This window comes from Typopeltis vanoorti, chromosome 17 (genome assembly GCF_054136105.1).
Source record: "Typopeltis vanoorti isolate ZY-2024b chromosome 17, IOZ_Tvanoo_1.0, whole genome shotgun sequence".
Taxonomy (NCBI): Eukaryota; Metazoa; Arthropoda; class Arachnida; order Uropygi; family Thelyphonidae; genus Typopeltis; species Typopeltis vanoorti.
Genome location: NC_143565.1, coordinates 32,336,911 through 33,312,085, shown reverse-complemented (window position 1 = coordinate 33,312,085; position 975,175 = coordinate 32,336,911). Strand labels below are relative to the sequence as shown.

The 975,175-nt window shown below is 36.3% G+C and overlaps 1 protein-coding gene and 1 non-coding gene across 2 annotated transcripts; both read right to left on the bottom strand.

Annotated features, from left to right (window-relative positions):
- Positions 1-8,536: 8,536 nt before the first annotated feature.
- On the bottom strand, positions 8,537-542,512 carry LOC150097276 (BAI1-associated protein 3-like). Its single transcript, XM_090407633.1, is given in 33 exon segments — positions 8,537-8,741; positions 33,786-33,909; positions 45,180-45,218; positions 64,353-64,417; positions 88,962-88,987; positions 101,238-101,321; positions 119,115-119,231; positions 132,808-132,954; positions 138,044-138,112; positions 142,482-142,697; positions 159,712-159,807; positions 166,396-166,470; positions 176,997-177,065; positions 191,055-191,178; positions 225,145-225,221; positions 238,836-238,868; positions 277,850-277,901; positions 286,352-286,449; positions 308,098-308,154; positions 322,900-322,990; positions 349,046-349,170; positions 380,936-381,059; positions 396,679-396,782; positions 405,623-405,829; positions 427,470-427,557; positions 443,287-443,364; positions 454,055-454,099; positions 466,851-467,109; positions 471,945-472,011; positions 476,261-476,428; positions 486,602-486,685; positions 526,900-526,987; positions 542,400-542,512. Coding segments are annotated over 33 exon segments (3,414 nt in total).
- TRNAS-AGA (transfer RNA serine (anticodon AGA)) lies at positions 249,466-249,546 on the bottom strand. The gene has a single exon. It is a non-coding gene; the product is annotated as a tRNA-Ser (tRNA).
- Positions 542,513-975,175: the final 432,663 nt, after the last annotated feature.

The following is a 975,175-nucleotide window of genomic DNA, read 5'->3' as shown; positions in this document are numbered from 1 at the left end:
TGACAAAGAAATACATAACAGCATCAATGTGTGAATGTATTCTGAAGGCCAAAAGGCTGAATAAGGCAGGTGTAAAATGGATGAATGTGGAGCTTAAGCATGAAATCTGAAAAAAAGAAAGTACTTCGGAGGAAGTACAAGATGAATAATGGTAATAATCAGTTACATGAAAGTATAAAGAACCAGCGAGGAGAGTGACTCAATTAGGAAAACAAAGGTAGAATATGAGAGAAATTGGCAAATCAGGCAAAGAAAAACACTAGAGAGTTTTTTTTAGATATTTAGACATGCCACAGCAGAGTGGCATGCCATTCAGCTTACACTTGTGCATATAAAAGAAAACCACTACCAAAAGTGTGTACTTTATACAAACTCACTGAATTCTTTGGGAGCCTCCGTAGCTCAGTCAGTATAGATGAAGCCCTTTGGTCAGAAAGACCTGGGTTCGATTCCTGTCCATGATGTCATGAACCTTTATCTGGTCTCTTTTGACTAAAGGTGAGTTAGCTGGTCTCATATGGAAGCAGAGGATTTTTCGTCTCTCAGAACAGGCAAACTGGCCCGTGAACACATATGGATCTACAGTCATAAAATACATACATAATCCTCACTAGGAAGGCTCGACCAGTCCTAAGGAGGATCGAGGAACAGGGGAATAAATAAATAAATTGAGCTCTTTACAGGCTATCACCTCTCCCATGTATCCATATATCTGCTTTATGAGGTGTTACACCTGTTGTACAAAACAAAACCATTAATTTTGATGTTCAGTTGTGCTGGATTCCTAGCCATATTGGAATTAAGGGAAATGAGACTGCAGCTGCTAGATCAGTTCATACTTTCTCCAAGTGCTGTTTGACAGCACAATGTACAGACTACAGACAGTTTATAAGATGAAAGCTAATTGTTCAATGGCAGTTATCATAGCAGGAAGATTATATGAAAATTATATGATATTATGCCTGAAATTAAGCATTGTGATTCTAGTCCACTTAGAGAAAAGAGGAAGTTGTTCTTGCTAGGCTCCACATAGGTCATGGTCATCTTACACATTTTATTATTATTATTATTACCCCAAGACCTCATGGAGTCAAAGACTCATGTGGGAGGTCCTTTTATTACACACACACATCTCATCATACCATGTCTTAAACACACTCAAACTCCTTGCAGACTCCACACTCTCAGGCAAGGCATTCCAATCATTCACAACTCTGCACGAAAAAAACCTGCCTCTCACTCCCCTACTCACACCCTCTTTATACAGTTTCCAGGGATGACCTCTGGTTCTCCCCTGATCTCCCACTATTCTCTGTAGAACTTCTCCACCATTGATCCTATAACAACCCCTTAACAACTTGTAGGTCTCTATCATATCTCCCCTCTACCTCCTGTCCACCAGACTCTGCAAATTACATCTTCTCAATCTTTCCTCATACTCGACATTCCAGAGGTCAGAAACTACCTTAGTCAATCACGTTTGGACCCTTTCCAACATCTCTTCATCTTTCTGAAAACCTAGTGAGCAAATCTGGGAAGAATAGTCATGTGTGGCCTAATCAAAGCCTTATACAACGGAACAAGAATCTCCCTACTTCTACATGTCAGTGTCCTCCGCATTATTCACAGAAGCCTTTGTGTTGTCTTCACAATTTTGGCGATGTGTCCCCTAAATTTTAGATCCTTATCCACTATCAACCCCAGATGTCTTATTTCCTCTACCTCCAACAATATATTCTAACCAAGCATAAATTCTGCATCCCATCTTTGTTTTCCAAATTTAAAACCTTACATTCTGTAAGGTTTTAAAATTTCTCAATGGGTAATCATTATCAATGATTTTAATTATGGAATACTGACTGACATGAAGAATCAGGGAATAAGGAGAATGAATTTCTTGAATCCTCAAGAGGCAATTATCTTAGGCAATATGTAATAAAGGGAAAATGAGGATTGAGAGTCTTAGTTCTGATCGTATATTTAGAGAATGTGATTGTCAATGGAGTGTGTAATCCTCCAGCTAGTAAGTAGTTAGTCACAAGGATTGTAGCCACTCATATGAGAACCTCTGTAAGGAAAAGGTATATGTGCTACAACAAGACTGATGACTATGAAACACTTAGAAGACAAATTGGTGTTATAGTATGGAAAAAAGAGTTCAGCGAAAAGAAGATGAATGAGACTTGGGCTCTGATCAAGAGAAATTTAACAGCACCGTCTGAATGTGCTCCAAAGATGAGAAGGTTGAATCAAGAAGTAAAAGGGAAGAATAAAGAGATTAAGCTTGCATTTGTTCATCCAAAGATTCTCGAATAAGTGAGACATGGTAGGAAGAGGACGACATCCTGACAGGAATAGAGATGGAAGGATATGATGTGTTTCGTGAGGATAGAAGCGGTAAAAAGGGAGGGGGAGTGCTATTGATGATAGAGAAATAGTTATGTCCATACAAAGTAGAGATGCAAGATAGAAATAGTGCCAGTGGTTTTGAGGCAGTATGGTGTGAGATAGAGGTGAATGGAATCAAATACTTGGTGGGATGTTGTTATAGACCTGGTAATGTGGATGGTGGTGACAGTGAAATGTATAGTCAAATTAGCCAAGCAAATAAGAAAAGGATGATCATTATGGATGATTTTAATTATGGCAATATAGACTTGAATGATGAGATAGCAACTGGAAGTAAAGAAAATGAGTTTCTTGAGTTTTTGAGGGATAACTACCTCAGACAGTATGTAACAGAGGGCACACAAGGATTAAGGGTCTTGGATTTGGTCATTTAATCAGGGGATGTAATTATAAATGAGGTGTCAAATCATCCACCAATTGGTGAGAGAGTGACCATGAGGTGATTACCTGGATGGTTGCCAGCAGTGTGAGGATCCCTGTGAGAAAAGGGTATATGTGGAACTACAAGGGGTGGAGGGGGTGATTATGAAGAGCTCAGGAGGCAGCTTGCGGGTGTAGCATGGAATGAGGAGTTAGCTGAAAAAGAGATCAATGCAGCTTGGGGGATTTTCAAAAACTATCTAGTAGATGCAATGTCTAAATGTATTCCAAGGGTGAGAAGGTTAAATAAGGTAGGTGTGAGATGGATGAATAAAGAGATTAAGCATGCGATACAGAGAAAAAGGGCATTGTGGAGGCAGCATAAGAGAAGTGGAAATAACCAATTTCATGAGGTCTACAAAGACCAGGCAAGGAGGGTGACTTGGTTGGTGAGAGTAGCTGAAGGGAGGTATGAACACAGTTAGCTAATGAAGCCAAAAAGAATCCTAGGGAGTTCTTTCGATATGTAGCCAGCAAAAGAAAGAATGATTATGGAAGGATGACATTGATTGGAGAAAATGATATAAAGACAGCTGTTGCAGAATGTGTGGTGGAGATACTTAATGAGCAGTTCATAAAGATCTTTCAATCTTGTGAATGTGACTTCATGGAGAGATTGAGAGCAGTTGATGAGGAGGAGGAGAGACTGACTGTAAGTGAGCAAGAGGTGTTTGGGGAGTTGAGTAAACTAGATGTAAATAAGGCTGTGGGACTTGATAATATATCACCGCGTATTCTGAAGGAATTTGCCAGGGAGTTGACACCTGCCTTGACATATTTTTTTAATACAAGTCTTGCACTTGGTCAAGTTCCTAAGGAGTGGAAGGAGGGCAAGATTGTGCCACTTCATAAAGGAGGTGATCGAACTCAAGCATGAAACTATAGGCCTATCTGTGTGTTAGGTGTTGTGGTTAAGTTGTTGGAGAAGCTTGTGAGAACTAGGATCCAGAGTTGGGTTGACAACAATGGTATTATCTTTGATGGACAGCATGGATTTGCTAAAGGGAGGTCATGTTTTAGTAATCAACTTACTTATTACACTAAAATGACTGCTTCCTTGGACAGAGGAGAAGGATACACAGTCATATACTTGGATTTCACAAAGGCTTTTGATAGAGTATCTCATGATAAGTTGACAGTCAAACTAGAGCAGATGGGGTTGGATATTAGATTAGTGCATTGGATTGGAGACTGGCTATCTGATAGGTATCAACAAGTTGGGCATGGGGCTGCAATATCCCAGAAGAGGAAAGTCACTAGTGGTGTGTCTCTGGAGTCTATTTTAGGGCCATTACTGTTTAACTTGTATATTAATGATATTGGCGAAGATTTGGATGGAGATATTCAGTTGTTTGCAGATGATGTAAAGTTGGGACGGACCATAAAGAGTAGTGAAGATGTTGTTGCCTTACAAGAAGACTTGAATAAATTCAGTGATTGGGCACGTAAATGGGGATGTGAGTTCAATGTTGCAAAATGTAAGGTTTTAAAATTTGGAAAACAAAGATGGGATGCAGAATTTATGCTTGGTTAGAATATATCGTTGGAGGTAGAGGAAATAAGAGATCTGGGGTTGATAGTGGATAAGGATCTAAAATTTAGGAGACACATTGCCAAAATTGTGAAGACAACACAAAGGCTTCTGGGAATAATGCGGAGGACACTGACGTGTAGAAGTAGGGAGATTCTTGTTCCGTTGTATAAGGCTTTGATTAGGCCACACATGACTATTCTTCCCAGATTTGCTCACTAGGTTTTCAGAAGGATGAAGAGATGTTGGAAAGGGTCCAAAGGTGATTGACTAAGGTAGTTTCTGACCTCTGGAATGTCGAGTATGAGGAAAGATTGAGAAGATGTAATTTGCAGAGTCTGGTGGACAGGAGGAAGAGGGGGAAATATGATAGAGACCTACAAGTTATTAAGGGGTTGTTATAGGATCAATGGTAGAGAGGTTCTACAGAGAATAGTGGGAGATCAGGGGAGAACCAGAGGTCATCCCTGGAAACTGTATAAAGAGGGTGTGAGTAGGGGAGTGAGAGGCAGGTTTTTTTCGTGCAGAGTTGTGAATGATTGGAATGCCTTGCCTGAGAGTGTGGTTCTGCAAGGAGTTTGAGTGTGTTTAAGACATAGTATGATGAGATGTGTGTGTGTTAAAAGGACCTCCTAGATGAGTCTTTGACTCCATGAGGTCTTGGGGTAATAATAATAATAATAATAATAATAATACATGGCTTTATGGGGGGGAAGTACAGGATGAAGGGAATCAGTTATATGAGGAGTGCAGAGATGAGGCTAGGAAGGTTATTACTTTATTGGTAAGGACAACAAAAGTGAGGTACAAGCAGAAATTAGCCAATTAAGAAAAGAAAAATCCTAAAGAATTCTTTTGCTAAGTGGCAAGTAGAAGAAAGAATGATTATGGAGGTGGCGGGATGTGATTGTTAGTGGATAAAAATGGTAGATTCGAAACTGAATGCAGAGGATACGAGGTATTTAATAAGCACTTTATCGGGTTATTTCATCCTCAAATGTGACATCATGAGGAGCTTGAGTGTATGGTGGAAATGAGCTTGACAGTGAGTAAGTAGGAAGTGTATAAGGATTTAAGTAAACTTGATGTGAATAATACAGTAGGACTTGACAACATATCACTGTTATATGAACGAACACACACACACACACACACACACACACACACACACACACACACACACACACACACACACACACACACACACACACACACACACACACACACCTTCTAAGAGCATTCAATAATTTAACTATTTCATCTACTTCTGTCATCTGTTTACCATCAGTAGTCATAAAATTTTTCATTCTAAAATAATTCTGTGTTTGCTCACCATCTAGGAAAAGAAGTCTTTATGAAGTCTTCCTTTGGCCTGTTCAGCAAATTTTCTCTCATAAACTAATTTTACCTTCCTCACCATTATAGTTTTTGGCTGTGCTGTGAGCCTGTTTGCCTTCCATGTATACAGGTAATTCCCCACTTAATGAGTTAATTCATTCCTAGCTTGCACAGTGGTAAAGTGAAAACTTGTAAAGCAAGAATTTATTTACCATAGATGTAATAGATGTTAAGAATGGAGTTTATGTTCTCAATTGAATCCTTTGTATTTCTTAAAGTAACAATGATTTTTTAAGTGTGTACAACAGTACATAGTTAAGGTGCTTAGGTAATGTTTTACACAAAGATGTTTAATAGTCATTTCAACCACATGTTTACTTATGAACTCTTATTTTGTTTCCAATATTATTCGTCTTTGCCCTCTTTTTATGTTATTATTATTATTATTATTATTCAGGCCTAAATGAAGTCAAAAGACTCATTGCGGGAGGTCTCTCATAGGAAACACAAAGTCTATCATATCACTCCTTGAACTCATTGACCATTCTCGCTCTCACCACTCTATCAGGCAATGCATTCCATGGTTCAACCACCCTCCATGCCAAGAAACCACTCCTCACCCTCTTGCTCACAGTTTCCTTTCATAACTTCCAGGGATGGCCCCTTGTCATCACTCCTTTCCACAGTTCAATCAAGCACAAAAGAACTCCTCAGTGTCAACCCTGTAACCACCTCTCAACAGTTTAAATCTCAATCATATCACCTTTCCTTCTTCTATCTACCAAACTCTGCAGTCCACATTCCCTCGGCTGATCCTCATAACTAACAGAGGTGGATAACAAAGATGGTCCTGAAACCATCTTTGTTATCCACCTCTGTACCCTTTCCACAGTTAATTTATCCCCTTCAAATCCTGGGGACCAAATTTGAGAACAATAGTCTAAGAGTGGTCTGATGAGGGTCTTATACAATGGAATGATAAAGCTTTTATCTCTGTAGGTCAGCGTCCTTCTCAGTATTGCAGCAATCCTCTGTGTTACCTTCACCACCTTTTGCAATATGTATCCCCTGAATTTCAGGTTTCTATCAATCATCAACCCCAGATCTCTTGTCTCCCCTACTTCCTCCAGTGCAACTTCTCCAATAGAGTATGAAATGTCCGAAACCTCAAGACCTTAAATTTTGCTGCAATAAAAAAAATATCATTTTTTTTAATGTTTTTTTTTATTAACATCACTCTGTAGGATTACTATGTTTTGGAATACTGCACATTGCTGTATTGATATGGAGAATAAATTTGAAATAAGATAGTGAAATGAAGGACAACACAGCCACTCGTTAACATAAACATGGTAACTGCTTTATGTTATACGAACAGAAAGTTTTTCCACTTGGTTTCAAAGTAAATTATACTTCTCAAGAAATTATAATGTTTAATCTTTTATTCAAGCATAGGCAAACAAAGTTTGTGTGTGAAGTCTTTTTATTACTAGGCTACTTGTATATAGAAGCTAATGACTTCAAATCAATTGCTTTAGTACCTCATAATGCAAAGCATACCTCCCATAATGCTTTGCATTACATTATGGGGTCACTACCCAGACCAGTTTCAACCTTTATTGAGGTTTCATCAGTGGGAGACAGACCCAAGAAGATACCAAGGATGAATTAATGCAGAAATCATATATTTCCTATATACAAGTAGAAATGTGTATCACTTTATTATTAAAATACTCTGGATCAGAGATAGATGCAAAAGTTTTGTGTCAGTAATAAATATTTTCATAACATGTAATTAAAGTCCATTTTTATTACTAGCATATTAAAATAGTGTTTGTTTCATTCAACCTTTAAACACTAAAACATTAAACATGCAAGATGTTCTGCATTTGTTAATTAAACAAATAATTACTTAGTTGTTAACTTTATCATTTTTATATGAAGCTGCATAATCAGCCTAATCCAGTGTTTCTCAACCTTTTTTGGATCATGCCCCACCTCAACGTCTCAAAGATTTTGATGTCCCCCTCTAGCATAATAGTCAGCCAAGTCCTGAAAAAGTATAACATAAATATTTAAAATATTCAAATTGTCCCCCTGTGGGACGTACACCCCACGTTGAGAAACACTGGCCTAATCTAAAAAGATCTAGGAAAAGTTAATATCATTGACCAGATTCAAACCTAAGTATTTAAATCCAATGATATCTGCATGTCTGAAAAGAAGTGTGCTTTGCCTTAGTATCCCATAATGCAAGCACACCTCTTTTTGGACATGCAGGTCTCTTCTTAAACTAGTAGCCTAGATATGAAGACTTCATAAACAAAACTTTATTTCATTACTTCTACCTTAGTATCACCACCTCTGGGTTTGGTTCCCACTGATGAGACCTCAATAAAGGTTGAAAAAGGTCTAGGTAGTGACCCTTCCCTTAATGCATAGCATTATAAATGTCCGCAAGGAGATGTGCTTTGCATTATGGTATACTAACTCAAGTGATGAGAAGTTATACCACCTTTGCCATGAGTTGCCCCAGTCCTGAAAATACTTCAGGTGCAAACTTTGTTTGCTTACACTTGGATAAAGGATTAAACCAAATATATAACTGGTAGCATAGCCAAGTGAAAAAACTTCCATAAACAAACTTTCTTTGCTTACACTCAGATAAAAGTTGTTTGAGGCATTCATTTTTCAATAAAACTTAATTTGAACATGTGTTTTATATTCATTTACAAATAGTCTATCTTGAAGAAACTAAATATTTAAATGAAGTTTAAACAAATATTGATAACATGGTTTAGTCCAACCAAAGGAGTAGCTACTTTCCACTGTAAGCATCTACAACATACTTTTGTTATTTGGGTGCATCAACACCAGGTCAATGTGCTTCGTACTGGTTGTGTCCTCACCATTTAGGCCTGGAACTGAACATAAAGGAAGATAAACTTCACCTTCAAAGTCATTCTTAGTTACCATATCATGGTCCATCACACTAAAACATAATGCAGCACCTTCACGTTGGCAGAGTTCAGCAGTGACAGAGCTATCAAGACAAAAAGAAGAAAACCAATTTTTTTTTTTAAGTAACAAACAAATAAATTATTTATTATATAACAAAGCTCAATAGTGTGAAGTATTTTAGAACAAAGACAAATTAAAATATTTCCTCTTATAATAACTATTTCTTCAGAAGGATAGATTTTCATATGAACATATGATGTTCAGTATTTATACATTTGTAAAATCAAAATGTTTAACATAAATTAAAGTCTCTGTCACATATAACTGTTACAAAATTGGCAAGCAAGAGTAGGTAATTTGCAGAGAGAGAGAGAGAAAAAGAGAGAGAGAGAGAGAGAAATGGGCTGAAAGAGGAAATGGAATGAATCGAGAAGTGTGAAAGAAGAGATTGAGTGGAAAAGACAAATGCAAAGAAAATCAGAGAAGAAGTGAGAGAGAGTTATTGGAATGATGGAATAGGAGAACAGTAAAAGAGAGAGAATGAGAAAAATGTGAGAGAGTGCTGGAACCAGGAATGGAGAGATGCCAGAACAAAAGGTAAGTAGGGGAACAAAGAAAGAAAGTATTAGAGGAGAAAGAGAGTGAGGGATGCAGGTGAGCAAGGAAAAAACAGAGTGATGAGGAGTGATGTATTTTATTATTATTATTATTATTCAGGCCTCCATGGAGTCAAAAGACTCATCGTGGGAGGTCCTTCCTAAGAACATAAAGTCTTTCAAGACTCATCGAGGGGAGGTCCCCCCCCCTAAGAAACACAAAGTCTATCATACCACTCCTTAAACTCATTGACCATTCTCGCTCTCACCACTCCATCAGGCAATGCAGTCCATGGTTCAACCACCCTCCATGCAAAGAAACCACTCCTCACCCTCTTGCTCACAGTTTCCTTTCGTAACTTCCAGGGATGGCCTCTTGTCATCACTCCTTCCTGCTATTCTACCAAGTGAAAGAACTCCCTAGCGTCAACCCTGTAACCACCTCTCAACAGTTTAAAAGTCTCAATCATATCACCTCTCCTTCTTCTATCCACCAAACTCTGCAGTCCACATTCCTTCAGCCGATCCTCATAACTATCCTTGTACAGTCCTGAAACCATCTTTGTCATCCGTCTTTGTATCCTTTCCACAGTTAATTTATCCCCTTCAAATCCTGGGGACCAAATCTGAGAACAATAGTCCAAGTGTGGTCTGATCAGAGACTTATACAACGGAATGATAACCCTCTTATCTCTGCAGGTCAGTGTCTTTCTCATAATTGCAGCAATCCTCTGTGTTACCATCACCACCTTTGCAATATGTCCCCTAAACTTCAGGTTTCTAGCAATCATCAACCACAGATCTCTTGTCTCCTCTACTTCCTCCAGTATAACTCCTCCCATAGAGTATGCCGCATTCCATCGATGTTTCCCAAACCTCAAGACCTTACATTTTGCTGCATTAAACTGATATCCCCATTCATTTGCCCATCTATCTAGCTTATTTAAATCCCCTTGCAGGGCTACCACATCTGCACTATTACTAATAATCCTTCCCAGCTTAGCATCATCTGCAAACAACTGAATATCCCCTTGCAATCCATTGGCAATGTCATTGATATAAAGGTTAAACAATATCGATCTTAGTACTGAGCCCTGTGGGACCCCACTTGTAACCCTCTGTCTCCTTGAAACTGCTCCACCATACACAACTCTCTGATACCTATCAGACAGCCAATCCTGAATCCAGTTGACCAATCTGACATCCAGACCCATGTGCTGCAACTTAAATATCAGCTTATCATGTGGCACCCTGTCAAATGCCTTCGCCAAGTCTAAGAAAATTGCAGTATATGCCTTTCCCTCATCTAATGTTCTTGTAACTTTATTATAAAAGGCTAGCATATTGCTAAAACAAGAGCACCCTTTCACAAATCCATGTTGACTCTCACAGATAACATTACCCTCATCTGCCCAATGCTGTATACGGTCCCTCACTACTTTCTCCAAGATCTTAACAACTACTGATGAAACACAGATCGGCCTATAATTAGACACTTCCAGTCTGTTACCACCCTTATGCAATGGCACTATCTTACCTTCCTTCCATTCCCTGGGCACCTTTGCTGAAGCCAGACTTTCATTGAAAAGCCAGGTTAAAGGCACTGTCAGTTCCCTAGCACATTCTCTCAAAACTCGTGGTGAAATAGAGACAGCTTGCATTTGAATGAAGAAGGATGTTCTTCATTCAAATGCAAGTCAGTTTGTCAATGCAGAGAAACAAGAATTATCAGAGTGGATGGTAGTGGGGAGGGAGCTCTTGTGGGAGTAGGTGCTTGTAAGAAAGGGGAACGCACCAGGATGCTGAATCCAGTGGATTCTGGAGGAGATAATGATAGGTATAGAAACAGTGATAATACTTTGATTCTTAATACTAATGCTGAGAAAATCCAGAATAAAGGAGATGAATTGGTAGTGTTGATAACATCAGCCTATCCAGAGATTATTGGGATCTCTGAGACATGGTTGATGGAAGAACTAACAGGAATAGAAGTAGCCAGGTACAGCGTTTTTAGACGGATAGGAAGGGAAAATGCAGTGGTGGAGTATGGCTAATGATCAGTGACCTCTCAGAGTGGGAGATTTCAAGGGCAATGGCACTAATGGTTTTCAAAGCATATGGTGTGTGAGGTAAAAGTGAGCAGGACAGGATATTTGGTAGGATTCTGCTACAAGCCAGGAAGCATAGAAGGTGACGAGCAGGAAATGTTTAGGCAGTTGTGCCGTCAGTGCAAGAAAAATGATTGTTATGGGAGATTTTAACTACAGCAGTATAAATTAGGAAGAGGAAACTGCATGTAGTAATAAGGGATTGAAAGTTATGGATTTTTCATCACCATCATCATCATCATCAAATTCCTGCCATGTACCCTCAAGGGATGTACAGGATATGATAGTACTACATGAAAAATTTACATCATTGCTAACTTCCTATCTACAATTTTCCTCCAAATCAGTCTGTTACTTGTCAAGACTCCAACATTACCAGATCTTATATTTCTCTCGTCTAAGGCACTTTGTACTGTATCAATCCACCTATATCTTGGTCTTCCTCTGGGTCGTTTTCCTGCCAACTTGGCAGGGAGCACTTGTTTTGCTAATCTTTCCTCGCCCATTCTGTTTAAGTGACCATACCACCTGAGATTAGCTCTGCTAATGCATTCCTGGATGCTGATAATGTCAAGTTCTTTCCTAATATCCTCGTTTTTAATATGATATTGCTATTGATGCCATCTGTTCACGCCTCTAATCTTTCTCAGGACTCTCATATCTGCGGTCTCTAGTCTTTGGTCAAGCGTTTTACTTCTAACCCAGCTCTCAGATCCATAAGTTAAAACTGGTTTGAACACTGTCTTGTATACAGCTAATTTAGTGTTTTGGCTAATTTCTCTCTTATTTGATATAAATTTATTCAGTTGACTTCCTACCATACCAGCTTTGTTGATTCTGTTGTCTATTTCCATATTTAATTTACAATCTTCGCTAAAAATCGTACCTAAGTAGCTGAAATGTTTTACTTGTTCCACAGGTTCTCCATTCACAACACAGTTGACATTTTCAATGATTCTGCCTATTTTCATTGTCTTTGTCTTTTTATTGCTGACCTTCATACCATATTATATTATATTATAACAGTTATTCAATTTAGTCAGAGAATCTTGCAGACTTGTAGTGGATTTATTTAGAAGTATAACATCGTCTGCATAAAGCAAAGAGCTGACATTAACATCTCCAATTTTGATATCATGTTTAATGCCACTTTCTTCATAATGTGATCCATATAGATAATGAATAACAGAGGGGATAATGTACATCCTTGTCTCACACCAGATTTAACATTAAACCATCCTCCTGTACTTCCTTCAATTCTAACTGGTGACTTACAACTCAAATAAAAACTAAGTATTGCTTGATATAATGCGCCATTGACACCATATAATAACTGTAGCGTATTGAATAGCTTCTCTCTTGGCACCTTATCATATGCCTTTTCCAAATCGACAAAACTTAAATACAGATCTTTGTTTAAGTTAAGGGATATTATATCCCATATTGTTTCTTAGCCGAATAAGAAACTCAAAGAGTTTCATGCCAAATATATAGAAACTATATAAAGTTTGGTGATTCCAACGTAAACAAATACCTAGATATTGCAGCACCTGACCCTTGAAGGTAGTGCAAGCTGAGGCAACTCATAGAAAGGGTAGAGCAAGCTCTGATCACTATTCTTGATATTTACCCATAATGTGAACTTAACTCCTAAGAGCTGTATTATTGCTGAACATTATGAGAGAAGGTCACTACCAAGACCGGTTTCGACCTTTTTTGAGGTCTCATCAGTGAGTAGGTAGACCTAGTTAATACCAAGTTTGTAGCGAACAGAACTTACATCCCTTCTATGAGAACTGTCAAGAGGTGTCCTAATAAATTACTAATTATATGAAGAGCCAAAGGCTTCAATTCGGCAACATGAACTTATTTAAGTTAAGGGATATTATGGGTCAGGGGTCAGGTGCTGCACTATCCAGGTATTTGCTTATGCTTGGAATCGGCGAACTTTATATAGTTTCTATATTCGGCATGAAACTCTTTGAGTTTCTTATTCGGCTAAGTAACAATATGGGATATAATATCCCTTAACTTAAATAAGTTCATGTCGCTGAATTGAAGCCTTTGGCTCTTCATATAAACATATCTTCGTTATATTCATATGATTTCTCCACTATTTGTCGTAAAGTGAAGATCTGATCCTGACAGCTTCTATCTGACCTGAATCCAGCTTGTTCTTCACCAAGCTTTTTTCCACAATTCTTCTCAACTGTTTCTCAAGTATAATTGCATATATCTTATCAGGAACACTCAATAGGGATATACCTCTGTAATTCTCACATTCAGTTTTATTTCCCTTTTTATATATGGGTACTATGAGAGCTCTACTCCAATCATCGGGAATTTGTCCCTCTGTCCAGGCATTCTGAATTATGCAGTGCAGCCACTGCAAGACTTTTATACCACCATACTTCAGCATTTCTGGTCGAATATCATCTACTCCTGCTGCCTTTCCACATTTCAAGCCTTTGATGGCTTTTTCTGTTTCGAGTATGGATATGTATTCTTGACTGTATGCCTGGTCAGTGTTTTTTACCACTGTGTTGTCATCACTGCTTGTTTCATTTAGCAAATTTTCAAAGTAATTACTCCATACTTCAAGGATATCTTTTTCTCCCATTTTCATTTCACCTTTATCATTTCTAACTCCTTTTACAGCACTCCTTCCTCCATTCCAAAGCTTCTTCAACAACCTCCAGAATATTTTGCGACCATCTTGATATTTATTTTCTATGTTCTTGTCAAAGTCCTCCCATGACTTTTGTTTAGCTAGTTTTACACACTGTTTAGCTTTCTTACATTTGTCTCTGTATTCTCTAAGAGCACAAGCTGACTTATTTGCCAGGAACTTTTGATATGCTTTCTTCTTTTCCTTCACTGCCTCTTTAACTTCCTGTGTCCACCATGGAGGTCTAATTTTTCTATCCTTGCAGACAACTTTCACAACATGCCTCTCTAGTTGAATCAATCAGGGTTTTCTTCAAGGCTTGCCACTGAATCTCCAAGGTTTAGTTTCTGTTCTCAAACTCTTTCATTTTTCCTTCAATAATCTTTGTGTATTTTAGTCTACAGTTCACATCTGAGAGCTGTTCAACTTTTATTCACTTTAAAACTTTCTTACATATCATTCTTTTCAATATGAAATTCAATTTTATCCTGCTGAAAACTAAATAGTGATCGCTTCCAATTTCAAATTCTCTGTACACTCTGGTGTCCTGCACAAGGGAGAAAACATCACTATCAACAATAACATAGTCAATGAGACTTTTCTTATTCCTTGCCTCTTCTCTCCATGTGAATTTGTGCACATTTTTATGTTGGAACATGGTGTTAGTAATAACCAGTCCATGTCCTGAGCAGAAATCCAACAGATATTTGCCATTATTATTAGCTTTGCTCTTTTCTCCAAATTTTCCCAAAATATTTTTGTATGTCTCACAATCATTTCCTACTCTGCTATTTAGATCCCCAACAAGGCCCAACTTTTCCTTTTTCATTGTGTCAGTTGCTTTTTCTAAAGCGTCAAAAAATTCCTCCACTTCTACCTTAGTAGAACCTTCACAAATAAGTCTCATTGTCCAGTTCCCCATTCTGATATTTGCCCAAATCACTCTACTTGACACTGCCTGCCATTCAAGAAGATTAGACTCGTATTTTGTGTTGAATACTATGGCTACTCCTTCTTTTCCTTGATTGTTATTGCCTGAATATAACATTTTGTATTTATTGCTCAGAAAGATCTCACCAGTTTTTGTCTTTTTTGTTTCAGTCACCCCTATTATGTCGATCTGGTACTTATCTGATTCCTCAGCTAGTTCCATTTCTTTGCCATTCAGGCTTCTTATGTTGATAGTACCGATCTTTAACTCTGGTGATGTTGAGTTGGGGTGTGTTTTCAGATTTGTTCCAGTAGCTGACTTTTCGCTGTTGCCCTGGTTTCCTGGCGAAAGCAACAGGGGCCTTGTTTAACCAGGTGACGCCCCAGCCGGCATGAAATTTTGTCATGTTGTACCATCATTTTGTATTTTGGTTTAACCAATAGGAATACAATTTGGTCGGCTAAATCCCAAATTGCCAGCCCATCCTCGTTTGTTCAGTATCCAGGTAGATACCGAACAGGGTGCACCACGAGAAGGTGAGGATTGGACGTTAGGTCAGAAGCCCTGGTCGGTTTTCTGCATTGCATCTGAAGAGCTGATTATAACTGAGATGGTGTCTCTGCCCCTAGCTAGAAAGAATGATCATGTGTTTTCAACTTGGAAGATGAATAGACATGTAGGCATATCAAAGAGAAAGGAATGTATGTGTAATTATAAGACAGGTGATTATAATAGTCTTAGATATCAACTTGGGAGAGTTCCATGGATGGAGGAATTGGAAGGGTAAGATATCATTAGTGCTTGGAAACTTGCAAAGGAATATTTATTAGCAGCAATAGCAAGCTGTATACAATGAGTGAAGAAGAGAATCCCATTTTGTGTAAAGGGGATGAGAATATCAAACAGGAACTGCAGGTGAAAAAAGAAGTTATAAAAGGGATATAAGGAGAAGGGGTGGGGAGCAGATGCATGAAGGATATAAGACTCAGGCCAGGACAGTGACTAATATGGCAAGGAAGACAAAAACTGGAATATGAGGAGAGATTGGTCCTGAGATCCAAAGAAAATCTTAAGGAACTTTTTAGCCATGTGGCCAGTAGGAGGAGAAATGATTATGGAAGAATGAACATTGTTGATAAAAATGGGAATAGAGTGACTCATGCAAAAGACATAGTAGAGTTGTTCAATTAACACTTTATTTAGACCTGGAGAAGTAGGTTTTAATACTAGAGGAACAGGGCAGGTTTGAGGTCTAGAGGTGTAAGAAGAGAGTGTGTTTCAAATACTGAATACTTTGGATGGCAATTAAGCACTGAGGCTGGATGGAATTCTACCATGGATCTTGAAAGAATGCGCTAAAGAAATGATCCATTGACCTGGCTTCCCAAGGAGTGGAAGGAGGGTAAGATAGTGCCATTGCATAAGGGTGGTGTCCACATGGTTAGCCTAGTGGCTTTGGGCTTAGCAACCATATGCCTGGGGAAGGAGTTCGATTCAATTCAATTCTTGTAGATGACATGAGGAGCTTAAGGATCTTCCTCAGCCATAGCCAAGTTAGCTGGTCTTGGGCATGGACAGCAGGTTTTTTCCCACCAGTATATCTGGGGTTTTTCATCCTGCAAGCAGGCAAACTGGTACCATGAACACATGTGGATTACAAGGTATAGTGACCCAGACATAGGCCTGATTCATCAGCTATGCCGGTTCTGAGCCTGGATAAAATTTGGGGGACTGAGATGGTGCCATACCTCCTCCATAAAGGGGACTCATGGCTGTTCTATCATCATATGATAATTATTATTAATAAAGGTGGAAATGGCAAATTATAGACCAGTTTGTATTTCATCAGTAGTTGTTAAGTTCTTGGAGAAATTAGTGAGGTACCATATACAACATTGGACATTGAGGGTAATGTTATCTGTGAGAATCAATATGGATTTGTTAAGGGCTGCTCTTGCTTTAGTAATATGATTGCCTCTTATAATAAAGTGATAAGAGCGGTTGGTGAGAGAAAGGCATATTCTGCCATTTTTTGTTTTTGGATTTTACAAAGGCATTTGACAGGATACCACAAGGTAACAAGTGGGGTCCCACAAAGCTCAGTACTGGGACATGTATTGTTTAACCTTTATATCAATGACATTGTCAATGAATTGCAGAGGGATATTCAGTTGTTTGCAGAAGATGTGAAGCTTGGAAGGGTTATTAATAATAATGCAAATGTGGTAGTCCTTCAAGAGGATTTGAGCAAACTGGACAGATGGGTAAATTAATGGGTGTATCAGTTTTGTTCATCTAAATTTGATGAACCACGATGAGATTTAAAGTCTTAAAGTTTGAGATACATTGATTTGAGGCTGCATACTCTGTTGGAGCAATTGTACTGGAGGATGTGGCAGAGGCAAGGATCTGGGGGTGATGATGATGATCGATAGAAACTGAAATTCAGGGAATATATTGCTGGTGAAGGTAACCGAGAGGATTGTTGCAATATTGTTGCAGGTTCTTTGCATGGAGAGCAGTTGGTGAGTGGAATGCATTACCTGAGAGTGTTGTGCATGTAGACACATTGAATCAGTTTAAAGCACAGTTGAATGAGCATTGTGTGTAAGAGTATGTACCTCCCACAATGAGTCTTTGACTCTACGGAAGTCAGATGTTAATAATAATAATAATAATAATATTGAGAGACACGCTCACCTGTAGAGATAAAAGAGTTGTCATTCCATTGTATAAAGCCCTGATCACACTACACTTGGACTACTGTTCTCAAATTTGGTCCCCAGGATTTGAAGGTGACAAATTAACTATGAAAAGAGTGGAGAGGTGGATAACAAAGATGGCATCAGGACTATACAATTGTTATGAAATAGGCTGAGGGAATGTGAACTCCAGAGTTTGATAGGAAGAAGAAGGAGAGGTGATATGATTGAGACTTTTAAACTGTTGAGAGGTAGTTACAGAGTTGACATTGGGGAATTCTTTTGTTTGGTGGAACGGGGGAAGGACAAGGGGCCATTCCTGGAAATTATGAAAGGAAGCTGTGGGCAAGAAGGAGAAGAGTAATTTCTTTGCATGGAGGGTGGTTGAACCATGGAATGCATTACCTGATACAATTATGAGGGCACAAAGGTCAGTGAGTTCAAGGAGTGGCATGATAGGCTTTGTGTTTTCTAGAATGGGCCTCTCACGATAAGTCTTGTAACTACATGTAAGCCTAAATCATCATCATAATAATAAAATAACTAAAAGTATGTGAAAAATTATGGGAAAAGAATCAAGAGGTAAAAAATGAAGGACATGGCTTGAAGATATAAGATCATGGACAGGATCGCATGGCTATGCAGAAACAAAAAGGAAAGCCACCAATTGAGAGAACTGGAAGGACATGGTACTGCACCCTCTCACTAAGGAAGCTACACGAAGAAGAAGAAAAAGATGTATAGCACATCCTAATATAAATTCCTTGCACGGTTCCCATTCTCTCTTGTGTTTCCTCAGTGGCCTGTCACAGCCCAGTGACTTATCTTCCTTGAAATTTAATTAATGCTCTAATAGGACAATTAATATTAACTGCATAGTGTATTATGGCTATTAATTGTATGTGTTCTTCAGGCCAATCTGCCTTTTGTGGGATCAAAATCTTGAGTTTCAGGAGGAAAACATCCTGCCACCTCCAACTCACCTGCAGTTGACAATCCCTGATAAATTCTTTGAACCATTTGGGATTTTAAGCTAGGGCTTTTCCTTCCATCCAAAGGGCACTGTTGAAACTGAATTAGGTATAGAAGGCTGTGCTAACAAACTTTATAAATAGGGAATACATGAGCAATAAATTCTGGACACCTTATTAATGTTTCCAATTTTTTTAATAAATAAATCTTCACACAAGAGACTGCAAAACCTACAGAATATTAGTGATCCATGTGGACAAGAAGTTAAGAAGGGAGAAAAAACCTACTAATATTGTTCTTGAATAGCTATAGGTTGCAGTTCTTGAATAACACAATGTGAAATAGAATGTTCCAAAAGACAAAGGTGCAGAGAAAATGAAAAGGGATGCTAGTTTGGTGGTTTGAAGTCAAACAGTGAACAGATGTTAATTAGCAGCCTCAATATCATCTAAAAATAAAATTGATCTCTCGGCATCATTCTTTTCATTGAACTCCTGTATAGAAATTGATAGATATCATCCTGGTTTTACCTGGAACACTGCACTGTATTGAATGCCTCTTCTGTTTCTCTGCCAGAAAGATATCAGATGAATCTTTAAAAACCTGGATACCAAAAAGGGTTTGGTACTCAGAGTATCTCACTGATTATGACCAAGAGATATGCTCCTCAACTAACACCTGTCCTTTATTATTATTATTATTACGGGTATATCCATAGAGTCAGTAGATTCATCGCAGAGACCCAAACTATCAAAACAATATCTATCATATCTCTTCTGACGAAAAACTCAAAACTGAGTCAGGCAATGCATTCCACTCATTCACCACCCTCCAGGCAAAAAATCTCGTTCTCATGTCCTTGTTAACCACACTTTTCCTTAATTTCCAGGGATGACCTCTTGTTCTTCCATCACTATCACACAGCTGAAACATTACCCCTGCATCAATCTTATAAAAACCTTTTAGTAATTTAAATGTTTCTATCATATCCCCCTCTTGTCTGCCTATCAACCAACCTCTGCAATCCACAAGCTCTCAATCTATCAATGTAGGGAGTATTTTTTACATCACTCACCAACTTAGTCACTCTCTTCTGAACCCTTTCCACAGCCTCCTTATCTCCAAGGAATCCAGGTGACCAGACCTGAGCACAGTAATCCAAATGTGGAAGTATCAATGCTTTATAAAGGGGAATAATAAATTCTTTATCTCTGGATGTTAATGTATTCCTCAATAACCAATTAATCCTATGTGCAATCTTGGACACCTTAGCAATGTGTCCCCTGAACTTCATCTCCCTATCTACCAACACCTCTAAGTCCCTAGCCTCATTAATCTCTTGGAGTACCGTTCCATCAATGTAGTACACAGTTGGTAATCTCTTAATCCCAAAATGCATAACTTTACACTTTTCTACATTGAACTGACATCCATTTCCTTTCGCCCATCTTACCAGCTTATTTAAATCATTCTGCAAACTCTCAACATCAGTTTGATTTTTTTTGTGCTACCCAGCTTTGCATCATCAGCAAATAACTGAATATTTCCCTTTAAGCCATTTCCTATAGCATTTATGTACGAATTAAAAACAATGGCCCAAGCACAGAGCCCTGAGGCACACCATTGGTCACCTGCCTCATCCTGAACTCAGCTCCTCCATACACCACTTTCTGGTATCTCTCCCTGAGCCATTTTCCTATCCATATCACCAGTTTAGTATCCATCCCCATCTGCTCCAATTTGCACAACAGTATTCCATGGGGTATCCTGTCAAAAGCCTTAGCAAAATCCAGAAGTACCACTGTGTAGTCATTTTCTTTATCCAACTCAGATGTCATTATATTATATAAAGCTAATAAATTGCTAAGGCAGGATGGTCCTTTAACAAAACCATGTATAAAGTATCATATCCTGATTCACCCATTCTTGAATTTTGTCTTTAACCAACTTTTCCAATACTTTTACCACCACTCACGAGATGGTGATTGGTCTGTAATTAACTACCGCAGTTTTAGAGCCACTTTTATGCAAAGGAACTACTTTCCCTTCCTTCCACTCCCTAGGGACTATACCAGAGTTCAAACTTAAGTTAAATAACCAAGTAAGAAGTGTTGACAATTCCTTTGCACATTCATGCAACGCCCGAGCTGATATTCCATCTAAATCTACAGCACTGTTTGCATTTAAATCTTGCAATATACTAAGCACCTCTGATTTCTTAACTTCAGTTCTCACATTAGTTATTGCTAGAGGTACAGAAATATTCTCACTTGGGTGATAGACTTTTGAAAAGTGATCACTCAGTAACTCTACTATTACATCTGAATTGGTCACCTCGATACCATCAGCACACACTAAGGTTATCTTTCCGAAGTCATTCTTCCTTTTACTTGCCACATAGCAAAAGAACACTTTGATATTACCCTTGATTTCCTTGGCTAAGGTCTTCTCATAATCTGATTTAGCTTTCCTTACTATGCTATTAACTTCCTAGCTTGAGTCTCGTACTGCTCATTGGTGTACTGATCACCTTTCTCCTTGTAAATTCTCCATAACATTTTCTTATTTTGCAGATCAAGCTTGATACTACTACTACTCATCCATCTAACACCTACCTTGTTTGTCTTCCTGACCATGGGGACACAATCTGATATTGCCTTCCTCAGATACCCACTGATTTTACCTTACTTATGTATATATCCTCTGAACCAATGACCAGGTCCAATATTCTCACACCACGTGTCCCCTCAGTTATGTGCTGTTTCAAGTAATTATCTCGTAGAAGATGTATGAATTCCATTTCCTTTTTGCCACGTGATATTTCCTCTTTCCAATTGATATCACCATAATTAAAATCCTCCATAATAATCACTAACCCTGCACTAGTTGCACTAATTTGCTGATGCATGAATTCAATATCACCCCCAGTACCCCCTGGCCTATAGCAGCAACCAACTATATATTTGATTGCGTTGGTCACTATTTCACACAAGACCGCCTCAAATGTACTATCATTCACATGTCTATTATCTTGATATACTACTTCCTTTGGCTGCAACTCATCAGCTATCATCAACAGTACCTCTCCCCCCATTCTATCTTCTCTATCCTCCCTGAAAATACTGTACCCATCGCATTCAATTCCAGTGACCACATCTACTGCTGATAGCCAAGTTTCACTAATGCCTATAACTTTTGATGAGATTGCAATGACCAATGCCAAAAATTCTTCCCTCTTATTTCAAATGTTTCTTGCATTTGTATACCAAAATTGTAGATTCCCTTTAGTTCTTGTACCAGCTTTAGAACTGATATATATACCATTAATTTCAGTAGTCCCTTGCCGATATTTATTCCTTCTATTCTGCAATTTATTCCGCGAATAAGGATCAACAATTATACAATCACTGCTTAAGTTTCTCCCTCTTACACTCAACCTTTTCAATTTTAGTTTCCCTACCCATGTACTTCAACTTGTTCAGAAAACAGTAACTTCTTCAATCACTTATGACCTTCCATGTTCAGATGCAATCCATCTCTTGCATACAGCTGTATTTTTCCTTCAAACATACTCCAGACATCAACAAATTCCACACCTCTTTTTTTACATTCTTGCAATCATATCATTCATTATCCTCGTCTACTTAACTCATGATTGTCAAAACAAGGCAGCACACACTAACCTCCCATTGACACTTTTCTTCTTCATGATATCTAACAATGTTCTTAAATCTTTTGTTACTTTATCACCTCTAAACTACATATACTTGGCTGTCACCTACCCAACAGTATGGAAACAAGTTCATATTAAGGCATTTTCAAAAAAGAAGGCGAACAGTGTTTCAGCTAACTTGCAACCTGTTGCTCTCCCCCTCCATGTTCTCCAAAGTAATAATGGAGAAAAACATCAGCAGTCCTGGTTGATAGGCGAAAAGGGGAGATATGATTGAGACATTTAAATTGCTAAAAGGATTCTATAAGATTAATTCAGAGGATATTTTTGAGATCAGGACTGGTGGTGGGAGAACTAGGGGACATCTATGGAAGCTGGGCAAGAGTATGGTTAACAAGGGTGTTAGAGATGGGTTCATTACTTTTAGAGTAGTAATGGAGTGGAATAAGCTGCCTGAGTCTGTTGTGGGTGCTATGACAGTGAGCGAGTTCAAGGCAAGGTATGATAGATACTGTGAGAATGTCGTATAGTTGTGTGGACATGATGTTTAGGGCCTCCCTCGATGAGTCTAAGGACTCCCTGGAGTAGCCCGAAATAATAATAATAATAATAATAATAATACTTGGAGAACTGTCAACTAAACAGTGACCACCAATATGGATTCCACCAATCAAGATCTATAACAGATCTTGCCTACATCACCCACTTCTGGATATATGCCATGGAGAGGTTTGGAAAAACCTATGTTTTAACACTCAATCTTTTCAAGATATTTCATAAGGTTTGGCACTGGGACTGAAAGCATCTCAGCAAATTGCTGAGAAGTTCTCGAATCCACCCTCTCCCTTTTATACATAAATGACATTATTTCACTGAAAGCATGTCATTTATGTATATTATTATTATTAGTAGTAGTAGTAGTATATGTAGAATAGTAGTATAGTAGTGGTAATAATAGTATATATTTCATGCCGGCTGGGGAGTCGCCCGGTTAAACAAGGCCCCCTCCCCTGTTGTTTTCACCAGGGAACCAGGGTGAACAGTGAAAAGTCAGCTACTGAAACAAATCTGAAAAAATACCCCAACTCAACATCACCAGAGTTAAAGATCAGTACTAACAACATAAAAAGCCTGAATGGCAAAGAAATGGAGCTAGCTGAGGAATTAGATAAGTACCAGATCGACATAATGGGGGTGACTAAAACAAAAAAGACAAAAACAGGTGAGATCTTTCTGAGCAATAAATACAAAATGTTATATTCAGGCAATGACAATCAAGGAAAAGGAGTAGCCATTGTATTCAACACTAAATACGAGGCTAATCTCCTTGAATGGCAGACAGTCTCAAGATAGAGTGATGTGGGCAATTATCAGAATGGCGAACTGGACAATGAGATTTATTTGTGCCAATGGTCTAACAGAAGGTTCTACTAAGGTAGAAGTGGAGGAAATTTTTGAGGATTTAGAGAAAGCATCTGACACAACAAAAAAGGAAAAGTTGGTCCTTGTTGGGGATCTAAATAGCAGAGTAGGAAATGATTGTCAGACATATAAAAATATATTGGGAAAATTTGGAGAAAAGAGCAAAGCTAATAATAATAATGGAAAATATTTGTTGGATTTCTGCTCAGGACATGGGCTAGTTATTACTAACTAGCCCATGTTCCAACATAAAAAGTGTGCACAAATTCACATGGAAAGAAGAGGCAAGAAATAAGAAAAGTCTCATTGACTATGTTATTGTTGATAGCGATGTTTTCTCCCTTGTGCAGGACACCAGAGTGTACAGAGGATTTGAAATTGGAAGTGATCACTATTTAGTCTTGAGCAGAGTAAAATTGAATTTCATATTGAAAAGAATAACATGTAAGAAAGTTTTAAAGCGAATAAAAGTTGAGCAGCTCTCAGATGTAAACTGTAGACGAAAATACACAAAGATTATTGAAGAAAAAATTAAAGAGTTTGAGAACAGAAACCAAACCTTGGAGATTCAGTGGCAAGCCTTGAAGAAAACACTGATTGATTCAGCCAGAGAGGCATGTGGTGAGGTTGTCTGCAAGGATAGAAAAATCAGAACTCCATGGTGTTCACAGGAAGTTAGAGAGGTAGTGAAGGAAAAGAAGAAAGCATATCAAAAGTTCCTGGCAAATAAGTCAGCTTGTGCTCTTAGAGAATACACAGACAAATGTAAGAAAGCTAAACAGTGTGTAAAACTAGCTAAACAAAAGTCATGGGAGGACTTTGACAAGAACATAGAAATAAATATCAAGATGGTCACAAAATATTCTGGAGGTTGTTGAGAAGCTTAGGAATGGAGGAAAGAGTATACTGTAAAAAAGGAGTTAGAGATGATAAAGGTGACATGAAAATGAGAGAAAAAAGATATGCTTGAAGTATGGAGTACTTTGAGAAATTGCTAAATGAAACAAGCAGTGATAGCACAGTGGTAAAAAACACTCAACAGGCATACAGACAGGAATACATATCCATACTAGAATTAGAAAAAGTCATCAAAGGCTTAAAATGTGGAAAGGCAGAAAGAATAGATGATATTCGACCAGAAATGCTGAAGTATGGTGGTATAAAAGTCTTGCAGTGGCTGCACTGCATAGTTCAGAAGGCCTGGACAGAGGGACGAATTCCAGATGATTGGAATAGAGCTCTCATAGTACCCATATATAAAAAGGGAAATAAAACTGAATGTGAGAATTACAGAGGTATTTCCCTACTTGAAGAACAAGCTGGATTCAGGCCAAATAGAGGCTGTCAGATCTTCACTTTGTGACAAACAGTGGAGAAATCATGGGAATATAACAAAGATCTCTATTTGAGTTTTGTAGATCTGGAAAAGGCATATGACAAGGTGCCAAGAGAGAAGCTATTCAATACGCTACAGTTATATGGTGTCAATGGAGCATTATATCAAGCAATACTTAGTCTTCATTTTAGTTGTAAGTCAGCAGTTAGAATTGAAGGAAGTACAGGAAGATGGTTTAATATTAAATCTGGTGTGAGACAAGGATGTACATTATCCCCTCTGTTATTCATTATCTACATGGATCACATTATGAAGGAAAGTGGTATTAAACATGATATCAAAATTGGAGATATTAATGTCAGCTCTTTGCTTTATGCGGATGATGTTATACTTGTAAATAAATCCGCTAGAAGTCTGCAAGATTCTCTGACTAAATTGAATAGCTGTTGTAATAGATATGGTATGAAGGTCAGCAATAAAAAGACAAAGAAAATGAAAATAGGCAGAATCATTGAAAATGTCAACTGCGTTGTGAATGGAGAACCTGTGGAACAAGTAAAACATTTCAGCTACTTAGGCATGATTTTTAGTGAAGATGGTAAATTAAATATGGAAATAGACAACAGAATCAACAAAGTTGGTATGGTAGGAAGTCAATTGAATAAATTTATATGGAATAAGAGAGAAATTAGTCGGAACATTAAATTAGCTGTATACAAGACTGTTCAAACCAGTTTTAACTTATGGATCTGAGAGCTGGGTTAGAAGTAAAACGCTTGACCAAAGACTAGAGACCGCAGATACGAGAGTCCTGAGAAAGATTAGAGGCATGAACAGATGGCATCAATAGCAATATCATATTAAAAACGAGGATATTAGGAAAGAACTTGACATTGTCAGCATCCAGGAATGCATTAGCAGAGCTAATCTCAGGTGGTATGGTCATTTAAACAGAATGGGCAAACAATTTAAACAGAATGAAAGATTGGCAAAACAAGTGTTCTCTGCCAAGTAGGCAGGAAAACTGACCCAGAGGAAGAACAAGATATAGGTGGATTGATACAGTAAAAAGTGCCTTAGACGACATAAATATAAGATCTGATAATATTGGAGTCTTGACAAGTAACAAACTGATCTGGAGGAAAATTGTAGATAGGAAGTTAGTAATGATGTAAATTTTTCATATAGTACTATCATAATCCTGTACACCCCTTGAGGGTACATGGCAGGAATTTGATGATGATGATGATGATGATGCTGTAGTAGTATATGAATGTCGTTTCACTCTATCCACAGTTTTGCTGATTATACCACTCCCCATTTCTACTACTCATACAACACCTGCAATGCTCAACTATTTCAAGCTTCAAGATCATGTATAATTAGTGCTCTAAAGAGATATACTCCTCAACTAACACCTGTCCTTTATCATCTCTAAACTATATATACTTGGCTAGCACCTACACACCTAGTCACCTTTAATGCTTCTAAAACTTAAGTTTGTCTTTTTTCTTGCAAAAAGGACTTAAATTCTTCTCTCACCCCCTATTTCTAATAGGGGTGGGAGAACAGACTGATGAGGGTGGGAAAATAGACTGATATTTTCCCCTAGCCTTTCCTGGCAAAACACATCACTTCTAGAGCATCTTTAGATTTTGAAAAACTTGGCATCCTTTTGTGTTACTCAAGACATTACTTTTCATCTGTTTGCTACTAACTCTACAAATCCTAAATCTATCCAACTTTTGGATTCTGCACTTATATTTGCGATGGGGCACCAAAAATCTCTCTAAAAATTCTTGATGCAATTCAACATAGGGTACATCAGCTAATACTGATAATCTCTCTCTCTCTCTCTCTCACTCACAGATGACTATCTCTGGACACTGTCTCACAAAGCATCAATTACTGCATTGTGTCTCTCCTATACATATTTCTATTGGCACTATTCAGCAGAACGGGCATCCATTATACCCACATGTTTACCAATCCACCTAAACCTAAAATAATATGGGCAACAGCTGCCCAGCCCCCCTTTTACAGTTGAATTACTGACTTACAGAATTTGTTACCTCCATTCATCTTTCATTCTATCTACCTAGGTTCTGTGAAAAACAGCCTTACCCATGCAGTATTCTCCAAAGACTATACTCTCTAGCTCTTTAAAAAGAATATCAACAGATTACTTTTCTCTTGACCTATGCTATGCCCATACACAGCATTGATTTACTGTAGACTTTGTAACCTCTTGAATGAGTGAGTGATACATGTTAAAAAAAAAAAAAAAAAAATTCAGATGTTCTATATCTGGATAATTGGCTCCCACTGATGAGACCGCAAAAAAGGTCGAAACCGGTCTGGGTAGTGACCCCCTATAATGTATAACATCATACATGTCCGCTAGGAGATGTGTTTTGCATTATGGGAAATACTAAGGATAGTGATCGGCTCTTGCTCCACCTTTACTACGAGTTGCCCCTGTCATGAAAGGTTTGCTTATGCTTGGATCCGCCGAAACTTTTATAGTTTCTCTATTCGGCTTCGAAATAATGTTGGATTCAATATCCACTTAATTTGAATAAAAATTCAGGTTCTCATATTCACTCACCTTATAAGTTCCTGCATATATCTACCCCCCCTCCCCTACCTTCTTTAAATAGCACTTTTTGTCATGATTCTTCACTTCTGTTCTTTCCCTAAACAATACTTAGGGAAAGAACAGAAGTGAAGAATCATGACAAAATGACAATTCTATAGACAGCTAATTTCAGATCCATTCAAGTGTATCAAGCCATATAAAAAAAGGATTTATATGTACATAGCAGATAAAAATCCTTTTTTCTCCATTAAATTCACTCTATATATCTACAAGCTGCACAATATTCATTCCTTCTACAATTCCTCTTCTTGTTTTTCTTATTGGCCTTTATTTCTAATGATTTCTATTGATGTGTATTCTTTGTACCATTTATGATTGTCTTCAGGCTTCATCCATCTGTTCTATTCATTCTCAATGCCAGTTCTATTTAAATACTATTGCTGATTTTTTTTTGGTCAACCATATGACTTGCATATTTCTTTTGAATGTAGCAGGTGATGAATAGGTCATTAACATGAAGAATAATAACTATTCTTTTTTCTACTGGAAGAAAATTCCAGGAGAAGAAAGGTTTGTTCATGAATTTTACCTTTCAAGAGATTATTGAATTTCTCTTTTTAATGAAATCATTGTTTATTAGCCAAATATTCCAATTAAATTGCAGTTAGTCTATTAAATTCCATTGGTCATTTTGAAAACTTTGTGCTAAAAATCTTAAACATGATAACTTAAAATGATATTCATATAATTCTTTTTCTATTTCTGATTAAAAAAAAAAAAATCAGATGTTTGAAACACTGCCTAGAGCAGAGGTCAGCAACCTTTTCACTAAAAAGGGCACTACAAATGGCTGGCTTATGACAAAGGGCACTTTACCTTAATTTTGCTGGAGGGGAAGTTGTAAGCTTAAAGTAAATTCATTACATGTTTATTTTAAATTAATTTATTAATACAAAATTCCACTTACAAACTTAAGTATGTACTTAAAAAAAACAAAAAAAAAGATTAATGTGATACATCGCATTGCAGATATTTAATGCGATTCAATGCAATTTCAAAAAAAACAAAAAAAAGATTAATGTGATACATCACATTGCAGATATTCAGCAAACTTATTATAATCTGGCACGTAACTGATATTTCTGGTTCTTGGTCTAAATGAGAATTGTTGAGCCGTGATCGATACTTGGATTTCAAATACTTCATATTTGAAAAAAGAGATTCACATGAATATGTCAAAGCACAGTAAGAACATATTTTAAGAGCACATTTTCTTAATAAGTGATAGCTATTTTTATCAATTAAATTCGAGAATGTTTCATCATTCTGATGTGATCTTAACATCATATCATTTTTTATATTTATCATTTCTAATTCCAGGTCTTCCACATGATTAATTTGGAAATAAGCTGCTATTTTAACAGACACATCCTCATCTTTAGAAGTGAAAGGATGTACAAAAAATATTATAAATTAATCCAATTCAGAAAATTCCTGAAATCTAGCACTAAAACTCTTCCAGGAGTATGTCAAAATGCCATGCAAGAACAGTAGAAACACTACTGTCAGTAAAATTTTCAACAATAATTTTCGAATTTGGAAAATGTGCTAAATTAGTTTTCAGTAGATGTGATTTCCAAAGTGCCAATTTTGCTTTGCATGAATTCATTGCACTTATCATTTGAGCAATATGATGATTTCTGCCTTGCAATCTCAAATTTATTTATTCATTAAATTTTCCTGTGAAATCAGTAAGAACTCAAAGATCAAGTAACCATATTTTGTCTTCTAACTGTAAGCAGGATTCATTCCTCAAAATTATAAAGTCCTTCACTTGAAGCAATAAATTTAAATCTCAAGGATTTTTCCTCTACTAAGCCATCACACTTCTGTATGAGTCAGAAGATTGTCAAATTTCATATCCTCTTCTTGTAAAAGTAATTTAAATAATTGGTGTTGCATTGACGCAGCTCTTATCGAATTTATAATTTTCATCACTGTTTGTATTACACATTGAAAAGGTATTACTTTTGCACATAGCATTTCTTGGTGGATGATGCAATGATATGATGTAAATTTTGGGAATGAATGGTCTTGTTTACATAACTCAATAAATCCATGTTTTGTTGCTTTCATTGCCAGAGCCACATTGGTTGTAATTGCAGTCAATTTTTCTAATGGCAAATTATTTTCCTCCATATCCTTTTTGAATATTAAAATAATATCCTCTCCCATTGTTCATCCTTTTCAAGGTAGAATTCTGATTTGAGAAATTCTTCCTTTGTAGAAAAGTTGTCAAAAACCATCTTCACAAGAGTAGCCAATATATTAGTAGCAAAGAAAAGTAAATGCATTTTTCTAAATCCTTTTTCAACTCTGATTCAATGTGAATAGCAATAATTTTGATTCTTCATGTTACTGTTCATGTTGATAGTTGGATTGTATTTATTGCTGTTATTTTATTTTTATTTTTATATTCATCATAGCAGGACTCAGATGCCAACAGCATGCTTCTTTTAATAACTCACCCTCTAGAAATGGTTTCTTTTTCTTTGCTAACAAATGAGCAATTTTAAAAGAGGAAACCATTGGTTTCTTTGACTGTGAAGTTGGCTTGGTAAAAATGCTTTGCTGTTTAGTTAAGTTCAGTTCACAAATCCTTTTTTTTTTCTAATTATATAATTTATAGGAAAGTTTATATTAAAGTTTTTATGAACAGTGTTAAAATGTCTCTCTAAGTTAGATTTCTTAGGAACCGCAACTCTTGCATTGCATAACAAGCATACACATTTTCCCTTAAAATAAATAAAACCAAATCATTCTTCCCACTCTATGTTAAAGTTATAAATCTTTTTCTTTTTATTTATGTTATCCATCTGTGGACGATGAAAACACTGTCCACCTATCTCAGAGGAATCTCTTCAAAACTTCAATGCTTTCCTAAATGATTTAAACTGCAAAGTCCAATTTACATAAGAGGCAGAAAAAAGTAGACTGAATGCAGTAGGTGATGAATAAGTGATAAATCATCCTTAATTATTGCAGAGGGTGATTAAAAACCAATAATAAGTTTACTTCTATCAGTAAGTCTATCTCTGTTTTTTTTCTTTTTTCAATTAACTGAATTTTTTATTATTATTACATGACACCTCCAAGAAGTCCAAAGACTCATGGAGGGAGGGCACCTACTTCTACAACTCTTCATCTCCATCAGCTACCACAACTACCATCATTATCTACATCAGCTACCACAACTACCATCATCATCTACACCAATGCTCTGCTGCCCACCACCACCACTAATATTTTTACGACAATCACAAACATCCATGCCCACATTGGGATTCGAACCCACAGCCTTTGGGTTGGAGAACGGATACGCTAACCACTCAGCCAATTAGGCTGGCAATCAGCAGATATGGTTTTTTATGAATACCAAATAATCAATAGCTTTCAAATCAACAATCAGATTGAAATTCATCACTCTCCTCACTTCAGGATATAATGACATTGAAGATATAAGAAATCATCAAGAGCATCTCCATAGCACAGTTGGAAGAATGATGGGACAATGCAAATTGCATTGGGAAAAGACCCAAGTTCAGTTCAAGGCCTTATATAATGGAACCAGAGTCTCTTTATTTCTACAAGTCAAGTTCCTCTGGATCATTGTCATAATCTGATGTGATGTCTTCATATTTGTGCAATATGTTGGTTGATAACAGTGGTATTCCTTGTGCTCCAATACCTTACTGGAGAAACCAACCTCTCCAATACCTTAATTACAACTCCAGATATACAGATTGGCCTATAATTTGTTGCCACCACTTTTGTGAAGTGGAATAATTTTGTCTTCCTTCCACTCTTTTAGGATTTGAGCTGTTGCAAGACACTTGCTGCACTCATGAGGGTTTTTCTTAGCCTGATTTGCTCATTTCTGCTCATATCATTATTTGCTGACTAAAAAGTGCCTTCTTCCAGATTTCATGCATAATCCCCTCATGCATCCATTTTAAACCTGTCTTATTCAGCTTTTTAATCTTTGGAAAAAATTCACACATTGGTGCTGTTATGTAGTTCTTTGTCAGCTACTAAGCAGAATTTTCTTCCTTACCACTCAACTATTCATTCCATACTATAGTTTCAATCAGTCTCCTAAGCTTGCCATAATCACCAGGCTTATAATTCCACATATATTCTTTCCTCACAAAAGTCTGCATATGGCTAGCCACAACCCAGGTGATCACTTCATGATCACTCTCACCAACTGGAGGGAAGTGTAAAATTCTACTCACAACTGCATCCTCTGATGAAATGATCAGATATAAAACTCTCGATCCTCATGTTCCCTTCTTTACTTACTGCCTGAGATAGCTGTCTCTCAATAAATCGAAAGTTCATTTTCCTTATTCCCAAATGCTAGCACTTCATTCCAATCTATACAACCACAATTAACATCACCCATAATAATCATCCTTCCCTTGTTCACTAACTAAAATTGCTTATGCATTTCTTCATCACCATCCTTCCCATTTTCTGGCCTATCACAGTATCTAACTAAATATTACTTCTTGTCAACCTCAATCTCACACCAACCTGCCTCACCACCCTTGCCCTTATTTCCCTCTTCCATGTCTACCTTATGCAGACATAATTCCCCTGCTATCATCAGCTACACTCTCTCTCTCTCCCTTCTTGTCCTTTCTACCCTCATGAAAAACATTGCACCTTTCCATATCTATTCCCATTAGGATATCATCTTCATTCTTCCATGTTTCACTTATTTCAAGAATTCTGGGTGAATAAACTTAACCAGTGAAACAATTTTGTCTCCCTTATTTCTGATACTCCTGGAATTTGTAAATAAATAAATACAGCAGTTCACTTTTAGGACTATAACCAGTCCTACCTAAGCTACTTGCTGGTTGTAATTTCCCCAGTACAGTACACCTGCCCTTGGCCAATCACCTTTATCACTGCTTACTGCATATATCCATTCAATCTCAACTACCCTACTCTTGTCCCAACCTATTCCATTTCTATGTTGAGCATCCCCATATATACATTCACTATAACTTCTAACATACCATTCACTCTCCCTATGTCATGTCTCCCTGTCTGTCCAGGCTTTCTTCCCATTTCTCTGTTCCTTTTGCATTCCCATTCTCCCATCATCATTCACACTATTACTGTTTCCATGGTCAAGCACTTTAGTCTTTGTTGTATCATTCTCCTGATCTTTCTCTTCACCTTTTTCTTCTTCTGATCTCTTGCTTGCATCACACACACTGCACTTCCTTCTAGCAACAGTTTTTCCAGTTCACTCACCCTAAAGCCATTCAAGTGCAATCCCTCATTTTTTGCAATTCCATTCTTCCCTCAAAAAAATGGCACAAATCTACAAACTGTATTTGCTTCTCCTCACACAGCTCTGCCAGCATATCATTCAGGATTTTCGGTCTTCATCTTAACTCATCATTTTGATACCTAGGCAACACACTGACAACCTTTCCCATATACTATACTGTTATCTTTCACTCTTCTCAATAACCTCATGATTCTATCCTTACATTTTCCTCATGTACAACTAAATCATTTGTTTCCACAACCACCACTAACTCTTTTGCTCATTTCCTTCTCATATCCAAAGCATAAATTCACTTGCTCCTGGAAAGTAGACCTTATGGACTCTCTCATTAACCATACCTGTAATAATGGAATCTCCTTAGATTGCTTTCTCAAGTCATTTTCTTTCATTTCTCACTGCATTTTTCATTTTGAATAGCTCTTTCTTCAAATCTTGCATTTTGACAATTTCACTTTCTGTTGCTCCTGTAGTCTCACTATCTGTTGTTCAGCTAAACCTTACTTCTGTTTCCTCATTCCTAATTAACAGACAAAAATGCAAAGAGTAGGTGACAGGTGGCATAGTTTGTAGATGTGGATTGTGTAGTGATTATGGTGTTGTAGATTACCTTTTAGTGCTATGTGTATATAGAGTATACAGTCCTTAGAGTCTGTAAAGGTGTCACACAAAATCATGAATAATATATGATAAAAAGTATAAATAATAAAAGCATGATTCTAAATTAGAACGCTTTATGAATTTCAGTACTCACAACTCAAAACTTTCATCAAATAGTGGAAATAAAGTCTTCTTCTGTACTTTAGTTCTTTGCTTAGTACATTCCAGAAAAAAATGTCGGGGCACCAGTTCTATTATAACAAAAGGATCACTGAATCCTAAGAATATAAAAAACCTCAGATTTAATTAAAATTTGTATCAGGGGAAATAATTTTGGAAATGGGTAATTCAAGCATACAAGTTCAGTGCATTCTGAATACAAAATTAATAATGTGATATATTAACAAAAAATGTTTCTGTTTAGGTAACTGGATCTTATCTCTTAATAATAAGTAATTAAAAACAATTTATAACATTAAGTAGTTTAAAACCTCCAAGAGTTTTAAGCTACCTTAGTGAACTAAACCATTCAACATCAGATGGGATTAAAATCCTTTGTTTTTTTTAAGCTAAAGATAAACAGTTAATAAATATGGTTGTTGAAGGAAGCTTTTTTGCTTGGTTAGAAAGTAAATCCTACTTGCAAAGAAATTATATTCTTGTTTCGTCCTTTATCTAGGTGTAAGCAAACAAAGTTTGCATGTGAAGCATCTGACTAGGTTATTTGTATATAGAAGCTGATGTCTTCACATCAATTACCTTAGTATCCCATAATGCAAAGCACGCTTCCTTTCGGATCTACATAATGCTATGCATTAATGGAGGGGGGGGGAATGATCTTCAATGCTATTTTCCCATTCATCACAAATATAGTTGTAGTAGTAGTTCCATGACACTATTTTGAATAATGGCAGCAGCGGCAGCTCCAATTGCAAATGGTGTATCACCAAGTCCTCCCCCATTTAAGGACTCCATTTTGCATGACATATTAAGGGATTTTGTGGCATGTGGGACTTGTGGAATGTATGCGTCCCGGCAGTTGTATATGTGGCAAGTGAGAGAAGGGGAAATACGTATATGCACAAAATGCAGGCAATGAGAGGAACTTGGTGGGTTAGAGATGACTATAACTGACCTCGTTGAGTTAGAGGCAGGAGATTCTCCATGTAGAGAGATGAGTGGTATGATAGAGGGTGAGAATAGCGACAGAAATATGAATGAAAAAATGAAAGTGTGGAGTGTGGAAAGGTTGAATGATTGTGAAGTTTTCAGAAATGGTCTCAATTGGGAGGATGAATGGCTGACTTGAAGAGAGAGAGAGAGAGAGAGAGAGAGAGATGAACTGAAAGAGCAAAAGAGTAGGTGGAATGTCTCAGGAATGTGATGAGAAGTGTGAAGATGAGATTAGGCAAATGGAAGAGATGAATGCAAGGCGAATCAGAGTAGGAGTGAGAGAGTGTTATGGGAATGATAGAAGAGGAGAGAATAGAAACAGTAGAAGAGAGGGAATGAGACAGAGTTATGGGAATGGTAGAAGAGGAGAGAATAGGAACAGTAGAAGAGGAGAGAATAGGAACAGTAGAAGAGAGGGAATGAGAGAGAGTTATGGGAATGATAGAAGAGGAGAGAATAGGATCAGTGGAAGAGAGGGAATGAGAGAGAGTTATGGGAATGATAGAAGAGGAGAGAATGGAAACAGTAGGAGAGAGGGAATGAAAAGAATGTGAGGAAGCACTGGAACCAGGGATGGAGTGATATCAGGAAGGTAGGTAAGTAGGGGAACAGAGAGAGAGAAAGTGTTAGAGGAGAGAGAGAGTGTAGGATGCAGGTGAGCAATCAAGGAACAGGGTGATAAGAGGTGTGATGTATGGGGACTCAATGATCCGTGGTGTGCAAGACAGGATGCGTGAGGAGTGTTTGCCTCCAGGAACGATAAAAAGAGTGGCCATGGCAATTAAGAGGGGTGAAAGGGTGGATGAGATGATTGTGATGGTAGGAACAAATGACTTGAGAGGTAATGTAAATTGGGCAGCAAGAGATATGAGATTCTTGCTTGAGACTGTGCAAAAGAAGACATAGAGAGGAAAGATAGTGTGCATGTTGCCTAGGTATGATAGTGATGAGCTGAATGTGTCAGAAGAGAGGATTGGAATATGTGGATGCTTGGAGGGTGTTTGAGGACAGAGAGGAATTGTTGCGATGCGAGAGAACGCTTGCATTTGAATGAGGAGGAACATAGACATCTGGAGAGATTGCTGTTCTGAATTAGTCGGTGTGTCAATGCAGGGAAACTAGAATGCCCAAGGTGGATGGTAACAGGGGTGGCCTCTTGTGGGAAACCAGACAGATTATGAAATGGAAGGTGATATGGATAAGAAGACAAAGGAGGTTGTGAAAGAGCATAACAGTGCAAGGAAGGAGACAGTATAGTCTTATGGACTAATGATTTAATGATTAGAGATGTGCATGACAAATGTATAATGAAAGTTTTCCAAGAGCAAAAAGTAAAGATATGACTGATATGAGGGGGTGGGGGGAGAATGAAACAGATGATAGTTGAAGCAGATATGAATAGATTGAAAGGTTATGAATATGGGTTGCAAAAGGATATGAATACAACCAGAAGAATTGAAGAGAGCTTCATTTAGCAACTCTTAACAAAAAAAATCCTACATTTGAATAGTGGGTTAAGATCTGGAGGGATGGTTGGCCAGTAAGAAAATGGATGAGAAGTGTCAGTGAAACAAAATATTATGACAGGAACAGGAGAATGTGTGTGTGCGTGTGTGTGTGTGTGTGTGTGTGTGTGTGTGTGTGTGTGTGTGTGTGTGTGTGTGTGTGTGTGTGTGTGTGTGTGTGTGTGTGTACGTGCACAGAATAATCTCTTAGATCATTTACATTTGCTATAGAAGCGAAGGGGGATAAATACAGAACTGCAAATTACTAATCTGGACCAAACACATGAAATGCAGCTTGCCTTGGTATTAGAGATGGCAGTATTTTATACAGTTAATCTTGGGAAAAGCAAATAACAGTTAGCCTCCAAGCGTTTTTACTAATACCAGCTGTATAAAAATCATAGTGTGTTTATTGCCTAAGTATGCTGATTGAAAATTATTGGCATTAGCAAAACTTGCATGGTGCATGCATACCAACAGGATATAAGAGACAAAACTAACAAAATAGCACAGCTAGTAAAATAATGCCAAAGTAATGTCAAATGTAAACAAAACTATCCAATAGCATATTGAATCATCTGGGAACCCAGACATCAACAGAATAATCCATATCCTTTCAAGATATTCTTTGCATTTAAATAGGATAAAAAAAAATAAACAACTTAATTCCTCTCTCTCTCTCTTGGATCTCCTCATGTCTGAGGACTCGTGACCTTACTGATGATGCTTCGTCATTTCTTTCTCCCCTGTGCTTCTGTTATTGCTTGTTCTAGTTTAAGTCTAGTGATTCTTGATATTTAGTCAATCCACCTGTGTGGGGGGGGGGGGGATCGCTCTTTTTCTTTTCCTACATGGTTTACCCTGGATGATTATTTTTTCTAGGCAGTTGCCTTCCCTTCTACATATGTGTCCAAAATATTGCACTATTCTCTTGTCAGTTATGTTTATCCAGTCTTGTGTGGATATTCAGTTCTTCTAGGATACTTTGATTTGTTCGTTTTTCTGTCCAAGACACTCTTAACAATCTTCTCCAGCACCAAAGCTTGAATGCCTCAATTCTTCTGTCATATATTGTCATTGTCCAGAGCATAGAGAATGATCGAAAAAACTAAGGTTTCTACAAGCTTAATTTTGGTCTTTTTGGAGATGTGCCTGTCTTTCTAGATCTTAGTTAATCAGTCATTGCTTTCTTAGCTAGTGCTATTCTTCTTATCTCTTTTTTACATCCATCTTTTTTGTTATTATCACTTCAAGGTAACTGAAATTGTCAACAATTTCAATTCCATCCATACCTATCTCTTCTGCATTGTTTAAAACATTATTTTAGTTTTGTATTGATTTATTTGCAAACCTTAAGCTTTCCCATTCTAATTGATTTAGGATGGATTTTAATTCCTGTTCATTTGTTGCTATTATCACTGTGTCATCTGCATATCGTAGGTTAGTGATTGTTTGGCCACATAATTTAATGACTCCATTCCACTTTTCTAGAGATCTTTTCATTATAGTTTCGCTGTAAAGGTTGAATAGTAATGGTGAGAGTATGCATCCTTGTCTTGATCCTTTTTCAAATTGGAATGCAGGGGACACTGAGTTTTCAATTCTTACTGTTGCTTGATTTTGTTCATATAAGTTCTTTATGAGGGTTACTAGATGGTTTGATATTCCTGATTCTTGCATGATATTCCATAAAATATCCCACCTCATACAGTCAAAGGCTTGGAGTAATCTATAAAGCATAGATAAAGGCTTAAATTGAATTCACTTCCTTTTTCGATTATTTGTCTAATGTTAGATATATGATCTCTAGTTCCTTGACCTTTTCTGAATCCTGCTTGTTCTTCTGAGATCTGATGGTCTATGAAACTTTGTAATCTTTCCTTAATAATGTGTAGTAAAATCTTGCTGGTATGTGAGATAAGGGCAATAGTGCGGTAGTTTTCGCATCTGTTGTGATTGCCTTTTTTTGTAGATTGGGATAATGGTGACACCAGTCTAGTCATCTTCCAGTCTTCCAGATTTTGTTGCATAAATCACGTATCCAGTTGACTGCATTCTCTCCAAGATTTTTCAGCATTTTAGCTAGTATTGAATCATGACCCGGGGCTTTGTTATTCCTTAATTTTTTGATTGCTTGTTCTACTTCACTTTTGAGGATCCCTGGTTCCATTTCCATGTTTTCCATAGTCCCATTGTTTTCTTGTTGTTGAATAGCTGGGTCCTTGTAAATCTCACAATACTCTTTCCATCTTCTGGCTATGTCATTAGTGTCATTTAAGATCTTGCCATTTTCCTCTGCAATTATGTTAAGTTTTGGTTTGAATTTTTTGGTTATATCCTTAACCTTCCTGAATAAATCTGTTGTTTCATTAGAGTTGGAGTGTCTTTCTTTTTCTTTACAGATGTTTTGGATAGAGCTCATTTTATCTTTCTGAAGATTTCTTAATAGCTTTATTCAGGTTCAGGTAGTTTGGGTTTTGCCAATCTGTTGTTTTAATTTGTTTTCTTTTTTCAATTAGTTCTAGGTTTTTTTTGTAATCCATGGACTATAATTCTTCTTTTTTATTGGGATGTTTTTAGCTGCAGATTTTACAATGTTTGTTTTAGGTGCATCCAATGTGATTCAATGCTTTGTTCCTGAGGAGTGCTTTTTTGTTTCTTGAGCTCTGCTTCAGTGTCCATCATAAATTTGTTGTCCATTTGTGAAAAGTCGTATCTTTTGTTGCTGTTATTCTTGTTTGATTTCAGATGGATCTTTAAATTAGAGATTAATAATTGATGGTCTGATCCACAGTCTGCACCTGGCAGTGTTTTGGTATTATTGATTAGTGTCCTCCATATTCTGTCAATTAAAATGTAGTCAATTTGATGCTTACATCGATTCCCAAGCGTGCTGCCCATGTGTATTGTGCTGTTTGTACATAGTGTTAGTGATTGCTAATTCCTTTTCAATGCAGAACTCCCAATAGTTTTTCTCCTTGTTCATTTCTAATTCCCAGTCCATATTTTCCAATGATTCTATTTAAGTGATCACCACGAACATTGAATCCCACCTTAGCATTGAAGTTTCCTAGAACTATTCAAATATCCTTTCTTCCCACTTCGCCTCTACCAACCATAATATTGAATGGGATATGAGTCATATGCCCTACATAGAAGAGAACTACCATTCCAGAACATTCAAAGAAGTGCTGCTACAATCGCCCATTCAACAGGTAATGTAAATAAGAATCACGGCCTAATCCTACCAGATATATGGAAAACTCTTATTAGATCATTTAACCAAAAAGAAATCAACTTTCATGAAAATTACAACAAATATCTCAACAAATAAAATGTTGTACTTGCGGCACATGCATTGTGTTACGCACAGTGATAACTTTATATAATTTTTAGAATTGTTGGTTAGTTTCCTAGTTTTTGTTACTTTCCATTGCTTACCAGTGTATCCCTGAAAATGCTGACAGATATTAGTCAGTGAAACATGCTGGATATTAAACAATTATTTACTTGACTAACATACTGAATTAAGTCTTTAATTTATTAATCCTTTCTTGATATTGAATCCATAATTTCATTTAGGTCTTTGTAAAAATTCTCACTTACTTTCATCTTCTGCATTTGATGTGGGTGCATAAACTTATATTAGTGTTGTTGGAATTGGGTTGGTATTTAATCTTACTGTTATGATTCTGTCACTGACTGGGTTGTATCCTTTTAATGCTTTACTTATGTTTTTATTAACAATGAGGGAAACTCCCTTTTCACTGTTATTGTCTGGGCCAGAGAAAAACACCTTGTTTCCCTTACATGTTGTAAAATGACCACATTCTTTCCAGTGAGTTTCAGCCAACCTAAGAATATATATATATATATATATATATGTACAAACATTAATAAACAATTTATTAAAAACAACAACTGAATTATCCCGAAACGTCTGTTTATCTCTACGCTCTCTCCATCCGTTAATTCCTCGCATATATGGTGTTCCTAAAATCCATAAAGAGAACACCCCATTACGCCCAATTGTAGAAGGTATCGATTCTCCTACATACAATCTTTCAAAATACCTTGCCAAATACCTCAAAAGTTTTTCAGGGAAATCACCTTCCTTTATCAAGAACACTACAGAATTTGTTACATACATCAAGGATATTACAGTTGATGAAAATGACATCATGGCTAGCTTGGACATAACTTCTTTGTTCACTAATGTCCCAACAAATGAAGTCCTAACATTACTCAAGGACAAGTTATCCAAAAAAATGTTAGCCTTGCTTACACATTGCATCAGGTCCGGTTACTTCAAATTTCAAGATAATATATACAAACAAAATCATGGACTGGCTATGGGTAATCTCCTGTTCTTGCAAATATTTACTTAGAAGATTTTGAAACCAAGGCTATCTCTTCCTTTATTTTAACACCTAAAGTTTGGAAACGTTATGTGGATGATGTCTTCATTGTTTGGAGCCATGGACATGAATCCCTTATGGTTTTCCTCGAACATCTCAATAGCCGACATCAAAGTATTAAGTTTACTGCTGAGCTTGAAACGGATAATTCCTTGCCTTTTCTTGATGTCAAACTGACTCGCTCTTCTGCTGGTAAACTAAAAATATCGATATATAGAAAACCCACACATACCAACAGATATCTGCACAGTCAATCCCATCATTTCCCTCCTCATAAGCTTGGAATAATTTCCACCTTAGGACATAGAGCCCGTTCTCTTCTTGATGATCCAAATGAACTGCTTACAGAAATAAACCATCTGAAAACTTCTTTCGAAGTTAATGGATATTCCAAGAAAATCATTAACAAATTCCTTCTTAATCCTCCCAGACATCACTCAGAAGAAACAAATAGATTCAAAAGCAATATATCTATTCCTTACATAAGTACTGTTTCACATAAATTAGCAAAAGTTCTAAAAAAATACAATATCAGAACCTTGTTCACTCCACTTCCAAAGATCCGTTCCTTAATTAGCCACCCAAAACCTTGTCATCATCAACTCAAATACCCTGGCATATATAAAATATTATGTGACTGCGATATTCCTTATTTCGGGCAGACAGACAAATCTGTCGAAATGCGTATGGAAGAACACGTGAGAGACATTACTTACAAGAGACAGCGAGCAAGTGCATTATCAAGTCATATCCTCTTCTCGGCTAATCCTAATGATGAGAACCAAAGTCACAAAGTCTGCTGGGAAAAATCTACAAACATCTTCCGTTGCAGTGACGAAATAGAGAGAAAAATTGTGGAATCGAGAGAAATCATCTTCAATCCTGTTCATCTAAATAACAATTTAAGCTACAACCTCCCGGATAGTCATTCAGCTGTAATCATGTACTGGCGTTCACGTGATGCAGCAAGCACGCACTCTCCCAACAATGCAACAAATGAAAGAACAGCTTCAAATACAACTACAACGTTTTAATGCTAATTATGTATAAAGACTGTCTATGTTGTTCACAGTCTTTTAACCCTCAATGTTTAGTGTTTTTTCTTTTATAATGTCACCTGAAGAAGGCTGTTACAGGCCGAAACTAGTAGTGTGTTTATATTAAAACCTTTTTAATTAAATCTCGGTTCTAGTCATTCAATTTTTTTTCATAAAACTATGTATGTTAACCGAGTCAATGATCATTCTGTCATATATATGTATGTATATATATATGTATGTATATATATATATATATATATACATATACACATATATATCACATAGTATGCTATAGAGACAATGATTTGATCAAGGGTTATTCTACTGGTCTGACCTCTAGTGAAAGAAAAATATATATAAAAATAAAAATAAAAAATGAAATAAAAATAAAATAAATAAATGAAATAAAATAAAATAAATAAATGAAATTAAAAAAAAAGGGTGAATTAGCTGGTCTCATACGGATATAGGAGTTTTTTTCACACAGAAACTTGGGTTTTTCAAAGCTATATTCTGTTAATGACAACATCAGAGAAATTTTTTTCCTATAGATAATTTTATTATTACAGCAAAAGTGATGTCCTAATTTAATATGAGAATTGTTATATTAGATTTAAGATCTTGGAGTACCTATAGTCCTATTTATAATTAACTCTTAGGAAGAAAGGTTATGTGGGTAGAATATGTGCCTTCCACATTCTTGAGATTTTTAGACCATCATTATGATAAGAATTTCACAGGCCTCCTTAAATTTACCATACCATCTTTTGGTGTGATGTAAACAGCAGATGTTTTTCCAGTCAATTCTATGTAAAGTATTCAGAGCATGATCAGAAAGGCCAGCTTTACCATAGTTATTAAATTTAATGTGCTGTTTATGTTCTGAATCTCTGTAGCTCAGTCAGTATAGACGAAGCCCTTTGGTCAGAAAGACCTGGGTTCGATTCCCATCAGTTGGCATGGGGAACCTTTATTTGGTCTCTTTTGAATAAAGGTGAGTTAGCTGGTCTCATACTGAGATAGGAGTTTTTTCACACAGAAACTTGGGTTTTTCTTTCCCCCCCCCCCCAGAACAGGTAAACTGGCCAGGTGAACACACATGGATTACAGTCATGAATATGTCCCAGCCACATGCCAGTCCCAAGTCCAGATAAAATAGGGGGGGTTGGGGAAAGTAATGGTGAACTACCCTGTAAAAATCTTACCAGGAATACTTTGTGGGCAAAGCCTATAAAGTCACTTACAGGCAGAAATGACTGAAAGGTAAAATCAGTTCAGTTTATGTTCCTTTTTTCCGATAGGAATTGTGCCTCCTGTTTCCCCTATATAGGGAAAATTACAGATGCAATGAATATGGATCCACTTCCTCCACAGGGTGGGCCAGTGGAGGAAGTGGATCCTTGGATGAGTTGAGTAAGTTCTTTAACACGTTCATTGCCAAGCTGAAAATTGGAATTTCGTGTGGTGGCCAAATTTTTTAAATTTTTTTATTTAGTTAGTGATGTCCACGCGATAACACGTGATCAGCCGTTCGGTGAGAACTCGCAACACGTGATATCGTGTGATTGGCAATGAACGTGTTAACTTTGCAGGAAGTTAAAAGGTGGCTTTAAGTTTGCATTTTTGTAGTATTCTGTTTATTTTGTATGATATTCCTTTAATGTATGGGATGGTTATAGTTTTATTGTAGTCTAGTTTATTTTTGTTTTTAAGTAAGGTTTTATACAGAATTTTGTTGATAATGTTCTGGCTGTAATCATTTTTTTAGGAAGGTATTGCTGATAACTTTTAATTCATCTTTAAGTGCTTGTTCATTGGAGCAAATCTTCAAAGCCCTGTTTTTTAGTGTATTAATGGCACCCCCTAGTTTTTGTATTGTGGTAGGAGTTTATGTACATATTGGCCAGTATGTGTAGGTTTCCAGTAAACAGCGAAGGAAAGGAAGACGTGTGACAAGTTTATCTACAGTGTGTTCTGCTTTTCAATATATATATAGGGGAAACAGGACGCACATAAATGGTACATTAAATTTAATAACTATGATAAAGCTAGCGTTTCTGATCAAGCCCTGAATACTTTATATAGAATTGACTGGAAAAGCATCTGCTGTTTACAGATGCTGTTCACACCCAAACATGGTATGGTAACATAAGAAAGATTCTGGTAATTGGACCACATGTTTATTAAGATAAATGAGAATAAACTTGAACAGAATGTGACAGCATCCAGCATTGCACTAAATTGAATATCTGAATGTAGATTCAGTGCAATGCTAAGCTTGAACAACAATGCTGGATGCTGTCACGTTCTGTTGTTCATGTTCACATTGTCAAAGGTCTGACTGGTATATTTTTTATCAATGCTGACCAAACTTGATGTAGAATTAGGCCCTGATTTTTGTTGCATTGCACTGGAATTCTAAGCATGTTTGCAGCTTCTTTAAATTTCCTAATGTAACAATTTTTTTCAATGTAAGACATGTTTGTTTTTGCCAGAGTACATTATGACTGGTGGAAGTTGTATGGTATGCTAGGTCTGATTTGTGCTCTCTTCTTTTTTGCACGTCTTTTTGGTGTTTGTTCATACGAATTTCCCCTGATTTTCCCGTCTGGCCTACATAGCAGATGCCACAGGAACAACGAAAGATTTGATTAGGGTTTTCCATATTTCTGGGAGTATTAGGCCTTGATATCTGTTAAGGATGACAGTAGAACGGGCGACTGTGGCTACTGTTCTACCGTTCTACTGTCAACCTTAACAGAAATCAAGGCCTAATACTCCCAGAAATATGGAAAACCCTAATCAAATCTTTAAAAACAAAAGAAATGAACTTTAATACAAACTACAGAAAGTTCCTTAGCAACAGCTAGCTAATGTTGTACATGCGATATGTGTTTCATGCACGTTCGATACTATTTTATTTGTAATTATTCTAGTAAGTTTTTTATTCTTGTCAGTTTTTTACAGTTATTCTTGTCAGTTTTATAGTTACACATAATTGTGAGATTGTTTCAGCCTATATGTAAGTGTGCTCTGAAGATGCCAACAGTTAAAGTTTGGCGAAACTAGTTGGTTAAGTTAATAAAATTGATCAACACTTGATCAATTTTATTAACTTTGAACAAAAATATTATTCAAAAATATTATTTATAAGATATTTATATGCAACAATATTAAATTCTTAGTATTTAAAATATTAAATTCTTAATATTTTTGGTTTATAGATCAAGTGTTTAAACCAAAAATAATTCAATGGTGTCTACACTGAACTTGTTGTATTTCAGTGTAAGGGAGCTTCTTTGCAAACCAAAAATATTATTACTAATTCTCAAGATCAAGAAAATAAACCTTCATTATGAATATTAAATTCTACTGATCTCAAAATTATTAAAAATATATATGTATTATTCACCTGTTGGATCAAGAGGTAGGAGATCACGTGCATTCAACACTAAAAAGAAAAAAAAATGAATGGTTAATATACTAAAATACAAAATGAAAATTAGGCCTTTAATACAGTGATTAATGATTATAGCATGGATTACAAAGTGTTTTAATGTGTGTGTATGTGCACGCACGCGCACACACACACACACACACACACACACACACACACACACACACACACACACACACACACACACACACACACACACACACACACACATACATACATACATATGAAAGTTATTATATGGTGCTATTAAAAATAATGCTTTCTGGTTGGAACAATGTTTTTGGTGTTATAGCATCTTAGAATAGTGGGAATTAATCATATGAGAGTATGCAGAAGTTAAGCTGATTAAAAAATGACCTGTTTTGGAGTATATTGCTCATTATGGAAATCATGTGAGCAGTTGCACAAGATTACAAATACTTATACATAATAAATAACAAATCTTAAGAAGTTAATTGTATGACATACAAGGTATGACCAAAAATATCTGGATTGCATATTTCTTCTAAGATTATTAGCATTTTTCTGCTGTTCCATGCTTTTGTGTGCAAAGAAGCTCCCTTACACTGAAATACAGCAAATTCAGTGTAGACACTATTGTTGAAAACATTTGCAGACATTCTTTTTTTTTTTTTTCTTTTTTTTTTGAACTTGACAAAGATGCAGTTTTTTTCTGAATCATGTTATCATCATCAAATTTTCTTCCCTTCGGTGCCAATTTAATTCCAAAGGGGGAAAAAAGTAAAAAGAGAGTGTGAAATAATGGTTATGCCATTTTTCGGTTGATAGAACAAGATCAGCAGAATCATTATCATGGTGTAGGAAACTTTAATTGACAACACTGATTTTTATATAAAAGCTAAAAAAAAAAAAGAAAAAAAACTGATAGATGTCACGCTTATCTCTGAATATAGAAACTAATCAAATTTGAGTGTTCTACTCCATTTTTCTCTTAGAAGGTAAGCTACTTTTAGCATCTTAGGTGTTTCTTTGACAGCTTTTCCCAGTTGGAAGAACTTGATGAAGCTAAAATCACATTTAATGCAATATCTCAATTTTGTATTATTTTTATTTATAGCTTGTATTATATTTCAATAATAAACCATTTTTGATTCATATGAAATGAAGCATTAGACTGAATAAATAAATAAATAAATAAATTTCAAGTAGGGTGCTCAAAGAGCTTGCAAACACAAACTCTTGGCATGTGGTGATGTCACTAATCAATGAACAGTGAGTTTATTTTTTCATGTTCCTGAGTTTTGGCAGTTTAGTGTCAAGATCCTGCTATGAAATGTAAGAAAAAAGCAAATGCTAATTTTAGACACAGGTTACACTACTTGAAACTGTGTGCGATAAAGTCTCATGACTGTGCAACCTAAATAATATGCTGATGAAGTCTAGGACTATATAATTCTAAATTACTGAATGCAGGAGCATGCATGAAGTGATCAATCAAATTCCTTTAACACTTATTAAAGGAATTTCGTGGATAAAGATGACTGAAACTGTGTTTTTTCATCAGAAAGTTAGAGTATTATAGTGTATTAATGTAGATTTTCATGTTTTTAGAGTATTAGTATATTTATAACATTTTTATTGTAATATTTATTGCAATATTGTCAGCATGGCATGAACACAATGAACAATGGTGGTGGCAAAGACCACGTTGTCTGGCGATTTGAATTTGCAGGATATTATTCAGTGCAGTATATGCAAAATGTATGCGTCTAGAAAATTAAACGACATGTGGAAGGAAATTGAAACTGGAGAGAGAATATGTATTAAGTGTTTTAAAAGTGAGTGCCTGTTAGGTAACAAGAATGCACTTTGAACCTGTTTGAACTTTTGCAGTTAATTCTAAAATACAGTCTCGAGAACTCAGTTCCAAATATTGTAATACTACTGTGAATTTTCCTCATAATTGTGAGGGGAGTTTTTCTAAATAAAATTTGATTAAGAATTACCTACATTGCTATGAAATAGACTTCGCCAATGTCGATTTTGCTAACAGAAAAGCAAGAAAAATAACATTTTAGAATGTCGAAATTAAAGTTTTACTTCAAAAATAAACATAGTGTTTTATTTCCCTATACGTCATTTTGACTTTTTGTAATATTTTTGGTGTGTATTGAGAGGGGTGGCAAACTCAGGGACCGCTCTGGGCAGCAACAGCTCTAGCTACACTGCTGTATGGAATCATAAAATCTTTAACTTTAACACACCCTGTTAAAGGTGTGTTAAAGTTAAAGATTTAACACACAACACACCTTTAACACACCCTGCATTAACAACATATTCCAGTAATGTGTTCCACTCACCCTCAATTCTCCATGTGAAAAATCTACTACTGAAATCCATCCTCACCACACTTTTACACAATTTCCATGGATGGCCTCTGGTTCTTCCCCTTTTGTGTTTCCATATCACAATACAAACCAGTTGACCAAATCTAACAAAATGGTTCAAGTATGGTCAGTGCTTTATAAAGTAGTGCAACCACCTCCTTATCCCCACATTCAGCATGTCTTCATAGCAGCAATACAATATGCAATCACTGCAGCACTTGCAATATGCTCTCTAAACTTCTGCCTACAGTCAACAATGACTCCATTTAGTCTTTTTAGAAAGTTTTCCTGAAAGTGAATACATACAGTGGTGGCCAAAATTGCGGAAACCTTTTGGAAAAAGTGCATTTTTGAGGTTTGATGGCTCATAACACCACTTTTTTTTTATAATATCATAAAATTATATATCAATAGAAAGATAATTTAATCAAGAATGTAATGCAATAACTTTTATGAAGGATTTTTTTTATTAGAACAGCAGTTATAAAGAAGAAAAGTGAAACACATAGAAAAAATGAGATATACGAAAATTCTCACAATGTGAGTTAATACTTAGTTGGGTAACCTTTAGCATTAATTATGGCCTTACAGCACCTTCCCATGGAGTGAACCAAGTTTTTTAGTTCTGCAGCTGTTATAATGTGAAACCAAGATTGAATTATTGCTTCTATTAATTGGGTTTTATTGGTGGGTTGCTTCTGACTAACAAGTTTCTTTAGTCGGCTCCATAGATTTTCGATTGGATTAAGGTCTGGGCTATTCCCAGGCCATTTCAGCAGTGGAATATGATTATCTTGAAACTACTTTTTGCACACAGAAGCAACATGACATGGAGCTGAATCCTGTTGAAATATAAATGCTTCGTTATCTTGGAAAAGATCACATGCGGAAGGCTCAAGTATTTCATTTATGTATTTTTGGGCATTTATATTCCCATTAATCATGCAAATTCTCCCCACACCTTTTGATGTCATACAACCCCAGATCATAACATTAAGTGGGTGTTTCACGGTAGGTGTAATGCAATCTGGATGCAAATCTTCTCCGATTCTTCTCCTTACATATTTTATGCCATCACTACCAAACAGGGAGATTTTGGTCTCATCACTCCAAATAACACTGTCCCATTGTTCCGTTGTCCAGTTAACATGGGTTTTAGCCCAGTTTAATCTTTTCAACCTTTATTTGAGAGATAAAAATGTCTTTTTTTGTGGAATTCTAGCATTTAGACCAAATTCCTGCAGTCTGCGCCAAACAGTCCTTGCACTCAACTTCACATTGTATTGCGCCATTTCATCTCGTATACACCCAGATGATTTTCTTCTGTCACGTAGACAGAGTCTCTCAATTCTTCTATCATCACTTACTGTTGTGCACCTTTTCCTGCCCTTATCAGTCTGGTTTTTTAGTGACTGAGTCTCCTTATACCTCTTCAAAAATTTAGAAATGCCACTTTTGGATAAGTTTCCACCAATTTTTCTTGTAATTTCTTCATAACTATAGCCTTATTCACTTAATAGTAATATTTTACATTGTTTTCTGGGTGACCAGTCAACTCTAATTTTATTATGTTTTACAAGCTCACTAAATGAAAGAACACAAAAAAACCCAACCAACTTGATAGCAATCACATAACACACTGACAAATGTCCTCCTCTCAGCTCCAATGCATGACATCAATAGCTGAATACTACTGTGACCTTATTGGCTCATTGCCAAAACAAGATGACACCTGATTAGCTCTCTAAACACTCATGCTCATTGGCTACATTCAAATGAAGGAAAGCTACTTCATATCAACCTAAGCAAGTTGTGCTTCTTTTTTTCTGGTTATTTGGCTATAACTTTTCATAGAATGCAGATAATTGAACAATCTTTGTTGCATTATATTCTTGATTAAATTATCTTTCCATTGATATATAATTTTATGGTATTACACCAAAAAATGTGGTGTTATGAGCCATCAAATGTCAAAAATAAACTTTTTCCAAAAGGTTTCCACAATTTTGGCCACTAGTGTGTATCATTATCACATGCAAGAATTAACCAAATATTCTCTGTTCTGAAGTATAACACTAATTTAATTTGAAACTATTTCTTTCATTTTTATTCAAAATTTTATGAATACTTATTTCATAAATTTTATGACTTGTTTAATATGAGCCTTTCATTGGATCCATTTTTAAAGGAGTGAAAAGGAGGCAAAATTGTACTGTTTCATAAGGGAGATGACAGAACTCAAACTTCAAATTATAGGCCAATCAGGGTGTCAGGTGTTGTGGTTAAAGTGATGGAGAATTTAGTGAGAATCAGGATCCAGAATTGGATTGACAACAGAGGTATTGTCTTTGATGGACAGCATGGATTTGCTAAAAGGAGCTCATGTTTTAGTAATCTAGTTACTTATTAACTTATTAATAAGGTAACAGCTGCATTGGATGAGGGAGATGAATACACAGTGGTATACTTAAAAATTTACAAAGGCTTATTTACAAAGATTATCACATGATAAGTTGATAGGTAAACTAAAGTGAATAGTTTGGATATTAGATCAGAGTGCAGTGGATTGGAGACTGGCTGTCTAATAGATATCAGCAAGTTGTGTATAGAGGATCAATATCCCAGAAGAGGAAAGTCACTAGTGGTATGCCTCAGGGTCTGTATTAGGGCCACTTGTTTAGCCTGTATATTAATGATATCTGAGGAGATTTGAATGGGAATATTCAGCTGTTTTGCAGATTATGTAAAGTTGGGAACAACTATGAGAAGTAGAGCATATGTTGTGGCCTTGCAGGAAGACTTGAATAGGCTGACTTGAATAGAATTCAATATTGCAAAATGTAAGATTTTAAAATTTGGAAAACAAAGATGGGATATAGAATTTACTCTTGATTGGGATATATGTTGAAAGGGTAGAAAATAAGAAATCTTGGAGTGATGGTGGATAAGAATCTGATATTGTGAGGACAACATAACAAATTCTCTCAATGATGCTGAAGACACCACTAACTTGTAGAAGTAAGAAAATTCCAGTTCCATTGTATAATGCCTTAATTAGGCTACATATGGAAGACTGTGTACAGATTTGGTCCTCTGGTTTTCAAAAGGATCTAGAGGTTATTATCTAAGGTGTTTTCTAGTCTCTAGCATGTTTGAAGAAAGTTGAGAAGAATGCTATTTACAGACTCTAGTGGATAGGAGGAGGAAGAGGGGGCAATATGATAGAGACATATAAGTTCATAAGGGGGTTGTTATAGGATTAATTCTGAAGAGGTTTTTCATAGAATGGTGGGAGAACAAGGGATCATTCCTGGAAGCTGTATAATGAGGGTGTGAGCAAAGGAGTGTGAAGCTGATTTTTTTCATGGACAGTGGTGAATGATTGGAATTCATTGCCTGAGAGTGTGGTGTCTGCAGTTAATGCATTTAAGACATGGTATGATGAGCTGTGTGTGTGTGTTCAGAAAGTTTTCCGGAAAGTGAATACATACAGTGGTGGCCAAAATTGCGGAAACCTTTTGGAAAAAGTGCATTTTTGAGGTTTGATGGCTCATAACACCACTTTTTTTTTAGAGGTATAAGGAAACTCAGTCACTAAAAAACCAGACTGGTAAGGGCAGGAAAAGGCACACAACAGCAAGTGATGATAGAAGAACTGAGAGACTCTGTCTACGTGACAGAAGAAAATCATCTGGGTGTATACGAGATGAAATGGCGCAATACAATGTGTGTGTGTGTGTGTGTGTGTGTGTGTGTGTGTGTGTGTGTGTGTGTGTGTTACAGGGAGACTTCCTGCAATGAATCTTTGACTCCATGGAGGTCTTGGGATAATAATAATAATAAGAAGAAGACCACACGCATGTGTAAATAGACGTTAAAATATAATATTGAGACTAAGTATGCAGTTTTATTAGCATAAAAACATATGCTCTTAAAAATGATACATACTGCAATAACAAGTTTATTATGCACTATACAAAAAAAAGCAAACTTATGTATCTTAAAAAATTTTAACAAATGCACTTCACAATGCAAATTCATTCATGGTTTACCAAACAATCCTCTGTAGCACAGCCATGATGTTCAATATTATTCATTTTCAATGAAAAGATCTGGCTTCAAATCCTACAGGATATAAAGAACCTTTAAAATAGATTTCCAACTGAGAAAAGTTGGTCAGTTTCATATGGAAGTGACAGAGTCTTTGGTATTTGCACAGTTGGAATACATACAATAGCTGTAATTCAAAATTTGCAAATAACAATTCATCGAACAACAATTAACATAAAGCCTAATCATAAACATTAATTAATGAACTGGAAAAAAAAATGGAAAATAATATAAAAAACTCAGAGGACAGCTTGTAGCTATATCATGGCATGAGGAATTGAATGGAAAGGAGATCAATGCTGCTTAGGCTCTACTCAGTAACTATCTATCTAACTAGCTTAGGAAATCCCGTCCTCAACTTTCTTACCAAGCCATAACCCTGACAGTATGCTGATGATGTTACAGTTATAGCCCACAAAGAAATGGATTTATATAACATACAAACAGCATACCGATAGTACCAAGCAGCCTCAGGAGCCAAACTAAATGCGCATAAAACCACAGGACTATGGTGATAAATGGAAAAACCAAACCCATTCCCCAATGTATGGTCACTGGTCTACAGAGGGGTAACAAATACCTGGGAATTTACCTAGGAAACACGCCCTCTTATATGGATAAGAACTGAGAAATGCTAATTAAACATTTCAAATAAGTACAAGGAAAGTGTGCAGCAATACAATCCCCCTGTCTCCAAAAGAGGGAGAGCAATACTTGTTTAACAAAAATAGTTACCAGTGTCCTTTGGCATATGCTAAAGATTCTCATGCCACCAGTGCAATTTATCATATGAATGCAGTCAACCATCTATCGATTCATAAGGAACCGAACAAACTAAGTACTTCCTTCAAAGAGGAAGAACAAAACTTGACATCCATCGACCACAGGATAACAACATTCTGCACTCACTTTTTCCTTAATACCCTAAAACAGGAAATGGCACACAGATGCACCACTGAATATATTTTCAGTTCTGCCACTAGAGGTTTCTCCACAACCTAAAGAATGACAAGAGTGCATGTGCTGGTGAATCTAACAAATTTCTACAAAGATGTCCTTCAAAGATGGAAGAAGTTAAACCTCCAGAACACAGTGAAGACAGCATCCTTTCCTGAAATCCTCATGGAACTCATCTTCCACAACACAATGGTAAGGAACCCCATCACTCAATTAGAGGTTTTCTTTCCTCCATGGAGCTGGTGAGGCACGAGGGTCTTGGGTGACATTATTTCTCGAAGACTCACCTCCCAAAGAAAGGGGGAAGAAAGATATTTTTGTGCTTAACAGTGAGAATAATGATCATCTGTTACTTTCATGTAAATATGTAATATAGCCTTATAGCAACTGTTATTTTCTTATAAGATCATGTCAAAATAACTGTTAATGGTATGAAAAGTGTAATATCATCTTATAACAACTGTTATTCCTATGTAATTTATCTCAACTATCAAAGGGCATGTAACCGCTCTGCCTGACTGCAGAGAACCAAAACCAGTTAATCCTATACATAGGATTGCTTTTTTTAAATAAAAAAAAAATAGCTATCTGTCTATCTATAGATCTACACTCAAAAGGGAATACAGAACCATTGAAAACATGGTGGCCCACATAAAATCACAAATAAAATCCTTTACAGATCTACAGTCACCAGAAAAAAATCAACAGAGGAACATCAGCATTGACAACTTGAAGAACAGCTTTAGAATCTCCCAGAAGAAAACCCTAAATATCATTCAGCCCTCCAAGCCATGCAAAGACACTTAGCATTATCTGCAAATGGTACTCTACTTAGATCATGCCATACACATATAAATTTTTCAGATGCATCCACAAAATATTTTTTCTCTTTGGGGAAAAAAAAATACCAAGCAGCAAACTGCATGTTTGTTATTAGACTACAAGATGGCAGCATCACAGAAGATCCAAATAAAATCACTTCTGAAATTCTACAATGCTACAAGAACATGTACAGCTCTACAGGAACATCCCTTCATGCCATTCACAAAATACTGAAAGAAACAAAAAGCATCTCTGCAACAGATTGGAACCACTTAGAAAACCCAATCACTCTAGATGAACCGAAGACTGGCACATCCTTGTCAAAGAACAAATCTCCTGGCCTTGATGGTCTCACAACAGAATTTTTCCAAGTCTTCTGAAATCAACTCGGACCACTTTTCCTTAAAACACTGCAAGAAGCTTACTCCAATGGGCTCCCACAATCTGTCACAACCTCAGTAGCATGATTGATACCAAAGAAGGGAGACCACACAGACATCCAATCTCACTAATCAATACAAATTGCAAAATCATTTTCAAAGTTATTGCAAACCAACTAAAGCTAACACTGTTTGAAATTATTGGCCAACATCAAACTTACCCTGTTCCAGGAAGATCAATACATGATGACCTCCATCTAATAAGAGATCTCATCCACATTGCAAACAGCCAAAATGAAAACTTGGCACTCGTCAACCATGATTAGGAGAAGGCTTTCGACAGAGTAGAGCACGAGTACCTTTATGAAATCCTAAAGGCATTCAGCTATGGTTTCTCTCATTATTGAAACAGTTCAATTGCTATACAGAGATGCACTCTTCTGTTTAAAAATCAACAACAGGCTCACCTGCACTTTGCCATACTCTCGAGGGATCAAGTAAGGATGCTATTTCTCTGGACAATTATACACACCAACCATAGATCCTTTCTTAAAAAAGAGTACACAGCACCATGATCTCCAAATAAACCAGCATAATAGAACCCCACATCAAAAAATAAGCCTATCAGCATATGTGGATGATGTCACCATAATAATTTGTAATAATGAAGAAATGATAGTAACTGATGAAGCACACAGATTATATGAACAAGCCACAGGGACCAAATTAAACTCTGTGAAAACCACTGGCTTGTAGTCAAGCAGATGGAAGGCTAGAACTGATTCTCTGATTGAATGTACCTGGTTAAATAAAGGACAAACATACTTAGGTGTGCACCTTGACAACACCAAAATATATAATACACTGAACTGGACACAGCTGCACAACCAATTTAAACAGGTGCTAGGAAAATGGAACAGCATTCATTCAATGTCTTCACTTACAGGAAGAATCCTAATAAACAACCAGATGGCTGCAAGTGTGCTATGGTATATCCTAAAAGTACTGACACCCCCCAGAAGACTTTCTTCATCACATTTAAAAGACAATCAAATGTTTCATCTGGAACAATACTAACTGTACAACTTACTCTGCACTCTGCAAGCTTCTCAATAAGGGAGATTAAGGCCTGATTTCCCTTGAAAACAAGATTAGATCCTTCAGGATAATCTTTCTCCTAAAGATACTTCAGTCCAATCATACTTATGTAACCACCTTCGATTACATTATGAAATCATCCATCAGAGGACTAACACTTTCCACAACCCTCAAATGCCTAGTTCTGCTCCATTACCTCCTAAACTACCTCATTTTTATAGAGATGCTGTACCCAGTGGAAAAATACAGAACTTCATCACACTGTGACAGGATCAACAAAGCCAGCTGTACTTCTGTTCGAAAACCACTGTTTTCAAACAGAAACATAACAAGTCTTACAACTATCCAGCCCTTTCTTTTCCTTAAATGAAACTGGCCAGTAATAAGAATCACAGGGGACCTCCTGACCCAGACCCTAAAATGGAAAACATTCACATGCCTACCATTGAAAAACCCAAAAAATTGAAAACATTCACATGCCTACCATTGAAAAACCCAAAAAATGAAAAACAATACCACCAGATGCAAGCTGCTATTATAAAAGCCTTTCCAGATATTGCTACACCTTAGGGAATCTATATTCCTTCTAGAAACCGTGGGAGTCCACCTTTCATCTTGTATCATCCAAAGCCTCACTTCCAATTCTTCCTTCCAACTACAAGAAAATATACCGCTTCTTCATGTCAGTACCTCCAACTTCACCCTTCGTATATTCATCCTTATCCCTCTCATCTACAAAGCTGCACATGCCACCCAGTTTTCAGTGGGATCTTCCATATAAATCGAAGTGTGCCAAACCAGATTCCAACATACAGTGGAGGCTGTGACATAACATCTTGCTAACTCCTAATAAGCTCTACAAATTTCAACTTAGAGAATCAGATCTGTGTCTTTTCTGTGAAGTTTCAGGTACCTTGGAACATACATATCTAACCTGTCCTGCAAACAAAGTAATGATCACCTATGATCTGAATAATGTCTCTAGCACTTATAACTACATACAGCTGAGAAGATTACTGGAATTTAGTCCATACAGAAGAGAGCAGACACAGAATATGCAATTTCCTCTTCATCTGAGCTAAGGCCATCATCTATAGCCTCTACCTTAAGCACACAAGAAATAATCAGCACCCATCCATCACTGAATTGGAACAAATCCTCATGTGTAGCCTATATCAGAAACTACAAAAGCAGGCTTTCACTGGAATTTGATTATTACAACGAAAAAAGAACTGTAGTGAAATTCATCTGATCTGATTTTCCCTTTCAGTCATTTCCAACCGTAGGTGGCTCTGTAGGCATTGCCCACAAAGTATTCCTGGTGAGATTTTTACAGGGTAGTTCACCATTGCTTTCTCCAACCCCCCAATTTTATCCAGGCTCGGGGACTGGCACATGGCTAGGACGTATTCATGTGTAATCCATGTGTGTTCACAGGGCCGGTTTGCCTGTTCTGGGGACAAAAAACACAAGTTTCCGGGTGAAAAAAAACCCTACCTCTGTATGAGACTGACTAACTCACCTTTAGTCAAAAGAGACCAGATTAAGTTCCTCACGTCACTGACAGGAATCGAACCCAGGTCTTTCTGACCAAAAAAGGCTTCATCTATACTGACTGAGCTATGGAGGCTCGTGAAATTCATAGAGGAGTGGAATCCAACTGGTATCCTGTTCTGGATTGCCGATGATGACACACTTCAACTGAAAGATAACTAAGAGTGATACTGAACTGTAATATTGACTCTTTTACTAAAAAGAGTAATCCTCTCTACCACTCATGTATCTTTTGTCTCCTTTCTATTGTATAGTCTTTTTGTTGCCTATCTTCCAATGTATATTTTATCAAGTTAAATAAAAAAAAAATCAATAGATCTATATCTATCTATCTAGCAGAGGCAGTGTCTGATTGTTTCAACCTCCTGACATATGTTCCAAATGTCAGGAGGTTGAATAAGGTATGTGTGAAGTGGATGGAGGTGAAGGTTAGGCATTTGATATGGAAGAAGATATTACTGAGATAGCATAAGATGAGTAGCAAAAATCATATAAATGAGAAGAATAGAGAGCAGTGAGGAAGGAAACTCACCTGATAAAGATAAAAAAATTGCTGTATGAGCAGCAGTTAGCTAATGAGGCCAAAAAAATCTCAGGGAGTTCTTTTGATATGCAGCTAGCAGAGGAACCAAAGGTGGAAGGATGATAATGATTGGTGAAAACAGTAGAATGATAACTACTGCAGAGGATATGGTTAATACATTAAATCAGCATTTCCCAACATGTGGTACATGTAGTCCTGGTATGTGAAAAAGTCATTAGGGGATACAAGGCACTTTTTAAAAAAAAATTATTAAATGATTTTTTATATTGCTGTTACATATAAGTTCAGGTATAGTTTATAGTTAATTTTTCAACAACTAAAAAATTCTAAAGGAAGCTTTAAACAAAATGTGGTTCTTGGCATGTATCGCATTACTTCCGTTAGGGCCACATCTGGTTAATGGTACTATGTTCCAACTGCATGGTTCGAAAGTTTAAATTCAAACAATTAGATCATGTTGGAGGCTTAATGGATTTTTTACAACACTCAAAAAGGATTAAAATAGAATTTACTACTTCCTATATTTCATCCTAGTCACTATGACAACAGGGATTACAAAAACAACTAATGTAACATGCACACAAATATCATACAATACTAAGCCCAACCACATGGGTGACACTAAAGTCCTATCTAGGTGGAGCGCCCTCTAAGGGCGGTAGTAGGTGGCTTGGAATGTAAGATGGGACCTCTGGTGATGAGTGTTTCCCAAATCTTCGGAAGCATAATGCAACCATATTTATTAAGATTTGATTGGCTTCTGAGAGCTGCTGCTGCTTCTAAGAAAAGTCTCTCTTTCTTGAATTTGCTGTGGTGGAGCATGGTGGTTTTCTTCCATGATACCCAGTGGGTGATGTCCAAAACATGGTCAGCCAAGCCTGAATGACCATAGTTGTGTTTACAGATGTAAGACGTGTTCCTCCAGGTGGATGGATGCTGATCTGCCTGTCTGTCCAAAGTACGCCAGCTTACAGGAACAGGGTACTTTGTAAACTCCAGGCAGAGAGAGAGGAGAGAGCTGATCTTTCGTAGAACGGATAAGGGTAGCAAGTTTACAGTGGGACTTATATGCTGTGTGTGTAGGTTGTACTTTTTTAGAATCTTGGCTATTTTTTCGGATGTGCCACGGATGTAGGATATGGTGATGGCATTTTTAAAATCTTGTTGACGAGAAGGATGGGGAATGGGGGAGGAACTGATTATTTTTTTGATACTGTGATCGCTGTAGCCATTGGAGAGGAAAGTGCTGTGTATGTGGTTAAGCTCAGTAGTGAGGATGGTTCCACTGGAACAAAGATTGTGGGCTCTCTTGGTAAGAGTTTTAATAATGCCATATTGTTGAGAGGGGTGGTGGTGGGAGAGTTTGTGAATGTATCTGCCTGTGTGTGTGTGAGTTTTCTTAGAAGCAGCAGTATCTCTCAGAAACCAACCAAATCTTAATAAACACCTACAACTGTCTCAACCACTACTACGAATCATCTCCATCAACGCCATCTACCGCCCACCTCCACCACTAGTATTCTATGTCTGTAAATTGCATGTGTTCTGAAGGGCCGATTTGTCTGTATGCGGGATGAAAAACCCAAGTTTCTGGGAGAAAAACCCTGTTACCTCTGTATGAGATCGGTTAACTCACCTTCGATTGAAGATCGTCCAGATAAAGATTCCTCCCATCGCGACGAGAATCGAACTTAGGCCTATTCCAATAGAAGGGCGCAATGTACCATCGTTCTTCCAATTGGGCTATGGAGGCACATCATTGTTGAAGTTAGTTTTAACCCTTTTAATGATTTTACAAGTGTTGGACAACTGTGTAGACTGTGAAGGAAACTGGTGTTTTGCTCTCAAGCTACTTGTAATAGACTGTTGCTTTTCTTGGATTGCTCTGGTACACTAACTAGGTCAGTGAAATTCAAACAAGTGAGCCAATGGTACATGGCTGGCTGCCATGTACCATTGAACATGGCAGCCAGCCTACAGATCTGATTTACTGCTGTACCATTGAACATTTATTCACTATTTAGAAATTTTAACTAAATGAAATCAAGTTTTGAAGATAAGAAGTCAAAGAGATTGGAGTGATTTTCAGAACTGGGAGAAAGGTAAAGGCAGCAGATGAATGAAACAATATGTGCCAAAGAAATTTTAAGCCACAGGAGGCCAAAAAGATGAGATTCTAGGTGAGATGTCCATTGTCAAGGAAGATCAGAATGCATAAATAAAAACATGAGCACCTCCTTCATGGTGGAAGGAATCATACAAGGTGTAATTTGGACAGTTCACATGGGCAAAAGTTGATGTAGCAAAAATTTAGTTTCAGTCAGAAAGAGAACATTAAGTTTGGATGATTGAAGGTGATGATGCAGATAATATTAGTTATACATAAATGACCTATTCTCAATCACTATGAACGTGTGCTATTATAGGCAAAGCTATATATAGGATTTATAGTGATTGAGAGTAGGTCATTTATGTATAACTTATATTATGTGCATCATCACCTGCAATCATCCTACTTCTTCGACAGAACCACGTAGTTCCCAGACATCCTTTACATCAAGATCATCTGCAACCAGTGCCTTAAATACTGATCTCTATTCCATCCTTCAATAGGTAAGGATAACCTGGTCACCTTCAATGCAGCCAAAGCACCCTGCCTTTTCTCTTGCAAAAGGGATCTTGGTTCACCTTCCCTTATCCTCAGTAATACACACGCATCACCAAATAGGATCAGATCTCTCTCCCCAAATTGATATTTACCTCCACCCTCTCCTGGCAAAAACACATCATATAAATGGCTTCCTCAGTTTCTAAAAAATCTAGGCATTCTTTTCTGCTCAAGAAGGTATTTTACACCCACCCAGCTACTAACTCTATATAAATCCCAAATCTGCCCATCCTTAGAATACTGTTCACACATTTGGGATGGTGCACCTAGTTTCTCTTAAAAATTCTTGAGGCTATCCAGAGGAGAGCAATTCGTCTCATAGATAATATGCTTCCTACAGCCTCACTTCAACCCCCATCTCACAGATGCAATTTCCACTCTGTGTCTCTTCTATAGGTACTTCCATAGTCACTGCTCCAGTGAATTGGCAAACACCATTGCTCCACTTGCTGTTTGGGTCTGTTAAAAACAGGAGCAGCAGCTGTCCAATGTAAATCTGTAAAAATAAAAGACTGTAAATCCTTTTACAGTCAATTTATCAATTGCATACTCACCAAACGCTTCTCCTCTTCCTTATTTATTTCATCTACCTCTGTCCTCTGGAATGGCCTTCCCCATAATGTTTTTCCCAACAACTTCAACCTCCATCTCTTTGAGAAAAATGCATCATACACACAGCACTGATGTGCTATATGTCTTTGTACCTCTCATGTGTGGGATAAATATAATAATAATCAAAAAAAAGTACTAAACCTACTTCATTGACCCAACCTTAATTGTATTGACCGCTTACCATGCCCTAAAGTTTGGAAAACTGTTATCTTCAACTGTATTAAATAGGTTGTATTGTAATATTTTATTTATATTATCATTTCAGCCCATAGTAAAGACATAAATTTATGTCAACTTTGAATTTGACAAAAAAAGAAATTGGGAAGGTTGTTAAGGGACTGCAAATCACCTGCTTGCAAAATCCTTCTCAAATTTTTTTTTCATGTACTGATATAAATATATATATATATATATATATTTACTTCACTGATCAAAGGGTTAATTTCTGTTATTAGAATGACTTCATCTATACTGACTGAGCCTACGTTGCTCAGTCAGTATAGATGAAGCCCTTTGATTGGAAAGACCTGGGTTCAATTCTTATCCAAGACATGAGGAACCTTTATCTGGTTCCTCTTTTATCTTTTGACTAAAGCTGATTTAGCCGGTCCCCTGTGGGGGTTTTTGCAAGGGGGTTTTTTTAACTGGAACTAATCTTTTTCATCCACCATGATTGAAGTCTTCTAATGAACAAATGGAAGAAGGTTGTTTACAATTTTGCTACATAAAAAAAGATAATAATAATAATGATTATTATTATAATCATTATTATTAACTGAGCATAATCCATGGAGGTGAATCACTCATTGTAAGAGACCACACTAACCATTATTCACAGGAAAACTGGCCCTGTGAACATGATGCATCTCGAGACATAAATATTGTTCTCCCCCCCCCCCCCCAAATGTCAGACTCCATGATAAGCCAGTTGGGATTTGGGATTTCCCAGTTGCATAATCATAGCGGATCTTGCACCAAGAGGGATAAAAGCACTATAAAGAGGAAGAAGAGGATTAGAATGGCCCTTTATATTACACATATTCATCTGTTTCCTTAAAGTTAAAAAAAAGTTTAGAAAACTATTTTTTTTTTTTTATTAAATAAAATATATCCTATTTTGTTCAGTCTGTGGCTACTCACTAGCTGACAAAATCTACACACCATGAGAGAACAGATAAGTATATATCTTCCCCCTCATTCAAGTCATATTGCTGAATGAGGGGGGAAGAATCAATGATAACAGGATCATCTCTGAAAGTTGCAAAAGAAAGGGGTAACTAAGTAAGTAAGTAAGTAAAAGGGTAAGAATTAAGATTTTTACATGGAGAGTGGTAGAAGCATGGAATACACTTTCTGAGAGGGTGAAAGTGCAAATGATGGATGAATTTATGGAGTGATATGATAGATTTTGTGTTATTTAAGGTGAACATCCCATAATGAGTCTTATGACTCTTGGAGGTCAGGACTTCTACTACTACTACTACTAATAATAATAAGATAAATCTCATGACAGAAAAGAACATTCTGGAAACTATTAACAACCTTTCCTGGATTTTCAAGGTTTTTTTTTTTATCTGATGTGGGGAAAAATGCAATGAAACTGCCTGCAAGGATAGAAACACAGAACATAATCATGGACTCAGGAACTTAAAAAAGCAATCTGAAAAAGAGGAAATCAAACTTAAAGTTTCTGCAAGTAAGCATGTGTCTTTAGACAATACATAAAAGGATGCAAAAAAAAAAAAAGATGTGTAAAAACAGCAAAACAGAAGTCATGGGAAGGCAATGCGAAGAATATGGAAAATAAATATCATGAAGTAAGCAAAAATATTCTGGAGACTATTGAAAAACCTTAGAAATGGAGGAAGTGTAAAAGGGTTCAGTGAATGATGAAAGCAATATAGAAACTAGAGATAAGGATCTTCAAAAATAGTGGTTGAAAGTATTTGCGAGTAATGTGTACATGAGAAGAAAGAGCTGTCAGTTATCCAAAATGTAGAAAGGGCAGCTGGAAAATGATACTGAAGTAAAATGATTCAAGTCTGCTAATGAACAAATGGAAGAAGGTTGTTTACAATTTTGCTACATAAAAAGACAATAATAATAATAATTATTATTATTATTATATGGGTATATCCACGGAGGTGAATCACTCAGTGTAGAAGACCCACCCAATCCACCATATCTTAAACTCATTCACTGTCAGTGCACTCAACTATTTTTGGCAATTCATTTCAGTCATTCACCACTTTCCAAGCAAAAAATCTAGATCACATATCCTTACTAACCACATGAGTTTCTATTATGTCCTCTCTCGTCTCTCTATCAAATAAGCTTTGCAACCTAATTTTTTACTGTTCTCACAGGGAGGAATCACAGACCTGTTATCATGTTGGTCACTCATCTGTGAATCCTATACAACATCCACTCATCTAAGAAACAAAGGTGACCAAATCTGTGCAGAGTAGTGTACACAAGATGTAGCCTTATAAAGAGGGATATTAACCTCCCTATCTCTGCTGGCTAATATATTTTCTTCAATCTCAAAGTAATCCTTGGAGTTATTTTGCCAACTTTTGAAATATGCACTTAACGCTGACTCTCTGTCTGCCATCACCCACAAATCCCTAGCCTCATCAACATTCTGTGATCCAGTACAATCAGTATGTACGTACTATGCAAGTAAGTACAATCAGCATGTGAGTACTCACATTGCATGTGAAAATAGAGAGGGGATTTCTCGTGGATCTCTAGTTGGTCAGAAAACAAACAGTTGATCAAAGACTAGAAACTCACAGATATGAGAATTCTCAGAAAAATTAGGAAAGTGAAGAGATGACATCAATTGCTTAAAAATTAAAATTAAAACAGAAACCAATATAAGACCTGACAATATTAGAGATCTGACTCATAACAGATTAATTTGAAAACAAAAAAAAAAATTAATATCAAGCTGTAATGATGTAATTGTTGAAAAGAACATGAAACAAAAGATACAAGTGGATGGAATTGATATAGAAAATGTAGAACAATTCATATATTTGGGAAGTAAAATGACATATGACTTGGACTGTAAAAAAGGAAATAAAGATCAGGATTGTAAAGGGAAGAACAAATCTGAAGTCAATGGATAACATCTGGAAAAGTAAAGTGATCAGCCTGCAAATGAAATTAAGAGTACTAGAAACATGCATCTTTAGCAGTGTACTGTATGGATCTGAAATGTGGGTAATAAATAAGGAATCAACAAAAATAAATTTTAGCATTTTAAAGAATTTGTTACAGAAAGATTCTAAGAATAGGATGGGTAAGAAAATTACAAACGAAGAGCTCTATCGGAAGATACACTAAAGGAAATTTAATGCAGAAGATTATACGACGGAAGCTGCAATTATTTGAACACATCTGGCAGAATGAGTGAGGACTGGAAGATCAAGACATTTATGTTCAGTATTATGGATGGTGTAAACAGAAGAGGTAGATCATACAGAGAATGGTTAGACGACATACAGGACTGGTGTGGAATGGGTTTACAGAAGTACGACACTGTGCACTGGACAAAGAAAGGTGAAAGCATCAGACACCGATGGGCAGTGTGCCCATAGTTCATGGTGATGATGATGATGTAATAATGTTAACTTAACTATGTAATACTATTGCAGTATCCTGTACATCCTTGCAAATGCACAGAAGAAATTGACATGTGATGAAACGAGAATGCTATCAGTTTATAGATCATTAGCACTGGAAAAGATATGCAGGCATAAACTCATCTGAAAAACCTTGAATATGCAATATTAAATATTTTAATATTACATAAGTTATATACACGTTTAATGTGTGCAACATTATACACTTAATGTGTAAATGGTTATTACGGTATACCGTTAAATAAAAAAAACAATTATTTCTATATAACAAAAGCTGCTTTGAACAGAAAAACATTTATTTTTTTTGAGAATGATAATTAAAATTCATACAAGAATAATTTTAAAAATTAGTATATAATTTTTTATTGAAATCAAAATTTCTTACCATCAACACACAGGCTTTCAACTGCATGGTTGTAGAAAGCTTTAACTGTCAGGAATCCAAAATCACTTTTTTCCAGTTTTTGCTGGTAAGAACAACATATCTCAATCATACCATTAAAGGGATTCATTCCATCATCTGATTTGTTACTTATAAAAATATATTTACTATATATCACCAGTAATTATATTTACATAATATTGCTCACTAATTACCACTATACCTTCCTTAAACTTAATTTCTTCTTCTTCTTATTATTATTATTTATGACTTCTATGGAGTCATAAGACTCATCCTGGGAAGTCAACCTTAGATAACACAAAGTCTATTGTATTTTCACTCCTTACGCCCATTCAGCATTTGCACTTTCCACACTCTCTCTCAGGCAATGCATTCCATACTCCTACCACACTTTGTTGAAAGTTTATTTTTTCACTTGGTTAGAGTATAATAAAATTAGTTTAATCCTTTATCCAAGTGTGAGCAAACAAAGTTTGTGCCTGAAGTATCTTCAGGACTAGGGTAAGGTGATACAACACCAGGGCAACTCGTTGCAAAGGTGGAGAAAGCTACCAACACTCCTATCTCAGTATCTCCTATAATGCAAAACACATCTCCTTGCGGATATGTCTAATGTTATGCATTAAAGGAAGGGCCACTACCCAGACTAGTTTCGACCTTTATTGAGGTCTCTTCAGTGGGAGCCAGGCCCTAGTGGAAATACCAGGCAGAAGCATTAGCAGGTCATCTCCACCTATAGGAGTTGCCAAATGGTGTGCCACCCTTTTTTAATAAATTACTCTGGATTTAGAGAAAGATGTTGAAAGTTTATTTTTTTTTTTTATATTTTATATTTTATATTTTATTATTATACCACACTTTATGTCAAAAAAACAACAACTTATCTCTTGCTACTTCCTTTTGCAACTTCTAGGGATGACTCACTGTCTTTGTTCCTTCCTATCATTATGCCATATGAAAAATTTCCCTAGTATCAATCCAGTAAATACCTTTCAGCAGATTAAATATCTCAATCATCTTCCATTCACCAAACTATGCAGTTTGCATGTTTTCAGTCTATTTTCATAAATTATTTGCTTCTGCAACCTCTGCAAAAATATTTGATTCCCTTCAAATCTGGTGACCAGATATGAGCACAGTAATACAGATGTAGTCCAATTACAGCATCATACAAAAGAACCACTATGCTTTTATCTCTGCTGATTGTTTACAGGGCTTTTTAAACTGAGGGTAAGTCACTAGCATCATGTGTAGGTGGCAGGGTTTTTCTCTCAAATTTTTAATTCTGAGAAACAGGCAAACTGGCCAGAAGAACACAACTGGCCTCATATCTTAGAAGCATCATAATTCCAATTAACTAACTAATCTCAATATTGCAGCAGTTCTTTAAATTGTGTTCACAACCTTTGCAACATGCCCTCTGAACTTCAAATCACCCCAAAATCCTCCACTTATTCCAGTGTAACTCCTCCGATAGGTCAGTATGAAGCATCCATGGATCCCAAATTTCAAAACCTTATTTAGCATCATTAAACTTATGTCCCCATTCATTTGCTCTTTTCCAGCTTATTCAGATCCTTTTGAAAAGCCAAAGCATTAGCACTGTTAATTATTATTATTATTATTATTATTATTATTATTATTATTTCAAGGACATCTCCATGGAGTCAAAGGCACTTTGTAGGAGGCCTACTCTAACCACTGTTCACACAAAACCACACCTTTCCTTGAACTCATTCACTGACAAAGCTCATAACCATCTTTAGCAAACCATTCCACTCATTCACCACCCTCCAAGCAAAAAAAAAACTACTGCTAACACCCTTGCTAACCTAACCACACTCTTATTCTCTCCCTTCCAGACATTTAGTGAAAAAAAGCCTTTGTTATGAATTCTATAAAACCCCTTTAATAACTTTTATACATCTATCGGGCTGTTTTTTCTTTGCCCATCAGATAGTTTTTTAAGCCTACAGATCTTCCATCTACTCTCATTGCGAGAATTCCACTGACCTGCCACAATCTGGATCCTCTCTACAGCTTCTTTGGCCCTGCAGAATCTAGGTGACAAGATTTGTACACAGTGGTGTCCATAAATGGCTGTATTAAAGCTTCATAAAGAGGAAATAATGACTCCTATCCATGCCTGTCAGTTGTTCTTCCACAGCCGTATTTAAGTACTATTTTGGCCACCTTTGCAATATGTGTGCCGAATTCAACTCAATGTCCACAATAACTTCAAAATCCTTGGCTTCATCAGTTTCCTGCAGTTCAATTCTATCAATGTGTACACAGCTTGTGATCTCTTCATCCCAAAGTGCATGACATTACACTTGGAAACATTAAACTGAGCCATTTACCTTCGATGATATTGCCAGTCTATTCAAGTTATCATGCAGGATCTTTATACCATCTTCACTGAATATTGCTCTTCCTAGCTTTGCATCATTAGCAAAAATAACCCCATATTTCCCCTCAAATAATTTCTTATATCACTGATGTACAAATTAAATAGCACAGCACCAAGTGCTGAGCTTTGTACTGCTACACTAGTCACCTAACTTTTAACTCCTGAATATACCATTTGATATCTGTCATCATTCATCTTCTTATCCAAATTACCAAAAATGAGGACAATGGGTCAGTAGTCCAATAAACTTTTATTCTGTTTCTTGAAATAACTATTATTATTATTGTCCAGCACATCTATAGAGTCCAGAGAATAATTGCAGACGACCCAAAGACAGTATCTACTACACTTCTCCTTGAATCCATGAACAGACAAAGCACTCACAACTGACTCTGGCAATCCATTCCATTCATTCACAACTCTCCAAGCAAAAATGCAGTCCTCACACTCCTACTAACTATACTCTTATTCAACTTCAAGGGATGACCTCTTGTTCTTCCCCTCTAGCCAAGTGCTGAACCAATCTCCCCCTGCATCAATCCTATAAAACCCTTTATGTAGCATAATTTTTTCTGTTAAATCCTCTCTTTTTCATCCATCAACCAACTTCTGCAACCCATAATCTTACAATCTATGCTCATAGGAAGCATTCTCAGGATGATCAACTCTGGATATTCTCCACTACTAGACCATCTCAAAGAAACACAAGTGACCAGACCTGAACACAGTTGGATGTATCAAGGCTTTATAAAGAGGAATAACAACTTACTTATCTCTACTTGTTAGGCTGTTCTTCAATAGCCAAGTAATCCTATGAGCTACCTCAGCAATATGTCTTCTAAACTTCAACTCTCTACCTTCTACTCCTTAAATCCCTAGCTTTACATATTTCCTGGAATAAAGTTCCATCAATGTGGTACACAGTTTGTTATCTTTTTATCCAAAAATGCATAATCTTATACTTCTCCACATTAAACTGATAACCATTATTTTTTGTCCATACTGAGAGCCTATTTAAATCATCCTGCAAGCTCTCCACATTATTCTCCACATTGCCTTGATTAACTCTACCCATTGCATTATCAGCAAACAACTGAATATTTCCATTCAGATTATTTCCTATATAACTATCATATAAGGACAAATTAAACAGTAGTAGTCTTAGCACAGAACCTTGTGGCAATCCATCCACTTCACCTGCTTTTTTCCTGGATTCTGCTCCTCCATAAACCAATTTTGGATCTCTCTGTCCATCACCCACCCTCATATCTATATAACCATCTATCCCCATTAGTTCTAATTTGCATAACAGAGTTCCATGTGGTATTCTGTCAAATGCCTTTTCAAAATCCAGCAGAATGATTGTGCAATCATTTGATTTATCCAACTCAGTTCTCACTCTATTATATCAACTTTTCTAGTAGTTTTGCCCTCATTTCTAATATACTGATTGGTCTATAATTTCTACTGTGTTTTAGAATCTTTCTTATGCAAAGGAATTATTTTACCCTCTTTCTACTTACTTGGGACTCTGCAGAGGTGAGACTTAAATTAACCCCCAACCAGCCATGATGTCTATAGAAGTCCAGTTGAATCTGGATACGATTCTGTAACACCTGTTGAATAACATGGATAAGAAGAGAGACTGACTGTGAGTGAGCAAGAGGTGTATGGGGAGTTGAGCAAACCTGATGTTAATAAGGCTGTGGGAATTGATAATATATCACCACGTATTCTGAAGGAATGTGCCAGGGAGTTGACATCTGCCTTGACATATTTTTTTAATATGAACTTGCACTGGGTCAAGTTCCAAAGGAGTGGAAAGAGGGCAAGATTGTGCCACTTCACGAGGGTGGTGATCGAACTCAAGCATCAAACTATAGGCCAATATGTGTGTCAGGTGTTGTGGTTAAGTTGTTAGAGAAGTTTGTGAGAACCAGGATCCAGAATTAGATTGACAACAATGGTATTATCTTTGGTGGACAGCATGGATTTGCTAAAGGCAGGTCATGTTTTAGTAATCTACTTACTTACTACAATAAGGTGACAGCTTCCTTGGACAGAGGAGAGGGATACACAGCAAAGTACTTAGATTTTGCAAAGGCTTTTGATAGATTACCATATGATAAGTTGACAGTCAAGCTAGAGCAGATGGGGTTAGATATTAGAATAGTGCATTGGATTGGAGATGGACTATCTGATAGGTATCATCAAATTGTGTATTGGGAAGCAATATCCTGGAAGAGGTCACTAGGGGTTCTCTTTTAGGGCCATTACTGTTTAACTTGTATGTTAATGACATTGGCGAAGATTTGAATTTGTTTGCAGATGATGTAAAGTTGGGATGAACCATGAAGAATAGGAAAGATGTTGTGGCCTTACAAGAACACTTGAATAAATTGAGTGAATGGGCATGGGAATGGGGATACGAGTTCAATGTTGCAAAATGTAAGGTTTTATTATTTGGGAAACAAAGATGGGATGTAGAATTTATGCTTGGTGGAGATATATTGTTGGAGATAGAGGAAATAAGAGATCTTGGGGTGATAGTGGATAAGGATCTGAAATTTAGGGGACACATTGCCAAAATTGTGAAGACAACACATAGACTTCTGGGAATAATGTGGACACTGACTTGCAGAAGCAGAGAGATTCTTGTTCCATTGTATAAGGCTTTAATTAGGCCACACATGGATTACTGTGCACAGATTTGGTCACTTGCTTTCAAAAAGACAAAGAGAAGTTGGCAAGGATCCAGAGGAGACTGACTAAGGTAGTTTAGACCTCTGGAATTTCGAATATGAGGAAAGGTTGAGAAGATGCAATTTACTGCATCTAGTAGATAGGAGGAAGAAGAGAGATATGACACAGACCTAAAGTTAGTAAGGGGTTGTTATAGGATCAATGTTTGGGAAGTTCTACAGAAAACAGTATGAGATCATGGGAGAACCAGAGGTCATTCCTGGAAGCTGTATAAGGAGGGTGTGAGCAGGGGAGTAAGAAGCAGGTTTTTTTGCATGCAGAGTTGTGAATGATTGGAATGCCTTGCTTGAGAGTGTGGTGTCTGCTGCAGAGAATTTGAGTGTGTTTAAGATGTGGTATGATGAGCTGTGTGTATGATAAAAGAGCCTTCTAGATGAATCTTTGACTCCATGGGGTCTTGGGATAATAATACTAATAATAATAAATAAAAAGAGGCATAAGGGAAGGGTGCATACACTTCCCTACAATCTTCTTAACAGTAATAGACTGGGTGATGAGAAATACAAGCGATGAAAGCATTAATATATAAAATAGGGATAGATACATAAATTAAATGTGTTAGAGTTTGATGATGACATATGTTTGCTATCTCAAAAGCACCATCATATGCAAAGTAAAATATATAATTTCAACCTGGAAGCCTCAAAGTGTGGTTTAAAAATAAACCAAGAAAACCAAAATAATGAAGATTAATTCCAAACAAAATCTAACATTCCAACTTATAGAAGAACTGCTAGAATGGGTAGATACTTTTGTTTATCTAGGATCAGTGGTGAGTGCCGATGAGAACATAAAAATTGGAGTACAAAAAGCCCAAATTTCTTCAGTACAATGAAAAATATAAGTAAAGAAATAAATCTCAAGACCAAAATAAGACTTTTCAACACAAATGTAAAAACTATTATGCTATATGGATCTGAAACCTGGTGATTAACAAAAAGGAATTTAAATAAACTGTTGTCTTAGAAAGATATTGGAATATACTAGCCAAACAGAATTTCAAACAAGATTATGAGACAAAGCAAATCAATCTGACATAATAACAGAAATAATAAAAAGAAAATGAAAACAGATAGACCATACGATTAGAAACCCAGATAAGGATATAGCAAAAACATCCATGGAATGGAATCCACATGGAAGCAGAAGAAGGAAATGCCTCAAGATGATCTGGAGGAGAGAAATAGATAGGAAAATCCTGGAATGAGATCAAGAAAGAAGGAATGAACAGGAAGTTCAATGGAAGGCAACAATTGAGATCCTATGCTTCACAGGGAGTGAAGAGGATAAGTAAGATATATTAAAGTTCATTTTCTTCCTGCTCTATATTCTCCTGTCCTTCAAATCTATACCTCCATAATTGAAATACCCCCCCCCCCCCATAATAATTATTTGACCTGCATTTCTTCTTCTCTTCAAGGTTTAGGCATTTGTCTGTTCTGGCTTCACTGGTCTTCCTCTCTCTCTCTCTCTCTCTCTTTGGTTTATATTTATCTCTCTCTTTTGGTAGCTGATGTTTTTCCATCCTAAATAAATGCTCTTTCCATTTCTCTCTATATTTCGTGATCTTTTCATTTACACTGTTACCATGTAGCTCTCTTCTGATGTCTTCATTTTTTATATGGCCCAATTTTGTGCATCCTTTAACTGCTTTTAAAAATTTCATTCCTTCTGCTTGTATTTTACTTTCATCTTTTGTTTTTTAAAAGTCCATGTTCGTGAGATATATAATAGACTGGGAGTAGTCATTTTATAAAATGCTCCCATTATAATTTATAAAAAATGACTAGTCCCATTATATTTTATAAAATTTGAGTTTCTCATCTTGATGAGGCAATTAAAAGGACACTATTCAGTGTCCTTTTAATTGTTCCACAGATTTTCTGAAATTTCTTTATTTTTTCATCTATATCTTTATCTTTTAGATATGTTATCATACAGCCTAAATAATTAAACTGTGTGACTGTTCTATTATTTTATTTTCTGACTATTTTTAATCTTATGTGATCTCAATCTTTAATGCCATGACTTTTGTTTTCTTTTGTGAAATTTTTAAATTGTTTTGTTGGCTTATTTTATTTAATTCATAAACTGATTTTTGAAGGTAATCTTCATTGTCTTGTAATGCAATGTGATCATCTTGAATACACTATTGTATTGATAACAGTTCTTCAGGTTAACCAGATACCTTGTTTTATTGTTGTTTTCCATATTTTAATAATCAGATCAATATATATATATATATATATATATATATATATTGAATAGAGTTGGAGATAAGCTACATCCCTTTCTAACATCTTGATTAATTTCAATCTCTTCTGTTAATTTATTCCCTAACTGTATTTTTTTTTTACTTTTGTATCTTTATATAAACTTTGTATAGCTTGCCAAATGTAATGGATATAATTGATTTTTCATTATATTCCATAATTTTTCTGTGTATTTTATCAAAAGATTTCTCATAATCCATAAAGGCCAGATGAGTCTCTAAATTAAATTCTTGTTTTTTTTCCAATAATTTGTTTTAACACATAAATATTGTCTGTACACAATCTTCCATGTCTGAAACCAGTTTGTTCTTCTGAGAATGGATTGTTTGCAATATTTCTAAGTCTTTTATTCAGGATTTTACTGAAAATGATGTAATCTGTATTTAATAGCGGCCTGGTTGGCTGAGTGTTTAGCATATCCACTTTCCAGCCAAAAGGCTGCGGGTTCAAATCCCGCTGTGGGCATGGATGTTTGTGATTGTCTGTGAAAGCACCAGTGGTGGTAGGCGGCGGTAGATAGTGTTGGTGTTAGATGAAGGTAGTGAGATGAGGAGTCGATACCCTCCTTCGATGAGTCTTTGGACTCCTTGGAGGTGTGATATAATAATAATAATAATAATAATAATAGACCGATTCCTCTGTAATTTCCATCATCTCTGATGGAAATTACAGAGGAATCGGTCTATTATTAGCTTTTGACCAGTCTGATGGTACTGCAGATTTCCTACAACAGTGATTTATTAAATTTGAGAATCTGTGATGTAAATAATAATAATAATATTATTATTATTTGTCTGTGATTTGTCTTAATAATAATAATCGTCTGTGAAAATACTAGTGGTGATGGTCAGCAGTAGATGGCGTTGATGTAGATGAAGGTAGTTGCGGTTGGTGGAGTGGTGGAGATGGAGAGGTGTAGAGTTGGTGCCCTCCCTCGATGAGTCTTTGAACTTCCTAGAGGTGTTCCATAATAATAATAATAATTATTATTATTACGCAACACCTCAAGGGAGTCCAAAGATTCATCAAGGGAGGACACCTACTCTATAAATCTCCACCACTCAATCCACCAACTACAACGAACTGCAACTACATCAATTCCAACTGCTGCCCACTAGTATTTCTACAGACAATCACAAACATCCATGCCCACAACAGGATTCGAACAAACCTGCAGCCTTTTGGCTGGAAAGCTAACCACTCAGCCAACCAAGCTGGCAAATATAATCTCCACAATATTTCCAAGATCTGTATATATGCCATCTAATCTGATTGATTTTCTATTTTTTGATACCTTTATTGCTTCTTTTAGTTCTTTTAATCTAATTAGTTCTAGATCAGTACTGATTTCTTCATTGTTGTTTTCTGTTATTAAATTTGGATCATACCATAAATTATTATAATGTTTTATCCATTGTTTCCCTTGTATTATGTGGATTTGTGATGTATCTCTTTCTTCATTGTTTAATTTCCTTAATATTTTGTAACTTTATTTATTTTTTTATTTATGATTATATTGTGACCCCTCCAAGGAGTCCAAAGACTCATCGAGGGAGGACACCTAATCTACAACTCTTCATCTCCATCATCTACACCAGGACTGTCCAAAGCACTGCCCGTAGGCTGCATCCGGCCCGTCGTGTGATTTTGTGTGGCCCACTTGTGGATTTTGATTTTCACGAGCAAAAAAATACTCGTAAAATACTCTGAATCAAATGCATATCAGATATTTTAATTCTATTACTAATCGATAATCTCGATGTTGGTAATATATTGTGGGTAACATCACTATATTACCCACATGTTTTTCAAATATTAGATGTGTCAAAGAAGCATTCTTATACTGTTTTGTTCCAATGTGCATTCATGCTTCGGGTGCTTGCGAGGAACGTGAGCGCATGATTAGTGTTGTTCATCTGTTCTATCGAGGTTGTGTCACTGCTGCTCACCAAATTACTAGATGCATTGTGATGCGGGCCTCGGATAAATTTTTTTGTAATGCGGCCCTCAGATTACCTAAGGTTGGACAGTCCTGATCTACACCAATGCAATCTACTGCTCACAACCACCACTAGTATTTTTTGTCTGTAAATTGCGTGTGTCCTAAATGAAAAACCTGAGTTTCCAGGAGGGAAAAAACCTGCTACCTCTGTATAAGATCGGCTAACTCACCTTCGATTGATAAAAAACTATATAAAGATTCTTCCCATCAAGACAAGAATCGACCTTAGGTCTTTTCCAATCGAAGGGTGCAACATACATCATTCTTCCAATTGCACTATGGAGGTGCTAGTACAATGAGTGCAGGTCATATAAAGCAGCTTCTGATATACTTAGAAAGAAAATAAAATATTAAAAAGAAAAACATTAAAAATTTGGAACACAGATATAGAATATGCAATAAAAGAAAAACAAATGGCATACAAATCATTCCTTCAAAAACATACAAAGGAAACAGAAGATATATACAAAACAAAGCAAAATAGGCTAAAACCATAGTACAGAAAACTCAACAAGATTCTCGGGACAGATTTATTAATAATGTTGTAACTATGTTTTGTCTTCCATGTATTTCTTCTAATATTTTATTAATACATCTGTCCCAAGAATAAGTACAACCTTTGCTGCATTCAAACCTCATCTGAAGCTGGCTGTTCTCATCCACTCTCCCAAGGATTCTCTACCTCCTCTCTCTCTCTCTCTCTCTGTTCCATGTATTTACAAAGTTCCTTTTTCTTGCAACTTATCACATTATAGTCAAACTGGGAGATCTGCAAACATCTGCCTAGAAGAACATATAAGAAATACATCTGCAATCATAAGTATAGTCAGTCAGGTCTAGCTGACCATACCTTAGATGGAAATGGAACAAAAAAAATCAAATGGAACAAAAAAAAAAAAAAAACCTACTAAGCTTCACCACGACAAATACAAACTTGAAAGATTTTTTTTTAGAATTAGCAGAAGATTGAAAAAAAATCTCAATAAATGTGGTTGTATTAAACTTCCCAAGATTTGGGGAACTTTTAATTCTTAGGCCTCCCACCCAACAGCTAATGCCAACAGTAACTTATAGAGGATGCCTCTCATAGGACTTTAGGCTTTCAGTCTAAATTTTTCCACTTATTGTATGCATATTTTTGTGTGTTTTTTGCAATTTTAATATTGTTTCCATGATGATGTCTCAGTGACTGAGACAAAATACAGGATTGATTAAACTTGTGTTTAATATTCACATGTGCTGCATCATTCCATTAAACCTTATATAATTATCCTTGGAATTTTATTAAGTTATTAATCAGTGTCCATGTTAGTACCCAACTGTGTAAGTTCATAGCAGAAGAGATTAAATATTTCCTTATAGCAAGTTCTGTTGGTATTAATGGCAGTCTCAAAATTAAGCACAAAACCTGTAGTATTCAGGAACAATCTCTGTTCTTGGGTCATTATAATCAATTATTCCAAAAACTGGGAGATGATTAAAGATACCAAGAAATTATATACTTGGTTTAATCCCTCATCTAAGTGTAAGCAAACAAGTTTGCACCTGAACTATTTTCAGGACTGAGGGACAACTCGTATAAAGAGGCTTCAACCTTGGTATCACATCTGGGTCTGGTTCCCACTAAAGAGATCTCAATAAATATCGAAACTGGTCTGAGTAGTGACCCTTTCCATAATGCATAGCATTATACATACCCCTAAGGATATGTGTTTTGCATTATGGGATACTAAAGCAAGTGATGTGAAGTCTTAGCTTCTTTATACAAGTTGCCCCAGTCTCCTGAAAATAGTTCAGGTGTAAACTTGTGTGCTTCGTTTAATCCTTGGATGAGAGATTAAATGAAGTATATAATTTCTTGGTATCTTTAATTTGTAGTATAACCAAGAGTGGAAAAACTTCCAAAGTGGGAGATGAGAATGACAGAGAAGGTCTGCACCTATGTTAATGGTCTGTAGTACTTTAGAGATTTTTTGAAGATGTATTGCTTAAATAGCAGAATTTTAATACAAGAAGCCCTAAGACTCCACGTATCTTTGATAGTTGAAGAAATTTCTTTTTCACTTCTTTGAAACAAATGGATTTCTTTGAATAAAATTTTATAGGTTTACCATATACCTGTTTTCTTTGAGTTCTGTAATATGTGTAATATTTATTATGTGCAGTTAAGCTGGAAAGATGATGGTTTTAAGCATAATGGTTTTAGAAGAAAGAGAAAGAGAATTGATTTTCCAGTCTTCTAAAAGTTTTAATGTTTCAATGTGAAAGTTCTCAAATGGGTAGTATTGGAGAGGTGGAAAAAGGAACTGAAATATAGCAAGAGGAGTTAGTGTATCTCAGGGGTTAATCCACAGGAATACCTTGAAGATTCCATTTTCCAAAAACTTTTCAATTTCATCTTGTCCACATTGGCAGTCGGTCAACTTACTTTACTGAGTTCTTCTGAAATATCAAAAAAGTTGTATATTAAACCATTATTTCTTAAAGTACCTACTACATCATTTCCATGTACTAGGTTTCTGAACCAATGCAAAGAGCAAGGATTGAAATGGCAACTTTGCTTGCATTGGTTCTAAAAACCTTAGTACATGCAGAGAGGGGATATAGTGGGCACTTTGAGGAATAATGATTTAATATACATCTTTTTTTTTGTGTTCTGGAAAAATTCACCTCCTAGTTAACTAGGTTTGTTAGGAACTCTGACCTGAAGGTGGCATTTGTGTTAGAATAGTCTTCTCTAGTGATGGATAGCAGCCTTTTGTCCACCCAAATGTGCTGAAAGATGTGGAACAGAAAGAAATTCCAGATATTGATGGAACTGTGTTTCAGGAAGTGGATTTAATTCAAGATCTGGGGTAATGGTTGATAGTGAACTGAAGTTTAGACACATTATTATTATTATTATTCAGGCGTCCAGGGAGTCAAAAGACTCTTCATGGGAAGTCCTTCCTAAGAAACACAAAGTCTATCAAGACTCATCGTGGGAGGTCCCTCCTAGGAAACACAAAGTCTATCATACCACTGCTTAAACTCATTGACCATTCTCGCTCTCACCACTCAATCAGGCAATGCATTCCATGGTTCAACCACCCCTCCATGCAAAGAAACCACTCCTCACCCTCTTGCTCACAGTTTCCTTTTGTAACTTCCAGGGATGGCCCTTGTCATCACTCCTTCCAGCTGTTAAACCAAGCAAAAGAATTCCCCAGGTCAACCCTGTAACTATCTCTCAACAGTGTAAAAGTCTCAATCATATCTGCTCTCCTTCTATCTACCAAACTCTGCAGTCCATATTCCCTCAGCCGATCCTCATAACTAACATTGTACAGTCCTGAAACCATCTTTGTTATCTGCCTTTGTACCCTTTCCACAGTTAATTTATCCCCTTCAAATCCTGGGGACCAAATCTGAGAACAATAGTCTAAGTGTTGTTTGATCAGAGTCTTATACAATGGAATGATAATTCCTTTATCTCTGCAACTGTTGCAAAGATTACACATTGCATTGCTACTATTACAAGGAGTACACCAACATGTAGGATAAGGAGGTAGTTGCATGCTACTATAAAGCACTAGTCAGATCACGCTTGACCACTGTGTTCAGATTTGGTCACCTAGTTAACATTGAAAAATACCCAGAGACTAAGTGGCAATATCAGGACTCTTATATGTTAGTTATGGCGAAAGGTTAAAGGAATGTAAATTATAGAATTTGGTGGCCAGGTCGATAGAGACATTTAAGTTAGTAGGGGGGGATTTTATCAGATTAATACAGGGTGGATTATATAGGGCAATCACCAGATTAGATCGTGCCCTGAGGTAAACAATTAAATATCACCCCAATGGATTATGAGACAAAAATATAAGAAAATCTCCAATTGCTATTTTGTTTTTATTACAAGAGAAACATTAATTCAAAATGATTTACATAATAATATTAATTAAATGTTTGCTCTATGGGGATATCGCACAATAAAACTGTTTATAAGCTCTTCTAAATTTAAATTATAATCTATGTCTGCCTATATCAATATACCACAGCAATGACCCAAGAAAGACCAACCAATCTTTCTTGGGTCATTGCTGTTCGCAAATAATTTTTAATCAGTTTAAGATTGGAAAAACTTCTTTCTGCACTTGATATGCTAACAGGAATTGTTAGTGTAGCGACAGCACCTACTGCAATATGGCTGAAAGAGCACCCTTATTAAGCCACACCGTGAGGCAGACTGCCTCTATGCTATACCCTGTCGACGGTACTGGGATTATAAAAAGAGCAAAACATGAGAGATGAAGAACAAGAGGTTATCTCTGGAAGTTGTATAAGGATGTGATGAAGAATTATGAGGAGTAAATTTTTTAGATTGAGAATTGTGGGTGAATGGAAACCTTTACCAGAATTTATTATGAATGCAGTGAGAGTTAAGGATTTTTAAGGTTCAACATAATAGATATGTTGTTGGTGGGGTGAACCTCCCATGATGAGTCTGCTAACTCCATGGATTTTGATGTAATAATAATAATAATACAGTAAAATATTTTGAGCAATATTCACTGAGAGAACTGCCACTAGATGCATCTTCATATTAACTAGGTGGAGTAGATCAAGCAGCAGGAACAAATAAATTCTGCTGCTTGGCTTGGAATTCCACATACCAGTGTACTTTCTGATTATCTACCTCATTTCTGCTTTGAGTCAGTTGTTCATAATATGAAAAATGATCTTTATTGAGGTCTCATCAGTAAGAGCTAGACCAAGGAAGATAATAAGGTTAAATCAATGCATAAAATCATACAATGTTCATATAAAAGTAGTAGAATTATGTATTACCATATTATTAAAATACTCCAGATCAGAGACGGTTGTAGAAAGGTCTTTCACTTGGTTACAAAGTATATTACGCTCCTTGTTTTAATTCTTTTCACATACTTTTCTTTCTTGTCAAACATAATATATTTTTCTACCAATGGGAAAACTTCAGCAGTTATCTCTGATCAAGAGTATTTTAATAATATGGTGACACACCATTTTATTATTTGTATATAGAAAATATACATAAGTTAGCTTTGCATTAGGAACACGTACCTTTCTGTGCAATCGCAGCTCACAGATGCTTAGGAACAGATTCCACAAGGGATCAAACATCCTCCATATGTAACTCAACCCATGGCCACTGCAGCAACTCCATTAATTCAGGCTTATTTTGTGGAGGAGGATCGGCAGTTTCTCACATCCCATTCTGTCATATCCCACACATGTTCAAGTGGGTTAGAGTTAGGAGAGTCAGCAGTCCAAGGCAATGTGGCGAATTCGTTGTCATGTTCCTCCAATACCACTCAGTAGTTGTATGAGCCCAATGATAAGGTGCATTCTCCTGTTGAAAGATGGCACTGTGGTCAGAGTAGACATCCTCCTAACATGGATGAAGATGGTTGGGTAACAGGTCAGTAACTTTTGCGCTCAGCATTCAGTTTCAATAAGGAAATACTGTGATTAGGCATATTTAAATAAATCAATACTGGAATAAACTCACATAAAATATTATTTTACTATTATAATTTTCTCCTAAGTATCAAAGGCATCTTCAGTACAATGCTAATTGAACAGTAACTGAAAATTCCAAAAGGCTCCCTACGTAGCTAATGTAAGATAACTAAAAAAGGTAATTACATTTCCCAACTTATTAAAAAAATAAAAATAACAATAATAAATAAAATAAAATAAAAATATCAATAAATGAATAAATAAATAAAATAAAAATAAAATAAAATAAATAGATAATTAAATTAAAAAATATATATATACACACACAATTAAAAAAAATAAATAAAAAGTAAAATAAAATAAAGTTAGGAAAGATTAGCTGATTTAAAAAGTACTATCTTCCACAAAGGAGATAGAAAACACTAGTTCATCGGGCCCACTCCTTATGTTCTTCACACGAACTATTACAGAAAGAATTACAACATGTTACAACATATCGGCCTGGTTGGCTAAGTGGCTAGTGTATCTGCTCTCCAACCAAAAGGCTGTGGGTTCAAATCCCGCCATGGGCATGGATGTTTGTGATTGTCTGTGGAAATACTAGTGGTAGTGGTGGTGAGCGGTAGATGGCGTTGATGTAGTTGCAGTAGTTGTAGTTGTTGGATTGAGTGGTGGAGACAGAGTTGTAGAGTAGTTGCCCTCCTTTGATGAGTCACTGGACTTCCTGGAGGTGTCACGTAATAATAATAATAATAATTATTATTATTACTTGACACCTCCAGGGAGTCCCAGACTCACCGAGGAGGGGCACCTACTCTACAACTCTCTACCAACTACAGCGAATCGCATCATCGCCCACCTGGGCGTGCTTAATATTTATCTCCCTCGATGAGTCTTTGGACTCCCTGGAGGTGTCAAATAATAATAATATTCTACACCAATGCAATCTACTGACCACCACTAGTATTTTCACAGACAATCACAAACATCCATGCCTATGGTGGGATTTGAAACCACAGCCCTTTGGATGGAGAGCGGATATGCTAACCACTCGAGCAACTAGCCAGCTGGTTGGTCGAGTAATAGTAATAATAATAATAATAATAATAATAATAATATTATTATTATTATTATTATTATTATTATTTCCACTTTTTTTATCTAATGGCTATAAGAATTCTTTCATCAAAAGAGCGCTGAGAAGTTTTTGTATCTCTGCCTCTTCAAATACAGAAGAAACAACTCATATTCTTATCCCTTATGTGCACGGCATTAGTGAATGCATAGTGAATCAGCTAATCTTTCCTAACCTTATTTTATTTTTTGGTTATTTATTTTTTAAATGATATATATATATATATATATAATATAATTAATTAATTATTTATTTATTTTATTTTACTTATTTATTTTTAATAAGTTAGGAAATTTAATGACCTTTTTTAGTTATCTCACATTAACTACTTAGGTGGTGCCTTTTGGACCTGTCAGTTATCGTTCAATCAGCTTTGTACTGAAGATACCTTTGATACTTAGGCGAAAATTATACTAATTAAATAATATTTTACGCGAGTTTATTCCTGTATTATAATTTATTCACTATTCAGTGTTTGTGGGATGATAACCATTGGACCTAGGGCGTGCCAGGAAAAAACTCCCCAGACCATAACGCCACTTTCACTGACCTGTTGAACCCCCAACTGTGCAACCAGGGATTCCTGCTGTTTATGCCAAATGAAAACCCAGCAATCAGCATGGTACAACAGTAAACAGGACTTATGACTCCATATGGCCTTCTTTCATCTGTCAAGGGTCCATTGCCAATGTTCCTTGGTCCATGTGAGGCATTGTTTGTTAGGCCTGGCTGTTATCATAGGTACCCTTGTTGGTCTTTGGCTGTCCCAGGCAAAACAAGGTATGGTGCATGTGGAAATGGGTCGAACTGCCCCACTGTTGTACTGGTGGGTGAGCTGTGTGATTGTTGCATGTCATTGCTGAGATACCAGTCATGACACCTGATGCTCACCTCTAGAATCAACACATGTGGCTGACACGTGTCTGTCCTTCTGCTGGATGTCTGTTTGTTGTTAATCCGGTCCTGGTACACTCTCAATACAGTAATACAGGAACAACCAGCAAATGCAGCTGTTTACGAAATACTGGCATCTACCCATGATCAAATTGGCTTACATTCCCACATTTCCCCATTACTGGCAAATGTTTAATGATTACATACAGAGGATAGGTGTGCCCATTTATAATAGCTGCAAATGATGTTGATATCATGTGGTATTCCATTATCATTCTGAATATGTAAATTGTGGGGAGGTCCTAATATAAAGCTGACTCAGTGTATGGCTTCTGCACTGATTTAACCATACTATCTTTCTGAGTCTCAAAAAATTTAGGTCAAAAGTGGTCTGTGTAATGATCCTTTCCATAATGCATAATAATGTACATGAAAAGAGTATGCTGTGCATTATGGGATACGGAGGTAAATTATGTGAAATCAACAGTCTCTATTTTACAAGTAGACTGGTTGTGAAGTTTCTTTAAGTACAAACTTTTGCTTGCTTACACTTAGGTAAAGGATTAAAACAAGAATATATTTCCTGTCAAGTATGTTATGATGACAAACAATGTTTTTCATTTAACACGATCTTGCATTATTTATACTAATCAGTGGATAATGTGCTTTCACAGAACTTAGGAGATAACCATTTTATAAGTAAAGAAATTGATTTATTCTTCAACATTTCAAAATATGTATCCAAATCATCATTAGGAGAATATATATAAAAAAGACAAAGACATAGCTAACACAGTGAAGATAAGCTACAGTACTTTTCATTAGGTGTTACCAAGCCTGACACCCTGAATTAAAAATAAAATAAAATAAAAAAATAATTGTTAAAAATAAAACAGGTACTATTTCCGTACTAACCTGAAATGCAGGCCTGTCTACCTGTATTAGATATTTCATGTTATAACAGTACAATTCCATCAAACAGGACTCTAGGCCTTGCCAAATATTGTTTAACCTAGATGGAATGATTAAGTTATTAGTACACACACACACACACAGATGTTATATGTTCAAATGTAACAATTTTATTTAATTTCATCTTGCTATCCAATGCATTTTTTTTAACACCAGGTGTCAGGCCTTAAAACGGTTAGTAAAAATCTGAATACTAGCTTACCATCATTATGTGTTAGCAGCATCTTGTCTTTTGTATAATCATTCTTATAATGATAATTATAGCCTCACTGAAATATTAATTTACTAAAGTTAATTTTTTTCTACAATATGGTTATCCCATCCACTAACATAGCAAAAAAAATAAAACAGAAAGGCTCATTACTTATAACTACACTCTAAGGATTTTTTTGAGGAGAAATCCTCAGAGTAGAATGGAAGAAATTGAGAGTTTTGTCATGTCGATGAAAGCGAGCCAACAACTGAGACAACACACATGCACACACACCCATGGGCATGGCAGCTGTGTGTGCAATCTCTGTTGGCTCACTTACTGGATGAGCCAATAGGTGAATCAACAGAGTCATGTAACATATGGTACACTGCATAACATTACAAACATTTCAAAGGACATAAAACAGGTTGTGAGTCACCTGGAGGGGACCATGAAAGCAATATATACAAATAACGCACAGAGTTGAGAGAACAATGGGGTATCACGAGTCTGTAGTAGTGAGCACTTTCAACAGGTTACTTGGATTGCTGGGGTAACTGCTCTGACAGTGAATGAGTTTAAGGAGAGGTATGTTAGGTATTGTGTGAATAATGGTTAGCGTGGGCCTTTCATGATGAATCTTCTGATTCCATGCAGGTGCCTGTATTAATAATAATGATAAATGTCTGTGGTAACAATTCATTTTATCAGAAACTTATTTGTGAAAATAAAAAATATGCTATAAATGTACCATTAGATAACTGAACTAATTAAGCATATTCACTGAGTAAATATTTACCAGACTGTTATAATGGATCCATGGATAATAGTATGTTTTTAATTGGCATGATGTATATTTCATTTGTGATGTTGATTATGGGAGAGTTTATTGTAACTTATGTGTTCTATACTGAAATATTGTTTCATAAACTGACAACGTAGATTCACTAGCATTAGGCACACAGAAAGAAAAACACAAAGAGTGTGTGTGTGGGGGAGGGGGGTCTGCTCTTACAAGAGATCGATTTATCATAAATCCAACTCTCTCTATAACAAACTCTCTTAAGGACCAAAAGAGCAATTTGTTATAATTAAAGATTTGTTATAGCAAATTTTCTTTAAAATGTGGGATATGCTATGGGAATGATGGAACTTTTATTATTATTATTATTATTATTATTATTATTAAGGGTATCTCCATAGACTCATTGCAGGAGATCCAAACTATCAAAACAATATCTATTATATCTGTTGTTTATTATTTTAACGGTATAATAGAACACAGAAACTAAGTAAATAATTAATTTATTAACTTGATGCTGATATTTCGCTGGTGTTATAACCAGCATCTTCAGAGCACAAAAACACTGTTTGTCACAATACGCGAGACTAAAACAACATGGTGTACTTAAACAAAATTGTAGCAGCAACACAAAGACTAGAGTCCTGATTTTGGCGCCCTCTATCTGAAAAAAAAAAGCTATCATACATTACTAGAGTCCTCCTAGAAAAGTGCTAGTTTTTTCTTAATATGACTGTCTCCCAGATCTTCGGCAAGTTAATACAGCCATATTTGTTGAGATTTGGAGTGTGTTTTAGGGCTTCTGTCGCCTCTAAGAACAATCTCTCTGATTTATACAGATTTCTGTGTAGTACTTTTGTGTTTTTCCAGTTGATCCTGTGTGCAGGGGTATCCAGAGCATGGTCTGCTAGGCCCGACTTCCCATAATGATAATTCCGGACGTATCTTTTATGTTCGCTGATGCAGATGTTCACAGTTCTTCCTGTTTGACCGTAGTAGGCTTGATTGCTTGAGCAGGGTACTTGGTAGACTCCTGGATGTGATAAAGGAGGAATGCTGTCCTTGGGTGAGCGAATGAGGGTGGCTAGTTTGCTACATGGTCTGAATGTAGTGCGTAGTTTATGTTTATTGAGAATTCTTGAGATCTTTTCGGATGTGCCTTTAATGTAAGGGATGGTGACTGTTTTGTTGTAGTTCTCTGTGGTGGATGGTGGGAGGGGTTTCTTAGGAGTGTTTAGTATTTTGTTTATTTTATGTGGATTGTAGCCGTTGGCCAAGAAGGTGTGGCATAAGTGAGTCAGTTCAGCAGTAAGAGCCTTGTCATTGGAACAGATTGCTCTCACTCTATGGGTTAGCATTTTTAATATGCCATATTGTTGAGAAGGATGATGGTGTGATTGTTTGTGTAAGTATCTGCCTGTATGTGTGGGTTTTCTAAAAACTGAAAATGATAAGGAACCATCTGGGAGACGTGTGATGAGTGTATCCAAGAAGGGCAGACAGTTGTTGGTTTCCAGTTCCATAGTAAAGTGGATTTTTGGATGTTGGCTATTTAAATGTGCTAAGAATGTTTTCAATGTCTCAGGGCCATGTGGCCAAATAGCAAGCACATCATCAACATAGCGTAGCCAAAGTGTTGGTTTGAGAGTGGCTGTATTGATTGCTTGTTTTTCCAGCTGTTCTATGTAAAAGTTGGCTGGGGGGGGGAGCCCATGGCTGTCCCATCAATTTGTTTGTATATTTTCCCTTTCCATGTGAAATATCCTGCATGTATTGTGAATTTGAATAGTTCAAATATATCAGGGGGGAAGTGTGACTTCAGTAGATTGAGGGTTTCTATTAGTGGTACATTTGTGAATAGTGAAGTGATGTCAAAGCTTACTATTAAGTCTGTGCTTTTTAGGGTAAGGTGTTGTAAGATGCTTTTTAGGTGTGCTGAATTTTTGACAAAGGAGGGAGAATTGTTTGTGAGAGTGGCTAGTAGCTTAGCTAAATGTCTAGCCAGTTTGTATGTGGGACTATTTATACTGTCCACAATTGGGCGTAGGGTGGTGCCTTGTTTGTGAATTTTTGGTGCTCCATAGATCCTCGGTGTTTTAACATGGAAGGGTTTGAGTTTGTTAACCGTGTCTTTGGGCCAGGAAGTGACTTTTTTCAATAATTTTCATGCCTTATTCTTTTGTGTGTTGGTGGGATTGCGATCTATAATTTTGTATGTTGACTGATCTTGTAATAGTGTGTGCATTTTGTTTTCATATTCAGTTGTGTCCATCACCACGGTTGCATTTCCTTAGTCTGCTTTTGTTATGGTAATCTGGCTGTTGTTGTGTAGCTCTTTTATAGCAATGAATTCCTTATGTGGGATATTATTTTTGGGTGGCTTGGACTTGATTAGGATGTTGGCCACATCTAAACGTATGTTGTTAGCTATTGTTGGAGGCAGGTCGTATATTCCTCGTTCGATGGACGCCATTATTTCAGCTTTTGGAACTTGCTTGGGGGTTATGGCAAAGTTGTGCCCTCGACTTAAAGCAGTCATGGCTTCTTTGCTTAAGGTGAGTGACGATAGATTCACGACGACGAGGTCTTGTTGTAATTGCGGTCGTTGTATGGTGGTTCCTTATCATTTTCATTTTTTGGAAACCCACACATACAGGCAGATACTTACACAAACAATCACACCATCATCCTTCTCAACAATATGGCATATTAAAAACGCTAACCCATAGAGCGAGAGCAATCTGTTCCAATGACAAGGCTCTTACTGCTGAACTGACTCAATTACGCCACACCTTCTTGACCAACGGCTGCAATCCACATAAAATAAACAAAATACTAAACACTCCTAAGAAACCCCTCCCACCATCCACCACAGAGAACTACAACAAAACAGTCACCATCCCTTACATTAAAGGCACATCCGAGAAGATCTCAAGAATTCTCAATAAACATAAACTACGCACTACATTCAGACCATGTAGCAAACTAGCCACCTTCATTCGCTCACCCAAGGACAGCATTCCTCCTTTATCACATCCAGGAGTCTACCAAGTACCCTGCTCATGCAATCAAGCCTACTACGGTCAAACAGGAAGAACTGTGAACATCCGCATCAGTGAACATAAAAGATACGTCCGGAATTATCATTATGGGAAGTCGGGCCTAGCAGACCATGCTCTGGATACCCCTGCACACAGGATCAACTGGAAAAACACAAAAGTACTACACAGAAATCCGTATAAATCAGAGAGATTGTTCTTAGAGGCGACAGAAGCCCTAAAACACACTCCAAATCTCAACAAATATGGCTGTATTAACTTGTCGAAGATCTGGGAGACAGTCATATTAAGAAAAAACTAGCACTTTTCTAGGACTCTAGTAATATATGATAGCTTTTTTTTTTTTTTCCAGATAGAGGCGCCAAAATCAGGACTCTAGTCTTTGTGTTGCTGCTACAATTTTGTTTAAGAACACCATGTTGTTTTAGTCTCGCGTATTGTGACAAACAGTGTTTTTGTGCTCTGAAGATGCTGGTTATAACACCAGTGAAATATCAGCATCAAGTTAATAAATTAATTATTTACTTAGTTTCTGTGTTCTATTATATCGTTAAAATAATAAACAACATGTTCGACGAACACATAAGTCTGTCCACACATCTATTATATCTATTCTTGAATTCATTTACAGATGAAGAACTCACAACTGAGTCAGGCAATGCATTCCACTCATTCACCACCCTAAAAGTGAAAAACCTCGTTCTCACACCCTTGTTAACCACACTTTTCCTTAATTTCCAGGTATGACCTCTTGTTCTTCCATCATTATCACACAGCTGAAACATTTCCCCTGTATCAATCAATCTTATAAAAATCTTTTAGTAATTTAAACGTTTCTATCATATCCCCCTCTTCTCTGCCTATCAACCAACCTCTACAATCCACAAGCTCTCAATCTATCAATGTAGGGAGCATTTTTCACATCACTCACCAACCTAGTCACTCTCCTCTGAACCCTTTCCACAACCTCTTCATCTCCAAGGAATCCAGGTGACCAGACCTGAGCACAGTAATTCAAATATGGAAGTATCAACGCTTTATAAAGGGGAATAATAACCTCTTTATCTCTGGATGTTAGTGTGTTCCTCAATAACCAAGTAATCCTATGTGCAATCTTGGACACCTTAGCAATATGTCCCCTGAACTTTATCTCCCTATCTACCAACACCCCTAAGTTCCTAGCCTCATCAATCTCTTGGAGTACAGTTACATCAATGTAGAACACAGCTGGTAATCTTTTAATCCAAAAATACATAACTTTACACTTTTCCACATTGAACTGATATCCATTTCCTTTTGCCCATTTTACCAGCTTATTTAAATCATCCTGCAAACTCTCAACATTAGCTTGATTTTTTATTGCACTACCCAACTTTGCATCATCAGCAAACAACTGAAGATCTCCCTTTAAGTCATTTCCTATATCATTTATGTACAAATTAAAAACAATGGCCCAAGCACGGAGTCCTGAGGCACACCAGTAGTCACCTGCCTCATCCTGGACTCTGCTTCTTCATACACCAACTTCTGTGGTATCTCTCCCTGAGCCATTCTCCTCTCCATATCACCAGTTTAGTATCCATCTCCATCTGCTCCAATTTGCACAACAGTATTCCATGGGGTATCCTGTCAAAAGCCTTAGCAAAATCCAGAAGTGCCACTGTGTAGTCATTTCCTTTATCCAACTCAGATGTCATTCTATTAGAAAAAGCTAATAAATTTCTAAGGCAGGATCGACCTTTAACAAAACCATGTTGGCCCCTATAGAGTGTCATATCCTGATCCACCCATTCTTGAATTTTGTCTTTAACCAACTTTTCCAATACTTTTACCACCACTCCTTAGATAGTGATTGGTCTGTATTTAACTACCGCAGTTTTAGAGCCACCTTTATGCAAAGGAACTACTTTGCCTCCCTTCCACTCCCTAGGGACCACACCAGAATTCAAACTTAAGTTAAATAACCAAGTAAGCGGCGTTGACAATTCCTTTGCACATTCACACCACACCCAAGCTGACATTCCATCTAAACCTACAGCAGTGTTCGCATTTAAATCTTGCAATATACTAAGCACCTCTGATTTCTTAACTTCAAATCTCACATTAGTTATTGCTACAGGTACTGAGATATTCTCACTTGGGTGATAGACTTTTGAAAAGTGATCACTCAGTAACTCTAGTATTACATCTGAATTGGTCACCTCGATACCATCAGCACCCACTAAGGTTATCCTTCCGAAGTCATTCTACCTTTCACTTGCCACACAGAAGAAGAACTCTTTGAGATTGCCCTTGATCTCCTTGGCTAAGGTCTTCTCTTAATCTGATTTAGCTTTCCTTACTATGCTGGTAACTTTCCTAGCTTGAGCCTTGTATTGCTCATGGGTGTAGTGATCTCCTCGTTGATTCTCCATAACATTTTCTTATTTTGCAGATCAAGCTTGATACTACTACTCATCCATCTAACACCTACCTTGTTTGTCTTCCTGACCATGGGGACACAATCTGATATTGCCTTCCTCAGATACCCGCTGATTTTATCCCATGCACTGCAAACATCTTTCCGCTGCAATATGTTCTGCCATGGGACTGCTGCAAACTCACGCTGAAGCCTGTTATAATTGCCTAACCTATAGTTCTGTATATAAGTTCTGTAATATTCCCTTCTTAAGAGAAATCCACAAATTTTGCAACCTCCCAAGTCAATACCACATGATTGCTCTCACCAATTGGAGTTAATGAGGACACCTTACTTATGCACATATCCTCTGAACCAATGACTAGGTCCAACACTCTCACACCACGTGTCCCTTCAGTTATGTGCTGTTTCAAGTAATTATCTCATAGAAGATGTATGAATTCCATTTCCTTTTTGCCATGTGATATTTCCTCCTTCCAATTTATATCACCATAATTAAAATCCCCATAATAATCACTAACCCTGTACTCATTGCACTAATTTGCTGATGCATGAATTCAATATCACCCCCTATACCCCCTGCCCAAGTACTTCAACTTGTTCAGAAAACAGTAACTTCTTCAATCGCTTATGACCTTCCATGTTCAGATGCAACCCATCTCTTGCATACAGCTGTCTTTTTTCCTTCAAACACACTCCAGACATCAACAAATTCCAGACCTCTTTTTTTTTGCACATTCTTGCAATCATATCATTCATTATCATCAGTCGTCTACCTAACTCATAATTGTTAAAACGAGGCAGCACACACACTATCCTCCCATTGACACTTCTCTTCTTCACGATATCTAACAATGTTCTTAAATCTTTTGCTACCCAATTTATACTACCACTCAGGTCATTTGTGCCCACCATAACTATCATCTTTTCTGCATCATGTCCTCTCTTTATTGCTAAACCCACTCTCTCTATTGTTCCACCAGCCAAGCACTCCTCAGGCAAACCACTCTCCATACCCTTAATCATAGAATCACCATATATTTTACCACTCATAACTTCATTCGAGTCCAAACAAGAGTCACTCATGGCCTCATTTTCTATGCTATTCAGCATGACTCTCCCAGTTTCATTACTCAACTCTCTTTTACTTACTCCCTCACTCTCACGACATCTCGTTTCTTCTAGACCTCTTGTGCTTTCATTCTGTTGACTCCCAATCACTCCCATACTATTTATTTCTTCATCGATCTCCAAAGACTCTCTCTCCCATACTTAATCCTGTTCTAGTTACTTCAGCTAGAGTAATCTCCAATAGTCCTAGTTTCTCTATTCAATCCATTTAACTCGGATTTCATTTTGAGAACCTCCTCACTGAGCACTTCCAATTCCTCTTGCAAAAGATGAAGTTCACTTTTCATTTTCCCAAACTCCTGCTGAAGTTCATCCGCTACAGTCCCAATGTCTGCTTACATGCCTAATCGCTCCAGCCTATCCCGACACTTCTCACATATGTCGACGTTTTCATTCTTCTCATTTAGCCAAACAGTCCACAGATCCTTCACATTCCTCAGCACATACATATAACAGTTTCCGCAATGCATCAACTGCGAAAAATCCAACACAGAGCCAGACTTTCATAGAGAAGTTCTGCGAGCCGCTGACACATACGTTTCTTGTTGGATGCCATCTTTAGTCGCTGAAGTCAAACAATGCTTAGTAAAAGTTCCTCTAGTAGGTGACTAGAATTGAACTTACAGTGTTCTTTCTTCAGGCAGTCTAGAGCAGAGGATGACACATGACACTTCCACTGCATTACACAGGTGATTTATTGGAAGTTTACTACTCAGGTGAGTTCACTACAAGGTTGTTTGCTATAGTGAGAGCTGAATGTATTTGTTTTAGACATATCAACATGTTCTTAAGTGAAACTATTATTTATAATATTTTCACTTAAAAAATCAACTGCAATGTTTCTTAACTAGGTTCCAACCCAAACCTGAGTCACTATGCTATTTTTGAGCAGGCTGCCAACATCTTCAATAATGTTGAAGTTTCCTATCCAAGCAGTTTTTTAGTTGATAGTGGAAGGGAGTATGTAACAGAGATAAAAGTATATATCAACTTTGAACAGTAGGTAGCATTAAATTCTGAAAGTACAACTTTCAAAACATTAATGTATTTTGAAAGTTCAGTACTCAGCATTAATGAAAGTCACTGACATGTTTTTGAATAATGCTTTGATGCTCATATTAATAGATTATTGCATTCTTCTTCTTCCTATGGTGCTATCTTCTATCTTCTATCAGTGACCATCTCAGTGAACAAACTGCGTACTTGAGTTAATCTGAGCATCTGTATGCTGCTCTTTCTTGTCCATTATTGCATTAATCACAGCATTTTAATTTATAGGCTCATATTAATATATTATTTTAATTATTGTTTTCAGGTTTACATTAATATCATCATCATCATCATGTAAGCTGCAAAAAGATAAGTAAATTTTATATTTCATGTTTATCGATATTGTCTAATTTGTAGATTGAGTGTGAGATATTTAAAATGCTGTGAGATATTTGAGAGTGAAATGCTGTTTTGTCAAATTTCGAAGGCAGGAGTACTTTAAATTCATTGTTTTTTGTTAGTACTCTGATACAATATGACAGTGAAAGATAGATTACTGAGAAGGTCAGAGTGAAAGACAAGTAAAGCAAACGACATGGATTTTTCAAAAATAGTATGATTCCGTGAATGTATTATGTATGCATGGGAAATTTTTGTGGGTGTTTATGTGGAGAGGCTGAATAAGAGAAAGGAGAAGGTGTGATGCAAGATTTGAAAGCTAAGTAGGTGAAGATGAGACAAGAGATGAATTGAATGCAGAGTGAAATAAAGAGAATTGTAATTATGTATGGAAGAGTGAAAAAGATGGATAAGAATGATGTTGGTAAGAAAGAGGAATGAAAGACTCGTGAGTGGCACTATATGGTGATTCAATTATTAAAGGTGTGATAAACAAGAAGATGCACAAGGTTTGTTTTCCAAGAGGTAAAAATGGAGATGCAGAAAGTGAGATATTCTGATGGACCATGAGGCTTGTTTAATATCAGTAAGGAGCATGGTGTCATAACTGAAACAGTAATTGAGAAAGACTGTGCCAATGTTCAGAAAGTGCGTGGAAATGATTATTATTATTATCATGTGATACCACCAGGGAGTTAAAAGACTCATCGAGGGAGGGCACCTACTCTACAACTCTCTGTCGCCACCACTCAATCCACCAACGACAGCGAACCGCATCATCTATACCAATGCTATCTACTGCCCACCACCACCACTAGTATATTCACAGACAATTATAAACATCCATGCCCACGGTGGGATTTGACCCTGCAGCCTTTTGGCTGGAGAGCAGATATGCTAACCACTCAGTCAACCAGGCTGGCAAAAAAATCCTCTGCAGTCCCCACACAGGATTCGAACCTGTGTGGGAAGACCCCAACGGATTTCTAGTCTTAACCACTTGGCCACGACTGAAATGATAGCAAGAAAAAGAGTTTGATTGCTGATAATGATGTTGAAAATCACAGTGCAATTAACAGTAAGATGGAGAGTGAGGTTGATGGCAAACAAACTTATGTACTGATGATAAGCAAGCAAGAGTGAATGATAGTGAGAGTATGATGCAAGATTTGAAAGCAAAGTTGGTAAAGATGAGACAAGAGATGAAGTGAATGCAGAGTGAAATAAAGAGAATTGTAATTATGTATGGAAGAGTGAAGAAGATAGGAAAGAATGATGTCGATAAGAAAGAGGCAATGAAAGACTCATGAGTGGCACTGTATGGAGGATTCAATTATTAAAGATGTGGTAAAAGAGAAGATGCACAAGGTTTGTTTTCCAATATGTAATATGGAGATATGAGGAGTAAGCGAGTAAAAGAAATGAGGAGAATGTAGAGAAAGAAATGTAGTAGGAAAAAATGACTTGACTGGGAACAAGGAGAATGTAAGATTGGATATCAGGGGGTTGTTGAGAAAGATAAAAGATAATAGTGTGGTAGGAAGGGTAGTCAGTGTGTGATGAGATGAGGGGAGAGCAAGGATTATGAATAATACTTATATTGATGGACATAGCATTCTTTATGATGGTGGCATGGATTTGTAAAGGGTAGGTCTTGTTTTAGAAATTTACTTGCATTTTATGATAAGGTAACAAGTGTGTTAGATAAGGGAGAATCATATACAGTGAAATTCTTGCATTCTTCAATATGGTGGACTTTGCAAAAGCATTTTTGATAGATTTCCACATGATATCTTGGTGTACAAACTGCAGAGGATAGGAATAGATAGTATATTGGTTAGATGGATCAGAGATTGGATCTCTGAACGATACCACCAAGTTGTGTATTATTGTGTATAATTATAATAATAAAAGTGACTACACTACATAATTCAGAAGGCCTTGTTACAGGCTTGAATTCCAATTGATTGACTGGAGTAGAGCTCTCATAATACCTATCTATAAAAAGAGATATAAAACTGAATGCGAGAATTATTGAGATTTATGAGATATGGTTAGGAAAAATTGTGGGAGGAAAGCTTGGAGAAGAACAAGCAGGGTTCAGGTCAAATACAGATTATCAGAACCAGATTTTCATTTCATGACAATTAGTGGAGAAATCATGGGAATATAACAATGATCTGTATTTAAGTTTTCTAGTTCTAGAAAAGAGAAAATCTGTTCAAAATGCTACAATTGTAAGGTGTAAATGGGACATTTTATTGAGCAATATGTAGCCTAAAGCTGAGTTGTAAGTCAGCAGTTAGAATTGAAGGAGAGGAGATACAGGAAGATGATTTGGCATTAAATAAGGTGTGACGTGGGTAAACATTCATATCTCCAATGTTATTCATCATCTACATCTATCATATTATGAAAAGTGTATTGAATCTGATACCAAAATTGGAGATGTTAATCTCAGATCTTTACTTTATGAAAATGATGTTCTACTCCAAAATAAATCCAGTATAATTCTGCAGGATTCCCTAACTAAATTGAATAACAGCTGTAATAAATTTTATATGAAAATGAGTAATAAAAAAAAAGCAGAATTATTGAATCAATCAACTGCATCCTAAATGGAGAACCAAAATAAGAAGTACAATATTTTCACTATTTAGGTACAATATTTAGTGAAAGTGACATGGCAAAAGACCATATATGGTGGGAGTCAATTGAATAAATTTATATGAATACGAAAAAAAAAAAAAAACAACTAAACTACTGCATACAAGAAAATGTTCAAACCAACATTTTAACTTATAGATTTGAGAACTTGTTTAGAAATAAAACTCTTGATCAAAGACATGCGACCACAGACATGCAAGTCCTGAGAAAGATTAGGGGACTGAACACATGTCATCAATGGCAGTATCATAGAGAAAATGAGCATATTAGGAAAGAACTTGACATTGTCTGCAGAGCTAATCTTAAGTCTGCTGACAATGTCATACCACTTAAACAGAATGGGAGAGGAAAGATTAGCTAAACAAGCATTCTTTGCCAGGATGGCAGGAAAAAGGTCCAGAGAAAGATCAAGCTTCAGGTGGATTAATACAGTAAAAAGTGCCTTAGTAGACTGCTATATAAGATCTGATAATACTGGTGTTTTGACAGATAACAGATTAATTATTTATGAATGCATGGTTGAATGAATCTGCTAGTTCCTCTTGGTTTATATCCTGACAGAAGCTTTTTGCAATAAAATCTTGTGCTGAAGTTTTCTTTTGGTTAGCCGAATGGTTAGCGTATCCCCTCAGGTTCGAATCCCGCAGTGGGCATGGATGTTTGTGATTGTCTGTGAAAATAAGAGTAGTGGTGGCTGGCGGTAGATGGCATTGGTGTAGATGATGAAGGTAGTTTCAGTTGGTGGATTGGTGGAGAGAGACGGAGAGTTGTAGAGCAGATGCCCTCCCTCGATGAGTCTTTGAACTCCCTGCAGGTGTTATAGAATAATAATAATGATAATAATAATAATTTGGAGGAAGACTGTCTATAAAACAGTTGTTAATGATGTGACCTTTTCATGTAGTACTATCATAATATCCTTTACACCTGCTGAGTATATATGTCAGGAATTTGATGATGATGATGATGAAGTTGCTAAAATGAAATAACAACAATATTGTTATCACTAATGCTGACAAAGACAACACAGTGGTTGATTTGGAGATCTAAAGCTTTCAATTAGAAAATGAATTTGCTTCTTCAGGATCAAAATACTTATTCTGTATTAACAGGATCGTATCACAGTCAGTGAAATACACTAAAAAAGTCATCAGATAAGACATGTCCATTGATCAAGGTAAACTATAAAATTCAGAACATACCATGCAAGGAATACAAGAATTTATGTGCAATAAACTACATGAAAATAACTGTTTTCTTGGACCTATTGTTGTTTCCAGTGACAGTTCTATGTCCCTAAGTATAAATTTTCTAAATCTTTGTTTATCCCTTTCTCTTCTGTAATTGGTCACTCTGTGTTTTCAATAAAAAAAATTCTGCAAAATTTCTCTCAAAAATTAAAGACATAGGACTTGAATCTTCAGATGTTATGATGAGTTTCAAGAACAATTTCTCATACTGAGACATCAGAATTTCCACCTGACAGTACAGATCTATTCAAATATACAATCATTTCTGAATATGTCACCTAGAAAGATAAACTTTATAAACGCTGAAGGAACTGCCATAGGTTCATTCCTATCACTGAATTTGGCTAATTTTCATTTGAAATGCCTCAGAGAGAAAATCTTAACCTAAACCTTCTCATTGGCTATGCTACATAGATAATGCTTTCGCTATATGACATACCACTAAAAAGGAGCTACTTTCTTTTCAACATAAAATTAATAATTTACACTTTCAAATCCAGTTTACTTCAGAGTATCAGATTCAACTTCTGTATATCATAAACCAACTTTTATGGGTTGTTATATTCCTAATATATTTGCACACCATCCATCTCGAAAACATAGAATTATAAAACCCTTGATATCTATAACAAAACATTTGCTCCTCTGAAATATCTCTTCAACAGGAATTGGAAAGTATAAAAAAGAGAAAATCCAATTAAATGATTATAATCAAACAATTGCACACAAAATTATTAAGAGTTTTCCTCACCATAACCTGCAAAACCCATTAAACCAAATCTGAAAACTCTTCTTTTCTACAAAAAACTCAACTGTCACTATTACTAATAAATGGTGTTGTTCCATGTTCTTGCAGCTTGTCTTGTTTTGGTCAAACAGGAGATTCAGTCAAAAAATGTATTTCAGAACACCAGAGTCATATTCAGTTTATTAATCTTCAAAAATACAGTTTTGCTCAACATGTTACTGACAACACTAGCCACAGGATAGAATGGTATAATACCAAACTTTAGAATAACTGTACTTTTAATTAAATTTGAATGTTTATTCAAAGCAAGTGCTAAAGGCTTACTCCATCAGACTAACTTAAATTGTAATGACCTCTTTTCTATTACAAAATTTTGGGAAAGATATATGTACATATATATATATATATATCCTATTATGTAAATTCATGTTTCGAAGGACTCTTATAATGCAAGAATTTTTATATTCTTTTGTATTTAAATTTTTATCGTTGTCCTTAAACTCACACTGATGATGTTTTCCAATATGTAAAATGAACTATTATTATTATTATTATTATCATCTCTCTACGTAGTCAGCAGACTCATCGTGGAAGTTTCATTCAACTGATAACATATAAATTAAAGATACCAAGAAATTATATACTTGGTTTAATCCTTTATCCAAGTGTAAGCAAACCAAGTTTGTGCCTGAAGTACTTCCAGGACTGGGGAAACTCGAATATAGAAGCTAATGACTTAACATCACTTGCCTTAGTATCCCATAATGTAAAGCACATAATCCTTGTAGACATGTATAATGCTATGCATTATGAGAAGGGTCACTATCCAAACTGGTTTCACTATACAAGTGAAGGGAAGTCTCAAAAAACTCAGACGATCCCCTAAGCTTACCGAGCGATCCGAAGAATCATTTTATACAGCGGTGGTTCCACTCAGTGACAGGCCCAACCTGCAATGGAAAAGAACCCATAGCGTTGGCTCTGTGCAATGGCAGGCTCATCCCCATCACCAAGCTGAGCCATCCACTCAGACACAGGAAAAGGCCTGGCTCAGTGACAGGTTCACTCTACCACTGAGCAGAACCACTCATATTATAGGGAAAAGCATTCACCGACACGATCCTGATAGAGGCCCTGCAGGAAAACACCAATCCCCAGAGATTCATATTGCTCTCTCAAGACAAAACTCTAACAGGCTCTTAAGCTCCCCTGCCCTCAGCAGGAGCCAGACCCAGAAGACTCTTTAAGAGAAGAAAAGCTCATATCCCAGGGAAAGCAACCACTTTTGCATAAAAGTGCATCAAAGTTTGCACTTGAAAGTATCTTCAGGACTGGGGTAAGGTAGTACAACACCGGAAAACTCATTGCAAAGGTGGATAAAGCTCTCATCACTCCTATCTCAGTATCTCCCATATGCAAAACACATCTCCTTGAGGATATCTGTAATGCTATGCATTACGGCAAGGGCCACTACCCATACCGGTTTCGACCTTTATTGAGGTCTCGTCAGTGGGAGCCAGGCCCAGTAGTGGAGACACCAAGGCAGAAGCAATGAGAGGTCATCCTAACGTATAGGAGTTGCCAAAGGGTGTACAACCTTATTATTAAATTACTCCGGATTCAGAGAACGATGTTGAGACTTTATTTTTCACTTGATTTGATTATAATAAGTTTAGTTTAATCTTTGCACCTGAAAGTATCTTCAGGACTGGGGTAAGGTAGCACAACACCGGCCAACTCGTTGAAAAGGTGGATAAAGTTCTCATCACTCCTATCTCAGTATCTCCCATAATGCAAAGCACATCTCCTTGCAGATATGTGTAATTCTATGCATTACAGCAAGGGCCATAATGCATAGGAGTGAAGAGAACTTTATCCACCTTTGCAACGAGTTTCCCGGTGTTGTACTACCTTACCCCAGTCCTGAAGATACTTTCAGGTGCAAACTTTGTTTGCCCACACTTGGATAAAGGATTAAACTAAATTTATTATAGTCAAACCAAGTGAAAAATAAACTCTCAACATCTTTCTCTGAATCTGGAGTAATTTAATAATAAGGTTGTACACCCTTTGGCAACTCCTATAGGTTGGGAGGACCTCTCATTGCTTCTGCCTTGGTGTCTCCACTACTGGGACTGGCTCCCACTGATGAGACCTCAATAAAGGTCGAAACCGGTATGGGTAGTGGCTCCTGCCGTAATGCATAGCATTACACATATCCGCAAGGAGATGTGCTTTGCATTATGGGAGATACTGAGATAGGAGTGATGAGAGCTTTCTCCACCTTTGCAACGAGTTTCTCGGTGTTGTACTACCTTACCCTAGTCCTGAAGATACTTTCAGGTGCAAACTTTGTTTGCTCACACTTGTATAAAGGTTTAAACTAAACTTATTATAACAAGATATACAAGTAGCCAAAAACCACCTTATTATTAAAATACTCTAGATTATAGATAGTTGTTGGAGGTTTTTCAACTTGGTTATAATATAAATTAAAGATACCAAGAAATTATATACTTGGATTAATCCTTTATCCAAGTGTAAGCAAACAAAGTTTGCACCTGAGTTATTTGCAGGACTCAGGCAACTCATAGAAGCTAATGACTTCACATCACTTCCTTTAGTATCCCATGATGCAAAGCGCATATCCTTACAGATATGTATAATGCAATGCATTATGGGAAGGATCAGTATCCAGACTGGTTTCGACCTTTATTGAGGTCTCATCAGCTCCCACTGATGAGACCTCAATAGCCACGGAGGTGATACTAAGGTTGAAGTAATGCAGAAGTCATACTTTCATAAACAAGTAGCCAAAAGGTAAGTGAAGTGAAGTAAATCGTTAGCTTCTAATTCTTTATCCAAGATAATCTTTAGATGTCTGTTGTGAAAGACTAGGAATAAAGAGCACAAGCATTAAATGGTAGTATAATGGTTCAGGTATGCTCAGAATCATTAACATTTTGTATATTATTATTATCCCAAGACCCCATGGAATCAAAGATTCATCCTTTGGATCCCTTTTGTCATAAACACAGCTCATCATACTGTGCCTTAAAGACATTCAAATCTCTGCAGACATCACACTCTCAGGCAATGCATTCCAATCATCCACAACTCTACATGCAAAAAACCTGCTTCTCACTCACCTGCTCACACCCTCATTATACAGCTGACAGGGATGTCCTCTGTTTTTTCCCCTGATCTCCCACCGGTTGCTGTAAAACTTCTCCAACATTGATCTTATAACAACAATTTACTAACTTGTAGGTCTCCATTATATCACTCCTCTTCCTCCTATCCACTAGACTCTGTAAATTGCACCTTCTCAACCTTTCCTCATATTCAACATTCCAGTGATCAGAAACTACCTTAGTAAGTCGTCTCTGGACTCTTTCCAACATCTTTTTCTCCTTTTGAAAACCAGGTGACCAAATCTGCACAGAAGTCAATTTGTGGCCCAATCAAAGCCTTATACAATGCAACAAGAATCTCCTTACTTCTACAAATCAGTGTCTTCTGCATCATTCTCAGAATTTTTTGTGTTGTCCTCACAATTTTGGCAATGTATCGCCTAAAACCTTACATTTTGCAACATTAAACTTGCATCCCCATTTCCATGCCCATTCAGTCAATTTATTCAAGTCTTCTTATAACGGTACAACATCTCTACTCTTCATAGTTTGTCCCAACTTTGCATCATCTGCAAACAACTGAATATCTCCAGTCAAATCTTCCCCAATATAATTAGCATAACAAGTTAAAAAGCGATAGCCCTAAAACAGACCCTGAGGCACATCATTAGTGACTTTCCTCTTCTAGGATATTGCTCCCCATACATGAGTTGCAGATACCTATCAGATAGCCAGTCTCCGATCCAATGCACTAATCTAATATCCAACTGCATCTGCTCTAGTTTGACAATCAACTTATCATGGGGTAATCTATCAAAAGCCTTTGTGAAATCTAAGTATACTACTGTGTATTCCTCTCCTCTGTCCAAGGATGTTACCTTATTGTAATAAGGTAAGCAGATTACTAAAACATGACCTCCGTTTAGCAAATCCATTGTTTTCAACCCAATTCTAGATCATAGTTCTCTCCAGCTTCTCCAAAAACTTAACCACAACACCTGACACACAGATAGGACTATAATTTGATGCCTGAGTTCTATCACCTTCCTTATGAAGTGGCACAATCTTGCTCTCCTTCCACTCCTTTGGAACTCAACCCAGTGCAAACTCATATTAAAAAAAGATGTGAAGGCAGATGTCAACTCCCTGGCACATCCCTTCAGAATACATGGTGATATATTATCAAGTTCTTAGCCTTATTAACATCAACTTTGCTCAATTCCACATACATGTCTTGCTTACTTACAGTTAGTCTCTCCTCCACATCATCAACTGCTGTCAATCTCTCCATAATGTCACAATCACAAAAATAAAGACGTTTATGAACTGCTCATTAAGTATCTCCAATATATCTTCTGTAGTAGTTGTCCTGGTGCCATTTTCTCCAATCAGTGTCATCTTTCCATAATCATTCTTTTTTTTTTTGCTGGCTAGATATCAAAAGAACTCTCTAGGATTCTTTTAGGCTTCATTAGCTAACTGCTGCTCATACTTCACTCTTGCTATCCTTAGCAGGTATGTCACCCTCCTTGCCCAGCCTTTGTAATCCTCATGGAATTGGTTATCACCACTTCTCTTATGATGCCCCCATAATTCCTTTTTCTCTATATTGCATGCTTAATCTCTTCATCCATTTCACACCTACCTTATTTAATCTTCTGACTCTAGAAATACATTTAGACATTGCTTCTACTAGAGAGCTCTTGAATATCCCCCAAGCTATACTGATCTCTTTTCCAACTAACTCCTCATTCCATGCTACACCTGCAAGCTGTCTCCTGAGCTCTTCATATTCTGTTTACTAATCTCATCTATTGTAATAACTGCATCTACATGGAATTTTTTTTTTTAAAATCAGTGAAGCATCAGTTATATTAACTATTGTTATTATAATATCTCTTTTACAATTATACCTAGGATGCTTGTCACTTTTACCATTAATCTCAAAACAAAGGAAGTGAATACCTAGGCCAAAATAGGAGATTATAAATAAAGAATTAACAAAACCATAAGCGATTTTTGACTGAAATTAAGCAAGCAGCATTAACAACATTGGACAACTAGTAGATGAGTATGGATTAGAAGAATAAATGCATTCAATAAGCAAAAACTAGGTTGCATATTTGGCAAACCAAAGCTTACCTGCTCTTCTAATCGCTGTAGGCAATAGAGTTCAATAAGATGAAAGGTGTCTGCTTTGTTTAACTTCAGTAGGTGATCCAAATCCTATATGAATTAATTATTATGATGAAATGCATAATTCAGTTTTAAATTGAACTTTTCTTATTTTATTTTTATAGAAAAATGTAAGTCCTCTCCAATTCAAATATAATTTATGATATAAATTAAAGATACCAAGAAATTAGATACTTGGTTTAATCCCTTATCCAAGTGTAAGCAAATAGGTTTGCGCCTGAACTATTTTCAGGACTGGGGCAACTCGTATAAAGAAGCTAATGACTTCACATCACTTGCCTTAGTATCTCATAATGCAAAGCACATCTCCTTGTGGGCATGTATAATGCTATGCATTATAGAAAGAGTCACTACTCACTATACTATCATAATGCATATCACTACTCACTATACTATCACTATACTATGATAGTGATTTGCATTATGGCAAGTGATGTGAAGTCATTAGCTTCTATATATGAGTTGCCTGAGACATGCAAATAATTCGGATGCAAACCTTGTTTGCTTACACTTGGATAAAGGATTAAACCAAGTATATAATTTTTTAATTTATAGTATAACCAAGTGGAAAAACTTCCAATAATTTATGATACTCTTAAAAAGTGCAGTAAACAGTTTGAAATTTGTCAACACGATGGTTCGTATAACTTGCTTCTTAGAGATAATACACTGTTTAGCAAAACTTACATTATTATTATTATTGTTATAATTATTATTAACATCTGATCCTCATGGAGTCAGAGACTCATCATAGATAGTACACACTATCACACACAAAGCTCATCAAACCATACCTTAAACTGATTCGATGTATCCACATTCACAACACACTCGGGCAATGAATTTCACTCACCAACTACTATCCAATAGTAGTTGGTGAGTGGAACCAGCACCTTCCAAGAATGGCCTCTTGTTCTACCCCACCCCTTTCATTCTATGGAAAATTTCTTTTATCTTAACCTGGTAACAATCTCACTAAACTGATTAATATAGAGAGGGCTATAACATGCCTAGTGCTAGTAAAGAGCTCTGGAAAAGATAAATGTATTTTGCATGCTAATTGGCAATATTGCTTGAATTTTAGTATGCTTGAATTTTAGTATGCTATATTTTATTTTTGATAACTTAGTGTGTCTGTATGATTTCTGACCTTGGGGAATTGTTACTATCTTTATTAATTGAAATTTTCAATTTTGTCTTTTTTGAATGGAACACAAAGGTGGCACACACACACACGCACACACAAGGTCAACCACAAGAGTGTCGACCAGTGTTCCAGGCAAGCATCATGAAAATGAAGTGCAGTTAACAAAGATTTTTCAAAAATGGTTCGATGTCATAAGTGTAATATGTATGCAAGGTGAAATTTTAGAGATGTCCAGTCTCTCCACAAACATATCTATGTGTTTGTGGAAAGACTGAACAGGAGATGAAAGTATGGATTTGTAGGAGGTGCAATATTTTGTTAGACTATGAGTTAACAAATGCAAAACAGACTGAAGGAATGAAAGATAGCATAAATGAAAAAAATAGAAATGGAACAAAAACTAGTGAGACTGAGGGAATGAAAACACAAGAATATGGAAGTGAGAGTAAGTGATAAGGGAGTACAAGGAAGTATTAAATGAGGAAACAGGTGTAAGGTGCAGAAGAACGAGAGGCAGTGAGACTATGAGAGTGACAGAATGAAATGGCTATGAGAGTGTCAGAATGCAAGATGTGATGAAACAGCTATTCAAAATGAAACGAGGAATACATGGAATGATCTCAGACATTTAGTTGAAACAAATGAAAGTGTGCAAAAGAAAAAATGACAGAAAAAAGGGTAAAAGAAGTGATGAGTAATTCAAGAATAGCAGTGTATGCAAATTCCATTGGTAGAGGATTGGTTAATGAGAGAGTCCATAAGGTCTGCTATTCAGGAGGGAGAATGAGCAAGATAATTCATTCTTTGGATGTAATGAGGAAACAAGCTTGAGAATTTAGTGGTGGTTGTGGGGACAAATGATTTAAGTGGATATAAGGAGAATGCAAGGGCGAATATCAGGAGGTTATTGAGGAGAATGGAAGATAAGAGTATAGTGGGAAAAGCTGGCAGTGTGTTGTCTAAGTATGGCAATGATGAGTTGAGATGGAGAGCCAGAATCATGAAAGGTATGCTGGCATAGCTGTATGAGGAGAAGGAATTGCAGTTTGTAGATATTATTATTATTATTCAGTCCTCCATGGAGTCAAAAGACTCATCGTGGGAGGACCTTCCTAAGAAACACAAAGTCTATAAAGACTCATTGAGGAAAGGTTCTTCCCCCCCCCCTAGAAACACAAAGTCTATCACCACTCCTTAAACTCATTGAAAGTTTAAAGTCTAAAGAAAGGATTAAACTAAATTTATTAAACTCATTGACCATTCTTGCCACTCCATCAGGCAATGCATTCCATGGTTCAACCACCCTCCACGCAAAGAAACCACTCCTCACCCTCTTGCAAACAGTTTCCTTTCGTAACTTCCAGGAATGGCCTCTTGTCATCACTCCTTCCCGCTGTTCAACCAAGCGAAAGAAATATACAGCATGTATTTGAGGGAAGAATGCAATTATGCAGACATGATGGAATGAGTGAACTGGAGAAACTGTTGCTTCATGAAAGTGCAGTGTGAGATGCAAGCAAGAGATCAGTAATAAGAGATAATGTGAAAGATCAGGAAAATGGTATTAAAGAGACAGAAGTGCTTGGCAATGAAAACCATAGTAGTGTGAAATATGAAGAACAGAGAGAGAGAGAATGGGAATACAAGAGGAATAGGGAATATGTGGGATCCCAGGTGGACAGGAAGACATGAATAGGGAGAGTACAGATTAGATGAAGTAGTGAAAGTATGTATGGGGATGATCAGCATAATAATGGAATAGACTGGAATGTGAGGGGAAGTTGAGACTGAGTGGATATTTGTGGTAAGGGTGATAAAGATGACTGGGCGAAGGCAAGGGTAGGTGTGGTGGGGAAATCACAACCAACAAGTGGCTTGGGTAGCACTGGTTATACCCCTAAAAGTGAACTACTGTGTTTATTTACAAATGGCAAGGATATCAGAAATAAAGGAAATAAAATTGTTTCACTGACTGAGTTTATTCACTCCACAACTGTTGGAATAAATGAAACATGGTAGAATGAAGATGATATCTTAATGGGATATCATCTTCATAGACACTGAACAGGGAAATAGTGGCAACGATTATGAGACAGTGTGATGTGAGGTGGTAGTTGACAGGAAGCCATATTTAGTTGGATGTTGCTATAGGCTAGAGAATGTGGAGGGTGGTGATGAAGAAATGTATAAAAAACTTGGGTTAGTGAAAGATGAAGAACAGAGAGAGAGAGAGAGAGAGAGAGAGAATGGGAATATAAGAGGAATAGGGAATATGTGGGATCCCAGGTGGACAGGGAAACATTATTCAGTGAGTTTATTATGGGTGATTTTAATCATGGAAGTATAGATTGGAATAAAGAGATGACATTTCAGAATAAGGAAAATGAATTTCTTAAGTTCTTGAGAGACAACTATCTCATGCAGCATTTAAAGGAGAGCACACGAGGATTGAGAGTTTTAAATCTGATAATTTCATCAGAGAAGTAATTGTGAGTGGGGTGTCACACTTTCCTCCAGCTGACGAGAGTGATCATGAAGTGATCATCTGGGTTGTGGCTAGCCATACACAGATTTCTGTGAGGAAAGGATATATATGCAATTATAAGGCTGATGATCATGACAATCTTAGGAGACAGCTTAGAGCTAGAGCATGAAATGAAGATCTCAGTAAAAAGAAAATAAATGCTGTTTGGGAACTGTAAAGAAATACATAACTGCATCAATGTATGAATGTAATCCATAAGTTAAAAAGCTAAATAAGTTAGGTGTAAAATAAATGAATGAGGGAATTAAGCATGAAGTCCGGAAGAAGAAGAAGGAAGCACTTTGGAGGCAGTGCAAGATGAATAATGGTAATAATCAGTTAAGAGTAAAAAGATCAAGATAGGAGAGTTATTCGATTAGTAAAGACAACAAAAGGGAATGTGGACTGCAGAGTTTGGTGGATAGAAGAAGGAGAGGTGATATGATTGAGACTTTTAAACTGTTGAGAGGTGGTTACAGGGTTGACATTGGGGAGTTCTTTCGCTTGGTTGAACATCGGGAGGGAGTGATGACAAGAGGCCATCCCTGGAAGTTACGAAAGGAAACTGTGAGCAAGAGGGTGCAGAGTGGTTTCTATGCATGGCAGGTGGTTGAGCCATGGAATGCATTGCCTGAAGGAGTGGTGAGAGCGAGAACGGTCAATGAGTTTAAGGAGGGGTATGATAGACTTTGTGTTTCTTGGGGGGGGCCTCCCCTCGATGAGTCTTGATAGACTTTGTGTTTCTTAGGAAGGACCTCCCACGATGAGTCTTTCGACTCCATGGAGGCCTGAATAATAATAATAATAATAATAATAATAAGTGCAAAATGAACAGAAATTATCAAATCAGGTGAATAAAAACCATAGAGAGTTTTTTTTTTTTAGATATGTGGCAGTTAGAAGGAAGGAAGGATGATTATGGTAACATGATGGTAATGGATGAAAATGGTAGAATAGGAACTGCTACAGAAGGCATTGTTGAGTTATTCAGTGATTCATTTATAAGAATGTTTCATTCTCATCAGGGAGAAATTATGAGAAACTGAAATGTAGAGGACACATGAGAGGATGGTTGAATTCTGAGTGAGCAGAAGGTATATAAGTAAATAAATAAACTTGATGTCAGATTTGATGAAATATCATCAGGCATCTTCAGGGAATATTCCAGAGAATTGGCAGTGGTGTTGGCATGCCTTTTAATAAGAAATGAATAGTCAAGCAGATGTTATGGCTTTACAGGATGACTTGAATAGATTGCATGAAAGGGCAGGTAAGTGTATCAGTACAATTTGGAACAGTGGAAGGTTTTTTTTTTTTTGGAAGTTTTTTCCCATTTGGGTATACTATTAATTATAGATGCCAAGAAATTATATTCTTGGTTTAATCCTTTATGAAAGCCTCCATAGTTCACTCGGTATAGACGAAGCCCTTTGGTTAGAAAGACCTGGGTTCGATTCCTGTCAGTGACGTGAGGAACCTTTATATAGTCTCTCTTTATATTTTGAAGCGTATTATTCCCCAGAACTGGCAAACACACATGGGTTAGAGTCAGGAATATGTCCCAGACATATGCTGGGCCCCAGCCCAGATAAAATTGGGGGGTTGGGGAAAGTAATGGTGAACTACCCTGTAAAAATCTCACCAGGAGTATTTTGTGGGCAATGCCTACAAAGTCACCTACAGTCAGAAATGACTGAAAGGGAAAATCAGATCAGATCATAATCCTTTATCCAAGTATAAGCAAACAAAGTTTGTGCTTGAAATAATTTCAGGACTGGGCAACTCGTATATAGAAGCTAATGACTTTATCCCTTGTCTTAGTATCCCATAATGCATCATTACAGACATGTATAATGCTATGCATTATGGGAAGGGTCACTACCCAGACTGGTTTTGACTTTTATTTAGGTCTCATCAGTGGGAACCAGACCCAGAAGATACCAAGTTTAAAGTAATGCAGAAGGCCAAGTCCTGAAATTACTTCAGGTGCAAACTTTGTTTGCTTACACTTGGATAAAGGATTAAACCAAGAATATAATTTCTTAGCATCTTTAATTTATAATATAAGCAAGTGGAAAAAACTTCCAACACCTATCTCTAATCCAGAATATTTTAGTAATATGGTGTGAGACCTTTTGGCTACTCGTGTATGGAAATATGACTTCTGCATTACTTCAACTTGGAATTACTTCTGGGTCTGGCTTCCACTGATGAGATCTCAATAAAGGTTGACATTGGTCTGGGTACTGACCCTTCCCATAATGCATAGCATTATACATGTCTGTAAGGATGTATGCTTTGCAGTATGGGATAATAAGGCAAGGGATGTGAAGTCATTAGCTTCTATACATGAGTTGCTGTGCAACTCATGTATAGAAGCTAATGACTTCACCTAAAAATCCAAGTGTAAGCAAACTTTGTTTGCTTACACTTGGATAAAGGATTAAACCACGAATATAATTGATTGGCATCTTTAATTTATACTTGGGAGAGATCTGGGAGTGGTGGTAGACAAGAAACTGAAATTCATGGGCTACATTGCACAAGTTGTGAAGATGTCACATCGAATAATGGCAGTGATGTGGAGGGCCCTAATGTCCACTAACCCAAGGTTATGATGCCATTGTATAATGCTATCATATGAATTACTGTGCACAGATCTGGTCAATGGGTTTTCATGGTGGTGAGGATATGTTAGAAAGGGTCCAGAGAAAATTCAGGAAGGTGGTCAGTGGTCTTTAGAATGTGGAGTATGAGGAAAGATTGAGAAAACGTAAATTAAAAAGCGTCATGAATAGGAGGAAGAGAGGAGATATGACTGAGAAATACAAGCTAGTCAGGGGTTGTTATCAGGTTGACACGGAAGAGATTTTTCATAGAATGGGAGACGGGGTAGAAGAGGAAGAGGAATTGATTGGAAACTGTATAAGGAAGGTGTAAACAGAAGAGTGAGGAACAAGTTATTCACATGGAAAGTGATTGGTGGGGGGAATGCATTGCCTGAGTCTGTTGTGAATGCAGACACAATGAATCAGACTCAGGCAATGCATTCCACTCACCAACCACAGCAGGATGAGCTTTGAGTGTCATAGTATCTCCTACAATGAACCTCTGACTCCATGGAGGTCAAATGTTAATAATAATAATAATAATAATAATAATAACATATATGTCCCCCCCTTCCTTCTCCTCCTATTCATAAGGTTTGCAAATTACATTCTTTCAATTTGTCTTCATACATGAACACAACAACACTAAAGGCTAATAAGTTAAAAAAAATTGATAAAGAGACATACCTGAATATAATTAAGAACAAGAAATGATTTTATAGAATTTTCTAAATTATTTTGGTAGATCTACAATCAGCAGAATAATGCAAATATAGAAATATATTATGTATTATTATTATTATTATTATTATTATTAATTTTATTATTATGTGACACCTCCAGGGAGTCCAAAGATTCATCGAGGGAGGGTCCCTACTATCTACCAAGTACAATGAACTGCAACTACCTTCATTGCAGCTACACCAATGGCATCTACCACACTCCACCACAACTAGTATTATTACATAAAATCAAAAACATCCATGCCCATGGCAGGATTCAAACCTGCAGCCTTTTGACTGGAAAACGGATACTAACCACTCGGCCAACCATGCTGGCAGGAAACACAGGATGTGAAAAGCAAAAAACTCTAAAAATAGGTTCCTAACCTATTTTTTTATCAGGGATAAAAAATAGGTTAGGAACATAGAAAGATATGAATATTATTATGATTCATTCAATTATGATTATTATTAGTAGTAGTAGTATACTGCAATAGAGTTAAAGGACTCACCAGAAAGTCCTCTTTACACACAGAGTTCATCAAATGATGCTTAAAGGCACTTAACTTTTTTTTTTTTTTTTGCAATCACCACAGTTTTTTTCAGGAAATGCATTCTGCTCTCCAACTACTCTCTATTTAAAGAAATTGCAACTTTCCCTTCTTGCTTATGCCATTTCCAGGCCTTTTGTTTTATCCCATCTCCATCCACTCTATGAAAAATCTCTTACACCTTAACCTGGCAACAACCATTTACCAATTTATATCTCAATCATATTAATCATATCACCCCTCCTATTTACAAGGGTCTGCAAATGATACTCCCTGAATCCATCATAATAGCCCATGTTCCACAGACCAGAAAACAGCTTTGCCAATCTTCTCTTGACTGTTTTCAATGTTCCTCATATAATGTAAACCTGGCCAAATCTGCTCATCATGATCCATATAAGTCTTGATTAATGCCTTATACAATGGTTCCATTGTATAACGCATTAATCAGGACTTGCATGAATAACCACCTTACTTCTGCATGTCAAGGTTATTAACAACAGACCTCAATCGAGTGAAATGACTCATTATGGTAAGTCCCCACAGTATAGTATTGCCATAATATGATGTGATGATTTCACAACTTCAGAAATATGATTCTTAAGCTTCAGATCTATATCAAATTCTGATTTCAAATGCTGAACTTTGCCACACTGAACTCCCCCCCCCCCCAATACACTTCTTATTAGACCTTCCTATTGGAATGACACCTGACTGAATCTTCATTAGATGAATTTTCAGTGGCACTTGTGGCATAATAATGTTTATTAGACTTTGTATCATCTGCAAACGGCTGCATATTTCCAGTTAAATCTGACCCAAATCATTACTTTACAAGTAAAACAAATTTAATGAACCTCAAAACAAAACTTTGCAGCACACCACTGGTGAACTTTTCTTTCTGGTGATATTGCACCTTCCCATACAACACCTGCAAATACATATCCATCTGTCAATCACCTACACAACTCATTATATAATATCTAACCTCAAATGTTCTCATTATCGACTTGTCATGTGGAAGTTTATCAAAGGCCTTTGCAAAATCTAAGTATACTACATGTATTTCCCTCATTCAATGCATTCATCTTCTTGTAGTTGATAAATAAATAAACTAGTAAAATATGACTTGCCTTTAACAACTCGCTGTCCATCACACTGCTATTAACAACTCAAGTCAGTATCCTAAATCTCATCAACCTTTCTAACATCTTAACCACAACTCCCAACACACAATGGATTAGCCTTTAATTCATAGCCTATTTTTCATAGCTTATAATTTTATCCTATTTCTATTGCTTTGGTACCTGCCTTGTTTCAAGATTCTTGATAAACTGGTAAGTCAGGGGGCTATGGTTAACTCCTATAGTTTACCACTATACATTTCTATAAGGACATATGCATTGCATTATGGGATACTAAGGCATCGGCCTTTATACAGTAGCCCCGTCATGAAGTGACTTCAAATGCTTTGTTTGCTGACATTTGGATAAAGGATGAAACCAAGAATATAATTTCTTGGTTTCTTTAATTCATAGTATAACCAAGTGAAAAAACTTTCAACATCTGTCTCTAATCCAGAGTATTTTAGTATCACCATCACCAGAAAGTATCAATATCACCAGAAAGTATTTACTTTCTGTATTTATTTAAAAGTATTTTAGTATCAATATCACCAGAAAGAATTTGTATATGAAAATATGACTTCTGCATTACTCCAACCTTGGTATTACTTCTGGGTCTGGCTCTCACTGATGTGTCCCAAATCTAAATTCCTCTGAATAAGAAGACAACCAGCAACATCCTACAAAGGTATGTCCAAAATTATTCTTCCTATATATTCTTCATGTATCTTTAAAACATCAATAATGTTTTAAAAATCTGTCTTTAAAATATTAAATAATGCCCTAAAAGTTGAGTAAAAAGCCAATGACATTATAATAAAGGGATACTCCTAAACAAAAATAGGCAAAAATGGCCATAAAAATTAGTATTTATTTAGAGGAGTAAAATGAAATGTTTTTTCAGAAATAATTCCCCAATTCTAAATATTTGAACTGCATGGAGATTAGACATACTGCTAATCAGTGTTTCAAACCCTGTCAGAAATACGAAAGTTCTGAACACTGCATTAACAACTGTCCTTTCAGAACTTTCGCTGAAAGAGTGGGAGCACCAGTAGAGTCAATTAGAACAGTATATATATATATATATATATATATATATATATATATATCAGAGAGCCATAAAGAAGAGTTCCCAGATCTTCTAATTCAGTCAGGTAAATACTGTGCTTTTAAACAAACTATACTTAGTAAAATCGCAAAAGGTCAGGGCTACGGTTAACTCCTATAACATGAAATTATACATGTCTGTAAGGATATATGCATTGCATTATGGGATACTAAGGCATTGGTCTCTATGTAGTAGCCCAGTCATGAAGTGACTTCAAGTGCAAACTTTGTTTCCTGACATTTGGATAAAGGATGAAACCAAGAATATAATTTCTTGGCATCTTTAATCAAATTAACCAAAAATTAGTCCCAAAATTCCAGAACTGCAGGAGTCACTTTCACAAATATGGATGGAACAACATCAGTTGAAATTACCAATAATGAACCTAGTATAACAACTGGACAGATTCAAGATGCCAACACATGAAGCTGTTCTACAAGGAGAAACTGGAGAAGAAACAGAAAAGCAAGTAAGACAAATGAAAAAACTTAATATGCAGACAAGATCAACGAAAAGAAAAGATAAATTAATAAAAAAAAAACTGAAGACAAAGCAAAAAAATTAAAACATGTTAAAAAAAATGAACTAAATCTAAAAGAAGAAGAAATAATAAAAAATGTAAAGATGGAACAGGTTGCAGATCATCAGATGAGGACTCTTCAGGCTTAGAAGAATTTATGGACTATGAAGAACCATCTCATGCTAATAAAGGGAAAGCAAAAGATATATAGTTAAAAAAAAATAACAGAGTTTACTGATTCAAAGTTTTCTCTGTATGATTATCGTTTACATGAAAAGAAAATAACTAGCTTCCAAATCAAGAATGATAGGCATGAAATTGATTATAATAAATTTAGTTTAATCCTTTATCCAAGTGTGAGCAAACAAAGTTTGCGCCTGAAAGTATCTTCAGGACTGGGTTAAGGTGGTACACACCAGGGCAACTCATTGCAAAGGTGGAGCAAGCTACCAACACTCCTATCCTAGTATCTCCTATAATGCAAAACACATCTCCTTGCGGATATGTCTATTGTTATGCATTAAGGGAAGGGCCACTACCCAGACCGGTTTCGACCTTTATTGAGGTCTCTTCAGTGGGAGCCAGGCCCAAGTCGAGATATCAATAAAGACCATATATACCAATAAAGAACAATAAGACCTCAATAAAGGTCGAAACCGGTCTGGGTAGTGGCCCTTCCCTTAATGCATAACAATAGACATATCCGCAAGGAGATGTGTTTTGCATTATAGGAGATACTAGGATAGGAGTGTTGGTAGCTTGCTCCACCTTTGCAATGAGTTGCCCTGGTGTGTACCACCTTAACCCAGTCCTGAAGATACTTTCAGGCGCAAACTTTGTTTGCTCACACTTGGATAAAGGATTAAACTAAATTTATTATACTCTAACCAAGTGGAAAATAAACTTTCAACATCTTTCTCTAAATCCAGAGTAATTTATTAAAAAAGGGTGGCACACCAATTGGCAATTCCTATAGGTGGAGATGACCTGCTAATGCTTCTGCCTGATATCTTGACTTGGGCCTGGCTCCCACTGAAGAGACCTCAATAAAGGTCGAAACTGGTCTGGGTAGTGGCCCTTCCCTTAATGCATAACAATAGACATATCCGCAAGGAGATGTGTTTTGCATTATATAGGAGATACTAGGATAGGAGTGTTGGTAGCTTGCTCCACCTTTGCAATGAGTTGCCCTGGTGTGTACCACCTTAACCCAGTCCTGAAGATACTTTCAGGCGCAAACTTTGTTTGCTCACACTTGGATAAAGGATTAAACTAAATTTATTATACTCTAACCAAGTGGAAAATAAACTTTCGGCATGAAATTGAAATAATGGAAAGCAACTGTAAAAAACTAGAAAAGTTTACAAGCAGGCTATAATTGCTCCTTAACAGATTGAAGACCTCATTACATTCATCCAAAATCTAGAAGTCAAAGACTTACCAGTGACACTTCACTATTTATAGAATCTCCTTATTCATTTGGATGTACGAGGATTCCATAGGTAAGTTATACAGCTATATGGAAACTTATACTATACCATATCAGGTTTTGTTTCTCCAAAAAATATACTTCTGCAGATATAAAGATATAACAACTTTAACAGATAGATATCCACTTCTTTCTTATTGGAGCTTTGGAAGATTTAACAGGGCTGGAGAGGAGTTCTTATTCTGTGATATCCAAAGTGATGCAGAAGGGAGAATCTTGACAATAGATGGGAAATACTATGGAGGTATAATAAGATTTATAAATCTTTATACTCCATCCAATGGAACAGTTAGATAAAAATTCTTCTGGGAATTGCAGCCATATTTATATGGTGCCCACTACATCATAGCAGCTGGAGACTGGAATTGTATTGAAAATTCCACATTAGACAAAATAGAAGGATACCCCCAGGAGTGGAAAAGTGGGATATGCACAGTTAAAAAAACATGTCTTGACAACGTTCAACTAGTAGACATATGGAGGATTCACAATCCTAATCTTCAGGCTTACACGTGTACAAATCAAGATAATGGTACCCATCTTGATCGAATTTATATCTCTTCTTTCCTTATAAATAGGATGATTCAGATAAAACTTGACATCGACATGTCAGATCATAATTCAGTTCTCCTTAAATTCCACTGCATGGAATAAGTAGAGATCAGTTCTGGACCGTGTGGACTTCCACCAAATTTTCTATTGATCTTTTCAACAAAATTCCAGTCCCTCTGTTCAAATTGGAATAATTTTACCTGGAACTAGGATATGCAGTTAAAATTCAAACAATCAGAAAATCAGAACATGATTGAATTGGGAAATTAACAGGCTTTCCTCAAAAGAAAAAAGTTGAAAGACCTGTAATAAAGACAGACGCTGGTTCATAGCAAATGAACGCAGTGGTATAGAATGTAGTGACATCATTAGAAACATTAACATGGATATAGACGTGGAAAGGCAGAAACAAGTAGAAGAAAGAAATTTCAGAATAAGAATACAGCAGAACTTAGCAGTTAGTCCTTCAGCTGCAATCTTCAATACACAATTCACTAAACTCTGTGAAGAAAGGACTATCACTCAAATCTGCATTGATGCTGAAGACATCCACCACTCAAGACATCCTTGACTCCCTTCAAAACACTACAAAAATCTGTTTGAAGACAACAGTACTGTGGGAAATTATAACTTTTGGAACATTAAGTTAAGTCAACTTAGTTAATACAAAAAAGCAGTCAATGGCAGTACTATCAGTAGGCCTTACTCAAGCATTTGATAATGCCCAGAATTCCTTTCTGTTCCGCATCCTCCAGCAAATTGGTGTGAGTAAAAAGCTGCTGTCTGCTTAATTGTAGATAGCTTTTATTAATTTGTGGAAGTCTCCATAGCACAATTGGAAGAACAAAGATGTTGCATCCTTCAAATGAAAAAGGCCTGAGTTTGATTGTCATCGTGATGAGAAAAACCTCTATATATTTTTTCAGTTGAAGGTGAGTTAGCCAATCTCATGCGGAGTAGCAGGGTTTTTACTCCTGGAAACTTGGGTTTTTCCTGCATGTAGACAAATCGGCTTTGAGAACACATGCAATTTGCAGACAAAAATTACTGGTGGTGGACAGTAGATGGCATTGGTGTATATAATGCTGCACAGTTTAGTATGTTTGGTGGAGATGGAGAGTTGTAGAAGAAGTTGCCCTCTCTTGATGAGTCTCTGGACTCCTTGGAGGTGTCGCATAATAATAATAATAATAATAATAATAATTAATGGCTTTCCTGGTCATATCCAAGGTGGGCTTGACAGACCCATTACAACATCTGAAGTTACCACAGCCTGTAAAGAATGCCAGAGAAGAAAATCCCCAGGAACTGATGGTCTAGGGATAGAACTTTACCACGAGGCATGGGATTTTATTCTTCCCATTCAAGCTATACTGTTTAATTCTTTTCTCTCATCAGAACACATACCAAGTGAATTTGTAGCAAGCCATATACCTTCCTCATTCCAAAACCCAACAGAGATCACACATTAACACATTCACTGCCAAATATGAGATAACTCGTAGGCGGCAGTCTGTATTAGGACGTCAACTACACGTCTGTATTAGGATGTCAATCACACCTCAGCAGTCAACATTTGATGTTCTAGTTAAACATTTCCCCACCGCCAAGCAAACTATCTAGTCCTAACACTCTTCCTAACTACACTCATACACAACTTCCACTGGTGACCCCTTGTTCTTTCCCTACCTGCCCTGTACTGAAAAGATTCAGTCTTCAGTGTTAATCCTATAAAACTTCTTTAATAATTTATATGTTGTATTATGTCTATAATGATCATAAATTCTTCTATTATGATATTAAAAAAAATGAAAGAACATACAAAACATAACAAACTTAGAAAACTCAAGCCAAGTACTGTACACTTAGTCTCAACTATTATCAAAAAATGAAATTCAACCTGAATACACATAATATTTTCACTTATTAATCATAATGTAACATTTTCTCTTAGAAATATGGGAGTTGTAGAAGAAGTTGTAGAAGAATACCTTTTTTCATGACAAAACAAACAAATATAGAAATAAAAATTGTAAACAATATTCATTTATATATTCATGCTGAAATAAATATATAAATAAATATTGGCAGTGACCACTTTATGACTCTCATTTTATAATGTTGAAAGTTTATTTTTCACTTGGTTAGAGTATAATAAATTTAGTTTAATCCTTTTAAAAAAAGGGTGGCACACCAATTGGCAATTCCTATAGGTAGAGATGACCTGCTAATGCTTCTGCCTGATATCTCCACTTGGGCCTGGCTCCCACTGAAGAGACCTCAATAAAGGTCGAAACTAGTCTGGGTAGTGGCCCTTCCCTTAATGCATAACATTAGACATATCCGCAAGGAGATGTGTTTTGCATTATAGGAGATACTGAGATAGGAGTGTTGGTAGCTTGCTCCACCTTTGCAACGAGTTGCCCTGGTATGTACCACCTTAACCCAGTCCTGAAGATACTTTCAGGCGCAAACTTTGTTTGCTCACACTTGGATAAAGGATTAAACTAAATTTATTATATCTCATTTTATAAGTTCCTGGATTGAGTTCTTTTTTTCAAGTATCAACAAAAATTGAAAAGATGAACATTAATTGTAATAAATGAATGCTGCAAGCATTCATAAAATACAGCATTTCAAAGAACATGCATAGCTATTCAATACTCAAAAAATAAAATAAATAATTACCATGCTAATGTTCCAAAGATTGGCTGCATTGCTCACCAAATGCTTACCTGTTGATAATTTGCCTTCACTGTCTTTTCTTATTTCACATTTATCTATAAGCCAAAATGAATTAATACTACAGAGTTATGTTAATAAAAAGAAACAGCAAAGGCAATTAATCATCAATGGGTGAGAATTCGATGATGATCAAGAATAAACATTCTTTAACATTTGTGCAACATAAGCCCTTAGATAAAAGAAAAATCCTAGGGAATTTTTTAGTTATGTGGCCAGTAGGAGGAGAAATGACTGTGGAAGAATGACGTTGTGGGATAAAAATGGGAATAGAGTGACTGATGCAGAGGACATAGTGGAATTGTTCAATGAACACTTTATTGGAGTATTTCATCCTGGAGGAGTAAATTTGAATACTAGAGAGAGAGAGAGAGAGAGAGCAGGTTCGAGGTTTTTAGAGGTGCAGGAGGAGAGTGTGTTCACATACTGAGTACTCTGGATGTTAGTAAAGCTGTGGGACTGGAATGTATTTCACCACGAGTTTTGAGAGAATGTGCTAAGGAACTGACAGTGCCCTTGACCTAGCTTTTCAATGAAAGTCTGGCTGCAGGAAAGGTGCCCCTGGAATGGAGGGAAAGTAAGATAGTGCCATTGCATAAGGGTGGTAGCAGACTGGAAGTGTCTAATTATAGGCCAGTTCATGTGTCATCAGTAGTTAGTAAGATCGTGGAGAAAGTAGTGAAGGACCATATACAGCATTGGGCAGATGAGGGAAATGTTATCAGTGAGGGTCAACATGGATTTGTGAAGGGGGTGCTCTTGTTTTAGCAATATGCTAGCCTTTTATGATAACGTTACAAGAGCATTAGATGAGGGAAAGTCATATACTGCCATTTTCCTAGAATTAGCAAAGGCATTGGACAGGGTGCCACATGATGAGCTGATATTCAAGTTACAGCACATGGGTCTGGATGTCAGACTGGTCACTGGAGTCAGGATTGGCTGTACGATAAGTATCAGAGAGTTGTGTATGGTGGAGCAATATCAAAGAAGCAGAAGGTTACAAGTGGTCCACAGGGCTCAGTACTGAGACCTATATTGTTTAACCTTTATATCAATGACATTGTCCGTGGATTGCAAGGGGATATTCAGTTGTTTATGGATGATGCGAAGCTGGGAAGGGTTATCAGTAATAGTGCAGATATGGTAGCCCTGCAAGAGGATTTGAATAACTTAGATACATGGGCAAATGAATGGCAGTATCGGTTTAATGCAGCAAAATGTAAGGTCTTGAGGTTTAGGAAACATCGATGGTATACACTGCATACTCTATCGGAGGAGCTATACTGGAGGAAGTAGGGTAGACAAGAGATCTGAGGTTGATGATTGATAGAAATCTGAAATTCAGGGGACATATTGCAAAGGTGGTAAAGGTAACACAGAGGATTGCTGCAATAATGAGAAAGACGCTGACCTGCAGAGATAAAACAGTTATCATTCTGTTGTATAAGACTCTGATCAGACCACACTTAGACTATTGTTCTCAGATCTGGTCCACAGGATTTGAAGGGTATAAATTAACTGTGGAAAGAGTACAAAGGCGGATAACAAAGATGGTGTCAGGACTGTACAATGTTAGTAATGAGGTTCGGCTGAGGGAGTGTGGACTGCAGAGTGTGGTGGATAGAAGAAGGAGGGGTGATATGATTGAAACTTTTAAACTGTTGAGAAGTAGTTAGAGGGTTGACACTGGGGAATTCTTTCGCTTGGTCAAACAGCAGGAAGGACTCATGACAAGGGGCCATCCCTGGAAGTTACGAAAGGAAACTGTGAGAAAGAGGGTGAGGAGTGGTTTCTTTGCATAGAGGGTGGTTGAACCATGGAATGCATTGCCTGATGGAGTGGTGAGAGTGAGAACAGTCAATGCATTTAAGGAGTGGTATGATAGACTTTGTGTTTCCTTGGAGGGACCTCCCTTGATGAGTCTTGACAGACTTGTGTTTCTTAGAAAGGACCTCCCACGGTGAGTCTTTTGACTCCATGGAGGCCTGAATAATAATAATAATAATAAATAATTTCTTTATTATTATAATTTCTTAGTTTTTAAAGGTTATGTTTTCATTTCTTTGAATACATAAATTATTGCTTAAGCTTAAACTAGTGTTTTGTTTGCCTTTATTTAGCATTAACATTATTATGCTCAAATAATAATAATAAATATAGAATATAGAAATTATAATAAAGAAATTATAATAATAATTTCTTTATTATTATAATTTCTTAGTTTTTAAAGGTTATGTTTTCATTTCTTTGAATACATAAATTATTGCTTAAGCTTAAACTAGTGTTTGGTTTGCCTTTATTTAGCATTAACATTATTATGCTCAAATTTCACTGTGCTGAGAAAAAGTATCCCTGTTTTTGATATTAAGTCTATGGGAAATAGATTCCCACTTTATGAGGTTTTGCATTATAAGATCACACTAGGAACATACTAACTCATAAAGTTGGGAGCTACCTGTTATAAAGCAATATTCACATATATTTGCTTCTGCTATCATAGGACTCATCCTCTTTAAACTTTTTATAAATGTTACAAACAGAAAAATTTGCCTTCTGCATAATTTTTTCTTTATATATATATATATATATATATATATATATATATTTCTAAATACACATTAAGAAATATATATTTCTTTATATATTTGTTTTGCTGTGAAAAATTAAGCATTTAAAACGACTTAGGTTCTGTTTCTTTACTTGATAATAAATTAAATTGACAGATGTACCTGATAAGCAGCATTATGAATACACTCTAAAGGAAGTCCTTTACCACCTCCATGGAATAGGTCTACTAAGATGTTAAGAGATGATGATAGTCGACTAAAAAATGATAACTTCTCCTTCTGCAACAGAACAATAATTTAAATAATAAGTTCATTAATTATCACGGTCTACCCTAATAAAATAATTAATGTGTCTAAGCAAATTTGTAAAATCCACTTAATGAGTAAAGCTCAATAAATATTAAAATACAAGTCCACTGGTGTTGTAAAATCACCAATAAAAGTAGATGACTATTTTTTCTCTCTCTCTCTCTCTCTCTCTCTCTCTCTCTCTCTCTATATATATATATATATATATATATATATATATATACACACACACTGCTTGAAAAGAAGTCGATAGGCACAACAGTGTGAGGAACAAACAGCCTTTGATGACCGCAGAACTACAGAGTTATACTTGCCATAAGGGTATGATTCTGATCAATCGGAATTTTGGAGCATTCTTCTCGTAGACATGTAATGAAGTCCTGGACTGTTGTGGGGAGGAGATGTACCTTAACCTAAATTGATGCGCTAGTTCATCATACAAATGTTCAAGAGGGTTGAGATCAGGCCAGTCATGTGTGGTGATGTTCATGTCCATAAACCATGCAGTTATAGCAGAAGCAGCCTATACACTGTGTACTGTTTGCTGAAAGAGACACCTCTTAGAGGCTTCCTTTGAATTTCATAGTTGGGGTTATGCAATCTGCTAAGAGACATTCATCAAGCATCTGCCACACCTGCTCATCTGCTCAGTAGAGGGTGCAGCATGATTCTTCACTCCATAGCATAGCTTTCCAAGCTTCTGCATCCCACTGTACACACTCTTTACACTGAAGATGATGCTACATGTTCATTTGGGTAATCTGGGATTTTCATATAGCAGTCCTGCCATAGAAACCCATGTTGTGAGCCTCAGTTCTGAATGATTTTGTGCAGATTTGTGTTCCAGCCAATGCTTGGAACTCTGCATTCAATGCATCAACTGACAAATCGCGGTTTTATCCTTTGTAGCACCTAGGGTCATGTTCAATGACTGTGGTGGGTCATCCACTGCAGGCAGCACTTGCAGTTGACTTCTTGGACTTCCATTCTCAGTATGGTATTACTGACTGTCGACCTGGGATGGCCTAATTTGTCAACAATTTGCCGAACAGATAAGCCTGCAATATGGTATCCTATCACAATGCCTCTTTCAAATTCTGTCAGCTGCCTTCTACATTTCTTGGCCTACAGCAGCTTCTGACTAAATATCTCTTCCTGCCAACTTCTACCTCACACCATACTAACTCAAACCCATTGCCACTATTTACAGCTTACGTCTTCACGTTGTGCAGACATAATTTGCCTGCTCTCATCAACACCACTCCTCCCTCTTTGTCATTTCTATCCTTACGTATAGAAATGATTACAGAAGAAATCATTCCCTTCCATCTCTGTTCTCATCAGGGTATTATCCTTATCCAACCATGTGTAACTTATTCCAATAATTTTGTGGCGTATAAGCTTAATCAACAAACTCATTTCATATCCCTTATTTCTTATGCTCCTGGCATTTATAAATAAACACAGCATTTCACTTTTAGGTTTATAACCAGTCCTGCCCATGGCACTAGTAGATTATCATTGCCTAACTAGTCCTAGTTGGTTGCTTTTATCACAACCTTATTGTATCTATCTCTTCAGACTCAACTACATCCTGTACATTCCAGGCCATCCCATTCTGACAATCCTCATACTCACATTTTCTACTACTACTTCCAACATCCACTCTCCTTATACTGTGTCTCCCTGTCCACCCTGACTGCTCCTGTTTCCTTGTCCATTTTGTATTCTCATTCTATCATTTATCACTCACAGCACTTTTATTCTCATTTACAATCACTTCAGTCTTGCCAGTTCCTCTCTCCTGATCTCTTGCTTCACCGCTTACTTCTGCTTTCTTCACATCACTCATTGTTCCTCCTTGCAGCAATAGTCTCTAACTGACTCACACCAAATCCATTCAAATGCAACCAATCACGTTTGTATATTTTTGCCTTTCATTCAAATGCATACCATATATCACAAACTGTAACTCTTTTCTCCTCACACAGTGCTGCCAATATATCATTCATAATCCCTGCTCTTTCTCTCAACTCACCATTATCATATCTAAGCAACACTCCAACTACACTATTATCTTTCACTCTTCGCAGCAATCTACTAATCCTATAGTGCACTATGGAATTTCTTTTGGCTGCAATCAATCATGGCCATAATTTCATTATAGCTGAGCTGCAGTATTGATGGAGTTGTATAACAAATCAAATTGTGGAGATAAATATGGTGAAAATAAATATTTAGTTGTAATTAAAGATGTGGAAACAAGGAAGAAACTGTTACATTTTACATTCCAAGGTAGCACAATAATTTCTGTAATGGTAGTAAGCTGGGTTAGTATGTATATAGAAAGTAATGGAATTATACAGAAAGTAGTGAGGAAATCTTTATGCAGACATTCTCAAAATGGAATAAAAATTGGTAACATAAAAAAGAGTATCTCAAGTAAAGATCTGAATTGGTTTTCTGGTAAGTTCACAATGGACTCAAACATGACATACCAAATTTTACTGCTCAAATTATGGTGAACTATCCAGGTATGCAGATACAGTTCCTAGATAAAGTTCATATGATCACTTGGTAACAACTGCCCTAAATGTTTTAACTATATAAAGACCAGACATATATATATATATCACCCCAATCAGCCAGGGGGAAGAAGTCTGACCACACCTCATCGTGGTTCCCCCCCCCCGGACCCTTGAAGCTTTTGACCATATTTCTTATGGTCCGATCTCAAGGTGACTAACATGGCAACAACATACAATTTTTATTATTACATAACACCTCCAGGGAGTCCAAAGATTCATCGAGGGAGGGTACCTGCTCTACAAATCTCCATCTCCACCACCCGCAAATACCTTCATCTACACCAACGACCACCACTAGTATTTTCACAAACAAACATCCATGTCCACAGTGGAATTCGAACCCGCAGCCTTTAGGCTGGAGGGCAGATACGCTAACCACTCAGCCGATCAGCACAGCAATAAAAATTAGGCAATCCCGTGGATGAGTAACCTAAAGAGTAACCTACGAGTAACCTAAAGGTTGTCCAACTCTGCATTGGTTCCACTTAGTGACAGGCTCACCCTACCAATGAGCAGAACCATTCATATTCCAGGGAAAAGCACAGGCCATGTTGGAAAAACACTTTCCCCAGAAACTTATGCTCTCTCAGGGCAAACCCCCCTGAAATCTTAACCCTCCCCCCTCACTGGGAGCCAGACTCGGAAGAAACCTAGAGAGCAAAAACTCTCTTCATAGTCTTCCTGTGCTTCATTTTCCAATGAAGCACAGGAAGAAACCAACCAATGCTACTGCGTCCAGGACAGCTGACGCATCTGGGGCCGCAGTCCAGGCTCCGGATGGAAAATATGTCAAGGACTCAGATTAACATTTTGCAACTCAATATCAATGGCACTCAGAGAAAAATGGATGAACTTAAATACATACTTTACGAAAACAATATCCATATTGCTTGCCTACAAGAAACAAAACTAAACAAAAATATGAAATTCAGCATCAAAGGATACACAATTCTCATGAAAGACAGAGAGGGAAGAACTGGTGGAGGGCTTGCTATCCTTTTGAAGACTCCAGAAATCAAATTCAAAGAAATTACTTGAAATCAATATTTAAATAATAGCAGTTCAACGGAAGCTCGAGCTATTGAATACCTAACAAACCATCTATTTCAATTACAAATGTCTACCATCCTGATAATACAAACATTGACACAGGTATCATTGAAAAGTTAAGCGAAGCTCTAACTATACAACAATCATGCTTGGTGACCTAAATGCAAAAAACCCAATGTGGAACTACCCTGATTTAGACCATAAAGGTCAATGATTGGAAGACCTCTTTACAGATTTGGAACTCACAACAATTAACAACAGACAGAGTACTTATCTCTCTAAAATTATGGGAACTGAATCTGCTATCAACACCACAGCTATTAATTATAGCATTGCATCAAAGGCATAATGGAAAATTTTGGAAAACCACAGACCCATAATAACAACACTAAACTTCAAGACTGATCAAGAACAGCAAATCAGGAGGGGAACTTTAGAAAAGCTGAATGGATAAGGTTTACCCAAATCTTGGAGGACCTTTGTCAAGATAAACCTGCCTCTGGAAACCTTGATAGAAAATTACAAATCCTTACTTTACACATCAATAAAGCTGCCAAAGTAACAATTCCAATAAGCAAATGAAAAAATACCTGGAAAGCATACCAGAAAGATCACAATATTGATTTGATGATAATAGAAAGAGATAATATCAACAAACAATTTAGAATTAATAAAACTGAAGAGTTTAGAAAGAAATTAATAGATATAACATACAAACATTCCTTGGAGATCACAACTAAGGAAAAGGCCCAAATGGAACATAAATAGCCAGAAAACAGAGGAAAACCATAGAAACTATAAACAGCAAACCGATGAAAGCATTAAAACTGGAGAGAGAGAGAAAAGAAAAACATAGAGGAAAAATGGACTCATTTGAAGGATACAATCAACCTTGACTGCATAGGACTAAGGAACAAGCAAATAAAAAAGCCATGGATCACCCAGGATATTCTAGATCTAATAGATGAAAGAAGGAAATACAAAACCTCCTTAAGGAAGAAAGCAAAGACAAATATAAACATATAAAAATATGATAAATAGAAAGTGTAAAGAAGCAAAAGAACAATGGTATACAGAGAAATGTAAAGAAATAGAAGATCTAACAAAGACTGGAAGAATCGATAAAGTTTATAACATTATAAAAGAAATAAGCCAACAAAACAAGACAAGAAGTACAATTATCAAAAATAAACAGGGGAACATACTTATAGATAAGGAAGAAATTTTGGAAAGATGGAAGGAGTACTTAGAAGATCTATATAGTGAAAAGATCTAGATGCCAAGGCTATAGAAGATGAAACAAGACCTGATGCAGAAGAAATTGGTCCAACTATATTAAAAGATGAATTTGAATGGGCACTGAATGAATTGTCAACCAACAAGGCACCAGGCATTGATAACATCCCTTCAGAATTAATAAATTACTCAGGAAACATAACTAAGTCATACCTTTTCAAGATCATAAAGGATGTTTATGAAATGTGGGTCATCCCCCAAAGATTTTACACAGTGCGTGCTCTATCTTACCCATTCCTAAAGTAAATAATGCAAACAAGTGTGAAAATCATTGAACAATAAGCTTAATATCACATGCTTTGAAAATGCTACTCAAAATTATACAAAAAAGACTAACAAAGAAGGTTCAAGAATATGTTGGCAATGACTAGTTTGGATTCAGGAAACAGCAAGGGACAAGAGAAGCAATCCTAGCTCTAAGAACAGTTATCGAAGGAAGATTTGAGAAGAATCAAAATACTCTGATAGTCTTTCTTGACATGGAGAAAGCCTTTGATAGTATTGAATGGAACCAAATGTTTCACCTTCTAAAAACAATAAAGGTAGATTGGAGAGATAGAAGGCTCATATTTAATCTTTCCAAGAAGCCCTAACAGAAACAGCCAGCAATAAAACAAAAAGCACAATAGCAAAAATAAGTAGAGGTGTAAGACAGGGGTGCTCTCTTTCACCCATATTGTTTAATCTATACATTGAAAATGCAATAAATATATTGAAAGAACTGATAGAAACAGGAATTAAGATAAATGGAATGGATATTAACTGGCTACGGTTCGTAGATGATATAGCAGTTATAGTTGATAACAAAAATAAACTGAAAGTCACTCTGACAAAGATGGAAGAAATTTTTACACAGTACAACCTAAAAATTAATTATAAGAAAATAAAACTCTTATTTACAAGTAAAGCAAATCCAATGAAAATTAACCTGGAAATAAATAATAACCCAATACAACAGGTATCCTCTTTTAAATATCTTGGAAGTCTTATCACAGAAGATGGAAGAAACCAATCAGATATTAAAGCACAAATAATCTTAGCCAAAAAAGCATTCTATAACAGAAGAAACATTTTTATCAGTAAAGGACTTAGCATCCAGCTCAAAAAAAGGCTAGTGAAAACATACATATGGAGCACTGCATTATATGATTGTGAGGCCTGGACCTTAAAAAAACAAGGCATCAAAAAGTTGGAAGCATTTGAACTTTGGTGCTGGAGAAAGATGATGAAAATTAGTTAGACAGAAAGGAAAAGTAATGAAGAGGTTCTAAATATAGTTCATGAAGAGCAGTCATTAATGAAACACATCAATAAGAGAAGAAAACACCTAATTGGACACCATTTAAGGCATGTGGGACTGATTACTGAAATAATGGAAGGGACTGTAGAAGGAAGAGGCCATGAGGCAGACCAAGAATTTCATATATAAATAACATAATGATGCTGTCTGGCGCTAAGAGTTATGAAGAGATAAAAAGGAGGTCACTAGACAGGATGTTCTGATGTGCTGCTATAATTACGAATCTTCAGATTGATGCACCAAAGAAGAAAGAAGAGAACATACAAAATACAGCAGGAAATTTGGAAGTGAAAGCAAGAGAAATGGGCAGAGCTTTGCAGCAACTTGGATCCAAGAAAAGACAACCAACACTGGAGTATTATTAGAATCTTAGACAACAATATCAAAGAAGAGAATCAACAGAAAACAAACTTCATCATAAATGCTGGGAAAAAAGCTATAACAGATCAAGAAATAGCAAACACACTGGCAAAAAATTATGCAAACAATTCCAAACTTCAGTATAACAGAGAGGACAAGACTCTCAATAAACTCACAAAGTAAGATAATAAAAAAGCAAGAGCATACCAATCTAATGATATCTTCTCTGAAGAACTTACACTAAGTGAACTAAATTCATCAATCGAAAAAACTGCACTTATTAATTCTTTCTTTTTCCAAAAGACGGAAAAAAATCAATCATTGCACCAATCCAAAAACCAGACAAAAATGCTGCAGAATGCCTATCGCAATAACTAGTACACTCTGTAAAATAACTGAAAGAATCACACACTACAGACTCATGCACTGGTTCATAAAAAAACAAGAAAATTAACTTCTATCAAACTGCCTATAGAGCCCGTCATTCGACGACAGATCAATTATTCTACTTCTGCCAAACAATAATAGATTTATTTCAGGAAAAACCAACAAAAAAGACAAATGCCATATTCCTTGATATAACCTTTGATCGTGTTTGGATCAAAATAGTAATACAAATAGTACATGATATCAGAATTAGTACATTATTATTATTATTATTGAAGAAATAGAAATACAATTTTATTAATACAGACCAGTTTACAATAAAACTTATATTAAAACCTACCAGTTTCACCAGCAAATTGTCTGGCTTTTTCAAGGCGTTTACGGAGACATGAAAACTAGTAAATGCAAATTGAAAGGAACATAAAAAACGTTGTAAACAACTAATAGCTAAGGTTACATGTTCGCATGACAGAGAGGACTCATTGTTCTTATTCATTATCACGCATGCGTGTTTGTTGTAAATGTGTAATGTAATTACTGGCTAGCTGTAGTTCAGATTGATTGAGAGAGAGGATCAGGTTTTTCCATGAACTGTTTAGAATTACACCATGATTTCTGTTGAGGTTTCTGCTGGTTATTGACACTATTGTGGCTTCCTTAAATAAACGATGCCTGTAGTCGTCATCGAGATATAGCATGGAGCTGTTTTGCCAATCTATCGTCTTCTGTTTACATCACCAACATGTTCTTTTTGTCTAATTTCTAAACTTCGTGAAGTTTGTCCGATGTAGGTAAGACCACAGGAACAGGGAATGTAATATACTCCTGGATATTTGTAGAACGGCACTTTATCTTTTGGGGATCCTAAAACTTGTCTGATGTTGGTGGTTGGTTTGAAGACCACTCTGATGTTGTGGGCTCTTAGTATTCTTGCTATTTGACAAGAAATTGACTTGATGAAAGGTATCACTACAGTAGAAATGTGCTGACAGTGGGATTCTTCTTGTCTGGGGTTGTCATTGTATAGATATTTTTTTATGATGTTTTGAGGATATCCATTTGTAATAATGTGTTGGCTATTAGTGAGAGTTCAGTCTGTGTATCCTCCTCTTCTGATATAAACTTTTTGCTCTATGTTTCAACATGTGGATAATGCTCAGTTTGTGTGTCTTGTGATGGTTTGAAGTATAATGAATACATCTTCCAGTATCTGTGGGCTTTCTGTATATGGATAATTTGACACTGTTTGGTTGTTTTTTTTATCAAGATATCTAAAAAATGCAGTTGGTTGTTATTTTCCACTTCCTGAGTGAATTTTATCTTGCTATGTATTGAGTTGATTTTATCCACAAACGACACCATTATCCCGACACCATCTTTGTTATCCACCTTTGTACCCTTTCCACAGTTAATTTATCCCCTTCAAATCCTGGGGTCCAGAACTCAGAACAATAGTCTAAGTGTGGTCTGATCAGTCTTATACAATGGAATGATAACCTTTTTATCTCTGCAGGTCAGTGTCCTTCTCATTATTGCACCAATCCTCTACGTTACCTTCACTACCTTTGCAATATGTTCCCTAAATTTCAGGTTTCTATCAATCATCAAACACAGATCTCTCGTTTCTCCTACTTCCTCCAGTTTAACTCCTCCCATAGAGTATGCAGCGTCCCATGAATGTGTCCCAAACCTCAAGACCTTACATTTTGCTGCATGAAACTGACACCTCCATTCATTTGCCCATCTATCTAGCTTATTCAAATCCTCTTGCAGGGCTACCACATCTGCACTATTACTACTAATAACCCTTCCCAGCTTTGCATCATCTGCAAACAACCGAATATCCCCTTGTAATCCATGGATAATGTCATTGATATAAAGTTTAAACAATATAGGTCCCAGTAATGAGCCCTGTGGAACCCTGCTTGTAACCTTCTGCCTCTTTGATATTGCTCCACCCTACACAACTCTCTGATACCTATCAGACAGCCGATCCTGAATCCAGTTAACCAATCTGACATCCGGACCCATGTGCTGCAACTTGGATATCAGCTTATCATGTGGCACCCTGTCAAATAATATCCTGTCACATGATATTGAAATTAGAAGAAATGTCTAAGAAATGTTGCAATATCCAATGCACTGCATCAATGCAGCAATATCCAAAAGAGCAGAGAACCTGGACTGGTATTCCCGGGGATTCAGTACTCAGTTCCTTTTATATGTCAATAACATTCATCCTCCTTACAGAAGACACAAAAGTAGCTTGCTATGTAGACAATATAGCCATCTGGCACACTAGCGACAAAATCAAAGAATCTGAAGAGACTCTAAAAAAATCCTTGAGAGGATTAGAAAAATGGTCAGATCAACCCAGATAAAACAAAACTGAGCACCTTTAGTACAGACAGGAAAAATAAACATTCCTACAATCTGAAAGTCACGATCACCAACAGGCTAAATGAAAAAGTCGCAAATCCAAAATACCTTGGTATTACACTTGATGATGAATTAGGTTTTGCTCAACACATCTCCTACATCTTCAATAGCTCTGTCAAAAAATTAAATATATTTAAAAGGCTTTGTAGTTCAAACTGGGGGTGCAAAGCCAAAAATTCTCAAAACTGCTTACACTACACTAATAAGACCAATAATGGAATATGCAGCACCTATCTGGTCACCTTATGCTTCATCGGTAAAAGAAAAATTAGACAAAGTACAAGCAAAAGCATGTACTTTGTCTAATTGACCCACCCTACACAAATTTGCCACCATAAAATTCATTAATAATATCAGAAGCTACCAAAGTGATCATATTTCCCTAAAAACTTATGAATATTGGAATCAAAAATGCAGACTTCACAGATCATCAACTTTATAATATGATGATACTATCAGGAAGGAAATAGGTCTCAATTATCTAAATGTCCACATAAGCAAAGAACCTTAATTTTCCAAACCTTTACCTTCAAATACCTCCATAAATCTAAATCTTACCGAACCCCATACAAAAAAAGAATCAAAAGAAATGCTCAAAGAAAAAGGCTTAATTATCAATCTTCTTTCATCCTCCAAACAAGTTACTTGTTATACCGATGGATCATAAGACACCAATATGATTAATGGAGGAGTTGGTGCTGTAGACTGTAGGAGTTGTAGATTGGCTGTCTGATAGGAATCAACAAGATGTGTATGGGGGGAGCAATATCTCAGAAGAGGAACGTTACTAGTGGTGTGCAAAGGATTCTGTTTTAGGACCAATGCTGTTTAACCTGTATGTTAATGATATTTAGGAAAATTTGAATGAGGATATGCAGCTGTTTGCAGATGATGTAAAGTTGGGATGAACTCTGATGACAGATGTCTGAAGAGCAGAGCGAATGTTGTGGCCTTATAAGAAGACGAATAGATTGAATGACTAGGCATGGGAGTGGGAATAAAAGTTCAATGTTGCAAAATATAAGATTTTAAAATTTGGAAAACAAAGATGGGAAGTAGAATTTCCTCTTGGTGAGGATATATTGTTGGAGGTAAAGGAAATAAGAGATTTTGGGGTGATGGTGGATAAGGATCTAAAATTTAGACGATACATTGCCAAAATTGTGAGAAAAACACAATGAATTCTGGCAATAATGTAGAGAATACCGACTTGTAGAAACAAGGAGATTCTGGTAGTATAAGGGCTTGATTAGGCCACATATGGACTAACTACTGTGCAAGATTTGGTGACATAGTTTTCAAAAGAATGAAGAGTATTGGAAAGAGTCCAGAGGTGATTAACTAAAGTAGTTTCTGGTCTTGGGAATGTTGAGAAAATGCAATTTGCAAAGTATAGTGGATAGGAGGAAGAAGGGTGATAGAGACATACAAGTTGGTAAGGGATTGCTATATAATTAACATTGAAAAGGTATTTCATAAAATTATGTGGGGGATTAGGGAGAACAAGGAGTCATCCCTGGAAGCTGTATAAGGAGTGTATGAGCATGGATATGAGAAGCAGGTTTTCTGTATGGAGAGTTGTGAATGATTGGAATGCACTGTCTGAGAGTGTGATGTCTGTGGAGAATTTGAACGTGCTTAAGGCACATTCAAATATGTATGACAAAAGGGACCTCCTGGATGAGTCTGACTCCATGGTCTTAGAATAATAATAATAATAGTACATTAGTGCTGGGTGATAATTAAATAGCTGTAGGCTGAAATTGATGAGAAACACGTCATAGGGACACCTCTTCTAGAGGACAAGCAGATGTGATAAGTTTGCAGTTGTATTTTAAAGGGCTGTTGGACAGCTGTTATTCTTGTTTTTAACAAGCCTAACAGCAAGGGTGATAAGGAACAACATTACCAATTCCCTGGACCAGAGACCATGGAAGCATGGTCACTGCTCCAGGATTTTTAAGGGGGTTTAAGGTGCACTATCCCAAATATGTGAACAGTATTCTAGGTATGAGCAGATTTGGGATTTGTATAGGTTAGTAGATGGGTGAGTGTAAAATAGCTTCTTGAGCAGAAAATATTGCCTAGTTTTTAGAAGCTGAGAAAGCTAATGATGTAATGTTTTTGTGCCAAGAAAGGTTGGAGGTAGATGTCAGTCCAGGGAGAAACAGTTCATCTGTCTGGTGATGAGTCTATTGAGGATGAGGCAAGGTGAGCTGGTATGATTCTTTTTTGTGAGAGAAAGCACAGGTTGCATTTTGGAAGCATTGAAGAAAACTAGGTTATCCTTACCTCACTGAAGGATGGTATGGATATCAGTGTTTAAAGTACTGTTGCAGATAATCTTGATGAAAGGGATGCCCAGGAACTACATGTTTTGTCAAAAGGAGTAGAATGAATTGGGAATGCTATCATTAGCAAAGCTGTGGATAGGACTGGTGGTGATTAAGAGTAGGTCATTTATGTATAAGAGAAAGAGGATAAGTGAGAGATCAGAGCCATGAGGCATTCCTGCATTGGTGGTAAAGCTTGAAGACAATGTGCTGCCTACGATGACACACAGTGAATGACCAGAGAAAACTGTAGCTATCCAGTTATAAAGGGTGGCAGGTAGAACAAAAGAATGCAGTTTGCAAAGCAGGCCATAATAGCAAACACAACTCATAGCCCTGGAAATGTTAAGGGCAAAAGCACACATTTCTCCAAAAATTTCCATGGCAAGTATTTAGAGGTAAGTGAGGTAGGCTAAGATAATTATGGATGTGGATTGGAGGAATCCATACTGGTTGTTGCTGATTAACTGGTGAGCTTGTAGGTAGTGAAGAAAATGACCATTGATAATTTTTGCCATTATTTTGGAATGATGAATGGGGTAATGGCAAATGGTCAGGCTTTTGTCTCCCTTTTTTGGAATGGCTAGATATATGTTATTTCCATGAGATGGGATAGGTGCCAACTGAGTAAAGATGATTGAAGAGGCAATAGAGGCCAGATGTTAGCTTTGGAGCACAAAGTTTGAATACAATAAGAGAGATGCCATTGGGTCCAGATGACTTTACAGTGTTCAGGTTGTTTAATCTTCTTCTTATGTCTTTCTGTCGATAGGCCACATGAGGCATATGGTGCTCAGATGCTGGTATGAAAGGACATGATTTGCCTTCACTGTCTATGGCTTTTGTGAGGGACCAGAAGGCACAGCTATCATTTGGACAAGAGATGAGTTTTCTGTTATTGGCCTGTATGAAGTTGGATTTGGATTGATGATAGTTGATTTACATTATTGAGTGCTTTTTTTATAGGCTGAGTATGAAGCTTAGGTTCCTGATGCAAGCGACCTGCAGTAAGCTGAGTTTTTTTCTTCGATTGCTTTAATATCTGTTGAACCAGGGCTTGGAAAGTGGATGGGCATATTGGATGGAATGAGGGATGAATGCCTTCATGCCACTGGATGATTTCTGTGACTCATCAGTGCAGGTGTGAGATGCCATAATCTCTGGAAGTGACAGTCAGGCCATGGTAAAGAAGGGTAGTAGTAATAGTTCCAGAGATTATCTCACTTTGTATCTTTATAGTGCCAGAGGACATGAGGTTGGATGGTAAGAGGAGGGGTGTTCTGAGAGGTTGCTGAGAGGAGAGGAAACCTCCACAGCATGTCTGGAAGGAGAATAGTTGAAGAAAGATCAAGGGTATTGGGAAAGTGGAGAGGATTATCCAGAATTCAGGTAAGTAGGTCTACAATTTGCATTACATTATTACTTACAGCAAAAACTTCTGCATCACATCCAACTTGATTGGTAGCATTGCAGAAGAGGAGTGAGTTGGAGTTATGGACATTCAGGTCACCTAGAACAAAGGCTTTGCTGTTTGGATAGCTCGACTGTAGATAGTCAAGTTTCATGAAAAGGAAGGTGAAGAGGTCTTTGTGGTAAAATGAATCATGAAGATTATAATTTGGCCATTGAATGTGAACTGTGATTTGATGTAGTATAAAATATTATAAAAATACAAATGAAAAGAAACACATTTTTTTTTAAATTTTCATAATAAATATATCTTAAATTACTTTCAATTAGAGCTAATATTCAAAAGATAAAACAGCTCAGAGATGCACTAACTCTGCACATACACCAATGTTGGTGCTGGATGTCTCAGTCAATTCCTGAAGAACAATAGTCCAGAGAACTTCCAGCAGCCTGTCAAAGTTTGCATCAAGTAGATTTTCATAAAGAGCTTTCAGATTTGCATTCAGGTATTCTAGCAATGGACGAATAGCCTAAGATAAGTAAATTAAATATTTTAAATAATAATTTATATTCAAACACATATTTTGTATCCATAAAAAAACTGTACAAATATTATATGGGTAATGTTCTAAACTCAAAGTTCCGAATAACTTTATAATGAATCCAGTATAACCACATTATAAATATAAAAGTAAAAATTATTTATTCAACTAGTTTCTTTTGCACTACTGTATACTTCACCAGAAATAAAATTAAATATAAATTCAAAAAATATAAATTGCTCAATATAAATATAAAATAAATATAAAATCAATAAACATCAATATAAGCATGGCTGATAACAGAATGATTTTTTAAAGGTATAAAGTGATGGGTAATGGAATCATTGCTAAAGTGTTTTATTATTATTATTATGATGATGATCATGGTTCAGGCCTCCATGGAGTCAGAAGACTCATGACAGGCCCACCCTAGAAAACATAAAGTCTACCATACCACTCCTTGAACCCATTGACTATTCGTATTCTCACCACTCACTGAGGCAATGCACTTCATGGTTCAACTACCTTCCATGCAAAGAAACTACTCCTTGTCCTCTTGCTCACAACTTCCTTTTGTAATTCCAGAGATGTCCCCCTTGTCGACACTCCTTCCCCCTGTCGGAAGTTTTTCCCCACTTGGTTAGACTATAATAAATTTAGTTTAATCCCCTATCCAAGTGTAAGCAAACAAAGTTTGTGTCTGAAGTATCTTCAGGACTGAGGCAACTCGTGGTAAAGGTGGACCAAGTTCTCATCACTCCTTGTCTTAATATCTCTCATAATGCAAAGCACATCTCCTTGCGGACATGTATAATGCTATATATTAAGGGAAGGGCCACTACCCAGACCGGTTTCGACCTTTATTGAGTATTGAGGTCTCATCAGTGGGAGCCAGATCCAGAAGTGGTGATACTAAGGCAGAAGCAATGGAGAAGTCATATTTACCTATACGAGTTGCCAAAAGGTGTACCACCTTATTATTAAATTACTCTAGATTTAGAGAAAGATGTTGAAAGTTTATTTTTATTTATTTTTTTTTTCCTACTTGGTTAGACTATAATAAATTTAGTTTAGTCCTTTATCCAAGTGTAAGAAACCAAAGTTTGTGCCTGAAGTATCTTCAGGACTAAGGCAACTTGTGGTAAAGGTGGACCAAGCTCTCATCACTCCTTGTCTTAATATCTCCCATAATGCAAAGCACATCTCCTTGCAGACATGTATAATGCTATGCATTAAGAAAAGGGCCACTATCCAGACCGGTTTTGACCTTTATTGAGGTCTCATCAGTGGGAGCCTGTTCCACCAAATGAAAGAACTCCCCACTGTCAATGCTGTAACTACCTCTCAAGGTAAGTTTAAAAGTCTCCATCATATCCCCCCTCTCATCTACCAACCAAACTCTGTGGTCCACATTCCCCTCAGCCAATCTTCATAACTAACATTGTACAGTCCTGATACTATCTTTGTTATCCATCTCTGCACTCTTTCCATGGTCAATTTATCCCATTCAAATCCTGTGGACCAATCTGAGTACAATAGCCTAGGTGTAGTCTGGCTTTATAGAATGGAATTACAATTCTTTTATCTAAACAGGTCAGCATCCTTCTCAGTATTGCAGCAATCCACTTGGTTACCTTCACCATCTTTGCATTTTTCTTCCCTGAATTTCAGGTTTCCAACAATCATCACCCCCAGATTCCTTGCTTCTGTCACTTCTTCCAGTACAGTTCTTCCAACAGAGTACACAGCCTCCCATCGATGTATCCCAGACTTCAAGACTTTACATTTAGCTGAATGAAACTGACACACCGATTCATTTGCCAATATCTGTCCAGTTTATTCAAATCCTCTTGCAGGGTTACCACATCTGAACTATTACTAATAATCCTTCCCAGCTTAACATCATCTGAAAACAACTGAATATCCCCCTGCAATCCATTGACAATGTCATTGATATAAAGGTTAAACAACACAGGTCACAGTAATGAGCCATGAGGGATCCCACTTGTAACCTTCTGCTCTCCTTGGTACTGCTCTCACATAAACAACTCTCTGATACCTATCAGATAGCCAATCCCAAATCCAGTGTACTAACCTGACATCTAAACTCATGCTACAACTTAAATATCATCCTGTCAAATGACTTTGTAAAATCCAAAAAAATGGCAGAATATTCCTCACCCTAATCAACTGCTCTTGTCACTTTATTATAAAAGGCAATCATATTACTAAAACAAGAGTGCCCCTTAACAAATCCATGCTGACTCTCACAGATAACAATACCATCATCTGCTCAATGCTGTAAATGATCCCTCACTAATTTCTCCAAGATCTTAACAATTACTGATGAAATACACACTGGTCTACAGTTTGACACTTGTAGTCTGCTACCACCCTTATGCAATTGCATGATCTTACCCTTCTTCCACTTCTTGGGTACCTTTCCGATGGCCAGACTTTTAATGAAAAGTCAAGTCAATAGACTGTCAGTTCTTTAGCACATTCTCTAGCCATGGGATTTTGCCACGGGTTTCTTTCAAAACCCATGACAAAATTTCATCTAGTCCCTTGCACTATCGACATCCAGAGAACTCAGTATTTGAAACACACTCTCTTCTTGCACTTCTAAACTTCCAACCTGCCCTATCCTTCTAGTATTAAAACCTACTACTTCAGGATGAAATACCCCAATAAAGTGGTCATTGAACAACTCCACTATGTTGTCCCTTGCATCAGTCACTCTATTCTCATTTTTATCCAACACTGTCATTCTTCCACAATCATTACTCCTCCTACTAACATTCTTCCACAATCATTACTCCTCATACTTGCCACATAGTGAAAAATCCCTTAGGATTTTCTTTGGGTCTCAGGGCCAATCTCTTCTCATATTCCAGTTTTATGCTGCTGTAGTTAAAATCTCCCATAATAATCATTCTTCTTAAACTTCCCAAGCTCAACTGCCTATACATTTCCTGCTCTTCATCCTCTATTCTCCCTGGCTTGTAACAAACCCCACTAAATATCCCATCCTGCTCACCTCTACCTCATACCATATGCTTTCAAAACCATTAGTGTCATTGCCTTCCAAATCCTCCACTCTGAGAGAACATAAGTCATCACTTATCATAAGAAGTACTCCACCACTGCATTTTCTCTTCCTATCCTGTTGAAAAATGCTATACTGTGCTACTTCTATTCCTGTCAATATACCATCTTCTGTCAACCTCATCTCAGAGATCTCAATACTCTTTGGACAGGCTGTTGCTATCATTGCCATCAATTCATCTCCTTTATTTTGGATACTCCTGGCATTAGTATATAGAATGAAGGCATTGTCACTGTTTCTATACCTATGATTATTCCCTTCAAACTCCATAGGATTTTTGTTCATTTTAGGTGTGCCTTATATTTAGCCAGTTTGCCTTTTGCACAATGAAACCCAAATTTCAGGGAGGAAAATAGTTAACACTGTCATATGAGACTAGCAATTCATCTTCAGCTGAAAATTCTTTATAAACGTTCTTCACATCCAATATGAGATTGATCAGAACCCAGGTCTTTCCATCCAAATGGCATCATCATTACTGAATGAGCTATGGGGACTATTGGAATAAGATGATGCCTATGTATAAGGCATCAATCAGGTCATTACATCTAGACTAATATACATCTTCTAATAGATAAGAAAATGCTGAGTAGGGTCCAAAAGCAATTAAAAGGGTATAAAAAGGAGGTCTGTGTGTGTGTGTGTGTGCTTTGTAGATTTTCCAGATAATAGAAGAGGAGTTATGACTGGTATATTAGTTGAAATTATGGGCAAAGTAACTATGGCTAGGAAACCAGTGCGTTTCTCATATCCTAGACAAGATTTGAACTCAGGCCTTTTCTGATGAAAGGCAAATATTGAGATATCCCAATATTTGCCTTTCATCAGAAAAGCCTATAGTGTTGTGAGATATCACAACACTATAGAGAAACTGATAGCAACAATTGAGATTCATGTTGGTAAAATGAGCTTACAAATTAGATGTAGGGAAGAAATTATACAGGCATAATTTCTCCCCTACTTTTATACAGCTTTAACAGTAAAAGCTAACCTCCATGGAAGCTGTACAGATTTTTTGTATGGGGAGGTACATGTAATTAGTTGTCAAGTAGTGAATACACTAACAGAGGGTCAAGGTTATTGCTCTATGCTCCACAGTTACTATCCTATGATAGAAATTGTGGAGCACAATTCATCATGCCTGATGAATCCAGTGATTTCATGAATCCTGGAAATAATACTAAATGAGGAAGTACTGCATGGGTAACAATGAATTTTTATAATTCAAATGCATTCTACATATAAGAATTGAGGATAATGGAATCATTTTCAGATATTTTGTAATAAAAGTATTGTGTAGTTCATGAAAGTAATGTACTACAAAGTAATTTGTACCAATTACATTTCTTTTTATGGTTGTACAATTTTTTGAGGTTATTATTAGTTTGCTGAAGTGAGCATTTCAAAAATATAAAACATGTTGTTGGTTGCTAGTTATTTAGATAATGGCAAAAAAACTGAATTTATAATGTATGTAAGCATATTAAATCTGTAAATTACATGCATTTGTGGTTATCTCTTTTAAAATTAGAGGTAAAACCCCAAGTTCTTTCAGAGGGGAACAAACCAACCCCTCATCAGATTGGTTGACTTCATATTAGGGCCACTGCTGTTTAACCTGTAAGTTAATGATATTGGCAAAAGTTTGGACGGGGATATTCAGTTGTTTGCAGATGATGCAAAGTTGAGATGAACCATGAAGAGTAGAGAAGATGTTGTGGCCTTACAAGAAAACTTGAATAAATTGAGTGAATGGGCATGAAAATGGGGATACAAGTTCAATATTGCAAAATGCTCCATATGGAATTTTTCTCATCTTTTATTAAAATAACTGATTGCAATAGTTAAGATTCAAGTTATTTCAGGCCTTTCTCAACATTATTTTTTTATTATATTTGCTATTTGAAAATATACTAAAAACAAATTAAAAAAAAAAAAAGAGAGAGATAAGATTATAACTATACATACATTTTCTGCATCAACTTTTTCTGGAGACCAGGCCAAATGGAACACAAATTTTTTAACATCTGGGCGCATCTAAAAGAAAAATACATATAACATAAATGAAGCTATTATGTTATAAATATTTCAATAAAATGTACAAATTTTCCACATAGGTTATTTATATAATTTTTTAAGCTAATGTTAATTTAGTGCCACAGCTATATAATGATTGTTATTGCATGTTATGCAAAAAAGGCATAATAAATATTCCTTTGGTACCTCACACTTATGACTTTCTCCAGTATTCTCCCAAATTGGTGTTTTGATAGTGTCCACTGAGAAATGATCACAAAGGCTTAAGAAAAGGATTGACATGCAGAAATAAAGAGGTTATGATTCCAATGTATAAGGCCTTGATCAAGGCTTATATGGATTATTGTGCACAAATTTGGTCACTGGGTTTTCATGGTGATGAGGATATGTTAGAAAGGGTCTAGAGAAGATTCAAAAAGGTGGTAAGTGGGCTTTTGAATGTGGAGTATGAAGACAGGTTGAAGGAATGTAAAATGCAAAGCATCATCAACAGAAGGAGAAGGGGAATATGACTGAGACATAAGTTAACATGGAAGAAATTTTTCATAGAACGGGAAGGGGGTAGAACAAGAGGCCATCCCTGAAAATTCTATAAGGAGAGGTGTGGAGAAGGTTCTTTGCATGGAGAGTTGTCGGCGAGTGTGATGAATTGTCCAAGACACATCAGATCAGTTTAAGATGCAGTTAGATGAGTTTTGTATGTGGTAGTCTGAATCTCTCATGATGAGTCTCTAACTCCTTGGAGGTCAGATGTTAATAATAATAATAATAAACCTATCCAAACAATGATAATGAAATAATAATCTAAATATGACAATGATATAACATCATCACCTTGACAGTGATGTAATTCTGAATAATATGAAAAGGAAAATTATCATTTTGGAATTATATTTGCATTCCCTCAAAGGGAATAAAAGAACTTAACAAGAAGAGGCTTCAATTTGTTTGAGAAAGAGATTGCAAGATTACATAATGAATTCTGTGATAAATCATGAACATTTTTGTTACACCTGTGTGCTGTTTTCATTGAGAAAGAATAAAAATATAATTCCAAAATGGTAATGTTTCTTTCACATCATTTAAAATGGCATCATTGTCAAGAAGATAAGTCTATCACCTCCACAAAGTCCATGATGTATCACATGAGGCCACTTCCCTTATATGTAAATTTTTGTTTAGTTTTCCATATTATTATTATTGTTGTTGTTCTGCATCTTCATGGAGTCACAAGACTTATCAATCTTAGACAATGTAGTGTATCACACTCATTCACTGTGTACTCACCACCTGTGTTCGCAATCTATACTGATAGGATTTTAACAGTATAGATTGCGAACACAGATAGATAAGAAAATAACTGTTTATTAACTTACATGATAATATTTCAGAGCACACAAACAAAGTGTGTTACAGTAGCGAGAGAACTGCAATCTGGTGTAACAGTGGGACTAGTATGAGTAATTGTAGCATGCAACACAAAGACTAAAGTCCTAATTAGGTGCCATCTAAGTTTAAAAAAAAAAAAAAAAAAAACATATTCATTTGGTCTTAGGATGACTGTCTCCCAAATCTTTGGTAGATTTATACAGCCATACTTGTTGAGGTTTGGAGTATGTTTTAAGGCTTCTGTTGATTCCAGGAACAACCTCTTTGACTTGTAAAAGCTTCTGTGCAGTACTTTTGTTTTTTTCCAATTAATCCTGTGTGCAGGGTTATCCAAAGCATGGTCTGCCAGACCCAACTTGCCATAGCGAAAGTGCCGGATATGTTTTTTGTGTTCATTGAGGCGAATGTCCACAGTTTTTCCTGTCTGTCCATAGTAGGCTCAATGACATGAACAGGGCACTTCATAGACTCCTAGATGTGATAAAGGTGAGAATCTGTCCTTAGGTGAATGGATGAGAGTTGCTAATTTCACATAAGGTTTAAATACAGTGCATAGTTGGTGTTTGTTAAGCACCCTAGATATCTTTTCAGATGTGCCTTTAATGTATGGGATGGTGATAGTTTTGTTGTAGTCTTCTGTGGTAGATAGTGGGGGGGGGATTTTTGGGGAGAATTTAGTATTTTATCTATCTTATGGGGATTATAGCCATTGGTCAGGAAGGTGTTATACAGGTGAGAAAGTTCAGCAGTGAGAGCAATGTCATTGGAACAAATTGCTCTAGCTCTATGGGTTAGGTTTTTAAGATACCATATTGTTGAGAAGGGTGATGGTGGGATTGTTTGTGTAAATATCTCCCTGTATGTGTGGGTTTTCTATAAACCAAGAATGATAAGGAACCTTCTGGATGACGTGTGATTAGTGTGTCCAGGAAGGGCAGAGACAGTCATTGGCTTCTAGTTCCATTGTAAAGTAGATTTTAGGGTGCTGGCTATTTAGATGCACTAAAATGTGTTCAATGTGTCTGGGCCATGTGGCTAAATAGCAAACACATCATCAACATAGCATAGCCAGAGACTAGGTTTGAAAGTGGCTGTGTTGATAGCTAGCTTTTCCATAAGTTCTATGTAGAAGTTGGCTAGGGGGGGGGGGAGATCCCATAGCTGTCCCATCTAATTGTTTGTATATTTTCCCTTTCCATGTAAAACAACCTGCCCTGTACTGTGAATTTAAATAGTTGTATAAATATATCAGGGGGAAATTGAGAATTTAGTAAGTTAAGAATTTCAGTTAATGGTACGTTCATGAATAATGAGGTGATATCAAAACTCACCATTAAGTCTGAACTTTTTAAAGTGTGGTTTTCTAAAATACTTTTTAGGTGGGTAGAATTTTTAACAAAAGAGGGAGAATTGTTTGTGCAAATGGCTAATAGGCTAAATGTTTAGCAAGTTTATATGTGGGACTGTTTATACTATCTACAATAGGACATAAAAGTGTACCTTGTTTGTGAATTTTTGGAGCTCCATATATCCTGGAAGGGTATATATGGAGGAAGGCCTGGTTGGCCAAGTGGTTAGCATATCTGCTCTCCAGCCAAAAGGCTGCGGGTTCGAATCCCGCCGTGGGTATGGATGTTTGTGATTATCTGTGAAAATACTAGTGGTGGTCGGCGGTAGATGGCGTTGGTGTAGATGATGAAGGTAGTTGTGGTTGGGCAGGGTGGAGACGGAGAGTTGTAGTGCAGATTCCCTCCCTCGATGAGTCTTTGGACTGCCTGGAGGTGTTACATAATAATAATAATAATGGAGGGGTATATATACCATGTTTTAAATTGGAAGGATTTCAGTTTGTTGACTTCTTTTGGCCAGGAAGTGGCTGTTCAGTAACTTGCACACCTTATTCTTTTGTGAGTTGGTGGGATCTCGATCTATAATTTGATATGTTGACTAGTCTTGGAGAAGTGCGTGCGTTTTGCTTTCATATTCTGTTGTATCCATCACTACAGTTGTGTTTTCTTTGTCTGATTTGGTTATGGTAATGTGGTTATTATTGCGTATCCCTTTTAGAGCCATGCTTTCTTTTTGTGGGATATTATTTTTGGGAGGCTTAGAATGGATTAGGATGCTAGCTACGTCTAACCGAATATTACTGGCTTTCGCTGGAGGCAGGTCATATATCCCACATTCAACGGAAGCCACTATTTTGGCTTTTGGAACTTCTTTAGGAGTAATGGCAAAATTGTGTCCCCGACTTAAACTTTTTTTTTTTTAAACTTAGATGGCCCCTAATTAGGACTTTAGTCTTTGTGTTGCACGCTCCAATTACTCATATTAGTCCCACTGTTACACTGGATTGTGGTTGTCTCGTTACTGTAACAAACTTTGTTTGTATGCTCTGAAGATGTTGGATATAATATAATATCAGCGAAATATTAACATTTAAGTTAATAAATAGTTATTTTCTTATCAATCTGTGTTCGCATCTATACCGTTAAAATCCTATCGACATGTGCGACAAACACATAAGACTTTCCAAATGGTTAATACATTCCATAGTCCAATTATCCTATATGCAAAAAAAAAAAAAAAAAAAAATCACTCTCTTGGGATCCTTCTTGTTGTTCTGTCATACAAAAGATCTCCCTAGTGTCAATACTGTAACTACCTCTCAACAGTTTAAATGTCTCAATTATTACATTTCTTCATCTTATATCCATCAAACTCTACAATCCCATGCTCTCAGTATATCATTACAACTAACACTATAGTTCTGATTTTTTCTTTTTTATGCAATATACGTTAATATTAAATGACAAGGTTATTAACAGGCTACATAAAAAGTAGGTCATTGAGAAGCTGTGATAAATATCTAAAATTCATATCTATCCAGCCCATATAATGTATATAATTTTTAAATATATATAGTTATAATATATAATAACATCTAATAGAAATAAACATATAACTATACTATACTTACTTTCTCAACAACTCCCAGTATAATGCCAAATATCTTGGATGTCACTTCATCTTCTGTACGATTTGTTAATTCATATACTGTTGACCGACACTGATTAGCTGTTGAGCAGCCTTGACTTAAGTCTAGTGCTTGCATTATATTATCTACTTGTAAATCTTGGTCCAAGGGTCTTACAAGTTCCAACACATATTCCATATTGTTAACTGTGATGCACAACTAGAGTAGGATGGTAGGATATGTATTATCTACATAATTAAAATTTCATTTATCATTCTTATTTATCTTAAGTATATATATGCAAAATAAAATGATTAACATAATACACAAATTTTAATTTAAACTTGATATCAAAAAGAAAATAGTTGCAAAACATCAAATAAATAAATGTATAATGATTATTCTAGAAATTTCCAAATGTAACTACTTTTTAACCAGCAGACTGTTTTTTTTTTTTTTTTTCGTAGTCTTTAGGTGGAAAATAAATTTCATTGGCCAGTGCAATACCCCTAACTTGCCTACTGGGAAAATGAACTGGCTCAAAAAATGTTCCATACTTGGACTCTAGATCTGGATTTCTGGATTATTAATTCTTATCCTATACTAACACTAATGTATTATAGGGTAAAAGCCTTTCATGGTTAGGATTCATATAACACTGCTTAACTTGAAACAATGCTGTTTAAGTTCTCAGAAATATATCAGTGTACCTTCAAAGAAAAAAAAAAGTTTCAGAAGCACTGGTATAAGATGTCATCATAGTGACATTTCTGATTTGACAATGAACAAACATAGCTATATCTATTTTGCTTATCATATTTCTGATGCTTTGCCAATGCACTCTAATATGGTACTTATATGAATAAATCCATCTCATTTAGTCAGAAGGATACCTGGCGACATTATAAATTAGTAGATTATAATACTGCAGAAAAATATCTCAAGCCTGTAATTTTGAAGAAGCAGAAGAAGAATTTAATTCAGTAAGGATGTTATTGTTGGCCATGATGAATTTCTTAATATATATAATCCACAAAACTTTAAACTAAATCTTTGCCTTGATTATTATTATTATTAAGAAGTTGGTTATGGTGTCAGGGACAAATGACTTGACTTGGAACAAGGAGAATGTAAGACAGAATATCAGGAGGGTGTTGAGAAGGATAAAAGATAATAGTGTAATAGGAAAGGTAGTCAGTGTGTTGCACAGGTATGACAGTGATGAGGTAGAGAATAAGAATGATGAATGATATGTTAGCAGATATGTGTGAAGAGAAAGGAGTGCAGTTTAAGTGCAAATGAAAAGTTATGTTTGTATATGAATGCCAGAAGTATCAGAAACAAGAGAAATGAAATGATAGAATTGATTGAGTTTGCTTACCCAAAAATTGGTGGATTAAGTGACAAATGGTTGGATGAGGATAACATCTTGAGAGGAATAGAGATGGAAGGGTACAATATATTTTGTGAAGATAGAAAGGATAAAAAGACATGTGAAATGCTACTGATGATAGAAAAAGTGTTATGTCCATAGAAGGTAGGGATGCAAGGGAGGGGGGGGAATAGTGGTACTAGTTTTGAGACAGTATGGTGTGAGAGAGAGAGAGGTGAATAGAATGATATACTTTGTTCAATGTTGCTATAGACTTGATGATGTGGAGAGTAGTGAAATGACAATTATGCATTATAGACTGGGATGACGAGACAGCAACTGGAAGTAAAGAAAATGAGTTTGTTGTGTTTTTGAGAAACAACTATCTGAGGTAGTATGTAACAGAGAGAATATGAAGATTGAAGTATTTGGATTAGATCATCTCATCAGAGGATGTTATTATAAATGAGATGTGAAATTTCCCTTAAGTTGGTGAGAGTGACCAAGAAGTGATTACCTAGGTGGTTTGACAGCCATGTGAGGACTTCTGTGACGAACGGGTGTATGTGGAACTACAAGAATGGTGATTATGAGCAGCTCATGGGATAGCTTGCAGGTGTAAAATGGAATGAGGAGTTAGCTGGAAAAGAAATCAATGAAGCTTGGGGATATTCAAGAATTATCTAGTAGAAGCAATGTCTAAATATATTCCAAAACTCAGAAGGTTAAATAAGGTAGGTGTAAAACAGATGCATGAAGAGAATAAACAACACAAAGAAAAAAGGCATTATGCAGGCAACATAAGCGGAGCGGTAATAATCAATTCCATGAGGAATACAAAGAACAGGCAAGGAAGGTGATTCAGTTTGTAAGAGTAGCAAAAGTTCAGTATGAGCAGTAGTTAGCTAATAAAGCGAAAAAAAAAAAAAATCCTAGGAAGTCTATTTGATATGTAGCCAAGAAAAAAATAATGATTATGATAGGATGGCACTGATTGGAGAAAATGGTATAAGGATAACTATGACAGAGGATATAACTGGGATATTTAATGAGCAGTTCATAAGTCTTTCATCCTTGTGAATGCCACATCATGGAGAATTTGAGAGCAGTAGATGAGGAGAAAGAGACTCTGACTGTATATCAGAAGTATATCAGAGGTAGAAGCTGAGCAAACTAGATATTAATAAGAATGTGGGACTTGCTGATATCATCATCATCATCATCGAATTCCTGATATATACCTTCAAGGGGAGTACAGGATATGATAGTACTACATGAAAAACTTGATGATATATCACCACATATTTTGAAGGAATGTGCCAGGGAGTTGACATCCACGTTGCCATATTTATTTAACATGGATCTTACATTGGGTCAAGTTCCGAAGGAGTGGAAGGCAGACAAGACTATACTGCTTAATAAAGAAGTTGTCAGAATTCAAGCATAAAATTATAGGCTAATCCATGTATCAGATGTTGTGGCTAAAGTGTTGGAAAGGCGGGTGAAAATCAGGATCCAGAATTGGGGTTGACAACAATGGTATTAACTTGGATGGACAGCATGGATTTGCTAAAGGGATGTCATATTTTAGTAATGTATTTACTTATTACAATTCGGTGAGTGACAGCGGTATTGGATGTTGGATATGGATATACAGCAGTACTTAGACTTTGCAAAGGCTTCTGGAGGAAGAATGAGTAGAGTGATTGAGGCATTGGATATGAAAAGGAAGCAAGCAAAAGAGTTGATAGTTTTAATAGGCACAAATAACTTGACTGAGAACAAAAAGCACATCAGATTGGATATCAGGAAGTTGCTTAAATGGATAAAAGAGAATAGTGTGAGAGGAAAGGTAGTAAGTGTGTTACCTAGGTATGACAGGGTGAGATGAGGTGGAGAGCAACGATTATGAGTGATATGTTAGCTGAAATGTGCGAGGAGAAATTAGTGCAGTTTGTTAATGTGTGGAATGAGACTGAAGGATGAAGTGAACTGTATAAGAGTGATGGACTGCTTTTGAGCAGTTTTGATGTTAGTCACTTGGAGAGAAGGCTGCTGGAAGGTAGAGAAAAGAAATGAGTACAGAGAATGAATCTGACCAAGTGAGAAGTGATGTGGAAGGGTAGGAGAGTAAGATAGGAGAGATTGAAGAGGTGGTTATGAATGAGGATGTGAGTGGCATAAGTATAGAAAATGAGAGAATGAGTGTGTGCAATACGGACAGGGAAACGAGGAGGCTCAGGGTGGACAGGAGAACACAGGGTGAGAAAGGTGGATGCTCCAAGAGGATGTGAATGCATATGTAGACAGGAAAGGAATGGGGTGATCTGGGATCAAGAGGAAACAGTTGGATTTGAAGAGGGGTATAAAAAGAATAAGCAGAAAGGAAAATAGCTTCAGTTGTGCAAGGAGAAATCACATCGAATGAGTGGTAACAGTGGAACTGGATGTAGATCCAGGAATGAGCTGCTATGTTTGTATACAAATGCAAAAAGAGTAAGAAACAAAGTAGATGAAATGGTTGCATTAATTGAGTCTGTTAACCTAAAAATTCTTGGAATAAGTGAGACATGGTTGGATGAGGACAACATCCTCACAGAAATAGAGATGGAAGTGATGTATTTTGTGAGGATAGAAGGGGTAAAAAGAGAGAGGAAGTGCTACTGATGATAGAGAAAGAGTTATGTCCATACAAAGTAGAGATGCAAAAGGGAAATAGTGCCAGTGGTTTTGAGGCAGTATGGTGTGAGATAGAGGTGAATAGAATGAAATACTTGTTTGGATGTTGTTATAGACCTAGTAATGTTGATGTAGTGACTATGAAATGCATAATGAAATTAGCTAATCAAATAACAAAAGGGTGATCATTATGAGCAATTTTAATTGTGCCAATAGCAACTGAAATTAAAGAAAATGAGTTTATTGAGTTTTTGAGGGACAACACAACTACCTCAGACAGTATGTAACGGAGGGTATATGAGGACTGAGGGTCTTGGATTTGATCACCTCATCAGGAGATGTAATAAATGAGGTGTCCAATCACCCACCAATTGGTGAGAGTGACCATGAAATGATTACCTGGGTGGTTGCTAGCAGTGATAGGACCTCTGTGAGAAAAGGGTATATACGGAACTACACGGGAGATAATTATGAAAAGCTCAGGAGACAGCTTGCAGGTGTAGCATGGAATGAGGAAGCTGGAAAAGATATCAATGCAGCTTGGAGGATTTTAAAGAACTATCTAGTAGAAGCACTGTCTAAATGTATTCCATGGGTCAGAAGGTTAAATAAGGTAGGTGTTAAATGGATCAATAAAGAGATTAAGCATGCAATACAGAGAAAAAAAAAAGGGCATTATGGAGGCAGCATAAGAGAAGTGGAAATTACCAATTCCATGAGGATTACAAAGACCAGGCAAGGCAGGTGACTTGGTTCGTAAGAGTAGCAAAAATGAGGTATGAACAGCAGTTATCTAATGAAGCCAAAAAGAATCCTAAGGAGTTCTTTTGATATGTAGCCAGCAAAAGAAAGAATGATTATGGGAGGATGACACTGATTAGAAAAAATGGTATAAAGACAGCTGTTGTGAAAGATGTGGTGGAGATACTTAATGAGCAGTTCATAAAGGTCTTTCAATCTTGTGAATGTGACTTCATGGAGAGATTGAGAGCAGCTGATGATGGGAGAGGAGAGACTGACTGTAAGTGAGCAAGAGGCGAGGTGTGTGGGGAGTTGAGCAAACCAGATGTCAATAAGGCTGTGGGATTTGATAATATATCATCACATATTCTAAAGGAATGTGCCAGGGAGTTGACATCTGCCTTGACATATTTTTCAATATGAGTCTTACACTGGGTCAATTCCTAATAGTGGAAGGAGGGCAAGATTGTGCCACTTCATAAAGGAGGCGATAGAACTCAAGTATCAAACTATAGGCCTATCTGTGTGTCAGATATTGTGGTTAAGTTGTTGGAGAAGCTTGTGAGAACCAGGATCCACAATTAGGTTGACAACAATGGTATTATCTTTGATGGACAGCATGGATTTGCTAAAGGCAAGTCGTGTTTTAGTAATCTACTTACTTACTATAATAAGGTGACAGCTTCCTTGGACAGAGGAGAAGGATACACAGTAAAGTACTTAGATTTTGCAAAGGCTTTTGATAAATTACCAGATGATAAGTTGATAGTCAAACTAGAGTGGATGGGGTTAGATATTAGAATAGTGCATTGGATTGGAGACGGACTATCTGATAGGTATCAGCAAGTTGTGTATTGGGGAACAATTTCTTGGAAGAGGAATGTCACTAGTGGTGTACCTCAGGGGGGGGGTCTCTTTTAAGACCATTACTGTTTTTAACTTGTTAATGATACTGGTGAAGATTTGGATAGAGACATTCAGTTGTTTGCAGATTATGCAAAGTTGGAATGAACGATGAAGAGTAGGAAAGATGTTGTGGCCTTACAAGAAGACATCAATAAATTGAGTGAATCAGCACGGGAATAGGGATGCGAGTTCAATGTTGCAAAATTTAAGGTTTTAATATTTGGGAAACAAAGATGGGATGTAGATTTATGCTTGGTGGAGATATATTTTTTGACATAGAGGAAATAAGCAATCTTAGGGTGATAGTGGATAAGGATCTGAAATTTAGGGGACACATTGCCAAAATTGTGAAGATAACACATAGACTTCTGGAAATGATGTAAAGGACACTGACTTGTAGAAGTAGAGAGATTCTTGTTCCATTGTATAAGGTTTTGATTAGGCCATACATGGACTATTGTGTCTAGATTTGGTCACCTGTTTTTCAGAAGGACAAAGAGATGTTGGAAAGGGTCCAGTGGAGATGACTAAGGTAGTTTCTAATCTCTGGAATGTCGAGTATAAGGAAAGATTGAAAAGATGCAATTTGCAGAGTCTGGCAGACAGGATATGGAAGAGGGGATATGACAGGCCTACAAGTTAGTAAAAGGTTGTTATAGGATCAATGTTCGAGAAGTTCTATAGAAAACAGTGGGAGATCAGGGGAGAACCAGAGGTCATCCCTGGAAACTGTATAAAGAGAATGTGAGTAGGGGAGTGAGAAGCAGGTTTTTTTCATGTAGAGTTGAGAATGATTGGAATGCCTTGCCCGAGAGTGTGGTGTCTGCAGAAAATTTGAGTGTGTTTAAAGCACGGTATGATGAGCTGTGTGTGTGTGTGTATGATAAAAGTACCTCCCAGATGAGTCTTTGACTTCATGGGGTCTTGGGTGGTAATAATAATAATAATAATAACATACCATGCCCAAGAGTATTCAACCTGAAATCTCCCAATTTTTTGACCTCCTTTGGCAAAAAATCACCCTACCTCATTCTACCAAATTCATATGCTGAATCTACTGCTCTCCTAATTTCTCCAAACAACCACTTTAAACTCTTCAATCACCTTTCCTTAAATGTTGATTTTCTTCAATCCAGATCTCCAAACAACAATCACATCCTCCTGAAAGATTTCAATGTCTACGGCACCAGGTGGCTGCCATTCCAATTGCACAGATCAAGCACGTAGAGAGGCTGACACGTTTGCATTCACAACCGAGCTCACTCAAGTTGTCTACAGGCTCACCAGAATACCAGACAATCCCGACCACTCCACAAACACCTTGGATCTCTTCCTCACCAGTGAATGATCTAAATATGCCATGAATGTTGCTTGCCCTCTAGGCAGACCACAATGTAATGCAGATCTCTTCCCCCATGGAGCAACACATATACAGTCACTCACATCCAAGCATCATATGTGGCATTTCCAGAAAGTCAATTGAGATGATCTTCACAACTTCTGCACCTCATTTCCTCAGTCTGATTACTGTTTCCAGTCACTTCATCCAAATCTATGTGCAGAAGGAATCACCAAAATAATTCCCATTGGCATAGAAGCATTTCTTCCCTGCTCCACTCTAAATTCTTGTTCCCTATTTAAGCCTTGGTTCTCCCACAATTGTGCAAAATTGGCTGTACAAAAGAAGAGTCAGCATACTGCAACTAGTTTGCATCCAAAACGTCATCTTCCTATACAGTCTACACCAAAGCATAAAACAGCTGCAAGAAAATTATCAGCACATTGAAAACTGATTTTGAGTGAGCTGAAAGAAGGAAATTTGCATCCTACTCAAATGGCAGTTATGCCCGTCTGGGCTCCTCCAGCAAAAGCCATTGGCCATAACTTCTGCCTAATATTCCTACCATTATTACACCCAGATGGCACTATTGCCCAAAGAAAAAGCCAGTCTCCCAGCTTCCTCTTTTCCTCCAGTTCTGCATAGCTGATCATAATAAATATCCCCCCCCCCCTACCGTTTTGATCAGCGGTGATCAAAAAGGGATCTACTAATCTATGTCACTCATATCTGGATTAACACTATGGAAAGGTTTGGCAAATAACCACCACCATTTCAAACACTCAATGTTGCAGTTGACTTATCACCAGAAAGAGATTAAAAAAATGTTGTTCAAAGTGGATACCAAAACATCTCCTGGCCCTGATGGCATCTCTCTAATTGTACTAAAGGCTTGTGGACTCCACTTCTTGCCACCTATTCACACTTTCTTATTCCATTAGGATATCTCTTGCAGTCTGGAAACTAGCCCATAAACAGCCTATTCCTAAGACGGGTGACAAATATTTACCTTCAAACTACTGTCTAATTTCTCTCACCTCAATTATTTCTAAAGTTCTGAAAAAAACCATCAACAGCCAACTCATATGCTGCCTTGAAGACTCTCATCTAATACATGACTGTCAGTATGGATCACCGTTGATCAAAAAGGGATCTACTAACCTATGTCACTCATATCTGGATTAACACTATGGAAAGGTTTGGCAAATCTCAAATGGTAGCTCTTGATATCTCTAAGGCTTTTGACCAAGTTTGGCACAAAGATCTATTAAGAAAAACTCCTATCATTTGGTCTTTCCCCTGACTTCTGCAATTGGGCAGCCAGCTTTCTGTAAGCTCATTTCTAGTGATGGTGGATGGCTCCTTATCTTCTATTTAAGCAACTATAAACAACTGGAGTGTAACGTGTGGACTGCCGCCATGTGGTGAACCCTAGGTAATGCCAAATAGTCTACAGCAAAGATGCTGCCAAACTTCCCCTCTAGGGCTCCCGGGCAAAAAAAAGCAAGAAGGATTTATTTCATTCTGCCAGAAAAATAGGATGCTCACTTCAGATATGGCAACTCAATATTGAAGGCTTGAGTACAGCAAAATGTGATTTTCTATCCAAAATGCTATCATCCCACTCAGTGGATGTTCTAACTATTCAAGAAATCCACACTGAAAATGCTGAACAATTGCAGTCTAGAAGAAAAATATGAGGATTCAGATTAATTACTTCAGTTAACCATCCTAAATATGGAATTGAAGCTACATAAAAGAAGATATTGAGAGTTGTAAACTCATGACAATGAATAGCAATAACAGCATATTCTCAGCAACTATCTAAATAGCTGACACCATAGTCATGAACATCTATAAATCCAAGAATGGCATTTGGCCTGATCCTCCTTTAACCAATCTACAACACTCGTGTATGATACTTCAGTAGCCATCACAATTTATGGGGTTATAATGAAAGTGATAGCAATGGCGAAAATCTGGTGGAATGGATGGAAGACCAAGACCTTAACTTAATATACAATGCTAAAGATACCCCTACCTTTTTTTTTTTTTTTTTTTCCAGTTAGATAGCATACAGGATACACTCCAGATCTTTGCTTTGTAACCAAGGATCATCATCATCATCAAAGTCTCAGCATAAATAGAAATGTTCTTGGGCCTTTTCCAAGTAGTCAGCACAGACCAATCTACAACTGAGTAGGCCATTTATGAACAGGAGGAGGAGAGCAGATGAAAGTATAGAGTCCTAAGGCACTCCTACATTAGGTCATCTATACTTTCTGTCCCCTCTGGGATTTCTCCAGGAGAGTTGTCCCCTCTCCTGGAGAAATTCGAGGAGAGAGGACAACTTACCATGATATATGGTGTGCAACCAGAGACGTTGGTTCACTTTTGAATGAATATAAAGTTAACTCACCTATAGTTGAAAATCCTGTAAAAAGGTTCTTCACATTCTGGAGAGGATTTGAATCCAGAGCTATCCATCTATAATAAGTTATTGTTATGGACAGTGCTATGGAGGTTCAACAAGCATGATAAGGAAGATAAAATCAGATTATGAGAGAAAATTAGCTGAAACAGACCAAAGAAAAAATTTTCCCTATGTAACAACTAAAAGGAAGAGCATTTATGGAAGGATGGCTTTAATGATAAATGGTAGGAAGATGATGGAAAAAACAGTTGAATTACTGAGTAATAACTTTGCAAGAATGTATTATCCAGGTAGAAATAATGCAGGAGATTATGTGAGAAGAGATATAGATGATCTAAAGGTGCTTAAGATATAACAGGCTCTCCACATGAACACAGCAATAGCAGCGAATATGATATTGGCTTCTGTGTTACAAGAAGGCATAAAAGAATTAACAGTGTCCATTAACAGGTATAGACTGCTTAATTTAAGTCTCAGCACTAGCAGGATCCCTGGGATCCTGCCAGTGCTGAGACTTAAGTTACAAGAAGACATAAAAGAATTAACAGTGTCCATTAACAGGCAGATTGCTTAAAGTCTCAGTGGGATCCTGCCAGTGCCAAGACTTATGCATAAAGTAAGCTTATGCCACCAGTAAATTATAGACTACCAGTATCTAAGGAGTTCTGGGTAAGACTATTTGAAAAAACCATAGGTAGAATTCAGTAATGAGCAGATCAGAATATGATTCTCTATACGAGGAAAATGTGGTTTTGTGAAATGTAGGAATTGCATTAGTAATTTAATCACACCTTATTATTATATGACAACTGAATAAGGAAATGGCAAAGCTGCAATATTATTGGACTTTGCAAAGGCATTTGAGAGTATCAGTATTACTTCCAAGCCTCCATGGAATCCAAAGACTCACTGCAGGAGGTTGATCACTCAGAGACCACAATAACTATCGTACCATGCCCTTAACACATTCAATGTGAAGCACTCACCACCCATTCTGGAAATGCATTCCATTCATTCACCACCCAAGCAAAAAAATCTCCTTTTCACTTCTTTACACATGATCTTTGCACAGTTTCAATGGAAGCACCTCTTGTTCTCAAATCACCCATTATCCTATGCAATAATTTCCTGTATCTATCTGAGAGGAGCCTATCAAAAACTCTCACAAACTCATATCACCTCTTCCCCTAATATCTGACAAGCTATGAAGACTACATCTCTTCAGTCTGTCCTCATACTCAATATTCCAGAGTCCTGAGACAGCGTTAGTTATTTATCTCGACATTCTCTCTAATGTTTTCTTATCATCAATTTAGTCAGATCACCAGATCTGTGCACAGAAATCAAAATGAGGCCTAATTAGTGCCTACACATTGGGGGAACTATCACCCCCCTATCATCTTCTTTGCATTATAGCAAGAATTTTTTGAGTAACCCTTACAACTTTCAAGATCTGTCCCCTGAACTTAAGTTCCCTATCCAACAAGATCAATCACCTATTCCACCTCCTGCAACAAAATTGCTCCAATATGGTAAATTTTATTCCGTCTTCTATGGCAAAAATGCATTACTTTACACTTAGCAACATCTGACATCCTCATACTTCAGCCCAAAGCATCAACCTATTAAAATTCTCCTGTAACAACAACACATCAGAACTTCCTGACATTGCTCTTCCTAATATAGCATTATCAGCAAAGAACTGAATATCTTCTTTTGCATCATAAACTTCCTTGATATATACATATACAGGGTGTTCGGGATAAATTTGACAGTTTCGTAAGGAAAAAGAAAATCTTCTTTGTATCTATTAAATTTAATGAATTGACAAAAAAACATTACAGGCAGAGTTAATTACAATACTATCAACAAGATTTACTCAAAATAACCACCATTAGCATCGATCAGCTTCAATTCTGCTTCGGAACCTCAAACAAGCTGATGCTACAGTCTCCCTGGGAAGGGCCGCAAAAACTGTTTTAATTTTATCCATTAACTGGGCTTTTGTATTACTGGAAGTGCGATTGGTGTCTTTTTCAACTGCGCCCCATACAAAATAATCCATGGGGTTAAGGTCTGGGGAGTTTGGAGGCCAAACATTTGGACTGGTGAAGTCGTAGAAATTTTCAGACAACCATTTTTGACTTTTCCCAGAGGTGTGGCAAGGGGCCGAATCCTGCTGCCATACATACGGCCTACCATTGGCTACCCTTGTTATCCAGGGCTTGACTACAGTTAGCAACTCCACGAACAAAGCCCGAATTCCAATGCCAGGGTTCTTCAACACCTGTTCCTGCAGATTTGCGAGGAATTCTGCTGTACGAACGCAATCAGATCGTCTGCTAGGGATCTTTCTTCTTGCTACATCCTCGTAGTCACCATTGCAAGTCTCTAGTTCATGCCTGATTGTTTTTACTGTATTCAGGGAGCATTGGGCAGCAGTCGTAATATCCTTATTTTGATGGCGGGCACGAATCATCATGATACAAGTTATTCTCTTCCATGATTCAGGTGGGTTCCAGCTATCCATCCTTTCTGACATCTTGTATATGAATGAAGAAGGGTCCAAACTTTTAAATGAAGAGAAGTGTGTGTTAATACATGTAACTTACGGAAAAATATAATTAATTATAAATATGTCAAATTTATCCCGAACACCCTGTATATGTTAAACAACAGTGGTCAAAATCCTCTGGTACATCAATTTCACCTTCCTTTTTTAGGTACACTTTTTTGGGACACTTCCATGCACAACTCCCTGGCTCCTATCAGTCAATGTAATCAAGCCACCAAGTAAATATCCATTCCCATCCTGCTCAATACTGACAGTAGTTTATCATGCAGAACTCAATTAAATGCTTTAGTTAAATCAAAAACATCACTGTATAAGCTCTTCATCCATCCAATACAGTAGTCAAGAATATTAAAAAATGTAATCATGTTACTAACAGATGGCTTCTCCTTAATAAACTCATGCTGCTCTCTTGAAAGACTGCCATTCTTATTAATCCAGGTTCGTATTCTGTCTCTAACCATCGTCTCTAGCTTCACCACTACATTTGGCCTATAATTTGACACTAATGACTTGGATTTGCCCTTATGCAGTGGCATAAGTCCATTATCTCACACCAGTTTTGGTATCTTGCGCTGGCAGTCCCACCATCTAGTTTTCATTTCCCTGACTTATTAAACACTCTCCTCCTCAAATCAACAATCTACACTGCTTCGCACTGCCATTCTCATAAGTGCAGACATCTGTAGCAAACAGCTCTCTCCCACCTTCAAATTTATCCCCCCCACACACCCACAAACTCAAGTACTCTTTTCTTGTGCATTCTAGTTATCATGCCATTCTCATCATTGCTCTTTCCTTCATTTCCACTATCATACCTTGTCAACACACAATTCTTCCTTCCTTGCAATTTTGTTTCCTTGTCTCTAGCAACAATTGCAAATGATGACCACATTCACACTTCCTCACAAATCATGAAGAAAGTGCTGAAGCCTTACTTCATAGACCTAATTTTAATTGAAATGACTGTCTCACTATTCCAAAAGTTTGGGAAATTGTTATCTTCAATTGTATTCAATAATTTATCTGCTATACTTTAATTTAGCAGTTAATTTAATTTAAGTAATGCTACGATCGAACTCAAGCATCAAACTAGAGGCCTATCTGTGTGTCAGGTGTTGTGGTTAAGTTGTTGGAGAAGCTTGTGAGAACTAGGATCCAGAGTTGGGTTGACAGCAATGGTATTATCTTTGATGGACAGCATGATTTGCTAAAGGGAGGTCATGTTTTAGTAATCTCCTTACTTATTAAAATAAAGTGACTGCTTCCTTGGACAGAGGAGAAGGATACACAGTAATATACTCGGATTTCACAAAGGCTTTTGATAGAGTACATCATGATAAGTTTACAGTCAAACTAGAGCACATGGGGTTGGATATGAGATTAGTGCATTGGATTGGAGACTGGCTATCTGATAGGTATCAACAAGTTATGTATGGGCTGCAATATCCAGGAAAAGGAAAGTCACTAGTGGAGTGCCTCTGGGGTCTGTTTTAGGGCCATTACTGTTTGACTTGTATATTAATGATATTGGCAAAGATTTGGATGGAGATATTAAGTTGTTTGCAGATGATGCAAAGTTGGGATGAACCATGAAGAGTAGTGAAGATGTTGTGGTCTTACAAGAAGACTTGAATAAATTGAGTGATTGGGCATGGAAATGGTGATGTGAGTTCAATGTTGCAAAATGTAAGGTTTTAAAATTTGGAAAACTAAGATTGGATGCAGAATTTATGCTTGGTGAGAATATATTGTTGGAGGTAGAGGAAATATGAGATCTGGGGGTGATAGCGGATAAAGATCTAAAATTTAGGGGACACATCGCCAAAATTGTGAGGACAACACAAAGGCTTCTGGGAATGATGCAGAGGGCACTGACGTGTAGAAGTAGGGAGATATAAGGCTTTGATTAGGCCACACATGGACTATTGTGTCTAGATTTGGTCACCGGGTTTTCAGAAGGATGAAGAGATGTTGGAAAGGATCCAAAGGTGACTAAGGTAGTTTCTGACCTCTGGAATGTCAGGTATGTGGAAAGATTGAGAAGATGCAATTTGCACAGTCTGGTGGACAGGAGGAAGAGGAGAGATATGATAGAGACCTAAAAGTTGGTAAGGGGTTGTTATAGGATCAATGGTGGAGAAGTTCTAGAGAGAATAGTGGGAGACAAGGAAGAACCAGAGGTCATCCCTAGAAACTGTATAAAGAGGGTGTGAGTAGGGGAGTGAGAGGCAGGTTTTTTCGTGCAGGGTTGTGAATGATTGGAATGCCTTGCCTGAGAGTGTGGTGTCTGCAAGGAGTTTGAGTGTGTTCAAGACACGGTATGATGAGATGTGTGTGTGTGTGATAAAAGGACCTCCCAGATGAGTCTTTGACTCTATGAGGTCTTGGGGTAATAATAATAATAATAATAATAATTAGTTCAGTGCCCATGAACATGTGACTGTATACAGAGGGATTCCTACAGGACTGTAGAAAATCCAGTAATGTAAATCAAAAATAAGAATTGTAATACTAAAAATAGGACACCAATTGTTTAAAGAAAACCATCTTTATTCCTGTCATTGTAAAAATAGAATTTAGCTTGATGTAAAAATTTATTTTTTATTTTATTTTATTTTATTTATTTATTTTTTATTTATTTATTTTTTATTTATTTTATTTATTTATTTATTGTATTTTTCCACCAGAGGTCACGCCAGTAGAATAACATGTGATCAAATCATTGTTTTTCTAGCTTACAGTTAATGATGTAACTCTTGTTCTGTATACTTATGTATGCTCCAGATGATGATCTTGATGTGAAGATCGAAATGTCGGGACAATAAAAAAAGTTTTTTAACACAGTTGTAAATTCCATAAAATTTTTAAAATGAATGCTGATCACCGTGTAACCCTAAAAGAAAGGATAGAGGGATTCCAATTTAAGCATGTGCACTACTTTTGAATTCAATTGCTAATGTTGTTCGTTAGTTGTACTGATGATGTCTTGTAATACATAAGATGAAATATTGACATAATAAAAAAGTTATTTACTGTGGCATATATGTTATTCTATAGTTATGGATATCCCATAGGATTCACTATGCAAAAAAAAATATATATATATAATATTTTAAATTAAGGGGATATAAAATCCACATTGTTTTCAAACCGAATAAGAAACTCAAAGATTGGAATCAGAGAGTTTCATGCCGAATATAGTAAACTATAAAGTATCGGCGATCACTAGCATGAGCTAATGCAAGGGACCCTATACGTAGTACAATATAGGACAACAAATCTGAACTTTCCCCACCTTTGCAACGAGTTGTCCGATATTGTACTACGTACTAGGGTCACTTGCATTAGCTCACACTAGTGATCGCCGATACTTTATAGTTTACTATATTCGGCATGAAACTCTCTGATTCCAATCTTTGAGTTTCTTATTCGGTTTTAAAACAATGTGGATTTTATATCCCCTTAATTTAAAATATTGTTTATATCGCCGAAATGAAGCTTATTAGCTCTTTATATTTAAGTAACTTAATGGTTGCGCCTCTTTGGAAACTCGTATAGCAGAATATATAAGTTCTTTTCGCTATACACTTTGGTATTATGGTCTAGCTACTCACTGATGAAGCCTCAAAAAAGGCTGAAACCGGTCCGGGTTGTGACCTCCCTCCATAATGTAATAACAGTATACATTTCCTAGGAAATGTGTTTTTACATTATGGAAAATACCTAAGAATAGCGATCTGAACTTTCCCCACCTTTGCAACGAGTTGTCCGATATTGTACTACGTACTAGGGTCACTTGCATTAGCTCACACTAGTGATCACCGATACTTTATAGTTTACTATATTCGGCATGAAACTCTCCGATTCCAATCTTTGAGTTTCTTATTCAGTTTTAAAACAATGTGGATTTTATATCCCCTTAATTTAACATATTGTTTATATCGCCGAAATGAAGCTTATTAGCTCTTTATATTTAAATATATATATATATTCCAACAATTTTTTGGTAAATGGAGTAGATCAGTGCAATAATTACATTCCCCTAAATTCAGATACTCCTGGCATTCATGAACAAACATAACAGCTCATTTATAGTGCTATTATAAGCCTTAATGACACTACTTCTCAGATGTGACTCCTCATACCTCTCCCTACTCATTTCTCTCTCTCTACACCACTGATTGCACAACCTTTCCCAGACCTATACGCTTCCTGCACACATCCCAGGTCATTCCAATCCTTTCTTGTATACTCACAAATTCACTTCTGTATTCAATCCACTTCTCATGGAGTATCTTTATTTTTCCCTTTCTCACCCACCATGTAGCAAAAGAAATGTCTACAATTTCCTTTGCCTATTAATTCCATTTACTACAACCCATGTTTTCCTTCCTACCAAGTAAAATCACTTACAAACTACATGTTATATATATACTGCCTACTTGTCCAACATGCATGATGAACGGTCTGCAGTCTAAGCATGAATGTGATATGACTATGTGTGATGATTTCAGTATGGGTCCTTTTCTTTATAGTTTTATTTTATTTTATTTTTTTTTTTTTGTTTTTCTCAAAGTTTCACAATACTGCTTGTTCTTTGTATAGTGTCACCCACACTTAAAAAATCTGTCAAAGTAACACTTTCACAATTTTAGAAGATGGTAACTAACAAGAGTTATATATGATAACTTAAAAATCTGACTCTTAAGAGTCAGATATATAAGTTATCACATATATTCTCCTGCTTTTATTCTTGGAATGGTCTGTTGTTTATACATATCATATAGATGGTTTGTTGTCAAAAACTGCAGCAGAAATATTTATGCTGCAGTTTATAGAAAAATAAAAATTTTTCTATAAAATTTTTTTATAGAAAAAAATGTTCAAAAATTTTACAGTAAAAAACTAGCTGCACTATTGATGATTTTATAAAGCATTACTTTTCCATCTACTATATGTGTATACACATTCATGCACATAAGTGATTATGAAAACAAATTTGCCAGCAAAGAAAGAAAGAAAGAAAGAAAGAGAGAGAGAGAGAGAGAGAGAGAGAGAGAGAGAGAGAGAGAGAGAGAGCATTAGATTATCTAGAACTTGAATAATAATTTCTATGATATACAGTATTTCTAGTATACATGAAAAAGCAAATATAAAACTGTATCTTCAAGATGCTAGCACACAAACCTGTTCAGAATTATCTGTAGTTTCACTCTGAGACTGAAGTTTGGTAAGTTTCTGATGGCAATGAGTTGCATAGTAAATAGCACCATCACAAATAATCTGACAAAAAATTGATACATTTTTATGAACTGAAAGCAAAAAAAAAACATCTAATTTTATTGTTTGCTGCATAAATTTTAAAACCTCCCTTCAATAGATTTTTAAATTAATATTAATGGTTATAGTGGCGAATTGACAGAACATCTAAAATAAGCATAAGATTCTAAATAAACTATAATACACAATAAACATTTTTCATAAAGTTATGACATTTAAATTACTTAATAACATTGAAACCAAGAAGTGGCAGTGATAAATTTTATAACTAAGGTTAAGCAATCAGCAAAGAGCAATACTAATGCTACCAATAACAGTGATTCTAATAATGATTTAATGTTACACGTGACAGTTAAATTAAAGAAATAAGTGAATTTTGTATTTACCAAATCACAGTTAGAATGCAGATGAAACAAACAGGAGGATGAAAGAGCAGGATAATTCATGTTTTTGATATGAAAAGGACATGAGGAAGACAGTTAGTGGTGGTTGTGGGAAAGAATGATTTCACTGGACATAAGTAAAATGTAAAGGTGGATATTAGACGATTATTAAGGAGAGTGAAAGATAGCAGGATAGTAGGAAAGGTTGTCAGTGTCTTGTTGAGGTATGGCAATGACAACTTGAGCAGAAACAAGAACCAGGAATGATATGCTGGCAGAGCTGTGTGAGGAAAAGGTAGTGCAGTTTTGTAGATGTGTGGTATGTATTTGAGAAAAGAACAGATTTATACAAAAGGGATGGACTGTATTTGAGTGGCTATGGTCTGAGGGAAATGGAGAAACTGTTGATGGAAGGAAGATCACTGAGTGATGCCAGCATAACAAGATGATGCAAGAGGTGAAACTGAGTAGTAGTGTGAGAGATGAAGCAAGAACAGGAATGCAAGAGGAAAAGAGAACCATAGGGAAGGGAAGTCAAGGTGTACAGGGAAACATGGCATAGAAGAGTGGATGGTGGAAGTCGTAGCAGTAGTGAATATGAGTACAGGAATGAGCAGCATAAGAATAGAGTGGATTGGGATGTGATGGGAGTAACAGAGTGTGAGGGGGATATATGGGGTAAGTAGAGATAAAAGTGAGTGTGCAAGGGCAAGTGTGGTAGTGAAATCACAATTAACAGTAACTTGGGTGGGACTGGGTGTAGACCTAAAAGTGAAGTATTGTGTTTATTTACATATACCAGTAATATTAGAAATAAGGAACATGAAATTGTTTCTCTGACTGAGTATATTCATCCAAAAATGGTAGAATAAGTGAAACATGCTTGAATGAGGATGATAATCTAACAGGAACAGAAACAGAAGGATGCAATGTTTTTTTGTGAGAACAGAAAGGACGAGAGGAGAAGTGTTGCTGATGATGGCAGGAGAATTATGTCCATATAAGGTAGACATGAAAAATTAGATATTTTAAGGATGCTTGTGACATAAAGATTGAATAATATAAGCACGTAAACACAAGAAAGATATTTAATTAGCCAAATATTTTGGTCTGAAAATTGCAGACCATCTTCAGCGGCACTACAAGAACAGTTTTAAAAAACACAAGGTGGAATACAAACAATAGATCGTTTAAAAATAGAACAAGCCACGTGATGTTATATCACTAAGTATTAAAGGGAATATTATTAAGCAGAGACATGATTGAAATAAAGATATTAATTAATAATAATAATAATATTATTATTATTCAGGCCTCCATGGAGTCAAAAGACTCATCGTGGTCCTTCCTAAGAACATAAAGTCTGTCAAGACTCATCGAGGGGAGGTCCCCCCTAAGAAACAAAAGTCTATCATACCACTCCTTAAATTAATTGACCATTCTCGCTCTCACCACTCCATCAGGCAATGCATTCCATGGTTCAATCACCCTCCATGCAAAGAAACCACTCCTCACCCTGTTGCGCACAGTTTCCTTTTGTAACTTCCAGGGATGACCACTTGTCATCATTCCTTCCTGTTATTCAACCAAGCGAAAGAACTCCCTCATGAAACTACCTCTCCACAGTTTAAAAGTCTCTATCATATCACCTCTCCTTCTATCCACCAAACTCTGCAGTCCACATTCCCTCAGCCGATCCCCATAACTATCCTTGTACAGTCCTGAAACCATCTTTGTCATCCGTCTTTGTATCCTTTCCACAGTTAATTTATCCCCTTCAAATCCTGTGGACCAAATCTGAGAACAATAGTTGAAGTGTGATCTGATCAGAGACTTATACAACAGAATGATAACCCTTTTATCTCTGCAGGTCAGTGTGCTTCCCATAATTGCATCAATCTTCTGTGCTACCTTCGCCACCTTTGCAATATATCCTCCCCTAAATTTCAGGTTTCTATCAATCATCAACCCCAGATCTCCTGTCTCCCCTACTTTCTCCAGTATAACTCCTCCTGTAGAGTATACAGCATCCCATCGATGTTTCCCAAACCTCAAGACCTTACATTTTGCTGCATTAAACTGACATCCCCATTCATTTGCCCATCTATCTAGCTTATTCAAATCCTCTTGCAGGGCTACCACTGCATTATTACTAATAATCCTTCAGAGCTTAGCATCATCCGCAAACAACTAAATATCCCCTTGCAATCCACTGGCAATATCATTGATATAAAGGTGAAACAATATAGGTCCTAGTACTGAGCCCTGTGGGGACCCCACTTGTAACCTTCTGTCCCCTTGAAACTGATCCACCATACACAACTCTCTGATACCTATCAGACAGCCAATCCTAAATCCAGTTGACCAATCTGACATCCAGACCCATGTGCTCCAACTTAGATATCAGCTTATCATGTGGGACCCTGTCAAATGCCTTCGCTAAGTCTAAGAAAATCGCAGTATATGCCTTTTTCTCATCTAATGTTCTTGTAACTTTATTATAAAAGGCTAGCATATTGCTGAAACAAGAGCGCCCTTTCACAAATCCATGTTGACTCTCACAGATAACATTACCCTCATCTGCCCAATGCTGTATATGGTCTCACACTACTTTCTTCAAGATTTTAACAACTACTGATGACATACAGACTGGCCTATAATTAGACACTTCCAGTCTGTTACCACCCATATACAATGACACTATCTAACCTTCCTTCCATTCCCTGGGCACCTTTGCTGAAGTCAGACTTTCATTGAAAAGCAAGGTTAAAGGCACTGTCAGTTCCCTAGCACATTCTCTCAAAATTTATGGTGAAATACCATCCAGTCCCAAAGCTTTACTGACATCCAGAGTACTCAGTATCTGAAATACACTCTCCTCCTGGACCTCTAAATCTCGAACCAGCCCTATCCCTCTAGCATTAAAACTGACTCCTCCAGATGAAATACTCCAATAAAGTGTTCATTGAACAATTCCACTATGTCTTCTGCATCAGTCACTTTATTCCCATTTTTATCCCACAATATCATTCTTCCACAGTCATTTCTCCTCTTACTGGCCACATAGCTAAAAAATTCCCTAGGATTTTCTTTGGATCTTAGGACCAATCTCCTCTCATATTCCAGTTTCGCTTTCCTTACCACACTAGTCACTCTTCTGGCCTGTGTCTTATATTCTTCATGCATCTTCTCTTCACCTGTCTCCTTATATCTCTTCCTTGGCTTCCTTTTCACATACAATTACTGCTTAGTATTGTTTATCATCCACTTTACTCCAGATTGTGTCCTCTTCTTTACTCGTGGTATACAACTTACCATTGCTACTAGCAAATATTCTTTCACAATTTCCGACGCACTAATGATATCCCGGCCTTCCAATTCCTCCCTCCATGAAACTTCCCAAAGTTGACGTCTAAGACTATTATAATCACCTGCTTTATAATTCCATATAAGTTCCCGTCTCTTTGATACTCCTGCATGTCTATTCATTTTCCAATTCAAAACCACATGGTAATTCTCTCCAACTGGTGGGAGAGATGTCATCTCAGTTATTATCAACTCTTCTGATGCTATAACCAAATCCAAAACTCTTGAACCTCTTGTTCCCTCTGTTACATGTTGCCTAAGACATTTGTCCCTCAAGAATTCTAGAAATTCCATTCCCCTATTGCTACATGCATCTTCCTCTCTCCAATTTATACTACGGTAGTTAAAATCTCCCATAACAATCATTCTTCTTGCACTTGCCAAACTCAACTGTCTAAACATTTCCTGGTCCCCATCCTCTGTGCTCCTAGGTCTGTGGCAACACCCTACTAAATATCCTGTCTTGCCCACCTTTACCTCACACTATATGCTCTCAAAATCATTTGTCTCACTGCCTTCCAAAGCCTCCAGTCTTAGAGGACATAGGTCGTTACTTATCATAAGCAGTACCCCACCACCACGTTTTACCCTCCTATCCTGACGAAAATGTCCCCCTTCAAATCTTCTGCTATATCATTAATGCTAAATTAAAGTATAGTCATCCTCATTTGAATTGATTCCATCCCTCCATAACCATTGTCTGATGTCTATCTATCAGCCACCCCCCCCCCCATATCCATACCATCAGCTTCACATCCATTCCCATTTGCTTCAACTTATGTAATAGTTTTCCATGTGGTATTCTGTCAAATGCTTTTGCGAGGTCCACCAGTATCATGGTGTAGCCATTTCCTTTATCCAATTCTGCTGTCACCTTATTATAAAACATGAATAAATTACTGAGGCAGGGGCTATCTTTTACAAAGCTATGCTTCCCCCTATAAAGTATCATATTCCTATCTACCCATTCCCGAATTTTTCTTTTAACCAACTTTTCCAATACTTTAACCACAATTTTAGAGATCCTAGTTGGTCTGTAATTTGCTACTTCTGTCTTGAAGCCACCTTTATGTAATAGAAGTATCTTATCATGCAAAATATATCATGCAAAATCTTTTTCCACTTGCTTGGAACTTTGCCAGAGCTGAAACTTAGATTAAACAACTCTGTCAGCAGCACTGCCAGTCCACTTGCACATTCTTGTAGCACACAAGCAGACATATTGTCCAGGTCTATTGCTGTATTCACATTGATGTTCTTCAATATACTGAGTACCTTCAGTTCATCTACCTTAATGCTCACACGGTATGCAAGTAGTGCAGTCACACTGTCACCTCAGTAACTACCAAGTCACCACCTGGATGATATATCTTTGCAAAGTGATCACTTAGTAACTGAACTATTTCTTTTGCTTATCTCATTTTCCTACCATCAGCACCGAGTAAAGTTATCTTTCATAATCATTCTTTCTCTTACTTGCAATACTGTGTAAAAACTCTTTTGATTTATTGTGGTCTGCTTAGCTAATTTTCTCTCAAAATCTGATTGAGCCTTCCTTAACATACTAGTTACCCTTCTTGCTTGTACTTTATACTGCTAATGGACATGTTGATCATCTTGTTGTTTATATTCCTTCCATAATGCTTCTTCCTTTTTTTGCAGCTCCTACTTTATATTGCTAGTCATCCACTTAATCCCTACTCAGTTTATCCTCCTGACCCTGGGTATGCAGTCTGATAATGCATCACTCAAACAATCCTTGGCTACTTTCATTCACTAATGACATTCATTCCATGTAGTTTCTTATGTCATAGCACTACTCCAAGTTGCCTCCCAATATGATTCTTATTCAATCATGTTTCAGTTATTCCAATAATTTTTGGGCAATAAACTCAGTGAAACAATTTCATCTCCCTTATTTCTGATGATCCTGACATTTACTTAAGTATTATCAAAGTGATATACAGTATGTAATCTTTTCAACCTGAAGTGCATAACCTTACATTTTACAACATTAAATTGGCAATCATTATCCTTTGCACACAACATCAATTTATTTAAATCATCGTGCAGGATATCTATCACCATACTAAGAGAGAACTTTAATTGCTATTTTATTAAATTAAATGAAAGACAAATTAAATGAAATAGGCTAAAGGGTTTGTCACATCACAAGAGTTAACTGATTGCTCAGTACATTTCAAATATTTTTTCATGTGTGTATAATTAGTAGGTCTTTTGATTTCACCACATTTGACCATGACCATTCCAACTGCAGAACAGGTATTTCTTCAAGGATTTGAGAAAGGCTGTTTTCATTTCCAGTGGTATTACACCTCCTCTCTATTGAATGATGACAAAGTATTATCTATTTATCTTTTATCTTTATTTAAATTTTCTTATTGGTTCTACCAAGTCAGTTTAGAAATCACTGCTTGTAAGATCAGAATTGTGTAAGAGGTTGTCCAGGATTGATTTGGCAGCCAGTATGCAATAAACGTTTCTTGTTCAAGATGGTCATGAACAATGTGATGCGTTAAGCTTTTTTGCATTATGCCTCTCAGTTTAATATATCTTGACTCTGATCAAAGTATGGTTGCAGTAAACATTGTGTACCTCAACATATGAGCATGCTTCCTGTCATCTCGCAACTGATAAGTGCAGTCATCTCATAGTCATCTGAGGAAACAGCAGGGTATAACCTAAAGAACTCCTTAACTTCTAATAATTCATAGTTTCTCATCATGAACTTAATTAGCTCAATCTTATCATATATATATATATATTTGCTTGAAGTTATATAGTACACACATTATTTTTTTACATTTATATAATAACTTACCTCTACAATTTTTAGAACAAATGCATATGAACCTGCAGAATCAGGCCATGCTAACTGCCTCCAAAATTCTTTAATCTGAAAAAGACTACAGCTAAATTCAAGAAAAAAAGTATTATTTTAAAGTAAAATAATTATCATAATACAATGAAATGAACATTCTGATGGTCAGTCCATGCAGTATTTATCATATTAATTTTAGTGGCACTAAACATTAAGAACTTTATGCTCTGTTTAATCTTTAGTCGTAAATTAAACTATACTTTGAAACTTTTGCTCTGTTTAACAACATGTATGCTTTTTATTTATAAAACTAGCATAGTCCTCCTCTGCCATTTAAGAACTCTATTATAAGTAATATAATAAGGGACTTTGTGGCATGTATGCGTCTCGGGAGTTGGATATGTGGCTGGTGAGAGAGGGGGAGAATGCGTATATGTGCAAAATACAGGCAGTGGGAGGAAATAAATGAATTAGATATATCGATAACTGACCTAGTTGCTCCAGGAACAGGAAATGAATATCAGAAGATGAGTAGTGTGATAGGAGAGAATGAAGAAAATAATAGTTGATAGTGTGGAAGGCGTGAGTGACTGTGAAAGTTTCGGAGATGGTTTTGTTTGGGAGAATGAATTTCGATTAAGGGTGACTGACATGCAGAGAGAGATAGATGAGCTGAAAGAGGAGATAGAATGTCTTGTGAATGAGATGAGAAGTATGAAAGATGAGATTAGGAGAATGGAAGAGATAAATACAAGATGAATCAGAGTAGGGAAGAGAGAGAAAGAGAGTTTTGGGAATGATAGAAGAGGAGAGAATGGAAACAGTAGGAGAGAGGGAAGGAGAAAGAGGCATGGAAATGCTAGAAGAGAGAATGGAAACAGTAGGAGAGAGGTATGGGAATGATAGAAGAGGAGAGAATGGAAACAGTCAGAGTGAGGAAATGAGAAGAATGCGAGGGAGTGCTGGAACCAGGGACAGAGTGATGCAAGGACAGCAAGTAAGTAGGGAAACACAGAAAGAAAGGGTTAGAGGAGAGAGAGAGAGAGAGAGTGAAGGATACAGGTGAGCAATCAAGGAACAGAGTGGTTAGAGGTGTGATGTATGGAGACTCGATGATCTCTGGTGTGCAAGATAGGATGCCAGAGGTGTGTTTGCCTGGAGGGATGATAGAAAATGTGGCTATTGCAATTAAGAGGGGAGAAAGGATGGATGAAATGATTGTGATGGTGGACACGAATGACTTGAGAGGCAGTGTAAATAGGGCGGCAAGAGATCTGAGATTCTTGCTTGAAGTTGTGCAAAATAAAACGCAGAGAGGGATGATTGTGTGTGTGTGTGCATTGCTCAGGTATGATAGTGGCGAGCTGAGCAGAAGAGCAGCAATACTGAATCGCATAATAGCCAGAATGTGTGAGAAGAAAGGATTGGAATATGTGGATGCTTGGAGGGCATTTGAGGACACAAGGGAACTGTATGCTAGAGACTGCTTGCATTTGAATGACCAAGGCATCTGGAAAGATTGCTGTCTTCTGAACGAGTCAGTGTGTCAAGGCAGGGAAACTAGAATTCCCAGGGTGGATGGTAGCAGGTAACATTGTGCCCAGGGGGGGGGTCGATAGGGGGACAATGATAGGTATAGAAGCAGTGACATTTCTATGCTCTATATTAATGCCAGGAGTATCCGAAATAAAAGAGAAGAATTGGTGGCACTGATAGCATCAACCTGGCCAAAGATTATTGGTATCTCTGAGACATGATTGACGGAGGATGATATAATAACCGGAATTGAAGTGGCAGGGTACAGTATTTTTCAGCAGGATAGGAAAGGAAAATGTGGTGGTGGAGTACTGCTTATGATAAGTGATGACTTATGTCCTCTAAGAGTGGAGGCTTTGGAAGGCAGTGACACAAATGGTTTTGAAAGCATATGGTGTGAGGTAGAAGTGGCCAAGACAGAATATTTAGTGGGGTGTTGCTATAAACCAGGAAGCACAGAGGGTGGGGAAAGGCAGTTGAGCTTAGCAAGTGCAAGAAGAAAGATTTTAACTACAGCAGTATAAGCTGGGAAGAGGAAAATGCAAGTAGTAAGAAGGGGATAGAATTTCTGGAATTAATTCTTGAGGGACAAATGTCTTTGGCAGCATGTAATAGAGGGAACAAGAGGTTCAAGAGTTTTGGATTTGGTCATAGCATCAGAAGAGCTGATAATAAGTGAGATGACATATCTCCCACCAGTTGGAGAGAGTGACGATGTGGTTTTGACTTGGAAGATGAACAGAAATGCAAGTGTATCAAAGAAAAGAGAACGTATGTGGAATTATAAGGCGATTGTAATGGTATTAGGTATCACCGAGGGGCAGTTCCATGGAGGGCAGAATTGGAAGGCCAGGATACCATTAGTGCTTGGGAAATTGTAAAAGGTTATTTGTTAGCAGCAATAGTAAGTTGCATTCCACGGGTGAAGAAGTGGACACAATTTAATGTAAAGTGGATGACAAATGATATCAAACAGGAACTGCAGTTGAAAAAGAGATTGTGGAAGAGATATAAGGAGCGGGTGGGGACAGATACACAAAGAATATAAGATGCAGGCCAGGAGAGTGACCAGAATGGTGAGGAAGGCAAAACTGAAATATGAGAAGAGATTGGAACTAAGATCCAAAGAAAATCCTAGGGAATGGCTTAGCCAACTGTGGTGCACATTCCTTAAGAATACATGGTGATATGTATTCATTCTCACAACCTTATTAACATCCAACCCAGCCAATACCTGATACACCTCTGATTCTTTCATTTCCAGTTTTCCTAATACTTGTCTCTCTTCTACATATTGCACGGCGTCATTTACACCAGTATGATATACACTGATAAACTATGCATTCAGTAATCTGCCATGATTATTCTTCCTCTTGCTCGCGATACAACAGAAAAATTCACTTGAGTTAACCTTGGCATAACCAGCCAATCTCCTATCATACTACACCTTTTCTTTCTTTACCATGCTTATCATCTTTCTAGTCTACTCTTTATTCTCTTCATGGATTCGATCACCACCAACTGTCTTGTACCTCCTACAAAACATTTTCTTTTCCAGCACAACTTGCTTGATTTCACTATTCAACCATTTCACTCCTGCTCTATTTACTCACTTAGCCCTTGGTATGCAGACATACATTGCTTTTTTCAGATACTGCCTTGTGAGTTTCCATGCATTGTCAACATCTTTTCTATTCAGCTCATCTACTCAATGTACTGATGCTAACTGTCTACAGAGCTTTGTATAATCACCTGCTTTATACTTCCACATGTATCCATTTTTGTCAGTAACAACACTACTAAAAATGTGCTCTACAACGAGTTGTGGATAAAGGGATACAGACTACAGGCCTTCGGGCATATAAGCCTACTTGTCGCAGAAGTCTTGCTATAGTTTCTCAAGATATTGATATTCACATACCTGTGTTTGAATAGAGCCACCTTGCAAGCTGACCTGATATGGTGTGGCAATTACATTTTCCTGTTATAACCAAAAGTGTATTCTTCATGATCTATAGTAGAGTGAGGGTAACATCATCATCATCAAATTCCTGCAATGTACCCACAAGGGGTGTACAGGATATGATAGTACTACATGAAAAAATTATATCATTACTAACTTCCAATCTACAATTTTCCTTCAAATCAGTCTGTTACTTGTCAAGACTCCAACATTATCACATCTTATATTTCTATCGTCTAAGGCACTTTGTACCGTATCAATCCACCTATATCTTGGTCTTCCTCTGGGTCGTTTAACTTCCAACCTGGAAGAGAACACTTGTTTTGCTAATCTTTCCTCGTCCATTCTGTTTAGGTGACCATACCACCTGAGATTAGCTCTGGTAACGCATTCCTCGATGCAGACAATGTCAAGTTCTTTCCTAATATCCTCATTTTTAATATGATATTGCCATTCATGCCACCTGTTCGCGCCTCTAATCTTTCTCAGGACTCTCATATCTGCGGTCTCTAGTCTTTGGTGAAGTGTTTTACTTCTGACCCAGCTCTCAGATCCATAAGTTAAAATTGGTTTGAACACAGTCTTGTATACAGCTAATTTAGTATTCTGACTAATTTCTCTCTTATTCCATATGAATTTATTCAATTGACTTCCCACCATACCAGCTTTGCTGATTCTGTTGTCTATTTCTATATTTAATTTACCATCTTCACTAAAAATCATGCCTAAGTAGCTGAAATGTTTTACTTGTTCCACAGGTTCTCCATTCACAACACAGTTGACATTTTCAATGATTCTGACTATTTTCATTGTCTTTGTCTTTTTATTGCTGACCTTCATACCATATCTATTACAACAGCTATTCAATTTAGTCAGAGAATCTTGCAGACTTGTAGCGGATTTATTTACAAGTATAACATCATCCGCATAAAGCAAAGAGCTGACATTAATATCTCCAATTTTGATATCATGTTTAATACCACTTTCCTTCATAATGTGATCCATATAGATAATGAATAACAGAGGGGATAATGTACATCCTTGTCTCACACCAGATTTAATATTAAACCATCTTCCTGTACTTCCTACAATTCTAACTGCTGACTTACAACTCAAATAAAGACTAAGTATTGCTTGATATAATGCCCCATTGACACCATATAACTGCAGCGTATTGAATAGCTTCTCTCTTGGCACCTTATCATATGCCTTTTCCAAATCGACAAAACTTAAATACAGATCTTTGTTATATTCCAATGCTTTCTCGACGATTTGTCGTAAAGTGAAGATCTGATCCTAACAGCCTCTGTTTGGCCTGAATCCAGCTTGTTCTTCACCAAGCTTTTCTTCCACAATTCTTCTCAACCGTTTCTCAAGTATACTTGCATAGATTTTGCCAGGAACACTCAGTAGGGAAATACCTCTGTAATTCTCACATTCAGTTTTATTTCCCTTTTTATATATGGCTACTATGAGAGCTCTACTCCAATCATCGGGAATTCGTCCCTCTGTCCAGGCTTTCTGAACTATGCAGTGCAGCCACTGTAAGACTCTTATACCACCATACTTCAGCATTTCTTTTCGAATATCATCTATTCCAGCTGCCTTTCCACATTTCAAGCCTTTGATGGCTTTTTCTACTTCAAGTAGAAAAAGCCATCATTTGCAGCCACTGTAAGACTCTTATACCACCATACTTCAGCATTTCTTTTCGAATATCATCTATTCCAGCTGCCTTTCCACATTTCAAGCCTTTGATGGCTTTTTCTACTTCAAGTATGGATATGTATTCCTGCCTGCATGCTGGTCAGTGTTTTCTACCACTGTGCTGTCATCACTGCTTGCTTCATTTAGCAGTTTTTCAAAGTAATTACTCCATACTTCAAGGATATCTTTTATTCCAGTTTTCATGTCACCTTTATCACCTCTAACTCCTTTTACAGCACTCTTTCCTCCATTCCAAAGCTTCTTCAACAACCTCCAGAATATTTTGCCACCTTCTTGATATTTATTGTCCTCCCATAACTTATGTTTAGCTACTTTTACACAGTGTTTAGCATTCTTGCATTTGTCTCTATATTCTCTAAGAGCACAAGCTGACTTATTTAACAGGAACTTTTGATATGCTTTCTTCTTTTCCTTCACTGCTGCCTCTTTAACTTCCTGTGTCCACCAGGGAGTTCTAATTTTTCTATCCTTGCAGACAACCTCACCACATGCCTCTCTGGCTGAATCAATTAGTGTTTTCTTGAAGGCTTGCCACTGAATCTCCAAGGTTTGGTTCCTGTTCTCAAACTCTTTCATTTTTTCTTCAATAATCTTTGTGTATTTTAGTCTACAGTTCACATCTGAGAGCTGCTCAACTTTTATTCATTTTAAAACTTTCTTACATGTTATTCTTTTCAATATGAAATTCAATTTTATCCTGCTCAAGACTAAATAGTGATCACTTCCAATTTCAAATCCTCTGTACACTCTGGTGTCCTGCACCAGGAAGAAAACATCACTGTCAGCAATGACATAGTCAATGAGACTTTTCTTATTCCTAGCCTCTTCTCTCCATGTGAATTTGTGCACATTTTTATGTTGGAACATGGTGTTAGTAATAACCAGTCCATGTCCTGAGCAGAAATCCAACAGATATTTGCCATTATTATTAGCTCTGCTCTTTTCTCCAAATTTGCCCAAAATATTTTTGTGTCTCACAATCATTTCCTACTCTGCTATTTAGAACCCCAACAAGGATCAACTTTTCATTTTTCATTGTGTCAGTTGCTATTTCTAAAGTCTCAAAAAATCCTCCTCTTCTACCTTAGTAGAACCTTCTGTGGGACCATAGGCACAAATAAGTCTCATTGTCCAGTTCCCCATTCTCATATTTGCCCACATTACTCTACTTGAGACTGACTGCCATTCAAGAAGATTAGCCTCGTATTTTGTGTTGAATACTATGGCTGCTCCTTCTTTTCCTTGATTGTCTTTGCCTGAATATAACGTTTTGTATTTATTGCTCAGAAAGATCTCACCAGTTTTTGTCTTTTTTGTTTCAGTCACCCCTATTATGTCGATCTGGTAATTATCTAATTCCTCAGCTAGCTCCATTTCTTTGTCATTCAGGCTTCTTATGTTGATAGTACCGATCTTTAACTCTGGTGATGTTGGGTTGGGGTTTGTTTTTAGATTTGTTCCAGTAGCTGACTTTTCGCTGTTTGCCCTGGTTCCCTGGCGAAAACAACGGGGGCCTTGTTTAATCGGGCGACCCCCCAGCCAGCATGAAATTTTGTCATGTTGTACCATCATTTTTTTTTATTTTGGTTTAACCAATAAGAATACAATTTGGTCGGCTAAATCCCAAATTGCCAGCCCATCCTCATTCGTTCAGTATCCAAGTAGATACCCAACAGGGTGCACCATGAGAAGGTGAGGATTGGACATTAGGTCAGAAGCCCTGGTCGGTTCTCCGCATTCCTTTAAAGGCTATGTGGAGGTCTCCTCTCAGTTATACAGCTTTGACCTTTAAGCACCCAAGTGAGGGTAACCTCTTAGCAAATGTCTCGAGCACATTCCATTGGTTTGAAATGCTGCCCAGAACCTGGATACAACACTATGCACTGCGATTCCAAACAGTCTGGCAATATCAGTAATTCTGCAAGCTTTCCAATAATTTTTCCCCATATGAAAAATCATCTAGATGATGTCTTTGAGACATTAGAAGATATCCTAGTTTGAACCTTTATTCCTTCATATAAAATCTTCCTTCAAACACAATTTGTTTAGCACAGCCTTTTATCCTGTTGTGTGGTACCATGTGATCCCTTTGTGCAGGATTCAAACATCTGAATGTGTACCTGCTTTCTACTCTAAATTGTTTGGTTATACAAACTGCCACAAGCTGTAATAAATTTAGTTTAATCCTTTATCCAAGTTTAAGCAAACAAAGTTTGTGCCTAAAAATATCTTCAGGACTGAGGTAAGGTGGTGCAACACCAGGTAACTCTGAGCAAAGGCGGACCAAGCACTCATTGTCTCAGTATCTCCCATAATGCAAAGCACATCTCCTTGCAGACATGTATACTGCTATGCATTAAGGAAAGGGCCACTACCCAGACCGGTTTCGACTTTTATTGAGGTCTCGTCGGTGGGGAGGCAGACCCAAACGTTTCTCTAAATCCAGAGTAATTCAATAATAAGGTGGTACACCTGTTGGCAACTTGTATAGGTAAATATGATCTCTCCTATTGCTTCTGCCTTAGTATCTCCAAGTTTGGGTCTGCCTCCCACTGACCTTGTACTGCTCAAGCCCATGAGCAGTACAAGGTCCATGCAATGAGCATGATGTGAATGGTAAGAATGACCAAAGCTAAATATCAGATGAGGGTATCTATTGAGGCCAAAATAAATTTTAGCTAAATAGTATTGGGGAATCGGCTGAGGGAATGTGGACTGCAGGGTTTGGCGGATAGAAGTTGGAGAGGTGATATGATTGAGACTTTGAAACTGTTGAGAGGTGGTTACAGGGTTGACACTGGGGAATTCTTTCACTTGGTTGAACAGCGGGAAGGAGTGATAAACAAGAGGCCATCTCCCTGGAAGTTACGAAAGGAAACTGTGAGCAAGAGGGTGAGTGGTATCTTTGCATGGAAGGTGGTTGAGCCGTGGAATGCATTGCCTGATAGAGTGGTGTGGGCAAGAACGGTCAATGAGTTTAAGGAGTGGTATGATAGATTTTGTGTTTCTTAGGGGGGGAACCTCCCCTTGATGAGTCTTGACAGACTTTATGTTCTTAGGAAGGACCTCCCACGATGAGTCTTTTGACTCCATGGAGGCCTGAATAATAATAATAATAATAATAATAATATGGTCACTCTCTCCAACTGATGGAAGAGATGTCATCTCAGTTATTACAACTCTTCTGATGCTATAACCAAATCCAAAACTCTTGAACCTCTTGTTCCCTCTGTTACATGTTGCCTAAGACATTTGTCCCTCAAGAATTCTAGAAATTCCATTCCCTGCTATATGCATCTTCCTCTCTCCAATTTATACTACTGTAGTTAAAATCTCCCATAACAATCATTCTTCTTGCACTTGCCAAACTTAACTGTCTAAACATCTCCTGGTCCTCATCCTCTGTGCTCCTGGGTCTGTAGCAACACTCCACTGAATATCCTGTCTTGCCCACCTTTACCTCACACTATATGCTCTCAAAATCATTTGTCTCACTGCCTTCCAAAGCCTCCAGTCTTAGAGGACATAAGTCGTTACTTATCATAAGCAGTACCCCACCACCAAGTTTTCCCCTCCTATCCTGACGAAAAATGCTATACCCAGCGACTTCTATTCCTGTTATTATATCCTCTTCTGTCAACCACGTCTCAGTGATCCCAATAATGTTTGGCCAGGCTGATGCTATCTGCACCACCAATTCCTCTCCCTTATTCCGGATACTCCTGGCATTAGTATAAAGCATATAAATGCCATTGTTTCTATACCCAGCATTATCCCCTCTAGAATCCACTGGGCTCAGTGTTACCTGACGTTGTCTCCCTTCTCCCAAGTATCCATTCCCACAAGAGGCCACCCCTGTTATCATCCTCCCTGGGACACACTGACTCGTTCAGAACAGCCATCTCTCCAGATGCCTATGTCCTTCCTCATTCAAATGTAAGCGGTCTCTCGCATACAATTCCTCTCTTTCCTCAAACACACTCTAAGCATCCACATATACCAGTCCTCTCTTGTCACACATTCTAGCTATTATGTCATTCAATATTACTGCTCTTCTGCTCAGGTCATCATTATCATACCTAGGCAACACGCGCACTATTTTTCCTCTCTCTCTCTGTCTTCTTCCGTACAGCCTCAAGCAAAAAGAAAGAAAACATGAACTGACAATACATCAGTCTTTGTAGGCCTGCTAGAAGAAAAAAAATTGAGCCGTGATTCGAACACACAACCTTCTGATCTGGAGTCAGACGTGCTATCATTGTGCCACCAACTTACTACGGGCATAGGATACCCACTATACCCACTAAGGGTATAGGCATAGGATAATGTCTGCCAGTGTAGCAAGACAAAGTATAAGGTCACTTTTATATATGAAAAGATCACAAGCTGTGTACCATATTTATGGAAATAAACTACACTAAATTAATGAAGCCTGGGATTTGGGGGAATTGTAAACAGGAAATTGCAGTTTTAGAAGGTACTTTGCAATGGTGGCCAAAACAGCACATTGGATTATTTGGATGTTGAAGAAAATACTGACAGACATAGATAGAAAGTTTATTCTTTTTTCTTTAAAATACTTTAATAAGGTCATATCTGGACCTCTTTGCTACTTCTTAATTCTTGGAGGATGCAGGAGTAGCCAAGAGGATTTAGATGTTAGTGATCGAATTCTGACAGGTTTGGGAAATGCTCTCTGTGAGGAGAGATTGAAAGTCTGTAGATTACAAAGGCTAGCTGATAGATGAAAAAGAGGGATTATGACAAAAACACTGACACAGAAGGTTTTTTCTAAATACATGGCAGGAAAAGAGAAAACAAGGGATCATCCCTGAAAATTGTGAAAAGTGTGATTAGCAAGGGTGAGGACTAGGTTTTTTGTTTGGAGGGTGGTGAAAAGGTGGAATGGGTTGCCAGATGCAGTTTTTAGTGGTTTGTCAGTGAATAAATTCAAACAGGATAACAGATATTGTCCAAATAATGGTCAGTATGGGCAGTCCCATAACTAGCATTTCATGGGCCCTGTGCAAAATTTTATTTTTGGCCCTCCCTTTTTTTTTTTGAAAAATAAAATATAAAAATAAATATGACAGAAATAGATCGTTAATTTTTACCTTTAACCAAAAATGCTATGGAATCAGTCCTCACGGCAGCAAAATTTAAAATTTTGAAAATAAAAATATAATACTGATTATTTTTTTGATACCCCATTTCAGGCCCCCTTTGTCCTGGGTCCTGTGCCTGTGCACCCATTGCAGCTGCCTGGTTATGGCACTATGAAACTCTTGTGATGAGTCTGACTCAATGAAGATGCCCTAGAAAATAATAATAATAAAAATAATAATCACATTTAGCTGTTATAGAAATTACATACCTGCACAAAGCAAGTTACGATGTCAACGGCTGAGCTGCTGTATTTAACACCAGGATCCATAAATCTTACCTTAATAAAAGTTAAACAGTTGCAATATTAATTGAATTACTAAAAAAAATAAAAAAATTAAAAAAAAATTACAGTTTCAAATGTTTTACAAATATCAATAGCAGCTCCTCAGAAGAAAGAGAAGCATTACTATATTTAAAAAAAAAAAAAAAAAAAAAAAAAATATATATATATATATATATATATATATATATATATATATATATATATATATATATATATATATATATATATATATATATATATATATAAGGCAATTTAATATTTTTGTATTACATCATAAATTTCTTTGTATTAAATTTATAATTATCCATCTTTTATAATTCCTTGAACAGTAAACATTAATACTACAACACTACCTACCAGCTAATTTGCTTACTTCAATTCAAAGTACTGCAACTGAATGTTGACTTCCCTATTTTTACACACACACACACACACACGTTTCTTTCTTTCTTCTTTCTACATTTCTACAAAAGAATGCTGGTATTTTAAATGTGGGAGAGTTTACAGGTAGTGTTGATATGTTTATTTAACAAGAGTTTTGTGAAACACCGATCTTATTAAACTGGGACAGTCTGAAGGGAATGGGAAGAGGATAAACTTGTACCACTGAACAAATGAATTTAGAATGGAGCTTTAATTTAGAAGCTAGTCTGTGTCTTTGGAGTGATCAGTGACGTAACGAGGGTATGAAGCGTCTGTGGCAAGTGTCTAAATTGCCCCCCCAATCCAAGAATGACAAAAATGTTACACATTTTGCACCTCAAACCTAGTTGTGCCCATAGTTGGTGCCTCTTTCGCCATGCCCTCGTTACAGCACTGGGAGTGATTAATGTACCACAGAGATTGGAAAGTGCTGGTATCCAGAACTGAGTTAGTTGATAACAGCAGGACTCTCTGCAAATGTGGATGTAAAAAAGCAGTTTTGTTTTAGTAATTTACTTGCACAAAACAACACCAGATGTATTTCATTGAGTGGTTCATACAGTAGTGAATTTAGGGTTTTCCCCTTTGATAGTCTGCCATATAATAAATTAGTATATATGTATGTACTTAAATTGAGACAGATGGGTTAAATAACAGTTATATGAGCTTTCTGAGAGGTGTTAGTAAGTTGTGTGATGGAGAGGAGGAAAGTCACTAGTGGTGTGCATAGTGGTCTGTTTTAAGGCATTAATGGTTAGCTTTCTTTTTTTAATTTTTAAAGATTTTTCAAATGTTTATATTATTTATATTTGGGTGAGGTTGAAATGAATATATGCAGCTTATTTACAGATGATGCAAGTTTGAGAGAGAGCTCTGAAGAGTGAAACAGATGTTGATTTTCAGAAAAATTTAGCATATTGCTTGCACATGGGAAAATGAGTGGACTACCAGTTCACCAGGATGGCACTGGAATAGGTGAAAGAGATAAAGAATGTGGGGATGATAGCAAACAAGGAGCTAGAAACAATAACAAGAATCAGGATATTCATATGCAGAAAAAGATAGTATACACTGTACAAGGTCATGATGTTGTTGTTGTTGTTGTCTTGTCCTTTGAAGAGTCTTAGATGTTTCCGTGTGCTCCTTATACTGCTTTGGCCATGTCTGTGATTTTATTTGTATAGAGCTGTTGTTCAAGATTAGGATCTATTTCTTGCAAGGCTACTGTAATTGCTGGATAAGTGAAGATGTGAGTGGGTGTCAGTTCGGTATTGGGGCAGTTCTTGCAGTTTCTATATGTTTTGGTATCATCTGTATTGATCTTCATTCCTCTATAAGGTCCTGTTCGTAGTCTTGCTATCGTGGTGGAGGTCCTTCTGTCAGCACTGATTTCGGGAATTTGATGTTGTATCACTGATTTCAGTGGAATTAGTTTAGCTTTTGCTAGTGCATCGGCATCAGCAAGAGTTATCATATGAGTTTCTTGGTTGAGTTCTCTGGCCTCGTTTGCTAATTTATCAGCTGCTTCATTGTAATCAATGGGGGGAGAGAAGTCTGACCACACCTCCCCCCTCAGACCCTTGAAGCTCTTGACCAAATTTCTTATCGTCCTATTTCAAGGTGACTAACATGGCAACGGCACCCATTTTCTAATGAAGAGTCATAAAAAGTTATCAACCAATGCCACTGCATCTGGGGCAGCCGACGCGTCTGGGGCTGCAGTCCGGGCTCCTGATGATAAATATGCTAAGAGAACTCATATTAACATTTTGCAACTCAATATCAAAGGTACTCAGAGAAAAATGGGTGAACTCAAATACACATAATGGACAACACACATAATGGACTGCGGTCCATTATGTGTATTGATATTTTTAATAATATTAACAGCACCAAATGAACTATTTTATAAAAAAAAAATGTTTTATTAACTTGCTTTTATTTAGCTGAATTTCAAATCAGCATCATCAGAACACAACACAGTACTGCAATTTTAGATTGCGTAACACAGTATGCATGATAGATAAATATAAGCTATAAATATTTCAGCTAAATATAAGCAATTTATTAAAACATCTTTTTTTTAATATAAAATAGTTCATTTGGTGTTGTTAATACTGTTAAAAATAAGTCATGAATAACCTTCAACACCTAAGCTTATCTGTTAGACCAGTGGTTCTCAAACTGGGTGCCGCAAGTATGCCACAAGGGCGCCGCGAAATTTTGAATTGTTTATTTGAAAAAAGCAAAATATCCAATTGCCACAAATAACTACATCAAAAACAAAAAAATTATATATTTTGATTTTAATGGATGAAGAGTATATAAAAATTATCATTTTTTGTATCACTCTTATATTATATCCTGGGATTTCATTAGATCACCGCGTGTCGTAGTAACTAGATATATGACGGCACATAAATACTGGGGAAAATGAACTAATGAATGGTTAGTTGTTCTGCTGTCTGTTTTAGTATTTCTTTGTTCAGTGTGACAAGTATTATACATGATCATTTCCCCTAAACAAAAATCATGAGTCTTTTGTCATCGGTGAGAATAAATGGAGTACAATATTAAAGTCGTTAAATTCAGTGAGTAGAGGTTTTTCTTATTGTTATATATTACAACTATAACGAGAGACATCGTAAACAAATGTTTTTCCTTTTTCCATCTGGAAAAAAAATTATTTACTTGAAATAAATTTTAAAATAAAATATTAAAGTTACATATACCCTTCAAAATCATGAATAATTTTTTCCTTAAAAAAAGAATTGAAGATTCTGACAATCAAGAAATATCTACTTGTAGCAAACCTCACGAACACCAATTTGCACTAATAAATTATCAAAAACTGATACTTGCATTAATGAAGATTTGACTATTTTTAACGTTCAGCAACAAAAAAAGCACTAGTGAAACAACATTAGTGAACAGAAAAAATAAGTTCATGTAAAAAGGGAACAATGAAAAAGAATGTAAAAACTCGTTTATATCAAGAGAGAGCTATCTAAAAATGGGATGTACGTGGTGTGGTGATAAATTAATTCCCAGACCTAAGTGTATTTTGTGTGGTCTGGTTCTATCAAATGAGGCTATGGTTCCTAGCAAATTATTGCGACATTTCTCCACAAAACATGACAACTTGTTGAATAAAAATCCTGAATATTTCAAAGAGTTAATAAGATTACAAGAAAAACAAAGTAAAAGTTTTGTAAGAAAGTTTACAATTTCTGACCGAGTTCAAGAAGCGAGTTATTTAGTCGCTGAAATAATTGTGAAGGAAATGAAGCCTCATACTATCGGCGAAACTTTGATTCGTCCAGCCTGTTCAGCAATTGGGAGAACAATTTTTGGTACTGAGGTAGAAGAAGAAATAAAGAAGATTCCATTATCAAATGATACTATGAGTAGACATATTAATGATCTGTCAGTCGATATTGAAAAGTCAGTTATAACCGAAATAATCAAATCAAAAATTTTCAGTTTGCAGTTAGATGAGTCAACTGATATCGGTGGTAAAGCACACTTACTTGTTTTTACTCGATTCATTCAAGATGATAATATTATCGAAGAATTTCTATGCTGAAAGGAATTCGAAAAAACTGCGATGGGAAAAGATGTTTTTGATATAATGACCACATATTTTAATACAAATGGTCTATCTTGGAAAACTTGTGTGGGTATATGTACAGATGGTGCACCTTCTATGGTTGGAATTACAAAAGGGTTTGTTTCCTGCTAGAAAAGAAAATGAGAACATTATAACGACTTATTGCTTCATTCATCACGAATCATTGGTGGCAAAGACAATAGGCTTGGAATTAAAAAGTGTATTAGAAGAAATCATTCAGATTGTTAATTATATGAAGGCCAGACCATTAAAATCTAGAATATTTGCAGGATTATGTGAAGAGATGCAATCTCATTACAAGAATCTTTTTCTTCATACAGAAGTAAGATGGCTTTCAAAAGGTCGCATATTGGATCGTTTTTTTGAACTTAAAGAAGAAATATTAATGTTTTTCCAAAATGAAGACAAACCAGAATTCTATAAATTATTACAAGATGATTTTTGGTGTTCCAAACTAGCCTATTTAACAGACATATTTGATCATCTGAACAAGCTGAACTCCAACATGCAAGGAAGAAATGAGAATATTTTGACATCTACAGATAAAATTAAAGCTTTTAAAGATAAAATAAAAATGTGGAAGAGAAAATTAAGCACTAACAATGTAGAAATGTTCCTTAAAGTTGCCTCCAGAAAATGTAAGAACACTGAAAGTTTATTTACAGTCATTTAACATCGTTAGAAGAAAAAATTGACCATTATTTTCCAGACATTTCAGTCAATTTATACAATTGGATTCGAAATCCATTTGTAGAGTCAACATCAGCAATGAGTGAATTAAGTCTTATAGAAGCCGAAGAATTAATTGATATAAGTAACGATCGTTTGTTGAGATTGAAGCATTCAGAAATGTGTCTGAATTCATTATGGATAACAACTATGAAGGAGTACCTCAATATAGGATTCAAAGCACTTAACATCTTATTGCAATTTTCTGCATCTTATTTGTGTGAACTGGGTTTTTCTGCACTCATAAATATTAAAACAAAGAAGAGAGAAAGACTAAAGGCCCTTGAAAATGAGATGAGAATATGTCTTTCAAAAACAAGGTCTAATATCAAAGAAATATGCAAACAACACCAGGCACATATTTCACATTAAGTTCATATTTTATTATCTGAACCTTTATAATAGCTTTTGTTTTGTATGTTTTTGGGTTGTTTGAAAATAAACCAATTTAGTTTAAATAAAATCTGTTTTCTTTTAAACACGCTTTCCTTCATATCTTTAGTATCTGTAATATCAATTTATTTATGGGTTATAAATGCGAGTCTTTCAGAATCAATAAATCGGCACTTTACTCTCTATAAAAAGCAAATAATACTAGGGGTGCCATGAAATTTATTTATTGATTTTAGTGTGCCACCAGACAAAAAAGTTTGAGAACCACTGTGTTAGACCATTGTGTAGATGTGGTTATACTTAGTTTTAGCGAAATTGATAATATTTTAGAAAGAGTCCCAAGAAGGCAAAGTTTTTGAACAGGCTCATGGATAAAAATGTGGTATTTTCAATTAAGAAGGAGAGAGAGAGGGGAATATGAGAAATTACAGAGCTGGTGATTATGACAAGCTTCAGAGACTACAAGCAAGGATGTTAGCAGCACATGCAAAATGGTCAGTGGGTGTTTGAGAGAAGCAGTATCTACCTATACTTAGAATTTGCTACATAAATCAGGTGGAGATTAAATAAGTAGCATCATTAAGCATGAGCAAAAAAAAAAAAAATTATTATTATTTTTTATATAATGCTGTAGAAGGAATACATACAGAGAATGATGAATCAGGAAAGTCGCGAGCAGTATAAATGGGAGAGAGAAAACAAGAGGCCATTGCTGGAAATTGTACAAGGTGGGTGTGAGCAGAGGCATGAGGAGAAAGTTCTTTGAATGGAGAGTGGTTGGTGAGTGGAATGCATGGCTCAAGTGTGTTGTGAATGTAGACACATTGAATCAGTTTAAAGCATAGTTGTATGGGCATTGCGTGCAATAGTGTGTACCTCCCACGATGAGTCTCTGACTCCATGGAGGTCAGATGTTAATAGTAATAATAATAATAATAATAATAATAATAATAATAATAATAAAAGCATAGGTGAGAAGGATGACTAATGTGGCAAGGAAGGCAAAATCAGATTACTTGAGGAAAATAGTTGAATAGGCTAGGCTAGAGAGCTCTTTTAATGACAAGTTCAGGATGAATATAGAAGAATAAATTTAATGCAAGTAGATACTCAGAAGGTGATAGTAGCAGAAGAAATTGTTAAATTAGTCAGTGTTCACTTTGTGAGTGTGGAGATACTGAAAGTGAGAGATGTGATAAGGATTAATATGGGAACAGAGATAGATGAATTGAGTACTCAGGATACTAAAAAATTTCGGGATTAGATATAGATGTTGAAAGTTTTAACACTTGGTTATATTATAAATTAAAGATGCCAAGAAATTATATTCTTGGTTTCATTCTTTATCCAAGTGTAAGTAAACAAAGTTTGCACATGAATTAACTTCATGACAGGGCAACTCGTATATAGAGACTAATGATTTTATATCAATTGCCTTAGTACCTCACAATGCAAAGCTTTTAGACATGTATATTGCTGTGCATTATGGGACAACACCAGCCAGACTTAATAGAGCCCTGTGGCATACTGCTGATCTTGTCTTAGTAACTTACTCACTTTTCGAATAAAGTGCAGCTAAGATGGATAACAGAAACTGTTACACTATGATATGATCAACTTTGGAAAGGAATATGACAGGATACCATATAAAACTGAATATGTAAACTGGATCCAACAGGATGAATATGGTCTCACATAGATAGAAGGATGGTTGAAGGAGAGAACTCAAGAGGAGACAGGTGATCAGCAGTATGCCACAGGGCTCTATACTTGGGTGTTATTATTTATTTTGTATTAATGATGATGATGTGATATTGGAGAGGGCAATAGTTAATATCAGTGAAAAACTGATCATACAAGGTAATTTAAATAAACTGACAGTGTGGACAAACAATAATGGTTGCCAATTTAATGTGGTAAGGTGTAAAGTTATATATTTTGGGATAAAAAGATTACGTCATCATGCATTTTCTGATAAGTACCCTCAATGGGTGTTCAGGCTACTATGACCACATTGCATGATTAAGTCTACATTATTGAAAAGATTACAAGATGTGTATTACATGGATGGAATTGGACTGTAAGAAATTTTGAAGGAAGGCATTTGGGAGTGATCATAGACAGAGAATTTGCAAAACTGGCAAAAGTTTCAAGGATCCTACTGACAAATAGAGATAACATTTTTATTCCTCTGTATAACACTTTGATATGACTATATCTGGTCTATTATGCAGAGATTTTGTCATTTGGGTTTATTGGGGATTTGGCAATGTTCAAGAGGATACAGAGGCATTGGTTAATAGTCTGTGGGTTATTTCTATGAGGATTGCCTGAAAGCTTGTAGATTCAAAGTTAGAAACAAAGGGATATAATAGAAACATTCAAGTTACATTACTAAAGAGGTTTTTATAGAGTAGATGATGAAGAAATATCATGTATATGATAAGACAGGAGAATGTAAGAGCTCATTCTGGAAGTCGTGCAAAATTGTAGTTAACAAAAGTATGAGGACTAAATTTTTTTTTTTTTTGCTTAGAAAGTTGTGAATGATTAGAACAGACTGGACTTTTGGATTAGGGCCAAACAATTAACTATAAAGTCAGACCACTTTGATTTGAAACAGAATATGTTTTTCTGGCCATTCTGCCAGTTTTTCAGGATAAAAAATTACTGTTTCCAGGAGATGAAATTCTGCCACTTCTCTATGAAACCACCAGTGGTGGCCTGTGAAGTTTTAAGTGGGGGCAGATTTATTTATTAATAAATTGGTTACTGATTAGGAAAAAAGAATTTTTTAAAAATCATTTTGTATAGGCAGCACCCCCATTTAAAACTTCACAGGCCGCCACTGGAAACCACTTAACTCACCTTGATCGAAAAAAATTTATGGAGATTCTCTTTCTTGACAGGATTCAAATGCAGGTCTTTCCAACAAAGGGCACTATTATTAGTAAATTAGCTATGAAGGCTAGAATGGATTGTCAGAGGTAGTCATGATTACTTCATCAATGAAAGAGGGATACCATAGGTACTGTGTCAATAATTGTTAGTGTATGGCCTCCTAAAATCAGTCTATACTCAATGGACATTATCTAGTAATAACTATGGTAAAGAAAGGCCTAGTTATCGTTCATTATTCATAATTATTATTATTAATATTATTATCCAGGCTTCCATGGAGTCAAAAGACTCATCGTGGGAGGTCGTTCTTAGGAAACACAAAGTTTATCATACCACTCCTTGACCGATCTTGTTCTAACCACTCTCTCAGGCAATGCATTCCACAATTCAACCACCCTCCATGCAAAGAAACCACTCCTCAACCTCTTGCTTACAGCTTCCTTTCATAACTTCCAGGGATCCCCTTGTCATCACTCCACCGTTCCACCAAGTGAAAGAACTCCCCAATGTGTACTCTGTAACTGCCTCTCAACAGTTTAAAAGTCTCGATCATATCAACTCTCCTTCTTCTATCCACCAAACTCTGCAGACCACATTCCCTCAGCCGATCCTCAATAACATTGTACAGTCCTGAAACCATCTTTGTTATCCGCCTCTGTACCCTTTCAATAGTTAATTTATTCCCTTCAAATCCTGGGGACCAAATATGAGAACAATAGTCTAAGTGTGGTCTGATCAGGGTCTTATAGAACGGAATGATAACTCTTTTATCTCTGCAGGTCAGCGTCCTTCTCAGTATTGTACCTTTGGTTACCTTCACCATCTTTTCAATATACTCAATGAATTTCAGTTTTCTATCAATCATCACCCCCCCCCCCAGATCCTTTGTTTCTTCTACTCCTCCAATCGAGTATGCATCCTCCCATCGATGGATCCCAAAGTTCAAGATTTTACATTTTGCAGCATTAACCCGACATCCCCATTCATTTGCCTACCTGTCTAGTTTATCCAAATCCTCTTTAAATCTTTTACCCTTTTAATAAAACGTAAGCTATTCTTCACATGTGATTCTGTCTTTCCTATGTGTGGAGCTACTAGGCTTGTATATGGATACTTTGCCAAGTTTGAGGTCAGGGAATCTCTCCAATCTACAATTGGCTGTCACGAAATATCTTTTTTGTACATTTTTGATGCTATGCTCCATAAATTCTTGGGACTAATGGATGTTTTGATGATAAAGAATGTTTAATTAATTAACTAATTAATTATTAGTTAACTTTTTTGATTAAGTCATTAGTTGTTATAATGTGCATGCTATGTGGGATCCTGGTCTAAGGATAAGTGGGTGTTAGAATCTACTAATAGGATGTTAATTTTCTTACATATTCATCTGTGTTCATAACCAGTGCTGCCTTTCCTCTGCCTTAACTATTACTAAGTTTTTCCAACTTCTGTTATTTATCTTAAAATATGTGGAAGCTGTCTACAGAACTGCTAAACTACAAAAAACTTAAGTATTCATTTAGAAGGGCAAACTAGTTCAGTTGCATAAAGGAGGTTCCAAGACTGCTAGCAAATTACATACCAATCATTACCTTGGGAGCAGTGGTAAAAGTTTTGGAAAAGTTGATAAAAGATCGAATCCAGGAAATGGATAGATAAGAATAATATATATCCTTTAAAGCAGGGGTCTTCAACCTTTCAGATAGTGTGGGCCGCATTAAAAATTTCAATGAAGCCTGCAGGCCACTAAGCTATACTGCGGTATTTAGAATTGTAAGATGCTTTCCAGATTCAGAAGGAATGCTGTGCATTTGATATTTAAATATAAACAAACTCAGCTTTAAGAGCATAGGTAGGAGTGGGGTTCATGATAAGTAAATACAATCAATACTTGAAAAAAGATAATTTAATGAAGAAAAAATTCATTTTTTACAATGTCAATGGGCAATGTTTTTCCTTGACCAGCTTGTCGATGTTGGCATCAATGTTGGAAGGCGCTATGCACAGAGACCAATATTCTCAAGATATTGGTCCATAATCTGAGTTCTTGTCTTGGACTTCACATGTTTCATTCTAGAGAAGAACTGTTCACATAAGTATGTGCTTCCTAACAAAGCATGCCGCGAAGATTAGGGAATGCATCCTCAGAAATGTAGTCTTTGTAAATTGTAAGCAAGGGCACATTAAATAATTTTTCTCTCAAAGAAGATTGTTTTGGAGTTCAAGCAATTCCATTTGTACTGAGCCTGGCATTTTGGCAGCATTGACACTGAATGGCATTGAAAATAAATCTAAAGATGACTGTTGGTTACAAAAATCACTAAATCTCTTCGATCTCAATTCGCAACATGGCTAATTTTGTAGCATATTCATCAAGAGACGAACAGTTGGACTCAGTGAGAAACCTGTGCGAGTTTTTGTGCGAATTTTTTTGCGAGTTGTGCCTCCCAAAGTTTGAGCTTGGCCACAAAAGCTTTGATGTGATCAAACAGAGTGTGCACCAGTTGATCTTTGGATTTTAGCCGAGTATTTAGGTCATTCAAATGCAACGAGATGTCGGTCACAAAGGCAAAGTCTGTCATCCACTTCGAATAGTTATATACCACAATTGGATTCCTCTTGGTTTGGATGAACTGCTGTATTTCGCTTCATAAGTCAAAGACTCTTTTAAGAACCTTCCCTCTGCTGAACCAACACGCATCACTATAATAAACCACATTGCATTGATCCGCTTCACACTCTTGCATCAAAAACTCTTCAAATTGATGATGATTCAGTCCTCTTGACCTAATAATGTTGATGACATTCTTAAATCCAATAGTTTTCGTGCACAAATTCTCCTGGTGGATTAAACAGTGATAATGAATGAAATCTTTTCTTCTAGTTCCGGCTCTTTCCATAGCAGCACAACAAACCCTTCGTGCTTTCACCATAGCAAGGGCACCATCATTTACCACACCCTCAAGGTTGGTTAAGCTGAGGTCGAAACGCTGGAGCATTTTGATGGCGGCTTCAAGAATATCAGTGCCTTTCACTGTTTCCTTCACAGGTACAAGTGCTAGCAATTCTTCTGTCACAATGAATTGTCGATCAATGCCACGGACAGAGATAGTCAGTTATGCTGTATCCTTCACATTTGTGCTCTCATCTAAAGCAAGTGAATATGATGTAAATTCAGATGACCATTTTTTAAAGTTCCTTCAATGTCATTGGCAAGTCCTTCGACACGTCATGCTACAGTTAGCCCAGACAAACTCGGTTTTTTAAACACTTCCTTATTATTTGGGCACAGAATATCCCCAGCAGCGATGAGACACTCTTTCATAAACTCGCCGTCCAAGAAGGTTTTTGATTTTTTACAATTTTTTCAGCTATTACATAACTTACTTTGATGCACACTTCGCTCTCTTCCCTCTGTCTTTTAAACGTACCCTATTGGCATTTTAATTCAATTTGGAGGTGGTTCACTTTGTCCACACAAAGCCGCCCTTGAAGGTGATCAAAATTGGACGCATGCTTTGTCTCATAGGGTCATTTTATATTGTATTCTTTTGATACTGACACTGACTCACGACATATTAAACACACTGCTTATCATCAATCGGCACAAAAAAAGTACAGATTAGCCCACTTTTCATTGAAAACCCGATAAGAATCACTTGATTTACGCTTTTTACTTGTAGATGCCATAGTAATGGAAGGTGAATCCAAAAAATGATCTAAAATGATCATGTGACAGTTATTATCCACTGAATGTGTCTCACACTAATGAAAAAAGTCTGGCAATATAAAACCATAATAGGCTATGGCTAACATGATGAGCCTGCATGAGCTTATGCACAAATATCATACTGTTCATGACTGACTGACTGACTGTGGATGAAATCCTCTTGTATTTATATGAAAATAACAAAGTATCAAGAACCTTCGAGATGTATCTGGAAGGCACTAAACAGCGCACTCAAACGAACTACTGCTTCAGCCATCTACCTGCGATGTTAGTACTAGTACTTAAGTACCACTTGGCACTGGTAGATGGCTGAAGAAGCATGTCTATTTAATATTTATTTTTATAGGATTTTATATAAAGTATCAAATGCACAGCATTCCTTGTGAATTTGGAAAGCATCTTACAATTCTAAATAATGCAGTATAGCTTAGTGGCCCAAAGGCTTCATCGAAATTATATTTTATTTAATCGCATTTTAATGTTAAGTAGTTATTTTTTCAAAATGGCTGGCAGGCCATGTATTGACGACTTCTGCCTTAGAGGATAGTGTGGCTCTGTGAACGATAGGTTATGCCTTAGCAATTTATTCACTTTTCAAAATAAGAATCATGCTGTATTATCAGCCAGTCTTGTATACATATTAACAACTTTGTATCCACCCTGATTTATATCAATTTGTGTTACAGAGCTCTAAGTGGTATCTTATCAAATGTTTTTGCAAAATCAAGCAGTGTCATTATGCAGTCATTTCCTTTATACAACTCAGCTACTGATGGCTTTTGCAAAAGCATTTCGTAAGATACCAAGCAGAGCTCTGTAACACAAACTGGAACAAATCAGGATGGATATAAAGCTTGCTGTTCTCCAAGAAATTGATGAAGATATGGTTATATCTAGATTACTGTGCTCAGGTCTGCTCACCTGGGTTTCTTAATGACGAGAACTGGAAGAGAGGATTCAGAAGTGAGTAACCAAAATGGTGAGTATAATAAAATTAGTTTAATCCTTTTTCCAAGTGTGAGCAAACAAAGTTTGTGCCTGAAAGTATCTTCAGGCACAAACTTTGGACTAGGGTAAGGTGGTACAACACCAGGGCAACTCATTGCAAAGGTGGAGCAAGCTACCAACACTCCTATCTCAGTATCTCCTATAATGCAAGACACATCTCCTTGCAGATATGTCTAATGTTATGTTATGCATTAAGGGAAGGGCCACTACCCAGACTAGTTTCGGCCTTTATTGAGGTCTCTTCAGTAGGAGCCAGGCCCAAGTGGAGATACCAGGCAGAAGCATTAGCAGGTCATCTCTACCTATAGGAGTTGCCAAATGGTGTGCAACCTTTTTTTTAATAAATTACTCTGGATTTAGAGAAAGATGTTGAAAGTTTATTTTTCACTTGGTTAGAGTATAATAAAATTAGTTTAATATTTTTTCCAAGTGTGAGCAAACAAAGTTTGTGCCTGAAAGTATCTTCAGGACTGGGGTAAGCCTGGTGTTGTACCACCTTACCCCAGTCCTGAAGATACTTTCAGGTGCAAACTTTGTTTGCTCACACTTGGAAAAAGGATTAAACTAATTTTATTATACTCTAACTAAGTGAAAAATAAACTTTCAACAACTTTCAACAAGATGGTGAGTGGTTAAGGGTTGGAAAAGTTGGTTGACAGGCAGAAAGGAGGAGATGTGATAAAACATTAAGTTACTAATAGGGTTTTATAGGATTGATGTTCCTCCCCCCTACTAGTGCTTGGCTAAGGGAAGGAACAAGTCACCACCCAGGAAATTTAAGTAACAATGTGGTTAGAAAAGGTGTGAAGACATTTTTTGCTTGGAGAGTGAGATTTTTGTTTCATTCAAATGCTGCCTTATGCAGTTTGTGATTGTTCTTCATACCATATACATACAAATATACACTCTTCCAAAATGGACTAGGTCACCACAGGAGATGGAAACCCAAATCTTCCTCATTGAGAGATGTCTTCACCCATCAATGGAGATCCATATACTGTGGTTTCCTTTCCAACTTTTCTTTTTACTGGCATAGCAAACCAAAAATGAATAGAAACTGTCTAATATATATATATATATATATATATATATAAAACATATTGCTATGTAAAAAAGGAGATATGAAGGGAAAAAAAAAAATATATATATATATATAATGCTTTACCTTATCCAAATCTACAGCTTTCTTTATCCTTTGATTAGCTTTAATTCTGGCAACAGTAAACCACTGGCGAACAGCTTCAGCAAACCATATGTGAAAATTAGTGATTGTCAAATGTTTTCTTTCTCTAGAGGAAGTGAGAAAAAAAGCATCAATATTTTAGCACTTCATGATGTGGTTGATTGCAATGTTCTTTTTCATAAATGATTATAAAAGATTTATGAAAGTATGAAGTAATGCATATATCATTCTGTCCATTATTATCATTATTACTAGTATGACACCTAGCTGTATTACCAGAATTGAGAGTAAAGACAAACATTTATTTTATGTGAATGTGTAACTGAAAACAATACTTAGCCAGAAAGATGTTACTTTTTTTTTTTTTTTAATTTTTCCTCCAGCTTAATTTTTCCTCACACAATACCACCATTTTGCTTAACATGCAATATGATTTTGACTTCATCCTATTATAGAAGATCATTATTACAAAATTTCTTTGTATGTTATTGAAGGCGGAGGAAATAAGAGATCATGGGTAATGGTGGATAAGGATCTAAAATTTAGAGGGCATGTTGCCAAAATTGTGAGGACAACAGAACGAATTCTGGGAATGATGTGGAGGACACTGACTTCTGGAAGTAAGAAGATTCTTGTTCCATTGCATAAGTCTCTGATTAGGTTGCACATAAACTATTGTGCACAGATTTGGTCACTTGGTTTTCAAAAGGATGAAGAGATATTGGAAAGGGTCCAGATGTGATTGACTAAGGTAGTTTCTGATCTCTGGAATATTGAATATGAGAAAAGGTTGATAAGATACATTCTACAGAGTCTAGCTGATACAAGGAAGAGGGATGATATGATAAAGACATACAAGTTAGTAAGAGGTTGTTATAGGATCAACACTGAAGAGGTTTTACAGAAAACAGTGGGAGATCAGGGGAGAACAAGAGGTCATCTCTGGAAGCTGTATAAGGATGGCATGAACAAGGGAGTAAGAAGAAGTAGATTTTTGCATGCAAAGTTGTGAATATTTGGAATGCCTTGCCTGAGAGTGTGGTGTCTGCAGTGAATTTAAGTGTGTTTAAACCAAGGTATGATGAGCTCATCATCATTGTGTGTATGACAAAAGAACCTCCTATCTTAAGATCCCATGGAGTCTCTGACTCCATGGATATTAAGATAATAATCATCATAATAATAATAATATAGTGAGGATTACTTAATGCAGCATTTTCCACAGCCTTGATGCAAAAAAGCAAATAACATGAGACTATTTTTCAGTGGGCATAAATTAGTGGGGCCATCTGAATTTAAAGGGTTGTTCTGCTTTTCTATATGATTTTGGCGAAAACATTATTATTTGCATGATGAACACACTTTATTAGCATATTTGGACTCAATACTTGGTCCTGAGTTGTTTACATCAATGATACAGAAAATTATTTGATGGGAATATTCAGTTTTGCTGATAATGCAAAACTGAGAAGGGTGATAGTATGGGCAAAGGTAAATAGTTACCACTTTAATGTGGCTAAATGTAAGGTGATAAACTTTGTGAAGAAGAAAAAAATCAACAACTAGCGTACTATATTGATGGAAGTGAACTACAGAAAACGGATGTGGCCAAGGACTTGAAAATGGAGAAGTTCAAGTTCAGATGGTATATTGCAAAGGCAGCCAAAACAGTACATCAAATTACAAGGTTATTCAAGAACAATCTCCACCACTCAATTCACCAACTTTACAATCATCATCTACACCAATGCCATCTACTGTCCACCACCACCACCACTAGTATTTTCACAGACAATTACAAACATCCATGCCCACAGCGGGATTCAAACCCAAAGCTAAAAGGCTGTGGGTTCGAATCCAGAATAGTTTAGTAATAAGGTGCGACACCTTTTTTCTTCTTGTATATGGAAATATGACTTCTGCATTACTTCAACCTTGGTATGAATTGTGGGCCTGGCTCTCACTGATGAGACCTCAACTGAAGTCAAAACTAGTTTGGGTAGTGACTCTTCCCACAATTCATAGCATTATACATGCATTATGGGATACTAAGGCAAGTGATGTGAAATCATTAGCCTCTATATACAAGCTGCCCAGTCGTGTGCAACTTTGTTTGCTTATACTTAAATAAAGGATTAAATCATGAATATAATTTCTTGCCATCTTTATTTAATAGTAATGCTAATATTTCTTTGTATACAAGGATGATCAATTTGGAATTTTAATTTTTTTTTACTTTATTAATCATAATAGCAAATGCAAATACAGGGTGTTTCAAAAAGAATGTCGCGATTTGAAAATTGTATATCTCTGCAACCACGAACCACAAATGAATACGACATTGAGCATTTGTAATTGTGGCGAGTGAAACTTTAGGCATTACTTCATACTTGGAAATTTATTTTGTAACTGTATCACATTTTCATTATTAAATATAATTACTTGAAATCGTGTCATTCTTTTTGAAACACCCTGTATAATTGGGAACTGTGACTTTAACACAAAATGCAGATGAATTGCACAAAGTATGAGATTATATTATTATTATTAGCATCACACCTTCATAGAATGAAAAGATTTATAATGGGAGGTCACTACTGTCACACACACACAAAATTGATCAAATTTTGTCTGTGTGAGTGTGATTGTTCAGGCTATGCAACCACTCTCTACAAAGAACTTACTCTTCACTTCCTTGTTCATACCCTCCTTATAGTAGTTTTCAGGGATGGCCTCTTGTAAAGTCAAGGATACATCTCTCCAAAAATGCCAAGTGATCTTTAAGATCACTTCAAATCACACTGAGTGGCTCAAAATATCAGTAAACTCATCATTTCTGATCTGAATCATCACAGGGCAAGACACTCAGCAGTACCACCTTCATAGAGACCACTTCAACACAAAGGTGCATCAGTGGGAGCCAGACTCAGAAGAGATATCACAATTGATTTAATGCTGAAACCATATATTTCCCAAATAGAAGTAGTAAAATAAAGTAGTAAAAGTAGTAAAAAAAAACGTTTTTCACTTGGTTACAAATTAAATTAAACTTGCCAAGACATTATATTCTTGTCTTATCCTTTATCCAAGTATTATTATTATTATTATTATTATATTATTATATAATAATAATTATATTATTATTTTATTATTATTATTATTATTATTATTTTGACTCCAAGGAGTCAAAAGACTCATTGCGGGAGGTCCTTCCTAGAAAACATAAGTCTATCAAGACTGATTGTGGGAGGTCCCTCCTAGGAAATACAAAGTCTATCATACCATTTCTTAAACTCATTGACCGTTCTCGCTCTCACCACTCTATCAGGCAATGCATTCCTCGGTTCAACCACCCTCCATGCAAAGAAATCACTCCTCACCCTCTTGCTCACAGTTTCCTTTAGTAACTTCCAGAGATGGCCCCTTGTCATCACTCGTTCCTGCTGTTCAACCAAGCGAAAGAACTTCTCGGTGTCAACCCTGTAACCACCTGTCAACAGTTTATAAGTCTCAATCATATCACCTCTCCTTCTTTTATTCACCAAACTCTACAGTCCACATTCCCTCAGCCGATCCTCAAAACTAACATTGTACAGTCCTGAAACTGTCTTTGTTATCTGCCTTTGCACCCTTTCCACAGTTAATTTATCCTCTTCAAATCTTAGGGACCAAATCTGAGAACAATACTCTAAGTGTGGTCTGATCTGGGTCTTATACAACGGAATGATAACTTTTTTAGCTCTGCAGGTCAGCGTCCTTCTCATTATTGCAGCAATCCTCTGTGTTACCTTTACCACCTTGCAATATGCTCCCTGAATTTCAGTTTTCTATCAATCATCACCCTCAGATCTCGTCTCAGCTACCTCCTCCAATAAAGCTCCTCCAATCGAGTATGCATCCTCCCATCGATGGATCCCAAACCTCAAGACTTTACATTTTGCTGCATTGAACCGACACCACCCCCATTCATTTGCCCATCTGTCTAGCTTATTCAAATCCTCTTGTAGGACTACCACATCTGCATTATTACTTATAACCCTTCCCAGCTTCACCTCATCTGCAAACAACTGAATAGTCCCCTACAATCCACTGACAACGTCATTGATATAAAGGTCAAACAATATAGGTCCCAGTACTGAGCCCTGTGGGACCCCACTTGTAATCCTCTGCCTCCTTGAAACTGCCTTACCATACACAACTCTCTGATAAGACATTTAATAATGTTTGTCTTTGAGTTTGCTTATTTCCTTAGAAGTAGTGCCGTTATGCTTAGTAGTGGGTTTTTGCCTCTGATTAAGTAGAGCACAAAACCCACCACTAAGCCTAATGGCACTACTTGTAAGGAAATAAGCAAACTCAAAGACAAACATTATTAAATGTCTTATACTTGGATAAAGGATAAGACAAGAATATAATGTTTTTCCAAGGTTAATTTAATTTGTAACCAAGTGAAAAACATTCTACTTCTATCTCGAAACCAGATAATTTTAATAATAAGGTGATACACCTTTTTACTACTTCTATATGGGAAATACATGGGTCAGCATTAAATCAATTGCGATATCTCTTCTGAGTCTGGCTCCCACTTATGTGCCTTTGTGCTGAAGAGAGAAATTTGCTGATGTGGATGCTTTTCCCTGAGATATGAGCAGCTCGGCTCTGTAGTGAGATGAGCCTGCCATTAAGCAAAGCCACTGTTGAGGGTTTTTCCATTGGTTATTTCACTGAAATTAGAGTTTAGAGTGATCTAGCAGATTGCCTGAGTTTTAGGAGAATTCCCTGTGGGCGGTATGTTTCTGCCTATCACTGGGTGGAGCCACCACTGAGTTTCCTGACCTGGAGTAATTCAGGTCAAGACTGACGAGTTTAGTAGTGATCTTTTTGGGTCATTCAATGAGATTCAGAGTGATTATGCCGATACCTCAGAGTTTTTGGAAAACCCCTCCCCCTGCCTCCCAACGTGTAAACAGGGCTTGCTTACTGGGGAGGAGAGTGGTTCTGATTTTGTGGTAGGTATTTACCAGTCACTGGATAGAGCCACTGTTGAGTTTCCTGCCAGAGAGTAATTCAGGTCAGGAGAGATTAGTAATGGTCCTCTTGGATCACTGTTTTATTTCGGTTGATTTTGTAGATCACTCAGTTTTTGGAGAGGTATTCATATATTGATATAAAGTCACCAGCTTCTATATTCAAGTAGCCCAAATGAAGATGCTTCATGTGCAATCTTTGTCTGCTTACACTTGGATAATGGATTAGACAAGAACATAGAACATAATTTCTTGGCAAATTTAATTTAATTTGTAACCAAGTGAAAAGAACTTTCTACATTTATGTAGAAAATTATTTTACATTTATTTATTTTATTTTAGATTTGAGCTGTGCTAAAAAAATGTTTTTAATTAGTGTATAGTGTGACTTTTTGTTGCAAATTCTGCAGAATTTTTTTAAGTTTGGATACAAGTGTTCTTCAGTGGTGTTGTTGTTGTTGCAATTTTTTGTTGTTTATATTCTGTTTTGCAATTTGCTCGTTGTATTGCTTCAGCTTCTAAAGACGGCATCTCCATACAGAAATGTACATCAGCAGCACAGAAGGCTTCTGTACAAAAGTCTGGCTGTAAAAAGTGTCTGGATAGATTAGAGCGATTAGAAATGGGAACAAATGTCGGAACCGTAGTAGGAGCTTAGGCAGGAGTTAGTGAAAATGAAAAGCGAAATGAAACATCTGGAAAAGGATAATAAACAACTAAAGGAGAGATTGGCTGATGATAAGGAGAAGGAGGAAGTTAATCTTATAAAGAAAGTATCAAAGGATAGACGTTTATCAGTGTATGGGAACTCGATCATTAGAGGTGTGATTACTAATAAAGTGCACAAAACATGCTTTCCTGGTGGAACAATGAAGCAAGTAACTGATGTGTTGCATTAAAGGAAATGCCTAGCTTCAAAATTAGTGGTAGTTGTGGGCACAAATGACTTAGTTGGGAAGAAAAAGAATGTTGATAGAAACTTGAGGGACTTGTTGCAGCAGGTAAAGAATAGTGTTGTTGGAAAAGTCGTAGTCAACACTTGTCCAGATATGATAACAGTGAACTAAGAAGGAGAGTGGAGATAATGAATAGTAAGATGGCTGAGTTGTGTGAGGCAAAGGGGGGGGTTCAATTTGTAAATCAGTGGAGTGAATTTGAAGGGAAGTTAGAATGGTATAAAGCTGATGGATTACATTTGAATCAGTTTAGTGCTGGGCAATTAGAAAGGCTATTGTTTTCTGAGAAGGTACAGAGTTAAGAAGTTAATGTAGCAAATGATCAGTCTACATGTGAAACAGGATAGCACAAATCAACAGATTGTAAAGCAGGAGGAAGATGGATATGAAGTTGAAGATGTCATTACAGATTCACAAGGTGATGGAAATCACTTGTGAATCTGCAAACAGAAGAGAGAGAGATGTAGTATAACAGTGGTAAACCAGAAGAGAGAGGTGTAGTATAGCAGCTAGAATAGAAAATGTTGCTGGTAGAATGGCCACAAACGCACAGCAATTGTTATATTTATACACAAATGTAAGGAGTATTTGAAACAAGAGAGCTGAGTTTGATGCATTGATTAAAATGGTATGTCCAAAACAGGGAAACGCCAGTAGTGTCTGGTGCCTGTATGCAAAACTTTAGTTGGCGCCCCTATCCCCCCCCCCAATAAAAAAATCACTTTAAAAAAATGTTTTTTTAAAGTATTTCCTTCTCTTTGACGCCTTTACTCCTGGTGCCTGTGTGCATCACACACATTTCACATATGGTCGGTGCACCCCTGGTCCAAAAGTAATTGGAATAAGTGAAATTTGGTTGTTTGAGGAGGATGTGATGCCGGGAATAGAATTAGAATGATATATAATTTTCCGGAAGGATACACATATGAAAAGAGGAAGGGGGGGGTGCTGTTAAAGAATGCAGAGGGATTGTGTGTGCAAAGTGTCATCATCATCATTAAATTCCTGCCATGTACTCTCAAGGAGTGTACAGGATGTGATAGTACTACATGAAAAATTTACATCATTACTAACTTCCTATCTACAATTTTCCTCCAAATTAGCCTGTTACCTGTCAAGACTCCAACATTATCAGATCTTATATTTCTATCGGCTAACGCACTTCGTGCAGTATCAATCCACCTATATCTTGGTCTTTCTCTGGATCGTTTTACTGCCAACCTGGCAGAGAACACTTGTTTTGCTAATCTTTCCTTGCCCATTCTGTTCAAGTGACCATACCACCTTAGATTAGCTCTGGTAATGAATTCCTGGATGCTGACAATGTCAAGTTCTTTCCTAATATCCTCATTTTTAATATGATATTGCTATTGATGCCATCTGTTTACGGCTCTAATCTTTCTCAAGACTCTCATATCTGTGGTCTCTAGTCTTTGGTCAAGTGTTTTACTTCTGACCCAGCTCTCAGATCAATAAGTTAAAATTGGTTTGAATACTGTCTTGTATACAGCTAATTTAGTGTACAGACTAATTTCTCTCTTATTCCATATGAATTTATTCAATTGACTGCCTACCATACCAGCTTTATTGATTCTGTTGTCAATTTCCATATTTAATTTACCATTTTCAGTAAAAATCGTGCCTAAGTAGCTGAAATGTTTTACTTGTTCCACAGGTTCTCCATTCACAATGCAATTGACATTTTCAACGATTCTGACTATTTTCATTGTATTTGTCTTTTTATTGCTTACCTTCATACCATATCTATTACAACAGTTATTCAATTTAGTCAGAGAATCTTGCAGATTCGTAGTGGATTTATTGATAAGTATACCATCGTCCGCATAAAGTAAAGAGCTGACATTAATATCTCCAATTTTGATATCATGTTTAATACCACTTTCCTTCATAATGTGATCCATATAGATAATGAATAACAGAGGGGATAATGTACATTCTTGTTTCACACCAGATTTAACATTAAATCATCTTCCTGTACTTCCATCAATTCTAACCACTGACTTACAACTCAAATAAAGACGAAGTATTGCTCGATATAATGCCACATGGACACCATAACTGTAACATATTGAAAAGCTTCTCTCTTGGAACCTGGTCATATGCCTTTTCCAGATCGACAAAACTTAAATATAGATCTTTGTTATATTCCCATGCTTTCTCAATTATTTGTCGTAAAGTGAAGATCTGATCCTGACAGCCTCTATTTGGCCTGAATCCAGCTTGTTCTTCACCAAGCTTTTCTTCCACAATTCTTCTCAACCATTTCTCAAAAATACTTGCATAAATTTTGCCAGGAACACTCAGCAGGGAAATACCTCTGTAATTCTCACATTCAGTTTTATTTCCCTTTTTATATATGGGTACTATGATAGCTCTACTCCAATCATCGGGAATTCGTCCATCTGTCCAGGCTTCCTGAACTATGCAGTGCAGCCACTGTAAGACTTTTATCCCACCATACTTCAGCATTTCTGGTTGAATCTACTCCTGCTACCCTTTCACTTTTCAAGCCTTTGATGGCTTTTTCTACTTCAAGTATGGATATGTATTCCTAATTGTATGCCTGTTGAGTGTTTTTTACCACTGTGTTATCACTTTTTGTTTCATTTAGCAATTTTTCGAAGTAATTACACCATACTTCAAGGATATCTTTTTCTGCTGTTTTGATATCACCTTTATCATCTCTAACTCCTTTTACAGCACTCTTTCCTCCATTTCTAAGCTTCTTCAGCAACCTCAAGAACATTTTACCACCTTCTTGATATTTATTTTCTTGATATATATTTATTTTATGTTCTTCCCAAATTCCTCCCATGACTTTTGTTTAGCTAGTTTTACACAGTGTTTAGCTTTCTTACATTTGTCTCTGTATTCTCTCAGAGCACAAGCTGACTTATTTGCCAGGAACATTTGATATGCTTTCTTCTTTTCCTTCACTGCCTCTCTAACTTCCTATGAACACCACAGAGTTCTGATTTTTCTATCCTTGCAGACAACCTCACCGCATGCCTCTCTGGCTGAATCAAGCAGTGTTTTCTTCAAGTCTTGCCACTGAATCTCCAAGGTTTGGTTTCTGTTCTCAAACTCTTTCATTTTTTCTTCAATAATCTTTGTGTATTTTAGTTCACTGTTCACATCTGAGAGCTGCTCAACTTTTATTCGCTTTAAAACTTTCTTACATGTTATTCTTTTCAATATGAAATTCAATTTTATTCTGCTCAAGACTAAATAGTGATCACTTCCAATTTCAAATCCTCTGTACACTCTGGTGTCCTGCACAAGGGAGAAAACATCGCTATCAACAATAACATAGTCAATGAGACTTTTCTTATTTCTTGCCTCTTCTTTCCATGTGAATTTGTGCACATTTTTATGTTGGAACATGGGCTAGTTAGTAATAACTAGCCCATGTCCTGAGCAGAAATCCAACAAATATTTTCCATTATTATTATTAGCTTTGCTCTTTTCTCCAAATTATCCCAAAATATTTTTGTATGTCTAACAATCATTTCAATGTCTAACAATGGAACATGGTGTTAGTAATAACCAGTCCATGTCCTGAGCAGAAATCCAACAGGTATTCGCCATTATTATTAGCTTTGCTCTTTTCTCCAAATTATCCCAAAATATTTTTGTATGTCTAACAATCATTTCCCTCTGCTATTTAGATCCCCAACAAGGACCAACTTTTCCTTTTTCATTGTGTCAGTTGCTTTCTCTAAAGTCTCAAAAAATTCCTGCACTTTTATCTTAGTAGAACCTTCCGTTGGACCATAGGTACAAATAAGTCTCATTGTCCAGTTCCCACTTTCATATTTGCCCACATCACTCTACTTGACACTGCCTGCTATTCAAGAAGATTAGCCTTGTATTTAGTGTTGAATATTGGCTACTCCTTCTTTTCATTGATTGTCATTGCCTGAATATAATATTTTGTATTTATTGCTCAGAAAGATCTCACCTGTTTTTGGCTTTTTTGTTTCAGTCACCCCTATTATATCGATCTGGTACTTATCTCATTCCTCAGCTAGCTCCATTTCTTTGCCATTCATGCTGCTTATGTTGATAGAACCAATCTTCAACTCTGGTGATGTTGAGTTGGGTTGTGTTTTCAGATTTGTTCCAGTAGCTGACTTTTCGCTGTTCACCCTGGTTTCCTGGCGAAAACAACGGGTGACGCCCCAGTCGGCATGAAATTTTGTCATGTTGTACCATCGTTTTGTATTTTGGTTTAAGCCAATAAGAATACAATTTGGTCTGCAAAATCCCAAATTGCCAGTCCATCCTCGTTCGTTCAGTATCCAATAGATACCTAACAGGGTGCACCACGAGAAGGTCAGGATTGGACATTAGGTCAGAAACCCTGGTGGGTTCTCCACATTCCTTTAAAGGCTATGTGGAGATCTCAGTTATATAGCTTTGACCCTTAAGCACCCTGTGTGTGGAAGTTGATAATGCATGCACAGATTTTGAATGAGTGGTGTGAAGTCGAAATAAACAGGTTAGTATATCTGATAGGATGCTGTTATAGGCCAGGGAATGCAGAGAATATTTATTGTGAAATGTTTAGACAAATTAGTTGGGCATGTAAAATGACGGTGATATGGGAGACTTTAATTATATGAATACAGACTGGAAGAAGGAGATAGTGTATGGAAACAAGGAGAGTGAGTTTGTGGAATTTCTGAGAGATAATTATCTTAAGCAGCACATGATTGAAACAACTAGGGGCTTCAATGTTTTGAATTTTGTGATAACTTTGCAAAATGTAGTTAATGAGGTGTTGACACTGCCACCAGTTTGTGAAAGTGATCATGAGGTACTTGTTTGGGAAGTGATGAAACAAGAAAAGGTCACTGCCAAAAATGTATACATGTGGAAGTATAAAACAGGTGATTATAGGAAGCTCTATAGTCAGTTAGCATCAGTATGTTGGGTCATCATCAGTATAGATGATCTGAGCTGAAAAGATGTTGACAATGAATGGAAAGTCATAAGGAACTATTTGAAAAAAACAATATATGACTGCATACCGAGGGTTAAGCAAGTAAATATAGTAGGAGTGAAATAGATGAACTGTGAAATCAAACAAACAGTGCTTGAAAAGAAATGTTATGGAAAATGTACAAGACAGTTTGTGGTGATCAGATGCATGTAGAGTATAAAGTGTAGGCGATAAGCATGGTAAAGAAAGAAAAGGTGCAGGATGAGAGGAGATTGGCCAAAGTTAACTCAAGGAAATTTTTCTGTTACATGGCAAGCAAAAGGAAGAATAATTATGTCAGATTAACATTGGTAGATGGTCATGGCAGCAGACTAACAAAGCAAAGGATATAGCGGAATTATTGTATGAGCATTTTATCAACGTATATCATATTAGTATAAATGATCCGGTGCAATATATAGAAGAGAGGCAAGTATTAGGAGAATTGGAAGTGAAAGAAACAGAGGAGTTATAATAAATTTAGTTTAATCCTTTATAAAATATCTTCAGGACTGAGCTAAGGTGGTGCAACACCAGGCAACTCGTTGCAAAGCTGAATGACACTATCATCACTACTATCTCAGTATCGCCCATAATGCAAAGCACATCTCCTTGTGGACATGCATGCTGCTATGCATTAGGGTAAGGGCCACTACCCAGACCGGTTTCAACCTTTATTGAGGTCTCATCAGTGGGAGCCAGCCCCAGAAGTGGAGATACCAAGGCAGAAGCAATGGAGGTCATCCTTACCTATAGGAGTTGCCAAAAGGTGTACCACCTTATTATTAAATTACTCTGGATTCAGAGAAAGATGTTGAAAGTTTATTTTTCACTTCGTTAGACTATAATAAATTTAGTTTAATCCTTTATCCAAGTGTGAGCAAACAAAGTTTGCGCTTGAAAATTCTTAGCTCACTCCTGAAGATATTTTCAGGTGCAAACTTTTTTTGCTCACACTTGGATAAAGGATTAAACTAAATTTATTATAGTCTAACGAAGTGAAAAATAAACTTTCAACATCTTTCTCTGAATCCAGAGTAATTTAATAATAAGGTGGTACACCTTTTGGCAACTCCATTGCTTTTGATGAGACCTCAATAAAGGTTGAAACCGATCTGGGTAGTAGCCCTTATGCATAGCAGCATACATGTCCACAAGGAGATGTGCTTTGCATTATGGGAGATACTGAGATAGTAGCGATGATATCTTCATCCACCTTTGCAACGAGTTGCCTAATGTTGCACCACCTTAGCTTAGTCCTGAAGATATTTTCAGGCGCAAACTTTGTTTGCTCACACTTGGATAAAGGATTAAACTAAATTTATTATAGTCTAACCAAGTGAAAAATAAACTTTCAAGAAACAGAGGAGTATCAGATGTCGGTTGGGTTAGATGTGAATAAGAGTGTGGGAATCGATGACATATCACTACGTATTCTTAAGGAATGTGCACCCCAGTTGGTTATGCCCTTGACCTGGTTATTTAATGAAAGTCTTGAAGTGGGTAGAATTCCTAAGGAGTGGAAAGAAGGCAAACTATAAATTAAAGATACCAAGAAATTATATATAGGCAGCCCTCGGTTTATGACAGTTCAATTTACACCAATTCACAATAACGGCGGATGCATGCACGTGCTTTCTTACTGTAGTGTGGTCTGACTGAGAAATGAAGCTAGCAGCCAAGAGCTACTATGACCGAGCTACTATGACGTAAATGTATGAAACCTAAAAAAGAAGATGGAGGTGAGTTGAAGAATGGAAGATGGGCAGACAGGGTACTAATGTCTGTAGAAGTATGAACTTACCTCCATCGACTGTTACTACAATTATGAAAAATGCAGATAGAATAAAATAGTCTGTGCAAGAATCTACAGCAATACTAAATGCAAAACGTGTAGGTTATAGCAGGGGTAAACTTCATGAAAAAATGGAAAAATTATTATCATTATGGGTGGATGACTTGAATCAGAAAAGCATTCTTCTGACGCAGGCTGTTATAACTGAGAAAGTAAAAACAATTTTTGAGGATCTTAAAAAGACAGATGGAGGCGAAGAAACATTTTTAGGAAGCAAAGGGTTGTTCATGAGATTTAAGTCTCGAAGTAAGTGCCATAGTGTCAAATTATGTGGTGCGGCAGCAAGTGCAGATGTTGCAGCAGCGGCTGCTTTTCCTAAAGAATTTCAAGACTGTGTAGAACAAGGAAGTAATCCTCCTGATCTCATTTTTAATGTTGATGAGACTGGGCTCTACTGGAAAAAATTGCCATCATGCACCTTCATTTCCTGTGAAGAAAGTTCCGCTCCAAGTTTTAAAGCTGCAAAAGATAGACTTATGCTTTTGTTGGGTGCAAATGTCTCTGGAATTTTGAAGTTTAAACCAATGTTGGTGTAACATTCATAGACACCATGCACCTTCAAGGGTCTAAAAGCCATGCTGCCAGTCTATTGGAAATGGAACAAGAAAGCTTGGGTTATACAAGACGTTTTTATTGATTGGTACACAAATTATTTTTGTCCTGCCGTGCTTCACTTCTGTAAAGAAAATGTTTTTCCAGCCAAGGCATTGCTTCTCTTGGATAATGCCCCTGGACATCCTCAAAATCTTGCTGAAGTAAGAACACCATTGGATGTCACGGTTGTTGACATGCCCCCAAACACAACATTGCTTTTGCAACTGATGGATCAGGGGATTATATCGATCAAAGCCTATTACCTCCATATAACATTTATGGAAATGGTAAGAGTCTTGGATACTTCAGGGAACTTATTAAAGACTATTGTGGTCATTCAATATTTTGAAGGGCATTAACAATATCAAGGCAGCTTGGAACAAAGTGTCAGCAAAGTGTTTAAAAGGAGCATGACGAAAACTTCTTCCAGCATTTATGCACAACTTTGAGGAATTAGAGCGAGAGATATGTTATTGAAGACATTACCAAGCTTGTGCGAGAGGTGGGATTGGATGATATTACAGCTGAAGATGTGACAGAAGTCTTAGAGAGCCATGATAAACCGCTTTCCAATGAAGACTTAAAAGAATTAGTCGAACAATTAAGTCAACATCCAAAGGAGGAGAAAGAAAATGAAGAAAGTCCTCTGAGAGATATAAAAATGGTCGATTTACAGTGTATCCTTGCAAGCATAGAGACATTGACTGATGAACTCTGTGAAATGGACCACGATTGGGAACGGAATGTGAATATAAAAAGGAGCATAATCGCATCTATTCGGCCTTACACTGAATTCCTTAAAGAAAGAAAAAAAGCAAATCTAGGCAGTTAACACTGGATACTTTTTTCAAAAAAAATGCAGGTGATCCAAAACCAGGAACTTCAACATAGAAATATGTAATTTCTTTTTGAAGTTTCATATTTTTTGTATATAATTTTGTTTTGTTTTCGTTATTAAAAATTTTATTTTAACAAATATACATATGTATTATCAAAGCTTTAAATATAATAATATTATACATACTTCATGTGCATATTTTTTGACTGATCAGAACATAACTTTGTACCTCCCAGTAAAATTCGTTTTGTTTTACACCAATTCGGTTTATGCTAGTTTTTTCAGGAACAGAAGTGAGGCATAAACCGAGAGCTGCCTGTACTTGGTGTCATCCTTTATTCAAGTGTAAGCAAACAAAGTTTGTGCCTGAAGTATTTTCAGGACTGAGGCAACTTGAACATAGAAGCTAATGACTTCACATTACTTGCCTTAGTATCCCATAATACAATGCAGATATCCATACAGACATGTATAATGCTATGCATTATGGGAAGGATCACTACCCAGACCAGTTTTGACCTTTACTGAGGACTCATCAGTGGGAGCCAAACCCAGAGGTGATACTAATGTTGAAGAAATGAGGAAGTCATATTTTCATATACAAGTAGCCAAAAGGTGTCACACTCTAATCCAAATATTTTAATAATAAAGTGTGACCCCTTTTGGCTACTTGTATATGAAAATATGACTTCTGCATTTCTTCAACCTTAGGATCACCTCTGGGTTTGGCTCCCACTGATGAGACCTCAATAAAGGTCGAAACCAATCTGGATAGTGACCCTTCCATAATGCATAGCATTATACGTGTCCGTAAGGATATGTGCTTTGCATTATGGGATACTAAGGCAAGTGATGTGAAATCATTAGCTTCTATACACGAGTTTTCCAAGTTGTGAAAATATTTCAGGTGAAAACTTTGTTTGCTTACACAGATAAAGGATTAAACAAAACATATAATTTCTTGGTATCTTTAATTTATAGTATAACCAAGTGGAAAAATTTCCAAAAGGCAAAATAGTACAACTCCAATAGCATGGTTTAAAGACAGGTCTCCAACTATAGGCAAGATGTATATCTGCGGTTGTGGTCAAGATGTTGGAGAGATTGGTAAGGAATAGAATACAGAATTGGGTTGATGGACATAGCATTTTTATGATAGTTAGCATGGATTTGTAAATGATAGATCCTATTTTAGTAATTTACTTGAATTTTATGATAAGGTGACAAGTGTGTTAGATCATATTCAGTGATATTCTTAGACTTTGCAAAAGCGTTTGATAGATTACCACATGATAAGTTGGTGTACAAGCTACAGAGGATGGGAATAGATAGTATATTGGTTAGGTGGATCAGAGATTGGCTCTCCGAACGATACCAGCAGGTTGTATATGATGGAGCAGGGTCTCAAAAAAGAAGGGTATCCAGCGGCATGCCCCAGGATTCTGTTCTTGAGCACCAGCTGTTTAACTTGTTTGTAAACGATATATCATATTTACTGACTGGGGGATCATCAGTTATTTGCTGATGATGCAAAGTTGGGAAGAATGATAAGTAGCACTGCTAATGTTGAATCCCTTCAGGAAGATTTGAATAGACTTTTTACTTGGACAGGAAGTGGACGAGATTAGAGATTTGTGGGAGTGATGGTTGACAGTAAACTAAAGTTTAGAGGCATATTCCTAGTGTTGCAAAGGCTGCACATCGTAGTGCTGCTATGATAAGAAGTACTCTAACATGCAAGGATAAGGAAGTGGTTGATAAGGCATTGGTCAGACCACACTTGGATTATTTTGCTCAGATCTGGTCATCTGTTATTCAATGTGATGTGGAGACATTTTAGAGGGTCCAGAGATGAGTGACTAACACAATATCAGGACTTTGGAATGCTGACTATGGAGAGAAGTTGAAGAAATGTGGATAGCAGAGATTGGTGAATAGGAGAAAGAGGGATGATATGATAGAGACATTTAAGTTAATGACAGGATTTTATTAGATTAATCTAGAGAGGAATATAAAAAGAGTAGAAGATGAGAGAGGAAGAACTAGAAGTCATTCCTAGAAGTTATATAAAAGTATGGTGAAGAATGGTGTGACGAGTAGATTTTTCACATGAAGAATTGTCAGTGAATGGAATGCATTACCAGAATGTGTTGTTAATGCAAATGGTGTTAAAGATTTTAAGATTCTATATGATAAATATGTTGTCAGTTGAATGAACCTCCCACGATGAGTCTGTCGACTCCTTGGAGGGTGTAATAAATTATGATAATAATATATTAATAATAATAATACTAACAATAATTTATGTAAAACATTTATGTAAAACATTTATGTATTAGTACTCCTGATGACGTAAGTCTTACGACTTACAAAACCTGTCAGGTTTTAACTGCTTATTTTTATTAAACTCTTTATTTACATAATCATGTGGTCTCAATACTGAAAATTTCTCATAGCACTGCTGAACTACAAAAATATTTGTTTGGAAATTTTCTATATGTTAGACTAGAAGTCCAAAGCCCTGAAAGGGGACTTTATAGGTGGTGGTAGCTAGCTTTGGCTGTTGGCATCTAAAAAAAAATATTTCACAAATCTCAGGAAAGAGCCTCCATAGCTCAGTCGGTGTAATGAAGCATTTTGGTCAGAAAGACCTAGGTTCGATTGCCGTCAGTGATGAGAGGAATCTTTATATGGTCTCTTTCGATGAAAGGTGAGTTAGCCAGAGATATATATACAAATGTAGGAGGGAAGGGTTACCCGGAAATTTGTGTTTTTCATCCCCGAGAAGAGGCTAACTAGCACACACAGATTGCCATCATGAATATTGTCCTTAGGGGATGCAGCAAGTGACAAACAGCCTGCATTATATTCGCTAGGAACCTCTCATTAGGAGACTCTACCCATCCTAAAGGGATGGATGAGATGAATCAATCAAATCTCAAGAAGTTCAACACAATCCTATTCAATTAGATTAGATTAGGATTTTAAATATGCTGCTCATTTAAAAAAAAAGTCTTTCAAGTTTGTATTTGTAGCCACAACACATAGAGTTTTTATCATTTATTTCTGTGCAAGGTATCCATGGAATGGTTAGCAAGATATGACTGACCATAGTTGTGTTTGTGGTGCTGGATGTATTTCTTGAGTCCTTCAAGGTGGATGTTGAAGATTCATCAACATCCATAGTTGTATTATTCAAGATGATTACAGATTCACTAGGGGGGCTGGACCCAGTACCAGGGCTCCCAGATAGTGACAGCATAAGAGATGGGCATGGCTCTGTCAATGGCACTTCCCTTTGTGAATCTTACAAGGTGTCCCCTCAACATCAGTGGATTAGGGATGGTACCAGACTACTACCATGATATGGATATGTAGACCTTATTAAGAGTAGAATTAATGCCCTGCCCACGAGAGTCCATACAGCTCATTGAGGTAGAGATGACATTAACTGTAGGGCTGGCTGCTGCTACAGTGAAACTCTATCTCAAATCTCTCAGCACTGTTTTAGAACACATTGAATCTGTGTACGGAGGCATGATGCCATGGTCTCCATAGTAAATAACCGTTTAAGAAATAAAGGTTGGGAGACCATGTTAGAACCTCACTTCCATACAGCCGTAGGCATAAGGAAACCAGATTTGATAATAAAGAAAGAAAAAGATGTATGGTTATTGATGTCCAGGTAGTGAGTACTGGGAGCCCACTCACCTCTAGCCATCTTAACAAGGTGCAATACTATAAGCAGATCTAAGACCTTAAGGCTAATACAAGAGGAGTTTGGGGCAACTCCTCACTTTACCAGTGCTACTATTTATTTTTGTGGAGTTTGGTGTGCTGCTAGTTATAGAGATCTCTCTTTATTGGGACTGTCATATAGAGACTTTAAAATTCTGTCTCTGCATGCTCTGCAGGGCACACTGATGGCTTGGCGTTATTACCATCAGCATATGACCGTTAGGCTGCCTCGTTACGAATTCAGGTGATCTCTTGTAAAGACTTTGGCCTAGTTAGATTTGTAAGCATAATATTGCACTCTCAGTATGAAGTCTAATAAATAAATAAATAAATCCATGAAATTATGAAATACTAAATTCACCACAGTTCTAATGCACCTATTTTGAAACAGTTGTCAATTACACAGAATTTACTCAGAACATCATGCAACTCTTGTAGAGGATATGAAAGAAGCAAGAAAAAAGAGTGAGAGAGTGCAAATTGTTAGTTTATTAACAAAATATGATACTAATGAGTTAAAAAGGAGGCTATGAGACAGCAAATGAAAAATGTAAAAAATAAATAAAACACACACAAAATATATAAAATTAATAAGAAATAGAATAAAAATCCCAGCCACTTATATTGCAAATGTACTATAGGTTTACACATAACCTTTTATGGGTGGCAGTCATAAAATAATAATAGTTCGATACACAGGCTATGTAGAAAAAATGAGTGAATTTTTGAACATGCAGAGTGAGTATAACAGTAGTAAATGCTCATATAAGGGCTTGCACTTGAATGGATTTGACATCAGGAACCTGGAGAAATTATTTACTGGGGTAAGACCAAATATGGACTCAGGGAAGCGAAATCACATGTGAGGAATGGTGAAAATGTGTAAGCTTAGATAAGGTATGCAACCTAATAATGACATGAATTTCAATGAGCATGTCTTAGCCCACATTATGAATCTAGTGAATGGGTGGATCTTAAGTATGTGGGAGAGGGGGAACAAGGAAGCAAAAGCTGCTCAACTGGAGGCCAGCCGGGTGGGTCGAGTGGTTACGCATCCACTCTCCAATCAGAAGGCTGCAGGTGTGAATCACTCCACAGGCATGGATGTTCACAGTGATGCAATATCCCAAAAAAAAGGAAAGTCACTACTGGTGTGTAACAGGGATCTGTACTGCAGCCATTATTGTTCATTTTATATTAATGATATTGGGATTGGTTTAACTGGTGATATGCAACTGTTTGCAGATGATACAAAATTGTGGAGAGCAATGCAGAGTCAAGTAGATGTTTTAGCCTTACAGGAGGACTTGAATGGATTGTATGAATAGAGAGGTAAGTGAAACTATCAGTTCAATGTCAAAGTATAAGGTTTTGAAATTTGGTAAGCAACAATGGGATGCAAAGTATACAATTGGCAGGCAACTTTAAATGAAGTAGAGGAGATGGGAGATCTTTGAGTGGTGGTAGACAAGGACTGAAATTCAGGGGCCACATTACACAAGTTGTGAAGTAATCGCATTGGATAATGGCAATGATGAGGAAAGTCCTTGATGTGCAGAAAGAAAGAAGTTACGATTCAATTGTATAAAGCCTTGATCAGGCCTCATATAGTTTACTATGCACGGAGTTGGTCACCAGGGTTTTCACAGTGACAAGGATATGTTAGAAAGGGTCAAGAGAGTTTTAGCATACCCACTCTCCAACAAAAGGCTGCAAGTTCGAATCTCGCAATGGGCATGAATGTTTGTGACTGGCTTTAGGTTGGTTGCTGATGATGCAAAGATAAGCAGAGCAGTCAGGAATGCTACTAATATAGCACTTACAGAATGATTTGAATAGGCTGGAAGTGTTGAGAAATAATAATAGCTATCAATTCATGTTGGTAAGTGTAAATTTATGCACTCTGATGTGATGAGATTTCCAATGGCATATTACACTGGTGGGATTATGCTTGGAGAAACTAATGCAGCTAGAGATCTTGGAGTTATAGTAAATAAGAAGTTGAAGTTCAAAGGTCACATAACAAAAACTGAAAATACAACTCAGAGGATAATCGCAATGCTGAAATGAACATTGCTGGGTAGGGATAAGAAGTCATTTTGTCCCTTTATAAGATCTTGATACGACCATACTTTGATAACTGTAAGTAGGTTTGGTCTCCTAGTTTTTAAGGGGATAAAGAAGGTGTTGAAAGGTGCAAAGAAGAGTTTCAAGGATGATACCAGATTTACGGAATGTAAATTATGAAAAAAGATTGAAGATATACTGGTAAATAAAAGAAAGAGGGATTACATGATAGAGGCCTATAACTTTTGAAATGGTTTTATAGGATATTGGATGACAAAATATTTTATTACATGGAAGGTTAGGGAACAAGGAGGCATCCACAGAACTAGATTTTTCTCTCACAGAGCAGTGAATGAGTGAAGCAGTTTGCCTTTTAAAGTGGTGAGTGCATCTGGTGTGAAGAGGATTAAGAGAAGACATTGCACTAGTGTCAATGAAGTATGGCCTTTCTTGATGAATCTGTGACTACCTGGATGCCTCTGATGACGATGATGATAGGGTGAACCAATTACATCTAGTTAGGACTAGGTAATAAAAAGTCAAATATTCTAATCTTACAGTAACTATTACTGTTATTATCTGTTTACTCTGTTTATTGCATATAATTTATAATAAGCATAATATTTTTTTCATATAACAAATTTTTTTTTCTTTTTCTTTTTTTTTTGCACTGTTTTCTGACCTTGGTGTTAAAATCACTTGTTACATGAAAACATACCACTGTTTTCTACTACAGTAAGAATTAAGGGAGAGGACTTTTTTTTCTTTATGAAAAAAAAATTTCTTCTATGTGCTAATCAGCAGATTAGCCTACTCTGATCAGATTCTGAATTCAATTATTATTATTACTTTTTTTGGTAATAAACATTCCATATTCAAATCTGATTGTCCTTGAAGAATTGATTTGCTTTATCTCATTCATTTCTCTATGTACAGAAATAACTACAGTTTTACTACATCTCATTAATATATGGGCTCATTAACAGCTAGTGATCATGCAATACATAACCTCTCCCAGCCAATTCATCCTCACCTTGCTTGCCATGGCATGGTCTTTTTCCACAAGTGGGAGTCTGATGAAGCAAGTAATGGTGCCTCAAAAGCATTCTTTCTTCAGTTGAAGGAGATTCCAACCAGACTTCTAGGTGGTAGATGTCTTTCACTGCCTTGTAAAATGCTACCACCCTGATTTTTGGAGGCATGATGTGTGGATTTGTGTTTCATCAATAGACTAGGGTTTCTGGTTTGTCATTCATGCTCTCTATATCCTAACCTTCAGCTAGGGAGTATCACCTACATTTCAGGACAAAGCTGTAAAGCAGTTTACACAAGCCAGCCACCAAATCGTACACAGGGCTGAACCTGTTGGTAACTCTTTGGGAGGCTTCTCAATCAACTTGCAAATAATCCTGCTGCTGGTTATTTGGCCAGGTTGTGCCTAGAGGGCGTCTTAAGTATAGCAGCAGGGGGGGGGACACCGTCCTCGCTCCTTTCTCTTGTTCCACCATATGAAAACTCTTCTCAGTGTTAATACAATAATGAAACTTTCAACAGCTTAAATGTCTTGATCACATCCCTCACTTTGCCTTCTATCCACCAAACTCTGCAGTCTGCAGACCCCTCAGTCTATCTTCATAATCAATGTTTTACAGTCCTGATATTTTTGTTATCTGTCTCTACACCCTATGCAAGGTTACTTCATCCCTTCAAATTCCAGTGACCAGATCTGAGAAGAGAAATCCAGATGTGGTCTGATCAAAGCTTTATATAATGGAACCAGCACACTTTCTCTCATGGTCAATGTTCTCCTCAACATTGCAGCAATTCTTTGAAATATGTCCTCATAACTTGAAATCTCTATCCATAATCACCCGCAAGATCCCTTGCTTTCTCCACTTCTTCCTATATAACTCCACCAAGTGAGTATGAACATCCCATCCCATTAGTTGCATTAAACTGACATCCACATTTATATGCTCTTTTATTCAAATCCTCTTGAAACGTCACAACATCAGCACTGTTAACTACAATTAACTTTTGTAATGTTCACACCATGTTTTGGTGTGATGTAAACAACTGGTGTTTTTACAGTCAATGGAGAGTGGTGGTGGATGATTAGAATGCATTGTCATCTGAGAGTGTGACATCTACAGAGAATGCAAATGTATTATTATCATTATTATTATTATTCTAAGAGTCACTTTACATAAAATTGACTGGAAAAGCACAAATTGTTTACATCACACGAAAACATGGTATGAACGCAAATTTAAGGAAGCCTGTGAGATTCTTATTAACCACCCCAATCTGAAAAATAATGATGGTCTAAAAATCCCAAGCATATGGATGGCACATATTCTGCCCACAGAACCTTTCACCCTAAGAGTTAACTATAAACAGGACTGTAGATAACTGCAGAATCCTAAATCATATAACAATTGTAATGTTAAAAATAGGACATCATTGTTACTGTAAGAAAACTATCTATAAGAAAGAATGTTTCTCTCATGTTATCTTAAATAGAATTTAGCTTTGATGTAGTTTCTAAATAATTAATTAATCTGTAATTTTATCTGCATTTTTATTTTTATTTATTTATTTTTTTTTCACTAGAAGTCATGCCAGTAAAATAACCAGTGATCAAATCATTGTTTCTTTAGCTTACTGTGTGAAATGTAACTCAGCTTGTCCTTGTATATACTCCAGATGATGACCTTAATATGAAGGTCTAAATGTTCGGAAATTAAAATAGTTATTTATAACACAGTTGTAAAGTCCATAATTTCTAAAATGAGAACTCATCTAGGAGGTCCCTTTGTCATATACATAGCTCATCATATCACACCTTAAATATATTCAAAATGTGAATGTATTTAAGGCACAATATGATATGCTGTGTGTGCGTGGCATAGATACCCACCATGATAAGTCTCTGACTCCATGGAGGTCAGAAATAATAATAATAATAATTAAGAAATAAAGAATCCATTATTTTATGTTATACCAAATTTGAACTCAAACAACCAGAATGAAAAGTCAAGCAAAGAGAACTTTATCCAGATTACATGTGGATAAAGGAAAACCTTCCAGTCTTCCAGAATCACTTCAGATATACATGGTTGTGGTAGCAATCCAAAATGCATTCATTCTGATTTCCAATTTTCAAAACCGTATTTAATATTTCTAATAGAACCCCAAATTCCAGCTTCTTTAAGCATAACTTATCTCAGTTTTTATAACATGATTCTTTTCAATTCAAAGGTGGAGCTTGTGCATATGTTAGCAATATATCATGTAAGAGAGTTTTCCAATTTAGAATCTGCTCTTTCTGATTACTCTGCTGTATTCTATCATTTTTTTTTTTGCTATCTTTTTAGCTCTCCTAATGTCACTAATTTCTTAATTTTTCTTAATTAAGAAAAATTTTTAATTCTTAATTTTCTTAATTAATACCATTCTTAATTTTTCATATTTTTTGGAAATGTTTAATTTCACTAATCCAATTTTCCATACAATGAAGTCATCTTCCTTGGAGATCTTAATGCCATAACTTTGTCTATCCTTTTTCCAACTACACTAAGCAAGCAAAAAAATGTGGAGGCATTGCTATCACCAACAATAATATTATAAAAATGCCAAGTGAAATAATCTTTGTAATTTCTATGCCTTATTTCCATGGTTAGATTATTATTATTATTATTATTATTATTATTATTATTATTATTCAGGCCTCCATGGAGTCAAAAGACTCATCATGGGAGGTCCTTCCAAGAAAATACAAAGTCTATCATACCACTCCTTGAACATATTGACCATTTGTGCTGTCACCACTATTAGGCAAAGCCTTTCACGGTTCAACCACACTACATGTAAAGAAACCACTCCTCACCCTCTTCGTCACAGCTTCCTTTCAAAACTTCCAGGGATTGCCCCTTGTCCTCACTCCTTCCCCCTGTTCCACCAAGTGAAAGAACTCCCCAGTGTCAACCCTGTAACTACCTTTCACCAGTTTAACAGTCTCGATCATATCACCTCTCCTTCTTCTATCTACCAAACTCTGCAGTCCATATTCCCTCAGCTGATTCTCATAACCAACACTGTATAGTCCTGAAACTATCTTTATTATCCACCTCTGTACCCTTTCACACAGTTAATTTATCTGCCTCCAATCCTGGTGACCAAATTTTAGAACAATAGTGCAAGTGTAGTCTGATTAGAGCATTATACAATGGAATGACAACTCTTATCTCTGCATGCCAGCATCCTTCTCAGTATTGCAGCAATACTCTGGGTTCACTTCACTGCCTTTGCATTATTTTCCTTGAATTTCGGGTTTCAATTACTCATCACCCCCAGATCCCTTGTCTCTCTTACTTCCTCCAGTACAGCTCCTCAAACAGAGTATACTGCCTCCCATTGATATATCCCAAACTTCAAGACTTTACATTTTGCTGCATTAAATCAAAACCCCCATTCATTTTTCCATCTGTCCAGTTTATTCAAATCCTCTTGCAGGGCTGCCACATCTGCACTATTACTAATAACCCTTCCTAGCTTCACACCATCTGCAGACAACTGAATAAATTCTTGCAATCCACTGACAATGTCATTGATATAAATGTTAAACAATATAGGTCCCAGTACTGAGCTCTGTAGGATCCCACTTGTAACCTTGATACTGCAGAACCATACACAACTCTCTGATACCTCCTGAATCAGACAGCCAATCCTGAATCCAGTTGACTAACCTGACATCTAAACCCATGTGCTGCAACTTCAATATCAGCTTATCATGTGGCACCCTGTCAAATGCCTTTTCAAAATAAAAAAAAATGGCAGAATATGCCTTTCCCCTCATCAACTGCACTTGTCACATTATTATAAAAGGCAAGCATATTACTAAAGCAAGAGTGTCCCTTAACAAATCCACGTTGACTCTCACAGATAACATCACCCTCATCTGCCCAATGCTGTATACAGTCCCTCACTAATTTCTCCAAGATCTTAACAACTACTGATGACACACAAACTGGCCTATAATTAGACACTTCCAGTCTGCTACCACCCTTATGCAATGGCACTATCTTACCTTCCTTCCATTCCTTGGATACCTTTCCCATAGCAAGACTTTCATTGAAAAGCCAGGTCAATGGAGCTTTTAGTTTTTTAGCATATTTTCTCAAAACATGTGGCAAAATTCCATCCGGTCCCACTGCTTTATTGATATCCAGAGTACTCAGCATTTGAAACGCACTCTCCTTTTGCACCTCTAAACCTCAAATCTACCTTATCCCTCTAGTATTAAAACCTACTTCTCCAGGATGAAATATTCCAATAAAGTGTTCATTGAACAACCCACTATGTCCTCTGCATCAGTCACTCTACGAGGGTGGTCTGAAAAGTTCTTGGCCTCGAACACAGATGACAACACTATAGGCAAGAGATTTTTTTCTGAGTTGGTACATCTGTCATAATCATCCATGTAAAATTGCAAGTCATTCTATCAAGTAGTTTGTTTTATATAGCTGTCTGAAGCAAAAGTGTTGTTGTCTATATCCCTTGAAATGGATAAAATTGAGTATTGTGTGGTTATAAAATTCTTTGTAAAAGGTTCAATGGCAAAAGAAATTCATTCGACATCATAAAAGTTTACGAGCTCTTCTCCTTCATTTTTGACAATTAAGAAATGGGCTGCCAAGTTTAAATGTGGCCGTACCAGCCTTGAAGTTGATCCATGTGAAGGATGTCCAAAAAGTGTAACAACACCAGAAATCATTGATCAAGTGCACGATGTGGTACTGGATGACTGGTGAGTCAAAGTGCATGAAATTGCTGAGACTACAGGCATTTCAAAAGAACGTGTAGGATATATTTTGCATGAAGAATTGCATATGAAAAAGTGTTGCGCAAGATGGGTGCCGCGCTTGCTCACAGCAGATCAAAAATGCATTAGCATGAAAATCTCTGAACAGTGCTTGGAGTATTTTAACAAGAATAAAACTGATTTTGTACATCGATTCATTACTATGGATGAGATTTGGATTCACCATTACACACCAAAATCCAAACAGCAATTAACAACAGTGGACAGAAGCCAGTTGTTCAGTGCCAAGAAGACAAAGTCCTTTCCATCAGCAGGAAAGCTCATGGCACTGGTGTTCTGGGATGCTAAAGGCGTTTTGTTTATTAATTATCTTGAAAAGAGTAAAACAATAACCAGGGAATATTATTCCATTCTTTTAACCAGACTAGATGAAAATATTCGTAAGAAAAGACCCAGTTTGCAGAAGGAAAAAATCATCTTTCACCTGCCCACGAAAGTGTTTTGGCAATGGAAAAATTAAGGGATCTGCAAAATCTAGGGAATAGGGTGGACATTCCAACAATTCATAGTTGGAATGTCCACCCTATTCCCTAAATTTTACTCCCTCTGACTTCTATCTCTTCCCAAAACTAAAACTCTTCCTTGCCGGTCACCATTTTTCTTCGAATCAATCACCTCTTGATTTAAATAAAAACAGCTGTAGAGGGATATTTTTCAGATTTTACTGAGAACCACTTCAGGGACGGGATAATGGCACTGGAGCATTGCTGGAATAAATGTATTAGTCTTATGGGAGATTATGTTGAAAAATAAAAATAATTTTGAAATTATAAATTTGTTTTTTGATTGTTAGGCCGAAAACTTTTCAGACCACCCTTGTATTCCCATTTTTATTCAACAATGTCATTCTTCCACAATCAATTCTTCCCCTACTGGCCACATAGGTAAAAGTTTCCTTAGGATTTTCTTTGGATCTTAGGTCCAATCTCTTCTCATATTCCAGTTTTGCCTTCTTTACCATTCTAGTTACTCTCCTGGCCTGAGTCTTATATTCTTCATGCATCTGCTCTCAACACCCCTCTCCTTATATCTCTTCCACAATCTCTTTTTCACCTGCAGTTCCTGTTTGATATTGTTTGTCATCCCCTTTACACCAAATTGTGTCCGCTTCTTCACTCATGGAATACAGCTTACTATTGCTGCTAACAAATATTCCTTAATAATTTCCCAAGCATTAATGATATCTTGCCCTTCCAATTCCTCCCTTCATCTGCCCCAAGTTGATATCTAAGACTGTTATCATCACCCGCCTTATAATTCCACATATATTCTCTTCTTTTTGATTATCCTGCATGTCTATTCATCTTCCAGGTTAAAACCACATAGTCACTCTCTCCAACTGTGGGAAGAGGTGCCATCTCAGTTACAATCAGCTCTTCTGATGCTATGACAAATCCCAAATTCTTAAACCTTGTGTTCCTTCCATTACATGTTGCCTAAGACACTTATCCCTCAAGAATTCTGGAAATTCCATTCCCATATTACTACATGGATTTTCCTCTTCCCAATTTACACTGCCATAGTTAAAATCTCCCATAACAATCATTCTTCTTGCAGTTGTCAAGATCAACTGCCTAAACATCTCCCGCTCCTCACCCTCTGTGCTCCTTGGCTTGTAGCAACACCCCACTAAATATCCTGTCTTGCCCACCTCTATCTTAAACCATATTCTTTCAAAACCATTAGTGTCAATGCCCTCCAAAAATTCTTTCAGTCTTTTGATCAAAACTTTTGTATTGAATGCATCAATGAAATCATTCTAGTTGATATAGAAACATTCCCTCCCACCATTTCACTTTAAATTCTCATTTCTTATTAAAGCTCAAAATGTGCACAAAGGCTGTTCAAGAAAAGAATCAATATATCTCAACTAATCGTTTATAAATATATCAAAACTGATTATGAAAGTACCAAAAACAGGAAACTTGAATTATGTTCAAGAATTCATTTCTCTGGTCTCTTGCTAAAGCTGGTTACAACTTTCATCTAATTGTATTCTTCTTGCCTCTTTTGCATTTAGATGGAAAAAGAGCTGGGAAGATGATCACCAAAATACACCTTTTTCATTCTTTTAACATTTTTAGCCAAAGATTTAAATTCTTCATTGAATACAAAGAAAATAACTCTTTTTTTTCAGGTTACACGGTAATCAGCATTCATATTTACGAATTTAGGGACACAAAACACACATGTTGAAATGATTATTTTACTTATTATTAATAAAATAACACTTGACATTTTGACCCCTGTATTGAGGTCATCATCAGAAAGATACATGTGTATAGGAAACCAAGCTACATGCTCTTGCACTCTATAAAGGTAAATTAAATCTATGCTGTTAATTAATCTTTTTCTTAGCATGACCTCTAGTGATTAATAAATAAATAAATAAATAAATAAATAAATAAATAAAATAAAATAAAAAAATTAAATAAATAAATAAATAAATAAAATAAAATAAAAAAATTAAATAAATAAATAAATAAATAAAAAGAAAAAAATTAATAAATAAAATAAATAAAAAACTACAATAAACTCTACTAAAGTCCTCCTGTACTAAGATTCTTCTGAATTTGTACAGTTCAGATTGTTATACTACGATTTTCTAGTATAACAATCTGAACTGTACAAATCCAGAAGAATCTTAGTACAGGAGGACTTTAGCAGAGTCTATTGTAGTTTTTTTATTTATTTTATTTATTAATTATTATTATTATTATTTTTAATCACTAGAGGTCAGGCTAAGAAAAAGATTAATTAACAGCGTAGATTTAATTTATCTTTATAGAGTGCAAGAGCACATAGCTTGGTTTCCTATACACATGTATCTTTCTGATAATGACCTCAATACAGGGGTTGAAACATCAAGTGTTATTTTATTAATAATAAGTAAAGTAATCATTTCAACATGTGTTCTGTGTCCCTAAATTCATAAATAGGAACAAAGAAAATAAATTTATAAACTTTTTAAATTTGACCCCTCATTAGATTTCATTATCATATCAGCACCAAAGTATACCACAAACTTACTAACATTAGAAATGCATTTCACCTCCTATCACCCTTATTGCATTAAAAAAAAAAATCTGTCATATTAACACAATTAATTAATGCCTACAGACACTCATCTTTTGTCATAGCTTTAAACTAAAAAATTACTCTTCTGAGAGAGATCTTTCAATCTCATCGGCTCATAGCCCAAACAACTCACAGATTACGCTATTCACTCCGCCCAAAATCATGTATCTTCTTCTCAAAGTCACATATCAAAATCGCATATAATCTTAAAATTTCCATATATCCACAACATCTATAACAGGCGTTTTTGCTATTTGTAGAATTTATGCTTGGTGGAGATATATTGTTGGAGGTGGAAGAAATAAGAGATTTTGGGGTGATGGCGGATAAGGATCTAAAATTTAAAGTTCACATTGTCAAAATTGTAAGGACAACACAAAGAATTCTGGAAATGATGGGGAGGACACGGACTCGTAGAAGTAAGGAGATTCTTGTTCAATCGTATAAGGCTCTGATTAGATGGCACATGAACTACTGCACAAAGATTTGGTCATCTGGTTTTTCAAAAGGATGAAGAGATGTTGGAAAATATCTAGAGGCATCTGACTAAGTTGGTTTCTGATCTCTGGAATGTCAAATACAGTCACAGACCTTTGCTACTGATAGAGACCTACAAGTTAGTATGGGGGTTGTTATAGGATCAACAATGAAGAGGTTTTGCAGAAAACGGTGGGAGATCAGGGGTGAGAAGCAGTTTTTTGCATGGAGAGTTGTGAATGATTGGAATGCCTTACCTGAAAGTGTTGTGTCTGTAGAGAATTTGAGTGTGTTTAAGGCTATGTATGACATAAGGACCTCCTAGATGAGTCTTTAATAATACTAATACAAATCTGATAAAGTCCTCTCACTAACTTAAATATCTCTATCATATCAATTATTTTCCTCCTATCCACCAAAATCTGCAATCGACATTTCTTCAACCACTCACCATAACCATCATTCAAGAGTCCTAATTTTGTCATAATTACTTTTCTCTGAATCCTCTCAAATGTTTCCACATCACATTGAAAACCAGGTGACCAGTTATGAGCACAATAGTCCAAGTGTGGTCTCACCAGTACTTTAACTATAAATTATATATTGTTGCAGTTCTGATTAAGTCATGTACTAAATAATTTACCATTTTCCATTTTAATGCTCAAAAAATGGACACAGGGATGTCAAATTAATAATTCTTTCTTAATGAAATGATTCTCGTTTAATTATATCTCTTTCAGCCTAGCGATGATAAGGGGACTGCTCCACTACCAAAACAGTTTCGTTTTTTAATTTAATTGCAATTGTATATTTTTCTTTATGGTAGTACTCCCAAATTACAGTATCTCATAATATGATTTTATCAACGCTTTTTCTCAGTGGAAAGAAAAAATATAGATTTATTATATTTTACTGCTTGACAATTATTTGTTTCATAACAAATATACAATAAATAATCATCCTTAGAGGATTCATCTAATACAATATAATTGTAGTGATTCTAATTGTTCTTTGCAAGAAAATTTATTCCTTGATCACTTCTTATTTCTTATTTTACAATTTTGAGATTACCAATTATTATTATTTTCAGGACCATTATCGAGCCACAAGACTCATTGAGATTACTGATTCAACATCAAATTACTGGGAGGTAGTATGAAGAGGTATTATTATTATTATTTATTATTTTATTCTAAAACCTCATGGACTCAGAGACTCATCTAGGAGGTACCTTTTGTCATACACACACACACACAGCTCATCATACTGTGCCTAAAATATATTCAAATTCTCAGCGACACCATGCTCTCAGGCAATGCATTCCAATCATTCACAGATCTCCATGCAAAAAACCTGCTTCTCACTCTCTTGCTCACACCCTCCTTATACAGCTTCCAGGGATGACCTCCCCCAATCATCTCCCACCATTTTATGAAAAACCACTTGAACATTAACCCTATAATAACCCTTTACTAACTTTTATGTCTCTCTATCATGTCACCCCTCTTCCTCCTATCCATTAGGCTCTGAAAATTGCATTGTCTGAACCTTTCTTCATATTCAACATTCCAGAGAACAGAAACTATTTTGGTCAATCACCTCTGGACCTTCTCCAAAATCACTTCATTGTTTTGAAAACCAGGTGACCAAAATCTGTGCACAGTAGTCCATATGTGGTCTAATCAGATATAATGGAACCAGAATCTCCTTACTTTTTGCCAGAATTCATTGTGTTGTCCTCACAATTTTGGCAATATATCCTCTAAATTTTAGATTGTTATACTCCATCACCCCAAGGGCTCTTATTTCCTCCACTTGCAACAATATGTACTCACCAAGAGTAAATTCTACATCCCATCTTTGTTTTCCAAATTTTAAAACCTTACATTTTGCATATTGAACTGGCATCCCCACTTCCGCAGCCATTCACTCAGTCTATTCAAGTCTTCTGGTAAGGCCACAACATCTGCTCTACTCCTCATGGTTTGTCCCAACTTTACATTATCTGCAAACAGCTGTATATCCCCAATATCATTAACGCATGAAGGTGGTTCCATAAGTTTCCAGCCTGACTAACTTTTAGAGGTAATATAAAGAAAGCAACTGTGTCACTTTTCAACATTATCTCCCTTTATTTCAACACACTTTTCACATCTTTGAATTAGCATTTCTATGCCCTTGAAAAAATAGTCTGTACTTTTGTCTGCAAAATGAAGAAAATCCATTGTCATCTGTGAATTTTCTTCCTTGTAGGTCTTGCTTCAGTTTTGAGAAGAGGTATAGTCACTGGGTGCTAGATCTGGGCTGTAGGGTGGGTGTTCAATCTCCTGGAACGCACAGTCCTTTACTGCAGCCTTTGCAACAACAGCAGTATGAACTGGAGCATTGTCATGAAGCAGGCAGACACCATGACTCAGCATTCCTCATCTCTTCTCTTTTATGGCATTGCCCAGTTTGTGCAGGAGTGAAGCATTATATCCTACATTTGTAGTGGTAATCCTTCCCTTGAAGTCAATCAAGTGAATTCCTTGGGAATCTCAAAAGATTGTTTACATGATCTTCTTGGTGGACTTAGAGATCTTGGCTTTTCTTGGTGTTGCTTTGCCTGGATTATGCTACCTCCATGGATTCCCTTTTGGAAAGCAGATCATAATAAAAGACCATGGTTTTATCCCCAGTGACAATGGATTCCAGCACTTCTCTCCAATTCCCTTCGCAAAGCTCTGAAAACTTGCGGGAAGGAACAGATCACACGATACTCCTTCTGAATGATACAAAATATGGTTGTTATAGAAAGCCCTAACCTGTTATCTAATTGACCCTAATGCAATCCCAATTACTGATTTTATTAATTTATTATTTATTTAAATTTTTTCTGTATTTTCTATTGTCTTCTCTTCTGTTCCTTATTCCTCTTCACCTTCATTTAGTTAGGAAAATTATTATTATTGTTATTATTATTCAGGATCTCCACAGCGTTACAACTCTCACCATAGTCCACTTTGACAATGCAAAGGCTATCACACTATCTTAAACTCACTCATTATTTATGCTCTAACCATCAAGTAATGCATTTCAGAATCCAGCCATCATCCATGCAAAGAAGTCACTTCTCATCCTTCTACTCACCATTATCCATTTGCAAATTCAAGGTATTGGACCTGATTCTTGCTTTTTCCCCTTGTTTTACCACATGAAAGATCTCCAGTGTAAAATCTGTATCTATCTTTCAACAGTTCAAATGTCTCAATCATGTAACCTTTTTTCTTTGATCTAAAAATTTTACAGTTTGCATACTCTCAGTACATCCTGACATTAATTTTGTTATTTGCCTTTGTACCTTCTCCAAGGTTAATTATCCTCTTCAAATCCTGGTGATTAGATCTAAGTACAATAATCCAGAAGTGGTCCAATCAGTGCTTTATAAAATGAAACTACTATCATTTACTTCTGCTAATCAACATCCTTTTCAGTGTTGTAACAATCCTCTGGGTTATCTTCACCCAGAGGATTGCTACAACCTTCAAGATCTCTTGCCTCCACTACTTCTTTAAGTACAGTTACACCGAAGCAAACACCTTTCCATCTCTCACCTGTCAGCTTATTAAAATATCCCTGAAGTGCCACAATGTCAGCACTTTCACAAGAAACTCTTCCTAGCACATCATCATCATCATCATCTACAAACAACTGAATTAATCTAGTAAAATCTCAGTAATCTTGTAATCCCTGTAATCTAGCAAAATCTCAGTGACATAAAAGGCTAAACAATAGAGGTCTCAGTACTGGACTTTGTGACATTCTTCCTTGATGCCTATTCTGTTATACATATCTCCCTCATATCTAATAGACAGCCAATCTCCAAGCCAGTTCACTATCCTGATATCTTTTTTTTTATTATTATGTGACACCAGGGAGTCCAAAGACTCATTGAGGGAGGAATCTACTCCACAACTCTCTGTCTCCACTATTCAATTCACCAACTACAATGAACCACAACTAACATCATCATCATCATCTACACCCATGCCATCTACTGCCCACCACAACTAGTATTTTCACAGCCAATCACAAACATCCATGCCCATGGTGGGATTCAAACCCACAGACTTTTGGCTGGAGAGAGGATATGCTAATCACTCGGGCCACACCCAATCTACATCCAAATATGTCAGGCTATTTTATCAAATGCTCCCTTGGATAAGTTTCTGGCATTTGTCTCTTTATCTCCATGCACAGCTATGATTTTAACCAAATAAACAGACATCTTAGTAAATACCTCATTAAAGAATGTACAGTGCAGACATATCCTACATTCATATTTGGATCACAAAGGAAATAAGGAAATTTTCAATTCATTTCAGTTATTTATCTGTTAAACCTGTGATATTTTGACAGAGACAATCATGTCCTAAAACTGAATTCGGCCAGCTCATATATAATTATTATGGGATCCTACTAAGTTTTTACAGGTATCTTTTATCAGCTACTATTGATGATAATGATTTAATTAGTGAAGCATCATATTACACAAAAAACAAAGATCAACTTACTCTGGAGGAAGATTATCTCTAAAACGCACAAATTCTTGAAGTGCCATATACAATTCAAACATTGCTGTTCCCACACTCTCACAGCCTGATTTAGACTCTGAATTAGAAATTGTTTTGGTGCTTACATTTTCTACTCTACTGCCTAAATAATCACCTACCTAAAAGGATAAAGCATTTAAATGTAATGTTAAATATAATATAATGATATATGATTTATAGATGTAACAAGTGAAGCAAAGTAGAAAAGAAAATATGACTTATTTATTAATAACCAGAGTAATTTACAATGAAATGCAAACCTTAATAGTATTTATACATTTTTTACAATTTTTTTACAAATTAAAATTAAGCATCGTTAAACAGAAAAAATAAAATGTTTTGAAGAGAATATTGGCTAAAAATGTGGAACTTTCAGTCAAGATGGGAGTATATGTGAACTTACAAAGCTGTAATTATAACAAACTCAGCAGACTGCTGAAACATAACTTAGGAGATGAGCAGTATCAATAAGCAGAAGCTACAAAAAAGAAAAATTTGTGCAATGAATTTTGTGGAGTTATATTAAGATAGACAAAATCAGAGTATGAAAGGAAATTAGCTGTGATAGCCAAAGGTAATACCAAAAAGTTATTTTGGATGAATAACAAAAAGGAAGAATGAATGTGAAGTATCTTAACAACTGGGCTACTTGTATATAGAGGCTAATGACTTCACATCAGTTGCTTTAGTATATCATAATGTAGAGCACATACACTCATTCAGTCATTAGCCTCTATATACAAATAGTCCAGTCATGAAGATACTTCGCATACAAATATTGTTTGTTTACAATTGGATAAAGAATTAAACTATGAATATAATTTCTTGGCATCTGTAATTTATGAGTGGAGAAGTGGGTAGCATAGAGAATGAGAGAACAAGTGTGCAAAATAAACAGAGAAATGGGGATGGAATTCAGGGTGGAGAGGGGAACACAAAGTGAGAAAAGGAAATGCTCAAAGAGGAAGTGAAACTGTGAGTACAAAAGTGAAACATGTTATAGATTCAGTAATGAGCTGTTATGTCTTTATACAAATATTATTGTAGAAGTATCAGAAACAGGGTTGAGTTCATTCACTAAAACATTGTTGGAATAAGTGAGATGGTTGGATGAGGATGACTTCCTGAAAAACTAAAAATGGAAGGGTGTGATGCTTTTTTTTGTGAAGATAGAAAGGATAAAAAGGGAGTGTAGTGCTGTGAATGATACAAAAGGAGTTATGTCCATACAAGGCAGAGATGCAAGAGAGTGGGGGAAGGAATAGTGGCAGTGGTTTTGAGGTAGATAGTGGTAAATAGAAAGAAATGTTTAGCTGGATATTGCTATAGACCTGGTAATGTGGAAGGCAGTGACCGTGAAATGTATAAACAAATTAGCCAAGCAAATAGGAAAAGGTTGATCATTATGGGCAATTTTAATTAAGGCGATATAGACTGTGATGACAAGGCAACAACCAGAAGCAAAGAAAATGAATTTTTTGAATTTCTGAAGGACAACCACCTCAGACAGCATGTAACAGAAGGCACGTGAGGATTGATGATCTTGGATTTGATCATCTTATCAGAGGACGTCATTATAAATGAGGTGCCAAATCTCACTCTCTAGTTGGTGAAAATGACCATGAAGTGATTACTTGGGTGGTTGCCAGCCATGTGAGAACTTCTGTGAAGAAAGGGTATATGAGGAACTACAAGGCTGGTGATTATGAGAAGCCCAGGAGACAGCTTGCAGATGGAGCATGTGATGAAGAATTGGGTAGAAATGAGATCAATGCTGCTTGAGTGCTATTCAAGAACTATCTAGAGGAAAAACTGCTAAATGTATTTCAAAGATCAGGAGGTTAAATAATGTAGGTGTGAAACAGATGAATAAAGAGAACGCATATGCAATACAGAGAAAGACGGTATTATGGAGGCAACATAAGATGACTGCTAATAAATAGTTCGATGAGGGGTACAAGAACAGGCAAGTAGGGTGACTAAGTTGATAGGGTAGCAAAAGCAAAGTATGGATAGAAGAAAATACAACTAGTGAGTTATTTTGATATTATTATTATTGCATCCTCCACAGAGTTGGCAGACTCATAGCAGGAGTTTCGTTCAGCTGACAATATATATAGCATACTGAATCTTAAAATAATTAACAGATGTTAATTCATCCTCGTATTAATAACACATTCTGGTAATGCGTTCCATTCACTGATGATTTGCCATGTAAAAAATCTACTCTTCACATTCCTCTTCACCACAGTCTTACATAACTTCGAGGGATGGTCTCTGGTTTTTCCCTCTCACCTTCTACTCTTTTTATAATCCCATCTGGATTAATCCAATAAAATACACACACTAATTTAAATGTCTCTATCATATCACCTCTTTTCCTCCTATCCAATGAACTATGCAATCCAGATTTCTTTAACCTCTCTCCATAGCCAGCACTCCAAAGTCCCGACATTGTCTTAATCACTTGTCTCTGGACTCTCTCCAATGTCTCCTCATCACACTGAAAACCAGGTGACCAGATCTGAGCACAACAGTTCAAGTGTGGTCTGACCAGTGTCTTATACAGTGGCCCAACCACTTCCTTATCCCTACATGTTAGAGTACTTTTTATTATAGCAGCACTACGGGGTGCAGTCTTTGCAACACTTGCAGTATTCCTTCTAAATTTCAGTCTACTGTCAACCATGACTTTCAAATCTTGAATCTCAAGATTTGAAATCTTACTTCCTGCAGTACAGGCTACATCAATCCAGTAAGCAACCTTATATTTCTGCACTCTAAAATGCAACACTTTGCACTTTTAATAGTAAAATTTCCACTCCACTCCTTTGTCTAAGTCAAAGTCTATTCTGATGGGAATTAACATCAGCAGTGCTACTTATAATTCTCTCCAACTTTACATCATTAGCAAACAACTGAATATCCACAGTCAGTTCATATGATAATAACATTTGTAAACAAATTAACACCAGAGTCCAAGAACAGAACCCTTCGGCATGTCACTGGTTACCCTCCTTTTTTGAGAACTATTCTATCATACACAACTTGCTGGTATCATTCAGAGAGATAATTTCTGATCTATTTAACCAATCTAGTATCTATTGTGACTTCTACTTTGTTGGCTGCAAATCATCTGCTATCATCAGCAGTGCCCCACTCTCTGTCCTGTCTACTCTATCCTCCCTGAAAATACTAAATTCCTCACATACTATCCCTGTAAATACATCATCTGCTGTTACCCAAGTCTCATTAATGCCTATAACTTTTGGTGATGTTATGATGGTTCCTGATGCTTCTAGCTACAGAAACTGTAGCATTCCCTTAGGTCTCAAATTATCTTAATATCCTGAATTGGCTACCCCCATTCGATATTGTTGCATGAGAGACTAGATTCTGCATTTTTTTGTTCATCCATACATTTATTCGTTTCATGGGTGCCACACACACACACACACACACACACACACACACACACACACACACACACACACATTTGCATCCTCCATCCATAATTTCTTTAGTCTTTTTGACTTTGTGCTTCCACACTATCAGCGAAGAAAGCTTTCTCTAGAAACATAACTCTGAATCCATTTAAGTGCAGTCCATCAGCATTGTAAAAATCTTTCTGTCTATTCAAGCCAAGTGGAGTCTTGAGGGAATAATGCTGAGCATAGAAACAATGGCATTTATATGCTTTATACTAATGCCAGGAGTATCCAGAATAAAGGAGAGGAATTGGTGGCGCAGATAGCACCAGCCTGGCCAAAAATTACTGGGATCACTGAGACGTGCTTGACAGAAGAGGATATAATGACAGGAATAGAAGTCGCTGGGTACAGCATTTTTTGACAGGATAGGAAGGGAAAGCATGGTGGTGGTGGAGTACTGCTTATGATAACTGATGACCTATGCCCTCTAAGAGTGGAGACTTTGGAAGGCAGTGGCACAAATGATTTTGAGAGCATATGGTGTTAGGTAGAAGTGGGGAAGACAGGATATTTAGTGGGGTGTTGCTACAGACCCAGGAGCACAGAGGATGGGGACCAGGAGATGTTTAGACAGTTAAGTTTGGCAAGTGCAAGAAGAATGATTGTTATGGGAGATTTTAACTACAGTAGTATAAATTGGAGAGAGGAAGATGCATATAGCAATAAGGGAATGGAATTTCTAGAATTCTTGAGGGACAAATGTCTTAGGCAACATGTAATAGAGGGAACAAGAGGTTCAAGAGTTTTGGATTTGGTTATAGCATCAGAAGAGTTGATAATAACTGAGATAACATCTCTTCCACCAGTTGGAGAGAGTGACCATATGGTTTGACTTGGAAAATGAATAGGCAAGCAGGAGTATCAAAGAGAAGGGAACTTATGTGGAATTATAAGACAGGTGATTATAATAGCCTAAGACGTCAACTTGGGGAAGTTTCATGGAGGGAGGAATTGGAAGGCCAGGATATCATTAGTGCATGAGAAATTATGAAATAATATTTGTTAGCAGCAATGGTAAGTTGTATACCACGAGTGAAAAAGAGGACACAATTTGGAGTAAAGTGGATGACAAACAATATTAAACAGGAATTGCATGCAAAACAGAGAGGCTGAGATATATGGAGACAGGTGAAGAGAAGATGCATGAAAAGTATAAGACACAGTCCAGAAGAGTGACTAGTATGGTAAGGAAGATGAAACTGGAATATGAGAGGAGATTGACCCTAAGATCCAAAGAAAATCCTAGGGAATTTTTTTAGATATGTGGCCAGTAGGAGGAGAAATGACTGTGGAAGAATGATATTGTGGGATCAAAATGGGAATAGCATGACTGATGCAGAGGACATAGTGGAATTATTCAATGAACACTTTATTGGAGTATTTCATCCTGGAGGAGTCAGTTTTAATGCTAGAGGGATTAGGCAGGTTCAAGGTTAAGAAGTACAGGAGGAGAGTGTGTTTCAAATACTGAGTACTCTGGATGTCAGTAAAGCTGTGGGACTGGATGGTATTTCACCACAAGTTTTGAGAGAATGTGCTAGGGAACTGACAGTGCCTTTGACCTGGCTTTTCAATGAAAGTCTGACTGTGGGAAAGGTACCCATGGAATGGAAGGAAGGTAAGATAGTGCCATTGCATAAGGGCGGTAGCAGACTGGAAGTGTCTAATTATAGGCAAGTTTGTGTGTCATCAGTAGTTAGTAAGATCGTGGAGAAAGTAGTGAAGGACCGTATACAGCATTGGGCAGATGAGGGTAATGTTATCTGTGAGAGTCAACATGGATTTGTGAAGGGCTGCTCTTGTTTTACCAATATGCTAGTTTTTTATGATAAAGTTACATGATCATTAGATGAGGGAAAGGAATATACTGCCATTTTCTTAGACTTAGCGAAGGCATTTGACAGGGTGGCACATGATAAGCTGATATTCAAGTTGCAGCACATGGGTCTGGATGTCAGATTGGTCAACTGGATTCAGGATTGGCTGTCTGATAGGTATCAGAGAGTTGTGTATGGTGGAGCAATTTCAAGGAGACAGAGAGTTACAAGTGGGGTTCCACAGGGCTCAGTACTGGGACCTATATTTTTTAACCTTTATATCAATGACATTCAGCAGCCTGGAAGAGGATTTGTATAAGCTAGATATATGGGCAAATGAATGGGGGTTTCAGTTTAATGCAGCAAAATGTAAGGTCTTGGGGTTTGGGAAACAGATGGGAAGCTGCATACTCTATGGGAGGAGTAATACTTGAGGAAGTAGGGCAGACAAGAGATCTGAGATTGATGATTGTTAGAAATCTGAAATTCAGGGGACATATTGCAAAGGTGGTAAAGGTAACACAGAGGATTGCTGCAATAATGAGAAGGACGCTGACCTGCAGAGGTAAAACAGTTATCATTCCGTTGTATAAGACCCTGATCAGACCACACTTAGACTATTGTTCTCAGATTTGGTCTCCAGGATTTGAAGGGGATAAATTAACTGTGGAAAGGGTACAAAGGCGGAACAAAGATGTTTCAGGACTGTACAATGATAGTTATGAGGATTGGCTGAGGGAATGTGGACTGCAGAGTTTCGCAGATAGAAGAAGGAGAGGTGATATGATTGAGACTTTTAAACTGTCGAGAGGTGGTTACAGTGTTGACACTGGGGAGTTCTTTCGCTTGGTTGAACAGCGGGAAGGAGTGATGACAAGAGGCCATGCCTGGAAGTTACGAAAGGAATCTGTGAGCAAGAGGGTGAGGTGTGGTTTCTTTGCACGGAGGGTGGTTGAACCATGGAATGCATTGCCTGATGGAGTAGTGAGAGCGAGAACGGTCAATGAGTTTAAGAGGTTGTATGATAGACTTTGTGTTTCTTAGGAAGGACCACCCATGATGAATCTTTTGACTCCATGGAGGCCTGAGTAATAATAATTAAACTCAATCTATAGCTCTACAAACTCTACAGCTTTCCTTCTGCACAACCTGTGTATTGATTTATTAGCTATCATTGCCCTCCTTCTCTATCATAATGTGGCAGAAGACTCACAAACTTCAGCTTCTCACTCTTCTTTTATGCTTCTTCCAATAACTTTTTCACATCACCTCATACAATTTATTAGCTATCGTGTAGCAGTTTGCTGCTATCATAGCTTAGTAATATTTACATTTTCTGCTACTATCAATATTCTCTTCTCTACTATCATGTCATTTGTTTTCTCTGTATTCACTATCAAAACATTTATTACACACCTACTGTCCATCCACAGATATGAGAACCTCAGCTGGCAATGTGCCGAGAAGAGTCAATAAGGCGATGTACAAATTCATCACCAACACGCGGAATCACGTGCTGTATAAGTAAAATTTTTCAACAGTTGCACAAGCAAAATAGTTACCACCACTTTTAAAAACTAGAATTTTCATAAAAGAAAAGACATATTCTGACATATAATAATAAACACTCATCCCACGAAATGCATTGATTACCCTATTATCAGAATGGATTCGCCTTCTTCTGTCATGCGCAGAAGCGCATGACAGAAGAGGGGAGATCTCGCATCTGTGGTTGCACAGTACTTCGCAGCTTTGCTATCCTTCCATGTGTTTCCACAACACAACTCAGTTTGTGTTTTTTTCATATATTATCATGATGAAGAGTGAATTAATATAAATTATCCATGAACAATAATTTAGCAGGGAAGGAAAATAATAAAAGTCATAAAAACAAGAGGAAGTAGGTAGCACTCAATGTGGAGTTAGACCTTGATAATTAATACACATTCAGTCTCAGTATCACTAATTAAATACATTTGTAGTGAAATGCATGAAATTCTTCAAAAATATTAAAAAAAAAAAGAAGTTATCTTTGCTCCAGTAACACTACTGACTCTTGTTGTTAAGTGACAAAGTCCCCAGAGTGGGTTGAGGAAAGAAGTCGACTGATATTTTTCTTCAAGAATTGGGGTTTGTAATTGTTTGGGGAATACTTTATGAGGAAAACTGCTCCTGAAGACAGAGGCAGATGGAATAAAAGAGGAAGAGGAGGAGAAGATTTAGTGTGTTTGCAGTTGTACTGAAAAGGGATGTTGGACACTTTCTATTGGACTATTTCTAAGTAATCCTTTGATTACTTAGAAATTGAAATCAAAGTTATTTTATCAATAACTTTGATTACTTTGAGTTATTTTATCAACTTTTGCAATATGTCCACTGAACTTCAACTCTCTATCCATCATTATCTCCAAGTCCCTAGCCCCATCAATTTCCTGCAATCCAGTACATCACTATGATACACCGTATGCAACTGTTTTAACCTGAAGTGCATAACCGTACATTTTACAAGATTAAATTGACCATCATCATTATCCTTTGCCCACAATACCAATTTATATAAATCATCCTGCAGGATATTTACATAACCTTTATCATGGCTCAGATGACCTTTATCAGACTTTGCTCTCCCCAGTTTTGCATCATTAGCAAAGAACTCACTATCCCCTCTTAAATCTTTCCCTATATCATTGATACACAAATTAAAGAGTGGCCCTAGTACATAAACCTTCAAGTACTCCACAAGGTACCAGCAGTTTTAGCTTAAAATTGCCGGTACCTTGTCTTCACAAACAGGCTTCTGCCAATCACTAGCCTTTGTTAACTCTGTCGATTGCCGTCATTAACGGGTGATTCTGAATAAACCAATCAGAACTCTGAAAGCATTCATACATCTGCAACTCATTACTCATTGGTGGATAAGTTAATGCATTAACAATATCATTTTATGGGAATTAAATCATAAAAATGTATAAAAATAAAAGAACGATATGCCTGGAACTGAGAGTTGCTGCATAATTTCTTAGTACATATCTTAAAAATATTACCTAATTACAAAATATACTTTGAATATTTAAAAAAATATCAAATGCATTCTGTTTTAGATATAAATATTGATTTCTTAATTTGTTCAAAAAAGTAGGGTCCGTTTTATACATAGGGCCTCTCATACACAGAAATATGTCTGTCAATCACCCCACCTATCCATGCGACTAGTTTCATATCCATGCCCGTTTGCTCCAACTTTTGTAATAGTTTTCCATGTGATATTCTGTCAAATGCTTTTGTAAAGTCCAGCAATATAATGGTGTAGATATTTCCTTTATCCAATTTCATTGCCACTTTATTATAAAATGTGAATGGGATGATAATAAATTTAGTTTAATCCTTTATCCAAGTGTGAGCAAACAAAGTTTGCGCCTGAAAGTATCTTCAGGACTGGGGTAAGGTGGTACAACACCAGGCACTCCTTGCAAAGGTGGAGCAAGCTACCAACACTCTTATCTCAGTATCTCCCATAATGCAAAACACATCTCCTTACGGATATGCCCAATGTTATGCATTAAGGGAAGGACCACAACCCAGACTACTTTCGACCTTTATTGAGGTCTTGTCAGTGGGAGCCAGGCCCTAGTCGAGATGCCAGGCAGAAGCATTAGCAGGTCATCTCTACCTATAGGAGTTGCCAAATAGTGTGCCACCCTTTTTTAATAAATTACTCTGAATTTAGAGAAAGATGTTGAAAGTTTATTTTTCACTAGGTTAGAGTATAATAAATTTAGTTTAATCCTTTATCCAAGTGTGAGCAAACAAAGTTTGCACCTGAAAGCATCTTCAGGACTGGGGTAAGGTGGTACAACACCACGGCACTCCTTGCAAAGGTGTAGCAAGCTACCAACACTCCTATCTCAGTATCTCCCATAATGCAAAACACATCTCCTTATGGATATGTCTAATGTTATGCATTAAGGGAAGGACCACAACCCAGAATAGTTTCGACCTTTATTGAGGTAGAATGGGAGTTCATGTCTTTCATCACTGGCCTCTTTAGATTTAAAAAAAGTTGTGCTGAGAGTCAGCTTGATAGTGAGAGAGGAGAAGAAAGATAGAGTGGATAGTAGTAGGTAGTTAAAAGAGGCCTCAGTCAATCCACCTGGCCTGACTGAAATGCCAGCACCAAGCAGATCTCCGACATTATCTCCCTCGATCCGTTCTCCTCCGCGTTCTCCGGCCAGCCACCTCTTCAGATGTCTGGCCGATGAAAGAAGTGAAAAAACAAATGCAGGAAGACACACATAAATTGAAAATCAAAAGAAATAGGACACACATAAACAGAAACAACAAAGGAGCTAGAACATGCATAAACAGAACAACAAAAGTCGGTGCAAGAACGGGGGAAGAGCCTGGCCCGAGTGATGCAGCCCGCAAGGAGCTGCACCGCCTCGCTGTAAGCCTTCGCCGCTCGGGTTCTCAGGTCTGTCCGCTCCTATGTGGATTAAGTGTGAACATACAGAAACAGAGCCAAGAAACTTAGAAGGGGCTTTTTTTTTTTTTTTTATGTCATATTTGCCCTGCTATTTCTTACCGCTTCCTCATAATCTTTTACCACGTTTTCCATCACTGTGAGTATGTGTACTGACTCTTCATCATTAAATTGCCATATTCTCTTCAAGCATTCATTCCATTCCGCTCGGTCGTAAGTGACTTTCCCAAACTTGAGCCATATTCTAAGACTCTCTAGCTCACCTTCACATTGCAAAGCCACTCTCCCTTTTCCTGTACAGCTGTGTGGACTTTGTTTTTTATCTCGGGTTTATTCCTAAGATAGAATAGGATTCGTTTTGTTACATTCGAATATTCATATAGGGGTTCTTTTCTTTTTACCGGTTTTGTAATGGGGTGAGAAGAACCGGTGTTTGTATCTACTGGTAAAGTTCTTTTTTCAAATTCCTTCATCATCCCTGGGTATCTCTTTTCCAGATCTACTCGTGTCAGCGACTTCAATGTGTCGCATAGGTGTTGTTTTTCTTCCTCTGTTAAGTCTAGGTGACCGTCCAGTTGCTGGGGCTCAATGTTGGTTATATCCTTTACATAGAGTTCTCCCCATATGAGTCTATTGCTCCTTTTAAAGAACAAGAAAGCTGGCTCTCCTTTTGTGGTCATTATCTGAAATAGTTTTTCTGCCGTTTTAGGAGATCCCTTAAAGTTCTTCAGAATGACAGAGCAGTTTGGAGTATTGCTTTTAACAAAGTCTGTTCCTTCCTTAGTTTCTGGATTATTTCCTTGCTCTCTGTCTTCTTCTTCTGATGAGGTTTCTTCCTCATTTTCTGTGTCGTTTCGCGATATTATCTCATTTCCTTCCTCATCCTCATCTGAACTTGAGGCTTCTATTTGGCTTTCAGTGTCCTGTTTATTTTGTTTCATTTCTCCTTCTTCTTCCGGCGTGATGGATCATTTAGTTGTACTGGTGTTGATTTCCATTTCCTCTGTTTCTGTGCTGTCATTGTTGCCTTCTGATTTCTTAGTGATCTGTTTCTTTTTCTTCCTAATTCTCCCTTCTGCATTCCTCCCAGTTATTGCCCGATTTCCTAATGTAGTCGTTGCGGTAGCTGGTGGTTGGAGGGCTGGAAACTCTTCTGGTTCAGTTGTTTGTGGTTCGTTTACTGTTTGGCCGGTAGCTCGAGAGTCCTGTGTTGTGAGCTTAGGAATGGCTACTGCCGCAGGTGTTATGGCGCCTCCTGCTCTTTCTGCAAGGGTCCTATTAGGACAAATGTCTATTTTATGGGATATGTTCCCACATTTACGGCATGGTGACTCACATTGATTCAATGTGTGTTCTGTCAATAAGCAGTTGCGGCATGTGTTGTTTTTCAGGCAGTGAGCGCTAAGGTGACCCAAAGCGGTGCACCGAAAACATTGTTTTCTTACGCCTGGATAATTGACTATTACTCTTGCTGAGCCTAAAAAAATCAAGTTGGGAACCTCGGTTTTCATCTTGATTGAAATGCTCACTTCCCCTGATTTCCACTCTGGGATATCCGCGTCTTGTCCGATTGTTACGTTTCGGACAGTCCGCCATTTGGAGAAAATGGTTTTAATGATTTCTTCCCCTTTCTCTAGATATTCGAATGGAAACCTGTCAATTTTTACGGATTTTAAAATACTCCCGACTAGGAAGGGTAGGTATTTTTTCCCTTCACATTCTACGCCTTTAAGGAGCATTTCTCTTGTTTCTATGTTGTTTGTTACTATTTGGAATCTACCCCCCCCATAAGAGGTAAGCCCGTAAATACTTTCTGCTTTGACTACTTTGAGAAGAGCTCTCACAAACATCGCTTTGTTGATGTTTGGGTCAATTTTGATCCCGAGAGTACGAACTCTTGGCAAGAATTTCGACATTGTTTAAAAGCAAATACCTTACCAACGGAATAGCAAATTTCAGTCGCCGAAAGGAAATACCCTAAAACGGACCTGCACCGATTGGAACGAGGCCGCAAAAAATAAAAACCAACAAAAGAAAACTAGAAGAGTTCTTACCAAACAATACTGGAATAGGAGCTCTCTCTCGGGATCTGGTAACTAGCAACTGGAATCCAAAAGAAGACTGGAACATGGAGCTTTCTCTCGGGGCCGCTTTATTGAGGTCTCTTCAGTGGGAGCTAGGCCCAAGTGGAGATACCAGGCAGAAGCATTAGCAGGTCATCTCTACCTATAGGAGTTGCCAAATGGTGTGCCACCCTTTTTTAATAAATTACTCTGGATTTAGAGAAAGATGTTGAAAGTTTATTTTTCACTTGGTTAGAGTATAATAAATTTAGTTTAATCCTTTATCCAAGTGTGAGCAAACAAAGTTTGCGCCTGAAAGTATCTTCAGGACTGGGGTAAGGTGATACAACACCACGGCACTCCTTGCAAAAGTGGAGCAAGATACCAACACTCCTATCTCAGTATCTCCCATAATGCAAAGCTTCCAGTCCTAAAGATACTTTCAGGCGCAAACTTTGTTTGCTCACACTTGGATAAAGGATTAAACTAAATTTATTATACTCTAACCAAGTGAAAAATAAACTTTCAACATCTTTCTCTAAATCCAGAGTAATTTATTAAAAAAGGGTGGCACACCATTTGGCAACTCCTATAGGTAGAGATGACCTGCTAATGCTTCTGCCTGGTATCTCCACTTGGGCCTGGCTCCCACTGAAGAGACCTCAATAAAGGTCGAAAGTAGTCTGGATTGTGGTCCTTCCCTTAATGCATAACATTAGACATATCCGTAAGGAGATGTGCTTTGCATTATGGGAGATACTGAGATAAGAGTGTTGGTAGCTTGCTCCACCTTTGCAAGGAGTGCCTGGTGTTGTACCACCTTACCCCAGTCCTGAAGATACTTTCAGGCGCAAACTTTGTTTGCTCACACTTGGATAAAGGATTAAACTAAATTTATTATACTCTAACCAAGTGAAAAATAAACTTTGAATGGGATGATAAAGTTGTGATGCCTACTGTAGAGTATCGCATTGATATATACCCGTCGTTGGATTTTACCTCTAACCAACTTTTACAATACTTTAACCACATTCCACAGATACTAAGTGGTCTGTAATTTGCTACTTCTGTCTTGGAACTACCTTTGTGTAATGGAAATATCTTATCCTCTTTCCACTCCCTTGGAACCTTACCAGAGCTGTGACTTAGATTGAAAAACTTCACCAGAGACAATGCCAGTTCTCTTGTACCTACACATAGCACATGGATTAACTTGCCATCCAGTTCTGCTGATGTGTTCAAATTCATATTTTTGAATATGCTGAACACCTCCTGTTCATCTACCTGAATTTTGATATGTATCTTTTCACATAAGCAACTGCAATGTCTTCACCTATACTCTTTTTCAGGTTATCTTGGAAGTAAAGAAATATATAATTCTAGCATCAGCAAGTAAGGAAGTAGTAAAATAATTACTGTATTTTTCCGTGTATTAAGACGATACTTTTTTCTAAAATGTTTAGACCAAACATTGGGGGTCGTCATACACACTGGGAGGTAACCGCTTGAGAAACCTACGGTTGCTGTGGCAAAACTGCCAGTACCTTGTCTCCATGAACAGGCTTCTGCCAATCACTAGCCTTTGTTAACTCTGTCGATTGCCATCATTAACGGCTGATTCTGAATAAACCAATTAGAACTCTGAAAGCATTCCTACATCTGCAACTCATTGAAGGGATGTTATATTATGGGACAATATTAGGATATGGGACAATAATAGGACAATATTATGCATTGTTAATGCATTAACAATAATATTTTATGGGTATTAAACAATAAAAATGTCCTAAAATAAAAAAACGATATGCTCGGAACTGAGAGTGATGCATAATTTCTTAGCACGTATCTTAAAAATATTACCTAATTACTAAATATACTTTATTTAGTAATTAGGTAATATTTAAAATTAATATTGAATATTTAAAAAAAATATCAAATGTGTTCTGTTTTAGATATAAATATTGATTTCTTAATTTGTTCGAAAAAGTAGGGTTCGTTTTATACATGAGGGTCTCTTATACACGAAAAATATGGTATATACAATGTACCACACGATATGATAACGTAAAAAAATTTAAGGAACTAAAGTACGTTTAAGCCTATAGTACGAATGTAAGAAAAGCTGGAAATGTAGTTTTTCCAGCTTTTCCAAGATAACGTGAAAAAGAGTATAGATGATACACTTTTGCAAAATGATCACTCAGAAACTCAACTATTTCTTTTGGCTCTGCCAACTTCCTACCATGAGCACTGTTTAAAGCCATCAGCAGAGTAATTTTCCTTATAAATTTCTACATAACGAATAAACTCTTTTGGGTTTACTTTTACATGCTTAGCTAATTTTCTCTTATAATCTGATTTGGCCTTTCTTACCAAACTAGTCAGCCTTTTTGTTTTCACTTTGCACTGCTCACGAGTATGCTGATCACCTTTTTCTTTATATTCTCTCCACAGTGTTTTCTTTTTTTTAATAGCGCTTGCTTTATATCTCTACTTGTCCACTTAACACCCACTTGGTTCATTTTCCTGACCATTGTTATGTGGTCTGCCAGTGCTTCTCTCAAACAATCTCTGACCACTTTCCATGCACTACAGACATTCTGACTTTGTAGATTCTCAAGCCATGGCACTGCTCCAAGATGACTTCTAAGTCTTCAAGACTGCATGGTCACTTTCCACAACTGTAGGCAGAGTGTCTACCTTGGTTATGGATATATCTTCTGATGCTATAATGAGATCCAACACTCTCACACCTCTAATCCCCTCTATGACATGCATTTTTAAATTTATAAATTCCACTTCCATCTTGCCATGCTCTCTTTCCTCCTGACAATCTATAACCCCATAGTTAAAGTCTCCCATAATAATTGTTCAGCCTGCACTCATTGTGCTAATTAAAACATGGCATCTATACTTTCCGGTGAACCCAATAGTCTGTAGAAGCACCCAACAATATATTTTGTCCTACTAGCTTCTATCTCACACCAGACAGCATGAAATGAACCATCTCCACCAGAGCTAAATTCCTATTTATCTTCTAATTTTGTTGGTTATAATTCTTCAGCAATCATCGGCAATACCCTAACCCACAGTGAAAATACAATACCATTTACATTTTATCCTTTTAACAATATCATTTTCTGTTGACTAGGTTTCACTGATGCCTATAACTTTTGATCAAATCAAGCTGACCAATGCCAAAAACTCTTCTCCCTTATTGCTGATTATTATTATTAAACTTGCAACCTCCAGAAGGTCAGAGACTCACTGTGGGAGGTACACACTATTGCACAAAATGCTTATCCAACCGTGCCTTAAACTGATTCAATGTGTCTAAATTCACAACACACTTAGGCAATGCATTCCACTCACCAAATACTTTCCATGCAAAGAACCTGATCCTCACTCCTCTGCTCACACCCTCCTTATATAGTTTCCAGCAATGGCCTCTTGTTCTACCCCTTCTCCGATGATATGAAAAATCTCTTTCATGGCAACCTGATAACAACCCCTGACTAACTTATATGTCTCAATCATATCCAACCTCCTCTTCCTCCTATTCACAAGGCTTGGTAATTTACATTCTCTCAATCTGTCCTCATCGTCCACATTCCAAAGACCACTGACAACATTTCTGAATCTTCTATGGAGTCTTTCTAATATATCCTTGTCGCCATGAAAACCCAATGAACAGATCTGTGCACAACAATCCATATGAGGCCTGATCAAGGCCTTATACAATGGCATGATAACCTCTTTATTTCTGCATGTCAGGGCCATCTGCATCACTGCCATTATCCGAATGTGATATCTTCACTCTTCACAACTTGTGCAATGTGGTCCCTGAATTTCAGGTCCTTGTCCACCACCACCACCACCATTCCCAAATCTCTCATCTTCTCTACCTGCTTTAAAGTTGCACCACCAAATGTTCCATCATTGCTTACCAAATTTCAAAACCTTACACTTTGCAACATTGAACTGACAGTAATTCATGCAATCTATTCTGGTTCTCCAGTAAGGCCATAACATCTAATTGACTCTGCATTTCTTCCCAATTTTGCATCAACTGCAGACAGCTGAATATCACTAGTTAAACCCATCCCAATATCATGAATATACAGGTATCCCTCGTTATACGCGATCTCGCTTTACATGTTTTTGCTATAATGCAATTTTAAAAAGTTAATTAAAAAAATCACAACGGTAGCAATTTCGCAGTCACCCTGTGCATGGTCATGTGACTTTGTAGATGGGCTGTTTTGACAAGGCAGCATTATGCTGCATGTCAGTCTCACAGAAGGTGACACTGACATGTAAGATCCATTATTGGAGTCTTCTGCAATGCAAACATTATGGAAAAAAAAGAGGTAATTGTGATCAAAATACTTCCAAGACTAAAAAACAGAGAAAAGCTTAACACTGGAGGGAAAATTAGAAGTTATAAAGCAGTATGAATGTAATGAGTGCACAGTCGACACAGTCAGAGCTACAGGAATTTCAGAATCAACTTTAAGAGCAATAAGAAATCAAGTAGAGAAAATAAAATAAAGTTGTAAAAGTGCGATGAGAATGTCAACAACTAATATAACACAGATAAGGGCACCAATTATGGAGAAATTGGAAAGGATGTTGGTCCAGTGGATCGAACATGAAAATCAAAGTGCTGTTCTGTTATCCACCTTGATTATCCAGCCTAAAGTGAGAAGCTTGTTTGATGATTTGAATGCTATAGATCCTGATCCTAATGTGCAATCTTTTGCTGCAAGTGCTGGGTGGTTTGAACATTTCAGGGTGCGACATGGATTCCATAATCTCAAGCTGACTGGCGAGGCTGCGGGAGCTGATGTTGTTGCTGTGAGAACTTTCCAGCAAAATTTGTAACTGTTCAGGAACATGGTTATTTGCCTTAGCAAGTGTTCAATCTTGACAAAACGGGGCCTAGTAGAACATTTCTATCAGTGCTAGAAAAGAGGGTCCCAGGTTTTAAAGCTTCTAATGATCCTAATGAGACTAGAAGTGATGGGATGCAGAGTATACATTTGGTGGGAAACTTTAAAGGTAGTAGAGGAGATGAGAGATCTAGGAGTGATGGTCTAAGAGATCTAGAACCTGAAATTCAGGGTCCACATTGCACAAGTTGTGAAGATCACATTGGATAATGCTGATGATGCGAAGGACCCTGAAATGCAGAAATAGAGAGGTTATTATGCCATTGCATAGGGCAACCATATCTGTGCACAATAATCCATATGAGGCCTTGATCAGGCCTGATATGGATTATTTTGCACAGATTTGGCTGCTCGGTTTTTATGGTGATGAGGATATGTTGAAAAGGATCCAGAGAAGATTCATAAAGGTGGTCAGTAGTCTTTGGAATGTTGAGTACGAGGACAGATTGAGATTGAGAGAATGTTGAATACCTCGTGAATAGGAGGAAGGGGGAGGGGGTTATGATTGAGACATTATTATTATTATTATTATTATTCACTTCAGTAGTATAAATTGGAGAGAGGAAGATGCATGTAGCAATAGGGGAATGGAATTTCTAGAATTCTTGAGGGACAAATATCTTAGGCAACATGTAACAGAGGGAACAAGAGGTTCAAAAATTTTGGATTTGGTTATAGCATCAGAAGAGTTGATAATAACTGAGTTGACGTCTCTCCCACCAGTTGGAGAGAGTGACCATATGGTGTTGACTTGTAAAATGAATAGACATGCAGGAGTATCAAAGAGACGGGAGCTTATGTGGAATTATAAGGCAGGTGATTATAATAGTCTTAGACGTCAACTTCGGGAAGTTTCATGGAGGGAGGAATTGGAAGGCCGGGATATCACCAGTGCGTGGGAAATTGTGAAAGAATATTTGTTATCAGCAATGGTAAGTTGTATACCACGAGTGAAGAAGAGGACGCAATTTGGAGTAAAGTGGATGACAAACAATATTAAACAGGAATTGCATGCGAAAAAGAGGCTATGGAAGAGATATAAGGAGATAGGTGAAGAGATGCATGAGGAATATAAGACACAGGCCAGAAGAGTGACTAGTGTGGTAAGGAAAGCGAAACTGGAATATGAGAGGAGATTGGCCCTAAGATGCAAAGAAAATCCTAAGGAATTTTTTAGCTATGTGGCCAGTAGGAGGAGAAATGACTGTGGAAGAATGATATTGTGGGATAAAAATGGGAATAGAGTGACTGATGATGCAGAGGACATAGTGGAATTGTTCAATGAACACTTTATTGGAGTATTTCATCTTAGAGGAGTCAGTTTTAATGCTAGAGGGATAGAACTGGTACGAGGTCTGGAGGTACAGGAGGAGAGTGTGTTTCAGATACTGAGTACTCTGGATGTCAGTAAAGCTGTGGGACTGGATGGTATTTCGCCACGAGTTTTGAGAGAATGTGCTAAGGAATTGACAGTACCTTTAACGTGGCTTTTCAATGAAAGTCTGGCTTTGGCAAAGGTGCCCAGGGAATGGAAGGAAGGTAAGATAGTGCCATTGCATAAGGGTGGTAACAGACTGGAAGTGTCTAATTATAGGCCAGTCTGTGTGTCATCAGTAGTTGTTAAGATCTTGGAGAAAGTAGTGAGGGACCGTGTACAGCATTGGGCAGATGAGGGTAATGTTATCTGTGAGAATCAACATGGATTTGTGAAAGGACGCTCTTGTTTTAGCAATATGCTAGCCTTTTATAATAAAGTTACAAGAACATTAGATGAGGGAAAGGCATATACTGCAATTTTCTTAGACTTGGCGAAGGCATTTGACAGGGTGCCACATGATAAGCTGATATTTAAGTTGCAGCACATGGGTCTGGATGTCAGATTGGTCAACTGGATTCAGGATTGGCTGTCGGATAGGTATCAGAGAGTTGTGTATGGTGGAGCAGTTTCCAGGAGGCAGAGGGTTACAAGTAGGGTCCCACAGGGCTCAGTACTAGGACCTATATTGTTTAACCTTTATATCAATGACATAGCCAGTGGATTGCAGGGGGATATTCAGTTGTTTGCAGATGATGCGAAGCTGGGAAGGATTATTAGTAATAGTGCAGATGTGGTAGCCCTTCAAGAGGATTTAAATAAGCTAGATAGATGGGCAAATGAATGGGGGTGTCAGTTTAATGCAGCAAAATGTAAGGTCTTGAGGTTTGGGAAACATAGATGGGATGCTGCATACTCTATGGGAGGAGTTATACTGGAGGAAGTAGGGGAGACAAGAGATCTGGGGTTGATGATTGATAGAAACCTGCAGTTTAGGGGACATATTGCAAAGGTGGTGAAGGTAACACAGAGGATTGCTGCTATTATGAGAAGGACACTGACCTGCAGAGATAAGAGGGTTATCATTCCGTTGTATAAGTCTCTGATCAGACCACACTTGGACTATTGTTCTCAGATTTGGTCCCCAGGATTTGAAGGGGATAAATTAACTGTGGAAAGGATTCAAAGACGGATGACAAAGATGGTTTCAGGACTGTACAAGGATAGTTATGAGGATTGGCTGAGAGAATGTGGACTGCAGAGTTTGGTGGATTGAAGAAGGAGAGGTGATATGATTGAGACTTTTAAACTGTTGAGAGGTGGTTACAGGGTTGACACTGGGGAGTTCTTCCGCTTGGTTGATCAGTGGGAAGGAGTGATGACAAGAGGCCATCCCTGGAAGTTACGAAAGGAAACTGTGAGCAAGAGGGTAAGGAGTGGTTTCTTTGTGTGGAGGGTGGTTGAGCCGTGGAATGCATTGCCTGATGGAGTGGTGGGAGCGAGAACGGTCAGTGAGTTTAAAGAGTGGTATGATAGACTTTGTGTTTCTCATGGGGGGACCTCCCCTCAGTGAGTCTTGACAGACTTTATGTCTTAGGAAGGACCTCCCTCGACGAGTCTTTTGACTCCTTGGAGGCCTGAATAATAATAATAATAATATTATTATTATTACCCAAGACCCCATGGAGTCAAAGACTCATCTAGGAGGTCCTTTTATCATACACACACAGCTCATCATAACTGTGCTTTAAACACACTCAAATTCTCTGCAGACACCACATTCTCAGGCAAGGCATTCCAATCATTTGCACATATAAACTAGTCAGGGGTTGTTATCAGGTTGACATGGAAGAGACTTTCATAGAATGGGAGGGGGGGGGTAGAACAAGAGGCCATCACTGGAAACAGTATAAGGAGGGGTGTGAGCAGAGAAGTGAGGATCAGGTTCTTTGCATGGAGAGTGTTGTGAATGTAGACACATTGAATTAGTTTAAGGCATGGTTGGATGAGTACTGTGTACGATAGTGTGTACCTCCCACAATGAGTCTCTGATTCTGTGGAGGTCAGATGCTAATAATAATAAATCAAGGAGTTGAGTTTAATATCTCAAGTTTTTAGCAAATTTGCTGACACTTTCCTTCATAATGCACTCCATACAAAATATGGTGGCAATACTATATACCCTTGACTGTGAAGTCTTATCTTCATGACTAAGCTATTGTGTATAGAGGCTCATGACATCACATTAATTGTCTTGGAATCCCATAATGCAAAACACACACCTTTTCCACTGTGTATAATACTAGGCATTATGGAAAGGGCTAATACCTAGATTACATCTATTTTTATAATCTTTCTATGCAACCCCATCCTTCAGTATTAAATGCTGACTCACAACTTAATTATAAACTATATATTGTTTACATGATGTTTAGCTTACAGTATAACTTTTTAGAATTTTAAAGAGCTTCTTTCTTAACATTTATCGTATGTCTTTCAGATTTGCAAAACTCAATATAGATCTGTGATTGATGTGTTCCTATAATTTCTTGTCTACTGATTAAAGTAAAGATCTGATTCTCACAGCCACTGAACTTAGTTTGTTCATCACCAAGTTTTTCTACCATATATTTAATTAACCATTCTCAAAAATGATTAAATCTTATTTGAAATGCTCATCAGGAAAATCCTTGTCTAATTATCACATTCGGTTTTACTTCCTTTTCTATAGATGGGTATAATGTAATCTCTATTTCTATTATACAGAATTTGATATGACCATGCCTTTTAAATTATGTAAGCTTTAGTACCCTTAAAAATTCTGGAGTAGATGGTCATGTATCTGTACTCCACTGTCTTTACACATTTCAGGTTTTGCAAGGCTTTCCCCACTTCAAAGCATTCACTCCTGAAAGTGAGTTATTATAAAGTGATTACCCTTGGTGGGTGCCAGCCATGTGAAGAAAGCACATACAGACTGGTCTTCAAAAGTTAAGGATGAAGTACATGTTTACCTGTATATGAAAAAATTTTCATGACTACAGCCAAATGTGGACATAAATTTATTGCTAGTATGCTAATAAATTATATTACAAAAAAACAATGTTTTATAAATTTCAGAAATTAAACTGCAATACAATTTTGGCAAAAGTTACAAATTTCCTAAGGATATGTTAAGGAATTAATGCATAGTGCTTACAGAAAGCTATGTGGAGAGACATTTTGGTATGTAATATGTCCACTCTGAGCTGTGATGCAGCTCTCACAATGTCATACCATGTTTAGCACCAAGTGATTCAGGAGTTCTTGAAGCAAACTGGCCCACTCCTCCTTCAAAGCAAGGATAAAGCATTATTTGTTTCTGCAGAGAATGTCAATATTATTATTACCCAAGACCCCATGGAGTCAAAGACTCATCTGGGAGGTTCTTTTATCTTACACACAGCTCATCATACTGTGCTTTAAACACACTCAAATTCTCTGTAGACACCACACTCTCAGGCAAGGCATTCCAATCATTTATAGCTCTGCATGAAAAAAACCTGCTTCTCACTCCCCTACTCACACCCTCTTTATACAGTTTCCAGGGATGACCTCTGGTTCTCCCCTGATCTCCCTTTATTTTCTGCAGAACCTCTCCAGCACTGATCCTACAACAACCCTTTTAACCTGTAGGTCTCTATCATATCTCCCCTCTTCATCCTGTCTACCAGACTCTGCAAATTGCATCTTCTCAATCTTTCTTCATACTCAACATTCCAGAGGTTAGAAACTACCTTAGTCAGTCACCTCTGGACTCTTTCCAACATTTCTTTGTCCTTCTGAAAACCAGGACCAAATCTGGACACAAAGTCCATGTATGGCCTAATCAAAGCCTTATACAATGGAACAAGAATCTCCCTACTTCTTCTACGCATCAGTGTCCTCTGCATCATTCCCAGAAGCCTTTGTGTTGTCTTCACAATTTTGGCAATGTGTCCCCTAAATTTCAGATCCTTATCCACTATCACCCCCAGATCACTTATTCATGTCCCCTGTATATTCTTATATTCTAAGGCAGTATAAAGATATCTCTATAAACCACAACAGACACTGATTTTTTGACCTCATGTCTTTGCTTTATGTGAATTTTTGCTCATTTTTATGTTGGAAAGTGATATCAGTAACGATCATTTCTTGCTTTGACCACAGACACTAATAGGACTCCTTGTTCAATTTTCAATTTGGAAATTTTCCCACATCTTGTACTTGCTTGCCATTCAAGAAAATTATCTTCAGCACTGATTATCACCACTGCCTGCTTCCTTTCCCTGATTGCAATTGCCAATTGCTGAGTATAATATTTTATATTTGTTATTTAGCAGTACTGCACCTATATTATTCATTATTCTTCTTTGTCTCAGTATTACCAAGACAAATCTTCTATATAATGATACTTTTTATATTACCTATATAAGAAGATATTACCTATATATAAGAAGTAAAATATTACCTATCTTAAATTCTACTGAGTTTGTTTCAGTAGCTGCCTTTTTGTCAAGAAAACAGGGCATTGCTTTTTTCTTGTTTTCTTCACAAAAGCAGTAGTGACTTGTTTAAACTGTGCAATGTCCCAGGTAGTAAGATATTTCTTCATGTTATACCATCCTCTTTTGCTTGTAGTTTAAGCCAATATATACTCTTAACATCACTCATAATCCAGATCTGAACCTTCTCCTACTTCTCTCCTGGAGCTGGAAGAAAATGTCATTTGAAGCTTGGTGGCAATAGCCACTGCTGAATCTGAATGCAAAAAGAAACTGACAGTTGCACCAACTTTCTTCTTTATATATTAGATTAATAAAAAAAAATCACAATATGGAGCATACATAAATTAAAAAAAATTTATCCAACCTGAGATTGAAGTCTTCTTGCTAGTTCATCAGCCAGCTAAATAATGACAGAGAGAGAGGAAAAAATTATTAAAAACAAACAGATGAAGAACTAGTTACAAAAAAGAGATGAATAATTGAAACATTAATAACATGTTAGTCATTGAGATTGTCAGCACTTTTAAGAACACCATCACTCTACAAAACTTTATGATAGCTAGCTACCAGTTGGTATTTTGTCCCACTTCTTCTCCTTCAAAAATGGTCAGCACAGCAACTTCAGAATTCAGAGAGAAAAATAAGACAGGTTTACCTTTTTATTTAAGGATCTAATGGGGTGGAAACCAGCTATCTCCATATATAAGAGTAGCTAACTCAACTTCATTTCTTTCATGAACCTAGGTCTTTCCAACCAAAGGGTTGGAAAGACCTAGTATAGTCAGAATAGACTTTGTCTATATGACTTAGATATGGAGGCTGTCATTGTAATTATAAATAATAATTATTATTTCACTCTACTACTTTTCTTCAGTTTGCATTTTGTAAAAAATATGGACTTGTACTGAGATTAACTAAATTAAATAAGTAAACAAACTGGAAAAACATAGGCCAAGAATGAAACCAATGATCCATCACAAATTGCATTCCAAGAGAAATTCAAGAAATTTCAATGCTGTCTATTCTTGATAAACTAAGTAGAAGGGAACAATTTATTATATCACTTCCTGTATCGAATTATCTGTTTAAAGTTCATTCTTAGATATTCAATTTTTCCTCCCTTTCAACAAGAGAGAGAGAGAGAGAATTCATTATCATTATTATTTCATTAACCTCCATGGAGTCAATGGATTCATTGTGAGAGGCCCACTCAACTAGCAACATGTCTATCATAATGAACTTTCAAGGTATTTACACTCTGCATTCATAATTCACTCCAGCAATGCATTCCACTCACCAACAACTCCCCATGAAAAAAATATATCCCTCACACCCTTCTTCAACACATCTTTATACAACTTCCAGGGATGGCCTATCATCCTTAGCATCTTATTATTATTATTGCATGACACCTCCAAAGAATCCAAAGACTCATCGAGAGAGGGCACCTACTCTACAACTCTTCGTCTCCACCACTCAATCCACCAACACCATCTACTGTTCACCTCCACCACTAGTATTTTCACAGACAATCACAAACATCCATACCCACAGCGGGATTCAAACCCACAGCCTTTTGGCTGGAGAGTGGATACACTAACCACTTGACCTACCAGGCTGGCAAAACTTTTGTTCTGCAGCCGACAGGATTCAAACCTGTGCGGGGAAACCCAACGGATTTCTAGTTCGTCACCTTAACCACTGGGTCACGACTGCTAAGGTCCACTCTTTTTATAATTCCTTCTGTATTAATCTGATAGAATCTCTTAACTAACTTAAATGTCTCTATCATATCTTCTCTTTTCCTCCTATCCACCAAACTCTGTAATCCATATTCCCTCACATGCTCTTCATAACCAACACTCCAAAGTCCTGTTATCACTTTGGTCATTCATCTTCAGACCCTCTCTAGTGTTTCCAAATCACAATGAAAACCAGGCAGCCAAATTTCACCACAATAGTCCACGTGTGGTCAGACCAATGCCTTACATAGCAAGATTACCACCTCCTTATCCCTACATGTCAATGTACGTTTTTTATCATAGTGGCAATACAATGTGCATCTTTGCAACACTTGCAATGTGACCTCAGAACTTCAGTCCACTGTCAACCACCACCCCAAGATCCCAAATCTCATCCACTTGCTGAAGTAAAGCACCATCAATACAGTATATAGTCTTGTAATAATATGTAGGCTTGTTGACGCTATACACTGCTTGCAAAGAAGTCAAACAGATGCCACAGTGTGAGGAACAAATAGCCTTGGTAACCACAATAAGATGTAGGACTAAAATAAGATGCTGCAATGACTGCAGCAGTCCCATGAGGCATACTTTCCACAGGAAAATGATAGCGATCACTGGGAATGTTGTACCATTCTTCCTGTCGGCATGTAATGAGGTCCTGAACTTCTGTGGAGCAGATGTTCCTTGACCTCACCCAATGCTCCAGTTCATCCCACAGATATTTAATAGGGTTGAGATATGGGCTATGTGGAGGCCAGTCAGTTGGTGATGTTCATGTCCACAAACCATGCAACAGCAGCCTTATGACATTGTACATTGTCTTGTTAAACATTGTCTTGTCAAAGTAGGAAATATTGCATTGTCCAGAATGTTCAGACAACTCTTGGAGTTCAGTGTTTGTGGCACCACAAACAGAGGTCTGAGGTTTAACCATGATAAACAGGACCATACCATCACACTACCACCTCCAATTTCATGGTTGGGATTACACATGCTGGTAAGAGATGTTCACTGGGCATCTGCCACACCCACACTTGTCCATCTGCTCAGTAGAGGATGCAGCATGATTCATCGTTCCATAACACAGCTTTCCAAGCTTCCTTGTCCCACTGTAGATATTCTTTGCACCACTGAAGGTGGTGTAAAGAATAATGTGGGGGCTTGCATATTGCAGTCCTACTAAGGAAATCAATGTCTTGAGCCTCAGTTCTGAATATTTTTTGTACAGATTCATGTTCCAGTCAATGCCCAAAACTCCATATTGAACAAGTTGGCTGACAAAATGGTGGTTTTTGCATATTATCCTTCATAGTCCCTATGGTCATGTTCAGTGAGTGTAGTGGGTTATCCATTTCAGATAACACTTGCAGTTGATTCCCTGTGCTTCCATCTCAGTATGGTATCGCTTATTATTGACCTGGGATGGCCCAATTCATTGGTGCACCCAAGGAGGGGACCATGGGCTCCCACCCCCCACCCCCCAAAAAAAGAGAAAAAGACTAGAAAATTTTCCAAAAATATTTTCCTAATTAAAATTCTTTTTTTTTTTTTCATTTATGTTGTGTCGTGTCTGCTATTACTATACTACTTATGAATTAGCATTCACATAAGGTGGGAATACCCTCTGGCTCTTGGGAATCACGGCCATTGTGAACACAAGGAGAACGAAGTAGTGCTCGAGTGATACTTTGTTTGCCTGAGCCGGCCAGAGATTACGGGTATCATGTATTGGCAATCACCGCAGATGCTCAGTCATAGGTCATATGCAATGCGTAGTGTGTATTCTCAAATTGTCTACTCAACTCACCCCCCACAAGATTAAATCATGAGTGCTCGTCCCCCACCCAAGACTAAATCTTGAGTACTCGGCCCCCTCCAAGAGTAAATCCTGAGTGCTCCACTGGCCCAATTTGTTAACAATTTGCCAAACAGATGGACCCACAACATTGCGTCCTGTTACAGTGCCTCTTTCAAACTGTCAGTTCCCTTCTTACAGCAATTTCACCTAGACACAGTTGCACTCACTTGTGAGCATAACATTCCTCCAATTTATACCAGTTACAAACATGTGACCCATTATATGACACAATGCACTTGCCTATGGGGTGTCTGTTGACTTATTTCCAAGCAGTGTATCTCTGTATCCCAAAGTGTAACACCTTGCATATATTAATATTAAAACTACAACCCTACTTATCTGTCCAAGTTAAAAGTCTATTCAAATCTTCCTGTAGAGAATTAACATTAGCAATTCTCAAGACAATTCTACCTAACTTTGCATAGCAAACATTTAAAGATCCCCAGTCAACTCACATGAAATATCATTAACGAATATGTTAACAGTAGGGCTCAAGCAGAGAACCCTGAGGCAATGCCAATGGTCACCTTCCTTTTGTGAGATACTACTCCATCATACACATCTTGCTGAAAACTTTCAGAAAGCCAATCTTCAATCCACCTAACCAATCTGTCATGTGGTAATCTATCAAATGCCTTTGCAAAGTATAAGAAAATCAATGTATATGAATCTCTGTTATCCAACAGTGTCAATCTGCCATAATTATTTTTCCTCTTGCTTGCTGCATAACAGAAAAAGTCTCTTAGATTAGCTTTGACCTGACTGTCCCCTCTATCTCTCTCATATTCTACTCTTTCTTTTTTAACCATGCTCGTCACATTTATGACCTACAGTTTATACTCTTCATGCATCTGTTCGCTATAAACCGTCTTGTACCTCCTTCATAACAAGTTCTTTTGTAACACTACTTGTTTGCTTTCACTGTTCATCCATTGCATTCCTCCTGTATTTATTCACTTAATTCTTGTATGCAGTTATGTATTGCCTTTTCATTTCCCATGCACTGTCAGCATATTTTCTTCACAATTCATCAATCCAATGCACTGATACTAGTTTATGGAGCTTCTCATAATCACCCACCTTACAGTTCAACATAAAGACCTTCTTGTCAACAATTTTTTCCTGTTTGACTATTTCACATTTCACATTCAGCATAAAACATTTCACAATCAGCATTCCATGGCCTATAACACCATTCTATTAGATATACTATTCTATTGATCTCAGCTTCATCCCAAATAACTTCAAAATTATCACATGTACTGCTATTTTCCACTTCCACTCTGAGGAACACAATTCTTCTGCTATCCTTAACAGTATCCCCTCCTCTCTTCATCTTCCTATTCTTTTGGAAAATTCTATATCCTACCATTTCTAGTCTTGACAATATATCACCCGCAGTCAACCAAGTTTCACTTATACCAATAGTCTTTGAACATATACTGTGTTAGTGTTAGAGCTAGGTTTTTTACTTTTAGAGTGGTGAATGAGTGGAATAAGCTGCCTGACACAATTCGGCAATCATGTCATTGAGTATCATTGCTCTCATTCTCAGTTCACTACTGTCATATCTGGGCAACAAACTAACCACGTTCCCAATGACAATTTAACTGAAGAAACAAAATATCCAGCAGTAGAGTGAATATTCACTAATGAACGCTTACTGCATCCTTGTAATATGAAGAATATGTGCTTGTATTACACAAGATATGTAAAAATAGTATATTTTAGTTCAGTCACTAAAGATAGGAAATTTCAACAGTCACTTTGCTTTCCAGAATTAGACAACAACAACAACAAAAAAAATATATGAGGTATTTTCAAAAATAGCAGCATAGGAATTGTTCTTCACAGACTGTATGTCCAAATACCTCTTAACAAAACTTCCATTTTATTTCCTAATTTACAGAAAGTCTCAATCCATATTATTCCATAATAACATTTAAATTCACTTTCCTGACTTGAGTCTTTATATTTTCAATGCAAATGCTCTTCACTTCTTTCTCTCTCTCTCTCTCTCTTTTATAACTTTACTATAACTCTTTTTTCATCTGGAGAGCCTGTGTAGCTCAGTGGATGTGGTGTTTGCACACCACCGCGCTAGGCCGCACGAAGGAAGTCTTGGTTTCGAGTCTAGTCAGCGACTAGAGGAAATTTTTCTAAGCCTTTTTTCGACCGGTTCCCGAGTTAGTCGATCTCTGGCACGGGCAAGCAGGTTTTTCCTCCCGGAAACTCGGGTTTTTCGTCCTGTAAACTCAGAAAATCGACCGTAGAACCCACATTATTTCAGACATTAAATATATTGTGTTAGGGTTAGAGACCACGAGATGGCGGCACATTTGAGCCGTCTCTCTTCACTGCGTACCGCTTAATTAGTGATAGCCTTGGGCCATCTGTCTCTGATTGGGTACCAGTGGAGATTGAACTGCCCACTCAGTCTCCAAAAGTTAGATAGGGCTAAATGGCCTCGCCTACTCCCGTATATACGGGAATAAAAAGGCATTAGCTGATTTTTTTTTTTTTTTTTTTTTCCCATCTGGTTCTTGTTTGATTTTATTAGTTATCGACTTTACACTAAAATGTGTTATTTTTCTCACTTGTGGTATGTGCCTTGACATTGCTACTGCTAATTATTTCTTCAGCTCTCATTTGCTGCTATCGCTCACTTCCAATTCTTGCATCCATGAAGGTGTCGTAAGCTGATTTCTAAGAGTATTTTAATCACCTGCATTATAATTCCACATAAATTCCTTTTTCCTTGACATTTTTGCATTGAAATCATACTCCCGCCAAGTCAAGACTACATGGCCACTCTTGCCAACTGGGAACATGGATGACATCTCAGTTGCCATAAAATCCCCTAATTGTTCTTCTTTTCTGCAGCTTTTTCCACTTAAGTAGGGTCACTGTTTGTAGCGAGTCTCCTCCACAACCTCCTGTCTTGGGCTGTAGCCACATCAAAGATCTTCATCCTCAAGTCCTCCTCCACATCTCTTCTTTGGCCACCCAAGCTTCCTCCTCCTCCCCTGCACATCCATCTGCATGACCTTTCTTCAGACATACTCTTCCTCCCTCCTCATCACATGACAAAACCATCTCAACCTTGCTTCCTGTATCTTTGCTCCTAAGTTCGTAACTTTCACCATTCCTCTTACATAATCTATGTCGGAAGTCGCCGCTAGATGAATTCGTAATGAGTAGTGTTCGTACAAGCTCCAGATAAGGTTACAGATAAATATGGCACCTGTGCGTAGGAAAATGGCGGCCAGTAATGAAGGTTCACCATCGTTATCAAAGAACGGTAGCATAAAAGAAATGAGTCAGTGTACTAGCTGTGAAATGTACGCTTTGCGGAGTGCGGTCAGAGTGTGGTTAGATGATGATAAAGGATTGAATGTGTGTAGAAAATGTAGGGAGAATGCGGAATTGAAGTGTATTTCGGATCGTGAGTGTGATATTTTTGTCAACCTTCAAAATGAAGGAAATAAGGATATGACAAGAAACGGCAAAGTTGTACATGAAAATTGTGAGAGTGTGAATGTAGAAAGTGTGAATGATAGTATAAATGGTTTCTCAGAGAACAAAAAAGATGAGATAGATGCATTGAGTGAGATCGCGTTGTTGAATAGTGCGATAGAAAGAGCAAAACAGCAGCTAGAGTGCATGAACATAAGTAGACTGAATGAACCAACCAATAATAAAAGGTATGACAGGAAAAATAGACGTATGAATGTGAACATGAACAAAATGAAGGATAGAGTGCTGTATGGAGACTCGTTAGTACGAGGTGTGTTAGTAGAGGATTTGACAAAATCGTACCAACCTGGTGCGACCATAAAGGACGTAACTGCGTCTATTAGAGAGCAAAAGGAAAGGGTGAAAGAAATGATTGTTGTGGCAGGTACGAATGATTTGAAAGGAGATAAAATGGAAATGATAGAAGACCTGAATGAATTGTTTGAGGTAGCAAAAGAAAAGAGTGAGAGAGTTAGAATGATTAGTCTTTTGCCACGGTATGACAGTGAAATGTTTAAAAGGAGGGCTATAATTGCAAATGACTTTATGCGTGGGTTATGTATGAAGAGTGGTGTGGAATTTGTGGATGTGTGGAGTGAGTTTGATGGGCGAAAGGATCTATATAAGATGGATGGCTTGCATTTGAATGGTTACGGTGTAAGAAGACTTGAGAAAGTGTTGCTGAATGTAGTGGATGTGCAAATTCAGGGAAACTAGATTTGTTAGGGGGGGGTGGGTAGAGATACAGTCCTTATGGAGGCAGTTGAATATAAGAATGAATATAATATGCCAGAGCAAATAAGGACAACAAATCAGAGTGGGATAGTTAATATAAGGCATCAAGGTAGGGTTGGGGCTAATGGGGGTCTTAAATTCATGTACACTAATACTAGGAGTATTAGGAACAAGAAGGAAGAGTTTTTGGCCATGGTTGGCACTTCCAGACCACAGGTTATAGGTATTAGTGAAACATGGCTGACTGTAGATGATATAACTAGTGGGATTGAATGTGATGGGTATAGTGTGTTCAGGAATGACAGAGAGAATAAAATGGGGGGAGGAGTATTGTTGATGATAGCTGATGAGCTCCAGCCAAGGAGAATAGAAGCTGAATTGCAGGATAGAGAAAAGAGCACATTTGAGGACATTTGGTGTGAGATTGTGGCTAGCAGAACTAAATATACAATTGGGTGCTGCTATAGACCAGGTGATGGAAAAGATGGTGGTGACAGTATGCACAAGCAAATAGAAGAAATGGGTGGAAGGAGGGTGATTATTATGGGAGATTTCAACTATGGTCGCATTGATTGGAGTGAGGAGAGGACACACGGGAGGAGAGAACTGGATTTTATGCGGTTATTAAGGGATAACTATCTGCGACAGCATGTAATGGAAAATACTAGGGGTCAGAGAGTGCTTGACCTAGTAATTACATCTGAGGATTTGGCTGTAACAAATATGACCACATTGCCACCAATCGGTGAGAGTGATCATAGGGTCTTAACTTGGGAGGTGGTTAAAGGTGTAGAATTTTCAATTAAGACAGGGTACATGTGGAATTATCGGGCGGGAAAGTATGACAAGCTTAGGAGTTTGATTGGTTCAGTGCCATGGCATGTACAACTGCAAGGACTAGAAGTTGATAGTGCATGGGAGGTAGTTAAGAAGTGCTTGCATGAAGCAATGGCTAACTGTATACCTAGAGTCCGAATAATAAATCAAGTAGGGGTTAAATGGATGAATAACACTTGAGTTGCAAAAAAACAATTAAGCTTGAGTTGCAAAAAAAGAAACAACTATGGAGGGAATGTAAGGAGAAGGGTGACCGGCAGCACATGAACGGTATAAAGCGCAGGCCAGAAGGGTGACGAGTGTGGTAAGAAAAGCAAAAAAGGATTACGAAAGAACATTGGCCAAGCAGGCTAAAGAGAATCCTAAACAGTTTTTTAGATATGTAGCAAGTAAAAGGAAAAATGTACATGGCAGATTGATTTTAAAGAATGCCGATGGTAGGGAGGTAACTGAATCAGTTGAGATAGTTGAGTTACCGAGTGAGCACTTTGCAAAAGTATATCATCCAGGTGGTGACATTGCAGAAATGAATAAACCAGTAGATTATACGGGAATTGTGGTTAATGAAGTGGAGGTGAGTAGTCTATTGCATAACCTCAATGTCAATACATCTGTGGGATTGGATGGTATACCAGCTCGTGTTGTACGAGAAGCAGCTAAAGAATTGTCAGTATCCTTGACCATTTTGTTTAATTTGAGTCTCGGGTCTGGGTTAGTCCCGAGCGGGTGGAAAGAGGGGAAAATAGTTCCACTGCATAAAGGTGGTTCCAAGACTGCTGTTGTAAATTACCGACCGATTAGCATATCAGGAATCATTGTCAAGGTCTTAGAGAAAATAGTCAAAAGGAAAATACAAGATTGGATTGAAGAAAATGGGATACTGTATCGGGGACAGCATGGTTTTGTGAAGGGTAGGTCATGCCTCAGTAACTTGCTCACGTATTATAACACAGTGACGGCTGAATTGGATAAGGGTAATGGGTTTACGGTGATTCTACTGGACCTTGCCAAGGCCTTTGACAGGATTCCACATGGAATTCTAATCAGTAAATTGCAGCATATGGGAATGGACATAGGGTTGGTGAGATGGATAGGAGGGTGGTTGACGGAGAGATATCAGAGAGTGGTTTACTCGGGAGTAGAGTCCACAAGACGGCCTGTGACTAGTGGTGTGCCACAAGGATCTGTTCTTGGACCACTGCTGTTTAATTTGTTCATAAATGATATAGGAAATGAGCTGAGAGGAACAGTTCATTTGTTTGCGGATGATGCGAAGTTGGGTAGGGCAATAGTGAATGCAGATGACGTCAAAATTTTGCAGGATGATTTGGATAGATTGGAGGTCTGGGCTAAGGAGAATGGATGTCAGTTTAATGTGGCAAAATGTAAGGTTATGCATTTTGGGGTGAAAAGATTGGTGGCAGTTTACTGCATTCGTGGAACCCTGCTCCAGGAAATTGATGAGGCACGAGATTTAGGAGTGTTGGTGGATAAGGAATTGAAATTTAGGGGACACATTGCAAAAGTGACCAAAACAGCTCATCAAATCACTTGGTTACTGAAGAATACGTTGACAAGCAGAGACAAGCAGGTTATTGTTCCTCTCTATCGAGCCTTGATATGACCCCATCTAGACTACTGTGCTCAGATTTGGTCACCTAGGTTTCTTCTTGATGGGGAGGATGTGGAGAGGATCCAGAGGCGAGTGACCAAGATGATAGCAGGTCTGTGGAATGAACCGTATGAGAACAGGTTGAGGATTTGTGGGTTGCAAAAATTGGTTGATAGGCAGAGGAGAGGAGATATGATTGAGACATTCAAATTACTGAAGGGTTTCTATAAAATTAATTCAGAAGATATTTTTGAGAACAGGGCTGGTTGTGGGAGGACTAGGGGACATCCATGGAAACTGGGCAAAAGTGTGGTTAGTAAAGGTGTTAGAGCTGGGTTCTTTACTTTTAGAGTAGTGAATGAGTGGAATGCGCTCCCTGAGTCTGTAGTGGAAGCTGTGACAGTGAATGAGTTTAAGGCGAGGTATGATAGATACTGTATGAATGTCAGATAGTTGTGATGAATATGATTTGGGGCCTCCCTCGATGAGTCTAATGACTCCCTGGAGTTGCCCGTAATAATAGTAATAATAATAATAATCATTTTTCAGACGATCCTTTCTAGTCACACCGCACATCCACCTAAACATTCTCATCTCCACTACCTCCATCCCGCTGATGTTATTTTTCCTCAGGGCCACAGTTTCCATAGCATATGTCACAGCTGGTCTCACTACTGTCCTGTAGATTTTGCCTTTTAGATTGATCGGCACCCTCTTATCACATAGCACTCCAGCCATCTCTCTCCAGTTCCTCCATCCTGCTTCTCACTTACTTCTCAGCCTGACCATCCTCTTTCATTGCTGAACCTAAGTGTCTAAAGTCACTGACCTTCCTGATGACATTTCCTTCCAGCTCCAGTTCAGTCTCCTGGCTGCCATCCACTTTGCAACACATATACTCTGTCTTACTTCTGCTCAGTCTCATATCTCTCTCTTCCAGTACTTTCCTCCAACTTTCCAGTTTAGCTGCCACTTCTCTTGATTCTGCACACAGCACAATGTCATCTGCATACAACATAGTCCAAGGCACATCTTCTCTCACCTCCAGGACAATATTAAATAGGAATGGACTTAATGCTGACCCTTGATGCAAGCCAACTGTCACTGGAAAACTTCTGTCTCTCCCAGGTAGGTCCGAACTCTTATCTTCACATTTCTGTATATCTTCTGCACCAGCCTGACATATTTCTCTGGTACCTTCTTCTCCCTCAGACACCTCCAGACTTCATGCCTTGGCACTCTATTGCAGCTTTCTCCAGATCAATAAATACCAGATGTAGATCCCGTTGCTTCTCTCAAAACTTTTCCATCATCTGCCATAACCCAAAGATAGCATCTGTCATTGATCGACCAGGCATGAAGCCTAATTGCTTCTTTGCAATCTCCACTTCCTTCCTAAGTCGTCCATCAAGAGCCCTCTCTAGGATTTTCATTGTGTAGGACACCAACTTTATTCCTCTGGAATTCTTACAGTCTTGTGCATCCCCTTTACTCTTGTAGATGGGGACAAGAGTACTTTCCCCCCATTCCTTGGGTATATTTTCCTGTTGACAAACTTTTATTAACAGGTCCCACAGTGGGTCAAATCCCTCTTCCCCCAGTGCTTTCCATGCCTCCACTGGAATCCTGTCAGGGTCCATCAATTTTCCATTCTTCATCCTCTTTGTGGCCTCCATAAAATCCCCAAATGCCAAGACCAAATCCAAAATGCTTAAACTTCATATGTCAATGTAACAATGATGAGTTCAGATGGAGAACAAGAATCAAGAATGGTATGCCTAGTAGAGTTGTTTGAGGAGAAGGCAGTGAGGTTTGCAGACATGTGACATTCATTTAAGGGAAGAATGGATTTGTACAAAAGTAATGGATTACATTTAAATGGGTTTGTTGAGAGTTAACTAGAGAAATTATTGCAGAAAACTGTAATGAGTGATGTAATGAGCAAGAGATCACAGAATGTAAGTATTCTGTGATCTCATGAAAGATTAGGAGAATAGAATGGGTGAGACTGACATGCTTGTTAATAGAAGTAGCAGCAGTTGGAGAAATGAAGATGAATAGGAATTCAAGAGGGTGGGACACAGAAACAGAGAGAGGCAGGGTGAGTAGGGAGAACACAGCATAAGGAAAGTGGATGTTAGAAGTAGTTATTATTATTATTATTATTCAGGCCTCCATGGAGTCAAAAGACTAATCATGGGAGGTCCTTCCTAGGAAACACAAAATCTATCATACTACTCCTTGAACTCATTGACTGTTCTTGCTCTCACCACTCTTTCAGGCAATGCATTCCATGGTTCAATCACCCTCCATGCAAAGAAACCACTCTTCACCCTCTTGCAAACAGTTTCCTTTTGTAATTTCCAAGTATGGCCCCTTGTTATCACTCCTTCCTGCTGTTCCACCAAGTGAAAGAACTCCCCAGTGTCAAACCTGTAACCACCTCTCAACAGTTTAAAAGTCTCAATCATATCACCTCTCCTTCTTCTATCCACCAAACTCTGCGGTACACATTCCCTCAGCCGATCTTCATAACTAACATTGCACAGTTCTGAAACCATCTTTGTTATCCGACTCTATACCCTTTCCACAGTTAATTTATCCCCTTCAAATCATGGTGACCAAATTTGAGAATAATAGTCAAAGTGAGGTCTGATTAGGGTCTTATTACAATGAAATGATAACTGTTTTATTTCTGCAGGTCAGCATCCTTCTCAGTATTGCAGCAATCCCCTGGGTTACCTTCACCACCTTTGCAATATGGTCCCTGAATTTCAGTTTTCTATCAATCATCAACCCCAGATCTCTTTTCTACCCTACTTCCTCCAGTATGGCTCCTCCAATCGAGTATGCAACCTCCCATTGATGTATCCCAACCTTCAAGTACACTTTTGCTTACATTTTGCTGCATTGAACTGACCCCCCCCCATTCACTTGCCCATCTGTCTAGTTTATTCAAATCTTCTTGCCGGGCTCCCACATCTGCATAGTTGGAAGAAATGGAAAAAAAAAAATCCTTAAATACCTATGGTACAAATATGCTATAAGTTTACAAATAAACCTTTCTTGGATGGGAAATAACAGATGAGAAAGAAGATGATATAGACATTATTATTCTTGGAGGTAACATATTACTTCCAAGAGTTCAAAGGACTCATTGTAAGATCTCCACACTTATAGAAGAAAAGATCAAACTGTACCTCAACCCAAGTCAGAATTTCTTCACTCACCAAAATCTCCAGCAATTCATTCAGCTCATTAATGACTCTCCATGCAAAGAATAACTTGATCATCACTCCAAAACTTACACCCATGTTATAAAGCTCCCAGAGATGGCCTCTTCTTCTATTCAGTCTCTCTCAACTGTGAAAATTAAACTGTCACATCATTAACCTGTAACAATTCCACAGCAACTTATGTCTCAATCAGGATAAAACAGGTTATCCTATGAAACAGGATAGCACAAATCAACAGATTGTACAGCAGGAGGAAGATAGATATGAGGTTGAACATGTGGTTGTAGCAGCATAAGGTGATGGAATGCATAAAGATGAGGATGAGGCAGGTAAGAATAGAAATCACAGTCAGGATCAGGGAAACGGGAGTGGTCAAACCGAAGAGAGAGGTATAGTATAGCAGCTAGAATAGAGAATGTTGGTGCTGGTAGGATGTCCTCAAACATGCAGCAATTATGTTTATACACAAATGTAAGGAGTATTCGAAACAAGAGAGCTGAGCTTGTGGCATTGATTGATTTCACTTATTCCCAAAAGTAATTGGAATAAGTGAAACTAGTTTGTCTGAAGAGGATGTGATTTCAGGAATAGAATTAGAAGGATATATATAATTTTCTGGAAAAGAAGAGAGGGAAGAGAGAGGAGGGAGAGTGCTGTTAATGACTGCAGAGGAATAGGAATTGTGTCTGCAAAGTGTAAGGAAGTTAATCGTGCATGCACAGATTTTGAATCTGTGTGGTGCAAAGTTGAAATAACAGGTTAGTATCTGATGGGATGCTGTTATTGGCCAGAGAATGAAGAAAATACTGATTGCAAAATGTTTAGGCAAATTAGTTGGGCATGTAAAAAGAAAGTGATCTTGATGGGAGACTTTAATTACAGGGATATAGACTGGAAGGAGGAGATAGTGTATGGGAACAAGGAGAGCAAGTTTATGGAATTTCTGAGAGACAAGTATCTTAAGTATCACATGACTGAAGCAACTAGAGGCTTTGATGTTTTGGATATGGTGATAACTTCACAAGATGTTTTTGTTAATAAGGTGTTGACACTGCTGCCAGTTGGTGAGAGTGATCATGAGGTACTTGTTTGGGAAGTGATAAAACAAGAAAAGGTCACTGCCAAAAATGGATACATGTGGAATTATAAAGCAGGTGATTATAGCAAGCTCTATAGTCTGTTAGCATCAGTGCATTGGATAGATGAGATGAGCGGAAAAGATGTTGAAAATGAATGGAAATTCACAAGGCACTATCTGAAAAAGCAATGTATGAATGCATACCGAGGGTTAAGCGAGTAAATAGATTGGGAGTGAAATGGATGAACAGCAAAATCAAGGAAGCTGTGCTGGAAAAGAAAATGTATGGAGGAGGTACAAGACAGTTGGTGGTGATCAGATCCATGAAGAGTGGCTAGAAAGATGACGAGCATGGTAAAGAAACAAAAGGTGCAGTATGAGAGAAGATTGGCTGGTCAGGCCAAGGTTAACTCAAGGGAATTTTTCTGCTACATCTCAAGCCAGAGGAAGAATAATTATGGCAGACTATCGGTGGATAGTCATGGCAGCAGACTAATAGCTGCAAAGAATATACTGGAATTATTGAACAAGCACTTTATCAGTATGTATCATACTGGTATAAATTATCCAGTTCAATATATAGAAGAGAGGCAAGTATTGGGAGAATTGGAAGTGAAAGAAACAGAGATGTATCAGCTGTTGGTTGAGTTAGATGTGAATAAAGCTGTGAGAATGGATAAAATATCACCACATATTCTTAAGGAATGTGTACCACAGTTGGTTATGCCCTTGGCCTGGTTATTTAATGAAAGTCTTGCAATGGGTAGGGTTCCTGAGGAGTGGAAAGAAGGTAAAATAGTACCACTCCACAAGCATTGTTTTAAGACAGAAGTCTCCAACTATAGACTAGTCTGAATAACTGCAGTTGTGGTCAAGGTGTTAGAGAGATTGGTAAGGAATATAATACAGAATTAATTGGAAGTGAATTCACTTGGTTATGCTATAAATTAAAGATACCAGGAAATTCTATACTTGGTTTAATCCTTTATCCAAGTGTAATCAAACAGTTGGTCAGTTGGTGGATTGAGTTGTGGAGACATTTGTAGAGCAGGTGCCCTCCCTCAATGAGTCTTTGGACTCCATGGAGGTGTCAAATAATAATAAGGCTCTATACTATATTGATGGTTCCATACTGCAGGAAATGCATGAGATTAGCGATTTACTTGTACATTGTACTTCTGCTGTGATAAGAAGTACTCTAACATACAAGGATAAGTAAATGGTTGTGCCACTGTATAAGGCACTGGTCAGATCACATTTGGACAATTGTGCTCAGATCTGGTCACCTGGTTTTCAATGTGATGTGGAGACATTGGAGAAGGTCCAGAGATGAGTGACTAAGACAATATCAGGAGTTTGAAATGCTGGCTATGGAGAGAGGTTGAAGAGATGTGGGTTGCAGAGTTTGGTGGATAGGAGGAAGAGGAGTGATAAGATAGAGACGTTTAAGTTAGTGAGAGGATTTTATCAGATTAATCCAGAGGGGATTATAAAAAGAGTAGAAGGTAAGAGAGGAAGAATCTGAGGTCATTCCTGGAAGTTATGTAAAAGTGTGGTGAAGAAGGGTGTGAGAAGTAGATTTTTTACATGGAGAATTGTCAGTGAATGGAATGCATTACCAGAATGTTTTGTTAATGCAAGGAGTGTTAATGACTTTAAGATTCTATATGATAAATATGTCGTCAGTTGAATGAACCTTCCACGATGAGTCTGTCAACTCCATGGAGGGTGTAATAATAATAATAATAATAATATATCCACTCTCCTTCTCCTGTATGCAAGGCTTAGCTAACTACATTCCCTCAATCTGTCTTCATATTCTAGTTTCCAAATACCCAAGATCAACACTGTGGACCCTCTCTAAGATATCCTCATCCCAGTTGAAAACCAGGTAAACAGATCTGACCACAGTAGTCCATATGTTGCATGATCAAGGTTTTATATGAGAAACCATCCCCTCTTTGATCTGTTTACCTGGTTTTCAACTGGGATGAGGATATCTTAGAGAGGGTCCACAGTGTTGATCTTGGGTATTATATCATACTGCTAAAATTGTGAGGATATCACAACAGTTGTAAACTGTTGTGATATCCTCACAATTTTAGCAGTATGATTACTAATTTCCAAATTTTTGTCTGTTAGCATTCCACCATTTCTTCTTTTTTCACCTCCTTCAAACTTTCCTCCATTAATGTATACATTGCATCTCATCCTTGTCAACAAATTTCAAGACTTTGCACTTACAGATTGCAACATTAAAATGGTAGCTCCACTTACTTGTCCAGTTACACAATCTATTCAGTTCCTCCTATAAGGCCACAACATCTGCTCTATTCTCCAAGGTTTTTCTCAATTTTGCAGATGATGCAAAATTGAGAAAATCATTAATCTGTTCGAATATCATTAATGCTAGTTAAACAATAGTGAACCCAAACAGCTCACACTATTGGCCTTTCTCTTTTGTGATACCACTTCCCCATGCTGATACCTAATGGTCAATCACATATCCAGCTCACAAATATATTAACCAATCCCATCTTCTCCAAATTAGGTTACTAGCTTATCATGTGGCAATCCATCAAAGTATTCAAAAATTGAAGTATACCTTGATATATGCATCTTTTTGTACAAGGAATATGTCACCTTATTGTAGTACATGAAGAGATTGCTAACATGATCCCCCTTTAACAAACCTATGCAAATCATCACAGAGATTACTGTTATTATCAAACCAATTGTGAATTATAATGAATACAACCCAAGACACAGAGACTGGACTATAATTTGTAGCTTGGTCTTATCACCCTTTGTGAAGTGGTGCATTTTATCCACTCTGTTTTTTTTATTGATTCGCCAACCAACAACCACATGGTTAAAATCACCCATAATGATAACATTCTCCTGATCACAATCCAATTTACCTATGCATTTTTTTGCCTTTATTCTTCACATTCCCAGCAAAAATCAACTAAATATCTCATCATGTCAACCTCCACCTCACACCATACTGTATCAAAACCATTTCCACTATTTCTATCTTATATCTCAATCTTGTGCAAACATAATTCACCTGCTATCATCCCCAGTCTGCCCTTTGCTTCTAGCTCATCCTATTATTATTACCAGAGATCTCCAGGGAGTCCAGACCTCACAGAGGCAGGCTACATATCACTCACACCAGCAGTCATACCTTATCTTGAATTCATACAAACTACCTGCTCTCACCATCTATAGAGGTAAGACATCCCAATCTCACACTGTATTATGAGAGAAAATCTAGCTTTCACCTCTTTCTTAACATTCTTTCTTTTCTTAGCACAGAAGAGCTCTCATTCTCTCCCAATCCTCCATTAAATTAAAAATTCCATCTACTGCTATCTTCTATAAACTGTTCAAAATGATAAGATAGGTCTCTATCATTTCTAGGGATATGCTGTTTTGCTTTGGATATTTGTCCAATATTTGGTTTTGTTTTGGTATTTGTCCAATTCAGCTTTTTTTTTCAGATATTAGGCTTTAGCTAAATCACAAGAAAGATTCATTTTAAAAAAAATTAGGGAAACAACTATTATGTTACAAAACTTCAGTTTAATATAATAATGTTTTCATTATCTGGCCATATGGCCACTAAACTTTAAACACTTTCCTCAGCACCTAAATAAAAAAAAAAAAACGAGTGCATACAATTTATAATTTTATAATGATTTTACATTATATAATTATATCATTTTAATATAATATAAATATAATTATATGATTTTATAATGAGTGCATACAGACAAATTGGCCTTGAGAACACATGCAATTTACATATACTAGTGGTGGTGGGCAGCAGATGGGGGTTGGTGTAGGTGATGATTTGCTGTGGTTGGTGGTTTAAGTAATAGAAACAAAGTGTTCCAGAGTAGGCAACCTTTTTCAATGAGTCTTTGGACTCCTTGGAGGTGTCATATAATAGTAATAATAATTTACCACTGAAATTGAAAATCAAAACTCACTTCCTTTCCTTCATGCATTGGTCATATGTTTTCCTTCAGGTTACATGTATCAGCCAATATATAAATGCCAACTCTTATCACCACCCTTCACAAAAACATGGAGCCATTAATACCCTCAAAAACAGAGCTATAACAATTTGCTTTAAAGAACAAGCTCTTACACAAGAATTGCAAATTAGCAACACAAACAATGGCTATAGCAAAAATACCATCAATAAAATTCTTCATAAAACTTCACAAAAAAAATCACAATATAGATTGAAGTAACCCATAGCTATCCCATATATTAAAGACTTATTAGATAAAATAAATAAAATTCTACACCATTAAAATCTCAATACTACTTTTAGATCACCTATAAATTTAAAATTAGAAAGCATATTAAACACCTCCAAGGATCCCCCCCCCCCAGCAAACCTAGAGATACACTGAATCCATTGCATCTGTAACTTATCTTATAAGATAAGTTACAGATGCACAATTCTAATCCATAAACATAAAAAAAAAGAACAAAAATGATATATACAATTTCACAATTTTGATAAACCTCTTAATACCTTACATTAAATTGATTGGAAAGGTACTTGTTCTTTGCATCATACAAAAACCTGGTATGAATGTAAATTCAAGAAAGCCTGTTAAATTTTGATCAACCATCCTAATCTAAACAATAATGGTGGTATAAAAAAAGCTTAAGATTTGGACTGCACACATTCAGCCCACATAAGTTCTTTCCAAGTTATTATTATTATTACAAGCAACTCCAAGGAGTCCTTAGAATCATCGAGGTAGGCCCTAAACATCATGTCAAGAACTATCCAACATTTGAGCAGTAGCTATCATATTTTGCTTTGAACTCATTCACAGTCATGGCACCCACAACAGATATCCTTATCATCACCAAGATATCCTCATCATCACTACTATCCAAGTAAAAAACCTAGTTCTAACACCCTTGCTAACTACACTCTTACTCAGTTTCCATGGATCGCCCCTAGTTCTCCCACCACCACCAGACCTGTTATGAAAAATGTCCACTGAATTAATCTTGTAAAAACCCTTCAGTAATTTGTATGTTATGTCTCAATCATATCACTCATTTTCTGCCTATCAACCAATTTCTGTAACCTACAAATCTTCAACCCGTTCTTGTAAGGTTCATTCCATAGCCTTGCTACCATCTTGGTCTCTCACTTCTGAATCATCTTCACCTCCTCCTCATCACCAAGAAACCCTGGTGCCCAGATATGTGTGTATTAGTCAAGATAGGGGTCTTATCAAACTCTATAACCTTCTTGTCTCTGCCCATCAAAGTATTCTTCAGTAACCAAGTGATCTGATGAGCTGCTTTAGCCACTTCTGTTATGTACCCTCTAAACTTTAACTCCCTCTCCACTTCCAAGTCTCTGGCTTCATCAATTTCCCAGAGTACAGTTCCACCAATGTGGTATACAGCTGTAATCTTTTAACCCCAAAATGAATAACCTCACACTTTGCAGCATTAAACTGACATCCATTTTCCTTTGCCCAGTCTGCCAATCTGTCCAAATCATCCTGCCAAATTTTGGATATCATCTATATTAACTATTGCTCTACTCAACTATGCATCATTGGCAAATAACGGAACAGTTCCTCTCAGATACTTTCTTATATCGTTAATGAACAAATTAAACAGTAGTAGTCCAATAACAGAACCCTGCAGCACACCACTAGTCACACGCCTTCTTTTGGACTCTACTCCAAATTTGTGAATAAACTACTCTCTGATATCTCTCCATCAATCGCCCTCCTATCCATCTCACCAACCATATATCTATCCCCATGTGCTGCAGTTTACTGATAAGAATTCCATGTGGTATCCTGTTAAAGGCCTTTGCAAAGTCCAGCAGCATTACCAATCCATTACCTTTATCCAACTCAGCTGTCACTGAATTATAAAATGTGAGCAAGTTACTGAAGCATGAACTACCCTTCACAAAACCATGCTGAACAACAATGAACCTACCAGAAATATGATGCTGCCTTGGGGTTTTTATTGCATTGGGTAGGTGAGTGTAGCATTTCTGAAGATTCCATGAATTTTCTAACAAAACAGTTAAAATCAATGTAAGGCATTTCTGTTGTGTATTAGTACAAGATGATCTTTATTGGTTGGTTGCGAGACGTAATTCCAAATTTGTGTTTTCTCTTCTTTTTCTATATCATCAATATGTTCTGATATGCAGATCTCCTAAATCATCCTGTTTGTTTCATATTGCATATGACACATGGACAGTGGATTTTATAAACTCCTGATTTTTTAATAAGTGGATGGAGAAGTAATTTAGGAATATGTAAAAATCTTTTCATCTTGCATAGAAAGATGAAGGCTACTATTATGTGATGTTGTCAGAGTATTTTAGATATTTTTTCTGTTGCAAACTCAATATAAGGAAGAACTACTCTACCTCTGTATTCTTGATTTTCATTGTTATTTGCCATTATCCTCGGGGAGGTTATAGGATACTGTTGATCATCTTGTTCTTAATAACTTTTCAGATAGGATGTGGCTGAAATATTTAAGTTCTTGATTCTCATCACTATGTTTCTGGAGGTGTCGTATGATCCGTCCTCAACATTTTAATTATTAATAACTTTTGCATGGGATGTTTATGGGAATCAGCATAGAGGTAACTTCTAATTGGTGGATTTTCCTGTAAAATAAATAAATTGCTTTGGTCTCTTTGGAGACCTCTATATACATCAAAAAATAATAGAGTCCTGTTCTTTTCAACTTCAGCAGTATATGTAGCACAGTTCAGATTGCATGAGAATTCTTCTAGTTGCTTTTGAAGCTGGCCAGAAGATGAATATATTATATACATAGAATAGCCTTATTTTAGATGTTTGATGGCAGTTATCTGGAATTCTCTTTTCAAATTACTTCATAAATAAATAAACTAGAAGCAGAGAAAGAAGTGAGCTCATTGTAAGATCCTCTTTTTGTTCATAGTCATAATAAAAAATATGTGATTTGTTCATAGTATTTTTCTTGAAACTGAAAGAAAGTTTTTTTCCATGCAAAGTCTGAACAGTAAGATGGTAGTTGGTTGTAAGGATTTTCTTCCTTGTGAATTTTCATAAATAGATTCATGACATCTAAGCTTGCCAGAAGGTCCAATGGTCCTATTACTACCTTTTTAGTTTTTCAATGAAATGTGAACTTTTTTTTATTTTTTTTATTTTTACATAGGACTCTGTTTTTCCTATATGCAGTACTACTAGCCATCAAAGATATTTAGAGATATTGGTAAAATAGAAATTGGTAATCTCTAGCATCTACAATAGGTTTCACAGGCCACTCTGTTTTGTGCATCTTTAGAATCCATGAATTCTAGGAACTAATGGTGTTTGGAAGAGTGGCAATTCTCAACTTCCTCAGACCAGTTGATAAGGCTTTGATCACATTTCTGGTATTTTTGTGTGTCTTGTTGTCTGTCCAAGATTAGAGAACAATAATACCTATTACTAAGTTCATCAAGAGTACGTATTATCATCCTCCAGTAAAACCAAAAATATTTTCGAATATGCATATCAAATTTACTGAGCTGGGATATGTATTTTTCACTCCTAACTACTGTGGCATTACCTTTGTCCTCTTTTATTAGCATGATATTGATAATGTAAAGTAATTTCTGGAGGGATGTAAACTTATATTTGAATAAAGGTCTTGGACTAGCTTTGATACTCTAATTCATCTACTTCTACTTTTTGTTCAGTTCCCTCAGAGCATTCAGAAATCTAATCAGTCTGCCAAGAATGTATACCTTACCAAATACAAAAATAAAAAAATAAAATAAAAAATAAAAAAAGTAAATGCTGAATAACTTAGGTCTAGTGCAGCACTTCCCAAACTGTGGGCTGCGGCCCCCTTGGGGGGCCATAGGTTTTGTTGAGGGGGTCTGTGAAATAATGAAAACAAACTTAAAATGTTTTAAGACTAAGTTGATTTTTTTTTATTTAAAAAAAAACGTATTTAACTTTTATTATTTATTATTTTTTTTTTGTTATTTTTTATATTTTAATGGAAAAATTCACACATTGGTGTTGGTTCACAAAATTCATATGTTTCATTTCAAATGTTCATATGTTTCATATGTTTCATTTCAAAGCAGTGGTTAATTGTATTTACTTTGAATGCTCTCCAGGGAAGCTCTATATCTTCCTGTCCCTTTCATCATGCATTCGTAATCAGGGACTGTTGATATTGACTTTACATACACATCAAAACTTGTTTTATATTATCACTGTCATCCAAGCTAGTTTTCTGTTACCAATAAAAGTTTCGCATATACTTCACACATGCAAAAAAGCTTAAGCAAGTTCATGTGAGGAGATAGTAACTCGCTTGCAGTGGTAAACAACACGCCCTCCCTAACAGCCACTATACTGCAGAGGCAATAAAAACAAGTACTTTTATTATGCCAGTGAATAAGGTATGAGCAGTCTGTGTAATATATTTCTCAAGAAATAGTGCAATTAGAGGCAACAGGGATAAAAACACACTAATTAATGAATCACATGTCCCCTCATACAGAAACTATGCTATATAGACTGAACCAAAACCATATGTTGCATAGGCAAACACAGTATCTAACTAAAAACTATTGTTATTAATTAGACATGTGTGAGTTCGCTTTCCCAAGGCAGCAATAAAATTCAACCGAACGTGTTAAAATTGTAAACGTGTTAAAATTCGTAAAAGATTTAAAACTAAGTAATATATATATAATGAATGTTATGGCAGTTTCACATATGGAATTCGGTTGAAGAGAGTTAGCATTTCAACTTAATTGTCAGCTATGCTTTTATCTTTTGGTTGCGTGATCTTTTGTTAATACCGCACCAATCATATGCACTTCTTGATAATCTGTCATTGCTGTCTGTTTCGCATTAGGCTTAATTACTGTAAAGAGAGAAAAGTCACAAAAGAGAAAAATGTTCCTGGTCCAGGGATTCCCTTATTCAGGTAATATTCACTAATTTCATGTTGTTAGTCTGTGGTGTGCCAGTATCGGTAAGTGGTGCTATTATTTGATCTATTCTACGTTAAAAAATTTAACCCTGAGATGGATAAGTGGCTGATAAAAAAAAAAAATCCCGCAAACAATCAGAAGAAGCAGAAATAGACTCAAAAAAAAAAAAAGGACAGTGTTTCATATTTTACCAAAACAGCCTGCATCATCTTCAGAACCAAACGGTAAGAGGTAAAAAATGTAATATGTGCATTTGATTTTTGCAATATTCGCTGCTTATGTTTTGTATTGAATATAAATACAATAAATATTATAATAATATATATGTCTCTATTATGATTTTTTTTTGAGGGGGAGCTGTGAAATATTTTAATTTTTGCAAAGGGGGCCCTGATATCCAGAAGTTTGGGAAGCACTGGTCTAGTGCATCTGACACCCTGCTAATATCTGGATTCAACAAGCTTTTTTTTTATTTTATAGATATTCTTATTGGCAGCAAAGTGAAGCAGTAATTCTCTAGAATGTCTTTTAATTGCTTAGCTAATTATTTCTCAATCCAATTCTGCTTTCCCTACCATCTCACTTGTCTAGTTTGTGCATTTTATACTGCTCAGGTAATTATTATTATTATATAACACCTTCAGGGAGTCCAAAGACTCGTTGAAGGAAGGCACCTGCAATACAACTTTACGTCTCCACCACTGCACTAACCACAACTACCTTCATCATCTACACCAAAGCCATCTACTGCCGACCACTACTATTTTCACAGACAATCACAAACATCCATGCCCACAGCGGGATTCAAGCCTGCAGCCTTTTGGCTGGAGAGCAGATACGCTAACCACTCGGCAAATTTCATCGTTTCTTTACTGACTCGGTGAAGCTCTCTGCTTCACCGAGTCAGTAAAGAAATCCTCTGAGTCCATGATTCTAGCCCTAAGTGCCGGGACTTCGCTGCTTGGTGCAATCTGCTCCGAGAACAGTGTCAGATGGGGAATTTGACTGGGACAGTACATCTGTCAAAAGGTAACGCAGGCGTCCTAAGATGAGCTCAGTGAGGACAGAAACCTCGCATAGAGTAAAATGGCAAAAGCTGGCTTGATCTTGATTTTCAGTACGAATACGGACCATGAAAGCGGGGCCTATCGATCCTCTTGATTGTAATTACTTATCCCGTGTTATCTGGTAAGGTGGAAATTAATTTGTGAAAAGGATGTGGCTAATCTGCACATACATGGATGACATTATTAACATGGTTCAGTTAAAAATATTTTTTATATGTATGTATCAATGCAGTTTTTCATTTTAAAAAAAAAGCAGCCTTCTTCCCCTAGTTAACTTTTAATTATGAAAGAAAATATGAAATAAATAAAACCAAAAATATTTTCAAATATGCATATCAAATTTACTGAGCTGGCCTGGTTGGCCGAGTGATTAGCGTGTCCACTTTCCAGCCAAGAGGCCATGGGTTCGAATCCCACCTCTTCCTGTGGCCTGTAGGACACTTCCGAATCCCACGGCCTGTTGGACAATCACGGTTTGTGATTGTCCTACAATCACAAACAAATCCCTTTGTTTCCCTTTCCAAACTTTGTGTGGAAAGGGAATCAGCGACCCTACCACTTATTCTAGCAGAAGACATCATTGCCGAAACCATGTGAGGTACGGCAGTGACCATACGGCATCTACGGACGTCAAATGTGAAAAAAAAAAATATTTATCACTATCATAATTTGTTATTTATTATATTACAAAGGTATAAAGTACACTAAGAATACAAAGTCTGGAATCCTATTCTATAAATTTAGGCAAATAGGGTTGGATGTGAAACTGGTAATGTGGATAAGCGGATGGCTGATGAATACATATAAAAAAAATAGCATATATAGAAGAATCTAGGAAAATATAGGCAAGCCATAGTATATTACAAGGTTTTACACTTAGTCTGCTGATATTTAATTGGTTAATTATATAGATTCATAACACTCTGCATGATTTGAAAGGGGAATATCCAGTTCTGTGCTGACAATGCAAAACTGGGAGGGGGAGTTCTATAAAGTTGGTGTAGAATTACACTAGACGATTAATAGATTAAGATATAGACAAAGGATAATAGTTGTTCAGTTTAATGTGCAAAGTGTAAAGTTATGTACTTCAGAATGAAAAAAAATTACAAGTTGCATATTACAACGATGGAACCGGACTGCAGAAATTGATGAGGGTAGGAATTTGAGTGGAGAGGCACAATAAAAGGGCCAATTACAAAAGCAGGCAAAAATAGCTTGAATGATCACTTGTAAGTTGAAGAGCACACTGAGAATCAGAGATAGTGAGGTTATTATGAGATTATGGAGTAGTATTCTTTATGATGGTCAGCATGGATTCGTAAAGGATAGGTCGTGTTTTAGTAATTTACTTGCATTTTATGATAAGGTAACAAGTGTGTTAGAAAAGGGAGAATCATATACAATGATTAAGGACAATGATATCTTGGACTCTAAAAAAGCGTTTGAGAGAATACTGCATGATAAGTTGGTGTATAAGTACAAGCTGCAAAGGATGGTAATAAATAGTATATTGGTCAGATGGTCTATGATTATCCATAATAAAGCTCAATGTAACTGTGAGAGCCCAAAAAGTCACTAGATCTACTAACAAAGTCACTAAATTGGCAATACTGATTAATTTCAGAGCTGAGTGACGAAGCACAGCACAGTAGTTCATGTTTATACAAGTTTGTTAAATTGTAAAATTGTTTATGTCACTCTGTGTTTATCGATATATGTAATTCATGAATACAATATTTAATGCATATATATATATATATATATATATATGTTTTATTTTATTCCCATTGTTATACTATAACTATAGTTTTATCTATCTGTACAAGGGTATGCCAGTTACATACATATTTCCAGGGGGGGGTAAGTAAAGCATAAAAGGTTGAGAACCACTGGTACAACTCATAAAAAGAGGAAAATTCATTAAATGCATTAATATTTTACTAGTTTCATACCCAGCATCATCATCAGAGCACAATGATAACTGTGACAAGCACATAACAAGAAACCAAGTAATTGTAGACACAATTTAAATTATAACTGACATCTAATGTCCTTATGTGGTACCCTCTATTGGTCAGATAACTACAAAGTTAATTTGGAGGAGAAGTATGGATATTAGGTCTTAAAATTATAGTCTCCCAGATCTTTGATGCCATATAAGGACATGAGATGTCAGTTACAATTTAAATTGTTTCTACAACTATTTGGTTTAGTGCTGTGCTGTGCTCTTGTCACAGTTATCACTGTACTCTGATGATGCTGGGTAGAAAACCAGCAAAATGAATGATATAATCACGTAATCACAAGAAAGATATTTATTTAACCAAATATTTCGGTCTGGAAATAGCAGACCATCGTCGGTGGTATTACAAGAACAGTTTAAAAAAAAAAATATATATACAAGCTAGAATACTAACAATAGATCGTTGAAATTAGAACATGCCGCGTGATGTTATATCACTAAGTATGAAACGAAATATTTTGAAGTAGAAACATGATTGAATTTGCTATAAAAAAAAAAAAAAAAAAAAAAAAAAAAAAAAAAAAAAAAATTAATGAGTAATCTTGATTAGGCTTTCCCAGATTTTTGATATAGATATGCAGTCATTACGATTCAGGTTGGGATGATGGAGCAAGGCCTCCACGCTTTCCTTGAACAAACGTTCGAACCTATAACGGGATCTATGTAAGAGGCGAGTTTTGGACCAAAGGATGCTGTGGTCAGTTTCAATCCCGTGTTGAGCCAAACCAGACTTTTCAGGTTTATTGTGAAGAATGGATGATTGATGTTCTTGGATTCTTTTTTCAAGAGAACGTCCAGTCTGTCCAAAGTAAGAGAGATCACAGTTGCAAGGAATTTGATAAACTCCAGGAAGAGATAAAGTTGAGCGTTTGTCTTTAGGAGAAGGAAAATGAGAAGACAATTTGTTAATAGGAGAATACGTAGCTGTTAAATCATATTTCTTCAAAATTCTTGCGATAGGTTCTGAAATACCGGAGATATAAGGAATAGGTACTCGACGTATTGAATCTTTGTTGTTTTGTGGAGGATTATAAGATGTAAGAAGACGTTGAATACTTTTTTCAGAAAAGCCATTGAGTTTCATGTGTTGCTGGATAGTAGAAAGTTCTTTCTGTAGATAATCAAAAGTAGAACAATTAGTTTTGGCTCTTTTGATGAGACATTTTATAATTCCTGTTTTTTGACATGGATGATGGGCTGATTCTTTCAGAATATAACGACCTGTGAATGTTGGTTTCCTGTATACTGTAGTTTAACTCCTCAGATTTCTTAGAAAAATTAAAAGATGTCTCATTACAACCTACAGATCTTATGGTTAGTTTTGATATAGAATCTTTATACACCAATGTACCTCTTAAGGAAACTTTAAAACTACTTGCTGACATCTTTCCTCAAGATATTATAAAACTATTCGATTTCGTTATACATTCTGGTTATTTCATATGTCAAAACAAATTTTATAGCCAAGTAGAAGGAACAGCCATGGGAAGTCCTCTTTCTCCAGCTTTAGCCAACTTTTATTTAGAACATTTAGAAAAAGTCCTCTTCACATCTAGTTTCCCTCTACCATCTTTTTGGGTAAGATATATAGATGACATATTTGCTATTTGGCCTCACAGTAAAAACACTTTATCGTCCTTTTTAAACAGTATTAATTCCTTACATCATCGCATAAAGTTTACTATGGAATTAGAAGAAAACAACCAGTTATCTTTTTTAGACGTTCTCCTCATCCGATCATCTTCAAATATTCTTACAACTACAGTATACAGGAAACCAACATTCACAGGTCGTTATATTCTGAAAGAATCAGCCCATCATCCATGTCAAAAAACAGGAATTATAAAATGTCTCATCAAAAGAGCCAAAACTAATTGTTCTACTTTTGATTATCTACAGAAAGAACTTTCTACTATCCAGCAACACATGAAACTCAATGGCTTTTCTGAAAAAAGTATTCAACGTCTTCTTACATCTTATAATCCTCCACAAAACAACAAAGATTCAATACGTCGAGTACCTATTCCTTATATCTCCGGTATTTCAGAACCTATCGCAAGAATTTTGAAGAAATATGATTTAACAGCTACGTATTCTCCTATTAACAAATTGTCTTCTCATTTTCCTTCTCCTAAAGACAAACGCTCAACTTTATCTCTTCCTGGAGTTTATCAAATTCCTTGCAACTGTGATCTCTCTTACTTTGGACAGACTGGACGTTCTCTTGAAAAAAGAATCCAAGAACATCAATCATCCATTCTTCACAATAAACCTGAAAAGTCTGGTTTGGCTCAACACGGGATTGAAACTGACCACAGCATCCTTTGGTCCAAAACTCGCCTCTTACATAGATCCCGTTATAGGTTCGAACGTTTGTTCAAGGAAAGCGTGGAGGCCTTGCTCCATCATCCCAACCTGAATCGTAATGACTGCATATCTATATCAAAAATCTGGGAAAGCCTAATCAAGATTACTCATTAATTTTTTTTTTTTTTTTTTTTTTTTTTTTTTTTTTTTTTTATAGCAAATTCAATCATGTTTCTACTTCAAAATATTTCGTTTCATACTTAGTGATATAACATCACGCGGCATGTTCTAATTTCAACGATCTATTGTTAGTATTCTAGCTTGTATATATTTTTTTTTTTAAACTGTTCTTGTAATACCACCGACGATGGTCTGCTATTTCCAGACCGAAATATTTGGTTAAATAAATATCTTTCTTGTGATTACGTGATTATATCATTCAGTCTTATGTCGCAAGTATCCTTAAAACAACAAACCAGCAAAATATTAGTGGGTTTAATACATGTATTTTTTCCTCTTGATGTTAGTTATACCATTAAGCTTTATTATGGATAATGAGAGAGTCTGCATAGCTAATTATGTAAGTGTGGTGAAGAGGGGTGTGAGAAGTAGATTTTTTACATGAAGAATTGTCAGTAAATGAAGCACATTACCAAATTATGTACTTAATTCAGGGAATATCAAGGATTTTAAAATTCATTATGATAAATATGTTGTCATTTGAATGACCCTCCCATAATGAGTCTGCCAACTCCATGTAGGGTGTAATAATAATAATAATAAGAAGAAGAAGACTTTTGAAATGATTCTCCTACTTCACAAAAATAACAATACAATAATAAATATAACCCACATACATGAAACATGGATATAGGATAATAATGATACATAATGTAATTATTTAAAGATTTAAATATTCTGAACACTAAAAAATGTTCAGAATACTAAAATAAACAAACAAATTTATTTGGATAATGTATAGTACTTACCAATTTTTCTAACTGTTTATATATAACAACAGAGTAGTTTACTCCAACATAACTAAAACGAAAAAAATATATATATATATTGTTCAATATACAGAATATTGATAAATTAATATCAACAGAGTAATTGATAAATTTACTAACGAACTGATAAGTATACTGTGTATATAGTATATTTAAACATACATAATGTGAATATAAATTTTGATTATTATGAAGACTATGGAGAGCTTCAATGGATTTTAAGCACTTTGGGTGGCTACAGATACAGTATAGATATTTAATGTATTCCAAAGGTCAGAAGGTTAAATAAGGTAGGTGTGAAATGGATGAATGAAGAGATTAAGCATGCAATGCAGAGGAAAAAAGCGGAAGCATAAGAGAAGGTAATAACCAATTCCATGATGATTACAAAGACCAGGCAAGAAGGGTGACTTGGTTGGTAAGGATAGCAAAAAGTAAAGTATGAGCATCAGTTAGCTAATGAAGCCCAAAAGAATCCTAGGGAGTTCTTTCAATATGTTGCCAGCAAAAAAAAAAAAAAATATATTATAGAAGGATGACATTGATTGGAGAAAATGGTGTAAGAATAACAGCTGCAGAAGATAGTGGAGATGCCAAATGAGCAGTTCATAAAGGTCTTTCATTCTTGTGAATGTGATATCATGGAGGGTTTGAGAGTAGTTGATGATGGGCAGGAGAGACTGACTGTAAGTGAGCAAGAGGCATATAGAGAAATGAGCAAACTTGATGTTAATAAGGCTGCGGGACTTATAATATATCACCCACATATTCTGAAGGAATGTGCCAGGGAGTTGGCATCTCCCTTGACATATTTTTTTTAATATGAGTCTTGCACTGGGTCGAGTTCCAAAGGAGTGGAAATGAGGGCAAGATTCTGCTGCTTCATAATGGAAGTATTAAACTCAAGCATCAAATTATATGCCAATCTCTGTGTCAGGTATTGTGGTTAAGTTGTTGGAAAAGCTGGTGAGAACTAGGATCCAGAATTGGGTCTTAGTTCAACAATGGTATTATCTTTGATGGACAGCATGGATTTGCTAAAGGAAAGTCATGTTTAATAATGTACTTACTCATCGCAATAAGGTGAGCTTCCTTGGACAGAGAGAGGGATATACAGTAGTATACTTAGATTTTGCAAAGTTTGATAGCTTACCGCATGATAAGTTGATAGTCAAATTACAGCGGATAGGGTTGGATATTAGATTAGTGCATTGGATCAGAGACTGGCTATCTGAAAGATATCAGCAAGGTTTGGGTAGGGAAGCAATATCCTGCAAGAGGAAAGCCACTAGTGGTGTGGCTGACGGGTCTGTTTTAGGGCCATTGCTATTTAACCTGTATGTTAATTATATTGGGGAGGATTTGGATGGGGATATTCAGTTGTTTGTAGATGATGCAAAGTTGGGATGAACTATGAGCAGTAGAAAAGATGTTTTGGCCTTACAAGAAGACTTGAATAGATTGAGTGAATGGCAATGGGAGTGGGGGATACCAGATCAATGTTGCAAAATGTAAGGTTTTAAAATCCGAAAAGAAAGATGGGATGTATAATTTATGCTTGGTGGGGATATATGGTTGGAGGTGGAGGAAATAAAAGATCTTGGGATAATAGTGGATAAGGATCTGAAATTTAGGGGACACATTGCCAAAATTGTGAGGGCAGCACAAAGAATTCTGGGAATGATGCAGACGACACAGACTTGTAGAGTAAGGAGATTCTTGTTCCATTGTATAAGACTCTGATTAGGCCACACATGAACTTCTGTGCACAGATTTGGTCATTTGGTTTTCAAAAGGATGAAAGGATGTTGGAAAGGGTCCAGAGGCAACTGGGGAGTGAGAAGTAAGTTTTTTGCATGCAGAGTTGTGAATGATTGGACTGCCTTGCCTGAAAGGGTGGTGTCTGCAGAGAATTTGAGTGTTTTTAAGATGGGGTATGATGAGCTCTGTGTATGATAAAAGGATGTCCTATGAGGTCTTGGGATAATAATAATAATAATAACAATAGAGTGCGTGTGTTATGTGTGTGTGTTGTAATTATTTGTCTTAATTAAGAATTGTTACTTATTTAGCTTGTTTAAATGATTTAATTAATTCTTACAAAGTTAGCCATTACATAAATTATGTACAATCATTATTAATTTGTTTGCTGTTACATATAACTGAGTCATTTCTGAAATCTACAATCACACTCCAAACACTTTTGTTTAGAGAAGTCGTAATCCTCTTTTATAATAATCAAGAGATGAACTTGTTTCCTATCAGATCGCAAGTGAATTTATGGCCAAATGCATTGTACAATACAGTACATGCATATGAAAATGTAGAATAACAAAAATAATCATAGAGTTAGTGAACACATTTATAATAAGAAAAGAAACAAGTTCATCTCTTGATTATTATTTTTCTTTCAATATAGAGTTTTGAATTTTTTTTGAAAATGTAAGAAATAATTACCAGTAAACCAATATTAATGAAAATTTTTACCAAATTACCAGTAACAGAAAAAGTAAATTTGCCAACCTAGTTCCATTGTCAATAACTGCAATTTTAAAATTTCGTTGGAAGAATGAGGAACTATTTGCATTTCACATAATGTAGTCTGAAAGTAATGCCATTTAAAATATCTTGCAGAACTTGCATCATCAGTGCCCATGATTATATTGTTTAATCTAAGTCTCAACTCTTGGTTAGACCCGAGGGGGATGGAAAGAGGGAAAATAGTTCCATTGCATAAAGGATGCTCCAAGACTGGTGTAGAACTTTACTGATGCCAGCAGTATCCGGAATAAGGGAGAGCAATTGGTGGCACAGATAGCATCAGCCTGGCCAAACATTATTGGGATCACTGAGATGTGGTTGACAGAAGAGGATATAATAACAGGAAGAATAGAAGTTGCTGGGTACAGCATTTTTCGGCAAGATAGGAGGAGAGAGCGTGGTGGTGGGATACTGCTTATGAGAAGTGACAACCTATGCCTTCTAAGAGTGGAGGCTTTGGAAGGCAGTGAGACAAATTATTTTCAGAGCATATGGTGTGAGCTAGAGGTGGGCAAGACAGGATATTTAGTGGGGTGTTGCTCAGACCCAGGAGCACAGAGGATGGGGACCAGGAGATGTTTAGACAGTTAAGTTTGGCAAGTGCAAGAAGAATGATTGTTATGGGAGATTTTAACTACAGTAGTATAAACTGGGGAGAGGAAGATGCATGTAGCAATAAGGAAATGGAATTTCTAGAATTCTTGAGAGACAAATGTCTTAGGCAACATGTAATAGAGAGAACAAGAGGTTCAAGAGTTTTGGATTTGGTTATAGCATCAGAAGAGTTGATAATAACTGAGATGACATCTCTTCCACCAGTTTGAGGGAGGAACCGTATGGTTTTCACTTGGAAAATGAATAGACAAGCAGGAGCATCAAAGAGAAGGGAACTTATGTGGAATTATAAGACAGGTAATTATAAGAGCCTAAGACGTCAACTTGGGGAAGTTTCATGGAGGGAGGAATTGGAAGGCCGGGATATCATTAGTGCATGAGAAATTATGAAATAATATTTGTTAGCAGCAATGGTAAGTTGTATACCATGAGTGAACAAGAGGACACAATTTGAAATAAAGCAGATAACAAACAATATTAAACAGGAATTCTATGCAAAAAAGAGGCTGAGATATAAGGAGACAGGTGAAGAGAAGATGCATGAAAAGTATAAGACACAGGCCAGAAGAGTGACTAGTATGGTAAGGAAGATGAAACTGGAATATGAGAGGAGATTGACCCTAAGATCCAAAGAAAATCCTAGGGAATTTTTTTAGATATGTGGCCAGTAGGAGGAGAAATGACTGTGGAATGATATTGTGGGATCAAAATGGGAATAGAGTGACTGATGCAGAGGACATAGTGGAATTGTTCAATGAACACTTTATTGGAGTATTTCATCCTGGAGGAGTCAGTTTTAATGCTAGAGGGATTGGGCAGGTTCAAGGTTTAGAGGTACAGGAGGAGAGTGTGTTTCAAATACTGAGTACTCTGGATGTCAGTAAAGCTTTGGGACTGGATGGTATTTCACTACGAGTTTTGAGAGAATGTGCTAGGGAACTGGCATTGCCTTTAAATTGGCTTTTCAATGAAAGTCTGGCTGCGGGAAAGGTGCCTAGGGAATGGAAAGAAGGTAAGATAGTGCCATTGCATAAGGGTAACAGACTGGAAGTGCCTAATTATAGGCCAGTTTGTGTGTCATCAGTAGTTGTTAAGATCTTGGAGAAAGTAGTGAGGGACCGCATACAGCATTGGGCATATGAGGGTAATGTTATCTGTGAGAGTCAACATGGATTTGTGAAGGGGCGCTCTTGTTTTAGCAAAATGCTAGCCTTTTATAATAAAGTTACAAGAACATTAGATGAGGGAAAGGCATATACTGCAATTTTCTTAGACTTAGTGAAGGCATTTGACAGGGTGCCACATGATAAGCTGATATTCAAGTTGCACATGGGTCTGCATGTCAGATTGGTCAACTGGATTCAGGATTGGCTGTCTGATAGGTATCAGAGAGTTGTGTATAGTGGAGCAATTTCAAGGAGGCAGAGGGTTACAAGTGGGGTCCCACAGGGCTCAGTACTAGGACCTATATTATTTAACCTTTATATCAATGACATTGCCAGTGGATTGCAAGGGGATATTCAGTTGTTTGCAGATGATGCAAAGCTGGGAAGGATTATTAGTAATAGTGCAGATGTGGTAGCCCTGCAAGAGGATTTGAATAAGCTAGATAGATGGGCAAATGAATGGGGGTGTCAGTTTAATGCAGCAAAATGTAAGGTCTTGAGGTTTGGGAAACATAGATGGGATGCTGCATACTCTATGGGAGGAGTTAAACTGGAGGAAGTTGGGGAGACAAGAGATCTGGGGTTGATGATTGATAGAAACCTGAAATTTAGGGGACATATTGCAAAGGTGGTGAAGGTAACACAGAGGATTGCTGCAATTATGAGAAGGACACTGACCTGCAGAGATAAGAGGGTTATCATTCCATTGTATAAGTCTCTGATAAGACCACACTTGGACTATTGTTTTCAGATTTGTTCCCCAGGATTTGAAGGGGATAAATTAACTGTGGAAGGGGTACAGAGACAGATGACAAAGGGTACAGAGACAGATGGTTTCAGGACTGTACAATTTTGGTTATGAGGATCAGCTGAGGGAATGTGGACTGCAGAGTTTGGTGGATAGAAGAAGGAGAGGTGATATGATTGAGACTTTTAAACTGTTGAGAGGTGGTTACAGGGTTGACACTGTTGAGTTCTTTCGCTTGGTTGAACAGCAGAAAGGAGTGATGACAAGAGGCCATCCTTGGAAGTTATGAAAGGAAACTGTGAGGAAGAGGGTGAGCAGTGGTTTCTTTGCATGGAAGGTGGTTGAACCATAGAAAGCATTGCCTGATGGAGTGGTGAGAGCAAGAACGGTCAATGTGTTTAAGGAGTGGTATGATAGACTTTGTGTTTCTTAGGGGGGGGACCTCCCCTCGATGAGTCTTGACAGGCTTTATTTCTTAGGATCTTAGGAAGGACATCCACAATGAATCTTTTGACTCCATGGAGGCCTAAGTAATAATAATAATAATATCAGAAGTTTTTGTCAAAGTACTGGAGAAACTGGTGAAAACCCAAATACAGGAATGGATAAATGAAATGGAATGATGTATGGGGGGCAGCATGGTTTTGTGAATGGTAGATCATGCCTCAGTAACTTGCTCACGTTTTATAATACAGTAAAAGCTCAGTTGGATAAAAGTAATGGGTTTACAGTGATAATGCTGGACTTTGCAGAGGCCTTTGAAATGATACCACATGGAATTCTAATCAGTAAACTGCATCACATTGGCATGGATATAGGGTTGTGAGATAGGTTGATATCAGAGAATAGTTTATTCAGGAGTAGAGTTCAAAAGATAGCCTGTGGCTAGTGACTTGCCACAGAGTTCTGTTCTTGGACTGCTACTTTTAATTTGTTCATTAACGATATAAGAAAGGATCTTAGAGGAACTATTCAGTTATTTGCCGATGATGCATAGTCAGGTTGAGCAACAGTTCATACAGATGATGTCAAAATTTTGCAGGATGATTTGGATAGATACTCTGAGCAAAGCAGAATGGATGTCAGTTTAATGTGACATAGTGTAAGGTTATGCATTTTGGGGTGAAAAGATTACCAGCTGTATACCACATTGGTGGAACTGTACTCCAGGAGATTGACGAAGCCAGAAACTTGGGAGTGTTAGTGGATAGGGAGTTAAAGTTTAGAGGGCACATAGCAAAAATGGCTAAAGCAGTTCATCAGATCACTTGGTTACTGAAGACTACTTTGATGAGCAGACACAATCAAGCTACTATTTCTCTTTATCGAGCCTTGATAAGACCCCAACTTGACTACTGCATTTCTTGGTGATGGGGAGAAGGAGGAGGTAGAAAGGATCCAGAGGCGAGTGACCAAGATGGTAGCAGGTCTATGGAATGAAGCCAGAAACTTGGGAGGGTTAGTGGATAGGGAGTTAAAGTTTAGAAGACACACAGAAAAAGTGGCTAACAGCTCATCAGATCACCTTAAGAGAATGGTTGAAGATTTGTGGGTTACAGAAACTGGTTGAGAGACAGAAAAGGGATGATATGATTGAGACATACAAATTACTGAAAGGTTTTTACAAGATTAATTCAGAGGAAATTTGTTAGAACAGGTGTGGAGAACTAGGGGCCACCCATGGAAACTGAGTAACAGTGTAGTTAGCAAGAGTGTTAGAACTAGGTTTTTTTGCTTAGAGGTTAGTGAATGAGTGGAATAGGTTGCTACTGTCTGTTGTGGGTGCCATGACTGTGAATGTCTTGAAAGCAAAGTATGATAATCCTATGCATATGTTGGATGGTTCTTGACATGTTTAGGGCCTCCCTCAATGAGGGAGGTTGCCCGTAATAATAATAATAATAATAATAATAATAATAATAATAATCTTTACATACCAACAACTTATATCTCTTGGTCATTTCATCCCTATTTACTTTTCCTACCAAAAGTCAGTAGATAACATTCTCTTCTCTCAGTTATATACAGACACACACACACACACACACACACTGAGGCGATTTTCCAAAGGATATCTGGACTATTGTTGGTTGGTAATGAGAATGATAGTGAGTAGTTATTTTGTAAATAATAGATGTAAATACTGAAGTATTTACATGAAGTATTTACATCTAGGTCTACCTACTCATTGACTAGACCTCAAAAAAGGTCCAAGCGTAAGCCAACAGGTGATACATGCTGGGGCAACTAGTAGTAAAGGTGGAGTAAGCTCTGATCACTGTCCTTAGTATTTTCCCATAATGTATAACATTATGGGAAAATACTAATATTTAATACTGGGTGGTGACCTTTTCCCATATTGTATAACAGCATACGTCTCCTAGGTCATGTGTTTTACATTATGGGAAAATACTAAGGACAGTGATCAGAGCTTACTCCACCTTTACTACTAGTTGCCCCAGCATGTATCACCTGTTGGCTTACGCTTGGACTCGCCGAATTTTTATAGTTTTCTATATTCAGCATGAAACTCTTAGATAGACTTTCTACCTTTGAGTTTCTTATTCGGCTAAGATATAATGTCGGATTCAATATCCACTTAATTTGAATATTATTACTATTATTATTAATTGACACCTCCAGGGAGTCCAAGGACTCATCATGGGGGGGCACCTTCTCTACTTCACTAAATACATCTCATTCTTTCTGCTACTGCTTAATTCTCCTACTATGACACTACTACTACAACTGTCAATGCCATCTACCACCGATCATCACCAACAACAGTACTTTTTGTCTATAAATCGCATGTGTTTTGAAGGCCGCTTTGTCTGTATGCAGGATGAAAAACCAGTTTCCAGGAGAAAAAATCCTGCTACCTCTATACGAGATTGGCTAACTCACCTTGCATTGAAGAAAAGCCCATATAAGGGTTTCCCTCTTCATAACAAGAATCAAACCCAGATATTTTCCAATCAAAGGGCATGTTATTTCTGTTATATTTCCAATCCAATTGTGCTATCTAGGCAAATCATATTACCTAATTAATTTTGATTTTTATAATAAAAACTAAATACTTGTGTATGAACATTTATAAGTCTTTTTTTAGAAAATGGATTAGCTGATCAAACTGAATGCTATTAAAGTTCTGCTGTCAGAAGCTCTGGATTCTGTCCTCAAAACACATACAAACCAGCCAGAATTAACATATCTTGAAAGACATGACAAACTATGAAGGCACCATTAACAGCTATATATTACCAAACTTAAAACAAGAAGCAAAGTTCCTTAGTCATAACAGTCCATTGAATCTAAGGTAAATGAAGTTAATTCATGCAGTATTTATATTAGTAGCATTCAACAATGTAGCTATTCCTTAAACATGATGCAAATATTTAAAAGTTAAAGTACCTTTCAAATTCTTTATTATAATACATTATTCCTTTCTGTATATCCAAATTAATGGCATTGGTTACTTCTATTAAACTTCTAAGCACATTTATATCTGACTGGAAAGGTAAGATTACATATAATTAATTCAAATTAACACTAGAATTTACAAACATTTTTCATACCACAACCAAATAATAATAATAACAAAAAAATCTAATTTCATCTCATCACAATAAATTTAATTTGCACATTGTAAAGCTTAATTAATAAAGCATTCTATTTTGTATAAATTATGAAATATTAAAAACAAAAATACCTACATTTTACTTTTAAACAATTAACAAAAAACAACTGATATAAAAATATCTTTTCAGAAGTTATTTCATTAAATTAAATTACACCACCATGAAAATCATCAAACATCCACATTATTTTGTTGTACAGGTAAAAACGTTCTGAATATAATTTCTCAAAAAACTGCCATTGTCAAAAAAATAGCACTACTTACCCACTATTGAAATAACAATAATAGACAAAATCCAAGAAAGAAGACTGCAATGGTTTGACCATGTGACCAGAATGGGAACAGAAAGACTGCCATCTAAAGCCCTGAATATAACGATAGAAGGTAAAAGATCCAAAGGACGGCCCAGAATTAGATGGATAGACAAAATAAAAGAGGACCTGAAAACCAAATCACAACAAGCAACACCAAACTGGACAGAATTGTTCGGACTCTCCCGGGACAGACAGAAGTGGAAAGAGTTCATTCAGCCTCATCATCATCATCCACATAGATGATGGAAGAGAGAAGAAGAAGAAGACTTACCCACTTGCCTATGAACAAAACTATAACTTAGCTCTTTTGAATATCAGAAATGACTGTTTCCTTACTTAATAAAATTACTAGCCTCATATTATCTTAAAATAATGGAACAAAAATCTAACTTTTTATCTTTCTGCAGGTATGAAAACACCAATAATAATAATAATAAGAATATTACTACTACTAACAACCAGACCTCCATAGAATCAAAGAATACCTTGCAGGAGTTACACACAAAACTTGAGAGTGATCATGAAGTGATTACCTGGTTGACTGCTAGCAGTATGAGGACCTTTGTGAAGAAAGGGTATATGTGGAACTACAAGGACGGTGATTAAGAAAAGCTCAGGAGACAGCTTGCAGGTGTAGCACAGAAAGAGGAGTTGGCTGGAGAGAAGATCAATATTGCTTGCATGATATTCAAGAACTATCTAGTAGAAGGTTAGAAGGTTAAATAGGGTAGGTGTGAAATGAATGAATTAATAATGATGAAGAGATTAAGCATGCAATACAGAGGAAAAAGGCATTATGGAGACAACATAAGAGGAGTGGTAATAATCAATTCCATGAGGATCACAAGGAACAAGTAAGGAGGGTGACTGGTTGGTGAGGGTAGCAAAAGTGAAGTATGAGCAGGAATTAGCTAATGAAGCCAAAAAGAATCCTAGGGAGTTCTTTCAGTATGTAGCCAGCCTGATTGGCATAGTGGTTAGCATATCCACTCTCCAGCCAAGGCTGCGGGTTTGAATCCTGCTGTGGGCGTGGATGTTTGTGATTGTCTGTGGAAATACTAGTGGTGGTGGTAGATGTGGTGGGCGGTAGATGGCACTGGTATGTAGTTGTGGTTAGTTGTAGTTGGTGGAATGAGTTGTAGAGTTAGGCGGAGTTGTAGAGTAAGTACCCTCCCTTGATGAGTCTCTGAACTCCCTGGAGGTGTCATATAATAATAATAATAATAATTATGGAAGAATGACATTGATTGGAGAAAATGGTATAATAACAACTGCTGCAGAGTATACTTGAGATACTTAATGAGCAGTTCATAAAGATCTTTCATTCTTGTGACATCATGGAGAGTTTGACAGCAGTTGATGATGAAGAGGAGAGACTGAAAGTAATTGAGCAAGAGGTATATGGAAATTAAGAAAATTTCAATTTAATAAAGCTGTGGGACTTCATAATATATCATCATGTATTTTGAAGGAATGTTCCAGGGAGTTGGCATTTGCCTTGACATGTTTGTTTAATATGCGTCTTTCACTGGATCAGATCCAATGGAAGGAAGGCAAGATTGTACTGCTTCCTAAGTCATGTGACAGAACTCAAGAATCAAATTATAGGCTTATCTGTGTGTCAATTGTTGTGGTTAAAGTGTCGGAGAGGCTGGTGAGAACCAGGATCCAGAATTGTGTTGACAAGTGGTGTTATCTTTGATGGATCACATGAATTTGCTAAAGGGAGCTCATGTTTTAGTAATCTACTTACTTCATTGGACAAAGGAGATGGATACACAGTAATATACTTAAATTTTGCAAAGGTTTGATAGATTACTGAATGATAACTTGATAGTCAAACTAGAGTGGATGAGGTTGGATATTAGACTAGTGCATTGGATTAGAGACTGGCTGTCTGACAGGTATCAACAAGTTGTGTATGGAGGAACGGTATCCTGGAAGAGGAAAATCACTAGTGGAGTGCCTCAGGGTTCTGTTTTAGGGCGATTGCTGTTTAACCTGTATGATACTGGGGAAGATTTGAATGGGGATATTCAGTTGTCTGCATTTGATGGAAAGTTGGGATGAATTATGAGGAGTAAAGCAGATGGTCTGGCCTCACAAGAAGACTTGAATAGATTGAGTGAATGGGAGTGGGGATACCAGATCAATGTTCCAAATGTAAGGTTTTAAAATTTGGAAAGAAAGATGGGATGTAGAATTTATGCTTTGTGAGGATATATAGTTGGAGGTGGAGGAAATAAAAGATCTTGGGGTGATGGTGGATAAGGATCGAAAATTTAGAGGACACATTGCCAAAATTGTGAGGACAATGCAAAAAGTTTTGGGAATGATGCAGACTTACTTGTTATGTGTAATGGAACAAGAATCTCTTACTTGTGGAAGCAAGAGATTTTTGTTCCATTGATTAAGACACATGGACTACTGTGCACAGATTTGGTCACTTGGTTTTTCAAAAGGACGAAGAGATATTGGAAAGGATCCTGAGGTGATTGCCTAAAGTACTTTCTGATTTCTGGAATGTTGAATACGAGGATAGGTTGAGAAGATGCAATTTACAAAGTCTAATGGATAGTAGGAAGAGGAGTGACATGATAGAACCCTCTATCATATCACTAATAAATGTGAAGAAATAGAGTTCTAGATGAGGAGGCTCAATTATAAAAGATGTTTTATTTAGTTCGTGGCTTAAAGCATAAGTTTAAGCCTAAATCGAATGTCATCAAAGACAGGAATGGAGCATTCCTAACAGAAGAACTGGAAATCAAAAACAGATGGAAAGAATACTGTGAGGAACTGTACAATAGAGTGGATAAAGAAAATGTGAAGGAGCCCTCTCACCAGGAAAATTTTGATTTGGAACCTCCTCCACTTAGGCATGAAGTTGAAAGGGCAGTTAACAGCTTAACAGCAATAAGGCAACAGGTGCAGATAAAATCTCAGTAAAGTTAATTAAGGCCACAGGGGATGGAGGAATAAGAGCATTTCATAGATCGATTACAAGGATATGGGAGACAGGATCATGGCCTAGAGACTGGAAGAAGTCTGTTTTCATACCACTACATAAGAAAGAAAATATGAAAGCTTGTAAGAACTATAGAACTATTAGTTTAATGCAAGTAAAATTTTATTGAAGATCATGCTAAATAGGATTGAGGCCAAAGTTGAGGAGAGATGCCCAAGGAACAAGCAGGTTTTAGGAAAGGTAAGGGCACCAGAGATCAGATCCTTTGCCTTAGACAGATCACAGAAAAATATAAAGAATTCAGACTCACTCCGGTAATGTGTTTCTTAAACTACTCTAAAGCTTTTGATATGTTGAGCAAGTGAAACTGTGGGAAGTAATGAAAAGAATGGGTTTTCCTCAACACACTATCAGATTGATAGCCAACTTGTACAGGGAGCAAGAAGCCACGGTAAGAACAGGTGTTGGATTGACTGATTGGCTTCAGGTTGGAAAAGGAGTTAGGCAAGGATGTTTACTTTCTACTCACTTGTTTAGTATATATATGGAGGACATCATGCATGAGGCATTGGATAAGCTCAAGACAGGAATTAGGATAAGAGGTAGATTGATTAGTAATCTTAGGTATGCTGATGATACAGTACTCCTCTGTAATGACATGGAAGAACTAGAACAAATTCTTGACAAAGTTAACAAAATCAGTAATAACAGAGGACTTCAACTCAATCCTAGAAAGACAAAAATTCTGGTTTTCAAAGGAAATACAAACAGGGAAGCTCCTGAGAAACAAGTGTATCTTAATGGAGAAAGAAATGAGGAAGTCAGCAAGTTTGAGTACCTGAGATCCATTATTAAGGTTAGGTTAGGAATGGCTAAAACAACAGTTCAGAGATTTGTCTAAAATCTATCTACATGGGAACAGAGTTGAGGATTTTGGATGCAGTTGTTTTTCCAACAGCAACTTATGGATGTGAGACTTGGAACCTAAAGAAGTCAGATAGGAAAAGGATAGCTGTTTTTGAGATGTGGTGCTACAGAAGGCTGTTGAGGATATCATATACTGAAAGGCGTACATATGAATGGGTGTTATAAAAGATCAGGTAGAATTTTAAGGCTCCTTAAGGATATTGACAAAAGAAAGTTAAAATATTTTGGACACATTGAAAGGATGGAAGGAGGACTTCTCAGAAGAGTAATGGAAGGTAAAGTTCCTGCAAGGGTAGACCATCAATGAGATGGATGGATGGTGTGTGGAGAGACTAATCTTCAGAGTTGAAGTCTCCATAAAAGTAAACAACAGGACTACATGGCAAGGCCTGGTGTGGTACATTGCCGAGCATCGGAGTGACCATACGGCATCTGTGAATGCCCAGTGAACATAAATATAGATGGTGGATAGGAGGAAGAGGAGTGATATGATGGAGGGTTCTAGGAAAATTTGGCATAAACATTTTTGGCGTAACACATTTTGCATTAATTCTTGTAAACAATCAATGGATGATAAAGAGTATTATAAAATCATTAAAAAGGCAAATCTTTATTAAGGTGAATGTCAGTGATACATAACATAATGAAATCATTTAAAAATTGTGTAAATTAAAAGAGATGCTGCTTAAATATTTAACTTTTTGCTACAGATCATCATTTCAACAAATCCAGCAGTAACATTGCTCATTGGAAGAAATGCTAATGCTGTGAAGCATTTAATTTTTGTTTTGAATTCAGCATCTGTTTGACAATGTAATTTCAAACCAATGGCAACAATTTTGCGATAAAGATTTTGTGCCATATGAAATAAACAACCTGTTATAGTTGTTGTTGATGTGAATATGTTAGAAAAACATGCTGGCTCAGATGTCGCCTAGATCAACAAGGTCTGATGCCAATCTAGTGACTGGGGTTGGATCGAAAAGTGGGATACTGAAAGGAAACAGAAACTGACCTTACAGAACTATTATCAGTAGGAACATGGAATGTATTGACACTTTGGATGTCAGGAAAACTAGAATTACTTCGTGAGGAAATGAAGAGATATCAGTGTGATAAAAGTACAGTGATGTGGCGGAGATATGATGAACATCATCAGGAGAGATAAATGGATGTGAAGTCATATGGTCAGGGCATGACACCAAGCACGAACCAGGAGTTGGCTTCCTTCTTAGCAAAAGAGCTAGAGAGGCACTGTTAGGCTATAAACCAGTCAATGGACAAATCATAGCAGCAAGATTTTAAGCAAAATCGTTTAATATATTAATAGTCGAGATATATGCACCCACACCTGACAGCACAGATGAGGATATTGACTTATTTTAAATGATCTATAGAAATAATACCAAAGCAGGATTTACTAATTATTGAAGGAGGTTGAAAGCCAAAGTCGGAATAGATAATAATGGTTGGGAAAGAGTTATGGCAAAACATGGTTTTGGAGAAAGAAATGAACGAGATGAAAAAAAGGTTACAATTTGCTGTGGACCACGAGATGATGATCTGTAACACAAGATTCCAGTAAATGGAGTATAGAAAACAGATGTGGCGATCAAATGATGGGAAAACCAAGAACATGATTGATGTGATTATGATTAAAAGAAGATGGATAACATCAGTACAGTGTCGAACTTTTCAAGGAGCGGATATAGACTCGAATCATAGTTTAGTGATTGCAAACATCAAGTTGAAATTAAAAAGAAAATATAAACCCCATCATCAGAAATGATATACAGCAAGAATAAGTGAAGCAGAAAAGGAAGAAAGTACAGAACAGTGTTAGAGGAGAAACTTAAAAGTGTGAACAAAGAAAATAATTTGAATCTAAGAGTGAAAGGAGTAATGCAAGTGATAGAAGATGCAGTTGAAGAAAAAACAGTATCAGAAGAAGAGAAGATCAAGAAGAAGAAGAAGAAGTGGATTAGAAAAGAAACACTGAAGTTAGTACAGGAGAAAAAAATGTTGAAGATAAGAAGAGATACATCAAAACAAATAGAGGAGCAAAATAGAAGAAAGTATAATTAGGTGAAAAAACAGTCGGAATGGATAAGATGAAATGGTTAGAAGCCCAATACAATAATACAGAACAGTACTATGGAAAGCATAAAACTAGGGAGGTGTACAAAATGATTAGAACCATTAATAGAAGTTGGCAACCAAAACATACCACAGTTAAAGATGAAAAAGGCAAAGTTGATGAATAAAGATAAAACTGTACAGCAATGGACAATATACTGTAGTGAGTTATATAAAGAAAAACTAGATTTAGATAGCATTTGGAAACTGACTGATATGGACATGATATGTGTGATATGGACATTTTAAGAGGCGAGGTAGAAAAAGCAATAGGATGGCTAAAACACAACAAGAGTCCTGGTAACGATAACATCACTGAAGAAATGATTAAATATAGTGGTGAAAGTATGGTTACAGAAATACACCAACTATGTAATAAGACATGGAAAGAAGGGAAAATGCCAGAGTAGTGGGTGAAATTGATATTAGTGACATTATACAAGAAAAGAAATAAGCTAAAATGTAAAAATTATAGAACAATTGCCTTGACAAGTCACCTTGGTAAAGTGATGATGATGATATTGACAGAAAGACTGAGAAAACAATTGTAAACATACCTTGCAGATGATCAAGCAGGATTTATGAAAGAACTACAATTCAACAGATTTTGACAATGCAGTTAATAGCAGAGAAATCTAGGAGGAAAAAACAAAAACAGATATACTTACTTTGTTGATTTTCAGAAGGCTTTTGACAGTATCGACCAGAAAGTGACATTAGCAGTGCTAGAATCCTATAGAATTGATAGAAAACTAATAGCTCTATATTAAAAGATGTCTAATCAGAAAGCAGTTGCAGCAGTTAGAATAGATGATGATTTGGGGAAATGGTTTAGAACAAGCAGAGGAATTAGACAGGGGGACCCAATATCACCAAGATTTTCATCGCACATTTAGAAAGAGCAATGGATAAAATGAAGGAAAGTGCAAGAGGAATATCAGTGCTCTTCTTCTTCTTCGTTGGTGCATCAATCCAAAAATTGGTAAATATAGCACAACATCCTGTCTTCCATTGTGACTTCCTTTTTATCTCTTCATAACTCTTAGTGCCAGTTAGCATCATTATGTTATTTATATATGAAATTCTTGGTCTGCCACATGGCCTCTTTCCTTCTACAGTCCCCTCCATTATTTCCATTATTTCTGTAATCAGTCCCCCATGCCTCAAATGGTGTCCAATTAGGCTTTTTCTTCTCTTATTGATGTGTTTCACTAACGACCGCTCTTCGTGAACTATATTCAGAACTTCTTCATTACTTGTCTTTTCTTTCCAACTAATTTTCACCATCTTTCTCCAGCACCAAATTTCAAATGCCTCCAACTTTTTCATGTCTTGTTTTGTTAGAGTTCAGGCCTCACAACCATGTGCATGGGATGAGAATTAACAAGCTGAGGTTTGCAGATGACATGGTTATTACTGAAGAAGATAAAAGAGAACTACCATAAACACTGAAACTGTTAAATGATGAAGGGAAGAGATTTGGACCTTGTTATGAACTTGGAAAAAACAAAGACAATGGTATTTGGTGAGAAGAACATGAAACAAAAGATACAAGTGGATGGAATTGATATAAAAAATGTAGAACAATTCACATATTTGGGAAGTAAAATGACATATGATTTGGACTGCAAAAAAGAAATAAAGATCAGGATTGCAAAGGGAAGAACAAATCCATGGCCATGGATAACATCTGGAAAAGTAAAGTGATCAGCCTGCAAACAAAACTAAGCATACTGGAAACATGCATCTTTAGAAGTGTACTGTATGGATCTGAAAATGAGTAATAAATAAGGAATCAAGAAAAAGAATTTTGGCATTTGGAAGAACTTGTTACAGGAAGATTCTAAGAATAGGATGGGTACAGAAAATCACAAATGAAGAGCTCTATTGGAAGATACAACCAAAAGAGAATCTAATGCAGAAGATTATAAAACGGAAGCTGCAATTATTTGGACAGATCCATAGAATGAGTGAGGACTGGAAGATAAAGACATTCATGTTTGGTATTATGGATGGTGTAAAAAGAAGTAGACCATACAGAGAATGGATAGATGACATAAAGTACTGGTGTGGAATGGGTGTACAGAAACTGTGACACTGTGCACTGGACAAAGAAAGGTGGAAGAAGATAGTGAAGGAGGCATTGGACACCAATGGGCAGTCAGCCCATGGTTTGTGATGATGATGAAAGCAAAACGATGTGAAATGCTAACGCTTCCTATTACTATATGTAGCCTGAATAACTGATAATATATAGGTGTTTCTGGGAAAATTCCCATGTTACTCCTCTAAAAATAAACTATTATTTTAAGGACTAATATAGCCTACTTTCGTTTAGGAGTGCCCATTTTTTTTTACTATGTCATTAGCTCTTTACCCCAAAATCTTGAGCATTACTGAAGTGTTATAAAACTTAGGCCCCGTTAGTTTTATAACACTTCAGTAATGCCCTAGATTTTTCGGTAAAGAGCCAATTACATAGTAAAAAAATCCTTATTATTTTCAAAGTCATCTAATCCAGCTTGTGTACCAAACATTGAAATTCTCTCTTCATCATAATCACCACTATCGTATAATAAAAACTCTTCACCATTTTATAGAAATTTATACTATTTAGAATTATATATCCACTTCTTTTCAGTTGGGATATGTGATGCTTGGCCTTTCTTTTGCCTCCATCTAATATTATGCCACAAATTTGCTAAAGATCACATCAGAGATGAAGTGTTGTTATCTAAATTTGATGAAATATCTGCAATCAAAGACCAAACAGAGATTTGTGAACTAGTAGCTGATGATTTTAAGTTTGCCACTGCTTGATAAACTTTAGATTTCTAGGGTTGAAAAGGATAATAATGCTCACGGAATGTTTTACATAATGAAGTTAGTGCATAGAAATATTTATCAAAGGAAGCACACAAGCTGACTGTCAGTAAGAAAGCTTAATTTTAAAGAAATTACCTTCCTCTAACCAGTTGGTAGATAAGGTCACCAGATTGTTAGTTTAAACTTTTATAGCAAAAACGACTTACGGCAAAAATGTTTACTGCGAATTTTCCTATGCAGAAAATGTTTATGCCAAATTTTCTGGCCACAATGATAGAGACATAGAAGTTGGTAAGAGGTTGTTATAGGATCAATATTGAAGAGGTTTTTTATAAAATGGTGGGAGATCAGGGAAGAACAAGAGGTCATTCCTAGAACTGGTATAAGGAGAGTGTGAACAAGGGAGTGAGAAGGAGGTTTTTGCATGTAGAGTTGTGAATGATTGAAATGCCTTGCCTGAGAGTGAGTGGTGTCTGCAGAGAATTTGAATATGTTTTAGGCCCTGTATGATGAACTGTGTGTGTGTGTGTGTGTGTGTGTGTGTGTGTGTGTGTGTGAGAGAGAGAGAGAGAGAGAGAGAGAGAGAGAGAGAGAGACAAAGAGACCTCCTAGATGAGTCTTTGATCCCATGGGATCTCAGCTTATTAAACTGTGCTTTAAACAGTTTGTAAGATTTGCTAACACCCTTTTTTTTTGTATAGTTTCCAGTAATGATCCCTTTCCCTACACCTTATCCCATTTTAAGAAATATTTCTTGCATATTAACCCAGTAACAATCCCTTACCAACTTAAATGTCTCGATCATATCCCCTCTCCTCTTCATATTTACTAGGCTTTGCAAATTACATTCTCTCAATCTGTCGTCATATCCCGCATTCCAAAGACAACTTATCAGTGGTAAGTAGTCTCTGGACCCTTTCTAATATATATACTCATCACAATTAAAACTACATAGGACCAAATCTGTGTACAATAACCAATATGAGGCCAAAAATTAAGGTTTTATATAATGGAACCATAACCTCTTTTCTTCTGCATGTTAAGGACCTCCACATCATAACCATAATGGTGTGGAGTACCTTGACCACCATCAAGTATATACTTTCATCCCATTCTTGTCTACCAAATTTCAGAATGTTAAAATTTGTAACAGTGACCTGACAGTTCTATTCTCTAGCCCACTTATTACACAATATATTCACGTCCTCCTATAAGGCCTGTAACATCTGTTTGATTCCCACCATAATCTCTAGTTCTGCTTCATCAGCAGACAGTTGTATATCCCCAGTTAAATCCATCCTAATATCATTAAAGTACAAGTTAAATAATGATATCCTCAAAACAAACCCCATGCAGCACATCGGTAGTGACTTTGCACTAGATAAAGGTTTGTGGGTAACACTTAGGTCTGGAGAGAGAGAGGACTAATATGAGTGATGATAGAGTGTAATATGAGTGATGACAATAAATGGGAGCGGTCAGGGTGGATAAGGATACACTGCATGAGATGACTTTGTCATGCAGTGTATCCATGTCAACTAAAGGCAAATAAAGTCAGGCCAGAGTCCTGAATGGCACTCCCTAGTGGGCCTAGATTTGGTGGTCTTGGCTGCTAGGCTGAAGATCTGAGATGAGTGCTTTCCGAATTTGGGGTAGTTTCATGCACCCAAATTTGTTTAGATTTGGAAAGTTTCTCAGAGCTGAGGCAGAATCAGGGAACAGCCTCTCATATTTGTATTTGCTGCAGTGTAATAGAGTGGCCTTTTCCAGTGTATCCTGTGGCAGGTGTCCACCTAAAATTTAGTTGAAGGAATCAACAGCCTCCATTATCATTCAGCTAAGAAACTAGCAGCTACATTTAAGGATGACAGGCCATTCTCCATAAAACTTACACAACACTTCATAGACAAAATGAAAAACATCACACATTTAACAATGAAGACAGTCAGCTTTGATGTGCTACCTGTCCTTTTCATGAATGTCACAATCAATGACATAATTTTTCTCAAACAGAACAAATTTCTGTCTGATATCATGGTCCTTTAGGCCCATTCACTTTATTCTAGATATTTCTTGTAGCAAAATAATTCCTACCTATGTAAGGAATGCGTGGGCATAGGTTCACCTCCCCTTCCCCGCCACCTGTAGCTAACTTTTACATGGAAGACTTCAAGCAACCAGCTCTAGATGCAGCAAGTCTAAAGCTCAAAGTTTGGCTCAAAATATGTTGAAGATATTTTGCCATTTGGTGTCAAGGCCACCAAACATTAAATTCATTCCAAAGCCACCTGAACAAACAATACTAATGTATTCAATTTATCATCAAGAGTGAAAATAATAACTTTCTTCCTTTTCTAGATACACTTGACAATCCTTGGATTGTCTTCCTTTCATGGTCTACTGTAATCCTACACATACACACAGCCAATACATACACAAAGATTCATACCACCATCCAACACAAAAACTAGGGGTCATTGGCACCCTCAAACAAAGAGCCATAATAATCTGCTCTGATGAGCAGGTGCTGAAGAAGGAATGGAATATGAAATTATTAGCCAAACCATTATAAAAAATGGATACAATAAAAAAATCAGTTCATATGATCTTCCAGAATAATGCCATGAAAGGTAAAAAAGTTACAAAATGCCATAGCCATATCATACATTAGAGGAATATGAGAAAAAAAATTGATAGAATACTACTTAAATAAAATACTAAGGAATCTTTCAAACCTCTTGAAAATTAAAAAGTATGCTCAGCTCAACAAGCCTCCTGATCACTGTCTTATACAATGGAACCAGAACTTTTTTATTTTTACAAGTTAAACTCTTCAGCATCATTGCCATAACCTTATATAATGTTTTCATAACTTGTGCAATATGTGTGACTTCTGAACTTTAGAACCTCATATACCTCTTGCTCACTGGCCATTAAGTCTTCCCTCATTTTATTCTCTACACGTGTGCTTCTGATTTGACACTAAGGATGAAACAGCCTGATGAACTGCTCATTGAATACCTCAACTATGTCCTCCGCAGTAGTCACCAATCTCCCACTTTCATCCATTAACAGCATCTTCCCATAGCCATTCTTCCTTCTATTGGCCACATATTGAAAAAACTTACAAGGGTTTTTTCCTTATTAACTGAATCACTCACCTGGACTGCTCTTTGTACTCTTCATGCAACTGATTTTTATCATTATTCATCTTGTGCTGCCTTCAAAGTGCCATCTTCTTCCAGGTTTCATTTTAATCCCCTCGTTCATCCATTTTACACCTACTTTATTCAGCCTTTTGATATCTGGAATACATTCGCACATTGATGCAGTTCTGAATTTCTTCAACAGTCCTAAGCAACATTTATTTCTTTACTGCTCAACTCCTCATTCTATGCTATAGCCCCAACCTATCTCCTAAGTTTGTCATAATCACCAGTCTCATACTTCCACACATATATCCTTTCCTCACAGAAGTCTTTATATGGCTAACTACACTCATGTGTTCACTTCATGATCTCTCTCATCAACAGGAGGGAAGTATGAAACCACACTCACAATTACACCCGCTGATGAAATGATCAGATTGAAAACTCTTGATCCTCATCTGCCCTCCTCCATATAATGCCTAAGAATAGTTGTCTCTCAAGAATTCAAGAAATTAATTTTCCTTGTTCTCAAATGCTCTCTTTTCATTCCAATCTATACCCATAATTAGAATCTCCTTGTTCACTACCTTTTTAATTTTTCGTCACCACCTTCCACATTCACTGGCCTATAGCAACATCCAACTAAATATCTCTTACTGTCAACTTCCACCTCACACCACACTGCCTCAAAACAACTGCCACTACTTCTCTCTATCATGTCTAGCTCTATCATGTGGATATAATTCTCCTACTATCATTAGTAGCACTCCCCCCTCCCTTCTTGTCCTTTCTATACTTGTAAAAAAAGACTATACCCTTCCATTTCTATTCTCGTTAGGATATCATCTTTATTCAACTATATTCACTTACTTCAATGATTTTGAGGTGAATAAACTCCATCTCCCTTATTTCTGATACTCCTGGCATTTGTAAATAGCAGTTCACTTTTACATCTATAACCGGTCCTATCCAAGTCAATTGTTGGTGGTCATTTTCCCACCACACCTGACTATGCTGTCCATTTCCATGCTGATCATCCCCATACATTCACTACTACTCCCGATAGCCACTTTTCCTATGCCATGTCTCCTGCCCACCCTAGCTCCCGCAAATTTCCCTGTTCCTCTTGCATTCCCATTCGCTCTTCATCTCTCACTTTCATCTTCAGATCTCTTGCTTTCATCACACATACTGCACTTCTATCTGACAATAATTTCTCCTTTTTGCTCACTCTGAAGCCATCCAAATGCAATCCATCATGTCTATAATTTCATTCTTTCATCAAATACATGCCATACATCCACAAACTGCACTTTCTTCTCCTCACACAGCCCTACCAGCATAACATTCATGATTCTGGCTCTCTGTCTCAATTCATCATCATTGTCGTACCTTGGCAACACATCGACAAGCTGTTTGATTATACTGTTATCTTTCACTTTCCTCAGGTCCAAAGTATGAACTATCTTGCACATTCTCCCTTCCAGATTGCAGACCTTATGAACCCTCTCATTAACCAATCCTCTAACAATGAAATCTTTATACACTGCTATTCTCAAATCACTCGTCACCCCTCTTTTACCCTTTTTAATTTTAACTCCATTATTTTGCACACTTTTATTTGTTTTCACTAAATGTCTAATATCATTCCACACATTTCTCATTTCATTTTTCATTTTGAATAACTCTTTCTTCGAATCTTGCATTCTGGCAATTTCACTCTGCCACTTGTGCAGTCTTGCTACCTCTCATTATTATTATTATTATTATTATTATTATTATTAAACAAGACCTCATGGAGTCAAAGACTCATCTAGGAGGTCCTTTTATCTCACACACATCTCATCATACCGGGTCTTAAACACATTCAAACTCCTTGCAGACACCACACTCTCAGGCAAGGCATTCCAATCATTCACAACTCTGCACGAAAAAAACCTGCCTCTCACTCCCCTACTCACACCCTCTTTATACAGTTTCCAGGGATGACCTCTGGTTCTCCCCTGATCTCCCACTATTCTCTGTAGAACTTCTCCACCATTGATCCTATAACAACCCCTTACCAACTTGTAGGTCTCTATCATATCTCCCCTCTTCCTTCTCTCCACTAGACTCTGCAAATTACACCTTTTCAATCTTTCCTCATACTCGACATTCCAGAGGGCTAGAAACTACCTTAGTCAGTCGCCTTTGGACCCTTTCCAACATCTCTTCATCCTTCTGAAAACCAGGTGACCAAATCTGGGCACAATAGTTCATGTGTGGCCTAATCAAAGCCTTATACAATGGAACAAGAATCTCCCTACTTCTACACGTCAGTGTCCTCCTCATCATTCCCAGAAGTCTTTGTGTTGCCTTCACAATTTTGGCAATGTGTCCCCTAAATTTTAGATCCTTATCCACTATCACTCCCAGATCTCTTATTTCCTCTACTTCCAACAATATATTCTCACCAAGCATAAATTCTGCATCCCATCTTTGTTTTCCAAATTTTAAAACCTTACATTTTGCAACATTGAACTCACATCCCCATTTGCTTGCCCAATCACTCAATTTATTCACGTCTTCTTGCAAGGCCACAACATCTTCACTACTCTTTATGGTTCGTCCCAACTTTGCATCATCTGCAAACAACTGAATATCTCCATTCAAATCTTCGCCAATATCATTAATATACAAGTTAAATAGTAATGGCCCTAAAACAGATCCCTGAGGCACTCCACTAGTGACTTTCCTTTTCCTGGATATTGCAGCCCATACATAACTTGTTGATACCTATCAGATAGCCGGTCTCCAATCCAATGCACTAATCTCATATCCAACCCCATGTGCTCTAGTTTGACTGTAAACTTATCATGAGGTACTCTATCAAAAGCTTTTGCAAAATCCAAGTATATTACTGTGTATCCTTCTCCTCTGTCCAAGGAAGCAGTCACTTTATTGTAATAAGTAAGTAGATTACTAAAACACGACCTCCCTTTAGCAAATCCATGCTGTCCATCAAAGATTATACCATTGTTGTCAACCCAACTCTGGATCCTAGTTCTCACAAGCTTCTCCAACAACTTAACCACAACACCTGACACACAGATAGGCCTATAGTTTGATGCTTGAGTTCGATCACCACCTTTATGAAGTGGCACAATCATGCCCTCCTTCCACTCTTTAGGGACTTGACCAAGTGCAAGACTCGTATTAAAAAAATATGTCAATGGAGGTGTCAACTCTCTGGCACATTCCTTCAGAATACGCGGTGATATATTATCAAGTCCCACAGCCTTATTTACATCTAGTTTACTCAACTCCCCAAACACCTCTTGCTCACTTACATGCTCAGTCTCTCCTCCCCATCATCAACTGCTCTTAATCTCTCCATGAAGTCACATTCACAAGATTGAAAGATCTTTATGAACTGCTCATTAAGTATCTCCACCACACATTCTGCAACAGCTGTCTTTATACCATTTCCTCCAATCAATGTCATCCTTCCATAATCATTCTTTCTTTTGCTGGCTACATATCGAAAGAACTCCCTAGGATTCTTTTTAGCTTCATTAGCTAACTGCTGTTCATACCTCTCTTTAGCTACTCTCACCAACCAAGTCACTCTCCTTGCCTGGTCTTTGTAGAACTCATGAAATTGGTTACTTCCACTTCTCTTAAGCTGCCTCCACAATGCCCTTTTTCTCTGTATTGCATGCTTAATCTCTTTATTCATCCATCTCACACCTAACTTATTTAACCTTCTCACCCGTAGTATACATTTAGACATTGCATCCACTAAATATTTTTTGAAAATCCCCCAAGCTGCATTGATCTCTTTTCCAGCTAACTCCTCATTCCATGCTACACCTGCAAGCTGTCTCCTGAGCTCTTCATAATCACCCCCCTTGTAGTTCCACATATACCCTTTTTTCACAGGGGTCCTTGCACTGCTGGCAACCACCCAAGTAATCACCTCATGGTCACTTTCACCAATTGGTGGATGATTTGATACCTCATTGATAATTACATCCTCCGATGAGATGACCAAATCCAAGACCCTTAATCCTCTTGTGCCCTCTGTTACATACTGTCTGAGGTAGTTATCCCTCAAAAACTCAAGAAACTCATTTTCTTTACTTCCAGTTGCTATCTCTTCATTCCAGTCTATATTGCCATAATTAAAATCACCCATAATGATCACCCTTTTCTTATTTGCTTGGCTTATTTGACTATACATTTCACTATCACCACCATCCACATTACCAGGTCTATAACAACATCCCACCAAGTATTTGATTCTATTCACCTCTATCTCACACCATACTGCCTCAAAACCACTGGCCCCATTTCCCTCTTGCATCTCTACCTTGTATGGACATAACTCTTTCTCTATCATCAATAGCACTCCCCCTCCCTTTTAACCCCTTCTATCCTCACGAAACACATCATACCTTTCCATCTCTATTCCTGTCAGGATGTCATCCTCATCTAACCATGTCTCACTTATTCCGACAATCTCTGGGTGCACAGACGCAATTAGTGCAACCATTTCATCCACCTTGTTCCTTATACTTCTAGCATTGGTATACAAACACAACAACTCATTTCTGGATCTACAGCTAGTTCCACTGATACCACTCACTCGATGTGATCTCTCCATGCTGGACTGGGGCCATTTCCCTTTCTGCTTCTTCATTTTAGAACCCTTTGCAATTCCATCTGTTTCCTTTTGATCCCTGATCATCCCATTACTTTCCTGCCTACACATTCTCTCACCTCCTCTTGGAGCATCCACCTTTCTCACGCTGTGTATCCCTGTCTGCCCTGAGCCTCCCCGTTTCCCTGCTCCTCTTGCACACCCATTCTCTCATTTTCTATACTCATACCACTCACTTCCACATTCATTTCCACTCCTTCAATCTCTCCTGTCTTACTCTCCTGCTCTTCCACATCACTCCCCTCTCGATCTGATTCATTCTCTCTATTCACTTCTCTACCTTCCAGCAGCAGTCTCTCCAGGCGACTCACACCATAACCACTCAAATGCAGTCCATCGCTCCCATACAGCTCACTTCGTCCCTCAAACTCATTCCACACATTAACAAACTGTACTCCCATCTCCTCACACATTTCAGCCAGAATATCATTCATAATCCTTGCTCTCCGCCTCATTTCACCACAATCATACCTAGGCAACACACTGACCACCCTTCCTGTCACACTATTCTCCTTTATCTTTCCAAGCAGTCTCCTGACATTCATTTTGACATGCTCTTTGTTCTCTCTCAAATCATTCGTACCAATTAATACAATTAACTCTTTTGCTCGTTCCCGCCTCATATTCAATGCCTCAATCACTCTACTCATTTTACCGCCTGGAAAACATACCTTGTGCATTTTATCCTCTAGCACACCTTTAATAATGGAGTCGCCATACAACGCCACTCGCTCATCTTTTGTTAACTCTTTCATGCCATCATGATTTATTTTAATAGTTTTGACCTGAATTCTCTTAATTTCATTCCGCATCCATTTCATTTCTTGCTTCATCCAATCCAATTCACCTTCTGAACCTCGCGACACATTCACTCTATCATTAAATATTTCTAACTTTCTAACTCTCGACCCCCTCTTCTCACTTTCCCTCTCATTCATCCTTCTTTGTTTCCGTACTTTCGGTCCAACATACGTCCAACTTTCACTATCATTCTTCTCACTTTCACTCTCACATATCTTTCTTTGTTTCCGTACTTTCGGACTAACATGCGTCCAACTTTCGCTATCATTCTTCTCACTTTTACTGTTATTCATCTTTCTTTGGTTCAGTACTTTCGTTCCAACATGCATCCAACTTTCGCCATCAGTCATTCTTTTTTCGTTATCATTCATTGTTTCGATTTTTTTTACTTGCGATTTCTGCACCACGCCATTTCTACTTTCATTCGTTTTCTCAATTTCGTTTCTTTCTGCCTCACTTTCGTCCCTTTTAACATCCGTTACAGTTGTCAAATCGCTCTTTTTCTTTTTTCCTGATTTTTTAACATTTTTTCGCCTGTCTTTCTCGCCATCCTTCTCTTTCAAACGTGCACTCGCGACACAATCGGTACTAGCACTTTCTGTCATCAACTTCATATTCGCATTCATCAATTCCTCGTTCAGGTCACATTTCGCACACACCCTTCTTCCATCCACACTAAACATCCACAAATCATTTATATAATCAAAGGAATACATATAACAGACCTCACACTTAACGAACCGACTGAAATCCAAATTAAAATCATGGAATGACAATGCCGCCGCCATTTTTTTTTTTTTTTCTCTGCAGGTTACTAGGTCTAATATTAACGTTTTCGTATTTAGTTTAAGCAAGAAAAAAACTCCACACTAATAATATCGGTAGCGTACAACGTTTACAGCCACTCTTACTTAAACAATTACGCATATATACTTAATTATTCCTAGTAAAACTTATCTGAATCAGGAGCTCTTCAAAACACGTTCGTAGCGCTTGACCCACTAGCGCCCTCATGCTGCACCATACTTCCATTTTCACATTTATACTTCATTTTTGCTCCCTTTGTGCTTATTTCTGCTTCTTCTTTCCTGCATTCTTTCACTCCCTCAATCTCACTAGCTTTTGTTCTGTTAATTTTATTTATACTAACTTTCATTCTTTCAGTCTGTTTTCACATTTGTTAACTTGTAGTCTAATAAAATATCGCACTTCCTACTAACCCATACTTTCTCCTGCCTTCTGTTCCAGACTGCTAAATCCAGCATCACAATATTTTCTTAATCTACAACAACATTCAGTCTTTTCTGAATCCAGGTCACTATATCTTAGATTACCACTCAAGCTGCTCACAAGCCCAGTATATGTCCCAATGCTCATGATTGAATTTTGTTGTATGTTTTCAGACCACTTTGTCTGTTTGCAGGATGACAACTTGCAAACCTCCATATGAGACCAGCTAACTTAAATTTCAGTTAAAATAAAGCCCTTTTATTTTAAAGAAATGTTCCACACATCAAACATGAAATCAAATCCATGTCATTTCCATCCAGTGCATGTCGCATCATCCTTCCATCCACTACAAAGATGCTCAGAACTAACAGATGGGACAGATGGTAGAATGCATTGGAGAGTACTATGAGTGCAGAGAGCAAAAATGAGAGATGCTTTACTGGTAGTGATCTGCCTGTAATAAGACTATTCACTCCACACAATTCTGTTAATGATATCTATGAGTAGTTTCACATTTTACATTCCTACTTTCTGTAAACTAGGAATGTAAGTTGAATATGTTGAAATGTGGGAAGATGCACTTTAATCAACACAGAAGCAGCAATTCATTACTTTATAAGAGGAAAGAACACAAAGTATATGAGGATGAAGGCAAATGTAGAGGAGATTTCAGGAAGAAGTAAGAGATTTAAAGTTTAAAGGTAACCTGCCAGAAACTGTTAAGTGTACACCCAGAATATTTTGACTTTTTGGTGAAGATAATGAATAAAGATAAAAATGTTCATTTTCTATATATTTATTTGGATTGCATATCCAGTTTTGTTTTTGGTATAATTTGTTTGTTGCAAACAGAAAAGAGGCTTTATATACACACTATCTGATCAAAAGTATCTGGACACCTACTCGAAACTGTAATCAGACTTTCCCTGTGACACACTTTCCAGTAGTGGACATTAATACGGGATGGGTCCACCGTTTGCTTCTATGAAAGCTTTAACTCTGCCGGGGAGACATTTTACCAGGTGTTGGAACATCTCTGGAGGAATGGCAGCCCATGCTTTCTGAAGAGTGTAGCCAGAGCAGTTTGTGATGTGGGTCATTGGGGACAGGAGCGAAGTCGGTGTTCTAATTCATAAACCATTCCGCACAGACCTTGCTTAGGTAGCATTGTCATGCTGATACAGACAACAGTCATCACCAAATTGATCTTCTACCATAGACAGTATGCAATGGGCCAAAATGTCCTTGTACCCTTCTGCATTTAGATTTCTGTGTAGTGTTATGAGAGGGCCAAGTCCATTCCATGAAAAACACCCCCACACTGTAATGCTGCCTCTTCGAAATTTCACTGTTGGCACTACACACTTGCAGGAATCGTTCTCCATGCAATTGTGACACCCAGATCCTCCCTTCGGATTGCCACCTGGTAAAGTGTGATTCATCACTCCAAATCACATGCTTCCAGTTGTCCACTATCCAGTGGCGTCGCTCTTTACACCACTGAAGGTGGTGCTTAGCGTTCACAGGAGAAATGTTTGGTTAATGGGCAGCTGCTCAACCATGGAACGGCATTCCTCTTAACTCTCGATGCACAGTCATGGTGCTGACTGAACAGTTAGTAGCACTGCAGACTCCTGGGTGATTGTTTCACTCTATGTCTGGCAATTTCCACGAACCACCTTCTTCGATGCTCGACGGTCCCTGTCTGTCATTAAACACAGCCTACCCAACCATGGTTTTGTTGTGGTTGTGTTTTCATGCTTCCACTTCACAATTACGTCACCAACTTGAGGAGGGTTGAAATGTCTAGGACAGATTTCTTACTGATGTGGCAACCAATAACTAGTCCACGTTCAAAGTCACTGAGCTCCCTAGACCTACCCATTCTGCTTATCACTGAACAACACACACAGCTCCTTGCCTCCTTTTATACTGGTAAGTGAGGTCGTCATGACGTCTAGACATCAGTTTACAAATTACAGAGCGGTGTCCGGATACTTTTTGATCAGATAGTTTATATAATAGGATTGTCTGCTTCACTGAGACTGTTTTCTTACAATGACGTGAGAGCATTTATGGAACTGTGCAGAGAGGAGAAAATAAAATAGAAACTGGAATGTATCTCCATAAGAGAAACATGAATATATCCATCAACTTCTTGGTGAAGAACTAAGAAATCTTCACAAAGTTAGACTGGATCTCCAAATGGTAAGTCATGGAGATTATATATGATAATGATGATAACAATAGATATCTTCCTCTATGTATCCTCTGACACTAGGTAGAAAGGACAAGTTATAATAATAAAGATTATAACAATAAGGCATACTTCAATTTCTTTTCATTCAACAACAAGCAATTTTAATAGCATAAACACACATTGTATATAAACACATAAACACACAAAGAAATTGCAAAAATATAAAGCAATATCTTAAGATAAAATATTTCTGAACCACTTACATACCTTATTCTCAGGATAAGTGCTTGAAATAACACTATTATACCACTCAAGCGTTCCACGCTAGGAAAAAAAATGAAAAATAAAATTAACTTATTTCATTGCTAATTTAATATATATGTATATATTATGCTATATCTTTCACTTATGAAAGGTATAGAAAACTAGTACATCAGTACCATGGGTAAGCTATGGGTTAGATAATCTAGGAATCCTATTCTAGAGACAAAACATCGAACTTTTTCTTGCCGACTTTAACAAGCAGAGTGGTATTCTTACACCAGGCAATGAAATTCATCTATCATCTAAATAGTTTCCCAGACAACTATGAAAATGGTGGGATTCAACCTACAGCCTTTGTGTTGGAGAGCAGACACACTATCTGCTCAGACAATAAGTCTGGCAAAGTTGTTAGTCATATTCTATGTAGAAGATTAAAAACAGTAAGGCTACTTATTGATTGAAGTTAATTCAGAGAAAATTTGTAGTCTGTATACCTGTCTACGTTATAAATAGTCTGTCAAGTCCATGTGATTATGCAAATAATACAATAAGTGATCCTCTTATGAAATGCTGTAATGTTTTTATAATAGCAATTTCTCCTAACATTTCAAGTAATAAAAGCCCAAATGATGTATAATGGTGCAAGTGGTGCACTTCTTGTGTACCTAATACAAGAAACATACAAAAAATTAGCTCATTACAATAGCCAGAGGGATAGATACCTGTGACTTTGCAGGCAGCAATATAACATTGGCAACTCCTATAGGTAGAGATGACCTTGCTAATGCTTCTGCCTGGTATCTCTACTTGGGCCTGGCTCCCACTGAAGAGACCTCAATAAAGGTCGAAACTAGTCTGGGTAGTGGCCCTTCCCTTAATGCATAACATTAGACATATCTGCAAGGAGATGTGTTTTGCATTATGGGAGATACTGAGATAGGAGTGATGTTAGCTTGCTCCACCTTTGCAACGAGTTTCCCAGTGTTGTACTACCCCAGTCCTGAAGATACTTTCAGGGGCAAACTTTGTTTGCTCACATTTGGATAAAGGATTAAACTAAATTTATTATAGCAATATAACATGTTTATAGAGCAAGAATCTGTGGTCGTCACAAGAGTCTAATCAAGAAACCTGATTCTTTGGCAGTTTGTATAATATGATCATAGTAAGACAAACTAGGTACTGAGCAAAGATATAATTAACATTCTTAAGAGATTTATACTTTCACTACTGCTCCAACAACCCATAAAAAACTTAAAGTAAAAATCATCTTAAAGAAAGCCCTACACAAATTCTGAACATTATGGAAAGGGTAGGAGCGCTTCTCATAATGCATAGTATTATATATGTCCAAAAGGGCATGTGCTTTGCATTATGAGATACTAAGGCAATTGATGTGAAGTCATTAGCCTCTATATACAACTAGCCCAGTCATGAGGATATTTCAGACACAAACTTTGCTTACACTTGGATAAAGAATTAAATCAAGAATATAATTTCTTGACATCTTTAATTTATAGTCTACCCAAGTGGGAAAAACTTTCAACATCAATGCTTATATTCTACTTATGTCTAACCAATCATTTTCTCCACAACTACCACTAACTCTCTCTTCTGCATTTTCTTTTCATATCCAAAGCATCAATTATTCTGCTTGTCTTCTTTTCTGGAAAAGAGGCCTTGTGAACCTTCTCATTTACCATACCTGTAATAATTGAATCTTCATACATCACTATTCTTGAGTTATATTATTCATCACTTCTTTTTCTTTCCTTCTTACTATCCTTTTGCACTCTTTCATTCTTATCCACCAAACTTTTCCCTGTGCATATTCTTCATCTCATTTCTCATTCTGATCAACTCATTCTTCAAATCTCACATTCTGGCAATTCCACTATCTGTCACTCCTGTGGTGTTGCTCTTTCTCAGTCAGTCATTCATTTCTTTTGTTTCCTTATTCCAACTTTCCTTCACTTCCACAGTGTCACTTGTTTGCGTTTCTTCATCTGTGCTTTTTTTTTCACTTTCGTTCCATTATTCATGGTCTTTTGCTCTTGCAATGGCACATCCTTCCTACTCTCACTCTGACATTAGTGTTCTGGACAAATTATCTTCTTTGATTTCAAAATAATGGAATTCTATGTTACACTTGATTTTCTCAGACACACACATATTAGAGAAATATTAGCTGGTCTCAATACCGAATACACTATATTGTGTCCTTCAATACGAAAGAAATTTGTTTCATTCTCATCATAACAAGAGGAGTCGTCATATGGGCTTTTCAACTGAAGGTGAGTTAGCTTATCTCATACAGAGGTTAGCAGGTTCTTTCTCCTAGAAATTCAGGTTTGTCACCAAGCATACGGGAAAATCAGCCATGAGAACATACACAATTTACAGACAATATATTCTGGTGGTGGTGATGGGCAGTAACTGGTGCTGTTCATAGTAGTGTCATGTAGCTGGAGGATAAAGGAACATGGTAAGTTGTAGTATGAGTCACATAGCATTTTTTTTTAATGTGGCTCCCAACCATGGAAGGTTTATTTATGAACATATAGTGCATTCATATCCGTGGATGGATTAAGGATGTTTTTTTTTATTGATTTTAAACTTTATTTTGGTACTTTATTAATTTTTTTACCTAATCCAGAAACCCTTCTCTAGACACAAAATATTGAACATTTTAAAGCAACTACAGGCCTCCAATAAGCAAGAAGGTAGTCTCACACCAGTTGCAATTCATCTCCCACCCTAAAGACATTCACAAATTTCTATGCCCATGGCAGGATTCAAACCCATGAACTGTTGGTTGGAGAGCAGATACACTAACCACTCAGTCAACCACACTGGCATGTGCTTACTAGCTCGTCTTCTGTCACAGCTGAGTTGAAAGGAGAATGTGCTATTAGTGTTCAAAAAAGGAACAAGTTAATAATTTCGGTAACTAATAATTAAATATAACTTAATCAATATTTAAAAAAAATTAACAGTTAATGGCAATCACTTCACAGAAATTTGAAATTGGTATACAATCAGAGAAGTTAAGATCAGAACGATGTTTCAAGGAAAAGATGATCAAATTTGAATCAAATTTGAATCTGTTGGAATGAAATATCTTGGTTGACGAGAAGACTCTGTATCTAGTGTCAATTATTATTATTATTATTATGATTCAGGCCTCCATGGCATCACAAGACTCGGCGTGGGAGACCCACCCTAGAAAACATAAAGTCTATCACACCACTCCTTGAACTCATTGACTGTTTGTGCTCCCACCACATTCAACCACCCTCCATACAAAGAAACCAATCCTCACCCTGTTGCTCACAACTTCTTTCATAACTTCCAGGGATGTTCCTGTCCTCACTCCTTCTCCCCTGTTAAACCAAATGAAAGAACTCAGCACTGCCAACCCTGTAACTACCACTCAACAGTTGTCCCTATCATATCCCCTCTCCTTCTACTATCTACCAAACTTTGCAGTCTACATTCCCTCAGCCTATCTTCATAACTAACATTGTACAGTAATGATACCATCTTTGTTATCTGCCTCTGCACTTCCATGGTTAATTCCCCTTTTCAAATCCTGGGGACCATATTTGGTCTAATAGTATATTTTGGTATAAAGCCCTCATCAGACCTTCCATGGTCTGATGAGGGCTTTATACAATGGAATGACAACTCATTTATCTCTGCAGGTCAGTGTCCTTCTCAGTATTGCAGCAATCCTCTGGGTTACATTCACCACCTTTGTAATATGTTCCCTGAATTTCACCCTCAAATTCCACACTTCCTCTAGTACAGTTCTCCAACAGAGTATGGCCTCCCATCAATGCATCCCAAACTTCAAGACTTTACCTTTAGCTGCTTTAAACTGACACACCCATTCATTTGCTGATCTATCCAGTTTATTCAAATCCTCTTTCAAGACTACCACATCTGTACTATTACTAATAACCCTTCTTAGCTTCACATCATCTGCAAACAACTGAATATCCCCTTGCAATCCACTGACAATGTCATTGATATAAAGGTTAAACAATACAGGTCCCAGTACTGAGCCCTGTGGGTCCCACTTGTAACCTTCTGCCTCCTTGATCCTGCTCCCCTATACACAACTCTCTGATATTAGACAGTCAAAGTTGAATCCAGTTCACCAACCTGACATCTAAACCTATGTGCTGAAACTTAAATATCAGCTTCTTGGTACCTTGTCAAATGCCTTTGTAAAATCCAAAAAAATGGCAGAATATTTCTTTCCCTTTATTAAGTGCTCTTGTCAATTTATTATAAAAGGCATCATATTACTAAAACAAGAGTACTCCTTAACAACTCCATGCTGCCTCTCACAGATAGCATTACCCTCATCTGCCCAACTTTGTAAATGATCTATCACTAATTTCTCCAAGATCTTAGCAGCTACTGATGAAATACAAACTGGCCTATAGTTCAACACTTCAGCCTGTTACAACTCCTATACAATGGCACTATCTTATCCTTCTTCTAAAGTAAGGCTAGACTTGTCAAATTCTAAAAATGTAATGAAGTCGTGATGGGCTTTGATTCTAATCTTAGCATCAAAGCCTTACACTTTGCAAAGTGTAAGGTAGTTTGTCCAAAGAAACATCTCAAATAGCATGGATTAACAAATAGCATGGATTATTCATAAGTGCAATCTACACATTTTCTATAAACTGGCTTAGAAGTATCTTCTTTACTACAATTTACCACGGACAAATTACCACCTCTCACCCAGCCAGGTTTCTATCAAGTGCACTGTTCATGCTGACTTTGTTATTGTTCTGCTAAGATTAGAATCCAAGAACAATCAGCACTACGTTAAATTTTTAAAATTTGACAATTCTGACTTTTTTTCCATGCCATTAACACTAAATACAGATATCTTTGAAACCAAACCAAGATTCTTCATTTCAACAGATTTAAATTTGATTGTCTTTTCCTTGAAACATGTGTAACCGTACAACAACCATCTCAACCTTGACCACTCTGATTGTATGCCAATTTCAAATTTTTGTGAAGTGATTGCCATTAACTGTTCATATATCTTTTTCTAAATATTGGTGAGGTATATTTAATTTTCAGTTACAGAAATTATCCAATTTGTTTCATTGAACTCTAATAGTGCATTCTCCTATCAACTCAGTTGTTACCAAGACATGAGCTGCTAAGCATATGTTACATAACTCATATCTTGAGATTCATGTTTTGAATATGGCTAACTGATCTTCTAATTTCTCCCTCATGATAATCATGAAATAATGGATGAAATATATTGGTGTTTTAAGAAATTTTATTTTATTTTTTTAAACAAGTGTTAATTGTATAGAAATTGAAATATCATAAGACACTCCAGAATGGGTGGGCAAGTGGGACTATCATGTTCAATGCTGCAGAGTGTAAGGTTTTGAGATTTGGTAAGCAACGATGGGATGCAAAGCATACAAGAGGAGATGAGAATTCTAGGAGTGATGGTGGACAAGGAGACCTGAAATTCAGGGGCCACATTGTACAAGTTGTGAAGATGTTATATCGGATAATGGCAATGATGCAGAGGACCCTGACATGCAGAAATAAAGAGGTTATGATAACACTATAAGGCCTTGTTCAGGCCTCATATGGTTTATTGTACACAGATTTGGTCACCAGGTTTTCATCTTGATGAGGATATGCTGGAAATGGTCCAGAGAAGATTCACAAAGGTGGTCAGTGGTCTTTGGAATGTGGAGTACGAGGACAGATTTGGAGAAAGTAAGTTGCTAAGCCTAATGAACAGGAGGAAGAGGGGATATGATTGAGACATATAAGCTGGTTAGGGGTTGTTATCAGGTTGTCATGGAAGAGATTTTTCATAGAATGGGAGAGTGGGATGGAACAAGAGGCCATCGCTGGAAACTGCATAAGGAGGATATGAGTACAGGAGTGTGGAGCAGGTTCTTTTCATGGAGAGTGGTTGGTTTGTGGAATGCATTACCTGAGTGTGTTGTGAATGTAGACATATTGAATCAGCTTAAAGCAAGGTTGGATGAGAATTGTGTGCAATTGTGTGTACCTGCCACGATGAGTCTGCCTCTATGGAAGTTCAGATGTTAATAATAATAATAATAATAAGTGACAGCTGAGATGGATAAAGATAATGGCTGCATGGTGATATTACTCACCTTTGCAATGGGATTTCACAAAGTCCTGTATGGAATTATGTTACATAAATTGCAGGAAATGGGAATAGATTTGAAGTTGATGAGGTGAATAAGAGGAAAAGGTTAGTTGATGGGGAGATATAGTGTTTAGGAGTGTAGTTCAGAAGAGTGCCTGTGCCAAATGGCTCTGAATTTGAGCAACTCATATTTAATTTGTACATTAACAATACAGAAAATGATTTGAGAATATTTCCACATCAAAATGAAAGCTGACCAGAGATCTGAGCACAACAACGTAAGTGTGATCTGACCACTGCTTTATACAATGGCATAAATAACCACCTCATTATCCCTACATGTTAGTGTACTTCTTATCATAGCAGCAATATTATTATTATTATTATTATTAGCATCATTATTATCACACATACGAACGGGCGCACGGTGATATCGCTGCTCCAGTTTTTTATAGTTTTAAAGTGGTTCCAACTCCTGTTTTAAGTTGAAAGTGTTCCCAAGTAACCCTACTTATCATGCCGAAGACAGTGATATAAAATTCAACGAGATCGGCTAAGAAGAAACCAATTTTTTGAAGTGTTGTAAAGTGAACAGAGAGGACCGTGGTCAACAACGAGCGAAGAACAAAGAACGTCGTCATCTTTAAAATCATGCCATACTGCCTAAGGGAAGAAAGGTGAGTCATGAAGTGTATCAAATGCCTGGAGGAGTTATCGTCCAACGGAAATAATATAACTTGTACAAAATGCAGTAGGATTCTACACTTAAAATGTGCCGGCTTTTCAGAAACAACCCGGCAACATAAATATAAATCCGATGTAACATGCGAGGAATGGAAGTGCGTACTCTGTAGGAAGAACAAAGAAATGCACCTAAAGCAGCCACCTACGACGCAGCCGATTATACCGGAGGCAAAATCACATGACGAACTGAACAGACAAAAAAATGCAGGTGAGTCCTATAATTTCAACTCTTTAAATATACTAATAGGAAACGGTCTAGAGACCATAAAAGCCAGCTTAGTAGACCTTGTGCAAGAACTCTTTAATAAACAGAACGAACAAATAACAAAAAAATCTAGCGAATATGAAGATTTGGTAAAACATAATAATTTAGCAGTGATAGAAGTGCTTTAAAAGACATTAAAATGAGCATTAACGCACTAAATGACAGGCAACACAATTTGATGAAAGAGACATCCGAAATCCATCAAGAACTCCATTCTCTACAACTACAATATGAATGTTTAAAGCAGCAACAACATAAAGAAGATTTTGTCATAAACGGTCTTCCTGAAACTGCACCTACAGAAAACCTCAGAGACGTGGTTTTAAAATTAGGCCATGCAATTGATATCTCCCTACAGCTTAACGACATTCAAACCATAAATCGGATTCCTAGGAAGAGCAAAAACCAAGGCTTGCCATGAACTGCACCAGTCATAATTTGTCTTACGAGCAAGTCCACAAGAGACAATCTCATAAAAGCCAGCAGGAAGAAAAAACCAGTTGCCAAAGACTTGAATGCACAGCAAGACAATACAATCTTCCTATCCAAATATTTAACAACATTCAACCAGAATTATTATGTGACACCTCCATGGAGTCCAAAGACTCATCGAGGGAGGACATCTACTCTACAACTCTCCATCTCTACCACTCAATCTACCAAATACAGCGAACTGCATCATTCACACCAGTGCCATCTACTACCCACCACCACTACCACCACACTAGTATTTTCACAGACAATCACAAACATCCATGCCCATGGCAGGATTTAAACCTACAGCTTTTTGGATGAAGAACGGATAGCTAACCACTCAGCCAACCAGACCAGCATATGATGTGCAGTTTTTGCAACACTTGCAAGATGCACTCTAAACTCCAGTCTACTGTGAACCATCACTGATGGAACTTGATGAAACACATGCACTTCCTGAAGGCAGCACAGTGTGTTATATTTCTGCACTCCAAAATACAACACTTCACACTTATTGAAACTACAACCACACTCCTTTGAATAGCCAAAAGTCTATTTAAAGTCTCATTCTCAACTTTGCATCATCAGCAAAGAACTGAAGATCCCAGTTCAATTTGCATTCTTCTTCTTTATGTAGCTTCCTCAGTGAGATGGTGCAGCACCATGTCCTTCCAGTTCTCTCTGTTGGTGGCTTTCCTTTTTGTTTCTGCATAGCAATGTGATCCTGTCCATGATCTTATATCATTATTATTATTACGGACAACTCCAAGGAGTCCATAGACTCATCGAGGGAGGCCCTAACATCATGTCAAGAACAACTATTCGACATTCACACAGTATCTATCATACTTCACCTTGAACGCATTTATAGTCATGGCACCCACAACAGACTCTGGCAGCTTATTCCACTTATTCACCACTCTCCAAGTAAAAAACCTAGCTCTAACACCTTTGCTAACCACACTCTTGCCCAGCTTCCATGCATGGCCATTAGTCCTCCCACCACCAGTCCTATTCTCAAAAATACCTTCTGAATTAATCTTATAGAAACCCTTCAGTAATTTGAATGTCTCAATCATATCACCCCTTTTCCGCCTATCAACCAATTTCTGCAACCCACAAATCTTCAACCTGTTCTCATAAGGTTCATTCCATAGACCTGCTATCATTCGTCATTCGTCTCTGGATCCTCTCCACCTCCTCCTCATCCAGAAGAAACCCTGGCACCCATATCTGGGCACAGTAGTTTAGATGGAGTCTTATCAAGACTCGATACAGAGTAACAATAACCTGTTTGTCTCTGCTTGTTAAAGTATTTTTCAGCAACCAAGTGATTTGATGAGCTGATTTAGCCACTTTTGTGATGTGCCCCCCTAAACTTCAACTCCCTATTCACCAACACTCCCAAATCCCTGGCCTCGTCAATCTCCTGGAGTACAGTTCCACCAATGTGATATACTGCTGCTAATCTTTTCACCCCAAAATGCATAACCTTACATTTTGCCACATTAAATTGACATACATTCTCCTTCGCCCAGTCATCAAAACTATCCAAATCATCCTGCAAAATTTTGACATCCTGTGCACTCACTATTGCTCTACCCAACTTTGCATCATCAGCAAATAAATGAACAGTTCCTCTCGGATCCTTTCCTATATCGTTAATGAACAAATTGAACAGTAGTGGTCCAAGAACAGAACCCTGCAGCACACCATTAGTCACAGGCCGTCTTTTGGACTCTACTCCTGAATAAACCACTCTCTGATATCTCTCCATCAAGCCATGTCCTTCGTTTTCTGCCTCTTGATTCTTTTCCCATAATTTTTCCTTCTAAAACTGTTAGTATCCTCTGTGCTGCTGAACCTCTCAGTACATGTCCTGCCAATCTCATCTTTCTCTGGATCATTTCCTGTAATAGAGATCTCTGTGTTCTCATTCTCTGTAGGACATCGGTATTTGTCACATGTTCTGTCCATGAGATTTTCAGAGCTCTTCTATAGCACTACATTTCAAAGGCCATTGTTGTCTTACTATCTTCTTGAATATCCAGGTCTCACTTCCATATGTGAAAACTGGCTACACTAATGTTCTTATCATTCTTTTCTTTGTCTCGATATCTACAAAACTTCTGAACAGATCTTTATTTTTCCAGAAGACATCTTTAGCTATGGCTGTTCTTATTTTTATTTCTTTATCTTGCTTTCCATCTGCAGCAAAGTAGGTGACTAAATATTTGTATTCTGTTTATGTTCAATTTTCATACTGTTTATGAATATATCTGGCTTGGATCTGTTTTCTTTTAAGATTTTCATAAATTTGGTCTTTTTTTGCATTTATATCTAATCCAAATTCTTTACCTTCTTCAATTAGTAGCTGCAGTAATTTGATTAATTTATTTCAGTTTTCTGCTATTAGAATGGTATCATCAGCATATCTAAGATTGTTATATTTTATACCATTGATACTAATTCCTATTTTTTGTTTTTCAATCTTTTTCATCACTGTCTCACTATAGATATTAAATAGATTTGGTGAAAGGATACAACCTTGTCTAACTCCTCTTTTTATTTTCACTACAGAAGCCTCAGAGTTAAACTGCTGCATTTTCTGTTTGGTGTAAATCATTTTTATAATCTTAAGTACATGCTCTTCTATGTCAAATTTATCTCATATATTGAACATTTCATTATGTTTTACCTGGTCAAAGGCCTTCTGAAAGTCTATGAAGCATATGTAAATGTTCCTATTTCTTTCAAGTAATCTTTCTATAAGTATTTTTAGGCATTAATGGTTCCGATTCCTCTTCTGAAGCCTCTGTGTTGTTCACTCAATTCATTGATTAAGGGTCTTTCAGTTTGTTTGTTAACAATGGTTAAAATAATTTTAGATGCACGGGATATTAGGCTCACAGTTCTGTAATCCTCATAATTTTGTATATTATTTTTTTTTGGAATTGGTATGCAGATAGATGTTGTAAAAACTTCAGGTAATTCTATTCTTTTATAGATGTCCTGAATGGATTCCACTAAATCGTTGTTATTATTGCCAGTCAAAGCTTTCAGCAGCTCAGTCGGGATATTATCACACCTAGGGGATTTATTATTAGGGAGATTCTTAATTACACATTCTATCTCCTTTCTTGTTGGTAGAGTGATATCTGTTGTTATGTTTAACTTAAGGTGTCATGAATCATCTATCATGTTACCATTATCATCATGATAAAGATCTGATAAGTAATTCACCCATCTTCCATTTATCTTTTCCGTATCGATGATTATGTTTCCATCTTTGTCCTTGATGTTATTACATTGTGTACATTTTGCTTTTCCATTCAGTTCTTTCACTTTCAGGAATGCTTCTCTGGTTTTGTTCCTATTTTGTAATTCTTCTATTTCGATGCACTGCCTATTTATCCAGTTTTCTTTCAATCTTCTGCATAACTGTTTGATTCTTTTATCCAATGTTTTATATCTTAATCTTACTTCTTCATTTGCTCCTCTTTCCCATGTTCTTCTTTCATCGATAAGGTGGATTACTTCTTGTGCTATCCATGGTTTTGCTTTCTTTCTTCTTGTTTACTGATGTGGTTTATAGCAGATGTTATGATAGCTGCTTGTAGTCTATTCCACTGAGAGGATTCATTTTTGTTTTGCAACTGTGCAAACAACAGTTCTGAAACATTTTCATTAAATTTTGATTTTACTATTGGATTTTGTACCATTTGCAGATCCCATTTTAGGGGTTGAATTCTTTTTAAATTTTATTGTTTTCAGGAAAATATTAATCTTTATTAAGACCAGTCTATGATCAGATCCACAGTCAGCACTTGGCATCCCTTTGAGTTCCGTATTCCATTGAAGTAACGTTTACTGACCATAATATAGTCTAATTGATTTTTGAGTCTTCCAATCTGGACTTTCTTATGTATATCTTGCTGTGGGTTTTTGCTCAAAATAAGTGTTAGTTATGATGAGACTGTGCTTGTTACAGAAATCAATCAGTATTTGTTCTCTCTTATTCTGAATTTCAAGTCCAAATGGGCCCACGTGTGTAGATGTTCTATCAGCATGAACAAGACAATAGCTGACTGGCAGATATCAAAAAGTGGTATGTGGGGATGTAAGTCTGCAAGATTTAAGGTAAGAAGTGGTGTACCACAAGGATCAGTCCTTGGTCCTCATTAATGACATTGGGAAGGATTTGACAGGCGACTTACAGCTATCTGATGATGAAAAGATAAGTAGGGTAATCAGGAATGCTGCTGATATGCAGTACTTGTGGAATAATTTGAATAGGCTGGAATTGTGGGCATGGAAAAATGGGTATCAGTTCATTCAATGTCAGTAAATGTAAAGTCATTCACTTTGGTGTGATTAGATATCCAATGTTGTATTATATTGGTGGGATTATGCTGGAAGAAACTGATGGGGCTATGGATTTTGGAGTGTTAGTAGATAGGAAGTTGAAGTTCAGGGGCCATGTAGCAAAGATTGCAAATACAACTCAAAAGATAATTGCTATGCTGAAACAAACATTCATATGTAAAGATAAGGATGTCATTTTGCCTCTAGACCTCACTTGAACTATTGTGGTAGCAAGGCTTATAAGTTGGTCATACATAACTGGTAATTAGTTTACGGAATTAACAACGCATATAAAGTATATTAATTAAAGGTAACTTTAACGAATAACTTCTATATTTCGGCAACGTCACGTTGCCATCTTCAGGAACATAAAAATATGGTATGTGCACACAGGCACTAACAAAAGCAAATGAGGAAGAAAGCAAGAAACTAATATTGTTCCTAAAGTCCTAATGGTGCCCTCTGGCGGGCTAATTTGATTGTCTTGGCAGTTGGGCTGAAGTTCTCATAATGTAAGTCTCCCAAATTTGAGGTAGTTTCATGCACCCAAATTTGTTGAGGTTAGGAACGTTTTTTAGAGCTGCTGAAGATTCCTTGAATAATCTTTCGTATTTAAACTTGCTGCGGTGTATTATTTTTGTTTTCTTCCAATGAATTCTATGGTGGGTATCTAAGGCATGGTCTGCCAGCCTAGAGGCTGTACTGGTGAAACTGGATGTAGTCTTGGTGTTCTGAAATCCTGATATTTGTTGTTCTGCCTGTTTGGCCAAAGTAGGACAATTTGCAGCTGCAAGGGACCTTTTATTATTTTCTCAGAGGTGCTCTGGATGTAGGGGATGGTGTAGATTTGGTGTAATCTTTCTTGTGGAGGGGGGGGGTTGTGGTTTACTGGTTTTAGTATTTTTTGGATTTTTTCATTAAGAAGTTATTCATTAAAGTTACCTTTAATTAATATACTTTATATGCATTGTTAATTCCATAAACTAATTACCAGTTTTGAACTATTGTGTGCAAGTCTGGTCTCCTGTTTTCCATTGTGATTCTGATATGTTGAAGAGAGTAAAAGGAGATTGTGGAATACTGATTATGAATCAGCCTTGGCAAGCCTGGTTGGCCGAGTGGTTAGCGTATCTGCTCTCAGGCCAAAAGGCTGTGGGTTCGAATCCCACCCTGGACATGGAGGTTTGTGTTGTCTGTGGAAATACTAGTGGTGGTGGTTGGCAGTAGATGGCATTGGTGTAGTTGCGGTCAGTTGGTGGATTGAGTGATTGAGACAGAGTTGTAGAGCAGGTGCCCTCCCTCGATGAGTCTTTGAACTCCCTGGAGGTGTCAAATAATAATAATGCCGAGTAAGGAGACTGAAGACAGATTGAGAATTAGTAGACCACAGACACTAGTAAACAGTAGAAAGAGGGGTGATATGATTGAGATTTTGAAATATCTGAAAGGGTCATACAGGATTTCAGTTGACAGAATTTTTCATTTTATGGAGGGTGGAGAAAGGACAAGAGGGCATCCTTGGAAGCTGAGAATGAATGCAACTAAGAGGGGGTGAATGCTAGATTTTTCTCTCATAGAGTGGTGCATGATTTTAATGGATTGCCATTGAATGTTGTGGGTGCAAGTAGTGGGAATGAATTCTAGAACAAGTATGATAGCTGGTGAGTGTGTAGTGTGTGGCTTCTCTCAATGAGGCCCGGACTCCCTGTAGGTCTCTCTTAATAATAATAATAATACTTCCTTTTGCTCCCTTATCACTTACTTTCACTTCTACATTCCTGCATTCTTTCCTCTCAGTCTCTCTAGCTTTCATTCCATTTCCGTTTCTTTACTTTATGCTATGTTTCATTTCTTCAGTTTGTTTGGCATTCGTTAACTAATAATGATAACTTTGAGATAAAAATATTAGCATCTATGTACTGCATGGATATATATACTCTAGGAAATTGCCGAAGCTAAGGATTTAGGGATACTGGAGGATAGAGAATTCATATTCACAGGGAATATTGCAAAAGTGGCTAAAACAGCTCATAGGATGAAGTGGTAATTGAAGATCACCCTGACAAACAGATATATGAAAACTATTATACCTCTTTATAAAGCCCCATCTTTTAGTAACCAAGATGGTGGTAGGTCTATGGAATTCTCCTTATAAAAATAGGTTAAGTCTTATGAGTTACAGAAAATTGGATGATAGACTGAAAAGAGGAGATATGATGGATATTCAAGTTACAAATTTTTTTATACGATTGATACAGAGGAAATTTTTATGGCACTGCTTCAGAAGGGAAGAGCTATTCTGGGAATCAGCAACAAAATAACTGTAAGCAAAATATCTGTAATAAAATATCTGCTTCTTTTACCTGTTTTGTAAAATTGTTGTTTGTTTGTTAGTTTTCTTGTTTGTTTGTTTAGCTGATAACCAAAGATTATTTGTTTTATAAATTCACATTTTTTTATAAGCTATGTTTAATTAATTTAAATTTATTCCTATCAGTGTAATACCAAGTGGGTTTCTCCTCAAGTTTCTTATTCAAAGCAATTCTATCAGTACTGTGTAATATCATTATTATAACTGGTTTAGTCCTATACTGGAGCTCTCAAAATAAGTTTTTTAAAATTTTAAGAATGTCTAATTTTGTCTTTATATGTTAATAATTTAGCACTAAGTGAATGAGAAGATTGATTTATTCATGCTTGCTAAATTTTATTTTACATAATTCAGTATCTAAAAACTGAAGAAAAGATAATACTTATGTTACTGTTATTATCTCACTTTGAGTGAATTTGTTACTTCCACATGAAGATCATGCCTAAACGGACAACACCACTTAAAAGCTTGTAAATTATGGATTAAAGAAAGACACCTGTTGGGAAACAACACAATAATCATTAGTTTAGTCATTATTTAATTAACTAGATTATCATTCATAAAATAATTAACTGAGATTCACTCAAGGATCATGACTCAAATACTTGGGATAGGAGTATGAATCATACCAATGAAAGTTTTATTTTACTGCCTCATTTACAGTAATCAGAAAGGCACAAAACAGGATAAATATAGGGACTAACAAAGCTGCTGATAACAGGCTAGTGGGGTGATTAGAAATTGGGTATCCAACAGATATCAAAGAGTTGTGTATTGAGGAGCAACCTAATATATGTATATAGATAGTTACTTGTTGTTGCTCCCAATGTATTTCTACAACCAACAGCTAACACTAATAATAGGACTCTAGCGTTGCATTGATATATAAATTTTTTTTTTTTTTTTTTTTTTACCTGAGGTCAGGCCAACAATTGTTGTAGCGGTTGGTCAGTATCTTTAACAAACCAGTTTGATTGTAGTGTAGCTTGTTTCTGTGTATAGTGTATGCTCCAGAAGATGACCTTGACATAAAGGTCTAAACATCGAATGTAGATTTTAGTTATATTAAACTAAAGTTTTTATTCAAACACAGTAGTTGTCTCCATAATTTTCAAAAAACGCATTCGGATCACCGTGTAAGCTTAAAAGAAAGGATTCAGATCATCCATGGAAATGATACCCACAAGCGCTGCAATCGCTATGGTAAGTCAAAGATTCGTATTTCCCTCTTGATCAATCGTCTGGCCTTTTTAAAGAGATGCAGAGACAATAACCTTATTCCTATCTGCATCAGGCTAAAAAAGAAATTTACGTCCGCTAAGGCACTCCATATTTATGACTGCACAGAAAAAGCAATGCTCAGAGAACAGATTCAAACAGCCTGCCAAAACCTAGCTAAAACACAGAATCTGGTTTCAAAAATGCAATCCGAACTATCGAACTATATTAATCCAGACATTCTACAAGTACTTGAAAGAATAAAGAAAAATTCAAGACCAAATTCCACAGTTTGAAACAACAGCAAAATATGGTGGCCAATCACAGGAATCCATCCAATCAGAACACCAACAATGAACAACAAACAAGGGAGACAAGGAGCGACCAACCACCAGCAAGTAAGAACGATGTGATCAGCCTATCAAGCCACACCCTGAACAACAGCAAACTTACGCTACTGAATAAAGGACTAAACTACGCAATAGTACCTAAAAAGGTAAACAAATTGGATTTTATCTACCACATAGAAAGAGGCATTAGGTCCCTACCTAACAATATAGCAGATAAAATTAGAAACTAGTAATGTCCTAAACACTAAGAAAACCATACAGAACAATCTCACAAAAACAGAACTAGCAGCAATTAAGTCATTAAAAGCCAAACAAAACATAATAGTAACAAAATCGGATAAAGGCAATGCCACTGTCGTCCTTGACAGGCTAACATACATACTTCAAATGAATCAACTAGTAGCCGATAACAACACATATAAGCTGGTAAATTATAACCCAATAAAAAGGATAAAGGATAAAACAGAGAACTACTCAAGTGTCACTTCTTGGCCACCAGACATGGTTAAAAAACTCAAACCCCACTACGCCCCACTCCCCAGAATATATGGGGTCCCGAAAATACACAAACAAAATGTTCCCCTTCAACCAATCGTGGAAGGAATAGACAGTCCCAATTACCACTTAGCCAAGAAATTAGCAGCAACACTCAAGGACTTGTTAGGTCATTCCCCCTCCTACATAAAAAACACACGACACTTTATAAACAAAATTAAAAACATAACACTCGACAAAGACGACTAATTAGTCAGTTTCAACGTTTCTGCCCTTTTCACTAATGTCCCCATCAATGACACAATTCTCCTACTACAGAACAAATTTCCGTCAAACATTATGGCCCTCTTTGCCCATGTACTAAAGTCCATTTACTTCATGTGGCAAAACAAATTTTACCTACAGAAAGAAGGTACAGCCATGGGCTCACCACTATCCCCCCCCCCAATTGCTAACTTCTACATGGAAACCTTTGAGCAAAGGGCTCTTGATTCTGCCACGCTAAGACCGACAGTCTGGCTTAGATACGTTGACGACATGTTCGCGATCTGGCCGCATGGTCGACAAACGCTAAACACATTCCTTAGCCACTTGAACAAACAACACGAACGCATACAATTTACCATTGAAATCAAAAATCAAAATTCGCTCCCATTCCTAGACACACTAGTCACATGTCTTCCTTCAGGCAGTCTATCTTTCACGGTCTACTGAAAACCGACACACACTGGCCAATACATACATGCTAATTCATACCACCACCCATCACAAAAATATGGAGTCATTAACACCCTTAAAAACAGAGCTACAATTTGCTCTAACCAGCAAGCCCTGAAACAAGAACTAAAAATCATCAGTTCATTAATAATGGCTATAACAAAAATACCATTAATAAAATACTCCATAAAACAACAACAAAAATGAATCTAGATTATAGTAAAACCATAGCCATCCCATACATTAAAGGGTTATCAGAAAAAATCAAGAATCCTACAACATTATAAACTCAATGCCACCTTTAAACCACCCACTAAACTTCAAACCATATTCAACTCCTCTAAGGATCCTCTCCTCCCATTAGCACATCCTAGAGTCTATTGCATCCGCTGCACCTGTAACTTACCATACATTGGTGAAACAGGACGGACAATACCTATGCAAGAAAGGACACATTAAATATAACCATTATGGTGAAGCAGGCCTCTCAGATCACGTGCTCAACACCTTACACCAAATCAACTGGAAAAGCACCCGCTCTTTACACCACACAAAAACCTGGTATGAAAGGAAATTCAAGGAAGCCTGCGAAATCTTGATAAACCATCCAAATATAAACAACAAAGATGGCATGAAAATTCCAAGGATCTGGATGGCACACATTCAGCCTAACTAATATATAAGATCCAGCATAAGTCAGGACTCTAGCCAATCTTCAACTAGTATTAGAAACCATTCCATACCAATTGGCTGGAATGTACAGGTATAATCATGATGTTCATATATGTATATAGATAGTTACTTGTTGTTGTGCCCAATATATTTCTACAACCAACAGATAACACTAATAATAGGACTCTAGCGTTGATATATATATATATATATATATATATTTATTTATTTTTTTACCAGAGGTCAGGCCAACAATTGTTGTAGCGGTTGGTCAGTATCTTTAACACGTTCGCTGCCAACTACGAGGTATACTCGTAGTGGGTAAACCAGCTTCACAAGCCAGCTACGAGTATACTCGTAGGACGCTTACCGCCGGGAACGAGATTATTGTAGTGACCTTGAAGAAGTGAAAATGCTTGGCTTGTGGGGCTAGCTTCAAAACTGTGTATTCTCATAGACCATATATGCTCTGTACAAGCCAACTACGAGTATACTCGTAGGACGTTTACCTCCGGTAACGAGATTATCGTACTGACCTTGAAGAAGTAAAACTGCTCGGCGTAGGGGAACAGACCATGCCAAACTAGCGTGGCAGCGAACGTGTTAACAAACCAGTTTGATTGTAGTGTAGCTTGTTTCTGTGTATAGTGTATGCTCCAGAAGATGACCTTGACATAAAGGTCGAAATGTCGAATGTAGATTTTAGTTATATTAAACTAAAGTTTTTATTCAAACACGGTAGTTGTCTCCATAATTTTCAAAATTACAGAAGGATGAAATAGGAATGTCAATGTAATGTAGCTAAGTAAGGTTCAAAATTGCAGGATCTACAGATGGGAGGCTATGCCCTCTATTGATGGAACCATACTGAAGGAAGTAGAGGAAGAAAGAATTTTGGAGATGGTGGTGGCGTTGGAGAAAAATTTGAAGTTGTATGCTGCAAAGATAGTGAATACAACTTGGACGATTGCTGTAACACTGAGAAAGATACAGATCAGAAGAGATATGAGATGTGATGGTTCTACTGCATAAAGCCCTAATCAGGCTATATCTGGTTTATTTTTTGCTCGGACCTGTTCACCAGAACAAGAAGAAATTAAGAAACCTTAGAGAATGCACAAAGATAGGTAATACAAATTATAACAGGACTGGGCACACCAGTTGTGTGAATAGATCAAGGGCATGAGATTAGAGAGTTTGGTGGATAGAATACAAAGAGGTGATATGATTGAGATATTTAAACTACTGAGTAGTATTTATTAGAAACACACTGGGGAGATACCATAGAGGATACTCCACCTATACAGGACACTAGTGTTATTTCCACATATTTCATTTAGTACTATGTGTGTGATGAAATACTGAAAGAATTAAAATAGATTTTTAATCCTTTCCAGTGTTGTAAATACTCCATTAAACCACCAACATGAGGGCTATAAATATAATGATTGAGGTAGTGATCGGTTTTACATTAGATAGTGCAACTGCTGGAGATTTGGAAGTTCTAATGAGTGAACAGCAAACAAAAATAGGAAGCTGAGAGAGAGAGAGAGAGAGAGAGAGAGAGAGAGAGAGAGAGAAAGAGACATGGAAAGAAAGGAAATTGACAGAGAGTACAGAAACAGTATGTGTGTGTGTGCATGCATGTTTGTGATGAAATACTGAAAGAATTAAAATAGATTTTTAATCCTTTCCAGTGTTGTATATACTCCGTCCGTCCGTCCGTCTGTCTGTGCGTGCGTGTGATGAAATACTGAAAGAATTAAAATAGATTTGTAATCCTTTCCAGTGTTGGAAAGGATTAAAAATACTCCATTAAACCACCAACATGAGGGCTATAAGTATAATGATTGAGGTGGTGATGGGTTTTACATTAGATAGGGCAATTGGAGATCTGGCAGTTCTAATGGGTGAACAGCAAACAAAAATAGGAGGCTGAGAGAGAGAGAGAGAGAGAAATATGGAAAGAAAGGAAATGACAGGAAGTTGACAGACAGTACAGAAACAATGAATAAGAGATGAAAGGAAGCCAGATAAGTGAAAGAACAAAACAGAAGCATGTCAGAAGTGAAGAGAGAGAGAGAGACAGATACAGAGTAAGAGATGCAGGTGAAAAAGGAACAATTTAGATATGAGGGACATCCTGTATGGAGATTCAATGATTCATAACATGAAGAACAGAATGTTAGATTGTTAGCTGGATAATAGAGAGTATGACTGTGGCAATGAAGGAAGTGATAATCTGGACAAGACAATAGAGACAGGTTGATACAAATGATATCAGAGGCAGCATGAAACAGGTAGGAAGAAATATGAGGTCAATGTTAGAGATTGTGCAGCAGAAAAGTGTGAAAGAGAAGATACTAAACATATTTCAAAGATGTGATAATGAAGACGTAAAAAGAAGAGTAGCAATAAGGTAGCAATAAGCAAGAATGTGCAGGAAGCAAGATCTAGAATATGTGAATGCTTGAAGTGCATTTTATGACAGAAAAGATTGGCTATATTTCAACATGGATGGGAGGATGCATTCGGAGAGACTGCTGTCCTCTGAGGAAGTGAATGTTAGGACAGGAAAACTAAAGTTGCCAAGATTAATGGATATAACTGGAATGGCAGCTTGTTAGGTAGTTGCTTGAGTCAAGTAAAGGCTGAGGGAAATAATAATAGGTATAGGAACACTGATAATGAAGTGATCTTCTTCTATAAATTCAGGATATCAGGGATCAAAGGATTTATATTTATATATATATATATATACACACACACACATATATATATATATATATATATATATATATATTTTATTTTTTTTTTTTTTTTTCCAAATGTATATATACAGGGTGTTCGGGATAAATTTGACAGTTTCGTAAGGAAAAAGAAAATCTTCTTTGTATCTATTAAATTTAATGAATTGACAAAAAAACATTACAGGCAGAGTTAATTACAATACTATCAACAAGATTTACTCAAAATAACCACCATTAGCATCGATCACAGCTTCAATTCTGCTTCGGAACCTCGAACAAGCTGATGCTACAGTCTCCCTGGGAAGGGCCGCAAAAACTGTTTTAATTTTATCCATTAACTGGGCTTTTGTATTACTGGAAGTGCGATTGGTGTCTTTTTCAACTGCGCCCCATACAAAATAATCCATGGGGTTAAGGTCTGGGGAGTTTGGAGGCCAAACATTTGGACTGGTGAAGTCGTAGAAATTTTCAGACAACCATTTTTGACTTTTCCCAGAGGTGTGGCAAGGGGCCGAATCCTGCTGCCATACATACGGCCTACCATTGCCTACCCTTGTTATCCAGGGCTTGATTACAGTTAGCAACTCCACGAACAAAGCCCGAATTCCAATGCCAGGGTTCTTCAACACCTGTTCCTGCAGATTTGCGAGGAATTCTGCTGTACGAACGCAATCAGATCGTCTGCTAGGGATCTTTCTTCTTGCTACATCCTCGTAGTCACCATTGCAAGTCTCTAGTTCATGCCTGATTGTTTTTACTGTATTCAGGGAGCATTGGGCAGCAGTCGTAATATCCTTATTTTGATGGCGGGCACGAATCATCATGATACAAGTTATTCTCTTCCATGATTCAGGTGGGTTCCAGCTATCCATCCTTTCTGACATCTTGTATGTGAATGAAGAAGGGTCCAAACTTTTAAATGAAGAGAAGTGTGTGTTAATACATGTAACTTACGGAAAAATATAATTAATTATAAATATGTCAAATTTATCCCGAACACCCTGTATATATATATATTTATAAAGAATTGAATGACTAGAGCCGAGATTTAAGTAAAAAGGTTTTAATATAAAAACACGACTAATTTCGGCTTGTAACAGCCTTCATCAAGTGACATAATAAAAGAAAGAAAAAAAAACACTAAAACACTGAAGCTTAAATAAACTATGAACATCATAGAGAGTCTCTATACATAATTGACATTAAATTGTTGTGGTTGTATTTAAAGCTGTTCTTTCATTAGTTGTATTGTTGGGAAAGTGCTTGCTAGTAGCATCTCGTGAATGCCAGTACATGACTACAGCTGAATGACAATCTGGGAGGTTGTAGCTCAAGTTATTATTTAGATGAACAGGATTGAAGATTAGATTCCATGATTTTTCTCTCTAGTTCATCATTGCAATGGAAGATGTTAGTAGATTTTTTCCCAGCAGACTTTGTAACTTTGGTTTTCATCATTAGGATTAGCCGAGAAAAGGATATGACTAGATAATGCACTGGCTCGCTGTCTCTTGTAAGTAATGTCCCGCATGTGTTCTTCCATACGCAATTCGACAGATTTGTCTGTCTGCCCAAAATAAGGAATATTACAATCACATAATATTTTATATCCACCAGGGTATTTGAATTGATGATGACAAGGTTTTGGGTGGCTTATTAAGAAACGGATCTTTGGAAGTGGAGTGAACAAGGTTCTGATATTGTATTTTCTTAGAACTTTTGCTAATTTATGTGAAACTGTACTTATGTAAGGAATAGATATATTGCCTTTGAATCTATTTGTTTCTTCTGAGTGATGTCTAGAAGGATTAAGAAGGAATCTTTCAACGATTCTCTTGGAATATCCATTAACTTCGAAAGAAGTTTTGAGATGGTTTATTTCTGTAAGAAGTTCATTTGGGTCATCCAGAAGAGAATGGGCTCTATGTCCCAAGGTGGAAATTATTCCAAGCTCATGAGGAGGGAAGTAATGGGACTGACTATGTAGATATCTGTTGGTATGTGTGGGCTTTCTATATATCGATATTTTGAGTTTACCAGAAGAGCTCTTCTGGTAAACTCAAAATAACTTGAGCTACAACCTTCCAGATTGTTATTCAGCTGTAATCATGTACTGGTGTTCACGAGCATGCACATTCCCAACAATACAACTAACGAAAGAACAGCTTTAAATACAACCACAATGATTTAATGTCAATTATGTATAGAGACGCTCTATGATGTTCACAGTTTATTTAAGCGTCAGTGTTTTAGTGTTTTTTCTTTTTTATTTCTTTTATAATGTCACCTGATGAAGGCTGTTACAAGCCGAAACTAGTCGTGTTTTTATATTAAAACCTTTTTACTTAAATCTCAGTTCTAGTCATTCAATTCTTTATAAAAATATGTATGTTAACTGAGTTAATGATCATTCATTCATTCATATATATATATATATGTATATATATATATATATATATATATATATATATATATATATATATATATACACATTATTAGAATGTTGGTTTACTCGGTTTGTTATCATATTGTTAAATATTTAATGACTGAACACCGAGGATTTTAAAAACAAAACTTTAATAGATCACATGACTAGTTTCGCCAGAATGCCAACTTCATCAGGTGTAACAGCATAAAAGTATATAAATCAGAAAGATCGCAAAAAGCATTGCATTTCTAATGACAATTAACTGTAAATAAAGTTTAAATGGGAAACTGAGTTCTAGCTGAAGCGTCACTCACATGTGCGTGTGCACCGATATTGAATGGCAGAACTGTGAGAATCTGCAAACTATAACTTAGGTTGCTATTCATGTGGGAGGCATCAAGAACTATTTCTTTCAATTCCAGAATTTGTCTCTCTAGTTCGTCATAACATCTAGGAATATTGATTGTTAAATCCCAGTGTATATGATGCTGGAAACCTTCATCACTGGTGTTTGCAGAAAACAATACATGGCTGGACAGGGCACTAGCCCAAATTCTGCTGTAAGATTATATCTCTCTGATGTTCCTCTAAGCAGAGAAGGATCGATATTTCAGTCTGGCCATAATATGGTTTACTGCAATCACACACACACAATTCTGTAGACACCAGGAAACTGAAGATTGTGATGTTTCTCTTTCAAACTTAAAATTGACCAAAGTTTGGGTAAAGTTGTGAAAAAAGTCTTGATGTTGTATTTCTTTAAGATTTTTGCCAATTTTGGGGAGAGAGAACTAATATAAGGTAAGGAGATGCAGGCTTTGAAATTAGACGTATCCTCATGAGGTGGTTGATGGTAACAGTGAAAACGAATTCTGTTTATACTTTTCTCAGAGTATCCATTTTGTTTGAAGGTACTTTAGAGGTGTTTTAGTTCATCGTCTAATAACAAGGATCTGGCCTGATGAGCAAGAGTAGAGATGATGCCAAATTTCTGTGTGGGATAGTGGTGAGAGTACGCATGTAGATACCTGTCGGTATGCATAGGTTTTCTAAAGATGGCGAATTCAATGTTTTCAGTTGTCCTGGTTAATTTAATATCTAAAAAAGAAAGGGAACTGTCCACTTCTAACTCTGAGGTAAATTTGATATAGGATGTATGGCATTTAGGTGATTAAGAAATATTTGAAGGTTATCTCGGCCATGTTGCCAGATCAGGAAAACATCATCTATATATCGTAGCCAAATCTTTGGTTTGGCTTCTGGTTTCTTCTCTATTTCTTCTGGTTTCAACGAAGCAGAAGAAATAGCCTTTTCTTCAAAATCTTCACGAAAGATTTTCTAGCACTGGAGGTAACGGGCTACCCATGGCTAATCCGATATTTTGTTTGTAAATCATGCTTTCAAATTTAAAATAGCCTGAATTGACACACACACACACAGTGAGATACCAATGCGAAGATCTTTTTTGAAATCTTGTTTTTTAAAAGAATGAAAACATCTTGGGTGGTATCTCTCTTTACATTAGTAAAGAGAGATACAACATCGAAACTGATTATAATTTTGTTTTTAAAATTTTTGGTGTTCAGTCATTATAAATATGTAACAATATATATATATATCAATAACGGCACACACACACACACAAGAAATTTACTGACCTTTATCACAACAATGCTAGGCCTGGGAAAATGGTTAGAAAGAGAAAAAAAGGAATCTATTAAATGTGCTTCATCCAGAGTTGGAGGTTGTATGAATTAGAGAAAATTATAGGGGAAGAAGACTGATCCCTACAGATGAGAAAGAGGATGAGAAGTTGGTTCAGTGAGCATGAAGCTGAATGGTATGAATGTTAACCAACAGATGTACATACTTGATCAGAGGGAAGTGGAGGATCAGTGGTGGCCAGTTCAATGGAGCAGCTGAAAACACTTACAGAAAAGACATAATTAATAAACAGAGCATCTATGGGAGGGCAAATCGAGGGAGTCAATGAGAGAAAGGTCATTTATTTCAGCAAATAGTTTTCTTCTGAATAGAATCTAGCATTCTGAAGGATTATGAAACCAGTCCAGATGTGAGAGCAATATTCTTTAATTAGAGAGAAACTTTAACTAGAGGACAATATTCAATAAGTTTAAATGTTAGGAAGTGGGCTGAAAAGAAGTAATGCTAACATTGAAAAAGAATATCAAACTTTCTGGAAGCTGAAGAGGCTATGGATGTGATGTGTTTATACCATGATAGGCTAGATGTGAAAGTTAGCTCAAGAAGAGAAAACGGAAAACAGAATGATATCATTCTACTTGTCAAACAGAATGTGGTCTTACTTCCAGGAGATAAGACAGAATTATGTTTTGGAAGCATTAAAATTTATTTATTTATCCTTGCTCCACTTAAGAATAGAGAGAAGTTTGCTGTTCGAGGCAGTGGCCATAGAATATCTTGAAGTTGGTAGTTGAGTACTACAAGACTTTGTGATTAACAAAGAGGAATAGAGCATAATATTTGTTTGCTCACACTTGGATAAAGGATTAAACTAAATTTATTATAGTCTAACCAAATGAAAAATAAACTCTCAACATCTTTATCTAAATCCAGAGTAATTTAATAATAAGGTGGCACACCTTTTAGCAACTCCTATAGGTAAAGATGACCTCTCCATTGCTTCTGCCTTGGTATCTCCACTTCTGGATCTGGCTCCCACTGAAGAGACCTCAATAAAGTCAAAGCAGGTCTGGATAGTGGCCCTTCCTGTAATGCATAACATTATACATATCCGCAAGGAGATGTGTTTTGCATTATGGAAGATACTGAGATAGGAGTGGTGTTAGCTTGGTCCACTTTTGCTCCGAGTTGCCCAGTGTTGTACCACCTTACCTCAGTGCTGAAGATATTTTCAGGTGCAAACTTTGTTCACACTTGGATAAAGGATTAAACTAAATTTATTATAGTCTAACCAAGTGAAAAATAAACTTTCAAGGAATAGAGCATACTGATATCAGGAAAGCTATCAATAGGATTGGACAATGGTGAGAGAAGATTGTTATACGAGAAAGAGTGTAGACATAAGCAAAGAACCTTAGGTACTACTCCAGCATCGGCAGAAAAATTCAGATGAGAAGGAACCATCAACATGCAATTGGCAATGAGAGAGGGTACTGGCAATCCACTCACAAAGGGTTGGAAGGAGAACACGAGATGGCAGCTTGTAAAGAAGGCAGCTATGCCAGACCCAAACAAATATGTAGAAATATTAAGAGTGAACAGATGAGATTCTCCAAATCTTTCCATAGCTTGTGTTCAAAGGTAGGTAAAGTTAACAAGGCAGACTTCTGCAGAACAAGAATGCATATTGTTGATCACTAATTAAGTAACGGATCTGAAGGTAATGAAGGAGCAAATTATTAATTACCTTCTTCATCACTTTTGAGGGGTACGCAGCAGCTAGGTTCTCTTTGCTGCACCCTGTTAGTACATATTTGGAGATGCTAAAGCTGCTATCAACCAAACACAAGTAATCGAACTAATATGTTCCCAAATTTCAGTCCTAAAGGATCCTACCTGGGGCCAGTCCTAAAAATAATATCATTTAATATTGAAGGTTTCTCCAGTGTCACGCAAGATCTCATTGCAAATAATAATAATAATAATTATTATTATTATTACGGGTAACTCCAAGGAGTCGACAGACTCATCGAGGGAGGCCCTAACATCATGCCAAGAACAACTATTCGACATTCACACAGTATCTATCATACTTCGCCTTGAACTCATTCACAGTCATGGCACCCACAACAGACTCTGGCAGCTTATTCCACTCATTCACCACTGTCCAAGTTAAAAACCTAGGCTCTAACACCTTTGCTAACCACACTCTTCCCCAGTGTCCATGTACGTCCCCTAGTCCTCTCGCCACCAGTCCTATTTTCAAAAATATCTTCTGAATTATCTTATAGAACCCTTCAGTAATTTGAATGTCTCAATCATATCACCAATTTTCTGCCTATCAACCAATTTCTGCAACCCACAAATCTTCAACCTGTTCTCATAAGGTTCATTCCATAGACCTGCTATCATTCGTCATTGGATCCTCTCCACCTCCTCCTCATCCAGAAAAAACCCTGGCACCCATATCTGGGCACAGTAGTTTAGATGGAGTCTTATCAAGACTCGATACAGAGTAACAATAACCTGTTTGTCTCTGCTTGTTAAAGTATTTTTCAGCAACCAAGTGATTTGATGAGCTGATTTAGCCACTTTTGCGATGTGCCCCCTAAACTTCACCTCCTTATCCACCAACACTTACAAATCCCTGGCCTTGTCAATCTCCTGGAGTACGGTTCCACCAATGTGATACTGCTGCTAATCTTTTCACCCCAAAATGCATAATCTTACACTTTGTCACATTAAACTGACATACATTCTCCTTAGCCCAGTCCTATAAATCATACAAATCAACCTGCTAAATTTTGACATCCTGTGCACTCATGAGCAAACAAATGAACCGTTCCTCTCAGATCCTTTCCTATATGGTTAATGAACAAATTAAAAAGTAGTGGTCCAAGAACAGAACCCTGTGACACACCACTAGTCACAGGCTCTCTTTTGGACTCTACCCATTACCATTACCAGTTCAGCCATCACTGTGTTATAAAACGTGAGCAAGTTACTGAGGCATGATCTACCCTTCACAAACCAATGCAGTATCCCATTTTCATCTATCCAATCCTGTATTTTCCTCTTGACTATTTTCTCCAAGACCTTGACAATGATTCCTGATATGCTGATCAGTCGGTTATTGACAACAGCAATCTTGGAACCTCCTTTATGCAGTGGAACCATTTACTCCTCGAAGGGGGGGGAGATAATGGAACCATTATCTCCCCCCCTCGGGACTAACCCAGATCCAAGACTCAAATTAAACAAAATGGTCAAGGCACTGACAATTCTTTAGCCACTTCACATATGACATGACCTGGTATACCATCCAATCTGACAGATGTATTGACATTGAGGTTTTGTAATAGACTATTCACCTTCACTTCATTCACCACAATTCCCATATAATCTACTGGTACATTCAATGTCACCACCTGGATGATATACTCTTGAAAAATGCTCGCTCAGTAATTCCACTATATCAAATGATTTGGTTACCTCCCTACCATCGGCATTCTTTAAAATCATTCTGCCATATACATTTTTTCTTTTACTTGCAACATATCAAAAAACCTGTTTGGGATTGTCTTTAGCCTGCAAGGCTAATGTTCTTTCATAATCCGCTTTTGCTTTTCTTACCACACTCGTTACCCTTCTGGCCTGCACTTTATACCGTTCATGAGCCTGCCGGTCCCCTCTCTCCTTAAATTCCCTCCACAGTTGTTTCTTTTTTTGCAGCTCAAGCTTAATGGTGTAATTCATCCGTTTAACCCTTACTTGATTTATTATTTGGACTCTAGGTATATCTGCCGTTGCCTTGTACAAACACTTCTTAACCGCCTCCAATGTGCTATCAACATCTAGCCCTTGCAGTTTTACATGCCATGGCACTGAACCAATCAAACTCCTAAGCTTGTCATACTTAACAGCCCGACAATTCCACATGCATCCGGTTTTAATTGCAAATTAGACACCTTTAGCCACCTCCCAAGTCAACCCTAAGATCACTCTCACCAATTGCTGGCAACGTGATCATATTCGTTACAGCCAAATTCTCAGATGTAATTACTAGGTCAAGCACTCTCTGACCCCTAGTATAGAGACTAGCAGAACAAAATATACAGTTGGACGCTGCTATAGACTTATGCATCTATCTCCACCATCTATTCCATCATTCAGGTGATGGAATAGATGGTAGAGATAGATGCATAAGTCTATAGCAGCGCCCAACTGTATATTTTGTTCTGCTAGTCTCTATCTCACACCAAATAGCCTCAAACGTGTTCTTTTCTGTATCCTGCAGTTCCACTTCTATTCTCCTTGGCTGCAGCTCATCAGCTATCACTAATAACACTCCTCCCCCCATTTTATTCTATTATTATTATTATTCAGGCCTCCATGCAGTCAAAAGACTCATCTTGGGAGTCCTTCCTAAGAAACACAAAGTTTCTTAAGACTCATCGAGTTGAGGCCCACCCCCCGAGAAACACAAAGTCTGTCATACTACTCCTTAAACTCATTTACCTTTTCTCACTCTCACCATTCCATCAGGCAATGCATTCCATGGTTCAACCACCCTCCATGCAAAGAAACCACTTCTCACCCTCTTGCAAACAGTTTCCTTTCGTAACTTCCAGGATGGCCTCTTGTCATCACTCCTTCCTGCTGTTCAACCAAGTGAAAGAATCCCCCAGTGTCAAACTTATAACCACCTCTCAACAGTTTAAAAGTCTCAATCATATCACCTCTCCTTCTTCTATCCACCAAACTCTGCAGTCCACATTCCCTCAACAGATCCTTATAACTAACATGGTACAGTCCTGAAACCATCTTTGTTATCTGCCTTTGTACCTTTTCCACAGTTAATTTATCCCCTTTAAATCCTGGGGACCAAATCTAAGAACAATAGTCTAAGTGTGGTCTGATCAGAGACTGATACAACGGAATGATAACCTTTTATCTCTGCAGGTCAGTGTCCTTCTCATTATTGCAGTAATCCTCTGTGTTTCCTTCACCACCTTTGCAATATGTCCTCTAAATTTCAGGTTTCTATCAATCATCAACCCCAGATCTCTTATCTCCCTTACTTCATCCAGTATAACTCCTCCCATAGAGTATGCAGTGTCCCATCGATGTTTCTCAAACCTCGAGGCCTTACATTTTGCTGCATTAAACTGACATCCCCATTCATTTGCCCATCTATCTAGCTTATTTAAATCCTCTTGCAGGGCTACCACATCTGCACTATTACTAATAATCCTTCCCAGCTTCGCATCATCCGCAAGCAACTGAATATCCCCTTGCAATCCACTGACAATGTCATTGATATAAAGGTTAAACAATATAGGTCCCAGTACTGAACACTGCAGGACCCATCACTCCTGAACACACCATACCCCTTACATTCAATCCCACGAGCTATATTATCTTCTGTCAGCCATGTTTCACTAATGCCAATAACCTGTGTCCTGGAAGTGCCAACCAAGGTCAAAAATTCTTCCTTCTTGTTCCTAATACTTCTGGTATTAGCATACATGAATTTCAGAAGACCATTTGTCCCATCCCTATTTTGATTCCATATACTAACTATCCCATTCTGATTTGTTGTCCTTTGTACTCGCTCAGGCATATTACACACATTCATACACTCTACTGTCTCCCTAAAGTCTGTATATCTACTCCCCCCCCCCCTTAGTAACTCTAGTTTCCCTGATTCTGCACATCCACTCCCGCTTCATTCAACAACACCTTTTCAAGTCTCCGTACACCAAATCCATGCAAATGTAAACCATCCATCTTATATAAATCCTTTTGCCCATCGAACTCACTCCACACATGTACAAATTCCACAACACTCATCATGCATAATCTGTGCATAAAGTCATTAGCAATTTTGGCCCTCCTTCAATACTCTTCACTGTCATACCGCAGCAACAGACTCACCATCCAAACTCTCTCACTCTTCTCTTTTGCTACCTCAAGTAATTCCTTCAAGTCCTCTCTCATAGCCATTTTGTCTCCTTTCTAATCATTTGTTCCTGCTACTACTATCAATTCCTTCACCTTCTGCTTTTGCATTCTAATTGACTTGCTTACATCCTTAACATTCGCACCAGGTTGGTATGATTTTGTCAAACTCTCATCTATCACACCTCTTACTAAAGAATCTCTGTACAACACTCGCTCTTTCATTTTGTTTACACTCACTATCATACTCTTATTTTTCTTATCATACTTTGGCGTTTATTAGTTGGTACACTTGGTAAACATTTTTGCCAACGCCCCAACTGCTGATTTGCCCTATGTATCGCTCCACGTAACCGTGCGATCTCACTCGTTGCATCTTTCTCATCATTTTTATTATCCATTAATTCATTCATTTGTCCTGTATTTATACCTTCGTTCTCACTTTCAACGCCACTCTCACAGCTATCTGGTATTACCTCGCAAATATTACTCTTCATACCTCGCATATCACTATTTTCTACATTCTCACATTTGAAAATGATATCACGATCTGAAACACACTTTAAATCCTCACATTCCTTACACTTTCTGCACACATTCACTCCACTATGATTGTCTAACCAGACTCTAACAGCTCTCCTCAAAACATTCATTTCACAAACAGTACACTGAATAAAATCCTTTATATTAAAATTTAAAAAATTAAAATTTTTTTTTTTTAATTTGCAGAGATAATGCCTGCGATGTGCTCTGCCTACAAGAAACTCACAGAGGAGAAGGTGCTGCAAGACCTTACATCCATGGCATGATACTCATCAAAGAAATACCCCACGATAAATATTTTAGTGCAATATTTACAGAAGAAAACTTTTTTTCTTTTATGTTGGGCCCATATACAAGAGGTTGGCTGATCAACCTATAGTACATTAGTACCATATATGGGTGATGGGTTGTGAAAGGAGAAACTTGTTTACATTTGATTTGAATGCCTGTATATTGCATTCCTTGGGAAATAATCGGGGGGGGGGGGGGAGAGACTGTTCCACAGTACTGCAGTAGCAGGGATGAATGAGGAGGAGAAGAAACTTGTTCTGTGGGTTTCAAGGTGTACTGTAAAAAGATGTTGGGCGGCAGCTGTAAGTGTTCCAATGGGCTTGGTACAGGGTGGGGGAATTATTGATGCTGTTTCAAATGAACCATTTCCATTTAAGTATTTATAGAATATACAGATTGCAGAGACCAAGCATCTATGAGAAAGTGGGGGGGAGCGAGTTGGTGAGGGATGGGTCATTTATTAGTCTAATTGCTCTCCTCTGTATTGAGTCAGGCATTTTAAGGGAGCTTTTTGGAGCTCCACTCCAGATGTTAGAGAGGTATTCGAGAGCTGGGCGGATTTATGACTTGTATAGTGTTAACAGCTGTTTAGCGGTGAAGTAGCGTCTTGAGCGAAAGAGGAAGCCTAGTTTTTTGGAAGCTGAGGATGCAATGGTTGTGATGTGTTTATGCCAGAAGAGGCTTGATGTCAAGGTAATTCAGAGAAGAGAAATTTCATCTTGTCTGTGAATTTGAGTGTTATCGAAAACAATGCTGGGGGGAAAATGGTTCTTTTTTGTGAGAAATAAGACAGAACTGGGTTTTACTAGCGTTAAAGTTGACAAGGTTGTCTGAGCCGCATCAGAGGATGGATTACAGGTTGGAATTAAGGGCAGTGGTGGTTGATGTTCTGTGGGTTGAAGTGAGTTGTGTAGGGTAGGGTTTGTCAAATGAAAGGGAGGAATGTAGTGTACTGTCATCTGCAAAACTGTGTATTGGGTTAGAGGTCAACTGAAGCAGGTCATTGATATACAGAAGGAAGAGGGTCGATGAGAGAACTGAGCCTTGAGGAACCCCGGCATTAGTTGGATGGCGAGAGGATAGGGAGCCGTCTACAATCACACATAGTGTGCATCCAGACAGGAAGCTGGCAATCCATCTGCAGAAGTCCTGAGCAGTCCAAATGATGGGAGTTTGCTTAGTAAGCCTTTGTGCCAGACTCAGTCAAAGGATTTGGAAATATCGGTCAAATTTCTCCATAGCACTTGTCCAGTGATGGATGATATATGAGAGTAGATCTCCTGTTGAACGGCTTTGGCGGAATCCGTACTGGCGGTCGCTTAATAGCCGGGTACCTTCAGGGTAGATTAGGATTTGAGAGTTGATGATTTTCTCCATTACTTTAGATAGGACTGAAGTGAGTGAGATAGGGTGGTAGTTAGATGGTAGTGATTTGTCACCCTTTTTAGGAATGGGTTGAATATAGGCCAGTTTCCAGGTTTTGGGATATATACCAGTGGAGTAAGAGAGTGTGTACAAGTGACATAGGATAGGAGTTAGTTCAGATGCACAGACCTTCAGAATAATTGGAGGAATTCCGTCTGCGCCAGCAGACTTTTTTGTGTCTAATTTAAACAGTAGGTTTGTGATGACTTTTTGGCAAAAGGATATAGGGTGCATTGTATGTTGGGCAGTTTGAATGACTGGAGGGCATTTGCCATTGTCAGTTATGTGTGCATTGGAGCCAAAATGTGATGTCAGGAGGTTAGCTTTTTCTATGGGTGATGTTGCAAATGAGTCATCTGGGTATGATAGAGGTGGGAATAGTGTAGGGTAAAACTTATGGCCAATTGCCTTGGTAAGAGACCAAAAGGCACGGCTTCCGTTTGGACAGGCTGCAAGTTTCCTCCTTTTTGCCCATTCAAAATCTGTTTTGGAAGTATTGATAAATATGGTAGTGCAATATTTACAGAAGAATTTACAGAATTATCCATTGACTCAACAAACAACAGAAACATTGAGATTATTACAATCACATTTAAAAATATATCAATCACCTCAGTCCATAAACCAGCAGAAGAAGCTTTTTCCTTCCCTGAGATCCTCCTCAATAATAATGCATACATGATTAATGTTGTATTAGGTGACTTTAACAGCCATAGATGTAAACTGGGGTTGCACAAAGTCCAACGAAGATGGAGAACATGTTGAAAAATGGGCTGAAAATCTTTCTCTAAACCTGATACATAATCCAAAACTCTCTGCATCTTTCAACAGCGGCAAATGAAAGAGAGGCTATAATCCTGACCTCATATTGCTTAGCTCAAAAATAGCCAACATTTGTGTTAAAAAGGTTTTAAATCCCATTCTATATGCTCAACATAAATCTATAATGCTTCAATTCAACCCAGCAATTATGCCTAACACAGTCCCTCACAGACAATGATTTAATATCCAAAAAAGCTAATTGGAAAAGTTTTATGGAAGATCTCGACCGCTCCATAGAACAAGTCCCTCCAAACCTATCCTGAATTCATAAAAATACTGAGGAAAATCTCCACCAAACACATCCCCTGAGGATGCCAAACAAAAACTACATTCTAGGCCTTTCCAGTGACATACAAGCCCAGTATGCTGATTACTTACAACTTTACAACACCAACCCCCTTCTCAGAAGAGACTATCCAAGCAGGAGAAAAATTAAATTATGCTCCAAGATGGCAGAGGAAAGGCGTTCCTCATGGAAAAAAGAAATAGAAGCCCTTGATATGACCCATAGTAGCAGAAAGGCATAGAACTTTATCAACAGAAATAGGAAGGATTTCATTAAACCATATGAGCATCTGAATCTCCAAGGTTTGAGATTCAGAAAAAAAAAAAATGAAAAAGTTTGAGAACAGGAATCAAACCTTGGAGATTCAGTGGCAAATTCTGAAGAAAACATTGATTGATTCTGCCAGAGAGGCATGTGGTGAGGTTGTCTGTAAGGATAAAAAAAATCAGAACTCCCTGGTGGACACAGGAAGTTAAAGAAGCAGTGAAGGAAAAGAAGAAAGCATATCAAAAGTTTCTGTCAAATAAGTCAGCTTGTGCTCTTAGAGAATACAGAGACAAATGCAACAATTCTAAACACTGTGTAAAACAAGCTAAATAAAAGTAATGGGAGGACTTTGGCAAGAATATAGAAAATAAATATCAAGAAGGTGATAAAATATTCTGGAGACTGTTGAAGAAGCTTAGGAATGGATGAAAGAGTGCTGTAAAAGGAGTTAGAGATGAATAAAGGTGACATGAAAATGGGAGAAAAAAATATCCTTGAAATATGGAGTAATTACTTTGAAAAACTGCTAAATGAAATAAAGCAGTGATGACAGCACAGTGGTAAAAAACACTGACCAGGTACGCAGTCAGGAATACATATCCATACTTGAAGTATAAAAAGCCATCAAAGGCTTGAAATGTGGAAAGGCAGCTGGAGTAGATGATATTCGACAGAAATGCTGAAGTATGGTGGTATAAGAGTCTTACAGTGGCTGCACTGCATAGTTCAGAAAGCCTGGACAGAGGGTACAAATTCCCGATGAGTGGAGTAGAGCTCTCATAGTACCCATATATAAAAAGGGAAATAAAACTGAATGTGAGAATTACAGAGGTATTTCCCTACCGAGTGTTCCTGGCAAGATCTATGCAAGTATACTTGAGAAATGGTTGAGAAGAATTGTGGAAGAAAAGCTTGGTGAAGAACAAGCTGGATTCAGGCCAAATAGAGGCTGTCAGGATCAGATCTTCACTTTACGACAAATAGTTGAGAAAGCATGGGAATATAACAAAGATCTGTATTTAAGTTTCGTTGATTTGGAAAAGGCATATGACAAGGTGCCAAGAGAGAAGCTATTCAATATGCTACAGTTATATGGTGTCAATAGGGCATTATATCAAGCAATACTTAGTCTTCATTTGAGTTGTAAGTCAGCAGTTAGAATTGAAGGAAGTACAGGAAGATGGTTTAATGTTAAATCTGGTGTGAGACAAGGATGTAAATTATCCCCTCTGTTATTCATTATCTACATGGATCACATTATGAAGGAAAGTGGTATTAAACATGATATCAAAATTGGAGATGTTCATGTCAGCTCTTTGCTTTATGCGGATGATGTTACACTTGTAAATAAATCCGCTACAAGTCTGCAAGATTCTCTGACTAAATTGAATAGCTGTTGTAATAGATATGGTATGAAGGTCAGCAATAAAAAGACAAACACAATGAAAATAGGCAGAATCATTGAAAATGTCAACTGTGTTGTGAATGGAGAACCTGTGGAACAAGTAAAACATATCAGCTACTTAGGCATGATTTTTAGTGAAGATGGTAAATTAAATATAGAAATAGACAATAGAATCAGTAAAGCTGGTATGGTAGGAAGTCAATTGAATAAATTCATATGGAATAAGAGAGAAATTAGTCGGAACACTAAATTAGTTGTATACAAGACAGTGTACAAACCAGTTTTAACTTATGGATCTGAGAGCTGGGTCAGAAGTAAAACACTTGACCAAAGACTAGAGACCACAGATATGAGAGTCCTGAGAAAGATCAGAGGCATGAACAGATGGCATCAATGACAATATCATATTAAAAAAGGAGGATATTAGGAAAGAACTTGACATTGTCAACATCCAGGAATGCGTTAGCAGAGCTAATCTCAGGTGGTATGGTCACTTAAACAGAATGGGCGAAGAAAGATTAGCAAAACAAGTGTTCTCTGCCAGGTTGGCAGCAAAATGACCCAGAGGAAGACCAAGATATAGGTGGATTGATACAGTACAAAGTGCCTTAGACGATAGAAATATAAGATCTGATAATGTTGAAGCCTTGACAAGTAATAGACTGATTTGGAGGAAAATTGTAGATAGGAAGTTAGTAATGATGTAATTTTTTTCACGTAGTACTATGATATCCTGTACACCCCTTGAGGGTACATGGCAGGAATTTGATGATGATGATGATGATGATGATGATGATATGAGCATCTGCAGGTAACAGCTAATCAAATTACTCACCAGCTGCTGCTGAATGGAAAATTCTCTAAAAAAGCACACAAAAAATAAGATACTTAGAATCCCAAGTGAGGAACAAAATGTGATTAACACGTTCACTGCCACGCTACTTCGGCATAGTCTGTTCCCATACGCCGAGCAATTTCACTTCTTCAAGGTCAGTACAGTAATCTCGTTGCCGGTGGTAAGCATCATACGAGTATACTCGTAGCTGGCTTGTGTGGCTGGTTTACCAACTACGAGCATACTCGTAGTTGGCAGCGAACATGTTAACTCAGATTTCACCATCACTGAACTCAATGCTGCCATAAACCTATTAAAACCAATAAAATCTGCAGGCCTTGATGATGTCTGTAATGAACAGATTAAACATTTGAACCAGTATTAAAGAGTGGTTATTAAACCTATACAACACTTGTCTCAGAACCCAACCATCTGGAGGCATGCCAAAGTGGTGACCTTTCTGAAACCAAGAAAAACTCCAACAGAAGCAAAAAATCACAGACCTATATCACTACTCAGCAACCTCTTTAAACTTTATGAACGATTATTTTTGAATAGGCTATAATCCCTAATCAAACCCCATCTTATTACTGAGCAGGCTGGTTTTAGACCAGGCAAATCCTGCACATCACAAATTCTCAACCTCACTCAATATATAGAAAATGGTTGTGAGCAAAAACTAGCCACAGGAGCAGTCTTTGTAGACCTAACTGCAGCATATGATACCATAAACCATCTCACACTAAGAAATAAAATATACAGAATAACTAGAGACTATCGCCTTGTCCTTCTGATCCAATCACTCTTGGAAAACAGACGCTTTTACCTGGACCTCGGGGAGGGGGGGGTAGGAAGAGCAGCTAGCACCTCCAAAAAACTGGCCTTCCCCAGGGAAGTGTGTTATCACCATTACTTTTCAACATTTACTTCAATGATCTTCCCATCTTTCCAAGAACTAGAAATTTTATCTATGCTGATGACCTTGCCATAGCTACTCAATCAAAAAATTTCAAGTCCATTGAAACTACTCTATCATTTGGGCCTTTTCCACCTTAACAATAAGGAAACCAACAGGAAGCTACAAATTTCTTGGGAAGGCTCTAATATAGAACAATCCTGGAACCCAATCTACCTCAGTGTGACCCTCGATCGCACCCTCTCATATAAAACACACATAGAAAAAACAAAGGCAAAAGTGAATGCAAGAAACAATATACTAAGAAATCTTACCTCCTCCAAATGGGATACAGACCCTAGCACACTGAGATCTTCTGGCTTGGCCCTTTTCTATTCTTTTGATGAATATGCCTGCCCAGTATGGTACAGATCTTGCCATTCTGAAAAACTTGGTCTAGCATTGAATGAAAGCTGCTGCTTAATTACAGGATGCCTGAAACCAACACCACTAAATGACCTGCATACTTTGGCTGGTATTGCACCCTCTTCAATTCGAAGATCTGCATTCTCAGCTGATGAAAGAAGCAGACAAATGAATGACGAATGCCAAACACTATTCGACCCAGACCACAGTGCCCCAAAGACTAAGATCCCGACATAGCTTCTTGGCAACTGTTGAACCAGTTAAAAACCTCCCAGAGACAAGACTTCAACAATGGCTTGCACTATATCCTGAAAATAATACTGATATTCCAACAACCGAACATCTTCCAAGTGTTGCCTACTTGGACTGGAATACTTGGAAAAGCCTCAACAGACTTCGAATGACAGGACGCTGCAAACAAAACCCTCATCAAATGGGGCTACCTCACTGATCTAGACAATTGTGAATATGGGACAACCCAGTCCATGGAACACCTTCTTTCTTGTCCCTTTATTCCATCACCTTGCACAAAAGAGGACCTTATATCCTGCACAACAAGAGCAGTTGATTGTGCAAGATACTGGAGGAACATCTGACCATATTCATTGTATATAAGTTATGTATAGTTTCCTTTTTTTCATATTTAATTATTATTCCCTGTATAATTCACCTACCAAATCTAATTGTAATGTATCCTAATTTGCTGTAAATCATGTTATTATTATTATTATTATTCGTGACACCTCCAAGGAGTCCGAAGACTCATCGCGAGAGAAAACCAACTGTACAACTCTTCGTCTCCACTACACAGAACCTCTACTACCAATCACCTACATCAATGCCATCCATTGCCCACAACCACCATCACCACTAGTATCTTTTGTCTGTAAATTGCGTGTGTTCTGAATGGCCGATTTGTCTGTATGCGGGATGAAAAACCCGAGTTTCTGGGAGAAAAAACCCTGCTACTTCCATATGAGATCGATTAACTCACCTTCAATTGAAAAAGTACACATAAAAATTCCTCCCATCATGACGAGAATCGAACTTAGGCTTTTTCCAATCGAAGGGTGCAAAGACCTGTATAACTTTGGCTGGTATTGCCCCCCCCCCCCTTCAATTCGAAGATCTGCATTCTCACCTTATGAAAGAAGCAGACAAATGAATGATGAACGCCAAACACTATTCGGCCAGACCACAGTGCCTACTTACTACTGTACCACTTGTGTTTGGATACAAAATAAAAATAAATCACTTTTGAGAGTACTGGGATATAGGAAATGTGACAATTGTTTGATAGCTGCATTTTACTTCATTTTAGGAACATGCTGGGTAAAAGCTGCTGTTCTACAGATACTAGATGAATAGGATAGCTTGTAAAGGCAACACAGGATGGATGTTAATTCTGAAGCATAAGCTTTTACTATAAGTGGAGAGATACCATCTGGGTCAGAGCCCTTATTAGTATCAAGACTGTTCAGTATTTTTCCTAATGCTCTTCTGACAAAAGATAACAGAAGACATACAGAGAGTGGTTTGTGGAATGGTAAGGGAAGATTTGACTTTTTAAAATCTTTCCTTACTATTCCATATTTCTTCCATCAAGATGAAAGAGAGACGGAAATACAGGGGTACATATGACCTCCCTAGTTTCAAAAAACGGTAAAAAATTGAAATGCAGAAATATGTAAGATTTGGGTTGTTCACACATTCCAGAGACTACAAGTTTCATACAGATTTTTTTTTACAAAAACTTGGTGATTTCGACACCATGATCCATACACGTAAGTAAGCAGTAACACACTGAAACTAGGGAGGTCCAATGCAGACGTTTTGCCCAACATATCCCTGGGAAGAGACTCAGAAAGCCCAACTACCATTTGAAGAGGAGGCATGCTTAAGTGTATCTGATTCATTCAAAGTCAGCTTTGGATTTATTTATTTATTTTTATTTTTTTTAATTTTTTTGTTGTGGTTAAGGATTGTAGTGTCAGTTGAGTGAGTGGCTAGGATTACAGTGTGAGCCACTGAGTGTACACTGCACTGTTTCTGCAACCATCTAATGGATGACTGTGCCTTACTATTGTAATTTGTGCTTTGGAGATTCTGGGTTGCAATCCAGTGAAATATTAGTAATTTCATAAATTATTTTTTTATTTTACCCTTCCAGTGATGTTTATACTGTGAAGCACTAATATGAGTAACCAACAGCACCTGAAGCTATAATTGTATTCAAGTTAGATTCAAATCTAACTTGAATACAATTGATGATGTATTCAAGTTAGATGAGGAAGACGTAAAGAACTGGCTTTTTCCACGAGTAACTATGGAAATGTAAAAGAGGCAGGAGGGCTGTGCAAAATTGTGGCCAATAACGTTTGCTTGAGAAAGAGTCCAAAAACATGACAATCGCTTGCGCATGATGAGAGTTTCCTTCTTTTGATAATTTCAAAATGAATACTGGATATGCTGATAATCTGCTGGCAAGAACTCAGCTTGCCAGATTACCAGCAGCCATATAGGTAATGAAATATTGATAAAGCCAGTTATGGTTTTATTAATATATTCATTCAGTCTTCATTTGAGCAGTCTTGGCATATGTTTTTGTAGAAACAAAAGATAGATGGGGGGAAAAAATTCAAAGTAGAATGTGAAATACAAATAAGTATTGTTTTAGTGATGCTTCAGTGCAATGTTTGGATCAGAAGACTAATGACTAATCCAAACATTTTTATTAAAAGCAATAATCCAACAAAGGAAATAAGACACAGGAAGCATGAAATCATTGCACTTTAGCATTCTTATAATGAGAAGCAATACATGGATGAGAGTGAACGTTTGACCATAGAAGAAATCATTAGACTGTGGCCTGAATTATTTAGAAGATAAACTACATCTACAACATGTTTAGAAGAGTCACTAGTGAGAAAGGGATCAACAATAATTCAAGAGTGTCTAGGATATATTTGATATTCTAGTAAGCAGGTGAACAATTTGTGTTTATGTACTTCATAAAACTTATTTATTTATGCTTGTGACAACTCAAACAAAAAACAACTTTTCAATTAACTACAATGAGAGTTCTTTAATATTTTCTTACTTGAGCAAATGGATTAATTTGTGCTCAGCTTGCTGATTGCCAAAAGGAAATAACTCTCTGTGTTTCTGAATTAATCCAAGGCAGTAGTCCAAAAATAAGTTAAAACATTCAGCAAGAGCAGCCTCCTAAGATGATAAAAATTGGTATTTATATTATTTGCTACATTATATAATTTGAAAGTTAATATAATTTTTTTCATAATCCTCTAAAAGTAATATATATATATATATATAAACCTATATATATATATATATAGGTTTTTTGGCTCATTATCTGAACCATATCGCATATTTTTGTGATTTCTGCAGAATCATTAGCACTCATTGCTGGAATAAGTTTAACCTTGTCAATTCAGGTTTCATATATGATATTACTACTTTAACACAATTATAGAAGATTCATATTGAATATACATTGAACATACACTCATCTTCATTAAAGAAATTAGTTTCTTTGAAATAAAAAACAGTGTTTCGAAACACTTTCTTGAAACAACTGAAAAGATCTATTCTTTAATCCTATATTGTATACATGTTTTGCTTTAAACATACAGTCAAATATAAAATTTCTTGATATCTTTAATATATATATATATATATATATATATATATATATACTAGCCCCCCCCTCCCCGAGTTCCGGACTGGTAGGCCAGTTCTCCTTGAATTCTAATGATTCAAATTTTGAAGACTCGAAAGTCCCCCCCCCAGCACCTGAGGTGCCCAACCCCCTGAGCTGCAGACTGGTAGGCCAGTTTTCCTTGAATTCAGATGACCCGAGTTTTGAAGACTCAACACTCAGGGTAGCCTCTGAGTCTCATCAAAACGTTTCAAATAACTTTACAAAAAACGTTACAAAAAACAGGCTTATCATTTTATATTATAGAGTAGATATATATATATATATAGAGTGGTTCAAAATTCCACATACAAACTTTGAGGGGAGGTAGAGAACATCAAAATCAACTATATTCACATATGAAAGCATGACCGGAAACGCCACTGGAAGGTACTAACAGGGACACAAAGATACAAAAATAACACAAGACAGTAAGTAGTGTAAAAAACTTTATTAGGCATAACTGAACAGTTCAATAGTAGTTGGATACATAATATGGTTTCACATCAGGTGCTCAAAGTTACAACCATTAGCACTGATGCATGCCTGACACTGACAATGCATTGATTGCCGTACATTTTCGAAAATACCTGGAGTTTCCCGGATATTAGCCGCGGCGATGGCGATTCTTGCCACGCGGTCCATGTCAGAGGCAACAGGCATTTCATACACTTTAAGGGTCCCCCACAGAAAGAAATCAATGCTTGATAAATCAGGTGAGCATAGGGGCCATGCGATGGGTCCACCATGCCCAATCCATTGAACCCCCAAAGGACCTGTCCAAATACTGATGCACAGAAATGCCAAAATGGGCTGGAGCCCCACTGTGTTGGAACCACATCTGCCGATGCACAGTCATTGGAGCATTGTTCAGTAAATCAGGCAGAACTTCCAGAAAGGTCCAATACTTCTGGGAGTCCAGTCAGGGTGGTAACAGGTATGGGCCTACTAAACAGTCAGCAACAATACCTGCCCATACATTAATGGTGAAGCGTTGTTGTGCAGCATGTGATTGCACAGCATGTGGGTTCTCATGGGCCCACACATGAGCATTGTGGTGATTGAAGACCCCTTTACGGGTAAATGAAACTTTATCCGTGAACAAAATACAACTTGGAAAATCCAGGTCTACAGCACTTTTCTGCAGAAACCACTGTGGGAATTCCACACGTCGAGGATAATCTTCAGCCATCAGCAACTGGACTCGTTGCAGATGAAATGGATGTAAGGAGACTCAGAGTGCAAAACATGCAATCACTGGATTGAGATACTCCCATAACAGAGGCAACGGCACATGTGCTTGTCTCTGGATTATTGTCCATTGCATGCAACACCTCCTCTTCCATTGTGGGATTTCACATCGATCGTGGCCACCCACTATCATGCCTGCAATCCTTGAAATGATCCATAGTCACACAAATTCTGATGCAAATGCACAAACATTTGGTGATGCGGTATACGTCTGTTTGGGTACCTTTCGCGATATATTCGTACAGCGGCTCGTCCATTACTGTCAGCTAACCCGTAAACAAGGTGCATGTCTACCATCTCAGTGTTCATAAAATGACACGTTATTCACACAATGTCGAAAGCTTGAATGAGGAAGTCCCAATTGCTCACCTGGAATGCTGGCCAACATCGCCACCTATCACTTTTGGGTGGTGTTTCTGGTCATGTTTCCTTATGTGAATATGGTTGATTTTGATGTTCTCTACCTCCCATCAAAGTTTGTACACAGAATTTTGAACCACCCTGTATATATGCAGTGATTCCACCCTGATCATAAACTTTAAAGGTGTATTTTATACCTCAAAAATAACAAAATAGCCTAATAAATATAATTTCAGCAACCTCACATTTCTGAAACACAGCCTTTATAGTTGCAGCATGACTGCCAACAACCTGAAATTCAGATACAAGGCAAAATGTCAAGACCAAACATAAATCTGTTGGTAACTGGCAAAAGAAACATTGGTAAGATGAACATACTTCACAGCCAGTGTTCAAAATTATCTGTTTTGCCAGCCATGTAGCAAAAGAGAGATGTCTCAAAATTGGTAGTGACACTGAAATGTCTCAACTTTGACAGCCTCATGTACTCAAAAGTTCCTAGCAAAAATCTGATAGCAACTCAGGCATGAGTGCATGCATATTCAACACATTTCTGCAGTTTATCAAAGTTCTCCCCCCTAACAGGGAAAAAGTACACCGATGACTTCAAGTGGACCCACAAATCCACAGGATTTAGATCACATGACAGAGAAAACCATGTAATTATTTCACCTCAACCAAGGCAATAGTCCAACCTTTCAGAAAAAAATTGATCAACATGGATCTCATTAAAGAAAAGTGACAGAGCTCCATCATGCATGACAATCAGATTCACCTTTACCATTTTCAGAGGTTCAAGTACTTTTACCAAATGATCATCATCAACAATTGGTATTTGGTCAGTGGTTTCAACAGTAGCATGAATTCACAGATCAGGAGATGTTCACTCTAAAGGTGTATTTGGTATATCCAAATATATATATCTAAAGGTATATTATATTTGGAATTATCATAACAATCATCCTGATCACATGTAGCCAATCAAAATTCACATGCAGTTATTATTATTATTATTATTATTATTATTATTATTATTATTATTATTATTATCTGACCTGCATGAAGTCAAAGGACTTATCTCAGGAGGTCTATACCTTCTTATACCAAAAATTCATAGAACTGTGTCTTGAACCCATTCCCAGTTTCTGCACTCACCACATTTTCAGGAAATACCAATCACTTTCCATGCATAGAACCTGGTTCTCACTCCCCTGATCACACCCTCCTAATCCAGCTCCCATGGATGGCATCTAGTTCTACCCTTGCTTTTCTCTACTCTACAAAATATCTTCTCCACAATAATCTGGTAACAACCCCTCACAACTTTTATGTCTCAGTCATATCTCCTCTTCTTCTTCTATTCACAAGACAACATACGTTTCATTCCCTCAATTTCTAATCATATCTGACATTCCATAGACCTAACACTAACTTAGTAAACTTTCTCTGGATCTTCTCCAATGCATTCTCATCCTCCTGAAAAAAAGTGACCAAACATGTGTGGCCTGATCAAAGCCTTATACAGGGGAATCATAACCTCTTTAGTTAAGCCAGTACTAAATTATTAATATACAAGTTAAACAATTTGTTCCAAAACAGATCACTATGGCATTCCACTAGTGACCTTCCTCTTTTTGGGATACTACTCCTTCATATACAATCTGCTGATACCTGTCTGACAGTTTAATCAGCTATCAAACTTACTGGTCTGTTATCTAACCCCATCTGTTTCAGTTTAGCTACCAGCTTGTTATGTGGCAGGTTATCAAAGGCCTTTGAAAAATCCAAGTATACCACCATATATACATATATATATATATACATCTTTTTATCGAGTGAGTTTGTCACTGTGTTGTAATGTGTAAGCAGATTAATGAAACATGAACCTTCCCCTAACAAACACATGCTGAAGATCATAAAGAATATTGATATTATCAACAGCCATCTGAATCCTAGTCCTCACCAACAATCATAGACATACAGATTGACCTATAATTTGTAGCCTTAGTCTTGTACCCCCTTTTTTAGGTGGAATAATTTTTCTCACCTTCCATTCCTTTGAGTTGAAAAAAGAGACTCTCCCTGTTGCAAGATTCATGATAAATAATTGTGCCAAGTGTGCCATTAATTCCATAGGGCATCCCCCTCAAGATAAGTGGTGATATACTGTCAAATGCTACTGCCTTATTAACATAAAGTTTACTTAGTTCCTCATCCTGCTCATTCACAATAAGTCCCTCCTCCGCCATACATTTTACCCTCCAGCTTCTCCAAATGTTGCCTTCATGAGGATGAAATACATTAATAAACTGATTATGGAATAATTCAACTATATCCTCCACATTGGTTACCAATCTGCCAGTGTCATCAACTAGCATCATCCTACCATAGTCATTGTTCTTTCTACTTGCCACATATCGAAAGAACTCACTAGGATTTTTTTTGGCTTGATTGGTTAATTTCTTCTCATACTTCACTTTTGCTGCCTTTACAAACCAAGTCACCTTCCTTGCCTGCTCTTTGTACTATTCATGCAACAGATCATTATCAACATTCATCTTGTGTTGTCTCCACATGCTTTCTTATTTCAGATTTCATACTTAATCTCTTCATTCATCCATTTCACTCCTACCTTATTTAGCATTTTCACCTTTGGAATACACTCAGACATCACTGCTGTTAAATTTCTCTTGATCACTGCCCAAGCAGCATCTGTCTCCTTTCCATTGAACTCCTCTTTCCATGCTATAGTTTCCAGTTGTCTCCTAAGCTTTCCTAATCACCAGCCTTGTAGTTCCACAAATATCCCTTCTTTATAGAAGTTCTCATGTAACTGGCTGCAACCCATGTGATCCCTTCATGGTCACTCTCTCCAACCCAGAGAAGATTAGACACTCTATTCACAATCACATCCTCTGATGATATAATGATATAACCAGATCTAACTCTTAACCCTCTGTGTGCCCTCTGTTAAGCACTGCCTGAGATTGTTGTCCCTTAAGAACTCAAGAAATGCATTCTCGTTATTCCTTGATGCTATCTCTTTGTTCTAATCAATATTGCTGTAGTTCAAATCACCCATAACGATCACCCTTTGCTTGCTCACTAAGCCAAGTTGCATATACATTTCTTTGTCCTCACCTTCTACATTCCCTGGTCTGTAGTAATGCCCCCCCCCACCAAATATCTCATTCTATCAACATCCACTTCACACCATACTGTTTCAAAACCACTGCAACTTTTTTCTCCTTGTATCTCAACCTTGTGTGGACATAATTCCCCCTGCTATCATCAGCAGCACTCTCCTTCCATTCTTACCTTTCCTATCTTTACAAAAAAACATCATATCCCTCCATTGTTAATCCTGTGAAGATGTTATTCTCTTCAAACCTTATTTCACTTGTTCCAACTAGTTTCAGGCACATAAGTTCAATCAATGCAACAATTTCATCTCCCTTATTTCTGACACTTCTGACATTCATAAATAAACATAAGTCATTTCTTGGTCTTTATCCAGTCCTACTCATGCTGATCCAAGACTTCACCTGCTCCTGTCTGTTCATCTTTTGTCCCCCAAGGTCAATTCCCCATGTCATTCCATTCCTACACTGACCATTCATATATGTGCATTCTTCACCACTTCCAGAATCCATTCTCCTTACACTGTATCCCCCTGACTTCTCTGATCCCCCCCATTTCCTTGTCCAACTTGCTTTCTTGTTGTCACATTCTCTTCTCCATTCACAATCACATCCATCACACCTAGTCCACTCTCCTGCTCATTCACATCATCTTTGACTTTCACTGATACCTTGTTTGCATCACTTCCCTCCACCAGCAACTTTCCCAAATGACTCACTCGAAAACTATTCAGATGCAGTCTATCACTCTTATACAGCTCCATTAGTCCCACATGTTCACAAACTGCACTTCTTTTTCTTCACACTGCTAACTTTCCATTCAAGATCTTTGCTCTCCACTACAACTCATCATTGTTACACCTGGGCAACACACAAACTACCCTTCCTACCACACTGTTGTCTTTCACTCTCTTCAATAATCTGCTGATGTCTAATCACATGGCCTTCCAATGCCCAACCAAATCATTCGTCCCAACTACATCCACCAACTCCCTCAAGCGCTTACTTGTTATATCTCATGCCTCAATCAGCCTGTTCATTCTCCATTTAGAAAACAAACCTTGAGTGCCCTCTCATCCACCACACCTTTTATCTCATGCCAAATTATTCTTGAGTAATTCTCTACTTCTTTCTCTCCACTATTTTTCTTTTTATTCTTTCACACTCTTCTGTTTGTATCCACTACATGTCTAATTTCATTCCTCATCTTAACCATTTCATTCTTCAACTCTTGCATTCCAACAATTGCTCCTGCTATTGCTTCACCAGTCTGACTTTCTTCTGTTTTCACATTCACACCAGCTCTTGCTTTGTCAGTGAGGCACACTTCTGCTTCTGTAATTATGCCTGGTTTTTCTTTTTTAATTATTTCTGTATTCACAATCACATTCTCCATGCTCATATTCTCACACTCACTCTTCTGGCTATCAATCTTAGTCTTATATTCACTTATAAAATATGAAATCACTGCAATCTATTAACTAACATATTACACTTTCTATAGGCCCACACTCTCTTGCTTCTCTTGTTTAATCTCTCAACAAAAACATCTGCCCCATTCACCCACACATACATATAACATTTCCAGTAATGAACCATATTGATAAAACCCACTCCACTCAACAAATTCAACTTTTGCATCATGCATCTGGATGACCTTGTTCTTACCACCATTAACTATTATTCTGAAAAAGTGCTTCAAATTAATTAACTACAAAATGCACATGCCACATTCAATCACACTTATTCAAAATCTTAGCCTATATGCTGATGGACAGGCATCTTTGGAGACAAATTGACTGGACCATATGTATTGTTATATAAGCTAAAAGGACCTTTGTACCATTACTTCTTGTGGCACTTGGTAGAAAGCATCATCCATGATGTACTTGCTGGCATTCTATTGGGTATAGGAGAACCATGCCAAGAAGCAATGGTACAAACTTCATAAAACTGCATGTGGATTTTTAATAGGCTATTTCCTTGATGGACCTGTGATTTCAGTCAGGATTTCTCCATGACTGAAGGTTGTAAAGAGTCCAGCTATTCCCGTCTTGGGCCTTTCTTTTCCATTTTCTTCTGACTTTTTTAATCATTGGGTCTTTCCACCTTAAGGCTGGTCTTCCAGGTTTTCTTTTGGTACCACTCAGATACCAATTTGTTGCTCTGACTGTCCGTCTGTTGTCTCTTATTCTGGCGAGATGTCCTACCCATCTACTTTTGCTGTTGTAGATTGCTTTTTATAACATCTTTGAGTCAAGACTTCTTCGTGATTTCTGTGTGTTTTATGTGGTCTATTTTATATATATTGCACATTCACATTCTTCTTTCTATTACACATTGAGTTATTATTAAGCTTTGTTCTTCTTTTAAAGTTGTGTTCCATGTTTCATGCCATAAGTTAATGCTGGTAGGATGTGACTATTGAAAAGATGGGCTCTTATTTCTATATCTATGTTTTTGTTGGTCATTGTTGATTTTATTTTGTTGGTCCAAGCAGCTGTTTTTCTCTTTGCTATTTCAGATAGGTTATATGTGATGGCAATGATTGTGTCAAGATGATATTGTAAATATCATCTTGAGTGAATATTGCCTGATCTGTGAGAGCATACAAAGAGAAAAATCATGATTACAGGAAAATTCATCGAAAAGCAAATTCATCGAAAGAAAATTCATCGAATGAACAATTCATCGAAAGACAATTCGTCGAAAATGCAATTCATCGAAAAACAATTCACCGAAAATTTTACATTTTGGATAATGTTATGGTAAAAGTAATCAATTTAGAACAAAAACTGAACTATGCAGACAGCTTCTTGTACCAACAACTTCTACTAAGTCATTTAAGTCAGAGAGTTTTTGTAATACAGTACATAATTTGGACACATTATTTCATTGTCTCCCCGAATATAGCTCAACTGAAAACTGGAACGGTTCGACATTTTCTTGTAAAAGTTTCAAATAGCGAATCTGAGTAAAATTCATCCCATAATAATTGCTGTATTGAAGTCGCATATTACTACTAGCAACAACAATAATAATACATTTTTGGAAATTATGGAGACAACTACCGTGTTTCAATAAAAACTTTAGTTTACTATTACTAAAATTTTTTACAATTCGACGTTTCGACCTTTATGTCAAGGTCATCTTCTGGAGCATACAAATATACACAGGAAACAAGCTATGCTACAATCATACTGGTTCGTTAAAGACACTGACTAACCGCTACCACAATTGTTGGCCTGACCTCTGGTGAAAAAAAAAATAAATAAATAAAAAATAAAAATAAAAATTATACATCAACGCTAGAGTCCTATTATTTGTGTTGTCTACTATATACATATATTAACATCATTCCAGCCAGTTGGAGTGGAATGGTTTCTAATAATAGCAGATTGGCTAGAGTCCTGACTTATGTTGAATCTTTCAAATCAGGTTGGCTGAATGTGTGCCATCCAGATCCTTGGAATTTTCATACCATCTTTATTGTTGATATTTGGGTGGTTTATCAGGATTTTGCAGGATTCTTTAAATTTTCTTTCGTACCATGTTTTTGTGTGGTGTAAGGAGCAGGTGCTTTTCCAGTTGATTTGGTGTAAGGTGTTGAGTGCGTGGTCTGAGAGGCCTGCTTCACAATAATGGTTATATTTAATGTGTCTAATGTGTTCTTTTTTGCGTATAGGGATTGTCCGTCCTGTTTCACCAATGTACGGTAAGTTACAGGTGCAGCGGATGCAATAGACTCCAGGATGTGCTGATGGGAGGAGAGGATCTTTAGAGGAGTTGACGACATGTTCGCGATCTGGCCGCACGGTCGACAAACGCTAAACACATTCCTCAGCCACCTAAACAAACAACACGAACGCATACAATTTACCATCGAAATCGAAAACCAACATTCGCTCCCGTTCCTAGACACACTAGTTACACGTCTTCCTTCAGGCAATCTATCCTTCACGGTCTACCGAAAACCGACACACACGGGCCAATACATACATGCGAATTCATATCACCACCCAGCACAAAAATATGGAGTCATAAACACCCTTAAAAACAGAGCCACAACTATTTGCTCTAACCAGCAAGCCCTGAAACAAGAACTAAAAATCATTAGTGACACATTCATAAACAATGGCTATAACAAAAATACTGTCAATAAAATACTCTATAAAACCACAACAAAAACGAATCTAGATTACAGTAAAACCATAGCCATCCCATACATTAAAGGGTTATCAGAAAAAATCAACAGAATCCTACAACATTATAACCTCAATGCCACCTTTAAGCCACCCACTACATTTAAAACCATATTCAGCTCCTCTAAGGATCCTCTCCTCCCATTAGCACATCCTGGAGTCTATTGCATCCGCTGCACCTGTAACTTACCGTACATTGGTGAAACAGGACAGACAATCCCTATACGCAAAAAAGAACACATTAGACACATTAAATATAACCATTATGGTGAAGCAGGCCTCTCAGACCACGCACTCAACACCTTACACCAAATCAACTGGAAAAGCACCTGCTCCTTACACCGCACAAAAACATGGTACGAAAGAAAATTTAAAGAATCCTGCGAAATCCTGATAAACCACCCAAATATCAACAATAAAGATGGTATGAAAATTCCAAGGATCTGGATGGCACACATTCAGCCAACCTGATTTGAAAGATTCAACATAAGTCAGGACTCTAGCCAATCTGCTATTATTAGAAACCATTCCACTCCAACTGGCTGCAATGATGTTAATATATGTATATAGTAGACAACACAAATAATAGGACTCTAGCGTTGATGTATAATTTTTATTTTTATTTTTTATTTATTTATTTATTTTTTTTTTTTTCACCAGAGGTCAGGCCAAAAATTGTGGTAGCAGTTAGTCAGTGTCTTTAACGAACCAGTATGATTGTAGTATAGCTTGTTTCCTGTGTATATTTGTACGCTCCAGAAGATGACCTTGACATAAAGGTCGAAACGTCGAATTGTAAAAAATTTTAGTAATAGTAAACTAAAGTTTTTATTCAAACACGGTAGTTGTCTCCATAATTTCCAAAAATGCATTCGGATCACCGTGCAAGCCTAAAAGAAAGAATAATAATAATAATGAAGCCCTCATAGTTTAGTCGGTAAAAATGAAGCTGTTTAGTTAGAAAGACCTGTGTAGTTGGTCCCATTTACGCATAATTTTTATCAGTCCTGTTCTGCTAAAGGTAAGTTAGCAAGCATAATATAGATACGGCTGGGCTTTTCTTCTGGAAACAGGCAAATCAGTCCCATGAACAGACATGAAACAGTTATCGGACAAGAAAGACTATAAGAACCATATTGTTCTATAATTTTTCCCTATGAGAGTAGCATTGTGATCTACTTATTCATGTTTCAAGGTTTGTTCAAAATGGATCAAATTTTCTCATAACTGAGAAAAAAAGATGAACTGTTTTTTCGATGAATGAATTGTCATTCGATGAATTGTTCATTCGATGAATTGCCTTTTTGATGAACTCTCCGGATACCGGCAATGATTGTGTCAAGATGATATTGCAAATATCATCTTGAGTGAATATTACCTGATCTGTGAAAGCATACAAAGAGAAAAATCATTGGTCCTGCTTATACTGCTGCATAAACCACTGACAAAATATGAATTGGCGAGTATGATAATGATGATCATTTGGTAAAAGTGCTTGTGCCTGTTGAAAATGGTACAGGTGAAGCTGATTTTCATGTAAGATTTTTGCTAGTGCATGGTTTCATTTGCGTTTACATTTCAATTGTGCTAGTGCATGGTTTTCATATTAAAAAAAGTATGCTTTCCTCAGTTGCCAATATTCTCATGATTCTTCTTTGTCCTTTCATTTTGTGGTGAAGAAGCTATCCCACAGTCACATAGGAGTGATGTAGATGAGTGAAAATTGGAGAGCTTGAATTCTATGAGAAAGCATATTGATAAATATTGATAAAGCTGATATGTTTCATCATCATCATCTGCACTTCTGCAATGCATCCACAATAAAAGTACACATCAGCAAATTCAATAAACATGAACTCACCTTATTACACTTTTTTTTATAATCTTTGTCAAGTAGCTTTATTTTATCCTCCTACATGTTTCACCAATCTTTTTCTATTGGCATCCTCAGGGAATACAAACTAGTAAGCTAAAATGAAGGTTACAGACTAGGTATTTTAGCTTACTAGTTTGTATTCCCTGAGGATGCCAATAGAAAAAGATTGGCGAAACATGTAGGAGGATAAAATAAAGCTACTTGACAAAGATTATAAAAAAAGTGTAATAGTCTTATGAATAATTGTCAAGAAAAAAATTCAACATACATGAACTCACCTTACTGAAATACTTATATGACTTAGAAGCACTAAAACAAATAGCAACAGCCACTTGCTCAGGGCAAATATTTTAGACTGAATAAAACTCCATTATATTTGATTTTGATTTACGATCATGCAATTCACTGAGTTGCTTCTCTCCGCTTTGCATGTTGTGGCATTTGTGCTATGACTATAAAGGGTATCTGAAAAATGCAAGGTTTCCTGACATATGTTTATAGGGATATTTTCATTGGTTTTGAGGTGTAGAATATGCCATTCAAGTTTATGAAATAACCTTGTAATGAGATTTCGTTGTACTAAGAGTTTTTGTTTTTCATTATTAATTTCGCACAAAATGAACAAAAATTTAACTTTTCAAGCAAAGAAACAGCAATGTTTTCACCATTCCCATGGCTACCCATTCAAACTTCATATATTACTTAATTAAAGTTCTTACAGATAACAGTATCAACTTTTACTAGCCAGCTCTATTTATATGTATCTCATTACTCTACCATGACTGAGACCACCACCAATTACTGTAAGAGGGAGGCTGAATTATGCAAGCCAAGTTGTTCATCACTTGTGCCTTTCACCAACATGTAATTAATTTCACATTGGCAGGCTAACTTATAACTGGCTTAGATGTCCATCACGTGTACTCCCATCTTGCATTATCAAGACCACCAATAGCAAGACTGGCTGCTCAACTGAGTAGCAGCAATAGGATAGGATAGGATACGAGAGGAGAGGAGAGGAAAAGATTTTATTCAACAATTACAACGTAAATACAATTTTGTATTTTATTAATGATTAGGTTTATAGAAAGTATTTTTAACTTGGGTATAATTATGTTAAAGATACCAAGCAATGTTAAACCTGGTTTTACTCCATTTTTCCCAAGTAAGCAAACAGACAAAAGTGGCCCCTTGCCTTTAATACAAAACATCATACATCCCCTTCTTGGAGATGTGTTTTGGCGTTAAGGGTAAATATTAAGATTAGTGATCAGAGCTTGCTCCACCTTTACCACGAGTTGCCTTAGTCTTGCACTACCTGTGGGATCAGCTAGTCTTGCATCAATTGCAGGTGCAAACTTGACATTTTGTCTGTTTGCTTACTTGGGAAAAATGGAGTAAAACCAGGTTTAACATTGCTTGGTATCTTTAACATAATGATTAGGTTTGTTGATTTTTTATGAGAGAGATTGAATATTAGTTATTTAGTTCAATATGAAGATTTCAGGTAAGTGACATTACCTTAAACTACTGTAACATTTTGAAACTTATATATCAATTCTTCTGGATTTTCATTTCTATAATTCATACTCTTCTTTCTTTCTTCTTTTTCTTCGTATACTGCCCTGTATAATGGTTCCTGGTTCATGCTATGCTGTGACCTCAACATACCATTTCCCAAGAGTTTCTTTGTATATTGTTCTCAATGTATAGATCCTATTTTTTTAACACATATTTATTATTATTTTTTTTTTTTTTTGCCAACCATACACAATAATATGATTGACACAATAGGTGGAGAGATATCAGACAGTAGTTTATTCAGGAGTAGGGTTTAAAACACAGCCTGTGACTAGTGGTGTGCCACAGGGTTCTGTTCTTGGACCTCTACTTTTCAATTTGTTCATTAACGATATAAGAAAGGATCTGAGAGGAACTGTTCATTTGTTTGCTGATGATGCAAAGTTGGGTAGAGCAATAGTGAATGCACATGATGTCAAAATTTTGCAGGATGATTTAGATAGATTGGAGGACTGGGCTAAGGAGAATGGATGTCAATTTAATGTGGCAAAGTGTAAGGTTATGCATTTTGGGGTGAAAAGATTAGCAGCAGTATATCACATTGGTGGAACTGTACTCCAGGAGATTGACAAGGCCAGGGATTTGGAAGTGTTGGTGAATAGGGAGTTGAAGTTTAGGGTACATAGCAAAAGTGGCTAAATCAGCTCATCTTGGTTGCTGTAAAATACTTTAACAAGCAGAGACAAACAGGTTATTGTTCCTCTGTATCGAGTCTTGATAAGACTCCATCTAGACTACTGTGCCCAGATTTGGACACCAGGGTTTCTTCTTGATGGGGAGGAGGTGGAGAGGATCCAGAAACGAGTGAGCGAGATGATAGCAGGTCTGTGGAATGAACCTTATGAGAACAGGTTGAAGATTTGTGGGTTGCAGAAATTGGTTGATAGGCGGAAAAGGGGTGATATGATTGAGACATTCAAATTACTGAAGGGTTTCTATAAGATTAATTCAGAAGATATTTTTGAGAATAGGACTGGTGATGGGAGGACTAAGGCCATCCATGGAAACTGGACAAGAGTGTGGTTGGCAAGGGTGTTAGAACAAGGTTTTTTACTTGGAGAGTGGTGAATGAGTGGAATAAGCTGCCAGAATCTGTTGTGGGTGCCATGACTGTGAATGAGTTCAAGGCAAAGCATGATAGATACTGTGTGGATGTTGACTAGATATTCTTGATATGATGTTTAGGGCCTCCCTCGATGAGTCTACGGACTCCTTGGAGTTGCCCATAATAATAATAATAATAATAATAATAATAATTTACAGTATCTTGAATTGATTCATGAACTACAGTATCTAATTACCACTATTTTTCTCTCTTACTGATAACTAACTAGGTTTGATGTTCTCATGTATGTCTTAAAGTTGATCCACAGTATGAATTATCTTCACACATTTATAAATATAAAAGTCTAAAACGAAGATCAGTACTGTTCTTAAGCTAATCTTTAACTTTTTTTTTTCCTTTGACATAAATAATATTAACTATTAAATTATGTGAAATTAGTTAAATCCTTACTTATAAGATTAAAATGCTATAGGCATGACTACTAACTATTATTAGTACAAGACGTTCATGGAGTCAAAAGATGTATCGGGGAGGTATACACACACAAAGCTCATCAAAATGCCTTAAACTCAATTCGTGCTTGCATTCAGCATATTCTCAAGAAATACATTCCATTCACTAATTAATCTCCATGCAAAGAACTCGCTCCTTATTCCCTTGCTCACACCCTCCTTATACAGTTTCCAGTTATGGCCTCTCGGTCTCCACCCACTCCCTCTTCTATTCTGTGAAAAATTTCTTCCACATTAACCCAGTAACAATTCCTTACCAACGTAAATGTCTCAATCATATCCCCCTCTCTTCACTTGTTCACAAGGCTTTGCAAATGAGCTCAATATGTCTTCTTACCCCACACTGCTAAAACCTGTTACCACATTAGTGAACCTTCTCTGGAACATTTCTAATATATCATCGCTATAAAAACCAATTGAACAAATCTGTGCACAATAGTCCATCTGAGATCTGAATCAAGGCTTTATACAATGGAATCTCTTCTTCTTCTTCCTTTTACATATAGGCATTGGCCCATTATGGATGTATTAGGCCCAGTGGCCTGTTATGTTCGAAACCAGAAATCTCACGGAATAGGTCGGTCAATCCTTATTCCCAGAGCGTCCTATGTCTGTAGATGCGTGTGTTCACAGGGATGGTTTTTCTTGGGGATGAAAAACCAGTTTCCAGTATCCCATAACAAAAACATAATAAAAACAAATTATCAACATGCTCTGTAGTTTAACATATAAGGAATAAACATTATGTAGGTTTATATGTAATTTTCAGGTAAAGGAGTTGGTTAAATGAAATCACTAGTCACTGTTTACTAAGCAATATAGTGAACACAAATTTCAGATTATAAACACAGCATAATATCTTTTCTTTCTGTTTTCAGTCTAATTTACTTAGTAGTTTTGTCTTGACATTTATCCATCTAAGATCTGATCAAGGCTTTATACAATGGAATCATCTTTATTCTCTCTTTATTCTGCATGTTAAGGTCATTGCCATAATTTGATGTGATGATTTTGCAACTTCTGCAATGCGACCCCTGAACTTTGAGTCCTGGTCCAATACTACTCACAGGTCTCTTGATCACCATAAAATCTCCCCAAATTTCAGAACCTCACACTTTGCACTGAACTAACAGTTCCACTCACTTGCCAACTCATATAGTCTATCGATCCTCCTTTAAGGTCACAATAGCTGCTTAACTACTCATTCTTTACCTCAGTTTTCCATCATTTGCAAATAGCTGCATATCTCTACTTAAACCTATCTCAATATCATAAATATACAAGTTGAGAAACAATGGCAACTAAAATAAACCCGATGGCACACCACTAGACACTTTCCTCTTTTAAAATACTGCACCTGAATGTATAATTTGATGATATCTATCTACCTGACAGCCATTAATTTATACAATAATCCCTTTCAATTTAGTTACTAGATTGTTGTGTGGCAATGTATCAAAAGCTTTTTGCCAAATCTAAATATACCATAAATATACACATCTCCACTGTCCAATGCATTCATTACCCTTTATTGTACATAAGGAAATTTATAAATATGACTTCCCTTTAACAGACCCATGATGACAATCACAGAGAATACTGCAGTTATCAACCCATTTCTGCATATTAACTCTCATTACTCTTAAATAGCTTAACCACATCTCTAGATATATAGACTGGTCAATAATTTGTAGCTAGCCACAGACATCACAACTTTCATGAAATGGAATAATTTCATATGCTTTCTGCTCTCTTCGGACCTGTGCTATTGCAAGACTCTTATTAAATAAGTAAGTCAAATCTACTGCCAACTCCCTGAAGCATTCCTTCATGACACATGATGATATATCATGTGTCATGAGTCCATCATCATGACATTATCTCTTAATGACATCAAGATTACTTATGTGGTTTTGCATGGATGTGGGAAAATTCATTGAAGTGTTTTTTATGGAGGTGGATCCAATGAAGTGGATGCTTTTCCCTGGGATACGAGTACCTCTGCTTGATGGTTGGGTGGAGCCACCATTGAAGGTTCTGCTCAGTGACAATGCATTGGTGAGTAGAACCACCACTGAGTAATAAGTAAAATTATCCTTCGAGTCACTCACTGGGTGATCTGAGGGTTTGAACACGTTTTGGAGAGATATTCCAAAACTTAAACATTATTATTATTATTATTATTATTACCTTGAGACCTCATGGAGTCAAAGACTCATCTGGGAGGTCCTTTTATCACACACACACAGCTCATCATACTGTGCCTCGAACACATTCCAACTCCTTGCAGACACCACACTCTCAGGCAAGGCATTCACAACTCTGCACGAAAAAACCTGCCTCTCACTCCCCTACTCACACCCTCTTTATACAGTTTCCATGGATGACCTCTGGTTCTCCCCTGATCTCCCACTATTCTCTGTAGAACATCTCTAGCATTGATCCTATAACAACCGCTTACCAACTTGTAGGTCTCCATCATATCTCCCCTCCTCCTCCTGTCCACCAGACTCTGCAAAATACATCTTCTCAATCTTTCCTCATACTCGCCATTCCAGAGGTCAGAAATTACCTTAGTCAGTTGCCTCTGGACCCTTTCCAACATCTCTTCATCCTTCTGAAAACCAGGTGACCAAATCTGGGCAAATAGTCCATGGGTGGCCAAATCAAAGCCTTATACAATGGAACAAGAATCTCCCTACTTCTACACATCTGTGTCCTCCACATCATTCCCTGAAGCCTTTGTGTTGTCTTCACAATTTTGGCGATGTGTTCACTAAATTTCAGATCCTTATCAATTATCACCCTCAGATCAGTTATTTCTTCAACCTACAACAATATATCCTCACCAAGCATAAATTCTGCATCCCATCTTTGTTTTCCAAATTTTAAAACCTTATATTTTGCAAACATTGAACTCACATCTCCATTTCCATGCCCAATCACTCAATTTATTCAAGTTTTCTTGTAAGACCATAACATCTTCACTACTCTTCATGGTTCATCCCAACTTTGCATCATCTGCAAACAACTGAATATCTCCATCCAAAGCTTCACCTATATCATTAATATACAAGTTAAACAGTAATGGCCCCAAAACAGACCCCTGAGGCACTCCATTAGTGACTTTCCTTTTCCTGGATATCACTCCCCCATACACAACGTGTTGATACCTATCAGATAGCCAGTCTCCAATCCAATGCACTAATCTCATATCCAACCCCATCTGCTCTAGTTTGACTATCAATTTATCATGAGGTACTCTATCAAAAGCCTTTGAGAAATCTAAGTATATCACAGCGTATCCTTCTCCTCTGTCCAAGGAAGCAGTCACTTTATTGTAATAAGTAAGAAGATTACTAAAACATGACTTCCCTGCAAATCCATGCTAAATCAAAGCCCAACTTCATCAAAGATAATGCCATTGTTGTCAACCCAACTCTGGATCCTAGTTATTATTATTATTATTATTATGGGCAACTCCAAGGAGTCCTTAGACTCATCGAGGGAGGCCCTAAACATCATATCAAGAACATATAGTCAACATCCACACAGTATCTATCATGCTTTGCCTTGAACTCATTCACAGTCATGGCACCCACAACAGACTCTGGCAGCTTATTCCACTCATTCACCACTCTCCAAGTAAAAAACCTAGTTCACCCTTGCTAATCACACTCTTGCCCAGCTTTCATGGATGGCCTTAGTCCTCCCATCACCAGTCCTATTCTCAAAAATATCTTCTGAATTAATCTTATAGAAACCCTTCAGTAATTTGAATGTCTCAATCATATCACCCCTTTTCCGCCTATCAAACAATTTCTGCAACCCACAAATCTTCAACCTGTTCTCATAAGGTTCATTCCATAGACCTGCTATCATATTGATCGCTCGTCTCTAGATCCTCTATGGAGGTGGATTACAGTATCCCCATACAGTATCCCATTTTTACTTCCCCCCCATCAAGAAGAAACCATGGCGCCTAAATCTGGGCACAATAGTCTAGTGGGGTCTTATCAAGGCTCGATACAGACATCCTGTTTGTCTCTGTTTATTAAAGTATTTTTCAGCAACCAAGTGATTTGATGAGCTGATTTAGTAACTTTTGCTATGTGCTCCCTAAACTTCAACTCCCTATCCACCAACACTCACAAATCTCTGGCCTCGTCAATCTTCTGGAGTACGGTTCCACCAGTGTGATATACTGCTGCTAATCTTTTCACCCCACAATGTACAACCTTACACTTTACCACATTAAATTACCATCCATTCTCCTTAGTCCAGTACTCCAAGCTATCCAAATCATCTTGTAAAATTTGGACATCCTGTGCACTCACTATTGCTCTACCCAACTTTGCATCATCAGCAAACAAATGAACACTTCTTCTCAGATCCTTTCTTATATCGTTAATGAACAAATTGAAAAGTAGTGGTCCAAAAACAGAACCCTGCGGCACACCTCTAGTCACAGGTCGTCTTTTGGACTCTACTCCTGAATAAACCACTATCTGATATCTCTCCATCAACCACCCTCCTATCCATCTCACCAACCCTATATCCCTCCTCATATGCTGCAGTTTACTGATTAGAATTCCATGCGGTATCCTGTCGAAGGCCTTAGCAAGGTCCAGTAGAATCACTGTAAACCCATTACCCTTATCCAGTTCAGCCGTCGCTGCGTTATAAAACGTGAGCAAGTTACTGAGGCGTGATCTACCCTTCACAAAACCATGCTCTCTCCCATACATTATCCCATTTTCATCTTTCCAATCCTGTATTTTTCTCTTGACTATTTTCTCCAAGATCTTAACAACGATTCCTGATATGCTGATCAGTCGGTAATTTACAACAGCAGTCTTGGAACCTCCTTTATGCAGTGGAACTATTTTCTCTAATTCAACTATATCAACTCTTTCCACCCCCTCGGACTAACCCAGACCCAAGACTTAAATTAAACAAAATGGTCAAGAGCACTGACAATTCTTTAGCCACTTCACGTATGACAAGACCTGGTATACCATCCAATCCCACAGATGTATTGACATTGAGGTTTTGTAATAGACTATTCACCTCCACTTCACTCACCACAATTCCATTATAAGCTATTGGTTCATTCAATGTCACCACCTGGATGATATACTCTTGCAAAGTGCTCACTCAGTAATTCAACTATATCAAATGATTCGGTTACCTCCCTACCATCAACATTCTTTAAAATCATTTTGCCATATACATTTTTTTCTTTTAATTGCAACATATCGAAAAAATTGTTTGGGATTTTCTTTAGCCTGCATGGCTATTGTTCTTTCATAATACGCTTTTGCTTTTCTTACCACCCTCGTTACCCTTCTGGCCTGTGCTTTATACCGTTCATGTGCCCGCCGGTCACGTTTCTCCTTAAATTCCCTCCACAGTTGTTTCTTTTTTTGCAGCTCAAGCTTAATGGTGTTATTCATCCATTTAACCTCTACTTGATTTATTATTCGGACTCTAGATATACAGTCAGCCACTGCCTCATGCAAAGACTTCTTAACCGCCTCTCATGCACTATCAACATCCAGCCCTTGCAATTTTACATGCCATGGCATTGAACCAATCAAACTCCTAAGCTTGTCATACTTATCAGCCTGATAATTCCACATGTACCCTGTCTTAATTGTAAATTAGACACCTTTAGCCACCTCTCAAGTCAAGACCCTATGATCACTCTCACCAATTGGTGGCAACGTGGTCATATTCGTTATAGCCAAATTCTCAGATGCAATTACTAGGTCAAGTACTCTCTAACCCCTAGCATTTTCCATTACGTGCTGTCAAAGATAGTTATCCCCTAATAACCCCATAAAATCCAATTTCTTCCTCCCGTGTGTCCTCTCCTACTTCCAATCAATATTACCATAGTTGAAATCTCCCATAATAATTACCCTCCTTCCACTCATTTCTTCTATTTGCTTATGCATACTATCTCCACCATCTATTCCATCACCTGGTCTATAACAGCACCAAACTGTATATTTTGTTCTGCTAGCCTCAATCTCACACCAAATAGCTTCAAATGTGCTCTTTTCTTTATCCTACAGTTCCACTTCTATTCTCCTTGGTTGTAGCTCATCTGCTATCATCAATAACACTCTTCCCCCCATTTTATTCTCCCTCTCATTCCTGAACACACCATACCCCTCATAATCAATCCCACTAGCTATATCATCTTCTGTCACCCATGTTTCACTAATGCCAATAACCTGTGGCCTAGAAGCGCCAATCAAGGCCAAAAATTCTCCCTTCTTGTTCCTAATACTTCTGTCATTAGTATACATGAATTTTTGGAAGTCCATTTGTCCCATCCTATTTTGATGCCTTATACTAACTTTCCAATTCTGATTTGTTGTCCTTCGAACTCACTTGAGCATATTACACACATTCATACACCCCCCCCCCCCCCTTAATAACTCTAGTTTCCCTGATTCTGCACATCTACTTCCATTTCATTCAACAATACCTTTTGAAGTCTCTGTGCACCAAATCCATTCAAATGAAAACCATCCATCTTATATAAATCCTTTCGCCCATCAAACTCACTCCACACATCCACAAGTACCCACAAGCATCTCCAACAACTTAACATACCTGAATAAAGGTTGAAACTGGTCTGGGTAGTGGCCCTTCCCATAATGCATAGCATTATACTTGTCTGTAAGGATATCTGTTTTACATTATGGAATACTAAAGCAATTGATGTGAAGTCATTAGCCTCTATATACAAGTAGTCCAGTTGTGAAGTCACTTCACAAGCAAACTTTTCTTATACTTGGATAAAGGATGAAACCATGAATATAATTTCTTGGCATCTTTAATTTATTTTCTCTGTTGATCCTCTTAACCACCCATGATGTGTGTACACATCAAAGTTTCCACGGACATGAAGTGCATATTAAAATTGTAATACCATTAATATTACACTGAAATATATGACAGATACAAAGTGTATGAGGAGTGATGTATTTTATCCATATTGACGTCGATGTGGTTAATATGTGTCCACCTTGCACTTTCTCTTTATAAGGTCACCCATGAATGCTCTTTTAGTTCCCATTAACTTCAATATCTCTTCATTCATTTTTTACTTATTTCAAAAATCTTCATTGATCTCGTATAGCACCACATTCAAAGCCTGCAATTTTCTGATTATGGATTTTGGGTTGACTGAGTCACTTGTAAGTGCTTTCTTTGTTAATGGCTTGAAAGACAGGTATGATAGATATTGTGTTGACAGTTTGGGATTCCCAAGATGAGTGTAAGAACTCCATGGAGGTGACAGTGTAATAATAATAATAATATAGATTCACTAACTCCTATAATTCTTATATCTTTTTTTCTTGCTTGTTCTTTCAGTTCTTTTAATTTTCCTACTTTCAACTTTCTTCACACATTCCAACTTCCAATCTGCATTAGTATTTCTTTATATTTGTGATATACTTTTCCTCTCCTAGGAATTCACTGTATTTCTTTTACTGTTTCTGTGTAGCACTTTTATAAGTCATTATAAAGTCATATGTCAGAGAGATTGTTTTAGAAGTTTATTTTGCACATGGTTAGACTATAATAAATTTAGTTTAATCCTTTATCCAAGTGTAAGCAAACAAAATTTGCACCTGAAAATATCTTCAGCACTGAGGTAAGGTGGTACATCCCCTGGCAACTTGCAGCAAAGGTGGACCAAGCTCTGATCACTCTTTGTCTCAGTATCTCCCATAATGCAAAGCACGTCTCCTTGCAGACATGTATACTGCTATGCATTAAGGGAAGGGTCACTACCCAGACCAGTTTTGACCTTTATTGAAGTCTTGTCAGTGGGAGGCAGACCCAGAGTGGTGATACTAAGGCAGAAGCAATGGAGAGGCCATATTGTTGAAAGTTTATTTTGCACTTGGTTAGACTATAATAAACTTAATCCTTTATCCAAGTGTGAGCAAACAAAGTTTGTGCCTGAAAATATCTTCAGGACTGAGGTAAGGTGGTACAACACCGGCAACTTGTAGCAAAGGTGGACCAAGCTAACATCACTCCTATCTCAGTATCTCCCATAATGCAAAACACATCTCCTTGTGAATATGTATAATGTTATGCATTAAGGGAAGGGCCATTACCCAGACCGGTTTCGACCTTTATTGAGGTCTTGTCAGTGGGAGCCAGGCCCAGAAGTGGAGATACCTATAGGAGTTGCCAAACGGTGTGCCACCTTATTATTAAATTACTCTGGATTTAGAGAAAGATGTTGAAAGTTTATTTTGCACTTGGTTAGACTATAATAAATTTAGTTTAATCCTTTATCCAAGTGTGAAAATATCTTCAGGACAGAGGTAAGGTAGTACAAGATCTTTCTCTAAATCCAGAGTAATTTTATAATAAGGTGGCACACCGTTTGGCAGCTCCTATAGGTAAAGATGACCTCTCATTGCTTCTGCCTTGGTATCTCCACTTCTGGGCCTGGCTCCTACTGACGAGACCTCAATAACTGTCGAAACCGGTCTGGGTAGTGCCCCTTTCCTTAATGCATAATATTATACATATCCACAAGGAGATGTGTTTTGCATTATGGGAGATGCTGAGATAGGAGCGATGTTAGTTTGGTCCACCTTTGCTATGAGTTACCCGGTGTTGTACTACCTTACCTCAGTCCTGGAGATATTTTCAGGCGCAAACTTTGTTTGCTCACACTTGGATAAAGGATTAAACTAAATTTATTAAGGTCATATTGTCATATAATGGAGAGATAAATATGACCTCTTCATTGCTTCTGCTTTAGTATTACTACTCTGGGTATGCCTCTCACTGATGAGACCTCAATAAAGGTCGAAACTGGTCTGGGTAGTGGCCCTTCCCTTAATCCACAGCAGTATACATGTCCGCAAGGAGATGTGCTTTGCATTATGGGAGATACTGAGACAAGAAGTGATGAGAACTTGGTCCACCTTTGCTGCAAGTTTCTAAGGGATGTACCACCTTACTTCAGTCCTGAAGATATTTTCAGGTGCAAACTTTGTTTGCTTACACTTGGATAAAGGATTAAACTAAATTTATTAGAGATTGTTTTAGGAATCGACAAAAGCTTTAAAACATACTCCAAACCCCAACATTTACGGCTGTATAAATTTACCAAAAATCTGAGAGACAGCTATTTTAAAATCTAATTAATATTTGTTTTCTCTCTTTTTCAAACACAGATGAAGCCTAATTAGGACTTTAGTTCCTTGTGTTCTCTGTTACAATTTTTTTAAACTAGTCTGTCTGTTATACTAAATTGTTGTTGTTTCGCATACCGTAACAAACTGTTTTTGTGCTCTGAAGATACTGGATATAATACCAGTGAATATCAGCAAATAAATATTACTGTTATTATTATTACGTCACACCTCCAAGCAGTCCGAAGACTCATCGAGGAAGGGCACCACTTTACAACTCTCTATCTCCACCAACTACAACTACACCAATGGCATCTACCGCCCACCACCACTAGCATTTCCACAGACAATCACAAGCATCTATGCCCACGGTAGGATTTGAATCCGCAGCCTTTTGGCTGAGCGGATACACTAACAACTTGGCTAACCAGGCTAGCATTATTGTTATTATTATTATCATCCTAAGACCCCATGGAGTCAAAGACTCGTCTAGGAGGTCCTTTTGTCATACACAGAGCTCATCATGCCTTAAACACACTCAAATTCTCTGTAGACAGCACACTCTCAGGCAAGGCATTCCAATCATTCAGAACTCTGCATGCAAAAAACCTGCTTCTCACATCCTCCTTACACAGCTCCAGGGATCACCTCTGGTTCTCCCCTGATCTCCTACCATTTGCTGTAAAACCTCTCCGACATTGATCCTATAACAACTCCTTACTAACTTCTAGATCTCTATCATATCACTCCTCTTCTTCCTATCCACTGGACTATGTAAATTGCATCTTCTCAACATTTCCTCATATTTGACATTCTAGAAATCAGAAACTATCTTGGTAAGTTGTCTCTGGAACTTTTCCAACATCTCCTTGTTTTTTTGAAAACCAATGACCAAATCTGTGCACAGAAGTCCATGTGTGGCCTAATCAAAGCCTGTCATGGAACAAGAATCTCCTTACTTCTAAAAGTCAGTGTCCTCCACATCATTCCCAGAATTCTTTGTGTTGTCCTCACAATTTTGGCAATGTGTCCCCTAAATTTCAGATCCTTATTCACTATCTCTTATTTCCTCCGCCTCCAACAATATATTCGCATCAAGCACAAATTCTACATCACATCTTTGTTTGCAAAATTTAAAACCTTACATTTTGCAACATTGAACTCGCATCCCATTTCCGTGCGCATTCACTCAGTTTATTCAAATCGTCTTGTAACGCCACAACATCTTCTCTACCCTACATAGTTCATTCCAACTTTGCATCATCTGCAAACAACTGAATATCTCCATCCAAATCTTCGCCAATATCATAAACAGCAATGGCACTAAAATAGACCCCTGAGACACACCACTAGTGATCTTTCCTGTTCCTGAATCAGATAGCCGGTCTCTGATCCAATGCACTAATCTAATATCCAACCTCATCTGCTTTAGTTTGACTATCAACATATCATGCGGTAATCTATCAAAAGTCTTTGCAAAATCTAAGTATACTACTGTGTATCCCTCTCCTCTGTCCAAGGAAGCTGTCACTTTATTGTAATAAGTAAGTAGATTACTAAAACATGACCTCCCTTTAGCAAAGCCATGCTGTTCAACAAAGATAATACCATTGTTGTCAACCCAATTCTGGATCCTAATTCTCACCAGCTTCTCCAACAACTTAACCAAACACCTGATACACAGATAAGTGTATAATTTGATGCCTGAGTTCTATCACCTCCCTTATGAAGTGGTTGATAAATATTATTTTCCTATGACTCTGTTTTTTCATCAATGCCATGAAAATAAATAATATGATCTATAATGTTTTGCTTTTTTTAACTTATGTTCACCTCACTTTTTAAATTTTCCTTCATTTGTTACTTGACTTCATATCAATCTAATCAATATTATGACAGGACAGTTAATTCAATCTACACAGTTTGCCATGTCTGTCCAAGAATATAATACTCAGTTTTCAGGCAAATTTTCCTGAGTTTTTCAGGTAAATTTTCCAAATTTTCATCCTGTAAAACATGATGAAAATCTGGAATTTGTAATTAGAAAAATCATGAGACCAATTCATTCAACTTCAGCTGATAAGTCTTATAAACATTTGCACATCACAGATGGGATTCAAACTCAGGTATTTTTAACCACATGAAGTTTACAAATTAATGGCAATTAATTTATATTTCTCCAATCTGTCATTGCTATGACAAACTAAAGAAATATTATTATTGTTGTTGTTGTTGCTGTATGGCTACCTCCATGGAGTCCAATGACTCATCACAGGAGACCCGAACTACTGAAACCATATCTACCACACTTTTCCTTGAACCCATTAACAAAGCACTCACAACTGACTCTGGCAACCTATTCCATTCATTCACCACTCTCCAAGCAAAATATCTAGTCCCCACATCCCTACCTACTAACAACACTCTTACTCAACTTCCAGGGATGACCTCTTGTTCTGCTCCCACTTGGCAATAGGCAGCAGACCTCTTATTCTGCTCCCTCTAGCCAAGTGCTGAAACATTTACAATGCATTAATCCTATAAAATCCTTTAATTAACTTAAAAATGTTTCTATCGTATTCTTCTTTTTCACTTAGATTGAGCACCTGTTGGTCCTCAATCTATTTTCAGTGGGAGTTTTCCACAGACTACTCTCCATCTTATTGACTTGCCTCTGGATCCTCTCTAATACTTCATCATCTCCAAGAAACCTAGGCCTGACCTGACTAGATCTGAGCACAGTAACCTGGATGTGAATGTATGTGAATGGAAGGTGGCGCTAGTGTCCTTGGTGAATGTGGCAGTCATGTTTAGTTAGTTTAGAAAACGTGTTTTTAAATTTAAATATAGTGTGGCTTTTTGTGAATGTGGTGGTCATGTTTAGTTAGTCTAGAACACGTGTTTTTAAATTTAAATATAGTGTGGATTTTTGTCTCAAATTGTGCTGCAGTTGTGCATCGGTTAAATACAAGTGTCCTTCAGTGGTGTTATTGTTTGGAACTGTGTTGTATATATTGTGTTTTCACTGCTGTTTGTTTCACTACTTCAGCGTGTAAAGATGGTGTCCAACAAGAAACGTACGTCAGCAGCATGCAGGACTTCTACTTCTACACGAAAGGCTGGCTCAGCGTTAGATTTTTCGCAATGGATGCGTTGCGGAATGTATGCGCCAAAGAATGTGAAGGATCTGTGGTCGGTGTGGCTAAATGAGAAGAACAAAAATGTCGACATATGGGAGAAGTGTCAGGATAGGCTGGAGCATTTAGGAATGGAAGCTGATATTGGGACTGTAGCGGAAGAACTTTGGCGGGAGTTCATGAAAATGAAAAATGACCTTCATCTTCTGCATGAGGAATTGGACGTGCTTAGTAAGGCGATACCGGAAGGTGTTAAACAGAGAAATTAGGACTATAGAGATTACTTTAGCTGAAGTAACTAGAACAGGATTACGTATGCGTGAGTCTTTGGTGAATGATGCAGTAATAAATAGTATGGGAATCATTGGGATTCAACAAAATAAAACCACAAGTGGCATAGAAGAAATGAGATGTTGCGAGAGTAGGAGAGTAAGTAATAGAGCATTGTGTAATGAAACTGGGAGAGTCATGCTGAATAGCATAGAAAATGAGTCCATGAGTGACGCTTGTGTTGTGGACTAGAATGAAGTTAAGAGTGGTAGAATATATGGTGATTCTATGATTAAGGGTATGGAGAGTGGCTTGAGGAGTGCTTGGCTGGTGGGACAATAGAAAGAGTGGCTTTAGCAATAAAGAGAGGGCATGAAGTAGACAAGATGATAGTTTTGGTGGGTACAAATGACCTGAGTGGTGGTATAAATTGGGTCAGAAAAGATTTAAGAACATTGTTAGATATCATGAAGAAGAGAAGTGTCAATGGGAGGATGGTGTGTGTGTGCTGCCTCGTTTTGACAATTATGAGTTAGGTAAACGAGCAATGATAATGAATGATATGATTGCAAGAATGAGCAAAAAAAGAGGTCTGGAATTTGTTGATGTTTGGAGTGTGTTTGAAGGAAAAAGACAGTTGTATGCTAGAGATGGACTGCATCTGAACATGGAAGGACATAAGCGATTGAAGAAGTTACTGTTTTTTGAACAAGTTGAAGTAACTGGGCAGGGAAACTAATATTGAAAAGGTTGAATGTAAGAAAGAGAAACTTTAACACTGATTGTATATTTATTGATCCTTATACACAGAATAAATTGCAGAAGAGAGGGGATAAAAATCGACATGGGACTACTGAAATTAGTGACTTATATATCAGTTCTAAAGCCGGTACAAGATCTAGAGGGAATCTGCAATTTTTGTATACCAATGCAAGAAGCATTCGAAATAAGAGAGAAGAATTTTTGGCATTAGTCAGTGCAATCTCACCAAAAGTTGTAGGCATTAGTGAAGCTTGGCTGTCAGCAAAAGATGTGGTCACGGGAATTGAATGTGATGGGTACAGTATTTTCAGGGAGGATAGAGAAGATAGAACAGGGGGAGGAGTACTGTTGATGATGGCTGATGTATTGCAGCCAAAAAAAGTAGTATATCAAGATGATAAACATGTGAATGAGAGTTCATTTGAGGTGGTCTGGTGTGAAATAGTGACCAATTCAACCAAATATATATACAGTTGGATGCTGCTATAGGTCAGGGAGTACAGGGGGGGATATTGAATTCATGCATCAGCAAATTAGTGCAATGAGTGCAGATTTAGTGATTATTATGGGGGATTTTAATTACGGTGATATCAATTGGAAGGAGGAAATATCACATAGCAAAAAGGAAATGGAGTTCATACATCTTCTACGAGATAATTACTTGAAGCAGCACATAACTGAAGGGACACGTGGTGTGAGAGTGTTGGAGCTGGTTATTGGTTCAGAGGTTATATGCATAAGGTATCCTCGTTACCTCCAATTGGTGAAAGCAATCAAGTGGCATTGACTTGGAGGTTGCAAAATCTGTGGATTTTTCTGTTAAGAAGGGGTATATATGGAACTACAGGTTAGGCAATTATAACAAGCTTCGGAGTGAGCTTGCAGCCATCCCATGGCAGAACATATTGCAGGGGAAAGATGTTAGCAGTGCATGGGATAAAATTAGCGGGTATCTGAGGAAAGCAATATCAGAGTCCCCATGGTCAGGAAATCAAACAAGGCAGGCATTAGATGGATGAGCAGTAGTATCAAGCTTGATCTGCAAAAAAAGAAAATGTTATGGAGAATTTACAAGGAGAAAGGCGATCGGTACAACCATGAGCAGTACAAGGCTCAGGCTAAGAAGGTTACCAGCATAATAAGAAAGCTAAATCAAATTATGAGAAGACCTTAGCCAAAGAGATCAAGGGTAATCCCAAAGAGTTCTTCCGCTATGTAGCAAGTAAAAGGAAGAATGACTTTGGAAGGATAACTTTAGTGGGTGCTGATGGTACTGAGGTGACAAAATCAGATGTAATAGTCGAGTTACTGAGTGATCACTTTTCAAAAGTCTATCACCCAAGTGAGGATATCTCTGTAGCTGTAGCAATAACTAATGTGAGAATTGAAGCTAAAGAATCAGAGGTTTTAATATATTGCAAAATTTAAATGCAAACACTGCTGTAGGCTTAGATGGAATATCAGCTTGGGTGCTGCGTGAATGTGCAAATAAATTGTCAACCCCTCTTACTTGGATATTTAATTTAAGTTTGAACTCTGGTATCGTCCCTAGGGAGTGGAAGTTAGGCAAAGTGGGTCCTTTGCATAAGGGTGGCTCTAAAGCTGCGTTTTAGAGTTAATTACAGTTAATTGCAGACCATTTCAGGAGTAGTGGTAAAAGTATTGGAAAAGTTGGTTAAAGACAAAATTCAAGAATGGGTGGATCAGGATATGATACTCTATAGAGGCCAACATGGTTTTGTTAAAGGTAGATCCTGCCTTAGCAATCTATTAACTTTTCATAATAGAATGATATCTGAGTTGGACAAAGGAACTTGCTACACAGTGGTACTTCTGGATTTTGCTAAAGCTTTTGACAGGATACCCCATGGAACACTGTTATGCAAATTGGAGCAGATGGAAATGGATACTAAATTGGTGATATGGATAGGAGAATGGCTCAGGGAGAGATACCAGAAGGTGGTGTATGGAGGAGCCGAGTCCAGGATGAGGCAGGTGACCAGTGGTGTGCCTCAGGGCTCTGTGCTTGGGCCATTGTTGTTTAATTTGTATATAAATGATATAGGAAATGACTTACAGGGAGATATTCAGTTGTTTGCTGATGATGCAATGTTGGGTAGTGCAATAAAAAAAAAATCAAGCTGATATTGAAAGTTTGCAGGATGATTTAAATAAGCTGGTAGAATGGGCAAAAGATAATGGATGTCAGTTCAATGTGGAAAAGTGTAAAGTCATGCATTTTGGGATTAAAAGATTACCAGCTATGTACTACATTGATGGAACAGTACTCCAAGAGATTGATATGGCTAGGGACTTAGGGGTGTTGGTAGATGAAGTTCAGAGGACACATTGCTAAGGTGTCCAAGATTGCGCATAGGATTACTTCGTTGTTCAGGAACACACTGACATCCAGAGATAAAGAGGTTATTATTCCCCTTTATAAAGTGGTGATACTTCCACATTTGGATTACTGTGCTTAGGTATGGTCACCTGGATTCCTTGGAAATGAGGAGGCTGTGGAGCAGGTTCAGAGAAGAGTGACCAAGTTGGTGAGTGATGTAAAAAATGCTCGCTACATTGATAGATTGAGAGCTTGTGGATTGCAGAGGTTGGTTGATAGGTGGAGAAGAGGGGATATGATAGAAACATTTAAATTACTGAAAGGTTTTTATATGATTGATGCAGGGGAAATGTTTCAGCTGTGTGATAGTGAATGAAGAACAAGAGGTCATCCCTGGAAATTAAAGAAGAGTGTGGTTAACAAGGGTGTCAGAACAAGGTTTTTGGCCTGGAGGGTGGTGAATGAGTGGAATTCATTGCCTGACTTAGTTGTGAGCTCTTCATCTGTAAAATGAATTTAAGAAGAGATATGACAGATATTGTTTTGCTAGTTTCGGTCTCCTGCGAATAGTCTACTGACTCCATGGAGATACCGTAATAATAATAATAATAATAATGTATTAAGCCCTTATAAAGAGAAATAACCTTCCTTATCTCTACTTGTTAGTGTGTTCTTCAATAACCAAGTAATCTTAAGAGCTACCTAGGCAACCTTAGCAATATATCCTCTAATCTTCACCTCTCTATCTATTACCATTGCCAAATTCTCAGCTTCATCTATTTTGGAGGACACTCCCATCAATGTGATATGCAGCTTGTAATCTATTTACCCCAAAATGCAAACTTCTCATTTCTCCATATTAAATTGACACCCATTAACCTTTTCCTATACTGACAACCTACTTAAATAATCTTGCAAGCTTCCACATTGACAAAGATAGACTACCACTCTATCCAATTTTGTATTAGCAGCAAACAACTGAATATTTCCCTTCAGATGATTTCCTATATTCTTTATGTACAAATTAAACAGTAGTGATCCTAGCACAGAACTTTGCAGCATAGCACTGCTCACCTGCATTTTCCTGGATTCTGATCTTGCATATACTACTTTTTGGTATCTGTATATCAGCCACCTTTGTATCCATATAACTACTGTCATATCCATTCTCATTTGTTCTAATTTGTGCAACAGAGTTCCCTGTGGCAGTCTATCAAATATCTTTGCAAAATTCATCATAATCATTGTGTAGCCATTACTTTTATCTAATTAAGCTGTCACTCCATTATAAAAAGTTAGTCAATTATTAAGGTGTGATAGACCCTTCACAAAGCTGTGCTGTCCCTCATAGAGTATCATATTCATTTACTCAGTCATTCTCATCCACTGAGAATGACTGAGTAAATGATTGAGATTTTTAGTTAACGGCAGGAGCTTGCTGGATAATCCCACTGGAATAGCAATGTGGGATACCTAAACAAAAGCCATTCCTGGAAATTGCATAAAGTTATTGTAAACAAAACAAAATATTTTGCCTGAATGAGGACAATAACATCTAATTTTACGTCTAATGAAAGACATAAAATTTTTACCTCATCTCTCGAAAGAGGATTTTCCTGCTCTCCAAATATCCTATTGAGGTCATCTAGAAGTTGATATAATAAGGCATAATCCAGAGGCACTTCCATGTGTTTTCTGCTATACATAATCCAACGGCTAAGTGGAAAAGAACAACGAATTACTTAAAATTGCAATTATTTAGTAATAAATATTTCAACAATGGCACAAAACATACTGATGCATCAAACATGAGCAATTCTAGAATCAGCATTTAAGAAGCATTTAAGATACATAAAACATAGAAGTATCTTCAATAAACAAATGTCTTAAACAGGAAAATTCTTCATTTCTAGACAAAACAGAAGAAGCTTCATATAATCAACTACATTAACTCAAATATATTTTGATTTAATATAGCATGGTATCTTCAAAAATTAGCTGTAATTTATAAGCAGCAGCAGCAGCTGTACTGGTAAGCAACTTTTTAATAATAATGGTGGTATCATTATGACTGCTGTTATGGTACTACTCAAATTCTAAAAGAAATGCATTTTCAACAATTTAAACAATATCAGTCAAGTACTTCATTCAGTTTTTCACATATTCAATATTTTTTGTAAAATATCAGTTATTTTCTTAAATAAAATGAGTAAGCAGTTTAAATAAATTGTCAAAATCATTTGAAAGATACGACTTGTAGCAGTTTTTCAACACTTTACTTTCTTATAAAAGATAGTGCTAGTGAGTTTTTTCCACTTCATGAGAAAATAAATTATGCTTAACAAGAAATGATATCCTTTACTCAAGTTTACCCATTAAGTAAATATCATAAAGCATCTGCCTCAAGTAGCCAAGTAATAATCAAAGTAATTAGCGTGCCCATGAGCAGTATAAAGCACAAACAAGAAGGATGACTAGTATGGTAAGGAAGGATAAATCAGATTATGAGAGGAAATCAGCTAAGCAGGCCAAATTAAATCCAAAAGAGTTTTATTGCTACATAGCAAGTAAGAGAAAGAATGATTATGGAATGATACCTTTACTTATTGCTAATGGCAGGAAAGTGACATGAGCAGAAGAAATAGTTCAATAAGTTCAGAAATAGTTCAGTAAGATCACTTAGTAAGTTCATCCTTACTAAGTGATCACTTTGCAAGGCCTTTTCATCCAAATGGTGACTTTCTGACTACTGAAGTGACAGAGAGACTGATGTGAGCATTAAGGCAGATGAGCTAGAGATACTCAATATATGGTATTGAAAAATATCAATGTGAATACAGCAGTGGGCCTGGACAGTACATCAGCTGTGTGCTATGAGAATGTGCAAGTGAACTGGCAGTGTCCATGACAAAGTTGATCAATCTAAGTCTCAGCTCTAGTAAGGTTTCAAGGGAGTGGAAAGAGGTTAAGATATTCCATTAAATAAAGGTGGCCCAAGATGGGAGTAGCAAATTGCAGACCACTTATTATCTCTGAAGTGGTGGTTAAAGTAATGGAAAAGTTGGTTAAAAGTAAAATTCAGAAATGGGTACATAGGAATATGATACTCTATAGGGGAAAGCATGGCTTTGTAAAAGGTAGGTCCTGCCTCAGTCATTTATTCACATTTTATAATAACATGACAGCGGAATTGGATAAAGGAAATTGCCACACCATGATACTGCTGGACTTTGAAAAGGCATTTCACAGAATACCGCATGGTAAACTAGTACATAAGTTGGAGCAAATAGAAATGGATATGAAGCTGATGGCATGGAGAGGATGTAGCAGAATCAAAGTATGATGGAGTGGAATCAAAGCGAATGATAGTGACTACTACTACTAGGACCACTACTAACTCTATAATTTGTACATTGATGATATAGTGGATGATTTGAAGGGGAATATTCAGCTGTTTGCGATGGTGCAAAAACTAGGGAGGGCAATAGCTGATAAAAGTGATGTAAATATCTAACAGGATGATATAAATAAATTGGAAGTGCAGAAAAAGGACAATAGTTTCAATACAATGTTGTAAAATGTGAGGTAAAGCTTTTTTGGATGAAAAGATTAAATACTTCATATCATATGTATCTTCATATCTTAAGCAAGATATTCATAAGAAAGGATAACATGGAAGGAATACCGTGTGCACAAGGTTGATGTCCGTTATGAAAATTATAAGCAGCAGGCTAGAATAGTCACAACTATTGCAAGGAAAGCAAAGTCTGAATATGAAAAGAAACTGGCTCCGCATGCTAAAGACAATCCAACAATTCTATCGATATACTGCAAGTAGAAGAAAGAATGAATATGAAAGAATAACTTTTCTAAATGCAGATAGCATGAGGGTAACAGATGTGGAAGAGATGTTGCATAAATTGGAGAACATGGGTTTGGATTATAAAATGTTAGCATAGATAAGAGGATGGCTGACTGACAGATATCAAAAAGTGGTATACGGGGGATGTGAGTCTGCAAGATTTAAAGTAACCAGTGGTATACACCACAAAGATTAGTGCATGGCCTACTGTTATTCAATCTGTACATTAATGATATTGGGAAGGATTTGACAAGCAACATACAGCTATTTGCTGATGATGCAAAGATAGGTAGGGTAATCAAGAATGATGCTGATATGCAGTACTTGCAGAATGATTTTAATAGGCTGGAATTGTGGGCATGGGAAAATGGATGTCAATTCAATGTCAGTAAATGTAAAGTCATTCACTTTGGTGTGATTAGATATCCAATGTTGTATTATATTTGTGGGATTATGTTGAAGAAACTGATGAGGCTAGGGATCTTGGATTGTTAGTAAATAGTAAGTTGAAGTTCAGTAGCCATGTAGCAAAATTGCAAATACAACTCAAAAGATAATTGCAATGCTGAAACGAATGTTCACATGTAAAGATAAGGATGTCATTTTGTCTCTTTACAAGGCCTTGATAAAACCTCACTAGGACTACTGTGCACGGATCTGGTCTTCTGGTTTCAATTGCGATTCTGATATAGTGGAGAGAATACAAAGCGAAAAAATGATATCAGGATTGTAGAATACTGATTATGAAGACAGATTGAGAATTTGTAAACTGAAGACACTAGCAAACAGGAGAAAGAGGGGTGATATGATGGAGATTACAACATTTTAGGGTGACAGAGTTTGTCACCCTGAAATGTTGATATACAGACCAGAGGGTGACAGAGTTTTTCAGTTGATGGAATTTTTCAATTTATGGAGGGTGGGGAAAGGACAAGAGGGCATCCTTGGAAGCCAAGGATGAATGCCGCTAAGAAGGGGATGAGAGTGAGATTTTTCTCTCACATGGTAGAGCGTGATTGGAATGGATTGCCATTGGATGTTATGAGTGCAAGCAGTGTGAATGAATTAAAGAATAAGTATGATAACTGGTGTGTCTAGTATGTGGCCCCCCTCAATGAGTCCCTAACTCCCTGGAGGTCTCTCTTAATAATAATAATAATAATAATAATAATAATACTGATGATGATACAAGTTTACAGAAAATTTATGAGGCTAGGGATCTAGACGGTGGATAGAGATTTGAAATTTAGAGAACGTATTAACAGTTGGAAAAATAGTTCAGAGGGTTACTTGTATGATGAGGAACACATTGACAAGTAAAGAATGGGAGGTTATTATCTCTCTTTATAAGACTATGATTCAGTCGCATGTTGACTACTGTTCATAGATTTGGTCACCTACATTTCTTGGGGATCGGGAGATGGTGAAGATGATTCAGGGATGATCAAGATGGTGACAAGTCTGTGAGATGTTACCTATGAGGATGGACTGAAGGTGTGTGAGTTACAGAGTTTAGTTGACAAGCAGAGGAAAGAAGATATGATAGAAACTTATAAGTTACTAAAGGGATTCTATAAGATTGACAGAAAAGAAATTTTTCAAAACATGGGGAGTAGTTACTTAAGTATAAAGAGCTAATAAGCTTCATTTCAGCAATGAAAACATTACTTAAATTAAGGGGATATTAAATCCTACATAGTTTTAAAACCGAATAAGAAACTCAAAGATTGGAATCAGAGAGTTTCTTGCCAAATATAGTAAACTATAAAGTATCGGCGAACACTTAGCGTGAGCTAATGCAAGTGACCCTGGTACGTAGTACAATACCGGACGACTCATTGCAAAGGTGGGGAAAGTTCAGATTATTGTTCTTATTCATTATCACGCATGCGTGATAATGAATAAGAACAATAAGCCATCTTTGTCACGCGAAACATGTAACCATAGATACTAGTTTGGTTTACAACGTTTTTTATGTTCCTTTTAATTTGCATTTACTTTCATATCTCCGTAATACCTTGAAAAAGCCAGACAGTTTGCTGGCGAAACTGGTAGGTTTTAATAAATGTTTATTTGTAAAATACTGGTCTGTATTAATAAAAGTGTATTTCTATCTATAAAAACGACCAAAAATGTATACCTTGAATAAGAAATGGGCTGCTGAGTTTAAACGTGGCCGTACCAGCCTTGAAGATGATCCACGTGAAGGACGTCCAAAAAGTGTAACAACACCAGAAATCATTGATCAAGTGCACGATATGGTATTGGATGACAGGCGAGTCAAAGTGCGTGAAATTGCTGAGACTATAGGCATTTCAAAAGAACGTGTAGGATATATTTTGCATGAAGAATTGCAAATGAAAAAACTTTGCGCAAGATGGGTGCCGCACTTGCTCACAGTAGATCAAAAACGCACTCACATGAAAATCTCTGAACAGTGCTTGGAGTGTTCTAACAAGAATAAAATTCATTTTGTGCATCGATTTATTACAATGGATGAGACTTGGATTCACCATTACACACCAGAATCCAAACAGCAGTCAAAAGTGGATAGAAGCCAGTTGTCTAGCACCCAAAAAGACAAAGTCAGTTCCATCAGCAGGAAAGGTCATGGCATTGGTGTTTTGGGATGCTAAAGGTATTTTGTTTATTAATTATCGTGAAAAGGGTAAACGTTAACCGGGGAATATTATTCCGATCTTTTAACCAGAAAAGATGAAAATCTGAGAAAAGACCTGGTTTGCAGAAGAAAAAAATCATCTTTCATAAGGGTTTTGCACTATGAATTATTGGAGCATCCCCAGATTTGGCTCCCTCTCACTTCTATCTCTTCCTAAAACTAAAACTCTTCCTTGCTGATCAGCATTTTTCTTCGAATAAAGAGATGATTGCAGCTGTAGAGGGATAATTTGCAGATCTTACTGACAACCACCACAGGGACGGGATAATGGCACTGGAGCATCGCTGTAATAAATGTAAAGGGCGATTATGTTGAAAAATAAAAATAATTTAGAAATTATAAATTTGTTTTTTTGTTATTAGGCTGAGAATTTTTCAGACCACCCTCATATATGGCAACACACACACACACACACATCTAAAAGAAAATGTGCTGTACATTAGGGAATAGAGAAATATGATGTCATCTACCAGTATATACAAGTAGTCATACTTGTAATATTACTTTGTATGCAAGCATTTTTTTTTTTTTTAATGTAGCTCAAACCCACGAAACATTGTAAACTGATAGCAGAATAGAACCATAGGTGGGATAGGAATGTTTTTGTTAATTTTTATATATATTTTTGTATTTTTATTTATTTTTCACATAATCCAGAAACCCTACTCTAGAGACTAAACATGGAACTTTTTCAAGCTGCTTCATATCTCAAATAAGTGGGGCAGTGGTTTCACACTGGGAGATAAAATTCATCTCACACCCAAAGATGATCTCAAAGATCCATGGCAGGATTCAAACCTGCAGCCAGTTGGTTGGAGAGCACACATGCTAAACACTCTGTCAACTATGCCAGCAAATCTGTTCACTCAAAACTGAATAAAAGGATAAAAACAAAGATATAATTTCTTGCCTAGATTAATATACTTGACTTTCTTCTCCATTCTTCACAGCTTTGTTCTCAGTCTACTTCAACTGACTGTGTGAAGCTGTCAGAGAGGGATGAGGGAAATTAAATAATATATGAAACAAGTATATTCCAATTTTGTTGAAAGTGATTGAATAATTATCATCATCATTATTATGAGTAATTCCATAGACTCCAGAGCCTCATTCTGGGAAACAAATACTAACTTTTATACACACAAGCCCTATCATACTTCTCCTTAAACTCTTTAACTGTCAGAGCACCCACAACTTATTCTGACTATCCATTCCACTCAGTCATAACTTTCCAACCAAAAAATCTAGTCCACACAAACTTACTAACCATTATTACTCAAAATAGTTTATTTTACCCGGAGCTGTTTTCCAACACTACACACCTTATGGCCCTCTAGTGGCTATCCAACGTGGTATAAAACATGGAGGTTGACAGAAAGACATATTTCGTTAAATGTTACTATAGGACAGGGAATCTGGAGAGTGGTGATGAAGAAATATATAAACAACTCGGACTAGTTAACAAAGGAAGGGTAATTATTATGGGTGATTTTAATTATGGTGGTATAAACTGGAATGAAGAGATAGTATTTGTAAATAAGGAAAATTAATTTCTTGACTTCTTAAGAGATAGCTATCTCAGGCAGCATGTAAAGGAGGGGCATACAAGGATTGAGAGTTTTAGACGTGATCATTTCATCAGAGGATATACTTCTAAGTGGAATTTCAAACTTTCCTCCAGTTGGTGAGAGTGATCATGAAGTGATCACCTGGGTTGCAGCTAGCCATATGTAGACTTCTGTGAGGAAAGGATATATGTGCAATTATAAGGTTGGTGATTATGACAAGCTTAGGAGACAGCTTGGAGCTAAAGCATGGAATAAGGAGTTGAGCAGCAAGGAAATAAATAAAGCAGCAAGGAACTGACAAAGAAATACATAACAGCATAATATGCAAATGTATTCTGAAAGCCAAAAGGCTGAATAAGGTAGGGGTAAAATGGATGAATGAGAGGCTCAGCATGAAATATGAATGAAGAAGGTACTTTGGAGAAAGTACAGGACAAATAATGGTAATAATCAGTTACATGAAGAGAATAAAGAACAAGCCAGGGGAGTGACTCAGTTAATAAGGAAAACAAAAGTGCAGTATGAGCAGAAATTGGCAAATCAGACAAAGAAAAACTCTAGAGAGTTTGTTTTTAGATATGTGGCAAGTAGAAGGAAGAATGATCATGGTAAGATGATGTTAATGGATGAAAATGGTAGAATAGTAACTGCTGCAGAAAACATTGTTGAGGTATTCAGTGATCAATTGATAAGAGTGTTTCATCCTGATCAGGGTGGAATCATGAGGAACTTAAGTGTAGAGGACATTGGAGAGTATGGCTTAATTGCCAGTGAGTAGGAGATATTAGAGGAAATAAACACCCTTGATGTCAATAAGATGATAGGATTTGATTATATATCACCATGCATCTTAAGGGAATGTTCCAGGGAATTGGCAGCAGCATTAGCATGCCTGTTTAATAACGGTCTTGCAACAGCATAGGTTCCAAGGAGTAAAATTGTTCCACTGCATAAAGGTGGTGATAAGGCAATATTTTCAAATTATAGGCCAATATGTATATCTGGAGGTTTGATGAAGGTACTGGAGAGATTGGTGAGAAGTAGGATACATAAATGGGTTTATAAGAGCAGTATTTTCTGTGGTTATCAGCAAGTTTGTTAAGGGGAGATCATGTTTTGCTAACTTAATTATGTACTATAACAATTTGACAAATATCTTGAACAGGGGAGATGCATATACAGTGGTGTACTTGAATTTTGAAAAAGCTCTTGATAGACTGCTATAATAGACTTCTGGGTTGAATCAGTGACTGGCTGTCAGATAGGTATCAGAAAGTTGTATATGGTGGTGCGGTATCCCGAAAGAGGAAAGTCACTAGATGTGTAGTGCAGGAGTCAGTTTTGGGACCATTGTTGTTCAATTTGCATGTTAATGATATTGGGATGGGTTTAACTAGTGATGTGCAGCTGTTTGTAGATGATGTAAAATTAGGGAAAGCAATGCAGAGTCAAGCAGATGCTATGACCTTACAGAGGAACTTGAATGATTGCATGAATGGGCAGGTAAGTGGAACTGTTCAGTTCAATGTTGCAAAGTGTAAAGTTTGAGATTTGGTAAGCAATGATGAGATGCAAAGTATTATACACTTGGTGCAGAAACTTTAAGGAAGTACAGGGGTTGAGAGATCTGGGGGTGTGGTGGACAAGGACCTCAAATTCAGGGGCCACATTGCACAAGTTATGAAGAAGTCACATCATATAATCACAATGATGCAGAGGACCATGACATGCAGAAATAAAGAGGTTATTATGTCATTGTATAAGGCCTCATGTAGATTATTGTGCAGATTTGGTTGCAGGTTTTCATGGTGAGGAGGATATGTTGAGAATGTTCCAGAAAAGATTCACAAAGGTGGTCAGTGGTCTTTGGAATGTGGAGTATGAGGACAGATTGAGAGAATATAAGATGCAAAGCCTCATGAATAGGAGGAAGAGGGCATATAAGCTAGTCAGGGGTTGTTAGCTGGAAGAAATTTTTCATAGAATGGGGCTGAGGGCTAGAACAGGAGGCCATCACTGGAAACTGTATAAGGTGTGTGTGTGTGTGTGTGTGTGTGTGTGTGTGTGTGTGTGTGTGTGTGTGTGTGTGTGCGCGCGCGCGTGTGCTTGTATGCATGCAGAGGAGTAAGGAGCAGGTTCTTTGCATAGAAAGTGGTTGGTGAGTGGAATGCATTGCTTTTGTGATGAATGTAGACATATTGAATCAGTTTACGGCATGAGTGGATGAGCATTGTGTGCAATACTAATACTGTGAATCTCACATGATGGGTCTCTGACTCCATGGAGGTCAGATATTATTAATAATAATAATAATAACCACACTCTTACATAACTTCCCAGCATGACTCCTAGTTCTTTCTCTATTTGCAATGAACTAAAAACATTTCTTGTGTATCAATCTTATTGAACTATTTTAATATTTATCAACTATTTTCCTCCCCAGTTTTACATCATTATCAGCAAACAACTGAATATCCATCCTTAAATCTTTCCCTGTATCATTAATATACAAGTTAAAGAGTAGTGACCCTAGTATAAAACCCTCAGGAACTCTACCAATTACTCTTTCATTTTCCTAGATTCCACTCCACCATATACTACTCTCTGGTGTCTGTTTGTCAACCATCTACCATCCATGGTACCTGTTTCAATACAACCTGTGGATGAAGTAACCTGAAATAATAAGTAAGCATATTGAGACTACCTGTAAAGTCTCCAGCATTTAAAATACCAGCATTCTTTTGCAGAAATGTAGAAAGAAACTGTGTGTGTGTGTGTGTGTGTGTGTGTGTGTGTGTGTGTGTGTGTGTGTGTGTGTGTGTGTGTGTGTGTGTGTGCGCACGAACATGTGTGCATGATTACTAAAACATGACCTATTTTAAGCAAATTCGTGTTTGTACATCAAAGCTAATATCAGTGTTGTCAACCCAATTCTGGATCCCAATTCTCACTAACCTCTCCAACACTTAATAATTACAACACCTGACACACAGACTAGCCTATAATTTAATGCTGGAGTTCTGTCACCTGCTTTATGAAGCAGTACAATCTTCCCTTCCATCCATTCCTTTGGAACTTGACCCAATGTAAGACTAATATTAAACAATAATAAATTTAATGATATAATCACGTAATCACAAGAAAGATATTTATTTAACCAAATATTTCGGTCTGGAAATAGCAGACCATCGTCAGTGGTAATACAAGAACAGTTTAAAAAATACAAGCTAGAATACTAACAATAGATCGTTAAAATTATAACACGGCGCGTGACGTTAAATCACTAAGTATGAAACGGAATATTTTGAAGTACAAACATGATTGAATTTGCTATTAAAAAAAAAAAAAAAAAATTAATTAATGAGTAATCTTGATTAGACTTTCCCAGATTTTTGATATAGATATACATATTAAAAATCTGGGAAAGTCTAATCAAGATTACTCATTAATTAATTTTTTTTTTTTTTTTTTTTTTTTTTTTTTTTTTTTTTAATAGCAAATTCAATCATGTTTGTACTTCAAAATATTCCGTTTCATACTTAGTGATTTAACATCATGCGGCGTGTTATAATTTTAACGATCTATTTTAGTATCCTAGCTTGTATTTTTTAAACTGTTCTTGTATTACCACTGACGATGGTCTGCTATTTCCAGACCGAAATATTTGGTTAAATAAATATCTTTCTTGTGATTACGTGATTATATCATTCAGCCTTATGTCGCAAGTACCCTTGAAACAACAAATAATAAATTTAGTTCAATCCTTTATCCATGTGTGTGCAAACAAAGTTTGTGCCGGAAAGTATCTTCAGGACTGGGATAAAGTGGTACAACACCGGGCAACTCCTTGCAAAGGTGGAGCAAGCTACCAACACTCCTATCTCAGTATCTCCCATAATGCAAAACACATCTCCTTGCGAATATGTCTAATGTTATGCATTAAGGGAAGGGCCACTACCCAGACTAGTTTCGACCTTTATTGAGGTCTCTTCAGTGGGAGACAGGCCCAAGTAGAGATACCAGGCAGAAGCATTAGCAAGGTCATCTCTTCCTATAGGAGCTGCCAAACGGTGTGCCACCTTTTTATTAAATTACTCTGGATTTAGAGAAAGATGTTGAAAGTTTATTTTTCACTTGGTCAGACTATAATAAATTTAGTTTAATCCTTTATCCAAGTGTGTGCAAACAAAGTTTGCACCTGAAAGTATCTTCAGGACTGGGGTAAAGTGGTACATTAACCCTAATTTAGTTGGTACATTAACCCTAATTTAGTTGGTACATTACCCCAATCTCTAGCTATATAAAGTATATAGTAATAAAGCCTCTAGTTGCTTTAATTCTAAAGCAACTAGAGGCTTTAGAATGTTGATGGGAGAGGGTTTGCCAAATCTTGGGAGGATTTGGCAAACTTACCAAGATGTAGTGGTTAATGAGGTATTAACACTGCCAACAGTTGGTGATCATGAGGTATTTGTTTGGGAAGTAGAGAAATAACAAACTGTTATTGTCAAAAAAAAGGATATATGTGGAATTATAAGGTGCGTGATAATGGGGAGCTCCATTATCAACTAGCATCAAAACATCATTGGACAGATGAGCTGTGTGGAATAGATTTTAAAAGTGCATGGAAATTTATAAGGCAGTATCTGGCATAAGCGATGTATAAGTGCACACCAAGATTTATGAGAGTAAATAGAGTAGGAGTGAAATGGATGAACAGTGAAATGAGGCAAGCTGTGTTTAAAAAGAAAATGTCATGTAGGAGGTACAAGACAGTTGCAGCAATCAGATTTAGGAGGAGTATATTGTGCAGGCTAGGAAGGTGATTAGCATGGTAAAGAAAGAAAAGGCACAGTATGAGGGGAGACTAGCTGGTCAGGCCAAAGTTATTTCAACGGAATTCTTCCACTATATGGCAAGCAAGAGGAAGAATGATTATGCAGGTTGTCAATGGTGAATAGTTACATCAGCAAGGTGACTGTTGCAAAGGATATGGTCAAATTATTGAATGAGCCCTTCACCAGTGTATATCATATTGGTGTAAATGATGTTGTGCAATATGTAGAAGAGACAGGCAAGTATTACGAGAATTGGAAGTGAAGAATCAGAGGTATATTACATGTTCATTAGGCTTGATGTTAATAAGACTGTGGAAATGGATGATATATCATGACATATTTTTCAAGACTGTGCGCAACAGTTAGCTATGCCCTCGACCTGGTTATTTAATGAAAATCTTACCATGGATAAGGTTTCTAAGGAATGGAAAAAAGGCAAAATAGTACCACTTCAACATGCATGGTTCTAGGATAGAAGTTTCCAATTATAACTGCAGTTGTAGTCAAGGTGTTAGATTGGTTAAGAATAGAATACAAGATTGGGTTGATGGACATAGTATTCTTTATGATGGTCAGCGTGGATTTATAAAGGGTGTCTTGTTTCAGCAATTTACTTGCATTTTATGATAAGGAAATAAGTGTGTTAGATAAGGGAGAAGATACATATACAGTGATATGCTTGCAATTTTCAAAAGCATTACTACATGATAAGTTAATGTACATGCTGCAGAGGATGAGAATGGGCAGTAAATTGATTAGATGGATCGGATATTTGGCTGTCTGAACAATACCAGCAAGTTTAGTACAATGAAGGATCATCTCAAAAAAAAAGGAAGGTAATCAGTGGCATGCCCCAGTATTCTGTTCTTGGGTCCCTGTAATTTATAAATAATATATCATGTGAATTGAATGGGGATTTTCAATTCTTTACAGATCCATGCAATGTTAGGGAGAATTGTAAGGAGCAGTGTCAATGTTCATTTCATTCAGGAAGATTTGATAGTTTTTTGGATTGGACAAATGAGTAGGGTTCTAGTGTAAATATTAATAAGTGCAAGTATTGAATTTTGGAGTGCAGAAATATAAGGATGTATACTGTATTGATAATACTGTACTGTATGAAGTGGATGAGATTCAAGTTCTGGGTGTTCTGGGTGTGCAGACTGAAGTTTAGAGGGCATATTGCAAGTGTTACAAAGACTGCACAAAATATTGCCACTCTGATAAGAGTTACACTAACATGTTGGGATAAGAAGGTGGTTGTGACACTGTTTAAAGCAATGGTCACACCACACTTCGACTACTGAGTTCAGATATGGTCATCTGGCTTTCATTTTGATGTGGAAACAATGGAGAGGTTCAGAGACAAGTGACTAAAATAATATCAGAGGCTGAAGGAATGTGGATTGCAGAATTTAGTGGATAGGAGGAAAATAAGTGATATGATAGAGATGTTTCAGTTAGTGAAGGGATTTTATCCAAATAATCCAGAAGGGATAATAAAAAGAATAAAGGTCAAATGAGGAATAAGAGGTGTTTGAAGCAGATTTTTAACATGGAGAATTGTGGGTGAATGGAATGCATTACCAGAATATGTTATTATTGCAGGAAGTGTCAAGGATTTTGAGATTTGGTACGATAAATATGTTGTCAGTTGAATGAACCTCCCACGGTGAGACTACTAACTCCACGGAGGGTGTGATAATAATAATTATTATTATTATTTCATTTTTAATATTTGTCTTCCATTTTTTTCATTATGCCAGTTATGTTTTTTTTTCTTTTTTCTGTACTGCGCAAAATTTAACAGCTCTGAATGTTTACCAGCTCGAAAAATTTCCATTCACAAACCACATGTACTGCAATGCCATTAAACTGTATGGATTCTTAAAAAAAAAAAATTAAAAAAAACAAAAAAGAAAAGGAATGCTTACAGTTAAATGTAAGGTTAAAGGGAAACTGATATGTTTTTGGCTGTCTACCATATTACATAAAATAACAATTTCTTGTCCATCCTTTTGCCTATATATAACGGATCTTGAATCAATTTATCAGACCAAAATATTTGCAATTATAAAAGTATTATTATTAATTATTGTAAATGTTGTTGTCATATCTCATAGTTTCATAGTGGAATTGTTCAATGAACACTTTATTGGAGTATTTCATCCTGGAGGAGTAAATTTTAATACTAGAGGGAAAGGAGTAGGTCAGGTTCGAGGTTTAGAGGTGCAGGAGGAGAGTGTGTTTCAAATACTGAGTACTATGGATGTCAGTAAAGCTGGGACTGGATGGTATCTCACCACGAGTTTTGAGAGAATGTTCTAAAGAACTGACTGCTCTGTTGAACTGGCTTTTCAATGAAAGTTTGACTATGGGAAAGGTGCCCAGGGAATGGAAGGAAGGTAAGATAGTGCCATTGCATAAGGGCAGTAGCAGACTGGAAGTATCTAATTATAGGCCAGTTTGTGTGTCATCAGTAGTTGTTAAGATCTTGGAGAAATTAGTTAGGGACCGTATACAGCATTGGGCAGATGAAGGTAATGTTATCTGTGAGAGTCAACATGGATTTGTGAAGGGGCATTCTTGTTTTAGTGATATGCTAGCCTTTTTATAATAAAGTTACAAGAGCAGTAGATGAGGGAAAGGCATATACTCTCATTTTCTTGGATTTAGCAAAGGCATTTGACAGGGTGCCACATGATAAGCTGATATTTAAGTTTCAGCACATGGGTTTGGATATCAGGTTGGTCAACTGGATTCAGGATTGGCTGTCTGATAGGTATTAGAGAGTTGTGTATGGTGGAGCAATTACAAGGAGGCAGAGGGTTACAAGTGGGGTCCCACAGGGCTCAGTACTGGAAACAATATTGTTTAACCTTTATATCAATGAAATTGTCAGTAGATTGCAGGGGGATATACGTTTTCAGATGATGTGAAGCTGGGAAGAGTTATTAGTAATAGTGCAGATGTGGTAGCTCTGCAAGAGGATTTGAATAAGCTAGACAGATGGACAAATGAATGGGGATGTCAGTTTAATGCAGCAAAATGAATGGGGATGTCAGTTTAATGCAGCAAAATGTAAGGTCTTGAGGTTTGGGACACATCGATGGGACGCTGCATACTCTATTGGAGGAGCTATACTGGAGGAAGTAGGGGAGACGAGATCTGGGGTTGAAGATTGATAGAAACCTGAAATTTAGGGGACATATTGCAAAGGTAGGTGGTGAAGGTAACACAGAGGATTGCTATAATAATGAGAAGGATGCTGACCTGCGGAGGTAAAAGGGTTATCCTTCCGTTGTATAAGACCTTGATCAGACCATACTTAGACTATTGTTCTCAGATTTGGTCCCCAGGATTTGAAGGGGGTAAATGAACTGTGGATAGCGTACAAAGGCAGATAATAAAGATGGTTTCAGGACTGTACCATGTTAGTTATGAGGATCAGCTGAGGGAATGTGGACTGCAGAGTTTGGTGGATAGAAGAAGGAGAGGTGATATATTTGAGACTTTTAAACTGTTGAGAGGTGGTACAGGGTTGACACTGGGGAGTTCTTTCACTTGGTTGAACAGTAGGAAGGTGTGATGAAAAGGGGCCATCCTTGGAAGTTACGAAAGGAAACTGTGAGCAAGACGGTGAGAAGTGGTTTCTTTGCATGGAGGGTAGATGAACTATGAAATGCATTGCCTGATAGAGTGGTGAGAGCGAGAACGGTCAATGAGTTTAAAGAGTAGTATGATAGACTTTGTGTTTCCTAGGAAGGACCCTCCCGCAATGAGTCTTTTGCCTCCATGGAGGCCTGAATAATAATAATAATAATAATAATAACAATAATAATCTCCATGTGCCCCGAGGGCACAGAGGTCTGACATACGTCAGTTTACAAGCCGAAGTTAGACTGGCCAGTCCTCAGCAGAGTGCCAGCAGCATCAAACAGCTGAAAACCGTTCCAACTACTAATCGTGATCAGACTTGCTTAACTTTTTTGTGTAAGCCATTAGTAGCAGAGATGCTAGCAATCGACCAACCTTTGCTGTCAATTATTGTAAATACATGTTTGTAATAATTTAATGATGGTAGTCATTTACTACATTTTATCTTATCTGAAAAGAGTTTATAAAAAAAAAATTCATGCCATGGTTGTTACTTTCACTGTTAATATTTTTTTAGGATGAAAATACACCTAATTAACATTGTTCTGAGACTACACCATCCATACAAACTAGTGGAGAAAAATTGAAGTCTCGGTATAATTTATTGCATTTAAATCCCACATCATATTATAGATTTTCTTTATAATTTCTTTTGTCTTAATTTGTGCCTCAAAGTATTTAATTAATTTTTACTTTGTGACAAAAAAGATGCATTTAAAATCATACATACCATAAAGTTTGTTGTAATTCAGTGATATCTCCCTGAATTGCATGCTGATGTAAGATTGTCAATGCTGACTGGGGCAAATCTCCAGCCCATTCATAGCTTGGACCCTAAACATAAGGCAGAGAAAATAATTATTTTACAAGGGTTAAGAATTATACAATGTAATAACTTCACAAAGTTTAAAAACCTCTTATGTCAATATTTTCTTCATATATAAAGATAACTAGCAATTTTAGTTTTAGTTCAGTGCTATTCCAAGCTACTCCAGCTTGGAGCAGTGCAATGGATGAAAGAATTTAAATGAAGAGGAGTTGTTAGTGCATGGGATATATTTAAGAAAAATTTATTGACAGCAATGACAGATTGTATGCATACCTCGAGTGAAGAAGATAAAGCAATCTGGAGTCAAATGGATGACAAAAGGAATAAAAGGGGAATTGCAGAAGAAAAAGAGATTATGGAAATCATATAAAGAGAGAGGCGGAGAGCAGCTGCATGAGGAATATAAGGCTCGGGTTAGGAAAATGACTAGTATTGTAAGGAGAGAAAAATTAGAATATGAGAGGAGAATGGCACTGCAATCCAAGGAGAATTGTAGGGGTTTTTTTTTTTTTTTTTGCTATTTGACAAATAGGAGAAAAATTAGAGTAGATAAATTATCTTGCAGGGTGGAGATGGGAATCAGGTGACCAAAGCAGATGACATAGTTAAGCTATTTAATGATCACTTTATTAGAATGTTCCATCCTGGTACCACAGACTTTATTCCTAGAAGGATAATGAGTGGCAAAGTGTTAGAAGTTAATGAAGACAATGTATTCCGAATATTGAATACACTATATGTTAATAAGACAGGAGGACTAGATGTAATTTCCCGATGTGTTTTAAGGAAAGGTGATATGGAACTGACTGTACTATTAACTTGGCTGTTTAATGAAAGTTTTTGCAATGGAGCAAGTTCCTGGAGAGTGAAAGGAGGATAAGATAGTACCATTGTAAAAGGATGGTGGTAAAATGGAAGTATCAAACTATAGGCCTGTTTGTATTTCTTCTGTAGTTGTTAAGATTTTGGAGAAATTGGTAACAACTCATATACAGAACGGAACAGATAAGGGGGAATATTATTTATGCAAGCTAACATGGATTTGTTAAACGGTGCTCTTGTTTTAGTAATATGATTACCCTTTACAACGGCATAACAAGAGCAGTGGATGAAGGTAAGGCATACAATGTCATTTTTTTTGGATTTTTCCAAGGCATTTGACAGGGTGCCACATGACGAACTGACTTTTAAGGACAATCATATGGGTTTGGATATCAGGTTAGTGGATTGGATTAGTGATTGGCTCTCTGATAGATATCAGATTGACCATTGCTGTTCAATCTTGATGTCAATGATATTGTCACAGGACTACAGGGAGATGTTTAGTTGTTAGCAGATGATGTAAAGCTTGTGAGGGTTATTGGTAATAGCGCTGATGTTTTGGCTCTTCAAGAGGATTTGAATAAGCTGGAAGGATGAGGATATCAGTTTAATGCAACTAAAATGTAAGGTTTAAAAATTTGGGAGATCCACAGAAGAGATGTTTGATACTCACTTGGCAGATTTATACTGGAAGAAGTGAAGGAAGCAATGGATCATGGAGTGATTGTGGATAGAGATTTAAAGTTGCAGGGACATATCTCAGAGAGAACTGCAGCAATGTTGAGAACATTGACCACAAAATATAAAAGTGTGCTGGTGCCATTGTTACAGGCATACAGTTGATGTAATTTTAATTACATGAAAGGTGGGAAGAAGAAAGTGAGGTATCTGTAAAAGTTGAGTGTGTGTGCAGTTAGGGGGTATTGTCCTCACCTTCTTCCTGATATCAAGGATTAGACATTTGTCCCTTCCTGCCATTTTGCAAATGGTATTCCTCTCTCACTTTTTCATTTTTTCTGTTTAACCATTTTTTGGGGAGAAATCGTCGACCTCTCATCCTATGTAAATGCTCTCTCTCTCTGTCTTTCTATATAAACACACACACACACACACACACACACACACACACACACACACACACACACACACACACACACACACACACACACACACACACACACACAGTATGTATTCCTTGATATTTTCATTTAAACTATACATAACAGCACTCCATGGTATAAGCAACAACAGAAGAAAATAATTAATTTATTGAAGTTACCATTATTTTTGAACTTATAATATTGAACTTGATAATATGTTTTTATTTAGGATCAGCTCCATCCTCTTGCAATACCTGCACTGTATAAAGTTTCTTATACAGTGTAGGTATAAGACCAGTATCCTATAACACCCTTTGGGAAGTTCACAGCCATCGATCGTAACATTCCTCTTTCTCCAGTTTACCAGTGTCTGCAGCCCACATCCTCTCGATCTTCATCATAACCTACATTCTTAATCCTAATATCACCTTTGTAACTCTTCTTTTTACCCTTTCTACAGCTTCTTCATTCCCTTGGAACTCAGGAGAATCTGTGCACAGTTATGCAAGTGCAGTCATATCAAAAACTTGTAAAGCAGAAAAATGATTTCCTTAACTTTACACATCAGTGTTTATTTCAGCATTTCACAGTACCCTCTGGGTGGCACTTACAATTTCTGCCATGTGACCCTCAAACTTCAACTTTCCATCTACCATGATTCCAAGACTACTATCCTTATTAATTTTTCCAAGCATAATCCCACCAATAAATATGTTGTCGACATCTGATTGGAGATCTCACTTTACACTTAAACAAACAATGGACTGATAGTCATTATCATTTGCCCACAGTCCAGTGTATTCAAGTCATTCTTTAATTGCTGTATATCACTAGCAGCCCTGATTTTCCTGCTTATCTTTGTTTAATCAGCAAACAATTGAACGTCTGAGGTCGTCCTTCCTAATATCCTTAATGTATAGATATAACAACAATAGTGCAAGGATTGATCCCTTGGGCAACCTACTGGTCACCTTAAATCTGGGAGATTCATATTCTCTATACGCCACTTTCTGATACTTGCCCATCAGCCACCTATATATCCAAGTCTATAGTTTATATTTCAATCCTAAATTCTCCAATTTATGGAACATCCTTTCATGTTGTATCCTGTCCAAATGCATTAGCAAAGTCCAACAGTATCACAGTGTATCCATTCTCTTTATCCAATCAGTAACATTATTATAAAATATAAACAATTGGTAGTGGTGGTGGTGGTGGTTGTGGGTGGTAGATGGCGAAGACTCATCGCGGGAGGACACCCACTGTACAACTCTCCATCTCCACCACTACACAGAACCTCTACTACCAATCACCTGCGATGAGTCTTCGAACTCCTTGGAGGTGTCATGATAATAATAATAATAACAATTGATCAGGCATAATCTCCTTTTAGTAAATCTCTACTGTTCCTTCCAGAGTACAGTTCATCTCTCAAATCATTTCTGTGTGAGCGTTTTTACCAACTTCTCTAAAATCTTTAGCATGACTTCAGATATACTGATTTAGTAGTTTAGATCAAAAAAATACTGTAGTTTTTTGATAACCTTGTACAATGGGATTATCATCACTTTTGTCCATTACTGTGGAATCTTTCCTGACTCAGACTCAAATTATACAATCATGACAAGGGCCTAATTAATTGCTGAACATTCTTTAGCATAAGCTGATATTTCAGCTGTGTATAAGGAGGTTCAAAAACTGTTGCACAATCTGGATAGGAACTTGGAGGTTAGAACCTCCTTCTCTTCCCAAGTTGTGTTAGCATAGCCAGCACATTAAGCCAAGAAAGATTTCAGAATGATTATGAAAAAATGATAGCAAGTTCCATCACATATGAAAGAAAGAAATGAAAGAAAGAGTGAATAGGAAAAGCAAAAAAGTGTGAGAAACTGGGAGAAAAGATATAGTATTGTATGGTGATTTGATAATAACAAGTATACTTAATGAGAAAGTGACGAAAGCATGTTTTCAAGGAGCAAAGATATAAAGGATGTTAATGAAAGTTTAAGTTTGCAGAAGAAAGAAGTGAACGAATTAATTTTTTGACAGGCACAGAGGATTTGAAAAGTGAGAAATATGCAATAAGGCAAGATATGAAAGAGTTGTTAGAGAAGAAGAAAAACTGAATAGTAAGAAAGTAAAGATTGTGAATCTGCTTGCTCAGTATGATACAATAGAATTGAGAATCAATTCTATTGTATCATACCAAGAATTACTGTATCATAATTCTATTGTATCATACTATTTCAATGAGAAGATTGAGCAGAAGGAATGCACAATATTATAGATGTTTGTGCAGTGAATTTGATGGATGTAAGGACCTATATATGCCTGATGGACTGTACTTAAATGGTTTTGGAGGTAAGTGCTTGGAGAAGGTGTAGTTCGGTGAGCGTAGTTCAGTGAGCATTTGGAAGTGCAAAAATAAGGAAATTAGAGTTATTGGGGGGGGGACAATAAAGCTTGTGTCTAGTCACCCCCCAGGATAGATAAGTATGAGTCAGGAATGATTATGAAGAACTGGTGTGACACCTTTTGGCTACTCGCATATGGAAATATCTGGCTCCCACTGATGAGACCTCAATAAAGGTCAAAATTGGTCTCGGTAGTGATCCTTCCTATAATGCATAGGATTATACATGTCCATAAGGATATGTGCTTTGCATTACGGGATACTAAGGCAAGAGATGTGAAGTTATTAGCTTCTATATATGAGTTTCCCTTTCCTGAAAATATTTCAGGTGCAAACTTTGTTTGCTTACACTTGGATAAAGTTGAGAAGGAGGGGATAATAGCAAATGACTTGATGCATAGGTTATTATTATTATGTGACACCTCCAGGGAGTCCAAAGACTAATTGAGGGTGAGTGTGCCAACAGCATCGAACGATTGATCCCTTCCGAGTAGTGGTGTGGAGTGACTTTTTTTAAAGACAAAAGGACTTATACAAGAAGGATGATTTACATCTGAATAGATTTGGTGTTCGGAGACTGGAAAAATTGTTGTTGAATGAAGTGAAAGTGGATGTGCAGAATCAGGGAAATTAAAGCTTTCGTGGGTAGGGGGGGGGGAAGCTGTTGAGTGGATATGGAGACATCAGTGAGGCAGTTGGGTGTAAGAATGTGTATAATATTCCTGAGTTAGTACCAATGGTAACAAAACAGAATGGGATAGTTAGTATAAGGCATCAAGAAGGGGTGGGACAAGGGGGCTTTTACACTTTATGTACATTAACGCCAGTAGCATTAGGAACAAGCAGGAGGAATTTTTGGCCTTGGTTGGCTCATCCCAGACAAAGGTTATTGGCATTAGTGAGACATAGCTAACAGAAGATGATATAGTTAGTGGGATAGAATGTGAAGGGTATAGTGTGTTCAGGAAGGATAGAAAGAAAAGAATGGACGGAGGAATGTTTTTGATGATAGCCAATAAACTGTAGCCAAAGAGAATAGAAGTTAGAATGCAGGGCAATGAAAATAGCACATTTGAAGCTATCTGGTGTGAGATTGAGGCCAGCAGAAGAAAATATACAGTTGAGTTCTGCCATAGACCAGGGGATGGAATAGATGACGGAGATAGTATGCATTGGCAAATAGACTCAATGAGTGGAGGACAGGTAATTATTATGAAGGATTTCAACTATGCAAGGAGGAGGGAAATGGATTTTATGCAGTTACTAAGGGATAATTACCTGAGACAGAATGTAATGGAATATACTAGGGGATTGAGAGTGCTCGATCTAGTAATTGCCTCTGAGAATTTGTCTATAACAAATATGACCACTTTGCCACCAACTGGTGAGAGTGATCATATGGTCTTGACCTGGGAGGTGGCTAAATGTGTGGAATTATCAGTTAAGACAGGGTATATGTGGAATTATCAGACTGGTGAGTATGACAAGCTTTGGAGATTGCTTGGATCAGTGGCATGCCATGTAAAACTGCATGGACTGGATGTTGATAGTGCATGGGAAGTGGTAAAGGAGTGTTTGAGGTAGGTAATGGCTGACTGCATACCCAGAGTCAGGAGAGTAAAAAGGTGGCAAACCTTTTGGCAACTCCTATAGGAGGTAAAGATGACCTTGCTACTGCTTCTGCCTGGTATCTCCAACTCTGGGCCTTGCTCAAACCACTGAAGAGACCTCAATAAAGGTCGAAACTAGTCTGGGTAGTGGCCAATCCCTTAATGCATAACAGTATACATATCCACAAGGAGATGTGTTTTGCATTATGGAAGATACTGGGATAGGAGTGTTGGTAGCTTGCTCCACCTTTGCTACAAGTTGTCTGGTGTTGTACTACTTACCCAGGTAAGATAGTACAACACGTCGGAAGATATTTTCAGGCGCAAACTTTGTTTGCTCTCACTGGGATAAAGGATTAAACTAAATTTATTATTATTATCATCAAGTGGGAGTTAAATGAATGAATAACACCATTCAGCTGGAGCTGCGAAAAAAGAAACAATAGTGGAGAGAAGATAAGCAGAAAGGTGACCTGCAGACACACAAACATTACAAGTCACAGGCCAGAAGGGCAACTAGTGTGGTAAGAAAAGTAAAAGCAGATTATGAAAGGAAGTTAGCAACACAGGCTAAAGAGAATCCCAAACAGTTCTTTCGATATGCTACAAGTAAAAGAAAAAATGTATATGGCAGAATGATTTTAAGAACAGGTTTTGTGGTGGGAGAACTAGGGGCACTCCATGGAAACTGAGAAAGAGTGTAGTCAGCAAGGGTTTTTAGAACTAGGAACAAGCAGGAGGTTTAGGTTTTTTAATTGGAGAATGGTGAATGAGTGGAATAAACTGCCAGAGTCTGTTATGGGTGACATGACTGTAACTAAGTTTAAAGCAAAGTATGATAGATAGTATAAATGCTGAATAGTTCTTGATGTGATGTTTAGGGCCTCCCTCACTGAGTCTAAGGACTCCTTGGAGTTGCCCATAATAATAATAATAATAATAATAATAATAATAATAATAATAATAATAATAAAGAATTTAAACAAGAATATAATTTCTTGGCATCTTTAATTTATAATGAAATGCACGTACACGAATGCCCAATGTATCAGAAATAAAGGAGAGAAGTTTTTAGCATTGGTCAGTTTAACTTGGCCAAAAATTACTGGCATCAGTGAGACCTGGCTGTCAGAAAATGATGTAGTTACAGGGATACAACAGAATGTAATGAATATTGTATTTTCAGAGAAGACAGAAGAAATAGGGCAGGAAGAGAGAGGATAGCATTAATGATAGCTGAAGAACTTCAACTAACAAAAATCAACGTTAAGGAAGATTGTAAATCTGATGGAAATGGTTCATTTGAGGCTGTCTTGTGTGAAATAGAGGCCAATAGGACAAAATATATTGTTGGTTGCTGCTATAGACCTAGGGATCTATGTGGATGACAGAAGAAAATGTGGATGACATACATCAGCAGCTTAGCCCAATGAATGCAGGCTGAACAGTTATCATGAGAAACTTCAACTATGGTGACATAGATCAGAAGGAGAAAAGGGCACATGGCAAAGTAGAAATAGAATTTATACAGTTACTAAGAGATAATTACCTGAAACAGAACATGATGAAAATGACCAGGGGTTTGAAAACATTGTGTCTGGTAATAGCGTTAGAACATCCATCTATAACTGCAGTGTCAACCCCACTTCCAATCGACAAAAGCAACCATGCAGTCTTGTCCCAGGAGATTAAGCAACATGTCAAAATTTATTGAAGTATTTCATTCTGGATAGGTTTTAATACTAGAAGGATAGGATAGGTTCAAGTTTAGAAGTGCAAGAAGAGAGAATGCTTCAAATATTGAATACTCTGAATGTCAATAAAGCAATGGGACTCGATGGGATTTTGCCATGAATTTTGAAAGAATGTGCCAAAGAACTGATAGCTCTGTTGACCTCGCTTTTCAATGAAAGCCTGGCCATGAGAATGGTATCCAAGGAGTGGAAGGAGGGTAAGATCGTGCCACTACATTAGGGCGGTAGCAGACTGAAAGAGTCAAACTATAGACCAGTTTATATTTCATCAGTAGTTGTTAAGATCTTGGAGAAATTATTCAGGAATCATTTACAGCATTGGGTGGTTGAGGGTAATGTTATCTGCGAGAATCAGCATGGATTTGTTAAGGGGCACTCTTGATTCAGTAATATAATTGCCTTTTATAATAAAGTGACAAGAGCGTTATGAGGGAAAGGCATATTTCTGTCATTTTTTTGATTTTACAAAGACATTTGACAAGGTACCACATAAGCTGATATTTAAGTAGCAGTACATGGCTTTAGATGTCAGGTTAGTGAAATGGATTCGGGATTGGCTATCTGATCAGAGAGTTGTGTATGGGGGATCAGTATCAAGAAGGCAGATGGTAACAAGTGGTGGTCCCACAGGACTCAGTACTGGCACTCATATTGTTTAACCTTTATATCAATTACATTGTCAATGGATTGCCAGAGGATATTCAGTTGTTTGCAGATGATGTGAAGCTGGGAAGGATAATTAGTAATAGTGCAGATGTGGTAGCCCTGCATGAGGATTTGCATAAACTGGACAAATACGCAAATGAATGGGGATTTCAGTTTAATGCAGCTAAATGTAAAAGTCTTGAAGTGTGATGATTAACAGAAGTGTGATGAAGAACAGAAGTGCTGCCAACCAGGATAGTATTTGAATTGAAGTCTTTACAAGTAGCATATGACAAAAACATTTTACTAGAGTAATAATAATAATATTAAATTAATTTACTTTTATAATTTAATTTATAATTTGATTTGCCTGTCACAAAAAAACTGTGAAATCTCTAATATACAATTAAAAATAAGTTATCATTTGTCAGTATCTGTAATTTTAAACTATTACAAGTCTAAGGAGTCCCTGTAGGTGTCATGTAAAAATAATAACTATACCTGATGTTGGGAGAGTTCATGTTCTATAAATATCCATAACAATTCCTGATGCTCAACAACCTCCTTCCAGTTGTCTTCATCAACTTCCATGCCTCGATCTTCCCTTGTTCCAAGATTTAACTTCAGTCTTATCTGTCCCTGAACACTTGATCTTTCAGTTCTGCCTTCCAATGCAAACCATTTATCAGTACCACAAGAAGGAATATCCTAAAAAAGCATATATTTCATATTTAACAGAATAGATGGAACAAAATCTGATTCTAAATTACTTTTAGAAAACATATTATTATTATTAAGAGAGACCTTCAGGGAGCCAGAGACTCATCAAGCGAGGCCACATAATACACGCACAAGTTATCATACTTATTATTGAATTCATTCACACTGCTTGCACACACAAAATCCAATGGCAATCCATTCCATGCACCACCCATTGAGAGAAAAATCTCAATTCTTAGTGGCATTCATTCTGAGCTTTTAAGGATGCCTTCTTCAACTGAAATCCTGTAAGACCTTTCAGAAGTTTGTAAGTCATATTACCCCCTCTTTCTTCTGTTTTTTAGTATCTGCAGTCTGCAATTCATCATAAAATATAAATACCAGAATTACTTAAGTTTAATATTTTCATTTGTAAAATTTTTGGCTATGTTTCATAGCCATTGTCAATACAATTATAGGAAAACTCTAAAAAGAACAACAATTTAATTGAAAGGACATGATATTATGTGCACTATAGGCTGCAGGAGAATAGCTCCATCTCCATTAACAGATATTTAAAATAAATTACAATAAATTAATTTAGTTAATTATTTTTAAATATAAGCAAAATTTAAATACAATTAAGAAACACATAAATGGTGAGTATTAGCTAATAAAACTTCACAAAATTGAGAAAGTTTTAGGCAATCATGTTTGTTCAGGTTTGGGTTGTGAATGTGTGTTCACAGCTTTCCTTGTAGAGTCTTTCCAGAAGAAAGTAACTTTTGTATAACATTTTGATTTTGATCTGCTGAATCCTGTGTTTTGTAGATAAAGCATGGCTTGCTAAATCAGATTTGATGGGTTCTTTAAGAGAAATGTATTCCTGATGTTCTTCAAGATGAATTTGTGCAGATCAACCAGTTTATCCATAATATCATAAGCCACAGGAGCAGGGGATTCTGTAATCTCCAGGATAAGACAGAGGATGATATTTGTCTTTTGGTGAGAAAAGGAATGTATTAAGTTGTGAAAAAAGATATGTTTGCATTTCAAACAACATATTCTGGAGGTTTTTATAGTTTTTACAAACTTGCAAATTTACAAATGAAAATTTTACAAATAAAAATATTAAATGTAAGTGATTCTGGTATTATATTTCATGATGAATTCTTCTGCTTATGCTTCGATTTCTAGATAAATCTGCAGTCTACAAATTCTCAATTTGTCTTCAGTAATCAACATGCCTCAATCCTTATATAATTTTTAACACTCCTTTGCACTCTCTCCACTGTATCAGAATTGCAGTGGAAACCAGAAGACCAGACCTGTGCACAATAGTCCAAGTAAGGTCTTATCAAAGCCATGTAAAGAGGCAAAATGACATCTTTATCTTTACATGTGAAAGTCTGTTTCTGCATTGCAATTATCTCTTGAGTTGTATTTGCAATCTTTGCCACATGGCCCTTGAACTTCAACTTCCTATCTACTAACACTCCAAGATCCCTAGCCTCATCAGTTTCTTCTAGCATAATTCCAACAATATAATACAACATTGGATATCTAATCACATGAAAATGCATGACTTTACATTTACTGACGTTGAACTGACATCCATTTTCCTATGCCCACAATTCCAGCCTATTAAAATCATTCTGCAAGTACGGCATATCAGCAGCATTCTTGATTACCCTATCTATCTTTTCATCATCAGAAACAGCTGTAAGTCGTCAAATCCTTCCCATTATCATTAATATACAGATTGAATAACAGTAGACCAAACACTGATCCTTGTGGTAATAAATCTTGCAGACTCATCCGTCGTATACCATTTTTTGATATCTATCAGTCAGCCATCCTCTTATCAACACTAACATTTATAATCCGAACCCATATTCTCCAATTTATGCAACAGTCTTCCATGATGCATTCAGCCAAAAGCCTTAGGAAAATCCTAAAGTATCATAGTGTATCCATTCCCCTTGTCTAACTTAATGGTATAATTGTTATAGAATGTGAGCAAGTTGTTAAAAATACCCTTAGTAAACCCATGCTGTTCACTGCAAAGTAGAGATTCACTGTCAACCATTTCTGGATGTGAGCTCTAATCAATTTTTTAAAAATCTTCACCACTATTCCTGAGATATTGATTGGTCAAGAGTTGGATACATCAGTCTTTGCTGACAATGAAATTATACATTCTTGTGCAATGAAATCATACATTCTTTCCACTCCTGCAGAATCGTCCCTGTTCTGAGACTCAAATTATATAATCTGGCCAAAGCAATAGCCTGTGCAACTGAACACTTTTAGCACCTGTACTGATATCCCATCACTCCCTATTGCTAATTCTTATTCAGTTTGTGCAACAGTTCTAATACTTCCTCTTCATCCACCTGAGTTTCTTCATTCAGTGAAGAGGCAGCAGTGAACTCAATGTTGCATATACCAGGTTGATAGCTTTTAGTAAAAATCACTCATTGGTTGAACAACTTCTTCTGCATCTTCTCCTTCACATCATCTGCATTCAGAAGAATTATTCTTTCATATTCATTCTTTCTTTTACTTGCAGCATATCAACAGAATTCTTGTGGGTTGCATTTAGTTTGCAGAATGAGTTTCTTTCATACTCATGCCTAGCTTTCTGGACAACAGTTGTCACTATTCTAGCCTGCTGCTTATAATTTTCATAACAGATATCATTCTTATGCATATGGTATTCCTTCTGCATCATCTGTTTCTTATGCTTAATAAGATTACACATTCATTTCACTTCTACTCTATTTATTCTTTATACTCTTGAGACACATTCTGATATTGCATCATTGAAGAAGTGAGCGGCATGAGTATAGAGAAACAGAGAATGGGTAAGAGAGACAGGAAAATGGGTAGGCTCAGGGTGGACAGAGGAACACAGTGTGAGAAAGGTAGATGGTTCAAGAGGATATGAATGCATGTGTAGACAAAAAGGGAAGGGGATGACCTGGTATCAAGGAAAAACAGTTGGATCTGAAAAAGGTTCGAAGATGAATACGTAGAAAAAGAAATGGCACGAACTAAGCATGGAGAAGTCAAATCAGATAAGTGGTGTCACTGGAACTAGCTGTGAATCAGGAATAAGCTGCTGTATTTGTATACAAATGCTAGAATTATAAGAAACAATGCAAATGAAATGGTTGCATTAATTGAGGTGCAAGAGGGAAATAGGAAAGAGGCAGTATAGTGTGAAGAGAGGTGAATAGAATGAAATACTTAATTGGATGTGGTTATAGACCTGGTAATGTGGATGATAGTGACCATGAAATGTATAATCAAATTAGCCAAGCAAATAAGAAAAGGGTGATTTTAACCATGCAATATAGACTGGGATGATGAGGTAGCAAATGGAGGCAAAGAAAATAAGTTTCTTGAGTTTCTGAGGGACAACTACCGCAGACAGTATGTAACAGAGGGCACACAAGGATTGAGGGTCATGGATTTGGTCATCTCATCAGAGGATGTAATTATAAATGAGGTGTCAAATCATCCACCAATTGGTGAGAGTGACCATGAAGTGATTACCTGGGTGGTTGCCAGCAGTGAGAGGACCTCTGTGAGAAAAGGGTATATGTGGAACTACAAGACTGGTGATAATAAAGAGCTCAGAAAACTGCTTGCAGGTGTATCATGGAATTATGAGTTAGCTGGTGAAGAGATCAATGCAGCTTGGTGGATATTCAAGAACTATCTAGTAGAAGCAATGTCTAAATGTATTCCAAGGTTCAGAAGGTTAAATAAGGTAGATGTGAAATGGTTGAATGAAGAGATTAAGCATGCGATACAGAGAAAAAGGCATTATGGAGGCAGCATAAGAGAAGTGGTAATAACCAATTCCATGAGGATTGCGAAGACCAGGAAAGGAGAGTGACTTGAGTGGTAACAGTAGAAAAAGTGAAGTATGAGTAGCAGTTAGCTAATGAAGCCAAAAAGAATCCTAGAGAGTTCTTTTGATATGTAGCAAGAAAAATAAAGAATTATTACAGAAAGATGACACTGACTGGAGAAAATGGTATAAGGAACTACTGCAGAGGATATAGTGGAAATACTTAATGAGCATTTCATCAAGGTCTTTCATTCCTGTGAATGTGACATCATAGAGAGACTGACTATAAGTGAAGAAGAGGTGTATGGGAAATTGAGCAAACTTGATGTTAATAAGGCTGTGGGACTTGATAACATATCACCATGTATTCTGATGGAATGTGCCAGGAAGTTGACATCTGCCTCGACATATTTTTTTAATATGAGCTTTGTACTGGGTCAAGTTTTAAAAGAGTGGAAGGAGGGCAAGATTGTGCCACTTCATAAGGAAGGTGATAGAACTCAGGCATCAAATTACAGACCTATCTGCGTGTCAGGTGTTGTGGATATGTTTTTGGAGAAGCTGATGATGTAGGATTCAGAAGAGGGGTCGACAACAATGGTATTATCTTTGATAGACAGCATGGATTTGCTAAAGGAAGGTCATGTTTTAGTAATCTACTTATTAAAATAAGGTGACAGTTTCCTTGGACAGAGGAGAGGGATACACAGTAGTACACTTCGATTTTGCAAAGGATTTTGATAGATTACCAAGATAGACTAAAGGGAGTTTGTGAGGAAAGGGTCATATATTAGGTGGATTGCCCTCTTCTAAATATCATCAAGAATTCTTAGAGAGTTCTTGGGTGCTTAACCCCAAATGTGGGAATAGTATTGCAAAGATGGATGGATATGAGACTCAAAGTGTTAGGAGTTGAGAGGAAGAGAAGTAATGTTTAGAATAGAAAAAGAACACAAAGTCGGTGCATCTATTGCCCACAGATGCACCACCTTGCCTCAGTCCCGAAGATATTTTCAGGTGCAAACTTTGTTTACTCACACTTGGATAAAGGATTAAACTAAATTTATTATAGTCTACACAAGTGCAAAATAAACTTCTAACATCCTTCTCTAAATCCAGAGTAATTTAATAATAAGATGGTACACCGGTCGGCAACTCATATAGGTAAATATGACCTCTCCATTGCTTCTCTCTTAGTGTCACCAGTCTGGGTCTGCCTCCCGCTGACAAGACCTCAATAAAGGTCGAAACCAGTCTGGATAGTGGCCCTTCCCTTAATGCATAGCATTATACATGTCTGCAAGGAGATGTGCTTTGCATGGTGGGAGATACTCAGACAAGGAGTGATGAGAGCTTGGTCCACCTTTCCTATGCGTTGCCCACAGATGCACCACCTTGCCTCAGTCCTGAAGATATTTTCAGGTGCAAACTTTGTTTGCTCACACTTGAATAACAGATTAAACTAAATTTATTATAGTCCCAAATGCAAAATAAACTTCCAAAATCATTTAGCACTTCACGCCATTACTCAACACTCACTTATTGAACCTCTCATGCTTCGATCCAGTATAAATGGTTATTTTTTTTTCTGTTAGCACATAATATTTATTTTATTTGTAGTTTTAAAGTTTGTTAGTTAAATTTGAGATGTATGAGAGTGGTCTGAAAAGTTCTTGGCCTAACAATGAAAAAAAGAACTTATAATTTCAAAATTATTTTTATTTTTTAACATAATCTCCCTTAAGACTAATACATTTTATTCTAGCTATGCTCCAGTGCCATTATCCTGTCGATGTAGTGGTTCTCAGTAAGATCTGCAAAATACCCTCTATGGCTGCAATCACCTCTTGATTTAAAGAAAAATGCTGATTAGTGAGGAAGAGTTTTAGTTTTGGGAAGAGATAGAAGTCAGAGGGAGCCAAATCTGGGGAATAGGGTGGATGTTCCAACAATTCATAGTGCAGATTCCTTAATTTTCCCATTGCCAAAACACTTTTGTGGGCAGGTTCATTGTCCTGATGAAAGACGATTTTTTTCTTCCGCAAACCAGGTCTTTTCTCACGAATTTTTTCATCTAATCTTGTTAAAAGATCGGAATCGCATTCCCCAGTTATTGTTTTACCCTTTTCAAAATAATTAATAAACAAAATGCCTTTAGCATCCAAAAATACTGATGCCATTATCTTTCCTGCTGATGGATCTGACTTTGTCTTCTTTGGAGCTGAACAACTGGCTTCTGTCTACTGTTTTGACTGCTGTTTGGATTCTGGTGTGTGATGGTGAATCCAAGTGACATCAATAGTAAAAAATTGATGCACAAAATCAGTTTTATTCTTGTTAAAATGCTCCAAGCACTGTTCAGAGATTTTCATGTTTGAGTTTTTGACATGCTGTTAGCAAGTGCAGCACCCATCTTGCACAAATCTTTTTCATATGCAATTATTCATGCAAGATATATCCTATATGTTCTTTTAAAATGCCTATAGTCTCAGCAATTTCACGCGCTTTGACTCGCCATCATCCAATACCATATCATGCACTTGATGAATGATTTCTGGTGTTGCTACACTTTTTGGACGTTCTTCACGTGGATCATCTTCAAGGCTGGTAGTACAGCCACATTTAAACTCGGCAGCCCATTTTCTAATTGTCAAAAACGAAAGAGAACGTGCCCATAAACTTTTATGAACTTGGAATGAATTTCTTTTGCCTTCTTTAACAAAGAATTTTGTAAAAGAAGGTTTTACCAACTGAGAAAAATTAAATTTTGCTGATAGTGTTTTCATCTATGGTCAAGGCCGAACACTTTTCAGACCACCCTCGTATCTCCTGAAAGATTACTCTCTATCAGCTATTATGGAGAAGTATCTGGTATGTAGTAGAGAATTTAAGAAGTGAGTGTGAAGAGTATGAATGAGAGAAAAAGGGGTGATAACGAGAGTGTATCGAATTGTGCTTCTAAGATAAGAGCTTCTCTTGAAGTTCTTATCTTATTCCCGAGAGTTCAAAGAATAAATAGAGTAGGAGTCAAATGGATGTATAATCTTATTAAGCAAGAGATTCGTAAGAAAAGGACAATGTGGAAGGAATACAATGTGCATAAGGATGACGTCCATTATGAACATTATAAGCAGCAGGCTAGAATAGTCACAACTGTTGTACAGAAAGCAAAGTCTGAGTATGAGAAGAAAGTGGCTCTGTGTGCTAAAGACAACCCACAAGAATTCCATCATTATGCTACAAGTAAAAGAAAGAATGAATATGAAAGGATAACTCTTCTAAATCCAGATGGCGTGACGGTTACAGATGCAGAAGAGGTTGTTCAGTTAAGGAGTACCCATTTTGTTAAAAGCCATCAACCTGGTGAACGCAACATTGAGCTCACTGTTACCTCTTCACTAGGTGAAGAAATGCAGGTGTGTGAGGCTGAGGTATTAGAGCTGTTGCAAAAACTGAATAAGAATTCAGCAATAGGGACTGATGGAATATCAGCACATGTGCTAAAAGAGTATTCAGCTGAACTGGGCATTCCTTTGACCAGGCTGTTTAATATGAGTCTCTAAAGAGGGAAGATTCTGCAGGAATGGAAGGAATGTATGGTAATTCCACTGCACAAGGATGGTGCAAAGACCAATGTATCCAACTATCAACCAATTAGTATCTCAGGAGTGGTGGTGAAGATTTTGGAAAAATTAGGGCCCGCATTCAGAAATGGGTTGACAGTAAATCTTTACTTTGCAATGATCAACATTGGTTTACTAAGGGAAGGTCATGTTTTAGCAACTTGCTCACATTCTATAACAACGTTACCATTGAACTAGACAAGAGGAATGGATACACCATGATACTTTTGGATTTTGCTAAGGCTTTTGACAGAATACAGCATAGTAGACTTTTGCATAATTTGGAGAAAATGGGTTTGGGTTATACAATATTACCAGCGCCACCATCTCTTTACATGGCGTATGGAATGCAGATGGTTATAAGGACTCAAAACAGCTTGGGCTTATGGAAAAGGATATAAAAGTTCTTTCCTTGAGGGACCTACAGGGCACACAGGTGGCATGGCGTTGCCACCAGAGAATGACTACAATGATAACTCAAACAGGCATAGGGTAAAACACTTGCAAAGGCTTAGGCCTATATCAAGTCTGGACGTGATGTAAGGGTAGTACTGCCCATAACCAGTACAAAGATTAAAAAATAAAACAAAATAAAATAACAAGTGGTGTACCACATGGTCCACTGTTATTCAATCTGTACATTAATGATATTGGGAGGGATTCGACAAGCAACATACATGGATGCTTTGCATCATCAGTTATTTACTGATGATGCAAAGATAGATAGGGTAATCAGGAATGCTGCTGATATGAAGTACTTACAGAATGATTTGAATAGGCTGGAACTGTGGGCATAGGAAAATGGATATCAGTTCAACATGAGTAAATGTAAAGTCATTCACTTTTGCATGATTAGATATCCAATGTCATATTGGGGATTAGTCTAGAAGAAACTGATGAAGCTAGGGCTCTTGGGGTGTTAATAGATAGGAAGTTGAAGTTCAGGGGTCATGTGGCAAAGATTGCAAATACAACTCAAATGATAATTGCAATGCTGAAATGAATGTTCATGTAAAGATAAGGACGTTATTTTGCCTCTTTACAAGGCCTTGATAAGGCCTCACTTGGACTATTGTGTGCAGGTCTGATCTCCTGGTTTCCATTGTGATTCTGATATTGGAGAGAGTACAAAGGAGAGTTAAAAATGATATCAGGATTATGGAATACTGATTATGAAGACAGATTGAGAATTTGTAGACTGCAGACACTAACAAACAGGAGAAAGAGGGGGTGATATGATTGAGACTTACAAACTTCTGAAAGGATCATACAGGATTTTAACTGATGGAATTTTTCAATTAATGGAGGGTGGGGAAAGAACAAGAGAGCATCCTTGGAAGCTGAGAATGAATGTAGTCAAGAAGAGTGAGGGCTAGATTTTTCTCTCAGATGGTAGTATGTAATTGGAATGGATTGCAACTGGATGGTGTGAGTGCAAGCAGTGTGAATGAATTCAAGAATAAATATGATAGCTGATGTGTGTAGTATGTGGCCTCCCTTGATGATTCTCTAACTCCCTGGAGGTGTCTCTTAATAATAATAATAATAATAATAATATGAGTACAATATCAAGGATGTTAGCAAAGCTATTAAAGCACAAAGATGGGAAAGTGAAATAGATTGTTTTGACAGGTATGATGAATTAGAAAGTATGGAATGAGAAAAGAGTTAAAAATGATATCAGGATTATGGAATACTGATTATGAAGACAGATTGAGAATTTGTAGACTGCAGACACTAACAAACAGGAGAAAGAGGGGGTGATATGATTGAGACTTACAAACTTCTGAAAGGATCATACAGGATTTTAACTGATGGAATTTTTCAATTAATGGAGGGTGGGGAAAGAACAAGAGAGCATCCTTGGAAGCTGAGAATGAACGTAGTCAAGAAGAGTGAGGGCTAGATTTTTCTCTCAGAGGGTAGTATGTAATTGGAATGGATTGCAACTGGATGGTGTGAGTGCAAGCAGTGTGAATGAATTCAAGAATAAATATGATAGCTGATGTGTGTAGTATGTGGCCTCCCTTGATGATTCTCTAACTCCCTGGAGGTGTCTCTTAATAATAATAATAATAATAATAATAATAATATGAGTACAATATCAAGGATGTTAGCAAAGCTATTAAAGCACAAAGATGGGAAAGTGAAATAGATTGTTTTGACAGGTATGAATGAATTAGAAAGTATGGAATGAGAAAAGATATGAAAGAATAACTAGAAGAAGCACAAAGAAGAAAAAGAGTAATGACTCTGAGTCTGCTGCTATAGCATGACAGAAGTGAATTTGGGAAAAAGGCCATGAGTGCAAATGTGTTAATGAGAAGAGTATGCAGGAGAAATGGCGTGCAGTTTGTAGAAGTTTTGAGTGATTTTGATAAACGAAAAAAATTTATGACTGATGGATTGCATTCGAATGATTTTGTAAAAATCATTCGAATGCAATTCCATACACTTACATTGCAGATGCAGGTGTATTGAAAATGTGTTGTTCAGCTAAAGACTGGAAGCACAAAAAAAAAGGCAAACTAGAACTTCAGATATCTCCATCTCTGGAATGAATGGGTCTGAGAATGGAACGATCAAGTGATGTTGAATGCAGTTTATGCAGTCTTGAATTTGAAACTGTCAGTCATTATAATATGCAAGTGTAACTGTTGGCCCAAGGGGATATTGCAATTCGTGCACATGAATGCCAGGAGCATCTAGAGTAAGAGTGAGCAATTTCTGCATTGGTCAGCTTGACCTATCAAAAAATTATCAGCATTAGTGAGAGACTTAGTTTGACAGAAGATAATATAGTTATACTGAGTCGTAATACTGATGATAGCAGAATTGGAACCAATTATATAGCCTGGATAGTTAACACCACAAGAAAATGTATCCGAAAATGTATCCTAAGGTTGCTAGTTAGGATACATTTTCGGAGCTATGAATGGGGAGATGACCCACAGATGACTTACAGATCAATCTTGTAATGGAAAGTTACTAAACATATGGCTGTTTTACTTAGAAAGAGCTTAGAATAGAGCCATAGCATAAAAAAAAATCAAGAAACTGAAAGGGAAGGTGGGAAGAATGTCAGTAGTGCATTAGAAATTGTCAGAGAGCATTCTAAGTAAGCAGAATCAGATTGCATACTCAGCATCATGGAGATAAATCATGTGGGAATTAAATGGAAGCTTAGCATGATTAAACAGAAACAGCAAAAAAAACAAAATGATGTGAAGGAAAAAGGAAAAGATTATCAGCATGCTTATCAGCAATACCAAGCACAAGCAAGAAAGAAAAGTGATTCCTAGTAAGATAAGCAAAATCAAATTATGAGAGAAAATTAAATAAACAGGCCAAAGAAAATTCCAGAGTGTTTTCTTTCTCTTACATAGTGAGTAAGAGAAAGAATGATAATGGAATAATAACTTTAAGGAGTACTAATATTAGAAACAAATGAAATAATTCAGTTACTGACAGATCATTCTGAAGAGATGTATCATTCAGATGCTTGATGTAAAAGAGAAGGTGCTTAGCATATTTTAGAATATCAGTTTGAATATAGCTCTGGGAATAGATGAGATATTGGCCTATGTGTTAGGAGATTATGTAAAAGCGTTGGCAATATCTCTAACCGATGTGTTTGATATACATCTCAGAGTTCTGGCAAAGCCCCTTGAGAATAGTAGAACTATTCTTGAAGATAAGTTATCAAAGAAGGTACCTCTACCCTCCCCCCCATCTCCTGGAAGTAAGATAGCTTACTATATAGAAGAGGTGTCAAGAGTTCTTTTGCAAGTAGACGTAGCAACTTACAGATCAATTAGTATCGCAAGAGTAGTTGGTATGGTATTGAGAAGGCAGTTACAGACAAAATTAAGGAATGGGTGGATAGGAATACAAAGAAATATGATATTCTATAAGGAGAGCATTGCTTTTAGAAAGGCCTTATAACAATATTTCACAAACAAGACTAATTATTAATTACAATAAGTTTAATTAATGAGTAAGAGTAAGCAGTTTCTGAACTGGTAAGTTTGATTTGTCAAAAAATTACAACCCATATGAAAACATGTGGGTCAAAGTCTGGCTAATAGATGGAAAAAGGGGACAGGATAAAAACATAAGGTAGTATGGAGTTCTATAAAGACTGATGTAAAGGAAATCTTTTGATACATAACATGTAGGGAGAGAATAATATGTCGCCCTTTGAGGTTGTGCATGAGTCAGGGAAAAAAGTACATAATGGAACGTTCGTGCAGGCATGAGGCTGAATCATGGCAACCAAAGGTAAGTTTAAATTTTAATAGTGTCCCTATTGGGCTAGAATGGGTGTTCTTGTCTGGTGGGCTGAAGTTCAGAGGATGAGTGTTTCCCAAATTTGAGACTCATCTTTGGTTGTCATGTGTCAGTCTCACTTTCAATGTAGTGCCTGCATGCGAAATATCAGTTGTACACTGTTTCCTGATGATGATGGCAATTTGACTCTGTCAAACTGTTAGAATTATTAAAGAAATTTATTGGAATTAATAATTAGTCTACACTGCAATTTTTGAACAGCCAAATTTGGCTGTTCAAAAATGCTCTTATGAACAGCCAAAGTATAAGTTTTACCACTAATCCCACCTTAGTAACTACTAACTTTCTTTTATACCATAACATTCAAGTTGGATAAAGGAAATGGTTACACCACAATGCAAAGCTGCAGTTTACAAAGTTGATAGACAGGTCAAACTGACCAATTCAGAAACTACTTACTCTTACTCATTAATTAAACTTATTGTAATATTAAATTTTTGCCACATTAAATTAATAATTGGTATCCTCCCACACTATCCTTACTGTTTAAATCATCCAGCAGATGGCATAATATTGATTAACTATATCTTTCTGCAGTTTTGTATCATCATCAACTAGATATTCCCCTCAGTATATCATTAATGTACAAAATCTACAGCAATGGCCTGATACCGCACTCTGCCATACTCCACTGGTCAACCAAATTTTTCCTGGATTCTACTCAACCATATACTACTCTGAAGCAGGTGGCATGGATAAGAGAATGGCTGACAGACAGATATCAGAGTAGTATATGGTTGAGTAGAATCCAGGAAAAATTTGGTTGACCAGTGGAGTGTGGCAGAGTGCTGTATCAGGCCATTGCTATAGATTTTGTATATTAATGATATACTGAGAGGAATATCTAGTCGATGATGATACAAAACTGCAGAAAGTTATAATTAATCAAGATTATGCCATCTGCTGGATGATTTAAACGGCCAGGATAGTGTGGGAGGATAACATTTATTAATTTAATGTGGCAAAAATTTAATGTTATGTACATTGGGGTGAAGAGATTATATGTTAGTGCATTATACTGATGGAAATGGACTGCAGGAAACTAATGAGGAGAATAGAAATTTTGGAATGATGGTGGGGTTTAGCATATTGCAAAACTGGTCATAATAGCTCAGAGGATTACTTGGATGTTAAAAACATATTGACAAGTAAAGATAGGGAGGGTATTATCCCTCTTTATAAAGTCTGATACTGCTGCTTTTGACAATACATCACTCTTGTCAAATGGCTTTCTTGGGGATGAGGAGATGGTGGAAAGGATCCAAAAGTTAGTGATGACCAAAATATGACAGTCTTTGGAGTGCTTCCTATAAGAACAGATTGAAGACATCTGCAAAGTCTGCTATGGAGACTTGACAGAAACATAAGATAGTAATGGGTTCTATAAAACCTGATGTAAAGGAAATTTTTCAAAACATGACATGTAGGGAGTCACCCCCTGAAGGTTGTGTGCAAGAGTGTGGTTAGTAATGATATGAGGACTAAATTTTGTGTGTGTGTGTGTGTGTGTGTGTGTGTGTGTGTGTGTGTGTGTGTGTGTGTGTGTGTGTGTGTGTGTGAGAGAGAGAGAAAGAGAGAGAGAGAGAGAGAGAGAGAGAGAGAGAGAGACTCCCACCAACAAAATCTTGTATTGTAAACCAATATGTTAAATAATGAGTTGGATATTTTTTTTGTATTTTTGTATTTATTTTTTTACATTATCCAGAAACTCTGTTATGCTCTAGAGACAAGCATATAATGATTTCAAGCCACTTGAGATCTCCAATAAGCAGATCAGTGGTCTCACACCAAGCAATGACATTAATCTCCAACCTAAAGACAATCACAAACATATGTGCCTATGATATGACAACACCTGGAGATTCTATCAATGCATTAAAAGACTACTGTTAGCAGATTTGATTATCTGGATTTCTTAGGGATGCAGAAGTGGCAGAGAAGATTCAGAAGTGAGCAACTATTATGGAACAACTATAATGAAAGTATGTAAGTTATAAAAGTTCAGCTGAAAAGCCAAAAAGAGGGGATATAATTATTATTAGAATGGGCAACTCCAAGAAGTCCAAAGACTCATCGAGGGAGGCCCTAACATCATGTCAAGAACAACTATTCGACATTCACACAGTATCTATCACACTTCGCCTTGAACTCATTTACAGTCATGGCACCCATAACAGATTCTAGCAGCTTATTCCACTCATTCACCACTCTCCAAGTAAAAAACCTAGCTCTAACACCCTTGCTAACCACACTCTTGCCTGGCTTCCATGTATGGCCCTTAGTCCTCCCATCACCAGTCCCATTCTAAAAAATATCTTCTGAATTAATCTTATAGAAACCCTTCAGTAATTTGAATGTCTCAATCATATCACCCCTTTTCTGTCTATCAACCAATTTCTGCAACCCACAAATCTTCAACCTATTCTCATAAGGTTCATTCCATAGACCTGCCATCATCTTGGTCACTCGTCTCTGGATCCTCTCCACCTCCTCCCCCATCCAGAAGAAATCCTGGCACCCATATCTGGACACAGTAGCCTAGATGGGGTCTTATCAAGGCTCGATACAGAGGAACAATAACCTGTTTGTCTCTGCTTGTTAAAGTATATTTTCAGCAACCAAGTGATTTAATGGACTGATTTAGCCATTTTTGCGATGTGTCCTCTAAAATTCAACTCCCTATCCACCAACACTCCCAAATCCCTGGCCTCGTCAATCTCCTGAAGTACAGTTCCACCAATGCGATATACTGTTGATAATCTTTTCACCCCAAAATGTATAACCTTACATTTTGCTACATTAAATTGACATCCATTCTCCTTAGCACAGTCCTCCAAACTATCCAAATCATCCTGCAAAATTTTGACATCCTGTGCACTCACTATTGCTCTACCCAAGTTTGCATCATCAGCAAACAAATGAACACTTCCTCTCAGATCCTTTCCTATATCGTTAATGAACAAATTGAACAGTAGTGGTCCAAGAACAGAACCCAGCAGCACACCACTAGTCACAGGCCGTCTTTTGGACTCTACTGCTGAATAAACCACTCTCCAATATCTCTCCATCAGCCATCCTCCTATCCATCTCACCAACCCTATATCCATCTCCATATGCTGCAGTTTACTGATTAGAATTCCATGTGGTATCCTGTCAAAGGCCTTAGCAAGGTCTGGTAGAATCACTGTAAACCCATTACCCTTATCCAGTTCAGACGTCACTGTGTTATAAAACGTGAGCAAGTTACTGAGGCATGATCTACCTTTCACAAAACCATGCTGTCCCCCATACAGATCCCATTTTCATAATAACCAGTTGCTAAAGAGATTTAGAGAATAATGCTAAAGATATATTTCAATATGTGACTAGATGAGATAGAGAGAGAGAATAACTAAAGGTCATCCCTGAAAGTTTTATTAGGGTGTGGTTAGCAAGAGCATAAGGACTAGATATTTTGCTTGGAGAGTAATGAATCAGTGGAATGGGTTGCTAGAGGTAGGTGTAAGTGGACTGTTAGTGAATGAGTTTAATATGATATTCATTGTGTGACTAATAGTTAGTGTGGGAATTCTATGATGAGTCTTCGCACTACATGGAAATACTCATGTCATAATAACAATAATAATGAGAGAAAATAAAATACAATCCAGAAACTTTGGATTATATCTCATATTTCTCAACAAAAATAGTGTTTATATAAGTGTTACTGAGAAGGGAGAACTATTATCAGATGGAAGAAAAGGAGCGAAATGTATTCTAGCCTTCAATCATTTTAAAAATCAGATTACACACACAAAAATGAAAACTATATTTTTTTACGATAAAACTTTTGAAAATCACTTCATGAATATCTTAAGAACAACATTCCTTTAAATAATGAAACAATATAGAAGCATATTTTTGAGAACAGGGCTGGTTGTGGGAGGACTAGGGGACATCCATGGAAACTGGGCAAAAGTGTGGTTAGTAAAGGTGTTAGAGCTGGGTTCTTTACTTTTAGAGTAGTGAATGAGTGGAATGCGCTCCCTGAGTCTGTGGTGGATGCTGTGACAGTGAATGAGTTTAAGGCAAGGTATGATAGATACTGTATGAATGTCAAATAGTTGTGATGAATATGATTTGGGGCCTCCCTCGATGAGTCTAATGACTCCCTGGAGTTGCTCGTGATAATAATAATAATAATAATAATAATAATAATAATAATAATAATAAATTACATAAGAATCACACTGCAGATGTGACATAGTATGTGATACAGCAGCACAGTCCTAATCATATCTTAGTTTTACTGCAGTTGAGTAACCAAAACTTTGACTCAAGATTGATAGCACAAGCATAAATGACAGAAGGAACAAATCCTGGCAAGAATAATAACAAAAACTTCCAATTAATAATTTGAATTAATTTTTCATTGGAAAAATTCTCATCATGACAAGAGGAATCTTTATGTTTTTTTTCAATTGAAGATGAGTTAGTCGATCGCATATGTGGGTAACAGGGCTTTTCTCCTGGAAACTTGGCTTTTTCATCTTGCATACAGTCAAATTGGCCTTGAGAACACAGACAAAAACTACTAACTGTGATGGTAGTGGTGGTGGGCAGTATATGCCATTGGTGGAGATGGAGATTTGTAGAGTAGGTTTCCTCCTTTGATGAGTCTTTGGACTCCTTTGAGGTGTCACATAATTATAATAATAATGATGAAAAGGAGTGTTAAGCGATACTATTTCCAATAATTGGATTAGTGTACAATTATTATTATTTTTAAAAACAAAACCAATGAGCAAAAGTGATAGCATGCTCCTCAGGTCCAGAGTTCTGGCATGGACATCCACCTAGACCATAGCCCTCTCAAGTTCATAAACAAGGCACTTCATTGATACTTGAAGCAGATAGCATTGCATTAGTTATCTAAGAAATAAGCTAGCTATGCGAATTATTTATATTATTATTTATTTTTATAGATAAATCTCCAAATTATATTCATTATTATCAACAACCATGGGTCCAATACCTGTAGGTGTCTGCTGCCATCTTGATATGATTCTTCCATTGCATTCTATTTTGTGCAAGATGACTCAGTTTGTGTATAGAGTTTCCAAACCATTTGACGATGTCATCGCCCCATTCTCTGTTTGGTCTTCCTCTTTTGTTCTTGCCTTCAATAATTCCAAACAGCAATGCTTTTACTTTTCTCTCATCATTCATTCTACATATATGGCCAAATAGATGTAGTTTCCTTTTGATTATTTTCTGGATCAGGTTTTCTTTTGGTTGTATTCACCTGTAGATTTCCTCATTGTTCACTTTCTGTATCCAGCTTATTCTCAAGATCTTTCTATAGCACTTACTCTCAAATGCCAATATCCTCCTTTCAGATTCACCCAGGCCTCGCATCCATAGAGCATGCTGCTGAGGATACAGGTTTCTACAACGCGCAGTTTAGTTTGCATCTTTATAGCTCGGCTCTTCCATATTTTGTCCATGACTTTTAAAATAGCTGCTCTGGCTATTCTAATTTTTATCTCTTTTTTGGGATCCAAGTCATGCGTCATGTGGCATCCAAGATATGTGAAGTGTTTTCCACATTTTCCAGCTGAAGTCTGTCTATCGTAACTCTGTTTAGTAATGCCTGTTGTCCGAATATCATTGTTTTAGTATTTTCAAAGTTGACATTTAGTCCATAACTTTTTCCTTCTGTGTATAGTGTTTGCAATGTTTGTTCCAGCCTTGCTGGGTCTTCTTCAATCAGGACGATGTCATCTGCAAAGCAGAGGTAGTTTATTCTCATGCCATTTATTGAAATGCCTCCATCTTCTTCTTTAATCTTATCTAGTGTTCTTCCCAGATGTGTGATGAAGATGATTGGTGATATTGGGTCCCCTTGTCTTGTGCCTTGACTAGTGGCAAACCAATCTCCAGTCTCACCTGCTATCCTGATTTTTGCTTGTGCTTGGCTGTTTATATCTTTCAGCAGGCGGATCAGTTTATTGTCCACACCATAGGATTCCAAGACAGCCCATGTTATATTTTGGTCAATATTATCAAATGCTTTTTGGAAGTCCACGAAACAGCAATATATCATTTTGTTCTTTCTTCGAGCTTTCTCTGCTATTAGTCTTAGTGCAAGTATTTGTTGCACTGTACTTCGATCTTGTCAAAATCCAGCTTGCTCATCCGGAAGATGTGCCTCCATATGCCCCTTCAGGTGTTCTGTTAGTATTTTCATCAGCACTTTTGCCAAGATGACTCATTAATGCAATAGTTCTGTAATTGGTGCATTCTAAAGCACTGCCTTTCTTATGAACAACCAAGACCGATTTTTTCCACTCTTCGGGGGCATATCCTGATCTCCATATTTCATTACATAGCTGATGTATTTCTTTTACAGCCGATTCTCCCCCATATTTTAGCATCTCGCCTATTATGTTGTCATTTCCAGGACTCTTGTTGTTCTTGAGATGTTTTAGAGCCTTATTCACCTCCTCTTCTAAGATGTCATTTTCAAAGATCTCTGCTGGTGGAGAGATTGCTTTTAGTACTTTGATTACTTCTGTTGCAGTATCATTTACAGGGTGTTCGGGATAAATTTGACAGTTTCGTAAGGAAAAAGAAAATCTTCTTTGTATCTATTAAATTTAATGAATTGACAAAAAAACATTACAGGCAGAGTTAATTACAATACTATCAACAAGATTTACTCAAAATAACCACCATTAGCATCGATCACAGCTTCAATTCTGCTTCGGAACCTCGAACAAGCTGATGCTACAGTCTCCCTGGGAAGGGCCGCAAAAACTGTTTTAATTTTATCCATTAACTGGGCTTTTGTATTACTGGAAGTGCGATTGGTGTCTTTTTCAACTGCGCCCCATACAAAATAATCCATGGGGTTAAGGTCTGGGGAGTTTGGAGGCCAAACATTTGGACTGGTGAAGTCGTAGAAATTTTCAGACAACCATTTTTGACTTTTCCCAGAGGTGTGGCAAGGGGCCGAATCCTGCTGCCATACATACGGCCTACCATTGGCTACCCTTGTTATCCAGGGCTTGACTACAGTTAGCAACTCCACGAACAAAGCCCGAATTCCAATGCCAGGGTTCTTCAACACCTGTTCCTGCAGATTTGCGAGGAATTCTGCTGTACGAATGCAATCAGATCGTCTGCTAGGGATCTTTCTTCTTGCTACATCCTCATAGTCACCATTGCAAGTCTCTAGTTCATGCCTGATTGTTTTTACTGTATTCAGGGAGCATTGGGCAGCAGTCGTAATATCCTTATTTTGATGGCGGGCACGAATCATCATGATACAAGTTATTCTCTTCCATGATTCAGGTGGGTTCCAGCTATCCATCCTTTCTGACATCTTGTATGTGAATGAAGAAGGGTCCAAACTTTTAAATGAAGAGAAGTGTGTGTTAATACATGTAACTTACGGAAAAATATAATTAATTATAAATATGTCAAATTTATCCCGAACACCCTGTAGTTGATTTTTATATAGTTCACTCTGCAATATCTTGTCCATCTATGTATGATTTCTGTCTTGTCCATCAATACTTTACCATTTTCATCTTTGACTGCTACTGATCTTGTTTGCCACTTCCTATTGACATTTCTTATAACTTTCTAGACCTCACTAGTTTTGTGTTCTCCATAGTACTGTTCAATGTCTTTGCACTGGTCCTCCAACCATTTAGCTTTATCAGATCTTGCTGCTTTCCGTACTTCATTGCTTTTTTGATGGTATAACTCATCTGCTACCTCTGAATTATCTCTTTTAAGTTTCAGTTCTCTTTTCTCTTGTATCAATTTTAGGGTTTCCTGAGTTATCCATTTCTTGTTGATCTTTTCTCTTTCAGGAATTACTTCCTCTACTGCTTTTTTTGGTACTGTAGTCAGTCATTCTGCTGTTGAATTTATATTTTGTTTTTCACTTGCGGTCTTAAGCTTAGTTTCCAATATGTTCTGATATGCTGTTCTTAGCCTGTCTTCATTTAGTTTTAAGATGTCTCTAGCTTTTTGGAACTTTCCTTTGTACTTCTGTTTCAGTTTTAGTCTTATATTCGCAATCACTAAACTGTGGTTCCGAATCAATATCAGCTCCTTGGAATGATCTGCACTCCATTTCTGGTCTATTAATATCAGGTCAATCATATTCTCCTGTAAATCAATGATCTTTCCTCACTAACATCCAAACCTATTCACAGTTTTGCTAATGACAGTCCACTCCTTTCTCTTTGTCATTCATAAAACCTTGTAGTAGAGCCTCCATAGCTCATTCGGTATAGACCAAGGCCTTTGGCCGGAAGGACCTTGGTTCAATTCTCGTGAGGATCCTTATCTGGTCTCTTTCAACTAAAGGTGAGTTAGCCGGTCTGGAGGTATAAGGTTTTTCTTCTCGGATACTCGGGTTTTCATCCCTCAGAACAGGCAAACCGGCCCCTTTAACACATGCTGCTACCGTCAAAAAAAAATGTGCCCCCCCCCTTCCAGCGGCAGACTTGCCAACAGGTCAATTGGGGGTTGTACTAACAAAGTTGCATCAAATGTAACCCACAGACCTTGCATTAGAAGGGGGATAAACACATGCAGAGGAAGAGAGAAGATTCACAAAACCTTGTAGTACTACAATGGCTTAAGCTTCAAGATCTTCTAAGGCCAACACCTTAAACACTGGCCTTTTGTAATTCTCAAGTGGAGTGAAGATAATTTAATGAATTTTAATGCTACCAAAACACAATTCTGCCTTATACCCTGGAAGCAACACTAAGCCTCACTCTCCCTCGAACTTTATTATTATTATTCAGCTCAAATACTGTTCGGCTCAAAATTATTATTCAGGCCTCAACGGAGTCAAAAGACTCATCGTGAGAGGTCCCTCCTAGGAAACACAAAGTCTATCATACCACTCCTTAAACTCATTGACCGTTCTCGCTCTCACCACTCTATCAGGCAATGCATTCCATGGTTCAACCACCTTCCATGCAAAGAAACCACTCCTCCCTCTTGCTCACAGCTGCTCACAATCAAATCAGTTTTTTGATTTTCTTGGGTTTATCTAGTTTTTCTAGTTTATCCTGACATAAATGCATGATATCCACCTCTTCAGACTCCAAAAAAGCTGGGTATCTATTTTCTTCTAAACATCACTTCTCCTCTGCTGTACTCTCAACACTTTATAAATCCCAAATCTGCTAAATCTTAGAATATTGCTCTCACATCTGGAAGTGCACAAAAAACCTCTCTTAAAATGCTAGACTGTATCCAGAAGAGAGCTATCCACTTAATGACCCTTTTCTCACCGACTCTCTCTAATTGCTTTCCCATAGATACTATGATTCTGATTAATGTCTTTCTCTAGATATTTCCATAGATGCTGCTCACACTGAGCTGGCCACCACTATTCCTCCACTTTCATCTAATCATGCAGGAACATAGACAGTGGCTAGTCAACATCCATATACTGTTTGGCTCAAAATGCTGTGAACCAATTTCTCGTTCTTTCCATCATTCCATACACCTCATCCTTTGAAACAGTTCCTGTTTTCACCAACACTACAACCTCTATTTTTTTTCAGGAAACATATTACCAATTCCTTTCTTTTATCTTTACAAAGTAGAGATATTATCCACTCAATAATGCAGACCATCATACTTAATGTTTAATCACTGTCCTATTAAAGATCAAACAATTAATTTTAATTGTTTGATCTTTAAATTAAAATTAATTTAACTTTAATCAATGATAATTCACTACAAAGAAATGAGATTCAAGGAAATTGAGAAATTCAATAAATTTAATGAAACATACATCAAGAGGAATATTTACACAACCCAAGAAATCGTCAATATTTTCTCCGGTACTTGCTCTTGCCGATTGAGCTATCTGTTTGAAGTATCTGAAAACAAAAACAAAAATAAAAAAACATTTTATGTTTCTGAAATATGTGATCACCTTTTCATTTATATAAATTTATTAACAAGGATTAGAAAAGTAAAAATTTAATTTTTTACTTTTACTTTTTGAAATTTACTTTTACTAAAAAAAAAAAGTAAATTTCTTTTCTATTCATCTATCAATCGCATTGGACTAACAGTATCTGGCATTCTCAATCTGACTTTTACTAGAAAAGGGTGGTTAATCCTTTCTCATAAAGTACCATATATGTTTGCATGTATTAGCATACCTGGAAGGTATGCTAATACATGCAATTCTTATACAGTGATATCTCGCTAATCTGAACCTCTTTAGTCCGAACCCTCCAGTAATCCAAACTGCAGTTTGAAAAAAAAGTTTTATTTATTGCGTATTATTATTTTGTGTGCTATTATTTTTATTTAATAATTAATATTTTAACTATTATTATTTATTTTATTATTATTACAGTACAGTATTTTTTTCATACTGTCGACTGTACCGTTATACTGGAGGCCTATTTTGATTTATTGTATGTTCACGTTTGCTTTTTTATACTGTACAGTATGTAACTGTATTGTCGGCATGAATCACAAATACAGTATACACAAAAAGAGGAAATTCAAAATGGCATAATTTGGTTAAAAATATAAATTCAGATGTTGAAATTTCACAAACAGACGTTACGGAATGGGTTACAGGTAGAACCGAAAGTGAATTCAAAATCAAATCAAATGCTGAAATTATAAATATGATACTACAGAATGAATTAGAAGACGATGATGAAGAACTCGAAGAAAAAAAAGTAAAACATGAAGAGGTAGTTGACAGTTTTAATATGTGTATAGAATGTGCTAAGCAGAATGATACACCATTCCACAAAATTTTATTGCTAATGCAGCTCCGAGAAGAAGCATTCGAAAAACGTTTAGCTTCCAAGAAGCAAAAGAAAATCGGTGACTTTTTTTACAAAGAAATAAACTATTTTTGTGTTATTTTGTAAAACTGTTTTTTGTGTTGTGTACAAGAAATTGATATTTTTTATGCAAATTAAGTTACATACTAAACTATGCAATTTTATTAAATCAGAATCCTCAACAATAAGGTACATACAAATTAAATTTTTTTACTAAAATAAACTTGTGTACTGTATTATTTTATTTGTTTTACATTACAGTACAGTAGCTTTTGTTCTATCAGTTACTTCATTTATTTACAGAATTAAATTCATGTACCATTAGAATCTGATTATTTTTGTCTTAAACACTAGTTATTGTTGCCTCTTGGAGGAAAATTCACTAATCGGAACTTTTCGATAATCCGAACGTGCATGGTTTTTATTAGTTCAGATTAGCGAAATACCACTACAATAATTAATTGCACTCTTATACAAGTACATGTATATACTATATATATATATATATTTTTTTTTTATAAAGAATTGAATGACTAGAACCGAGATTTAAGTAAAAAGGTTTTAATAAAAAAACACGACTAGTTTCGGCTTGTAACAGCCTTTATTTTGGGCAGACAGACAAATCTGTCGAATTGCATATGGAAGAACACATGAGGGACATTACTTACAAGAGACAGCGAGCCAGTGCATTATCAAGTCATATTCTTTTCTCGGCTAATCCTAATGATGAAAACCAAAGTCACAAAGTCTGCTGGGGAAAATCTACTAATATCTTCCGTTGCAATGAACCAGAGAGAAAAATCGTGGAATCTAGAGAAATCATCTTCAATCCTGTTCATCTAAATAATAACTTGAGCTACAAGCTCCCAGATTGTCATTCAGCTGTAATCATGTACTGGTGTTCACGAGATGCTACTAGCACGCACTTTCCCAACAATACACCTAATGAAAGAACAGCTTTAAATACAACCACAATGATTATGTATAGAGACTCTCTATGATGTTCATAGTTTATTTAAGCTTCAGTGTTTTAGTGTTTTTTCTTTTTTCTTTCTTTTATAATGTCACCTGATGAAGGCTATTACAAGCCGAAACTAGTCGTGTTTTTATATAAAAATCTTTTTACTTAAATCTCGGTTCTAGTCATTCAATTCTTTATAAAAATATGTATGTTAACCAAGTTAATAATCATTCTTTCATATACATATATATATATATATATATATTTTTATGAAAAAAATTGAATGACTAGAACCGAGATTTAATTAAAAAGGTTTTAATATAAAAACATTACTAGTTTCGTCCTTAACAGCATTCTTCAGGTGACATTATAAAAGAAAAAACACTAAACATTGAGGGTTAAAAGACTATGAACAACATAGACAGTCTTTATACATAATTAGTACGAAAACATTGTAGTTGTATTTGAAGCTGTTCTTTCATTTGTTGCATTGTTGGGAGAGTGCGTGCTTGCTGCATCACGTGAATGCCAGTACATGATTACAGCTGAATGACTATCTGGGAGGTTGTAGCTTAAGTTGTTATTTAGATGAACAGGATTGAAGATGATTTCTCTCGATTCCACAATTTTTCTCTCTATTTCGTCACTGCAACGGAAGATGTTTGTAGATTTTTCCCAGCAGACTTTGTGACTTTGGTTATCATCATTAGGATTAGCCGAGAAGAGGATATGACTTGATAATGCACTTGCTCGCTGTCTCTTGTAAGTAATGTCTCTCATGTGTTCTTCCATACGCATTTCGACAGATTTGTCTGTCTGCCCGAAATAAGGAATATCGCGGTCACATAATATTTTATATACGCCAGGGTATTTGAGTTGATGATGACAAGGTTTTGGGTGGCAAATTAAGGAATGGATCTTTGGAAGTGGAGTGAACAAGGTTCTGATATTGTATTTTTTTAGAACTTTTGCTAATTTATGTGAAACAGTACTTATGTAAGGAATAGATATATTGCTTTTGAATCTATTTGTTTCTTCTGAGTGATGTCTGGGAGGATTAAGAAGACATCACTCGTTCCTTAATTTGCCACCCAAAACCTTGTCATCATCAACTCAAATACCCTGGCGTATATAAAATATTATGTGACCGCGATATTCCTTATTTCGGGCAGACAGACAAATCTGTCGAAATACGTATGGAAGAACACATGAGAGACATTACTTACAAGAGACAGCGAGCAAGTGCATTATCAAGTCATATCCTCTTCTCGGCTAATCCTAATGATGATAACCAAAGTCACAAAGTCTGCTGGGAAAAATCTACAAACATCTTCCGTTGCAGTGACGAAATAGAGAGAAAAATTGTGGAATCGAGAGAAATCATCTTCAATCCTGTTCATCTAAATAACAACTTAAGCTACAACCTCCCAGATAGTCATTCAGCTGTAATCATGTACTGGTGTTCACGTGATGCAGCAAGCATGCACTCTCCCAACAATGCAACAAATGAAAGAACAGCTTCAAATACAACTACAACGTTTTCATACTAATTATGTATAAAGACTGTCTATGTTGTTCATAGTCTTTTAACCCTCAATGTTTAGTGTTTTTTCTTTTATAATGTCACCTGAAGAAGGCTGTTACAGGCCGAAACTAGTAGTGTGTTTATATTAAAACCTTTTTAATTAAATCTCGGTTCTAGTCATTCAATTTTTTTCATAAAACTATGTATGTTAACCGAGTCAATGATCATTCTGTCATATATATATATATATATATATATATATATAATAAATATTAATATGGTATGAATGACTATAACACCGAGATTAAAAAGAATAAGGTTTAATCGTGAGACACTACTAGTTTCATTGAGAAATTAACTTCTTCAGGTGTCCATTACAAAGAATTATATAAAAAATAACAGAAGCATTGTAAAATAACAACAACAGATCTAATGTAAAAAACTGAAGTACAGTTTAAAAAAGAATATGTGCTGAAATTCCAATTGAAGTAAGCTATGTACATGAGCTGTCGCGAGTGCACCAATATTGGACAGTAGAGATGTGCGCATCAGATAAATTGTAGCTGAGGCTGTTATTCATATGGGTTGAATCGAGTGATATTTCTTCAGATTCAAGTATCCTTCTCTTGAGTTCATCATAACAAGTATGTATATTGGATGTTTGAGACCAGTCTATGAGATGTTGGCAGCCTTTGTCAGAGTTTATATAGAAAAGGACGTGGCTTGAGAGAGCGCTGGCTCGGGTCCTATTGTAGAAAATGTCTCTTTTGTGTTCTTCAATATGTAAAAGCACAAATTTAGTAGTCTGACCATAGTATGGTTTGCCATGTTCACAAATGATCTTGTAAACTCCTGGATTCTGAAGAGGGAGATGTCTTACTTTAGGTCTACTAAGTATGGAGTGAAGTTTAGGCAACACAGTGAAATAACGCAGTCTGGCAGTAGTGACCATACTCAGGTCAGACTGCTAAATCTGTGCTTTTATGTATCGAAGAACACAAAAGAGACATTTCCTACGATAGGACCTGAGCCAGCGCTCTCTCAAGCCATGTCCTTTTCTCTATAAACTCTGATGAAGGCCGCCAACATCTCATAGACTGGTCTCAAACGTCCAATATACATACTTGTTATGATGAACTCGAGAGAAGGATACTTGAATCTAAAGAAATATCACTTGATTCAACCCATATGAATAACAGCCTCAGCTACAATTTATCTGATGCACACATCTCTACTGTCCAATATTGGCACAATCGCAATAGCTCATGTACGTAACTCACTTCAACTGGAATTTCAGCATATTCTTTTTAAAACTGTACTTCAGTTTTTAAATTAGATCTGTTGTTGTTATTTTACAATGTTTCTGTTATTTTTTATATAATTCTTTGTATTGGACACCTGAAGAAGTTGATTTTCTCAACAAAACTAGTATGGTAGTGTCTCACGATTAAACCTTATTCTTTTTAATCTCGGTGTTATAGTCATTCAAACCATATTAATATTCATAACATTATTAACCGAGTAAATATGAACTCCAATATATATATATATATATATATATATATATATATATATATATATATGGAAGACATAATTTTCCTTCACGTAAGGAAAAGTGTTTCCATGAAGAAAACTCCTATCTTTGATTAACTGAGTCAGAACTATCAGATCTGATAAAATCAGATCTTATTGACAGACAAGTAGCTAAATTAGACATCTAATTCCAGAGTTTGAGTTCTAGAGATCTAATATTCTTGATATTCTTATTTTGATTTCACTATCTCTCAGTTAATTGCCTTAAATGCCAAAACGTTTTAAAGTACTTTTTCACATTAAGTGGCATTTTTATAATCAGTAAGAAGATGGTGAGAAGGTTGAGAAGCTTGTACAGAAGAATAGTGTGCAGTTTAGAGATGTATGAAATGAATTTGATGGATGAAAGGACTTTTTTTTTATGCCTGATGGACTGTATTTGAATGGGTTTAGGTATTGTTTGGTGGAAGTGTAAAACCAGGGGAAGCTAGAGATACTGGGAGAGAGATCCATCAAGCAGGTGTCCAGCCACTGCTGGAAAAATTGGTGTGAGTGCAGAAATGATCATGAAATGCCTAGTGCTACAGTTTCCTGCATTTGGAAAGTGAATGAATTTCCAATTACATTACTTTTGGTCAAAAATTTTTGTTTTGTCTCTATAATTTGTCTCCATAGCGCAATTGGAAGAACCACGGTACACTCTGCCCTTCAATTAGAAAAGGCCTAAGTTCAATTCTTGTTGTGATGAGAGGAATCTTTATATGGTTTTTTTTTTTTCAATTGAAGGCAAGCTAGTCAATCTCATATGGAGGTAGTAGGGTTTTTTCTCCTAGAAACTTGGGTTTTTTTTCATCTTGCATACAGACAAATTGGCCTTCGGGACACACACAATTTACAAACAAAAAATATTAATACTAGTGGTGGTGGTGATGAGCAGTAGATGCCATTAGTGTAGATGATGGTGATGGATGGAAGTGGTGGAGATGGAGAGTTGTAGAGTAGATGCCCTCCCTCGATGAGTCTTTGGACTTCTTGGAGGTGTCACAAAATAATAATAATAATACAGTTATAGAGACAAAGCATAAGGTATATTATATTTTCAGGGAGAACAGAAGGAATAGGACAGAAGGACAATTTATTAAAGATAGCTGAAGTAATAAAAGCATTCATTTGAGACTATCTGATGTGAGACAGAACCCGAGAAGATAAAATACTGTCAGTTACTGCTATCGAATGGGTGTGTGGGGGGGGGATACAGAAAAATGTGGAATTCGTGCACTGGCAGATTAGCACAATAAGTGTAGGCTGAAATTATTATGGAGGATTTCAATTATGGAGGCACAGACTGGAGAAGAAAAAGGGCATATGAAAAGATATAAATAAAATTTATACAATTACTAAGGGATAATTACCTGAAGCAGAATGTGATGGAGGAGACCAAGGATGGTTTGAGAGGGCTGGATTTGGTAAAAGCATTATCAGATTTGGCAGGTTGCTAAACATGTAGAATTCTCTGTTGGGAAAGAGTATATGTGGAACTACAAAGTTGGTGATTATACTAAGGACGCAGCTTGGAACAGTGCCATGGCATAAAAAGCTGCAGGGGAAGAATGTGAATAGCACAGGAAAATGGTCAGAGATTGTTTTTGGAAAGCAGTATCAGATTGCATACCCAGGGTCAGATGGATAAACCAGATAGTCTACATACTGATGATCGGTACAAAGTTCAGAGGAAAGATGACTAATATGATAAAGAAAGGCTAAATAAGTGAAAATTAGATAGCAGGCTAAAGTAAATCAAAAAGTTTTTTCTTTTTTTTTTTGTTATATAGCAAGTAAAAAGAAGAATGATTATGGAATAATAATCAATGCTGATGGTAGAAAAGTGAAAAAAGCTGAAAAATAGTTGAGTTACTAAGTGATCATTTCGCAAGGATGTATCATCCAAGTGAAAATTTTGCAGTTGTTGATGTCATAGAAACTAATGTGAGAATTAAATTAGATGAAATAGAGGTGCTTAGCAAATTGAACCCACATGTTATAAGAATATACAAGAGAAAGTGAGGTAGGGCCTCTGATGAAATTGTTTAATTCTCAGCATTGGCAAAGTTCCAAGGGAATCAAAGGAGGGTAAGATAGCTCCATTAGATAAAGGTTGCTTCAAGTAGCAAATTACAGAATAATTACTATCTCAGTAATGGAGGTTAAAGTATTATTGGAAAAGTTGGTTAAAGATAGAATTCAGGAATGGGTGGACAGGAATATGATGCGCTATGGTAGGCAACACAACTTTGTAAAAGGTAGATCCTGCTTTAGTAATTTACTTACATTTTATAACAGAGTGACAGCAGAGTTAGATGTAGAAAATGAAATAGCTACACCATGATACTGTTGGATTTTGCACAAGCATTTGATAGAATACCCCATCAAAAACTATTAGATAAGTTGGAGCAAATCAGAACAGATATGAAGCTGGTTGTGTAGATAGTGAGGTGGCTATCAAATAGGACACCAGAGAATAGTGTATGGTGGAGTGGAATCGAGGAGAATAAGGTGTCTAATGAAGTTCCTCAAAGCTTTGTACTAGGGCCACTATTACTTAATTTGTTTATTAATAATATAGAGAATGATTTTTGTATGTGGGATGGAGTATTCAGTTGGCTGATGATGCAAAATTCAGGTGAGCAATAGTGATAAAGGCGATGCGACATCATGCAGGATGATTTAAATATACTGGCAGTATGGACAAGGAAAATGGTTGTCAGTTTAATGTGGCAAAGTATAAGTAAGGTTAGAGATTTTGCAAGAAATAAAGCTATGGATTTGGGAATGATAGTAAACAGCTACATGAAGTTCAGCACCCATACTATAGAACACCCTGACAGGTAGGGATAAGATTACTATCCTTCTATATAAAGCTATTATACAGCTGTATCTTGACTACTGCACAGATTTGGTCATCTGAGGATGTAGTGAAGAGGATCTGAAGAAGTATTTTGATCTCTGTTTCAGGAACTTCAGTTGCCTATCCACCAAGATCCCCAAATTCCTTGCCTTTTCCACCAAAAGACTAAATCAGAGTTTCAGTTGAGTTGAGAGTTGAGTGAGCGAATCTCCTGCAATGAGACTTGACTTCATGGTGGTTTGGTGTTAATAATAATAATAATGAATAGGATATTACACAGAGCAATATATACAGAAGAGACTTAATTAACGGAGGCCAATGGTTATATGGAGAGAATGCAAGGGCCATAACATTTTCTGTAAGTATAGAAGGCATAGGATGGGAAAGAGTTTTGCTAATGATAACAGAAAAATTGAAGCTAAAAAGAGTAGTAGCAGAGGGATACAGAGAGTTTATTTGAGGTTATGTGGGGTGAGATGGATTTCAGCAGGATGAAACTGTAATAGACCAGGAGATACAAGGGAAAACATGAGTGACGTGTTCCATGTTCATTAATAAATTGGAATAATGAGTGCAGAGTGAGTAATTATTATGGGAGAATTCAACTATGTAGACACAGAATGGAAGGAGAAATGGTCACAGTGAGGAAAAAAAATAGAATTTATATTGTTGCTAAGAAATAATTACCTGAGACAGCTACTGTAATGAAGGGGACTCAGGGTTTAATAGTGTTGGATCTAAAGATAGCATCCGAGACTTGGCAATAACAAAGACAGCCACTTTGCATCCAAACAGGGAGACAGTGATCATGAAGTTTTGACCTAGAAGATTGCCAGATATGGAATTTTTGGTTAAGAAGTATATGTGGAATGACAAAGCAGATAATTATCACTCACTGAGGAAGCAGCTTAAGGCAGTGTCATGGCATAAAGAAGTTAGAAGCAAGATGTTAGTAGTGCATGGGAGATGGTTAAGGGGTGTTTGAGGAGAGCAGTATCAAATTGTTTACCTAGAGTCAGGAAGATAAATCAGAAAAGAGTAAGATGAATGAATATCATCATTAAGTTGGAGTTGCAGAATATGTTGTGCAGGATTGAGAAGCACAAAGCACAGATAAGAAAGGGTGACCAATATGGTAAGGAAGGCAAAAGAAGATTAAGAGAAGAAGTCAGCCAAAGCCAAAGAAAATCCTAAAGAGTTATTTTGTTATGTGGCAAATAAATGGCAGAATGGTTATGGAAGAATAATATTAATGAGTGCTGATGTAGGGAAGTAACAGATGCAGAAAAAATAGTTCAGTTACTGAGAGATCATTTTTCTTCATTATCTTCAGGTGAAGATCATGGAGTATCGCATGTTACATTAATGATAAGAGAATAGAAGTAGATGAAATGGAGGTGCTTAGGATACTGCAGAACCTAAATGCACATATGTCCACGGGATTAGATGGGATATCAACCCATCTACTCCCATGTATTAAGAGAATGTGAAAGAAACTGGCAGCTCCTCTCACCAAGTTGTTTAATTTAAATCTCATCTCTGGGAGGTGCGAAGGAAGTGAAAAAAAGGCAAAATATTTAAAGGAAGCTACAAGACAGGGGATAGCAAACCAACACTTCTGACATATTGACTCAAGAGTAGAGGCTAAGGTATTGAAAAAGTTGAAAAGGGCAGAATTCATGATGGGTGGGCAGAAATATTGGGACAGCATGGTTTTGTGAAGAGCAGGTCTAACCTGCCCACCTTTTATAATAAAGTGACAAGTGAGTTAGTTAAAAGAAATAGCTACACAATGACATTTCTGGACTTTGCAAAGGCATTCAACAGGATACGTGGAAATCTGTGACATGAACTGACGTGAATAGGGATTGGTATGAAGCTGAGGATATGAATAAGAGGGTGGCTGACAGACAGACAGACATCAAAGAAAAGGTTAGGGGAAGTGACTTCAGAAAAGAAAGCTAGTAGTGTACTGCAGGGCTCTCTACTTAGGCCACTGCACTTTACTTTGTATATCAATGATAAATGAAATTATTTAAAGGGAAATATCTTGTAGTGTGCCAATAATGCTGACACTGAAAAAGTTGTGAAGGTGTCAAATCGGATAATAACAATGGTGTTGAGGACCTTGACATGCAGAAATAAAGTGGTTATCAAGTCATTGTATAAGGCCTTCATCAGACCTCATATGGATTAATGTGCACAGATTTGGTCACAGTGTTTCATGGTAACAAGGATATGTTAGAAAAGGACAAGAGAAGATTCACAAAGGTGATCAGTTGTCTTTGGAATCTGGAGTATGAGGAGGATAGATTGAGAGAATGTAAACTGCAAAGCCTCATGAATAGGAGGAGGAGGAGGGATATGATTAGGACATATAAGCTAGTCATGGGTTGACATGGAAGAGATTTTTCATAGAATGGGAGACTGGGTAGAACAAAAGGCCATCACTGGAAGCTGTATAAGAAGGGTGTGAGTAGGAGTGGGGAGTGGTTCTTTACACAGAGAGTAATTGGTGAGTGGAATGCACTGGCTAGTATGTTGTAAATGTAGACATGTTGAATCAGTTTAAGGCACAGTTGGATAAGCTTTGTGTGTGATATTGTGTACCTCACATGATGAGTCTCTGACTCCATGGAGGTCAGATGTTAATAATAATGCCAGGAGTATCCAGAATAAGGGAGAGGAATTGGTGGCGCAGATAACATCAGCCTGGCCAAAAATTATTGCGATCACTGAGACGTGGTTGACAGAAGGAGATATAACAACAGGAATAGAAGTTGCTGGGTATAGCATTTTTCGTCAGGATAGGAGGGGAAAGCGTGGTGGTGGGGTGCTGCTTATGATAAGTGATGACCTATGTCCTCTAAGAGTGGAGAATTTGGAAGGAAGTGAGACAAATGATTTTGAGAGTGTATGGTGTGAGGTAGAGGTAGGCAAGACAGGATATTTAGTGGGGTGTAGCTACAGACCCAGGAGCACAGAGGATGGGGACCAGGAGATGTTTAGACAGCTAAGTTTGGCAAGGTGCAAGAAGAATGATTGTTATGGGAGATTTTAACTTCAGTAGTATAAATTGGAGAGAGGAAGATGCATGTAGCAATAGGGGAATGGAATTTCTAGAATTCTTGAGGGACAAATGTCTTAGGCAACATGTAACAGAGGGAACAAGAGGTTCAAAAGTTTTGGATTTGGTTATAGCATCAGAAGAGTTGATAATAACTGAGTTGACGTCTCTCCCACCAGTTGGAAAGAGTGACCATATGGTGTTGACTTGGAAAATGAATAGACATGCAGGAGTATCAAAGAGACGGGAACTTATGTGGAATTATAAGGCAGATGATTATAATAGTCTTAGACGTCAACTTCGGGAAGTTTCATGGAGGGAGGAATTGGAAGGCTGGGATATCACCAGTGCGTGGGAAATTGTGAAAGAATATTTGTTATCAGCAATGGTAAGTTGTATACCACGAGTGAAGAAGAGGACGCAATTTGGAGTAAAGTGGATGACAAACAATATTAAACAGGAATTGCATGCAAAAAAGAGGCTATGGAAGAGATATAAGGAGACAGGTGAAGAGATGCATGAGGAATATAAGACATAGGCCAGAAGAGTGACTAGTGTGGTAAGGAAAGCGAAACTGGAATATGAGAGGAGATTGGCCCTAAGATCCAAAGAAAATCCTAGGGAATTTTTTAGCTATGTGGCCAGTAGGAGGAGAAATGACTGTGGAAGAATGATATTGTGGGATAAAAATGGGAATAGAGTGACTGATGCAGAGGACATAGTGGAATTGTTCAATGAACACTTTATTGGAGTATTTCATCCTGGAGGAGTCAGTTTTAATGCTAGATGGATAGGACTGGTTCGAGGTCTGGAGGTACAGGAGGAGAGTGTGTTTCAGATACTGAGTACTCTGGATGTCAGTAAAGCTGTGGGACTGGATGGTATTTTGCCACGAGTTTTGAGAGAATGTGCTAGGGAATTGACAGTACCTTTAACGTGGCTTTTCAATGAAAGTCTGGCTTTGGCAAAGGTGCCCAGGGAATGGAAGGAAGGTAAGATAGTGCCATTGCATAAGGGTGGTAACAGACTGGAAGTGTCTAATTATAGGCAAGTCTGTGTGTCATCAGTAGTTGTTAAGATCTTGGAGAAAGTAGTGAGGGACCGTATACAGCATTGGGCAGATGAGGGTAATGTTATCTGTGAGAATCAACATGGATTTGTGAAAAGATGCTCTTGTTTTAGCAATATGCTAGCCTTTTATAATAAAGTTACAAGAACATTAGATGAGGGAAAGGCATATACTGCAATTTTCTTAGACTTGGCGAAGGCATTTGACAGGGTGCCACATGATAAGCTGATATTTAAGTTGCAGCACATGGGTCTGGATGTCAGATTGGTCAACTGGATTCAGGATTGGCTGTCTGATAGGTATCAGAGAGTTGTGTATGGTGGAGCAGTTTCCAGGAGGCAGAGGGTTACAAGTGGGGTTCCACAGGGCTCAGTACTAGGACCTATATTGTTTAACATTTATATCAACGACATAGCCAGTGGATTGCAGGGGGATATTCAGTTGTTTGCGGATGATGCGAAGCTGGGAAGGATTATTAGTAATAGTGCAGATGTGGTAGCCCTGCAAGAGGATTTAAATAAGCTAGATAGATGGGCAAGTGAATGGGGGTGTCAGTTTAATGCAGCAAAATGTAAGGTCTTGAGGTTTGGGAAACATCGATGGGATGCTGCATACTCTATGGGAGGAGTTATACTGGAGGAAGTAGGGGAGACAAGAGATCTGGGGTTGATGATTGATAGAAACCTGAAGTTTAGGGGACATATTGCAAAGGTGGTGAGGGTAACACAGAGGATTGCTGCTATTATGAGAAGGACACTGACCTGCAGAGATAAGAGACTTATACATTCCGTTGTATAAGTCTCTGATCAGACCACACTTGGACTATTGTTTTCAGATTTGGTCCCCAGGATTTGAAGGGGATAAATTAACTGTGGAAAGGATACAAAGACAGATGACAAAGATGGTTTCAGGACTGTACAAGGATAGTTATGAGGATCGGCTGAGAGAATGTGGACTGCAGAGTTTGGTGGATAGAAGAAGGAGAGGTGATACGATTGAGACTTTTAAACTGTTGAGAGGTGGTTACAGGGTTGACACTGGGGAGCTCTTTCGCTTGGTTGATCAGCAGGAAGGAGTGATGACAAGAGGCCATCCCTGGAAGTTACGAAAGGAAACTGTGAGCAACAGGGTAAGGAGTGGTTTCTTTGTGTGGAGGGTGGTTGAGCCGTGGAATGCATTGCCTGATGGAGTGGTGGGAGCGAGAACGGTCAGTGAGTTTAAAGAGTGGTATGATAGACTTTGTGTTTCTCAGGGGGGGACCTCCCTCGATGAGTCTTGACAGACTTTATGTCTTAGGAAGGACCTCCCTCAATGAGTCTTTTGACTCCTTGGAGGCCTGAATAATAATAATAATAATAATAATATGCAAGGACAGATTTTATATAATTAAGGAATTTAATATGTCATTTGTGTTCTTTCCTTATTGGAATAGTATGTCCTGTTTCACATGTTATGATTATTATGACTGGCAACTCCAAGTAGTCCTTAGACTCATCAAGGGAGGCCCAAAACATCATGTCAAGAACTATCTAACATTTGCACAGTATCTATCATACTTTTCTCTGAACTCATTCACAGTCATGGCACCATAACAAACTCTGACAACATATTCCTCTCATTCACTACTCTCCAAGCAAAAACCTAGTTCTGACACCCTTGCCAACTACACCCTTACTCAGTTTCAATGGATGCACCTAGTTCTCCCAAGTTTCTGGCTTCGGCAACAATCCTGAAGTACAGTTCAACCAATGTGGTATATAGCTGGTAATCTTTTCACCCCAAAATGCATAACCTTACACTTTGCCACATTAAACTGACATCCATTCTCCTTTGTCCAGTCTGCTAATCTCCTAAAGATCAGCTACAATCTCTAAATGTGCCTGGTATCTAACAAGTACCATGCTATCCAAATCATCCTGCAAAATTTTGACATCATCTGTATTAACTATTGCTCTACCCATCTTTGCATCATTGGCAAATAACTGAACAGTTCCTCTCAGATCTTTTTCTATATCATTAATGAACAAATTAAACAATAGTGGTCAAAGAACATAACCCTGTGGCACACCTCTGGTCACAGGCCTTCTTTTGGGCTCTACTCCTGAATAAACTACTCTTTGACATCTCTCCATCAACTACCCTCCTATCCATCTCACCAACCCTATATCAGTCCCCATATGCTGCAGTTCACTGATTACAATTCCATGTGGTATCCTGTCAAAGGCCTTTGCAAAGTCCAGCAGTATCACTCTAAACCCATTATTCAACTCAGCTGTCATTGTATTATAAAACAGGAGCAAGTTACTAAGGCATGACCTACCCTTCACAAAACCATGCTATGTAAGGTGATTTATAGGTGCACTCGATTAGGTATACCTTTGGGTGAGCAAGGGGAAGAAAGAGATCTTTAGAGGAGCTCAGTAAACTTTTTAATTTAGTAGTGGTTTGAATATAGCTTTAATGTTGCATTTTTAGCAGTGTTCTTCAGATATTGCCTCTAATGTTTTTCATTAAGGAAGTATATGAGTTTATCTCCATAATTCTATACAGTGAAAGAGATTTTCTGTGTTAGTTACACAGAAAACTTTTTTCCCACATAGAGTGAACCAAATTCTCAACTGCCTTTGTTTCATCTACCTCTCTTCTCTGGAACAGACTTCCCATACTGTTTTTACTGAATGAATGCCATCCCCCCCCCCAAGTTTTCAAGAATCTTTATTCATTCCTTCTTTATTTCTTAATCACTTGCCCATGCACATCACTGTTGTGTTACATGCTTTGTGACCTTCCCTGTGTGAGGATGATATAATAAAAATGGCATGAAGGGAGGGTGAGTGAGAGAGAGAGAGAGAGAGAGAATAAGAGAAAGAATATATAAAAGGTACATTGCGCCCTTCGATTGGAATAGGCCTAAGTTCGATTCTCGTTGTGACGGGAGGAATCTTTATCTGAACGATTTCAATCGAAGGTGAGTTTGCCGATCTCATACGGAGGTAGCAAGGTTTTTTCTCCCGGAAACTCGGGTTTTTCATCCTGCATACAGACAAATCGGCCCTTCAGAACACACGCAATTTACAGACATAGAATACCAATTGTGATAGAGGTGGGTGGTAGATGGCGTTGATGGAGATGATTCATAGTAGAGGTTCGGTGTAGTGGTTGAGACAGTATCAGTTGAGAAAGTTGTAGGTGTCCTCCCGCGATGAGTCTTCGGACTCCTTGGAGGTGTCAGGAATAATAATAATAATAAGGGGTTACCTCTAAAATTTATGCAACAGTATAGTTAGTAAGGCTGTGAAGTTCAGAGCATTAACTTGGAGTGATGAATGGATGAAATGGGTTTTCAGAGGCAGCTGTAAGTACTTCACTGGTGATGGAGTTCAAGCAAAAGTATGATAAGCATTATATCAATAATGATTAGTGCAGCCTCCCAATGCTAAATAGGAAAATATTATAGATATGATAAATAATTGAATAAATTGAATAATAAGAGGAAAAAAAACTGACAGGAAGCTTGTAGTAAGGCAAACATAATTAAATAGTTCTATGAACAGTATCCTGATATCTTCAGAGTAGATAATATCGGAAAATGATGATTTATTCATTACATGACAATCTCATTATGTACGATTTTTATTCATCTTAAAAGCATTATGAATGTGTTTTTAACAACAAACAAATACACATCCAGTGTGAATTCTATTCTAAAGAAAAAGACACTAAATTATAAACTTGCCGTCCTAAGCCTTTCAAACTGGAAACTTCATTCAGTTTGCGTGCTGCATCAAAAACTGATGATTCATCATCATGGTCCCTAAAAAATTAAAACAAGTTTAAATATAATGATTTGATATTGCATGCAGCATATATCGATAACAATACCCAACTACAAACTACTTTACAGTTAGAAAACACTAAGCAAAAATTGTTTAATTTTTATTTAATTGTTTATAAATAATAACAATGCTTATAACATTATATAAATGCAGTACAACATGTTAAAGGTTACAGCTTATATTTTGACGTTGATTGAATAGTTAATAAATGGAATTGTTCAATTAACGCTTTAGATTATGAAACAAATGCACTGCGATCTAATGCCGATATTCGTTTGCTCTTGTCATTGCATGTTACATCATTCCCAACTGTAACTGCTCAAACAGCAGTGTATTTTTAGTAAGCTTACGAACCTTATTTCTGTGAGATATGAAACGTTTATTATTGGTGCATGTGTCTGGTGAACTATTTTTTGTAAATCTTATTTTATTTTGTAAAAATAGCATATAATTATTTATTTATTATAGATACAAGGCTGAATTATGATGAGTGTCACTGTTGAAAATATGAAAAGAATAATATTTTTTCAATTATCGTTACACGAAACAAATGCACTGCGATCTAATGCCAATATTTGTTTGCTGTCATTGCATGTTATGTCATTAGATACACTTGGGCAGTGTATCTTATGCCTGCGTTCGTTATTTCTGTGAGATATGAAACGTTTATTGTTGGCGCATGTTTGTGGTGAACTATTTTTTTGTAAATCTTATTTTATTTTGTTAAAATAACACATAATTATTTATTTATTATATATTCAAGGCTGAATTATGATGAGTGTCACTGTTGAAAATATGAAAAGAATTATATTTTTTCAATTATCGTTACACGAATGCACTGTGATCTAAAGCCGATATTCATTTGCACTTGTCATTGCTATTGATACAAAACTTTTATTATTGGTGTTTGTTCGTGGTGAGGATGAAATATTTTTAATAAAGTAATTTTTAATATGTAAATTTATTTATTAATAAATTCGTTACTGATTAGGAAAAAAAAGTGTTTTTTTTTTTTTTTCTGTATATGCAGCACCCCCCACTTAAAATTTTCACCGGCCGCCACTGGAACCTACACAATTTACAGTAAAGAAATACTAGTGGTGGTGGTTGGAAATAGAGCATTGTACGTAGATGATGATGGTAGTAGTGGTTCTATGTAGTTGGTGGAATAAATGGTGGAGATGAAGAGTAGAGTGCCCTCCATCAATAAGTCCTTGGAGGTGTCACATAATAATAATAATAATTCATTGGTATGCAATTTATTTTTGACATTTGTTTTATGTAAGATAAAGAACCTGCACCTTTGTAGCCTACATTTTCTTGTATATGTGCCAAAACATTTAATGGCTTTTGTAAAAATGTTATTCTTAAGATTATAGCCATTCTTTAGGAGTACTTTGCTGAGGTAATAATTTCTTGTTCCCTTTTGTTGTCGCCTGATATGATGTATGCTCTATCTTTGAGTGCCTTTTATACCCTTGCTTTTGGACAGAATAAAAGAATATAATTTCCTGGCATCTTTACTTTATAGTGAAAAAGAAGTGAAAAACACTTTCAATATCTATCTCTAATCCAGAGTATTTTAATAATAAGGTGTGACACCTTTTGACTACTTGTATATGGAAATATGACTTCTGCATTACTTCAACCTTGGTATTACTTTTGGGTCTGCTACCGATGAGACCTCAATAAAGGTTGAAATAGGTCTGAGTAGTGGTCCTTCGCATAATACATAGCATTATACATTTGGAAGGATATGTACATTGCATTATAGGATACTAAGGCAATTGATGTGAAATACTTTTGGGTCTGGTTCCTAACAATGAGACCTCAATAAAGGTTTGAAAATAGGTCTGAGTAGTGGTCCTTCCCATAATACATAGCATTATACATTTGGAAGGATATGTACATTGCATTATAGGATACTAAGGCAATTCATGTGAAATCAAGGGGGATATTCAGTTGTTTGCAGATGATGCGAAGCTGGGAAGGATTATTAGTAATAGTGCAGATGTGGTAGCCCTGCAAGAGGATTTAAATAAGCTAGATAGATGTGCAAGTGAATGGGGGTGTCAGTTTAATGCAGCAAAATGTAAGGTCTTGAGGTTTGGGAAACATCGATGGGATGCTGCATACTCTATGGGAGGAGTTATACTGGAGGAAGTAGGGGAGACAAGAGATCTGGGGTTGATGATTGATAGAAACCTGAAGTTTAGGGGACATATTGCAAAGGTGGTGAGGGTAACACAGAGGATTGCTACTATTATGAGAAGGACACTGACCTGCAGAGATAAGAGGGTTATCATTCTGTTGTATAAGTCTCTGATCAGACCACACTTGGACTATTGTTCTCAGATTTGGTCCCCAGGATTTGAAGGGGATAAATTAACTGTGGAAAGGATACAAAGACGGATGACAAAGATGGTTTCAGGACTGTACAAGGATAGTTATGAGGATCGGCTGAGAGAATGTGGACTGCAGAGTTTGGTGGATAGAAGAAGGAGAGGTGATATGATTGAGACTTTTAAACTGTTGAGAGGTGGTTACAGGGTTGACACTGGGGAGTTCTTTCACTTGGTTGATCAGCGGGAAGGAATGATGACAAGAGGCCATCCCTGGAAGTTACGAAAGGAAACTGTGAGCAACAGGGTAAGGAGTGGTTTCTTTGTGTGGATGGTGGTTGAGCCGTGGAATGCATTGCCTGATGGAGTGGTGGGAGCGAGATCGGTCAGTGAGTTTAAAGAGTGGTATGATAGACTTTGTGTTTCTCAGGGGGGGACCTCCCCTCGATGAGTCTTGACAGACTTTATGTCTTAGGAAGGACCTCCCTCGATGAGTCTTTTGACTCCTTGGAGGCCTGAATAATAATAATAATAATATATACAAGTAGCCCAGTTGTGAAGTGACTTCATACACAAACTATTTGCTTTCACTTAAGAATAAAGGATTAAAGCAGAGAATATAATTTCTTGGCATCTTTTAATTTATAGTATAACCAAGTGAAAAAAATGTTCAATAGTCTGGTTTGATCAGTATTGAAATTAGTATATCTAGAAAAGAAAATGTCCTATTTTCTTCAACTTCCATTGTGAAATGTATTTTGTGGAATGTATTTTAAGCTACTCAAGAGATTATTAAAACTATAAAGTGTTTCTTTGGAACTTGGCCAGATAAGGAAAATATCAACATACCTTAGCCATATTTTGGATTTCGTGTAGTATTTATCAATGGCTATTGTCTCAAAGGATTCCACATACAGCAATCCCTTGATTAATGCGTTCTTTAAAACAGGCGCATTAATCGAAAACGCACTATTCAAATATAATAATCTATGGGAAAATGTATAATTTGTTCCTCAGATTTCTTTTTTGACCCTTAATTTTTTTTATAAAATAATTAGGGTATGTCTCAGGGCTTAGTTAAAGGAAAACCATGAAGCTGAAAGACAATAAAACATATTCAGAATATAAATTTATTATTCTGCTTCTTAACAAAGAATTGAGCTAACGTAGTTTGGCAGGCATTCTGTTTCTTTTTTTTTATACAACTGACGGTATGGCCTGATTGCCACTTCTGCAAATTTTACTAGTTCTCTCTTCACCAGGGTCGGTCTCTAAGCATTGCTGCTTGAAACCTTCGATTGTACGAAAACTATTTTCAAATTGTCTCTGTGAAACCTCTTTGGGCTTGTCAGTGATTAAATTTTCTTCATATTCTTCAGGATCTTCCAGCTGTGCATCTAAATTTAGCAGGTCGGAATCACTCAACTTCTCAGAATGAGATTTAATTAACTTAGATTCATTTGAAAAGCCTCTAAAATCATTAGCACAATGTGAAAGAATGTGCTTCCAAATGGCTCGTATATTGCTAGCAGTAATTTCATTCGAGTTTGCGACTTTATAACCAGGCTGAGATTGCTCTGATTTGGCTAGAAAAGTCTTGGAAGGCATTCGCTTCCAAAAAAAGACTGGTTTCATCGACATTAAATATTTGTTGATCACAATAGTCCCCTTCTTACACAATTTTCTTCAAAATCTCTGGATATCTCCTTACCTGCACTGCAACTTTGCCTGTGATTAGAACATTATGAAGGCTATTTCTTGTTTTGAAATGCTCAAATCACCCAGCACTAATGTGGAATTCTTCTTCTTTTCAATCATTGATAGCCCTTTCTTTCCAGTTATAAAGAGACAATGCTTTTTGATTTAATTAGACCAGTGTTTAGCGGGATCCGTTTTTGATTACAATCTTCGATCCATGTAAAAAGACATCTCTGTAATTCAATCATTATAATACTTTGATTTCAAGTGCATGCATGATGAACTTGAAGCAGCCTTACCTTTCTCTTTGTATTCAGCAGTTGATTCACCCATTTTTGTGTTCTTGTCCTATCTTTGCTCTGGACTCTTTCTTTTTTTATTATTTCAAGTTTTTCTTCCAATCAGATTACATTTTGAATCATTTTCACATTTCTATTTTTTTTGCTCACTAATTCTTTTACTCATGATTAAAGGTTAGGAAAATAATTTAAAATAAAAAAGTAAGGAAAACAATTGCACGAGATATGATCAGCAAAATGCTATGTAAAGCAGACAACATAAATTTTGCCCTGTAAATTTGGAACATAGTGTACACGGAAATAGTGTAGTATGCCATTAAAAAATAACTTTGTAAAATGTTTCAAATCGGTAACTAAATTATTTCATCCTAGTGAGTGATTTTTTAAAATAGTTAGCCATAAAAAATGTATAGATTGAAAATTTTTAAAATCTGTAACATTTATTTTTAAGATGCATGTAGGCACACTAATCAAATTTTAAAAGCATACTAATTGAATTTGGGTATTGAAAAAAAATGATGCACTAATTGAAAACGCACTAATCGGGGGTGCATTAATCAAGGGATTGATGTACATATTTGCTAAGTAGAGAGAAATTAAAGCTCAGATTGATAGCTCCTCATTCTGTTTATAGTAAAGTATTCAAATAGAAAGAAAGTGTTGTCTGGAGAAAATCTGAATAATGTGATGGTGTGTCTAGTGGAAAAAGTTCTTATAGCCACTATATTATGTGTTCTCTGAGAATGCTGGAAAAAGAGTTGTTATGTCAAAGCTCACTAAAATATCTGTCATATGTAAAATGAAATCTTTAATTTTGTTCATGAAAATCCTTCAAAATTGTTAATGTACTAAGATGTTTTCGATTATAGAGTTAAGTTTTACTAAATATTTGGATAGATAGTATGGTGGAGAATGTCTGGCATGAATTTACTTATTATCTTTTTTGATAATAAGTAAATTCATGCAATTAACTTATTATCAAAAAAGATAATAAGTAAATTCATGCAAAAAACTGGAGGAACAGATGATGATTAACTTCATTTTTCTTTTTTCTTTTCATCATTTTTAATGACCCTGGAAACTCAATTTTTAGCTTTTGTTGAGAGTAACGAAAGAAGCCAAATTGGAAATATCTTCACCTATATCTGCTATTCTTTCTGTATTGGTTGGCTTCCTGGCTGGGTGGTTAGCGTATCCACTCTCCAGAAAAAAGGCTGTGGGTTCGAATGAGCATGGATGTTTGTGATTGTCTGTGAAAATACTAATGGTGGGCAGTAGATGGCCTGTAGATGATGCATTCGCTGTAGTTGGTGGACTGAGTGGCAGAGATGGAGAGTTGTAGAGTATGTACCCAACCTCGATGAGTCTTTGAACTCCCTGGAGGTGTCACATAATAATAATTATGATTCAGGCCTACATGGAGTCAAAATCACGGGAGGCACATCCTAGAAAACACAAAGTCTATCATACCATTCCTTGAACTCATTGACTGTTCATGCTCTCACCACTCCATCAGACAATGCATTCAATGGTTCACCCACATTCCATGTAAAGAAACCACTCCTCACCCTCTTGCTCACAACTTTCTTCTTTAACTTCCAGGGATGGCCCCTTATCTTCTCTCTCCTTCCTTCTGTTCCACCAAGCAAAAGAACTCCCCAGGGTCAACCCTGTAACCAGCTCTCAACAGTTTTTTAAAAGTCTCAATCATATCACCTCTACTTCTTCTATCCACAAAATTCTGTGGTCCACATTTCCTCAGCCTGTCTTCATAACTAACATTGTACAGTCCTGATACCATCTTTGTTTTGCCTCTGCACCCTTTCCACAGTTAATTTATCCTTTTCAAATCCTGGAGACAAATTTGAGTAAAATATTCCAAGTATGGTCTGATCAGGACGTTATATGATGGAATGACAACTCTTTTATCTCTGCAGGTCAGCATTCTTCTTAGTATAGCAGCAATCCTCTGGGTAACCTTCACGACCTTTGCAATATGTTCCCTGATCAGATTTCTATCAATCACCACTCCAGATACCTTGCCTCATCTACCTCTTCCAGTACAATTCCTCCAACAGAGTATGCAGCCTGCTATCGATGTATCCCAAACTTCAAGACTTAACATTCTCTGAAATAAACTAAAATCTCATTCATTTACACATTTGGCCAGTCTATTTAAATCCTCTTGCAGAGCTACTCATCTCCACTATTACTAATAACACTACCCAGCTTCACATCATCTGCAAACAACTGATTATCCTCCTGAAATCCATTGACAATGCCATTGATATAAAGGTTAAACAATACAGGCCCCAGTACTGATCTCTGTGGGACTTCCACTTGGAACTTTCTGCCTCTTTGATACTGCTTCCCCCATACACAACATTCTGATACCTATCAGATAGACAATCCTGAATCGAGTTCACTAACCTGACATCTAAACCCAAGTGCTGCAATTTAAATATCAGCTAAACATGTCGTATCCTGACAAATGCCTTTGAAAAATCCAAAAAAAATGGCAGAATATGCCTTGACCTCATCAACCACTCTTGTCACTTTATTATAAAAGGCAATCATATTACAAAAGCAAGAGCACCACTTAACAAAGACCCTCATCTGCCCAAAGCTGTATATGGTGATGAAACACAAACTGGTCTATAATTTGACACTTCCAGTCTGCTACCACCCCTTATGAAATGGCACTATCTTCCCCTCCTTCCACTCCTTAGGTACCTTTCCCTTGGTCAAACTTTCATTGAAACGGAGCTGTCAGTTCTTTAGCACATTCTCTCAAAACTGTGGCAAAATTCTCTAAAGTCCCACTGCTTTATTGACATTCAGAGTACTTATTACTTGAAACATACTCTCCTCTTTCACTTCTAAACCTTGAACCTGCCTTATCCCTCTAGTATTAAAACTTACTTCTCCAGGATGAAATACCCCAATAAAGTGTTCATTGAGTCACTCCACTATGTCATTTGCATCAGTCACTCTATTCCCATATTTATCCAACAATGTCATTCTTCCACAATCATTTCTCCTCCTGCTGGCCAGCCACATAGCTAAAAAATTCCTTAGGATTTTCTTTGGATCTCAGGGCCGATCCCTTCACATATTCCAGTTTTGTTTTCCTTACCATACTAGTCACTCTCCTGGCCTGAATCTTATATTCTTCATGCATCTGCTCTTCACCCCTATGCTTATATGTCTTCCATAACCTTTTTTTTTAACGTGCAGTTCCAGTTTGATATGGTTTGTCATCCACTTTACACCAAATGGTTTTCTCTTCTTCACTCTTGGCATACAGCTTACTATTGCATCTAATAAATATTCTTTCACAATTTCCGAAGTACTAATGATCTCTTGCCCTTCCAATTCCTCCCTTCATGGAACTGTCCCAAGTTGATATCTAAGACTATTATAATCACCTACCTTATAATTCCACATTTATTCCCTTCTCTTTGATACTCCTGCATGTGTATTCGTCTTCCAAGTCAAAACCACATGGTCATTCTCTCCAACTGGGGGAGGTGATGCCATCTCAGTTTATTATCAGCTCTTCTGTTGCTATGACCAAATCCAAAATTCTTGAACCTTGTGTTCCTTCTACTACATGTTGTGTGAGACTATGGAAGTTTTTTCACTTGGTTATGCTACTAATTATATATTGGGTTTTATCCTTTATCCAAGTGTAAGCAAACAAAGTTTGCACCTGAAGTAGTTTCAGAACTGGGGCAACTCGTGGTAAAGATGGTATAAGTTCTCATCACGTGCCTTAGAGATGTGCTTTGCATTATCTCCCATAATGCAAAGCACATCTCCTTGCAGACATGTATACTGCTATGCATTAAGGGAAGGGCCACTACTCAGACCGGTTTCGACCTTTATTGACGTGCTGTTTAAGTAAAGACTTCTATAAAAATTAGGCAGTCCCCCAGAAACACTCCCTACGAGTGTCCAACTCAATGATGGCTCCACTCAGAGACAGGCTCACCCCACCACCAAGCAGTGCCATAATCTCAGTAGTGGCCCCACTCAGAAATAGGCAAAAACCTACCCTCAAGCAGAGCTTCTCATATCTCAGGGAAAGCAACCACTTCTGCACAAAAGCACATCAGTGGGAGCCAGACCCAGAGGAGGTGATACTAAGGTGGAAGTAATGGAAAAGTCATCTTTATCTATACGAGTTGCCAAAGGGTGTCACACCCTATTATTAAAATTCTCTCGATTAGAGATAAGTTTATGAAAGTTTTTTCACTTGGCTATGCTGCTAATTATATATTGGGTTTTATCCTTCATCCAAGTGTAAGCAAACTTTCATTTTTATTAAAAGAATTTTAATAATAGGGTGTGACTTCTCTTCAGCTCTTCATTATCATACCTGGGCAACACACACACACAATCTTTCCTCTCTGAGTCTTCTTCCATACAACCTCAAGCATGAACTTCAGATCTTTTGCTAGCCGATTCACACTACTCTCAGGTCATTCGTGCCCACCATCACAATCATCTCATCCACCCTTTCACCCCTTAATTGCCATAGCCACACTTTCTATGTTCCACCGGGCAAACACTCCTCAGCCATTCTATCTTGCATCCTCATCATTTTTTTTTTTTTTTTCTATTAGAATACCCAGAAATTGGAAGCCTGTTCTCCTTTTCAGTTTCCAATGTGAATTTCATTTTAGGATGATGATTGTTAAGGAAACAAATGTCTCTAAAACACTGCTTACTAGTATTTTAGAATATTTTTTAAAACATTTTCTTTCAGCACTAATGGCATTAAGTTACTTTCCAATATTTTAATTTTTCACACAATTTCATCTCTGATGCCATCTGTTCTGTTTTCTAATTTTCCACAGAACTTTATTTATTTATTTGTATTTTATTTTATTTTTTTGGGTCTCCAGTATTCCTCTCAAATGAATTGTTTATAGGAAACTAATAATGATATAAATTTAATTATGAATTTTTAGTTACTAATATTCAGAAATATTATTGCAATAAACTGATGAATCTTTTTGAAAAAAGCATGGGATAAACATTTTCCCATCATTTTCACACCAATAAAATCATCTTCCTGTAAAAATAAGTTCTTAGCCTGAATTCTGGATCCCAAAACTTTTGTAGAATTTTTTGGAAGAAAATTCCTTAAAAAAATGATTAATTTCACTTTGTGTGAAAATTTGAGACTAACAAAATCTTTCAGAATTGAAATTCACATAATCATTTTTATTAATATTAGATTCAAAATGGTTGGTAGCTTTCACTAAAGCCACCAACTCAGCCATTAACAATAATGCCCTTTGGTTCGAAAGACCTGGGTTCAAATCTTGTCTAAAATGTGAAGAAGCTGGTGTTATATGGCAAAAGGATTTTACCTTCTGGAAGTTTTTTTTTTTTTTTTTTTTTTTATCTCATAAGACTAGCCACAGAATACCTATGACTGATAGACATATCAGACTATTACATAGGATTAACCACTCTATCACAGCATTAATTTCCTATAAAGACAAGTAACTTGACCATGATAGGACCACTTGGCCTAAAAAACATAACAAAATGATGATGATTCAAAATCAGATGAATTCCTTCTTCCTCTATTGCATCAGTCTTATGACTGGTAGCTCAGCAGCACATTTCCTTCCATTCTTCTCTTCTGCTTGCTTTTCTCTTTATTTCGTAGTATGCTTTTAGTCCAGTGCTTTGTTTTATTTGATCAAAGTATCTTTTCCTTTTCCTGGTCTTCCTCTTTCTGAATTCCAGATCAATGGAATTCCCAAAAGATAAAGATCTTTCTTCCTTACAGAGCCTTAAGTCAGCAATAACATTTATATACAGCCAACTGTTGCTATAGTGAAGTCACTTACTCAATGAAAAGTCCTGAGTAAAGTCCATCGCACCATGATATACTAAAGAAAATTTACTGTAACAACTGAAAGACACCAGCAACTGATAACAACAGCAACCAACTATTTTCTTTGATTGCTACGTATGCACTTTAGTGAAAGTCAACTATATATGACTAGACAAATCCACAAACACAAATAATACCTGCCCCAATCAGTACATGATTTCGGTATTACTGTAAATGATTCAGTTTTGTAGAAATGCAAAATTCATATTTTACAAAAAGACCATATTTTTATAAAATATACAAATATTTTACAATGTATAAGTTTACAAAAATATAAGAATTATTATAGTACAGGTAATTATTTTCAGAATTAAATTTTATGTAAATCAATAAAAGGTAAATTATTTTATAAGATTCCTATAATATTAGACTAAACAAAAAAAAAAAATAAAAAAAATAAAACAAAACTTACCATATGTCCAGATGGAGTTTATCAGAATGTATGTCATCTATATCACTATTCACAAAAAAAATAAAAGTTTATTAGAACATCATCTATACCACTATTCAAAATCAAAAAAAAAGAAAAAAATATTTAAAAAATGAAGATTAAAGTATCATAATCTAACTGCTGATATGAATTATCATGGAAATACAGGATCCAAGAATCATAGCTAGATAACTGGGAGGAGAACTACACATAACTTTTAAGGAATATGCACAAGCAAATGCAGCTTCAGATACTGAATGCCCAATCTTTACCTTCCTGCAGTATCTACCTAGATACTGCACACCTGAGTATGGGATGGCAATTTGTGATTAGCTACTAAAATCAAAATGATAAGAAAATAGTATGAAAGATTAAAGCAATGTAAAAATATATGAATATTATATTTATACATATACAGTGCACTAGAGCACTAACCCTCACCACTTTTAACACACAATGGATCACACTTCATATATACATATTATTATTATGATTATGATTCAGGCCTTCATGGAGTTACAAGACTCACAGTGGGAGGCCCATTCTAGAAAACACAGTCTATCATATCACCCTCTGAACCCATTGACCGTTTCAGCTTTCACCACTGTCAAGCAATGCATTCCATGGTTCAACTACCCTCCATGCAAAGAAACCAATCCTCACCTTCTTGCTCACAACTTCCTTTCATAACTACTAGGGATGGCCCATTGTCCTTGGTCCTTCCCCTGTTAAACCAAATGAAAGAATTCCCCAGTGTCAATCTTGTAACCACCTCTAAACAGATTAAAAATCTCAGTCACATCATCTCTCCTTCTTCTGTCTATCAAACTCTGCAGTCCACTTCTCTCAGCCTATCCCCTTAACTAATATTGTAGAGTCCTAATAACATCTTTGTTATCGACTCTGCACTCTTTCCATAGTTAATTTATCTCCTTTTCAAATCTTGGGGACAATATTTGAGCACAACAGTCCAAGTGTGGTCTGATTAGGGTTTTATACAATGGAATGGCAACTCTTTTATCTGCAGGTCAGTGTTCTTCTTAGTATTGCAACAATCCTCTGGGTTACCTTCACCACCTTTGCAGTATGTCCCCTGAATTTCAGGTTTCTATCAATCATCACTCAAGATCCCTTGCCTCCAGTATAGTTCCTCCAATACAGTATGCAGCCTCCCATCAATGTATCCTAGACTTCAAGACTTGACATTTAACTGCATTATTCATCTGCTCATTCATTTGCTCACATGTCCAGCTTATTCAAATCCTCTTGCAGGGCTACCACATCTGCACTATTACTAATAACCCTTCCCAGCTTCACATCATTTGCAAACAACTGAACATCCCCACCCCCCTTGCAATCAACTGACAAATATTATTGATATAAAGTTAAACAATACAGGTATCATTCTCAGCAGTACTGAGCCCTGTATGTAGCCCTGTATGATTAGATAGCCAATCCCTGTTAGATGGCCAATCCATGTGCTGCAACTTAAATATCAGCTTATTATGTGGTACCCTGTTATATGCCTTTGTAAAATCCAAAAAAATGGTAGAATATGCCTTTCCTTCATCAACCACTCTTGTCACTTTATTATAAAAGACAATAATATTATTAAAAAAAGAGTGCCCCTTTACAAATCCATGCTGACTCTCATAGATAACATTCAACTGCCTAATGCTGTCAATGATCCTTGACTAATTTCTTCAAATTCTTAACGACTACTGATGAAATACAATCTGGTCTATAGTTTGACATTTTCAGTCTGCTACTACCCTTATACAATTGTCCTATCTTATCCTCCTTCCACTCCTTGGGAAGCTTTCCTATGGCTAGACGTTCATTGTAAAGTCAGCTCAACAGAGCTGTCAGTTCTTTAGTACATTCTCTCAAAACCTGAGGTAAAATTCCATAAAGTCCTACTGGTTTATTATCATCCAGAGTATTTGAAACACATTCTCCTCTTGCACTTCTAAACTTCGAACTTGTCCTATCCCTCTAGTATGAAAAAGTACTTCTCCAGGATGAAATACCCCAATAAAGTGTTCATTGAACAACTCCTCTATGTCCTTTGCATTAGTCACTCTATTTCCATTTTTATCCAACAATGTCATTCTTCCACAATCATGTCTTCTCCGACTGGCATCATAACAAAAGAGAATTCCTCAGGATTTCTTAGCCAATCCACGGTACCAATATACGATAGGTCTACAATTCATGGGTTGCATCACACAAACATATAGATTTACAGGTTTTCTAGTTTCATAGAATAATACCAATCCCATTGGTTGGAGTAAATGCATTAAACTCAAAAAGATATTATTAAAATAATAATAAATGTGTGGTCTCTATTCAGATTTGCAGTATCGCTTTATATCTTGAGTAGATGGGACATCATTGTTAATATTTTGTTCAGGTCAGCATCATTGCAGTTCCTTCCTTACAATACTAGTCATTCTCCTGGCCTGAGCCATATTCTTCATGCATTTGCTCGATATACCTCTCCTTGTAACTCTTCCATAACTTCTTTTTTACTTACACTTCCTGTTTGATATTGTTTGTCATTCGCTTTACACCAAATTATATTTGTGTTCTCTTCTTCATTCATAGTACACAACTTTGTATTACTCCTAATAAATAATCCTTTGCAAGTTCCCAAGAACTGATGATATCTCACACTTCCAATTCCTCCATATATGGAACTACCCAAGCTGATATCTAAGATTATTATAATCCCCTGCCTTATAATTCTGCATACACTCCTTTCTCTTTGATACTCCTGCATGTCCGGCGAATGTTGGTCGATTGGTAGAGCCTCTGCTACTAATGGCTCAGTTAAGTAAGTTTGAGCGCGGTTAGTAGTTGGAAGGGGACCAATCGTTCGATGCTGTCGGCACACTCTCCCTCGATGAGTCTTTGGACTCCCTGGAGGTGTCAAAATAATAATAATAATAATAATAATGTCTATTTATCTTCTAAGTGAAAATCACATGGTAACTCTCTCCAACTGGGAGCAGAGATGCCATCTCAGTTATAATCAGATCTTCTGATGCCATGATCAAATCTAAAACTCCTAAACTGTGTGCTTCTTCTACTACATGTTGTCTAAGACCTGTGTCTCTCAAGAATTCCAGAAATTCCATTTCCTTACCACTACATGCAGTTTCCTCTTCCCAATTTATACTGCTGTAGTTAAAATCTCTCAAAACAAGAATTCTTCTTGCACTCGCAAAGCTCAACTGCCTAAACATCTGCTCTTCATCCTCTATGCAACCTAGCTTATAGCAAAACCCCACTACATATCCTGGCCCACCACCTCATACCATATGCTTTCAAAATCTATTGGTGCCACTGTCCTTCAATCCTCCACGCTGACAAGATGTAGGTCATCATTTATCATAAGTAGTACTCCACCACTGCATTTTTCCTTTCTATCCTATCGAAAAATACTATGCCCTACTACTTCTATTCCTGTCAGTATATCATCTTCCATAGACCATGTCTCAGAGATCCCAATAATCTTTGGACAGGCTGATGCTATAAGTACACCAATTCATCTCCTTCATTCCATAAACTCCTGGCATTAATATAAAGAATCAAGGCATTATCACTGTTTCTATACTTATCATTATCCCCTCCAGACTGCACTGGTTTCAGCATTATCCAATGTATCCCCCCCCTTCTCCCTTGCTCCTATTCCCACAAGAGACCATCCCTGCTACCATCCACCCTGATAATTCTAGTTTCCCTAGAATGAAACACTGACTTGTTCAGAGAAGAACATTTTCTCCAGATGCCCACATCCTTCCTCATTCAAATATAAGCCATCTCTCTCTCTCTCTCTCACATACAGTTCTTTATTCTCCTGAAATGCCCTCTAAGCATCCCCATAATTCATGCTTTTCTTTCTACACATTGTGGCTATTAAACTATTCATTATGGGCAGTGAGAGGATGTACATAAATGACATCCTCTCACTGCCCATAAATTCCATATGTGGAATTATAAGTGTAGATGATTATGAGGTCATCAATCTCACGGATTGATGACCTGTGGAGAAATCTTCTTTCAGTCTTCTTCTGTAGAACCTCAAGCATGAACCGCAGATCTCTTGCCATCCAATTCACACTGCCTCCCAAGTTGTTCATTCCCACCATCACAATCATCTCATCCATCCTTTCATCTCAATTGCTATAGCTACACTATCTATCATTCCTCCAGGAAAACACTCCTCTAGCATTCTATCTTGTACACCATGGTTCATCAAGACTTCAAAGATCATATCTCTTACTACTTTGTTTCTTCCTTGCTCACTTGCATCTCTCACTCTCTCCTCTAACACTTTCTTTCTTTGTTCCCCCACTTACCTGTTGTCCTGTCTTCTCTCCATCCCTGGTTCCAGCAATGTGTAGAAAGAAAAGCAGTTATGGATAATTCTAGGGAAACTAGAATTATCCATAACTCTTTCTCACTCCTACTCTGATTTGCTTTGCATTTGTTTAAGTTTAATTTTTATTTCTAACCTTTAGTTTCAACTACAGCACCAGTGTAATGCATTGTAATGCATGAATTCCATCTGTTTGTGGAAGGAATATTTGACAATAGCACAGTAAGATAAAGGAATATACCAATTTCAAATATGTTTTATTTAGATTAAAATGGGAAAAATTACAAGTTTTGCAATAAATTATCTGGCATTAGAATGAAAACTAGTGTATTTTAAAAATCTTGCAGAAATGTTTTTTTTTTAAAAACAGTTCATGAGTTAAGAACAACCTCATATACATGAAGCATATCCTACTGTTTGCCAACATGCAGTTCATTATTTTTCACTAGTTTCCTATTGGTATAGGAAAGATCTAACATACTATGAGAACTGATGAGTGATTCCAAGTATCAAGCAGAATGAAAGCAGACAGAATGAGCAAACAACTTCACTAGAGTCTTGAAAAAGTGAGATAGGAGGTGATTTTAAGATAAGGTATTGAAGATAATAACCAATTCAATTGATGGTGTTTGAAGACATGAGCATTAAGTCCTAGCTAATTGCTTCATTTTTGAGAACAGCTAGGTGTTCATCTAGTAAAGAACAATAACTTTTTGAGATAGTGAAAGGCTTTGAAGTTCTGAACTGGTAAAGAAGGACACTCTAGTAGTTGTTTGTGATTGCTGATGTGAAGATAAGTTTTTTTTTTTTTAATTTATTACTGTATGCATGTTTTTAATTAATAATTCACTGAATATTTTAATTATTATTATACACTGGTATTCAAAAACTTTGGGAAAAATGCTACATTTCTAAAGATTACAACTGCAAATTCAGATGAATCAGCTTGTAGCAATTTGTATAACTGACGATTTCAAGTAGAAAGTGGATACACATTCAAATTTTCAAATCGCATGCAAAGGGATCATGTGGTAGGACTCAACAGAATAAAAGGCAAAAAGCTGCAGTAAGCAAATTATGTTTGAAGGAAGCTCTTTTCATAAAGAAATCAAGTTGCAAACTTGGATATCTTGTAATATCTCAAAAACATCATCTAGATGATTTCATATAGGGAAGAATTATTGGAAAGCTTGAAGAAGACCGCAGATTTACTGATATTGCCAGAGAATTTGGAATCTCAAACAATGGGATGTGTTCCAGACATTTGCTGAAAGACATTTGGTTATAACAGCAATGTATTAACATATAATAACAATATAATAGCAATATAATAACAGCATGGTAGGTCAGCTTGCAAGTCGGCTCCGTTCAAGCACAAGTACATGGATATCTCAAGAAACTGTGGCAAGACATCTGTGACAAGTGGGTTTATACTCCCAAAAAACTGTAGCCTGCATCCCTTTATCCACAGTTCGTCATGGTGCATGTTTTCAGTGGTATTGTATCCATAAAAAATTGGAACAGACACCAATATGCTAATGTATACCTAAGACAGATGAGAGTCATTTTAGTCTTTTCGCTATTTGATCTCTTGTGAAAGTGGAATGGCTTGCTATCATGAGAATGGTCTTGAAATGGACAGATGCAGTAGTGCTGGAGTCATGGTGTGGGGAGGGATTATGCTTATTGGATGCACCGAGCTCAAGTGCTTGAAAAGGAACTAGGACTGGTGAACGATATTGCAACAAAGTTCTTCAACATCATGACTGATTGTTCTGTGACTGTAGATGAAGAATTCATTTTTATGGATGACAATGCCATACATCATTCACAAGTATTGAAGATCCTTCTGGAGATTAAGGATATTAATCAAATCGAGTGGCCAGCACAATCCCCAGATCTCAACCCCATAGAACATTTGGGATGCAACATGGAGAAGCATTGCTGCTCACAATTCCCCTTGCTCTGAAGGAGAAGTGGGCCAGTATGCTTCAAGAATTCCTGAATCACTTTGTGCTTAGCATGGTACAATGTTGTGAGAGCTGCATTGCAGTTCAGGGTGGACATGTTCCACACTAAGATGTCTCTCCACGTAGTTTTCTGTACGCACTGTACATTAATTCCTTAACTATTCTTAGGAAATTTGTAACTTTTGCTAAAAATGTATATTGTAATTTAATTTGTATGAAATTTATACAAAAAAACACATTTTTTGTATATTATAATTTATTAGTATGCTGGAAAGAAATTTATGTCCACATTTGGCTGTAGTCATGAAAATTTGTCCATGTAGGCAAAAATGTAGTTCATCTTTAACTTTGACAGTACATTACATCACCAAAGAGTCCAAAAACCCATCACAGGAGGGCAGTTCATGAAACTTAAAACTCCCAATTACACATAATGCACAATCTATCACACACACACACACACACACACACAGCACCATCTACTGTCACTAATAGTCTTTTTTCTTTCTTTTTTTTTTTTTGTAAATGTTGATCCCATCCACAAGAAGTTGGCTAGTAAATGTATAGTACATGTGAATAGGTACAGAGTCATGAAAGGAGAAACTTGTCCACGTTTGATATGAACACCTGTGCACTGTATTCTTTGGGAAACACATAAGAGGGAAGACTGTTTCAGGATACAGCAGGAGAAGGAATGAAAAAGGAGGAAGTGAAACACTATAAATTTGGAGTTGAGTGGCAACAGCACATGTTTCAATTGATTTAGCAGAGAATGGAAGAATTAATGATGCTAGCTGCTATGAACAACTACCATGGAAGTATTTGTAGAAGATGCATGCTGCAGAAACCAAACACCTGTGTGAAAGTGGATAGAGTGAACTGGTAAAAGATGGGTCATTAATCAACCTAATTACCCTCTTCTGTTTTGAGTGAAGTATTTTTTGGCATCTCATAAGCACACCATCCCAATTATGAGACTAATATTCGATAGATGGGATTGATTTGTATAAGGTTAATAACTTTTCAGAAGTATTGTCTTGAGTGAAAGAGGAATCCTAGTTTTTTTTTGATGCAAAGTAGAGTCTATCGGACTGTAATGTGCTTATACCAAGAGAGGCCTTATGTCAGGGTAACGCCAAAAAAAAAAAATTGTCTAAGGATTTAAGTGTTGTTTAAGGTAATACTAGAAGAAAATAGTTCTTTTGTTGTGGGAAATAAGGAGAACTACATTTTGCTAGCAGAAATGGACAAGGTTATCTGAGCTCCATTGAAGAATGACAATGGGTTGGCAGTGTTCACTGCTATCCAGAGTATTTCACTGCTGGATAAAAAGAGGGTGGTTGAGAGAACACAGACATGGGAAGCTCCAATTATCTGAATAGCTAGACAATAAAGAACCATCCACCATCCCCACATAGTGTGCATCCTGTCAGAAAGCTAGCAACCTACTTGCAAAAGTCATGGAATGGACCAGACAATAGGTGCTTATTTAATAGGCCTTTGTGACAGATCTAGTCAAAGGCTATAATAAATTTAGTTTAATCCTTTATCCAAGTGTAAGCAAACAAAGTTTGCTCCTGAAGTATCTTCAGGACAGAGGCAACTCATGGTAAAGGTGGACCAAGTTCTCATTATCCCTTGTCCGCAAGGAGATGTGCTTTGCATTATGAGAGATACTAAGACAATAAGTGATGAGTGCTTGGTCCACATTTACCACGAGTTGCCTTAGTCCTGAAGATGCTTCAGGAGCAAACTCTGTTTGCTTACACTTGGATAAAGGATTAAACTAAATTTATTATAGTCTAACCAAGTGATAAAAACTTCCAACATCTTTTTCTAAATCCAGAGTAATTTAATAATAAGGTGAGACACCTTTTGGCAACTTGTATAGGTAAAATGACTTCTCCAGTGCTTCCACCTTTGTATCACCACCTCTGGGTCTGGCTCCAACTGACGAAACCTCAATAAAGGTTGAAACCAGTTGGAAGCTTTGGTGATGAATGGCAATGCTGTAGCCCAAGAAGTTTTAACTAAGGCTCAGCTGTTGCTGTCACCCACGTCCTGGGTGTGTGTGTGGGGGGGGGGGTAATGAATGGCAATGCTGTAGCCTGTGAAGTTAACTGAGGCACGGCTGTTGCTGTTACCCTTCAGATGAGATATGAGCAAATGAGTAGCTCTGCTCGGTTGTGAGTGAGCCTTCCACGGTGTAGAGCCAAACAGTTCTGAGATTTCTTCTCATTGGCAGGGTGAGCATGTTACTGAGGGGAACAATGCTGAGTTTTTAGAGTTTGATCCATACTTGAACATTCAATAAAGGTCGAAATCGGTCTAGGTAGTGGCCCTTCCCTTAATGCATAGCATTATACATGTCCGCAAGGAGATGTGCTTTGCATTATGGGAGTTACTAAGACAAGGGGTGATGAGAGCTTGGTCCACCTTTACCACGAGTTGCCTCAGTCCTGAAGATACTTCAGGAACAAACTTTATGTGCTTACAGTTGGATAAAGGATTAAACTAAATTTATTATAGTTTAGCCAAGTAGAAAAAACTTCCAACATCTAATCAAAGGCTTTGGACATGTCAAGTGCAACAACTTGAGATTCACCAAATGTTTCCATGGTATCAGTGTAGAGATGAGTGACATATATAAGCAAATCACCCTGTTGATCAACAGCTGTGGAATCCATACTGGTGTCCATTTATTAGTTGGGAGCCTTCAAGATAGCATAGGAATTGGGTGTTGATGGTTCTCTTCATATTATTGGCAAATAATGGCAAATATTTGTTGGATTTCTGCTCAGGACATGAACTGGATATTACTAACACCATGTTCCAACATAAAGATGTCCACAAATTCATGGAGAGAAGAGGCAAGAAATAAGAAAAGTCTCATTGACTATGTTATTGTTGATAGTGATGTTTTCTCCATTGTGTAGGACACCAGAGTGTACAGAAGATTTGAAATTGGAAGTGATCACTATTTAGTCTTGAGCAGGATAAAATTGAATTTCGAAAAGAATAACATGTAAGAAAGGTTTAAAGTGAATTAAAGTTGAGCAGCTCTCAGATATGAACTGTAGACTAAAATACACAAAGATTATTGAAGAAAAAATGAAAGAGTTTGAGAACAGGAACCAAACTTTAGAGATTCAGTGGCAAGCCTTGAAGAAAACCTTGATTGATTCAGCCAGAGAGGCATGTGGTGAGGTTGTCTGCAAAGATAGAAAAATCAGAACTCCATGGTGGACACAAGAAGTTAAAGAGACAGTGAAGGAAAAGAAGAAAGCATATCAAAAGTTCCTGGCAAATAAGTCAGCTTGTGCTCTTAGAGAATACAGAGACAAATGTAAGAAAGCTAAACACTGTGTAAAACTAGCTAAACAAAAGTCATGGGAGGACTTTGGCAAGAACATAAAAAATAAATATTAAGAAGGTGACAAAATATTTTGGAGGTTGTTGAAGAAGCTTAGAAATGGAGGAAAGAGTATTGTAAAAGGAGTTAGAGATGATAAAGGTGAAATGAAAACGGGAGAAAAAGATATCCTGGAACTATGGAGTAATTACATTGAGAAATTGCTAAATGAAACAAGCAGTGATAGCACAGTGGTAAAAAACACTCAACAGGCATACAGTCAGGAATACATATCCATTCTTGAAGTAGAAAAAGCCATCAAAGGCTTGAAATGTGGAAAGGCAGCAGGAGTAGATGATATTCGACCAGAAATGCTGAAGTATGGTGGTATAAGTCTTGCAGTGGCTGCACTGCATAGTTCAGAAGGCCTGGACAGAGGGGCGAATTCCCGATGATTGGAGTAGAGCTCTCATAGTACCCATATATAAAAAGGGAAATAAAACTGAATGTGAGAATTACAGAGGTATTTCCCTACTGAGTGTTCCTGGTAAGATATATGCAAGTATATTTGAGAAACGGTTGAAAAGAATTGTAGAAGAAAAGCTTGGTGAAGAACAAGCTGGATTCCAGCCAAATAGAGGTTGTCAGGATCAGATCTTCACTTTACGACAAATAATTGAGAAAGCATGGGAATATAACAAAGATCTGTATTTAAGTTTCGTTGATTTGGAAAAGGCATATGACAAGGTGCCAAGAGAGAAGCTATTCAATATGCTACAGTTATACGGTGTCAATAGGGCATTATATCAAGCAATACTTTGTCTTTATTTGAGTTGTAAGTCAGCAGTTAGAATTGAAGGAAGTACAGGAAGATGGTTTAATGTTAAATCTGGTGTGAAACAAGGATGTACATTATCCCCTCTGTTATTCATTATCTATATGGACACATTATGAAGACAAGTGGTATTAAACATGATATCAAAATTGGAGATGTTAATGTCAGCTCTTTGCTTTATGCGGATGATGTTATACTTCTAAATAAATCCACTACGAATCTGCAAGATTCCTTAACTAAATTGAATAACTGTTGTAATAGATATGGTATGAAGGTAAGCAATAAAAAGACAAATACAATGAAAATAGGCAGAATCATTGAAAATGTCAACTGCATTGTGAACGGAGAACCTGTGGAACAAGTAAAACATTTCAGCTACTTAGGCACGATTTTTAGTGAAGATGGCAAATTCAATATAGAAATAGACAACAGAATCAGCAAAGCTGGTATGGTAGGAAGTCAATTGAATAAATTCATATGGAATAAGAGAGAAATTAGTTGGAACACTAAATTAGCTGTATACAAGACGGTGTTCAAACTAGTTTTAACTTATGGATCTGAGAGCTGGGTCAGAAGTAAAACACTTGACCAAAGACTAGAGACCATAGATATGAGAATCCTGAGAAAGATTATAGGCATGAACAGATGGCATCAATGGCAATATCATATTAAAAATGAGGATATTAGGAAAGAACTTGACATTGTCAGCATCCAGGAATGCGTTAGCAGAACTAATCTCAGGTGGTATGGTCATTTAAACAGAATGGGCGAGGAAAGATTGGCAAAACAAGTGTTCTCTGTCAGGTTGGAAGTTAAACGACCCAGAGGATGACCAAGATATAAGTGGATTGATACGGTACAAAGTGCCTTAGAAGACAGAAATATAACATCTGATAATATTGGAGTCATGACAAGTAACAGACTGATCTGGAGGAAAATTGTAGATAGGAAGTTAGTAATGATGTAAATTTTTCATGTAGTACTATCATATCCTGTACATCCCAAGGGTACATGGCAGAAATTTGATGATGATGATGATGATAGGTCTCTTCATTACTTGGGAGAGGACTCAGGTGAGAGAGATTGGCAATAATTTTACAAGACCTTGATAAGATCATACATGGACTACTGTGCACAGATATGGTCTCCTGGATTTCAAAGGGATAAAGAAATTGGTGAAAGGCTACAAAGAATCGTTACATTATATCAGGATTGTAGAATTTAGATTATGAGGAGAGATTGCAAGCCTAGGGACTATAGATTCTGGTTAAAGGAGAAAGAGGGATGATATAATAGAGATCTATAAACTTTTGATAGACTGTTATAGGACATTAGATGATAAAAGTTTGCATTATATGGAAGGCAGGGAAAAGACAAGGGGACATACAAGGAATATTTTTCTGTCATAGAACTGTGTGAACACAGAACTAGTGAGTGGAACAGTTTGTGTGTTGAAGGAGTGAGTGAATCTAGTGTGAATGAGTTTAAGAGATGGTATGACAGCTAGTGTGGGTAATGTATGGCCTCCCTCAATGAGTCCTTGGCTCCCTGGAGGTCTAATAATAATAAGAACAACAACAATATATTGTTATTTTTTCCCAGTTCCACCTGAAATGCAGAACCAGAAAATAGCAGAATCCTTTACATAACTAGATGTCTTAATCTCAAAGAAGCTAATATATGCAGTATACAGGAAAAAAAACTAACCTTGACTGAAAACTACACAAAACAAATTGCTTAATATCTGAATAATTATTCATCTTGCACCGATTTTAAGTGTCTTCATCCACAAATACTGTTAGGTTAGTTGACACTTCTAAGTTCTATGAACATTCTTGGCTCTGTACAGAACAGAACAATTAGATTGATTAATCATCACACTCTCACCAGCTCATTCAAATCCCTATGACACAAATATGCAGTCTCTGCATTTATTATTTTTTTAAAAGATATTTTCACAGATGGTAACTTGTTATTATTGAACATGTCCAAATGGATTTCCAGGAAAAGTGTAGAAACTGCTGATGATATGATGCTAATTCTGAACTTTGGCCATAAAATAATGAAATAATTAATAGTAATATAAACTTAAAAAAATATATTAAGGAAGAATGATTTCATAATATTATAAAGAAATGGCAGCCATTTAAGCAGCACTAGTATCCATCTTTGTAATAAAAAAAATAAGCATCAAATTTTGAAGTTTTATAAATAATAATAGGTTTGCATAAACATACAGGCGATATTTTTCATTCCATGTTGGATTTAATGTATGTGGCTTGACAGTAGTTGTCCTAATAAATTTTGCTGGTAAAGTGTCAGCAATAATACTGTTGCTCCTTGCCCGATCACGTCGTTTTAACGAAGCTCCAAGTTTTTTTAAACCTTGCCGACGTGGACTGCCCTTTCCTCCATATTCATCATCAGAACTATTTCTACGGGAATCATGTAAACTACCAGGCAAGATTCCTAACATACAATATGGATCACTGAAACCTAATAAACAAAACAAAAATAAAGTTACAGTACTTGCTAGTCTAGACAAATTATTTTAAAAGGATAGTTAAAATCTGACCCAGAATTTTCATCACAGCATAAAAAAAATCATTTTATGAATTCATCATCTTGCATCCACAAATAGATACTGCAAATATACAGATGCATGTTTGTTGGGGTATGAAATTAGTGTGTATAATGGTGCACAATGCACATCAATGTCCACAAGAAACAACTGAAATTCTGGGTCAAATCAAAACCATCTTTGTATCAATGATGTAAATTATACATTTAATTTATTATCAGTAGAAACTGATTGTCATAAATTTATTAATGATGTAACTTAAATTTAAGGAATTCTACTTAAAGTCATGAAATAATAATAGGGCATTCTGCATGACAATAACTTGTCATGCAGAATGCCCTTACTTGTCATGTGTATGTATTCTGCATACATGACAAGTTATTTGTGAAATACAAATTATGGCAGTTATATAAAGAGTCAAATATAAATAAAAGCTCTGAAAAAATTGTTAACATTAATACCAAAACTTTAGCTAAAGCAGAATGATATGGACTAAAGTAGTAATTTTTTAAGTGGAAGATTTACATACTCTGTGGAAGTCAAATGATAAACCACATTAGGTAATGACTTTCACTTGCTCACACACACACACACACACAAAGCTGATTGAACTGTCTTAAAACTCATTCTGTGTTTCTGTTTTATTATTATTATTATTATTACCCCAAGACCTCATGGAGTCAAAGACTCATCTGGGAGGTCCTTTTATCACATACACAGCTCTTCATATACCGTGTCTTAAACACACTCAAATTCCTTGCAGACACCATTCTCTCAGGCAAAGCATTCCAATCATTTACAACTCTGCACGAAAAAACCTGCTTCTCACTCCCTCTTTATAATACAGTTTCCAGGGATGACTTCTGGTTCTACCCACAATCTCCCACTATTTTCTGTAGAACTTCTCCAGCATTGATCTTATAACAACCCCTTACTAACTTGTAGATCTCTATCATATCTCCCCTCTTCCTCCTGCCCACCAGACTTTGCAACTTACATCTTCTATCTTTCCTCATACTCGACATTCCAGAGGTTAGAAACTACCTTAGTCAGTCGCCTTTGGCCCCTTTCCAACATCTCTTCGTACTTCTGAAAACCAGGTAACTAAATCTGGGCACAATAGTCCGTGTGTGGCCTAATCAAAGCCTTATACAATGGAACAAGAATCTCCCTACTTCTACAAATCAGTGTCCTCCACATCATTCCCTGAAGCCTTTGTGTTGTCTTCACAATTTTGGCCATGTGTTCACTAAATTTCAGATCCTTATCAATTATTACCCTCAGATCAGTTATTTCTTCAACCTACAACAATATATCCTCACCAAGCATAAAGTCTGCATCCCATCTTTGTTTTTCAAATTTTAAAACCTTATATTTTGAAAACATTGAACTCACATCCCCATTTCTGTGCCCAACCACTCAATTTATTCAAGTTTTCTTGTAAGGTCACAATATCTTCTCTACTCTTCATGGTTCGTCCCAACTTTGCATCATCCGCAAACAACTGAATATCTCCATACAAATCTTCACCAATATCATTAATATACAAGTTAAATAGTAATGGTACTAAAACAGACCCCTGAGGCACTCCACTAGTGACTTTCCTTTTCCTGGATATCGCTCCCCCATACACAGTTTGTTGATACCTATCAGATAGCCAGTCTCCAATCCAATGCACTAATTTAATATCCAACCCCATCTGCGCTAGTTTGAATATCAACTTATCATGAGGTAATCTATCAAAAGCCTTTGCGAAATCCAAGTATATTACTGTGTATCCTTCTCCTCTGTCCAAGGAAGCAGTTATTTTATTGTAATACTTAAGTAGATTACTAAAACATGACCTCCCTTTAGCAAATCCATGCTGTCCATCAAAGATAATACCATTGCTGTCAACTCAATTCTGGATCCTAGTTCTCACAGGCTTCTCCAACAACTTAACCACAACACCTGACACACAGATAGGCCTATAGCTTGTGCTTGAGTTCGATCACCTCCTTTATGAAGTGGCACAATGACAGAGTGCAAGACTCGTATTAAAAAAAATATGTCAAGGCAGGTGTCAACTCCCTGGCACATTCCTCCAGAATACGTGGTGATATATTATAAAGTCCCACAGCCTTATTAACATCTAGTTTGCTCAATTCCCCTTACACCTCTTGCTCACTTACCGTCAGTCTCTCCTCCCTATCATCAACTGCTCTCAATCTCTCCATGGAGTCACATTCACAAGATCGAAAGACCTTTATGAACTGCTCATTAAGTATCTCCACCACACATTTTGCAACAGCTGTCTTTATACTATTTTCTCCAATCAATGCCATCCTTCTGTAATCATTCTTTCTTTTGCTGGCTACATATCGAAGGAACTTTTTAGGATTCTTTTTGGCTTCATTAGCTAACTGCTGTTCATACCTCACTTTAGCTACCCTCACCAACCAAGTCACCCTCCTTGCTTGGTTTTTGTAGACTTCATGAAATGGGTTATTTCCATTCTTTTATGCTGCCTCCATAATGTCCTTTTTCTCTGTATCGCTTGCTTAATCTCTTTATTCATCCATCTCACACCTACCTTATTTAACCTTCTCACTCTTGGAATATATTTAGACATTGCATCTACTAGATAGTTTTTGAAAATCCCCCAAGCTGCATAGATCTCTTTTCCAGCTAACTCCTCATTCCATGCTACACCCACAAGCTGTCTGCTGAGCTCTTCATAATCCCTCCCCCCTTGTAGTTCCACATATACCCTTTTCTCACAGAGGTCCTCACACTGCTGGCAACAACCCAGGTAATCACCTCATGGTCACTCTCATCAATTGGTGGATGATTTGACACCTCATTTATAATTACATCCTCTGATGAGATGACGAAATCCAAGACCCTCAATCCTCACGTGCCCTCTGTTACATACTGTCTGAGGTAGTTATCCCTCAAAAATTCAAGAAACTCATTTTCATTACTTCCAGTTGCTATCTCATTGTTCCCGTCTATATTACCATAATTAAAATCACCCATAATGATTACTCTTTTCTTATTAGCTTTTCTAATTTGATCATACATTTCATTATCACCCCATCATCTACATTGTTGTTGTCTTGTCCTTTGAAGAGTCTTAGATGTTTCCATGTGCTCCTTGTACTGTTTTGGATATGTCGATGATTTTGTTTGTATAGAGCTGTTGTTCAGGATTAGGATCTATTTCTTGCAAGGCTGCTGCAATTGCTGGACAGGTAAAGATGTGAGTGGGTGTCAGTTCAGTATTGGGGCAGTTGTTGCAGTTTCTATATGTTCTCGTATCATCCATATTGATCTTCATTCCTCTATAATGTCCTGTTCGTAGTCTTGCTATCATGGTGGAGGTCCTTCTGTCAGCACTGAATTCGGGAATTTGATGTTGCAAAAGAGGCCAGAGAACTCAACTGTAATCCATGCCTACATGAGCAGGAATCCATTGTAAAATGCAACTTTTTCCTAAACACTTTAGTTGATTTAAGAGTTTATGGATGTCTTGTGTGAGCTTGGTATTGCCATTTTTGATTGCCTCCATAGCTGATCTTGAGTCACTGTAAATTATAATTCCTTCAGATTGTTGAGATGATGATTGTTTTAAGTAGGCTTCTAGTGCTTTATTTATTGCGTAGAGTTCACTGGTAAAATTTGAAGCGATTCTCCCAGATCCAACTTTTATTGAAAATTTTTCACCTTTCGGGAGTAGAAGGAGAACACCAGTGCCTCAATTAATCATATTGGTGTCTGATGATCCGTTGGTATAACAAATAACCTGTTTGGAGGATGAAAGAAAGTTGGTAGTATTTAGGCCTTTTTCTTTGAGCATTTCTTTTGGTTCTTTTTTTGTACAGAGTTTGGTAACAAGAATGTGGGCTTGACCTGCTGGAGGACAGACAAAAATTTGCAACCATAAAATTCATAATTAATATCGGAAGCTACCAAAGTGATCATATCTCTCTAAAAACTTATAAACATTGGAACCAAAAATGCAGACTTCACAGATCATCAACTTTACAATATGAAGACACTATCAGGAAAGAAGTACGTCTTGATCAGCTAAATGCCCACATAAATAAAGAACCTCTATTTTCCAGTCCTTTACCTTCAAATACCTCCATAAATCTAAACCTTATCATCTACATTAACCTGGTCTATAACAACATCCAACCAAGTATTTGATTCCATTCACCTCTATCTCACACCATACTGCTTCTAAACCACTGGCACTATTTCCCTCTTGCATCTCTACTTTGTATGGACATAACTCTTTCTCTATCATCAATAGCACTCCCCCTCCCTTTTTACCCCTTCTATCCCCAAGAAACACATCATACTCTTCCATCTCTATTCTTGTCAGGATGTCGTCCTCTTCCAACCATGTCTCACTTATTCCAACAATCTTTGGGTGAACAGACGCAATTAGTGCAACCATTTCATCTTACTTCTAGCATTTGTATACAAACACAACAGCTCATTTCTGGATCTACAGCTAGTTCCACTGATGCCACTCATTCAATGTGATCTCTCCATGCTCAACTGAGGGTATTTCCCTTTCTGCTTTAATAGTAATAGCAATAAGTAGTAATAATAGTAAAAATAATAGTAAATAGTAAAAACAGTAATTTTGTGAAAGGGTTGTTGACTATAACAAATGACATGAAAATTTCATTCTGTAATTTGTTATTAATGAAGTAAAGGTGACTTAATATGTAAAATAATTAATGCAAAAATGTATTACCATTTGGATCTTTTGCTTCTAGATCCTGAGCTTCCACAACCACTGCATTTAAGACAAGTATAGGAGGCTGAAAATACAAAACATGTTATTACCGTAATATAAGCAACAACTACAAGTCAGTGAATTTTGCTGTGTTACAATAATTAAAAAAAACAAAAAAACTTATTGCTATAAACAAATTAGAGCCTTTCCGAATCTTGATATTTATTATTATTATTATTAATAGTAATAGTAGTATACAGGTATATGCATTTTGGGATAAATAGAATACAAGCCATGTATCACATCGATGGCACCTATACCCCAGGAAATAGATGAAGCTAGATTTAGGAGTGGTGGTAGACAGAGAGTTAAAGTTTAGAGGAAATATTGCTAAGGTAGCACATAAGATTACTTGAAGTCAGAAGACTCATTGTGGGAGACTTACACTAACCTTTATACACACAATACCTATCACACCTCTCCTTAAACTCATTCACTCACAACTACTTCCACTCATTCACTACTCTCAAGCAAAAAATCTAGTCTGCACACCCTTATCCACCACATTATTACGTAATACCTCCAGGGAGTCCTATGTAGCACTAGCATCATGCACACAAGTAACTGCTGTATGTGGCAATATAAATAACTCTTAATTTTAATAAATATTAGTAATTTTTGTAATTATTATTGCTAGTATTTCACTTTTGTAGACTGTGTAGTTGAGCGTGCTTGTTTGTTTGTGAACTTTAATATGAATCTTTTAAAAATTGTTTTGCATGACACTGATTCATAAGAGAATAATGGAGGCCCAAGGCTTCCTTATTCAATTAGTTGAACATGAACCAGAGATTGTTGAGTGTGTTCAATGCATTCATTTCCAAGACTGAATGATTTATGATATGAAAGCAAAAGTGGAGAGAGAGAGAGAGAGAGGGTATGTCAGAAATGTTTGTGCATTGAAAGAATTGTGCATGTGAAAAGCAGGAAAATTAAGTAATTAATATTAATTGGTGTAGAGAATTATTATTATTATTATTATTATCATCTGACCTCCATGGAGTCAGAAACTCATTGTGGGAAGTACACACTATCACACCCAAAGCTCATTCAACCATGCCTTAAATTGATTCAATATGTCTATATTCACAACACATTCAGGCAATGTATAAATGTATATCACTCACCAACCACTTTCCATGTAAAGAACCTTCTCCTCAATACTCTGCCCACACCCTCCTTATACAGTTTTCAGGGATGTCCTGTTGTTCTATCCCTCTTCCCATTCTATGAAAAATCTCTTCCATGTCAACCTGATAACAACCCCTGACTAACTTATGTGTCTCATTCATATTCCCTCTCCTCCTCCTATTCATGAGGCTTTGCAATTGACATTCTCTCAATCTGTCCTCATACTCCACATTCAAAAGAACACTGACCACCTTTGTGAATCTTCTCTGTACCCTTTCTAACATATCCCCATCACCATGAAAACCTGGTGACCAAATCTATGAGGTCTGATCAAGGCCTTATATAATAGCATCATGCTCTTTATTTCTGCATATCAGGGTCCTCTGCATCATTGTCATTATCCAATTTGATGATGTGCGAATGGTGGAAGTAATCAGTGACAGTGGACAGAATATGAGTGAGAATATGAAAGAAATGGCAGAAGGTAATGTGGATGATGAGGTGACAGCAAGCAGAGAAATAGCATGCTTACATGGATCTCTTCAGACAAAATGCAAGCTTGGGCAACTCAAGAAACAATTGGCATGTAGTACAGTAGGATGGAGAATGAAAGAGAAAAGTATGAAAGACAGAAACTAGGAGTAAGAAGAAAGTATTCCAAGGGTGAAAGCAAGGATGTTAGAGAAATTAGTTTCCAGAAGAGAAAAGCGAAAGAGATAACTGTTTTGGCAAGCATGAATGATTTTAAAGGTAAGAAATATGCACTGAGAGAATATATGAAAGAGTTGCTGATGATAGAAGTGAAAAAGCAGAGTGAGAAAGTAAAAGCTAGGAGCCTGTTGTATTGATATGATAGAAATGAACAGAGAACTGCCACAATTGCAAATGAATCAATGGGGAGATTGTGCACAAGGAATGGCATGCAGTTTATAGATGTATGAAGTGAAGTGGATGGATGAAAGGACTTATACAAGTCCTTTCAATCATCCTTGGAGTTAGATGTTTAGAGAGAAAGAGAGAGCGAGGTTAGAAATGTAAAATCTAACTCCAAGACTTGAGGGGGGGGATACAGTCAAGAGTGGGTTGAGCCACTGCTGGGACAAATGAGTATGTGTACAGAAAGGATTATACAATGCCAAATGCAGTTTCAAAGGTGTCAACAAACAGATTGGTAATGACATTATGTAAGGGGATGCTAAAATATATGTACACAAAAGCAAGATGTATCAGAAATAAAGGAGAAGACTTTTGGGCATTGGTCAGCTGCACGGCCAAACATTGTTGGCACTAGCAAGACTTGGTTGAGAGAAAATGATATACTTGTAGTTAAAGGGATAGAATGTAAGGGATATTACATATAAAAGAAGAGAGCAGGAGGGGTACGTACTGCCAATGATAGCTGACAAACTTCAATTAACAAAAGCAGAAGTTCAGGAGCAATTTAGATCTCAGGGAGATGGTTCATTTGAGACTATCTGATATAAAATAGAGACCAAGAGGACAAAATATATTGTTGGTTGCTGCTATAGACCAATAGGATTAGTATAATTAGTGCAAGCAAAGCAATTATTATGGGATCTTTTACTATCAAGATATAGATTAGAAGAACAAAAGGGCACATGGCAAATGGAATTGAAATTTGTACAGTTACTAAGGGATAATTACCTGAAACAGCATGTTTTGGAGGAGACTGGAGATGGTGTGAGAGTGCTGGATCTGGTAATAACATCAGAAGATGTATTCATAACCACAGTAGAAACTCTGTCTCCAACTGGAGAAAGTGACCATGCAGTTGTGTTTGGAAGGTTTCTAAAAATGTAGAATAATCCAAAGTTAAGAAAGGGTTTAGGTGGAACTACAAAGTTGGCAATTAGAACACAGCTCCAAACAGTGCCACAGCTTAAGAAACTATAAAGAATTAATGTTAGTAGGGCACGGAAAGTTGTCAGGGATTGTTTGAGAGAAGCATGATCAGACTGCATACCAAGAACAGAAAGATAAACCAAGTGGGAGTTAAGTGGATGAATGATACAAAGCACCAGTAAGATTTTATAAATTTTATAAGATTTTATAAGATTCTGATTTTTTCAGATCTTGACCACTGCTCAGAAACAAGTGACCAAGCTGGTGATAAGTCTCTGGAATGCTATGTTGACGATATAAGGTTGTCATATCAACCTTATATTCTATAAGATTGACTCAAAAGAAAGGTTTATATTCAATACATGATGAATATAAAGAGAGAGAAAACTATGAGTTATCCCTGGTAGTTGTTTAAGAGTGTGAAGACTGACTAGATTTTTTTCTTGGAGAGTAGTCAGGGGTGCGCCAGCCATATGTGCAATGTGTGCAACGCAGACAGGTGCCAGGATAGTAAAGGTGCCAAAGAGGAGGAAATACTTAAAAAAAAACGTTTTTTTAAAGTGATTTTTTTATTGGAGGAGGGGGGGGATAGGGATGGCAACTAAAGTTTTGCACACAGGCACCGGACACTAATGGCGTGCTACTGGGTATAGGGGTGCCAACTAAAGTTTTGCACACAGGTGCTGGACACTACTGGCACACCCCTGAGAGTAGTGCATGAACAGAATGGATTGCCAGAAGTAGTTGTGAATGCCCTGAAAGTGAATGAGTTTAATAAGAAGTATGAGGTATTGTGTGTACAAAGGTTAGTTAGTGTAGGTCTTCTGTGATGGGCCATGTTGGAGATACTCATATAATACAATTTAATCTGCCTCAACAGAAAAATTTTTTGCCGGCCTGGTTGACCGAGTGGTTAGAGTATCCGCTCTCCAGCCAAAAGGCTGCGGGTTTGAATCCCGCCATGGGCATGGATGTTTGTGATTGTCTCTGAAAATAATAGTGGTGATGGTGGGCAGTAGATGGTGTTGGTGTAGATGAGGAAGTTTGTGGATGAGGTTGAGTGGTGGAGACAGAGAGTTGTAGAGTAGGTGCCCTCCCTCGATGAGTCTTACGCCTCCCTGGAAGTGTCAAATAATAATAATAATAATAACAATAATAATAATAATAATAAATTAAGTCTAAGATCCACATAGTCATATGTTGATCACTAATAAATTATTAGTAATTATAATACCACTATAAAATGGAATAAATAAATATTTTAAAACAATAAACAATACCTTTTCTTCTTGAGCTATAGTAAAAAGACGGCGATGATTATCGTTAGATATGCAAAATGCTTCTTGGGCATATTCATAGAGATCTTCTGCATATACTAAATAGCCACTACTATTTGCTCCCAGTTTATGCTTAATTGTATATAAAACCTCAATATAGAGTTCTTCCCACTAGAAATGAAAAATGGTTAAAACCATGAAAGCGCTTAGCTTCAATTCAATATGGTAAATCTGATAAATCTAATAGGGAATCAATAGGATAACACACAAACTAAGAAAGAAAATTAAATAGCATATTAAATGTCATTGTCAGATCACATCGCTTACACTCGAAAGTGATTTTTTTTCCTTCATAGTTTCAAGTGTTATTAATTTAAAAACTCTTTAGGCCTATGATGTATTTGAAAGTGTGGTGCCTATATCTGCCATTGTTTAACGATGCTATACTCAACACATATAATATCAGAAATAAAATTTTGTTGCAAATAACATAATATTGGTTAATGGATTCATTTAAAATACAAGTATAGAAGACCTGCCATTTATTCAGATAATAGTCGCTTGCGTATATTAATATATACTTATCTACTGTGCATATCAGGCTTTTTCCTATATTTCAATGCAGAAAAATCATGAATTCAATGCGGAAATATTACTAATATTCCTGACTTTTCCTCCTTTTGGTGGTTACCATATATCATTTTAAAATGTCTCTTTTATTCAAATTAATAATCAATTAAATTTAAATTTATAAATTTTGAATGTTTATATAAGCTACTGATCAGATCCTGATGCCAATAAACTGTTGATTGTGCAATAGATTAAAATATCCAAAATCATAAGTATCTTATGCATTGTTGAAAGTGTTTCCACTTGGTTATACTATAAATTAAAGATACCAAGAAATTATATACTTAGTTTAATCCTTTATCCAAGTGTAAGCAAACAAGTTTGCGCCTGAACTATTTTCAGGACTGGGGCAACTCGTGGTAAAGGTTTATGAGTTCACATCACTTGCCTTGGTATAATAATAAGGTGTAACACCTTTTGGCTACTCGTATATAAAAATATGACTTCTGTATTACTTCAACCTTGGTATCACCTCTGGGTCTGGCTCCCACTGATGAGACTTCAATAAAGGTTGAAACCAGTCTGAGTAGTGGCCCCATAATGCACAGTATTATACATACCTGTAAGGATATGTGCTTTGCATTATGGGATACTAAAGCAAGTGATGTGAAGTCATACACCTTTACCATGAGTTGCCCCAGTCCTGAAAATAGTTCAGGCACAAACTTGTTTGCTTACACTTGGATAAAGGATTAAACCAAGTATATGTTTAATCTGCCTGGTTGGCCGAGTGGTTAGCGTATCCGCTTACCAGCCAAAAGGCTGTGGGTTCGAATCCCACCGTGGGCAGGGATGTTTGTGATTGTTCCTGAAATTACTAGTGGTGATGGTCAGTGGTAGATGGTGTTAGTGTAGATGATGAAGGTAGTTGCAGTTGGGGGAGTGGTGGAGATGGAGTGTTGTAGAGTAAGTGTCCTCCCTTGATGAGTCTTTGGATTCCCTGGAGGTGTTATGTAATAATAATAATAATTTCTTAGTATCTTTAATTTATCTTATGCATTATTTTAATGTATAAATGGCTCTATCCATTCTTCTAATGTAGCTTATAATGTGATTGCTGTGTGGAATTCTTGTTTGTTCTAATGATCTTCAAAAAGAAATGTCAAGAAAAACAAATTATTATTATTATTATTATTAAATATATCTAGTGATCCAACAACTTCTCTCTCTTTGTTTCTCTTCCAACAACTTTCTCTAATCCAGAGTATTTTAATAATAAGGTGTGCCACCTTTTGGCTACTTGTATATGAAAATGTGACTTCTGCATTACTTCAACCTTAGTATCACCTCTGGGTCTGGCTCCCACTGATGAGACTACAATAAAGGTCAAAACCAGTCTGGGTAGTGACCCTTCCCATAATGCATTGCATTATACATGTCCACAAGGAGATATGCTTTGCATTATGGGATACTAAGGCAAGTGATGTGAAGTCATTAGCTTCTTTATACGAGTTGGCCCAATCCTGAAAATAGTTCAGGTGCAAACTTGCTTGCTTACACTTGGATAAAGGATTAAACTAAGTATATAATTTCTTGGCATCTTTAATTTATAGTATAACCAAGTGGAAAGATGGTACAACACCAGGGCACTCCTTGCAAAGGTGGAGCGAGCTACCAACACTCCTATCTCAGTATCATATCTCCCATAATGCAAAACACATCTCCTGTTTTGCATTATGAAAGATACTGAGATAGGAATCTTGGTAGCTTGCTCCACCTTTGCAAGGAGTGTCCTGGTGTTGTACCACCTTATCCCAGTCCTGAAGATACTTTCAGGCGCAAACTTTGTTTGCTCACACTTGGATAAAGGATTAAACTAAATTTATTATACTCTAACCAAGTGAAAAATAAACTTTCAACAAGTGGAAAGACTTCCAACATATCTAGTGATCTCTGAAATGACAAAAGCAGTCCTATAAAGTATTCTGCACTTATACTATAAAATCTGCTCAGAAAGTTATACAGATACTGGCCATTGAATTAGAAACTTTTATTTAATATCATGTTGGATCTCCTTTAGTCTGAATTATAGCACATATGCAGTTTGCCATAGATTCCACAAGGTGAGGGATTGCATCTATATCTACGACATACCAAGCATTCACTAGACAGTCTTTTAACTGCCTCAGATTTGATGGAAGAGGACTTTTCTCCCAGATCTGTTTTTCTAACATGTCCCATACATTCTCAATGGGCAGATCTGGGCTTCATGGTGGCCAGGGAAGATGGTGAAAGTTGCTGTCTCACTTGCTGAACCACTTTTGGACAATTCTTGTGCAATGGACAGTAGTATTGCCATCCATGAAACAATCATCACTGCTGGATAAAAAGTCAACATTGCAAGATGGACGTGATTGGCAATAATGTTCAGATATTCCTTGGAGGACATACCTGACCTTTCAGCGACATCACAGGACCTGTTCCGTCCCAAGAGAACATGCCCCTCACCATGACACCACCTCCATAACCTTAAGTTGTGTTTACAAGGAAAGTGAGGTGCATTACTTCATGGGACTTGTGCCAAACTTTCTGGCTACCATTAGTATAGAACAAGGTGTACCATGACTCATCAGACCACATGCCTTTTTTTCCAGTCTTCCAGTATCCAATCATGGTATTGCTGACACCACCGTAGACAAACTTTCCAGTTCCTTGCAAAAATTAGTTTCCACATAAGCATGCAACTGCCAGTACTGATCCTCTTCAATTCCACTGAACTGTGCATAGTTCAGTGAGATATGGGTTGGGAACAGCCTTCATTAAATGTGTCAGTCAACTGCTGCACACAGGAAGTTCTCTATGAAGTAGTTTGTTTTATACAGCTGTCTGAAGCAAAAGTATTGTCTGTATCCTTGAAATGAATAAAATTGAGTATCATGAGATTATAAAATTCTTTGTAAAAGAAGGTTTAATGCCAAAAGAAATTCATTCGACATTCATAAAAGTTTATGGGCATTCTTCTCCTTCGTTTTGACAATTAAGAAATGGACTGCCGAGTTTAGACATGGCCATACCAGCCTTCAAAATGATCCAGGGGAAGGACATCCAAAAAGTGTAACACCAGAAATCATTGATCAAGTGCACGATATGGTACTGGATGGCCGGCGAGTCAAAGCGCGTGAAATTCCTGAGATTATAGACATTTCAAAAGAACATGTAGGATATATTTTGCATGAAGAATTGCAAATGAAAAAGCTTTGCGCAAGATGGGTGCTGCTCTTGCTCTCAGCAGATCAAAAATGCACTCGCATGAAAAATTCTGAACAGTGCTTGGAGCATTTTAACAAAAATGAAACTGATTTTGCATATAGATTTTTTACTATGGATGAGACTTGGATTCACCATTACACACCAGAATCCAAACAGTAGTCAAAACAGTGGACAGTGGCCAGTTGTTCAGCACCAAAGAAGACAAAGTCAGTTCCATCAGCAGGAAAGGTCATGCATTGGTATTTTGGGATGCTAAAGGCATTTTGTTTATTAATTATCTTGAAATGGGTAAAACAATAACTGGAGAATATTATTCTGATCTTTTAACCAGACCAGATGAAAAAATTCGTGAGAAAAGATCCGGTTTCGAGAAGAAAAAAATCATCTTTCATTAGAACAATGCACCTGCCCACAAAGGTGTTTTGGCAATGGGAAAATTAAGGGATGTGCACTATGAATTGCTGGAACATCCACCTTGTTCTCAAGATTTGGCTTCCTCTGAATTCTATCTCTTCCCAAAACTAGAACTCTTCCTCTATCTGGTCAACATTTTTCTTTGAATCAAGAGGTGATTGCAGCTGTAGAGAGGTATTTTGCAGCTCTTACTGAGAACCAGTGGAGTAGCTAGGGGAGGCGGTGGGGGGCAGTCCGCCCTGGAGGGCATTTTTTGGGAGTTTTCACGTGAAACACAATTTTTTGACGATTCTTTTATTTATGTTGACTTAGTAATTTTTATTACTTAATTAATAATTGTTTTTAACAACTATACTTACAACTAAAATAAATAAAATATAAATATAACAAAACTGTTACATTTCCCTATCATACTATAATTCAAATTCTTAAAAATAAAACAATAAAACTCATGACAAGGCAATTGAGAACTATTCAGAATGAGTTTATAGAAATTTTGGATAAAAGTAAGAAGAAAAGTATTTTTCTATGATATTTGACAGCACCCCTGATATTTCTCATAAGGATCAAAGCGAGCCAAGTTTTACACTATGTTATGATCGATGGAAATAAAGTAAAGGTTGCGGAATGATTTGTTGATTTCATTGAAACAAAAGGTAAAAACCACCGAGAATATTTCAACTATGATTTTGCAAAAATTAGAAAATGATGGGATTGATATTCAAAATTGTAGAGGACAAGCATATGATAATGCTGCTGTGATGGCTGGTCAACATACTGACTTTCAGAGATACATCAAGGAAATTAATGGAAAAGCAGAATTTGTCGCATGTGCAAATCACTCGCTGAATTTGGCAGGTGCACATGCAGCTTCTGTTACTGTGAATTCTGTTACCGTGGAGCGTTTGTTCACGTTTTTTAATTCCTCAACCCATCGCTGGGATATTCTGACTTCAGTCACTGGTAAAAGTGTCAAGCGAGTAGCAGAAACTTGGTGGAGTGCACAGGGAGATGCTGGGAGTGTTGTAAAAGAATTACTCAACAATCTTAAGTACTGTAGAACATTTAACTGGTGAAGAAGGAAATAGAGTTACCAGGTCAGATGCTGGCATGCTGCTTGTTGCATTACAATTGTTTTCCTTCCTGTGCTTTCTTGGGCTGTGGGAATCCATTCTTCTAGAAATTAATGACACACAAGTCTACCTCCAAACCAAAGGATTGAATATACAACAATGTGACATAAAACTTGAGGCTTTAAAAGCATGTTTAACTGAAAATAGGGATGAATTAGTTAACAATTCAGTAACTTAAGCCAAAAAAATTTGTGATGATCTGGGAATAGTCATGGATCATCGGTGTAGAAAGAAGAAACTGATGGCAGGTGAAGAATCATGAGATGCTGAATTGTCATACGAAACTGAGTTGAGGAGAGAAATGTTTTTTCACTGGACAGACTGATCCAAGAAATCACCACATCATTTCAACAGCTTCATGTTCTTGCTGAAAAATATGTCTTCCTTACTCCATCGAATCTTTTGAATGATAAATACGAATGTCAACTAAATCATGATCATGATGACATTAATAAAGAAGAGTTCCTCGTTGAGAGAAAAAGACTTCAGAGTTTTATTTTTGTTGCTGCTACGCAAGACGAAACAGAGACATGGAAGGACAGTCCCCTTGATCTTTTGCAGTTTATTCTAAAATACAGTCTCAAGAACTCAGTTCCAAATATTGTAATACTACTGCTAATTTTCCTCACAATTTCTGTAAGTGTTGCTAATTGTGAGAGGAGTTTTTCTAAATTAAAACTGATTAAGAATTACCTAAGATCTACAATGGGTCCCTTATGTTTAAGAAATTTTGCCATACTGTCTACAGTACAGGAACTGAGTGATAAAATAGACTACAACAATGTCATCGAGATTTTGCTAACAGAAAAGCAAGAAAAATAACATTTTAGAACGTTGGAATTAAAGTTTTACTCCAAAAATAAACATAGTGTTTTAATTTATTTCCCTATACATCGTTTTGACTTTCTGTAATATTTTTGGTGTGTATTGAGAGGTGGCAGCAAACTCAGGGACTGCCCCAGGCAGCAAAAGCTCTAGCTACGCCACTGCTGAGAACCACTACAGGGACAGGATAATGGCACTAGAGCATCACTGGAATAAATGTATTAGTCTTAAGGGAGATCATGTTGAAAAATAAAAACAATTTTGAAATTATAAACTGGTTTTTTCATTGTTAGGCCGAGAACTTTTCAGACCACCCCTCATATAACCAAGTGGAAAAACTTTCAACATTAATCTCTAATCCAGTGTATTTTAGTGATAAGGTGTGACACCTTTTGGCTACTTGTATATGGAAATATGACTTCTGCATTACTTCAACCTTAGTATCACTTCTGAGTACGGCTCCCACTGATGAGACCTCAATAAAGATCAGAACCAATCTGGGCAGTGGCCCTTCCCATAATACACAGCATTATACATGTCTGTAAGGATATGTGCTTTGCATTATGGAATACTAAGGCAATTGATGTGAAGTCATTAGCCTCTATATACAAGTTTCCCAGTCGTGAAGTTACTTCATGCGTGTTCAAGGTTTTGTGGCCATTTAGCCAAATAAAATAAAAACACATATTACTACATTTTGTAGTTGTATGATAACATTTATTTACTAAATCAATAATTTGTATAGTAGTTTAACTAATTTTAATTAAAAACATTAAAAGCATTATTAATTTATAAAAAAATACTCATATATATTAATATCACACAAAAGTATTTGTAAAAATTAACTGTTCTCTTATTGTGCTTGTCACATCACAAGATCATCTTCAATAAATCTGGGCAGTCTTTTAAAAATGTATGAAATTCCAAGCATGATAAATGGAAATCAGATTTGAGAACAAGCATTGATTTCAGAGTCGATACTGATAGTTGTGTTTTCTGCCATCTGCAATTTATTCATGACAAAGAGAAAAAAATTCAGAAAAACTATCAATGTTTATTGCTAACCAGCAATAATATATTACTAATCATGAGTAGGACTGTGCATTTCAGTATGCTACTGTGCATGTGCATGCATGCATGCCATGCATGCATATTTGCATAGTTATGATGGCAATAATTTGATTAATAATCTAAGTGACTGAGCTCAAAAGAGGGTACATTTTGGTGTCCAACCAGATTTTCTGAGAAAAACAAGGCCACAACCATAAAAATCAGGATGTATGGTCACCATAGCTATACCTCATGTCAAACTTCTGTGACTCACACAATGCAAGTGGAAAGCAATGTCATTGAGATGCCCATGACCCTTAAACAGGGGAGGGAGAGAGAGAGAGGAATAGCCATAGACTGGTAACATACAAAATGTATAACACAATTTATAATGCAAAAAACTTCCACATAACCAAGAACAGTCCCACTCCAGTTGTAATTTTCATTAAATAGGCATTTTATTTTTATCCCCTCCTCCCCTTTTTTTTTTTTTTTAGATGGCATTGTTGAACAAATCATGGATCACATGAAACGTTTAAAAAGAGAGGTTTTAGAGTTTTCAGTCTGTCCTGTTTTTTTGTGAATCATGCAATATTTGTGGAGAAAGGGGGGGAGAGAGAAAAACAAAATGGGCATGTTTGTTCAAATAACTTCTTACAATGAAGAAATTATTATTATTATTATTATTATTCAGGCCTCCAAGGAGTCAAAAGACTCATCGAGGGAGGTCCTTTCTAAGACATAAAGTCTGTCAAGACTCATCGAGGGGAGGTCCCCCCCTGAGAAACACAAAGTTTATCATACCACTCCTTAAACCCACTGACCGTTCTCGCTCCCACCACTCCATCAGGCAATGCATTCCACGGCTCAACCACCCTCCACACAAAGAAACCACTCCTTACCCTCTTGCTCACAGTTTCCTTTCGTAACTTCCAGGGATGGCCTCTTGTCATCACTCCTTCCCGCTGATCAACCAAGCGAAAGAACTCCCCAGTGTCAACCCTGTAACCACCTCTCAACAGTTTAAAAGTCTCAATCATATCACCTCTCCTTCTTCTATCCACCAAACTCTGCAGTCCACATTCTCTCAGCCGATCCTCATAACTATCCTTGTACAGTCCTGAAACCATCTTTGTCATCCGTCTTTGTATCCTTTCCACAGTTAATTTATCCCCTTCAAATCCTGGGGACCAAATCTGAGAACAATAGTCCAAGTGTGGTCTGATCAGAGACTTATACAATGGAATGATAACCCTCTTATCTCTGCAGGTCAGTGTCCTTCTCATAATAGCAGCAATCCTCTGTGTTACCTTCACCACCTTTGCAATATGTCCCCTAAACTTCAGGTTTCTATCAATCATCAACCCCAGATCTCTTGTCTCCCCTACTTCCTCCAGTATAACTCCTCCCATAGAGTATGCAGCATCCCATCGATGTTTCCCAAACCTCAAGACCTTACATTTTGCTGCATTAAACTGACACCCCCATTCATTTGCCCATCTATCTAGCTTATTTAAATCCTCTTGCAGGGTTACCACATCTGCACTATTACTAATAATCCTTCCAAGCTTCGCATCATCCGCAAACAACTGAATATCCCCCTGCAATCCACTGGCTATGTCATTGATATAAAGGTTAAACAATATATGTCCTAGTACTGAGCCCTGTGGGACCCCACTTGTAACCCTCTGCCTCCTGGAAACTGCTCCACCATACACAACTCTCTGATACCTATCAGACAGCCAATCCTGAATCCAGTTGACCAATCTGACATCCAGACCCATGTGCTGCAACTTAAATATCAGCTTATCACGTGGCACCCTGTCAAATGCCTTCGCCAAGTCTAAGAAAATTGCAGTATATGCCTTTCCCTCATCTAATGCTCTTGTAACTTTATTATAAAAGGCTAGCATATTGCTAAAACAAGAGCGTCCTTTCACAAATCCATGTTGATTCTCACAGATAATATTACCCTCATCTGCCCAATGCTGTACACGGTCCCTCACTACTTTCTCCAAGATCTTAACAACTACTGATGACACACAGACTGGCCTATAATTAGACACTTCCAGTCTGTTACCACCCTTATGCAATGGCACTATCTTACCTTCCTTCCATTCCCTGGGCACCTTTGCCAAAGCCAGACTTTCATTGAAAAGCCACGTTAAAGGTATTGTCAATTCCCTAGCACATTCTCTCAAAACTCGTGGCGAAATACCATCCAGTCCCACAGCTTTACTGACATCCAGAGTACTCAGTATCTGAAACACACTCTCCTCCTGTACATTATTATGATGTACAGGAGGAGAGTGTGTTTATTATGAAATTATGACATAGCACTTGTCCTGCACTTTATACCTAAGAAGAAAAAGTAGAAAAACTATCTAACTTAGTGCAGTCAAATATACTTTTCTTTTGTTTTGGTCATAACTAAGTGTAAAACATCCAGGAATTGTGCAACAATAACAATTGCCTAACATAAGAAATTGATTTCCACAGTTAATAACAATAATGAATTAGAGTAAAAAACATGAAGAAAATTAAATTCTGACACTGCGTAAATCCCACTTACATGTATTAATGGCTAATTGGGGGATAGAGACAAAATAAACACATTTCATCTCTGGACTCTGACTCTCCCTATGCAGTCCAGATAACAAGTAACTTATTACATAATAGTAACAAAAGCATTAAAAAAAAAACCATAGCAAAGTTGTAAAACAAATTCACTAGAAAATGCTCTATTTAGTTTGGTAACTATTGCTGCTAACTATGAACCATATAAAGTGTCTAGAGGGTATCAAATTATAATAAACATTTTTTATAATAAGCTATAATTTATAGTTAAATTATATAACTACTTTATGCCATACAAAAATAAAAAAATAACTCAACTGCATTATCTAAAATTTCTTTTAGCAGCCCTTTCATTATCATTATTATTTATGACCTCCATGGAGTCATGAGACTCATTTTGGAGGTCAGCTTTAAACAACATAAAGTGTATCATACCATTCAAACTCACTGCACTCACCACTCTCTCTCAGGTAATGCATTCCATACAAATTCATAAGTAACTTACTTCTTTCTTTCCTATCTTATATGGATTAATTTTTATTCCAACATCTTTTTCTGTTGGTTGTGGCTTGTCCTTCTCTGATTCTATCTAAAAGTAAGATTTTTGGCTATGAGTAATGTTTCATTTAAAAAAAAAAAAAAGTAGTTCTTTAAAACAGATTTCACATAAATATTATTATAATGCTCACAAGCAGTTAAATATCTGAAATAATAAGAATTGCTTCCAGAATCACAGAGAAAATGGGTCTTAAAATAGTTATTCCACAATAACGAAATAGTACATTTATCTTATGACAACTTACATGTGATTCACATAAGAAATATGTGTCAATGAATTTTTTATCATAGCAGCAATAGGATGTGCTGCCTTTGCAACATGTGCGATGTTTCCCTTGAACTTCAGTCTACTGTCTACCATCACTTCAAGATCTCGAATCTCATCCACTTCCTAAGTACAGCTCCACCAATACAGCACATAGCCTTACATCTCTGTATCCCAAAGTGTAACACCTTGCATTTATTAATATTAAGACTGCAACCCCACTCATTTGTCCAAGCTAAAAATCTATTCAAATCTTCCTGTAGAGAATTAACATCAGCATTTCACCTGATAATTCTACCCAACTTTGCATCATCACTGACAAACATTTGAAGATCCCCAGTCAATCCACAGGAAATATCATTAACAAATAAGTTAAACAGTAGGGGCCCAAGAACAGAACTCTGAGGAATGCCACTGGTTACCTTCCTTTTCTGAGACATGGCTCCATCATACACAACTTACTGGTATTGTTCAGAGCCAATCTTCGATCCTTCTGCATTACTTCAACCTTAATGTCTCTGCTGGGTATGGATCCCACTGACAAGATCTCAATAAAAGTTGAAACTTTTCGCTGAGTTCATGGCTCTGCTCTGTGGTGGGGGTGAGCCTGCCATTGGGCAGAGCCAATACTGAGGGTTCCTCTCCATGGCAGGGTGGGCCAGTCACCAAGTGAAACCACCACTGAGTAAAATGATCCTTGAATCACTCGCACTTGCTGAGTTTAGAGTGATCTGGGGGGATTGCCTGAGTTTTTGTGTCACTTCTATGCTTCACTATATAAGTGAAAGAGACTTTCCTTCACTTATATAGTGAAACTTGTCTGGGTAGTGGCTCTTCCCATAATGCATAGCATTATATATGTCCTTAAGGATATGTGCTTTGCATTATGGGATACTAAGGCAAGTGATGTGAAGTCATTATCTTCTATATACGAGTTTCCCCAGTCCTGAAAATACTTCAGGTGCAAACTTTGTTTGCTTATGCCTGGATAAAGGATTAAACCAAGTATATAATTTCTTGGTATCTTTAATTTATAGTATAACCAAGTGAGAGCCAACTATATAAGTGAAAGAGACTTTCCTTCACTTATATAGTGAAACTTGTCTGGGTAATGGCTCTTCCCATTATGCATAGCATTATATGTCTAACTTATGTAATGTAGCTTTACTGAAGTTTTCATAGATTTTTATAATTTTCTTCTTTAGAGAGATATAAATAAAGAAGCCAGTTTGGCAATTTTTATTCATATCTTGATTCAATAATAGAATGCAGTTTATAAACAACCAAAATACTTGGAGGACGTATTTATTTTATTGGTGTTGAGAGATGTTGGGATCTGTCTTTATAGAGACCAGGAACAAGAAAGTATTGGATACTGTATAATAGTTCTGTAATAACATTTTTTAAAGGAATAAAGAAATATATAAGCATTAAAAATATTTCTTAAAAAATACTCCAAGTTTATAACAGTGAGTCAAAACACTTTGAATCAATAGAATGGAAGATTAGTGAAAGTGTCAGTTTCATTTCTGTGAATCAAAATAAAAGTTTTACTGCTTTTGTCTGTCAGTTATTGATCATCGCATGATCGCAACCATCCCTTTTATGATTAACTTTCTGTCCATTAATGGCACTAGAACGCACATAATATATAATGTAATATATAATGTATGCTATTATATATACAGGGCCGTCGGCAGATTAGATCGCGCCCTGAGGCAAACAATTAAATATCGCCCTTAATGGATTATAAGACAAAAATATAAGAAAATCTCCAATTGCTATTTTGTTTTTATTACAAGAGAAACATTAATGCAAAACAATTACATAATAATATTAATTAAAAGTTTGCTCTTCGGGGATATCGCACAATAAAACTGTTTATAAGTTCTTCTAAATTTAAATTATAAGCTATGTCCGCATCTATCGATAATAGTTGCTAGACCACCCAATTTTTCTTGGGTCATTGCTGTTCGCAAATAATTTTTAATCAGTTTAAACTTGGAAAAACTTCTTTCCGCACTTGCTACGCTAAAAGGAATGTAGCGACGGCGCCAACCGCAATATGGTCTGAACGGGCGCCCTTATTAAACCGCACCGTGAGGCAGGCTGCCTCTATGCTACACCCAGTCGACGGCACTGTGTATATATATAGCATACATTGTGTGTGTGTTATAATCATATGTGATATATGATTATATATAGCGAGAGAGTTGGTAAGCGGTGCATATATAAAATACTGTACAGAATTTCCAAATTGTGAGGGAGACGTGTATTACGTACTGATTCAGTTAAATATCACATCACAATCTATTTGGGCAATGCCGAGATTCTGTGCAAAGCTTTCGCCGTACAACGTAGCATTTACTTAACATCAAAATTAAAATGCGTATAATCGGAAAAAGAAGAACAAATCGCGAGATGTTTGCACAAAAAAATAAACCTTAAGGAGAAAAAAAAAATAATTCGAAATGTTATATGCTCTGTAATCCACAATAATACTATTCTTTGCTTTCAACATTTCCGAAATGAGAATAACATAGTACTTGCTGCTATTAAGGTTTCTAGCTAATTCTGAAATAAACTTTCTTTCAACTTTATCGTCTTAAAGGGTGAAGCAGATGCTTTTCATATTCCCCGCTGTTTGATGAGGAAAACTGTGAGAGGGAAAATATTAATGCGCCTGTGGCTCGCCCAGAGTGGGCCTCAGGATTAATCATTGAGGTTGCAGTTTAAAATAGTTTTTGGTCTTTTGTACTTGGTGTAATCTGTTGCGACGTAATTTGCAGCTAGTTGAATTAGATTATTAGGATGCATAGATGCTATTGAAAAGAACTTAGTTGCTATAGTCTGCATGAAGGTATAAATATATGGGACTTCTGTGTCCCGGTGAAATTGCACAGTGTGTATGAACCATGGTGCGCTCAGGATTATTCTGAGACATTTATTCTGCACACGTTGTAGTTTGAGGATGTTAGTATTAGCAGTATGACTCCAAACCGGAGAAGCATAGATGAGTATAGGACGAATCATCAATTTATATACAGGGTGTCCCAAAATTCACGCAAGATTTAAATTTAGCGCCATTTATGCGGTAAAGTGTTGCCAACGAGAAAAAAAAAGACAGCGTGACAGCTGACAGTTCAGGGTTATTAAAAATGGAGCGCTACACGAAAGAACAACGCATTTTCATTGTTGAGCAATATTTTAAAAATAATGAAGGTTTGGCAGCTACAGTTCGCAATTTTCGTACAAAATATGGTCGGAATAGTGATTTAACTTCATCAACTGTGAAAAGATTAATTTAAAAATTCAAGGAAACTGGATCAATTAGTGATCTTATACACTCTGGCCGTCCTTCAACAAGTCGTTCAACAGAAAACATCGAAGCAGTTCGTGAGAGTGTTGCTGAGAGTCCAGGAACATCAATTCGGCACCGTTGTCTTGAATTGGGCATTTCGAGATTCTCTCTACAGCATATTCTCACGAAAGATTTCCATCTTTATGCTTACAAAGTTCAATTGACTCAAGAACTGAAGCCTACTGACCACACACAGCGAAGAGAGTTCGTTGAATGGATTATGGAACAACAACAAGTGGATGTTTATTTTTCGAACAAAATCATCTTCAGCGATGAGGCTCATTTTCATCTTGATGGCTTCGTTAATCGACAAAATTGTCGCATTTCGGGTTCAGAAAATCCACGAGTGATTGTTGAGAAACAAATGCATCCACAACGTATCACTGTTTGGTGCGGATTGTGGGCTGGAGGCATCATCGGTCCATTCTTCTTCGAAAATGCGGCTGGTAAGTCAATAACAGTTAATGGTGCTCGCTATCGCGACATGATAATCCAGTTTTTTGTGCCTAAATTGCAAGATATTGATGTGGGCGACATGTGGTTTCAACAAGACAGTGCCAGATCCATACAGCCCGAGAAACAATTCAATTACTGCATGAGTCATTTCCTGGTCGCGTAATTTCCCGTTTTGGTGATCAGAATTGGCCGCCCAGATCATGTGACTTAACGCCGTTGGATTTTTTTCTTTGGGGTTTTTTGAAGTCTAAGGTTTATGCCAACAAGCCTACGACCACCCACGCCTTGCAGGAGGAAATTGAGCGCTGTACCAACGAAATTCAGCCACATTTATGCAAAACGGTCATGGAAAATTTCGACAAAAGAGTGCGTATGTGCCAGCAAAGCCGTGGAGGCCATTTATCCGATATGCTATTCCATTCATAACCCTATACTGTATACTTTATGAATCAATAAGAAATTACAATTTTTAATTAAAAACCTGTGTTTTATATCAAAATTACTTCTTGCATGAATTTTGGGAAACCCTGTATAAGTAGTTTGATTCTAGTACTCAATTTGCTGTTTCGTGATTTTTGATGTCTTTAAACATTGAGATTTGATATGGGAGCTGAAAGTCAATTTTCTGTCAAACAATATGCCAAGATATTTGATCTCGGACTACCAAGGGATTTCTGTGTTAAACAGGAGAACGTGTCCAGTAGGAAGCATTGATCTTCTGGTGAACAGTATGGCTACGCTTTTCTGAGGATTTATTTTGAGTCGCCATTTGGTGAAATATTGTTCAATTATCAATAGATTTTCCTACAGTCTTTTGATTGCTAGGTACGGTTTTAAAGATCTGGCTAGTATCGCTGTATCATCCGCATACAAAGCTTTGATAGAAAATAGTGAGTTGTGCGGAATATCATACATATAAATGGAGAAAAGAGTTGGTGCAGTAGTGATCCTTGTGGGACACCAGCCAAGATGCGTTTTTGTATGGAGAGTGTGCCCTTTAACTTAACTTGCATGTGCCTATCATAGAGGTATGATCTGATCAGGTGAACTACTTCCAATGGTATTCCAGATGTTATCATTTTATATTGCATGCCGTAGTGCCAGACTTTGTCGAATTCAAGGAAAACAGCCCCAGTGCATTGACGCCAGTTAAATCCCGTGGTAACATAATCTACCAATCTGTATACTTGTTGTGTAGTATTGTAAAATTGTCGGAATCCAAATTGCTCCTCAGGAAGAATGTTTAATTTGTGCACTAGTTCTTAGAGTTTAGTGAGAATGACTTTCTTGGCAATTTTGCCTAGGTTGGAGATGCGGTTAATTGGTAGTTTTGAGGTGATCGCAGGTCTTTTCCAGGTTTATGGATTGGATTACATCTGCTGGTTTCCAGTGGGAAGAAAAATATTTGTAGCATAAGATGGAGTTTATAATGTTAGCCAGATGCACAATAGCTGTGGGGGATAGTACTTTTATCACCCTGTTTGTGATTCCATCAGGTCCAGGAGCCTTTTTGTTTTTAAGCTTCTTGATTATGTCGTATAATTCTACAGGCGATGTGGGTGCAATTTGACTAGAGCATGTGACAGAAAGTTTGAGCGAAGATCTGACATGTCGATGAACCTTGTATGTGTGATTGAAGTCGAGATGGTCATATGAGGGTTTGCATTGCTTTTCTAGAGATGTTACTATTGCCTCGGCTTTGTCTGCATCAGTATGGATAAGGCCAGTGTCTGTTTGGAGAGGAGGAAGAGGTTTGTTTTTATTCTTGATGTTTTTGATAAGATTCCATATGGAGTGATTGTCAGGAGAGATGGAATTCAATTTTCCTTCCCAAATTTGATTTCTGTGTACTGTGAGGACATCTCTAACTGCAGAGTGGAATGTGTTCAAGATTCTTTTATGTGAGGTGCTCGCGTGTTGTGATATCTTTTTCTTGCTCTGTTCTTTTCTCTGATCAAGTTTATAATGTCTTCTGGCAAGTGGTTAGATCTGGGGTAGTTCTGGAAATAGTTACTGCTGCAGCAACGGCAGTGTTGATTTGTTTAGTTAGATCCTTTATAGCTGTTTCAATTTCCTCTGTGGATTTAATCAATGGTACAGGACCAATATATTTTGGGAATACTTTGGATAGCTTATCCCAAGGTATATATGAGTAGGGGGAGGAGACAGGTTATCCTGGTTTTCCAGCTTTAATAGAATGGGATTGTGGTCAGATGAAAGATCATTTAGAGTCATTATACTGCACTGGAGTCGTACATTCTGTAGGATAGTTATGTCTAGTACATCAGCCCGAACGTATGTGTTGTGATGGGTAGGCGTTGTGGGGCCTGCCACAACCACATTGTTGGATCCAGAGTAGTTAGTGAGGATGTGACCATTTTTATTTGTGGAATGACTATTCCAGATAGGATGCTTGGCATTTAAGTCGCAAGCCATGATGACAGGCTCTCTGTTGATCAGTACAGCGTTCAGATCTGAAAACAGTAATGCTTTTTTGCGGAGGATTATATGTTGCGAAAATCCTTAGTTTGCCCACCATGCATGTTGGAATTTCTATGCCTGTAATCTCAAGATTAATGGTGGATGGAATATTTATACAGTGGTGATTGATGTAATCTTTAATGTTAATAGCAGTGCCGCCTCCTCTGTAGGATAATCTGCAAGTTCTGTACATCTGGTATCCATTTATTTTGGGATGATCTGATGGTCGGAGATGGGTTTCATTTATCAAGAGAATATCTGGCTGATGCCCTTGGGCCAACTCCTGGAGCTCCAAGATTCTAACTCTTAATCCGTACGCATTCCATGCTATGATCTGTAAAGAATTTGGTTTTATTTCTGTTCATGAGTGAGCACTAAGATAATGATAAGATAATGACTTGTGTGTCCTTTAGAAATCTATTTGTAGAACATGGTGAGGGATTGGCTTTGCTAAAATCCAACAGCATATTTGCCAAGGAAGAGGTAATGATAGCTGTCAGATTTGGATGTGATGTTGGCTGTTCCAGGGATGTCTGTTTAGGGCGAGTTACATCTGCATATGTCCTAGACTGTTGTTTCTGAGTTGTTCTTTTAGGGCCTCTGACTTCAGCAGATGGGCTTCTGCACCTTTATGTTGATCTTTAGGAGGCTGTGAAGTAGTTTCTGACGTAGATGTGTTAAGAGAGGAAGAGCATGTTTCTTCTTCTGGTTTTCTATTTCTTGGATTGTGCGCACATCATTTGTAGTTGGCAGTGTGAGGACCGCCACAGTTGGCACATTTAGCCTTGGTGGATTTTGGCTTAGAGCATGTATTTGTTGGGTGGACCCCACATTTTAAGCATTTAAATTCAGCCTTGCACATTTTCTGGGTGTGACCAAACTTCTGACATCTGTGGCATTGCCCTGTTGAAGCCCTTTTCCTTAATGGTTCTATAGTGACGTTGTAGGTGCTTGTAGGTTTGACTGATCGCTACTAATACCAGTGGCATTGGAGTCCTGTCTCTCCTGGACATTCTGCTGACCTTTACGGGTGATAAATCTTGCTGGTGTGGATCTGCATTGATTTCCTCTGTGGAAACATCTTCAGATACACCTCTAATCACTACCTTGAGGTTTTTTTCTGATCCTAGTGAAAACGTGTGGTACTGAATACCTTTGGTATTCAATTCAGAGATTAACCATCGATAATCCATCACTGTCCTGGGTTGGATTTTAATACCATCTGTGACATTCTTCGCTTGGCTGTATGATATCTGTAAGTTGTACATCGTAGTCCTTAGCGATATCCATTTATTCTTTTCACGCAGAATAATCGGGGGTATATTTTCCCTTGAGGAGGTAGGAGAGTTTGGGACAGGGCCATCTTCTTCCATTTCATCCGCATTGGGTGGTTCAGAGGCTGCAGTTTTGCGTGTTTGCGAGCGCGAACATCCTGATAATCGGTGTGGTCAGTAAGGGGATTATCCTCAGCAGTTGTTGCTATTTCGCTAGCGCTGTCTTGAAGAAGTTCCAAGAGTTGAGAGTCATCTCTATCAATTTCTTTTATTTCATGAACTACAACTTTTTCCTGGCCATTTTGTGTGAAGCAGATTGACTAGGTGTTTAAATATTACCAGAAGCTGTTTAAAATTAAGTTCTTTACGGTGCATCCATGAGCAAGACATGACTTTCCCTTTCCACAATAATAAGTAGACAGTTTCTAATGAAGTTAATGAAGCAATGAAACAATGGTGATACTAATGGCAGTAGGCCTAGCGTATCGCCCTTGTTTTGAAATTTGTTGACTTACCTACTTTGTTGATTCTTTGGACCTGTTTGAAAAATAAACCGATTGATTATAGTAGTAAATAGTAGTAAAATTATTTACTACTAGTAAATTTACTAGTCAAAATTCCTTGAATCACATTTTATATCAACTATCAAAATCCCGCACGTCAGACATAATCGCTTTAACACTCCGTGTCAAAATTGTTGTCTCCTGAAATAAACTTCCACATACCGATTTTTTTAAAGTAAACATCGGTTCTACTGACCAAGTATCTTCGAGTAACCTTACTATAGAAAACTGGAAACACAGTTACAATACACAGACCGTCGTTTCATATTCAATTAAACAATACACACACATTAAACATACACTCCTACCAGGGCCCTCATAATCCCAAGCAATTAAGACAATACCTCGGTCCGAAAAATTTGGAGGGCTGCGAAATTGTATCTCAGCCATAAAAAGTCTTGTTTTTTTTGTTTGTTTGTTTTAAATTATACATGTTTTCTTGAATTTAGGGTATGCTAGATAGCGCTTGCATTGGGGCGGCATATAGCATAGTGATTCTGCTTCCATTCAGTAAGATTAAAAACATTTTCAGCAAGTAAAATATTCCAGGGGTAGCTCGTGCATAGGCACTACGGAACTGTAGCACCCCTATTTTTTTTCATATATAAATATATTTATTCATTTATTTATATTTGTTTGTAATATTTAATTTTATTATCAACAATCCTATACAATTCTCTTATTTTGTATAAAAAATAATAAAAATCCATCTTGTAGAACCTAGGAGGGTGGAGGACGCTACCGGCACTGTGTTTTCAATATTTTTGAAAACACAGTGAAAACAACATTCAAGCATTATGCACGTCATAGTGAGATGCGAGCTATTAACGTAATGCGGCACTGTCCGTCGAGGAAGCAGAACGCAGGACATATATGGCTCAGAGGGTGAAGCTTGGCGCTTTTTATTTCCCTGTTGTTTGTTTCGGGAGTAGTGATGGGAGAGGTTTGTGAGCTATTTTAGCGCGCCCTGAGTGGGCAGAAGTGGTTATATGTCGTCGTTGGGTATTAGGATGGATTTTGGTCTTTTGTGTTTCCAGTGGTCATTACCGTCATAGTTTCCGGCTTGCTGTATTAGTTGGTTTGGATGCATAGATGTCTTTATAAAGAATTTTTCTGCTAGGGAGCATAGTAGAGGATAGATGTAGGGGATGTTTATGTCACGGTGGATCTGGGCGTTCCTGACAAACCACGGGACATCCAGGATCATTAGGCACTTGCCACAAGCTACAAAGACTACAGGCACTTGTTCTGTAGTCTTTGTAGCTTGATGATGTTTGTCTTGGAGGTATGGCTCCAAGCTGCGGAGGCCTATATAATTGTGGGACAGATCACTGTCTTGTAGAGCAGAATTTTGTGTTCTTGTGTTTAGTTTGCTGTATCTGTTAATCAAGGGGTACAGCTGGGCAATAACTTTTGAAGGTTTGGTGCATGTGCTCTTGATATGGCTGTTGAAGCATAATCGTTTGTCGAGAAGAGTATTCCGAAATATTTAGTTTTAGTTTTCCAGGGAATTTTTGAGTTGAACAGGGTGATATCCCCCTTTGGGGGATGCTCGTCTTCTTGTGAAGAGTATCGTTGTGCTTTTCTGCGGGTTTAATTGTAGCCGCCGGTCCGCAAACCATTTTTCTAGATTCAGGATGATGTCTTGTAGTTGTTTGGTTACGAGATGTGGTTGGCGGGATCTGGCTAGTACAGCCATGTCATCTGCAGAGAGGGGGATGGTGGATGTGACGGGATTTTGAGGGATGTCAACATCTACATGGCTAGCAGTGATCCTTGGGGAACTCTGGGAAGGATTTTTCATTGGATTGAGACTGCATCATTATTTTCACTTGCATCTTCCTGTTTGTGAGGTATGACTTAATCAGATGTATCATGTTTAGTGGAAGGTTTCTAATGATAAGTTTGTAAAGGAGGCCTTGGTGCCAGCTCTTATCGGAGGCCTTTGAGATGTCTAGGGAGACAGCTCTGGTGTGCTGATTCCAGTTGAATCCTGTGGTAATGTGTTCTACCAGCCTATGGATCTGATGGGTGGTACTGTGGTTTTGCCAAAAGCCAAATTGTTCTTGTGGAGTGATGTTTAGTTGGTTGACATGATCTTGGAGCCTGATGAAAATTTTCTCTGCTATATTTTCCTAAATTGGATAGTAGGCTGATGGGACAGTAATTTTCTGGTAGGTGTGGGTCTTTTCCTGAATTGGGATGATGTCAGCTGTTTTCCATGACTGAGGGAAGTGCTGCCATTTGAAGATGGAGTTTATGATGTTTGCCAGATGTACTGTCTGCTTGGTAGTGCCCTGATGAATTTGTTAGTGATGCCGTCGGGACCTGGGACTTTTTGGTTCCTAGGCGGTTGATGATGCTGATTATTTCGATAGGTGAGGTAGGTTTAATATGGTTTGGATTTTCGTCGGGACGATTTAGTGTGAGCCTGACTTTACGATGATCTTGTATAATTCGCTGATGCTTAGGTTCTCATATGCAGGACTGCAGTGTTTTTCTAGGTTTTTTCTTGCTATGGCTTCAGCTTTGTCATCATCTGTGTACGCTAGATGTTGTTCTGCTTGGAAAGGGGGAAGGGATTTGCGTTTGTACCTGAGGTTGTTTAGGAATTTCCATATGGAATGATATATTGTGGAGATGGAGGTGCACTTATTTTCCCATTGTTGATTCATGTGGTTCTGGAGAGCTTCTCGGACAGATTTGTTTGGTCTGTTGAAAACTGTAAACTGTTTTTTTTTTTTTTCGTATTAAGTCCATGATTTTTTCCTGGAGACGATTTTGTTTGTGGGTAATCATAGTTACTGTGGCTGCTGTTATGGCTTTATTGATTTGATTAGTGAGGTTCTTTATTGCTGTGTCTATTTCTTCCTTGGCTTTTATGTGGGGAACCGGACCAATATGTTCTGATAGCACTTTCCTAAGTTTCTCCCAGGCTATGGAGGATTGTGGGGGGGAGGTGGCTGGTCTTTGTTCCCTAAGTAAAGTAGGATTGGGTTGTGATCTGATGATAATTCGTTCAATGCTTGAAGGCTGTACTGGTATTTGATGTTGTGTAGGACAGCGATATCTAGAATGTCGGATGTGCCAGTTGGGCTGATGTAGTTTTTAATGAACATGGCTGTTCCGCCACCTCTGTAGTCCAGTCTGTAATTTCTATACAGTGTGTAGTCTCTCAGTTTTGGTTTGTCTGCAGGTCTTAGATGAGCTTCGTTGATTAAGATGATGTTGGGGTTGTGTCTGTGAGAGAATTCTTGAATCTCCAGTGTCTTGTTTTTTAGGCCATTGGAGTTCCAATCGACGATCTGTAGTGAGTCTAGGAGTAGTCTAGTTTTGTTCAGATAAAATGAGCATTGATAAGATGATCTGAGTTTCCTGCAGGAATTTTTTTGTGGAGTTTGGTGAAGGGTTTGACTTACTGAAGTCTTGAAGCATGTCTGCCAATGAGGCTGTGATGACTGTTGTCATGTTTGGATAATGTTGGTCCTGTTGGATATCTTTGGATGGGCGGGCTACTTCGGCATATGTCCTGCTTCGACAGTGGCTTTCCAGACTGTTGATGTTTTCCATTTGTGGAAGCTGGTGTTTTGTTGTCTTTTGTTGGGTGTCAGGCAACTGGGGAGCCGTCGTCTCTGATGCCTGTGGGTAGGGTTGAGAGATCTGTTTCCTTTTGTTGTCTGTTTTGTTTTTAGGGTAGTGACTGCAGCCTCTGTAGTTTTCTAGGTGGGGCCCCCCCACAGTTTGCGCATTTGGTTAGTGAGGTTCTTGGTTTTGAGCAGGTTCCTGTGGACTGTCCGTCGAGCAGTTCCACTTTTGTTTACATGCAGTTTGCGTCAGTAGTAGAGTATTCATAGCGCTTATTGCGTTTACTCCGTCTCTTTAAATATTTGGACATTACAATTAAAGACATAACATTTGTTATAGTACTTTTCAAGTAATTTTGAATTATGCTAAACTGTATAATTTTATCGATAATAAACAATATTTTTTCATGTTTAATTTTTTTAAAATTTTTACCATAATTTTGATATTTTATCCAAACACGTATACACTGTACTTAGAGTGTGTATGTGTGTATATATTTCGAAAGTTGCAGCACCCGTACGATTTCAAGCCACGAGCCGCCACTGCTTAATTCAAAGAAACGTGTGACAAAAACAATCCCAAGTCAATGACAATGCGAAATATGATAGGATAAACATCCTATATCTTTAAGTTACTTAAGTATAAAGAGCTAATAAGCTTCATTTCGGCAATGAAAACATTACTTAAATTAAGGGAATATTAAATCCCACATAGTTTTAAAACCGAAAAAGAAACTCAAAGATTGGAATCAGAGAGTTTCTTGCCGAATATAGTAAACTATAAAGTATCGGCGACACTAGCGTTAGCCAATGCAAGTGATCCTAGTACGTAGTACAATACCGGGCAACTCGTTGCAAAGGTGGGGGGAGTTCAGATCGCTATTTGGAAAACTCGTTCGCAGAGTACATAAGTTCTTTTCGCTATACACTTTGGTAGTAGGTCTAGCAACTCACTGATGAAGCCTCAAAAAAGGCTGAAACCGGTCTGGGTAGTGACCTCCCTCCATAATGTAATAACAGCATACATTTCCTAGGAAATGTATTTTTACATTATGGAAAATACCTAAGAATAGCAATCTGAACTCCCCCCACCTTTGCAACGAGTTGCCCGGTATTGTACTACGTACTAGGATCACTTGCATTGGCTAACGCTAGTGTCGCCGATACTTTATAGTTTACTATATTCGGCAAGAAACTCTCTGATTCCAATCTTTGAGTTTCTTTTTCGGTTTTAAAACTATGTGGGATTTAATATCCCCTTAATTTAAGTAATCCTATATCTTTTACTTTTACCTTTTATTCTAACGTCGGGCTTAAAGTGCATGTGACGTAAGTTGTACAACAGAAACTGAGTCGCCGCATCTTAGTCAGTACGTATCCTTTCTCTTTCGTGGGGAAGATCCGGGGGAAAAAAGTTCCTCTTTCGTTCGTGGGATAATGTCGTTTTTTTTTTTTTTTTTTTTTCTGAAAACAAACAAACCTAAAGCCTCCGTGGCGCAGTTGGAGAACGAGGGAACATTTCGCCCTACAATTGGAAAAGAACTGAGTTCTACTCTCTGAATTAAGACTCTTTATATAGCGTTTTCAATTGAAAGTGGGATAACCGACATAGTGGAGAGGTAGTTTTTTCCCTCCCGGAAACGTTCATTTTTATATTAGGTTCAATGGACTAACAGAAACAAACAACTTGGCTTCTATATCTTCTCTGAAACCTAATTAATGGCCAAGATGAGCAGTCGCAAAAGAAGAAAAGATTTATCATTTTTGTTATTATATTACAAAGTAATTTTTACTATAGCAGTTAATAATAAAAATTAATTTTCTTGTTAATTTATGCACCTATTCATCTTTTTTTTTTCTTCAAAAAAAAAAAAAAAAACTGATTGCGAGTATACTGCAGACTCAATTATTCATTCTTGTCTCCAGTGCCGTAACTAGGCGGGTGCACAGGCATAGGGCCCAGGATAAAGGGCCCTGAAATAGGGTATCAAAAAATAACCAGTATTATATTTTCATTTTCAAATTTTAAATTTTGCCGTCCTTGAGGACCGATTCATAAACATATATTATAATATTTATAAACAAAATTTCTATTTCTGTCTTATTTGCTTTATTTATTTATTTTTTTTTTCCAAAAAAGGGGGGCCAAAAATAAAATCATGTACAGGGCCCATGAAAAGCTAGTTATGGCACTGCTTGTCTGTCTACCGCAAAAATAGCTATTGTTGGCTCCGGTGTACACCGTGATTTGTATTGATTAGGGTGCGCTACCGCGATGAGTTGGACACCGTGAAAGTGTCACTTAATAATAATAATATCATTTACTGAAATCCAGACGAAACAATTTTACTTGTGTTGTTATTTATATTATTTTACTTTCTTATAGACGACTTGTTATTGTCAATTCTTACATATCCTATTTCATAAAAATCGAGCATATAGATTAGATGACACTTTAACCAATAGAAAGACCTTCAAAACAATATTAATCAACCAGGAGATTGCAAATTGAGTAGTCATTCTAAATATGACTCACCTGCTAGAACTTCTCTTAGGAGAGGAAGATTTCTGTACGGAATCGAATACAAGAAACTTGGACTTTCGATGATACCGACTTAAAGATGAAATATCTTCCCTCTCAATGAGCAATACTCGCGCACATGCGCTTGCACAAACACACACGCACACACCGTTCATGTTTCTCGATGCATTTTAAGAGTGCCCATTTCGTGTAACACTTGTGAGCTAAATGACATTTTTAAAACTGAATATTTTATTCTAAACAAAACTTGCAACGTTTGGAATTCTTTAGTGTGCATTCATAATGAGCTTTTTAAAAACAGATACTTTTGTTATAACATTCATGCGAGATTTCAAAACAAAAAGAAGAGAGGGAAATCCGGCCTACGTTATAAGTGGAAACATTGTTTACATTTCCGCTTGTCTTGTTTGCTTTTCCTCAAAACTTTGGATAGTTTGTGCTAAGTGCGCTGTGTTAGCATTTGCAATATTTCTTTGACTAAGATTACAAAAAAAAAAAAGAAAGAAAAAAAAAAGACAATTTGTATGACAAACGGAAACATCGCATGAGTTGTTACAATTTTTATTTCTTCATTTGCTTTTGACAGAAATGGCTAGCAATTCGTATTACTACATTAAATCATTTCTTTGTTATGATAATTGGTCAGTATGAGGTGTTTGATGAGTAGCCGTATCACCAGAAGCATGCAATAGAAAGGTTACATACTTTTAGATTTATAAAACAAACGAAATGGAAAATATGATGCTTTCATCTAATACGTTTAGACGCAAACATCTTAGATTGTCTGACCCTAAGCTTGTCGATGGTACGCATGTGCTATTTGTTACAGCTTCTCGCGGATAGGATTTTCATTAAAATTAAAAATAAAATGAAGAAATTACAATTCAACTTCTTGCTTCGTCGTGACAAAGATAAAGGAAATCTGGAAATGTTCAACCTTTTCAAGTTGTTCATCAATGAGGTCAACATAACACGTTCGTCTATCTGTCACTAGTGGGTGTTGCTTCCACTTGACAACGCTCTACTTCTATTATCCGCAAAAGAATAAAGGAAACATAGCAACAATGCCAAAATCCTATTATCCGGAAGCAGTGACCTTAACTTCCCCCAACTCAGTACAAAATAACGTTCACACACTCCTTAATCGATACAAGCAATTGCGATGGACGGGAAAGCTCCATTCTATGGTAAATTTGCAACGAGAATGCATAAAATAATCCCTTAGAAAATCGTTAAGAAAAGGAAAAGTATTCTACTTGTGGTTCCGTGCATCTCTGATTTTTCTCTTGCGATCACAAAGAAAACCCTGCTAGCGCCATGCCCAATAACGACTCATTCCCAGGAGCGGCTGCTGCATAGGCACTACGGAACTGCAGCACCCCCAATTTTTCTCGATATATAAATATATTTATTCATTTATTTATATTTGCTTGTAATATTTAATTTTATCATCAACAATCCTATACAATCCTCTTATTTTGCATAAAAAATGATAAAAATCCATCTTGTAGCACTTAGGAGGACGAAGGACGCTAGCAGCACTGTGTTTACCACAGTGTCATATTACTACGCGCGCAAGCATATGCAAGTCATAGTGAGATGCCAGCCATTAGCGTAATGCGGCACTGTCCATCGTGCAGTTCCACTGTTGTTTAAATGCAGTTTGCGCCAGTAGTAGAGTGTTCGTAGTGCTTATCGTGTTTGCTCCCTCTCTTTAAATATTTGGACATTACCATTAAAGGATTTAATGGTAATGTCCCAAAATTGTAAATCAATTCCTTTAATTACAATTAAAGGAATGGATTTTATTTTTAAGTAATTTTGGATTATGCCAAACTGTATAATTTTATCGATAATAATAATATTTTTCATGTTTAATTTTTTTTTAAATTTTTACCATAATTTTGATATTTAATCCAAACACGTATACACTGTACTTACAGTGTGTATGTATATTTCGAAAGACACACACACACACACACACACACACATACACACAGCTCTCTACAAAATATATAAGAACACATAACGAGAAACAATCTTATTTTCCTGCAACAATCTAAGAATGCAAAAAACTTTGCAGAAAAAACAAAAAAGTGATAGCCTAAGAAGGAATCCAGTGAAAAGTCACCAAACTTAAAAACAAAAAAATCTTCTTTAAACCATAAAAAAACAAAGAAATTAAGGAGAGAATGATCAGATCCACAGCACTGGTGTGTGTGTGTTGACGTTCTCATACCTATGACGTCATCGAGTGCTCATTCTCAAGAAGGGAAAAAGAAAACACGCCACAAACAGAATTAGACCATCGCTCCTTATTTTTAGCGAGATAAAGAAGAATATTCTTATTTACAAAATAAATTAAAGAGAAAGAATGAATTATCCCCATATTTTTTAACAGAAAGTTATAAATCATCGCAAGTCTATTTTGCCACTGCAAAAATAGAATTTGTCGTTTTTTTTTTTTTTTTTTTTTTTTTACACAGTTCCACTACAGTAGCTTGGCTATAATTTGTTGTTCTCCCATCTCCCCGTAAGAGGGCACACTCGCTAACTCTCCTCCCTTCACATTGGTTTTGTTTTGAGGATGTATTAGGTCATAACTACTAGTATGTAATCACAGAAGGCTAGTGCCGCCTATATGGAAAGAGATGATCATGACAAAAATTTTTTTGTTTAAAGAGAACAAGTGGATAGATTTGCAGCAATATACAATTCATAGGTTTGATGAGAGGAGCTATTGCACTCCAAATAAACTAAACAACCAAACCATTTCTTTCTTAGACACGAAAATGCACTATTCACATACCGAGAGCAATAGCATTGGACAACCTTTCCCATGATATGAATGAGTGTGCGTGGAGTGGGGACAGTTTTTCTTGGTTTCCCAACCAACTGCAGCAGTATTGGATTATGATCAGATGACAGATCATTTAGTGTCATTAAACTGTACTGGAGTCTCACATTCTGTATTATGACTATGTCCAAGACATCAGCACTGCCATACATATTACGATGGATAGGTTCAGTGGGACCTGCCACAACCACATTGTTGGATCCTGTATAGTTAGCAAGTATGTGGTCGTTTTTATGGGTAGTTCGACTGTTCCAGGCAGAATGCTTGGCGTTTAAGTCACCGGCAATGATGACAGGCTCTCTGATGCCCAAGATGGCGTCCAAATCCGAGGACAGTAACGATTTTAATGGAGGATTGTATGCTGCATAGATTTTTAGTCTACCAGCCGAGTTCGTGAGAACCTCTACACCTGTAACCTCAAGATTAGTGGTAGGTGGAATGTTTACAGAGTGATGACTAACGTAATTCTTGATGAAAATGGCAGTGCTGCCTCTGTGGGTCAGCCTGTCAGTTCTGTGCAGATGATGTCCCCTGATTTTGTGGTTGTCCGATGATCTCATATGCGTTTCACTTATCAAAATTACATCCGGCTGATGTCTTTGGATGAACTCTTGGGCATACTCCCTGCAGATTATCAAGTAGAACGCCGTTCGCGTTCCAGGTGATAATCTGCAGAGAGTCTCGATCTAGTTGATTCCTGTTCAGGAATGTGTGCTGTGAGGATGATTTGTGTATCCTTTAGGAATCTTTTATAGAGGATGGTGGAGGGTTGGATCTGCTGAAGTCTAGCACATTTGCCAGAGAAAAGGTGATGATAACTGTCAGGTTTGTGTGTGGTACTGGCCTACATCCGCATATGTCCTTGTTTGTCGTTGTTGAGTTGTTCTTTTAAAGGCCTCTGACTGTGACAGATGGGCTTCTGACAATTTTTGCTGGTCATTGAGCGGCTGTGGAGCTGAGGCCTCTGGCCTAGATCTACTGGGGGAGGAAGAGTGTCTGTCTGTCTCCGTTCTATTTTTTGAGTTTTGAATTCGTCCTCTGTAGTTGGTTGTGTGTGTGTGTGTGTGTGTGTGTGTGTGTGTGTGTGTGTGTGTGTGTGTGTGTGTGTGTGTGTGTGTGTGTGTGTGTGTGTGTGTGTGTGTGTGTGTGTGTGTGTGTGTGTGTGGTCACATTTGGCACATTTAGCTGGGGTGGTTTTCGGCTTTGTACAGATATTGGTTGGGTGGCTGTCCCTGCATTTTAGACATTTAAACTCAGCCTTACACATTTTCTGGGCGTGGGCAAATTTTTGACATCTGTGGCACTGATCTGTTGATGCCCTTTTTCTTAAGGGTTCTGGGCTGACTTTAAGTCCACAGATTGACGTCAGGTCATAAATCTATTTGTAAGATTGATGGATCTCAACTAATACTAGTGGCATCGGAGTCTTATCTTTTTTGGTCATTCTGTTGACCTTAATGGGTGGCAGGTCCTGATGGCGTAGATCAACAGCCACTTCTTCTGTGGATACGTCTTCAGACACACCTCTGAGCGCCACCTTCAGATTTTTCTCTGAGCCGAGCAAGAAGGTGTGATACTGAATGCCTCTGGCATTCATTTCTCCTATCAGTTTTTGGTAGTCCATCACTGTAGTGGGCTGTATCTTGATGCCGTCGGTGACATTTTTGGCAGTGATATAAGAGATCTTCAGATTGGACATGGTGGCCCTAAGAGACATCCATCTTTGTTTTTAGCAGAGTATGATCGGAGGTACCTATTTATTCTCTAGGCCATCTTCTTCCGTTCCATCTTCTTTTGGTGGTTCAGAGGCAGTGGATTTTCGCTTACACATTCAGACCTCTGTGAAGTCTGAGGGGGCGGAAAGCACCAAGTCCAGCTTCTCTTCTGTTGGAGCATTGTCATCACCCTCTTCGTCGTCCCCCGACATAGAGTAAAAATTGATTTCAAATTTTTTAAGAATCTTTTTAAGTATGTTTATGGCTAACCCTCTGTTAAGTGACTCTACCGGCGTCAGCTCAACTTCACTCATTTTATGAAAATGAGGTGTAAAAGCACTGTTTAAGCATAAGTTCGCGTAAAAGTCCCGTAGACCCAATCAGTGATCTACTCACAGAGAGAATCCCGCAGCCGCAAAGGCCTGCCAGCAAAATCGAGAGTTGGCAAAACGCTCGAAGTAGCAGCAATAATTTAAATTAAATCAATCCGTGATTTAATGGAGCTGTGTGATTCAGGACCTGCCTTGTCCCTTCTTTCCACCAAGTGTAGACCGGCAGTCGAAATCTCCTACTAGAGGCGGAAGACTACTGATGGGCACAGGACAGGGAACAGGAGAGGGCCTGGGAAGGTTGCATTAAAGCCGGAACCTTACCTTGCGCTGAACGAATCCAATCGGCAAAATCCTTCCAGTCAAATCCGTCACCTAACCATCGTGAAAACTAAGTGAAAGAAAAACTTCTCCCTCATTTACAATACAATGACTACGTACCACAGTTTATGAATGCATAAAACCCACCAGGGTGACCACTCAGCAAAAATATTTAGTACCAACTTATGCAGCAAAAAAGGTACTAGATCTCAAAAAAGGTACTAAATTTTTATTTGCTTTCGTTTCATTCACTCTATTTAGGGCATTTTACGGTATTACTACCTTATTATCATAGATGAACTCAATGTAAAACCGCTAAATTAACACATGTACGACAAATATGGAAAAAAAAATGACGTCAAAATTCACCTCACTGTAGTCATCTATGAGTCTAATAGCTGCAGTTGTCAATCATCACAACAGAAGCCCCAGTTGTAACTCTAGCAGCACTTAACGTGTATTAATTTACTATATAATTTTTAGTCTCATTTTAGTGTTTAAAATAATGTAACATTAAATTTTCAGTTATTTAATATGCTATTTACATATATACGGGGATTCCCAGTCACAAGAGAAATACTGTATGTATTCATTATTTTTAACAGCTTTTGCTAAATTAATTAACTCTTCAGAAATAGTAAAATCTGTAGCTGATAAATGTTTCAATTTTTCTTTTGTCAAAAGGAGTCCATTCATCAAGGGGGACTGTAGTTAATTTCTAATTTTATTCTTATTTATTTTCTCTGCTGAAAATATTCTTTCAGTTGCTGCTGACGAATGAGGAAGACACAGTACAGCTTTAACTGATGTTGTTAAATTAGGAAAAAATTGTTCTCCTACAGGATTTTTCATTTCAAAAACTTTATTCCAAAAAAAACATGAATTCTTGACCTTTTTTTCAATGCTTTTACAGTCTTCAAAGTTGCCATTCTTTATATACATTTTCTATGTCTAAAAACTGACCATTGTCGGCTGGATTTCTTTTCAATGGGGTCCGAATTACGCCGTGCATCAATAAAAAGTGGTTACTCGTATTAAAATATTTAATTTTTCCACTTGTTTTCATTGTTGTAATGATCTTTTAACGCCGAGAAATATTTGAATAGCAAAGAATATATTTTCATTGGCTAATACTAGTTGGACTGCGTGAGTATGGAATTAGGGGGAAGAGAAGATTAGCGAACAGTGAGAAGGGGAGGAAAAAAAAAAAAGAGAAATCATGCTTGTGTCACTGAATGTGACATATGGGGAAGTGGGAAAATAGAAAAAAATTAAACTCGTATATCTAACTCTCATATTGTTATTTTAATTATTATTATTATTCGAAAGGAAGAAAGTACTAGATCTGTTGGTGAACGTACTAGAACACTAAACATTTATAAAAAGTACTAGATCTAGTACCTAGTACTTTCGTACTAGATCTAGTACGAAAGTACTAGTAGTGGTCACCCTGAAACCCACTCACCGATAAATTTGACAATTGATTGACATTTATTCTTTTTTGTCCTTATAAGGACTGGCTTAAAGGGGCGAAGCAAGAATGCTTTTCATATTCCCCGTTATCTGTAGAGGACAGTGTAGGGATAAGGTGTTATTAAGCAATTATTAAAGCTCTGATCATGGCAGGAGGGTAACAGCAATAGCCGAGCCTCAGTTAGAACTTCATTGGCTACAGCATTGCTATCCATTACCCTCCAAGAGTATTGGATTGAATGAATCAATCACCGCATCTCACGGTCGATTGATTCTTTTTATCCTTTATTCTTTTTGAATTAATGCAGATTTCTTATTTTTTTTATAAACAAATAACAAAAAGGTGTGTTCTTTGATTATTAAAAGTCTCTGGATTAAAAACAAAAAAAAAATTGCTTTTTAATTTCATTGCAAATTAAATTAAATTTGCCAAAAATTATATTATTTTATTCTTTTTCTGAGTATAAGCAAACAAAGTTTGCGCGTGAAACATATTCACGACTAAAGAAATAGTTTTGTTGAAATAGAGTAACTATAAAAGAATAAAACTTCTATTTAAAAACACTGTGTTTTTAAAGTTTCGATGTATTCTATTTCGAAGAATCCCATTTGTTATTTTCTAACATTAATACAAAAGTTTGCATTCGCGCGTCATTATAGTTAAATGGTATTCGATGATAAACTTTTTTTTTCTTTTTCTTTTATTATTTCACTAATTAGTTCTACACTAGTAATATTATAATAACCGTTCTTTAGCGATCTAGAATATCGAATTTATGGTACACGTTATTGCATTAGTGTTTTCGTGAACTATTTTGTACGACACAGTTCTACATCGTCTGCTTTTATGTACCAAAACATGTAGTTGATTCGATGTATTTTGTATGCAGAGTGATTATAATCTCCAGTTCCATTAGCTGTGCAACATAATGGATTGTATATTTACGCATGCATAAACAATGGGATGTTTTAGATTCTTATTAAATTATGCTTATTTCTCCAAAACATTAGAGAATTCAGGAAGAGGACAGTAAAAGATCGATTGAATAAGTGGACAAATATAGCAAAAGATCACAAGAATGCACTTTGCCAATAGCTTCGTAATAGATTTTCAAAAGTGTCTTTCATCGCATGTCTCTTTTTACTTTGTCGGAATATGAAACAGAAGGATTACACGCGCTAAATAACTGAAGCTAACAACTGGGTGGACTGGATGGAATAATAACCTGAAAGAACTTAAATAGATTCTAAGTGCTTTGCTAAAGAGATAATGCATTTTCGTCGACAAGGAAAAGAACGTGTTTGGATTTCTCCTTCAAATCGATACGTTAGAAAAGGAAGGATACCACAGCGGTCTTTATAAATGACAAGTGTGTATTTTTAGTAATCAATACATTTATTTTTATTTATTTTTTGTGGTTTATAAAAAAAGTAAATAAATACCGACCATCCTGAGGTAGAGAGAGCTGAGAGGGGAATTTAAAAAAAAAACAAAGAAAAATGATAACTTGCTAAACGAAAAAAAACAACAACAACTAATTCGTGTTAACTATTAAATGAAAGATGCGGTGAATAGAGAGATTTCGGTGTTTTAGTTGAGAGGGAATTTAAATTCAGGAATCATAGAGGGAAAAAATACGGTAAAGCTGACAGACGTTGCCCAAAGAACGTTTATGACTCATAAGTTTCTCATCAGACCGATAGTGGATTATGATTCACAACTTTGGTCGCCCAGAGGTTTTATTGCTATCAAGAGAATCGAATGTCAATCATTTCCTTCGTACTGACCTCAGTCGGGCGTCCGGAGCGCGCTTCATCTTCGATGGACTTACAACCACGTTTAGACTCATTTATACAAAAATAAATTGTCTTTAATGATGGTGCAGAGTCCCCATGAACTGAATCTAACTCGGCTTTGATTTACGGGGCCGTCCACTTCTTCAAAGAAAAGTGTTTTATCACTACGCGAAACTCGTTTTTTACGAAAAATTCGAAACGATCATTTTAAATGTTTGTCAAACGAGTACTACGCGTCACACGTAACTAAAATTTTGCCAGGGGTCATGAAAAAGATCATACATGACGACGCTGGTATGAATGAACGAATTGTGTCGCCGTTTATTGGAAATTTACCAAACTTTTCAAACAACTCTTGTACTACAAGATATTTAAAATGACAGAGCTGTGGAGATACTTCTGGAGATTGAAGATATTAATCGAATCGAGTGGCAGCACGTTCTCCAGATCTCAACCCCATAGAACACGTTTCGGATGCAATAGGGAGAAGCACTGCTGCTCGAAATTCCCCTCCATAAAACAAACGAGGCCTTATCCTTGCTCTGAAGGAGGAGTGGACCAGTTTGTTCCTCGAGAACTCCTGAATCACTTGGTGTTAAGCATGGCTCGACGTTGTGAGAGCTGCATCGCAGTTCGGGTGTGAACATATTCCATACTGAAATGCCTGTTGTACGCAAGGTTTTTCTGTAAGCACTGTATATCAATTCCTTTAAGAAATTTGTAACTTGTGCCAAAAATGAATTTCGAACATATTTTTGTATAATATAATTTATTAGTATGCGGCCAATAAATTTATGTCCACATTTGGCTGTAGTCATGAAATTTTTTTCATATACAGGTAAAAATGTAGTTCGTTCTTAGCTTTTGGACACCAGTGTACTTCTCGTACTTCCCTGTCATATTACGAACAGAATTCATTACACTGTTTTGCAAACTCTAGTATGCGAGATGGCTACGATATGCTTATTACTTGATTTATTAAAATAAACACATAAAAATGAAATCTGTGGCATCGCTGATCCCGAAACGTTTGATTTCGTTTCATAATTTTAGGAACTGATTCCACATATGCTTATCAAATAACTTTGCTCTAGTGATAGAATTTTTTAATAATTCGCGAGAGACTGAAGCAACAGCAAGAACTGATATTTACATTCATAAAACCCGCAATTAACTTTAAATTTGATTAAACCTTAAATAAAATATAATATTTATTAAAATACAAACTTGAAATAATTACTAAGGAGTTTATAACGCAGTCTTTCGTAGTAGATGAATACTTTGTCTAAGGCAAATATTAAGGCAGAGTCATTCACTAAGCCAAATTTCCATACTACATTTATACTCACTTATAACAGTTTTGATTAAACAGAAATAAAAACAGAAGTTCTCAGCAATTAAGTCAAAGCAAACGATGATTGCAAAATATCCTTGAATTTGTTTATTACATAAGCATTTTATTTTCTATGGCAGACGAAATTTCACAACTAAATTCAAGCGGTTATTCTCAACATTACCTGAACTATTATTTTATTTTGCATGTAATATGAGATTGTTGTTTGTAAACTTTGAAGTTGGAATGCTTAATTTTCAAAGTTGTGCCGATACGAAATTTAGCATTAACTAGCTTGGTGCAAAATGAAGAGAAATGAAACATTACACTATGCGTGACAATAGCGCTCAGTATTGATGGAGGCAACAGATGGCGCCTGCCATCGGTTATTTACGCAACTATATTAGCTGCGTGTCGTTTATCATTGTACCTGCAGCTGGTTCGCTTATTTAGCTAGCGATTTTCCATATCAATCATAAGTGATGTTTGCCTGTTCAAATATGACGCGGTTTAACGTAAGGAAGAATCTAGTACTTGAAAGAGTTCGGTGCAATAAGCACGGAACTCTTTCAAGCAAGAATGGGGAAAAAATAATAAAATAATACAAGAATCACTTTATTTATTACGGTTTTAAACATCAAGCAATAAAGAATCTTAAAGTATTATAGAGTTCAAAATGTTGAGTTTTCGATCGCAAAGCAAAACTATTCCTATTGAATTGTATTTCTCTTGTTGCAAATAAGACAGTATATATTCTGGGAGTGAGGAGTGATTTATTTACCACGATTCTCAATATTTTCAGTTATGTAGGTTACGTCCGAAATTAAATGAAATACAGTAAACAAATACTTTTTAACAACAACAACAAAAAAAAAAAGCTGCGCTTATATTAAAAATTAAACATGAAGAATTTTAAAATAACTTTTTTTTTTTTCAATAATTGCAACATAATGCGAAGAAAAACCAGAAGAAAATATCTGTTGGTTGATACTTTCATTTTATTTTTATCAACGCTTAGCAAATGTTTATAATTTTCTGCTTTTCAAAGCAGCAGCTCTTAAATATTTTCACAAGCTTCTTAATGATATTATTATTATTATTATTCGTGACACCTCCAAGGAATTCGAAGACTCATCGCGGGAGGACACCTATTGTACAACTCTCCTCTCCACCACTACATCGAACCTCTACTACCAATTATCAACATCAGCGCCATCTACTGGCCACTGCCACCACCACAGCTAGTATGTTTTTGTCTGTAAATTGGGTGTGTTCTAAACGGCCGATTTGTCTGTATGCGGGATGAAAAACCCGAGTTTCCGGGAGAAAAAAACCCTCCTAGATGAGGTAGCCGTATGAGATCAGCTACCTCATCTTCGATTGAAAACGTCCATATAAAGATTCCTCCCGTCATGACGAGAATCGAACTTAGGCTTTTTCCAATCGAAGGGCGCAACGTACCGTCCTCCTTCCCATTGCGCTACGGAGGCGCTTAATATCTGGGAAGAATGATTCTTTAGCCAAATTATCCCGTTTTTTTTTTACTTTGACAGATGTGAAAAATGGTATTTTAAGAGAACTAATACTGTAATAATTATCTAGGGTAATTTCCCTGTTGTCAGTATATTTGAGTAAAAAAATTTAAAAAAAAATTCAAATACCCTTGAATTGAAGGTCAGCCCTTCAAGGTTGGATTGAGCGGTTAGCATATTCGCTTCATAACCAACAGTGTGACGGTTTGAATCCGGAGTGGATGCTTTATAATTGTCTTTAGGGTGACAGGTGAATATTATTGTCCAGTGCGAGACCACGTCCACGGTTATTGAAATTAGAAAAAGTTCTGTATTTGGTCTGTAGACAAGTTAGCGGGATTATGAAAAAATAAATTAAAAATACTGTGTGTGTGTGTGTGTGTGTGTGTGTGTGTGTGTGTGTGTGTGTGTGTGTGTGTGTGTGTGTGTGTGTGTGTGTGTGTGTGTGTGTGTGTGTGTGTGTGTGTGTGTGTGTGTGTGATTGATTAAAATCGGATAAAAAAATTCGTATCCCACCCACAGTACAAATTGCAAACAACTTTTCGTGAGTGGTAGCAATATATATATAAACCTGATTCAATAGTTGCATTAGATGAGTATTGCCGTGATGCAAAAGAACACCTTCCAACAGTCCTCTGAGTTTATCGTGAATAGCAAGTTTAACTTCCTCTGTTGAACATCTCCCTTAATTCGTATACTTTTGGAGACATTCACACTTTTCACTCTATAGTCGAAGTTTCTGGAACAAAACTTTTTTCTTTCTTTCTTAGATTAATTATTTAAACGCGATTATTTATAAGGTTTTGCAAATGATTACTTTGAGCCAGTAAATTCTTTATTTGAATTCCATTTTTATGTAGTTTCTATTCCAGAAACTTCGATAAAAATCATTGAAGGTAACGTGTTTTATCTCTCAATTGTACAAAACGCAGCAATGAGTTCCAACAGTGAAGAATGTATTTTCAACTTGTTTAGATATGTAGTAAGTATAGGTGTGCTTGTTGTTCTTGCGTCTGCAGTATGGTTGTTGGAGATGGCGTCTTGTTTACGGTGGCGAGCGAGTACTATCGCCCTGATGTGAACGTGTTTAAACTTTTATCGCGTGCGAGGTATATAGGAAACTTTTTAATTTCTTTTTTCGTAAAGTAAAATTAGGGGTGCGAGTAAATACGGTAGATCAATTCAGTCTATAACAAAAATATCCTTCGGCTGGAACGACCTGAATTCGAATTTCGTCTGGAGCATAAAGAATCTTTATAAGAGCTTTTCAAATCGAGGTGCATTAGGTCGTGCCATACGGACGTGGCAAATTTTTTCCCTTCCGTATGTTTGTGTCTCGCAAAACAGATCAGAAACAGATCAAGTCAATCAGAATAACGCACCCAATTAATAAACATAAATTACCTGCCTCACGGGCTTCAAATAGGAAGATCGGTGAGCTATTTTATGCAGATATCTGAATCGAATTGTTCTAGAACTCTTTAACAGGACTAAGCAGGTAAGCGTGACTTATTTGAGGAGTTGCGCGTATGCCATTATTAGACAGTAAAGATTAATCAACTCGACACTCGATTAATCACAGGAGTGCTGCCCTATCAGAGTCTCAAGAACCTCGGAAGTATTTCAAGGATGTTGTAACTATCTGCTATGTAATGTTTATATCGACGTTGGTCATGCGGGCATTGCTAATGGACAAGACATCGATGAGTGCCACGATCTTTTTTTTTTAATCCTAAAGGCATCGTTAGCATTTATGAACGCATTAATTTCTTTAGTTTCATACACGGTGTATCAGTACTACATCATTTAGCACCTCCGAGCAGTTGAGAGGACGACGCCGCATTTGACCATCGCTTGGAAATCCCTGAGTTCGAATTTCACGGGATTAGTCGGTCTCACGTGAAAGCAGTAGAAGTTTTCTTCCCGAAATACATAAGCTTTTCATTCTACAAAATAAGTAAACTAAATTCACAGACAAAATCTGCTGGCTTGGTAGCCTTCGTTGCTTCGGCTGTAATGCTAACCACCATATTTGCATTGATAGTGGAATGAAGAAGAAAAAAAAATTAAAAAATCTAGAACTGTATTACCATCTGCACCAATTGCAATTTAGCAAACAGCTAAGACTCAGAATATCACTAATGCAATTGGAGGAATATGATTCCCCCAAGTCAGTGTAACTGTCCGGGTGAAATGGCTGCGAGAGGGGAACTGACAGAGTATGAAAGAGGCGTTGTGATAGGATGCCATGTTGCAGGCCTATCTGTTTGGCAAATTGTCGACAAATTAGGCTATTTCGGGTCAACAATCACTGATACCATACTGAGATGGAAGTCATCTGCAAGTGCTACCTGCAGTGAACGACTCAGCACGCTTACCGAACGCTACCGTAGGGTGCAACGAAGGATAATATGAAAAAAATCGTTATTCATCGGTCACCCGTTGAATGGGGAGTTCCCCGCATCGACTGGAATATGCACAAAAACATTCGGAACCGAGACTTACAACATTGGTTTTCATGGTAGGATCGCAATATGCCAGCCCCACATTACCCGAACCAAAATGCAGCGTCGTCTTCAGTGATCCAAATAGTTTACAGTGAGACGTGAAAGCTTGGTAAGCTGTCTTATGGAGCGACGAATCACGCTATACCCACTACCGAGCAGATGGATGGGTGTGAGTGTGGCAGATGCCTGGTGAACGTCTCTTAGCATAGTGCATAACCCCAACTATGAAATTCGGAAGTCGCAGTGTGATAGTATGGTTTTTCTTTCTTTCTTTTTTCTAAACAACTGACCATTGTCTTGCTAAATTCACCGTCATAAAGCTGCTGCTGCTGCTGTAGCTGCGTGGTTTGCAGGCATGAACATCACCACACTTGACTGGCGTCCACACAGACTTGATCTAACCCTTATTAAACATCTGTGCGATGAACAGGAGCGTCTGGTGGGTCAAGGGACGTCCACCAATAACAGTCTAGGACCTCATTACATGCCTACAGGAAGAATGGTTCAAAATTCCCGTTGATCGTTTTCGTACGCTCGTGGAAAGTATACCCCGCTGGATTGCTGCAGTCATCGCAGCGAAAGGAGGTCCTACATCTTATTAAGGTGGGCACCATGGGCGTTTGTTTCTCGCACTATAGTGTCCGTTGACTTCTTACCAAGTAGTGTACATAAAATTCAGAATTCAGACTTTCTTTGCATATCCTACTCTTTTCAACTACGTTATGTTTTGGCTACGAATTGGCATGCGCTTCTAATTTTCCAGGGCAGATATATGCGATTATTCTGTCGTCAATCCCAAGAAAAAGTTATCGTGATATCCCACTGTTTTGTCACAGTTAAGCAATTTAATCATTTCTAAAAATTATAATTAACTTACTAATGTTAATAAGTTTAAAACAAGATTAATACTAACGAAATTAAATCTGACACAAATATTGGATTATTTTTCACTCGTTAAAACCACCTTTTGTTATTTGCAATATTATTTTTTTCAAAATTGTATAAATGGCTAAAGATCACGATACATCACTGTCTCCCTCGTGTAGGTTAGCTGTTTGTGTAAGAAAGGCAAAGGAGTTGGAGAAAGCAAAAGTAAAATAGAATCCAAAAGTTTTCTTCCATTCTTCTTTTCCCATGGAATCGTGCTGGCTCGTAGCACTCATCTCAGTGATATATATAGCGTGGTGGCGTGAGTGTGAAAGCAAGTGCTCTGATCTCGTAAGTTTTGATTGATTACTTAAACTTGACTATATTATGCTGTATTGTAGAAATTATTCAAATTGGACAAATTACACATACAGCATAATTCGTTTAGAGCAAGTTGTGGTTGGCAAGTAGTTTTTAAGTAGTGTTTTATTTATATTAGGATTAGAGTGTGTAATTTCGTATTTATTTTATTTTGTTTATATTTTGTTATAGGTAGAAAACCTACGGAAAATATGGAGGCAGTTAATTCTGAAGAAATATAATTTTAAACACTTCTGGCCACATATAAAGTGGCAAGAACTGTTTCAGCTAGTTTTAAGCACTGCTTACAAATATTGAATTAAAACAAATACTAAGTACAGACTTTGGAGAAGATAAAATACCTTAGGTTATCCGAGTATCAGATTATTGATGTCATATTATTTAAATGAGAAAACTGGTTAAAGTTAAAAGAACGTACGAGTGCAGACAAACTACTAATTTCCCATAACTCAGATGGCAACAAAACCACACGACGTTAATTCATATTACCGAACTGACGCCTCAAGAACGCCACCTATCATTATTCAGCAGAGAAAAAAAAATTAATTTTAAAAAATAACACACGCAATAAAAAACCATCAAATTTAGTAAAATAATAATAATAGTAACAACAATAACTCTACTAACAAAATAAATAAAATATATAGGAAAATCTAAACACATTAAAACGAGTCCAAAAATACACAATAACACTACAATAATCAAAATACTGATTTCCTACTAATTTCCTATAACTCAGATGGCAACAAAACCACATGGCGTTAATTCATATCATCGAACTGACGCCTCAAGGACGCCACCTATCATTATTCAGCAGAGAAAAAAAATTAATTTTAAAAAATAACACGCACAATAAAAAAAATACCAAATTTACTAAAATTATAATAATTATAACAATAACAACAATAACTCTACTAACAAAATAAATAAAATATATAGGCAAATATAAACACATTAGAAAGAATCCAAAAATATATAATAACACTACAATAATCAAAATCCCGTCTTCTAAAAAAAGAACGCAACCATCCTAGATTAAAATTTCTATATATACATATACAAAAAAATACTTAAATAACACAGATTATTACGAAATTTATTAACAAAATCCATTACTAACACAGTTCTACAGCACCTCTGTTCTTCGGCGCTCGATGCAAAACATAATCTTCAAAAGTCAATAAAATGAAAATACTACTATTTTTACTCAAAGACTCACAGGAGCACCACCAATTTTGGTCTCAACAACACCTGCTACACCATCCTGCAGCGCCTCTGGCCTGTGGTCTTCAATAAGTCAACCCCGATCTTTTAAATTTAGTAAACATCAACGCATTGCTACTTCTAACATAATTCAAAGTAATGATACCTTCCATTTTGCATCCGCTCAAGACAGTTGCGTCTCTTTATTAGGGGATTTAGACTATTTAATGCACCGGCTTGCCATTCCATTGAATAAAATACTTATCCTCGTTAAGGGTATTTTATGTCTGTAGGGCGGTGTTCACCATGCCGGTTTGCCTGTTCTGAGGGACCAAAAATCCGAGTTGCGAGCAGAAAAAATTTCTCTACCTTCATATGAGACTAGCTAACTCACTATTTGATTGAAAGAACCTGATAAAGATTCTTCATGTCGTAGATGGGATGCGAACCCAGGTCTTTTCAACTTACCAACGGGTTTGTCTATACCATATGAGTCCGAGTCATCGTGAGAGAGCACACTACACAACAGCTCATCGTCTCCTCTACTTAATCCTCCGACTACACACTACGACTACCATCAATACACAACACCATCTGCCGCTCACCACGGATACATAGTATTTTTTCCTGTAAACTGCATGTGTCCAGTTGGCTAATATTCCTGTATATGGGATGAAAAAATCCTAGTTTCCAGGAGAGAAAACCCTCAACATGAGATTGGCCAACTAACCTTCATTTGAAAAATTGCCCATTTAAATATTTCTGCGTCACGACAAGAATCGACCTCAGATCTTTTCCAATTGAAGGGTGCAATGTCCAGTTGTTCTTCCAATAAGGAAAAGTTACAGAAATTCTAAGATGGTCATACTTGACGGAAGGAATGAAGTAAAAATAAGGTTATTTAAAAGATTTTTGGCACTTATATGAAATCAGGAATTTAAAAAAAAAAAATCGAGGAATTTACAGTCTCAGCAGCAGCAGCTAATTGGATTTTCAGTTATTCGCTTTATATGGCAATGACTTTATTAATTTATGTGATCATTTGGGTTAATAATTCGGAATGGTCTAGTTACGACAGTATCTATCTAAATAATGGTGGATTCGTCTGGATTGGTAACATTAGGAAGTCTGTAATGATTTTTAAAAGAATCAGAAACGACAACATAGAAAATTTATGACGCCTGCTATAGAGATGAAAGTAGTATTCTAAGTAGTAATAAGAGGAATATTCACATTAAGGAGCAAGTCGACATTAAAGTATACATTGAATGAATTGGGGTTGTTTTGAATTATGGCTTGTGCAACTAAAGCTATGAGAGCAGCTTATGTTGTCTGTTAATAGCGTGTGTTCTCCTGGCCAGTTTGTTTGTTTTAAGGAACCAACTCTCCGAGATAAGAGTTTACTCTCACTAAAGAATTCTTCGCTTCTTAGAAGAGGGAGGAAGAGAGGAGTTTCGAACCTTGGCCTTTTCCAAGGACGTCGTTGTTACTTATTGAGCCACGTAACTTTGTATAGCATCATGTTCTTATATAATAATGCGAGACCCTTAAAGAATAAGCTCGTGTGGTTTAAATTATTAAGTGGTCAAATAATAAGTCAGCCTAAGAAGGACATTCTGGATATCGAAGTGCATAATGGTAATTATAATTTGTCAGATGACATTATTTTGGGAAAGAAGGGAGGCGTGCTATTTATCACGAAAGATTTCGACCAAGTGATCGATGATACATTGAATTCCTATTCGAGGCAGGAGTCGGAGACAGTGTGGTGCATAATAAGCGGAGAGTCTGGAAGTGCGTTACTATAGTGGAGGAAGTACTGGTAATATTAGGGTATATCATTTAAAGAGATAAGAAAAAAGCAAGGTATTATTAATGAGGATGTTTTTAATATAGGAGTATTGACTGGGAGAATGAATGAACTGGCATTAAAGTTTTAGAACGGTAATTATATGAAGTAACATACTCGTGAATTCGAGAAGGGAGAGTTTGGGTTTCATAACAGCGACTGGGGAATTAGTGAGGAACTATATTAATTACCTAGAATTCCTCTGTGACTGTAATGATTTGATCTTGCAAGGGAAAATTAAAATTAAGGAATAATAAATAATTCGAAAGTGTCAAGGTGGAAATTAAAAAAAAAAAAAAAAGAGGAGAGGGAGAGAATATTTGGGATATGATAAGATAATTAAAATGTATTAATTAGGAAACATTGTTTAATGAAAGTGACCCTAATACAAAATGGGTAACACGTCACTGACAGCAAATTTCATAATAAATATAGAGTCGGCTGAATGAAAATGAAATGGCAGAATTATTATTATTATTATTATTATTATTATTATTATTATTATTATTATTATTATTATTATTATTATTATCTGAGACCTCCAGGGAGTCAAAGACTCATCGGGAAAGGCTATAATTCATCCAGACCAGCTGTCATACCTTCCCTTAAATTCATTCACACTAGATGCACTCGCTACCCCTAAAGGCAAACTATTCCACTCACTTCACTGCTCTGTGAGTGAAAAACTTAGCTCTTACCCCTTTCTTGACTGAAAACAACTTTTTTGTTTATATAATAATAATTATTATTATTATTCATGACACCTCTAAGGAGTCTGTAGACTCATTGCTGGGAGGACACCTGCAACTCTCCATCTTCACCACTACACCAAACTTCTACCACCAATCATCGACGCCATCTACTGTCCACCACCACAACAAATAGTATTTTTGTCTGTAATTGCGTGTGTTCTGAAGGGCCGATTTGTCTATATGCGGGACGAAAAACCCGAATTTCTGGGAGAAAAAACCCTGCTACCTCCGTATATAATAATAATAATAATAATAATAATAATAATAATAATAATAATAATAATAATAATAATTAAACAACAACAACAATAAAAAAAATATAATAAAATTTCATAACTGCTGAGAGTATAGCTTTAGAAGTCAACGTCAGTTAAATTTTCTGACAAATTACGGCTGCATTTGCATAAAGCTGGCGTACTATAGTTTTAACTGCTCCACCAGAGATCTCACACTATCAGCATAACACACTGCACTAATTTGTGTGTTTATTTATACCGTAGTGTACGATTATTGTAAACGCTAAACTGCATGAAGTTTCTCTTTTAAACTATCGATCCAACCCGTACTACTCTATTTACAAGATAACAACTGCATATTTCGGTGTTAATTTCTATGTTGGGGATTCTGATAACCATTTGCAATAAATGTTACTGTGATATTACTAATGTATGATGTTTCTTCATTCCTGGAAAGCAATGTTGACAACCAGTGGTCTAAAGTGGCGAAGAGCAATATAGTAAACAATATCACAAAAGTAAACCACATTCATCAACCTTTGCTTACGGACTCGTGTAATTGATGATTGAATTGCTATCATTAACACGACTCTATAAGCAAGGTTTCATGGTTCTGATTAACTTTTGTGATGTTTATTATATCTACATACTTTACCCCACACAAAATGTTATCGTCAAGAAAAACGCACACCACATTAAACAAAATATGTGTCACTTTGTGCTACTTAAGATATCTTCTAAATACTGTACTGATATTCTGTGTTATTTGAACGGAAGAAAATAATAGTTTACAAAACTACAAGAGATGCGACTCTAAGTAAAACAGTAGTGATTCTTGAAAACCAGTATTACCACCATGCGAAAAGAAATCTCTCCCTTTTTTTTTTAATGTAATATGGATAAGATCGATTTTTCTTTCATTTTGCTTATCTGACAAAAACTATCCCTGAAAGAAGAAAGCATGCGACGATAAAATAAATACTAAGTGATATTAATCTCAAAGCCTCGTTGCATGTAATCGGTAAGCCCACAAAGCAGATGGGTTTCAAGACCGCGAAGACAGCGCAAATATTTTATCTTGGATAAAATAAAATAAAAAAGCGAAGACGAGATGTAGAGATGTATAAGCGCATGGAACAGAAGACTAATGGCCAATTATAATAAAATATATAAAAGAAAACACATAAAAGTTAAATTATACATCTTGTAAAGAAGATGCTATGATAAATAACAGAATTACTAACTAAACACAACTTACGAACCTACATCGAAGTTCCAAGGATTTAAATCAAAATAAAGAAATTGACATCAATGAAGAAATGAAAACCAGCAGGTGGAGCCACAGTTTTAACGAACATATTAAATGAAAATTAAGTAGAGACAAATAAAAATATAATATTCTATTTATTGAAACAAAATGCGCAATTAGTTTCATTTTAGTGAAAAAATATTCAGAGATACACAATAAACATTAAAAAAAAATACACATAATAACTACATTAACTCCAGCTGGTTCACCGAATGGTTGGCGTATGTCTGTATGTCTGTAATCAACATGATACGGATTAGAATTTCGCCTTGAGGATGGATGTTTGTGATGGTCTTCAGGTTGAAAGTGTGAAAGAAACATGTTTGATCTTTACAGCAGGATTCGAGATTATGTTACAAAATTACAAAAATTACAAACAAAAAATCCTTAGTCCATATACGGTGCCAATGTACTATACACTCACGACCTTTGGTGAGTAGGTGTCGCACTGAAAATGGATTGCTCGTTTCAAACTATTCTAGACCTAATGATATTATTGAATGTGTGGGCATAGTGGTTACGAGTTTGTCATAGCTGAAGTTGCAGAAAAACAGTATGATAAGTTGTAGCTGAAATTTATATTTAGATAGGGTCGAGGGTTATTTTCATTCTCATCATCCTCATCGTATGTTACGCTTTAGCGCAGGCCTATACATTTTACCGCATAAGCTGCTGTAACCGATAATCCCCCGGAAGAGGTTGGTTGCTCCTTATTTCCATTATTTTCATAGATTCTATTATTTTTCTTTCAATCTCATGATAGCATCGATGAAAGATTCCTGGTTTGTCCCATTTTACTAAGTATTTAGTAAACTGTTATTAGCTGTATTAGCGAGAAACTTAACATCTTATTCCCTAATATCAATTTCGTGGATGGACGAAATGTCTAGTAATAATTCTTTAACCATTCTCCAGTCTACGATCTAGACTAGAGATCGTAATGTCGATATGATCCCTAGTTTTTAGGATGCGTTTTCGTAACTCTTTCATCGAATATTTCCATATAGATATTTCCTAGCACTGGAGATAGAGGATTCCTCTATTGCCAGGTCTGAGTTCTGTTTTGTATTTATACGATGTTTTAGAAGTTTTGGAGAGTTTATCTTCCAGCAGTGTTGACTACTTCTTCAGTGCGAACATTTGTGAAGAATGGAAGTGACGTCAAAGCTTGCCATGATTTCTTCGTTTTCAAGGTTTATGTTCTTTATCATAGAAACAAAATGTTTCGTGATATTCTTGATCTAATAATTATTAGATCAGAGATTGTAATCTGTGCAACCCATCGAGCTTTTTAATAATTTTGCTAAATACTTTGAGACCAATTGTGGAAAGTATTGATTTTTTACAATTGGTATCAAAGGAATGTTTTCTTTGTGTAGTTTTGGCACCGCCAAATAAAAGAATACTTAGTGGACGAATTGATCGTAATGATAATCTCTCTCTCTCTCTCTCTCTCTCTCTCTCTCTCTCTCTCTCTCTCTCTCTCTCTCTCTCTCACCCTAGTGAATTCTACCTGTTCTAAGTAAATTATTGGCATTACTTTGGGGATCTCTTAATTCCACATATTTGGTATTCAGGATTTCCATTTCATCGGAATATTTTGTCTGTATTGAAATCTTAAAATCAACTACATTGAAAAAGACCTTACTGGTTCCAACAAATACGCAAGACGCAAGACGTTGCTGACTGTAAGGGTAGAGCAAAATGCTTTTATAATCCCTACTATCTGATAAGGTTGCTGTGTAAGGAAACGTTTATGAGCTAAGTGCTCTGCCTGAGTGGGAGCGATTTAAAGATCTTCATTTGGAAGTAGGATGGCCTTGGGTCTCCTGTATTTGGAGAAGTCTGTTTCATCATAATTTGCTGCTTGTTGCACTAATTCATTTGGATGTGAATAGGATGCTGAGAAGAACTTTACTGCTGAAGACTGCAGGAAAGAGTAGATGTAGGGGATATTTGTATCCCGGTGGAGTTGGACATTTCTGATATACCATGGTGCGTTTAAGATCATGCGGAGACATTTGTTTTGCACTCTCTGTAGTTTGAGGATATTTGTACTTGAGGTGTGGCTCCAGGCTGGGGATGCATAAATAATAATGGGTCGAATCATCAACTGATAAAAGAACAGTTTTATTTTGGTATCCAGCTTGCTATTTCTATTGATAAGAGGGTAAAGCTGTGCAATGACTCTTGATGTTTTTGTACATGAGGCTTTTATATGTGGACTGAAGGTTAGTTTTCTGTCCAGCAGTACACCCAGATCTTTGGCTTCTGCTTTCCAGGGAATCTTGATATTAAATAGGAAGATGTCATCTTTGGGAGATATTGAGTTTTTAGTGAAGAGCATGGCGATACTCTTGAGGGTTTACTTGCAATCTAGATTCCGAGAACCGATGCTCTAATCTCTGCAGGTTTTCTTGCAGTTTCTTGGTGACAAGGTGCGGTTTAATAGATCTGGTTAGTATAGCTATGTCGTCTGCGTATAGGGCAATGGTAGATGACATTGGATTGTGCGGAATGTCCGCCATGTAAATCATGAAAATTGTCGGTGCCAGTAGAAACTCTTGAGGCACTCCTGCCAAGATTCGTCGCTGGGAAGATAATATATCATTTAGTTTGACTTGCATTAGTCGGCCACTAAGAAATGACTTTATAATTTGGACTAGATCTAATGGAATGCCAGCTAAAATCAACTTGTATAGTAGTCCAAAGTGCCATAATTTGTCGAACGCCTTTTCTAAGTCAAGAAAAACTGCTCTGGTGTATTGGTGGCGATTGTAACTTGTGGTAATGAATTCGAGTAGTCTATGAAGAATGTGGGGTGGTACTGTGAAACTGCCGAAAACCAAACTGTTCTGAAGGAAGGATGTTTAGTTTTTTTACTGAAAGTTGAATTCTGGAGAGGATAGCTTTTTCTGCTATTTTGCCCAAATTAGAAATCAGATTTATGGGACGATAACTTTCAGGCTGCTGAGGATCCTTGCCAGGCTTGTATATAGGAACTACGTCTGCCAACTTCCATGCAGAGGGAAAGTACTTAAACCTGAACATAGCATTTATTATTGTTGTAAGATGTACGATGGCCTTTCGGGGTAGCAGTTTAATAACTTTGTTGGATATGCCGTCAGGCCCTGGAGCTTTTTTATTCTTTAAGTTCTTATAATGTCATAAATTTCAGCTGGAGAAGTAGGTGTGAGTTGGCTGGTACAGGTATCAGGCCGTTTTAACACGTGTCTGACATGGCGGTGAATTTTATAAATATGATTGAAGTTTAGGTTATCGTATGAAGGGCTACACTGTTTTTCTAAATTTTTAGCTATAGTTTCGGTTTTTTCTGCATCTGTGTAAACAATGTTCAGGTCAGATTTGAGAGGAGGAAGAGATTTGTTTTTGTTTTTGATGTTTCTCAGGAACTTCCAGACGGTTTGATCACCAGGTGATATGGAGGCTAATTTGTCTTCCCATAGTTTGTTTCTGTGGGCTTTAAGTGCATCTCTCACTGCACTATTCATTTTGTTGAGATATGTTTTGTCTTGGGGTGCTCTGGTATCTTTTTCTTGCTTTTGTTTCCCTGATTAAGTTCATTATGTCATCTGGTAGTCGTTTAGGCTTAAAAGCAATTGAATTTGAAGTGATAGATGCTATGGCTGTGTTGATTTGATCAGTAAATTTATTGGCTGAAGAATCACCTTCTTCCTTGGAATTAATATGAGGGACGGGATCAATGTAGTTTGGAAGCATTTCGGATAGTTTTTCCCAGGAAATAAAGGTGTGAGGAGAAGGGGGAAGTCCCCTCTGACAACCCAGTTGGAGCAGAATAGGATTGTAGTCTGATGATAATTCATTCAATGATTCTAGGGTGTACTGTAGGTTGACATTCTGAAGGACAGCTATATCTAAGACGTCGGATGGGCCAGTCGGACTGTGGTGAGTTGGCATTGAGGGGCCAGCCACAGCTGCGCAATTTGAGCTTGTGTAGTTAAAGAGGATGCGGTCATTCCTATTTATAGACCTACTGCTTCAGGCGTGATATTTTGCGTTTGAATCTCCGGCGATAATAACAGATAGTTTAACTCAGAGGATAGCATCCAGATCTGTGGTCAGCAATGTTTTTGATGGTGGGTTATAAGCAGCATAGATGTTTATGTTTCCGCCAGAGTCTGTGATGACATTGATACCTGTGACTTCGAGATTAGTGGTTGTAGGAATGGCTACAGCATGATGGTTGATGTGATTTTTGATGAGGATGGCTGTACCACTACCTCTATAATCCAGCCTATCATTCCTGTAAAGTTGATATCCTTTAAATTTAGGATTGTCAGCAGGTCTCAGGTGAGCTTCATTAATTAATAATATATCCGGATTATAACTGTCATTGAATGTCATTGAACTGTCAATGAGAAGATGTTCCCAATTGTAATAGTATGGCTTATGATGTTTTCACATAATATCTTAAGAGGTTTTTTATGTAAACGCAGCTGGTTTTATCAATTCTAATTTTGATCAGCGTACAGGTGAAATCAATTTTATGTTGTATTAAACCATCGTATTCGTAATTTTAATAGAGTTTTTATCATGTGCACAGGAGGAGGGATGACGTACAGCTGCTTAGTTTTGATGGGTTGGCTGCTGTATGGGTTCTGAATAATATTAATGCATGTTTTCATAGGCTGTGTGTGGACGTATTGTCTGTATAGGGATGATATGGAATATTTCTCTATATGTGGAGAATTGTAGCATTTCAGTTATGAGGCCTACATTAGTGGTATCGTTAAACTAATAAACTATAGATTAATAATAAAAAGAAAAAAGAAGACAATATCTGTGGGGTCTCTTCAGTGCTTTCATGATGCTATGTGTACAGAAGAAAGGCCATTCTTGGTTCGCATCTTGTTGCCAGCTAGTGGAACGTTTTTAAAAAACTGATTTCGATGTTGTTGATCTTTTGATGTGGCAGGTAGCGTTGGATCATTTTGGGGAACGAAGGTGTTAGCCGATATATTTTCATTTTATAGATATTTCTGTAGTAGGTAGTTCGGATAAATAATAATACTTGAAAATAAGTAGAGAGACAGAAGTTTACACAATAAAGCACATCCTTTCATATCAGTTGAATCTATGGCTGTGACTTACATTTCTAAAAATGTCTAAAATTAGGGGAGGATGTTAAGGATACAAATGAATAAGCTAATCTATGCGCCATCAAAATAGACCCCCCCCTCCTCCCGCAGTGAAAAAAAAAAGTATAAATCACCTACCTCTCTCGTTGCTTGGAGGCGTCGGTTTTCTTGCTTCCACGAGAGGGCGGTATAATTCTCGAAGAAATTCCCATCAGCGTCTTGCAGCCTATTGGAGATGACACAAATTAATGAAACGAGTACAAATACTAATCATATTATTCTGATTAGAAACAATTTCATAATAAGATTTTTTTTTTTTTTCAAATCGGAGGTTAATTTAATTTCTTTGAAGAAAGCTATTAACAACTGAGATAATCAACTATAAGCAGAAATGGTTTCACCAGTATATAAAACAAGGGCCAAAGTACACTGCATATCGATTATTTTTAATGTCTAGTATAGTTAGTCCAATGGATGCTAATGTTAAATTCACTTTTAGGTTTACCAACTGCAAGGGAAATAGCAATTCAATTTTACTGTTATCTCAAATTGAAAAGAAAAAAGAAAGAAAAGAAAAAACCCGAAAAACTCCACTGCGGTGTGTTAACTGTTCGAGTGTTTTAAAAAACGAAAACGTAACACATTGCTATCCCAATAACATTAATTATCTTTGCGATAAGAATGATATTATTATTAGCATCAAGTTAAACAAAAATAATGAAATTAAAATTATAGTTTTTTATATACTTTGAAATTTTAAATAATTTAATGTTTTTCGTCAAAATATAGGATAACTTAATACACCAATTTGATTTTTGTATAGTTACATTAAAATTAACGGATTAATTGTTTCATAGCGTACTGAATCAGATCAGATTTTTGATTACGATTATTGTTTCTGCTTATAACTCGAAAATGACAGAACGATTTTATGATTCGATATCGAGATAATTAAAGATGTTATCGTTTGTCTATTCAGAACTTTCCGGTTATTCTATCATATTTGATCCCTATTTTGTTTTACTACCAGAAGTTGTGCAAGGTTGACTACAAATATATGAAATGTGGCGAACATCCAACTCCAGTGGCAATTTTAAATGGTGTAATTTTTATCCAAATAACCGATCTACGGGGTGAAATAGAGACTACCTCTCAAACTTCTCAAACTACCTTTCAAACTTGTTCTTCCGGTAAACAAGCTGATCATACACTCATTCAATTAAAACCGAATAAACAAAGAGAAAATCTACAATCAAATAAAGCTTATGCAAATGTGACATGTTCAACGGAAACATCGCGCTTTGAACAAACTAATCACAACTTGATTGCAGTCATAACTGTTTCATTAGCAATCATGTTACATGACTTCAATAAATCGAGTCCGACCCTGGAATAATAATAAAAAAAAATTCTCAAAAAGACTCACTCCATTCTAATCGCAATACACAGAAAGACAATCTTACCAAGTTCACTTCTGATCGCCTCTTGGAATGCAAACCGCTTCACCAACAAAATTCTTGAACTGCAATAATTCGCCATCCGATATAATCCAGAAATAATACTAATTAGTGAGACACATTTTAGGCCAGCAAACAATCCAAAATTAAGAGGCTATACTACATACAGAAACGATAGCTTTGATGCCAGAGATGGTGGAACTGTCATTTATGTTAAAAACTACCTCAAACATAATGCTACAGCAAACCCCCAAACCAAAAACATAGAAATCACACGAATTGAAGTTCATACCAACAACCTGGAAAGCTTAAAATTTAAGCAGCCTACAATTCACCCAGTAAAACTCTATTGATTACAGTTATAGACACCATTCTAGGCACCAAACACTCTACTATCATAGCAGGTGATTTAAATGCCAAACATCCAGCATGGAACCGCAAAATGACAAATAGAAATGGACGTATAGTAAACACATATATGATTTCCAGTTACACTGTAGTAGCCGGTCCGACTAAACCTACCTAGTATGGTCCTTTTGAAAGTCCAAATGTTTTGAATATAGCTATCCTACAAAATATCAGTATTAGTTACAAATCATTAATGAACTATCATCAGACCATAATCCATCTTACTCAAATTAGTCACTCAGGAACAATTTACCCCATCTCATTCCTTAATAGCTTGGGGGAAATTATCCAAATATCCCCAAAGTATCTTATGGTCCAGTGCCCACCATATGATAAAACGAAAAGATAGATGAAGCAATAACCAATTTCACAAATCAAATCAACAAAGCATTAGCATCGGTCACCATGACTAAATCTCCTTATAAGCCCAACTAACTCCCAGACGACATCATGAATTTAATCGGAGAAAATAATCAAGCCCCGAAACGATATCACAATACACGAGCTCCACAAGATCGAAAAATCCTAAAAAAACTTAACAACCAAGTTAGAGAATCTTAAAACACCAAAGAAATCAAGAGTGGGAAAACAAGCTCACATCTTTCAGACCTGAAGACAACGCAATATGGAAATTTCTTAAAATTTTTCGTAAACACATATCTCTCCCCTCAATACAGGCCGAAGAGGGCATTGCATTTACTGATGCAGGTAAAGCTGAAGCTTTTGTGAGCAATCTTGAAAGGCGGTACAGTCCAGTATATGAAAACATAAATATCAACCTTGTTTACAAGGTTCATTAATATGTCAGACACAACTTAAGACAACCCCAAACAACTTGGAAGCGATTAGCCCTGCTTCTCCAAAAGAAATAACTAGTATAATGAAACATCTTAAGAACAAAAAAGCACAGTCACAAACAAAATAATCAAACTGCTTCCTCACAAAGCTGCACCTCGTCAATGTCATAAATGCAATAATAAGATTGCAGTATTTTCTTCTACCCCGGAAAATTGCAGATATTATTCCGATAAATAAGCCAGGAAAAGATCTACAATTTCCTCAAAAGTACCGGCCCATCACTTTACTGTCCAATTTTTGGGAAAATTGCAGAAAAAAGTATCCTATCCAGATGGCAAGAAATAACAGATAAATTATACATCATACCAAATAAACAATTCGGTTTCCAATGCAACCACAGCAAGTTCAGCAAATTCATAGACTTGTCGAATATATTACTACGGGATACAACTGGAAACAGCAGGTAGGTGCCGTATTCCTGGATATCACAAAGGCTTTGACAAAATCTGGCGTCAAGGTCTTCTTTATAAGCTTATTAGAGCAAATATCCCAACAAACATAACACGATTAATTAAATCATATTTCAACGATAGAAAAATGCTATAAATTTCCACCCAACTTCAAAATAGCAGCTGGAGTTCTATAAAGCTCCTTATTGGCTTTGCTTTGATTCTCAATCTACATGGCTGATATCTCACAAAATCCTACGACGACCATCTCAACATTATATGCAGATGACACTGCAATACTAACAAAATCTCTTCGTCCTTGCATGATAACTAAAAGACTTCATCCCCCACTTTGAAAATAAAAAAAGGTTCTCTAATTGGAGACTTCAAGTAAACCCACAATAAATTTCAGTCATACTCTTCACGAGAAGACCAGCATCCCACAAAGGAGATATTCAATTGTCCAATGCTAAAATCCCAGGCAAAAACAGAAAAAAAAAATACCTAGGCATGCAAATGGACAAAGGACTGCGACTTACTACCATATCAATTACTAACCAAATAAACTCATCTACACGAAAGTATCGAAAACTATCGCTCAATTTTACCCTAGGATTAACCGAAGCAATAAACTAAAGGCAAGAAATACGCTATTACTATATAATTACTTACGCATCCCTAGCTTTGAGCCATACATCCAAATCTAACATCCCAAGAATACAAAAAAGCTCAAAACAAATGTTTACGTATGATACTAGATACTCTATGGTTCATCAGAAATGAATAGATTCACCATGATGCCAATATCTCATATATCTCTTCTTTACTTTATTCGCTAGTAGTAAAGTATTTCTCAAATGCTGCCACGCACTCGAATTAACTGATCTAACAATCTACAGGTTACAAAGAATATGATCATTACAAGCATAAAAGACCTAAAACCATTCTACTCATTCTACTGTCCACTGATTGCACTTACTCTCACAGTTCCCATATGCTTCACCCATCATGACAGTGGCATTGGAGTGTACATTGATAAAATGTGAATGAAGTCAGAATGTCTACGTTAATATTTTTAACATATTCTTTGTATTTCTATTTTTTTATTTTGATTTATTTTTCACATAATATGGTTAATAATTCTATTGCCACTCCCAGCCTGCAGTAAAGTGGGCAAGTTGGTATTATTAGTGATAGTGCCTGATAAGCTATAAGACAATGTTTTATGCCTATTAAATGGCTTGGTCTCTGTCCTATTAGTCTTGGTCTTGCTTATTCCCTTTTACTAGATGAAAAATCTAACTTTCCCGAAGGGAAAAATTTTTTTCAACCTTCTCAAAACTGGACAGAAAGATAGAAAATTTTATTACAAACGACAATAAATAAACTCTACAGTACATTAGCCAAAACTGCTGTAGGTGCAGTTGCTATGATAATGAGTATCATCAATATACAATAAAGCTATTGCAAAGCAAATATTTTTATTACTTAGTTCATTTCTGTACTTGCTTGGTATACACGAAAAAGGACATTTCATATACATACAGAATCATATGGTCTACTCTGATTTGAGGCGATGCTAACGGAACCAAATAAAAAAAAATAATTTTAATACATTAATTTATCCATCCATCCATCAGTGGCTTTAACAGGCACTTAGCGCCCATGGCCTTCCAAGTGTCCTTGGCCTTCCTAACCGTAATACGAGGATTAAGGCGGTTACCCTTATGCCACATTAATTTATAGAGGATCAAAATCCAACATTAAAATTATTTTTAGGAACAAGAGCAAACGCATGACAATTATTTTAAAATTATGTATAATTATTTCTATTGGAAGTGAAAAAAAGTATAAATTATTAAGTTTAAGTTTTCAAAATACCTTTAAATTAATTAATTTTTATTATCATTATTTTAAAAAAAATTATGATTTATTTATTTATTGAAGAATGATATTTAGAATCGGACCATTTTAGTGTCAAATGGTCAAACCAGTTCAAAACCATACAGAGATATTAGTTACCATGGCAACGCAAATTGCTACAAGAATGGCTGGCATCGATACACTAGAAAATATGATGTGATGACCACTTTATCATAGTTTCAAATCATTTCAGTACTTGTTTCAACCTATTGGGTTGAGATTATTTACCCTCTGTACAGGCTAATGTTGAGTTTTTCCAGATGACATTTTTTAAACCACAATAACACCTGTAGTATGACATGATGCAGTGCTGTATTGAGAAAAAAAATATTAAGGATATGACAAAAGATTTATTATTATATGTTATATTTGACATTTAGAGATATTCATACAATTTAGTAAATGCATTTTCGATGCTTCCTCGATGTTACAGATTTTGCAGATGGGGAAGACTTTGATGCCATTGCTAAACTTGGTTGGTCTTATGTGGCCGCTCTTGAGACGAGAGATCGTGATAGAGGCACAGCGATTAAACTTGGAGTTGATGGTAGCTCCTGGTTTTTCTGCTGAATACCAGTGGTGAGTCACGTCCTGGAGAATCGATCTTTTTATGTTTTATTTTAGAGTGATTTTAAAAAGATTGAAATCTGTGGTATCACTTGATGTTGCAGCCATTTTGCTACTTTATCTGCAGTTTCGTTTCCCTTTAATCCCACATAGGATGGGATCCATTGGAAAATGATTTCGGAATGCTTATGTAGTTTGTTTATGTCATTGCTATGTCTCTAAGTATTTCTTGATGGATAGTGTAGCAGTTTCTTAATAGCTTGAAAGGCTGCTAAGGAATCTGTGAAAAAAAATAAACTCCTTTGGGTTTTGTTTATCTAAATGTTGCAGTGCCTTGTTAATGGCTATTAATTCTGCATGGTATGAGTTGCATCCAATACTGTTAGTTGTTTTTAGTTCTATATTTTGAGGGCCATAGATAAGTATGCCACTTCCAGAATTGCCATTTGGATTTTTGGAGCCATCTGTGTAGATCTTTATTGAGTCAGGTCCATATTCCATTATTTTTGAAAGGGCTAATGATCTCAAGATTTCAAGGTTTTCTAAGATTTTTTTTCTCATCTTTCCCTATTTCAAAGTTGATAACTATATTTTTCCTGTCTTGATTTGGAGAAAATACTGGGTAGTTGGCTATTTTATTTGGACAATCCAAGGAAATTTTATTTTCCATGATTTCATGCATCGTTGATTTTTTTCTTTATTCTATTTGTTGGTTGCCAATATTTAAAAAGTTCACTTGTTTTATGATGCGCAAGGTTGATTCTTTTTTCTACAAATTTAGCAAGATTTTCTTGCCACCTAATTTTGAAAGGAACAAGGTTGGATTCGAATTTTGCTATTTTCCCAGGAGTTGTATTCCTTAGTCCACATATGATTCTAGCTGCATTTTTTTATTTTATTTTATTTTTATTTTTTGAGGGCAAAGTCTGACTGGTACCTCTTTGTGGTGCCATCTGGATGATCTAACGACAGCAGCATTTCTTTTTTTTTCCGTCATGGAGACAAATTTCAGTGATTATGACAAAAGATACCGTGTAAAAGTTAGCTTCATTTCAGAAGTTTATTTTGCAAAGTCTCAACTACTAAAGCTATTGTTTTAACACGTTCATTGCCAATCACGTGATATAGCGCGATGGAAGTTCTCACCAAACGGCCGATCACGCGTTATCGCGTGGACGTCGTTAACTAAATAAACAAAATAAAAAAAAGTTGCCCACCACACGAAATTCCAATTTTCAGCTTGGCAATGAAAGTGTTAACCATAAAAATGCGTCGAAATTACATGCCTATTAGAAATTATACGTAGAATCTATGTTCGTAATACCTAAAAATATACAACTAGAAATTATATGCTTAAAATATTTTTTAAAAAAATATAATTCGATAAATAAGCAGAGAATGTTGCTATTTACAACTATGAGTAGTTAAAAGTTTTTGCACATCATCGTGAAGCCTGTCAACTCATAACTCATGTATTCATTCACATGTCAGAAGCACTGGATGGGATTTTTGAGTCTTCAGAATCCGAAGTATTTACAACAAAATAAACTTTTTTGATAGCTTTATAGATTAACTGAAACATCCTTACTGCAATACACTTCGCTCAGTAGGAACTTTCAAAGAAAGATGCGATCTACAGAGCTTGGATTGACATTCCAGTAATACAAAACCAGTTAAGTTGCAGCAGCTTTTTTAGACCAAAATATTTTTAGACATTTTAGGAATTCTTTTCCTCAATTGTGAGTATTGACGATGCACGAAATGGAACTTTCCTAAACAAACTTAAAGAATGTCTTACTGTTACGATGACTTAATTTTTGAAAGTGTCAGCTGCGGGCTCTTATAGACATAAAAATTTTGCCGCTTCTGTTTTTTTTTTTTTGTTTTTTTTTTCCGGTCGGTTATTATTTTCGCAAATAATGCGAACACATTATATTATTATTTTAACATAACAATTGATGAAATTATTATTGCATATTAGTTATTATATTAAATTATATATTATGTTTATATTATATTAATATAATAATTAAAATATATTACATTTTATTACTGTTATGCTTTCTATATATTTTTTCAATAATTTATTCGTTTCTTTCCCTTTTTTTCTTCTTATTTCTTATTATTTTAATTTTTTTAGAACTCATTTTAGCAACTTCTGGAAGACAATGTGCAAGTATCATTGTTTCCGAATATTTTTCTTCTCATCTCTGTCATGGGATTTACTACATTATTTATTAATTCTTTTCAACTGATTATTTTTTACATTATTTCAGTTGAGGTGAGGTCGCATTGTAAATTCGCTCAACTGGAAAATGCCAAGAGCAGAAGTAATTTTTTACACGCGACACATGGTTACCTACCCTTGTAGTGCTTGTGAGGCAGAGTAAATCCATTTTTGTGGAGAACACGATGAAAAGGTGACAGAGTAATGAAAAATAATGACCTTCTGGGATTATTATAAGTCTGATAATATCAAAGTGGAAAAACTTGGCATTGTCTGCCACAGGCAGTAGAAGCAGGGAAGTTCTACTCGCTTCTAAAAGCAACTGGCGCGATAAAGTCAGTAATCAGAAATGGAAGAGAATTTCCTTTTTTTGAATTAATCTGTTGCGTTAAATGACTAGTGGGAGAAGATGAATTAATTAAAAACGATCTTCGGAATGGCACCATCATCGCAAATGCTACTTAGAAATGCACTCAATAAAGAAACAAAGCAGTGAAATGCATATGAAGCCGGAAAAAATAATTTTTGTAAATGCAGTGTTTTATTAACTCTGTAGAAATGCTTTTTGTTAATATTAATGCCTCAAAAACGTTTTAAAAAAAATATTTTTCCCTCTTCTGCACTTAAAAAATGGTGTTAATCATTCATTTATTTAGCTAATGATGCATTTAGCTTAATTTCAATGGCAAATGTCGGTTTTTCAAGTTAATATAAAATTCTTATTAATAAGCTCCGGAATCCGACGTCGAATATGCATGAACTTTCAGGCCTGCCTACTGGCAATGTAAATTTCGTACTAAAACCATACTTCAAAGCAGGAAATTGGAAGAATGGAAATATGGCCACGCTGTTTTACTGTGTGACATTGTTCGCGTCCTCATTTCACTTTTTACTTGAGACTTATTTCTTCCTCAAAATAAAGTGCTATGTTAAGAACTACGGGATCAGTAGTTCTTGTTTGACATGAGGCTTCCAATAAGGAAAATGGCAGTTCACGATGGATGATAAAAATCACCTCCAAAATATGATTAACAGATGAATGATGTGGTGAACAGAAAATAACAACTTTAAATAAAAAGGTAGTTTTCTAATTGTTTAATCCAACATTCATTTAAAACGCGATATAAATCATTTGTGTAGTAAAACTGCTTATGTTATGCTTTTAAGGCCGATGAGATGCTTATTCACAAATGTTTTATTACTGGATTTTTCAGAATACAAGATTTAAATCAATTACAGTACGAATAACAGTTACATCAACTTCAGTACGCAGTACAAAAACCAAAAGCTTCAAACCGTGACTTACGCTGTATAAACAATGTTGCAAGATAATCTATTTTCATTGAAAATAAAAAGGTTGGGATGGATCAACTCCGCCATTTTTTAAACCATTCATTTGCAGCTTATTGCTGTAAGATATGTGAGGCATCTGGACTGCTTTCAGAAAGCATTGTAATTCACTTTGATAACATGAAAACTAGCAAAATTGTCTATTAATTTGTTTTTCACAACTTTTTCAGGTTCTTTTTTCCTTATATCTACCGACCATCCTGTTTGTCCGATGACTTCGTTTCATAATAACAGTAGATTTCGAATATGTCCAAAAAGTATGGAGGAAATTCTGTCAGTGACATCTGTAGATGTAAAGAGGCAACTGCACCTTTGCACGAACGAATATCCTATTGTGATACAAAGTAGTCGTACCTTGTTTTATCAGTCTTCGTATGGATCATGATAATAGTTTGATGATAAGGTGTTGAAAGGCTGCTTTGGATTAAATGGCAGTGGTAATATTTATCGAGAGAATATTTATCGCAGTTACTAATAATAAGCGTAATATTAATAGCAGTGATAAATATTTTGAGTTCTCATAACTCTGACAGCATCTCGTCTACTAACGATTAGTGATCACATAATTTATTCTTAGCTGCTTATATGAAGTCATTTTATTATTACAACTAAACCCAGAGCTGTTTTGGCTTCCATAACTGTAGACAGTTTATTTACCGTCATTTGTAACACATACTAGTATATCTTTTCGAGTACTTTTTCGACTAGCATATTTACATATAAACAAAAAAAAAAAATAAAAAATGACAAATTTTTGTAGAGTTCTGAAGTTTTCAATTTCATTCTCATTTCCATTCAGTCAGAGCAAGTGTTATTTTGCATAATGTTTATTTTTTCCCTGATTTTGCCGATTAAATTTTATTTAATCCGAAAAATTAAATTTTACATCAGATGAGTTAAACGGACTTGACTTTGTAACGTATTTTAGTCAAAATTCTAAACTCCAAATTTCATCAAAATCAGTCAAGTCAGAGAGCACACTTATTATATTATATGCGTATCAATAAACGAATCTAATAGGAGTTGGTCTATTTTGTGCTATTTTGAAACTAAACAGCAGATTCTGGACAGCGTCAGTGATGTCTTTCTCTGTTTTTTCTGTCTTTAAGAGGAGGAAAATATACCAGACGCTAAATAAATAACATTTCGACGAACTTAGGCGCCTCTGTAGTACATTCGGTATGAACGATGCCCTTCGATTGGAAAGATCTGGGTTCGAATCCTATCTAGGACACAAAGAACTTTCATCAGGACTTTTCAGGTGAAGGTGAGGTAGCCTGTTTTATATGAAGGTGGTAGAGTTTTGCCTCCAGAAAAGTGGGGTTTTTCATACCCCATACCGCAAAACAGGCAGACTTACCAGAAGAAAGCATAGCCTCATAGCTTTATTTCTTTCGGTCGTGAATCCAAAACAAACACAACTTTGGTAATGATTCCAGTGGCGCCACCTGGAGGGGTTTTGTAGAACTGTATTGACATGTCGTGTTCTTGCTGCAAAAGAAGAAAACAAAACAGCTAAAAGAAAAAAAATGTAGCACTGGAATTCAGAACTAATGAATAGTCGATTAGTAAGAAGGGCCGTATTTTTTCCGTTAAAAACATTGGTTGCCAAATACAGAAGATTTCGAGACATTATAATAAATTTCGGTTTTCTATTGAAGCGAAAGAAATTGTGTTTGTAATATTTCGATCTAGAAATAAAAAAAAAAACACTTAACGTTTTTAAACGTCCTTATTATGATAAAATATCGTAACAGATTTGTAGCAATTACAATGCGTCTTATAGACTGTGCAATTTTTTTTTTTTTTAATTATGCTTGTTTCCGTTTCATTAACTAAAAACCAAATCCTTTCTTGATAATGCTTTTTTTTAAAAGATAATTAATAATCAGATCAAGCATTTGATCTTTCTTTCATTGGTATTTTTTATATCATGTAAGCAACAATAAGATAGATAAAAACACAACATAGCTAGAAGCATGTTACTGAAGAATACAGAAAAAAAAAAATCCATCGAAAAGATATAATGTTAGATGAAAAAAAAAAGATAAAATGTAGTTAATAACAAAGGCATATAACAAGTCGAGGATAAGACAAATACGCAGAGATAAATCTAATACACAAACGACGAGAACACGTAGAAAAAAACGTAATTGAGTCGAAAGAAGAAAAAAATCATTGAAAAAAATAACTGGCGAAGAAAAAAATTAATCCCTTTACTTCTTCGCTTCTTACATTTAATTCCGAAATATTTTTTTAACATTTAATTCAGATGGTTGTATTAGAGTGCATAAAACTGTGGTGGCCATAGTTGCTATGATTATTGGAATCATGCATAAAACATGGATATTGAAATTGAATATGTTTTAAAAATAAAGATAAGCTTTTGTTAAGAATAGAATAAGCAGGATAGATTTTTTGGGATAAATAATCACAATTTAATCTTTTGGTCGGAAAGACCTGGGTTCGATTCCCGTCTATGAGGTGAGGAACCTTTATCTGGTCTCTTTCGACTAAAGGTGAGTCAACCGGTCATCATACGGATGTAGAGGGATTCTTTCTTCACCTGGAAACTCTGGGTGTTTGTCCCCGAACAGGTAAACCAGCCCCGTAAACACACACGGGTTTACAGTCATAAAATATGTGTACCTAATCTCTCATTATGGGCTCAACCCGCTCTACTAAAGAGACGGGGGGGACCCCATACGAATAAATAAATGTATAATGGCTAGTGTTTTAGTTTTAGAAGTTTCGTTTTTTTTTTTTTTTTTTTTTTTTTTTTTGTAACGCTGATGTAAAGAGTAAGCATCTACATCTACAGACCTCTCAAATTAAAAAAAAAAATGCAGTTATATTCCATCGTCTAATTTAGTGTGAGGACACTTAAATGCGTTTGCAATTATACAATTGTCTGACAGACATCACTGATTTGCTTCGAAAGTTCGTCTTCAATAAATATTGAAGTAGTAGCGTTTCCTGTTTAGTCAAATAAATATCACTTATAGGGTTATTTCGGAATTCAGACCCTTACACAAAGATGACAATTGACACAATCACCAGTAAACAGTAAAGATATAAGCATTTGAATGAAAACCGGATTTTCTCTGTGCCCCTGTCTTTGTTAGAACGAGGCTCGCTGTATTCATCTTGCGGTCGTAGTCATTAAAATAAGAGTGGATGTCAGCTGAGCGTGACGTACTATGATTAAAACACTTCAACAAAGATTAAGCGTCAACTCCTATTTGCAAGTAGTAATTTGTCGCTAGAGTGGCGTTTTCGAATATTAAAGAAAGATAACGACACGCTAAAAAAAAAAAGATGACAGAAAGAATGTGGAGATAAGAAGGGAGCAGAGCTATATTTCTATAAGTAAAATAGTTTTTGCAGCTGCATTACCTCTTCCAAGTCAATAAATATTATTCCCTTATTTACAGAACTTGAAGAGAACTGTTAATAACGCGATCTTAATGGTTGGCTACGAACTGCATGCTGAAGAAAAATACCCCATAGTCAACGACAAAGATAAGCCTATTTTCCAATGCTTGATTGTTACAAGAATTTTTTTTTTATTTTTTTATTTTAATCATATCAATTCTTAATATTGCGTCCCCGTTTCTAGTTTGCCAGACTAAGTTTATCTAATCTTATGTTGCATCATTATCTAATGATGCAATATAATAAAGTATTATCATCTTCTTTTCAATGGCAACAGTCAACTTTGGCGAACACATTATCTGTTAGTTACCAGATGTCGCTAGGCAACACAGTTACGTCATCATACTACTGATTCTGTCTACGTAGCGCATGCGCAGTAGTTAGCGTCAGCACTAGTGAGTTATGAAATATGACATCGGAACACAGGGTCCAAATGATTCGAATTTAAAATGATTTTATAGAAAGAACCAAATGTAAGCAAAAAAAAAGAAAAGAAAAAAATCTTCAACCCAATTAACGTATAAATCTATGGTTTTAAAACATTTCAATTGTCCTCTTCCAAATAATAAGAAAACAACAAATTAAATGAAAAATGGGTGACTTCATTTTGTTGTCGGCTGTAGTCCATCTATGATAGCAACGAATTGCTCAAATTTCTACTTTATATTTAACTTACATATCAACTATTACCGAATCTGTTAATGAATATACGCTACCTGATATTTGATAGTGATCGTTTGCTGTAACCAGAGAAAAGCACATTTCATTAAAGTCATTTGAAGTGTAAACTAAAGCCAAGTTTCCACCTTGCTAATAATAGCAATAATTTTATTTTCTCATTTTACTTTTTTTTTTTTTTTTTGTGAAAAACGAGGCTTGATCTTATTTGATTTATTCTTCTTCCGTGTGAGATAAAGTAATTAAATTTCTTTATTCAAGTTTTCTTTTTAAACCCTAACATTAATTAAAACTCATTTTAAAAGTAATTGACTGCATAATGACACTCCCATAAGGAAAATAAAATCATAAGAAAACGAAATCAGATTACTAATGGGAACATAACTGTTTCCTCTTGGGAAATTATTTCTTTTAAAAATTAATGTTTCCTCATTGTTTTCAAAGAAATGATTATAAAAGACTAGAGGAGATAGCACACTGCGATTACAAAATTTAAGACAGAAGAGACGATTTATTTATTATCCCTGGTATAACATGAATACTGTGAAAAAAAGTAAGAAAGTATAATCTGTTTAGTATTATTAAGACAACCATAAAGTAGTATACATATTCCTATGTATCTGTAAAGTCTTAAGAGCAATAAATTATACTTTAAAAAAATTACTTTATAAAGCAAAGATCGTGCTAATTATTGCCATAAATTATACAAAGAGCTTATCAAAAATTTTAGACTTTTTTTTTGAAATATAAATTAGATCATTTCTGCACATGGCGCCAGTGATCAATTTCAGACCAGCAAATCCCTCGAATCGTTGCTAAAATGCCATCTTTTTTGTTGTCAATACTGATTATATTTTTCACAGCGCCATCTACTTACAGTAATTACCCAAAAACATTTATTGAAGACAAATATTCATTTATCATTATAATCTCATCGAATTCTCTTTGAAATATCAGTTTCGCAACATTTTTGTTGTGACGGGTGTGACGTAAAGGACCATCTAATGACGTAAGATACTCGGAATAAATTACGTGCTAATACAGAAGACTGCACATACATACAAACAAAACTAATTTTACATTAAGACTTACTGCAAGGTCTATTAGAAAAAAAAAAACTTAATAAACTTAATAACAAGTCACCGTATACTCACAAATGTTTCTTATTTTCCAACTAGAGTTAAATATTTTGCAATAGTTCTAAATAGGATGCTGCTCGCTAAAGTGGAAGAATCAGACATTTCTTTTGATTTGTTTTTATTCCTCCTGTTTAGTTAACTACTTCCACAAGGTACATTAAATGAATAAATAAAACCACCACGAAATTCGGATAGAGACGTTAATATATATGTTAATTTGCGTGTGAACGTTTCATTTGTGAAAACATTTCAAGACATTTCTGATGAAATGTCTGACTTAGATGAACTAATTTATTATTTAACAAGCAGATGGTTTGCTTCTCAGGTAGTTTTTAGATAGGATATGTCTTTGCAATGATACGAAAACGTTAGTTTACGGATAAGGTATCGGATAATGACAACGACATTTGTACGATAGATTTTGAACATCTTTTAAAAATAAAAGCGATAAGCAATTGTAGGAACTATATTTTTTAGTATGAATAAAATCTGAGATTCATCTTCTAACAAAACGAAATCCTAACAATAAGGTTACCATAGAAATGTTTGTCATGAAAACCAGCGCCATCTAGGACAGCAAAGACATGCATGTAATATTTTCATATCGATTTCTAATGAGAATATTTTATTAAAATGTTATAATGTGTTATTTATTAAAGAAGTACCTGTTATCCCTCGTCCCCCCCCCAATATTTTTTTTAGATCAAATTAAAATTTTTTTCGTATCAAATCAAAATTTTTTTCGTATCAAATCAAAATTCCGCAGAGTAGAATTTTGATTTACTTGTAATCATATAAAAATAATGGTAGAATTTAACAAATTGGTGTCAATGAAAGAAACCTAACTATACTTTTCAGTGTTATTAATTTTTAGAATTTTATTAATTTTTTCAACTTCAAGGTCAAAATCGAGTGTATTTGAATCTCACACTGCTCGACAAGCAACCCAGAGGTAAGCGACACGCCATGTTGGAAAATGCAGTGAAAAATTCTGCCAAAAGTTGTGGATTATTCTCTGAATGCAGGAAAATAGATAGTCGTATGCACTTTAAAGGAGATCAACAGTTCCTTCAGAAGTTATTTCTGAAAGAACCGGAGCGAAATTCTTCTATGGATTCAAGCAATTAAATGCTTTCTCAGATTAACATTTGGCATCGTGCTGAGGAAATCGAAGTCCCCAGTTGACACCACGTCTTAAGATACAAACCATGTAAGCCTAATATGTGCAATGACAAGAGCAGATGCTGCTTCATTCCATCCTTTCCAAGTTAATCTGTGTTTGAGAGGCGAACATTCACAAGCCATCCCATATTTTGTCATGTCACTCAAAGAATAGAATAGAATGTGATGAATTTTAATGGCAGTGTTATTCCCCAACAACAAAAACAAGTAGATATTATCGATCTACTTGGATCGATAATATCTACTTGTCCAGGTAGATCGATCACGCCACATGCTCATCCATTCAAATGGCTTTTTTTTATATGTAAATGCCAGTAAAATGTTTTTTGCTAGAGAATGCTGTCGCAAAAATAAAAGGGTGGGGTAGTATGGTGGTGGTAATGTAATGATGAGGGGTTTATTCTCATGGTATGGATTATTCTATTAAAACAAAGAAAAGAAAACGTTTTCATATTTACTATAACTTTTCTATAAGTTATTGAAATAATATTTCATTTTAATTTTTGAATACGTCCGCGCAGTTAGCCGAGTGGCTATGCGCTTCGCAATCATATGCCTGGGAAAGAAGTGTCCTGGGTTCGATTCTCGTCGCCGAGGAGCTTAAGGATAGGTTGCCTTCCCTGAGAGATGTGAACGGCTCTGCTCAGTGGTGGCGTGAGCCAGCCATTGGACAGAGCCACCGCTGAGCGCTCTTCTCGGTGGTGAGCTGGTAATTGAGTGGAATTAACGCAGTTAAATGATTCTTTGGGTGACTCATTGTTGGATAATCTGCACGTAAACATACCTCAATAAAGGTAGAAACTGGTCTGGATAGTGATCCTTGCATAGCGTTATATATGTCCGTAAGAATATGTGCTTTGCATTATGGGATACTAAAGCAAGTGATGAGAAGTTATTAACCTCTATATACGAGTTGCCCAGTCTTGAAGTTACTTCATGCGCAAACTTTGTTTGCTTCCACTTGGATAAAGGATTAAACCAAGTATATAATCTCTTGTCATCTTTAATTTATTTTATGGATACAACACCACTGAAAACGTGCTCTACGATGACCTGCGGATAGAGGGACGCAGACCACAGGCCTTCGGGCATATAAGCCTACTTGTCGCATACGTCTTGCCACAGTTTGTTGAGGTATCCGCGTACCTGTGCTTAAATGCAGCCGGTTTGCAAGCTGACCTGCCGCCGTGGTGCGTTGATACGTTTTGCTTCATAACCAAAAATCTGGTTTTGCACTCCGTGGTACAGCGAGTGAGACAATGGAAAACATTCCATTGATTTGAATCGCTGCCCAGAACCTGGATGCAATGCTAAGTGAGATTCCATACTCTCTCTCTGGCAATGAGTAATTCTGCGGCCTTCTTCAAAATTTACGATAATTTTTTCACGTATGAAATCATCTAAATGATGTCTTTGAGATATTACAAGACATCAAAATTTGCAATTTTATTCCTTCACGAAAAGAGCTTCCTATAAACACAATTCGCGTAGTGCAGCCGTTTGGCTTTTATCCTGTTGAGTGCTACCACGTGACCCCTTTGCTCGCGATTCAAAAATTTGAATGGGTATCCGCTTTTTAATTCGTCTGAATTTGCGTTGTAATCTTCAGAAATAATGTTCTTCCTTAAATTTTGGATATCAGTGTACAAAAAATAAATCCGAGGTTTAGGTACTGAAATGTATATTTTGCATCAAAAGTATCGCAACGAAATTTATATATAATTATTTTTCTATAAAATACCCGTACTCTTTTTCTTCACTACTTTTTAGATTTTGATATTATTTCTAATGTCATTCTTTTTTTCTTTTCTTAGTAAACAAAGTGCTTTGATGGAGATAAGAAAGCTAAACAAGTACCTATTTTGATTTTATTAATGTTAACCAGTCACATTCATATTATTGGAATTCGTTAAGAATAGGAACAATATCCTTTTAATTGACACTATTCGATGCCATTTCTGCAAGCAAGCATACGTACAAAAAATAATAAAACGTGTTTCTAATTTCGTAATTGTGAAGGCCAACATCGAGGTGGTCCCAAGCCCTTTTCAGGGCGGGGTCTTCCGGGCCAGGTCATCTCCCTTCTTTTCCTGGTTATACTGTTCTGGGTTTGCTCGGCAAACTCATTCCTCTATAGAATTGTCTTCCACATAGTCTTTAGATTTATTTACACTTGTTAAATTTGCTTAGTCCCTCCTTTTTTTTCCTTTTCAGGATTTTTCCTTTTTTAAAGTGAAAAATCAACGACCATTTTAGAAGAACCCCTGGGGGATCAACAGCTAAAACAGGTCAGCTGAGGCCTCTTTCATCTACTCTACTACTATGCACTCTATCTTTATTTCCTCTCCTACTATCTGCTGAATCTCAGCCTATCTTACTCCACAGGCCAATGATGAGATACGTTGAACTCACAAATTATTTTTTATTTATTATATGTTTTTTGAGATTATTTGCTTGCATCAAATGTATTAATTAATTTGGTCTAGCTACTCATTGATGAAGCCTCAAAAAAGGCTGAAACCGGTGAGATGAGATACTAATATGAGTTCGCTCTCTTAAGGTTTTTGCCTTAAGGAAACAATTTGAGTCTCCGGGGAAAGTGTTTTCCGGCACGGCCCGGTGAGGGGCTTTGTCGGTGAATGCTTTTCTTCGGAATATGAGCGGTTCTGCTCGGTGGTGGTGGAGAGTCGAAGGCCATCACTGAGTGGAGCCAACGCTGAGATGGACAGTCTTTCGCCCACAATTGAGTGACCTAGGGATCGTCCGAATTTTTAGAGACGGATTTACTTATTCATAATTAATTTGGTCTAGCTATTCACTGATGAAGCCTCAAAAAAGGCTGAAAGCTGTGAGGCTCTGCTTGGGGATAGGTTTTTGCCTGTCTCTGAGTGGGGCCACCGTTGAGATTATGGCTCTGCTTGGTGGTGGGGTGAGCCTGCCACTGGGTAGAGCCAATACTGAGAAGTTCTTCTCGGTGATGGGGTGAGCCTGTCATTGAGTAGAACAACGCAGAGTTGGCGATCTTTCGGGATCGTCTTATTTTTAGAGCCCGTTTCACTTTTACATTCAAATATCTACATGATATACAAACGAATCTATTAATAATTATTATAGTAATATATATTTTTATTTTTTTCACGTGATTTGTAAATTTTGGGTCTACTGCATTATGAAGCCTTCACCTAGGCCAACAGTAAGAGACGCAGTGTAGTCTTCAAGAGTCAGGTCCTCTCTAAATTACATGACAAAAGGCGTTAGAGGGTTTATTTTTAAAATAAAAAAGAAATCCTCTAACGCCGTTTATTTCCCAAAGGAAATAGGAAGAGCTTCTAAAGCTCTGATTAACTTTGTGAAGAAAAGTGGGCACTTGGTCTTCAACTTCCCCCATCTCGTGGCCCTAAATGCTAACACTCGTATTATTGTATGTAATAGAGTCCTACGAATCAATATTTTTAGATGCGGGATAAAATCCTAGTTTCTGGGAGAAGGGGAAAAAAATAATTGCTTGCCACTTCTATATACTGACTATATCAGGAACCAAAAGCCTAAAAATGTTTCTCTAGACTGCCGATTAGAATAGAACCCATAACGATTTTTTTCAAGGGATCTGTTGCTGTGAGGCAAACGCCATTTCCTAGGGCCACACTCACTTCTGCTGTTTTCATAATATTCTACTAAAAACGTGCTTGATTTTTTTCATAAAATTAAAACGTTTATAAAAATACTTTGAATCTAAAATGTTACAATGCATCACATTTAATTTTTTTACACTAAAACTAATAAACATGTTAATTAGGTTGTTCACTATTGTTTAAATTTGTGGATTTGTTTGGTATTTTAGATCCAAAAAGTTTTCAGAGAATAAACAAATAACTAATAAATATAGGATCCGTAGGTGAGAATCCAATTTTAACCCTCGGGAGCTCGCAGCGGTAATTTTGCAGGGTAGGTTGCAGTATATCTGAGAGATACATTCATTACTAGTATGTGCTAAAATGCAAAAAAAAAAAAATAATAATAATAAAAATAATAAAAATAAAATAAAGAACAAACACTGCAAATATAATACATGATGGTACAAATTAAATGGATATTGAATCAAACATTATTTCATAGCCGAATATAGAAACTACAAGAGTTTCGTGCCGAATATATAGAAACTAAAAGTTTTTTCGGCGGATGAAAGCATAAGCAACCTTATGGGCAACTCGTAGTAAAGGTGGTAAGCTCCAGATCACTTTCCTTAGTATTTTCCATAAATGTAAAGCACATCTAGAGCAGCGCTTCCCAAACTGTGGTCCACGGCCCCCTTGGGGGCCGTAGGTTTTGTTGACGGGGTGGGCCATGAAATAATGAAATCCAATTTAAAATGTTTTAAAACTTAAGTAGATTTTTTTTATCTTAAAAGAAACGTATTTAATTTTTATTTATTATTTATTTTTTGTTATTTTTTATATTTTAATGGAAAAAATCACAGCTTGATGTTGGTTCGCAAATTTTGCTTCCTGCGTATTTCGGCGCTTAATGAATATTAGTAAATATATGCTTATTCGTATAAGTTTCATTTCAATGTAGAAATCTAAGAATTGCAGTTTCAAATATTTCACCTGATATTGAGTTTTTGTGTAGCAGTATTGAAACACATCCATCACATTAAATTGTTATTAAACTTCTTTTATGTTTTTAATTCTTTCTTTATTACTAATCGTTTTACTCTTCATGTGCTTGTACTGCAAATGTACAATAACAATATATCTATCTATATAAAAATATGAGATCATGTACCATGTCAAATACGTATGTAAGATGCTAAAAACGTAATATTTGTATTTGATTTTTGCAATATTCGCTGTGTATGTTTTGTATTGAATATAAATACAATAAATATTATAATAATATATGTCTATATTACGATTTTTTCCGAGGGAGGCCGTGTAATATTTTAATTTTTCCAAAGGGGGCCCTGGCATCCAGAAGTTTGGGAAGCACTGTTCTAGAGGACATCTATGATACATATTGAATCAAACATTATTTCATAGCCGAATATAGAAACCACAAGAGTTTCATGCCGAGTATGTAGAAACTAAAAGTTTCGAAACTTTTAGACGGATGCAAGCATAATCAACCTTCTGGGCAACTCGTAGTAAAGGTGGAGTAAGCTCCAGCTCACTTTCCTTAGTATTTTCCATAATGTAAAGCACATCTCCTAGAGGATATGTATGATAAATAAGGCTTTCTATTTCAGTAATACATGATGGTTTATTTATTTTCAATTAGAATCTAGAAATTATTGGACAAAGAAAAAAACAACTAAACCATACCAACTGATATCGGAGGTCGCGGTATCTCTCAGATACAATTTATTGTCAAATATCACTAACCTTTACATAACATGTGTAAAACCAAACTGAGAGCAAAAACAGTACGAATATCACTCGTAACGTATGAATGCACAGGTACTCATGACCTCCAAGCTATACACTGAATTGTGTAAAATGATTTATATTAAACATTTTGCATGTATCTGTCAGATCAGCTGCGAGCCCCCAAGGATTAAGAAAGAAAACGTCATGTACCACATACCTGCCACTAAATTAGAAATCTTTATGTAGATATACGCAAACGTCACTTACTTACGTAGAATACATGCGAAGTACTTAGTCACGTGCATCGCCACATCTTCCGGGCAACTATTTAAGAATCCTGCTGGTCAGGAGTTGATTCCAAGGAAAAACAAAGGATCTTTCGGAGTTTGATAAAGGGCTTGTTGTGAGTTGCCCGTCTGGCTGGAGCCACGATTTTTGAAAATAGCAGAACTGACTGGGTTCTCAAAAGGTGAGATATCCGAGTGTTTAATCAGTGGAAAAATAACCCACTTTTGTTGTCTAAGAGGCGTAACTGCTGTCCTAAAACTGTCAGAAACGAGATCACCGTCATCAGAGAAGGCTTATCAGTGCCTATTCGCAAGTGTGCACAAAAGAAATTTCATTTAAATACTATTAACAGGGAGCCCAAATATTAATTATGTTTAACTTATTCTGCCATGCCAAGTTTCACATCCGCTACAATATATTTGACTATTTACGAGAATAAGCTTCATTAATAAATAAAAGAGTTCTCAGATGCAATAATCTCATCAGTATTATTCCACTTTATTGAGACTGCCTAATATGCGCCCATTCCTTTTCAATTTTTTAATAATAATAATTTTACCGACATCATCCTGTTATTACAAAATGCCAGCACAGTATTCTTAAAGTGGCCCATACTAAAACGGGCTTAAGAAACTTCGCATGAGATTCGCGTTAACGAAATAAATTTTAAAAATCAAATCAGAGACGATTTTGCCATTCTACTCGAGGAATTACAGCAGTTAGGTTTTAAAATAAGTAGACATCGGTTGATTTTACCGCTGAAGCTTTTATTTATTTTTATTTTAAGATTTTAATTTTTTTTAATGCTATTTTGTGGAGACAGTTCAATGTCTCTTTAACTCTGGCGACATAGGTTGTCTGAAATTATGCTAAATGGTATTATACGAATTATTAATTTGTCATTAAAACTTTGATAACAAACTAGAGACACTTAAGAAGTTGTCTTTCTTAAAAATGAAAATAACTAAATAATTTATTATACAAAATAATACGCTGTGCAAATTTAAGCAATATCTTTATAGTCATTGTAAAAAAATACTATTTTTAAAAGGTCTTTAAGTACACCATTTTGTTTTATATATAGTTTTATATATTTAGTTTTGTGCCAACGGCGATGATCTCCACCCTGCCAACTACAAGGGATGCATTTCAGCACCCAAAAAATAGACGGATGGAAACAACCAAACAGTCCTCTATCTCTAATACAAAAACACCAGAGGACCCTGCACCACAGCCAGAGGTTCAGCGTTCGCAGTTAGGGACCTTCAAAGATAGAGTGAACCAAAAGCAAACAAGAAGTTATGCTGATGTGGCCCGTAGAAACAAATCAGCACCTACAAATCTAACAGCTGTTATTATAGCCTCTCTAGCCAACATGCTACAAGACTTAAGCTTGTCAAACCCTTTAGCAACCTCCACCAAAAGATTTCACCGTGAAACACAGGTCATCCTCACAGCGCTAATTGATGAGTAGAAACAAACTTATTCCAGCCTCTTTGCAGATCATTGCATGGAATGCAAATTGCCTAAGAAACAAAATTATGGAGCTGCACGAATTCATTAACAGATATCAACTAGATGTTATATTAATAAGGGGTTATCGCCTATATAGAAATAACAGATTACAGAGGTGGTGGCACTGCCATCTTCATTAAAAACTACATCAAGCACAATTCTGGGAACAACCCTCCAACCACTAATCTTGAGATCACGGGCGTGGAGGTGTTCACCAGCTCGGCTGGCAGACTGAAAATCTACTCTGCTTACAACTCACCACTAAAAACTCTATTACACTCTGACCAAAATGCCATCTTATGCGGCAGAGACCCCACCATTATAGCCCGGGATCTGAACTCCAAGCACCGTGCATGGAATTGCAGATCCACCAACAAGAACGGTTGCATCCTTTCTGACTTCACAGGCTCACACAATGCTGTTGTGGCAGACCCCACCGAACCAACTCAACTTAGTACGTTTGGAACTGCGGACATCCTGGATATAGCTATCCTGCGGGACATTAATCTTCAATACAGCCCAAGATCATTAAATGAATTGTCATCTGATCACAACCCAATACTACTTCAGATGGGAAGACAAGAATACTTGTCTCCTTCCCCCTCACTCTTATATATCGTGGATTGTCGGAAGTGCTCAGGGATAGTATTGGCCCAGTTCCTCACATTCGTACAAAAGAAGACATAGAATCTGCAGTTACAAGCCTCTCCCATCTAATTAACTCCGCCATAACGGTAGCCACCTTCTACAAATCTGTCCACAAGCCTGGTCGTCTGCCTGAAGACATTATGAACTTGATCAGGAAAAAAAAAACAGAGCCAGGAAAATATTTCGTAACACTCGTGCTCCACAAGATAAAATAAATCTAAATAGACTTACTGGGACTTTGAGAGATGCACTTAAGGCTCACAGAGACCATCTATGGGAAGAAAAGTTAGCTTCTATCTCACCTACTGATCACTTTGTCTGGAAATTACTAAGAAATATCAAAAACAAAGGCAAATCTCTTCCCTCAATATTCTCTGACCAGGGCCTTGTACACTCTGATGTGGACAAGGCGCAGGCCATGGCAAGAAATTTGGAAGAGCAGTGCAAACCTGTATATGGAAATCCAGACTGCAATCACATATACAAAATTCACAGACAGGTCAGACACTCACTCAAACTTCCTGATACCAGTACTGACCACATTGTACCATCACCTGTTGAAATATATAATATTATTAAAAACATAAAGAACATAAATGCTCCTGGATCAGACGGTATCTCAAACAGGGTGATCAAGCTGTTGCCTCGAAAAGCTGTAGTGCACTTGACCATTATAATAAATGCAATCTTAAGATTTCACTATTTTCCTTCCACCTGGAAACTGGCTGATGTAATCCCTATACATAAGCCAGGCAAGGACCCACTCCTACTGCAAAATTATCGTCCAATTAGTCTTATCTCCTACCTGGGTAAGGTTGCGGAGAAGGTCATCCTCTCACGACTCCAAACCTCAGCAAATGACCTAAACATCCTCCCTAAAGAACAGTTTGGTTTACAGCAACACCATAATACTACCCAGCAAATCCACAGAATTGTCAAATAGCTCACCACCAGTTACAACTGGCACCAGTGCACAGGCGCTGTTTTCCTAGACCTATCCAAAGCATTTGACAAATTCCGGCATTTCGGACTCCTACACAAACTTATCTCAGCCGGTATTTCACTAAAATGGTTTACCTAATCCATTCATATCTTCAGAATAGATCAATACACGTCAAAATCAACCGTTCTACCTCATCCAGCGCTATATCTTTGCTGGATGCCACAGGGATCCCTACTAGCTCCATTGCTGTTTTCCATATATATGTCAGACATTCCGCACAATCCGATGTCTTCATCTAGGCCCTGTATGCGGACGATACAGCAATACGACCCCATTTCATTACCAGAAAGCTTCAAGAAAACTTCCTAAAGCTGGAGGGTTGGTTCTCCAAATGGAGATTGGAAGTGAACCCCCAAAAAAGCTCAGCAATTCTTTTCTCGAAAAGGCCAATATCTCCTGCAGGAGATGTATTACTATTCAATGCTAAAATTCCCTGGTAGATAGAAACAAATTACCTGGGTGTAATTCTCGACAAAAAGTTATCTTTCAACCAACACATCAAGTCTACGTGCGCACAGGCATCTAAAGCCATCGCTCAGATCTATCCGCTAATTAATAGAAATAGCAAGCTCAGCAATAGATTCAAATTGCAACTATACCAGATGACGATTCGTCCTATCATCACTTATGCCTCTCCAGCCTGGAGCCACACCTCTCATACTAACATTATCAAAATACAATGAGTACAGAACAAGTGCATGAGAATGATTCTGATCGCCCCATGGTACCTTAGAAACAATTCAACTTCAACAACTATACACCCCAACGATTTGGTTCAGCAAGCTGCAGCATACGAGGCAACGGACATATTCAAACATAGAATACCAAAAGCTATTTTAGTCTCCTATAGCGATGCATAATCTTCATGCCCAATCGGGGAGAGCAAACTGCTCATAAATTCTACCCTCACTGTAGCCGTAACAGATAGCGGGGAATATGAAAAGCATCTTGCTCCACCATCTTGCTTCCATGATAATTGATATTAAGACATTTATGTCAATTGTCATGGAAGTGTGTATTGCTACATTGTTAGTTAAATATCGATTTTGTAGACTTGCTGGAAATTTTTTGTATAGTAAAATTTTCGCTTTTCAGAAGTAAAAGATCCTAAAAATTAGGGAAACAACAATGTCATTTTAATTTATTGCTGTCTTCTGGAAGCATATTGAAAAATTTCCTTATAATGCTGTAAACTCTTCATAGTTCCAGTTTAGTCAGCCATGCGTATTTTGTAGGCACACTGAAATTTTTCTCCAAACAAGCAGGTTAACGTGAGACATATTTCTGCAGATTTATTTTCATTCAATTTTTAAATATACTTCAGTCACATAAGCAATTATTTTATGCAACAGTATAAATAATTAAGCCAAGAACTTAATTTTTATATCCATTTGGACAAGCCTATGAGGCTTTTGCTGTCTAAAATCCGCTTTAAAAGTGTTTCTCTTTCCAACACTCCCACTTGCGTCTAGAGATAGTTTTTCATCGGAATGTGTAATTTACGACCCAACTAACTGGAATGTTTCATTTGTTTTCGGAATGACGAACAAATGAAAAATCTTTTAGCATTCCTTCTGCGTTACCTTATTAGTTCTGCTGTTCTTCAGTTGATGACGTCAATCTTTTATTTGCTTCGAATGTCTGTTTTGAATTTTTGCGATATTGATCCACTGTTTCCATTGGTAACTGGCACGACGAAGAAGGCAGTGAATATACAAGTGAAATATATCCGTTAAAAATAAATGTAGACTCTTTCGGTGGCATCAGTATATCAATAATATCATTTATTTTTTCTCATTACATTCTTTTCCATATACTCTCGCTTATTTTCTTTTTCTTGCTTGTGTCATTATTTTGCTCTCTGTAGCTTCGTTCTTTTATCTATTTTTCTTCTCTGTGTTATAATCTTTATCCTGTCGCTCTCTCTCTCTCTCTCTCTCTCTCTCTCTCTCTCTCTCTCGGACTAGTACAATATTTCTTAGATGAGGACCATTTCAACAGGTGGAAGAAAGCAAAGCTAACACACATCTCAAGCTCTACAGAACTTGAGTCGCTTCCATGAACTTCTCAGTTAACTGAAATAAAACAGATGGTGGAATCTACACAAATTTTGGTGCACAGTCCTATCCTTCCATCAGCAGTAATCATAGATCACTACAAAGAGCAGAACTTCGCCCTTCCTGCACATTTTCATCCTGATTTTCGAGGCCGCTTCTTCTCAGTCTTTACTGAGCATGTATCTTGCATGTATCCCGAGTTAAGTGTCTTTTATAATACTAGCTTGAGCTAGTATTACCGAATCTTATGATTAAGACAAGTACATTCAAGCGAAGACACATATCCAATTGAACAAATAATACTTTATGTCTCTGTTTAAAGACTTTTGTACAGAAAGGGAAAATTAGACTGAAGCACACAAAACAGTTTAAAATTTCTGAAATGTTTCCAAATAATCTTCCTCATTTATTGTTTGTTTTAAATAAACTGTGACACAGCATTGCAGATAAGTTGGTCATGAGTTCACTTCATCCCAGAATTGATTGGTTTGATTCAAAGACAGCTCATTAAACTCCACCTCACAACTGTCACTCATCATATTCATGCAACGATAGAATCAAATCTGGTAAGTGTCGCTGTCCATTACGGCAATTACAAACTCCCAACTCACGGCTTGATGTTCCCGCATGATGTATTGGTTCAAGTAAACATCATGCTGGTGGTCAAAGTGAAGCATCAATGGATATTATTAATTACTTCACGTGTTACTGTGATAATCACCAAAGCTTCTTGCTTTAGCCATCGTCTGTTTACCAATAATTTTCATCATGTATGTTTCCTGGTAATAGTAGTTATGGAATATTCAGTAAACCTGGAAGAAAATTTAGGAAAGTCCTGATAATGTTTCTTCGCTCATCAAAGGTCATCACTCATCTGCTATCGTTCCACAGCATTCATTAACTTTCTATTTATAGCTTTAATATTGTTATGTACTATATAACCAAAATGCAGGTTATTTAGACGCAGGTAAAATTGTGAATCTGATATTTATTTATATTATTAAATTAATTATTATAAACTTATTTATGTTCTATCTGTGCAATCTGTTACGTTTCTTAAGTTGATGTATTTTACATAATCGATGAATGTTATGTGTGTTTCAATATTGTATTCTGTATGTTTTTCTATAATTATTTTTAAAATAAAAGCTGAGTCTATACATGATCTTCCCTTACGAAATCAGTTCTGTTCTTCTCTCAGCTGTGATTCTATATAGATTTAGATTTCCCGGGCGAAAATCTCTATCACACTCGTATTAGATGGGTTACTTCACTTGATTTGAGAATCTCTTTTAAAGAATTCCTCACATGTTAGTTAGGATTCCAACCCAGGGCGTTTAAACGAGAGTATCACGTCTACTTATAACACTGCTAAGGCGCTGTGATACAAAATGTATGAAACAGAGGGGGGAAAACTGTAAAAGAATTTTTAAAAATATAAATAATATAAGTGAATAACAAGCACTGAGGCTAAGCCAAAAAACGTTGCATTGTGACTAAAAACAAAAATATTATCTAAGCAAATTTATTTTAAAAATGTAATGTAAGAAATCTATTATATTAACGGAAACAAAAAACGCAAACAGAAACCACTGTATTTTGAAAATAATCTAATATTTCTTATAAAATCTTAAATATCTTAATATTTTATTTCTTTATTTAGTTTAATATATTTATAAATTCTAAATTAATATATAAAATATTGATGTAATACATACACCTTTTTAAAAATAAAATACGGATATTACAAATTTCTTATTATAATTCTTTATTCTGTAGTAAAACTGATAGTATTTTAATTCTTTATTATGTATTTTCTTATTGTTATAGATACTATTTAAAAGCTAAATGAAATTGAAATATTTTACTTATTGTTTTAAATACTTTTTTCCCATTGGCATGACGCCACACAGGATAAATTGATATAGCACTATCGTCTAACCTTGTTATACCACGTCTCTGTAGTGTTCTATTGCATTGCCAGTAATCGTCTTGCCCGTATTCTTAATTTAAAACTGGTACCATTGATTCACCTCTTCTTATATTCTTAATTTAAAACTGGTAACATTAATTCACCTCTTCTTATATCGTAGCAGAGGATAATTAATCTTAGGCTGTCGACGCAAAAAATAGGCAAGAAACTGTTTTCGATTTTTTGTAGCATTCCAAGGAACACGCGAATTTGTCAAATGTAAATGCTGAGCTAAGAAAAAACGTGGAATTTTTAGCATAAATAAATTACATGCTGATTAGTAGGCTGCTTATCTCTAGTTTGGCACCGGCCGAGGTGGATGAAATAGTGAGACCAAATTGTACTTCTTATCCATGCTATTCAATAAGTGTTATAGAATCGTGTCCAGATTTAGCTAGACGTCATTGCCGGTTGGGGAGGTTAAAAAAGAGTAGGAAGGTCATCTTTACTGATCTAACACACTGGGTTTTCTTCAGAGGTGTTTCATTCAGATGGTTAAAGAGGAAGAATGCATCTTTTTAAATTGATTAACTAGTATAGCAACGATAACCGTTCTTGTAAGTCCTTCTGGGACTTGGTTATTTTTATTTTTTTTTTGGCTTTCCATGAAAGTTAAAGATGTTAATGATAAATTATATCCATAGCGTGAGCAGTTGATAAAAAGCATTAACTTCTTCATGGTGAGCAAAGCGTTTTCAGTAGTTGTATCAAATGACAAGAGTTTTAGTAATCATTACATATTGCACCAAATTATTTCAATGCTTATATCAATTCCCCCGTTCGTTTCGAACTTGTCGTCATGGTTACTAATACAAGTTTCCAATAACTATTTGTTGCATTTTCAAATAGAGACACAATTAGAAGGATTGTTTAGAATAGCAGGAACTCATACCAGGAAATGTTCTGAATAAAAATTTCTTATGAAGAAAAACTGAAAAAAGCTAGAATATTTTTTCAGTTTGAATTTAAAAAGCAATCTCTGGACAATTTTCGAAGCCAAAAATAAGAATAAACAGAAATGGGTATGCTTCTGAATTTCTGGTAATGTTCCCTCTTCCATAACGCTAGACCGATAGAAGAATGTTATAGGTTCGATTTGGTCGACAAAACTAAAGAACATTTTTTTTAGGCTTTTTTTCCCAGTTTCTCTGTTTACTAGGACTCTGAAAGAGGCAAGTAAGTTTTTTTTTTTTTTTTTTTTTTTTGTTTGGTACAGAAACTCAATGCGAAAGATGTGGCTACGAGCGACATCTACCTAGCAATTTCCATAAGCTAGTTAAGCCTAAATGAGTCCGTTTACTCTAAAAGAAAATGAAATTAGGTAAGTTATTTTATTGTTTAAGTTCAGACGTATTAATAAACTGTTTATTCAAAGATTTACAATAGTTTCAAATACAGCCTACCTATGACACATTGTGATGTCCACCATTTCAGTAGGAATGAAGCGCATAAGCTCTATTATGTATTCCCACAAATAAAAAAATAAATAAATAAAAATAAAATAGACTTCGGAGTCTTAGGGAGAAATTTTGGAACTATCATAACTAGTTTACAAAATGGAAAATGATAATCAGGACGCATTTTGAGGGAAATTTTTTTCCCTTTCAAAAATAATAAAACTAATGGATAGAGCATGCTGTGAGACACAACAATAAGCTTCAATGGTTGGTTATGGAGAACAAAATTTTATTTTTTATTTATTGACTGTATTAAGATGAGAAAATCTGGATTTTTTTTTTTTTTTTTTTTTTTTACATTTCATAATAATTGTAGTTCTCGAATGAATTGAAAGTGACCAAGAACTCTTCATGAACTTTTTTTAAAAAAACAATGTTTCGTTCCTTCTATTTTTTTTTTTTAATTCTAATTAATTTACGATTCGATCTTTCATCATGATTTCAGCTTATTCTTGTTTTACTATGGAAAAATAAGCAATTCATTTTACAAAACAATCTAGCTATCCATTAATGCCTTAACCGTTCACTTATTTGATTTTTTAACTGAAAAAAAAAAAAAATTTTGCCTTCTCCAAGCTGTCTACATTCCAACTAAATGTGCCTAGCTTGATTAATGTCACGTCTCCTCAGAGCAGTGACGCGGAAGATAAATTTGCTCTTTGCTTGAAAAGACCTTCGCTAGGATCTGAAGCAGAGTTTCTCTTCCCTGAAAGAGAATAAGAATACATGCATTTAACTGAATTAGAGAGCGTTTGTTCCTACTGTCGTAATTTCAAATAATCAGCAAAAATTAATCGACTCTAATGAAGAATTCATAGTATCAGTTGTCCTCGACAGTAGTCATTTTCAAGAATCCAAGAAAGACTATTTGATTCTTAAAAAATGTAAACATTTTTAACATTTCTGGCTAGATGGGTGAAGCAAAATTGCTTTTCATATTCCCCTTTGTCTTGTAATGGTAGGACTTTAAATGGAATGTTTGTGAGCTTTATGCTAGCCCATTGAGGGCAGTGAAGTTAGTTTTGTTCAGTTGAACTTAATATAGACTTTGGTCTTTTATATTTGTAGATTTCTTCTTCATTATATTCCGAGGCTTCCTTGATTAAAGGGTTTGGGTGGTTACTTGTCTTGGTAAAGAACTTCTCAGCTAGATTTTTGAGAAGGGAAGAGATATAAGGGATATTAACTTCTCTATGGATCTGGGTGTTTCTTATGTACCAGGGGGCATCCAGAATCATCCTCAGGCTCTTATTCTGTAATCTCTGAAGTTTTAGAATGTTTGAATTTGCGGTGTGGCTCCAAGCTGGGGATGCGTAAGTGATAACCGGTCTAATTGCCATCTTGTAGATTGTTAATTTTGTTTGCATATCCAGTTTACTTTTTCTGTTGATCATAGGGAAGAGCTGTGCTAAGACGTTGGATGTCTTAGAGGTAATGTAACTAATATGTTTGCTGAATAGGAGTTTACTATCAAGAATCACTCCAAGATATTTAACTTCAGTCTGCCATGGAATCTTTACTCCCAATAAATAAATATCCTCCATGGTGTGAATTTTCTTTCTAGTGAACAGTATGGCTGAGCTTTTCTGGGGGTTAACTTGGATCCTCCGGTCTGCCATCCATTTTTCTAAGGTGTGTATGCTATTTTGTAATCTTTTAGTTGCCAGTTTTGGGCTCAGTGATCTTGCCATCAGTGCAGTATCATCTGCATATAATGCAGTGAATATTGTTCTTGGGTTCAGAGGGATGTCTATGTAAAATATTTATTTGATTTTATTATATATTAAGAAAATAGAAAAGCAAAGGGTGTTTAATGATTTTTTAAGATTATCTTTTAAATATGCATTTAAATAAAAAAAAATAAAGAAATTAGTTAAAATTATTAATTTAATATTCATTTCTATAGAAAAATATTAATAATTTAAAAAACAAATGATTTATTTAATAATGTGATTTACAAAACAATTCAATATATTTCGGTCTTAATCAATGTCTGCTATTAAAATATATTAAAGAAATAAAAATAATATTTTTTAAAATATTTTCAATTAATTTAAAAAAAACTCTAGGAATTTAAATAATTCTATTAATTTAATATTACGACCAATGCAAAAATAGTAATACTAATTTTAAAATATTTATTTTACTGAGATTTATAGGACAACAAATATATAATAGTGCATTGCAGTGGGACCAAAGTAAGATAACAACGTGCTCATTTTGGTGCAGTGTACAACTCTCATTTTCTCCCAGTTTTGTTTATAATATTTACTTACTAAGGTTCTTTCTCCTCTACAGCTCATTATAGTAGAAATTAGAAACAGATCTTTAATAAATAAATAAAATCCTGCATCCACGATTTGGCTAGAACATTAATTTGTAGTAGTAGTTCGATGTTGTTATTGCATATTCAAAGAGATTTATCGAATTTCTAAGGGGATGTTTTAAAATAAATAAATATATAAATAGCTTTCAATGTTAAAAATTTAATTAATTTACAATTCTATTTTAATAACTTGCTTTAGAAGGATGAACAACATGAGTAAATGCAACAAACATGTTTTCGAAAGTCATAATTAAATTTTTATAAGTATATTTTTATTTTATAAAACACGCTACTAGTACATTGCTAGAAAATAATGTGCTATTTATTTCCCATTTTCAAAAAAATATTCTCAAAATGATTACGATTCACTGCAATAGTGCTGCCATCTCGGGACAACATTGGATAAGTCAACACACTTCAGACATTGTGAATAATTGAAGTGGTAAGTGTGTTTCCTCCGTTAATTTCTATATGCTGTACTTGGAAGTATGAAATGAGAAATATTTTAACTTGGCATTAAATGTAATCCTGCTCAAATGAATAGAATTGCATTACCACCTAGTATATGACATATGGAAGAAATGCCTAAAAACTTATAAATGATTGTTATTAATCAAACATTGTAATTTTCTATTAATTACATTGATCTTTTTCGTTTATTTAAATAAAAACAATATAATTATTTAATACATTATTACTTTTTACTTTATTTATAAAAATATTAATAATATTGAACAAAATGTCATGTTTTAAAAGAAATATATTATACACCTAACAAAAAATTCTATCCATCCATTATACTAAAGCTGAAAACAGCCCATGAACACCTGATTCCCAGAAAAGTCCTTTTTAGGACTTCCAGGGTGACAAATGGCAATGCTATAGCCAATGAAGTTCTAACTGAGGCTCGGCTATTGCCGTTACCCAGCTATGACTAGAGCTTTTTAGCTCAATAACACTCTATCCATACAGATTTACTTCATTCAGATGACGGGATAAAGAGTCAAGGACTCAGTCCATCGCCCAGTTCTTTTAAGAACTTTAAGGTGTAATTTCGAGGGCGATGCATTGATCGACCGTGAAATGTGGTGAACAATACCCTTGGAGGGTAATGGATGGCAATCTTAGGATCGGCTATTGCTGTTACCTTCCTGCCATGATGAGCTTTAATAGTTCAATAACACCTTTTTTTCTGTTCACAATTCTTCTACTCATCATCCATCTCAGAAATCTGGCATTATTAAATCACTAGTTTCCAGAGCACACAAATTCTGCTCCTATGAAGAATCTTTAAACCAGGAATTAGAAGTAATCAAAAATACAGCCATCCTAAATGGATATAATCCTAAAACAACTTAAAAAATCATCAGTAGTCACTTCTCCACACATCAAACCAGACAGGAAGAAGTCCATAGGATTCCCATACCTTACGTTAAAGGCATCTCAGAACGTCTTTCTAAAATTATGAAGAAATACAATTTTGCCACTACTTACAAACCTATCAACCAAATTTACAACTTGTTACCTTCTCCTAAGGACAAACTCTCACCTTTCATGTTGCCTGGCGTTTATGAGATTCCAGGCTCATGCAAATTGTCTTACTTTGGACAGACAAGTAGGTCTGTTCAGAAACGCATCTCGGAACATCAAGACTGCATTCGTCTTTTTAAACCGCAGAAATCTGGCCTCTCTCAACACGGAATTGAAAATCCAAACCATAGGATCCATTGGGGAAAAGTGTAAACTTTTACATAGATCTTTATATAAACATGAACGTTTATACAAAGAAAGTTCTGAAGCCCTACTACACAGACCAAACTTAAATCGCAATGACGTTCTTACTATTCCTAAAGTATGGGAAATTGTCATACAAAATTGTGTTAAATAATTAATCTTTTTTTTTTTTTTTGGTACTACTGTAGCACGTTATGCACGTTTAATGAGATTCTATTGTAATCATGCGCCCTAACTGTATGTTATTCCCATAATTGTTTAAAACTACTGTACTGATGATGTCCTAAGATACTTAGGATGAAATATTTACAATTAAATAATTTTCACTGTGGTTAATACGTGTGTTTCTTTTAATTAATAACACCTTATCCCTACACTGTTCTCTACAGATAACGGGGAAGATGAAAAGCATTCTTGCTTCGCCCCTTTAAGCCAGTCCTTATAAGGTGTAACATTTCTTAGATAAAATTGTTCTTCTGAACATCGAGTAAAGACGTCAAGATTTATTTTTTACGGACGATCACGTTAGATGAAATCAAGCTTAGAAGATGAAATGAAAGAGCACGTATGCTTATAAGTTAGTTTTTAAGGATATACTGATCCTCTAGAGTAGGAGAAAAGATTTCTTATCACTGGTGATTAGAATACATATAAAACGTATATTATCGTTTACCAAGCTCAGTGTAATTACCTACGCCTTAATTCTAGTCTTGTGCATAAAGATTCCAATTTATTGCGTTATCTTTTTATGATATTCTGGCCTATCGATAGTTGGTAAACGTAGCCCTTTAGTAGCCTAGGATAGGAATAATGATAATAATAAAATCTGGACCTACCTGGAGACATTCGCGTCGTATTCTGCACAACCATAGGGCTGTGCTACTTAACAAGATAATAATTTTGTAATTTAAATTTAGGCGATCCTTGCGAAGCGATATAATTAGCACAGTCAATTGGAATTACGATATTTAGTTTAGAAAAATCATGTCAAAAACTTTTGCAAGTAGGGGGCTCTGCTGCTCTCTATTTAGAAATGATAAAGCTGTTTATAATTAATTTAATTTTATTATTACATACTTTTATTTTGCTTTTATATAAGTTCACTTATACAACTTTTTTTTCTTTTAAATGTATGTATATTTAAAATTTAAATCGCAAAAAGCTCCATCATTCGACTAGAGAAGTTTTGATGATAGAATTGGGATTGTGATGGTTTTATAAATTTCCAATCCGAGATTGCAATCAATTACAATGATTACTTCTTTCTTTTCACTACCGTCACACTATTACTGCTATACCCCCCCCCCCCCCACAATACATATATATTGTTCTTTCGCATGTGATGCGGTATCATCGCGGAGATTCAATGCGAATCTGCATTATGTCCGTGACCATTCATTTTCTTCGAATTACTCCCTTCCCATTATTTCGATCAACTATCTCTGCACCATTTTTTTCTATGTGTAATATCTTTATTTCGTGCACGTTCATTGATTCCTGGCAAGAAATTTGCTTCTATGAAACATCCCTCAAGATTGTTTTATTTGAAATGTTTACGACATCCATTCGAAACAGATCTTTATTCCACTCCACGCAGACATTGATTATAAATTTGAGAGTAGCTACGATTACCAAGAACGTATTTCTCTATATTCAAATGGGATTCGTGTAATGGAAAAAGATTCGTGTAATATGAAAAAGAGATAATCTTTTACCTAACTCAATATGTCTGTTAGGTTTTGTTCATTATGGATGTTGCACTTTTGAATATTTTTATCTTTTTCATTTGCAAATCTAAACAGCAAGGTCGTACAATTTTTGCCCCATTGTCTTTACATCTTAGTCGAACACCTGGTGAAGTCGTATGGCATTTTGTACCTTAATTACACCTTTTCTTATGCGGTATTGTACTTCTTCGCATGGACAGATGCTAAACTATTCGAGTATTTTAAATCTTAACTATTTTCAATGGAATGTTGCAAAAAACAATGGCAATACAGGCATGTGACTCCAGACAGTGCAATTGTCTAGAGCAGCGCTTCCTAAACTGTGGGCCGCGGCTCCCTTGGGGGCCCTAGGTTTTGTTGAGGAGGATCGTGAAATAATGAAAACAAATTGAAAGCGTTTTAACACTAAGTCGATTTTTTTATCTTAAAAGAAACGTATTTAATTTTTATTAATTATTATTTCTTTTTTTTGTTATTTTTTATATTTTAATTGAAAAAAAATCACGCATTTGCTTCCTGCGTATTTCGGCGCTTAATGAAGATTAGTAAATATATGCTTATACATATAAGTTTAAATTCAAACCAGAAATCTAACAATTGCAGTTTTTCAAATATTTCACCTGATATTGACTTTTTTGTGTAGCAGTATTGAAACACATCCATCACATTCAATTGTTATTAAACTTCTTTTATGTTTTTAATTCTTTCTTTATTACTAATCGTTTTACGTTTCATGTGCTTGTACTGCAAATGTACAATAACAATTACGTATATCTATCTACTGAAAAAAGAGAGCCAAAAGGCTTCACTTCGGCGATACAAAATTATTCAAATTAAGTGGATATTGAAAGTTTCTGCGGATCCAAAGCAAACCTTTCATGACAGGGGAAACTCGTAGTAAAGGTGGATAAGCTCTGATCGCTATCCTTAGTATTTCCCCATAATGTAAAACACATCTCCTAGCGGACATGTATGATGTTAGTGTAGGACCCCCCACCATTTGTCCGCTAGGAGATGTGTTTTACATTATGGGAAATACTAAGGAAAGGTTTGCTTACGCTTGGATCCGCCGAAACTTTTATAGTTTCTCTATTCGGCTTTGAAATAATGTTGGATTCAATATCCACTTAATTTGAATATCTATCTATATAAAAATATGAGATAATGGGCCATGTCAAATGTGTATGTAAGATGCTAAAAATGTAATATTTGCACTTGATTTTAGCAATATTAGCTGTGTATACTTTGTATTGAATATAAATAAATATTATAATAATATATGTGTGTATTACCAATGTTTTTCGATGGGGGCCGTGAAATTTTAATTTTAATTTTTTCAAAGGGGGCCCTGACATCCCGAAGTTTGGGAAGACTGGTCTAGAGTCACATGCTGTGACTCTAGACAACTGCATTAAAAAGATCCGCTAACGCCTTTTATTTCCTTATCGAACAAGCGAGGCCGTTTTAGCCCTATCTAACGTCAATCTCCATTGGTAGCCAATCAGAGATAGCTGGCCCAAGGCTATCACTAATTAAGCGGTACTCAGTGAAGAGATGGCTAACAAGTACCACCATCTCATTGTACCTAACCCTAACACAATATTTTTAATGTCTGATAATAGTGTGGGTTCTACAGTCAGTTATCTTGAGTTTGCGAGAAGAAAACCCCGAGTTTCCGGGAGGAAAAAACCCGTTTGCCAGTGCCAGAGATCGACTAACTCTGGAACAGGTCGAAAAAAGACTTAGAAAAAGCTCCTCCCGTCGGCGAATAGAATCGTACTGGCGACGCTCTTTCCTCGGTTTAGGAAAGGGCGGTTTAGCGCTGAGGAGTGCAACCACCACTTCCACTGAGCTACACAGGCTCCCACAAAAAAGTAGAAATAATTGAAAATCATGATTACCAAAAGCAATCTATTATTACAATTTTTTGTAATGAATAAAATTTTATTTGGTATTTGGGAAGAATGCCTTTTACGTATTACAAATATCTACTCTCATTGAAAATAAACACACTTCGATACATCTTCAATGTAAGAGATTGCACAATGAACAAATATGTATAAAAGTTAGGGGAAAAGTATAACCTGGTTTATGGTACAGAGCACTTGATCTTGGGAAACGAGTCTTGTGGAAGACAAGATGATAACATAAGCAGACTTAATTATAGCTTTTGGTGAGTGCTGATCGCTACACGGAGTTTATTCCTCAACTTTATCAAGCCTTGGAGGGAGAAATCGCTAGTAACATTCTCTCTCTCTCTCTCTCTCTTTCTCTCTCTCTCTCTCTCTCTCTCTCTCTCTCTCTCTCTCTTAGTGTAGGATTTATTGATTTCCATGAGAGATGATTCTTCCTTCTCTATCCAACCTCCTTCGCCTCTTGGGTAAATCGATCGCAACCTCCCTTTCCTCAGTCCTAACAGAGGAAGCCACAGAGCAGGAAACCGCATTTAATGCCACACTGTTAGCGCTTTCCTAGCAGAGGGGAGACTCAACTGTAAATGTGATACTTCGGGGAGCTTTAAACAACATAAGTTGACAGTACCATATTCTAGTGCTGTTATCAGCGAGACAACTCATCCGAAAAAAAAAAGATAAAAAATATCAGGAGGAGGAGATGATTGTTGGCGAATATCAGACAGGATTGAAACTATACTCGATACAAAGTACATGCGTACTTGCTTTAGAGACCAATCAGTGGCATTAGAAATGTGGTTTCCTTTTTTATGTTTCGAAGATGAAGAGATTTTGGGTTTCGTGTTCTATTCCTAGCGGTGCGTCCGTAAATAAAAGTTACGTAATTGAGTGTGCCGTAGTGGCGATAGACGAAAACTGGTTGAGGACTTTATCTGCACTTCAAACGACTGGCTTAGATTGATTGCCTTTTCATTGAAGCCCAAAATCGATACGCCCTTTCTTTTATGGTGATCATCACCTGACTGCCGAACCATTTACGGACCTTGTTAAGAACGACAAGTATGTCCGGGGGAGATAAGCGCGTTCGAGGAAATGTGAAGTCGACTATAAAAAACGATTAGTGGAGGAAACACGTGTAATGTGGAGGATGTGGGAAAGGAAGGATATTTCAACACACTAAAACAACATACGAAGTGCCACATTTATCCGGTATCAGTAAGCTATTAAAACGGTCATAAGCTTTATAAAATAAAACAAAGCCAAACTTTGTCAAATTTTATTAATTTACATTTTAGGAACTTCAATTTTTTTTTTTTTTTTTTTTTGGCATCTGACTGATGATCATCGCTACAAATACATTTCGCGCTGAACTGCCCATCAGTCAACGCCAGATTACTTTCTACATTTTTTAGTTTATTACTATTTTTCTCGCTTGCTAATGTGCACCAGGACATTAGCAAGCGTGCATCTCATTTCAATGATTTCATATGATGCTACAACTTTTATATGCATTTGTAATTCAATCGACAGGCATGCGTGTGTTGTTACTAAGAGACTATTGGGGAGATGACTGATGCATGATCCAACTTATTGTGTATTTAAACCGAGAACAGTATAGAGTTTAAGCAATCATAAAATATATTTCTTATTGACAGCCAACTAATTCTTCAGACATCTGTTAACCACAAAAAGGATGACCGCTCTTCTGAACTCCAACGACAGAGTGGCTTTTCATAGTTTTAAGTAAGCTGTCATCTTTTATCGGTTCTCTCAACCACTGGTATATGTTTAGACATTATGATATGTACATCCACAACCATCGGTGGAATCTTGGTCGAATAAAGCATTAACGACGGTGATCACGTGCTCAAAATGGGCACCTTGTCTTTCAAGACAGGTTTTGTAGAATTCTCTGTCAAGATGACAGAGAACCTTCGCATGAAAAACAAAGGTTGGGGCATCTGCTGGTTGTATCGTGTAATTTTATCCTTTAATTCATCAAGGTTTGAAGGCGGGTTGCATACCCCAAACGAAGATATCAAGTGATGTGAGATCAGGAGAAGGTGAAGGGTACGGGAATTCTGTGAACCTCGAAATGAGCCTCCCGGGGAAGTGTTAGGATAAATAGGCTCTAGAACCACGTGATGTACGATGACAGGCTGTTCCGTGCTGTTGGAATACCTGTTCACGAAATGGAATGTTTTTTGTACGACTCTTCCTATGCAATTCCTGAGTGAACGGAACCAACACATTCTTTCGCTATTCAAGAAATGCGTTTCCTCCAAGAACCAGGCATTATGGAGGAAGGACGAATCTTCATAGACACTGGCCAGCACGCGTGCACAGTATGCTTGCCGTGATCCTTTGCTGTTAAACACTGACCTACCGGAATGACGTACGAAAACGCACCCAGCTCTGTAGCGACCGCCTCAGTTATCCCAAGTTTTACCGCTGTTCGGCGTTGACTGCGTTTTGGAGACTGTAACACTTGCTCCGGCACATGCCCGTGATTCTCATTTGTGTTATCAGTTCGTGGTGTCCCCGAATGCCCTTTACATTGCGGCAGAACACTCACAATACGTCGCAACCTCTCGACTAAGGCAATGATGACGCTATAGCTTGGGGCACGTTTACGGAAACGACGAACAAACTGCTTACAATCATGTCATAATCTTGGACTATTTGCTCGAACAACTCCGTATGGACGAAAATAATGCTCAGCAATAAACTTCTTTTCTTCTAACGTCACCCACTGCTACCGCTAAATGTGCATGTAGTCGAACGGCATACCTCACAGCGCGTGTATTGAAGGGGGTATCGAAGTTAATTACTTTTTTTCTTTTTTCTTTTTTTTGCATCATACCGTATTACGTGAGACCTCCAAGGAGGTCAAAGATTCATCGTGGGAGGGCACTTTACTCCACTACACACAACTCACCATCAGCTCTGCTTAATTCTCCAATTACACACAACGCCATCTACTGTGCACTATCACCAATAGTTTTTTTTTTTTTTTTGTCTATAAAATGAGTATGTTCTGGTCGATTTGCCTGTATGAGGAATGATAAACCTCGAGTTTCCGACAGAAAAACTCGGATGTGAGATCAGTTAACTCACCTTATTGAAGGCATCTCTGCAACTGTTGCTTAAAGTGTAGGATTTACTTAGATTTTTTTTTTTCCCGTTATACTACTGGCAAGTCCCGTGGTATGAATTTTCAGTTTTGTATTAGAACTGAGCGACAGTATTAGATACCATAAATTTTATAAGAATATGAATGCCATTCCTTTAACAACTATTTCGATTTCAATGAAATAATAATAAAACACCGGTAATAAAATATGGTGTAAGGCTTCGCCTTTCAAGAGCGTTCAACTTGTAAACTTATTTTGCAAACAACTTTAAACATATTTTCAGTGTTCAATATTAATTCTATTCTGAATTTTTGTTTTCTCTGGGCGGCATTTAAAAAAAAAAAAAAAATATATATATATATATATATATATATATATAGATAGATAGAAAGTTCGACCTTTACTGCGAGTTGCCTAAAACTTGCACTACTTGCAGGCGCAAAATTGACTTATAGAGGACAGTGTAGGGATAAGGTGTGATTGAGCTATTGAAGCTCTGATCATGTCATGGCAGGAGGGTAACAGCAATATCCGAGCCTCAGTTCCAAGTTTATATTTATATACACATAAAATAAAATATGGTGTAAGGCTTCGCCTTTCAAGAGCGTTCTCTCTCTCTCTCTCTCTCTCTCTCTCTCTCTCTCTCTCTCTCTCTCTCTATATATATATATATATATATATATATATATATATATATATATATATATATATATATATATATATATATATATTTCACGCATTTTACAGTATGAAAGAAAGTAGTGCTTTTTTTGGTTTGTTTTTTCCCTCCAAGTCTCTAACGATTTAGAAAGATGCTTTAAAAGTGCATAATATTGATTGCACCATTAGAGCCGAGTGAAAAAAAAAAAATTACAGGATTTAAATATGGATAACGCGTTTTTTTTAAATTAATATTTAAATTCATGCAACCAGGCTGAATAGCAATGGTTTACTATAAAATGTTCTTTACAATGTAAATTGGTTTATTAAAAACGTACCCTTTAATTTCTTCGAGAAAACACGAAAATTGCCATAAATTTTACTATACGGACGTGAAAAATAAATGCAGATCGTCATTTATTTTTATTCCATTGTTTTTATTAAATTTTCGACAAAGAAGGCGAATCTTCATCTTCATCTGGATCTTCATCATACTTTGTCCTTATAAGGACTAGCTTGAAGGGGCGAAGCAAGAATGCTTTTACTCTTCCCCGTTATCTGAAGAAGACAGTGTAGGGATAAGGTGTTATTGAGCTATTAAAGCTTTAATCATGGCAGGAGGGTAACAGCAATAGCCGAGCCACAGTGAGAACTTCATTGGCTACAGCATTGCCATCCATTACCCTCCAAGGGTATTATTAATCATTAATCACCGCATCTCACGGTGGATTCATGCCTCCTACCCCTCCGCCACTTTATAAGGACTGGCTTAAAGGGGTGAAGCAAGAATGCTTTTCATCTTCCCCGTTATCTGTAGAGGACAGTGTAGGGATAAGGTGTTATTGAGCTATTAAATAGGGATATAGGGATAAGGTATTATTGAGCTATTAAAGCTCTGATCATGGCAGGAGGATAACAGCAATAGCAGAGCCTCAGTTAGAACTTCAACTATAAACTACAGCAGTGCCATTCATCACCCTCAAAGAGTATTAATCATCGCATCTCACGGTCAACTTAATATACTTAATTCATTTTAAAATTGAAATGGTGTATTATCAAATTTAAAAAGACTGTTAAAATTCTTTAACAGTCCTTTTCAGGATCGTTAAAATTTTAAAAATATTGAATGGGATATTTTAATGTATAATAGATTTTATTATATAATTGCTAATATTTTTAGAAATAACCCTTAGGATATGTTTCAACTTTTCTCTAACTGCATGCAAATTCTAGAAATAATCTATTTCAGTCTTAAATAAGTATATAAATCAAAAACTGGTATGATTTTGTAATTAATGTGGTTTAACATTTAATAACAATCGGAGAAGAACTTTCGACGTCATATTTATTTCTTTACGCCAGCCGGGAAGTGTTAATTATGACTGTATTGCAAGTTTATTGGATTGTGCACAACTATTGTAAAATTCCGCTCGCACGGTGTTAGTAGTTGTATCAGCGCCCGCGTTAAAAGTAGTTCGTCGAGATTATTATCATTATTATCTCTATTTTAATTTTTTTTTATATTTGCTTAAGTACATTTTATTTTCTCTTCAAACAGCTTTGAAAAAGAGGACATTTGTTAATTTTGATCCAATGATAATATTGATATTAAATGACAGAATATTCAAAATAGTTTATCTTTGGTCATCAAGATGATATTTAAATCCATCCTAGTTTTAAAAACAAGCACTCAGAAAACTATTTTGAGGAAAAAAAAAATTTTTTTCAGTACGTTCGCTTTTGTTTATTATTATTTTCTTCAGAGTCACTGTAGTATCATGATATTACTTTATTCATAAAAGAAAAAGTTGTATTAATTTTTCACGAAGTTTGAATATTTTAAAAGATCTAATAGAGTAAACAAAAATATTTACTACTCATTCACTTGAGTTTAGCAACCCCGTGGTGCGATAAATCTCAAATTATAGTGTGAATATAAGAAGATTCAAACAGGAACTCAAGGCGTGACGAAATTTTATGCGTCAGCGACATCAGAGTTGATTTTGCCTTGGCTTTTATTCCTAGTTTCTCTTAGGAGGAAATCAAGTACGGTAACAGAATAACTAATAAATATCCTTTACCTCGCTTAGCGTGGAGGGCGACTGTCCAATTGCCACACTATATCCTAATGGATTAGATATTCATAATATTGCTTTCCTAAAGAGCGCCATCTATGGAGCGTCAATTGTACTATATATAATTTTTTTAGAAAATTCCCCAAGAGAGCATCGTAACTTTTGTGGACATTAATCTTGTCAGATTTTATTCCCTTAGGCGACCGAATGGATATTGAGTAGAAGGAAGTCAAGCGATATCAAATATTTGCCTTTTTCACTTAAATTTCTTTTACGGTTCTTCAACATCTGCTGATTCTTGTGCTAAGAAACTACTTCTATAAGAAAGCCCCCAGGGCGTCAAGTGAAGAGGAAACAGGAAGTGTACATGTTGCAAGAAAATGATGATGGTGCAGCATCGAACTTCGTACCCCCCATACAGGTGTGGGTCAAGGGGGAGGGAAGGGGAAAAGAAGGAAGAGAGCAGGAAAGTGTCAGGCGAAAGCAGTAACTCGACACGTCTCATCTCATGGGAGGTGAATCCTGCGGAGAGGAAGGTCGCTTGGATATTATAGAGATTGCGGGAGTCATTACCTTCAAGACTATCTTAGCTGGGAGATAGACGGAGTGTTTTGCACAGGAAACCCGAATGTAGCGGCAAACTCTTTTTTTTTGGGTAGAATTAAGGAAATGAATCCATTCTCAAGATATGAAGGTTGCTCATTGATTTAAATCGCCATCGAAGAAGCGCCCAGTATCTTCGACACTACTGGATATCGATTGAAATGAGATTCCTCCGGGAAGACCAAGCAAACGTTTTAATCTATTGACTGAAAGTATTATCAGCTTAGAGATATTACATTTTAGTTCGTCTTTCTTCATGCACATCTATTAGAGCGATTGTTTTAAGCAAGCAAACACTGGAATCCATTTGATGGTCAATTTTGGCTAGTTTTGGCAATAAGATTTCATTTGCATTCTCAGGCCTTAATATTGTAATTCGGATATTTCTCGGACGCTGATCCCATATGCTCACAACGTTCATTATGAAGTTTATAATTTCCCATTCACATCTTTCTCGATAAAGAGTTATGAAATATATAAAGCTCAGGACACAAAAGTAAAGAATATTTTGCAGAAAGCTAAATCGAAGTATATGAAAAGAAATTGGCTATGCAGTCCAAAGGAAATCCAAAAGAATATCATCGTTTCGTCTCAAGTAAAAGAAAGAATGAATGTAAAAGAATAACTTCATTGAATGCAGAAGGTACTCTAGTGTTGAAGTTAATGAGATTGTTCAGTTAATGAGTGCTCACTTTGCTAAGATATATCAACCAGGTGTATGCAAGATGATGCACAGTGCTACTGCTACATTGGATGAAGAGTTAGAGATGCATGAGGTTGAAGAGCTGTTGCATAATCTGGATAAGAATTTGTCTATAGGGACAGATGGAATGGCATCCCGTTTGCTAAAGGAATGTTCAACCGAATTGGCTAGGCCTTTCATATGTTTGTATAACTTGAGTCTCAGCTCAGGAATGGTACTACAGGAATGGAAGGAATGTATGATAGTTCCATTGCACAAGGATGGTACAAAAACTGATGTGTCTAACACCGACCTATCTGTGTCTGTGGTGCATTCGTGAAGATTTTAGGGAAGTTGGTAAGAAGTCGCATACAGAAATGGATAAACAAACATACTACACCCTGCAAGGGGGCAACATGGGTTTACTAAAGGAAGGTCATGTTTTAGCAATTTGCTCATATTTTATAACAATGTTACGGCCGAGTTGGATAAAGGGAATGGATACACTATGATAATGTTGGATTTTACTGAAGCATTTGGGAGGATGCCATAAACTGGAGAATATGGGATTGGAATACAAACTCTTGACTTGGATCAGTGGATGGGTGACAGATAGATATCAAAAAGTGGCATACAGTGGGTATGAATCTGCCAGATTTAAGGTAACTAGTGATGTACCTCAGATTTCAGTTCTTGAACCATTATTGTTCAGTCTATACATTAATGACATTAGTAAATGTCTAACAGACGGTAATTAATTGTTTGCTGATGATGCAAAGAAAGGCAGGGCAATCAGGGATGCTACCGATATGCAGCACTCCTAGAATGATTTCAATGGCCTGCAGATTTGTGGCTGTCCGTTCAATGTTAATTAGTGTGAAGTTATACACTTTTTGGCGTGGTGAGATTTCCAACCACATATTTTATTAGCGGGGTTATGCTAGAAGAAATTAGAGACTAGGGATTTTACAATATTGGCGGATAGGAATTTGAAATTCAAAGGTCACATAGTAAAAATTGCAAATGCAATTTAGATGATCATTGCGATTTTCATGCGAACCTTTACATGTAAGGATAAGAAAGTCATTCTGCATCTTTATAAGGCCTTGTAAGACCACACCGGGATTATTGTGCGCAGATTTAATTTCCCCGGGCTCCAAGGGGATTAGGAAGCTGTGGAAAGGGTGCAAAGAAGAGTTAAAGATTATATCCGGATTATGGGATTTAGATTTAGAATGAATTTAAGGAAGGTATGACAGCTGGTTTCGGTGATTTATTGCCTCCTTCAATGAGTCCTTGAGTCCCTGGAGGTCTCAGATAATAATGATAATAATAATATAAAATCGTAAGTTGAAACTGCATCGATATCTACGAGTGTGGTCTGAAACGTTCTCGGCCTACCAATGAAAAAACGAATTTATAATTTCAAAATTATTTTTATTTTTCAAAATAATCTCCCTTAAGACTAATACATTTATTCCAGCGATGCTCCAGCGCCATTATCCCGTCCCTGTAGTGGTTCTCAGTAAGATCTGCAAAATACCCCTCTACAGCTGCAATCACCTCTTGATTCGAAGAAAAAGGCTGACCAGCGAGGAAGAGTTTTAGTTTTTTAGGAATCGATAAAAGTCAGGAGGAGCCAAATCTGAGGAATAGGGTGAATGTTCCAACAATTCATTGTGCAGATCCCTTAATTTTCTCATTGCCAAAACACCTTTGTGGTAGGTGCATTGTCCTGATGAAAGATGATTTTTTTCTTCTGCAAACCGGATCTTTTCTTACGAATTTTTTCGTCTAGTCTGGTTAAAAGATCGGAATAATATTCCCCAGTTATTGTTTTTCAAGATAATTAATAAACAAAATGCCTTTAGCATCCCAAAACACCGATGCCATGACCTTTCCTGCTGATGGAACCGACTTTGTCTTCTTCGGCGCAGAACAATCAGTTTCTGTCCACTGTTTTGACTGCGGCGAAACCAAGTCTCATCCATAGTAATAAATCGAGGCAAAAATCAGTTTTATTCTTGTTAAAACGCCCCAAGCACTGTTCAGAGATTTTCATGCGAGTGCGTTTTTGATCTGCTGTGAGCAAGTGCGGCACCCATCTTGAGCAAAGCTTTTTCACATGCAATTCTTCATGCAAAATATATCCTACACGTTCTTTTGAAATGCCTATGGTCTCAGCATCTCACACACTTTGACTCGCCAGTCATCCAATACCATATCGTGCACTTGATCAATGATTTCTGGTGTTGTTATACTTTTTGGACGTCCTTTACTCGGATCACCTTCGGGGCTGGTATGGCCACGTTTAAACTCGGCAGCCCATTTCTTAATTGTCTGAAATGAAGGCGAAGAGTGCCCCTAAATTTTTATGAACTTCGAATGAATTTTTTTTTTTTTTTTGCGTTAACCTTCTTTTTCAAAGAATTTTATAACCACACGATACTCAATGAAGTTATTTTAATTTTTTAGAACATCATGTCTCGTATCTAATGTCATATTCTTTATAGGGATATTTACTTACCATTTCCGACCTTTCTCTCTATCTTTCTATCTTTTTTTTTTTTCACGTCTGTCCATTTTATTTCTTCCCATTGCAATTCAACAACCTCACTTGTAAACTTCAGATATTCCAGATCTTGTAGCACTGCCGCTAAAATACATTCCTTATTTAATAGCTAACCACCATTGAAAGTTGGTTCTTACTCAAAATTCCTAGATTTAGTCGACTTTCGTGAAACACTTCTATAATCTTGAACACTTAAAGTAATTTGTGACTACTCTATTTATTGTATAATATTGTGTATATTACATATTTTCAACAATGAGACGAATACAACTCTAGCCATAAAAACGCTCTCGTGCAACTATCAGAAAAGGCAATCTCACCACTTTTTGTGCAATCTACTCCCTCTCATGCTACAAGTTAATAAAGCTTTTTCTCATAACTAGCGTCTAGAAAATCGGTCATCGTTCTTAATGGCCACCATTTTCTCAGAAGAGAAACGAACTATGAAAGAATAATTCTCTAGAAAATCAAAATTGACCCAAGAGGCCTCAGACCTATATAAATTTCCTATAAAAAAATCTATCTCGATATATAAATCAAATGAATATTGGAAAAGAATGTTGCTAATAATAAAAACAAAAAGAATTTTAATACACCATAATAAATAAATAATAAAGTTATTACATATAATATCGTACCTCGTAAGGGGGAATCAATCGACCGTGAGATGCGGTGATTGATTCATTCAATCCAATACCCTTGAAGGGTAATGGATGGCAATGCTGTAGCCAATGAGGTTCTAACTGAGGCTCGGCTATTGCTGTTACCCTCCTAACATGATCAGAGCTTTAATAGCTCAATAACACCCTATCCCTACACTGTCCTCTACAGATAACGGAGAAGATGAAAAGCATTCTTCCTTCGCTCCTTTAAGCTTATCCTTATAAGGACTATAACTACAAGTGGGTTTTGAGGAAGGTTAAATAGGCATGAAACCCTGGGAGGGTAATGGATGGCAATGCTGTAGCCAATGAAGTTCTAACTGAGGGTCGGCTATTGCTGTTACCCTCCTGCCATGATCAAAGCTTTAATAGCTCAATAACACCTTATCCATACACTGTCCTCTACACATAACGGGGAAGATGAAAAGCATTCTTCCTTCGCCCCTTTAAGCCAGTCCTTATAAGGATAAGGACTATAAATATATAAATACAAGTATGTAAGGGGTATTTACATATATTAATGACTGTCATAAATACGAAATAACTATTGTGTTTGTTAAACCACTAATTTAAAGATTAAAATGAATATATTAATGACTCATAAATACGAAATGACTTTTGTGTTTATTAAACCTTTAATACTAGTTTAAAGATTAAAATGAATATATAAAGTCGTGTATGTTTATCAGTGTTCTTATGTAAAATGACATTTATCTGAATACTAATGGGAATCATTTTCTTTGTCATTTAACGAATGTAACAGGCGAGAAGTACAATAAACTGGAAGGATATTTTTATAGAATTACACTTAGTTTGAGGTGATTCTTCCCGTATTAATTACTTGAAATGCGTGCTCCCCTGATAAAGAGCTTCCAAACGAGACTTTAACGATTATAGTCATCTAATCGCCTCTTCACTTAAATACCTTTGAACCTAAAGAGATTTTAATTAGACTTAGCTCCGTTAATGCTGAGGTATTTTTCTGAAGAATATCTTGAAGAATGGTCGTAAAGAGAAAATAATAATAATTATTATATTTATTGGGACGGTAATAGCAAAACAATTACCACACACTGTAATTTATTATTCTTAAGGTTATTATTATATGGCATTATTTAATAATAAATATTATTACTCCATCAGTTAATCAGATGATTGATTATCCATCGTAAAACTAATGCGTTTTACATTTCAGAATTCAGTGAGCTGAGTTACTTCCAGAAATCGCCTTAGCTTAACTGAAACCGTTTTTTTTTTTTTTTTTTTTTTTTTTTTTTTTTTTTTTTATTTGTGGAAGAGTTGCAGATTGTAGTTTAGAAATACTTCGTGAGGAAGGCTATTACAGAGGACAGAGGTGGACGGAATAAATGAGGATGAATAGAAGCAGGTTTGGTGTGTTTGCAGTTCCACAGTAAAGGGATGGTGGGCAGCTACTGCTGTTTTATTAACAGTTACAACAGAAAGTGGAGGAATGATGGCTGCCAATTCACTAGAGCAGTGACCATGGAAGTACCTGTAGAATAGACAAGTGCTGAACACACCGCGTCTGTGAGATAAAGATTGAAGTGAATCTGTAAGAGAAGAGAGGGGGGGGGGAATCATCTATGAGCCTATTTACTCGCCAAAGGATAGCATCAAGGATTTTAAGGGAAATTGTAGGTGCAACCATCCCGAACTTGCGACCAGTTTTCTAAGCATAGAAGGATTTTTGATTTGTATTTAGTGAAGAGTTGGTTGAGTGCGTGTGAAATAAGCTCTTGAATGAAAGAGAATGTCAAGTTCCTCGGATGCTAAGAAGGCTATTTATGTGATGTATTTATGACAGGAAAGAATGGAGGTAAACGTGTATTAGTGAGGGTAGGTTAGCTGGGATCTCTTTTGCTCAAGAAAGGGCAAGATTGTTTATTGGTGGCATTGACCCCGACAAGATGGTTGTTGTCCCATTGAAGGATAGTATGTAGATCGATCTTCAAGGCACTGGTCGTAGATGATCTTGTGATCTGGGATGTTACAGTACTGCATGGTTTGTTCAATGAGTAGGATTAGCGGAGAGTACTATCGTCTGCAAAATTGTGGATAGGATTAGTTGTGATTGTGAGTAGGTCATTTATATAGAGAGGAAAAGAATAGCCGATAGGACAGCGCAGTGAGGCACTCCAGCATTGATGTAAAACTGGAAGAGAGGAAGCCATCTACCATGGCTCTCAGAGAACCACCAGAGAGAAAGCTGACTACCAAATTACAGAGGGTGGCAAGGAGACCAAAGGATGGCAATTTGTTTAACAGGTCCCGATGGCAGACAGATATGGGTCAAAAGCTCTGGAAATGTCAATGATGAAACCCCAAGCTTATCCGAACTTTTTCATGACGCGTGACCTCCTGTTTTTTTTTTTTTTTTTTTTTTTTTTTTGGAATAGGATGGATATGAAATTGCTTCCACACATTGCTGCGATAGTACATACGATGCAGGAACAGGTGTTAGCTCAGAAGCGCAATGTATTTTTGTCGAAAACTACAGTAGATATACGGTGTTTGGATCCGGTATAGCAGGAGATGATTTCTCTTGATTATCTACACAGGAATTCGAGGAGAGCAATGATGCCAGGAGGTCAGCTTTATCTATGGGAGAAGTAACAGTGGTGCTATCAGGATTGTGTGTGTGTGTGTGTGTGTGTGTGAGAGAGAGAGAGAGAGAGAGAGAGAGAGAGAGAGAGAGAGAGAGAGAGAGAGAGAGAGAGAGAGAGAGAGAGAGAGAGAAGTAGTGCAGGCAGGCAGAAGTTGCGTCTGATGGCCTTAAGAATGGACCAGGACGCACGGCTTCCATTTGGGCAGAGGCAAGTTTTCTGCTACTGGCATTTATAAACTGTGATTTGGATTGCGCTTTGATATAAGTGAAGTATGATATATTGATGCTAGAGATCTTGATGCGAGCCACTTGCGGAAAGCTGAATTATTTTTTCTTCAAGTGCTTTGATATACATTCGTTTAAACCAGGGCTTAGAAAAGCTGGCGGGTGTTTTTGGTTTGAATGGGGGAGGGGTGAAGGCTTTTATTCCAGTGAGGATAATTTCTGTGATGCATTCAGAGGAGATGTTGTAGAAGGAAGAGCAAAAGCACATCACAATCAACAGTCAGATCAAGCAAAAGAAGGAATGGAAATTCTGAAGGTTATCCCAAGCAATTTTAGTGCCAGAGAAGGCGAGGTTAGGAGTGGTTGGAGAAAGGGCGTTCTGTGAAAGAGAAGTACAAGATTATGGTCTCATTTGCAAGAGGACAGGTGACTTCTACAATGGGGATACCATGATAATGCTACGCGAAGAGTTTGCATTATTACTAACTTCTTATCAAGAATATTCCTCCAAATTAGTCTATTATTTGTGAGGACCCCATTATATTTCGGTGTTCTAAGGCACTTCTAATTAGATCAAACTAGACTTCGGTCTTCCTGTGCGTCTTCTTCTTACCACGCTCGCATAAAACACCTGTGTTGGTAGATTGTTCTACATTTTTAAAAATAAATCCCGAACTAGTTCTGTCGGTATTTTTCTTAATAAATTATTACTACTGAATTTTGTATGACTTTTAAGCAGATTAAGTGATTAAAATATTGGCGATAAATATATCCTGTTATAAAAAGAAATATATAATGCCTACGATACCATTATCTTAGGCATAGTTCCAACTACTAGACCGAACTCGAACCCAGGTGTTTTCAGTTGAAGTGCAAATGCATCGTCCTGACGACTATGATAATTAGCAGTCAACACTTTATCTCTCCCCCCCCCCCCCAACATCACGATAATGAGTTTGTAAAAAATGAACTATGAGAACTCGGACATTTGCTCAAACACTCTCAATACAGACCATAAGTTAATGATAATTTAGAGAAAATCAACAGCCGCACAACATTCTTCTGCCATTGTTTGTTTCGAAGACATAGTTGTCTCAATATATATTATATTAATACAATATGGGAGAGAGAACAATAGTTTGGAGTACGTTTAGTGGGTATGCTCTTTATCCTTTCATAGAGACGAAGCTAAAGCGTATCAAGTCCATCGCAATTATAAGTTTCACCCAAGAGCCACTTCCTTATTTGTTTAATGTATAGTCGTTCTTTAAAAAAGCTCTAATCCTTAGAATGGCATTAGAAGCCTTAGAATGCCATTAAATACACTATTTAAGTACAGTTAGATTGAATTACGCTGAAAAGAACCGACCGTAGCCCATGAATAATCCTAGATACTTAATACATTTGTTCATTAACAACACTTTCTTTGTTAAATTTTGTTTTCTGAATAAAATAAAGAAATGCAAGAGATAATATCTATATTAAATGTCCAAACAGAACTTAAATAACGATATATTGCACAAAAGGAAAGCTCTGGAACTAAAGTGAAGCTAGCCACACAAACAACAAACACTGCTTGTATTAGTAGAATTTAATATTTAACAAATGTTGACGCTTTTTTTTTTTTTTTTTTTTGCGAGAATGCTGAGAGAGCGCTGTGGTAATTTTGCGAAGTTGTGGTTGTCTAGGCAACCGTGTCAAAATTAACTGCTTGCCAACAAACCACCGCTAGGGGCAGACAGTAAACATTAAACAATGCAGCTGTAATTTTTATTCTTTCGATGGCACTAAAAGCAATATTGCAACAGGGCGTACATGTTAATAACATTGATAAATTAAAACAAACAATAATTAAAGAAACATTTCGTTATTAATATGAACAATAAAGCCTTAATCCTAAAGTATATGCATTGTATGTCGTTATAAAGGCTTTCGAGATAGTTAAATTAATTGCATGGTTTTGCTACGTTATGATAAAAATGTAAGCAGATTATTAAGAAAGCATTTCCCATAACAAAAATATATTCTTTTTTCACTCCAATCATTTGACTGAATTCTGGTTCTGAATCAGATCCTTAGCTACGTTCCAGGAATAAACACCATTTCAGAAATACTCACTGGCCCGTAATTTGCTGCCTTCTTGTGCACTGGACCCATGTTAGTCTCTTTTTCCTTGTTTGGCAGTTTTACTTGGAGTTTTAACGATTTGCAATCGTTCAAACTCAAAGTAAATGTCCAAGATACTGCAGTGCCATTTTCTTTGAACATTTCTTCATTCCGTTAGATTCCATCCAATATAATTTTTGCCTTTCAATCAAGATATTTCAATTTCTTTAACACTTGCAAATAATCTCTCTCTCTCTCTCTCTCTCTCTCTCTCTCTCTCTCTCTCTCTCTCTCTCTCTCTCTCTCTCTCCCTCTCTCTCTCTCTCTCTCTCCAGTATTAGCTATTCTAACATTTCAACTTGGAACAGTGGTTGGTTATTCGGTAATTCAACTGCTTACGTTGCGGCAGTCTGTTTCTTTCCACATGCATTCCCCAACATCAGACCAACATAATCATTTTTACCTTTTACTTGCGAAATAAATGAAACCTTCTACGATTTCCTTTAACTTGCTCAGTTAGTTTTTCTCTATCATTCCAATTTTGCTTTCCTCTACGTTTATCATTCAATTTTCCAGCATCTCTCAAACGCTCAATCACTCTTTTTTGCCTGTCGCAATATCATTGTATACATTAAAATAAAAGTACGACGGGTCGTACTTATTTAAGTGATTCTAATCTACAAAAGTTTGTAAGCCTCTATCACATCAATTTGGGTGGGATAAGTATTTTTTTTTATTATTATTATTTTGTTCCTGTTGTTTACATATTTTCCATTTTTATCTGGTCCGAAAAAAAAACCTTCATCTAAGACCAAACAAGGAACTCTTTCTAGCCACTTCAGGGCTCCAAAAGTGAAGCAATTAGTCTCACACTAGAAGATGTACTTATGCCGCCTAAAGACAATCACAAACATCCATGCCTATGGCGGAATTCTAACCCACAATCTGTTGGTTGGAGAGAGGATACGTTAACCACTCAGCCAACCAGTCCAACTAGAACTGACGTACTTAATAATAATAATAATGAAAATGATGACAAAACAAATCACAGACCATATCATATGCCCCGTAAGGTGCACATGATATGGTAATATTCAGAAGGAGAGAAATACCTGTGTAGCTCAGTGGATGTGGCGTTTGCACACCACCACCACAGCGCTTGACCGCACGAAGGAAAACTTTGTTTCGAATCTAGTCGGCGACTAGAAGAAATTTTTATAAGCATATTTTCGACCGGTTCCCGAGTTAGTCGATCTCTGGCACGGGCGAGAGGGATTTTTATCCCGGAAACTAGGGTTTTTCGTCCCGTAAACTCAAAGAAATCGACCGTAGAACCCACATTATTTCAGACATTAAATATATTGTGATAGGGTTAGGGACCACGAGATGGCTGCACATGTTGAGCCATCTCTCTTCACTGCGTGCAGCTTAATCAGTGATAGCCTTCGGCCAGCTATCTCTGATTGAACTGCCCACTCGGTCTCCAAAAGTTAGATAGGGCTGAAATGGCCTTGCCTACTCCCTATACGGGAATAAAAAAAGGCGTTAGCTGATAAAAAAAAAAAGAGAGAATAAAATCACGGCACTCAATAAAATTCATAACGCCTACTACCGTACCCAAGATGGGTCGCATTATTATTATTTACTACATATTTATTATTTACTCTCACTATGATTGAAGTCGGATTTTTCCCCTTGGAATTTTTTTTTTAATGAAGTTCTTAACTATTCTGTCAAATACACTGTTGCAGTTGATGGGAATAAATAAATAATGATTTTTAGAAAAACAAAACAAAACACCGATTTGTTGTTTACAACTACATCTGAAATTATGAATATGAAACTTTCTAAAACAAAACAAATAGCAATAAGAGTTCTATTATTTTTAATACAATAATATCATGTATATTTTAGTTTTGATTTAAATAATCAATATGACAGTAGAAGGATCTGTACCATTCAAGAACATTTTATACTCAAAATGCAACAAGTTTGGCTCTACGTATATCAATGCATGTTCTTATAATAAATACTTTACACGACCTTCGTCAATGTAAATAATCTGGTTAAATTAATATTTTTATAATAGAATATGGGGTGCTTAAGGGTCAAAGCTGTATAACTGAGAGGAGACCTCCACATAGCCTTTAAAGGAATGCGGAGAACCGACCAGGGCTTCTGACCTAATGTCCGATCCTCACCTTCTCGTGGTGCACCCTGTTGGGTATCTACTTTGATACTGAACGAACGAGGATGGGCTGGCAATTTGGGATTTAGCCGACCAAATTGTATTCTTATTGGTTAAACCAAAATAAAAAATGATGGTTCAACATGACAAAATTTCATGCCGGCTGGGGCGTCGCCCGGTTAAACAAGGCCCCCGTTGTTTTCGCCAGGGAACCAGGGCAAACAGCGAAAAGTCAGCTACTGGAACAAATCTGAAAACAAACCCCAACTCAACATCACCAGAGTTAAAGATCGCTACTATCAACGTAAGAAGCCTGAATGGCAAAGAAATGGAGCTAGCTGAGGAATTAGATAAGTACCAGATCGACATAATAGGGGTGATTGAAACAAAAAAGACCAAAACTGGTGAGATCTTTCTGAGCAATAAATACAAAATGTTATATTCAGGCAATGACAATCAAGGAAAAGAAGGGGTAGCCATAGTATTCAACACAAAATACGAGGCTAATCTTCTTGAATGGCAGTCAGTCTCAAGTAGAGTAATGTGGGCAAATATGAGAATGAGGAACTGGACAATGAGACTTATTTGTGCCTATGGTCCCACAGAACGTTCTACTAAGGTAGAAGTGGAGGAATTTTTTGAGGCTTTAGAAAAAGCAACTGACACAATGAAAAAGGAAAATTTGGTCCTTGTTGGGGATCTAAATAGCAGAGTAGGAAATGATTGTGAGACATATAAAAATATTTTGGGAAAATTTGGGGAAAAGAGCAAAGCTAATAATAATGGCAAATATCTGTTTGATTTCTGCTCAGGACATGGACTGGTTATTACTAACACCATGTTCCAACATAAAAATGTGCACAAATTCACATGGAGAGAAGAGGCTAGGAATAAGAAAAGTCTCATTGACTATGTTATTGTTGATAGTGATGTTTTCTCCCTGGTTCAGGACACCAGAGTGTATAGAGGATTTGAAATTGGATGTGATCACTATTTAGTCTTGAGTAGAATAAAATTGATTTTCATATTGAAAAGAATAACATGTAAAAAAGTTTTAAAGCGAATAAAAGTTGAGCAGTTCTCAGATGTGAACTGTAGACTAAAATACACAAAGATTATTGAAGAAAAAATGAAAGAGTTGAGAACAGGAATCAAACCTTGGAGATTCAGTGGCAAACTCTGAAGGAAACATTGATTGATTCTGCCAGAGAGGCATGTGGTGAGGTTGTGTGCAAGGATAAAAAAATCAGAACTCCCTGGTGGACACAGGAAGTTAAAGAGGCAGTGAAGGAAAAGAAGAAAGCATATCAAAAGTTCCTGGCAAATAAGTCAGCTTTTACTCTTACAGAATACAGAGACAAATGTAAGAAAGCTAAACAGTGTGTAAAACTAGCTAAACAAAAGTCATGGGAGGACTTTGGCAAGAATATAGAAAATAAATATCAAGAAGGTGGCAAAATATTCTGGAGGTTGTTGAAGAAGCTTAGGAATGGAGGAAAGAGTGCTGTAAAAGGAATTAGAGATGATAAAGGTGAAATGAAAACAGGAGAAAAAGATATCCTTGAAGTATGGAGTAATTACTTTGAAAAACTGCTAAATGAAACAAGCAGTGATGACAGCACAGTGATAAAAAACACTGACCAGGCATGCAGTCAGGAATACATATCCATACTTGAAGTAGAAAAAGCCATCAAGGGCTTGAAATGTGGAAAGGCAGCAGGAGTAGATGATATTCGACCAGAAATGCTGAAGTATGGTGGTATAAGAGTCTTACAGTGGCTGCACTGCATAGTTCAGAAAGCCTGGACAGAGGGACGAATTCCCGATGATTGGAGTAGAGCTCTCATAGTACCCATATATAAAAAGGAAAATAAAACTGAATGTGAGAATTACAGAGGTATTTCCCTACTGAGTGTTCCTGGCAAGATCTATGCAAGTATACTTGAGAAACGGTTGAGAAGAATTGTGGAAGAAAAGCTTGGTGAAGAACAAGCTGGATTCAGGCCAAATAGAGGCTGTCAGGATCAGATCTTCACTTTACGACAAATAGTCGAGAAAGCATGGGAATACAACAAAGATCTGTATTTAAGTTTTGTCGATTTGGAAAAGGCATATGACAAGGTGCCAAGAGAGAAGCTATTCAATATGCTGCAGTTATATGGTGTCAATGGGGCATTATATCAAGCAATACTTAGTCTTTATTTGAGTTGTGAGTCAGCAGCTAGAATTGAAGGAAGTACAGGAAGATGGTTTAATGTTAAATCTGGTGTGAGACAAGGATGTACATTATCCCCTCTGTTATTCATTATCTATATGGATCACATTATGAAGGAATGTGGTATTAAACCTGATATCAAAATTGGAGATGTTAATGTCAGCTCTTTGCTTTATGCGGATGATGTTATACTTCTAAATAAATCCGCTACAAGTCTGCAATATTCTCTGACTAAATTGAATAGCTGTTGTAATACATATGGTATGAAGGTCAGCAATAAAAAGACAAAGACAATGAAAATAGGCAGAATCATTGAAAATGTCAACTGTGTTTTGAATGGAGAACCTGTGGAACAAGTAAAACATTTCAGCTACTTAGGCACGATTTTTACTGAAGATGGTAAACTAAATATAGAAATAGACAACAGAATCAGCAAAGCTGGTATGGTAGGAAGTCAATTGAATAAATTCATATGGAATAAGAAAGAAATTAGTCGGAACACTAAATTAGCTGTATACAAGACTGTGTTCAAACCAATTTTAACTTATGGATCTGAGAGCTGGGTCAGAAGTAAAACACTTGACCAAAGACTAGAGACCGCAGATATGAGAGTCCTGAGAAAGATTAGAGGCATGAACAGATGGCATCAATGGCAATATCATATTAAAAATGAGGATATTAGGAAAGAACTTGACATTGTCAGCATCCAGGAATGCGTTAGCAGAGCTAATCTCAGATGGTATGGTCACTTAAATAGAATGGGAGAGGAAAGATTAGCAAAACAAGTGTTCTCTTCCAGGTTGGCAGGAAAACGACCCAGAGGAAGACCAAGATATAGGTGGATTGATACGGTACAAAGTGCCTTAGACGATAGAAATATAAGATCTGATAATGTTGGAGTCTTGACAAGTAACAGACTGATTTGGAGGAAAATTGTAGATAGGAAATTAGTAATGATGTAATTTTTTCATGTAGTACTGTCATATCCTGTACACCCCTTGAGGGTACATGGCAGGAATTTGATGATGATGATGATGATGATAATAGAATATTAATAATATTCTTAATAAAATCTTTTAATTGCATAAAATTTATTTGCAAGTTTTAAGTTTTATTAAATTTATTAAAATATAAGAAATATCTTAAGATATTTTTGGATTTTTTATTAATTATTTCGAACACCTTTTATTTTATTTTATTGATAATTCTTATATAAAATCTTAAACCACTTAAGCACTAAAGGGATACATAGGCGAATCAATCGACCGTGAGATGCGGTGATTGATTCATTCAATCCAAAATACCCTTGGAGGGTAATGGATGGCAATGCTGTAGCCAATGAAGTTTTAACTGAGGCTCGGCTATTGCTGTTATCCTCCTGCCATGATCGGAGCTATTAAAAGCTCATTAACACCTTATCCCTACACTGTCCTCTACAGATAACGGGGAAGATGAAAAGCATTCTTGCTTCGCCCCTTTAAGCCAGTCCTTATAAGGACTATAAGCACTAAAGGTACGATAGTAGTCCTTTTTAGGACTTCCAGGGTAACAAATGGCAATGCTGTAGCCAATGAAGTTTTAACTGAGGCTCGGCTATTGCCGTTACCCAGCCATGACTAGAGCTTTTTAGCTCAATAACACTCCATCCACACAGATTTTCTTCATTCAGATGACGGGATAAAGAGTCAAGGACTCAGTCCATCGCCCAGTTCTTTTAAGAACTTTAAGAACTTAAGCACTAAAAGAATAGGTTGGGAGCAATCGACCGTGAGATGCGGTGATTGATTCATTCAATCCAATACCCTTGGAGGGTAATGGATGGCAATGCTGTAGCCAATGAAGTTCGAACTGAGGCTCAGCTATTGCTGTTACCCTCCTGCCATGATCAGAGCTTTAATTGCTCAATAACACCTTATCCCTACACTGTCCTCTAAAGATAACGGGGAATATGAAAAGCATTCTTGCTTCGCCCCTTTAAGCCAGTCCTTATAAAGAATTAAGCACTAAATCGCAAAGGCATCTAAAGTCATAGCTCAGATCTACCCGCTAATTAACAGAAATAGCAAGCTCAGTAAACATAATCAAATTGCAGCTACACCAGATAACAATTCGTCCTATAATCAGCTATGCCTCTCCAGCCTGGAGCCACACCTCTAATACTAACATTATCAAGATACAACGAGTGCAGAACAAGTGCTTGAGAATGATTCTGAACGCCCCGTGGTATGTTAAAAACAATCAACTTCAATAGAAATGCAAATATTCTTTATATTTTCTCTTTTCTGCAATCCTTAGCATCCAAGTTTTTCCTAAAGACGTCCACACCCCCCAACGATTTGGTTCAGCAAGCTGCAGCATACGAGGCAACGGACATATTCAAATATAGAAGACCAAAAGCTATATTAGCCTCCTTTAGCGATGCATAATCTCCATGCCCATTCAGCGCGAGCAAACTGCTCATAAATTTTACCCTCACTGTAACCACAACAGATAGCGAGGAATATGAAAAGCATCTTGCTTCACCCCTAAAGTCATAAATGTCAATTGTCAATTAAGCACTAATTCAGATAGATTATGGGAGAAGAAATAATCGACCGTGAGATGCGGTGATTAATACCCTTAGAGGGTAATGGATGGCAATGCTACAGCCAATGAAGTTCTAACTGAGGCTCGGCTATTGCTGTTACTCTCCTGCCATGATCAGAGCTTTAATTGCTCAATAACACCTTATCCCTACACTGTCCTCTACAAATAACGGGGAAGATGAAAAGCATTCTTGCTTCGCCCCTTTAAGCCAGTCCTTATAAGGACTAAGCATTAATTACTAAAATTACCGTAATTCTCCGATTTACGCACTTCAACATTCTCCGAATTTAAGTACTGTTTTTGAGCTTGTAGGTGGAAGTTGTAAATATAAATATAAATAAAAAAAATACTGTGTGAGTAAATTAGGGTAGAACAGATGAGCAGAAACGAATCATGGGTTGACTGAATACACTTCTCTCCTAATGATCGTGTCGATTGGCATAATTAAAAAAAAATAATAAAGTAAGATAAAAATAAAACAGATCAAAGTTCAGTAAATCCCCACAGACATGACAATTGTCGCGACAGCAGTGGAAATATCAATGATTGAAAATTGAACGAAGAAAACTGCATTTTTATGTGCAGAATTATAAACAACTACAATGACCTGCTAATTATATGAAGAGCCAAAGGCTTCAATTCGGCGACATTAACTTATTCAAGTTAAGGGATATTACATCCCATATTGTTTCGGCTAAGAAACAATATGGGATGTAATATCCCTTAACTTAAATAACTACAATGACGTTTCATTTGGTTGTGCGCATGCTCATGCATTGTTTGCAATATTCAGTTTTTGGTTCACGATTCATTACGCAATAAATACAAGGGCAATTTTCTTTACCCCCCCCCTTTCCATTCTTAGGTTCAAGACTGGTGGAAGTATGATTTTTAAAACTAGGTGAAAATAACCAAAAATTCTTTTTAAATAAGTAAAAAGTATTTAACAAGTTTAAGACCCTACTTAAATTAAGTTTAATTTACATTTAAGTTAAATGAACAATAACATTAGAAAACTGCTTATTACAGTAAAATTTAAATATATATAAAAGCCGATGAGCTAGATGTTATTCTTCTGCTCATAGAAAGTCAGCTCTACCGATGCCTGCTTTTACACACTGTCGCTGAACAAGCTGAAAAAAAAAGCATAGAACTAATGGAAGTTTTCTATCAATACGTTATCTTTTCTGTTGGAGACATCCCACGACTTTTGTTGTGTTTGTTTGTGTGATGGAGGAAGGAAGGATATGCAACACCTGCTGTTCTTCGCATTTCTTTCTCCCATTTCATCGGATACTTTCTGAAACTCGAGCATTTCACTCTTGCTTCGTTCGGGTCATTGTAATAATAGACTGCCACAGTCCTTATCTTCGTTTTCAGATTATTATTTTTATCCATTCGCTGGTTGGACTCTCAGTGATATGCTTGTTTATCTGTAATTTGCGTGTCTTCTGGGTGTTGTTATTTTTAGGAAGAAATTAGCCACCCATCCTTCTCCGAATGAGATTGGATAATTTAATTAGCCAATCAAAGTGGTCTAGTTTTACTTGATAAAGCTCTTTGTAAGTTCTCCTGGTGAAATTTGCACATAAGGACACACCTTTCTAATCAAATTTCGAACTCATGCCAGCTGACTGACCTAATTATCCAGGGATTATTTTTCGTAACATCAGATCTCCCTATGTGCAAGAAGGTTCGATGATTGATCCAACGATTACAAGGATTTCTTTTCTTTCTTTCTTCCCCCCTACCATTATAATTCTATCTTTTTCAAGAACTGTGCATTAGCTAACTCTATTTTTCATATAGATTTATGCAAATCTATGCAAAATTTTATAACGCATTTGTATTCCCCAAAGAGAATGGCAGAACTCTTTTAACCCTAATTAACTTTTGGAACTTTCGTGAGAGGTGGAGAGGGCTGCCTATTGATTTACAAAACAATAAGGATAAAAAAAAAAGCGTTGATTGTTAACTGTGAGGAACAAAAGGGAGACAGAGATGCTTTATATAATTTTAAAATAATTAAATAAATATTTATTTTAACCCTGCGGAGGTCGCGCTGATCTGACAGATACAAACAAATAGTTTAATATAAATATTCTTACACATATCAAGTGTATAGCTTAGAGGTGATGAGCAGCTGCGCATGCATATATTACGAGTGATATTCCACATTGTTTATGTGGTCAGTTTTGATTTAACACGTGTTGTGTAAAAGTGTGTGATATTTCATAGTAAATTGTATCTGAGAGATACCGCGAACTCCGATGCCAGTATAGTATTGGTTTATGTTTTTTTTTCTTTGTTTGTTTGTTCAATAAGTTCTAGATTGTAACTGAAAATAAATAAACCATTATGTATTATATTTGCAGTTTTTAAATTTTTTTTTTATTTTAAGTTTTATCGCATTATACTAGTAATGAATGTATCTCTCAGATATACGCGACCTACTCTGCAATTTTTTCAATCCCTACCTCCGCAGGGTTAAGAGTGCATGTAACTTAGTCGGTATAGACGAAACACTTTGGCTGACAAGACCTAGGGTTGAATCCCTTGTATGACTCGGAGAACCTTTGGACTTTTAAGCTGAAGGTGAGTTAGTCAGTATCATACCAGAGTGGTATGATACTGACTAACTCACCAGTGGCAGAGTTTTTTTCTCTCGAAATCCTGGATTTTTCATTACACAGAAACAAACCAGCCAGGAGAACACCTTAGACTGTACGCCTATTATTTTCTGTCGAATATTCAAAACCCATTGAATTTAATTCAATCTGTAGAACAAACAAATATGTGTGCAGAATCGTCTTCTTCTTCTTGTGCCTTATCCCATCTATTTGGAGTCGGCCATTTACATGATGTGACCTTATACGCCCGATCCCAACCGACTTGTCTCAGAGCCTGACGTCGAGAGGTATTTTTTTGTCTGTAGAAGTGTATTCACGGGACGAAAAAGTTCCTTCTGAGGGACGAAAAATCCGAATTTCAGGGAGAAAAAAAAATCTTATACCTGTGTATGAGACCAGCTAACTCACGTTTAGTCGAAAAAATCCTACGTTCGATTCACGTTATGGACGGGAATCGAACCCACGTCTTTCCGACCAAAGGGCTTCGTCTATAACGACTGAGCTACGGAGGCTCTAAATACGTGTAGAGAGTACCACGTCTTAAAAATATAGTGTAAATTTTCATGATCGACTCAATTTACATGAAATATTCACGGGAAAGGAGAACTACATATTGTACACCCACACTTCATAGACTGGCCATGTGCCAAGATTAGTGCTGAAGGGAAGAAAGAAATAAAGGATGTACGAATTGGTCACCAACTCGCGAAATCACGTGCTTTAGACTTAAATTTTTCCAACTGTTGTTGTACAAGCAAAATAGTTACCACTTTAGGAACCAGAATTTTCATAAAAGAAAAACTAATTTTCCGACGTACAATAATAAACACTCATCCCACGAAACTCATTGGTTACTCCAATATCGGAATGGATTCTCCTTCTTCTGACATTCGCAGAAGCGTCGAAGGGTCTTGCATCAGTGGGCGTACAGTAGCGAGAAAGATTTATGACATCAGAGATATACGTAACGTTTTATTAAAACTTGGAGCTCAGTAAAATAACGTTTTACAATCTTTCTTTCTTTCTCTCTTGTGCAGTGAAAATCCTAAATGTGGATCTTTTTTATGTGAGTTCTGTGATAAATAACTATAACCACCATTTTCCTGCTTTATTTCATGCAATACTTGACTGTTTAGTAACTAGTTTATAGCAAACTTTTAATTTCTCCCGGGAAACTTCGAGATAAAAATATTCAAATATGTGTAGTCATGGATGAATCTGCCGGTTTGTGGGTTAAAAAAAAAGTTTACTGAGAAGCTTCAAAAGATTTTAAGCAGCACCACACCATAGCGAAAAAGAGGTGCAGTAATACACTCTATAGCTACGTGTTGCGCATGAGAAGAGTTAAAATAGAAATGCGTCAGGTAAACTGTCCGCGCGGTTAGCCTAGTGGCTTTGCGCTTCGCAACCATATGCCTGGGGAAGGAGTGTCCTAGGTTCGATTCCCGTCGGAGACGTGAGGAGCTGAAGGATCTTCCTCAGCCATAGCCAAGTTAGCCGGTCTTGGGCGCGGGCAGTAGGGTTTTTTCCGCCAGTTTATCTGGTGTTTTTCATCCCGCAAGCAGACAAACCAGCCCCATGAACTCACAGGGATACAGCCAAGAATACTTTGGCTGTATCCCCGTGAGTTCATGGGGATACAGCCAAGAATACCTTGAGGCATAGGAGTGACCATTCTATCCTCGAATTTCGGTTACGAAATCCAAGCATGCTTGGAAGGTTGTGGGCCTTAAAGGCCTGTTAAAGCCATTGGGATAGATAGTCAGGTAAACTGGTATTATTATTATTAAGCATTTATTGGTATTATTATTAGTAAGCATTTAGAAAGCTCCATAAAAGTGGTTACTGTATGTGAAAAAAAATTGTGAGCAGTTTGCTCTCTCTGAATGGGCATATAGATTATGTATCGCTATAGGTTTAACAACAACAGTCCTTATAAGGACTGGCTTAAAGGGGCGAAGCAAGAATGCTTTTCATCTTCCCCGTTATCTGTAGAGGACAGAGTAGGGATAAGGTGTTATTGAGCAATTAAAGCTCTGATCATGGCAGGAGGGTAGCAGCAATAGCCGAGCCTCAGTTAGAACTTCATTGGCTACAGCATTGCCATCCATTACCCTCCAAGGGTATTGGATTGAATGAATCAATCACCGCATTTCACGGTCGATTGATTCCTCCCTAGAACCAATTCTAACAACAACAATAATCCACGAAATTTATTTTAAAATTATTATATTAATTTCTTAAAGGTGTCGAAGTATTGTATTTAGTATTTTAAGAATTTAATAAATTCTTTATTTAAAATATTAAAAGTTTTAGAGTATTTTAAAATGACTTTATAAAATATTGTTATTATTATTTTTATTTACCATAAATTGGTATATTTATATATATTTTTTCAGTTATTGTTAACTTTAAATATATCGAAATGTACCTTATATAAAGTTTCGATTGGCTCGAATTTAATATATTTTAAATTGTTTATGATAGAAACCACTCCCCCCGATAAGAATTAAAGTGATTGTAGTGTGTTTTAGAATATTTCTAAATAGTTTTTTTAAATTTTTATAGAAATTTGAAAGTTTGCCCTTAGGATTTTTTTTCATTAGACAAATGTGCTCTATAGCGAATGCCACACCACAAAAAACTAAAGAGCTTTAAGCATCAAAGGCACATTACGAAATAAATATTATAACGTCACCCCGTGTGGTTGCCGGGTTAAGAATAGCACCAATGTAGCTAATGCATGTCGTACGAGGCGACTAAAATTGGTACCCAGGGAAGGTAATGGATGACAATGCCGTAGCCAATGAAGTTCTTACTGAGGCTCGGCAATTGCTGTTACCCTCTTGCCATGATCAGAGCTTTCTAGCTCAATAACACCTTATCCTTACACTGTCCTCTACAGACAACGGGGAATATGAAAAGCAATCTTGCTTCGCCCCTTTAAGCCAGTCCTTATAAGGACTATATTATAACGTCATGTTTTGATCATATCGGTACTCCAATTGAGTCGCTTATTCTGAAAGGATTGCAAATGGAAGAGAAACGCACATTTATTTCCAACAGCTTATTTTTCCTTACTTATGCAAGTAATTCATGTACTGTGTCGTACTGATTGTTGTGTGCACGCGATCGAAGAAGAGAAATATGGCATTAAATTCATCTATAATAATCATTCTGGATTCGTTGAGTGATGTGTTCAAGATGTTGGAATAATTACCACGTGTAGCTACAGAGACTATATATATATATATATATATATATATATATATATATATATATATATATATATATATATATACTAAAGTCTGTGATAAATTTCTCATAGTTTTGCAGGCAAGAGGGATTTAAAAAAAAAGCATTTTAGTGACATGGATAATTTTTCTTATGGAAAGAATGTAATACGAGAAATAGATTATTAAATAGTTGAAAGTTGTGTTGCCATGGTTTCGACATGGCTTGGAATGTTCCTGGAAATTATGTTTTCGTTGAGGTAATAAAAAAACAACTACAGTATTACAGAATAAAGGAAATCTATCAATCTTGTACCACTTGCAGAGAAAAAGCGAGAAAGAATCTTATAAAAAATAAAATAAAAACGGTACAAATAGGCTCAACGTTCGTTGTTGTATACGCAATATTATCGTATTTTATGCGCGGTTAGCCTAGTGGCTGTGCGCTTCGCAATAGCCATATGACTGGGGAAGGAGTGTCCCAGGTTCGATTCCCGTCGAAGACGTGAGGATCTGCCATAGCCAAGTTAGCCTGTCTTGGGCGTGGATAGTAGGGTTTTTTCCGCTAGTTTATCTGGTGTTTTTCATCCCACAAGCAGGCAAACCTGCCCCCTGAACACACACGGATCTACAGCCATAAATAATTAACTACCCATGAGGGGGCTCAACTCGCCCCAATAGGGAGGGGGGAGAAAAAGGGAGGAAACTCCATATGAATAAATAAATAAATCGTATTTTATATTAAGAGAGAGAAGTTCAAAAAATATATTTAGTGAATATCGTATTTTATATTGAGAGAGAGACGTTCAAAAAAAAATACATATTTTAATACATGATATATTTTAATATATATTTTAATACATAATACATTAATACATAATGCATATTAGAATGAAGCTCCCGAAGTTAAAATAAAATACAATAAATCTCCCCAGTTAAGTTAAGATAAGATAGGGAGAATTCTCTTTTCTTATAAGGACTGGCTTAAAGGGGCGAAGCAAGAATGCTTTTCATCTTCCCCGCTATCTGTAGAGGACAGTGTATGGTAAGGTGTTATTGAGCAATTGAAGCTCTGATCATGGCAGGAGGGTAACAGCAATAGCCGAGCCTCAGTTAGAACTTCATTGGCTACAGCATTGCCATGCATTATCCTCCAAGGGTAATGGATTGAATGAATCAATCCGAATCGTACTACTCAGAATTCTCTTTTCCGATTTTAAGATTTATTTTAAAAAAGTTTATACTAATTTTTTAAAGGTGTTAATGTATGATATTTAGTATTTTAAGAGTTTTCTAAGAATTTTTATTTATAAATTTATATAAAAATATATTTTATTTATGAATTAAATATATTAAATATAAATTAAATTTATATTTTATTTATAAATAAATTGTATAGTATTTTAATTTTTATTAATTTTAATTTACTTATGAATAACTTTGGCTCTATCTTAATTACGTTTTTAATTACATTTTATTTATTTTTTATTTCTTTTTACTTTTTTTTACTATTTTTATTTACTTTTTGTAATAGCATTACAAAAAAGTAACTGACAAATAAAGATGCGAATCAGTAAATTAAAACAAGTAGAGCAATGAGCACGTGTAGAAGTGCGGAGATGAGGCATGGGAGTATCTTGAAGTGTGGGTAGGATTTCTTTGCAGCAAATAACTGAGGTTTTTTTTTTCTTTTTTTGTGCTAGAAGACTTCTAGCAGTATACCAGAAATGGAAGAAATATTCAGTGATTAAACGCTTACACTCCCTCCACAAAAAGTACAAAACAAGATGTATGTAAATCCCACTCTATTTATAAAAGCCCATTCTAGCTTCCAAGTCGGTGGGATTACGCCGCCTCCACAAATCTCTCCTTATCTTTACTATTATTATTGCTGTATCAATAGTAATTTTTTTAACTGATCTATTAATATATAAGTAAAATATATATTCCTCAAAATATGACTTTTATTACGTAAACTGCAATATGTAATAAATGTAATGTATTATTATTATTATTACTGAAATTACTAATCTCAGAACTGGATAGAAAAAAACCAAGGAATTATACAAGGCTGTCTCGTATCTGTAATTCTATTTAATTAATTCAGTAAGCTATTCTCAGTCTAAAAGAAATAGTGGAAGATTTTCGAACGATAATCTCAACACATAAATCAAAAACAACGCTTTTTATATCCAATTAATGTAAAAATAGTAATAATAACAAAGTTTTAAAACAAGTTAAATCTTTTGCATACAAATTTTGTGTTTAAACCCGACCTAATACAAATGCAGACTCTACTACAAGTTTATAATACACTAGCTTTATCAATACTGCTATATGAAAGTGAAATTTGAAATAAAACAAAAAGAAAAGCAAAGATTCGTATCAGCTGAAATGAAATTTATGAGGGAAAATAGCTAAATATACCTTATTTGATCATAAAAATTAACGAAAAAAATAATGAAAGAATTGAACTAGGAACCAAAAATAGGGAAAATGAAGAAATATAATTCAGTTGGATGCTAAAAGAATTCAAACCAAAACACTACAAAAAACAAGTTCATTATAAACTACGAAAAAGAACAGGTTGTCCATTGAAGAGACGCCGATGGGTTCTAAGGCCGAATAGGCCCAAATTCTTGAAGTTGATTGATGATGATGACTTACTAAAATGTATAATTATTTACTGACCGTAGATTAATATTGTTGCTTTAATTAATACTGTTCATCATTACGAATAACAATATACATGAATTATATTTTAATGTCAGTTACATCTGTTATGCAAATTATAATATTAATTATCTACAGAACAGCTTATAAGTAAATGTAGTAGTGGTACCTAAATTTTAGAATATTTTCATGTAATTTATTTGAGAAATCTTATATCTAACATCCTATCTTAGAGTGGTCATCGAGATGCTACTAAAATATATTAAGCGAGGAATAGCTTTTAAGAGATCAATTTCAGTTTGCTCAGTCATCCTCTATACATACTAGATTCTCTACATATATTTGCACATACAGATGCTTGCATAGTGTCGAATATTTTCGACATCAAGGAATATTTCATGAAATAGTATTGAACGTACGTGCTCTGCATTGCAATCTTGATGGGAAAAAAACATTTCATTAATATTTCATATGACAGCATGAAATTTTAGTTTAGCCATGGACAAGTTTTGAATGTTTACCTTCTGAGAGCCAGCGCGTGACCACCCGTATGCGTTACTATGTGTCAAAATTAATATTTTTAGATGACAAGTTGACTGTCGGACATGACAAATTCTAAGAGTTCAGCTTCGTAGAAACCTTAAAATATTCATAGACAGAGATCGGGTGTGCGAGTCTGCTTTTATGGAAATGATATTTAAATTAATTTTAGTTTTAACCAAAGGCATTTGATACGTAGAAGGTAAAACATAGCACGTTTTATAAATAAAATGGGGTTGGGGAAGTATGATAACCACACCAGTACTGATTTTTGGGCATCGTAAGAAACTTATACTTTCTTTAATAGTGGAAAATGAGCTTCCATTTACATATGTCGTAAATTTAACGAATTTAGGCTTGCCTATTATAACTTAAAGCCTCTAAAAGTTTATATTTTCCGAGAACTGGTACCTGACTGCTGGTAGAACTTTGAGAAATGCTAGTGTGCAGTAAGATTAACTGAACTGAGTAGCTGTTCAAAAATATTAAACTCCCAATCAAGCAGAACAGCAGTTGCAGTCAGGGAGAGATATTACCAGTCTTCAGCACAGTAACCGAAATATTATGAACTCTTTCTAGCGAGATGCCTACAAACGGCAGTGTACCTAATGCGTAATCTTTATTAGGCATTTTTCTAAGCACTAAAATAGTGGCTTCAATAAGTCGTAGTAGTTTTCTCCCCAGTTAGGAGACTCACTAACACAATTACATTACGACCTGGGAAACAATCAGACCTAAGATTATGTTACTTCCCTCTCACTAAAGAGTTTAGAGATGATACTCTTGAGAGAGAGAGAGAGAGAGAGAGAGAGAGAGAGAGAGAGAGAGAGGTAAGATCACCCACTTCTGTTTATTGAAAGGCACTATGTTGAAAATAGTGCTTTAGGATGATTATTTTACCCCTACCCCACGGTAATAATGTTCTATAGGTTTCTAATCTTTGACATTTTGATAATAAAAACAACTATAATAAAAGGCTTTAGAATTCATATTTTTATTATAAAATATTTTCGTCATATGCATAAATTTAGATCATTTGGATTCGTTTTATCTATCTCGACATTTCATTGCCTATCTCGATATTATTTCAAAGGCATTTAATCGAGTATGGCACAGGCGCCTACTTAACAAACTACATCCTATGGTCTGCCATGGTGGACGGCTTGCTCTCCTCAGATTTCCCCACTAATGCAGGAGTACCACAGGATTCTGTTCATTCTCCCCCCACTGTGTTCATCTTGTATATAAACGAACTGCTCTCACAGACTTCCAGTTCTATCCGTAGCTTTGCTGATGACAGGACACTCCATTCCTCTTTTCATTCGACAAACGCTGCAGTGCTCAAATATTAGAATCTTCAAGATCTACCACGACCAGGGACCTAAACTCAGACTCTTAGCTATATCCCAGTGGGGCAAGGACAACCTTGTAAACCTCAAGGCCACCAAAACTTAGTTCTATTCGTTCACTCGCAAGAAAGATCTCGCATCCCTCCATCTTACCTTCAGCAATACTGAGATATCCAAACACGATCAGATTTCTCTTCTTGGACAGATTTGCACAATCATATTTTAACTATAGTTTCTGCTTCCGCCAAAAACACTTGGTGTACTTTTTCGCACAAGACACCACTTCACACCTTCACAGCTTCTAACTCTACCCAAAGCCCAAATCTGCCCAGCCATGGAATATTGCTCCCGTATTTGGGATGGTGCTGCAAAATCCTCTCTACGATTGGTCGATTCTATTCAGAAGAATGAATCCAGCTAATTAATGACCCCTCTCTCTCACATGCCCATTTCATTTCCTGTCTTACACAGATGTTCAGTTTCTGCCTTCTGCCTCTTCGATAGATACTTTCGTGGGCAGTTTTCTGCTGAACTGGCCACTGTTATTCCTCCACTCTCCTCCAAAATCATTAAAGCAAGAGCCACTGCTAACCAACACCTTTTTACAGTCCATCTTCAATATATATATATATTAATTCCAACATTAACATAACATTAATTCCAAGTCTGGTATGAACAACAACAAAAAAAAAAAAAAAAAAAAGTGAAAAGGGACATTGAAAAAAAACCTATTGTTATACCGATTGTGAACATTTTGTTTTGTTAAAGTAGAACATAAAATAAACATTTGATATTTTTATACAAAACTTTTTTCGCCTCAAATCCTATTATTACAGACAGAATCACATCTTATTCTTTCTGACTTTTCGATTAAACAACCACCATTAATATTTATTGCTATACATTTCATTTCTCTTTACCATTTCTGAATATATTTCAAATCTTTCTCGCATAACAGCCAATTAAATACCAATGATCTGTCAAAAGAAAAATGATACCAAACAAAAAAGGACAAAGAAAAGTTTTTATTGCTAATTTCTTTTTTTTTTTTTTATTTATATTTGTTCATTCATTTTCTTTACGTTATCGTTTCGAAATTGCTAGTATCTCAGCGTGATTTTTTTTTTTTTTTTTTTTTTTTTTTTTTTTTTTAAAGCACTGTGGGATTGTGTTTTTGTTAGGACTGCTGTTTCTCGCCGCCAACTACTTAATTATCCAACAATTCATTTATTTTTAACGTTTACTTCTGCATGTAATCCGAGCAAGTTTCATCATTTCTCTTTGTAAATTGCTGCGCATATTCTAAATTGAATATTAGCGGAACTTCTTGTTATTTCCAGGATTCTTTATTAAATATAAACAAAAGGAAGATACAGAGCTCCGTGAAATGAAATTGCAATACGAAAGAACATTTTGAATAAGTCTTTTTATTCTCAATTATGATTATATTGTAAGCTATTGTGAAAATATGAATACAAAACGTTACAGGAAAAATTATGAAAATTCGACTTTTTTTTACTGTACTGTTGAGATAAAGTTTTTGTGTTGCCAAATTTTATTAAAAATGACTCTATTGAAACCAAAGTTGAAATTACTCAATAATTTTAATATATATATATATATATATATATATTTCATTCTAAAATCTTTATTTTAAATAAAGGTTTTAGAATTTCTTTTACTCTAATAAACTCCAATAAATATTATATAAATCAAGTAGATATTAAATGCAGCATGATTTCAAAGCCTAATGCAGAAACTATGAAAGTTTCATACGAAATTTGACCAGAGAGCTTACGGGAATACACTCGCCAGCATTATAGAAAACATGACCTTATAGAACTTATAGAAAACATGATCGCGTGCCCAAGCCTCCATATATTCGCTTTCTGTTGGTACATTTTGATAAGGGTTCACTGGCCTGACAGCTGTTTCTAACTGGTTGGTTCTCCTCAGAGACCAGGCAGAAACCTTAAGAGAGCAAAATCTCTCGTTCAGTACTAAGGAACTTGGAACTTCTTTGAGAGATGGACCGAGTCCTTGACTCTTTATCTGATTTTAGCTTGTGTGTCAGGGGGGATTATTGTGGGTAATTTACCCGCTCATTGTGAACATTGTAAGCTGTATTAGCTTTCTCTTGCGATGGAGGATTTCGTTTTTTTATGTTTGAAACGATCTGAGGGTTTTCCCTTGACTGCCGAATTAGCTGATTTGGGTGATTATCTGTGATTGTGAATAATTTTTCTGCAATGCCTGTCATGACTACGACTAATACATAGGTCTTGATATCTCGAAGGTTGGCTTCTTGGCGTAACTGGAAGTTTCTGATTAACCAAGGGGCGTTAAATGCCATTTTTAGGCATTTGTTCTGGATCGTCTGTAATCTTTTGATGTTTCTTTTAGTTGTGTGTCCCAAGGTTGGTGAGGCGTAAGTTAGTTGAGGTGTTATCACTGATTTGTAGAGGAGAATTTTGTTGTTTATGTTTAGGAAGCTGTTCTTATTCAAAAGTGGATATAGCTGTACTATGGTCTGACTTGCCTTAGTGGCGACACTATTCATATGTGACTTGAAGTTTAGACGTCTATCAAGATGAACTCCCAGATATTTGGTAGAATTGTGCCAAGAGATGATTTTACCAAACATTTGTATGCTTGTATTCGTTTCTGCTTTACGTCTGGTGAAAAGTACTGCAGAGCTTTTGTTTGGATTGATTGCGATACGCCATTTGGTGTACCAATCCTCCAATTCATTGACTGCTCTCTGCAGCTCGATTGTGCCAGGTGTGGACGGAGGGATCTGGCTATAATGATTGTGTCATCGGCATATAGAGCGGTGATAGATGGGGACAGTTTGGGGAGATCTTCCATGTATATGGAGAAGAGTAGGGGAGATAGCAGAGAGCCTTGAGGGACTCCGGCCGTGATTCTCCTCTCTGTGGATCTGATACCGTTGAGTTTTATTTTAAATTTTCTGTTATTCAGATATGATTTGATAAGTAGATCTAGTGGTTATGGGATTCCTACTTGGTGTAGCTTAAAAATTAGACCATGATGCCAAATTCTCAGTACTAAGGAACTCGAAGTGTCTAAGAGATGTATTTTTCGTAAGCGAACTCTAGGTCGGTACGTAAAGTATTTACTAAAATAAAGAGCCAAGTGGTTTCACTTCGGCGATGCAAAATTATATTAAGTTATTATTAAAATTATTATATTATATTATATTATATTATATTATATTATATTATATTATATTATATTATATTATATTATATACAAAAAGATTAGTTCTGTGTTGTTCTCGAAACGACAAGCGATTTCTTATTTTGTGAGAAATGTTTATTTATTTATTTATTTTTAATAATAAATGTAGAGTTTCGAAAAAACCTCTACGTGTATCACCAGAATGTTCTATATCCGTTGAAATTAAATTTAAGACAAGTCAAGAAATATGAATACAGTACTAATATTGTCACCCTTACTAGGAATGAAAAAAAAAAAACCTAATGTACTGATATTCAAGAAATTCATTCAGATCAAATTACAAACTACAAAATATTAAAGAAACACCTCATTCCTTTGAATAAAGGCCTCCGTCTCTGAAAGTAAGATTCCCGATGCGACGTGTTTTCTATTCCATTCACGCAAGCGACTTCCAAAGTATGCAATCCTTTGAACAGGAATGTAAGTACACTGATCTACAGCCTGGTAGTTTTGGGCGAATACAAAGAAGGCTTGCTTCAGCTTAAGAATAAATATGGGCGAAGAACGGAAGGCTGGCTATAGCTTAAGAATAAATATGGGCGATGGAAATGGAAGGTGAACTGTGAACATTTGTTGAAGATTTACACTTCAAGAACGCTAAAGATGTGCGGAAGTTGAGATTTGTACGTAACGAACGAGTTTACCGTTGCTCAGTTTATTATCAATCATTTCATGAGTACATCATTCATAATATATTAAAAAAGTTCAAAATAAGCCGAGTTTAAATATATTAATAAATAATAAACAGTATTTTAAATAAACAAAATATATGTAAGAATTACCATGGTATGTGCACTTCGTCATGTGCAATAATTCGTTATAAAAATGCAAGATAAACTATTTGCAATCTTTCTGTTTTTATCTTAAATTTTGCTAATTTTCTTAAAAGACTGCGCGATGTTAATTATGTACAAAATACCTTACACCATTTATACTAACTGGAATTGTTATTTTAATTCTGTATTCCGCTGTTAACTGACTGATAATTTTCCATAAAGGAAAAAAAAAACGAATTAATGCGCATTTGATCAAAAATTCTTGATGAAATGCGCATTCTCAAACCACTCAAAGCTGTCCCTTTCATTTCGGTCATCACACGTAGCACTTTAGATATGTCAGGTGAATATTTATTATTCCATACTCGAAGCACGCTCTGTTCTAATGTTGTAATCTTGTTTTTCTTTTCGTTATTTATTGCATTAATTTTTCAGCACCAACAATATTCCGAATGAATCAGCAAGTTTTAATGGCAGCATTTGGAAAAATCGACCGGGTTAGCAAGTTCTGAATTCTTACGCTACGCTGCGCTGTAGTTATTAGTGAATACTTCGTCTGCTTATGTCTAGTCGTTATTATCAAACAGAAATTAAGAAAATTTTTATACAAACATGTAAATAATTAAAATTCACGTTTTAAATATAGAAAATCATTATGCTGTTTGCGCTGTTATTGATTCCAGTTATTTAGGAAAGCGTTCGTTCTCATTAACTAACAGTCTTTAGGTTCTTATAAAAAGATTGTTTGCTTTAAAACCACCTCTTTGAACGTACGTATTTTATTTTTGAATTTTTTACTTAATATTTTATTTAATATTTTATTACTTAATGTAGATGAAACAGAGAAACTTAAAGTAGAGTTCAGAGAGTGAGAGCGCAGTATATGTTTTAGATAAATTATTTCACCTAATGCATATTTATTTCGAAATGTGAATTAATTTATAATCCTAGTAATGTAAAAAAAATGACAAAATGGCCTAGCTCTAGCCAACTTTCAATAAACCTTTTTTGATAATCAACTTTTTTTGATATACGTATCTCATACACAAAAGGTTGAAAAACTATAACACATATTGTACTACCATTACTATGCATATAGACAGTTAAAAAGGAGGGCAATAAATAATGAGGTAATTTAAACCAAAACCAAATTAAACTCAGTATAATTGGCTAGCACAGCATTAATGCATTTCAAATAAATACCACACACGAATAATGGACGCGGCTTATAAATAGTGATCATGTGATGCATCCCAACATGGCGATGGCGGCGAGAGGTGTAGACCAGATACTTACCAAAAAAAAAAAAAAAAGAACAGAGCTGAAATAATGATTTCTACCCCTTTGGAAATGAAAAGATGAGATGTTAAAGGATTTATTCATTTTATTACTATAATTAATAATATACATATATCTTTAAGTAGGAATCGTGTATGTGTGTGTGTGTGTGTGTGTGTGTGTGTGTGTGTGTGTGTGTGTGTGTGTGTGTGTGTGTGTGTGTGTGTGTGTGTGTGTGTGTGTGTGTGTGTCCAAAAAAATCATAAAGAGATAATAGTTTTGTGTGAGATTTTCGTATAGATGGGATCTCAAAGTCTTTTGAAACATATTTGAAGAAACTAATAATTAAGTAAAAACTTTAATTAATCCTGATTAAAGGCTCAGATGTTGTTTATTATTTTACGATATTTAATTAAAGTGCAATTAGACTTTTTTTTTCGTACAAGCAAAGTAATAAGCAATTACCTTGATGTATTTACTCCGAATATGCACTTAGTCCTGACACTAAGAAGGATGAGTGGAGAAATTTTTATAGGCGTAAAATTAAAAAAAGAGTGACGAGTTAGAAAAAAAAGGCAATGATTTCCTAATAAATAAATACGAAGTACTAAGTCGTGAAAAAAATATCAAAATTTGCTCATTTACTTTATCTTTAACTCTGTGTTACGTAGATTAAATTCAGGTTTAAAATTTAAAAAATATGTTTTTGTATTATCATATTTGGATGAAAGTAGAATAATCTGAAATGACACGGAGCACATTTGGGTTATCTGACATAAAACTTCTATTACTGCACACAGCGAATGTCGGTAGCAAACAGAACCACATAAAACTTTCAGTCGGATTGCTGGTCTTGTACTTCAACTACCAAAACCTTTTATTGATGCATGGGCACGGGTAACCAGGCAACAAATTGGTCAATAGGCTTCAGGGTTTACTCTGGTAGATGAGGCCAACTGTACAAGAAAAGTTCTTGCAGTTGTTCTGTAATGATTTCAACATAATATCTCAATACCTGAAAGTCGACAACGCAGGGAGCGGGAAAAACAGAAATGAAAATATTTGAGTTGTACTTCGGTGTGTTTCTAATAGAGTTATCTGAAAAAATAAGTATTAATAAACCAGAGGATTGTAATCAATTAATCTTTCGCTTTCAAAATAAATAATCATAAAGAATACTATCAACGGTTTTTGTGCGCCTATGGCCAGAATAATATATATCTTATAATGTATTATATCTGCTAATTGTGCACATTCTCTACTTGGTTACGTAACTAGGATGAAAAATCCTAGTTTCTAAGAGGAACATCTCTATCACTTCCGCTGGAAACTAACTCACATCCATTAGAAACTCTCATGAAGATTGTTCGCGTCTCAGACAGAATTCAAAACAGTTTTCTGCAGCCGAAGAGAAATGTCAATGCCGTTACAATTAGGTTACGGATGCTTTGCTTTCTTGCCCCTGAATAAGCTCCAGTAGTTTGGTTCTGATCGTTCGCTCTCTCTCTCTCTCTCTCTCTCTCCTTCGCTCACGTGTGCTACTCCGCCGTTTACTTGAAGAAAGCATTCGTACATTACTTGGAATACATTCCCAAAGACAATGCATTCCAAGACGACTTTTTATGTGAATCTCATCCACGAAACACTATTAACCTATGGAACATTAATATTAGCATCGTGGGTAAACTAAAGGTTAGATAATCTGGAAATCTTTCCTTAAAGGCAAAACATGGAACTTTCTTAAACCGCTTGTGGTATCAGCGGTTTAAGAAAGTTCCATGTTTTGCCTTTAAGGAAAGATTTCCAGATTATCTAACCTTTAGTTTACCCACGATGCTAATATTAATGTTCCATAGGTTAATAGTATTTCGTTTATCAATTGAATTCATTTATCAGTTGAAGACAATAACAAGTATTCATTCCCAAGGCGGGATTAGAATTCACAGTTTGTTTGGTAGGAAAACGGATACCCTAACACTCGGACAGTAAACTAAAGACCAAGGTTGGTCTTGGTGTTTAATTTTTCTGGTCATTTCTATGACTCAAATTTCCTTTCCACCAGCATTTCACGATTCACTCCTGTAACACATAATGTTTTATTCCCTCTAGTTTAGCATGATTTATTACCACTGGTTTAATTTTGCCTTTCTTATTAATCATGTTTTTAATTAGTTCACCAGATGCGTCTTTTTGCTTAGCCAGTAATCTTTGCAGAGACTTAACCTCGATGCGTTTGCTGTTTAGAATTTTGTGTAATGTGTGCTTCACTTGTGCGATAAAACACGTCTTTCGTTCCTTAACGCATTTTTCTTGTTGCTACTCGCTTGGTTCCCCTGGACTAAATCTTTCCCAGGATTAACGGTATCCTCGTTAATCAATACCATTGAAAGGGCCAGTAACTTAAGGAAGTTGCTAGCTTTCTGAGTCGTTTGTTATCTTGGACGTTGTTGGTTAAATTCCTATATACGCACAAAACAAAATGCGATGAAGTACTGTAGTGTATATTGCAGTATCAAGGTTAGGTTAGGTTTTCATTCTTACTTAATAATGGTATATTTTAAATTTCTGTCGCTTTCTATTGCGCAAATCTTATCTAGAAAAGAAGCAATTAAAAAAAAAAGAAAGAAAATTATTCCCAAAGCATTTTAGAACCTTTCAGAACTGCGCAACAGTCCATTGAGATCCTGACAATTATCACAGTTACGCACATCCTCGGAACAGCAAACATAATTGATCTGCAATTCAGTCGAAATGTCTTGCATATTTTCATTATTTTCTATTAAATAAATACTAAAGCAGTGCAACTTCTTATTTGTTTTAATATGAATATTTTATATATATATATATATATACCTGGGAGCCAGGTTTAGGAATACCAAGATTTAAGTAATACAGAGCTTATAAGTATTTTACCAAAACAAGTTACCATAAGGTGCTTTGACCTTATTAATTAAAAATCTCAGGATGATATAGATATATATATATATATATATATATATATATATATATATATATATATATATATATATATAGTTAAAGATGCCAAGCTATTTTAAACCTGGTTTTACTCCATTTCCCAAGTAAGCAAACAGGCAAACAAGTCAAGTTTGCGCTTGCACGAATTGCAAGTCGAGCTGACCCGCAAAGTAGTGCAAGTTAAGGCAACTCGTGGTAAAGGCAGATTAAGCTCTGATCACTATTCTTAATATTTACCCTTAATGCAAAGCTCATCTCCTTGAGATGTATGATGCTATGTATTAAAGGCAAGGGACCACTACCCAGACCGGTTTCGACCTTTATTGAGGTCTCGTCAGTGGGAGCCAGGTTTAGGAATACCAAGATTTAAGTAATACAGAGCTTATAAGTATTTTACCAAAACAAGTTACCATAAGGTGCTTTGACCTTATTAATTAAAAATCTCAGGATGATATAGATATATATATATATATATAATTAAATATGTAATTAATCCCATCTTCTATTTTCTCCGTAGGTCTGATGGTGTATTGCTATTTAGAAAATACCTTCGCTTAATATTTTATAAATCACTGCGTTTGTTGAAAAATACTTTACATTTTTCGAACGAGAGCTTTACAGGAAAAGCTTTGCGAAGGACACCGCGCGCGCGCACATCTGGCCTGCGTACTATCTTCACCTCTGAATCCACCAAGGCTAAACGGTCTGATAAGTGCCGCTCATGTTGCCATAGCTCTCAAATAAACTCTCGTATTTCCAAATAGAGAAACAATTTAGAGGGAAAAAAATGGAGTAACCTTGACGAAGAAAAGTACCTCAGAATCCCCAAATGACTGATGTCGCTTGAGTGTTTAGTAATAATGGATGAAATCGAGTCAAAAACGCCTTCAAAGGTAATTCCTGATAAATAATTCATTTCAGATCCGCTACCAGACTTGTAGATTATACAATTTACCAGTTTCACTTTACGTTCAGTTGCCAAAGGTGTAGTGTAGTAGTAGGAAGTGTAGCACTTTGTGCTACACTTCCTCAAATAGTTATTTTACTGCTTTGTCGTATCTTGATTACTGCCTAAAACAAAATTCATTCCACGCGTGGATGGAAAAACTTAAGAACTCTTGGGGGTGAAGCGGATCGGGATACAGCAGTTAAATTGTTTTCAACTGAAGCAAACAAACAAAAAAAGTAATTTGCTATTTGAATAACGCATTCTCCTACTGTTTTCAATTCATCTTAATTTAGAATCATCCATCCGATCTTCGCATACCCTCCAGCCCTCAACGTACCCTTCGCTTCCCTATCTCTTCTAATACCATAATTACCATACTAAAACATTAATCGTTTTCTGATTATTCCACACGGAAAGTTCTTTATAGGATGGTCCCGAGACAGTCACAGGTTCTCTCATTCGTGAAACACTTAATTGGATGTCTTACTTTCCATCAAAGACAACACTGCTGCTCCTATCGAGTATCCACAAGGGAATGCCTCGTGAATCAAAATTGCCCAGAGCTTGTACACCGAAAGGCGTTTCCACTTCCGTTCACTTTATTTCAGCCACGAATAACGTGCTGACAAGGGAGAGATAATCAGCGGTTTTAGTGCGTCTTATGAGGGATGGCGATTTTCTGCTCGTGGCTTGAATCAACCAGCGGCAATTATCACTGAAGTTCTCATGATCTTTACTAATGAAAATCAGTATTGTGGCTCCATAACAAGGAAAGGCTTGTAATAGCTCAAAGATTTGAAGTATTATTCGTTATTTAACTCAAGATAACGTCGTTATCTAAATTTTAACTCATTTTTAATGAATTAGAATTTAGGCGTATACCATTTGCTTTTACTCACAAAAACATGCAATAATTAATGCACTGTTTTCGAATTTTGTCATATCAGTGGTATGCTAAATCAGTGGTATATTAATGGTATTGCACAAAGCCGTTCGTCAAGGTTGAAATGCAAACTGTGAATCCCTGGTATCGCCAGGACATTTTAATAAGTATTAACTATGCAAATCTTAATGGGGATTAACCACCCGTATATTAATAAGTTATAATATCGTTGTGAATTGCTTAATTGTTATAAGTAAACGAGAAAACATATATGACACTTTGCACTGTATTTAAGAAGAGGCAGGGGTGGATTAAACCGGCTAGGAGCCCCTGGCGGTATATTTTACGGAAGGCCCCTAAACATTTCTAGATTTGGAAAAGTTGACGACATTCTCTTACAGCCTGGTATAGTTCTGTGGCAATATTGGATTTGTCTTTATCTTCTTTTAAAAACAGGAGAAAGTGCTTCAATTCCTCATCAAATTGGGTAATGTCTATATAACGCTTTCTTATAGATCTCTTTTAATTTTTCCACATAGATCGGGACTCCTGGTGGCCGCCAGGTGTCCAGGTGTCCGATACTCGCTTGATCCGCCTCTGATAAGAGGAGGAATAAATCTATGTGTAACTCAAGCTAAAGGCAGGATATGGGAAATCTTTTCGTTGATGGGTAGATTAGAAGTTTATGGATTTTGAAGGGATGAAACATGTTCTGCAACTTTTGAAATAACCATTAAAATTATATCAAATTTATACTTTTTTTTTGTTAGTGCTCATTACCAGATTAATTCCAAAGATGACGTGATTCTGCATTCAACTAACAACAAACAGCTCTCTATTTCGCTTCCATTTTTAACAAATATGTGACTGTAATAGTACAACCTTCTCTTTATTCTATGTACCTTAACTGTTGCCTATGAACTTTTTTAATAATTGAATTTTAACCACACGTGTAATGAAGTACAAACTGTCCAAATGTATAGATCGTCCTGCTAAAAAAAGAAAACAAAAGTGCAATTCATGTAATTCTTCTTCTTCTTCTCTCTTCCATCATCTATGTGGATGATGATGATGAGGCTGAATGAAGTCTTTCCAATTCTGTCTGTCCCTGGAGAGTCCAAACAATTCTGTCCAATTTGGTGTTGCTTGTTGTGATTTGGTTTTCAGGTCTTCTTTTATTTTGTCTATCCATCTAATTCTGGGCCGCCCTTTGGATCTTTTGCCTTCGATCTTTGTATATAGGACTTTAGTTGGTAATCTTTCTGTTCCCATTCTGGCCACATAGCCAAACCATCACCGTCTTCTTTCTTGGATTTTGTCTAATATTGTTATTTCTTGTTTTAGTCGTTTCCTTATGTCTTTGTTTCTTAGTCTATCCAGCAGAGTTACTCCAAGTAATCTTCTTAGCCAACCCATTTCAGTAGTTAATAATTTATTTCTCTTCAGCTTTTTTCGAGATTCCAGCATTCACTTCCATAGGAGTATTGGGAGGACCATTGTTTCATAGATTCTTACTTTTGTTACTTATTTGATGTCTCTTGACTTCCCTATTTTATTAAGTCGTTCAAAAGTTTGGAATGCTTGACTGATTACAGCTGTTTTTATCTTTTGTAATTTCACTGTTGTACTCGATTACTCCTCCAAGGTTGGTGAAGTTTTCTACCTGCTCTAGATTCTTACTATCTTACCATTCTTACTTGATAGTAAGAATCTAGAGCAGGTAGAAAACATTTTAAATAGATTCTTTATTTCAGTTTTCGGATTGATGTTTCTTTTTCCTATTCGCATAATTTTTATTTTGTTCTATATTTATGTTTAATCCAAATTTCATACATTCTTCCTTTATTTTATCAGAAATTCGTTGTCGATCTTCTTCTGTGCTTGCAATTAATGCAATGTCGTCTGCAAATTTTAAAATTGTTATATTTTTCCCATATATTTTGATTCCGGAGTCTTCTTTGTTTAAGTCCTAACTGGTTGCTTCTTCCAGTGTAAGATTGAACAGGTCTGGTGACAGATTGCATCCTTGTCTTACTCCACTCTCTGTGTGGAACCAGTTGGTTAAGATGTCCTCCACTCGTACTGCACTTTCAGATTTCTCATACAGATTCTTTATTATTCTTATGGTTTTGTTGGGAATTCCAAATTCTTCCATAGTTTTCCATAGCTCTCTTCTACGGATTGAATCAAATGCCTGACGATGAAATTTATATAGCAACATTGTTTATACTCCAGTGTCTTTTTCTATTAGCTGTCTTAAGGTGAATAGTTGATCCATTTTGCTTCCTCCTGGTCTGAAAGTATGTAATTAAAAGAAAGAAATCGCGAATGAATTCATGTAATTAAAAGAAAGGAAATCGCGTTTCTTTTCTTTTTTTTTTTTAAATTTCACATGCGCATTTCCTGCATGATGCCTAAGCCAAAAATTAAATAAACTAGTATGTAATGTGGTTAATGTCTTCATGATTTTGCGGTAAATATTTGGAGTACCTAAAGAAATAAAATTTATAATAAATAAAAATAATAATATAAACTATTTTGCAACAGATATAATAATAAATAATTAAACAGAGGTCCAAAGACACTGCAGCTATAATTGTAATTTAAGAGGTGCTTATAATTCCGACACAGTACATGAGTAATCACAGTGAAAAAAATTAGAACGTACTAGATATTTCAGGATGAATTACAAATCCCATCTTCAGTTTTAATATCAGCCAGTTTTGAAAAAAAAATCAGCTAACAGTTTGTGGTAAGTGCTGTACTCTAGGATACTGTTTTAAAGCATCATTGAAATCATTTTAAATGGATTAACTGCATATAATAATAATAATAATAATAATAATAATAATAATAATAATAATAATAATAATAATAATTAGGGATAATTAATGCGGTCAAGCACTTCTCAAAGTTTTGGCATAGTTCGGAAAATATCCATATTGTTCATAAAATATTCATTTTGATCAGATACACCATCTGATCAAAAGTATCCGGACATCACTTCCTAGTAGTGGATATGGCTATATACATAATTGATTTTTAAAAAAGCTTTTCGCATATCACATACATGACTCATACAGATACCAATGGAAGCACACGGCTCTTGCAATCTTGATAGACTAACGTTAACAGTAAAATGGACCGTACTGAAGAGCTTAGTGACTTTCGACATGGAATTCTCATAAGATGGCACATTTGCAACAACTCGGTTCAGGAAATTTCTGCCCTGCTGCAGCTGCCGTGATCAATTATAAATAAAGTTATTGTGAAGTGGAAATGCACAGGAGCAAAAACAGCACAATCGCGACTTGGTAGGCCACATAAATTCATACAGCAGGACCACCGAGTGCCGAAAGGTTTAGCGGGGGAAAAATAGCCTATCTTCGGTTCGAACACGCTACAGAGTTTCTAAATGTCTCTGTAACCAACGGTAGCACCACAAATGTTCGTCAGGATCTGAAGAACATGGGTTTTCATAACCATGCAGTCGCACACAAGACTAACGTTAGCAAGGGCAACGTCAAGCATCTGGTGGAGAGTGATGTAAAGATCATCGTCATTGGACTCTGGAGCAATGGAAACGCGTTCTCTGGAGTGATGAAGATAGGCCACACCATCTGGCAGTCCTACAGACAAATATGGGTTTGGCAGATGCCCGAATTTGTTGTGCCAACTGTGAAGTTTCATGGAGGAGGCATTATGGTCTGGTCTGTTTTGTATAATGAATTCTAGAAAATTCTGTGCTTCAACCTTTGTGGGCAACAGGAAGGCCTTTCCTGTAACCAAGGTCTAAAGAAATGGGTTGATGAGATGGTTGTTGAAATACTTGACTCGCCTACAAAGAGCTCTGATATCAACTCTATCGCACACTTGTGGGATGACTTGGAACGCTGATGCGAGCCATGCTGGATTGTCCGACATCAGTGATCGATTTCCTTGATGTACTTTTTTTGGAAGAATGGAAGGGCATTACCACAGCAACGCACCGAAATCTAGTGGAAAGCCTTCTCAACTGTAGGCTGCTATAGCATCACAGGGTGGACAACTCCATATGTTTGGTATCAAGAGCAGGAGTTCCGTTTTTTGTGTATCCTCCTCTCTCTCTCTCTCTCTCTCTCTCTCTTCTCCATCCAGTATGACTGGTTATTTTCAGTGGCATACCAAGCATAGTTGGAATTCAAAACGTCTTCGATTTTGAAGGATACATTAGTCAAACGGTGCACTCAGGTCAGCTGTTAGGTAGATCACGTGCAATTCCGTTGCCACATACTCTGCCAGGTCATGCCTGATAGTGAAAGGGAGTCCAAGTAGTAGTAGTATGTGAGAGGCATGGTCAAGACCACGTCATGCCCAAGAGCCTATCTCCTTCTTTCTTTTCATCTATTTGCTAATCAAAAATGAAACTTATAACAAACAATTATAATGTCACTGCGATAAATGATATACCCCATCATTTAAAAACAGCTACATTAGACTTCCCTTTTCTTAAGAAAAAATCCAAATTGCAGTTACAATAATCACCACTTCACTGTTCAAATTACACAATAGCAGGCTTTATTTCGCTACTTGTGAATTTATGAGATCGGACACGGCTTGCAAGAGACTGTTAAATTTAGAATCTTCTGCTTGTGCCCTCCTCCTCAAGTTTAAGATTTCCTTGCTCCATTCACTAACATCTTAATGACTTAGAATTTCCCTTTTACAACACCACTGAGATAGATAAGATGCCGAAATATTTGCCAAACGCATTAAATAATACAATCGTACATCTACCAATCGGAACAATAACTCTCTTCATTCTCAATACCCTTGATCTTTTATTAACTAGTTCTCCTTCTAGACGTACCATACAGATCACCTCTCCTCTCGGTATCTGTGATCGCAATCTTGCAAGTTTTTCCTCTCACAGAACACTTTCCCACAGCCACTCCCAACCTCGAATCCTTGGGCACTACAAATATATCAAATAGTATGTCCTCCGTAACTTATATTCTTCCTTTCCACCGTTTGATCATTGCTTTCATTCTTATTTCAAACACCTTATCTGAACGAGTCAAGGAAATTATCTTACTGCATGTAGACCTTCACTCTTAATCCATCTAAATTCCGACAAACTTTCTAAGTGATCGTTTAACAAACGGTGTACCAAAGTAGTTGAAGAAAAATATTCAGCACATTGCATGGGCTGCAACAAGAACCATCTTCGTACTAACTTGTGCTGAATCACACATTAAATGCAAAACAACTATCATCAGATCCAAACGTAACTTCGTAAGATGCAATAGCAGGAAACTTGTCTCCTGTCCAAATGAAAGTCATGCTTTATGGCCTCTTACAAAGGCATTGGCTGAAACATCTGCTAACCTCAACTTCCACCTGTTTGTCATCAAATGATACCACTGTTATAGCATCTAAAGCTTACCAACTAGCATTACTTTTCTCTTCGCTTCTCCTCCAACTCTTTTATAGATGACTAAGACAAACTACTTCTACTATATCGGAAACAGAGCACCATATGTTTGCTAAGGTGTTTTCTGGCAAAAGAGACATCAGAAGAATACTAACTTAGTACTTAAACCACAGTGACTTACTTTTTAGGCAGGAGATGAATGTCATCGCCCGGTGTGAGACCACCTCCCAGTCTTACCGAAGGCCTGAAGTGGCTTGAAAAAAATTCCACGTTTCCCGACTATGTAAAATAATTAAAAATATAAAGCATATATAAAATTAATAAAAAAAAATATCGTTAGCCTACCTAATGTAAAAAATGTACTATAGATTTGCAAATATCCTTTCGTGGATGGAAGCCACTTGAAAAATAATAATTAGGAAGAATGATAGTACACTTCATTCTTCCTACTTATTCGTAGTGCTCAGATATCCTGAACTTCAAAATCTTCCGCAAATCTTGCTTTAAATACTGATCATCACAAATATCCTTCAGTATGAAGAAAAGTTTGCTGTCATTTTCTGGTCATTTGATCATTTTGCATGGGATTTGCTAAATTGTCATCATTCGGTTTACTTACCATCCTTCGGTCTTCAGTAGGATGAGGATAACCGGGTCGCCTTCAAGTTATCAAAATGCAGTCTTGCCACTTTTTTTTTTTTTTTACAAAAGGGAGGGATCTTACCTCACTTCACCGTATTCCCAATAATGCACAAATCACCAGACAGGATCATCTCTCTCTCTCTCTCTCTATTTGGACAGGCATTTACCTCAGCGATTCTTGGCAGTTTCCTCAGCCTCTAAAAGCTGGAATTTATTTTCTGCTTAAAATCCTACTTTTCACCCAGCCAGCTAATAGCAACACTGTACAAATCCAAATCAGTGCTTAGAATCCTTAAATCTTTAAAATACTGTTCACATGTTTGGGAGTGGTGCACCTAAAACCAAAATTCTTGCTGCTGTCCAGAGGACAACAATTCAGCTAATAAACGACCCTTCTCACACTGATTCACGTCAACTACCGTCTCACCGACCTGCCGTTTCAGCTCTGTGTTTTTTCTGTAGGTATTTCCATGAACACTTCATTATGCTAGGCTAGGCTAGACTAGCTTAAAGAGCGTTATCTACTGAGTTACAAAGGTTGTTGTTTTCAGATTAATGGCATCGTCCGCGAATGTAAGAGACCACTATTATCATTTTTATAGGTTCTTTTTCTGCATGTCAGAATGAGCCAATGATCTTATATTTTTTAGGGTTATATATTTGTTTATAGTTTTACTATTCAAAATGCAATCCATTAGTTTTGGGGATACGGTGTTATTGGAACCGATGACTCTTCTAGCTCGCTATATTAGTCTTGTTTTTTACTTGCCATAGTTTTAAAGGGTGGTAGTCGTGATCTGAATTAATGTTCAGGTATCTGTGTGTGTGTGTGTGTGTGTGTGTGTGTGTGTGTGTGTGTGTGTGTGTGTGTGTGTGTGTGTGTGTGTGTGTGTGTGTGTGTGTGTGTGTGTGTGTGTGTGTGTGTGTGTGTGTGTGTGTGTGTGTGGAGGGATTTCTGTACGTAGTGTAGGAGGAAGACATCCTGGCTAGTCCAGTAGCAAGAAACAGTGATTATTTTCAATTTCCACTGTAAATTTTATTCTTGAGTTTAAGCTGCTCAAGTGTTCTTAAACGTAACTCGTAAACAGGCGACGCGTCGTTAACGCGATGATACGGATGGTTTTAGAGGCTTAGCATTTCTTCCGCAACGACTCCATAAACAAGTTAGTGAGAGAGAGAGAAAAGGTAAGTTCATAGCCATCACTCCGATTTGAAGGCAGATCGCTTTTGCCACGTGTAAAATGAGGGGATTGCAGTAGTTTTTTTTACTAGTTTTTTATTTTATTTTATTATTATTTTTTAAGCACTGTTAAAATTGAGCATTTTTTTTCCATAATAAAAAGTTAAGGCGTCCTCTCGGCTGGATGTTTGCAAACAGTGACACTATGTGAAAGATTACCAGGTGATCAGATTTTTTTACAATAGTCTATAAAGAATTTTTTTAGAATAACCATTAAGAATAACATCATAAGTTATTATAGATAGAGAAGAACCATGTTTCAATACAGATATATATAATGCAGAATCTTTGTATATCCCTTCCGTACCTCGGTGGAATTTCCACAAACATCGTTTCATTACTTAAGGATTTAAATATTAGAATGGTTTATAATCCTGCCAAAATATACGCAATGTTGGAGACCTCCAACAGAGATCCTTTCCAGAAATATCCAGGGTTCCAGAAAATTCGTTGGTACTATGGAAAAGCATACATCGATTATACAGACAGCAATAACTGGTAGGTTTAGGAAAGACAAGCATCGTAACGTTGTTGCTGATAACAAAGGTCAGTTAAAAAACGAAAATTAATAATAAAAAACGTATTATGGAAATATAGTTATAAGGCCATTCACGAAAGAAAAGTTCTTATTACACATTTTTTAAAGATTCTGCTGAAGTGATTTGCTAAAGCGTCCTTAATAGGAACAAGGAATTGATTTTGAACGGCGTATAACAGTCGCTTTAGGTATATAAATATATACATAAATAAATTTACATTTATGCATAAATAAATGTTGTAATGTTTCAGACGTAATTTATTCTGCCAATCAATGGAAAGCCACGCAAGAAAGCTGATGGCCAAAATAACGAGAGGCTTGTAACAAGACCCTTCCATAATTTATATTGTTAAGATTTCCATTATGTCCTTGCATTTTATAAACTCGTGACGAAGCTTCAACATATTAAGTTAGAGAAATATGTTGGATATTTTCTTAGATTTGTGCTTATTAACATAATAAATCCACTTATATAATAAATAACTTGAATTGCTAAAAATGTTTCTTAATTAAGTAACATAACGGTTATCCAAGAAGTCCATAATTCTGCATTTTCGATAAAGCACTTCATTCTGTAATTTTTTAATATTTCTTTAATTTGTCATGATCTAGTTTATTTCGTGTGGGGTTCCCCCCGTTCTCGATCGCCCCTTAGGACTGGTTGAGCCCTCCTAAAACGTACTATCAAACCTTGTAATAATTTCATTGCTAGCATATTAATCATAGTTTCATTACACTGGCTTAATTTGTCTCTTCATCCATTTTGAAGAGAGAGATTTTTAATGGCACTGGGAAAGAAAAAGAAAGCCTCTTCATCCCCCCCCCCCTCTTCTTTGAGAAAGTTTTTGTTCAAAGCGATTTTTAACTACATCCCATTATTTAGATTACTGACTTCCTATTTTCCATCCTCCAACTTTAAAAAATGAATATTTGGCTAACTAGACACATCGTCTTGTTTTCTCGCATGCATTTCATAAAACGGTAAAAATAAACGAGCTTGGTTCATTATTAGTGGAACCCGACACAAGTTGGAATCTGCAGCAGGTGTTGTTACCATAGTGACCAAAAAATCGATATATTCTCTTTCTGAAAGATTACCCCCATACTAGTCTGGATTATATCACCATTTAGATCCCTCTCTAACGTCTATATTTTTCTTTCCAATTTTTCTGCTTTGCTCATTACTTTGCAACCTTTCTTAGACCTTCATTCTTGTCTGGCTCTATTCACGATATCCTTATCTTTCTAGCTTTGATTCTCAACACGTTTCTTCATAAATGTTTCACCTTTTCTTTCTCACTATCGTGAGAAAGAAAAGGTGCATTTTAAGGCTAACAACTTTAGTATACCAAACAAGCTCAGCGGCACTTTTTTGATATAAAATTCTAGTTTTTTATTTTTAAAAAAAATCTTTCAATTTTATACATATTCAATTGAATTTCATATATCCCGAATAGCTAACACTCCTCCTCACATCCTAAAAGTATATACTTTATTGTAATGAAATATTTACTAGAATCGTCAATTCTTTCGCCCACCAAGTTTATAACAATTTAAATTTATTCAACTGAATTTCGGTGGATTCTGAATGGTCATGGAACTGACAATTTTACTCTCATATTGTCATTGCTTCTATCCAAGTCATAATGATTTTAACAGTATGGGAATACGATGATGTTTTGCTATGCTGATAAATGTAATGAGCGTTCTGTATTGCATCAAATGGAAGTGCATCGTCGAAGACCATCTCAAACCCACTCATGGTACGTTTAAGGCTGTCCAACTGCACACATTGCAGTCAAAATTCATGCCAAGAAAGCACAATGCATTAATGTTATTCATTAACCTCCAAATAATCAAATATCCGAGGTCAAATTTTATGGATATTCATTATTCACATGATGATGCCTTTTCATCGATTTCAACAATACCACTCTAATCAGCACTTCACGGATAGCTTCTTAAAACCCAGTATCTGAGGCATTCAGTTCAAATTTTTCATTAATGCTCTTCGAGTGTAATGACCGATGGGGCAACTTTATTAAAGTGTTTTCTAAAAGCGAAGTTACTATCTTAATACCCAGTATACAATGGCTCTTTGCCATGATTGTGACAGTGAGATTGTTAGATGATTGTGAGATGTCAGAGATCATTTCAAAGGTTGCCGTTTTTATGTTTTTGGCAATTGTTCGAAATAATGCGACACATAATTCGGAGTATTTTAGACAAAATTCGTTGAAGTCTTTCTTTACGTAGTTTGAAAACCCGGCGGTAAAAAAAAAGGAAAAAGAAGTCAATGATATGATTATGAAAAAGTGAAGTCTAAGAAATGACCTTTGTCAGCTAGCAATTAACCGCAACATCGAAGAATTCCGTCTTTTCATTTTTCGCTCTTTTCGTTCTTCCATTCGCTCGTGAGGAACATTACGATATCTCTTTTTTATTTATTTTTTACTTTTGCCGAGTTTCTTTAAGAAGTTCATTAGTGCTTTTTTTTCTCTGCAGCAGTGTGGCACCGCCCTTTTCTCGGACGAGTTCAACACATCGGAAAATCTAATTACTTCCGCAAGATGGCTGCTAAACCACGGAGAAAATTCTATAATTGACAACTTTCCAAAGGAGAAATTTCCACCAGTCCGTGTTAACTCCAGCTTTACTTGAGAAACACTTTTCCACATTTCTTCTTCGGTCTAGTTTCAAAAAAAGATCGATACGAAAAGATAATTAACACTAAGATACTGTCGCTTTTACTTCGAACACGTATAACCGGAATGCCGTGTTTGGATACGTTTTTCAATAATACTTAGCATCCATTAACATCTCTTTATATCGTAGATGAGCTCTTCTTTTGCTTCCCAAGGAGCGCAATTTATTGCTGTACCACACATAGAGATACACATAAAAATACACGGAGAAAATCGTATTATAGTTACCAAATATTTACAAGGTCATATCAAAAACTATTGGATACAAAAACAGTAACCTCTGTCGAGTCATCTTCATTGGTCTTAATTTATAAATGTACAGTATTTTTAATGATAATTTCCACCCATTCACCCCAAATTAAAAGAAAAACGAAATATTGATAGGCTTATTACACTGTTACAGTTAGGAATTCAAAAGGAACTAATTAAACACTGAATTTGAAAGAGTAAGCTACAAATCCTCAAACGAGTCAAAAGAGTAATCACAAAATGTACCAAATATCTCTCTTGTGTTTCTTCTCTTTAGAGGAAACTGCGCGTAAATTGCAATCAGAATTACTGATCGTTGTTTTCTGAATGAGTTAAATTACAGCTTTTATTTTCATTCACTAAGTATCTAGTAGAGGGCAAGAGGACTTGCTTTACTCTTTTCCTTACAATAGAATTAGTACGTACAATAACAGAAGTAGTCTTGTCTTGTCTTTTCTTTAGCTGTGGACTTTACAACCGCGACCGTCTCGAGGATAAGGTGGTTGGCCTTATGCCTCCCGGTGGGTCCTATGTCTGTAGCAGCGTGTGTTCATGGGGCAGGTTTGCCTGTTCTGGGAGACGAAAAACCCGAGTTTCCATGTGACAAAGCCCTACCTCCGTATGAAACCGGCTAACTCACTTTTAGTCGAAAGAGACCGGATAAAGATTCCTCACATCGGGAATCAAACCCAGGTCTTTCCTACCAAAGGGCTTCGTCTATACCGACTGAGCAACGGAGGCTCCTATAACAGAAGTAGTAACGACAATAAATCGTTAATCTTAAATCTTAAGAACAAATTAGATTTCAAGAAGCAGTGGATTTAAAAACTCCAACGATTTGGAGTTTTATTAATATCCAAGAGCAGGTATAATATTTCCTTTCCACTTTTAACCATCTACCTAGATCTTTCATTATCATATCCGAAGTGCCTTTCTGAATGAGATAACCTCTTTGAGTAACCAAGCTTATTTGTTGAGCCCTACCAGACCGAATATTCCCATCAGATTCAAGTGGATTGTAGCGATGATGTCGCAAAGCCTTACGGAAATAAATGCGTCGTATCAAACATCTGGTCCAGACGAAAGTGCGAGCAGGAATCTAAACTATGCAGGAACAGGAGATTAGCGCGCTACTTATCATATAATGCCGTTATAATCCTTCTGAATACTTGATGAACGTACAGTAGGTACAGTAGGCCTCATCACACGAAGGTCTCAACAATCTGCAGGATCACTGAAGATTCTTGAGACCTTTGATGGTAACTGTAGTTTGGATAATTAAAGTATCTAGAGTTTCTCGGCTAATCACTTGTTGATATTTGCGATCAGAGCAACAATTGTGTTTAACGATGGGGGTTTTTTGATTGGATTACTACCCATTTTGCAGATAATCCCTCATTCAGTTAGTTTAAGTAGAAACTCTTAAGAATTAATCGTAAACACTAGATTTTTTAAAAGAAATCTTACCTGCTTCTGAAAACAGGATCTTGTTCAGAAGTTAAATTGGCTTTATACTTTTGATTCAACAACGACAATAAACAATAAACGTTTGAAACTCTCCGTTGACAAATTCAAATAAAAATTCCAAAACAGACAAACTTTCGCATACCTAATATATTCAACTAACTCTGTACTTTGCAGTGATCTGTGTAATAAATGTGTTAGTTTTATAAGAAGAAAATTAATGTATATGAACGTTGACAGATGCAAAAGTAAACTGTTGTTTACGTCTAGATGTTACACTCCTCTTAGATGAGGTAAATCAATTTCACCTGCAAGATTTCTTTCCATTTCCCTCATATTTTAAACTTTGCTAGTGACATGCCTTATTTAATTATTCACGTGGTGGGAAAAACTACCTGGTCATCAAGAAAATGTTCAACTCTTAATATTGTTCATCAAAGTATATGCAACGCGCCATTAAGGGACCAACTTGTAATTTATTTTAATGAGTGTCCGTTTATTGCTGAGTCATCGAGGCTCGATAGTTTTTTTAAGCCAAGTGACACCCATTTCTACTTGCCTTTAAGGCTTTCTTCGTAAGTCACGTGAACTTTCTCTCCACGGGATCATCTGCTTCTTCAACATCCGAACTGACTTTATTGGCTCTCCATCACCGCTGACAAGTTCGTTAATGCTATCCGTGTTCAAAGGTATTGAGACATCCCCGGGCAACTGCTCTGTGCTTCACAGTAAATTGACTGCAGTCATTTCTGTGTTAGTTTATTTAGCAGATTTGACATCAAGCTTGTCGTTAACTGCTGCAGTTTGACTCTCTTAAGAAACAAAAATGATCTTAGGTTGTTACTTTGTGTTAATCATCTGTGAAAAATACCAACAGGGAATACTTCGTCACTTCACAAAGGATAAGAAAGAGTACTGATAAATGATCATCAAGGGTTCCATTCTGATTCTTCATCTACAGCTACAAGCACTACATATGTCCTCTTTATAAATCAAAAATATTAGTCGATGAACTTCACAAATTAAATCTTTTCAGGGTTAGATGAAATGTATTGATGGAAAAGTACAGATTAATTAAAATAACATATACTACTACTATCTTTAGCGAGGTATCGAAGTATGCATCTTCCACAGCTAGTGAGAAGACGTAACAAGAGGGTTGTATTGTTAACTCACATTTCCGGATTGCACACATCTTGTTCGTGCTTCTTCTGTCGTAAACGGATCAGATCACATTGTTGCTCGACTTTATTCCAATTGGAAACTTGGACTTAGCTGAGGCTACTAATCCGATTACATTCTTCTCTTTGCTGATCATTCTTCTCCTAACACGTGAACAAGAAAACAAACTGAAAAGAAGGAACTTGACTAACGCTAGCTAGAAAAGTGAGGATAGGATTGGCAAAAAAAGCATCTCCGACGTATTCAGTTTTGCCGTATAGTAATGATCTGCGGTACATAATTGGAAACAAATTTTCAGTGGACCATCCCTGTCATCCCCATATATATATATATATATATATATATTTTTTTTTTTTTTATTATTATTTTTTTTTATTGTAATAAAAGTTCCACGTGTAGTACATGGACTTCGAATCTGGGACTCTCGAATGAAAAGGCTTCGTCAAAACCGACGGAGCTGTGGAGTCTCTTAACGTTCAGCTAATTTGAATTATTTTAAATGAATTATGCCACTTCAAAAATTTCTGTAAAACTTATTTTTATTAGAATTTGCTTCTTTCGTTTTATTATCTTTGGTATACGGATTTTGTTTATTTATTTTTTTTATTTTATTTTTTTTTTAATTTTTGATCGTGTATGGTGCAGCGGATACTACAAACATCATTACAACCGAGACTCGAAAATACTAGAATAAAAAAGGGTGAATGATTACAAATCATTCAACAGTGAAATCTGTCAGTGACTGTATTCAGTGTAGGATGACAAGCTGTTGGTAATGAAAATGACGACAAAAATGGAACGAAAGATGTTTTCTGCTAATGGTGATGTGGGAGTAATAATGTGGTGAATGCGATAAATTAATAAGGCAGGAACAGTTGCCGATGATATTTACAGAATATAATTCACCTTTCTGAAAAAGTAAATGCATTTTTTTGATGAAAACATTTTCTTTCTCTGCATTTTTATTGACTAACCAGACATTTATGTTTCCATATTTGTTCCTACTATTTTTAAACAAAAACTGCGCCGAATTTTGTTTTTAAATGTCCATCCTCATCCTCCCATAGAAGACTGTAGGGAAACTATATGAGTATTATAAGCCCAAATGGCACTTGTATGAAAGATATCGTTTTGTATAAATAACAAGTCTTCGTTACTCGCCCATCCCCTGGGGGAATTTGCTGTGTATATTACAAAATCAAGAAGTTTTTGGGCCCGTGTTCTTAGACTTTTATAATAATCAAACGTAGAGTGGAATGCGAATACATGCTTTGGAAATCGAAATCATGATACTAGTAAATATTGGATTAAATCAGTCACTGCGTATATATTTAGTTTCGGATTTTAGCCGTTTCTTGGATGCTCTTTAACGGAGGTTTTTTTAAGTCCGAAGAGCCGCCCCTCAGTTCAAGAAGAAGAAGAGTTAAGAAATGGAATAGAGTGGGAAGTTGTTTTATTAAAATTTTTTTTGAAATATTACTTATTAATATTAAAAAAACGTAACAAACATCTAATTAAGTACGAATTAATGTGACTTTTGGTGCTGAACTTCTTGAGCTAGTCTCTCCACATCAAGCGAGTATACTTACAACTTTAAACTCGTATTGTTCAGACGGTGAATAATACCAGGTCACTTATTCAAAATCTCAAGGCGATTTATAATATGAATTCAAGTACCCAATCACAAACACTACCTACACAACGATATTATTTCGTTTCTGTTTTAACGATTTCGTACTTATCACCGCCGCAACGAGATTAACCATCGACACCTTGCGGTACATCTGCTACGCTCGCGAAGCGCCGACAAACTACATCGAAAAGTGTTGCGGCATGAACTTGTCTTACACGTAGGCTAAAAGTCAAAGAGCCGCATGTTGCTGACTCGTGTTCTATGTATTATTTACCAAAACACTTTTGTCCCTTTAGTCTTATTTCCTTAATAACGGATATGTAATTAGATGCAGCAATACATTTTTTTATTTTTTTTTATTAACAGTGTTTTTGTTTTAAAATTGAATGAAATAAAAAATTGAACTTTATTTATTATCATTTGTAACATATAATTTTGTAGCGAGTCAAATCGTTTGGCCTAATAGTTTTACTACAATGATTTGATTTAAACGAAAACTGAGATAAATCGACAAATTTTAGTAGATTCTAGATAACATATTTCAATTAAATATAAAATCCGACCAATTATAGGGAAATCGTCATATCTGCGAAGGGGCGTATACGGACAAAAAGAATCTAATAAGTGCCACACAATTTTTCGAAAAATTGTCGGCCTGCTTGGCCAAGTGAGCGTATGCGCTCTCTAGCCAAAAGGCTGCGAGTTCCACTCCCGTCGTGGGCATGGATGTTTGTGATTGTCTGTGAAAATACTAGTGGTGGTGTAGATGATTAAGGTAGTTGTGGTTGATGGAGGGGTGGAAACGGAGAGTTGTAGAGCAAGTACCCTCCCTTGATGAGTCTCTGGACTACTTGGAGGTCTCGTGCAATAATGATACATGTAACGTTGAGAATACTGTTAAGATACAAATCCAAAGAAAATAATGTTTCGAATTTTATTTTTCCGGTCAATTTCAACAAATGTAATGGATTTGTAGATAGCCATTACACCCTACAATAAATATGCTGAAAAGACCCTTAATTGGACGAAAAACTGTATCGTAACACGAATCTTACTGAATAGAGATTATCCCGGAACTCTCTAGTATGGATGATTAATGAATGTTTGAGTTCATTACTTTAATTTAAAAAAATAATAATAATCACAAGGCCAAACTAAACTAGGATTCATCCTTTAGCGAAAACTGTCATTTTTGTATTTATTCTTGCAAGGGAATGAAGAAAGCCTATAATTATGTTTGTCAAATATAGGAATTGTAATAAGAGCCTTGTAACTAGTAATTAGATCTTTAAAAAAGTCACATAACAAGAAATAAAAATAGTATCTTTATTTAGCGTATGATGATACAACGTCGATCAGGCCTTTATGTGTTCACTGGGCCAGTTTTCCTGTTCTGGGGAATGAAAAACCCGAGTTTCCAGTGGGAAAAATAACCCCTACCTCCGTATGAGACAGGCTAAGTCACCTTTCGTCGAAAGAGACCAGATAAAGTTTGGTCTTGATGACCAAAGGCTTCGTCAATACCGATTGAGCTACAGAGGCTCATCAAAATAGTAAAATCTTTCGATGCCAGACGGGTCGTTTTTGTACAAATAATAAATTGTGAGTTCGCATCCAACTGAACGAAATTCCGTGAGAGATTTTAGGTATTAGATGATATTGACTTCCAGGTTTGTGCATCCTAAATCACTCATGCTTATTAGATGTCTGAAGAGGGACGAAAAAAAGAAGAAATGGCTAGAGAAAATGTTGAAGAATTACCTTATTCCTGACCTTCAAATGTTCTACGAGAAAAAAAGTGAATAGAAAAGAAAGAAGAAAAAGACGTGTGGTTTATGAGTTACCGATGATAATATAATGATTCTATCATGGTAATGTTGGCGCAGAAGAAAATCCCATCTAAGTTCTCGGATTTGAAGTACTCGCGTCTTTCTAACTTTCAAGTATGTTGACTCCATCTCACTTCATATCATAAGATGGGAGGAAATGTATTAGCGAAGTATCTTTTCTAGCCTTGCGGCATATATTGTCGGGTTCAAGAATCTTGCAAGGAATTTTTTTTTTTTGTTAAAAAGAAATAAACGTTCTATGGAATGCTGGTTTATAATAACGACGATGGCACCCACTTCAAAGTCAATACACAAAGGCAATCCCTTGAAGTTCCAACGCATAAAACACTCATGCAACCAGGTTCCGTATATGCTATTGTATGCTGCTATCTGTTGACGTTGCCTTCCAGAAATCTTTCATACTTACATTATAGAAAACCCAAAGAATACCCAGGTTCATTTCATATCTCGTCGACGGTATCAAAGGAGCACCTGCATGCGACTACCTCCTGGGGTAGAGAGAGAGATGCATGTGCAGAGCTCGTTCTATTGGACCACACCGGAATTCCTGACACTGTTGGCAATTACTTTACAAACTTTCTCTCTTCGAAATGCGGTTTTACCTGGAGCGTGAGGTCTCCGGTAACTATGGAAACCAAATTTAGGAGTCAGCAGGGTGTCCAAGTGCAATCTTCAGCCGGTGGTTCGCTGCTTCTCTCTTTGCGCTACGTCGAGCGCACTTACCAGATGTTCAAAGGTCTCTTTACTGTCGATCGGCTTTCGTCTTGACACTCTCGAAATTGGTTAAAAGTATCTTAGAGAAAATGAAATCAACTGCATTTTTAACTCTCGGGTGATCGAAAAATCGCAGAGATCTCGGAGAATGTCTACGATATTCGACGCAAATGCGATAAGCAACATCGCCGTAGCAACGTTACCCAGATGTTGATTTGATTCCGAGACGGATATCTGAAACAGGTTTGCTGCTATGGGAGAATTCCTCGCAGAGTCTCCGTAATTCTACGAGCAGAGATCTAGAATACAACGTTTCCTGCATGACAATGTCCTCTTGTTTTTGCTAAAATATAATGTATACATGTTTTACGATTTAGATCCTGTTTTATATGTTGCTCCTCTCTAGTCGAGTCTGATTCAATGCATACAATAATAAACATTATTAACAAACATATTTATTTTATGCATTTTTTTTATTATTATTATTGGTGCACTGGATATATGTATACTTATACTGTCCACGAATATTGGAATGATCAGTAGATAGTCATAAACGTGATATAAAAAACATTTTGATATCACGTTTGGGTAGTGTATATTAGGGTTACCAAGTAATTTTATAAACTTGGATATTTTACTTCTAATCTCAAGTAAGCAAACAGTTAAGTTTGCACCTGAACACGTAGTTCAAGTCTAAAGGTGGTGCAACACCAGGGCAACTCATTATAAAGGTACTTGAACTACGTGTTCATGCGCAAACTTAACTGTTTGCTTACTTGAGATTAGGAGTAAAATATCCAAGTTTATAAAATTACTTGGTAACCCTAATATATATATATATATATGCATGATTATATATATGCATTATATATATATATGCATATATACTGTATATGCATATATATATGCATGATAACCGATGCATGATTTTGGACAGTTGTCCAAAATCATGCATCGGTTATTATTATTATTTTTGGTTTCAAAAAAAAAAATAACTTTGAACAAACAGGTTTATCTTTCTCTCTGAAGCGATAGAACAATAGGTGGCGCTACGATCATTGCAGTGAATCACACCTCACAACGGTAACTAACTTATAATGAAATGGAAAATTCCAGACTCCAATCGGGTGTTGAATGAGAAATATTATTTGCTTCATTAATATTAAAACGTTGTTGTTGTTGTTATGTTCCATCGAGTCATTTTCGACTCCTGGTGATTCTATGAACATACATTCTCCATTCAGATCTGTCCCTGTCCCTGATCATATCTTTCAGAATTTCCAAGCGCATTCCAGTTGCTTCTTTAACTCCATCCACCCATCTAATTCTTGGTCTTTCTCAGGGTCCAACTTTCACATCCATACAATACCACAGGGAATACCATTACTTTCACGATTCTGATTTTTGTTGCGAACTAATATCTTTATCTTTAAAGATCTTGCTTAAAATTGTCATTGCTTTCTTTCCTAGTAATAATCTTCTTTTAACTTCTTCAGTATGATAACCATCTTTATCAATTCGGGATCCTAGGAACACAAAATTGTTAACTGTTTCCATTTTCTCCCCATCTACTTCAAAATCATTAAGTTCACATGTTGCCAGGAGCGCGCCAAGAGTATTTGAAGCCTGGGTGCAAACTTTTATCTGCCGCCCCTTAGAAAAATAACTAAAAGAATAGCATTTATAAATGTTGTCGCCCGTGTGCGGTGCATCCTTTGCACCCTCGGGTTGGCGGGGCCCTGCATGTTGGCATAACTTTTGTCTTTTTGAGTTTAAGACCATATTTAGCACTTTCTTCTTTAACTTTCATAATAAGTTCCTCCAAATCTTTTTTGCATTTTGCATACCTCTGCATACCTCAAATTATTAATATTTTTTTCCACCAATTTTAATTCCAACTGAAGACTCCTCCAGCTCTGCCATTCTTAAAATGTATTCGCTGTACAAGTTAAACAGGTACGGAGATAAAATACATCCTTGTCACACTCCTTTACCTATTGTGAAATACTCAGTTTCTCCAAGATCTCTTCGGACAGTGGGTTCTTGTTCATAATAAAGATTCCTCAGAAGGATATCGAAATGCTCTGAGACTTCCATTGTTCTTAACACATTCCAGAGTTTCACATGATCTATAGAGTCAAAAGCCTTGCTATAGTCAAGGAAACAAATGTAGACATTCTTGTGATATTCCTGTGCTCTTTCTATTATCTCACATTAGCGATTTGATCTCTTGTACCTCTGCCTTTTCGAAATCCTGCCTGTTCATCTGGCATTTTTTGTCTTCATGAATGGTTCCAGTCTTTTCTGAATGATCTTAAGTAAAACTTTACTTAAGATCATTAAGTACGTATTTGCAAGTATAGTTCTGATGGCTTGAATCGGCCAGTGATTAAAACATAAAACATGACAGTTCACTGTTGCAAATTTTTCTTTAGAATAATTCGACGAATTTAAAGCGTCTGAAGTTTTTATAAAAGGCTTTTTTTTTTTTTTTTTTTTTTTTTGCAGAGAGGCTGACGCTCAGTAGCTATTATTTTAATTAACCCACCACCACAGACCGTAAAAATACAGCTAACGTTTGTTAAACCTTCCATTTCTCTTCAGTTAAAATGCAGATTTAATTAAGTTATTTTACTTCAAAAAAGTGATGCGAATTTCAGTATTCAATTTGCTGATTGTTTTTTTTTTGCTGGTGCAATAGAACAGTCCAACTTTCAATGAAATTTGATGCAGATGCTGCATCAAATTTCATAATACATACGTACATTTGATTTTGAATTTTGTGAAATAATGCTATTCAAAAATGAAATAAAGCTTCAAAAAATATCTCAGCGAATATCTTTTGAATGCAAATAGAAAGCTGAGACATGTAACGGTTTCAAAATATATAAGTAAACCTGAAAGGCAAACTCTTCGACAAAATAATAACAGACTCGATAATAGTAGCGCGATGCAATTTCGCATGATTTATGAGAAAACATTAACAGTTTTTACGTTGAGACCTAATATTGTCGGTTTTTTTTTCTCCAAAAAAAAAAAAAAACTGTGAAGAGCAGCTTTGAAATATCACCATATACAAACATTCGTCTACAAAATTAGTATAAAATAACCCACAAATATTTAATATTTGATCATAAGAGCATACAGGAAGTGGGAAGTACGTGAGAAGAACATGTTTAAAGGCTAAAGGAGTGGTCCGTATATTTATTATTTATTAAGTAATGTGTGCGAATATACATTAAGAGCCTCTTTAACTCGAATACGTTTGTTATATTGATAAAACACAACAAAAATTACTCAACTGTACTGTCCATTAATGGACAGTACAGTTGCGTATGTTGTGAACATTGAAGTTGCATCCGAATTCACCACAGTTTCATTATCTGCTAACTCTTTTTCTCGTAAAGAGGGATAATTACCTGTTACTGCTAGTGGTAATTTGGGGAGACGCTTGGCTATTCAACACAGAATTGTTCCTATTTGTTTATTTGTCTTGGAAGTAACTATCTGTAATAGGAACAGTAGTTTTAATTATTATTTTTTTATACCAGTAAACCTACTTTCTTTAGGGAATGTCATTGGAGCTTACTTAGCAGATATCGTGCGTACTTTGATTCCTTTTGAATTGTTCTGTGAATGAAGAACGATTTGTAGTGCAGTGTAGAACTATTTGAATAAAGCTTCGGTAAGCGCTAGAATATTGAGTTCATCGCGACAGCCCACTAACAATGTTTTGCTAGCATCCACCGATGAGTTTAAAATATTCGTGCCGACTGCACGACCATCTATTATAAAATCTGTTGGTATATTGTATATAACGCACATTAGTAAAACGAGAGAAAATATAAAGCAATTACATATATTCTATCCTGTTTAGTAGCAATTTACTCGTCATTTGTGGAAGGTTTTAATTTATTATAATATAGTTTATTACGAAAGTAACTTTCGAATACTACAACATATTTTCTAAACCAACCGTTTGGTCACAACTTCAAACTCCTCTCTTCCTTTGAGCTGTTCTATGAGACACAGAGAAGAAAAAAAGATGACGCGATATACCTATGTAACACTCTGTTCGTAATCATTATAGGAATATTTTTCAATACATGTCATGCTCTCGATATTAGCTTCTAAAATTTGTTTTAGAATTCCTTATATTGTTCTGTACTTATATATAAATTCCACTTTATTTTCTTATTTTTTAATAACTTAACATTATAACTAACGAGTTAGAAATAATAATAATAATAATAATAATAATAATAATAATAATAATAATAATAATAATAATAATAATAAAGTATGCAAAAAATATGACTTTCCTACATCTGATAACTGGTGGCAGCATAAAATAGAGACTGTATTGGAAAACGAAACAGCAAAAATTCTCTGGGACTTTAGAATACAAACTGATCAGCATTTGGAACACAATAGACCTGACATCACAATTATCGAACATCAACAGGTTTGGATTATCGATATCACAGTATCCAGTGATAACAACATTAACAACAAAGAACTGGAAAAAAATGACTAAATATTGAGATCTGGCAATCGAAGTTGGCCGATTGTGGCTTAAACACACCAAAGTCATCCCAATAGTTATCGGTGCACTTGATGCAACTTCAAAGAAACTATCCAGCTATTTACAGCAATTAAACATCAACGAAGTGACCCCATATGACCTACAAAAAACGGCATTACTTGGAACAGTCCATATTTTACGACGCTACCTGATGGACTATTCTTAGATTCTTGGGCAGAATCTGAATTGTTCTGAATCACCGGTCAAATTGTTGTTTATATGATATCTTGTTTTGACTGTGTATCAATTATGTGAATAAAATAATAATAATAATAATAATTAAAATTTTAATATAATTGTAACATAACTGTACACTCATCTTGACTGTTTTCACATCTTAAAATGGAACTCATAAAGGCACTTTATTTCACGCACAATTTTTTTTCTTATGAATAACAATAGCTTATTTCTAATACTGAAGAAAATACGCTACCAATAATATTTCTAATATTAAGAAAGACTAAGAAAAAAAAATAGAAAAAAAAATATGGCAGGCGCCAGAAGGTTCTTCAGTTGGAAGTCTGTTGAAAGTAAATGTATATATGAATCAATGCATTTTTCACTGTTTTCAGTGTGTGTGTGTGTGTGTGTGTGTGTGTGTGTGTGTGTGTGTGTGTGTGTGTGTGTGTGTGTGTGTGTGTGTGTGTGCGCGCGAGTCCCGATAGGCTAGGAAAAGTCTAGAACAATATCTCCCTCCGCTCAACTAATAGTCCACTTTTTTCCTAGAAAATGCGGTGTCACAAGTGAAGAACAGGTTCTATTGACAAAAAAAGTAAAGGAAAGGGAAAAGAAAAGTCTTGTTTACACAAACTTTCATTGAAACCAATAAAAATAACTCACTTTTTTTTTTTTGAGATTTTATATCTTCAAAGAACTTCATTGTTCTTTCGAACGAGTTTTCGCATTCCATCAGAGCTGTTTGTCTTCATTGAGTATGACGGGGCTTGAATTATGTGAACAGTTTCAAAGACTGTAAATGAAGCTTCGTAGAAAGAATTTGTCGACGATTGTTCTCCAAAATCTTTTATAATCCCTTCGAGAATCAGCTCCATAACACTTCTTGACGCTAGACGGAGTTAAATGGCTATATTTATTTTGTTTCGCGCGCGCATTTAAGTTGATGAAGGGCTGTGCTCGTAGCACGTTCACCACAATGGAGCATTTCTTTCCCCAATTATATCGGGTTTCCCCGTAGTTTAAAACACGCTTTTAACTAATGAAAACACTTCAGGCACGTTTCGCATCAACAAGAACTTTCTTCACGGTGTCGCGTTCCTTATTGTTCCATCATTTTAGCTCGGTGCACAATAACCTGCGCGTTACACAATGAATGAAAGGTCAAATTTCATAAGAGTGCTTCGTTTCCGAACATCTTGCATGTTAAAATCTTATTAAGAATTATTGAATGGAAGAATGTAGCCTATTCTATCAGGATTTCCTGTTTTCATTGCTGTGTTGTTTATTTTAAGAGAGATTTATTTATTCCATTACTAAAAAGATGTAACGTTTCAAGTGGCATTACTCATTTAAATCGCTATGACTAGTATAGTATTTTTAAGTGGAACGGGGTTGCTATTTTGATTATCTAATTCTAGTAAATAATAATCTATCTATCTGCACATACTGGCCACTGAAACCTTTATGCAGTTATAAACGTCACTTAGCAGCGTCACTTTGCAGCGTATATGCAAAGTACTTGGTCACGTGCTTCACCACGTGTCATGTTCTACGCAAGTATTTAAGAAAACTGGTGGTCATTAATCGTCAACAGTGCTGATCACAATGGGAAATACAAAGGAGCTTATTGGGGGTACCCGTCTGGCTGGAGCCACGATTTTGAAAACATCAGAACTTTCTCAAAAGACGAGCTATCCCTGATCAGTGGGAAAATAACCCAAATTGCGTATCTGCAAGGTGTAACTGTCGTCCTAAGACAGTCTGTCAGAAACGAGATCGCTGTTGACAAATAGAACTTCCTATGTACAGCAATGGACGGAAGCATTTAATGAAGGCTGTTCCCGACTCATATCTCATGGAACTATGCGCAGGGAATTGAAGAGGATTGGCAGAGCATGCCTATAGGGCATGCTACTGCCCCCCCCCCCCTGCTTTCTTGTGTTCTTTGGAAACCAAAAATTTACTTCCAGTCTACTTTACAAGCTTTGTAGTGACGTAATTAATAATTATGGTATTTGCGATAAAAATTCGGATAGATTTGCGATGCTTTTATATCTTCCTTCTAAATAAAATGATCACACAAATAAACTAATTTTTTTCAAGTTTTAATACTCGAACTGTTACCGGAAGTCTTCTTGAAGTGTTCAAGATAGTCCTTAACTAGGAAGACATGAAAGGGATCGTCAGAAAAATTCTCAGACAGTGATAATAAAACGAAACCGTTTGCCATCATCGTTGTGCAATTCTCTTGGGGACGTGTGCACTAGCGATTTCGACCTATCTACTTCTTGAAGCAAACCTTAAAGTTTTCTTTTTCTTTTTGTAAATGGCGTTCAGTTTCGTTTCTTTCGGAATTTTCAATTTTGAGAAAAGAAAAGCTAAGTGTGGATCATCTTCTTCTCTTGAAAAGAGTTTCAGGCATAACTGAGTTGTTTTTCTTTATGTTTTCTTTGATAATTCTTGAGGAAAACGAATTTTTCTACGCTAGTTTCATCTGTTAGATGTACCACGATTCGTTGATAACTATCATATACAGCAGTGCTTCCCAAACTTCTGGATGTCAGGGCCCCCTTTGCAAAAATTAAAATATTTCACGGCCACCCCTCGAAAAAAAATCGTAATAGAGAAAAATATCATTATAATATTTATTGTATTTATATTCAATACAAACCATACACAGCGAATATTGCAAAAATCAAATGCATATATTACATTTTTTGCCTCTTACCGTTTGGTTCTGAAGACGATGAGGGCTGTTCTGGTAAAATATGAAATACTGTCATTTTTTTTTTTTTTTTGAGTCTGTTTCTGCTTCTTCTGATTGTTCGCGGGAATTTTTTTATATTTTTTATCAGCCACTTATCCATCTCAGGGTTAATTTTTTTAACATAGATGATCAAATAATATCACCACTTACCGATACTGGCACACCACAGACTGATAACATGAAATTAGTGAATATTACCTGAATAAGGGAATCCCCGGACCAGGAACATTTTTCTCTTTTGTGACGTTTCTCCCTTTAAGGTGATTAAGCCTAACGCGAAACAGACAGCAAAGGCAGGTTATTAAAACGTGCATATGATTGGTGCGGTATTAACAAAAGATCGCGCAACCGAAAGATAAAAACATAGCTGACAATTGAGTTGAAATGCTAACTCTCTTCAACCGAATTCCATATGTGAAACTGCCATAAATATATATATATATATATATATATATGTTAAGGATACCAAGCAATTTTAAACCTGGTTTTTCTCCATTTCCCAAGTAAGCAAACAGACCAAAAGTCAAGTTTGCGCCTGCAATTGATGCAAGTCTAACTGATCCCACAGGTAGTGCAAGACCAGGGCAACTCGTGGCAAAGGTGGAACAAGCTCCGATCACTAATCTTAATATTGCGCCTGCAACTGATGCAAGTCTCACTGATCCCACAGGTAGTGCAAGACCAGGGCAACTCGTGGCAAAGGTGGAACAAACTCCGATCACTAATCTTAATATTTACCCTTAATGCCAAAACACATCTCCAAGAAGGGGATGTATGATGTTTTGTATTAAAGGCAAGGGGCCACTACCCAGACCGGTTTCGACCTTTATTGAGGCCTCATCAGTGGGAGCTAGGCTAGAAATACCAAGATTTAGTAATACAGAGCTTGTAAGTATTTCACCAAAACAAGTTACCATAAGGTGTTTTAACCTTATTAAATAAAAATCTCTGGAGGAGATATAAATGTAGAAAGTATTTTTATCTTGGGTATAAATATGTTAAAGATACCAAGCAATTTTAAACCTGGTTTTTTAAACCTGGTTGTTCCACCTTTGCCACGAGTTGCCCTGGTCTTGCAGTACCTGTGGGATCAGTTAGACTTGCATCAATTGCAGGCGCAAACTTGACTTTTGGTCTGTTTGCTTACTTGGGAAATGGAGAAAAACCAGGTTTAAAATTGCTTGCTATCTTTAACATACCCAAGGTAAAAATACTTTCTACATATATATATATATTACTTAGTTTTAACACTTTTACGAATTTTAACACGTTCGGTTGAATTTTATTGCTGTCTTGGGAAATCGAACTCATACACATCTAATTAATAACAATAGTTTTTAGTTAGATACTGTGTTTGCCCATGCAACATATGGTTTTGTTTCAGTCTATACAGCATAGTTTCTGTATGAGGGGACATGTGATTCATTAATTAGTGTGTTTTTATCCCAGTTGTCTCTAATTGCACTATTTGTTGAGAAATATATCACACAGACTGCTCATACCTTATTCACTGGTATAATAAAAGTACTTGTTTTTATTGCCTCTGTAGTATAGTGGCTGTTAGGGAGGGCGTGTTGTTTACCACTGCAAGCGAGTTACTATCTCCCCACATGAATTTGTTTAAGCTTTTTTTCATGTGTGAAGCATATGCGAAACTTTTATTGGTAACAGAAAACTAGCTCGGATGACATTGATAATATAAAACGAGTTTTGATATGTATATAAAGTCAATATCAACAGTTCCCGATTACAAATGCGTGATGAAAGGGACAGGAAGATTTGGAACTTCCCTGGAGAGCATTCGAAGTAAATACAATTAACCACAGCTTTGAAATGAAACATACGAATAAGCAATATTTACTAATATTCATTAAGCACCGAAATACGCAGGAAGCAAAGTTTGTGAACCAACACCAATGTGTGAATTTTTCCATTAAAATATAAAAAATAACAAAAAAGAAATAATAAATAATAAAAGTTAAATACGTTTCTTTTAAAATAAAAAAATCTACTTAGTCATAAAACATTTTAAATTTGTTTTCATTATTTCACGGCCCCCCTCAACAAAACCTATGGCCCCTAAGGGGGCCGCGGCCCACAGTTTGGGAAGCGCTGATATACAGTGTTGAAGTCTTCTACTATCTGTCTAATCATAAGACGCTCGTCTCTGATAGAATTTTTTCTGCGTAAGGCATTAAATTTTATGACTAAACTCATTAAGCATTTCCTAAATCTGTGAACCTCATTATCAAAATTTTACACAAAATTTAGTGCATCAATTTTAGAAGCAGACATATTTCCTGTAAAGTTGATTAACATGGTAAAATTCATGGCAACACAAAACACAAGTAGAAATCAATAGCAAAACGACTGAGGCATTATTAAATATAAGTAATGCAAAGACTAATTATATACGAAGATTTCTGAAAAACTGGTTTAAAATAAACTGGATCATACGTGTGAAATTTCGTGAGTATCGCAGTGACACAACCGTACGTTTTGTGGTATTTTTGTACTATTAGCGTATTTCGGATAAAATTTAGAAAATCTCTGTTTTTAAAGAGTAAACAATACTAATAAGTTAAGCGAATTTGTGTTGACATAACCATATTTATGTATATTATTAGATATGCTTTCCTTTTTAGTAAATATCTTTCCACTATTAAAACTACTACTAGAGGTCTAGATCTTCCTATGTAGTTCTAATAGAAGAATGAAGATCATATTGATGAATGTATAAATACAGTCCTTTTTTCGAACTGTAATATTTATTATAGTTATCGGGTATCTAAACCGTTTACGGGATCTTCTGGCGAGGAAAAACGTTCCAACTGTCCCAAGGCCATCGTTAAAGTGAACAACTGAGTTTCTGTTCCGGTGGTTTAGCCCCGCACTGTTGAGGGAAATAGCACTCATAATCTATGCAGAAGCAATTACCAGGTGATTTAATGCTACCCAACACTTAAGGTCATTATCTTTAATCCGAGGTTCATTACCGGGATCCTTAAACTAGCAGTAGTAGCTCTGATTAATGGGAGGAAGAGCTCGCATTACACTCTTGATCATCTGCCTGATCCAGCACTTCTAAACTTTAAAGATCTATCTGGTGTCCTCAGTGCGAGAGATTAGGACATCTTTATCAACTGTATTAATCGCCTTCCGGACTTATAAACAAGTCAAGAGGGGAGTAGACCTAAGCAATTTCAACGACAAGCACGAAGATAATGGCGATTAAGATTGTTCAGAGATATCCCTAGTCTATCGTTAGCAAGATAATGTGGACCTTGTATCTTCCTATTATCACCACCTTTCATATATGCATTCTAAGACAGTTCTTTTATCTTTCCTATGCTTCCATCTAAGAGTTTTCATTTCTTTATTTAAAAATCAATATTTAAATTTTGTAAATGGTGGAATGCCCAACAAAAGGTGATCTGTGTAGCTTTAATACATTTTTATTTTGTGGCACGCTCCGAGATATCATTATCTTTATTGTCTAGTCTTACTAATCCTAGTAGAATTTCAATAAATTATTCTGAATTCAAAACTAGTCTGGTATGGTTTTTAATATCCTAGTTGGGACAAGGATTTTTTGCTTGTGAACTTTTTTTTTTATTCCTGCAAATCTTTAATTTCCGTTTTCCCCCCTTATTTTACCTTTCTATATCTTTTACAATTTGTTGCCTTTTATGAAAGAGAAAGAGAGAGAGAGAGAGAGAGAGAGAGAGTCAATAACGTTCGCAATGATTGTCGGTATGTCAATAACTGACCATGTTATTTTCGGGTGTTTCAAGGAGGAGACCGGAAATGAAAAGTTCCTGACATCCCGGTATTTAAAAAATAAAAGTGCAATATGTTCACTGCAATGGAAACAGCAAACAGTAACACGAAGTTTAGACAAAATTCTGAAGTTAGAATGGTACCTACGTTTGGTAATCATCTTATGTTACTGGTGAGAAGTCAAGAAAAGAGACTATGAAGTTTGGAGTTAAGCCATTTTAGAATTCCTGAGGGCTGAGCAAATGTTCCTAAGAGGTTGCTTCTCTCGAAGAAAGTAACAAAGAATATAAGTCTTATAAATGTTCAGCTTTTTATAGGATAGAGAAGTAAGATCGTAAAGAAAAATTTCTTAGCAGGTTTTATGTTTGGGGGTTGTTTTGCTCTCTAAGAAATTTCCGAACAGAATAGGAATACTGTATTATGCCGCCGTATGCGAAGGAAAGATGACAGTTTTTTGGCTATCGGATACGATTTCTTAACAGAGGAAGCGTAAACAATTTATGACTACTCAGGCGACATAGAAATGCAGAGAGTGCTATCTGTTGAGGATGAATAGTTCTTTGAGGTAGGTTGTATTGAAGATACGCATTTAATATGATCATCGCGGATAGCTCGGAGCGTTACCTGAATTCAAAATATGGAATGGAACAGCATACGAGAATAAACAATTATATAACAGTCACTCTTTTTTCCTCTTCCATCATTGGATACTTTTGCCTTTCCAGTTGGTAGAAAGATATCGTATCATTTAATTATGGGTCCTTTCAGCCATAGGACATAATAGAAATTAATGAATAGGGCTTGTTCCGTATGAATTAGCACTTATTCAATTTTTATTGACAATTATTTAATTTGATATGTACTAAATAAAAAGAGCACAAACGATACATTAAATTTAACAATTTTGGTGAAGCAGGCCTATGAGATCACGCTCTTAACACCCTACACCAAATTGATTGGAAAAGTATTTGTTCTCTGCATCATACAAAAACCTATACTTGGTATGAACGGAAATTTAAAGCAACCTTTGAAATTTTGATTAACCATCCTAATCTTAACAGTAATGGTGGCATAAAAATCCCAAGAATTTGGATGGCACACATTCAGCCCACTTAGTTTCTAGCAAACCTTGACTTTAGGACTCTAAGCAATTTTTCAGCTTTTATTGGCCACTATCAATACCAGTTAGTTGTAATTTATATGTATACTTATATAAGTTTTATTTTTTTTATTTATTATTTATTAAATTTTCCTTTTCTGTAAAGATGTTGCTCTCCAGCGTAATTTAATTTTGTAACCTAATAATAATAATAATAATAGAAGTCTAGCTTTGATATAATAAGGTTTTTTCTCACCAGAGGTGAGGCCAATAGTTGTAACGGTTGGTTAATAACTTTAGCATGCCATGTAGATTATAGCACAGCTTGTTTCTTTGTATATATGTGTATACTCCAGATGATGACCTTCATGTGAATGCCGAAACGTCGAGTGTTTATTTTGGTTTACACGAATATTAAACTAAAGTTTTACTCTAACACGGTAGTTGTTTTCATAATTTTCATGATGTATATTTGTAGAGCCTTCGTAGCTCGTATAGACGCGTTCTTTGAGGAACCTCTACCAGATCTTTTCAATTAAATGGTGAGTTAGCCGGATAGTTTCCCTTTCCAGAATTCTAGTTCTTCGTCCCTCAAAATAGGCAAACCGTCCCCTTGAACCCGCAGATCTACAGGCATCAATACTAGAGAATGCAACAGAGGAGTGGACTCCGGCACCTGTCCTAACAGACGGATGGGTTGAAGAATAAAAATAATCATATTTATAATTATTACAACACAGAAATTTTTCAGTTTTCTTCATCGGATTGGCAGTGATGCCTTGGAAAATCCTAACTATTATTTTATTTCTAGAGATTATACTTTAGCAGTCAATAAATACTAATGATAATGCTGCAGAAGGATTCTCGATTGACTGGTGAATAACTTCCTTATCTCAAATAGATTAACTGGTTGGAGGACGTTCACAAAGTTATATGTGGGAATATTCTGAGTCAAGTTTTGTTAAACACGTCGAGGATAACTACACATCGACATTACTTCTCATCTGACATTTCTTGAAATCATTTTGTTGTCCATTTGATAGTGGATTAAAAAACGTCCAGAAACATTTATATTGTTCAGCTATTGCATTCATGCTCTTCAGTTCTTCTTATGATGGAAATAAGGTAAATAAAAGATTTTTTAAGTGAACCAGAGTTAAATTATAAACATCGTAACATTAATAGGGTTAATGGATTCTAAATAAACATCCCCGATAAATCCTTTTCTTAACAATACGTATGAAATTCATTAAACCTTATGCAAGCTGTTAATTATGTGAACTGCCAGGCAGTAGAATGGTTAAATGAACTTCAGCAGAACGGAAAGCGAAAGCCAATTAAATTTCAGTCTAAATTATAGTGGCACATTCCTCACACACACAGTTCGTTACTGCTACTTGAACAAATGCTTTCTCGTTAAGACAATTATCTGGCATATCCTACGGATTAATTGCACTTCTTCTAAGAGAACAGTGAAGGATTTCCAAGAGGCTGACGGCACAATGTGCACAGAGTTCCCAGGGAACGATGCTAGGTGTCAGTAATGAGATTTGTTGCGCCTGTATTTAACTCAGTCACTGAGATAATCGGATATTTACTGCGAAGAACTTTTACTCGAAGTCAAATGGGTACGAGAGAGAAAGAGATGGGTTTAATCTGTTATCTTGAAGAGGAAGCTACCATTTTGTCAGCATCTGTGATTCCACCATAGCTTAGCTGTCCCGTTGTGGTGAATCCTTCTGCGATCTGGTTAACGAAGTGTAATTAAAGTACGGGAGCTGAATGATGAGATTAATATTTAACCTGCATAAGAGATGGTCAAAACTGGATGGAGAGCATGGAAGTTGATGATATCAATAAACAGATAATTATAATGGTGGATAGGATGACTTAGCATGCAGTGTGCAAAAAACACCTGCGTTATGATACCATGTAGTGGGGGGGGGGAATTGCTATGGTTACCTGTGCGTACATCTAATTTAGATAGATTTAGATACAGAATACACAGCGGCTGGATCGAAAAAACCAAATCTAAGCGTCTTAGCTGGATATTACCGCCTAAAATATCCCTAGGAAGTCATTTCTGACTGTTGATTTTGCATTGTGAAGCTGTGTTTGCAAGCAAAAAAAAAAGCTTTCTTGAGGTTCTGTTGTACCAAACCAAGACCACCATACCACAAAGAGCTCTAGGATCCCCTCGCTATTGATGCTGAACACTTGCTTAGCGTTATTTTGTTTAATCTCAATACGTACACCCGTCCGTTTGATAGCAAGCAACGCAGTGATCCATCACCTTGTTTGACAGATTTCCACATGTGTACGGTCAGCCTTCACGCTTTGCTCGATGTGATCAATTGCTGTGCGGTAGGTCTCGCTGACCCATTCTGTGGTTCTCTGTTATGCGGATGTTTAGATTCTTTGCTAGCGCAATACTTCTATATCACTTCCTCTATCTAAGCGCTTCTCTCTCTCTCTCTCTCTTTACAAGACGATTGTCCATCTAATAGCAAAAGAGAGAACGAGAGAAACACACACACACACACACACAAAGATTTCATTGGATTTATTCAGGCAGATGAAAGAAAATTCTGCTCAGCACAGAACTCGCATTCATGCTACTTAATTAAACCATCTGGGCGAACAAGTCACTTTGAATTGTATCTATTTAAATTAGCATCACGACGATGGCAAAACAACAGAAATTGTCCCGAAAGTCTCTTTGTGTCTACAAACATAAACGTCTTAACTGAACTGTACGATTTTCAACTGAGAAAGCTTATTTTGTCCGTCCTTTGTCATCCGCTTCAAAGATTTTTAAAAGTACATCCGGGAAATTCCCCCCCCCCCTTGCTTGCCTCGGAAGTAGTTTATTCTCTAAACACTTCATAATGCTATTAGAATGAATCAGTTTTGATTCAGAAAAAAAAATGGTTGTGGCTTACGTCTTTGCAATGAAATATGGCAAAGGAACTATGTTATCTAGATTAATCTACGTTGCTAGTATACCGAATGATTTGTTTATCAATAATGAATGTAATGAAAAGATCGCTTTTAATGTATTTACAATTATTGAAATATAAGCAGTTTGAAATTATGTTCTAAAATAAAACATTGGCGTCTTTACCTTTCTATAATTCATCTCGTTAGAGCAACGCAGAACTAATGCTATCGATCCAACTGACTACTGCTCTGAAGATTAAACCTTATTTGTTCACTTTATAACCACTACAGAAGTAGATTCTTGCATACATAAAAATAGGCAAAATCGAGAGATACTAAACTGAAACAAAAACATCAAAAAAAAAAAAAAGGACAGTGAAACGCGAGGAGAAAAATAAAACATGAAAATAAACCTAAATGTTGTTATTTTAAACGTAGCCAACAATCACCAGAGGATATTATTTGCATTATTTGCTCTCAAAACTTGAAATCGATCGAGAATACGTATCAAAAATTACTTTAAATTACTTTCATTATTTCTCAATTGAGTGATCATGCCGTTCCTACCGTTGATAGACTTCGTCCTCCTGGTGAAAGGCGAAAATAATAATAATAGCCATTGACATTATCAGTTGTGTTTCCAGGGGAAACGCACAGAGGATGGCAGGAATTTTTACGAGATTAAGGTAGAACGATGGTCTGATGCGCATTTATACGGTTTCAGAAAACAACGAAATGCTCTCGTCATAGCAACCATGAAAAAGCGACAAATAAAACTTGTTACGCGTAGCCTTCACTGTATACATAAACTGTTTTTAAACAGTGTGCGCATTTAAAAAATAATAGTAATTTTGCAGTACTTTTTCTGGTAAGCATTTTACAATTTCGCAGTGATTCCTTTATGACACTCTTTACGTAATTTAATACACTCTTTGCGCTCTTCAAAAAGGGTCAAAAAGATTCTATTTCTACTCTTTTATAATTTCAGTAATTATACGTAATATCATTACATGTTCAACGATCATAAGACTTTTTCACCATATATATTTCAATGACAATTATCGAAGATGTATTTCCATTCTTTAATCATTTATATGATTTTAAAGTGTCTAATCCCAAAAAGAAATCATACATTTTCTTAGAAAATGTATGATTGACTTTAAACGCGACTTAGTTCTAGATATATCTTCCCTTCGTCGAGAAAATGTTCTTCAAACTTCCTCCAAGCGTTCGGAAATTTCCTTAATTTATTATCACCCTGGTATCGTCATGGATTCAGCAGACTAATTGGGGAGTTAGCGTTGGCTAGTGTTAACCTCATACTAAGCCATATGGCTACAAACGTTTCTAGTACATTAGTGTTAATGCTATGAGCGAGATAGCGGTTAAATAATACCAAAATCTTATTCTAGAGAGCAATTATGGAACTTTTTAAGCCACTTCCTGCCTCCAAAAAGGAAGGTCGGATTCTCGATCATGTTGTAAATGAATTTACGACATCTGTGCCCACTGCGCGATTCTTACCCACAGCCAGCTGTTTGGAAAGAAGAGTGGATACGCTAATTACTCGTCCCAACAGGACGACAACTGGCTAATTATGTTGATCTGCTTAAAATTTGCAATTAGCTAATAGCTTAAGAATTCTAGCGGCTCTTGCAGGTGCGTTTGTCGACACGTTCAGATACGAACACCAATGTGATTCTTTTGGCAAGCGTGAACTTAATACTTCGATAAATAAAGTTGATTTATACAGAAGGTCTTGATTACATTTTTTTTTAATCTTCCGAACTGTAGTCGGCAAGAATAAGAAATAACGAAGTGCTCCTATTAGTTCCTGAATAACTATAAAATTTCCGAATTGTGAGAGACAAATAGTGAGAGAAAATATGTGTTGTATTGAATTCATTCGTTAATATTATCTAGTATTCTTAATATAATCTGGAGTTTCTCACGAAAGTACGTCTACCTACAAACAGAAGCAAATGTTGGTCCTCAAAGGACATACGGTCTGTGATGTTTTAGAAGACCCTAGTTAGGCTGGCATGGTGTGGGATCCTTGGCTTTGCAACTGTTGCTTAGCGTAATGATGGATTTTCATCTTATTAAGTTTGTCCAGTTGACTCTAGGTGGGATGACTGCGAGCAGCGCCTTCGTAGCGCAACCGAGAGGATAAAGCTACCTTTTGATTGTAAGTTAGATTCCAATTCTTCTTAGATACGATACATTTTTTTTCCTAATTTTTTTTTTTAAGTTGAGAGTAAGAATCCAGCCTCACACTGTCATATGACTTCTCCCTAGGGAAACTCCGTTTATTTATTCATTCTTTTTTTTTTTAATCTTTAAAAGATGGAAAATGGCAGGATAACACACGAAATAACAAAAATACATATTTAGTAATATGCTGGCTCCATAAGCTGTTTCAGTCGTGATATCAAACTAAAGCAAATCCACTGTGAAAGCGCTGCAACCGTAAGACGAGATTTTTCTATTATAATCCTCGGAATCCATGGAAAAATCTTTTTGCTTTTATTTCGAAAACCAAAATAGGCTTTTATGATTCAAAAATTCAAAAATTAGGTTTTATATTAAACTTTGTAAATTAAACTTGGATAAACTTCATTTCTAAACTGTTTACTTAAAAGTGAATTAATTTCATTTCTAAACCGTGAACTAAAATTAAATAAAATTAAAGTAATTAACTATTAGTGACAGCGTATTACATAAATTTAATAATTGTAGTATTATACTATGGAAGGATTAACAAATGCTATATTTTTGAAATTTTAGATTCTTAAAATTAAATTTAATAATTCTCTGTAACTTTTGTGAACGCGAAAGTAAGAATCCCTGTGAAAAATAACTTCATTATTTTAGAAGCAAGAAATCGATTTCTTCCTCACAACTACGGATAATGACAATAGTACCACAGTTACGTTTGTTTGCCACATTTACGATCCCGTAATGTAAAGCGGAATGTGTAAAATCAAGGTTAATCATGATCACCTGTTTTTCGCTCAAACTTTCAATAGCGTCGCTGCTTTTTTTTTTTTTTTTTTTTTTTCAGGTTTTAATCAATTCGTGGGTCCAATAGAACTCATTTGGTCGAAATTCTTTCAGGACGTTTTCGTGCTAAGCAAACAACTATTCACCGATAAATTCCAAATAAAACAGAAAATAGTTGTCTGGAACGAAATGCTTTTGAAAGCAATTTTTAGACAGAAATATAATGCGAGATATATTTCCTGGAAATACGATGAAAGGGAAAATCTATCGTCAGATAAACAGGGATTTAACTAACGACATTTAGCTAAATCCGAACATACCAACCTGTCAAATAAGGCTCGCGTTATTTGTCTGGATACTGCTGCTTTTTTTTTTTTTTTTTTTTGGCTCCAAGAAATGTTGAAGCCAAAAGAAAGGAAACGGAACATTTAAAGAAACAACGAAAGAAATATTTCTTACCTCTTGCTAACCCTTTTATATCTCAGAATTTTTAAGGGGTATTCGGGATTCACGTGCATTTTTAGTTAACAACATATAACAAGTAACCAATCGAATAGAATAACAAACAACAGCAAATAATTGTTTCGCCAATAAAAATTATGTTTGAAAACAACAAAGCCTCCTCTGTGATATACCTGAAAAACGATCACATTTATAATTTTTAATTTTTTACCATCCCTGCAATATACTAATACATTAATAATAATATACGCTATTTCAATAATATAGTAGCAATACTTACTTTTTTCCCACAGAGATGTCGCCCCTGTTTGTGATTAATATTCACATACTTCTTGTTCTATATTAGTAACAAACATGGGCGACATCTTTGTTTGTTACTGATATTTTTCATGACTATTGTAAGAGACTGTCATCGTCAGCTTTTATAAATAGGACATAAATTATTTGCTAATTATTTAAACTTAACATTTAGGTATATTACATAAGCTAAGGAAGGAAAGGAGTTCTATTTTAATGAGATGGAATTTATTTATTTTTCTATCTGTATTCTATGGTTAAGAGATGGTAAGTTAAATATTAACATAAATAATTACTGTTTTTGTCTGAATTTAGAAATTTTTCATTTTTATTTATTCGATAGAATTCAATAAACTGCCTAGAATAGTCTTTCTTTTTTCATATTTTAGTCAAAACGCCGAAGAAAAATCAGAAAATATAACAAACGTAAGAAAAGAACAGAAATCAGTGGGGGGGGGGGGAAGAAGCATAGACGTTGATTTATACGCGCAACTTGGTCAGATCAGATGCGACCATGTTGCAATGTGGAGTCGGCCAATTTGCAATACTGTCAACACGTCAAACTCTTCACTTCGTAGAGCTTCTACTAAACTGCAGCAAGAGGAAATCCGCCACCAAACGTCATGGCTTTTCATTTGAATTCAATTGCCTTCTTTCCACTTCTTTCTTTAGAAGTGACGAAGTGTGAAAATCACAATACGAATTTTTGCCAGCTTCCCAGAAGCATATCTGATTAACATTAATACTATCAGTTTGAACACTGAGAGTCATTTGACTTTATTTCTTCAATGGTTCCAGATTTCACGATATTGTTATATGGATAGCATTGCCATCCAGTAAAGCAGTCAATAGCATATCTTGAAGAAAATGTGCCATAACTTTTAAGCCGGCATTGACCCCCAGCTTTGAGGACAGCAGTCAAACTCAGAAAGGTCGTACTCAGCTCGATGGCCTCCAAAGAAATCTGAAAATCATGTGTATATTGCTGTATTATCCAAACAACAAAAATATATTCGAACCTGCTGGTTTTTGTCTCTCATTAGGAAAACAAATTTTTATTTATTTAAAAGTAAGCAACGACTTTTCTATAGGAGACGAGAAAAATTTAATAACTAGGAGATGAAACTGATTTCAAATGTTTCTGGTAAAACTCGAAATAACCATACATGCACTACTGAACAGTAAAATATTATTTATTTATATTACGTATAAATAAAATGAACTTTTGGTTTAAAATATAATATAGTTTAAATATAGTTTTAATTTTCAGTTATGAAACATGTCATCAAGAGCTTACAAATAGTGGCCGAAGATTTTGTTAAATTTGTGGTAGTTTTGCATTGAAATAATTCTTCAAATTTGACCAGTATGGATTCTGCATTTATTTCACAAATAGCGATAATAATTGAACACAAAACATAGCTGTTACCAAGTACGCATTAGTCGATATGGATTTCAGAGCTTTGTTCCATAATACTGTCATTACGCTGTGGTAAAATATTACTATAGCAAAAAGTATTGGATTATTTTTCATCTGTGGTGTTATTGTCATAAAAGTTCTTGTGTTATTAACTAAATTATATCTTTAAATGAAAAAAAAGACATAAAATGACAGTAGTTGGCAAGTAATTTGATCACTCTTTTTATCATCAATGATCAGTGTTGGATTTGTAATAATGTTTTGAGGATCAATGTATTGACTTCCTGTTTAATTTAGCCACTGATTCCAGTTTATAAAGATACTGTTCTTTTATATTACAGGATTGTATAGAAGGAATCTTTTTTCCCTTTTCGAACAGACTCCTGCTCATTCCACGTAATCATTTCATAAATTACGTCAGAAAACGAAGAAAGGGTTGAATATCACACAACAACCTCTAGTCACGAAAGTAATCAGACCTCTTTGGAACCGTAGAGAAATGGTATCCCAACTTTTAATCTACGAATGATCTCCCTCAGGGAATGGATATACAGAGAATGCGCTTCTTTGTGTTGTCTTTGTTGGCTGTCCAATAACTTCTAAACTGCTACACGGATAAATACAAGATTATACTCTTGTTCGCCGTTTGTTACACGGGGAAATATATCTTAGTTGAAAGCATGCAGTGTTTTTTTTTTTTTTTTTTTTTTTGAGAGGAATCCGTACGTCCTTCTAATAATACGCAACTGCATTCCAAACCATATTTTACTATAAGTTTGTAAATTAAATCAAAAGAACCAGCAAGCCTCAAGCAATTCACGTGCTAGTGAAATAAATGTGAACTTATTCGAATACAGTTCTCGTTGAGTGGTAAGCGTATTCAAAAACAGTGACGCATGAGATCGTTTCCTGACAGAGAAGGATTACGACATAAACGCTATCTACTCTAAAAATTGAAAATAAAACGAATAGCAAAGGATAAACCTACAAAACTATTTTAAAACAGCTCAACATTAGCTTAGAAGATAGAAAAATAACCAAAATTTCTGGTATAGTCTACATGTCATCACTCACTTCTCAAGTGTTCTTTGTAGATTCAGTGTATGGAGAATGGTGAAAGTTAATGTCTTTTCCAAAAGAAAAAATAATATTGATTGAACAAGTTGCTCCATGTTCTCGACTTGTGGCAATCAATATAGGCTCGAGCCACAATGTCCCAAAGGAAAGGTATCGTTAACACTTCGTTTTAACTCGGAGGAAAAGGAAGGCTGTCTTTGTCTCGTGAGGTAGGAAGATAGTAAATCTATTTAAGGAAAGAAAGGGAGAATTTCCATCTGACTATCCATCTATGACACAGGTGAAGTGGGGTGTTGAGATTTCGACAGAGCCACGAGAAAGAATTTGCAACATACTTTAACAGCTGGCAGCTATCAAGGCATCTTGAATATGAAAACCTACGAAAAAAATAACTGGGACCGCCTTTGTTTGTCTGCGTGATCGATGATACCAACAAATGCTGGCAGCATTGTAGGGATCCATTAGATCGATATCTGTTTTGCTTTCATATTTTATTTGGTTTTTCTGTCTTATTTTATCCATCTTTCTCTTCAAGATACATGCACTGTCCTTATCCAAAGAACGAGTGCAGTGAAAAGTTTAGGAACGAGAACGGACTGTCGCTTCATTAGACCTTTGCAGTATCAAGTACATCCCCTGTATTTTCTTCTGGTTTTCAGAATGCAGTTCATCGATTTGCTCTGAAAAGCAATGATGGAAAAAAAAAACTACTGGTGATTTATTAACAAAAACAAAACAGAACACTTACAGGTATAGAATCAGCCAAACTTGTAACAAGAATGGAAGACTCGAAAGTTTCAAAAACTGAAAGACATTTACAAGAGGGCAGAGTTTGAAAAACCTTCTTTTCAGTGAATGCAAGTGCTGTATAAGTTTGTCTTTGGTAAATACCAAAAAACGATAGCTACAACGAAATATGTAATATTTTAGTCTCTCCACACCATGAAAAACTTAAGTATCTTTCTTTTTACGACTATAATTTGATGCTTCTATGTTTCCATGACAACAACATGTTCATCCTGAAGAATGAAACACGTGTTGTTGCATAACTGAGGTGCTTTCATTACTTTCAACTGTCCTCTGCATCCTATTTCAAACTTATACTATCAATAAAAGTACCAAGGTTTCAGTTGTTTAGCGCATTATATGAGTTACTGGAAACATGCAGGATCTCTATAAAACTTTAGTTCTTTTGGATGTATTTCTGAAGAAATACATTCTTTATTTTTATATTAGTCCGTATGTTAAGGATTAAACAGGAAAATATTCATACTTTTTTGAGCAATTATACTTTATTGTTTATCGAAAATGCTAATAGATACTTGCTTTCATAGGAAAGGAGCAATTAAAATAAGCAAGCAAGACGTGGAATAATTAAATACGTGTGAAAATCAGTGAGAAAGTGTGACATTTAGTGCTATTTTAATAGATTTTAACGAGAGCAATAAAAGTGTTGTTGATTCAACTTGTATAAATCATTACTTTGTAACATGCAACCAGCAAAATGCTGTGCATCACCAGAAACTAGTGCATCGTATTGCGGTCTACATAATTGTCTATAATTATCGATAAAATCGATAATTATGTGAGGAAGCGGGAAGATTATCTGAAGGCAAAATTAGGCATATGATTTAGATGCGCGTTTCCTCCTTTCTCTGCAGGCATCATTTTAAAATGCACAGACGTTTGAAGAAATGTAAAATAATATTTTACATTTCTTCAAACTATATTATTAATATATCATCATCATCATCATCAAATTCCCGCCATGTAGCCTCAAGGGGTGTACAGGATATGATAGTACTACATGAAAAAATTACGTCATTACTAACTTCCTATCTACAATTTTCCTCCAAATCAGTCTGTTACTTGTCAAGACTCCAACATTATCAGATCTTATATTTCTATCGTCTAAGGTACTCTGTACCGTATCAATCCATCTATATCTTGGTCTTCCTCTGGGTCGTTTTTCTTTCTTCGCCCATTCTGTTTAAGTGACCATACCACCTGAGATTAGCTCTGCTAACGCATTCCTGGATGCTGACAATATCAGGTTCTTTCCTAATATCCTCGTTTTTAACATGATATTGCCATTGATGCAATCTGTTCACACATCTAATCTTTCTCAGGACTCTCATATCTGCGGTCTCTAGTCTTTGGTCAGATGTTTTACTTCTGACCCAGTTCTCAGATCCATAAGTTAAAACTGGTTTGAACACTGTCTTGTATACAGCTAATTTAGTGTTCCGAGTAATTTCTCTCTTGAATAAATATGAATTTATTCATTTGACTTCCCACCATACTAGCTTTGTTGATTCTGTTGTCTATTTCCACATTTAATTTACCATCTTCACTAAACATCCTGCCTAAGTAGCTGAAATGTTTTACTTGTTTAACAGGTTCTCCGTTCACAACGCAGTTGACATTTTCAATGATTCTGCCTATTTTCATTTTCTTTGTCTTTTTATTGCTGACCTTCATACCATATCTATTACAACAGTTATTCAATTTAGACAAGGTCTCTTGCAGATTCGTAGCAAATTTATTGATAAGTATAACATCGTCCACATAAAGCAAAGAGCTGACATTATCATCTCCAATTTTGATATCATGTTTAATACCACTTTCCTTCATAATGTCCATATAGATAATGAATAACAGGGGAGATAATGTACATCCTTGTCTCACACCAGATTTAACATTAAACCATCTTCCTGTACTTCCTTCAATTCTGACTGCTGACTTACAACTCAAATAAAGACTAAGTATTGCTTGATATAATGCCCCATTGACACCATATAACTGTAGCGTATTGAATAGCTTTTCTCTTGGCACCTTGTCCTTTTTCCAGATTGACAAAACTTAAATACAGATCTTTGTTATATTCCGATGCTTTCTCAACTATTTGTCGTAAAGTGAAGATCTGATCTTGACAGCCTCTATTTGACCTGAATCCAGCTTGTTCCTCACCAAGCTTTTCTTCCACAATTCTTCTCAACCGTTTCTCAAGTATACTTGCATAGATCTTGCCAGGAACACTCAGTATATTATTATATTATTATTATTATTATTATTATTATTATTATTATTATTATTATTATTATTATTATTATTATTATTATTATTATATAAAATATATTAAATATATCCTATACAATTCTCTTATTTTGTATAAAAAATAATAAAAATCCATCTTGTAGCATTTAAGAGGGCGAAGGACGCTAAGGGACACTGTGTTTACCACAGTGTCATATTGCTAGTATTTGCTAGGCGCGCAAGCATTTGTACGTCATAGTGAGATACGAGCTATTAGCGTAATGTGGCATATGCAGTTTGCGCCAGTAGTAGCGTGTTCGTAGTGCTTATCGTGTTTACTCCGTCTCTTTAAACATTTAAACGTTACAATTAAACACATAACATTTGTTATAGTAATTTTTAAGTAATTTTGAATTATACCAAACTGTATAATTTTATCGATAATAAACAATATTTTTTCATGTTTAATTTTTACCATAATTTTGATATTTTATCCAAACACGTATACACTGTACTCAGAGTGTGTATGTATATTTCGAAAGTTGCAGCACCCCCACGATTTCAAGCCACGACCCGCCACTGCTGTCAACGTTTTTCAGAGTTGCCTTGGTACCGAAATACGTAAATACAAGTTCCAAAGGGATCTTGCTAGGATGGTTCTCTGAAGAGAACAGAGTACTTTGAAACAACAATGAAATTCTATGAAACACTAAAAAAGGCGAAAATTTGTTTATGATAACCTAAGGCCGAGCTGTTACCCGAGTGGCTATGAGCTTCGCAACCATATGCCTGGGAAAGGAGTGTTCTGGGTTCGATTCCTGTCGCCGACGTGAGGAGCTTAAAGATCTTTCTAAGTCAGAGCCAAGTTAGCTGGTCTTGGGCGTGAACAGCAGAGGGTTTCCCCCCAGTTTATCTGGGGGGTTTCATCCCTCAAGCATGCAAATATATATATATATATATATATATATATATATGTATGCATGCCTAAATATCACGTGTGCAAGTTGTGTTTGTTGCTTTGCCATTTTTTTCACGACCTACACGGATTCAAAACTGACTGCGCTACGGGCTCACGCGATATTTCAACCACTGTTATTTTATTTTAATCTTTCGTGTTCCAACTAAGAGCTGAATATGTTCATCATTGACCATGAAATCATGTTTAATCATTTGATTACGAGGCATTTAGGATGAAACGGGTTTGTATACATTTGTTGGTAAGAAAAATTTCTAATTCTTTATGTATACGTTTAAAAAAATCAGCTAACGCCTATTCCATTTATTGGGAGGGCAAGGGCGTTTTTTAGCTCGTCTAACTTTTGAAGACTGAGTGGGCAGTTCAATCTCCACTGGTAGCCAATCAGAGATAGCTGTCCGAAGACTAACACTAATTTTAAGCGGCATACAGTGAAGAGACGGCAATAAATACAGCCATCTCGTTGTTCTCTAAACCTAACACATTATTTTTGATGTCTGAAATAGTGGGGGGAGGGGTTCTACGGTCGATTTTCTTGAGTTAACGGAACGAAAAACCCGAGTTTCTGAGAGAAAAAACCCACTTGCACGTGCAAGAGATAGGCTAACCGGGAACCGGTTGAAAAAAGTCTTCGCAAAACTTTTTCTGATCGGTGACTATAATCGAACTTAGAACTCTCTTTCTTCAAGCGGCCTAGCTCTGAGGAGTGTATGTATATATATATATATATATATATATATATATATACACACAATGTGAAGAACCTTTATCTGGTCTCTTTCGACTAAAGGTGAGTTAGCCAGTCTCATACGAAGGTAGGGTTTTTTTCACCTGGAAACTCGGGTTTTTCGTATGCCAAAACAGGCAAACGAGCCCCGTGAACACACGCATCGACAGACACACTGGGAGGCATAGGGCTAACCATCTTATCCTCGATACCGTAGCATTTAAATGTAGAAAAATCCTTGATACCGCATGTTAAAAAAGGAGGGAAGGAAAAATAATATATATATATATATATATATATATATATATAGTCAGTGTATGAACTATTGTCGACTAAAGCAATCAATTTCCACTTTATCCAATGAAACCAGAAAATTATTCGTTGAGAGAATTGTTGTCTCTACTCTGATTTCCTGCTGTCCTAAAGGTAAATTAAAAAAAAACCACCGCACGTGTGGCTTTTGAAATGAATTTTCCGAGATTCGTGTCTGTGAAAGTCTAATTAGAATGCGAGTGCAACTTTCCCATTACACTTGAAGCTAACAGCAGAAACTAATTTTCGCCGGACAATTACAGTTGACGCAAAGTAGGCGACTCGCGATGGTTTATTTGTTTCCGTCACATTAATCTCAGGAAGACATAGCAGGAGAATAAATCCAACACAGCTCCGTGCAGATCTCAGTTTGCTTGAGTAAGTACTGTAGTCATTTGTAAAGAAGTGAGAACGGCTGTTGGAAATATTGACGAGATGCTATCTCTAGGAGGTGGTTTATATTAGCCATACATCATTTAGGATAGATGGAATCGATTAAAAATGTCTTAGAGTTGTCGAAGCAGCGTGTTTGGACAGACGTGGTTATTCCTTTCATTCTCTCCCCATCCTTCATCTCTCCCATCGGTGTATATTTTGCTTTTGCGTCTTGATTTTAATGACACACTTTTCTATCAGTGCACATTTTCGTATTGGCTGAACCTGATATTGTCGGCTGTGTTAATGGAATAAGTTAGATTTCAGCGGAAACTACATCCCCATGCGGAACTATTAATGTACTCCCGTAGACGGGCACCATTTGTTATTCTGTTAACCAATTGATTGATGTTGTCTGCGGAATTCAAAATGGATTTCGCATTTGGAAGTGCATTATATCGCACCATTCTGTATTACACCTTTTGTGTTGCTTTCTTCACGATATAATCGATGAAAAGGCACAAGAGGAAAGAGTTCTTCAATCCTTTTGTATTGTATCGCTTTGAACTCTCCAATACCAAGGTTTTGATAGCAGGGACGCTGAACAAATATTTAAACGCTATACTTCTGTCTACCCATTATAAGAAACTTGGAGTAGAAGCTAAGGACCAAACTCAAAATAAGATCCTCAAGATAAATAAAGCATAAAATAAAATTTATAAAAGCCCCAACTCTTGTCGATAGCATTCCACAAACGATTTGTTCAATACGTTACTGTCAAGCATTATTGACAAGGAGCAGTTGCCAAGGCAACAACAGCAATTTGTTCCGCTAACGATTTCTGTTGTTACGGTTTTTTCTCGTTCTTAGTTAGAAAGAAAGTTTCATTAAGGGTCTTTCTTTTGGTTGGTTTCGGTTTTCATGGGGAGTAATTAGTCTTGTTATATTTTTGTCTGGGAATCGTCCCGAAAGTTCTGCCTCATTCTAATCCTTAAACATACGTTTAGAATAAGTTTAAAAACTTCGATTGTAGAAAAATTGTCCACAACTTCCGTATGTGCTTTCATTTCCTAAAAAAATATTATTGCTGTATTCTTCGCAAGCCGTTTTAGCGACCCTACGGTTTATCCAAGAATGGTTAACAATGTAAAGCATCTGTGGACTTTTCTGATTAAGAACATTCCTAATCTCAAATGTTTCTAGCTGTGATTTATAATTCAAGGAAGGAAAACTTTTTCAAAGGGTAAAAATAAATAGATAAAAATCTACTACAACAAGTAGGGTCCGGTTTCGGTGACGTATAAAGGTTGAAAGTGCCGGGCGGCACTTTCAACCTTTTTTACTTTTGCAGTTGCCTCAGTCGGTATAGACGAAACCCTTTGATCGGAAAGACCTGGGTTCGATTCCCGTCAGTGACGTGCGGAACCTTTATCTGGTCTCTTTCGACTAAAGGTGAGTTAGCCGTCTCATACTGAGGTGGTGTTTTTTTTTTCACTCGGAAACTGGGGTTTTTCGTCCCCTAGAACAGACAAACCGCTTCCGTGAACACACATAGACTTGCAGTCATGAATACGTCCCAGCCATATGCCGATCCCGAGCTGGGATAAAATTGGGGGGTTGCGGAAAGCAATGGTGAACTACGCTGTAAAAATCTCACCAGGAATACTTCGTGGGCAATGCCTACGAAGTCACCTACGGTCGGAATCGACTGAAAGGGAAATTCAGATCAGATCTAAAATACTGTCTCGAGAACTCAGTTTCAAATATTGTAATACTACTGCGAATTTCTCTCACAATTGCTGTGAGTGTTGCTAGTTGAGAGAGGAATTTTTCTAAATAAAACTGATTAAGAATTACCTACATTACTATGAATTAGACTTCGTTAATGTCACCGACGATTTTGCTAACAGAAAAGCAAGAAAAATAACATTTTAGAATATTGGAATTAAAGTTTTACTTAAAAAATAAACATAGTGTTTTAATTTATTTCCCTATACGTCGTTTTGACTTTTTGTATATTTTTGGTGTGTATTGAGAGAGGCGGCAAACTCAGGAATCGCCCCGGGCGACAAAAGCTCTAGCTATGCCACCGAGTCTCATAACGTAACTTTATGGCCAAGATTTGCTTTATATCTAAGCTTTACTTCAATAATGATAATAAATTTGTGATAAATTAGCATCGATTCAATTGGACGTAAATGTCACTTCTTGGAATTTATCATCAAATAGAGTGAAAAGTTTTTAGGAAACACCTGAAATATATTTCAAGTATTTTTCGTAAATATCCTATTCGCAGTAACGTTGCCACTCTGTAGAAATAATAAGCTATTCTAATATTATGACGAACTTTAAATTCTAAATAGTAATTTAGAGAATCCCAGAAGCTACCAGCACGTGTTTTTTGATGTTATCCGAATACAGTAAACGTCATTTTGAAAGAAAATAAAAACTGCACACAATGTGAATCATTTTAAAAATATCCCGTTCTGTTCGAAATTCATTTTTGTATTTATCGCGTGAGAACTCGAATTTAGAAGACGTCATATTACGTGAATTTTAGCTTTTTAAACGCGAAAACCTCCTACGATAATGTTGTGTAGGTCTCAAAATCTCTAGAGATTGTTGAAGCAAGCTAAAACTTTTTCGTTTTGATAGTTTTGATAGCGAGAATCGGGATAGGAATCGTCGTATCTGTTAAAGGGCGTCGGCATTCCCATATGGAAGACCTGAGGCAACCCACTCACGAAAGAAAAGAAAAAAAAAGTTCGTTTTGTCAGATTGGTTGAATCAGAAGGGTTCGAACTGTTCATGCAAGAGTTTGATGGAGTGTGGTTTAAGGATGGTTAAGCAATCTTTCGGTTCATACCCTTATATTCAGCACTGGATTCTTAGCACTGAAGCTAGACATACAGATTGAGAGAGAGAGAGATTCGGAAATTTAAATTTCGAATTTTGCGAACGATCAAATGGTGCGTGTGTAAGATTAGGGTAATAAAAGAGTTTTTTTTTTTTTTTTGGCAAACCGGCCAGGAGACCACATACGCAGTTGACACACAGAAAGGTATATTCAGGCTTAAGATCTAAAATTAAACTAAAATTATACTTACGAAAGCAAAGATTACATTTCAGTTGGCAAGCCTTACTGCCTTACTTACTTTTATTAATATAAAATTTCTTTTATATTAATCCAAAGAGAATATTAAGGAAGCTCTTGGTAGATAGGATTTTAATAAGTTTGATATTTGTAATCAACACTATGATGTGTGTTCTTCCTTTCTTTTTTATCAGACAATTTGAATGACAAATTCAAGTAAACTGTTTCGAAGCTGGTGCACGAGTCGAAAGAGAACAAATGATCTAACTGGAAGATTCTACAGTGTATCTCTGGATGTTGTTTTATCCCTACGTTATTTAACGTCTATTGGTCATAAATTTCCGATTATTGCAATATTCAAATGATACAGCACTGATTATAATGCATGTATTATTTGAATTGAAATTAAAAATTACAGTGAACCGTTCCGGGCAGAACGGAGGGGGTAAGACAGTAAGACAGGGATCAATCTTGTCTCCTCTTCCTTTTAATTGTTTTCTGGAATATGTCATAGATGAAGTTCTTCATGAATATTGCACTGAAATAGTAGTTGGCGGACTAAGAATAAATAACTTACGTTTTGCAGACGATATCGATCTTCGGGCAGAAAGTGAAGAAGAATCACAAGAGATAACCAGCCGCGTTTTCGGAACATTAATAAAATATGAATTATACATAACCCTACAAAAAACAACGATAACCTCAAAATCAGACATTAAATTCTTAAATATACAAATTGGCAATAAACAAATTGAGAATGTAAGCAAGTTCACTTATCTAGGAAGCATGTTGAGTCAAGATGTTCGCTCAAAAACCGACATTAAATACCGAATTGTTAAGGCAATCGTGCCCCTACAGAAGTTAAAACCATTGTGGAGAGATAATAGAATAGCAATCACAACCAGACTAAGACTAATTGACACCTTGGTGAATTCTATCCTCTTGAATGGTTGTGAGGCCTGGACTTTATTGAGGAAAGATGAGAGGAGACTCCTGTTTTTCGAAATGAAAACTTACAGAAGACTTTTGAGAATTCCCTGTTCCGCTCACGAAACCAATGAAAATGTCCGAAAACTGATTGATTCAATAGATGGCAGAAAAAGGGAAAATATTCTGACAGTCATCAGAAGAAGACAGATGAAATGGTTCGTATATGTGGAGAGGGCTAAGGGCATTCCAAAGCAAGCACTGGAAGAAATCGTTCCTGGATCAAGGGTTACGGGCCGACCTCGATTAAAATGGACTGATAATATCAAAAAATGGACAAATTCCTCCCTTTCTCAACTGACATCAAGAACAAGAGACCGAGATGATTGGAGGGGGAGGCTAACAAAGAATATCACCTACCAGCCATGAGTGGCCCAACGGTTTATTTAGGACTACGGGAGAGAAGAAGATTATATTGATATTGCAACTAACTTTAAGCGAATAATAGAACAAGCAGATACATTAGTTTAATTGCCATAATGGTTTCGCAGAAGTTCTATTCTCGTCAAAAGAACATACCATATAAGACAATTTAAACTTATTCGACTGAAACCTCTAAAAGAAACTAGGAGACATCAATGCGCAACTGTTCTAAATTGGAAATGGGCTTCTCCCATCATGAGAACCCTCATAAATATATGCATGTGAGAAGCAATCATTCCATTTGCCTGACAAATACATGGACCGGCTACACAGTGCAAAATACTGCAAGGTAGATGTCCTCAGAATGCAATATAATAACTTATAAAAAAAAAGTTTAGCCACTATACAGAACACAAGCGTAGTTAATCAACACATAAAGCAGTAAATGCCCAGCACTTAAATCAGTTAGCAGCTGGAAAGGTTTTCGACTAAAGGTGAGTTAGCAGATTTCATTCATAAGTGACAGGATATTTTCTCTCTGAAACTCTAGTTTTTCATCCCGAAAAGCAAGGAAACCGACTAGAAGAACATGTGTAATTAACGACAATACACTGCGCTCATAGCATTAGTTGCTTCTGCCTTAGGTCCAAATAAGAGCCAAAAGAAGAAGCGAAAGACCGTTTGTAGCTTCTGTGGATAGATGAAATAATATGGTAGACAACGATCACAATTTCTTGTTCCTGATTCTCATTTAATGTTAGTAGTAATAGTAATACGACTAACTCTAAGGGGGGTGGGGGAGCTAGAGAAAGTTCCTTTGGTTGAGAAGTAGAAAATCCAATGTATGGCGTCATGAAATTCACCAATAGGATATGTGCAGCGCTAAATATACTTCCAGTGATCTTAGAACCATCTACGTTTACTGAAATGTTAAGAAATCTTCGAAGACTCGTTACACAGACTCGTTACACAACAGCATCACAAAATAGACCAATCTACTGAAAATAGTGTATCATAAAAATACCAAAATGATCTTCGGATTATGGGACTGTAAATTCTGCGACTTTTGATTTACGATTCTGTATGTTTTATTTTGTCACAAACTCTTCTGATATCGTAAATAATCATAATTATCATTAGGAAATGAAATTATTAAGAACTGAAATGGATTTTAATTCATCGCCACGGTGTCTTCAAAAATGTTACTCATGTGGCTTCTAATTCAACATTTTTGAACTAAGGTTATATAGCGTCACTATATCAGTATTTGTGTCATAAAGGTTTCGTAAGATATTAACTGTTCAAAAATGCTATGCTGTTAACAATCTTCCTAATCATTTTAGGACTAATTCATATATATGTGCACAAATAACTAGAAATGATCTGTCTGCGGAACAAAAGTTAAAAACATCTTCTAGTTCAGTTGCTGTTTTAATTAATCGCGTCACCATACATGAATGCTGTTGCTAAGCAACATTAACGCACCTGTCTTGTCTTTGATGATTTCCATACTTGTATATCCCTACATAAAATCCAGTTCTGTACAAACTGTTCCATAAACATGAGATACACCAAATTACTTATCATCGAATTAAATTTAAAAATACGAAAAAAAACAGCAGCTTCGATTAAATATTTGGGAAGCTGTTAAATCAATTAAATTGAAGCCGCCTTAACAGAGAGAGAGAGAGAGAGAGAGAGAGAGAGAGAGAGAGAGAGAGCGAAAGTTGCCTAACAACAAATTGTTAAGTTTCTCTCTTTCTTAAACTTTAACCCCTTTCCATCTTATCTCCATTCTTTCTCTTCCACCTTGGTATTTTATTTCTCACTCTTCATCTTTTCGCGCTATCTTCTAATACCATACCACCGGATCTTTTTTCATGTCTAGAAATGAATATGTTGTATTGATATTGAAAAATTCAACTTTTGTGAATACTTTTATAGATTTGCGCATGTAAACAATAATTTATTTACAGCGAGTACGAGGCTATAGAATGCTATCTAATATATTCGTTTGTAACATACCAATAGCTACACAAAAAAAAGAAACAAGATTAAAGATTTCTAAGAACTCATTTCGTGTTTGCTTTTGATGTTTCTTTTCTTGAAGTCCTTTCAATGCTTTATCTGCGTACGACTCCCTGTCTTAAGAAATACCTGATAGACTATTACCAATTTCCATCTAGTTTTTTGCTTGACTTCATCATTGCTACCATTTCCTGTAAGTTTTCTTTTAATAAAATCGTGGAAGACGTAATAGACTTTTGTAAGCCGACATTAGCTTTCTATGCGTTGACTTAAGATATCTCTTTTACATCACGTAAAAATAAGAGAGAGAGAGAGAGAGAGAGAGAGAGAGAGAGAGAGTAATCATCATTCAGTGAAAGAAAAATAAACATCATTATTAGTTCCGCCAAACCTGTATGCTATTCATACTGTGTAAACAGAACCATTCCTGTGATTTTGGACCTTAAGAACTTTAATTATGTTTAGCTATATTTATCTAGCGAAACATTGAAATACAGCTGCCCATCATACGATATTTATATCATATAATACCAGTAGAATTGCAGCTTTCGTTTAATTTTTGATATTATTTCTTTAACAAGAGAGGTCGCCATAAATGCATTATGAAATACAGTACCGTCGACAGAGTGTAGCATAGAGGCAGCCTGCCTCACGGAGCGGCTTAAGGGATCTCGTTCAGCCATATTGCGGTAGGCGCCGTCGCTACGCTAACAATTCCTGTTAGCGTAGCAAGTGCGGAAAGAAGTTTTTCCAAGCTAAAACTGATTAAAAATTATTAGCGAACAGCAACGACCCAAGAAAGATCGGTTGGTCTAGCAACCATATCGATAGATGCGGACATAGCTTATAATTTAAATTTAGAAGAGCTTATAAACAGTTTTATTGTGGATTTCTCCGTAGAGCAAACATTTAATTAATATTATTATGTAATCGTTTTGCATTAATGTTTCTCTTATAATAAAAACAAAATAGCAATTGGAGATGTTCTTATATTTTTGTCTAATAATCGTCAGGGCGATATTTATTTAATTGTTTGCCTCAGGGAGCGATCTAATCTGGCAACTGGCCTGATGAAATAACTAAAAACTAACTCAGTATTTGGAATATTCGTACCTAAATGTGTATTTAATCAGAACAACAACAACAAAAAAAAAAAAAAAAAAAAAAAAACTGAAGAAGAACTTCAAAAAGGTTCTTACCTTTAATTTATCATATTCCAGAACCCATTTATGGATAATGTGTCGGAGTCGATCGTCAGCAGGTTCTTGAAATTTGAATGTGAACTTACCGTTATGGTAAATGATTCTACCATCTAAGGATTAAATCCATTGGAATGCCTAATATCTTATATACTTCATCGAGATGTATAGCTTATTCTAAAGATTCCGATGTCGTTGATAGCTTCTAATAAATTGTGTGCTATCGTTTATAAGAATTTATTCCTAGGATATTTTGTACGTAATAAATGATCCATTGCAGGATCATTGCTGGGTGAATTTGTAGGCTAAATCAGTGTAGGACTTTCTATTGCCGTGGACAATTGTGCATCGAGTCAAATAAATCTAAAAACGTATACTGTTTTAGCTGATGATATTTTGATGTAACAGTAGAAACCGAAGAACTTTAGTTGAGAAGCCCACGTTGGTGTTTGTAATCCATTTCTCAGATGCGAGCACACCATAAATCACGCACCTACGCACGCGCACACAGCCATTACAATATTGTACAAGCCGGAAGCCAAACTACAGCCAATTTTAGGTGAATAAATGAAGTTAGAAGAATTCATCAATCTTGCACAAGATCGGAATGCCAGCGAGAACCTTCTTTCAAACAGTTCTGCGTGGATAACAGCTCCACTAGTAGACAAGCTGATCACCAACTAAATGTCACATCGAACAATACACAACCCTCATCAATTTCAACCAATGCATTTCACTTTAATCCTTTCAAGGAGAAAAGCCACCATGGGAATAGCTTGTTAGATCCATTTCTGTGCTCATTCACGCTTCTATTTCTCTAAATACTTTTCCCGAGTCTCTCTCTCAAACTCTTGAAAGCTCGCTCGAGTCTGTTATTCTGTATCTGCATAGAATTTCTCACAAGAGTTAGCCTAAAGTGTTTCATGCGCGATCAAAGCTTCGTCTTAATAATCAGAGCCAAACATCACTTTAATTAAGTGTCCTTCCCCTTCTCCTACAAACAAGACAGCTCTCTGACGTAATGAACAACTGCTTCAGGCATTGCCTTTGTTGAAGCATCTGCCAACAGTGATTTTATGGAACAGAAGCCAGAAAGAGATACAAATCGGCCACACAAATAAAGAATTTCTGTAATGATTCATGGAGAAATATGCAAAGCAATTTTACCTACTTGAATTTGAAAAAAATGTTGCTCATTTTCTAATTAATAAAATTTTACTGTGATAAACTGTACATAACTTCATAGTGGTTATTCAGGATTGAAATTGGTTAAATCAAATGTGGAGTTAAGCGATCTAACCTAATACTGTCAGGCTGGTTCATTATATATCAAACTGTTGGAAGCGCCCTCTATGAGGGCTAGAAGTAATGTGCAAATAGCAATTTCAGTCACATATTAGACATCGCAAGACTATGCACATTGCTTTCCCAACTACAGCGTAAATTACTTAAACTGTCTCTGAATTTTATCCATGATTGCTATTTAAATTAAACATATATTTAAGTTAAACTTTTACATGCGAACATCCGGAACCTTATTTACACACCTTGTGAGTTGTAAACACATTACTTCCCACCAACAGAGATTTTATTAACAAAATGAGTGCAAATCACTGAAATTTAGAAATTCTAAGTAATTACACAATAGATAATGTTGAAATATTTAGACACTAATAAAATAAAGATGATGTATTTTATATTTTCAAACGTAATTTTATTAACAATTATCATTCTAGTTACATTAGTCGCAATAACTGTTTGCTTGCTACTCATGAAACGCATTAGTTTACTTATATAGTTTATACAAATGAAATACTCAATGCGACAATTATTAGAAATAATTTTCGCAAGAAGTTTTTAATTACGATAATTAAAATGATAGCGAAAATATCAAATGAAAACAGGGAAGGAAAAGATGCAACGAAAATGCTTTGAATATGGAAGAGTGCGAATATATATTCGCACCGGTGCAGTGTTAGTGTTACTGTGATGGGGAAAAAAAAAACAATCCAGCATGCAGTATAAGTCCATTCTTCCCCTCAGAAAGTCAACTCCCAAAGTTTGTTTCTTTTTTCGAATGCCAGGATTCGTTGTGCATTGAGTTGTTCAGGATGGATTGACAAAGATACCATAAATATTAACGGTGGCAACATTAAATAACATCGAGCCTGCTTGAATATCTCGGACATTTGAGATCTATACAATGTCCGTAGTTTTACCAACTACATAGTCTTTCTCTCTCTTGGAACAAGATCGACTCTCAGGAGAATATTCCTATTTTTATTTCCTAAAGATTTTGCTTAATGGGACAGGACATCTCCGATACTTTAACGGTGATGCCCTGGTAGTCATGAAATTGAAACCTATTCCTTCCAATCAAAGAGCACTGTTGTAACTCGCTGAGTTATAGAAGCATGGCTTGTGGCATGTCATGTCATGTTGGTTCCAACCTCCAGGCATCCATTTTTGGATCAGATTAAGATCAGGTTTCTGTTATAGATTAGTATTTATGAAAGCTCATGTCCTTTTCCACTGTTTAGGCTCTGATTGAATCTTCGTAAAGCAAGACATATCCAGCTAGCTTGGCTGAGTAGGAAGTACATTCGCTTTCCAACCAACAGGTGATGATTTGGAATCCGAGTGCAGGATTGTATTCCTTCGGATTTGTTGGGTGGAAGATGAATTGGTAGTTTGAAGTAATCAGAAAGGCCCCTGTTTTATTTCTAGAGCAGGCACTTCGGTTTACCTAATTCTTAATAAACCCATGCTAATAATGTGTGAGAGAATTTTTTCATGGACGAGATTAACATGAAAAAAACTATAACCCGATCATGCACATTATCTTACCTTGCTGGTTGCATAATACCTTTAGAGAATTATATTATACGTAAATGGGAGGATAGGGATACTTAAAGAAATATTACAGAATGCCTTCTAGTGATATTGATAGTTTAAATATCATTAGATAAAAGTTGCAGAAAATTTTGAAATTCTTTATGGAAGAGTTCCCATATGTAGTATTTGATAAAAAAAAAATCGAAAATCGCTTTGTGTGTGCACGCACACACACACAAAGTGATTTCTTTGTCCAAAGCATTTTGTTGGACGAAGAAATCCCAACTTCTGCCTGAGACTGACCACCCAAGCTTCTATTCATTACACATACAAAAATATTTCTCATATATTTTACGGCATTCGAAACATCAATCTACTTAAACTGTAGATGTCTTTGCGACTGCGCAATGGAAATTCCGCAGGATAAAGTTGTCGTTAAAATATCAGTCAAAAACAAATTTAGCTTTACATTTTCAGTTCAACTTCAACTTTACTTACTCGAAGAGCTTTTCATATTCTCCGCTGTCAGAATGGATATAGTGAAGAAAAATGAGCAATGTGCTCGCCCTGAGAGGGCAAGGGGATTTTAGATCATTTCTTGAAATCAGGAGGGCTTTAGGTCTTTTGTGCTTGTACAGCTCCATTTCATCATAGTCAGCAGCTTGTTACACCAGTAGATTGGGATGTGTAGTCGTTTTTAGGAAATACTTTGCTGCAAGAGACTGAAGGAAAGAGTAGATATAGGGAACGTCGGTGTTCCGATAAAGTCGAACATCTCTGATCAACCATGGGGCGTTCAGAATCATACGAAGGCACTTGTTTTGCACTCGCTGCAGTTTGAGGATATTAGTATCAGTTGCATGGCTCCATGCTGGCGAAGCATATGTGATTAATCATCAGTTTGTAGAGGAGCAGTTTGATTCTGGTGGTGTGTAATTTACTGCTTTTTTTTTAAGTAAAGCCGACTCTAAAAATTAGGATTAGGACGATCCCTAGACCACTCCATAGTGGCCGAAAGACCGTCCAACTCAGCGTTGGCTCCACCCAGTGATGGGGCATCTCCCACCACCGAGCAGAACCGCTCATATTCCAGAGAAAAGCATCCACCGACAAAGCCCCTCAGCGGGACTTTCCGAAATCTAAGCCCCCCCTCACCGGGAGCGAAATTCCGGAAGAAACCCGAGAAAGCAAAACCCTCGAAACTCTGCGTCCATTTAGTCGCCTCTTACGACACGTATGGATTTGCGGTGGAGCTATTCTTATCCCGGCAACCACGCAGTTTGATTCTGGTGTGTAATTTACTGCTTCTGTTTATTTATTATAATTTACTGCTTCTGTTTATTATATTATATTATATTATATTATATTATATTATATTATATTATATTATATATTATATATATTATATAGGAATTGAGCTGGACGATGGTACAAACGATGGTACATTTTCATTTGAATAAATTCGAGGTAGTATTGAATACTGATAAGCATTATAAAATGGTGTACTTACGAAACAATTTGTTTTTTTTAAAGTAATTAATAAAATATTTAAAAATATTTGATATAATGAAATACTTAACAATATAATGTATATAAATAATAAAGATATGAATATATATTCTAAAGGAAAAAACATTTTTTCCGTCGCATGAAAGTATGAATAGACATTGCTGCTCTAAACGCATAACTAATACCGTCAAATATTCAGTGATGTGCAAAAATGGATTGTACGTTGTTGGAATTAATGAATTCCGGGAACATGTGTCACCCGATATGAATTATCCATTAAATCAGCATCGTTTTGGGACGTGGTTTTGTTGCTGGTGAGCACGCACAAGTGCTATTAGAGTGGGACTGACTTCAAATTCCGCATCACCTTAAAGCGATTGTTTCAAACACTTTCTCGCAGTCGACAAACGTATTTATAATACACAGTCGTTACTGCAATCAGCTTTAAGTGTCTTCTCATTTGCATTTCTTTTAGAAACGGTATGTAAGAATGACCGCTGTCCGAGAGGTACAAATACATGGCAAAATATTTTGCCTCAAAATTGCGTGTCTTCTTTTTCTTCTTCTGGCTCGTTCACATGGATGAAAACTTCGAGATTCTGCGAAGAAATTATTTCTTTCCATATGAGACTACTAACTTTCCATTAGTTGAAAACTAAAGGAAAAGTTAGTAAAAAATTCATTTTTTTATGTTGTGTCGTATCTTCTATTTCTATGCTAATTATGAAATAGCGATCCTTGCAGATGCTCAGTCATAGGTCGCATGCGATACGTAATGTGTATTCTCAAATCGTCTACTCAACTCGGCTCCCCCCCCCCTCCCCCCAGATTACATCCTGAGTGTGCTACTTCCCTAGACATATCACTGTCATATCAATGACATTCTCTTGTATTTAGGAATGTAATTTTTTGGTGTACATGAATTATGTAATTTTCTCAATTAACAAGTTTTAAATTCTTATGCTTAATACAATCATAACATTTTTTGCTAGAACTTGCTTAGGGAGCGTAGCTAATTATTTTATTTTAACTTGAAAATTCTTATACCGACAGCTGTCTAATTGAAATCAAACATGCTCGTCCGTCAATTAAAAGCATTTTCAATAATATCATATAAATAATTAAAAGGTGTATTTTTTAACTTAAAGTTTCACAAATATAAATTTTATATTAAAAAGTTTTTTTAAATATTTGAAAGAGTATTATTAATTAAGTATAATTTTATAAATAAATAGTAAAAATATTTATTTGTTTACTTCAAAAACTCAAGTTTTGGAGAGAAAAGCATAGCTTTGCTACTTGGCTATAAAATAACAATGGATATTTCTCAGGCTCTATAAATAATTGATATTCTCGTTTACGTCATGTTTACTAGTGGTGGTGTATGAAACTATGTAGGCCTCATAAATCTCATTCTAACAGTTTTTTTTCTTAGGAAAAACAACAGAAACTACCTACCAGAGGGTGCTCGGCGATTCTGGAAGGGCAGTTTCATCTTTCTCCGAATGCGGCAACAGCTTCTCGATCAACGCTTCATAGTCGAGAGCGATGGCCGAGAGCGCGCGAAGCCGGGTCAGTAAAGACCGGAAGGAAGACGTGGCGGTCGCTTTGGACGACAGGGTGAACCCGAAGAAGTTAAACGAAGGCTAAGAAAGGACGGAAGGCCGACACTGCCGTCACCACATCCAGGGGTGGCAAAGGATTTCGGGGAGAATCAGCAATGCCGACAACAGCTGGGCTAAAAATCAAACACAAAAAGCGGGGTGGTTTTCGTGACACGTGTGTCGGACGCCAAACACACGGACAGAGCAAACTGAAGGAAATTCTCCGGCCAGGTGAGATCGGAGCATTCACTGTGGGTCGCTCTCTGCAGTCCGAGTATACAAAACACGCCTTTCGTTCAGGTGCGCACGCACGCATGCGTAGTGGTTTCATTACCATGGCAACAGGTAAATTTTGAGTTCCGTGACGGCCAATACCAAGGCCAACAGAAAGCAATGTCAACGTGAAAATTTTTGCTAAAAGTAGTTTTAAACAACGAATATAGTCGCGGCCTTCTTTAGGATACGATTCTTTTGTGCGACTTTTTTCTCTAGAGAGTAGAAAGAAACTCTTGCCTTGGGTGGCTCTAGTTGTCCATTTTTCTTTATCAAATCGTCGACAGTGAAAATGAATAGATAGTAGTTCAGTTCGAACGTTTCGTCTCCTATTCAACACTCTTCAGCGATGGAAATTTTGCTTGTCTTCATCTTAGTGTTCATTTCCAGTCTACATCGTGTGCGAGTTTAGATATTCGTGTTCATTGTTGCTTTATCACGTACATTTGATAGAAATGCGAATAGTTGAAATGTCATTCAGCTAATTGTTGGGAGAATAACAACTGAGATTGCGCATTACATGAACAGAGTTTAGCGATAGTTTAGCTGCTGCGAAGCGATCTTCGCTCTCGTATAAACTCTAATTTAGTTGATATTGCGTAATGCTAAAACGGATTGTTTCAACTGACAGCGTAATTCCATTAACTCATTTCCCGACTAGAAATTAGCTCATGTTTGTTAAACTGGAAATTACTTCCTATCTTGTGGAGTCAGTTCATGATGAAGCTCAGCTCTCTGTTTAAACAGACCTGCAAAACTTAGAGGATTTTCTTACAAAATGAAGATTTTCCATTTTATTACATGCAGATGCAAATCAAAGCTCTCATTTCTGGCTTGAAGGCAATAATGAGATCGATTCCACTTTTGGTTGTCATCAGCAATCTTGTGTGAACATATCATTATTGGATTATCTGTTCCGCCTGGATTAATCTATCAAGCGACTACTACAAATGTGTTATTTTTATGGCAGATATCATACGAACTACATGAAGGTTATATGTCAAGCATTCGTCAGATTGAAAAGAGGCAATGGGCACAAATAAGTAATCGTGGCAATTAGTTAATTGGAGAGGATTAATTAAATTACAGGATGCAGGAACATTAGAGGAGTGTTCCCGAAGATAGCACGAGAAAAGAGTGGGATAAGAGGATATTCAAATCATCGCATCAAAGGAAATATTTTTATTAGGGAATCAGGACATACAGGAAATGGAAATAAGTACACGAACAAGGGCAAACATTTATTATTATTATTAGTGAGAGCAATTATACGCATGAAATAAACAAAAGTGTCAAGGAATAATCAGTAAGTGTATCGATGAATTTGGTTTGAATATAAACGTATATTCTGCACGAATTTAATATTTCTTTTCGCATATGAATATAGAGAGGTTTGATTACTTCAATCGATTTTCAATATTGTCTTATTATGATTTTTATTATTATTTTAACCACAAAATATTTCACCATAGATGGCGTACTTGTACTTTCATTTATCCTGCTTGCAAGAATTGGACTCGATAAGATCGAAGGCCTTAATATTTAGACTAACCGACAAACACGACAAAGTTCATGACATGCCTTTTCTAAAAATGATGTATTAACACTTTGAGACTTCCATCGCAATTAGCTTCATAAGGTAAGAAACATTTGGACTTTCTTTTTGTTCTTTTTAAAAATAAAGAAAGACAAACTATAGTTTATTATGCACATTACATTTTTTTTCTTTATCTTTGAAAATTCCAAAGTTTATCTGAAGTTTAATCACATACTTTTTTTTTTTTTCGAATATAAATTTTCTCTATACGGCATTCTCCTCTTTCTGTCCGATAAGAATCTATATAAGAAACTGGAAGCAATTCTTACATACAGAAGCTAACACTGATTTCAGCGTAACTTATGAGACTTGCCGAAGCGGATGTTGAGTTTACGAATGGTGTATATCATGAAAGTTCTCACATACAGCAATCATGCTGATCAATCAAACTACGCCAAAATATTGTCATGGCGCTGTTTTGAAATATGTCACTGGAATAAAAAAAGGTTTTCAATGCCGCAAGTAGTTGTTAGATCACATTTTAAAGCGTCGGGGGTAGTTTCTCTCTCTCTCTCTCTCTCTCTCACACACACACACACACACACACACACACACACACACACACACACACACACACACACACACACACACACACACACACACACACACACACACAAAACATTGTGGCATACATATTTGTTAAAATCCTTAGATGATAAGATCTGTGGGTCTTCTGACCAGCTTGTTGGATGCTTTTCATTTGAATGTCTTGAAAAATACCATGCTGTTTTCAATGGTTGAGTTGGGTTTGTGTGTTCTCTAAATCTTCTTCCTTATTCAACATGGCCATGGGTGCTGCAAAAATGCATCCTAAACATCTAACTGAAGGTTCAACTTCGGCACTTAGGTTATCATTAGTTACATTTTGCAGGAATACATGGCCCAATGTTGGTTCCCACAATATCCTACCATAGAAATGGAGGTTTGTGAATCCTCTTAAGTGGGAGCCGATGCTGCGAGATCGTCACCCAGATTACTGTAAATCCTGAAGTTCCAGGATCATCTAACCAGTTTCCAAACCATACGAAATCTACGGTGGGTTCAAAATCTTTCATGGGTGGGATTCATTTAAAATGCATATAAGATACGCAAAAACATAAATATATAAAATTAAAAGTATATATAAAAATTTCCGAGTTAGTCGATCTTTGGCACAGTCAACTATGTTTTCCCTCCGGATAACTCGGGATTTAACCAGCCATAGTCAAAAAATCGACTGTAATGATATTACAGACAAAGCACGTACTTGTTAGGTTTTATGAGCAATAGATGGTGTGTTCTTCCATAATCCCCAACCCCTGAAAGAAGAGTAGAGAGCTACGACTGTCCCTCTCCAATTTTCAATATTTAGTTAGGAATAAACGAGTTCCATCTATGTCCTTTAGGAATAAAACAGGGCTAGAGGATTTATTTTTATTTTATATAAAAACTTATCAAAACTCGTATATACAGGGTGTCCCAAAATTCACGCAAGATTTAAATTTAGCGCCATTTGTGCGGTAAAGTGTTGCCGCACAAATGGCGCTTTTTTAACCAAACTTTTTTGGTTAATAAAAATACAGCGTGAGAGCTGACAGGTTCAGGGTTATTAAAAATGACCACACACAGCGAAGAGAGTTCGTTGAATGGATTATGGAACAACAACAAATGGATGCTTATTTTTCGAACAAAATCATCTTCAGCGATGAGGCTCATTTTCATCTTGATGGTTTCGTTAATCTACAAAATTGTCGCACTTGGGGTTCAGAAAATCCACGAGTGATTGTTGAGAAACAAATGCATCCACAACGTGTCACTGTTTGGTGCAGATTTTGGGCTGGAGGCATCATCGGTCCATTCTTCTTCGAAAATGCGGCTGGTAAGGCAATAACAGTTAATGGTGCTCGCTATCGCGACACGATAATCCAGTTTTTTGTGCCTAAATTGCAAGATATGGATGTGGACGACATGTGGTTTCAACAAGACGGTGCCACATGCCATACAGCCTGAGAAACAATTCAATTACTGCATGAGTCATTTCCTGGTCGTGTAATTTCCCGTTTTGGTGATCAGAATTGGCGGCCCAGATCATGTGACTTAACGCCGTTGGACTTATTTCTTTGGGTTTTTTGAAGTCTAAGGTTTATGCCAACAAGCCCACGCCTTGAAGGAGGAAATTGAGCGCTGTATCAACGAAATTCAGCCACATTTATGCAAAACGGTCATGGAAAATTTCGACAAAAGAGTGCGTATGTGCCAGCAAAGCCGTGGAGGCCATTTACCCGATTTGCTATTCCATGCATAACCCTATACTGTATACTTTATGAATCAATAAGAAATTACAATTTTTAATTAAAAACCTGTGTTTTCTATCAAAATTACTTCTTGCGTGAATTTTGGGACACCCTGTATAAACAATCTTGGGGACACGAAATTCCAATCATAAGTCTAATATAATATATATAATTTCTAATTATAATAAACATTAAGTGCAGATGGAATTGAACATTTTATAAGTTCATTCCTTAGGATGTGGTGGATATTCTTCATTCTTAAGAACAGAGACGAACATTCGAATAGACAACTGATGAATACGGTAAGATTTTGAGATGATTGAACATGGATACAGAACGCCTGAAAGTACATCATCCTTTCACTGCTTTGGTAACGACATCTTGCCTACTGACAATGAAACATACTTCGAACTACTGTGTAGATCCTACTGTTGCCATAGTAACATTGCATCGCAACTATCTAAGAGGAGACTATTTTATATACGTGTAATATAGAGAGAACAAACGATTTATCCTCTTACTTTGCATTTTTATATGCAGAAAGAGAAAATAACACATCACTACATATTTACGAAACTCTTCATTTAAGATGCGAAGTAAACGCATTCATTCCAGCATGCGGCAATTGCGATTCTTTATTATCTTCCTTACGTGTTCAGTTTATCCTCTCGCAAGCAATCTAGCCTTCATTTCGCTATTGCCATGTTTTATTTATAGGTTGTCCGAAACGATGCGAAATAAATATTCATATTTGAGCTAACGTAATTACTATGAATGAGGTATGAGAGCATGGAAGAAAACTTAAACGACCTCTGCTTTCAGGAAAGAGACATTCATACAAGTGCCATGTAAGGAAACATCATTAAATTTTATTATGTAGTCTCATATATGTAATTAATTAAAAGAGAAAATCACATCCTGACTCTTTTCCTTCAACAAACTTTAAATCCGTTTACAGGCCCTCACTTCTATAAGGATATATACTCTAGATACACATATTGAATGCTAATCTGCTAAGCGTAGATTGTATGGATACATTGTCTGTAGCCTGTTCGGGTGAATGGATGGCGTATCCGCTCTCCAACCAGCAATCTCCGAGTTAAAATTCATTTGTTAATGCGAGACTGTAATCTTGCTTTCTGGTGGTCAGAAGCGGACATTTCCAATTTTAGTTTCTGGAGCAGCGTCTCCAGATTGTCCAACCGATGGTAAATTATGTTAATGTACTGTAGGCTAACAGCTTTCCATAAATAGAATGCACATAAAAAATGTATGGTTAGAAAGTGTAGAACAATTACAGACATCGCGTCATCGATAATGTATCTTCTATGATAGATTCATTGCCAGACCTACCTACCTTCTCGAAATGCAGATAGTGAGCATAGGTAAACTTTTAAGAGAAACACATTGGCGACTATTGATATTTTAATTACGATGACAATCAAACATATCTAGTAGTATATCTGATAACCTTTTAAACTAGTCTACTAATCCCACCCTCCACAAAACAGTCTGTGTACAAACCGCTTCGACTATTACAAATTGCAAAAATTTGGTTTAATTAAGTTATTATTATACTAAATGTGTAATAACTATATCAGATATTTGGTAACTAGTAACTAGTAACATTACTGGCTTAACGGGTGAAGCAAAAGCTTTTCATATTCCCGGCTATCTTAACAGAGACTGTGAGTGGAAAGAGTTTATGAGCTATATTGCTTGCCCTGATTGGGCTAGGAGATTAATCCTCAGTGAGGGAGTTTAGGATGGCTTTAGGTCTTTTGTGCTTAGAATAGTCCGTTGCATCATAGTCAGCGGCCAGTTTGATCAGTCTGTTAGGATGCACACTTGCCTTTGAAAAGAATTTGGTTGCTATAGTCCGCATGAAGGTGTAAATATAGGGGACCTCCGTGTCGCGGTGCAGTTGGACAGTTCGGATGAACCATGGAGCGCCCAGGATCATTCTAAGACACTTGTTCTGAATGCGTTGTAATTTAATGAAATTTGAGTTTGAAGTATGGCTCCAGGCCGGTGAGGCATAAGTGAGTATTGGACGAACCATCAGTTTGTATATGAGAAGTTTGATTCTGGTGCTCAGTTTGCTGTTTCTGTTTATTAGCGGATAGAGCTGGGCTATGGTTTTGGATGTGTTTGCACAGAGAGTCTGGATATGGGAGTTGAAAGTCAGTTTACTGTCCATTACTACACCAAGGTACTTGATCTCTGTTTTCCACTGAATTTTTGTGTTAAAGAGGAGAATATCTTCTTTGGGAAGCACTGATCTTCTAGAGAATAAGACGGCTACGCTCTTCTGAGGATTCACCTGGAGACGCCATTCGGCAAAATATTGCTCTATTTGCAGTAGGTTTTCTTGCAGTTTCTTGATGGCTAGGTGAGGCTTTAATGATCTGGCCAATATCACTGTGTCATCAGCATAAAGAGCTTTAATTGAAGATAATGGGTTGTGTGGTATATCATGCAGGTATAAGGAGAATAGGATTGGTGCTAGTAAGGACCCTTGTGGAACTCCAGCCAAGATGTGTTTCTGTGAGGACACCACTCCACTTAGTCTCACTTGCATGCGCCTATCGCAGAGGTACGTCTTTAAGAGTTGAATGATTCCGATTGGGATACCGGATGATATAAGCTTGTATAGTAAACCATAATGCCAAACCTTGTCAAATGCACTGGCTAAGTCTAGGAAGACAGCCCCAGTGCATTGGCGCCAGTTAAAACCTGTGATGATATGTTCCACCAATCTGTGTATTTGTTGTGTGGTACTATGCAACTGTCTGAAACCAAACTGCTCCTCAGGCAGGATGTTTAACAGGAGTACAGAATCTTGAAGCCTAGTAAGAATTACCTTTTCAGCAATTTTTCCGAGATTAGAAATGAGACTGATTGGTCTGTAATTCTGTGGCAGAGTGGGATCCTTTCCAGGTTTATGAATTGGAACAACGTATGCCAATTTCCAGTAGGAAGGGAAATACTTGTAGTGAAGTATGGAGTTGATTATGTTTACCAAATGAACAATAGCTTTGCGAGGTAGAAGTTTTATAACTTTGTTGGAGATGCCGTCGGGTCCAGGAGCCTTTTTATTTTTGAATTTCTGAATAATAGCATATATTTCAGCAGGTGAGGTGGGTGTGATTTGAGTAGAATGTGTGGGAGCAGACTTGAGTGAATATCTGACATTACGGTGTATCTTGTAGATATGACTAATGTCAAGGTGACTGTATGCAGGTTTGCATTGATTTTCAAGATCATTCGCTATTGCCTCAGCTTTATCAGCATCGGTGTGGATGAGACCTGAATCTGTTTGCAGAGGGGGAAGAGGTTTATTTTTGTTCTTGATCTTTCGGATAAGATTCCATACAGAGTGGCTGTCAGCGGAGATGGAGGTCAGTTTTTCTTCCCAGAGTTGAGTTCTATGAGCTGCGAGTGCATCTCTCACTGCAGAATTTAACCTATTTAAGATCCGTTTATCTTGTGGCGCCCTAGTGTTATGGTATCTTTTTCTAGCCTTATTTTTTTCCCTAATCAGATTCATAGTATCTTCAGGCAAGTGGTTGGACTTGTGGGTGGTTGCAGGGGTAGTAACTGCGGTACAGGCTGCTGTAATCTGTTCTGTTAGATTTTTGACAGCTATGTCAATTTCCTCTTTTGATTTAATGATGGGAACAGGTCCAATATATTTCGGGAGCATCTTGGAGAGCCTTTCCTAAGGAATAAATGAGTGAGGGGGTGGGGATGATTTTTCAAGATTTCCTAGTTTTAACCTTATTGGATTATGATCTGATGATAAATCATTGATTGTTATTAGATTGTATTGGAGTCTGATGTGCTGCAGTATGGCTATGTCCAATACATCGGCCCTACCATAGGTGTTGTGATGGGTGGGATCAGCTGGGCCTATTACGTGAAGGTTGTTGAAATCAGCATAGTTCTGTAGTATCTGTCCATTTTTGTTAGTGGAGTGGCTATTCCAGGTAGAATGCTTGGCATTTAAATCACCTGCCACAATGGTAGGCTCTCCAGTGTCAAATATGGCGTTCAAATCAGAGGGTAGTAGTGCTTTTTGTGGTGGATGGTATGCTGCAAAAATTTTTAATTTGCCTACTGAGCTCGTGAGAATCTCGATGCCAGTGATCTCAAGATTGGAGGTAGTAGGAATGTTTATGGAGTGATGAGAGATAAAATTTTTGATGAAAATTGCCGTGCCTCCACCTCTGTGGGTTGATCTGTCAGTTCTATACGACTGATATCCATAGATTTTGGGATTGTCAGCTGGTCTTAGATGCGTTTCATTTATTAGTAGAACATCTGGCCGATGTCTGTGGGCAAAATGTTGGAGTTCTAGGATCTTATTTCTTAAGCCGTTTGCATTCCAGGCTATTATCTCTAGGGCTTCTGGTTTTAATTTTTTACTGTTCATTAGTGAGCTCTGAAATTATAACTTGAGTATCTTTTAGAAATCTGTTAGTAGAACTTTGTGAAGGATTAGATCTGCTGAAATCTAATAGCATATTTGCCAGGGACGCAGTAATGATAGCTGTCATATTTGGGTGTGATGTTGACTGTTGTAGGGATGTCTGTTTAGGGCGGGTTACATCCGCATATGTCCTGGGCTGCCAGCTTAGAGTCGTTTTTTGAGGGACCTCAGTTTTCAACAGATGGGCTTCTGAGTTTTTATTCTGTACTTTAGGAGACTGTGAAGTAGCCGCAGATGTAGGCGAGCTGATGGAAGGAGAGAATGGTCCCTCTTCAGATTTCCTGTTACGTGGATTGTACAGACATCCTCTGTAGTTGGATGTGTGAGGACCGCCACAATTGGCACATTTAGCAGGGGTAGATTTTGATTTAGAACAGGTGTTGGTTGGGTGACCAACCCCACACTTCAAACATTTAAATTCGGCCCTACACATTTTCTGGGCATGCCCAAACTTTTGACATCTATGGCATTGCCCAGTAGAAGCTCTCTTCCTTAACGGTTCTACCGAGATTTTTAATCCACAGATGGTTGTCAAGTCATATATGTGTTTATAGGTTTGACTGATCTCGATCAGCACTAATGGCATTGGAGTCTTGTCCCTCCTGGTCATCCTGCTGACCTTGATAGGTGGTAAATCACTTGAGTGCAGGTCTGTGGTGATTTCATCGGTGGAGACATCCTCAGGCACGCCTCTAATCACAACCTTGAGATTTTTTTCCGAACCGAGTGAGAAAGTATGGTACTGAATTCCTCTGGAATTAAGTTCTGCTGTTAACCTACGATAGTCTGTGACAGTTTTAGGGTGAATTTTTACACCATCTGTGATATTCTTTGCATTGTTATATGAGATCTTCAGGTTGTTCATTATGCTCTTTAGAGTCATCCATTTGTTCTTCTCACGCAGGATAATCGGGGGGATCTTTTCCCTTGCGGAGGTAGGTGAGTCTGGGGCAGAGCCATCTTCTTCCATGACATCTATAATTGGTGTTTCGGAGGTCACAGTTTTGCGCTTTTTGCTTGCGCGAACCTCCTGGAAATCAGTGTGGTCAGTACGGGAATGATCTTCAGCCGTTGTCGTTTTTTCCGTAGCGTTGTCTTGGAGTAGTTCAAGAAGTTGAACGTCGTCCGTATCAACTTCTTGGATTTCATGAACTACTACCTTACCTGGCCATTTTGTGTGTAGCAGATTTCCAATATGCTTGAAAATAGCCAGGAGCTGTTTGAAGGTGAGTTCCTCGTACGGCAGGTCTGTGGTTGGACCCACGTTTTGTTCTGGATAACAGGACATGCTTTCCATTTCTGTCTACCGTATAGTGAAAACAGGTAGTTTCTAAAATAATAACTGATGTAATGAAACAATGGCGATGCTGATGGCAGTAGGCCTAGCGTATCGCCGTTGCTTCGGAAAAAAGGTTAACTTACCTACTAAATTAGTTTTTATGAGCCTATACAAGAACCAAACCGGTTGACTATATCAGTAGGACTATTCACTGTCAGTAAAAATATTTGTTGAGTTCATTAAATCACATTTTATATCAAATATCAGAATCGCGAATCAGATGTATGAGCACTAGGCAAGACGCCATTTTCTCGAATCCAGATATTTGGTCTAATCAGAGTGGCTTTATATACTGTACGTATAAATAAAATGAAAAGTGTCATTAATTAGTCCATAGTATCAATCAAAATTATGATGCTTAATCACTATCCAAGACTATTATTATTATTATTATTATTATTATTATTATTATTATTATTATTATTATTATCCAATCGCCACCCAATAATATTCTCAGATAAGCTTAACACAAGCTTCGAGGATGTTAGCAGGAACGTTACAAAAACAAAAAGAAAAATGTGCAGAGCAACAGTGGGTGGAAAAGTTTGATTTACTTTTTAGTGTTTTCTTAGGAGAACAATTTAATTCATTTCAGTAATTAAATTTTCCACCATTGTATATATATATATATATATATATATAATTAAATCTTAATAATAATAATAAGAAAATATAATAATTAATGTAAATAAAGTGACTATATACAGTATATATATAATATATATATATATATATATATATATATATATATATATTATAAACTGACAACAGCCCCATGGAATCCGTGGACTTATTGCAGAAGGTCCATTTCAAAAACATTAATCCACAGTTATCAATACCTCTACAATATTTGTCATATTTTGCCTTGAAGTCATTCACTAACAAGGCACACACACACACACACACACACAAAACTGACTCTGGCAACCAATTCCACTCATTCACCATTCTCCACGAAAAAAATCTAATCCTGACCCAGTTGATAACCACACTCACTCAGTTTCCATGGATGACTTCTAGCTTTCCTCACATTATTCATGTATTGATATATTTTGTCTACATCAATCCTATAAATCCTCCCCATAAGCAAGTTCTATATCTCTATCATATCTTCCCTTATCCACCGATCAACCAGCTTCTGTAATCCACACATCTTCAATCTCTCTCTTCGTATGGATCATCACACAGTCTGGCCATCCTCTTAGTTACTTGCCTCTGAATCCGATGCATCTCATCTACATCTCCAATAAACCCAGATTACCTACTTCTTCAAGAACCAGGTAATCTTATGATGACATGTTTTAGCCACTTTTGCAATATGCTCTCTGAATTTCAACTCCTTATCCACCAACATCCCCAAATTCCTGGCTTCATCAAGTTCCTGAAGTATGTCCCTTCAATATGGTACACACAGGTAATCTTTTCACTCCAAAATGCATAACCTTACACTATGAAACATTAAACTGGCACCATTTTTCTTTGCCCACTGCCAGACTGTTTGAATCATTCTGTACGATTTAAAGCATGATTTATTGACTACTGTTCTACCTAGTTTTACATCATGTGCAAACAAATGAATATTTTTCCTCAAATCATTTCCTATATCATTAAGGAACAAATTAAACATTAGCGGCCCAAGTACAGAGCCCTGTGGCACGTTACTACTTACAGACGGAGCACCTATATAAACTACTGTCTGGTATCTCTCCATCACCTACTCTCTAATCCTCACCATCAGCTTCATATCGATACCCATTTGATGTAATTTATATATCGGGATTCCATGTGGTATCCTCTCATCCATCAGTATACCTGTGTAGCCATTACCTTTTATCCAACCAATCTGTCACCATATTACTGAAGCGTGACTTACCCTTCACAAAGCCATGCTTTCCCCCCCACCCCTCATACAATATCACATTCCTGTCCACTATGGAGAATTTAAGTGCTGACCGTTGTAATTATACTAATATTCACGAAGAATACATAGAGAACATACGTAAATAATCCTGAATGGAAGAAAGTTTTATAAATAAATGATGTATGCATTATATGCACGAATGATATAGATACAAATTAAAAAAAAAAATCTTTGTTCCAGTGACTTCTATAATTAGCTTGTAGTGTTGTTTTATACGAATATTGGAACCTACCGAAAGTATTAGAAAAACAAGACATTTCAATCCTGCACGCGCGCGCAACACAAACAGTTGAAGACTGTTTTTGTTGAGCTGTTTATTGACATCACACATATATTGCATCATGGATTCTAAAGAAACTAATTAATATGCATTTGAAATAAGATTAAACTTTCGGCAACTAAAATAGCTAATATTACAGACGTGGCTACGCTAACTTGCTGAAAACTTGTATTCACTGAAGTCAGAACCTTCAATTAAGTGAAATCTTGTAAAGAGAAGAAGGCAACTAACTTGGAAGCAGTTACCTTTGATGCAATATTTCTCTGCCAGACTGCATCCAAGTAATTAACATCAAATCGCAGTAAATGACAGACTCTGCTTCTGAGGCTGTTTATCAGTTTACCACGTGAAACACGGCACTCAGAGATGTCGAGCGCTGTGCAAGCTCGTAACCCCCGACTGCCTCATTAAGTTAGGCAAACATCTCCTTATTTAATAAGCCATCGTCTACTGCCAGCATTCAAGAAGGCTTCGCTATGATTCCTTAGTGTGCTTCACCGTCTGCAGAGCATGTTGGTAGAGAGGTGGCGTCTAACTACTCACTCTACTCACCTCACCTCACCCTGGAACAACGAGCTACTTTTGCTATGAAGCATTTTCCTAATAGCGATGATGGTTTGGGCAATCTAGAGACAACCACTGATTTTCAATATTTGCAGCAGACTGAGAGGACTGTCTTCGAAGTTGATGAAAGTTAGTTTTCTTAAATACTCCAGATATGATTTTATTATTTAGATCGCGGTTAAATATAAGACATTTCTGTTTTTTTTTTCTTACCTCCTCTTCTTTTAGCCATTAGATTATTTTTAATTAAGTTTGATATAGGAGACGAATTTCAACACACCCTATGTAACCACTGGACGGTTTACTGGAGGCTTGAAAAACTTCCGGTAAATACACTGGTTTCCATAAACTGTATGATGCATTTTTAAGCATGCGGTGAAAAGCAGTATGATCTTGTCGGAGAAATACAAAAAAACAAACAAACTATAACTAATAGTTTAATCCAGATACAAGTAGGTCAAAGTACCTCAATACGTAATATGGTCACCCTTCACAGCAATACAGCGCCCATAACGATGTTTCATACTGTTTATAATGGTGTCCAGAGGTTCAGTTTGTAAAAACAAAAACTGCTCCTGCAATAGATCTCGTAAGTTTCTCAAGGTTTGGGGAAGGAAGGTTGAGAGCAGCAACACGTCTATCTAGAACAACCCAGACATGCTTAACAGAATTAAAATCAGAAGACCTGGCTGGCCAGTCTTGAAGATATTGGTCCATGAGTTTCACTTGATGAGGACGAACATTGGAGGTTCAAGACCTAGTTTCTATAAGTTGCAGCATTCATGGTTCCAATAGGGAGCACATACAGGTCGGTGCCTCCACCCAACGAGAATCTCCCAAATCATCGCACTACTTTCATCTTAAGTGTCCCTTTAGTGTACTTTGTTCTTTTCAGATAGAACGCGTCTGGTATCGCTTTGTAGAGACAACCACTGATACGTTATCAGCGTCAGTGCTTTAATATCCCTGAAAGAGACACTTATGATGTAGTGTGATGGTTTGGGGAGGAATTTCGTTCGGTGGACGCACTGACCTCTGTGTGCTTCCATGCAGAACTGTGAATGCTGATACTTACAGAGACGACGTCCTCTACTCCATTTGTTCATCCGTGTAGGGGAGATGTTTATGCTACACAACGATAATACTCGTGCTCATCGAGCAAAGTTCAAGGCTCAATATCTTCAAGAAGAGTCTGTCGTACCTATGGATTGGCCAGCAAGGTCTTGTGATCTTAATCCTTAATAAAAAGAAGAGAAAGATCTGAAAATAATTGGCGAAAAAAGTAATATTATAAGTGGGAAGATGGCATGTCCGGAGGACCCTCCTTTGTAACTTGCCTTCTAAGGATTCATTTTCTAACACGATTCCTCATTTTTATTCCTTCCTTCCATACCTTCTTCTTTTCATATCTTTATTTTCATATTTTAAAAAAAAAACTTACCGTGAACTGAATCAAGCCGATCAACTTCCTACCACGATCATTACTCTCTCAGGAAGGCTTCTCCCAATATTTTTTTTACTCTTCCCTCTTACGGGCCATCCATCAAGTTGTTTCGTGCTGATACTATGATCTCATAAAACTACCTCATTCTCTCTCTCTTCCTCTGGATTTCTTATCTTTACTGGACATCCAAATTGTAGTAACGGCTGTCGATCATCCTCGCTACACATTCAGTCCAGTTCATCTGAGTTTGGCTTTCTGAATAACAAACGATTTTTGTGATCTATCTAATGTCTGTATTTTTTATTTCTGTGCTCTTTTAATTCTAGAAATAATTCTTTCTGTTAGTTTTTGCCATATTCTAAGTTTATTTTTATTTTATTTTTATTTTTTATTTTTACAAGGACAAACTTCGGGCAATGTAATCATCCATCAGTTTCCTTTTAATAAAGATGGACAAATTATCCTTCATCAACTGGATTAATTTTGACTAATTATTGCATGCTTTTTGACAGCAGACAAGACCTGCACATATAGTCTGGTTACTTGCGACTGCATGTTTAGGATTTGTCTGTTGTCAAAAGATATTATTTTTCCAAGACGCGTATACTTTGACACATTTAATTTTAATACTATCTAGCAAAATAGTAATTGGTGAACTGTTATTCATACGTTTTAGTTTTATAAAGTTTATTTCAAGTCCAACCTGTTTGCTTGCGTTGTCCGGTTAATTTATTAGCCCCATCAATTCAAAGGTAGCCTTCTCAGCAAAGAGCAATATTATCAGCAAATTGAAGATTCCCTAGTTTCGTTCCTAATATACTCTTTTCGATTCCATTAAGTTTTCGATTAAAGCAATAAAAAAGTCCTTGGCTGTTGGGTCACCTTGTTTAACTCCTTTATTGATTAGGAGGTAATCTCCCATTCTTTGCGTGCAAACCGCTGCTCCATTCTGCTGTAAATATCCTGGATTTGGTTTGATATATATATAATTGCACTGTTTCCAGTAAAGGGTCTAAAAGAACATCGTAAGATTGATGTCAAATGCTTTGTTATAGTCCATATTTGTTGTACAGAGATTTGTGTACTCATTATATTTTGCAAAAAAAATGCAAAATATGTTATATATGCAAGTCTTGTTATAACTTATTATTCCTGCATTTCTTGCAGGAATAATAAGTTAACGTCAAATGGTACTTACTATCGGCTATTAATTTATTAAGCAGACTCATGAATAGCATATGCACTCTATACGTTTTTAATCTTTTGTAGGCTGAATGCTTAAAATTCTGAATAGAGTTGACCAATCTAAAGAAATAAAAACTTTCAAATAACTGGAATCTTCGATAATAATCCCAAGATTAAAAATTTAGTTGATGCTAATGGAAGCACTATTTCAGAAATGCAGTTGCATGATTAGCTTTATGCGAGATAAATGATTTGAATAGCAATTCTACTTATCCACCAACATTGCACGTGTCAGGAAATCAAAGAAATATCCATACTCGTCACCGACTGCATCAAAGGCTTTTACAAGATGTCGGAGATGCTCTATCTGTAACCAAGAAAGCCTTGTTTGCTGTCATCCTCAGATTACTAACATTTTCCTAATAGCTACACATCCTATTACTGGTGTTGATGATCTAAACAGAGAACAGCAGGTAGCGCATTTTATGGTCGCTCTAAGACATACGTGTGGGCAATTCTCTTAATAGTATCATCAGACATTCCATTAGCACCCCGTCTTGTTTGTGATAAATCATCAGAAGGAAACAAATACATAAACAGATATTCCTTTCAACATACCAGCATTGACTACCAGTTGTTGTGAAAACCCAGATTAAGACGAGATTGAAGCAAATGGATTGTTGATGTATGTGTAACGTAGTTTATATAGAAAAGTAGTCTTAATTTGGTATATTTAGGTTTAAGATTAATTCTACATGGAACACTTTCCCCTGAAAGCTCAAGGCATCTACGAGTAGATTGCTATAAGTACTTCATCGATTTACGCTGGCATATGCACGTGTTCGCTGTATTCAGACATCATTAATGCTAAACTAAATCAAGTACAATATATCGTGCTAAGAAAAAATGGATGAATGCGTTTTAACCATCATTAAAATATGCAACATTTAATGAATGCATCATATTAATGCAAATTGTTAGCAGTAATGAATGTTAAAGTAGCATTTTTGTAAAATTCTGCCTGCTTTATAAATGACGTTATGGAAATTCTCCCTGCAGTAATATGACGTTTTTCCCTGGGTATCGTTTTATTGCACATTAAAAGGAGTTCTTTTGTTTGGCGCATTAAATGGTCGCTTTATCCTAATGATCTTATGAACCCCTTAAGATATTTATTTATGGGTAAACTATCTCCAAAATGTTTGCTATAATCTCAGACTTGTTATCTATAAATTATCCTTCGTTTCAGTTAAATGGTGACGTCATTGTTCTCTTCACAATAATATGTTACGGCTATGTAATAAGCTGAAATTATTATTTTGAATTATATTATTATTATTATTATTATTATCTTGATAAAAAATGATAAAGATTTATAATTGAAAACTTTATATGCGGATACCGAAGCTTGAGTTATGCCTTCGGAGGAAGTGCATGAGAAGAAAGCCTAGAAATATAGAAAAAGATAAATATAACATACATCGCATTATCTTGCTGGAAACCGAACAAATAATACACACAAGTTGAAAACATTTTGTTTGAATATATCGACATTAACTATCGATCTGTAATGACACACAAATTACTATACGACCAATGAACTTTTTTCCTCCCTAAACAACACCCACGAAGCACTTAACTCAAATTTGCACTTTGTTTTTAAAAACATATATTATCCGTGTCAACGTTAACTTGACGTGCGCTTGTGTCATACGTATGGTTGTCATCGGAAGCGAGATTAATGCAAAGAATTTGTTGAAGGTAACTGGTTAAGAAGAGTGTTCTACCAAGCAAGGTCACTCTACCAACAACTACAGCTACATATTTCACCAAACAAAAAAATGAACATATCAATACTAGGAGCACGAATCAATCAAAAGGATCCCCCCTCTGCTGAATGTGTATTATATAGGAATGCTTTACATAACTAGTATAGGAATAATACAGATAACTAATATTAATTACTTCAGGTAACTAATATATGAATACTTTATATAATTAATATAGGAAACAATGTACAAATGTAGCATGCGCTTACTCAAGTTATATACGGCTCTTTAACACTAGTTAATACGTTTAGAAAAAAACTGCGTGCTCATGCTCTATTTTCTACTTTGGTCACATCTTCCTCTATATTGTAGCATCCTCGTAATAGCAGATGCTGGATTCTGCGAAATATTAAGAAATCACCAAGAAATGTTACGAAGAAATAATCTGGTATGTCGTCCAGGCAATATCTGGATAGAACTGGTTTTCTACGTTTCAAAGCAAGCCAAAATTACAAAAGCTGAACACTGTTGAGGCAGTGGAATGTTAGGAATGAGGATGGGTTGAGAAAATGTAATGTGTAGAGCGGGAAATAGAAGGAAGACGGTGATATGATTGAGAAATATAAATTGTTGTGCCAGATATTTGAATCCTGAAGAAAATTGTACAAAGCTATGATAAGTAAAAGTGTGAGAACATGAGTTTTCATATGGGAAGTGATGGTTGTGGGTGAGTGGAATGTTTAGGAGGTTGAGGTGCGTAAAGACAGCTAACTAATCTAATGAGAGACGAGCGCCTGATAGACACTGTGTGTGTGTGTGTGTGTGTGTGTGTGTGTGTGTGTGTGTGTGTGTGTGTGTGTGTGTGTGTGTGTGTGTGTGTGTGTGTGTGTGTGTGTGTGTGTGTGTGTGTGTGTGTGTGTGTGTGTGTGTGTGTGTGTGTGTGTGTGTGTGTGTGTGTGTGTGTGTGTGTGTGTGTGTGTGTGTTTAAATTTATCTCCAACGTTGACCTCAGGAGGTATTATTTGTAATCTACGCATTGGTAATCAGGATACAAATTACTGATGCCGTTTATTTTTAAAAATATTTTCCACAACTGTTTGCTTGGGGTAATGCTATCCTTATTTACTGATCAAATAACGACTGCAAGTCACAAAGTCACCGATCCACTTAGTCATGCACTCATTAGCCAAAATATTATAACCACCCAGCCTGTTTCCTGCCTCCACGGTTGGCTAGAATAAGGCCCATCGTGGCGGTATCCTGGTATGGGCATTGTTCTCATAGACATCACCGGGTCCTCTCATCCATACTGAACACACGACATTAATTATTACGTGGAGATTGTTTGACACCATATATTGCCCTACATGATGACAATGTAGCCCAATGAATCAGGACTCATCCACCAAGACAACGCCCCCATGCCACAAGACTCGAGTGCAAGCATAGTTTGAAAGGGATATCAGACTTTCCGTGTACTCCTCTGGCTTCCTAATTTTCCTTATTTGAATTCCACTGAACATTTATTAGATCATGGCGAACGTAGCAAAGGCTGGTGGACTCGATTGCCTCTGAGAATAACATCTCGGAGGCAACCGGTCTATTTGGTCCAGGCTACAACAGGACATCTTCAGTAGATGGTCATAATGTTTTAGCTCATGAGTGTATAATATATTTAATTCATTTTGATAAATTTAAACTATAGAATGAAAAGAATTAATTATAAAAAAAAAACGAAGCCAACATTTTCCACGGCCGTTTGCGAATGTGGGGAACCCCTTCGTTATTTGTGAAATCAAAGTGAAATCTTTTCTCTTGTTGATAAATTCATTACTAAGAGGGTTTTAATTTACCAAAACATTAAATATTTCCTAAATAAGCACAACACAATGCGAAATACATTCGCTAATATAAGAAACGAATGCAATTTATAGGCTTAATATTGGTCATTTAAATAGTATTTAATTCTGCATGTGTCTTTTCCAATAATAATAATAATGATAACGATAATCATAATAAATACTCTGATGTGTCTTTTTAAAAATTCTTATGGGAGTCTGGTGTTCGGATTTATGGCTGACTTTGTTAAATCTCCCCGAGGAGTATTTGAAAGAGTTTGCTTTTCCAACATTCGCTTACGCCTCATAGCATTCGACAACAGTCTTTCTCTTTTTCAGATGCTGTCGCATTTTTTAGTCGACTTCTCTGTAAAATATATTTGGATCACTACTCTGATAGTTTCAAACCGTCTTCCTATTCCAGTGTGTCATTTCTCGCCTGTCCAATCGTGCGCAACTGCTCTTTGCTTTAGCGAATGTCAGCTGACTGACTTCGAAGCATTTCTATTGAAATCTTAACAGCTCACTGATCGAGAGAAAAGAGTGGAGAAAATTTTAGCTGAAGGGATTCAAGAAAGCAAAAAAAAAAAATACGAAGTATAAAAATTCTTCAGAAGTTTTTCTTTTTTGTTATATTTTTAACACCTTCAGATATTTTTTTTTTCGTGTGTTAGTTGTTGAAGTCTTCACAACAGAAGATTGATACTTGATTGAGTTTTGGGGGCAAACTAGAAACAAAACAGGTAAAGGCTTCCAAGTAACTTTGATGTCCAGAAGGCTCTACTATCATTCAGCGATAGTTTTGCAATATACAATAGGATATAAAGGGAATAAACACGTCCTAGATATATTTTCTCATCCTAAGAAAACAAATGTTGAAGTGTGCATCACAATAGAATCGGAGACTTCTCCTCCATTCTGCACGTCCTCTGTTCTAGATCAAATCTGCAAGATTTGAAAGACGAGTGTATCTATTGATTACATGCAGGTTTATATGAAATGTCTTTGAATTTCAATCCCTAAACATGATACACACCTTACCAGTAAAATAGTACACAATTAGAATGGTGTAATCATTGACGTCAACAAACTCCTCAGAGACTTATTCTCTGCGAACAAAGAGTCGGTGGTGGTGGTGATTACATTTTGTGCCTCGTTTAAAGTTTAGGTTATATAATGAATTTTAGTAAAAGCATTTCTCTATGCAAAATTTCCTTTAAGTAGGCTAAATGATGTAGATCCCAATAAGAAGTCGTAGATAGGAGAGAGACATTACCTTCACATAAAGCATTCACAATAAAAGCAGATTATTTCAAATAATGCGGAATATTCACTTCCATTAGCAAATATGTATATTTAAATGGGCATTAATATAATGAACATCGGGTCTTTTGCTTGAACTTTATAATGGAAGTTACGTATAGACATAGTGCAGTCTACTTATATTCCATTTCAACTAATCTTATTACTTACAATATCGTTTAAATTAAATAAAAAAAAGGTTTTATATAACTGCTGTTGGAATTTATCTTTGTAATAAAGTGACTTTCCTTTTAGAGATATTTAAGCATTAGTTCTGCGTCCTAAATTGGATGTTTTATTTTCGTGCACATGTGAATAAAGTCAGTGATTGGCCATCTGGTTAATATTTTGTTTCACACATAGTACCAGTAAGTTCATCTGCAAATATTGTTTACAATATTAAATCACATGAACAGTGTGCAAAGGAGGAGGAAGACGAAGAATATGCTCATATTTATTGATTGCCATCACCTTCAGGTCAAAGCCCACTGTTCACAAACTTCTCGAAAAACTGTCTCCCGTTGAGCGACAGTTGCATATGGCAATGCTTTTATTGAGGAAGCTTCATTTAAACTATTCGCGCATTTTCACGAGCTCAGTTTGATCCTTGAGTATGGTTTTAGTTTTGTGAACATGTTTTGCATCATTGAAAGGCACCATCACATAAATGCTGATATTTTTACACATATGTCACAAGACTAATGCAACTCACAACCATTTCCCATCCGTAGGATACATATACTGTTTCAGATTGTCGACATTAAAATGTCAAATAAATTAAAAAAATTAAGACTTTCCAATGACACCCTTTCCTGAACCAAAGAATCCATCGAATTAGATGCCCAATAATAACCTTTAGTTGGCATCTGCGACCACCGAATTAAAAGATGAATGAGGGCAGCAAGTAATAGGAAACAGACGAATGTTGACTAAGGAAATGGATGTCGGATACCGGTGCTTAGTGACATGGAACTCAGTTTGTTCTCCAAATGGTCTCCAAGATGGAAGAAACCGAAAAATATATTCGGTTCTGTTTCATGAGTATTCTTCTGATGGCGGATGCTATGGCCAGTTAGACATTTTCTGGTCAGTGAGTCCAAATGAAGAATGGCTTCAATATCAGCAGCAGGAAGGGGGGGAAGGGTAGTATCTTCTCCTGCCTAACACCCAAAATTCTTTGATGAAGAAACGTCATCACGTTTATGATTTAAGAACCTGAGGGACACCTTCATCTCACTGCAAAGAACCACAGACGTTCTTTTTGTTTGAAAGTTCTTGTAGCGAAATTTCGTCGGTGATAGATTTTTTATTTTATTTTGGCACTTTCATTCGATAATAAAATCGTTCTCACTTGGTCTCGGGGAATGCAGAACGGCTGCCTTAAAAGAGATGAACCAGCCAGTAAATACTTGTGTATCCGACAAATATGATAAATAATGATAATAATCGGCTGTATTTATCCCTTTAAGGCCCACTACTAGAGCAAATTGGCTTTCATAACCATAATTTTAGGATAACGTATTTAGTCTTATGCCTAAATATATCTTTTTTTGTGTGTAAATTGAGTTCTCCTGGTCAGTTGGCCTGTTTGAGGAATGAAAAAAACCGAGTTTACGAGAGGAAAACTCCTTCACTTGCGAATGAGACCGCCTGACGCATCTTCCATGGAAAAATCCTGCAGTTAGATCAGTAATTTGACCTGAAGTCAAAGAAGAATAAAATACGAAGTCCCGCAAGGTTTGGTGCTAAGACCTATACTATTTTTGATATATGCTAATGATCTGTGTGGGTACAGACATTTGGGCAAAATGATATGGTTCGCTGATGACACGGCATTAATATACACTGACATGACCTTTGAGAATCTAAAAAATCGGATTGACCATGATATGTTGAAACTAAATATTTATATACTTCACGTTAACGGATAAGCTAGATAGCAAAATAACTATAAACTGTAGCGATATTCAAAATTGTAATTGTAGCTTAATAAAAAAAAAAAATCATTCAAGTATTTGGACCTTCATATCGACAGCAATCTGCAATGAAATTCCCAGATCTCATTTTTAACAAATAAGTTGAGGTACGTGATTAACAGAATACATTATGTTGAAAATTTTTAAATGCAGCATTTTAAGGTGCTTATACTTTCTTGGATAAATTCTTCGCTGCATTATGGCACAGTATCACTTGTTGGGTGGGAGGAGAGAGATGACTACAACAATCTGCTTCCTTTGATACGAATACAAAAGAGAATAAGTAGAACTATAGCCATTACTGACTTTGCTTATTCAACGAATGAACTGTTTACCATTCATAATATTTTGCTTACAGAAACTCTATCTTTATGGTTGTATATTATAAGTAAGAAATAACAGTGTTAGTTTTTCAGTATTTAATGTAGACTATGGCATATGCTTTGGCCGAAATATGCTGGTAGTTCCCAAGGCAAACAAAGAATGTTTTTATAAATACATCTTTTGAACACCTAGATACATGCAGCTGTGAATTGGCAAACGAATTGAAGTCGGTAGCCTCAGAATATATTTTCAGAAAAAGGTTGAGCGACTACCTCATTGGACCAAATAATGCTGACCTTTAAACGTGTATTATAAGAGTATCACCATAATTTATTTGTCTAATTACGTCTTATATATCTTTATATACTTAGTCACACGTCTACATGATTAAGTATATAAAGACCTCATAGATGCAGTCATTTGATTTGTAGTCAGTGTTTTGCCTAAATTTAATTTTTCTGGTAACTAGTATGGCTTCGGCCCTTGGTTACACACCCTGTACAATTCCTCATATTTCTTTTTCCTGTTTAGTATGTTAAGTCTTTTCCTTAACATATTAGTCTCCTGGCCAGATTTATTCTACTACCAGTTCGATGCGCAATTAGATGATCAAATAAAATTAATATCAGCTGGTAACTAACATCCATATTGACGTGGGTTAGCGACATCTTGCTAGTGTACATAATAATGTGGCAACGTTAAAAGCAAGCAGCAACACTGAAAAATTAAACTGCAGTGGTCTGTTGACAAGCAAATAACAGAGCACGCTGTGATTAGGACACAGTGTCGGAATCGAGAGACAATCCCAATGGAGGAGCCACTCAGCAAATGGAAGGCCTCCAACAGAGAACATAAAAACTTTTATTCCGTACGGCAGCTGCTGTTTGCTTCAATCTCGCTAACTCCATCGCCACGATCTCCTCGGCAGGCGTTCTCGTAACAGTCGTTAACGTTCGGGGGACATCGATATAAATGCCACCTTGCGGTGATTAATGTCATTAAGCCGTTAATGGTTTGTGTGTACTGTGAAGTTTATGTGGGTCATTTCCCTGCTGTTTAAACAGAAAATATCGTTACGCCATGGATGCAATTATTATAAAAACGAGCCGTGAGTGTCTTGTTCGAGGTCCATTAGAAACATTACACTCGCTTTCTAGGCGTTAATGACAAATCATAGGATTTTAGTGACTGCATTTCGTATTACGGAAAAACATAATTTACTGGCATCCACCCACCCATTATTTCATAATGGACGCCCCAAAATACGAATTTCTGTTTCTTCCACTCTACAACTTTCTCATATCCTTTGTTTGCATCAATTATCTGCTCTCTCTCTCTTTGAGAGCAAAAAGAGGTATTGATCGAATTATTGTAATTTCCCGATTATGTAAATTTCTTCTTGAAGTAATTTCCTTTTATGGAAAAAAATAATCAATAGTAAAGACTTTGTTTCCCCCAAAATTATTTAATCTGTGTTAAAATTTCCTAAATGGATGAGGAATCGTCACAGAGATTAGAAAATAGAAAATAGAAATAGGCGGGTAACTGTTTGACATCACGACATTTTATCACGGTAAAAAGATTTTATAAAGATTTCAAAATGTTTTCTGAAATTGATGAATAGTAGTCTTAGCGTTAAATTCAGGTCAACCCAAATAAATTCTTTAGTTTGTACATTGTTTTAATTGTATACAATTTTCATGTCCTTAATTCATATAATTTGTTTTATTATTATTATTATTTTATTCACATAATTGACACACAGTCAAAACAAGATATCATATAAACAAAAATTTGACTGGTGATTCAGAACAATTCAGATTCTACCCAAGAATCTAAGAATAGTCCGTCAGGTAGCGTCGTAAAATATGGACTGTTCCAAGTAATGCTGTTTTTTGTAGGTCATGTGGGGTCACTTCATTGATTTTTAATTGCTGTAAATAGTTTGATAACTTCTTTGAAGTTGCACCAAGTGCACCAATAACTATTGGGATGACTTTGGTGTGTTTAAGCCACAGTCAGCCAACTTCGATTGCCAGATCTCAATATTTAGTCATTTTTTTACAGTTCTTTATTGTTAATATTGTTATCACTGGATACTGTGATATCGATAATCCAAACCTGTTGATGTTCGATAATTGTGATGTCAGGTCTATTGTGTTCCAAATGCTGGTCAGTTTGTATTCTAAAATTCAAGAGAATTTTTACTGTTTCGTTTTCCAATACAGTCTCTATTTTATGCTGCCACCAGTTATCAGATGTAGGAATGCCATATTTTTTGCATACGTGCCAATGAATTCTTTTGGCCACTTGATCATGGCGGTATTTGTAGTCAGTTTGAGCTATTTTGCAGCAGGCACTGATTAAATGTTTTACAATCTCATCTTTCTGATCTCATAATCTGCATTTGTTGTTATTATTGATGTTCAAAATTTTTGCTTTGATTGCATTAGTTTGTAATGCCTGTTCTTGAGCTGCTAGAATAAATCCTTCTGTTTCTTTTATAATGTATCCGTATTGTAGCCATTGCCACGTCTTGTTCACGTCAATTTTGTCCTCAGTATCTCGAAGAAATTGGCCATACAAGTGTTTATATTTCCAGCACATATCGGTTATTTTGTTGTTCCTTTTTATAATCAGATTTGTTTCCTGTTGCTTTTAGAAGGCCCTCTTCGGTAATTGGTTGAAGCATTGGCTCAGAGCTATTGGCGATGTAACTTCTTAAACTAATTTCTTCTTCTTCCACAGTCTGTCTCACTTGCAGCAGACCCCGTCCACCTATTCTCCTCGGTAGGTACAACCGGTCAACATCACATCGTGGATACAATGCATGATGCATAGTCATTAGTTTTCTAGTTTTGCGGTCTAGTTTGTGCAGGTCTTCTTTTGTCAAATTTATTATGCCAGCTGTGTATCGGATCACTGGTATAGTCCAAGAATTCATTGCTCTAATTGTGTTTAATCTTTAGTTTTGTTTTCAGAATATTTTTAATTATTTTGATGTATTCTGATGCTGCCTGTTGTCTAACTTTCGAGTGGAGAATATCATTGGCTTCTAATATTCCTAGGTATTTATAGTTTTCGTCAGCTGAAATTGCTTTTATATATTTCTCTTGATCAAAATTAAAACTGCTAGTGTCATTAATTTTTCCTCGTTTAATAGATAAATCTGTGCATTTATCTAAACCAAATTTCATTTTGATGTCCTGACTGTGTTCAATAAAGAGTCTATTTGCTGGGCCGATTTTCCATATAACTTTAAGTCATCCATATATAACAGATGGGAAATTTTAATATTACATTTAGGAATTTCATATCCAAGTTTTGTTTTTTTCAGAATCATAGACAAAGGTATAAAAGAAATGTTGAAGAGCAATAGTGACAAGGAATCACCTTCGAAAATTCCACGTTTAATGCTGATATCTCCAAATCCTTCATTATTCTCTATTAAAGTTGTTTTCCATGATTTCATGGCAGCAGCCAGAAATGAACATATGTTTTTGCTAATTCCAAATATTTGTAGTGATTTTAGGATCCAGGAGTGTTATTATTATTAGTAGTAGTAGTATATCATTATTATTATTAATGGTATATTCATGGTATTTTTAATCAGCAGCCAACAGGCCGCTGGTTCGAATTTGTTTTTGCTTTCTAATTTCATAAGAAATTAACTTAGAAATAATGCCCAACACTCTTTTCTAATTATGTCGTTTTTCTTTAAGTAATTTACAAGAATATTATTAGCTTTTACTCTGTGAAAGTGAAAAACAGTTTTAGATTGATACAAATTGTGCTCTGAGTTCAGATTTATTCATCAGAAATGTAAGAAAATATTGCAGCATACGCATCAAGTGAAAACCATCTTTATTTCCATTGGTACGATATCACCAGTATTGCTAAACAAGTTAATAGGAAAATAAACTGCATTTTCTATATATTATACAAGAAATTAAACCCAAATGAATGATATTCACTTAGTTAATTAGCTTCATTTTAACGCCATCCCTCCACGAAATTGTCATTTCTCTCATCATCATTATCCATAAATTTCATCATAAGCATCATCATCATCAATTAATTTCATCATCATAATCATCACCATCCTCATCCTCATCATCATAGTCATCACCACCGTCCATCCACAAATACTTTTTATCCAGTTGCTTGTAATGTTAATGCTATCTAAATGACTAAGGAAATAAAAAAAAATATTTTTTAAATTGTTACATTTCATCTCCATCGGAATCAAATATTCATATTATTGAACATCATGAAACGTCATGTGTTACAGGAACAACTTCCACGAATAAAAAAATAACCTCAAAAATGTCATTCTTACTCTATTCCAGAATTTATCTCAAGTTTTTCTAGAACTTGATTATTCTGCCATCTTACTTTCTTTTTTCCCCCTTCTTTCTATCATTTTTCTCGTTCCCCCAAACACCCAATTCTTGCGAGCCATATCTTAAATTTACTTATACTTTTCTTCGAAACCTACGCAAAACTTTGTTTACTGTTGTGTGTGTGTGTGTGTGTGTGTGTGTGTGTGTGTGTGTGTGTGTGTGTGTGTGTGTGTGTGTGCTCAGAATTCGAACAAAGAAGGGCTGTTCGAACCAGGTGAGTTCCGCCTTCCCCTATTAGTTCTCTCGCGTGCCTTTATTGCACCCAAGTGTTAGATTAGCAGCCAAAGAAGAGAGAAGAAATCTGCCGGATACTTTAATTTCCTCCAAGACGCTCACGGCTGTTGATGCGATGCTTGTGTGATTTTTTCCCCTTCTCTGCTCCGTGTACTGGCAAGACTCGGTTTAGGAGGAAATTATGGTAACGTCGAGCGTTCCTCCACTTCCTGAAGTAAGGCGGAGATATTGTGGACAGCCATACAAGTAGAGACAGTGCGGGGGGAGGAGGTGTTTGGGTGAAAAATATTAGCAGGCCTCAATTTTCTTTTTTTAGGAAGCATGGAAACCTGAAGCGAATAATGACTGCTCGTATGCAAAATATGATGGGCTTGTTATTTATTTACATCCTTTTAGAACTTCCATGTAATATCATATTTTGAAAGTAAATTCAACTTATACTCCTAATACTACTTGTAATATCTGTGGAATTTCTTTCTTTTAAGGTAGTGATTTAAATACTTGACTACGAAAGCAAGATATAAGCAGAGGGTAGTTTAACTGTTCAGTAACAAAACGTACTTAACGAATAAGCATTTAAAGAAATCAAAAAATCGTACTTATGGGACTGATTAATGCATTTCTTAAGCATATGAAGTTGTAGTTTTTGAAGAAGACAGAGTGAAGGAAGTAGTTTCGAAGAACAGAGGTATATAGAATAAAGGACGAAAAAAGATTTGGGTTTCAAGATGAACCGTGAATTTGCCATGCGGTTAACACACTAGTTCTTCAACTAATAGGCTGCGAGTTAGAATCTCGTTGGGTTAAGATGTTTGTGACTGTCTTTATGTGGGAGATGAAATTCATCGCTCGGTGTGAGACCATCTCTTTGCTTATAGACGGCCTGAGGTGAAAAGTTTCATGCTTGACCGTCTCTAGAGTAGGGCTTTGGGATTGCTTTAAAATGAATTAAAATTAAAAAATTAATTTTAAAAAAATATTGAAACATATTTAACGCTCCCACCATACTAATGTAGAAGGTGTACAACCGTTCGACCAGTATCTTCTCATGGTTTTACAGCTTGCATGAAAATGGAGGAATGATAGCGGTCTCCTCAGAATAATAAAGGACAGCTGAGAGGGTTAGTTGACTTAAATAGGAGATTTAACTTATTAGCCACTTCGTTCTCAGATTATCTTCTTTAATAGCTGGAAACTTTTTTTGTCAAATGAAAAACAGACAAAACCAGCAGGAAAACACATTCACTTAATAGACCTAATCGATGGCCTTGACTCCCTCGCGTATTAAACAAAAAGGGTCACAACAGTTTAAATTAGTTCTTAAAATACTATTAAAGTTGACAAACATGATTTATGCTCTGTTAATCTATTATCGGAATCATAGATTTCGACGATGAAATACTCATTTACGCATAATCGTAGATATTCGGCCTCATTCAGAGATCTAAAAGTACCTCATGGAAGCTCATGAGGTACTTTTAGATCGCTGAATGAGGCCTTACGGTCCACTCCCTCCCAGAAGGAGGGAGGGAAGGAGGGATCCTTCCCTCCCTCCTTCTGGACTTACAACTGTATTCTCGTCAGTGGTATCTGAGTAGATTCATGTACACTTCACTGTAGCGTAATTTTTACTAAAACTTCATCAACAGGCACCAGAAATTCCAGCATATCCTAAAGTCCACCGTTAAGAAACATTTCACCAGAGAATGCCATTGAAAGTTCCGTAAACTTGGTAAGTACACCACTCCTAATGGCCACAGTTTCTTCTTTCCTTGGTAAACTGAAGAGCAAAAGAGCAACTTTGTCGCATCTTTGAGAATTCTGAAACATCACAACGCGTTAGTAATCTTAAGTCGTCTGATCTTAGAATCCCATGACTGACCGAGAATATTTTCCTGTAGCATCGCTGTGATGATGCTTATTCATAAAACTGCATGATGCCTGTTCATAAAAAGCCATTTGGGGGGAAAAAACAGCAGTTTTTAATAGTTTTAGACATTTATTTATTGTTATTTAAACATGAAATGAATAATATACCAAATGAATTACGCAGATCATTTATTAATTTTTCACTGTTTAAGCTATCGTGTATTTATTTAATTATTATTTTGGGTTGTTTTATTTTATCATTTACTGTACGATAGTATGCGATGTTTGCTAATGACAGTAAGTTTGGGACGGTGAATTCAGACGTCATCAGCTATACCAAAATTTTTACCCAGTTTTTCGCTCGGAGGACTCGACGGTTTCCTTTGCAAATTACATCTTGATGAGAAGTGCTTGCGCTACTTTTTGAAATCCATCCAATAGTTTTTGTCACTTTAATTTGTAACCATGTTGTGTGAGAGTTTCCGCTTTTAATTTCGAATTACTGCATTTTTCTTCACGAAGCAAATTTGCATCGGGTAAAAAATTAATTTGATGTTAAACAGATTTGCGTGTGTTTCTGACCTCGTTTTGATCCCTACTGCAATTAAAGTATAAAATCTTAAGTTAGGATTTTCTGAAGCTTCAAAATATTTTTGAAAATTACAAATGCCTCAAGTTGCAATTAAGTGGGGGGCGGAATCTATTTTTCGACCTCTGTAAAAATCCACGCTCTTTCATAAAAGAATACGGCCTTACAGAATTCTATTAATAGAACGAAGAAGTCTCTTAGCCATACCAACCAATAAAATAGGAACAAATACAGGATAAATTACTTTTATCTTGTACTTTCCATATCAAAGTCAAGATATGTTGTGGTCTTTCGATCCTGTTTTTCTATTTTATCTTCATTCAGGAAGTTTGAGGAAGTTTGTTCTCGCAAAATAGACAACCGTCCTGAACGTACATACAACTGACATTCATAATGTACTGATGGTGCTGGCAATCTCAGGGATAAATCGAAAAAAAACCAAACCAGATCCTGAAGTATATGAAAACTTATTTCGCCAAATACACATTTATACACCAAGTACACTGCATTCCTCCTCATTTAAGAAACTTTATAATTTGCAAACAGAGAATCTCTTAACAATATCTCCAATGGATATATAATCTAAGTATTTAAATAGCATAATTAGATGTCAATCTTTCCAACAATCAATCTTCTTTTTATTCCTTGTAAAAGAATGAACCGGCTGGTGGTGGTGGTCCTAGCCAATCATCGAACCCGATGATTGGCTAGGACCAAGCATTGCCCTCCGTAGTGAAAATATGGGCAATCTGGACTATTCCAGCAAGAGAAGGCCCCATATCACAAAGAGGCTCATATTATACAAGCGTATCCAAATGTTTTGTGTACTCCCCAAGCAGCCTAATTCTCCCAATTTGAATCCCACAGAACAATTTTAGGAGTATGTGGAACTAAGCATTCTCTGGTCGACGCCAGTGTTTCCCTCAGCCGCTGATCACAGAGACGTTATTCTCTCTTGGTCCAGAATTCCTCAGGACCTGTTCCGTGGTCTAATGGAGTCTATACCACGACGGGCAAAAAGTTATCTCTGCCAAAGGAGGCCCATATGTAGATGGTCATAATTTTTTATTCATGAGTGTATATTGGTAATTTGTGTTTGGTTCTGTAGATACTTCCTTAGTTGCCAGTTTTACAAATACTTTCGCAGGTGTTAGTTCTAATAATTCCATGTTTTCTCTGTATTTGCATTTATAATCTACCCCTCACCTTATGATCTATTAGAACACACCAATCCATCACCATTCATTCCCGAATAAACTTCAAACTCTCTCTCTCTCTCTCTCTCTACAAAATTCCAGCTTCTCCTCTTCAACAGTTGCCGTTGATTTAAACCTTGATTGGCAAATCTTAATTACGTACTCTATTAAACATTCAACCTGTCATAGTTATGACTGCCATACATCAATATCACAACGTTAACAACGTAGCCTGTCAACTTTGTCCTAATCACTCATACACCTGGCACCTTAAGACTGTAGATGAATTTATTGTTTTAAAATTTTCTCAATTCGTGTAGAAAATTCGTTTCCGAGTACGTTTTTAGAAGAGGTTTGCTATTTTCTTACTTCTAGACAATATATCCAACGTGAATATATCCAACGGTGAATATATCCAAAGAAAATTGGGTTAAAGCATATGCTTCTTATGCCACTGAAATACTTTGTCTCAGGCCGATATTACGAGGTTGGATTCCTCCAATTTTCAAACATAAATCCACCTCCAGCAGGCAGAGTAGGTCCTTCAGTAACTTGACAAGCAAAAGAAAAGAAATGGGAATCCATAAAGTGTCCAGTTCCTCCTTTTGGATTTCGTACCATTGTCACCCTAGATGGACTGGTAATAATAATAATAATAATAATAATAATAATAATAATAATAATAATAATAATAATAATAATAATTAAACGCCAGTTAATTACACGTTTGTATACTCATTAAATTTGGATTCTGATAATTTCTTTCTTTACTTTTCGTCTTTTATTTCAATTAAGAATGAAGAAACTAAGACTATGTGCGTTTATTCTGTCTGATTGTGTTTGTTCTTCTTGCTAGTTTGCCTTTTGTGCATCTTGAAGAGTTTGTTCATTTCTTGAAAACGAAAACAATCATAGAAACAAACTCACACTTCTTATGAAACCGGAGAAACCTTGGAATACAAAGAATTTATGCAGGTTCCTCCCACGTTAAACGAGTTTCGAACTCAGGTAGTTCCATCTCAACCGGAACCGATTAAACTTGGACTACGCTACAGAAGCGCTAATTCTTTTCTATGAATAGGCTATTTAATACATCGCTTTCCAAATATTTGGCAAGTCATACTTAATTTATTTTTATCTTTACTGAAACTGATTAACACATGTGCATTGATTTTTAATACATGACTTTTGCTATAAAATCGCACGAAGGCCCCTCATAATCTGCTAACAGAGTTACACTATGGGGAGTTCTATTCAATAGTACAAATCCCCGATACTGTGCTGTTACGAATAAATTTCTTTAAATACTTTCAACAAGACAAAGTAAGGCAACAAATGTTTCAGGTTTTGACGTTAAAAAGGAAAAAACTTATATTCCAAATCGACATTAGTCATTAGGAATCGGTTCTGGACATCCAAATGGTTAACAATCAGTCATCATGCAACGTTTGAGTCAATGCATGAGAGTTGAGGAGGAGTAATACTAAACAAAGGGCTGGCTGTTGCATCACGACAATGCACCTGCACATTATACTTTAAATATGAACCAGTTACTCGATTCGGAATCCTCCACAGTGCTCGAACATTAGCCGTATACGCAAATTTGATACTGGCGGAGTTTTTATGTTTCTGAAATTGAAAACGAAATTCAAAGGATGTCAGTTTGACTCAGCGGAGCTCATTCAAAAGATTGTGACCGACTAGATAAACGTCATACTTTTATATGCCTACCAGCGGTGTTTCGAAAATGTGTACGATGTAGACGCTGTATTCGCCGTATGCACTCTTCAATTTTATAAGAAATCTGTCTCGTTGTTTATTGGGAATTTAGTTATTTTTCCTACTGTGTATCATCGCAAGTATTCGGTATATATTTAGTAACGCAGAAAGAAACTTTGAATAATTATAATGGATATGTACACTGAGTAGTCATTCAGTTGAGGCTTTTCCAGCAGCTTGATCGTGCTAACCGACTACGAAAAACAGCTCGTTTTACCACATTTTTGTGAGGTCTGGTAACTGACCAGGTCATTAGGGTGTGAAAAACACCATAAACATCCTCACACTCTGGGAACAATTCCTAATGATTATCATGCTAGAAATGATTGACACCCACATACGGTAATGAAGGTTATGTTTAGCTATACCCTATTGTCCACTTACAGAAGAATTTATAGGAGTATAAGTATATTTTAAACAGTGCGAACACTGTTTAAAATATTTATACCTTCATCATCTTCATTTGATCGGATGTGTTCTGGTTGTTGAAACATCCACTGTCATGTCTACCAATTCTTTTAACCAAGCAAATTATTCCATTTTACTGATTATCATTAATTCATGTGCAAATTATTACGCTTCAGTAAAGTACCATATCTTCCTACAATAAAAACATTGTTTTCAACTTATTGACGTTTATTGCGTTTATTAATATTTATGTTTATGACAACTTGGTCATGTTAACACTAAGAAATGAATAAGATAGAAGTTAATGAAGGAGGTATCTTGAAGGCTTGCTTCTCCAAAAGAACTTTCTTTCTATTGAATGAAGAGTGGGTTACCCTAACAAAGACCAGCTTGCTTTCATTATTTCATTGAATTCGTATTGCTAAAAAAGAAACTCCAACATTTGTAAAGACAATTTTTTTCTATAGGTAGTTTTAAGTGCACAGAAGAATAGGCACACTAATGATTGGTGATAACAGGATATAAGATGTAAAGAAAAAAAAACTCCAATAGAGTAGCAAACAATCTTATATGAATCTTATTTATGTATCGTTTCCTGTTTCTAAGTATACACATTTCTTCCTAAAGTTTGTCCTTCTTTATATGTAACTATCATTTGCACGATCTTTAGTAGCCAACATCAAGTTAATTGCAACAAATGTTATATTAGCACTACAGTCCCAGCTGGATCTGCTGTACATTACTAGGTTAAACTGGGGTGCTATAAATCTCTGCTATCATTTAACCTTAACTAGCTGAAATGCTTATGAATTGTACGAACTTAACGAGGAGGCATGTTCGACTTCCTCTGCAATTTGGTTTATCATAAAGCTGTCTGCCATGCATTTATTTAATCAGGAGATTTAAGTATCCAGTTCTGTAATCCTTGGTATTATATTTTTTATTGCTAATATGAAAATAAGTACAACATATAAATGTCAGTAATATGTCAAAATCCGTCTCCTACATGAATTAAAGACTGTGTTGGTGGTGTGAGAACTGAAATGACTACATTTAAGTGATTCAATTACTTATTACAATAATATAAATTTATTATATTTTGATTTTACACACTAATTTGAAACAAAATGGTTTAAATTTAAAAAATCAGAGAATATAGAATATAGCTTTCACAAACAAACCTGCCTTAGAACTCTCACAGTTGAGAGGCATACGTTGTTCGGAAATTTAACAAACGAATACGAAATTATCTTCTAATGTCAAAGACAACTGCAATTTTTATACAGTTTATCAAAAATGCTGCCGATAGTTATTAATACGAAAGCAAGTAATATATATAAGCGGGTAATTTATTTTTTATTATATTTTACTAAAGCTGGTATCTTTATAAATATTCGAATATCTTCAAATATTATTTAGTATAAAAAAGTGATTTTCTGTTGCAATGAATACGTAACGATAGCATATGCATGCAGAACACATTCATATGTTACCACGTATTCTGATATTTCCATGATAAGATATTAAGATGTATAAACTACTGTATTTTTAATTAAATTTAATATTTTATATAAAATATTATATAACAAATATTTAATATACACTATAAACAATTATGTAAAGATTATTTTTCTTATAATAAATATCTGCATAAATCTATACGACACCTAATTTAATATTATATCATGCAATATTATATGGATTCTAGGCATTTACAATACAATTTGAAGAGAATCAATCGGCCGTGAGATGCGGTGATTGATTTTCAATCTAATACCCTTGGAGGGTAATGGATAGCAATGCTGTAGCCAATGAAGTTCTAACTGATGCTCGGCTATTGCTGTTACCCTCCTGCCATGATCAGAGCTTTAATTAATAGCGCAATAACACCTTATCCCTACACTGTCCTCTACAGATAACGGGGAATATGAAAAGCATTCTTGCTTCGCCCCTTTAAGCCAGTCCTTATAAGGATAAAGACAATAAATACAATTTAAGGAAAAAGAGTTTAGTAGGATCAAGAATCCAATACCCTTGGAGGGTAATGAATGGCAATGCTGTAGCCAATGAAGTTCTAACTGAGGCTCTGCTATTGCTGTTACCCTCCTGCCATGATCAGAGCTTTAATAGCTTAATAACACTTTATCCATACACTGTCCTCTACAGATAACGGGGAAGATGAAAAGCATACTTGCTTCGCCCCTTTAAGCCAGTCCTTATAAGGACTAAGAAAGGATAAAGACAATACAATTTTTTTTAAAAAGTCCTTTTTAGGACTTCCAGGGTAACAAATGGCAATGCTGTAGCCAATGAAGTTTTAACTGAGGCTCGGCTATTGCCGTTACCCACCCATGACTAGAGCTTTTTAGCTCAATAACACTCCATCCACACAGGTTTACTTCATTCAGATGACGGGATAAAGAGTCAAGGACTCAGTCCATCGCCCAGTTCTTATAAGAACTATAAGAACAATACAATTTATCAGAGGTCAGGGATCAATCGACCGTGAGATGCGGTGATTAATACATTCAATCCAATACCTTGTAGAGTAATGGATGGCAATGCTGTAGCCAATGAAGTTCTAACTGAGGCTCGGCTATTGCTGTTACCCTCCTGCCAAGATCAGAGCTTTAATAGCTCAATAACACGTTATTCTTACACTGTCCTCTACAGATAACGGGGAAAATGAAAAGCATTCTTGTTTCACCCCTTTAAGTCAGTCCTTATAAGGACAATTTATCAGAGTGGTGGTGTGGAATGCGAGATGCGGTGATTAATTATTAATAATACCCTTGGAGGATAATGGTTAGCAATGCTGTAGCCAATGAAGTTCTAACGGAGGCTCGGCTGTTGCTGTTATCCTCCTGTCATGATCAGAGCTTTAATTGCTCAAAAACACCTTATCCCTACACTGTCCTCTACAGATAACGGGGAAGATGAAAAGCATTCTTGCTTCGCCCCTTTAAGCCAGTCCTTATTATAAGGACAATTTATCAGAAGTTGGGGAATCAATCGACAGTGAGATGCAGTGATTGATTCATTCAATCCAATACCTTTGGAGGGTATTGAATGGCAATGCTGTAGCTAATGAAGTTCTAACTGAGGTTCGGCTATTGCTGTTACCCTCCTGCCAAGATCAGAGCTTTAATAGCTCCATAACACCTTATCCCTACACTGTCCTCTACAGATAACCGGGAAGATGAAAAGCATTCTTGCTTCGCCCCTTTAAGCCAGTCTTTATAAGGACAATTTATTTAGGTGAGATGCGGTGATTAATACCCTTGGAGGGTAATGGATGGCAATGCTGTAGCCAGACTCCCAGGGTAGAAAATGGCAATGCTGTAGTCAATGAAGTTTAACTGAGGCTCTGCTGTTGCTGTTACCCCATGGGACGCAGAGATTCGAGAGTTTGAGTTCGCTCTCTTAAGGTTTTTGCCTTAAGGGAGCAATTTGAGTCAGCGAGGAAAGTGTTTTCCGGCTCGGCCTGGTGAGGGGCTTTGTCGGTGAATGCTTTTCTTCGGAATATGAGCGGTTCTGCTCGGTGGTGGTGGTGGGGGGGGTAGGCCATCACTGAGTGGAACCAATACTGAGTTAGACGGTCTTCGGCCACTATGGAGTGGTCACTAGAGATCGTCTTAAATTTTTAGAGTTGGCTTTACTTAAACATTTTGGTTGGCTTTACTTAAACGCCAATGAAGTTCGAACTGAAGCTCGGCTATTGCTGTTACCCTCTTGCCATGATCAGAGCTTTATAGCTCAATAACACCTTATCCCTACACTGTCCTCTACAGATAACGGGGAAGATAAAAAGCATTCTTACTTCTCCCCTTTAAGCCAGTCCTTATAAGGACAATTTATTTAAAATGGATGTTTTTGGATCGTATTGATGTCATTTTTTTTCTTTGAATGTTTATAGAGTGGAAATGTGCATTTAATTCATTAGATAGCAGTACATCACAAATAAGAATTCAATTAACAAATAATTATTATAAGTTATACTTCCAAATTGGTATCATCTATGAGTTTATGTGGGTTGTGCCTGGAGCCATGCATGCTACTTGCCGACTAGGATGGATGGGGCAAGAATGCATTTCAAATTTCATTCTTGAATGGTTTGTGAACGAAATAAAATCAGCGTTATACTCATGCAAAATGCACTTTTTTCGCTAAACATTTATTTACAAATAGAATTTTTTTCAATTTCCATTTTGAATTTTTCTGCTTCTTCAATCATTCCACCCAACCTCAGCAAATGCGGAACCCAACTGGGATCATTTTTGTGTAAGTTCTAATAATAAATTAATAATTTATTTATAATAATTTATAAACTATAATTTATTTGTAAATCTACAGCAAACTTAAAATTATCAAGTATTTGTTATTTATAATAATTTATAAATATGAATTAATTAAAATAATTAAATGATAATAAAAATTAAGTAATATATTTATTAATTTTACTTTTACAAATAAAATAATTATAAAGAAATTTTCTTGATTATTTTTTTATCCCAAGTTAATATCACGAATTTGACAGAACAGACATAATACACACAGCCGGATTTCTTCAAAGCATGAGTTGTTTCGGCCGTAAATAATAATAATAATAATAATAATAATAATAATAATAATAATAATAATAATAATAACTTTGGTTAAATTGTCATAATGGCTCCTTCATAATTCAAAACATGTCGGTAATTAATGAAATTTGCAGATTGTTTATTTTTTCAATTAATAATTTTTAACTGAAGTTGCCTTGTTTTAATAACCAACAAAATCATTAATTGAAAAAGGATAATTTTGAGATCTTTCTCAATCGATCTTTTCTAAACGTATACTGTATCTGGTAGGTTTCTTTGCAACCGGCATATCTCAATATCTACCTTTATATCAATAATCCGATTTGGATTTATGGAATTCATGTTACATTATCCCTTGTTTGTTTGCAAATTGCAAATTAGAAGTCATCCTACATCACCAAAATATCAGGACATTAATATAGTTTATGGCCATTTTTATTAGCGGTATCCTTAATAGCGTGTTGGACCCTGTTAGAGTTCAAAATAATTTCAATTATTCCCAAAACATGCCTTTGGAGGCTATCCCAGGATGATTTCTAACATGACGAACTCCTGAAATTCTCAGGTTTGTTGGGTTTTGGACTTATGAACATCTCGTTCTGCCACATGTAAACATCTTCTGATATCTGTTCGGTGAGAGAGAGAGAGAGAGAGAGAGAGAGGGAGAGAGAATCAAAGCAATGAGGGAATGTGATTATCGCGTTCCTATAACTGTTCCAGGATAACACATACCTTATGACATTGGTACGCTAGCTGAAATTATCCAATCTATCACCTGCAAGATAAATGGTCAACTTTCAACTTGAACTGGACGACAACGGTTTTCAAGTTAGCTGGAATATTCAGTTCTTTGTCTGCTCGTATCAAGAAAATATTCTCCACGCCATTAATGGACTCGGGACCAGCAATAATGGATCTGTAGCCTCGTGTTTTCGGTGTCATATATTTGAACAGTACTTTTGTCTAGCAGTTGCTACTTATTTTGTGAGACACGCATGATGTCCTGAATAGCTCTCTGGTTTTGAACTCCGGTGAGGACTGATCCGACCAGATGTACTCCCTTGAAGTGCCTGGTCATTCTATCAGTTGTAACATCTCTCTTTGAACTTGGCTATTCTGTAGATCTTTTGCTTACCTTTGGTGATCAGGTGATTTCGGCACCCACCCAACGTTAACGCGATATTTTTGCCTGTTACATCATCTTGGTATACCCAGATAGACTGGTGTAGGTGGTCATGACCTTGCAGGGCAAGAAACAATTTCCTAGATATTATTTTCATATCAGTCTCCCATTATCATTTCCTGTTCGAAATTTTTTTAAACTTTATTGCACAAAGATGCTGTCTCCCGGAGGCAGTTCATGGCCAATTTATTGTGAATATCTGTAAACGCTCATTATTTTCGTTTTAGGGATAAATTTCAATAAGTGTGTTGCTAATACCATGGCCAAACTGAATGCTCCCAAGTTAATGCAATTCAGAAATGTGGAGACCAAACATGGAACTCATTCAAATCACATCATGTCTTCAAGACATTCACAAACATCCGGTACCACAGTGCGAGACAAACCCATGTCCTGTAGATCGGGGAGCAGACATTCACCCCACCTCTGGAAAGACAATTCAGTAATAACAGGAATGGTCTTATTATGAAAACCTTTAATCTACAAATACTACAAATGCAACTGTTAGCTTTCTACAGCTTGTCGTCATACTTTGTTCATCAGTCCTGGTGGGTTGCTGGAAAATCCTATTCTCTTGAGGTCGATTCTTAGCCGCCTTTGTCATATAGAATTGATAGAGCCATTTTATTCTGAATCATTATTTCTTTTTACTTGGTAATCCGCAGAATTCATCTGACCTTTCCCCTACTCTCTCCATTAAATATCTGCAAAGGAAAATCAGAGATCGGATTAAGTTGTTTCCCAAGAGATGTATAATGCTCTGTGTAATCCTAAAGGCAGTACGACTGCATTCACGTCTGCATTTATCTTTGGATGATGACCAGCTAGGAGTTCCAAAAAATAATTTATCCAACGTTACTAGTACGACCTTTGTGTTAGTGTGATGGTATTTTTAATATAAAACTCCTTTATTAGTTGGTTTGATGCCAGCTACGAGAGTGTGCAATAAAAAAAGCCAATTATTAAAAGCTCAAGTACCTCATTTACTAACACTTACATCGTTCATCGCCTTAGCAACAAAGTTTTCTCCTCTTTTGAAGTTCGATGCGCCAAGGTTTTCTTTGTGATGATTATGGCGGAGGATCGGATGAAGAAGGGTCCTCAAAGCTAATTATAGAAGGCCGCGAAGAAAAATTTATAAATGATAAAAGTAGAGGAACGTTTGGAAAAGGGAATTCGAAACAAAACTTTCATTCATAATGTTATGCAAATTTATAAATTTTCTTCGAAAAACTGCGTGTTCCCAATTAGGGTTTTAAATCAAGGACAACAAACTTGACCATAATTGAATATGGGAGCTCTTCTATTGAGAAATATAATTTCGCAGTTTGAACCGAATTAAGATACAATTTTTCACATTTATCTCATTTCATCTTTATTATAGTCTTAAGTGGTAAATGCTGTAAAGTTACCTGTGACAAAGTCGTGACTTTCTTTCACAATTGTGAGGTCGGTTGTCATGACAATGCCGCACACACAAAGGATAAAAGAAACAATAACAAGTAGGAGATAACCACTGCTTGGTGTGTTAGTAGAGAAGAAAGGACACCTAGTATTATTGTCTCAGAAACTGCACGAAATAGAAATTGATTTCATCCACGTGTCGAAAAAAAAAGTGGATTTGATTCTTATAGGCTAATGTTACAGTTGAAGAATGGGTTAAGTTATACTGTCGTAGAGAACTCAATACTTTTTTAAAGTTGTAAATCTATCACATGATTTCAATTCAAATGTCAATGCAATCTGGTTGGAGATAGAAACCACTCGGCCAACTAGACCGGCACTTAGATAAACACAAATCATTCCATCTTTGATTAATATGGAAGCTACCAATATCCAACCCCAATCTAATAAGTCTTTTGTTAGCTTTGTGTAAGGTAATCCAATCTGACATCATCATCATTGCAAAAGCATAACCTAACAGATCAGCATAATATTGAAGAAGGGAACATTTGCGTATGATTCTCATTTAGATTGTAATATTTTGCGTTGATATTTTATTTAATATTTCAAGAAGTCTATCTTCGAATAGTTACCCTTTCTATGCGCATACTGAGGCCAAAATATTACTTTTTTATACAATTTTAGTTGACTTTTCGAATCTACTCATCTTTCTTTATGACTCTTTTTCTTCTGCTTCTTCTTCGGTGAATCGAAATTCGTATTCATCTTTCCTTCTTTCCATGCGATCAGGTCATCGTAAACCAGAATAACTAATGAAATCTCAAACAGACTCTCTCAATATAAGTACACAGAACGGAAGCAGATTGCAAAAACATCTGAAAAATGTATGAAGTCATGCTATTCTATGACCAAAGAAATTCCATGTCATAATATAGCGAAAAATGAGACCAAATATTTACTCGGTATATAAATAAAAAATAAATAAATAAAAGCTAATTTCACAAAGTAAGCATATGACGCTAACGACATCTATCGGCGAATAACATAATATGGATTTCAGTGCATCCAGCCTTTAAAATAAATGTGGTTAATGTGATAAATAATAACCGACAAGATAACAAAACATGACACAATAATTGTAGGAATGCCTTCTGTATTTTACTTATTGATAGATTTAAAACAAATTAAAGGCAGATTTCATGGAGGAGGGTTGTCATATATAGTTTTAGTTCATTTACCCACTGTTTATCTACGTTGTACAAGTGTATAAATATTACACCCAAACAAATCAATGCGACACACTCGTTTCTGAGACAACAATATGCATTGTAGTTTACAATAATACATACAAACAAAGTGAACTTTAACTAAAGCCGCTCCGCTTCTTCAAAAAAACTACGCTATTTAATCCAAAACCAATATCAACAATTCAAATATCGACTGTAGTTATTATTATTTTTTTTTGGCTAGATGGTGTGAAGCAAGAATGCTTTTCATATTCCCCGTTATCTGTAGAAGAAAATGTATGGATGGGGTGTTATTGAGAGCAATAAGCTCTGATCATTGCAAGAGGGTGACAGCAATAGCCTAGCCTCAGTTAAAACTTCTTTAGCTACAGCATTGCTACCTGTTACCCTCCCTAGGTACCCATTTTGATCGCCTCGTACGACATGCATGGGCTATTCCTATCCTGGCCACCACAGGGGGGGGGATATCACACGTGGAGCTTCTATGGAAGATGGACCGAGTCCTTGCCCCTTCATCTGATTTGGGAAATGGACCGAGTCCTTGACTCTTCATCTGATTTTGCTTGTGTATGAGGGAGTTATTATGGGTAATTTACCCGCTCATTGTGAGCATTGTAAGCTCTATGTATGTATTACCTTTCTCTTGTGACAGCGGCGACCACACGGGGTAAAGCAACTGCAGTACCGTAGCTCTTAAAAGAACTGAGAGATGGACTGAGTCCTTGACTCTTTATCTCGTCATCAGAATGAAGAAAATCTGTGTGGATGGGATGTTATTGAGCTAAAGGCTCCAGTCATGGCTGGGTAATGGGCAATAGCCGAGCCTCAGTTAAAACTTCATTGGTTACAGCATTGCCATTCGTTACCCTGGAAGTCCTAAAAAGGACTCTCAAATATTCACCAGTACCGTAGTTATCCTTATAAGGACTGGCTTAAAGGGGCGAAGCAAGAATGCTTTTCAACTTCCCCGTTATCTGTAGAGGACAGTGTAGGGATAAGGTGTTATTGAGCTATTAAAGCTCTGATCATGGCAGGACAGTAACAGCAATAGCCGAGCCTCAATTAGAACTTCATTAGCTACAGAATTGCCATTCATTACCCTCCAAGGGTATTGAATTGAATGAATCAATCACCACATCTGACGGTCCCACTCAGTACCGTAGTTAAAGTTTCAGATTTATTAACATAATTTCATTATATCGTTCTATGTTTGGTGTAGGAAGATTTATTTATACATACAAAGAATATTACTTTTGTTTTATAACTTTTATTTTACTAATTAGAAGTCTTTAATTATTTTAATAAATTTATTATTGATAATCCCTATTAGAAAACACTAGGAATTATCTTTCTGAACTCTAATTCGTTTACAATCTGAAGTCATTTGCAATTATAGATGAATCGCTACGGATTAGAAGGATCCATTCGGCTGTTTTGACATGTCTAATCTTCTGGTTACTGTATAACATAAATAAAATGTTAACAAGTTTTGGATTCAAAACAATACATACAAAATAATTATTTTTTAAAAAAGGAAGATTTAGAACCACCAACATTAAAAGATAAAAGTGTTTACTAGAAATAACCCTAAACGTATATTTAAATATTTGTGATCCTGTAATTCAATCCTTTGTTTTCTAACAAATTTCACACGAAGCCATCATGAAATCGATAGATTTTCGCTTACAAAAAATCACTTTAAACTGAACATCGAAATAAATGTATCTCCAAAGACAATAAAATATCTGTAAGATTCAGTTTTCAATTTTACTGGAAATATGCGTTTATTGTGAATGCAAACAGCATTTAAAGTGTTTCAAAAGACTTCGAAAATCTCCTCTGAATATGAATTTTCCATCCCGGCTTTTTTTAAAAAATGTAAATGGAACTGATGGTAGCTTTTCAGTGTGAAAAGGGATTTAGATTCCATTACCAAGAGTTGTTTCTAGGATCGATGCTTGTACACTGCAGTGATGAAAATTCGCGTGTAATAAAAAATACACTTTAGTTGAGACCCAGAGTTGGAGAAAGAAAAATGAACACAAGAGAAGCTTCCGCTGTGTGTGTGTGTGTGTGTGTGTGTGTGTGTGTGTGTGTGTGTGTGTGTGTGTGTGTGTGTGTGTGTGTGTGTGTGTGTGTGTGTGTGTGTGTGTGTGTGTGTGTGTGTGTGTGTGTGTGTGTGTGTGTGTGTGTGTGTGCGCGCGCGCGCTCATTTTGCATGCTTAGACCGTATTGAATAGGATGCTTTAAAATAAGACACTGCCAATTTTTCAGATGGATTTCGAACAAAGTTTCGCAAGAACCGAGTTCATAAAAGCTATCGTCAATATCTTAAGACTTAAATCGATGTCAGTTTTGCGATAATTCCAATAATTTAATCTTTCATCTGTTTACCATGTTAACGAAGAGCCAACACGTTTCAAATACAGTTTTTATTCCTTTCTAACGCCTTTCTACTAACTAATAATTTATACACCACTAGCGTTTACTTTAATAAATAATTCAAATTGCATACTCCACTTAGGTAGTTAACTTTCCTGTTTTTGTTTGCACAGCCCGAGAATCTACGTTGAATAATAAATAATCATACGTGGATCCCTTTACCGTAGGACTCGATGCAATGTATTCTCTGCTCGTATTTTTTTATTATTTACCAATTGAGAGTTGTTTATTTTTATTTACAAACGCGCTACTATAAGGAATACCACTACACTTAGCACAACTTCTTTTCTATCATATATTTATAATGGAAACTGCAAAGTTACTTTGCATCTACACAAAAGTTCTGGACATATTTGCATGCGATAAAGAGCCTCCCTCTTTACCAGTAATAATCTTCTGCGTGTTTTGTTTACGGTAGAGCGAGAAAATATCACACAACCTCTTCGTACTGATCAATTGGTTCGCTTCTACCAACCAAAGTGTAATGACATAATATTGTCCATGAATGTATTTTGTTAAGCATGCAGTATGTGTTGAAAAAAGTTCGCGATCAAGTTCGCAAGATACCAAACAAAATTTGGTATGTTGGTGTACGATAAAATAATAAGTGAAAAGACAATAATACGCAAGATCGTATATGAATTGCCAAAAATATCGCATTATATGTCGACACAAAATGATCGAAAATATATCGCATATCATCAGTAGGACTGATGTATAAATCCCCTAACGGTTAGAAAAGACCGTATAGCGATGGACCATACTGTGACAATCATTACTATTCTTCAATCACAGCTGACTTTAGTTCACCAAGTGACGAGATGGTGGCTGCTGGCTTGCAAGCACTTGCAAACGGAACTCATGTTCAATCAGATTTAAGTATGGTGATCGTGAATTTAAGTATGATGATGGTGCGGCCACTGCACTCGTTGGATATGCTTAGTTTCAGGATACTTCTCCACCACGTGACTGTTTAGAGTGGCATTATTATGTGTCAAAGGAAAATCTGAACCAACCACATTCCTACAAAATCGTACATAGGGTTCCGGGATATGTTCTGGGTACCTATGCGCACTTACGGAATCCCTATCAAAGCATACGAAGAGAGTTGATCATTATTCCATCAATTAGAATACTGTCTCCACAGCAAGTTTCCCTTTCTTTCCTAGTAGAGGGATGGTACGTTTTTTTTTCTCTCCAAATCAAACAGCGTCTGGAATTCGTTTGTAGGCTAAGACGAGATTCATCGGAGAACAGAACTCCACCTCAACCCCATTTATCAAGGTTCCAAGATATAAATCAGATACAAACCACTGGCATCTTGCGTAGAGACTACCTGAACTGTGCCTTCTTCACGGCCAGATTGGAAATGTTTTTTTATGTGGCGCAGCAACCTCAGGAGTAAAATGTAACGAGGATGTGTCAAACCCATAACCCCCTCCCCTCAAAAAAACAAACAAGCAGAGAATAATATGATGATTGCAACCGATAGTTTATAGGAATGAGTAATTTGCACTAGCCTGTTGCTTGCAGAGTGGTTACGCTAACGACTCTCCCAAAAGCTGGCAAAATTCACTATTATTTTCTGAATGAGTTTTCTGAACAAAAACAAACTCATCAAATCTTTAAACAGACTTTTCTCAATGGAAATAGATTCAATCAATCCCTTATGGAGGTAGGGATTGTTCGTTCAGTCTTATATATACGATTATTCTCAATTTAAACTGAATGAAACAAAACGAAAATTAATACGTTCAATTTATGCTAAGCGGTATTTTAATGTTCACCTGACTGATTTATCCATTGGGAGGCCATAGTTTCTCACTATTAAATTAGAAATAGATTGAATATTCGCTGTTATAATAACATTAAGAATTATTGTATTATACATGTCAATGTAGATGAAATATATAAATGCATTAACGATATTTCTAAGTTCATTTTCCAAAGCAGTTAGTAATTAACAAGTCCCTGTCTGAACACACTCAGTCATAATTTGGATGCGGAAATGACTTCTAATATTACAATATTTATTATACTAATAATTCAACAATGCCAAACAGAATAAATAATGCACGCTAATAGGTTTAAGTGATGAAATTATACTTGGGATATCAACTAACTGAATAACTTGAAGAATATAACAATTGGCAGGTAAAATCCATCAGAGTACGCTTTGTTTCAGAAATCGTATATTCGTTTATTTATTTATGAATTCTTCAGATATGAATATGTAATGAAGTGTAGAATTTATTATACGCAGACACTGCACATCTGTCTTGTTGGACTGCAGTACATGATTACATTAAAGTAGGTCAGCTAAATTTCTAATAATTTGCAAGGATTTGGTGGGGAAAAATATTTATTTTGCTGTCCTAAATACACTTAGGTGTACCCATGCTAACTTAATTGTTTTTCCCCTCTTTGGTTGAGTCAGTTAAAAGTGATTTGAGGATTTTAATCCATTGGCTGATGAGATTACATTTGGACTTCAATGTTCATCTTGGGGTTGAAACTCTCATCGACTACTGAAACCAAATTTGAGAGAAAATTTAAGGATATTTATCCTGTCTATCAAGGAATCTTAATCAATATCCTGTCTCATTTCTACTGGCTGGCGTTTAATCATTCATAATCAGGCTAAATTTGTGACACATCCATACGTATAATCCTAACTTAAGGAGTAAGTGATGGATTAGAATCTTAAAACCTTAAACCATTTCATTTGTTGCAAAATCAATGGAACAAACGGAATGGTTAGATTTGAATGTACGTGTAAAAATCAAAACAGAACTGTAACGGTAAAACCCACGATGGAACGGAAGAGATATTGAAAAAGACAATTATTAGGTAGCCATATCTCTAAGTCAGAAATGAGTGTTTTGACAAAGATATTGAACTTTTCTGTTGGTTTGGTGATACTATGAAAAGACAAAAGATAGATATCGTATATGTGAGTGTGGATGGGTGGGTGTCAGGAAAGGGGAAAGCGAATTCCTTTTGGACCGAGACTGCTCGAAATATTTGAATCCTTCTTCTGTATGTTACAATAACGTTGTGAGATAGGGAAGATGAATTCAACACTCGCATATTGCTGTGCCGTGGTCATTTTATCAATCCCATCCATATGCATACAAACAAGATAAGATTCGATGTCATAAAGGTAGATTTTTCTTTGCAACTGTTTTTAGATCAAAATGTAATGGCATTGCTTGGTCACCGCAAGATGGGATAATGTTGACTGCTCCTTATCAAACTAACGCAGCACTATCTGACGGTGATGTTGTCTGTTGTGTTTAAGAAGGAGAAGAGAAAATAACTAGATGTGGAAGAGAGTTACGGAAAGGATAAAATATGTCAATATGTTGTTAAATGACTTGACATCTTGATTTTCTGAATGAATAATCTTCACTCGCACATAAGCAAATGAAGGGAAAAGTAGTTTAGAGGAAAATATTTCAGACAGACATCAAAATGGAATTATTATACACCGTCTGATCAAAAAATACATTGCATTCAGGCAGATCGGCCGGTGAATATACGCATTTCAACTAATATTCTTAGATGCATTAAAGTTACATCCAAGAGTTACCGGTTGGATTGGAGCATACACGGTGATGGTCGGTTGTATTGTTTCAGTCGTATGTTTAGCATTGAAGACGTTTATCTGAAAACACAAAAGATTCCAGTCAAGAGACTAAGATATTTTATGAATACAGTGTTCTAAAACTACAACAAATCGCAAAAAAATTATATTTTGAATTAAGACATTCTGCTAAGCCTATTTTTGACCGATTCCCGAGTTAGTCGATCTCTGGCACGGGCAAGCGGGTTTTTCCTTCCGGAAATTCGGGTTTTTCGTCCCTTAACTCAAGAAAATCGATCCTCGTACCCACATTATTTCAGACAGTAACATATCTTGTTATGGTTAGGTACCAAGAAGAGATGGCAGCACTTTGTTTTCCAGCCTCTTCATCGGTGGCTGTCTATTATTAGTGATAGACATGGGCCAGCTATCTCTGATTGGCTACCGGTGGAGATTGAACTGCGCACTCAGTCTCCAAACGCTAGATAGGGTATAAAGGCCTCGCCTACTCCTTATAAGGGAAAAAAGGCGTTAGCTGATTTATTTATTATGCCGTCATAATATACCTGTTTGGATCCTCTGTCGCTCAGTCGGTATAGACGAACCCTTAGGTCACAAAGACCTAGGTCCGATTCCCGTCAGTGACATAAGGAACCTTTATCTGGCCTGGCTCTTTCGACGAAAGATGAGTTAGCCGATCTTATACCGGTGTGGGGGTTTGTTACCCGGAAACTCGGGTTTTTCGTCCCTCAAAACAGGCAAATCAGTCCCGTGAACACACACGGATTACGGTCATAAATATTTCCCTTAAGGGATGCACCAAAAAGTGATGAACCGGCCGCTTTAGGACAAATTAAATTTGTCGTAAACTCCACATTAGGAGGGGGAGGGGGAATCTACTCGTCCCAAGGAGTTGGATGAGATCCATCAATATACCTGTTTAGTACATTTGAAGCAAAGAATGCACGTGATTTAAGATCTATATGTACCAAATACTTAATTCCCCAGATACGTTGTATTAATTCAACATTTCTTCTTCGATCCTAACACTTCTTTGATAGATCATGTCTAGGAGAAGTTCGAATAGTTCGTGAACGTTATAGCAAAGTAGTGATGGAATGATTATTCGTTCTTCCAAATGTAGTAATATGGTTTAGGTCCGTTCTCAGTGCATGGAAGAGAAGTTAGATTTTAATCTGTTTGTACTTACCCTGACGCTATGAACAGAAGGAGATTGTTCTTGGATCTCATTTTCCTAAATCCGTAACAAACATATGCATATTAGAGAAACAGATCTGAAGATTGTCGGCTTAAAGATCTGAACAAAGCGAACATAAACTGAACTAACAGTTCAGTTTGTTTAGACATATCTAAATCTAATTAATATATTCTGGTTGGTTAAGGTAAGAGCAACGAACATGGCAAAGTGTTTATAATGAAGGGTTTTCTCCATAGCTGAATCTTGCATGAATTGAATTAGAATAAATAGGCGGATAGAATCTGAAAGCATGTTTAATATTGACAGAATAATTAAATGTTTTAACCTATATTTTCTTAACCTCACTTTTAAGCATTTCATAAGATGCGATATCCTTCAGTGAAATTTCGTATCTAAAGTGGATTAACTGGATTTTCTTCTTCATTTATCTCTAATCTCACTGTACATCCTCTGATAGTTTAATGTTTTGATTAGTTATTTCCAAATGTGAACCAGTAATTCTTATCTCATACCTCCTGAGTAATATTTGTTCGGTTTTTAGTCCCTACCTATATCAGTTTCCCTTAGATGGGCATGATTTTACTTGTATAGCATTCCTGGAGGATTGTAAGGTGAGCGATTTGTTTAGACTTTACAGCATAACTCCCCAATGCAATATAATTAGATCAGAAAACGTTACCATGACAACCATTAGTTTCACACTGGATGAAATGGATTATTCAGAAAAGCCAATAAGAATTTCCTGAGAATAATTAAATGAGTACGTAAGAGAACTTTAAGAAGATCACAGGAAACAAAAATGATAAATAAATGTTTAAATAAATCCGCAGTTGCTTTTCGACTAAACTCCGAGAGAAAGTGCAAAATAAAAGCAACTGCTTGTTTGATCACCAGCGAACCTCCTCTTTTGTATTCTGTTGCGTTTCAATGAAAATACGTGGAGGCCGCGTCCCAAGTTGTACGATGACGTAAACCGTTATATAAATGCAAATGTTACTGGCTGGTGATGAATATTTAGCAGGGTTGTTATCTGTTCGCTTCTCCTTCCCAGCAACAACATTTCGATCGAGTGCGTTGGTTGAAAGAATTCGCTGCAAGGTGGAACAGCTTTGGGTGGTAAAAAGGAGGAGGTGAAGAACAGAGTTTCTTCAATCCTTGCATGTCCTGTGGTTTGATCTGTCTGTAAATATTACTTGATTCGAAGATACTTGTAAATTCGCTCGTATACAAGAATGTTTGCTCCTGGTGTGAAAATTTTCAGGTATGCCCAGTTGTCAAGGACTTTATTTACAAGACGTGAAAGACTGGATGGTTAAGTGAGATTGGATCAGCACTATTAAAGGTCTTATAAATATTCTGCTCCAAATTACAAATTCTATTAAAGTTCTCTGTGAGCTCTTCAAGTTCAGCTTTTATCTGGACGGACTTAAGTAGCCCAACGAAAACTACTCCAGTAACCAACTAACGCACAATGCTATAAAGAAGTACAAATACGTTACCTTGGCAACCAGTTTTTGCTTCCCTGCTTTGTGCATACGATAACATTTCACGTGCACGCTGACATCCGAGGTCACTCTGCCTCTCTAATCTCCGATCATTAAGGAGATGTCATCCTGCTCCAACCATTGTGTAGAGCGAACACAGAGAAACTAATATGCTGCTTAAGCTATTTCCATGAGTAAACCTTTCTTTTTTGGCACAGTATGTTGGCACCAGACCCATAAGCAATGAAAAAAAAAATCCGTTAGTTAAGTACACTCCGAACTTTATGATTTTTAATGAAGAGCTCATCCATAGATTTGCAAGCATATCTTCCATTCACTACTGTGGGTAGGCTAAGGTTTTAAACATCCTGCATAGTAGATTTCGAGTCCAGATGTTGATTTTTACATGTGGATTTATTTGTGCAGGTTAAAAAAATTAAAAAAAAAATACATTGAAAAATATTGAAATTAATTTTTTTTTTTTTTTACAGTAACACATCATCATACTTGTAAAACACAGGTGGCATGTCACACGAAATTATATGCTATTTTTAAATATTAAATAATAAAACAAAGATTTAGTCCTCCTTACAAAAACACATGTATAAAATCCAATAACATACCTATTTCTTTCATTTTTTTTTTTAATTTAAAATATCTTCTTAGTGCGACTTTTGTTGTTGAACTTCTTGGGATAGTTTCTCAATATGCGGCGAATACGACCGTAATTTTCATTTTCCAACATGACGAAAGACTCACGTTGTTTAGTAGGTTTCTCAACTTACTTTTAGTAAAATTATTATTAGAAAATATTTGCTCTCACAGAAATATGTCGATCCGAAAATCGATAGAAGTTCAACTGCGTATGTTTGAAATCACCGAATGTGAGTGTCCGGTAAACAATTCCACGTGTCAAATACAATCTGATCTTACTTTTTAAGATCTTCTATTTCAGGTCACTTTTTTGTATTGCAAAGGTAGATTTTTGTCTTTCCAACTCCTCCAGGTCAGCTTTAAGATTTCTAAATTTCGAATTCCACAAATCCTGGGTTTTCAGGTCCTCTAACTGAAGTTGAAATGCAGCCTCATCAATTCCAGCAGAAGGTGAAAAATTTAATTCGGCAGGATTAATTTCAAGCGGTCGCAATAAAAATGACATAGTTGCCTTGTTCTTTCTAAATTCCTCAAATCTCCCATTAAATGCAGATCGCATATTTACTACAATTTCTTTGAAAAAGGTTAAATTTATAGAATTATTATCAGCTTGTTATTGTTGATATTTCTTCAACGTAGGAAAATGTATTAATGTGCCTTTCTCTAAGTCTGTCGCAAACAAATATAATATTTGTTCAAACGAAATCACTTCTAAAAGCAAAACTGCTGTATTTCCCTTTCCCTGTAGTTTCTTATTTAGTGCGTTTAAATGGGAAGTCATATCCACCATAAAGTAAAATTTTTGTAAAATCTAAATAGAATGTAAAGAAGGATTATCGCGTACGATTTCAAAGAGTTCAAACATGAAAGTATTAAAATTTTCAGCATCGCATGTACTATTTTCAATTGTAAAATATCTTTGACTTAATGTAAAATGCCCTTAATTTATTGCAAATGCTAAATTTTGTTTCTAATTTAATAAATAACATTAATTTTGCATTATTCAAAAATAGATTGTTTAATAACGAAAAGAGCCGCAGGTTGCCGACCCCTGCTCTAGAGGTTAAAGTTGTTGTTTTTTTATCTTTTTTCAAGACGCTTCATATCTCCAATTAGCAGGATGTTTCCTGAAGTGTATCACACGTTTTCCCAGAGGTATGCAAAAGGTCTTTAGGTGACACGAGGCTTTTTTTTTATTACTTTATTTTGTCGCCGTATTGTCATAAGTAAGTGGAGGTCTATTCTATAATTAGTTTTTCCATAACTAAAAAAAATCTAAACGAAGTTTAAAACAAAATGTGTGTTAGGAATGTATCACCGAACCTCGTTTAGGACGGAGGTTGATTCACAGATGATCGGGTTCCAACCTTGCGGTTCGAACTGTTTCCGTCCGCGTTTTTCGAACAGGTCGGAACTGTCGGCTAAATTTCATTCGTCTCATTGAACGTTTTCCATTACTAATCATTTAAATTCCATAATTTTTGATTATATGAGCTTCAAATGAATTATATATATATATATATATATATATATATATATATATATATATATATATATATATATATATATATATATACAGGGTGTTCGGGATAAATTTGACAGTTTCGTAAGGAAAAAGAAAATCTTCTTTTTATCTATTAAATTTAATGAATTGACAAAAAAACATTACAGGCAGAGTTAATTACAATACTATCAACAAGATTTACTCAAAATAACCACCATTAGCATCGATCACAGCTTCAATTCTGCTTCGGAACCTCGAACAAGCTGATGCTACAGTCTCCCTGGGAAGGGCCGCAAAAACTGTTTTAATTTTATCCATTAACTGGGCTTTTGTATTACTGGAAGTGCGATTGGTGTCTTTTTCAACTGCGCCCCATACAAAATAATCCATGGGGTTAAGGTCTGGGGAGTTTGGAGGCCAAACATTTGGACTGGTGAAGTCGTAGAAATTTTCAGACAACCATTTTTGACTTTTCCCAGAGGTGTGGCAAGGGGCCGAATCCTGCTGCCATACATACGGCCTACCATTGGCTACCCTTGTTATCCAGGGCTTGACTACAGTTAGCAACTCCACGAACAAAGCCCGAATTCCAATGCCAGGGTTCTTCAACACCTGTTCCTGCAGATTTGCGAGGAATTCTGCTGTACGAACGCAATCAGATCGTCTGCTAGGGATCTTTCTTCTTGCTACATCCTCGTAGTCACCATTGCAAGTCTCTAGTTCATGCCTGATTGTTTTTACTGTATTCAGGGAGCATTGGGCAGCAGTCGTAATATCCTTATTTTGATGGCGGGCACGAATCATCATGATACAAGTTATTCTCTTCCATGATTCAGGTGGGTTCCAGCTATCCATCCTTTCTGACATATTGTATATGAATGAAGAAGGGTCCAAACTTTTAAATGAAGAGAAGTGTGTGTTAATACATGTAACTTACGGAAAAATATAATTAATTATAAATATGTCAAATTTATCCCGAACACCCTGTATATATATATATCGATTCCGATAAACTAAAAATTTATTTAATAATTAAAAATTGTTTCAGTAGTGGACACCAAGGAAACCAGCAAGGAAAACACACGTGATTAACATACAAAATATCCTATTGGCATAGTACTGAGTCACTTGGAAGATTTTGGGCGTGAAAGAGCCTACCAAAAACCATAGGAAGGAGAAGTAGACAGCATTTCAGTTACTGATTATTAAACAAATAAGCGATCATGAAAGAAATTAAAAACACTTGTATTCTTTACAGAAACAGCAAATTCAGTCAACACCTCTTTTAATTATATTCGTGGTTTCCTATTTATATTTGTGTCCATGAATTAATAGCTGTCTAAAAATCAACCGAAAGTGCAAACACCGAGTTTGGATTTGGTTTACGGAATTCCTTAAATAAATTCTATTAAGTTATTTCCTTAATTTTCTTAATTGATTAAACAAACCTACTACTAATCTGTAAATAAGAAATTAAATACGAATTGTCAACAAATTAATAATATCTGATTATACTCATATTTAGATCAAGCCAATATATTTGTCTATTTATTTTATTACATTTTTAGATTTGCAGGAAACCGAATTAAAAAATGAAGAGATGCTATGCATCGAAACCGATGCTAGGATAGTTTTAAAGATTCTCCTGAAGATCATATCTCATAATTAAGTTCAAACTTTAAGCGAGAATGAAATATTGTCATCAAACTTGGAGTGACACCTTGAGAACAAGTTTAAGCATAATAAATGACAACGTTACACGTCTGCGTCTTGTTATAAAGTCTCTGGTGATCCTATACCTAATCACTTAAACTGTCAGTGTATGAAGTTCGGCTAAAGCCGACTTTCCCAACTTAAGTTTAGCATCGGTAACTAATTAATATCCTATGTTCTTAAAAACAATCCATTTCAGAGTGGCGTGTGTAATCATGGCAACACGATATACAATGAAAAATGAGAATCATCTCGATAAAAACTTGATTTCCCATAAGGCAGTGCGCGACACGATAAAATCATTTTCATAAATTAAACGCAATGACATGTTTTCAAATATTGAATTTGTCCTGACCGACTTAACGCTGTTTAGATTAGGAAATAAATTAATTGAGGCAATACTTTTATCGATGTCTACGATATATAACGCTTTCATCTTCGTAAACTCTTTTCTGTTATTTGACTAACTTGCAGAGTACGTGATACGAAGTGTGAAACAACAATTGTAGATCTGATTACAAATTTCTGCACTAACAAACTACAGTGAGCAGGAGCATTGTCGTGGTGGAAAGGACAACCTTCAGTGCTCTATCACTTGGGACATATTTGCGTTACATATCCCCGCAGACGCCATAGAACACTGAAATAGAAATGTCAGTTCACAGGGCCTTGGGAAAGAGTGTCGATGAGTGTCCTCATTGTCCATTATCAACACGTGTCACCACACTTTTCAACTTAGGAAATCAATCATATATTTGAGTTGAGCTCATTGTTTCCTCTGAGTAAGAAAATTCTGATGTACTAAAAGGTTCTTTAGCAATTTTTCTCAGTTGGAAACTGAACTGGCTTGTGTTAATCTGCCATTTTTGATTGACGACAATCGGAAAGGATAAGACGCCCAATCACACTTGTATTACTTCACAATAACTCAAGTAATTATTAACTGTTGAATAAACTGTGAATAAGTCAACAGAGTTTATTCTCCCAGGAGCGGAATATGTATGACAAATACTTCCCAAAAGATAGAGCAACTCGAGATTGTTCTCTCCTCCACGACAATGCTCCTGCTCACGCTATGCTTTTTAGTGCATGGATTTGTAATTATATCTAGAACGATCTGTTCAATTTTTTAAAGTAAGAAATTTGCACTAGCTACAGTCACACCCACCCGAAGAGCCTACTGCATTTTTTTTAATTTTAATTTTATACTTCATCTCGTTTCTATTCATTGGTTCGGGAAGCATTTCGTGTCAAGGGGCGGACATGAACATGACAAAACTAAATGGCTGTTCTCTTGGGAATGCGCTTAAAATAGAGGAATTCGAATAAAAACATGTGAATTATGAATACTTTACTAGAAATAATTTAATAGCTAAAAGAGATTTTGTAGTAATTTGACATCCTTTCGCCAGACATTTAATTAATTTTTACAATAAGAATGTACCGAGAGAAATTGGAATCACGCATCAGAAAGTATTATGCAATCTAAAATTATAGAAGATCATCGTCGGATTGGGCTTATTTTAGAATTATATTGTTAAAAGTTATTTAAGGTCAGTATAGTATTTAGCATTAGCTAACCTCATGAAAGTTAGCTAATTCATACAATAGGAAAACATTATCTTATAATGTTGGGGGAGAAAAAGTCGTATGACACCAGATGGCGGTAGGGATCATCGAAAATGGGAAATAATGGAAACTGCAGATCACGATGTAAAGAGATTTAAAGAGAAAGAGAGAGAGAGAGAGAGAAAGAAGAAACAAAATAGTGCTGCTCCTATTTTATTTTCAAATCACTGCGTAGCTATAAAATATATTCGAGTCGGAATTGCATTTTAATAAATCTAAAACCATCGTAAGTATAACATTCAAGTGAACAATCAAGTCAATCTTTCTCTCGAAACGACGTCTTTATGTAACGAAAATAAGTGAGATGACAGCTTTCTGTACTACCCAGTCTATCATCGTTCCTTGCTATTTTGTTTAAACCGCAACAGTATTGGGTGTTCAATTGATCATTAGGGACCCATTTTCCAGTTAGTGGATCCATTCGCTCTTGTTCGAGTTTCGCTTGGTTTCATGTCTTTTTTCACAGATATGAACTGCATTTGTGAATCGGTGATCAACATTATAGTAACAAATTGCTTTAGGGGGGGGTCGATATTTTTCCTTTATTATGTTTCTTGAAATATATTTCCGTACTTCCCGTATCACTGTTGTGTATTTATTTCAGCTTTCATAAGCTTTCCATTTGGATATTAGAATTTGACTTTTTTTTCCCTCAGCCATCGCTGCAATGATAAAAATAAATAAATCTTACATCAATATTTATCTAAAATTCATGTAAAATATTATTATTATTATTATTATTATTATTATTATTATTATTATTATTATTATTATTATTATTATTATTATTATACAAACACCTCCTGGACTCAAGACTCATCAAGAAAGGCTGTAGTAAGATGCATTCTAACAGAGATAATGTTTCTCATACCTCGTCTTAAATTGGTTCAATGTTTCTGCACTCACCACCTCATTTGGAAATAAATTTCACTCACCATGCAAAAAATTCACGCCGCCCTCTCTTACGCACCACACCTTTATACAATTTCCAAGAATGACTTCTCACATCTATCCCATTCCCTCCTTCAACCATTTGAAAAACTATCCTCGGTATCTATTTGATACCGAGGATATTTTTCACCCCTTAGCAATTTATATCTGAATCATATCGCCCCCTCTTCCGCCTATTGACTAGCGTCTGTAATCTACATTCTCTCAACCTGTCTTCATAGTCAGTGTTCCACAACCCTGATATTGTTTTTATGATTCGCCTCTGAACCTTTCCGACAGCTTCCTTCTCACCTAGGAACGCAGGTGACCAAATCGATGCGCAGTAATCCAGATGTGGTCTGATCAAAGCCTTGTTCAGCGGATTGACCACATCCTTATCTCTACTCATCAGTGTTCTTCTTAGTATACCGGCATTTCTTTGCGCTGTTTTTATTTATTTATTTATTTTTTGCAATATGTCGCTTGAACTTCAATTCTTTATCCACCAATATCCCACAATCACACGCTTCCTCCACCTTCTATAATGCAACGTCTTCAATGTGATATGCAGTCTACCTTTTTCATATCCAAAGTGCAAAACCTTACATATACTGGTGTAAAATTGAAATCCCCACGTATCTGCCCACAGAGCCACTTTATTCAAACCGCTATGAAGCATCAGTACATCTGCATCATTCCTAATAACTTTTCCTAGCTTAGCATCATCTGCAAACAGATGAATATCAGCTTTCAGACCACTCGCAATGTCATTAACAAACAAATTGAACAGCAGTGGCCTTAGAACAGAACCTGTGGGACTCCACTGGTATCTCTCCCCCCTATATACACAACCGTTTGATATCGGTTAGAAAGCCAGTTTGCTATCCAATTAACTAACTGATTTTCCAATCCCATTTGCCTTAACTTATATACCAATTTATTATGTAGTAGCCTGTCAAATAAATGCCTTTGTAAAATCCAGAAGAATCACTGTATATGAATCATCCCTATCCAGAACGGTACTCACTTTATTATAAAATGTAAGCAAATTTGTAAAACAAGACGTCCCTTTAAGAAACTCAATGCTGACCTCTATACAGATATTTTCCTTGCTTACTCAATCTTCTATTCTATTCCTAACCAATCTCTCCAAGATCTTAACAACCACTCCAGAAATGCAAACTGGTCTGTAATTTGAAACATCCGTTTTGCTTCCACCTTTATGCAATGGAACAATCTTTCCCTCTTTCCACTCATTAGGGATTGTTGGGGACACTAGACTCTCACCACACAACTGAGTCAACGAAGTTTCAGCTCCTTAGCGCATTCTTTCATAACGCATGGTGAAATTCCATCTAGTCCAATAGCCTTATTCATGTCAATATGACTTAAGCAATCATTGACTTCTACCTCATTGAACTTCAAGGAACTCGGTTGAAGTATTGAATCCTCCACTTCCTGTTTCCTTGGAATAGTATCATTACCATCAGTATGAAACGCCTTAGCAAAATGATCACTGAACAAGTCCACAATGACTTCTTCCTTGGTCACTTTTGCGCCATCTCTGTTCAGCAGAGTTATCTTCCCATAATCATTCTTTCTTTTGCTAGCTGCATAACAGAAAATGTCTGTGCGGTTTTTCTTATCCTGTTTCGCTAGTTTTCTTTCCTACTAATTTCGCCTTTCTTGTTATACGTATCACTCTTCTTGCCTGCGCTTTATATATTTCATGCAACTGCTCACATCTTCGAAGTTTATATTTTCTCCATAATCTTCTCTGCTTCTGCAATTCCTGCTTAATCTCCTTATTCATCCATTTAACACCTATTTTGTTAATCCTTTTTGATTTAAACAAGTAATCTGTTCTTGTCCTCATCAAATACTTCTTAACTATGACCCACGCCACATTCATATCTTTTACTTCAAGTTCGTTTTCCCATAGAACACCTTCCAGTTGTTTTCTGAGTTTTCTATAATCTCCAGCCCTATAGTTCTACATGTGCCCTTTTACTCTAGATAAATAAATTCATACATTTTAGGCTCCTAAGTTGTGTTTAGATTCATGGAGAAAAGTAACTGCTTAAAATATAAAATTTGGGCAAATTTCTATCAAAATGCTTCCGAATTAATGTTCGTACATTGTTACAGATATAACTTGAAGAACGATGTTTATTTTCGCTTGTATATTCCCCTGGAAAATAAAGTGTAACTTGAATATTATTCACTTTAAATAACACTCATGAGTAAACAGGCGCTGTAATGGCTGTAAATTTGATTTAGGTGATAGACGAATGTAATGTCCTCTCCGTGTGTAAATCATTCCCAGTCATGGTGTAGTCATCGCTCTGTTTTGGTCATTTACTGATGCCCTTTGGTTACAAAGACGTGAGACGTGAAAAAACTTATCAAGGCTTTTTTCAATAAACACAACCATCAACTTTATATTGGTTTAGTAACATTTTCCTGTACCTGCCTATATAGGCTTCATGACCGATGTATTATCATACACTAATGAACATGGCTTATTGGCTTGGGTAGGTAGCCTGAATTAATAGACATAATTCAGGCTTCAGCTAGAATAGCTACTCACCTCTGATAGCCCAGATGCAAACACGTGACATACTTAAGGCATCCTGTGATTTGCATAATTGAAATTGATGTTGTTCATGGAATTATCATTACAGAGATCCCCGAAGGGGTCATTCGACATGAAAGCGAGCTCTGTATAAAGGTGGACACGGACAAATTATAATATAATAATAATAATTATAATAAATATGAAAAATGGTCAGCAAATAGAGAGAGTTTTCCCGATGTCACAGCTGTACATTGTAAATTTACTGACAGCATTTGTTTGCAAAAAAAAAAAAAGTTTAGAACTCCGTGATGTTTCACAGGTGTACATTCAATCAGTAAATGAAATAAAAGTCAAAGGTCATCACCAGAAATGATGTTATTAGTTACTCGTATTTATGTTTACGAAGATTTGTTTTCACGATGATAGGAATGATGTGAATTTTTAGCACAAAGGTGGAGGAGTTATTGGTTATTCATTTAATTATTTATTTACTGATTTTTGGTTACAGAGATTTTGGTATTGTTTTATGTACGAACGTGTAAATATGAATATCACTGTATATGAAAAATCAGGTTAACTTTCCAGGGCTATAAATCAGAGGTGTTTCGTAACGTGTTGGTAGTTCTTGATACCAACATTTGTGATTCTCACGTGAACGTCTTTGTAACTTTTATTCTATTTTCACGTCATGTTACATTTTATCCATGGGCACATAACTGAATTCTCACTAATGATTGTGCTGTATCCGTTCTTTGTTTCTTTTATGTGCACCTGTCTTTAACTTTTTTTTTGACGTTACTGTTATTATTATATTGTATATTATATATTTTATGGTGTGTTTAGCGTTTTTATCTTTATGTTTATATTTATATTCCTTATGTATTTATTATTTATTTATTTATTTATCGTTGTTATTTATTTGTTTATTTTTAAGCTTGGTATTCTTTTTGTATGGAGGTAATATTTGTAGGGAGGTAATAATAGTGGGGACTTTTTCCCATAGTATGGTAGAGTGAGTTGATATTAATAATGGATAACGGTACTTTGATTCAAGGGGTGAAGCTAACCGCTTTTTATATTCCCTTGTTTTATAGGGGAGAAGCAATGAAGGAAAAAATGTACGAGCATATATCTCGCCCTGGGAAGGCACAAGGTTAAATAGCATCATTGGGTATTACAATGGCTTTAGGTCTTCTGTGTTTGTAAACATCGTTTTCGCTCTAGTCTGTAGTTTGTTGTATCAGCTGATTAGGGTACATAGTTGCTTTCGAGAAGAACTTTACTGCTAGAGAGCGAAGGAATGAGGAGAGGTATGGGTATTTGTGTCCTGGTGAATCTGGTCATTTTTAAAGAACCAAGGAGCGTTTAGTACCATACGCAAGCATTTGTTCTGCACAAGTTGCAATTTGAGTATGTTAACGTTGGAGGTATGGCTCCAAGCTGGACAGGCATAGGTAATTACAGGACGAATCACCATCTGATAGAATAATAGTTTATTCCTTGTGTTTAACTTGCTGTGTTTATTGATCAAGGGGTAGAGTTGAGCAATAGTATTGGATGCTTTGCACAAATGTTCCTAATACGATTGTTGAAGCTCAATCTCTTGTCCAGTAGTAGTATTCCAAGCTATTTGGCTTCTATTTGCCGTGGAATTTTGGTATTAAATAGAACGATGTCTCCTTTGGGAGATGCTAATCTTCTAGTGAATAGTATGGCTGCACTTTTTTGAGGATTCACTTGCAGCCTCCAGTCAGAAAACCATTTCTCTAGCTTTAAGATGCTATCTTGTAGTGTTTTGGTTACCAGTGAGGATGGGGTGATCTGGCTAGTACTGCTGTGTCATCTGCATAAAGAGTCATGATGGACAACATTTTTGTGGGATATCAGCCATGTAGATTGCGGACAATATCCGGGCCAGCAAGGATGCTTGTGAAACTCCAGCCAAAATTCTACTTTCGGTTGATATAGTTCCGTTTATTTTTCTGTTCATACGATATGATTTAATTAAATGTATCAACTTCAGAGATATACCAGAAAGAATAAGTTTATGAATTAAGCCTTAATGCAAGATTTTGTCAAAGACCTTTGCAATGTCCAGGAATATAGCACCAGTATGCTGTCTCCAGCTTGAATCGTGTAATGATGTATTCTATCAAGAGATGAATTTGTTGAGTGGTGCTGTAGTTAAGACGAAAGCCAAACTGTTCACCCTGTATGATTTTTAGTTTATCAACTGATTGTTGAATACTGAAGAGGATGATTTTTCGGCAATTTTACATTTTACCTAGATTTGATAGCAAGCTGATGGGGCGATAATTTAGAAGTAAATGTGAGTGTTTGTTGGAAGTTTTTTTCACTTGGTTAGACTATAATAAATTTAGTTTAATAAATATAATAAATTTAGTATCACCACTTCTGGGTCTGGCTTCCACTGACGAGACCTCAATAAAGGTCGAAATCGGTCTGGGTAGTGGCCCTTTGCATTATTGCATTATATACAGCTTTGCATTATTGGAGACACTAAGACAAGGAGTGATGAGAGCTTGGTCCACCTTTTTTCACGAGTTGCCTCAGTCCTGAAGATACTTCAGGCGCAAACTTTGTTTGCTTACACTTGGATAAAGGATTAAACTAAATTTATTAAAAGTGAGTCTTCTCCAGGCTTATGAATTGGGATAATGTCAGCAATTTCCAAGAGGGAGGGAAGTATTGTATTTTGAGGATTGCGGTTATGATGTTGACCAGATGCACTATGGCTTTTCGAGTAATAATTTGATAACTTTGTTTGTAATGCCGTCAGGACCTGGAGCTTTTTGATTCTTGAGATACTTAATGATGTTAGATATTTCGGCTGGTGAGGTAGGAGTAATCAGATTTGGATTCTTATGAGGTTGTTTTAGTATGAGTCTGACTTGGAGATGAATCTTATATATATATTACTGATATTTAGATTTTCATACGTGGGACTGCACTGTTTTTCCAAATTAATTGCTGTGGCTTTTGCTTTTTCAGCATCAGTGTGTGCTAGACCCTGATCTGATTGAATAGGGGGCGAGAGATTCCAAGATAGGTGCTTTGAGTTGAGATCCCCAGCGATGATGATGAATTCTCTTATGCTAAGAATAGCGTCTAAATCAATTGACAGCAAGGAATTTTTTGGTGGGTTCTAGGCAGAATAAATTTTGAGTTTACCAGCTGAGTTGGTGTGCACTTCAATGCTTGTCATTTCTAGATTTGTAGCTGATGGGTTGGAAATTGTATTATACTTAATCTAGTGTTTTATAAAATGGCAATAGTTGTTACACAGGCAATACTACCACCTCTGTAATACAGTCTATCATTTCTGTGTAGTATGTAACCTCTTAATTTCGGATTGTTTGCAGGTCTTTAGGTGGTTTTCATTTATCAAAATGATGTCCGGATTGTGTCTTTGAGCGAATTCTTGCAGCTCTACTATCTTGTTAGTTAGGCTGTTTGCGTTCCGAGTGACAATTTGGAGTGAGTTTGGGAGAAGTTTATTTCTAATCATTAGTAAGTGCCGTTAGAAGAGAATGTGTTTCTTGAAGGAACCTTTTTGTGCAGGTTAGTGATGATGGTTTTGATTTACTAAAATCCTGAAGCATGGTAGCAAGAGAAGCTGTAATAATTGTAGTCATGTTAGAATGCGCTTGGTCCTGGTGCGTTGCCTTCATCGGGAGAGTCACCTCAGCATAGGTCCTGCCCTGGCAGTGATTATTCACTCTCTTTACCTGTATCTGAGCTTGTGGAGATTCAAACTTTTGTTGAGCGTCGTGAGGTTTTGGAGATTCAAACTTTTGTTGAGCGTCGTGAGGTTTTGGAAATTCTGTTTCCGTTATCTGCACGCGAGGTTGAGAGGTGTATTGACTATTTCTTATTGTCATCCTGTTCTTTGGACAGCGAACTGGTTAGTGTGACAGTTTGCACATTCGACCGGGGTGGTTTTTGGCTGGGTGCAGGTGTTTGTGGGGGTGGTTTTTACCACATTTAGAGTCAGATTTGCAAAGCTTTTGAGCATGCCCATATTTCTGACATCTGTGGCACTGACCTGATGAAGCTCGTATCCCTCAAAGGTTTAAATGTGATCTTGAGTCCACAGATCGATGTCAGATTATATATTTTTATAGGAGTTTTTGAATCTTTGTATCAGCACGTAACTAACTTGAACTGAAGGTAAATCATGGTAGCACAGATCGGCTGCTATCTCCTCAGTGTTGATATTTTCTCTCACTCCTCGGAGCACCACCATCAAATTTCTCTCCGAGCTGAGGGAGAATGTATGATATTGGATATTCAGAGCATCAATAGTTTTAGTTAGGTGAAGAAAATCATCCACTGTGGCGGGTTGAATTTAAAGCCCTCATCGACATTCTTCGTCCATGAGTATGTTATCTTTTTCTCTCTCGTGATTGCTATCGGAGGCAGCTGCTCTTTACGTGAGCTAGATTGGTCATCATTAAGGATATCATCCTCCATCCTGTCATCCTTGCGTGTTTCTTCTGTTCCGAGCGTGTGCTTCCTTAAACTCAGTTGTGGGTGGGGAATGACCAAATCAATTCCCCCCCCCCCCTCTGGTCTTATGTCTTCCCCTTCACTACTGGTCATGAATGTACGTTTAAAAACCATCAAATCTTTTTAAGTAGCTCAAAGCAAGTTTTTTTTGTCCAGTCTTTGAATTGAATTGTCTTTATCGATGATTTACCTGTGTATCAACTAACACTTCTTCCGGATAGTCAACAATTCTGCAATATCATCATCATCACAGTTTATATAAGAAAAAACTACGTCATAATTCCCTAATCATTAAAACCGCAAAAAAGGCTAAAAAAGCAAACGCTTGATGATCGTTACCAACCGTACGGGTTAATAGACACTAAACAAGTTTTATGTAATTTAATTATATATTAATAATAATGATGTGTATGGGACGCATTTGAATAATCAAATTTTATCTATTGAAAAGTCTGAAATACCAAGAAATACACCCTATGGTATTCTGTACATCACTATTATTAATGAAATAAATGAATTTAAGAAATTTCTCGAATTCAATGGATATCGCAACATTGTAGTCATATATAGAAATAGAAGTTTCACACAACTCGGAAATCGATAGAGCATCATGACTTTTTTGTCAAAAAAAAAAAAAAAATCATGCAACTCCATAGAAACGCGCTGTAATAAAATAAAAACCTCTGAGATTCTCAATTAAAAAAAAACTTCACCTTTATATTCCCTTTCATGTATTGTTCGATCAAATAATACAGAAAAAAGAATTCTGCTATACGCACGTACACCTGAAGAAATGAGAAACAGAACGCCATTATAACGCCATAAGAAATTATAACCCTTGACCTGTTCCAATCGATACGTCTCGAGACGATCTTGTGCACCTGCCAGAGTTCTAAACAGTCCTCCGTCAGCTACTTGTGCGTTACCTGAACTACTCGCTCCTTCTATAATACGCTGTTCTTCCAAACTGCGTCGATTTGGCTCTTCATATTTAGATGCGTTTTCCTAGTCTGTTAGCCGGTTTAAATTCATAGAAAATGCAATTTCACGCAAAAGCGTTTGCGTGCATTCCAATTACCAACCTTAGAAAACAATCGAACAGGTTTTGATGCGCGAAAAAAAAAAAAGCAGTGAAATAAAATATGTAAACAAGATTCTTAAATGACTTTAATGATATTGCGTGGATGTATTAATCGTTCTGCCACAAGAGGGCGTGTTTATATCCGTTTCCATGCCAACCATCATACGTTTCGTGTTCATTGCATACAAGTCGTTGTTTAATACTATAAATTTGTAGGTGTAGGCTACAAAATAATTATTAAGAAAGGAAAATGTTAAAAGCACTTTTAACTGCCATCTTTCAGAAATAAGTTTGCTGATATTACTCAAGAATCGTGAAATATAGAAATTTTTAATATACAATACATCTACACTCATTTGAAAACCTAATCGGGGTATATCTTTGATGTAACCAAAATATTCTCTATAATCTATCTATCTATCTATCTATCTATCTATCTATCTATCTATCTATATATATATATATATATATATATATATATATATATATATATATCTTCAGATATGAACTGTTGACTCAAAATAAAGAAATACTACTAAGAAAAAGTGAACTAGTTCTAAAACAAGAACCGAACTTTACAGACTGACAATATTTCAAGAAACCCATTCATAGTCTTAGCCAAGAATCATGTGGCAAAGCTGTTGGCAATGATGATCGAAAAACAAGAACGACATAGTGGAATGAAAAAGTTAAGAAGAGCACTCCAGGAAAAACAAATTCTTTCCCGGCAGCTAAAACAACACGTGTCCTTTGAGAGTATAGAGAGAAATATTGGGAAACTAAGTTATATGTAAAAGTATGTAAATAGAAATCTTGAACAAACTTGGAAATATAGCAAAAATCTGTTTCCAAAGTCTGTTTCATGAATAGACTTTGGAAATAATATAGAAGACATCAAAAAGGTTGAAAAATATTTTCGGAAGTATTAAGAAAGCTTACAATGGTGGGATAAAATTTCATAGAAGCAATTAAAAATCATAAAAGTGATATAAGACAACTCCAAATAAGGATATTGTGGAATAACTGAAATAATTGCTTCAAATATATTTAAAAAAAAAATAGTACCGAGAAATACGAGAGTGATAAAAATATCTATACGGAATATAGTGATGAGTATATTTCAATATTTGGTTTTGTTCCGTTCTTTAGAGTGTGCTGCTAAATTGCGAAGAGAATGTACTGTGAAGCTCTTACCTTGTTCTATAAGGAATTAATCTTTTTTATTCCAATCTTGATAGAACAGATCGAGGCAGTTATTCTCGTTGCGATGATGATGTTCATGGAGAAGCTGACTTCTCCTTTTGTGTATGAAGGCTCCTAGTCTTCTGTAGTGTGTCGGTGGTAGAAGTTATAAATGCTAAAGATATAGTTGAAGACCAAGCGGTTTCTTGAATGCATACGGATGAGGTTGACGTATTCTTCTGCTAAGATTAGAGTTAGAGTTGTACTTTCCTAAGACTAACGGATTACTTTTTTTTTTATTTACAGGATACTCCAAGTAGATGCTCCTAACGAAAAATCTAGTAAATTTGGATAAAATATTTGCAATATGTTAGGAGTAAGAAGTGCATTTCGTATTTTGGTTTCATGGCTCTATTCTTTCAAAGGCAGATCCCACTTAGAGAAAGCCGTTTAATGGAATGGTGAAGGATTCTATTGAGTTGCTTGATGTGACCGCAGGATTAATATTAAACACACGTTATTCGTGTTTGACGAGTTGAGATGCCATCGAGACATTACCGGATTTTAGGAAAGATATAAGTACTAGGTGTTAGACTGTGGATTTTCGAATTGTTTGCTTCAAATATGACCGGAAGATTTGAGAATGGCTTTTACTTCAGCCTGTTCCTATATTCCTAAGTTGGGAGGGATTGGAGGAAGTGGCACGTGAAGCTAGAGGATAGGAAGTCCACTAAGATATTCACACCGCCCGAACTTGATACAGGAAAGGGAAAAAAACTGCTTATCTGAGATGGGGTTTCTTATTATGTGGAAGAGAGACTCTTCCTGGGTATTTCAGGAAGCGAGGCTGCTTTCAATATGCATCGCTGCTGTTAGATGTTCCATCTTTGAAAGACCTCTGTATAAAATGTTAGATATACATCGACGGTTGTCATTCTTAGAGTAAGGGAGAGAGAGAGAGAGAGAGAGAGAGATTCCTCTGGCAGCAGAGGAGAAAATGTATTCTGCGTTCTGCGGTCTGTTTATGCGGGTTTTCGTGAATATTGAAGAGAAAAGCATACGAAAATTTTTAACGTATCGATATCTAACTTTATTTAGATAGAGAGATTGCTATAACTATTAATGTTTGGTTCTTTATGCATTAGAATTCAGATTCGACAAGTAGAACCGATGACTTCGCTATTTCACTCTTGAACTAATAATCAGCTCCTCATTACCAAACTTTTTTTACAATAAAGAATGCTAATTGGATCAGCAGTGGATCCACCTCCTATCCTCGCCAGATGAGTAACTTTAAATGAAACGAGAAAGAAAGGGAGAAGAATTATAGATTAGAAGAATTTTATATTGGTGGGATTATGCTTGAAGAAACTGATGAGCTAGGGATCTTGGAGTGTTAGTAGATAGGAAGTTTAAGTTCAGAGGTCATGTGTTAAAGACTGCAAATACAACTCAAAAGATAATTGCAATGCTGAAATGAACGTTCACATGTACAGATAAGGATGTTATTTTGCCTCTTTACAAGGCCTTGATAAGACCTCACTCTATTGTGTGACGGTCTGGTCTCCTGGTTTCCGTTGTGATTCTAATATATTGGATGGAGTGAAAAGGAGAGTGTTAAAAAGATATCAGGATTATGGAATACTGATTATGAAGAGAGATTGAGAATTTGTACACTGCAGACACTAGTAAACAGGGTAGAAAGAGGGGTGATATGATTGAGACTTACAAACTTCTGAAAGGGTCATAGAGGATTTCAATTGATGGAATTTTTCAATTTATGGAGGGTGGGGGAAAGGACAAGAGGGCATCCTTGGAAACTGAGAATGAATACCGCTAAGAAAGGGAAGGGATGAGGGCTAGATTTTTCTCTTAGGGTGGTGCGTGATTGGAATGGATTGTTGGATATTGTCAGTGCAAACAGTGTGAATGAATTCAAGAACAAGTATGATAGCTGGCGCGCGCGCGAGCGTGTGTGTGTGTGTGTGTGTGTGTGTGTGTGTGTGTGTGTGTGTGTGTGTGTGTGTGTGTGTGTGTGTGTGTGTGTGTGTGTGTGTGTGTGTGTGTGTGTGTGTGTGTGTGTGTGTGTGTGTGTGTTCTCTCTCGATGAGTCCACGACTGCCTGGAGGTCTCTCTTAATAATAATAATAATAATAATAATAATAATAATAATAATAATAATAATAATAATTAGTCAAAATTCCAAGGTAGCACACGTTTTTAATTCATGAATCTGTGAGTCTGGTCAAAAATAACAAGTTATCAAAGACCAACTGTTATTTCTCAGACCTTTCCTATCACATATATGCGATATCACGAGACTTAAATCGATCTAGGGGGAAACGACATTAATTCTCTCCAACTAAAGTAAAGATATAAATCATAAGATTTATATGTTTACAATAGACGTAACAAATACAAATATATTTGAGTCGGATTTGTGTTATTGTTAGGGAACCTGAATGTAAACTAATCCTGAGACCGTCTAAGTGCTGGAAGTAATGAACAACACAAGTAAATCATATATAGAGTAATCACCACTATCTTACGTGTAGATTAACTTGAATGTATTCTCATCCATAGCTAACGTTCTTCATTTATAAAGATCTTTATTTTTATTTTGTTTTAGTCTTAATTTTTTACGTTTATTTATTTTTATGCACAAACACATAGCAAATATACTGATATTTCAACAGCACGATATATTAGAAAATAATTATAAATAACTATTAATGTAAATCTATCCTCAGACAATAACATCTAATTTTTTTCTTGAAGTTACACAAATTCATCTGTCATTCGCTATTGAAGACCATTCTACATATTTTCAACACTAATAGTTATTCCTTTTATTTGTTCTAACTGTTTTTTTTTCATTCATTTTTAATATCCTTTCCAGTAAAGCCACTGTTCAGACAGTGCAACACTTTTTATATAATCAATATATTTCTTGAACTAACTTATAAACTTCAATTATATCTTCCTGCTGTCTTCTATTACATATATATATATATATATATATATATATATATATATATATATATATATATATATATATATATATATTCAACAAATCCCAGTCAACTAACTGATTATCATAACTATCATCATTCGATCCCACCATGCACTTGATAATTCTTTTGAGAATATCTTCGATCCAGTATTGTCTTAAGCATAGATGTGAAAGCAATTGAAGCTTATTTCACTTAAACCTACTATCCGTTGAGCGTTGATCGTCTTTCTAATAGGAACTTCAATTTTCTATGAGCGTCCTTAGTTCTGTCGATTTCGATAATGCCCTTTGGTTGGTAAACACGCGGTTCGAATCCGGTTTATGACGTGAAAAATCGAGCCTTTCAATGGAAAATGAGTTAGCAGTCTGATATGGAAGTGGCGGGATTTTTTCTTTCTGAAAAGTAAGGTTTTCACACCACAAAGCAGACAACCTACCACAAGAACGTACACAATTTTCAGCCATAGCAGGCAATGTGGATAGGATAAACCATTCGATCATAAGCAGCATCAGGTTTATAAGAAGTCAAATTTACTTGATTTCCTTAATTCTTAATTTTCCGTCAAGCTAAAATACTTAACTTCTTTTGTCTAATTAACTTATGTTCATCTAATACTAATTTCTTATCAACTCATATATACTTGTATTTGTTTACATTAAATTTTGCATCCAATTTCTCTGTCCACTCTTCTAGTTTTTAAGATAACTCTGATAAAGGACTTAGATTAATGGAAAACAGTTGACTACTCTTCCCATCTTCGTGCCATCGGCAAAGAGAGAAATAGTGAACCTAAAACTATTATTGTAATTATTATTATGCATTTATAACGAACAAAAATGTTCAAAACTACAATAGTCATCTATTGATTCGGTGTCATTTATCCAACGCACACCATAACACAACATATTGGTGAGTTGAGACGTCTGCTATTTGAAATTAATGAAATGGAACTATAATTAAAATATTTCGATATTTTAAAATTTTCCAATGACCTTATCAGAAAAAAAAATCTGAAGAAAGTAAATTCCCAATGGAATGCTTCGTACTTTGCATCAATATAAAACCTCCGAATTAAATACCTCAAACTACACGTAATTTGAATGCAAAAATTGGAATGAATATGCATTTTATCAATATAAATTTTCTACTTTTCTTTCACTCTATCTTATACCAGTACACTATCTCACTTCATGCCATTCAAATAACAGAAGAGTAAAACAAAAATACAAAAAATAAATCAGTTCTGTGTGTAAGAGATTACTAGAAGATTGGAACTAGCATTTTACAATCGTACGACAATATTGCATTTGACAAATAAAGCTCGTAGAGTTTAGGAAAAGGAAGTACAAATAAATCTCCAGTCAGTAAATCGTATAACTACATTGACATGAGATTTGACAAAAGGATAAAGTCATCACTGTTCTTAATTCTCCTCTACTAGTAGAAACAATCACGTATCCGGAAGCTGTCAAGCGATAAAAGGCAAGAAGGAATGATAATGATATCTAATTTTTCCTCATATCCAAAAAAAAAAGATAGATAAGCCGTAAAAAACTGTTAAGTTGAGTTCAGATTACAGCGATGAACACAAGAGACTTGGAATTTAATGACTTGATTTCAATGCTTATGTATTTAGTTGAACGGAAGAAAAAGAATAAAAGGCGATCGATGTCGTTCACGCAAATTGCATCCAAGAGTCGTGATTTAAAGAGACTGAAAATGAAAACCTAATCGATAAATTAATAAAGCTGCACTAATCAAAGATGGAAATTTTTCATTAACATTACTAATAAGCAGATTCTGTCGATAATATATTCATTAGAGAAATGCAAACGTTAAGAGTCTGTAAGTGAAAAGAAACAAATGACAGATTACGTATTTATAGACAGCAGAAATTTTTTTCGGGCGTAAGATATTCATTAACAACATGTCGTTGATGGATTCTAGTGATTTAAGCACTTGTGTCATTCTTATTAACTTTAGTTCGTTAGGAGAGTTTTTAAACCGTAATGTGTGTATTTAGAGAAAATTGTAATTCGTAATTAATGAACAAGTACGATATTTCACAAATAAACAATAAAAGAAGTCTTTCGACAAGTTAAGTGATCATATATCGGTAACTGTAAGAAAGTTTTGAACAATCCAATTTATACAAAGTACTTGAGTTTGTTTATTAACAGGAGATTCATTTTAATTTTCTCGCAGTAACGGTTTTGTGATTATTATCATTTTATAAATAATTTAATAAACAGTTTGGAAATTTCGTTTTTTTCCCCACTTTTCTCTACTACAGTTTCGAATGTAATCGACAATCGCATGTTTATTTGAACTAACTAACTACTGTTTTGTGTATAATATCGTTTTTTCCATCTAACGATTAGCAGTCTGTAGAAACTACTGCAGCGCCACACCACAACGCCTTTCTTTGAAAACCGTAATCATATTAATAACGAAAATTGTCAAAAAAATAACCTCTTTAGATTACATTCTCATTGTTTTAAGATATTTATATTGCAAAAGACTTAGTGTGATGATAAGATTAAACTTACACATACTGTATGAAAACTAATTAACGAGAATTATATTTTGATTATTTTCGGAGAATTAAAAAGAAATATAAATAACATTTCGGCTTTCATTTTGCTGTTGTAAAAATCCCTAATGCTGATTAACTGCAATAATTTTGTTCAACTAAGACGTATTTACGTAATGTTTGAACTCAACTTAAGTCCATGTTTCTGTTTTTTTCCTTTTTTTCAGATAATTTGATTATTGATTGTGGTTGTTGAAAATTTAATAGGCAGGGACTTCAAAAGAATGCTGTTTCATCCTGAAGAAGTGTTTTTAATTAAAAAAAAAACAAAAAAAACACGTATTCTGATTGTGTTCCTTCATCCATATTTAGCATTCTTGTATTAACGGGAGTTAAGAATTTTTCTCAATTTCATTTAATTGATAATTGAAGGAGACTTATTAATAGTTAATGAACTGCATATGACTTATTAATAGTTAATGAACTTTACTGCATTGCAATCAGAACCCGATTAAAGTTTTTTTTTTTTTTTTTTTTGAAATGCTTTAGTAGCTAGTTAAATACATCAGAATGAATATATAAATAATTTGAATATAGAAATAAATATGAATGAAAATAGAAATAAGCGTGGTTTGCCGCTCTTCTGCTTATAGTTTAAATTCATAAAGCAAAATGCATTAAGTTATCTTTCAAAATTCGACAAAAGCGGCTGTTGTTTCGTTGAAGTTATTGTGAAATCTCCACGCGTTTTCTCTTTTAATATTTGCTCTTTTGTGTTGTCACCGGAGAAAATCCCTTTCGAAATAACAATTTTCTAAAAGTAGCATTTCTCTTACCAAAGGCAATTCAAAGAGCATTAAAGCACGTCAATTATAATTCATTCCAAATAAAGGCTTTTAGAATCCCACACGATTGTTTCCATGTGCAATGCACAATGAAAATTCATTGTGCATTGCACATGGAATAACAAGATAACAATAACACGAAGAGATATCAGGAAATAGAAATATAAACATCGGTTTCAGAGAGAAAGCAAAATTGGTTTTTACAGAGTAACAACTTTTATTGGAATGCACATTTGATTTGGATTAATCGGAATGGAACCAAGAAAAATTCGTTCAAAGATTTAAAGAGGAAACATTTCACAGTTTGGTTTCAGTAAAATTGACCTTTTTTATTCTGTCCATTAAAGCTCAATGTCTTGAAGCTTATTTGAATTCCACGCAGTTCGCGAGTGCTGTTGTGTGGCTACTTCTTTCACGCACAATGCGTGTTTAACGTAATTAACTTTGCTATCTAATTATGCCTATTCCGTAGTGCTAATGAATAGGTATAATTACATAATTCGTGTGCTGTAATGCATCACTCTGAAGCTCGTAAAGCAAATGACTTTATTGACGTATTATACTAAATAGACCCACTGTATTCATGCAAGGTCGTATTCGAATCTTTTATAAATTTAACTTACCAGAAGATTATAATGCTGTACGTGTATTGTTAAAAACTGTAGAGAGTATGGCGTATACTTATGCAGAATAACTTGCTAAGAACAGCAAAGCGAATGAATTATGTACTTGGTCAACAAGATGTTTGTTAGCTAGTTTAACTGTTTAGTCGAACTGTATTCTTTAAAAAAAATAGCACTTTCAAAACGTTTATAATCATACGTTATACTCATTCATTAAGCAAGTCTAGTTTAATCCTTTTTAAATATCAGGCAGTTATACATGTATAAGATACATTTCTTTTCACAGTCATTTATTTGTGCATACAACGAAATCTGTTGACTGTTTAGTACCTGTATGTTTGCAGTTGCCTAGGGAACACGAACTACGTCACATCCGTTATCATCAACAACGTCCAAACGAAACTGCTTCAGTGAGCAAAAATTGCATTTTCTTTTCTTTTTTTTTTTTTTTTTTTTTGTTTCGCTTTGTTTTGCTTATATTTAACAGAAATTTCATTCCACAGGCAAACATTAAGCACAGGATTGTTTCCATTTTACATTACCGAAGGTAATTCATTCAGTCTGGATAAACAGAGTACAATATAAGTCCGTATAACAAGGATTTATAACAGTGTAGAAACGTAATTATAACGAAGGATTATAATAGTAATTAAGCTTCTGAAAACATAAAAGTTAACTAACAGATTACGAATGAAGTTTATATTCATAGTGTTATTTCTTGTTTTTAGTTATTTTTAATTTGTGAGAAAGTAAATCTAAATATTTAGATTCATTTCCTTCGCACGATGTACAATTAACATGGGTCTGTGTGCTGTACAGTATTAGTAGATACCTACTTAGACTGGTAAAACTCAATATTATACAGTCTACTTTATTTTGTCATCCTCATATGGTTTATTATATATTAAATAAGTTTTTTTCAGATTTTATAATAATTATAATTATAATTATTTTTGTTGTTTTGTTTTCAAATATTTAATGATATCCTGTATAATTCGTATATGTTCACACCATAAAGAATCCTATATATATATAAATTAAGTAGCCTTTGAATCAATCGACCGTGAGATGCGGTGATTGGATTGGAGGCTTAAGAACTTGAATCCAATACCCTTGGAGGGTAATGGATGGCAATGCTGTAGCTAATGAAGTTTTAACTGAGGCTCGGCTATTGCTGTTACCCTCCTGCCATGATCAGAGCTCTAATTGCTCAATAACACCTTATCCCTACACTGTCCTCTACAGATAAAGGGGAAGATGAAAAGCATTCTTGCTTCGCCCCTTTAAGCCAGTCCTTATAAGGATAAGGACCGTGAGATGCGGTGATTGATTCATTCAATCCAATACCCTTGGAGGGTAATGGATGGCAATGCTGTAGCCAATGAAGTTCTAACTGAGGCTCGGCTATTGCTGTTACCCTCCTTCCATGATCAGAGCTTTAATAGCTCAATAACACCTTATCTCTACACTGTCATCTACAGATAACGGGGAAGATGAAAAGCATTCTTGCTTCACCCCTTTAAGCCAGTCCTTATAAGGACGAGAGGGTTTGGGGAGGGTAATGAATTGCAATGCTGTAGCCAATGAAGTTTTAACTGAGGCTCGGCTATTGCTGTTACCTTCCTGCCATGATCAGAGCTTTAATAGCTCAATAACACCTTATCCATACACTGTCCTCTACAGATAACGGGGAAGATGAAAAGCATTCTTGCTTCGCCCCTTTAAGCCAGTCCTTATAAGGATAAGGACGAGAGGGTTTGGATACAATAAGTCCTTTTTAGGACTTCCAGAGTAACGAATGGCAATGCTGTAGCCAATGAAGTTTTAACTGAGGCTCGGCTTTTGCCGTTACCCAGCCATGACTCGAGCTTTTTAGCTCAATAACACCCCATCCACACAGATTTTCTTCATTCAGATGACGGGATAAAGAGTCAAGGACTCAGTCCATCGCCCAGTTCTTTTAAGAACGAGAGGGTTTATTTTTGTGAGGGGGATTATCATGGTTAAAGTCTAATTTAAAAATGCCTTCATATAAATAAAATGCCTTTAACTGTCTTTTGAAATAAATAAAATGCGTTAACTGACTTTTGAAAACTTGACCATCATCGACACTGAGAGAGCCTCCAAATTCTCAAATTCTCCTTTAAGTTCTTGTAGATTCCTTAGTTGGTTAAACAAAGTACATCATTCACTTGGGTTTTTAAAGTCGATTTAATCCTTTTTGGCGATTGTTTTACAGCTTTAAAATATTACTATTATGCACAAGATATTCTTGTGAGCAAGCAGTAGGAATTCAAGCACTTTGTATTCTGAATCTGAAAAAGATAATCAACTTAAAGCCGACGTTGTGTGCCAGAAGCATTCAGTGGATAATAATAATAATAATAATAATAATAATAATAATAATAATAATAATAATAATAATAATAATAATAATAACGATTGGCTAACTCTCAGTAGGTTAGAAAAGAACGAAAACTCAAAACAAATTGAACAACTAGGCCAGTGATGGACTTTTTATTTCTAGGATAAGAAAATCAAAATAAATTATTTATCACAGCACGTACAAAGCCAGTCTCAATCAGTTTGTACCTTTAGTCTTTACATTAATTATAAACTGCAAAATAAGTACATTATTACTACACTTAAACCATATGTTTAGAGTTATTTCAACAGAATATATTTGTAATTATTTGGATCGACATTTTTTAATTTTAATTATCACAGCGAAAACGTATTTTAAAATTTTTAATATAGTTTAATTTTGAACCTTTCATTTTATGATATTATATTTTATAATAGTTGAAATTTTTAACGAATATTTTTGTATTAAAAATCTTGTTACTACACCTGTTATTTTATTGTATATTATAGTTATTATTTTCTCTGTGAGATTAATCGATTAATAATGAATCCAATACTCTTGGAGGGTAATAGATGGCAATGCTGTAGCCAGTGAAGTTCTAACTGAGGCTCGGCTATTGCTGTTACCCTCCTGCCATGATCAGAGCTTTAATAATAATAATAACTCGATTAATAATGAGTCGAGTTACGCATGAAGGATGTTCGAGATGTTCGACACCTTGTGGAATCTATCCCTATGTATTTGCGAGCCGTGCTTGCTCAGAGAAGCGGATCAACGCTGTATTAAATGGATATTAAATGGATGTTCCTAATGCAAAGCTAACTCAGTGTAAATAAAGATTATTTCAAAATGAAGCATATTTTAATTTAACTCATTTGCATAAAGAAGGTTGTGATTAACAAACAATATCGTTTCTCGTAATATTTTGCAGTAATGACACTAGAACTAAACAGGACACACAACATGCACAACACTTGAAGAAATAAAAATAAAAAATGCCGACGCCCTCACTTGTTCCTGTTAAACATACAATTTCCATTCTTATATATGAGTAAGCATATCCACAACTTGGAAAAGGTTTCCATTATTTAAAAAAAAGTGTTTTAAGACCCAAAAATTAATGCTACTTAGCAAAATTCAAATCAGTTAAAGGCTCAGTTATAAAGACACTAATGAGTTCCATTTCTACGGGCCGGTTTTGATATAAAGAATTTTATAGATTGTTCTAGACTTGTAAGTAATGGCTAAAAGTGAAATTCTGAAAATATCAACACAAATATTGGCGAGTTAGAGTGAATTGCATTCTGAAAAGTACTGCACTGAATCATTCTGCGTAGCAGAAATTTTTCACATATTAAAGTTCTTTTTATGATTGCATGTAATGAAAACTCGACAAAAAAGTTTGGTAAATGTACGAGCTATCAACAGGTAGAACTCATTTAGCGGCATATGCAATGATAAAGCCATCAAATTGGAAAACTGTTATTCCCTCACTAATGAATTTCGTATAAAGTGAAGCGGGTAGAGAGTAATACGGTTACTATAGTAACGTCACGTTCACTAGCTCAACAGTTGCAATTTACTAGATAGCCAGATTAATTAACGTTTAATTGGAGTTAGCGTACGTAGTTAATTCACTTTAGAGAGTGAAAAAGGCTGAGACTTCAACCATGAGCACTTATGTAATGTAAACAGCAAAATAATTGATGATCGAAAAAGATTTCGCTGGAAAGAGAGTATCTTCGATGCAAGAAATTCTTGTTGCGCCTGCCGGCTGTGAGATAAGATACTTAAAAATATTCTACTCAAACGAAGTAGAAACACTGATGAATAATATAAACAATACTCGTTGAACCTGTGTAGAGAACTAAAGTAAAGATGAGCACTAGTAATACCCCCAAGCATGATTTTTACTTCCATTGTTACCAGTTTCCAGGCGTAATAGATTGAGTGTAGTTTTGGGATTTAACATACTTTGCAAAAACAATTGAGGCAAAATTATGTTATAAAATAATAATTTAAATAATAAAAAATAAAATATAATAATTAAATCTTAACAAATAATTAATTAAAACATCAGACATCCGTTGTGCCCCATCCACCCTATTCTCCGGACTTAACCCCAGCAGACGTTTTCCTGTTTACGAAACTTAAAACAACTTTGAAAGGACTTCAAAACTTGCCGCTAGGTGCGCTCAGTAGCCTCAGCGCTTTCTCTCTGCCGATTGGCGCGCATTTTAAAAAGTTCGGTCTTTTTTTGAACACGCTTCTTATTGAGAACTACATTGATTGGATGTTGTATTGGAAAAGATAAAGAAATATTGATATGTCTAAGATAGAAATTTGCTTAAGGTCTTCATATGCAATAATAATATTAATTAATTAATTTATTTATTTTTTTTTTTTTTTAAGAAAACTTTATATTGAAATTAAGAAGTATAAAATAATGAATAACATATCAAGGCACTTAGGGAAAAAGTGGTTAACCATTATTATTATTATTATTATCATTATTATTATTATTTGTCACCTGCAGGGAGTCCAAAGACTCATCGAGGGAGGGCATCCACTCTACAACTCTGTCTGTCTCCACCACTCACAATCCACCAACTGATCGCAACTACATCAACGCCATGTATCGCTGACCACCAAGTCTTTTATCAGCAAGTCTTTTCTTATTAAAGGATAAGAATTCTTAATTTGTCTTTACTCAGATTATGAAAGCATTTTCACTTTTTTTTTAAATTTCTTATATATCAATCCTAGACACCTGTGCTGGATGTGGACAGGTGATCAAGAAAAAAGAAGTCTGTTGTTTTTGAACAGTTACAGTTTGTAATCCTTAGGGAAACTGCGGGGAAGACTGTTCCCAAGCACTCAATGCTGTTCACGGCTATTTCGTGCTCCACTAGGATTGATTTCTATGGAGTGTAGGTGTGAACTCTTCGGGGATTTAGAATAATTAATTTATGTGATTGGGCCTACAGTGAAGGGCGACAAAAGTATCTTGCGGCTAGATACAGTCAGCCTTAACTTATTTGTATTGGAGCCACAACTGTCTTAAATAAACTTGCTTCTAGGAGATAACTACTTTTTTCGATGTACAGTTCCAATCTTATAAGTTCAAGCAATAAACAAGATATAAATGAATAAAGTTGGCATAGTTAGCAAGTTAGGTTTAGTCTTTCAAGATTTCATGTTACAGTATTTAGCATCAGAAAGGACAAAGAATTGCTAGTGGACATACCAGCAATTGTTTCTGTTAGCTGACTAATCTTTCTTTTCTGCAACTAAGATGCATCACTCTGTTTTGAATACGATAAAATTCGGTTTCAGCTTGTTAATTTCAGAAAAGTTATCAGTTGTCTACGAATTAACCACCACACTAATTAAAATTATTAAGTTCACTTATGAATTACTTACACCAGTGTTTCTCAACCTTCTTTCATGTGTGCCCCATTTTTTAATATTAGTTTTTGTGAGCCTTCCCCCCTTCCCCCCCTTGTAATTCTTGTGTCGAGACACAGACAAAACCCATAAAAATTAGCAAAAAAAACCTAGGAATTAATTAAAATGTTTAAATATTCATACAAATTTAAATACGTCATAAAATCTTTCGAAAATTGTATAGATCTGGCATCACTGCACGGACCATTGAATCGTATCGGCCTTTCGGTTTAAATTTTGGGCCAGTGTTGATGATGAATTTTCTGCACTAAAGAGAGCTTTTCGTGCACTTTTGCCATTTCCATCTAGAAAGAGAACTAAGAGTGTCGATTTCTAATTTCGCACCTCATATGAAAAGGTTTGCTCCGCAACACAAGCCCAAGAGAGCCATTAATTTTTAGATTGATTGTTATTGTTTAGTTTTAATTAGTTGCTCGGTATATTTTGCAATATTGATATGTTCTCGTAAGATGTGGAGGAAAGATTTTATAAGAAGTGGAAAGATTTCAGTATTTAGGTGGCTGGATCTCAGAGAAAGGAACTTCAGAGTTGGACATTAGAAATAGAATAGTCAAAGCTAAATCGACATTTATGGAAATGAAGAACATTTTAATAAACAAGAATATTAAATTAGGTGTTTGAGTTGGAATAGTTAAAGCAACAGTTTGGAGTATTGCAAGTTATGGAAGTGAGTCTTGGACACTCCGGTGGAAAGAATTAATGCATTGGAAATGTGATGTTATAGAAAGATGGAAAAGATTAGCTATACAGAGAGAATGTCAAATCAATAAGTTTTAAGAAGAGTTGGGATGGAAAGAACACTGCTCAAGAATATTACGCAAAGAAAGACCAAATTTGCAGGACATCTTCTGAGAGGTTCTTCGGGACACCTGACAAGAACTATATTACAAGGGAAAGTTGAGAGGAAGGGAAGACGTGGAAGACCAACTAGAGAGCGGTTCAATGACATCGTGGAATGGACTGGTTTAAGAATGACGGAAGAGACAGACCGAGAGAAATGGAGAAGAGATGCTCATCTGCTGCAACCCTCTTGCTAGAGGATGCTACCGGATGACGACGACGATATGTTCTCGTAAGCGTAACTAGTTTATTCAATACAATGGATTTTATGCATTTTATTATTTTGTTTTCAGAATGTATTTTGTTTTTATATTGTTTTTGTTTCAATAAAGTAGTTTTTCAGTTTTTCCTTTGAATCCTGTTTTCGTTGGAAAAAAAACTATTCAGGCTAATTCATCTTCTTGAAAAACTTATTAATAAACTTATGAAGAACTCGTATTCTAAACAGCAATCAAACTGAAGTCTTTTCACGATCGTGGAAAGACTTGGTGTGAGTGCAAAATGAAACGAATGTGCAAAATCAACTGCCTGAAGGCATAGCTAGACTTCTTCCACCTTCTGCCGTACAGGTACTATTAATCAAAAACTGTTTTCAAAAAATTCCAAATTCTAATACTCTGTGAGTGCACAAAGTGCGTTTGATGTATAATACTCTTGTATCAGTGATAGTAATAAATATATTCAAATACGACGTAGTTCATTTGCGATCCCATACACGCAATTTGGATTTATTAGTTCTGCTTTGTCATCTTTTCATGCTGATCACTTGTAATATTAGGGTGTCATGTTATTCTTGGTGCTGTAATTTAATTTACTATGCTAATGCGTCGTAGATTTGAATAGGAGAATATATTTATTCATGCATGCAAATTTACAATATGCTTGAAACATGTAATTCGTTATTGCGAGTGCGTAGAAATGCTTAATCCGATACAAGGTAATATAAAGCATCACTTGATCCGAAGCTAACAGAATCCTCAAGTGTATGAGAGTCCCATGCTTTATTTTGAATTATAAATACACGTACTTCGAAATCTGGCTGTTTGAAATTTAAAGTAGATATATAATGAGCGAGATGAGAAAGAAATATATACGCAAATTAGTTTAACTAGTAAAAAACCATTATATTAATGGGGATTTGAATTTTCGAAATATAAATTGGAAAGAAGAAATAGCTTAAGGGATAAAGGAAAAAGATTTTCTTGAATTCTTAAGGAATCACTATCTCATACAGTTGGTGATGGAAGAAACCCGTGGGCAAAATGCACTGGATTTAATGATAATGTTGGATAACGTAATTGTTAATAACATATCAGCATTGCCAGGGATCATGGAGTCCTGACCTGGGAGGTGCGGAAGCATGCAGAGGCATCTATAGTAAAAGGACACATGTAGAACAACAGAGCACAAGATTATGGAAAACTCAGAAAATAACTTGAAGGAGTTCTATGGGAAAAAGAATTTGAAGGAAAAGAAATTAATATGGCGTGAGTCACAGTTAAGAAGTATTGGATGAAGGCCAAAACAGACCGTATGCCTAAATTAAAAAGGAATAAAAAATAGGTGTTAAATGGATGAATACGAAAATTAAGCAGGAATTGCAGAAGAGTAGATTATGGAGAAAATATAAATTTCGAAGATGTGAACAGTTGCATGAAATGTACAAAGTGCAGGCAAGAAGAGTGATGAGTATAACAAGAAAGGTGAAATTAGAGTATGGGAAAGACTAGCGAAACAAGCTAAAAAAACCGCAGAGAATTTTTCTGTTATGCAGCTAGCAAAAGAATGATTATGGGAAGATAACTCTGCTGAACAGAAATGGCGCAAAAGTGACCAAGGAAGACGTTATTGTGCAGTTCTTCACTGATCATTTTTCTAAGGCTTTTCATACTGATGGTAATGATACTATTCTAAGGAAACAGGACGTGGAGGATTCGATACTTCAACCTAGTTCCTTAACGGTCAATGAGGTAGAAGTCTATGATTGCAGTGAAAGTCTAGTGTCCACAACAATCCCCAATACGTGGAAAGAGGGAAAGATTGTTCCATTGCATAAAGGTGGAAGCAAAAGGGATGTTTCAAATTACAGACCAGTTTGCATTTCTGGAGTGGTTGTTAAATCTTGGAGAGATTGATTAGGAATAGAATAGAAGACTGAGTAAGCAAGGAAAATATCTGTATGGAGGCCAGCATGGAGTTTCTTAAATGGAGGTCTTGTTTTACAAATTTGCTTACATTTTATAATAAGGTGAGTACCGTTCTGGATAGGGATGATTCATATACAGTGATTCTTCTGGATTTTACAAAGGCATTTGACTGGCTACCACATAATAAATTGGTATATAAGTTAAGGCAAATGGGACTGGAAAATCAATTGGTTTATTGGATAGTAGACTTGCTTTCTAATCGATACCAAACGGTTATGTTTAGAGGTGTCACGTTTCTCAGGAGGAAATTACCAGTGGAGTCCCACAGGGTTCTGTTCTAGGGCCACTGCTGTTCAATTTGTTTGTTAATGATATTGTAAGTTGTCTGAAAGCTTATATTCATCTGTTTGCGGATGATGTTAAGCTAGGAAAAGTTATTAGGAATGATGCAAATGTATCTTCATAGCAGTTTGAATAAAATGGCTCTGTGGGAAGATAAGTGGGGATTTCAATTTTACACCAGTAAATGTAAGGTTTTGCACTTTGGATATCAAAAAAGTAGAGCTGAGTATCATATTGGAGACGTTGAATTATAGGAGGTGGAGGAAGCGTGTGATCTTGGGATATTGGTGGATAAAGAATTGAAGTTCAAGGGACATATTACAAAAAAAAATAATAATAAACAGCTCAAAGAAATGACAGAAGGACAATAAAGATGGTCAATCCGTTGAACAAGGGTTTGACCAGACCACATCTGGACTACTGCGCATCGATTTGGTTACCTGCGTTCCTAGGTGAGAAGGAAGCTGTGGAAAAAGTTCAGAGGCGAGTCACTAAAACAATATCAAGATTGTGGAACACTGACTATGAAGAGAGGTTGAGAGAATGTAGATTACAGATGCTAGTCAGTAGGCGAAAGAGGGGAATGTGATTGAGACATATAAATTGTTAAAGAATGCTTTTCAAATAGATACCGAGAGGATGTTTTTCAAAGGGTTCAAGGAAGGATGGAGATAGAGACAAGAGGCCATTCTTAGAAGTTGTACAAAGGTGTGGTGCGTAAGAGAGTGCGGCATGACTTTTTGCATGGCTGGTGGATGGTGAGTGGAATTTATTGGCAAATGAGGTGGTGAGTGCGCAAATATTGAAGCAATGTAAGGTAAATTATGGTAGAGATTATTATCTCTGTTTAGAATGCATCTTACTATACTATAGCCTCCCTTGGTGAGTCGTGACTCCAGGAGGCGTTTGTATAATAATAATAATAATATATGCATCTTTAGTTTAGAAAATTTGCTTTCTGTACCCAGTGACTCCATTATAAACAGCTGTTATACGTATTTTCTGCAACTGAAAATTTGCAAGAGTAAGTAAGGACAAATGTATTTATTTATATACTGCTATGTTTATTGCTACAATACATCTGTTTTGCTTGCATGTGCAGTATAGTGTTTGTGGGAGAGATATGAATGATCCTTCATAATGATATTTATGAAGTATCATTCCAGTTGTCTATAATTACACTAAGCGTTACTAAACATAGCACATAGGCTGTAAATGCCTGTGTACTGCATTTAGTGATAAAATAAAATTACTTGTTTTTCTTCTTTTGCAGTACAGACGATGTACTGCAAATTATTATTAAAAAATTCCCCCCCCCCCATCTCTGTATATATACAGAGTGTCCCAAAATTCACGCAAGATTTAAATTTAGCGCCATTTGTGTGGTAAAGTGTTGCCAACGAGAAGAAAAGACAGCGTGATAGCTGACAGTTCAGGGTTATTAAAAATGGAGCGCTACACGAAAGAACAATGCATTGGAACAACATGGAACAACAACAAGTGGATGCTTATTTTTCGAACAAAATAATCTTTAGCGATGAGGCTCATTTTCATCTTGATGGCTTCGTTAATCGACAAAATTGTTGCATTTGTCGTTCAGAAAATCCACGAGTGATTGTTGAGAAGCAAATGAATCAACAACGTATCACTGTTTACTGCAAATTTTGGGCTGGAGGCATCATCGGTCCATTCATCTTCGAAAATGCGGCTGGTAAGGCAATAACAGTTAATGGTGCTCGCTATCGCGACACGATAATCCAGTTTTTTGTGCCTAAATTGCAAGATATGGATGTGGACGACATGTGGTTTCAACAAGACGGTGCCACATGCCATACAGCCCGAGAAACAATTCAATTACTGCATGAGTCATTTCCTGGTCGTGTAATTTCCCGTTTTGGTGATCAGAATTGGCCGCCCAGATCACGTGACTTAACACCGTTGGACTTTTTTCTTTGGGATTTTTTGAAGTCTAAGGTTTATGCCAACAAGCCCACAACCACCCACTCCTTGAAGGAGGAAATTGAGCGCTGTATCAACGAAATTCAGCCGCATTTATGCAAAATGGTCATTGAAAATTTCGACAAAAGAGTGCGTATGTGCCAGGAAAGCCGTGGAGGCCATTTACCCGATATGCTATTCCATTCATAACCCTATACTGTATACTTTATGAATCAATAAGAAATTACAATTTTTAGTTAAAAACCTGTATTTTCTATCAAAATTACTTCTTGCATGAATTTTGGGACACCCTATATATATATATAGAACCATCATGATGTGGACTGCTGACATACGCAAGCACGAAATTGCCCGGGGGGGCGGTAATTTCGTGTTTTCATTTGCTCTGTCAGATGGTTAAGGTAGCGGCGAGATAGTCCCGATGTGAACGTGTTAATTTGCGTGTGTTCTAATGGAAGCATTGACTGCTTTGCGAGATGAAAAATCCGAGATGGTATAGGAATGGGGTTTCAAAATGCCAAAGCACACTTGAAAAAACTTACATTATGGTTAGCATTAAGACACAGGACACTCCAATTCAACTTTTTCATTTAATGATAGAATATCTTTAAAAGAAATATCTTCGCTGCGTATCCATAAAGAAAGAAAAAATGTACCTCAAGTGCGCACAGTTTTGAAATGCATCTTTTGTTACAGATTCAGTCATAAAGTGGATAACATCAAAGTAACAAGTCTAAAATTTGTAGATCTTAGTTGGCAAAAGAAAACCAAATTGCTAATTATAAACATCTCTGAGTCGACAAAGACATCTGAAGAAGAAAAATAAATATTTTCTATTTCGTTTTTCTGATGAGAATATAAATAATAAATTATTTAAAGATTTAGATCAAATCCAGACAATTTTACTTTTAAATGCTCAGCTAACCATTAACTATTATTGCATTAAAAACACAGATAATTAACTCAACCATCCCAAATTCTTTTACTGTTACGACTTGAGTGCCTTCATTCGAAATGCTATCATGAATATACCAGTCTCAATGGTATAATACAGTAGTGGTTTTCTTCCCGGAAATTCAGGTTTTTCATTCTGTAAAAGAGACCAATTGACCTTAACAATGCAAACGATTTACAGACAGAACTGCTTCTGCAATAATCGATCAACCACCTCTCATGACTAGTCGTCTCATCTCAAAGGAGAGTTGAACAGAATTCCAACCAGTTCGTTCTCTGTTGACTAATAGCTATCATTTCAATGACTTGTTTTATTATAAGCACACGCTTTCGTTTTTAAATAATTTATTATGTAATTGCTGAATTATTTTATGAGCGGATACCTCTGTGAATTGATACTTCAGTGAGTTCCAGGAACTCGGAAAGAAATGTTCGAGATACTTTTTAGGTTAAGAAACTGCCATGAAGTTATTGGAATTATTTCCAAATAGTTCAGGGAGCCACATTCTAATAAATGTGACTTCTTGCTTAGAAGAATAACTTCATTGATTAAATTGTGTTCCCAGTTTTGTTATTAAACTGCACGAAAGCAGTTATTCAGAAGTTATAAAATTTCCGTCTTTATGATGAAAAGTAACAGTGATCTTATCTTAAAAGATTCGATACAAATTTAGTCATCTGTACATAAAAGATCCTACTGTGAGAATTCCTAAAGGAAAAGTACATTTGCATTGTATGCATGCAAATATGCAAATATTGCATATTGTATTGTATGCAAATATGTATGCACATTTGCATACAAATCAACGTGTGATATGATTTCTTGTTATAGTCCATATAAGGACTGGCTTAAAGGGGCGAAGCAAGAATGCTTTTCATCTTCCCCGTTATCTGTAGAGGACAGTGTAGGGATAAGGTGTTATTGAGCTATTAAAGCTCTGATCATGGCAGGAGGGTAACAGCAATAGCCGAGCCTCAGTTAGAACTTCATTGGCTACAGCATTGCCATCCATTACCCTCCAAGGGTATTGGATTGAATGAATCAATCACCGACTATGTAAGTAAAGGTGAAATCTCAAAAATACGGACGATCTCTAGGCCACTCCATAGTGGGCGAAAGACCGTCCTAATCTCAGCGTTGGTTCCACTCAGTGACGGGCTCCCCGACCACTGAGCAGAACCGCTCATATTCCGAGGAAAATAATTCACCGGCAAGTACCCCTCAGCGGGCCGTGACGGAGAACACTTTCCCCGGAGACTCAAAGTGCTCCCTTAGGACAAAACCTAAGAGAGCGAACTCATTAACCCAGGATAACAGCAACAGCCGAACCTCAGTTAAACTTCATTGGTTCAGCATTGCCATCCGTTACCCTATATATGGGCATCTCATATAAAATCAATCACCGTATGTGTAAGTAAAGGTGATATCTCAAAAATATCGGACGATCTCTAGGCCACTCATTCGTGGGCGAAAGACCGTCCAAATCTCAGCGTTGGTTCTACTCAGTGAAACTCGAGTACCGAGCAGAACCGCTCATATTCCGAGGAAAATAATTCATTCACCGGCAAGTACCCCTCAGCGGGCCGTGCCGGAGAACACTTTCCCCGGAGACTCATAGTGCTCCCTTAGGGCAAAACCTAAGAGAGCGAACTCATTTACCCAGGATAACAGCAACAGCCGAACCTCAGTTAAACTTCATTGGTTCAGCATTGCCATCCGTTACCCTATATATGGGCATCTCATATAAAATCAATCACCGTATGTGTAAGTAAAGGTGATATCTCAAAAATATCGGACGATCTCTAGGCCACTCATTCGTGGGCGAAAGACCGTCCAAATCTCAGCGTTGGTTCTACTCAGTGAAACTCGAGTACCGAGCAGAACCGCTCATATTCCGAGGAAAATAATTCATTCACCGGCAAGTACCCCTCAGCGGGCCGTGCCGGAGAACACTTTCCCCGGAGACTCATAGTGCTCCCTTAGGGCAAAACCTAAGAGAGCGAACTCATTTACCCAGGATAACAGCAACAGCCGAACCTCAGTTAAACTTCATTGGTTCAGCATTGCCATCCGTTACCCTATATGGGCATCTCATATATAAAATCAATCACCGCATCTCACGGTCGATTGATTCGACTCACCCTTGTTTCGATTTCTTGTTCATGCTAGAAAACATTACTTATAGAAAAGTATTAAAAACATATAATGGTGTTTTAGAATCAATGAATTTTTTGATAAATTATTTAAAAATATTCAATTCATATTAAGAAATTTAATAGAACTATTATTTTAACATCATTTTAATAAGATAATGAATGAATTTTAAAAAGTTTTTAAGTAAATTAACAAATTCTAATGAATTGTTCAAATTACTATAAAACAGTGCTTTTTATATTAACTTATAAACGCATTTGAATTTCGATAACAACAATGTGCAGGAATAATCTAAAATAAGTATTTGCTTCTCATATAAATAATTTCAACATATAAAACTGAAATTTATATGTTGTACATATGTTAAGATAAAAACTGATATTTCAATTTTATCTTAAAATACAAGATATAATAATTAATCAAAAATATTTTCCTGTGTCTGTAATGTAATTACTTATAGAAAATAATATTTAACTATAATAAATATATTTCTATTTTAATTACATTCTAAATATACCCCTTTTAATAAATAAAATAATGTTTTATAATTAATAATTTCTCTGCTTTTTGTTGTTATTGTTGTATAAGCAATTATAATATAATTATTTGTATACTTGATAGATTTATTGTTTATATTGATATGAAATACATGACTAATTAAAGATATTCGAATAAGCAGCGGGAATCCACCTGGGACGGATTTCAACAGGAAAGAATTAAAGAAAAAAAAACATCAATTGAAAACACCGAGGGTTGATAGTATAAGAATACTTTAGTAAAATATAATAGATTCAAATTGCAATTAAAAAAATTGTAATTAGCAATGAGTTATCAGTTATTATAAAACACAAAACAAGATGAATTCCTCGGTATCTTGAAGAAATAAATGCAATATCAGAAACCAAAACTAATATTTAATGCGCATTTACAAGATAAAAAGACTAATTAGCCAAATATAGATTGATAAATGAAAAAGATGAAATAAACAATAACATAACACTCAACAAGCAAAAATAATGGGAAGTTACTGTAAGTAAATGCAATATCACTTTTACAGAACACAGAAACAAATATAAAGCCCGATACAAAGTTTCAAAAAAAATGAAGAAATTTGGGAATACGTAAACATGCCAGTAATAGAAAGATAACAATGGGGCAAGTATCATAATATATGAAGGTGAAGAAGAAATAAAAACAGAAATATTAAAGCCAGAAAGCACAATGAAACTGAAACAGTCACTAATTTAACATTAATTGTAATCCCAAATTTGAAAAATAGAAAATTAGCTCGAATTGATCGAACTTGGAATGAAATACCACAAATATGAAGATAAATATTTATATTTATCTTCATATTTGTGTTTATACCAGTATTTATTAAAGGAATAGATCTATAAGGGAATTATGAATTGATGCTATTTTCTTGTAAAGCGAATAATACAAAACCAATAGAATATAACAAACCAATATTTGCATTTTCATTGACGTAGGCAAAGCCTTCGATAAAATTGGATTACAGGATGTCCTGAAAGCATCACCATTAAGAAATATACCCCTGAAATTACAGAAATGATCAAAACACACAAAAAAGTTAATTTGTAATAAAATATCCCTATAAGGAAAAGGATCAACCAAGAGAATTCTTTCCATCCTAGAAATTTATTATTATTATTATTAGGTTTCCTCACACTGGTTATGTACAGAAAAATTTCTTATCAATCCTATAAAAACTCCTAAGAAGCTTATACGGTATATCCTCCGCTTTTATCATATCCTCCTCTTTTATTCTCCTATTAACTAGCCTCTGTAGCCCAAAAAATATTCATCTCTCTTTATATGGAGCATTCCACCGACCTGTACCATCTAGGTCACTAGCGACTGGATCCTTTCTCTTCCACGTCTTCAAGAAACAGAGGCGACGAGATCTGACAGGTAATTCTATGAGTAGTTTTAGCCACTTTTGCAATATGCCCTCTGAACTTCAATTCCCAGTCCACCAACATCCCCAATGGCTTCATCAATTTTCTGAAGTGAAGTCCCATCATGCAGTCCCAATGTAGTGCCCAGCTTGTGATATTTTAATCCCAAAATGCATAACTATATAGAGGTAACCCTCCTATAACGCGGTACTCATACAACGCGGTTTCAATATAACGCGGTCTACAAATTGTAGTAACTCTTGTTCAATGCGGTACCTATACAACGCGGTTTTGACAAAAACACAAGTCTAGAAATTGTAGTAACCTTTTATCTTTTCATATGTTTCACCGCGCGACTTAAAAATCAGATTTTATCTTCGATAAATTTGTATCTGCCCGTATCGCGCAGGTAGTTATAAGTAGCGAATTTATATTAGGGGAAACACCCTAATATAAATCCTACCAGGTAAGCGCATTAAAATTCATAAGTGTGTTATCTCAAGCTGAGCACTTTATTTTCTGGTGAGGTACATACATAATTAACATGTAATGCTTTTTTATGTAAAAAAATTATTTTTATAGTAATGGCCACAAATTGCATTGAAGGGGAAAAAATGAATACTGAAAAGAAAAATGAATACAGGAAGAAAATTTCTCTCTCTCAAAAAAAAATTAAAATCATGGATCGGTTGAAAAATGGAGAAAAACCAGTTGTTGTAAGGACTTTGAATTTAAATGAATCAAGAATTCAAACAAACAAACACAATGAACATAAAATTCGAGAAAGTGTTTATTGCTGGATCAACGGTAAAGTGCAAAGCTCGTTGCTCGTGTACACAATTTTCTAAGAGAAAAATGAAGAAATCTCTAATGATTTGGAAAGAAGATGCACTCAAAAGAAAATTCCTTTGGATGGAAATCTTATTAAACAAAAAACTCTCAAAGTTTATAAACATTTATAATGCAGACCAGGTGTTCAATGCGAATGAATCCGGGTTATATTGGAAAAAAAGTGCAAAAACGCACCTGTATTTCGAAAAATGAAAGATCAGCTCCTGGATTCAAAGTTTCCAAAGACAGAATTACTCTACTGTTTTGTAGTAATGCATCAGGTGATTACATTACAGAACTAATGTTTATTAATCAATCCTCAAATCCTCGTGCTATGAAAGATTAAAATAGGCACTTATTTTTATTTTGCCTAAAACATTTATACATTACGTGCAACGAAGCTTAATTACAATTTGTAATTTTTATAATTTATACTATGTATTTGTATCATAGTTAATATGTTTTCTTAACTTACATGAATTACCTGAATTAAATAAAAAAATATTTTTGTTGGATATGTCATTGTTCTTTATATATATACATATATATAAACGATTTCGGAACATAACCCTACTTTTTTCATGTGATCTGAGTCCCGCATAACGCGATTTATATAACGCGGCATATGTATGGAACCTAACACATCCGCGTTATACGAGGGTTATCTGTACTTTGCCTCATTATATTGACATTCCTTCTCCTTTACCCGTACTGCCAGTTTATTTAAATTATTCTGCAAAATTGTAACATAATCTTTATTGACTATTAGTCTACTTAACTTTTCATCATCTGGTAAGTATTCAAACAGCTGAATACTTCCAGTCAAATCATTTCCTGTATCTTTAGTATACAACCTAAATAGTAGAGACCCAATAAACAGCCCTGTGTCAAGCCACTGGCTGAATTTCTTCCACGGGACTCTGCTCCAAATATAATGTCTGGTATCTCTCCATCAACCACCTGCTTATACATTACAAACATGTCCATTACTATCTGTTACAGGTTTTGTATCAGAACTCCAGGTATCCTGTCAAAAGCCTTTGCCAAGTCCAACAGATTGCGTAGCGATCTGTCGGACTTGGCAAAGTCCAACAAATGAATGCGACTTGTACCATGTGAACGGCTTTGGCCCAGAGTTGATATGACGACCGCTAGATGCCACTACTAGTTCCCAAATAGCCGCTACACTTAGTTAATGAGAAGATGGTAATCATACTTGGTAATTTATTTTGTAGCTGTATCACATTTTAATTATTAAATATAATTATTTGAAATTGGGTCATTCTTTTTGAAACACTCTGTATTATCCCATTTCTGAATTTTGTCTTTAACAAACTATTCCAATACGTTCACCGGTCCTGAAATGCTAATTGGTCAATGATTTGCTACTTCTGTCTTGTAACCACCTTTATGCAATGAATTTTTCTTTCTCTCTTCTTTCTTTTATCTTCTAATTTCTTCTTTTTCCACTCCATTGGGATTCTATCAGAATGGAGACTCAAATTAAACAATCTGATCAAAGGTTTCACCAATTCCCTAGCACATTCGTGTAATACGCAAGCTGATATTTGATATTTGATAGAATAAAATATGAACATTTATGAAGAATATCAATTAAAGCCAGAAACAAATGGATAAAAAAGAGATCAGAATGGAAACGACATTAACAATCCAACTGTTTATTTATTGGATCTGTTTAATATGTATCTGCTAAACACAAATACAATGGATCAAAAAAATAAAAAAACAACACTTAAATTAGTAATAAAGTGAAACCCAAATAAAAAATGACCATGAACATAAAAAGTCTAGGAAAAGAAGAAAAAGAAGCCCTGAATGCCAAAAGGTATTGGTTGTCACTTCAATCATAATGAATATTAAATATTTCAGATATCTGGAGGAAAAAATAAATCAGTTACTTTAATTATTGTTCAACCTTTGTCATTAGCATTTCTATGTATTTTACCGTTTTTATTTAGCTAATTTATAAGTATTCAGCGATTTATTTAAACATTTTAATTATAGTTTCAATGCATCACTACTTGCTGTTTATAGTATGTTGGTGCATATCCAATAAACTTCATAGTTTAATCCATGGCTTAAGATTAGTAGAAATATTTTTTACTAATATCTTATAAATTTATTTTGCAATTACTTATTTATAATTTATAAATTATAAACTATTTATAAATCTAATTTTATAAATAGATATTTATAAAAATTAGAAACACACTATTTATAATCTTAAATGTTAATAATATAAGAAATTACTATGTGTATAGATGAAGGGGGAAAGAATCAATCGACCGTGAGATGCGGTGATTGATTCATTAATGCCCTTGGGGGTGATGGATAGCAACGCAAAGCTGTACCAATGAAGTTTAACTGAGGTTCGGCTGTTGCTCTTACCCACTTGGGCGATGAGTTTTTGAGTTCGATCTCTTAGGGTTTTTGCCTTAAGGGAGCACTTTGAGTCTCCGGGGAAAGTGTTCTCCGGCACGGCCCGCTGAGGGGCTTTGTCGGTGAATTATTTTCCTCGGAATTTGAGCGGTTCTGCTCAGTGGTCGGGGAGCCCGTCACTGAGTGGAACCAACGCTGAGATTAGGACGGTCTTTCGCCCACTATGGAGTGGCCTAGGGATCGTCCGTATTTTTGAGATTTCACCTTTACTTACATAGTCGGTGATTGATTCATTAATGCCCTTGGGGGTGATGGATAGCAACGCAAAGCTGTACCAATGAAGTTTAACTGAGGTTCGGCTGTTGCTCTTACCCACTTGGGCGATGAGTTTTTGAGTTCGCTCTCTTAGGGTTTTTGCCTTAAGGGAGCACTTTGAGTCTCCGGGGAAGGTGTTCTCCGGCACGGCCCGCTGAGGGGCTTTGTCGGTGAATTATTTTCCTCGGAATTTGAGCGGTTCTGCTCAGTGGTCGTGGAGCCCGTCACTGAGTGGAACCAACGCTGAGATTAGGACGGTCTTTCGCCCACTATGGAGTGGCCTAGAGATCGTCCGTATCCGTATTTTTGAGATTTCACCTTTACTTACATAGTCGGTGATTGATTCATTCAATCCAATACCCTTGGAGGGTAACGGATGGCAATGCTGTAGCCAATGAAGTTCTAACTGAGGCTCGGCTATTGCTGTTACCCTCCTGCCATGATCAGAGCTTTAATTAATAGCTCAATAACACCTTATCCCTACACTGTCCTCTACAGATAACGGGGAAGATGAAAAGCATTATTGCTTCGCCCCTTCAAGCCAGTCCTTATAAGTATAAGGACTATGTGTATATATATATAAGTATAAGGACTATGTGTATATATATATATATATCAATATCGATATATTTTGTATGGATTTATTGCATTTATTTATTGTATTTTTATGTATTTATTGCATTTATTTATTGTATTTTTTATGTATTTATTGCATTTATTTATTGTATTTTTTATGTATTTATTGCATTTATTTATTGTATTTTTTATGTATTTATTGCATTTATTTATTGTATTTTTTATGTATTTATTGCATTTATTTATTGTATTTTTTATGTATTTATTGCATTTATTTATTGTATTTATCAATACCGTAACTTTCGTAGTTTGGTTGCAAAAACGTGATAAAGAAATTCATTTTTATTTACAAGTATAACGATTCATTCATTGATAACGAAGAAACAACAATATGATTGCTCTATGGTAGCTTAGTACAGTGGTCTCCAAACTTTTTTGATCGCCTACCCCCAAGACAGAAAAAATAAACAGCGCGTACCCCCAATTGATTGAAAGAGTTTCTTTGGAGGAAATTGTTTAACCATTTATCCATTTTGTGAGGATTAATTTGTAAAATTTAAATATAATTCATTTACTATTGATAATATCAAACACTTTTAAAAAATGTAAGCAATTTTGATAATATTAATTCACTATTTCTAGTGTAAACGTAAAAGTAAGCACAAAAAGGCGTTGGAATTGCATAGAAACAATATATACTAAAACATCGTTAAACTTACTACTAATAGTCAAATAATTAATACAACTGTGGTGTCATCTGTAGATAGCAGGATAACTAAGCAATTTTCCTTCTCTAGTTCGGCTTGTCAACACTAGGATGCTCTACAAACAATGGCAATGGTAAGAGATATGCTCCCTAGTTTTAAAAAAAACATGACAGCTTTGCCACGGACGATTTAAGTTTACAGGATCTTTATAACGTCTTTGTCTATATTACATTTATGTTTAATTGATGAAAGAAAGTAATATTCTTTATCTTTATTTAATTACTTAATTTTTTTCCTATCAATATAAAACTTTTTTTGACGTACTCCCACGTATCGACTCGCGTACCCCCTGGGGTACGCGTACCACACTTTGGAGACCACTGGCCGCGTGTAATCGAAATGATTGCTTCACGATAGCTTAGCGTATACACTACTGAACGGATCGTTATAATATTTTTATCTTATTCAAATTTATTACATAAATTTCAATAATTAATTAATAACAGTTAATTTTATGCAGTGATGATTTAATACGGTATCTTCAAGTTTGTTTACATTTCTCTCGACTGTATGACGCCATGTACGATCTGTAAGTGTGTTTCAGTTTTGATAAGTCTTAACTTTTTATAATAGATCTGTGTATATTTTATGGTAGTAAATGATGAACTAGACTAGAATCTACATATATTTTATGAATTCATGACATACTTAACTATATCTTAATTTTTTTGATATTTCTAGGCTATGCGGTTCGTCTGCAAGTTTTTTAAATTGTCGCAAATCTCCAAAACATTTTCCAGTATATTTATTGAAAAAAAATCCGCTTATAAGTGGAACCGCGCAGTTCAAACCCGCGTTGTTCAGGAGTCAACTGGTCTTGCGCGTGGACAGCAGGGTTTTTCCCCCATTTATGTGAGGTTTTTCATCCCGCAAGCAGGCAAACCGGCTCCGTGAACACACACGGATACAGTCAGGAATACTTAAAACAATCCCTCCAGCCATAGGTATGAATTGTCAGCTATGCCGGTCCCGAGCCCGGATAAAAATAGGGGGGGGGGAGAAGAAATGAGGTGGTGCCGTACCTCCAAATTGCACATTGCTTGTCTAAGAGGTGTAACTATGGTCGTGAGAAAGTCTGACATGGAAGAGATCGCCATCTTCTGAGAAGGATTGTATGGACAAAAAGAACTTCCTGTGTGCAGCAACTGACCGAAGTATTTAATGAAGGCTGTTCCCGACCAAAATCTCACCGAACTATGCGCAGGGAATTGAAGAGGATTGTATTGGCAGTCTCATGCCTATATAGAAACCATTGATTGAAGAACCGGAAAGTTCGTCTACAATGATCAGAGATACCGAGACTGAATACTGGCAAAAAGTCATCTGGTCCGACAGGTAACTGTACACGTTGTTCTGTGCCAACGGTACGCAGATCGTTTGGCGATAGCCCATGAAGCAATGAACCCACTCGCCTTGTAAACACAACTCAAGGTTATAGAGGTGGTGTCATGGTGTGGGGCATGTTCTGTTGGAGCGGAACTGGGTCCCTGCTATTGCTAGATGGTCGGGTGTCCTCCAAGGAATATCTGAACGTTGTTGCCGATCAAGTCCATCTTGAAATGTTAACTTTTTATAAAGCAAGTGACAATCGTTTCATGGCCGACAATGGTACCGTCCATCGCGCAAGAATTGTTCACCAGAAGTTCAGCGAGCACGACAGCGACTTCCACCATCTTCTCTGGCCACCACAAAGTCCAACTGAGAACGCATGGGACATGTTAGAAAAACAGATCCGGGAGTAAAATCCTTTTCCCTCAAATCTGAGCCAGTTAAAGGACTGTCTGGTAAACGCCTGGTATGTTGTACACGTAGATGCAAACCAGCACCTTGTGAAATCTATGCCAAACTGCATAATTGCTGGAATTCCGACTAAATGGGATCCAACGCGGTATTAAATTAAAAGTTTCCAATTCAGTGGCTAGTATGTGTACAACGAAAAACCGTGGATTGTTACTGGCCAAGGTAGCGGACAGCGCATGAAGGCAGAGGATGCTAAGTCACGGGAGGTACGAGCTGTAATTTGATGCTGATCTTGAACGAAGAAAGAAGGAGGACCTTATAGAACTACATAGTGGACACCTCTTCTACTATAAGAGGTGTCCGTATACCACTGTGGACGCCATATTGGTATACGATTTGTTATGAATAAGAAACTGAAGAACAGTATTGTAGAGATTGAACTCTCGCCAGATAGAGTGGTAAAGATAGGGATGTGATCGCGCTACCAAAGTGATATCTGTTACAATCCTTTCAGGCATATGCATCTACCGCGAATTATAAGAATAAAGAAGTCGAAGTTTTTGTGAAGAAAAAAGAAACAACAACACAAAACAAACAAACCAAAAATAGTAAGTGCATGTGGCGCCACCTCAACTGACAGATAAGTGAAGTAGTTATATCTTAACTAACCCAATATATGATCGAAGATTCCACCGCTCTTAATCAATTCAATACAAGTAGTGATCAATGGTGAAATGTAAAATGTTCCTAAACACACAAACAGAAAGACAGAAAATGATAATGGAATCGAGGAAAATCAACACAGAACAAACCTGAGAACCATTTTATTTTTACACAATCCGGAAACCTTGTTCTAGAGACTAAATAAACAATTTTTTCAAGTCGCTTTCCAGCCTGAAGTTTCTTGGTCTCTATAGCCGTGGTACTCATTTCAATGTGTTACAAGCCAATGGCTTTTCTATACAATTTCGTGGGTGCAATTCACATAAAAAAGACGAATTTTGTCATCCGATATCACACCATCGTCTTACCTGAAGAACTAGTGGTGTCATAATCAAGAACATCAGGTCAATTCAGTTAAAAGAACAAAAACAAAGCAAAAGATTATAATTGGTCCCTAGAATAAAATTCTTAGTAATTATTAAGGGAACCTCAGCCCATTCACGTTGCCTTTCTCCTCACAAACAAACCAACCAGGGCACACTAACATAACTGATATAATATCTTAACAGTTTTGGTCCTAAGTTCAAACAACCAGTAATTCTCTTCTGAAAGATAGCCAAATACATTAACAACATTAGCTCACAGATCATTACATATCACACTATAACTCCTCAAATTAAACTTACTAAAATGTACAAATTAATTGATTTTTAAAATATCCTATCTCCAAAATATTTAGTTATTCAATTCACATTTACAAATTTAGGGATACAAAACACACTTGTTGAAATGATTATTTTACTTATTATTATATATTTTTTTTTCTTATTATATATATATGTGTGTGTGTGTGTGTGTGTGTGTGTGTGTGTACTGTATATAAATAAGTAATGAATAAAATAAATAAAAAACTACAATAAACTCTGCCAAAGTTCTCCTGTACTAAGATTATTAAGATTCTTCTGGATTTGTACAGTTCAAATTGTCATAATACGATTTTCTTCTGGACTTGTACATTTCAAGTTGCTATTGACTGTTAGGGAAAAAAACCACTTCGCCAAGTCTTCTTCGTGCATTTTTCTTTGACTTGTTTTGGTTGCTAGAAAGGTTGCAAATGGGTCCTCCACATTCTTGGAATGGTTAGGCCACCATTTTTGTTCAGACTTGGATTATGTTTGAATTTAGTTATTCAAATCACCATAATGACCATGAAGTATATTTTTGTGTGAATGTTTTGTCTTCTCAGACCAAAATACTCAAGAGAAGATTGAAACAAAATCAAATCCAGTAATTGTTTTGTCAGTGACTGAGTTTGTCATTTTCAAATTTTTCCATTTCTAAGTTATAATGCTTTACCTTTACTTTTTTAATTCAAAGAAATGTCTTTTTGTTTCCATAATTGTACATCGTTATATTTTACTTATGGTTTTCGAAAGTTCTCTTCAGTCTATTATACTAATGATACAGAAAGGCAAGTACTTTTAAACTATAAATAAAGTATTCTCTTCCAAGCTCATTACTTATTTTAAGACAATACTCTCGCACAAGTTTAATGAGACAGAGAGAGGATTACATGCTTTAATATGTTAGCTAAATAAAGGTGTTCTCATAATGTTTCTGATAGTATTGTAATCCCAGATTCCATCGTGGCTTGCTTCAGAAAGATGTAATGCAAGTTACCAGATATAAACTGACAGCCAGAGCGACTTTACTGTGAGAAGCGTGACAACGATAATCAGTCAGGTGGGAGCATTTCTGCCTTATTCAAGGTCTGTTGAACTAATACGATGCAGGGAATTGGACGACTTCTATATGATGCACCGTGAGAATTTATGTCGTAATGATAGATGCTTATTTCACTTTTTTGATTACTTCCCTGCTAGCATCTGAATTATTGAGAGGGTACATGGCTATTCTGTTACGGGAATGTATAAATTTAGTAGCTGTATAGATTGAGTTCCTGTCAAGGTGCTACTTCATTTATTTTAAGGTTTTCGCTATTGAACCAATGCTAAAACTGAAATGTTAATCCATATAAATTATGTCGTAATAGGATTGAAACTATTACGGAGATTATTTTAATCTTAGGTAAAACGTATGTTTACGCTAAAACTGTTCATTTATGTAACATAGAGATGAATTTTGAACATTGAACCTATTTTAGCACACAACTGTAATAGTTATAAAATTTAAAGTACTAAGCCAATTTTTTAATGTGACTCCTCTCCACAAAAGATTTTTTTTTATATTTATTTATGTAATGTGAAACTCTTCCAAGCTACTTCAGGTCTCCAGTAAGTGGACTAAGAAATTCATAGTCCATATAATGATAACCACAAATATCCATGTATACACGCAGGACTCACAGGAAGCATTCCGAAGAAGCACCGCTTCGCTCTCCTCCTCTCCATTAAATAATTGCGTCTTGTGACTATTTAATTGTAATATCATTATATGCAACATATAAAGGTGTTTGTTATATTTTTAGATTTTTTACGAATAATTCAATAATTATTGAACATTCTTCAGTAGTTTATAATAAATTGTAAGTTTCAGTATTATTTTATAAACAACTCTTTTATATTTAATTAATTAGTTGTATTTTACTAATTTCTTTCGTATGATAGTTTTTCAACTGATAATTATATTTATCAATAAAACAAAATTGTCAAAATTCGTGATTAAACAATCGAACAATTAAAAAAAATACGCAAAACATGTCAACAAATGACATTATAACGATTCACATTAAAAATTAAATAAATATTTAAAAATAATAGAAAGAATTTCTTTATATCAGTCATCATTATTCATTAAATTAAATAAATATTTAAATAAATTAAATAAATATTTATATTCATTAAATTAAATAAATACGTAAATATAAATAAATATTTATAAATAAATATTTTTAAATAAATAAATAAAATAAAATAAATATTTAAAAGTAATAGTAAAAATTTCTTTATATCAGTCAGCATTATTCATTAAAAGTAGTGGTGTAAATAATTAATTATAACATTTAAACTAGTATAATATTCGTATATTTTCATTGACATTATAATAACATATTTATATTTTATTAAAATTAATACTTACCTTACTTTTTCTGTTGCAAAGAAAATGCATTTTTTGCAAAATGCATAAGTTACCTTGACGTTTCTTCCATGGAACAATTCCTTCTTGGAAGCGCATTCGTGGAAACGTCTTAATGAAAACTAATAGCCTTTTGGATTACTAAGTGAAAAGATGTCCATTTTGGCATCTTTTACTAGCAGCCATAAAGGATCACTGAATGTACATTCTCAGCTTAAGAAAAGTATCTGTCTATGCTAAGTTGGTATGCGAGACTTTAATCTTCTTGTAGACAGAAGTTGTGGTTCTCTTTACATTTTCAAGCACGGAGTTAATTACATCGGAGTGAATGACCGAGGTGGAAGGGCATAACATGTTTGTCAGAAGTGACGCACATTGTAGCAAAGAAACACTAGAAATTACTTCTTGTAATTAGGATGTTGAGCATTCATTTTCCTCCAAACAGAATGCAAAATCTTCTGGCATAAATAATTATGCGCAGTGGGAAGGGAATTTTCTGATCTCCTTTTTGAATTATTGCAATAAACATTCCAAGAAAAAGCCGGAGTTATTTAAAAATATTTCCCATCGTTCAATCTGTTCCGATTATAGAGATAAATAAAAGCAAGCAAACAAACAAACAAAAAATTAATCACCTGCTTCATTAGCTGTGACCTCTCGTATCAATTGTAATAATGAAATATATTTAACGATTACTATCTATATATTGTGTTATGTCTTTTAGGTTCCAATTAACTAATTATAATTAAATAATTTATATAAAATAAAATAGAATTTATGTATTTAATAAAATAAAATATTTTATTAAATACATAATTAAGAAAAATTGATTTGATATAAATTTAAAAAATACACCTTATTTTTATTAATATAATTACTTATTATTAATTTTATTAGATCCATTATATAATATATGGAATAGGTGGGAGGAATCAATCGACCGTGAGATGCGGTGATTGATTTTATATGAGATGCCCATACATATAGGGTAACGGATGGCAATGCTGAACCAATGAAGTTTAACTGAGGTTCGGCTGTTGCTGTTATCCTGGGTAAATGAGTTCGCTCTCTTAGGGTTTGCCCTAAGGGAGCACTTTGAGTCTCCGGAGAAAGTGTTCTCCGGCACGGCCTGCTGAGGGGTACTTGCCGGTGAATTATTTTCCTCGGAATATGAGCGGTTCTGCTCGGTACTCGAGTTTCACTGAGTAGAACCAACGCTGAGATTTGGACGGTCTTTCGCCCACGAATGAGTGGCCTAGAGGTCGTCCGATATTTTTGAGATATCACCTTTACTTACACATACGGTGATTGATTCATTCAGTCCAATACCCTTGGAGGGTAATGGATGGCAATGCTGTAGCTAATGAAGTTCTAACTGAGGCTCGGCTATTGCTGTTACCCTCCTGCCATGATCAGAGCTTTAATAGCTCAATAACACCTTATCCCTACGCTGTCCTCTACAAATAACGGGGAAGATGAAAAGCATTCTTGCTTCGCCCCTTTAAGCCAGTCCTTATAAGGACTATATAATATATATATATATATATAATGGGTTTTATAATAGGTTTGGTTGAAGAAGAAAAGTCCTAAAACACAGGGTAACAAATGGTAATGCTGTAGCCAATGAAGTTTTAACTGATGCTTGGCTATTGCCGTTACCCAGCCATGACTAGAGCTTTTTAGCTCAAAATAACACCCTATCCACACAGATTTTCTTCATTCAGATGACGGGATAAAGAGTCAAGGACTCAGTCCATCGCCCAGTTCTTATAAGAACTATAAGAAGAAAAGTCCTTTTTAGGACTTCCAGGGTAACGAATGGCAATGCTGTAGCCAATGAAGTTTTAACTGAGGCTCGGCTATTGCCGTTACCCAGCCATGACTAGAGCTTTTTAGCTCAATAACATCTCATCCACACAGATTCTCTTCATTCAGATGACGGGATAAAGAGTCAAGGACTCAGTCCATCGCCCAGTTCTTTTAAGAACTATGTATATATATATATATATATATATATATATATATATATATATATATATATATATATGTATATATATATATATACAATGTGTCTAATAAAATTAATAGGTCTAATAAACTTAATAATATATTATTAAGTTGGGAGAGTGGTGGAAGAATTGGAAGATTAGACCCTTGGAGGGTAATAAATGGCAATGCTGTAGCCAATGAAGTTCTAACTGAGGCTCGGCTAGTGCTATTACCCTCCTGCCATGATCAGAGCTTTAATAGCTCAATAACACCTTATCCCTACACTGTCCTCTACAGATAACGGGAAAGATGAAAAAGATTCTTGCTTCGCCCCTTTAAGTCAGTCCTTATAAAGACTATATATTAAGTTATATATATTTAAGGACTGAATTTTAAACAATATTCTAAAAGCCATTAACAAAATATAGAAGAGTGGAGCTATAAAGATGCAAAATAAACTGCGCATTGTAGAAATCTTTATCTTCAGCAGCATGCTCTATGGATGCGAGTCCTGGGCACTCCTGAGAGAATCTGAAAGGAGGATATTAGCATTTGAGAGGAAGTGCTATAGACAAATCTTGAGAATAAGCTGGATCCAGAAAGTGAACAATGAGGAAATCTACAACGAATACAACCAAAATCTGATCCAGAAAATAATCAAACGAAAACGTCTCTTTGGCCATATATGTAGAACGAATGATGAGAGGAAAATAAAAATGCTGCTGTTTGGAATGATTGAAGGAAAGAACAAAAGAGGAAGACCGAACAGAGAATGGAGCAATGACATTGTCAAATTGTGTGGAAATTCTATACACAAACTGAGTCATCTTGCACAAAATCGAATGCAATGGAAGAATCACATCAAGATGGCAGCAGACACCTGCGGGTTGGACCCATGATTGTTGATCATGATGATGATGAATGACTGAATATACTAACATACTATAATACTAATACAGCCATCCCTCGACTTACGTCTGGGTTCCGTTCCATCCGGCAGTACGTAGGTCGGTCGGACATAAATCAATACATTAAATCAACAGAATTATAGAAGTTAGAGACTTAACCGTAATAAGTATACTCTCATTTTAATTTTTAAAACTTATTATGAAATTGTACTGTGTGTTACTGCCCCTATAAAACTGGAGAATAATCACCCAAATCTTCCTCCACAATCACATCTTCATTACCATCCCTATGTGAAGGACCAGGCTAAGGCTCTTTATTAAATTGTCCAATGTTCTTTGCTTATCCCTCTTCTTCTTTTCATCATAAATTTGTTTACAGCAAGTAAACGCATGTACTTTCCTTTCTACTAATAAGTAGAAACGCGTTCAACATTAGGGTCCCTGTCTTCAGCCATTTGGAGAACATCGCTAACTGCAGAGAACATTTCTGCAAGACCCTTCAATGTGAATTGTTTAACTACCTCTTCACGTTTTATTTTTCCCTCTTTCTTTTCTCGTTCTTTCTTTTTTGCCACACGTTGTTTCTCCAGTTCGACCAATTCTTCGTTGGTTAAGTCTTCAGGGACACTTTCTATGATTTGAATTATGTTGTCGCCATTCACTTCGAGATTCAGATTGTTTGCTAGGCCTTCACTCAATTTCTTTCTCAATTTCACCCTATTTCTTCACTCAATTTACAAAGGTCTTCATTTTTTCAAAAACTTCCAAAATCGTGCACAAACCTTTTTCATGTCTTCGTCCCAAGCCACAGCAATATTTTTAATAGCATGATAAATACTGAATGTTTTCCAGAATTGCATGAGAGTCTTATCATTTCCTTCAGTGGCAGAAATGGCTTGTGAAAAAGTTTTCCGTAGATAATACACCTTAAACACTGCAAGAACTCCCTGATCCATCGGTTGGATCAATAAAGTAGTGTTTGAAGGGAAAACATGACCTTGAACTTGGTGAAGATCACCGATATAAGACCGATGACCTGGAGCATTATCTAGAATTAATAAAATTTGAAATTCTACATTTTCTTTCACACAATAGCTTTCCATTTCACTCGCATTACAGTTTATTAAGGCATCCGCAAACAATTTTTGAATCATCCATGACTTCTTATTGCTCCAATAATGAACAGGAAGAGTATGTTTCCTAATGCTTTTGAAGATTCGTGGATTCTCACTGTGCCATATCACAAATGGTTTCAGTTTTTATCCAGCCACAACAGAATCGTAACACGGTCTTTAAGAGCTTTGAAACCAGGCACAGATTTTAGCTTTTTGTGGATGCATGCCCGCATCCATGCCCGATCGGGCATTTTTTTTTCCAAAACAGGGAGGTCTCATCCATATTAAATATTTCCTATGGCAAATAATTTTCCTCCGTAATAATTTTCTCCAATTTCTTCACGAAATCCTTGGCAGCCTTCTTATCAGAACGTGCAGATTCACCATACATTTTCACATTACGCAGCGCAAAATGCTGCTCGGACCCTGCTTTCTCCGTTAACATGTTGAAGAGACTTAGTTTCTTAGCGGTTATGGTCACAGTGCTAAGGGGTATGCCCTTTGAGTTCAGGTCCTCTATCCGTGATGCAAGTAACTTTTCCATATCACCGATACGACCTTGTCGTTGCTTCGTCACTGATTTATCCTTACGGCTGTCTGTGTGTGTGTGGGTGGGTGGGGGGTAGCTATATATGCCACCATCTAGGGAAATGATTATGAGCAAGGTGGTTTCCCGTTGCCTTCTTTGCCATACTATATCCTATGACTGTAGCCCGTGTGTTCACCGGGCCCGTTTGCCTGCTTGCGGGATGAAAAACCCCAGTATAAACTAGGAGAGTTTATCCTGGGGTTTTTTCCACGCCCAAGACCGGCTAACTTTACTATGGCTGAGGAAGATCCTTAAGCTCCCCACGTAGTCGACGAGAATCGAACCTAGGACACTCCTTCCCCAGGCATATGGTTGCGAAGCGCAAAGCCACTAGGCTAACCGCGAGGACGCTTCGTCACTATCGTCGATTTAATGGAAGCAGATCCTTTCATAGCCTCTACGATTTTATTCTTATTTTTCAAAATGGTCGTCACTGTAGAATGAGACCATCCGAAGCCATGTGCGATCACATTGACAGGCTTACTAGCTTTATGTTGCTTTATAACTTGCAACTTCGTTTCAAGATCAATTGTCACCTCTTTTTCTGTGATTCTTCGCTAGGTTTTTTGATTGGGCGTGTAGGGGCCATGTTGTACAAAATATCGCGAAATAATTAACGAAATACACAAATCACATATTTCTTCCACACAAAATCAACAGAGGAACTGTTGAAGACGTGTACTGTCTGACGAGTGAGATCGCCGCTGAATGCGCTGTTACCACTGCATTGTTGCTAAATAAAAAAACATTTTACTTTAAGTTCGCTTGCGTCTTGTTCGAAAGTATAGTCGAAAATTTTATTTATGGGATCACGGACGTATCTTCGAATGGACGTAACTCGAACGGACGTAAGTCAAGGGATAACTCTATATTTTTAATTTAAATTCCTAAATATTTATGGTTTAGGAAAAGCATCTTATTTTTATTACATGTGTGTCCAAGCTGTTCACTTTACTTCAGTATTCCATAATGCACACTTCCTTAAAATTTTTAAGCATAGACAGTGAATTTGGTTCATATTTTACAAGTCCATAGTATGTGGCGGAGATGTTTCTGTGCCCACTGTCAAAGGCTTATTCAAGTCGACTGACAGTAGTAATGTACAGGAGCTGTTGTTGCTTGACTAGGTTGGTATGTTACATCTAAAATGAGAAATAGAATAAATTCGATCGTAGAAACATCATAAATTTGTGTGCTCGACATCAGATCATTGAGATTATGTTGTATTCTAGTACTGAGTATCTTCATAAATATTTCGTAGTCTGTATGGGTTAAGGATCACGGTCTCCAACTTGATATGTTTGTGAGGTTTCTATTCTTTTACTGTGAAGAATTTTTCTGCAATGCCTCTCATGTGGGTCTTGATGTCTGGTTGTTTAGCTTCTCGGTGTAAGTGGAAGTTTCTGATGAACCAGGGAACGTTTAGCGCCATTCTTTGGCATTTGTTCTGGATCCTTTGTAGTCGTGTGTCCCCCAGACTGGTGAGGCGTAGGTCACTTGAGGTCTTATTACTGATTTGTAGAGGAGAATTTTGTTGTTTATGTTTTAACCCACTCCTGAATAACTCCTGTTATTCAGGAGTGGTGCTATGGTGTGCCATGGTCTAGTTGGCTTTAGTAGAGACATTATAGTTGTGTGTCTTGAAGATTAGGCTTTTATCAAACTGAACTTTTAGGTATTTCGTTAATTTGTGCCAAGGCATGTTTTTCCAAACATTTGTATGTTTTTATTCGCTTTTGCTTCCCGTCTGGTGAATAGTACTGCGGAGCTTTTTTTCTGGTTGGATTGAGATGCGCCATTTGCTGTACCAATTATCCAGTTTGGTGATTGCTGTCTGCAGTTTGTTTATGGCCAGTTGTGATCGGAGGGACCTGGCTAAGATGATTGTGTCACCGGCACAGATGAAGAAAGGATAAACGAGTACAATTCAAATAGGTCTGCTATGTATACAAGACGATTAAAACGATTACCATTTCTGGCACAAAGGGCGAAGCAAAATGCTTTTCATACCCCTGGCTATCTGATAGGGAAACAATGAGTGGAAAAATTTATTTGCCAATTGTACGCCCTGACCGGGCTTGAAGATTAGACATCAGAGTTGGAGTTTAAAATGGCTTTTGGTATTTTATGTTTGTAGTAGTCTGTTGCGTCGTAATTTGCAGCTAGTTGAACCAATTTGTTAGGGTACACTGATGCTTTTGAAAAGAACTTTGTTGCTATAGTCTACAGGAAAGTGTAAATATAGGGGATATCTGTGTCCCGATGGAGTTGCACATTTTTTACGAACCATGGGGCGTTTAGGATCATTCATAGACATTTATTTTGCACTCGTTGTAACTTGAGAATATTAGTATCAGCGGTATGGCTCCAAGACGGAGAAGCGCAAATAAGTATAGGACGAACCATCAGTTTGTAGATAAGTAATTTGATTCTGGTGTTCAGCTTACTCTTACTGCTGATTAGAGGATAAAGTTGAGCAATGGCTTTTGATATCTTTACACAAAAATAGACTTGATATGGCAGTTGAAAGTCAGCCTTCTGTCCAGCAGTACACCAAGGTATTTGATCTCTGTTTGCCACGGGATTTTTGTGTTGAATAGGAAGATGTCCCCTTTAGGAAGAATCGGTCTTCTGGAGAGCATAGCTATGCTCTCCAGAAGTGAATCCCCAGAAGAGCATAGCCAAGCTCTTCTGGGGATTCACTTGCAGTCTCCATGTGGCGAACTACCTTCCAATCAGTAATAGTTTTCTTGCAATTTCTTGATGGCAAGATGCGACTATGGAGATCTGGCTAATAGCCTGTATCATCCGCGTAACGGGCTTCGATTGATGACAATGGATTATGCGGGATATCGTACATGTATATGGAAAACAGGATTGGTGCCAGTAGGGATCACTGTGGGACTCCAGCCAAGATGCGTTTCTGCGTTGATGGCGTACCGCCGATCTTAACTTGCATACGCCTGTCTAAAAGGTATAATTTAATCAAGTGAACCATTTCCAATGATATTCCAGTTGAGATCAGTTTATGTAGAAGACCGTAATGGCAAATGTTATCAAATGCACTGGCTATGTCAAGGGAAAACTCACCTTTGCACATTTTCTGGGCGTGGCCAAATTTTTGACATTTACAGCACTGACCTGTTGAAGCCCTTTTTCTTAAGGTTTCTGGGCTGATTTTCAGTCCGCAAACGTACCTCAGGTCATATATATGTTTGTAAGCTTGACTGATCTCAACTACAGTAATACTAGTGGCATCGGAGTCTTGTCATTTTTGGTCATTCTGCTGACCTTAATGAGTGGTAGGTCCTTCTGGTGTAGATCAGCAGCCACTTCTTCTGTGGATACGTCTTTAAACACTCCTCTGAGCATTACCTTGAGATTTTTCTCTGAATCAAGTGAGAAGGTGTGATAATGAATGCCTCTGACATTCCTTTCACCTGAAAGTTTTCGGTAGTCCATCACTGTGGTGGACTGAATCTTTATGCCGTCAGTTACATTTTTTGAATATTTGAAAGAGATCTGTAGATTGGACGTGGTAGCCCTTAGAGACATTCAGTTTTGTTTTTGGCTCAGAATAATCGGAGGTATCTTTTCTCTAGTGGATGTAGAGGAGTCTGACACAGGACTGTCTTCCTCCATTCCATCCTCTTTTGGAGGTTCGGAGGCTGTGGTTTTGCGCTTCTTACGAGCGCGGATCTCCCTGAAGTCTGAGGGGTCGGAGACTACCAAGTCCTGCCTCTCATCTATTAAGTCATTGTCGATTTCCTCGTAGTTGTGTTTTTTTAATCTGTATCCCCGGACATGGAATACAGATTAAGTTCAAACGTTTTGAGAATTTTTTTTAGTATATTTATGGCTAGTCCTCTGTCCAGTGATTCTACCAGGGGCATCGGAGTCAGTATCATTCATACCGAGAGAACAAGGTGAGAAATCACTACTTAGGATCGTGTGTCCTTGAGTTTGCATAGATATCCCGTAGTCTCAATCAGTTGTCTACCCCAAAGAGAATCCCGCAGTCGCAAAAGACTGCCAGAAAAACCAAGCGTTGGCAAACGCACGAAGTAACAGCAGTTTATACAGTAGTACTCTAATAAATGGGAAAAGGAGTGTCAAGAACTCACTTCGCCACAGAGTGAAAACCCTACCTCCCTAAAATATCATACGTCCACCACTAGTCCTCGTCAATATCGACAATATATGAATCTGTAACTCTAATAAAATAAAAACAAACTTCATTTATGTTATCAGTTTTAATTTAATATTGAGAATTGAGAGCCAGGGTTGCCATGCTGACCTTTTACGGTCAAATTTGGCATTATAAAAGTCTAGGAAGATGGTTTTTGCAAATTATTTACTTATAAGGACTGGCTTAAAGGGGCGAAGCAAGAATGCTTTTCATCTTCCCCATTATCTGTAGAGGACAGTGTAGGGATAAGGTGTTATTGAGCTATTAAAGCTCTGATCATGGCAGGTGGGTAACAGCAATAGCCGAGCCTCAGTTAGAACTTCATTGGCTACAGCATTGCCATCCATTACCTTCCAAGGGTATTAATCACCGCATCTCAGGGTCGATTCATCACTCAGTCTCACCATTATATTTACTTTTATACATTTTCCTCTATAAATTTAGTTACGATTTTTTTTTCTGGCGGGTTTCTTATGAATATTATCAAATGGATAATAACATGTTATAAATCCAGATATAATATATAATGTAATTTATAATTAAAATAATATATTGCATAATATTTAATATAAAATAATAATATGCAGTAAATAATATAACATTTATGGTGTGAAGCGAATGCAAACTGGACAAGTACAATAAAAGTTTAGGATATGTAATGAACGAACAAGCTGGTTTGGCCACGCATGTATTAGTATGAACTACAGTCTATTTTGTTTTCACGTGTGTAGGTAGATGTGAGTGCCAATTTCAAATATATTTTTTATAACTCTCTGATATCAAAATGCATAAGTGGAAGCCTTGTTACGAGAGTGACCGGAAATTCAAAAAAGAGGAGGGTGGGCAGAAGCTTTAGTGCATTAAAGCTTCTAAGTGCACATAGATAACAAAAAAAAAGTTTTGGGTGCAGCATTAGATGAATTTTAGAAAGATGTTAAAGTTAAGGAGTTTGTATTGTGCACTGATGAATCAACTGATATTACTATAAAAAAAAAGCATTTCTAAAGTGGCGCGGTATTTTATTATTATTTTTTTTAACACAGATATTAAATTTTAGATCTATTTCCTGTATCATCGACAGATGGCTTGCCAAATGAGAAGTGTTGTTTAATATTCTACTAAACTGGCAAGAACCGAAAGCTTATTTTGCATCAGAAAAGAACAGATACAAAATACAAAGGCAGAATATAAAATAACTGATTTGCGACAAAATAAGTCATTTCTGTTGTGCTTGGTACACCAATTCTAAGGAATTTTGAAGCAGTTAATACAATTTTCATTCCAATAACATAGATTCCTATAACGTCTTTAATGAATTCGAGTTACTCAGAAAATCTCTTTGTAACAGAATTTACAATCCTGATGAAAGTGAAAAAGATACAGAAAACGGTGCGTGTCGATCCAAATTTAAGCAAGAAGTTGGTACTCGTATAAATGAATTTAAGAAGACGCTGTACGTTAGTAAAGAAGAACGTACAGTTTTTGAGGTAAAAAGAAGATGCCGAATGTTCATAATTGACCAAGCGAATTCCAAATTGGGTGATGCAGCTCAAGTATTTAAAAATCTCTCATCGCTTAATCTCAATCATACCATATTAAAGTAAACAGCAGTGGGTAATTATTGTTTACACGTAGTTGAAAAAAAGGTAATTTAAATGAAACTGAACAAGAATATTGGAAAAATAATTAAACTGATTGGAGAATAGATAACTTTGAAAACAATGAAATCTCTAAAGATACAACCTTGGTGCTAATTGACACCAGAATTTTAAGCATCTGGCAACGTGTTTTAATTATGTAGTCACCGACCCATAATTCTATTAGAGTGTTTCTTGCAGTGCTATAAAAGGAGCGCACAAGGCGATATTCAATTTTCAATAGTGATAAAATAATGCATATCAAGTATCGTGTTGATAAAGGCAGTTTTGAGATTAGAGTGAGTTTTGATTGATTGAGTTAGTGATTTACTGATATTCTTATGAAAATAGTGTATATTCGTGTCTCAGGATTACGGATTATACTCAAAGTATTGGAACCTTATTACAAAAAGGACTACAGGAGCGTTTCTGAGTGCCAGAACTCAGAAAAACCTACTAAGGTAAATAGCAGCCAATTCTCTATTTAACTTAGCAAGACCATGGAAAAGCCCATAACGTTCGAAGAAGTTTACAGAGAGTTTCTAAGATTAGGAAAACTCTTAAACGATAACTGGCCAGGGAAGGTAAAACTGTACGACACATTCTCTCCCGCAGCAGTCACAGACAACATCATGGACGACCAAAACAACGAAGACGACACACACCCTCAACAAGACTTAGCACTCTTGCCACAACCAGAAGAACAAGCAACGCCTACCAAACAGCAGAATCGCACACAGACTTCCACAAAGTACAAAATAAAAGAAAAATATCTAACACAACAGAAATACCCAAAACAAAGAAACAGAAACAGACAAAGGAACAAAGGAAAGAATACCCCAGTCATCCTAAGGGCCAAGGAACACTGGACATCGATCGCTACCGCTCTGAAAACAACAGGAATCACCTACACAAAAGCAACACACACGGAAGAAGGAATACGCATTCAAACTAAGACTTCGACAGACTACAGCAACATAACAAAATTCTTAGATGAGAACAACCTACCATATCACACATTCCAAGTCAACAGCGACAAACATCTGAAAGTAGTACTAAGAGGAATCACAGAAACAATATCAACAGAAGAAGTCACCACAGACCTACATAACAAAGGATTTAACCCCATTAAAGTAAGCTGAGCTGACAAGGCTCACTACCCCTTGATCCTAGTCGAAATCTCAAAAGACCAGAAAGATATATACGACCTCCAAACCATCTGCGATCTAATTATAAAAGTAGAATCTCTGAGGCGCAAATCCACAACAACACAATCTCACAGATGTCAGAAGTTCGGTCATGCACAGCTAATGCTGCAAAGCAGAATTCCGATACGTGAAATGCGAAGGAAAATACGCCACAATAGAATGCAAGAAACCACGCCACACTAGAATGCAAGAAACCACGCACCCAGCCAGCGAATGTGCTAACTGCGAGGGCCCACACCTCGTCAACTACAGAGGGTGTACAGCACATCCCCAAAACCAGAAGATACAACCCCAAAGCAGCAAGCCCATATAAGAAAGCAGACCCACCCAACAAATCACAGCCTCCACAACAAACGGAAGAACATATGCAAGACCAACCCAACAACGAGACTCCAAACCCAAAACAAACCACCAACAGCAAACCAGCAAGACCAATCTCCTCAACATAACAAGCTGCATAGGCGAGATGCTTGCAGAACTCCGACAAACTGACCCAACACAAGAGGCCAAGGACATCATTCTAAAACACACACAGATTTAATTCTCTGCAATCCTTAATGGATAAAAGCAAAATAAAACCTAACTCTCTACAGATCATCAGCTGGAATGCTAACGGACTACCCAAGAAAGTAATAGAACTACTGGAATTCGCGGCAGAAACCCAAGCAGACATCATCTTAGTTAATGAAACACACTTGCGTCCATCTGACAAGACACGTCCATCAACGACTACACCATGTACCGCACAGATAGAACCTAAGAGGAGGAGGAACTGCCATCTTCATTAAAAGAAGTATAAAACACAACGCAATAGCCACACCTCATACAAAACATATGAAACAGCAGGAATTGAAATACACATGGAGCACACAAACAGTATCATGGTATTTGCAGCCTACAACCCCCAGATAAAAAAAAACTCCTAGAACCAGATCTGGACGAAATATTAAATGCAGGTAAAGCAGTAATTATAGCTGGAGATTTTAGTCCCAACCATTCAGCCTGGAATAGCAGAAACTCAAATACCAACGGAAGAATACTCAACTCATACTACTTCACGAAATATGGCAATAATAGGACCCACAGAAACAAAACACTACGAAGCAACCGGACGTTCTGATGTACTCTTGATATAGCTACACTAAAAAACATAGCGCACAGCTATCAAATACATGCAGTCAACGAATTAAGTTCTGATCACAACCCCATCATATTGCAACTAGGCACCACACAAGATTTAACCGAAAATACCTCCACCTTTATAAACTGGAAACAACTTCCCTCAACCTTCTAGGAAATTCTTGGCCCAGTACCACATATAATATCCACTGAAGACATAGAAAAAAACAGTAAAAACCTTTGAAAAGCAAGTACTAACAGCAGTATCACGGGTAACACATACAACCAAATGCGCACCACCAAATAAACTCCCAGAGGACATAAAATGTCTTATCCGAGAGAAACAGGTTAAGAAGAAAATATCACAGAACACTGGATCCCGCAGATAAGCAGGCAGTTAACAGAGCTACAAACCAGGTTCGGTATGCCCTAAAGGATCATCGTAACGAACTCTGGAATAACAAAATACACCAATTAAACACAGAGGATCAATCATTGTGGAGAATGATGAGATCACTTCGTTCAAAACGTAGCACGATTCCCCCAATCCAAGGAGAATATAGAGTCGCCTACAGTGACGAGGAAAAGGTAGAAGCATTTGCTTAGAAAGACAATGCAGTCCCAATTATGCCAATGTAGATTTAAGCTTCATAAGAAAAATCCACACCCAAGTGCGTAAAATAACTCAAAACGCTTCACTCCAATCCAACAACAAATCCGTGTCACCAACAGAAATATATGACATCATAAGAAAACTAACAACAAAAAGGCTCCGGGTCCAGATGGTATAAGGAACAAGGTGCTCAACTACTCCCACGTAAAGGGGTTATATCTGGTAGCCATCACCAATGCTATCCTTCGGCTAAATTATTTCCCAGAGCGATGGAAGCTTTCAGATGTCTTCCTAATTCCAAATCCTGGGAAAAATGCACAATTCCCATAGAACTATCGGCCAACCAGCCTTCTATCATGTGTAGGCAAGATAGCCGAACGCGCTATACTAACACGGATTCAAGAAGCAACAGATAACAACCAAGTCATACAAGACAAGCAATTCGGATTCAGAAAACAACATTCTAATACCCCTCCAAATTTACAGAATCATTGAATACATCACCCAGGGGTATGAATTGCACCAACATTCCGTAGCACTCTTCTTGGATATAACATAAGCATTTGATAGAATTTGGCATCGTGGTCTAATTTTCAAGCTACACCAAGGAGGAATCCCAATACCACTAGTTCTACTTATCAAATCATATCCCAGTAACAGAAAATTTAAAATAAAACTGAATGGAATAAAATCCACAGAAAGGAGAGTCATGGCAGGAGTCCCGCAAGGCTCTCTGCTATCTCCCTTACTCTTCTCCATATACATGGCGGATCTCACCAAGTTCTCCCCATCCATCACCGCTCTCTATGCCCACGATACCATTATCATATTCAGATCCCTCCGTCCACTTCTGGCCACAAACAAGCTACAGAGAGCAGTCAACGAATTAGAGGACCAAATGACGCATTGCGATCAATCCAGGAATAAGCTCTGCTGTACTTTTCACCAGACGTAAAGCAGAACCGAACAAGCATACAAATGTTTGGAAAAAGCATCCCTTGGCAAAACTCTACCAAATATCTGGGAGTTCATCTTGATAAACGCCTGAATTTCAAGACACACATAAATAGTATCTCCACCAAAGCAAGTCAGACAATAGCATAACTATATCCACTTTTGAATAGAAAGAGCTTCCTAAATATAAATAACAAAATCCTCCTCTATAAATCAGTAATGAGACCACAACTCACTTACGCATCACCAACCTGGAGACACACAGCTAAAAGCAACATCAACAGATTACAGACGATCCAGAACAAATGCCTGAGAATGGCATTTAATGCCCCTTGGTTCATGAGAAACCTTCAGTTACACCAGGAAGCCAATCTTCTAGATATCAAGACCAAATGACTGGCTTTGCAGAAAAATCTTCACAGACACAGATAATCACCCAAATCAGCTAATTCAACAGGCAGCAGACTACAAACCCTCAGATCATTTCAAACATAAAAAAACAAAATCCTCATTCGCAAGATAAAGCTAATACAGCTTACAATGCTCACAATGAGCGGGTAATTTACCCACAATAATCTTCTCATACACAAGGTGAAATCAGATGAAGCGATAAAGAGTCAAGGACTCGGTCCATCTCCCAAAGAAGTTCCAAGTTCCAAGGCCCATAATTCTGTTGCTGAAAAGAAAACCTTTTCTCTTGTAACTGCAGTCAAAACGCGGCCAAGAAAGGGAATGCAATTTAATCAGCTAGTGGAATTAGAACATCTTCTCGACAATTCAATATGCTGCAAGGATTTCACTGTTACAAATAGTATTGCTGAATAGTTTTAAATCAGATGGAGTTTATACTCATGACAATAAAACTGCTACTGCAGCCACTTTTTGCATTCACAGTACAGAACTTAGAAAATGCAAGAAGAGTAAGACATAATTGGCCGTTTTTGACAAATTTTACATATTAATTTAGCCGTAAAGGGTGTAATAATAATAATAATAATAATAATAATAATAATAATAATAATAATAATAATAATAATAATAATAATAATAATAATAATATTTATTTGTTATTTTATTTTTTATTTTAATTTTCCTATTTTTAATTTTTTATATTTTATTTTTAAATAATAATAATAATTTGGCCATAAATATCTCCAACTATCTGGAAACCTTGTTGAGAGCAGATTATGGCTATTTTTAACCCCAAGTCATAATCAAAGTGCTAATAGTGCCAAGTAGTTATAATCTATGATAGCAGTGAGTTTATCTTCAAGTTATCTCTGACATTAGCAATGCATAAAACAGGTAAGGATGATGAGTAGCCAACCAAGGAATGGGTCGATTTTTTTGTAAATATCTGCGTGTTTATTTAGAAATTTCTTTTAACTGTAAGTACTGTATGCACAATATACCATAAAGTTCCAAATATCATCAATGTTTTAATTAGTTTATTTTTTATGATAAAGGAATGAATTCCATAATTTATTGAAATAGTGAAAGAGAAAAAAAAATTACATGACTCTATAGTATAGAGTCATGTATACCTAACTTGGAAACAGCGTGAATGGATCGGGAAAATATATTTTGTTAAACTGAACGCATTTTATGTTAATACCTATTAATATTTTTTTTAGAAAAATACTTTTTATATTAAAATATGCATTATACATGGAAATATATTATACATACATACATACATCTTCAAGGCCCACCTTTCCTAATTGGGTTGTGGGGGAAACAGCTGCAAGAGGAACTTCCAATGGTCACGATCCACTGCCACCAAGCTCAGGTGTTCTGGTGGGATTCCCAATCGTGTCCACCCAAGGTTTTGAATATAATCTATCCAGCGAGTCCTTGGCCTTCCACGTGGCCTCCCACCCTCTGGCTTGGCAAAGAGGGCCTGCTGAGGGAGCCTCTCTTGTGGCATTCTGACCAGACGCCTATACCAACGTAACTGTGATCTCTCAACACGGAGAAGCAGCGGTTGAGTATTGAGGGTTCCCGAATTACAGGACTTCTGACTCTGTCGAGTCTTGTCAGCACCGCAACCCCTCGAAGGAACCTCATTTCAGCCGCTTGGATTCGTGTCCGCATTCTTTCTTTCATAACCCAACTTTCATGACCATAGGTGAGGATGGGGACATAGACTGTATTGAGGACAGCCAGCTTTGCCTTCTGGCTTAACTCCCGCTTCAATATTATCGAAAGGCCAAGCTCCCGCAATATTCAGCTTGCTAAGCCAATTCGAGTATCTAGCTCTACGTCCCACTTTCCATCATTCGTGACAAATGTTTCTGTTTTTGCAACTGATCTTCATTCCGGCGTCTGCACAAACAGCTACAAATCTATCCAGGGTCCTCTGGAGGTCATCTGTGTGAAGAGCTAAGCAGAACTAGGTCATCTGCAAAAAGCAGACGTCCAATGCTACATCTTCCAATTCTGACACACTCACTGCCTCGGCTGTGCCTATCAATCCAGTCCATAAATATTATGAAAAGGAGGGGTGACAGAACACACCCTTTGCGGAGGACAACGGAGATTATGAAAGGTTCAGACTTTGTGCTGTTTACCCTGACACAAAACTTTGGGCATTCATACAGGGACTTGATGGCAGCTAATAGTTGGCCATCCACTCCATACTCCTGTACTATTTGCCAAAGCTTATCCCGAGGAACCTGGTCATATGCCTTCTCCAAGTCCACAAAACATGTGTAGACATTCTTCGCATATTCCCAAGATTTCTCAAAGACTTGCCTTAAAGTGAAGATTTGGTCAGTTGTGCTTCTACCACGACGAAAGCCACATTGTTTTCCTGGAACTTTGACTCAACTATGCTCCTGTACCGTCTTTCCAAGCACCTAGCATACATTTTCCCAGGCTGTGCAGAGAGATGCCACGATAGTTACTGCAATCCTTCTTGTGTACCTTCTTGAAGACTGGTATTATTATGCCTGTCTGTCATTGCTTTGGTACTCGCCCAGATATCCAAGCAGCCTGACACACTCGAGTCAGCCAGAGAACACCGTCTCGATTTAAGGCTTTTAGCATTTCGGGCCGAATTTCATCATCGCCAGCAGTCTTGCCCGATTTTAGCGATTTTATTGCTAAATGGACCTCTTCTGCTGTGAGACTAGTCATTTCCTTGATCTGCACCTCTTGGATGTGCACAACTGCTGGGCCACCCGGGTTAAGAAGGCTCTCAAAGTATTCCCTCCATCTGTGGAGGATATCCTTCTCGGTTGTTAAACGTGCACCATCAGAGGCCTTAATTACCCTTGCTGTGCACGATTTCCTCCCTCGAAGGCGGCGGATGGTCTGCCAGAATACCTTATTTGCATTTGCATAGGATGAGTCTAATCTTTCTCCAAAGGATTCCCAAGCCTTCTGCTTTACTGTCTTTACTGCCTCAGCAGCAGCTTTTCGTGCCCCAGCATACCGCAACCGTATCTCAGGTGACCTGACCCTGAGCCATGTTAGGTAGGACTCCTTTTTTTCCCGGACAGTTTTTGGACTTCTTGGTTCCACCAAGGTATCCTTTTCTCACTGCCCGTTACCACGCCGAGCCGCTTTCTGCCACAGCATGAGAGTGCAGAGGCAGTGACAACTGTTCTGAACAGCTTCCACTCCTGCTCAACATCTGCAGTATGCTTGGGGAATCTCTTTAAACCTGGAGGAAATGTCATCTGCAAAATTCTTCCTCTCACCCTCGTTTTCCAATGCCTCCCATTTCACGCGGTATAGCTACTTAGGCCTACCAGCGTTGATGGTAGGCTTAGCAACGCTGGTAAGTATCTGGTTTCTGAAGCCGTAGAGTGCACACAACAAGGTGGTGGTGGTCAGTTGACAGTTCTGCCCCTCTCCTCACACGAATGTCCAACACTGAGGAAAATAGGTCTGCTGAGACTATAAAGAAGTCAATCAGAGACCTTTGTTCTCGTGTATCCCTGTACCAGGTATACTTATGGACTTCTCGGTGCTGGAAGAAGGTATTCATTATGGACAAGCTGTTAGTACAGCAGAAGTCCAATAATTTCAATCCATTCGCGTTAAGGCCAGGGGCGCCGTTCCTCCCAACCACACCCCTCCATGTCTGGTCATCTGTTCCAACATGTACATTGAAGTCACCCATTAGCAGGACATTCCATGTCTGCCACCCTGTCAAAAGCAGCATCCACTTCCTCTAGGAACGCAGAGTATTCTGACTCCAGATTAGGTGCATAGGCTTGCACCACAGCCAAATCATGGTTTTTCATCTGAAGCCTTAACACACATACCCGTCCCCCCAATGGGATCCACTTAGCAACACAGTCTGACAGCTTAGGGCTTGTGAGTATCCTCACACCCGCCTGAGCAGAAGTGGAAGCTCTACTACTCTGGTGTGAGCCCGACAAGTAGAGCTTCCACCCCTTATCCAGGTCGACAGTTCCAGAGCCTCTCCTCTTGGTCGAAGAAAGCCCGATTAAGTCTAGCGGTAGCGCTTGGCTTCCTCGACCAGTTCCAACTCCTTCCCTGTCAGAGGGAAGATGTTCCAGTTGCCTAAAGCCATAATATGGTGCTGTTTTCTTTGCCATTTCCGTCCTTTTGCAGAATAATTTCTTTGCGCAGCCTCTAAACACCTCTCCAAACGGTAGCGGTCCCATTGATGGAGTTTCCTCTAGCAGAGTGCTGAGGAGTGGTGTCTAAGGGAGACTGTAACATATTTTTCGAATGGGTCCCTCTGTCTAAAACCCGAACGCGTCCCTTGGTAACCCGCGCGACGGACGATGCAGTATGAACATTTTTTGATGGCCTGATTAGTGTTTGATAATGTCCTGTTAGCACAAGACGAAATGACACAGCAAAATAGGAAAGATTCCCCTCGAATACTCTAATAGCATTCATGGGAAGGAGCAAGAGGAGAAGAAAGAAAGAAAGAAGCAAGGGAGGAAGAGGAGGGATTAGTCTACAGATAATATAACAGATGTATATTACATGAAGTAGGGCATGGTCCAGCATCAGGTACCTCAGGTTTGCCACGCCCGTACTCACTAAAGTGAGCCCCTGAGCCCATGCATTATACATTAAAATAATAGAGTTCAACTGCGTTCACTTCCCTTCTTTCAAACGCTATAGAGAAGATAATCAACAACTACCTTCTACTCCACATGAAGGCCCATCAGCTAATTAGTGACCAACAGTAATGGTTTCTGCCATTCTGGATCAACAATTGATCTTCCATTTAATGCTAACCTCTGCACTCAAGTCGTGAAAATGTTTGAAGAAACTCACATCGTCGCTCTAGATATTTCTATAGCATTTGATCCGGTCTGGAAGAGAGGTTTACTCAACAAAGTATTATTCTATGTGTTCCTTCAATCTATTGCAACTGGATCACCAACCTCTTCTCATGTTGCTTACTATGTGTCATAGTGGCTAGTTTCCTTTCTTCTGAAATTTCCTCATCAGTTAAGGAGTACCCGGTTCCCTCTCATTTGACAAACCTTGCAGCTCCCAATGATTAGAAGCCAGAAGATATTTCATAACAAAATGTCTTAAACTCTGATCTCCTCACTATTCTTCAATGGAAACTCTAACAGGAAAGATTCCCCTCGAATACTCTAATAGCCTTGATGGGAAGGAGCAAGAGGAGAAGAAAGAAAGAAGCAAGGGAGGAAGAGGAGGGATCAGTGTACAGATAATATAACAGATGTATATTACATGAAGTAAGGCATGGTCCAGCATCAGGTACCTCAGGTTTGCCACGCCCGTACTCACTGAAGTGCGCCCCTGAGCCCATGCATTATACATTAAAATAATAGAGTTCAACTGCATCCACTTCCGTTACCAAAACACAATCCTGTATAATTTTCTCAAGAAAAATCTTCCATCACTTTCCCTTATTTTTGATTATCATTCAGATATCTAAATATGATCAGATTTCTCTTCTTGGACTGATCTTCTCCTACAGTCTTTCCTGGCTCAAACATATTTCAGGCACAGCTTCTGCATTCTCCAAAATCTATAAGTACTTACATAATCAATGCTCTGCTAAACTGGCTAGTATCCATCCTCTACTTTCTTTAAAATCTGTAATAAAAGTGCGGCTGTTGGTCCGAAACCATTCACTGCACCAACCTCTTCTCGTCTTCATCTTTTATTTCATCTACCTCTGTCTTATGGAATATCTTTCCACACTTTATATTCTCAAGGAATATAAAGTGTGAAACACAACTTCACCTACTCAAAACGACAATAGATTTCTTCTTTCTTATTATTCTCGTACTCATACGTGACGTAGATGTGTTATATGTCATCGATTTTCGTTTGTGGGTTCGGATTTTAAAAAAAATAAAAATCAAAAGCCTAAAACAGAGATCAATAAGTAAATCCGGAAATCTAATTTAGTTGTTTGGTCTCGTTCTGAAGTCAACTAAATGTAAATGGGAATCTTGATATAAATTCTATACCTCTGTCATAAACTCTAAAGACGTATTCTACATAAAACCTAAAGAAAAAGTGTCGATAAATAAGGATCTCCGGTAACCACGCGTTTTCCAGATAATACAGCCATTTGTATATTGTAACACGAATGCTGACTACCTCCAATGTCAAGAGAAGGCTAAACGTCAAGAAATAAATATAAATCCCTTTGGCAAAAAACGCACAGTCGGCGTTATGTTGAACTGCTGTAAGGTACGTTCAAAATGACCTCCGTGGTAGTACCTCGTGTACCTGCTAAAAACTTTCATCACTGGCAGCCTCACTAGCTCAAAAGTCCTGTCTAGTAAGTGAAGGTGGGATATGCATGCTTAACACATTCCTGCCGTTCATCAACATCTCTCCCTGGGGTGGACTATAACATCAATGATTTCAAATAACCCAACCAATAGAATTTTGCAGGGTTTAAGTCCCGCTACAGAGAAAGTCATATGATGTGTGCACCATACCAATCCACAGTTTAAGATTCTCACGATCAAGATACCGTTAGGATGAAGTGATGCTCCATCATACGTGAATCACTGTTTTCCAAAACATACGGCGCTGCTAGTCTGTCTCCAAACATCTGCACATACGTTAATGGAAAATGTCTGCTTATTTCATAACTGGATAACATTGTAGGGTTGTTATGATAATGATAAAGACCATCTCGAATATCGCTTTATCAGTGATAGTACGCAAAAGAGAAAGTTATTGGTCTCGAGTTCACTGTTGGAAAAACTCCATGCAAATGCTTGAGCGACGCCTTGTTTTACTGGAATCGCCATGTTGCCGAGCATGGATTCCATCTTACTAGACACTGCAAAAAGTATATTTGTTCAGTTTCAGGTTTCCTCAGTTCTTTGTTCTCTTTTCATTTGGTGTGGGGGGGGAGAGACTGTGGCATGTTCACAAAAACGGCAATGAAGACGAATAAATATTCGGTAGCATTGAATTCTATGAGAATGATGAACCGCTTCATAAATCAGACATGCTTCGTATGCATTTCCTTTGGCACGTCCAAATTAAAAATGCATATCCGTCAATTCAGTAAGCGTAAACTCATCCTCCATATAATGAGAAATACCGATGTATGACTTAGAAACACTAAAACGAATAGCAACTTTCTCAAGACCAACCTATTATGTGATTGGACTGAGCTTAAATTTGCTCCGGTTTTGCATGCGATGTTTTCAATCATTGGGTTGAACTGAATCTACCTTATATGTGTTTCGATATTCTTGTTGCGACTAAAATTTATTATCATTGTTTTTAACAAATAAAAAAAATCAGCTAACGCCTTTTTATTCCCGTATACTGGAGTAGGCGAGGCCATTTAGCCCTATCTAACTTTTGAAGACTGAGTGGGCAGTTCAATCTCCACTGGTACCAATCAGAGATAGATGGCCCAAGGCTATCACTAATTAAGCGGTGCGTAGTGAAGAGAGACAGCTCAAATGTGCCGCCATCTCGTGGTCCCTAAGCTTAACACAATATATTTAATGTCTGAAATAATGTGGGTTCTACGGTCGATTTTCTTGAGTTTACGGGAGGAAAAACCCGAGTTTCCGGGAGGAAAAACCCGCTTGCCCGTGCCAGAGATCGACTAACTCGGAAACCGGCCGAAAAAAGGCTTAGAAAAATTTCCTCTAGTCGCCGACTAGACTCGAAACCAAGTCTTCCTTCGTGTGGCCAAGCGCCGTGGTGTGTAAACGCCACATCTGCTGAGCTACACAGGTTCTTATTATTGTTTATATTGTTTTATTATTTTTGTTTTGTTTCATTTTTCGAAAATTTTTTTCAAAAACTACAATGCGGAGTTGTTTAAGGTCAATGCATCAACAGTTTCTCCTGTCTACCGCCGATTCACTTGCGATACGTGGGTTACAGGCAGTGTCAATCTTTTGTAAAAGGATTCATAGAAAAAGAAAAAAAGTAAAATGTGTGCTATTTAATATTCATACAAGCACATTCATACGAATTTGAATGGCGAGATGTGTTGCCTTTTAACAAGAATAGACTCTCTAGACATACATTGATGGTTTAGAGAGATAAAGCACGCAATTGTCATGTATGTAATGTTTGAATACGAAATTGAATTTGGGAAGTTAACATCACAAAAATAAAGAAATCAATAAAAAAATTCAAATATTTCATTTGAATAATACTTGTGCTAACTACCAGATAATTCAGCATTTATACAGTGCTCGAAAATATATCACATTCTAGAAGACACAATATGCTGGAAAATATAACATCAGTATGGCATATTATTTAAAAAGAAAATCAGCTAACGCCTTTTATTCCCTTTATAGGGAGTAGGCGAGGCCTTTATACCCTATCTAGCTTTCGGAGACTGAGTGGGCAGTTCAATCTCCATCGGTAGCCAATCAGAGATAGCTGGCCCATGCCTATCACTAATTATAGCAGCAGCCGCCGATGAAGAGGCTGGCAAACAAGTGCTGCCATCTCTTGGTACTTAACCCTAATAAGATATTTTACTGTCTGAAATAATGTGGGTACTACGATTATTATTATTATTATTATTATTATTATTATTATTATTATTATCATTATTATTATTATTATTAAGAGAGACCTCCAGGGAGACAGGGACTCATCGAGAGAAGCCACACACACACACACACACACACACACAAGCTGTCATACTTATTCTTGAATTCATTCACACTGCTTGCACTCACAACATCCAATGGCATTCCATTCTAATCACGCACCACTCCATGAGAGAAAAATCTAGCCCTTACTCCCTTCTTAGCGGCATTCATTCTCAGCTTCCAAGGATGCCCTCTTGTTCTTTCCCCACCCCCCATAAAATTTTTCATTTTATGGAGGGTGGAGAAAGAACAAGAGAAATCCTGTGTGACTCTTTCAAAAAAGGTTTGTGCCACATTTATACTAACTGCCGTTTACTGCTTATGGAAAATGATTTACAAGAAGCAGGTAGCAAATAAAAATGAACAAAATAGTAGGCACGACTAGCCAATTCTGAAAACTGACTTTCTTTTTTATTTACAATGTCGCTCCTACTTACACAAGGTTTTAAATCTCTAATACGTTAGAAGAACTAGGACTGGACTAAAGAATATATTTTCTATTTTCGATTTCTTATTAATTTTATATTTCTTTATAATTATTTGTTAATTTTCTTTTTTTAAATAATCCAGAAATGCTTCTTTAGAGACCAAATATGAGGTTTTACACGCCACAAGCCACTTCAGGTCTCAAATAAGCAGGACGGTACACCGAACCACGAAATGCCATCTAAAGACTGTCATAACATCCATGCCCAAGGCGAAATTCGAATCCGTAGCCTATTGGTTGGAGAGTGGATACGCTAACCACTGGACCAACAAGCTATAAGGTGGGGGATGGAATCGAAGATTCATAGTTGTAATCAATACATTTTATGATTCTTTCAGATCTTTGTAAATGCCTTGCATCCATCTACACCTGAAGGAATACTAAAATCCAAGTACGATGACATGAAGTGTAGTAACGAACATTTAGACTCATTTATGGATTTTTTGTGGATGCATCAAAAATGTTATTTAGACAGCATATTTCGGTATTGACAATGCCATTTGTTTGCAAAGACAGAGATTCGAATTCTGTAAATGACAAGAACTTTGTTAAGCTCATTTTAAACTAAAGCTGAGTTCATTACTTCCACACGGAAGTAGTCCTGAAAATTCGAGTTTTTCATCCGGTTCAAACAGACAAACACACAAAGAACACACGCAATTAAAAGATCTAATAGGCTTGCCTCGTAGTTTCCCTGATTCCATACAACCCAGTTTTTTTTCTTTTTTATGTGATCGCACATACATTTTACAATTTCCAGTCAATATATCTGCTGTAATAAGGAAGAATATCAACCTCGTAGAGTAACCAGGGGCGGCTCATGCATAGGCACTGCAGAACTGCAGCACCGGCAATTTTTCTCGACATATAAATATACTTATTAATTTATTTATATTTGCTAGTACTATTTAATTCTATCATCAACAATCCTATACAATTCTCTTATTTTGTATAAAAAACAATAAAAATCCATCTCGTAGCACTAAGGAGGGCGAATGTGGTAAACACCACAGTGTTTACCACAGTGTCCTATTGCTACGCGCGCAAGCATATGCACGTCATAGTGAGATGCGAGTTATTAGGTAATGCGGCACTGTCCGTCTGGCAGTTCCACTGTTATTTATATGCAGTTTGCGCCAGTAGTAGAGTGTTCGTAGTGCTTATCGTGTTTACTCCATCTCTTTAAATTGGACATTACAATTAAAGACGTAACAGTTCTTATAGTTTTTATTTTAGAACATTATTGGGGTTATTATAATGGATTTTATTTTTAAGTAATTTTGAATTATACTAAACTGTATAATTTTATCGATAATAAACAATATTTTTTCATGTTTAATTTTTACCATAATCTTGATATTTTATCCAAACACGTATACACTGTACTCACAGTGTGTATGTATATTTCGAAAGTTGCAGCACCCCCACGATTTCAAGCCAGGAGGCGCCACTGAGAGTAACACTATTTATTTTATTATTCGATGATTCATTGGTCATCAAGCCTGTGGCTTTTCATTGATGACTGTGTTGTGAAGCAATTGAGGTCTAATTCCTGAAGATAACTCGCCATATTTTGTTCAAATGTTTGTCACTACATTACTTTGGATATTACGCCCTTGAAGTTCAAGTGTTTGTACCAGGGAAAGACATAAAACTGTCTCCAGTGGAAACACCTCCTCTTCTACTTCTGCATGCAGAGAGTAAGTCGATACATCTTAGAATAAACCTTGCCGACGAATTTTTTCTTTTGTTTTCTTTTCGGTCCTCTTTGCTTTCATGTTTTGTGCCAACGTTTGAGAGATCCCCAACTTTGAAAGCAACTATTGAGTCAAGTTACGTTTCTTTCCCTGGGGTTTGGATTGTTTAAAAGAGAACGACGACTTCAAGCTACAAACGGTGGACCCAAGTGGCTTCTCTACTTACAGTTCTACCGGTTACATCGACGTGCAACGAAGTAAAAAAACTTCCTACAGGTGTCCCGTGGCGATTTCTGCTCTCTTGTCTGCATTGTGGTCTCTGGTTGCCTTGACGACGCATGTCACTCCCCATGAGCGTTTGCCGACAGCCGATAGTACTAGCCAAACGCGTTACACACACTTACGTAAATATATTTCACCTTTTTTGTTCTCTCTGTGAAGTTTTCCACGTGTAAACTTGGCAATATTTAATATCCAGAAGGGTTGTTTTTGGTGTTTTATTACCTCCAGACATAAGCGAGAAAATGGATTCTTAAGAAGAATTTGCGGATATCCTACTTTATCTGTCCAGTCCAATTCTGCTTAAGATTCTGAAGGATTTTAGAAGTAAATATAGATGACAATTCTTAGCAAGTATTATGTATTTATCTCTACAAATATCTATTAAAAGAGAATTAAACTAGATAAAATATTTATAAAAATATGTTAAATAAATAAATAAATGAAATATTTTTCTAAGTTTTTAATTTCTGAAATATTTGAAAAATTATCGCAGAGTTAAAATTGACACCTAAATTTATTTAACTTGTAATCTTATTTATTGAATGCGAAAGAGGCTATTTTTTATCTGGTCGATGGTAGAATTGACCCTTTTTTATCTGTCTGGTGTGTAATGGTGAATCCAAGTTTCAGCCATAGTAATACTTTGATGCATAAAATGTGTTTTAATGTTCCAAGCACTCTATAAGAGATTTTCATCTTCAGAGAAAAACTTTAAACAAATATTAAATTGTTCACTAATCTACCATCCACCGATGCAACTTCAGTTATTAGAAATAGAACTGGTCTGTGTAGCGACTGTTCCCATAATGCATCGCAATACCCATGCGCGAAGGGTAGTGGATTACGAGATATCAGAGCCATTTGATGTGAAGTCCACGGCCTCTAGTTGTGAATTTCTTTTATTTTTAATCACTTTGGTTAAGAATTACATTAATAATAGTTTTATTCATATTATATGCTTGATATCATATAATTTAAAAGTTTGTTTGAGGGTTTGAGGATGTGTTATATATACTTTTACGGGCAGTACTGTGACATCATAATTTATTTTCTTTATATTAGAGATGATAATGGAACTTATATTTTATTTAAAACTTAAACAAAAATATTTGTGATGTTTATAAATTTTTCAAAAATATTAAAGATATTAAGTACACCTTTAATTGTTCTGCATTTCAATGCTACAACTGAATAGATAAAAAAAAGAGAGATAGGAGGGTGGGAATCCAATACCCTTGGAGGGTAATGGATGGCAATGCTGTAGCTAATGAAGTTCTAACTGAGGCTCGGCTATTGCTGTTACCCTCCTGCCATGATCAGAGCTTTAATAGCTCAATAACACCTTATCCCTACACTGTCCTCTACAGATAACGGGGAAGATGAAAAGCATTCTTGCTTCGCCCCTTTAAGCCAGTCCTTATAAGGATAAGGAGAGATAGGAATGGATGCAATTTTCTCATAAGACAATTTCCTCATAAGATAGAGGGTAACATTGATAAAGAATTCTCGAAATATACAGTTAATTCTCTTTGAACTGTCACAGTTGTAAACATTACTAAATTCTACAAAATAAAATTTTGAAATATAATTGTAATTGGAAACTGGGTAGATAATAGATAATCCTCCGTAACGCAATTGGAAAAGACTGGGCTCGATCCTTCTCGTGACGAGGGGAATTCCTATATGAGCTTTTTCAATTCAAGGTGAGTTAGCCGATCTCATACTGAGGTAGCACGGTTTTTCATCCAGTGTACAGACGAATCGGCCTTCAGAACACATGCAATTTATCTACAAAAAAAATACTGTTGTTGGTAATGATGAACGGTTGATGGTAGTTGTGTCGTAGTAGGAGAGATTTAAACAGTAGCGGAGAGGAGGGGGATATACGAGGGTGGTCTGAAAAGTTCTCGGCCTAACAATAAAAAACGAATTTATAATTTCAAAATCATTTTTATTTTTCAATATAATCTCCCTTAAGACTAATGTATTTATTCCAGCGCCATTATCCCGTTCCTGTAATAGTTTCAGTAAGAACTGCAAAATGTCCCTCTACAGCTGCAATCACCTCTTGATTCGAAGAAAAATGCTGACTAGCAAGGAAGAGTTCTAGTTCTTGGAAGAGATAGGAGAGAGCCAAATCTGGGGAATTGGGTGGATGTTCCAACAATTAATAGTGCAAATCCCTTAATTTTCCTTTCGCCAAAACACCTTTCTGACAGTGCAATGTCCTGATGAAAGATGATTTGTTTCTTCTGCAAACCGGGTCTTTTCTCACGAATTTTTTTGTCTAGTCAGGTTAAAAGATCGGAAAAATATTCCTCGGTTATTGTTTCACCATTTTCGAGATAATCAATAAGCAAAATGCATTCATCATCCCAAAACACCGATGTCATGACCTTTACTGCTGGTGGAACCGAACTTTGTCTTCTTTGGCGCTGAACAACCGACTTTTACTGCTGTTTGGATTCTGGTGTGTACTGGTGAATCCAAGTCTCATCCATAGTAATAACTCGATGCATAAAATCTGTTTTATTCTTGTTAAAATGCTCCAAGCACTCTTTAGTGATTTTCATGCGAGTGCATTTTTGATCTGCTGTGAGCAAATGCGGCACCCATCTTGCGCAAAGCTTTTTCATTTGCAATTCTTCATGCAAAATATATCCTGCACGTTCTTTTGAAATGCCTATAGTCTCAGATAATTTCACGCACTTTGATTCTCCGGTCGTCCAATACCATATCGTGTACTGATCAATGATTTCTGGTATTGTCACACTTTTTGGACGTCCTTCAAGTGGATCATCTTCAAGGCTAGTATGGCACGGTTTACAGCCTATTTCTAATTGTCGAAAAAGAAGGAGAAGAGTGCCCATAAACTTTTATGAACTTCGAATGAGTTTATTTTTGCATTAAACCTTCTTTTACAAAAAAAAATTTTTAATTTTACAAACATGATACTCAATTTTATCCATTTTAAGGGATACAGACAACACTTTTGCTTCAGACAGCTGTATAAAAAACACTACTTGATAGAATGACTTGCAATTCTACATCTACATATATAAATAAATAAATAAATAAATATATATATATATCGCATGTTTACAATTTGTCTTAATACCATTCATACAGTAAAAACTTTAGGACAGTAGTATCTTGCTGCAGCCTATCACTCTAGTTTATAGATGCCATTTTAAACACCACGGAATGTCGAACAGACTTTAATATATTAAAGCCAAAGGATGGCTTTCGAAATTTAAAACCAATCGTTAAGAAAATATTTGTATAAGGCAGAATAAAAGAGCGTTCTCTATTGAATTGTTTCCATTCTTTACAGCAGCTGTGCAAGTAACAGGCACGGATGTTCCCAAGGGAACCTTTTTGTATTCAATCAATAGATTGGCGGCATTTCGATGGCAACAGAAACCGGAATCTATAGAATAACTGTTCATATCTTAAAAATAATAATAAATCGGCCTTTGGAGTGACTACATATTAACGCATACACAGAGGCATAAAACAGTATAGTTTGTAACTATTTTATTAGGAATACCCCTTTGGACCGAATATTATTTACTGCTCTACGTCGTTTTCAATGGCGAAGTAAGTGAAAGTTATAAAAGCCTGTAAAGAAGACATCAGAGAAGACAAATACTGAACGTGATATGATTGCTGGTTCCAAAAAAAACTAGTAGTGTGAAGTTCACAAGCAAACAGCAACAGGTTAACCCTGGATGGGTTTTGGATCATTTCTTTTTGATTATTTTGATTTTCTATTTGATTTTGATTTGATGGTTCTCTTGGGATCAATGATTTATGCTCCTGGAATGGTTCTACGAACATTCAAATAATTTTGTTGGTTCTACCTAATCACGTGATAGGAACACCATCGAATACAGTGGAAAGACTTGGATGGAGTTGTCAGGAGTATTGATACACCTCTTCACTATGCAATAATTATGAGATGCTTCGAATTCACAGTTATTGCTGAATTTCTCAGTTACTGGTAATGGTGACGACGAAACTCTTGGCTGTTTAGAAAGCTAATAAAGAAGATGCGCATCAAGTGGATATTCGTAATAAAGTGGTCATTGAATGATCATATTATTAATCGACCTCTTTATTCTCTCCTGAAATTAATTCTGTCCAATAGAAATATAATATAGAACAGAAATATGTCTTAATGTGATGCGAAAGTTTATTGTCGATATCAAAGTATTGTTATGAAAGATTTCGGAAATCAAGTGATCTCGACTCACTAAATTATAAATTTTTCTGTTTAGAATAGTGCTGTTAATGTCGTAATCAGAAATAATTCTTTCCAGTAACGAAAATTGCTGTTTGTCTGTCCAATTTCATGCCTCGAAAGTTCGTCATACTTTAACCTGACTTCGCTCGTTAAATTGAACAGTCCTAACCGGATGGAGCTTTGAGTTCCTTTTTGTATCAAACACACTCGAGCCTAAAGCGATCTGAATGTGTTCGTTATGAGAAAGCTTAATTAGGATCATAAATGCCTGCTTTCACTTGAAACTATTATAATGCAAGACATTCATTTAATGATAACGAGATATTGTCGAGGCACTAGATCTCCTGAGAGGGAAGATGAGATTACATTTTTCCAGAGTACATGAAAATGGCCAAGAGGCACTAAATTGAGGAAGAAGATCCATTGATTCAGATACAGCTAAGCGAGGAAGCCTAACCTGGAGGTCGGCAAACGTTCAAAGCAAAAGAGAAACACTTTCTGCGCACAAACATGAATTTATTTAATATTTTACAAAATGTTTCATTTCTCACTGTTCATCATCACTGCTTATCATCACAAACAGCTCTAGAGGGAGGCTTCTTGAATTTGATATTCGAATGGCGAAGAAAAAAATAGGGACATTATGCCCTAATCATCGATGCCGACATAGATGTGCGTGCGACTTGTAGGTGGCAGCGGTAGTGTTGTTGCCATTAGTGACTGCATCATCATTACTGCTTATCATCACAAACAGCTCTAGAGGGAGGCTGCTTGAATTTGATATTCGAATGGCGAAGAAAAAAATAGGGACATTATGCCCTAATCATCGATGCCGACATAGATGTGCGTGCGACTTGTAGGTGGTAGCGGTAGCGTTGTTGCCATTAGTGACTGCACCACAACATCTGTTAACGTCGCTTTATTGTATTAGATAGGACATGGAATTTGCCATGAGAACCGAGTGAGAGAAGATTCAAAATAACGAATAGCAACATAGAAATCCTTCGTGACCAAATTAAGTACAGAATATGTAAAAGAATCATCAAATGAAAGTAACGCTTTTTGGTGATTCCTTCCACCCCCAAATACAGTGGCAAATTTGTGACCTTCGGCATAATCTGTGACCTAAACTGTCTCAAGCTGAAATCTTTTTTGGACTCTGATTGTGCTGTTGAAACTGTTCGAGGCCCATTGGCGAAGTCTGCAAAATGGATTAGATTCTCAGCTAATGGAATTGAGAAACATGGCATGAAGCTACTCATGTAGTCCCTTGCATGTTGCTAGGGTGTTTATCTCTTTAATCTCTCCAGAACAAAAGGTATTTTAGTACATATAAGAGACCAGGTCCCAGAGATACCGTATTATTGTTATTATTATTATTATTATTATTATTATAAACTCAGTTTTTAAATCTGAAAATATAATTAATTTTTTATTCATTTTATTTCTTAAAATATAAATATCGTTAATTTAGTAAGTCCTGTAACATTTAATTTTTATAACCAAGAATAAACACACAGATATTTATCTATATACAAGTTGAAAATAAAAAAGAATAACAATACAATAAACTTTATTTAACGAACTAATAGGGACTAAGGGGTGTCCGTTAAATCTAAAGTCCGTTAAATCGCAAATTTTTTTAAAATAGATGTAAAAATATCTGTAACATTATACTGCAATTTTATCAATATTAGCACTGCAATAACAAAAAAAATTGTTTTACACACACTTCTAGATAAGTTAATGTGAAGTTAACGTTCGATGTTGAGGTGCTTGGTTTAGGTAACCTGCTGTAAAAAAACTATAAAGTTTTTTTTTAACTTTTGAATTCTGCTGTTTTTTTTTTTATAATTAACTCCCTAAAATTAAAAAAAAAATGTGTGTAATAAAAACTACTGGAGAAAGTTACCACGCGACAAAAGAACCAATTACAGTGCGATTGGTGTGATCACGTGCTGAACTTTCGCCGAACATGTTTTATGAGCGGTGACTCATTTATATCCGTTAAATTACTACAGTGTTTTTCCAACATATGATGGCCTATTCGCTAAATTTTGTTAAAAATAACAGAAAATTAATAAAAAATAACCTGTAATTTAATTATAAGCAAATATTGGTTAAAAGCATTTTAAAATTAACAGGGTGTTAATTTTCACATGTGACATACGGACCGGAAATTTTGTCTGTTAAATCGAGGGTTTACTGTATATAGTTTCTGCATTTACTAAGGGAATGATGGGGTGTAATCTAGCTCGCCTCCTCGTGGTGCACCCTGGGTAACGCTAATTGAGCTAGAGCGATTTGGCAGCCAGTCTAACAATTAGTTCTCCTGGCTAAGGCATGCAGTTAAACAATACTGATTTTTCTAATTTTATTGATGATGCTGACAACAAACTGGGATTTAGCCTTAAGATGTGTCAACTGAATATCGAGGGAATTAAGAGCAAAATGTGACTATCTCTGCAAAATACTACAAGAAAATAACATTGACGTTGTGCTTCTTCAAGAAACACATGCTAAAAACGAAGACGACCTTAATAGAAGAGGAAAAATAACTGGTTACACTCTGATTGGTGCTACATACCACCGGAATTATGGCATTGCAACATATATCAAGGATGATATAGAAATTGCTTCTGTCCTGAAAACGAGATATGATAACGATACACATCTTGTGAGTGTGAAAATACACAACATAACAATAGTCAATGTCTATAAACCTCCTTTAACATCATGGTCTATAGATGTGATACCTACTTATCAACATCCAACAGTATGGATTGGTGATTTTAATAGCCATCATGAAGAATGGAAGTGCCGTGATAACAACGACTGCGGGACTACCCTCGTTCAATGGGCAGAAATAAATAATACACACCTTGTATTTGATGCCAAAGATAGGAACACCTTTAGATCATCAGCATGGCAAACAGAGTCTAATCCAGACTTATGTTTTGTTTCAATAAACACAGAAGGGCAAATATTACCAGCAAAACGATATGTACTTTCTAACTTCCCACACAGTCAACATCAACCGGTGTTACTGGAAATTGGTATGACACTACCTATAGCAAGATCCTTTCCACGACCGCGTTGGAATTTTAAAAAAGCAAATTGGAGAAATTTTGCGAATGAATTGGATAAATGTGTTCGGTGGATACCTGCTAGAGTTGCAGAGTACAAGAGATTTGTAGGAGCAATCATATCAACTGCGAAAAAATATATCCCTAGAGGTTACAGAAAAGATTATGTCCCTGGATGGAATGAAGAGAGTGAACATCTCTACAGAGAGTTCCTGAAAAGTGAAGATCCTGAAATAGCAGATGAATTACTACATAGCCTGAACTCATCTCGATAAACAAAATGGATTGATACGGTTGAAAACCTTGACTTCAAACGATCAAGTAGAAAAGCTTGGAATCTTCTCCAACAACTATCCACAACTAATCTACCTAAAAGAAAAAAGCACAATCATCTCCCCTGAGAAAATAGCACAATCATCTCCCCTGAGAAAATAGCTAATCAAATCGTTAATATGTCAAGAGCACCTAGGGACCGTGAACATACCAAGAAAGTTAAGAAAGAACTTAGAGCTTTAAAAATAAATGCCCCTGCTTTCTCACAGTATGCCTCAATCTTCACTATAGATGAAGTAAAAGCCGTCATAAAAGATATCAAAGCAGGCAAGGCCCCAGGCTTCGATGGTGTCCATCCTGAATTTCTGATTAATAGCGGGCCAAATACTATAAAATGGCTCTGTGAATTCTTTTCTGATATATTATTGACTGGCCGACTACCTAGCCAGTTTAAGAAGTCAAAAATAGTTGCTATTCTTAAACCTGGAAAACTACCCCAGGAGGCAAAAAGTTACAAACCTATTGCTTTATTGAGTTGCACCTATAAAAGGTTAGAGCGCCTTCTGTACAACAGATTGTCCACACCAATTATGCAGCATGTCCCGATTGAACAAGCTGGTTTTAGAGAAAAACGTGGATGCTGTGATCACGTTCTCACTTTAACATCATACATAGAAGCTGGATTTCAGAAGCAAGAAAAAACATTAGCTGTCTTCTTGGACCTAACAGCAGCCTATGATACAGTACGGCGTGAAGGTCTTATATACAAATTTCTTAGCATTGTCCCATGTAAACGGACTGCACACTTAATTTCCTCCATGCTCACTGAACGTTTCTTTCAAGTTATATTAGGAAATAAAATGTCCCGACAACGAAAACTTAATAATGGTCTTCCACAAGGGTCAGTATTGGCACCCTTAGTTTATAACCTATACACATATGACTTGCCTGCTACCATCTCACGCAAGTTCTGTTATGCTGATGACACTGTAATTGCCATTCGACACAAAAACATGAGTCAGGCTGAAGACGTTCTTACAAAAGATCTGAAAACTATAGGTGAATATTATAAAAAATTGAGGCTCCAGCTCAATCCAGACAAAACAGAAGTATCAGGCTTTCACCTTAATAATCACATGGCAGATGTCACTTTACATATCTTCTTTGAAGGATGTTTACTACGACACAATAAGTTTCCAAAGTACTTGGGCGTTACCCTGGACCGCACGCTCTCTTACAAGCAACACCTAACAAACGTTTCTGCTAAGTTAAGAACCCGTAACAACATAATACAAAAACTAATAGGCACGACATGGGGAGCAACAGCCGATAATCTGCGGATTACTGCTCTTGGTCTAGTTTTCTCTGTTGCCGAATATTGCTCACCAGTGTGGCTAAATAGCACACATGTTAAACTTGTTGATAGCCAACTAAATAATACAATGAGACTGATTTCTGGCACAATTAAATCAACGCCCACACACTGGCTTCCAGCTCTTAGTAACATTGTTCCACCGAATCTGCGCAGGACTAAGGCTTACATGAGTATAAGAAAATCTTGAAGAACAAAGCCCTACCAATACATTTAGATCTCCCAGACTTAAGTGTACGACGACTGAGATGAAGACATCTACCACTACAATTAGCCCAACTACTACTACATTCTAACTTTGACTTGAAGCAAAAGTGGCAAGAACAGTGGGAGAGCCATACAGATGACATCACAAAATTTTCTCTCAATGAATTACAAGAAAGTTTTGATGCTTGCTCACACCTCCCACGAAAATCCTGGACTCAGCTTAATAGAATACGAACTGGTCATGGTGTATGTGCGGACATGCTTTTTAAATGGGGTAAACGACCATCCCCGCATTGTGATTGCGGAGCTCAGAGACAAACTGTGAACCATATTGTGACTCAGTGTTATCTCAGAGCATATTCAGGAGACAAATTGGACTTTTTAAGTGCTACACCCGAAGTTATGAACTATCTGACCAATATGGATGTAACCTTTTAATTTTATTGGGTTTTAATATGACTTTTGACTTTTAATTTTATATGTTATTAAAGTGTATTGTACTGCATGTTTTGATATTCATGCCATACGAATAAATAAATAAAAGGAAATGATGACATTTCAAACTATGAATTAATTTCTAAATCATGTAAAATCAAACTCAAAAAATTTTGTGCAGTTGATCAGTTTGCTGTTCCTATACTTAACATATTTATTTATTCAGCACACGCACACACCAGGAATGAACCTACTTCATTTATTTAGTGAATATGCAAGATGTCGTATAAAAAGAATTAAGTAAATAAATAAAATATAATATGATAAATATAAATATACTTTCCTTATTCATTCTTGCTTATTGCTCCATCTCGTGGAAGGAAAAAAAAGTTCACTATGCTTAAGTGCTATGCGTATTATAATGAAAATTCTGTGTGAAATGCTTAATTCTAATACAAAAATTACGTACTCTTTTATATTTCAACCCTTACGATCATTTTGGAGTTTATGACGATGTGTTATGCGCCATATATGCTAATACAATCCTGAATCCATAAGCGAATGACAATTACTACGCATTTCAGAAAAAATATTACTCTTTTTTTTTGTGATTCGTTCGTGTATGAAAATTACTGTGAAAACAGATTTCTATAACAGCGCCATCTAGCGTGTGGATTTCATCAAATTAGCTACGTAAGAAATGTAAAATTATGGGATAATTAAAATATGAAACTGCAGTGAATATATTAATGCTAAAAACTTCTCTCACTCTGCAAGGAGGGATACAAGTTGTAGGTAATTATACTCTGCCAACGGGTTCTTCAAGTTATCAAGTGTGACTAGCTGAAGGTGAGGTTTCGTTTTGCTCTCACTAATTACTTTAGCACCGGACGTTAGGGTGCGTGTGTCTGGACACAGCGGATAATTAATTAGCTGCCTGGTGGGTATAAGGATGCAAGAAACAGCTCACTAATTAATTAACACTCCATTTAGTTACACCAATGGCTGAAGATATTTCTGTATCCAAACTTTTTTTTTTATTTTTTCGCTGTTTCTGAGAGAAAAGTTTGTTATAAATTTTCGAAACTTTTAACACGGCAATGAAGAACCGGATCGGATATCGTATACCGAATCAGAATGGCAGTTGTAGTTACCAAAGACAAAAAAACAAAAGAGCTTAGTTTAAACGCAGTATGTAATAAGAAAGCTTAAAAAGTAAAAAAAAAAAAAAAAGAAGGAAGATTAATGAAAAGATCTTTATCTAATGAAATCTCGTTTAGTGGGATGTCACTAAGTCGAGGAAAAAAGTTAAGACGTCTTTTGTCACATCTCTAACGCCAAATTAAATTGAAAACGTTTTCTTAAAGAAATAATTAAGATGCTTTTGTGTTAAATCCTGAATTTTTCTCCTGTGTGTTGAAGATAACTTGAAAACAAGACAACGGAAAGAATTGAAGGCTAACAAAACGTATTTGCGTGTGTACATGCATAGGAGCTGGAAGCAGACAGAGATGTTATAATCTTGGTGTATAATTAATGTACCGCTAAATAAGGAGACAAATAATGTTAACATCTCTCTGTTACTAGTGGTGGCATTAATAGATGTTCTTGTTCTTGTTATACAAGTTTGTGTATGGTCTCATTTCTACCCTTGCCAAGACATAAATAGAAGGAATTAATCCTAATGTGAATGTTGTGTCTTTTACCAAAATGTCATTGCTTTTTTTGAAATCCTTTTATTCTCCCTCTTACGATCAAGAATTTTGTGGTTAATCCGCATTCTCTTAATTAGTTTAAAACTGACTTGTTGTGTCCCTTAATGAGAAGACAATCAAGTAAACGGAAATGAGTGTAGCAAAACTTACAATGATGACACTGATTTTTTTACTGAGATAATTTTCACGTTAATTTGGCATTGTTTGAAGTGGAATGTCGTTTATGTATTTTGTTTGTCAGTTGCTTGTGTGTTTATAGGTCGGTTTGACTGTTTCGCTAGTGAAAAATAATAATTCATATAGATCTGGTTATGGTATGTGTTTAAATCTGTATAACCTAACTCAGAGAGTGCCTACGTAGCCTATTCGCTGGGAATAATGATCTTGGATTGGACATATCTGAGTTCGTTTTCTTCGTAATAATTGGGATGCTTTTATAAGAGCTTTTCAATCGGAATTGAGTTAGTTTCTTCGAGCAGGTTTACCCTCTTCGAAACTTGGTATTTCTAACTCGGCATTTGTTCACGAGCTCGCATGTTTCGGAAGAGGAAAACCTCTGAGAACCTCCGTAGCTCAGTCAATACAGACGAAGCCCTTTGGTCGGAAAGACCTGGGTTCGATTCCCGTCAGTGACGGAAGGAACGTCATCTGGTCTCTTTCGACTAAAGGTGAGTTAGCCGGTCTCATACAAAGGTAGGGGTTTTTTTCGTCCACCAGAACAGGCAAACCGGCCCCGTAAACACACACACACACACACACACACACACACACACACACACGGATTACAGTCAGGAATACGTCCTAGACATATGCCGGTCCTGAGTCCGGATAAAATTGGGGGTTGGGGAAAGCAATGGTGAACTACCCTCTAAAACGTTCGCCAGGAATACTTTGTGGGCAATGCCTACAAAGTCATCTAGGGTCGGAAACGACTGAAAGGGAAAAATCAGATCATATCAAACACCTCTGTGTAGTATCTTGCATAAATAGCTTTGCTTGAAAAAAATTATTACAAAATAATCAAATAAAAGACCTAATGATTTTTCCAATTAGGGAACTTTGCCATGACCTAATTTCTAGACGACGTGTTGATAAACTATTTAACAATAAAGACAACCTCACAGAGTGTATTTATTTAAATTTCGTAGTATCCAAAATGTATAATTTGAAGCAGTAATTCTCTTCTGAATTCCTAATATTCTGTATCAGGCATGAAGTGGAGGATATCAAACAAACTAAGCAATAAAATAACAGACAACTGGTAACCTCTTTGTTTCTTCTTCAAGATCCATATATTCGAAGAAGAAAAATCACTTTATGCCTTTTGGCGAGGCCTTCGTAGAATTGAAAACCGAAGACTTATTTGCATACAACACCGCACTTATTCAAATTCTAAGAACGGTGTGGTTCTGAACTAGCCTTCCTAAAAGTATTTAACAGAACATCGGAGTAGACCAACTGAGTGATGTAACAGTGGAGGATACTTGGAATTGCTAATTTGGTGCAACTGCAGGAGAAGACCGTTCATTTTGTATAATACATAAACATTATCCCCGTCATTTTAAAAACTTTGTGGGGTAATGTTTATTTATTAGTGGGCCCTAGCAAATTGCGAAAAAGAAATCGAGATCGTAACAAAGTAGAGAAATGCTGCAAAAATTCTTAATAAAATGGCTAACTCGTGTACCAAATTAATAGTAATTAATCTTAATTATGTGTAAATATAGATAAGAACAAGACATAATGAGAGGCATCAAGTAAAACTCATTTAAAATTGCTTTTATTCGTATCTAATTAGTAAATCTTATCCGCATTATCTTCGTGTTCTTCTACGATGCAAATAAATTAGTGGGCTATTTTTAGCGCACTCATTTATTCTCATCATTTTGCCTTCATTAATATTTCCATAAAAAAAAAACTTCATTATGTAGTACATCACTAGGCCTTTATGAAATGCCAACACTTATTCTTCAACATCCTTTCCCTTTTAAATAATTATCTGTCTTATTAGTGATGTTACTCTCTTCGTTGATTAGCAAGGCTGGTATTTCTTGCTTTCATTATCAATATGATTTTAATTCGTTTCATTAAATGTCTGGTGATCGCATTGAGATTTTATTTATTTTTTCTAATTATTTATATGTTAGTCAGGAGTTTGGTCATTTAAAATACAATTAGGTATTCTTCTTGTGCATGGGTGCGTGTTTTTGATTGCGAAGTGCTTGAAAAAAAAAATACTCTCCCTGAGACCGAAGAACTCACCCTCAGCTTTTCAAATGAATAGCTTGGTCGTCAGTGGATGAAATACGCTGACCGAATATGAGGAAGATGCAGGGTGGTTCAAAATTCCACGTACAAACTTTGAGGGGGGGGGTAGAGAAACATCAAAATCAACCATATTCACATAAGAGAGCATGACCGGAAACGCCACTAGAAGGTACTAACAGCGACACAAAGATACAGAACTAACACAAGATAGTAAGTAGTGTAAAAAAACTTTATTAGTTGGATACATAATATGAGGTGCATGTCTGCCATCTCAGCGTTCGTAAAACGACGCATGTTCTTCGTACGCATGTTCTTCCTCGTACAAACCTCCGTTTGTACGAGGAAGCCCCAATTGCTCACCTGGAGCGCTGGCGAACAGCGCCACCTATCGCTTTCGGGTGGCGTTTCCGGTCATGCTTTCCTATGTGAATATGGTTGATTTTGATTTTCTCTACCTCCCCTCAAAGCTTGTACGTGGAATTTTGTACCACCCTGTATATATATATATATATATACAGGGTGGTACAAAATATATATATCTAGGGGTTTTCAATATATATATATATATATATATATATATATATATATATATATCTGGGGGTTTTCATTCCGCAAGCAGGCAAACCGGCCCTGTGAACACACAGGGATACGGTCAGGAATACTTCGAGGCATAGGGGTGCCATCCTATCCTCGTATTTCGGTTACGAAATCCAAGCATGCTTGGAAGGTTGGGACCTTAAAGGCCTGTTAAAGCCATTGGGATAGATAGATAGAATGTTTATTTTTAATGTTTCAGGTGCGCTGAAACATCACATTCTGGTCCTCCATGGTAGTTTAAAATAGAAACTTCGTTTACTGCTATATCAAATTACAACTCCTAGTTTTCTCTGTTAAACCTAAATAAGGTCTACTAAAATGCTCCTGAATTCATCGTCTATAATGCTACCTACATAAATAATAGTTTGTTCTTTGGCTTATTATATAACAATATTATTATTATTATTATTATTATTATTATTATTATTATTATTATTATTATTATTACGCAATATCTCCAAGGTGTCCATACTTAATTCTCCAGCTACACATAACTCCTTTTATTATCGTCAACGCCATCTACCACCCACCACCAACAACAGTATTTCTTTGTCTGTAAATTGTGTGTGTTCTCATCGCTGATTTGCCCATGCGTGGTATGAAAAACTTTAAAAAAAAAACTGATACTGGGAGATAAACTCCGCTACTGCCGTATGAGATCGGCTAACTCACTTCACTTGAAAAACACCCATAAAGATTCCTCTAGGTACAACCAAAATCGAACGCCGATCTTTTTTCAATCGAAGTGCACGTTCTGTTGTCGTTCTAATTGCTTTACGAGGCGCTTACATTTATTTATTTACTTATTTATTATTAATAATATTATTGTTTTGTGTAATCATTAACTAGACCGTACTTAGAAAGGTCTCGAGTAAATCGTATTGCTTAAAATGAATCACGTGAGTGGACTGATTGGTTATTGTGAGGCTATGTTAGGACTGTAAAATGAGTTTCTGTTGCTGGTTTGCTTATTTTTCCTCAAAAAAAAAAAAAAAAAAAAAAAAACGACTTTAAGGAAGTGTACCGCATCCTTATGAAAACAGTTAGTCACCATCAGGTGAAAATTGCTTATAAATATATTTTTTTACAAAACAACAGACATCGAATCACTGAGTTACACGTTTTACTCATCGCAAATTCTTATAAAATTTGCGATGAGTGAAAATCGCATTAAAATTGCCATTATATTTCATTTACATAGTATACATTTTCTTCTTGTTTATCATAGGAAAATTATGTAGCTTATCGCGTTTGTTTTTAGTGCATTTTTTCCCCCGGAAGCCCATCTATTGAGAGAAGTTCTTTTCAAAGAATTCATGACGAGGAGATTTCTGCATTTTTAAAGAAATATATAAGTTACTGTCAACCTGGTTGTAACGCTTGGTTCTGTGAGTGACAAACAAATACATGCAACATTCCTTTTGTATTTTCATATTAGTTCTGCTGCTCTGTTGCTGACGTCAATCTTCGTTATTTGCTTCGCAGATTGTTTTGAATTTTTTTCTGTCATTGATCAAATACTTTTATTGAAGGTAGATGGCAGTGAAAGCGTTCTTAAAATATACCCGCTAAAAATAAGTTCAACCCGCTTCGGTTACTTCGATATCAATCTCTCTTTTCTCATTACATTCTCTCTCTCTCTCTCTCTCTCTCTCTCTCTCTCTCTCTCTCTCTCTCGATATTGTGCTTGATTTTGATTTTAATATTCGCATGCACCATCGAACTTGATTGCAATTTAAACTCTTCCCTTCAACGGTTCAAATGCACGCCGAACAGTTTGTTTTAGAAAGGTCATTCAAATAACTTTGCGCTCAATTTATTAGCGTTCAATTTTTGTGTCCTAACTATGCAATGCATACACATTATCAACGCTTAAAAAAACAACAAAACACGTTTTATTATTTATAATATGTAAAAACTATCCAGTTCATTGCGTACATATCATAGTTTGTTATATAGTGGGAGATTGAAATGTTTGTAAACTGAAACATATTTTCAGTTTATGAATATAATTTATCTATATTTGTCTTAGAAATACCAATATCATTTAAATTTTATATAAATATTTAAATGATAGCCTTAAAATGTCTTTAAAACAATTTTTTAATTCTAAAAATACCTCATATACCTTTAAATGTTTCGTATAATCATTGTTCATATACTGGTGATTAGTGAGTTTTAGATATTGTGGGAGATTGGAGAATCAATCGACCGTGAGATGCGGTGATTGATTCATTCAATCCAATACCCTTGGAGGGTAATGGATGGCAATGCTGTAGCTAATGAAGTTCTAACTGAGGCTCGTCTATTGCTGTTACCCTCCTGCCATGATCAGAGCTTTAATAGCTCAATAACACCTTATCCCTACACTGTCCTCTACAGATAACGGGGAAGATGAAAAGCATTCTTGCTTCGCCCCTTTAAGCCAGTCCTTATAAGGACTTTTAGATATTGTGAATCTGCTTTGTTTACAGAATAAAAGGTAAGAATTTAACTTTTGATACAATTTTCTGGCCCTAGCCCGTTCTATACGCCATCATACCTTTCCGAAATTCCGAAATATATCTTAATATTTCGTACACAAGAATGGAGAATGTAAACGATATCAAGGACGCCATTCAACAGCTAAACAAAGATATGTCACTTGACATTCTCAAATTCATCCTTAAGAAATTTGATACAGACTACCCTGGCTGCTTGAATCTCTTTACTCAAGTAAATGACACTGAAGATGATGATTTAGACATAGAAGAGGACATTACACCTGTTCTACCTACAAAGTCTCCCCGACAGCTCGATTGTTCTCATGAGGAACAATCTAATAAAAGACGAAGAACATCGGGAGGTGAACTGGAAGATAATGTATCAACTCAACAAAATCAGATCTCCCAAGACAGAAAAGAAAAGGTCCCTCCAGTTATCCTTCGAGACAAAAACAAATGGACCTCCTCAATCTCAAGATCCCTAGGAGATCATAATATCAATTTTTCCTGGGCAAGAAATACGGAAGAGGGTGTAAAGATCCACCCTACCACTGTCACCGATTATCGCTTGATGACCAAATTGTTTGACAACTCCAAACTGCCCTTCCACACCTTTGCGCTAGCAAGCGAGAAGAACTTAAAGGTAGTTCTAAGAGGAGTGGCTGAAGGCATCTCAACTGATGAGATTACAGCTGACCTCATCAATCAAGGACTGACTCCAACCAAAGTCACTAGAATGTTGAGATCAGATAAAACACCAATGCCACTGGTGTTGGTCGAAATCTCTAATACACAAAAAAGCATCTATGAATTAACGGACATCTGTAAGCTTAAAATCACAACCGAACCTCTAAGGAAGAAGGCATCGGCAGGGCAGTGCCACAGATGCCAGAGGTTCGGGCATGCCCAAAAACTGTGCAGAGCTGCATATAGATGCCTAAAATGCGGTGAGGGTCATCAAACCAACTCCTGCACCAAACCCAGGTCAACACCTGCCTGTTGTGCCAACTGTAGAGGACCACACCCCTCTAATTACAAGGGTTGCCTTTTCCATCCAAAAAACCGTGGATCATTAAGAAGTAACCACGCTCCTCCAAGAAATGACACAATGCACATCCAAGAAGTCCGCCCTCCAGAACATATTACCTCACATTCAACATCACAGGAAGGCACTAGACCCTCAACCATGTCCAAATCATATGCAGAAGCGGTAAGAACCCAGACTTCTTCATCACAAGAGCGAACAAGCTCTAATCTCACTTCAGCTTTAACCTCGTCACTTGCAACAATGCTGCATGAATTCAGCAAAGCAAGCACCTCACCATCCTCCAGAAAAAGATTCTACCTAGAAACCCAATCCATACTAACAGCTCTCTATTATGTTTAAAAAATTTAAACCAAATTCTCTCATGATAACAGCATGGAATGCCAATGGCTTAACAAACAAAATTCTCGAGCTGCAAGAATTTGCAAAAAGATACAATCCAGACATAATCCTCATCAGTGAATCCCACCTCAGACCATCAAACAATCCAAAACTAAGAGGTTATATTTTATACAGGACAGACAGACTTAACTCTAGTGGAGGTGGAACAGCTATCTTTATCAAAAATTATTTAAGCCACAACTCGCTGACCAACCCCCAAACTCTAAACCTTGAGGTGACGGGTGTGGAGGTGCACACAAATAACGCTGGCAAACTCAAAATCTACGCAGCGTACAATCCTCCCAGTATTCCACTATTGACAGCAGACTTAGACTCCATCCTTGGCTCCACAGATTCCATAATCATAGCTGGAGACCTTAACTCTAAACATACGGCTTGGTTCAGTTCGTCAATCAACACCAAAGGCCGTACCTTATACAACTACACATTACTCAACTCATCAATAGTAGCTGGACCCACTGAGCCCACCCACTACAGCCCATCAGGAAGTTCTGATGTATTAGACATAGTTATCCTCAGAAACATCAAATATCAATACCAGCTGGAGACAGTAGAAGAGCTTAACTCAGATCATAATCCCATCCTACTCAGGTTAGGACTTCAAGACCAACTCTCTCCCCATCATTCTTTCATACCATGGGACAAGCTCTCTAAGGTTCTTCCAATCCACATCGGTCCTCCCCCTGTCATTCGTAAAAAAGAAGAAATAGATCAAGCTGTAAACAACTTAACTAGGCAAATCAACACAGCAATAGCATCAGTCACTCTAACCACTGTCTTCCATGCTTCCAAGATCCCAGAAGAGATAATGGACCTGATTAGAGCCAAAAACAAGGCCAGAAAGCGATATCACAACACCAGAGCCCCGCAGGACAAAGCAACCTTAAAGACTTTGAACAGACAGGTTCGAGAAGCCCTCCAGGTCCACAGAAACTCCAAATGGGAAACCAAACTGAAAGAAATCAACCCAGAAGATAACTCCATGTGGAAGTTTGTAAAATCTCTTCGTACCAAAAGACAACCACTTCCCCCTTTAAAGACCAATCTTGGAGTTGCACACACAGATGAAGAAAAAGCAGAAGCCCTAATTGACAATCTTGAAAATCAATGCAGCCCATCTTATGCAAACTTAAATATCAATCTTATTTACAAAGTCCATCGTAAAGTTAGAAATGCACTAAGTCAGCTTAAGGATGATTCAGAAACCATCATCCCCACATCTCCAACAGAAATAATAAATATCATTTCCCATCTGAAGAATAAAAAGGCCCCCGGCCCTGACGGCATTACCAATAGAATAATAAAGCTACTCCCACGGAAAGCCATAATTCATCTAGTTAATATTACCAATTCCATCTTAAGATTCCAATACTTTCCCTCTGATTGGAAAGTCGCGGACATTATACCTCTGAAAAAACCTGGTAATAACCCACAACTTCCCCAAAGCTACAGGCCCATCAGTCTTCTTTCCTGTCTTGGCAAAGTAACAGAAAAGGTCATCCTATCAAGACTACAAACAGCAGTGGACCAACAGAAAATAATCCCAAATGAACAATTTGGGTTTCGCAAAGCTCACAACACGGTGCAACAAATTTACCGACTAACAGAACATATCACTCATGGTTTTAACTGGCACCTTCATACTGCTGCTGTATTTTTGGATGTTGCCAAGGCTTTTGATAAGGTCTGGCATCAAGGCCTTATCTTCAAACTAATTGAGAACAATATCCCAATTAAACTAGTGAAACTCATATATTCATATATCAATGAAAGATACATGCAAGTAAAACTCAACGGAATTGTTTCTTCAAGGCGAAGAATCCAGGCGGGAATATCTCAAGGTTCTCTTCTGGCCCCAATACTTTTCACAACTTACATGGCAGATGTTCCTCTCAACCCAAAAACTACTACGGCTCTTTATGCCGACGATACCGCTATTCTAGCCAGATCGCTCAGCCCTCACCTAGCAATCACTAGACTCCAAGGAAGTATCAATGAGCTAGCAAACTGGTTCACCAACTGGAGAATTCAAGTAAACCCCCTCAAAAGCTCAGCCATGGTGTTTTCAAGAAGAAAGATCTGCAACAAAGAAGACATCCTGCTCTCTGGTCAAAAGATCCCATGGCATTCAGAGACCAAATATCTTGGGGTATTGATGGATAAGAAACTCCTTTTCAACAAACACATCAATCTAAATCTTCCAAAGTCATAGCTCAGCTCTACCCATTGATCAACCGCAAGAGCAAATTGAACCTACATAATAAATTGCTTCTTTACCGGATGGTAATACGTCCAGTCATCACCTACGCCTCACCAGCATGGAGTCACACTTCAAGATCAAACATTTCAAAATTGCAGAGAATCCAAAATAAATGCCTTAGGATGATTCTGGATGCACCGTGGTTCGTCAGAAATTCACAGATTCACCGAGAAACCGGCATTCCATACATCTCCTCCCTTCTTCGTGATCTTGCAGAAAAATTCTTCGTGAAGTCAAGTTCACATTCAAACCCACTAATCGTGCAAGCTGTCAATTACAATGAGACTGATTACTACAAACACAAAAGACCGAAGGCTATTCTTCTCTCAACTGATCATAGCTAACACTACTGCCCTCAGAGGGCGAGCTTAATTGCTCACAAATCTCCCATTCCCAAATAAATCTCATTACAGATAAAGGGGAATATGAAAAGCACTTGTGCTTCACCCATCCTGTCAGTAACGTCAATGGTCAATGGTCGCTTGCAATTATTATAATGATAATAATATTTTTTTTTAGTTTTAGTTTTAGAAGTTAGTATAGTGCATAAGTTGGTATATTAAACTAGTTTTCGAAGTGGGTATAGACCAATGTTTCCCAAACTGTGGTCCGCAGACTCCCGGGGGTTCGCGGGATAGTTTATTTTCATTAAATTAATCTTATCATGTTGCTCACACCTGACCTAATTCATATATTTACATATTCTCCCGAATATCTCCATTTATAACAGTATTGCATTGTCATAAATGGCACATTTAGTGTGGTGAAATTGTAATTTATTACTTCATCTATATGATATGTAAAATATAAAACATTTCCATTTTGGATTTTAAGAGGGCCGCGTTGAATTAACATTCGCTACAGGGGGTTCGCGACATATTAGCATTCGCTACAGGGGATCCGCGACGTCAAAAAGATTGGGAAACATTGGTATAGACGAACACTTTGCAAGTAAAAACCGCAGTTTGAATTTCTGTCGAAGACGTGAGGAACGTTTATCAGATCTTTTCAATCAAATTTATGTTAGCCAGTTTCATAACGAAGTAGAGAGGGTTTTTTTAACCCGAAAACTGCAATTTTTCTATCCTCAGAAAAGTAAATTGACCACTGATCATCGTAACCCCTAATCAATGGACTCGACTTGCTCTATGACTCAAGATTTTAAATGAACCTGTTGTCTACATGATTGGGTTTTTAGTTATGATCATTTTTTATGAATGTTTACAGGAATTTTAGTTATGAGTATTTTTTTATTTATGTTTCAAATTTCCAAAATTTTTCAAACATAAATATACTGCAACCACAGATGCGAGACTCCTCGACAGTTCTGCGCATGGCAGAAGAATGCAAATCCATTGCAATTCGTATAATAATAAATTCTCATCCATTCGCGGGATGAGTGTTTCTTATTATACGGCGGAAAATTAGCTTTTCTTTTATGAAAATTCTAATTTTTAAAGTGGTAACTATTTTGCTTGTACAATAGTTGGAACATTTTACGTATAGGGCACGTGATTTCGCTTTTTGGTGACGAATTCGTACATCGCCTTATTTCTTTCTTCCCTTCAACATCAACTGACTCTTCTTGGCACATTGCTAGCCGAGGTTCTCGCATCTGTGGTCGGACAGTATTTCATGTAATGAGTAGAGATTTATAATGATACTAAAAATATAAAAATAAATATAAGTACTATACTATAATTTTAAAAAAAATAACATAAGTAATTTATTATACTAAATAAAATTACAAATAATTATCATATCATTTGTAATTAAAAATAATTGCAAATTAAATAATAAACACAGACAAAGATATCATATACAGATTATACATATAAAAAATTCTAGCCTATCACGGATAGGCTGGAATTTTGAGTTATTATGTTTTTTTATTATTATTTCTTCTGTTTACCTAATTGTAAAACGCTCCTCCATTTTTTTATTATTATTTCTTCTGTTTACCTAATTGTAAAACGCTCCTCCAAAGACTAAATAGAATTTTGCAAGAATTAACATAAACTAGGTTGTATTGGCCGAAGGATTTTAATAATTGATACTAACTAAAAAACACTATCATTTATAAAAAATGCAATTATATTTTCATTACTTCACGAACAGTTTAAGTTGTTTTCTATCTCTTTTATACACCCTGATGAAACCAGAAACAGCAAAGTTGGCGAAACTTGTTTGGTGTTTTTTTTTTTACTTAGTATCAATTATTAAAATCTTTCGACCAATACAACCTAGTTTATGTCAATTCCTGCATTCATTAGATGATCGAAAATAATCTAGAATCGTTAAATGGAAATTTTTTCGATCCACTTCAAGGCTACAAAATAACATATATCAGCGGAGAAGTTAACTAAGAAACTCATTGGGGGTAACAGTTCCAACTACATCAGCACTGAAGAGCCGTGAATTTGCGATAACTCAATGGATCATTTCGATTTTAGAGGACAACGCATTGTTAGCAGTTCATTAAGGTCCCTTTTCTCGGATGTCAATCATCACAAGCACGCAACGTTCATATCAAACCCGATGTGTTGCTTCCATTATTATAATTATTACACCCAACTTCCAGTTAATGATCTTAAGCATACTGCCTTGGTTCATAATAAACACTCGCTTGGTGGTCAACATGAAGCCGCGATGGTTATTATGAATTGCCTCGTGCGTTATCGCGATCATCAAGGCCTATTGGAAGCACAGTTTGTTTGGAAGTAATTTTCATCATTTGTACATATTAAGAGAACCTAAATTACACTCTTGTATTCGGTGCAACTTCAATGGGCTTATGTAACAACAGGAACAATCTCTCGTTTCACACAAGTAATTCCTGAATTTCTCTTCATTGCATTCAATTAAATTTACAACGAAAATCAGTATCCATATATTATAAATCTCACTGGTATAGTCATCCTTCCCTTTGTACTCACTTTTTTAGATTCTATGAAATGATAATTTTATTATTATTTAAACCTTCTACGACGAGTCTAGTCCATTTAAGATGACAACCGCTACGAATTGCTCAATTCTGATTTTAATGCATCGTATCAAAGTAAACATGTCACCACAATATGCATCAGAGGACAACTTTATATTCTGCAGGATAAAACCAGAGCACCCGGAGACACTTACTAATTCACAATAGAAGGTGTATCATATGCTGATTTGTCACTGTTGTTACCCAGCGAATTAGAGAAAATTATGGCGAAAAAGAAGAGTTGCGTTTCCTATCAAACACGCGCTGTGTATAGAAATCCGTAACCTACAGTCGCTTGCACCGAATGACGCTGTCATAGTACAAGTTGTGAAATAAATAATGAAATTGCTGTGATCATGCATATTTAACGTCATCCATACAGAAAAATGTCCTTACTATTCATTTTGGCAGTCACTTCATACATTCAACTGTGGTTATAAAATATAAAGCCAAATTGCAATGACTCAACCATTTTTAATAAATCTATCAACACAGAGCGAAATCTGTATCCATCTGTTACAGACAGACACGGAGGAGATTGGAAAAAGTTCCTCATGAAGGTGCTTGGGTTGTTGCCATTTAATGTTGTGACACGTCAGCTACGCCCATCCCATGAGTCACGTGTATTGTGTCTGTCAGTTATGTATTCCGTTTAGTGGCTTTTAAGTATTATGTGGAATGAGAACTCGTACACCACTGTATGATTGCAAGCAACAGTATTTTTAATTCTCGATATTAAGATCCAGTATTATATGGGAACGGCTAAAATAAAGTACCAGATACCTGGGGGAGGGAAATTGCCGTATAGAAATAAGTAATGAAGATAACTTTTAAGTTATCTTCATTACTTATATTCATTAAGGAGAATTTTTAGGCAATTAATGTAGTCGGCTTACCACTCCTTTACTGCATTCTCTAAGGACGAGTATTTTATGTCTGTAGTTATGTTCATGGGGATGGCTTGCGTACATTTGAAGGATGAAAAGCCACAGCTTGTAGGAGCCCTGATAACGGTTCTTCTTCCATAATCCAGATTCGAACCCAGTTCTTTCCAACCAAAGGGCTCCATAGAAACCAATGGGCTATGAGAGACCCCAATGAGGAAACACCACTCATCAATTTTGATCTTAATGCAATCGTACTTCCAGCGTCTATAGTTGAAAAGTTTGATGTCTAATTCGGGAATAGATTTTGCGTCAATTTAGTTACAGCCTTGAATTCTGATTTCCATTAAAAACATGTTCATAACTTAAGTGCCTTATATACAAAATTTAGTGAAGATTTGTTAAATAGCACAGCAGAATTGTTATGGAGTTTTAAAGCTTGCAGGAATGGAAATATATCACATGGAATACTTCGAAACGAAACAAATCTAATTCGACATAACACGTAAATGAGGGATTACGTGTTATGCAAACAGAAATGGATGCTTAATTAATGCTAGCATTTATAATATAACGAGCATCGCTTAGGTGCTTATGATATGTCCGCAACTCTGAAAAGGCACAACTTCCAATGCCTGCAGCTCTTCTCTTAATGATAAAGCTCTGTAGGGCTATTATCCAATTACGAGTGGTTACTGTATAATACTGGAATCCACTTAACAGTATTTACTGATTTAATGCTTACTTGTGTCTCTTTTATCTGGAATATTTTATTCTTTTGTGCACAGAACTCAATTGCCAGGAGTTTTAAAGGATCGATGGAAGCCGGATGGTTGCGCCGCTCTTATTCTTCCTTCCTAGCAATGGTGCAGCATTTTCGTCCTACTATAAGTTTTTCTAAATGATTTCTTGATGGATGAAATAAAAATAAAGCAGGGAATGAAAAATGCATTACATTCATATCAGAAAGCCACGCACACAACTGTACTGCACGGTTGGTTTTTTTCCCCTCAGAAGCGAGCAGTGTGCGTGCATGGGTGCGTGTGTCTGTACTCGCGCACGTGTGTGTCGCTGATTGCACATTTATCTTTCGGACTTCTACTTTGATTCATGGGCTGTTTAGTGAATGATCGTTGCCTCGTCCAGAACACGATTGCCTTCAAGTCTCAGACACTGCTTTCCACATTCGTTATTTCCGGTTTCCACACCACTTCCGGTGGTTCTAAAAAAACAACGTTCACACACTTGACGCATCCAGTTCTAACACTCGACCATGATTAATTTGTATTTCGTAAGAAACAGATCTCAGAGAAGATAAAGTCATCTAAACTACAGATCACAAACATAAAGAAAAGTCGACTTCTGGTTTGACACGTATTGAATAAAATAGATTTTTTTGTTGTTATTGTTCAGCTTGTGTATGTTTTGGTACTACGACTAAGCTGCTATCTTGCAACAGAAGAATTTCCAGCGCATTCATGATATAAGGTCTATTATCTTCGTGGTAAACTGTGTACAGCTGACACGTTCTACTGGTGCGATCTAAATAGCTGGAAAATAGAACTTATCATCTTTTATGTTCTAGCAGTTTGGAAGGCATTTACTACAACTGAGAATCACTCTTTGTCGCAGAAAATATTTTCTTCTCCACAATTAAACAACCATTGCTTGCGACACCATACAAAAATTGAGAAATCGTAAGGCAAACAAATTTTTCATAATTTTGAATCATTGAAATATATTATACATCCCTCTGTCCAAAATGAAACCGAACTTGTCGCAAATAGAAGAAACTAGTGGAGCCACCTGTTGTATCTTTTTGTTGTCGAAATCGGCAACCTTTCTTAGTGTTGTGTCAACTGTTTATGAGATTTGTTTGATTAGAAGCCGAGTTATAGTTCCAAGAGTGACTGTGTTTTGACGAATGGTCGAAAAATGAGTTTCAAACAGAGCTGCGATTGACTTTTGTGTTAAACTTGGTAAACGTTTTACCGAAACGCATCAAATGCTTCAAAACGCATACGGTGATGAATGCTTATCCCGTACTCAAGTTTACGAGTGGTTTAAGCGATTTCAAAGCGATCGTGAGACGCTTGAGGACGACGAAAAGCCGGGCCGTCTAAAAACAGGACTGAGCGAAGTTAACATTCAAAAAGTGCGCGATTTCATCAAAGATAATCCTAAATCGTCCGTGAGATTGATTGAAGATAAATTGGTGATTCCAAACTCAACTGTGCACAACATTTTGACAGAGTTTGGGCCTTCGTAAATTGAATTCGCGATTTGTTCCCCACAAGTTGATTGAAGACCAAAAAATGTATCGAATTAAACACTGCAAGGACCTCATTAAAACCGTTCGTAAGGACTCAAACTTCCTTGAAACGATCGTTACTGGTGACGAAACGTGGTGTTTTGAATATGAGCCCGAAACAAAGCTCCGGAGTGCTGAGTGGAGACCACCAGAAGAGGGATATCCGAAAAAAAAAAAAAAAGTCGCTTGGAGAAGTCAAAAGTAAAGACAATGCTAATTTGTTTCTACGATTCCAAGGGCATTATCCATGAAGAATTCGTTCAACCAGGACAAACAGTCAATGGTGAGTTTTAGCTCGAAGTTTTGAAGCGATTGGTAGTGACAATTCGTCGCGTACGGCATGAATATCGTCACTCTTGGCACTATAACTCGGCTTCTAATGAAACAAATGTCATAAGCAGTTGACGCAACACTAATGAAGGTTGCCGCTTTCGGTAACAAAAAGACACGATAGGTGGCGCCACTAGTTTCTTCTATTTTCGAAAAGTTCGGTTTCGTTTTGGACAGAGGGTGTACAAAAAGTAAGAACAAATGTGCAATTATGATTTTTGAGCAAAGAAAAGAACAACAGCTGTACTCATATTATATAACGCAAAGCAATTCTTTTTCTTTTTCTATTTTATGTGAATCGCTGTAAATCTATCACATGTTGGCACTGTGGATCTTTGTTTTCAATAAACCAGAATGAGGTCTCGTAATGGAAGATAAAATTTACCTCCCACCTAAAGACATTCATAAATATCCATGCTTATAATGGGATTCAAACTCACGACTTTTATAAATATATATACGTGAACATATTAGTAGGATATGTAAATATAATTACACACAAGCACCTAACATCGTATTATATTATACACATACGACACTTACATATAAAACGGTGTTTAAGTCTCTAACAATTAAGACAATCCTCCGGAACACTCCCTACGAGTGACCGAAAGATCGTCCAACTCAGCGTTGGTTCCACCCAGTGACAGGCTCACCCCATCATTGAGCAGAACCGCTCACATTCCAGGAAAAATCATCCACCGACAAAGTCCCCCCGCCTCAAGGGCCATGCCAGAAAATACTCTCCCCAGAGACTCAAAATGCTCTCTCAAGGTAACCCCGCGAAATCTTAAGCCCCCCCCTCACCAGGAGCCAGACTCGGAAGAAACCTTAAGAGAATAAAGCCGCTCAGTTTTTGCTCTCTTAGGACACTTACATATAAAACAATAAAAGAACGAAAATCTAATTTTATTTAAACTTACAGTATATTTGTCTTCTTTTTTTTTTTGGCTAGATGGGTGAACCAAGAATGTTTTTCATATTCCCCGTTATCTGTACAGGAAAATGTATGGATAGGGTAATATAGAGCTATAAGCTCTGATCATGTCAGGAGGGTAACAGCAATAACCGAGCCTCAATTAAAACTTCATTGGCTACAGCATTGCCATCCATTATCATCCCTGAGTACCTATTATAGTCGCCTTGTACGACATGCATGGACTGGTATGTAAGTAAAGTCCTCTCTACAAATTAAGACGATCCCCCGGATTACTCCCTACATATGTACATACATATATTTATATATGTATATACATATGTAGAAAGTATTTCACCTTGGATATAATAAATGTTAAAGATACCAAGCTATTTTAAACCTGGTTTTACTCCATTTCCCAAGTAAGCAAATAGACAAACAAGTCAAGTTTGCGCCTGCAAGTGTTTCAAGTCTAACTGACCCCGCACGTAGTTCAAGACCAAGGCAACTCATGGTAAAAGTAGAATAAGCTCTGATCACTAATCTTAATATTTACCCTTAATGCAAAGCACATCTCCTGGAGGAAATGTATGATGCTTTGTATTAAAGGCAAGGGGCCACTACCCAGATGGCGCCCACTGATGAGACCTCAATAAAGGTCGAAACCGGTCTGGAGCCATCTGGGTAGTGGCCCCTTGCCTTTAATACAAAGCATCATACATTTCCACCAGGAGATGGGTTTTGCATTAAGGGTAAATATTAAGATTAGTGATCAGAGCTTATTCTACTTTTACCATGAGTTGCCTTGGTCTTGAACTACGTGCGGGGTCAGTTAGACTTGAAACACTTGCAGGCGCAAACTTGACTTGTTTGTCTATTTGCTTACTTGGGGAATGGAGTAAAACCAGGTTTAAAATAGCTTGGTATCTTTAACATTTATTATATCCAAGGTGAAATATATATATGTATATATATATATATATATATATATATACTGTATATATATATATGTATTACTAAACTTTTTATAAACTTTAATTTTATAATAACATTTATACTAATATATAAAAGGTGTGTTTATGTAACTTTCATTATTTAGTTTACATTTTTGCAAAGTGATTTACTTTTTAAAAATTGAATTTAGAATTTCATTTTTGTTTATTTTTTATACTAATATTTTAGATTAAATGCAGTGTAGGTTTATAAGCAAATTGGCAACTGCAGTAAATTAATACCGGAAAACCGTTTTTTATTACTTGTCATCTGAGGTCATACTTCCCTAATGCGTATTTGTTTTTAGCCAGCAATGAAATCGGATGCGTTCAAACATCCGCTAGTTCTTCAGTAGGATAAAGATGAAACGGTCTGTTAGATACCGAACGAACGCATATAATGGCCTGAAATCGACGAACTAACTGGCGAAAGAGAAACGCTTGAGACGGATTTTCACACGCATCGTTAGTCGAGAAAATAACAAACGCGACACTTTTGCAAACAGGCCTCGAATGAAGCAGATAAAACTTGTCGCACAGGTCACACTTCTGCTGACAACATTCTCAACGCATGACCGACATCCTTAGAGTGAATTTGTCGAAAATAGGGTGTTCTCTGCAAAGAAGACACTTTTCTTCCGTGCACACAACATTTGAGAATGTCGCTAGCGGTTGCGGTGCTTGTTAACAGAAAGTTTGTGCACTACTGAATTTCTTCCTTTTCCTTCAAAGGCTGAAATTTAACGAGATTTTGGTAAACTTCAGTTGCATAACGAGAAGGATAGAGTTCGCTTTAGGAGACATGGAATTGCCCAATAACTAGGACTTTTAAAACGATATTTCGACGTAGTACGTCAAAAAAGGGCAAAATAATTAAAATAACTTAATGGTTTTAAGTATTCTGATGATGATGTGTGTATATGAAGATTTCAATGAACACTGTCATGGTTGCAAAAATCTCCACTGTGTGAATGGTGCTGGTGACTGTGCTCGTGTGAAATGAATCTATCCAATACATTTAGAAGAGCTTCCAAGTGCTCACTGTAAAACTATACTTAAATAGGAACATTGCTCATGAAAAATAAGTCACGATTGTCAAAAGAAGCTTGGGAAAGGAGAACCACGAGTATGAAAGATTTGAGATGACGAGAATCCTCGTGCAGCGATCTTGAGTCCTTCCAAGACTTCGTGCATTAAGTGCAACACTGACACATGGATCACTGCGATTAGTTTCCGTACTGTTCACATGCAATAGTAACCGAAAGAGTTCCACATTGATTGGAAATGCGAGGACATCTTGAATGGGGTTACTGTACACAAGATTTCTCCTTTGGCCTAAAGTCACACCCTTTGTGCAATTGTCTTATATGCAAAACCTATTTATTTCTCTCGTGTTTCCCAAACAGGATTTTTATATGATGGTTTTATATAAGCTATATGTCACATCTCCCGTCTGCTTCTACACCACGTGTTTGTTTTGGTGGTAGAAAGTCTTTCAGATATACAGCGTTTATCCTTATGCACACAGGTGCCCTCTGGTGACATCTTTCTTCCCAACGATGACTGCCAGTTCTATCTGTCTCACCCTTATATTTTTCAATCTACATATATGAATAGTAAAACAGTTGACACAATCTCTTTCTCCATCTCTCTCTCTCTCTCTCTCTCTCTCTCGTCATTTTAAATATAAAAAGATGTGCAATGAAAATTAGCTCACTGTTTCTGTGATTGTGCACGTCATAGACTTTTAGACTCACATTTTCTTATTGATGTAAAGTGAAATTATTATTTTATAGTATGAAGTGACAGTCAATTATCTAATTTTCCATAAAAAAGTACTTGAATTATTTCAGTAAATCTACTCTCTCTCTCTCTCTCTCTCTAAAAATAAAGTGTTATTTAAACCATCTACAATAAACCTAAAGGCCTCATAAATGTGTTGTGAACAAAAACAAGCTGTTAATCAATTATTAACTTTAGTATGTGCCACAATAACGCCAAACATTACTGGAAATTATACCTTGCAACAAAAAATTAAATCTTTTTTTCTACAATAATAGTATAATTTTAAATACATATGGAATGTCCACGATATAATTATCAAAAGCGAGCATCAGCAGCTCAATAATAATTTAGTTCACTATTCCCCTCATTCGCTTTTGGAAAAAAAAAATGCAACACTTAACTAGGTTCGTATAATGTAATTTAGCTGCTGCTCAATACATCTTTCAGTGAAATGGCTCCCGAGAGATAAATAAAGGTCTAGTCTTCAGCAAACTCTCAGAAAAGTTTGTGATAATACACATTAAGACACTCCGAGAGCTCTTTAATAGGATTTAATAGAACGAATACATTAAAGAATGAAAAAGAGTTCACAGATTTTGTAGGATGTTTCTCTTTGAACGTTGATAAGAAGCAATCGATAGTCAGTGTGGTAATGCTATTATTATTTCTGCCATTCTTGCGTTACTATAGATACTCATTCAGCATTTATCCTTGTTCATGCGAAATTTACCTTTTAGTGTTTCTTTTAATAATCCTAAAACGTTTTCGAATCGTAAAGTGTTTACTGTTTTTCAGATTAATTGGGTTTAAAATTTTAACCTTTACATTTGTTCAGAAAGAACAGACGTTTAATATGGTTCCAAGAAAAGACTTCGAAAGTTAATCCTATTAGTAGGAAAAGATTCTATAATAAAAATATAAGTTTATTGCTTCGTTGTCCACCTTGGTTTATTATCACATGACTGGTTTATTTGAAGTTATCTGTGTTTTACTTGCATTTCTGACCGTTCTAATATTGTCTATTATTTTCCATTAATAAAACTATTTTGGACATTTATTTTAATTAGCTGAAATATTTTTTAAAGTCAGCAGAAGTTATAAATGAAAAACTCTGAACTCAAACTAACCGGAAGTGACGTTTTTGACGGCTTCCTACCACATCCGTTCTTCACGAAAGCGTAACATGTCAGAATAATTCATAATCATTAGCACAAGAGGGATTCCTCCATTCCAGTGATTAACAGACCACTGCTGTTACGTTCTTCCCTTAAGAGGATATTTCGTCCCTCGTCTATACCCCCTTACGGAACACGTCATCTATTATGAAAAGGAGTTTTAAGCCAGAAGCTTGAGAAGATTAGGAGTTCACGCGAATGACACATATTCTACTTCAACGTCCTTTCCCCAAGGAGTTCGTAAGCCCGGCAGGCCAAATGCCATTGGTTGTTGGTTAGTGAAGAGATCCAGAGTCTGATGTATGATGTAACGCAAAGGGAATAAGTCATGCGCCGAGATACCCAGATAAATGTAAAGCCGCTGTTTAACATGGCAGTGAACGAAAGTTATCTGAAGACAGGAGTGTTGCCAACGTACTCATTATAATAAACAGGCTCTTTAAAGATAGGCGCATGGAGTTTCAGGAAACGTCTAAAGTTTGGCAACATTCCATAAAACATACTCAATTTCGGATTTGTTTACCTTTCTCGATATATTTCACTCACGATGTTTAATTTGATGTTCAAGAATACGTAAAATTAGATGTTTATTAAAACTAAAGATTACTGATGTGTTAACAGAATTTGCTACTGGTTAGCGTTGTCCCTAACGGCAAAAGCAACTGTGATCATGGTTTGAAATTGGACTGACCGTCTGCTGTACCCAACAGATTTAAATTTGGAATTATTTCCAATGGGAATACATTCCTCAATGTGCATGCATGGATAATTTTCATAATGTTGAGTAATTATTGAGGGATGAAATGGCAGCTTAATCATGGATTCAGTAATGATTTGCAATCACATAGCTGGAAATGTTTAAACATAAGAATATGAGTGGTTGACAATCTCTAACTCTGTGATATTAAAGAATCAGCTATAATTGGAAGATATTAAGTAATAGAGGTAGCATAAACAGTATCATTATAACTATTATTACAATACAAACATTGTAAATACTGACATTTCGAAATCATTAATTTCTGTATATAACAATACGTGATGTTATTATTCCTCTTGCCTTAAAATTAAAACAAAATCCTATGCCTACGAATAGGATTTTGTTTTGATTCTAGTGGTAAAAGTATGTGAGGGATGCATAAACACCAAGGAACAAAACGTTCCAGACCAGATGGAATGTGGAAGGTCTTTTCCTGTAGTTATACAGTGCATCATACAAATGAAGAAAAAAAAATGTCTAAGCCTGTTTTTTTTTTCCATCCTCATTTCTGTGATGATAGTTAGCATAATAAACTTACTCTCCATAGATCAGTTGGCAATTACAATACCTGTGGTTGAAAGGCCCGGATTAAAATTCTGCTTAGGATGGAAAGAACATTCATAAAGACCCCATGGAATGTGTGAGATAGAGGTAGGGTGTTTCCTCTAGGGTACTGGGAGGTTTTACCCTGGAAAACATCAATCTGGCAGAGATTACATCTAATAAACAAGCACAACCATGGACTCGTGGAGTCTTATTTGTTTTAGACAGTGAATAGTAACACAAAATATCATGCCTAGCAGTATCTGAAAGTTGTCTGTGATTTCTGAACCTTCTTTTGTAGCAATAATATTTTGGGGTTGTTCACCGGTGAGGACCAAGCTCATGTAGGTTGGGATCTAGGAACAGGAATGAGCATGGATTTCTTTAATACATGGTAGCAGTTTTTTTTACAGATATCAATCATTCCAATTCGCTGCCCGACATATTCCCATATACCATCTCTAGCATCCATTAGAATAAAGGCGAGCAGACTTTCCCTATCTCGAAGTGAAATATTCATTTCTACTTATGCAGGCGTATGGAAAATTTCAAACATATTCTATAACTGTTGAAAGTTTATTTTTCACTTGGTTAGACTATAATAAATTTAGTTTAATCCTTTATCCAAGTGTGAGCAAACACAGTTTGCGCCTGAAAATATCTTCAGCACTGGGGTAAGGTAGTACAACACCGGGAAACTCGCAGCAAAGGTGGAGCAAGCTAACATCACTCCTACCTCAGTATCTCCCATAATGCAAAACACATCTCCTTACGGATACGTATAAAGTTAGGCATTAAGGGAAGGCTAATCTGGGTTTTCTTAGCGAGGGACGAGTTGCAGACGAGAGTTTTAATTTTTACAACTGTAGAAATCGGCCATAGAACACACGTACGCAACATGTGCACTCACACTGAAAGATTAGCATATCGTTATTCGTCTAACATGCTGCAGAAGTTCACTGAAGTTGACGATGATGAAAGGTGAAGACCTTCCCCCCTTCCTACTCAAAAAAAGAAAAAAAAAGTTAGAAAATAATTGCCATCAACTGACGGGAAATGGAAATGTTGGCATTTCGTACAGTAGGGCTTCTATATTTCATCATCACGGAATATAATCCTCTTCCCATCAATTTTCGCAAATAAAAAATAAATCTGTAAATCTTACTGCGTTTTTATAATTTAATGTCAGCATACACAGGCCTTTTTTAGTATTTCAGATATGGTTTTCTGTTATATATGTTCACGCTACACGAACAGACTATTATGGTTGTCTCAGGATTTCACTTCACAACAAATGATGGCATTCTGGAAGTCTGATGCTTTGCGAAAGGCACAAAGTTAGAAACTGAAGATGAAAGTGAGTTTTAGGACAGATCACGCGATGGCGGGCTAATTCATAATAGATGTTTTTATAAATAATTTTTGCCTTCAGTAGCAGAGCAACGTCACTTTGCATTAATTAATTATTTATTTTAATATATTTAGAACTAAAGAAGTCGCTCAAAACCCATTAATATTATTAATCTATTTTTTTATTTATAAAGAAGTCGCTCAAAATCCATTAATATTATTAATCTATTTTTTTATTTATTTAATACGTAATTGTTAATAGAAATTTTAAATTTTTTTATTTATTTAATACGTAATTGTTAATAGAAATTTTAAATAGAAAAATCTAATTTTCCTAAAATTCAAAATGAATAGGCTGTCAATATATATAAATAATATGAATAAATAGTAATGGTGTTTTATAAATTTCTTTAATACATTGTAGCAATTTTTTTAAAAATATACTAAATAATATTAAAATTACTCTTTTATTTATTTATTAATTTTAATTAATTAAAATTGATTACTAAATAAATTTTATTCAGTTTTTAAGGTTATATAATTTATTAATATTAATAATAATTACTAAAGTGACATATAGAACTTTATGTGAAATCAACCAACCAGTCATAGTTTTAAACAGAGAATGATGAATCTATTTTTTCAGAATTCATATTTTTCTTAGATATATGCCTTTCTTCTATAAATACGAAGAAGGAATTTGTCACCGTTGCATTTCGTATATCTTTAAAAATGTTGTTAAATTTAATAACATATTTAAGCAACTCATATTGAATATGTTTGATTTGTTATTAGCAATTCTGACTTGCTTCATACCAGGTAAAGTTATAATTTTAATTAATTACAGAGCATCCCAATATGATACTAGAGTAAATTTGTAAGTTCTTGTAGGAAGCAATAAAGAGAAATCAAGACGGTGAAGATAACAGAAAACGAAACATACATACTTCTCCCATTTCCACGTGGCAGGAAATTATTGTAATAATACTGTTTATTATCTGTGAAATAAATATATTCTTTCTATTTTTTAAAATCTACTTTCTGTTTACATCTGGATAAACTTTAGATCATTAATTTATTTAGACCATGTGTTTCAAATGAATAAAAAAAAATCAATTTTCAATAAATTTTATTATTTAAATTAATCAATTTAAGTAAGCATATTTCTTTTTAGTTTTCTATTTATTTTTGTATTTTTATATTTTATTTACTTATTTTTATTCTTTCTTTGATTTAGTCTAATTTATTTATTTACACCCTTATTTTTTCTCTAATTTAGAAAAATGTTACAAAGATTTTTTTAAAATATATTCTATCTATTTTTAAACTAAAGTAATTTTTAAATAATTCGTCTATATTTATTTCTATTTATTTATTAATTTATAAATAAATAAATAGTTATATTTTTAACTTCACATTTTTAACTTTACATTTTTAATTTCAAGCGTAATTTGAGCCTGTTTTTAATTAAATGATTTTTACTTTTAAGGATAAGTTTGATACGAATAGAAGGACAATAAGAAATCTAGCGCTAGTGTCGGTACGCATTTTGTAAAACACCTGAAGATGATATCTATCTTATATTTGTGTAAACGCTTTTATCTTACTTTCATTTCACTAGTTGTTACTATATATATATATATATATATATATATATATATATATATATATATATATATATATATATATATATATATATATATATATATATATATATATATATATATATATATATATATAGTGAACGAATTCAGATACTATTATTGCATTCATTCCAGGAAAACTTAAAACGAATTCAAATACTATTAATGCAGCAAATGGAACCTAAGATTTCAGTAATTGAAAATAGTTTAGGTAGAACGCTGAGAGCGAATTAATTACACGAATCTCATCCGTTATTATGTCTCACGTTCTTTATCAGTATTTTCTTAAAAGGTTGGAATTAAAATCAGAATTTTTCGCTCTCAAAGTCGGTGAAATGAATTCTAATTTCGGAAACAAATGTACCAGTCTGAAGTCTGAAATAATAATGTTTGATAATGTTGTGCTAAGAAAGCGCTTTGATTTATTGATTGAATATCGGTTGAGATAAACAGAGAGAGAGAGAGAAAGAGATGATGCAACATCAAAGAAATTGGATATTAAAGAGGAAGTACCATATGGAAGGAGACATTCATCATTTAGAAAACTTTAGCTGGATCGATCGAGCTCTTTATAAACTTCAATGGATTAAGATCGGTGATAAATGGAAGTAGATTTTTCCCCTCATATTCGAATTTTTCCTTAAGCTATACAATATGAAGTGTGAGTTGGTGAATGCGAAATAAACTTCATCATTACTGCATCAGCAATCTTAATAAATTTGATCTGAATTGCATTATTATTTTAGAGCTAAATTAAACAACCAGATAGAAGGTTCAAATAATGCATGACTACTAACAATAATGTGACATATAATCAGAAATTTTCGGATTGTTTTATTTTTTCCCTATAAGGGAACAAAATTCCTTGCTATTCTATACCATTCGATCTCATTCCATGTAGATCCCTTGAGAGTGGATGAATTCAGTTCGTTATTTATTCCATTAAAAGCATTCCTAAATTCCCATGTTTTGAACTACATAAGCTCGCTATTTTGTTTATGTATTTTTGAGTTGTAACAATACTGTTACATTCTTCATGAGAAAAACTTGAGTTTACGAAAAACAAATTAAAGAAATCCCTGATCTCATAAAGTAGAATGAGCCGGAGCATTGTCATGGTTGAGAACTTTATCAGAACAGAGTAATGTCAGTTGACATTTTTACCTTTGTTATTCTTTGTCATGTTTTTTTGCGCATTGGTCTGAGTAAGAGCAAAAAACTGTAAAAGAAAAAATGATACATTCGCGCTGTTCTTTGAAAATAGTCATAATTACATATAAAAAACTCACAGAACACAAGTATACGATATCGTTTATAACGGAAGCTACAATAGAAAAACACAAAATAACTCAACAGCTTACCCTGCAACAATACCAGACAGAAGAACTCAGTATTAATGCAATTGTCATCTGGAGATCAATACGGAAATTAATTTTGAGCAAATCTCGTATAAAGGTAGTTAGCCAGCATTTAACGATACAACTGCCATGAGATTCCATCTTATTATGAAGCCAATAAATTTTAATATAATGTATTTTTGTTAATTGTGCTTGTTCTCCTAACCCTAACGAGACGAAAAAACTCGAGTTTCTCAGAGGAAAAACACATCTCTATATGAGATCAGCTAACTCACCTTTAGGTGAAAAACTCTGATAAAGGTTCTTTCCCCTCCAGATTCGAATCCGGCTCTCCAATCAAGGACTCCGACTGAGTTACTGAGATTCGTATAAATATTGTAGAAAGAAGCTAAGCTATCCAATGTGTTATGGCACTGCGTACATCGTAATAAAGGTTAATATTACTCTGCATATATCTGTACATTTTATTTACTGATATAAGCTTCATTGATTTTCTTATTTCCGACTTTCTGTTATTTTTATTTATTTATTATTATTTTTTTTACTTATTTAGTTTTAATTTTTGAATTCTTAATTTTTAACATATATTTAATAATTATACTATTAGCAGTACCATCAAATTCTCTATGACAAAAACTTGAGTTTATAAAAAAAAATTCAAAAAATTTCTGATCTGATAAAGTAGAATGAGCAGGAGCATTGTGATGGAGGGGAACTTAAGAACTTAATCTTATAATCTACAGAAATTTTGCATATTTATATTTTAAATATGAACACTTTAATAATAATAATAATAATAATAATAATAATAATAATAATAATAATAATAATAATAATAATAATAATAAAAACAGTCATTACAAATTAATGCAACGAAAGCAAAAACTGATAACGTCAGTAATAACAGTAAATGCAGATTATGCGATCAGAAAGATAAAACTATACAACATCTGACTAGTGTCTGCATCAAAATTGAGCAAACTAATTACCAATCCGGCTATGATCAAGTGGCCAAGATAATTCATTGGTATTTATACAAAAAATACGGCTTTCCTGCCTCTGATGACTGGTGACAACATAAATTCGAGATAGCAATGGAAAGCGAAGCTGCAGAAATTCTCTGGGATTTTAAAATGCAAACCGATGCACTTTTTGACCACATTAAGCCTAAGATTTGGCGTACATCGATGAGCTTTGATTATTGACATCCCTTTACCCGGGGAAAAAACAACAGAAAAGAACTTGAAAAAAAAAATAATAAAATAAATGAAATTGAGATTTGGCAATCAACATTGGTCGGTGATATTTAGGTTTGGGAATAAACACCTAAGTATTAATCTAGATTAAATACCTAGATTTATGTAGCGATACTGCCTAAGACGGTTAGATAACTGTGTCTATGGTATCGGATGAAAACATTTTGAAAAGAGTGCGGTAGCTCTACAATAGACATACTAACAGCTATCTGATTCGCAACCTTGTTTCATTAAAGCTAGAAGATTAGAAAAGGAAATGTAAACGAACTGGCCTTAGAACACACATTTTAAAAATATGAACTTTTTCGTAATCTAAACTATCAAACATTCTTTTGGAAGCTCAGAGAAAACACACACACATGTAGATTCTAGTTAGTTTGTCATATACTCAACCGCAACGCTGCTGCCATCTACACGCCACGTGCATATATTTAGCTTCCGTGCACTGATATTTATAGTAGTGTTAATCTTCTTCAATTTTTCGTTTTTTTCCTCTCAGGAAAAGTAGAATTGTGAAAATTTCTTGTGCTGAACAGAAAATTGATCAGCATACAAGAGTGTCCATGAATTATTTAAAAATTATAAGTCGGAAGGTTCAGTTTTGATAATAATTTCTGATAGATTGTGTGAATTACAGTGACGAAGATAAGCAAACTTGGACTAGATTGGGAGTAGTATTTTTTGTGTTTTTTAGAGATCTAATTTCGAGGAAATGGTTGAATGCTCCATGAAGCATTTCTTGTATTAATACATACATAAGGATTATTAACTTGGAATATTATCTGCTACTACACCTAATTTTCTAATTTAGTTTTATAATTATTTATGTACATTATTGTATTGTTTTATAATTAATTTATAATTATATTAATTATAAAATTGTAACCCGTCATCAGTTGATAGTTTCTGAGTGATGCGACTTACTATTGAATCTAAGTTTTAGCACAGAGCATGTTGAAGGTAAAAAAAAAAAAAAAACATTGCACTAGCTTAATCTAATAGTTCACAGAGTATTATATAAAATTTCACTTAATATAACGGTTTCAGACCGAAGCATACTAGAAAAATTGATTTTTTTTTTCTCAAATAAACTGTGATCTAATAGTGATACTGATGTTAACTTTAAATGCATTGCTATTTTATCAACTCTGTATAGATTAAAATACTTTTATTAGTTTTACTAGCTACGTCCCCTCCCCCCCCCCTCTCTCTCTCTCTTTCGCTCTCTCCTGACGAATTTTATCAATGCCTTCATGTACGATGTTACTTCCCATTCCTGACGCCTCTACACAACTTCCTGAATCTTCCAAGACTATCGATTGGTTCTCTCTTCTTTCCTATCCCTAATATTCGAAGCTACACGAGCCAGTAAACCACACTTAATGCCAGTACTGTTAGCAATTGGCAATCGAGGCAAAAAAAATTCTACTGTAAATGCGATACTTTTGGGAACTCTAAAATGTGAACTCGATAGCTGATTGGCCTTTGTGTAACATCTTGACTTTCTCACACTATTACCACTTAAATACCATCCGCGGAGTTGTTATTGATGGGACAAACTTAAAATCCGTCCATTATGGGTGGAGAAGGAAATGTAGCCGAAGAATTTGTTGTGTTCAGGTTTTAGTGACAGAGAAGAGATAATGTCAAGACAAAGAGTAACAGCTCTTACCCTTAAAAAAGTATAAAACAAAGAAGAAAGGAACAGATGAAAGATGATAGAAGCATATATGAAGTCTAGACATTTGGACTCATATTTGTCAAACTTAAAAAAAAGTCAATATATCAATAGCAGACTAAACTTTGATTTCAATATAATTAAATATTTTAAGACTTATTTCATGAATTATATATTTTTTTCGATTTAGCTAATTACAAAAAATTTTTTTTTTTTTTTTTGCATATTTATTGGAGGAGAACGTATGCTCTACCAGGTGGCGCTCTACGAGCCTAACATCTCTGTTATCAGATTGTTATTTCTTCCATTTCATGATTTTATTAGGAAATGTATAATGTATAATAATTTTTTCCAAAGCTACATTTTCCTTTATTTTGCGAATGATTTCAACATTGTTGCTGTTGACCTATGAGAATAATGGTTACGTCTGCATATCCAAATACTCTCTGCACGAAGATTAAGCTGAGACTTGCATACATGTACAGAAAAATGTGTCATTGATCATTGTCAGTTAAGCTTTGGGAGCAGGAAGTTCTTGTCATCTGTTCTGAGAATGTTAATAAGTAATGAGTAGTGCCTGGAAGAATCTTTTGACGGTAACATGTTGGATGAGATCGTAGATGGAAGGAGCAGCTTAGGGCACCGAATTGTATGCAACAGAGCGCCATAAAGAAAGCGTATGATATATGTTGGGAATAATAACTCAACAGCAAATCTTTTTTTTTTTCGCCTGTGCTCCAAATAGAAGCTATCAAAGTTTTCAAGCAGCGCCCTCTATTAAGACTATAAACAGCTTGGTATATTTCCCGAATGAATACGTTTATTCCGATAATATTGGCAATTACGTCATCGTAAAAAGACTCCAACTACCAGGTGGCGCTCGTTATCACAATATTGCAAAATAATTTCCGTCTGTCAGAAAGACATTTAAAATAGCAAATGCTTTACACTAAGGAATAAAATAGATTTCAGAGCCACGCCAACACGTGATCATTCTTAATCCACCAATCAGCGACTGAAAGAAGTTGGTTCTTTCGAAAATGAAAAGAGAGAAACGTATTCCTTTATTGACTCTAATTCCTTTTAATGTTCTTTGAATGAACGAACCCCAGGTGCTCTCACTGCAAAGACCTTTGCTCTAAATAAATGGCATAATTGACTGGACGCAGGAGGATAATGAGATGCTGGATGAGGACTTTCTCTACACTTCACAAGAGCGGTTTAGATTGATTGCTATTTCGAGTTGAAGGAAGAGATCGATAAGTCCTTTCTTCTATGAAGTTGATCACATGACAACTGAAGCATTACGAATCTCATTAAGAAAGGGAAGTGTGTCCGCTAGAGATAATCGTATGCCTGGAATTGTTAAGTCGACTATAAAAAGTGATTGTTGAGGGGTGGCAAGAAAAGGAGAGGGGTGGAGAACCAATGCAATTGGTAGAACTTTAGCAACGAACGTCAAATTACTCTTCACACAAGAACATCAAAACTTTGTACTAATTTGTCCTAAATTAGCATTCCATTTCGAAACACCAAATTAAAGTACTGGATCGCTGCAGCCATTTCCTGGACAAATCACTTGCAAGCAATTCCATTTATCGTTCCTTGAAATGAACTACCAGGAATCCTCTTGATTTGCATTTAACTACGTTCTAGCATCTCTATAACTTTGTAGACGCTTGCACTGTCAGATTTCGATTTCTATCGTCAGATGGTTGTAAAATATTGAGTGACAAGTGAGACTTATAAGTGCTTTATAAAGTGCAAGGCATCCAAGTATTCATGGTTAATAAAATAATTTCTTTAATTGCTGCACAAAGAAGACAACAGGAAACCACCTTGTTCTATTATCATGTAAAGTAAAGTAGCATCACTGTCCCCCCTCAACCATTCGGTTGAGAAGAGAACAGTCTCAACTATGTCTAACACATACATGATACACAATAGCACTAGTAATTTCTATCATAAATATAAAACTCTTCTAAAAACCATAGTTTGGATATGTTTAATAAGCTCGAAACGGTATGTTGACTTTTTTCTAAGCTAATTGGGCCAGCACTGAAAACTGTAAGCGAATTGCTGGTAATGGTGAGATGATCCTAACGCAATGTATATATTCCACTTTAACATTGTATATTGCCCAACCACAGGTGCGAAAGACTTGGCTGGCACATTGCCAAGAAGAGTCAATTCATGTTCAAGGGAAGAAAGAATAAGTCGATGTACGAATTCGTCACCAGCAAGCCAAATCACGTGCTTTATACGTAAAATTTCCCAACTGTTGTACAAGCAAAATAATTACCACGTTAAATACTAGAATTTTCACAAAAGAAAAGCTAATTTTCCAACGTATAATAATAAACACACGTCCCACGAAACACATTGATTACCCTGTTATCGGAATGGATTCGCCTTCTTCTGCCATGCGCAGAAGTGTCTAGTGTGTCTCGCATCTGTGGTCGTACAGTATAAGGTTAAAGAAAAGGACTTATTTTCTTGAAAATTCCACATTATCATAACATATTTTTGTTTCCAATAGTATTCACCATATTTTATGCTGTAGTACTCAAATTAATCCTTTAAATTGAATTTACGTCTTCCAATAGATTCTATTATTCATAAGCTTCCTTTTATGTATGCAAAAAATACTTTGTTTGATATAGCTGCATAAAATAATTTGCTTAGGGTAGAAGTATATGTCTAGACTGAGAAGAAACTTGCTAAAAAAATTCGTGTGTACCTAATGGAAATAATTGTTAACTCTTAAAATATATCTTAGCGATTTCATTGGTACGTGACGATTCATCATTGCGAGTGTCATATGCAAGTCGATATTGGAAGATGCCCAAGGAGAAATGATTTATATCAAAGATATCGAACATTAAAAAATTTCTTGCACTAGTGACACAAACTTCCGTATTCATTTCAACTACCTAAGGAAAGCATTTAACATGTAAATATAAAATTCATAAATGGTTTCTTTCCACTTTTGTGCCGAAGAAATCTGGGGAATCGACACTTCGTGATGCTTAGGGTAATCATGTCTTCACCTTTGACCTTTTAAGGATATGCTTCCAAACGTTTTGGTAACTGAAGAAATGCAAATGACTGCATTGCCATAATACTGATATTCCATAGTAGACTCGTTTTTCTTTATAAAGAGAAATGGTAAACGAAATATATTTTTAATGCATCAAATACACGTAGAAGTCGTTTTGGAGTGGTGGCTACCATTCAAGAAGTTGACCGAAGTCACAAATGGAATATCCTAAAATATCTTCATGTTCGATAGATCAAAAAATGCTTTATTGAAGCTAACCTGCTTTTATTTGCACGTGCGACTTTGTGCTCGCCTTTATGTCTGCGATGTAAGTCAGCATAGGTGTTCTGACCGTAAAAACCACTTTTTCCCAGACATGTGTGTCTGAATGATCTTTATAATCCTTCGAAACTGTCGTAAGCAGCCTTATCCAGATAAATAACTTCCACTCATATCCCCTTGAAAGGCATCGTTCATTCAATACTCTGAGTATTTATATAAAAGCAACCACCATGCAAGAAAAAATGTTACATTTTTGTTCTTCTGTGCTTGTTTGGTATGGTTCAATTCCTCAGGTATGTTTTATGAATTGGGTTTTTTCTACATAAATGATTAGATGAAGACTACAAAGACTGCTCAGGCTGTGTGTTACGATTAAGATATACAATTGTTCTAAATTAGACTAATTTAGACGCAGAATAATGAATAATAAATTATTCATTATACGCTTGGTTATAACCAAGTTTATAAAATAACTTGGTTATCCTAATATACAATATCCCCAAGTTAAAAAAAAAAATAATTACATCTATATCTCCTCCAGAGATTTTTATTATTAAAAATAAAAACACCTTGTTGCAACTTCTATAGGTAAAGTTGATAAGGCTCCGTATTACTATAACCTTGGTATTTAGGGTCTAGCTATTCACTGAGGAGACCTCAAAAAAGGTTGAAACCGGTCTGGGTAGTGACCCCACCCATAATGCATTGCAGTATAAGTATACATCTTGTAGTGAGATGTGCTTTACATTATGGGAAAATACTAAGAATAGTGATCAGTTCTTTACCCACCTTTACAATGAGTTTCCCTGGTGTTGTATAATCTTTAGACTTGAACTTTGTTTCAGGCGCAAACTTAATTGTTTGCATACTTGGGATTAGGAGTTCAAATAACCAAGTTTATAAAATAACTTGGTTATCCTAATATACAATATCTCCAAGTTAAAAAAAATATATTATATATATATACTAACTAAAAATATATTTGTGTATACTGAAAATATAACTAAAAAAATATATATATATGTATATGCTGAAAATATAACTAAAAATATTTGTGTATACTTACTGAAAATGCCTCATAACCTGCGTATGCCACCTTATGATATGATTTTTGTTGATTACTTGCAGTACAAATACAATATACAATACAAATAGTCCTTTTAAGGACTGGCTTAAAGGGGCGAAGCAAGTATGCTTTTCATCTTCCCCGTTATCTGTAGAGAACAGTGTATGGATTATGGATAAGGCATTATTGAGCAATTAAAGCTCCGATCGTGGCAGGATGGTAACAGCAATAGCCGAGCCTCAGTTAGAACTTCATTGGCTACAGCATTGCCATCCATTACCCTCCAAGGGTATTGGATTGAATGAATCAACCACCGCATCTCATGGTCGATTGATTCTACAATTCTACAATACAAATTAATAATTATTAAAAATTTATAATTATTATATGTAAAATAATTAATGGTGTGTTTATATATATCAAAAATATAGTCTTTAGAAGAAGATTATATGAATATCGAGAATAATTTATGTAATTAAATAGTGATATTTTCTTTTTAGTTTTATATATTTTTATTTCGCAAATAAGATTTCATAAATTATGAATATTTCGCACCTTTTAATGAGGTCAAGTATGTAACTGTATATTATCCGTACTATAATTTGTCACGTGAGTTTTATCAGAATAACCCGTAACTTTTGTTTCTAAGTCTGGATTCCCTTAGGCTAAACACACTTTTCTAGCTTTATTAACTTTCTATATATAAATATAAAGTACTTTATTAATACGTTAATGAAATTATTTTAAAGGGTAAATTGTATTAAAATTTTATGCATTAATGCAAATACTAAAAACTAAATTATACTAATTTAATATTAAAACACACCATTTTATTTTCAAGTTAATTTAACAGAAATAGGGGGGGGGGGAATCAAGTTATATGTCAATGTTAAATCTTTTGTCTCTATTTATGAAGACAAAATATTCCTTCTACTACTTTTTTTGTTCCTTCTACGAATTTTGTTCCTTCTAAAATATTCCTTCTATGAATTTTTGTTCAATGCATGTAGACGCAAATAAATTAACATAGAATTCCATATTATACATATATATTATTACATATATGAAAATGTCTAATAAAAATAAACAAATAGATGTTGTCATTGATATTGACTTTTAACCAAGTATTGGTTAACATAGCAAAATAAAACAATAAATGTTATTATGTTTTTATTATATTTGTTCTTTTATTATTTTTATGTTGTTTTATTTTTGTTAACCAAGTGAGATACAGTCGAATTGTGAACAACAATGTTATTGGTGAACTCATCTTTTGCTATTAATTACATTTGCAAGGTAATAATAATTCGGTATAATTATTAATCACAAGTGAATGTCAAGGTCACACACACACACACACACACACACACACACACACACACACACACACACACACACCTTATTTACAGTATCTCAATACTCATCTCATTGAGTCTCCCCGCTAACAAAAATCACAGTATTGCTTTGGTAATCACCAGCTCAGCTCGGCTAGCCGGAGGAAACAGAAAATGTGTGTATACCGAAGAGGATTCTCTGACTATGTCGTTATCGACTTCCTTTCAGCCTCTTGCAGAGGGGTGACGATGTCAGGTGAATGCAGAAACGTGACACTACCAGTCTCAGGGGAATGTCTTTGATGGAGAGTTAGGTTGGATGCTACACAGATTGAAGTGGTCGTTACCGCTTCCCCCCCCGACTGTAGCTAGAAGTCTGTAGCAATTGAAACCTTTATGTAATGGCAAACTTTGTTGAGGGAAGATTAAGGGAACTTCCATAGCTCCCTCGATTTGGAGATGTATGTCAGTAAGTTGGAGGCAGATAGTGTCGATAGAACTCCCAATAAAGCTGTCCCCTTTTGTGTCTAACAACCTGTTTCAATGTCGAAAAAAATTAAATAAAGGCGGGGATACTAAAGGAATCCATCGTTAACTTTTGTGCACAATAAGCAGGAAATATCTGATTATTTGTGTAATAAAACGTGATAAATAGTAAATAAATAAATTTAATAAATACCTGGTCTACATTTTGATATGAGGTCCACACGAAAGGTTTGAAAAACCTGTTTATTTATCTAGCGTATGATGATACAATGGTCATGAAGACCATACAGGCAGACACGACACCATCTTATGAAAGTATATAATGCTTCTTCTTCTTCTTCTTCTTCTTCTTCTTCTTCTTATTATTATTATTATTATTATTATTATTATTATTATTATTATTATTATTCCAACAACATAGATCATGCCGCCAAACAAAGAGAGGGGGTGGAATATTAATATTTATCGAACATAAATTAATAGCAAAAGAAACGGCCTATCAGTTTGAGCATGCTGAAACCATTTGCCTCGAAATCACTAATACCACCAACAGACAGCATCCCATAATACCATAATACTAAATGCTATTTACAGACCACCAAACCTAAACATGATAAAATTCTTGCACGAACTCAATTGCTGGCTTTCACGCCAAGAAATATGCTCAACCGAATACCTAATGATAACTGGCGACATAAACATAAATGTTGCAAACCAAAACCAGAACCACACTGTACAATATCTAGACACCCTATATATGTATAATCTAATACCAACAATAACATCATGTAGTAGAGAAGAAATATTCGGAAATACTATCACTGCCTCCTGTCTAGATCATATAAACGTCCGAGCACCACCAAACAGTTACACTGCATCAGTCATAAAGTGCAAAGTAGTGGACCATTACTTCACCGCTCTAAGCGGTTCTTATTTCTAAAAACAAATTAATATTTAACTCTGTGAGCCATTCAGACAGCTATTGGAAACGTCAGTGAGAATTATTGTTACAAATAATTATGTGTAACCGAAATAAAATAAAAACAAAAATTAGCAGGTTAAAGAAAGACTGAAAAATAGCAATAAGAATACACAAAGAAGATATTCGACAAACTACCGAAACAATAAAGTTGATAAGAGTAATATTTTTTTCATATGGATGCCTAATTATCCTTTCATTAATTGGAGCACTGAATGTAAAGAAAGTAACAATTGGTTAGAAAAATTTAACACGACCATATTTTCCAAACAGATCAGAATTATAGCACATCATTGAAACGATGGGTTTATATATATATATATATATATATATATATATATATATATATATATATATATATATATATATATATATATACATATATATATATATATATAATGTAACATTATCAAACGTTATATTATTTCAGGCTTATTCAGACTCACACATTTGTTTCAGAAATTAGGGTTCATTTCAACGAATTGGAGCCTGAAAAATTCTGATTTTAATTCCAACCTTTTAAGAAAATACTGATAAAGAACGTGAGACCTAATAACAGACGAGATTCGTGTAATTAATTCGCTCTCAGCGTATTAATTACACGTATTAATCAAATCTCTCTTTCTACCTAAACTATTCTCAATTACGAGAAATCTTAGGTTCCATTTCCTATAATTCGTTTTTCTGGAATGAATCAATAATTTTAATCAATAATTCGTTCCTGGAATGAATGATCAAGCTTCATTATTACCAAAGAAACAAATTTATTGATAATAATTAAGCTTTGGTATTCAAGAAAAAATCAACCATTAAACGAATATTAAGATTCAATCATGTATGGATCAATTTAAAAACTTTTCATTAAAAAATATAAAGAAGTGCATTTTCTGTTCTTTAATTGTTATGTACACGTTCTGAAGAGCCGATGTAGCCCAGCCAATATCAATGATATCCTTTGGATGGAAAGATCTACACTGGAATCTCGTCCAGGACGCGATGAACCAAGGTGAGTGAGTCAGTCTCACAGAGAACTTGAAGAAATTTTATTGCCGGAAAGTCGGAATTTTCCCGTCACAAAACTGGCCAGAAAATACAGTTTAATCTGTTTTTTCTTTCTTTCTTTTTTTCTTTTTTTTTTGGTGAAATGAAAATGGATTTTTTTTTCAAATAAAGCAAATCGATTCCGTTCCCGATTGGCAACTCAGTTTTGTCTGCATCCAATTATGGCATTCATATACATAGGGCTAGTTACGTAACATTAACATTATAAAATTATTCCTGAAGTTCTTTTCAGTTAGAAATATCATATGAAAATGCAGTTGATTATTTTCAACAGTTAATAGAAAGTTAACGGCTAGAAATCTGGCATGCAGAAATAAGTATGGAAATGCTCATAAGCAAGCCAACGTACTTATAGCACTCCAGTTATCAGTTACAGTCCGAGATTTATATATATATATATATATATTATCTCATCGTAAAGCCTTGAAAAAATCCCATTTAGATTCGATATCTGAAAATGCAAAACAGCACCCTTGTAGAATGTTTTGTGTGCTGAAAACTCAATTTGATGCAAACTTTATATTTTCTCAATTTAATACGAAGCCGACTCTTTTTTGATTCCACTTCTAGCTCTCTAATAAATGTCATGTTGTGCAATTCGGATTCACCAGTAAGCAAACAAATCGATCGTCTTTCAAGTATGGCCTGGTAGTTTTTTTTTTTTTTTGGCAATTAGCGTATTATCCAACCATAAATATACGTAGTTTTATTTTATTTTAAAGTATGAACTAATGAAATGAAATAAGATAAAAGCGGTTAAAGACAAATATCATTTGCCTGTGTTTTGTGTTCATACCAGCGTCGGATGGTTTTTGTCCTTCCGTTCGTATTAAACTTATATTTAGAATCTAGGATCATTCAATTAAAAACAGACTCAAATTATGGTTCAAGTTAAAAATAAAAAAGAACTATTTATTTATAAATAAATAAATAAATAGAAATAATTATAGACGAATTATTTTAAAATATTACTTTAATATAAAAATAGATATAAAATATTTTTAAAGAAATAAATAATTTTCTAAATTAGAGAAAAAATATGGTATAAATAAATAGATGAGACTAAATCAAAGAAAGCATAAAAATAAATAAATAAAAAAAATATAAATGATAAATGGAAAAATGGAAATTGCTTAGATCTGGAAGGATTGATTCATTCAATCCAATACCCTTGGAGGGTAATGGATGGCAATGCTGTAGCCAATGAAGTTTTAACTGAGGCTCAGTTATTGCTGTTACCCTCCTGCCATGATTAGAGCTTTATAGCTCCATAACACCTTATCCCTACACTGTCCTCTACAGATAACGGGGAAGATGAAAAGCATTCTTGCTTCGCCCCTTGAAGCCAGTCCTTATAAGGACTTAATTTAAATTTAAATTAAATTATACTAAAGAACGCTTCGAGTTCCTTAGTAAGAACTAAGTTTGAAACAGCTCTGAGGCTAGTGAAATCTTATCAAACAAACAATAGGAGGCGAATATACGGACGCTTTCTAGCGATCGTGCATCTTATCGTTTATCTGGGGCAACTCGTATGGCGGCGAGTGTATTCCTGTAAGCTCTCTGGTCACTCTTCGCCGAAACTTTCTAACTATATTTGGCCCGAAACTTTTATAGTTTCTGTATTCGGCTTTGAAATATTGTTGGATTTAATATCCACTTAATTTATATAAGATTTTATACTTTTTGTTCGAATTCAGTTATAAAATTTCTGACTGGTGAGAAGATGAACTAACAGTCTTATAACATTAAACTGAGCGCATTACAGTAACAAGTACTCAACTTTGTGTGACTGTAATGCACTGTCCTCTGTTGTTTACAGGTGTGCAGCTTTTTCGGAATAGCAGTAAGAAAACAGATTTCATGTCTGTTGTTTCAATTCCACTGATAAAGGAATTGTAAACTACTGAAAGGAGAGAATTTTGCTTACGAGATTACACTAAAATCGAAAGCAGCTTGAAATTTCGAAAGCGTAGAATTGTCCTGACACGTTGAAATGGACAAACTATATGAGTGTTTTACGTTTTCTGTTATCTTTTACCCTCTGGACTTTTTTTTTTTGTTTATTGTCACCTACAAGAACTTCCAAATTTACACTTGAGTATCATATTGTGATACTCTATAGTTAATTAAAACTGTAACATTACCTAGTACGAAGCACGTCGGAATTGCCAATAACAAATCAAACATATTCAATATGTCTTAAATATGTTATTAAATTAAACATATGCAAAATTATTTTTTAAACATATGCAAAAATGCAACGATGACATTTCCACTTTATAGAAGAAATGCGAAAATTATGAATTGTGGATCCGTCATTCTCTATTTAAAACTGGTCTCACATTAAGTTCTATATCTTTCTTTAGAATACATTACTAATATTAAATTATATAATTTTGAAACTTAATAAAGTTAATTTAATTCAAATTAGTTAATAAATAAAAGGTAATTTATAGTTTAATTTAATTGGCATAATATTTTCTTTTAATTCTAAAAATATAAAAATACACCATTATTTATTTATTTATTTATTTGATATATATATATATATATATATATATATGTTAAAGATACCAAGCAATTTTAAACCTGGTTTTTCTCCATTTCCCAAGTAAGCAAACAGACCAAAAGTCAAGTTTGCGCCTGCAATTGATGCAAGTCTAACTGATCCCACAGGTAGTGCAAGACCAGGGCAACTCGTGGCAAAGGTGGAACAAGCTCCGATCACTAATCTTAATATTTACCCTTAATGCCAAAACACATCTCCAAGAAGGGGATGCATGATGTTTTGTATTAAAGGCAAGGGGCCACTACCCAGACCGGTTTCCTAGCTCCCACTGATGAGGCCTCAATAAAGGTCGAAACCGGTCTGGGTAGTGGCCCCTTGCCTTTAATACAAAACATCATGCATCCCCTTCTTGAAGATGTGTTTTGGCATTAAGGGTAAATATTAAGATTAGTGATCGGAGCTTGTTCCACCTTTGCCACGAGTTTCCCTGGTCTTGCACTACCTGTGGGATCAGTTAGACTTGCATCAATTGCAGGCGCAAACTTGACTTTTGGTCTGTTTGCTTACTTGGGAAATGGAGAAAAACCAGGTTTAAAATTGCTTGGTATCTTTAACATATTTATACCCAAGATAAAAATACTTTCTACATATATATATATATATATATATATATATATATATATATATATATATATATATATATATATATATATATATATATATATATATATATATATATATATATATATATATATATTTTACTGGTACCCCGTGTAGTGGCCGGGATAATGTATAACGTATATATAACGTATATATTGAATCCTCTACAGATAACGGAGAAGATGAAAAGCATTCTTGCTTCTATCAATAACAGAGACATGATAAAATGCATTAACAGATCTAGTATAAAACACAAGTACATTTACATTTAAAAGAGGAATGCGTGCTTGAGTTCATTTAATTTCCTTTTTTATATTCAGTTCTACCGAGTAAATAATGAACATTAATATATATATATATATATATATATATATATATATATATATATTTCCCTGATTTAAATTTCCCTGAGATACCATTTTGGGGCTCTGTGCAGGGTGTTCTCCGGCGTGGCCTGTGAGGGGCTTTGTCGGTGTATGCTTCTCCCTGGAATATGAGCGGTTCTGTTCGGTAGTTGGGGGGGGGGGGTCACTGAATGGAACCAACGCTGAGTTTTACGATCTTTTGGCCACTATTGAGTGGGCTAGGGATCGTTCTAATTTTCATACAGGGCTTAATTACGTATCAGTCCCATGCATGTCGTATGAGGCGACTAAAATGGGTACCCAGGGAGGGTAATGGATGGCAATGCTGTAGCCAATGAAGTTTTAACTGAGGCTCGGCTATTGCTGTTACCCTCCTGCCATGATCAGAGCTTATAGCACTATATCATCCCCATCCATACATTTTCTTCTACACATAAAGGGGAATATGAAAAGCATTCTTGCTTCGCCCATCTAGCCAAAAATAACGTACTGGTAATATTTACTACGACCTAGGTTTGCACATAACATCTACAATTCCAACAGAAAATTACATAAATACAGTAAAATGACCACGTTAGATTAATGGATTTTGAAAAAAAAAACTTTAGTCCTAAATATACGTTAAAATAAATTGAAAAAAAATCCTTTAGCGCTTTTTATTCCTAGTAGGTGGATCTCCTTTAACCCTAATTATATTAGGATCGTGAAAAATGGCATTTGTTACCTTACTCTTGCTCTGATGCCTTCAAAATTTACAGCCACGAATCCAACTATCGCTCCTGATTCACTGTGGAGATAGCGTCAAAGTTTTTATTGTACAATTTTTATTATGTGACACATCCAAGGAGTCCAAAGACTCATCGAGGGAGAGTGTGCCAACAGCATCGAACGATTGATCCACTTCCAAACTACTAACCGCGCTGAAACCTGCTTAACGTTTTTGTGAGCCATTAGTAGTAGAGGCTCTACCAATCGACCAACTTCTTTGAGGTTTGATTAAAATTAATTAAAATGTATTTTTTTAATTAATTAATTAAAACAGAAAATTAAAATTATTGAAACAATTCTTTACAATTTAAATTTAATTTTAAACAGAAAAATGAATATTTTTATTGACATTATCGTCCATGACATGGGAATAGTTGATAATTAAAAGATAAATAAATTAAAGTAGCCTTCCGTTTTCCATTTTTCATTTTTCAATTTTTAATTCCGTAAAAATGGGAATCCAGTAAATCAGAGATGTTTAATTTTAATCAGAGATTAATTTAATCACTTAGTCTTCAACCTCTCACTATGGCTTCGAAGTGTTTAGTACAAACTACTCTGTACGTTTAATATATTTGTGTTTAATAGTTTTCTTGAATCGCTTGAAAAAGATAAACTGACAAGTGGACCAACCAAAACTGTATAACATGTGTTGTGAAAATGCGTTTAAAAAAAATCTTGTAGCTTCCTGTCATAAATATTAATGAAGAGCAATATTGCATGAAATATTAAACCGTGTAGCATCAAAAACAAGATTCCTGACTGCCTCTAACTGCAGTTTAACCTCAGCGGTCGAATTACCAAAATAATTTATTACATAAAAAATCGCCATCGTTTTTATTATCATTAAGAAACCAAGACTACGGAGAGAGAGCGCTGCAGTCGTTGGTGACTGTTGTCTAGGCAACTAGAAAATTAAGCACTTACCATACGAACTCCGCTTGTACTAGACAGTGAATGCGAAGTGTAGCGAAATCTAATGGGAATTTAGCTCCTGGATTTTGCTCAACAAAATTGAAATTATTTATGACAGTTTTATTTTCAAAACTTTTCATTATTTTTACTTTAAGAGTGCTTAAGAGTTGTACAAACTTTTCCCCGATATTATTTAATTGTCATATTATGAAGAATTTCAAGTTATTATTTCTTTTGTATTTTTTTACCCCCAAAAGTATTCTTATATGTAAGCGAACGGATGAAATAATCGTAGTGTCATTACGCGTTTCATGTCCGGATGAGTTAATTGTTTAAAAGAAAGGGAAGTGCTCAATGCTGGAACTAATTTACTTGATAAATTGTACATTGGTCTCGGCTACTTTAGCGATATGAAATGGTAATCTCCAAAGTAAATGTAATACAAAACAGAGATTACATAATTTGCTAGTTTTTATCCCCTTCGTATAAGTTTATGGCTGATGTAGCAGCAATTATCCTCGTCAAATATGTATTCTTTCTTTTATTTTTTTAGGCACTTTGCTCCGTCTGTTTCCTTGGAAATGTAATGTTCATTTTTGTATAGATGGAATTAAGAACTTGTTAATTAGTTTTGTGCCGGTTGAAGCGTAAGAAGAAATAATATCTTCCATTAATTTTTAATTTAACTTGCTCTGAACATGTCCATTTATGTTACAGATGTCAGATTCACATGGTAATTGTTAGGAAAAAGATGTGCCATCTTTTTCAAGGATAATGAGCTAAGAGTTGTAAAGGAATCCAGTTCAGATTGCGAGTCGCGCTGGGGAAACATCAGTATTATTTTGAAGCACACCCACTTTTTTTTTTTAGTTTTTTGTCAACATTGTTGATGTACTTTTATTTCCATTTCTGTTATTTCAGTTGCTTTATTAACAATATATTTTATTAGCAAAACATGGAGAATGTTTATGTTGCCTCTGTCATTTTGGGCAAAACGTATCTTATATTAATAAAAAGCTTACACCTCAGTGGTTCTTACCGTCGATCACAAAATACACCACATGCACTGTTAAAAATGCTTTGGCTCAGTAAAATACTTCTTGATATCTTTTAATCTAAACTTCCATCATTAGATAGTACACTTTCCCAAATATCTGAAATTTTGATTACTGTTCAAGACTTGCTCATTGAGCCTAACACTTAACTTGTGCATTTCCCCTACGATTTAAAACCATGCATTCATTCTTCTGCTTATTAAAATACGTAACCCATAGTTTTGTGTGACACAGTTTCATTTGTCCAGTTTCTTCTGTAGCTCTTCTTCTGAATGTATCCAGATCACTACATCAGCTGGAAACATCACTGTTTTTCCTTTCGGGATACCAACAATATCAAGGACACTGTCATCATCGTAACAACAATGGAGACAAGACACTTCCATGTCGCAGTCCATCATAAGCGAGAACTACTCTGAATTACCAAATTGAAAAACGGAGTTCCAGCTTAAGCATTTTTAATCGACTTATTTGGCCTCTCCATTTTTTCCGTGGTCTTGCTCTTATCCTGGTCTTTCTATCTTTCCAAAAAAGTTTCCACGACTTTTTCCATTAAACCCAAAACACTTTTTTTTTTCAAATCAAGAAATGTCATAAAGAGATTTTCCAAATTCTCGATGTCTCTTCATTATTTCCGAATCACTTCAGTTGATCTCGTTTATTTCTTATTCTTCTGCCATTATTCTTCTATAAATCTTGAATTACATCAGGATCCAAACCCAGATACAAGAATGTCAGTCCTCTATAGTTCCCTCTGTCTTTTTATATTGGGACAATCATCAGGTATCCCGCTTCTTTCTCCAGATCCTTAAAGTTGCCACAAAACCATTTCAATCCCGCAACTACCAATATCTCTAAACGAACTCAAAAGGAAAATCATCTATATGGGGAGTCTTCTTCTTCTTCTACCTTGGTGCTTCTTCAACTTCTGCCAAACCTATTTCCCTATTATCTCTCTCTCGTTTCTATATTCATTCCAGTTTATTTCACTATTGCTTTCATCTTTGTTCGACAGATCTCTAAAATTATATTGTCAAATCATTAAAGATCAATATTAATGATATTATATATCGGAGGTGGGAAAATATTCTTAGCGACACAGTATTTTCATTTCTGCAATTTTCGTTACACAGAATATACTTGGTGGGAAGATTAACGATATTTTTTAATCTTCCAAACCACTGCTAAAAGAAGAATTTTATTTGGTGCTTCTCTGGTTTCTTCTTCTTCAATTTTATTTGGTGTGCTTTTTAATAACCAGAATATTGTTCTGGTCATTAAAACTTGTTCTGACCATTTCTCAGAAATAGGAATAGTAAAATTTACAACTCATCGATAAAAGTTCTTCATTTTTTGCCATTCTTTATTCACTAATTTTTGCAAAGGCTTGCTAAATTTTTTTGCATTTTATTTGACTTTGTAGAACGTTCTGTCCACTGTCTGTTTTAAGGTGTGCGTGCTTTTGTTTCAGTCACTTCATTTAAAAGGATTTTCTGCGGGTACTTTTCAGTACATTACAGCTTATATTTCTCCACCCACAGCCCTAATGGGCGTTCACTTTTCATCTGTTTGGATCATTACTTATACAGAGCCGCACACCATTAGCGATGTTTTGGAAACGGCATTTCTATAGCAGCGTCTGTTTCCATTCAAGACTCCACAAATGATAGTAATGGTCATTTTGTACTTCGGCACATTTTCGAATTCTACCGTGCTTTTTTCCCCCCACCCTTTCCACTAAGAACACGCCCCACAAACACATCAGGTTGCTTGTCCGCTACCTGGTACGGTTTGTTACTAACCTCGAACTATTTTTTCATTTCATGTGCAAGAAGACAACCATGTATTGTTGGATGATGGATGACTGGCTTAATTCATTCATTTTATTTTGGTTTCGCTATCAAATGGTTTGGTTATGATTGGTTATACGAGTATCCAAACGACACCTCATGGTGCAGAACACTATTAAGCAAAAATGAACTACTTAGGTTTTTTTTTTCCTTTCAAAACCGATCAACAATTCGTCACAGATCTATTGAAGTAGAAAAATCCTGGAGAAAGCTTTAACTGCGATATTTCAAGCGATTTTATTGCAATAATTATTAATTCTTTATTTCAAAGAAAGACAAGTGTGGAATGATTTGTATGTCATCAAACGTTTTGTTCTGATGCTGCGCTTTGTATATGAAAACGGAGATATATGTCGACACAAAATACTAGATGGAAATTTGCATATTAAGATAGCATGTGCCTGGTACGCACATGTCCTGTTTTCTATTTTTCTGTGTGAAAAATAAAAAAAGGAATCTAGTAATATATAAGTATTTTAGCTGAAAGAATACAATTCCATGAACTTCAAGAATCAATTTTTCTTAATACTTATAATAAGAATTTATATCACTGTTCTCCCCCCACAAAAAAAAAACTAATTTTTATAGAGTCTTTCTCTCTCTCTCTCTCTCATATTTTACTGGTAACATTAAATATCTTGTTAACTGCAAGACTGCATTTCAGAGTTTTATTTATTTATTTATTTATTACTTTTAACCCGCTCACTATAAGAACCTATACCACATCACGGCTCTGTATGTGTGTGTGTGTGTGTGTGTGTGTGTGTGTGTGTGTGTGTGTGGTGATAACACTGAGAATTTATTGGTGCTTTCGCAGCTCAACTAGCATCGACGATGCCTTGTTGTTCAAAAACCCGGGTTTATATCCCATGTAGGATGCCTTCGTAAGTCTTTTCAACTGAAGGAAGTTAACTAATCTCATAATCTCATACAGTGTTAGAAGTAATGTTCTTCCTGGAAACTTAGATTTTTCATTCTGCAAACCGGCCTGGGAGTACATGCAATTTTCATGGCATCAAGTTTTTATAAAACAAAGTTGCTTATCCATGACAGGTCATCAAGCCCAGTACGTTAAGGGGAAGATGAGATGAAGGATGATATAACTCAAACGATTTTGGTTCGGATCAGGTCATTGTGGAGGAAAATTGGTTTAGGTATTTTTTTTTTTTTTTTTAACTAAGAGTTTTTTTTTTTATTTCAGGAAACTCCTGATTTTCCCTCCAGTGAACAGATAAACGTATCCTAAAGTCCGTTCTTTAGACACTGTATGGTTTTATTACCTTGGTACTAAACTCTAAATATCCTCATCATTACCAGAAGCAATTTTACCAATTTCAGAAGAAACACGGATATACAAATATCTACTTTGTATCTATGAACTTGTAGGAAATCTGATGGAAAAAAAACGAAATACAGATTCCGTGGATATAAAAGATTTAATTCTCATCACTGTGTGAAGAATATTTCTTCTGGATTTTCAACCGATGGTGAGTTAGCTTATCTCATACGATGAGGGAAGATTTTGTCTTCCGGTTAATTCAGAATTTTCATCCAGCAAACAGAAAGACAATAACACTGCGACGTATAATGAACTCTAAACATGAATGCAAAGATGGTATAGCGCCCACAGATACGATACCCTTCAACATTTCTGCGCATGTCAAAAGAAGGAGAATCCATTCCGATAATAGGGTAATCAATCCGTATTGTGGGATGAGTTGTTTATTATGACACGTCGGAAAATTAACTTCTCTTTTATGATCATTGTAGTTTTTAAAGTGGTGACTATTTTGCTTGTATAACAGTTGGAAAATTGTACGTCTAAAGCACGTGATTTCGCGTGTTGGTGACCAATTCGTACATCGCCTTATTTCTTTCTCCCCTTCAATGAATGGACTCTTCTTGGCAGTCTGCCAACGACAGCTCTCGCTTCTGTGGTCAGACTATATTTGAGAATGGTAGGCTGGAATAGGAGATCGTGATCTGCTCTAGGGATGGAACCTAAAAAATAAGGATTCAAATGAAAAGCACTATGAACAAGATCTTGCAATAGGAAGACCTTATGTAACCAATGGATTCGAAGACTAAAGAACTGTTTCTTGATCACAGACTTTCCCTGAAACATTTAATCAACCAACCAAGCATACACTGGCTAAATCACTCGACCTGAAATATTCCTATTAAGGAACATGAGAGTGATAGATATCATTAAATGAAAGAGATAGACAAGTTTCAAAAAATTTTAAATATTTAAATTTTGGAAAACAAATCTTTTCATATTTAAATTTGCAGAGTAATCGATAGACCGAAGTTCGATTCAAATGAATTTTGCTGTATTCCCACAAAAGCAAATACGAGGATCGTCTCATTGGATGTAAGCTGTCTTAAGGCTAATCAGAAGATCCATCCAAGCCTCTGATTTTAGATTCTTCCCTCATTAATAACAGACTACAAACACTGCACTTGGAACAAAAAAAAAAAAAAAAAAAAAAAAAAAAAAAAAAAAAAACGTCGCGTATTCTTTCAGTAGATGCATGTCGTGTTCCGTAGCAATTTTGTAATTTACCCCTAATGAGTCCGCTAATTTAACCTTAGCGAGTTTTTAATGAAGCTGACTTCATTATGATAAGTTATACGGAAGTATTTTGAGGCTTTTCCTTGAGGCGATGAAAATTATAAATGAAATAATAGCCGCTAATGACTTCCGTTTTCGGAAAAATTCATAAAAACAAAACAAAACAAAACAAACAGAAAAGACTTCGCTGCTTGTTAATAATGATACTGCAGAAGTGAAATAAGAGTAGAGTGATGCGCGGAAATTACTAACAAAGAAAAAAGAAATGTAACTGGATTGTAATGAACTGAAAGAAAACTTTAAAATCAACGAATAAACAAGCACAAATTGAGGATGTCTTCTTTCCTTCACGCTTAGTATAATGTTATACAAGTATGACGTAAACTCAACTCTGTTTGCAAATTCGAACTCGTGTTTATTTATAAGAAGCGCATTTGAATACAAACTTCTCCCTTTTGATGGGTTCCCCCCCATGAATAAAAATCGGTAGTATAATAAAAGTGAGGGAAAATATTAGAAGACTGAGAAGTCACCCACTTTAGGCTTACTTTATAGTTATTGAGAGCTACCGGCTCGTCTAAGTGTAAATTCTACCTCCTTCTCTCTCTCTCTCTCTCTCTCTCTCTCTCTCTCTCTCCTTCGAAGTTGTATAAAGCATAATAAAGCTGAATTTTTGGGTTTATGATCCAGTTTTAGTACAAAGATTAAAGATTGGAATTTCATACTTAGAACACAGTATATAAACGACTAAAGAAATGTAACCAGTTAGGGAACATATGTAACGTAACATTGTAGGCGCGTTTGCGATAAAATATTACTTAACTTAAAATATAAAGAGCCAATAGGCTTCATTTCGGCGATATAAACATTATTTAAATTAAGGGGATATTAAAACTATTGAAACTCTTTGATTCCAATCTTTGAGTTTCTTATTCGGTTTTAAAACAATGTGGGATTTAATATCCCCTTAATTTAAATAATGTTAATATCGCCGAAATGAAGCCTATTGGCTCTTTATATTTTAAGTAACTTAATGGTGTACCTTTTTGACAACTCGTATAACAGAGTATATAAGTTCTTTTCGCTATACCCTTTGGTATTAATTTGGTCCAGCTACTCACTGATGAAGCCTCAATAAAGGCTGAAACCGGTGGGCTATTATGAGTTCGCTCTCTTAAGGTTTTTGCCTTAAGGGAGAAATTTGAATCTCCGGGGAAAGTGTTTTCCGGCACGGCCCGGTGAGGGGCTTTGTCAGAGAATGTTTTTTTTCGGAATATGAGCGGTTCTGCTCGGTGGGTGGTGGTGGGTAGATGGCCATCACTGAGTGGGTCCGAATTTTTAGAGCCGGCTTTACTTACACATAAGGCTGAAACCGGTCTGGGTAGTGACCTCCCATCATAATGTAATAATAGCATACATTTCCTAGGAAATGTGTTTTTACGTTATGGAAAATACCAAGAATAGCGATCAGAATTTACCACCTTTGCTGCGAGTTGCCCGAGTTTGTACTACGTACTAGGACTACTTGCATTAGCTCACGCTAGTGTCGCCGGTACTTTATAGCTTACTATATTCGGCATGAAACTCTCTGATTCCAATCTTTGAGTTTCTTATTCGGTTTTAAAACAATGTGGGATTTAATAATTTAATATCCTTAATTTAAATATTACTTAACTATTACTTAATAAACATAAAGGGGGGAAAAAGGTTACTGTAAACTACGTTCAGTGGATAAAGCACTGATGCTTAAAGTGTAAAGGATAAATCCACATCCTTTACACTGTGAAGTTATTTTTTTACTTTGTTCACGCAATTTTTATTGTTTTATTTTAATAAAAAATAAATGAAACAAACAAAAAAGTTTTAAACATTCAATGCTATCAAAAGAAGTTCATCTGTTACTGGGTTTCATGTGGAGACAGACAGAAGAATGAAGATATGTAATAGTTGCTGTTCCAAAGGCATTTAAATCGATGTGTTTAATGTATAACTAGTTTAAAATGTGAGATACATATACAAATAAAAGTTATCGAGAAATTTTAGAAAAGGCATATTTTTCCCGATATGCTACCATTCTTACGTAAATCTCCTAGGAATGGTTAATACTTCTATCCACAAAAAACTAATGGCGGCGCATTTTAGAAAGAAAGCTAACATATTACCCTTCTACTGTACGATACAATAAGCAAGTTTAAATTTGTTTACATAATCAGTATGATGTTCTTGAAAGTGTTCTGATACCCTGTATTATTCTTATACGCAGGGTATCAGATCACATGCCATGCTTCTGGAGAGCGAAATAAAATTTAAAAAAAAACATTTGTAGCGCCATCTATTAATTAAACGTCAATCTGGTAACTCTCGTGCGAAAAGTGATAAGTAAGTGAATGTGAACAGTCAAAAAACGTAATCACTACGCCTTTCTCTCTTAGATAATATTATACACTAACTAGTTTTGATTCTTCACTTGCAAAGGTTTTTTTATACATTATTCCCTCTTTCAATAAGTATTTTCCCAACGTTTTGTGATTATTTTCTTTATAAATTGAAGAATAAAACCGTCTCTCTTTCCCTTGAGACAACACAAACATAGTTTTATATCTGCCATTTCGATGACATTTCTGGATTCACTTAAGGTTGTTTTTTACTGCTTTTTTCACTTCTATTTTCTGCTGACTTCCTTTCCCTGAGTGTTGACTTACGAGCTGTTACTTTCTTTGATGACGACAAAGACATATCACATAACTATGTGACATATTTCATGGGCTTCCAGAGACTTTCTGCTCCATCATATATTTTACTTAGTTCAGAAGGCGCACTATTTGTTTCTTCCATTCAATTTGTCATCCGATGCTTCATACTTCTAAAGAAATTTTAAAATATTTCCTAGAAAGTCTATCATTTCTACTCTAAGTTCAAAACTGGTGGCCATGAGATCCGCTCACACATCTTTTCTCTAGAGAGATTCTAAAACTGCAGGGAACTGTTGAACATATTATAAGGGGGCAACGGAAACAGTGATTTCCCATATAACAACAACATTACAGTGTCTTTTGAATTCAGTCTAGAACTGAAGAATCTTTAAAAGCGTTGGTTCATCTGAAGGTGAATTAAGCCTTTTTTTTTTTAATTCCCGGAAACTAGGCTTTTAACTCCAGAAAAACAAACTATATAGGAGAATAAACACACCATTAACAGCCATTAGACTTTTTCGTGGCCTTAGGTGTTTCGGCTGTAATTTCAAAACAACTCATCTCAACCCTCACCTTATCCTTTCACTTGATTCTCAATAAAGATGATCAGTCATTGGGGAGTTTTAGTTTTCGAAAACTCAAAACAGTTTCAATAACTGTTTCTTTATTGTTTTGGTGTCTTTAATGGTAATGAGTTTTCTAAGTAGTTAATAGGTTTGTTCATTTGTTCAGATTAGTCCTTGTTTTCGGACAGAAAATTCTTCGATTGACAAGAGAGAGAGAGAGAGAGAGAGAAAAAAAAAATATACACATGCTGGTCTATGTGTGTTATGTGCTAACAATGTCTTAAAGAATGTTGGAATTGTGTAAGTCATTTCTTTCAAGACGTTTCCATTTTGTTTGTCGTAGCTGGCAACAAATCATGGAAACCTTTTCATGCGTGTAACGTTTGGTAGTATTACCGTTAAAGATTTTTCCTTTTCCTCATTTTCTTGCTGTGAATACCTTTCGTTTATGAAACAGTAGATCTATGTTATTTACAATTCCCTCTTAGAAAGAGATTTCCATTTCAGTTGTGTGTGTGTGCGTGTGTGCCAGCTAATACCATTAGCAACCCACATCACCACGAACACGATACCTCCATCGTGCAGATCAAAGTTTCTGCAACTTTAATGACAGACTCTAAGACCGCATTCAGCTATTCCGTGTTTAACAGCAACGAAAAGAGGGGGGGGGGAATGCAAGCAAACAGACGAGTTTGCAGCGTGTGTTTGTTGTTAGCGATCTTATCACTTGGACTGACAGCAACACAGAAATGTCTTCTTGAGAACGTGAGGGTCTTCAGATTGTACACGGAAAACTAACTAATAAAGTGTAGATGACTTCAAAAAGTGTCGTTAAACAAAAACATTCCCTATGGAGATCATGAAACAAATCTGCACATTTTGAAGGCATTTTCTTTCGTGATGATATCCCGAAATGGTATTCCTTCAGCGTACACTTCTTCTCCCCCCCCACCTACACATTTATTTAGAAGTGCTTTAAAGAAAATGGATGTGTGTGTGCGAGAGAGAGAAAGAGAGAGAGAGAGAGAGAGGAAAAAAAAAAGATGAGAGCAAAAGGGTTACTAAGAGATTAACATATAGGTTTATAGTACATAAATATCAGTGAATAAAGAAGAGAATAACAGAAAAATAAAAATAACTGTTTTTTGCCATCCTTAACCTTTATCTATTGTTTACCATTATAATAAAATTAACGAAAAAATATCGGATTTTTTCCCATTCTTTCCAACCATAGGGAGAAATTAAGCGAGAAATTAAGTGAGACTCAAAATAATGTATCAAAATGTACTGTCTAAAACGATTATACAGATTAACAAAATTGTGAATCGAATAAATAAAGCGTTTCGGAACTCCTTGTTACTAATACAGATTGTTGTGCTACTATTTGAAGAGGAAGGAATACAATTAGCTGTATATGTAATAATGAAATATAGGAAAAACTAGAAATACCATTCAGTTCATGATTACCAAATAAACAAAACTAAATATTTGTATTGAATACGAAAGAAATATTTATTTTAACTATTAATATTTTAAAATAAAGAAATATTAGAGAATATTGTAAATCTTATAATAATATTTATAAATACACCTTTTATTTATTTATAGGAGATTCATATAAAAGAGATAATTTGCAAAGCGTAGGTTGTCATAAATTGAACGTTTTTGTTCTCTACGGAAAATTTAGCAAAATTAACAGTAACAGGGTGCAATCCATAAAACAAGCCCAACAGTGAGCAATCATCCATGAAATGTTCAGACCACGGTTATCTTCTTAGCCACCTGATCCCATCTGATCTGGGCAAAGGTCCTGATCTGAGAAACAAGATAAGTCCAACAATCCAGCAGCCTACCATAATGCTATAATAAGCCCAACTGGGCATTATATTCTCTGTATGTAGAAGATTTATCCACCGGCGGGGTACGTGACCATTAAGGTAAAACACCAAAAAAACAGAGGGTAATATCCAAAACGATCATCATATAGAAAAATCTTTTATTTAAAAGAACAGTTGTCTAAAGACCTTTTAGCCACAGCCTCACTGTTATTATATACCTAAATTGGTCAACTGAGGCCTCTTTTATTTTATATTTTATAACCTCCTATTATCATATTACCTTTTGATTTATTCTCCTCTCACTATTTGCTGACCCTCAGCACTCTTTTATACTATAAAGGCTGATGATGAGGGACACGAACTCCCAAAATATAATTTATTTCCGATTAGTGTCAATTACATCCTTTTCCCGAAGCCTCAACCACTAAGTACATAAATTCTACTTAAAGAATACTGTTTGCAGTTTTTGTGTGTCATCGTTTTCTTTCACGGAAGTAAACAGATTTAGTTGTTGCTTTTTTATATAATTTCATTGTTTTGGACAGTAAATCATTTCGGCTGCTTCTTTAAAATTTCGAATATTCATGCAAAATTCAATAAACAACATTCCTGCGAATTGCAAACTAACCTGACTGTTTCGTTTGCCAAAAGCTAGTCTGATTTGGGAGGGTCACTTCCCCTCTGCATTATTGATGTGCTCCTTTGTATAAATTTCTCCCTGAGGTCCCGTTTGTCTGGCATAAGAGACATCACATACACAGAAAATTTTAAAAAACACCTAGACTCTTAAGCGGTGAATGAGACTGCCCTTACGTTTTGATAAATAAATGTTTACTACTAGGTGATATGTTGGAAATTCCGTAACATCTACAATCAGTCTGTCTTAAGATGACTTCTTTGGGAATTTCAGATGCTATATCCTTGGCACAACTGGGCGCTTTGTTGTTATTTGATCTTTAAGGTCTTTAAGACAGTTGTCAAGGCTACTGAGTAAACCATTTGTCTTATTCCAAGTGCTTCTCTTAGATCACTTCTAAAGTCCATCATCTTGTGTCTGTAATCGTTGAAATGTAGAATTACAGTCGTGTTGCCTATGTCTGATTTCAATAATAAAATAATGTTTATTTTATTATTGAAATTCTTATATGTATTATGATGTTCATAAAATGTTCTGTGCATGCGGAGTCTGTTACATCGGGTAAACAGGACGATCCGAAGAGATTTGCATGAAGGAACAGCAATTCATAAGAATATCGTTTATTGAATTTAACAGCGATATTCGCAAGTTAAAGAAAGCATCTGAGATGATACGATGGCTTGCACAATGTAATAAACATCAAGATCTGATCTTACTAACTGTGGTTGTCTTACATAAAGGAACCAAAATACTTGAAAGCAGGTTATGATAGCCATTACGCACTGCAGATCAATAATGATTCGTGCGTAGGACATCTCAACACGACATACAACATCAGCTTAACGACAATGCCATCATCGTCAGTTCATGTATTATAAATTATTCCAATGCTATTAGTTTTCAAATGAAAAATATCTTTATTTCTGATGAAGTGTCATAGAGTGCCAACTAGCAGAATAAATCATTTTTATTTCATATGTTTTCAGTCTGTTTTATAACTGGAGATAATACTATGAACAATGAGAAGATTTGCTGACTACGCACATGGATCGATGCCTCTTAAATGAGCGATACAATGTTGTTATTAAATATTAAACTCATGATATTACTCAGACTGACATCGTGATATTGTCTCCATATGTTTCATTAACTTCTTATTTCGCATGCTTCGCTAGTTGGATTTAAATTCTAAAATATATTATGTATTCTAAATCATCTATTTTAAATTTAAAGTTGTTTCAGAACTACGTGCAATTCTTGTATCTAAGATCGACTCATCCAAAATGTATAATCAATATAAATTTTGGATGAGTCGAAATACTTTTGGAACATAAAATTAGAATATTTAAGGTTTCTAAAGAACGGTGTTTTAAACAGTAAAAGTGGCTCTTTATCAATGAAAAAAAATTAATGAGTTTATTATTTTAAAAACTTATTACACACTACCCATTCCGTTAGAGTAGAAGCCTTATAACAAGCATGATTACGTGAAAATATCAACAATCCTTTTTATTTGTTTTTCTCGTATTATTTGTATATGAGATAGATATGTACCTATTTCCTTTTTAAATTGATTTACCATGTTTTGAATAACAAACCTGTAGTTCCAGCGAAGTTATTTTCATAAACACATATAAAGAAGAAATACAATTTCACGCTGAATGAAATTGTAATGAGAAAAGATATTCCAAACTCATCGTCTGTTCTCAAGTTGTAGGTGACGTCATGTTGCTATGATACCATAGGTTTAGTTGCAACTCAAATTCATAGCTTTCTGTTTTGTACCATCGAATGAACACATCTATATCTCTTTCATTTTATTATGAAGTGTAGAGTAGAACTTTTCTTTTTGATTTGATACAGAAATAGCAAGTTCTAACTGGTTGTTCGCCTTCGACCGTATTTGCGATGCAAAACCCAGAAGAAAAAAAAAATACGGTTTCCTTATAATAAGGACTGGCTTAAAGGGACGAAGCAAGAATGCTTTTCATCTTCCCCGTTATCTGTAAAGGACAGTGTATGGATAAGGTGTTATTGAGCTATTAAAGCTCTGATCATGGCAGGAGGGTAACAGCAATAGCCGAGCCTCAGTTAGAACTTCATTGGCTACAACATTGCCATCCATTACCCTCCAAGGGTATTAATCACCGCATCTCACGGTTGTATTCAATTCAAGATGCATCACCCCAAGTTACGGATTTAGTAACTAGTAACATTACTGGCTTAACGGGTGAAGCAAAAGCTTTTCATATTCCCGGCTATCTTAACAGAGACTGTGAGTAGAAAGAGTTTATGAGCTATATTGCTCGCCCTGATTGGGCTAGGAGATTAATCCTCAGTGAGGGGGTTTAGGATGGCTTTAGGTCTTTTGTGCTTAGAATAGTCCGTTGCATCATAGTCAGCAGCCAGTTGGATCAGTCTGTTAGGATGCACAGTTGCCTTTGAAAAGAATTTGGTTGCTATAGTCCGCATGAAGGTGTAAATATAGGGGACCTCCGTGTCGCGGTGCAGTTGGACAGTTCGGATGAACCATGGAGCGCCCAGGATCATTCTAAGACACTTGTTCTGAATGCTTTGTAATTTAATGATATTTGAGTTTGAAGTATGGCTCCAGGCCGGTGAGGCATAAGTGAGTATTGGACGAACCATCAGTTTGTATATGAGAAGTTTGATTCTGGTGCTCAGTTTGCTGTTTCTGTTTATTAGCGGATAGAGCTGGGCTATGGTTTTGGATGTGTTTGCACAGAGAGTCTTGATATGGGAGTTGAAAGTCAGTTTACTGTCCATTACTACACCAAGGTACTTGATCTCTGTTTTCCACTGAATGTTTGTGTTAAAGAGGAGAATATCTTCTTTGGGAAGCACTGATCTTCTAGAGAATAAGACGGCTACGCTCTTCTGAGGATTCACCTGGAGACGCCATTTGGCAAAATATTGCTCTATTTGCAGTAGGTTTTCTTGCAGTTTCTTGATGGCTAAGTGAGGCTTTAATGATCTGGCCAATATCGCTGTGTCATCAGCGTAAAGAGCTTTAATTGAAGATAATGGGTTGTGTGGTATATCATGCAGGAAGGAGAATAGGATTGGTGCTAGTAAGGACCCTTGTGGAACTCCAGCCAAGATGTGTTTCTGTGAGGACACTACTCCACTTAGTCTCACTTGCATGCGCCTATCGCAGAGGTACGTCTTGATGAGTTGAATGATTCCGATTGGGATACCGGATGATATAAGCTTGTATAGTAAACCATAATGCCAAACCTTGTCAAATGCACTGGCTAAGTCTAGGAAAACAGCCCCAGTGCATTGGCGCCAGTTAAAACCTGTGATGATATGTTCCACCAATCTGTGTATTTGTTGTGTGGTACTATGCAACTGTCTGAAACCAAACTGCTCCTCAGGCTGGATGTTTAACCGGAGTACAGAATCTTGATGCCTAGTAAGAATTACCTTCTCAGCTATTTTTCCGAGATTAGAGATGAGACTGATTGGTATGTAATTCTGTGGCAGAGTAGGATCCTTTCCAGGTTTATGAATTGGAACAATGTACGCCAATTTCCAGTAGGAAGGGAAATACTTGTAGTGAAGTATGCAGTTGATTATGTTTGCCAAATGAACAATAGCTTTGCGAGGTAGAAGTTTTATAACTTTGTTGGAGATGCCGTCGGGTCCAGGAGCCTTTTTATTTTTGAATTTCTGAATAATAGCATATATTTCAGCAGGTGAGGTGGGTGTGATTTGAGTAGAATGTGTGGGAGCAGACTTGAGTGAATATCTGACATTACGGTGTATCTTGTAGATATGACTAATGTCAAGGTGACCGTATGAGGGTTTGCATTGATTTTCAAGATGATTCGCTATTGCCTCAGCTTTATCAGCATCGGTGTGGATGAGACCTGAATCTGTTTGCAGAGGGGGAAGAGGTTTATTTTTGTTCTTGATCTTTCGGATAAGATTCCATACAGAGTGGCTGTCAGCGGAGATGGAGGTCAGTTTTTCTTCCCAGAGTTGAGTTCTATGAGCTGCGAGGGCATCTCTCACTGCAGAAGTTAACCTATTTAAGATTCGTTTATCTTGTGGCGCCCTAGTGTTATGGTATCTTTTTCTAGCCTTATTTTTTTCCCTAATCAGATTCATAGTATCTTCAGGCAGGTGGTTGGATTTGTGGGTGGTTGCAGGGGTAGTAACTGCGGTACAGGTTGCTGTAATCTGTTCTGTTAGATTTTTGACAGCTATGTCAATTTCCTCTTTTGATTTAATGATGGGAACAGGTCCAATATATTTCGGGAGCATCTTGGAGAGCCTTTCCCAAGGAATAAATGAGTGAGGGGGTGGGGATAATTTTTCAAGATTTCCTAATTTTAACCGTATTGGATTATGATCTGATGATAAATCATTGATTGTTATTAAATTGTATTGGAGTCTGATGTGCTGCAGTATGGCTATGTCCAATACATCGGCCCTACCATAGGTGTTGTGATGGGTGGGATCAGCAGGGCCTATTACGTGAAGGTTGTTGAAATCAGCATAGTTCTGTAGTATCTGTCCATTTTTGTTAGTGGAGTGGCTATTCCAGGTAGAATGCTTGGCATTTAAATCACCTGCCACAATGGTAGGCTCTCCAGTGTCAAATATGGCGTTCAAATCAAAAGGTAGTAGTGCTTTTTGTGGTGGATGGTATGCTGCAAAAATTTTTAATTTGCCTACTGAGCTCGTGAGAATCTCGATGCCAGTGATCTCAAGATTGGAGGTAGTAGGAATGTTTATGGAGTGATGAGAGATAAAATTTTTGATGAAAATTTGCCGTGCCTCCACCTCTGTGGGTTGATCTGTCAGTTCTATACGACTGATATCCATAGATTTTGGGATTGTCTGCTGGTCTTAGATGCGTTTCATTTATTAGTAGACGATCTGGCCGATGTCTGTGGGCAAAATTTTGGAGTTCTAGGATCTTATTTCTTAAGCCGTTTGCATTCCAGGCTATTATCTCTAGGGCTTCTGGTTTTAATTTTTTTACCGTTCATTAGTGAGCGCTGAAATGATGACTTGAGTATCTTTTAGAAATCTGTTAGTAGAACTTTGTGAAGGATTAGATCTGCTGAAATCTAATAGCATATTTGCCAGGGACGCGGTAATGATAACTGTCAAATTTGGGCGTGATGTTGACTGTTCTAGGGATGTCTGTTTAGGGCGGGTTACATCCACATATGTCCTGGACTGCCAGCTTAGAGTCGTTTTTTGAGGGACTTCAGTTTTCAACAGATGGGCTTCTGTGTTTTTATTCTGTACTTTAGGAGGCTGTGAAGTAGCCGCAGATGTAGGGGAGCTGATGGAAGGAGAGAATGGTCCCTCTTCAGATTTCCTGTTACGTGGATTGTACAAACATCCTCTGTAGTTGGATGTGTGATGACCGCCACAATTGGCACATTTAGCCGGGGTAGATTTTGATTTAGAACAGGTGTTGGTTGGGTGACCAACCCCACACTTCAAATATTTAAATTCGGCCCTACACATTTTCTGGGCATGCCCAAACTTTTGACATCTATGGCATTGTCCAGTAGAAGCTCTCTTCCTTAACGGTTCTACCGAGATTTTCAATCCACAGATGGTTGTCAAGTCATATATGTGTTTATAGGTTTGACTGATCTCGATCAGCACTAATGGCATTGGAGTCTTGTCCCTCCTGGTCATCCTGCTGACCTTGATTGGTGGTAAATCATTCGAGTGCAGGTCTGTGATGATTTCATCGGTGGAGACATCCTCAGGCACGCCTCGAATCACAACCTTGAGAATTTTTTCCGAACCGAGTGAGAAGGTATGGTACTGAATCCCTCTGGAATTTAGTTCTGTTGTTAACCTACGATAGTCTGTGACAGTTTTAGGGTGAATTTTTACACCATCTGTGATATTCTTTGCATTGTTATATGAGATCTTTAGGTTGTTCATTATGCTCTTTAGAGTCATCCATTTGTTCTTCTCAGGATAATCGGGGGGATCTTTTCCCTTGCGGAGTTAGGTGAGTCTGGGGCAGAGCCATCTTCTTCCATGACATCTATAATTGGTGTTTCGGAGGTCGCAGTTTTGCGCTTTTTGCTTGCGCGAACCTCCTGAAAATCAGTGTGGTCAGTACGGGAATGATCTTCAGCCGTTGTGGTTTTTTCAGTAGCGTTGTCTTGGAGTAGTTCAAGAAGTTGAACGTCGTCCGTATCAACTTCTTGGATTTCATGAACTACTACCTTACCTGGCCATTTTGTGTGTACCAGATTTCCAATATGCTTGAAAATAGCCAGGAGCTGTTTGAAGGTGAGTTCCTCGTACGGCAGGTCTGTGGTTGGACCCACGTTTTGTTCTGGAGAACAGGACATGCTTTCCATTTCTATCTACCGTATTGTGATAATAGGTAGTTTCTAAAATAATAACTGATGCAATGAAACAATGGCGATGCTGATGGCAGTAAGCCTAGCGTATCGCCGTTGCTTCGAAAAAAGGTTAACTTACCTACTGAATTAGTTTTTATGAGCCTATTCAAGAACCAAACCGGTTGACTATACCAGTAGGACTATTCACTGTCAGTAAAAATATTTGTTGAGTTCATTAAATCACATTTTATTTTATATCAAATATCTAAATCAGAAATATCAGAATCGCGAATCAAATGTATGAGCACTAGGCAAAACGCCATTTTTTCCTCCATCAAGTTACGGTTTTCATCTAATCATTTCAATTGTATTTTACGTATCTGAATACATTTATACTGTATAGTAAAAAATTCATAAATAGATTTTACTTATTCAGAATAAAACTAATTTTGCGAATAAATAAAATGAATTTTATTTATTACAAATTTTATATATACTTGAATAGGGAAAAATAGAAACAAAATAGAAGTTAGCTCAGGTACTGTAAGATATTTGCAAACATTATTTAGCAATTAAAAATATTTAGAATTAAAATAATATTTTGCCATAGCATAAAATTCAGCATTCAAGAAAGAGGGCGCTCTAACGAGATCTTGTTATGCTAACTGATTTAGTAGGAGTGTGGCTGTATGCATATAACGTTTTTGAGAGAAACAAGTTATAAGCAAACACAGCCGGATGACACCCTTTTTCTGAGTGTTCCGTACGCACAGAACCAATTCTGTAATTGCGTCTTCCACTGCCAACTTCGTTTCATATTTTTTGACGTCCGTTATTAGTTTGAAGGATTTTAATCTCGTTAATATACAGGTGTCATACGGGGAACTTTCTTTCTTGACTTTCTTTCTAGAATAAATAATAAAGATTGCGCTAACGGCAGGGGGTTGTCACCAATCGTGAATGGCGTTCCAACGTCTGCCGAGGCCCGCCCGACGTCAAAGTCGCTTTCATATTACTTTGCCGAAACAGAGGAAGGGTAGAACATTCGTTTCGTTGGCACCGCAGTTATCTACGAGAGAGTGATAGGTGTAACCTTAACTATGCTGTGTCATTATTCCCTTCTGCTTCGTCTGTCTTCCTTTTACCGTTCTTGTTAATTGAACATCTTTCGTAGTTCGGCCCCCTCCGGGCGCATGGCGTTGCTGAAGCGAATCTGCTTTCTCCACTTTGGCATAACCGCAGAACGAACTCTGACATTAATGCGAAAACTTGTGATGAAATTCATTCAGGCGATTCAAGAGTTGTCATGTCAATCAAGCACCACGTGACAACACCGAGCTACGTATGAATATTTAAACCCTCGTGAAAAAAGACTACCTTGTAATCATATAAAGTTTGTTTTTCTTGCTCGTCATTTATTTCCCTAATTTCATTTTGTTCGGTTGGTTTTTCCTTCGAAAAACCGATCAATGTTTACTTGACCAATTTTATCAGCACTTTTGCGAAAATTGGCTAGATTATCTGATTACCGAAGCTCAAAAATTCTTACGCTGTATAATAAATAATCCTACACTTCGTCTGCTGCTGTTTCCATAGCAGCAACTCTCGAACCAGGAAGTTACGATGACATTCGTGTAGAAATATTTTTAACTTGTGAATTTCCAGTAAACTTTATTGATAATTCGAGAAAAAATATTCTGTTAAATGAATACTTTATATAAACAATTACTGAAGTTAGCAAATATTTACAACTAGTTCATAACTTTTGCACACTTTTAGGTAGGTACTAAAACACTACTTTTGTTGACTTTGTGATTTAATGATACAATGACGTCGTACGTTCGAATTCAGTGTTGGTAGTTATAAGCAAAGCTACGTTCACTTCTGAAATGGTGTTCGTTGCTGCTGTTAAATTGGACTTGTCTTTTACTAATGTATGCTCGAAGGTAGCGAAGCAACAAATTAGTCAATAGCCTTCAGTGTTTACTCGATGTTGCTGAATTATTGCTACTAATAGTTTCAGCTGTTTCCGCAACACATGGGTTGTAAAAGCTGGTTTCATTTAGTGTGTAAATAATAGACAAATAATCAGAGGAAACACCTTCAGTGTGACTTAGTAAAGTTACTAAAATATCTTGCTTCCTAAACTTCCTTCTCTTATTTCATATACTGTAATTTCTTATGTGTTACTTCCTATCAATGTGATTGATTTGATGAGATATCTGCGCATGCGTTGCGTGAATCTTCAAGGAAATTGGCCTTACGTTTGGCTATTATGTTTAACTTAAGTCTCAGCTCCGGTGGATCCCCAAGAGACTGAAAGTAATACAAGATAGTGCCAAACAGAGGCTGACAATTAGAGGCGTATTAATATCTCGGGAATGGTAGTTAAGGGTTTGAAGACTCTTCGTCTGCTGCCTTGTTTCCATAACAACACTCTCAGATCAGGAAGTTTCGAAGGCGTACATATAAAAATAGTTTTAATTTACGAATTTCTAATAAACTGTATTTATAATGAAGCTTTAATTCAAGATAAAAATGTTAAATTAATACTTTCTATAAACAATTACTCGATGCAGTTAGCAAATATTTACAGTTTATAACGTTCACACACTTTTAAGTACCGAAAGCCAATCTGCGATCATCACTACTTTTGTTGACTTTGTGATTTAATTGAAAGTTTGTTTGGCGTTCGTTCGTTCTAACTCGGTGTGTTGACAATTATAAGCAGAACAACGTTCACTTCTGAGGTAGGTGTTCGTTGCTGTTAAATTAGACTTGTCTTTTACTAATGTATGCCTAAAGGTAACCAAGCAACAAATTAGTCAATAGCCTTCAGTGTTTGCTCGATGTTGCTGAATTATTGCTTCTAATAGTTTCAGTTGTTGCCGTAATACGTGGGTCGTAAAAGCTGGTTTTATTTAGTGTGCGAGTAATAGACCAATAATTCAAAGAGGAAACACCTTCAGAGCAACTTAGTTCAGGAAAGTTGTTAAAATATCTTACTTCATAAAATTACTCCAAACTTTCTTATATGTTACTTAATATTAATGCGAATTCTACTATAGGGTTATATGGGATATCGGGGAGTGTGTTGCGTGAATGTGTAAGGAACTGGCCTGACTTTGTATCAATTAAGTCTCAGCTCTGACAGAGTCCCAAGAGGATAGAAAAAATAGTGGATACAAATCAGAAATTTAAAAGTAGAAACCTATTAATATTAATTGCGCCCTTCGATTGGAAAAGGCCTAAGTTCGATTCTCGTCGCGACGGGAGGAATCTTTATGTGGACGATTTTCAATCGAAGGTGAGCTAGCCGATCTCATACGGAGGTAGCAGGGGTTTTTCTTCTGGAAACTCGGGTTTTTCATCCCGCATACAGAAAAATCGGCCCTTCAGAACACGCAATTTACAGACAAAACAAATACTAGTTGTGGAGTTGGACGGTTGATGGAGATGATTAGTAGTAGAGGTTCGGTGTAGTGATTGAGACAGTTGTATAAATAGTAGGTGCCCTCCCGCGATGAGTCTTCGAACTCCTTGGAGGTGTCATGAATAATAATAATAATAATAATAATAATAATAATAATAATAATAATAATAATAATAATAATAATAATAATAATAATAATAATAATAATAATGTCAGGAGTGGTGGTTAAGGTTTTGACAAAAAGATTGAAGTCAAAATTCATCAATGGGTCGATAAGAATGCGATACTTGTAGAGTGCAGCATGGCTTTGTTTCAGGTTTGGTTTAGCAAGTTACGAATTGCCATTATCAGTAGAATTGCCTTTATCCAATTCTGCCGCCATTATAATAGATGGCGGTAGAATTGGATAAAGGCAATATCTACACCGCGATATTCTTGGACATTTGAAAAGATACTACATGATAATCTGTAAAGTAAACTAGAGAGAATGAGGATGGATACAGAGTTGGTGAGATGGATAGGAGGATGGTTTTCAGAACAAACAACATTAAAGAGTTGTGTGTGAAGAGGTAGAATCAAAGATTAAGAAGGCGACCACTAGTGTGTTCCAAAACTGTGTTCTTGGTCCATTGCTGTTAAATCTCTAAATTAATGATATTGGAAGTAGTTTAAAGAGTGATATTCAGTTATTTGCCACAAAGGAAGATATAGAAATCATTCAGGATGGTATCAGTTGATATTGTGGGCAAACGATAATTTTTTTATTATATATCGATGTGGCAAAATGTAGAGTTATACATTTTGGATTGAAAAGTTTCAACCTGTATATTATCTTGTGGGATTTCACTTCTGGAAATTGATGAGATCAAGGATTTGGAGATCATGGTTAAGAGTAAATTGAAGTTAAGAGGCCATTTTCAAAATTTGGCAAATGAGCATAGCCGATCACTTGGATGCCTTAAAAGCAACCCTACTAATAGGGACAATGAAGGCATTATTCTTGTTTATAAGGCTTTGATCTTGATTACGGTGCCTAGATCTGGACACCTGGGTTTCTTGGGAATACTGAAATAGTTCCGCAGATTCAGGGGCGGTTCATCAAGATAGTTTCAGGTCTGTGGAATGCTTAGTACAGTACGAGGATAGATTTAAGATTTGTGGGTTACAAAAATTGGTTGACAGACAGAAGGGAGGTGATGATATCGAAATCACACACGGAAGTCACAGAATATGATAGAAACATGTAAGCTGCTGAAAGAATTTAAAGAATGGATATAGGGAAATTTTCAGTGTGACACACGCACACAACAGGGAGGTCATCATTGGAAGTTGAGTAAAGAGTACCGTTAGTAGTGACGTAAGGTTTAGATTTCTTACTACTAGGACGATGAATGATTGGAAAACGTTTCCTGGGGGGTTTTCGGTGCTTTGTCGGTGAATCATTTTTAAGAATAATTGTAGCTTAGGCCTCTTTCGCGGTGAGTCTTTTGCCACATTACTGAGGCTTATAAAAAGTGATAGATATTGAGAAATGGTTAGCGTGGGCATCCTTCAGCAAGTCTTGGACACCATGGAGATAAGTAGATAGTTATAATAATAAAAAATAATAATAATTAAACTTATCCTATGTTAAATAACAACAGAAAAATCGTATACTGTGCTATAATTAATTGGAGATTTTTTTATTCTTTTAGGGAGAGTGAGACAAAAAAAACTCCAACTCATCACTATTGAAATAACAGAGTACGTTTGAGTGATTACTTAAAGAAATTAATTTAAATTAAAGTCAAAGTTTATTCATTTTTTATGGAATTTTAATGCATTCGTCTAATCTAAAATCTAAGCTTCCATTAATAGCCATTCTATTTTAAGGCCGTTCTTAGAAATAATTACGAGAATGCTCACAAGCTATCCTTTCACACACACACACACACACACACACACACACACACACACACACACACACACACACACACACACACACACACACACACACACACACACACACACACACGATTCCATTTCATTATGAGGAGAAAAAAACAATAATCGACTCGAATAACACGTTTGTTCAATCCATATCTTTCTAGAAGCACTTTCTGGATACCTGTTGAAACCAGCAGGTATGTATATTTAAATTTCTACTGACAAATTTTAAATGCTATCTAAGAAATAATCTTTGGACTAAGATATCTAATGGAATACGGAGTGTTAATTGTTACATATACAGAATTCGAATAGTTGATTCATCTTAAATTTTGACCTTCTGAATTTGATTCAGGATTTCTTAGGTAGCCCTAAGACATTTTTCTGCAAACCTTTTAAATACCACACTGAAAACATCCCTCGACCCTGATTACACCTCACAGATGGATGACAGTTACGTGGCTAATAGCAAGTTGGTGTTTCTTCCAAACTTGAAATGCTTAATTGGATGCCTTGTTTGCCATCGTTGATTGCATGTCTGCTCCTGCCGGGTATGCACCAGGGAATGTCTAGTAAATGGAATCTCCATTCTATTTCATTTTATTGTAGCTATTCACTTTCTTTCGATCTTCTCCATTTAATCTCTCGAGACCTATGCTATTAATGTAAGGAGTCAGAAAAAAAGAACTGCATTCTTTCGGCAAAAAAGAATGGATATCTTGTACTTAAATGATTCTCCAACTCTCTATTCCACGATCCCCCTTTCTGAGCCCCCCCGCCTCTGTCTTTCTCACGCGTGCACGCATTCTGGTTCGACCATTTTGTGATATGCGTCTCCTGTTTGTTATTGCTCCCCCCCCCCATTTTTTCCAAAACTGAGGTTGAACAGACTCTTAATGGCTCTCATTATTCATATTAACCCCCCCCCCCCTTTGAACTCTTTAGTTCTCATCTGAAGACTCTTCTTTCTTCCTCTTCTCCTCCTCCGCTCGAAATATCGTTTCGATAATATATCGTGTTATGTAAGGGTGAAGAGAAACGACCGCCGTATATTACTGTGAAAAATGAGGCAAGTAGACAGCAATAGGCGTTGCCATGGTGACCTGGAAATACGCACTGGTGATTGTGTCTGCAGGGCATCTAAAAACACGCTGTAAAAGTCTAATACGGTTTACCAGTTGATTCATTTTATGCGATTCCACAGACGATGCCTCTTTAATTCGTAGGGATAATCCGATTTTATGATTTTCTTTCTTATTCAGTGAACTTAATAATACCGTTAATTGCTTAGTGATGTAGCCAGTGTTCTGGTGGGTGTCGCGAGGTGTTTGAAAGGGGGAGAAAGAGAATCCGAGAATTTTTTGAAATATTAATGTTTTATGCTTTTGAGTGTAATCTATGTAGTGAACTGATAATGGTCATATCTATTAAGAAGGCCCACTTCCAAAGAATATACCAAACCGATTTTAAACTTCAGACAATCGAATTTTTATCTTATCCATAGTTGAAATAGTAGGCCTACATAAACACAAAAATATTACACGATTTTCTTTGTGCTTCTCACAATCACGAACTCTGATAAACAACTGCCAATCTGTTGTTCTGTTGTTGGTTACTGACTGTTGCTAACCAGAAAAGAGAAAATATTGCTACGAGTCTGTCAAAATTCCACTACACTACGCTGCAATAATGTTCGCTTGTCGATCGCTGCAAGATTACGCATTACAGGAAGCTTCAAACCTCCCCGTCCCTTTCATCACGCGTTCGTAATCAGGCGACTGTTGATATTGACTTTATATGCATGTTCAAAACTGTAAACAGTTACCGTAAAGGGAGAAAAGTCACAAAACAGGAAAATGTTCCAGGTCCGGGCCTGGTGCATAAAAAATTATGCACCAGGCTGAATTATGCGCCAGGCGTATTATGCACCCGGCTGAATTTTAACCACTGGCCTTAGAGAAAACAGAAGAAACTGGACTTCAGCCTTTTTGAGAGTCTGTTTTCTTTACCCATTGAAAAACGTTGGAGTTAGGTATTTCAGACATTGCAAATATTAAGTGAAACAGAATTTTGCGAATAAGCATTACTATACATATTTTATGTAATTCCTACCTGGAAAAAGGTTTAAACTAGGGATGGCCAACCCGTGGCGCATGCGCCAAAAATGACACATTCGACCCCAATGATAATGAAAAAAAAGTACGTCAATTTATGCAAATTTGTAGAAAAAAAGCTAAAACTTAATAGTTATTTGTAACGATGTCATTGTTTCGTGCACATCTTTTGCACATTCACTTCTTTGATCTGTGGAGCCAAGCGTTAGTAACAGGCGGTGGGTCGCAGGTTTTTGTCAGTCAGTTTACAATTGATACTCGTGCGCTACGGAGTTGTACTTTGTTCGTCCTTTGTGAGCATTTGCAGTTTGTACTTTTTCGAAAATTACGCCTTGTTTTTACATTCAGTTACCCATTACAGTGCAAAAAAAAAAAAAAAAAACAGAAGGTGATAGTAAGCGTGAATTCAATGAACAGTGAGAAAATGAGTTCTTATTTGTAGCGAATCCGTCAGGAAAACCGCTATGCATTGTTTGTAAAAACACTTTCTCATATAATAAAAGACAGCATCTTAATAGACACTGTAAAACACAACATCCGACTTAAACAAAAGACTTCCTGGCCAACGTTAAAAGAAGTTATGAAATTTGGCGATGGCAGAAGTGTCCTACGAAATTGATTTAGCGTTGGCCAAAAAACGGAAGTCTTTCTCTGATGGAGAAATACTCAAGCCTTGTCTCCAAATATTTGCAAGATGTCTTGGTGATAAAATATCGAAAAGAAAGTAGTGACGAAATTTCTCTGACTGATCGTGATGGGCTGATTCAAATTTGAACAATTCTCTGCTGCTCTCGGTAACTAATTTAACTCCAAACATTAAAAGCTTGGCGAAATCAAAACAGACTCAAAAGTCTCATTAAGGTAAGAAATGTTTATCTTGCTTTTATCTCCTGTCCTTCTCATCCATCCCTTAGGACAGGTTGAGTCCCCCCCCTTGATCCGTGTGTGTGTTCACGGGACCAGTTTGCCTGTTCTGAGGGACGAAAAACCCTATTTTCCGGCTGAAAAAATCCTCTACTTGTGTATAAGACAGGCTAACTCACCTTTAGTCGGACCAGATAAAGATTCCTCAAGTCATGGACGGGAATCGAACCGAGGTCTTTTCGACCAAAGGGCTTCGTATAATATAAACATAATATAAATATAATATAATATAACTTAATATTAATATAATAGATTTAATATTTGACTTATCATATAAATCAATATGTCAAAATTTCCATAGATAAAACTAAAACAATGGCATTTTGTGGACAAACTCCATTTAGAAGTAAAATAGTTATTAATAATAAAATAATAGAACGGATAAATACTTTCAGTTATCTTGGATGCGAAATGTCATATGAAGGAGAAAAAGACATAAAATTAAAAACTTCCAAATATTTACAGATTATAGGCCTGATAAATAGAACACTCAATCCAAATATAGCACAAAAAGAAACACGCTTGAAAATATATAATACTTTAGCAGTGCCCACATTATTATATGGCAGTGAAATTTGGGCAATAAACAAACAAGATAAACAAGTGAAATGAGATTTATGAGAAGAACTGCAAAATACACATTATTAGACCATAAAAAGAACAAAGATATTTTAAAAGAACTAAAAACAAAATCAATAGAAGGAAAACTAAACAATTACAAAAATGGATTAGAACATGTAAAACGAATGACCAACACCCGATATCCTAAACAAATAATAAATGATCACCCAACTGGAAAGAGAAGACCCGGTAGACCTCAAAAAGGGATATTAGATGGATTATGAGATCGGAACAGACCAACATCCGTTAATTAGCGTTATGATGATGACATCATGTCAGTGGATAACGACATTCATCTCCCAACCGAAGACATTCACAAAAATATACGGCACGGGCAGGTTTGGCCTAATTAATAATAGTTAATCGATTAATGTAAATCACTTATACTTTATAATTATAATTAATTTATCATTTAATTTAAATTAAATTATAATCCAATTTAATTGAATCTGGTTTTGACGGAGAACAAAACATCTCGAATCTCACCTTAATATAAAATTAAATATCCTGAAATTGTCCTTAAAAGAGAACGATGCATCATTAATCTGTCGTTAATATATTAATTAAACGTCTTTAATTGATTCGTAATAGAGAATGAAACAACTTTAAATCAAACATATTTATACATCCTCGATACAGAATGGGATATCCTTCTCTGATTAATACACAAAAAAACCCTTAATATTTTCTTAAAATGAAACATACTTAATTCTAATATATCCTTAATAATTCTGTATTAAGGATATAGTTAAAGATACAAACTATCTTAAGAGATAGAGTAACTGGATAGGATTATGCTATTAATTCAAAAAAGTTCTTTTTTTTCTAGAGTATTAAAAAAAAACTAGTAACTCATCAAGCACAAAGGGATTGTACAGTGGAATATCATTTGATAGAATTAGGACGCTAGAATATCGATTATTCTACCGAACCTCGCAGGGGAACAAGGACGCACAACCGCTGAAGTCATTCAGACAAATCGGTTTTCTTAAAACTTAATCTATCAATGCAAATTGTATGTAGGATTTAGGAACACCGAGTTGATAATATGTACATGCAGATACGAGAGTATTTTTGATCCCACGCAGAAATGCGATCAACACTTGAGCATCCAAGAAAGTAGAAGATATGACTACTACACGCAACTTACCTAGATTTGGCTATATATGAATTCATATATAAAAAATAAAATGGTGTTTTACGGTAAAGTATTTTTTTAATAAAAAAATATTTTTTTTATTAAATTAAAAAATGCTTTTACTTTTTTTGTATATGTATATAATAAATTCCACGAAAGTAGAAGCACCATTTTATTTTTTATATATGAATTCATATATAAAAAATAAAATGGTGCTTTACGGTAAAGTATTTTTTAATAAAAAAATATTTTTTTATTAAAAAATACTTTTACTTTTTTTGTATATAATAAATTATTATTTTTTTAAATATTGAGTAATATGTTATAGTTTAGAATAAAATTTATTCGTATTTAATTCTTTTTTTCAGTTTAAACAAGAAGTAAAACGAGCCTACATTTTTTTAAATTGCAAAACGTTTTGAGAGGATATGTAATGGATTATGACTCTAAATACCTTTATTTTCATTCGACCCTATAAGTGAATTGTTATAATGTCATCGAACCCTGGGCCATGGTTTTTTCGTGCAATTACTTTAGTTTCTTAGAGAGCAAAGTATGTACTCATGAGATTTCTCTCGATCATTTAAATAATTGCTTTGGAAACTTCTTCAAACCGTACCGTATTGTGCCTTCAATTCATTTAAGAACCGATGAGAGACAAATTGAGCAAACTATTATAGATAACTAGAATCCCCTAGCGGAGAAAGCATTAAACAATGAGAAAAGTTTACAATCTTCATTAATTATTGCAAGGTATGTACTTGTGTTGAGCCTCTTACAGAGCAAAATTTCCTCTCCATCTCATTTCTGATTTCCAGATTTTTTTTTTTTCTTTTCCCATCACAAAAAAAAAAAAAAAAAAAAAAAAAAAAAAAAAAAAAAAATCCATGCCTTCATAGTGATGTTTTGAATTGAGATTTTTGACATTAATTGAGTTACGATCTCCAGTCAGCTAAACTTGTATGACATCATATGCCACCAAGGACCATACCGTAGCGGGATCTCTCAAAAGGATCTCTAAGAAATGCTATGTTGTCCGTTATTAGCACGAGGACAAGCAGCCGCTCTTCTCTTTGCGTTTCTGAATGTATTTTTCTTTGCAATTACCTTTAAGAAGATCGTTAGCAGTGATTTTTTTTTAAAAAAAAGTAACGGTTTACGAATTGCTGGATGTGTTCATTATATTGGAAAATCTAATTATTATCACAAGATGACTACCAAGCCACGGAGAAAATTCTATAATTAAGGGAAAATTGAATGCGAGTCACGACGAAAGTTTGAAATTGGAAATAAAATTTACTGCCTTACAAGATTTTTAGGTATAAGGGCAAGAAACTGGTGTTTATTTTACTGAAAAGTTATAAGTGGTAAAATTGTTATATATTATAATTTTACCACCTTTGCCACAATTTTACAGACCAACGTAATATAACGCTCCATTGACAACAATGGATTTTACTTTTAGCAGACATGCGCAGTGCTACTATTGCTACTACTACTAGCAACCAAACGTGTGTTGGTCTAATTTTCACAAACAGTGTTCTAAATTTGGAAAAAAAATAAAAATAAAAAATTAAAAAAAATCACCATCACATGCAGTGCGCCACAAGAGAAAAAGTTAGCAATCCATTTGTAAAAGTGATGACTGGAGCTTATTTAATATCAAATATTCTCAGATAACTCAGATATATTAAGACTTATTACTTTGGAAAATCCACAAACTTCTCTGATCTCGATATTCTGAATTTATATTGGCGACAGTTTATTAATTGAAAAAGCTTCTAAGCAGTATAGAGGTTGAGTAAAAATAAGAAAACTGTATAGAAGAGAAGTCAATTCTAGAGAAAAACTCTTCAGAACAAGCTGAGAAATGCCATACAGGACCAGGATACTTTTCGGTATCTAAAATATGTGAACAAGATTCTTTTGATTTCTTTCTAGTGTAAAGTCAGGAAGAAGAGATAGCGATTGAGTATTAGTTTAGAATGGCAGAGGGCATTTACCATGATCCGAAATTCAAGAATGAATTAGAGGAAAAGGGGGGTGACAAGATATTGACTTTTTTTGGATACGTGGCACTTGACACATTCGTGTACTAAAGATGTGAAGGTGAGTTGAACAAAAGTTATGGAAAATAGTTTTCATAAGAGAATCGAGCAGATACTACTCATTTATACATGATACAACTTTTCTGCTAAGTCCCTTTGGTTATTAAGACACATTACTGACCCTTCTAGACACATCCACGATGTGCCTAGAAGAGTCAGTAATGAGGAAAGATCTAGAATGTTTGGCAAGTTTTAAGATTATCCTGTATCCTTGTAGGTAGGCATGTAAACAACATGTAAGATCGCTTGTGCTGGAAAATGTCTCAGCATCTTTAATTGCAAAATCACCGCGGTTGGAAAAAGAATGTCAAGTAATCAAAATTTTCCAAATGGCTGAGGTTTTTTTTTTTATCTATGTGTAGTCTCTTTCTCTTTGATTGTCTTTTCATGATTGTTGTTTAGTTGAGATGAAATTGGGAGGAATATGAGTATACAGTAATTGAATCTTTATCAAACCATATAGAAGGATTTTACCCAACTCGTCTGCGAGTCATGGTCTCGAGGCCTTCCCCTCCGTATACCCCTATTTAAAGTTTCCCAAGGCACGCTAGGCAGAACAGGGACAGCATTAATATTCGTTAGCTGACTTGGAAGCCTCCTAAGGGTTAGGTGAAACGGGTGGTCTGGTCTGCAGAATAAAGGTTTAAAGATGAAACTTCAAAAAGAAGACGAAATCCGCGCTTTGACTTAACCCTGAGAACATTCTGATGTTGTATGCTTGTACAACTTTACTTTCTGTTGCAGATACGGTTTGGGCCATTTTAAACTTCTAGGCAAAGTATTATAGTGAGTTATGAAATTGAAAACTACCACCTAATGAAATCGAGTACCACTAAGTGGTTAATGACGCGAAGCTCTTTTCTTCTGAGGACCATGAGCGTCACACGTCGTATCCCACCTATGGTAGATTTCTTACATAATATCCCGCAGCCTCCAGAGTGATACCTGATGAATTATCTGATGATATATCTAATTAGGGTAGACGAATCTACAGTGCTCATGCTGCAGTAAATAACATGTTCTTTTATTTATATACTTTAGGCTTCTTTTCTCGGCATAGCATTCGTTGTTTTTCTGTGTAGGTTAGTTTTTACAAAACAGCATAGTAATGATATGAAATGCATTTGCTATATCCAAGTACATAAATATTAAAAATCCTATTTGGGATATAAGGTTTTTCCTGACGATCCTTGTGCTCCTTTTATTACTATCATGGGACGCAATGTTTCTTTCTGTGTTTTGTAGCAAGTAGTTCTTCCTGCAAACATAAGTAAAGCCTTATATAATGCGTAAGAAGTCTTTGCAGTTCATCTATCCTCCCTTTGGCGACTGTGATGGATGGAACAAGCTACGTCCGTAAATCCTTGTAAAGCCTCTGGGGTAGGTCACTTGGATGCTTTAGTCTGCAAAAACTCTACATACACTAAGAATATCTAAGTTGTTCATCCTCTTCATGTAGCTACTTCTCGCTGATAAAGTATTTACGCAAAATAACAAGAAATATTAGCCTTTTATTTCATGTGTTCGCTATAAACATGGGAAAAAAATCTATAAAATTCTAGTTTTATGAATTGAAGCGCCAGCGATAGAAATCTATAATAAATAGTAGGCTCGCAAGTTTACGACCAATAACACAATGTTTTCCAAGCCTCTATTCTATAGGCATATCAGTAACTTGAGGTGACCTCAGTAATTATGAATAATAATATATTTTGTTACGTACATTACTCAAAAAAATTTTTTTTGAGTAATGTTTTTGTAAAAGAATATTTACTTATAGATAAAATAAAATAAATTTTATTTTATTGATAAGTTTTATTTTATATAAGTTTTATTTTATTGATAAGTTTTATTTTATATAAGTTTTATTTTATTTATAAGTTTTATTTTATTTATATTTATTTATTTAAGATAAAATAAAATATATTTTATTACGTAGTCAAGTATATTAGTCTCTGTGAAAATTAATATTTTTACTATATAAGAATATTTTCACTATGCAAAATGTACATAATAATAGTTTTATATATTGCATAGTTATTTATATAAAATGAACAACAAAGTAACGCTAATTTAATCCATTGTTGCAACTAGCAAGATAATCATAAAAACAGCTGCTTATTTTTAAAATATCTGAATAGAGGGGCGCCTTACCTAAACACTAGAAAAGAGGAAATAGATGACGCTCTGAAACATATAATTAACGGATATTGGTGCGATGTAGGAGTGTTAATTTCGAGGATAAATTTTGCTTTTGTGTAGGATATCCTCATTCACCAGACACATCTTTTTCTTTCGCTTTCTCGTTCTGTTGTCTATAATTACATACGACCATTCAACAAAACACAGAATTCTATCAAAATTGCGCTGCTGTCTCTGTCTGGCAAATGAAAGGAAAACTCGATAAGCCTGGAAAATAATGAATGTCTGGAGGGTTGAAACTTTACTACTCTTGTTTCTTGTTAAATTCTTAGAAAGCGATTGTTTGCACAAAACTTCAACAGCTTAACATTACCATGAAGAAATACGAACACGGACAAAAGGGCCAATTACAGCGGAAATCCGTGTTTGGTTGTTCTGGAAACAAAGAATACTGATCGAAATATATTAAATCGATTGGTGCCATCTTCCATGTTTCAAGTACGATGTGCGTAATTCTGTCAAAGTTAACCTTAAAGACAGCAATCGAGAAAGAAGGAAGGATACAAAGAAAGAAGGAAGGTTTCTTTTAACCTACTCAGAATTTGAAATTTTGTTTTCAGAATTTTTTTGTTTAGAATTTATAGGGTTTTTTTTTTTGACAAGGTTAAAAGACGCATTTTATTTAACATATTAAAAGAAAGACAAACACCAAAAAATATCCTAAAAGCTATCATAAGTATGTATGGAAATAATCAAATACAAATAAGATTAAATCATGAGCTATCACATGCGAGAGAGATAAACCAAGGGGTCCGACAGGGATGTCCCCTCTCAGCAACTCTTTTTAATATTTACCTAAATGAAGTAATAATAAAATGGAATAGAAATTTCCATCAAGGTATTAAACTTTCTCCTACTGTGAACTTAAACACTCTCCTTTTTGCCGACGACCAAATAATAATTGCAAATTCTGAAGATAACTTTTAGCAGAAAGCTACTTTAAATCTAAATGAGATAGCCAAAGATTATGGTATAATAATATCAACCGAAAAATCAAAAACTATGGCCTTTAAAGGACAAGCTCCAGCAAGAACTAAAATAGCAATAGATAACAAGATCTTAGAACAGGTGAATTCATTTAACTACCTGGGATGTATGATCACATATGAAAATGAAAAAGATATAAACGTAAAAATTGCAAAATATTTAAAAATAACAGGTGTAATTAACTCTATATTTAAACCAAACCTAGTTCAAAAACAAACCAGGCTAAAAGTATACAATACATTAGCCCTACCGGTCTTAATGTATGGAAGCGAAATCTGGACAATAAAACAAAAAGACAAACAAAGATTAACAACAGCAGAAATGAAGTTTATGAGAAAAACTGCAAAGTATACTCTATTTGATCACAAAAGAAACGAAGATATTATGAAAGAATTAAACCAAAAATCAGTAATACAAAAAATTAAAAAAATATAAACAGAAATGGATGGAACACGTTCAAAGAATGAAAATAGAAAGATTACCAAAACAAGCCTTAAAGTACAAGCCATTAGGAAAAAGAAAACCAGGACATCCTCTTAAACGATGACTTCTAAGGCCGGAACAGGCCACGCTAGGTCTAAATCCTTGATATGCATGATGATGATGATATTTTTTTTTTTTCAGATTTTTAATTTTTTTCCCCAGTTTTTGAATTTAGATTTTTGTTAGTTGTTTTCCACGCTTATTTACTTCAATGCTGTATGAGTATTTTCATAATACTGTTTGTTTGTTATATGGGTGTCAGAACGTCTAGACGTAATCTGTTTTCATAATTACCCGCCATATGCATTTAACAAAAAAAAGCTACAAATTACTCGAATGTATTTCACCCATCGCATTTGTACAAACGCTGCGGTTTCAATTACACCGTAGATTTCGCAACAGAAACCCTCCAAGTTTCAGCATTATTTTTTAACAGGCCTTCTGTAGTTCGTTTACAGGATTGCCTTTTCAAACATTCAGCACGCCCACAGTGGGTGGAGCTCTTTATCAGCTTTTGGAAAATCCTTCATTAGGTTAGCGCAACACTGTGTGGCATCGTACTCGGCAGGTAAGTGGATTGTAGCGGTGATGTGGCCAAGCTGTGCGAAAACAAATGCGCTGCATAAAGCAGCTGGCCGAGGAAATAGGGCAACGTTAGACTGTTGGGAAGAAAATATTACGGTCGCACTTGCACAATAACACAATTATGATTCTCCAGAGTCCACTGTGTATGTAAGGTATGCAGCGGACGCTCATAATGGATTCCACCGAATATGCTACTCCTAAAATGTACACAAGGTCTGCACTGGTAATCTAAGCAGATTGAGATCTGTTCAGATTCGAATGTAAGATGGTAGTGACACCTATCGGTAACTAGTGAAGATATTCGCCTATATTGCACATCGTAATCTTTGTGCAATATTCAGTTAACTGCAATAAAAGTGAAATTTATTGATAAATGGCTTGAGGGAAGCAAAATAATCTAGGGTAACATCTGATACACACAGACACAATACACGTGCGCGCGCTACTTTACTTTATTTCGTGTATAGGTTTAGCTTTGCTGGGAATCAATAAAGAAATTAGTGTCGAATCATGTTTTGAACCACATGAAGGAATCAAGTGATTACAGAATACGCGTTTAGGTGTATAAATTAAAAACAAAATGACTCTTCCTTATAAAATAGGAATAGCAAATATATGAATTATAACAGAGGACATAAATAAACGGTAGATTATTTATTATTATTGTATACGGACAAAATCAGTCTAATAGTTGTACACCTTTTGTAAAACGAACTACAAATAGAGACAGAGAATTTTTTAAATAAAAACTTTTTCACTTTTAGATTTTTTTTTTTTTTTTTTTAAACTGAGGTTACGCCTTAAAAAAAGAAAACTTAATACGTTTTTCTGAAGTGTCATCACTGGTTTGGTGTCAATTCATTTCACCGATATAATGAGATCAGGACAAATACTTTTTTTTTTTAATGTAAAAGATAGAAAGAATAATATGCGCAACTTATGCCACAGTTTATTTTATTAGTTAAGCGGGGCTTAAATACAGAAGAGGAAATTAAACAGGTTACAGTGAGGTGTGTTTGGGTCGAATTATCTGGAGTATATCAACGAACTGCTTTTGCGTGTGAAAGATAAAGGGAGGGAGGGGATGCAGTTTCTGTCTGATTGGCGCACCTTTCGTGTGTCGATTCCATCTCCTCGCATCTTACTTCGTAAGGCAAGCTGATCAGTCTCATTGTTACTTCGCTTCATCCCCGACTGGAAACTCTCCTCACCGGAGGCAGTAATCCGGTTACATTTGTCTCCTTGCTGATCGCGCGAACAAGGAAACAGCGAAGCGGAAGTAACATGCCTGACACCAGGGTGGCCTTCCGCTGTAACACATCGAGGAAAACCGGGGCGCGCGCGTTCAACTCGCGGAACAATAGCGATCGTTGGGTTAAGAACGAATGAGCAAATTTGCATATCACTGCCATTTAATTGAAGTCAAAGTAATTTCCGCTCTTTCTCATTGATTAGTTAAGTGAAGCTATTTTACATGGGATATTAAGAGCCGGAGCTGAACTTGCACACACACACACACACACAAACGTCCGAGGAATGCTACAAATTCAGAGAAGTGCAACTTCCTCCTCTCCTTCTGGTAACATTACACCACTCGAAACAAATTGATAGTCGGTTTGCGTTCGTTTCAAATTGACGCCACTAAACTTCAAACCGGGTATGATAGACGGCAAACTAAAACGTGTTCAAATGTTTGATTTGATGCAAGAAATTCTTCATTCTGAAAATGATGAAGTTAAAATTAAATAAAATCTGTTACGGATATTTTAATAACATATTTTGTAATATTAAATATTAAAATTTATTATTATTTTGAGAGGTTCTTGTAGAACAAGTACTTTTATAAACTTCCATGTCTACATTGAGATTCAAATCGCGCCGTGTATTTCTTGTTGCAACTTATATCGTTTTTATTAGGGACAGAAAACACTAATTTACACTCAGAATATCAATTTTTCCAACACATACTTTTTAAATAATCTAAGGAAAATAAAAAAATCTTAAAAGCTGGACTGAAATTGAGTTAAATTAAATGAACATTTAATTTTTTAAATGAAAAATACAAAAACTTAACATCAGTTTAGTTTGCAGTTGTAAGTGGCATTAATTACGAATTCTTTTCTGATACATAGATCCCTTTCAGTTATCACAAAATGACAATGGTATTATCCTATTGTTCCATCTAAAATCGTCTCAATTTTCCTTCAGTTCTTTCATGTGGACCAAGTTTATAGGTTGGGTTCGCAGCAGAACAAAGTAACGATAGAAAAATATCCCGTGAGTCAGAATTCTCTGGCTGTTATTAACAATGAGGAGATCCTATTTAAGACTGAAAAAGTACAGACCTTGGGGCTCTATACTTTTTTCTCCACGATGTTGTTGATAACAATGCACTCCTCTTTTTCATTCGACAAAGCCTTGCAATGCCCATATAATTCAAGATATTCCATATCATTGCCTTAACAAACCCATTCATGTTAGGGTGTCACGCTTGTTGAACGTCAAGCAGGAACTAGCTTAACGCTATATCATGTCCCTTCCGCGTCGGATGGTCAAATGTTTACAGTTTCTTCAATATGCATCACATATTGAAGAAAGAGTAGGTAGACGTAGGAAGAAGGTAGACTTTTATTTATTAAATTAGTATTTGTGATTTGTCATTTGTATTATTATTATTATTCCAACGCTCGCGTGTTGGAATAATAATAATAATAATAATAATAATAATAATAATAATAATAATAATAATAATAAATCTCTAGCATAAGCTTATGTTATACAAAGTTTTTAATATATTTGATAATTAAATTTTAATAATTTAAAAATCTCGAACATTTAGAAATATATTTAAAAAAAAACGTACACTAACAGCTGGAAAAAAAAAACACAAAAATAGCTAATTAATTCATTTTTCCGTGATGTGTTTTATCCCAGGAACATCTGGTTGTGATTACTTCCCAAGTAGAATGAAAAAAAAAAAAAAAAAAAAACCTCGCAAACTGCAGTACACTGGAATTTCCGACACTGTGGGCAATTACTTTACAAACCGTTTTCTTCAAACGTAGTTTTACCTGGTGCATTGAGATATCCTGTAACCATGGAAACGAAATTTAGAAGTCAGCAGGGTGTCCAACTGCAATCTCCTATGGCTCAGGGGTTCTTTGCCACAATTTGCGCTGTGTGGAGCACACTTACCAGATGTTCCAAATTCTCTTCGATGTCGATCGGCTTTGCAAATGGCATCGTAGAAATACAATTCTTTGAACTCCAGATGATCGTAACCCTGTCTACTATCTTCTATCTAAATATGATAAGCAACACAACTCGGACTTCTATTTTATTTAGAAGTGGATATTGGAAATAACTTCTGGAAAACCTTCTTTGTACGTCTGTATGAATCCGTGCAGAAAATGCGGTTCTCAGTATCCAGCATGTTAATGCTGAAACTAAGAAAGTATAGCAGGTTGTAAAATTTTGATTTAGTTTGAGTTTCTTTCTTTCTTTCTTTCTTTAGTTTATTTCTCTATAAGAAAATGATTTCACATCATCGATTAGTTGTAGCGCTATCACTTTTTTGGCTTTTCAGTTGCATATTGCTTTAATTTTCAAATGTTTACTGTCTACGATGATAAATACAAACAACAATAAGTATATCACTCAACATACTTTTTTATCTTCGTTTACGATGTCTTCTACAACAAGTTTTATCCAGAAGGAAACTGAGGAAGGTAAGTCAATTGAAACTAAGATAAACTTTGACAGGGATTATGTTCCACACGAGCGATTGGAATGCCCTTATCCTCGATATGTAGTGAGGATATGACAGTCCTCACTACGATATGTCGATGTCTTCCACAAATTAAATTGTCATTTCTGCAGAATTAAGACACCCAACAGTTCTGTTCTCGACTATCGGCAGGAGTACTTGGTCTGAGATGGAAAATAAATTTCTGGTTGAAAGATTTTTTTCTCTACTTCCTCGCATAATAGAATACCTACGTGTTTAATGAATGGACGAGCTTACCAGATATGAATAACACACATATGGCGAAGATTATTGCCAACAATTGATAGCTATAAGGCACCTATCACGAAGTAATTATTGAAGTTTATCAGACTTTTAATTACGTTTGGAGAATGGAGAGTTGGATTATAGAATCGGATTAATTAGAAATAAAAGTAATTCTGAAAATTGATTCTCTCACACGTGGCACTGTAGATGTAATACTCACTTGAGGTTGCAGAATAAAGGCAGAGCTCATCCTGTTTACGATTACGGATTCTCAAGAGGAATTTAAGACAGACAATAACAGCGATGCATTTTTCGCTTTTGAATTTAGATATTCGCATGTGGTAGTGGATAGAAAATGTGATTAACTACAGCAGACCTAGATATTTGAATAATATTTTCAATTCTTCGATGTCTGGGTGTTTTTGTGGTAAAAATCTATGACGCTATTTTGCCAGAAAAAGACCGTGTAGGTTGTTTGATTCTCTTCGTCGAACAGTGGAATGTTTCTAGATTTTTATTCAGCCGGTTCACCGAATTAGTTGATCTTTATCATTGAAAGATGTCCCCCCACTCAGAAAACTCGGGATTTAGTCTCGAAACTCAGAAACGTTGGTAGTAGAACTCACGCTACTACTAGTTAGGATTTGAAGCATGAGATAGCGCAGTTGTCTGCTGCAGTTTCGCCACATTTAAATCTACAAATCACCAGTAAATCGAACTCATCTATTGGGATGTATGGAGTAGAGACAGAGTGCATACCTATTTCCAAAAAAGTTACGGATAAAAGTGTTCCGCTTTTCCATACTCTTTGGGGAATGAAAAAAAAAAAAAAGAGTTAGAGAGAGAGTTTCAATTCTTCATATGGTTTCCGCTTATTTATGACCAGGCAGTAACTTTATTCCGAGCAGCGGGCTTCCTTCAGTTCACTCAATAAAACACACCCAGCAATGGGTGTGTAACTGAAAATAGACCTATAATTAAATATCTCACAGACCTGTTGTAGATATATTAAAACTATATCGAATCTAGAATGCGATAAGTTATTTTGCAAAGGCATGTCTTATATAGTTATAAACAGTTATAAAAAAACATGCTTACTGCAATAAGAAAAATGGAAAACGATATTTGCTGCGCAGTTGCAAATGTGGTACAACTTTATATGTTCTTTCGGTTTCGCAGTTGCTGTTTTATTATATCCTGTACGGAGTTAATGGACTGTTATGTTTGAAAGCCTTTTAGCAGATTAATAACGAAATTTATGATGCCCTTTAGATGTTTGTGTGCATAAACCTCTCTAGAATTAGCATGGTCTGAATAGTCTTTTAGTGTTTAGATGGCATCTCACATTTGTGCCTCAGGAATTTTTTTTCTGTTCGCCATTTTATTCCTAAATGGCAACGTGTTATGGGATGTGCGGTGAACGTTTAGGAATTCTCAGCCAACACTGTTATTCCTCACCCCTTTAGAGATTTTGTCCATTACATCTTTCCTAAAAAAAAAACCTTTAAAACTTTCACTGAAACGGAAATGATTGGAAGATGTTGTTGATACAACTGAATGCAACGCCATCTGCAGGCTTACTTACCATATGTGCTACCAGAGAGTTACTGAAGCTGCAAACCATGCATGCTATCGGAGATAACTCAAAGTAATTATGTGTATATACTTCCTAGAAAGAGTTTTTTTACACATATTATCAATCAGGTGCAGCATCTGAAGTTTTCTTCCAAGAGCACCGAACTTTTACTATGGCATCGCTTCAACATCGTCAACCCAACTCGTGCTGCAAGTTTTAGGCAGCACAGTGTGTCAATACTGGTTTACATCCATCTATTATTTTTTATGTTTCTATTTCATTAATAGAACTGTGAGAAATAATTGATTTGCCAATGTCCAAATAAAGAAAATGTGCATAGGGAATGTTCAGTGATGTGCAAGACTTGCGTTGAAAGATATTGCAGCAGTGATAGAAACTAGGAACCAAGTAAACAGCGTAAAAAAGATCATATTTGAAAGGGGGTTGAGCCTAATGGTCTCCCACGTTGTTAGCTACCATTTATGTATTTGTAAGTTATAAATTGTTATGTGGATAAAATCAATTCCCGTCAGTAAAAAAAAAATAGATTTTCTTTCGCGATGATTTGTTAACAGAACAAATCGATGTGTTGTATTCTCTAAATCAATTACAATAGAAAGCTGTGTTTGTTACAAAAATGCAGCTTCATTCTGAATAGATATGAGCAACACGCAACACAGCAATACCTTCATCACCTTTTATATGAAAGAAATTCATTTTGCAATAATATTTTTTTTTCTCTAACATACGGACGCATTCAACATACCTGTCAACTAGATCGAGAGCTCTGCCAACAATACCTTCTGTGCTGTCTCAACAACACCACACCACACAAACGCCGCTATGCTCTCTCCCCGTGTTTTGTTATCCTACAAATAACGTCTTCGATAACGGAGCTGTTTAGAAGTGAAAAACATTTTGTTGACATAAGAAAATAATAGAAAGAGCTGTCTTTCAGAGAGCAGCGGTTCTTGGATCTCCTGTGTTTGCTCTGATTTTAGTACTACAAATAGAAATAAGTCGCGTTTTTTTTTTTATTTCTTTGAAATGACTTCAAAAATTTTGTTCCTGTTTAAAACGAACTTAGCTTTTCTTTGGAATTACAAAAGACAACTCAGTAAATAGAGTTAGATTATACGAAGACATACGTATGGAACAAGGATTAGTTGAGACTTAGGCATTGGTTTCATGGTATTTATAATCATTTTTATGTTATTGTCATTTGGGAATTCTGTTCACAAAACTACAAAGTTTTGTAAAAGTCGGAAGATTTTTTTTTCTTCTCAAAAGTTTAAAATCCATCGCGTGCATATGTTAATACAATTAATATGACGTGATCCAAGAACTATGCATGTTTGGCTATTATTTCGAATATTTTTTTATGTTTAGATAAAAGAAACGTTATCATCCATCAAGCAAAGTCTCGTGACAATTTTTAAAGCATGCTCCCATCCAAAGAGATTCATACAGACATATTTACAACAATAGAGATGTCTTTTGCCTTGATTCATTTCTCATCAAGTGCCCATGAACAAACAGAAAAGTAAACTCTTTCAAATAATGAGAACTACATTCAGTTTCCATTAGATGCCGCTTTTCTGTCAACTTTTATTAATGACGTATATTGTTAGCAGCGATAAACAAACTGGCATTGTATGGTGATGCCACTTTTTGTATTTCGTTTTTGTAATATAAACAAATAAAGAAATTTTTCGTTGAAACGCATAAAAATGTACATTCATGACAGCATCCTTGTATTCAGGCACAGTTCTCTATGACACCCATTGAACTTACAGGCGTTGTTGACATTTACTTATGTTTGGTATGATGGATTTGGGACGTCGCGATTTTGATTCTCTCCATGTATTTATTTATTCATTGGCATGGGGTTCCCCCATTTCTCCCCTGTCCCTTTGGAGGGGCAGGTTGAGACTTCCTAATGAGGGATTCGGTTTATATATTTTATGACTGTAAATCTGTGTATGTTCACGAGGATGGTTTTCCTGTTCTGAGGGATGGAAAACTCGAGCTTCCGGATGAAAAATCCTCTACCTTCATATGAGACTGGTTAACTTAACTTTAGTCGAAGGAGACCAGACAAAGGTTCCTTGTCATGGACGGGATTCGAACCCAGGTCTTTCAGACCAAAGGGCTTCGTCTGTACAGACTGAGCCACGGACTCTCTTTCCATGAAAAACTTTAATGAGATTAAAATTCAGATGTTTTATTTATAGATCTTGAGGTTGCCTCTTTGGTTTGGATAAATCTTTATTTGCTTGTTATATATACTGCGGATGTAATAGACTACCCACTGTTCTTGAGATAAATGCGCACGCACGCACGCACACACACACACACTAATTAAATAAGATTAATTACTTCCCTTACCCCCAAAACCAAAACCAATTTTGCTCAGTTGGTTTCCACGAAGCTCTTTGTTTGAAAAAACCTGGTTTTCAATCCTCGTAAGGATGCGAAGAACATTTATCAGGACTTTGAAAATAAGTTTACTGGTCTTATATGGAAATCTAAAGGAAAATTGATTTTTTTTTCGTTCTGAAAACTGGCTAGGAGAACACTTTTCATTTGCAGAGAAAAACGAAAAACGATCTCGTCCATGACGTGAGGAAGTCTATTTCGACTAAAGGTAAGTTAGCCGGTTCCCAACGTCGTGCTCTGCGACAAGTCGTTTGGGATTTCTTAAAGTCGCATCATGTAAAAAGGCCGATCCCAAAATAGACGAGATAAGTCACAAAGAGAACAACATTCTTATTTTCTTTGTATTTTATATCCATTCAAAAATAACATATTTATTCATAATACAGTGAAACTTGTTCAAAGCGGAATCGCAAGGGACCGAATAATTTCCACATTGGCCAAGTTTCCGCATTATACAAAATTGCAAAAATAAAAAAAAAAAAATTTTTTTAAAAAAAAAAAAAATTAAATCCATTAAAATGATATTAAAGTCCACGCAATTAGCCTAGTGGCTTTGCGCTTCGCAACCATATGCCTGGGGAAGGAGTGTCCTAGGTTCGATTCCCGTAAGGAGCTGAAGGATCTTCCTCAGCCGTAGCCAAGTTAGCTGGTATTGGGCGTGGACAGTAGGGTTTTTCCCCAATTTATCCTGGGATTTTTCATCCCGCAAAGCAGGCAAAACGGCCTTGAGAACTCAGCACTACGGACATACACCTGGGCTGACCACCTTATCCTGTGAACGGCTTGAAGTCCGATGATTAATAAACCTTCGACACCGCAAGGTAAAAGAGGGTAAAAGGAAGATGAGATGAGATCATATTACATGATGCATACCTGTTTATGAGGGAAATTCGACGGCGCTGGCTCTTGTAAGTAGGCGAAACATGTAGACCTATGTTATTAAAATGATAGTAATAATAATCAATCCTTAATTGTATACAATAGTTAAGAAGGATGGAAATCACTCTTCAGTGATTTCTCCAAATCACTGAAGAGCTGCAATCTATTGCAAACTGCATTACTTCACTGATGCAATGAAGGGTCTGTTCATGTGTACGAATTTTCGTTGAAATATCCTGTTATCCGGCTGCTTCTTCTCCTCCTTCTTCCTCATCCTCCACATCTTCTCTTCGTTTTGTGTATTTCTTACGGCTAGTCGAGTTGTAGCAGATTCAAAGCTGTAATGTGTGGCTAGATGGCCATCACTCTGAACAAAGTTCTATGTCACAGGAACGTATTTTTCCTCGGCAGAGATTGAATATTGCAGCAATATTTTCACTCGCCTCCTCCAAATTATCGGCCACATCACTTTCCCCAAACCCAGCTTTAGCAAAACACTTTTTTACTGTTTCTGCTTTAATTTTCTTCACTGCCAACCCGATCCAATTCACAGCATCCAGAAACAATACAGATCTTGCTAAGAGCTATCGACTTCTTCTACATTCGAAATCAAAGATTGCATCAGAAATCGTCTGTAGTGCGATTTGAATGGGTAAATAACAACTATATCCATGGGCTGTAATACACGCTGCATTTACTGGGAATCAGACGATTTTCACATTTTAAAATGTTACCTTTGGGTGACAGATAGCATCGTCAAAAAAAAAGGATGACATTTGTATTTTCCTTCTTCATTTTTGCATTAAACATGTTTAACCACTCTTCCATTGTAGCTGCAGTCGTCCAAGCTTTTTTATTGTTTCTCCAAATCACTGGTAAATTATTAATTTTCAGGTTCTTGAAACATCTTGATTTTGCTGCTTTTCCAATGATGAGAGGTTTTTCCATTTCTCCCACCATATTCCCACACAATAACGCTGTAAGTCCCCGGTTACCTTTGCTGTCCTCTTCATTCGATCGTTTCCTTGCAGTCACTCGTTCATTATTTCATCCTTTTGTTTAAGTGTGTTGTATACTTGCGTTTTGCCACACTTAATCCTCACCGAAAGTTTATCCTTTTGTTTAACTTTGTTTTTCGTTTAGCGACAACGCGATGTACGATTTAACCATAATTCGGGTTACTGAAATGTTTGGACTTACCGGAAACTGACCTACATTAATTCTTAAACGAGACAATAAAAGCAACACAAGTGCCAAAATCTAATAAATATAGGTGTAAACATTTTCCGCTTTATACAAGTAATTTTTAATAAATTCTTCAAATATTGTTTTCGCTTTCCGCATTATACAAAATAAATAACACTGTAATGCCCATTCTTCTCGCGGGGAGACTATATAATATATAATATAATTTGTTCACATTGAGCAAGTTTCCGCCTTGGACAAGTTTCACGGTATAACATATTTATAATAATACACTAAATGTTGACTCTATACAGAGGTGGACGTCAATTCCCTTGGATTTCTATTCCTTCAGTTCTTAAAAGAACTGGGAGATGAGTCCTTCACTCTTTATCCCGTCATCTGAATGAAGAAAATCTGTGCGGATGGAGTGTTACTGAGCTAAAAAGCTCTAGTCATGGCTGGGTAACGGCAATAGCCGAGCCTCAGTTAAAACTTCATTGGCTACAGCATTGCCATTTGTTATCCTGGAAGTCCTAAAAAGGACTGTTTGAGAATCAATCTTAAACTTTTTTGTATAAAAAGAGGTAACAAAAGTGAAGACTTCTAAGAAGATGAAACTAGTTGTGTGTTCAAATAATGTTTTTTTAATTTTGGCATCTCGGTTTCTAGTCATTAAATTTCTTTAATTTTACATATATATATATATATATATATATATATATATATATATATATATATATATATATATATATATATATATATATATATATATATATATATATATATATATATGTATATACGAGGGTGGGCTGAAAGGTTCTAGGCCTCCTTCAATTGACAATTGACATTTATGTCTTTAGGGGTGAAGCAAGATGCTTTTCATATTCCCCGCTATCTGTTGTGGTTGCAGTGAAGGTAAAATTTATGAGCAGAATGCTCGCCCTGATTGGGCATGGAGATTATGCTATATTGGCCTCACTAAAGGAGGCCAATATAGCTTTTGGTCTTCTATATTTGAATATGTCCGTTGGATCGTATGCTGTAGCTTGTTGAACCAAATCGTTGGGATGTGTGGACGTCTTTAGGAAAAACTTGGTGGCTAAGGATCGTAGAAAAGAGAAGATATAGGGAATATTTGTGTCTCTGTGGAGTTGAGTGTTTCTAACATACCACGGGGCGTTCGAAATCATTCTCAGGCACTTGTTCTGCACTCGCTGTATTTTGATGATGTTAGCATTAGAGGTGTGGCTCCAGGCCGGAGAGGCATAGGTGATTATAGGACGAATCGTCAACTGGTATAGCTGCAATTTGATTCTGTTGCTGAGCTTGCTATTTCTATTAATTAGCGGATAGATCTGTGCTATGGCTTTAGATGCCTTTGTGCATGCAGACTTGGTGTGTTGATTGAAAGATAGCTTTTTGTCGAGAATTACACCCAGGTAATTTGTTTCTGACTGCCAGGGAATTTTAGTATTGAATAGTAACAAATATCCTACAGGAGACATTGGCCTTTTTGAGAAAAGAACGGCTGAGCTTTTCTGGGGGTTGACTTCCAATCTCCACTTAGAGAACCAACCCTCCAGCTTTAGAATGTTTTCTTGAAGCTTTCTGGTAATGAAATGGGGTCTGAGAGATCTGGTTAGTATTGCCGTATCGTCCGCATATAGGGCCAAAATGGAAGTCATCGGATTGTGTGGGATGTCTGACATGTATACAGAGAACAGCAATGGAGCCAGTAGAGATCCCTGCGGCACTCCAGCACAGATGTGGCGCTGGGAGGATGTAGAACCGTTGATTTTTACTTGCATTGATCTATTTTGAAGATATGAGTGGATTAAATGAACCCTTTTAGGTGAGATGCCGGCTGAGATAAGCTTGTGCAGGAGTCCAAAATGCCAGATTTTGTCAAATGCTTTGGATAAGTCTAGGAAAACAGCGCCTGTGCACTGGCGCCAGTTGTAGCTGGTTGTGATGTATTCAACAATTCTGTGGATTTGCTGGGTAGTACTATGGTGTTGCCTAAAACCAAACTGTTCTTTTGGAAGGATGTTTAGGTCATTTATTGAGGTCTGAAGTCGTGAGAGGATGACCTTCTCTGCAACCTTACCCAGATTTGAGATGAGACTGATTGGACGATAATTTTGGGGTAGGTGTGAGTCTTTGCCTGGCTTATGTATGGGAATTACGTCAGCCAGTTTCCAGGTGGAAGGAAAATAGTGAAATCTTAAAATTGCATTTATTATACTGGTCAGGTACACTACTGCCCTCCGGGACAGAAGTTTAATCACACGATTAGTAATACCGTCTGCTCCAGGAGCTTTTTTGTTCTTTAAATTTTTAATAATGTCATATATCTCAGCAGGTGATGTTGATGCAATATGGTCAGTGCTGGTGATAGGAAGTTTGAGTGAGTGTCTGACCTTGCTGTGAATCTTATGTATGTTGTCAAAGTCAAGGTTTCCATACGAAGGCCTGCATTGCTCTTCCAAGCTGTGCGCTATAACCTCTGCTTTGTCCACATCTGTGTGAGCAAGGCCCTGATCAGTTAATATTGGGGGAAGAGATCTGCCTTTGTTTTTGGTATTTTTCAGTAGTCCCCAGATGGAGTTGTCACTAGGTGAAATGGAGGATAACTTTTCATCCCATACATAGTCTCTGTGAGTTTTCAGTGCATCTCTTACTGCCCCATTTAGTCTGTTTAGATTTGATTTGTCTTGTGGTGCACACGTGTTAGGGAATCTTTTTCGAGCTCTGTTTTTATCTCTGATTAAGTTCATGATGTCTTCAGGCAAACGATCTGGCTTGCGGGCAGATTTGTAGGAGGAAGCTACCTTTATAGCAGAATTAATTTGTTGTGTAAGATTTGTAACTGCAGTTTCTACTTCTTCTTTTGTGCGTATGTGAGGAACAGGTCCAATATAATCCTCGAGTGCTGCTGACAGTCTTTCCCATACAATGTAGGAGTGAGAAGGAGGACACAGGAATTCCTGATTTCCCAGCTGTAGCAGAATTGGATTGCGATCGGATGAAAGTTCATCCATAGATATGATACTGTACTGAAGTTTAATATCCTGCAGGATAGCTATATCCAGGATGTCAGCAGTGCCGAACGTACTGAGATGAGTTGGTTCGGTGGGGCCTGCCACAACAGCATTGCTTGATCCTAAGTAATTGAAAAGGATACAACCATTCTTGTTTGTGGTTGAACAATTCCACGCAGGATGCTTGGAATTCAGATCCCCCGCAATAATGCTGGGCCCTCTGATGCCTAAGATGTCATTTAGATCAGAGTGAAGTAGAGATTTTTGGGGAGGGTTGTAAGCTGAGTAGATTTTCAGTTTGCCAGTGGAGCTGGTGACTACTTCCACTCCTGTGATCTCAAGGTTAGTGGTTGAAGGAATGCTCACAGAGTGGTGCTTAATGTAATTTTTAATGAAGAAGGCAGTGCCGCCTCCTCTGTAGAGTAGTCTGTCATTTCTGTATAGGTGATAGCCCCTTATTGTAGAATTGTCTGAGGGTCTTAGATGAGTTCCGCTGATTAGAATAACATCTGGCTGATACCTAGATGTGAAGGCACGGAGTTCGAGGATTTTGTTTTTGAGGCCATTTGCGTTCCAAGCAACTAACTGAAGAGATGCTGGAATGAGTTTGTTATTATTCATTTATGAGAGCTGTGAGGATGACCTGTGTTTCACGAAGCAATCTTTTAGTGGAGGTTTCAGTAGGGTTTGATAGGCTAAAATTTTGTAGCATGTTTGCTAATGAGGCCGTGATAATAGCTGTTAGGTTTTTAGATGCTCTTGGTTGATTTTGTTCTGGAATTGGCCTAATTGTACGGGTCACATCGGCATAACTTCTTGTTTGCTTTTGGTTGGTGGTCTCCGACTGTGGTCGCTGAGTCTCCGGTTTTGATGTCTGGGCCGCTGGTGTTCTTGTACTGTAGGAGGAGGGCTGACTGATTGCCTCCATCCGTCTGTTCTTTGGGTGTTGAGTACATCCTTTGTAGTTCGCCGGATGAGGGTCACTGCAGTTGGCACATTTGGCCGAGGTGGTCCTTGGCTTAGTGCAGGTATTGGTTGGGTGGCTGTCTCCACATTTTAAACATCTATATTCTGCTCTGCATAGATTCTGGGCATGGCCAAATATTTTGGCACCTGTGGCACTGCCCAGAAGATGATCTTTTACGGAGTGGTTCCGGTGTGACGATGAGACCACAGACTGTTTTTAAGTTGTAGATATCCTTATATATTTTGTGAATCTCAACAAGGACTAATGGCCTGGGAGTTTTGTCTGCTTTGTACATTCTGCTCACTTTGACTGGTGGCAGATCCTGAGAATTTAAGTCAGCAGCGATTTCTGCTGTGTCAATGTCTTAACAGACACCACGAAGGACTACTTTTAAATTTTTTTCTGAACTGAGCGCAAAGGTATGATACTGGATGCCTCTGTCGTCCAGTTCCTTGGTCAACCTTCTATAGTCTGTCACTGTTGCTGGCTGAATCTTTATGCCTTCATCCATGTTTTTGGCCTTAATGAAGCCAATATGCAGATTGGACATTGTGGATCGTAAAGCTGCCCACTTTTGTTTTTCTCTAAGGATGACCGGAGGCACCTTTTCTTTGGGAGAAGTAGCGGCGTCCGAACCCTGAGAATCCTGTTCCATTACAGTATTGTCATTGTGCGGTTCTTCTGTTGTTCTTCGCTTTTTGCGAGCACGCACTTCTACAAAGTCTGAAGGAGTAGAAGGCATCGACTCTAAATGATCTTCAGCAACGACTTTGTGAGCACTCACTTCTACAAAGTCTGAAGGAGTAGAAGGCATCGACTCTAAATGATCTTCAGCGACAGCGTCTGAGACACATTCGGGGGGAAACGTGTCATACAGTTTAACCTTTCCCGGCCAATTATCACTCAGTAGCTTTCCCAGTCTGAGGAATTCCCTGTAAACTTCTTCGAATTGGGTCTCATTTAGAAGTTTTGTCATTTCAAGAAATTAAAATGTGTTGAGACACAGATGGAGAAAGAGTAGAGGTCCCTCAGGTGTCCCGAGCAGGCAAAGACAATCCTGTGGACTTTTGAGGGTCCACTAGCAGATCCCGTAGACACTCTTAGGTGTCTACCAGCAATAAAATGTTACTCTATATATATATATATATATATATCCCGTAGATCAAATCGATCTACCAGCATCGGAAGCAAATATTTCACCTTAAAAAAACCTCAGAAAATGAAGAACACTTACCTCTGTATATATCATTTATCATTCAAAACTATCGCCACTAATTAACAACACAATGACTCATCTGACCCTTTAATTCCATCATCAATAATACACTACACAAAACACTAACACACGGGCCGCCATCTTTTTTCAATCTAGGCCTCCTTCCTTATAATCCTTATAAGGACTGGCTTAAAGGGGCGAAGCAAGAATGCTTTTCATATTCCCCGTTATCTGTAGAGGACAGTGTATGGATAAGGTGTTAATGAGCTATTAAAGCTCTGATCATGGCAGGAGGGTAACAGCAATAGCCGAGCCTCAGTTATAACTTCATTAGCTACAGCATTGCCATCCATTACCCTCCAAGGGTATTGGATTGAATGAATCAATCACCGCATCTCACTGTCTATTGATCCAATATAATCCACATTCCAACCGATAATCCTAAGAGAGTCCTATTCCTTCATTTTTGTCATAATTCTTTTATAGTATTATTACGTGAATTTTTAAGAAGTGTTATATATATTTTTTTTTTAATTTTATAAAACTTTTCAAATATTTAAAAAATTAACATATATAATTTAAGTATAATATTAGTTTCATTATTATTTTAAAAAAAAACTTTAACAAATTCTGTACTAATCTGCTTAAAAGCGGTATATATTTGAGCAAAAACATCAGCTATCTGAATAACTTTGTGTTAGTATTGTTATAGAGCTTGTTACTCATTCATGCATCAACCAAGCAAAAGAAAAAATGGATTTCTCCAGTGTAACAGACGTTCATTATCTAATATTTTACATTAATAATCACGTAAAATTTAAAAAAATAATTCAAAAAAAATTAAAAATAATTTTAAAAAAAAATAATGGTAGTAATGCAGATGATCCTAGGAAAGCAAAGGTTTGATCTCACAAACGATGATTTACGTTAGCGAGGTATTAAATATATAATTTTTCCCTAGGAATCATTACATAAATAAAGATAAAGTATTCCATTAAGCATAAAGAATTAACGATCGTTAGGAAACTTTCTATTATGTGCGCGATATTTATTCACAGAAGAAATATGATGAGCGGATGATAACTCTTCATGTCAGGTATTGGCCTGTTGCGTTTAGCAAACGTTAGGACGTCCGTGCAGGTGAAATTAGTGAACACAGCGTCTGATCAGTGAGCAGAGAATGAATGAAGGACAAACTACCGCATGCCGCAAATCCGTGGGAATGTACACATCTGGACCTTCTCTTCACCCGGGTATTTGAGTCAAGGATAAACACCAGAATAGTTGTTTGTACGGAAAAGATCTCATAACCTTCACGAGCACAATGGAAATGGTTATCTTCGACAGGTAAATCTGAGGCAATGAGATTACCTGCACGCCATTTCTCAACCAACTGCTGTGAAATCACTTTAATGCTGGTTGTTGGGGTAAAATGCACAGCTTCTGCTTCATCGCATGCGCAGTTCCCTTACGGTTGTTGAACATCGTGATACAATCTCAGATTACAGGAATGTTCATTTTGCGAAATGTCGATAGAATTGGTTAGCAATCATCGAACGAACATCAGACCGGCTTAACTCAGCAAGATGAGTTAGCATGTTTCATACTGTTGTGGCTTTGTTTATCCTTCTGGAAAGTAGGGTTGATGTATATTTCATTCCTAGCCTCTGGGAGACAAGGAAAGTACGAATTTGAACTCAAAGTACGAATTTGAACTCAAAACTGTGTTGATTACGCTTCGAATTAAGAGGTTTTGAATAGAGCTGTGGACCCGCTATCTAGAAATGAGATTGCAGTTGTTCGGGATAAGAAATTAGCATAAATAGCAAAAAGACGTGTCAATCAGTCTCATTTGTATTCGTGTCTAGTGTGAAAAAAATATTCTTTCAGCAAAATGGGACTAGAACAGTAGAACTACTTTTTCTCGCGGACTACTTTCCTTTCCTCTGTTAAAAATTTAGCATAAGGATAAGTGTGATAGAGTTATTTATTCTTTGTTCGTGTGACGATTAAGTTTTCTAGAGAGATTTAAGTTAGAAGAACATGTTTTAATTAATACATTTGAAGGGAAGAAATCCGAGAGTTTATTTTCTTCTTCCCAGTCGTTAAACAAATGAAACCTGTTGGGATGGAATTCTCATGTGTTTAAGTAATACACGTAGTTGCCTGTTTTGTTAAAGTTAAACAGAATTCAATACTAGTGTTTATTTTTCTTTGTTTTTTTGCAGAAATGTTGCATACGCTTGGAAGAAAAAAATGTCTCTCTTTTATTTATAAAATCCAATTAAAATTAAAATAACGTAATAAATTTTTATTTGAAGCTAGCAAACTATTCACTTAGTATCAGTTGATTAAGATTATCCTTTAATTTTCTTATATTATATAATTCGATTTTTAAATATATCCAAAAAATGATATATTTTATGCTTATATTATGGATATTTTAATTTTTTATCATGAAATATATCCAACACCATTTTATGAATCATATATTTTTATTCTTATAGCGAAGAAAATGTTGTTGCCAATTATTATGCAGACGATACGGCAATACTAACCAGATCTCTCAGACCCCTTTTCATTACCAGAAAGCTTCAAGAAAACATTCTAAAGCTGGAGGGTTGGTTCTCTATCTCTAAATGGAGATTGGAAGTCAACCCCCAGAAAAGCTCAGCCGTTCTTTTCTCAAAAAGGCCAATGTCTCCTGTAGGAGATTTGTTACTATTCAATATTAAAATTCCCTGGCAGTCAGAAACAAATTACCTGGGTGTAATTCTCGACAAAAAGCTATCTTTCAATCAACACACCAAGTCTGCATGCACAAAGGCATCTAAAGCCATAGCACAGATCTATCCGCTAATTAATAGAAATAGCAAGCTCAGCAACAGAATCAAATTGCAGCTATACCAGTTGACGATTCGTCCTATAATCACCTACGCCTCTCCGGCCTGGAGCCACACCTCTAATGCTAACATCATCAAAATACAGCGAGTGCAGAACAAGTGCCTGAGAATGATTTTGAATGCTCCGTGGTATGTTAGAAACATTCAACTCCACAGAGACACAAATATTCCCTATATCTTCTCTTTTCTACGATCCTTAGCCACCAAGTTTTTCCTAAAGACGTCCACACATCCCAACGATTTGGTTCAACAAGCTACAGCATACGATCCAACGGACATATTCAAATACAGAAGACCAAAAGCTATATTGGCCTCCTTTAGTGATGCATAATCTCCATGCCCAAGCAGGGCGAGCATTCTGCTCATAAATTTTACCTTCACTGCAACCACAACAGATAGCGGGGAATATGAAAAGCATCTTGCTTCACCCCTAAAGACATAAATGTCAATTGTCAATTGTCAATTGCCAATTATTACGAGGAAAGTTTAGAAAGAAAGAAAATCGACCGTGAGTTGCAATGATTAATACTCTTGGAGGGTAATGGATGACAATGCTGTAGCCAATGATGTTCTAACTGAGGTTCGCTTATTGCTGTTACCCTCTTGCCATGATCAGAACTTTAATAGCTCAATAACAGCTTATCCCTACACTTTCCTCTACAGATAACGGGGAAGATGAAAAGCATTCTTGCTTCGCCCCTTTAATCCAGTCCTTATAAGGACTGCCAATTATTACAAATAAACCCTCAGAAGAGAATCGCCATGCTTTTCACTGAAAATTGAATATCTCCTAAAGAAGACATCCTATTTAATATTTAATATCAAGATTCCCTGGAGAGCAGAAGCCAAATATATCGGTGTACTGCTGGACACGAAACTAGAGTTCTCCTCTATCAGTTGATGATTCGTCCCATTATTACTTATGCGTACACCTACAAACCTAATCACTGTTATTACTGCCTCTCTAGCAAACGTGCTACAAACTCTTCAGCATGTCAAACCTTTCAGCAACCTCCACTAAAAGATTCCTACGCGAAACAGCACTTCTGTGTTTCACGTATATGCTGGAGTACCACAGGTATCCCTACTGTCTCCATTCCTGTTCTCTATATACATGTGAGACATTCCGTACAACCCATTGTCATCCATATGAAAAGCATGGCCCTATATGCGGACGATACGGCCAGATCTCTTCGGCCACACCTTGTTATTAAAAAGCTTCAAGAAAACCTTCTAAAGTTAGAGAAATGGTTCTCCAAATGGAGACTACAAAGTAAATCCCCAAAAGAGCTCAGCCATTCTCTTCACGAAAAGATCGATATTTCTTGCAGGAGACGTCTTACTATTCAATACTAAAATCCCTTGGCAGACAGAAATAAAATGCTTTGGTGTCGTGCTCGACAAAACAAAAAAATTAACTTTTAACTAGCACATCAAGACTACGTGTGCAAAGGCATCTAAAGCCATTGCCCAGATCTACCCCCTAATGAACAGCAACAGCAAGCTAAACATCAGAATCAAATTGCTTTTATACCAGCTACTGATTCGTCCCATAGTCACTTACACTTCTCTAGCCTGGAGCCATACCTCCAACACTAATATCTCAAACTGCAACGTGTACAAAACAAGTGCTTGCGAGTGATTCTAAAAGCCCCATGGTTCATCAGAAACAATCAACTTCATCGAGGTGCAAATATTCCATATATTTTCTCTTCTTCAGCAACAAAGTTTTTCCTAAAAACGTTCATACACCCCAACGATCTAGTTCATCAAGCTGTAGCCTACGATGCAACGGGTATATTTAAACATAAAATACCAAAAGCTATTTAATTTTCTGTAGCGATACATAATCTCCATGCCCATCCAGGGCGAGCAAACTACTCACCAACTTTTTCTCTCACTGCAGCCGTAACAGACAGTGGGGAATATGAAAAGAATCTTGATTTATTCTGAGGTAATGTTGCTCGGATGAATGATGGTGTCTTTTCCAAACAAGTGATGCATAGAACCATAAATTATTTTGCTGGCAAACACAATCCGAACTGTTTTGCATAGTTATATATACATCTCTATGGCATCAGGTCCTTCAAATCCTTAAACATACATTCCAAATCTTTTACATCCCCATTCCCTTAAGAAGGATACATCCCTTTAAGAAAATCGGACCTTGTGAATGTATCCTTATCATGCGTATCCCACTGATGAGTTGTGAATACGCTACCTTGATAGAAATGTATTATTGATCAAGTTAATAAAAGGACCATATTTCGATTTTTTTTCTTTTATCAAGAGAAAGCACAACAAAAAAGGCAGCAATACGAGAGAAAGATCAATATGACTGCAATGAAAGCTAGTAAATCAATAGCAAGTGATGCGTTACATCCAGGTGTGTCCAGTAGAAGACCGGAAATGAAAAGTTCTTGACGTCCGGTTATCTAGCGTGTAATATGTTCCCTTCTAGTGGAAACAGACAAGCCTCTTTGGGCTTATGGGAAATTCAGAGGGTTGATTGAGCCTGTATTTAGTTGACCATGTCTCTCTGATTGACGTCATAGGAGAGACAGAGAGAATGATAAATGAAACAGTGACGTCAATGTAAAAATCTCGTGCCACTTCGTGAAGGTCATTTTTATGCAATCGTTTCTAACGGATATTCTCTCTCTCTCTCTCTCTCTCTCTCTTTCTCTCCGCTCAAGTCATAATATAGACATCTCAGAAATGTTCTTGCTTCTTACCATTCAGACAGCCAAGATGGATGCAGTACCATTTCGTTCTGTCTGTCTGAATAGTAAGAAGCTGCACGCGAAAGGGAAGAAGATGCTGATGAGAAGGAAAGATTGCAACATGTTCGTTGGGAGAAAGATCGTGGCTTTCTGTCCGTCCGTTGGATTTCAAGCAGAAAAAAATAGCTGCCTCGACTAAGATAAAACGTAAAATGAAATCAGCCACTTGGATACTGAGGAAACACATGTATAATGCACTAATATACATGCATTATACATGGGAGATAAATGTATTATACATGTCAGAAGGATACATTTTGCACGTTGACACAAACGTACGGCTCAGGGGAGATGAATTGGTCAGCAAGGAATAGAAGAAATAAAAAAAAAATGAACTTTCTGCCACTTGCATAGAAAAATGACATGCACGATGTTCTTATAATGAAGCTCCCAACAGACTGCATGGTAAACAATCATCAGTCAGTTGATAAGGAATGCAAATATATGAAAATATTTTCTCAGATCTCTTGTTTATTGACGTACTAAGAAACGAAGGATCTAAAAATTCTTCACTGTGCAGTTTTTTTTTCAAACATTCAGCTCCAACTGTTCATTTAACTCCTCTGGATTTAATACCTCAAATTTAGAAAATGTTACTGTTTTTATGATAGGATTTAAACCAGTTCTTTTTTTAAAAAAAACTTATCTAAAATTAAAGATTTTATTTTCGGAAGCCAGCATGCAAGTAAATACATTATGCGGTTAAATAAGTTGCCAAGTTACTGTTCTGCGTTCGTATAGCATCTGTTCGGTTAGGTTTAAGATTTAAATAAAGGGAAAAAAAAGAAACTTAAGCGAAAAATTTGTATCTTCACAATATCTTGAGGCAAATTGATTTAATGGGGTTTATCATTATTTTTATTGTAATATTATTACATATTAGAAGTCGTAACCTTTTTGCATTACGAGCTCTAAGAAGACATTTATGTAGCCAAAATCCTGCTATATCCATCTAATCAAATTTCATTTAGTCATCGGTATAATCAAATTATTTTCCTAGATTTCACATTTTCGTGCAGTTAAACAGAAAGGTTTTTTTTTTTTTGTAATATTTCATTGTTGGTATTGGGAAATATCCAACCTAGAATGTTAATTTCTGGAACTTTTATTGAATTAAATATTCTTCAACTAATTTTAGAAATTTGTTTTTTTGTCTATATTTCGCTTTATTAACTCCAAAAATAAATACATTTTTAAAGAGTTAAATTTCCGTAAGAATAAAGACGATTTTCCCTAATTTTTCTTTCTTTAATCCTATTTTAGTTGAATTTAACTCAAGATGATTTTTTTTTAAATTCGAGATATCACATCTGTGACATCACAGATGACGTAGCATTTCCCTTTACCAATACGACATAAGCAGATGCTACTCTTACTTTTCAATATCAGTTATTCGTAATACTCTTTATGAAGTATAGCTATTGATAACATGCAGCAGATAAGATTTTAATAGCTTATTATTTTAAGTTTTTTCGATATTTATCTATAAAACATAGCTGTATATATAATAATCTTTATTATAATAGCTTATATTTTCCAAATTAAGGCTTTAAATTCTATATTTTAGTAATCTCTTTCTTAAAGAATATATTTTAACATATCTAAATGTTTCATGAGAAAGAAACTATTTTTCATTTTCCTTTGATACGTGTGAGCAAAATGAAATAAGAAAGACGTGCGATAAAGCAACTGTGTCATAAAAAAACGAAACAGAATCCATTTATTGATTCTCAACCTTGCTGTATGATAACAGACACAATATACTGCTGGCTGAAAAACTAAAATATGCACTGAAAAGAGAAATATAAGCGCAGTTCAATAAAGACGATAACTTGTGGAAAGAATTTTTCATAAGAACATAGATGTTATCAAATACTTCTCTTTGAAAAGACCAGAAACATCACGAGCAACTGCAGCATTCGGCATTGGAAATCGTAATTTATATAAGCCGCAGGCGTCACTCAAAAGTAAACACCTCTGAACGATGACAGAAAAACCGGTTTGTTGACACTTCTTGGTTATAAAGTGAGTGCTGTACGGTTCATATTCGCACTTCACTATTTTACTTACAAATATCCGAAGACATTTCTATAGAATTTAACATGCGTCCAAACCACGAAACAGTTTCAAGGATTTTAATGTCTTTTGGCGTCAGTGTTACAGTTGTCTTCCATATTGGAAACACTAGAAATATTCGAAAATAAAATTCTTACTTATGTTATTTGTGTTTTCTCCGTATACAATCTTAAGTAAGTCATGTAGCCCGTATTACTAGCTACGAGTTTCAAAAAACAAATACGTATTTTGCTATTGGTTGCTCACTTGTTCCAGTGATATATAATTTCGTTCACAAGACACCAACTGAGAATTATAATCAGTAAACTCCTAAAGGTACAGTGCAGTGATAGTCGTCACTGATGGTCGAAAAAATGGTAGTGATCATGAGTGGTAGTCCAGATTGATAGTGATGTCCACCGCTCGGTCAGTTTTGGAATTGTGGTGCGTTTATTATTTATTATTTATATTTATTTATATTTATATTATATTATGCGTCTTGAATATCATGCAATTTTGGATTCAGTGCTCTTGCCAAAACAGTACAGAGTCCCGTAGCAATGCCGGTAAGACTACAGCTGCACGGTAAGCGTGTTTTTTTTTTATATATATTATTATTATTTATTTAAGATAGATAATTCACATTGATAATCATGGAAAAACAGCTAAATGAGACAATATTCGAGGAGGTATATAAAGAATTTATAAAACTAGGTGAACTACTTAACAAAAATTTGCCGGGAAAAGTTAAACTTTACGACACGTTTCCCCCGGAAAGTGTCAAAGACGTTATCGCAGAAGGTCAGTCAGATTCAGTGCCTTCTACTCCTTCAGACTTTGTAGAAGTGCGAGCACGCAAAAAGCGAAGCACAACAGAAGAACCGCACAATGACAATAATGAAATGGAACAGGATTCTCAGGGTTCGAACAACGCTATTTCTCCCAAAGAAAAGGTGCCTCCGATCATCCTTAGAGAAAAGCAGAAGTGGGCAGCTTTAAGATCCACAATGTCCAATCTGCACATTGGCTTCATTAAGGCCAAAAACATGGATGAAGGCATAAAGATCCAGCCAGCAACAGTGACAGATTATAGAAGGTTGACCAAAGAACTGGACGACAGAGGCATCCAGTATCATACCTTTGCATTCAGTTCCGAAAAAAACTTAAAAGTGGTCCTTCGTGGTCTGTGAAGACATTGACACAGCAGAAATAGCTGCTGACCTGAATTCTCGGTATCTGCCTCCAGGCAAGGTCAGCAGAATATACAAAGCAGACAAGACTTCATCGTCACACCAGAACCACTCCGGAAAAGATCATCTTCTGGGCAGTTCCACAGGTGCCAGAAGTTTGGCCATGCCCAGAATCTTTGTAGAGCGGAATATAGATGTTTGAAATGTGGGGACAGCCACCCAACCAATACCTGCACAAAGCCGAGGACCACCTCGGCCAACTGCGGTGGCCCTCATCCTGCGAACTACAAAGGATGTACTCAGCACCCAAAGAACAAACGGATGGAGGCAGTCAATCAGCCCTCGTCCTACAGTATAAGAACAACAGAGGCCCAGCCATCAAAACCGGAGACTCAGCAGAGGTCTCCGGCTCAGAGAGTCGGAGACCTCCAAAAATAGAGACACCCAAAAGCAAAGAAGAAGTTATGCCGATGTAACCCGTACAAATAGACTAATACCGGAACAAAATCAACCAACAGCACCTAAAAATCTAACAGCTGTTATTACGGCCTCACTAGAAATCATGCTACAAAATTTCAGCCTATCAAACCCTACTGAAACCTCCACTAAAAGATTTCTTCGTGAAACGCAGGTCATCCTCACAGCCCTCATAAATGAATAGTAACAAACTCATTCCAGCATCTCTTCAGATAGTTGCTTGGAACGCAAATGGCCTCAAAAACAAAATTCTGGAACTCCGAGATTTCACATATAGGTATCAACCAGATGTTATATTAATCAGTAAAAATCATTTAAGACCCTCAGACAATCCTGCAATAAGGGGCTATCACCTGTACAGAAATGACAAACTACTCTACAGAGGCGGCGGCACTGCCATCTTCATTAAAAACTACATTAAGCACCACTCTGTGAGCAATCCTTCAACCACTAATCTTGAGATCACAGGCGTGGAAGTAGTCACCAGCTCCACTGGAAAACTGAAAATCTACTCAGCTTACAACCCTCCCAAAAAATATCTACTTCACTCTGACCTAAATGCCATCTTATGCATCAGAGAGCCCACCATTATTGCCGAGGATCTGAATTCCAAGCACCCTGCGTGGAATTGCACAACCACAAACAAGAATGGTTGCATCCTTTCCAATTACTTAGGATCAAGCAACGCTGTTGTGGCAGGCCCCAGCGAACCAACTCATCTCAGTACGTTCGGCACTGCTGACATCCTGGATATAGCTATCCTGCAGGATATCAAACTTCAATACAGCATCATATCTATGGATGAACTATCATCCGATCACAATCCAATTCTACTACAACTGGGAAATCAAGAATATCTGTGCCCTCCTTCTCACTCCTATATTGCATGGGAAAGACTGTCAACAAAACTCAAGGATTATATTGGACCTGTTCCTCACATACGCACAAAAGAAGAAGTAGAAACTGCAGTTGCAAATCTCACACAACTAATTAATTCTACTATAAAGGTAGCTACCTCCTACAAATCTGCCCGCAAGCCAGATCGTTTGCCTGAAGACATCATGAACTTGCTCAGAAACAAAAACAGAGCTAGGAAAAGATTCTGTAACGCGCGTGCAACACAAGATAAAACAGCTCTAAACAGGATAAATGGGGCAGTTAGAGATGCACTTAAAACTCATAGAAACCAAGTTTGGGATAAAAAGTTATCCTCTATCTCTCCTATTGATCACTCTATCTGGGGGTTACTGAGAAACATTAGAAATAAAAACAGTTCCTTCCCCCCATAATCTCAAACCAGGGCTTAGTTCACACAGATGTAGATAAGGCAGAAGCCATACTAAAGAATTTAGAGGAGCAGTGCAAACCTTCTTATAACAACTTAGATTTCAATCACTTGCACAAAATCCACAGACAGGTCAGACATGCTTTAAATCTCCCAGATACTAGTGCTGACCATATTGCACCCACATCACCTGTTGAATTATATGATATTAGTAAAAAACTTAAGAACAATAAAGCTCCTGGACCAGATGGCATCTCAAACAGGGTGATCAAGCTGCTGCCTCGGAAAGCTGTAGTGCACCTGACCAGTATAATAAATTCAATCTTAAGATTTCACTATTTTCTTTCCACCTGGAAACTAGCTGATGTAATTCCTATTCATAAGCCAGGCAAAGACCCACACCTACCGCAAAATTATCGTCCAATCAGTCTTATCTCTAATCTGGGCAAGGTTCCGGAGAAGGTCATCCTTTCAAGACTCCAAACCTCAGTAAATGACCTAAACATCCTCCCTAAAGAACAGTTTTCTTTTCGGCAACACCACAGTACTACCCAGCAAATCCACAGAATTGTGGAATACATCACCACCAGCTATAACTGGCGCCAGTACACAGGAGCTGTTTTCCTAGACCTATCCAAAACATTTGACAAAATGTGGCATTTTGGACTCATACACAAACTTATCTCAGCCGGTATGTCACTAAAAATGGTTCATCTAATCCATTCATATCTTCAGAATAGATCAATGCAAGTAAAAATCAACGGTTCTGCATCGTCCCAGCGCCATATCTTTGCTGGATACCGCAGGGATCCCTACTGGCTCCATTGCTGTTTTCTGTATACATGTCGGACATCCCGCGCAATCCGATGTCTTCCATTTTGGCCTTGTATGCGAACGATACAGCAATACTAACCAGATCTCTCCGACCCCATTTCGTTACCAGAAAGCGCCAAGAAAACCTTCTAAAGCTGGAGGGTTGGCTCTCCAAATGGAGATTGGAAGTCAACCCCCAGAAAAGCTCAGCCGTTCTTTTCTCAAAAAGGCCAATGTCTCTCTCTTGCAGGAGATGTGTTACTATTCAATACTAAAATTCCCTGGCAGACAGAAACAAATTACCTGGGTGTAATTTTCGACAAAAAGCTATCTTTCAACCAACACATCAAGTCTACATGATGCAAAGGCATCTAAAGCCATAGCTCAGATCTATCCGCTAATTAATAGAAATAGCAAGCACAGCAATAGAATCAAATTGCAGCTATACCAGATGACGATTCGTCCTATAATCACCTACGCCTCTCCAGCCTGGAGCTACACTTCTAATACTAACATTATCAAGATACAGCGAGTGCAGAACAAGTGCTTGAAAATGATTCTGAACGCCCCGTGGTATGTTAGAAACAATCAACTTCATAGAGATACAAATATTCCTTATATTTTCTCTTTTCTACAATCCTTAGCATCCAAGTTTTCCCTAAAGACGTCCACACACCCCAACGATTTGGTTCAGCAAGCTGCAGCATACGAAGCAACGGACATATTCAAATATAGAAGACCAAATGCTATATTACCTTTAGCGATGCATAATCTCCATGCCCCATTCAGGGCAAGAAAACTGCTCATAAATTTTACCCTCACTGTAACCACAACAGATAGCGGGGAATATAAAAAGCATCTTGCTTCACCCCTAAAGACATAAATGTCAATTGTCAGCGTCACTGATTAAACCTGTCGTCTTTATATACGGCGCCGATGCTACAGGGTAAACGCAGAGTATGCTATATAATATATATAATATAATATAATATATTATATATTATATTATATTATATATAATATAATATATAATTTAATTGCCGCACAACTGGAGTAACCCGTAAATACATACAATGATACATTTCTATAATAACAAAAGTATAAGAAATCCATATTATACTAATATAATCATAAATTTTATTCGCTCTTAACATTTCTGTTCGATGCAGTATAAACATTATGACTTCTCATATACTTTGTAGGTAAAATTCTCAAAAAACTTATTTTAATACGTTTTTAATTCAATTTTTATTCTTTTACATCAAAATCTTGCGGCACACCTGTAAACATTTCTCGGCACCACCAATATACTGCACACCGGTTAAAAATGCTAGTATAGACTATTGTGCATATATTTGGTCGTCCGATTTTCGAGGAGAAGCGGAAGTCTTGAATGAATCCACGAGGGATTGGAAATGAACGCAGCATCTGTCTATCGAATGTTGGATGTGAGGACAGGTTTAAAGAATGTGATTAACAAAGCGTGGTGAGTAGTAGGGAGTAATTGGATTGGGACAGTTCTTTCAGAGGAGTTCACCAAATGAGCCTTCCTCAAAAATTCTATAAAATTCAATTATAGAGCCTTTTTAGCTCTATAATTCAAATGTCCTAAAAGGTCAAAGGATAATCACCTCAGCAATTAAAGAAAACATAATTGAAATGTTGACCAATGTAAGTAACACCACAGGAACAAGGTATATTATATACTCCAGAGTATTTTGTAGAAAGGATGAGGGTCTTTCGGTGATCTTAAAAATTTCCGAATAGTATTGATGTATTGTGTCGTTTTAGAAGGCTAGCCACTTTTTTGGAAATGCTGCTAACAAATGGAATAGTTATAGTACTGATGTATTGGGTGTCATCACGTTGTCTTTGTGATATATCCGAAAAGAGAATCTTGTTGCGAGTCTTTTAGGATAACCATTTAATGATAGCTCTCTGGATATTGTAGTTAATTCTTCTTGTAAGTCATCTTGGTCTGTGGTGTACCGTGTAGCTCTTTTCTTAAGCATATGGATAATGCCAAGTATCTGGGATATATGATGTGAAGAGTTGAAATGGAGGTAACGTCCAGTATTCGTACGTTTTCTATACACAGACAGGTTGATACTGTTATTGGTTTGTTTCTTTATTAGGATGTCTAGGAATGGAAGTTTTTGATCTTTTTCAATTTCTAATGTGAAATTGATGGTATGGTGGAAACCATTGATTTGGTTGAGATAATCCATTAGTTCTTCTTTCTTATGTGTCCAAATGATAAAAATGTCATCAACATATCTGTACTAAATGTTCGGTTTTGGGGTAATTTGGGATAAGATTTTATCATCTAGGTCTTCCATGAATAAGTCAGCACAAGCACAAGAAGGAGAGATGGGGGGGCTACCCTTGGCTAATCCGGTAAGTTGTTTGTAGACGGTTTTTTGCCAAACGAAATAGTTCGAAGTTAATCAATGATTGAACAACGTAGTGATGTTTCTTTGGAATAAGTTGTCTGAGATGTTTATGACTTCCACAACTGGAATGTTTGTAAACAGAGATGTGACGTCAAGGCTTGCTAGTATATCATCTTCAGAGATAGGGATGTTTTTTAACTTTTCAATAAAATGTTGTGAGTTTTTGATATAAGTATCCAAGTTGTGAATGTGTTGTTGTAAAATCTTGGCTAGATATTTAGACAGTTGGTAAGTTGGAGAATAGATTCCATCAACTAGTGGACTTCTTTATGTATTTTAGGAACGCCATACAATCTTGGAGTCAACGGGTGCATGCATTACCTCGGAGTGTGATGAGTGTGAATGCATTTAAGTCGAGGTACGATGACATATGGATGTTAGCTTTCTTATTAAGTCTATAGGTCAGTTAGTCATTCCACGTAATAGTTCATTGGTGTCGTTATGGTTTTTGTGCGTAGGATCTGTACTGAGAACGTCATAGACAGACGTGTCTGATAATAGATTGTTAATTTTCTCTTCGTAATCTTTTGTATTTAAGATAAGAGTATTATTGCTTTTGTCAGCTTTAGGTATGATTATGTCTTTATTATTCTTTAAATTGAGTAGTGTTCTTCTTTCCATTTGGTTAGAGTTGGTGTTAGGAGATCTTGACGGAGCAGAGAGGATTATGTTGCTATTTAATCGTAAGTCATTAGCTATTGGGTGTGGTAGCAATGAGATGGCTTTTTCTAAGTTGCAGATGAACTCTATTTTGGGAATCGCAGTAGGTTTTAAGACGAAATTGAATTCATTTTTGAGAATTGAGATCTCATTTTGTTAAAAATCTACCGGTAATTTGGAAAACTTTAATCAGATCACTAAACATCAAAGAAATGAACTTTCACGCCAATTACATCATGTCTCGTAACAAATAAATCATGTTCCCGAGACACGCACATTGTCTGGCACAATACTAATTTTGTATGAATTAGAACTGTCAGTTAAAACCTAGTCTGTTACCTTCATATCGCTTACTAATTGTATCCCTGAAGATGCCGATAGCAAAAATCGGTGAAACTAGTAGGATGATAATAAAACTCACTTGACTAACATTCCTAAAATGTGTTTTAGTTTCTTATACAAGTAGTCAAGAAAGAAAATCAGACTATGAACAGGATCGACGAGATCACTAAACGAAAGGAACGCAATCTTTAAAGTTTCAAATGCAAAAAGGCTAGGTGTTTAAACCATCTGATATTTTTAAAAAGGTGTCGAGACAATAACATTATCCCAAAACATCTTCGTCTCAAACAACATTTTAAAACAAAAAAAAACTAATATTATTTACCGCAAAACTTCATTCGCCCTTCTCCGAGAAAGAATTAGCCATACGAGAGCCTTGCTCAGCCAAATAGACTCTCAATGCTATTATTTGTTCACAGATATCTCTAATAACCTTGAAGTAGATGCCTGGAAACTTTTAGATAATATGATTAGCAACGGTTATGCCAAAACCTTCAGTTACAGCAAAAAGACGCAAATTGATAAATTCAACTTGCTGTATGATAATTACATTAAGTCTCTATCAGATAACCACGTGATAATGAACCTATCTAAACACATTTTAACAAAACCTGAGATCTCAATTCTCAATTTCGTCTTAAAACCTACTGCGATTCCTAAAACAAAGTTCATCTGCAACTTAGAAAAAGCCATCTCATTGCTACCACACCCAATAGCTAATGACTTACGATTAAAAAGCAGCATAATCCTCTCCGCTCCGTCAAGATCTCCTAACACCAACTCTAACCAACTGGAAAGAAGAACAATATTCAAATTAAAGAATAATACAGACATCATTATACTTAAATCTGACAAAGGCAATAATACTGTTATCTTGAATACGAAAGAATATGAAGAGAAAATTAACAATCTATTATCAGACACGTCTGTCTATGACGTTCTCAATACCGATCCTACGCAATAAAACCATAACGGCACCAATGAACTATTACGTGGAATGACTAACTGACCTATATACTTAATAAGAAAGCTAAAACCCATGCATTCGTTGACTCCAAGATTGTATGGCGTTCCTAAAATACATAAAGAAGGTACACCATTACGTCCACTAGTTCATGGAATCTATTCTCCAACTTACCAACTGTCTAAATATCTAGCCAAGATTTTACAACACATTCACGACTTGGATACTTATATCAAAAACGCACAACATTTTATTGAAAAGTTAAAAAACATCCCTATCTCTGAAGATGATATACTAGCAAGCCTTTACGTCACATCTCTGTTTACAAACATTCCAGTTGTGGAAAAGTCATCAACATCTTAGACAACTTATTCCCAAGAAACATCACTACGTTGTTCAATCATTGATTAACTTCGAACTATTTCGTTGGGCAAAAAACCGTCTACAAACAACTTACCGGATTAGCCATGGGTAGCCCACTCTCTCCTTCTTGTGCTGACTTATTCATGGAAGACCTAGAAGATAAAATCTTATCTCAAATTACCCCAAAACCTAAAACTTGGTATAGATATGTAGATACATCTTTATCATTTGGACACATAAGAAAGATGAACTAATGGATTATCTCAACCAAATCAATAATTAGTTTCGACCATACCATCAAATTCACATTAGAAATTGAAAAAGATCAAAAACTTCCATTCCTAGACATCCTGATAAAGAAACAAACCAATAACAGTGTCAACCTGTCTGTGTATAGAAAACGTACGAATACTGGACGTTACCTCCATTTCAACTCCTCACATCATATATTCCAGAAACTTGGCATTATCCATATGCTTAAGAAAAGAGCTACACGGTACTCCACAGACCAAGATGACTTACAACAAGAATTAAGTACAATATCCAGAGAGCTATCCTTAAATGGTTATCCTAAAAGACTCTGCAACAAGATTCTCTTTTCGGATATACCACAAAGACAACGTGATGACACCCAATACATCAGTACTATAACTATTCCATTTGTTAGCAGCATTTCCAAAAAAGTGGCTATCCTTCTAAAACGACACAATATTAGAGTAGCATTCAAGCCGGCAATACTATTCGAAAATTTTTAAGATCATTTAAGATCACCGAATGACCCTCATCTATTCTAAAAGTACTCTAGAGTACATAATCATACCTCGTTCCTGTGGTGTTAATTATAAGATCACCGAATGACCCTCATCTATTCTAAAAGTACTCTGGAGTACATAATATATATATATAATATATAATATATTTTAAATAATATAACATATAATATAGCATATAACATATAACATACCTCGTTCCTGTGGTGTTAGTTACATTGGTCGGACTTCTAGAAGCTTATAACCTATGTATATAACCTATGTATGGGTTTTACTTCTAATTTTATTATCCATTAATAATTATTTTTATTAAAGGTGTGAAAAAGATTTTCTTATTATTCATTATTATTTTTGATTATTTTAAAAATATTTATTAAAATTATATACTTTTATTATTTCCAATAATGTTTTATATCATATTTTTATTTCACTAAATAAATATTGGCTACATTACAAATTAAAACATTTGTTCTCGATATTCGTGAAAATCAATCTACGTTTTTCATAATAAACGTATTTCTAGTCTATAATAGAGTTGGCTGCCTTTTTCGTCTCATATTCCAGCACTATTTATTGCCCTGTTGTTATTTTTTATTTATTTTCTCAATAAACGATCACTAAAAATCTTTCTTGAACATTAAACTGACCAGTTGAAGTTATATGTAATAACCCCTTTACATGATTTATAAAACATATCTTGAAAATTTAGATTTCAAATTGTATTTGAAGACATCCATTTCTCGAGCAAACGAAACAAATTCTTTATGATTATTTCCCACTTTCTGCTGTTGTGATTTATGTGGAATAGCCAATATCTCAACCAACATACACGCCTTGGAAACAAATATTCAAACACTAAATTTCAAAACCGATTTTTTTTTCTTTGAATACTGTACTAAAGTATTGCCTTAAGATTCTCTTCGCGAAGGTTATTTGGTTCATGAATTATATCTGGCACGTGCTTCTTGACATTCAAGAAGTTGTTCGAACCTATTTTGAACATTATTAGAAATTCTAGTGAATAATGGTTCGAGGGTTCCAAGAACATGATTGATGATGCCGACTTTCAGCTTTTCGATGGAAGGACGATCCCATTTCTCAAAATATGCAGTCAATCCTAGCTTAGGAAGTTCGAACACATTACGGTATTTTACATGCATTATTAGGACTGTAACTTGAGACATGTTACCCTTCTTGGAGACTGGAGACACCAAAACAAAAACCAAAACAACAACAACAAATCATTCTCGTCTTAATTTACTCTGGACTATTTTGACTTTTTTTTGGAGAAACGTAGAAGCATTATTTTACTTTTCTTCAAGTAATAGTTCGTTTTTATATTTTGTGTTATAATTAGTGGCAGCTCGTGGTTTGAAATCGTGAGTATGCTGCAACTTTCGAAATATACATACACACTGTAAGTACAGTGTATACGTGTTTGGATAAAATATCAAAATTATGGTAAAAATTTTTAAAAAATGAAACATGAAAAAATATTTTTTATTATCGATAAAGTTATACAGTTCAGTATAATTCAAAATTACTTAAAAATAAAATCCATTCCTTTAATTGTATTTAAAGGAATGGATTTACAATTTTTGGACATTACAATTAAATCCTTTAATTGTAATGTCCAAATATTTAAAGAGACGGAGTAAACACGATAAGCACTACGAACACTCTACTACTGGTGCAAACTGCATATAAATAACAGTGGAACTGCGCGACGGACAGTGCCGCCTTACGCTAATAGCTCGCATCTCACTATGACGTGCATATGCTTGCGCGCTAGCAATATGACACTGTGGTAAACACAGTGCTGCTAGCGTCCTTCGCTCTCCTAAGGGCTACAAGATGGATTTTTATTATTTTTTTATACAAAATAAGAGAACTGTATAGGATTGTTGATGATAAAATTAAATATTACAAGCAAATATAAATAAATTAATAAATATATTTATATATCGAGAAAAATTGGGGGTGCTGCAGTTCCGTAGTGCCTATGCACGAGCCTCCCCTGCACCTGATACTCCTTTTATAAGTTTTTTCTTCAATATTTAAAAATAGTTATTTGCATGATATTATGTAAAATAATATGAACTTACGACATTTTTGAGACTGAAATACTCTTAGAGCACGAAAATAACTATTTTTCTTAAATGCTTACAGATTTTTTTGGTTTCGCAGATTATTGTGGATTCTTTTATATCTTCTAATAAAATTGCTAAAAGAATATTTTCTTTTTTTTTTGTTATGGCAAAGTTGAGAACTAGATATACGTCATAGAAATATCTATTATATTCGCACTAGAGGAATATTCTAGCCACGAAAAATAAAAAAAGATAGGTGGCGTGACTACACAATCGGAAGGAAAAATAAGTCTGCGGATTGTTTGTTTCTTCATTTTTATTTTATATGTACCTGATCAGTTAAGTATTGTCATCATGAGTTTGTGTAAATATTCCGGAAGCATTTTCTTATATATCTGTGGTAGTTTTGTATGGAAAAAAGCCTGAAAATGGCATTAAAGAATTTTTATCGTATACATATTTACATGTTTTGTGAAAAATATTCATAAAAAATTGTAATTTTTAGAATACGAGTGGCAAACTTAGGAATAATGATTGATTAGTGCAAAATAAAATGCTATTCCTCTTGGAGCAAAAAATATGCCACTTTCATGTGCATTACAATGACAGACCAATGTAGTACTAAAAGTAAAGCATCACTGAAACTGTTGCACATTCTTAATGCGCCACTTCGATGCTATCTCTGGCATGGGACAGTTTCCTAGTGATGACAGATCTCCCTGCAGCATTTTCCAGGTTGACTACGCCACTGATGACCTACAGGATGTTCGAACACCATCAACGAATGACATAAACTACGATAGATTTCGGAATACTGAGATGGGTAGCAATGTCATGGATACAAATTCCACACCCAACTACATCCCACGTTGGAAGTCTGTCAGTTCAGCTGAACGTAGCAGCTTGGCATCAAGTACAGTGCAAAACACGCCGCAAATCCTACCTTTTATTACCAGAGTTACGCAGGCACTCCCTGAATATTTGCATGTGGTAGGATCCGAAATTTGCATGGCAGGTGAGGTGTCCCAATACTTTTGTCAACAGAGTGTAGTATGCATCAAAGCAAAGAAAACTGTGCCAAATGATATTCTGAAATATATTTTAATGTACTATTTTTGGAATATTCTTATTATACATTGACCACCTATGCCGATATTATTATTATTATTATTATTATTATTATTATCTATAAAGCATTATGTGAAAACATTTTAAGATATGCAATCACATCATACGCATTCTGCGCAGACTACAGACTTAACAGGCTACAATGGTTGCAAGATAAAATGATAAAACTGATATTCTGGGAACAACCCACTCTTATGCAGGAAGCATGGACAAAACACAAAATATTTAAGGTGAAACAATTACGCCACTACACAGTCATGTTAAAACACTACTACAGCCCAACATATAGAGTAACCAGAACAACATATCAAATAACAAGACCACAGTCAACAAACTACATAACATATAAGTACAACAATCACACGGCAAAGCCACCCGAAACTTCTACGTACCTGACATGATAAACAAACTGCCGTTCGACAACAGAAACCTAGGAACATACAGAGAGCTGAAACAGGCACTGTATAAATATTATAGCGAGAATGAAAATTAGAGCAATTCCTGTTTCTCTCTCCCCCACCACACATACACACACACACACAAACCTAAGACAACCCCCCCTCTCAAAAAACTACCACTACAAGAACACAAAGAAACAAACACACCATGTCTAAATCCAACCCTATTTTCACAAAAAAAAAAAGAAAAAAAAAAAGTTAAACTGTAATAGCAGTCGAAGTCTTTCAAGCACGTACCAACAAACAGTAAAATCAACACCTGGCTTGTGACCACAATAGGAACACAACCATGAAACCACCACCCTCTGTCATCTATTATCTTCCTCAGATAAGCTCTGCTAAGCTTCGAGGAAGAAAATTACTAACTCGCAAGTATCTGTTATACACAGTTGTAATGCGTTATAAATATTATATACATATAATTACTACAGCAACTATGTATGCAATTCATCTGAGACATAAAAAAAAAAAAAAAAAAAAAAAATTCTGTATAATCCTTATTGTAAATACTGTAAATATTATTATTGCATGTAACTTATACTGAGACATAATAAAATGTAAAAAAAAAAAAAAATTATTGTTATTATTATCGAATTGTGTGTGTATGCTGCATTACTGCATTGTATCGTGAATTGTGTGCACATTGGTGCCAATCCATATTTAGCTAGTTTAAAAAAATGTATATTCATATTTATAAAATGTACTCTGCATTTTGTATATCGAATTTTCGTACTGTACAGAAAAGATAATATGTTTTTCATTGTGTGTGTGCAGATACTCTGTGTGATAGTAAACCTTATCATTTTCATTGTAAAAACAAATAAGTCGTTTATAAAAAAAAAAATAAAAAAAAAATTATTATTATTACTATTATTATATTCTAAATTAAAAAATTCTGTATAAACCTTATTGTAAATATTATTATTGTATGTAATTTATAGTGAGACATAATAAAATGTTTTAAAAAAAAAAAAAAATATTATTATTATTGTTATTATTATTATTATTATTATTATTTCCGAAGTGATTATATTATTATATAATCACTACGGAAAGGCCACGCGAAACTTCTACATCCAAGACATGATAAACAAATTACCTTTTGAATACAGAAACCTTACAAACTACAATAGCCTGAAAAGAGCTCTAAGGACATACTACGAACAAGAAACACACATCCTAAATACCATACAAACTTAATGAAACACAATACATTCCTTCGGGCTTCCATTTCGGCGACGAATCAAGACATTCCAAGTTGTCGTGTGCGTGCGCGCGCGAATTTCTCAATCAGCGACTTCAGTGGAAATCAAACCTATTAAACATAGGTTTGATTTCGTGACTACCCAACAGAGCAAACAAACCAATAAATAATAACTAACTGGTGTAATCCTAAGATAAGCTTAACAAATAAGCTTCGAGGATGAAAGCTGAGAAATTACATCTCATCCAAGATTTAAAAAAAAAATCAAAATTGTAAATATATATATAACTCAATTAAAGACTTAATTCTATATGGTTTTAGAAGAAGAGCCATTTTTTTTTAGTACCATATCCAAAAAATTGGCTCTTCTTCTAAAACCATATAATATCAGAGTAACCTTCAAATCTATTGAGACCATTCAAAAGTTTATAAGATCACCGAAAGATAGCCATCCTTTCTACAAATACTCTGGAGTTTATAGCATACCCTGTTCATGCGGTATTAATTACATCGGACAGACATGTAGAAGTTTTGAAACAAGAAAGAAGGAACACATAGGCTATGTAAGGAACAACAGACAGGATATATCAGACCTTTCTTCCCACTTTGCCTCTACCAACCATAATATTGAATGGGATATGAGCCATATGCCCTACATAGAAGAGAACTACCATTCCAGAACTTTCAAAGAAGCTGCTACAGTCGCCTGTTCAACAGGTAACTTAAATACGAATCAAGGCCTAATCTTACCAGATATATGGAAAACTCCAATCATATCATTTAACCAAAAAAAATGAACTTTCATGAAAATTACAATAAATTTCTCAACAAATAAAACGTTGTACTTGCGACACGCGTATTGTATCACGCACAGTGATAACTTTATATAATTTTTTAGAATTGTCGGTTAGTTTCCTAGATTTTGTTACTTTCTATTGCTTACCAGTGTATTCCTTTGAAAATGCTGACAGATAGTCAGTGAAACGTTGGATATTAAACTAATGTTTACTTGACTAACATACAGAATTAAGTCTTTAATTTATTAATACTAGTGGTCGAGAAAAAAGGTCATAATATATATAACTCATTGTTAAAAGAATAAATGCTGTAATAATAGTATTATTATTATTAATACATTATACAGGCAAAAAAAGAAAAGAAAAGAAAGAAAAAAAAACTGGACGAATTTCAATGTTATAAAAAAATAAATAAATAAAAAAAAACAGAATTAAACCTGTTGTAAATAGGTAATCTTATGTTGTAAGTAGGTAATCACATTATTAATCATAATTTTAAAAACAAGGAGTGAATGTTTTAAAAGAAAAATGTGTAATCAAGTATGTATCATATGTAATCAAATACATGTAATGTGTGTATCATATGTAATAAAAATAATTTTTTTTAAATTATTACACCAAAGCATCTGCTATTATTTTCGAGATTTTTAGCGTCCAATTCATATCTTATGATATTCGTTTTAACTCTATTAAACATTAACTAGAAGGCATCTTATCTCCGCCAGTTAGTACTTCTCGAGTGGAATGTCAAAGACTACATCTATGTGGGGTTATTAATTTGTCGCCGTTTAAAAAAAGAGAGGTTTACTTAAGTTTGTAAGCTAAAAGTCATTTCTTTTATCTTTCTTTCAGACATGCTTAGACTTCGTTCGTTCTGGGTAATTACTTCAGAAATTACACTTAAAGAAAGAAGAGGAAAAAAATGGTGGAGTGTCAGAAGACATCTTAGCAACCTTCAGGGTTTCTTTGGAACTAAGAAAATGAATTGGACTTTTAATCTAGTGAAGATCTCCTGGGAAATGTATTGAGCAGATTCTGTTCTTTGTTCTCTGGCTGCTCAATAACTTGCTTCAGATACAAACAAGAAATAAAGTAAGAAAACTAAACACCCATCAACTGCTGGTTACCATGGTAACCGTACACTTCGCAAGTCACAGACCACTGCGATCTTGTTAAGAGTTAACTGGCTTTACGTTTAAATGTGCGTTTTAATGAAGAACTATTTAGATTAATTACACTCGGAAGGAAGATTTTTCCCTAACTAAATGCAACGAATACGTGTAACAGGCGGAAAACGAGCCAAATACATTTCACTGATGCTTGAAATGTTGCGTCGTAATGTAGTAATGATAGACTTGAAGGAAAATTAATTAGTGAAACTAGTAATATTCGATTCATTATACGGTTCATATGCTTTCCGCATGAAAAATAATGTTCCGGATGAGTTCATTTAATTATAAATTAAAGACTAATATTATTCCAAATGGTGTTTGAGAATTATGTATCACTCGCGCCATCTTCTGGGAACAGCAGTAAACGAACGCCATATTTACTTGATTTTGCAATCAACTGTAATTGATTTGTTGCAAATTGCTATTTATTATTGTTTTTATGATGTCTTCTGAAATATCGAAATTTGTCAGTTTCAAATGCGCAGTAATTTAGACTGTCTATCAAAACTAGCGCCGCCTAGTTATTGAAAAGGTATAATGCTGAAATAATAATAACAATAATAATAATGAGAAAACATTGCAACGAAAGAATGTGCTCAAACTATAAACAAATAACTTGTTGTGTTATGAGAATTACAAGTGTTATCACAAGGCGTACAACAACCAATAAAATGACTTCATTGGGCTTATCATGTTTTATGAAACAATAATATACTGTATTTTAGAATTTTTCTGTTATAAAATAATTACAGGATTCTACCTGGATAATATATGTATATAAATTAGAATTTTTATGTTAAAAAATAACTAGTTGCAGCTGAAATCATCAGAGATATTCAAAGATGAAAAAAAATAAATAAAAATAAACTGATTTTAGTAAATTCTGCAGCCCGAAATTTTCGAAGTGTTAGAACTCTTTAAAGTATTCGTTGTACAGCTTTATTTCTCACCTATTCTTTCTCTCTCTCTGTATGTGTGTCTTTGGGAAGGTGACAGCTAATGTCTGCTCCAAGAGAAAAAAATGAAGATCGATTGAACAAGTTGCCCTGTGCTTTCGACTTCTGGCAATCAATAAAGCTGGGGCCACAACGTCCTAAAGGAACAGTATCATCAACAGTTCCTTTTAACACCAGGGAAAAGTCGTCTTACCTCATGCGTCTTGGAAACAGTAAATCTATTTAAAGCACCGAAGGGTGCACTTTCCTTCTGGCTATCTGTCTTGACAGAAGAAAAGTGAGTTGTTGAAAGTTGACGAACGCACACGTGAAGTACTGGAAATCATCTTTATCAGCTTGAGTCAATCACAAGAGAAATGCATTTAATATTAAAATGGAGAGAGAGAGAGAGAGAGATTTTAATGAAACTGCAAGATGCAGTAACTACTCTGGTATGGTTATATATTATATTCAAAAAATTGCTTCATTTCAACTTTTTATGTAGGAGTATATATTAGCATGTCCTACAAATTTGATTTTTAGCCACAATCTTCATGAAAAAGAAGGCCAGAAGAATCCACTCAATACACACACCATATATCATGCAGATAGGATTGATTGCTCTATCAGGGCATGAATTGGGTCTCAAAGAAACCAAATGCCTTGGTAGTGAGAGGCCATTAAGCATGACAGTCCAAAAGAAAATGCAAGGAATGTTATATAATTTAAAAATAACATTTAAAAAATATTAACGTATTCTTTTTATTAATGAACCAATAGGGTGCATTTGACTGATTACCTTAGTAGTTAGCATGTGCACTCTACAACGAATAGGTAGTGGGTCCGAATCTTACTGTGGACATGGATGTTTGTCTTGTTTCATGTTTTATAAAGTGTCGTTATTATTATTATTATTATTATTATTATTATTATTATTATTATTATTATTATTATTCCTGATACCTCCAAGGAGTCCGAAGACTCATCGCGGGAGGATACCTACAACTGTCTCAACCACTACACCGAACCTCTACTACGAATCATCTCCATCAACGCCATCTATCGCCCACCTCCACCACCACCACAACTAGTATTTTTTTGTCTGTAAATTGTGTGTGTTCTGAAGGGCCGATTTGTCTGTATGCGGGATGAAAAACCCGAGGAGAAAAAACCCTGCTACCTCCGTATGAGATCGGCTAACTCACCTTATATTTTGGAGTAAATAATAATTCTGAAATTAATGTAGTTAAGGAAGTATTTATAATGTTACTGAATACAACATTGTTTCTGAAAAAAAAAAAATAGTACTTATAATACGAAACAAGCTATCTTGTTTTAAATACGATCCATTTATAGGCCAAATTCGTTTAGCGAGGACACTGGTGTGGCCTAATGTTTCCATGACAACATTGGGTTCTCTTTTTAGCAGGTAGAAACATGTACTCAGTAGAATTTTCATACATACTATGTTCGAGTCTAGTTACCACATATATTCTATTGAGTGAAAAAAAAAGGGGGGGGGGGAGGGAGAAGCTAAATAGGTAGTAGCTTAGCACGCTTCGTAAGGCAAGGATTAGGTCAGATAATAATGGAAACACTGAAATTCTACACCGAAATGTTCACACACACGCTGGTAATAGTGCCCATTCTAATCTATTTCGTTGTTTTTCATTTGTAGTTATTTTTACAGAAATAAAAGTAACTTCTAGATGGCGTTTTCATCAACGTATTGGAAAAGAGTTTACATAATCGTATTAAAATTAAACTAACTATCAGACTGAGGAATGTCGTTAAAATATACAAATACTAATAATTTTAAACTATTACAATAATAATTAAAATATGTTTGTATATTTATTCGCATTGTTTTCCGACAGGAAAGAAAAAAATGATCGATGTTATCCAAGTATTCTGACGGTTTGAAAAATGTGACGTAAAACAGAGAGGTCAACAGCACATGGTGATTTATGATGCTCTGATTGATTAAGTCGGTACCACCATCCTCTTGGGTTTACATCGAAAGATTGCATACACATGCCCTTCGGAATATGCATGCTATGCGTGTTGAACTAAATAGAGTAATCGCCTATCCTTAGTGGCTAACCACACAAGAAAAGGAGTTTAATTACGTTCCGATATATTATAGAAACTTTCCCAAACAAGTAGTTACAGTTTATATTATTCTCCTGCAATGTTCGTTGTTTATCGCTAGATGGCGGCCTCTGTACTGCGCATTATTACAGATATATATACACACTGTATATATAATTACAAACATAAAATAGATGATTATTAAATTAAATCATTATAATTTTAATGATAAATCCCCGTAGATTAATCTACGTCCTTTTTCAATTTAATTAGGAAAGTCAATTGTATTTAATTTATATATTAGGCTGTTCAGATCCATTGTTGTATTAACCAGGAGTGTAAGCAGTAAAACGAATAGCCAAGTAATATGAGGGAGGGAACAGCAATCTTTAGAACAGCCTGTAGCGAACACATTATGGCAGATATTTGTTGATGTGTTTCTCGTTATTACTTAATATCTTTTTCGGATAAAGAGAAATTATTTATTCTAAACAAAATAAGATCTTGTTTCCTTGGGAGAACTTATTTATTTTACGGTATATTTGCTGCATTATAATGAAGTTTGATAAAAACGTCTTTTGTCTTAGTTGGGATAAATATCTGCTACTAAGCGCTTCATTTCGAGCAGACGAGAGATTTTGCCAATAAAACATGCACGTTCATTTTCATCCGCCGGTAAATTTCGTATCTAGTTAGAGTTAATGGACGGTACAAGATCAGATGGCCTCTTTCAGTCATGTTTAAGAGCATCTAAAAAGGGAAACCACACAAACAATTTATGAAATTTTCCATCCCATAAACGACATTTATGGTCAGAAGTGCGCGGTGTTTATTCGTTGCATTTTTTGGCATCGCTCTCTTTCTCTCTCATTGTTTTCTCTGCATTCTCTTTCAAATTACACACAAAGAAATCCCGCTTCTATAAATAGTATCGTGAAGTTATTCCCCCGTGCCTTAAATTGTTTGGAAAATTGTTGAGACTGTAGCAAGTAAATTTCGACGTGCGGTTAAACCCAAGTGTACGCTTTGTCATTAGTTATTTCTTGATTAAAATTAACCAGTGACAACGCAAATACAAATTACTTCTTCTCTCTTCAGAGACGTCTAGAAATAATCGAAGTGACAGGAATGAAGATAAAAAAAAAAGAAAAAAAAAAGCTCTTTCAGCAAATTGAAGTGTTTCATAATTTAAAAGTTTCGCTTAAGTGTAAATCACCACTTTCTTACAGAATTCTTACATTTGTAGTTATTCTTACAGAAACAAAAGTAACTTCTAGATGGCGCTTTCATCAACGTAATGCAACAAAGTTTACATAAGAAAGACTTACTTTATATCTAGTTTTAAGGAAGAATTGCCAGAATGTGTGTGTATGTGTGTGTGTGTGTGTGGCTTAGTTAAAACAAACTGATTAAGGTTTTGCAACTATAAAAAGTATTGATAGTTATAAAAAAATTATAAAAAATATTTACTCCTTTAACTAACCCATTTTAATAACCGTTTTTACTCGGATTCACGGGATTTATACTTTCACACTATCATCAGTTAAATAACAATAATTAGAATGTAAGTCGACGAAAAGGATCTCTCCTTTTCGTCGACTTTTACTTCAAAATTTAAAATCTTTCTACTAATTTAGTTATTTTTATTTATTTATTTTTTTAAAATAAATAATGGTGCCTAGAACCGGCTCTTATTCAGAGCTGGTTCTAGACTCTTTGACGTCTCATTGACGTCGACTTGCTATTTTCTGTCCAAATACAGCATGGAGCAAAAAAAAAAAGTGCAGAATAACTACAACGATATATATTATGGAGTAAACGGGTTAATTAACAAAGGAATACGGTGTGTGTGTAGGGGGGGGGGATCTGGAAATTTCTGATAACACTTAGAACAAAAAATGATAATAAACCAACTATACGAGTAGAAGAGTTATGAAGGTAACTTATGTTCTTACATTCTTATATCCTCGTATGTTCTTTCTTGTGGTTACATCAGTTGCTTTAATATCATTTCTGTTCTAGGTGGAACTTTCCAGACCCTCCCCTCGTATATGTTTAAACATGACATGTACATCCACAACCATCGGTGGAATCTTGGTCGAATAAAGCATTAACGACGGTAGATTACGTGCTCGAAATGGACATCTTTCAAGACAGGTTTCGTAGAGCATGCGAAAGGTCTCGGTCATCTTGAAGAATAAGGGTTGGGACATCTGCTGGACATATCGTGTAATTTTATCCCTTAGTTCATCAAGGTTTAAAGGCAGGTCATGGCAAAATGGTAAAATGCCCATTCCTTCGTAGGATTGGACCATTTGCTCTACCAAACTCTAGGAAAATAGTCGACTTCCTATTATGTTTTGTTCAAAAATAAACTAGCTATAAAAAATTTCATTTAGATTCTAAGTAGTTGAATAAAAATTAAAATAAATAATATTTGTCGGATTGTGATCCCACATCATTATTACTTGTAATCAATAGTATCTCATATGATTTTCTCGGATCGAGTCTGTGTCCTTTGTGTTAGAAAATCCACCAGTAATAATCACTATACTTACAGTAATCAACTCAGAGCCACGAGGCGATTATCTGGTGATTACAACACTTTGATTTTGTATAATAATTTTGACCTCAAGCAACCGATTTTGATCAGAATATGTTTACAGAAAATATGTTATTATAACACTCCTTTTGAAATGCACATCTGTCTATTTCGAATTTTAAGTATACGAGGATAACTCCAAAACTTCACACTGTACTCCTGTTGTTAAATTAAGATTTATTTAACAAACTGCATTTACAGTTCTTCAATGTAATTTTCATTCTGTCTTTTCATTTCTACTGCTCAACATTGGCGTGTCTTGTATTCCTCAGCAATTTTTATTGTTGTGGTTGCTGTTGGTGATGTGGGTTGATAATCGTGCCACCAAAGCCGAAACCCCTTAAATGAGAATGAACTTTTTTTCACAGTGTGGTTCTTCATGAATCCCAAGTAAGTTTCAAATTGTGACGTACGAACTTTACGCATTGAGCAATATCCGATCTGTCTGATTTTTGATTCATTTTTGGCATTGTATTTCGTGGAACAAGAACCCCGACGTTTATCCCCGTGTAAGGCTAACAACTAATGTAAAAGTGGAAAGTATTACGTCATCCCACTGACAACGCATGCGTGTGCAAGCATAACCTACGAAAATTTTATAGCCGTGTCGTTTGAACTTTAAAATCAACTATTTGATAGATGCGTACTTTGTAGAAGTCTACGTTGAAGTGGATGATGTACGGAATCTTTGGATGTTGACGGATAGAAATTTGAAAATCAATGGGACATATTTCAAATGCAGTGATGACAACTCGGAGGATTGCCACAGTACTAAGAAACACGTTGATCAGTAGGGATAAGGCAGTAGGGGTTTCATTGAATATGGCGCTGATCAGACATTCTGAACTATTCAGCTGAAATTTATCCCAAAGTTTAAAGGGGAAAGAAGAAGCGTTGGAAAGGGTAGAGAGGCAGATGAAAAAAATTATTTCAGAACAATGGAATGTTAACTATAAGCATAGATTGAAGGCATGTAATCTACGGAATTTCGTGATATAAGACGAATGGGGTGATATGAATGAGATATTAAAGTTCTTCCAGAAAAATGGACTAATAAGGAAATAAGCGGCCACACGTACGCCCGATCCAGGGATTGAGTTCTATTCAATTATGTATTGTCTTTATATTCTGAAATCCAAATGACAACAAATCCACTCGACAAGTAGTAAATTGGGACCCTTCGGAGATACACCGATGTTATCTTGAGACTGAAAGAAAGATACCTGAATGAGAGATTCATCGAAACTTTTTCCTCGGTGCATATTTGCATGAGATGAAGCCGTCGAATTATTGTTTACTCTGTGTGTGTGTGTGTGTGTGTGTGTGTGTGTGTGTGTGTGTGTGTGTGTGTGTGTGTGTGTGTGTGTGTTTCTCGAGACTTTTTTTTATGTTACCTCTCAGGCATCAATCATTGTTGTGCTAAATTCAAACATCACTCGAGTTTACTGAACGCATAATTCTGCATTTGTATTTGAGCAAATACAAAATGAAAAAAAAAAAAACACGAAATATTATTGCTTACAAAAATAATCACTATACTTACTTTTTCAGTTATATCTCAGCTGTCTTTTTATACCAGTTTTGCATATTTTTCTAAAATAATTACTTTTAACTTAGCATTTATTAGTTAAGTATCTCCTATTCTTATCTTTTTTATCTTGCAGATTTTTTCTTGGACTCTTGTTGTTTTCCCATGCGATTCTCAATGTCAAGCTAATAAATACTGCATTGCATTGTGGGTAATTAATTATATTAAGAATGTATTCTATATACCTAAAGTACTTACATAATTCTTGGATTATTCATGTTTTTTGTATTAGTTTTAAATATTATCACAACTTCGTTAGAGAAGCCTCGTTTACAATGAACAGCAATATTACCTACCAGAGGGTGCTGGGCGATTCCGGGAGGGAGGCTTCATTCTTCTCCGAATGTGGGAACAGCTTCTCGATCAGCGCTTCATAATCGAGGGCGATGGCCGAGAGCGCGCGAAGCCGGGTCAGTAAAGACCGGAAAGAAGACGTGGCGGTCGCTTTGGACGACAGGGTGAACTCGAAGAAGTTAAACGAAGGCTAAGAAAGGACGGAGGTTAGCACTGCCGTCACCACATCCAGTGGTGGCGAAAGATTTAGGGAGGTCAGGGGGATGTCAACCACAACTCGTCTATTTGCGACCGAATCAAACACGCGGTCGTCTGGTGGGGGGTGGTTTCCAGACACGTGAGATAAATGTCAAACACGCAAAGTGCAAATTGACGAAAATTCTCTTGGTCAGGTGAGGTTTGGGGCAACCGATGGGAAGAGTTCTCCGCAGTCCGAGTATACGCAAAACACGCCTTTCGTTCAGGTGAGCAAACGGGCATGCGCTTTTGTTTCGTCGCCATGGCAACAGGTAAATTTTAAGCTTCCCGATCGCCAGTACCTGAGATGGGAAGCAAAGAACTCTCAACCTGCTGACTGTTGATAAAATTGAGATTAATCGTTGCAGAAAAGCAACTAATGAAATGAGTATTAGAATGAATAATATAAAGAAAAAACATTCCCGAGTTTCTCTTCAGAACAAAACAGAGGAGAAGATTCAGGAGAAGTAAATCCGAATTTTAATTCCCTGACTTTAAAACTGTTTTTAAGTAAATAAAAAATAATAGTCCGTATATAGTTCACCACCAGTGTCTTTAAGTACGTGGCATAGCTTAAGAAAAATGCGGCTTCAGGTCATGTGATGAAAACTCAGTCAGGAATTAGTTCAATGTTCTTCCACATTTGACATTCGCCTTTACGTTCAAGCAGTAACTGATGATCACACTTGAAAACGTGGTCGCATATGGCGAACTTTGTTATTCTCGCTGTTTCCAAAACAAACAGAGAAACTTAGATCCCTTTGCATCTAGTTTTGTCTCAAATTTAGAAACACGGCCACAGAGACCAGCTAGATAATAAAAGTTTCATTTTTAGAGTGCAAATGAAATATTTGAAAGCTGAAAATGAGTTATCTGATTTCTACGACAGTAACAATTTTTTTTTTCCCTTAGAAAATCGGTTTCTCTCCCCAACACTTATAAAATTGCCAGAGAACACACGCATCGACGATGCCCTTCGGGATGGAAAATCCTGTGTTCGAATCCTGACTATGATGTGAACCGAGATGATGCAGGGTTTTTTCCTTCCAGAAAGAGTCGAGGTTTTTTTTTCCCTCAACACAATCAAACCTGCAGACGAATACACGCCACTAACATCTACAATACACCACGTAGATAGGCTTAAACGCCTTATCAGAACATTAAATGGATTCAAACAAGCAAAGTTACTTGATTATGGTAAGACATTTAGTTTAACATGCAAGGAAAAACGGAGAAAATCTGCCTTCTTCCATTCTTCATTTTACTATTCTACATTTTCCTCTTCGCATTATTTCTCTCGTATGCAACTTCTAACAATCGATATTCCTAAACACTATGAGCCAGATACCTCCCTAAGAAGGTTTGATAATATTGAGAAGAGAATAAACCACTTAGATAACCCCTCCTCATACAACTTTTTTGCAATCATTTTATCATAAATGTTTGTTTCTGCATTGTCTTTTCTATAGATATTTTCAAGGACATTGCTTAATCGAACTGTTTATCTAAACGTGATAAAACACACAATTTACTGTTGGCTAACATTCACACATATCGACTTGAACCAATGTTTTTTCTTCTCATTCATTCTTTCTACATTTAACTGTTAGGTTATATTCATTAACAGTTCTACTCGATTAGGAGTTTATATATAATTTTGTAGATGACTGAATATTAATGTACATTATTGCAAAACACGCAGACCGTAGACATACTTTAATAATACTAATAAAAATTAACGCAGAACGTTACTGGTTTGAAGGGTGAAGCATATATGCTTTTCATATTCCCCTTTGTCTGAGAGGGAAGTTCTTTGAGTGAAGAGTTATTGAGCTTTAAGCTCGTTCTGGAAGGGAAGCGAGATTAGCTGTGTTCACCTGAGCATAGAATTATACTGTGCAATATTATACTTATCCTTATAAGGACTGGCTTAAAGGGGCGAAGCAAGAATGCTTTTCATCTTCCCCGTTATCTGTAGAGGACCGTGTAGGGATAAGGTATTATTAACGAGCTATTAAAGCTCTGATCATGGCAGGAGGGTAACAGCAATAGCCGAGCCTCAGTTAGAACTTCATTGGCTACAGCATTGCCATCCATTACCCTCCAAGGGTCTCTTCCCCACCTCTCTCTCTCTCTCTCTCTCTCTCTCTCTCTCTCTCTCTCTCCCTATATATATATATATATATATATAATACAAAAACTAATTATTAAGTTTATATAAATGTAATGAATTAATATTTTGTGTATTGATATAAATTAATTTCCTTTAAAATTTAATAAAATGTTTAAACAAAAAAACAAGTATAAATTATATATTATTAAATTAAAATTTATTTTATAGATAATTTTCTTATACATTTATTTAATAGGCCAAAAATATCATAAAAGTATAAATAAGGAAATTATCGGAAGCATTCCAATATAATAATCCAAATAACTACGGTTATTTCATATAATGAATACGAAATAGACAGATATTCCATTTCCTATTGATTAATGAATCCCACGAGATATCGTGACGAATGTATCGAAGTGCCAAATGCTAGATACACTGATGTTCTTTAGATTGTAGAGATTACAAAAGTCGAACGTAGTATATCCACTCTATATATTAGAATAAGACCTAAAAGACAGAGGGCGCGATATCCGTTGATGTCTATTTCAATACGTCATCATGCTTGTTTCCAGGGCAACAGAATTTCCAATAATTAATGGTGGGATCGCGCATAGTTTAAAGTTTAAACCATGTCGATTTGTTTCATTTGCATCTTGCTGTTACTATTTACTGACACTGGACCACAAAGCAAAATCGAAGATTGCACATATTTACAGTATCAAGCGTTAGAAAGTTTTCATATCGAAGATGTTCTCTCTGCTTCTTTACAAGCTATGTTTTCCGTTATCGTCAAATTACTAACGTAGTTCCTGAGAGAGAGAGAGAGAGAGCCGGTCGGATAGAATTTCATACGAAACTAGCTTTGCGAAGTAGTCCATTAAGGGCAGTTTGGTTTAGATTTTCCCTTATTATCTGCATCAGAGAATATGTTGGGTTCCACATTAGCTAACAATAATGAGATGGAGTAATTGCACTGGTCGAGCGAACACTGGTCGAGCAGTTAGGGATCATTTGTTCTCTCCTTAACTGTAATCTAAGACGGTGTTTTACGAACTTGAAACACAGACTGAGCTGAAAATAGAAAATAATATGATGACAAGGAGATTTTGAAAGGAAACTACTTACCACACTCAGGAAAGATGTACAAAGAGCATCAACAGGTTCCACTGGATTCAAAGCTTACTTTTTTCAAAGACTTTTTTTCTTTCTTCCAGTAAACATGACGCTATGGAAATGTTTCTGGGATCAGTTGAAACTGCATAAGCCAAAAACAGCTTTCAAATCAAAATGTAATTTTTTTTTCAGTTTCATTCATTCAGTTTATTTTTGTCATTCCCATCACTATTTACATTATACAATTCAAGTCGTACAATTCAATGTACAATATTATAAAATACAATACAATTCAATTTGTACAATTCAATGTACAATATTATACAATACAATTCAGGTTGTACAATTCAATGTACAATATTATACAATACAATTCAAGTTTTACAATTTCATGTGCAATAATATACAATACAATTCAAGTTGTACAATTCAATGTACAATATTATACAATACGATTCAAGTTGTACAATTCAATATACAATATTATACAATACAATTCAAGTTTTACAATTTCATGTGCAATAATATACAATACAATTCAAGTTGTATAATTCAATGTACAATATTATACAATACAATTCAAGTTGTACAATTCGATTTACAATATTATACAATACGATTCAAGTTGTAGAATTCGATGTGGAATATTATACAATACGATTGAAGTTTTACTATCATTTTCTGTTAGTACTTACACTTATTTTTGGCTATTTATTTTGTTATAGTTAATAAAAACGTTTTTTATATATACAAGTTGAGTAAAATACATTTCGGATAGTTTTCGTTGTTTATAATAAGTTACTGGTTTTAGTGATAAAGTAAGTTAGTTTATGTATTTATGTGTAACTAAGGGCCGTACCCATACTGGTTATTAGAGAATTAAATTAGCTCGAAACAGTCACTGAATTGTAGACAATATTTCAGTTATTTGCTTTTATTAACATTTCTGTAAACCGATTTGCTTTTAATTTTAATAAGTCATATTGCTACTTTTAAAATAACATTTTTTGCAAATTGTCTTCTGAAACAAATGCTGAAAAAATCTATATTAAAACGATGTGAATTCATTGTGCATAGAGATCTGGATAGGGGAAAGGAAACAACTGAAGAAAAGAATTTCGATATTTTCTTGAAATGTTATAATAAAGAGTGTGGTGACAGAGTTAAAGTGTAAACTCAATGCGTTCTTCACACAGTCTTTGACTAGCGACATTTGCGTTTGATTTGAAGGACCTAGATTCAAATTCGATCTCGTCCGGTGGTGACTGAGATTTTCCTCCAGGAAACTCATACGTAATTCCATCCAATCCTACTGTCAATCCGATCGATAACAAAGTTCAGATAATCGATCATAAGTCAAGATTTTACTTATAGAGCCTTTAGGAAAGAAAACATCTGGTCGTATGGAAACATGAAGAATATGAATTCTTTGAATTGAGATGTTTCCTTGGCAACGGTTATCGTGTTAACGGAGTTTTCATATATTACAAAAAGGAAACTGCAAACCATTAATGTTTTTTGTAACTCTCTTAATAGTAATTAAAATGCTTTTGGGCAGGTGGAACATTAGCCGGTTTTCATTTCCAACGCCATGATCCGTTTAAGCATGCGCATAAGCTAAGCCATCCCATGAAGGCTTTCGAAGTCAAATGTAATGGAATAAGTTCAAAGCCTTTACTTTTCATATGTCTGTTTATTGCGATTTCCACCTCAGAATTAAAGATTCTTTGTGTCGTATACGGGGTTAGAACTCCAACTCTTTCAAACAAAAAGGCATCCTCTATTATTGAGTCAGCTACAGAAGATCAGATTTTCACACGATAAGAGAAACGTCTCTTTAACAGTACATAATGCGAACACAAAATACAAGTTATCCCAGATTGCGTATTTAATAATTCTTAGAGAAATGCTGTTAAGAACTACATAACTGGTCACATAAAATTATTATTCATTTGATGTCGGTTAGCAGGTTTCGTATAACTGCAAAAAGTTTTCTTCCCTAATAGAATTTTTAATTTTATCATCCAAAGAGGCAAACTTAATCACATTTAACTTTAGGCGAAACTAATGTTTTGAAGATATTTCGGGAAAATAAGAAAGATGGCGAAAAATTACTTTATCTTATCTTCACCGAAATTTTCGATAGATTTCTAAGATGTAAAGTAGAAGTTACGTTACACAGGAGATGCGATCAATGACTCAAGTAAAAAGAAAACGCAAAGACCAGTCGGAAATAAATTCATAAATACCAGTTTTTTTCGGAAAGAAAAAAAATCGATTTTTTTTTTTTAAATCAATTCTGGATTTATTATTCATTTTCCTTTAGGTGTCCCAAGCTAAAGCTGTCAACTATATAAACAGAACAGGACACTAAAGATTTTTAATTCTATTCCTTTAAGATCTTAATTATTATCATTAATAATGATGATGTATTGGGCAGGTTGAAAGAACTGCTATTAGGATTGAACTGAGGAAAATAAAAATAAACAAATATTAGTGATCTCCCTGGTTACGTATTATTAAAGTGCAAAATAATAACGGGATGAGAAAGACCCCAGGAGAGGTGTCCAAGCACTCGAGATGTTAAACAACACATAAAATAAACAAAATAGTTACCAGAAACGCTAAATTTTGATTATAAATCAGTAGCCTTTTAATAGAAGCGCCTGGTTTATGAACAAGTATTGGGACGATGCATAAATTGCAATCAGTTCCAATACTTTTAATGAGGTTGATTGATGTGTGTATTGTTTGTCTGTCCAAGACGTATATCAAAGTGATCTCCTGTCTGTTAATTGTCGGTAATCAATATCACATTAATTAATAAAACGAAATCTATTTTCATTTTTTTTCTATTTCATCTTTGTGTTATCACATCGAGCCTCCGTAGCTCAGCTCAGTCGGTACAGTCGAAACCCCTTGGTCGGAAAGACCTGGGTTCGATTCCTGTCGATGATGTGAGGAAACTTTCTCTTTCAACTAAAGGCGAGTTAACCTGTCTCATACGGAGGTAGAGGATTTTTCACCGGGAAACTTGGATTTTTCGTCGCTCAGAACAGGCAAATTGGCCCCGTGAACACACACGGATTTTTACAGCCATGAATGCGTACTACAATATGTGGAAGAGATAGGGTTCTCACCACATGTCGATACGCCCGTAGTTAACTATGGGCCACGTCATGGTACTCAACCTCCTGGATATATGACGGCACATGAATGGGATGGGGATTATCTCATCCTCCTCTTTCACGTTTTCTCATTTATAATTTCATATCTTACTATTCTATTTTATGTAAGTCATTTTTTCTCATTTGTCTTTTCCTCCTGTTTTTACACACTTTTAGTCTTTTCTTTTCTGTTTACATTCTTCTCTCTCTCTCTCTCTCTCTCTCTCTCGAACGCGCATATGCATGCACGCACGCACGCACGCACACACACACACACGCACACACATACACACGCGCGTTTGCTTTTCATTTTTGTATTTTGTTACTACCTTTCTTTCCATTTGACCGTTGATTCTCTTTTTCCTTCTTCCTTTTTACTTTCATTCTTCTTTCTTTCCTTAACCTTATTATGTATCTTTTTTCTCAACTGCTCTCCCCACTCTCTCTCTCTGTCTTTGTTGTTTTACACCTTTTTTTTTTCAAACTTTTTTCCTTTCATTTACACATTATCTCTCTTGAATCTGCTTCTCGCTTTGCATCTTCATCCACCTCTTTCCTCCCTTCTTTCTCTCTGTATTTTCCTTTTGTTTACGTGTGTGTGGTAGAATCTTTGCTTTGTAAGCTGCCTATCACCCAGTGATGTGTTTACCTTGTGTGGATGAACAGAGTTTATCGATTGGGGGATTTTCATTCTCTGCTAATGGAAAACTACCTTAAAAGTAATTCTCTTCTCAGAGAGAAGAAAAAAAGTAGAAGCTTTCTTTTCTTAAAATCTATTGATTTACCGTTGATCTGCCTTATCACCCCCATACCTGAAACATTCGCTAATGGACCGATAAACCATTAGTATGGGATGCTAAGAAGGAGAGAAAGAAGGGGAGAAAAAAAACGTTCTACAGCCCTTGTGCTTTGAAAAATTGCCGAAATGTACTAAGTGAATACAAGAAAAGAAATCTCGGCCGAATGCTTTTAAAACTGTCCAAGAGAAATCTCACATCAATTAATTCAACGCTAATAACTAAAATACAGAATCTTTTATTTCTCAAAAATTTAAAAAATTGACTTAGATGAATAAAATGTATGTTACTAGAGTATTAAATAAAACAATCATAGAAAACTTGCAATTTTTTTAATATCGCTTGGATATTAATGTTTGCATTTTTTGAAAGCTTTTGATTTATGTTGTGACAAGATGAAATAATGTTCGCAGTAATTGACATTTAGAATATTTGATGTTTAATTCTGACAAAGATGGCACTAACAGTCTTTCTAATTTCTTCCAGTCTATCTTAGGATGATGTTCAGTAATAAATACTATGCTTATTAATATATTTAGTATAAAATTAGTAACTATAACTATAAAAAATTTCAATATAAATTACGCGTTAAATAATTTTACTTCAAACGTTTTTGCATGAAAATTTATAGTTTAATTGTTAAACAATTTTAGATACCTTTTATCTCAACACATAGCATACACCTTTATTTTACTACAATGGTTACAAATTTCAATGGATAGAATCAATCGACCGTGAGATGCGGTGATTGATTCATTCAATCCAATATCCTTAGAGGGTAATGGATGGCAATGCTGTAGCCAATGAAGTTCTAACTGAGGCTCGGCTATTTCTGTTACCCTCCTGCCATGATCAGAGCTTTAATAGCTCAATAACACCTTATCCCTACACTGTCCTCTACAGATAACGGGAAAGATGAAAAGCATTCTTGCTTCGCCCCTTTAAGCCAGTCCTTATAAGGACAAATTTCAATGAAAAACAAACATTTTGGATTTGGATTAATACCCTTGGAGGGTAATGGATGGCAATGCTATAGCCAATAAAGGCTCGGCTAGCTATTGCTGTTACCCTCTTGCCATGATCAGAGCTTTAATAGCTCAATAACACCTTATCCCTACACTGTCCTCTACAGATAACGGGAAAGATGAAAAGCATTCTTGCTTCGCCCCTTTAATCCAGTCCTTATAAGGACAAATTTCAATGACTTCATTGTATGAGTTGATTTCTTTTGACTTTTTGATTTTGGTTTGATTTGATATTTTGCTGCAAAGTAAGTTGTTGCCATTAGGGATTTCTACGAGTTCGTTTAAGTGATATCCTCGCATTTTCATATTCTTTTCATTATGAATTGTGTGACTGTATTCATTGATATCGCAAATGTCGATATCAATGAATATACAGTATAACAATGCATATATTCATTGATTCAAATATTCAGTGATCTCTACAGGTTATACCTGTAGAGATCACTGAATAGACGATTGAAGATTGAAGTTTATAAGAAACGAAAATATCGAACAATTCCAGTATTTTGAAAATAATAAATGAATTCATGCTCAGATCAGTAGGCATTTCAATAAAATATATTTAACTTATAAAATGTTGAATATCATAAAATGTGTGGAGAATCATAGGCTAAGGAAGCAGACATTTGTGACAAAAATGAACTCACAATGTTCTACAGGCTCATCTTTCTGATTGCATAATCTGCATTTGCTGTTACAGTAATCCGTCGATTAGTGCGTCATTTTTTTCGATATCCAATTTCGATCAATGCGCCTCTAAAATTCAATTAGTCGCCTATATACATCTTAAAAATAAATGTTACAGATTTTAAAAATTTTCTATCCATTTTTATGGCTGACTATCTTAAAAATCACTCACCAGAATGAAATAATTTAGTTACCGATTTAAAACATTTTATAAAGTTATTTTTAATGGCATACTACACTACTTCAATGTACGCTATGTATACTATGTTTCAAATTTTTACCGCCTAAATTTATGCTGTCTGCTATAGTACGCCCACAGATTCGAGACCCATCGACACTTCTGCGCATGTCACAAAGAGGAGAATCCATTCCAATAATAGGGTAATCAATTCGTCTTCTAGGATGAGTTGTTTATTATTACACGTCGGAAAATTAACTTCTCTTTTATGATCATTGTAGTTTTTCAAGTGGTAACTGTTTTGCATGTATAACAGTTGGGAAATTTTATCTATAAAACACGTGATTTCGCGTGTTGGCGACCAATTCGTACGTCCTTTATTTTTTTCTCCCCTTCAATGATAACATCCAAGAGTTAATTAAATCTCATTCTGAAGAATTGAGTGATTCCGACCTGCTAAATTTTGATGCACAGCGGGAAGATCCCGGAGAATATGAAGAAAATTTAACCACTGATAATCAGCGAAAAGAGATTTCACAGAAACAATTTGAAAATATTTTTCGTATAATCGAAGTTTTTAAGCAGCAATGCTTAGAGGCTGACCCTGGTGAAGAGAGAGAAGCAGTAAAATTTGCAGAAGAGGGAATAGAGCCATACCGTCGGTTGTATGAAAAAAAAAGAAACAAAATGCCCGCCAAACTACGTTAGCTCAATTCTTAGTTAAGAAGTAGAATAATAAAATTTATATTCTGAATATGTTTTTTTGTCTTTCAGCTTCATGGTTTTCCTTCAACTAGGCCCTGAGACATACCTTAATTATTTTATTAAAAAATTAAGGTTAAAAAAAGAAATTTGAGGAACGAATTATACTTTTCCCCATAGGTTATTATATTCGATTAGTGCGTTTTCGATTAATGCGCCTGTTTTAAAGAACGCATTTGGTGCACTAATCGAGGGATTGCTGTATTATTGATGTTCAAAATTTTTGCTTTGATTGCATTAGTTTGTAATGCCTGTTCTTGAGCTGCTAGAATAAATTTTTTAATGTATCCGTATTGTAGCCATTGCCACGTCTTGTTCACGTCAATTTTGTCCTCAGTATTTCGAAGAAATTGGCCATGCAAGTATTTATTTTTCCAGCGCACATGTCGGTTATTTTGTTGTTCCTTTTTGTGATCGGATTTGTTTCCTGCTGCTTTTAGAAGGCCCTCTTGTGTAATTGCCTGAAGCATTGGCTCAGAGCTATTGTCGATGTAACTTCTTAAACTAATTTCTTCTACTTCCACAGTCTGTCTCACTTGCAGCAGACCCCGTCCACCTATTCTCCTTGGTAGATACAACCGGTCAACATCACTTCGTGGATATGATGCATAGTCATTAATTTTCTAGTTTTGCGGTCCAGTTTGTCCAGGTCTTCTTTCGTCCAATCTATTATGCCAGATGTGAATCAGATCACTGGAATAGCCCACGAATTCATTGCTCTAATTGTGTTTAATCTTCTGAACACAAGTCTATTTAGATTTGTGTTCAGAATATTTCTAACTCTTTTGATGTATTCTGATGCTGCCTGTTGTTTAACTTTCGAGTGGAGAATATCATTGGCTTCCAATATTCCTAGGTATTTATAGTGTTGGTCAGCTGAAATTGCTTTTATATACTTCTCTTGATCAAAATTAAAACTGCTAGTGTCATTAATTTTTCTTCGTTTAATAGATAAAATTAGCATTTATCTAAACCAAATTCCATTTTGATGTCCTGACTGAAAATACGAACTGTGTTCAGTAAAGAATCTATTTGCTGGACCTATTTTCCATATAACTTTAAGTCATCCATATACAACAGATGGGAAATTTTCATATTACATTTAGGAATTTCATATCCAAGTTTTGTTTTCTTCAGAATCATAGACAAAGGTATCAAAGAAATGTTGAAGAGCAATGGTGACAAGGAATCACCTTGGAAAATTCCACGTTTAATGCTGATATCTCCAAATCGTTCATTATTCATTATTAATGTTGTTTTCCATGAATTCATAGAAGTAGCCAGAAACGAAAAAATGTTTTTGCTAATTCCAAATAGTTTTAGTGATTTTAGGATCCAGGAGTGTAGGAGGGAATCGAGTGGTTTTTTTGTAATCTATCCATGCCATATTTAAGTTACTTTTTCGTCTTTTTGAGTTTCTGAGAATCATTTTATTAATAAGGATCTGGTCTTTTGTTCCTGTAGCTTTTTGAAAATTACCTTTTTTGTTCAATCTGATAAATCTGATTATCTGATAAGTAGTGATATATGCTATGATAGCAGTGAATTTAAGCCTAGTTGGTAGGCATGTTATTGGACGATAGTGACATAGGTTTACACTCTTATCCTTGTCTTTTCATGAAGAGAAAAGTGCGCCCAGATATCATCGTCTTCCACTGAGCCTAACTGCAACAAATAATTAAATTAGTATAATAATATTTGGTTTACAGATCAAGAGTTGATAAATTTATTACCTCAACCAACTAGTTTCGCCAAACTTTAACTGTTGGCATCTTCAGGGCACAGACATATAGGCTTAAAATAATCTCACAATTATGAGTAACTGTAAAACTGACAAGAATAATTAAAAATAAAATAGTAACGAACGTGCGTAAAACACGTAAAACACACATCTCGTGTGCACGATTAGCTAACTGTTGGTAAGGAACTTTCTGTAGTTTGTATTGAAATTTATTTCTTGTATATTTAGAGTTCTAATTAAGGTTTTCCATAACTCTGTGAGTATAAATCCTTGATTTCTGTTAAGGTTAACTGTTAAATTGTTCTTCCATTCGATCATGTAGGCTGATTAGATGCTTTGACCAAAATCCATGTAGTTCGTCTTTGTCAGGCGCACTACAGTTTTTTAATTTTCTAGCTTGAGCACTGACCATTTGTTTAGTGATATTGACATTTTGCATTTGTTTTGTTTCATTCCAGATTCTATTTCCTTAATCCATGAGGCATTTTTATTGTGCTCAATAGAATTATCCCTGATTGACTTCCAAAATTTGAGTGTTTCTTCTTTCCCTGGTGAATGATGGTTTGCATTCGTATTTCTCTGGAGAGACTGAAAGAACTGACGTTGGTTCTGTCGAAATTGCATATTTTGTACACATTGGTTTATTCTTGCTTCGTATCTTTTAATTTTCTCTGCAGTCGCTGTAATTCTTTGTTTTAGTTCTTCAGTAACTTCAGCAATTGTTTTGTTGGCCAATTATACAGGGTGTTCGGGATAAATTTGACATATTTATAATTAATTATATTTTTCCGTAAGTTACATGTATTAACACACACTTCTCTTCATTTAAAAGTTTGGACCCTTCTTCATTCATATACAAGATGTCAGAAAGGATGGATAGCTGGAACCCACCTGAATCATGGAAGAGAATAACTTGTATCATGATGATTCGTGCCCGCCATCAAAATAAGGATATTACGACTGCTGCCCAATGCTCCCTGAATACAGTAAAAACAATCAGGCATGAACTAGAGACTTGCAATGGTGACTACGAGGATGTAGCAAGAAGAAAGATCCCTAGCAGACGATCTGATTGCGTTCGTACAGCAGAATTCCTCGCAAATCTGCAGGAACAGGTGTTGAAGAACCCTGGCATTGGAATTCGGGCTTTGTTCGTGGAGTTGCTAACTGTAGTCAAGCCCTGGATAACAAGGGTAGCCAATGGTAGGCCGTATGTATGGCAGCAGGATTCGGCCCCTTGCCACACCTCTGGGAAAAGTCAAAAATGGTTGTCTGAACATTTCTACGACTTCACCAGTCCAAATGTTTGGCCTCCAAACTCCCCAGACCTTAACCCCATGGATTATTTTGTATGGGGCGCAGTTGAAAAAGACACCAATCGCACTTCCAGTAATACAAAATCCCAGTTAATGGATAAAATTAAAACAGTTTTTGCGGCCCTTCCCAGGGAGACTGTAGCATCAGCTTGTTCGAGGTTCCGAAGCAGAATTGAAGCTGTGATCGATGCTAATGGTGGTTATTTTGAGTAAATCTTGTTGATAGTATTGTAATTAACTCTGCCTGTAATGTTTTTTTGTCAATTTATTAAATTTAATAGATACAAAGAAGATTTTCTTTTTCCTTACGAAACTGTCAAATTTATCCCGAACACCCTGTATATGTTAATCAGTTTTGTTTTTGATGTTAACCGCGGGGTTAGCCCAGTGGCTTTGCGCTTCGCAACCATATGCCTGGGGAAGGAGTGTCCCAGGTTCGATTCCCTTTGTAGACGTGAGGAATTTGAGGATCTTCCTCAGGCATAGCCAAGTTAGCCGGTCTTGGGCGCGGTCAGTAGGGTTTTTTCCGCCAGTTTATCTGGCGCTTTTCATCCCGCAAACAGGCAAACCGGCCTCATGAACATACGCCTCTACAGTCAAAAATATACCCCCCCAGCGGCAGACCAGGCGTCGGGTCGGTTGGGAGTAGTACTAACAAGAAGTCGCATCTAAAGTAACACGCGGACCCTGCGTGGGAAGCGGGAATAACGCGTAGTAGAAGAAGAAGTTTTGTTTTTGATGTTATTATTTTTCAAGAGTTACGTCCTTCTTTAAATCTCTTTAAGTTGCTCAGATCAGCTCGAAGGTTATTGACTTTTCGTTCTAACTGGATTTTCCATGCAGATTGTTTCATTCTCGGCTTTTGCTCTATCGATTTGCAACCAAGTTCACTGAAATGATATAGGCTGTGCTGTATAGGAGCTGATGTGTTTCATTTATACTGTTGGGTGTGATGGTTTCAATTACAGCATTTGCGTCTAAGAGGAGCTGTTTTAGCTTAGATTGTTGTAAAGCTTTTAATGGTGGTAGTCTTATACGGTCATTTATGGAGTTCGTATGTTCCAATATCCCTCACATCATTTTACACTCCACTTCTGTCAAAACATTCTGATGTATGTCGTCAGCTTGATGTTTACTCACTTGAATTACAAAGTTTGATATAGCTACCTCCTGATCATTTTGTTTTATTGGAGTTGTTGGATTATTACGTAACTCTTGCAACTGAAGTTCAGTAAATATTTTCTTACAGAAAATGAAATTCTTTTGGTCCATAAGTCTCATCATCATCATCATCATCATCATTAAATTCCTGCTATGTATCTTCAAGGGGTGTACAAGATATCATGAAAAATGAAAAATTTACATCATTACTAACTTCCTGTCTACAATTTTCCTCCATATCGGTCTGTTACTTGTCAAGACTCCAACCTTATCAGATCTTATATTTCTATCGTCTAAGGCACTTTGTAACGTATCAATCCACCTATATCTTGGTTTTCCTCTGGGTCGTTTTCCTTCCAACCTGGCAGAGAACACTTGTTTTACTAATCTTTCCTCTCCCATTCTATTTAAGTGACCATACCATCTGAGATTAGCTCTGCTAACGCATTCCTGGATGCAGACAATGTCAAGTTCTTTCCTAATATCCTCATTTTTAATATAATATTGCCATTGATGCCATCTGTTCACGCTTCTAATCTTTCTCAGGACTCTCATATCTGCGGTCTCTACTATTTGGTCAAGTGTTTTACTTCTGACCCAGCTCTCAGATCCATAAGTTAAAACTGGTTTGAACACTGTCTTGAATACAGCTAATTTAGTATTCCGACTAATTTCTCTCTTATTCCATATGAATTTGTTCAATTGACTTCCTACCATACCAGCTTTGTTGATTCTGTTGTCTATTTCCACATTTAATTTACCATCTTCACTAAACATCCTGCCTAAGTAGGTGAAATGTTTTACTCGTTCCACAGTTCTCTGTTCACAATGCAGTTGACGTTTTCAATAATTCTGCCTATTTTCATTGTCTTTATCTTTTTATTGCTGTCCTTCATACCATATCTATTACAACAGTTATTCAATTTAGTCAGAGAATCTTACAGACTTGTAGCGGATTTATTTTGAAATATAATATCGCTCGCATAAAGCAACGAGCTGACATTAACATCTCCAATTTTGATATCATGTTTAATACCACTTTCCTTCATAATGTGATCCATATAGATAATGAATAACAGAGGGGATAATGTGCATCCTTGTCTCAAACCAGATTTAACATTAAACCATCTTCCTGTACTTCCTTTAATTCTAACTGCTGACTTACAACTCAAATAAAGACTAAGTATTGCTTGATATAATGCCCCATTGACACCAAATCACTGCAGCGTATTGAATAGCTTCTCTCTTGGCACCTTGTCATATGCCTTTTCCAGATCGACAAAACTTAAATACAGATCTTTGTTATATTCCAATGATTTCTCCACTATTTGTCGTAAAGTGAAGATCTGATCCTGACAGCCTCTATTTGGCCTGAATCAAGCTTGTTCTTCACAAAGCTTTTCTTTCCCAATCCTTCTCAACCGTTTCTCAAGGAAACTTGCGTAAACCTTATCAGGAACACTTAGTAGGGATATACCACTGTAATTCTCACATTCAGTTTTATTTCCCTTTTTATATACGGGTACTATTAGAGCTTTACTCCAATGGTCCGGAATTCGTCCCTCTGTCCAGGCCTTCTGAACTATGCAGTGCAGCCACTGTAAGACTCTTATACCACCATACTTAAGCATTTCTGGTCGATTATCATCTACTCCTGCTGCCTTTCCACATTTCAAGCCATTGATGGCTTTTTCTACTTCAAGTATGGATATGTATTCCTAACTGTATGCCTGTTGAGTGCTTTGTACCACAGTGCTATCACTGCTTGTTTCATTTAGCAATATTTCGAACCCCCATACTTCAAGGATATGTTTTATGTCACCTTTATCATCTTTTTACCCGTTTTTATGTCACCTTTATCATCTCTAACTCCTTTTACAGCACTCTTTCCTCTATTCCATTCCTAAGCTTTTTCAATAACCTCCAGAATATTTTGCCACCTTCTTGATATTTATTTTCTATGTTCTTGCCAAAGTCCTCCAATGACTTTTGTTTAGCTAGTTTTATAGAGTGTTTGGCTTTCTTACATTTGTCTCTTTATTCTCTTATAGCACAATCTGACTTATTTGCCATGGAATTTTGATATTCTTTCTTCTTTTTCTTCACTTCCTCTTTAACTTCATGTGTCCACCATGGAGTTCTGATTTTTCTATCCTTGCAGACAACCTCACCACATGCCTCTCTTGCTAAATTAATCAGTTTACTTCAAGGCTTGCCACTGAATCTCCAAGGTTTGGTTCTTGTTCTCAAACCCTTTCATTTTACTTCAATAACCTTTGTGTATTTTAGTCTACAGTTGACATCTGAGAGCTGATCAACTTTTATTCGCTTTAAAACTTTCTAACATGTTATTCTTTTCAATATGAAATTCAATTTTATCCTGCTCAAGACTAAATAGTGATCACTTCCAATTTCAAATCCTCTGTACACTCTGGTGTCCTGCACCAGGGAGAAAACATCACTATCAACAATAGCATAGTCAATGAGACTTTTCTTATTCCTTGCTTCTTCTCTCCATGTGAATTTTTGCACATTTTTATGTTGGAACATGGTGTTAGTAATAACCAGTTCATTTCCTGAGCAGAAATTCAACAGATATTTGCCATTATTATTAGCTTTGCTCTTTTCTCCAAATTTTCCCAAAATATTTTTGTATGTCTCACAATCATTTCCTACTCTGCTATTTAGATCCCCAGCAAGGACGAACTTTTCCTTTTTCATTGTGTCAGTTGCTTTTTCTAAAGCCAAAAACATTCCTCCACTTCTACCTTAGTAGAACCTTCTTGTGGGACCATAGGCACAAATAAGTCTCTTTGTCCAGTTTCCCATTCTGATATTTGCCCACATTTCTCTACTTGACACTGCCTGCCATTCAAGAAGATTAGCCTCGTATTTTGTGTTGAATAATATGGCTACTCCTTCTTTTCCTTGATTGTCATTGCCTGAATATAACATTTTGTATTTATTGCTCAGAAATATCTCACCAGTTTTTGTCCTTTTTGTTTAAGTCACCCCTATTATGTCGATCTGTCTAATTCCTCAGCTAGCTCCATTTCTTTGCCATTCAGGCTTCTTACGTTGATAGTACCGATCTTTAACTCTGGCGATGTTGAGTTTGGGTGTGTTTTCAGATTTGTTCCAATAGCTGACTTTTCGCTGTTCTCCCCTGTTCCCTGGCGAAAACAACGAGGGCCCTGTTGAATAGGGCGACGCCCCAGCCAGCGTGAAATTTTGTCATGCTGTACCATCATTTTGTATTTTGGTTTAAGCCAATAGGAATACAATTTGGTCGGCTAAATCCCAAATCGCCAGCCCATCCTCGTTCATTCAGTATCCAGGGAGTTACCTAACTGGGTGCACGACGAGAAGGTGAGGATTGGACATTAGGTCAGAAGCCCTGATCGTTTCTCGGCATTCCATTAAATGCTATGTGGATGTCTACTCTCAGTTATACAGCTTTGACCCTTAAAGTCCATAAGTCTTTGTTCTGTTATTGCAGATTGTGGGAATTTTTGTTTCCAAATTAAATACTTTTATAACCCCGTTTTCCTGGTGTTTATCTGTAAAACATTTCAAAACTTCTCTGTTTTCTTTTACAGTCCATTTTTACGTTTGGTTTCTTCCAGTCGCTTTTCAGCTTCCTGCCCTGATTGCCCAGCAAGGAGAGCTTGGTCCTGTAGCCAACTTGTCGCCTGATGCCCAGGATCCCCCAACATCTGACGCAGTCCTTAATGACCGGGTTCCACGAAAATTCATCGAAAAAAACAGTTAATCGAAAATGCAATTCATCGAAATAAACAATTCACCCAAAATGTAATGAAATTTTAACTAAAATTTCATTAAACTGATCTAGCCAAAGCGGAATTGCTAATATCATTTCGAAACTTTTTTTCGTAAATGTTATGATAAAAGTGATCCATTTAGAACAAAAACTGAATCGTGCAGACAGCTTCTTGTACTGATAACTTCTACTAATTCGCTATTTGTAAAAGTTTCAAATAGCGAATCTGAATCAGATTTATATTAAATATGGGGGGTGGCGGCACTTTCTGCGGGCCTAGGGCCGGGAAATACCTAAATACGCACGCCACTGAATACAGCATTGTATTTTGTATATTTGACATATTCTAATGCTTCATAGATGTTATCAATATAGGAAAATAATCGAGCCTAGATGGATGTTATTCAGATTTAGTATTTACGTTCTTTATTAAAATTTATCAATCTACTTCAATTTGATTTAAATCGGGCCATTTCAATGGCATAATTCGACAAAACGATTCTCAATGACTTCAAATCAATCTCGAATTTTTATAGGCTCTCCTACAGAGATAAATATTCAAGTATTAAATCATCTCCCATACGTCTATTAAAGGCTTATGGTTTCGGTGTTTTAGTTACTACAATGATAGTGTTTAGCTCACCAACAAATAAATAATATTTTAAATATTCATTGTATATCGGAAGCTTGTTCGTTAAGAAAATGAGTCAATTATATAAAAGTTTTCTTTGATGATGTAACTAGAATTTTCTTTCTTAATTATCTATCTTTATGCATTAAGCAGAGACATTTAATTCGTTAAATTTACCGATAGTTTAGAAGAACAACAACCCAATCGATATCAATGCACCAACTGCAGAGAGAACCTCTTTGTCTGCAAGAAAAAAAAAACAAAAAAACTTTACGGTATTTTCAAAGCTAAGTTTTTTTTTTAAAATAAACTAATTTGAATGCAACATCATCATCAAAGCTTTAAGATGGAACAGCAACTGCAAATTACCTGAAAATTCTTTCAATTAAAACTCCTCTCTAATTTTATTTAAAGAAGAAAACCAACAAAAAAGTCAGTTGTTTCTTCCATCTGCTTTTTAATTAGGAAAACGAAAAGAAGGAAGATGCATTAGAATCTTGTTTTGTTTTATTCTTTTTTCCCTCATTTTGATTGAACCAAAGAAGGTTATTGCAAACTTTCACTAAGGTCGCACCCACATATGCTTGAAATTATAAAGATTACGAGAATCAAATTCAAGCAGAATTTCATTCTCGTAATCTTTATAAACTGACGAATACCTAGTTTTAAAAAACGACAAATCCCTTTCTAAACAAGACATTATGATATTGAGTTCCTAATTAACCTCTTGACTCCTTGGCGTTTGCTAAACACAAAACCTCTTCATAGTTCAAGAATAACAACGGCCGTCATGGAAACAAAAATCAATTGGATTTTAAGAGTTTATTTTCAAAGTCTTCACTAAGACGGTAATCTTGGCCAAATTAGCGGCCACTCCTATCTAGTTACCGCTTGTAATCCCAGAGTAAATGGAGACCTTTGACTGATGGCGCGTGACTTATAGAAATGCACATCGCATTACAGGATTTTGTAGGACATTTTAATGCTGTTCTGCTGGAGTATAGAAAAAAATAACCTGAGATTACCAAAGAAAAACTTCAAAGAGAAATGAAACTATAATGAGTACTGTTATTCCAGTGGAGTTTGTTTTTTATTCTGCTTTTTGTCTACGAGAAGAATTATAATTTGTTTATCCTTTGATTTACCATTTCTTTATTTCATATTCCCCGAGTTCACATGTGCATGTATGAAATATAAGAATATTAAACTCCTTACAGTTATTTTTAACTTTCTCGACTTCCTCCATTGTTCTGTTTTTCTTGTTCTCTATGGTTGAACATTCTTATTCATCTTTTTATCCAGAATACTCAGCGAGATCCTCGGATTTCTCTCCATGTACATAAAAAGAATGCAAATAATAAGATATCCAGAGAAATCTATAAAGTTTTGTGATTTTATGAGCAGAAAAATTCTGTCTGAAATGCGTATAAACTTTGCGTGAAAATCTGTTTACTTTGTGCATCCATAAAAATCTAATTTCACGAACTATAAGTGGACACCCCCCCAATAATGATATCTAGTGGAAAATTGCGAATGTCGAATTGGTAAGCAAAAATATTCGAAGAGGGTCGCTTATAAACAATACGTTGGACATGATGTGCAGATGTAAGTCATCCTGGTTTGATTTTCTTTTCATTTCAATTGCATGCTGATAAATTTTACTAGAATATAAAGGAGGAACTTATTATATGCACATATGTTTTCGTAAATATGAAAAGTATTTTATTCTGTCAATAACAGAAAAATTTAGGCGTCACATGATTTCGATTTTTACATAACTACGATGGTCAATGTTATGAGCGTATAACAGGACAATAAAGTAATGAGACTGATTTTATTATGCTGCAAAATTGTCATTGTAGAGTGTATTATGTTTTTGACCAGGTAATCTATTAGTACTTGAGAAGAAAGAAATGACATCCGTCCTAGTTAACACACACACGGTTATCTCTTTTACTATAGTTTTGGGACTCTCGCCCACGAAAGACTGCAAACTTATAGTGCGTTATTATTTGTATGGGTTGGCTGAGAATTAATTAGCAAGTACGAGACTACCAGCTGATAATGAAATTCATCTACAACCTACAATAAATCGAACGAAATGCAGTAGATTGATTTTATCTACAGCTTTTTGTATACAACGATACAAAATAATGATATACTCATTTTTAAAATGAGCATCTAATTTTTTCCTACATGAAATATTTCATAATTAGATATTCAACGCACTTAAGTAAACGCTAATGTCATTTACTCTGATCTGATTTTCCTTTTCACTCGTTTCCGACCATAGGTGACTTCGTAGACATTGTCCACCAAAGTATTCTTGGCGAGATTTTTACAGGGTAGTACACCATTGCTTTCCCAACCCCCGATTTAATCTGGGCTCAGGACCAGCATATGGCAGGGACATATTCATGACTGTAATCCAAGTGCGTGTTCACAGGGCCGGTTTGTCTGTTCGGGGGAACGAAAAATCCGAGTTTACCGGTGGGGAAAAACCTCCGACCTCTATGATATCGTCTAACACACTTTTAGTCGAAAGAGACCAGATGAAGGTTCCTCAAGTCACTGACGGGAATCGAACCCAGGTCTTTCCGACTAAAGGGATTGGTCATTGCCGACTGAAAATACTCTTCAAAAAGCAATGACAATTTTATTCAACGATTGACAATACTTGGAAGATATTTATAGCAACAACAGCATTTAACTTGTGTTTCTTACCGTATCGAATTTATATCATTTGCATTAATAAATCATGATGTAAATGATTGACGTTAAAAATAGTGGATTGCGTATATATTTGATAGAATTGCAATAAGCATTTCTGTTTTGGTTCGAGTTCAGTCTACTAGTCTCATGCGAAGTTACATGGTTTTCTTTTCGGCAAACTCTATTTTTGTATGGAAAAAAAGGCAACACCGTCGGAGAATATATTAACAGATACACTGTATTGGCTCTAGACTTTAGCTTTAGTTTCCCAGTCATAATTCAGTTGAACACCATTTCTGTGTATTCATACATTTTTTTTTCAAAGACTCTGAATATTTTTGTTAGAAAAGGCCACAAAAAATGACTGATAGGGACAGGAGGTACGCAAAAACCGGTTACAATTGGTACAGGCTATTCGCAATGAGTCCCAGAATGTCAATACCCCCATGGTAAGCACTAATACTGTATGAAAAGTACTTTATTTACTTGGTTTCCGCGGAAGAGTAAGCGCACAAGCCGAACATCAACAATAAACAAGGCGGCTCATCTGGCATGGTGCAAAGAGCGTGTGAACTGGACAATTCACCCGTGGAAAACGGTACTCTGTAGCGATGAATCAGGGTTCACCTGTTTCCAGTCTGATGACCGGGGTGTGGGTGTGAGGCAACCTGGTGAACTCTTGTTACCAAAGTGTGTTGTACCTACGGTAAAGTTTGGTGGTGGAGGAGTAATGGTGCGGGTGTATTCAGCTGGTTTGGAGTTGGACCACTGGTCGTTGTCCGTGGTTCCATGAAGGCAGCTCAATACCTTGATTCTGGATAATCAGGTGCGAACCACACTGTGAAGTTTTTATAGAACGGACCCGTGTTACTAACAAGAAAGCAATGCTACATGCCACAACGCTACAGCTGTTATGGAATCGTATGAAGAGATGAGTGTTAAACGACTGCTCTGACCTTCGCAGAGCTTGACCTCAACCCCCATCGAACACCTGTGGGACGAATTGGAACGGCGATTGAGGCCCAGAGCAACACGTTCTCGATCTGTCGCTGAACTCAATGCTGCTTTGATGGAGGAATGGTGAAAAAATTCCACCTGATGTCTGCCGCGCATTGGAGGAACGCCTCCCTCAAAGGGTGCAGGAGATGATCAAAGACAAAGGTGGACATAATCGATATTACGGTTCTCCTGATGGTATCATTTGTAAATTGCTAAAGTTTCCGGACTATTATTGGTAGGTGGTGTATATTTTTATCAAGTGTTGAATATTATACCAATTCCTTTCTTTTTCTGAATGTGGTATGTCACGGCTATTACGAAACTGAATATCACGTCTGCTTTGATATTGTTTGTCGTTGATCCTTCTTGGTTCTGAAAATGTTGGTTGTCACAAGATGCTGAAATAAATGAGGATTCTTGAAGGAAATATTACGAGCGCTTACTCTAATTTTAATATTTTCATAATAGATTTTTAAAGTGGATTTCCAAATACGCAATCATGATGACCTGTTTACATTATGCTCATTCCTATCTTTGATGCTCAAACCCAGTCACCTCCTTCTTTTTTTCCTAGCCTTGTGATATCTTCATTCAGTTTTTACTAGTAAATAAAGAAATGAAGAGAGGTGTTTACATTTATTTATTTTGCTCTACGTGGCGGGTATAAGTTTGCCCAGTTAGTTAAAGCCACTGCATATTAAAAGCAAAGGCTGTGGATTCAAAATCATTGCGGTTTATAAAAAAAGCGTTTCTTCTAGATTAGCTTGTGTATCGTCTTGAGTTTATATAAGGCTTGGCTTTAAAGTAATAATAATAATCTCTAAGCCAGATGAAGGTAAGATGCCAGCAGGACTCTGCAAATTGTGGTTATGTTTTTCTTCTTCGAGTTGCTTGTCAAATGACATTCGAACGACGTGTCATCCCTAACAAATTCATGAAAGACTGAAAGACTAGCCCAAAGGAAGGAAGCCACAGGAGACGTCTCTGCTACCAGTCATATCGACATGACCTTTAAGTGGGTACCTCTCTTTAAGTATCAATGTCTAAATGCATCCGAACTAACTTATCTTTGCTGTAATGTTATAATGTGTTGTGTCAAGAAATGCTGGAAGTACCCCGGAGGTATTCAGAAACGTTTGGGCCCTTAACAGCATCGTAATTAAGTTGATATTGTAATTAGCTAAGAACTGTGTATTCGTTACTCAGATTTATTGTTTAGAATTCACACACCCAATTTTCTTAATGGGATTTCACCAACGTTTGATTACAATTGAAGTGGGAACTTTTTCTTTCGATATATATTATAACAATAAAGAGAAATATTCACCTTTCAAATGAAGTTAGTTTCACACATGTGGACTTTGCAATTATTTGTAACTTGGAAATCCACACTCTTGGTGATCATCGACTACACTCGATTGATTTTCTTTCCGATAGGTATGAGACTGGCATCTTTTGGGTTAAAAGGGGTCACTTCCATATAATCAAATAATAATAATAATCTTTATCCATGACAATCTGCCAGGGAAAATCTACGCACGCTACTCATCCAGTCTTGGATAATAAAACAAAGAATTGCGAGCGTTGATGGGCACACCTCCCACTCTTTCCACCTGAAACTTCTCGCCATTTTTGTTCGTGGGCATGCTCTGATTTTTACGTGATATGGTACTTTTAAATGATCTTTTGAATGCGTAAATATAAATACTTGATTCATGATTAAAATTAAATAATTTGATATTTTATATTTTTACCTTTTTTTAAAGAAATCTCCACTTTGCTAAAAATATATACATGTATATGTATATTAATTATTTTTTATTAATTAAATATATATATAAATTAATAAAAATTAAAAATTATATAAATATTATATATATATATATATATATATATCAATGAGATTGAAACACGCGCAGTGATTTTTGCGACCAGTCAATTAAAATAAACTATGATAGGCTGTTCTTGTGTTCATCATATTCAGGCTAAATCGCTAACTTAAACAGGTGTACTTTGCCATCAATGTCATTCAAATAACGCACACTACTCAGCCATTGTTCTATTATATATCAAGGGGCCTAAGGCATTCAAAATGCACCAGAACATCACTTCATAGCCTTGTACTGTTGTAACTAACGGCCATGTCTTTTTTATCACTGTCGTGTACGCAGAACATATCTGCTCTTTCCTTTTCCTCTACATGAAATAGCAGGAAGCAAGATTTCACCTATCCTTGTGATCTTTTCCCAGTGCTCTTGTGGCTAATGCTGATGTTACTTTGTCCACTTTAGCAGTAGCTGCTTATTTTTCTGGCATTTGTGGTATCTTCAAAGGTTGTCAGCTGTTACATCCATTAGGGAATTGTCCAACGCATTGCGAGTTCAAATAAGTTACCTCATAGTGCATGGCTATGCCCGGAAGTTATTTGACTAATGGTCACGCTGTTGATGGACTTTGCGATCATATAGACCCTTCATCGCCTCGTGTATCGGTCTGTCATTTCAAATAATATACCCGAATTTAGCTTTGATGTTTTTGTTTAACATATTCGTCGTTAAATGCATTTCTAATGTAAATATCCTAGCAGAGCAATATTTTCAATGAAAGTATGTATATTCTACCACATTTTAATTCATATCATTAAGGGTTCGCCCACTCTTTTGAATCCATATAATGATCATCAGAGTCTGCCCTCACTTATTTATATATTTATAAATAAATATATATTTATTTATAAATGGAATTCCATTTAGCACTGAAATGGCTCTAATATTTTGGCTACCGACTGTGCGCATATTGTCTCGATATATCTATCTACTCCATCCAAGGTCGTGCATAATATTATATTCAGTAGCATATTTTCACTAAAATATTCATAGGAATACATCATTACTTCTGTCTGTCATGCACTGTCCAGTTCATCAGAACATGGGCACTAAGTTCTCCATCATAGTTCTTCACACTTAGATATTATCTCCTGCTTTTAATAATACGTATCAAATGTTATTACTTGATACATCTGGTAGATTAGAACACACACACACACACACACACACACACACACACACACACACACACACACACACACACACACACACACACACACACACACACACACACACACACACACACACACACACACACGCACGCACGCACGCGCGCGCGCGCGCGCACACACACACACACACCAGAGTTTCGGATTGGATTATTGCTATGAATCAGTTAGTTCAGGATGTGTAACATCCTGTAAATATGATTTTGTTAATCGATTGAGCAATTATGAAACTTTTTTAAAACGTTATTTACTGCATTTACGAAAGATATAGAAACACTTCTCGTGTTCATTTTTGAAGAGAAATTTGAAATAAAACATTTAGGTGTGATTGTACATAAACTGGACACTGAATCAAAAACTTTTCAGTAATCAGTTTTTTCCGTATATGCATGCGACTGTCAATACCGTTCCTCTTCAATTTCTTGCGCATAGTTTGGTAAAATATTTGTCGGGAACAGCCTTCATTAAATGCTTCAACCAATTGCTGCACACAGGAAGTTCTGTTTGTCCGTACAAGCCTTCACAGACAACGGCGATGTCATTCTTGACAGACTATCTTAAGACCACAATTACGCTTCTAAAACAATGTGTGTTATTTTTCCACTTATTAAACACCCGGGCTATCTAACAATACTGGTACCCACGATAATCCCTTTATCAAACTCCAAAATATCCTCTTTGTTTTCCCCATTGTGATCAACACTATTGATTATTATTGACCAGCAGTATTCCTCAATGGTTGACTAGAACACGTGACCAAGTATTTTGCATATATGCTGCGTAAGTGACGTTTACGTACACATGCATAAAGGTTTCTATTTCAGTGGACAGTATGTGTAATATTTATATGAAAATGCTATAAACATTCGGCTATAATTAGTTGATTTTATATTTCATTATTACTTATGGCAATGCATCTTATAAATCATTTTATTTATTTGTACCGTTGGCGATATAACTATACTGAAGACTGGCGTTATTTCGAAATTATCGCCATAGCAACGAAGACTATAGAACCAGTGTGTTGCGTCTTTAATTGCTCTGGGCAGTTTTATTATTATTTGGTACAACGAAAAATTCATTTTTGATAATTGAAACTATTGTTCTTTAAAATGTGCATAATGAGAACACTAGAAACACCACCACCACCACCACGAGAGTATGATCTCTTTCGTTCAGAAAACTAAGAAGCGCTCTAAGAAATCAAAACCTGGCTTATAATGTTACCCTCATATGGTTGTATTTAAATAATTATAATTTCTATATTTGATATAAAGTGGAATTCTGAAAGCTCTTCTGAGAGATATTATTATCGTATGGGCTCATTACTGTAATTCCAATCCTTCAATAATCAGATAATAAACTTAGCCTCTCAAACTATAAATTCGGTTTATCCTTCGCCTACTCAGATAGCTGAATGAATGTAATGATTCACCATCATTTAAATATCGCCTTGGAGGTCATAAACTGCTCTTTATACATGTATATTATATTGGTCAAACCGGTCGCTAGTTTCGAATTAGAACTAAACACATCACTAACAAAACACAAACAAATCCGGATAATTGAAAATATATCCCTTTATTACATAACAAAATTGTATAAAGATCAGCATGCCTTACTGTTCGGATATGCTGAAGCTTATAAAACACTCAGCTAAGAAAGCGTACTTGAAATTCATATAAATAAAAATAGTCGATAAAATGCAATAAGCAGCTTATAATTAAGCTATTCTAATGGTAATGTGAGAGATTCGATAAGGTAAGAGCATATTCTCTTACTGTAAATTAAACTTCTATAGACATTTTTAACTTTATCTAAAGAACCTGAGCTGCAAATTCTGTAAATTTCAATTTCCCGACATGCTTGTTATATTTTGCTTGTGATTGCTAATTTTCATTGTTAGCGTGTGGGAGAGTTAAACAGCTGATACGTTTGTGTATCAGCTGATACACAAATAGTGATAAGTTCTGAAATTTCAAAGAAAATGGAACTATTAAGCTCATGTGAAATAGAATGGGTTTAAAATGTTATTTTATTCTTTAAAAACATCAGTTCATTTAGTCTTATAGTATTAACGATCGCTTCTATACTATGTGCTAAGAAAGGGAAATCTACCATTGCTGCAGCTTATGTGTACGTCTCGAGAACCATGCAGTGAAGCATCCTTTTCGGGGGATTTGGAGGAAGTAATTTGTTCATACAGCTGTCTAAGAACACGTTGTGGGGATTAAAGGGAGTCGTTCGGACACGCATCTCTAGAGGAAAGTGTAGTAAACACAGCTAAAGAAGGACGTTAGTGCTACCTTTCGGATGTACAAATATCGGAAAACGATGCTGGCATAAAGGAGGAATCAACATTAAGAAGTGAAAAGAAAAACTCCTGCGTTAGGAGAAAGCCTTCTGATGTTCTATTTTTTCCTTCTCTCTCTTAGAACATAGCTTAACACAGTCTTGGGGAGATCCGGAATGCTATTTAAAAGCATGATGCTCCTTTAGGATAGCAGATATTTATTCTACCGTCGAGGATATTATAACTAAGCTTCAGTTACATTTAAAAAAGTTAAGCCTCTTTGTCTCTCTCTCTCTCTCTCTCTCTCTCTCTCTCACTCACTCACTCACACACACACACACACACACACACGTACATGTATTCTCTGTTCTATTGTGTATTTTATTTTTTTTACGTTTTCTATTTTTGACGTTATTTCTCCTATGAATTTTGAATTTTTAAAATTTTAATGTGGTTTGGTTTTTAAATTTTTGAATTTTCCTTTTTATTAGCATGAAACACATTTATAAATATTCCATTCTGCACTAGAGTTAAGACTTGATTCAACTTGCAATTTATGTATTCATTTATTCAATTAGTTTCAGAAGGAAGTTTCTTTCTACAAAGGTGGAAAAAGATCATCTTTGCATGCGTATTCAATGTTGTTGCATTTTATGTTTTATGTGGAATTTTAAATTTACTATAAGGAGCAGGAAAAAAATATGTATATCCCTTTTTCTTAGAATCCTCTCCCATGAGAGCTGTTTATTATATTATTTTGTCTCTCAATGCAACCAATATTTTTTGTGACATTTCAACGGTTAATAGTAGTTCCTACGAGTTTCACTAAATCAGCAACGATCGATGACCAAGTAGCAGCTTAGACTACTAGCGACATCTATCCATCATTTTATGCCTACGTCTGTGAGGTAGTCTGATGCCAATTACTCAGAGATCATTTTAGTAAGTCGATACATTAATCACCGCATTTGCTTTTAAAGGCATTCACGAATATACAATACTCACTTGACGTTTTATATATGCCATTAAATAAAAGTGTGGATTTTTAACCGATCGGTTCGTCCCTTGTGTTGTTTTTTCAACGAATATTTTAGGATTTTGTTATTTACTCACAATACTCAAGTAATCAAAGTTCAAAGTTGAACAGATAACTGTAAAAAATTTAAATAACATATTCAAAACATGTAACTCTATGCCCGTATAAAAGGCATTAAATTTTTAGTCAGAATAATAACAGTCAACGTATCCATGGCCACAAAATTAGTTAGTTGCATCATTAGTAAGAAAAATTTGCATAGCATTTTCGTATAATAATTTTGTATAGTATTTTATATTACTGAGTAAGCTGCAGCCTGTTCTACCTCAGTAGCTATGAACTACATCTTAAGCTAACCTTTGAGTATCTTTTATTCGTGCCAGCTTCCACATATTAGTGGCTGATCCACTTTTACTTCCTTGTAGTCCAAATTCCAACAACACGACCATAATTGAGGGGTCTAAACCGGTGTTATAATTGTAATTCGAAGGAAAGGCAGAGGTAAGAATGAGGAAGAGGGGATACTCTTAAAGATATTAGGAATTTATACTAAACTAATTCGTAAACTATATTCATGTTTTAATTAGCTATAAATTCAACCCATATTCAATATATAGCCATCATATCAACATAGTTAAAGAAATCTTTTTATGTAAGGTGCTTTCAGCGTGAGTACCAGATCTCTATATGATTAATGGTCATGATTGCTCGGTGTGAATGTTGATTTTGTTTAAATAAGAGCTGACTTCGAGTTGTATTATTATTGATATTTAGATTATTTCATCTAATGACTCCCTTATAGAAATGAAGACCTTTTTAAGGAGTTTTAAAGTGAGGATGACTTATTCGGTTTCATATGCAAATAGAAGTGTTTTCCTCTCCCGGAAATTCAAGTTTTTTCATCTCTTACAAAGCGAAATTCCACTAGAAAGAACACACACAGTTATACTGGTCTTATAGCCTTAGTTATGTCGGCTGTCATTTGTAACTCCAAGCAATAAACAGGCGCAATAGGCATCAATTACCTCTCGAAAAATCCTAATGAAAACTGATCTTTTATTGACTATTATTTTCCATTTAATGTGAATTAATTTTGAAAGCTTTTATGAAGCTAAAAATGAATTCGATAGCATTATTTCTCATATATAGTTGCTTTAATGTTAATAAATAGCTGATTTAAAATTTTGAGTTTTGATATCTTCATATACATACAACTCACTTATTTCATATCAATGTTCTGACTATGTTCTGGTACCTATATTTCTTGGAAAAAAAATATAAAACTAGGTAAGTGTGACAACAATCTTTGCACACTAAAATCTAAATGATCGAACATGAAGAGAAAGAGTGATACTATGAAGGTACACCAAATAAGCTCTAGATGGAGCCACATGTCACTCTCTGCAGATGCTCTCTCAAGGAATAAAAAAATATATTAACTATATTAAAATATTATTTTTTTAAATTTAAAATATAAGTTATGGAGGCTCCATAAGTTAAAGGAAAACTTTTATAAATTTAAATTAAGAAAAGTTCTTTTTTTTTTAGCTTAGCTTATCAAAATAAAAATTGGTTGTCTTAATATTAATATTTTTAAAAAATCGGAATATCGTTTCTTAATATTTGATGCGATTTGAAGAAATCTCGAAAAAAACCACATAAATATACAAACGCCCGACACATTTATAGCTTTCAGTCAAAAAAAAAAAAAAAGATTATATCCAGTAAAATTAAATGGGCAGTATAAACATTCTAAAGGCGAATGTTTTGGCATAAGATACGAAAACTACCATAAAAGTGAAAAGCAATCTAAAACGAAATACTCCTTGAATATATGTCAAATTTAATTTAAGTTGACCTAACTTTGTAGAGAAATACAAATCGTCTTTTAGCTCACGTGACATCAGTGAAACAACCAGTGAAGGATTTTAAATTAAACAAGAGCCAGTGCGATTTGTTTTCCCAAAAGGTCACCGATTGATCATCACAACTGTTTCAGTCCCAACTGTCAGGAAATATTTAGAAGAAGAACAATGGAAAAGAAACAGAAATTCTTGATGTGATTCACTGTCTCAACGTGTTAGACAGCTGATGCCTGTTTCTACTAGAATAACCACATAAAGGTGGAGCTACAGCACGAATGGAATTGCGATTTCTTCGCAACCAGTCTACTTGCGATATAACGCAGAGCCTTAAAATAATCAATAATAAACTTTGTGTTAGTGTGAAGCATTCTAGCTTGCTTACGTTCAGGATTTTGTTTGCTCAAAAATAAATTCCTCTTTATGCGAGGAAAAAAACTCATGTTAAATAGCGTCTTTCTTAATGAAATATATTTATTTCTTACAAATAGTAAAGATATTTAATTATTTGTAAGAAAAATATACTCATTCTAGATATTTACAAAATGTTGCAATTTTTAGTTGTTTAAGCATTAAAAATCAATTTATGTACAAGTTCTGTTCAATTAATTGTCGATTTCTGTAAAAATATTAAAAAAGAGGTCGCTGTATTTCATATATTGTTTGTATATCATACGCCCTCTTCTGGAATCTTAATAACTTTCATCATTGGACGATAATAAATAATAAATAAATAATATTAATGAAAACAGTGTTTGTTAGTTTAATATATGATAATTTATATGGATTACAAAAATCGATATTTATATATTCAACTTGAAAGTTTTTGATTCTGAAATTAAAATTAGATTTTATAAATATTTAAGTAAAATAATATTTGCAAAAGTTAATCTGAAATAAATATTAATGAATAAATAATAAATAAACAAAATTAAACGTGAATATTTAATCAGATAAAATAAACATAATAATTAAACAGACAAAATAAACAAAAGTAAACATGTAAATATTTAAATTTTGTCTGTTTAATTAAATAAATTAAACAGACAAAATAAACATATACATTGTAAACAGATTAATTCCTTCTAAAGCATCGAAACAGGACAAAAAGGTTTATTTTTGTCCAACTAATCAAACACGCTTTATGCTAACACTTTATTAAAAGCAATACAGCTACAAATTTAGCGTAAAATCATCACTTTAAGCTCTACTAGAAGAAATGGAATCCATGTCAGTTCAGAAGGATCCGATAACCTTTTAAAGACACCGAGGAAAGCCTTTTAATTTTCTGGTGATGCAGTGTATGTTAACAGACAGGTAAAAAGAAAAGTAATTCTACTGTAGTGCTCAGCGCTTTTGTGTTCTATTTAACAACACTACAATGAAGTACTTTCCCCACGGGAATTTATTTGGAAGCAATTTGTCGTTATAGCTTTTTCAGGACACGCCATACAGATTACAGAGCTCATTCAGTCACCAGTCTCCAGAGAAAAGTGTAGTTTAGACGTGCAGAGAGACGTCATTATTGTCCAGCTACTGAAGCGACATCAAGACCAGAAGAAGAAGGAAAGAAACACTACAAAGAACAGAAACGAAGGACATTGCTATAAGAACTACAAATAAATCTTTCCTTATGGTCTGTCATAAGACATCCGAAAGTGTGATTTATTCTCTTCATCATAAATACAGTCGTTTGTAAATAGGTATAATTCAGCAAATAGTCACGTGATAAATAATCTGCTCTTTCTAGTCGCAAAACGTGTAAATTTACCTAAAACCGATTATCGGTTTTAAATTTATCTAATGTGTAAAAAGTAAATTACATTTTATTAGTGTATGGCTATATAATTTTAAATAGGTATCCATGGAGGAGGGTACGGCAGACCACTGATATACAGGGTGGTTCAAATTCCACGTACAAACTTTGAGGGGAGGTAGCGAACATCAAAATCAACCATATTCACATAGGAAAGCATCACCGGAAACGCCACTCTAAACTGATAGGTGGCGCTGTTCACCAGCGCTCCAGATGAGCAATTGGGACTTCCTCATTCAGGCTTTCGACGTCATACGAAGACCATGCGTCGTTTTACGAACTCTGAGATGGCAAACACGCACGTCGTTTACTATATTATGTATCCAACTACTATTGAACTGTTCAGTTACGCCTAATAAAGCCTTTTACACTACTTACTGTCTTGTGTTCTTTCTGTATCCTTGTTAGTACTTTCCGGTAGCGTTTCCGTCAGGCTTTCCTAAGTGAATATGGTTGATTTTGATGTTCTCTACCTCCCCTCAAAATCTGTACGTGGAATTTTGACCACTCTGTATAAACAACTTTCTCTTTAAGAATATTAGCGTGTTAATATTTACTTTTTAAATATATTTTGAAAACAGCATTTCGTCAATTTTAAGATACTTCAATTATGTTTGATTTATCTTTATGATAAGCTTAAATTAAGGTCTTCTAATTAAAAATGCAAATTTATATTGCATTCATTTTAACAATTCTCTATGCCAGCAAGCACACTCTTTGCCATTCCTCTTTTTTACCATTCTTCTGTACCTCCTCAGGTTTAGCATCGACAACTGACATCTCTATCAATGTTACTCCATAGTAGGGATGACGTGGAGACACTGAACTTTGTTTTATTCATGAAATAAACATGAACGACCAGTTCAAAAAAACTAAGCACTTGCACCTGGATTATAACTCACGATAACTAATGGAAGATAGTTGATGTTGAAGTTTTCCAAAAAAACAAAAAAAAAACGTGTGAGCAATAATGAAATGAATAGTCAGTTCATTTTTTTGTTTGTGTGGATCTCAAACAAAAAATGACAGTGTTTAACCAGGAGACAAAATTGCTTTAATTCCAAATTCACCAACATCGACACTTGAGGATTAGAATCTTCCTCACTTTGGAAAGGGTGGGACGGCGTCCCCTTGGCTAACCCGGTATGATGAACGCAAATAAGATTAAAGGAATCAAAACCAAATGAAGACTGCGCATAAAAATTTGCGTCACTTATTCCTCTTAAACACAGTGCAGCTTTATATCCTTTTAAAACTAATATAATTATTCATTAACAGTTTCAAATCATTTGTACTTTATTTTACAAAATGTAAATATTTTTAACATGGTGGCTTGTGCAGTTATTAGTCTATTCTTAGTAATGAAGTCGAAATAAAATGTTTTTAGCTTTAGAGAAATGCCAATCTCAATCCAACAGATAACAAAGAAATATAAGACGTTTATTCTCAGTGAAAATAACAACAGCATTTTAAATTTAAAAAACTCTAATTTTATCTCAAGAGTTTTACGATTAGCGAGAGAGAAAGAGACAGAGAAACGGGTCGAGTCTGTTTGTCATTTATTGTTTTCACAGAACTGAAGACAAGCAAGTCTTCGTCGCATGAATAGTTTTGCCTGTTAGTCACTATTGTGCTAAAATAGTTTCTTAAAGATGGCGCTCTTCACGTGTATTCGAGTTTAACTATACAGTATACTGCACTTTGTTTTATTGATGATGATGATTAGTTTCCTTTCATCCATACGGATGGTAGGGGAAGCTATGCTACCATACTAGGAAAGTGACCATCAGCAAAGTGGCTTCCCGTTGTCTTCCTTGCCATACTATATCCTATGGCTGTATCCTGTATGTTCACGGATCCGATTTGCTTGTTTGTGAGATGAAAAACCCCAGATAAACTGGTGTAAAAAACCTGAGGAAGATCCTTCTGTGAAGCGTACAGTTCTGTGGTTGTGAAGCGTACAGCCAGTAGACTAACCGCATACTTTTTTTATTACATAGATTTAATTTTACGGTAAGCATGGAAAAGGTAATTACTAAATTTCCTTTTCGTTAAAATTGTACCACATGGAATTCTCAAAAAATTATAAATAATTTTATAAATTAAGTAAATACTCGTATTCAGTTTTCTTCTGTATTCACTGTGTAATTTGATTCCACACTTATATTATGTTGTAATATTACTAAACTGGGATGCACCAAAATTATGAAAACACTCCTAGTCGGGCGAATCTAACACACACACACACACAAAAAAAATTCAAATTCAAATTGTGTAGCGGGATGGAGGCAGGAATGGTTGCGAGTAGGGAATTATGAAAATACGGGTGACATTAAAAAGCACAGGGTCCAGTTTGCACTAAACTAGTAGCGGAACAGAGTCGATTTTGAATGCGGATAGCTTGTTCGATGAAGTATGGCGGTGTTAGGCATAAGAATAATGTAGATGATGATGATGATTTCTATGGACGACATTCTCATTAACATTTCTATGTTAATGAGCTGTCACTCATTGACCGTTATATCGAAATTTCATTCTCAGTGATGGTTGAATTGGTTCGTGAAACCACGAAAACTGGAACACTGGAAACGAAAATGGACACTTTGAGAAGAACACACAGACACACACACACACACGGTATCTAACTGGAAGAACTCAGTCTCGTACAAAGAATGAAGGTAATGTCCTATTCAGCCTATTAGAGGTGCGTGAAAATTTGGTAGACAGATTCAGATATATTTCTTTATTTAACAAATTAATAATAATAATAATAATAATAATAATAATAATAATAATAATAATAATAATAATAATAATAATAATAATAACCAGAAAGTTAATTAGCGTCGTGAATTCTCAAGATGTTCACAACAGCAACATTCTCTCCATATATCAGTTTCTGCATTAAACTACCACAAAAGATAAATGAAACTTCCAGGACAATATCCGTTGTCTAGACTGCCGAAAGTCTCCACTTTTATATCTTTCCATCAAACTTATACTGTCTTCTCACCAACGTGGAATACCCCATTGAACATTTCACCTCCACCTTGCAGAAAACCGAAATAATTTTCCAGTGAATGTCTTCAATTCAGAATTTTCTTTTTAATTAGCAAATTAATACAAAACGAATTGTTTTGTCACTCGTGTCAATCGATAATTAATGCTTCTAGTTTAATAATTAATAAGTATTACTACTGAGCTTCAGCTAACGATAGTTAAATAAACAAAGTCATTAAGTTAGTCATAATTACTAACGTTAATCACAACTCTATTTTAATATTAAAATATTATCAGCCGTATGAGATGTCAAACCCTAAAATACAGAATGCATGACACCAATTGTAGAATTGATCTGTTACTCGTTCTGTCTCTGAAGGTGTTCGTGTTCAGACAATTTCAGACAATTCAGTTTTAATTTTCGACAGATTGAAGGATTTTCCTATTACACTACATGCATCCGCTAAGCTCTGGCTGTTAACTATTAATTTTTCGATAATGAAATCATTTGGATCTTATGATTCATTCGATTTTGAGCTGTTTTGTTTCATCTGACATTATTGTTTTGGTTGAAATCAGCAGTTTCAGTCAACAAAGCCTTTTACTGTTTTGCAGTTCACCTTTTGCAACGTTAATCATGTACGCTAACCTACGTAACATGAAGGTTAATATCTTTCTTTTATTATCAGATTACTGGGGATTTGAATTTGGCTATTTAATCAATGTTTTCAAGTGCCATTAAGTGATAGATGGTTTTCATTATCTAGTGTAAAGATGCTGCTCTGATTATTGGAAGCCTGAAATGAAAAGACCAGGTAGGGTTTCGGTATTCGGTTTCCATTTATCTAACCATTGCTCAGTAACAGTAAATGTGATTGGTAGGATTACTTCGCAATAGATAGTTATGTCCAATCCATGCAGAGTTTTGTAATTATTTCCCATTTCACCGACACGCTTTAACCAAATTCAACAGACAATGGTTTTGCATGGCGTCACAATGTCTGTTGCAGTTTTACAGAAAAAGCTTGAGTGAGTGAAAGAAGTACTGTCCTGTACTGAATTCATAGATTAGTAGTTGAAAAATAGGATGATAATATTATGGACGTAGCTTTCCGGTGAAAGCTACGTCCATAATATCCTTTCCTTTTTCCTTTCCTTGAGAAACAGATGGATTTGTCTTCCGTCCAGCAAGACGTTTCTAAGGCAAAATATCCTGGCCTGATAGCCCCAGTACATTATGCCATTATGCTCATTCTTGATTGATTAAGCTGTTAATCTTATCGTTTTCCCTCCAGAGCTTATAATTCTCTTGATGCTGTCGCTTGACCATCCTTCATGCAAGCTCTATAAGCCACTTCCACGCTCCCTCATTCTATCATTATATTCTAAAGTTTACAGTTGTATAGCTAGACAACTCCTTATCAGTCCATCCATTCACGACCCAATTCTTTCTCTTCTTAGGTGAGGAAAAAAACTAGAACGGGTGGTAATTTAAAAGAAATAGAAGCGAATTTATTTCTTACCATATTTCTGCTGCTCTGATTAAATTCTAATGATTTTGTTTCATGAAAATATTTGATTACATCGTCTATGAGAAGATATAAATAAATTAAAATGCTGGGGCCGACTCTATAGCATCTCCGTTCCAATAGGACGTATACAAGATTTAAATGAAGCATGGATTTTTGAATGTCCTGGTTGGTAGATGCACAGTATAAGTTCATCATTCTGCTTATTGGAAAACAGAAGTGGATTGGAAAAATTTTATGCGTATGGAAAACGACTACAAATTATGAAAGCCTTAACTTAACTGTCGTAAAATATGCTATAGATCAGCGGTGGCCAAATCCCGACTCGCGAGGTTGTTCGCTGGGTTGCTGTTGGCATAATTTCGTTTTTATTGCGTCAATCATAAATACAAAATTCATGACACATATGTAATGTTTTTCAGAGACAGATAAATTCTGATTAAATATTTATATTTAATTATCTTAAATATTTTTCAAAGATATCCTGCGGCTCGCAGACATCCTAAAAACGTCTTATGTGGCCGTTGGGAGTAAGAAACTTGGCTCTCTCTCCCCTATAGATTTTCATAGATGGTATGAAACTAATTGAATCCCATTACGATTTTGGATTGTTAATTAACTTATAATGGTTTTTCTTCTGTGGATTATTTTCGTGGAAGCTACCATGAAGCTCGGAAAACTTTGTAAGCGTTATGACTGATTAATTGAAACATGTTTTAATTTCTATAATATCTTTTACTAAATACATCAATATTGATTAACAAAAATAAAAGAACTCTCGCAATATAGAAGTAAGTCGTTTTCTTGATTAAATAGCAAACTCAACATTTGTTAGAAGACAGCTTTTAAATGCACCTTTCGTACTGTTTAGTTTTCAGATAGATCTGTTTTTCGCAACGTTATGTTACTCATATAATATATTAATATATAACCAAGAAGAAAAACATTTTGCTACTGCCGATATAACTATCACAAACAAATTACAATTATGTTTGGGTAGCCGTTAACGAGTGCTTTTCGCAGACTCTTATGAACCATATGGGTCATCGCTTCAAAATTAAGACTGCTGCCATTACTATGAATCACTGGGACTCTTTTGAGCCCACGCCTCTTTGCTGCGTTTCGTCGAATGTCGTTATTGAAATATATGAGTTGCTACCTCGGTCCTAACACATTCCATATCGATTCCTGCTCAATCTTAACCCTTACTGCATAAATACACTGAACGCTAATTACACCGAACACAAAATCCACGTTTATAGCTGGCAGTGTTTCTTAACGTTTGGTGGGATAGTTTATTAGTCGCTGAAATGTGAAGCCACGAATTATAAATATTTTCGAAACAGTAAATTAACTCGATAGTTGAGTAAAATTGTATATTTTATATGTATTTGTGGGAGTATTTCAAAAAATTTTTGAACTGAAATATAAATTTATAAAATAATTTTATATTATATAATATTTCAAATTGTCTAATATACTTTGAAAATTATAAATAGTAACTAAATATTTGGAGGTTTGTTAAACCACCTTTTTATTTATATTATAATTATGATATATAAATTTTGGCCACATTTTCCATTTATTCATTTCTATTAGTTTGAATTATACGAGAAGTGGAACGTCTGTTGCGGTGTGTCAATTTTTGTTTTTCAATCAGTGGTATATTTGGCTTGTATGAAATTGGCGATGTTGGTAAATCTTTATTTGAATTCTCTTGTTGCTAAAACTTCAAGTACCTAGTACGTTAATGCTGCTAGTTAATTATCGAAACTCTGTTCAGTCTTCGACAGCACTATTACACAAAGCAGATTCTCTGGCATGTTTAGGATATGATGTTTTTCTGGTAAGCATTGAGATTCTGCTGACAACTTGTTTTCCTACTCTTGAGTTACACCTAGAGTTGTTGGCTCTTTTCTCTTTTCCAAGATTTAGTAGTTATTGTTTCCTATATCAAACTTTCTTTCACGTCTGCCTTCAGAACAGGAGGTAAATTTATAGAAGGTTTTAACTGTACCGGAGTAAACGTTATTGAGGTTCGAAGTTAGCTTCCCATTAAGTTTTACTATTTTCTGCTAGAGAGAATAACAAAACTCGTGATGAGTTTTGTTATTATCTGCGAAACAGTACATGATATTGAAATTCAAGAGGACATGGAATTCTTTACGGGATGACCAAACAACCAAAATAAAGTACCACGAAAAATCATCCTTTACCTCCAGATGACCCAGACCAGTAGTCTTAAATTTGTAGTCCCACGTTTGCCCGTTAGGTAGCAGATGAATTTAATCATGTAATGTGAGAACACCACCCTGCATAGCTGCAGTGACTTAATCAGTAACACGTTCATTCTCCATCACAGATATGTTGGTTTAGTTAGGTCATTTCACGACCACTATTGCATGCTATAAGCCAACAGACTTTCGTGTTCTATATGACAGTAAGAAAGGTTTCTTAAACGGTTTTGTAAATTGCTGCTATAAAATTTAAATGGAATAATAATTAATCACCAATCAAAATCATTGAATGAATCCCTGCTGCTAATTTCCTCTCCAATTAAGAAAGGTTTTCTGAGAACTAAATTTAAGTCGATTAACGTGATTATCTGTGTTGTGTGGGATTTTGAAGTGCTGGGAATTAACTGCTTTGCTTATTACTAAACACATTGTGAAGTCGAATAATTTCAGGAAATATTTTGTTTGTGGTGCCGAAATGTTTCTGCAAAATGGTTCTTTCAAATTAGTCAATGGATCAAAGCCCGGAGGAACATTTCAGAACTATCATATAGATACGGAGGAGGAGAGTTCAGGATTACTGTTCAGGAAGTATGGCATTCATACTTTTCCGTAAAATTATGCTTTTCATGTAAGATACGCCGGCTGACATTGTCATTCAAAATCATACCACATTCGATCTGAATTAGAATTTTCTCCATTCTGACGACTTATTTCGCGGAGTAATAACACCCACAAAAAGTGAACATATGACTTTACTGGCCATGAATGTCCGTTAGCAGAACATTTGAAATCACCCTCCTATCTTAGAAGTCAAAATACGACAATATTTATCACATTGCGCTATTTCCAAAACGAGCATCTGTCCACATTTAAAAAAATGTTAATATTTAGTACAAAAAATAAATAATGAAAAACTGGTTTTAATGCTGACATATTATCCTATTTTTATCACACGTTGACCGCTTTGTCAACATATGATGACAAGCTTAACTTGTGAAAATACAGAACATTGAAAAATAATGAGTAAATTGCGTTATTTAAAAGAACAAAAATAACCATTATTATTTTATCAATAGGAAAACAAAACAGTTGAACATAGTTTCCAAAATTTCAAATAGATAATGAGCGCTTACGAAATGGTTATATTCGGCATGACTTGGCTGAAAAATCTGAAGGAATAAGAATGCATTTTTAGTACTCGAATTAGTTCCAGATTGCTCAAAACTTTGCCCTTATTATTTTTAGATCTTTGGTCGTTTTACTTACGGCAAACGCAGACTTAATTTCCCTGTAAACTTATAATTTGGCCAGAAAATAAAACCGACTTTGTGGCATAAGCAAGTTAGTTCTGCCACAATTCGAACTCTCCGATCAATCAAAACATCCTTTGAAACCTCTGGAGTTTTCACTAACACCACCGTCAGCTGCTCCTGCCATCTAGTGATGACTATTGCCATATCAGGAAGAATATTCCCCTCTTTAAAGAATTCGGGAGATCAAAGTTGAGAAATATGCATAATTAATAAGACTGGATTTATAATAACAAACAGACATCGATATGGAAAGAAATATAAATAGACATGTGAACAAAGATGTTCTTTTCATCAAAATTTAATTATGATACACAACTATTAATTTTTTTCGACAGTGGGACTACTTTTTGTTCTTGATGGTGTAATGTCAATGTGTGTGTGTGTGTGTTATTACTTAAGCGTCAATTACAACATATCACGTGCTAAATAAAATTAAATTCCGTGTGATGATACAGCGTTCTCCCTTTATACGGGAGTTCACGGTACCATCTAGCCCCCCCCCCCAAAGTTTATCCGGGTTCCGGAACCGGCATGGGCTGACGAATCAGACCTATGGCTAGGTCAGTATTCCTGACTGTAATCTGTGTGTGTTCATTGGACTGGTTTGCCTGCTTGCGGAATGAAAAACCCCAGGATAAACTGATGGAAAAACTTTGCTGTCCACGCCCAAGACTGGCTAACCTGGCTATGGCTGAGGAAGATCCTTGAGCTCCTCACTTCGTTGACGGGAATCGAACCTAGGACACTCCTTCCCCAGGCATATGGTTGCGAAGCGCAAAGCCACTAGGCTAACTGCGCTGATATATCACGTGTTAATAACGAAATATTTGGAGTTTACCACAGCTAGAACTCCATTCTTCAAATTCAATGTGTGCGATTACAAAGGTTACAGCGGCTTAATATATAAAATATAATATTTAATATATATAAAATAAATAGCTAAATAAGTAAATCCCATCTTTTGTAAAAGGAAGCAAATTTGATTGCGTTTTCCACATTTCATAAGATCTCGATTCCAATCTCATAAGTGGTTGCTTGAGACCCACTAGAGAATGGCATATGATTACGAGAGTGTCATACTGTTCATACATTCGTGGGTCATTTGTCTTCAATAGATAAGAAAGTGTAAAAAGATTATTGTGACTTATGTGGAGCCTAATAAGGACAAACTTCTCTGTTCTATTCCTATTTAGACTTCCTACCGTGATGACTGCAAATCAGCTGTTCATTTTTTTTTTTAATTGCCTGTAGTCTGTATAATGGACTAATAACCAGTCATAAAAAAATCCCAAAGCCACAGGAGGCATTTGGTACTCAGTTGCTGGTGTAGGGATTTGCCTTTGTTGTCTTTGCCGAAAATATTGATAATAGGAGGTCAATTTTTTCTTTAGGTGATGTAACAGGTTGTGCAATCTTGATTGATAGAGATACGAACGTCGGTGCAGAAGTTGAGCCCGATGGCGTTTGCGAGGGATCAGAAGGCACGGCCTTTGCTCGTACAAAGGACGACTTTCCTACTAGTGGCTTTTATGAATTTGGATTTGTTGATAGCCGATTATGAACTTGGGTTCTCGATACAAGTCACTTTCCGTAAAAGTTTTTTCGACTGCTTTCAAACATCTTCTGTTCAACCAGGGCTTGGAAAGTAGACTGGAAGTTTGGACGTAGACAACAGGAATAGAAGAAAGGAGAGATCTGTTCACATTTTGCTTGAACAGCTGAGAGTTGTGATCTGTGGGGTGGACAGAGTGGGGGAAGTGTTCCAAAGGACAGAAGCAGATGGGGTACAAGGGGAGGCAATGAAGTTGGTTCAGTGAGTTTTAATATGTACTGTAAAAGGTACATAAATGTCTATGAGAGAGGGATTGGAGTGGGATTGTGAGAGAGGGATCATTAAATTTTCTCTTCTGAATAGAATCGAGCAATCTTAGACAGGATTATGGTGCACCACCCCAAATATGGGAGCAGTGTTCCATGGCTGGGCAGATTTGTGTTTTCTATAGAATTAGCAGCTGTGAAGGTGTGAAGTACTGTCTTGTACGAAAAAGTACAAGACCGCGTTTCTTGGCTGCTACAGTGGTGCTGGTCAGCCCAAGAAGAGTAATGCGGTCGTGTTTGGATATCTCAGTATTCTTGAAGGTAAAGGCATTCAAGCTCTTTCTTGCAAAAGATCAGACAGAACTGAGTTTTGGTGGCATTGAAGTTTACAAGGTTGTCCTAGCCAGAAGATCTGAATTCAAGAGTCCCTGATTGTAGATGTCGAAGATTCTAATGATTGAGCACTAACAGGTTTGTCGAATGAAAAGGAGAAATGGAGCGTACTGTTATGGGAAAAGCTACCGATTGGATTGAATGTCTGTGAGAGTAGGTCATTTATGTACAAGAGGAAGAGAGTGGGTGAAAGAACAGAACCCTGGAGAACTCCTGCATTGGTGGTGAAATCTGAGGAGATTACGCCGCCCACCATGACGCGTAGTGAGCGACCAGCGAGAAAGTTGGCCGCACAGTTGCAGAGTTATGGAGGAAGATCATAGGATGATAGTTTGGTGAGTATTCCACTGTGCCAAATCCGAATGATAGATGAATGCCTTCATGCCACTGGAGATGATTTCTGAGACCTCTCACAGCAGGTTTCCGGATTAGAGGAGCGGAAGCAACTGTCATGCCATGGGAAAGAAGATTAGCAGTTAGAGAAATTATCCCACCTTGCACCTTTGTGGTGCCAGAAGATACGAGGATGGATTTGTAAGAGGAGGGGCGTACTATGATACTGGAAACTTGCTGCTGTAGATTAAGGTCAGAGTTGCCGAGAGGATAGGTGACCTCTACAGTATGTATGGAAAGAGTACTAGTTTTGGGATATTCGAGTAGGAAGCTGTACGATTTGCTTAAAATCGTTGATTATGAAAAAAAAAGACTACTGCTTCACGCTCCGCTTTATCTATAGTGTTGTAGAAGGGGAGTCAGTTGGAGTTGTGAATATTCAGGTCATCTAGGATAATAATAATAATAATAATAATAATAACTTCGCTGGTTGAGAAGTTGTATTGCAGATGGGCGAATTTCATGGAGAGAAAGGTGAAGAAATATTTATGGTTTTCAGTGTTAAAACATAGAAAGGCGCAGGTGAAACACTTCTGGTAAAACGAATCATGAGAATAACCGTGAAAGATCAATTTATGGTGTAGATATTGTGATAATTTGGGTAGGCCTCTCGTTGGTTGAATGCTTCCAACTGTATGCGATTCCTAGCAGCACCCAGAATGCTGCAACATATAGAGACGAGGTCCTGAACACCTATGTTCGTATGTATGCAGTTGCAATAGCTGGAGACATATGTTGGATAAGACGTTAATGCTCGTTCTCATCGAGCGAAACTCTTGGACCAACATCTATCGAATATCGTATGCATGGACTGGAGAACCAGATCTCCCGTCCTTAATCCTCTTGAGAATGTCTGGGTAAATGTGCTTCTGCTCTAAACCTCACCCTAAAACCTTGAAGGATTCGGAAGAAGAGGTGCGCAAGACCAACTCAGGTGGTTCGTATTACCAACTGAACTCTTGGGAACCATTATAAACAGTAAGTTACATCGTTGTATGCGCTGACCACATTCCTTATTGGGGTACTTTAATAATCTCAGAAATCAACGCTCGTCTTGTATTACTAAACATCGCCATTTGATTCAATTTTTAGTAAAGCAAGCCAACAACATAATCCAACCCATTATACATTTATATATATTTTGGCTCGATTTTATCTAATATTTAAATTGATAAATAAAACAATGGGACCATTCAATTTATTCAGCAGAATATTTTGCTCAGACTTTATTGATCGTCAGATTATCCAAGAGGATTCATTCCTAAATATCATCAGGAACATAAAGTAGTTCTCGCTGTAAACGATTTCGAAAAAAACAAAAACGAAAATGAAGTGTTATGATTGGTTGGGTAAAATAGCATTATTCGATCATGATACCAAGCATAGAGTATGTGTGGTCTTGGGATGTTCTTTGCCGGATCGGATTAGTAAACTTTTGAAAAGGAAATCAATGAGTACAGCTTGACAAAATTAACCGAACCAAACTTTTTTCATAAATATTTGAATACCGTATACAAAGGCGAAAATTTGACACAATAAACGCATGCGTTCTCGCGTGCAAATTCGGAGTGTCTAATAGAAACTGGTTGGCACTTAATAGAGCCACAGAACGTTCAATCAACTAGCTTATAAGAACACCGCTTGCGACCGTCACTTCATTCTTCACATTTCGGCTTGCTTAGAAGTTGTTCGATATCCTCGTTATCTTCAAGGATGGTAAGCCATCATCACTTAGATGATTATTTGAGATTGCAGCCGTTGGACATCTTGAACAGACTCATGCAAAAGAGGCACTTCGCCTTAACGTGTCCTGAAGTATAGTTCAAACACTATGGACGCATTCTGGAGATAGTAACCATTACATGAACGCGTCACTTGGAGTCTTTGAAGGTCTGTTCTGATTATCCCTTTATAGTCTAAATGGATAATCAGAACAGACTTCTGATTATCTGGCGTTCTTTGATCTGCAGAGAATGAGGAACGCTTTACTATCTTTTCATCCATCAATATAAAACGACTGCATGTAAACAATCCGTAATGAGATGCCGCATCCTTCGTAATGGGCTTGATAAGGACGCATAAGCAGTTATTACACTAAGCAGATCATTGAACTCTATGTGCGAATTTGTAGGCGAGCTGTTAGCACAGATCGGCTTAACATACATTCCTTAAGAGGACAGCAGTATCAAGCGAAGAAAGCAGATCCTGTATGTATCACTTACACAGGGTGACCATAAAATAACTTTCCCCTCTATGAAGGCATCTGTAGCTAACACCAATAAACAGAATGAGACCAAATTTTATACTGAGACTTTTGAAGGCATGGGGAGATTACTTCCGTGAAAAAAAAAAAAAAAAGATTTAGTACCAGAAGTCGCCGATATGGGAAATTTTGACGCTGGCGTATAATTACATTAAAGGCAATAAAATGGAATAATAATATTTCAACGGTGTAAGCGATAGTCGCCTCATACATTCCAGCTGGATATGTGACGCGTTACAATGATAAGAATAATAATAATTAAATTAAAACAACGACTTGCGAGAGACACAGAAATTAATGTAGTGATTGAACTCACAGGAAATAATGTTTTATCCATCAGAATCAGGGTCCCCTGGACCCACGATTTTCAATGTGCCGACCTTTCTTGCACTGCTTTCCGTCCTCTATCAGGTCTGACTCCTAGTGATCCAGTTTCTTCAAACATCTTAATCAAAGCTTTCAGTGCTACAGCTGACACAGGACAGGTACGCAGGTTATGAAGACTTCTAAATTCCCAATGGTCCGCTACGGCATCGCACTGTTTAAGGTAAAACAACTTCACAAGTAAAGCACGCCGAGGAAAGGTAGGACGCATGTTGAGCACAATTCGTCAGTCATTCGAATAATTGCCTGAACGTTCCGAATCCATTTCTAAGTGGAATTGGTGGCGCTGCTCTCTCGTTCGGACAGTAAAATGTGCATAATAATGTTTACCTGTCTTACCTGCAAATATTTCACTGCTTTCGGCTCCACCAGCGCCAAAATTTCCCCTATCGGTGACTTTTGGTACTAAACCTTTTTTTCGCAGAAATCATCTCCCATGCCTTCGAAAGTCTCAATATAAAATTTGGTCTCATTCCATTTATTGGTTTTAGCTACAGATGCCTTCATAGAGGGGAAAGTTATTCTATGGCCACCCCTGGATATAAATCAAATCTGTTTTCAAGGCTACGGACTTTCTCTTACAAAAGCAATGCAGAAGGAAAGAGAGAGTTAGACGCTGCAAAAGAGAACAAAAATATACGAAACTTTACAACAATAAAATACTTATTTATGATACAGACTTTGCATGCAAGGAGTAATGTTACTCTATTTAGTACTGGAATAAAACATATTGCTATTGTGTTTGTCGACGGCATTTCATAATTTTAACCACGGAACCCAGATCTTCAACGACGCAATCGTCATAGACTAGCCCATGCCCGAAATATCAACATTTCGCCTGCCTCCATCTTCTTGATCTAATAGGAAAGCTCATTTCCCAAACATTGAGCATGTCAGTCGTATCATCGTGTAATTAACTCGATGTTCTGTCGAGAATTCTACAGTCTCCAGAACGCGCTGATTTCTCCAGGAAAATATCGACTCTTTCGCCTACTCCCACACTCTTGAGCCAGCAGCTAATACGTGGGTCTCAGCGAGTGAGCTAGCCTTTCATGCCATCGCATTTTCACCAGGTGACTCTAAAATAATTTGTCCGATTTCCATAGTAGCATCAGGTTCCTCTGTCCTTGTCCTAAATAAGTACTCTGGGTTCTATTAGTTCTCTTAGTTTCGATCTACCACCTGACTCAAGTTGTTTCTGCAACAACTCCAAACAAGGAACTTGTTATCCTTTCTTTTAGGCTTGCACAGTGATCCGAATGCATTTTTGAAAATTATGGAGACAACAACCGTGTTTGAATAAAAACTTTAGTTTAATATTACTAAAATGTACATTCGACATTTCTACCTTTATGTCAAGGTCATCTTCTGGAGCATACAACTGTACACAAGTAACAAGCTATACTACAATCAAACTGGTTCGTTAAAGACACTGACCAACCGCTACCACAATTGTTGGCCTGACCTCTGGTGAAAAAAAAAATACAAATTAAAAATAAAAAATAAAAATTATACATCAACGCTAGAGTCCTATTATTTGTGTTGTCTTCTATTTACATATATTAACATCATTCCGGCCAGTTGGAGTGGAATGGTTTCTAATACTAGCGGATTGGCTAGAGTCCTGACTTATGTTATATCTTTCATATTAGGTTGGCTGAATGTGTGCCATCCAGATCCTTGGAATTTTCATACCATCTTTGTTATTGATATTTGGGTGGTTTATCAGGATTTCGCAGGATTCCTTAAATTTTCTTTCGTACCAGGTTTTTGTGCAGTGTAAGGAGCAGGTGCTTTGGTGTAAGGTGTTAAGTGCGTGGTCTGAGAGGCCTGCTTCACCATAATGGTTATATTTGATGTGTCTAATGTGTTCTTTCTTGCGTATAGGGATTGTCCGTCCTGTTTCACCAATGTACGGTAAGTTACAGGTGCAGCGGATGCAATAGACTCCAGGATGTGCTAATGGGAGGAGAGGATCCTTAGAGGAGCTGAATATGGTTTTAAGTTTAGTGGGTGGTTTAAAGGTGGCATTGAGGTTATAATGTTGTAGGATTCTGTTGATTTTTTCCGATAGCCCTTTATAAGTCAAAATATCTTGCGAATGCGTATTAAACTAAATAAACCGCACACAAAACGCCCAAATGATAAATTGCCAAACAAGATAGCTTACGCAGTGAAACTCAGAAATAAAAATTATAAGCAAGATTTTTCGATTTTTTTTTGTTTATACCGTTCTTTTAACTCATTTTTACCTGGTAATAGATCAACAGAATAGAATTGCATATTTCATCTTTTATTCCATCTCCCATTTGGCCATCGCCCAGTTGACCGTCGCCCGGTTGCCGTCGTCCAGTTGTCCATCGCTCAGTTGACTGTCGCCCAGTTGACCGTGTGTAGTAAAATATGCCAAACAACGTTTTAGGCTGTGGAAGTAGTTATCCTCTTTCATACATCTAATAATTTCTGTAACAAGAATTATATTGCTAGTATTAATAAATTTAGTTTAATCCTTTATCCAAGTGTGAGCAAACAAAGTTTGCGCCTGAAAATATCTTCAGGACTGGGGTAAGGTAGTACAACACCGGACAACTCGTAGCAAAGGTGGAGCAAGATAACATCACTCCTATCTCAGTATCTCCCATCTTTCAGGCGCAAACGTTGGTTGCTTACATTTTGATAAAGGATTAAACTAAATTTATTATAGTCTAACCAAGTGAAAAATAAACTTTTAATTGCTAGTATTCTTATACTAACACATTATACAATGAGTCTGAACCATTCTCCGACATAATCTCTAATCGTTCGGATGGTCCATGCTATTAAATATGCTTCGTAGCTCCTGCTTCCACCCGAAATATAGATCTAGAAGTTAGCAGCTTACCTGTTCTATAAATATTTGATGAATTAGTCACGATATCATTAAAATAGGAAGTTTGTTCACTGCTTAAAGTGAGCTCATCTGGTTCATAGCTGATCTCTTTAAAAACCATTTGGAATCAACAGGCTTCACTTACAGCTTCTCTTGTTTGAAGGGGATGGCACTCGTTTGTCGAAGTAAGTTCATTCTCATAACAACTGTTAGCATGATTGAAAAAGATATTCGAAACTGCAAATATATTATCATGTGAACTTTATCATTCATTCAATCTGTTTATTTCGGTGACGGTTTCTAAAGTAATTTGGGAAAAAAGACATAAATCAATAACCCTAAATCTCATTGGGGAACTCATTTCTTTGAAAATTATGATTGGTTCAACCGAAATTAGGAGAGGTAGAGGAACTAAAGACCAAAGAGTAAACATGAGATGGATTATGGAAAGAACAAGAGAATTCCAGAATGAAGTACTGATCTGTTTTATTGATTATAAAAAAGCATTTGATTGCGTGGTTGACAACAGATTGTGGATTGTAATGAGATCAATGGGAATTCCTGAACATCTTCTCTTGATAAGAGAGCTGTATCACAACTAAGAAAATTCAGCAAAACAGTCCTTGGAGAAACAGTGTTCGAGTTGGAAAAAGGGGTGCGTCAGGTTGTATACTATTGCCTCTATCATTTTAATAGTTATCATCTTCATGCCTATCAAGGATTTGGGCCTAGAGTGGCCTGTTCCGGCTTTAGAAGTCATCGTGGAATCTCTTAAGAGGACGTCCTGGTTTTCTTTTTTTTAGTGGTTTGTAATTTAAGGCGTGTTTTGGTAATCTTTCTGTTTTCATTCTTTCAACGTGTTCCATCCATTTATGTTTATTTATT